The sequence below is a fragment of the Schistocerca cancellata genome, chromosome 12, assembly GCF_023864275.1.
Source record: "Schistocerca cancellata isolate TAMUIC-IGC-003103 chromosome 12, iqSchCanc2.1, whole genome shotgun sequence".
Classification (NCBI taxonomy): Eukaryota; Metazoa; Arthropoda; class Insecta; order Orthoptera; family Acrididae; genus Schistocerca; species Schistocerca cancellata.
Window position 1 is genome coordinate 15,191,608 of NC_064637.1, and position 1,153,433 is coordinate 16,345,040.

General features: G+C 44.6%; 1 protein-coding gene, 1 non-coding gene and 3 pseudogenes across 2 annotated transcripts; 3 read left to right on the plus strand and 2 right to left on the minus strand.

Moving 5' to 3' along the window:
* Positions 1–240,131: 240,131 nt before the first annotated feature.
* LOC126109828 (acetylcholinesterase-like) lies at positions 240,132–941,147 on the plus strand. The gene is made up of 11 exons (XM_049914883.1): positions 240,132–240,277; positions 240,326–240,413; positions 263,853–264,003; positions 321,923–322,257; positions 332,240–332,449; positions 339,988–340,249; positions 618,489–618,631; positions 662,336–662,488; positions 877,635–877,798; positions 922,192–922,340; positions 940,198–941,147. Exons 1-11 carry the CDS (start codon positions 240,132–240,134, stop codon positions 940,329–940,331), a joined length of 1,935 nt encoding a protein of 644 aa, XP_049770840.1. The 3' UTR covers positions 940,332–941,147.
* Trnas-uga (transfer RNA serine (anticodon UGA)) lies at positions 347,065–347,139 on the plus strand. The gene has a single exon. It is a non-coding gene; the product is annotated as a tRNA-Ser (tRNA).
* LOC126109952 (5S ribosomal RNA) lies at positions 887,852–887,969 on the minus strand (annotated as a pseudogene).
* Positions 911,374–911,491, plus strand: LOC126110028 (5S ribosomal RNA; annotated as a pseudogene).
* A 133,956-nt stretch (positions 941,148–1,075,103) lies between the features above and the next one.
* LOC126109960 (5S ribosomal RNA) lies at positions 1,075,104–1,075,220 on the minus strand (annotated as a pseudogene).
* Positions 1,075,221–1,153,433: the final 78,213 nt, after the last annotated feature.

A 1,153,433-nucleotide genomic window follows, 5' to 3' on the forward strand; every position in this document is an offset into this window, starting at 1 on the left:
TATATATATATATATATATATATATATATATATATATGGTTCACCGGCCATTTGACCATATATCACTAACGTCGATTTGCAGTAGGGTTTTGCAACATATACTGTATTCGAACATTATGAATAACCTCGAAGAAAACGATTTATTGACGCATAGTCAGCACGGATTCAGAAAATATCGTTCTTGTGAAACACAACTAGCTCGTTACACTCATGAAGTATTGTGTGCTATCGTCAGGGGATGCCAAATTGACTCCAATTTTTAGATTTCCAGAAGGCTTTCGACGCTGTTCTCTCACTAGCGTCTTCTAACCAAACTACGTGCCTATGGAGTATCGCCTCAGTTGTGCGACCGGATTCGTGATTTTCCTGTCTGAAAGGCCACAGTTCGTACTAATAGACGGAAAGTCATCGCGTAAAACAGAAGTAATATCCGGCGTTCCCCAAGGAAGTGTTATAGGCCCTCTATTGTTCCTCATCTATATTAACGACACAGGAGACAATCTGAGTAGCCGTCTTAGATTGTTTGCAGATGATGCTGTCATTTACCATCATGTAAAGTCATCAGATGATCAAAACGACTTGCAAAATGATTTAGATAATAAATCTGTATGTGTGCAAAAAGTGGCAGTTGACCCTGACTAAAGAAAAGTGTGAAGTTATTCACATGAGCACTAACAGAAATCATCTAAATTTCGATTACGGGATAAGTCACACAAATCTGAAGACTGTGAATTCAGCTAAATACTTAGGGATTACAATTACAAATAACCTAAATTAGAACGATCACATAGATAATATTGTGGGTAGAGCAAGCCAAAAACTACGATCCATTGGCAGAACACTTAGAAGGTGCAACAGGTCTACTAAAGAGACTGCTTACACTACGCTTGTCCACCCTATTCTGGAGTATTGCTGTGCGGTGTGGGATCCGCATCAGGTGGGACTGACGGATGACATCGCAAAAGTACAAAGAAGGGCAGCGCGTTTGCATTATCGCGAAATAGGGGAGATAGTGTCACAGACATGATACGTGAATTTGAGTGGCAATCATTAAAACAAAGACTTTTTCGTTGCGATGGGATCTTCTCATGAAATTTCAATCGCCAGTTTTCACTTCCGATTGCGAAAACATTCTGTTGGCACCCACCTACATAGGGAGACATGATCATCACGATAAAATAAGAGAAATCAGGGCTCGCACAAAAAAAATTTAAGTGCTCGTTTTTCCAGCATGCCGTTCTAGAGTGGAACGGTAGAGAGACAGATTGAAGGTGGTTCATTGAACCCTCTGCCAGGCACTTTATTGTGAATAGCAGAGTAATCACGTAGATGTAGATGTAGGTGTAGATGTTCTTCTGTGTGGCTGCACAAACAGTGCCTGAACTCTTACGGGAATCGGCAAAAATCCGCGAGTAATGAGTATGATGGGCAAGGGGCACTATGAATATAGTGCGGAACAATAAGTTGGGAATGTGGGTCTCACGGGAGGCGTGCAGGAGATAAGTCTCTGCTGTCGCACTATCCTGTGTCCTCGGTGACTCAGATGGATAGAGCGTCTGCCATGTAAGCAGGAGATCCCAGGGTCGAGTCCCGGTCGGGGCACACATCTTCAACTGTCCCCGTTGACTTATATCAACGCCTGTATGGAGCTAGGGGTATTCATTTCATTGTAATTTCAAAAAGGAAAGTACCATATGCAGTGAATGAGCATTGGCTTATAAAAGTTCCAACACAAATGCTGCAATGCAAATTTCTAATAGTTCTCCACATGAGATAAATATTATTTCATCATTTTCAATTTTTAGCTAAACCCTAACGTCATTCTTACCGGATCACTGTTCCTATTCCGTAGCAGAATCTTTACGACATGTGAAACATGAAACTTGAAACAAGCAGGTGAAAAACATCTTGTGGCAAGTCGTGCACACTGTCTTGTAGATAGAGCCAGTCCATCAAACTCACTCTTCAAAACGAGTCACTTACGTTTATGCAATATGAAGTACACTGAAGCGCCAAAGACACTGGTATAGGCATGCGTTTTCAAATACAGAGATATGTAGTCGCAGAATACGGCGCTGCTGTCGGCAACGCCTATGTAAGACAAGAAGTGTCCCGCACGGGTCAGAGAACAGCTAGCTATATTCCCAGTAGCATCAGATGACGCCAACGACGTACCTGCCTTCTCAACCCAGGAGGTAGCGAAGGCCATCAAATCACTGCCGACAAGGAAGGCCCCAGTTCACGACCTACTCACCGGTAAACTGCTTCAACACTTGTCCCAGCTAGTGACAGAAAAAATGACGGAAATCTTTAACGAGATCACGCGAACTCAAAAATTCCCGAAGCAGTGGAAACACGCGGAAGTGGTCGCTATCGATAAGCCTGGAAAAGATTCCATCTTCCCCCAGCACCACCACCGCCCCATACGTTTACTTCCAACTCTCAGTACATTATACGAGCGCCTCCTACTGGTTCACATCGAACAGCACATTGCATGGGGGCTTAATTAAAAAGAAAGGACTAATATTAATGCAATAATTTTAGTAGCTGTGTGACCGGTTACGAAGTCTCGTAACCGGTTCGCCCTGACTAGTATTAGCACGCAATCTGACTGCATAAAATAAAAATTAAGAATGACAAGTAATTTCCAATAACACAATTGATTAATTAAGTCCCGTGCAACTATAAAAGCTACGAAACAACAAAGCACAAGTGTAACTGTTCCGGGTGTGGTAGTGTGACTCAACGTACACGTATCTGGCTCGGTGCTTTCTCAATACGACAAAATATTTTAAACAACATTTACAATGAACTAATCGAAAAACCAGAAATACTACAACTGCACAGAGAAAGTAGAATTACAAGTCTAATAAATGAACACGAGTCAGATGCCTTGTTGACTGTACCTGTGAGGCATTGTCATTAAAGAAAATTGTAATACCTTTTTACCTCATTATATATTGGCGAAAATGTTCCATTACACCAGCATCACAAATCAAAAGCCTATCTCCTTACTCAAATACACTCTGACAATTGCAACATCTTCCATCTATACATTACACCAACCGAACAGCATCTACTCTCTCGCCCAACAGAACAACTGCCCACGACATCCTCTGAACTACTACAGCGCCAGTGGAGGCGGCGGAATAATAATCTTTGGCGCAATGCCTGGCGCTGTGACTCAGTGTAGCCACCTTTCAACATACGCAGAGAAGAAAGGCACCCCAGTTCCAATTCGGATTTCGCAACAGACACTCAGCACCACAAGAACTTATGAGAGTAGTCGAAGCCGCCACGGAAGCCTTCAACCGGAAAGCAACTGTGGCCTAGTGCTGCCAGACGTAGCCAAGGCTTTCGACAGTGTGTGGCACACAGGACTGTTATAAAAACTTTACACGCTAGGGTTCCCTGGCCAAGTCGTTAAGCTGCTGAGCAGTTACCTAGCCAGTCGTTCATTCTGTCTCAACGTCGGTACAGGGAAGTCGTCCATACGCGGCATACGGGCTGGCGTGCCTCAGGGATCGGTGTTAGGCCCAGTACTGTACAACCTGTAGACCGCCGGCACACCGGCTACCCCACAGACGCATACAGCCCACTATGCCGACGACACAGCATTCTTCGCCAATAGCTCCAACAAGCGCGTAGTCACGCAAAGACTACAGAACATCTTAAGCGAAACAGAAACCTGGGCCAGGAAATGGCGAATCATTGTCAACCAAGCGCTGATGCTTACATAGAGGAAAGGAAAACGATTCCCAGCACACCGTCGGCAGGAAAACGTCACCCTTAGGCTACACAGACGCGAAATTCCCTGGAGAGTATAACGGTACTTTGCGGGCAGACGTGTCAATGAGCATCATATTTCCAGAATGAGATTTTCACTCTGCAGCGGAGTGTGCGCTGATATGAAACTTCCTGGCAAATTAAAACTGTGTGCCGACCGAGACTCGAACTTAAGCATCATATTAATTAAATTAATTAATTAAAATCGGGGATAAATAGACTTTATTTTGGAAGAATTAAAAAGGGGAAAGTAATACGAAACTTTAATAACTGCACAGTATTACAAAGAAGCAATATAATGAAAAGTAATAAAAAGCAAAGTAGCAAAGACCAAGTGGGACAGAAAGACATAGGGATGTGTTTGTTTTGTAATACATGTTGTTGTTGTGGTCTTCAGTCCTGAGACTGGTTTGATGCAGCTCTCCATGCTACTGTATCCTGTGCAAGCTTCTTCATCTCCCAGTACCTACTGCAACCTACATCCTTCTGAATCTGCTTAGTGTATTCATCTCTTGGTCTCCCTCTGCGCTTTTTTCCCTCCACACTGCCCTCCAGTACTAAATTAGTGATCCCTTGATGCCTCAGAACATGTCCTACCAACCGATCCCTTCTTCTGGTCAAGTTGTGCCACAAGCACCTCTTCTCCCCAATCCTATTCAATACCTCCTCATTAGTTATGTGATCTACCCATCTAATCTTCAGCATTCTTCTGTAGCACCACATTTCGAAAGCTTCTATTCGCTTCTTGTCCAAACTATTTATCGTCCATGTCTCAGTTCCATACATGGCTACACTCCATACAAATACTTTCAGAAACGACTTCCTGACACTTAAATCTATTCGATGTTAACAAATTTCTCTTCTTCAGAAACGCTTTCCTTGCCATTGCCATTCTACATTTTATATCCTCTCTACTTCGACAATCATCAGTTATTTTGCTCCCCAAATAGCAAAACTCCTTTACTACTTTAAGTGTGTCATTTCCTAATCTAATTCCCTCAACATCACCCGACTTAATTCGACTACATTCCATTATCCTCGTTTTGCTTTTGTTGATGTTCATCTTATATCCTCCTTTCAAGACGCTATCCATTCCATTCAGCTGCTCTTCCAAGTCCTTTCCTGTCTCTGACAGAATTACAATGTCATCGGCGAACCTCAAAGTTTTTATTTCTTCTCCATGGATTTTAATACCTACTCCGAATTTTTCTTTTGTTTCCTTTACTGCTTGCTCAATATACAGATTGAATAACATCTGGGAGGAGCTACAACCCTGTCTTACTGCCTTCCCAACAACTGCTTCCCTTTCATGTAATACATATAAAAGAACATTAACACATTACTTAGCTCTCTACCTTCAGTTATCGCGATAGGGCTAGTCGATGAAAAAGTGGTACGCGACTGCGAAATTCGTTAAGGAGATTATTTAAAGACTCTTCAAGCACGTTTAAAATACATTACGTGTGACGAAGTGATCAGAGACGTTCATTGTAGGATGAAGTGAAAATGATTCCAACATAATTCGAACTTTGTGTTAGCTGGGAAAAATACTCTTAGGAAACTATTATGGTTGTGGAACCCAGGAAAGTTGTACGCAACGGAAATCTATAGTTTACGTAATTCTGCATTTTATAAAATTGTGAAACGCGTGTGCGCCGAACATTAAGAGAATCTTATTCTTGGACGGTTGCGGGGCTAACTGATAAACAAACAACGCGCCAGCATAAAAATAGTTCGCTTAGTAACTACCAGATATTAATTAACAAGGACCTAAAATACTAAAAACAGTGCATAGACCGTTAAATTGAACCCTGCGTGTGAAAGACAATCACATCGAACATTTCGAGAGCGAAGAATAGACATTTAAGTGCCCAATTGAGAGCCTGCGTCGTGTCGATATTTGGACATTGTATGACACGCGTTATTCAGAACACTATATCGACCATTCTAATACTGAAAAGAAGGATAGGATCATCACCTCCAATCCCGATTCATATTTCATATTTAGTCAGTGAAAAGAAAAGTGTCAATAAACAAACTACATTTCAATTTTATCCACGATTTTGGCTTCATTACGTAGTCTTAACTACATGATAAACAATATATGTGGAAGTGGTATACAACGTATCGTCATAATATTTAGCCAACCAATATTGTGGGACACCAAAAATGTAAATGCATGAAATTGTTCTTACAGCGGATATACGAGGTGCATTCAAGTTCTAAGGCCTCCGATTTTTTTTTTCTCCGGACTAGAAAGAGATAGAAACATGTGCATTGTTTTAAAATGGGGCCACGTTCATTGTCAATACGTCCCAGAGATGGGAGCACCATACGGCAGATGGAATTTTACCGCCAGCGGCGAGAATGAGAACTGTTTTAACTACTTAAAATGGCGACATTTTCCTTACTTGAACAGCGTGCAATCATTCGTTTTCTGAATTTGCGTGCTGTGAAACCAACTGAAATTCATCAACAGTTGAAGGAGACATGTGGTGATGGAGTTATGGATGTGTCGAAAGTGCGTTCCTGGGTGCGACAGTTTAATGAAGGCAGAACATCGTGTGACAACAAACCGAAACAACCTCGGGCTCGCACAAGCCGGTCTGACGACAGGATCGAGAAAGTGGAGAGAATTGTTTTGGGGGATCGCCGAATGACTGTTGAACAGATCGCCTCCAGAGTTGGCATTTCTGTGGGTTCTGTGCACACAATCCTGCATGACGACCTGAAAATGCGAAAAGTGTCATCCAGGTGTGTGCCACGAATGCTGACAGACGACCACACGGCTGCCCGTGTGGCACGTTGCCGAGCAATGTTGACGCGCAACGACAGCACGAATGGGACTTTCTTTTCGTTGGTTGTGACAATGGATGAGAGGTGGATGCCATTTTTCAATCCAGAAACAAAGCGCCAGTCAGCTGAATGGAAGCACACATATTCACCGCTACCAAAATAATTTCGGATGACCGCCAGTGCTGAAAAAATGATGGTGTCCATGTTCTGGGACAGCGAGGGCGTAATCCTTACCCATTGCGTTCCAAAGGGCACTACGGTAACAGGTGCATCCTACGAAAATGTGTTGAAGAACAAATTCCTTCCTGCACTGCAACAAAAACGTCCGGGAAGGGCTGCGCGTGTGCTGTTTCACCAAGACAACGCACCCGCACATCGAGCTAACGCTACGCAACAGTTTCTTCGTGATAACAACTTTGAAGTGATTCCTCATGCTCCCTACTCACCTGACCTGGCTCCTAGTGACTTTTGGCTTTTTCCGACAATGAAAGACACTCTCCGTGGCCGCACATTCACCAGCCGTGCTGCTATTGCCTCAGCGATTTTCCAGTGGTCAAAACAGACTCCTAAAGAAGCCTTCGCCGTTGCCATGGAATGATGGCGTCAGCGTTGCGAAAAATGTGTACGTCTGCAGGGCGATTACGTCGAGAAGTAACTCCAGTTTCATCGGTTTCGGGTGAGCAGTTAATTAGAAAAAAAAATCGGAGGCCTTAGCACTTGAATGCACCTCGTATAACGTGTGAGTGCGACGAACTATATTGAGAAACTGAACATCCATTACGTACTTGTATGTTTATCTGCGAAAATGGTCCTTGTCGGTACATCAGCATAGAGTTCGAATAGAATCGCTGGAACATTGCAGATCATTCAGATTAATCGGACACCTAAATACGCATCGAACACCTAAATACGCATATCATCAGGATGTGTTCTTTCTCCTCACCCCCGTGGCAGTAATTGAATTAAGAGTCAGCCGGGAATAACATTTAAATCAATTGACGACCATTGAGCTAGCGTCACGAATTTTGAAACGTCCACTGCCGTGTGTGAAGGTGAGTGACACCACGAGTGCTGACGTCCATCGAGGGGCGTCGTCGTGATCGTATTGAATGACACTGAGTGGTCACAAGAGGGACGGCTAGATACCTCAGTGGAACTCTCGACCAACGCCTCACTTGGAGAGCACACATCGATGAACTCCGAAAGAAAGCCAGCGCCAGGTTAAGCGAATTATACCCCCTGCTAAAACAGCAGCGGCAGTGGAGTAAGGCTGTACTGCACACTAGTGCGACCGATAGTAGAGTACGCCCGTCCTGCGTGGGGATACGCAGCTCAGACGCACATTGCGCGGCTTCGAAAAACACACAACAGGGCACTGCGGCGGGCATTACAGTCCCCTCCCTGTTTCCCACGGCCGACACACACGATGCCGCGGGAATGAAAACACCTACGCAAAGGTTCTGAGAACTCGTGGCCGCCTTTACCATACCGCGACCATATCAGAGAACCCACTCATAAACAGCTTAGGGTATTATCCCGCCCATTAAAATAATTACAGGAGACCCAAATCCATCCTACAGTAAACAAAAACTAATGTCTATAAACGACTACTGCATTAGGCTCCATGCAAAAAGTCAGGAGCATGCCAAGCATGCGAAGTATTATTCATATTAAGAACCTTCAACATCGCAGACCGTCAGCAATCGTTTGTTAACATATTAAAAACTAGAAACTCACCTCGATTGCGAAAAAAGCACCTAGTGTTAACCTAGGTTTCGGCGTAGATAACTACACCTTCTTCAGAACAATAAAACCCACAAGTGCCTAAGAAAACCTTTGTCAATGATTAAAAGAACACCACAGCTATATATTTATAAACGAAAAAAAGGAAAACACAAACAGTACATGTGTACGAAGTCAAAACCACTACTCCACTTAATGGTGTACGCTCCACCTCATACCGGCCTATGTTCGATGGGCCATGACCCGCCATAAACTGCAGCTACAAATGGTTGCTTACTTACACGCCCGACCCGCTACCTATGCACATGCGCAAGACAAGGGAAGTTACTTGAATGCGCATGCGCATACGAATACGTGAAAGTTTGTACATGGGTCGTGGCTAAATAGCCCTTATATTCCCAACCGTGGATCAACGTATATCAAAAAATAGAATGGATAGAATAAGTGACGAGCTGAATAGGAGATGAAGCTTAAAAATAACAGCACACGGTTGCTTATGCTAGGAAAGAAACATAAATGAAGCTACCTATGACAACAGGAGGAACTCTTAAAAACTATTCCTAAAGCCAATAGTTAGCCTGGGGGGAGAGGGCGGGGGGTTGCTGAGGGGACGTAATCTGAAGACGTCGAGGTAATAAAGATATAGGGATAAAACGTGAAGTGTTCAACTGGCTAAAATCACCTTCATCATAAAGGAAATGAGGAAAAAAGAGAAAAAGATGAACAGCTTCACCAACCGCGCTCGCCAATCAGAGTACGCATGTGAAAATCCCCAGATCATCAGATTTACAAGTATGAAGAACAAATTAAAGGTGCGAAACCTTCAAAAAATTTTCTGTTTATTAGTAGGAGTTGGTCGTTAACGATATTGTCTTTATCATGCTGCAGATGTTTAAATATCTGCATTTCTTCCAAAACATCCAGTTTTAAGCCCTTAACCTCGGCATGAAGTAACTCGATATTAACTGGAGGGCTCGGCGCATGAGCCGTTTGCACAACGTGTTCCGCATAGGTAGAGCCCTTAGTACCGTCACCGCTTCTAGTAGGAATATGCTCTTTATACCTGAGACCCAGAGCTCGTCCCGTTTGCCCGATGTAAAATTTTGGACAATCCCTGCATGTAATTTTATATACTCCTGATTGGGAAAGTTTATCGCTCTTATTGTGCACGGAGTGGATTAAATTCCTATGTAAACAATTATTAGTAGAATAGGCGACTCTGAAATTATGGGCTCTGAGTAAAAGCCCCAATTTGTAACTTTATTGCCTATGTAAGAGATAGATATCGTTGCCACTTGTTTGTCATCTAACGCATCCCCTAGGGTGGAAGACGTAATATTATTTTTATTTATTTTCTTGTTATACATCTGTCTTACCATCTGAGGCCTATAGCCATTATTTGTAGCAATATTCTCAAGTGTGACCAGTTCAGTTTCTACCGCATCTGGTGCAAGAGGAATAGCTGTAACTCTGTGAATATTAGAATGAAAAACGGCCATCTTATGGGCGTACGGATGGGCCGAGTCTGCAGGTATTTTTTTTGTTTATAAACGTATAGCTGTGGTGTTCTTTTAATCATTGACAAAGGTCTTCTTAGGCACTTGTGGGTTTTATTGTTGTGAAGAACGTATAGTTATCTACGCCGAATCGTAGGTTAACACTAGGTGCTTTTTTCGCAATCGAGGCGGGTTTCTAGTTTTTAATATATTATTCATATTACTTAGAAGGAAATGTCCATCGACAATACCCTTCACAGCAAACACCTCGCCAATGCGAGGAAATGAAACACGCAGAGAGACAGAGAGAGCGCGATTGTTAGATCGGTTGCCCAAACTGATGCAGATTTCAATGCTGGGCCATCAACAAGCGTCAGCGTGCGAACCATTCAACGAAACATCATCGATATGGGCTTTCGGAGACGAAGGCCCACTCGTGTGCCTTTGTTGGCTGCACGACGCCTCGTCTGGGTCCGTCAGCACCGACATTGGACTGTTGACGACTTGAAACATGTTACCTGGTCGGACGAGTCTCGTTTTCTAATTGTATCGAGCGGATGGGCGTGTACGGCTATGGACCCTACACAAGGAACTGTTGAAACTGATGGAGGCTCTGTTATGGTGAGGGGCGTGTGCAAAATGTTCAAATGTGTGTGAAATCTTATGGGACTTAACTGCTAAGGTCATCAGTCCCTAAGCTTACACATTACTTAACCTAAATTATCCTAAGGACAAACACACACACCCATGCCCGAGGGAGGACTCGAACCTCCGCCGGGACCAGCCGCACAGTCCATGACTGCAGCGCCTCAGACCGCTCGGCTAATACCGCGCGGCGGGGCGTGTGCAGTTGGACTGATTGGGACCCCTGATACGTCTAGATACGGCTCTGACAGGTGCCACGTACCTAAATATCCTGTCTGATCACCTGCATCCATCCATGTCCATTGTGCATTACGACGGATTTGGACAATTCCAGCAAGACAATGCGACACCCCAAGTATTCAGAACTGCTACACTGTGGTTCCTGGCACAATTTTCTGCTGGCCACTGAACTCCCTAGACATGAACATTATTGAGCATTCTAGGATGCCTTGCAACGTGCTCTTCAGAACAAATCTCCACCCCCTTCGTACTCTAACGGATTTATGGACAGCCCTGCAGGATTCATGGTGTCATTTCCTTCCAGCACTACTTCAGACGTTAGTCAGGTCCATGCGACGTCGTATTGTAGCACTTCCGTGTGCTCGCGAGGGCCCTACAGGATTCAGGCAGGTGTACCAGTTTCTTTGGCTCTTCAGCGTATTACAGAATATGCTTCTATTAATGTAATAAGAAAGTATAAGAACTCAATACAAGGGGGAGAGATTAAAAATGGCTCTTAGCACTATGGGACTTAACATCTGAGGTCATCAGTCCCCTAGAACTTAGAAGTACTTAAACCTAACTAACCTAAGGACATCACACACATCCATGCCCGAGGCAGGATTCGAACCTGCGACCGTAGCGGGGAGAGATTAGCAAAAAAATGTTTGCATCTTGTGGGATGCGAAACATCAAAACGTCATGTGTTGCATCACTTATTTATGTCTCTTCCCAGTACGCAAGGCTACCCATTATTGATTTACAACCATAGTTTGCATCTTACCGTCTCTTCAAAAGCTGAAATGCAGATATGTTATTACTCCCTCTCTCTCCGTCCAAACAGGCCTTGGAAGGCCCAACGGCACCGACCAACCGCCGTGTCATCCTCATACGATAGGCGTCACTGGATATGGAAGGGCACGTGGTCAGCACCCCGCTCTTGCCGCCGTATGTCAGTTTCCGAGACCGGAGCCGCTACTTCTCAGTCAAGTAGCTTCTCAGTTTGCCTCACAAGGGCTGAGTGCACCTTTCAAGCCAGCAGCGGTCGGCGGAACCGGCCGGTAACCCATCCAAGTGCTAGCCGAGACCAACAGCGCTTAACGTCTGTGACCTGACGCAACCGGGCGTTACCACTACGCCAAGAAAATTTGCACAAAGCCAAAAGATATCCCAGAAGTCGAATCCCAGAGACGTTTCGCGGAATCGAAAAAGTGCTGGCATAAATGTATAATATACTCATTCGGTCGTTACAAGCAATCAATAGCGGTCCACCAGGAAGAAAGCTGGATTTTTGAAAATATCCGATAGAATAATTAGCAATGCCACCTGGTCGTACATGTAAAATTACCATGGGGCTATGCCCATATAAAATCTGCAGTAATTTTATACGTATGGGCAGGTGGCATTCCTAACTGTTATATCGAGCACTTTGAAAAGTCCAGCTTTCTTTCTGGTGCACCGCTATTCATTGCTTGTAACCACCGTATGTAATTATTTAGCATGTACTAACACGCCAACCAGCGGCGAGATAAATAACTTCGTAGTGGGTCTGCCGCCTCTATGTCAACACTCCGCCGGCAGCGTGGTGCAGTGTGGAAAGCTGATGAGAATCATATTGGCCGCCAGACTGCATGGACGATACGAGGGTTTTAATTGGGTGCTTTTTGTCATTTGTTTGCATTTTACCAACTGTGTGAATTTTATCGACTGTATACATGTATACATGAGAGTGCCTTTTATGCTTTGACTTCCTGTACGTAACATGGGAGTTTTATAGTATGTTCCAGAAGGTACGCGGAATAGTGTATACTTCATATATCCGTCTAATGAACTGTAGCCTCACTCCACCCTCTCCCTCCTTATTATATTTATGTTTTCCTCTTAGATCAGATGATGGCAGCATAAGATTGTTGAAGCCGGTCATGTTGGGGCAATAAAAGTGTTTACACTGCGATCGCCGGCCGGAGTGGCCGAGCGGTTCTAGGCCCTAGTCTGGAACCGCGCGACCGCTACGGTCGCAGGTTCGACTCCTGCCTCGGGCATGGATGTGTGTGATGTCCTCAGGTTAGTTAGGTTTAAGTAGCTCTAAGTTCTAGGGGACTTACGACCTCAGCAGTTGAGTTCCATAGTGCTCACCATTTTTTACACTGCGATCGCAGCATATGAAGTGTGTTCAGAGACGGATTTACATGTACGCCGAGTAGCCACGGACCTAGCGGCGGTAGCTTTAGAGGGCGGCATTTATTACACTGTATTTATTCTAACATTTCACGTTTTAAAATAACTGCGCTTACAAAAAACAAAAATTATTAATGGTGTGAAATAACTTGGTCGTTTAAAGAAGCAGTAAGAACGACAATCGACATTGCGAAATTTAAAATATTGTGAGTTTACTTGGTGACTGAATGGAAATTCAAACACACAAGTTCCGTCTGGTATCGTGTATGTAAAATTGTTCAATAATATTTTAAAGTGCGCTAGCAGGACGACAGTCGACACAATGAGCTTTGAAACGTTATTATTCCGATAACGCTGGGAGCTTCTAACTTATGTTCGTTGAGAATAGAGAAACAGACGTCAATGAAATTAAATTATTCTGCGTTGCCATTCTTGTCGCAATGATTTTATTTTATAGCACAGTTCGGTCAAGTAAGCCTAGCTAGTGAGTTGAGTTCTGTCGTGTTTGAAGTACAAGAAACTGGTACAGCTGCCTAATGTCGTGCAGGGCCACCGCGAGCACGCAGAAGCGCCGCAGCTCGACGTGCCATTGATCCGACTAGTGCTGGAGGGAACTGACACCATGGATCCTTCAGCGCGCGCTGTCCATAAGTCCGTAAGAGTACGAGACAGTAAATACCTCTTCTCAACAGCACGTTGCAAGGCATCCCACTTATGACCAATACTGTTCATGGTTCAAATGGCTCTGAGCACTATGGGACTTAACATCTAAGGTCATCAGTCCCCTAGAACTTAGAACTACTTAAACCTAACTAACCTAAGGACATCACACAACACCCAGTCATCACGAGGCAGAGAAAATCCCTGAACCCGCCGGGAATCGAACCCGGGAACCCGGGCATCGAACCCGGGAACCCGGGCGTGGGAAGCGAGAACGCTACCGCACGACCACGAGCTGCGGACAATACTGTTCATGTCCGGGGAGTGTGGTAACCAGCGGAAATGTTTAAACTCAGAGGATGTGTGACGTGCCGCATTGTCTTACTGGTATTTCCCAAGTGCGTCGGATTGCACAGTGGATTAAATACACTACTGGCCATTAAAATTGTTACAGCACGAAGATGACGTGCTACAGACGCGAAATTTAACCGACAGGAAGAAGATGCTGTGATATCCAAATGATTAGCTTTTCAGAGCATTCACAAAAGGTTGGCGCAGGTGGCGACACCTACAACGTGCTCCCATAAGGAAAGTTTGCAACCGATTTCTCATATACAAACAGCAGTTGACCGGCGTTGCCTGCTGAAACGTTGTTGTGATGCCTCGTGTAAGGATGAGAAATGCGTACCATCTCATTTCCGACGTCGATAAAGGTCGGATTGTAGCCTATCGCGATTGCGGTTTATCGTATCGCGACATTGCTGCTCGCGTTGGTCGAGATCCAATGACTGTTAGCAGAATATGGAATCGCAGGATTCAGGAGGGTAATACGGAACGTCGTATCACTAGCAGTCGAGATGACACGCATCTTATCCGCATGGCTGTAACGGATCGTGCAGCCACGTCTCCATCCCTGAGTCAACAGATGGGGACGTCTTCAAGACAAAAACCATCTGCACGAACAGTTCGACGACGTTCGCAGCACGGACTATCAGCTCGGAGACCGTGGCTGCGGTTACCGTTGACGCTGCATCACAGACAGGAGCACCTGCGATGGTTTACACAACGAAGAAAGTGGGTGCACGAATGGCAAAACGTAATTTTTTCGGATGAATCCACGGTTGTGTTTACAGCATTATGATGTTCGCATCCGTGTTTGGCGACATCGCGGTGAACGCGCATTGGAAGCGTGTATTCGTCATCGCTATACTGGCGTATCACTCGGCGTGATGGTATGGGGTGCCATTGGTTACACGTCTCGGCCACCTCTTATTCGCATTGACGGAACTTTGAAGAGTCGACGTTACATTTCAGATGTGTTACGACCCGTGGTCTACCGTTCATTCGATCCCTGCGAAACCCTACATTTCAGCAGGTTAATGCACGATCGCATGTTGCAGGTCCTGCACGGGCCTTACTGGACACAGAAAATGTTTCTATGCTGCTCTGGCGAGCACATTCTCCAGATCTTTCACCAATAGAAGACGTCTGGTCAATGGTGGCCGAGCAACTGGTTCGTCACAATACGCCAGTCACTACTCTTGATGAACTGTGGTATCGTGTTGAAGCTGCATGGGCAGCTGTACCTGTACACGCCATCCAAGCTCTGTTTGACTCAATGCCCAGCCGTATCAAGACCGTTATTACGGCCAGAGGTGGTTGTTCTGGGTACTGATTTCTCAGGATCTATGGCCCCAAATTGCGTGAAAATGTAATCACATGTCAGTTCTAGTATAATATATTTGTCCAATGAATACCCGTTTATCATCAGCATTTCTTCTTGGTGTAGCAATTTTAATGGCCAGTAGTGTAGTATGATTACGTCGGTGTCACCTGTGAGAGTCGTATCTAGACCTATCAGGGGTCCCATATCAATCCAACTGCGTAAGCCCTGCACCATTACAGTGTCTCCACTAGCTTAATCAGTCCCCTGCTGACGTGCACGGTCCGTGGATTCATAAGGTTGTCTCCATACCCCTGCACGTGCATCCGATCAATACAATCTGAATCAAGACTCGTCCGACCAGGCAACATATTTCCAGTCATCAACAGTCCAATCTCAGTGTTGACAGGCCCAGGCGAGGCGTAAAGCTTTGTGTCGTGCAGTCATCAAGAGTACACGAGTGGACCTTCGGCTCCGAAAGCCCATATCGATGTTTCGTTGAAAAGTTCGCTCGCTGACACATCTTGATGGCCCAGCATTGAAATCTGCAGCAATTCGCGGAGGGTTCACTTCTGCCACGTTGAACGATTCTCTTCAGTCGTCGTTGGTCTCGTTCTTGCAGGATCTTTTCCCGGTGGTAGCGATGTCGGAGATTTGATGTTTTACCGGATTCCTGATATTCACAGTACACTCGTGAAATGGTCGCTCGGGAAAATTCCCACGTCATCGCTACTTCGGAGATGCTGTATCCCATCGCTTGTGGCCCGACTATAAAACCACGTTCGAACTCACTTAAATGTTGATAACCTGCCACTGTAGTAGCAGTAACCGATCTAACATCTGCGCCGACACTTGTTGTCTTATATAGACGTTGGCGACCTCAGAGTCGTATTCTGCCTGTTTACACATCTGTGTATTTGAATAAGCATGCCTACACCAGTTTCTTTGGCGCTTCAGCGCAGAAAGCTTTGTGCTCATGTGCCGTGTGGTAGGATTTTGAACTGGATACTTTTCATTTACAAACTTATTTTCTTTTGTATTGGTGTTGGTTAACAATTTCATCAATGTCTTTAAGATGAGTAAGAGTGACAAAAACAAACGTGCAGAATTAAGTGGGGTGGCATTTCGGACATTAGGGAAGGAAAAACGAGAACGAGAAGCTAATGTTCTAAAAACGCTTGGGGACAAATTTTACAACAAAAATGTTGCTTTTCGACTTTGCATTCAAGTAGTACTGATGAAAGGCCTAGCACAAGAGCTGTAAAGAAAAAAGTAAATGCTAACGAAGCAATAGTTAAAAATTAAGAAAAACAAATTGTTCTTTATACTTGTAAATTATAGATCTTCAGCGATCAGTTGTCCTTTTTAAATTTTATTGGTAGATCTAGATTTCAGCTAGAAGCTAGCCATTTTCAATGCACTATTATTTTTGCTTAATGCATGTAACGCCTGTTAGTCGGGTTTCATCTACAGTTCATTGAATTTCTTCCATTCTTTTACTTTTTTCTATTTTTTGTAAAATTTCGAGGTTGTCTTCGATTTTCAAAACGACGGCCTGTGTCTTTAATGTGGGTTGCTATTGCTGAATTGCTACATTTATCAAGTCTGTAGCAGTCTAAATGTTCTTTGAATCTAGTTCTGAAATTTATGTCTGTTTGGCCTATATAATATACAGGGTGTTACAAAAAGGTACGGCGAAACTTTCAGGAAACATTCCTCACACACAAAGAAAGAAAATATGTTATGTGGACATGTGTCCGGAAACGCTTAATTTCCATGATAGAGCTCATATTATTACTTCTCTTCAAATCACATTAATCATGGAATGGACACACACAGCAACAGAACGTACCAGCGTGACTTCGAACACTTTGTTACAAGAAATGTTCAAAATCTCCTCCGTTAGCGTGGATACATGCATCCAGCCTCCGTCGCACGGAATCCCTGATGCGCTGATGCAGCCCTGGAGAAAGGCGTATTGTATCACAGCCGTCCACAATACGAGCACGAAGAGTCTCTACATTTGGTACCGGGGTTGCGTAGACAAGAGCTTTCAAATGCCTCCATAAATGAAAGTCAAGAGGGTTGAGGTCAGGAGAGCGTGGAGGCCATGGAATTGGTCCGCCTCTACCAATCCATCGGTCACCGAATCTGTTGTTGAGAAGCGTACGAACACTTCGACTGAAATGTGCAGGAGCTCCACCGTGCATGAACCACATGTTGTGTCGTACTTGTAAAGGCACAGGTAGAGTATCCCGTATAAAATCGTGATAACGTGCTCCATTGAGCGTAGGTGGAAGAACATAGGGCCCAATCACGACATCACCAACAATGCCTGCCCAAACGTTCACAGAAAATCTGTGTTGATGACGTCATTGCACAATTGCGTGCGGATTCTCGTCAGCCCACACATGTTGATTGTGAATATTTACAATGAAGGAAGCCTCATCCGTAAAGAGAACATTTGCACTGAAATGATAATTGACACATTGTTGGATGATCCATTGGCAGAAGTGTACCCGTGGAGGCCAATCAGCTGCTGATAGTGCCTGCACACGCTGTACATGGTACGGAAACAACTGGTTCTCCCGAAGCACTCGCCATACAGCGACGTGGTCAACGTTACCTTGTACAGGAGCAACTTCTCTGACGCTGACATTAGGGTTATCGTCAACTGCACGAAGAATTGCCTCGTCCATTGCAGGTGTCCTCGTCGTTCTAGGTTTTCCCCAGTCGCGAGTCATAGGCTGGAATGTTCCGTGCTCCCTAAGACGCCGATCAATGGCTTCCAACGTCTTCCTGGCGGGACACCTTCGTTCTGGAAATCTGTCTCGATACAAACGTACAGCGCCACGGCTATTGCCCCGTGCTAATCCACACATCAAATGGGCATCTGCCAACTCCGCATTTGTAAACATTGCACTGACTGCAAAACCACGTTCGTGATCAACACTAACCTGTTGATGCTACGTACTGATGTGCTCGATGCTAGTACTGTAGAGCAATGAGTCGCATGTCAAGACAAGCACCGAAGTCAACATTACCTTCCTTCAATTGGGCCAACTGGCGGTGAATCGGGAAAGTACAGTACATACTGACGAAACTAAAATGAGCTCTAACATGGAAATTAAGCGTTTCCGGACACATGTCCACATAACATCTTTTCTTTATTTGTGTGTGAGGAATGTTCCCTTAAAGTTTGGCCGTATCTTTTTGTAACACCCTGTATATTACAGTGGCTGCAGGTAATGTTGCAAATGCCAGATGCATCAAGACTTGTATCTAGTGTTTTTATATTATGAATCAGCTTCCTCCGTAAGTTGTTGGTGTTGAAGCTAATTTTTTCGTCTGGGTTTTTGAGTAGTCGTACTCGTTCGTCGGATTCTATTCGAAGATATGGCATTTTTAGATATTTGACTGCTTGGGCATTGTCAATTGTGAGTGTAGTTTGATATTGTTTCTTAAGTTTGTTCTTCATCTGTTGTGACATGGTATTAATTAGTGAAGGATCATATCCATTGTTTATTGCGGTGTATGTCATGGTTTCTATTTCTTGTTGGAGTTCTGTATGTTGAAGTGGATATTTGTGTGCTCTGTACATTAGCCATTATGGCCGAAAATAAAAACATGTTAGTTAGTAAGAAAGCAAGCATGTGTAAGTTGGACACATGTTATCAGTAATAGCTATGAGAAACCACTTTCGCTAAATGAGGTTTCAGATTCACTGTATCAACTCAGTAGACTAGAAACAGTATTCGTGATGACAGTTTGGAAGGATATACTGCAGAGATTTAGTAGTATAAATTTGAAATTGCAAGTGTAAATATTGGTACTGAAATAGTGCATGAATTATTTGAATCACGTGTAGGGTTTATTTAGCTCTACTCGTGCCACGTTCGAATATTATGAAAATAAATGCATGTAGAGTATTACTGATATTGACCACGAAAATACCTATAAAAGATCAAGGAAACGCAAACTTCATGCTGATAAAGAAGCTGTCACTGAAGAAGTTCTTGTGGCTGGTAGGGAGAAATTTAATGTCGAAACATTTTTCCCAACACTCGACGACTTAAACGCTGAATCAGTGTGGAGGAAGGAAGACTCCTTCATAGTTTACTGAAATCTTAAGAACAGTTCAACAGACGTTCTCTCCGAACGGGCGGCAGAACTCCAAGCGTCATATGAAAGCTATTTAAAATCTTCCTTCCCAAGCAAATGCGTACATTTCGGGGCACTAATGAAATCTTGTGAGATTAGTGACGCAACAATCGAAATCAGTAAGTTTCGGTGAAAGGAGTGAATACAAAGCGAATGTTGACAATGTTTTTGTATTGTTACTATGTACGGCAGTTACAAATTGTTCGGCAAAACGCACGTTTTGGACTCTTAAGGGATGAAATCATAGCTGCGTTCTACCCTGTCTGAGGAGAGATTTAACGCCTTGTCCATTCTTCACATCGAAAGTGACCTCCTAACTGATAAACGTCTCAACTATGAAGATACGATTAACGAGTTTGCTGCCCTCAGAGTCAAACGAAATCTTTGCTGACTCACGAGTTTTGTTTATTTTTTCATATTAGTTTTAAAAATATCAGGTTATAATGTGATTTTTAGACTGAAGTGCCAAATAAATAGGCACAGGTATTCAAATACAGACATATGTAAACAGGTAGAATACGGCACTGCGATCGGGAAAGCCGATATAAGATAACAAGTGTCTGGCGCAGTTGTTAGATCGGTTACTGATGCTACAATGACACGTTAACAAGAATTAAGTGAATTTGAACGTGGTGTTATAGTCGGCGCACGAGCGATGGGACATAGCATCTCCGAGGTAGCGAAGAAGTGGGGATGTTCCCGTACGACCATTTCACGAGTGTACCGTGTATATCAGGAATGGGGTAAAACATCAAATCTCCGACATCGCTGCGACCGGAAAAAGATCCTGCAAGAATGGGACCAAGAACGAATGAAGAGAATCGTCCAACGTGACAGAAGTAGAACCCTCCGCAAATTGCTGTAGATTTCAGTGCTGGGCCATCAACAAGTGTCAGCCGTGCGAACCATTCAACGAAACATTATCGATATGGGCTTTCGGGGCCGAAGACCCACTCGTGTACCCTTGATGACTGCACGACACAAAGCTTTACGCCTCGCCTGGGCCCGTCAACCGCGACATTGGACTGTTGATGACTGGAAACATGTTGCCTGGTCGGACGAGTCTCGTTTCAAATTCTATCGAGCAGATCGACGTGTATGGTATGGAGACAACCTCATGAATCTGTGAACCCTGCACGTCAGCAGGGGACTGTTCAAGCTGGTGGAGGCTCTGTAATGGTGTGGGGCGTGTGCAGTTGGAGTGATGTGTGACCTCTGATACGTCTAGATACGACTCTGACAGGTGACATGTACGTAAGCGTCCGTCCTGTCTGAACACTTGCATCCGTTCATGTCCATTGTCCATTCCGACGGACGCGGCCAATTCTAGCAGGATAATGCGACACCTCACTCGTCCATAATGCTACAGAGTGGGTCCAGAAACACTCTTCTGAGTTTAAACACTTCCGCTTGACACCAAACTGCCCAGACATGTACATTATTGAACATATCTGGGATGCCCTGCAACGTGCTGTTCAGAAGCGATCTCCAACCCCTCGTACTCTTACGGGTTTATGGACAGCCCTGCAGGACTAATGGTGTCAGTTCCCTCCAGCACTACTTCAGACATTAGTCGAGTCCATGCCACGTCGTGTTGCGGCACTTCTGCGTGCTTGCGAGGGCCCTACACGATATCAGGTTGGTGTTCAAATGGTTCAAATGGCTCTGAGCACTATGCGACTTAACTTCTGACGTCATCAGTCGCCTAGAACTTAGAACTAATTAAACCTAACTAACCTAAGGACATCACACACATCCATGCCCGAGGCAGGATTCTAACCTGCGATCGTAGCGGTCACGCGGTTCCAGACTGAAGCGCCTTTAACCGCACGGCCACACCGGCCTGCATCAGGTAGGTGTATCAGTTTCTTTGGCTCTTCAGTGCATTAGCAATTTAGAACAAATTCATTGTGATTTAAAAACTGTAAAGTTATTATTTAATACATGTTTATGGATGGACGCATATATTACAGTGTGACTAGGGTCGCAAAAATTTTAAATCCACCACTGCGTGTGTTCTTTTTCAACCATACCGATCGTCCCAGAACACAGCACGTGTACATTACAAAACTGGGGGTGCGCCTTTATCATAAATATTAAAATTCATGGTGAAACCTTCAGCTGTTCTTTATTTTGCACAATTCGCTAGTAGTTTCGGTCAGTGGTGATTATCAAGCTTAGCTGGCATAAACGGCGGGAAGTTATAATTTGAACAAATGTAATTTGCTATTTTGAGTCCACCATAGCACGTAAAAATTTTTCACAATAACAACTGTGTACAACAGTTTTAGTGTGGAAGCAAGCACACATCGACAGCTAGTAAGACATTGAAATTCGCACTGGTGGACTTGCTTTCATTCCGTTCATTCCAGCTAAGTTTGATAATGGTCATTGACCGAAACTAGTAGCGAAATGCGCAAAATAAAGGACACCTGAAGGTTTGACCATGAATTTTATTATCAGTTATTTTGCGGCTGAATATCCCCATCTGTAATCATACATAAATTTTTGATAAATACCTCAGCAATTCTGGTGACAGTGTCGACAAGTAGCCAGTGAATCTATGAGTCCGTAAATATTCCAATAAACACTTCTTATTCAGCGATGTTTTTGTTGTCTTCATCAGTCATCGGAACTTACGGATGCATCTAGTACGACCGATGCTGACCGTATTTCCGTCCTGGATTACCTCGGGGTCGTGGGAGACAATTATTCCCATGGACTCAAACCAGATGTATTTTTTTGCCTCTAATTATTCAGTGTGGTACCTTATAATATGTAAATTCAAAATATGTTCAGCGGCGAGCTTCTAATAGTAAGCATGGTTCGGTCAACATTCAAAATCCTTTAGATTGCTTGCTTAACCCCACCTTGAATTACTTGTTAACTCTAGCCCGATTGTCTTGAGACTGTGGTTACACGTATTGCTTGAACTTTGGTATTGTAGTGTGGTGTTGTATCATACACTACTGGCCTTTAAAATTGCTACACCACGAAGATGACGTGCTACAGACGCGAAATTTAACCGACAGGAAGAAGATGCTGTGATATGCAAATGATTAGCTTTTCAGAGCATTCACACAAGGTTGGCGCCGGTGGCGACACCTACAAACCTACAACGTGCTGACATGAGGAAAGTTTCCAACCCATTTCTCATACACAAAGAGCAGTTCACCGGCGTTGCCTGGTGAAACGTTGTTGTGATGCCTCGTGTAAGGAGGAGAAATGCGTACCATCACGTTTCCGACTTTGATAAAGGTCGGATTATAGCCTATCCCGATTGCGGTTTATCGTGTCGCGACATTGCTGCTCGCTTTGGTCGAGATCCAATGACTGTTAGCAGAATTTGGAATCGGTGGGCTCAGGAGGATAATACGGAACGCCGTGCTGGATCCCAACGGCCTCGTATCAGTAGCAGTCGAGATGACAGGCATCTTATCTGTAACGGATCGTGCAGCCGCGTCTCGATCCCTGAGTCAACAGATGGGGACGTTTGCAAGACAACAACCATCTGCATGAACACTTCGCCGACGTTTGCAGCAGCATGGACTATCAGCTCGGAGACTGTGGCTGCGGTTACCCTTGACGCTGCATCACAGACAGGAGCGCCTGAGATGGTGTACTCGACGACAAACCTGCGTGCAAGAATGCCAAAACGTCATTTTTTCGGATGAATCCAGGTTCTGTTTACAGCATCATGATGGTCGCATCCGTGTATGGCGAGATCGCGGTGAACGCACAATGGAAGCATGTATTCGTCATCGCCATACTGGCGTATCGTCCGGGGTGATGGTATGGAGTGCCATTGGTTACACGTGTCGGGCACCTCTTGTTCGCACTGACGGCACTCTCAACAGTGAACGTTACATTTCAGATGTGTTACGACCCGTGGTCCTACCCTTGAGTCGGTCCCTGCGAAACGCTACATTTCAGCAGGATAATGCACGACCGCATGTTGCAAGTTCTGTACGCGCCTTCCTGGATACAGAAAATGTTCGACTGCTGCCCTGGCCAGCATATTCTCCAAATCTCTCACCAATTGAAAACGTCTGGTCAATGTTGGCCGAGCAACTGGCTCGTCACAATACGCTAGTCACTACTGTTGATGAAATGTGGTATCGTGTTGAAGCTGCATGGGCAGCTGTACCTGTACACGCCATCCAAGCTCTGTTTGAAAATGCCCAGGCGTATCGAGGCCGTTATTACGGCCAGAGGTGGTTTTTCCGGGTACTGATTTCTCAGGATCTATGCACCCAAGTTGCGTGAAAGTGTAATCACATGTCAGTTGTAGTATAATATAGTTGTGGAATGAATACCCGTTTATCATCTGCATTTATTCTTGGTGTAGCAATTGTAATGGCCAGTAGTGTGTATTGACGACATACTCGTTTGTACCTTGTTACGCTTAAGAATATTGGGAGCCAGCAAGGGCACTCCGAGGTAGGAAATCAAATACACAATGCAGAGAGCAGGCAAAAGTGGTAGCGTTTAGGTTACCAGAGATAAATACGAGGGTTGCCCAGGAAGTAATGCACCGCTTTTCCTTGTCAACAATTTTTTATTGAACATAACGAAAACTACAAACACGAGAGAATGGTGTTTTATCTACACATCCTATTTTTCCACATAATCTCCATCCCGTTCTATGGCGTTCCTCCAGCGCGAAACAGGGGCGTGTAAGCCCTGTCGGCACCAATCCCTGTCCTGGTGGCGGATCCAGTGCTTCCCTGTGTGAATCACCTCCTCATCGTCTTCAAAATGTCTTCCACGAATGGCATCGTTTAATGGCCCAAACGAGTGGAAATCCGAGGTGGCTAAGTCAGGCCTGTCGGGTGGATAGGCTAAGACTGTCCGACCTGTGTACAGCAGTCCTCAGACTTGTGTGGGGCCGAGTTTCATCGTGTTGCAGCGAAACATCTCCTGGGTTGCTGTGTCGCCGAAGTTGCTGCAAGTGCGTCTTGAGTTTTGTTAATATGTTAACATATGCTTCTGAATGAACGGTGCCGCTTCTTGGTATCACACCTTCACAGTCCCAGAACACTGCGATCATGACCTTACCGGCGGAAGTTTCTCTTACGTGGGGAGTGAGTGGGAATGAGGCCATTCCATCGACTGTCGTTTTGTTTCTGGCTGAAAATGGTGAACCCAGGTTTCATCACCTGTCTGAATCCAGGACAAGATTGCTTACCCCTCAGCTTCAAAAAGCTGCAACAAATCGAGACAAATGTTTCTTCTGTGCGATTTGTGGTCCATCGTTAGAACTCGCGGGATCCATCTTGCACAGAATATTCAATAGAGCGGATATTTGCATCCACACTTCCTTCGCTGATTGACAGATGCAGCGCCGACTGCCAAGTCGTATTGCGTCTGCCCTCGCGAATGGCAACACCAGCTCGCTGCAACATTCCGGGTGTGACAGCCGTGGATGGCCTCCCCGACCGCTGCAAATCGTGGAGCTAAGCCGAAGCGCCTTCTGATGAACTCACCCTCCGTGCCCAGCGACTAACTGTACTTCTGTCGACAGCAGATGCTCCCTAGACTTTGCACAAGCGTTTCTGAATATTGCTCACTGTGAGAAATTCAATAACGGCACTTTGCTTGTGACGAAGATCACCTACAGACGCCATTTTAAAACTGTCCTGCAGCTATGCCATCTGTCGGAAGTGACAGAAACTTGGCGTGCTCACTCAAGAGACTTCAGATAATACGTACGTAATGTTTCAAATTCGTAGCATTGTTTTCGGCTGAGAAAAAAAAAATGGCAGCCCTCGTAGTAACACTAGAGCCATAGAAACTGCAGACGCTTCGGGCAGCTGTTCCAGGGGAGAAGTTCCGCGTCATTGAATTAACTGGTCACTCTATCCATCACCTAGACGCTGTCGTAAGACGTCGCTGCAGTAGGTGGCCACGTCATAGTAGAGGCAGCAAGCTCGATACTTGCTCCTGAGACTTGCAGCGTCAGCGGCTTCACACACAGCAGAGTGCTACTGCAGCAGCCCACACTCACTGCAGGACGGAGGGCGGGGCCAGGTGACGTAAAACACTGTTGTTACTGGCCGTAATAGGAGTGGCAGTGACATTTAGCTTTCAGCCGAACGCACTTGATACCAAACGTGGAGTCTGTTAATGAAAAATCCAGAAGCATCCCTGCCGACCGAGTAGAAGTAGGGGATAAAGATGGGTAGTTCGCGAACGAACGGGTGCAGAGGAACGGTTCACCAAGATGAACGAAAGGACCGAGGAACGAATTCCAAGGAACGATCGGTTCATAGTTCACTTCGGTCGCGGCGGTCTACTTATAGATCCCGGGAACGAGGAACGATCGGCTCATAGTTCACTAGTTCACTTCGGTCGCGGCGGTCAGTTGGGCAGTTCTCGTTGCAGCCTCGGTCGCGTGCTCGCCTCAGTCTCGGCCTCCCTCGGCCGCACTCGTCGTCCTTCCCGTGACCACCTGTCTCAGTTCCACTGCCGACTGCTCCTAGTTAGTTCAGTATCCAGTTGTTCGTTTCGTTCACTGCGCTCGCCCATTTTACATGTGTTCCAAACTGTTCTTGCACTTGGTTCTGGCTATTCAGCATCCACGACTGGTATCAAATAGTATTTTATAGTTACGTATATTACATAAAAATTACGTTGTATCTAATAGGTACGTCTTTTCAGGCAACAAAAGGGCATATCAGCTCACTTCATTATATCGATGAACAGCAAAAGACATACTTATAATAAGGCAAGTTTTTTTGTTATTCATATATTTTTTGGTTTCATCGACTTGATTTAGCAGCTAACCTCCAATAATTTGCTTAATTTTTAGTGTAATAAAATTCATATAAAACGATTTTCGTGTATCTTTCATATACAAAACATTATATTTAGGAACGCTCTAATTATTTTTAAGTTTGGTTGTTTGCAATTTTCATTACCTGCTAGTTAGGTTTCTTGGGAGAAAAAAAAGTGGGTTGTGGGTCATTTTGGCTCAGTAAGAAGAGCGGTGCCTCTACATTTGAAAAGACATAGATTGCCATAAAGTCGTATTTACTTATTATTTCAAAAACATTTGTTCACAAGGAGCTTCCAAACCAAAAACTTTATTACAACGAATTTTATTATTATTATTATTGCTGCATTAACTTTAAGAATGCAACATAAAAGCCTGATTTTTACTAAGAGTGTGACGCAAGTATGAGAAAACCACATTTGATTTTATGGTTCCATAAAGTCTCTACTTCGCCTACAAACTCAGAGAGAACGTGAAGTACATATAGGGTCTAAACGATTATTGTTTACAACGTAGCATATCTATGTAGTGGAAGTCGAAACGAAGAATTTGATACAAAACACTTGTGGTCTATTAAGTTGGGAAACAGCCACGGACAGGTTTACAAGACTACATGAGCTGTAGCCCACGCGCGTCGCGTGAGATTTTCATGTTCTCTTCTCCAGCTCTCTACACATTGTCATAGACTGTTTCGCAGTTGTTGCTTTCTTCACTGCCTAATTATTACATGTTTGTTGTATCTGCTCGTAATGGGCAACACATCGTCCGTAACTGGCGAGCAGTCTGTACTCGGGGCCGGTTTTCCGTGCGCCACCCTATTTTATCTCCCTGCAATCAGCCACACAAGGCTACGGTTGGCTAAACGAGAGGTTCTGCAGAATCACAGAAAAATTACTTCTAAAAGTGTATAAGAATTCTGTAATGAATAAAAACTCTATACTCCAGGGCGGAGGCAAGTGCCCCCTCTTGGTGCCCTCCATCCTTCAGTCACCTACACTACTAGTTATCAGCTTTTCATAACAACCATGAACCAAGCACAAATGAACGGTGAACGAGTAACAATGAAAGGTTCCCAAAAAAGAACGATCAGCAGTGAACTAGTTCCCAAGGATGAACGAGTTTGCCCATCTCCAGTAGGGAAGGAATCTAAACGTGGTTGGCCAGAGGCGCCCTGGAGGTGCAGAGCGACTCACCAGATTGCCCGAGCCTCGTTAAGTACAACTAGGATTAGTGGGTCGGCTATAGTGAGGGAGAAATGGGGCACCGCCACGATTGCTTGAAAACCCATGTTTTTGTACTGGGGGTGCTGGGGCGCCGCCTCCGTGTCGCTCGTGGCCAGCCTCGGCTAGCTCCGACATTTCTGTTTTCGCTCACTTGGAGTGCTGCTCTCAATTATGCACTTTACGTGCTGCTAGTGTTCGCTACTTCCCTTTGTATCGGTTCCCGTGGCTTCAGACGCTTCTGTTTTCGCTTCTGTTTTGCAGCCAGTTCCTCCTTTGCTTCTTCTAATGTTTAGAATTAGCCTTCTACATCAACATCTACATCTACATCTACATACATACTCCGCAATCCACCATACGGTGCGTGGCGGAGGGTACCTCGTACCACAACTAGCATCTTCTCCCCCTGTTCCACTCCCAAACAGAACGAGGGAAAAATGACTGCCTATATCCCTCTGTACGAGCCCTAATCTCTCTTATCTTTTCTTTGTGGTCTTTCCGCGAAATATAAGTTGGCGGCAGTAAAAATGTACTGCAGTTAACCTCAAATGCTGGTTCTCTAAATTTCCACAGTAGCGGTTCACGAAAAGAACGCCTCCTTTCCTCCAGAGACTCCCATCCGAGTTCCTGAAGCATTTCCATAACACTCGCGTGATGATCAAACCTACCAGTAACAAATCTAGCAGCCCGCCTCTGAATTGCTTCTATGTCCTCACTCAATCCGACCTGATAGAGATCCCAAACGCTGGAGCAGTACTCAAGAATAGGTCGTATTAGTGTTTTATAAGAGGTCTCCTTTACAGATGAACCACACCTTCCGAAAAGTGTACCAATGAACCGTAGACGACTATCCGCCTTCCCCACAACTGCCATTACATGCTTGTCCCACTTCATATCGCTCTGCAGTGTTACGCCCAAATATTTAATCGACGTGACTGTGTCAAGCGCTGCGCAACTAATGAAGTATTCAAACATTACAGGATTGTTGTTCCTATCCATCTGCATTAATTTACATTTATCTACAGGGTGTTACAAAAAGGTACGGCTAAACTTTCAGGAAACATTCCTCACACACAAATAAAGAAAAGATGTTATGTGGACATGTGTCCGGAAACGCTTAATTTCCATGTTAGAGCTCATTTTAGTTTCGTCAGTATGTACTGTACCACCTCGATTCAACGCCAGTTGGCCCAATTGAAGGAAGGTAATGTTGACTTCGGTGCTTGTCTTGACATGCGACTCATTGCTCTACAGTACTAGCATCGAGCACATCAGTACGTAGCATCAACAGGTTAGAGTTCATCAAGAACGTGGTTTTGCAGTCAGTGCAATGTTTACAAATGCGGAGTTGGCAGATGCCCATTTGATGTACGGATTAGCACGGGGCAATAGCCGTGGCGCGGTACGTTTGTATCGAGACAGATTTCCAGAACGAAGGTGTCCCGACAGGAAGACGTTCGAAGCAATTGATCGCCGTCGTAGGGAGCACGGAACATTCCAGCCTATGACTCGCGACTGGGGAAGACCTAGAACGACGAGGACACCTGCAATGGACGAGGCAATTCTTCGTGCAGTTGACGATAACCCTAATGTCAGCGTCAGAGAAGTTGCTCCTGTACAAGGTAACGTTGACCACGTCGCTGTATGGCGAGTGCTTCGGGAGAACCAGTTGTTTCCGTACCATGTACAGCGTGTGCAGGCACTATCAGCAGCTGATTGGCCTCCACCGGTACACTTCTGCGAATGGTTCATCCAACAATGTGTCAGTCCTCATTTCAGTGCAAATGTTCTCTTTAGGGATGAGGCTTCATTGCAACGTGATCAAATTGTAAATTTTCACAATCAACATGTGTGGGCTGACGAGAACCCGCACGCAATTGTGCAATCACGTCATCAACACAGATTTTCTGTGAACGTTTGGGAAGGCATTGTTGGTGATGTCTCGATTGGGCCCATGTTCTTCCACCTACGCTCAATGGAGCACGTTATCACGATTTTATACGGGATACTCTATCTGTGCTGCTAGAACATGTGCCTTTACAAGTACGACACAACATGTGGTTCGTGCACGATGGAGCTCCTGCACATTTCAGTCGAAGTGTTCGTACGCTTCTCAACAACAGATTCGGTGACCGATGGATTGGTAGAGGCGGACCAATTCAGTGGCCTCCACGCTCTCCTGACCTCAACCCTATTGACTTTCATTTATGGGGGCATTTAAAAGCTCTTGTCTACGCAACCCCGGTACCAAGTGTAGAGACTCTTCGTGCTCGTATTGTGGACGGCTGTGATACAATACGCCATTCTCCAGGGCTGCATCAGCGCATCAGGGATTCCGTGCGACGGAGGGTGGATGCATGTATCCTCGCTAACGGAGGACGTTTTGAACATTTCGTGTAAGAAAGTGTTTGAAGTGACGCTGGTACGTTCTGTTGCTGTGTGTTTCCATTCCATGATTAATGTGATTTGAAGAGAAGTAATAAAATGATCTCTAACATCGAATGTAAGCGTTTCCGGACACATATCCACATAACATATTTTCTTTCTTTGTGTGTGAGGAATGTTTACTGAAAGTTTGGCCGTACCTTTTTGTAACAGCCTGTATATTTAGAATTAGCTGCCATTCTTTACACCAATCACAAATCCTGTCATCTTGTGTCCTCCTGCAGTCACTATTACACTTAGTCTGATCGCTAATAAATAGTGTTAACGAGACCCCTGAATTCCATGAGTTTCCCGGTGCACGGATCCCGTCGACTCCCGAACTCTTCGGTGCCCTGTGACAATGTTTGGCGCTAATACAAGTCATCAACTTGTCTTCACTGGGAATTTGTCATTCTGCATTTGCTGCTCACCGCTCGGAAATTGCGGACTGACCACAAACGCCCTGTTTTGCCTCTATCCTCTGTGGAGCTGGTAGCAAGCTTACAAGCCGTAGCGAAGCAGTCGAGCTTATCCCGAGACATTTCGGGATCGCGAAGAAGAGCGATAGCGGGGATCGATAGGAGGGCAACAGCCCGCCCGCGGCGACCTCTCGAGATGCGAGCCCTCGTGTGGAGGGCCGGCTGCCTCTCGGGGGTGGAGCGCCCTGCTCCAGGGACAAGTTTGCAAAGGCAAGCGCCGAGCCCGGGGCGGGGGGGCAGCCCTGCAGGGACTCCGGCCGCTGCTGCGCACCACACACTCGGTGCCGCACCAAAGTACTCTTCGCTATCTGTGTGAAATGAAAGACACTATTACTAACATGTGTACGTCAAAATACATGTTATTACTACACTACTGGCCATTGTTGTTGTTGTTGTTGTGGTCTTCAGTCCTGAGACTGGTTTGATGCAGCTCTCCATGCTACTCTATCCTGTGCAAGATTCTTCATCTCCCAGTACCTACTGCAACCTACATCCTTCTGAATCTGCTTAGTGTATTCATCTCTTGGTCTCCCCCTACGATTTTTACCCTCCACGCTGCCCTCCAATACTAAATTGGTGATGCCTTGATGCCTCAGAACATGTCCTACTAACCGATCCCTTCTTCTGGTCAAGTTGTGCCACAAACTTCTCTTCTCCCCAATCCTATTCAATACTTCCTCATTAGTTATGTGATCTACCCATCTAATCTTCAGCATTCTTCTGTAGCACCACATTTCGAAAGCTTCTATTCTCTTCTTGTCCAAACTATTTACCGTCCATGTTTCACTTCCATACATGGCTACATTCCATACAAATACTTTCAGAAATGACTTCCTGACACTTAAATATATACTCGATGTTAACAAATTTCTCTTCTTCAGAAACGCTTTCCTTGCCATTGCCAGTCTACATTTTATATCCTCTCTATTTCGACCATCATCAGTTATTTTGCTCCCCAAATAGCAAAACTCCTTTACTACTTTAAGTGTCTCATTTCCTAATCTAATTCCCTCAGCATCACCCGACTTAATTCGACTACATTCCATTATCCTCGTTTTGCTTTTGTTGATGTTCATCTTATATCCTCCTTTCAAGACACTGTCCATTCCGTTCAACTGCACTTCCAGGTCCTTTGCTGTCTCTGACAGAATTACAATGTCATCGGCAAACCTCAACGTTTTTGTTTCTTCTCCATGGATTTTAATACCTACTCCGAATTTTTCTTTTGTTTCCTTTACTGCTTGCTCGATATACAGATTGAATAACATCGGGGAGAGGTTACAACCCTGTCTTACTCCCTTCCCAACCACTGCTTCCCTTTCATGTCCCTCGACTCTTATAACTGCCATCTGGTTTCTATACAAATTGTAAATAGCCTTTCGCTCCCTGTATTTTACCCCTGCCACCTTTAGAATTTGAAAGAGAGTATTCCAGTCAACGTTGTCAAAAGCTTTCTCTAAGTCTACAAATGCTAGAAATGTAGGTTTGCCTTTCCTTAATCTTTCTTCTAAGATAAGTCGTAAGGTCAGTATTGCCTCACGTGTTCCAGTATTTCTACGGAATCCAAACTGATCTTCCCCGAGGTCAGCTTTTACTAGTTTTTCCATTCGTCTGTAAAGAATTCGTGTTAGTATTTTGCAGCTGTGACTTATTAAACTGATTGTTCGGTAATTTTCACATCTGTCAACACCTGCTTTCTTTGGGATTGGAATTATTATATTCTTCTTGAAGTCTGAGGGTATTTCGCCTGTTTCATACATCTTGCTCACCAGATGGTAGAGTTTTGTCGGGACTGGCTCTCCCAAGGCCGTCAGTAGTTCCAATGGAATGTTGTCTACTCCGGGGGCCTTGTTTCGACTCAGGTCTTTCAGTGCTCTGTCAAACTCTTCACGCAGTATCGTATCTCCCATTTCATCTTCATGTACATCCTCTTCCATTTCCATAATATTGTTCTCAAGTACATCGCCCTTGTATAGACCCTCTATATACTCCTTCCACCTTTCTGCTTTCCCTTCTTTGCTTAGAACTGGGTTTCCATCTGAGCTCTTCATGTTCATGCAAGTGGTTCTCTTTTCTCCAAAGGTCTCTTTAATTTTCCTGTAAGCAGTATCTATCTTACCCCTACTGAAATAAGCCTCTACATCCTTACATTTGTCCTCTAGCCATCCCTGCTTAGCCATTTTGCACTTCCTGTCGATCTCATTTTTGAGACGTTTGTATTCCTTTTTGCCTGCTTCATTAACTGCATTTTTATATTTTCTCCTTTCATCAATTAAATTCAATATTTCTTCTGTTACCCAAGGATTTCTAAGAGCCCTGGTCTTTTTACCTACTTGATCCTCTGCTGCCTTCACTACTTCATCCCTCAATGCTACCCATTCTTCTTCTACTGTATTTCTTTCCCCCATTCCTGTCAATTGTTCCCTTATGCTCTCCCTGAAACTCTGTACAACCTCTGGTTCTTTCAGTTTATCCAGGTCCCATCTCCTTAAATTCCCACCTTTTTGCAGTTTCTTCAGTTTTAATCTACAGGTCATAACCAATAGATTGTGGTCAGAGTCCACATCTGCCCCTGGAAATGTCTTACAATTTAAAACCTGGTTCCTAAATCTCTGTCTTACCATTATATAATCTATCTGATACCTTTTAGTATCTCCAGGGTTCTTCCATGTATACAACCTTCTATCATGATTCTTAAACCAAGTGTTAGCTATAATTAAGTTGTGCTCTGTGCAAAATTCTACCAGGCGGCTTCCTTTTTCATTTCTTAGCCCCAATCCATATTCACCTACTACGTTTCCTTCTCTCCCTTTTCCTACACTCGAATTCCAGTCACCCATGACTATTAAATTTTCGTCTCCCTTCACTATCTGAATAATTTCTTTTATATCATCATACATTTCTTCAATTTCTTCTTCATCTGCAGAGCTAGTTGGCATATAAACTTGTACTACTGTAGTAGGCGTGGGCTTCGTGTCTATCTTGGCCACAATAATGCGTTCACTATGCTGTTTGTAGTAGCTTAGCCGCTTTCCTATTTTCCTATTCATTATTAAACCTACTCCTGCATTGCCCCTATTTGACATTGTGTTTATAACCCTGTAGTCACCTGACCAGAAGTCTTGTTCCTCCTGCCACCGAACTTCACTAATTCCCACTATATCTAACTTTAACCTATCCATTTCCCTTTTTAAATTTTCTAACCTACCTGCCCGATTAAGGGATCTGACATTCCACGCTCCGATCCGTAGCACGCCAGTTTTCTTTCTCCTGATAACGACATCCTCTTGAGTAGTCCCCGCCCGGAGATCCGAATGGGGGACTATTTTACCTCTGGAATATTTTACCCAAGAGGACACCATCATCATTTAATCATACAGTAAAGCTGCATGCCCTCGGGAAAAATTACGGCCGTAGTTTCCCGTTGCTTTCAGCCGTTCGCAGTACCAGCACAGCAATGCCGTTTTGGTCATTGTTACAAGGCCAGATCAGTCAATGATCCAGACTGTTGCCCTTGCAACTACTGAAAAGGCTGCTGCCCCTCTTCAGGAACCACACGTTTGTCTGGCCTCTCAACAGATACCCCTCCGTTGTGGCTGTACCTACGGTACGGCCTTCTGTATCGCTGAGGCACGCAAGCCTCCCCACCAACGGCAAGGTCCATGGTTCATGGGGGGCCATTAACATTGCTAAACCACGAAGATGACGTGATACAGACGCGAAAATTTAACCGACAGGACGAAGATACTGTGATATGCAATTGATTGGCTTTTCAGAGCATACACACAAGGGTGGCGCCGGTGGTGACACCTACAACGTGCTGACATGAGGAAAGTTTCCAGCCGATTTCTCATACTCAAGCAGCAGTTGACCGGCGTTGCCTGGTGAAACGTTGTTGTGATGCCTCGTGTAAGGAGGAGAAATGCGCACCATCATGTTTCCGGCTTTGATAAAGATCGGATTGTAGCCTATCGCGATTGCGGTTTATCGTATCGCGACATTGCTGGTCGCGTAGGTCGAGATCCAATGACTGTTAGCAGAATATGGAATCGGTGGGTTCAGGAGGGTAATACGGAACGCCGTGCTGGATCCCAACGGCCTCGTATCACTAGCAGTCGAGATGACAGGCATCTTATCCGCACGGCTGTAACGTATCGTGCAGCCACGTCTCGATCCCTGAGTCAACAGATGGGGACGTTTGCAAGACAACAACCATCTGCACGAACAGTTCGACGACGTTTGCAGCAGCACGGACTATCAGCTCGGAGACCGTCGCTGCGGTTACCCTTGACGCTGCATTATAGACAGCTGCATCACCTGGGTGCACGGATGTCAAGACGTCACTTTTTCGGATGAATCCAGGTTCTGTTTACAGAATTATGATGGTCGTGCATCCGTGTTTGGCGACACCACGGTGAACGCACATTGGAAGCGTGTATTCGTCATCGCCATACTGGCGTATCACCCGGCGTGATGTTATGGGGTGCCATTGGTTACACGTCTCGGTCACCTCTTGTTCGCATTGACGTCACTTTGAACAGTGGACGTTACATTTCAGATGTGTTACGACCCGTGGCTCTACTCTTCATTCGATCCCTGCGAAACCCTACATTTCAGCAAGATAATGCACGACCGCATGTTACAGGTCCTGTACGGAACTTTCGGGATACAGAAAATGTTGGGTGTTGTGTGATGTCCTTAGGTTAGTTAGGTTTAAGTAGTTCTAAGTTCTAACGGACTGATGACCATAGATGTTAAGTCCCATAGTGCTCAGAGCCACAGAAAATGTTCGACTGCAGACTTGGTCGGCACATTCTCCAGATCTCTCACCAAATGAAAACCTGTAGTCAATGGTGTCCGAGCAAGTGGCTCGCCACAATACGCCAGTCACTACTCTGGGTGAACTGTGGTATCGTGTTGAAGCTGCATGGGCAGCTGTACCTGTACACGCCATCCAAGCTCTGTTATACTTAATGCCCAGGCGTATCAAGACCGTTATTACGGCCAGAGGTGGTTGTTCTGGGTACTGATTTCTCAGGATCTAAGCACCCAAATTGCGTGAGAATGTAATCACATGTCAGTTCTAGTATAATATATTTGTCCAATGAATACCCGTTTATCATCTGCATTTCTTCTTGGTGTAGCAATTTTAACGGCCCGTAGTGTAGGTGAATGATGAGTAACAAAAAACATGGTGAATCAAGTTTTATGTTTTAACACAATGATTATTCAAAAAAGTTAATTTTGAGTTAATGTTTCACACTTGTAAAATTTTAATTATGCCGTTCGTAACCTGTAATAATTCGGCAGTCGTCATCGGAGGCTACGATTTCCAGGCGAGGCATCGCCTGCGCCGTCGTAGTGCTGCCTCATTCACTGCAGGCTGCAGACTGTGTCCTCCAGTTCCCACTCGCTCTAGAGGTAGCGCGACAAAAACTCAAACCACCTTTTGCGCTTCCCACAGCAATAACTGCACAGTAGGAAAGCACTCTATCTGTTATGTAACACATGTTCTACAGATTGTTCCTAAGCGTGTACCATTTCACACAAATGAAAACTTGGCCAAATATATAAAATTACACATATGAACATTTTCATTTCATTAATCTATCACAAAATATTATTTAGTAAATTGTACATTTCATGTGATTCTTCAGTTTCTCCCGGCGTATTTCTTGCTCGAACAGTCCACGGGTGTTCTGCCGGTTCATAGTGTCCAACGGGCACAATATTTCGGCGATGAGACAAATGGCTCTGAGCACTATGCGACTTAACTTCTGAGGTCATCAGTCGCCTAGAACTTAGAACTAATTAAACCTAACTAACCTAAGGACATCACACACATCCATGCCCGAGGCAGGATTCGAACCTGCGACCGTAGCGGTCGCTCGGTTCCGGACTGTAGCGCCTAGAACAGCACGGCGGTGAGACATGTCGCCATCGTCATGTGCGCTGACGAACTGAGCTCCTGAGGGCGGGCGGCCGATTTAAATCCCCCCCCCCGGGGGCCGCTCTCTTCGCCGTCCGCGCCCGCGCGCCGTCGGTCGCGAAGAAGGGAGGCTATCTGAATTCGCACCAGAGAACATCTTATCAACCGAGATTAGGGCTACAATCTCGGCAAGGCTCTGGACCCGACATTAAATGTAAATAAGAAGACTCTCAGCGAGATGTACGAACTGGCGACCAGGGCGGACGTAGCAAGCACATCGACGCTACGACAGACTCCGACGCCCATCCGCCAGTCGTATGTCCCAAGAAGAGGAGAGTAACACAGGATTTACCTGACGGCATTGCCTGCATTCGTCAGAGGAGAGAGGTTGGGTTGAACTTCTTTATTTGTTGTATGGCATCGGGGTATGCGGGATTATAAAAAGAAAATCATAGGGACGGAGCTGCAAGCAGCGTCCGCTTGGTGCACACCCGGGTCTCAGCGGTCGAGGAGTGCAACAGGCCGCCGATAGCGGTCACGAACATCTTGAGGAGCGCCAATGTCTCGAATGAGAGGATTGGCAGAGGCGTGCGACCGTCTGCTGGATGCGGAGCATCACTTCCAGTTCATCAGCTGCATGGTGGAGGTATTGATGCGGAAACTGCGGGTGTACATGGAAGACCCGCCGGAGAATCTTATTCTGTTGCGCCTGAAGACGCTGGATATGCGTGGGGGCCGCATTGCCCCAAGCCTCACACGCATAGTCAACAATCGGTCGAATAAATAAGCGGAAGATGAGGAGGCCATTCCGGATGGAGAGGTCAGACCCTTCATTAAGGAACGGGTACAGCGCTCCCATCCGCTGGTGGACTTTGGCACGGACGGCGTCGATGTGTGGCTTCCACAGTAGGCGATTGTCCTTGATGACGCCCAGGTACTGGACAGTCATCTGCCAGGGGAGGGCGGTCCCGTAAAGTCGAAGTGGCGGGGCCGGCATCGACGCCCACGCCTTCGCGACCGGCGGCGCGCGGGCGCGGACGGCGAAGAGAGCGGCCCGCGGGGGGAGGGGATTTAAATCGGCGGCCCGCCCTCGGGAGCTAAAAACAAATAGAAGCGGGTGTCCCACAGGGATCTGTGCTCGGCCCCCTCCTATATCTACCATACACCAACGATCTGCCGAACGAGCCGGGCGGTAACATTGCCCTATATGCAGATGACACTGCATTATACCACAGTGGCAGAAACATCAACTATCTAGCCTACCGCCTACAACGACACCTAGACAAAGTGACAAAGTGGTGCAATCTGTGGAAAATAAAGAACGACGCAGACAAATGCCAGACTATCTTATTGAGCCACAAAATCGAACGCCCCATAGTGAACATCACGCACAACGACCAGGTACTACCCTGGAAAGAAGTAGTTACCTACCTAGGGCTAAAACTGGATAAGAATCTGACATTTACCAATCACATCAAAGAGGCCAGAAACAAGGGCTCTGCCCGGCTCTTTCAGTTGTATCCACTCGTTAAAGGCAGGGGATTCACAGTACCTGCCAAACTCAAAATTTGGAAAACGATCATCCTGGCAGCCATGCTCTACGGTTCGGAAGCGTGGAGTATGGCAGCAGACACCAACCTCAAACAGTTGGAAATCATCCGAAACAAAGCCTTCCGAATCGTTGCAGACGCTCCGTGGTTCTCGAGCAATGAGGAGATCAGAGCAATGTTAGGACAGCCCTCATTCTATCATATCATAAAACAAAAATCATTAAAATTCTACGAATCATCCAACGCATCACCACACCAACTCATCAACTCTCTGGGAAGGGATGAAAACCCTGACCAGAGAGCACCAATCACTACAATCCGTCGCCAATTCAGGCGTTAGTCATATGAATCCATACGCGAACATACACTTACATCATCATCGCCGCCGCCTCCACTAACATCATCTACCCAGGGGAGAAACGACCCCTAACCAGTACCGTATAACCCCCGAATCCGCACCTCCAAGGATCATTTCGAAAGACAGAGCGTTTTCAAGGACGCTGGTTCTTCAAACACATCATGGGTATAGACCCAGCCATTTCATTTCAGGAGCTCAGTTCGTCAGCGCACCTGACGATGGCGACATGTGTCATCGCCGAAATATTGTGCCCGTTGGACACTATGAACCGGCAGTACACCCGTGGACTGTTCGAGTATACATTTCATGTTTTTTTTTTACGTAAGTTACAAATAAACATTAGCAAAAAAACACTCCAACATCACATACTTTTCAAATAGTCTTTGCGTATCACAGTTATATGACAACAAATTTTAAAAGTAAATTTTTTTCTGTAACTTTAAATGAATAATTGAATAATGTTATGGGCGTACACACACTTTCCACACGTTACCGGGTCTGTGATGGTAGTACAAGAAAACGGGAGCCTGGGGGTGTCTATCTCTAAAGGGAGATTAATTTTTAAAATTTGCAGCAGTCTTTGGAAACGTTACAGAGATGAATATTGAGCAACACAAGTGACCCTTAGTCCATAAACGCAAATACGCATGGCCAAACAAGAATAAACAAATGGCGTGCAATTTTGTCCCAGAGACAACGAGCCGTCAAATAGAAAGCAACCCTACCTCCACAGTTCTCACACTCGTCGTACTCGCGGAAATGTGGCAGCTTGGAGGGTTAGCCAGTATCCCACTGACGTAGCAGCGGCGTTTCCGTTTGTAGTGTGTGCAGCCGTCAATGCTGAATTCGTACCTCGCTACGTTTCTGATCTCTACGATTTCTACAACTGTATCTACATCTGCAAACACATGCCGCAAGCCACCGTATGATGCATAGCGGAGAGGGGTAGGGGTTACCCTGTACACTACTAGTCATTTAGTTTCGTCTTCAAGTTTCAACTAAAGCGAGGAAAAAAACTACTGTCTGTATGCCTCCGTGTTTTCTTTTTTTTTTGGGAGGGTGGGGGGAGAGGGTGATCAGTCTTCTGACTGGTTTGATGCGGCCCACCGCGAATTCCTCTCCTGTGCCAACCTCTTCATCCGAGAGCAGCACTTGCAACCTACGTCCTCAGTTATTTGGTGGATGTATTCCAGTCTCTGCCTTCCTCTACAGTTTTCGTCCTCTACAGCTCCCTCTAGTACCTCATCTCTTAACAGATGTCCTATCATCCTGTCTCTTCTCCTTATCAGTCTTTCCCACATATTCCTTTCCTCTCCGATTCTGCGGAGAACCTCCTCATTCCTTACCTTATCAGTGCACCTAATTTCCAACATCCGTCTGCAGCACCACGTCTCAAATGCTTCGATTCTATCCTGTTACGGTTTTCCCATAGTCCGTGTTTCACTACCATACAATGCTATACTCCAGACTCACGTTCTCAGAAATTTCTTTCTCAAATTACGGTCTATGTTTGATACTAGTAGACTTATCTTGGCCAGGAATCCCCCTTTTGCCATTGCTAGTCTGCTTTTGATGTCCTCCTTATCCGGCCGCGATGACCGAGCGGTTCTTGGCGCTTCAGTCCGGAACAGCGCGACTGCTACGGTCGCAGGTTCGAATCCTGCCTCGGGCAAGGATGTCTGTGATGTCCTTAGTTAAGTTTGAGTAGTTTTAAGTTCTAGGGGACTGATGACCTCAGATATTAACTCCCATATTGCTCAGAGCCATTTGAACCATTTTGATGTCCTGCTTGCTCCGTCTGTCATTGGTTATTTTACTATGTAGCTGATTCCTTAACTTCATTTACTTCGTGGCCATCAATCCTGATGTTAAGTTTCTCGCTGTTCTCATTTCTACTACTCCTCATTACTTTCGTCTTTCTTCGATTTAATGTCAATCCATATTCTATGCTCATTAGATTGTTCATTCCATTCAGCAGATCATGTAATTCTTCTTCACTTTCACTCAGGGTAGCAAAGTAATCGGCGAATCGTATCATTGATATCCTTTCCACTCCTGAACCTTTCTTTTATTTCCATCATTGCTTCTTCGATGTACAGATTGAACAGTAGGGGTAAAAGACTACATCCCTGTCTTACACCCATTTTAATACGAGCGCTTATTGTTCCCTCTTGGTTGTTGTACATATTGTATATGACCCGTCTCTCCCTATAGCTTACCCCTATTTTTCTCAGAATCTCGAACAGCTTGCACCATTTTATACTGTCGAACGCTTTTTCCAGGTCGACAAATCCTATGAAAGTGTCTAGATTTTTCTTTAGCCTTGCTTCCATTATTAGCCGTAACGTCAGAATTGCCTCTCTCGTCCCTTTACTTTTCCTAAAGCCAAACTGATCGTCACCTAGCGCATTCTCAATTTTCTTTACCATTCTTCTGTATATTATTCTTGTAAGCAGCTTCGATGCATGAGCTGTTAAGCTGATTGTGCGATAATTCTCGCACTTGTCAGCTCTTGCCGTCTTCGGAATTGTGTGGATGATGCTTTTCCGAAAGTCAGGTTGTATATCGCCAGGCTCATATATTCTACACACCAACGTGAATAGTCGCTTTGTTGCCACTTCCCCTAATGATTTTAGAAATTTTGATGGAATGTTATCTTTCCCTTCTGCCTCATCTCAAGTCCTCCAGAGCTCTTTTAAATTCTCATTCTAATACTGGGTCCCCTGTCTCTTCTAAATCGACTCCCGTTTCCTCTTCTATCACGTCATACAAATCCTTCCCCTCATAGAGGCTTTCAATGTATTCTTTCCACCTATCCGCTCTCTCCTTTGCTTTTAACAGTGGTATTCCAGTTGCATTCCTAATGTCACCACCATTGCTTTTAATGTCACTGACGATTTTTTGACGTTACTGTATGCTGAGTCTGTCCTTCCGACAGTCATATCTTTTTCGATGTCTTCACATTTTTCCTGCAGCCATTTCGACTTCGCTTCCCTGCACTTCCTATTTATTTCAATGCTCAGCGTCTTGTATTTCTGTTTACCTTTGTTTCCTGGAACATTTTTGCACTTCCTCCTTTCATCGATCAAATGAAGTATATCTTCTGTTACCCATGGTTTCTTCGCAGCGATCTTCTTTGTATCTATATTTTTCATTCCAACTTCTGTGATGGCTATTTTTAGAGATGTCCATTCCTCTTCAACTGTACTGCCTACTGAGCTATTCCTTATTGCTGTATCTATAGCGTTAGAGAACTTCAAGCGTATCTCGTCATTTGTTAGTACTTCCGTATCCCACTTCTTTGCGTATTGATTCTTCCTGACTAATGTCTTGAACTTCAGCCTACTCTTCATCACTACTATATTGTGATGTGAGTCTATATCTGCTCCTGGGTACGCCTTACAATCCAGTGTCTGATTTCGGAGTCTCTGTCTGACCATGATGTAATCTAATTGAAACGTGCCCGTACCTCCCGGCCTTTTCCAAGTATACCTCCTCCTCTTGTGATTCTTGAACAGGGTATTCGCTATTACTAGCTGAAACTTGTTACGGAACTCAATTAGTCTTTCTCCTCTCTCATTCCTCTCTCCTCTCTCAAGCCTATATTCTGCTACAACCTTTTCGTCCACTTCTTTCCCTACAACTGCATTCCGGTGCCCCATGACTATTAGATTTTCATCCCCCTTTACATACTGTATCACCCTTTCAATATCCTCATACACTTTCTCTATCTCTTCAGCTTGCGACGTCGGCATGTATACCTGAAATATCGTTGTCGGTGTTGGTCTGCTGTCGATTCTGATTAGAACAACCCGGTCACTGAACTGTTCACAGTAACATACCCTCTGCCCTACCTTCCTATTCATAACGAATCCTGTTCCTTTTATACCATTTTCTGCTGCTGTTGATATTACGCTACACTCATCTGACCAGAAATCCTTGTCTTCTTTCCATTTCACTTCACTGACCCCTACTACATCTAGGTTGAGCCTTTGCATTTCTCTTTTCAGATTTTCTATTTCCCTACCACGTTCAAGTTCCCGACATTCCGATTGTAGAACGTTATTCATATTCTCATGGTCAACTCCCTCTTGGCAGTCCCCTCCCGGAGATCCCCCTAATTTCTCTCATCTTATGTTGGTGGTCCTCATGCGAAATGTTAAACTGGCGTCAGTAGAATCGTTCTGCAGCCAGCCTCAGATACCAGTTCTCTAAATTTTCTCGACAGTGTTCCAAAAAAAGAACGCCGCCTTCTCTCCAGGTCTTCCTATTTAAGTCCACAAACCATTTCCGTAATGACTGCATGTTGATCGAAACTAGCAGCTCAGCTCTGAATTGCGAATTGCTTAGATGTCTCCGTTTTCTCCGAGCTGGTGGGGGTCCCAAACATTCGAGCAGTAGTCAAGAATCGGTCACACCAATTTCTGCATACAGTCTCCTTAATCAATGACCCGTACTTCTAAAAATTCGCCCCACAGTCCGATCAATCGCCTTCCCTACTAACGCCCTTACGTGCTTCTTCCTTTCCATATCAGTTTGTAGATTTACGCCTAGATATTTAACAGACGTGACTGGTCAAGCAGTACGCTACTAATGCTGTATTCGAATATTACGCAATCATCCGCGTTAACTAGAGCAAGTTGCCATTCATCACACCAAGCAGAAATTTTGGGAAAGTCATATTGTATCCTCCTACAGTCACAGAACCTCGACACCTTACCGTACGCCACAGCGTTATCAGGAAATAGCCGTATATTGCATCTCACCTTCTCTGTCAGATCGTTTGCGTACACAGGGTGTTCAGAAATTAATTGCCCAAACAAACAGGGCTGATGACGGAGACGAAAGCAGATGTACACTCCTGGAAATTGAAATAAGAACACCGTGAATTCATTGTCCCAGGAAGAGGAAACTTTATTGACACATTCCTGGGGTCAGATACATCACATGATCACACTGACAGAACCACAGGCACATAGACACAGGCAACAGAGCATGCACAATGTCGGCACTAGTACAGTGTATATCCACCTTTCGCAGCAATGCAGGCTGCTATTCTCCCATGGAGACGATCGTAGAGATGCTGGATGTAGTCCTGTGGAACGGCTTGCCATGCCATTTCCACCTGGCGCCTCAGTTGGACCAGCGTTCGTGCTGGACGTGCAGACCGCGTGAGACGACGCTTCATCCAGTCCCAAACATGCTCAATGGAGGACAGATCCGGAGATCTTGCTGGCCAGGGTAGTTGACTTACACCTTCTAGAGCACGTTGGGTGGCACGGGATACATGCGGACGTGCATTGTCCTGTTGGAACAGCAAGTTCCCTTGCCGGTCTAGGAATGGTAGAACGATGGGTTCGATGACGGTTTGGATGTACCGTGCACTATTCAGTGTTCCCTCGACGATCACCAGTGGTGTACGGCCAGTGTAGGAGATCGCTCCCCACACCATGATGCCGGGTGTTGGCCCTGTGTGCCTCGGTCGTATGCAGTCCTGATTGTGGCGCTCACCTGCACGGCGCCAAACACGCATACGACCATCATTGGCACCAAGGCAGTAGCGACTCTCTTCGCTGAAGACGACACGTCTCCATTCGTCCCTCCATTCACGCCTGTCGCGACACCACTGGAGGCGGGCTGCACGATGTTGGGGCGTGAGCGGAAGACGGCCTAACTGTGTGCGGAACCGTAGCCCAGCTTCATGGAGACGGGTGCGAATGGTCCTCGTCGATACCCCAGGAGCAACAGTGTCCCTAATTTGCTGGGAAGTGGCGGTGCGGTCCCCTACGGCACTGCGTAGGATCCTACGGTCTTGGCGTGCATCCGTGCGTCGCTGCGGTCCGGTCCCAGGTCGACGGGCACGTGCACCTTCCGCCGACCACTGGCGACAACATCGATGTACTGTGGAGACCTCACGCCCCACGTGTTGAGCAATTCGGCGGTACGTCCACCCGGCCTCCCGCATGCCCACTATACGCCCTCGCTCAAAGTCCGTCAACTGCACATACGGTTCACGTCCACGCTGTCGCGGCATGCTACCAGTGTTAAAGACTGCGATGGAGCTCCGTATGCCACGGCAAACTGGCTGACACTGACGGCGGCGGTGCATAAATGCTGCGCAGCTAGCGCCATTCGACGGCCAACACCGCGGTTGCTGGTGTGTCCGCTGTGCCGTGCGTGTGATCATTGCTTGTACAGCCCTCTCGCAGTGTCCGGAGCAAGTATGGTGGGTCTGACACACCGGTGTCAATGTGTTCTTTTTTCCATTTCCAGGAGTGTATTTCGTAAGGCAACTGTGTATCGGAAAAGCATATTGTTGGAGTACTGAGTGGCCTGGAGGCTATTGTGTGCGATTGAGAATGAAACGACGTTAAACGTTTTTCATTGCTTTATTGTTCTGATCACTGTTACATTGCAATACATGTTCAAATGTAGCAACATTAACCTCAGTGCAGAGCCGGTATTGACGTAGCAGTGAGTCACGTGTTCGCTGGAAAATACGTGGTGAAACTTCCTGGCAGATTAAAACTGTGTGTCGGACCGAGACTCGAACTCTGGACCTTTACCTTTCGCAGGCAAGTGCTCTACCATCTGAGCTACCCAAGCACGACTCACGCCCTATCCTCACAGCTTTACTTCCGCCAGTACCTCGTCTCTTACTTTCCAGCTTCATATTTGCGCACACTCCGCTGCAGAGTGAAAATCTCATTCTGGAAACATCGCCCAGGCTGTGGTTAAGCCATGTCTCCGCAATATCCTTTCTTTGAGGAGTGCTACTTCTGCAAGGTTCGCAGGAGAGCTTCTGTGAAGTGTGGAAGGTAGGAGACGAGATACTGGCGGAAGTTAAGCTGTGAGCACGGGGCGTGAGTCGTGCGTCGGTAGCTCATTTGGTAGAGCACTTGCCCGTGAAAGGCAAAAGTCTTGAGTTCGAGTGTCGTTTTAATCTACCAGGAAGTTTCATATCAGCGCAGACTCCGTTGCAGAGTGAAAATCTCATATTTGTTTTTGTCTGCTGTAGCAGCCCTGTTAGTTTGGACACTGAATTTTTTACCATTCTGTAGAGACTATAACAGCGGTCCAGTCACACTTCCCTTCGACACTCCTGGCGATAGCCCTGTAACTGATGAACTTAAAGGGCGTTCAAACTGTGACAACGTGTGGCATTCCGCAAACCACTGCGAAGTGCATGGCAGAGGGCACTTAGCATGCTACCTAATGTTAGCCTCTCTCCCCGTTTCAGTCGCGTGTGTAGCACGCGAGGAGTGACTGCTTGGACACCTGTGTGATTATTATAATTAGTGGAGAGGTAGACCAGTGATGGGCAGGAAGTGTCTAATACTGAAAGCCGCTGTCACGGTGCGGAAAGCACACTGTTTTTCGGCGTTTTTTGTCCGTCTGCTGTATCTCTGGCGAGGGTCTCAGAGGTACAAAACCGGAACCTTATCGGGATACGGCACTTGTATTTGCGTGTCAGCATTCATTTACAGCAACAATTCCGAGAATTTCGAAGCAATCGGTCTTATCTGACATGCTATATTTCCCTCAACAATCGCTGCTGGAATTGCTGCGGTATATTTTTAGGTATAGGGGTCGTTAAACACGAATGCAACTGGTGTCACGAATGCTGGGCCCTCTTTGGGTAGGCGGCCCATTCGGATACCGATAACGGGCTGCTGCATTTAGATTCTGCACTACTCTGACGTATGCGATAAGGAATGTTCCGTTCCAAATGCTCAAAATTGTACTTTTTTCTTTTAATCACTGTTTCGAATCGTTTGATGATGTACTCGGTCGGTAGCTGGGTGTCCTACAACCAGTAACCTCAGTAATGTGTTTTTCATACACTACTGGCCATTAAAACTGCTACACCACGAAGATGTGCTACAGACGCGAAATTTAACGGACAGGAAGAAGATGTTGTGTAATGCAAATGATTAGCTTTTCAGAGCATTCACACAAGGCTGGCGCCGGGGGCGACACCTACAACGTGCTGACATGAGGAAAGTTTCCAACCCATTTCTCATACACAAACAGCAGTTGACGGGCGTTGCCTGGTGAAACGTTGTTGTGATGCCTCGTGTAAGGAGGAGAAATGCGTACCATCACGTTTCCGACTTTGATAAAGGTCGGACTGTAGCCTATCGCGATTGCGGTTTATCGTATCGCGACATTGCTGGTCGCGTAGGTCGAGATCCAATGACTGTTAGCAGAATATGGAATCGATGGGTTCAGGAGGGCAATACGGAACGCCGAGCTGGATCCCAACGGCTTCGTATCACTAGCAGTCGACATGACAGGCATCTTATCCGGATGGCTGTAACGGAGCGTGCAGCCACGTCTCGATCCCTGAGTCAACAGCTGGGGACGTTTGCAAGACAACAACCATCTGCACGAACAGTTCGACGACGTTTGCAGCAGCACGGACTGTCAGCTCAGAGGCCGCGGCTGCGGTTACCCTTGACGCTGCATCACAGACAGGAGCGCTTGCGATCGTGTACTCAACGACGACAGTGGACGTTACATTTCATATGTGTTACGACCCGTGGCTCTACCCTTAATTCGATCCCTGCGAAACCCCTTCATTTCAGCAGGATAATGCACGATCGCATGTTGCGGGCCTTTCTGGATACTGAAAATGTTCGACTGCCGCCCTGGCCAGCACATTCTCCAGATCTCTCACCAATTGAAAACGTCTGGTGAATGGTGGCCGAGCAACTGGCTCGTCACAATACGCCAGTCACTACTCTTGACGAACTGTGGTATCGTGTTGAAGCTGCATGGGCAGCTGTACCTGTACACGCCATCCGAGCTCTGTTTGACTCAATGCCCAGGCGTATCAAGGCCGTTATTATTGCCGGATGTGGTTGTTCTGGGTACTGATTTCTCAGGATCTATGCACCCAAATTGCGTGAAAATGTAATCACATGTCAGTTCTAGTATAATATATGTGTCCAATGAATACCCGTTTATCATCTGCATTTCTTCGTGGTGTAGCAATTTTAATGGCCAGTAGTGTATTTATGTTGCTTGTTCATTTCTTCTTTTTTTTTCCTCTCCTCTGCTCGTTCTACTTCCCACTCAGCTATTATTGAGTAGTGTAGCAGCTGTTTGGTTCAGGTTGCACACAGATATTTTTCTAATCTATTTTTCTTGCCACATCATCCTTCTGTACCTTACCGCATTTTCTAACGTTCTTCGATAGCACACACAATCTATGTTGAGTGGAAATGGAAAACGGTCTAGGTGCCAAATCAGAGAATGAGAAAACAGTGTTTTTTCTCTATTTGTACATAGCTGTTTTGGGGGAAAAAATGATAAGATATTCTGACACTACAGAAGTATCTTGCTCTCCGTATCAGCGCAAAAAATGAGACAAATTAAAACATTCACCGCCCAGTCACGTTAGAGCATCTGTCAAAAGCCTGAATAGCTACCTTTTGCAGCGCTGACCACTGAGAGACGTGTAGGAAGACAAGTCGTGGGACGCGCAGCCGCGCCGATCCCAGCGCCGCGTCCAGCTGGGCAGCTTTCTCGGATGAGGATCCGTGGTGCAAACAGCCCGATCGAGGTGATCCTACAGACTCGCCATTGGGTTTTAATTCCGGCAAGTTTGGCGGCCAGAGGAGGTCGGTAAACTCATCGTGGCGCTTTCCGAATCACACACGTACACTGCGTGCTGTGTGACACGTTGCATTGTCTTGCTGGTAGATGCCATCGTGTGGAGGAAAAACAATGTGAGCGTGGGGTTGATCTGATATTCTGTTATTCTGCGCAACGCATTAATCTGAGGTGTACCCTTTAACCTGTATCTCCTGCAAGATGCAAGTTCCAACCCCACACTACTACGGAAGTCAGACAGACGCTCCTAACGTTCGAAAGAGAAATGCCTGAAAAACTTTCAGCAATAAATATCTTCTGGAGTCGTCTGCTGTAAGGAAATGACACAAAAATTCACAAAATTTCTTACGTAACTAATGGGATACTTGGGTACTGCTAGTTAGTGTATGAAAAACGTGAAACTAACGAAAATTATAATTTTTTTTGCAAAAATTCTGAGAAATCACAATGGCACTTTTACTTATGAACTGAACAAGTTATATCGTGGTTCTTTTCGGAATGTGAAGTTACCTCTCAAGGATAGGATTCGCTAATGAAATTTCTATACAAAGTTTAAGATTATTATTGACTTGGCAGAATGGTTGACAGCCGTGCCTACTCAACGTGAATAATTATCCATTTGAATGTTGCTAGGTACGGTCGGAGCTGTCCTGTATGAAATGCTGTGAAGTGTACTGTTGTGGAGGAAATATGAGGCTCGCAAGAGCTGTAGCGCACAATACCGTAAGCTGCGATGACTGCTGTCTGCGCCGCTTGCTGCTGACAAATAAGATAACTGTCGTTCTATCTGGATTGACCTTCGCCAATCGAACTCTCCCCACGCCTTGATGAACGCGAGGACTCCTACTCGCCCCTAGTCTAACTATTGGCGTGGTACACCGGTCAGAAAACCAGTCCACCGCGATGACACTCACAAATTCGCTCGCAGACGTTTAACTGCAACTCTGTCCGTTCACACCACACAATAAGTGTGTCGGCCAACACAGTGAACAACACTTAATCACAACGACTCAATACAGAGTTGCACTCCGATTTGCTCTCGACAGAGGTTCTCTCCCAGTGAAGTACTGAGGAGAGACTTTTTCCTTGCTCTTTGAGTACACGTACGAGCACACACGCTCTCGTTACGTGTCCTCGCTCCAAGAGCGACAACGGAACGGCCCCTCTCCATGCCAGACGTGAAGGGGTATATCTTTCGATCTCTTCCATTACCCCTTCAGCTCAAGGCGTCAGAAATATCGTCTGCCAATCAGCATTGCTCTTCTAAAACGGGAGAATGACGTTTCGTTTAAGGCGACCAATCTGGAAATCTGTAGCGTCGGCGTTTGGCGTTTGCTGTCTCCCTGTGAAAACCTCTGAAACTGTGTGCTATGTTTGTAAAGAATGCATAGGCTGGGCAATCCCACAAAATGTAGCGGAATTTGCTTTTAAGCCGAACACGGGGTCGTTCTCCCTTTCACTCAGGCAAATGTTGTCTGCTCCACGGGCGGTCGCCGCCCAACGTAGATAGGTTGACTCGTCCTCTGAAGGGACCGGCCTCCTGGCGTGCGGTTGCCTCTCTCAAACTAAAATCTCCTGTGACCGTTGTGTCTGGAACGCATGTGTGTACGCCAGCCTCGAGTATTTCAACCATGGTGCGCACTCGCGATTTATTTGTTATTTGCATATCGTTTACATGAATTCATACAACATTGACTTTATCTTATCGAGTTCGGGTTTGAATGAAGCGTCTTGATGTGCGGAATATAATTGTGAGGGCGGAATATGTAACCAATGAAGGTCGGGAGACCACGACATCTTACAAAAACCTACAAGAAGGATTGGACGTGGTCTCCGAGGATATGTCCACAGTTGTGTTGATCCATTGTGCCTTCCAGAATGACGAGATCACCCTGGGAATGCCACGTAAAGATTCCCCATATCATAACACCTCTTCCTGACTGTACGATGTTTGCTGTCAGACACTTCACCGGCGTACACGCCAACGGACATTGTCCGATGGAGCATAAAACATGGTTCGTCTGAGAAGGCCACCTTTGGACACTCGGTGGTGGTCTAGTTGCGGCATTGGCGTGCACATTCCAGCCATCGTCGTGCATGAACAGCAGTCAGCGTGGGCGCATGAACCTGGCACCTACTGCGGAGGCTCGTATGCAGCAACGTTCGCTGAAAGGTCATAGAGGAGACACTGTCGGTAGCCCCTCGGTCCATCTGTTGGGTCAGCTGCTCAAGAGTTGCACGTCTGTTCGCCCGTACACATCTCCACAGCTGCTGTCAACCTGTGTCGTCTGTGGCCTGTGGTCCACTACAGATGCCTTGGCGCCGGTTTTACATAGCGCCATTTTGCCATGCCTTGTATACTTCAACCACGACGGAACGCCAACATTTCACAAACTTGATAGCCTACGCGGATGACCTCCTCCTGTTGGTCGGCGGCCGCAGCCGGCAAGACATAGAACTGAAAATTCAGAGAGCCATAGAGAAACTGCAACAGTTGTGCCACAAGACTATATTGACAATCTCACCCAGCACATCCACATACCTGCTGTTAAAAGGACATCTAATTAGAAATCCCACTGTCAGAATTAACGGCTCACCAGTTCTCCGGCGACGTGAGACACGCTACCTAGGAGTCATCATTGATGGGAGGTGGAAACACTTTGGCACCATAACACGGAAAGCTCTCCAGATATTAATCAATCTCATCTCGCTAGGACACAAAAGATTCCATCTCCCCACACACCTTATTAAACTTTACCATAACAGCATCCTAACCTCAACAGTGGGTTACGGCTCGGGAGTCTTGGGGCACAGGCTCACGAGGGCTGTGCCCGCCATGACAGTGAGAAGGGTCCAGAGAAGCATGATATTGAGATATGTGGGGGCCTACAGAACATCTCCATGGGGGGCCCTATTAGTCATAATGGGGCTCTGCCCTCTTGGCATCAAAATAAGGGAACAAGCGGCTTGGTACTGGGCAAGAAAAGGGGAATTATGAGAAAATTGTAGACATCGTGGGTGTAAGTGTGGAGGACAAAAGGGAAATAAGGAAAAGAGGGGAGGAACTTTGGCAGGAGTCTTGGAAGGTAGAAGAAACTGGACGTAGAACTTCCCAGTTCATACCAGATGTGAGGGAGCGCTTGGACACGAAATATTTTGAGCCAACACGAGGAGTGATCCATTTTCTCACTGGCCATGGACCCTATCAGACATACTTACGTCGATTTGGGAACAGGGCTACACCCGTGTGTGACTGTTGCGTGTCAGAGGGTACTCCCGACCATGTGGTTTACGAGTGCTCCCTCTTCAATGATGTTGCGACTACATTTCGAGACAGACTTCCAAACCACGACACATACCAACTGCTTAGACGTGAGGACACTTTCCAACTGCTAAACACACTGGCCAACGAGGTATCACGGAAAGTTTCAACAGATTGCTTGAGGGACATGAACTGAATAACTGAGACAAACAACAATGATTGCGTCCAGAGCCCTATTCCCATACCGCCTGCGTGTGGACTGTCCGACTTTCCATCATAGATGGAATCCGCCACGTGCAGGATTAGGGGGAGTGGGCGTCAATGCTACCGATAAAGAGGTGCACCGGAAATGACGTAGGATAAGTTAGTCTGTAGGACTTAGTTATTTAGGGAAACTATGCTAGGGAACTGCAGCGAATAAACATCGTGGCCTGCCCAGTGCCAGGAGGGGCACGCTCTTCGGGTTTAGGTCGATCAGCAAGGCCGTCAAAAGTAGGTTTATATCTCTGGCACTGGCACACATGTGACGCTGCAGGCGATAGGAATTAGTTATAGGAATTAGATACAAGTCCTAGGTACTAGACATTAAATGCCCATTGTATGTAATACTAACTATGGCTCACCTGAAAATTGTAACTAGCTGCAATATAAGTACCAGTTGTATAATTATTATGACCCACTAATCAGATAAGGAAGTGGGTTATTATTGTATAACTATTATGGTTTCTAATAAAGATTAAAAAAAATAATAAAAGAAAGACGGAAGGGACGCTTTTATTAGATAAAAAAACTTAGCCTCTACGGAAAAGCTTCCACCCTTGGCCTGAAATCTAATGGTCATGCCCGTTTGGACGTCGGATAAATCACTCTGTCTCAACATTACAAGGACTGCACTGTTTTTCGCGTCCCCCGAAACCCTCTATCTACCGTCTACTGCTAGTGTTGCCACTCGCCGTCGAACATACGCGGTGGTCACATCAATGGAGTGGAGTGTGTAAATACTTTATTAAGAACGTTTTAAGTGCCGTTTCAGGAAACAGACTGGTTATAAGTGTCAATAAGCAAGTTCTTACAGGCTGATTGTGGCAAAGAAGAAAACATCAACCAAACACTGTTAATAATGATATTTATGTACACAAAAAAATCTCCATTGGCGATTTCCAACCAACATTTTCGTCTTCATGCAGCTGTTCCCTTTTATAATACATTGTTGTTTAACTAGCTGTTAGCCTTTTTGCAGCAACTAAAGTAAACAACTACAAAGGAAGTGAAGTTAAAATCTTCTGGGTTATTAGGCCGCGTCATGTTTCTTCTAAAATGTTCGACGTTTCGACCCCTCTGCTTGGATCTTCGTCAGGATCTTTTGGTGTCCACTACTGCTAGAACATTGTCAGAGACGAATGTCGCGTTCACTTATAAAAGGGGAATTTTCTGGCGTTCGTGCTGGAGAAGTGATAGTATTGGTTAAAATACATGTGGCTACCATTGGTGGGCCACAGTCATAGGCTAATACAGAAGAAGGGGCGGTGGTAGCTCATCTCCTGTGGATATCATTGGCGGTTATCGTCATTGGATAGAAAGGCACTGTTCCACACTTATGCTGGAGAAGGGTTATCGGTTGAAATGCCTGCTACCGCTATTGGTTGGTCGTCGTCAGTGGCTAGATTCGAAACGGACAGGGCAAGAGAGGGGGAATGTTTACCCAAAATATTATTGTCCGCCGAGGTGACGTGCAGCGCGTTGTTTATGCCGCTCACACACCGCGGCCGTGTATTTACTTCCTTGATGGCGGGGAGCCACGATGCCGCAAGCCTATAGCCGTCCTCTCATTGAAATTAGATGAATTCTTAGAAATTTCAACCGCTTCTCGGACCTTTCTTCTATAAATGTTTGTTTCTTTAGCCAGTACACGTACGTTTTTAAAGTCGATGTCAGAGCCACAGTTCTCATGATGTTCCGCTACTGCCGATTTTGCACTTTGTTCTAGCCGCATGTGCCGTTCGTGTTCCTTAATGCGTTCTTTAACACTTCTTCCCGTTTCGCCTGTATACACTTTGCCGCAGCCACATGTCGCTTGATACACGCCTGCATTGTGGAGGCAATCAGGTACATCCTTTCCAGAATGAGCTTTTCACTCTGCAGCGGAGTGTGCGCTGATATGAAACTTCCTGGCAGATTAAAACTGTGTGCCAGGAAGTTTCATATCAGCGCACACTCCGCTGCAGAGTGAAAATCTCATTCTAGAAACATCGCCAAGGCTGTGGCTAAGCCATGTGTCCGCTATATCCTTTCTTTCAGGAGTGCTAGTTCTGCAAGGTTCGCCGGAGAGCTTCTGTAAAGTTTGGAAGGTAGGAGACAAGATACTGGCAGAAGTAAAGCTGTGAGTACCGGGCGTGAGTCGTGCTTCGGTAGCTCAGATGGTGGAGCACTTGCCCGCGAAAGGCAAAGGTCCCGAGTTCGCGTCTCGGTCGGGCACACAGTTTTAATCTGCCAGGAAGTTTCAGGTACACTCTTTGACATAAAACTCGACCGGCGGCCGGCCGCTTCAGAGGCCAAGTCCGCGCCGATCGCGACATGGGACAAAAAAACTGGCCAACTCGCTAATTCTCTAAGTCCGTTTATCTGCACAATCTGGCAACACTGTAGACTGCGAAACTTCCTGGAGGAAAACTTGTCCCAAGATAGAGAGGCTCTAAGCTGATTACGCCTGTGGTCTAGCGGTAGCGTGCGTTGTTTCTGTTCATAATTTCAGTGGATTGAGAGCAGCTGGCATAAAATATTTTTATAGGCTCTTCTGTCTGAATGCTGAAGACGTGAATGTAATGGTAGCGCTTTGTGACACACCGATATCAAAATTTTATCTAGTAACGATTTTGCGGCAGATTTCCTGCAGACTGTCCTCCTCTGGACGCCGTATGCGGCAAAGCTCCGGGATCCATTTGCTGGCTACTGGCAGCGGCCGTGGCGACAGCAGCGGCGCTGCAGTCCCCCGTTCTTTATCGAAAGCGCCTGCTACCGCTCATCGCTTTTGATGATTTAAAACGCTTTATTATGAAATGTTGCTCCACAGAAAATTTCTATAATTTCCATTCACGCTCAAAAGCAACGGAGACAGACGCCCTGATTAGTAGGCGGGTAATCGGCAAGAGCTGAGTATGGCCCGAAACTAATTTTATAGACTGGGACGAAATTAAACCACCTCACTACATTCGATGAATTTATAAATGCTTCATACCTCGTTTCTTTTCCTTTCAAACTTAATTATTTGTGCAACTTTTGGTCAATGTTTGGATGTTTTCGTCAAGCCAGAGTGAGCGTCTGTGGTGTAAAGTGTATTACAGATCTTGTTTCATTCCTTATGGTAAGTCTATGCGATAAACTGTGTGAATACCTTGCAATGCATGCTCTGTAGCAGTGCAGGCACACTGCACATTTGGAGTTCCATGTATGGGTTCATGAAGTATTTATTGTTGATCGGAAGTGATAGTTAAGGTCATCAGATTTAAACCAGAAAAATTTGTCGTTTTGAAGGTTTCAGAGAACGGAAAGGAATTGCTAACGCCGGTGTTAGAAAACGTCTACAGTTAAATGCTATTGCAAAAATTTAGAAGATGGGAACTATATTAATGAACATGTGCACTTCATAAACAACCTTCTGACATGTTAGACCTATATGACGAACAAAGCTCAAATTTATATCGTTGACAGTCGGTTTGAATCTTTTCAGGACCTATTTCACAGTGACGCACCTTGGAATTTGCAAAGCAGAAATCCATGATATTAACTTAATTTATTAAGTCGAAATCGGACGAAGATTGATGTTTAAAGGCATTCTTCAGATTTCGCATAAGAAATTTTTACTAGCAGTTTGCAACTCCATTAATTAAAATGGAAAATAAAAGGTTGTAGTCAGCGTCTTCTACCGTGATTCGAACTTATAGTAAAAGCACTGCAACGCACAAGGGAACCTCTGAGCTAACGACACACCGGCGGCCAGAGGCGGACTATAGTCACTGCGATGTTGCCTGAGCCTCAAAACGCAACCTTAAACACACAAACAGAGGAGGTGGAGATTACTGTTTTAACGTCCCGTCGACAACGATGTCATTAGAGACGGAGCACAAGCTCGGATTAGGGAAGGATGGGGAAGGAAATCGGCCGTGCCCTTCCTAAGGAACCATCCCGGCATTTGCCTGAAGCGATTTAGGGAAATCATTGAAAACCTAAATCATGATGGCCGGGCGCGAGATTGCACCGTCGTCCTCCCGAATGCACACACAAACAGGTGTTACTTATGTGAAGAACGCCGTTCTTGGAGTCCAGAAATTAAGTATACTTTGTAATTGTGTCATCTTGCAGTGGATTATATCGTACGAGTCTTCGATGTGGAAAACGAATGTCAAGTGAATTTAGCGAGGTAACGCCGACCTACACCCGGAAGTAAATGCACTATCAGAGTGTTGACAAATACTTGCTACGACGCTGCCACTTCTCGGCTCTCTGACGAGGCAACTCTTCAGCGAAATGCTTGCCGTGATTCTCCGATACGGTTCTTCAGAGTGGAGACGCGTGCGCACGTTTGGTTTTTATGCGGCGTTCTCCCCTGATGGTTTCTGACGTCGCCTTGTGGGCTATGTATACATATGAGACATTCAATTATCATTAATCCAGAATGATACAAGTATCAGCTTCCGGCGTGGAAGAAGGCTGTTGACGTTGACATTATATCATTTCAACGTAGGGAAAGCAAAACGGTTCATTCAATGTTTCTCATTCAACATAAAGCATGTGAGATAAATTTCCGTAACGTTCATAATCATCTAAAAATACAAACGAAGTAAAAATACACCGGAAGCTTATTCGAATTGAATATAATGTAAGATACCAAACGCTTTGCACCTCGATGTCGAATTTGTCCACTTGCAATCATTTGCAGCATGCACATAGAATGTCATGATTACCACGAGAATGAAGAAATATGTTGGTAAGGACGGAAGCAAGAAGAGACGCAGTCAACAAATATTCTATTCCTCATGGCATTCATTTCATTTGACACGTAAGAAGAGGTAAAGCGGGAATTTACTTTCGTTAACACGAAAGATATGCCGCACATTTTGATAACGAGGAAGTCTGCGTCTTCATACGTTTCCTCCTTGAAATCTGTATGCTCTATTATATACTAAGTAGCCCGATCATTGTTTCAGTAAAGTTACCCTCTTGTTTGACCCCGTAACGATGAACAGATTCCAAATGCATGTCTCTGCGTGAAAGTAGCTGTTCGAAGCCTTCCTGGGTTGTTTTTTGTGTTTTATTGCTTGGAATTCCTGAAGCAGACCACTGTGCCTTCCCCCCTCGTGGGTTAGGTCTCAAAACCAAACCGCTTTGTATCCAATGGCATAATTTATTCATACTGCATCAGCATAAGACTCTTGCGAGTGAGAGAATGACAATAACAATCGTAACAAGAACAAGCAAATAATGAATGATGTTTATTCCAACGCAGAACGAGAATGGCTTTAAATATAAAAATCTATATCTATATCCATATCTATTGATCTTTGAGTTGGCACAATGCAAATATATTCTTAGCATTTAGTTACTGAATTTAGTTCTGGATGTTGGCAGAGAAAAGGAAAAGTCGGTACTTCTCGCTAGTGTAATATAATGTGAACCAGCAACTACCCTTTCCTTAGAACACGACTCAAGCAGGTCCTCAAGTAGGCACTGCTGCATTCTGTTCCCTGACATTGCTCTGATGACGGTTAATGCAGATAGTTCCGATTATGAAATACAAAACGTATTGCAGGTTAGTTCCTAGGATAGTAACATTAAATTTGCGTTGTGGACGGCACATGAACGCGACGACTATCCATATTACTCATCAATATAAAAAGACAATATTTTGGGAATTTAGCAGGATTACTCAAAATGAATTCTGAAATTGGGTGACTGACCGCACAGGTGCTAAACGTCGTCAATAGTATACGATGTCCTAATCGCATTAGGAATATGAAGATCGTCTTCGACAGCTAGCAACTTTCACATTGCTATCTCCACCCTACTCCAGACAGCTCTCGGTGGAGTTGCACTACGTTGCCGATGTTATGGAAGGCCTTCAAACCGACAACAGACCACATATTGAAAAATACAAGCGAATTCTCTTGCAGCGTAAGCTTATTGTAACTAATCTAAAAATTATTGGAGAGGAACATTGTCCTATTCAAAAAAAGTAAAATGTTACACACTGTTGACGTCAAACGGACATTATCTATGTCCTGTCTTGTGTCCTACTCATCTATAATATCAAGTGTACTATGAAAATGATTATATACAATGGATTATAAGGTAATGCATTGATACCAGATGGTGGGGGCCGGCCGATGTGGCCGTGCGGTTCTAGGCGCTTCAGTCTGGAACCGCGTGACCGCTACGGTCGCAGGTTCGAATCCTGCCTCGGGCATGGATGTGTGTGGTGTCCTTAGGTTAGTTAGGTTTAAGTAGTTCTAAGTTCTAGGAGACTGATGACCTTAGAAGTTAAGTCTCATAGTGCTCAGAGCCATTTGAACTATTTAACACAAAATGACATTAAAAATTTAAGTTATTCACGAGCAGCTAGTTGAGAATATGTATGAATATTAAATGACACGACGAACCGTCTTGTTCTGCATATGGATTCAAACCCAGCTCATGCAGACTAAGCAAAGATTTCGTGACTGACGGAAACTAACAGTCATTCCTGATTAGGCATACAGAGAGTGATATACCTCGATTTTAGACAGTATCAGTTAGCAAATATCAACTTTAAATTGTATAACGCAAACATTTTTAACAGACGCGAATTCCTACCCAGCATCTATTGTCCCTGTTAACGAACTACGAGAGATGTTAAATATTGCTTCTTCACAAGTAACTTACTTGAAATGCCGTGAGGTAAAGCTGTGTGTTGGACACGGATTCGAACCCGGAACCTAATCCGATTGCCATCGAAGCACAGTCAAATGTGACATATCGGAATTTCGCGGCAGTAACTAGATGTTTTAACTGAAATGACGAGACGAAACATTAATTTTTTCCTTCCCAGGACTCCAACCCTGCACCTATCGCTGTTATGTTCTAGAGAAAACTAACGTTAAATATGGGTTTGTTGCACCAGCAGTGACATGTGAGCATGTTTGAACTGAAATAATATGACGAAGAGTTCAGCGCTCACTGGGAATAGAGCCCCACACATATCGTTGTTGACTACACACAAAGAGACGTCAGCTACCGAATTTTTCTCCACCAGCTGCTCAGAATAGCATCTTGAACATACAGTCATCTCGCAAATAGTTCTGTGTCTCACTGGGAGTTAAAAACGTCAGATATCGTTAGTGTTGACAGCGAATGAAAATACATTAAAAATTAAAATTATTATCCACCAGCAGATAGGTGTTCTCATGCTAGAGCTTGATAATACATAATTAAATCTTTAGTGCCGGGCCGGGATTCGATCCCATTCACGCATAGTATGTGAAGGTGTTGAGGAATCTGCAGTTTTGAACAAACAACAAATTGTAGCCGAGCTGTATTGCCACGAAGGGATCAAATTCCGCGTTAAGGGCGGTCTGAGTTGCATTCCCAGTTCAGAACCAATTTTATCGACATACAGAAGCTCAAATAAAAGATGGAATATGTGTCCTGTGACCATACATAGCGTTTGTGTCGTCACTTGAAATAAATAACTAGTATAAGAAAGGTTACTGGTGATAGAGTTTCTACATGTCGCCACTCCAGACTTTATTGTGGTTCAACCTACCGTCTACTTGGTAAAGAAGGAATATCATCTTTAATGTGAGTTTTCAGACCACGCAGCCATTATATCTCCTTCACTTGGTGTAGCCAGGAGTGAATGGAATCTGTCTCTCCCTATCTAAAATCATTGACAGAAGTGGGAATCGAACCCAGACCATAGGTATAGCAAACTACCATCCGTCCAACAGACCACGAAATCCTCTTCTCTGCGAGTCATTTTTCTACCGTAACGCAGTTGCGCCACACTGGATGAGAATTCTGACACACAGTCTCCCTGTAGTAATTTGCAGCATGTTCAGTAAATTCATTTACTTGGTTGACCGAATAACCATGAACTAGCTGCCTCGGCTACCCAGTGCATACATTCGACTATTTTGTAATCACAGAAATAAAATCACGTTTCTGCCACCTACACACAACTGCCAACATTGTAAGATGCAGAAGTTTAAATAGGAAGTGTTCCTTTCCACTTGAGCTATTCTATTGCGCTATCTGTTACTAGAAAACGTCGTTCAGTCCAAAAGAAAAGCTGTAACTGTTTGTCTCTCAGAAGTCAAGACCTGGCCATATGCATAATCTCACAGTACTGTGGAATCCAAAAGTTCTGGAGGAATAGTTGCCGAGCTCTGGAGCTGTTGTAGCTACGTGTCAGCTTGTACCATAGATAAGATGTCGCGAGTTCGAATACATTCAGTGCTACATTTTTTAAAACGCAATTCTGCTCTCTGCTGAAGTTATCAATCTAATGGAACTTTGAACATAATTCCCTTCACTTCTCAACCCAAAGTAGTCGCATGTGGAAAAAGGACTAACTACTGTGACATTTTGTTCTATTCAGGTTTAATAGACAGCAGGCAGCAGATGCATCTCGAAGATGTGCAGGGAGAGCGCATCGTGCCATAATATGTCAGAAAAGTATTTTCTACATTAGCCGTCGTGTGGTAGTGATATTTTATTCTTCTTCGAACTTTGATTGACCGCTTTAACTCAGAACAAATTTTCTACATGCATGTAATCAATAAACTGCATGTGCATTGTCAGACTGTCATAGGTAACATCAGAGAATTCGCATATATCGTTGATGATTCATTTCTCTCTCATGTTTACTATTGTTTTAACAACACTAAAGGAAACCTTACGAAAATTGTGCACTGTATTATAAGAAATGAAATAAAACTAACCATGATACCCTTACGACGAAAGTATCTGTACACAAGCATGCCTCTATCGACACGAATTAGTAAAATACTACTCACTTAGATTTTGATTGGGTCTCTGTTTAATTGGTATGCTGTGTCATACTCAAGAGGTATGCAAATGTGGCATTTCATAAATATAGTCACGTATTCCTAGAAACCCAAAATTCGCTTGTCAGCAGCGGAAAGAGGCGTTACCTGTTGTGCAGCATTGTAAGTTTTTCAACATTGCACTATGAGCTGAAAGCATTTTCTTGCGATTTCCTTATTGATGTTTGATCTGACTGCTTGTAGCTCTTTCACAGAAGGGATAAAAACGTTTCAGTCAGTGAGACTGGAACTGCGAACCGTAACAGACGCTGTTTCACAGGTCAGCACGTTACCACAGAGCTGGCGAGGAGGTATGGGTCTCAGCTTCCTATTACGACGGCAATAGTAAATAGAACTCGTAAACCGCTATTTAAAGGTCGAGATTAGTTGCGATTTCCACCTGCAACGACTTTCCTGGGCTGAAGACCGTAAATTTTCAATCTTTTGTTACCCTTCAAGCTATAATAACTCAGATTATTCAATGGAAATGACAGGTAAAATCAAGTGAACTTTGAGGCTTAATTCCGTGCACACCAGGAAGTAACTCGTCGATCACAGAGTTGCCAAACATACGTTGCCTTGTTGCCAAATCTCAGTTACAGTACCAGCAGGAAGAAGACGAACCAATGTGATCCTACAGCGGTCTGGGAAGTGACCATAGCTGGTGTCTCCAAGTCGCGGCTGCTACGGCCTGGAATACGTAATGCGTCTGATTCGCTTTCTGTAACTAGGTTTAGGGACTGGAGCGTAGTTACTAATAATACTCAGAACTGACTGCAAACTGAGCATCATAAATCAGTAACTCTCATTGTTGTTTTTATATTTCTTTCGTAAGTGCACTCAAAACTAAGAAAGTCATTCACAGGCGTTTTCGTGCCTCGCCGATAGTCGAGCACAACATACAAATAAAAATAAAAAAGAATGTGTGTGTGTGTGTGTGTGTGTGTGTGTGTGTGTGTGTGTGTGTGGGTGAGAGAGAGAGAGAGAGAGAGAGAGAGAGAGAGAGAGAAATAAAAAGCAATGAGAGAGAGTGTAAAAAATTGTTGTAAAGAAATTGAATCATGGTATTTAAAGAAATCTTTCATTAAAATGACACGTTCCACATCATTACGAAATGTCGTATTCATGATCTATGGAACAAGAGTTAATCTAATGTAATCTAATCTAATCTAATCACATCATATTGATGATTAGCCATGAAGAGTCATGAATTACCGAAACTTTTGCCAATACCAGTAACCAAATGTAAACTTGAAAATAAAAGACGACAATTTTTGTAATAAACCGTGACTCCTACCAAGACCCTTTCATCCCTGTTATCTAACCACGAAAGATGTCTGATATACCTCCATTCTGAAGTAACAAAGTGTGCATGCATTTAAAGATGAAGTGCATGATGTGAAGTTCTGTGACAGAGATACGAACCCAACACGTAATCCGATTGTTAACTAAGAAAAATCAAATGTTACGTATCGGTTTTTCTTACGAGCCGCTATGTGTCTGAATCTAAAATAAGGATACAAACTTTTGTGCCTAAGCGACAATCGAACTGCACACCTACCGTGCATCCACGAATATAGCTTAAGTATCAGTTGCTTACTCATGAACAGTAAGATGTGTGCGTGTTTGACCAGAAATAACGACACCTGTGGCGATTGTGGGCAACACATGAACAGACATTGAAATTGCGCGTTAATTTTCACTAGCAGGTGGGTGTGCACTTGATAAAGCTAGAAATGAAATTATGAATATTTTTGTACTGGATCAGGTTTCTGACTCACATACTTACCTTTGGAGGAGACCTAGAGAAGATTGCAGTCTTGGGAAAAGGAACGAAATGACTGAACTATACTGTTCCGAGAGATTCAGATCCTCGAAAGAGGAGATACGAATTCAAATCACAGTCCAGCACCAAATTTTTAAACGTCTCTAGTTCAATCAAGTACAAGTAAAATAAGAGCCCTGTCCCTTTAAATGACTATCGGTTCATCAAATAAAATAAAATTTTCTAATGTAAGTAAGCTTACTGGCGACTGTATTTCTTTTTACCATGACTTCCGCTGTGTCATTTCCCAACGTAAACCGGCTCTGCCCAGTTGGTAATGAAGGAACGTGATGTTTAATGCGGATTCTGGATTATAACGTCTTTCTCTTGAGGTTACCAGAGGTAAAATAAATCTGGTTGTGCGTCTTAAAAGTAAATGCCTGAACTCACGCATTGCACCTGTGATAGCTCGTTCCACCAGACCATTGTGGCCACATTACCCAGCCCCAGGAGTGTGCTGTAACGGATGATGTGCTTAGTTTACAAAATTAGTCACGGTGGAAGAAATGCGAGTCTATTAAATGGTCAAGTAGAAGCAAGCTTCTGACGCAGAGATTATGCTATTCTCATGTCAGCAGGATGTAAAGACTCTTCTAGGCATTATAGGCTGGATGTGAAGCCATTTTGATTTTTCACAAATTCAGCAAATTTCTTAGTTCGAGAAAATCCACTGTGAAGTGTGAAGTTGCCGGATAATTCGATTAATGACTCGCAGAGAAGAGGATTTCGTGGTCTGTTGGACGGATGGTAGTTTGCTATACCTATGGTCTGGGTTCGATTCCCACTTCTGTCAATGATTTTAGATAGGGAGAGACAGATTCCATTCACTCCTGGCTACACCAAGTGAAGGAGATATAATGGCTGCGTGGTCTGAAAACTCACATTAAAGATGATATTCCTTCTTTACCAAGTAGACGGTAGGTTGAACCACAATAAAGTCTGGAGTGGCGACATGTAGAAACTCTATCACCAGTAACCTTTCTTATACTAGTTATTTATTTCAAGTGACGCACAAACGCTATGTATGGTCACAGGACACATATTCCATCTTTTATTTGAGCTTCTGTATGTCGATAAAATTGGTTCTGAACTGGGAATGCAACTCAGACCGCCCTTAACGCGGAATTTGATTCCTTCGTGGCAATACAGCTCGGCTACAATTTGTTGTTTGTTCAAAACTGCAGATTCCTCAACACCTTCACATACTATGCGTGAATGGGATCGAATCCCGGCCCGGCACTAAAGATTTAATTATGTATTATCAAGCTCTAGCATGAGAACACCTATCTGCTGGTGGATAATAATTTTGATTTTTAATGTATTTTCATTCGCTGTCAACTCTAATGATATCTAACGTTTTTAACTCCCAGTGAGACACAGAACTATTTGCGAGATGACTGTAAGTTCAAGATGCTATTCTGAGCAGCTGGTGGAGAAAAATTCGGTAGCTGACGTCTCTTTGTGTGTAGTCAACAACGATATGTGTGGGGCTCTATTCCCAGTGAGTGCTGAACTCTTCGTCATATTATTTCAGTTCAAACATGCTCACATGTCACTGCTGGTGCAACAAACCCATATTTAACGTTAGTTTTCTCTAGAACATAACAGCGATAGGTGCAGGGTTGGAGTCCTGGGAAGGAAAAAATTAATGTTTCGTCTCGTCATTTCAGTTAAAACATCTAGTTACTGCCGCGAAATTCCGATATGTCACATTTGACTGTGCTTCGATAGCAATCAGATTAGGTTCCGGGTTCGAATCCGTGTCCAACACACAGCTTTACCTCACGGCATTTCAAGTAAGTTACTTGTGAAGAAGCAATATTTAACATCTCTCGTAGTTCGTTAACAGGGACAATAGATGCTGGGTAGGAATTCGCGTCTGTTAAAAATGTTTGCGTTATGCAATTTAAAGTTGATATTTGCTAACTGATACTGTCTAAAATCGAGGTGTATCACTCTCTGTATGCCCAATCAGGAATGACTGTTAGTTTCCGTCAGTCACGAAATCTTTGCTTAGTCTGTATGAGCTGGGTTTGAATCCATATGCAGAACAAGACGGTTCGTCGTGTCATTTAATGTTCATACATATTCTCAACTAGCTGCTCGTGAATAACTTAAATTTTTAATGTCATTTTGTGTTAAATAGTTCAAATGGTTCAAATGGCTCTGAGCACTATGAGACTTAACTTCTAAGGTCATCAGTCCCCTAGAATTTAGAACTACTTAAACCTAACTAACCTAAGGACACCACACACATCCATGCCCGAGGCAGGATTCGAACCTGCGACCGTAGCGGTCACGCGGTTCCAGACTGAAGCGCCTAGAACCGCACGGCCACATCGGCCGGCCCCCACCATCTGGTATCAATGCATTACCTTATAATCCATTGTATATAATCATTTTCATAGTACACTTGATATTATAGATGAGTAGGACACAAGACAGGACATAGAATATGTCCGTTTGACGTCAACAGTGTGTAACATTTTACTTTTTTTGAATAGGACAATGTTCCTCTCCAATAATTTTTAGATTAGTTACAATAAGCTTACGCTGCAAGAGAATTCGCTTGTATTTTTCAATATGTGGTCTGTTGTCGGTTTGAAGGCCTTCCATAACATCGGCAACGTAGTGCAACTCCACCGAGAGCTGTCTGGAGTAGGGTGGAGATAGCAATGTGAAAGTTGCGAGCTGTCGAAGACGATCTTCATATTCCTAATGCGATTAGGACATCGTATACTATTGACGACGTTTAGCACCTGTGCGGTCAGTCACCCAATTTCAGAATTCATTTTGAGTAATCCTGCTAAATTCCCAAAATATTGTCTTTTTATATTGATGAGTAATATGGATAGTCGTCACGTTCATGTGCCGTCCACAACGCAAATTTAATGTTACTATCCTAGGAACTAACCTGCAATACGTTTTGTATTTCATAATCGGAACTATCTGCATTAACCGTCATCAGAGCAATGTCAGGGAACAGAATGCAGCAGTGCCTACTTGAGGACCTGCTTGAGTCGTGTTCTAAGGAAAGGGTAGTTGCTGGTTCACATTATATTACACTAGCGAGAAGTACCGACTTTTCCTTTTCTCTGCCAACATCCAGAACTAAATTCAGTAACTAAATGCTAAGAATATATTTGCATTGTGCCAACTCAAAGATCAATAGATATGGATATAGATATAGATTTTTATATTTAAAGCCATTCTCGTTCTGCGTTGGAATAAACATCATTCATTATTTGCTTGTTCTTGTTACGATTGTTATTGTCATTCTCTCACTCGCAAGAGTCTTATGCTGATGCAGTATGAATAAATTATGCCATTGGATACAAAGCGGTTTGGTTTTGAGACCTAACCCACGAGGGGGGAAGGCACAGTGGTCTGCTTCAGGAATTCCAAGCAATAAAACACAAAAAACAACCCAGGAAGGCTTCGAACAGCTACTTTCACGCAGAGACATGCATTTGGAATCTGTTCATCGTTACGGGGTCAAACAAGAGGGTAACATTACTGAAACAATGATCGGGCTACTTAGTATATAATAGAGCATACAGATTTCAAGGAGGAAACGTATGAAGACGCAGACTTCCTCGTTATCAAAATGTGCGGCATATCTTTCGTGTTAACGAAAGTAAATTCCCGCTTTACCTCTTCTTACGTGTCAAATGAAATGAATGCCATGAGGAATAGAATATTTGTTGACTGCGTCTCTTCTTGCTTCCGTCCTTACCAACATATTTCTTCATTCTCGTGGTAATCATGACATTCTATGTGCATGCTGCAAATGATTGCAAGTGGACAAATTCGACATCGAGGTGCAAAGCGTTTGGTATCTTACATTATATTCAATTCGAATAAGCTTCCGGTGTATTTTTACTTCGTTTGTATTTTTAGATGATTATGAACGTTACGGAAATTTATCTCACATGCTTTATGTTGAATGAGAAACATTGAATGAACCGTTTTGCTTTCCCTACGTTGAAATGATATAATGTCAACGTCAACAGCCTTCTTCCACGCCGGAAGCTGATACTTGTATCATTCTGGATTAATGATAATTGAATGTCTCATATGTATACATAGCCCACAAGGCGACGTCAGAAACCATCAGGGGAGAACGCCGCATAAAAACCAAACGTGCGCACGCGTCTCCACTCTGAAGAACCGTATCGGAGAATCACGGCAAGCATTTCGCTGAAGAGTTGCCTCGTCAGAGAGCCGAGAAGTGGCAGCGTCGTAGCAAGTATTTGTCAACACTCTGATAGTGCATTTACTTCCGGGTGTAGGTCGGCGTTACCTCGCTAAATTCACTTGACATTCGTTTTCCACATCGAAGACTCGTACGATATAATCCACTGCAAGATGACACAATTACAAAGTATACTTAATTTCTGGACTCCAAGAACGGCGTTCTTCACATAAGTAACACCTGTTTGTGTGTGCATTCGGGAGGACGACGGTGCAATCCCGCGCCCGGCCATCCTGATTTAGGTTTTCAATGATTTCCCTAAATCGCTTCAGGCAAATGCCGGGATGGTTCCTTAGGAAGGGCACGGCCGATTTCCTTCCCCATCCTTCCCTAATCCGAGCTTGTGCTCCGTCTCTAATGACATCGTTGTCGACGGGACGTTAAAACAGTAATCTCCACCTCCTCTGTTTGTGTGTTTAAGGTTGCGTTTTGAGGCTCAGGCAACATCACAGTGACTATAGTCCGCCTCTGGCCGCCGGTGTGTCGTTAGCTCAGAGGTTCCCTTGTGCGTTGCAGTGCTTGTACTGTAAGTTCGAATCACGGTAGAAGACGCTGACTACAACCTTTTATTTTCCGTTTTAATTAGTGGAGTTGCAAACTGCTAGTAAAAATTTCTTATGCGAAATCTGAAGAATGCCTTTAAACATCAATATTCGTCCGATTTCGACTTAGTAAATTAAGTTAATATCATGGATTTCTGCTTTGCAAATTCCAAGGTGCGTCACTGTGAAATAGGTCCTGAAAAGATTCAAACCGACTGTCAACGATATAAATTTGAGCTTTGTTCGTCATATAGGTCTAACATGTCAGAAGGTTGTTTATGAAGTGCACATGTTCATTAATATAGTTCCCATCTTCTAAATTTTTGCAATAGCATTTAACTGTAGACGTTTTCTAACACCGGCGTTAGCAATTCCTTTCCGTTCTCTGAAACCTTCAAAACGACAAATTTTTCTGGTTTAAATCTGATGACCTTAACTATCACTTCCGATCAACAATAAATACTTCATGAACCCATACATGGAACTCCAAATGTGCAGTGTGCCTGCACTGCTACAGAGCATGCATTGCAAGGTATTCACACAGTTTATCGCATAGACTTACCATAAGGAATGAAACAAGATCTGTAATACACTTTACACCACAGACGCTCACTCTGGCTTGACGAAAACATCCAAACATTGACCAAAAGTTGCACAAATAATTAAGTTTGAAAGGAAAAGAAACGAGGTATGAAGCATTTATAAATTCATCGAATGTAGTGAGGTGGTTTAATTTCGTCCCAGTCTATAAAATTAATTTCGGGCCATACTCAGCTCTTGCCGATTACCCGCCTACTAATCAGGGCGTCTGTCTCCGTTGCTTTTGAGCGTGAATGGAAATTGTAGAAATTTTCTGTGGAGCAACATTTCATAATAAAGCGTTTTAAATCATCAAAAGCGATGAGCGGTAGCAGGCGCTTTCGATAAAGAACGGGGGACTGCAGCGCCGCTGCTGTCGCCACGGCCGCTGCCAGTAGCCAGCAAATGGATCCCGGAGCTTTGCCGCATACGGCGCCCAGAGGAGGACAGTCTGCAGGAAATCTGCCGCAAAATCGTTACTAGATAAAATTTTGATATCGGTGTGTCACAAAGCGCTACCATTACATTCACGTCTTCAGCATTCAGACAGAAGAGCCTATAAAAATATTTTATGCCAGCTGCTCTCAATCCACTGAAATTATGAACAGAAACAACGCACGCTACCGCTAGACCACAGGCGTAATCAGCTTAGAGCCTCTCTATCTTGGGACAAGTTTTCCTCCAGGAAGTTTCGCAGTCTACAGTGTTGCCAGATTGTGCAGATAAACGGACTTAGAGAATTAGCGAGTTGGCCAGTTTTTTTGTCCCATGTCGCGATCGGCGCGGACTTAGCCTCTGAAGCCGCCGGTCGAGTTTTATGTCAAAGAGTGTACATCCTTTTTTTGTCGGAAAAAGTCTTTTATTTTGTTCTGACTAAAGAAAGATGTCTGAATACCATTTTTTTTTTAAATTCTGCTTATGCGGTCAGTGACCCCAGAAACTAACGGTAACCTGACGGAGTGAGAAGGCGGTTTCTCGTCATTCTTATTAACGGTGTAAATATTCCGCCTAAAAACTCTGTCGATTGAATAACTATCGTACCCATTTGCCTTCTATGTCCTCTTTAAAAAAAATCAACTCCGATTCTAAGTTGTCGTCATCGCTGATACAGAAGGCACGTGAAGACAGAGTGCTGAGCACTGCTTGCTTCTGCGCTGGGTGGTGGTGCGAAGTGGCGTCTAAATACCTGTTTGTGTTGGCTTTCTGTACACTCTGTGACCTAGAGTGTTATCAGATCTTCTGTATACCAACACATCTAGGAACGAGAGACCGACCTCATTCTCAATCTCCAAGGTGAATTTGATTTTGGGGTGAATTCCATTTAAGAAGTTGTGGAACGCATGAAGTTCTTCTTCGCCGCGTGGCCATATAACAAATGTATCGCCCACATAGGGGAGCCAGCAAGAAGGCTTCAAAGGAGCACTACTTAACGCTTGTTGCTCAAAATGTTCCATAAAAACGTCAGCTGCAACTGGCGAAATGGGTGAGCCCATAGCAAGGCCGTCAGACTGCTCATAGAATTCACCATTGTACTTAAAATAGCTCGAACGAAGACATAGTTCAATTAAGTCACAGACACACCAATGGTAGCCATATAAATTTTAACCAATACTATCACTTCTGCAACACGAACGCGTGAAAACTCCCCTTTTACAAGAGGATGCGACACTCGTCTCTGACAGTGTTCTAGCAGTAGTGGATACCAAAAGATCCTGAGGAAGATCCCAGCAGAGGGGTCGAAACGTCGAACATTTTAGAAGAAACATGACGCGGCCTAATAACCCAGAAGATTTTAACTTCAGTGACAACGGCCACGAACGCCTGCAGACTTACATATAACTACAAAGGAAATGCGAACGTGAACGTAACAGGCAGATTCTATATTCCTAGATTTTACGGAAAGCATTTGACATGGCGCGCCACCACTGAAGGTCCGAGAATGCTGAGTAGGTTCCCTTACACCGGGTGGTTATTATTAAACTTTCCCTGTTTAACACGTTATAACACGGAAACTAATTACCGTACGAGTACCGAACTTGGTAACATTAATGGACGGAGTATGGGATGCATGTTTTCCATGCGTCATCACAGCACCACCGTCTAGTTCCAACTATGGCCGCCAGCTGCCGTGATCAGTCGTCGTGATTCACAGTCTAACACACCTGACCAACCCCAGTGCACTTGTTGACATGCCAACATGAACTTGAACCAAAGGAGCAGAGCGTTATTACTAAATAATAATAATGTCGTGTGACGAGGGCCTCCCGTCAACACCGACTCAAAGGAAGGCCTCGGCGCTTGTTCGTGACGTCACGTCAGCTAGGCACGGCGCACGCCAGGTCTGTTGCAGGCATACTTATAATGGTGGTGTCTCCCTCCCTGACACAGGAAAATGTGAGACTATTGGCGGTAGTTGACCAACACACATTGTTCTGAGAGATTTCTGCAATCAATTAATTGTGCAATTCATTACACTTCTTGACAAATAGTGTACTCCTGAACTTAAATTTACACCTGTTTTAAGGATTCACATACAAAAACAACTTCACGGTCCAGCAGCAACAGAATTCGTGCTTCTGTACCTTATTTGTAAATCTGACGAAGTTACGTTTGTACTGGGTTGCTTTTACAAGAAACTGTGAACATATTCGTGCTCTTCTTTAGGTATCTTGGTTGACTATGGGGTGAGGAACACTGAATGTAAATGAAATATCTTGCGATTGTACACGTTGTGGGAGGGGGTGGGGGACAGAAGAAGAGGCAAAAGAGAGATACTTGTTTTATCAAATAAAATTTTTTATCTTCTAAAGTTTCTCCTTTCACTTGCAAGAGGGCAATATTTATCTTTTCTAATGTGCATGTTTAAAAAAGTTGAAGCTCAGCAGTATTTCGATGTATGAAGCTATTTTGTTTCCTGTTTAGAATTCCTTTCGTTGAAAACGACTGTAATCTAATGACTGGCAACAGTTGCACATTTACACATGTAAATTAGTTCACATTTCCAGTGACGATGTCAAACGAAAATAAATAAATAAATAAAAGAAACGAGTTAATTGTAAGGGGGTTGGGGTAAGTTTCGATAACAAAATGGATGAAGTAAATATAGTTACTTGAATGTAAAATTTCCGAAGCTTGCAATGGGGCAAAGCATCTTCTCATATTGATCTACGTTTGTTTTGACAGGATTCAGAACTATGATCTTCATTTGTAGCTTTAAGATAGTAAGAAAATGTTTCATGTAAATAAAACTGCAGAATCCAAAACAATACCAAACATTTTGTCCAAAAATAAGAGATTTATAGTGATAAGCAAGCCCAGGCGTTTCTGCCTGCAGCAGACCTGGCGTTCGCCGTGCCTAGCTGACGTGACGTCACCAACAAGCGCCGAGGCCTTCTTTTGAGTCGGTGTTGCTCCCGTCGGGTAGACCGTTCGCCTGGTGCAAGTCTTTCGATTTGACGCCACTTCGGCGACTTGCCCGTCGATGGTGATGAAATGATGATGATTAGGACAATACAACACCCAGTCCCTGAGCGGAGAAAATCTCCAACCCAGCCGGAAATCGAACCCGGACCCTTAGGATTGACAGTCTGTCACGCTGTCCACTCAGCTACCAGGGGCGGACAGCGTTATTGGTGAAGCTCTGTTACCGAAACGATAGTAATGCTGCAGCTGCACTTCGAGAATATCGAGGATTATGGAAGGCCCCTCTTTCTCCACCTGCTGTGCGGAGCATTTTGAAGAAGTTCGAATCAACTGGAAAAGTGGGCGTCGCTCCGGGAAGATGGTGATGATGATGATTGGTTTGTGGGGCGCTCAACTGCCATCAGCAAGACCCAATTTTTACACAATCCAATATTTGTCACAATTCAATCTAACCACTGTCACGAATGATGATGATGATGATGATGATGAAATGACGAGGACAACACAAATACCCAGTTTCCAGGCAGCTCCGGGAAGAGGCCGACGACCGGTTGCACCACAGGTAGTTGACGAAATCGCTGTTGTTATGGCAGACAAGGCTGCGCGAACTCGCCGGTCGTCAGGCAGCGCGCGTGCTGTGTCATGACAGCTGAACATCCCGTGGTCAACTGTACGGAACGTGATTCGAACCGTTCTCAAATCGTACCCGTACATGAACCATATCGCACAAATAAAATAAGAGATGGGGACCACCCACGCCCACACCAACGTGGTGACCAAACAAAAGTTCTACTGTCACCTCCGTCAACGTGTTAGTTATCTAATAGGTGGATCACAGGATGCTGGGCTGTGATGTTATCCGTGCGTCTGGGTAAGACTGCGCATTAACACGGTCCGTCAGGTGACAGATAGTGGACGAAACGCGAGTGAGGGTAGCGATTTGAAGAGCAGAGGGAAAAACGCGCCAAGGCTCGTGCCGTGGGAAAAAAACCTCTTCGATAGTGGGATGGGTAGTAAGAGCAGTAGTGGCTTACTAGCTGCGATAGTTCGTGCCAGGTTGGATTTGTTAGTATGTGTATCATGCATCATTACCGTGGCAAGCGATGGCGATGTATCCCAGTTGCTGCAGCCGCTACATTCCTGGAACAATGGAGATCGCTATACAGTAGTGGGAGATCGACCATAGATCATCTGACTGTGTGGAGCTTGTCTGCATGCAGTGTACGGCAGGGCTTCCCTGCGTGGTGCTAGTTATACGGCAAGTGTGTTCCAGCTGGATATCCAGTAATGGTGGCTGATTAACAGGGGTCACATGTACCGTTGTGTTTGCGTGTGCTTGGCCATAGATGTTAGGTACTTACAAGTATATCTTTTGGTATTTGACTTTCTCGCGGAAACGTATTGGGCGTGCATGTAGAGTTATTGGTCTGCAGTGTCGGTGTTTGCGCAGTTGCTTCGGTCTTCTAGTGAACAGAACGGCTTCGCACTTGTCGTCGTTTACTCTAACACGCCATTTCTCCAACCGAGGCTCAGCCACTCTGAGTGCAGTCTGTAGGCGTGACGTAATGTTGGATGGTTTCCAATCTTGCCCGAGGATGGCTGTGTCATACGCGTAGATTGCCATCGTTGTGTTGTGTGTGGTTGGGAGATCGTTTATGTAGAGGTTAAACAGTAGGGGCCCTAGGATGCTTCCCTGGGGTACTCCCGCGTGTATACCGTGTCGTGTTGATTGTTTTCCCTGCACGTCAGCGTTGAAACTCCTGTCTGTGAGGTATGAGTGTATTAGACGCACCAGCCCGTCGGGGAATCCCGCGTCGCTGAGTTGCGAATGAGGCCGTTGTACCATAGACGGTCGAAAGCCTTTTCGATGTCCGGGAACACCGCCCCTGTAGCTTTGTTTATTTTGAAACCATGTGTTATATGTTCAACGGCCCGTAAGAGGTATTGTGTTGTGGAGTGGTGATTTCTGAAGCAGAATTGCTCCGGTCTCAAGATGTCATTCGTTATACAGTGCCTAGTGATGTGTTTCAGAATCACCTTCTCAACAATCTTACTGAGCAAGCTCAGAAGGCTGATGGGTCTGTAATTTTGTGGGTGGCTGTCGTCTTTCCCCGGCAGTACAGGGCGCACAACGACGTGTTGACTGCGCTCTCCACTTTCTCGCAACGACTGAAGTTGACAAGGGCTAGCCCTGGACCATCCTATGGACAGACGAAGCTCATTTTTCTCTGACGGGTGAAGCGAACACAGAATTATCGAGTGTGGGGCATCCTCACTTCCAGTCAGTGTCAATGAAGTGTCACCGTATGGTACGGCTTCACGGCTACATTCATCAATGCCCCATTCTTTTTTGAACAGGTTTGCGCTCAAGCATCGAGGACGTGCAGTGTGACTGGCCAGCGTTACTGCGATATGCTTCGCCAGCGTGTCTCACCACCCTGTAGTGGGGAGACGCATTGAACTCGACAGTTTTCACGCAAGATGGGGCCGCACCACACATGCTTATCAGACACGTTTGGAAACGTTCGAACTATCACCTGATCGTTTCCAAATGCCTGGCCGGCACGATCATCTGCTCTCACTTCTTGTAGTTTCTGGTTGTGGGGCAGGTTTTATGAGGGAATCTTTCACACGTGGTACCGGTATGTAATGGTACGATGTACCGTAGCAGCACATTGAAAGTGTCTCAGTTGAATCGATTCTGCATGGTTTCTGTTCCCCATGTCCTTGACATTAGTGGTACCAAGTTTGGTACTCGTACGTTAATTAGTTTCCCTCTTATAACGTGATAAATAGCGAAAGTTTAATTATAACCACGTGGTATGCGACTTATCTTAGAAGAAAGATTACGGAAAGGCAAACCTACGTTTCTAGCATTTGTAGACTTAGAGAAAGCTTTTGACAATGTTGACTAGAATACTCTCTTTCAAATTCTGAAGGTGGCAGGAGTAAAATACAGGGAGCGAAAGGCTATTTACAATTTGTACAGAAAGCAGATGGCAGTTATAAGAGTCGAGGGACATGAAAGGGAAGCAGTGGTTGGGAAGGGAGTAAGACGTGGTTGTAGCCTCTCCCCGATGCTATTCAATCTGTATATTGAGCAAAAAGTATAGGAAACAAAGAAAAGTTCGGAGTAGGTATTAAAATCCATGGAGAAGACATAAAAACTTTGAGGTTCGCCGATGACATTGTAGTTCTGTCAGAGACAGCAAAGGACTTGGAAGAGCAGCTGAACGGAATGGACAGTGTCTTGAAAGGAGGATATAAGATGAACATTAACAAAAGCAAAACGGGGATAATGGAATGTATTCGAATTAAGCCGGGTGATGCTGCGCGAATTACATTAGGAAATGAGACACTTAAAGTAGTACAGGAGTTTTGCTATTTGGGTAGCAAAATAACTGATGATGGTCGAAGTAGAGAGGATATAAAATGTAGACTGGCAATGGCAAGGAAAGCGTTTCTGAAGAACAGAAATTTGCTAACTTCGAGTATAGATTTAAGTGTCAGGAAGTCGTTTCTGAAAGTATTTATATGGAGTGTAGACATGTATGGAAGTGAAACATGGACGATAAATAGTTTAGACAAGAAGAGAATAGAAGCTTTCGAAATGTGGTGCTACAGAAGAATGCTGAAGATTAAATGGGTAGATCACAAAACTAACGAGGAGGTACTGAATAGAATTGGGGAGAAGAGGAGTTTGTGGCACAACTTGACTAGAAGAAGGGATCGGTTGGTAGGACACGTTCTGAGGCTTCAAGGGATCACCAATTTAGTATTGGAGGGCAGCGTGGAGGGTAAAAATCGTAGAGGGAGACCAAGAGATGAATACACTAAGCAGATTCAGAAGGATGTAGGCTGCAATAGGTACTGGGATATGAAGAAGCTTGCACAGGATAGAGTAGCATGGAGAGCTGCATCAAATCAGTCTCAGGACTGAAGACCACTACAACAACAAGATGCGAGTAGTGTGAAGACTCGTTAAGCAGTAGAGCCCAGTATGTTATCCGCAACGGTGAATGTTCATCAAACACAAGGGTATCGTCGGTAGTATCTCAGGACAGAGTGATAGGACGGCTGTCGTTTTTCTTAAATTTCTAGCTGAATAACACGTACGCTATTTTTGTGTTACTGATGAGCAGAACAAACAATTCAACCTTAAATATGGAATAATTGTTGTACCAAGAAATAATGGAAGAATAGCCACGCGGGTTTAGCCGAGCGGTCTTAAGCGCTGCAGTCATGGACTGTGTGGCTGGTCCCGGCGGAGGTTCGAGTCCTCCCTCGGGCATGGGTGTGTGTGTTTGTCCTTAGGATAATTTAGGTTAAGTAATGTGTAAGCTTAGGGACTGAGGACCTTAGCAGTTAAGTCCCATAAGGTTTCACACACATTTGAAAATTTTTTGAATGGAAGAATCCATAAATAAGATTTTCATATACAGAAATGATTTGGTGGACAGGGTGGGTAGCAATCTGCGGTTGTTTAGTGATGATGCTTTGGTGCACGGTAAAGTGTCGATGTTGAGTGACTACAGGAGGATACAAGATGACTTACACGAAATTTCTAGTTGGCGTGATGAATTCCGGCTAGCTCTAAATGTGGAAAGATGTAAGTTAATGCAGTGGAGTAGGAAAAACTATCCCGTAGCATTAGTAGTGTCTTGTTTGGCAGAGTCACATCGTTTAAATATCTTGGTCTAACGTTGCAAAGCGATATTAAATGAAACGAACGTGTGAGGAGGATGATAGGAAAGCCGAATGGACAACTTAGGTTTATTGGGAGAATTGTAGAAAAGCGTAATTGATCTATGTTGTTGTTGTTGTGGTCTTCAGTCCGGAGAGTGGTTTGATGCAGCTCTCCATGCTACCCTATCCTGTGCAATCTTCTTCATCTCCCAGTACCTACTGCAGCCTACATCCTTCTGAATCTGCTTAGTGTATTCATCTCTTGGTCTCCCTCTACGATTTTTACCCTTCACGCTGCCCTCCAGTACTAAATTGGTGATCCCTTGATGCCTCAGAACATGTCCTACCAACCGATCCCTTGTTCTAGTCAAGTTGTGGCCACAAACTTCTCCCCAATCCTATTCAGTACCTCCTAATTAGTTATATGATCCACCCATCTAATCTTTAGCATTCTTCTGTAGCACCACATTTCGAAAGCTTCTATTCGCTTCTTGTCCAGACTATTTATCGTCCATGTTTCACTTCCATACAAGGCTGCGCTCCATACAAATACTTTCGGAAACGACTTCCTGACACTTCAATCAATACTCGATGTTAACAAATTTCTCTTCTTCAGAAACGCTTTCCTTGCCATTGCCAGTCTACATTTTATATCCTCTCTACTTCGACCATCATCAGTTATTTTGCTCCCCAAGTAGCAAAACTCCTTCACTGCTTTAAGTGTCTCATCAAGCATCACCCAACTTAATTCAACTACATTCCATTATCCTCGTTTTGCTTTTGTTGATGTTCATCTTATACCCTCCTTTCAGGACACTGTCCATTCCGTTCAACTGCTCTTCCAAGTCTTTTGCTGTCTCTGACAGAATTACAATGTCATCGGCGAAACTCAAACTTTTTATTTCTTCTCCATGCATTTTAATGCCTACTCCGAAACTGGTTCATCTACTGCATGTAGAATACTAGACCGAAACATTCTTGAGTGGTGCTGGATGGTTTCGCGGTACAAAGTACCCTCCGCTATCTGGCAGTGACTGATATGGGACCCCTGATACGTCTAGATACGACTTTGACAGGGGACCCGTACGTAAGCATCCTGTCTGATCACCTGCATCCATTCGTGTCCATTGTGCATTCCGACGGGTTTGGCCAATTCCAGTAGGACACTGCAACACCTCACAGGTCCGGAATTGCTACAGATTGGCTCCAGGAACACTCTTCTGAGTTTAAACACTTCCGCTGGCCAACAAACTCTCCAGACATGAACATTATTGATCATATCTGTACACTTCCGCTGGTCACCATATTACCGAGACATGAACAGTATTGAGCGTATCTGGGATGCCCTGCCACGTGCTATTCAGAAGAGATCTCCACCTCCTCGAACTCTTATGTATTTATGCACAGCCCTGCAGGATTGATGGTGTCAGTTCCCTCCAGCACTGCTTCAGACATCAGTCGAATCAATGCCACGTCGTGCTGCGGCGCTTCTGCGTGCTCGTGGGGGCCCTACACGATGTTAGGCAGCTGTACCAGTTTCTTTGCTTCTTCAGGATAGAATAACTACATGTGAAAAGATTTCACAAAATATGACTTGTTTTTTAAGTGAGTTCTTTCATTTCCTTATCACAAGTACACGCCTCTGAAAAAAGAATAATCAGTATTGATCTTTCCAGAAGCTGTTTCGCTATGATAAGCGCTACTTAGGAACAACATTCAAAGTCATCAGATAAATGTGTTAGAAACAGTTTGTATCATCGTCGGTTCTTGGTAGAAAAGCATACTGGTGCTTTTCATTTATTACAGTTTGTATCCTTCAACGACAGTTCGAAATACGAAATCACATGACTGCCTTAAAGCACCCCCGCACAGATTGAGTAAATATGAGATTGGCTCACTGTTTATCTCGTTTGCTGCAAACTCATCAGCATTAACCATAAGTGCTTTACATTTGTCGCATCCATTTACCCGTTATAGTAAACAATGCGAAACGTAGCCTGCAATAAGCCATTCTGAGAGTTTTCTGTCGTTTTGCAAGTTCATAAACATGACCTAAACGCCGAATATACACTTGTTTATCGCACGATTCTACAGTGTCAGGTGTTTTACACGGAAGTCCCCAAACAATGCCTACCTGATTTTAAGTACGTTAATTATTTTCAGTTTGTTTTTGGTGCAAAAGACCTGCAAAACCGACATATTTGCTGAAATGCACCCAACATTTGTCTGTAGCTACTGAACCTAGTCTCTAGAGGAAATGTTTGGAACTCAACTAAGAAATAATATTTACAGCGTATAATAGTGCTGGAAACGTATTCAGTTAAACGAATGATCGATGTTGTTGTATGTTGCATAGAAGAAACTGTACCAGGTGTTTAACTTTCCAGGATGTTCAGAGACAGGTACAGTTGGTGGTTAGTTTTTCTGGTGCATTAGGACAACAAAATCCGTCTGAGATTGCAATGAAATCCAGACCTTTAGCTGCTGACAGGCGTTGATAAATATCAACGGCGACAGTCGAAAATGTGTGCCCCGGCTGAGATTCGAACCCAGGATGTCCTGCTTACATGGCAGACGCTCTAGCCGTCTGAGCTACGGAAGACCCAGAGAAAAGTGCGACTGCAGATACTTATCTCTGACACGCTCACCGTAAGACCCTCATTCCGAAGTTACTGTGCACGCTCTACATTTGTAGTGTCCCTGCCCACCGCATTCATTACTCGCCGCAGTCAATCTACCGATTCCCGTAAGAGTTCCGCACTGAAGACAATCATTGACCAGTAAACCTATTCTATATGAAGATGGTATGTGTTGTTTCGGACATGTCTGGAAGAACAGGTACCATCTTCATACAAAATCTGTCTTGTTCTTTCCTTTGGCGATTTTTTTTCATTAGAAACGTGAACTGTCATGGAATACGATTGTCCTGAAAAGAAAGAAGGAAGATAATGTGACGTCAGCTTGAGAATTGTCCTACGAACTGTTAGGAAAGACCATCTATTCTTCCCATTTTAGTTACTGTGACTGTACCGAGCGAGGTGGCGCAGTGGTTAGACACTGGACTCGCATTCGGGAGGACGACGGTTCAATCCCGCGTCCGGCCATCCTGATTTAAGTTTCCCGTGATTTCCCTAAATCGCTCCAGGCAAATGCCGGGATGGTTCCTTTGAAAGGGCACGGCCGACATCTTTTCTAATCCGATGAGACCGATGACCTCTCAGTTTGGTCTCTTCCCTCGAGCCGGCCGGTGTGGCCGAGCGGTTCTAGGCGCATCAGTCTGGAACCGCGCGACCGCTACGGTCGCAGGTTCGAATCCTGCCTCGGGCATGGATGTGTGTGATGTTCTTAGGTTAGTTAGGTTTAAGTAGTTCTAAGTTCTAGGGGACTCATTACCGCAGATGTTAAGTCCCATAGTGCTCAGAGCCATTTGAACCATTTTTTGCTTCCCCCGAACAACCCTTCCCCCCTTCCCCCCCCCCCCCCCCAACTGTGACTGTGTACTTTTCTGTGAAATGTACAGCACAAATTATAGCGTTCCTCGCAGGCGCAAATCCTGCACAATGAATCTCTGTAACAACTTAGTCCGAAGTCTGCTTATTCTGGAAAGGAAAACATTGAAAGATCGCCGTCTTTGGTCATTGTAATTTATAGCACAATCTGGTACATCGCAGGTACAATTCATTTCCAGTACCTAGAATAAGTAACAGAATTTAATCATCGCCGCCATGTCTTAGGAATGGTGACCCTTTTGTTATAAAAAATAGACAAACATCTTCTGGATCACAAATTTTTGTTTACTGGCTACTAATTCGCCTGTACTGCAGATCATCTTCATGTATAGGTTGGAACAAAGGCAGAGATGGTAAAACAGAAGTGCTATGCTCCGAATGCTTGTCTCGTGTGTAGTGCAAATAACAACACAATACTATGAAATCAACACAGTCGTGTCGTCGCAAACTGCACTTATCTACATCTACATCTACATCTACATCTACGTCTACATTTGCATACGTACTCGGCAAGCCACTTTGCGGAGCGTGGTAGAGGTCACTTCTATCACTATTAGTCATTTCCTTTCTCATTCCACTCGCAAACAGAACGAGGGAAGAACGACTGTCTATGTGTATGCCTCCATTCCCCATATCTTTCCTTCGTGCTCCTTATGATAAATACAGGGTGTAAACGGTATAAGGCGCCAAAATTATACAGATGGTAGATCTCGGTATGCTTGACAAAAATGTCTAATGACATTTTCTTGTATCATGTACTTTATTTTTGTATTATTAAAACCTAATGTTCGTAGGATAGATAGTATACGCATTTCTGTTTACGTAGTCAACCGACAGTACACGGCGTACCGAGCTTGTTGCCTACAATGACGGGGCGGCCAGAGAAAGGCAACGAGCCGACCAGAGGATTGAAATCATCAGACGTGTACAACGACGTGGTGTGATAATCAGGTGGTACCGAAAAAAGGAATGTAACCGGTTTTTGGGTTGTCAAGAATGTGTAATTCGCTTTACGTGAATTTAATACAACCAGTCTGTTTCTCAACAAGTCGATAACGAAGGTCGTAGTAGTAATGACAAGCTAGTATCAAACACAATGTATTTCCATTAGTACAAATTCAGTCAATCACCAAGTAGATAGTTGTGCATTAATTACAATCAACTGTTTCACCTTTTTACCGCAATGTCATAACGAATACTAAATTCACATTATTTTCCTTCTGTACAACAACATCGTAACGAAAAGAAAACCCATTACTTCATTTCCTCTTACACCAATACTACAATAAATGTTCGAAATGACCACCATTCGCTTCTACACGTGCTTCATTACGGCGAACCCAGTTTCGTCGCAGTCGTTCACACACATGCACATTGGCCTTTATGGTATTGGCAGCATCTAAAATCTTCTGCGTCAATTCGTCCACATTATTTAATGGCTCAGCATAAACAAGTTCCTACATATGGCCCCGAAAGTAAAAATCCAGTGGATTTAAATCAGGGCTGCGTGCTGGCCATCGACGTGGACCCGAGCGCCCGATCCATCGTCCTGGAAATCGACTATCCAAAAATCTGCGTACTCTGTGACCGATGTGGGGTGGAGCACCATCGTGGAGGATCCGCATGTTATGACGTATGCCTAACGGAATGTCTTCTAACAACGTTGGTAACAATGTTTCCTCTAGAAACATTCGGTAATAGTCACCAGTCAAACGTGCAGGTAAAACATAGGGCCCAATAATGTAATTATCGAGCATACCCGCCCACACATTTACGAAAAATCGTCGCTGAAAATGTGTTGCCACTACGTGGCGTGGTTGTGTACACTCCACGTGTGCATGTTATGGAAATTAGTTATTCCGTCGCGAGTGAAACACGCTTCATCTGTGACGAGTATTTTGTTGACAAAATCATGCTGCGCACTGTGTAACAAATACCACTCTGAGGATTCACGTCGTGGAGGGAAATCTTGTTCTTCCGATGCTTGTACGCGCTGAATGTGGAAAGGCCGCAGACGCCCCTCTTGCAAAGTGCGATGAACGACAGTGTGCGATATACCCGCGCGGCGGGCGATGCTTCTAGTACTCTGAGAAGGATCCTCCTGGATGCGGTCCAGAATTCTTTCCTCAGCTTCCAATGTACGATCGGCGCGTTGTGGGCCTCTGCCTTCTGCGCGGGGCAGTAAAGAGCCAGTATCTCTCAATAAAGGAAATTAAATACGTACTCGTCAGTTGTATTCTGTCACGATGTAACAAAAACGAGAAGCATATCAGAATCGGTATTGTAATTGTAAACTGTCGAAGCTGCGTTGGTAAAGTACCGGAACTTCAAGCGCTGACAGAAAGCACCGAAGCTGAAATCTTTATAGGTACAGAAAGCTGGCTGAAGCCAGAGATAAATTCTGCCGAAATTTTTACAAACGTACAGACGGTGTTTAGAAAGGATAGATTGCATGCAACCGGTGGTGGAGTGTTCGTTGCTGTTAGTAGTAGTTTATCCTGTAGTGAAGTAGAAGTGGATAGTTCCTGTGAATTATTATGGGTGGAGGTTACACTCAACAACCGAGCTAGGTTAATAATTGGCTCCTTTTACCGACCCTCCCGACTCAGCAGCATTAGTGGCAGAACAACTGAGAGAAAATTTGGAATACATTTCACATAAATTTTCTCAGCATGTTATAGTCTTAGGTGGACATTTCAATTTACCAGATATAGACTGGGACACTCAGATGTTTAGGACGGGTGGTAGGGACAGGGCATCGAGTGTCATTATACTGAGTGCACTATCCGAAAATTACCTCGAGCAATTAAACAGAGAACCGACTCGTGGAGATAACATCTTGGACCTACTGATAACAAACAGACCCGAACTTTTCGACTCTGTAAGCGCAGAACAGGGAATCAGTGATCATAAGGCCGTTGCAGCATCCCTGAATATGGAAGTTAATAGGAATATAAAAAAAGGGAGGAAGGTTTATCTGTTTAGCAAGAGTAATAGAAGGCAGATTTCAGGCTACCTAACAGATCAAAACGAAAATTTCTGTTCCGACACTGACAATGTTGAGTGTTTATGGAAAAAGTTCAAGGCAATCGTAAAATGCGTTTTAGACAGGTACGTGCCGAGTAAAAGTGTGAGGGACGGGAAAAACCCACCGTGGTACAACAACAAAGTTAGGAAATTACTGCGAAAGCAAAGAGAGCTTCACTCCAAATTTAAACGCAGCCAAAACCTCTCAGACAAACAGAAGCTAAACGATGTCAAAGTTAGCGTAAAATGCGTGAAACGTTTAGTGAATTCGAAAGTAAAATGCTAGGTACCGACTTGATAGAAAATCGTAGGAAGTTCTGGTGTTACGTTAAATCAGTAAGTCGATCGAAACAGCATATCCAGACACTCTGGGATGTTAATGGCATTGAAACAGAGGATGACAAGCGTAAAGCTGAAATACTAAACACCTTTTTCCAAAGCTGTTTCACAGAGGAAGACCGCACTGCAGTTCCTTCTCTAAATCCTCGCACCAACGAAAAAATGACTGACATTGAAATAAGTGTCCAAGGAATAGAAAAGCAACTGGAATCACTCAACAGAGGAAAGTCCACTGGACCTGACGGGATACCAATTCGATTCTACACAGAGTACGCGAAAGAACTTGCCCCCCTTCTAACAGCCGTGTACCGCAAGTCTCTAGAGGAACGGAAGGTTCCAAATGATTGGAAAAGGACACAGGTAGTCCCAGTCTTCAAGAAGGGTCGTCGAGCAGATGCGCAAAACTATAGACCTATATCTCTGACGTCGATCTGTTGTAGAATTTTAGAACATGTTTTTTGCTCGAGTATCATGTCGTTTTTGGAAACTCAGAATCTACTATGTAGGAATCAACATGGATTCCGGAAACAGCGATCGTGTGAGACCCAACTCGCTCTATTTGTTCATGAGACCCAGAAAATATTAGATACAGGCTCCCAGGTAGATGCTATTTTTCTTGACTTCCGGAAGGCGTTCGATACAGTTCCGCACTGTCGCCTGATAAACAAAGTAAGAGCCTACGGAATATCAGACCAGCTGTGTGGCTGGATTGAAGAGTTTTTAGCAAACAGAACACAGCATGTTGTTATCAACGGAGAGACGTCTACAGACGTTAAAGTAATCTCTGGCGTGCCACAGGGGAGTGTTATGGGACCATTGCTTTTCACAATATATATAAATGACCTAGTAGATAGTGTCGGAAGTTCCATGCGCCTTTTCGCGGATGATGCTGTAGTATACAGAGAAGTTGCAGCATTAGAAAATTGTAGCGAAATGCAGGAAGATCTGCAGCGGATAGGCACTTGGTGCAGGGAGTGGCAACTGACCCTTAACATAGACAAATGTAATGTATTGAGAATACATAGAAAGAAGGATCCTTTATTGTATGATTATATGATAGCGGAACAAACACTGGTAGCAGTTACTTCTGTAAAATATCTGGGAGTATGCGTGCGGAACGATTTGAAGTGGAATGATCATATAAAATTAATTGTTGGTAAGGCGGGTACCAGGTTGAGATTCATTGGGAGAGTCCTTAGAAAATGTAGTCCATCAACAAAGGAGGTGGCTTACAAAACACTCGTTCGACCTATACTTGAGTATTGCTCATCAGTGTGGGATCCGCACCAGATCGGGTTGACGGAGGAGATAGAGAAGATCCAAAGAAGAGCGGCGCGTTTCGTCACAGGGTTATTTGGTAACCGTGATAGCGTTACGGAGATGTTTAATAAACTCAAGTGGCAGACTCTGCAAGAGAGGCGCTCTGCATCGCGGTGTAGCTTGCTCGCCAGGTTTCGAGAGGGTGCGTTTCTGGATGAGGTATCGAATATATTGCTTCCCCCTACTTATACCTCCCGAGGAGATCACGAATGTAAAATTAGAGAGATTAGAGCGCGCACAGAGGCTTTCAGACAGTCGTTCTTCCCGCGAACCATACGCGACTGGAACAGGAAAGGGAGGGAATGACAGTGGCACGTAAAGTGCCCTCCGCCACACACCGTTGGGTGGCTTGCGGAGTATAAATGTAGATGTAGATGTAGATGAACAGAAGATACGTTTCGCATACGGACGAAAATTTACAAAGGTGCAGATAACTAATGTACTTTATTAAGATGTAAGTGCGTAATAATCGCATGCAAGTAGAGAATTACAATGACACAAACCTTTGGCGCACAGCAGCAAATGTCTTTCGTGCAGGAAGTCGTCGTTGTGTGAAGCGTTCTCGAGAAATTCGTACAACTGCCCTCGCAACACCTTTTGCCACGCCATAAATTAAATGCATATCGCATAGCTCAGCTATAGTAAATCTCCTTTCCATCCTAACAGTTAGAGTTGCAATAACATCTGCACAGGCTACTCGCCTACTGTCGTCGCTCGGTGTATTACAATGACGCAGTCACTCAGGCTGCAGTTGCCTATGTGTTTACGATTTACGGTCGCGATGTCAACACGCGCAGCGGGCAATAACAGGAACCGATTGCTTACGTACGTGCACGGCCAGGTATCTACTTTTCCAAAACTATTATCCTGAGACGAACTGTTTTTTTCTGGGACAACAGTAGGAAATACGCAAACATGTTACTAGACTTTTTTTGTCAAGCATTGCGAGATGTGCCATCTGTATAATTTTGGCGCCTTATACCGTTTACACCCTGTGTATATTACGAGCAGTAGAATCTTTCTGACGTCACATTCAAATGCATTCTCTAAATTTTATCTGCACTGTTCATGGAAAACAACGTCGCCTTCCCTCCCGGGTTTCCCATTGGAGCTCCTGAAGCATCTCTGTAACACTTATGTGTTGTTAGAATCTACCGGTAACAAATCTGGCATCCCGTCTCTGAATTGCTTCGACATTTTCCTTCAATCCGACCTGGTACGGATCACAGACACCCTAGCAGTACTCAACAATAGGTTCCACATATGTCCTGCTCGTATATGCTATCTCATTTGCAGGTGAAACTTACTTTCCTAAAATTCTCCCAGTAAACCGAAGTCGACGACTCGCCTTGCCTACCAGTTCTCATATGCTCGTTCCATTTCATATCGCTTTGCAACGTTACGCCCAGATAATTAAACGACTTGAGTGTGTAAACCAGTACATTAGTATCTAACAACCCTACCACAACAAAGGTCAAAAATTAATTATGATTTGTAGTGTTGCTCACGCTGCTAAATATTGTATTTTCGGGCAACAACGAAGTTATATTATGTGGCAGGTGTCATTAGAGCACAGTTAATAAAGTCATTTCATAAAATAATGGATAAACTAGGCACTCATCTTTTCGTGTTTCCCACGCTGGTCTCGTTGTAAACTCGTCGCTCAATCGTCGAAAATCTAGGTAGCGATGATTCCAAGTTCGGATGCAAAGAGGCTTAGGTGTTATTCTGCGATATTCAAAAGTTTTATAGATATGTTTCACAAACCATTCTTGAAGATTAAACCTTTGGAAGTTAGGACAACAGTGATGTAAAAAAAAAGTAATCAGCACTCCGAATTTAAGTTACACTTCTTTTTTATTGCTTTTGTTGCAATATCACGCAGGTCATTCCAAATCATCACTTCACGATACAAAACATACTTGAAAACATTTTCCTCACTGTTAAAGTTCACATTTCATAAACTGACTACAATTTGCGTCTTTTCAACATGACGACCAAGACTTGACTCTCTAATAACCGCTTACGCGCCCAAAAACCCGAGTTACAAATACGTCAAAGATCATAGTGACAAAAGAAAGAATTCACATAAGAATAATATCATTGCAATATAAACATATCGATGTATCAAAGTACCTCTACATTAATGAAATCAAATCTGAATGTTGTCTCAGAAATATGTTAACTACTTTACAGAAACACAGTAGAATATTGCTGGTATCGAGTGGTTGAGGTGAGTTGCTGTAATGGTTACGTAATTCAAGTACCGTTACAAGTAGTACTGTATCCTAACATTACAGGTTTGATCTTTCTAGTCATCCGCATTAATTTCCATTTTTCCACATTTAGGGCTAGCTGGCAATCATTACATCCACTAGAAATTTTGTCTAAGTCGTCTTGAATCCTTTTACAGTCACTCAACTTCGACATTTTCCCATATACTACAACATTATCAGCAAGGTCACGGGCTGTCTAGCACATAACGACACGGTAGATGTGAAAAAAAATAGAGATAAGGGGAGGAGATAAGGTAATCTTTATTGTATATAATAGAACATACAGTCACCAGTGAACTTTATTTTACAATTATTATTGCCTACTTTGGCCCATATGAACAGATACTCGTCTACATCGAACTTCTTCCTTCTTCTTGTAGGCAGAGTAAACGGCTTGTCTGGCACCAAAGTCCCATAAGGAACTTTAGCAAGGAGTCCGGTACTCTCTGCTATACTCCATGTCTTCCAGCCGAAGATGTTAGCGTCTGGAAAAGCTTCAAGGCCACCATAGTCTGCGTCGTTGCCCCGTGCAACTGCCAAGGTAAGCCATGTACTGCCTCCAAAAAACAGCTTGAACATCACAAGAAACTGCATTCGTAGTCCACGAAACACATTAAGACCACCCATCATTTGTTGCTTATTGAACTGTCCAGCAAGATCAATATCAATTGCTGAGGCACGTTGACACACAGGCTCTGCAACGTGGATATCGTCGTCGCTGGAGCCGCAGTCTTCCTACATTGTAAATGTATGTGTTCCTTGCAAAGGAAATGACCATGTGCAGTCGTAAGGAAAGTATGGACTTGACGTGGAGTACTGTGACAGCAAAGGGAACATTGTGTCGAGAATGGTACAGATTGTTCTGTTTCCAGAGCCACAGCCGTCAGCAGCGTGTACTCCCGATACTTCGCTCATTGTTGAATGTCGTCCAATTGAAACCGCGATTGTAAAATTTAATTGTAAATATAGCGATCAAATATGTTTGTGACTGGTTTCCTACAATAATTCTGTCTAGGGGTGTGTGGCCCACTGGCGGGATTGATTCATGTTTCTGGCTGACGGTAGAAGCTGTCCAAATAGAGAGGCCTGTTGGGATGCAGGAATTTAGCTGACTTAACCGTGTCGACCGGGCAGGTAAGTTAGAAAATTTAAAAAGGGAAATGGATAGGTTAAAGTCAGTTATAGTGGGAATTAGTGATGTTCGGTGGCAGAAGGAACAAGACTTTTGGTCAGGGGAATACAGGATTATAAATACAAAATCAAATAGGGGTAATGCAGGAGTGGGTTTAATAATGAATAAAAAAATAGGAGTGCGGGTAAGCTACTACAAACAGCATACTGAACGCATTATTGTGGCGAAGAGACACGAAGCCCACACCTACTACAGTAGTACAAGTTTATATGCCAACTAGCTCTGCAGATGACGAAGAAATTGAAGAAATGTATGATGAAATCAAAGAAATTATTCAGATAGTGAAGGGAAACGAAAATTTAATAGTCATTGGGGACTGGAATTCGGTAGTAGGAAAAGGGAGAGAAGGAAACGTAGTAGGTGAATATGGATTGGGGTTAAGGAATGAAAGAAGAAGCCGCCTGGTAGAATTTTGCACAGAGCACAACTTAATCATAGCTAACACTTGGTTCAAGAATCATGAAAGGAGGCTGTATACATGGAAGAAGCCTGGAGATACTAGAAGTTTTCAGATAGATTATATAATGGCAAGACAGATATTTAGGAACCAGATTTTAAATTGTAAGACATTTCCAGGGGCAGATGTGGACTCTGACCACAATCTATTGGTTATGAACTGTAGATTCAAACTGAAGAAACTGCAAAAAGGTGTGAGTTTAAGGAGATGGGACCTGGATAAACTGACTAAACCAGAGGTTGTACAGAGTGTCAGGGAGAGCACAAGGGAACAATTGACAGGAATGGGGGAAAGAAATACAGTAGAAAAAGAAGGGGTAGCTCTGAGGGATGAAGTAGTGAAGGCAGCAGAGGATCAAGTAGGTAAAATGACGAGGACTAGTAGAAATCCTTGGGTAACAGAAGAAATATTGAATTTAATTGATGAAAGGAGAATATATAAAAACGCAGTAAATGAAGCAGGCAAAAGGGAATACAGACATCTCAAAAATGAGATCGACAGGAAGTGCAAAATGGCTAAGCAGGGTTAGCTAGAGGACAAATGTAAGAATGTAGAGGCGTATAGGGGTAAGATAGATACTGCCTACAGGAAAATTAAAGAGACCTTTGGAGAAAAGAGAGCCACTTGTATGAATATCAAGAGCTCAGATGGAAACCCAGTTCTAAGCAAAGAAGGGAAGGCAGAAAGGTGGAAGGAGTATATAGAGTGTTTATACAAGGGCGATGTACTTGAGGACAATATTATGGAAATGGAAGAGGATGTAGATGAAGACGAAATGGGAGATACGATACTGCGTGAAGAGTTTGACAGAGCACTGAAAGACCTGAGTCGAAACAAGGCCCCAGGAGTAGACAACATTCCATTAGAACTACTGACGGCCTTGGGAGAGCCAGTCCTGACAAAACTCTACCATCTGGTGAGCAAGATTTATGAGACATGCGAAATTCCCTCAGACTTCAAGAAGAATGAAATAATTCCAATCCCAAAGAAAGCAGGTGTTGACAGATGTGAAAATTACCGAACTATGAGTTTAATAAGTCACAGCTGCAAAATACTAACACGAATTCTTTACAGACGAATGGAAAAATTGGTAGAAGCCGATCTCGGCGAAAATCAGTTTGGATCATTTCTAGCATTTGTGGACTTAGAGAAATCTTTTGACAATGTTGACTGGAATACTGTCTTTCAAATTCTAAAGGTGGCAGGGGTAAAATACAGGGAGCGAAAGGCTGTTTACAATTTGTACAGAAAGCAGATGGCAGTTATTAGAGTCGAGGGGCATGAAAGGGAAGCAGTGGTTGGGTAGGGAGTAAGACAGGGTTGTAGCCTCTCCCCGATGTTATTCAATCTGTATATTGAGCAAGCAGTAAAGGAAACAAAGGAAAAATTCGGAGTAGGTATTAAAGTCCATGGAGAAGAAATAAAAACGTTGAGTTTCGCCGATGACATTGTAATTCTGTCAGAGACAGCAAAGGACTTGGAAGAGCAGCTGAACGGAATGGACAGTGTCTTGAAAGGAGGATATAAGATGAATATCAACAAAAGCATAACGAGGATAATGGAATGTAGTCGAATTAAGTCGGGTGCTGCTGAAGGAATTAGATTAGGAAAAGAGACACTTGAAGAAGTAAAGGAGTTTTACTATTTGGGGAGCAAAATAACTGATGATGGTCGAAGTAGAGAGGATATAAAATGTAGACTGGCAATGGCGAGGAAAGCGTTTCTGAAGAAGAGAAATTTGTTAACATCGAGTATAGATGTAAGTGTCAGGAAGTCGTTTCTGAAAGTATTTGTATGGAGTGTAGCCATGTATGGAAGTGAAACATGGACGATAAATAGTTTCTACAAGAAGAGAATAGAAGCTTTCGAAATATGGTGCTACAGAAGAATGCTGAAGATTAGATGGGTAGATCACAGAACTAATGAGGAGGTATTGAATAGAATTGGGGAGAAGAGGAGTTTGTGGCACAACTTGACTAGAAGAAGAGACCGGTTGGTAGGACATGTTCTGAGGCATCAAGGGATCACACATTTAGCATTGGAGAGCAGCGTGGAGGGTAAAAATCGTAGAGGGAGACCAAGAGATGAATACACTAAGCAGATTCAGAAGGATGTAGGTTGCAGTAGGTACTGGGAGATGAAGAGGCTTGCACAGGATAGAGTAGCATGGAGAGCTGCATCAAACCAGTCTCAGGACTGAAGACAGCAACAACAACAACATGTATGTGTTCCTTGCAAACGACTATGTCCAGTCGTAAGGAAAGTATGGATTAGACGTGGAGTAGCCAAGGGGAGAGTGTATCAAGTCATAAGAATTGTACAGATATTTCTATTTCCAGAGCCACAGCCGTCAGCAGGGTGTACTTCCGATACTTCGCTCATTGTTGAATGTAGTCCACTTGAGACCGCGATTGTAACATTTAATTGTAAATATAGCGATCAAATATGTGTGTGACTGGTTTCCTACGATAATTCTGTCTAGTGGTGTGTGGCCCACTGGAGGTGGCCTGTGGTGGGAATTGCTGTGGCCTTCTCCACCACACATCACGGCGCCTAGAGTATCAGCAACCAAACTGACAACCTGCAGCCGCGGGTTGCCCGCTTCGCAGGCACACCGAAGCACTACAAAACTTACAGGGAACATTGATGAACGGCCACAACAACATCAACAACAACACCACAGCAAAGACACCAGCGGCCACCAGGGGCCACTACCGGCCCACATAAACATAAGGAAGAGGTCGCTGCAGATCCCGGAACTATTTTCACACGTCAAACCACGTGATGGGAAATAGTTCCGAGGTACTCATCCGCCGAAGTGCTACAAAGGCCGGCGCTCGGCCGCACATCGGCAGTTCAGCGACCGCCAGCAGAGGTGGATAGCTGCCGCCCCGGCAGCCCGGCTTGGCTTTTCTCGCTGGTCTCTGGAGTAGGCTCGGTATATCGGAGAAGTCTCTGGCGGAGACTAGTAGGAAATTATTTCAGTTTCTTTATATGTTATTCTTGTATGTAGTTGTGATTCGAAGACAGATCATTGTCTTGTGTTGGTGTTATACTTGGAGAATTTGTTTTGATTAATTGAACAGTCCAATAAATTGTTTTCAGACTTTGATCGTTAGTTTCTTCTGCTTACGCAGACATATCAGGAATGATTCATGTTTCTGGCTGACGGTAGAAGCTGTCCAAATAGAGAGGCCTGTTGGGATGCAGGAGTTTAGCTGACTTAACCGTGTCGTTCTCTAGACGGCCGAATAGCCATCCAACACCTAGTATGTGTTGGATAGCTTTCGTGATCGCATGGAAATTTGAGAAGATTCAACATGGACGTGTGTTTGCGCTATACCATTACTCCCTCCCATGTAAATTGTCCAGTTGACTGCTTCTACACATTTCGTGCTTTTATTTAGTTGAGAGAACATCGATTGTGGTGTGTGCATCTAGTAGGTGGAAGACGCGACTTCAAATTCTCTAGACATAACAACACCTTAGTTGACTTTGTAAATTATAGGGATCATTTGGAATCTGTTACATCACCGACATCAGTATTCACAAGTGGAAATATCAGTTTTTTTTCGAGTTTTCACGTAAAGGTCTTCGCAGATGGGAAAAGTTTCTAGTTACCTAATGGTTTACAGCACGCTCCATCTCGCTAAGTTCAAGGTTTCTAGAGAAATAATTTCCAGTCTATATCATTGGAATTATGTTGTGTGAGTGATCGGTAGCATGCAGCTATGTGTTTGATATCGAGAAGTATGGCGTGAATGGTATAATATTCTGGCAAACCATATGAAAATACATGTGTTCTTACACTCCCAGATTTTGGAGATGTGTGTAAAAAGCAAGCAAATAGGTCGGGGCCAGAAACAGTGACGCCTTTGTGCCAAGGGGGAAAAACCCAGCCTTTGTACAACAGTCTTCACGGTATATGTGCGAGTGTCTGGTGGTCGCTACTGCGTGTCCTATCGTGAGGGAGCCATAGCTTCAGCACATCGATAAGCATAAGGGGAATGAAAAAAAATTTTATGTGGGAAAATTGTATGTGCTATAGATACTGAGATTCGTTACCGTACCACTGTCGAAAAGAGCAGACATGTACAGTACATTGCTTGGTGTCAGACTGCGGCAACAATCCTAGTATTTAATTGTAGTTACACTGATAAATATGTGTCAGGTTCCCAATATTCTTGTGAGTCTGGAGATGGTTGTAGAAAGTGTAGCAGCAAGCAAGCATGCTATCTTTTGTACACTGGTTCAGTGAGTCCCAGAAAGCTTTCGACTTATGATGATTTGGCTCGTAGCTCCCCCTGGATGGGTAAATAGTGAACTAATACCCAGTTTGCACTGAGTTACCTTCGGGACCTTCAGGTTATAAGGGGTCGTCCACGGCCAGCTGGACTCTCTCTGGTTGACACGCGCTTCCGTGGCTGCGATCATAGGCAGCATTTACGGTGGCGCTTTCCTCCGTTGGCGCTGCGCTGTAGCATGGTGAGTATGTGGGATGTATTTGATGATCTGTAGGCCAATTTTGCAGGATTTAACTGTCAATGCAATATGGCGAACTGTACAGAATAGTTTTTTGCCGCTGAAAGACTCGTCTGGAGAAAGAAAAAGGTGGATAGTGCTTCCACATCGGCAGCATCAGTAATTTGGTGGGTAAATTCAGTAAGAGCCGATCAGAATGATCCATTCATACGCAAGACATCCTTTGCGCTGGGACATAGGAGCCTCTATGTAGTGGTGAGATCGTCTGCATTTTGGAGATGTTTGTTGAAAGCAGGACTTAACGATTTCCAGGAATGGCAACACGTGATGGATGGGGTGCCACGTTAGGACCATCAGGACGAATGCATTTGGCGTTATTTTGAGCTATTTTCGTAAACAGGTTCTGCTAGGACAAGAATTTCCCCGCAAGCAAGCTGAGACATAACGAAAGCTCCTACAGAAGTGCCTTAACTATTTCTGCAACACTTTACAATTTCCGAGAGGTCGACTTTGCCCTTGTTTACATAGCCATGTGACGTGCATATAACAGTGAGAACGTTTTAGATGTGCCTGCGATGGTGAGTCGCTACCCGAACGTTTAACGACGATGCATCAGCCACAGTAAATGCATGCACAGCGAGACTCAGCTCGCATGTGCTATTCGGATTGTTAGGAACAATGCACCTTGTGGGAAGCATTGGAACAGGTTTCTATAGCGCGACCTGTGACGTCAGTATCCACAGGTAGAGAGGCATCGCGCCAGCAATGGTAAACAGGTGCGTGAGACCCAGAGGTGTCTTGCATATTGGACTGGTGTGAACGTATTGCCCGGCGTGCGCGCCTTGGACTTCTGTAGGGGAGCTGTTCGCCGATACGTCTCAGGTGATGGCAGTTCGAAAGTGTTTCTTACGTGCAATGAATGGGACGACATGAAGCGAAATATGGCGAAACAGGCTGAACTATGGGGAAAGGAAGAAAAGAAACGGAAGCATTGGTGGTGGAACATGGAATGTGAGGAAGCGGTAGAGACTCGCAGGAAAGCCTGGAGAGACTGGAGCGGCAAGGAGGACCCGGAAAAATGGGAAGTTTTCTTAGGAGCAAGAAAGGAAGCGGCCCGAACAATAAGATGGACCAGAAGACAGAAGATGAAGCAGGAACTGGACGAGATTGAGACCAACTTCAGGAAAAACAACAGCAGACACTTTTTCGGGAAATTCAAAGAGTCTGATTGGATACAAGGGTAGAGAACTGTTTATAAGAGATAAGAAAGGGGAGCTGGCTGTTAGTGCAAAGGAGAACTGTCGGATTTTTGCAGAGCACTTTCACGACCTGCTGAACTGTGAACCACCTGAAGAAGAGCTGGAACTGGGGGACTGACACAGAAGAGAGAGAGAGAGCCACGCCCTCCAACCAGGGATGAAGTTGCACATGCCATAAGCGATCTAAAGAATAAGGCAACTGGAGAAGATGGTATAGCAGCCGAGATGATAAAGTGGGGAGGCAGCAAAGCAATAGACAACATGACCAACATAATTCACCAGATCTGGAGAACAAAGAAGTTACCAGAAGTATGGAAGAATGCAATTGTAGTACCAATACATAAGAAGGGGGACAAGAGAGATGCAAACAACTACAGAGGAATATCGCTGCTAGAGGTCGGATACAAGGTGCTGTCAAAACTATTGCTCAAGAGAGTAGAACAGGTAGAAAGTACAGTTGGCGACTACCAAGCGGGGTTCAGGAAGGGAAGAGGCTGTATAGAACAGATATTTATCCTGAAGCAACTGATAGAACAAAGGGCCTTAAAAAAACAAAAAGACAGTAATAACCTTCGTGGACTTCACAAAGGCGTATGACTCCATCGACAGACATGCTCTTGTTAGGATCCTGAAGAACAGAGGACTTGATAGAACTACACCAGAACTCGTAAAAGAAATTCTGACAGACACAAAAGCAAGGGTGAGATTCAGAGGAGCACTGTCGGAAGAATTTGAGAGCAAGACTGGTGTTAAACAGGGAGATGGATTGTCACCATTGTTGTTCAGTATAGCTCTGGACGAAGTGATCAGGCAGTGGAGAGCAATAAACGAGGAAATGGGAATACCAAAGACCCATGTGGGGGACAAAAAGAACAACAGGGCTCAAGTGGACTGCCTAGCCTTTGCAGGCGACATAGCAATAGTAAGTGAGACGGAAGAAGACGCAAAGACCCAGCTCGACAACTTAAGTAAGGCAGGCAGAAAGGTGGGACTGAGGACAAGACAGACATTAAATACCACTGCAGACTGGAAAACACCGGAAGGCACTGTGCAAATGGTGGACAAATTTAAATATCTGGGAGAATTTATAACGGGAAGGAACAGGAGCAAGGAGGGAATAACAGAGAGGATAAAGAAGATGAGGTCAGCCTTCTGCATGACAAGAGACATATACAATAAAAAGAGTATATCCACAGAGGCAAAGATATGCCACTACAAGGCAACGGTGAGGATTGCAGTATTACATGCTGCTGAGACGATGACACTAGGAAGAAATGGGGCAGAACAACTAGAGAAAGAAGAGAGAAAAAATACTGAGAAAAATACTAGGTCCCAAAAGAGGTGGGGAGAGGTGGATGCGAAGACCAAGGGAAAAATTGTACCGGAACATGAGAACAATATCCGGGGAAATCAGACTCAAAAGGGGTAGGTTTGCTGGGCATCTAGTTAGGATGAGTATGGACAGAATGACGAAGAGAGTGTGGGTTGAACTTCGGAAGGACTGTTTGGAATTGGGGATCAAGGTCGAAGGAAAGGAAAATTGGAGAAACAAATATACACCGACCAATATGCCGGAGATCAGTGACGGAGAAGAATACAGGAAAAGATTAGAGTGTGACCAGTGGAGCCGACAGGAGAAACGGAAACTGAAGATCTCGGGAGAAGAGCGGGAGAGAAGAAGAGAGAGAATGCAGAGGTTCTGGGAGAAGAAGAGGAAAATGCAGTCCACGAAGGGGCTACCCGTGGTCCTACAGAGACCGTAACGCAAGAAGAAGAAGAATGAGTGTTTGTGCACTGCATTATTTTTGGCTGTTTAAGCGTTGTGAACTTATTTGCATAGCTTTACACACGTATTGTCTTCTGCCAATTTATGAGTTGTTTTCATGTCTGTTGCATTATTTTGTGAATAGGTGTGCAGGCTGTGCAGTGCATGATTCTGACAGTTGACTATTAGCAAGTATGTTTGCAGAGCATTTTACATGTATTATTTTGACAATTTACTAGTTGTTTGAGTCTCAGCACATCAGCATATCCATTATTTCGGTGATTTACGAGTAGCTTGCAGGTCTGTAGACTATTTACTGCGACTTCAAGCACCCCAGGGTGTTTTCGATTAGTGTAGTAAATAAACTACGTGAAATCCGTCCCTAAATAAATTGTTCCAAAAATAAATAAAGTACACTCCGTGCCATTTCGCCCCCCCCCCCCCCTCCAGACCGCCATCTTGGATTTGTCATAGGAGGGATGAATGACAGCGCCCTCTGGTGTCAGTACTGAGTACTACATCAGCTGTACTCTGGACATCATGGTGGACACACTGGATGGAGCTTCTACCTCAAATTGTTTAAATAAAGACTGTTTAGATACGTACGTCCATCCTATCCAGCACAGGCTGTTCTTTTCCCGCCAATTCCTAGGAAGAGGTAGCGATCAGATGAGTTAGGTTAGTGGAGGTAGCCCAAGTGACCTATTTTCCCGCCATTTTCTTGGGTTAGTGTAGGTAGCCATCGTGTGTTGCATTGTCCTGCTGGAATTTCAACTTTCCACCATTTTAGGGGGAGGGGATGGGAGGGGGTTAGATTAGTGGAGGTAGCCCAATTGACTTATTTTCCCGCCAAAATTTGAATTTCCCGCCATGACATCATTGTGACATTGCCATATATATCGCAGCCATCTTGGATCCGCCAATAAAGTTGGCAACAGTGGAGAGTGGGGTGATGCCCCTGGTTTTCCCAAAGAAACACGTTCGGAGATGTAAGGTGCTTCTACGACCAATCCACCTATCATTAAATAATCTATTTCATACCGCAAGCGAGCTATGTGTCGGACATCCATTATGTTGAAAGTACACCGCCATTCTGTCATGAAGTGAAACATCTTGCAGTAGAAAATGTAAAAAGTTGATTAGGGCCAGTTAGATGTCCTCCCATAATCCCACACTATACATTAACCCGCCAGGGTCGCAGATGTTCCTCTTGTCGCAGCCGTCGTTTTATTTTCCGTTGCCCAATAGTGCGTATTATGGCGGTTTACGTTACCGCTGTTGGTGAATGACGCTTCGTCGCTAAATAGAACTCTCGAAGAAAAACCTGTTATCGTTGCGTTATTTGTGCCCAGTGGCAAAAATTTACACGACGTTTAAAATTATTGCCATGCAATTCCTGGTGCATAGTGCGATGTTGCGTCATACGACCACACCGCCGCCTGAGAGAGAGATCTGCCGGATGCGATTCTCTCGATAAACGGAACAGAAGAACGGCTGCGCTAGCCAAAGAGTTCACAGCCAGTCGTAGTACTTGTGGCCGCCGCGAGGCGCTGCTAGGCCTCTTCATATGTAGCAGGATTGTAGTGCAGTTGTGCCAGTTTACAGTTCGTAGCCGCTGGCAGTGGTCAGCTAGCGCCGATGTTAGTCCCACCCCGTCTGCAGCTCAGTCATTGCTGCCATCAAGTCTTTGCAGCCCAGTTTCGAATTAGTCTTCAAATTCACCGGATTAGACATTCAATATTAAGAGAGATTAATTCGTCACTGCAAGATTTGTGACTTGTAAATTATGTCATGCTACAGACTCTTAGTATAGCCGTTTTCTACAATTGTCAACTAACAGATCATGGACTACAAGAAAGTTAAGTAGTAATTACTTTCTTATTTTGTACTCTTGCTAATAATTGTGTTTTCCTGTTGTAGCTACCAAGCAGTCTTGTCATAGTAGAACCCACGTCTCCTCCTTCTTGGCTAACTCATATTTGCTACCTCATGTTGATGGACTCTACTATGGTGGAAGATCGAGAGCCATCACATAGAAATATGGTAAGAGTGAAATGTTTGCAGATGACGCTGTCGTTTATCGACTAATAAAGTCATCAAAAGATCAAAACAAACTGCAAAACGATTTAGAAGAAAAATGGGAATGTGGCGAAAAGTGGCAGTTGACCTTAAATAACGAAAAGTGTGAGGTACTAAAAGGAACTCGTTAAATTTGGTTACACGAAAAATCAGTCTAATCTAAAAGCCGTAAATTCAACTAAATACCTAGGAATTACAATTACGAACAACTTAAACGGGAAGCAACACATAGAAAATGTTGTGGGGTAGGCTAACCAAAGACTGGGTTTTATTGGCAGGACACTTAGAAAATGTAACATACCTACTAAGGAGACTGTCTACACTACGCTTGTCCGTCCTCTTTTAGAATACTGCTCCGCCGTGTGGGACCCTTACCAGATAGGACTGACGGAGTACAACGAAAAAGTTCAAAGAAAGGCAGCGCGTTTTGTATTATCACGAAATATGGGAGAGAGTGCCACAGACATGATACAGGATTTGGGATGGACATCATTAAAAGAAAGGCGTTTTTCATTGCGACGGAATCTTCTCACGAAATTCCAATCACCAACTTTCGCCTCCGAATGTGAAAATATTTCGTTGACGCCGACTTACATATAGAGGAACGATCACCAAGATAAAATAAGGGAAATCAGAGCTCGTACGGAAATACAGGGCTATTACAAATGATTGAAGCGATTTCATAAATTCACTGTAGCTCCATTCATTGACATATGGTCACGACACACTACAGATACGTAGAAAAACTCATAAAGTTTTGTTCGGCTGAATCCGCACTTCAGGTTTCTGCCGTCAGTGCGCTCGAGAGCGCAGCGAGACTAAATGGCGACAAAAGCCGAGAAAGCGTATGTCGTGCTTGAAATGCACTCACATCAGTCAGTCATAACAGTGCAACGACATTTCCACCGACTGCTAACTCCATTCGGCGATGGTATGCGCAGTTTAAAGCTTCTGGATGCCTCTGTAAGGGGAAATCAACGGGTCGGCCTGCAGTGAGCGAAGAAACGGTTGAACGCGTGCGGGCAAGTTTCACGCGTAGCCCGCGGAAAATTGGCTCATGCCACAACTGGAGACCGACAGCGCCGACTTCATCTTTCAACAGGATGGTGCACCACCGCACTTCCATCATGATGTTCGGCATTTCTTAAACAGGAGATTGGAAAACCGATGGATCGGTCGTGGTGGAGATCACGATCAGCAATTCATGTCACGGCCTCCACGCTCTCCCGACTTAACCCCATGCGATTTCTTTCTGTGGGGTTATGTGAAAGATTCAGTGTTTAAACCTCCTCTACCAAGAAACGTGCCAGAACTGCGAGCTCGCATCAACGATGCTTTCGAACTCATTGATGGGGACATGCTGCGCCGAGTGTGGGAGGAACTTGATTATCGGCTTGATGTCTGCCGAATCACTACAGGGGCACATATCGAACATTTGTGAATGCCTAAAAAAACTTTTTGAGTTTTTGTATGTGTGTGCAAAGCATTTTGAAAATATCTCAAATAATAAAGTTATTGTAGAGCTGTGAAATCGCTTCAATCATTTGTAATAACCCTGTATATAGGTGTTCATTCTTTCCGCGCGCTATAAGAGTTTGGAATAATAGAGAATTGTGAAGGTGGTTCGCTGAACCCTCTGCCAGGCACTTAAATGTGATTTGCAGAGTATCCATGTAGATGTAGGATGTCGACTTCTCAAACCCGACGTTTTTGAAATTCCCGATTCTCGCTCAATTTGTCTGCTACTGATGTGCGGATTAGCCTCAACTGCAGCTAAAACACTTATTTGGGCATCTTCATTTGTTGCAGTTCTTGTTTGCGTCTTCTTCTTTGGCTGGTCACTTCCAGTTTCTTCAAATACGTTAACTATCTGACGAAACGTCAGAACACTTGGATGGTGTCTGTCAGGATAACGATCAACATACACAGCACAAGCTTTTTGGGCATTTTGATCACGATAGCCATAAATAAACACCTTATCTACCTTTTCTGCGACTGTTAAACGTTCCATTTTAACAGGATTATGTCTTCCGCTTAAGTATTATGACTGCACAAACGTCTTTTTTTTCTTTGTTGGTTTTCGATTCCCCCCGAAGGGGGCGGGCTGGCAGCAGGTTAGTACGCAGCTCTTCAGCCTACAGAAGTTTTAAAAACATTTTAAGAAGATAATAAATAATAAAAGCAGGCGATAAAAACGGTACTCTTAAATTGTAAAATGGCGGAAAATTGTGGAAGTTGCGATATAAAACAAGAGTTGGCGATGTTAATTAAAACACACAGTAAGCAGACAGGTACAACAGTAGACAAACAATTAAAAGAAAGCACGGCGACAGTCTGGTTTCTGATCGCAGCAGATAAAAAAAAAAATCACACCTAGCGACGGTACGGGTTCTGTTTGCTACATTTCGGAAAAGATGCACAACACTTGACACTCACTTAAAACAAACACTGCACTAAAAAGTTGGGCACGGAGATGAGACACCACAGCCTAAGGCAGATGTGTGGATGGGGGGGGGACCCGGACAGATGAGGGGGAAAAAAGCACAAGTGTGTTATCGTACCTAATTTAAGAAATAAATTGCACACGGTGCTGTCGGCTGCGTTGCTAAATTTTTGAGAATATTACAGCGCCATCCATCACAAAGCGAAAGAAATGTTCCATATCAAACATTCGTATTTATTTACGTACTAGATATACATGATTACTCTGGAATTCACACTTAAGTGCCTGGCAGAGGGTTCACCCAACCATTTTCATACTACTCCACCATTCTACTCTCGAATGGCGCGCGGGAAAAAGAAACACCAAACTCTCTCCGTTCGAGCTCTGATTTCTTTTTTTTTTTATTATGATAATCATTTCTCCCTACGTAGGTGGGTGTCAACAAAATATTTTCGCATTCGGAAGGGAAAGTTGGTGATTGAAATTTCGTAAATATATCTCGCCGCAAAGAAAACCGCCTTTGTTTCTGTGACAGCCACCCCAACACGCGTATCATGTCAGTGACACTCCCACCCCTATTGCGCGATAACGCGAAACGAGCTCCCCTTCTTCGCACTTTTTTGATGTCCTCCTTCAATCCTACCTGGTAAGGGTCCTAAAGCGCTCAGCAATATTCCAGCAGAAGACGGACAAGTGTAATGTAGGTTGTCTCTTTAGTGGGTTTGTCGCATCTCCTAAGTGTTCTGCCAACAAAGCGCAGTATTTGTTTCGCCTTCCCCACAATATTATCTGTGGTCTTTCCAATTTAAGTTGCTCGTAATTGTAATTCCTAGGTATTCAGTCGAATGGACAGCCCTTAGATTTGTGCGATTTATCGTATACCCAAAATTTATCGGATTTCTTTTAGTACCCATGTGGATGACCTCGCACTTTTCTTTGTTTAGTGCCAATTGCCACTTTTCGCACCATACAGAAATTCTCTCTAGATCATTTTGTAATTGTAATTAATCGCCTGATGATTTTACTAGACGGTAAATTAAGCGTCATTCGCATACAGTTTAAGGGGGATAATGTACGAATATGTAATAAAAAATGGGGTACCTATTTTAAAAAATTCAGTTGCCATCATTTTAACCTATGGCAGCGGCATCTTGTGGGCCATCCATAGCGCCATTTGTTTACCTCCGTCACGCTGGAACAGATTTGTTCTTATTTTTTCGTTTGATGCTAATTTGGCCTGGTCACTATAAATGGACCACTCTGTATATAGAATGAAACAGGTTCTATCACACTTCCCTGGGGCTCCTGACGATACCCTTATCTGATGAACACTCGCTGTCGAGGAGAACATACTGGGTTCTATCACTGAAGAAGTCCTCGCGCCACTTACATATCTGGGAACTTATTCCATATGCTCGTACCTCCGTTAACAGTCTGCAGTGTGGCACGTGTCAAATGGGATGTCGAATCTGCCTGTTGCCCTTCATCCATATTTCTCTGTATATCATGGGAAAAAATGGAAAGCTGAATTTCGCACAAGCTACGCTTTCTGAATCTATGCTGATTCGTGGACATAAGCTTTTCGTAAAATTATTTAAAAGTGGTCTTGATCGCAGCCGTTTTAACTTCTGACCGATTTCGGCCCTTTAATTACGGGCCATCATCAGAGTTTGCACTGTAATAACAAAACAGTCCTATATTACACGGAGAAGCCAGTTTTCTAAAAGTATGCTCTACAACGACGCATCATTAGCGATCCGGATTCCGCCTGACTCGCTGTGGATGCTTCAGTCACTGTAACTGATGATGGTGGATAAGCAGCCACGCGTTACATAGAGTGGAGAGAGAGGTCGCTCCAGAGCATGAGGCATCTCCGTCAGCCAAGAAACGAGTTCATTTATGGTTCATAATCTATGTGTAAATCGTTAACTGAGGTTCAGAGCGTCGTCTGGATGAAATAATTAGCATTATAAGGTCGTTAGTTCTGTAGCTACTGCTATTTGTTCGTAATGGTTTCATTCACGAAAAGTAAGCTGTACAAACCCATTCCTTTTTCTGCTTGCTGGTACCAGTGAGAATTCCAAGGGTAGAAACTGTAGACGATTGGCAGTTCTCCCTTTCTCTTTATTTCTGTCAGTGTTGGTGCAGTCCACCACCAGCAATGGAGGATGAGGCTTCGACAATGGCAGCCACTCGTGCTGGCGAAACGTCAGAAAAAATCATTAGACAGACTTTCGCCAAAGAACCCGACACAGAAGCCAACAGCCAGTTGGTCAGGACCAGTTTTTTTAAGATCAAGTACAAATTGATTTGTAATGGCCTAGAGTGGTTACACAATCAACATGCGCACCAGGATATTGAAATGAACTGTTGCGACAAGTGAAATTACATTTTCGACCATGTGCAGGCTCGTCACAATTGGGTAACTCTCCATCCACGTCGTGAAATGTGTTCCTAAAATTGTTATAGCTTTAGCTGAAATGAGAAGACAGTCACCCTGGATGTACAGATAAGTCTCAAATTTATTTCCAATGTATTTTTCAATCATCTTCATAATTTAAGAAAAGTATTAATGATGTAGTCTTAGTCCCTACATTTCAAATGTACACTACTGGCCATTAAAATTGCTACACAAAGAAGAAATGCAGATGATAAGCGGGTATTCGTTGGACAAATATATTATACTAGAACTGACATATGGTTACATTTTCACGCAATTTGGGTGCATAGATCCTGAGAAATCAGTACCCAGAACAACGGCCTTGATACGCATGGGCATTGAGTCAAACAGAGCTTGGATGGCGTGTACAGGTACAGCTGCCCATGCAGCTTCAACACGATGCCACAAATCATCAAGAGTAGTGACTGGCGTATTGTGTCAAGCCAGTTGCTCGGCCACCATTGACCAGACGTTTTCAGTTGGTGAGAGATCTGGAGAATGTGCTAGCCAGGTCAGCAGTCGAACATTTTCTGTATCCAGAAAGGCCCGTACAGGACCTGCAACATGCGGTCGTGCATTATCCTGCTGAAATGTAGGGATTCGCAGGGATCGAATGAAGGGTAGAGCCACGGGTCGTAACACATCTGAAATGTAACGTCCACTGTTCAAAGTGCCGTCAATACGAACAAGAGGGAACCGAGACGCGTAAGCAATGGCACCCCATACCATCGCGCCGGGTGATACGCCAGTATGACGATGGCGAATACACGCTTCCAATGTGCGTTCACCGCGATTTCAGCAAACACGGATGCGACCATCATGATGCTGTAAACAGAACCTGGACTCATTCGAAATAATGACGTCGTCGAGTACACATTCGCAGGCGCTGCTGTCTGTGATGCAGCGTCAAGGGTAACCGTAGCCATGGTCTCCGAGCTGATAGTACGTGCTGCTGCAAACGTCGTCAAACTGTTCGTGCAGATGATTGTTGTCTTGCAAACGTCCCCATATGTTGACTCAGGCGTCGAGACGTGGCTGCACTATCCGTTACAGCCATGTGGATAAGATGCCTGTCATCTCGACTGCTAGTGATAAAAGGCCGTTGGGATCCAGCACGGCGTTCCGTATTACCCTCCTGAACCCACCAATTCCATATTCTGCTAACAGTCATTGGATCTCGACCAACGCGAGCAGCAATGTTGCCATACGATAAACCGGAATCTCGAGAGGCTACAATCCGACCTTTATCAAAGTCGGAAACGTGATGGTACGCATTTCTCCTCCTTACACGAGGCATCACAACAACGTTTCACCAGGCAACGCTGGTCAACTGCTACTTGTGTATCAGAAATCGCTTGGAAACTTTCCTCATGTGAGCACGTTGTAGGTGTCGCCACCGGCGTCAACCTTTTGCAAGTGCTCTGAAAAGCTAATCATTTGCATATCACAGCATCTTCTTCCTGTTGGTTAAATTTCGCGTCTGTAGCATGTCATCTTCGTGGTGTAAGAATTTTGACGGCCAGTAGTGTAAGTCATTTTAAAGTGCCTTGAAGTACTGTTGTCACAATAAATTAGACTTGCAAATCCCATTGCAGAGACGGTGTGGTGTCACCGCCAGACAGCACACTTGCTAGCTGGTAGCCTTTAAATCGGCCGCGGTCCGTTAGTATACGTCGGACCCGCGTGTCGCCACTATCAGTGATTGCAGACCGAGCGCCGCCACACGGCAGGTCTAGAGAGACTTCCTAGCACTCGCCCGAGTTGTACAGACGACTTTGCTAGCGAAGCTAAACTGACAAAATACGCTCTCATTTGCCGAGACGATAGTTAGCACAGCCTTCAGCTACGTCATTTGCTACGACCTAGGAAGGCGCCATTACCAGTTATTATTGATATTGAGTCATGTACCGTCAAGAGCGACGCTCATCATTAATGGATTAAAGTTAAGTATTCCACCAGCTACGTCCGTTTTTCGAAAGTCTAAATTCCTTGCCCTGTTCCAGAACTCACGCCAGCCTGCGTGAGCTAAAACGCGTGCCTTTCGGCTTCCTCTAGTACCCGGTGTTGGCTCTCCTGCCAACCAACAACAGACGGTACTAACAGAACTCGCTAGATCGCGAGTGGAACGAAATTGGGAAGTAGACTGAGTAGTGACTAGGAATTTTTATTCACATTGATCAGCCAAAACTCTAATGATGAACCAGTTGGACTGCAAATGAACATTTCGATCACTATTCACATTTTAGATTAACGTGTAAATGCTTGGAAACGAGGTGGTAACATTCAGATGCAACGAGCAAGAAAATTAATCAAGTATAAACGAAATAAGTCATATTATACTGGCCTTAAGTACTGTCGTGAGAATATATTACAGTTGCAACCTCGTTGCAGTGACGGTATTAAGAGACATCACTAGAACGCGAGACAAGCGAAACTGGAAAATAGGATTGAATCGTGATTGGGACCTTTTTACCTATTTATGTTTCTGTTGTCACATTTGACACAAGAAGATATGAAATCTATATTTCATAGTTACTTTTATTACTTAAATCTAGAGGATATTCATACATCCTGATAGTGTATGAGGAGTCATTTTTAAAATACATACAATGGTAGTATGTACTATTTAATGTTATTTCCTCCTGTGTTTCATGAAGTTGTCAAACTGTAAACAGAGTTATAACTTCTTAAATTAAATTTTCCCTGAGACATTTAAGTCTCTAATTTATCTAGGATAACGTTGGAATCTGAAGAAGTGAACTAAAATTTGGTTGTTGCCGGGACTCGAACGTGGGTGTTCTTACTTACTAGACAGACATGCTGACCATTACACCACCACAGCATTATGGCCAACACACCTGCACAAACTACCCAAGTCAAGTACCCTCCCCATCACAAACTCTAATTCACATCCCCCCCTTACATTGTCTCTATTACCAGGGATCTCCGACATTGGAATAGCACCCCATTGGACGTAATGGGAAAGTGCTGTACTACATGTGATCATATTTTCCAACGGGTTCGAGTCCCGACCGCAACACAAATTTTAATTCACTTCTTCAGCTTCCAACACTATCGTAATAACTTCTTGTTTCTCGCATATCCCTGTCATTCGCACCACCCTATCCAAATGTTTCGTGATTGTCGGAGCAGCCTCGGTATTGCATCAGCTGCTGCTGCATATCGGGAAATCTCGAACTCGTTCGACCACGAATGTTGTTTGTCCACGAGAGATCAGAAGTGGGAGAGTGTGAAGACAGTGTTGCAGGTTGCATCTATTAAAAATCAAGGCGCCACTGTTACGTCATTACTATACCGGCTTCCCTTCTTCGGGCTCTAGCTCAGAGAATAACGACGCAGAAAGCTGGTGTAGCAATCACTTCATGCTCGTCGATTCGTTCCCTAATACTGAAGCCTAGAGGAGTATAATGGCGGCAAGTGGCACGTGAGTTGAGTGCGCGGTCTCACTGATGTAGTGTGGCACTGACACAGCGAAAAAGGCCAGCTCACAGGATGGGGTAGCCACTGATGTAGCTGGCGGACAGTGTGATAATGTAGTGTACACAACTGCAAAATTCGCTCCATGTGAGTAAGAATGATTTATGGTAAAAGTTCAACGCTATACTTCACTCTTCAGATAAAAAACATAGAACATTCGTCAAGTGCAAACAGTAATTAGTTTACACCAGTCTTCTAACATTTTTATACATATAGACATATATTAATGTATACGTGAATATACATCTGTACATACAAACATAAGTACCTACACACACAATATATATATATATATATATATATATATATATATATATATACAGGGTGGTCCATTGATCGTGACCGGGCCATATATTTCACGAAATTAGCGTCAAACGATAAAACTACGAAGAATGAAACTTGTCTAGCTTGAAGGGGGAAACCAGACGGCGCTATGGTTGGCCCGCTAGACGGCGCTGCCGTTCGTCAAACAGATACCAACTGCGTTTTTTAAAAATAGGAACCCCCATTTTTATTACATATTCGTGTAGTACGAAAAGAAATAAGAATGTTTTAGTTGGACCACTTTTTTCTCTTTGTGATAGATGGCACTGTAATAGTCACAAACATATGGCTCACAATTTTAGACGAACAGTTAGTAACAAGTAGTTTTTTAAATTAAAATACAGAACGTAGGTACGTTTCAACAATTTATTTCGGTTGTTCCAATGTGATACAGTGCCTTTGTGAACTTATAACTTCTGAGACCGCATGCTGTTACAGCGTGATTACCTGTAAATACCACATCAATGCAATAAATGCTCAAAATGATGTCCGTTAACCTCAAAGCATTTGGCAACGCTTGTAACGACATTCCTCTCAACAGCGAGTAGTTCGCCTTCCGTAATGTTCGCACATGCATTGAGAATGTCCTGACGCATGTTGTCAGGCGTTGTCAGTGGATCACGATAGCAAATATCCTTCAACTTTCCCCACATAAGACATCCGGGCACGTCAGATCCGGTGAACGTGCGGGCCATGGTATGGTGCTTCGACGACCAATCCACATGTCATGAAATATGCTACTCACAAGGGAACCTCCCCATCGTACCCCCCTCAGATTTAGGTATAAGTTGGCACAGTGGATAGGCCTTGAAAAACTGAACACAGATCAATCGAGAAAACAGGAAGAAGTTGTGTGGAACTATGAAAAAATAAGCAAAATATACAAACTGAGTAGTCTATGCGCAAGATAGGCAACATCAAGGATAGTGCGAGCTCAGGAGCGCCGTGGTCCCGTGGTTAGCGTGAGCAGCTGTGAAACGAGAGGTTCTTGGTTCCAGTTTTCCCTCGAGTGAAAAGTTTAATTTTTTATTTTCAGACAATTATCAAAGTTTAGGCACTCACACATAATCAACTTCGCTCTCCAAAATTCCAGAACATGTTCAGATTTGCTCGGACATATGCAGGATTTGACGGTCTACGCACGGAAAAATTTTGAGAGAGCACAGGGAAAACTGTGCGACTGTGAAACTGTTGCATTCATTTGTTGCAGTTTATGTGACAAACTCTTATGTTTTCATCACTTTTTTGGGAGTGATTATCACATCCACAAGAAAACGTAAATCGGGCAAGGTAGAAGAATCTTTTTACCCATTCGCCAAGTGTACACGTTAGGTGGGTCGACAACATATTCCTGTCATGTGACGCACATGCCGTCACCAGTGTCGTATAGAATATGTCGTGTTTTGCTGTGGACCAATCGGTTGACCTATGACCTTGCGATCAAATATTTTCGGTTCCCATTGGAGAGGCACGTCCTTTCGACTACTAATCGCACGGTTTTGCGGTGCGGTCGCAAAACACAGGCACAAAACTTATTACAGTGAACAGAGACGTCAACGAACGAACGGACAGATCATAACTTTGCGAAAATAAAGAAAGTGAACTTTTCACTCGAGGAAAGACTTGAACCAAGAACCTTTCCACAGCTGCTTTCTCTGCCTCGTGATGACTGGGTATTGTGTGCTGTCCTTAGGTTAGTTAGGTTTAAGTAGTTCTAAGTTCTAGGGGACTGATGACCATAGATATTAAGTCCCATAGTGCTCAGAGCCATTTGAACCATCCACAGCTGCTCACGCTAACCACAGTACCACGGCGCTCCTGAGCTCACACTACCCTTGATGTTGCCTACCTTGCGCGTGGACTACTCAGTTTGTATGTTTTGGTTATTTTTTTCATAGTTCCACACAACTTCTTCCTGTTTAATCGATTGGTCTTTATTCAGTTTTTCAAGGCCTATCCACTGTGGCAACTAAATCTGAGGGGGGTGTGATGGGGAGGTTCCCTTGTCAATACCGCTTCAACTGCACGCGAGCTATGTGCCGGACATCCATCACGTTGGAAGTACATCGCCATTCTGTCATGCAGTGAAACATCTTGTAGTAACATAGGTAGAACATTACGTAGGAAACCAGCATACATTGCACCATTTAGATTGCCATCGATGAAATGGGGGCCAATTATCCTTCCTCCCACAATGCCGCACCATACATTAACCCGCCAAGGTCGCTGATGTTCCACTTGTCGCAGCCATGGTGGATTTTCCGATGCCCAATAGTGCATATTATGCCGGTTTACGTTACCGCTGTTAGTGAATGATGCTTCGTTGTTAAATAGAACGCGTGCAAAAAATCTGTCATCGTCCGGTAATTTTTCTTGTGCCCAGTGGCAGAACTGTACACGACGTTCAGAGTCGTCGCCATGCAATTCCTGGTGCATAAAAATGTGGTACGGGTGCAATCGATGTCGATATAGCAGCCTCAACACCGACGTTTTTGAGATTCCCGATTCTCACGCAATTTGTCTGCTACCGATGTGCGGATTAGCCGCGACAGCAGCTAAAACACCTGCTTAGGCATCACCATTTGTTGCAGGTCGTGGTTGACGTTTCACACGTGGCTGAACACTTCCTGTTTCCTTAAATAACGTATCTATCCGGCGAACGGTCCGGACATTTGGATGATGTCGTCCAGGATACCGAGCAGCATACATAGCACACGGCCGTTGGGCATTTTGATCACAATAGCCATACATCAACACGATATCAACCTTTTCCGCAATTGGTAAACGGTCCATTTTAACACGGGTTATGTATCTCGAAGCACATACCGTACGCATTGCCGGAATGTTGAGTGATACCACGTACTTATACGTTTGTGACTATTACAGTGCCATCTATCACAAAGCCGAAAAATGTGGTCCAGCTGAAACATTCATATTTCTTTACGTACTACAGGAATGTGTAATAAAAAATGGGTGTTAGTATTTTAAAAAATGCAGTTGATATCCGTTTGTCCTATGGCAGCGTCATCTAGCGAGCCAACCATAGCGCCATCTGGTTTCCCCCTTTAAAGCTAGACGAGTTTCGTTCTTTTTAGTTTTTTCGTTTGATGCTTATTTCGTGAAATATTTGGCCCGGTCACTATCAATGGACCACCCTGTGTTTTTACTTATGTACCTACACATACACATAAACATTCTTACATACACCGTGATTCGTATCAAATTTGGGGAAATATCCCAAAAGTGGCTGACAAATGTTGAACACGTAAGGTCACCAGATACCAGATAAGGTACCTCAGTACACGTGCAACCGTTGAGCCTGTCGATCATAAATTTACAGGTAGGGGCTGCAGTACACATCACTGCACAACGGTGCAAATTTCGAACACCTCTTTGTAAGTGTTATCTGTTGTAAACGCAGAAGTTACAGAATTACTGTCCTCGCTGTAACCAAGTAAAAGCTGTTGTTATTTTGTGTTTCTTTCCTTTCGCCTCTTCTATTTTTGTCTAGACATTACTTAGTAAGGACAATGTAGGTCATTTACTGGCACCGACGAAGTTGTGGAGCTTATGCTCATTTACTTGTGACGCAATACGGTAGTTCTTTGTTGTACTGCACTTTGCAATAAACCAGCGGAGACTGCGAGACCGGTAAATAAAATAACAAACCTTATCTCAGTGTAAACACTTAACTGACTAAAGCAACGAAAAAAATACTGCCTGCCACACACAAGACTCGAACCCTGAGCCCTACGCGCTCAAGTCGCACACGTGGGCACTTTATCGGTATATTTTCTTTTTTTGTATTTTTTTATCTATTTTCTTTCTTTTTTCGGGGCCGGGACTGGTACCCGTATATCGCGCTTACCGCGAGGGTCGTCTTACAATTTTTTATTTTTTTACTTTTTTTTTTATCAAAAGACTCTACCATTCTGTTTGTTTCATTGCTTCTTTTTTTGCAGATGCCGTGACCACTTTTTTTTTAATTTACTGCAAATAACATAAAATAACGACTGTCTTCCAATTCGGACGATGGCCGCTTTCACGCCACACTAACCCCAAAAACATGTCTGTCCTAACAAGAAAACAAAGATAGTGCCACCCTCAAAGCTAAATAGGACGCTTGTTTGCCACCATTTCAGCCTCCGCCCAAGAACAAAAATTAAATAGCCTCTGCACGTTTTGCTAAAAAAAGTAAACGATAAAGGAAAGGGTACAATATTTTTTTAATCTTCTTCAGGGGGTGTCCACAGCAGCCGGACGGCAGGATGTCTAGGTCGTCTTCACGTTTATCGAGGGTGAAACACCCTATAATTACCGTTGATTTCTCTCGTCAGCCATCATGCGCTATATCTCCTCTCAGACCCGGTACATCCCAATGGTCTGGAGGGCGCGTCTGGTGATTCGCAAAGAGCGAACCATACGATGCCTTGCGCCGTAAAACTGTAGTTGCTCGTTAAATAACGCCGAAAATCTAACAACCCTCCAACGCCCTCACTACAAAAGTATGACAATACCATACCCTTAACCCACAGCGTGGCGTTGTGACGAGGAACAGGGAAGTAAGTGACGTCGGTATGGATCATTTTGGTGGGCTCTACCAACACCACACAGGCCTGCGCGCACACTTGTGACGTCACATACTGATGGCCGGGTCTGTTTCGGAACGCTCCTGTTAAACTATACCAACTTTACGAGTTTTCGAGCTGAGACCGCATGGGGATTCTCGTGCTTTTCCCCGGCCGAAGTGGCCGTGCGGTTAAAGGCGCTGCAGTCTGGAACCGCAAGACCGCTACGGTCGCAGGTTCGAATCCTGCCTCGGGCATGGATGTTTGTGATGTCCTTAGGTTAGTTAAGTTTAACTAGTTCTAAGTTCTAGGGGACTAATGACCTCAGCAGTTGAGTCCCATAGTGCTCAGAGCCATCATTTTCGTGCTTTTCTTCTTCTACATGGCCTTGTACTCAAAGTATGGAAATTTATATCATTGCGTAAAGTAACTGAACAAAACTGCCCTATGATATTTCAAGACGTAACATTATCTTGACGATTTGCCTTAAATACGCGTTTCTAGGCTCGAATACAAACTGTAATTTTAAATTCTGTCTTATACCTCAGGAGCTATGTTTTCTTGCAGTAAAAAGTCGGCAATATGCAATAATAAGCAGACGTTTCCTGTTTTAAATAAAGCAGCTGGAGCTCCTACAGAATTTAAGAATATGTTTCTCTGGTTATTTTCGTAAATTTTCCTCTCCACTTCAAAATATGCTTACACGAAACTCAAATCATTCGATGAAATTGAGCACCTCCTGACGCAATGTTTAATAAATCAAAAAACCTCAAAAAATACACTCCTGGAAATGGAAAAAAGAACACATTGACACCGGTGTGTCAGACCCACCATACTTGCTCCGGACACTGCGAGAGGGCTGTACAAGCAATGATCACACGCACGGCACAGCGGACACACCAGGAACCGCGGTGTTGGCCGTCGAATGGCGCTAGCTGCGCAGCATTTGTGCACCGCCGCCGTCAGTGTCAGCCAGTTCGCCGTGGCATACGGAGCTCCATCGCAGTCTTTAACACTGGTAGCATGCCGCGACAGCGTGGACGTGAACCGTATGTGCAGTTGACGGACTTTGAGCGAGGGCGTATAGTGGGCATGCGGGAGGCCGGGTGGACGTACCGCCGAATTGCTCAACACGTGGGGCGTGAGGTCTCCACAGTACATCGATGTTGTCGCCAGTGGTCGGCGGAAGGTGCACGTGCCCGTCGACCTGGGACCGGACCGCAGTGACGCACGGATGCACGCCAAGACCGTAGGATCCTACGCAGTGCCGTAGGGGACCGCACCGCCACTTCCCAGCAAATTAGGGACACTGTTGCTCCTGCGGTATCGGCGAGGACCATTCGCAACCGTCTCCATGAAGCTGGGCTACGGTCCCGCACACCGTTAGGCCGTCTTCCGCTCACGCCCCAACATCGTGCAGCCCGCCTCCAGTGGTGTCGCGACAGGCGTGAATGGAGGGACGAATGGAGACGTGTCGTGTTCAGCGATGAGAGTCGCTTCTGCCTTGGTGCCAATGATGGTCGTATGCGTGTTTGTCGCCGTGCAGGTGAGCGCCACAATCAGGACTGCATACGACCGAGGCACACAGGGCCAACACTCAGCATCATGGTGTGGGGAGCGATCTCCTACAGTGGCCGTACACCACTGGTGATCGTCGAGGGGACACTGAATAGTGCACGGTACATCCAAACCGTCATCGAACCCATCGTTCTACCATTCCTAGACCGGCAAGGGAACTTGCTGTTCCAACAGGACAATGCACGTCCGCATGTATCCCGTGCCACCCAACGTGCTCTAGAAGGTGTAAGTCAACTACCCTGGCCACCAAGATCTCCGGATCTGTCCCCCATTGAGCATGTTTGGGACTGGATGAAGCGTCGTCTCACGCGGTCTGCACGTCCAGCACGAACGCTGGTCCAACTGAGGCGCCAGGTGGAAATGGCATGGCAAGCCGTTCCACAGGACTACATCCAGCATCTCTACGATCGTCTCCATGGGAGAATAGCAGCCTGTATTGCTGCGAAAGGTGGATATACACTGTACTAGTGCCGACATTGTGCATGCTCTGTTGCCTGTGTCTATGTGCTTGTGGTTCTGTCAGTGTGATCATGTGATGTATCTGACCCCAGGAATGTGTCAATAAAGTTTCCCCTTCCTGGGACAATGAATTAACGGTGTTCTTATTTCAATTTCCAGGAGTGTATTATACTAGAACTGACATGTGATTACATTTTCACGCAATTTGGGTGCATAGATCCAGAGAAATCAGTACCCAGAACAACCACCTCTGGCCGTAATAACGGCCTTGATGCGCCTGGGCATTGAGTCAAACAGAGCTTAGATGGCGTGTACAGGTATAGCTGCCCATGCAGCTTCAACACGATACCACAGTTCATCAAGAGTAGGGACTCGCGTATTGTGACGAGCCAGTTGCTCGGCCACCATTGACAAGACCTTTTCAGTTGGTGAGAATGTGCTGGCCAGGGCAGCAGTCGAACATTTCCTGTATCCATAAAGGCCCGTACAGGACCTGCAACATGCGGTCGTGCATTATCCTGCTGAAATGTAGGGTTTCGCATGGATCGAATGAAGGCTAGAGCCACGGGTCGTAACACATCTGAAATGTCCACTGTTCAAACTGCCGTCAATTCGAACAAGAGGTGATCGGGACGTGTAACCAACCAATGGCACCCCATACCATCACTCTGGGTGATACGCCAGTATGCCGATGACGAATACACGCTTCCATGACGATGTCGCCAAACACGGATGCGACCATTATGATGCTGTAAACAGAACTTGGATTCATCCGAAAAAATGACCTTTTGCCATTCGTGCACCCAGGTTCGTCGTTGAGTACACCATTGCAGGCGCTCTGTCTGTGATGCAGCATCAAGGGTAACGGCAGCTATGGTCTCCGAGCTGATAGTCCATGCTGCTGCAAATGTCGTCGAAGTGTTCGTGCAGATGGTTGTTGTCTTGCAAACGTCTGCATCTGTTGACTCAGGGACCGAGACGTGGCTGCACGATCCGTTACAGCCATGCGGATAAGATTCCTGTCATCTCGACTGCTAGTGATACGAGGTCGTTGGGATCCAGCACGGAGTTCGGTATTACCCTCCTGAACACACCGATTCCATATACTGCTAACAGTCATTGGATCTCGACCAACGCGAGCAGCAATGCCGCGATACGATAAACCGCAATCGCGATAAGCCACAATCCGACCTTTATCAAAGTCGGAAACGTGATGGTTCGCATTTCTCCTCCTTACACGAGGCATCACAACAACGTTTCACCAGGCAACGCCGGTCAACTGCTGTTTGTGTATGAGAAATCGGTTGGAAACTTTCCTCATGTCGGCACGTTGTAGGTGTCGCCACCGGCGCCAACCTTGTGTGAATGCTCGGAAAAGCTAATCATTTGCGTATCACAGCATCTTCTTCCTGTCGGTTAAATTTCGCGTCTGTAGCACGTCATCTCCGTGGTGTAGCAATTTTAATGGCCAGTAGTGTATAACCGGGCTGATTTTTAAAAGGCAAAATATTGCGGGTCTCGCTGGCAGAGCTGCACTCCTGAGTCAGGAGACATCACTCGTCAGTGTGATTTTTTCCACCGTGTGCAGACTCTAGGGATTGATTTATGAGAAGATACGGAAAAAAATTTCTAATGATTAGATATCTCCGAAGCAACGTAGACGCCGATGCAACAAATATTTTAATAGAACACATGAGGGGCAGCGAATGTCGGGAAATACACCAAAAGAGGATCAGCGAATGTCGGGAAATACGCCAACAGAGGATGAGAAATGTTGAACATGTCATGACACCAGATGGCGACCTATCGATCTGTCGCACCTGTTCATGCCAATGTTGCGAATCTAGCTTAACAACAAGTATAAAGTAACAATAGTAAGAATAATTGAGCTGTTAAAGCAACGAAGCAGCACGTTCCAGGACGGAAGCGCTCCGGGCGTATTTGATGGTAGCGTTAACCCAAGCGCCGGCTCAAGCGGCGCCGGGAGTCAAGGTGCGATTCCGAACACGGCGACAGCGACCGCCCGCGGCTGCACAAGGCAGACGGCAGCGCTGCCGCCTGCAGTCTGTGCGCTGCGGAACGCAGCGACAGACAAGCTGTGCACTTGCCGGGAACAACTGCGCGAGGCGAGATGTCTGTTAACACCACCGCTGTTATTGCGCTGTTGTTGGAAGAGGAAGACGATGACATTTTATTGTTGCATTCCACGAAAAGACGAAAGCTGGTAACGCCTTTATATAAAAGTAGAACTGCAGAAGGTAGTTGCACAGCACTGATAAAAAGACATTTGTTAGGTGATGAAAATATCTTCAGGAGGTACTGTCGTTCAAATAAAGGACAGTTTAATTTCGTGCTCAGTTTTATGAAAGATGACATAATGCTATAGTGCCTAAGAAACGCAATAAGTGCAGAAGAAAAATTATATTTGACGCTGAGGTAAGTCCACAGAATGTTATACATTATTAGACTGTGCTGCAGTTCCGAGCCTTGTGAGAGAGTTGTGGAGGTTGAAGGGCTGCTGTTATCACTTGGCTGAATGGTGTTGCACTGTGCAGCCATTATTTCATAATCAGAAACGATCATACTAATTTTTCTTTTGGCTTCTGCGCCGGCCGCGGTGGCCGTGCGGTTCTAGGCACTACAGTCCGGAACCGCGTGACTGCTACGGTCGCAGGTTCGAACCCTGCCTCGGGCTTGGATGTGTGTGATGTGCTTACGTTAGTTAGGTTTAAGTAGTTCTAAGTTCTAGGGGAGTGATGACCTAAGATGTTAAGTCCCATAGTGCTCAGAGCCTAAGATGACCTAAGATGTTAAGTCCCATAGTGCTCAGAGCCATTTGAACCATTTTTTTGGCTTCTGCCTTGTAAGGAGTTTACAACTGTGCTGATGTGACGGAAAAAATAAGTCAGTATCATCATCTTTGTGTTCCATAAACGTTTTTAGTAAATTTTGCCTAATTTCGTCCCTTTCTTTCCACATTTTTAATATTGTATCTTTTGTGGATTGGCAAGACAGCCAACCCACTATAAGGAAGCCGAAAGGCACGCGTTTAAGCTCACGCAGGCTGGCGTGAGGTCTAGAACAGGTCAAGGAATTGAGACTAGCAAATAAAGTACGTATCTGCTGGAATACTTAACTTTAATCCGTAATTGGTGAACATCGCTCTTGACCGTACATGTTTTACAGCATCAATAGTAACTGGTAATGGTGCCTTGCTAGGTCGTGGCAAATGACGTAGCTGAAGGCTATCCTAACTATCGTCTCGGCATATGAGAGCGTAATTTGTCAGTGAACCATCGCTAGCAAAGTCGGCTGTACAACTGGGGCGAGTGCTAGTACGTCTCTCTAGACCTGCCGTGTGGCGGCGCTCGGTCTGCAATCACTGATAGTGGCGATACGCGGGTCCGACGTATACTAACGGACCGCGGCCGATTTAAAGGCTACCACCTAGGAAGTGTGGTGTCTGGCGGTGACACCACAGTATCATCATTACTACGAACTATACTGCGTTTTCTTTTCCATGCTGGCACATAACATTCATCGTTTGTTACCACAAATGTTCTACCACTATTTCCTATTGTGTGTGTTTCTGGCGTATCTTCTTCCTGTGATGCCGAAAGGTCCAGTTGACGAGTTCGATCTCCACTGTCTTCTTGGCTTTCTTGTATTGTTGTCTGTGATGATGTCAATGTAATATTCGTTCCTCGAGATCTGTGTTGTGGAACACTGTCAAGGAACGATAGATGTTCGTGTCTTTTTGTTTTTGAATTTTTTGAGGCAGCAGAGCCCGTTCCTAATTTGCTTTTCTTCTTGAACCTCTGGTAACCATCCGTTAAAAATTTCCACTTCTGACAGTCTTCACATGTAAATGGAAATTATATTAGCTGCATGTTTTCGTTTGTTTCAGATTCTTGGACACAGGCGAAAGTTATCGGTCTTTATCATTTGAGTATCGTATATCACCATCTTACATATCAAGAGTTGTTAAAAATGTTTTGAAGATACTAAGAATAAGGCTGCTGCCCATGTTGATGCCACCTTCTACTGAATCAGATTTCAGACGTATTGAAGAAGAATTTTGGCTTAAATGCAATGTACCTAATTGTGTAGGCGCTATAGATGGAAAACATGTTCGCATAAGGGCACCAGAAAAAAAGGGATCTCTGTTTTTTAATTACAAAGATTTTTTTTCAATTGTTCTGCTGGCTATGGTGACGCAAATTGTAAATTCATTACCGTTGATGTCGGCGCCTACGGGAAAGAGTCTGATGACGGTATATTTCAGAAATCGGCTGTGGGCAAGAAAACAGCCGCAGAGGAGTTTAATATACCTCCACCAAAATGTTAGCCAGGCACAAATGTGACATTACCACATTCCCTGATAGGAGACGGAGCGTTTGCTCTCAGTGATTGTATGATGAAACCTTATTCCAGAAGAGTTGCTGCATCACATCGAGACAAACAGATCTATAATTATAGATTATGCCGTGCTCTTCGAGCGTCAGAAAACGCCTTTGGGCTATTGAGCCAAGTACTTGGGGTATTTTGTAGTCCTAGTCCTGAAGTGGCTGACCACCTCGTTTTGTCGGCATGTTGTTTACACAATTTGCTACGAGACGGTTATCTTGAAGAAAATGGTATTCCATTTTATAGCTATAGTCTTAACGAAGCAACCAGCCAAAACAAGATGCATAGCTTTTCTCGTTTTGGAGGATTTCTAAACAGCAGTGATTTTGAAATTAGAGACAAACTATAAGATTTTTTCTCCAGTGAATACGGTTCTGTGGCGTGGCAAGAGGCAGCAGTTAACAATGGGTTGTGAATAACAATGGATTGTAAATAATGATTTATGTAAGACTAAACATATATACTGTTGCCTTTTTAACGTGTTCATATAATAATTGTTAGTGCACATACGGATCTATTTGTTAGTAAATAATTGGTTGAATATACGTACTCGTTTTATTTAACTCTCGTGCTATAGATTTCCATACGTTTCTTTCACTAAAAAATTTCTGTATTCTTCATGCCCTGCGTCATAAACTGTGGTCTCATCGCCAGACACCACACTTGCTAGGTGGTTAGCACACTGGACTCGCATTCGGGAGGACGACGGTTCAATTCCGTCTTCGGCCATCCTGATTTAGGTTTTCCGTGATTTCCCTAAATCGCTTCAGGCAAATGCCGGGATGGTTCCTTTGAAAGGGCACGGCCGATTTCTTTCCCCATCCTTCCCTCACCCGAGCTTGCGCTCCGTCTGTAATGACCTCGTTGTCGACGGGACGTTAAACACTAATATCCCCCTCCTGTACAGCCGACTTTGCTAGCGATGGTTCACTGACAAATTACGCTCTCCTTTGGCGAGACGATAGTTAGCATAGCCTTCAGCTACGTCATTTGCCACGACCTAGCAAGGCGCCATTACCAGTTACTATTGATGCCGTAAAACATGTACCGTCAAGAGCGATGTTCACCATTTACGGATTACAGTTAAGTGTTCGAACAGCTACGTCCTTTTTTGCTAAAGTCTAACTTCCTTGTCCTGTTCCAGACCTCACGCCAGCCTGCGTGAGCTAAAACGTGTGCCTTTCGGCTTCCTCTCATAGTGGGTTGGCTCTCTCGCCAATCAACAACATAAACAACAGAATATTTCGCCACACTGTTAATTAACTTTTTTCTTCATCGGAGTCCGAGTAACTCATTCTCACTGAATCGGGTATGTTCGGCCAGTAAAAGCAGTCTTCTCCGGTCGGCAGCGGCACTACTGGTCCCTGTGCGGTGGGTCTGCCGCCGAAGCAGGCGACGCTGCCGCCGCGCTCAGCACGCCTCACATTGCAAACAGTGGCAACCGGTGGTGCCGCCTGCACCCGCTCGGCGCGGTCTGCGGTCGTGTTCGCAATCGCACCTTCAAATAAGCGTATGTGACGATAACAGGGAACCAAATAGCTGTCACGCGTCTCGTGATGATGGAAACGTACCCGTAAGTGTGGCCAGCCTCTGAGTCGCAGGACCTTCCGGAACATTCTAGATGCTTTCCGTGACGCACGAAGGTGGTATAAATAAGGGGTCAAATGGTTCAAATGGCTCTGAGCACTATGGGACTTAACATCTTAGGTTATGAGTCCCCTAGAACAGAACTACTTAAACCTAACTAACCTAAGGACATCACACAACACCCAGTCATCACGAGGCAGATAAAATCCCTGACCCCGCCGGGAATCGAACCCGGGAACCCGGGCGCGGGAAGCGAGAACGCTACCACACGACCACCAGCTGCCGACAAATAAGGGGTCAGGAGGACCATTCAAGCAGTCGCAGTGAAGTCGAGACCCGCCGAGTACACCGACACGGCCTCTGTGTCGTTCAATGGCAGACGTGGGGGGCTTAGAAAGATTCGCTATGCCTCGGCTCTTCTACAACCGGGGAGATAGATTCCAGACTATGACTTTCTCCTGAAAGAAATTAGGGCGACATAGTGCCAGTAGGGAATTTTCAATTATCAACCTATAGGGATCTTATGAATTCTGCCGTGCAGCAGTAACTACCACTCACCGAGTTCCGTATCCTCCACCTTAGCATTAGCTTCCTCCTTCTAGCTGTCGGAGCTGCAGCAGCTGCCCGCGCCTACTTCTACTCTTCGACAAGATCGAACGAGGTGAGACCCCTGTGCTGTCACCGCCAGACAGCACACTTGCTAGGAGGTAGCCTTTAAATCGGCCGCGGTCCGTTAGTATACGTCGGACCCGCGTATCGCCACTATCAGTGATTGCAGACCGAGCGCCGCCACACGGCAGGTCTAGAGAGACGTACTAGCACTCGCCCCAGTTGTACAGCCGACTTTGCTAGCGATGGTTCACTGACAAATTACGCTCTCATATGCCGAGACGATAGTTAGGATAGCCTTCAGCTACGTCATTTGCCACGACCTAGCAAGGCACCATTACCAGTTACTATTGATGCTGTAAAACATGTACGGTCAAGAGCGATGTTCACCAATTACGGATTAAAGTTAAGTATTCCAGCAGATACGTACTTTATTTGCTAGTCTCAATTCCTTGACCTGTTCTAGACCTCACGCCAGCCTGCGTGAGCTTAAACGCGTGCCTTTCGGCTTCCTTATAGTGGGTTGGCTGTCTTGCCAATCCACAAAAGATACAATATTAAAAATGTGGAAAGAAAGGGACGAAATTAGGCAAAATTTACTAAAAACGTTTATGGAACACAAAGATGATGATACTGACTTATTTTTTCCGTCACATCAGCACAGTTGTAAACTCCTTACAAGGCAGAAGCCAAAAAAATGGTTCAAATGGCTCTGAGCACTATGGGACTTAACATCTTAGGTCATCTTAGGCTCTGAGCACTATGGGACTTAACATCTTAGGTCATCACTCCCCTAGAACTTAGAACTACTTAAACCTAACTAACGTAAGCACATCACACACATCCAAGCCCGAGGCAGGGTTCGAACCTGCGACCGTAGCAGTCACGCGGTTCCGGACTGTAGTGCCTAGAACCACACGGCCACCGCGGCCGGCGCAGAAGCCAAAAGAAAAATTAGTATGATCGTTTCTGATTATGAAATAATGGCTGCACAGTGCAACACCATTCAGCCAAGTGATAACAGCAGCCCTTCAACCTCCACAACTCTCTCACAAGGCTCGGAACTGCAGCACAGTCTAATAATGTATAACATTCTGTGGACTTACCTCAGCGTCAAATATAATTTTTCTTCTGCACTTATTGCGTTTCTTAGGCACTATAGCATTATGTCATCTTTCATAAAACTGAGCACGAAATTAAACTGTCCTTTATTTGAACGACAGTACCTCCTGAAGATATTTTCATCACCTAACAAATGTCTTTTTATCAGTGCTGTGCAACTACCTTCTGCAGTTCTACTTTTATATAAAGGCGTTACCAGCTTTCGTCTTTTCGTGGAATGCAACAATAAAATGTCATCGTCTTCCTCTTCCAACAACAGCGCAATAACAGCGGTGGTGTTAACAGACATCTCGCCTCGCGCAGTTGTTCCCGGCAAGTGCACAGCTTGTCTGTCGCTGCGTTCCGCAGCGCACAGACTGCAGGCGGCAGCGCTGCCGTCTGCCTTGTGCAGCCGCGGGCGGTCGCTGTCGCCGTGTTCGGAATCGCACCTTGACTCCCGGCGCCGCTTGAGCCGGCGCTTGGGTTAACGCTACCATCAAATACGCCCGGAGCGCTTCCGTCCTGGAACGTGCTGCTTCGTTGCTTTAACAGCTCAATTATTCTTACTATTGTTACTTTATACTTGTTGTTAAGCTAGATTCGCAACATTGGCATGAACAGGTGCGACAGATCGATAGGTCGCCATCTGGTGTCATGACATGTTCAACATTTCTCATCCTCTGTTGGCGTATTTCCCGACATTCGCTGATCCTCTTTTGGTGTATTTCCCGACATTCGCTGCCCCTCATGTGTTCTATTAAAATATTTGTTGCATCGGCGTCTACGTTGCTTCGGAGATATCTAATCATTAGAAATTTTTTTCCGTATCTTCTCATAAATCAATCCCTAGAGTCTGCACACGGTGGAAAAAATCACACTGACGAGTGATGTCTCCTGACTCAGGAGTGCAGCTCTGCCAGCGAGACCCGCAATATTTTGCCTTTTAAAAATCAGCCCGGTTATACACTACTGGCCATTAAAATTGCTACACCACGGAGATGACGTGCTACAGACGCGAAATTTAACCGACAGGAAGAAGATGCTGTGATACGCAAATGATTAGCTTTTCCGAGCATTCACACAAGGTTGGCGCCGGTGGCGACACCTACAACGTGCCGACATGAGGAAAGTTTCCAACCGATTTCTCATACACAAACAGCAGTTGACCGGCGTTGCCTGGTGAAACGTTGTTGTGATGCCTCGTGTAAGGAGGAGAAATGCGAACCATCACGTTTCCGACTTTGATAAAGGTCGGATTGTGGCTTATCGCGATTGCGGTTTATCGTATCGCGGCATTGCTGCTCGCGTTGGTCGAGATCCAATGACTGTTAGCAGTATATGGAATCGGTGTGTTCAGGAGGGTAATACCGAACTCCGTGCTGGATCCCAACGACCTCGTATCACTAGCAGTCGAGATGACAGGAATCTTATCCGCATGGCTGTAACGGATCGTGCAGCCACGTCTCGGTCCCTGAGTCAACAGATGCAGACGTTTGCAAGACAACAACCATCTGCACGAACACTTCGACGACATTTGCAGCAGCATGGACTATCAGCTCGGAGACCATAGCTGCCGTTACCCTTGATGCTGCATCACAGACAGAGCGCCTGCAATGGTGTACTCAACGACGAACCTGGGTGCACGAATGCCTGCAATGGTGTACTCAACGACGAACCTGGGTGCACGAATGGCAAAAGGTCATTTTTTCGGATGAATCCAAGTTCTGTTTACAGCATCATAATGGTCGCATCCGTGTTTGGCGACATCGTCATGGAAGCGTGTATTCGTCATCGGCATACTGGCGTATCACCCAGAGTGATGGTATGGGGTGCCATTGGTTGGTTACACGTCCCGATCACCTCTTGTTCGAATTGACGGCAGTTTGAACAGTGGACATTTCAGATGTGTTACGACCCGTGGCTCTAGCCTTCATTCGATCCATGCGAAACCCTACATTTCAGCAGGATAATGCACGACCGCATGTTGCAGGTCCTGTACGGGCCTTTATGGATACAGGAAATGTTCGACTGCTGCCCTGGCCAGCACATTCTCACCAACTGAAAAGGTCTTGTCAATGGTGGCCGAGCAACTGGCTCGTCACAATACGCGAGTCCCTACTCTTGATGAACTGTGGTATCGTGTTGAAGCTGCATGGGCAGCTATACCTGTACACGCCATCTAAGCTCTGTCTGACTCAATGCCCAGGCGCATCAAGGCCGTTATTACGGCCAGAGGTGGTTGTTCTGGGTACTGATTTCTCTGGATCTATGCACCCAAATTGCGTGAAAATGTAATCACATGTCAGTTCTAGTATAATACACTCCTGGAAATTGAAATAAGAACACCGTTAATTCATTGTCCCAGGAAGGGGAAACTTTATTGACACATTCCTGGGGTCAGATACATCACATGATCACACTGACAGAACCACAGGCACATAGACACAGGCAACAGAGCATGCACAATGTCGGCACTAGTACAGTGTATATCCACCTTTCGCAGCAATACAGGCTGCTATTCTCCCATGGAGACGATCGTAGAGATGCTGGATGTAGTCCTGTGGAACGGCTTGCCATGCCATTTCCACCTGGCGCCTCAGTTGGACCAGCGTTCGTGCTGGACGTGCAGACCGCGTGAGACGACGCTTCATCCAGTCCCAAACATGCTCAATGGGGGACAGATCCGGAGATCTTGGTGGCCAGGGTAGTTGACTTACACCTTCTAGAGCACGTTGGGTGGCACGGGATACATGCGGACGTGCATTGTCCTGTTGGAACAGCAAGTTCCCTTGCCGGTCTAGGAATGGTAGAACGATGGGTTCGATGACGGTTTGGATGTACCGTGCACTATTCAGTGTCCCCTCGACGATCACCAGTGGTGTACGGCCAGTGTAGGAGATCGCTCCCCACACCATGATGCTGAGTGTTGGCCCTGTGTGCCTCAGTCGTATGCAGTCCTGATTGTGGCGCTCACCTGCACGGCGACAAACACGCATACGACCATCATTGGCACCAAGGCAGAAGCGACTCTCATCGCTGAAGACGACACGTCTCCATTCGTCCCTCCATTCACGCCTGTCGCGACACCACTGGAGGCGGGCTGCACGATGTTGGGGCGTGAGCGGAAGACGGCCTAACGGTGTGCGGGACCGTAGCCCAGCTTCATGGAGACGGTTGCGAATGGTCCTCGCCGATACCCCAGGAGCAACAGTGTCCCTAATTTGCTGGGAAGTGGCGGTGCGGTCCCCTACGGCACTGCGTAGGATCCTACGGTCTTGACGTGCATCCGTGCGTCGCTGCGGTCCGGTCCCAGGTGACGGGCACGTGCACCTTCCGCCGACCACTGGCGACAACATCGATGTACTGTGGAGACCTCACGCCCCACGTGTTGAGCAATTCGGCGGTACGTCCACCTGGCCTCCCGCATGCCCACTATACGCCCTCACTCAAAGTCCGTCAACTGCACATACGGTTCACGTCCACGCTGTCGCGGCATGCTACCAGTGTTAAAGACTGCGATGGAGCTCCGTATGCCACGGCAAACTGGCTGACACTGACGGCGGCGGTGTACAAATGCTGCGCAGCTAGCGCCATTCGACGGCCAACACCGCGGTTCCTGGTGTGTCCGCTGTGCCGTGCGTGTGATCATTGCTTGTACAGCCCTCTCGCAGTGTCCGGAGCAAGTATGGTGGGTCTGACACACCAGTGTCAATGTGTTCTTTTTTCCATTTCCAGGAGTGTATATTTGTCCGTTTATCATCTGCATTTCTTCTTGGTGTAGCAATTTTAATGGCCAGTAGTGTTTTTTAGCCAAGCCTCGTATAGTCATTGGCAGTCGCAGCTGTGTTAAATTGCAGTTCAGCAGAGTCGCTGGGATGTGAGAGAATTCTGTAATGAATACGAAGTGTGATCCCCCTCCTCCCTGCATGTATCCCGATGCACGTGATGCCTGGGGTGAGGTGCACTCCGTCACGCCGGCGGATCGCCCCTGGAGCAGCGGCGCCTGCGCGCTGGCAACCCCCACGGCCCGCCCTTCCCCCCACCAGCGCGGCCTTCCCCCACTCCCAGTCGTCCCGGCTCCCGGCGTCGCGACTCGGGCCCTCCGTCGGCAGAGCTAGGCCGCCCTTCGTCGCTGTCGGACGTCTCCGCGCAGCCCGGCTTGCGTCTCTCTCAAACACGCTCCTCCCGCACCTCCGACTCCGGCACGCAGTCTCGCAGTCGGAGCGAAAACACGACCCTTGCGCGAACCACGGCGGTGAAGACTGCGGCGCCGACGATGACGGCGTGGACGACGCGCGGCAGCGACGGCGGTGACGACCCTGACGTCGACTACAGAGGCGCGTTCGCTGTGCGACACGCGTGCTGAACAGGCACCCACCAGCGTCCAGTCTCTACAGTGATTGTAAACAAAACAGCGCTGAAAACTTCCCGACACTTCACAATTTTCCCCCCTGTATTTTTTCCGCACGGGACTCATATAACACCAGTAGCTACGTCGCTTCTGTAGGACAACCAACTGCAGTGCGACTGTTTGGCACAAACCAAAAAGTTGTGGGACACCGTAGGACCGCGTATTAGAAACGAATTGATCCTTTCCTATTGTAGGGCCTGAAGCATTACTGTTTACTACCACTCAATCTGGATGTCAATTGCTCTGTGCCATAGTGAAGCTGTACTTGGACTGGTGGAAGGCAGATAAACAAAAGTACATATCACATCCACGGAAACTTATTGTATCACTTGCTTACAGCAAAGAGAAGTCTCAATAGTCAATGACCATATATATTTGTGCTATTTTTGCCAGTCAAATGAGAAGGTGTCACATTGCAGGCGGTTTGTTCACATAGTGCAGTGTGGGAGTAAAACGGCTCTTGTGTTTTCTTTTGGAGTTGTTGGCACAGATGTACCTATTGGAACAATTTTATGGTACGCAGCTTTAACAAAAAATTCACTCTTTAGATGTTATTGAGAATCAATATCTGGATTAGACGTGCCATAGCAACGTTAATACAAGGTTTACTAAACGTAAATTTCATTCTCTTGAAGATAACGTTTCAAGCGGCAGTTCTCTCTCTGAGGTAGACAAAGACCAGGAGATTTTCTGCGGAGTCAATAATTTGTTCGAGGTTGCCTTCAATCTGCCGTCGAATTTCTGCTTTTCTCGGAGCATTTCTAATAACTCTCGTTCTGGCAGTCTATCGAGCGTATTGCTGGAGTTTCTTCTAAAAAGCAACCGACGTAGATTGGGGATATACAATCATTCGTGACGGAAAATCTTGGTGAACACAGGAAGAACACTATTTTTAATGTAAGTTTTGTGGCGGTTTTCTTGCTGAAAAGCAGCTCTGCTCTTGAGCTATTTATCTGCCGCTTGCACGAAAATATCTCGCGCGAAATTTTTTGCTTCGGGTCACCGCCCACCGCGAAGACAATCCAGAAGTAGTTTCGTCTCCCGCATCGATTTGCAGCTGTGAAGCAGTAGAGGCGAGCTGCAGCGTTTAGGGCACTGTGCGCCGAGGAAAATTCGTCAGAGTCGGAAAAGCGGGTGTCGTCGTACCGGCGGGCATTTCCCGGAGCGGGCCGCAATAGTTTTTCCGGGCAGCAGCGCAAGTTGCGGCCACCTGTTGCTGCGTCTGGAGTCCCGACCCGGCGCCAGCGTACGATCGCCGGCGGACCTTGGGAGTCGGCCGCCCACGCATTCGCACCCCCACGCAGCGTAAAGGGAAGCTGCCGACTCGCCGCCCGCAGCTGCGTGCAGACCGAGTGAGTAGCGCCGGCTAGCCGCTTACGTTTGCGTCGCCTCATGTTGTTCGTACTGTTGTTGTTGTACGTAATGTTATGTGAGCCTCACAGCCCCTTTTTTTTAACTAATTTGTGTCTGATTTTATTCTGAGAAGCTCACTAATGTATGTAAATACCGTAAATGTAAATGTGATTCAAAAAGTTGTTGTTGTTGTTATTGTGGTTTTCAGTCCTGAGACTGGTTTGATGCAGCTCTCCATGCTACCCTATCATGTGCAAGTTCCTTCATCTCCCAGTACCTACTGCAACCTACATCCTTCTGAATCTGCTTAGTGTATTCATCTCGTGATCTCCCTCTACGATTTTTACCCTCTACGCTGCCCTCCAATGCTAAATTGGTGATCCCTTGATGGCTCAGAACATGTCCTACCAACCGATCCCTTCTTCTAGTCGTGCCACAAATTTCTCTTCTCCCCAATCCTATTCAACACTTCTTCATTAGTTACGTGATCTATCCACCTAATGTTCAACATTCTTCTGTAGCACCACATTTCGAAAGCTTCTGTTCTCTTCTTGTCCAAACTATTTATTGTCCATGTTTCACTTCCATACACTCCATACAAATACTTTCAGAAACGACTTCCTGACACTTAAATCTATACTCGATGTTAACAAATTTCTCTTCTTCAGAAACGCTTTCCTTGCCATTGCCAGTTTACATTTTCTACCCTCTCTACTTCGACCATCATCAGTTATTTAGGTCCCCAAATAGCAAAACTCCTTTACTACTTTAAGTGTCTCATTTCCTAATCTAATACCCTCAACATCACCCGACTTAATTCGACTACATTCCATTATCCTCGTTTTGCTTTTGTTGATTTTCATCTTATATCCTCCTTTCAAGACACCATCCATTCCGTTCAACTGCTCTTCCAAGTCCTTTGCTGTCTCTGACAGAATTACAATGTCATCGGCGAACCTCAAAGTTTGTATGTAAATACCGTAAATGTAAATTTGATTCAAAAAGTACTTGAAGTGAAGCGTAGCGCAGCTGTACAGCAACAAACTCTGTAGCGCTCAATCCCCGCAACGATAGTAGTTGTGAATCTTTGAGTATGGACTCAACAAAAAAAAAAGACTGTTGATTTATTAAGGAAAAAAGAGAACTGTTAATCCGTATCTTGCGGAAAGAGGACGCGTAGCTAGGCCGTCGCTCAGAACGTATTGTTACATTTAATGAAAATATTTTAGTCAGATTTCCCTCCATGTGGTGGGTGCACGCAACCACTGTGGTTATATTGGCTTAGATAGAGCAGCGATCAGTCGTAGAATTAAGTTGCTTTAATACGACATTTATAGTCACAACGCAGAACAGATTTCGACCTGTGTCAGGTCGTTATCAATGCTAAAACAAATACAAGAGTATATATATTACAATGTGATTTACAAAAGTTGTAAGTCCATCACATCGTTGTGTTTTAATGTTAACATTACGTACCAGTGCGGAATTGTAGCAGTTGTTCGTGTTCAATTGAATGATTACACAGTTCAACCATTACTGTCGTAAAATTATATGTTGGTTTCACAGTACACATCGGTTTTGCGTATGGCGCCCTCTATGAGCTGCGCCTGAAGTTTACAGTTTTGACGACATTTTTGTAATGTTTATGTTGTATAGTAACTAAGTAGTAACATGAAATTATTATGAGTAAAACTATGTAAAATTACAATTCTTACTTTTTCTCATGTCTGTAATGTGCTAGATGTTTAACATTACTGTAGCACTAGCGCCAACAAAGTTCAGTTTGTAAATAAAGTTCACGTTATATCTTTTGTCAAGTAACAACTAATTAAGTTAAGACAGGTCCCAACACGACAAAATATGCAATACTTCCTGTAACGTAATTTGCGTAGCCATATCAGTTCTATAATTAATTTTAGCCCGTAAGGCGTAAGCTGTCACTGTTACGTGCTGTAGTAGTTTTAAACATCTGGCACGTTACAGGGATGAGGAAGAGTAAGAATTGTAATCAATCGACAGAATTTAACTGGATTATGTTCTTGTACAATAGTATGGTGCTGAACTCCACTGACCAATTTTGATGCAGCAGGGCGTGTAGTTTGAAGGAAGTTTGTGCGGCAAGCAGTCTCCTTTTCTCACGAAAAGCAGATTGCTGTTCGATCTTATTTACTTACAACAGTGGTCCCTTCGGTATGTAAAGCTACGAAAACTTGGGCTCAAAGCTATCCGCAATACGGCCAAGTAACTAGTCGTATTTTAAACCTTAAAGAAAAGCAACTTCCTCCAAATTGCAGTACGTCAACAACTCGTGCAGAAGCTGATCATTCAAGGAGGCAGCAGCCAAAATTCAGGTACCAGTTACGACTTAAAGTAAAAATCTCAATCAAAAATCAATCTCTCTCCAAACACATATATAAATATTCATATAAAAAGGTCATTTTATATGTTGTTGTTGTCTTCAGTCCGAAGACTGGTTGGACGCACCTCCCCCCGCCATTGTGTCCTGTGCAAGCCTCTTCATCCCCGCATAACTACTGAAACCTTCATGCATTTGAATCTGCTTTCATTGTTTTCCTCCTTGGTGTTCCTCTACAACAGTGTTTCCCAACTTGGGGGTAATTAACCGCTGAGGAGTAAAATGAAATTTTATGACAGCTAAAAACTAAACGATTCGATTCTGTTTTACTCACGAAACTAAATTATTTAAAAAAAAATGGTTCAAATGGCTCTGAGCACTATGGGACTTGCTTGTGAGATCATCAGTCCCCTAGAACTTAGAACTACTTAAACCTAACTAACCTAAGGACATTAAGTCGGGTGATGTTGAGGGAATTACACTCCTGGAAATTGAAATAAGAACACCGTGAATTCATTGTCCCAGGAAGGGGAAACTTTATTGACACATTCCTGGGGTCAGATACATCACATGATCACACTGACAGAACCACAGGCACATAGACACAGGCAACAGAGCATGCACAACGTCGGCACTAGTACAGTGTATATCCACCTTTCGCAGCAATGCAGGCTGCTATTCTCCCATGGAGACGATCGTAGAGATGCTGGATGTAGTCCTGTGGAACGGCTTGCCATGCCATTTCCACCTGGCGCCTCAGTTGGACCAGCGTTCTTGCTGGACGTGCAGACCGCGTGAGACGACGCTTCATCCAGTCCCAAACATGCTCAATGGGGGACAGATCCGGAGATCTTGGTGGCCAGGGTAGTTGACTTACACCTTCTAGAGCACGTTGGGTGGCACGGGATACATGCGGACGTGCATTGTCCTGTTGGAACAGCAAGTTCCCTTGCCGGTCTAGGAATGGTAGAACGATGGGTTCGATGACGGTTTGGATGTACCGTGCACTATTCAGTGTCCCCTCGACGATCACCAGTGGTGTACGGCCAGTGTAGGAGATCGCTCCCCACACCATGATGCCGGGTGTTGGCCCTGTGTGCCTCGGTCGTATGCAGTCCTGATTGTGGCGCTCACCTGCACGGCGCCAAACACGCATACGACCATCATTGGCACCAAGGCAGAAGCGACTCTCATCGCTGAAGACGACACGTCTCCATTCGTCCCTCCATTCACGCCTGTCGCGACACCACTGGAGGCGGGCTGCACGATGTTGGGGCGTGAGCGGAAGACGGCCTAACGGTGTGCGGGACCGTAGCCCAGCTTCATGGAGACGGTTGCGAATGGTCCTCGCCGATACCCCAGGAGCAACAGTGTCCCTAATTTGCTGGGAAATGGCGGTGCGGTCCCCTACGGCACTGAGTAGGATCCTACGGTCTTGGCGTCATCCGTGCGTCGCTGCGGTCCGGTCCCAGGTCGACGGGCACGTGCACCTTCCGCCGACCACTGGCGACAACATCGATGTACTGTGGAGACCTCACGCCCCACGTGTTGAGCAATTCGGCGGTACGTCCACCCGGCCTCCCGCATGCCCACTATACGCCCTCGCTCAAAGTCCGTCAACTGCACATACGGTTCACGTCCACGCTGTCGCGGCATGCTACCAGTGTTAAAGACTGCGATGGAGCTCCGTATGCCACGGCAAACTGGCTGACACTGACGGCGGCGGTGTACAAATGCTGCGCAGCTAGCGCCATTCGACGGCCAACACCGCGGTTCCTGGTGTGTCCGCTGTGCCGTGCGTGTGATCATTGCTTGTACAGCCCTCTCGCAGTGTCCGGAGCAAGTATGGTGGGTCTGACACACCAGTGTCAATGTGTTCTTTTTTCCATTTCCAGGAGTGTAGATTAGGAAATGAGACACTTATAGTAGTAAAGGAGTTTTGCTATTTGGGGAGCAAAATAACTGATGATGGTCGAAGTAGAGAGGATATAAAATGTAGACTGGCAATGGCAAGGAAAGCGTTTCTGAAGAAGAAAAGTTTGTTAACATCGAGTATTGATTTAAGTGTCAGGAAGTCGTTTCTGAAAGTATTTGTATGGAGTGTAGCCTTGTATGGAAGTGAAACGTTGACGATAAACAGTTTGGACAAGAAGAGAATAGAAGCTTTCGAAATGTGGTGCTACAGAAGAATGCTGAAGATTAGTTGGGTAGATCACATAACTAACGAGGAGGTATTTAATAGAATTGGAGAGCAGAGGAGTTTGTGGTACAACTTGACTAGAAGAAGGGATCGGTTGGTAGGACATGTTCTGAGGCATCAAGGGATCACCAATTTAGTATTGGAGGGCCGCGTGGAGGGTAAAAATCGTAGAGGAAGATACAGAGATGAATACACTATGCAGATTCAGAAGGATATAGGTTGGAGTAAGTACTCGGAGAGGAAGAAGCTTGCACAGGATAGAGTAGCATGGAGAGCTGCATCAAACCAGTCTCAGGACTGAAGATCACAACAACAACAAGTATAGTTCACACATCTGAACTTGTTTGATTTAAATTAGCGTTGCAGTGTACAGCTCAACTAAGTGCCGCAATGGCGAGGAGTAATGCCCGGGGGAGTGTGTTTTGTAACAAGTGTCTACTATCACTGTGGATAGTTACCTTTTTTATCCGAGAAGGAGTTGTGGATAGCACTTGCCGTGCACCATGAATTGTTTCCTCATTTGTTCTACGACACAGACAAACACAAAATATCATTCATGTTTCATCATTTTAAAAATAAGTGTTCCAAGAAAAGTCTTTCATTCTACAGTTTAGTTAGGTGCTAACGTTTGTGATAATGCGGGGGTACTAGCCAATGCCTGAGTGCACACAGGGGTGATGGTCTAAGAAAGGTTGCGAACCGCTGCTCTAGATTAGTTTCTAGTCACTCCCCCCAACACTTCACTCCATTACCAAACTGACAGTCCCTTGATAACTGGAGACGTGTCCTATCCCAACTTGTGCCATAAATGTCTTTCCTCCCCAGTTCTTTTCAGTACTTCCGCATTAATTACGTGATCTATCCTTTTAGCTTTCAACGATCCTTTATAGTACCAGATTTCGAGAGCTTGTATTCTCTTCTTGCCTGAACTGCGTGGTCCATAGTACTGCAAATTTTATATCTGATAAGGAGCGAGGATCGATATCATTCCCATAAGTTTTATTCTTCCAAATTAATTTTATCCTATACTTTTATCTTAAAATTCTTCCGTGGGTTCGTGTTTGCATAAAAAAAAGTATGGGATTGTGGGTCCGCCTTGATGCAAAACACTTTTTATTTCCATACTAGTTTCAGTGACAATAGTGCCTTCATCAGAAGGTTTTTTAATTCTAAAACATACAAAAACAGCACATTTATAAACCATGTAAAACAATATTACATGCGTACTGCTTGTTTCCAAAATTTTTCAGTGAATAGTTTCAGAAGACGTTATTTACCTTACGTCACAGCACGGTTTCTACGACTGTTGCCGCTGTTTCCGTAAAAAGCATGCTGTGGTGTAAAATAAATAAGGTATTATGAAACTGTTAAAAGAAGACATTTCGAACCAAGCAGTACACCTGTAATAATGTTATACAATGTTTATAAGCATTCTATTTTTGCATGTTTTAGAATGAAAAAGCCTTCTGATGATGGCGCTGTTGGCTCTGAAACTATTTTGGAAATAAATAAATAAAAAAGTGGTTTGCATCAAGGCGAACCTACAGTCCCACATTGTTGTAAATTTATTCGTAGACCATGTCTTGACGTATCTAATCTATTTTGCATAATTATTTTTTACACCTTACTCGAAATCGTTTTAAGCGCCTTGTATTTATTGTTGTATGTAATATGCTACGTGTCTGTTCCCCATTTTCGGGCTTGGAGAGAAGACAAGTCCTGTAGTTACGAGGCAGTGTCTTGCTATTTATTGTCCAAATTTGTTGTGCTGCACTGTTGGCTGTATCATTGCCGTGCAGTTTGCGCCTTCAGTGTTTTGTCATCACTTGCAATGTATACTCAAAGAAAGGCATATGTAAGACAGCTGTTGCCGCGTTGTGTATGAGTACCCAAGCCATTGGGAGACATTTAGAGCAGGTAAAATATGTATTTTTATTGCGCTCTGTTGTAGATGAATTTTCCTGTCATGTCCTCTTGCGGATTACGAATGTATCATCACCTAGAAAGCTGTATGTTGTCAACAAATGTATAGTGTTGCGACATGCGGCTTACAACTGTTATTGATGGAATGTACTGTCTCTGATTAACGCAGAAGCAGTCTCAAGTTGTGAATGTGTTTTCACGCCAACGACCTTAGCTTACGTGTAAACGGCATGCTACAACATTGACTTTTAGCGACTTACGAGAATGATGTTAACATTGTAGCATTTCAGATAATTTACATCATTTAACAATACACTGCGCTTCGCATGTATACATGCCAGAGAATTTTAAAATCTGTAACATGTATAATTTTCACTATTTTCGTAATGTACTACTGTCTACATGATATGTTTGTATGGCTCTGTATATTCAAGTACACCCTGTGCTTCATTTGCGTACTCTTTCAGTTTTTGAAGTAACTCTTGAAAATGATCCAAATGCGGAAATTGCAACTGTGAAATAACTTATAGCCAGGGACGAATATGATGTCCTTCAAAATAGACTATGAAAAAGTAATCATATGTACAACGCTACAACAGACAAATATCTCCAGAAGAGACTTCCTTACGTTGATTTAACAAATTCGTTTTTTTTTCAGACAGGCTTTTTTTTTTTTTTTGCTACAGAGTAAGAGGGTGACACCATATACACTACTGGCCATTAAAATTGCTACACAAACATGCAGATGATAAACGGGTACTCATTGGACAAATATATTATACTAGAACTGACATGTGATTACATTTTCACGCAATTTGGGTGCATAGATCCTGAGAAGAACAACCACCTCTGGCCGTAAATAACGGCCTTGATACGCCTGGACATTGAGTCAACAGAGCTTGGATGGCGTGTACAGGTAGCTTCACGATACCACAGTTCATCAAGAGTAGTGACTGGCGTATTGTGACGAACCAGTTGCTCGGCCACCATTGACTAGACGTTTTCAGTTGGTGAGAGATCTGGAGAATGTGTTGGCCGGGCCAGCAGTCGAACATTTTCTGTATCCAGAAAGGCCAGTACAGGACCTGCAACATACGGTCGTGCATTATCCTGCTGAAATGTAGGGTTTCGCAGGGATCGAATGAAAGGTAGAGCCACGGGTCGTAACACATCTGAAATATAACGTCCACTGTTCAAAGTGCCGTCAGTGCGAACAAGAGGTGACCGAGACGTGTAACCAATGGCACCCCGTACCATCTCGCCGGGTGATACGCCAGTATGGCGATCATAAATACACGCTTCCAATGTGCGTTCACCGCGATGTCGCCAAACACGGATGCGACCATCATGATGCTGTAAACAGAACCTGGATTCAACCAAAAAAAAAAAAAAAAAAATGGCGTTTTGCCATTCGTGCACCCAGGTTCGTCGTAGAGTACACAACCGCAGGCGCTCCTGTCTGTAATGCAACGTCAAGGGTAACCGCAGCCATGGTCTCCGACCTGATAATCCATGCTGCTGCAAACGTCGTCGAACTGTTCATGCAGATGGTTGTTGTCTTGCAAACGTCCCCCATCTGTTGACTCAGGGATCGAGACGTGGCTGCACGATCCGTTACAGCCGTGCGGATAAGATGCCTGTCATCTGGACTGCTAGTGATACGAGGCCGTTGGGATCCAGCACGGCGTTCCGTATTACCCTCCTGAACCCACCGATTCCATATTCTGCCAACAGTCACTGGATCTCGGCCAACGGGAGCAGCAATGTCGCGATACGTTAAATCGCAATCGCGATAGGCTACAATCCGACCTTTATCAAAGTCGGAAACGTGGGGGTACACATTTATCCTCCTTACACGCGGCATCACAACAACGTTTCGCGCCGGTCAGCTGCTGTTTGTGTATGAGAAATGGGTTGGATACTTTCCTCATGTCTGCACGTTGTAGGTGTCGCCACTGGCGCCAACCTTGTTTGAATGCTCTGAAAAGCTAATCATTTGCATATCACAGCATCTTCTGCCTGTCGGTTAAATTTCTTCGTGGTGTAGCAATTTTAATGGTCAGTAGTGTAGCATTCCAACAAGCGTTGTGCTCGGACTAATCACCTTAGTAGTGACTTTTTTATACTCAGTCCGGCTTTTTAAGCTGTTTTACCATTTTCTCAGTAAAAATAATTTTTCTTCTTTTAGACGCAAGAAAATCTTAAAACGTGGGTCTGTAGCTGCATAGTCCGCCGACCAATAATTTTAGCGAAATTTGTCACATTTCGTTCTTCACTGTAACGTGGACAATATTCACTGAATAATATATCTTGAGTAGGAGCGATGGGTACACCTATTACCTTTCGGCATTGTGAGTATATTTTAGACAGTACAAAGCTGACATTGTATATTACACTTTTTCACGTAGGTCGCACCTGATGATGCGGCTTTAGGCCGCGAAACCGGTTGTGTATCAATAAAACAATTATTCCACCCGTTGCCTGCAGAAATTTTTTTGATATTTTCTTGCTGTTGTTGTCTTTTTATGTGCTTTCTACTGCGGCCATCACCAGTTACTTTACTGCCCAAATAGCAGAACACATTTACGAATTCCCGTGTCTCATTTCCTAGCCTTATTCTCTGAACATCGCCGGACTTAATTCGGTTACGTTTCATTACTCTCGTTATCTATAACAACATGTCGTAGATATCACACATTAGAAGAACAGGAAATCGATAAATAACGTATCAAACTGATCATAATGAGGTCTAGTTTTGTTGTAAAAAAAGATATTTAATTGCTTGAAAGTAACCATGATAGTTAAGAAAACTTATTTAGTTACTTGAGGAAAATTAAAATTGAAAAATTTCAAGAAGTGTTGCTGGTAGCTTTGTAAATGAAGCGTCAAAAAGTTCATCGTTTCATGTCCTAGCCATTTTTTGAGTAAAAATTACATTAGTTTGGTATTTAAATATCAAGAAAAGAAACAGGTCAATTGTTCTGTAAAATGAGTTGTGTAAATATATGAAATAAAGCAGAGAAAGATTTGCCACGCCTTTGAATGATGCTCGAAATTTTGTACAGCAGTTGAGGTGCCGTCTGGGTACTTGAAGTACAGCATGTAAGACGGGATCTTGTAGAGGATATTTGCTCTACCAGAGTTCGAGGATCATTTTACAAAACATTTGACCGTTTTTTTCAAAAATTTTGGTTTGCTTTACGGCCGGCTCAACGTACAGAGAAAATAACTTCTGGGATGGGCTACAACCCTGTTTCACCCGTTTCTCAATCGTTATTTCCCTTCCATGGCCTTCGGTTATCAAAACTGCAATCCGGTTTGTGTTCAACTTGTGAATTGCCTTCCTCTCTCTGTGTGGTATCCCTGCCAGCTTCAGAATTTCAAATAAGTGCACTGCAGTCAACGTTATCAAAAGCTTTGTCTAGATGATATAAACGTGAGTTTGCTTTCCTTACCCTGTATTCTAAGAGAAATCGTACGGTTAATATTGCCTCGCGCGTCCCTAAATTTGTCTGGAAACCAAATTGACCTTCTCTAACACCACGTTTTTTTAAATTTTTTCATTCCATTGGGTCATAGAATCAAAATATTATGAAGACACTTAGCCATTATGTATATCGACATCAGCCTACACGTTTTTATATTTATTTTTAAAATTGGTTTCAGTTGAAACATAAGTTAGCATATAACCAAATAAGATAAAAACAAGGGAAGAACTGTATGAGACAATTAGTGTGAGTATAGCATTACAATAAAGGCACACATTTTTCATATGATATCTAATTGCCGGCCTGTGTGGCCAAACGGTTCTAGGCGCTTCAGTCTGGAGCCGCGCGACCAATACGATCCTGCCTCGGGCGTGATGTCCTTAGGTTAGTTAGGTTTAAGTAGTTCTAAGGTCTAGGGGACTGATGACCTCAGATGTTAAGTCCCATAATGCTCAGAGCCATTTGAAGCCATATCTAATTATGTAGGTTTCATATTCAGGAAGAAAAGCTTCTAAAATTGTGACTTTTCCTATAAGAAAGATTAATGAAATGGTATATACCTGTGGCAGTGGATCTTTTTGTGAAGCTAAGACTTTCTCTGCGAGAAAAACAAACGTAATTTTTTAAAACATTCTATAGTGAAATTGTTCTATGATGATTGCATTTATCACCTTATCGTATGCAGCGAAACTTGGTAGATATTCCAATGCGTTGAAGTGGAACCGATTTATGCTGCGAAACAGTTAGTTTCAACTCTGGCCACCAGGTGCAAATCTGACGCTGTGAATGCGAGAAAGACGTAGAGAACTGTTTCAGATGTTACGGATTAGGTAGAAAATGCGAAACAAATGAGAAAAACATAAAGTTGATTTTAGTATTAACCGCCACTTAGAGAAGATTTTCAGTATGAGCTCCGGAGACGTCGAAGGAATGGTGCATCCGTAAAACGCCGTGATCGAGAGTTGCTCGCAGCGGTTCCGATGGAATCTAAGCAGAGTGGTCTCGAATACCGGCCTTCAGACCAGGTACAGGCCGAACATGTCTCTGGTAGACGCATTGGTTTACGCATCCTCAGAGCCAAAAGTCACACGGATTCAGGTGAAGTTATCTTGCAGGCCGTGCATCTGGAAAAGCTCTAGACATAACATGTTCATGAGAGACTGCATTAAGTAGATGTTTCACCAGGCGAACAATATGATGTGTTGCCCCCATCTTGCATGAAAACAGCTCCGCTATTCCAAAGCAGGAATAACGCGCTGTACAGGGAGGTCTAGACGAAGTACACCTCACAGCCCCTCTGATAAGGGGACGCCACGACGTTTGGAACGCGGATTTACTGCAGACTTCGTACACTCGTAGTACTCCATGAGAACAACAAAATGTGTAAGCAGTAACGCGTACTTCTCAAGCGTTATTGAGGAAATCGCAACATAATTTCGGTCGTCAAATATATACACGGTGTTACAAAAAGTTACGGCCAAACTTTCAGGAAACATTCGTCACACACAAATAAAGAAAAGATGTTATGTGGACATGTGTCCGGAAACCCTTAATTTCTATGTTAGAGCTCATTTCAGTTCCGTCAGTATGTACTGTACTTCCTCGATTCACCGCCAGTTGGCCCAATTGAAGGAAGGTAATGTCGACTTCGGTGCTTGTTGACATGCGACTCATTGCTCTACAAAAAATGGTTCAAATGGCTCTGAGCACTATGGGACTCAACTGCTGTGATCATAAGTCCCCTAGAACTACTTAAACCTAACTAACCTAAGCACACACACACATGCCCGAGGCAGGATTCGAACCTGCGACCGTAGCAGCAGCGTGGCTCCGGACTGAAGCGCCTAGAACCGCACGGCCACCGCGGCCGGCATTGCTCTATAGTACTAGCATCGAGCACATCAGTACGTAGCATCAACAGGTTAGTGTTCATCACGAACGTGGTTTTGCAGTCAGTGCAATGTTTACAAATGCGGAGTTGGCGGATGCCCATTTGATGTACGGATTAGCACGGGGCAATAGCCGTGGTGCGGTACGTTTGTATCGAGACAGATTTCCAGAACGAAGGTTTCCCGACAGGAAGACGTTCGAAGCAATTGATCGGCGTCTTAGGGAGCACGGAACATTCCAGCCTATGACTCGCGACTGGGGAAGACCTAGAACGACGAGGACACCTGCAATGGACGAGGCAATTCTTCGTGCAGTTGACGATAACCCTAATGTCAGTCAGAGAAGTTGCTGCTGTACAAGGTAACGTTGACCACGTCACTGTATGGAGAGTGCTACGGGAGAACCAATTGTTTCCGTACTAACTATCAGCAGCTGATTGGCCTCCACGGGTACACTTCTGCGAATGGTTGATCCGACAATGTGTCAATCCTCATTTCAGTGCAAATGTTCTCTTTACGGATGAGGCTTCATTCCAACGTGATCAAATTGTAAATTTTCACAATCTACATGTGTGGGCTGACGAGAATCCGCACGCAATTGTGCAATCACGTCATCAATACAGATTTTCTGTGAACGTTTGGGCAGGCATTGTTGGTGATGTCTCGATTGTGCCCGACGTTCTTCCACCTACGCTCAATGGAGCACGTTATCACGATTTCATACGGGATACTCTACCTGTGCTGCTAGAACACGTGCCTTTACAAGTGCGACACATGTGGTTCATGCACGATGGAGCTCCTGAACATTTCAGCGGAAGTGTGCGTACGCTTCTCAACAACAGATTCGGTAACCGATGGATTGGTAGAGGCGGACCAATTCCGTGGCCTCCACGCTCTCCTGACCTCAACCCTCTTGACTTTCATTTATGGGGGCATTTGAAAGCTCTTGTCTACGCAACCCCGGTACCAAATGTAGAGACACTTCGTGCTCGTATTGTGGACGGCTGTGATACAATACGCCATTCTCCAGGGCTGCATCAGCGCATCAGGGATTCCGTGCGACGGAGGGTGGATGCATCTATCCACGCTAACGGTGGACATTTTGAATGGGGTGTCACCGCCAGACACCACACTTGCTAGGTGGTTGCCTTTAAATCGGTTGCGGTCCGCTAGTATACGTCGGACCCGCGTGTCGCCACTATCAGTGATTACAGACCGAGCGCCGCCACACGGCAGGTCTAGAGAGACTTACTAGCACTCGCCCCAGTTGTACGACCGACTTTGCTAGCGATGGTTCACTGACAAATTACGCTCTCATTTGCCGAGACGATAGTTAGCATAGCCTTCAGCTACGTCATTTGCTACGACATAGCAAGGCGCCTTTACCAGTTACTATTGATATTGTGAATAATGTACAGTCAAAAGCGACGTAAACCAGTAAGTATTCCACCAGCGACGTCCGTTTTTCTAAATTCTAATTTCGTTGTCCTGTTCCAGACCTCACGCCAGCGTGCGTGAGCTAAAACGCGTGCCTTTCGGCTTCCTCTAGTGACCCGGTGTTGGCTCTCATGCCAACCCACAACATTGAACATTTCTTGTAACATAGTGTTTGGAATCACGCTGGTACGTTCTGCTGCTGTGTGTTTCCATTCCATGATTAATGTGTTTTGAAGAGAAGTAATAAAATGAGCTGTAACATGGAAAGCAAGCGTTTCCGGACACATGTCCACATAACATATTTTCTTTCTTTGTGTGTGAGGAATGTTTCCTGAAAGTTTGGCCGTACCTTTTTGTAACACCCTGTGTACCTGTGCGTGACCATTTTTACCATGAATCGGCAGCAGCCGCATGGTCGCCTGCACGGTAGCTCAGCGTGTTCGGTCAGAGGGTTAGCTCCGTCTGTAATAAAAAAAAAAAAAAACTGAGTTAATCGATCGACAACGAACTTAAACGGGTGTCCTACGACGTCCGTCCCGAGCAGATGCAACGAACAAAAGCGAACAAAATGAAATAAAAATAAAAAGTTGTTAGCGTTCAAGCCCTATAATCACTGGATCGATAGATCGAGTCCCGCTCGTAAGTTTTTTTTTTAAATTCCTAACACAGTCATGTTGTTTATTATTTATATTAAAGTTGATATAATGGGGAAAATACGTGAAATCGGATGAACTTTTATTAAATTTACAATGTTATTTGGCAGTCTATAAATTTTTACTATCACAAATAATGTAATATTCATGACTATCGACTAGCAAACGATCAAACGCATAAAGTGATACTGAAAATGTATGCTTGTCCTTGATTTGAGAAATCCCTCCTACCTGGAAGGAGCCCGAAACGAGTTGCTACCTCCAAGTTTTGACCGGCACAGACGTCTTTCGAAAGATGTACAGTTTAGTCGTCGCTTTCGACATTACGTGTACAAGTTGCAGGATGGTATTTTTCGTAAAAAAATGGAAAAATATAAAGTTACACGGCGCCAGCTGCATTGAATAAATGCTATGTTTCCGCATAAGCAAAGTCTTTTGAGGTTTTTCATGAAAAACAAACATCGTTAACTTCTTCAAAAACCTCTCTTTCAGACTATAGTTTGGAAGCAAACCATGCATAACGCAGCATTTCCTTAAATATCGGCGCTGATAATTGGTCATGCAGTATCGAGTGCATTTTAATAGCGTCTTCACGAGAAGCAATTTCTCGTTCTCTTTCGGTTAAATACGAACAATTTTGAAGACAAGCATACATTTTCAGTATCACTTAATGCGCTTGGTCGTTTACTAGTAGATAGTTATGAATATTATATTATGTGAGATAACAAAAATTTGTAGACTGCCGAATAACATTGTAAATTGTATGAAACTTCATCCGATTATACGTATTTTCTGCATTATATTGTAATATGAATAGTAAAGAACACTACTGTTAGAATAAAAAAAAAAAACTGACGAACGGGACTCGATTCATCGATCCAGCGATTACGGGCCTTAAACGCTAAACATTTTTTTTTTCATTTTGTTCGTTGTTTATCGTTGTTTGGTCGTTGCGGACGTCACATGACGTCCGTTAAACTTCGTTTGTTGATCCTTCCACTCAGTTTTTTATTACAGAGGCCAAGCAGCTCTCTGACTGATTACTCTGAGCTACCATGTCGGCTATCAGCATCCTTCCCTTTCGAAATTTGTTTAATTAATTTTCAGATGCGAATCTACCACTCGGCTGCCGCCGCTTCGTGGTAAAAATGGCCACGCACAGGTATATATATTTGACGACTGTAATGATCTTGCGATTTTCTCAATAACGCTTGAGAAGTGCACGCTACTGCTTACGTCCTCGTGGGGCACTAAGAGTGTACGAAGTTTGCAGTAAGTCCGCGTTCCAAACGTCGTGGCCTCCCCTTGTGAGTGTGTGTATTGTCTTCAAAGGAGAATAAAAGTGCTTGCGAATCCATATCGCCACAGTGATTACGAGTGCGATGGCTCTTCGTGCAGAACACGCGGTTCTGTGTATTCCCTGTAGTCTGCTGCGTACAGTGTGCCTCGAGACACACCACGGAATGTTGCCCAGCCAACCGTCGTCAACTTCGATCTGTGCCAGGAACCGAAGAGCAAATTCAGAGCGTTGCTGCGGATCACGAGGTTTCAGTTGCTGCACCATCTGGACCTTGTGCAGGTACCAGTATATAAAAGACAGCAAAACTGTTGACCACGGGGTGGACGATTCTCTCGACACTGTACGGGTATTAGCTCGTGCTGCATGGTCAGTTGGAGCAACAGCAACCTCGTCTGTAACTTCCGCCGGCCCAGGACGACTTCATCTTCGAGGAGCCGCACCAGGCTCACGCACCTCATGCTTTCGAATTGCATCTTCATCTTCCTTAAATCATTTTATCACGTCGAGCATCTCCTCAGATATTTCAGTGGCCGATAGTGCACAGCGCCAGATTTGCACCTGGTGGCAAAAATTGGAACAATTTTTTTTTTTTTTTTTTTTTTCCAGCGTAAACCGCTTCCGCATTAACGCAATGCCACATCAATCACGTTTTGCTACCCTACGATGATTACAGCCCACCAAGGACCTCTATGAGTAACTGCAGTTTCATTCTAATTCTACCCATCCACTGTATAAGACATCCTCTTCAACAAAGTATAAATCACATTTTGGAGAAGGTATTAACTGTAACAGATGTCTCGTTTAATTCGTCTGCATCTGATACGATTTTGAGTGATAACTGAAGCAGTTTCTCCTCTCGTGAGCGCCGAGTTGAGAAAGAAAGGGTGGCGTGGAATCTGTTGGCGAATCTGCCAGTGTCGTGTGCCTTTTGTGTCACGGTGCATGTCGACTTTGTCCATTCCGTTTTTCGGTGATTGACGAGTGTGCTATGAAAATCACCGTGTGGTAGGGGTTTGCCGGTGGGAGGCGGACGCTTCACCATTTTAGGGGGTTGGTCTGCAACACCAACATTTCCCGCTATCCACTGTATGATTGACCAGCTCACGCAGCTGTTTTACTCTATTGAGACTTCTCTGTACATTGCTTTCCGCGCGATTTGCGGTTTTTCCTTCCGCTGCCATCGTAACGGGTTGTACAGCGTTCGTCGAGGCAGTACCTACGTCTACATTTATACTCCGCTAGCCACCAAGCGGTGTGTGGCATAGGGCAAAATTCGCGGCAAAGTCATATTCCCCCCCCCCCCCCCCCCCCGCCCGCTCTCTGTTGCACTCGCCAATCGCGCGAGGGAAAAATGACTGAACACCTCAGTTCGAGCTCTAATTTCCCTTATCTTTGAATGGTGATAATTGCGCGATTTGAAAGTTGGTGGTAATAATATATGCTGTACATCCTCGGCGAAGATCGGATTTCGGAATTTAGTGAGCAGCCCCTTCTGTTTAGCGCGTCGTCTATCTGCAAGTGTGTCCCACTTGAAACTTTCTATGAGATTTGTAACGCTCTCGCGATGGCTAAATGTACCAGTCAAGAATCTTGCCGCTCTTCTTTGGACCTTCTCAGTCTCTTGAATCAGACCCACCCGGTAAGGGTCCCATAAGAACAATACTCAAAGATGGACGAACTAACGTATTGTAAGCAAATTCCTATGTTGAAGGACTGCATCGCTTCAGGATTCTACCAATAAACCGCAATCTAGAGTTCGCCTTGCCCGCCACTTGTGTAATCTGATCATTCCATTTGAGGCTGAGTTTATCAGCTCGTAAATGACCCACCACGGTAGCCGAAAGCGCTAACTCGCTGCTTCCTGGACTCGGGTAGGCGCGCCGGCCCCGAATCGAATCCGCCCGGCGGATTTAACGACGAGGGCCGTTGTGCCGGCCAGCCTGGATGTGAGTTTTAGGCGGTTTTCCACATCCCACTAGGTGAATACCGGGCTGGTCCCCATGTTCCGCCTCAGTTACACGGCTCGCGGACATCTGAACACTTTCGCACTATTCCATCGATTACACTCGATGCAGACAGCTGGGGTGCACTAATTTTGTCCCAGGGGGTACGGGGTAGCGGCAGGAAGGGCATCCGGCCACCCCTTAAACGTTAACATGCCAAATTCGATTAACGATGGCTGATCCTGCGTACCTGCAGGGCAAGGCTCAAGCGATAGATAGATAGAATTATCAGCTCGTAAATGGAGTGGTAAAGGTCCAACACCTCTGCGCTTAATAGCGATCCCAGCTACATCTACATCAACATAAATACTCCGTGAAGACACCTAACTGCGTGTTGTCGAGGGTACTTCTGATACAGTTAACTGATGCACCCTACTCTACTCCACTCGTGAATGGCGCGCAGGAAGAATCGTTGTTGGTAAGTCGTCGTATCAACTCTAATTTCTCGGAATTTCTCGTCGTGGTCATTTCGCGAGATGTGCATGGGAGGGAGTAATATTTCGTCCAATTCTTCCCGGAAAGTACGATATTGCGCTGCCAGTGTTATTCTGATTTACGCTGCCAAGTTTCTTGCGTGTCCGAAAGAACAGATACTGCGGCGACGGCGACTACAGCCGTTATGAAATACAGTAAATGTATTGGCAGTTGCAAATATGGACAACCACCAGTTGTGCAATGGAATGACGACAGTGAAAATTTGTGCCGGACCGGGACCCGAAGCCGTATTTCCCGCTTGTCCCGAGCGGTCGCCTCAAAAAATGGTTCAAATGGCTCTGACCACTATGGGACTCAACTGCTGTGGTCATAAATCCCCTAGAACTTAGAACTACTTAAACCTAACTAACCTAAGGACATCACACACATCCATGCCCGAGGCAGCATTCGAACCTGCGACCGTAGCGCTCGTGCGGTTCCAGACTGTAGCGCCTAGAACCGCTCGGCCACTCCGGCCGGCTGCTGTCGCCTCACCATTTGGCCGTCAGAGCAGGACTCAAGACCACACCCAAACTTGCAAATGTCGTGAACATGCATGCCCGTCTAAAGGAACGTTGCATCGTAATTCGGAATAACACACGCTCTGCAGTATCGTATTTACCCGCCGACATCGGGCAGGCGACTTTCAGGTAAAGTCTCCCCTGTACGGGAATATACATGACGGACGTACTTGTAGAGGTTGAAGACACATGGCTGACGACACATGGAGACTTGGGTGTGGTCGTGAGAGGTGCGCGGATAGCCAAGTGTTGAGGCGAACGCTTGCAATAAGCGGGAAATACGAATTCGAGTGCCGGTCCGGCTCAAATTTTCACTGTCGTCATTCCACTCTGCAGGTGATGGGGCCGGCCGGGATGGCCGAGCGGTTCTAGGCACTACAGTCCGGAATCGCGTGACCGCTACGGTCGTAGGTTCGAATACTGCCTCGGGCATGGATGTGTGTGATGTCCTTAGGTTAGTTAGGTTTAAGTAGTTCTAAGTTCTAGTGGACTGATAGCCTAAGCTAATAAGTCCCATAGTGCTCAGAGCCATTTGAACCTTCTATCAGTTCCAGAATGAGATTTTCACTCTGCAGCGGAGTGTGCGCTGATATGAAACTTCCTAGCAGATTAAAACTGTGTGCCTGGCCGAGACTCGAACTCGGGACCTTTGCCTTTCGCGGGCAAGTACTCTACCAACTGAGCTACCCAAGCACGACTCACGTCCCGTCCTCGCAACTTTACTTCTGCCAGTACCTCGTCTCCTACCTTCCAAACTTAACAGAAGCTCTTCTCCCAACCTTGCAGGTCTCGAGTTCGAGTCTCGGCCCGGCACACAGTTTTAATCTGCCAGGAAGTTTCTTGTTTCAGTTATCTGGTAAGGATCCCGTATTGATGACAATTACTCAAGATTCGATGGAAGAAGCCTCTTACAAGCCACTTCCTTCGTGGATGAGTTGCATTTTCTTGACACTCTTCTTATGAGTCACATCCGGGCGTCCGCTTTTCCTATTTATTTTAAGTGGTCTTTCCACTAAAGGACGCTCTCGATAGTTAACCTTCGATACTGTTTCCAACGATCTGTCATCAGTAGTGTAGCTGAACTGTAGTGGATTTCTTTTCCAATGTACACTATGTGATTAAAAGTATCCGAACACCCCCCCCAAAAACCTACTTTTTCATATTAGGTGAATTGTGCTGCTATCTACTGCCATGTACTCCGTATCAGCGACCTCAGAAGTCATTAGACATCGTGACAGCGCAGAATGGGGCGCTCAGCTGAGTTGACGGACTTGGAACGTGGTCAGGTGATTGGGTGTCACTTGTGTCATACGTCTGTACGCAAGATTTCCACACTCCTAAACATCTCTAGATCGAGTGTTTGCCATGTGATGGTGAAGTGGAAACGTTAAGGGACACGTACAGCACAAAAGCATACAGGCCGACCTCGTCTGTTGACTGACAGAGACCGCCGTCAGTTGAAAATGGTCGTGATGTGTAATAGGCAGACACCTATCAAGACCATCACACAGGAATCCCAAACGGCATCGGGAGGTGAGAAGACTTGGATTTCATGGTCGAGCAACTGCTCATAAGACACACCTCAGAGCGGTCAACGCCAACGACACGTCGCTTGGTGTAAGGAGCGTAAACATTGGACGATTGAACAGTGGAAAAAAGTTGTCTGGAGTGACGTATCACGGCACACAATGTGGCGAACCGGTGGCAAGGTATGGGTCTGGCGAATGCCCAGTGAGCATCGTTTCAAAAATGTGCGTGAGTTCTTAAGGGACCAAACTGCAGAGGTCATCGGTCCCTAGGCTTACACAGTACTTAAATTAACTTAAACTAAGCTGTGCTAAGAACAACACACACAGACCCATGCCCGAGGGAGGACTCGAACCTCCGACGGGAAGGGCGAGCATCGTTTGCCAGCGTGTCTAGTGCCAACAATAAAATTCGGAGGCGGTGTTGTCAAGGTGTGGTTGTGAGTTTCATGTAGAGGGCTTGCACCCCTCGTTGTTTTGCGTGGCACTATCACAGCACAGGAGTACATTGATGTTTTAAGCACCTTCTTGCTTCCCACCGTTGGAGAGCAATTAGGGGTGGCGACGGCATCTTTCAACATAATCATGCACCTGTTCATAATGCACGGCCTGTGGCGGAGTGGTTACACGACAATAATATCCCTGTAATGGACTGGCCTGCACAGAGTCCTGTTCCGAATCCTATAGAAGACGTTTGGGATGGTTTGGAACGCCGACTTCGTGCCAGGCCTCAACGACCGACAGCGATACCTCTCTCCTGAGTGCAGCACTCCGTGAAGAATGCACTACCATTCCCCAATAAACCTTCCAGCACCAGATTGGACGTATTCCAGCGAGAGTGGAAGCTGTCATCAAGGCTAGGGTGGGGCAACACCATACTGAATTCCAGCATTACCGATGGAGGGTACCACGAGCTTGTAAGTCATTTTCAGGCAGTTGTCCGGATACTTTTGATCACATAGTGTATGTGAAATATGTTACATGTATTTAGGTTCTCAGTCAGCTGCCAGAGCCAATGCTGCAAATCGATACTGTCTTATGGCGCTGCTACTTTCTTGTAGACAACCGCATCATCTGTGAACAGCCTTAGAGAGCATCCGACACTTTCTGCTAGATCATTTATATTCACTATAAACAAAAACGGTCCTATCACACTTCCATTGGGTGCTCCACTAATTCCTTTTGCATTTGCCGATTTTATTCCGTTAAGAGCGACATGTTGAGTGCTGTCTGCAAGAAAGTCTTGATCCAGTCGCAAATCTCGTTGGATACTCTGTAAGCTCGCATGATTTTCACCAAACGGCAGTGCGGGTCGGCGTCAGATGCCTTCCTGGAGTCAGGAAACGGCATCAACCTGAGCCTTGTGGATCTCGTGGAGAAACAGAGCGAGCTAAGTATCGCAAGATCTCTGTTTGCGAAATCCATGTTCAATTTTATACAGGAAGTTTTTGTTCTCCAGAAAAGTCATATTTCTTGAGCGTACAGTATTCAACAGACTGACGTTAACGACATAGGCCTAAAAGTGTGTTCAGATGTCCTACGACCCTTCTTCAAAATGGGAATGACCTGCGCTTTTTTCCAGTTGCTAGGTACCTTTTGTTTCCCTAGTGATCTATGATAAATTGGTGCCAGGAGTGCAGCAACTTCTTTCGCCTAAATCCGTGTAGAATCTTTAGGGGCGGACCTGTTAACAAGCTTCTGCAGTGAAAGAATTTCGGAACTCCGAACTAGTATTTCGAACTTTTGTCTGTTCTCATGCGTTCAGCCGCCAATATACTCGCTGAGACAATGAATCGCTTAGTACTGATTTTGCCGCTCGGGATTAGCCGAGCGGTCTAGGGCGCTGCAGCCATGGACTGTGTGGCTGGTCCCAGCGGAGGTTCGAGTCCTCCCTCGGGCATGGGTGTGTGTGTTTGTCCTTAGGATAATTTAGGTTAAGTAGTGTGTAAGCTTAGTGACTGATGACCTTAGCTGTTAAAGTCCCATAAGATTTCACGTAAGAGCAAAACGTCTTAGGGTTTCCGGTCAGATCGGTTGACAAAATTTTACTTTCAGACTCATTGCACACTTTTCTCATTGCTCACGTTCGTAACAAGGATAGTTCCCGCCATGTCTGGTCATAAGAATATGCGGCTCTTGCAGACTTACATTTTGGAAACATCCGTGAACACTTTTTACCAGTGATACCAGTAACAATCCAGTTTTGATAGTGTGCGAGCTGTCATTTCACTCGGGTTTACGGATGTTTTAGTTATTTCCGGACTGATGTGCGCTGACTAAGTCAGATTAAAAGTGTGTAAAATACCGGAACTCGAAGCTGGGACATTTGCCGAATAGTTTCAGATCTGTACACGCGCCCCTGCACAGTAAAAATTCATTCTGGAGGCAATCCTTCCTGGCTGTGTATAAGCCTTGTCTCAGCTGTTTTCTTTTTTGTTTTCGTCGGTATCGGGGGTCAGTTGGAAGCGGGAGTCATCACTGAAGACAACAGTATTTCAGTCAATCAGATTTCAGGGCGAAAGTGTGTTGAAGGCTTCTTGGAGAGGAGACACCAACGTGATTGTCGCCCGCCATTGTGCTGGGCTGTCAGAGGACTCCTTTGGTTGTCTTCTGCAGCACTCTGATGGGGCCTGCACATGTTCAGTATTTATTGACAGTACTAGTATGTCTGACCTTCAATATACTTAAGCACTCCGTCTTTAGGCCACAAGTTGCTCATCGGGACCATCCGACCGCCGTGTCATCCTCACTGAGGATGCGGATAGGAGGGGCGTGTGGTCAGCACACCGCTCTCCCGGTCGTTATGATGATTTTCTTTAACCGGAGCCGCTACCATTCGGTCGAGTAGCTCCTCAATTGGCATCACGAGGCTGAGCGCACCCCGAAAAATGGCAACAGCGCATGGCGGCCGGATGGTCACCCATCCAAGTGCCGGCCACGCTCGACAGCGCTTAACTTTGGTGATCTGCGTGGAACCGGTGTATCCACTGCGGCAAGGCCGTTGCCGTAATATACTTAAGCGACCTCACATTGTCAATAACTTTGGTAAAAACGACATTTTGTCTATGGAGTGAGTGATTGATTCTTTTGTAAACAAATTTTTTGTTTATTTATAGACACAGTCACATGTTTATGACGCAGTCATAATCGGTTTCGGCCTTTAGCATCTGAAGATGGTCATTCTATGGCCGAAACCGGTTGTGGCTGTCATAAACGTGTGATTGTGTCTATAAATAAACAAAAAAATTTTTACATTATCAATAACACTGACAAAAATTGTCAGTTGACAACAACATTTTACAAAATTAAGATGGCGATCACCTAAAAGGAAGCGTATGCTGCACTTATATTTGCTATAGCTTACAAGCAACAAATAACAAGGAAAAAGAAGAGATGGGTCATAGATTGGTTGAAAAAAGGAACAACTGTTCACATGTTAATTTACTGACCGAAATCGGAGACTTCATAAATTATTTTTCGACAAATTATTAGTGCTGATACGATATAAAATACAGAAACACAATACGTTAATCAGAGAAGCAATCGCAGTCGGCAAGAGATTAGGAGTAAGTTAGCGATATCTGGCAACGGACAGGTCATTCTAAAGCTCGAAGTTTAGTTCTGCAATATCAGCAAGTACAATTGGTAACACTATAGAAGCCTGTGAAGCAATTTTATCTACATATCAACGAGCTGTTCAGGAAAATTATGTAAAATATTTTTTAAAGCTTTGTGGTAATGTGGAGAAATCGACATGCATTTCGCAGACCTCTTACTGGTCATTGCAGATATGACGTATTTTTCGAAATAGGGACGTTTTTGAAACCGCTAAGGAATACAATTAACTGTACTATATTTTGCATGTTGCTGTTATTACGGTCTTCAGTCTAGAGACTGGTTTGATGCAGCTCTCCATGCTACTCTATCCTATGCGAGCCCCTTCATCTCCGAGTAAGTACTGCATCCTTCAGAATCTGCTTAGTGTATTCATCTCTTGGTCTCCCTCTACAATTTTTACCCCCCACGCTTCTCTCCAGTACTAAATTAGCGATCCTTTGATGCCTCAGAACGTGTCCTACCAATCGATCCCTTCTTCTGGTCAAGTTGTGCCACAAATTCTGTTCAGCACCTCCTCATTAGCTACGCGACCTACCCATCTCATCTTCAACATTATTACGTAGCGCCACATTTCAGAAGCTTCTATCCTCTTCTTGCCTAAACTATTTATCGTCCATGTTTCACATCCCTACATCAACTACACTCCGTGCAAATACTTCCATAAATAACTTCCTGACACTTAAATCTGTACTCGATGTTAAATTTCTCATGTGCAGAAAAGCTTTTCATTCCATTGCCAGTCTACATTTTATATGCTCTCTACTTCGACCACGATCAGTGATTTTGCTTAGTAAATAGCAAAACTCACTTACTACTTTTAAGTGTGTCACTTCCTAATCTGATTTCTTCAGCAACAGCTGATTTAATTCGACTACATTCCCTTATCCTCGTTTTCCTTTTGTGGATGTTCATCCTATATCTTCCTTTCGATATACTGTCCATTCCGTTCATAGCCCTATTAAAAATTTTTTGTGTTAAAAGACTTCTTAAAAACCGGATCTGGGGTAAGGTATACTCGACGATGAATTGAAAAAATAAAAAAATAAAAAATGAAATAAACTAAAACAGTGCACACTACCACCATGTGGGTGCTATATAAACCTCTGTCAACATCTGAACGGAGTCAAACTGTTAATAATTGACGTCAAACTTTCAGTATGCGTTGACATACTGAGAATATTTATTTTGTTAATAAAAAAGATTTTCTCTTGCTGCACTATTTTACTGTCTCAAAAGCGTCCGCCTTTTTTTACTTTAAGGCATGATCAGTGGGATCTATAATGATACAATTATCATACACTTTTGTTTTGATGTGATTTATTCGAAGATTATAAAACAGTTTGCTTCCCATTTTTACGTAAGTAAACGATGTATTACAGTTTTTAGTTGGCATCGGCGTTTCCTCTAACCTGGTCACAGGCAGGTCGCACTGCCGCTCTCTTTACAAAAGCACTCCGTCGTCAGGCCACGAGTATCCTACCGGGACCATCCGACCGCCGTGTCATCCTAAGTGGAGGATGCAGATAGGAGGGGCGTGGGGTCAGCACACCGCTCTCCCGGTCGTTATGATGGTATTCTTGACCAAAGCCGCTACTGTTAGGGCGAGTAGCTCCTCAATTGGCATCACGAGGCTGAGTGCACCCCGAAACATGGCAACAGCGCTTGGCGGCCTGTATGGTCACCCATCCAAGTGCCGGCCACGCCCATCAGCGCTTTAGTTCGGTGATCTCACGGGAACCGGTGTATCCACTGCGGCAAGGCCGTTGCCCCTCTATTTACAAAACGTAGGCATGTTTTTGTGTTTCCAGCATTTTTCTTCCCACTTTTCATTTTGTTTGCCCTCGTTGTTGTGATGCTGTACTACTCCTTTGCCACTAATCTAGACATAACACTAATATAAATAAAACTACTTGAGTTCACTGTGCACCTCATCTTGTTTGGTTTGCTTACGTACACATACATGTTTCCATCCTGACGAAGTAGGTTGGCAAAACACCTAATCTCTCGCAAGTTAATACACTTAACAGTGATCAGCCAGAACATTATCAACGCCTACCTTACAGCCAGTATTTCCACCCTTGGCACGGATAACAGCGTAGTGGCTTGGTTGCTTGCTGGAGGTAGCTGGCACCACATCTGCTCACACAAGTCACCTAATTCCCGTAAATTCTGAGGAAGGAGTGATGAGCTCTGACGCCCCAGATGTGTTTGATTGCGCTCAGATGTGGCGAGTTGGGGGGCCAGTACATCAACTGCATCAACTGAAAACTGCCATTGTGTTCCTCGAACCACTCACCACACACCTGGACTTGTGATAAGCTGCATTGTCTTGTTGGGAAAGGCCAGTGCCTCCGGGAAACATGGCCGTCACGAAGGGGTGTACGTGGTTCAAACTGTTCAAATGTGTGTGAAATCTTATGGGACTTAACTGCTAAGATCATCAGTCCCTAAGCTTACTGTGGTATGCGTACTGTAAGACCTTCGGTACACACACCATCAGATTATTTGACTTGTCGCTCTAACGAAGTAGGCGAGTGTCGGCAATATGTCTCGTGGTCTTATCGTGGCGTGTTTATCTTCTGCCGTTAGGTCAGACGATAGAAATGCCACTTGCACGCTTAGAGTAGCAGATTGACGGTGACCAACTTTAAACAGAAGTTGATTAATTTTCACACACATTTATTAAAATAATAACAAGCGTAGACATTATGAAACTTGATTCTGGATGCTGTTTACCATTGACAATCTGAAGTTCCTTTGGTCTTGGTACGTTGATCTTATTCTAACATATCTGTGATACTTGACAAAGTGTCTATACATTTATGTTCATGGCTATGTACAGGAATATGATAATCTTCTTAGGTGCAGACTGAAACTTGACTATAGACTGGTAAAGACTAATACAGACTGGTACAGACTGCTGCAGACAAATGCAGACTGACTAATCGGAGGTCTGTAGACTCGTTATAATACCTCACGCGTTGATGTATCACTGGGCGAGTGTGATCCGCGAGGAGAAAAGGTTCTACGTTAGCAGCAATCTCATTGGCAGCGTTACATATTAATACATGGATCGGCGGAAGCAGAATTTGGTCCGTCTCTAAGGCAGCGCCATCTCGTAGTGCGGAGATGGACGAGCGCTGCGCCTGCGCTGTTGTGCTTAGCGGGGCGCGCTCTAGTGGGGAAGTTGTGGACGCGCTGAGTACCCGGAACTATGTACACAACACTTACACACTGCTTAACCTAAATTATCCTAAGGACAAACACACACACACCCATGCCCGAGGGAGGACTTGAAACTCTGCCAGGACCAGCCGTACAGTCCATGACTGCAGCACCTTAGACCGCTCAGCTAATGCCGCGCGGTGGTGTACGTGGTCTGCAGCCAGTGTACGATACTCCTTGGCCATCACAGTGCCTTGCACGAGCTCCATTGGACCCACGGATAATTACAGCATAATGGAGTCGTCGTCAGCTTGTCTCTGCCCTGCAGTACAGGTGTCAAGGAGCTGTTCCTTCGGATTCGCGCCCTCCCACCGACACGATGAAGAAGGTATCGCGATTCATCAGACCGTGCAGCGCTCTGCCACTGCGCAAACGTCCAGTGCCGATGGTCACGTGCCCACCCCAGCAGTTCCCGATGCTGTGGTGTTAACGTTGGTACATGCACGGGTCATCGATTGTGGTGGCCCATCGTTGGGAGCGTTCGGTGCACTGTGTGTTCAGACACACTTCCACTCTGCCCTGTATTGAAATTCTGATGCTAGTTCCGCCCCAGTTCGCCGCCTGTCTTGTTTTACCAGTCTGCACAACCTACGACGTCTGACATCTGTAATGAGAGATGGCCGCCCAACCTCACGACGTCTGGTTTCACCACGTACTGAAGACACTCACTACAGCAGCCCTCGAATAGCCGAAAAGTGGTGCAGTTTCCGAAATCCCCGTGCTGAGTGCTGAGCCTCCGGGCCACCAAAGTCTGCCCCCGGTCGAACTCAGATCGCTCGCCCCGCCTTCCCCGTTCTACACGCGGAAAGCACGCCCACTGATACTGCACGCACCGCACCGTGCCTGTGTCTGACCAGCAGCCACTGCTCGCCAGGTGACGCTGCTATCGCCTGGACGGGTTTGTGTACACAGTAGGTCGGTGGTCGTTATGTTATGGCTGATCAGTGTAAGTTACAGTTTACAAAACTTTCTCATATTATCTCAATCTCGTATCGTTCACACTTCACTCTGTTCAATTACACATATACACAATTATACATCACATGTGGACTATATACACAAGTGGCATTTAAATTTCTGGCTGCAACAACGGCCGTAACAAAAGGTGATGCTCCAGAAATAAATTAATATGGATCCCATCTGCCGTTTCGGACCTAGGTAGTCCAGGAGGCTTGCCTTGCCTTGGATGGATGGCGATTGCCGACTCTTGTAATCCCGTGCCATTCATTCCCATTTGGGATCCCACTCTCAGCTTATCTGGTAACTGACTGAATAGTTCCGCGACTCCTAAATGGGGGGGGGGGGGGGGGATCTCGAACAGTAAAGATTCCACACGATTTGAAAATGGGTCTGAGCACTATGCGACTTAACTTCTGAGGTCATCAGTCGCCTAGAACTTAGAACTACTTAAACCTAACTAACCTAAGGACATCACACACATCCATGCCCGAGGCAGGATTCGAACCTGCGACCGTAGCGGTCGCTCGGTTCTAGACTGTAGCGCCTAGAACCGCTCGGCCACTCCGGTCGGCCACATGATTTGAAACGTCATTGCCCCTGCGGACACACAGCAGGAAGCTCGTTCTAAGTTTACCAATAAATAAAACAGAGGCACAGTTCATTGTATACAATGATCCGCCAGAAGATTGTAACCGCAGTACCACTATCGATATAAACCCGTCCAGACGATAGCAGCGTCACCTCGCGAGGAATGACTGCTAATCAGACACACACACGGTACTTGTACTGCCGGCCGCTGTGGCCGATCGGTTCTAGGCACTGCTGCTGCGGTCGCAGGTTCGAATCCTGCCTCGGGCATGGATGTATGTGATGTCCTTAGGTTAATTAGATTTAAGTAGTTTCAAGTCTAGGGGACTGATGACCTGAGACTCCCATAGTGCTTAGAGCCATTTGAATCATTTTGGTACATGTACTATCAGTGAGCACGCTGTATGTGTGTAGAACGGGCAAGGCGCGCGATCTGTCTGAGTTTGACCGAGGGCAGATTGTGATGGCCAAGAAACTAGGCAGTAAAATTCTGCAAACTGCACGACTTGTCGGGTGTTCCAAGAATGCTGTGGTGATTGTGTTCAACATGTGGCGAAACCGGGGTCAAACCACGTCCAGACAGCGTGGGGTTGGATAGCCACCCCTACGTACAGATCTACATCTACATGTCTACTCCGCAATTCACATTTAAGTGCTTGGCAGAGGGTTCATCGAACCACAATCATACTGTCTCTCTACCACTCCACTCTCGAACAGCGCGCAGGAGAAACGGACACCTAAACCTTTCTGTCCGAGCTCTGATTTCTCTTATTTTATTTTGGTGATCATTCCTACCTATGTAGGTTGGGCTCAACAAAATATTTTCGCATTCGGAAGAGAAAGTTGGTGACTGAAATTACGTAAATAGATGTCGCCGCGACGAAAAACGTCTTTGCTTTAATGACTTCCATCCCAACTCGCGTATCATATCTGCCACACTCCCTCCCCTATTACGAGCTGCCCTTTTTTGCACCCTTTCGATGTCCTCCGTCAATCCCACCTGGTAAGGATCCCACACCGCGCAGCAATATTCCAACAGAGGACGAACGAGTGTAGTGTAAGCTGTCTCTTTAGTGGACTTGTTGCATCTTCTAAGTGTCCTGCCAATGAAACGCAACCTTTGGCTCGCCTTCCCCACAATATTATCTATGTGGTCTTTCCAACTGAAGTGGTTCGTAATTTTAACACCCAGGTACTTAGTTGAATTGACAGCCTTGAGAATTGTACTATTTATCGAGTAATCGAATTCCAACGGATTTCTTTTGGAACTCGTGTGGATCACCTCACACTTTTCGTTATTTAGCGTCAACTGCCACCTGCCACACGATACAGCAATCATTTATAAATTGCTCTGCAACTGATACTGGTCTTCGGATGACCTTACTAGACGGTAAATTACATCATCATCTGCGAACAACCTGATTGTCACCCAGGTCATTTATATAGATCAGGAACAGCAGAGGTCCCAGGACGCTTCCCTGGGGAACACCTGATATCACTTCAGTTTTACTCGATGATTTGCCGCCTATTACTACGAACTGCGACCTTCCTGACAGGAAATCACGAATCCAGTCGCACAACTGAGACGATACCCCATACGCCCGCAGCTTGATTAGAAGTCGCTTGTGAGGAACGGTGTCAAAAGCTTTCCGGAAATGTAGAAATACGGAATAAACTTGAGATCCCCTGTCGATAGCGGCCATTACTTCGTGCGAATAAAGAGCTAGCTGCGTTGCGCAAGAACGATGTTTGCTGAAACCATGCTGATTACGTATCAATAGATCGTTTCCTTCGAGGTGATTCATAATGTTTGAATAAAGTATATGCTCCAAAACCCTACTGCAATCCGACGTCAATGATATAGGACTGTAGTTCGATGGATTACTCCTACTACGCTTCTTAAACACTGGTGCGACCTGCGCAATTTTCCAATCTGTAGGTACAGATCTATCGGTGAGCGAGCGGTTGTACATGATTGCTAAGTAGGAGCTATTGTATCAGCGTAATCTGAAAGGAACCTAATCTGTATACAATCTGGACCTGAAGACTTGCCCGTATCAAGCGATTTGAGTTGTTTCGCAACCCCTAAGGTATCTACTCTTAAGAAACTCATGCTAGCAGCTCTTCGTGTTTCAAATTCTGAAATATTCCATTCGTCTTCCTTGGTGAAGGAATTTCGGAAAACTGCGTTCAATAACTCCGCTTTAGCGGCACAGTCGTCGGTAACAGTACCATCGGAATTACGCAGCGAAGGTATTGACTGCGTCTTGCCGCTTGTGTACTTTACATACGACCAGAATTTCTTCGGATTTTCTACCAAATTTCGAGACAGTGTTTCGTTGTGGAACCTATTAAAGGCATCTCTCATTGAAGTCCGTGCCAAATTTCGCACGTCTGTAAATTTTAGCCAATCTTCGGGATTTCGCGTTCGTCTGAACTTTGCATGCTTTTTCCGTTGCCTCTGCAACAGCGTTCGGACCTGTTTTGTGTACCATGGGGGATCAGTTCCATCTCTTACCAATTTATGATGTATGAATCTCTCAATTGCTGTTGCTACTATATCTTTAAATTTGAGCCACATCTCGTCTACATTTGCATAGTCAGTTCGGAAGGAATGGAGATTGTCTCTTAGGAAGGCTTCTAGTGACACTTTATCCGCTTTTTTTTAAATAAAATGTCAGTGTCGTAGGCTGGACAGATTGGTAAAACAGGACAGGCGGCGAACTGTGGCAGAAATAACGTCAGACTTTAACGCAGAGTACAAGGGTGTCTCAACACACAGTGCACCGAACACTACTAATGGTGGTGCTCTGCAGCTGACGAGCGTTCATGTGCCAATGTTAACACCACGACATCGGGAACTACGACTGAAACGGGCACATGACCATCGACACCAGACCTTGGCGCAAAGAAAGGGCGTTGCACGGTCCGACGAATGCCGATACCTTCTCCAACACGCCGATGGGACGGCGCGAATCCGTCATTTTCCAGGGGAACTGTTCTACGGGACAGAGACAAGGTGGCGACGGGACCACTATACTCTGGGGAACATTCAGGTGAGGATTCGTGAGTCCGGTGGAGCTCGTGCAAGGCACCATGACCGCCAAGGAGTGTCGCCCATTGATGGCAGACTACGTACAATGCTTCATGACGATCACGTTTCCCGACAGCAGCGGCAATTTTCAACATGATAATGACCACTGAAAGACCTGAGTCGAAACAAGGCCCCGGGAGTAGACAACGTTCCATTAGAACTACTGACAGCCTTGGGAGAGGCAGTCCTGAGAAAACTCTACCGTCTGGTGAGCAAGATGTATGAGACAGGCGAAATACCCTCAGACTTCAAGAAAATTATAATAATTCCAATCCCAAAGAAAGCAGGTGTCGACAGATGTGAAAGTTACCGAACTATCAGTTTAATAAGTCGCAGCTGCAAAATACTAACGTGAATTCTTTACAGACGAATGAAAAAACTGATAGAAGCCGACCTCGGGGAAGATCAGTTTGGATTCCGTAGAAATATTGGAACACGTGAGGCAATACTGAAAAAATGGTTCAAATGGCTCTGAGCACTATGGGACTTAACATCTTAGGTCATCAGTCCCCTAGAACTTAGAACTACTTAAACCGAACTAACCTAAGGACATTACACACATCCATGCTCGAGGCAGGATTCGAACCTGCGACCGTAGCGGTCGCGCGGTTCCAGACTGTAGCGCCTAGAACCGCTCGGCCACCCCGGCCGGCGAAGTAATTTCGGATGTGCGGTTATGTGCCGACACTGACTTCAGAGTCAAATACACTGAAGCGCCAAAGGAACTGGTATAGGCATGGGTATTCAAATACAGAGTTTTGTAAACAGGCAGAATACGGCGCTGTGGTCAGCGACAAGCGTCGGCAACAAGCGTGTGGCGCAGTGGTTGGATCGGTTACAGCTGCTACAGTGTTAGGTTACCAACATTTAAGTGAGTTTGAACGTGGTCTTATAGTCGGCGTACGAGCGATAGGACACAGCATCTCCGAGATAGCGATGAAGTGGGGATTTTTCCGTACGACCATTTCCCGAATGTACCGTATCAGCAGTCCTGTAAAACATCAAATCTCCGACATTGCAGCGGCCGGAAAAACATCCTGCAAGCACGACGATTGAAAGAATCGTTCAGCGTGACAGAAATGCAACCATTCCGCAAATTGCTGGAGATTTAAAGGCTGAGGTATCAACAAGAGTCAGTGTGCGAATCGTTCAACGAAATGTCTTCCATATGGGCTTCTGGAGCGGAAGGCCCACACGTGTACCTTTCATGACTGCATGACACTAAGCTTTACGCCTCACCTGGGCACCTCAACGCCGACATTAGACTGTCGACGACTGGAAACATGTTGCCTGGTCGGACGAGTCTCGTTTCAAATTGTATCGAGCGAATGGACGTGTACGGCTATGGAGACAACCTCATGAATCCACAGACACTGCATGTCAGCAGGGGATTGTTCAAACTGGTGGAAGCTCTGTAATGGCGTGGGGCGTGTGCAGTTGGAGTGATACGGGACCCCTGATACGTCAACATACACCTCTGACAGGCGACACGTACGTACGCTTGCTGTTTGATCACCTGCATCCATTCCTATCCATTGTGCATTCCGAAGGACGTGGGAAATTCCAGCAGGACAATGCGACACCCCACACGTCCATAATTGCTACAGAGTGGCCCCAGAAACAGTCTTCTGAGTTTAAAGACTTCCGCTGGCCACCATACTCCCCAGACACGAACATTATTGAGCATATCTGGGACGCCTTGCAACGTGCTGTTCGGAAGAGATCTCCACTCCCTCTTACTCTTAAGGATTTATGGACAGCCCTGCAAGATTCATGTCGTCAGTTCCCTCCAGCTCTACTTCAGACATTAGTCGAGCCTATGCCACGTCGTGTTGCGGCACTTCTGCGTGCTGTTGGGGCCGGTACACGATATTATGCGGGTATACCAGTTTCTTTAGCCCCTTAGTGTATAATCGCAAGCAGCGCAATAATGCTCCGCACAGAGGTGGGGAATATGTTCCTCTTTAACGGCTCTGATAGAAAAATGGGGAACCAGTTACCTCAGTCCTCATTCCGCCTTCCTCTTCAAATATTTTGTTATGCGAACATACTCGTGCTGTTTTAACACAGGACGGTGTAAATCTTTGTACGCAATCCCTCTTTGTAGTTAAGCCGCCTTATCCAGCACCTCTTCTCACTGACACCGTCTATACAGCGTGATTTTTTTCCACCTTGTACAAACTCTAAGGACTGATCGATGAGAGAATCCGGCACAAAAAGGGTCCAATGAACTTACGTCCGAAAGTGGATGGTTTCCGTGATAGATACCATTTATTCAATCGTACATTGTTACAGAGACTGCGGTCTAATACGCGCTGTACCACACAGCCACAGTTACAATTTCTGTTGAAAATGGTTTTATTGTGTCTCAACTCATGTGTGTATGCGCTGTGGCATGTTCTGTCTCACACGTTCACATTGGCCAGGCTGCACCCGTAGCAAAGACAGCATGAATTCGCTGCTCCAGTTTCTCCACATCTGGAATGGGCTCTGCGTACACGATACTTTTGAGATGGTTCCATTACCAGAAATCGCACGAGTTGAGATCCCGTGAACGAGCAGGCCATGCAAATGGACCCTCTCGTCCGATCCATCGACCAGGGAACACACTATTGTGATAGATCGTGACGTTAACGCTGAAGGGCGCTGGACCACCATCATGTAGCAGCCACACAGCGCTTCGAATCAGCAGTGGCGCTTCTTCCAGCAGGGGAGGCAAAGTCAGCCGCCAGAAACGCCGATAGTTCCGCCCTGTTAGACGACGTGGAAGGAAGACTGGTCCCAAAATACGGTCGCCAGTTATCCCGGCCCACACATTCCGGCTGCAACGATGCTGGTGGTTCGCTGTCACCATACCATGCGGGTTCTGCATACTATCCCGCAGATGACTGCCGTGAAAGCTGAAGATACCACTCCGCATAAAGGTGGCCTGATCTGTGAATAGGATGGATGACACAAATCGTGGGATCGTGGTTGCCTGGTGAAGAAACAAGCCACGAAACTGCTCCCGATGTGGAAAGTCTGTCACCAGTAAGCCCTGCTCACACCGTAAATGATAAGGATGGTAAAAATTGGCGTCGAGAATGTTCCCCAAGGTCATCAGGTTTACCCTGTACTGGCGGGCCAACTGCCTGATACTGACATGGTGGTTGCCTTCCACAGTGTTAATCACATTTTGCTCCAAGTCGTCCTTCATGATTTCCTGCTTCCCAAAACGAACCTGTCGCAAGCAAACGGCGAAATACTGTCGGAAACATTGAATGCTGTAGTCGTTGTTGGCAGGGACAGGTCTCCCGATACAACCTTGCTGCCAGCCGCCCGTTGTGATTTGCCTTTCCGTAAGTAAACACCATGTCGGCAAGCTTTCGATTCGAATACGGAACTGTTGTGTACAACGCTGTATCACATCCCCTACAAGGCGAGTCAGTAAGAGAAGTGAATCGGACGCAACATCACCAGTTACTGTGGCAGGAGAGGGCGCTAGGGCATGACGTATGAGGAATAGTACTACCCTCTAGGAGGGAACCGTGGGTACTGTGACTGTGGCTGCGTGGTGCAGTGCGTATTAGACCGCAGTATCTGTAGCAAAGGGTGACGGAATAAATGGTGTCTAGCATGAAAACCGTGCGTTTCCCGACATACGTTCATTGGACCTTTTCTATTCCGTATCCCCTCATCGACCAATCCCTAGAGTTTGTACTCGGTGGAAAAACAGCCCTGTATATATTATGTTTCTCTCCCACTGTCTCCACTGGACTCGCATTCGGGAGGACGACGGTTCAATCCCACGTCCGGCCATCCTGATTAAGGTTTTCCGTGATTTTCCTAAATCGCTCCAGGCAAATGCCGGGATGGTTCCTTTGCAAGGGCACGGCCGACTTCCTACCTCGTCCTTCCCTAAACCGCCGAGACCGATGACCTCGCAGTTTGGTCTCTCCCCCAAAACAACCCAACCCACTGTCTCCTTGTCCCCCCATTGATTTACAATACATCTCAGGGACACCTGTCCTCTCTTCCTCACACTACCTACTTTTGTCTTTCATTCCAACTGCCAGCCTCCACAACACCTCAGTAGCTCAAAAATTCAGCACGTCTAACTCCCCCCCCCCCCCCCCCAAACCTACCTACGTGTTCACGATTCCGATTCCCACGCTGGTCTGCTCGGGCAGGATTCATCTCTATTTTGCATTTCCACTGTCCCTTCTCTTTTCCTCCCACTGCTTGCATCCTCAAAATTCAAATGGCTCTGAGCACTATGGGACTTAACAGCTGTGGTCATCAGTCCCCTAGAACTTAGAACTACTTAAACCTAACTAACCTAAGGACAACACACAACACCCAGTCATCACGAGGCAGAGAAAATCCCTGACCCCGCCGTTGCATCCTCATCCATCTTCTTATCGCCATTGCCTCTCACTGACCATCAATATCTTCTCTCCCTCTCTTCGGCTCCCACAGCTATTCTCTTTATCCATCTCCCTTTCTCTTTCACTGTCATTCTCTCCCTCCCACCATTACCGTCACCTCTTTATTCCGCTCCCATTGGCGCGGCCTCCTCTCTTATACCTTTACTGTCTCTCTGTCACTCTCTTTCATCACAAAAAGCTGCAGTATGTTCGCGTGCCAAAATTTTTGGTAAGGTTGGCGGAATGGCAGGATTGAGGCATCTGGGTCCACACTTTCCTGTCGGATTCTTTAATAGAGGAACGTTTTCGCTTTTTCGTGCTCTGACAAGAGCATGTTCTCTCTGGTTCCCTTGTTTCCTCTAGTACACCAGGGTGAACTGCTTATATAACAGGAATTCTGTAGGTCAGTAAAGTTTTGCCAGTTTATGTATATACTTCGACACGTTTATACACTTTCACACGCAGCAATATCAAAACAGTACACACAGTACGCTCAAGCGCCAAAGAAACAGGTATAGGCATGCGTGTTCAAACATAGAGATATGTAAACAGGCAGAATACGGCGCTGTGGTCGGCAACCCCTATATAAGACGCAGTGGTCGGACAGGTTACTACTGCTACACTTGCATGCTATCAAGATTTAAGTGAGTCTGAACGTGGTGTTGTAGTCAGCGCACGAGCGATGGGACAAAACATCTGCGAGATAGCGACGAAGTGGGGATTTGCCCGTACGACCATTTCACGAGCGTACCGTGAATATCTATGAAGCCGACACCGTGAACTAGCAGCCTCTAGTGGCGAACCGTCACCTGAAGATGGCTGGACGGCTGCCATCCGAAATATTGTGCAAGTACTCAAATGATCCGTCTGAAATTCCGAAACCTGATAGAATATTCACAACGCTGGGAAACGTTCAGGCATCACAACAGGTTTAGAGGAGTTGTAATGTCCCTGATGGATTAATTACTCAGCTAACATCCAATCGAGGCCACTGAGGTCTTCTGACTGAACCTTTCTGCCTTTGCTGCTAGTGTAGTGGGAATATATCAGATCGGTTACTGCCGCTACAGTGGCTGGTTATCAAGATTTATAGTGTTACAGTGTGCGACGAACGATGGGACACGCGATGAAGTGGGGATTTTCTCGTACGACCATTTCACGAGTATATCAGCAATCCGTACAACGTCAAATATCCGACATCGATGCGGTCGCAAAAAGATCCTGCAAGAACGGGACCAACGACGACTGAAGAGAATCGTTCAATGCGACAGAAGTCAACCCTTCCACAAATTGCTGCAGATTTGAATGCTGGGCCATCAATAAGTGTCAGCGTGCGAAGCAATCAACGAAACGCCATCGATATGGGCTTTAGGAGCCGAAGGCCCACTCGTGTACCCTTGATGACTGCACGATACTCAGTTTAAGCCTGGCCTGGGCTCATCATTACTGACATTGGACTGTTGATGAATGGAAACATGTAGCCTGGTCGGACGAGTCTCGTTTCATATGGTATCGAGCGGATAAACGCGTGCTGTTATAGAGACAAGCTCTGGAATCCATGTGACTGTTGAAGCTGGTGGAGGCCCTGTAATGGTGTGGGGCGGGTGCAGTTGGAGTGATATGGGACCCCTGACACGTCTAGATACGACTCTGAAAGGTGACACGTACGTAAGCATCTTGTCTGATCACCTGCATACATTCATGTCCATCGTGTTTTCCGATGGGCCTTCGAATGCCCGCGCCATTAGAGGCGGTTCGAGTTGTCCCTCGCGCATGCGTGTGTGTGTCTGTGTTGTTCTTAGCATAGGTTAGTTAAAGTAGTGTGTAAGGGACCGATGACCTTAGCAGCCAGCAGTTTGCTCCCATAGGAACACACATTTGAAGATTTGAACTTTGTGGCGGACTTGGTCAATTCGAGCAGGACAATGTGACACCCCACACTTCCAGAATTGCTCCAGGGCCGGCCCCGGTGGCCGAGGGGTTCTAGGCGTTTCAGTCCGGAACCGCGCGACTGCTACGGTCGCAGGTTCGAATCCTGCCTCGGCCATAGATGTGTGCGATCTCCTTAGGTTAGTTAGGTTTAAGTAGTTCTAAGTTCTAGGGGACTGATGAGCTCAGATAAGTCCCATAGTGCTCAGAGCCATTTGAACCACTTTGAATTGCTCCATGAATACTCTTCTGAGTTGAAATACTTCCGCTGGCGACCAAACTTCCCAGGCATGCTGTGTAACGTGCTGTTCAGAAGAAATCTCCACCGTTATGTACAGCCCTGCAGGATTCATGGCGTTCCCTCCAGCGCTACTTCAGACATGAGTCGAGCCCATGCCTCGTCGTGTTGCGGCGCATCTGCGTGACTTTTTTAATTTTTTTTTTTTGGGGGGGGGGGGGGCGGGGCATACGATATTAGGCAGGTGTACGAATTTATTTCGCTCTTCAGGTGTGCGTCTGTGACGTCTAGTGTTCAACTCGACGTTAGACAGGGATGTCCGGATACCGCTCATCGGACAGTGCAGCTGGAGGGACTGCCGCAACGTCATGTCTGCAGTGACTGCACGGCTGTTGAGCATTCTGCTGACGCACGCGGCGCGGCGCGGAGGAATTGTCGGCCGGCTGTTTACCGCCAAGTGGCCTAACAAGCCGCGCCAGCTGTGGCCGCCGCACCACAGCCGTAATTCGTCCGGCGGTCGTTAAAGGCAACGAACGCAGGCAGCGCTGGCGACGAACGTGGCGGATGTGATGATGTGATGCGACTTGATTGGTATTTTAGGACCCTAAACTGAGAGGTCATCAGCACCTTTACATGAGATCCATGCTACTCTATCCTGTGCTTCTTCATCTCCCAGTACCTACTGCGACCTACATCCTTCTCAATCTGCTTAGTGTATTCATCTCTTGGCCTCCCTCTACAATTCCCCCCCCCCCCCCCCAACACGCTTCTCAGCAGTACTAAATTAGTGATCCTTTGCTGCCTCAGAACGTGTCGTACCAAATCACCCCTTCTTTTAGTCAGCTTGTGCCACAAACTCCTCGTCTCCCCAATTGTATTCAGCACCTCCTCATTAGTTACATGATCTACCCATCTAATCTTCAGCATTCTTCTGTAGCACCACACTTCGAAAGCTTCTATACTTACTTCCATAGATGGCTACGCTCCGTACAAATACTTTCAGAAATGACTTCCTGACACTTAAATCTACACTCGTTATTAACAAATTTCTCTTCTTCAGAAACGCTTTCCTTGCCATTGCCAGTATACATTTTATATCCTCTCTACTTCGACCATCATCAGTTATTTTGCTCCCCAAATAGCAAAACTCCTTTACTTAAGTGTCTCATTTCCTAATCTAATTCCCTCAGCATCACCCGACTTAATTCGACTACATTCCATTATCCTCATTTTGCTTTTGTTGATGTTCATCTTATATCCTCCCTTCAAGACACTGTCCATTCCGTTCATCTGCTCTTCCAAGTCCTTTGCTGTCTCTGACAGAATTACAATGTCATCGGCGAACCTCAATGTTTTTATTTCTTCTCCATGGATTTTTATACCTACTCCGAATTTTTCTTTTGTTTCCTTTACTACTTGCTCAATATACAGATTGAATAACACCGAGGATAGACTACAACCGTGTCTCTCTCCGTTCCCAACCACTGCTTCCCTTTCATGCCCCTCGACTCTTATAACTGCCATCTGGTTTCTGTACATATTGTAAACAGCCATCCGCTACCTGTATTTTACCCCTGCCACCTTCAGAATTTGAAAGAGAATATTCCAGTCAACATTGTCAAAAAGCTTTCTCTAAGTCTACAAATGCTAGAAACGTAGGTTTGCCTTTCCTTAATCTATCTTCTAAGACAGGGAAAGGCAAGACATACCAGTATTCAGACAGAAAATAGCAGAATTTCTTTTATATGCACTATGTGATCAAAAGAATCCGGACACCCCCAAAAACATACGTTTTTTCATATTAGGTGCATTATGCTGCCACCTTCTGCCAGGTACTCCATATCACCGACCTTAGTAGTCATTAGACATCGCGAGAGAGCAGAGTTCGGCGCCCAGCGGAACTCAAGGACTTCGAACGTGGTCAGGTGATTGGGTGTCACTTGTGTCATACGTCTGTACATCCCTAGGTCCACCGCTTCCCATACTGAAGTGAAAATGTGAAGGGAGACGTACAGCACAAAAGCATACAGGCAGACCTCGTCTGTTGAGACAGTTGAAGAGGGTCGTAATGCGTAATACGCAGACATCTATCCAGACCATCATACAGGAATTCCAAACTGCATCAGGATCCATTGCAAGTACTATGACACTTAGGCGGGAGGTGAGAAAACATGGATTTCATGGTCGACCGGCTGTTCATAATCCACGCGTCAGGGCGGTGAATGGCAAACGACGCCTCGCTTGGTGTAAGGAGCGTAAACATTGGACGACTGATCGTGGAAAAACGTTGTGTGGAGTGACGAATCACGGTACAGAATGTGGCCATCCGATGGCAGGATGTGGGTATGGCGAACGGCCAGTGAGCATCGTTTCAAAAATGTGTGAGAGTTCTTAAGGGACCACAGTGCAGAGATCATCGGTCTCTAGGCTTACACACTACGTGCATCAACTTAAACTAACCTATGCTAAGACCAACACACACACCCATGCCCGAGGGAGGACGCGAACCAACGGCGGGAGGGGCGAGCATCGTTTGCCAGCGTGTCTAGTGCCAACAGTATGGTGTGGTCGTGCGTTTCTTGAGGGGGGGGGGGGGGGACGGGGGCTTGCACACCTTGTTGTTTTGCGTGGCACTATCACAGCACAGGCCTATATTGAAGTTTTAAGCACCTCCTTAGTTCCGACTGTTGAAGACTAATTCGGGGATGGTGATTGCATCTTTCAACATGATTGAGCACCTGTTCATAATGCACGGTCTGTGGTGGAATGGTTACATAACAATAACATCACTGTAATGGACTGGCCTGCTCAGAGTCCTGACTTGCATCCTAGAGGAAACCTTTGGGATGTTTTTGAACACCGACTTCGTGCCATGCCTCACTGACTGACATCGATACCTCTCCTCAGTGCAGGACTCCATGAAGAATGGGCTGCCATTCCCCAAGATACATTCCAACACCTGACTGAACGTATGCCTGCGAGAGTGGAAGTTGTCCTCAAGGCTAAGCGTGGGCCAACATCATATTGAATTCCAGCATTACCAATGGAGGGCACCACGAAGTTGTAAGTCATTTTCAGCCAGGTGTCGGGATACTTTTGATCACTTAGTGTACATGAAGCAGAATCTGATAGTGTATTTCCAGTATCCCCTCCCAAACATCTGAATCGATTTCAACCAAATTTTGCAGACAAACAGAAGGCCTCAAGAGTGTCAGGGCTGTTCGAATAGAGAAACAAGTGTTTCTTCAAGCCCATGTCATATAGGCTGCCCTGCAGAACAACCATGTTGTGTAGCAACAGTATTGAGCTGCCAAATCAAGCTGCTTTGCAGAGAAGTCTACATGTCAGAGCCAAGTGACAGTTTCCCTGGCGTTGACATGTAGACTGCCTTGCATGACAGGTAGGAACTTGTCGGGATGGATAGAGGAGGGGATGGACAGAGTGAAGGGGAGGAGAAAATGGATAGAGATGGGTTACAATGGGGAAGTGCATGATATAGGTGCTAGATGGAGAGGCATAGTGGGCAGGCAGAAAAGGAAGAAGTGGAGGAGAGAGGAGTAGGAGGATATGGTCAGAGAGAGAGGGGTAGGAGGATATGGTCAGAAAGAGAGGGTTGGTTGGTTGTTTTGGGGAAGGAGACCAGACAGTGTGGTCATCGGTCTCATCGGATTAGGGAAGGATGGGGAAGGAAGTCGGCCGTGCCCTTTCAGAGGAACCATCCCGGCATTTGCTTGGAGTGATTTAGGGAAATCACGGAAAACCTAAATCAAGATGGCTGGACGCGGGATTGAACCGTTGTCCTCCCGAATGCGAGTCCAGAGAGAGAGAGGGGTAGGGGGATATGGTCAGAGAGAGGGGTAGGGGGATATGGTCAGTGAGAGGGGTAGGAGGATGTGGTCAGAGAGAGGGAGAGGAGGATATGGCTAGAGAGTGGGGTAGGAGGATGTGGTCAGAGAGAGGGAGAGGAGGATATGGCTAGAGAGAGGGGTAGGAGGATATGGTGAGAAAGAGGGGTAGGAGGATATGGAGAGAGGGGTAGGATGATATTGTCAGAGAGAGGGGTAGGAGGATATGGTCAGAGAGAAAGGGGTAGGGGGATATGGTCAGAGAGAGAGGGGTAGGAGGATATGGTCAGAGAGAGAGGGGTAGGAGGATATGGTCAGAGAGAGAGGGGTAGGAGGATATGGTCAGAGAGAGGGGTAGGAGGATATGGTCAGTGAGAGGGGTAGGAGGATGTGGTCAGAGAGAGGGAGAGGAGGATATGGCTAGAGAGAGGGAAGGAAGAGATAGTGAGAGGCTGAGGACAGGGAGACCTAGGAGGAAGCTGGAAGTTGTAGAAAGGTAGTGGACAAGTGGAAAAGGAGTGAAGAGGATGACCAGAGGGATAGAGAGAGGGGGACATATGTGTCCATGGCCAACACAGGCGAAGTTGGGAAAAATAGTAATAACACCGAGGATAAAATAATAGCACATTCATTTAAAAAGGGGGTCTGCTTGGAAATAATGGGTGGCCAAGCCAGTCTCAGATACACTATTGCATTCGCCTTATTATCTGTTAGAATAGAGGGCAGGTACGGTGACAGACCAGGATCTGTCCTCACGTAGCCGTACAAAACACAGCTGTGATGCGTGAGAGGAAGCCGTGTGCCAGTGTTCAGTGTCCCACAGTGAACCTCGTAAGGGTTTCGTATTCATCTCGTCACTGTCGGAAGGATGTAAGCCGCGGTTGCGCAGAGGATTTCAACGACCGCATATTACTGCTCTGCACTGCCAGCCACTGCTCAATGCGGAGACGTGGCCCACTGATAGCGCGTCCGCCGAACAATACCGAGAATTAACTGGACGCCTGGCGTCCGTATTACAGTCCGGAATCGAGGGCAGTATTTGTTCCCTGCATAACAAATTGCCGCCTGTCGCTCGATGTACAGAACAGTGTAAATGTCATGGAAATCTGGAAAGGAGGCATAATAAACGAGCTATTGAAGAACGGTGGACCCAAAGTAGTAACATTAGCAGCACTAATAAATATTTTTAATAAAGTAAATAAAGGAGATGAAGCACTCCAGTAAAAGATGATATCATATACCAGTATGAAAACTGCTCCTATTTTAGCACACAAAAAGGGAATATGTCCTGGGCAGAGTTAGGGATGTAAAACAAGAGAACTAGCTTTTCGAGTTATCTGGCAGCTTCAAAGACATTTGAAGTGAAACACCTTGACATATTCGCGCTTTTTTAGTTGTTAGTGTTAGTACCCATGTATGTAATATAATGCATCGTTTCAGGAAGTGTAACATACTACGTGTAATCCAAAATTCCATTTGTCGCGTATTGCAATATGACAAAACTTATCATTAAAATTTAGGACGTAGGCATTCTAATCTGGGATACTCTCTAATGCAGATGCACCCTCACTCTTGTTGTTGTAGATGGAGCCTGCTCTCACACGTAAATGTGTCTCTGTCTGTTCTTACTCAGCTTACCATACATGTAACAGGGAGAGCGTTTCGGGGATAAATGGTCCCCTTTGGGAAAAATCAACCACCTTCCCATCCAGAACTCAAGAAATTGTTTTAGGGTCTCCCCCCAGGAAAAAACACCCCCTCCCCCAAGAAATTCGATCGCTTTCCCCCATAAACACTTGTTTAGTTATTACATCTATGCTCTTCAGCCATATTATATGTTGTTTACTGTCGCTGGCGATTCTTCTGGATTTTGGGGACAGGATCAGGGACTTGAGGCTATACATTGCAAGATGTAGGCGTGCCAACACATCGAAGCTAAGACAGCACATTGCTAAAACAACGCGAATGTGTCAAGACGTTTCGATTTAAATGTATCTGAAGCTGCCAAATAAGTTGTAAAGCTGGGCCCCTTCATGTACATGTCAAACTCTATCCTGGGCATATTCGTCTCCTTTTGTGCTACGATAGGATCATTTTCCATTCTGGTTCTTAACTTTTACTCTACCAAAATTTTGACATTACACCGCCATAATGTGGCAACTGATGTAGATTTTTGATGACGTCTGATTCGTTAGAAGTTTTTTTTTAATTGTCTTTCTAACCATGTTGATGTCCGCCCCCGGTAGCCGAGTGGTCAGTGCGACAGACTGTCAATCCTAGGGGCCCGGGGTCGACTCCCGGCTGGGTCAGAGATTTTCCCCGCTCAGGGACTGGGTGTTGTGTTGTCCTAATCATCATCATTTCATCCCCATCGACGCTCAAGTCACCGAAGTGGAGCCAAATCGAAAGAGTTGTACCCGGCGAACGGTCTACCCGACGGGAGGCCCCCCCTGCGGGTCCGGGGATTAGAATAGGCCCGAGGTATTCCTGCCTGTCGTAAGAGGCGACTAAAAGGAGTCCATCCCCCTCACGGGGATAGTTGGCGCCTGCGTCCGGAGACGGACGGTTCCACGACCTATAATCGTGGTCTTTTTGGTTTTTCACTTCTCGTTTCTTCCTTCCTTTTGTTGGTTCCTTTCTTTGCTATTCTCCACCTCACTGTCTTCCTTACTCTTTCCCTTGACTTCTCCTTGCCTTCTCATTGCCTTTTTCTCCTTGCCTTCTCATTGCCTTTCTCTCCTTGCCTTCTCATTGCCTTTTTCTCCTTGCCTTCTCATTGCCTTTTTCTCCTTGCCTTCTCATTGCATTTTTCTCCTTGCCTTCTCATTGCCTTTTTCTCCTTGCCTTCTCATTGCCTTCTTCTCATTGCCTTCTCATTGCCTTCTTCTCATTGCCTTCTTCTCCTTGCCTTCTCTGGTCTCCGCCTTGGCGTTTGAGACAGTCTGTCCTCTTTCTCCCTCTCTCTCTTCTTTTTCCTCCTCTTCCTTCCTCCCTGTGCGTGTCTGAAGGCCGACCCACGCGTTCGCACGCGTAGCCGGTGACGGGGTAACGCGTAAGTCCCCGCCCTGGGTAGACATGTAAGGCACGCGCGTACCCCCTGGTAAAGGCCAGGCCCGGGGAGGGGTGATTTCCTGAGCTGATACCTTCTGACCATGCCGATTGGTCCCTCCGTCTGTTTCTCGGGAGGTGTGACCTGAGGTGTAAACATTCACCTAAGGCGGGAGTGCCCTCTGAGAGGGTCCCCACAAGGAAGGAGCGCGCCATCGGAGACGCTGGCAATCATGGGGGATTCCTCCGCAATGGATTCTACTCCATCTGTCTCGACTTCGACCCAAAAACGGAAACGTGACCAGCCAACAGTGACAAAAGTACTACCGCCTGCCCCACAGTTCCTCGTAGTTTCTCGCGCTGAGGACGGAGAGGATTTTTCCTCTGTCAACCCTTTTGTTATTCAGAAGGGCGTTGATGCCATAGCCGGATCTGTCAAATCTTGTACCAGGTTGCGTAACGGCACCTTATTACTAGAAACTGAGAGTGCCTTTCAGGCACAAAAACTGCTTCGGGCCACCCTCCTGTACACGTTCCCTGTCCGGGTGGAGGCCCACCGAACTTTGAATTCGTCTCGTGGTGTAGTCTATACTAGCTCCCTCGACGGATTGACTGACGAGGAGCTTCAATCTTTCCTCGCTGAGCAGGGCGTGACGGCTGTCCATCGGGTCATGAAAAAGGTCAACAACGACCTTGTACCGACCCGGACACTTTTCTTGACCTTCGATAGTGTTAAGCTGCCATCGCGCATCAAGGCAGGCTACGAGGTTATTTCTGTTCGCCCCTATGTCCCGACACCTAGGCGCTGCTACCAGTGTCAGCGTTTCAATCACACTCGACAGTCTTGTTCCAATGCGGCTAAATGTGTCACTTGTGGCAGGGATGCCCATGAGGGTGACTGTCCACCTCCGTCTCCTCGTTGTGTGAACTGTCAGGGTGACCATGCCGCATCCTCCCGCGACTGTCCTGTCTATAAGGACGAACGTTGCATCCAAGAAATTCGGGTCAAAGAGAAAGTGTCCACCTCGGCTGCTCGCAAGCTATTGGCTAGTAGGAAGCCCACGCTGCTCCCAGCGGGGAAATATAGTACTGTCCTCGCCTCTCCTCGGACTACCCGGGAGGTAGCAACCCAGACATGCGATCTGACCTTCAGCACCACGGTCGTCCGTTCGGCCAGTGCTAAGATCGCGCGGTCGACGTCTCCTCTTCCTCCCATCACACCACAGACACCAGCCACTTCCTCAGCTTCTGCTAAGTCGAAGACCCCGAAATCAGATGCACGGTCCTTCAAGAAGGAACCATCCCGTGCAGACTTCCTCCGTCCCTCGACCTCCCAGCCTTCGACCGGTACTTCCACCAAACGTCCTTCCAAAAAGGCGCATAGGAAGCACAGTTCTCCTTCTCCGCCACGGCGCATTTCTTCTCCTGCGCCACCCAGCGGTTGCCGCCCCAGGCCGCCATCCGTTTCGCCTGGCCGCACCGCCGGTAGCCGTATATCTGGCCGTTCACCGGCGGAGGAAGCTCCCCCTCCCGGCCATCCTCCCGAGATGGCCGAGGACCCTATAGACCCCATGGACGATGACTGTCCGCCTACTGATAGCGGCGGCAGTGCTCGCTCGAAGCCAGGCCCTAAGCGGCCTTCGAGGTGACCCCTTCTCTCCTCTTCCTTTTCTTACGATGGCACTTATTCACTGGAATATTCGCAGCATTCGCTCCAACCGAGAGGACTTGAAGTTGCTGCTCCGCTTGCATCGTCCGCTCGTCGTAGCCCTCCAGGAAACGAAGCTACGCCCATGCGATCACATTGCCTTGGCACACTACACCTCTGTGCGTGTTGACCTACCCCCTGTGGTAGGTATCCCAGCTCATGGAGGGGTTATGTTGCTGGTCCGGGACGATATTTACTACGATCCCATCACGTTGCACACCGGCCTGCAGGCAGTTGCCATCCGCATTACTCTCCCCACTTTTACGTTTTCCTTTTGTACCGTTTACACTCCATCGTCCTCTGCCGTTACCAGGGCAGACATGATGCAACTTATTGCTCAGCTACCTGCACCGTTTTTGTTAACTGGAGACTTCAATGCCCACCATCCCCTTTGGGGTTCTCCAGCCTCCTGCCCGAGGGGCTCCTTGTTCGCAGACCTTTTCAACCAGCTCAATCTTGTCTGCCTCAATACTGGCGCCCCTACTTTTCTTTCGGACACATCTCATACCTATTCCCATTTAGACCTCTCCATATGTACTCCCCAACTTGCACGCCGGTTTGAGTGGTATGCACTTGCTGATACATATTCGAGCGACCACTTCCCGTGTGTTATCCATCTCCTGCAGCATACTCCCTCTCCGTGCTCCTCTAGTTGGACCATCTCCAAGGCAGACTGGGGGCTCTTCTCTTCCAGGGCGACCTTTCAGGATCAAACCTTCACAAGCTGCGATCGTCAGGTCGCACACCTCACGGAAGTCATTCTCGCTGCTGCTGAATATTCCATCCCTCACCCTACTTCTTCTCCACGTCGCGTACCGGTCCCCTGGTGGACCGCAGCATGTAGAGACGCTTTACGTGCTCGTCGACGTGCTTTACGCACCTTTAAACGCCACCCTACAGTGGCGAATTGTATTAATTATAAACGTTTACGTGCTCAGTGTCGTCGTATTATTAAAGAAAGCAAGAAAGCCAGCTGGGCTGCTTTCACAAGCACCTTCAACAGTTTTACTCCTTCTTCTGTTGTCTGGGGTAGCCTGCGCCGGCTATCTGGCACTAAGGTCCACTCACCAGTTTCTGGCTTGAAGGTCGCGAATGACGTCCTTGTGGCCCCTGAGGATGTCTCCAATGCCTTCGGCCGCTTTTTCGCAGAGGTTTCGAGCTCCGCTCATTACCACCCTGCCTTCCTCCCCCGCAAACAGGCAGAGGAGGCTAGGCCACCTGACTTCCGCTCCTCGAATTGTGAAAGTTATAATGCCCCATTCACCATGCGGGAACTCGAAAACGCACTTGGCCGATCACGGTCCTCCGCTCCAGGGCCTGATTCTATTCATATTCAGATGCTGAAGAACCTTTCTCCTGCGGGTAAAGGTTTTCTTCTTCGTACATACAATCGCATCTGGATTGAGGGACATGTTCCCGCATGCTGGCGCGAGTCTATTGTTGTCCCGATTCCTAAGCCGGGGAAGGACAAGCACTTGCCTTCCAGTTATCGACCTATCTCGCTTACCAGCTGTGTCTGTAAAGTGATGGAGCGAATGGTTAACTCTCGATTGGTTTGGCTGCTCGAGTCTCGACGCCTACTTACCAATGTACAATGTGGATTTCGTAGGCGCCGCTCTGCTGTTGACCATCTGGTTACATTGTCGACCTTCATTATGAATAACTTCTTGCGGAAGCGCCCGACCGCGGCTGTGTTCTTTGATTTGGACAAGGCTTACGACACCTGTTGGAGGGCGGGCATTCTCCGCACCATGCATACATGGGGCCTTCGCGGTCGCCTCCCTCTTTTTATTCGTTCCTTTTTAATGGATCGACAGTTCAGGGTACGTGTGGGTTCTGTCCTGTCCGACACCTTTCGCCAGGAGAATGGGGTGCCACAGGGCTCAGTTTTGAGCGTCGCTCTCTTCGCCATCGCGATCAATCCAATAATGGATTGCCTCCCAGCTGATGTATCAGGCTCCCTTTTTGTGGACGATTTTACCATCTATTGCAGCGCGCAGTGTACACGTGTGCTGGAGCGCTGTCTTCAGCGTTCTCTTGACCGTCTTTACTCCTGGAGTGTCGCCAATGGCTTCCGTTTTTCTGCCGAGAAGACGGTCTGTATTAACTTCTGGCGCTACAAAGAGTTTCTCCCACCGTCCTTACGACTCGGTCCCGTTGCTCTCCCAATCGTGGAGACAACCAAATTTTTAGGCCTTACCTTTGACGGGAAACTTAGCTGGTCTCCACATGTGTCATATTTGGCCGCCCGTTGTACCCGTTCTTTAAACGTCCTCCGTGTTCTCAGTGGTATGTCGTGGGGAGCGGATCGAACCGTCCTACTTCGTCTATATCGGTCGATCGTCCGCTCCAAGCTGGATTATGGGAGCTTCGTATACTCCTCTGCACGGCCATCCATCTTACGCCGCCTCAACTCCATACAACATCGGGGTTTACGACTTGCGATCGGAGCATTTTATACCAGTCCCGTAGAGTCTTCATGCTGACGCTGGCGAATTGCCACTCACCTACCGGCGGGATATACTGCTTTGTCGGTATGCCTGTCGGCTACTGTCAATGCCCGACCATCCGTCTTATCGTTCCTTTTTTGACGACTCTCTTGACCGTCAATACGGGTTGTATGTCTCTGCCCTGCTACCCCCTGGCGTTCGCTTTCGTCGCCTCCTTCAACACCTTAATTTTTCACTCCCTGCAACCTTTCGAGTGGGCGAGAGCCGCACGCCACCTTGGCTCCAGGCTCAGGTCCGCGTTCACCTTGACCTCAGCTCGCTCCCAAAAGAGGTCACCCCCGGTTCGGTCTACCACTCCCGTTTTTTGGAACTTCGTTCGAAGTTCATCAACATGACTTTCATTTATACAGATGGCTCTAAGACCAATGACGGGGTCGGGTGTTCCTTTATTGTCGGGGCACAAAGTTTCAAATACCGGCTCCATGGCCATTGTTCGGTCTTCACAGCTGAGCTCTTTGCCCTCTACCAGGCTGTTCTTTACATCTGCCGCCACCGACATTCTGCTTATGTCATCTGCTCAGATTCCCTGAGCGCCATCCAGAGCCTCAGTGATCCGTACCCGGTTCACTCTTTCGTACACCGGATCCAACGCTCTCTTCAGCAGCTGGTGGATGTCGGTTCTCCGGTTAGCTTTATGTGGGTTCCTGGCCATGTCGGTATCCCTGGGAACGAAGCTGCAGATGCCGCGGCCAAGGCTGCGGTCCTCCAGCCTCGGACAGCTTCTTGTTGTGTCCCTTCGTCCGATTTTAGCAGGGTCATTTGTCGGCGCATCTTACGGCTGTGGCATGCCGATTGGGCTGCACTTACCGACAACAAGCTTCGGGCCTTAAAACCTCTTCCCGTGGCTTGGACGTCCTCCTCACGCCCTTCTCGTCGGGAGGAGGTCGTTCTAGCCCGGTTAAGAATTGGACACTGCCGGTTCAGCCATCGCCATCTGCTGACGGCTGCGCCGGCGCCGTTCTGCCCATGTGGGCACTTGCTGACGGTCCGCCACATTTTAATGTCCTGCCCGGATTTTAACGCGCTGCGTCTCGATCTTAACCTGCCATGTACTTTAGATGCCGTTTTAGCGGATGACCCACGAGCAGCTGCTCGTGTTCTTCGTTTTATCAATTTGACAAACCTCACTAAGGACATTTGATGATGCTGTTTTTTAATCCTATGCCTGTCAGTCTGTCTTTTATCGTGTTTTCCCTTTTAGTTGTTGTTGTCAACTTGTGCCTCGCGGTGCATTCTTAGAGTAGTCAGGGCGCTAATGACCATTGAAGTTGTGCGCCCTAAAACCACAAAAAAAAAAAAAAAAAAAAACCGACGGGAGGCCCTAGTCACCATGTTGCTTACATCGTGGCAAAGGACAAGGCTTCTACCAAAGAATACGAAGAGCATTAATTACATCTAATTGTCTACCTTACATAATTTAAAGTACAAAAACATGTTTTTTGCACGTAAATTCCGAGCGCTGCACATGATGGCACCATTAGCTGAGCATTTATTTCAGCCTGACTAAAATCTTGTGCAATAAATCGATTTGGGTAATTCGTCTGGACGCTGGCTGTGATTCGTTTTTCAAATTCTGTTTAATGTACTGTCACATAGCTGCAAATACATACATACATACATACATGCCGCTGGTCTAGACCGGAAAAAAAACTTTTTACACCATGATCTTAGATCACCAATCCCAAAGAAAGCAGGTACTGACAGATGTGAAAATTACCGAATAATCACTTTAATAAGTCACGAACGCAAAATACTAACGCGAATTCTTTACAGACGAATGGAAAAACTGGTAGAAGCCGACCTCGGGGAAGGTCAGTTTGGATTCCGCAGAAATGGTGGAACACGTGAGGCAATACTGACCCTATGACTTACCTTAGAAGAAAGTTTAAGGAAAGGCAAACCTACGTTTCTAGCATTTGTAGACTTACAGAAAGCTTTTGACAATGTTGACTGGAATACTCTCAAATTCTGAAGGCGGCAGGGGTAAAATACAAGGAACGAAAGGCTATTTACAATTTGTACAGAAACCAGACGGCAGTTATAAGAGTCGACGGACAGGAAAGGGAAGCAGTGGTTAGGAAGGGAGTGAGACAGGGTTGTAGCCTCTCCCCGATGCTATTGAATCTGTATATTGAGCAAGCAGTAAAGGAAACAAAAGAAAAGTTCGGAGTAGGCCTTAAAATCCATGGACAAGAAATAAAAACTTTAAGGTTCGCCGATGGCATTGTAACTCTGTCAGAGATAGCAAAGGACTTGGAAGAGCAGTTGAACGGAATGGACAGTGTCTCGAAAGGAGGGTATAAGATGAACACCAACAAAAGCAAAACGAGGATAATGGAATGTATTCGAATTAAGTCGGGTGATGCTGAGGGAATTAAATTAGGAAATGAGACACTTATAGTAAACGAGTTTTGCTATTTGGAGAGGAAAATAGCTGATGATGGTCGAAGTAGAGAGGATATAAAATGTAGACTGGCAATGGCAAGGAAAGTCTTTCTGAAGAAGAGAAATTTGTTAACATCGAGTATAGATTTAAGTGTCAGGATGTCGTTTCTGAAAGTATTTGTATGGAGTGTAGCCATGTACGGAAGTGAAACACGGACGGTAAATAGTTTGGACAAGAAGAGAATAGAAGCTTTCGAAATGTGGTGCTACAGAAGAATGCTGAAGATTAGATGGGTAGATCACATAACTAATGAGGAGGTATTGAATAGAATTGGGGAGAAGAGGAGTTTGTGGCACAACTTGACCAGAAGAAGGGATCGGTTGGTAGGACATGTTCTGAGGCATCAAGGGATCACAAATTTAGCATTGGTGGGCAGTGTGGAGGGTAAAAATCGTAGAGGGAGACAAAGAGATGAATACACTAAGCAGATTCAGAAGGATCTAGGCTGCAGTAGGTAATGCGAGATGAAGAAGCTTGCACAGATAGAGTAGCATGGAGAGCTGCATCAAACCAGTCTCAGGACTGAAGACCACAAGAACAACAGCTCAAAATAAAATCAATCACGAAGACCTCGACAAAACGCGATTGAACACGCGGCCTTTTCAGACATATTTGTTACAACACAGCCAGGCTGTAACGATTATCGCCATATACTGGGTCAATATTAATATAACCGAAAAAATGCAGGGAACGATTTCTGACCCGGAATGGAGCAAAGAAGTCCCTATGAACATGTATGTGGAAATGGACCAAGCGCATGCAACGGCAACAGATCGTCCCGGAACTCAGTACAGAGGTGCGTCGCATCCACGTCACAACAGGTGTCCAAAGTGGCCTCAATGGGGATATCAGAGGTTGTCATGCAGGATACAGATGATCGTACTTTGGCTTACACATGCCTGGAGCTTGTACTAGGGTTCGCCTCAATGTCCTGTAGAAGCCAGTCCGCCACCTGCGACCGCCTGAAAGCACTCACGACCAGAAAGGACATCAAATGTTGTGCGACGTGGTCGGTGTCTGTGAGGGCACTTGTTTCGGTATGGCCGTGCTGCCTCTCGATCGTTTCCGTCCGCTTGGCCGTACACAGACACCATCTCGGCTTGTTGCCGACGTGAATACCAGACCATTCTGACACTTACAGTAAGCTGCGTCAGTCAGACAGCCTGCAACACACAAGGGACACAAGGCACGTGGTCAGAGGGACTGTCATTCGTCAGTGCCATCTACCGTAGCAGCGACACATTTCCGGATCCATGTTCATAGGAACTTTTTTCCTTCATTTGCAGTCTGGAATGCGTCCCTACAGTTATTAATGTCCACCCTGCATAACCAAGGGAGCAGGGGGGTTCCGATCGTTTCGGTTAGCAGTTGTAGAACAATTAAGAACAAATTGGAAATGGTTGCACATGTCGTGTATTTTTTTTTAAATGTTCGGATAATAAGTTGCCGTCTCTTTATCTAAGAATAGATGATCAATGCAGCTAGCCGCTATCTCTGTGTAATGTCTTGTCTGTATACACGTGTATCTGTTGTCTTTAAGATCCCTTCACCTTCACACATAAGTCTATACAGTAAAGTAAGGGCCTCCCAGTTCTTGGCTGATCCGTGATAAGACAGGCGAAAAATTAGACTAATGGAGGATTATAAGTATTATCTCTATTTTCATTCGCTCTCTCTCTCTCTCTCTCTCTTTCTCTCCTTTATCTATGTATAGTTTTTAATATAAGATTTCATTACGTGCATAGAGGTAAAAATCAGCCAAATAGAATCCTTGGTGGAGTCCTTCGTCTTGGTAATCAGCGGCTGGCTTCGTGTAAGAGATCTTTACATTTATTATTATTGTTAAACACTGCAGTCAGTCGGGAGAATGAATCGTTTGGACAATTTGTTCCTTTTACGAAAGATTGCGAATTCCGGATGTGTACGAAGCCTTTTTGGACGATTTAACACAGACTCAGTGATTGCAGGCTCTCTTCGACACTGCTGAAACTTCCCCCCTTATGAGTCAGAAAAAACTCATTCATTCACTCCAGAACAAAAAGTCACAAACCTTATTTATGGAGGAAATCGTGTATAAATCCATCTCCACTACATGTCCAGATCTCCGGTGATTCCACGCCTTAATTATTTTCCTTTCTTCAAAACAAACCGCTAGCGGCACAAATGTTAACTGGCTCGCTTTTGCGAGAAGAAAAGCAGAATATGTATCTCTCAGAAACACGTCGATCCCTCAACAGATACTCCAGAAGTTGTCCTATTTACCACTCTCTAACAACCATGGAGAATGCATATATGCACCTCTGTTATTTCAAAGAATAAATGCATTAGAAAATACTTTGGCGTCGACGAGCTGTCGCCGCATATATTACGAGCAAATCAGATCAGATAACTTTTCCAAAGTGAATGAATGTGGATGGTTTGATTGAAAATGATTAATTGGTGCGTGGTAGAGGGTATCTGCTGTGGGGACATTACAGTATCTCAGGAAAAGTTGGGTTTTACTGCTCTGTTGTTAACATCTTTCACGCCAGATGTGTCAGATAATGGTCACAAAGAGTAAAGATCTCCATTTGGTGTTTGTTGATTTAGGAAAGGTCAAGGAAGTTATTACGGACAGTATTGAAAAACGTTAGTGGGTACGTTTATAGAGGTGGCGGAAAGGTTGTACAACCAATGCGAGGCAGTTGTGAAGCTAGGTGGTAGGATATAGGAAAGTTTTAAAACAAGGGAAGTATTAAGACAAGGACGAACTAGGTGACCATCTTTATTTAAGTTGCATTTAGAAGTTGTTCTTGATTACTGGAATAGGCAGTGTAGCAGCACAGCATCAGTGTTTAAATCCATTGCTGTTTAGGCGGCCGGTGTGGCCGTGCGGTTCTAGGCGCTTCAGTCTGGAACCGCGTGACCGCTACGGTGGCAGGTTCGCATCCTGCCTCGGGCATGGATGTGTGTGATGTCCTTAGGTTAGTTAGGTTTAATTAGTTCTAAGTTCTAGGGGACTGATGACGTTAAGTCCCATAGTGCTCAGAGCCATTTGAACCATTTGAATCATTGCTGTTTACCGACAATCAAGCGCTTATGCTCTGGATAAGAATCATGCCACATATGAAGTCAGAAAGTTAAGGGATGCTTGTAAACGGAGGAGGACTAACATACAACGTGGATAAAAGAGAGAATCTTGTTGTTGGTAGTGGGCAGGATGAGGATTTGGAGTTTGAATTTGGCCAGGCAAAAGAATATGGAAGTGTTCAAGTATTTGGCTTTACTAGTCGATAGATCGGCTCAATGTGACGTGCAAGTTTCACACAGGATAAACGAGAATGACAATTAGATAAATAAATGGTGTCTTTTTGGAGTCGACACATATCCAGAGGAACAAGGAAAGGATATAAACTTATTGCTCAATGATGGGCACTCAACCAGAGACAGAAGGCGAAAATTCGGGCTGTCGAAATGCACGGGTTACGGGGCAGCATGACAGTGAGCCGTGTGGCTCATCTTGGGATGAATGTATACAATGAAGAACCAAAGAAACAAGTACACGTGCCTGATTTCGTGTAGGGCCCCCGCGAGCACGCAGGAGTGGCGCAACAAGACATAGCATGGTCTCGATTAATGTCTGAAGTAGTGCTGGAGGGAACTGACACCATGAATCCTGCAGGACTGTCCATAAATCCGTAAGAGTGCGAGGGGGTGGAGATCTCTTCTGAACAGCATGTTGTAAGGCATCCAAGATAAGCTCAATAATGTTCATGTCAGGGGAGTTTAGTGGCCAGCGGAAGAGACATGTAAACAGGCCGGCAGCGGAAGAATATTCCTGGAGCCACTCTGTGGCAATTCTGGACGTGTGGCGTGTCGCGTTGTCATCCTGGAATTGCCCAAGTGCGTCGGTATGCACAATGGACATGAATGGATGCACACAGTCAGACAGGATGCTTACGTACGTGTCACGTGTGAGGAGTCACATCTACACGTATCAGAGGTCCGATATCACTCCAGCTACCCGCGCCCCACACGGAGCCTCCACCAGCTTGAAGAGGCCCCTGCTGAGATGCAGGGTCCATGCATTCATGAAGTTGTCTCCATACCCGTACACGTCCATCCACTCGATATAGTTTGAAACGAGACTCGTCCGACCAGACAACATGTTTCCAGTAATAACAGTCCAATGTCGGTCTTAAAGGATCCAGGCGAGGTGTAAACTTAGTGTCGTGCATTGATCAATATGACACGATTGGGCCTTCAACTCAGAGAGCCCATATCGATAATGTTTCGTTGAATGGTTCGCACACTGACTCTTGTTGTTGGCCCAATATTGACATCTGCAGCAATTTGCGGAAGGGTTGCACTTCCGTCACGTTGAATGATTCTCTTCAGTCGTCGTTGGTCGCGTTGTTGCAGGATCTTTTCCGGCCGCAGCGATGTCGGAGCTTTATGTTTTGATGGATTCGTGATATTCTAACGGTACACTCCTGAAATGCTCGTACGAGAAAATCCTCACTTCACCGCTGTGTCCCATTGGTCGTGCGCCGAGTATAACACCACGTTCAAACTGTCTTGATTTTTGATAACCAGCCATTGTAACAGCAGTAGCCCTTTAACAACGGTGCCAGTCACTTGTCTTACACTGCTGGAAATGGAAAAAAGAACACATTGACACCGGTGTGTCAGACCCACCATACTTGCTCTGGACACTGCGAGAGGGCTGTACAAGCAATGATCACACGCACGGCACAGCGGACACACCAGGAACCGTGGTGTTGGCCGTCGAATGGCGCTAGCTGTGCAGCATTTGTGCACCGCCGCCGTCAGTGTCAGCCAGTTTGCCGTGGCATACGGAGCTCCATCGCAGTCTTTAACACTGGTAGCATGCCGCGACAGCGTGGACGTGAACCGTATGTGCAGTTGACGGACTTTGAGCGAGGGCGTATAGTGGGCATGCGGGAGGCCGGGTGGACGTACCGCCGAATTGCTCAACACGTGGGGCGTGAGGTCTCCACAGTACATCGATGTTGTCGCCAGTGGTCGGCGGAAGGTGCACGTGCCCGTCGACCTGGGACCGGACCGCAGCGACGCACGGATGCACGCCAAGACCGTAGGATCCTACGCAGTGCCGTAGGGGACCGCACCGCCACTTCCCAGCAAATTAGGGACACTGTTGCTCCTGGGGTGGCGAGGACCATTCGCAACCGTCTCCATGAAGCTGGGCTACGGTCCCGCACACCGTTAGGCCGTCTTCCGCTCACGCCCCAACATCGTGCAGCCCGCCTCCAGTGGTGTCGCGACAGGCGTGAATGGAGGGACGAATGGAGACGTGTCGTCTTCAGCGATGAGAGTCGCTTCTGCCTTGGTGCCAATGATGATCGTATGCGTGTTTGGCGCCGTGCAGGTGAGCGCCACAATCAGGACTGCATACGACCGAGGCACACAGGGCCAACACCCGGCATCACGGTGTGGGGAGCGATCTCCTGCAGTGGCCGTACACCACTGGTGATCGTCGAGGGGACACTGAATAGTGCACGGTACATCCAAACCGTCATCGAACCCATCGTTCTACCATTCCTAGACCGGCAAGGGAACTTGCTGTTCCAACAGGACAATGCACGTCCGCATGTATCCCGTGCCACCCAACGTGCTCTAGAAGGTATAAGTCAACTACCCTGGCCAGCAAGATCTCCGGATCTGTCCCCCATTGAGCATGTTTGGGACTGGATGAAGCGTCGTCTCACGCGGTCTGCACGTCCAGCACGAACGCTGGTCCAACTGAGGCGCCAGGTGGAAATGGCATGGCAAGCCGTTCCACAGGACTACATCCAGCATCTCTACGATCGTCTCCATGGGAGAATAGCAGCCTGCATTGCTGCGAAAGGTGGATATACACTGTACTAGTGCCGACATTGTGCATGCTCTGTTGCCTGTGTCTATGTGCCTGTGGTTCTGTCAGTGTGATCATGTGATGTATCTGACCCCAGGAATGTGTCAATAAAGTTTCCCCTTCCTGGGACAATGAATTCACGGTGTTCTTATTTCAATTTCCAGGAGTGTATGAATCGAAGTTTGCGTGGCGAAGAGCGTTTTACTACTCAGTGCAGCAATGTTTAGATTATTGCTGCCGTGGTGTAATGGTCAGCATTGGTGCCTAGTAAGCAAGGAGACGTGGGTTCAAGTCCAGGGATAAATCATAATTCGTTTATTCAGCTTGCATCACTATCGTAGATGAAGATGAGACTTAAATGTCTCGAGGAATATTTAATTGTAAGATGTAGACGTGCAACTGTTGAGCAACTCACCGCCCAGGACAACCGAGGGGCTGCCGACAGCGTGTCCTCAACGATCGTTCAGCGAACGTTGGCGCGCCTGGACCTCCGCAGCAGGCGCGTGGCTCGTGCAGGTGTACCAACTACTGTTCATCGCCGACGAAATTTCCGCGCCAGTACCACAGCTGGACGTGCACCGAGTGGGGACCGGTGGTCTTTCCAGATGAACCACATTGTGTACTCCGGCTAACAGACGGCCGTTCTTCCTTTGGTTCGTAATTCACGTTTTATAGCTTCACGAACACGTTTCCGTATTACGGGCATTTGCATCACTGACGAGTGCTTTTGCAAGTCCAGCACGCAGTTCCATGTCCGTGTTGTTTTCGTGCTGACAGCGTTCGCGAGTGCGACATTTAGTTTTGAAGTGACTTTTCAAGTTGTCGTCCTCTTTATTTTTCGTCAAAATGCCACGGAATGACCGTCTGTCATGCTCACTCTTCACACACTTTCCATCGCTTTGTGACTTGGCCAATGATGTTTCTACGCTTCCCCTGAGTGCGTTATAAATCTTCCATACGGTGCCTCTTGAGACACGTAGCTCCGTAATTCAAAGCACTTAGCAACTTCCAACAAACTTTACGAACGATGTAAGCATTTTCGAAACGTTTACTCGCCGACTCCTTCACAAAACTACGTAACGGACGAAGTTTATCGTTCACAGAATTTTCGCTGTTCATGCAGTAAAATTTCAGTGTTAGGCATCACGTTTTAATTTATTATTGCAAAACACTTTGCAGGCATTATTCTCGTACGCAACTCTATGCAAAATTGTATCATTGCGCGCCACAAAGTTCAGACGATATGGCTCCGTGAACATTGCGATGCGTGAAAAACTAGCTTTTTTTTAAAACGGGGCGCAAATTGTCCAGACTATATAACTATGTAGCCTTCCGCGGTCCCCTTCATGATGATTGGTTCAAATGGTTCAAATGGCTCTGAGCACTATGGGACTCAACTGCTGTGGTCGTAAGTCCCCTAGAACTTAGAACTACTTAAAGGTAACTAACCTAAGGACATCACACACATCCATGCCCGAGGCAGGATTCGAACCTGCGACCGTAGCGGTCGCGCGGTTCCAGACTGTAGCGCCTTTAACCGCTCGGCCACTTCGGCCGGCCCTTCATGATGATTAAAATTCTTCTGGCTGTTGTACCGCGTAATTGTATAAAGTACTTTAATTATACGAGGATCGTTCAATAAATAATACCCCACATATTTTTTGTCAGAAAATATTTATTGTTGAAAGTCAGAATTTGGTGACAATATACATGAAAATATCTTGTCCACTTCCTATTTTTCTACGTAGTCTCCATCACGTTCTTTGTCCGTACGCCAACGTTGTGGAAGAGCGTGTATTCCCTGCTGGTAAAAGCTCTTGTTCTGTAGGCGTAGCCATGTTTTCACTGCATGACTGACACTGTCGTCATCTTCAAAGTCTGTTCCCGTTAGAGAGTCTTTAAGCGGGCCAAAGATATGGAAGTTCGAGTGTGCCAGGTCTGGACTGTAGGGTGGATGAGGCAGTGATTTACAATCTGGCGATGTGTACCCGGGTTCTCAGACTTGTGTGTGGGCGCGCATTATCGTGTGGGAGCAAGATTTCTGTTGGATTTTTGTCGCATCGAACACGTCGGAAACGGTTCTCAAGTTTATTCAGTCTTCAAGTATCCCTCTGAATTGATTGTTGACCCTCTTGGCATCACATGCACGAGAATAGCGCCATCACAATCCCAGAAGACTGTCACCATGACTTTTCCGGCAGAGGGGGTTGTCTCGAATTTCTTCTTTTGTGATGAATGAGGATGATGCCACTCCGTGGACTGCCTTTTTGTTTCCGGAGCAAAGTGGTGCACCCAGCTTTCGTCCCCTGTAACGATCTGTGGCAGAAAGGCCTCTCCATCGGTCTCAAAACGCTCCAAAAATTCAGATGAAATGGCCTTTCTTTGAAGAATCTGTGAGCATTCGTGGAACCCATCGTGGGCACCTCGTTGGATATAGCAGAGTCTCGATCATTGCAGACGCACTATCAGTGCTGACCGACAACTGTAGAGCCAGTTGTCGAGTTGTGATGCGCCGGCGACACGAATAATGGCGTCCGCACGATTCAGCATGCCCGGGGGCGTCCCGAGCGTGGCTAATCATGGAGCTCAGTTTCTGTATTTCGTGAGGCTGTAACTATCATGACCCATCGCCCAACTGTACGCCTATCAACTGCGCCATCGCCATGCACAGCACACAAACGTTCATGGATTTGCACCACGGTTTCCTTTTTTTTGCACACAAGAAGTCGATAACAGCACGCCGATTGTAACGTGAGTCGTATGTAGACGCCATTTTGACGCTGTACTGCGGCTCTACCATCTGCCAGAACGGTTAGAAACCTCACCGGCGCATAGAACAAACATCAAGTGTGAAGCACCAAGAAGGACATTAGCTTATGTATATTAAGGTCTTTAAAAAAAAAATGTGGGCATTACTCATTGAACGACTTTCGTATATCATTGCGGGCCACATAGTCCCGAAAACATTGCGATCGTTGCAAAATCGGCTTTTCTTAAAACGGGGCGCAAATTGTCCAGACTATGTAGGCATCCGCGTCCCCTTCCATGACGATTAAAGTTCTTCTGAGTGCTGTACCGCGTAATTGTATACGATCCTTAATTATAAAATGAACACGTTCCGATCGTACTACAACGGCATTGCTGAGGACTATGTTGCCTTGAGGAAGGCCGTTGTCGCACCAAAAAAAAAAAAAAAAAAAAAAAAGGTTCTGATGGCTCTGTGCACTATGGGACTTACGTCTATGGTCATCAGTCCCCTAGAACTACTTAAACCTAACTACCCTAAGGACATCACAGAACACCGTTGTGGCACAGTCGAAACGTTGTTTGCCGTGTACAACTAAAGCACTCTGACGAAAAAAAATCGCAACACTAAGGAAGGATTGTGCGAAATAAACGAAAGTTGGTAGGCTTGTTTCTACATCTGAAAGACGTCCATTCAGATTTCGCGTCAGTCACGTAAGAGTATCTCTAGTAGTGTTACTATGAGGATGCAAATCAGGTTTGCTTTAAATACCCGCCGTGGCGGTCACGAGCGTTAGTTACGTTTGAGATTGCACGTGGTTGATGTCAGTCAAGAATGACTTCAAAGCGATAGAGAAGCCATCATCAGCACATGACTGAGTTTCGACGAGGTCATGTAACAGGGCTAGCAGAAGGTGGATGTTCCTGCAGAGGGACTTGGCAAGATTGTAGCCGCTGCACGTGCTTGGTGCAGCGGCAGTCAGGAGAACGTACGGTCCCACGAAGACAGGGCTGCGTATGGCCACGTGACACTACAGAGAGGGAAGACCATCGCGTTCGGCTATGGCTGTGGCGCACCATGTTGCGTGTGCAGCTGCAGTCTGAGCGTAAGTTGGCACTACGGTGGCACAATGAACTGTTGAAAATCGGCTACTTCAAGGACACCTCCGATCCAGTCGCCCTGTAGCGTGTATTCCACCGACCCCAAACAATGGCCGTTTGCGACTTCAGCGGTGTCAAGCGAGAGCTCACTGGAGCGCAGGATCCAAGTCTGTTGTGTTTTGCCGGCCGCTGTGGCCGAACGGTTTTAGGCGCTTCTGTCCAGAACCGCGCTGCTGCTACGGTCGCAGGTTCGAATCCTGCCTCGGCCAGGGATGTGTGTGATGTCCTTAGGTTAGTTAGGTTTAATTAGTTCTAAGTTCTAGGCGACTGATGACCTCAGAAGTTAAGTCGCATAGTGCTCAGAGCCATTTTTGAGCCTGGAACCAACCTGTCTGCGCGCTAAACACACTGGACCTACACCTGAGTTATGGTCTGTGGTGCGATTTGTATGACGGCAGGAGCACTTTCCTGGTTATCCCACGCTTCCTGACTGCAAATTTATACGGAAATCTAGCGATTCGCCATGTTGTGCTGCCATTCACGAACGCTATTCCAGGGAGGGTTTTTCCAGCATGACAACGCTTGGCAACATACCGCTGTTGTAACCCAACATGCTCTACAGAGTGTTGACATCTTGGCTTGGCCTCTCGATCACCATCCAGTCGAGCACATATGGGACATCGTTGGAGAATGGCTCTAGCGTCGTCCACAGAGAGCGTTAACCGTCCCTGTATTGACTGCAGCAGGCATGGAACTCCATCCCACAAACTGACAACCGAAAGCTGTACAATACAAAGCATGCACTTTTGCACGCATGCATGCAATTCTCTGGCCCTTACACCGGTCATTAATATATCAGAATTTCACATTTGCAATGGCTTTTCTCTCAGTTACATTAACCTGTCCTCTTGCAGTGTTAACCACTATTCCTCGACAAATATATTCCAGAAATTTCTTGGTGTTGAGATTTTTTTCCGTCAGTGTATTTTATATACAAGGTGGTCCATTGATTCTGACCGGGCCAAATATCTCACGAAATAGCGTCTAACGAAAAAACTACAAAGAATGAAACTTGTCTAGCTTAAAGGGGGAAACCAGATGGCGCTATGGTTGGCCCACTAGATGGCGCTGCCATAGGTCAAACGGCTTATCAGCTGCGTTTTTTTTTAATAGGATACCTCCTTTTTAATTACATATTTGTGTAGTACCTAATGAAATATGAATGTTTCAGTTGCACCACTTTTTTCGCTTTGTGATAGATGGCGCTATAGTAGTCACAAACATATGGCTCGCAATGTTAGACGAACAGTTGGTAACAGGTAGGTTTCTAAAATTAAAATACAGAAAGTAGGTACGTTTGAACACTTTATTTCGGTTATTCCAATGTCATACATGTACCTTTGTGAACTTATCATTTCTGAGAACGCATGCTGTTACAGTGTGATTACCTGTAAATACCACATCAATGCAATAAATGCTCAAAATGATGTCCGTGAACCTCAATGCATTTGGCAATACGTGTAACGACATTCCTCTCAACAGCGAATAGTTCGCCTTCCGTAATGTTCGCACATGCATTGACAATGCGCTGACGCCTGTTGTCAGGCGTAGTCGGTGGATCACGATAGCAAATATCCTTCAACTTTCCTCACAGAAAAAAATCCAGGGACGTCAGATCCGGTGAACGTGCGGGCCACGGTATGGTGCTTTGACGACCAATCCACATCTCATGAAATATGCTATTCAATACCGCTTCAACCACACGCGAGCTATGTGCCGGACATCCATCATGTTGGAAGTACATCGCCATTCTGTCATGCAGTGAAACATGTTGTAGTAACATGGGTACAACATTACGTAGGAAATCAGCATACATTGCACCATTTAGATTGCCATCGATAAAATGGGGGCCAACTATCCTTCCTCCCGTAATGCCGCACCATACATTAACCCGCCAAGGTCGCTGATGTTCCACTTGTCCCAGCCATCGTGGATTTTCCGTTGCCCAATAGTGCATATTATGCCGGTTTACGTTACCGCTGTTAGCGAATGACGCACGCACGCAAAAAATCTGTCATCGTCCCGTAATTTCTCTTGTGCCCAGTGGCAGAACTGTACACGACGTTCAAAGTCGTCGCCATGCAATTCCTGGTACATAGACATATGGTACGGGTGCAATCGATGTTGATGTAGCATTCTAAACACCGACGTTTTTGAGATTCCCGATTCTCGCGCAGTTTGTCTTCTACTGATGTGGGGATTAACCGCGACAGCAGCTAAAACACCTACTTGGGTATCATCATTTATTGCAGGTCGTGGTTGACGTTTCACATGTGGCTCAACACTTCCTGTTTCCTTAAATAACATAACTATCCGGCGAACGGTCCGGACACTTTGATGATGTCGTCCAGGACACCGAGTAGCATACACAGCACACGCCCGTTGGGCATTTTGATCACAATAGCCATACATCAACACGATATCGTCGTTTTCCGCAATTGGCAAACGGTCCATTTTAACACGGGTAATGTATCACGAAGCAAATACCGTCTGCACTGGCGGAATGTTACATGATACCACGTAGTTATATGTTTGTGACTATTACAGCGCCATCTGTCACAAAGCGAAAAAAGTGGTCCAACTAAAACATTCATATTTCTTTACGTACTACACGAATATGTAATTAAAAATGGGGGTTCCTGTTAAAAAAAAACGCGGTTGATATCCGTTTGACCTATGGCAGTGCCATCTAGCGAGCCAACCATAGCGCCATCTGGTTTCCCCCTTCAAGCTAGACGAGTTTCGTTCTTTGTAGTTTTTTCGTTTGATGCTTATTTCACTATCAATGGACCACCCTGTATACTGACGCGGTGAAATATCAGTAAGAATATAATCATCCAGTTTTTTCGAGCATAGGAGTTCGAATCTTAAAAGAAGCTGGTGTGGTGATTTACAGGTAGATCGTAAATAAGGCGCTGGTCTTAGTTGTCGTGACTGAGGTCACCAACGTCGTACACAATCACCGATGCTTGTGTTGTGTGTTTTTTCCTTCCTATCCAGACATCACGTGTCTGTTATTGAAGTCTAAAGCAAGGTGGAAACTTTGTTACGAATTCGTTACGAATTTTCCTACAGTTACTCGAGCGTGAGTCTGTGCTGTGCACAACAACGTCATTAGCGATCGCTCGGAGTTTGCCTGCCGCATGGAATATGCATGTGACGCCTTCTTGGCCGAGTCTGGACAGTTAACTCTCATCGATACCAACCGTCGCAGTGTGGGATAACGCTGCGGCTCAGTGAGCTGAATAGTCTCCTAGGCAGTAGCGTATCGCATTTCTGCATCTACTCCGTGTATTCACACCACTGTTACCTATGTGGGCTGTGGAGCGGCTTTCGAGAACTTAGCAGCGCGGAGGCTGTCTCTTCATTTTAAACACAAGTAAGTCTCCTCCACTTTGATAATCTTCATTTAGATCTACAACTACAAACACACTGCGCATGTAAAAGGGTATCTTGTACCACAGGTAGTAATTCATTTTCCTGTTCCACTCGCAAATGGGGCGACGGAACAACGACTGCCTCTATTAGGATGACCAAATGTCCCGATTTTCATATAGATGTCCTGATGTCCCGAGAAAATCATTCGGGACACACAATTGTCCTGGCTATTAATCGAGAAACAAAATACGCGCAGCAATTCTCATTTCATTAAAAATTAGTGAAAAATAAGTTTCCTAGAAGTAGAATGTTATGTTGGTGGTGTTGTGGTCTTCAGTCCTGAGACTGGTTTGATGCAGCTCTCCATGCTACCCTATCCTGTGCAAGCTTCTTCATCTCCCAGTACTTACTGCAACATACATTCTTCTGAATCTGCTTAGTGTATTCATCTCTTGGTTTCCCTCTACGATTTTTACCCTCCACGCTGCTCTCCAATGCTAAATTTTGTGATCCCTTGATGTCTCAGAACATGTCCTACTAACCGATCCCTTCTTCTAGTCAAGTTGTGCCACAAGCTCCTCTTCTCCCCAATTCTGTTCAATACTTCATTATTAGTTATGTGATCTACCCATCGAATCTTCAGGATTCTTCTGTAGCACCACATTTCGGAAGCTTCTATTCTCTTCTTGCCCAAACTATTTATCGTCCATGTTTCACTTCCATACATGGCTACACTCCATACAAATACTTTCAGAAACGACTTCCTGACACTTAAATCTATACTCGATGTTAACAAATTTCTCTTCTTGAGAAACGCTTTCCTTGCCATTGCCAGTCTACATTTTATATCCTCTCTACTTCGACCATCATCAGTTATTTTGCTCCCCCAAATAGCAAAACTCATTTACTACTTTAAGCGTCTCATTTCCTAATCTAATTCCCTCAGCATCACCCGACTTAATTCGACTACATTCCATTATCTTCGTTTTGCTTTTGTTGATGTTTATCTTATATCCTCCTCTCAAGACACTGTCCATTCCGTTCAACTGCTCTTCCAAGTCCTTTGCTGTCTCTGACAGAATTACAATGTCATCGGCGAACCTCAAAGTTTTTATTTCTTCTCCATGGATTTTAATACCTTCTAGAACGTTATACAAATATATATTTCATAGTACCCCTTGTAGGCCTTCTGTATTTGGCTTAACTCGGTCTTGTACCTAAAGAAAGAATAGTTGGCCGACTTTCCACTTCATGGCTCGCGGGACAAGTAAAATCAAAACCAAAGGAGGCGTAAGGGAGCAGTATTTAAATCGCTTCTCCTAAGGGGACTGCAGCCTTATGCAAGTTAAATTTCTGAAAAATGTGAGCAATACGGCGTGTATTAGCAGTGCTTATTGAATATTGTTGAGCATGTATGCACGCTTGCTCTAACAGCCTATACTCAAACGAAATCTTAAATTTTAGTACAAAATGTATAATTTGTATCTGATTACTAATTAATACATTACTGGTCATTGAAATTGCTACACCACGAAGATGACGTGCTACAAACGCGAAATTTAACCGACAGGAAGAAGATGCTGTGATATGCAAATGATTAGCTTTTTAGAGTATTCACAAAAGGTTGGCGCCGGTGGCGACACCTACAAAGTGCCGACATGAGGAAAGTTTCCAACCGATTTCTCATACACAAACAGCAGTTGACCGGCGTTGCCTGGTGAAACGTTGTTGTGATGCCTCGTGTAAGTAGGAGAAATGCGTACCATCACGTTTCCGACTTTGATAAAGGTCGGATTGTAGCCTATCGCGATTGTGGTTTATCGTATCGCGACATTGCTGCTCGTGTTGGTCGAGATCCAATGACTGTTCAGGAGGGTAATACGGTACACCGTGCTGGATCCCAACGGCCTCGTATCACTAGCAGCCGAGATGACAGGCATCTTATCCACACGGCTGTAACGGATCGTGCAGCCACGTCTCGATCACTGAGTCAACAGATGGGGACGTGTGCAAGACAACAACCATCTGCACGAACACTTAAACGACGTTTCCAGCAGCACGGACTATCAGCTCGGAGACCGTGGCTGCGGTAACCCTTGACGCTGCGTCACAGACAGGAGCGCCTGCGATGGTGTACTCGACAACGAACCTGGGTGCATGAATGGCAAAACGCCATTTTTTCGGATGAATCCAGGTTCTGTTTACAGCATCATGATGGTCGCATCCGTGTTTGGCGACATCGCGGTTAACGCACATTGGAAGCGTGTATTCGTCATCGCCATACTGGCGTACCACCCGGCGTGATGGTATGGGGTGCCATTGGCTACACGTCTCGGTCACCTCTCGTTCGCATTGACGGCACTTTGAACAGAGGACGTTACATTTCAGATGTGTTACGACCTGTGGCTCTACCGTTCATTCCATCCCTGCGAAACCCTACATTTCAGCAAGATAATGCACGACCGCATGTTGCAGGCCCTGTACGGGCCTTTCTGGACACAGAAAATGTGCAACTGCTGCCCTGGCCAGCACATTCTCCAGATCTCTCACCGATTGAAAACGTCTGGTGAATGGTGGCCGAGGAACTGGATCGTCACAATACGCCAGTCACTGCTGTTGATGAACTGTGGTATCGTGTTGAAGCTGCATGGGCAGTTGTACCTGTACACGCCATCCGAGCTCTGTTTGACTCAATGCCCAGGCGTATCAAGGCCGTTATTACGGCCAGACGTGGTTGTTCTGGGTACTGATTTCTCAGGATCTGTGCACCCAAATTGCGTGAAAATGTAATCACATGTCAGTTCTAGTATAATATATTTCTCCAATGGATACCCGTTTATCATCTGCATTTCTTGTTGGTGGAGCAATTTTAATGGCCAGTAGTGTAGTTATCGATACCACACTGCATACAACGTAACTATTCTAAGAATCGAGAAAAGGTCTTAATTTTGAAAGAAAGGTGGAGATATTGGCAAAACTTCCGTATATTCTGAACCCTGATATGTGCACGTTCACTGCCAAGCCCGTGATAATCCTGACAGTCATGCTCAAGTCGTTTCATTCAAATTAGCAAGTTTATGGTAACAGATTTCCCGAAATCTGACATCTAGTAAGCACGGATTGTTCTTGAATGAAAATGCTCACCATACTAGTAAGTTTATCGGTGTCCAATGCGCTCAAGTTTTTAGCCAACGATCTGCTCAATATGCCACTCGGAATTACTGTCTTTTCTGAAACACAAAATGGCTTAAAAAATCCGTACTTTCTAAGAAAAACAAACTGGAATAAATATGTCTTCACTTTAAAACACTTTTGAAACGTGTACCACAACAAAAACTGGCAAATTACAACTTTCTTCGGAGCTCCTACAGCACACGAACGTACCATTGAAGGGCTGGGCTCCGACTCCCTAGACTGCTGTAAGCATTCTCTTACCTCCAAGGGAAAAGACGCACGAAGAATACTCCGTTTCTTTAGGGCCAATAGGAAAACATTATTTTTAAGCGTTAACCCGCGCGTTTCATTACTAACCAATCAACAAATAACACACTTTCGAACTGTACTTTTTCCAAAATAAATATTTAATATTCTGATGCTAGAAGGAGATTTTCACTCTCCAGCGTAGTGTGCGCTGATATGAAACTTCCTGGCAGATTAAAACTGTGTGCCGGACCGAGACTCGAACTCGGGACCTTTGCTTTCGTGGGCAAGTGCTCTACCATCTTCCTTTTTTTTTTCCTAATGTAAATGAGTATAAAGTCTCACCATCAGCAAGAAACCAACTTTTTTATGTTATTTTGTTTTGGGGGAGCAAAGGAGAAAGAAAACAAGTAGGCTGCATATAGAGAGCTATGCGTGAAAAGGGTAAACATGTGTAAGGAGAAAAGAAAAACTTAGAAGCGGAGGAGAAAAGAGAAGTGAAATAAATTAGGAATACTTTTCGCACCATGCTCTACTTTGTCGCGCCATCAGAACAACGTGCATTCTATCATTCACCATTAAAGGGGAACGTGGCATCTTTCACTCTTGGCTGGCACGGTTCGTTGAGATTCCAGCTTTGAGGCGGGTTGATGAGAATACTCTGTAAATACACTCCTGGAAATGGAAAAAAAAACACATTGACACCGGTGTGTCAGACCCACCATACTTGCTCCGGACACTGCGAGAGGGCTGTACAAGCAATGATCACACGCACGGCACAGCGGACACACCAGGAACCGCGGTGTTGGCCGTCGAATGGCGCTAGCTGCGCAGCATTTGTGCACCGCCGCCGTCAGTGTCAGCCAGTTTGCCGTGGCATACGGAGCTCCATCGCAGTCTTTAACACTGGTAGCATGCCGCGACAGCGTGGACGTGAACCGTATGTGCAGTTGACGGACTTTGAGCGAGGGCGTATAGTGGGCATGCGGGAGGCCGGGTGGGCGTACCGCCGAATTGCTCAACACGTGGGGCGTGAGGTCTCCACAGTACATCGATGTTGTCGCCAGTGGTCGGCGGAAGGTGCACGTGCCCGTCGACCTGGGACCGGACCGCAGCGACGCACGGATGCACGCCAAGACCGTAGGATCCTACGCAGTGCCGTAGGGGACCGCACCGCCACTTCCCAGCAAATTAGGGACACTGTTGCTCCTGGGGTATCGGCGAGGACCATTCGCAACCGTCTCCATGAAGCTGGGCTACGGTCCCGCACACCGTTAGGCCGTCTTCCGCTCACGCCCCAACATCGTGCAGCCCGCCTCCAGTGGTGTCGCGACAGGCGTGAATGGAGGGACGAATGGAGACGTGTCGTCTTCAGCGATGAGAGTCGCTTCTGCCTTGGTGCCAATGATGGTCGTATGCGTGTTTGGCGCTGTGCAGGTGAGCGACACAATCAGGACTGCATACGACCGAGGCACACAGGGCCAACACCCGGCATCATGGTGTGGGGAGCGATCTCCTACACTGGCCGTACACCACTGGTGGTCGTCGAGGGGACACTGAATAGTGCACGGTACATCCAAACCGTCATCGAACCCATCGTTCTACCATTCCTAGACCGGCAAGGGAACTTGCTGTTCCAACAGGACAATGCACGTCCGCATGTATCCCGTGCCACCCAACGTGCTCTAGAAGGTGTAAGTCAACTACCCTGGCCAGCAAGATCTCCGGATCTGTCCCCCATTGAGCATGTTTGGGACTGGATGAAGCGTCGTCTCACGCGGTCTGCACGTCCAGCACGAACGCTGGTCCAACTGAGGCGCCAGGTGGAAATGGCATGGCAAGCCGTTCCACAGGACTACATCCAGCATCTCTACGATCGTATCCATGGGAGAATAGCAGCCTGCATTGCTGCGAAAGGTGGATATACACTGTACTAGTGCCGACATTGTGCATGCTCTATTGCCTGTGTCTATGTGCCTGTGGTTCTGTCGGTGTGATCATGTGATGTATCTGATCCCAGGAATGTGTCAATAAAGTTTCCCCTTCCTGGGACAATGAATTCACGGTGTTCTTATTTCAATTTCCAGGAGTGTAGTTCGCGAAATTGGCCCGACAGTGTCGATGTCGGCGAAGAGTGTGGTGATGTACTTGGAGGCGTGTCCATAAGTCCGCCGGATCGACGATGTCGTCCCGGAAGAGGTAGTTGACAGCCATGCCACTGATCCATGTGATGGAGTGCCACTTAGCCGATGGAAAGTAGGTCGTGTCGGGATATATCATCATGGTAGGAGAAACGTGATGTGGTGGTACTCGGCGGTAGAAAGCCACAATCTTGTATACGAGGGTCCAGACCGCTGCTGCTGGCCCACACTCAAAACGATGTAAATCTGCATCTTCGACATTACACTTGAGGCACAGGGGTGAGTCCACCAGTGAGTCCAAACCGTAGGCCATGAAACCTGGCGGTGACGAGTTTCGACGGGGCTTCGGTTTGGGGACTTTCGCAGAGGCGGTAGATGTCGCGAGTGGTCATCTTCCTGGTCCTGGGGAGCTCGGTGCATGTGTAACTGAACTCCAAAAAGAAACGGCCGATATGTGACATCGGAGGTGGCATGTGTGCCAGAGACGTCGGTGGGCGTCTCGAAACAGGTGCAAGCTCGGTGGTCAATATTCCAGTAAAACTAGCATTTTGGCTTTTCCATAACTGGAGCATAGTATTGGTGTAAAGTGCCGTAGTCCTCGCTCTCACATTAACGAGATCGAGGCCACCGTCCCGCTTCGGTAAGGTGAGAGCTACATACTGGACTGTGAAGATGTGTCCAGAACAAAGAAAATAGCCGAAAGCCGCCTGTAATCTGGCCGCCATTGTCGTAGTGATGGGCAGAATCTGCGCTATATGGGGTATCCGGGCTGCCAGATGGGTATTGACGAAGGTGACTCTCTGGCACATATTCAGCGGGCGTAGTATGTGATTTTGTATGTTGGCCCGGATGCGTTGCAGCAGCGCCCGAAAATTGATCGCCGAGGTGCGGCGAATGTCCCGCGTGTACACCAATCCGACACAACGAAGGGTGTCCACCAGTTGAAATGGAACTACGCTGTCTGCGGGAAGGCCGCGGCCGATCTTCATGGCGCATGATTTTGCCACGTTCATAGCGCTCCCTGCCCCTGCACTGTAACGGGTAATCCACTGCATCGCAGCTTGTACGTCGGCCGCTGAACGTACGACGAGGCCCAATTCGACCGCGTAGGCACGGCAGCGGAACATATGATCCTGGAATACGTATCAAAAGTCGCCGTAATCCGCAAATAAGTGGTTCCATCGCAATGGCATAAAGCACCGTCGACAAAGGGCAACCCTGCCGTACTGAGCGTTCAGTCGGTGTAGGTTCCGTAAGTCTGCCGTTGACGAGAAGTCTCGAGGTTGCCCCACGAAGTAGGCGCATAATCACCTGCGTCAACGTCCGGGGAATCGCCATTCGGTCCATCACTGCGTTGAGGAATGCATGATTGACGCGGTCAAACGCTTGTTTGAAGTCGATGGAGATTAAAGCGCCTGGCAGTCGCGAGTGTGTTGCCACAGCGATCACATCTCGATATTCACCGAGGGCTGTCTGTATATTACGATCGCCGCCTAAGGATGTTTGTTCGTGGGAAACAATGTCTCGTAAGACATGTTTGAGTCGCACTGCTAGAAGGCGTGTGAAAATCTTGAAGTCGGAATTGAGTAACGTGATCGGCCGGTAACTGTCGAGTCGTGTTCCTCCTGCGGGTTTCGCTTGCGAAGTCAGCCGTCGTCCGTCAGGTAGGTCTAAAGTTGTCATTACAGCCTGTCAGCGTCGACGAACATTTTGAACAATATGATGCGTAGAAGGTTCTTCACCGTTAATCCTATCTTGGCTGCGTGCTCGTACAATGGCTGCCTCTAGACGGCATCTGGTCAAGGTTAAAATCTTTGCCTTGATGCGTTGAGCTTCTTTTAGACGATCCGGAGATGGAGGATGATCCATGAGTTCACGTAGAGCGCTGTAGTAGAAATCAGTTGTGTGGTGATTCCACCTGGCTTTGGTTCTGCCATAGTGTGTCAAGGTGCGTCGGATGGCCGGCTTGGTGCACGGTAACCACCACTGCAGTGTGGTCTCATAAGGCTTGATGCACTGAACACAAGCGTGCCACGTGTCGGTGACCTGTTGTCGACTTTCAGGGTCCCGCAGTAGCGTGACGTTGAGTTTCCAAGGTCCTGCACTGTACCATGAACCTACATGTATGTCGACGTAGGTTCATGGTACAGATGTAGATGGCATGATCCGAAAAGGCAGACGGCCAACGTTCCGCGTCGAGGAGAACTGATTTTAGAGCGTCAGAGATGTATATTTTATCAAGTCGGCTGGCGGAGTGGCTCGTGATGTGTGTACGCCCCGGGCGGTCGCCGTGTACCACTCGCCAAGTGTCGAGGAGACGAAGGCGGCGGACGAGGAAGCGAAGTTCCGGACATGTGGTGAAATGAGGGTATTGGTCTGTGCGCTCGAGAACACAGTTGAAATCTGCACCTACGATGAGATGATCGTATTGGCCGAGGAATAAAGGACTAAATCTTCTGCGTAAAACTGGAAGCGATCCCTCCGTTTATCAGTGCCCGATGGGGCGTAGAGATTTATGATTTTGATTCCTTCAACTGTTATGACCACCCCTCGCGCCGTTGGGAGATATGCGACTTCGGAAACTGCAATCCCTTCTCGGAGGAGGATGGCTGCGCCTGTGTGTTCCATAGCTGCAGGGGCGGCGTACGTCTCATATCCATAACACCCAGTCCAAGTTGCTGTCCTCAGTTCTTGTAACAGGGCGATGTCGATGTCCGCTGCTCTTAGCGTGTCACGGAGCAGTTGAAGTTTAACGTGGGAGCCGATATTATTAGTATTGATAGTAGCTATTTGGTTCGCCTGATGGGGGATCCGTGCTGTCGGTAGGTTCGTAGCTGGTGAAGATTGTCGTGGTGGATTCTGGAAGTCCATAGAAGTCGCAGGAGTTGTCGTAGAAACATTGCTCTAACGGAGGAACAGATCTCATTTCCGCATCAGGTGGAGGTGGGAAATCCGTGTCATCCGCCGATGAAAAATGTCCGACGTCGGCGAGAGGTGGCAGCGCTGGTAAAGTCGGCTCAATTGAGTCGGTGACGACAGGCGTGCTGTGTTCGATGGTTTCTGGGCACGGGGCTTGCTCACCATCTCTGATGGACGGCTCACCGTCTTGTGGATGACGCGTCTCCGTGGCAGAGGACAGAGTGTTGTCGTGTACTCCGTCAGAGTGAAGGGCCATCTCTTCCTCCTGCGGAGGGGGCTCAGTGGTCGATTCTGATGTCTTGCGGCGTTTTTTTCGTCGTTTGGGCGACTTTTGCTTCCGGCAATGAGTTTCGGTGTCTGAGGAAGGAAGAGATTCACGTCGTTCCGGTACAAAAGCCGCGGTTGCTATGATGCGGTCTTCATTCTCCAGAACACTCTCGTTGGTACCCTTGTGATCTTCTAGCGTGGGCGTGTCCGGCTGTTGGTCATGTTCATGGGCGGCATCGCCGGTGTCAAGGTGCTGGGACACCTCCGGGTGTATCGGTCCAGAGAGACGCTCATGAACGCCGCATTTGTTGTTGTTGTAGTCTTCAGTCCTGAGACTGGTTTGATGCAGCTCTCCATGCTACTCTATTCTCTGCAAGCTTCTTCATCTCCCAGTACCTACATCCTTCTGAATCTGCTTAGTGTATTCATTTCTTGGTCCCCCTCTACGATTTTTATCCTCCACGCTGCCCTCCAATACTAAATTGGTGATCCCTTGGTGCCTCAGAACATGCCCTACCAACCAATCCCATCTTTTCAAGTTGTGCCACAAACTCCACCCTAATTCTGTTCAATAGTTTCTCATTAGTTACGTGATCTACCCATCTAATCTTCAGCATTCTTCTGTAGCACCACATTTCGAAAACTTCTACTCTCTTCTTGTCTAAACTATTTATCGTCCACGTTTCACTTCCATACATGGCCACACTCCATACAAATACTTTCAGAAACGACTTCCTGACATTTAAATCTATACTCGAACAAATTTTTCTTCTTCAGAAACGCTATCCTTGCCATTGCCAGTCTACATTTTATATCCTCTCTACTTCGACCATCATCAGTTATTTAGCTCCCCAAATAGCAAAACTCCTTTACTACTTTAAGTGTCTCATTTCCTAATCTAATTCCCTCAGCATCGCCCGACTTTATTCAACTACATTCCATTATCCTCGTTTTGCTTTTGTTGATGTTCATCTTATATCCTCCTTTCAAGACACTATCCATTCCGTTCAACTGCTCTTCCAAGTCCTTTGCTGTCTCTGACAGAATTGCAATGTCATCGGCGAACCTCAAAGTTTTTATTTCTTCTCCATGGATTTTAATACCTACTCTGTTCTTTTGTTTCCTTTACTCCTTGCTCAATATACAGATTGAATAGCATCGGGGAGAGGCTACAACCCTGTCTCACTCCCTTCCCAATCACTGCTTCCCTTTCATGCCCCTCGACTCTTATAACTGCCATCTGCTTTCTCTACAAATTGTAAATAGCCTTTCGCTCCCTGTATTTTACCCCTTCCGCCCTTAGAATTTGAAAGAGAGTATTCCAGTCAACATTGTCAAAAGCTTTCTCTAAGTCTACAAATGCTAGAAACGTAGGTTTGCCTTTCCTTAATCTTTCTTCTAAGATAAGTCGTAAGGTCAGTATTGCCTCACGTGTTCCAACATTTCTACGGAATCCAAACTGATCCTCCCCGAGGTCGGCTTCTATCAGTTTTTCCATTCGTCTGTAAAGAATTCGCGTTAGTATTTTGCAGCTGTGACTTATTAAGCTGATTGTTCGGTAATTCTCACATCTGTCAACACCTGCTTTCTTTGGGATTGGAATTATTATATTCTTCTTGAAGTCTGAGGGTATTTCGCCTGTTTCATACATCTTGCTCACCAGATGGTAGAGTTTTGTCAGGACTGGCTCTCCCAAGGCTGTCAGTAGTTCTAATGGAATATTGTCTACTCCCGGGGCCTTGTTTCGAGTCAGGTCTTTCAGTGCTCTGTCAAACTCTCCGCGCAGTATCATATCTCCCATTTCATCTTCTTCCATTTCCATAATATTGTCCTCAAGTAGATCGCCCTTGTATAGACCCTCTATATAGTCCTTCCACGTTTCTGCTTTCCCTTCTTTGCTTAGAACTGGGTTTCCATCAAAGCTCTTGATGTTCATACAAGTGGTTCTCCTCTCTCCAAAGGTCTCTGTAATTTTCCTGTAGGCAGTATCTATCTTACCCCTAGTGAGATAAGCCTCTACATCCTTACATTTGTCCTCTAGCCATCCCTGCTTAGCCATTTTGCACTTCCTGTCGATATCATTTTTGAGACGTTTGTATTCCTTTTTGCCTGCTTCATTTTCTCCTTTCATCAATTAAATTCAATATTTCTTCTGTTACCCAAGGATTTCTTCTAGCCCTCGTCTTTTTACCTATTTGATCCTCTGCTGCCTTCACTATTTCATCCCTCAAAGCTACCCATTGTTCTTCTACTGTATTTCTTTCCCCCATTCCTGTCAATTGTTCTCTTATGCTCTGCCTGAAACTCTGTACCACCTCTGGTTCTTTGAGTTTATCGAGGTCCCATCTCCTTAAATTCCCACCGCATAGGTGACTGGAAGCGTGGTTGTGGTTCTGTCGGTGTTCGTATCGTCGTGCCTTAGTTGTGTGATGCGGCGCTGCAGGCACTCATTACGGACGTGGCCTCCTTTGCCAACCGGAACATGTTCGAGGTTGTCCGTCGTAAATGACCACCGCACGGCAGCCGCCAATAGAAATGTACGATGGGACTGGCGTTTGAGATCGATTCGGACTTGTCTCACACCATTAAGCACCGGATACGTCGTAAACTGTGCCCATGTCTCGGCTACGTGGCTCTGGACTTTTCCGAACGGGCTTAGCGCCGCGATGACTTCATCTTCATTCTCCTCGAATGGCAGTTCGAATACACGGATCGTCCGAAGGCCAACTCCTTCGACATCCACAGGCCCGACGTTTCCGTCGGAGGGCCGAAATTTTAGTCCATGTCGCGTCCTTTGAATAATCTCGTTGCAGGCAGCGTCGGAAGTCATCTTAACATAAAAGACGCTGCTAATGCTCGATAGGTGTATGCCGATGAGTTCGTCACGTCTTCGCGTAGGATGCGTTCGACGGCCAGTGCTTTGGGACGTGCGTATTCATTTGAGAAGGTGAACTTAAGAGTGTTGTTCCTGTAAGAGCTGGCCATTAGAGCTTGTTCGACTGTGAGGCGCGGTGACGGGGAAGTAAACAAACACTCCGCGCGCGCAGCGGCGTGGACGGCCGAGCGCGGTGCGCTCTGCTGCCCTGCCGAACGCAGACTGTTCCACCATCTGAGCCACCGAAGCACCACTCACGCCCGGTACTCACAACTTTACTTCCGCCAATAGCTCGTCTCCTACTTTCCAGACTTCACAGAAGCTCTTCTGCGAACCTTGCAGATCTAGCACTCGTGGAAGAAAGGATATTGCGGAGACATGGCTTAACCACAGATGGTATAGCACTTCCCGCGAAAGGCAGAGGTACCGAGTTCGAGTCTCGGCCCGGCACACAGTTTTAATCTGCCCGGAGGCTTCATATGAGAGCACAGTCGGCTGCAGAGTGAAAATCTTATTCTGGAAACATCCCCCATGCTGTGGCTAAGCCATGTCTCCGTAATATCCTTTGTTCCAGGAGTGCTAGTTCTGCAAGCTTCGCAGAAGAGCTTCTGTGAAGTTTGGAAAGTAGGAGACAAGGTACTGGCGGAAGTAAAACTGTGAGGACGGAGCGTGAGTCGTGCTTGGGTAGCTCAGATGATAGACCACTTGCCTACGAAACGCAAAGGTCCCGAGTTCGAGTCTAGGTCCGGCCACACAGTTTTAATCTGCCAGGAAGTTTTTAACATTCTGATGTTTTGTTCATACTTTACGTTATTAACTACTTTCATTTGCACTCGAATTAGCGTTCGTTTTGCCATAAACGTACTTAACATATTATGATGCAAAATTCCCCGTCATACAACGTTCAACAGTGGAACAGTGATCCACCTACTTATTTTAGACGACATTCACGTATTATTCGCCGGCGGAAGTGGCCGAGCGTTTCTAGGCGCTACAGTCTGGAGCCGCGCGACCGCAACGGTCGCAAGTTCGAATCCTGCGTCGGGCATGGATGTGTGTGATGTCCTTAGGTTAGTTAGGTTCAAATGGCTCTGAGCACTATGGGACTTAACATCTATGGTCATCAGTCCCCTAGAACTTACAACTACTTCAACCTAACTAACCTAAGGACAGCACACAACACCCAGCCATCACGAGGCAGAGAAAATCCCTGACCGCGCCGGGAATCGAACCCGGGAACCCGGGCGTGGGAGGCGAGAACGCTACCGCACGACCACGAGATGCGGGCAGGTTAGTTAGGTTTAAGTAGTTCTAAGTTCTGGGGCCCCCCATGAACCATGGACCTTGCCGTTGGTGGGGAGGCCTGCGTGCCTCAGCGATACAGATAGCCGTACCATAGGTGCAACCACAACGGAGGGGTATCTGTTGAGAGGCCAGACAAACGTGTGGTTCCTGAAGAGGGGCAGCAGCCTTTTCAGTAGTTGCAAGGGCAACAGTCTGGATGATTGACTGATCTGGTCTTGTAACAATAACCAAAACGGCCTTGCTGTGCTGGTACTGCGAACGGCTGAAAGCAAGGGGAAACTACGGCCGTAATTTATCCCGAGGGCATGCAGCTTTACTGTATGGTTAAATGATGATGGCGTCCTCTTGGGTAAAATATTCCGGGGGTAAAATAGTCCCCCATTCGGATCACCGGGCGGGGACTACTCAAGAGGATGTCGTTATCAGGAAAAAGAAAACTGGTGTTCTACGGATCAGAGCGTGGAATGTCAGATCCATTAATCGGGCACGTAGGTTAGAAAATTTAAAAAGGGAAATGGATAGGTTAAAGTTAGATATAGTGGGAATTAGTGAAGTTCGGTGGCAGGAGGAACAAGACTTCTGGTCAGGTGACTACAGGGTTATAAACACAAAGTCAAATAGGGGTAATGCAGGAGTAGGTTTAATAATGAATAGGAAAATAGGAATGCGGGTAAGCTACTACAAACAGCATAGTGAACGAATTATTGTGGCCAAGGTAGATACAAAGCCCACACCTACTACAGTAGTACAAGTTTATATGCCGACTAGCTCTGCAGATGACGAAGAAATTGGAGAAATGTATGATGAAATCAAAGAAATTATTCAGATAGTGAAGGGAGACGAAAATGTAATAGTCATGGGTGACTGGAATTCGAGTGTAGGAAAAGGGAGAGAAGGAAACGTAGTAGGTGAATATGGATTGGGGCAAAGAAATGAAAGAGGAAGCCGCCTGGTAGAATTTTGCACAGAGCACAACTTAATCATAGCTAACACTTGGTTTAAGAATCATGATAGGAGGTTGTATACATGGAAGAACCCTGGAGATACTAAAAGGTATCAGATAGATTATATAATGGTAAGACAGAGATTTAGGAACCAGGTTTTAAATTGTAAGACATTTCCAGGGGCAGATGTGGACTCTGACCACAATCTATTGGTTATGACCTGCAGATTAAAACTGAAGAAACCGCAAAAAGGTGGGAATTCAAGGAGATGGGACCTGGATAAACTGAAAGAACCAGAGGTTGTACAGAGTTTCAGGGAGAGCATAAGGGAACAATTGACAGGAATGGGGGAAAGAAATACAGTAGAAGAGGAATGGGTAGCTTTGAGGGATGAAGTAGCGAAGGCAGCAGAGGATCAAATAGGTAAAAAGACGAGGGCTAGTAGAAATCCTTGGGTAACAGAAGAAATATTGAATTTAATTGATGAAAGGAGAAAATATAAAAATGCAGTAAATGAAGCAGGCAAAAAGGAATACAAACGTCTCAAAAATGAGATCGACAAAAAGTGCAAAATGGCTAAGCAGGGATGGCTAGAGGACAAATGTAAGGATGTAGAGGCTTATCTCACTAGGGGTAAGATAGATACTGCCTACAGGAAAATTACAGAGACCTTTGGAGATAAGAGAACCACTTGTATGAACATCAAGAGCTCAGATGGAAACCCAGTTCTAAGCAAAGAAGGGAAAGCAGAAGGGTGGAAGGAGTATATAGGGGGTCTATACAAGGGCGTTGTTCTTGAGGACAATATTATGGAAATGGAAGAGGATGTAGAAAAGATGAAATGGGAGATACGATACTGCGTGAAGAATTTGACAGAGCACTGAAAGACCTGAGTCGAAACAAGGCCCCCGGAGTAGACAACATTCCATTGGAACTACTGACGGCCTTGGGAGAGCCAGTCCTGACAAAACTCTACCATCTGGTGAGCAAGATGTATGAAACAGGCGAAATACCCTCAGACTTCAAGAAGAATATAATAATTCCAATCCCAAAGAAAGCAGGTGTTGACAGATGTGAGAATTACCGAACAATCAGCTTAATAAGTCACAGCTGCAAAATACTAACAAGAATTCTTTACAGACGAATGGAAAAACTAGTAGAAGCCGACCTCGCGGAAGATCAGTTTGGATTCCGTAGAAATACTGGAACACGTGAGGCAATACTGACCTTACGACTTATCTTAGAAGAAAGATTAAGGAAAGGCAAACCTACGTTTCTAGCATTTGTAGACTTAGAGAAAGCTTTTGACAATGTTGACTGTAATACTCTCTTTCAAATTTTGAAGGTGGCAGGGGTAAAATACAGGGAGCGAAAGGCTATTTACAATTTGTAGAGAAAGCAGATGGCAGTTATAAGAGTCGAGGGACATGAAAGGGAAGCAGTGGTTAGGAAGGGAGTAAGACAGGGTTGTAGCCTCTCCTCGATGTTATTCAATCTGTATATTGAGCAAGCAGTACAGGAAACAAAAGAAAAATTCGGAGTAGGTATTAAAATCCATGGAGAAGAAATAAAAACTTTGAGGTTCGCCGATGACATTGTAATTCTGTCAGAGACAACAAAGGACTTGGAAGAGCAGTTGAACGGAATGGATGGTGTCTTGAAGGGAGGATATAAGATGAACATCAACAAAAGCAAAACGAGGATAATGGAATGTAGTCGAATTACATCGGGTGATGTTGAGGGTATTAGGTTAGGAAATGAGACACTTAAAGTAGTAAAGGAGTTTTGCTATTTGGGGAGCAAAATAACTGATGATGGTCTAAGTAGAGAGGATATAAAATGTAGACTGGCAATGGCAAGGAAAGCGTTTCTGAAGAAGAGAAATTTGTTAACATCGAGTATAGATTTAAGTGTCAGGAAGTCATTTCTGAAAGTATTTGTATGGAGTGTAGCCATGTATGGAAGTGAAACATGGACGATAAATAGTTTGGACAAGAAGAGAATAGAAGCTTTCGAAATGTGGTGCTACAGAAGAATGCTGAAGATTAGATGGGTAGATCGCATAACTAATGAGGAGGTGCTGAGTAGGATTGGGGAGAAGAGGAGTTTGTGGCACAACTTGACCAGAAGAAGGGATCGTTTGGTAGGACATGTTCTGAGGCATCAAGGGATCACCAATTTAGTATTGGAGGGCAGCGTGGAGGGTAAAAATCGTAGGGGGAGACCAAGAGATGAATACACTAAGCAGATTCAGAAGGATGTAGGTTGCAGTAGGTACTGGGAGATGAAGAAACTTGCACAGGATAGAGTAGCATGGAGAGCTGCATCAAACCAGTCTCAGGACTGAAGACCACAACAACAACAACAAGTTCTAGGGGACTGATGACCTCAGAAGTTGAGTCTCATAGTCCTCAGAGCCATTTGAACCATTTGAACGTATTATTCGCACTACTTAAAGCATGTTCAAAACTGTACAAACGTAAATAAACAATAAAAGCCTTCAACAAATAAAGAGAACAATTCACAAAAACATTGTCTTGACCTGTTTATTGAATGTCTCTGTCCCCTGCTGTCTTCTAGCAGGTGAAAACTTGCACTATGTAGTCGACTGAATCCACTTCAGACCATCTGTCACTGTGCACGCACGAGTCATTTTCCCGATTCACAGGCTCCAGACAGGAGGGATATAAGGCACCACGCCTCAACTGTCCTTGTACACCTTGTGTACGCGATGCTACCGCTATCTCTGTGTGTCCGTATCGCTGTTCCATGACGTTGTCATCTTGCTGTAATTAATGAGGCACCAAGTACGAATATCACGAAGGTTTCACTCAACAGATTAACACATGTTGTTGTTGTTGTGGTCTTCAGTCCTGAGACTGGTTTGATGCAGCTCTCCATGCTACTCTATCCTGTGCAAGTTTCTTCATCTCCCAGTACCTACTGCAACCTACATCCTTCTGAATCTGCTTAGTGTATTCATCTCTTGGTGTCCCCCTACGATTTTTACCCTCCACGCTGCCCTCCAATACTAAATTGGTGATCTCTTGATGCCTCAGAACATGTCCTACCAAACGATCCCTTCTTCTGGTCAAGTTGTGCCACAAACTCCTCTTCTCCCCAATCCTACTCAGTACCTCCTCATTAGTTATGCGATCTACCCATCTAATCTTCAGCATTCTTCTGTAGCACCACATTTTGAATGCTTCTATTCTCTTCTTGTCCAAACTAGTTATCGTCCATGTTTCACTTCCATACATGGCTACACTCCATACAAATACTTTCAGAAACGACTTCCTGACACTTAAATCTATACTCGATGTTAACAAATTTCTCTTCTTGAGAAACGCTTTCCTTGCCATTGCCAGTCTACATTTTATACCCTCTCTACTTCGACCATCGTCAGTTATTTTACTCCCTAAATAGCAAAACTCCTTTACTACTTTAAGTGTCTCATTTCCTAATCTAATTCCCTCAGCCTCACCCGACTTAACTTGACTACATTCCATTATCCTCGTTTTGCTTTTGTTGATGTTCATCTTATATCCTCCTTTCAAGACACTGTCCATTCGGTTCAACTGCTCTTCCAAGTCCTTTGCTGTCTCTGACAGAATTACAATGTCATCGGCGAACCTCAAAGTTTTTACTTCTTCTCCATGAATTTTAATACCTACTCCGAATTTTTCTTTTGTTTCCTGTACTGCTTGCTCAATATACAGATTGAATAACAACGTGGAGAGGCTACAACCCTGTCTCACTCCTTTCCCAGCCACTGCTTCCCTTTCATGCCCCTCGACTCTTACAACTGCCATCTGGTTTCTGTACAAATTGTAAATAGCCTTTCGCTCCCTGCATTTTACCCCTGCCACCTTCAAAATTTGAAAGAGAGTATTCCAGTCAACATTGTCAAAAGCTTTCTCTAAGTCTACAAATGCTAGAAACGTAGGTTTGCCTTTTCTTAATCTTTCTTCTAAGATAAGTCGTAAGGTTAGTATTGCCTCACGTGTTCCAACATTTCTACGGAATCCAAACTGATCTTTCCCGAGGTCCGCTTCTGCCAGTTTTTCCATTCGTCTGTAAAGAATTCGCGTTAGTATTTTGCAGCTGTGACTTATTAAACTGATAGTTCGGTAATTTCCACATCTGTCAACACCTGCTTACACCTGCTTTCTTTGGAATAGATTAACACATAACTGCTATAAAATGCAGTGCATACAGTTTCTGACGTAAAAGTTAAATGTTATTGTCCCTAGGTGGTCAATCAGTCAGTGAAGTCGACAACATTAAACTGTCAGGGTTAAGGGTAGGCGGAAGGCTATCTTGTGCCTAGACTGAACGCTGTTGAAGTCACTACGAGAATGATGTCCATCGTCTGTGACACTGAAACACGAAGATTTATTTACTTTACGGCCACGCCGTTACATCGTATGGTGTTGCACAGAGCGAGGAAAATTAAAGCGTCCCGGACGAGTGGATACGATAGGACGTGAATGTGTGCATACAAGCACACCCTGTGACGCACACAACACGTGTACGCCCGCCACGGCGTCCACACGGGTTCAGAGCGGAGTGCGGGCTGCGTCAGTGTGAGTGGAGCAGTGCGAAGGGGGCGGTGGTACTCACGGTGGAGCAGCGGGCGTTCGCTGTGGAAAGGTACGTGACATCGAAGTCGTGAAAACGGTGTGGTCAGCGGTTTGCTGAGAAGTTTAATGGTGCCAGAGAGTCGCATGCAACGCTTAGTCCGGACATGGCTTCAGATCGGACAAGATCTGTGTTGAACAAGTCCAACAGTATTCTGAAACGTGCCCAGACACCAGAAAATGTGGCTCCAATTCACCAGAATATGCTTCAGAGTGCTGCCAAATCAACCCTACGCCTGTCGCAAGTGGCTGACATATCACGTCGATCGTGCCGACGAATACTCCACCTGCACACGCATCCCTACCGAGTGTCTGTTTTCGTGCGTTAAAACCAGCAGATGCTGCTCAGCGTCTCCAGTTTTGTGACTGGCTGTTCACTGAGATGACAATGAATGGACATGGATCTCTTCCTTCTATCAGATGAAGAGTGGTCTCACCTGACTGGTGTCCGCCCCCAGTAGCTGTGTGGTCTGAGCGACAGAATGCCAATCCTAAGGGCCCGGATTCGATTCCCGGCTGGGTCGGAGATTTTCTCCGCTCAGGGACTGGGTGTTGTGTTGTCCCAATCATCATCATTTCATCCCCATCGACGCGCAAGTCGCCGAAGTGGCGTCAAATCGAAAGACTTGCACCCGGCGAACGGTCTACCCGACGGGAGACCCTAGTCAAACGACATTAAAATCTGAGTGGTTATGTCAACTCGCACAATCATATGTTCTGGGCAGTGGAGAATCTGCGTAACTTCCGTGAAACGAAAAGTTCGGGTTTGACGTGCACTGTGCACGTCGCATTTTTGGTCCCATCTTCTTTTATCAGATTCTGACTTTGGCGCGTTACATTGCCATCAGTTTGAAACCATTTGTGGCAGCATTAACGGAGGAGGAAAAGACCCACTGTTACTTCCAACAGGATTCATTGAGATTCATTGGGAGAGGCCTTAGACAATGTAGTCCATCAACAAAGGAGGTGGCTTACAAAACACTCGTTCGATCTATAGTTGAGTATTGCTCATCAGTGTGGGATCCGCACCAGATCGGGTTGACGGAGGAGATACAGAAGATCCAAAGAAGAGCGGCGCGTTTCGTCACAGGGTTATTTGGTAACCGTGATAGCGTTACGGAGATGTTTAACAAACTCAAGTGGCAGACTCTGCAAGAGAGGCGCTCTGCATCGCGGTGTAGCTTGCTCGCCAGGTTTCGAGAGGGTGCGTTTCTGGATGAGGTATCGAATATATTGCTTCCCCCTACTTATACCTCCCGAGGAGATCACGAATGTAAAATTAGAGAGATTAGAGCGCGCACGGAGGCTTTCACAGACAGTCGTTCTTCCCGCGAACCATACGCGACTGGAACAGGAAAGGGAGGTAATGACAGTGGCACGTAAAGTGCCCTCCGCCACACACCGTTGGGTGGCTTGCGGAGTATAAATGTAGATGTAGATGTAGATGGAGCAACCGCCTGCATAGCCGGCCGTACCTCGGAGCACATTTACGTAATTATCACGCCTGGCAGTTGTTAGCAGAGGTGAGTCTGGTCGCGGGCCTAGCTGGCCACCCAGGTCACCCCGTCTGCCAGTGTGCGATTGCTTTGTGTGGGGAGCCCTGAAGCCTAAGGCGTATCGTAACAACGCTCGGAGTCTTCAAGAAATGCAGCGGAACGTTTCGGATGAGACTGCAGACTGCAGCAATTCCAGCAATCCAGCTCTGATTTGCTTTCAGCAACTTGCTGACCAGGGCACAAAACTGCCAAAACTGTCACTTTCAGCATCTGCTATAGTCAGTGTATTTCCTTTCCTCTGCTGTGTTTCCTTGTACTCTGGAATTCTGTTCCCCAGGCCACTTTTATTTGCCCCACCCTGTATGTTGGGCAAACTCTGTGCTCTGGGCTGTCACCAAGAATATTCTCAGCCTATACAATATGTGATCAAAAGTATCCGGACACCCTCAAACACATATGTTTTTCATATTAGGTACATTGTGCTGCCACCTACTGCCAGGTACTCCAAATCAGCGACCTCAGTAGTCATTAGATATCGTGAGAGAGCAGAATGGGGCGCGCAGCGGAACTCAAGGACTTCGAACGTGGTCAGGTGATTGGTTATCATTTATGTCATACGTCTGTACACGAGAGTTCCATACTCCTAAAAATCCCAAGGTCCACTGTTTCCGATGTGGTAGTGAAGTGGAAACGTGAAGGGAGACGTGCAGCACAAAAGCGTACAGGCCGACCTCGTCTGTTGACTGACAGAGACCGCCACAGAGACCATCACACAGGAATTCCAAACTGCATCAGGATCCACTGCAAGTACTACGATAATTAGGTGGCAGGTAAGAAAACTTGGATTTCACGGTCGAACGGCTGCTCATAAACCACACATCACGCCGGTAAATGCCAAACGACGCCTCGCTTGGTCTAAGAAGCGTAAAGATTGGATGATTGAACAGTGGAAAAACGTTGTGTGGAACGACGAATCACGGTACAGAATTTGGCGAACAGATGGCACGGTATGGGTATGGTGAATTCTCGTTGAACGTCATCTGCCAGTGTGTGTAGTGCTAACAGTAAAATTGGGAGGCGGCGGTGTTATGGTGTGGTCGTGTTTTTCATGCAGGGGGCTTGCACCCCTTGTTGTTTTGCGCGGCACTATCACAGCACAGGCCTACATTGATGTTTAAAGCACGTTTTTGCTTCCCACTGCTGAAGCGCGATTCGGGGATGGCGACTGCATCTTTCAACACGATCGAGCACCTGTTCATAATGCACGGCCTGTTGCGGAGTGGTTACACGACAGTAACATCCCTGTAATGGACTGGCCTGCACAGAGTCCTGACCTGAATCCTACGCAACACCTTTGGGATCAGCAAATGATCGTGGGAACACGTCATATTTAGTAAAAACAGGCATATGCCTGTTTTTACTAAATATGACGTGCTCCCACTACTACTTACCGTTCTGTTACAAGATGGTAATTTTACATCTAGCATTTCATCAATGTTTTTCTTAATTTATGGCCAACTAAGAGCTTGATATCATCTTAAGTGTCCTGCAATATATGTTAAAGGCATAAAATTAAATACTTCAGAATGGCAGAAAAGGCCGAAAGTTGGGTTATACTAAAATAAACATTCGAACAGACAAATGGCGGCGTGTTCTTTTAAAAAATCCACAATTTATCTGCAAGTTATTTCCTGTCATTCCCTGTAAAGAAATATCTCAAAGGTCAGCTGTGAGATCGGATATATTGAAGCGCTTAGAATCTCTAAAAATGGCCACTTGTGGTTTGTTTTCTGGTCATTTTAATGAATAGTTCAAGCGGTTTTTGGACCCCGAGCGAATTTTCCACTGCTCCAGCCATGGGGTTTCTTCGCGGAAGATATAAACTTGTTCCTTATTTTCCATTACTGCAAGTTTGTTATGAAATCTGGCGTGCCACTATGGGTCCGGGCAGGCAGTAAGTCTCTGGCGGCTGCACTGTCATCGCTTTTTAGACGAGTTAATTACAGACAGTGTGGGGTGTGCGCGGTGCGCCCTGGGAGGTGGGGAACTGCCGTGAAGTTAGTAACGACCCAAGTTTGGGCGTAATTCAGCGCGCCGTGAAATACTGCCTCTATAATGGAACACCGGCGCCGGCCCATCACCGCAGCGCCGGCGCCGGCGCTTTTGTAATGAGAAGCATTGCCGTCCCGCGGCTGATTGTAACTGCTGGACAGAAGAGCGGGTGCTACACACAGTTGCAGACCTTTTATTTGAGACTGCTGTGTGTGATGTCCTTGGGTTAGTTAGGTTTAAGTAGTTCTAAGTTCTAGGGGACTGATGACCATAGATGTTAAGTCCCATAGTGCTCAGAGCCATTTTTCTGAGACTGCTGATAAACACTGGAAATAAAACTTGTCAAGTTACCTGGAACATGAACTGTAGCGACCCTTTTTTCTATCCCGACTTCCGTACCTTGCATGAAAGTAGGAACGTTAATTTATCTACACATTGACTGGTATTGAGGGGTTTTGTTTTATCCCGGCTAGTTCTTAAATTAACCCCCAGTGAGTCACTACACGTATTGTCTTCCCAGTTTTGAAGGAAAAAACCATAGGTAAATTAATACTAGTGTTTTCAATAGATTCTCGTTCACTTTTTTCAGTAACTAGTCTGCAGTTTATGCTTGGTGAAAATCACGTAACCTAATTATTTATGAGCCTAAATCGAAGTAAAGTTCGAGACGAATAGTCAGTTTTAAATTAACACGTTATTTTATTTAACAATAATCATTAATAAATCAGTTCATTCACACGATCGCATTCAAAGGGGTTCTTTGAATAAGTATCTAATCTGGAATCCCGTCAATCTCAGAGATACTAAACAATGTTCTGTCACTTTCGATAGAAATATTGTTCCCGTTTAATATCCATAAACTGTCACGAACTATGATTACTGGTCGCGTGATGTAAAACTTTTCCACTATCACAATACAAAGTCCGGATCTGTCCAAAAGTCGTTAATTCCGTAAAATATTTAAATTTTCACACGAAATGACGTTAAAGTCAGAGAGATTATTGATCACCTTCCCGTTCCTCTAATATGACAGAAATTCTAATTCTGATCTGAAATTAATGCTTCCCAAAAAAGTCTCGTCGCGTTGCTTCCTAAAGCTGCACGTCCTAATTGACTTCGAACAGACTAGAATATAGAGACTGGAGTATCATAATTGCATTGTATGTCTATTTATACTTTAGTAAACGATATCTTTGGTGTTCAAGACCTACGTTCTGTGACTATAATATTGATTTTCTCATATATAAGAATAACTAATAATTTAACCATTTCTATCGTTTTTCCCCCCTCCCATGCTTCCAAAATTTATGATTAAAATTCTTTTCTTTTTCTATTATTTTTCTACTATAGATTTCCCTCTATTTGTCTCTTATTCCTATTTCGTAAATTACTACTTGTGGAGAGGCTTGAGACATTATCTGAATTTATATTTCGAGGGCATGAGAGCTAATTTGGGAGCTATTTCGGTTTGTTAACACCGAGAGGCGTTGTAGGTGTTGCACTACTCAAGACTCATACCCATTCTGTTCTCAGAAACGCCATTGTGTATGTGCTTTGTCATGCTATGGATTGCTGAAGAAAAAATATAGGAGATGCATTTAAAAAAACATAAGTTTGTCTTAAAAAACACATATGCTTTCGTCTTATAATGTTTCCAAATATGTACATTCGTGGGCCCCAGCCCTACATTGATACCAGAGACATTTTGGGTGGACAAGATAGCTGGGACACTATATAACGTATCCCTTCTACCCCACAGTAAGTAGGCCTATTAAATACTGTCTTCAAGAGTACCTACAATTATTTACTACGAATAATGTTTCAGCAACCACGACAAAATGGAGACAGAACTCTGGGAAACTTCCTGCCCTAACAGCATTAATGAAATAGTTATAAAACTACAGTCAGATTACCTGGAATTACTAACAGTGGCCTAGAAATCAAATGACACTCGTGGAAATCTTCAATACAGTACTGTTAAAAAAAATAAAAAAAAAACATTATGACACTCAAGGACGTAATTATGACGTCTGCAGCTTAGCAAAATTCTTACACATTAGATACACAATCCCATTTTAATTTTATGTTGATAAGAATAATGTGGTATAATAATTTTCACACAGCCAATTTACAGGTCTGTTTTCAAATTTAACTATGTATACTGCAAGTTGTTTTATATGTGGTAAAAAGCAGAAACGACTGACTTCGTTTAGATAAGAGAACTTGGTTGGTTTCCACGAGGCTCCTGTTTGACTTGTGTCAGCCCTGTTGACTGCGACTGCCCACTGCTTTCGTCTTTCTCCATTGCGTGGAAATGCTGACATGCGAAATACACCTTCGCCTCTATTGGAACAGCCAAATGCAGCACAACCTGGCATCGTTTACGAATGTCTGCAGAACGAATTACAGATGTCAAAAACAATACCGTACAATTACTAACGTGTTTACTTCAAACATGTAGGCCTACCGACTTCATCACAAAACGCTTCATTATTTCAACTCGTTTTTAAGATCGCAAATGCTAATTACGTGCTAAAAACTATATACATGTAAATCGAACATGCATGCACAACGCATAACAAGTCTCTCAATAATTCAAATACCTTTTAATCGTTCCAAAAAGTCCTCTGAACTTCAATTCAGCTGAAAAGCACGGCGGACATAGGAAGCTCGAGAGACATTTGGCAGAAAAATGGCGCCAAAGCTAATCAACCAATCACGGGCAACTTCACCTGTGGCCTCTCTCTCTGTATACAGGCTCTCTAGCATGGAGGTAAGAATAAGGGGAGATGGCGCTACGTATCCCAGCCGTACTACGTTTTGAAGCCATGGGGGCGTGGCTCGCTGCCATGACACTCTGACCAAAACATTGCCAGTGTGCTATAGCGCTGCGTGTATTACAGTCGCTAATTGCACCATATACGCATGTAACGTCATCAGATTGGTTGTTTCAAAGTTTTTGTTTAAAATAAAATCTCGTAAATGCGAAATTACGCGTTTCTTCTGATTAAAAATAGTTTTTAATGTAATATTTCGAATAGCTAGCCTTCAATGTAAACGATACAATTTTGTTAATTCAGTAATAAACGTGTATCACAAACTAAATAATAGAAACTGAAAACTAGGTTAGCTATACCCTCCCTCCAAAGTCCCATAAATACATATTGTTGTAATACGTACTGGGACATTTCAGTTACGTTACACTACTGGGAAACACTGTTCATTACCACCAAATTTACTGAAATACGGTACATAGAATGGCAAATCTACACAGTGTCCTGTTTAGGCCTATACTTTACGCCAGTTAATGTAGTGTTAGCTTTTATGGAACTTCGGTTATCGACGATACGTACGTATTATACTGAAACGTGAACTTTAAAACTAAGAATTTAATTCTTTGAATTAACATACCTTTTGCAAATGTTTTGGGTGTGTAAGGAAAACTGATGGTACAGCATTTTCTCGGAGCCTTACTGTTGAAAGGGAAGTTCGGTCTGTCCTCTTCTCGGAAATGCTGAGAACATATAGTGCTCCATTTAGACGCACGCCAATTCTTCCTCCTCACGGCATTCTCCCAACGAGCTTTCCGACTTTCATTTTTAGGAAATCTAAAATCATACAGGAGAAAAACACGCTATAGTACAAGTACCGATGTAGCACACGTTTATTCACAATGAAGTTGTAAAATCACACTTAACGGGACAACTTACACATGAAATGTTATTCCCTTCGATTTCGCATCACAATCAGAAAGATTCGTACATCCGAACACCACACAAGTCACCATAATAGCGGAAAATCCTTCCAAAAGCGAGCGACAAGCCTATGCACACAAGCTTATAGCAGCAATGTTTTGGTCGGATTGAGATGGCTACCCTCGGCTTCACATAGCTTCACAGCTGTGACGTCACGGCGTCTCCCTCTATTCTTACCTCCATGCTCTCTAGCGTGTAACGTGGTTGCGTCTTTGGTTTGGGGGAGGGGACCAAACAGCGATGTTATCGCTGACAACGGATTAGAAAGGGATGGGTAAGGAAGTCGGCAGCGCCCTTTCAAGGGAACCATTCCGGCATTTGCCTAGTGCGATTTAGGGAAATCGCTAAAAATCAGGATGGCCGGACGCGGGTTTGAAGCGTCGTCCTTCCGAATGCGAGTCCAGTGGGCTAACCACTGCGCCACCTCGCTCGGTCATGGCCGTAACCTAACAGTGTCGGTGTACTGCAAGACCTGCAGAAAAGTGAAAGCGCGAATTCAAAGAGTTCGTCGCCCTATCCTTCAGAACGACAATGTCAGACCACACACGACATCTACAACAATCCGACGCCTCGGCTTCTCTGTCATCCATCATCCTCCATACAGTCCCGACTTAGCCCCTTCCGATGTTCATCTATTTCCAAATCTTAAAGGACACCTTCGACGACTTCACTTTTATAGTGTAACCAGAGGTAAGGTTGTTGCTTCGTCAACAAACATTCTAAAGTGACGCTGTCAGCAAACTGGTCTCCCGGTGGGAGAACTGTGTTCGTCGACAGAATGACTGTTGATGAATAAATACACTACTGGCCATTAAAATTGCTACACCACGAAGATGACGTGCTACAGACACGAAATTTAACAGACAGGAAGAAGATGCTGTGATGTGCAAATGATTAGCTTTTAAAAGCATTCACACAAGGTTGGCGCCGGTGGCGACACCTACAACGTGCTGCCATGACGAAAGTTTCCAACCGATTTCTCATACACAAACAGCAGTTGACCGGCGTTGCCTGATGAAACGTTGTTGTGACGCCTCGTGTAAGGAGGAGAAATGCGTACCATCACGTTTCCGACTTTGATAAAGGTCGTATTGTAGCCTATCGCGATTGCGCTTTATGGAATCGCGACATTGCTGCTAGCGTTGGTCGAGATCGAATGACTGTTAGCAAAATACGGAATAGGTGGGTTCAGGAGGGTAATACGGAACACCGTGCTGGATCGCAACGGCCTCGTATCACTAGCAGTCGAGATGACAGGCATCTTATCCGCATGGCTGTAACGCATCGTGCAGCCACGTCTCGATCCCTGAGTCAACAGATGGGGACGTTTGCAAGACAACAACCATCTGCACGAACAGTTCGACGACGTTTGCAGCAGCACGCACTATCAGCCAGGAGACCGTGGCTGCGGTTACCCTTGACGCTGCATCACAGACAGGAGCGCCTGTGATGGTGTACTCGACGACGAACCTGGGTGCACGATTGGCGAACCGTCATTTTTTCGGATGAATCCAGGTTCTGTTTACAGCATCACGATAGTCGCATCCGTGTTTGGCGACATGGCGGTGAACGCACACTGGAAGCGTGTATTCGTCATCGCATGCCTGTTGCCTGGGAGCTCAGTGTGCCTTTACACTTCTCCAAAACTCATAATATTATTCTAAAGGCACTCACCGTGCGCTGTGCACTCATAAATAAACAAACTTTCTGAGAATTGAAGCGTACACTTTATTTGAATATAAAGAACCTCTTCCATTTAGGAAAAGAATGCATGCGTTAAATCAAATTCCTTGTGTAATTCGAGAAGACGGTTAACACAACTACATACGTAGACAGCGCTCTTTGCTTTGTCACGCTGTTCAAAACTGTCGGCAAATAGCCGACCATGCTGGTCTTCCATTTTCTTTGCTGGGAAATTGTCGTGTACTCTGGCATGAGCTCGTATTGAAATTTGATTAGAGATTTGCTCTTCCTTGCCAAGCTGAACTCTACCACCTTACCAAATGGTTCAAATGGCTCTGAGCAATATGGGACTTAACATCTGAGGTCATCAGTCCCCTAGAAGTTAGCACTACTTAAACCTAACTAACCTAAGGACATCACACACATCCATGCCCGAGGCAGGATTCGAACCTGCGACCGTAGCGGTCGCGTGGTTCCGGACTGAAGCGCCAAGAACCGCTGGGCCACCGCGGCCGGCTACTATCTTACCCATGAGCCACAAGGTTGAATGTCGTTTCTGATTTGCATAACGCCATCCTGTGGGAGCGAACAGTTCTCACAGAGCTATATGCCCATTGCCACACCTCGTTAGCGGTGAAGTAGAGTGAGAGACTTCTGCAGTCCAAGCACTGGTTGGTATTTGACAAGCCGATCTTAGCCGTCTTGGCACAGCATTTCACACAAGTGCACGGATTACCTTGCCACGCGTCCTTCCTCGATCGAAATTCTCGCTTTCTCCCCAGTCTACTTTAAATTCCTCCTAACACACGAACAAAATTGTCGAGGATCCCCATGTTCTGGAACATCACCTCAGCGTCGAATGTACGTGAGGGTTGCAGTCGGAAACCCAGGTGCAGGTGCTTATACAAATGAAATGACACAGTTTCAAAAACTTTACTGGCCTCGTTCGGATATAATTGGTGCAGCGATGTGAACCCCTGTGCCAATGTCGCTTAGTGGCTAATGCTCCTGCCCAGTAAGCACGAGGCCTGGGTTCGATTCCTGGCATTGATACAAATTGTCTCTCGCCGCATCATTTTTATAGTAAAATCGTATCTATACGAGAACAGCAAAGTCTCTGAAATTGTATATGTGGTGTCACCGCCAGACACCACACTTGCTATGTGGTAGCTTTAAATCGGCCGCGGTCCATTAGTACATTACGGACCCGCGTGTCGCCACTGTCAGTAATTGCAGTCCGAGCGCCACCACACGGCAGGTCTAGAAAGACGTACTAGCACTCGCCCCAGTTGTACGACGACTTTGCTAGCGACTACACTGACGAAGCCTTTCTCTCATTTGCCGAGCGATAGTTAGAATAGCCTTCAGCTAAGTTCATGGCTACGACCTAGCAAGGCGCCATTAACCATTTCTATAGAGAGTCTCACTTGTATCATCAAGAATGCTGTATACAAATGATGGATTAAAGTTAAGTATAACCGCAGCTACGTACTTTTCTTTATAGCATTCATAACGTATCCTGTTCCAGACTTCACGCCAGTCGGCGTGAGTTGACGCGTGCTCTTTCGGTTTCCTCGCCTTGTGTCTAGACTGTCTTGTCTAGACACAACAGTATAATTTAATTTTCGTTATGTTTTGGAGCAGAACAAAATTACAGGTGCAATGTCCAGTGAATATGGAGGCTGTGGCATAATTGCAGTATTGGTTTTCGACAAAAATTTACGAACGAGCAACGAAGTATGAGCAGACGCAATTACAGCGGCTCGCGTTGGTGCTTTTGTAGGTTTCCGCCCTCTGTCGGAGGCCAGTTGACATGGTTGCAGTTGTTTGTATTCTTCTTGTGTTGACTGGCGCCACTGGATTTCGCAAGCGTTGCCTATCAGCTAATGGCAGCAGCCGCGTTATCGATATGTGGTAACTATGGGATGACGTCGTTGTTCGTCTGGGTTGTGTGAGTCAGCAGTTCGTTTGGGAACTCCGAGGAGCCAAGAGGGCAATGGGAGAACACGCCGGGATTGCTGGCGGCACGCGTGCACTGTCAGTTGGAAGGCTGTGGTCGTGAGGGTGCACGACCTGGTCGTCAGCCGGATCCAACAAGCTGTGAGTGGATTTTAATGCTAGCAGTGAAACCTCGACCACTGTGAGACCTCCAGTGACTCGGGTTCGTGTTGCTGCTCGCAGTGTCGCCGAGGCGAACAGCAGCGAGTGGAGTGCTTGGGGAAGGCGGATCAAGTTAGCTTTCTTCGACTTCTTGTTACTAATTGCTGCATTCTATGTGTTGCTATTTGTTAAATTCCATCAGCGGTATTTGTCCTATCTGGTGACCGCTAACGCCCCAGTCACCTGCACTGGAGGTTAGTGTATGCAACGGCTGGGTACGTTTCTTCGCCTTGCCGATGCGTCCGGTAAGGCGTGTAGTTTTGACAGTTTGCTTGATTTGTACGTCGGTTGGTGTTTCTTCTACTCTGGTAATAGTGGTTCCTTTCTCCTTTCGGACGCTCTAAACACAGAATTCTGATGACGTAGTGCTGACCGCTCGTTCCGGCTTCCATCACTGCATTGGTCATCAGGCGTTACGTAGCTTCAGCAGATTATCGTTAGTCATTCGTCTGACTGCCACTGGTCTGAGTTACCGTCTTGTGAAGTGGATGCAACTCTTGGCTGCGTTTCTCATCGCTCGCGAAAGTGTTTTTCGACTGACCTACTCAGAGATCGATTCCTGGAACACCGTCTGTGACTAGCCCTTGTGTTTTATAATTGTGCTATTACTTTATTATTGTCTCACCTGTTTGGTAGTCAGTTGCTTGTCCTTTTTAATTAACTTTGTTATTATAGTTGCTGTTTTATTGTATGTTTCTAATTTTTTAAAATATAATTGCCATCCTTGGCGTTACAGCAAGTTTAAGCGGTTGTGCTACCAAATTTACTATAATTTTGTTTCACCTGTTTGGTGATCAGTTGCCTGTCTTTCAAATTAACTTTTGCTATTGCCTTGCTGTTTGACAGTCTCTTTGTTAATTAAAAAAAATAATTGCCATTCTTGGCGTTAAAGGCCTTCAGCCATGACTGTCGTTACTTGTCTTAAAATTCTAATGTGGCAATTGTATTTTAGCAGTTAACCTTTAAGACCTTGATCTGTTTTCAATATTTTAATAACTGTAGTTTGTGAGTTCCAACAACTTAAACATTTTTTTATTTATTGCCATTAAGGCCTTCAGCAATGAAACAATTCTTAATTTATTGCAATTATTTTAATTTGTTGTTCATTTTAAATACATTGCGTGTGATTAAAAGAAAAGCCAACCAATAGTAACTGATTATGGTCCCATCCACAATCGTAACCGAATCCTGCCTTCCTTGACCATCAGGTCTCACCAACAATTGTTTCTCTTCAAATCCATGCTTTTTTTCGAGTTACTTCACGCTAACTGCATTGCACCAGTAAATAATCTCTCTCTTTCCGAGCATTTATCCCGACTGGCGAGGACTGCTGTTACGGTTAACAGGATTTGGCGTGTTAATTTTAAGGGGTGGCCGGGGGATGGAATGCGTGTACCCCAACTGTCTGTGTCTGGTGTAATCCATGGAATAGTGCGAACGTGTTGCAAATGTCTGCGAGTTGTGTAACTGAGGCGGAACGAGGAGACCAGCCCAGTATTTACCTAGCGTGATGTCGAAAACCGCCTAAAAACCACATCCAGGCTGGCCAGCGCACCGGCCATCGTTGTTAGTGCACCAGGCGCATTCGATCCGGGGCCGACGCGCCTATCCGAACCCAGAAGGCAGGGCGTCGGCGCTCTAGGCTACCCTGTTGGGTTGTTGAACCTGTGAGCAATACTCCTTATTAATCGTTCGACCTCGTGGCAGGGAGTCACGGTGATGTATACCGCTGGAGTAGAGGGCTGCAGAGAGCATAACCTCCACATTTGACTGCATTTCTCCAACCTCTCTTCGATCTTGGCGATCCAGAATGCAGTCAGTGGGACGTCATCATGACGTAAATACACGTTTCAGCTCGTATACGTTTCAGTAGTTGTGCATCGTTGTTTTCACTTTGCGACTTCCGAGAAACTTGAGTCTGACACAGTTTCTGTTCGCAGTTCAGCGATTTCGGAACAAATTTAGCTGTCACACGTTTCATACCGAAAATTTGCGAAAAAAAAAATCATGTCGTGAGTCTAATGATATGCTCAGCATCATCAGCGACTTCTCTGTGATTCGGCGATCGTTGACAATCATTTCTTTCACTTTTTCAGCGATATCACCGTCCGAGTGGGTACGGTGTCCTCACATGGCAGTGTATTTGCCAGCTGTTAATAATTCAGACATAGGAGGTCTGTTCACAAAATTCCGGAACTTTCCCCACTTTTACTTATTGTACACTGTCTCCTTCGAAATACTCTGCTCCACAACTGATACACCGCTCCCAACGCAGTTTCCACTTCAGGAAGCACTCTTACAAGGGAACCTCCCCATCGCACCCCCCTCAGATTTAGTTATAAGTTGGCACAGTGGATAGGCCTTGAAAAACTGAACACAGATCAATCGAGAAAACAGGAAGAAGTTGTGTGGAACTATGAAAAAAATAAACAAAATATACTGAGTAGTACATGTGCAAGATAAGTAAGCAACATCAAGGATAGCGAGAGCTCAGCAGCGCCGTGGTCCCGTGGTCAGCGTGAGTAGCTGCGGAACTAGAAGTCTTTGGTTCAAGTCTACCTTCGACTGAAAATTTCAATTTTTTATTTTCAGACAATTATCAAAGTTCAGGCACACACACACACAATCAACTTCGCTCTGCAAAATTCCAGGATATGTTCAGATTTGCTTGGACATATGCAGGATTTGACGGTCTACACACGGAAAAATTTGAAAGCGTTAAAAACATATGTTTTGACAGAGCACAGGGAAAACTGTGCCACTGTGAAACTGTTGCATTCATTTGTTGCAGTTTCTGTTACAAACTCTTACGTTTTCATCAGTATTTTGGGAGTGATTGTCACATCCACAAGAAAACCTAAATCGGGCAAGGCAGAAGAATCTTTCTACCCATTCGCCAAGTGCACAAGTTAGGTGGGTCTACAACATATTCCTGTCATGTGACGCAAATGCAGTCACCAGTGTCGTATAGAATATATCAGACGTGTTTTCCTGTGGAGGAATCGCTTGACGTATGACCTTGCGATCAAATGTTTTCGGTTCCCATTGGAGAGGCACGTCCTTTCGTCTACTAATCGCATGGTTTTGCGGTGCGGTCGCAAAACACAGACACTAAACTTATTACAGTGAACAGAGACGTCAATGAACGAACGGACAGATAATAACTGCGAAAATAAAGAAATTAAAATTTTCAGTCGAGGTTCAATCAAGGACCCCTCTTTCCATAGCTACTCACGCTAACCACGGGACCACGGCGCTCCTGATATAACTTGCATTTGATGTTGCCTATGTTTCACATAGACTACACAGTTTGTATATTTTGTTTATTTTTTCATAGTTTCACACGACTTCTTCCTCTTTCCTCGATTGATCTGTGTTCAGTTTTTCAAGGCCTATCCACTGTGCCAACTTATAACTAAATCTGAGGGGGGTGCGATGGGGAGGTTCCCTTGTTAGTACGCATCTTATTCGATGGCGCGAAGCGCCGTCTGCGAATTTTCTTTTATTTCGTCCATCGTTGCAAATCTTGATCCTTTCCACGGAGTTTTCAACTTTGCAAGGAAGAGAAAGTCTGGAGGGACCAGGTCTGGAGAATATGGAGGAGGACACCGAGCGACGTGGCGCAGTGGTTAGACACTGGACTTGCATTCGGGAGGACGACGGTTCAATCCCGCGTCCGGCCGTCCTGATTTAGGTTTTCCGTGATTTCCCTAAATCGCTCCAGGCAGATGCCGGGATGGTTCCTTTGAAAGGGCGCGGCCGACTTCCTTCCCAATCCTTCCCTAATCCGATGAGACCGATGACCTCGCTGTCTGGTCTCCTTCCCCAAAGCCAACCAACCAAGGAGGATGAGGAAGCACAGCGATTTCGTTTCCTGTGCAATAGCAACGCACCAATAGGGGTGAATGTGCAGATGCGTTATCCTGATGAATAGCTCCAGGAACTGACTCGCCACATTTCAGGCCGTTTCCTTCTCACATTTTCTCGCAGACATCTCAACACGCCCCGATGGTAAAATTGATTTGTAGTTTGTCCCTGTGGCACGACTTCATGATGAACTAATCCTTGAAAGTCAAACAAAACTATCAGCATTTTTTGACATTTGAGCTGACCTGACCGGCCGACTATGAAGCCTGGCCCTTGGTCAACATAATAACAGTAGACCCACGTCTCAACACCAGTTATGGTTCTCTTAAGCAACATCACGTTCTCATTTGCGAGAACCAAAGCCTCTTCACAGATTGTCAAGCAAAGGTCAGCCATGGGACGAACTTGGCGGCAACACGGTGCATTCCAAATGCTGTGTCAGGATTTCATGACATAATCCAAATGAAATGTTAACAGTCGTCTGCAACCTCTTGGGCAATCATTTTCCGATTGGCAAGCACAATTTCGTTGTATCAGCGACGTCGGTAGACGTCGAAGGGCGCCCGTCCGGCCATTTTTAAACCGAGTGAACCACTTGTAACACCGAGTACGGCTTAAGCACTCATCAGCGTACGCTTGCACCATCATTTCGTGTGTCTCTGTGAGGATTTCCTTGAGTTCCACGCAGAATTCAATGCAGACGCCGTGCTCCTCTAACTCTGCCGTCTCGAAATTCGTAAACCGTGCAACACAACGTTCACTCAATGCACCACTGGACAATAACTAACACGTATACAGGGTGGTCCATTGATAGTGACCGGGCCAAACATCTCACGAAATAGGCATCAGACTAAAAAACTACAAAGAACGAAACTCGTCTAGCTTGAAGGGGGAAACCAGATGGCGCTATGGTTGGCCCGCTAGATGGCGCTGCCATAGGTCAAACGCATATCAACTGCGATTTTTAAAATAGGAACCCACATTTTTATTACATATTCATGTAGTACGTGAAGAAATATGAATGTTTTAGTTGGACCACTTTGTTCGCTGTATTAGTCACAAACGGATGGCTCACAATTTCAGGCGAACAGTTGGTAACAGGTAGGTTTCTTAAATTAAAATACAGAACGTAGGTACTTTTGAACGTATTATTTCAGTTGTTCGAATGTGATACATGTACCTTTGTGAAGTTATTGAGAATGTATGCTGTTACAGCGTGATTACCTGTAAATACCACATTAATGCAATAAATGCTCAAAATGATGTCCGCCACTCTCAATGCATTTGGCAATACGTGAAACGACATTCCTCTCAACAGCGAGTAGTTCACCTTCCGTAATATTCGCGCATGCATTGACAATGTGCTGACGCATGTTGTCAGGCGTTGTCGGTGGATCACGATAGCAAATGTCTTTCAACTTTCCCCACAGAAAGAAATCCGGGGACGTCAGATCCGGTGAACGTGCGGGCCACGGTATGGTGCTTCGACGACCAATTCACCTGTCATGAAATATGCTATTCAGTACCGCTTCAACCGCACGCGACCTATGTGCCGGACATCCATCATTTTGGATGGGCTCGTACATCGCCATTCTGTCATGCAGTGAAACATCTTGTAGTGACATCGGTAGGAAATCAGCATACATTCCACCATTTAGACTGCCATCGATAAAATGGGGGTCAATTATCCTTCCTCCCATAATGCCACACCATACATTAACCCGCCAAGGTCGCAGATGTTCCACTTGTCGCAGCCATCGTGGATTTTCCGTTGCCCAATAGTGCATATTATGCCGGTTTACGTTACTGCTGTTGGTGAATGGCGCTTCGTCGCTAAATAGAACGCGTGCAAAAAAATCTGTCATCGTCCCGTAATGTCTCTTGTGCCTACAGACAGAACTGTACAAGACGTTCAAAGTCGTCGTCACGCAATTCCTGGTGCATAGAAATATGGTTCGGGTGCAATCGATGTTGATGTAGCATACACAACACCGACGTTTTTGAGATTCCCGTTTCTCGCGCAATTTGTCTGCTGCTGATGTGCGGATTAGCCGCGTCAGCAGCTAAAACACCTACTTGGGCATCATCACTTGACGCGTCACACGTGGCTGAACACTCCCTGTTTCCTTAAATAACGTAACTATCCGGCGAACGGTCCGGGCACTTGGATGATGCAGTCCAGGATACCGAGCAGCATACATAGCACCCGCCCGTTGGGCATTTTGACCACAATAGCCATACATCAACACGATATCGACCTTTTCCACAATTGGTAAACGGCCCATTTTAACACGTGTAATGTATCACGAAGCAAATACCGTCCGCACTGGCGGAATGTTACGTGATACCACGTACTTATACGTTTGTGACTATTACAGAGGCATCTATCACAAAGCGATAAAATTGGTCCAACTAAAACATTCATATTTCTCTACGGACTACACGAAGATGTAATAAAAAATCGGGGTTCCTATTTTAAAAAGCGCAGCTGATATCCGTTTGACCTATGGCAGCGCCATCTAGCGGGCCAATCATAGCGCCATCCGGATTCCCCTTCAAGCTAGACCAGTTTCGTCCTTCGTAGTTTTTTCGTTTGTTGCTTATTTCGTGAGATATTTGGCCCGGCAACGATCAATCGACCACCCTGTATACGTTGAGAGGCCAATGTCAGAATACCTAGACTGGTGAACAGAAGTCGACAAGACTATCAATGGACCACCCTGTACACAACAATGAAACTTCCGGTAGTTTCACATTAACACAGGTGTGTGCAGGGATGCCAACCCCCTTCGGTGTAACACACCATAGGCGCGAAATTACGAATGTTCGGGAATTTCTGAACAGATACAGTTATCGCTGAAGTTCTCCTCAGCGCGTGTTGTCACCGTAGCTACCAGTGTAAGTTAATGTTTGCTGGTTGACTCTACTCAGGAGACCAGGTGGTGTTGTGGTGCGAGCTAGTTGCAGTCGGGCCCTCGGCCAAGACGGGGTGATCCGAGCTCATGTCGATACTGCTCGGTAGCCTCTTAATGCTCTCCTTGCGTGTCCGCGCCGCGATCGGTATTTGCTGAAGTTTCAGTGTGGAAGCAAATTGTGGCATGCAGGTTAAAGAGCTGAATGTCATCAATGTGTTGATGTCTACTGAGTGTTTGAATGAAATGTAGTTCGTGACCTGTTAACAATCGATATTCTCATTTGAAACAGTCATCATAGTATCCCTGCAGGAATTATGTAATGAGATTAGCTGCATGGAAAGTTTGTCGGAAAAATAGGGAGAAAGAGCGACCTAATGTAGCGGGCCTAGAGGAATACCGACAAGGCCGTCATAACTTACACGGCTCGCAGACCCTTATTTTGCTCAGAGCAGTCTCATTTTATCACCGCTTCCCTTGAAATGAATTAAACCTATGCAAAATAACAAATGAAAATATTAACTTCCTGTAAATTCTGACTCGAAATTGTTAGCAATGACGGCAACGTTAAAGAAAACTGGGGTCTCTCTTCATGAAGTATACTTCCTTCAATTGTATTGTTATTTCTTTTACGTAAACTATTACACAATTACAGTAGCAACTTCAAAATAGCTACGGCGCACAGTTAGCTTAGAAGGCAGTTCTTTTGCTAATCTATAAACTGACCGTGAAATTTAAAGATGCCTGCTTTCGGAAAAGAGTATACAGTTTACAGTCGATCTTCGCAATGTAAATATGATTGGAACCGGAATTTAAAGACAAGATACCTGTGCATGAAATGGAATGAAATTATACGGACCAAAAGAAAAGTTTCCGTATTTATTCCACTATGACTAACCTTGTAAGGAAAGGACTGATATTTTAAATGAAGTAAAGTACATAACAATATATTTTTAAGGTAACTGACACACACACTTACATTTGGTCATCACAGCAACTAATCGTTAGTTATGACGGAAAAATTAAAAAATGTTGTCTGTGAACATAGTACTCCATCCCTTTACATTTAACTAACTCGACGCCCGTTGCCCCGCTCGCGTAGACTGTATGTCCTGTAGATTTTTTAAAAATATATTTTTATGTTCTTCACAAATTGCAACACCTTCTAAGCTTTTCACGCTAATTAAGGCCATATAAGCATGGTCTTTTCCGAATGTACTTCTGACGAAAAAGCGATTCTGCTAACTGGAGCCCAAAGCTTTTGTTAATAATGCCGTTTGCGTTCTTGTGGAGATATGACCACAGCTACTTTCATCCCCCGAGCGAGGTGGCGCAGTGGCTAACACACTGGACTCGCATTCGGGAGGACGACGGTTCAATCCCGCGTCCGGCCATCCTGATTTAGGTTTTCCGTGATTTCCCTAAATCGCTCCAGGCAAATGCCGGGATGGTTCCTTTGAAAGGGCACGGCCGACTTCCTTCCCCGTCCTTCCCTAATCCGGTGAGACCGATGACCTCGCTGTCTGGCCTCTTCCCCCAAACGATCAAAATATTTGTTTATGTCTAACCGAGAAATGAAATACCAGTTTCCATGAATTTAGTAGCTTTATAATTTTTTAAGGTAACGAAATATTTTCTTAAAAATTTTCATCCCCTATTGCACTCCCTTAGGGGTTGAATTTCTAGAAACAATGAAACAATTTTTTTTTTAATTTCTAACCGGGAAGTGTAATGCCAACTGTCACAGGTGCAGCCTTCAAAATCCCTTAATAGTTCTTTAGTAATTATTTATTTGCTAAAAAGCTTTCACCGACTATTTTAGTCAATTAGTGGTTGAATTTCCAAAAATAGTGAAACATGTATTTTTTAATTTATAACCGACAAGTCAAATGCCAGTGTTCATAGATGTAGATTTAAAAATGTTTAAGTACTACGCTAATAATCATGTTTTAAAAAAAAAGCTTTTCCTCATTATTTCACCCCATGGAGTTGAATTTGCAAAAAGGCTAAAATACGTATATTTTTTATTTTCTGGGTGAGAAATCTAATACCAATTTTCGTACCGTAGGTCTGATTTCGAAATTACCTTAATAGCGACATTTTTGAAAAAACCTTCAATTTCAGTCTCTTACAATTGTGACTTCGAAAAATATCTTCTTAAACGACGCCTACAGTACGTATGAGGTCCACACCTTCCCCAAATTACATGTTTCACTTTGGGCTGGGCGCCGATCAGTCACCCAGCTAGCCAATCAGACAGAACATTGCCTTTTATATGTATGGATTATTTCCGGAATCTGATCAATCATTTATTCTCCAGGTAAGAATTAAAGCTGAACACTCAGCTAAATTAACATCAGTGCAAAGCTAGCGCAATTCAGAATGGATCGAGCTAACAAAGCGAGCGAGAAAGATAAGCAGACGGTGAGGCCACAAAGTGAGATCGGCGACCCTTGTACAATGGTTTGTATGGATCCCTTATGTCGAGGACATTCGTCCATTTAGAAATTACATTTACGTTTACAGCTTTGGTATCTCTGCTGCAGTTCATACACCCCTAAAATTTAATACTTCCCGTTTGCATACTTTACTGTGGCTGTTTCCACACGTTATACTTTAATAAAATTCTGAGGAAAGCTTTCCTCCGTGACACTACGTCACGAAAAGCAAGATCTTACATTTCTAAATCTTTGCTCCATTTATCCCGATCTTTCAGCAAAATTTAGTAGGAGAGTGTGTTGTACGTTGGGATACTCCGCAGGCATTCGCGCGTATCCAACCTTATAATAGAAGTCCAACATACTGCTTATTCCAATTTGAAATGATAGCGCTCACTTACGCGCGCTGCAGTCTTTTTCGGAAATCACAGAAATAAGGCTCCAGAATAGAAAAGCGTTTTCAGACGTGAAACACTGTTGAAACGTGCAACATGATCGTGTACGTAGGAATAAAGATTCTGTTCACATTGAAAAGTGTCCCAATCGAGAAAATCGTGTCGACACTGTATTTAGTACTTACTCTATCTGATTACCCGTGAGTAGTGCAGTAATAGCGTAAGTGAAATTAAATTAAGGAGAAGTGGTGTCAAAAACCAATTACAAGTTAGAGACGTTTTCAAATGGAATCTCTTGGGAACTAATACAAATTTTTATTTTCAAAGACAAAGAAATATGTTACGTCCTCAAAGAAGCTCCGTTCATTTGCATGGTTCAAAAATGGCTCTGAGCACTATGGGACTTAACTTCTGAGGTCATCAGTCCCCTAGAACTTAGAACTACTTAAACGTAAGTAACCTAAGGACATCACACACATCCATGCCCGAGGCAGGATTCGAACCTGTGACCGTAGCGGTCGCGCGGTTCCAGACTGTAGCGCCTTTAACCGCTTGGCCACTACGGCCGGCTCATTTGCATGTCTAAGATGGTACACAACTAAGGAAGTAAGGCTTAACTGTGCGGACGTTATACAACTAGTTTTAAGAATACACAGAATTTTACTTACTATAAAACTCGGTAAATGTATAATGAACTGGGTCCCCCAAATTCCTTTAATACATTACACAGCATTTACATATGTAGAACTCAAAGACTATTATTTACAAGCGCAGCACAGAACAAAACCGCACTGTCCGACAACAAAAAATGCATAAAATCCTGGAAAGTGTTTATGGTGCTTTTCATTGTGCATTTATGCATGTGATTCTAAAATAAGTCGCTAGATGGAATCACCGACCAGAAAACATGTGTTCCTACAACTCCCTCCCCTAAAAATTCACTGATTCATTTCAATACGAAATAAATAACTGCGGTACCACTAAAACACGTGTGACCTTTTCGGCAGCTGACAAGAGAAGAATTTATTTTTTAGGGAAATTAAAAATTTTACTTAAAAATATATTGTCTGTATATTTTTCTCAGAAACTATCAGTGAAGTTTCTAAAAAATTTTCTGTTTAATCTCTTTCCATTTAGTGAGCTTCTCTCATGGTTTTTTTTAATATAACGAATAGGACAATTTTAATAACATTTTGATCATAATTCCGTAAGTATAACATAAAATTCACGCAAAATTCTAAGCACTTCACCCCAAACTCATAATTTCATAACTTATTCTATACAACATTTTTGATTGGAATACTCTCTTTCAAATTCTGAAGGTGGCAGGGGTAAAATACAGGGAGCGAAAGGCTATTTACAATTTGTACAGAAACAAGATGGTAGTTATAACGGTCGAGGGACATGAGAGAGAAGCAGTGGTTGGGAAGGGAGTAAGACAGGATTGTAGCCTCTCCCCGATGCTATTCAATCTGTATATTGACAAGCAGTAAAGGAAAGAAAAGAAAAGTTCGGAGTAGGTATTAAAATCCATGGAGACGAAATAAGAACTTTGAGGTTCGCCGATGACATTGTCAGAACTGTCAGAAACAGCAGAGGACTTGGAAGAGCAGTATAACGGAATGGACAGTGTCTCGAAACGAGTATATACGATGAACATCAACAAAAGCAAAACGAGGATAATGGAATGTAGTCGAATTAAGTCGGGTGATGCTGAGAGATTAGGAAATGAGACACTTAAAGTAGTAAAGGAGTTTTGCTATTTGGGGAGCAAAATAACTGATGATGGTCGAAGTAGAGAGGATATAAAATGTAGACTGGCAATGGCAAGGAAAGCGTTTCTGAAGAAGAGAAATTTTTTAACATCGAGTATAGATTTAAGTCTCAGGAAGTCGTTTCTGAAAGTATTTGTGTGGAGTGTAGCCATGTATGGAAGTGAAACATGGACGATAAATAGTTTGGACAAGACGAGAATAGAAACTTTCGAAAGATGGTGCTACAGAAGAATGCTGAAGATTAGATGGGTAGATCACATAACTAATAAGGAGGTATTGAATAGAATTGGGGAGAAGAGGAGTTTGTGGCACGACAAGAAGAAGGGATCGGTTGGTAGGACATGTTCTGAGGCATCAAGGGATCACAAATTTAGCATTGGAGGGCAGCGTGGAGGGTAAAAATCGTAGAGGGAAACCAAGAGAAGAACACACTAAGCAGATTCAAAGGATGTAGGTTGCAGTAAGTACTGGGAGATGAAGAAGCTTGCACAGGATAAAGTAGCATGGAGAGCTGCATCACTCGGGACTGAAGACCACAACAACAACAACAACAACAAACAACATTTACTGCGTCTACAGTGAAAAATGTACAGAATTCCGAAATACCAGCCTTCATAGATTTTGAGAGAAAGATACATGAAGTTTAAATTGCATTTTCTGAAAATTACGGTTTTTAACGTTCAACCTAACATTCTTTCCTATGTCACCTCTTCAGAAGGCCGCAGATTTATACTCAGGGTCCTCTTTCCCCTCAAGGCTTCTTTGTTTTTTTCTCTCCTTTCCTTTATCAGGTCTTCAGCTGACTTCCCAGCTGCAGAGAGGTACTGTTAATCGATATTTCTCAAGATGTCTTGAGTGAAATTTCCTTTCATAAAGCCCATTCTCTCTCGTATCTTCATACTCCATACGTCCACATCATTAAATACATAAACTGCATCATATGTAGGAATTGTGACGACTGCTGCAGTTGAAAATGTGGCAAAACAACAATTGCTTGTTCGTAAAGAAAGTAGCTTTTTTGTTATTGTTTCTAACATAGACGGTATATAACGAAGGTCGCGCATTACACTATATTAGCGTGTTAAGGCGTGAAACCAACATCTAAGTCACGTGACTCGGGGCAGAGAGCCGAGTTCCTGTCTTTACACGCTGTGTGAAGTTGACTGCTACAGTTCTTCACATTTATAGCTGAAATCAGGCATTGATTTTGACAATTCAACGAATTGTAGTACTCCTGTTACGCATTTAGCAGTGCAGTTAACGTAGTTTCTCCGAAATTCCTGATAATAAAGCAATGGTTATCGTTTTTACATGAGGTCAGGTTGAAAGTATTGATAGTTCCTTTTAATAAGCGGCATAATAGTTGTTTAGTGAATACTCGCTTTTGGCTTTGTGAATTCTTGTAGTTCACCACTTCCACTGTAGTTTTCTAACGATTCCACAGGAACGCGTGTGCCGCGCGGGATTAGCCGAGAGGTCTTAGGCGCTGCAGTCATGGACTGAGCGGCTGGTCCCGGCGGAGGTTCGAGTCCTCCCTCGGGCATGGTTGTGTGTGTTTGTCCGTAGGATAATTCAGGTTAAGCAGTGTGTAAGCTTAGGGACTGATGACCTTAGCAGTTAAGTCCCATAAGATTTCACACACATTTGAACATTTGAATGAACGCGTGTAAAATTTTGTAAGAAAGGAAATTTATTTATGTGCATAATGTCAGGTATTTACACAAAATACGCCCATATATTTTCTGACTTTTTCTCAATCCGGTACACATACCGAAACAATATCAAGATAAGAAGCGTAATATATTACAAAACGTTGATTATAAGTGTGTAGTGAGTTAGTATTAATTATACGTCTCTTAAAATCGTAGTTATTCATCAAGTTTTGTATCCAAGGACCAACAGCCATCCTAACTTTCAACTCATGGAAAGAACCTCTGGAAATATTTGGAGATAGTTCCCTTTGACAATTGAGATTTTCATCCATTTGTGATGTGTGTAGGGTCAAAACAAGACTTCTCTGGGCATATATTCACTGAAGAACTGTGATTTTGTTTCTTGTAAACAGAACTGTCAGTACGTTTCACTTGGCCACACGTAAAAATGGTAACCATCGCGTTAATGTTAGAAATTTCGGAGAAGCATTTGATTTCCTGTGTATAGTATTTATTTGTCATTTGTTTCTGTTGTGTTATCTGTATATAGTTTGATGGTGGTTGTCTTGTCGAATGTGCGCATACGTTGGTGCGTGCGATGGGCCTGCTATGGGAAAAGAGAATGTTTTGAGTGGAGGGAATCAAATTCTTTTTTATCATTTGCGGTGGCAGATTAAGTTATTATTAAGTGAGTTTATGTTCTACATCTCCGTTGTTATTTTAGTGTCTAATGTGATAAATGAATTATTTGTCTTGATTTGGTTTATTACGTTTTTGCTTAGTGAGACGGCTCTTTACATGTGGAAGTTTTCCTGTAGGCTAATGTTAGGAGCTTTCTCTGTTCATTTTAATAATTTTCAGATCCTTTTTCCATGTTAGGTGGTTTGTTCCCGTGGTATTTAAAAGTGTCAACAGCTTCCATTACTGAAGCGTTCTTCTAACCCGCTTATAGTGATATGACTCAGTGGATTAGAGAAAGGACACAGGCATGAATTAGAGCCCCTTATGCGAACTTACAGGTATTTAAGAATTCTCTAGCTACAAAAAGAAGAAAGTTAAGGATAGCCTACTCGCTCGTACTATGAGTTATTACATATGTGTCCGAAATACGGACGATGATTGAAGTGGATGTAAAAAGGGCGTTCGCAAGAAAATTTCGTCGAAAAATTGATGGGGCTGTCAGAGAGACACAGGTTTGGACACTAAGTTAAAAGCATGACATACAAAAGGTTACACTAAGGGAAGCTAAAGTAAAACCAATACTCTCAAAAGATACGTTGGTTAGGACGCAACAGCAATTCCACGACTCCCCCTCCATTTTTTTAAAGAATCAAACTCTCATGTATGAAACGGCTGCAAACGTCCGAATCGTTTAATATGAGTTAATGTGTTAAATATTTGACGTTAAACATATACAAATTTTATGGTTTTAAGACGAAAAACCCTAATTATTGTGGTTTTATTAGTTCCCATAGAGTAATGAAGACGTTTAGAGGAGGTTTGAAATTACCTTTAAAGTTTGTTGGAAATCGCTGAATTCTCTTCCCAGTTGAAACTGGTAAGCAACGTTTGTGCTCGTGCAAGATCAATCAGATTGTTTGTATACGGGTATCGTCTGAGTTCTGCTACTGGATTCGTGATTTCCTGTCAGAAAGGTCAATTCGTAGTAGTTGATGGGAAGTCATTGAGTAAAACGGAAGTGATTCTGGTATTCCCCAAGGAAGTGTTACAGGCCCTCTGCTGTTTCCAGTCTATAACGGTGATCAGCCAGAACATTACGACCACCTCACCTACTGTCGATGTAAACTCATCCAGACGATAGCAGCGTCTCCTGGCGAGGAATGACTGCTAGTCAGACACACGCACGCTGTCTGTGTGTAGGATGGGGAAGGCGGGGCCATCTGTCCGAGTCTGACCGAGGGCAGATTGCGCTGGCCTGGAGACTCGGCACTCGTTTCGGAAGCTGCGTGATTTGTCGGCTCTTCTAGAGTGCTGTAGTAAATCTCTTCAATGCGTGGCGAAACAAAGGTCAGAACACGTCCAGAGGCGTGAGGTTGGTGGGACACCCCTCATTATAGATGTCGGACGTCCTAGGCTGGGCACACTGGTAAAACAGGACATGCGGCCAACTGTGGCGGAACTAACATCAGACTTTAATGCTGTGTCTGAGCACAAGAGTGTCTGAGCACACAATGCACCGAACAATCCTAACGATGGGCCTCCACAATCGACGACTCGTGCCTGTGCTGATGTGAACGTCATGACATGGGCAACTGCAACTGAAATGGGGATGTGACCGTCGGAACTGGACGTTGGTCAATCAGCAGGGCATTGCACCGTCTGATGAATACCAATACCTTCTTCATTGTGCCGATGGCACGGCGCGAATCCGCCATCTTCCAGGAGAACATCTCCTCGACACCTGTACTGCGGGACGGAAATAAGCTGGCGGCAGCTCCGTTATGCTCTGGGGAACATTTACGTAGGCATCCGTGGGTCCAGTGGAGCTGGTAAAAGGCACCATTAATGCGCCATGTCACAAGGCCAGAAGTGTGATGGAGTGGTGAGCTCCAGTTGACGTGCAGGCCCCCTGGCTCCCCAGATCTGAACCCGATCGAACACGTCTGGGACGTGATTGGACGTGATGTCAGAGATTATCGTCCCCCTCCCCGGAATTTACGGGAATTAGGTGACTCGTTTGTGCCCAATGGGGAGCCAGCTTCCGCCAGACACCTACCAAGGCATCATTGCTTTCATATCCGTGCCAGAGAGGGACATACCAGCTGATCAGTGTAAACACTTTTGGAGAGCGTCTGAGCAGCCATCTTAGTTTGTTTGCAGAGGATACAGTGAAGTCAGCAGAACTTATTTTTTTTAGAAAAGAGACCTGTATGGTTCGATAAGTGGCAACTGACACTAAATAATGAAAAGTGTGAGGCCATCAACACGAGTACCAAAAGAAATCCGTTAAGTTTACGTTACACGATGAATCACACAATCTAAAGGATGTTAGTAGAACAACAGTTCATTCGACATACCAACAAACTTGGTAGATATGCTAATGCCTTAATGTGGAAACGATTTACTCTGAAAAAATTAGTTTCATTTGCGGCCACCAGGAGCAATTCTGGCGCTATATACGGTTTGTTTCATGGTATGACATCCACACCATGCGCTCTTAATTAAACTGTTTTATGTGAACAGCAACAATTCCAGTGATGAACTGAAAGAACATCGCCGACTGAAAGGTCTGAGGAAATGTCTGATGTCATTAAATGGTTTAAAGATGATGATGATGATGATGGTGATGAAATTGAAAAACGCGGGTCAGTTTGGTGTGGCACATCGAGGAGGAAGCCATCCTATCGCCATGCAAATTATTGACGAGACTGCTGTTGCTGTAACTGATCACGCAGCACGTGCTCCGGATAGCACTGCTGCTTGGGTAGTGTCACGAGAATTGTCCATCCCATGGTCAACAGCATGAAAAGTTTTGCGGTGTGTTTCGCACAGGTACCCGTACAAGAGCCAGACGCTGCGGCAACTGAAACCTCATGATTTGCAGCAGTGTTTTGAATTTGCACTCCAGTTTGTGCCGTACTTGCGGAGTATGCTTGTATATCTAGATACGGACCTAGGATGGAAAGTCGCCCACAGACATAGAAGTAACTTCAGGTGTGCCACAGACAAATGTGTTTGGATCCTTCTTCATTTTGCTTGTTAATGACACAACAGAGAATGTTACTAGTAACTTCAGAATATACGGGATATAATGGAGTTATCGGCAGTGAAGTACTGTCTGAGCAACGCTACACCAGCATCCAGTGAGACACTGGTTAAGATTTCAACGTGGTGCAAAGACTAGTAACTTTTTTAAAATGTTCAGAAATGTAAAACTGAGCACTTCACGAAAAGAAAAATGCAGTATCCTATGACTATAGTATCAAAGAATCACATTTGGAAGCAGTCATGTGGTACAAATAAATGAGTGCAACAGTTTGTACCAATATGAAATGGAATGATTACAAAGTCTCAGTCATACATAAACGAGGTGGCAAACTTCAGTTCATTGATACACCAGTAGGAAAATGCATCAGTCTGCAAAAAAGATTACTCACATAACACGGGTTCGACATATCTTTGAATACAGGTTATGGTGAGGGACCTGTCCCAAATACGACTAACAACCAATCCTGAACGTTTACGAAGTGTCACCCTCTGCCAGTGGCACTATCGGATGGAGTATGTAGGGTCACGTGCTCCGCTCACAGGTCTCCCTGCTTTTGTAGGGTTTCTTGATCTTGGAGCCGCAGGTACTCGGCCGAGTTGCTCCTCAGTTCGCTTTGCGGGGCTGCGTGCACTCCGTACCAAGGAGAGGTCAGCAATTGGACACAGATCCTCCACAGGCAGCCAGACGCTCTGACCACTCAGGCACGGAGCTGGACACAGAGCATACTCAAGACCATTGGAAACAGCGCACCCAGACAGAAGAAAGGTAGCAGCGTGAAACTGCAAATATGTAGAATGGAATGCATCATGCGAATTATCCAAGTTTGGTGCCAGTGCATGTGCCCACACACCCTGCAGGGGCGGTCCAATCGGTCATAGGCCCTGTTTAAACAGTGCACAGTGAACGAGTCATACACGTGACGATCACATTCCGACTTGAGGAGGACTTCAGTAGGTAAGGTAGACGTGTTAAACGACGTTTCGTACAGTTAAGCCAGTTTAAGAGGTGCTAGTGTTTGGCATGAAATCCCTAGGCTGGTCGACACGCCATGTAGCTCGCTAGCACAATTGTTAGAGAGTTCAGTCAGATGATGTTGAGAGCAATGGACATGAGATGGCACGCAAGTGCAACGCACTGGGTGTGGAGGGACTGGGAACACAAGGCCAGAGGATTGAAAGGTCATGTGGCGAGCTATCACGGATCCTTCAGTGACTGGCTCCATGACACAAGCAGATCTACGTGTGCCAGTTGTTTGACAAACCATTTGCAGACGCCTTGCAGATGCAAATTTCGAATGTTCTTGCGTATGCTCTGTGCCCAGCTCCGTACCTGAGTGGTCAGAGCGTCTGGCTGCCTGTGGAGGATCTGCGTCCAATTGCTGACCTTTCCTGCACGCAGCCTTGCAAAGCGAACTGAGGAGCAACTCGGCCGAGTACCAGCGGCTCCAAGATCAAGAAACCCTACAAAAGCAGGGAGACCTGTGAGCGGAGCACGTGACCCTACATACTCCATCCGATAGTGCCACTGGCAGAGGGTGACACTTCGTAAACGTTCAGGATTGGTTGTTAGTCGTATTTGGGACAGGTCCCACACCCATAAGCTGTATTCAAAGACATGTCGAACCCGTCTTTTGCAAGTAATCTGTTTTGCAGACTTATGCATTTTCCTACTGCCTTATGAATGAACTGAAGTTTGCCACCTCCTGTTAAGAGTGACACTTCGTAATCATTCATTTTCATATTGGTATATACTGTTACACTCAGTTATTTGTAGCAGATGACTGCTTCGAATTGTGATCGTTTGTTTACTATAGCCATAGCATACTATATTTTTCTTTTCGTGAAGTGCCGGCCAGGGTGGCCGAGCGATTCTAGGCACTACACTCTGGAACCACGCGACCGCTACGGTCGCAGGTTCGAATCCTGCCTCGGTCATGGATGTTTGTGATGTCCTTAGGTTAGTTACGTTTAAGTAGTTCTACGTTCTAGGGGACCGATGACCTCAGCACTTAAGTCCCATAGTGCTCAGAGCCATTTGAACCATTTTTTTCGTGAAGTGCTCAGTTTTACATTTATGAACACAGTAAAAAAGTTGCTAGTCTTTGCACCAATTTGAAATCTTACCAGTGATGTACTGCCGTTAACAATGAGACATTGGTGACTCCATCTACAGTGATACCAAACGAGAACGATGTTGATTCTCACATGCTAGCAAAACATAGTGGTTAGTGGTGAATCCCGATTCGCTTTGGGGATGGATGATAAATGCATGCGGGTATGCAGGAAACGCAATGAATGGTACAGTCTAGAGTTCCACCTGTACAGTAGCACACCACACTGCCTGCACAGCCAGCATAATTATTGGGGAAGCCATGGCCTACAATAGTGAATCCACAATTGTGGTACGTGGCCAATCTTGTGTTCATCACGTTCTTTGCCCTCACATGGGACCACTCCTATTTTGGTCTACCAGCGCACTTCTCCAGCAAGCCAGTGCTCATCTGCGTACAGCTCGAGTTGCTCAAGACTTCTTACATCCTGTTCAGACTCTTCCAAGAGTGTCTTGCGTCCTGAGCTTACAGCTGATGCCTAATCAACTCGACACAGGATCGTTCACACATATATTTCAACAAGAGGCGGTTCAACACATTGTTAATATTCTACTGTATTTGTCTGGTTGTACTCACTGTATTTGTTTACACGTCTTGATTTTCAGATCGAGTGAATCATTTCTACAATTATGACTGATAATCCAGAACGAGATTTTCACTCTCCAGCGGAGTGTGCGCTGATATGAAACTTTCTGGCAGATTAAAACTGTGTGCCCGACCGATACTCGAACTCGGGATCTTTGCCTTTTGCGGGCAAGTGCTCTACCACCTTTTTTATTTAATCTCATTTTTTTTATTTCGTTCGTTGCATCTGCTCGGGGCGGACGTCGAAAGACACCCGTTTAAGTTCGATTAACTCAGTTTTTTTTATTATTACAGAGGGCAGCTAACCCTCTGATCGACCACGCTGAGCTACCGTGCCGGCAAATGATCATGGAGACAACACAACACGCAGTCTCTGAGCGGAGAAAATCCCCGACCCAGCGGGGAATCGAACCCGGGCCCGTCGGACGGCAATCCGTCACGCTGACCACTCAGCTATCGGGGCGGACACCACCTGCGCTACGAAGCACGAATCACGCCCCATTCTCACACCTGCACTTGTTCACGAAAAGCAAGGGGTCCCGAGTTCGAGTCTCGGTCCGGCACACAGTTTTAAACTGACAGGAAGTTTCTTGACAGATAATTTGATTTCGATGTAATGGTCGCGCTATTCACGATGTGCCCGCGCGCTAACGCGGCCCCGGTGTTGCAGGAGGAGATGCGCCGGCTGGTGCTGTGGCTGGCCGCGGCGGCGCTGGCGGCGGTGGGCGGGGCGCAGGCGCGCGCCTTCCCGCACGCGGGCCACCACAACAGCTCGCCCGGGCGCGCGCACCACGGCCACGGCCACGCCAGCGCCAGCGCCAACGCCTCGGGCGCGGACGCCGCCGCCGACCCCCTGGTCGTCGCCACGACCAGCGGGCTCGTGCGCGGCCGCTCCGTCACCGTGCTCGGCCGGGAGGTCAGTAGCGCGCCAACGCCGGTTCTGCCCCATCGGGCTGCTCGCTAGCCCGGAGGGACCCCCACAAGCTCTGCGTGTACGGTGATACGGCACAACATTATGAGCCCTCGGGTTGGTCTGGCTTTGGAACCCAATACAGAATAGACTCTTAAGCCACACGGATTCCGTAAGTCGTACGTGGCACAACTCAGGCAGTTCCCATACATTTGAGTCCAGTGCCCAGAATGAGATTTTTTTACAGTCCTGTCTTTTGACAGCGTCCCACATTTTTTCCAACAGGTTTAGGTCTGGCAAATTTGGTGATCGAGACATTGAGTTGACTACCACACTCTTCAAACCACTGTAGAACGATTATGGTCCTCTAAGAAGGACAGTTATCCTACTGGAAAATGGCATCACCATTAGGAATGCCATCCACCATGGCGACATTTAATTGTTCTGGAGTATTATTCACACAGTCCACAGCTGTCGTAGTACTTTCATTACTACCACGGGTTCCAGCAAAGCTCAGGTGAATATTCCCCATATCATAATGCTACACCTGATCAGCAGCATGTGTTGGACAATGCATGTTTTGAGTAACCTGAGCCTGCCCGGTTAGCCATGCGGTCTAATGCACTGCTTTCTGGGTGGGAAGGCATGCCGGTCCCTGGCAGGAATCTGCCCGGTGGGTTAGTGTCGAGGTCCGGTGTGCTGGCCAGTCTGCGGATGGTTTTTAAGGCGGTTTTCCAACTGCCTGGTCGAATGCGGGCTGGTTCCCCTTATTCCGCCTCACTTACACTATGTCGGCGATTTCTGCGCAAATACTTTCTCCACATATGCGTACACCATTAGTACTCTACCATGCAGCATTGGGGTTACTCTTGTCTGGTGTGAGACGTTTTCTGGGGGAGCACTGGGGCCCAAACTGCAAAATAACTCTGGGTTTGGTGTGGGTCAGCCTTGAGGTGAGTGCACTGCTGTCGCCTGTTGAGTTGTGAACCGATGGGGGCTACGGCAGGGACGAAGCCACTCTGTCGTTTCTAGGTCCCCAGTTCCATGGAGTACAAAACAAAAACCTTCCATCTGCATGATAGTGTATCTGGACATGATCTTCGATCCGATGTAACAAGAAAAATAATTGATATGACTATGCGATGCATTCCCATGGTGCAATCTCGAACCTGTTTCCGTTGCAATCATAAGTGATGATCTGTCTGAGTCAACATGGGGATGCATAAGGGCGTCTGCTGTGGACCCCATGTTCAACAATGTGCTCTGAATGCGATATGGAGAACATTTGAAACATAATATATATATCAGTTCATGCCATCCAGTGTTACAAATTTCAAATCTCCGCCATTTCTCTCCCCACATCCACCACTGCTGGCGGCTCACCTCCAACTGCGCAACGCTATGCGCTGTTCACATCCAGCTGCCCAACACTACAATGGCAGACAACAATGCAAACTAGCCACAGACTGCACACAGCACAGCCAGTGATTTTCATACAGAGCGCTACGTAACGTTGCCAATAAGAAAACATAAACAGCCTACTTACACATTCACCTGCTCTTTCCTGGAACCCGTTGCAGTAATGAAAGTACTATGACAGCTGTGGACTATGTGAATAATACTCCAGAACTATTACATGCCGCCATGCTGAATGGGATCCCTAATGGTGATGCTATTTTTCAGTGGGATAACTGTTCTGATTAGAGGACCAGTTCTACAGTGGTTTGAAGAGTGTGGCTGTCAACTCAACGTCTCGATTACCAAATTTGCCAGACCTAAACCTGTTGGAACAAAAACACTCGGTCCTGCACCATCGTTTTACTCGTAAGATATGTCTTATACAGAGCAGGAAAGCCTTCGAGCTCCACATTCTGTGATGAGGAGTGGACCTCGTTGGCTACTTGTGCTTCCACTGTGCCTCAACCATATTCCATGGATGCTCCTGTGAGCAACATCTGATGAGCCAACCAGCTTCGCTCCTTCCAGGTTCCAAGCCGCGACAATCTGCCTTTTCTCAAAATCACTGCACTTCCCCCTCCGAGGTCTGTATCATCGGTACAATGATCGGTGTCTGGATTGCTTATACACTTCCGTTAAGCTCCCTTTACATACACGTGTTTCTCAGTGTGAAGCGCGCCATACTTCATGTCTGCTGTGGTTGCTGCACGCTCCGAAACGGCCTCTCCGCGTCTCACGGCACACAACTTGCTCCCGATCGCGACGTCAGCGCTCTCCAGCGCATCTGGCCGGTAAGTCTCAGTTCCTTTACGGAAACAGACGTGCCTAAAATACACTGCACATCAGAACTGTAGAATCACTTTTTCGAAACCCTGTGCTTACTTCACGCTGCGACGTATAGCTTCTAAAATTGGCTCAAAAGGTGCCCACGGCCTTAATCTCTAATGGTAAAAAGGCGTCGCTCCTTATGACGTCATCCTCGGGCTCGGCGACACATCCAAAAAGAGATCAGAACTCAGTTCATAGGATCTGTGCAGGGAGTTAATGGTGTCACATCTCCGCCAAATATCACCCGGTTCCTGCCCAACGCCACCACGGACGTGTCACTAGATGGGAATGTCGTCGATCCTCTCCTACTCACATTTACCTCCCTCTCACCTCCATGACAGAGGTTGTAACAGCGACGCCCAGCGTTCAAGTGTCACGTTTTTCTTATGTATGGCCAAGGAAAATGTTTCAGATACACCCTCGTTCAAAATAGACACGAAAATGCCTCCAGTGGTGGCGTAAAAGACGGCAATGAAAGCACCCCTTCCCTTGAGGTGTTGATCCCCAAACATTTTGGGGTCGAAAGTGACTACAGAATAATTTGATAAGCAACAGGGCGACGTTCCTTACAATTTTTGACACTGATGACTGGGGCACTGGGCGGAACTACAAGACACCGTTCAAAACCATTCTACGAAATTTCATCATGTTGCAAGGGAGAAAAGTCTGCTTATGCTTTGTCAGCCATCTTTGTTTGTACCCTACTGTGATGTGATCACAGAAGAATGCTACATTGACAGATGCGTGAATTAAACGGCAAAGGTCCCTACAAGATCTCTAGTTCGCCAACACTTTCAATGCCACTCACCCACGTTTGTTGACCTCCTTGAGAACGTATCTGTACAGACACGGCATGTGACGAGAGCCCTAGGCGCCTGCAGATAGGCAACAACTTGACACGTCTTAGTTCTGCCATGTGTACCAGCAGGGGCCTACGGCTCTCACCACAGGTTTCCCCTGTACAGGTAGGTTTTTAAAGTGCTCAACAAACGTACACAGTTGGCACTGGGGGTGATGCCGAAGCGAGGTTCTCATAGAGAGCTTTTGCTGTTTTCGCTAATTTGGAGGCCTGGGAAAGCATAAGCACCACTTGCTCCTCCACATCGCGATCAAATTTCGTCGAACGGTTTTGAATAGTCTCGAGTGAACCAGAGCATATATTGGGGTCTCACTACATTCCAAAGGGGTGAGATCAGGCTGAATGCAGTTGTTGGACTACGGTGTCTTTAGAGAAGGCCGCTCAAAACATGCAGCGCACCACAGACACGGGCCTTTGGAAGGAGTAGGCCAGTCAGACTGTGTCCACAATGTGCGTCGCGCCAGGATGGGAAAAAATGGTTCAAATGGCTCTGAGCACTATGCGACTTAACTTCTGAGGTCATCAAACGCCTAGAACTTAGAACTAATTAAACCTAACTAACCTAAGGACATCACACACATTCATGCCCGAGGCAGGATGCGAACCTGCGACCGTAGCGGTCACGCGGGTCCAGACTGAAGCGCCTAGAACCGCACGGCCACACCGGCCGGCCAGGATGGGAAAAGGGTGGAAAATCCATTTCACTGATTTTCATGTTGTAAAGGTTCTTGGCTGTATATAAGAAAAACAAAAACGCCTACATCTCGTTTGGCGCGACTTTTTACTTTCCTAACGTTTCTCTGTCGATTTTTGAAGGAAATATGGAATTAAAAAATCTGATTTTTGAGCACACGCTAATGACCATCTTAGCTTCGTAATTAACCATCTCCCTTTTTATAATTCGAAACGATAAGCGTGAAATGACGCTATTTGTCAAGTACTTCCACTTGGCCGGCCTCGGTGGCCGAGAGGTTCTAGGCGCTTCACTCCGGAACCGCGCGATTGCTACGGTCGCAGGTCCGAATCCTGCCTCGGGCATGGATGTGTATGATGTCCTTAGGTTAGTTAGGTTTAAGTCGTTCTAAGGTCTAGGGGACTGATGGCCTCTGATGTTAAGTCCCATAGCGCACAGAGCCATTTGAACGATTTTCACTTGATTTACAGTCTTATAGCGGAAACGCTTGATAGCTGGTAGCTCACTGTCGCATACGTTTTACACCATTCCTTATTACCGGTGTATTGCAGCTAAACGTACAACAAAGTTTTTGAAAGGGCAGTCACACTGTAATCGGTCGCCGTATGCAAATAAACGCGAGTTATTCTGTGGCGCCAGAGTTCCGATCGAAAGCCCATGGAATTCGCACGCCTTTAGCGTGATGCCAAACGCTGCAGCACTCAATAAACGGTTTACTAGCAGACCATATCGGCCTACTGTCGGCGCCTGGTGTTCTTTTAATGATCCATGTAAAGAAAAGTACAAATGTAAGACGAAAGAGGCCTCACCACTAAACAGTTATCTGAATATGATGGAAACTGGTTGATGTCGTGTACGAGGTGCGACAATAAAACAATGAGACTGAATTTCCTTGCAAGCTGTGGCAACCTTACAGGTTTGCGTAGGCACAATATCTTTGACCTTGGTCTGTAAGCTGATTCTAGTCCAAGCGGCACACCAATGCAACTGCTCATCTGTGAGTTGTGCTGTAATAAGTGAACACATGTTTGTGTCTCTTGTCACGGAAATGGAACTACATAATATTGTGCAACGGTATGCCATTTGTTTTTACGTTAAATTGGGTGAAAAACGCGACAACTTACGGTAAGTTTCAGAGGGCTTTTTGAGAGGAGGTTATGTCAAGAGCTCAAGCTTTTCGTTGGCATAAAATGTTTAGTGAAGCCAGAACGAATGTTGAAGATGAATACAGCAATGGACCTCACGGACGGATGTCAACTGTTCATAAATTGTTCATAAAGAGTGGGTGCCTCCTGGACAAACAGTTAACCAATATCACTACAAATAAATTGTAGAAAGACTTCGTAAAAGAGTTCTTTGTGTCCGTGCCAACATTGCTGATAATTGGATTCTGCGTCACGAAAATGCGCCATCCCGTAATGCTCTGTCGGTACAGCAATTTTTAACCTCGGAACAAATTTCAGTACTACCACAGCCACCAGATATCGCTCCGTCCGATTTTTTTCTATTTCCAAGAGTCAAAACGGCGGTCAAGGGACACCATTTTCAAACAACACAAGATGTCCAAGAAGTGTCACGACCGGTGGGGTCAGGGATTTCCTCTGCCTCGTGATGACTGGGTGTTGTGTGATGTCCTTAGGTTAGTTAGGTTTAAGTAGTTCTATGTTCTAGGGGACTGATGACCATAGATGTTAAGTCCCATAGTGCTCAGAGCCATTTGAACCATTTGAAGTGTAACGAGGGTCTTGGAGGATATTACAGAAGATGAGTTCCAGAAATGTTATTCTCAATGGCAGAAAAGCTGGAAAAAATGTGTACAATCATAAGGGAACTACTTTGAAGGAGGCAACACTAAACTTGACTAAAATGGTAAGCAACATTTTTTTCACATCAGTCTCATTACTTTATTGTTGCACCTCATATATGCACAGACAAACAAATGATTACAGTTTCAGACAAAGGAAGAGCTTCACAAACAGAGCAATTCAATAACACGTTGATACACTTCTGGCCCTCTTGGCAGCAGTTATTTGACTTGGCATTGTTTGATAGATTCTTCGGATGTCCTTCTGAGGGATATTATGCCAAATTGTGTCCAACCGGCTCGTTAGAGCGTCAAAGTCCTGAGCTGGTTAGAAGGCCCAGCCCATAATGTTCCAAACTGGAGGGAGATCTGGCGACCTTTCTGGCCAAGGTATGGTTTGGCAAGCACAAATACAGCATTACCTTGCTGAAATGTAAATTCAGGATGGCTTGCCAAGAAAGGCGACAAAATGTGGCATAGACTACCTTAACGTATTTCTGTGTTGTAACGGCGCCAGGGAACAACCAAAGTGTTAACACTATGAAATGAAATGGCACCCCATAGATCACTTCTGGTTGTTGGGCCGTATGGCGGACGACAATTTATTCCACTGTTGTCCGGGGCACCTCCACATACATCTTCACTGGTCATCGGGGTGCAGTTCGAAGACAGAATGACCACTGAAAACATTGCCAGTGGAGTTACTGAGATCCACACTGAAGACATGTTTGGTGAGGCCCCTCACAGTGGAGAGATACCAACATGATTGTCGCCCACCATACGGCCCAGCAACGAAGAGTGGTGGTCTGGGGTGCCAGTTATTTTCACCGCAGGATCGCTTTGGTTGTCATCCACAGCACCGTTACAGCTGAGGGAGACGTCGACGATATTCTAGGGCCCGTTTTGTTGCCCTCGTGAGAAGCCATCCTGGGCTTACGTTTCAGCAAGATAATGCCCGGCTGCATGCACTGAGAGTTTCTGCTGCTTCTCTTCGTGGTTGTCCAACCCTGTGCTGCCCGCATCTCGTGGTCGTGCGGTAGCGTTCTCGCTTCCCACGCCCGGGTTCCCGGGTTCGATTCCCGGCGGGGTCAGGGATTTTCTCTGCCTCGTGATGGCTGGGTGTTGTGTGCTGTCCTCAGGTTAGTTAGGTTTAAGTAGTTCTAAGTTCTAGGGGACTGATCACCATAGATGTTAAGTCCCATAGTGCTCAGAGCCATTTGAACCATTTTGAAACCCTGTACTGGCCAGCGATGTCATCATATCTCTCTCCAGCCGAGGACGTATGGAGTGTTATGGGCAGGGTACACCAGGCAGCTCGGGACTTTGATGATCTAATGCCCCAGTTGGATAAATGGTTCAAATGGCTCTGAGCAATATGGGACTTAACATCTGAGGTCATCAGTCCCCAAGAACTTAGAACTACGTAAACCTAACTAACCTAAGGACACCACACACATCCATGACTGAGGCAGGATTCGAACCTGTAGCAGCCGCGGGGCTCTGGACTGAAGCGCCTAGAACCGACCGGCCACTGCGGCTGGCTGCCAGTTGGGCAGTATTTGGTATTATTTCCCTCAGAAGGACATCCAACAAAACTGTCAATCAGTGCCAACGTAAATAACTGCTCGCCTCAGGGCCCGGGGTGAACCAACGTGTTATTGACTTGCTCAATTTATGGAGCTTTTTCGCTTGAATAAATCATCCAATTTTTCTGAAAGTTCTTTAAAGTCAGTGCCGCCATTACACTTTTGTTTATTTACAGTTATACATTTATACATACACAATCATAATTTCGGCTTCAAAGTGCCATTATCAAGTGTCTTTTACAAGTCACGCTTGGTAATGGCACTTTGAAGCCGAAATCATGATTGTGTAAGTGTAAATGTAACAAAAAAAATGGTTCAAATGGCTCTGAGCACTATGGGACTCAACTTCTGAGGTCGTTAGTCCCCTAGAACTTAGAACTAGTTAACTAACCTATGGAAAACTGCCTATTGGCTTCTGTCTCGGGTTCTTCGGCCGACGTTCATCTAATGATTTTACTGACGTTTCGCCAGCACGAGTGGCTGGCATTGTCAAAGCTTCACCCTCCATTGCCGGTGGTGAACTGGAGGCGAGCTCGCGGCCGCAGACTATATGTACCTGGCGCGCCAACGTCCGAGGGCTTCTCCGCGGTCATTTCCGGTGCGGTTCTCCTCTTGCTACCTGTGACGGTCGTTCGCTGCAGTACGGAAGCCAGGATCCGTTTACCTTAAGACTTTCCCCTTTCTTGTTCAAACTGTTCGCGTGTTTTTGTATTTCTGCAGCTTCTCTGAACAAGAAAGAGGAAAGCCTTAAGGTAAACGGATCCTGGCTTCCCGTACTGCAGCCCGGAAATGACCGCGGAGAAGCCCTCGGACGTTGGCGCGCCAGCTACATATAGTTTGCGGCCGCGAGCTCGGCTCCAGTTCACCACCGGCAATGGAGGGTGAAGCTTTGACAATACCAGCCACTCGTGCTGGCGAAACGTCAGAAAAATCATCAGATGAACGTCGGGCGAAGAACCCGAGTCAGAAGCCAATAGGCAGTTTGTCAACGGCCACGAAAGCCTTAACAATTTTGTAACCTATGGAAATCACACACATCCATGCCCGAGGCAGGATTCGAACACGCGACCGTAGCGGTCTCGCGCTTCCAGACTGCAGCGCCTAGAACCGCACGGCCGCTTCGTCCGGCGTAAGTGTAACACTGTAGATAAACAACAGTCTAATGGCGATACTGACTTTAAAGAAATATATGATGACTGTGGCCCAGCATTATGAAATTTTTTTTCTGAAACTGTATTCGTTTGTCTATCCATTTCTGTCCGAGCCAGTTAATCTCTTCGTGGTGCGTGTTTCTTTTTTGTCTTACAGTTCGTATACTATACTGCCCCTAGGCGGCGACGAATACACTGGCTGTTCTTTTTTTTTTTTTTTTTTTTACAATAAGCCTCACTTGACATTTTAAAAAGCAAACCGTAGTCAGCATCGTGGAGTTAGTAGAATGTACATTTCATATTTGGAATTAGGCGAGAATGATGATCAACATACGATGAGACTTTTCTGGGGATGGCCTGCCATAAAAACTTGCGACATGCTACCTAACTGCTTTCTAGTTGGTGATGAAAAACGGCAGAGGTCAAGAAATAGAATTAAGTTTATAGATGTTTCTGCATCTAAGTTAAATAACATACGAGATGTATCGCTTTGAAATTTTCGCATTCTTATTTCTGTGTAGTACCGAAAGTAGTAAATAACTACATTGACCCTATCTCATCTCTAAGGAAAAATATTTATTTTAAGAAATTCTTGTGATGAAACCAAGGACAAGTGGAATTGCGTGTCAGTATACATTTACATGAATTGCTTGGTCATACTTTCCAAAATTTTAATCTCTGATCTCCGTCCCTAAGGACTTTCCATTTCGTTCTTTACATTTTAACAGGAAGAAGAAAGGAAGATTAGTATTGAGTACTCTGTCGAAGTACAGGTCATTGGAGATAGTTAACAAAAAGAATAATGGCCAGGTTCGGTGTACCCTCAAACACTACGGGGCAAGTAAACAAATTACTGTCGATCGATGCGGATATGAGCATCTCTTTTTTTTTCCTTTGTCCCTTTGGTGGGCCGAACTGAAGAGGCTAGGGAGTCCCTATTCTTTGACAGCTGACATGAAAGTTGGTAGACAACAAAGATGCTGTCGTAGAGAATAATTACTTAATTGGTATCGTTTTGAAGCACAAAAGAAATAGGATGGTATGGACTCATCCCGTAAATAGGGATGCCATTCAGGAGAACGTTTTACTTTACATAAAGCAGTAGAAAGTTCCCTGAAATAACTTATTCGTATTACAGAATGAGTTATAATACATTTTGGGATATGCTGCGTAACTTTAAAGACATGAGACACATCAGGAAGTAGTCGCCATTTTTACTAATGTATTGCTGCGCTTTCATCAAAGGTACTTGCCCTTTTCGAGTTGCATAATTTCTTCTGCGTTTTTCCCACTAGGTTTTTCTTTCTTTTTTCGTAACGATGCAGTAGTTGGCAGTGGCGATGGTTTGTTGATTGGAGCCAACAGGTGACCGCACACCAGTGGTTTTCCATCGCTGACCAGTTCCGTGCTGGAAACTTGGTGCGGACTTCAAGGTGAAGTGCTTTTAGTAGCTTCCATAATGAAACTCTGTCTCCAAATCTGACGGAAAATCCAAAAAGATTCTGGTCGTATGCGAAGTACACCAGCGGCAAAACAAAACAAATACCGGTATCAATGGTAATATTACCGAAGACAGCAGCAGTAAAGTGGAGTTATTAGATACAGTTTTCCGAAATTACTTCACCATACAACAGGAATTAAATATTCCAGAATTCGAATTGCGAACGACTGCCAAGACTAACTTAGGAGTGGGTATCCTCTGTGTAGCAAAGCAGCTTAAAGGACTTAGTAATGGCAAGTCCAGGTAACGTAAGAATAAGGTTCGTATCAGAGTATGTTGATATAATAGCCCTATATGAAGCGATCTTGTACAGTTGCCTTTTCGACGAAACATCCGTACCAAAAGATTTGAATGTTGCAGAGGGCACACCAATACTCAAGAAAGGAAATAGGAGTAATCCGCTGAATTTCAGACCCAATTGAGTAATGTCGATTTGCAGCAGGGTTTTGGAACATAGACCGTGTGCAGACATTGTCTATTGACACACAATCAGCAAATATCGTTCCTGTGAAAGACAAGTGTCACTTTATTCTCACCAAGTAATGAGTGCTGTCGACAGAGGATCTGAATTTTATTTCATATTTTTGGATTGTGGAAATCCAAAAATATGAAATAAAATTCAGATCCTCTGGCTTTTGACAACGTTTCTCACAAGTAACTACTAATCAAACTGCCTGCCTCTCGGGTATCGATTCAGTAGTGCAACTAGGTTCGTGAGTTCCCATCAGGAAGGTCTCAGTTCGTATAAATTGACGTATAATAATCCAATACAACAGAAGTGATATCCGGGGTTGGCCAACGAAATGTTGTAGGCCCTCCACTGTTCCTAATCTGTAGAAATGACTCAGGAGACGATCTCAGTAGACCTCTTTGATTGTTCACATATCATTCTCTCATTTACCGTATAGTAAAGTCAGCAGATTTTTAAAAAAATGCAAAATAGCTTATATGGTTCGACAAGTTGCAACTGTGTGTCAGGAAGTTCCCTAGAACTTAGAGCTACTTAAACCTAACTAACCTAAGGACATCACACAACACCCAGTCATCACGAGGCAGAGAAAATCCCTGACTCCGCCGGGAATCGAACCCGGGAATTGCAGCCTTCATAGCCGACGAGCATGAGTCAGCGTGGGTGCATGATCCAGGCGCCTGCTGCAGATATCTATAAGCAGGAAGGTTCGCTAAACGGCCCTTGAGGAGACGCTGTTGATAGGCGCCTGATTCATCAGGGAGGTCAGCTGCCCAACAGCTGCGCGTCCATCCACCCGCTCACACCTCTGCAGCCATCGTTCACGCCTGTCATCTATATGGCCCGACTCGGATTTCGCCATGCACGGTGGGCTTTAACCATGCCGGCACGCGAGCAGTTAACAGACTTTGGAGAATCGGAAATGCTTCCACCCTTGGCCGGAAAGCAAATGATGACGCCTGTCTGGATGTCAGACGCATTACGACAACTGCTGCAGTGTTTACTCATTTCCCCGACTTGCTTTTATGTGCCCTCCGCTGCCAGTGCTGCCACGCGCCGTATGTGAGTCGTTATTACACATAAACGTCGAACATAGGCGGTGGTCACATTATGTGACTGCATCATGTATTATGTCCAATTTTCGCTCACATCAAGAAAGCCTGGCTGCTTACATGTTTTTCGAGGTATATCGTCGTTTGGCACTATTGTTAATACACTATGTGATCAAAAGTGTCCGGACGCCTGCCTGAAAATGACTTAAAAGTTCGTGGCGCCGTCCGTCCGTAATTCTGGAATTCAATTCGGTGTTGACCCAACCTTAGCCTTGATGACAGCTTCCACTCTCGCAGGCATACGTTCAATCTGGTGCTGGAAGGTTTCTTGGTAAATGGCAGCCCATTCTTCCCGGAGTGCTGGACTGAGGAGAGGTGTTGATGCCGGTAGGTGAGGGCTGGCACGAAGCCGGCGTTCCAAAACATCACAAACATGTTCTGAGGATTCAGGTCAGGACTCTGTGCAGGCCAGTCCATTACAGGGCTGGTACTGCACTGTAACCACTCCGCCACAGGCCGTGCATTATAAACAGGTGCTCGATCGTGATGAAAGATGCAATCGCCATCCCCGAATTGCTCTTCAACAGTGGGAAGCAAGAAGGTGCTTAAAACATCAATGTAGGCCTGTGCTGTCATACTGCCACGCAAAGCGACAAGGGGTGCAAGCCCCCTCCACTAACAACACGACCACACCATAACACCATCGCCGCCGAGTTTTACTGTTGGCACTACGCACGCTTTCAGATGACGTTTACCGGGCATTCGCCATACCCACATCCTACCGTCGGATCGCCAAATTGTGTACTGTGATTCTTCACACAACATACCGAGCGAGGTGGCGCAGTGGTTAGACACTGGACTCGCATTCGGGAGGACGACGGTTCAATCCCGCGTCCGGCCATCCTGATTTAGGTTTTCCGTGATTTCCCTAAATCGCTCCAGGCAAATGCCGGGATGGTTCCTTTGAAAGGGCACGGCCGACTTCCTTCCCCGTCCTTCCCTACTCCGATGAGACCGATGACCTCGCTGTCTGGTCTCCTTCCCCGAAACAACCAACCAACCAACCAACCAACCAATCTTCACACAACGTTTTTCCACTGTTCAGTCGTCTAAGATTAACGCTCCTTACACCAAGCGATGCGTCGTTTGGCATTTACCGGCGTGATGTGTTGCTTTTCAGCAGCCGTTCGACCATGAAATCAAAGTTTTCTCACCCCCCGCCTAACTCTCATAGTACTTTCAGTGGATCCTGATGTAGTCTTTAATTCCTGTGTAATGGCCTGGATAGATGTCTTCCTATTACACATTACGACCATCTTCAATTGTCGGCGGTCTCTGTCAGTTAACAGACGAGGTCGGCGTGAACGCTTTTGTCCTGTACGTGGCCCTTCACCTTTCCACTTCACTATCACATCGGAAACAGTGGACCTAGGGATGCTTAGGAGTGTGAATATCTCCCGTACTGACGTATGACATAAGTGATACCCAATCACCTGACCTCGTTCGAAGTCCGTGAGTTCCGCGGAGGGCCCCATTCTGCCTTCTCACGATGTGTAATGACTACTGTTGTCGCTGATATGGAGTACCTGGCAGTCGGTGGCAGCACAGTGCACCTAATGTGAAAAACGTATGTTTTTGGTGGTGTCCGGATACTTTTTTATCTATGGCGTTCATTTGGAATACTGTCTAGAAATTTTTCACCCATATCTTTGTATGCCCTATTTTTTATGTAGTGTCAGTTTTTACATTCAAAGTATTTCACACTACAGTTGTATGAATTTTTCGATGTCGTCATTGATACACCTCTTCACTATACTTGCTGTCACCTGAAACCCACTCATTCATCAAGATTCAATTATACCTACATATCTCTGGTTACAATGTTAAAATTTCCTTTTGTCGGTAAAACAAAGTGGAGTTTAGACAATGATACCTTGCTAACATCCTAATATAGATGCAATTGCGATAGAATTCAGAGACAGCGGTTTATTGAACTTGGAACCGAGCAGAAATCATGTCAAAAGCTTGTGAACAAGCACATTCCCAGTATAAATATAGAGGCGTAATGTCTTTACTTATCTTGTTACAAAGCCATACTAGTTCACATTTCACCAGCTATCGATGACTGTTAAAAAATTACATCATTCCTTTCGAAAAGTCTGCAGTTACTCATATACCAAAGTGGATAAGAAAGTTTTAATTGTTAACTATATGGCAAAATACTGACCTCTTTGCGTGCTATCATTTGCCAAAATCTCGTTTCGACATCTCAAACAGTTTGTGAGATATGAGGGGTGTTTCGAGCATTTAGTTGTAGCGTTATCGCTGGAACGCCTGATCCCAAATGTGTGGTCTGCATAACATCAATTTTCTCTAAACTGGTGAGATCGAGACCTCCTCTCAAGTCTTAACAAAAATTCAATGAGTTAACTAAATTTCGTACACTACAATGTATGGTCTAACTAGCTTAACGCCCGCTGCTTTGCTCGCATAGACTGTATGGCCCGCAGAGATTTTATTTGTTTTTATTTCACCCATTTTTTTATGTTGTGAAGAGATTGCAACACCTCCTAAGCTTTTTACGCCAATTGAGACCATATAAGCGTGGTCCTTTCCGAATGTACCTCTGACCAAAAAGTGATTTTGGTGACTGGAGTCCAAAGTTTTTTTAATCATGCCTTTTTTGTTCATGTAAAGATATTTCCATAGCAACTTTCATCCCAAAACAAATATTTCCTTATATCTAACCGCGAAGTGAAATATCAATTTTCATAAATTTAGCTTTAAAATTTTCTTAATGTAACGAAGTATTTTCTTAAAAATTTTCATCCCTTATGGCATTCCCTTAAGGGCTGAAAGTCTAGAAACACCGAAACACCTTTTTTTCTTTTTTTTAATTTCTAACCAACAAGTAAAATACCATCTTCCATCGGAGCAGCCTTAAAATCCCTTAGTAGTTCTTTAGTAATTCTTTTTTTTAGTCAAACTTTCACCCACTAATTTACCCCGTTAGTGGCCGAATTTCCAAAAATGACGAGATACATATTTCTTTTATACCGAGAAACCAAGTACCAGTATCCGTAGTTCCAGCTTCAAAATGTCCTTAACAGCGAGATACGTATCAAAAAACGTGCAGTATAAGATCCACACCCTCTCTAAACTTCAAGTTTCCATCCTCAGCAGTTTCGACTGCGCCATGATAACTCAGTCGGTCAGTCAGTCAGTCAGCACCTTGCCGTTTACACTGGTGTCCAAAATTAAAGCAACAAACGGAAATTTTCCAAGGCTCGTTTATTTTGCTACGAAATACACTGAAGCGCTAAGGAAACTGGTAGAGGGATGCGTATTAAAATACAGAAATCTGTAAACAGGCAGAATACGGCGCTACGGTGGGCAGCGGCTGTATAAGACAAGAGTCTGGCGCAGTCGTTAGATTGGTTATTGCTGCTACAATGGAAGTTTTTCAAGACTTAAGTGAGTTTGAACGTCGTGTCGTAGTCGACGCACGAGCGATGGGACACAGCATCTCTGAGGTACCGATGAATTGGGGATTTTCCCACACGACCACTTCACGAATGTACCATGTATAACAGGAATCCAGTATGGAGACAACCTCATGAATCCAGCACCCTTCATGTCAGCAGTGGACTGTTCAAGCTGGTGGAGGCTCTGTAATGGTGTGCGGCGTGTGTAGTTGGAGTGATATGGGGCCCTTGATACGTCTAGACAGGTGACACATACGTAAGCATCCTGTCTGATCACTTGCGACCTTTCATGTCCATTGTGCTCTCCGACGGACTTGGGCCATTCCAGCAGGACACTGCGACACCCCATACGTCCAGTATTGCTAGAGAGACGCTCCAGAAACACTCTTCTGAGTTTCAACACTTCCGCTGGCTACCGAACTCCTCAGACATGAACATTATTGAACACAGAATGAGATTTTCACTCTGCAGTGGAGTGTGCGCTTATATGAAACTTCCTGGCAGATTAAAACTATGTGCCGGACCGAGACTCGAACTCGGGACCTTTGCCTTTCGCTTGCAAGCGCTCTACCAACTGGGCTACCCAAGCACGACTCACGCCCCGTCCTCACAGCTCTACTTCTGCCAGTAAGTTTGGAAGGTAGGAGACGAGGTACTGGCAGAAGTAGAGCTGTGAGGACGGGGCGTGAGTCGTGCTTGGGTAGCCCAGTTGGTAGAGCACTTGCAAACGAAAGGCAAAGGTCCTGAGTTCGAGTCTCGGTCGGGCACACAGTTTTAATCTGCCAGGAAGATTCATTATTGAACACATTTGGCATACCTTTCTACTTGCGGTCCTGAAGAGATCTCCATCCCCTCGTGCTCTTACGGATTTACGGACAGCCCGTCAACTCTCTCCAGCACTACTTCAGACATTAGTCGAGTCCATGCCACGTCGTGTTGCGGCACTTCTGCGTGCTCGCGAGGGCCCTACACGACATTAGGCAGGTGTACTGTTTTTTTGGCTCTTCACTGTAAACTGCCTCTAAAGGTGGAAGAACCAGCAATGATCAACGACATGAAGATGCAGAAGGCAATGGAAACCACTGCCTTAAAGGCACTTAACGTGTATCCACGGGACATGTAATTGAAAAACTTTCAAGATGATCGCTTGGTTGTGAAAAGATTCCGGAATAGTCCCCCATTCGAATCTCCGGGAGGGCTCCCAATAGGGAGGTTACGATGAGAAAAAGACTGAATAAAAACCGAAAGGGTAACGTTCTACGAGTCGGACCTTGGAATGTCAGAGGCTTGAACGTGGTAGGGAGACTAGAAAATCTGGAAAGGGAAATGCGAGGGCTCAATCTAGATATAGTGGGTGTCACTGAAGTGAAGTGGAAAGAAGACAAGGATTTCTGGTCAGATGAGTATAGGGTAATATCAACAGCAGCAGAGAATCGTATAACGGGAGTAGGATTCGTTATGAATTGGAAGGTAGGGCAGAGAGTGTGTTACTGTGAACAGTTCAGCGATAGGGTTGTTCTTATCAGAATCGACAGCAAACAAACACCGACAACGATAGTTCAGGTATACATGCCGACGTCGCAAGCTGAAGATGAACAGATAGAGATAGTGTATGAGGATATTGAAAGGGTAATGCAGTATGTAAAGGGGGAGGAAAATCTAATAGTCATGGACGACTGGAATGCAGTTGTAGGGGAAGGAGTAGGAGAAAAGGTTACAGGAGAATATGGGCTTGGGACAAGGAATGAAAGAGGAGAAAGATTAATTGAGTTCTGTAACAAGTTTCAGCCAGTAATAGCGAATACCCCGTTCAAGAATCACAAGAGGAGGAGGTATACTTGGAAAAGGCCGGGAGATACGGGAATATTTCAATTAGATTACATGATGGTCAGACAGAGATTCCGAAATCAGATACTGGATTGTAAGGCGTACCCAGGAGCAGACATAGACTCAGATCATAATATAGTAGTGATGAAGAGTAGGCTAAAGTTCAAGACATTAGTCAGGAAGAATCAATACGCAAAGAAGTGGGATACGGAAGTACTAAGGAATGACAAGATACGTTTGAAGTTCTCTAACGCTATAGATACAGCAGTAAGGAATAGCGCAGTAGGCAGTACAGTTGAAGAGGAATGGACATCTCTAAAAAGGGCCATCACAGAAGTTGGGAAGGAAAACATAGGTACAAAGAAGGTAGCTGCGAGGAAACCATGTGTAACAGAAGAAATACTTCAGTTGATTGATGAAAGGAGGAAGTACAAACATGTTCCGCGAAAACCAGGAATACAGAAATACAAGTCGCTGAGGAATGAAATAAATAGGAAGTGCAGGGAAGCTAAGACGAAATGGCTGCAGGAAAAATGTGAAGACATCGAAAAAGATATGATTGTTGGAAGGACAGACTCAGCATACAGGAAAGTCAAAACAACCTTTGGTGACATTAAAAGCAACGGTGGTAACATTAAGAGTGCAACGGGAATTCCACTGTTAAATGCAGAGGAGAGCAGATAGGTGGAAAGAATGCATTGAAAGCCTCTATGAGACAGAAGATATGTCTGATGTGATCGAAGATTTAGAAGAGGTTGGAGATCCAGTATTAGAATCAGAATTTAAAAGAGCTTTGGAGGAATTAAGATGAAATAAGGCAGAAGGCATAGGTAACATTCCATCAGAATTTCTAAAATCATTGGAGGTGGTGGCAACAAAACGAGTAGTCACGTTGGTGTGTAGAATGTATGAGTCTGGCGACGTATCATCCACACAATTCCGAAGACTTCAACAGCTGGGAAGTGCGAGAATTATCGCACAATCAGCTTAACAGCTCATGCATCCAAGTTGCTGACAAGAATAATATACAGAAAATGGAAAACAAAATTGAGGATTTGCTAGATGACGATCAGTTTGGCTTTAGAAAAGGTAAAGGCACGGGAGAGGCAATTATGACGTTGTGGTTGATAATGCAAGCGAGACACGTTCATAGGATTTGTCGACCTGGAATAAGCCTTCGACTATGTAAAATGGTGCAAGATGTACGAAATTCTGAGAAAAATGGGGGGTAAGCTATAGGGTGAGATGAGTAATATACAATATGTATAACAGACAAGAGGGAGTAATAGTAGACGACCAAGAACGAAGTGCTCCGATTAAAAATGGTGTAAGACAGGGATGTAGTCTTTCGCCCCTACTGTTCAGTCCATACGTCGAAGAAGCAATGATGGAAATAAAAGAAAGGTTAAAGGATATCAATGTTCGATTCTCTGATGACATTGCTGATGATGATGAATTGCCACATTCCTTGACAGAGCGCAGGGTTGTTAGGTTGTTTTTGGGGAAGGAGACCAGACAGCGTGGTCATCGGTCTCATCGGATTAGGAAAGGATGGGAAAGGAAGTCGGCCGTGCCCTTTCAGAGGAACCATCCCGGCATTTGCCTGGAGAGAGCGCAGGGAAACGATGCAGTAGACCCGCACTGCCTTACTAGGCATGGTCCTAGTGGAGGTGGTTTGCCATTTCCATTGCCTTCCTGCGACCGTAATGGGGATGATGATGATGATGATGACGACACAACAACAGCCAGTCATCTCGAGGCAAGTGGAAAATTCCTGACCCCGCCGGGAATCGAACCCAGGACCCTGTGCTTGGGGAGCGAGAACGCTACGGCAATCTGCGGACATGACGTTGATATCCAGAGTGGAAGTGAAGAAGAAGTACATAATCTGCTGAATGTAATGAACGATCTAATGAGCACAGAATATGGACTGAGAGTAAATCGAAGGAAGACGAAAGTAATGAGAAGTAGTAGAACTGAGAATAGTGAGACACTTAACATCAGGATTAATGGTCTCTAAGTAGATGAAATTAAGGAATTCTGCTACCTAGGCAGCAAAATAACCGATGACGGACGGAGTAAGGAAGACATCAAAAGCACACTAGCTCTAGCAAAAAGGGCATTCCTGACCAAGAGAAGAAGTCTACTTGTATCAAACATAGCCCTTAATTTGAGGAAGAAATTTCTGAGAATGTACGTTTGGAACTTTTTAAAAAATTTTTGGTAAGATGGTATGGGACCAAACTGCTGAGGTCATCTGTCCCTAAGCTTATACACTACTTAACCTAAATTAAGCTAAGGACAAACACACACACTCATGCCCGAGGGAGGACTCGAACCTCCGACGGGGAAGCCACGCGGACCGTGACAAGACGCCTGAGACCTCACGGCTACCCCTCGCGGCCGTACGCTTGGAGCACAGCATTGTATGGTGGTGAAACATGGGCTGTGGTAAAACCGGAACGGAAGAGAATCGAAGCATTTGAGATGTGGTTCTACAGACGAATTTTGAAAATTAGGTGGACTGATAAGGAAGTTCTGCGAGGAATATGAGAGGAAAGAAGTTTGTGGAAAAGACTGATAAGGAGTAGGGACAGGATGATAGGACATCTATTGAGACATCAGGGAACTACTTCCATGGCACTAAGGGGAGCTGTAGAGGGCAGAAACTGTTGAGGAAGGCAGAGATTTGAATACGTCATGCAAATAATTGAGGACGTAGGTTGCAAGTGCTACTCTGAGATGAAGAGGTTGGCAGAGAAGAGGAATTGGTGGCGGGCCGCATCCAACCAATCAGAAGACTGATGATCACCCCCCCCCCCCCCCCCCCCCCCCGTCCATCACTCCAAAAAAAGGGATGTGATCACCTCTGGCACCAACACAGATCTGACAGCGTCGCGGTATGCCATATGCCGTGAAAGATGTGATGAGTCTCATGCTGAGGCAATAACGCCCTGCAGAGTGCTCGCAAGTCTTGGAGGGTGGTTGATGGATGCTGATGTCACGGAACTCATCTCCCTAGTGCATCCCAGACACGCTCTATGGGATTCAAATCGAGAAAGTGAGCAGGCCATGCCATGCATGCAAGATCTTCCATTTGCAAAAGAACGTTAACCACCTGTGCTGTATGAGGTCGTGCATTACTGTGCATCAGTACAATGTCTGGACCCACAGCAGTCGCAACAACCGCACATGTCCTCACAATACCTGATAGCAGTAAAAGCTTCCCCATTCACAATCGGGAAAAAACATTCACTCACTGTTCGAACGTCCAGCTGGCATGTGGACGACTCCACTCTAGACGTTCCCTTCTGAGACGACGGTCAGAGGTAGACATACAGCAGGTCTCCAACAATAAAGGCAACTCTTCCGAATGGCAATTACATGCAGAGGTGTTCGAGTGGTCAACATAATCCCTGCCGACACCATTACAGATACTCCCAGATATCGGTCTCTTTACACAATGTTTGGATCCCGAAATCGTGTTCCAAATTCCGTCCAGATACGAATCCGTCGAGAATCACTCTCCAGACCAAATCGGGACTCATCTGTGAAAAATAACATTGGCTCACTGTTCGAACGTCCAGGTGGCATGTGGACGACTCCACTCTAGACGTTCCCTCCTGGAAAGACGCGTCAGAGGTAGACATACAGCAGGTCTCCAACAACAAAGGCCACTCTGCCGAAGCTTTCTGCATACTGTTCGCCTCGCCACAACACGTCCAGTGTGTGCTGCGAGGTCAGATGCCTGTTGCTGTGCAGTACTAAGGCGGTACTTCTCTTTCTGATGTCGCACGTGGTCGGCCCTGCCCTGGTCTTCGTGATAAGTTTCGGTGTTTATAAACTGTCGCCACATCCGAGAGTCAACAGAATGGTTCACATTAAGCCACCAGGCCACACGGGCTAGCGACTGTCCTGCTTCCATGCTTCCTATGCCTCTCAACCGCAAAGTCTTCTCTGTGCCATACTGCACGGTCTGTACTGTGTACACAGCGATTGCGGATATGGGACTACCTGACAAATACTACCCCGTTTGAAGGGTGTCCTGACGTCATCGCTGGCCTGGTTGTCTGTTGACCAGAATGCTATCTTCCATGCGGAACACGATCTTACGGAGACATGTTGACAGCTGGTATGGCTATAGTTTGACTAACAAGGAGACGGCACGACAGTGGGATCCGGGATTTGTCCGAAATTTTGTGTGGTGAAAGAGGACCCCCAACACCTCACGTGGTTAAAATATTTGGACGCACTACCCGGAAAATCCCGGGAAAAATCGATCCAAAGTTTCTTAAGTGTCTTATTAGTATAAAATGTTAGTCCATGGCCGAGCCGCCCTCTGGCCTAGATGTTTAGAGGGCTCGGGCTCTTACGCCCGAGGTCTCGGGTTCGATTCCTCTTTTTTCTTTTGTTTCATTTTCTTTTGTTATTCCACAATTTATCCAGAAAGTCTCCCAATCCTACATTATCTTCAACAAATTAGTTAAATTATTGAATAAAAATTATTTTCTTTTTGTCCAACAACACAATTCATGGCGGTGGGTTTTTCATTTTTCATTGTAAATTATATGAGGAGAAACATTGGGTTTTTAATCAGAATAACAAATGCGATTCTGAAACATTCAGTTTTTCTACATTTAATAATTACAAACAAGAATCACAGTGGTAATTGTCGTACAAACGAACAAAGGAATAATTTTTGCGACATCTTGCGCAACATATAAAAGCGGATTTTTTTCAATCACAAGTCGTTTGCAATAAATCTGTACAAAAACATACCCCATTAACATTTACGAAAATGTTTTGAGTTTCTGATAATTTTGAGGCAAACCAGGCATATTGAATCATGTCTCGGAATGTTGGTGACGATAATTGATGGTGAATTACAGAATGAATTTTTATACAATCTTCCCGGGAATTAATTTCACGATTCTATTGTAACAATGCGTTGCAGTTTTGCAAGCAACAGAAGAAAAAAAAAGTGCCGGGGAGGAATGGAACCCGAGACTTCTGCCGTAAGGGTATGAGCGCTAACCATGTAAGCCACACGGCGGGTCGTCAATGGACTAACATTTTATACTCATAAGGCACCTAAGAAACTTTAGATTGATTTTTACCGGGATTTTCCGAGTAGTGCGTCCTAATATTTTAACCACGTGAGGTGTTAGGGGTCCTCTTTCACCACACAAAATTTCGGAAAAATCCTGGACCCCACTGTCGTGCCGTCTCCTTGTAAGACCGACAGGACGCGGAAACAGCGGTTTGTTGCTTTAATTTTGGACACCAGTAAATATGAATTTTCTAACGTGATAATTAGTTTAGTCTGCTGAGCTTATTTGTTATTTGGTCCGCTCCTGGCAGCTGACTGGTCAGCGCGTCGGAATGTCATACCTAACGGCCCGGGTTCGATTCCCGGCTGGGTCGGAGATTTCCTCCGCTCAGGGACTGGGTGTTGTCCTTATCATCGTCATTTCATCCCCGTCGACACGCAAGTCGCCGAAGTGGCGTCAACTAGAAAGACTTGCACCAGCGAACGGTCTACCCGCTGGGAGGTCCTAGCCATACGGCATTTCCATTACCAGAAAAGATGTATTTATGGCAAATCGGTTTACGTTTAAAATACTTCAGCGGAATCAGAATCGAATGAAATGTTGTAATCTTACCTATTTCTGGATTAAATCTATGCTAGATACTGCAATTGAAGCTGTTATCCTCACAGATCCATCAGCTGCAGAGGTCTCCCTCATAAGCCATATACTAACGACCCTAACATGTTTGCCCATTAATTTTAAGCATCTTCAGTTCGCAATGACGGATTGGTTGACAATGACAATAAACCACAATCAGTATCAGAGGCACGGGGGTGGGAGGGGGGGGGGTGAACAAATGGTTCAAATGGCTCTGAACACTATGGGACTTAACTGCTGTGGTCATCAGTCCCCTAGACTTGGAACTACTTAAACCTAAGGACATCACACACATCCATGCCGGAGGCAGGATTCGAACCTGCGACAGCAGCAGCTGCGCGGTTCCGGACTGAAGCGCCTAGAACCTCTCGGCCACAGCGGCCGGCGTCCGAGTTGGAAGGTCAGAATCGTGCTAAAATGGTTTGCGGGGCATTGCAGCCAACTCACATTGATGTCTTGGCCAGAAAATGTGCCTCGTCTGTACGCGCTGGAACACATATCGTGTGCCAGCTGCTTGACCGTAAACCAGCATCCCGTAACTTGCGGGGATTGACTGGCCTGTGCGCAGACAACCGGTTCCACATTCTTCTGAAATCCTGTCGAGGGCTTGTAGAATCCATGTCAAGCACAATCTCCGCTGTACTGCGTCTCAGAATTGGGACAACACGCTATTAAACACGTGGTCATAATGTTTCGGATCATCGGTGTATGTGCTGTTTTGGTTTCTTCCCTGCAGTCAGTTTACCGAGAAAAGATCCGCCCCTGGTAGCTGAATGGTCAGCGCGACGGAATGTCATACCTAACGAACCGGGTTCGATTCCCGGCTGGGTCCGAGATTTTCTCTGCTCAGGGACGGGGTGCTGTGTTTTCCTAATCATCATCATTTCATCCCCGTCGCCGCAGTGGCGTCAACTCGAAAGACTTGCACCAGGCGCACGGTCTATCCGACAGGAGGCCCTAGCCACACGGCATTTCCATTTATTTGTTTTTGCTTTTTGAGCCGTTGCTACTTTGCTGAAAGCAGTGTCGGCGTTTCGGTTGCAGGTGCACATCTTCACGGGCATCCCGTTCGCGAAGCCGCCGCTGGGCCCTCTGCGCTACCGCCGGCCCGTGCCCGTGGACCCGTGGCACGGCGTGCTGGACGCCACCGCCATGCCCAACTCCTGCTTCCAGGAGCGCTACGAGTACTTCCCCGGTGAGTACACGCAGCAGCAAGTTGTCTCAGCTCGTTCACTCACAAACTTCTAACGAGGGAACCTGCCCATCGCACCCCCTTCAGATTTAGTTATAAGTTGGCACAGTGGATAGGCCTTGGAAAACTGAACACAGATCAATCGAGAAAACAGGAAGAAGTTGTGTGGAACTATGAAAAAAATGAGCAAAATATACAAACTGAATAGTCCATGTGGAAGACAGGCAACATCAAGGATAGTGTGAGCTCAGGAGCGCCGTGGTCCCGTGGTTAGCGTGAGCAGCTGCGGAACGAGAGTCTTCCCGAGAGTGACCCCACTGCTAGTGCGGCGTCTGCCACGCCCAGACCATCCTTAAAAAAAAAAATTACTGTATATATTAATGCGTTGTGTGACTACAATTTTCTGAATTAAAAAAATAGGATGGATAAAACAAAAACAAGTGGATGGGGAAGTGTGGAGGGGGAGGAGTAACAACCTCGTAAAAAAACCAGGGTCCGTCCGGCTCCAGATGGTAGCACCCTGTCATAGGGCCCCTGCCTAGGGTTACTAGGTGAAACCCAGCCAACGGTCTCAATGGCGGAAGAGGAACAATTTCCCAACGGCAGAGAGAGCGGAAGAGCTAACTCCAGGGCTTACTACCTTGGTTTTAATTTCGGATTCGGGGCAACCCGATCCCCCAATTTATTATCCAACAATTATTGCAAAGCATGATGGGAACGTCGTCAAAGATAGACACTACTCCAAGAGGTAGACCGAATGGCAAATCCTCCGTTGTTCGTAGAAACAATGCAAAGGGGTCAAAGGATTTTGGAGGACCCCAACCAACATGTATGCAGCCCTCAACACTGAAATTTAAGAAAGCAACTATGTTTGCAACCCTAAATGTAAACTCTCTAATTAAAGTAGGAAAATTGAAATCATTGATTGAAAAGCTGAACCAGAAAGAAATTTTAATATGTGCATTGCAAGAAACAAGGTTTTTAGATGAAACTGCTTTAGATTTTGAAAACTATCGTTTATTTAAAGGAAAACCAGGTAAAATCTTAATGAAACAAATGCCATACCTGGGAACAGCATTTCTGGTACATCACTCAATTTTAGATTCAGTTACTAACTTCTACTCGAGTTCTGAGAGACTATCCATTCTTGAGATTAAATGTAAAAACAAAGGATACTCTATAATCAACTGCCATGCACCCATAAACCAGGACAACAAAAATAACCCGGAGAAAGTTGAAGAATTTTGGGAGATACTTGAAATGGAACTGGATAGATGCTCAAAGAAGAACATAAAAATGTTAGTAGGCGATTTTAACGCACAAATAGGAAGGGAGAAAAAATACCATGGAACAGTAGGCCTCTTCCCAGGTCACAAAAGAACTTCAAAAAATGGAGAAAGGCTTATAGAGGTATGTAGGCATTTCAACTTGAAAATAATGACAACACATTTCAAAAAGCTGAGCCGAAAAACTAAAACATGGAGATCACCAAATCCACTTCTCGGAGAATTACAAATTGACCATGTGGCTATCTCACTTCATTGTCAAGAAGAAATTCAAAACACTAAAGTGCTGAAAAGCCTTGATGTTGATTCAGACCACTATTTGACTACGATTAAATTCAGACCACTCCCATTTCGAAAAGAGAAGAAAACCTTTTACAAAATTCCAAAATATAACACAGAATCTTTAAAAAATGAAGAAATTAAACAACGGTTTCAAAGAGCATTGCACAAAGATAGCGATGGCATATCCACAATAAATAAGGAAGCGGGATGGGAGGAGATCAAAAACGAAATAGTTGAAATAGCAAAAGAAAATTGTCTCGTGAAAAGAGTAAGAAGACATCCATGGTGGGACAATGAATGTGATGAGAACCTGGAGAAGAGACAGAAATTGTGGCAGAAATGGAACTCCACAAAAGATCCTCAAGATCTTGACAATTTTAAAATCCAGAGAAGAGAAACAGCTAAGCTTTTCCGTAATAAAAAAAGAAGACAATTTCAGGATAACCTAGAACAGATTGAGGAAGACTTTAAAAGAAATAATTCTAGAGATTTCTACAAAACTTTTAGAAAACAGCTAACCAAATACCAATCCCCAAATTTATGTTTTAAAGATGAAGAGAACAAGCTAGGTTTGACAAACAAGACTAATTGTGAAATACTAGCAAAATATTTCGAGAATCTACTAAATTGTGAACCACCCAAAGATAAAATGAGTTTTGAAAACCACCGAAATACTAATACCGAGTCAAAACCTCCAGACGCTGAAGAAATAAAACACATAATACACAGTCTAAAAAACAATAAAGCCCCAGGTGAAGACTCCATAGTACCAGAAATCCTAAAAATAATGGATACCAACCTCCCACAAGTTTTGGAACATATGTTTAAGAAGATCTGGGACGAAGAAAGAATTCCTGAAGACTGGCAGTGTGCCCTGATACACCCACTACACAAAAAGGGGGATAAGATGAATGTTAATAATTATAGAGGGATCTCGCTACTACCAGTAGGATACAAAATTTTGTCAAGGAAATTACTTCAAATCGTGGAGCGAGTTCTGGACAAAAAAATAGGTGAATATCAAGCAGGTTTTAGACAAGGTAGATCCTGTGTTGAACAAATATTTAACCTGAAAACACTAATTCGTTACAGAATCTCAAGAGGCCAGAGATTTGCAATAGTATTTGTAGATTTCAAAAAAGCATACGACTCGGTAGATAGAGAAACATTACTGAAAGTATTGGAAGAATTTGGGGTCGATAAGAAAACAATTCAAATTATCAAACAGACGCTAACAAACAGTAAGGCCAAAGTTAAATTTATGGGTGAAATTTCAAGGAAGTTCGAAATTAAAACAGGTGTTAGACAAGGTGATGGTTTATCCCCAATCCTCTTCAACTGCGTACTGGAAAAGATATTGAGAATATGGAAAGAAGAACTCAAAGGCACCAAGAATGACATCAGAATCGGAACAAAAAAAGAAAAAATAGAAGTGGACTGTTTAGCTTTTGCAGACGATCTGGCAATAATTACAGAAAACGAAGAAATAGCTCAGAACTACTTGGAGAAACTACAAGAAGTTTCGGCCAGAGCTGGACTGCAGATTTCATTTGAAAAAACCGTGTATATGTCTAATCATAGAAATAACAAGAAAAATCTTATTACTAAATACGGCAATATTAAGAGAGTAGAAAAATTTAAGTATTTAGGTGAAATAATTCAAGTGAATGGTTTAGACAAGAGTGCAAACCAGGCGAGAGCAAGGAAAATGGAATTTGCTTTTCAAAAAACCAAAGACATATATAACAAAAAAAACATTTCGATTCAAGCTAAATTAAGACATTATAAAACTGTCATTAGACCAGAATGCCTGTATGCATCGGAGTGCCTAACTCTTAACAAAAAGGAGGAAATAGAAAACATGGAAAAGAAAGAAAGGAAAATTTTGAGAAAAATATTAGGACCGAGAAAGATTGGGGAAGAGTACAAGCTAAAGAGTAATAAGGAAATATACAAAACTATTGAGAAAGTGAGTGAGGCAATGCGTAAACGCAGACTAACGTTTTATGGTCACCTGTCGAGGATGGATGGAAACAGACTAACAAGAAAAGTGTTTGAACATAGTAACAGGAACGAAAAAACCAACAATAAATGGATACAGATGGTGAAAAAGGATTTGGCCTATTTTAATGTCACCCGTGAGTCAATCAGGGACAGGGAAAAGTTTAGACAAATAGTGAACGAAATTAAGTGTTTTCCAGAAGAAACGAAACTAAAGAATAATAACAGGAAATGGTCGGAAGAGCGGAGGAGGAACCACTCGAAAATGATGAGGAAATATTGGGAAGAGAGAAAAAAAGATCAAAAAGCCGGGCAAGTGAATTGTTGAACGTGGTCCAAAGATGGCCGAAATCGAAAGAAGAAGAAGAAAAACAAGTGGAAAAATGCTTGCCTCCCATACAGCAGGCTCGGGTTCGTTTACCGGCCAGCTTGGAGATTTAGGAAAAAAAAAGAGTGAAAAGTTTACTTTCTTTATTTTCACAAAGTTGTGACCTGCCCGTTATTCATTGACGTCCGCTGTAGCCGGCCGGAGTGGCCGAGCGGTTCTAGGCGCTACAGTCTGGAACCGCGCGACCCCTACGGCCGCAGGTTCGAATCCTGCCTCGGGCATGGATGTGTGTGATGTCCTTAGGTTAGTTCTAGGGGACTTATGACGTCAGCAGTTGAGTCCCATAGTGCTCAGAGCCATCTGAACCATTTTTTTGTTCACTGTAATGAGTTTAGTGTCTGCGACCGCACCGCAGTTAGTAGACGAAAGGACGTGCCTCTCCAATGGGAACCGAAAACATTTGATCGCCAGGTTATAGGTCAACCGATTCCTCCACAGGAAAACAAAAAAAATGGCTCTGAGCACTATGGGACTCAACATCTACGGTCATCAGTCCCCTAGAACTTAGAACTACTTAAACCTAACTAACCGAAGGACAATACACAACAGCCAGTCATCACGAGGCAGAGAAAATCCCTGACCCCGCCGGGAATCGAACCCGGGCGTGGGAAGCGAGATCGCTACCGCACGACCACGAGCTGCGGACAGCAGAAAAACACGTCTGATATATTCTATATGACACTGGTGACGGCATGTGCGTCACATGACAGGAGTATGTTGTCGACCCACCTAACTTGTACACTTGGCGAATGGGTAAAAAGATTCTTCTACCTTGCCCGATTTAGGTTTTCTTGTGGATGTGATAATCACTCCCAAAAAAGTGATGAAAACATAAGAGTTTGTCACAGAAAACTGCAACAAATGACTGCAACAGTTTCACAGTCGCACAGTTTTCCCTGTGCTCTGTCAAAACATATGTTTTTAACATTTTCAAATTTTTCCGTGTGTAGACTGTCAAATCCTGCATATGTCCAAGCAAATCTGAACATGTCCTCGAATTTTGGAGAGTGAAGTTGACTATGTGAGAGTGCCTGAACTTTGATAATTGACACACGATCACGTAAACAATACTGCTCTGTGTACCTGTGCAGCAACGCAAAGTAATTGTCTGAAAATGAAAAATTAAACTTTCCACTCGAGGGAAGACTTGAATCAAAGACCTCTCGTTCCGCAGCTGCTCACGCTAACCACGGGACGACGGCGCTCCTGAGCTCACACTATCCTCCACATGGACTACTCAGTTAGTATATTTTGCTTATTTTTTTCATAGTTCCACACAACTTCTTCCTGTTTTCTCGATTGATCTGTGTTCAGTTTTTCAACGCCTATTCACTGTGACAACTTATAATTAAATCTGAGGGGGGTGCGATGGGGAGGTTCCCTTGTAAGCTCTAAAGCCATCCACACACGGTGCGTGCATCTGAACGCACGCTTGCAGCTCGTCGACTTTCGCAACGTGACACGTGCACTCCGCAAAACCATCCTATGGTATTTGGTGGAGGGTACTTTCTGTACCTCTGTCACTTTCCCACTTTCCAGTTCCAGCATGCAGGAAGAACAACCGCTGGTTAGCCTCTTCGTGAGCTCCAATCCCTACAATTGTACTGCCACGTTCTTTTCGCGTGATATACGTAGGAGGAAGCAACGTATTGATTGAGTCATCTACGAACATACGCTCTCGCACTTTTTACAGTAAACTACACCGTGATGCACAATCGCTCTCTTATAGCGACTGGTACTGGAATTCGCTAAGCATCTCACCAATCCCGTATTTTTTGGATGCCAGACTGGTGAACAGTAGTAAAGTCCTGATCAAAAGACCTTTAACGAAAGTGACTGCTTGCAGTGAGTGTACTGCACACCTGTAATCACATATTAATACGTTTTTCTGTCTATTTAAAGGCAATACATCATATTTGTTTATGTTGAGGCTCAACTACCAAGTCCTGTGCCAGAAGCCAATCTGCAGGTTTTCCTGCATTCTGCCAAAGTTTTCTAACATTGACACTTCTCTGCATACAACAGCATCATCAGTGAAAAGCCTTATGGAACTTTTGTCGTTTGCCACTTGGTAGTATATAAAGTAGCTTGAAAGGAGGGTATAAGACGAACACCAACAAAAGCAAAACGAGGATAATGGAATGTAGTCGAATTAAGTCGGGTGGTGCTGAGGGAATTAGATTAGGAAATGAGGCACTTAAAGTAGTAAAGGAGTTTTGCTATTTGGGGAGCAAAATAACTGATGATGGTCGAAGTAGAGAGGATATAAAATGTAGACTGGCAATGGCAAGGAAAGCTTTTCTGAAGAAGAGAAATTTGTTAACATCGGGTATAGATTTAAGTGTCAGGAAGTCGTTTCTTAAAGTATTTGTGTGGTGTGTAGCCATGTATGGGAGTGAAACGTGGACGATAAATAGTTTGGACAAGAAGAGAATAGAAGCTTTCAAAATGTGGTGCTACAGAAGAATGCTGAAGATTAGATGGGTAGATCACGTAACTAATGAGGAGGTATTGAATAGAATTGGTGAGAAGAGGAGTTTGTGGCACAACTTGACAAGAAGAAGGGACGGGTTGGTAGGACATGTTCTGAGGCATCAAGGGATCACAAATTTAGCATTGGAGGGCAGCGTGGAGGGTAAAAATCGTAGAGGGAGACCAAGAGATGAATACACTAAGCAGATTCAGAAGGATGTAGGTTGCAGTAAGTACTGGGAGATGAAGAACCTTGCACAGGATAGAGTAGCATGGAGAGCTATATCAAACCAGTCTCAGGACTGAAGACCACAACAACAACAACAACAACTGGTATGCAAACAGAAAATTTTATCAGTATCAGCACTGTGGGGCTTAGAACCTCCTACCTTCAATAGGAGCAGACATACATGTAAATATATGTTTTTTCAGCCCCAGCCATGTAGACTGTCGTCCGCGATGGACAAGGTGTGTGGGAGTAGTTTTCGCCTGCCATATCGATCTCTTTTGTAGGGCAGCCTGCTCATTGGGTCCAAAAAACAGTTTTCCAGCCCTCAACATGTAGGCTGCCCTGCACAAGCATTTTGTGTTGCCATAGCATTCATCTGCTTTGTTGAGTTGTTTTGCAGGGGCTACATGTGCAGATGGGCAAGGCTGGGGGAAGAGTGGGATGGTTAGGGGGTGGGGAGGTAGACAGATGGAGGATGCAGGAGGGGAATAGGTTGGGAGAGAGGTAGGATAAGGGGAGCGATGCATAAAGGGGGCAGGAGGAGATGAACAACGGGGCAAGAGCATATTGGTAGCGAGGGGGATGGGAGGAGCAGGAGGAGGAGATGGGATGAGAGGGGAAGATGAAAAGGCAGAGAGAGTGGCTGGAATATACATAAATGACCTTGTGGATAACATCAGAAGTTCACTGAGGCTTTTTGCGGATGATGCTGTGGTATATCGAGAGGTTGTAGCAATGGAGAATTGTTCTGAAATGCAGGAGGAACTGCAGCGAATTGACGGATGGTGCAGGGGAATGGCAATTGAATCTCAATGCAGACAAGTGTAATGTGTTGCGAATACATAGAACGAAACATCCTTTATCATTTAGGTACAGCAGGTCAGCAACTGGAAGCAGTTAATTCCATAAATTATCTGGAAGTAGGCATTAGGAGTGATTTAAAATGGAATGATCATATAAAGTTGATCGCCAGTAAAGCAGATGCCAGACAGATTCATTGGAAGCGTCCTAAGGAAATGCAATCCGAAAACAGAGGAAGTAGGTTACAGTACACTTGTTCGCCCACTGCTTGAATACTGCTCACCAGTGTGATCCGTACCGGATAGGGTTGATGGAAGAGAGAGAGAAGATCCAATGGAGAGCAACGCGCTTCGTTTCAGGATCATTTAGTAATCGCAAAAGCGTTAGCGGAGATGATAGATGAACTCCAGTGGAAGACTCTGCAGGAGAGACGCTCAGTAGCTCGGTACGGGCTTTTGTTGAAGTTTCGAAAACATACATTCACCGAGGAGTCGAGCAGTATATTGCTCCCTCCTACGTATATCTCGCGAAGAGACCATGGCGATAAAATCAGACAGATTAGAGCCCACACAGAGGCATACCGACAATCCTTCTTTCCACGAACAATACGAGACTGGAATAGAAGGGAGAACCGATAGAGGTACTCAAGGTACCCTCCGCCACACACTGTCAGGTAAATTGCGGAGTATGGATGTAGATGTAGATGTGGAAGGATTGGACAGATACGTTTGAGGACGAGGTGGACAGAAACATGGCGGGAGGAAAAGGTGGCCATAAACATGATGGAGCAGGTGATGCCTGCAATACATGTGTCGAATACATAAGTGAGAAAAGCCGCAGGAATAGTTAATATATAAGTTAAAGGTCGTATAACATTCACTTAGAGCTCACAAAAATTACCCTCACCTCTGAAAACATTTATCCGTTAAGCCCGTCTCACACGGAGCAAGGTTCGCCGCAAGTTTGCGAGGTGGCGTGCATGCCTGCCGGCCTGCAGGGAAAGGAGCCGGCTGTCTCCCGTGCCGAAGCTCTGCCACGGTGCAAGGTCGGCGGCTAGCTGTGTTGTGATCGGCTGCATGTTGTATCGAACGAAGATGGCTGCTTCAGGTACAGATGTTCAGAGCAAACTGGCGTTATTAGCTGTTTTGGTGCTAAACGATGCAGAAATGCACGCTAATGAATGAAGAAAAAAGAAAGAATGGACGAGAAACTGGATTAAGAGGAGAAACGGTGGAAAAGGTGTGCTCTCCATGCTTCATAAAGAGTTGAGGTTAGTTCGCATAACATCTACTTTTGTTTGAAAAGTGCCACCATTTCATTACTGTTTGACTTTATAAATATACCAAAAATGAAATGGTTCAACTGGCTCTGAGCACTATGCGACTTAACTTCTGAGGTCATCAGTCGCCTAGAACTTAGAACTAATTAAACCTAACTAACCTAAGGACATCACACACATCCATGCCCGAGGCAGGATTCGAACCTGCGACCGGAGCGGTCACGCGGTTCCAGACTGAAGCGCCTTTAACCGCACGGCCACACCGGCCGGCCACCAGAAATGACTATTAAATACGACTTCATTTTATAGGATAGAAGATCGTACATCCTTCGCAAATTTTATACGAACGGATATGGTGGAACAAGACACACGGCACTTGCAACTGTTTCGAGTGGTGCGCAGCTCGTGGTCGTGCGGTAGCTTTCTCGCTTCCCAAGCCCGGGTTCCGGGGTTCGATTCCCGGCGGGGTCAGGGATTTTCTCTGCCTCGTGATGACTGGGTGTTGTGTGATGTCCTTAGGTTGGTTAGGTTTAAGTAGTTCTAGGTGACTGATGACCATAGATGATAAGTCCCATAGTGCTCAGAGCCGTTTGAACCATTTTTTGTTCTGCACGCAAGTGTTTATTATAATAGTTTGCGCTTTTCACGACGTACAGACACTGGTCTTCCCTATAAGTACATATCAATGCTTCAATCGCTTCCTTGGACCACTCCTGTGCCATTATTTAATTATTATAACTTCCTACCGCACCTCACAACAGCAGAAAAGCGACTATCAACAAAGGCTTCCCGCCCAAACTTTCCGCGTCTGACGTCAAAAACGAAACGTCTCATGATTGGCCAACGCAGGTAGCACTCAGGGAACCTTACAAAAAAAAAAAAAAAAATAACACCGGACCAGCAAGGTATCCGGCTAGCAGACGACGGAGCCCGCAAGGCAGCCGCCGCGCGAGCCAGCAAGGAAACTCGCAGCGAATCTTGCTCCGTGTGAGGCGGGCTTTAGAGTGATACGTTGTCATTGTTCTCTTCCTGCTAGGAGCTGTCACTCAGATGATTTGGTATTTGGTACCCTCGTATTTTTTTCAGTGGAGCTGTATCGAACGGCTTCTGGAAGTGAATGAGCATGACGTCAGTCAACCTCCGGCTAGTTTATAGAGCCTGCTGAGTTTCTTTGGACGAAAAGAGTGAAGGAGATTCCACACGATCGTTGTTTACGGAACCCATGTTCATTTCTACAGAGGAGAATTTCGGTATCCGGAAATGTATCAATACGCGAGCGAAAAACGTGTTCAAAAATTGTTCCGACTAGCATCACAGATACACGCCTGTCGTTTTGTGCATGTGTTGGACGAGGCATTGTGAAGCCGGGAATGGCCTGTGCTTTTTTTCCAGTTCCTTGGAACACTTCGCTCTGCCAGCGACCAGTGACAAAAATGGTTCAAATGGCTCTGAGCACTATGGGACTTAACATCTGAGGTCATCAGTCCCCTAGAATTTAGAACTACTTAAACCTAATTAACCTAAGGACATCACACACATCCATGCCCGAGGCAGGATTCGAACCTGTGACCGTAGCGGTCACGCGGTTCCAGACTGAAGCGCCTGGAACCGCTCGGGCGCACCGGCCAGCGACCAGTGACACACTGATCCTAAAGGTGTAGCAACTTCTACATCTACATCTACATTTATACTCCGCAAGCCACCCAACGGTGTGTGGCGGAGGGCACTTTACGTGCCACTGTCATTACCTCCCTTTTCTGTTCCAGTCGCGTATGGTTTGCGGGAAAAACGACTGTCTGAAAGCCTCCGTGCGCGCTCTAATCTCTCTAATTTTACATTCGTGATCTCCTCGGCAGGTATAAGTAGGGGAAAGCAATATATTCGATACCTCATCCAGATACGCACCCTCTCCAAACCTGGACAGCAAGCTACACCGCGATGCAGAGCGCCTCTCTTGCAGAGTCTGCCACTTGAGTTTGCTAAACGTCTCCGTAACGCTATCACGGTTACCAAATAACCCTGTGACGAAACGCGCCGCTCTTCTTTGGATCTATTCTATCTCCTCCGTCAACCCGATCTGGTACGGATCCCACACTGATGAGCAATACTCAAGTATAGGTCGAACGAGTGTTTTGTAAGCCACCTCCTTTGTTGATGGACTACATTTTCTAAGGACTCTCCCAATGAATCTCAACCTGGTACCCGCCTTACCAACAATTAATTTTATATGATCATTCCACTTCAAATCGTTCCGCACGCATACTCCCAGATATTTTACAGAAGTACCTGCCACCAGTGTTTGTTCCGCTATAATATAATCATACAATAAAGGATCCTTCTTTCTATGTATTCGCAATACATTACGTTTGTCTATGTTAAGGGTCAGTTGCCATTCCCTGCACCAAGTGCCTATCCGCTGCAGATCTTCCTGCACTTCGCCACAATTTTCTAATGCTGCAACTTCTCTGTATATTACAGCATCATCCGCGAAAAGCCGCATGGAACTTCCGACACTTCATTCGGACATTGTATCTCAAAAGTGGTATGTGAGATCACTGAAACCTCAAGATACAGGTTGGGGTAGGAAAAGACTCACGTGGAAGGATGGGTCTGCAATTATTGCACCATTTGTTCTTCCAATGATCACATTTATTTACAGTGCACATGATAGGACAAAATAAAATCAGTTATCACCAAATATCTCTGAACATAACAGGCTGTTAAATAAGAATATGCCTTTTTAAATTTTAACCACCGATTGACATGACAAAACTTGTAATTCTTAAACAATAAGTAAGTAAGGGATAAGTCTTTCAAAATCATCTTAGACAGTCACAGTTATTAAGTTGAGAATTGGTAATTTAGAATAAACCCCCAAACATGACAGATGTGACGAATGTTCTTACATCCATGACAAATTAAGCTCAAGCAAAGAAGAGTGCGTTATAATTAAAAACTTTAAAATTTTCCTCAGCGCAAATTTTCGTCCTCAGATTAACGCCTATTTTTCATACTAGTGCAAGCAAACTGGCATTTCTGGCGTAATAGTATCAAACTTTGGCGTTAATTTGTAAAAGAACTCTCTGAGAATGTCTATTTGGAGGACAGCGTTGTAAGGTAGTGGATGACGGATCGTGGCACAACCGCAAAAGAGAAAGTTTGAAGCGTTTGAGATGTGCAGCTGTAGAAGTATGTTGAAAATTAGGTGGACTGATTAGTTAAGAGACGAGGAGGTTCGCTGCAGAATGGGTGAGGAGAGGGACGTATCGAAAACACTGACAAGAAGAAGGGACAGCATGAGAAGACACCAGGGAATAATTTCCAGGGAGCTGTACAGGGTAAATTAATTTGGTTGTTTTATCTCCGTGGATCATTTCCCCGAGACATCATAGTGATGTGAAATGATCCATTTTACAAGCACATCACAAATTACTTCCTAAATAAATCTACATCTACATTCATACTCCGAAATCCACCATACGGTGCGTGGCGGAGGGTACCTCGTGCCACAACTAGCATCATCTCTCCCTGTTGCATGCCCAAACCGAACGACGGAAAAATGACTGCCTATATGCCTATGTACGAGCCCTAATCTCTCTTATCTTTGTGGTCTTTCCGCGGAATGTAATTTGGCGGCAGTAAAATTGTACTGCAGTCAGCCTCAAATGCTGGTTCTCTAAATTTCCTCAGTAGCGATTCACGAAAAGAACGCCTCCTTTCCTCTAGAGACTCCCACCTGAGTTCCTGAAGCATTTCCGTAACACTCGCGTGATGATCAAACCTACCAGTAATTAATCTAGCAGCCTGCCTCTGAATTGCTTCCATGTCCTTCCTCAATCCGACCTGATAGCGATCCCAAACGCTCGAGCAGTACTCAAGAATAGGTCGTATTAGTGTTTTATCAGCGGTCTCCTTTAGAGATGAACCACATCTTCCCAAAATTCTACCAATGAACCGAAGACGACTATCCGCCTTCCTCACAACTGCCATTACATGCTTGTCCCACTTCATATCGCTCTGCAATGTTACGCCCAAATATTTAATCGACGTGACTGTGTCAAGCGCTACACTACTAATGGAGTATTACAGGATTCTTTTTCCGATTCATCTGCATTAATTTACATTTATCTATATTTAGAGTTAGCTGCCATTCTTTAGACCAATCACAAATCCTGTCCAAGTCATCTCGTATCCCCCTAGAGTCACTCAACGACGACACCTTCACGTACACCACAGGATCATCAGCAAACAGCCGCACTTTGCTACCTACCCCATCCAAAAGATCAGTTATGCAGATATAAAACAACAGCGGACCTACAACACTTCCCTGGGGCACTGCAGATGATATTCTCACCTCCGATGAACACTCACCATCGAGGACAACGTACTGGGGTCTATTACTTAAGAAGTCCGACTACATGCTGATCGTTGCCTATATAAAGAGGGCATACAGACGTGCGTACCCATCACCTTTTACACATTATAGTAATAGAAATTCTTTTATGAAATAGAAGAAGTTGTAAAGGAAAACTCTGCAGTCTGGTACCAAATTTGACTTCGTTGTCAGTCAGGTATTTTATATCACTGGGCTTCGTTTTGTTTGGTTTGTGTAGCACGTGCTGAAGACGATCTATAAGTGAAGACAGAGACTGTAATACAGAAGTAATTCAGGACTTAGGATGGACAAAAAATGTCGCAGCAGTACACCAACAAGGACACTGCTACATGTTGCAAGAGCGCAAAGCGAGTGTGTGTCGTTGCCACGCCTACTGCCTTTACTGAGGCTGTGGAAGGGACAGGTACGTACCGAGGTCGGCTTTATGCTGGGTGTAACGTCAGCGGTTTTGTGGCGGGTGGTGGAGGCGTAGTCGCGGGAGGGTGGGGGGGAGGGTGAGGTGGCTGGCCGCTGTATCGAGGGCCGCCAGGCAGGTCCGCGCGCGCTGCTAGAATATTTCCGCGCGGCGACCGAAATAGACGCTCACGGTCGAGCACGCTACGCTGCTGGGGCTAGCGCTCGCCTAGGGCAGCCCTGTGAAGCTGGCGTGCCGGGTGTGGGGTCGGCTAACCGTGTGTTTGTATCTCATCGTAAAAGGATGTACACCGCCTCACGTGAAAACTACCTTATTTACAAATGGTATTAAAAAAAAGAGAGACCCAATCAGATATAAATACTTCCGGTTTGTGGCAACTAAAATGGGTCCCATCAATCCAAAGACTAAGAGGATAGACGGTGCTTTAAAGCCCATACGCACCAAAGCATGTCTACGATGATGGAGGCTATTACGGCCACAGTTCTGCTGTTGAGATCGCCAAAGTCATGTAAAGACGAGGCATACAGACTGTCTGTAATGTAGCCCCACAGGAAGAGTCCGCAGCTCGTCGTTTAGTGGCTAGCAGTGCTGTCTCTGGAAGAGTGGGTCCCGGGTTCAATTCCGGGCCGCCTTGGGGATTTTCTCTGCCCGGGGAGTGGGTGTTTGTGTTGTCGTCATAATTTCGTCATCATTTGTGATAGTGGCTGTGAAAAAGTGGACTGTGTAACAAATGGGACTTTGTACAAGTGCTGGTGACCGCGTAATTGAGTGGCCCACAAACTAAACATCATCACCTGCAGGAAGAAATTAAAGGGGGTTATTAAATGGCAAGCAATGCTGTACAATCGCAATAAAGTCATGGGATGTTCAATTGACTCTTTTATTAGAACATGTTACGCGTTTCGGGATTACACCCATCTTCAGACATCCGTTACAAGAAAGTACAAAACATAACTGAACAGCACACTCGTCTCAACGTTACAGAAAAGAGATGTGAGTTACATACCACAAACTTCAACTCCTTCCTAACCAACCAGGCGTATAGCCCTTACAAATCTAAAGAAAGTGTCCAATAACATATGACTATAAATGCGACACAAGCAGTCTTGAAGCAGAGCGTATACTGACACTAAACAAATCAACTAGCAGCGAAGCGCCCTCGGTAGGGGGCGGTGCATGGTCATGTGCTCCATGCGTTCACATGTACAAAAAAATGTTCAAATGTGTGTGAAATCTTATGGGACTAAACTGCTAAGGTCATCAGTCCCTAAGCTTACACACTACTTAACCTAAATTATCCTAAGGACAAGGAGGGAGGACTCGAACCTCCACCGGGACCAGCCGCACAGTCCATGACTGCAGCGCCTAGACCGCTCGGCTAATCCCCCGCGGACCGTTCACGTGTAATTTAATAATAATGTACTCAAGATATAACATCTAACAGGGTGTAATTACGACTAGCAACAGGAATGGTAGTTCCGTACACATTAACACTAAAGCATTTTGAAAACTTTTTTAAAGAAAAACTCCAAAATTTTTACATTCCCATACTATACCTATAGCCAGTAGCGGCACTAAACACAACTCAAATCATATGTTAATGGAGGAGGGGGGGAGTTCCTTCATTAATAAACCTTTCAACCTCCCAGATCTCTAGAAGAATAGGACCAAATTAAATATAACCAACATTATCCATCATAAACTAAAACCCTGTGATCAGTTTGCGTACGCAAACTTCTTAGGCGCCATCTGTTAAAGACAACGGCAACCACGTCGGCGGCAGCCATCCGCCTATAGAATTACAGCTAAGTGATACCCACGGGCCATGACTGCCCAAATAGAAGCCTTTAAAGGACAAATTACACCCCATTACAACATGGGAAAACGTTCAGTGGTGAAAGGAAGAACATTTTCATAGAATCCCAAAACACACACGTGGATTATACCTCATACATTCCTTATATAAACTAGTGGCACGAAAACTGCCCGAGTCCTACCTATGCTATTCGGATACTGGAGAGCTCTAGATTTTTAAAAAACAAGAAACAAAACATTAAAAATGTTAAAACTTTAAAGTTTAAAATCAATAAAATAAACCATTGTGTCACCAAGGACTATCCAAAGAGTATGGTGATGAACAAATCGGTATATGCCAGCCTATCTACCCATCTAACTTCCACGATATGACGTTAAACTAGCCAAAAGGGAAGATTTTAGATAGCCTCGAAGATCTGGAGATGTACGCGCGTATACAGCACGATGCCCACCCAGTGTTTAATGAACAGGCTTCCGGTGGGAACAAGTGGTTTTTTGGCTTGTTTGAACGGATACTATTTTGAGTTTGGTGTCTGTTAGCCCCTCATAAGAAATTATGATAGTGTATTTTATAGGAGCTCGCGGTGTTCTATGCACCTATGGTTATGATAGACTAGGTTTTTTGCTGAGTCGTTGCCTAGTTTAACGTAACTCATATGACCCGATATCTTTTTTTGTGATGTTGAGACGTGTTGACTGTGCTGTTCACTTATGTTTTGTACTTTTTTGTAACATACGTCTGATGGGTGTAATTCCGAAACGCGTAACATGTTCTAATAAATGAGTCAATTGAACATCTCACGACTTTATTGCGATTGTACAGCATTGGTTGCCAATTATTAACATAAAAATGATCACAGGCCTCAGACGGGATTTAATGTCCTGTATATCAAATGGCATTATGTCTGGAAACCACGGTGGCTGGTTGGTTGGACCATTTTGTCCCGTCAGTCGCTGTAGAAATGTTTGGTTCTGGATGTCACAAATATGTAAATGTGGTTCGTGTGTCGATACCACCACACGGGCCTCATACTGTTGCCACTGGAACTGCAAGTTTCTGTCTCACGCGAAAAGTGGTCGTGTGGAGTCCAGGGGATCCAGTGGTGCGCGCCCGCTGAGCCACGGCTCCAGCGGCTCCAGCGGCTCTCTGCCAAGAGCGCCCTCTGGTGCGGCAGTGTGGAGGGGCTGGACACCGGCGCTCAGCCCGCTCGTGATTGGTCCCCCTCCACTTCGCAGGCGTCAACCAGGCGCGGCCAGAGTGTCTCGTCCCTGCTGACACTGAGAGCGGGTCTCCATTTCTTGCTGCTTCATTTTTAACGGGTCTTCATTCGCTTGGAGAAACTGAAGTTAAGTCAAACTTCTGTTAGTTCACTGTGATTACTTCTGTTCCTGTCCAGCTACGAAGGCAGTTGCCACACGACTCTGTAGCCCGCCTTCCCTTGCTGTTGTGCACAAAGCTGTGTGCGACAGTGAACGCCAGTGTGGCGGTGCGCTGTTCTGCTGGAAGATCACATTCGGATGAAGAGGAAGATGCAGAGGGGTAGCATAATGCCAACACATGTCCAGATAACGGTTCGTGTTGCTGCTTGCTCGATGAAGGAAAGTCGTCCAACTGTAAGCTCAGACCAGATTCATCGCTTTCTCGTCTCTGAAATATTCCTGAAAACTGTAGGGGTTCCCGACACCAATATGGCAATGCTGCGCCAGTTAACCTTCCCACATGTGTATGGGAATGCTCTGTCAAATAAAACGATATTTCCTACATAAGTGGAGTTTTGCCCAATCTAGTCAAATATGTCGTTACCAAATTCTTCACGAAGATCCAAGTCTTTCCCTTTCAATGCTTCCATCTAAACGTGCAAGCGGAATCGTTTGTGCCTCGCCTTATGAATTTCAACATTTTGGAAGACGACTGCCAACAGCCATTAAGTAATGTATAAAATGCGCATTTAAACCATCAGCTGTTTGTATTTTATACCCAAATTATACCAGTTTCGGTCTTGAACCATCTTCATAGATGAAGCATTAGAATGGTTTAAGCCGGCACATTCTGTTAGTCATTACACAGAACTTTAAAAGCAATCATCCAGATACAAATTGTATACAGAGTCAATCTGTGGCAAACAGATTAAGACATGCAGGTCTCAGTACAACTGAGAATTTTCTCTACAAACCATTTTAGAAGCTGGTACGTGCAGATGATACCGATGTAAGTGCAAGAACGACAATAACTATGAAAGAAGCCTCTGCAAGTGTTGAAAACACTGCTAGATGGGTTAAGCGAAAGATGTACGGGGTGCGGCACTTAAATCCGGACAAATTTCAATTTCAGTTTCCCGTCATATCGTAGTTCCGCCGGATGTCGCGATGGCCGTTCTTGAAAGCCATAGAGGTCTAGTAAACAGTCAGAACTTGAAAATGGCCGAGATGTTACGGACAAGTTCGGAGTACAACCGAAGAGCCGCGATTATCGAAAGTCTTCCCGCTGGCCGTTCGCCCAGTGAAATACAAACAGCAAAAAAAATTTTGCATCACCTCGGTTCCGAAAGTTACGGAACCTGGAATAGAGATCAACATAAAAGTCATTTCCGCCCCTTATATTGCTCATGAAAACCACACATTTCATGTTCCCCATCGTACAGCGAGACCTTCAGAGGTGTCCAGATTACTGCACACATCAGTAGCTCTAATACCCAGCAGAACGTCGTCTTGCATTGATGCATGCCTGCATTCGTCGTGGCATACTATCCACAACTTCATCAAGGCACTGTTGGTCCAGATTGTCCCACTCCTCAATGGCGATTCGGTGTAGATCCCTCAGAGTAGTTAGTGTGGCCGACGGAGTGGCCGAGCGGTTCTAGGCGCTACAGTCTGGAACCGAGCGATCGCTACGGTCGCAGGTTCGAATCCTGCCTCGCGCATGGATGTGTGTCATGTCCTTAGGTTAGTTAGGTTTAAGTAATTCTAAGTTCTAGTGGACTGATGACCACAGAAGTTAAGTCCCATAGTGCTCAGAGCCATTTTTTTGGTTAGTGGGTCACGTCGTTCATAAACAGCCCTTTTCAATCTATCCGAGGCATATTCGATAGAGTTCATGTCAGCAGATCATGCTGGCCACTCTAGTCAAGCGATGTCGTTATCCTGAAGGAGGTCATTCATAAGATGTGCACGACGGGGGCGCGAATCGTCGACCATGAAGACGAATGCCTCGCCGATATGCTGCCGACGTGTTGCACTGTCAATCGGAGGATGGCATTCACGTATCGTACAGCCGTTACGGCGCCTTCCGTGACCACCAGCGGCGTAATTCGGCCCCACATACTGCCACCCTAAAACAGCAGGGAACCTTCACCTTGCTGCACTCGCTGGACAGTGTGTCTAAGGCGTTCAGCCTCAGCGTGTTGCCTCCAAACACGTCTCCGACGATTGTCTGGTTGAAGGCTTAGGCGACACTCCTCGGCGAAGAGAACGTGATGCCAATCCTGAGAGGCACGTTGTTGGGCCCATCTGTACCGCGCTGCATGATGTCGTGATTGCAAAGATCGTCATGGACGTCAGGAGTCAAGTTGCGCATCATACATCCTGTTGCACACAGTTGGAGTCGTAACAAGACGTCCTGTGGCTGCACAAAAAGCATTATTCAACATGGTAGCGTTGCTGTCAGTGTTCCTCCGAGCCATAATCCGTAGGTAGCGGTCATCCATTGCAGTAGTAGCCCTTGGGCGTCGTGACCGAGGCCTGTCATCGACAGTTCCTATCTCTCTGTATCTTCTCCATGTTCGAACAACATAGCTTTGAATCGCTCCGAGACGCCTGGATACTTCCCTTGTTGAGATCCCTTCCTGGCACAAAGTAACAATGCGGACGCGATCGAACCGCGGTACTGCCTGTCTAGGCATGGTTTAACTACATACAACACGAGCCGTGTACCTCCTTCCTGGTGGAATGACTGGAACAGGTTGGCTGTTGGCTGCTCATGCATGGTTGCTTACATATTTGGGCGGGTTAGTGACGTCTCCGAAGAGTTAAAGGGACCGTGTCTGTGGTAGAATATCCATAGGATATGTTCAGGAGTTCTGGGAACCGGGGTGATGCAAAACGGTTTTTGATGTGTGTAGTTAGAGTCTTCGGGTTCCAAAATGGTTCAAATGGCTCTGAGGACTATGGGACTTAACATCTGAGGTCATCAGTCCCCTAGAACTTAGAACTACTTAAACCTAACTAACCTAAGGACATCACACACATCCATGCCCGAGGCAGGATTCGAACCTGCGACCGTAGCGGTCACGCGGTTCCAGACTGAAGCGCCTAGAACCGCACGGCCACACCGGCCGGCCGAGTGTTCGGGTATGCGAGATCAACTGTTTACGATATTGTGGCCAAGTATAATGCTTCAGAGCTCTGGGGTCACGTCCTAGGTGTGGTATCCAATGAGGGTGATACCACACTGCCGCATTTCTTTGAAAACGGACAAACTGTCACAAAAGAAGTTTATCTGCAAGTTTTGACGAATGTCATGGAGCCGTGGATGGTAATTTTGGCCTTAGGGTACAACATATCTTTCAACAGGATGGTGCAACGGCTCATACGAGCCGTTCAGTCCAAACCTGGCACCTGATTAACATTGGCATGCTCTGGTTAAAGGAGTTCTGACTCCCGAATAGCCCGGATTTGAACCCCGTCGGCTACTATGTTTGAGCGTAGTCGAAAGAGTTACCAATAAGATGAGGCACCCTATTGTCGTTTCGCAACGCACCGCTATCGAAGATGCATTCGCGAATATGGACACCTTTGTTTCAAAGAGTGCGTGCGATCGCTTCCGGACAAGATTGCAGGGGGTCATTGCGGCTGAAGGATACCACTTCTTATATGTAAAAGATGTAAAACAATTTTCATTTTTATTTGGATATTGCTGTAAAAAATTGCTTTAAAAATGTTTCCTCTGTCCGGATGTAAGCGCCCCACTCTGTATGAAACAAAAACTGTGTATATATATACACTCCTGGAAACTGAAATAAGAACACCGTGAATTCATTGTCCCAGGAAGGGGAAACTTTATTGACACATTCCTGGGGTCAGATACATCACATGATCACACTGACAGAACCACAGGCACATAGACACAGGCAACAGGGCATGCACAATGTCGGCACTAGTACAGTGTATATCCACCTTTCGCAGCAATGCAGGCTGCTATTCTCCCATGGAGACGATCGTAGAGATGCTGGATGTAGTCCTGTGGAACGGCTTGCCATGCCATTTCCACCTGGCGCCTCAGTTGGACCAGCGTTCGTGCTGGACGTGCAGACCGCGTGAGACGACGCTTCATCCAGTCCCAAACATGCTCAATGGGGGACAGATCCGGAGATCTTGCTGGCCAGGGTAGTTGACTTACACCTTCTAGAGCACGTTGGGTGGCACGGGATACATGCAAACGTGCTTTGTCCTGTTGGAACAGCAAGTTCCCTTGCCGGTCTAGGAATGGTAGAACGATGGGTTCGATGACGGTTTGGGTGTACCGTGCACTATTCAGTGTCCCCTCGACGATCACCAGTGGTGTACGGCCAGTGTAGGAGATCGCTCCCCACACCATGATGCCGGGTGTTGGCCCTGTGTGCCTCGGTCGTATGCAGTCCTGATTGTGGCGCTCACCTGCACGGCGCCAAATACGCATACGACCATCATTGGCACCAAGGCAGAAGCGACTCTCATCGCTGAAGACGACACGTCTCCATTCGTCCCTCCATTCACGCCTGTCGCGACACCACTGGAGGCGGGCTGCACGATGTTGGGGCGTGAGCGGAAGACGGCCTAACGGTGTGCGGGACCGTAGCCCAGCTTCATGGAGACGGTTGCGAATGTTCCTCGCCGATACCCCAGGAGCAACAGTGTCCCTAATTTGCTTGGAAGTGGCGGTGCGGTCCCCTACGGCACTGCGTAGGATCCTACGGTCTTGGCGTGCATCCGTGCGTCGCTGCGGTCCGGTCCCAGGTCGACGGGCACGTGCACCTTCCGCCGACCACTGGCGACAACATCGATGTACTGTGGAGACCTCACGCCCCACGTGTTGAGCAATTCGGCGGTACGTCCGCCCGGCCTCCCGCATGCCCACTATACGCCCTCGCTCAAAGTCCGTCAACTGCACATACGGTTCACGTCCACGCTGTCGCGGCATGCTACCAGTGTTAAAGACTGCGATGGAGCTCCGTATGCCACGGCAAACTGGCTGACACTGACGGCGGCGGTGCACAAATGCTGCGCAGCTAGCGCCATTCGACGGCCAACACCGCGGTTCCTGGTGTGTCCGCTGTGCCGTGCGTGTGATCATTGCTTGTACAGCCCTCTCGCAGTGTCCGGAGCAAGTATGGTGGGTCTGACACACCGGTGTCAATGTGTTCTTTTTTCCATTTCCAGGAGTGTATGTAAGAAAGACTACTCTAATGAATCCCCATTCATAAGAATTGTTCCATATAAGTTAGAGGTGCATAATTTCTCTTATCTTGGATCAGAAGTAAGAAATCCAAGATCGAATACTGTCCGCCAACAAGGCAGAAAACTTACTAAATCTAAGCTGTTGTTCAGGAAAACGGAAGTTATGTCGCACAAAATGTTAGCGCTAACCTACGGCGGTAAAACGTCGTCACTAACGAAATTCAATGAAAAACACCCTTGCAGATTAAAAGAAAACTCTTCAGACGAATTGTTGGCCAATCGCAAGAACATGTACTCTGTAGGAGAAGATCGAACTACAAACTATATAAAGAATCAGCCCCTGTCACTTGGATTAAGATTGAAATGCTGAAATGGCCATGAATGTATTGAGAACTAGTGACAGAAGGATTAAGAAGACGTAGGAGAGTTAATCCAAAGATAAGTTATGAGGAAGGCTGAAATGGCCATGAATGTATTGAGAGCTAGTGACAGAAAGATTAAGAGGAATCAGGAGAGTTAATCCAAAGATTAGCTGGGAGCAAGGCTGAAATGGTCATGAATGTATTGAGAGCTAGTGATAGAATGATTAAGAGGAATCAGGAGAGTTAATCCAAACATAAGTTGGGAGGAAGGCTGAAATAGCCATGAATGTATTGAGAGCTAATGATAGAATGATGAAGAGGAATCAGGAGAATTAATCCAAAGATAAGCTGGGGCGAAGGCTGAAATGGCCATGAATGTATTGAGAGCTAGTGACAGAATGATTAAGAGGAATCAGAAGACTTAATCCAAAGATAAGCTGGGAGGAAGGCTGAAATGGCCATGAATGTATTGAGAGCTTATGATAGAATGATTAAGAGGAATCAGGAGAGTTAATCCAAACATAAGTTGGGAGGAAGGCTGAAATGGCCATGAATGTATTGAGAGCTAATGATAGAATGATTAAGAGGAATGAGGAGAGTTAATCCAAAGATAAGCTGGGAGGAAGGCTGAAATGGCCCTGAATGTATTGAGAGCTAGTGACAGAATGATTAAGAGGAATCAGGAGAGTTAATCCAAAGATAAGCTGGGAGGAAGGCTGAGATGGCCATGAATGTATTGAGAGCTAATGATAGAATGATTAAGAGGAATCAGGAGAGTTAATCCAAAGATAAGTTGGGAGGAAGGCTGAAATGGCCATGGTCCTTGCCACCCGAAAGGCCACAAGATTGTCAGCTGAGGGACGGCACTTGAAGCGGCGCAGAGCTGCACGGCGGGCTCGGATGGCTGAGCGGCACTCAGTGTTCCACCAAGGGACAGGGCGCCTCTTGGGATGACTTGAGGACCGCGGGATCGACAATTCAGCAGCATGGGAGATCACGGCTGTAACATGGTCGACCCATTCGTGGACGCTGGCACGGGGTTCCAAAACAGCTAAATCGCTGAAAAGTGTCCAGTCAGCTCTGCAGGGCTGCCACCTGGGCGGCACTGGTAATGCCACAGTCTCATACAGGAGGCGAATCCAAAGGGGGAAGTGGTCACTAGAATGGAGGTCAGCGGCAACCTCCCACAGAGCAGAATCCGCGAGTGCTGGAGAGCAAAAGGAAATGTCAATAGCTGACGACGACCCAGAAGCAGTACAGAAATGAGTGGGAGCACCAGAGTTGAGGATGCACAGTTATTCAGATATCATGAGGTTTTCCAGAATGCGACCCCTGGGGCAAGTAGTCGTTGAGCCCCATAAGACATTATGAGCATTGAAGTCCCCCAGAAGGAGAAATGGACGGGGGAGTTGGCTAATAAGGTCTGTGAGAGCCTCAGAGTCTATTGCATCCTGAGGCGGTAATTAAACGGAACAGATTGTGAGCCTCCGCCCCACAAGAAGGTCAACTGCAACTGCTTGCAAGTCCGTAACGAGAGGGCGCTCAGATGATTGGTGTATGTCACGGACAAAAACCGCAACACCACCCTTTGCCCTTTCCCCCGTCAGATCATCTTTTCGATACACGGTATAGCCCCGTAAAGAAGGAGCATCAGTGGCCCGGAAATGTCTCTTGGAGACATAAGCACAAGGGGCGCTCTTGTACAAGGAGTTGTAATTCGGCCACATGCGTCCTGAACCCATTCAGGTTCCACTGTAATATGGGAGCCAGTGATTAGGGTGGCTGAACTTTCACCCTTTCTCTGTGCTCTGGAGGAAAGCCCATACTGGCCGGAGATTTATTCCTGGGGCGAGAAGATCGCCCCCGGTCGACATCAATGTCCATCAGCTCCGATGACGACCAATGGGAGATGTCAGACAGTATGATGGCCTCGTCATCGTACTGACCCTGACTAGTCTCCTCAGGTGGCAAAACCTTCACCTTCGGCATCTTTGTCTTGGGGGGCTTAGAATGCAGAGCCTTGTCAACAGTTGGAGCTTTACTCGCCTGGGCAGAAGGCACCATATGGGGAGAGGCAGGAAGTACCCCAATGTCAGCAACCACAGCCTTGTCCGACGTTGTGGGGAGAGCCGCAGGTTGCAAAACAACCGCAGCAGCACAAGTGCACTGACAAACGCAGGTATTAGTGCTAACACTAGCAACCTCCGTTTGCGTAGCAACAGTGGCCATTTGTACCGGTTTCTTCAGAGAGGAAGCGAAAGATGTTGTAAACACAGGAGGTTGCATGGCCTTAAAGAGCTTCTTGGCCACACCATAGGGGATGCGCTTAGATGTTTTAATCTCCTGTATCTTCCGTTCTTCGAGACAGATGGGGCAGACCCGGCTCCAGACAGGGTGACTCCCAGAGCAATTCACGCACTTCAAAGGCGATGAACAATCGGCTCCTTCATGGGCAGGCTGACCACATTTACCACAAATGGCTATCACATTGCACCCCAACGTAGTATACCCAAAGCGCTAACATTTAAAACAGTGCATTGGGGTGGGGAAATATGGCCGTACTGGCAAACGTAAGAACCCCGCTTTGACATGCTCTGGGAGTCTCGGGCAACTGAACGTGAGAATAAACGAGTCAGATTTGACTAGGTCCCCATCGACTCGTTTCATAATATGCTGCACGTCAACAATACCTTCATCAGCCCACTCAGATTTTAACTCGTCTGTGGGGATATCCACCAAGTCCCTACATGTCACAACACCCTTACTGTGGTTCAGAGTGGAGTGGAGCTCGGCCTCGATAGCGTACTCTCCGAGACAGGTTGCTTGCCGAAGAGAAGCGACTTGATGGGAACTAGAAGTTTCAACTAACAGAGTCCCATTGCGCAGTCGCTTCAGAGATTTCAGTGTTCCTGCAATTCCCTCAAGACCCTTGTGGATGTAAAAGGGAGAAACTCTCTCAAAGCTACCTTCCTTCCGTTTGACAATCAAAAACACATTCTGGTTATCAGCATGTGCTCTGTTACGACAGTCTGATAAATCTCTAGCAACACCAGGCGCTGGAGGACTCACTGCACGAAGTCACTTTTTCGATGTGGTGTGTTTTCCTACCACTGGCCCACCCAATCCACTGGTAGGGGGAAATGTAGAGGTCGAAGGGTCCATTGCGGTCCCACGAGCAGCTTAGGAACTAAAGGTCCGCTCAGACAGAGCCCCGCGTGCCTGAGTAAGCCTCATACAACTGGGGTGCGGCAGGTGCCCCAGAGGTTGCCCGCTTGCGACTGTTCCACCTCAACAGCCATGCATCTCATAGGCGCAGAGCACACCGGAAGATTGAGGGGTTTTTATAGAGGTTGGCCTTCCTCGCAATCCAGGCGGTCAAGCCAAGATTACCATTCCCCGCAGCACACAACATTCCACCGCCGCGCCATACGGTGGTCGCTGAAGCATGTCCGGGGGTTACGGTGACAGGAGACTGGCGGCGCTGACCAGTCCCCAGCTCAGGACCCCGGGGTCGCCAAGCCGTTGTCAGCAAATGAATGCTGAGTCCCTGGGGGGTTAAGACACGTATTCCACCTTCCCAAGAGAGGATGATTCTCTGGAAGAAGATCTTCTTGAGGATGGAACCACTCTGTCACAGATTCCTACAGTTCTTGGTCTCATCCACTTTGGTGCTCCCAGAGGTCTTTCCTGAGTGGCCCAAAACGTGGAAATCACAGGGACTCAAGTCAGGACTGTACATGGTGAGGTCTAGTACTTCCCACTTCCGCGACGCAAAAAGATAATGTGTTTGTTTGTTAGCACGAGGCTGGGCAGTGTCGTGTAGGGTACCCTACCGTTTATTCTCGATTGCTGGCCAGACAGCGGAGAACGTCGCAGTAATTGTTGCCGTTCATTGTTCCTCCTTTGAGTAGGAACCCCACTAGGGGAGGCCCCTGCTCATCGAAAGACACCTTGGCAGCTGATGACGTGGATTTTGGTGGGTTTAGGCGACCCTGCATGCTTCCACTCCGTACTGTCACATTTCAGTGCTGGCTGAAACAGTGCGTCTACGAATTCATCTCTGTCAACGATCTTGGAAAGGAAATCGTCACCCTTCTTCTGATATCGTGTCAAACGGTTCAGTGTAATTCCCATTCTGTTGCGTCGTTGTTTCACAGGCAAACATTTGGGGACCCACTGAGCAGAAACCTTCCCACCAAATGTGTTCCGCACAATGGCATGCACACTGCCATGAGACACGCGTACTTGGCACTAATGACATCCAGTCAGTGTCTCTCTACCAGCACGATAACGCTGAGACGACCTCGTCACTGTTTTGTCTGAAGCACACTTCACATCGTACACACTCTGCACCGGGAGAAAGCGGATCACACCTGCCTTTTCTTCCTCGGTAACGTCTGTCACTAGCACCTGCATTGGCGTGTCCGCCCAACACCGACTCAAAGGAAGGCCTCGGCGCTAGTTGGTGACGTCACGTCAGCTAGGCACGGCGAACGCCACGTCTGTCGCAGGCATACTCATAACGGTGGTGTCTCCCTCCCTGACACAGGAAAATGTGAGACTATTGGCGGTAGTTGACCAACACACATTGTTCCAAGAGATTTCTGCAATCAATTAATTGTGCAATTCATTGCACTTCTTAACAAATAGTGTACTCCGGAACTTAAATTTCCACCTGTTTTAAGGACTGACATACAAAAACAACTTGACGGTCCAGAAGCAACAGAATTTGTGCTTCTTTACCTTATTTGTAAATCTGAGGAAGTTACGTTTGTACTGGGTTGATTTTACAAGAAACTGTGAACATATTGGTGCTCTTCTTTATCTATCTTGGTTGACTACGGGGTGAGGAGCACTGAATGTTAATGAAATATCTTGTGATTGTACACGTTGGGGGAGGGGGTGGGGGACAGAAGAAGAGACAAAAGAGGGTTACTTGTTTTATCAAATAAATTTTTTTATAAAGTTTCTCCTTTCAGTTGCAAGAGGCGAATATTTGTCTTTTGTAATGTGCCTGTTTAAAAAAGTTTAAGCTCGGCAGTATTTTCGATGTATGAAGCTATTTTGTTTCCTGTTTAGAATTCCTTTCGTTGAAAACGACTGTAATCTAATGACTGGCAACAGTTGGACATTTACACAGGTTAATTAGTTCACATTACCAGTGACGATGTGAAACGAAAATAAATAAATAAAAGAAACGAGTTCGTTGTAAGGGGGTTGGGGTAAGTTTCGTTAGCAACATGGATCAAGTAAATATAGTTACTCGAATGTAAAATTTCCGAAGCTTGCAATGGGGCAAAGCATCTTCTCATATTGATCTACGTTTGTTTCGACGGGATTCTGTAATACATAACTGTGATGTTCATTTGTAGCTTTACCATAGTAAGAAAATCTTTCATCTAAATAAAACTGCAGAATCCAAAACAATAGCAAACATTTTGTCCAAAAATAAGAGATTTATAGTGATAAGCACGCCCAGGCGTTTCTGTCTGCAACAGACCTGGCGTTCGCCGTGCCTAGCTGACGTGACGTCACCAACAAGCGCCGAGGCCTTCCTTTGAGTCGGTGTTGGTCCGCCCCCACAGCTGAGTGGTTCGCCGGCGCGGCAGCACAGCGTGTTCGGTCAGAGCGTTTGTTGGCGTCTGTAATAAAAAACTGAGTGGCAGGATCAACCACCGAACTTGAACAGGATCTCTTGCGACGTCCGCAACGACCAAACACAACGATCAAAAAAAAAAAAAAAAAAATGTTCAGCGTGACTGAGTGCCGTCCTACGGGTCTGGATTCGATTCCCGGCTGGGTCGGGGATTTTCTCCGCTCTGGGACTGGGTGTTGTGTTGTCCACGTCATCATTTCGTCCCGACCCGGCGCGCAGGTCGCCCAGTGTGGCGCCGCGTGTGACAAGACCTGCCCCGAGGCGGCCTCATCCGCCCCGTAACTGGCCTCCCGGTCAATGACGCCAAACGCTCATTTCCATTTTTACCTCCATTGGTGACACGACGCCACATTTCACCTGGAGGATAGAAATGAAATAACTGTGTGGCATTTATTTCCCATCCAGGGAACTTCGGCCGCTGAGTTGCAAGTATTATTTCAGGTGACGCCACATTGGACGACTTGCGCGATGAAATGATGGTGAAGACAACACGACACCCGGTCCAAGAGTGGAGAAAATCTCCAACCTGGGCGTGAATCGAACCCAGGCCTGCAGCGTGGTAGGCGAACACATTGCCACTCAGCTGAGCAATCTCTGCTAACTTGCCACGCCACACTCATGAGCAAAAAAATTAAAATTTGTTATGGCCTGTACGTAGATGGATATGAACAGTATACTGGACTAACATCTCCCCCAACACATTCTCCGGATGTCTGCAATTGGACGTTTCAATTTCACTAGACTATATTACACTACTAGCCATGAAAACTGCTACACCACTAAAATGACGCGCCACAGACGCGAAATTTAACCGACAGGAAGTAGATCCTGTGATATGCAAATGATTAACTTTTCAGAGCATTCACACAAGGTTGTGTAGGTGGCGACACCTACAACGTGCTGACATGAGGAAAGTTTCCAACCGATTTCTCATACACAAACAGCAGTTGACCAGCGTTGCCTGCTGAAACGTTGTTGTGATGCCTCGTGTAAGGAGGAGAAATGCGTACCATCACGTTTACGACTTTGATAAAGGTTCATTGTAGGCTATTGCGATTGCGTTTTATCGTATCTCGACATTGCTGCTCGCGTTGGTCGAGATCCAATGATTCTTAGCAGTATATGGAATCGGTGTGTTCAGGAGGGTAACACGGAACGCCGTGCTGGATCCCAACGGCGTCGTATCACTATCAGTCGAGATGACAGGCATCTTATCAGCGTGGCTGTAACGCATCGTGCAGCCACGTCTCGGTCCCTGAGTCAACGGATGGGGACGTTTGCAAGACAACAACCATCTGCACGAAAAGTTCGACGACGTTTCAAGCAGCATGGACTACCACCTTGGAGACCATGGCTGCCGCTACCCTTGACGCTGCGTCACATAGAGGAGTGCCTGCGGTGGCAAAACGTCATTTTTTCGGATGAATCCACGTTCTGTTTATAGCATCATGATGGTCGCATCCGTGTTTGGCGACATCGCGGTGAACGCACGTTGGAAGTGGGTATCGTCATCGCCATACTGGCGTATCACCCGGCGTGATGGTATGAGGTGCCATTGGTTACACGTCTCTGTCACATCTTGTTCGCATTGACTGCACTTTGAACAGTGGACGTTACGTTTCAGATACGTTACGACCCGTGGCTCTACCCTTCATTCGATCCCTGCGAAACCCTACATTTCAGCAGGATAATGCACGACCGCATGTTGCAGGTCCTGTACGGCCCTTTCTGTATACAGAAAAAGTTCGACTGCTGCCCTGGCCAGCACATTCTCCAGATCTCTCACCAACTGAAAATGTCTGGTGAATGGTGGCCGAGCAACTGGCTCGTCACAATACGCCAGTCACTACTCTTGATGAACTGTGGTATCGTGTTGAAGCAGCATGGGCAGCTGTAGCTGTACACGCCATCCAAGCTCTGTTTGACTCAGTGCCCAGGCGTATCAAGGCCGTTATTACGGCCAGAGGTGGTTGTTCTGGGTACTGATTCCCCAGGATCTATGAACCCAAATTGCGTGAAAATGTAATCACATGTCAGTTCTAGTATAATAATTTGTCCAGTGAATTTCTTCTTGGTGTAGCAATTTTAATGGTCAGTGGTGTATTCTTCGCAGAAATAAAATTTGTCACGTAGAAGCTGACATATAGGTGCCGAAACATGTCTCGCCGAATAAAAACTTACTCGTTCTCCAGAGACTGCAAAAACCACTACCGAACTGCACAAAAGAAGATGCTTAGGACAATCTGTGGCAGGATAGATCGATTTCATGTGACAGTACATGTCTGCGGTTCTGCTGCATGTGTACCCAGCGTATTGGCAGGAGGGGGCATTGTGGAAAAGTACCACCAAATCTCTTAAGGGGAGAGGACGCAATGAAAATGTCATGTAAGCGTTTCAATTCAGAGAACATACATTACTACTGCAAATTACACTTTGTTTTACACAGTTAACCCCAGGCATAGACAGTACAAAGTGCTCATTAATCTTCATGGGCTCTCTGAACTGAACTGAAAGCTGTACGCGCGTGCAAACCCAGAAGTCCCTGATCTGAAACATAAACCGCAAAACTATTCTCCACCGCTCCGATCTAAATCACTGCTACACGTGTAAGACCGATGTTATAGCGTTCAACATCAATTTGTACCACAACGTTTATAGCGTGAATATTACACGGCGTGCGGGCAAATCGAAAAAGATGTCAGAGAAAGAAGCTTATCGTTTATGGAAAGAAGCTAGGCTGAAATTCACCGACAGGCATTGCCTTAGTGATCATATAAATAACGAGACTGAGAAGCTAGATAACCACACAGCTCAAAGGAAGAGACAAACAGTGCTGTCTTTCCATCTGCAAAGTAACTGGCGGTTCAGTGGCATTTACGTATATACTACAAAAATAAAGGATCAATTTTTAGGTATATTTCACGTATATACGTTAACTTCTTAGGGATCCTTCAAAACGGTTAATACTAACACTAAAAGGCTTTCGTACTCAAACAACATATAATTTCAAACTACGTAGGAAAGTGAAGCCAACAGCAATAGAGAGTTTTTTAAACTTTGTCAAGGAGCAAGAGTGGAAAGATGTTTATAGTGCTGATAACACAGGTGATAAATATAGTGCCGTCCTTAACACATATCCCATGTTCTTTGAGAGTTGCTTTCCATTAGAACGTTCTCAACGGGGTGCTAGAAGTAGTAGACAGTTCGGGTGGCTGACTAGTGGGATAAGGATATTATGTGGAACAAAGAAGGAACTATATCAAAATGTTAGAAGAAGTCACAATCAAACTATAGTAGCCCATTACAAACAGTATTGTAAGGTGCTTAAAATTGTTATTAGGAAAGCAAAGAGTATGTGGTTGTTGTTGTTGTTGTTGTTGTTGTGGTCTTCAGTCCTGAGACTGGTTTGATGCAGCTCTCCATGCTACTCTATCCTGTGCAAGCTTCTTCATCTCCCAGTACTTACTGCAATCTACATCCTACATCTACATCTGCTTAGTGTATTCATCTCTTGGTCTCCCTCTACGATTTTTACCCTCCACACAGCCCTCCAATTCTAAATTTGTGATTCCCTGATGCCTCAAAACGTGTCCTACCAACCGGTCCCTTCTTCTTGTCAAGTTGTGCCACAAACTCCTCTTCTCCCCAATTCTATTCAGTACCTCCTCATTAGTTATGTGATCTACCCATCTAATCTTCAGCATTCTTCTGTAGCACCACATTTCGAAAGCTTCTATTCTCTTCTTGTCCAAACTATTTACCGTCCATGTTTCACTTCTATACATGGCTACACTCCATACAAATACTTTCAGAAACGACTTCCTGACACTTAAATCTATACTCGATATTAACAAATTTCTCTTCTTCAGAAACGCTTTCCTTGCCATTGCTAGTCTACATTTTATATCCTCTCTACTTCGACCATCATCAGTTATTTAGCTCCCCAAATAGCAAAACTCCTTTACTACTTTAAGTGTATCATTTCCTAATCTAATTCCCTCAGCATCACCCGACTTAATTCGACTACATTCCATTATCCTCGTTTTTCTTTTGTTGATATTTATCTTATATCCTCCTTTCAAGACACTGTCCATGCCGTTCAACTGCTCTTCCAAGTCCTTTGCTGTCTCTGACAGCATTACAATGTCATCGGCAAACCTCAAAGTTTTTATTTCTTCTCCATGGGTTTTCATACCTACACCAAATTTTTCTTTTGTTTCCTTTACTGCTTGCTGAATATACACATTGAATAACATCGGGGAAAGGCTACAACCTTGTCTTACTCCCTTCCCAACCACTGCTTCCCTTTCGTGCCCCTCGTCTCTTATAACTGCCATCTGGTTTCTGTACAAATTGTAAATAGCCTTTCGCTCCCTGTATTTTACCCCTGCCACCTTTAGAATTTGAAAGAAAGTATTCCAGTCATTATTGTCAAAAGCTTTCTCTAAGTCTACAAACGCTAGAAACGTATGTTTGCCTTTTCTTAATCTTTCTTCTAAGATTAGTCGTAAGGCCAGTATTGCCTCACGTGTTCCAACATTTCTACGGAATCCAAACTGATCTTCCCCAAGGTCTGCTTCTACCAGTTTTTCCATTCGTCTGTAAAGAATTCGCGTTAGTATTTTGCAGCTGTGACTTATTAAACTGATAGTTCGGTAATTTTCACATCTGTCAAAACTTGCTTTCTTTGGGATTGGAATTATTATATTCTTCTTGAAGTCTGAGGGTATTTCGCCTGTCTCATACATTTTGCTCACCAGATGGTAGAGTTTTGTCAGGACTGGCTCTCCCAAGACCGTCAGTAGTTCTAATGGAATGTTGTCTACTCCCGGGGCCTTGTTTCGACTTAGGTCTTTCAGTGCTCTGTCAAACTCTTCACGCAGTATCATATCTCCCATTTCATCTTCATCTACATCCTCTTCCATTTCTATAATATTCTCCTCAAGTACATCGCCCTTGTATAGACCCTCTATATACTCCTTCCACCTTTCTGCTTTCCCTTCTTTGCTTAGAACTGGGTTTCCATCTGAGCTCTTGATATTCATACAAGTGGCTCTCTTTTCTCCAAAGGTCTCTCTAATTTTCCTGTAGGCAGTATCTATCTTGCCCCTAGTGAGATAAGCCTCTACATCCTTACATTTGTCCTCTAGCCATCCCTGCTTAGCCATTTTGCACTTCCTGTCGATCTCATTTTTGAGACGTTTGTATTCCTTTTTGCCTGTTTCATTTACTGCATTTTTATATTTTCTCCTTTCATCAATTAAATTCAATATTTCTTCTGTTACCCAAGGGTTCCTACTAGCCCTCGTCTTTTTACTTACTTGATCCCCTGCTGCCTTCACTACTTCATCCCTTAGAGCTACCCATTCTTCTTCTATTGTATTTTTTTCCCGCATTCCTGTCAATTGTTCCCTTATGCTCTCCCTGAAACTCTGTACAACCTCTGGTTTAGTCAGTCTATCCAGGTCCCAACTCCTTAAATTCCCACCTTTTTGTAGTTTCTTCAGTTTTAATCTACAGTTCATAACCAATAGATTGTCGTCAGAGTCCACCTTTGTCCCTAGAAATATTTTAAAATTTAAAATCTGGTTCCTAAATCTCTGTATTAATTTTATAATCTCTCTGATACCTTTTAGTATCTCCAGGCTTCTTCCATGTATACAACCTTCTTTTATGTGTCTTGAACCAAGTGTTGGCTATGATTAAGTTGTGCTCTGTGCAAAATTCCACCAGGCGGCTTCCTCTTTCATTTCTTACCCCCAATCCATATTCGCCTACTACGTTTCCTTCTCTCCCTTTTCCTACTCTCTTATTCCAGTCACCCATGACTATTAAATTTTCGCGTCCCTTCACTACCTGAATAATTTCTTTTATCTCATCATACATTTCATCAATTTCTTCATCCTCTGCAGAGCTAGTTGGCATATAAACTTGTACTACTGTAGTAGGCATGGGCTTCGTGTCTATCTTAGCCACAATAATGCGTTCACTATGCTGTTTGTAGTAGCTTACCCGCACTCCTATTTTTTTAATTCATTATTAAACCTACTCCTGCATTACCTCTATTTGCTTTTGTATTTATAACCCTGTATTCACCTGACCAAAAGTCTTGCTCTTCCTGTCACCGAACTTCACTAATTCCCACTATATCTAACTTTAACCTATCCATTTCCGTTTTTAAATTTTCTAACCTACCTGCCCGATTAAGGGATCTGACATTCCACGCTCCGATCCGTAGATCGCCAGTTTTCTTTCTCCTGATAACGACGTCCTCTAGAGTAGTCCCCGCACGGAGATCCGAATGGGGGACTATTTTACCTCCGGAATATTTTACCCAATAGGACGCCATCATCATTTAACCATACAGTAAAGCTGCATGCCCTCGGGAAAAATTACGGCTGTAGTTTCCCCTTGCTTTCAGCCGTTCGCAGTACCAGGACAGCAAGGCCGTTTTGGTTAGTGTTGCAAGGCCAGATCAGTCAATCATCCAGACTGTTGTCCCTGCAACTACTGAAAAGGCTGCTGCCCCTCTTCAGGAACCACACGTTTGTCTGGCCTCTCAACAGATACCCCTCCGTTGTGGTTGCACCTACGGTACGGCCATCTGTATCGCTGAGGCACGCAAGCCTCCCCACCAACGGCAAGGACCATGGTTCATGGGGGGAGGGAGTATGTGATATGCAAGTAGAATAGCTAATTCACAGGATAAAATTAAAACCATATGGTCAGCTGTGAAGGAAGTTTCTGGTCAGTAGCACAAGGTCGACGATATAAAGTCACTTCGCAATAAAAATATTTCCGTTACTGATAAATCAGATACATGTACAGTATTTAACAATCATTTTCTGAGCATTGCTGGAGAATGAAATAAAAATTTAGTTGCTACACGGAATCATATAACTTTCGTGGCAAATAACTTTCCGACATTGATGTCTGAAATACTCCTCTGTGATACAGACAAGAGTGATATTGAGTCATTAATTAAATTACTGAAGACTAAGGACTCTCATGGATATGATGGAGTGCCTAGCAGAATATTAAACTACTGTGCTGCACATGTTAGCCCTGTATTTACCAATGTTTATAAATTTTCCTTTAAGAATGATCAGTTTTCTGAACGGTTAAGGTACTCAGTAGTAAAGCCGCATTATAAAAGGGGAGAAAGGGATAATGTAGATAATTTTAGACCTATTTCTATGGCATCAGTGTTTGCTAAAGCTATTGAAAAGTCTGTGTATGTAAAGATAATTGACCATTTTATAACACACGATTTGCTATCAATCGTACAGTTCGGATTCAGACGTCGTTTAAGAACTAAAAATGCTGTATTCTCTTTTCTCTGTGAGGTACTGGATGGGTTAAACAAAAGGTTTCGAACGCTAGGCATATTTTTTGATTTAACTAAGGCATTCAATTGGGATTATCACAAAATATTGCTCCAGAAGTTGGACCATTACGGAATACGGGGAGTAGCTGACAACTGGTTCACCTCTTACTTTAGCAACAGACAGCGAAAGGTCATTATTCACAATGTTGATAACGGCTGTGATGTGGGGTCTCAGGGATCAGTGTTGGGACCACTCCTGTTCCTCATTTATATAAATTAAATGCCCTCTAGTTTTACGGGTAATACTAAAATATTTCTGTTTGCTGATCACACTAGCTTGGTAGTAAAGGATGTTGTGTGCAACATTGACTCGGTTTCAAATAGTGTAGTACATGACCTCAGTTCATGTCTTGTAGAAAATAAACTAACGCTAAATCATAGTAAGACTCAGTTTTTACACTTTCTAACACAAAATTCAACAAAACCTGATGTTTTAATTTCACAGAATGGGCATGTTAGTGAAACTGAACAGTTTAAATTTCTAGGTGTTCAGATAGTAAGCTGTCGTGGAAAGCCCACGTTCAGGATCTTGTTCAAAGACTTAATGCTGCCATTTTTACTGTTCGAACGGTATCAGAAGTGAATGATTGTTCGACACGATAATTAGTCTACGTTGCTTATTGTCATTCGCTTACGTCATATGGTATTATATTTTGGGGTAACTCTTCCTGTTCTAAAAGGTTATTTTTGGCTCAGAAACTGACGGTTCCGGCAATAAGTGATGTAAGTTCCCGAACCTCTTGTCGACTTCTGTTCACCAGTCTAGGTATTTTGACACCGGCCTCTCAACGTATACAGGGTGGTCGATTGATCGTTGCCGGGCCAAATATCTCACGAAATAAGCGTCAAACGAAAAAGCTACAAAGAATGAAACTTGTCTAGCTTGAAGGGGGAAACCAGATGGCGCTATGGTTGGCCCGCTAGATGGCGCTTCCATAGGTCAAACGGATATCAACTGCGTTTTTTTAAAAATAGGAACCCCCATTTTTTATTACATATTCGTGTAGTACGTAAAGAAATATGAATGTTCTAATTGGACCACTTTTTTCGCTTTGTGATAGATGGTGCTGTAATAGTCACAAACATACAGCTCAAAATTTTAGACGAACAGTTGGTAACAGGTAGGTTTTTTAAATTAAACTACAGAACGTACGTACGTTTGAACAATTTATTTCGGTTGTTCCAATGTGATAAATGTGCCTTTGTGAACTTACAACTTCTGAGACCGCATGCTGTTACAACGTGATTACCTGTAAATACCACATTAATGCAATAAATGCTCAAAATGGTGACCGTCAACCACAATGCCTTTGTGCAATACGTGTAACGACATTCCTCTCAACAGCGAGTAGTTCGCCTTCCATAATGTTCGTACATGAATTGACAATGCGCTGATGCATATTGTCAGGCGTTGTCGGTGGATCACGATAGCAAATATCCTTCAACTTTCCCCACAGAAAGAAATCCGGGGACGTCAGATCCGGTGAACGTGCGGGCCTTGGTATGGTGCTTCGACGACCAATCCACCTGTCATGAAATATGCTGTTCAACACCGCTTCAACCGCACGCGAGCTATGTGCCGGACATCCATCATGTTGGAAGTGCATCGCCATTCTGTCATGCAGTGAAACATCTTGTAGTAACATCGGTAGAACATTACGTACGAAATCAGCATACATTGCACCATTTAGATTGCGATCGATAAAATGGGGGTCAATCACCCTTCCTCCTACAATGCCGCACCATACTTTAACCCTCCAAGGTCGCTGATGTTCCACTTGTCTCAGCCATCGTGGATTTTCCGTTGCCCAATAGTGCATATTATGCCGGTTTACGTTACCGCTGTTAGTGAATGACGCTACGTCGCTAAATAGAACGCGTGCAAAAAATCTGTCATCATCGTGTAATTTCTCTTGTGCGCCGTGGCACAACTGTACACGACGTTCAAAGTAGTCGTCATGCAATTCCTGGGGCATAGACATATGGTGCGGGTGCAATCGATGTTAATGTAGCATTCTCAACACCGACATATGTGAGATTCCCGATTCTCCCGCATCTTGTGTGATACTGATGTGCGGATTAGCCGCGACAGCAGCTTAAACACCTACTCGGGCATCATCATTTGTTGCAGGTCGTGGTTGACGTTTCACATGTGGCTTACACTTCCTGTTTCGTTAAATAACGTATCTATCCGGCGAACAGTCCGGACATTTGGATGATGTCGTCCAGGATACCGAGCAGCATACATAGCACACGCCCATTGGGCATTTTGATGACAATAGCCATGCATCAACACGATATCAACCTTTTCCGCAATTGGTGAACGGTCCGTTTTAACACGGGTAATGTATCACGAAAGAAATACCGTCTGTACTGGCGGAATGTTACGCGATACCACGTACTTATACGTTTGTGACTATTACAGCGCCATCTATCACAAAGCGAAAAAAGTGGTCCAACTAAAACATTCATATTTCTTTACGTACTACACGAATATGTAATTAAAAATGGGGGTTCCTACTTTAAAAAACGCAGTTGATATCCGTTTGACCTATGGCAGCGCCATCTAGCGGGCCAACCGTAGCGCCATCTGGTTTCCCCCTTCAAGCTAGAAGAGTTTCATTCTTTGTAGTCTTTTCATTTGATGCTTATTTCGTGAGATATTTGGCCCGGTCACTATCGATGGACCACCCTGTATACGTTCCTTACTGTCATTGTTTGGTAACAGTATTAACTTATTGCCAAGAATAAGCAGCTTTTACTCAGTTAATAATCAGCAGAAATCAAACCTGCATTCGGCTCTCACTTCTTTAACTCTGGTGCAGAAAGGTGTGCAGTACACTGCTGCGTCCGTTTTCGATAAGTTACCACAAGAATTCAAAAATCTTAGCAGTAATCCACGTACTTTCTAATCGAAACTGAAGAGTTTTCTCATGTGTCACTCCTTTTATTCTGTCGAGGAGTTCCTTGAAAAATTAAGGTGATTCTTGTTGTATTGTTGACTGCGTTTACTTGAACTTATGGCTTGACTTTTTTCGGTTTGATAAATGTTTATTTTTATCTGCTATTACTTTTGTGTTGTAATTTCATGTACTGGCACTTTCCATGACCTAATACATTTTCTGCTCAATTTGGTCCTACGGAACTTGTCGTGTAAATAAAAATTAAAAACTATTTTCGTAGAGCCTTTTTATCCGTCTCTCTCTCTCTCTCTCTCTCTCTCTCTCTCTCTCTGTGTGTGTGTGTGTGTGTGTGTGTGTGTGTGTGTGTGTGTGAGAATATTACTTATGGTTGGAATGTTCAAAGTAAAACGTTTTTTATCAAGTGTTAGAAACACTTTAATACGATTTATAAATGAAACATTATATTAGTAAAGTGTTGGAATAAACGTTTAAAACAAATTTAAATAATTTCAGTTCTACGCATTTTTACCCGATTACGGCGTGGGGGAGAGGGGTCCAATCGCATTTCACTAAATCTCATCAATCAAGGGGTCCAAATTTAAAAAACAAAAAACTCACGTAATTAGTGGATGTCCTTGCCTCTGGAAGCTGCGAGTGTGATGTTGCAGAGCCTTAGACTGTATTATTCGGTTTGGTAATACAGAAATGTAAGCCAGAACTCGGCTGAACAGCCAGAGTCACACCATTAATCGACAGAGTGATGAAGAAGCAGTGTAGCCTGAGGGCGGTGCGACGCCCACCCTCGTGACGTCAAACGAAGCGCAGAGTGAATTCCGTCCCGCCGCGGTGTTTTGTGGTCGGCCAGCCCGCTGCTTCTTCTCCCCCGCTATGCACGTCACCCCACCCCCTGCACGCCTCCCTCTGTGCCACAGGCCGCCCCCGCACACGAGAGGTTGTTAGAGTTATTTTTACGACCATTGTATTCCGGACGGGTCGCCCGCCGGTAACGATTTTGCGCCCGTGACGCCCCTCGCCAGCTGCCGGCGGGGCTCCCCACACCCCCCTGCTTCTCCCTCCCCTTTCATTCAACTCCATTTCTTTTCCTCTCCTTTCCAGTGTTACGCTCTACTTCCCCCAACTTCTTGTCGCCCATTTCCTAACCTTGAACCCCCCCCCCCCCCACCTTCCCCCGCGCCAACCCTCACCCCGACACGCATAACAATCAATTCCGTGTGCCACCGCTACACCCAGAGTACATCACCTTTCCTTCACTCATCATAACCGATGATTTATGAAAACCTGTAACTGTGTCATTAAGGTCTGAATGGTTCTGAAAATCCACCTCAAACAACACATTCGTGAAATGCCCTCAGTAATTGACCTTTCATTTTTTTATTGTACATACTATGTGATCAAAAGTATCCGGACCCCCACCCCCGCCCTCCCCCCCTCCCACCAAAATAATACGTTTGTCATATTAGGTGCATTGTGCTGCCACCAACTGCCAGGTAATCCATATCAGCGACCTCAGTAGCCATTAGACATCGCGAGAGAGCTGAATGGGGGGGGGGGGGGGGTCAACGGAAGCGTTCAATTCCACCCGTCTGCTTGGACCCATGACGTACGGGTGTTGTGGTGTGTGACGTCATCACGGCACGGAGATTATGAGTTGGTTGTGTTTGCAGTTGTCGTCTTTGATGGCGCCCTGTCTCTCTCTCTCTCTCTCTCTCTCTGTGTGTGTGTGTGTGTGTGTGTGTGTGTGTGTGTGTGTGTGTTGGCCGAACTACTTTGCAACGCCGGAATTTGTTGGTGGTAAGTAATTTTTTTTTGGGTCTATTTTTCTCGAGTTGTAACGAAATTTGTTGGTGGTAAGTCGTTGTTTCTTGGGTCTATTTTTCTCGAGTTGTAATATTTTGTGTGTTTATTGTGTATTGAATGTGTTTTAATTTACGTAGGGATGTTTGACTTTTGAATTTTTGAGCTGTTGTTGTTTTGCTTTTTGTAGTTTTAGGTGTTGGTCTGATTCCAGTTTTCGTAGTTTTTGCTGTAGGCATTGGTGTAGCTTGTCCCCTCACCAAAAACTCCCAAATTCCCGCGGCTGCCCCGTTAGTTTGATTGTATTTTTGGAGGGAGATGTTACCGTCTTATTTATACGTATTTGCGTGTTTTTTGCCGTCTGTATGTAGTGACATCATAGGCGCCATATTGGAGACGCTTAGAATAGCCATTTCTGCCATATTGATGACGCCATGGATCAAAGCAGACGGGTGGAATCGGACACTTCCGTAATCCCGAATGGGGCACACGGCGGAACCTACAGACTTCGAATGTGGTCAGGTGATTGGGTGTCACTTGTGTCATACGTTTGTACGTGAGAGTTCCACACTCCTAAACATCCCAAGGTCCACTGTTTCCAATGTGATAGTGAAGTGGAAACCTAAAGGTACACGTACAGCACAAAAGCGTACAGGCCGACTTTGTCTGCTAATTGACAGAAACCGCCAACAGTTGAAGAGGGTCGTAATGTGTAATAGGCAGACATCTATCCAGACCATCACACAGGAATTCCAAACTGCATCAGGATCCACTGCAAGTACTATGACACTTAGGCGGAAGGTGAAAAATTTGGATTTCATGGTTGAGCGGCTGCTCAGAAGCCACAAATCACGCCTGTAAATGCCAAACGACGCCTCGCTTGGTGTAAGGAGCGTAAACATTGGACGATTGAACAGTGGAAAAACGTTGTGTGGAGTGACGGATAACGGTACACAATGTGGCGATCCGTTGGCAGGATCTGGGTATGGCGAATACCCGGTGAACGTCACCTGCCAACGTGTGTAGTGCCAACAGTAATATTCGGAGGCGGTGGTGTTATGGTGTGGTCGTGCTTTTCATGGAAGGGGCTTGCATCCCTTGTTGTTTTGCGTGGCACTATCACAGCACAGGGCTACATTTAAGCAACTTCTTGCTTCCCACAGTTGAACAGCAATTCGGGGATGGCGATTGCATCTTTCAACATGATCGAGCACCTGTTCATAATTCACGGCCTTTGGCGGAGTGGTAACTGTGCAATACCATCCCTGTAATGGACTGGCCTGCACAGAGCCCTGACCTGAAGCCTACAGAACACCTTTGGGAAGTTTTGGAAGATCGACTTCGTACCAGCCTCACCGACCTACATCGATACCTCTCCTCAGTGCAGCACTTCGTCAGGAATGGGCTGCCTTTCCCCAGGGAACCTTCCAGTACCTGATTCAACATACGCCTGCGAGAGTGGAAGCTGTTATCAAGTTTAAGGGGGGGCGAACACTAGATTGAATTCCACCATTACCGATGGAAGGACAGGTTCGTGTCGCCCTCCATTTTCAGTCATGTGTGCGGGTATTTTTGATCACATTATGTACGTTAATGCCATTAAACCTTCACTTTGCTGATTAAAGACAACGTTGTTTGTACTTTCCTCTGAACCGTGTGATTATGTAGCTTTTCAGTCTCGTTTTCTATATGATCACTAAGAGAATTATTGTCTGTGATTTGCGTTTACCTTCCTTCCACAGTCGATCATCTTCCTAGTCGCACATGTGTTTCTACTCGTCGACATGCTGCTTAGTATACCCACTATAAAAGTTGTATTACTGATTGTTGTTAAACACTATAACATCGGTTTTATATGCATTGCAGTCATTTTGATTGGTGCAGTTGGGAACAATTATGCAGCTTCTGTTCGAAATTGGGAAATTCTGGGTTTGCACATGTGTACACCTTTCAGTTCAGTTCAGAGAGGCCATGAAGATTAGTGAGCAATTTGTACTTTCTATGACTGGGGTTAACTGGGTAAAACAAAATGTAATCAGCTCTAATAATGTATATTCTCTGAATTGAAAAGCCGGCCTGAGTGGCCGAGCGGTTCTAGGTGCTACAGTCTGGAACCGCGCGACCGCAACGGTCGCAGGTTCGAATCCTGCCTGGGGCATGGATGTGTGTGATGTCCTTAGGTTAGTTAGGTTTAAGTATTTCTTAGTTGTAGGTAAGTGATGACCTCAGAAGTTGAGTGCCATAGTGCTCAGAGCCATTCGAACCACTTTTGAATTGAAAAGTTTACATGACATTTTCATTGCTTCCCCTTAAGAGATTAGGTGATACTTTGGCAAACTACCCTCCCCCACCCGCCCCTTCCCCTTGTTTTGAACTCACATAATTAGAGGACGTCCCCCAACAAACATTTTATTTTCAGAACTTCATACAATACCGGAAAAAAATACGACACCGACTAGAACAAAGTCATTTTATTGTCTAATGAGGTGAACAAGATAGTTCATTATTGTAAAAGTATATGATAGCAAATTTGGACCAAATAAAAGACACATGTCACAGTAAAAGCTGACCAGACAGCCGCAGTGCTAGTTCTGCAAGGTTCGCAGGAGAGCTTCTGTAAGTTTGGAAGGTAGGAGACGAGATACTGGCAGAAGTAAAGCTGTGAGGACGGGGCGTGAGTCGTGCTTCGGTGGCTCAGTTGGTGGAGCACTTGCCCGCGAAAGGCAAAGGTCCCGAGTTCGAGTCTCGGTCGGGCACACAGTTTTAATCTGCCAGGAAGTTTCGGTCCAGTGACTGTACGGAAATGGGTAACAGTGAGACGACGCTACCTGCTGAGGTGGAGACAGGAGTTTACGGACTGGGTGGTGTGGAAGGAAGAGCTCCGTGAACGCGAAATGTCGAAGATAGTAAATGTTAATTATCAAGTTGAATTTCAAATATGTTATGAGAGCAGTACAGAGAGGCGGTATAGAAGTTGGCAGCTGTTGAAGTGTAATTTTGAAGATATGAGTAATATAAGAAGGTGAATTGCATCTCACTTCTTATTTATGTGGCGGAGTCAATGAGAGTGACAAGTTAATTTTCAGCAGCTTTATCTGCAGGTTGTGCAGAGGTGAAGTCTGAGCCAAATTGGAGGAAGAAGGCACCGAGATGCAGGACACAGACAAGCTGGACCCTATTAATAATACCTAAAGGCGACCGAATATTCAATAAACAACATTCATTGTATATGAGGGTTATTTGGAAAGTAAGGAACGACCGGTCGCGAAATGGAAAATACAGTGAAAACCTGATGAAGCTTTGCACAGATGTGTTGGGCACTGTGTCCAGTACGGCTATCGATCACATCATGTCGCTGTTTCCACATCTGAGCTCACAGTGAGAACGTAAAGATGTCTAGAAATTAGCGTCTCCTGCGATGTATGAGGGCCTGGCGAAAGATTTCGCCTGAAGCTATGCAATCCACATAACATAACTGTCATGCAGTTTGCTCTACACGGCAATTCTCGACCGCACACTAAGTCGGAGCGGCGAGTGTGTAGAGAAGTAGCTGCAAGGTGTAGCTAACCGTTGCAGATAAAACAGTATTGATTTTCACTGTCGTTTCTGTCGTGTTGGCGGAAGAGCCAACACAGTGTTACGAATGGAGGCCAAAGTCCACGCGTTTTAGCTCACGCAGGCTGGCGTGAGGAGGGAAGAACTATACTGACGTGAGGTCTGAACATGACAAGGAATGAGAATTCAGAAAGCGGACGTAATTAGTTTGATACTTAACTTTAATCCATTAATGATAAACGTCGCTCTTGACGGTACATGATTCACAATATTATCTGTTCAGAATACATTACTGAATATGGCGCCTTGGTAGGTCGTACCTGAAGGCTATGCTAAACTGTCGTCTCTGCAAATGAGAGCGTCTGTAGACAGTGAACCATCGCTAGCAAAGTCGGCTGTACAACTGGGACGAGTGCTATGGAGTCTCTCTAGACTAGACCTGCCGTGTGGCGGCGCTCGGTCTGCAATCACTGATAGTGGCGACACGCGGGTCCGACGTATACTAACGGACCGCGGCCGATTTAAAGGCTGCCACCTAGCAAGTGTGGTGTCTGGCGGTGACACCACAGTCCATTTCGCGACCTATCGTTATTTACTATCCGAATCGCCCTCATATAAAAGAAGTGTTCAGGTGTCAACTTATCTAAGTGTTTAGTGCATGAGGTGAAGCAAAACAAACCAGCACGCAGTCAACCAGAAACACTGCAAGCTGTATTCCACTCTCCAGTCCACTGTTTCTACAGCAGTGTAGCCATGCCTGGTGGTGTCAACCTGGCCATTACTTAGTCCTGCTGCGAGAAGACAGTTCCGAGTGCTCCCCGATGACAGAGCAGGTACAAACGTGCTACATTTCATCCCTGCATCATGTTTGGTCGGCGAGTGCCGCTCGCACAGTGTGTTGATTTTGACGTCCAGAACCTTGTCTACAGCTGTCGTAATGTTCCACAGATCACTGTTTAAAGCAGCGATACTCCACCTGTACATTGTGCCGCACGTGTGCAGCAATCCGTCGATACATTCCTGCAGGCCTATAATGTCGCCTTTCTCAAGTAGCCGAAGCTATTCAGTAGAAGTACTGCAACTGGGTAACCTCTTTTGATACTAGTCACTTGTCAGGATGAGCATTACTGCAAAGGGCATTTGATTCTAAAGCACTATGTCAGGGTGAAAATAGTAATTTAATTAATTTTTCTCTCTTAACAACATGTGGGCATGGTGGGTTCTTCCTTGGCTTGAGTATGAGGTAGAATGAAACAGCATTTTTACATCAGATAACTTTTATTGAAAGTTTTGTACAACTGTTTCCTTACTCGATGTTCTGGCTCGGAGAGCGGCAGCTGTGTCGTGTGCGAAGCCTTCTGCTGCGGCGTCTGATTACGCCTGGCGGTGTGTATCTCGTGTCGCCGTTTCGCCCAGTTGACTGGAGACGCGCATCGTGAGGTGGCCCGTTTAATTATTGAGAGCGAAGTCGTGCATCAGATGGTGATACCTTGGATGTGGCGTCCCAGTGTTTCTCTCTCTATGCGGCCGCGTGTGTTGTGCGTCGGCCAGCGGAGCGGCGCGGCGGGGAAAACCAGTGTCCCGGACTCGAACAATGGACTCCCGCTTGCCAGTCTTCGGCTGTCAGATCTTCATCCCAGCTCACAGGTGACTGCTGTTGTGAGGCCGTCTCCTTCCCGTCCTCACGAGTCACCCGGGTACGTAAAAATCAGACTTGAAATACCTTCTGACATCTGTCTTCTGGCGGTGAGGCTGCGGCTTGCTATTCCATCACAGCGGCGGACTCGGTGCTTCTGTGTACGATGTAGTCTCTTCCTGCATGACGGTCTTCAGCATCGACTGAACTGTACTGGAACTGAAAACTACTGTCGGGCCCACTGGGCCTCGCGTATTTATTTACTTCAGTTCACTGAACGTGAAGGACTTCACGGTCATTGTCTCTTCTGTCACGTTGAAAAGCTTCTCGAAGAATCGTCTTAACGTCGGTCATGGGCTCTTGGAATGTAGCTGAGGGCCTTTGATCACATGTGACAACTGAGCAACAGATGAGCCGGTCGGGCGATGCCCTGACGGCTGAATCGACAGCTTCCGCTTACGTGGGGACAGTGACGGCGTCTCCTGAACGTGCCGACTTGCAAGCGCCGGCCGTTGCCACTGCTGCTCTGCCCGCTGTTTGCCAGTGTTTAATTCTTCTAAACTAAACTAAGTTTTTCATTTATTTTCTAATTTCTACTTCACATTGATTTCACTAATTTATTTACCTATCTTAAGTACCACTCAACAGTACATACACTAACGGAAAAAACATTACAAAACTAAGTAGGAGTTATAAGACATAAACGAAAGCTGGTGTGTGTTTCTATGCCTGAAAGACCAAGTGTAGTCAGATTGGATAAAAGTCGCGCTACTACCGACGCTATGAGGGTGCAAATCAGGTTTTGTTAAATACACACTGTGACGGTCGTGAGCGTTGGTTAGCCTTGAGACTGGACGTGGTGAGTCGATGTTAGGAAGAATTCCTTTAAGGCGACAAGAAGTCATTATCAACACCTCACTGAGATTGTGAAATAGAGCCACGAGAAGCTGGATGTTCCTTCTGCGATGCTGCGGAAAGACTTTGGTCACTGTACATGACTGCTGGCAGCGGTGATTACGAGAATGTACGGCCGCAAGAAGACCAACCTTCCGGACGCCCACGTGGGGGAAGACCTTCGCGGTCGGCTTGTGCCTCTGGTGCATCGTACTGCATCTGCAGCAGCAGCTTGAGCAGCAGTCGGCACCACAGTGACGCAACGAACTTCGAGGGCAGCTCCCAGTCATATGCTCTCTGAGTTGCATTCCACTGACCCGAAACCACCGCCATTTGCGACTACAGCGGTGTCAAGTGAGACGGCAGGGTGCAGTTCTGTTGTGTTTTCCGATGAAAGTTTGTTCTGTCTCTGTGCCAGAGATGGCCGTGTCTTGGATAGCAGGAGGTCAGGTGAGGGCCTGCAACCAACCTGCTAGACACACTGGAGTTATGGTATGGCCTCCGATTTTGTTTGGTAGCAGTAGCACCCTCGTGGTTGTCCCACGCACTTTCACTGCAAAATTGTACGTCTTTTGTGCTGCCATTCGCGAACAGCATTCCATGGGGTGTTTTCCAATACGATAACGCTCGACCACGTAATGATGATGTAACCCGACATGCTCTACGAAGTGTCGACATGTTGCCTTGGTCTGCTCGATCACCAAATCTAGCCGAGCGCATATGGGTCATCATCGGACGAGAGCTCCAGCGTCATCCACATCTAGCATCAACCGTACCTGTATTGATCGACCAAGTTGCAACAGGCGTGGAACACCATCCCGCAAACTGACTTCTGTCACGTGTACAACACAATGGTTTCGATTTAGCATGCTTGCATTCAACATTCTACCGGTTACACCGGTTATTAATGTACTAGCATATCACATTCGCAAAGGCTTTTCTCTCGATTACATTCATCTGTGATCTTGAAATGTTAATCACTTAAACATATAATTTACACAAATGTATTTCCGCAATTTCATTACTCTACATTAATTAGTTTTTGAAATTGCGTTTTTCCGGTGAGTGTATTTGTCGTGTTCACCTCTAAACTCAGCACAGTTAATACCTGCAAAGTCAAAACAGACGACGCACACAGAGCCCTTCTGAGCGCCATCGTGAACTGAATGACCGTCACAAATGAATCAGTGACACTGCTACCATTCAGAATGACCAGGTACCACTGAACACAGTCCTTGAAAGTGCTGTAATTGATTTTTCTGGCAGCATGTAGTTATTGACCTGATGGTAATACACTACTGGCCATCAAAATTGCTACACCACGAAGATGACGTACTACAGACGCGAAATTTAACCGACACGAAGGAGATGCTGCGATATGCAAATGATTAGCTTTTCAGATCATTCACACAATGTTGGCGCCGGTGGCGATACCTACAACGTGATGACATCAGGAAAGATTCCAGACGATTTCTCATACACAAACACCAGTTGACCAGCGTTGCCTGGTGAAACGTTCCCGACTTTGATAAAGGTCGGATTGTTGCCTATCGGGTTATTGCTGCTCGCGTTGGTCGAGACCCAATGCCTGTTAGGAGATTATGGAATCGGTGGGTTCAGGAGGGTAATACGGAACGCCGTGCTGTATCCCAGCGGCCTCATATCACTAGCAGTCGAGATGACAGGCATGTTATCCGCATGGCTGTAACGGATCGTGCAGCCACGTCTCGATCCCTGTGTCAGCGGATGGGGACGTTTGCAAGACAACAACTATCTACACGAACAATTCGACGACGTTTGCAGCAGCACGGAGTGTCAGCTCGGACACCGTGGCTGCGGTTACCCTTGACGCTGCATCACAGACAGGAGCGCCTGTGATGGTGTACTCGACGACGAACCTGGGTGCACGAATGGCAAAACGTCGGTTTTTTCGGATGAATCCAGGCTCTGTTTACAGCATCATGATCGTCGCTTCCGTGTTTGGCGACATCGCGGTGAACGCACATTGGAAGCCAGTATGCGTCATCGCCATACTGGCGTATCACCTGGTGTGATCGTATGGGGTGCCATTGGTTACACGTCTCGGTCACCTCTTCTTCGCATTGACGGCACTTTGAACAGTGGACGTTACATTTCAGATGTGTTGCAACCCGCGACTCTACCCGTCATTCGATCCCTGCGAAACCCTACATTTCAGCAGGATAATGCACGACCGCATGTTGCAGGTCCTGTACGGGCCTTTCCGTATACAGAAAATGTTCGATTGCTGCCCTGGCCAGCACATTCTCCAGATCTCTCACCAGCTGAAAACGTCTGGTCAATGGTGGCCGAGCAACTGGCTCGTCACAATACGCCAGTCACTACTCTTGATGAACTGTGGTATCGTGTTGAAGCTGCAGGGGCAGCTGTACCTGTACATGTCATCTAACCTCTGTGTGACTAAATGCCCAGGCATATTAAGGCCATTGTTACGGCCAGAGGTGGTTGTTCTGGGTACTGATTTCTTAGGAACTATGCACCCAAATTGCCTGAAAATCTAATCACATGTCAGTTCTAGTATAATATATTTGTCCAATGAATACTCGTTTATCATCTGCAATTTTAATGGCAAGTAGCGTATTTTAAATTCTCTCATCATCTACTCTACAAGAGCTGTAATCATACGCTAAATGTTCTACAAAAAAGGTAAGCATTGGAGTTAAAACGGTTGTAAGTCAGGACGCACCGTATCTCATAGCGCGTACATTACACATGATTTATTTACGCAGTACTTGCGAATAACGGCACTTAGCAACTTCGAACAAATTTTGCATATAATTTCAAACCTTTTAGAAACTTTTTCTCGCTGACATGGCCCGGCCTCCATAAACTAATAAAAAGAAAAAAAAATCACCGCTTACTATGTTTCTTGCTATTCATGCAGTAAAACTGCAGTATCGTGCTTGACGTTATAATTTATTACTTCTTTACTGCCAGCTGCATTCGAAACTTTTTTTGTAGACGGTATACCACTGAATGCACCGGCAAAAGTATGTCACTGTACGACAGACGTTCGTGATTTTCTCTCGTTACGACGCTGAATTGTGAAACTCAAATCGAAGGTTCCGAAAACCCTCCCCCGTAGTGGTATAAAAGCATAGCGCCCTGCGATGCAGTCTGGGGCTCGACGACGCTTCAGACTGCGAGGTCTCGACACGTGCCGAAGACAAGGCGAGGGCCCAGAAACCCTTGTGACGGCTAAGATGGGCTGATGTTGTCATATCGGCACCAAATGTTCCGACGGAGATGGGGGACTGCTGAGGACACTGGACTCGCAAGCGGGAGGACGACGGCTCAAACCCGCCTCCCAGCATCTGATTTAGGTTTTCCGTCATATCCCTAAAACCCTGGAGATACTAAAAGGTATCAGATAGATTATATAATGGTAAGACAGAGATTCAGGAACCAGGTTTTAAATTGTAAGACATTTCCAGGGGCAGATGTGGACTCTGACCACAATCTATTGGTTATGACCTGTAGATTAAAACTAAAGAAACTGCAAAAAGGTGGGAATTTAAGGAGATGGGACCTGGATAAACTGAAAGAACCAGAGGTTGTACAGAGTTTTAGGGAGAGCATAAGGGAACAATTGACAGGAATGGGGGAAAGAAATACAGTGGAAGAAGAATGGGTAGCTTTGAGGGATGAAGTAGTGAAGGCAGCAAAGGATCAAGTAGGTAAAAAGACCAGGGCTCTTAGAAATCCTTGGGTAACAGAAGAAATATTGAATTTAATTGATGAAAGGAGAAAATATAAAAATGCAGTTAATGAAGCAGGCAAAAAGGAATACAAACGTCTCAAAAATGAGATCGACAGGAAGTGCAAAATGGCTAAGCAGGGATGGCTAGAGGACAAATGTAAGGATGTAGAGGCTTATTTCACTAGGGGTAAGATAGATACTGCCTACAGGAAAATTAAAGAGACCTTTGGACATAAGAGAACCACTTGTATGAACATCAAGAGCTCAGATGGAAACCCAGTTCTAAGCAAAGAAGGGAAAGCAGAAAGGTGGAAGGAGTATATAGAGGGTTTATACAAGGGCGATGTACTTGAGGACAATATTATGGAAATGGAAGAGGATGTAGATGAAGATGAAATGGGAGACACGATACTGCGTGAAGATTTTGACAGAGCACTGAAAGACCTGAGTCGAAACAAGGCCCCCGGAGTAGACAACATTCCATTGGAACTACTGACTGCCTTGGGAGAGCCAGTCCTGACAAAACTCTACCATCTGGTGAGCAAGATGTATGAAACAGGCGAAATACCCTCAGACTTCAAGAAGAATATAATAATTCCAATCCCAAAGAAATCAGGTGTTGACAGATGTGAAAATTACCGAACTATCAGTTTAATAAGTCACAGCTGCAAAATACTAACACGAATTCTTTACAGACGAATGGAAAAACTAGTAGAAGCCGTCCTTGGGGAAGATCAGTTTGGATTCCGTAGAAATACTGGAACACGTGAGGCAATACTGACCTTACGACTTATCTTAGAAGAAAGATTAAGGAAAGGCAAACCTACATTTCTAGCATTTGTAGACTTAGAGAAAGCTTTTGACAATGTTGACTGGAATACTCTCTTTCAAATTCTAAAGGTGGCAGGGGTAAAATACAGGGAGCGAAAGGCTATTTACAATTTGTACCGAAACCAGATGGCAGTTATAAGAGTCGAGGGGCATGAAAGAGAAGCAGTGGTTGGGAAGGGACTAAGACAGGGTTGTAGCCTATTCCCGATGTTATTCAATCTGTATATTGAGCAAGCAGTAAAGGAAACAAAAGAAAAATTCGGAGTAGGTATTAAAATCCATGGAGAAGAAATAAAAACGTTGAGGTTTGCCGATGACATTGTAATTCTGTCAGAGACAGCAAAGGACCTGGAAGAGCAGTTGAACGGAATGGACAGTGTCTTGAAAGGAGGATATAAGATGAACATCAACAAAAGCAAAACGAGGATAATGGAATGTAGTCGAATTAAGTCGGGTGATGCTGAGGGAATTAGATTAGGAAATGAGACACTTAAAGTAGTAAAGGAGTTTTGCTATTTGGGGAGCAAAATAACTGACGATGGTCGAAGTAGAGAGGATATAAAATGTAGACTGGCAATGGCAAGGAAAGCGTTTCTGAAGAAGAGAAATTACTTAACATCCAGTAAGTGTCAGGAAGCCGTTTCTGAAAGTATTTGTATGGAGTGTAGCCATGTATGGAAGAGAAACATGGACGATAAATAGTTTGGACAAGAAGAGAATAGAAGCTTTCGAAATGTGGTGCTAGAGAAGAATGCTGAAGATTAGATGGGTAGATCACATAACTAATGAGGAAGTATTGAATAGGATTGGGGAGAAGAGAAGTTTGTGGCACAACTTGACCAGAAGAAGGGATCGGTTAGTAGGACATGTTCTGAGGCATCAAGGGATCACCAATTTAGTATTGGAGGGCAGCGTGGAGGGTAAAAATCGTAGGGGGAGACCAAGAGATGAATACACTAAGCAGATTCAGAAGGATGTAGGTTGCAGTAGGTACTGGGAGATGAAGAAACTTGCACAGGATAAGGTAGCTTGGAGAGCTGCATCAAACCAGTCTCAGGACTGAAGACCACAACAACAACAACCCTAAAATCGCTCCAGGCAAATGCTGGAGTGGTTCGTTTGAAAGGACTCTGCTGATTTTCTTCCCCATACTTCCCTAATCCGAGCTTCTGCGGCGTCTCAAATGACGTCGTTGTGGACGGGACATTAAAACACTAATTTCGCTGCTTCTCCTAATCGGCACCAAATGTGACCACAATTCTGTCCGACGCCACCGTGGACTTGACACACGTTGGGAAGGTCGCCACAGGCCCTCTTACACACTATGTGATCAGAAGTATCCGGACAACCCCAAGAACACATGTTTTTCATATTAGGAACACTGTGCTGCCACCTACTGTCAGGTGCTCCATATCAGCGACCTCAGCAGTCATCAGACATCGCCAGAGAGCAGAATGGGGCGCTCCGCGGGACTCACGGACTTCGAACGTGATCACGTGGTTGGGTGTCACTCGTGTCATACGTCTGTACGCAAGATTTCCACACTCATAAACATTCCTAGCTCCACTGTTTCCGATGTGATAGTGAAGTGGAAACGTGAAGGGACACGTACAGCACAAAAGCGTACAGGCCGACCTCGTCTGTTGACTGCCGAGACCGCCAACTGTTGTAGAGCCTCGTAATGTGTAACAGGCAGACATCTATCCAGACCATCACACAGGAATTCGAAACTGCATCAGGATCCACTGCAAGTGCTATGACAGGCAGGAGGTGGAAAAACTTTGATTTCATGGTCGGGTGGCTGCTCATAAGCCACACATCACGCCGGTAAATGACAAACGACGCCTCGCTTGGTGTAACGAGCGTAAACATTGGACGATGTAACATTGGAAAAACGTTGTGTGGAGCGACGAATTACGGTACACAATGTGGCGATCCGATGGCAGGGTGTGGGTACGACGAATACCCGGTGAATGTCATCTGCCAGCGTGTGTTGTACCAGGACTAAACTTCGGAGGCGGTGGTGTTACCGTGTGTGTGGTCATGTTTTTCATGGAGAGGGCTTGCGCCCCTCGTTGTTTTGCGTGGCTCTATCGTACCACAGGCCTACACAGATGTTTTAAGCACCTTCTTGCTTCCCACTCTTGAGAGCAATTTTGGGATGGCGACTGCATCTTTTAACACGATCGAGCACCTGTTCATAATGCACGGCCTGTGGCGGAGTGGTTACACGACAATAACACCCTTGTAATCGACTGACCTGCACAGAGTCCTGACCTTTACTAAGGTGCCGTGACCAGGGCATAATTCCGAAGTTTGTCAGATTAGTAGATTTTATAAAATCGACGTCTATGAATAAGATTTTAACAAAAGCTGGTTCTGCTATTGTTAAGGAGAGCATCCACTTTACTCGCAAAAAATTAGACCTGGTTTCTGAAGAACTTTATCGCCTGCACCTGAAGATGTCTGTGGTGATACCCTATGATTCTTGGATTAATGGTACAACTTGGGCCAAATCAGACTGGATTCGTGAGGTGGCCACATCCAGACAGACTGCAAAATTTGGTCGACTGAAGACGACATCGCAGCGAGAAACTGTTATTCGACGCCCTGTCATTAATATGACAGGTAGAGATCTGGACGACGCTACGATGATGGTTTTGAGTAAGGGACTGAATTTTGCATCCACACCACAGGTCCTGCCATTACCTTCGTTTATCAGTGCCACTGAAGAAGCGGTTCGACGACTTCCCTCGGATTCAGAAGAGGAAATAAGACGTGAAACATGCCGTGCAATTACAAAGGCTCGTCCACAAACGAGCAATTTATCTGTGGCAGAGAAGGCTGCACTACGTAAGCTTCGCCAGGATACTCACACGGTGGTACGCCCAGCGGATAAAGGGAATGCTACTGTTTTACTGTCTCGGGACGAATACCATGATAAAATGTACAATTTATTGAGTGACAGCATGTACCGGAAGATCAGCAGGGATCCCACTAATCAAGTGACGAAGAATGCTTCGTTTCTGAATGATTCTCCCTTCCCACCAGAAGTTGTTCGGAGACTGAAGCCAAGTGGTCCGGTGCCTCTTAGACTTTATGGTCTACCAAAGGTCCACAAGAAAGATGTTCCTCTCCGCCCGACAGTGGGTAACGTAGGCTCTCCGACCTATTACGTTGCCAAACACCTGGCATCGTTCTTGAGGCCTCTTGTGGGAAAATGTGTTCACCACATAAGAAACTCTGCTGATTTCATTGTTGTTGTTGCTGTAGTCTTCAGTCCTGAGACTGGTTTGATGCAGCTCTCCATGCTACTCTGTCCTGTGCAACCCTCTTCATCTCCCAGTACCTGCTGCAGCCTACATCCTTCTGAATCTGCTTAGTGTATTCATCTCTTGGTCTCCCTCTACGATTTTTACCCTCCATGCTGCCCTCCAGTACTAAATTGGTGATCCCTTGATGCCTCAGAACATGTCCTACCAACCGATCCCTTCTTCTAGTCAAGTTGTGCCACAAACTCTTCTTCTCCCCAATTCTCTTCAATACCTCCTCATTAGTTATGTGATCTACCCATCTAATCTTCAGCATTCTTCTGTAGCACCACATTTAGAAATCTTCTATTCTCATCTTGTCTAAACTATTTATCGTCCATGTTTCACTTCCATACATGGCTACACTCCATACAAATACTTTCAGAAACGACTTCCTGACACTTAAATCAATACTCGATGTTAACAAATTTCTCTTCTTCAGAAACGCTTTCCTTCCTTCCGCCAGTCTACATTGTATATCCTCTCTACTTCGACAATCATCAGTTATTTGGCTTCCCAAATAGCAAAACTCCTTTACTACTTTAAGTGTCTCATTTTCTAATTTAATTCCCGCAGCATCACCCGACTTAATTCGACTACAGTCCATTATTCTCGTTTTGCTTTTGTTGATGTTCATCTTATATCCTCCTTTCAAGACACTGTCCATTCCGTTCAACTGCTCTTCCAAGTCCTTTGCTGTCTCTGATAGAATTACGATTTCATCGGCGAACCTCAAAGTTTTTATTTCTTCTCCATGGATTTTAATACCTACTCCGAACTTTTCTTTGGTTTCCTTTACTGCTTGCTCAATATACAGATTGAATAGCATCGGGGATAGGCTACAACCCTGTCTCACTCCCTTCCCAACCACTGCTTCCCTTTCATACCCCTCGACTCTTATAACTGCCATCTGGTTTCTGTACAAATTGTAAATAGCCTTTCGCTCCCTGTACTTTACCCCTGTCACCTTCAGAATTTGAAAGAGAGTATTCCAGTCAACATTGTCAAAAGCTTTCTCTACGTCAACAAATGCTAGAAACGTAGGTTTGCCTTTCCTTAATCTTTCTTCTAAGATAAGTCGTAGGGTCAGTATTGCCTCACGTGTTCCAACATTTCTATGGAATCCAAAGTGATCTTCCCCGAGGTCGGCTTCTACCAGTTCTTCCATTCGTCTGTAAAGAATTCGCGTTAGTATTTTGCAGTTGTGACTTATTGAACTGATATCATTAGTAAACTGAAATAATTGAAAATGAACCCTTATGATACATTAGTTAGTTTCGATGTGGTGTCTTTATTCACAAACGTTCCTCTTCCAGAATCTCTACAACTTACTGAAAGAAGTTTTTATAAAGAGATTTCAGCTTTACTCAACCATGTTTTGACCTCTACATACTTCTTATTTAACAACGAATGTTTTGAACAGACGGACGGAGTCGCCATGGGTAGTCGCTTATCACCTCTGGTGGCCAATTTATTTATGGAAGACTTCGAGGAGAAGCCGCTTGAATCTGCTGACGTGAAACCCACACGGTATTGTGGAGGTATGTTGATGACATCTCTGTGGTTTGGCCCCATGGGTAAGATAACTTGCAATACTCCCTTCACGATCAAATAAAGTTCACAACGGAAATTGAAAAGGAGGGATGCCTTCCATTCTTGGATTCTGGTTCGGCGCGGAGAGGATAGCACTTTGGGACGTGAAATATATCAGAAGCCGACACACGGATTTGTATTTACGTGCAAATAGCTGCCACCATCCTGCCCAGACGATGAGTGTTGTCCGAACTTTGACCCACAGAGCGCAAATTATGTCTGACGAAAGCAGTCTGCAAGATGAACTTTCCCACTTGCAGAGAGTGTTTGAAGACAATGGGTACTCTCCACAGCAAATAGAGAAGGCAGTGGAAATGAAACAGAAAGAGGCCACAAAGAAAGGAGAAGAAGACGGAGAAACCTTTAAACCGATGGCCTTCCTGCCATATGTGGGTAGCCTCTCATCAAAAGCAGGACGGATTCTCAGCAGACACAAAATAAAAGTGATTTTTCGTCCTCCACTCAAGACAGCTGCACTCGTGGGCTCCGTCAAAGATGATTTGCTGCTCCGAAAATCTGGAGTTTACAAAATTCCATGTGAATGTGGCCATTCTTACACTGGATAAACAACTCGTACTGTGCAAGAAAGATGTACAGAATACCGGAGGTACACACGACTTTTAGAACCTAATAAGTCGGCTGTGGCAGAGCACTGTATTGACACTAGTCACAGTATGTTGTATTATATTGTATGACAACGTCGAAATTTTGGCAATTACTTCATCTTTTTGGGACTCTCTAGTCAAGGAGGCAATTGAAATTCGCTTGACGTCGAATTTAATTAACAGAGATAGTGGTTTCAGCCTTGATAAATCATGGAATCCGGCACTTAGTGTAATAAACTCACAAAGACGCTGTCACAGTGCAGCTCACAATGATATATCGATACGCCAACAGAGATCGACTGGGGAGTCATAGATGTAAGTTGCGCATTGTCCACGTCTTTGCCGCCGACCAACGTCTCTGGCGCACTTGCATCTGTGGCCGCATACGCAGTTGCACGGTACACGAGTGTAAAGGGACGAAGCGAGCACTGGAGCGGCCAAGACCCAGGCGGTCATTGTAGGCAAAACCACCCCTTCCTTCCGTCTCCTAGACTTCTATATCACCATTTATGGCCGTCCTATCACCCTCAAGTAGCTTGGCGTCACCCTTGACCACCGCCTGTCCTGGAGACCCCCATCTCCGGACTATCCAAGCCGAGGCACGCTCCCATCTCTGTCTCCTCAAGCTCCTTTCTAGCCACGCGTGGGGTCTGGACCCCTCCACCGTGCTCCACACCTATAAATCCCTCATCCGCCCTATGCTCTGCTAAGCCCACCCCGCCTGGATCTCTGCCCCTCCTGCCTTTCACATATCGCTTCAAATCCTAGAACGCCACGTGCTCCGCCTCACCCATCCGTCTCTCCTCCCCCACAGGGATCCTTTACGACCACATTCCATTCCCACACCTTGTCCTTTTCCTCGAACGGATACGGATCCTCTTCGTGTCCTGTAAACTCGATCCCCCTCGCCCACTTCTCTTCCCCACCCTCTCCCACCCCCGTCCGCTGCCGTGCCTGCATTCCTACGTCCCTCCTGCTCTCCATCTCACCACTCTCCACACCCTCGCCCACCAACTCCCCCTCCCTGATGATGCCCTCATCCCCTCCATCTACCCCTCCTACCAACTTTGATCCTCCCCTACCACACCCTGTGTTTTTTCTCAAGGGCAGCCTCTCTTCCTTCTCTCCCTCGTCCCTCCCTCCTCCCCCTGAGCTTCCCCTACCCCCCAACCTTCTTTCCTCCCCCTCCCATCTCCTCTGCCACTGGCATCTCCATCCTCCCCTCCTCCCCCATCTCTTCCCCTTTGCCAGGTCCCCAGACTCGTACACGTACAGTGAACATTCCCGCGCCGGAGATCATCACCGTCGCTTCTTTGTGCGTGCCTTCGTGTTAGTGCTTTAGTGTTTCACCGCCCACGCTCCATCGTTTCAGTTATCAGTGTTCGTGTACAAGTGCTGAACGTTTTTTATTTTACTACACCTGTGTACGGCTCCGTCTTTTTTACTCATGTGTCTACTGTTTTCTGTCCATCATTATGTTTTTCTGTGTCTTCCTCGTTTGTCTATGTATTGCCTGTGGCCGAAGAGTTACGTAATATTGCCGCTGCCGGCCTACCTTTGTACAATGTGTTAAAATAACAATGAAGTAAAAAAACTGGAGCGGCAGTCTTGTGGCTCACTCTGAATATGGCTGAATGTTATACGGCCGAAATATTAGAAGAAGAAGGAAATTCTTGCGGCTGCACACCCGAAACTTAATGGAACAATTTAGTGTATTGTGAGCAACCGAACCGACTGTGTTAATTTCCGAGAAAACCCTCATGCCTTTACAGTGATTTCCGCTCCTGTAGCATTACGAGACGTCGGTTGTAAGAGGCGGCCTGCCCGGTGTGCCCGCAGGTTTCGAGGGCGAGGAGATGTGGAACCCGAACACGAACGTGTCGGAGGACTGCCTGTACCTGAACATCTGGGTGCCGCAGCGGCTGCGGCTGCGCCACGCCGCGCCGCCGTCGCCCGGCGCCGCCCCCGGCGTGCCCATGCTGGTGTGGATCTACGGCGGCGGCTACATGAGCGGCACCTCCACCCTGGAGGTGTACAGCGCCGACCTGGTGGCCGCCACCAGCGACGTCATCGTCGCCTCCATGCAGTACCGCGTCGGCGCCTTCGGCTTCCTCTACCTGCCCGACATCGGCGACGGAGAGGAGGCGCCGGGCAACGTCGGCCTCTGGGACCAGGTGCGCCAAGCGTCTAATAAAATGAAACTTCCTGCCAGATTAAAACTGTGTGCTGGCCCGAGACTCGAACTCGGGACCTTTGCCTTTCGCGGGCAGGTGCTCTACCAACTGAGCTACCCAAGCACGACTCACGCCCCGTCCTCACAGCTTTACTTCTGCCAGTATCTCGTCTCCTACCTTCCAAACATTACAGAAGCTCTCCTGTGAAGCTTGCAGAACTAGCACTTCCGGAAGAAAGGATATTGCGGAGACATGGCTTAGCTACACACTGGGGGATGTTGCCAGGAGAGCTTCTGTAAAGCTTGGAAGGTAGGAGACGAGGTACTGGCAGAAGTAAAGCTGTGAGGAGGGGGCGTGAGTCGTGCTTGGGTAGGTCAGTAGGTAGAGCACTTGCCCGCGAAAGGCAAAGGTCCCGAGTTCGAGTCTCGGTCCGGCACACAGTTTTAATCTACCAGGAAGTTTCGTGTCGCTGAAGAGTGAAAATCTCATATAAAATGGATTTTCACCTCCTTGTGTTTTACCTGTTTGCAGTTAAAAAGTCGGCCGGGGTGGTCAAGCGGTTCTAGGCGCTAGTGTGGAACCGTGCGACTGCTCCGGTCGCAGGTTTGAATCCTGCCTCGGGCATGGATGTGTCTGATGTCCTTAGGTTAGTTAGGTTTAAGTAGTTCTAAGTTCTAGGGGACTGTTGACTTCAGAAGTTAAGTTCCATTGTGCTCAGAGCCATTTTTTTCCAGTTAAAATTGTTGGATGATAGGTTCGCCAGTTATGCAAAACACCGTTTTTTCCACGTTCCCAAACATGTTGCAGCCCCTCTGTAGCATCATCAGTGGATTTGTGTTTTATTCAGTCTGTAATGTGAACTTTTTTACCAAATGATTACAAAAGTATGGGAATATTTAGTTGAAACTACAATTTGTTTCTTTTAGTTAATACTTTTACATTCGGTTTTCATAGTTATGCAGGACCACTTGCGTATTATTTCTTACAAGTGGCTTGTCATCTACAACGAAACCATGTTGATGAGAAAATTTGTTGGTAGTTAACCTGTCATTTAATGCTTCAAACTTTGATTAAAATGGTTCAAATGGCTCTGAGCACTATGGGACTTAACTTCTGTCATCAGTCCCCTAGAACTTAGAACTACTTAAACCTAACTAACCTAAGGACATCACACGCACCCATGCTCGAGGCAGGATTCGAACCAGCGACCATAGCGGTCACGCGGTTCCAGACTGTACCGCCTAGAACCGCTCGGCCACACCGGCTGGCAAACGTTGATTAGTTAGCCGCGATATTTCGCCCATGTATTCGTTTTTACTTACGTTTTTGTTTGGCTAGCCCTTTTTTGTCAGCATCCTGATTAGGTGTTGTGAAGCACCTGTATTTTACGAATTTGATCGTAGAAAGCACTTAACACTTCACCTAACGACATTGTAATCGTGGTTGTTGTGTGTCCCAGCCCAGTCACTGTCCATCTGTTCCCAAGTGAATTTGGCGCCAAATTTGGATTTCGTTTACATTTTATCTGTGTGTTCTGTGTGTGTGTGTGTGTGTGTGTGTGTGTGTGTGTGTGTGTGTGTGTGTGTGTACGTATGTGTGTCCATGTGTGTATGTGTAGACCTTTTAACTGTTCTGTTGTATTTTCTGGAAAGTTCTTTTAATGCGTTAAATAGTGTGCCTTTGCTGAGTGCAATGTATTCATTTGTGACCTGTTTTCCTTCTCATATTGCCTTCTGTATGTGGAAGTTTTCCTCAATCGTTAATTTGCTGTATACTCTGTGTCTGGGTTTTAGTATTCTTAAGTCTGTTTCTGTTGTAATTGGGTGGTGATTGTGGACTATTAGGTACTCAGCAAATGTGCTAATCGAGCTTTTGCTTTTAAAGCTTTCTTTATGTCTGTCCAACTACAGTAGAAACAGACTTAAGAATACTAAAGCCCAGCTACAGCCTACACAGCAGGCTGACCATTGAGGAATACTTCCATACACAGAAGGCAATAGCAGAAGGAGAACAGGCCATAAATGAATACATTACACTCTGCAAAGACACACTAATTAACACATTAAAGGAACTTTCAGAAAAGACAACAGAAAGAACTCAAAAGTCTACGCGCGCACAGTATATATATATATATATATATATATATATATATATATATATATATATATATATATACTCTGCAAAGAATCGCCATTTTACACACTAAAGGAAAACCACGTAAAAGACAACGCAAATAGCTAAGAAGCTTAGAGAACATACACACACACACACAAAGATAAGATGTAAACAAAACCTAAATTTGGCGCCAAACTCGCTGGTGAACAAATGAACTCTGACTGGGCTGGGACACGCAACAACCACGATTACAGCGTGGTCAGGTGAAGTCTTAGGTGCTCTTTAAGACCAAATTTCGGAAAATGTGTTATATTTACGTGTCCTTCGCAACACCTCATCATGATGCTGACAAAAAGGGGCTTGCCACACAAGAACGTAAGTAAAAACGAATGCATGCATGAAATATCGCGACAAACTAATTTATCGTTTAAAGCATAAAATGATAGGTTAACTGCCAACAAAATTTCTCATCAACATAATTTGGTTGCAGATGACAAGTGGTCCTGCAAAACCATGCAAACCGAATGGAAAAGTTTTAACTAAAAGAAACAAATTGTTGTTTGAAGCAAATTTTTCCGTAATTTTGTAATCATTTGGTAAAAATGTTCACAGCTTGTCACGAAGTGTGTATACTAGCTTATAATTAACATCACTAACGAAGACAATCCATGTTTTTAAAAACAATTTGTGCGCTAGGAGTGAAGCTATGGAAGAAAATAGCTGTAGCCAATGCCATCAGTCCGGCTTGAAGATTTTACTACAGAACTAACTCCAGATCTCTCGCCACATTCAGTATATACTTGTTTCGATGTTTTTATTGTGACAGGTACATGACGACCACGAGAAGCTATGAACTTCTGCTAAACTTAATTCTATAATGACTAGTCCCTAGGCGACTTCTAACTGCTAATGGCAAAAATTAAATATTGTACCATTACGAAAGCGCCTAATGACTAGTTACTTAAGACACGAAGCAAAACGAGAGATAAAGTGAATCGGAAAAGCCATGCATGGTTAGACACATCACAAAGTGCACGTTAGTACTGCATGACATCGATAATATAGAGGAAGATATGAGAGGGATTTTATCCCAGTTAAAATGTTCTGACGTGTCTTAAAGTACATTGTGTTTACTACGCTAAGCTTTTCTATGAAATATGAACTATCGAAAATGTTTGTTTTTTAAATGTAATTTTTGTAGCAAAATGTATCGTCATATTATGTATCAATCTGTGCTGTTAAATGCTTTAATTATTGGCTTCTCAGTTTTTTACACGTCATGTGATCATTGCCAAAATAAATGAAGTAGTATCCACGCTTAAGGTTCCTGTGAAGATATAATCAATGCATGTTGCAAACATATTTGCAATTACTGTTCGTCAGAAAATTTGGTTTTCTTTGTTATTCTGGGAGAACGTAAATTGAGCAGTATAGGAAGCATGCTGAAAAGTAATACCTCCGAATTTATTATGTGAAAATTCTTAAAGCTTTTCAAATGTAAAAAACGTTATTGACATACCGCATGCTTATCGTTTGTGTATACATATTTGTTTCTCAACGTAATCTCCCTGGCGACGAACACATTTCTCCCAATGTGAGACAGGTTTGTTGGTACCCACACTGACTTTGTTGACGGAGTCATAACCTCACCTCTGTTTGCACCGCTTCGTCACTATCAAAGTGAAGTCCTCGAAGGTATTCTTCAAGTTTTGCAAACAGATGAAGTTACGTTGGCGCAAACTAGGAGCTCTATGGAGTGTGATTGATGACAGTGGACCCAAGACGTCGGGTTGTTCCAAATGTCGCAGCGCTCGTGTGTGCTCTTCCATTGTCATGTCGAAGAAGAGGAATATACACGTGTGGACGAACTCTTCGAATTCGAAACTCGATTACAGCGTGATGTTTTCTACCCACCGACGTAGTTATGTTACACGTTCTCATGTTCGGAGCACTCTTAGACATAAAGAATAAAGGTGCAGAATGATAATAACGTTTGTTTTATTTAAAAAGCCTTAGGAGTTTTCACATAAGAAATTCGGAGACGTTATCTTAGATCACGCCCTCGTCGCATATAAATGTCAAACGTTGTGTTCTGATGAGTATAATTTCAGCCACCCGTATTGTTTGTGACGTTTGAGCGTGTAAATTAGAGGATGTCCGGGAAGTAGGCACGAATAGTAAGTGCTGTACAACATGCAAAGTTTATTGAAAATGTAATGGGTTTTTTCCATTTTTTTACAAAGACATTAAGTAATTTCTCCCATTTATGCATGAAAAATTATATCCCCCATATGAGCACCCAAGGCCGCGCGGCAACGAGCAATTAGTTCTCGATGACGCGTTCTCAAACCTTTTAATTTCATCTTTCAGTTGGTGCATTGCTTGTGGTTTTTTTCAAAATGGTTCAAATGGCTCTGAGCACTATGGATTTAACATCTATGGTCATCAGTCCCCTAGAACTTAGAACTACTTAAACCTAACTAACCTAAGGACATCACACAACACCCAGCCATCACGAGGCAGAGAAAATCCCTGACCCCGCCGGGAATCGAACCCGGGAACCCGGGCGTGGGAAGCGAGAACGCTACCGCACGACGACGAGATGCGGGCTTGTGGTTTGTTCACGTACACTTTTGATTTCAGAAATCCTCAGAAAAAAGTCACAAGGCGAAATATCGCATGATATGGTAGGCCATTGCTGGTTGCCACACAGAGAGCCAATTTTTTGAGGAAAGTTTTCATTTAGCAGAGCAATGGTGCCACTGGATGTGTGACATATCGCACCATCTTGTTAAAACTTAAAATCGTCATTTTGCTGAGTAAGAGGGAGAAGCATGTTTCGGTGACGGCCGCCGTTCACACTGACAGCAGCTGCCTCATCATTTTCAAGGAAGCGTGGGCCGATCACTCCGCCTGCGCAGAGCCGTGCGTTGTGGACGCATCTCATCTGCCACAGGCACTCGCAGATTTTCGTTACCCCAAAGTCTGCAGCCTCGTTTTCGGACATACCCACTGAGGTGGAAGTGCGCCTCATCTGAGAAAATTATTCTTTTTGTGAAGTTCTCGTTGTCCGCCTGTCGAGCCAAGACCCACTGAGCAAATCGATGTCTCTTTCCATGATCGGCAGGCTTCAACTCTTGTTGAAGATTAATCTTGTACCCACGCATTTTCAGATCTTTCGAAAGAATTTCATGCAGTGAATTGGGTGATAAATTCGATTGTTGAGCTCGTTGGCGAACCGATTTTCTGCGGCTTACGGTCAAACTGTCACACAGGACAGCAATGTTTTCTCGCGTTTGAGCAGAGCGTGGTCGTCCTGTTTCCTTAACGTTTGAAACAGAACTCTTGGTCTCAGATTGCCAGATCAACTTTCGAAGTGGTGATCCGCTTGGAGCAGCATTACGTCGGAGCGTCTCACGTGATTCAAGAAGGGTTGCCGTGGGACTTTCATTGTTCTTGTAACAACTTTTTATCACTTGGAGACTTTGCTCAGTTGTCATCTACTCCATGACGAAGATAAACATCAAACAACAATGCTGACCACACAAAAGCTATCAGGCTGGTAATGGGAACGATCGGAGACAACAAACATGAGGAAACCACGGCTGTCAACCGTCACATGACAAAATGGCGCAAAATTCAAATTCGTCCTTACTTCCTGGACACACCTTATTACAGTAGCCATTACTTGACAGACAGTACTGCAGTACCCGATACACGGCAGCATACAAAAGCTATCAGGCTACTAGTGGCAAGAATTGCAGGTAACAAACATGAGAAAACCAAGGCTGCCAACCGTCACATGGGAAAATGGCGCAACATTAAAATTCGTCCTTACTTCCTGGACGCTCCTTATTACAGTAGCCATTACTTGACAAACAGTACTGAAGATGTACACGGCAAATTTCGTTATTATACACTCATAGTCATAAATTAAAGATAATATTGATACATGGCGAAACAACGCTCTGTTGGTATGACCAACGCTCGGGGTATGACCATGCGGTGCATTTGACCTGCGGTCGTCGCACGGTGGCGCTGGCAGCAGCCCACATAAGCAGAGGTGCGTTGGTGCATGTCAGACTATGGTTCAGCGACTAAGTGTGCAGACTTTTTCAGACGTGCTAGTGGTGACTGCGTGTTGAAAATAGCGCAAAGAACACATATTGATGACGTTATGAGGGGTAGAATACTAGGGCGACTGGAGGCTGGTCAAACAAAGCAGGTCATAGCACGGGCGCTCCGTGTGCTACAAAGTGTGATTTCAAGATTATGGCAACGATTCCAGCAGACAGAAAACGTGTCCAGGCGCTACGGTACGGGACGTCCACCGTGTACAACACCACAAGAAGACCGATATCTCACCATCAGTGCCCGCAGACGGCCACAGAGAACTGCAGGTAGCCTTGCTCGGGACCTTACCGCAGCCACTGGGACAGTTGTCTCCAGACACACAGTACAGGCGACTGAACAGACATGGTTTATTAGCCGAGAGACCTGCGAGGTGCATTCCACTGACCCCTGGTCACAGGAGAGGCCGTAAAGCCTGGTGTGAAGAACACAGTACATGGTCATTGGAACAGTGGTCCCAGGTTATGTTCACGGACGACTCCAGGTATAGTCTGAATGATTCTCGCCCGGTTTTCATCTGGCGTGAACCAGGAACCACATACCAACCCCTTAATGTCCTTGAAAGGGACCTGTATTGAGATCGTAGTTTGATGGTGTGGGGTGGGGTTATGATTGGTGCACGTACACCCCTGCATGTGTTTGACAGAGAAACTGTAACAGGTCAGACATATCGGGATGTCCGCGTTTTCAGGGCTGCAGTGGGTCCCACCTTACTCCTGATGGATCATAACGCACGGCCCCACCGAGCTAACATCGTGGAGGAGTACCTAGAAAGGTTTCGGGCGAATGAAGTGGCCTGCCTATACTCCAGGCCTAAACCCCATCGAGTACGTCTGGGATGCTCTTGGTCGACGTTTCGCTGCACGTCTTCAAACCGCTAGGACACTTCAGGAGCTGGTGCAAGAATGGGAGGCTATACCCCAGCAGCTGCTCGACCACCTGATCCAGAGTATGCCAACCCGTTGCGCGGCCTGTGTACGTGTGATCATATCCCATATTGATGTCGGGGTACATGCGCAGGGAACAGTGGCGTTTTGTAGCACATGTGTTTCGGGACGGTTTTCTCAACTTATCACCAATACCGTGGACTTACAGATCTATGTCGTGTGTGTTCCCTATGTGCCTACAGGTATGTTATTAGTGCCAGTTTTGTGTAGTGCCACGTTGTATGGTACCAGATTCTGCGATTATACTTAAATTATGAGTGCAATATCCGATAGATGGTCTGAAACGCGGTGCACAGGAGGATAGGGGTTGTGAGTTTAGCCAGTTTCTGCTACAATGAGATCCTGTGATGAGTGCTAAAAGGAACGTGTGAAATGGGCACAGAGGGGACTAGTGGCAGCCACTTGTAAAAAAACTCTGTCTGTGTTTCAGTTTCACGGTGGACTAATCACCAGCCCTTCCTCCAAGGCACCGAAGGCTTCATATATGCAGATGATTGCGCCATTACCGCTCAAGCAGACAGCTTTGAAACTGTTGAACAGAACCAGTCAGAAGCCCTCGAACAGCTTGCCACCTACTATAAGGGGAACCATCTCAAACCAACGCAGGTAAAACCCAAACCTGCGCCTTCCACCGAAAGAACAGACAATCTGCAAGAAGACTACAACTTAACTGGGAAGAAGTGCCGCTGGAACATTGCGAAACACCAAAATAGTTAGGCGTCACCTCGGATGGAGCACTCACCTATAAAAAGCACTGCATGAACACTAAACACAAAGTAGCCGCGAGAAACAACGTTGTGCGCAAACTAACGGGCACTGCATGGGGGGCACAGCCTGGAATAGTGAGAACCACAGCTCTCGCTTTGTGCTATTCAGCAACGGAGTACGCGTGCCCTGTGTGGTACAACTCTAGCCGCGCCAAGCAGGTGGACATACCGCTTAATGAATCCTGCCGCATCGTCACAGGCTGTCTGAGACCAACCCCGACTTATAAAGTGTACTGCCTGGCAGGCGTGGCCCCACCAGTTATTAGGAGGAAAGTAGCGGCCAGGAAGGAAAAGCAAAGGCGTCGACCTCACCTGCCCACCCGCTGTACAAACACCAGCCAGGCCGCCGGCGACTAAAATCTAGAAAAAGCTTCCTGCACACAGCAGAAAACATCGTCGGGACACCGCAGCAAGTGAGGCTGGCAATGTGGCGAGGAGGAAACGCGCCCCTCGGGGAATGGTTAGACCCAAACGAAGAACCCCCTATGGAAGGATGGACGACATGGAAATCTGCGCTCTGGTGACACACGATCCAAAGAGAATATGCGCAAATGAGGCCTCTCAAATGACCCGGCGTTCCGTGACTGTGGACACACTCAAACCACCACCCACGTCACGCACAGTGTGTGCTGTGCCCAAGCACCTGCACCGTGAAGGATCTGATGAATGCCACCCCGGAAGCGCTGGACGTGGCCAGGTTCTGGTCCAAGACTTCATAAAATAAAAAACTACTTGACCCTGCTTATATGTCTGTATACTTTTGTACTCTTTTTGTATTTGTTATACAGGGCGAGTCACCTAACATTACCGCTGGATATATTTCGTAAACCACATCAAATACTGACGAATCGGTTCCACAGACCGAACGTGAGGAGAGGGGCTAGTGTAATTGATTAATACAAACCATAAAAAAATGCACGGAAGTATGTTTTTTAACACAAACCTACGTTTTTTTAAATGGAACCCCGTTAGTTTTGTTAGCACATCTGAACATATAGACAAATACGTAATCAGTGCCGTTTGTTGCATTGTAAAATGTTAATTACATCCGGAGATATTGTAACCTAAAGTTGACGCTCGAGTACCACTCCTCCGCTGTTCGATCGCGTGTATCGGAGAGCACCGAATTACGTAGGGATCCAAAGGGAACGGTGATGGACCTTAGGTACAGAAGAGACTGGAACAGCACATAACTTCCACGTGCTAACACCTTTTTAATGGTCTTTTTCACTGACGCACATGTACATTACCATGAGGGGTGAGGTACACGTACACACGTGGTTTCCGTTTTCAATTACGGAGTGGAATAGAGTGTGTCCCGACATGTCAGGCCAATAGATGTTCTATGTGATGGCCATCATTTGCTGCACACAATTGCAATCTCTGGCGTAATGAATGTCGTACACGCCGCAGTACATCTGGTGTCATGTCGCCGCAGGCTGCCACAATACGTTGTTTCATATCCTCTGGGGTTGTAGGCACATCACGGTACACATTCTCCTTTAGCGTACCCCACAGAAAGAAGTCCAGAGGTGTAACATCAGGAGAACGGGCTGGCCAATTTATGCCCGTGTTTGTTAGAACACGCAAGTGAACGTCGGAGGTTTCAAGCGTCAACTTTAGGTTACAATATCTCCCGATGTAATTAACATTTTACAATGCAACAAACGGCACTGATTACGTATTTGTTTATATGTTGCGATGTGCTAACAAAACTAACGGGGTTCCATTTAAAAAAACGTAGGTTTGTGTTAAAAAACATACTTCCGTGCATTTTTGTATGGTTTGTATTAACCAATTACACTAGCCCCTCTCCTCACGTTCGGTCTGTGGAATCGGTTCGTCAGTATTTGATGTGGTTTACGAAATATATCCAGCGGTAATGTTAGGTGACTCACCCTGTATACGTGATATGTATGTGCTACCTACTCTGATTTTATGTACGATGCTTCTGACACGATTAAATAAGCAGTGGATGGGAGTTTGGAGGGAGTGGGGCTGTGACGGGGTGTGGCGTTGCAGGCGCTGGCGATCCGGTGGCTGCGCGACAACGCGCAGGCGTTCGGGGGTTCCCCGGAGCTGATCACGCTGTTCGGCGAGTCGGCGGGCGGCGGCGCCGTGTCGCTGCACCTGCTGTCGCCCGTCACCAGGGGGCTGGTGCGGCGCGGCATCCTGCAGTCCGGCACGCTCAACGCGCCCTGGAGCTACATGACCGCCGACAAGGCCAAGGAGGTGCGTCTCTCCTCTGTCTGTGTGTGTGCGTGTGTCATTCCTCACCCCTCAGTTACTGTCTTGCTCCAACCAAGACTATACTCCGTTCATAAGAATAAACCTGATGTAAACAAACAAACGCGATGATTGGTCAGAAGCCGTGGAACACGTACACTGGTGTTGTTACGCTCGTCGAAGTAGGTCCTACTGAAGCGTCCCCTCAGAAAAATCTGTGCTGATAAACTCCCTACGTTATTTGATTTTCAATCAGTTGAGCAAAACTGAACGTACTCAGACATTTCTCTCTTTACTTATTCCGATCATCAATAAACTGACACAGAATATTTTTAGCGCAACGCAATCTGACTTTCAAAAATCCCTACAACAGAATGGCCCTGACTAACAATAACCTATACCTTTCACGAATCACTTACCTCACAAAAATCTTCGTTACTCGAACTACTGCAGTACAGCGAGCGCCAATACTGCCAGCTAAATAAAAGATTCAAACTACTGAAGGCACTAACTACTGATAGGCATAGTTAGGAAATGAAAGATTTTGATAGAGAACAAACAATGTATTTACCTTAATAGTGTTCAAAAGTCATAAAACATGTATCAGTTCATGACATCCATTCTTACAAATTTACTCTCTCTGACGGACACACGTCCAGATCATCCGCTCTCAAAATTCTGCCATCTCTCCCCCCACATCCACCACTGCTGGCGGCTCACCTCCAACTGCGCAACGCTACGCGCTGTTCACATCCAGCTGCCCAACACTAAAATAGCAAAAATTCCAACAATGCAAACAAGCCACAGACTGCACACAGCACAGCCAGTGATTTTCATACAGAGCGCTACGTCGCGTTACCAATATAAAAACCTAAACAGCTTACTTACACTGCTTATGTACTAGACTATTACTGAGCTACATAAAATGAAACTTCAAGATATTCAGATGTATTAGCAGCCGTCAAAGTTTTTCGCAATCACGCTTTACCTACGTAGTTTTTATTCCAAAAATCGTGAACAGTCACAGCCTCCGCGCTGATGTGCTCTGATTCTCGCGCTGTTAGTACGCAATATGAAAATGGCTGAACTTGCTTCCTGTTCCGTAGTGAAACACGCGTCTGGAACACGGTTAAAAACTGCCGAGAATTAGGCTGTTTTTAATGTTCGTCATAAATATACAGCGATAACCGGTTTTGAAGGTATCCGAGGGCTTGTATAAGATGTTACAGCTCATTTCATTACTTCTCTTCAAATCACATTAATCATGGAATGGAAACACACAGCAACAGAACGCACCAGCGTGGCTTCAAACACTTTGTCACAGGAAATGTTCAAAATGTCCTCCGTTAGCGAGGATACCTGCATCCACCCTCCGTTGCATGGAATCCCTGATGCGCTGATGCAGCCCTGGAGAATGGCGTATTGTATCACAGCCGTCCACAATTCGAGCACGAAGAGTCTCTACATTTGGTACCGGGGTTGCGTAGACAAGAGCTTTCAAATGCCCCCATAAATGAAAGTCAAGGGCGTTGAGGTCAAGAGAGCGTGGAGGCCACAGAATTGGTCCGCTTTTACCAATCCGTCGGTCACCGAATCTGTTGTCGAGAAGCGTACGAACACTTCGACTGAAATGTGCAGGAGCTCCATCGTGCATGAACCCATGTTGTGCCGTACTTGTAAAGGCACATGTTCTAGCGGCACAGGTAGACTATCCCGTGTGAAATCATGATAACGTGCTCCATTGAGCGTAGGTGGAAGAACATGGGGCCCAATCGAGACATCACCAACAATGCCTGCCCAAACGTTCACAGAAAATCTGTGTTGATGACGTGATTGCAGAACTGCCTGCGGATTCTCGTCAGTCCAGACATGTTGATTGTGAAAATTTACAATTTGATCACGTTGGAATGAAGCCTCATCCGTAAACAGAACATTTGCACTGAAATGAGGATTGACACATTGTCGGATGAACCATTCGCAGAAGTGTACCCGTGGAGGCCAATCAGCTGCTGATAGTGCCTGCACACGCTGTACGTGGTTCGGAAACAACTGGTTCTCCCGTAGCACTCTCCATACAGTGACGTGGTCAACGTTACCTTGTACAGCAGCAACTTCTCTGACGCTGACATTAGGGTTATCGTCAACTGCACGAAGAATTGCCTCGTCCATTGCAGGTGTCCTCGTCGTTCTAGGTCTTCCCTAGTCGCGAGTCAGAGGCTGGAATGTTCCCTGCTCCCTAAGACGCCGATCAATTGCTTCGAACGTCTTCCTGTCGGGACACCTTCGTTCTGGAAATCTGTCTCGGTACAAACGTACCGCGCCACGGCTATTGCCCCGTGCTAATCCATACATCAAATGGGCATCTGCCAACTCCGCATATGTAAACATTGCACTGACTGCAAAACCACGTTCGTGATGAACACTAACCTGTTGATGCTACGTACTGATGTGCTCGATGCTAGTAGTGTAGAGTAATGAGTCGCATGTCAACACAAGCGCTGAAGTCAACATTACTTTCCTTCAGTTGGGCCAACTGGCGGTGAATCGAGGAAGTACAGTACATACTGACGAAACTAAAATGAACTCTAACATGGAAATTAACCGTTTCCGGACACATGTCCACATACATCTTTTCTTTATTTGTGTGTGAGGAATGTTTCCTGAAAGTTTGGCCGTAGCTTTTTGTAACACCCTGTATATAACGTTTAATTGACTGAACAATATTTTTTTCCACGTACGGCGAAGCTTGAGGAAGCTGCAATAACGTCCGCAAATAGAGCACCATGGCTATAGTTGCGGTACTTCTTGCGGACAGATCTGCTCCTTTGCGTGTAGCGGATACTCTCCGATTCTCAGGACTCTGTTCCGCAAGTGATCTGCGACGGACAGTTGCTCTGTTTACGGCCACTCGATCTTCTGCAACGCACACTATACGTAAATGTATGTTTGGCGTCACGTATCCCCCACGTGGCACGGACACTTCCTACTCTGCCGTCCATGGCCCGGCGCATGCTAGCGGCATTGGGTGCTTGTGTTTGCCACCGCTTGCTTCTGAAGAGACACCCACCCTCCTGCGGTGAAGGGGCGGTTTAGGTCTGTAGGTCGGTACCTTTAGGCCTGGCAGTGCGGTACCCGTTTTTGTTAGCTCTCACATGACGTTGTGACGCCGTTTTACGTGCCTCGCCAGCCTATTGCTGCAGGCCCTTGCACCACACACTCTCTCAGCAGCTATCCAGCTTTCAGAAGTCCCGCCGCCTTTCTTTCACTTCCGCCACCTTTTCCTTGAACCGAGCTACGTCCGTACTGTGATACTGCTGGCGCAATTTACATCCACGAAGGCGATCTATGGTTTCCTTCAGCAGCACAGGTCACCGAATGTGCTTGATGGGAAGCTTTCCCAAGTCGGTTGGCGTGCCGTTTGGCTATCGGTGTGTGCTTCTTATCTTGATACTGACGCCCAGTCTGCACGGTACCTCACTGTCAGTGGGAAGCAAGTATGCCGGTCACGTCTGTACAGGATTCACCTCGCAGACACTCCATTCTGGGCCGACTGTGACATTATGGACACAGACCAGCACAGCGTGATGTGCAGTTCGGTGAGAGGTGTCTGGCTGTTGGTGGAACACATGTTGTCCCTAATTACCCGTACGACTCCCCATCAGATACCTACTCAGCTGCTCGTGTTTCCGGACGCGGCACACTTCCCGCTAGCAAAGACGAACTCTGTGAGCTGGATTTGTGGTCACGCACCTCACTACTTGTTTGCTGATGGCGATAAATGTGTTCCTGACTTTTGGAAGTTCCTTAATGAACGACACTGCGCAGTTATCCCCAAACGAAAATACAAACAATTTTTCTCCAATTTCCTCGGCAGTGTGTTCCTTAACGCACCCTAGAGCTGGGGTATTTCTGTCATGTACAGTTAATCCCCGTCTCTTCCACACTTACAACCGATATGTTCAGTGGTTATCGGAATGTACTGTCGAAAAAAAAAGAAAAAAGGAAACACGTTGATAGTCTCAATAAGTTTGAAGTCTCGTTGCCCCCTCCTCCTCGCGTGGCTCCGGTTTACTGACATTCTCGATGGTATTAATGATAAAAATTACTAAATAAATAAAAATAACAAAAGAAAACGAAAAGAATAATAAATAAAGAAACTATGTTCATTGAATCTGTACTCCACATTCCCTATGCTTTCGTTGGTTCCTGGAAAGTGGAAACAGGACATGGTGGCTAGGCCTCGGATTGCAACCCCTGCCCACTTTGACCCCACCCCTACCTTTGGGCACCGGGAAGGTTCCTTTCAATAATAAAAAAGAAAATCGGTAGCGTTGTAGCCTGACAACTCCTTGCAGTACACAGTTCGACGGTTCAAGTCTCACTGAAAACAACTATTTTTCTTGTTCCATTTTAAATAAGTACATCTCGTAATTGTAAAATTCATCACCGTTTTTTATGAATAATGCACGTCTTTTTGTTGTAATTACATATTGCACGCAAAATTTCTGTTTTCATTTCAAATATAAATTCTCCGTTATCGATATTTTATGGAAGACTGTCAGTAAAAGTTGGTTAAAGTAAGAAAACATTACAATTAAATTTTTAAGGCAAAAATGAAAAACCAAGTAGTCTTTATTTTTACTGTGTCCATTGTGTTATACTACAGATGTAGATACGTGTCGTAGAAACAATGATTTTCACAGCATGGAGCACACCATACAAATACTGCATTTTTACATTTTCCTACTGCACCATTACGATATGAACTCAACAGAAGTCATCCGGAGCCAAGATAAGGGATTTGGCCCCAAAAATAACAAGACGTACTGGAACTAACGCACCCAGCTTATTCACGTGTCACTATCAAACGTTGGCGGGATATGGAATGACACGTTATAAAAGAAGCGGAGAAAATGCGTCGCCTGGGTGGCTTCCCGGATTCTATCGCTTATCGACTCGTTGTCAACATAGCAGATGACAGTTACAGGACTGAGACGTATTTCTCGGATTCGAATAAGGAAGGAGGTGAGAGATTACCAGACGACTGACTGTAATTAATACCTTCAGTGGCTTCACTATTGCTGGCCGGTGTGGACGAGCGGTTCTAGGCGCTTCAGTCTGAAACCGCGCGACTGCTACGGTCGCAGGTTCGAATCCTGCCTCGGGCATGGATGTGTGTGATGTCCTTGGGTACTGATGACCTCAGATGTTAAGTCCCATAGTGCTCAAGAACCATTTGAGCTTCAGTATTCAACCTTCGCATGACACACAGCTCGCTCAAAAAAATCACCCTGAGTTTGACTTAGAAATTTGCATCAATCTTGTTTGTAATTTGCATCAATCTTGTTTGTAATTAGAATACTATACCAGGCGAGAGCGAGAGCATTGTATGCTTCCCGTCTGATCACCTACGAAGCGAGCGGTAGTGCTGGACTTCTGCCGAAAATTATTTCATTCTCTTTAAAAATGAAATGACGTTCGGAGCTATATAGCTTCTCTTTTTACGTTTGAACTGACACAGCTCACATCATTGCTGTTTAGTTGGACCCCCCCTCTCTCTCCCTCCCTCCTCTATCCTCCTCTTCTCTTTCTCTGACCATACCGTTCTCCCAGTCTCTCTGTCCATCTCCTTCTCCTCCCCCTGTCTCCATTCATTTTGCAAGAACACTCCACTTGTACTAAACCTCGAGAAATGTCTTACTTTAGCCGGCGAGTCCGTACACGGTGGTATAAGGGGCGTACGTTATAACAGACCACGGTTTCCTACTCATATTTTGCGATAATTAAGTCAATCCGTCTTTGAATTGACTTAGTGAGCCGTCGGGTAGGAGTTCTTCCAACCTGTTATGTGGACATGCTCTCCAAATTTTATGTCCCCTCACGGAGACATTGGACACCGGCACAATAGCTCAGTGCGTTGGATCAGCGGGTTAGGTGCTTTGTGTAACAAGAAACGTAAATGAATGGATCAATGATGAACCTGAACGGGTGAACAGATGCAACGAACAATAAAGAAAAAGAAAGAGATCCTGAAAGTGGAATGCTCTGATTATGTTTTACGTTATGAAGTTGGGAGGAAGCTTTTTACACCGATGCCATTATGGTGAGTTTATTTAAGAAACACTGTAAAATGTTAGATCCTCCGTAGTCGTCAAATATGGCGTGTCAAGGAATATTACTTTCTCAGATCACAAGACAACATTCAAACAAATCGTATCACTGAATTTTATTACGAAACGAACAAATACAAAACTTTGTGTTACACAGGTGTGTCGCAAGCAAAGGGCGACATGCTAAATAAGGAATGTTCTTCAGTATAAATTCGAAAATCTGATACTTATAGGGTTCAGGCGAAATAATGAGCTTTGATGCTTCTATGCAAGTCGCTAGTCTTGAGGCTGCTGTTCGATTGAGGCGGGACCAGTGCGTCGCGGAGCTGATGCTCTCTTCGCATGGAGGTGTTGTCATCCTGGAGAGGGGTCGTCGCTCCAGGCTGACTTTGTTTGTGCGGGCGCTTGACTTAACGCCGTAACAGTTCACACTGATTACGAGCTAAGTATTAACGGTACGAGAACACGGTCTACCGCACGGCTAAATGTAAAGGCATCCTATCGACGACTGTCGACTATGGCGCACAGTTTGTAACTTGAGCGTACAAGCGGTGTAGTTCGTATAAGATCGTACATCTTCGGTTGTGCCAAAGTTATTCATTTATTTATTAAAATCAACGTTTCCTGGCACTGTAAAATTACTGAAAAATTGCTGTTTATGACCTGTGGAATCCTCCTAATGTCTGAGTGGCAAAAGGCAACCTTTATTAATAAATATTTAACAATATCAATTACTTGATTCACGCCGGAGTAAATGTACTTATATCTTTGCTGACGTGATGAGAGATTTCTCCATCTTCACCTCGTCCCACTGGTTCTGTAAGCGCCAGACGTCCAGCCGCCTCTGCCGGCCAGCGTGGGAACCTACCAATCGCTCCTCACTCCGTACGTAGTGCAGTATTGATACCGTCACTTCATGTATGTGAAGCGGCAAACCTGGAAATAAAGTAAAAAGCGCTTTTATGTGCAAGTAAGGGGTACCTTACAATCTCAACGTCTTCCCTTTCGCTGTCATCTTCCCACCTCTAGCTGTCCACCTACCCCCCCCCCACCCTCCCCCCATCACATCTGTGTCCACGTTCTCCTTCCCCCTGGCCACTCTGTGTCTGTTTCCCTTCCGGCTCCCCCTCTCCCTCTCCACATATGGTGAAATAGGAAATCTGGAAATAAAATGCGCTCTTATCTGCAAGTAACGGGTCAATCTCCTCGTCTTCCCTGTCGCTGTCCATTTTCCCCTCATCTATCTGTCCATCTTCTGCCTCCCCTCCTCCACGTCTTTGTCCATCTTCTCCTCCCCCCCCCCCTTCGCTCTATGTTAGTATCTCTTCTGGCTCCCCCTTGTCTCCCCACGCTATCACGCCGGTTCCTACCACCACATTATTTTAGAGGCAGGTGTTTTGCTGTGCTGTGCGACTGGTCGCCGTGCCCCGGCAGGTGGCGCGCCAGCTGGTGGAGGACTGCGGCTGCAACGCGTCTCGCGTCGACACGGCCCCGCTGCAGGCGATGGCGTGCATGCGCGCCGTGGACGCGCGCACCATCTCGGTGCAGCAGTGGAACTCCTACTGGGGCATCCTCGGCTTCCCGTCCGCGCCCACCATCGACGGCGTCTTCCTGCCCAAGCACCCGCTCGACATGATCGACGACGCCGAGGACCTCACCGACACCGAGATCCTCATCGGCTCCAACCAGGACGAGGGTGAGTACTAGAGATGGGGGATCCGCTCCTGAACTAATTCATAGAGTTGAATCTTTCAAAGGAGTGAACAATCAGTGATTCAGAAAAAAAGAACGGTAGCTCCAAACGTTTCCCACGGCAGAGAGAGAGAGAGAGAGAGAGAGAGAGAGAAGGAGAATATCAGCGGCGCCTCTGCTGGTCAGAGCACAGTGCACGCCACACAACACAGCCGGCGCCGGCCTCTGCCCTGCTTCTACCTTGGCTCCCTGCATTGTGCAGTGCCCCCATTGGATTTTGTGTTTCACATATGCCGTGCCGTCTCTGTGCGTCGTCTGCCACGTGCAGTGTCTGGCGCAGCTCAACTTTGCATCGCACTCTGTCGGCGATCGTTTCAGTCGCACGTCCTGCCCTCTGGGCAGTTGATGCGAGCAACAGGACAGAGAGCCTCCTAGCGGAGAACATAAGAACTACTTGCAACAACCTGCTCGCAAGAGAACAGACGATTTGTCTCAGAGCGGGTGACTGGTGGCCGTTCACCGCTCCCCCCACCCTTGGAACTCGCCCGCTCGACGCTCACCCCACCATTCTCGACTCTAGCCAGAGCGTTGAGCAAAGCAACTCAGGTGTCACTCTGGTCTCTGCGGTCTTAGCTCACGCAGTAATACAGCTCGCGGCTCGACCTGCTCGACTCAGCACTTCTGCATCGGAGTTCGTCTCTACTGGATATTGTTCTTCGTAGTAATACCGCTATGTATATTACATTATTATGTTATGTATACATCATTTGTTTTTATTTTATTTTTATTTGTTTAAACTGATCAGATTAGGTTCCTGACGACTCCTCTTACTATAGGATTTTTATTATGGACACTCGAATTTACGCTTTAATTACGAGTGAACTGATAAACGTATTGCAAAATGTGATACACCAATATTTTCCTTGTTTTATTCTGCGTAAGGCTATATGCAGCACTTTAGTCTTACAGTCAAATTTATATTTTTTTTTCCTTATTCTGGTACGGATATTGCGATTTTAGGCGTCTTCGGAAGGAAACGTTCACTTTAAAAATATATGGCTTGCGATGTATTTGTACGAGGTTAATGAAATTTTAATACATTATAGCCAAATATATTGTTAATGTAAATCTCAAGTTACAACATTTTCCGATGACCCAAAAAACCACGATAGTACAAAATAAATCAATAATCAAAAACTTTGTCATATCGTGGAAATTTCAACAAACAATACAAAATTCTTACTCGTTATCTGTGTTACTTCAAAATAGGATCAAATAAGATCGAAATACAGGTATAGTACTGGAATAAACCAAGTTTAAAGGGCAATGTGCCTTCCATTTATTTTCTATTGTGAATGAATGGTGAGTCATGAAAAAGAGCTAGTTCATTTCAGGGAGTGAACAGTTCTGATCCGATCTCTGAAAAGAACAGTTTTGCCCATCTCTAGTGAGTACGCCTACCGCGCGGCGCTGCTCGTCTCCATCCCACTGTCGACACTCCTGCTAATAGCGCAGCCTCAGATAGTGTCTAATATGGCTACGTTTCCTCTTACTGGACTCAACGTATCTCCTGCAGTTAGTCCCTTTCGTACTACAACAGTGCAGGCTACGACACCTAGAGGACGAACCAAAGAGGTGTATCATCAACGCAGACAGGCTGTCTACGCGGTAACAGCGCTTTGGGAGTGAGCAGTAACCAACACCGGCCGCCATATTTTGTCACGTCAAGCACATCAGATATTTCAGAAGGGCGGGCCACGACGTTGGGCTCACGGATTTACTTCCAGCTTTGTACACCTTTAGTACGCCACTAGAACAAGGTGCACTGCACTGGCAATTCTGAGAAAATCTCGTGGAAAGTTCCACTCGTCTGTTACGTAACTGATGTACACTACTGGCCATTAAAATTGCTACTCCGTCTTCAGGCCACGAGTGGCCTACCAGGACCATCCGACCGCCGTGTCATCCTCAGACGAGGATGCGGATAGGACGGGCGTGGGGTCAGCACACCGCTCTCCCGGTCGGTATGATGGTATTCTTGACCTAAACCGCTACTATTCGGTCGAGTAGCTTTTCAATTGCCATCATGAGGCCGAGTGCACCCCGAAAAATGGCAACAGCGCATGGCGGCATGGATGGTCACCCATCCAAGTGCCGTCCACGCCCGACAGCGCTTAAGTTCGGTGATCTCACGGGAACCGGTGCAGCCACTGTGGCAAGGCCGTTGCCCATTAAAATTGCTACACTAAAATTGCTACACCAAGAACAAATGCAGTTGATAAACGGCTATTCATTGGACAAATATATTATATCAGAACTGTCGTGTGATTACATTTTAACGCACTTTGGGTGGATAGAACCTGAGAAATCAGTACCCACAACAACCACCTCTGAGGAAAGTTTCCAACCGATTTCTCATGCACAAACAGCACTTGACCGGCTTTGCCTGGTGAAACGTTGTTGTGATGCCTCGTGTTAGCAGGAGAAATGCGTACCATCACGTTTCCGACTTTGATAAAGGTCGCATTGTAGCCTATCGCGATTGCGGTTTATCGCGACATTCGTGCTCGCGTTGGTCGAGATCCAATGACTCTTAGCAGAATATGGAATCGGTGCGTTCAGGAGGGTAATACGGAACGCCGTGCTGGATCCCAACGGCCTCGTATCACTAGCAGTCGAGATGACAGGCCTCTTATCCGCTTGGCTGTAACGGATCGTGCAGCCACGTCTCGATCCCTGAGTCAACAGATGGGGACGTTTGCAAGACAACAACCATCTGCACGAACAGTTCGACAACGTTTGCAGCAGCACGGACTATCATCTCGGAGACTGTGGCTGCGGTTACCCTTGATGCTGCATCACAGACAGGAGCGCCTGTGATGGTGTACTCGACGACGAACCTGGGTGCACGAATGGCAAAAAGTCATTTTTTCAGATCAATCCAGGTTCCGTTTACAGCATCATGATGGCCGCATCCGTGTTTGGCGACATCACGGTGAACGCACATTGGAAGCGTGTATTCGTCATCGCCATATTGGCGTATCACCCAGCGTGATGGTATGGGGTGGCATTGGTTACGCGTATCGGTCACCTCTTGTTCGCATTGACGGCACTTTGAACAGTGGACGTTACATTTCAGATCTGTTACGACCCGTGGCTCTACTCTTCATTCGATCCCTGCGAAACCCTACATTTCAGCAGGATAATGCACGACAGCATGCCTTTGCGGATACAGAAAATGTCCGACTGCTGCCCTTGCCAGCACATTCTCCAGATCTCTCACCAATTGGAAACGTCTGGTCAATGGTGGTCGAGCAACTGGCTCGTCACAATACTCCAGTCACACTACTCTTGATGAACCGTGGTATCGCGTTGAAGCTGCATGGGCAGCTGTACCTGTACACGCCTTCCAAGCTCCTCAGGATCTATGCACCCAAATGGCGTGAAGATGTAATCACGTTTCAGTTCTAGTATAATGTATTTGTCCAATGAATACCCGTTTATCGTCTGCATTTCTTCTTGGTGTAGCAGTTCTAATGGCCAGTAGTGTAGATTCATCAACACAGCCTCAACAGCGCTGTGGGAATGAGCAATAACCAACACCAGCCGCCATATTTTGTCACGTCAGGTTATGGAATATTTCAGAACGGCGGCCGCTATGTTGGGGTCACGGATTTTCTTCCAGCTTTGTACACCTTTAGTAGATGACTAGAAGAGGAAGTAAGTTGCAGTACAGTGGCAATTTCGAGAAAATCGCGAGCGTAGTTTCACGCGTCTGATGTATCTGTGCGAAGGCGGTAGCTCTACCAGGTAACTGTGGTTTAGTGGACGCCGGCACAGTAACTCGGCGTTTACCATACGGCTGCTCATCAGCTACCTGCTCAGCTGCTCCTGTTTCTGGACGTGAGATACTTCCCGAAAGCAAAGAGGAACTCTGTGGAGTGGATGTGTGGACACGCAGCGCACTACTTGTTTGCTGACGACGGGAAATGTGTCCCTGACTTTTGGTAGTTGTCCGCAATCCGAAATACAGACAATTTTCCTCCAATTTCCTCTGCTGAGTGTTCCTTAACGCACCCTAGAGCTGGGGTATTCCTGTCAATCCCCGTCCCTTCCACACTTACAACCGATGTATTCATTGGTAATCGGAGTGTTCTTCTTAGTCTAACGCCTTAGTACGTCCTCCTGCTCACGTAACGGCAGTTTCCTGATACTGTCGGTGGTTGTAATGATAAAAATAACTAAATAAATAAAAATAACAAAAAAGAACGAAAAGTATAATAAATAAATAAACGATGTTTATTCTATCTGTACTCCACATTCCCTATGCTTTCGTTGGTTCCTGGAGGCTGGGAACGGGATATGGTGGTCAGGCCTCCGGTTGCAACCCGTGCCCACTTTGCCCACACCCCTCCCTTTGGGCGCCGGGGAGGTGGGGGCTGCCCTCTGTAATTAAAAATAACTGAGTGAACGCATCAATGAAGAACTTGAACAGCTGTCATGGGGCGTCGGCACCGGACAAATGTAACGAAGAAAATAACTGCTTGGGCTGTTCCATTTCCTTCAAGTTTATTCATCATTACTAACTTTTCTACAGGAGCGTGTATACAATGTAAATGACATATTATTGTAAACATAACTAGGTCTACTTTGAGTCTTCGGGTCGATTCCATTTCCTCCAAGTTTATTTTCTAGGCTAATAATATGTTTGTAGACTGGTATGCGCTGATCGAGATGTCATCGCCTACAAGACCTGGCATTGTGGAATCGACCCGAAGACTCAAAGTAGACCTGGTTATATTTACAGTAATATGCCATTTACATTGTATACACGCTCCTGTAGAAAAGTTAGTAATGATGAAAACATACATGTATGGATGAAAGGGCTTGATGTACTTGCTGATAGTGTAACTGTAACTGTACTACAATTATTAATAGAGTGTGACCCTGCGCGTCAGCCGAGAATCGCCAGATGTACATCTGGTAATCGGGAGGCTGAAGGATGCAACAGTTTGAAAAAAAGTGGTTAAGCATTCGCGCCATGCGAGAATGTCCTGGACGAGGCAGTAGTTTCAATCCCGCTGACAGTTACTTCCTATCTATATTTTTTTCATGACTGGTCACATTTTTTATTTACATGACGTTTGAGAGATAATATAATGAAACAAAATGTGCATTTTCATGAAGTTGTAGTGAATTTCATATGTTATTTGACTATTTAATATTTGTAACTTTCAAGGACGAGGGGCAGACCTGGAAAGCCCACGTCAGACCTCGATAAATAATTATGACGTTACTCAGTAATACGAGGTACGTTCAAGTTCTAAGGCCTCCGATTTTTTTTCTAATTAACTACGCACTCGAAATCGATGAAACTGGCATTACTTCTCGACGTAATCGCCCTGCAGACGTACACATTTTTCACAACGCTGACGCCATGATTCCATGGCAGCGGCGAAGGCTTCTTTAGGAGCCTGTTTTGACCACTGGAAAATCGCTGAGGCAATAGCAGCACGGCTGGTGAATGTGCGGCCACGGAGAGTGTCTTTCATTGTTGGAAAAAGCCAAAAGTCGCTAGGAGCCAGGTCAGGTGAGTAGGGAGCGTGAGGAATCACTTCAAAGTTGTAATCAGGAAGAAAATGTTGCGTAACGTTAGCTCGATGTGCGGGTGCGTTGTCTCGGTGAAACAGCACACGCGCAGCCCTTCCCGGACGTTTTTGATGCGGTGCAGGAAGGAATTTGTTCTTCAAAACATTTTCGTAGGATGCACCTGTTACCGTAGTGCCCTTTGGAACGCAATGGGTAAGGATTACGCCCTCGCTGTCCCAGAACATGGACACAATCATTTTTTCAACACTGGCGGTTACCCGAAATTTTTTTGGTGGCGGTGAATCCGTGTGCTTCCATTGAGCTAACTGGCGCTGTGTTTCTGGATTGAAAAATGGCATCCACGTCTCATCCATTGTCACAACCGACGAAAAGAAAGTCCCATTCGTGCTGTCGTTGCGCGTCAACATTGCTCGGCAACGTGCCACACGGGCGGCCGTGTGGTCGTCCGTCAGCATTCGTGGCACCCACCTGGATGACACTTTTCGCATTTTCAGGTCGTCATGCAGGATTCTGTGCACAGAACGCACAGAAATGCGAAATCTGGAGGCGAACTGTTCAATAGTCATTCGGCGATCCCCCAAAACAATTCTCTCCACTTTCTCGATCATGTCATCACACCGGCTTGTGTGAGCCCGAGGTTGTTTCGGTTTGTTGTCACACGATGTTCTGCCTTCATTAAACTGTCGCACCCACGAACGCACTTTCGACACATCCATAACTTCATCACCACATGTCTCCTTCAACTGTCGACGAATTTCAATTGGTTTCACACCACGCAAATTCAGAAAACGAATGATTGCACGCTGTTCAAGTAAGGAAAACGTCGCCATTTTAAGTATTTAAAACAGTTCTCATTCTCGCCGCTGGCGGTAAAATTCCATCTCCCGTACGGTGCTGCCATCTCTGGGATGTATTGACAATGAACGCGGCCTCATTTTAAAACAATGCGCATGTTTCTATCTCTTTCCAGTCTGGAGAAAAAAAATCGGAGGCCTTAGAACTTGAATGCACCTCGTACAGGAAACCACAATGTGGCAGACCACAAGAGTAGTGTACGATTACTCGTCGGATGTGCTCTCGACATCACGTACTGCAGGACGGTATTTGTCATGCAGACATGGAAAACATAAATTGAAACTTCCTGCAAATATATGTGAAGGTAGGAGACATACTGGCAGAAGTGAAGCTGTGAGGGCGTAGCGTGAGTCGTGCTTGGGTAGCTCAGTTGGTAGAGCACTTGCCCGTGAAAGGCAAAGGTCCCGAGTTCGAGTCTCGGTCCGGCACACAGTTTTAATCTGACAGTAAGTTTCATGTGTTGCCTCTGTCCAACTGGCAAGGGGTGGCCACGACGTTGGGATCACAGATTTACTTGTCCACACTTTGTACACTTTTGGTAAGCCATTAGATCAACAGTGTCCATGTAGCAAGGTGCACTACTGCGGCAATTTCCAAAAAATCGCAAGAGAAGTTTTACGCTCCTGTTACGTAACTGATGTACCTCTGGGTAGGTGAGGGACGTCAGACTTTGGTGGTCAAGCCGTACCGGCACGGGAGCTCACCGTGTTCGGTCGCAGGGTCAGCCGCTCTCTGTGATAAGAAACTGAGTGAACGGATGTCGTGGCACGTGCGCCCCACACAATTGCAACGAGCAATAACGCACAAAATGAGATTTAAAAAAGTGGCTAGCGTTCGAGCATTGTAAGAAGAACTTGTCTGAAGCGTCGGTTCGATTCCCGCTCAAAGTTAGTTACTATTTCTTTTTGCATCACTGGTCATATTATTTAATTTATATGACATTTGAGAGGCACTATAATGAAAAAAAAATCACATGTTTCCAGAATTTTCGCTCTGCAGCGGAGTGTGCGCTGATATGAAACTTCCTGGCAGATTAAAACTGTGTGCCGGACCCAGACTCGAACTTGGGACCTTCGACTTTCGCGGGCAAGTGCTCTACCATCTGAGCTACCGAAGCACGACTCACGCCCGGTACTCACAGCTTTACTTCCGCCAGTACCTCGTCTCCTATCTTCCAAACTTTACAGAAGCTCTCCTGCGAAGCTTGCAGAACTATCACTCCTGGAAGAAAGGATATTGCGGAGACATTGCTTAGCCACAGCCTGGGGGATGTTTCCAGAGTGAGATTTCCACTCTGCTGCGGAGTGTGCGCTGATCAGTTTTAATGTGCCAGGAAGTTTCATATCAGCGCACACTCCACTGCAGAGTGAAAATCTCATTCTAGACACAACACATGCTGGAAAATCATATTTTTTGAGATTGAAATATAAGTTAAAAGTATTTCTGTGGCTCATTCAACATGCCCAGTGTATGTGCAGTGTACTGTTGTTGATACAGCCGGAATTTCGTATTTCAGCCGGGTACCACCATGGTTTCATGTGTAACATTTTTATACGTATCTGTCCTATTTCTTAAATATCTATCTCGTTTTTTCTGGATATTGAGGTTATCAGGAATGACAAGCAGTTATTGAAGTGTTCCTCTCTACTGCATGTAGTGTGTCTTAATGTATCGATAATACACGCGTTTGGGGAGAGCAAAATTACGTGTTAAACGATAACTACAATAGGCATATGAACTTTGCATGTATATAAACTCTAATTAAGCTAGTCTTTGTTTTTCTACTGAATTTCAAGCAGCTAACGCAACACAAGGCAGTAACAAGTGGCAGTCTACTGATAATAGTTATATACGCTCTTCTCATTTTATGGCTTCTGATAAATGCTCTTTTCCGAAAGAAAACTAAAAACCTAACGCAATATGAGGTTAAATATCACAGTCCTACCTTGCATTACAACTGCAACTACTGAAAGCTATACAACACGCTAGAGTAAAAAAACTCTAGTTCACATACTCAACAGCAACGACAAATAAGCTTGCCATGCGCACACTAAACTGTTTACTGATGACTATTATCGTCTGGTTTCTCTATAAATACCAATTTCTTTGGTAGATACGTAAGATTTTTTTTGACATGGCTGTCAATCAGCGACTGTTGTATAATACAATATTTTGAAAAACACAGCCCTCAGTCGCGAACACAATTAATTTGTGACCTAGGTTTCGGTGTCACAAGGGACACCTTCTTGGGACAAAAGTAAAACTAAATGTTACAGCATAACGTACCAAAAAATACGAAAGCTGCGGTCGTACCTTTCAGGGTCAGATAGTTTTGCGTTGACTGTAGAAGAGGACACATGGCAGCCCGTAGTGGCTTGCACCTCTGTTGCATTTTATTTTATTTCTGACTATCTGACGCTGTCAGGTATGACCGCAGCTTTCGTATTTTTTGGTACGTTATGCTGTAACATCTAGTTTTAATTTTGTCCCAAGAAGGTGTCCCTTGTGACACCGAAACCTAGGTCACAAATTAATTGTGTTCGCGACTGAGGGCTGTGTTTTTCAAAATTTTGGAAGTCACGTAAGACTTCCTACGGTGAAACTCGCTACACATTAACCAAATCAAAGGTGTAATAAATGCAAGTACGAAGATGTTTACGATATTGCAGTCATGTATAATGCGTCGGAGAAGTCTGCGGTTCACGACCTAGGTGTAGTGTCCAGTGACGGTGATGTCATGCCGCCACGGTATTTGGAAAAGGGACAGTCACAAAAGAAATTTATCTGCAAGTTTTGGCGAATGTTGTGAAACCGTGGATCGTAACTTCGTCCTCCGGGAGACAATATGTCTTTCAACAGGATGCTTCACCGGATCGTACAAGCCATTTAGCGCAAAACTGGCTCTCGGATAAAGTTGACATGTTCTGCTCAAAGCAGTTCTGCCCCCAAATAGCCCAGATTTGAACTCCATCGACTACTATGTCTGGAGCGTAGTCGAAAGAGTTACCAATAAGACGAGGCACCCTAATGTCACATCTCTACGCACCGCTATCGAAGCAGCATTCGCGACTGTGGACAGCGTTTCAGGAAAAGATTGGAGGTGATCATTCCTGCTGAAGGGGCTTACATCGACTAATGTTGCCCTTGAAAGATACCACTACTTATGTGTAAAAGGATTTTCATTTTCATTTGTATTTTGTATTAAAGAAGTTGCTTTTTTAAAAAAAGTTTCGTTTGTCCTTCTTCAAAAGCCGCACCCTTTACTGAACACATGTTCTAACTTCTGATCATATCCTAATAAACATGGCAGAATCACCCTTATCATGCGTTTAGTCGTTCCTTTGGTTTTCCAGCATCTACATCACATTGACTGCGTACAGCGCCATATTTTCGCACGGTGGCAGAGCGCGGAAGTACTTTCCTTTCTGCTTACTTCGTGAGCGAACGGATCAATGAACAAACCTACGATGTTTCGGCGTCCTGTGATGTATACAACCCGCACTGCACCGCTCGGAACATCGTCGGTTTAATTGTAATCGTACGGTTTTAGACTGTGGCTGTGATAGGAAGTGAGAGATACCTGGTGTGGATGCTGCATACGGGTCTGGCCACTCACCGTAACGAGACTTGCAGAGTGTCGTTGTGGTCTTCAGCCCAGAGACTGGTTTGACGCAGCTCTCCATGCTACTCTATCCTGTGCAAGCTTCTTCACCTCCCAGTACCTACTGCAACCTAAATCCATCTGACTATGCTTAGTGTATTCATCTTTTGGTCTCTCACTACAAATTCTACCCTAAATTAGTGATCCCTTGATGCCTCAGAACATGTCCTACCAACCGATCCCTTCTTCTAGTCAAGTTGTACCCCAAGCTCCTCTTCTCCCTAATTCTATTCAATACCTTATCATTAGTTATGTGATCTACCCATTTAATCTTCAGCATTCTTCTGTAGGACCACATTTCGAAAGCTTCTACTCTCTTCTTGTCTGTTTATCGTCCATGTTTCACTTCCATACATGGCTACACTCCATACATATACTTTCACAAACGACTTCCTGACACTTAAATCTATACTCGATGTTAACAAATTTCTCTTCTTCAGAAACGCTTTCCTTGCCATTGCCAGTCTACATTTCATATCCTCTCTACTTCAACCATCATCAGTTATTTTGCTCCCCAAATAGCAAAACTCCTTTACTACTTTAAGTGTCTCATTTCCTAATCTAATTCCCTCAGCATCACCCGATTTAATTCAACTACATTCCATTATCCTCGTTTAAGTTTTGTTGATGTTCATATTATATCCTCCTTTCACGACACGGTCCATTCCGTTCAGCTGCTCTTCCAGGTGCTTTGCTGTCTCTGACAGAACTGCAATGTCATCGTCAAACCTCAAAGTTTTTATTTCTTCTCCATGGATTTCAATTTCTACTCCTATATTTTCTTTTGTTACCTTTACTACTTGCTCAATATAAACATTGAATAACATCGAGGATAGGCTAGAACCCACACTCCCTTCTCAATTACTGCTTCCATGACCCCCTCCCCCCCCTCTTATAACTTCCATCTGGTTTCTGTACAAATTGTACATAGGCTTTTGCTCCCTGTATTTGACCCCTGCCACCTTCAGAGTTTGAAAGAGTGTATTCCACTCAACACCGTCAAAAGCTTTTTCTAAGTCTACAAATGATAGAAACGTAGGTTTTCCCTTCCTTAATCTACCTTCTAAGATAAATTGTAGTGTTAGTATTGCCTTACGTGTTCCAACATTTCTATGGTCCAAACTGATCTTCCACGAGGTCGGTTTCTACCAGTTTTTCCGTTCGTCTGAACACAATTCGTGATGGTATTATGCAGGCGTGACATATTAAACTGATACTTCGGCAATTTTCACACTTGTCAGCCAGCACCTGCTTTCTTTGGGTTTGGAGTTCTTATATTGTTCTTGAAGTATAAGGGTATATCGCCTGTCTCATACATCTTGCTCACCAGACGGTAGATTTTTCTCATGGCTGGCTCTCCCAACGCTATCAGTAGTTCCAATGGAATGTTGTCTATTCCCGAAGCCTTGTTTCGACCTAGATCTTTCAGTGCTCTGCCAAACTCTTCACGCAATATCATATCTCCCATTTCATTTTCATCTACGTCCTCTTCCATTTCCCTATTACACAAATCAAAAAAAGTTTTGCATCACCCCGGTTCCCAGAACTCCTGAACATAGACGTTGACTGTGGATATTGTATCACAGTCAAAATGGCTGTGAGCACTGTGGGACTTAACATCTGAGGTCGTCAGTCCCCTAGAACTTAGAACTACTTAAACCTAACTAACCTAAGGACAGCACACACATCCATGCCCGAGGCAGGATTCGAACCTGCGACCGTAGCGGTAGCGCGCTTCCAGACTGTAGCGCCTAGAACCGCTCGGCCACTCAGGCCGGCGTATAACAGTCGCTTTAACTGTTCAGAGATGTCAGTAAACCTCCCCCCCCCCCCCCGAAAGGTGTAAACAATGATGAATGAGCTGCACCTATTAGACGGAGGGGGTCCGACAGCCAATCTGTTCCAGCCATTCCACCAGGATGAAGGTATACGGGTCGTGCTGTCTGTAGTTTAACGATGCCCACACAGTCAATACCGCGGTTCGTTCGCGTCGACATTGTTACTCTGTGCCAGGAAGGGCTCTGAACAAGAGAAGTGTCCAGGCGTCTCGGAGTGAACCAAAGCGATGTTGTTCGGACACGGAGGAGAAACATAGATACAGGAACTGTCGATGACATGCCTAGCTCAGGCCAGCCAAGGACTACTACTGCAGTGGATGACCGCTGCCTACGAATTATGTCTCAGAGGAACCCTGACAGGAACGCCACCATGTTGAATAATGCTTGTCGTGAAGCCACAGGACGTCGTGTTACGACTCAAACTGTGCGCAGTAGGCTGCATGATGTGCAGCTTCACTCCGGACATCCACGGGGAGCTCCATCTTTGCAACCACGACACCATGCAGCGCAGTACGGGTGGGCCCAACAACATGCAGAATGGACCGCTGAATATTGGCATGAAGTTCTCTTCACCGATAAGTGCAGCATATGCCTTCAACCAGACTATGGTCGGAGACGTTTTTGGAGGTAACCCGGCCAGACTAAACGCCTTAGACACACTGTCCACCTATTGCAGCGAGGCAAAGGTTTCCTGCTGTTTTGGGGTGGCATTATGTAGGGCAGAAGTACGCCGCTGGTGGTCACGGAAGGCGCCTTAGAGGCTGTACGATATGTGAATGGCATCCTCCGACCGATAGTGGAATCACATCGGCAGCGTATTGGTGAGGAATTCGTCTTCATGGAGGACAATTCTTGTTCCCACAGTGCACATCTTGCTAATGACTTCCTTCAGGATCACATCACTCGACTAGAGTGGCCAGCATGTTCTCCAGACATGCCTGGGATAGATTGAAAAGGGGTGTTTATGGACTACATGACCCACCAACCATTGTGAGGGATCTACGGCGAATCGCCGCTGAGGATTGGGACAATTTAGACCAACAGTGCCTTGATGAACTTGTGGATAGTATGCCATAACAAATACAGACACGCATCAATGCATGAGGACGTGCTACTGGGTATCAGAGGTACCGGGGTGTACAGAAATGTGGACCACCACCTCTGAAGTACTGTAGGACCTTCGGTACACACAGCATCAGATTATTTGACTTGTCGCTCTAACGAAGTAGGCGAGTGTCAGCAATATGTCTCGTGGTCTTATCGTGGCGTGTTTATCTTCTGCCGTTAGGTCAGACGATAGAAATGCCACTTGCACGCTTAGAGTAGCAGACTGATGGTGACCAACTTTAAACAGAACTTGATTAATTTTCACACACATTTATTAAAATAATAACAAGCATAAACATTAGTTAACTTGGTTCTGGATGCTATTTACAATTGACAATCTGAAGCTCCTTTGGTCTTGGTACTTTAATCTTATTCTCACATATCTCTGATACTTGACAAAGTGTCTATACATTTATCTTCATGGCTATGTACAAGAATATGGTAATCTTATTAGGCGCAGACTGAAACTTGACTATATACTGGTACAGACTAATGCAGACTGGTACAGACAGGTGCAGACAAATGCAGACTAATGCAGACTGACTGATTGGAGGTCTGTATCCTTGTTATAATACGTCACACGTTCATGTATCAGTGCGCGAGTGTGATCCGCGAGGAGAAAAGGTTCTACATTAGCAGCAATCTCATTGGCTGCGTTACATATTAATATGCGGATCGGCGGAAGCAGAATTTGGTCCGTCTCTAAGGCAGCGCCATCTCGTAGTGCGGAGACAGACGAGCGCTGCGCCTGCGCTGTTGTGCTTAGTGGGGCGCGCTCTAGTGGGGAAGTTGTGTATGCGCTGACTATGCGGAACTATGTACACAACAGAAGGTCTCGCTGTATGGTGGTGCAACATGCAATGTGTGGTTTTCATGAGCAATAAAAAGGGCGTAAATGATGTTTATGTTGATCTCTATTCCAATTTTCTGTACAGGTTCCGGAACTCGGAACAGAGGTGATACAAAACCTTTTTAATGTGAGTATTATGGGCAGTGTTTTGGAAGTGGAAGAGAACTTGGAGGCTATAGATTTAAATAGCAGCATATCTTCGTCCGTAAGTCCAGAGGTGGCTCGACAGCTTGGCTAGGAGCGCCTGCACAGCTGTGAGCTGCGCCACGAGGCGGTCCCGCTGCGGAGTGGTTAGCCGTGCGGCCAGCGAGGCGGTCTGAGCTGACGTAAGCTGGGGGCGGTAATGTTATTCGTCGGCGCCGTATTTCTGCCGCTTCCTGCCGCTCGCTTAGCGCTGAGTTAGCGCCCACTTGTTGCCGGCGCATTCACGGCGCCGGATAATTGCGCCAAAACCGACCTAAAAGTCCGCCAGCTCTTCAGCTGTTAACTGGAGAGCCGCGGCTAAGCGTTGCACTGCGAGACTGCTCCACAAAGCACGACACGGAAGTCTGGGCGAGCGCGCTCCGAGCCCCACTCACAGCTCGATTTGTGTGTTCGTCTCTCTTCCCCAACGCAGTTCAACTACAGAAGCGACTTATGTCACTAACATTTATTACCTTATTTAAGTCTGCAGTTAAAACCTTCTGGGTTGTTTGGTGGCGTCATATTTCCTCTAAATATTTTAGGTACCTATATATAAAGCTTTTGACAATGTTGACTGCAATACTCTCTTTCAAATTCTGAAGGTGGCAGGGGTCAAATACAGGGAACAAAAGGCTATTTACAACTTGTTCAAATGGGTCAAATGGCTCTGAGCACTATGGGACGTAACATCTCAGTCCCCAAGAACTTAGAACTACTTAAACCTAACTAACCTAACGATATCACACACATCCATGCCCGAGGCACGATTCGAACCTGCGACCGTAGCGGTCGCTCGGTTCCCGACTGAAGCGCCTAGAACCGCTCGGCCACCAACGGCCGGCTTTACAACTTGTACAGAAACCAGATGGCAGTTATAACAGTCGAGGGACACGAAAGGGAGGCAGTGGTTGGGAAGGAAGTGAGACAGGGTTGTAGCCTCTCCCCGATGTTATTCTATCTGTATATTGAGCAAGCAGCAAGGGAAACAAAAGAATAATTCGGAATGGGAATTAAAATCTATGGAGAAGAAATAAAAACTTCAAGGTTCGCCGATGACATTCTAATTCTGTCAGAGACAGCAAAGGACTTGGAAGAGCAGTTGAACGGAATGGACAGTGTCTTGCAAGGAAGATATAAGATGAACATCGACAAAAGCAAAACGAGAATAATGGAATGTAGTCGAATTATGTCGGGTGATGCTGAGAGAATTGGATTAGGAAATGAGACACTTAAAGTAGTGAAGGAGTTTTGCTATTTGGGAAGCAAAGTAACTGATGAAGTTCGAAGTAGAGAGGATATAAAATGTAGACTGGCAATGACAAGGAAAGCGTTTCTGAAGAAGAGAACGTCGTTTCTGAAAGTATTTGTATGGAGTGTAGCCATGTATGGAAGTGAAACATGGACGGTAAATAGTTTGGACAAGAAGAGAATAGAAGCTTTCGAAATGTGGTGCTACAGAAGAATGCTGAAGATTAGATGGGTAGATCACATAACTAATGAGGAGGTATTGAATAGAATTGGGGAGAAGAAGAGTTTGTGGCACAACTTGACAAGAAGAAGGGATCGGTTGGTAGGACATGTTCTGAGGCATCAGGGGATCACAAATTTAGCATTGGAGGGCAGCGTGGAGGGTAAAAATCGTAGAGGGAGACCAAGAGATGAATACACTAAACAGATTCAGAAGGATGTAGGTTGCAGTAGATACTGAGAGATGAAGTTTGCACAGGATAGAGTAGCATCGAGAGTTTCATGAAACCAGTCTCAGGACTGAAGAGCACAACAACAACATGTGCATGCGAATGTTTTTGAAATAAATTGGTCCAGAATTTTTGAGAATTTTTAGAAATAGTTTCTCCCCTATTTGTATGTTACATATATTAAAAGTAGGTACCTAAAATTGCAATTGAATGCAGCGTTGAGTCAAAATTTCGAAGCAATCGGTGATGAACTTTCTGAGATTAATGATTTTGAGCACAGCAACATTTAAGTTTTTATAACGTTTGTATTGTTATTATATACATGCCTGATAGCGTTCGAGTAAGTATATAACTGATGCCGACGTCATAGGCTGGGCGGACTGGTAAAGCAGGACATGTGGCGAATTGTGGTGGAACTAAAATCAGATTTCAGTGCTGGGCAGAGTACGAGTGTGTCTGAACACACAGCTCACCGAACGGTGGGCCTCAGAAGCCGACGACCCGTGCGTGTACCGATCAATGTTGACACAACGACAGCGGGAACTACGGCTGAGATGGGCTCGTGACCATCGTCACGTTGGCGCTGTGGCAGAGCATTGCACGGTCTGATGAATCGCGCTACCTCCTGCAACACGCCGATGGGAGGGTGCAAATCCGTCGTCTTCCGTGGGAACAGCTCCTGGACATGTGTTCGGCGGGATGGAGGCAAGCTAGCGGCGGCTTCATTACGCTGTGTGGAACACTCACGTGGACATCCGTGGGTCGACTGGAGCTAGTGCGAGGCATCGTGACGGCCAAGGAGCATCGCACAGTGGTTGCAGACCACGTGCATCCCTTCATGACGATCATCTTTCCCAGCGGCAGTGACATTTTTCAGCAAGATAATGCGCCATATCACGAGGCCAGGAGTGTGGTGGAGTGGTTCGAGGAACACCGAGGCGAGTTCCAATTGATGTGCCGGCCACCGAATTCGGCAGATTTGAAGCCGATCGAATACTTCTGGCTCAGAATGCACCGCCCCCATTACCGTAATTTACAGGAACTTGGTGACTTGTGTGGCAGCTCCCAACGGCGACGTACCAGGTAGAGATGGGGGATCCGCTCCTGAACTGATTCCTGGAGTTGAATCTTTCAAAGGAGTGAACAATCAGTGATTCAGAAAAAAAAGAACGGTAGCTCCAAACGTTTCCCACGGCAAAGAGAGAGAGAGAGAGAGAGAGAGAGACGGAGCATATCAGCGGTGCCTCTGCTGGTCAGAGTACAGTGCACACCACACAACACAGCCGGCGCCGGCCTCTGCCCTGCTTCTACCTTGGCTGCCTGCATTGTGCAGTGCCCCATTGGATTTTGTGTTTCACATATGCCGTGCCATCTCTGTGCGTCCTCTGCCGCGTGTAGTGTTTCAGTCGCACGTCCTGCCCTCTGGGCAGTTGATGCGAGCAACAGGACAGAGAGCCTCCTAGCGGAGAACATAAGAACTACTTGCAACAACCTGCTCGCAAGAGAACGGACGATTTGTCTCGGAGCGGGTGACTGGTGGCCGTTCACCGCTCCCCCCACCCTCGGAACTCGCCCGCTCAACGCTCACCCCACCATTCTCGACTCTAGCCAGAGCATTGAGCAAAGCAACTCAGGTGTCACTCTGGTCTGGTCTCTGCGGTCTTAGCTCACGCAGTAATACAGCTCGCGGCTCGACCTACTCGACTCAGCGCCTCTGCATTGGAGTTTGCCTCTGCTGGATATTGTTCTTCATAGTAATACCGCTATGTATATTACATTATTATGTTATGTATACACCATTTGTTTTTATTTTATTTTTATTTGTTTAAACTGATCAGATTAGGTTCCTGACGACTCCTCTTACTATAGGATTTTTATTATGGACACTCGAATTTACGCTTTAATTACGAGCGAACCGATAAACGTATCGCAAAATGTGATACACCAATATTTACCTTGTTTTATTCTGCGTAAGGCTGTATGCAGCACTTTAGTCTTACAGTCAAATTTATATTTTTTTTCCCTTATTCTGGTACGGATTTTGCGATTTTAGGCGTCTTCGGAAGGAAACGTTCACTTTAAAAATATATGGCTTGCGATGTATTTGTACAAGGTTAAAGAAATTTTAATACATTATAGCCAAATATATTGTTAATGTAAATCTCAAGTTACAACATTTTCCGATGACCCAAAAAACCACGATAGTACAAAATAAATCAATAATCAAAAACTTTGTCATATCGTGGAAATTTCAGCAAACAATACAAAATTCTTACTCATTATCTGTGTTACTTCAAAATAGGATCAAATAAGATCGAAATACAGGTATAGTACTGGAATAAACCAAGTTTAAAGGGCAATGTGCCTTCCATTTATTTTCTATTGTGAATGAGTGGTGAGTCATGAAAAAGAGCTAGTTCATTTCAGGGAGTGAACAGTTCTGATCCGATCTCTGAAAAGAACAGTTTTGCCCATCTCTAGTACCAGGGCCTCATTGCTTCCGTGCCACGACGCGCCGCCGCCGTTATCTGTGCCAAAGGTGAACATACAGGCTATTATGTAGGCGACCATAAAGTTCTCGATGATCAGTGAATTAAGGAAATCCGAATATAACGTTGTGACAAAATTTTAAACCGATTGGTGAAGAAATTTTGGAAGGTATGTACATGTTGACTTCGTACTGCTCTGCAAGACTGCTGGCCAGGCGCTTCGTTTGAGATCCTGTAAGTGCGGAGATACGTAGGGAGGCCAGTCGGCAGGGTGCACAAGGCGAGAGCGTGCGGCAGTGTTGCCGCTGTCGGTGGACGGCGATCGCCCGGGCCCTGCCTGGCTGCGTTATTGTGGAGACGCGGACGCAGTGCCGGCGCTGCTGTATATTCTGGCCCCGGCGCGCTCCTGATGGAGCTCCGCTGTCAGCGTGCAGTTTTAATTAAGCCGGCCGGCTCTGCAGTGCACGGGGCCCGCCAGCCTGCCCCCGGCTCTCCGGCTGTGTCTACTTCTAGCCGCGACGCTGCCGCTGCCTCCGGAAATCGATTTTCGTGCATTCGCCGCCCCCACAGTGCCTCAATTATTGTTCCGGCGCGACCCCCACCCGCCAGAACCTCCCCGCCTCTCCTGCGGCTCTCTGCTGTGACAGACTCCGCCTCGCTCCCTAGCCAACACCCGTACGATTTTTCAATCTCTGTCGATACAGCTGTGCTCGTTTTGGTCGTATCAGCCTTGTTGTATTCACCGAATGCGCTTGCCGTCAAACATAAATATGCCAAGAAGAAAACCCTCTCCCAGTGCGTACTTGCTGTTCTGGGGTGGCTTCCTGGTAGAAAACAAATATAGAACTTCGTCACAAGTGGGTTGTTGTTGTTGTGGTCTTCAGTCCTGAGACTGGTTTTATGCAGCTCTCCATGCTACCCTATCCTGTGCAAGCGTCTTCATCTCCCAGTACACTGCCGCCTACATCCTTCTGAATCTGCTTAGTGTATTCATCTCTTGGTCTCCCTTTACGATTTTTACCCTACACGCTGCCTTCCAATACTAAATTTGTGATCCCCTGATGCCTCAGAACATGTCCTACCAACCGATCCCTTCTTCTAGTCAACTTGTGCCACAAACTCCTCTTCTCCCCAATCCTATTCAATACCTCCTCATTAGTTTTGTGATTTACCCATCTAATCTTCAGCACTCTTCTGTAGTACCATATTTCAAAAGCTTTTATTCTCTTCTTGTCCAAACTAGTTACCGTCCACGTTTCACTTCCATACATGGCTACACTACATACATATACTTTCACATACGACTTCCTGACACTTAAATCAATATTCGATGTTTACATATTTCTCTTCTTCAGAAACGCTTTCCTTGCCATTGCCAGTCTACATTTTATATCCTCTCTTCTTTGACCATCATCAGTTATTTTGCTCCCCAAATAGCAAAACTCCTTTACTACTTTAAGTGTCTCATTTCTTAATCTAATTCCCGCAGAATCACCCGACTTAATTCGACTACATTCCATTATCCTCGTTTTGCTTTTGTTGATGTTCATCTTATACCATCCTTTCGAGACACTGTCCATTCCGTTCAACTGCTCTTCCAAGTCCTTTGCTGTCTCTGACAGAATTACAATGTCATCGTCCAACCCCAAAGTTTTTATTTCTTCTCTGTGGATTTTAATACCTACTCCGAATTTTTCTTTTGTTTCCTTTACTGCTTGCTCAATATACAGATTGAATAACATCGGGAAGAGGCTACAATCCTGTGTCACTCCCTTCCCAACCACTGCTTCCCTTTCATACCCCTCGACTCTTATAACTGCCATCTGGTTTCTGTACAAATTGTAAATAGCCTTTCGCTCCCTGTATTTTACCCCTGCCACCTTTAGAATTTGAAAGAGAGGATTCCAGTCAACATTGTCAAAAGCTTTCTCTAAGTCTACAAATGCTAGAAACGTGTTTGCCTTTCCTTAATCGTCGAACTTAGAACTTAGAACTACTTAAACCTAATTCACCTAAGGACAGCACACACATACATGCCCGAGGCAGGATTCGAGCCTGTGACCGTAGCGGTCGCGCGGTTCCAGACTGTAGCGCCTATAACCGCTCGGCCACCCCAACCGGCTATGAGAAAAATGCACTCTGAGACATAAAAACGAAATTATACCAATGGCGCGGAATTGGTGAGATATGATGTACAGTCATGGACAAAACGAGCGTGACCCCTCCCCTTTTAGTTATGCTGATCCGCACAGCTAGACAGTCTTCTACACAGCGTAACAGGCAAGGCGACCAAGTGCTACCAACATACTACGCACAGGCGTGAAATTGAAAAACTTTCCGAACTTCGTCAGACTGTTTTCAATCATGTGTAAGACTATATTAATGCTCATTAGTGTGTTAAACACAACACGTGAATATAAGATATAAATGAAAGAAGAAACACTAATTACTATGAACTGTACTAATAAAAATGTAAATCAGCTTATCGAGATAACATAACTGTTTTAGTAAGACAAAGTACCCCATATAGTTACGAATTAGCAAAATATTATGTGCATTCGGCCGCGAAACGGTCTGTGTTAACGTTCAGACAGTCATACTGTATTACCGTTGCTGACCTACCATGAAAGTGTGCAAATGTAGCAATGCGTGAAGATTCATAACGAAATTCAGTGCCACACTTCAGTCAATTCAATTATTGACAGAAACGGAAAAAGTAGGCAGTAACAAGTATAAAATTCTACAAGGATTTCATACGGATATCCACAGGCCGCCGGTACAGAACAAAGGTAGAGATAAATCGTATTGGGGCGCGAGAATTTCTTAAAGTTGCTTTACTGATAGTTTACCTACCTCCATCGAGATTAGAACCGAAAACGAACCAGACCCCCCTTGCAGTAGCAAACACCTTTCATACACTAGCAGACAACTCAGGCAAACAGCCCTCTATTATTACCGAAGACATGAATAAGCCGGCAATTTCGCAAAATAAAATGGCAAAATGATATGCAGTTTCTGTTGCGTAGAGCTTTTTGGGCTCAAAAGCATGAATTTTCTACGTTATTGTCACTGCTCATGTGACAATCATTTGGGATGTTTATCTAAATAACGAAATACTGTTATTAGCGGGTAAATGTAGTAGGATAATTCTGCACCACCCCAGGAAATAAACGGCTACATAGGTGCCAAATGTATTGCACAATGTTTTGAATTCTGCATTAGACTCGCCACAGCCAGAAAACATTCATAAGCCGAAGTGTTTCTTAAGCTACCTAGCAATGGGAATGCTCGCACTTCTAAAACGCGGTGGCATTAATACTGCGATCTGAATTACCACGTGTATAGGCAAATGGATTTTATTTGCATTCATGTAAACGTGATTTGGATCGAAAGCTTAGGTACGATTAATATACTGATGTGTCGACTGCAACTAGAACATTTCGAATAACGGGTAGGGGGAATTATTTATGTGGTTGTCATCTTCAGTAACGGTCGTAGCTATTTTTGTTGTTAGGATTTCGTCACCTATATCGGTAAAAATGGAACCCTACTAGTCTCACTTTCTTGACCGTCTGTCTGTCTACCCAAAACCCAGTTTACCTCGAGTACGGGTAGACATAATAAACGGAAATGTGTCGCACTTCCTGCGGTATACGGTCCCTTGGTGGTGTAAAAAAGTGAGCTTCTTTCATTTATATCTTATATTTACATGTTGTGTTTAACACACTAATCAGCATTACACATGACTGAAAACACTCTGACAAAGTTCGGATAGTTTTTCAATTTTGCGCCTGTGCATAGTATGTTGGTAGCACTTGGTCGCCTTGCCTGTTATGCTGTGTAGCAGACTCTAAAGCTGTGTGGGTCAGCATAAGGAAAAGGCGAGGGGTCACGCTCGTTTTGTCCACGACTATACATGTGCAAAAAGACAAACGACTGTAATTTTAGAAAAACTGGGTGATTTATTCAAGGGAAAGAGCTTTACAAATTGAGCAAGTCAGTAACGCTCTGACGCATCTCCAGCGCTTACGTAAGCAGTTATTCGGCTAGGCATTGACTGGTAAGAGTTGTTGGGTGTCTGCCTGACGGATATTGTGCCAAATTCAGTCCAATCGGCCCGTTAGAACGTCAAAATACCGTACCCGTAGTGATCCAGACGTTCTGAATTGCGGAGAAATGCGGGGACCACGCTGGCCAAGGTGCTGAGCACGAAGACAAACAGTAGAAACCCTCGCCGAGTGCGGTCGGGCGTTATCTTGCTGAAATGTAAGCCCAGAGTGGTTTGCTTTGAAGGACAACAAAACGGGACATGGAACATCGTCGTTGTGCCGCTATGCTGTAAGGGTGGCGCGGATGACAACCAAAGTGATCCTGCTATGAAAGGAAACGGCACTCCAGACCATCATTGGCCGACTGCAGTGGCCGAGCGCTTCTAGGCGCTTCAGTCTGGAACCGCACTGCTGTACGGTCGCAGGCTCGAATCCTGTCTCGGGCATGGATGTGTGTGACGTCCTTAGGTTAGTTAGGTTTAAGTAGTTCTAAGTTCTAGGGGACTGATGACCTCAGAAGTTAAGGCCCATAGTGCTCAGAGCCATTTGAATCATGGCTGTCGGGACGTGTGGGTGGCGACAATCAGGCTGGCATCTCACCGCTGTCCGCTGCGTCTCCAAACTCTTCTATGGCCTGTAATCTCACTCACTGGAGTAAACGTGGCTTCTGTGATACTTCCTGCATTACCAGCCACTCTAGTGGTTTCAGACGTCTTTGACTGTTACGCCAGTTCTATGAAAGTTTTCACGCATGCCTTAGTTTAGGCTTTCCGGATTTACTTAAACCATGACTATCTTTGAGAAACTTTTTAGAGGCAAATAATATATCTTAAAGGAAGGGTAAATAAGAAGTGTGTTTCTATAACGAAAGTTGAAAGATTTCAGGCGGTAGTTAATCTGTTGGACACAATCCCTCATTGCCGTTTAATGAACAAAATACGAGCTTACTGAGAATCGCAGCAGTCTTGCGATTGGATTCGAGACTTTCTTGCACACAGAACTCAACACTTCGCTCTTAACGGAACAAAATTGACGAATGTAAAGGTAATATCCTTAGTACCATGGGGAAGTGTGATAGGACCGCAGCTGTTAACGATATATACAGTGTGTTACAAAAAGGTACGGCCAAACTTTCAGGAAACATTCCTCACACACAAATAAAGAAAAAATGTTATGTGGATATGTGTCCGGAAACGCTTAATTTCCATGTTAGAGCTCATTTTAGTTTCGTCAGTATGTACTGTACTTCCTCGATTCACCGCCAGTTGGCCCAATTGAAGGAAGGTAACGTTGACTTCGGTGCTTGTGTTGACATGCGACTCATTGCTCTACAGTACTAGCATCGAGTACATCAGTACGTAGCATCAACAGGTTAGTGTTCATCACGAACGTGGTTTTGCAGTCAGTGCAATGTTTAAAAATGCGGATTTGACAGATGCCCATTTGATGTATGGATTAGCACGGGGCAATAGCCGTGGCGCGGTACGTTTCTATCGAGACAGATTTGCAGCACGAAGGTGTCCCGACAGGAAGACGTTCGAAGCAATTGATCGGCGTCTTAGGGAGCACGGAACATTCCAGCCTATGACTGGCGACTGGGGAAGACCTAGAAGGACGAGGACACCTGCAATGGACGAGGCAATTCTTCGTGCAGTTGACGATAACCCTAATGTCAGCGTCAGAGAAGTTGCTGCTGTACAAGGTAACGTTGATCACGTCACCGTATGGAGAGTGCTACGGGAGAACCAGTTGTTTCCGTACCGTGTACAGCGTGTGCAGGCACTATCAGCAGCTGATTGGCCTCCACGGGTACACTTCTGCGAATGGTTCATCCGACAATGTGTCAATCCTTATTTCAGTGCAAATGTTCTCTTTACGGATGAGGCTTCATTCCAACGTGATCAAATTGTAAATTTTCACAATCCACATGTGTGGGCTGACGAGAATCCGCACGCAATTGTGCAATCACGTCATCAACACAGATTTTCTGTGAACGTTTGGGCAGGCATTGTTGGTGATGTCTCGATTGTGCCCGACGTTCTTCCACCTACGCTCAATGGAGCACGTTATCACGATTTCATACGGGATACTCTACCTGTGCTGCTAGAACATGTGCCTTTACAAGTACGACACAACATGTGGTTCACGCACGATGGAGCTCCTGCACATTATAGTCCAAGTGTTCGTACGCTTCTCAACAACAGATTCGGTGACGACGGATCGGTAGAGGCGGACCAATTCCGTGGCCTCCACGCTCTCCTGACCTCAACCCTCTTGACTTTCATTTATGGGGGCATTTGAAAGCTCTTGTCTACGCAACCCCGGTACCAAATGTAGAGACTCTTCGTGGTCGTATTGTGGACGGCTGTGATACAATACGCCATTCTCCAGGGCTGCATCAGCGCATCAGGGATTCCATGCGACGGAGGGTGAATGCACGTGTCCTCGCTAACGGAGGACATTTTGAACATTTCCTGTAACAAAGTGTTTGAAGTCACGCTGGTACGTTCTGTTGCTGTGTGTTTCCATTCCATGATTAATGTGATTTGAAGAGAAGTAATAAAATGAGCTCTAACATGGAAAGTAAGCGTTTCCGGACACATGTCCACATAACATATTTTCTTTCTTTGTGTGTGAAGAATGTTTCCTGAAAGTTTGGCCGTACCTTTTTGTAACACTCTGTATGTATATATATATTACGTAGTAAAAAGCGGCGGATGATCTTTAACGCTATTCGCAGGTGATGCAGTTGCCTATACCAAAGTAGCAATGCCAGAACATAGTAAGAATTCACAGAACGACCTGCAGAGAACTGATGATTGGTGCAGGCTCTGGCAGTTGGCCCTGAACGTAAATAAATGTAACGTATTGCGCATACGTAGGAATGGAATAGACTACTGTACAGCTGCACTATTGGTGACAAACATTTGGAGACATCGTCTGCCGTAAAATATCTAGGCGTAACTATCCAAAGGGACCTTAAGTGGAATGACGACATACAACAAATAGTGGGAAAAGCAGATACCAGACTCAAAAATGTTCAAATGTGTGTGAAATCTTATGGGACTTAACTGCTAAGGTCATCAGTCCCTGAGCTTACACACTACTTAACCTAAATTATCCTAAGGACAAACACACACACACCCATGCCCGAGGGAGGACTCGAACCTCCGCCGGGACCAGCCGCACAGTCCAAGACTGCAGCGCTGAAGACCGCTCAGCTAATACCAGACCGATTCATCGGAAGAATATTAAGGAAATATAACTCACCCACGAAAGAAGTGGCTTATAAGGCGCTTGTGCGGCAGATTCTTGAGTATTGTTCATCTAGCTGGGATCCCTATCAAGTAGGACTGATAGAGGGGTTAGAGAAGATCCGACGAAGAGCGGAGCTTTTCTTCACGGGATCGTTTAACTGGCGAGACAGCGTTACGGAGATGCTAAACAAACTCCACTGCTAGACGTTACACGAGAGGCGGTGTGCATCACGAAGGGAGTTTCTATTGAAATTTCGGGACAGCCCTTTCAGGAGGAATCAGACAACATATTACTTGCCCCCACATACATCTCGCGCATTGACGACGAGGAGAAAATTCGAGAAATTAGAGCCAATACAGAGGCTTAACGGCAGTCATTCTTCCCACGCACTACTCTCGAATGGAACAGGGTTGGAGGGATCAGTTAGTGGTACCGAAAGTACCCTCCGCCACACATCATTAGCTCGCTTGCGGTGTATGGTGTAGATAGCTGTAGAAGTAGAACAGAAGAATTTCGTGGACCAAGGCCTTATACCCCGAAAGGTTTACCAGCAGTAATGTCAGCCGGTCCTAGAAGCTTTCATTCTATTACGAGTAATTCAGTTAACATGCAAAACTAGAACTAACTTCTATAATGATGAAAAAGACCACTTGAACTGTCTCATAAATATTTATTTACGATCCAAGTAGTTTGATGGCGTTGGAGCCACATATTCAGTGATACGTATTTATTTCATGACTGTACAGAGATAGCCAGTACATGACCCATCATTCTCTGTCAGTTGAGATAACAATGTTTAACTGTGGAGAGGTCAGTGATCCAAGTTAAAAGACGGCAGGAAGTCTCACGTTATCACGACGATGCTGCAGCTTTGGTTTCCTGCATCGGGATGACGATCTACCGTGTTTAAATATGGACTACCGACCTCTCCACCATTGAACAGCTTTATCACAACTCGCAGAAAATCTTCGGTCATCTACTGGTTACACTCAAAGTAAGTCATGAAATAAATACCCGTATGTATCCCTGAAGATGTAGCTTTAACGCCATGGAACTAGTTGGACCAGGCCTCTCCACTGGTCTTTTTCGTCGGGATGCAACTCTACGGCTGTGGATGCCCACAAATACAAAATCTGCTACAACTGACTTTATCGACTGTTTAAGTTTGTTGCTCTCACAAACTTATTTGACTCGAATGTGTGAGGTCATCCACGTGAGTGGTAAAAGAAATCCGTTGATCTTCGGTTACACGATAAATCAATCTAAAGACCGTAAATTCAACTATATACATAGGAATTACAATTACGAACAACTGAAATTGGAAGGAACAAATAGAAAATGTTGTGGGGAAGGCTAACCAAAGACTGCTTTTTATTGGTAGGACACACAGAAAATGTAGCAGGTCTACTAAGGAGATTGCCTACACTACGCTTGTCCATCCTCTTTTAGAATACTGCTGCGCAGTGTGGGATCCTTACCAGATACGACTGACGGAGTACATCGAAAAAGTCCAAAGAAGGGCAGCACGTTTTGTGTTACCGCGGAATAGGGGAGAGAGTGTCACTGAAATGATTCAGGATCTGTGATGGACATCATTGAAACGAAGGCGTTTTTCGTTGCGGAGAAATTTTCTCACGGAAATTCCAATCACCAACTTCCTCCTCAGAGTGCGAAAATATTTTGTTGAGACCGACCTACATAGGGAGAAACCATCACCAAGATAAAATAAGGGGAATTGGATCTCATACGGAAAGATATAGGTGTTCGTTCTTTCCGCGCACTATACGAGATTGAATAATAGAGAATAGTGAGGGTCGTTCGACGAACCCTCTGCCAGACACTTAACTGTGATTTGCAGAGTGTCCATGAAGATGTAGATGCAGACGAAAAGAGTGAGTGAATAATTCAACCGACACGTAAAGGTTAAGCAAAAAGAGTCAACTGTTTTCCACCAGCCGAGTGAATCAATTGTTTTCATTCCGTCTTTACCATCAAATGCTCAATGGACAGACTGAATAATATTGGGAATAAGCTACGGTCGTGTCTCAGTCCATTCTCAGCTACTGCTTACCTATCATGCATTTCCCTTCACATAACTGCAGTATAGGTTTCGTCAGCAACTACTCTACTGATATTTCTCTACATGTGCGTAACGTGTTACTCAGATGGCACGGTTGTAATCCCCTACTCTTTAGACACTTTGGGTGATTTCTCACTATTTATCTTTTCCAGGTCCTCTTTTTCCAGCCTGCGCTAATCTCTTGGACAAGAATGTAAGCACTTCCGTGACTCGGGAAGTTAGCGAATCGGGAGACCCGGCAATTTTCACCGCCGATTCCAGAAAGAGTGACTTAAAGCGGAGGAAACGCGCAGACATAGCGTGACCCACGCTGTTACTTGAGGAACAGCCTGTAAGGGCGCTGCGGTGATAGGTGGTGGGGTGAGGGGGCGGCGGTGGGGGTGGGAAACTCAGTCTGAGCCACTCGCCGGGCGGGTTTATCCAAGCGCTGCGCCCGCCAAGTTTCTCTCGCGGAGAGAAGTTGGCGGAGTTGCCGAGTGCCGGAGTTAGGAGCTCCCAATGCCTGTCTGTGTACCCACGACGCCGTAATAAGCCAGCAGGGAACGTGGCGCAGTTGCTACACTACTTCTCGAATTTACACGTGTTATTTCGTGGCAGAGCGTGTGCTTATGCTATAATTCTTCCTTTCGCGCCATCCTAAATTCAGGAAACACTTTTTTGCCATATATATGTATATTATTATACGAGTAAAACTGTATCCCGTTGAGAGTTGCAGGTTGCCTATCTAATGGCGCAGGGGCAAAAAAAATTATTTTTCATATTTCATACAATTATTCACCGAATTTAAAAATCGAAAATGCTCTGATAATCTATTTATTAAGAGGTATAATTTTACAGTGAAGATTTAACGGTACAAGTCGACTACCAAAATTAGAAACTGTGCCCTTACGGCGCAGAAATCACCCAAACTATGTTCGTCTGGTATTTGAGAATGCGAGTTCTTAGCGTTTGCCAAGAAACTTTGCCGCTTACTACAGTTTCGTGGTTCATGCAGTGGAACGTCAGTACAAGGCGTGACGTTTTAATTTATTTCTTCTTTACTGCTAACTCCATTTGCAACTAATTTTGCTGACAGTATCTGCATCACCATTGAATATACCTGCAAAATAATATCATTTATGAGGTATCACGTCATAAACACAGAGATGCTTCAAAAATCAACTTCGTTGTAAAGCAATCAGGCATTTGAATCTGTTCTAGACGTGAGAAGTGAATTATTTAAGGAATTGGTGGGGGAAGGGGAGGGAATTACTCCTATACATATACAGGATGGTCCATTAATCGTGACCGGGCCTAATATCTCACGAAATAAGCGTCTAACGAAAAAAACCACAAAGAACGAAACTTGTCTAGCTTGAAGGGGGAAACCAGATGGCACTATGGTTGCCGCGCCAGATGGCGCTGCCGTAGGTAAAATTGATATCAACTGCGTTTTTTTTAAAAATAGAAATCCCCATTTTTATTACATATTCGTGTAGTACGTAAAGAAATATGAATGTTTTAGTTGGACCACTTTTTTCGCTTTGTGATAGATGGCGCTGTAATAGTCACAAACGTGTGGCTCACAATTTTAGACCAACAGTTGGTAATAGATAGGTTTTTAAATTAAAATACAGAACGTAGGTACGTTTGAAAATGTACCTTTGTGAACTTATCACTTCTGAGAACGCATGCTGTTGCAGCGTGATTACCTGTAAATATCACATAAATGCAACAAATTCTCAAAATGATGTCCGTCAACCTCAATGCATTTGCCAATACATGTAACGACATTCCTCTCAACAGCGAGTAGTTCGCCTTCCGTAATGTTCGCACATGCATTGACAATGAGCTGACGCATGTTGTCAGGCGTTGTCGGTGGATCACGATAGCAAATATCCTTCAACTTTCCCCACAGAAAGAAATCCGGGGACGTCAGATCCGGTGAACGTGCGGGTCATGATATGGTGCTTCGACGACCAGTCCACCTGTCATGAAATATGCTATTCAATACAGCTTCAACCGCACACGAGCTGTGCGCCGGGCATCCATCGTGTTGGAAGTACATCGCCATTCTGTCATGCAGTGAAACATCTTGTAGTAACATCGGTAGAAATCAGCACACATTGCACCATTTAGATTGCCATCGATAAAATGGAGGCCAATTATCCTTCCTCCCATAATGCCGCACCATATACTTTAACCCGCCAAGGTCGCTGATGTTCCACTTGTCTCAGCCATCGTGGATTCTCCGTTGACGAATAGTGCATATTATGCCGGTTTACGTTACCACTGTTGGTGAATGACGCTTTGTCTCTAAATAGAACACGCGGAAAGAATCTGTCATCGCCCCGTAATTTCTCTTGTGCCCACTGGCAGAACTGTACACGACGTCCAAAGACGTCGCCATGCAATTCCTGGTGCATAGAAATATGGTACGGGTGCAATCGATGATGATGATGAAGCATTCTCAACACCGACGTTTTTGAGATTCCCGATTCTCGCGCAATTTGTCTGCTACCGATGTGCGGATTAGCCGCGACAGTAGATAAAACACCTACTTGGGCATCATCATTTTTGCAGGTCGTGGTTGACGTTTCACATGTGGCTGAACACTTCCTCTTTCCTTAAATAACGTAACTATCCGGCGAACGGTCCGGACACTGGGATGATGTCGTCCAGGATACCGAGCAGCATACATAGCACACGCCCGTTGGGCATTTTGATCACAATAGCCATACATCAACACGATATCAAACTTTTCCGCAATTGGTAAACGATCCATTTTAAGACGGGTAATGTATCACGAAGCAAATACCGTCTGCACTGACGGAATGTTACATGATACCACGTACTTATACGTTAGTGGTCCAACTAAAACATTCATATTTCTTTACGTACCACACAATATGTAATAAAAAATGGGGATTCCTATTTAAAAAAAAAAACGCAGTTGATATCCGTTTGACCTATGGCAGCGCCATCTAGCGGCCAAACATAGCGCCATCTGGCTTCCCCCTTCAAGCTAGACGAGTTTCGTTCTTTTTAGTTTTTTCGTTTGATGCTTATTTTGTGAGATATTTGGCCCGGTCACTATCAATGGATCACCCTGTGTATATACACAGGGTGGAGTAAAATTTAGTCACGAAATTTTAATCCTGGTTAGTTGATGCCAGTAGGAACCAAAATTACGAATGTTCTGTAGGTCGACAACACACCATTTTTAAACTATGATAACTTGGCGCCACGTGCTCTGATTGGCCGCGGGATTGCCCTGTTGCCGGATGCTCTGGACAACGCATGACCGCGAATGCTGTGGCTGCCAAGGGATGGCGGTGTATCCAAGGCGGCCAGCACGCTCGATGGTATCGCGCCAGCCCGACACATCCATAGCAGTTTCATGATAAGTCGCACTAGAAACAAACCTGTCAACAGCTGTTAGTTCGAGTGCAGATAGTCTTTTACAAACTGTGTCGGTCCTAATAAGAGCCTCTTTCTGTAGCTAGTACATTGTTAGTTGATCACGTGCTTGAAGTGGCGACTCTCTGATGCGACACAAGCTTGGTAGCGTCGAACGGCGTTTTGCCGAACTGCTGTCACTGCCCTGATGTTATTGGCGGCGTGTTGGATGCGATATATTAATCCTCTTCGTTTCTAGGTGGTTCGCTATCGGGTGGGTGAACTAGAACCTTGAAGAATCCCCACAGGTAAAAGGCCAGTGGTCTGAGGTCTGGTGATAGTGGGGGGCATGTCCTACGAGCAGGCCGGTTAGAATTTCTTGCAGAAAGTGAAGGTAATTTGCCCCGGTAAGTCAAGAAGGTAGACGGACCGGCCCAGTCAGATGGTCACCTACAATGCCTACCCAAATGTTGGACGAATGTCGTTCCTGGTATCCGTGGAGGTACGTGACGTGAGGGCTTCCCCTTGTCCAGTAATGAACGTATCCAGTGCTGTAAAGGCCATCTCAATAGAAGGTGCACTCCTCCGTAAACAACACAATGGTGCGGATGTCGGGATCTGGTGCAACACGTCGCAGAGACCACCGGCACAACCCTACCTGTGTTCATAGTCTGCCACAGGATTTAGGTCTCGGACAGGGCGGAAACTGAATGGATGCTGGTCGTCATCCCTCAAAACCTTCCAGACTAACCGGTGAGTGGTCACCATGTGGTGTGCAACCGCTGGGGTACTTGTCGTAGGTGATTCCTCGAAGCGCTCGAGTACAATCTCTTCAAATGCATCGGTTTGTTGTAGAATCATGGAACACATTTTGTGTTCAGACATAATGACCTTTCTAGACTCTGAGAAGCTCATCTGCAGAAACCAGCACGGTTTTAGGTAACAGTGGTCATGCGAGACACAGCTGGCCGTCTTTGTGCATGATATACAACAGGCTCTAGATACCGGCTCCCAGGTTGATGCCATATTTCTCGACTTTTGAAAGGCGTTCGACTCAGTTCCGCACTGTCTCTTGCTCCAAAAAGTGCGCGCTTACGGTCTATCCGATGACATATGCTGTTGGATAGAAAGTTTTCTAACAGACAGGGAGCAGTATGTCGTCCCGAACGGGGTAACTTCAACAGAAACAAGAGTAACTTCAGGTGTGCCCCAGGGCAGCGTAATAGGTCCGCTGCTTTTTATGATTTACATAAACGATCTGGTTGATGGTATTGACAGCGGAACAAATCAATGAGGATTTGCAGAAAATAAATGCGTGGTGTAATGACTGGCAGTTATATCTCAATATTAGTAAGTGTAACCTACTGCGTGTAACAAGGCGAAAATCCCTATTAATGTATGAGTACAAAATAAATGCCCAGTCTTTGGAAGAGGTAACATCAGTCAAGTATCTGGGTGTGACTATTCGGAATGATCTGAAATTTAATGATCAGATTACACAAGTAACAGGTAAGGCGAACTCTAGATTGCGGTTTATTCGTAGAATCCTGAAGCGATGCAGTCCTTCAACAAAGGAAATAGCTTACGTTAGTTCGTCCAGTCTTAGAGTATTGTTCGTCTGTATGGGACCCTTACCAGTTGGGTCTGATTGAAGAGATTGAGAAGAGTGGCAAGATTCATGACTGGTACATTTAGTCATCGCGAGAGCGTTACAAATCTCATAGAAATTTCGAAGTGGGACACACTTGCAGATAAACGACGCGCTAAACAGAAGGGACTGCTCTCTAAATTCCGAAATCCAGTCTTCGCCGGTAAGATCTATTCGACACGTGTGTGTATTACGTCGGGTCAATGATGGGGCGAGGGACGTTTGTATGTGTGAAGCGACAACCATAGCGCTGCCCGTCAACTGACGAACGGCAACAGGGTAATCCCACGGCCAATGGGAGCGCGTGGCGACAAATTTCCCTAGTTTAAAAATGGTGCGTTGTCGGCCTACACAACATTAGTAATTTTGGTTCCTACTGGCATCAGCTATCCAGGATTAAAGTTTCGTGACACAATTTTTCTCCACCCTGTGTATACGCACAACGTTTCAGCACAAATATCTCTGGAAAAAATAGACATTGTTAAACTACTTTCAGGGTTATAAAAGTAGGGCAGAGGCTGTTGAAAGTAAATAGTGTGAGAGATTCCTCTGCGAGTCTCTTCGTCTCTACATAACTCATGCAACCTACACACATTTGAACCACGTTACTGTATTCAAGCAGTGATTTCCTTCTACAATTTTTTTTATCCTCTCACACTTCCTCAGATTACGAAACTAACAATATCTTCATGCTTCAGGATTTGGCCTACAAATTGGTCCCTTCTTTTAATTATGTTTTTGTCATAAATTTCGTTTTTCCGCAATTAAATTCAGTACCTCCGCATTTGTTATTCGATCTATGTATCTAATCTCCAGTATTATTCTAAAGCATCACATTTGGAAAGTTCCTATCATCCTCTAGTATGAATTGCCAGTCGGCCTTGTTTCAGTTCCATACAAGCCTACACTTCAGAAGAGACTTCTAATACTTAAATTTATATCAGATTTTAACAAATATCCTCTTTCTCAGAAATTCTTTCTCTTACTACAGGCAGTCTACATTTTATACCCATACCTTCCTGACTTCGGCCATGATCAGTTATTTTGCTAACCACATAACAGAACTCATCTACTACTTTTCCTGACTCTCTTAATAATCTAATACCCTGAGCTTCGCATGACTTGCTTTGAGCATATTCCATTTCCCTCGTTTTACTTTTATAGGCGTTCACCTTATAACCTCTTTTCAAGACAATATACATGTATTGAGCGAAAATTCGTGATGGTATATTTTAGATATGTGACAATGAATGTATCTCTTCATTCTATCAAATTTTCGGTGTAGTCACTTGTAGAGTCTTGCCATTGTTTCTCATTCTGTTTTAATGTGTTTCTATGTAACTTGGTTGATAAGTCGATAATGCTATCTTACGGTTTTATGCATACAGGCCTGAAGAGGACGCACTGAGTCGCTGAAACTGATTGCAACAAAATAAAATAAAATCATAAGAACGGTTGTAAATGTTTTATTTTGTCAGAATAGTATACGGCCGTCGTCCCAGAGACCTCCTGACAAAAGGATGGACATACAAAAACAATACATTTCGATCAGTCACGGGCAAATCGTAGGCTTGTACAACCAGAGTAAAAGTTTTTTGACAATCGTACTACGTCATAATGTAAAGTAGACCGAAGAGACAAAAAACTTGTACACCCGTGTATCCTGTAGGGCTCCCGCGAACACTCAAAAGAGCCGCAGCGCGACGTGCCATGTACTGGAATAGTCTAAAGTAGCGGTGGGTAGTGCTGGAGGGAACTGACACCATGAATCCTGCTGGGCTGTCCGTAAATCCGTAACAGTATGAGGGAGTGGAGATATCTTCTGAACAATACATTTCAAGGCAACCCCAAACATGCTCAATAATGTTCCTGTCTGGGGAGTTTGGTGGCCAAAGGAAGTGTTTAAACTTGTGAGAGTACTCCTGGAGCCACTCTGTAGCATTTCTGGATGTGTGCGGTGTCGCGTTGTCCTGCTGGAATTACCCAAGTCCGTCTGAATGCAAGATGGATTTGAATGGATGCAGGTCATCAGGCATGATGAAACAATCGTCACATTACATTAAGGGAAATTAGAGCTCGCACGAGAAGATGTAGGTGTTTGTTCCCTTGCGGGCAGTGCAAGATTGGAATAATAGAGAATTATTGTTAAGATGATTCGACGAATCCCCTGCCAGGCACTTAAATGTGATTTGCAGAGTAACTATGTAGATTTAGATGTAGTGCATATTGAAACGCACATGATGCAATTCTCGTCACAGTTACTTCAGCGTAACATTGCGTCTCGAGTTTTTGTTACTTCAGCGAGTGTTCGTTGTGAGAGATGGTCGAAATTTGTGATGTTTAAGACTAACACTTAGTAAAAATAGAGACTTTCAAACGTCGTTGTTGTCTACACCAAGCTGACAACTATTGCTATGTTTGTGGGAAACCCACCCCAACATATAAAAGAAAACCAATCTCTGATTTCGTTAAGGACACATATAAATTGTATTTTGGTTGTCCTGTTAGTGATTAAGGAAAAAATTTGCCCCTCGTATTGCCTGAGTAACCTGAACTATTACTTTGACCGGATGGTTAATAGGAAAATGTCGAGCCATGCCATTCGCTGTTCTAATAGTGTTGTTTGGGTCTGAAGACCGTTTTTAAGACTGTTACTTCTGTGTAACAAATGTTTCAGGACATTCGATCAAAGCTACACGTAAAATAAAGTATGCAAATGTATCATCATTTTCCTGTGCCCCGAGATGAAGGCTAGCCACAGATTTACAGGGTAGGTTCACAAAATACGCTTTTTTTATGTCTGTGAGACAGCCGTGATACCAAGGACCGCTAGCTAGCCAAAGAATGGCCTATAAGGAAATAATACTTCTCTAGAAAGGAAAATGTGAAAAAGCACTCTGTTGGTTGAATCTGATAAACTCTTTTTGCCTCCTCTTTATCTCAAGTTTCACTTACGAAGAACTTTGTAAAAGCTATGGATAAAGGACGTCGAACTTTAAATCTTTTGGCAGAAGAGTTTGCTAATCTGAGTGAACCGAAGTTGAAAGAAGGTGAATGTATTTGCAGGACCGCAAATAAGAAAACTGATGAAACACTCAGACTTTGATACAGAACTCCCAAATATGGAATTAACTGCCTGCTCCTCGTTCGAAAGAACTGTGAAGGGCGTTTAGGGCAACAGAAGAAATTAAAACTGTGTTTTCACTGTGAATTAAATGTACTAGGGTCGTCCGATAAGATGTGCCCCACTTTTTTTCCTCAGAACATATTTATTATTAAGAGTCAGAATTTGGTGACAATATACACCAACATGTCTTAGCTATCTCCTATTTTTGTACGTAGACTCCATCGCGTTCTATGGCCGTACGCCAACGTTGTGGAAGAGCATGTATTCCCTGCTCGTAAAAGCTCTTGTCCTGTAGGCGTAGCCATGTTTTCACTGCACGACTGACACTCCCGTGATCTGCAAAGTCCCCGTAGAGAATCTTGAAGCGGCCCAAAGAGATGGAAGTTTGAGGGTGCCCGGTCTGGACTGTAGGTTTGATGAGGCAGTGATGTCCAGCTCAATTTGGCAATGTGCTCCCGGGTTCTCAGACTTGTGTGTGGTCGTGCGTTATCGTGTTGGAGCAAGATTTCTGCTGGATTCTTGTCCAATCGAACACGTCGGAAACGGTTTTTGAGTTCATTCAGAGTCTTCACGTATGCCTTTGAGTTGATGGTTGACCCCCTTGGCATCACATCCACGACAATGACGCCATCACAATCCCAGAAGACTGACACCACGACTTTTCCGGCAGAGGGGGTTGTCTCGAATTTCTCCTTTTGTGGCGAATGAGGATGATGCCACTCTATTGACTGCCTTTTTGATCCGGCACAAAGTGGTCCACATAGCTTTCGTCCCCTGAAATGACCCGTGACAGAAAGACCTCTCCGTCGGTCTAAAAACGCTCCAACAATTCAGATGTGCTGGCCTTTCTTTGAATCTTGTGGTCCGCTGTGAGCTTTCGTGGAAGCCATCGTGAGCATCTCTTTGAATATCCGAGGTCTCGATCATTGCAGACGCACTTCCAATGCTGACCGACAACTGTAGAGCCAACTGCAGCATCGCCATATATGCACACAAACGTTTACGGATGTTCACCACGGTTTCTTCATCTGCACACAAGAATTCAATAACAGCACGCTGCTTGTCTACGATTTTTACCCTACACGCTGCCCTCAAATGCTAAATTGGTGATCCCTTGATGCCTCAGAACATGTCCTACCAACCAATCCCTTCTTCTTGTCAAGTTGTGCCACAAACTCCTCTTCTGCCCAATTCTATCCAATACCTCCTCATTAGTTATGTAATCTACCCATCTAGTCTTCAGCATTCTTCTGTAGCACCACATTTCGAAAGCTTCTATTCTCTTCTTGTCTAAGCTATTTATCGTCCACGTTTCACTTCCATACATGGCTACACTCCATACAAATACTTTAAGAAACGATTTCCTCACATTTAAATCTGTACTCTATGTTAACAAATTTCTCTTCTTCAGAAACGCTTTCCTTGCCATTGCCAGTCTACATTTTACGTCCTCTGTCAAAAGCTTTCTCTAAGTCTACAAATGCTAGAAACGTAGGTTTGCCTTTCCTTAATCTTTCTTCTAAGATAAGTCGTAAGGTCAGTATTGCCTCACGTGTTCCAATATTTCTACGGAATTCCCAAGGTCGGCTTCTACTAGTTTTTCCATTCGTCTGTAAAGGATTCGTGTTAGTATTTTGCAGCTGTGGCTTATTAAACTGATTGTACGGTAATTTTCACATCTGTCAACACCTGCTTTCTTTGGGATTGGAATTATTATATTCTTCTTGAAGTCTGAGGGTATTTCGCCTGTCTCATACATCTTGCTCACCAGGTGGTAGAGTTTTGTCAGGACTGGCTCTCCCAAGGCCGTCAGTAGTTCTAATGGAATATTGTCTACTCCCGGGGCCTTGTTTCGACTCAGGTCTTTCAGTGCTCTGTCAGTCTCTTCACCCAGTATTGTATCTACCATTTCGTCTTCATCTACATTCTCTTCCATTTCCAGAATATTGTCCTCAAGTACATCGTCCTTGTATAGAACCTCTATGTACTCCTTCCACCTTTCTGCTTTCCATTCTTTGCTTAGAACTGGGTTTCCATCTGAGCTCTTGATATTTATACAAGTGGTTCTCTTTTCTCCAAAGGTCTCTTTAATTTTCCTGTAGGCTGTATCTATCTTACCCCTAATGAGATAAGCATCGACATCCTTACATTTGTCCTCTAGCCATCCCTGCTTAGCCATTTTGCACTTCCTGTTGATCAATGGCTTTTTAAAAAATATGTGGGGCATTACTCACTGAACGACCCTCGTAGACAGCTACAAGAAGAAGTGGTATAGGACGCCTCTCAAAATTCACTTTTTACATTCCGACCTTGAATTATTTCCGGAAAAAATATGTTCAAGTGTGTGTGACTTCTTATGGGACTTAACTGCTAAGGTCATCAGTCCCTAAGCTTACACACTACTTAACCTAAATTATCCTAAGGACAAACACACACACCCATGCCCGAGGGAGGACTCGAACCTCCGCTGGGACCATTTCCGGAAAATTTGGGAAACGTAAGCGATGAGGAGGGTGAACGCTTTCGGAGGGACAGCGTTATCAGGGTCACTGGAAAACCCTTCCATGGTTGGCGACCACTGGGGTCTTTATAGGGAGACTGATGAAACGGCAAACAAAAGGAGAGAATTGTTGTCACATTTTTCCAATACGAAAGGACATGAAAGTTGAAAATATCTTGTGAACTAATTTAGACTGTCTACTGACACTGAGGAGCCAAAACATTTTTACCATCTGCTTAATAGCTTGTTTGTCTGTTCAAATGGCTCTGAGCAATATGGGACATAACATATGAGGTCATCAGTCCCCTAGACCTGACTAACCTAAGGACGTCACACACAGTCAAACCCGAGGCAGGATTCGAACCTGTGACCGTAGCAGCAGTGCGGTTCCGGACTCGAGCGCCTAGAACCGCGCGGCCACATAGCCGGCCTGTTTGTCCGGCTTTGGAACGAAATACATCACTGATTGTGCGTATCAGGGATCTTACAGTTTGTTGGTAGGTTTGTGGAGGTATGTGGCATTAGCTGTCTATGCATAGGCCACGTAATTCACGTAAAAAACAGGCATCTGAAACTTCCTGGTAGATTAAAACTGTGTGCCGGACCGAGACTCGAACTCGGGATCTCTGCCTTTCGCGGGCAACAGTTCTACCAACTGAGCTACCCAAGCACGACTCACGCCCCTTCCTCATAGGTTTACTTCTGCCAGTACCTCGTCTCCTACTTATCAAACTTTACAGAATGTCCCGAGTTCGAGTCTCGGTCCGGCACACAGTTTTAACTGCCAGGAAGTTTCATATCAGCGCACACTCCGCTGCAGAGTGAAAATCTCATTCCGGAAACAGGCAGCTGTTTTGCGTACGCGGTGATGGCGTCCGGTAACGACCCCGAGGGGTTCCACAGAATTTACATCAGGCAAATTTGCTGGCTAAGACGTTAACTCGAGTTCACTGTAATGCTCCTCAAGCCACTGAGGCACGTTTCTGGCTCGGACACACGGAAAAGTTACACAGATGATTGTTGATATCGATGCTGGGGAAGGCATCAGGCATTAAGGTTTCGCGTCTATCATCGTGTCTTACTCAAGTGCAGGAGAATTTCTCCCAGAGCACAGTACTGCTCCCACCAGGCCGCGTCCCTCGCGCTCTGCAGGTATGAAGTCGCCGTTCACCTCGATGACCCACGTAATGCAGTAAAAACGTGGCTCACCCGAAGAGCCGACACGCTTCCATGGATCGACGGTCAAATCCCGGTGGTGCCGTGCCCATACAATCGTAACTGACGATGTCGTTGGGTCAACATGTGGACACGCAGGGATAGTCTGCTCCAGGGCTCTGTGTTCAGCGATGCGCGATGAACAGTGTGCTTCGAAACCGTTGTGCGTGCTCTAGCATTGCGCTGTTTTGGCATAGATGCCAGAGATCGCCATCTATCCTACTTTACAGAGCAGAAAAGCCTCCGAACCCCACTTTCTGTGCAGAGACATGGACGTCCAACCTTCTAGCGCCTAACAGTAGTTTTACCGCCCCTGTACCTCTTTCCGTAGATGCTCACGACAGTAGCACGTGAACATTCGACCAGCTTCTCCGTTTTCGAGATATTCGTTCACAGACTCTGCTTAATAGTAATCTGCCCTTTGCCAATGACCCGTATCTCAATGGATTACCCTATTTGCAGCCTATTTCTTCGCTAGGGGGATGCCCCGTCTGTACCTGCTTCGCTTACAGACTTCTGTTACCGCGTCACGTGCCCGAAAAGCCGCTAAGAGGGATCTTAGTGTGAAGTGTACATTTGATGATCCAAGCGAATTAGTGTAAGCTCATACAGCTCATATCACAATTGGTAAAACATCATAATACAATTAAAAATACATTTATTTTAGGTGACTGCAGTGAAATAAGCAAAAGACACCACAGACACCGAGAGAGATGCATACCTTAGTATGCGGCATACATTAAAATTTAATACGTCTACCAGTCCCTGACAACAAGGGCTTTTTATAGTCGGTAGACAGGCAGAGAGAGACACAGAGACAGACAATGAAGTGATCCTATAAGCGTTGCATTTTTACCGATTAACGCACGAAACCCTAAGAATAAGTTAAATTTTTCTAAATCTTCATTCTAAAATTATTTTTAGGATTTTATTTAATTGTAAAACCGCAAGTGTATACTAGGATACAACAAAAATGTTTTTGCAGAGTGCCGCCAGTCACTGACGAACCTGATCGACCACGAGCAGCTTCTCTTCTACCCTCTCCCTTTCGGCATTCTCTTAGTGGTGTTTTTGTTGTACTTCTTTTTCCCAAACTAAATTCAGTACCTCTGCATTTGTTATTCGATCTGCCTACTTAATTTTCAGCATTATTCTATAACGCCACATTTGAGAAGCTTCTAGCTACTATCTTCTTCTTGTATGAATTGACAGTCATCCACCTTTCACTTCCATACAAGGCTACACTTCAGAGGACACTTCCTTATACTTACACTACTGGCCATTAAAATTGCTACACCAAGAAGAAATGCAGATGAGAAACGGGTATTTATTGGACAAATATATTATAATAAAGCTGACATGTGATTACTTTTTGACGGAATTTGGATGCATGGATCCTGAGAAATCAGTACCCAGAACACCCACCTCTGATCGTAATAACGGCCTTGATACGCTTGGGCATTGAGTCAAACAGAGCTTGGATGGCGTGTACAGGTACAGCTGCCCATCCAACTTCAACACGATACAACGGTTCATCAAGAGTAGTGACTGGCGTATTCTGACGAGCCACTTGCTCGGCCACAATTGACCAGACGTTTTCAATTGGTGAGACATCTGGGGAATGTGCTCGCCAGGGCAGCAGTCGAACATCGTGCATTATCCTGCTGAAATGTAGGGTTTCGCAGGGATCTAATGAAGGGGTCGTAACACACCTGAAATGTAACGTCCACTGTTCAAAGGGCCGTCAATGCGAACAAGAGGTGACCGAGACATGTAACCAATGGCACCTCTGTTACGCCAGTATGGCGATGACGAATACACGCTTACAATGTGTGTTCACCGCGATGTCGCCAAACACGGATGCGACCATCATGATGCTGTAAACAAAACCTACATTCATCCGAAAAAATGACGTTTTGCCATTCGTGCACTCCGGTTCGTCGTCGAGTACATCATCTCAGGCGCTTCTGTCTGTGATGTAGCGCAAGGGTAACCGCAGTCGTGGTCTCCCAGCTGATAGTCCATGCTGCTGGAAACGTCGTCGAACTGTTGGTGCAGATGGTTGTTGTCTTGCAAACGTCCCCATCTGTTGACTCAGGGATCGAGACGTGGCTGCACGATCCGTTACAGCCACACGGATAAGATGCCTGTCATCTCGACTGCTAGTGATGCGAGTCCGTTTGGGATCCAGCACGGCGTTCCGTATTACCCTCCTGAACCCACCGATTCCATATTCTGCTAACAGTCATTGGATCCGACCTTTATCAAAGTCAGAAACGTGATGGTACGCATTTCTCCTCCTCACACGAAGTATCACAACAACGTTTCACCAGGCAATGCTGGTCAACTGCTGTTTGTGTATGAGAAATCGATTGGAAACTTTCCTCATGTCAGCACGTTGTAGGTGTCGCCAGCGGCGCCAACCTTGTTTCAATGCTCTGAAAAGATAATCGTTTGCATATCACAGCATCTTCTTCCTGTCGGTTAAATTTCGCGTCTGTAGCACGTCATCTTCGTGGTGTCGCAATTTTAATGGTCGGTAGTGTACATTTAATCAGATTTTAACAAATACCTCTTTCTCAGAAATTGTTTCTCTTACTATCGGCCTTCTGCATTTTATACTCTTACCTTCCTGACTTCGGCCATGATCAGTAATTTTCTTGTGCGCCGACTATAACACCTCGTTCAGACTCATTTAAATCTCGATAACCTGCCATTATAGCAGCAGTAACCGATGTAACAACTGCGCCAGACACTTGTTGTCTTATATAGGCGTTGGCAACCACAGCGCCGTATTCTGTCTGCTTACAGGTCTCTGTATTTCAATACGCATGCCAATATCAGTCCTTTGGCGCTTCAGTGTATTTGCGAGTGCCTGTTAGCTGTGAAGAACTTTTCTGATAAATAACAGAAGGCACATTTTAACGTTGATGGACTGCGGAAAGATACTGGATCTGAATTTGTAAAATATTTATTTTAAACTGTGAAAAATCGCCACCGGTCACCGAAATGTAACATTCAGAGAATCACTGTTATTGGGAAGTCACTGTATAGCTAGTGTGTGACAAATCGCAACCTTTCACCGAAAAGTAACATTCAGAGAATAACTGTTACTGGGAAGTCACTGTTTAGCTAGTGTCTGACAAATCACAACTGCTCACGGAAAAGTAACATTCAGAGAATCACTTTTACTGGGATGTCACAGTTTAGCAAGTGTCTGACAAATCGAAACCGGTCACCGAGAAGTAACATTCAGAGAATCATTTTTACTGGGAAGTCACAGTTTAGTATGTGTGTGACAAATCGCAACTGGTCACCGAAAAGTAACATTCAGAGACTCACTGTTACTTGGAAGTCACAGTTTAGCAAGTGTCTGACAGAACGCAACTGGTCACCGAAAAGTAACATTCAGAGAATCATTTTTACTGGGAAGTCACAGTTTAGTAAGTGTGTGACAAATCGGAACCGGTCACCGAAAAGTAACATTCAGAGAATCACTGTTACTTGGAATTATCAGTTTAGCAAGTGTCTGACAGAACGCAACTGGTCACCAAAAAGTAACATTCAGAGAGTCACTGTTACTGGGAAGTCACAGTTTAGCAAGTGTCTGACAAATCACAACCGGTCACCGAAAAGTAACATTCAGAGAATCACTGTTACTGCCGGCCAGAGTGGCCGACTGTTTCTAGGCGCTACAGTCTTGAGCCACGCGACCCCTACGGTCGCAGGTTCGAATCCTGCCTCGGGCATGGATGTGTGTGATGTCCTTCGGTTAGTTAGGTTTAAGTAGTTCTAAGTTCTAGGGGACTGATGACCACAGCAGTTAAGTCCCATACTGCCCAGCGCCATTTGAGCCATTCATTGTTACTGGGAAGTCACAGTTTAGCAAGTGTCTGACAAATCGTATCCAGTCACCGAAAAGTAACATTCAGAGTATCACTGTTACAGGGAAGTCATAGTTTAGCAAGTGTCTGACAAATTTCAAACCGGTCACCGACAAGCAACATTCAGAGAATCACTGTTTCTAGGAAGTCACAGTCTGGCAAGTGTCTGACAAATCGCAATCTGTCACCGAAAAATAACATTCAGAGAATCGCTGTTACTGGGATGTCACAATTTAGCAAGTGTCCGACAGATCGCAACCTGTCACTGAAAAGTAACATTCAAGGAATCACTGTTACTGGGAAGTCACAGTTCAGCCGAGATCTACAAGAGGCCATTCAGCGGTCTGGAGGCGACGGAGCGGAAGAGGGCTCCGCTCTGACGTCACATGAGGCTCGCCGGTTCCCGGAACTGGCAGGCCAGCGCAGAGCGGCGGCAGGCCGCCCGCTTTACGGCCTATTGCGGTGAATCATTCAGCGAGTTTGCCGGCCGGTCGGCGGCTGGCGTGACCGTGGCGCGCGGGGCCACACGTGGGCGGTCCAGAGTTTGGTCGTCCTCCATTATGTATCGCGAGCGCTGGCGTGACTGGTCTGTGTAGGGAGGGGGTTGACAACTGGCGCGCTGGTCACTCCACAGTGCCCGCTGGCCTCAGCAGTGCGCCTACTGGGAGTGCTCTAAACTGTTGCTTTGCGACAACAGTGTGTGATGTTAATGTTACTTTTCGGAAACCGCTATTTTTAGCTGTAGTACTTTATAATAGTTTTGAACCACTTTTTACGATAATGATAGAAGCTGAAGATATGGGTTAAAATTTGTGTCCCAGCCGGGTCCTAAACCTAGGCCTTGCTTCCAAGGCAGATGTACTAACCATTACACCACAACAGGAGTATAGCAAAGATGTCGTCACGGTCTGCTGTAGTCCATTGCCACCCCCAACACTAACTCACGTCGTCAGCTTATTTTCCCCTTCATAAATCGTCCAGGAAAATGTAATTGTATCATAATTTTGCGAATTCACTTTCTGTATCCCTCATTCGCCTCTTAAACATCAAAATGTTCCCACCCTGTTGATATCACTCTTCAGTACCGATAACCTAAGCAGTTTGTTCCCATAAGGTCTTACCACAAATTTACAAAAAATCACTCTTCAGTAACTAGTATTTTTGGTTATACTATTTTATTACGGTTTTAAACCATATTTTACGAATTCACAGCCTAAATCCCTGTGCACTACACCTATGCCAAAACCTTCCTGTCATTATCAGTGCGGCTGTTATTCTGCAACGACTCAGCATTAGAAAATTGCAGCGAAATGCAGGAAGATCTGTAGCGGATAGGCACTTGGTGCAGGGAGTGGCAACTGACCCTTAACATAGACAAATGTAATGTATTGCGAATCCTTTATTGTATGATTATATGATAGCAGAACAAACACTGGTAGCAGTTACTTCTGTAAAACATCTGGGAGTATGCGTGCGGAACGATTTGAAGTGGAATGACCATATAAAATTAATTGTTGGTAAGGTGGTTACCAGGTCGAAATTCATTGGGAGAGTCCTTAGAAAATGTAGTCCATCAACAAAGGAGGTGGCTTACAAAACACTCGTACGACCTATACTTGAGTATTGCTCATCAGTGTGGGATCCGTACCAGGTCGGGTTGACAATGGAGATAGAATAGATCCAAAGAAGAGCGGCGTGTTTCGTCACAGGGTTATTTGGTAAGCGCGATAGCGTTACGGTGATGTTTAGCAAACTCCAGTGGCAGACTCTGCAAGACAGGCGCTCTGCATCGCGGTGTAGCTTGCAATCCAGTTTTCGAGAGGGTGCGTTTCTGGATGAGGTATCGAATATATTGCTTCCCCCTACTTATACCTCCCGAGGAGATCACGAATGTAAAATTAGAGAGACTCGAGCGCGCACGGAGGCTTTCCGGCAGTCGTTCTTCCCGCGAACGATACGCGACTGGAACAGGAAAGGGAGGTAATTACAGTGGCACGTAAAGTGCCCTCCGCCACACACCGTTGGGTGGCTTGCGGAGTATAAATGTAGATGTAGATGTAGATAAGTAACAAGCACTTCAAAAACTGGTTCAAATGGCTCTGAGGTCATCAGTCCCCTAGAACTTAGAACTACTTAAACCTAACTAACCTAAGGACGTCACACACATCCATGCCCGAGGCAGGATTCGAACCTGCGACCGTAGCGGTCGCGCGGTTCCAGACTGTAGCGCCTAGAACCGCTCGGCCAATACGGCCGGTAAGGCACTACAAACTGATTTATCTGTCTAGATGGAATGTATCAGAGTAACGGGAGTGATTTATCTCCTGCAAAAGTTCAAATAAAGCAATTATCAGCATCCGTCATTCTTTTTATTTGATCCCATCATGCGTTTCGAGAGCTTACATTCTCATCTTCAGGTGAAGAAACGATACTATGTTACATTTTTCGGACATTTCATCACGTGATAAGCCATAAATACATGTTTCCTCTCTTTTGTAAAACCAACATCGAAGAGGAAAGGAAAACAGGACAGCGTCTTGTATACAATTTTTGTTTCAAATTACGTGCAAGGAGGAAGAAGATATGTGTGAGCAACAATTTGTCTAAACGTTAACACGCCCTCCTATCGTAACTGAAACTGATTTAGAGAAAGAAATCGAAACCTCACATTGCCACGGTACAGCACAAAATTTCTTTTCTCGTTATCAGTTTCAACAGAAAATGTGTAATTACGGTTTTTAAAAAAACTATAGCTTGCCATCTGAAAGTTTATTGGAGTATCGTATAATAGTTTCAGAGTAACTGATCAAGATTTTTACTAGATTTTTGCGAGCTACGTAGAACATATAAACCAGTAAGAATATTTTCACGAATATGATGTTCAAAAGTCAAAGGGTAAATTACTTTCTCGAAGAGTAAATATTCTTCCCACTTCGTGTAATGTTTTTCAGATCAATCAGTATCTTGTAATACACGTTTTCTAAAGTGACTTATGTTGTTCCTCGGTGTTCAATCTATATCCACTCCAAATTTCGTCCAAATTGGTTTAGGCCTATGCCGTTCAGTTGTGAAAAGATGACAGAGTTAATTTCTCATGTATGTTATTAGTATGGAAGCAGTGACTAGTGTGGCTTATTATCTCAATTCCACTTAGCAACTAAAAAAGTTCACACCCCGAAATTAACTAAAAAAATATTTTCCGTTCAGTTTAGATCTGTTAGTAAGTTAGTTAGAACTACTGACTACTGAGGACAAATACAATGATAAATTGTGTGAAGAAAATTGCAGGGACTGTCCCTCGTAATATTCGCTCTCTAATCTTCTTTGAAAAGTACTGAAAGATAACAGGAATAGCTGGCGCACATATACGTTAGTCAGTCCGGGATAGGTAGAAGACTAAGAATGACGAATACATTTTCTAAGATTTTTCTCGTCTCGGCACTGCAACAGCTAGTTGTGAACTGAGCTGTGTGGGATGTTCAAATGTCTTTAAGCACCATGGGACTTAATATCCGAGTTCATCAGTCCCCTATTAGAACTATTTAAACCTAACTAATCTAAGGACATCACACACGTCCATGCCCGAGGCAGGATTCGAACCTGCGACCGTAGCAGCCGCGTGTTTCCGGACTGAAGCGCCTACAAGCGCTCGACCAGAGCGGCCGGCTGTGTGGGCTGTCATTCTGCGCCTTCAGCGTATGCATTCCCCGGGACTCGAAGCTGCGCGCGAGCTCCGAAGTTCTTGGTTGACTGCTCGAATCAGATGATAACTGCATTCATGAGACAATCTATACAGTTACATCACGTTATCAGTAGGGCAGCGATCTCTGAATTTGAAAAATGTAATCTTCTTACTAGACATGTTTCATTTGTCCAAATACCAATAAATACATATGTAGACAACAAGTTTCGGCAGATTAAATTACCTTCTTCAAACCTGAAAAACCGGTACAATATTTTTTTTTTATATTTTAACAATCTAATAATGGATATTATGAAAAAAATTCCAAACACGCGTATTACACACCATGTACATATATTAAGCTTTATGTAACGGTCATCTAGCCATAAATATACTTGGGTGCAACTGCAAGATAGGTAAACAAAGTTACGGAAAATCCAACGTCAGGATTATGAATAAAACATGCCAGAAGTACAGATACCTTGCTGAAGAAGGCTGTAATCTAACCCTCGCTCTTTGTTGTCGCTACTGTCCACGATGGTAAAGTGTTTTCAGAAGATTCGAGAGGATATCACGGTATAAGTGTATATTTTTATTTTCATAATTATATATTTTATGATCTTGGTTGGGGTGGCTTTAAATATTGTGGACTAGCATGAGAATTTTAATTAACTTATACCGCGCTAACACTAGTACGGACATCGGCTGCCCCGAAGTACGTACGATATAATATTTTTTATACACAGCGCGCGACTCACCGCCTTCTAATAAATAGTTTGCGTGAGCGCTGCTATTTAGAAAAGAAAATATGCGTAGTCTTACGCAAACTGTAATTATTAATATGGGTCTCAGGGGCTACTGGTTATGTATGTACCAAATTACACAAAGATTAACTGAGATGTTGCGGAATGTAATGCTTTTGAATATTTCTTGTTGATTATTTGCCAGGAAAAACTGGAGAGAATCTCGTCTGCCATTAGGCGGCCAAAATGAAACATACTGAACTCATTCAGTGCTGTGAATTTTGGTAACTGAAATTAATTTTAACTTCGAAATTAATGAAAGATCAAAATTGAGAAATCTCTCGCGTTTACATTTAATATTATGACTTGAAATTTTAATTACATAATACAATCAGCGTAATGGCCGACTAAATCCTGCTAGGGGAGATGAACTGCCTGCAGTACGAAGTTCTGTAAAAATTTTGTTAATTATAATTAATGGTTGCAGTCACGAGAAGTGACAAGTAAGTCAATAATACACTCTTTCTAATAACAATTTCTATTATATTTTTCAAAACTACAGATGAAACTTACGTTAATTATCATACAGCAATACAATGGCGGCCTACCACTAGACGAAACAAAACAGGAGAGATCGTTCAATCAAAGCATTGTCTCTGATCTTCATGGCCTATGTTACGCAGAGATTATACCAAAATAAACTGTTTTGTTAATTACCTCGATATTTGTGTGTTGATAATAATAACTTACGTTCTTTACTATTTGTTATACATCGCGCACACGTACACAGTCTTGATGTAATTTATACTTCACACGTCTCACAACAACAAACTTCCTTTCCCTTTCTCCAAATGTCAATTTATGTGCTGTGCCGTCACAAGGACTAATTCTTCATGTCTATTCTTCATGTCTGATTCTTTAAGCTGAAATTCTCCCATTTTAGTTTCTCATGGTTCAGTTGATCTAAGTAATTCTGAAAAATGTCGTCGCAGAATTTTTGTTTTCACGATGATGTATTGTGTCACATTTTACTACATCACAGTGTCTTTTGAATTTTCACATTAACAAAGCCGAAATTACGTTGTTCGTCCAAAATACAAAAAAAAGTCCGATCATATAAGAGGCATGTTTCACTCTGCGGTAATAACAATATTCCAAATGATTACATTTCTTCTTGACAAATGAATTTCTATTGGTTTACATTTACATTATTATTTTGTAAATGAATCCAGAAATAAACATAAAAAAGAGTAATAGATTGCATAATTAATAATAGAAATTTTAAGTGTGCCAAATATATCGTAGTTCACATGCTTCTAAAAAAAAATTGTAACCGTACATTCAGAGCTAGTACACATCGATTGGAACAACGAAAATAAAGTAATTCCTGTTCATAAATTTTAGCTTGAAACATAACATATTGTGTATAAAATTATATGAAACTTTTCATAAATACAGCTAAGATTATATTGGCCTGTCCAAAATTCGAAAAATATTACTGGTATGGAAAGTACTGTTGAGGAAAAGTAATGCTAGACGAGGTTCTCTGTTTACAAGGCGCGCCAGTGTAACGTCATAGACCATGTTAAAACGACACTTGTGGTAAAATTCACAAAAGTTTCTGGTGAAACAAATTTGGTTTGCAGGGTTCATGTGCGTACAAGCACTATATGTGTTTTCATGTGTTGTTGTTGTTGTTGTTGTTGTTGTGGTCTTCAGTCTTGATACTGGTTTGATGCAGCTCTCCATGCTACTCTATTCTGTGCAAGCTTCTTCATCTCCCAGTACCTACCGCAGCCTACATCCTTCTGAATCTGCTTAGTGTATTCATTTCTTGGTCTCCCTCTAAGATTTTTACCCTCCACGCTGCCCTCCAGTACTAAATTTGTTGTGGTTGGCAGGAGTGCCAACACCGTGTTACTAGAGGAGGCCGAAATGCACGCGTATTTGCTCACGCAGGCTGGCGTGAGGTCTGGAACAGGACAAGGAAATTAGAATTTAGAAAAACGGACGTAGCTGGTGGAATACTTAACATTAATCCATTAATGATGAACGTCGCTCTTGACGGTACATGATTCACAGTATCAGTAGTAACTCAATATGGTGCCTTGCTAGGTCGTAGCAAATGACGTAGCTGAAGGCTATGCTAAAATATCATCTCGGCAAATGAGAGCGCATACAGTCAGTGAACCATCGCTAGCAAAGTCGGCTGTACAACTGGGGCGAGTGCTAGGGAGTCTCTCTAGACTAGACCTGCCGTGTGGCGGCGCTCGGTCTGCAATCACTGATAGTGGCGACACGCGGGTCCGACGTATGCTAACGGCCGATTTAAAGGCTACCACCTAGCAAGTGTGGTGTCTGGCGGTGACACCACAAAATTGGTGATCGCTTGATGCCTCAGAACATGTCCTACCAACCGATCCCTTCTTCTAGTCAAGTTGTGCCACAAACTCCTCTTCTCCCCAATTCTATTCAATACCTCCTCATTAGTTATGTGATCTACCCATCTAATCTTCAGCATTCTTCTGTAGCACCACATTTCGAAAGCTTCTGTTCTCTTCTTGTCTAAACTATTTATCGTCCATGTTTCACTTCCATACATGGCCACACTTCATACAAATACTTTCAAAAACGACTTCCTGACACTTAAATCTGTACTCGATGTTAACAAATTTCTCTTCTTCAGAAACGCTTTCCTTGCCATTGCCAGTCTACATTTTATATCCTCTCTACTTCGACCATCATCAGTTATTTTGCTCCTCAAATAGCAAAACACCTTTATCACTTTAAGTGCCTCATTTCCTAATCTAATTCCCTCAGCATCACCCGGCTTAATTCGACTACATTCCATTATCCTCGTTTTACTTATGTTGATGTTCATCTTACATCTTCCTTTCAAGACACTGTCGATTCCGTTCAACTGCTCTTCCAAGTCCTTTGCTGTCTCTGGGAGAATTACAATGTCACCGGCGAACCTCAAAGTTTTTATTTCTTCTCCTTGGATTTTAATGCCTACTCCGAACTTTTCTTTTGTTTCCTTTACTGCTTGCTCAATATACATATTGCATAGCATCAGGGAGAGGCTACAACCCCGTCTCACTCCCTTCCCAATCATTGCTTCCCTTTCATGTCCCTCGACTCTTATAACTGCCATCTTATTTCTGTACAAATTGTAAATAGCCTTTCGCCCTGTATTTTACCCCTGCCACCTTCAGAATTTCAAAGAGAGTATTCCAGTCAACATTGTCAAAAGCTTTCTCTAAGATTACAAATGCTAGAAACGTAGGTTTGCCTTTCCTTAATAGTTCAAAATGGTTCAAATGGCTCTGAGCACTATGGGACTTAACTGCTGTGGTCATCAGTCCCCTAGAACTAAGAACTACTTAAACCTAACTAACCTAAGGACATCACACACATCCATGCCCGAGGCAGGATTCGAACCTGCGACCGTAGCAGTCGCGCGGTTCCGGACTGCGCGCCTAGAACCGCGAAACCACCGCGGCCGCCCCTTAATAGTTCTTCTAAGATAGGTCGTAGGGTCAGTACTGCATCACGTGTTCCAACATTTCTACAGAATGTAAACTGATCTTCCCCGAGGTCGGCATCTACCAGTTTTTCCATTCGTCTGTAAAGAATTCGCGTTAGTATTTTGCAGCTGTGACTTATTAAATTGATAGTTGGGTAATTTTGACATTTGTCAGCATATGCTTTCTTTGGGATGTGTTATGCTTAAATATAAGGCAATGTTGTGCCGACGACTGATACATACCGCTCCCTAACGTGCCCCTTGTGGCCACCAGTTTAGTCCACCTTATTTCTTGCCTTTAATCGTAGAATTTTGTGAAATGTTTTTGTTGTGTTGTTATACATTTCCTGATTAATTTGAATCGTATACACAGCGCTCCTAAGCTGTAAGCCTCTTGCATTGAAATCGTTGTAAGTTTTAATTGTAGATAAACTTAAGTGTGTACTTTCCATACAAAGACGAAAAATACACTACTGGCCATTAAAATTGCTACACCGCGAAGATGATGTGCTACAGACGCGAAATTTAACCGGCACGAAGAAGATGCTGTGATACGCAACTGAATAGCTTTTCAGAGCATTGACACAAGGTTGGCGCCGGTGGCGACGCCTACAACATGCTGACATGACAAAAATTTCCAACCGATTTCTCATACACCACAACAGTTCACCGGCGTTGCCTGGTGAAACGTTGTTGTGATGCTTCGTGTAAGGAGGAGAAATGCGTACCATCACGTTTTTCACTTTGATAAATGTCGGATTGTAGCCTATCGCGATTGCGGTTTATCGTATCGCGACATTGCTGCGCGCATTGGTCGATATCCAATGACTGTTAGCAGAATATGGACTCGGTGGGTTCAGGAGGGTAATACGGAACGCCGTGCTGGATCCCAACGGCCTCGTATCACTAGCAGTCGAGATGACAGGCATCTTATCCGCATGACTGTAACGGATCGTGCAGCCACGTGTCGATCCCTGAGTCAACATATGGGGACGTTTGCAAGACAGCAACCATCTGCACGAACAGTTCGACGACGTTTGCAGCAGCGCGGACAGTCAGCTCGGAGACCGTGGCTGCGGTTACCCTTGACGCTGCATCACAGACAGGAGCGTCCGCGATGGTGTACTCAACGACGAACCGGGGTGCACGAATGGCAAAACGTCATTTTTTCGGATGAATCCAGGTTCTGTTTCCAGCATCGTGACGGTCGCATCCGTGTTTGGCGACATCGAGGCGAACGCACATTGGAAGTGTGTATTCGTCATCGCCATACTGGCGTGATGGTACGGGATGCCATTGGTTACACGTCTCGGTCACCTCTCGTTCGCACTGACGGCACTTTGAACAGTGGACGTTACATTTCAGATGTGTTACGACCGGTGGCTCTACCCTTCATTCGTTCCCTGCGAAACCCTACATTTCAGGAGGATAATGCACGACCGCATGTTGCAAGCCCTGTACGGGCCTTTCTGGATACAGAAAATGTTCGACTGCTGCCCTGGCCAGCACATTCTCCAGATCTCTCACCAATTGAAAACGTCTGGTGAATGGTGGCCGAGCAACTGGCTCGTCACAATACGCCAGTCACTACTCTTGATGAACTGTGGTACCGTGTTGAAGCTGCATGGGCAGCTGTAGCTGTACACGCCATCCAAGCAATGTTTGACTCAATGCCCAGGCGTATGAAGGCCGTTATGATGGCCAGAGGTGTTTGTTCTGGGTACTGATTTCTCACCATCTATGCACCCAAATTGCGTGAAAATGTAGTCACATGTCAGTTCTAGTATATTATATTTGTCCAATGAATACCCGTTTATCATCTGCATTTCTTCTTGGTGTAGCAATTTTAATGGCCAGTAGAGTACGTACACTGAGATGACGCAGGCCATGCGATGCCTCCTAACATCGCATCGGACCTCCTTTTCCCCGGCGTAGTACAGCAACTCTACGTGGTATGGTCTCAACAAGGCAGAAATATTGAGCTGTGCTGCTTGTATAGCCGTTCATGATTGCGAAAGTGTTGCAGGATTTTGCGCCCGAAATGGCCTTCCATTGTGTCCCATAGACGTTCGATAGGATTCATATCGGGCGATCAGGTTAGCCAAGTCGTTCACTCGAACTGTCCAGAATGTACTTGACACCAGTCGCCGTGTCAATTCCATCGTTTTTTAGCCGGCCGTGGTGGCCGAACGGTTCTAGGCGCTACAATCTGAAACCGCGCGACTGCAACGGCCGCAGGTTCGAATACTGCCTCCGGCATGGAAGTGTGTGATGTCCTTAGGTTGGTTAGGTTGAAGTAGTTCTAAGTTCTAGGGGACTGATGACCTCGGATGTAAAGTCCCATAGTGCTCAGAGCCATTTGATCCTTTTTTTCCCATCGTTGTTTGGGAACATGAAGTCCATGAATGGCTGGATATGACCTCCAAATAGCCCAACAACCCATTTCCAGCCAGTGATCGGTGTGGTGGGACCAGAGACTCAGTCCATTCTATGCAAAGACAGACCATACCATTATGGAGCCACAACCAGCTTGCACAGTGGTTTGTTGAGAGCCTCGGTCCATGATCGCGGGGTCTGTGCCACACTGGAACGCTGCCATCTGCTCTTATCAACTGAAATTGTGACTCTTCAGAGCAGGCCACGGTTTTCCAGTAGTCCAGGGTCCAAACGATACGGTCACGAGCCCAGTAGAGGCGCTGCAGGCGTGGTCGCCTGCTACCATAGCCATAGCACACTAACGGCAAACTGCGCCACACTGTCCTAACGGATACGTCCGTCGTATGTTGCACATTGATTTCTCTGGTTATTTTGCGCAGTGTTGCTTGTCTGTTAGCACTGACAAGTCGACACAAACGCCGTTGCTCTCGGTCGTTAAATGAAGGCCGTCGTCCACTGCGCTGACCGTGGTGACAGGTAGTACCTGAAATTTGGTATTCTCGGCACATTCTTGACACTGTGGATCTCGCGATATTAGATTCCCTAACAATTTCCAAAATGTAATGACGTCTAGCTCCAACTACCAAACCGCATTCAAAGTCTGTTAATTACTGTGGTGTGGCAATAATCAAGTCGGATACATTTTCTCATGGATCACCTCAGTACAACTGACAGATTAGCAAAAAACCGCCTTTTTACACTTCGTGTGTGCGATACTACTGCCATCTATGTATATGCATATCGCTATCCGATCACTTTTGCCACTTGAGTGAATGTATGATGTTCCTAAGCGATTATTGTTTAGAAGACTGCTGCTACTGGTGGTACCTTTCCATAACAAACAGTCCGTTTGACCATTGCTCGGCTGCGTGCCGTCAGCTTTCAGTGTCAGTACGACAAAAAATACTCTACGAACCAAATGTGTATCAGAAATTTCTGTGTTCATCAGAAGTACGTCTTTATTATAAGATCGAAGACGTTACACTGATGCATCTTCTTCAACGAGGGATGAGTATCTCTAGCGTGTTCTGTTTGTAATCTTGACGTTCAATTTTCCATAATTGTGTTTACCTAAATTACACTTGCTCCCAAGTGACTTACGTTTATGACTAGGTGACTGTGGACTACATCGAGTGATACAAGGGTTGATGTATGGGGATGGTATGTAATACGCGTATTTGGAAAAAAAGTTCGGTAACGAATATCGATTAGTAGACTCTTTAGATTTTAAAAAATTGTAACGCTTTTTTTCAGTCTGAAAAAGGCAATTCAAATTGCTGGAACTAGTTGTCTATACAGGATGTTCAAAAAAAGTGTAGACTACTTTGAGAGGTGGTTGTACTCATCGAAAAAAGAAAAATAAGTCCATTACATCTTTCTTTTCTTGTGCTACTGCCTGTATCCCGCATTGCGCGCTGCGTTGGCAGGGTTAAGTACGGATCTGGCATGGTGAATTTTAAGGGGTTGCGGGATGCCCTTCCTGCCGCCACCCCATACCCCCTGGGACGGAATTAGCGTACCCTAGCTCTCTGCGTCTAGTGTAAATCGTGAAATAGGTTGAATGTCTGCGAGTCGTGTAACTGAGGCGGGACGTGGCGACCAGCGCGGTATTCACCTAGGAGTATGTCGAAAACCGCCTAAAAACCACATCCAGGCTGGCCGGCACACCGGCTGTCGTCGTTAATCCGCCGGGCGGATTCGATCCGCGGCTGGCCGGGAAGCAGCGCCTTAGCGCTCTCGGCTACCCTGGCGGCTGAAAAATGTCCACTACATGTGGGTCCGAGATAAACAGGTGTCTGTAGGAAGGGCTGCAGGACCCTCTATTGCGGATACTAGCAGAGTCGTTGCATTGGCGCTCCGTCAAGTGTGTCGGCAGGGTATTATGATTTCTCACTGACAGTACTGTATCTGCCAGTACGTGGTCTGCAGTCAGGTCTGTGGTTCGAGTCGTGCTGTAGGCTACTTCAGTTTTCGTCGTGTTTGTGTGCTTTATTGTACACTATCGTCAACATTGGGTACGTATCATGGTGTTTCACCTTCTTCCAAACGCGGATTCTCTTACGTGTTCACTGTTATTGCGCTGTTTGTACATACAAATGGTGTAGTACACTTACGTTTTCTCTCTTCCGCCACTTGTTATCAATGTAAGTCAACTACTCGACAAGTGAAATGGCGGATATGAAATTAGTGTATAGTTTAGCGAATGGACATAGCCTGTGAGCCCGTGCCCTCTGATAAGCTGCTCGGCAGACTTTTCCAGCGTCTGAGGGACACAGGTGCCCTGGCAGCACGGAACATTGGCAGTGGTAGGCCCCGCACATACCGCACGCCTGACGTGGAGGAGCGTGTGCTGCGTTCTGTGGAACAAACCCCTGGACCGGTGTGCGACGATTAGCAGCAGCACGAGGCGTGTCTCACTCTCTTATCTGGGGAGGGGGCGAAGAGGGGGGGACTTGATGAACAATTGAACAATTGCTATACCCGTATCATCAACATCTACATCTACATTTATACTCCGCAAGCCACCCAACGGCATGTGGCGGAGGACCACTGTCATTACCTCCCTTTCCTGTTCCAGTTGCGTATGGATCGCGGGAAGAACGACTGCCGGAAAGCCTCCGTGCGCGCTCGAATCTCTCTAATTTTACATTCGTGATCTCCTCGGGAGGTATAAGTAGATTGAAGCAATATATTCGATACCTCATTCAGAAACGCACCCTCTCGAAACCTGGACAGCAAACTACACCGCGATGCAGAGCGCTTCTCTTGCAGTGTATGCCACTTGAGTTTGCTAAACATCTCCGTAACGCTATCACGCTTACCAAATAACCCTCTTCTCTATCTCCCCCGTCAACCCGACCTGGTACGGATCCCACACTGATGAGCAGTATTGAAGTATAGGTCGAACGAGTGTTTTGTAAGCCACGTCCTTTGTTGATTGACTACATCTTCTAAGGACGCTCCCAATGAATCTCAACCTGGCACCCTCATTACCAACAATTAATTTTATATGACCATCTCACTTCAAATCGTTCCGTACGCATACTCCCAGATATTTTACAGAAGTAACTGCTACCAGTGTTTTTTCCGCTATCATATAATCATACAATAAGGGATCCTTCTTTCTATGTATTCGCAATACATTACATTTGTCTATGTTAAGTGCCTATCCGCTGCAGATCTTCCTGTACTTCGCTACAATTTTCTAATGCTGCAACTTCTCTGTATACTACAGCATCATCCGCGAAAAGCCGCATGGAACTTCCGACACTTTCTACAAGGTCATTTATATATATTGTGAAAAGCAATGGTCTCCCAACACTCCCCTGTGGCACGCCAGAGGTTACTTTAATGTCTGTAGACATCTCTCCATTGATAACAAAATGCTGTGTTCTGTTTGCTAAAAACTGTTCAATCCAGCCACACAGCTGGTCTGATATTCCGTAGGCTCTTACTTTGTTTATCAGGCGACAGTGCAGAACTGTATGGAACGCCTTCCGGAAGTCAAGGGAAATGGCATCTACCTGGGAGCCTGTATCTAATATTTTCTGGGTCTCATGAACAAATAAAGCGAGTTGGGTCTCACACGATCGCTGTTTCCGGAATCCATGTTGATTCCAACAGAGTAGATTCTGGCTTTCCAGAAATGTCATGATACGCGAGCAAAAAACATCTTCTAAAATTCTACAACTGATCAATGTCAGAGATATAGGCCTATAGTTTTGCGCATCTGTTCGACGACCCTTCTTGAAGACTGGGACCACCTGTGCTCTTTTCCAATCATTTGGAACCTTCCGTTCCTCTAGAGACTTGCGGTACACGGCTGTTAGAAGGGGGGCAAGTTCTTTCGCGTACTCTGTGTAGAATCGAACTGGTATCCCGTCAGGCCCGTTCACGCCACAGGATCATCATGGCTGTTGCAGAAGTGTGCAGCCGATCGACTGTTCTCATCCAAGATTTTATTTACCGATGAGACATTGTTCACAAAAGATGGTGTTATGAATTTCCTTTACCAGCATGTATGGGCAAATTTAAATCCCCAAGCAGTTCAGAAGAGACGGCGTCAACACCGAATCTCGATCAACGCGTGTGCAGGCGAACTTGGCGAAAGACTAATAGGGCCATATCTGCTACCACACGGGTCAAATGGGGCGCATTATTTGCACTTTCTCATTGCCTAGATTGCTGGAGCCTGTGCAACGAATACAAATGCGGTTCATGCATGATGGCGCACCAACACAACTGCGTCACAATGTGCGCGAACATGTGATGGAGACATTTCAGGACTGCTGGATTGGTCGGGAGGTCCCCACACCGTGGCCTGCTCGTGCCCCAGACATCAATCCCCCAAACGTTTGCCCGCATCTCGTGGTCGTGCGGAAGCGTTCTCGCTTCCCACGCCCGGGTTCCCGGGTTCGATTCCCGGCGGGGTCAGGGATTTTCTCTGCCTCGTGATGGCTGGGTGTTGTGTGCTGTCCTTAGGTTAGTTAGGTTTAAGTAGTTCTAAGTTCTAGGGGACTGATGACCATAGCTGTTAAGTCCCATAGTGCTCAGAGCCATTTGAACCATTTGAACCCCAAACGTTTGGTTACAGGAACGCTTGAAGGAATTGGTCTTCGCCACACCAATCAGCGATGTGCGGACACTACAGGGTCACGCCTGCAATGCGTGTCAGCGGTTACAACAATCGGGTATACTTCAAAGGAAGCGTCTTTCCTTACGACGGAAGGCAGAGGGATACAGTGTCATGGATGTACGCCACGTTGAACACCTCCTGTGTTTATCTAACAAAGTATGCATTTCCCGACTCATGTTTATTGGACTTATTTGTCTTGTTTCCATGGGTACTACGACCTTTTAAAGTATTCGACACTTTTTTTTGGGCACGCTGTATGAGGCTTCCTGGCAGATTAAAACTGTGTGCTGGACCGAGACTCGAACTCGGCACCTTTGCCCTACGCGGGCAAGCGCTTTACCAACTGAGCTAGCCGAGCACGACTCACGCCCCGTCCTCACAGATTTACTTCTGCCAGTAACTCGTCTCGTACCTTCCAGACTTCACAGAAGCTCTGTTGCGAATCTAGCAGAACTAGCACTCCTGGAAGGAGGGATACTGCGGAGACATGGCTTATCCACAGTCTGGGGGATGTTACCAGAATGAGATTTTCACTCTACAGCGGAGTGTGAAGTTTGGAGCGTCGGAGATGAGGTACTGGTAGGGGTAGAGCTGTGAGGACGGGGCGTGAATCTTGCTTGGGTAGCTCAGTTGGTAGAGCACTTGCCCACAAAAGGCAAAGGTCCCGAGTTCGAGTCTCGATCCGACACACAGTTTTAATCTGTCAGGAAGTTTCATATGAGCGCACACTCTGCTGCAGAGTGATCTGATTCTGGAGACGCTGTATGAGTATTGATTGTGATCTGGGCAAACAAAAATGATGTTAAACATTGCGTTTTTCACAGTCTTTACACTTACACAGTCATATTCGTCGCTTCAATTAACAAATAATAACTGATGAACTTTGATATTTCGAAGCTCTCGCAGCATGCCAGGAACGAATCAGAGCGTATGATCGCTCTGCAGGTGCCGCCTCATTTAAATGAAGGAGCCCACGTGAGTGCAGAGCCGTGTCAAACAGCGATATCGGTAGCTTTTTCTCGACCGCACACATCGAGGAATGCTTTCTCATGAAGTCGACTGTCTGTTTGTTACACCGCGTGGGGTGCTTCGAATTAGACTTGGCCACTGTTTCTATGTTTCGATACAGTGTATCGATACGTGGAACTGTTTCAGTGTTTCGGAAAGGTTGTGGTTCACTGTTTCGAAACAGTGGTGTTTCATTCCGCCCCTGTCTCGGACCAGATTCGATCTCGAGCCAGACACAGAAACTGTATCGTTGTTTCAAAATAAGGCTGTTTCAGTCCACCTGTGCCTGGACCGGAGTAATTGTATCGAAACAGTGATGTTTCATTCCGCTCTGTGTCGGATGAGATTCGGGCACGGCACAGGTACTGAAACACAACATACCACTTCATAAAACCCTTTCAAGAGTGTCGAAATCTTTTTGACAAGCAATAGCATGAAGCTTAAGATATCCGAAAATAAAGCTTCGTTTCTAGCTGACTGTCCTGTTTCGAAATGGCGTAACATCTGCTTTACAAACACTAACCAAACAATAAAACAACGCATACTATTCACATTCAAAATAATATATATATGAAAATCATTCAGTTAAATTACACTTTTTTTATAACATACGCTTCTCTGTTCATGTACAGTAATCATATTAAGAAACGCAAGTAAGCCTACAACATTTTGAATAAAAAAAGGCGTAGAGTGACAGTTATTAGACATATACATAAATTTGATGTAGGTATAATTGCAAGCAATCTGTTTGACAAATCACTGATAGTGTAATGGTGTACGGGAAGGGCTGGGAAGCATGGTGAATTTATAGTAACGGTTCGAAACACCTTGAAAGACAAAAAAAATTTCTGTTATATTTTGTTATTTATTCGAATTATTTGGCGTTATTTGTGAGTCTATAGTCACTGTGCCTATTATCCACAATCATTCCCTTTGTGTAGATGGAAATTAGCAGGATGGGTATATTACCCATACTAACGGAATGTGTGTTTCTGCAGTTTGCTCCCACCTCCAGTTCCGTTCGTGTTGGTTCTTCTGTCTTCAGCTATGGCTGTCCTCAGCCAAGTGAAAAGTATGAAAGTCACGCGACACGAAAGCAGCGCATTTGCTGCAGGAAATACGAAACTGCCAAGACGCCTAAGTGATAGCTTCATACTTTCTGCGACATGATTAGCGCTCTCGCACCTCATTTGTGATTATATGGACATACTTATACAGTAGACATTCAAGATGATAAAACGTGTAGGTTTATTAGAATACAAAACACAAACTGTTTCACTGTTTCGAAACAACGTATCGGAACATTACATTGTACTGTTTCATTTGTTTCGAAACAGTTACGTGTATCAGTTTGCCCATCTCTACAGTAGACATTCAAGATGATAAAATGTGTAGGTTTATTAGAATACAAAACACAAACTGTTTCACTGTTTCGAAGCAACGTATCGGAACATTACATTGTACTGTTTCATTTGTTTCGAAACAGTTACGTGTTTCAGTTTGTCCATCTCTACTTCGAATAACGAAACGATGAGAGTTCCTTGGCCCGTACAGGCGGTTATTGGTTCAAAGTTAACATATATCGTGAGGAGGCGCGTGTCGCCTGCGCGAGCGTAATATTTATTCCTTGACTTAGCGTTGCTCCATTGCGAGCGAAGAAATGTAAGAAAGTCGGTATGTGACCGGACCTTTGTTGCGAGGCGGTGTGTGAAATGTGTGCAATGAAACAGTCGTTGTTAGCAGCCATACTGTATAATTTGTGTTTTTTCGAGATTCACAAGCGATATGTAACGTTAACGTGGAGTTAAGTAATACCCATAATACAGTCTGCTGCACTCCAAAGGTAATTTCGCGTATTCATTTTTGATCAAAAGGTTCTGTGGTCAACTATAACGCACGACAAGCTTGTATAGGACTTCGAACATTTGGTGGTCGATGTTTGCTGTAGAAACTGCTTCAATAACACAGTCAAAAGCACGAAGAAAGTTTTCTCTGCTAAAGCGAACTCATTTCATGGTTTCAGGAATTACTGCAATCAATCGACGTTTTTTCTTCAATTTTCATTTATTCATGACCGGTTGCGAATCCCCTGGCGATTCATCATCAGTATGTGGGAGTCGCCATCTGTGGAAAAGTGCCTGTTTCACCTGATATTTAATGATTCTGGTAAGCACACATTATGTTTTGCAGAGCAGTGCCTGCCACAAGAATAAAAACAATGCACAACGCCCACAATACTCCAAACTAAACTGTATCTTTCGAAACCTGTCAGGAATAAATAAAAATGGAAGAAAAAACGGCTATTGGTTGCAGTAATTCCTGAAACCTTTAACAAGAAAGTCTCAGTGTTCCAGATATGTTGTTGTTGTGGTCTTCAGTCCTGAGACTGGTTTGATGCAGCTCTCCATGCTACTCTATCCTGTGCAAGCTTCTTCATCTCCCAGTACCTACTGCAACCTACGTCCTTCTGAATCTGCTTAGTGTATTCATCTCTTGGTCTCCCCCTACGATTTTTACCCTCCACGCTGCCCTCCAATACTAAATTGGTGATCCCTTGATGCCTCAGAACATGTCCTACCAACCGATCCCTTCCTCTGGTCAAGTTGTGCCACAAACTTCTCTTCTCCCCAATTCTATTCAATACTTCCTCATTAGTTATGTCATCTACCCATCTAAACTTCAGCATTCTTCTGTAGCACCACATTTCGAAAGCTTCTATTCTCTTCTTGTCCAAACTATTTATCGTCCATGTTTCACTTCCATACATGGCTACACTGCATACAAATACTTTCAGAAACGACCTCCTGACACTTAAATCTATACTCGATGTTAACAAATTTCTCTTCTTCAGAAACGTTTTCCTTGTCATTGCCAGTCTACATTTTATATCCTCTCTACTTCTACCATCATCAGTTATTTTACTCCCCAAATAGCAAAACTCCTTTACTACTTTAAGTGTCTCATTTCCTAATCTAATTCCCTCAGCATCACCTGACTTAATTGGCCTACATTCCATTATCCTCGTTTTGCTTTTGTTGATGTTCATCTTATATCCTCCCTTCAAGACACCAATCCATTCCGTTCAACTGCTCTTCCAAGTCCTTTGCTGTCTCTGACAGAATTACAATGTCATCGGCGAACCTCAAAGTTCTTATCTCTTCTCCATGGATTTTAATACCTACTCCGAATTTTTCTTTTGTTTCCTTTACTGCTTGCTCAATATACAGATTGATGTTCCAGATATAGAATGGATAAAAGTTTTATTTGAACTAATGGCAGAAGATCTTATAGAAGTTTTCTTTCTCCACGAGAGTGGGAGAAGTCGACGCCGCTCTGATATTGTCCTCTACAGACATACAAAGAGAGAGACAAAACACACTAGTTCAATAACAACGAGTTTCATATTAGCAGCTTAAAAACATTAATTTCATCTTTTGAGCCATAACATTATGAAAATGGCGACGGTGACAGGACACAGTATAAGGATGACAGTCGCAGACGCCGTTTAGATATGTGGCGCGCGGCTTGGTTTAGGAGGGTAGTTATGTGAGCTGGTGGAGGGGGGCGGAGAGCGCTCGCCTGATTTCCCAGGCGGGTAAACGTCTCCGCACTCGCCACGATTGCTTTCCAGGCGGCGACCCTTCAACAGCAGCAGCTCTCACGTAATTTTCTTATTACCGCTATTGTGATGCTGAAAATGAAAATGGCGACACCATGACGGAAGCGTGGGACATGAGATTTATAGAAGGCCAAAAGAGGCGTGCTCCACGCAACTTATTAGGACTACTGAGTCATGTGGCAGTTGCTTGCCTGAAATGTTGCCAGAATCGTTGAAAAAAATTTTATGTGGTTAAATATACAAATGAAATGGTCGTAGGGTGTTATTCGCTGGGAGATTTTACAAAGGGTATTTTACAGCGTTGGCCCCTTACCTGGTTTGCATTTATCATCAATTTCTCATCCAGCACAAAGTCACAAGCGACTGGAAAAATGGCGCAGGTGACTCCAATATATAATAAGGATAAAAGAACGGGCGCGCGAAATTACAGACCAATATCCCTTGCATCGGTACTTTTCGACGTAAGTACCATAACCACTTGACCTCACATATTTATTTACGCTACATTTCATCGTTTGGAGGTTAGTTATTTTTTATTTTCACACAGGGCACTTCTAACACTGTTTTTCTACCGTAGGGCAACAACACACCAAAAATACTTCGCCACTGTGGAATAATAAAAATCGAAAACGGACGACAATGTAAAGTGTATCTTGAAAATCATGTGAACAGCCGTCTGATGATTAACTTGCCAGTTCGAAACCGGTAACGGCGCTATTCACCTAAATAAATAGCAGTATTAATAGTGGCTGCTTGCTGTTTTCTTCTTTGTAAGAATTAACCTACATTAATGCGAAACGTATTTCACTTCTAGGCCTCTTGCCACGCTCAAGCACAGAAATGTTTCTAACTTTCCTTTCTACACTTACAAACTTTCTGTGTCCTAAACATATCAGGTTCAACAAAATATATACTGCCTTCATTAATCTCATAAGCTTATCGTCTCATCTGAGTGTTCACCGGTTTCTTAACCCTTTGCTTTGGAACAGCTTTCGGGGCTTTTTCTTTGGGACAACGGCTCTCCTTACGCTTATTAAAACAACATACTACTAAAACTACCCTTCCAATAAAACCACATGCAGCACTGACATTCCTGACGTTTAGCATGTTTAATTTGTAGGGATGTGGGTGAAAGAGTACATTGAAGGCCTGTCTGATGACGTGAAGAAGCGGGAGTCGATACACAAGAGACAGGGAATCCAGCGGTACAATCAGAACTTAAAATGTATGACGTAAGGAAGAATAAGGCAGAAGGGATGGATAACATTCCATCAGAATTTCTAGAATAGTTGGGGGAAGTGCCTACAAAACGACTGTTCGCGTTGGTGTATAAACTCTATGAGTCTGGCGATATTCTTTCGGGCAAACATCGTTCACACAATTCCGAAGATCGCAATAGACGACAAGTTCGAGAATTATCGTACAATCAGCTTAACAGCTCACGCATCCAAGTTGCTGACAAGAATAATACGAGTACACAGCAGAATGTAACAGAAAATTGAAGATCTGCTGGACGACTATAAGTTTGGCTTTAGGAAAGGTAAAGGCACCAGGGAGTCAATTCTGGCGTTGCCGTTGATAATGCAACTGAAGAAAAATCAAGACACGTTCATAGGATTTGTAGACCCGGAAAAAGCATTCGACAACGGAAAATGGTGGAAGATGTTCGAAATTTTGAGGAAAATAGAGGTAAACTATAGGGAAAGGGGGTAATATACAATACGTACAAGAAGCAAGAGGGAATAATGAGAGTGGGTTATTAAGCGTGTAAGGCAGGGATGTAGTCTTTCGCCCCTACTGTTCAATCTACATATCGAAGAAGTAATGATGGAATAAAAGAAAGTTTCAAGAGTGAAATTAAATTTTAAGGTGAAGGGATATCAGTTGTACGATTCACTGATGATTTGTTATCCTGAGTGAAAGTGAAGACGAATTAGAGGATCTGTTGAATGGAATGGATGATCTAATGAGTACAGAATAAGTAATGAGAAGTAGCAGGAATGATAACAGCGAGAAGCGTAACGTCAGAATTGATAGTCACGAAGTAGATGAAGTTAAGAAATTTTGCTTTCTAGGCGGCGAAACAACCCATAACGGTCGGAGCAAGGAGGACATACAAAAGCAGACTGACAATGGCAGAAAAGGCATTCCTGGTCAAGCGAAATCTACTAGTATGAAACATATGCCTTAATTTGAGGAAGAAATTTTTGTTAATGTACATTTGTAGCACAGGATTATATGGTAGTGAAACACGGACTATGGGAAAAGCAGAAAAGAAGATAATCCACGCATTTGAGATGTGGTGTTACACAAGGACGATGGAAATTAGGTGGACTGATAAGGTAAGGAATGAGGACGTTCTCTGGAGAATCAGCGAGGAAAGAAATATATGGCAAACTCTGGCAAGAAGAATGGATAGGATGATAGCACATCTGTTAAGACATCAGGGAATAACTTCCATGGTACTAGAAGGAGGTGTAGAGGATAGAAACTGTAGAGGACGACAGATTGGAATACATCCAGCAAGTAATCGAGTACGTACGTTGCAAGTGCTACTGTTAGTATGAAGAGGCTGGTATAGCAAAGGAATTCGTGGTGGATGACTAAAAAAAAGCAGACTTGGGAGAGAGAGGGAGAGAGAGAGAGAGAGAGAGAGAGAGAGAGAGAGAGAGGGAGAGAGAGGAGGGGGAGGGAGGTACCTAGTGATATGGAGAAGGAGATGAACAGACAGGGAAGTGGATGGATAGAGGAAGATGGAGGAGATGGATAGAGAGGGAGGTGGACGGATGGATAGGTACAGAGATGGAGGTAGATGAATAAGAGAGCTAGAGATAGATAGATAGACACATGGATAGGTAGAGAGATGGAGAGAGATGGATGGCAGTAGATTAGGTAGGAGTAGAGATTGTTGGGGAGGGAAATAGAAAGACAGAGAGATGGAGGGAGATGGCTTGGTAGAGAGATGGAGGGATATGGATAAGTAGACAGATGGAGGAAGATGGATGGCAGTAGATCAGGTAGCGCAAGAAATTGTGGAGGGAGATGGAAAGACAGAGAGATAGAGGGAGGTGGATAGACAGAGATATGGAGGGAGTTGGATAGGTAGAGAGATGGAGGAAGATGCATGGCAGTAGATCAAGTAGTGCTAGAAATTGTTGTGGAGGGAGATGGACAGGCAGAGAGATGGAAGAAGATGGATCGGTAGAGAGATGGAGGGAGATGGATAGGTAGAGAGATGGAGGAAGATGGGTGGCAGTAAATCAGTCAGCGCTAGAAATTGTTGTGGAGGGAGATAGAAAGACAGAGAGATGGAGGGAGATGTATAGATAGACAGATGGATAGCTAGAGACAGAGGAAGATGGATGGGTAAAGAGATGGTGGAAGATGGGTGGCAGTAGATCAGTTAGCGCTAGAAATTGTTGTGGAGGGAGATGGACGGATAGATGGAGGGCAGTAGATTAGGTAGCGGTAGAAATTGTAGTGGAGGAAGTATGGGAGATTGCTGTAATGAGAGTCACACTGCCACGAATAAATTACGTGGCAGCTTCGAGATTGAGCCTGGTTTGCCTGATATCTGCAGACTAATTTGCCTTTACGTCTACATCGCCAAGTAGACCGCGGCTGAATGGAGCATCTGTACCCGCCATTACGGGCCGACAACGCGGCGGACCATCAGCGGCGCACAAAGATGCGGCTCCTCTCTGGCCTGGCAAAGGTCAGAGGTGAGATGGCCGCCGCCAGACAGCGACAATTAATATGAATTAGTGAGCGGCCGGTGCTGCGGACCTCTCGGCCGGCGCGATGGCGTGCATTATTGACGGCGCCGGCCCCGGAATAGAGCCGGAGCCGGAGGCGGAGTCTGGCAGGCGGCGGCGGCGCGCGCTGCTCACACACGTATGTACGTTCCTCCCTGCGCGGCCAAAACAGCCGACACGTGCAACGCTCGCTGACCTTTTTTTAACTTCGTCGTTTCCGTACTCTGGCTTCCGCCTAAAGCCGAGTGTCCATCTACAGCAGGGCCGGCCAGGGCGTGACAAACTGCTCGCGTGCAATGTGTGCGGGCGAAGTACCGGCTTGTCGGTTAGATTTGCTCGGAAGCTACAGCCCGACGTTTCGTTGGCTACTGCCGTCTGGCATTATTCGGTAGGCATAACTCTCTTGAGTTAGACAGAATCGTCGAGTCAGCATCTGTTCGCGCTTCACTATTCATTTGTGCTATGAAGGATGTTCGGAGATCAAGTGGCTATTTGAACAAAAAGAGGCATACTAGCGATTTATACCCACAATCCTTTTAAAATGAATGGGAATGGTAGAACAGTTGTTGTTGTTGTGGTCTTCAGTCCTGAGACTGGTTTGATGCAGCTCTCCATGCTACTCTATCCTGTGCAAGCTTCTTCATCTCCCAGTACCTACTGCAACCTACATCCTTCTGAATCTGCTTAGTGTATTCATCTCGTTGTCTCCCTCTACGATTTTTACCCTCCACGCTGCCCTCCAGTACTAAATTGATGATCCCTTGATGCCTCAGAACATGTCCTACCAACCGATCCCTTCTCCTAGTCAAGTTGTGCCACAAATTTCTCTTCTCCCCAATCCTATTCAATACCTCCTCATTAGTTATGTGATCGACCCATCTAATCTTCAGCATTCTTCTGTAGCACCACATTTCGAAAGCTTCTATTCTCTTCTTGTCCAAACTATTTATCGTCCATGTTTCACTTCCATACATGGCTACACTCCATACAAATACTTTCAGAAACGACTTCCTGACACTTAAATCTATACTCGATGTCAACAAATTTCTCTTCTTCAGGAAGGCTTTCCTTGCCATTGACAGTCTACATTTTATATCCTCTCTACTTCGACCATCATCAGTTATTCTGCTCCCCAAATACCAAAACTCCTTTACTACTTTAAGTGTCTCATTTCCTAATCTGATTCCCTCAGCATCACTCGACTTAATTCGACTACATGTCATCATCCTCGTTTTGCTTTTATTGATGTTCATCTTATATCCTCGCTTCAAGACACTATCCATTCCGTTCAACTGTTCTTCCAAGTCCTTTGCTGTCTCTGACAGAAATACAATGTCATCGGCGAACCTCAAAGTTTTTATTTTTTCTCCATGGATTTTAATTCCTACTCCGAACTTTTCTTATGTTTCCTTCATACATACATTGTTACAAAGACTTCAGTCTAATATACTCTGTACCATGAAGTTACAGTATGTGCTGAAAATAGCCGCGTGGGATTAGCCGAGCGGTCTAGGGCGCTGCGGTCATGGACTGTGCGGCTGGTCCCGGCGGACGTTCGAGTCCTCCCTTGGGCATGGTTGTTTCGATGTGCCTCAACGCAAGCGTGTACGCACCGTAGTCTATTCTGTCTCACACGTTCACATCGGCGAAGCTGCGTCCGGACAGTGTCAGAGACAGCACGAATACGCTGTTCCAGTCTCTCCACGTCTGGAATGGGCTCTGCACACACGACATTTTTCAGGTAGCCCCGTGAACAGAAATCGCACGAGTTGAGATCTGGTGAACGAGCAGGCCACGAAACTGGACCATCTCGTCCGATCCATCAACCAGGGAAGACACAATTAAATGCGAGCGGACGTTAAACTCGAAGTCAATTGGAGCACCATCATGTAGCAGCCACGTAACCCTTCAATTCATCAGTGGGATTTCTTCGAGCAGGGAAGGCAATGCCACCCGCAAGAAACGCCCACAGTTCCGGCCTGTTAGGCGACGTGGAAGGAAAGCTGGCCCCAAAATGCGGTCGCCAGTTATCCCGGCCCACACATTCCGGCTTCACGTACACTGATGATCCGCTGTCACCGTACCGTGGGGGTCGTGCATACTATCCCACAGGTAACTGTTACGAAAGTTGAAGATACCACTCCACGTGAAGGTGGCCTCATCTGTCAACAGCATAAATGACACAAACCCCGGAATCGTGGTTGCCTGGTGAAGAAACCAGTCACAGAACTGCTCCCGATGTGGAACGTCTGTCGATAGTAAGCCTTGCACACGCTGTACGTGAGAGGGGCAGTAACAGTTGTCTTGGAGAATGTTCCACACGGTCGTCTGGCTCACCCTCTACTCGTGGGCCAACTGCCTGGGACTGACACGGCGGTCGCCTTCCACAGAGTTAATCATGGTTTCCTCCAAGTCGGGTATTTTATTTATTTATTTATTACTTGTCATTAGCCAACATTTCTTGAAATAGACAGTTTTGACATTACATTTGATAGTGAATCTAAAATTGGGAAACTATGTACATTCACATTACATTACATGAGGATAAAGAGTTATTCTCTACATTATAATTCCTTAACATCATAGCTACTCTTTACTAAATTCCAATTCCTTTACATCATAGTTACTCTCACTCTCTACTTCATTCTAATTCTGTTACATCATAGATACACTTATCAGCTATCAATTTGTGCAGCTGCTTCTTGAAGGCATCACCTTGTAGGTCTTTCAGTGATTGTGGTAACTTATTAAATAATTTTAATTTTGTTTGCTTAAAGCTACTTTGGACCTTAGATAGCCTAGTAAAGTCTACATCAAGATTGTTTTTATATCTGGTATCATGTGAATGAACATCTGTCCTGGAAGGTAAGGTATGTATTTGTTTTTTTTTTATGGAAAGAAGACACGTTTTTATATACAGAGAAGGTAATGCTAAGATGTTAAGTTCCTTAAAGTGCTTTCGACATGATTCTTGGCTTTTAATACCTGTAATTGCCCTAATTGCTTTCTTCTGCCACATGAACACTGTCCGAGCACGAGTTGAGTTGCCCCATAATTTTATTCCGTACTGTAAGTGAGATTCAAAGAAGGCATAATAAGAAGATAAAAGTTATTTTCTGCTAACTAATGTTTTTAGTTTCCTTAACAAAAAGACTGCTGTAGATAGTCTGGTACATAACAGTTCCGTGTGGGTGTTCCATGTTAATTTCGGGTCCAGGTGGATTCCTAGAAGTCTTACAGAGTCAGACTCATTTAATTTTTCCTGTAGATTGTGCAAGAAGAAATACATAGTTTCGGTCTTGCTACTGTTGAGTATCAGCTTGTTACTGTGGAGCCATATGGCAGGCTTTTCAAGCATTACTTTTGTTTGTTTCTTCACTTCCTCCAATTTGTTATCTGAGGTAATTAGGGTTGTGTCATCAGCATATATTATTGACTTGTGAAGCATGAAAGTAGGCAAATCATTCATGTATACCAGGAAGAGAAAAGGTCCAAGCACTGAACCTTGTGGCACGCCTCTTACGACTAGTAGGGCATTTGATTGCTGGCTATTTACTATAACTACCTGAGTTCTGTTTGTCAGGTATGATCTGATTAATGCCAGTTCGTTATTTTTGACACCATAGCACTCTAGTTTATTTATTAGTATTTAATGGGATACAGTATCAAATGCTTTACTCAGATCTAGTAGTACAGCACAAGTGATGGAATTGTTCTCGAAGCCATCAAGTATGTCTGTCACAAGAGTTTCTACTGCATTTATTGTAGACAATCCCGGCCTAAAACCAAAGAGCGAGGAGGAAAAAAGATTTTGTTCAGCAAAATAGTTGCAAAGTTGTGTTTTAATGCAGGATTCTATTATCTTGGATAATATAGGTATGAGGGATATTGGACGGTAACTTTCAGGTTTGTTTTTTTCTCCTTTTTTATAGATTGGGATAACAATAGTAGCCTTCAGGACCTCAGGAAATTTTCCAGCTGTAAAAGTACTATTGATCACGATTTACTGTGCCCTAAAACGAACCTGTGTCAGACAAACGGCGAACTCTATTGCAAACATTGAATGCTATGGTTCTTGTCGGCGGGTATACACCTCGCCGCCCTCCTCCGGGTGCCATTTGCCATAAGTAAACACCATGCCGGCAAGCTCTCGATTCGAACCATTGTATACAACGCTGTATTACATCCACTACAAGGAGGGTCAGCAGGAGAAGTGAATGGGACACAACATTACCAATTACTATGGCTGGGGAGATGGCTAGGGCGCGACGTATGAGGAACAGCACCACCCTCTAGGAGGAAACCATGCATACTGAACTGTGGCTACGCGGTACAGCGCGTATCAGACCGCAGTCTCTGTAACAAAGTACGCTTGAATAAATAGTCTGTAGCATGGAGACCGTGCATTTCCGGACATAAGTTCATTACACCTTTTTTGTTCCGTATCCTCTCACCGATAAATCCCTAGAGTTTGTACGCGATGGAAAAAATCACCCTGTCATTTAAGCAGTCGTATAAATGACGGGTAATGTAAATTTGCTATGGAGCTATATTACAGTACCATATATAAATAATTTAAAGATTTAGTTGAGAATGAGGGAGTAGAAAATTACAAAGATTGACAGACGAGATTCATTGTTTCGTACATCAAGAAGCACTTTGCGCTAAATTTGCAGGCATGCAGCACGTGAAGAAATTCGTAGTACGAACAGTAAAATTTCTGACCTCGCACGGCATTTTCCGACAAACAGGTGCAACACTTTTCGGTTTCATTCAGCGAAGAGTATGGAGACTTTATATCTTACTCAAAGTTGGTTACGTTAAGGGGAATGCCTGGAATGATAAGTCGATTTAAAGCTCGCAGTTGTTGAATATATGTAGTACAAAGGAGTGCAAGCACGAAAATTAGAACATTCGGAATGGATTGCAGACCTTGCACTTTAAGTGGACGTGACTGCAGACTTCCCACACTGCAAGTTGAGAAACAACTTCTCTCTCATTTGGTGGGGGATGAATTTAAAAAGAAAATCGCGTTGTAGAAAGGACACATTTTGATAAACGCTGTCCAGTTCCGTAAGCTCACCGACGTTAAAGAAAACGCCAGGTTTCAAGAATTGATTGTGGCTTGAAAAAATTGCAAGGACGGTTTCGTAAACGTTTTGAGGACAATGTCAATCTTATAACTGTTTTCATTCTGTTTCCGAAACAATTTGCAGTTTTTGTTGAAAGCGCCCCTCTGCAGGTGTAGATGTAACCGGTTGATCTTCAGTGAAAGAAAAATCGTTTTTGTTAAAACTGTCCAGGCCGTCTATCCTGTATTCCTCAGATAGAGTCTTGGTGTTTACATAATGAGGATGTAAAGGTGCTATAATATTTCGAGCAATGGCTCTGAGCACTATGGGACTTAACTTCTAAGGTCATCAGTCCCCTAGAACTTAGAACTAGTTAAACCTAACTAACCTAAGGACATCACACACATCCATGCCCGAGGCAGGATTCGAACCTGCGACCGTAGCGGTCACGCGGTTCCAGACTGTAGCGCCTTTAACCGCTTGGCCACCCCAGCCGGCTATTTCGAGCAATATATGTGTGTGAAACACGCTTTTTCCATCATTAAACTGAAGGAGTTGCGATTACGTGTGTGAAAATCCGTCAAATTGCCCGTGTATATCTGTATGCTGTAAGTGAAGCCCGCCAGGCTAGCCGCGCGGTCTAACGCGCTGCTACCCGAGCGGGAAGGCGTGCCGGTCCCCGGCGCGAATCCGCCTGGAGAACTAGAGTCGAGGTCCGGTGTGCCGGCCAGCCTGTGGATAGTTTTTAAGGCAGTTTTCCATCTGCCTCGGCGAATGCTGGCTGGTTCCCCTTATTCTGCCTCAGTTACACTGTGTCGGCGGTTGCTGCGCAAACGCTGTCTCCACGTACGTGTACACCATAATTACTCTACCATGCAAACATTTGGGGCTACACTTGTCTGGTATGAGACGTTCTCGGGGAGAGGGGGGGCGGGGTTCCACCGGGGCTGAATCGCACAGTAACCCTGAGTTTGGTGTGAGGTGGCGGTGGGGTGAGTGGACTGCTGTAGGCTGTTGTGGGGGTTGTGTAACATTGAGGGCTACAGCGGGGGCATAGCCGCTCTGTCGTTTCTAGGCCCCCAGTTCAATACACAATACACACAATGCTGAAAGTTTGTACCAGATAAAACTTGTCTTCAGTGCACCAAAAATAATTAAATAATACTGAATATGTGTTGTTGAGCAATGTGAAATATAAAATCAAGTCGTATGCAGTGGGATTGCATTACCATTTAAATGCAGCGCATTCAGTATTTACCCCTCTTCTCTCTCCCCCCCCCACCCCCCAACCCCCTCACCTTCGCGATTAGACAGTGTGTTGCAGCGGTGGGGGAAGTGTGCCAGCCAGACTGAATGCCATGGCACTCATACCAAGGCACAAATGGCGAGCCGAATTCTTCTCCAGCCACGATCTACAGGGTTGGCGAGAGGTCTCCACACCACTGTGACCCTGTTTAGCACCGAATGTTATCTGCAGGTTGTTTGGTATGTTCCTCCTTATGAACACTGTAGATAGCAGTGGCACCACATCGTCTTTTCAATAGAGTCCCAGTTCTTCATATAACATTGCGATTAACGTACTCATGCCTGGACATTCCGCAGAGAACTAACATTATCATATTGACTCTTCGTCATCATAACTGGCCCAGCACGTGGCGTGGTCCTTTAGTTCACACTACTACTGATATGAACATCACATGTTACACTTCAGACACATTACTGCCAGTGACTGTACCCCACCTTTCAGGCCACTGCATCATTGTCAACAAGATAATGTATGACCGCATGTTCCCTGTGCTGAGCTGACCTACATGACACAGAGGCTAGTCAACAGCTGCCTTGGCCAGCACATACTCCAGATATCTATCCCACTGAAAACATCTTGGCGATAGCCTGGGACACCGCCACTCGTAAAACATTACAACTGACGAGCTCAAGGAGCTTAAAATGACGTTCCCTCATGTCATCTTAGTTCACTTTAGGGTGTTTTCCAGCTTTGTTAGAGTGTTATTGTTCCAAGAGATGGTACCCCGTGTACTAAATTTTGTATCCTGTATATCCCAAAGTCACTTACATATCTGCTCATGGATTCTTCTTGCAGTAAACACCCTATATACATACACTACCTGAAGCCCAGTGTTGCTCGGGTAGCTGTTTGTTCTGAACTTCTGTTAGTCTATGTCCTTCTGTCCCTCTTTTTGTCCATCAACTGCTGCCCCCTCTCTCTGTCCACCTCCATCCCACCAACTCTTGTGTCCATCTGCTCCACCTTCTCTGACCTCTTCGTTGATCCATTATGGATCGTGGGACGAACTTCTTGATGCAATAATTTACCAAGAGCAGTATGTATTGTAGAAATATATTTTGTTTTATGAACTTCTATGTGGTGCCTGAAGATGGCATCAATGTAATGCCAAAACTGAAAGCACATAGAAGTTCATAAAATAACATAAATTTCTACAATACATACGGCTGTTGGTAAATTATTGCATCAAGAGATTCTCTGACATCCTCCTTCCCTCTCTCTTCCACTCACTCTATCCATCCGCTCCTCAACACACTGTCCATCCTATTCTCCTGTATCTCTCTACACATCTCCCCCTCTTGATGTCTCTGCCCATCTCCTACACACACCTCTACTTGTTCATTTACTCCTCCCTCTGACTACCTCTTAGTCCCTCTGCCTCCTCCCACCTCTGTCTCCTCCTCCTCCTCACTCTCTCTCTTTCAGTCTCTTCTCCTCCTGCTCTCTTTGTCCATTTCTTTCATGCCCTCTCTCTCTGGCCATGTCTTCCTCCTCACAACCTCTGACCATATCCATCACCCCTTCTCTCTTTCCATCTCTGCCTCCCCTTCTCCCTTTCTCACCTGCCCTTTAACCACCTTCTACCTGCCTCATGCTCTCCACTCCTCCCGTCTCTGTCCATTTCCCCCTGCCCTTCACTCTACCTTCACCTCTATCCATTTCAACCTGTCCCCAGTCATGCTCATTAACAGATATAGCCCCTGTAATACAGTCCAAAAAAGCAGGCCAGTGCTACTCCCACAACATACCTGTTGTGGAGGGCAAACTACACATAAAGGGCTTGAAAAATCTAGTATCTGGCTCTGATGTACAGAACACCATGCGAAGCAGTTCAATTTAGCAGGCCGATACTTCTCCAACACAACGCACGTGTCGTGCACAGCACTGCCAGAAAATGCCCATGACATGTAGGCTGCCCTGCAAAGCACATTGATCTGGCAAGACGATACTTTTCCAACATAACATGCCTCTAGTGGAAGGGAGCGTATACGTCAGGGGCTGGGAAAAACACATTTTTGGCTTATGTCTCTGCTCCTATTGCAGCAAAGGGGCTTATAAACCCTGACCTGCTGATACTTGTGAGGCCTGTTGTTTCTGTATCGAATTTGGCTGAAATCTATACAGGGGTTTGTACATTTGTATCACACACACACACACACATATAAAAATGGTTCAAATGGCTCTGACCACTTTCGGACTTAACAGCTGAACTCATCAGTCCCCTAGAACTTAGAACTACTTAAACCTAACTAACCTAAGGACATCACACACATCGATGCGCGAGGCAAGATTCGAACCTGCGACCGTAGCGGTCGCGCGGTTCCAGACTGAAGTGCCTAGAACCGCTCGGCCACACCGGCCGGCCACACGCACATATATATAAGGGGCATGATGGGAATTAGTATGTCCTGTATGATTTGATGGTTTAGTTGAGTGACAAAGCGCACATTCATTTGTATCGGTTCGTCAATAAGCAAAATTGGCACATTTGGGGGACAGAATCCGCATGTCGCGATCGAGACGTCTCTTCACCCTCAGTGCAATGTCCAGCCACGGAATAATAAGTGCGATATTCCTTGACGGCACGGAGACTATGCAACGGTGCGTGAAGGTTTTGGAAGGTGATTTCATCCCCATTATCCAAAGTGGTCCTGATTTCGGCAAGATGTGGTTCATACAAGACGGAGCTAGACCCTCTCGCAACGGGAGGGTGTTTGATGTCCTGGAGGAGCTCTCTGGGGACCGCATTCTGACTGTGGGATACCCAGAGGCCACTGGCATGGGCCTCGATTAGCCGCCATATTCTCCGGATCTGAACACATTTGACTCCTTTTTGTGAGGCTACATTAAAGACAGCAATAACACCAAAACCATTGCTGAGCTGAAAACATCGGTGTTCTGACACTTCAAGGCGTCATGCAGAATTTCGCCATTCGTCTGCGCCACATCATCGAAAATGCTGCCAGGCATATCGAAGATGTCATAACTTAAATCCGAATATCTATGGTGACTTTTATATGTTGAATAACGTGTGTGCACGCCTTAGAACTAAATTAGGTTTTTTTCGAGCACACACTGTGTGTGTGATATAAATGTTAGTCCATTTGAGGCGATACGATCACCATACACAAAAGTACATAAACAGAAGAAACGATTTATTACTGTCTGAATAGGTGATGGCTGCACAATCACTGAAAGTTCTTGAATACAGTAGGTATGTGGTACAATACGTACAGAGCGGTTTAGAGTGGAACCACTACATAAAACGAATCGTAGGTCAGGCAGATGGCAGAGCCAGATTCATAGGAGCAGTTATGACCAAGTGAGAGAGCTAGTTACAAAACCCTCGTTTGACTGATTTTCTATAATATCGCCTCACAAAGACACACACACACACACACACACACACACACACACGCACACGCACACGCACACGCATTCACGCACGTTCGACAGAACAGAAACGATGCATGTACGTTTCAAAATGCCCGAAGTGGCGTAGATGAAACTGAGACAAGCGGTTTAATACAAGACATATGGGGCCGAAAATATCGGAAAATATCTCAAAAGTGGATGACAGATGTCGAACATGTGACGTCACCACACGATGTACCTCGCTGCGCGATTGGATTGTCGATCATAGCCTCGCCGGTAGGGGGCATCGTTCCGCTATGCTAATCTGTTTTCGAACACCTTTGGTAAATGTGATCTGCTCTAAACGTAAACGTTATAAAACTTTTGTCCTCGTGGTAACGAAGCAAAAACTGTTATTATTTTCTGTTTATTTCTGCCGGCCAGTGTGGCCGAGCGGTTCTAGGCGCTTCTGTCAGGAACCGCGCTGCTGCTATGGTCGCAGGTTCGAATCCTGCCTCGGGCATGGATGTGCGTGATGTCCTTAGGTTAGCTAGGTTTAAGCAGTTCTAAGTCTTGGGGACTGATGACCTCAGATGTTAAGTCCCATAGTGCTTAGAGCCATTGTTTGTTTCTATTTGTTCCTTTGTTTTTTGTTTACAGACTTCATTGAGTAAAGAACAGGTAAACCTTTTATTGGTAACGGTGCAGTTCGGCAGCGTATACTTATTTACTTGTGAAGCAGTGTGGTAAGTTTTCGATATACTTTAGTTTTCAATTATCCAGCGGAGACCGCGAGACATGTAAATGAAATAAAAGATCTGCTCTCAGCAGCATTAACACGCAGGTGTCTAACCCAATGCAAAAAAAAGTACTGTGTGGCACATGCAGGAGTCGAACCCAGAGCCGTGCGCGCTAAAGTGGCCCACGGAGGCCCAGACCCGCACCAGCGTTAACACTTGACTTGGGTTGGGATGATGTGCGACAGAGTGATAGGCCCCATCGCTGCACCAGCGGCGAGGCACGTCAGTTGGTGACGTCACATGTTCAACATTCCTCATCCATTTCTGGGGTATTGTCCAACATTTGCGACCCCGTGTCTCGTACATTAAATTAGTTATCTCAGCGTCGTCTACATAGCTTTGGACGTTTTTCTGCGTTAATATGTACCTCATAATCTAATTTTCCCTGAAACATTTAAGTTTCATCTTTATCTACGATAGAGCTGGCAGCTGAAGAAATGAATTGAAATTTGTATGGCGTTCCGGATTCGAACTCGGGTCTTTTTGCTTCCTGGGCAGAAGTGCTGACCATTAAACAACCACAGTATTATGGTCAATATTGAAACTTCCTGGCAGATTAAAACTGTGTGCCGGACCGAGACTCGAACTCGGGACCTATGCCTTTCCCGGTCAAGTGCTCTACCAACTGAGCTACCCAAGCACGACTCACGCCCCGTCCTCACAGCTTTACTTCTGCCAGCACCTCATGGTCAATATTGCTGTACGAACTACACAAGTCTAATGCTCTCCCCAAAATAAACTTGAGCTCATATCTCCAGCACATTTTTCCTCTAGTTTGTGCAGCAAAACTGACGATAGTGGTGTAATGGTCAGCATTTCTGCCTAGTAAGTAAGAAGATCCACCTTAGAGTCGCGGCCGCGTCACAAATTTTAATTCTGCAGCCTCCAATATCATTGGTACTAAGAGTCACTCTGTTTGTGATGTCCTTAGGTTAGTTAGTTTTAAGTAGTTCTAAACCTAGGGGACTGATGACCTCAGATGTCAAGTTCCATAGTGCTCAGAGCCATTTGAACCATTTGAACTCTGTATGCTTGTATATCTTCATGTCTACGAGTGCGACGGTGTTTGCGTGTGGATGGTCATTACGTGCACAGACTCCTGTGGGGATCAGGCGAGCTGCCAGGAGGAGGAGAGTTGACAGGGAGTCTACTTGCGTACGGCAAGCAGGAAATTTGGCTGGGGTGGCAAGTGTACCATGACAGCCGAAGCGCTCAAGGCGACCCATTGCGTCATCCGGGAAATCCGGGTTCGAATCGCGGTCCGGGACAAATTTTACACCTGTCGTCTTTGAATATATTTCAAAGTTCGCATGCGACTCATTTCGTCGGTTTCCGTTAATTCTTATTCGTCCTTGTCTCGGACGTTTACCAGATAGGACTGATGGTGGAAATACAGTAGTCTGTTTGCCTGAAGTTTCTGTCTAAGGGAGTACTGCAGAGCGGTCTATTTTAATTGTTAAAAACTGTTCAGAAGCCAAGAACGCACCAATATTTTTTATTCAAGACAACCGGTTTCAACACTTTTACCTGCCATCTTCAGGCCTTAAACATCTTTCGGTAGCACAATACCTGTCAGTTGTACATTGTACGCCATCTAAAGTGGATTTGCACTGTGTAGTATGTCTTCAGCATATGTGGTAAATATTATCCACTTGACATCTTGTGCACGAGGTCAGTGTAAAATGAACGTGTTTTACTACAAAAATATTTTTAAAACCTGAAGATGACAGCTAAGACTGTTCAAACCGGTTGTCTTGAACACAAAAAATAATATTTTGTGCGATCTTGGCTTTTGAATGGTTTTTTAGAAGTTTCTATGAATATCGGAGTGTTTCTTCACAGGTTTATTTAGTAAGCTGTAAAGCATCACAGAGATGGTCATCCTCCTTTAGATGGATCATTTTTACATTCTTATTGGGCATTAATCTTTACCGATCTATTAAACTGTTTCATGGACTTGGCAACTACAGTTTCCGTCATTATCTGTCCCAAACAATCTTCTTACGGCAAGTCACCATACAATAATGATACACCGTTTGTATGTACGTGTATGGGGTGTTGCTAGCAAGAAAACAGAGTACCGGAAATCATTAGAAAAAGAAATGTGTGTGAAATCTTATGGGACTTAACTGCTAAGGTCATCAGTATCTAAGCTTACACACTACTTGACCTAAATTATCCTAAGGACAAACACACACGCCCGTGCCCCAGGGAGGACTCGAACTACCGCCGGGCAAATCATTAGAGTCCTAGCTGTTGATCAGCTTCAGTCTTGGGGAAGGACGCATACCGATACTGTGACCCCCACACTGAGCGGTGAAGTTATGCAGATACGTAATAATGTCCGCGGGCTGCGAAATCTCCAAGATTGGCGATCTTTTACAGGAGCTGGAAATCTAGCGCGGACATCAATGCGATATGCTCGTAACAGTTTCCACAACGAAACTTTCTCTCGAAACCTACCAGGAAATCGAAGAGATTTTGGTCGTCTGTGAAGTATGCTAGCGGCGAGACACCATCGTGCCCTCTCTGCGTGATGCTAATGGAAATACTATCAACGACAGTGCTGCCGCACTAGAGATACTAACACGGCCTTCCGAAATTCATTCACTAAAGAAAAAAAATATTAGGGAATTCAAATCAAGAACTGCTGCCAACATGAATAACGTAGAAGTAGATATCCTAGGAGTAGTGAAGCAACTTAAATAACTTAATAAAAGCAAATCTTCCGGTGCAAACTGTGTACCAATTAGGTTCCTTTCACAGTAAGCTGATGCAATAGCTCCATACTTAATCATATACAACCACTCGCTACCCGAAATATCCGTACCCAAAGACCGGAAAGCTGCATAGGCTACACCAATATTCAAGAAAGGTAGTAGGAGAAATACAGTCACCCGCAGGCCCACATCATTAACATCGATATCCAGCAGTGTTTTGGAGCATATATTTTGTTCGAACATTACGAATTAATATTGACACACAGTCATCACGGATTTACAAAACATTGTTCTTGTGAAACACAACTAGCTCTTTACACACAAGAAATGTCGAGCGCTATTGACAAGGGATCTCAAACTGATTCCGTATTTCTAGACTTCTAGATGACTTTTGACGCTGTGGCACACAAGCGAATTCTAGCGAAATTGCGTGCTCACGGACTGTCCTCTCATTTAAGTGACTGGATTCGTGATTTCCTGTCAGAGAGATCACACTTCGTAGCATTTGACGGAAAGTCATCGAGTAAAACAGAATTGATTTCGCCGGCCGCGGTGGTCTAGCGGTTCTAGGCGCTCAGTCCGGAACCGCGTGACTGCTACGGTCGCAGGTTCGAATCCTGCCTCGGGCATGGATGTGTGTGATGTCTTTAGGTTAGTTAGGTTTAAGTAGTTCTAAGTTCTAGGGGACTGATGACCACAGATGTTAAGTCCCATAGTGCTCAGAGCCATTTGAACCATTTCGAATTGATTTCTGGCATTCCCCAAGATAGTGTTATAGGCCCTCTGCTATTCCTTATCTATATAAACGATTTAGTAGACAATCTGACGAGCGATCTTAGTTGTTTCCAGATGATGTTCTCGTTTATCATCTAGTAAAGTAATCAGAAGATCAAAACAAATTGCAAAAAGATTTACAAAGGATTTCTGAATTGAACCGACAATTAGCAGTTCACTTTAAATAAGGAAAAGTGTCAGGTCATCCACATGAGTGCCAAAAGGAATCAGTTAAATTTCGGTTACATGATAAAGTTGATCAAATCTCAAGGCCGTAAATTCAACTAAATACCAAGGAATTACAATTACGAACACCTTAAATCGGAAAGAACACATAGAAGATGTTGTGGAGAAGGCGTACCAAAGACTGCGTTTTATTGTCACAGTACTTGCTAATGAGACTGCCTACACTACGCTTGTCCGTTCTCTTTTGCAGTACTGCTGCGCTGTCTGGGATCCTTACCAGATAGGTCAACTGAGTACATCGAGAAAGTTCAAAGAAGAGCAGCACGTTTTGTATTACCGCGAAATATGGAAGACAGTGTCACGGAAATGATACAGGGTTCGGGTTCAAAATGGCTCTGAGCACTGTGGGACTTAACTTCTAAGGTCATCAGATCCCTAGAACTTAGAACTAGTTAAAGCTAACTAACCTAAGGGCATCACACACATCCATGCCCGAGGCAGGATTCGAACCTGCGACCGTAGCGGTCGCGTGGTTCCAGACTGTAGCTCCTAGAACCGCTCGGCCATTCCGGCCGGCCAGGGTTTGGCGTAAACTTAATTAAAACAAGGGCGTTTCTCGTTGCGGCGGCATCTGCTCGCGAAATTTCAATCACCAACTTTCTCCTCCGAATGGCGAAATGTTTTGTTGACGCCGACTTACATAGGGACAACCGACCATCATAATGAACAAGGGAAATCGCACGGAAAGATATAGGTGTTAGTTTTCTCCGCGCGCTGCTCGAGACTGCAATAATAGAGAGTTATTGTGGAGGTGGTTCGATAAACCCTCTTCCAGGTACTTAAGTGTGATTTGCAGAGTATCCATGTAGTCCGTCATGTGTTGTCCACGTAACTTTAGAAGTCAGAGACAACATGGAGAACAGTTTCGAACAATGAGTTGGCGAGAATGATAAAGAACGCTGCTGAAACATCTTTAATACGACGTGAAGGGCCCTTGTTTCATTTCGTCGACAATGTTCCCAAACTGTCTCACGTAATTTCGTTTCAGCTGTGTGGCTGCAGTAATTGAGTAAGTTTTCTTTTCATTAGAAAGTTTGTACTTGAATTAATACTGATTTGCTGTACGTCCACAGTGGAGAGAAATTTGAATAACCTGATTTAGTGTGTGCAGAAGGGTTTTGGTTATCTTGTGAAAATGTGTTTGAGGCCCGAGTTTCGCTGTGTGATCTGGGAATATCTTACCCTTCGCTACTGAAGTGACTCTCATATTGAATGAAGGTAACTTTAGATTGATCACTGCTTATACAGAGGTGCACAACGTGTAGTTATTCTTACTGTCGCTTGTTGAGTGGAATAGGAGAAGTCTTTAAAATTCAGTCTGCTTCAGAGGGAATACTAAACACTTCAGGAGGTATTGGTATAGTCTGATTCGATAAAAACATTCCTATAACACGTGTCCAAGTGTGCTGGTTGCAGAGATGCTGTTGCTTACAGATTTAAGTACCCATTTCGTGTATTAATAATCCAGTTCCTATTACTTTCTTTATCGTAGCCATTGATGTTTCCGCGTTCAATTTGTGATCAAGTTTACGCAACTGAATTTTTTGAGCACTGTGATTCCTTGGCTAATTCTACTGTACTGCTGTACAAATTCTGGCGACGCCGATATGGTATCTGAGTATGGGTTTTGTAATTAGAGCGCTGCTGCTGCTTGCAGGCAATACGGTACACAATGTCCTGACTGAAGAGTGGCAGACTGAAAAGTCTTCACTTGAGTTTTGACTCCGTGGACTCCGCAGCAGCCGTACTTCATGTGGCCTACCAATACACAGAGGTGGCAAAAGTCACGGGATAACAATGTACACACATACAGATGGCGGTAGTGTTGCGTGAACAAGGTATAAGAGGGCTGTGCTTTGGTGGAGCTGTCCATCGCTTGTGCCTTCTTTCAGTGTCTCTGCGCTCCCTCCAGTCCTGTCTTCCCTCTTCCTCTCCTGCCTCTTCGTGAACCCACGGTTGCCCCTCCTCTCTTCATCCCGCCGCTTCCCCAGCTGCCCCATGCTCTCCCCTCCTTTTCCATCCTCTCTGACCTTTCCCTCGGCAGGTCCCACCTGGTAGTTTTACTCTTCGTCGTGTGTGCTCCAAGTGTGTTTTAAGTGTGTTGTTTCGGAGTGTTTTTAATACTGTGGCCAACTTTTAACCTGTGCATGCGCATCCAGTGTCTTCTCTGTGTTTTAAGAATCGCCAACTGTGTTTTATAACTTTCTGGTGACTTTTTTAACTGTCCCCAATGAACGTCTACATGTCAGTGTATTTTTACCTCCATTTTCTCCCCTTACTCTGTTTTATGTTCCCCTTTTTTATCTCCTTATGTATGTATTATTTTATTCTTGTTTTAGTTGTCGTGTCACTCGGCTGAAGAGCGGCGGATTGTGCTGCTGACAGCCCTCCCCTGCCCATATGGGGCAGGGGAATGAAATCACAATAAAGAAAAAAAAAGTGGAGCTGTCATTTGCAGTCAGGGGATTCATGTGGGAGGGTTTCCAAAGTGGTTATGGCCAGACGACGGGAATTACCATATTTTGAAAGCAGCGTGGTAGTCCGCCAGGTTAGCCGAGAGCGCTAATACGCTGCTTCCTGGACTCGGGTAGGCGCGCCGGTCCCGGATCGAATTCGCCCGGCGGATTAACGAAGAAGGCCAGTGTGTCGGCCAGCCTGGATGTGGTTTTTAGGCGGTTTTCCACATCCCACTAGGTGCATACCGGGCTGCTCCCCACGTCCCGCCTCTGTTACACGACTCGCAGACATGTGAAATACGTTTGCACAGTTTCATGGTTTACACTAGACGCAGACAGCTGGGCTACAGTGATTCCGCCCTGGGGGGGGGGTGGGGGGGTACACGGTGGCGACAGGAAGGCATCCAGCCACCCCTTCAATTACCCATGCCAAATCCTATGATAACCATGCTGACCCTGCGAAAACTGTGGGACAAAGGCACAAGCAAAAGAAGAAGAAAGCAGCGTGGTAGTTGGAGGTAGATGCATGGCATATTCCATTTCGGAAATCGTCGGGGAACTCCACATTCCGAGGTCCACAGTGCCATGAGTGTGCTGAGAATATCGTGCGTCAGACATTACCTCTCAGCACGGACAACACAGTGGCCGATGGTCGTCACTTAACGACCTAGAGCAGAGCCGTTTACGTAGAGTTGTCAGTGCTGACAGACAAGCAATACTGTGTGAAGTAACCGCAAAATCAATGTGGAACGTACGACCAACGCTTCCGTTAGGGCACTGTGGCGAAGTCTGACGTTAGTGGGTTATGGTAACAGACGACCGATGCGAGTGCCCTTGCACGACATCGCCTGGGATGCCTCTCCGGGGCTCTTTACCATATCGATTGGACTCTAGACGACTGGAAAACCGTGGCCTGCCCAGATCAGTCCCGATTAGGTGGGTTAGTGTGGCACAGACCTCACGAATCCGTGGACCGAGGTTGACTACAAGGTACTAGCTATGCAAGCTGGTGGTGGCTCCATAGTGGTGTGGACTGTGTTTACATGAAATGGACCCTGCACGTCAGCAGGGGACTGTTGGAGCTGGTGGAGACTCTGTAATGGTGTGGGGCGTGTGCAGTTGGGGTGATATTGGACCCCTGATGCGTACGTAAGCATCCTGTCTGATCACCTGCATCCATTCATGTCCTTGGGCAATTCCAGCAGGACAATGCGACACTCCACACGTTCAGAATTGCTACAGAGTGGCGCCAGGAACACTCTTCTGAGCTTAAACAAATCCGCTGGCCACCAAGCTCCCAAGACATGAACATTATTGAGCATATCTGGGATGCCTTGCAACGTGCTGTTCAGAAGAGGTCTCCACCCCTTGTATGAACAGCCCTCGTATGGACAGCCCTCGTGATCTTACGGATTTATGGACAGACCTGCAAGATTCATGGTGTCAATTCCCTCCAGCACTACTTAATCAAGTGAATGGCATGTTGTGTTGGGGCACTTCTGCGTGTTCAGGATGGCCCTACACGATACTAGCAGGTGTACCAGTTTCTTTGGCTCTTCAGTGCATTTACCCGGATAATCCTTTTGGAAGATACGATAAATCAACTTTGATTTTACTTCTTTGTTTTTAATTTTCGTTGCTCCCAGATTTCCTTCATCCTTAGAAAGCGTCATTCCTTTCCTTCCTCTCACAGATTTCATTTTTTTTATTTATATTTTGTGATACTTCTCTAAAAGCTATTCTGTTCTCTATTCTGTCGATTCCAGTTCCAGTGTTTTTCATATATTTGTCAGCTTCAGTGAACCATGTGGGATTATATTTGTAGCTGTTTAGTAAGTTGAAGATATGCTTGGTTAATCTTATTATCCATTCGGCATGTGCGTCCATAAAACTGCAGTTTTCTTTTCCTCAGTACATCAGTTACCTTTTCTTCTAAGCCCTTGTATTTTCCTTAGAATTATTCTTCCTACTTTTTCTAGTTTTTCAAGATCCCCAAATCTTGTTTGTTTAAGTGCTTCTGCTGCATACATTACTTCAGGCCTCACAGCTGTCTTAAGTTCTGTGATCGAGATAAAGTTGTTTTTGTTATATATTTTTTGACATTCAGAATGCCCTTTCCATTTTAGAGTAGAGTTGAGTTTTATTGGTTCTGGTAATTATATAGTAGACAAATACTACATTCTGATGTAGGATAAGTCAATGTATAACAAAATATAACATTAAATTTGCATTAATTTCATTATTTCTGCATTTAATCATCACTGAGTTACAATATAGAGAGCAAATATTGTACAAAATAAAGAGTATTTAGGATCATTAATTTCTTTCCCATTACAATTTAATTTAATAATTTTGAGGACAAACATTGTTTCACTATACTTCATACAGCTTTCATTTTGTTATTGGAGTTATTTATATAGCAGTCATTTGCCATTACTTTAATTCGTGTGATGACTTTCTTAAGTATCATTTTATAATTCTTGAAATATGCAAGGAATTTATTGGATACTATGGAAGACGCAGATCTCATATAATCTTCGTTTTTCAGCACATGACTTATTTGTACCTGTTGTCAACCAGTCAACCAGCAATTTTTTCTGTTTAGCCTACTACACTTGGTTTTTCTGATTTTTAGCTGGAAATGACACGTTAAAATAATGTGTAAATATATCCAAAAATATGTTGGACTTGTCATCTGTGTTTTCTTGTCTGTAAATGTCAGTCCACGTTTCCTTCTTTAGTAAATTCCTAAAGTATTCAATGTTTTGATGGTTGAAGGTTCTTCGTATTTTTATTATTTCTGTTTGTTTGGTTAAGTTCAGCGTCGAAGATTTCTCAAGAATCTGTGCATATTTATGCCTATCCTTGTTTATCAGTACCATATCAATAGTGGTGCTGGATACACTTGTAACTCTGCCAGGGGAATTTACAATTGGAGCAGGTTGTATGTTGCACAAATAACCATAAGATCATCTCTTATCTTTTGAGACTTTGTTAGGTCAATGTTAAAGTCTCCACATATTATAACTGTTTTGGTTAGATCCCCGGTACTATTAAGACTACCTTCAAGTTGGTTAAGGAATATTTGTATGTTTGAGTTTGGACTTCTGTACAGGCAAATGATGATTGTTTTTATTGACGCTAGTTCTACAGAAGAAATTTCAAAACGACCTTCTTTTCCTAACTTCTTTTCCTGTCTTTCACAAATGTACATGTTCTTCCATGTGTAGATATTTTTCTACAGAAACGAGATGTCATAACGTAGCCCTGTGTACTTGTGATTGCTAACATCTCATCAGTTATCCAATGTTCACTAAAACGCACTACAGATACTTCTTTTAAATGCTCTGAGGGTAATACCTCTAGCTCATTTATTTTGTTTCGCAATGACTTGACAATTATGAACTTGGGGTTTCTGCTTGGCATATCTGATTCATCTCTTACCTTTATTTGTCTCTGCCTTCTTTTAGTTTTAATCTGAAGAACACTTCTGGGATGAACTGTGGAGGTGCTGTCTTCATCTGTGGCCAGTAAGAAGCCCCACTTCTTGATGGTAGTTGTCTTGGTCTAGCAGGTTGTGTCCATCGCTGTTGTTGGAAGCTCATACATAGTTCATTCAATTCCTTAGAGGTCTTTCTTTAATTATTTCACTAACAGGATCACAAACAAACCTTTTCCCTTTATAGTTCAAATGCATTCCATGCTTCGTGTGCAGATTTCGATGCAGCTTGCTTATATCCAGCACATCACACTTAGGGTACTGAGAATACAGTTTCCTTATTTTAATGTTTGTTTTCCGAATTTCTTCACACAAGAACTATAAATTAGATCGTGCCTATGAGACAGTGTGGCATCTACTGTGTTCCTGCATTTTATGCAGTCTATTTTCTGTGGCTATCTTTCCTCTTTTGTTGCTTGTTATCCAATCTCCTAAGTATTTAAAACAGTTCGTTTTAGATATTGTGGTGTTATGAATTTTGAGGTTTGGAGGAGCATCGTTGATATTTCTCATGAAATGTGCTTTTTCAAATGATATTTTGTCTGCTTGTTTTCGTAATACTGTGTTTTTTTTCTTTGGTACATCCAATGAGCCGATAATTAATGCCATGTTTTCTCGAAAAGCTAGACAGTCTACGGCGGTTTTATTTGGGTTTCTTCCTATTCGAACGCCCTTAGTATTGACGGGTTTTCTCCGTTGTTTCACTACCTTCTCTAATGCGCAGTTAAAAGCAGGAGTTATAAACCAACTCCCTATCTCACTCCTGATTTCATTTCAAAATATTTTGAAAATTCTCCCAGAAATTTGCTTTTGATGTTGTGTTAGTTACAGATCATTTAATTATTTCTGTTGTTTTATTCTCGAATCCGAATTCCTCTATAATGTTGATTAGTATGTTACTATCAATTCACTGATACGCCTTTTTAAAATCTACAAAAGTTATCATATATCTCAAGTTTCTCGTTTTCGTCATTTCTGTTACATTGTTTAGATTTAGTATTTGCTCTTCACAAGATCTTCCCTTCCTAAATCCTGCTTGATACTCTCCTAGTTGTCGGTCGAGTATTCTTTCAGTTCCGTTCGGAAGGGTCATGTACAAGATTTTATGTGTCACTAGCAAGGGGGTATAAGTTTTGTTTCCTTTTTTACGCGGTATATGTATTACTGGCGATATCCAGTCCGATGGTAAGTTGTATCTTGTCCAAATTTCATTAATGATATCTGTTAGAATAATATTGCCACTAAAAAGCTTCCGCAATTCTGCAACTATACACCCTTTTCCTGATGCTTTGTTATTTTTAAGTTGTTTTATGATTTCTCCGATATCCTCTATTGTTGGTGGCTTTGAATCTCGCTGTATTTGGATTGAGATATATGATAAAAACGAACAAGTATTTTTGGGCCGCTGTATTTTGGTGCCGCTGTATTTGGATTGAGATATATGATAAAAACGAACAAGTATTTTTGGGCCGGTCTGTGACCACAGAAGAAATTACCAAAACGAAATTCTTCTCGTAGTGGATCGCAATTATGTAGTTCTTTGAAGCAGTTCTAAAGTTTCCTATAGTCCTCAGTCTTATTATATGTAGTTTTCTGTATTTTCGGATCTGTAAATTGTAAACTTTGTGGTTTTACTTCTTTAAACTATTTTAATGTTTTATAAAAGTTCATTGTATAGTTCTGTTTAAAGTGTCACTCAATTAACGTTAGTTGATCTTTTATGTGTTGTACACTGATCTTTTTGAGACTTTTTGATGCATATTTCCTTGCTTCCATAAAACTTTTCCTGGTCTCATCATTTTTTATTTGCGATCCAGATATTCCAAACTCCTTGTCTCTCTATAATTAACTCATTATAATCATCATTCCGACAAACATGTTAACATTTCTTTTTAAGGGGGATAGTTTCTGCTGCAGTCTCAATGACTTTTTGTGGTTGTTCTCAAAATTTAGGTATTCTTTTGTGCAACTGAATTTTGCCACCTTTTTCTCTAGATAACTCTTGTGTGTTACTCGATATTGTAATGACTGAAATAACGTCACATAGCTTCTCAACCCGTGAAGTTTTGTTTCACTTCCCCCCCCCCCCCCCCCTCCCTCTCCGTCTCGACGCTTCACAATATTTGACAGGCAGTGTTTATTTGATGTTGATACAGCAGAATGACTACAAGCGCGTAAGTGATCCTTTAGAAAGTCTTTAAACATAAAACTCGAGGAAAAAGAAACAGAGACGGGTAAAGGCGAATTACTGTTCCTTCCAACAGCTTTTCTGCAACGTCAGATTCGAGTTGACGAAGTCACAGTCGGTCTTTTTCTTTTTTCTGCGATTGTCGCGAACTTGGGCCACTCCCAGCTGTCGAACGCTCTACTACCCCCCCCCCCCACCCCCCTCTCCCACCTACCCCTTCACAACTCCTTTTATTGCCCAAGAAAGGGACTCCGAGTTCTATGGCCGAAGTTTGCGGCAATATATCAAAACTCTGCCCGGAAACGACCGGGACAATGGGCACTCGACAATGTGACACGTGTCAGCCAAGTTCGCGGGTAACTTCTGGCAGCCGCGGAGGCCGCCGCAAAGCGGCCGAGAAGTCGCCTGCGGCGTCTGTATCTGGTCCACTAGATGAATGGTTAACGCAGTGTGAGGTGAAGCGAAGCACACGCATTCTCTTCTAACGCAGAACATTATAAATCCATTTATCCACTCTCTTTGTAGTTACGCCTTCTTACTCAGCATCTACCTCCAAATTCCTTTCTCTATCTCTCTTTCTCAATGTCACCTTTGTCCCCTATTGGCTTTCAGTGTTTTCCACTCCACTGTTTACTGTCTCATTTAAGCTGCCTCTTTTCGTCTTTCTTTCCCACTACTACTGTTTCAACTATATCTCAGCAGCTCAGAAATACTGCGGGATCAAAATTACATTTCCCCCTATTCCTACACATTTAAAATTTCTGTTCAAATGCGCTCTTCCCTGTATCTACACATATCTACGTTGCTGATTATGTTGTATATTAACGACCTTGTAGACTATATTAGTAGTAAAATCAGACATTTTGCAGACGATGCAGTTATCTATAATGAAGTACTATCCGAAAGAAGCTGCATAAATATTCATTCAGAAGTTGATAAAGTTTCAACGTCGTGCAGAGTTTGGCAACTTGCTCTAAATGTTCATAAATGCAAAATTTTGCAGTTCACGAAACGAGAGAAATTGTATCCTATGACTAGAATATCAGTGAGTCGCAGACGGAATCGGCCAGCTCATATAAATAACTTTGTAGGGATATGGAATGGAATGATCACATAGGATCACTCATGGATAAAGTAGGTGGTGTATTTCGGTTTATTGGTAAAATACTGGGGAAGGTCAATCAATCTACAAAGCAGATTGCTTACAAATCACGCGTCTGAAAGTTTTTTTATTCTTCAATGTAGTCTTGTTGTATATTAATGCACTCGGTCCAACGATGATCCAGTGCACTGATCCCATCTCGAAAATGAGTTTCTTCCAGGCCTGCAAAATAGTTGTCAACTCCAGCTATCAATTCTTCGTTTGAAGTGAATCTTTGTCCACCAAGAAAAATTTTCACTTTTAGGGAGAGATAGAAGTCTGACGGAGCCATATCAAGTGAATAAGGCTGGTGTGGCAACAATTCATACCTTAGTTCGTGTAATTTTTCCAAGGCGAAGGCACATGTGTGCAGGCGCGGATTGTCTTGATGGAAGATGACTTTCTTCCTTGCTGCACCTGGCCTTTTTTCGAGTATGTTTTGTTCCAATTTGTCCAGGAATAGTGTTCTGCAGTAATCGTTTGCCCAATTCGGAGATAATCTATAAACAGAACACTGATACCATGACCTTTCTCGACGAAGGAATTGTCTTTGCTTTATTTGGTGTCAGAGAATCAGCATGTTTCCAGTGCTTTAACTATTGTTTTGTCTCTGATTATAGTAATGGACCCAAGTTTCTTCTGTGGTCACAGACCGGCCCAAAAATACTTGTCCGTTTTTCCTAAAACGGGCCAGACATTGTTCCTATATGTCCATTCTCTTGCGTTTTTGATCCAGTCAAGAGTCGCGGCGTGCATCTTGCATATAATTTTTTCATTTCTAATTCTTTAGTTAAAATGTGATACACACTTTCACATGGCATCAGACAAGAGTGAGCAATTTCACACACTTTCAATTCTCCATGACCATTTTGTGCACTTTTGCAATGATTTCTGGAGTAGTGTCACATCTCGGTCGACCACTGCGCGGAACGTCATCTAAGCTCGTCCGACCAAATTTAAATTCATTTGTCGACTTGGCAACAGTTGAGTATGAAGGAGCAGAGTCCCCCAGTGTATTCTGTAAATTGGGGTGAATGTCCTTTTCTTTCATACTTTTATTTAGAAAGTTCTTAATCGCTGCTCGAATCTCGATTTTTTTTCCATCTTCGCAAATCACTACGCGGGAACGACGACAGAGCCACGTCACCGCCACAGCTCTCTTCCTAGAACACAGACGTGGCCGGTGTTTACAGGCAACAGCCCGGTGAATACGACGTGAACAACCCGTTGCGCTAGCGCTGACCTCTCGTGCTGATTCCGAGAACTTTTCAAACCACCCTTGCACGACGAGAAAGTCTATTAAAAGTTTCAAGAATCGAGTTTAAATGATTACTCGAGGAATATACCACCATCCCCTACGTATCGTCCACAGAGAGATCGTGAGGATCAGATTCCAACAGTCATTCTTCTCGCGCTCCATACGTGAACGGAACAGGAAGAAATCCCAATAACTGGTGCCATGGGGCGTATACTCTGCCACGCATGTCACGGCGGTTTGCAGAGCGTAGATGTAGCTGCAGATAAGAGTTCCCCGGTTTGTGAGGGTCCAGACACCGCCTTCCCCAAGATCTCCACTCATCTGTATTTTTCACTTCTGCTGTCTCTTCTGTCATTTTCTTCCACCGCTTCTGTCTGTATCCATGTCTCTTTTTGACTCACTGCCGCTGTGTATGTCCCACCATCAGCGTTTCCTCTCTCTTTCTCTCCCACTGTCTTCTCTCATCCACCGCCACTGCCTCTCTGTCGACAGAACAGTGTACGAGTACGCTCGCCCGCCAACATTTTTTCTGAGGTAGGCAGAAAGAGTCTTGAGGCACCCGCTTAACCACTTTTCTGTCGCTGGCTTTTATCGAGGAACCTGTGCGGAATTATTGTGCTCCGACAGGAACATATTTCGTTTAGTTCCTATCTTTTCCCTGCTGCAACAAGATCTGCTGGACGTATAAAAGAAATTCTGTAGGTGACTTAAGCTGTATACATTGACACATTTACGTACTTTGACACATATGAACGACAAACAAGTACGCATAATAAAAGGTTAACACAAATCGTTTGCTTTATGTTTTTTCTGGATAGTTTGCTTATCGATTGCAGCTCGTCGAAAACACCCAGCTTATAATTTAAAACTCAAAATAGTGAAAATGACACGAGAAATATTTTACTGAGTTTTTAATCTTTACAGTTTTAAATAATTTTTGGGCTGTCATTTTAAGTTCTTTCCAGACATGCTAAGACCGTTTTTAGCCCACTCTTTGCCACCGCAGCAACACTTCTGGCATACTTACTCGTATACAGAGACAGCTCCTCATGAAGCTTCATTGGTTCAAAAGATGGCTGAGTACATTGGTGACGTCTGAATCCATGTGTTCAACACGTCAACTAAAATTAGACTTACATCACAGGCTGGATATTACGTGCGTATTTTACGCACATGAGTACGGTAACTTTGATCCTCTTGATCTTGATAACGGATAAAGAACTCGAAAAAAGTGTCAAGTTCCCCGAGAATATTGGACGATTTTCCATGAACAGAAATTATAGACGTGGCCATCCCCATTATTCGTACTTCTCGTACCCAAAAATTTGTTTTTCGGGCTTTCCTCAGGCATCGCCCATGAAGAAATGGTCGTAAGTCCACCCCAGACCAAACCCAGTGGAACAGAAGCAATCTATCTGCTCAATTTGTCTGGAGTGGAGGAAGTGTTTTAAGTATAAATTTTGGCCCTGTGCTGTAGGTTCTCTAGAGAATTTCTGTTCTGGTCACTAGGCCAAGGGCTGTCCAAAACAGTTGACCCCGTTATCTCTTAGATCTCATTGACGCACTCTGCTTTTTGGAAGATATTGATACCATTCATTGTCATGCGCCGACCAGTATTGTCTCCCGACACTGTAATTCCTTTATGGGTGCTACATTTCATTTTGGGTGTTAAACAGCAAAGTTCTAGCTCGTTCTTAGTATATTGGTAAGTTTTGTATCATACCTTCATTTTGAAACTATTGGAACAGAAAACAAAAATGGGTCTATATTCATTTGAAAAGTGTCGAGTGTCCAGATGACATAAACAAATAAATATTGAATAACAAATGAAACAGCTATGAGCCGTCTAAATTTCCAAATTGTTATTTTATTGGGTTGCCAGATTCGATGACATATTAGGCCATCTTCAGCCCCCCTGACCGACGTGTAGGCAGATTCCCACCTCTGGTCCAAACAAAACAGGGCCCATCATTCAATGACTGGTGTCTGTAGATTTGTGGTTGGGACAGCGATCACTGCAGACATCTCCTGTGACTATTTATGATCGTTTTCTTAAATAGAAATATACAGATGGCAGTCGTTCACTGCTGTCCCATATTTTGACTGGACCAGAGGTGGGAATCTTCCTACACGTCGGTCAGGGGGCTGAAGATGACGTAATATATCGCCAAACTGGCAGTCCAATAAAATTACAATTTAGAAATTTAGACGACTGAAAGGTGTCTGATTTGACATTCTGTACTGAACAGTCGAAGCCCCGCATCCATCTGTGAACACATGGACATACTGAAATTAAAAAAAAAAAGTATAACGACAAAATCGTCAGTTTTTGATGCGGATTTTTCGCAGCATTCCTGAGCAACGTCAGTCCGTGGATGGATATCCCATTGAGCGGACGCGTGCTTGAATCCGTCTGGCATACCATTGACGATATCATCGAGCCAGTGCTGGCCCAAATAGTCCCACTGTTTAGTGGCGAGTCTGCGTAACACACGTTCAGAAACGATTCGTTCCAGTCCATCTCACGCATCTTCATTTGGGTTCGAGTCCGAGGAGAAGGTAGGCGACTCCATTCTGGTGATGCTACAGGGCCGTGTTCACGAGGACAACACTATGCATGCAAAAGCTTTCATTCGTCACGATGAAACTGTCACCAAAACGTTGGCGATTGAGTGCGAGTGCTGGCTGCAGAATCTCGTCAGTGTACCGCAAAGCAGTTAGACTACCGTCAACAGCCACAAGAGGTGTACGGTGGCTGCATGAATGGCAGTCCAGAACAACACTCCACCACCACCACCTTACTGCACAGGTGGGACACAGTGCTAGAAACAAACCTCACCGAGCGAGGTGGCGCAGTGGTTAGCACACTGGACTCGCATTCGGGAGGACGACGGTTCAATCCCGTCTCCAGCCATCCTGATTTAGGTTTTCCGTGATTTCCCTAAATCGTTTCAGGCAAATGCCGGGATGGTTCCTTTGAAAGGGCACGGCCGATTTCCTTCCCAATCCTTCCCTAACCCGAGCTTGCGCTCCGTCTCTAATGACCTCGTTGTCGACGGGACGTTAAACACTAACCACCACCACCACCACCAGAAACAAACCTGAGATCCTTCCGTAAAGAATCCTAGGGTGTCCATGGTGCATGACTTCTCGCCCGGTGCTCATCATGGATACAGGGAAAGAAGATTCTCATCGTGCAGTTGTCTACTGACAGTCTGATGCGGTACATGACGTCCTATAGCCTCCTGGCACGCTGAATGCAGTTCTGGTGCCCTCAGCGCACGGTTCCTTTGACTATTGTAGATACCGATCATGCGGTGCACCTGTGCAACGAGGACAGCCTTCAACTAAAACCAATGCCACGTCCGCACCACATCATTCTGGTGCATAACGTTCACCAACTTTCCCGTTTCACAAGCTTTTTGTGCTTAACGTGATAACGTGGACTGTACCATGGTTTCCACTACCGTTCGTGGCATGATAGATGTTCAATCCACTGTTCGACGGACGTCGCTAATGCGGTCCCTATTGGTTCTTTTCTTTCAGCTGAAATGGTGCGATACATTCGAGTACAGCGCCCTACTGTAGGGCAACTGTGTCTGTTCTGGTATGCTTACAGAACAACGTCACGGGTGACCTTCCGATAAGTGCTGAGCGGTTAAGTTGCAATATATTTGTCTATAGCGCGTAATGGCTTGTTGTGGGAATTTGGCGTAGGAGCTGGGAATCGATTGTCTAAGAGCTCGAGACTGGCCAGCTGTAAACTTCATCACTTGAACATGTTGACTATATTCGAACTTTGGCTCCCTCTATTATTTTCACCCCCCGCGTCCATCCACTCGCCCACACTCACTCTTACTTCCATTACCAAACTGACATTTTTTTCATGTCTCGTGTTGTATCAGTTTCGAACTTTGGTTCCCTCTATAATTTTAACCCCCCCCCCCTACTGACACACAACTACCCTCCCACTCATCCTCCCACCCACACACATACACACCCACACCCACCCTCCCACCCACAAAGACACACACACACATACACACACACACGCACACAAACACGTCCTTCCATTACCAAACTGACATTTCTTTGATGCCTCTAGATGTGTTGTATCAATATACCCTATATATTTTTTAAACATGTATGATAAATAAATAGCTACGTAATACGACAATTGGAAACATTCTTAACAAAAGTCTCGAAGACTTCTTCACCGTTTTACTTCAAACTGTTACACGATACTGTACTACAATCAGAGAGACATAGGCTACATACTTTTTAATCAGAGATGTACAGCTTTTCTCTTCAAACCAACCGCAAAAAAGAAGGTGATATGCTGTGAAAGTGCGTGGTTTAGCTTTCTTCCTCGCAGGTTGTTTTAACTCATATATCGGAACATTTAAACGATTAGACGTGGCTTCCTCCAATCCTCCTTACATAAAACTTTTGATTGGGTGCTTTTTTTTTCTCTTTTAGTCGCAGTCGGTTTTAAGAGGAAACACGAATGTTGTGTCTATGGCTCATCGACTTACACTACTGGCCATTAAAATTCCTACACCAAGAAGAAATACAGATGATAAACGGGTATTCATTGGACAAATATATTAAACTAGAACTGACATGTGATTACATTTTCACGCAATTTGGGTGCATAGATCCTGAGAATCAGTACGCAGAACAACCACCTCTGGCCGTAATTACGGCCATGATACGCCTGGGCATTGAGTCAAACAGAGCTTGGATGGCGTGTACAGGTACAGCTGCCCAGGCAGCTTCAACACGATCCCACAGTTCATCAAGAGTAGTGACTGGCGTATTGTGACAAGCCAGTTGCTAGGCCACCATTGACCACAAGTTTTCAATCGGTGATAGATCTGGAGAATGTGCTGGCCAGGGCAGCAGTCGAACCAGAAAGCCCCGTACAGAACTTGCAACATGCGGTCGTGCATTATCCTGCTGAAATGTAGGGTTTCGCAGGGATCAAAAATGGCTCAAATGGCATTGAGCACTATGGGACTTAACTTCTGAGGTCATCAGTCCCCTAGAAATTAGAACTAATTAAACCCTAACTAGCTTAAGGACATCACACACATCCATGCCCGAGGCAGGATTCGAACCTGCGACCGTATTCGCAAGGATCGAATGAAGGGTAGAGCCACGGGTCGTAACGCATCTGAAATGTAACGTCCACTGTTCAAAGTGCCGTCAATGCGAACAAGAGGTGAGCGAGGCGTGTAACCAATGGCACTCCATACCATCACGCCGGGTGATACGCCAGTATGGCGATGACGAATACACGCTTCCAATGTGCGTTCACCGTCATGCCGCCAAACACGGATACAATAATCATGATGGTGTAAACAGAACCTGGATTCATCCGAAAAAATGACATTTTGCCATTCGTCGAACTGTTCGTGCAGATGGTTGTCGTCTTGCAAAGGTTCACATGTGTTGACCCAGGGATCGAGACGTGGCTGCACGATCCGTTACAGCCGTGCGGATAAGATGCCTGTCATCTCGACTGCTAGTGATACGAGGCCGTTGGGATCCAGCACGGCGTTCCGTATTACCCTCCTGAACCCACCGATTCCATATTCTGCTAACAGTCATTGGATCTCGACCAACGCGAGCAGCAATGTCGCGATACGATAAACCGCAATCGCGATAGGCTACAATCCGACCTTTATCAAAGTCGGAAACGTGATGGAAGCATTTCTCTTCCTTGCACGAGGCATCACAACAACGTTTCACAAGGCAACGCCGGTCAACTGCTGTTTGTGTATGAGAAATCGGTTGGAAACTTTCCTTATGTCAGTACGTTGTAGGTGTCGCCACCGGCGCCAACCTTGTATGAATGCTCTGAAAAGCTAATCATTTGCATATCACAGAATCTTCTTCCTGTCGGTTAAATTTCGCGTCTATTTGTGGTGTAGCAATTAATGGCCAGTAGTGTATGTTTACTACTATTGTGGGATCCTGCCCATTCGCGTAATATAGGGTGCGTAGGAAGTTGGTTTCTCGGATAGGTAAAGAACAATTCAAGCAAATCTTATTAATGGAGTTTATTACGGTAAACTGGCTTGACAATACTTAACTTTGCCTTTTCACAAACAGGTGTCGCAAGCAGTTGGCGACATGCAAATAATCAGCGTTCTTCGATATATATAATTTCCATATAAGCAAAGTCACGAGTAACGAATTGGGATGACTGACGGCTCGTCTCCCAGTGCGGCTCTTCTAGTGTTGCCGAGGGTGGCTGTGGTGGCGCTTACACTCTCTGCTTGTAGAGGCCGCTCCTGCCGTGGTGTCGTCCCAGCCAGCGTTCTACTGGCTGACGTCGTCTCACAGCCTTCTCCGCTGTTACGTTTCTGGCCGACGTGGCGGAACAACTATGAAATCTGAATCATTCGATACTTTTCAGTCCTACCCAAAGCTTCTGTTCTCATAGATTCAGCAGCTGGACAGGTCTCTCCCATACCCGTTGTATTAATGAACCCAACCGATTTACACGTTCGTTTTGTGTGACTTCGTTTCCCAAACGATGTTTCGTTTACAATAACAATAAACAAGGCCCAACGCCAGAGAGAGAGAGAGAGAGAGAGAGAGAGAGAGAGAGAGAGATAGAGAGATAGAGAGAGAGAGAGAGAGAGAGAGAGAGAGGAGATGGACAGAGAGAGGGAGTGGGAGAAAATGGATAGAGCGGTTGAAAGGAGCAGATGGGCAGAAAAAGGGGTGAGGAGAAAATGGGAGAGAGGCTGGGCAGAGGAAGACTTGAGGACTTGGACAGTGAGAGGGGGAGGAAGATGAGGACAAGGACAAAGAGAGGGGGAAAAGAGGAGGAGATGAACCACGAAAGGGGGAAGAATGAGATGTGTATACAAATCCCACTGCAAAGAATTGGCGGGTTTGTTAGTGAGATTATATAACAGCGTATTTGTTCTCAGTCCATTAATATAAGAAGTATGGATCATTTTAAACATGCCAAAGGAGCTCTTGGGCTAAATCCTCTACTTTTCACCGATTTTGCTATGTTAATTTTTAATTATTGTACGGACTTTGAAATAATTCTTTGAGATACACAAGTGCGACATGCTATCAGTTTCCGCCAGCCTAGAATGTTAATCGTGTACCTATTTCTTGACTTAAAGCCATGGCCTGGCCTCATTAGATTTCCTTAACAAGGACAAGGCAAATGATAGATACACAGACTTGATTATTTAAAATGAGTTGTTTTAAATAATCTCTACATGATTCACGGGAGATAAGTCCTGCACTGCGCTTTCCAACATTTCTGTCCGATTGTTCTACGTATCAGAAATCGTTATTTTACGTTATCAGATATTAAGTTTGAGATTTTCAGTTGATTCAATTAGAAAGACAAGACAATGAATATCATCAAGAGAGAACTTTCATCGGGTACTACATAGGTAGAATGTAACTTATATTTAAAAATATTCGAGTCTGGATGAAAATTATTTCGCTCCACGTTTTGTATTCGTTGATTGACGGCCCGACGACTATTTACACTTCTTTGTTGTTCATTTCTTCATTTTTCTTTCATTTTATTCTTTCCCATGCCACCAGTTACCTGCGCGTTTTTGTACATTCTTTCGCTCTCATATGCAGGACAAAACATGTCACGACTTCACTTATTAAGAAAAATACTATCTGCTGACGAGTAAAAATATGATATATACCTTCTTACAGCTAAAAAAAATGTCGTGTGACTAGGGCCTCCCGTCGGTTAGACCGTTCGCCGGGTGCAGGTCTTTCGATTTGACGCCGCTTCGGCGACTTGCGCGCCGATGGGGATGAAACGATGATGATTAGGACAACACAACACCCAGTCTCTGAGCTGAGAAAATCTCCGAACCAGCCGGGAATCGAATCCGGGCCTTAGGATTACCACTCAGTTACCGGGGGCGGACTTTCTACAGCTGTAACTGGAAAGAAAAGAAGAAACTTATCTGAGGACACAGTTGCCGTGTTATAGAATAAGACACAACAAAACCAATTTATGAAGCGTTATTAAAACGTTTACATGAATAAAGTTGTGATTAAAAGTCGTGAGTTTACAAATACTCAAGTACAGCTTTAAGTTTTTCAACTGGACGGAAAATATTTGACATAACCAGAAGTGTGTTATAAATTGGTTGCTGGTGGAAACTTGGCGAGCAAGCGCTTTGTCAACAATTGTTTCCAAATAACACAAAATTTCTTACTGATTAGACAATTTCAACTGATAAAATTTTCACGAGATCTCGTTTAGGAGTTGTGCATTTTAGCGTAGTTGGTTTCTTATTACATCAGAGAATATACCACTAAACAAAACGGTCATTATGTCGTTTTACCCAGATTATTCCGGATGGTACGTATTCCAGAGCTGCGTGGGTTCCAAATCAGAATAATATACTTCTCCGTTTTACAGTGTCTGTAAACTGATACAACATGAAATAAGAGGGGAAGGGAAAAATGTGTCAGTACGTAGTTGAAAGAGGAGATTATCAAGTTCTGTACCTGTTCTGTTTTTGACAAGTATTGACTTCATTACATCTTGCACGATGGCCAGTTTCAGTCGTAACGTGGGAGCGTCAGAACTGAAGCCAGAAGTCGAAGACTGTACCACTTTGTGGTTTCAGTTCTGACGCTCCCACGTTACGTGCTCGCTCTCTCGTGTACGGGGTGACACACGGGAGACGGACGGTTTTGAACTGCGTAGTACTGAGGGCGCGGTGGTGGGAGGTGGTCTGATCCACACAAGGCGCCAGTCACTATGGAGCAGTGGGACTTGCAACGTCGAGTGTTTGTCTATGACAGTTTCGTGAAAAGTGGTGAGTCTGTTATTGCTACGCAGCTATTGTTTCGTGCGCAGTTTGATGTCGGTCGACATGGAGCTGTTCTGAGCCGTAACACAATGCTCAGATGGGTGGAAAACTTCAGATCAACTGGAAACATACTGGATAAGAAGCATCCTGGCCCGAGGTGTAGAGTAACGACACCAGAAAATGTTGAAAGGGTAAGGCAAGCGGCAGTCAGAAGCCCAGGACGGTGAGTTAGACATCGTGATAGTGAGTTACGAATCAAGCGTGAATCGGTTAGACGAATTTTGCATAAAGAATTAAAATTCCGTCCCTACAAGATGCTCATTGTCCAACAACTTAAGAAAACTGATTTTGCTGTACGAGAAGACTTTGCTTACAGAATGCAAGTGATTTTGCGATCGAATGAAAATGAAATTTTATTGATGAGCGATGAAGCTCATTTTCATTTAAACGGGACCGTGAATAAGCGAAATCTACGTTACTGGGCTCCAGAGCAACCACACCTTATCCACCAGCGTCCTCTACACTAAGAAAAAGTAACAGTCTGGTGCGCTCTCGGCTCTGTTGGCATTATTGGGCCTTTATTTTTTTTGAAGATAACGGGGCACAGTTACTGTTAATTCGGTTCGTTACGTTCGTATGCTTGGAACTTTCTTGAAACCAGAACTAAGAAGACGACGAATCCCTTTGAAACGCGTTTGTTTCCAGCAGGATGGGGCAACATCACACACCGCAAACACTTCAATGACAGTTCTTAGACGCGTGTTTCCTGGCCGGATTATCTCACGTTTTGGCAATGTTCCTTGGCCTCCCAGGTCTCCTAACTTATCAGTATGAGACTTTTTTCTGTGGGGGTACCTTAAGAACTGTGTCTATAACCACAAACCACGAAATTTGGACGAGTTGAAGAATGCAGTCATTCAAGAAATTACTGCCATCCCTGCAGAGATTTTAGTCCGTGTGATGGAGGGTTTTGAGAAGAGACTTCAGTCCTGCATTCCAAATGATGGACATCACCTTGACTACATTATTTTTCACAAATAACTTTGTTCACTAAAATGGCAAATAATGAGCTTTGATTTTGTGTAAATAAACATGCATTAATTTTAAAGTTGGCTGAGTATTATTTTATTAAAAACCGTCCGTCTACCGTGTGTCACCCTGTCCTCCGCCGTTTTGTAAGCGGATAATTGTACAACACATTGACACCTACTGTGCTTCAAAATGACCTGTAACATGTAATAACGTGAATACTTGTCAAAGACTGCTGAAGTGGAAAACTTCAAACTGTTCTTCAACAAATATGTGGCTGTGCTACCCCAAATGAAGAAAATGACCAACTAGCGGTACGACAGTAGCGCATTCGCATCCTAGTATCGAGTGCTACACTAAGCATACCAGTGGAATTCTGCGCTAGTGTGTCACATTACTGTCTGAGAGCTATGTTTCTCCATTTAAAAGCTGATCTTGTTCCTACAGAACGACACCGCGATAGTGCTCCATAGTCCCCTACCCGCCTAGTTGGCCCTGCATGCAATCCATCTCTTATGCATGAGTTGAAATTGTATGACAACGTCAGGAGCGACGCGTCTACCTGAGAGTTTCTGACGGAATCGGTAACTACTGTACTCCGGCCAACTACTCTCTCCATTCGGACCCCTGCGGCCGGCCTCCATTTGTGTGGGGAGAACTTGGCAGCGACTTCTGTCCCGCAGTGTGAGAGGGGGCGTGCCGGCCATACATAGTGCAGGCCCCACCACCACCGCGGGCTCACACAGCGCTAGGGACGACCCGTGCGTTATTCATAGCACTCTGCCTTCACACCAGTTCCCTGCCGTGCCAGCTGCCCACAGCCTTGTCGACACAGTACGATACAATCCAAAGTTCATTAGGATATGCATGCTTGTCCGAATGAACGGGCACTCCGGGGACTACAGCCGTTATGAAACAGATTAAATTTATTCGCGGTTGCGAATTATGGAGAACCATCAGCTGTAGAATGGAATGACAAGAGTTCAAAAATGGTTCAAATGGCTCTGAGCACTGTGGGACTTAACAGCTGAGGTCATAAATCCCCTAGAACTTAGAACTACTTAAACCTAACTAACCTAAGGACATCACACAACACCCAGTCATCACGAGGCAGAGAAAATCCCTGACCCCGTCGGGAATCGAACCCGGTAACCCGGGCGCGGGAAGCGAGAACGCTACCGCACGACCACGAGCCGCGGACGAATGACAAGAGTGAAAATTTGTGCCGGACCGGGGCTCGAACCCGGATTTCCCGCTTGTCGCGAGCGGTCGCCTTACTGTCTGGATATCCGTGCTCGGCTCACGGCCAGACCCAGACTCCCACATGTCGTCAACCATGTATCTCCATCATCCGTTATTTATATTCCGTCACAGGTCAGACATTTTACGTGAAAGACACTTGCTCGGTGTCGGCGAAAAAATGCGATATTGGAGTGTCTATTCTACTGTTGGTGGTTATCCATATTCGCAGTTGCGAATAAATTTAATACATTTCATAACCGTTCTAGCCGCTGCAGTGCATTGCAGTTCAGAATAACACAGGCACTGCCATATCGTATGTATCCGCCGACACTGGGCAAGCGACTTTCAAGTAGAATGCCTCATCTGTACAGGAATATATACAGAGTGTTACAAAAAGTCAGTATAAATTTCAAAACTGAATAAATCACGGAATAATGTAGATAGAGAGGTAAAAAGTGACACACATGCTTGGAATGACATGGGATTTTATTAGAACCAAAAAAAAAAAAATACAAAAGTTCAAAAAATGTCCGACAGATGGCGTTTCATCCGATCAGAATAGCAATGATTAGCATAACAAAGTAAGACAAAGCAAATATGATGTTCTTTACAGGAAATGCTCAGTATGTCCAACATCATACGTCAACAATACCTGTAGTCGAGGAATAATGTTGAGAACAGCACTGTAAAGCATGTCCGGAGTTATGGTGAGGCATTGGCGTCGGATGTTGTCTTTCAGCATCCCTAGAGATGTCGGTCGATCACGATACACTTGTGACTTCAGGTAACCCCAAAGCCAATAATCGCACGGACTGAAGTCTGGGGACCTGGGAGGCCAAGCGTGACGAAAGTGGCGGCTGAGCACACGATCATCACCAAACGACGCGCGCAAGAGATCTTTCACGCGTCTAGCAATATGGGGTGGAGCGCCATCCTGCATAAACATCGTACGTTCCAGCAGGTATTTATCAGCCAGGCTGGGGATGATGCGATTCTGTGACATATCGGCGTACCTCTCACCCGTCGCGGTAGCAGCTACAAAACCAGAATCAAGCATTTCCTCGAAGAAAAAAGGCCTGATAACGGTAGATGTGGTAAATCGAACCCATACCGTGACTTTCTCGTTGTGCAATGGAGTTTCCACGACAGTTCTAGGATTTTCGGTAGCCTAAATTCTGCAGTTGTGGGCGTTGACAGACCCTCGGAGCGTGAAATGAGCTTGGTCGGTCCACAACACGTTACTCAACCGATCGTCATCTTTCGCCATCTTTTGAAACGCCCACACCACAAATGCCCTCCGCTTCACTAAATTGCCAGGTAACAGTTCATGATATCGATGGATTTTGTACGGATAGCATCTAAGTGCCAACCAAACAGTAGTGTATCGAATGCCGGTGCACGAGCGCTGACTTCCCCGTGCATAGACGAACCCGCTACAGTCTCCATTTCTTCCTGAACTGTCTCAGCAGCATTACGCCTTGTGCTCGGTCGGCCACTACGGGGCCTATCGTCTAAACAACCCGTGGCTTGGAACTTCGGAATCATTCTCGCCACAGCTCCAATTGTCAACGGACCTTTACCCGTTCGAATCCCCTTCCTTTGGCGATAGGATCGTAACGCTGAACTAGCACATTCCCCATTCTGATAATACAGCTTCACTAAAAGCGCCTTTTCATGTAACGGCAACATGCTGCGACTGCTGGCGCATCTGATTTTCTCTCTCATTACAGCTCCTTTTATACACGATTGTCATGCGCAGTCACTGACGTTTTGCTGTCCAGCGCCATCTGTCGGACATTTTATGAACTTTGTTTTTTTGATTCTAATAAAACCCCATGTCATTCCAATCATGTGTGTCAATTTTTACCTCTCTATCTACATTATTCCGTGGTTTATTAAGTTTTCAAATTTATACTGCCGTTTTGATCACCCGGTACATAATGGGATTACTACGGGCTAGAGATACATGGCTGACGACATATGGCAATTTTGGTATGGGCGTGATTTGTGCACGGATAGACAAATGGTAAGGCGACTGTTCTGGATAAGCGAGAAATCCGGGTTCGAGTCCCAGCCCGTTAAAAATTTTCATTGTCGTTCCATTCGACAGCTGATGGTTGTCCTTATTTGCAATTGCGGATACATTTAATGACCGGAATTGACTGTCTTTGTGTGTGTGTGTGTGTGTGTGTGTGTGTGTGTGTTCGTTCCACATCTTCTCCTAAACCACTGCACCGATTTTATCCAAACTCGGTTCGGTTATCACTTACTGTGCGCCTACCTCTGAAAGGGATGGAGGAATGGGTTAAAAAGAACCGGAGCTCATGACATACAAATAAGCGGAATATATTCACCCAATATTTGAGAATGAGCAGCATTTACACATAATCTCAAACCCTCAGCCTCTACGCGACATTTTCTAGCTCACTCCTTTCTCCTCTCCAACCCCAACCCGTCCGCAGCTCGTGGTGTTGTGGTTAGCGTTGCTCCATCTCGATCACGGGGTCCAGAGTTCGATTCCTCGTCGGGTCGGGGATTTTTTTCACCTAGGGACTGGGTGTTGGTGTTATCATTTCATCATCATTCGGGAAAAGTGGCGAGAGTGGGCAGGGAAAAGACTACGAATTTGTACCGGCACTGATAACCATGCAGTTGAGCGCCCCACAAACCAGATATCATCAGCATCATTATCATCATCTAACCCGACCCCAAAAAAATATTATGAAAGGGAAGAAAATTTTTATCGCTTACTACATTTCCGCTATTGATGGAGTGAAACTGCAGCCTCAGACCTGAAATTTATCACTTCTTTACTAGTAACTACCGGCCGTAGTGGCCGTGCGGTTCTAGGCGCTACAGTCCGGAACTGAGCGACCGCTACGTTTGCAGGTTCGAATCCTGCCTCGGGCATGGATGTGTGTGATGTCCTTAGGTTAGTTAGGTTTAATTAGTTCTAAGTTCTAGGTGACTGATGACCATAGATGTTAAGTCGCATAGTGCTCAGAGCCATTTGAACCATTTTCAACTAGTAACTCTATTGACAATGTACCTGTAAAATGTATATCATTCTTCAACAGATAGTTTCGGGGATATGACGTCTTAAACGCTGATATACGTGAATAACAGCCGCATAATGCGTGACGTTTTAATTTATTTTACGTTCTACTACTACACTTCTACTACTACACTGAACCGCCGAAGAAACTGGTATAGGCATGCGTATTCAAACACAAGAGTATGTAAGCAGGCAAAATACGGCGGTGAGGTTGGTAAAACCTATATAAGACACGTGTTTGCACAGTTGTTAGATTAGATTGATTGATTAGATTCTTACATAGTTGTTAGATTGGTTACTGCTGCTACAATGGCAGGTTATCAAGATTTAAGTGAGTTTGAACGTGGTTTTATAGCCGGCGCACGAGTGATGGGACACAGCATCACCGATGTAGTGATGAAGTGGGGATTTTCCCGTACGACAATTTCAGGAGTACCGCAAATATCAGAAATCCGACAAAACATCAAATCTCCAACATCGCTGCGTCCGTAAAAAGATTCTGCAAGAAAGAGACCAACGACGGCTGAAGAGAATCGTTGAATGTGACAGAAGTGCAATCCTTCCGCAAACAGCTGCAGATTTCAATGCTGGGCCATCAACAAGTGTCAGCGCGGGAACCATTCAACGACCAGTCATCCGTATAGGCTTTCGGAGCCGAAGGCCCGCTCGTGTACCGTTGATGACTGCAGGACACAAAGGCTTACGCCTTGCCTGGGCCTGTCAACACCGGCATTGGACTGTTGATGACTTGAAACATGTTGCCTGGTCAGAGGAGTCTCGTTTCAGATTGTGTCTAGCGAATGGACGTGTACGGGAATGGAGACAACCTCATGAATCCATGGGCTCTGCATGTCAGCAGGGGACCCTTCAAGCTGTGTAATGATGTGGAGTGTGTGCAGTTGGAGTAATATGGGACACCTGATACGTCTAGATACGCGTCTGACAGGTGACACGCACGTAAGCATCCTGTCTGATCGCCTGCATCCATATATTGATGCTCATTGTGCATTCCGACGGACTTGGGCAATTCCAGGATGACAGTGTGCCAACCCACATGTCCAGAATTGCTACAGAGTGGCTCCAGGAATACTATTCTGAGTTTAAACACTTCCGCTGGTCACGAAACTCCCGAGACATGACTATTATTTAGCACATCTGGGATGCCTTTCAACGTGCTGTTCAAAGATCTTCACCTCCTCTTACGGACTTATGGACAGCCCTGCAGGATTCGTCGTGCTGTCAATTCCCTCCAGCACTACTTTCAGACATTAGTCGAGTCCATGCCACGTCTGGCTGCGGTACTTCTGCGTGTTCGCCCTGTACGATATTCGTCAGGTGTACCAGTATTTTTGGCTCTTCCGTGTATATTCGAAATACATTTCGCAGAAAGTGTCTACAAAAACAGTCGGATGTGTCTGTAAAATTATTCAGTTGTACGACACATGGGAGATATTACATCAGAAACACTGAACTGCGTGAAAAGAAACAACAGCGCGAAATTCGCTAGTAGTACAAGTGAAATAACTGTAGAAAGATGTGTGGTATACTTTAATTACATGCGAAATATATGTGACATACGCGCAAGTGTGCGGGTAGAAAGCTGCTCCAGAACCCACGGATCGATTTTAACCGAAGTTGGTACACATGTTACTATCTGGAAACAAATACTGTGGGGGTGCAGTGATAAGGTGGAGAAACAAGGGGAGGGGTAAGGAGAGATGGATGGACAGAGAGGGGGAAGGAGGAGATGAATGGAGAGAGGGTCGGACGAGATAGAGGGGATGACGAGGAGATAGAGGAGTAAATGGAGAGAGAGGGAGGGAGCACATGGACAGAGAGTGAGGGATGGAGTGGACAGACAGGGAGAGGGAGAAGAACGAAATTGATAGAGGGGGCGGGCGGAGGGGGAAAGTGGATGGACTAACAGAACTGGAATAAATACACACTCGGGCGACGCTGGCTACTCGTATTAATAATAAAGAAAAATCAATAATTGAGAAGAAAAATAAGATAATATCATGAAGTTAGACCACCAATATAATGTATAGACAAGGTATTAATTGGGGATTGCAGCTGGCTAACGTAGACTTCTTGCCACGATGTTTCGGCTGACAGCCATTCAGCCGTCGTCAGAGACTGCTGGTTCACGTCGATAGCTTTATACCAAAAATTCGTGCGGAGACGCATGTGCAAGAAGTCGACATTATCCAGCTGCAATCCCGAAACTTCACCGAACACTCTTTACGCTGGAAACTTTCCAGAATGGCCTACCGGGGTGGCCGAGCGGCTCAAGGCGCTACGGTCTGGAACCACGCGACCGCTACGCCTGTAGTGGTGTCTAGAAACCAATGCCTGTTGAGTTATGGAGAAGTCTGTTTTCCTGTACCCGTCAGCCTGTTACGTAGATGTAGACACTATAGGGAGTGGTATAATGTGGTTATGTCCTTCAACCCTTCTTCACAGCGAATCAGGCACCTGGTTTCATTCGGATTGCGTTACATGCATTGGTCGCACGCTGGCGTAATGCCTGCACGTTGCCGATGGACTGCGCATACACGATTGTCTGTAAATGTCGCCACTGTAAGAAATCAGATGGTTGCGGGTCGAGCGAATGCGCCTCTTAGACCGATCCATCGTCCACGAAACGTTGCAGTGAGATACGGTCGCACCATCCGCAGGAAATGGAGTTGTAGTCCATCGTGCATAAACCACAGACTTCGTTCGCCAACGGCGCTGCTAATTCATCGCTCAGGTGTCAATCTGTTTGCTAAGTGTTTGGCGCTAGGAATCCATCACCGACAATTCCTGCCCATAAATTGATACTGAAGCTGTCTTTGATCACTCACGTCCACGATTGCTTAAGGACTTGTATGACACAAATGTAAGTATTGCTCTGACTTAATATGTCATCTCTTGTTAATCCTGCGTCGTCTGTAAATAAAATTCAGGTTGTGAACAGTACATCATCAACAGCCTATTTTCGGACATGCATTTAAACTAATTTGTCTTCTTCTTTTGACCGGTACTATCTCCTGTAGGAATATGTCACTGTTTTTAAACGTAGTGTATAGCTTTACTAGTTGTCAAATATGAATAAATGTAAGTTCATGAAAATATGAACTAGTGTGAATGCTATGCAGCTTGAGGAATCTATTACATATCCAGGCGGAACGTTGAAAAGCGATGTGAAACGTAATGAGCTCGTAAAACGGGTTGCCAGGGAGACAAATGGTCGACGTCGGTTTACTCGGAAAATCCTAGGTGTATGTCTATGCCTGTGTGTGTGTGTGTGTGTGTGTGTGTGTGTGTGTGTGTGAGTGTGTGTGTGTGTGTCATCTAATAGGAGGTGACGTACAGAACACTATTGCCAACTAATCTTGAGTACTGCTCGAGTCTTTGAGATTCTCGCCATGTCGGATTATATGATGCCATGTTAGAATTTCACAGGCGGGCTGCTAGATTTGTTATCGGTCGGTTACATCAGTTCGAGAGTTACAGAAATGCTCCATGTGCTCAGATGGTAGTTGTCGCAGCGAAGAAGACGATCTCTCGCAAAACGATATTCAGAAAGTTTAGAGATCCTCAGAATGGACGCCAAGTGTTTGTAATTGTGGTGCAGCACTTGCCCTCTGAGGGTTGGAGATGTTCCGCTCTCGAAGATCTCGGCTACATCTCGTCTTTCACCACGCAGTCGTTTCGCACGGTTTGGGGAAAAATACGGAATCACCAAAAAGAGATAACCATGCCTAATACGGTGAAGGAATCTTGTTGTCATTCAAAACAGTTTCAGTGGTGTTGGAATGATTAGGTACAGGTCCTGTATAGATTTCAAGGGGATCTTATACCATTCTTCCTGTAAAGTAATGCCAGATCATGTGACGACTATGGAGGTGAATAGCTATCAAGCATCCTTCTCTCCAAAGTAGACCTCAAAGGCCCAATAATATTGCGATCTGTTAACTGTGGTGGCCGGGGGAAATGCGAGAATTCATCTTCATGCTCGCAAAACGAGTTCTGGACGGTGCGTGCTGTCAACAGGGGCACTCTCCTCTCGCCATTTTGGAACAAACACTGTACCATGGGATGGACCTGATCAGCCATAATGGTCACATAATCCCTGGTAGTGATGCGGCCTTGCAGGGTAGCCGCAGACTCGTGGATCACCACGGTACGACTGCCCAGATCACTGAACACAGCCTCTTGGGACGTAGACTCCGCCAGAAATTCAAAACCGTGCGAAAAAAGGCATATCCGACCAAATGTCACTCCTTCATTCCTCCACGGTCCAGGTTTTTGTAACTCCGGCACCGCATTTTCCTGTTAAGGGCATTTGCATCACTGACAAGTGGTTTTGGAATTTCAGCTCCCCCTGCAATTCGCAGCTTTTGGAGATTCCTTCGTGTTGTTTCAGAGCTGAAATGGTTTGTGAGTGCGACATTCAGTTCTGCAGCGACTTTTGTAGCTGTCGTCCTCTTATTTTTCGCCGCAATCCTTATCAGTGACCAACCGTCACGGTGACTCAACACATACAGGGTTATTACAAATGATTGAAGCGATTTCACAGCTCTACAATAACTTTGTTATTTGAGATATTTTCACAATGCTTTGCACACACACACAAAAACTCAAAAATTTTTTTTAGGCATTCACAAATGTTCGATATGTGCCCCTTTAGTGATTCGGCAGACATCAAGCCGATAATCAAGTTCCTCCCACACTCGGCGCAGCATGTCCCCATCAATGAGTTCGAAAGCATCGTTGATGCGAGCTCGCAGTTCTGGCACGTTTCTTGGTAGAGGAGGTTTAAACACTGAATCTTTCACATAATCCCACAGAAAGAAATCGCATGGGGTTAAGTCGGGAGAGCGTGGAGGCCGTGACACGAATTGCTGATCATGATCTCCACCACGACCGATCCATCGGTTTTCCAATCTCCTGTTTTAAGAAATGCCGAACATCATGATGGAAGTGCGGTGGAGCACCATCCTGTTGAAAGATGAAGTCGGCGCTGTCGGTCTCCAGTTGTGGCATGAGCCAATTTTCCAGCATGTCCAGATACACGTGTCCTGTAACGTTTTTTTCGCAGAAGAAAAAGGGGCCGTAAACTTTAAACCGTGAGATTGCACAAAACACGTTAACTTTTGGTGAATTGCGAATTTGCTGCACGAATGCGTGAGGATTCTCTACCGCCCAGATTCGCACATTGTGTCTGTTCACTTCACCATTAAGAAAAAAATGTTGCTTCTTCACTGAAAACAAGTTTCGCACTGAACGCATCCTCTTCCATGAGCTGTTGCAACCGCGCCGAAAATTCAAAGCGTTTGACTTTGTCATCGGGTGTCAGGGCTTGTAAGCGGTAAGGCTTCTGCTTTAGACTTTTCCGTAAGATTTTCCAAACCGTCAGCTGTGGTACGTTTAGCTCTCTGCTTGCTTTATTCGTCGACTTCCGCGGGCTACGCGTGAAACTTGCTCGCACGCGTTCAACCGTTTCTTCGCTCACTGCAGGCCGACCCGTTGATTTTCCCTTACAGAGGCATCCAGAAGCTTTAAACTGCGCATGCCGTCGCCGAATGGAGTTAGCAGTTGGTGGATCTTTGTTGAACTTCGTCCTGAAATGTCGTTGCACTGTTATGACTGACTGATGTGAGTGCATTTCAAGCACGACATACGCTTTCTCGGCTCCTGTCGCCATTTTGTCTCACTGCGCTCTCGAGCGCTCTGGCGGCAGAAACCTGAAGTGCGGCTTCAGCCGAACAAAACTTTATGAGTTTTTCTACGTATCTGTAGTGTGTCGTGACCATATGTCAATGAATGGAGCTACAGTGAATTTATGAAATCGCTTCAATCATTTGTAATAGCCCTGTACATTCATCCGCATTGTGACTTAGGGGATGATGTTCTCCTTCCGCTTTTTCTGTATGTGGTATAAATCTTGAAACACCAATCACTTCGCCTACGTTGGTTATGGAAACACCCACCACAGGAGCACCAGCAATTTTCCCACGTTTGAAGTCACGGCGTAACCACAACTCACACTCGCAACGTACTGAGGACACTGTGCAGGTGACGTTAGTGGACAAATACAACAGCGCAGACGGCAGGTTTGGCTAGCGACTCCATTTATGCTGAAGCATGCATTTCTGTAGAGGTGGAGAACAGATGTAATGTATTAGAGCTGGAGGACAAAAGCTCGCAACAGATGAGGACAGAAGTAGCTGATACTGTCAAGGAGGCCGCAGAGAAACACATTCCCAAGAAAAGGAACAGCAAGAAGGCTAGATGGCTATCAGCTGAGGCACCGCAAGTTGCAGAAGAACGAAGGAAAGCAAAAATCAAGGGAGATAGATCAGCTATGTTTGAATTAAATAAAGATTTTCGGAAATTAGCTACAAGAGATAAAAATATATTCTTTAATGAACAGTGCAAGGAAGATAGTAACAGAATGGGGAAGACAAGAGATCTTTATAAGAAAATTAGACAAATTAAAGGAAAATTCCGAGCAAAAATTGGAATGATAAAAGAAAGAAACGGGAAAGATCTGAGTGAAGCAGAGGATGTTAAGGAAAGATGGGCAGAATATGTAGAAGGCCTATACAAGAAAGAACTGCATAACGACAGGGCTCCTACTGATGATGTTAATGTTAATTTAGAACTAGAGCCAGATATTTTGGAGAGCGAAATCCAGTTGGCCCTTGAAAATATGGCTGATAACAAAACTAGTAGACAAGATGAAATACCAGCAGAATTGTTTAAAGTCCCTGAAAGGATGCAGTGAAAGTGCTGCACTCAATATGTCAAAAAATATGGATCACGCAGCAGTGGCCAGAAGACTGGAAAAGATCAGTATTCGTCCCCATTCCAAAGAAGAGAAGTTCTAAAGAATGCTCAGATTACCGAACAATCGCACTTATCTCTCATGCTGGCAAAGTCATGTTGAAAATCTTACAAAATAGACTTCGCCAATATCTAGATCGAGAGCTGCCAGAAAAACAATCTGGATTTAGGAAAGGAAGAGGAACTAGAGATCAAATTGCTAACGTTCGGTGGATTATGGAAAAAGCAAGAGAATTCCAGAGAGATGTGTACCTGTGCTTTATTGAATACGCCAAAGCCTTTGACTGCGTCGATCACAACAAATTATGGAACGTACTGAAAAACATGGGTGTACCAGATCACCTCATTCATCTGATACGGAGTTTATACCTTGACCAAGAAGCCACGGTGAGAACTATGAATGGAACTACGAAATGGATAAAGATTCAGAAAGGCGTCCGGCAAGGTACTGTCACCGTACGGTTGTATGCAGAACACTATATGAGGAATGCAAGGCCAGATGAAGGAGAAACAGGAATTAAATTGGCTGGAATGAATGTAAACAATCTCAGGTACGCGGATGATACGATCTTGTTGGCAGAAAGTGAAGAAGAATTGAGCTCTTACTGAAGGTGAAAGACTAAAGTGAAAAGGCCGGTCTTAGGCTGAATGTGAAGAAAACGAAAATTATGGCAACTACACCTACCAATTCGTGGGATATAGCAGGAGAAACCATGGAGGTAGTGACCACATTCAGTTATCTCGGTTCCCAGATGTCTGCTGATGGCGACTGCAGCCATGAAATCCGGAGACGCCTGTTGCCCGGTAGACAGGCGATGTCAAACCTTGACAAGGTTATAAGGTCCAGAGATATAACACTAGCAACAAAGATCCGTATTGTGAGGGCTACGGTCTTTCCAGTTGTGATGTATGGATGTGAGACCTGGACCATTAGAAAGGCTGAACAGCGAAGAATTGACTCCTTCGAATTCTGGTGTCGGAGGAAACTTCTTAGAGTTCCATGGACTGCAAAGAGAACCAATAGATCAATATTGGAGCAAATAAAACCAGATTTCTCCCTGGAAGGTCTAATGTTAAAACAAAAGCTGACCTACTTTGGACACACAATGCGAAGGCATGCCTCGCTGGAAAAAACATTAATGCTGGGGAAGATTGAAGGAACTAGAAGGAGAGGACGTCAGAGGATGAGATGGATCGATGGCATCACAGAAGCAACGTGTTCCAACCTGCAAGGTCTACGGGAGAAAGTGCAAGACAGGAAAAAGTGGCGTGATTTGGTTCATGGGGTCACGAAGAGTCGGAACCGACTAAACGAATAGGGGGAGAGAGATGCATTTCTCACGGTGTAATCGTGTCAAACCACTGTACGTAAGTACGTAGGCACCTTGTGTACTAAGCAGGAACTATACGTCTCCAAAAAGTTTATGTGGCCCCTGCGTCTTTTATTCCTGCTCTGTAATCATCTTTGACTTCCTGTTTGGTCCTCTCGACGTCAGAAGAGACGCCAAACAGCGAGCCTTTCCCGGTTCTGTTGTGATCAGATTTCCGGAACGTTAATGGATCGTGTCGTTGCTGGTGACGGAGAGATATCCGTACACGCTGTAAGAGCGAGCAGATAAGGCGTCCCGACTAGGGTGGACGCCCAGATAGGAGACAGAAACGTGCCGTGTCGACACGCGAGCCCGGGCAGTGATGTGGGGACACGCCTCAGCCAACCGGAGCCCGGCTCGGTCCATCAGTCACGGCGTAAGGCGACTGATAACCCCCGCTGCTGCTGCTGGAGATAAGATTTAATCGCCGCAAAATAGCAGCTGTCGCTAATGGTACCTAACCGTCTGAAACGTGCGCTGGAATAACCAGCTATGCTGCACGGCAGACTAGCCGAACAACCAGGTGACGTCATCGTGCCGCGTACGTGCAGAGTTAACAAACTCACAATAAGCTTCAGAACAGTTAACACAGTACGATCACGAATTTGTCATTCCCTAGAGCAACACTGTACAATTACCTGTTGAGGCGTTTATAAAATAAAATGCGTCAGCTGTGGCAAAATATACGCGGGACAGTATGGAAGAAATTTCTGGACAAGCTTCAGACAACATGTGGAATCTTACTGGCGGAAAGTTATCTTCTTTTAGCTCACACCTAAAATGAACAAAAAGACACAGCCAGTGATAAATAAATATCTGTCAAACATACACACCACTGAGAAAGGCAGCCCTCTAAAACTTTCGGAAGGAATGGAAATTTTCATATATTTGACGAAACATCCTGACTTTATTTTGAACAAACAGACCAACCTAAAACAAATTGTAAAAAATTTCAGCAGTATTCTCATTAACCTTGTGTGATGAACGAAATTCCTTTATTTACAAATTGCGGTAACAGCAATGACATAACTTAATGATTATGTTAAGCACATCGCCATTGACAAGTACATAACATTCCAAATTAATATGCTTATGCTACTGTTATATAATTACGTAATTGTATGACTCTTATTCACAACAAATATCTTTGGCATTTGCTAAGACACAAGTATGTGAGGTAAGCTAGATTTTATGAAAAACTATCAATCACATTAAGTGATACGAAATATCATACAGTACAGATAAATATATTCGGAAAGGTACTTTGTTTCCTCTAATGCGGATGCTGCTGCCTATACACATGCACTCTATACTTCTGACAGTAAATAAATAAATATAGGTAATCTTTACGGGGCAGCTTACATTAGCCCATTCATACATAAATATGAATGATGGTTTGTTCAAAATCGTATATCTCCGATAGTTCTTCATTGATTGATTTGAAATTTTGGCACAACTTTGTTATCGAATATGCGCGTTTTCATATATGTATAATGGGGCACCATGTGGTATATACATATAAATATAATATATCTAATATATATTTATATACCTATAGTGTAAAAAATAGGCGTATAAAAATGCGCGTGTATTCAAATACAATTTTGTGTTAAAATTTCATAGCAATTGGTGAAGAAGTTCCAGAGATTTAACAGTCTGGTAAACGAACATTTTACCCATATATAGATAAAAAAGTTAATATTCGTTTGTTCAAAAACTTAAATCTCCTAAAGTCCTTCTCAGATTGCTTTCAAAAGTTTGCATTCGTATAGGTGTGTGTTTACTATGTGTACGGGGTGGTCAAAAACAGTCTAAAAAGCTTGTAAGGGTGTAGTGCAATAGGTTGCGCTGAGAAAAAATTGTTAAAAAAATCGATACGTTGCTTCGTTTACGAGTTAATTAGCATTGAAGTACACTTCGGAAAGACCGGGTGATACGGGAAGATTTCAGTTGGATTACATCATGATCAGATAGAGATTCCGAAATCAGATACTGGATTGTAAGGCGTACCCAGGAGCAGATATAGACTCAGATCCCAATGTAGTAGTGATGAAGAGTAGGCTGAAGTTCAAGACATTAGTCAGGAAGAGTCAATACGCAAAGAATGGAATACAGAAGTACTAAGAAATGACCAGATACGTTTGAAGTTCTCTAATGCAATAGACACAGCAATAAGGAATAGCGCAGTAGGCAGTACAGTTGAAGAGGAATGGACATCTCTAAAAAGGGCCATCACAGAAGTTGGGAAGGAAAACATAGGTACAAAGAAAGTAGCTGCGAAGAAACCATGGGTAACAGAAGAAATACTTCAGTTGATCGATGAAAGGAGGAAGTACAAAAATGTTCAGGGATTCACAAATACAGGTCGCTGAGGAAGGAAATAAATATGAAGTGCAGGGAAGCAAAGACGAAAAGGCTGCATAAAAAGTGTGAAGAAATCGAGGAAGAAATGACTGTCGGAAAGACTGACTCAGCATACAGGAAAGTCAAAACAACTATCGCTGACACAAAAAGCAACGGTGGTGACATTAAGAGTGCAACGGGAATTCCACTGTTAAATGCAGAGGAGAGAGCAGATAGGTGGAAAGAATACATTGAAAGCCTCCATGAGGGGGAATATTTGTCAGATGTGATAGAAGAAGAAACAGAAGTCGATTTAGAACAGATAGGAGATCCAGTATTAGAATCAGAATTTAAGAGAGCTTTGGAAAACCTAAGATCAAATAAGGCAGAAAGGATAGATAACATTCCATCAGAATTTCTAAAATAATTGCGATAAGTGGCAACAAAACGACTATTCACATTGGTGTGTAGAATGTATGAGTCTGGGGACATACCATCTGAGTCTTGGAAAAATATCATCCACACAATTTTGCAAGAGCTGACAAGTGCAAAAATTATCGTACAATCACTTTAATTGCTTATGCGTCAAAGTTGCTTGCAAGATTAATATACAGAAGAATAGAAAAGAATATTGAGAATGTGCTAGATGACGATCAGATTGGCTTTAGAAAAGACAGGCAATTCTGATGTTGCGGTTGATAATGTAAGCAAGACTAAAGAAAAATCAATACACGTTCATAGGATTTGTCGACCTGGAAAAAGCGTTCGACAGTGTAAAATGGTGAAAGATGTTCGAGATTCTGATAAAAATAGGGATAAGGTATATGGAGAAACGGGTAATATAAAATATGTACAGCCGTACGGTTCTGGGCGCTGCAGTCTGGAGCCGAGCGACCGCTACGGTCGCAGGTTCTATCCTGCCTCGGGCATGGATGTGTGTGATGTCCTTAGGTTAGTTAGGTTTAAGTTGTTCTAAGTTCTAGGCGACTGATGACCTCAGAAGTTAAGAGCCATTTTTTACAATATGTACAAGAGTCAAGAGCGAATAGTAAGAGTGGACGATTCAGAAGGGAGTGCTCGGATTAAAAAGGGTGTAAGATGGCAATGTAGTCTTTCATTCTGTTCATAGACGAAGCAATGATGGAAATAAAAGGAAGGTTCAGCAGTGGAATTAAAATTGAAAGTGAAAGGATATCCATGTTACGATTCGCTAATGACATTGCTATCCTTAGTGAAAGTGAAGAAGAATTACATGATCTGCTGAATGGAATGAACAATCTAATGAGTAGAGAATATGGATTGAGAGTAAATCGGAGAAAGACGAAGGTAATGAGAAGTAGCAGAAATGAGAACAGCGAGAACTTAACATCGGGATTGATGGTCACGAAGTAGGTGAAGTTAAGTAATTCTGCTACCTGGGCAGCAAAATAACCAATCACGGATGGAGCAAGGAGGACATCAAAAACAGAGTAGTAATTGCAAAAAGGGAATTTCTGGCCAAGAGAAGTTTACTAATAACAGATGCCGGCCTTAATTTGAGGAAGAAATTTCTGAGAATGTACAGAAGAATCGAAGATGTGGTGCTATAGACGAATGTTGAAAATTAGGTGGACTGATAAGGTAAGGAATGAGGAGGTTCTGCGCAGACCCTGAGAGGAAAGGAATATGTGGAAAACACTGACAAGGAGAAGGGACAGGATGATAGGAAACCTGTTACGACATCACGGAATAACTGCCATGGTGGTACACGGGGCTATAGATGGCAAAAACTATGGAGAAAGACAGATAGGAATACTTCCAGCAAATAACTGAGGAGGCCGTAGGTCGAAAGTGCTAAGTGCAGCTCTGAGATGAAGAGGTTGGCACAAGAGGGGAATTCGTGGCGGGCTGCATCAAACACTCAGAAAACTGATGACTGAAGAAAGAAGAAAAAAAAAAGCATTGAAGTGAATCAGAAGACCGTAGCGTGTGCAGTTCCACGCATCCCGTCAGAGATTGTGTCGCCAGACGTGTTCTTCGTTTCCTTTCCTGCACACGAACAAGAAAGCGATACAAATCTTGGTCGTGGGACATTAGTAAGGATCGAACCCGAACCAAAGAGCAGTCTCGTGCGCTGTCCCCTACGATATGAGAACAATTGACACTAGTTGTATCGGGCGGGCCGCTTGAATTTGCGCCCGAAAACATCTGATTGCCTAACTTCAAAGCTAATTAACTCTGAACGGGCGCAAGATATCGAATTTTTTTCTTAACCATTATTTGTCAGCGTCAACTACCCTGCTACTCACAAGATTTTCAGATTGTTAATGACCACCGTGTATAAAGGAGGAAAGACTACGAAATATCTCGAGAAGTTCTCCACCGATTTACTCCAGGTTTTTACAGAATACTCTGATGAACTTTCGGAAAAAAAGACTTTATATTTTTAATATATAATTATCTGTGTGATTTATAAAGGGAAGACATTGTTATCAAAAATGTCAAAGAAGTATACTGACTGACTGCCTTCAAAATTTTACATGTAACTGTAATAAATGCATGGACACACAAGGTGTATCATAATTAATGGCGTAAACGCATACAGTTAAAAGTACACGATACTGGAAGCAAAAACATGCGGTCGAATATGCATACCTTAAGAGAGACGAGCAATTTTTCATTTTAGATAGTATGAAGAAAATCTCTTCTACAGCAAGCTCTTTGCTTTTCACATTTTGGGAAGTGGTAGTATGGACCAAAACATGAAAAAATGTCCAGTGAACATTCGTTCTCAAATGCATACCTTAAAAGTTATGAGCAATTGTTGATTAGAATTGTGTTTGCAAGTAGCGAAGATGAGCACGTGGACACAGCTCTTACGGTAGGCATTTTAGAGGACATGTTTTTTCTTGTTTTGGTCTATATTTTCACTTCCCAAAATATGGAGAGCAAAGAGCTTTCAGTAGAAGGTATTTGCTTCACATTATCGAAGATGAAAAATTGCTCGTAGCTGTTAAGGTATGCGTTTTCGACCCTATGTTTACTGAGCCTTTGTGGCTTCTAGTATCGTGTACTTTAAACTGTATGCGTTTGCGCCATTAATTATGATACGTCCCGTGTATAGTGGTAAACAAATGTGTGACTAGGGCCTTGCCGGGTTCAAGTCTTTCGTTTTGACGCCATTTCGGTGACTTGCGCGTCGTTCGGGATGAAATGATGATCATGATGATTAGGACACACCCAGTCCCTGAGCGGAGAACGTGGACTATTAGTGTTGTCATTCTGTCGCGCTGACCACCCAGCTACCGGGGACGGACATACATAGTGGTATTTATGGCTTAAAGGCTTAGGATTAGAATGCTATTATAAATGTGAATTTGCAACAAGAATAAATAAGGCTGAAGGTCAGAGAGTTGAGGGCAGGGATAGGAGATGGGCATACGGGTGGGTGAAAATGGACGCTGAAAACGAAAAGAAAGAGATGGATAGACACAAGGAGAGAAAATAATTAAGACGTATATCCAAATCGCATACATACTGGTCTGTGGTGAACGTGTGGGTGCTATTCTGTCATTCAGACAGACGCTCCTAACGTTCTAAAGAGAAATGCCTGAAAAACTTTCAGGAATAAATATCTTCTGGAGTCATTCGCTGTAAGGAAATGACACAAAAATTCACAAAATTTCTTACCTTACTAGTGGGATACTTGGGTACTGGAGTAGTGCTAGTTAGTGTAAGAAAAACACGAAACTAACGAAAATTATTATTTATTTTGGATAAATTCTGAGAAATCACAATGACACTTTTAGTTATGAACTGAACAAGTTATTTCCGAGTTCTTTTCGGAATGTGAAGCTACCTCTTAAGGATAGGATTCGCTAATGAAATTTGTATACAGAGTTTAAGATTGTTATTCACTTGGCAGAATGGCTGAGAGCCACGATTACTCAACTTGAATAATTATCCGTTAGAATGTTGCTAGGTACGGTCGAGGCTGTCGCGTGTGAAATGCAGTGAAGTGTACTGTCGTGGAGGAAATATGGGGCTCGCAAGAGCTGTAGCGCACAATTCCATAAGCTGCTATGACTGCTGTCTGCGCCGCTCGCTGCTGAGAGATAAGATAACTGTCGTTCTATCTGGATTGACCTTCGCCAATCAAACCTTTCCTATGTCTTGCTGAAGTCGAGGACTCTTATTCGTCCCTAGACTAACTATTGGCGTGGTACACCAGTCAGATAACCAGTCCACCGTGATGCCACTCAAAAATTCGCGCGCAGGCGTTTAACTATAACTCTGTCCGTTTGCACCGCACAATAAGTGTGGTGACCAACACGGTGAACAACGCTCAGTCGCAAGGACTCAATATAGAGTCGCACTCCGATTCGCTCTCGACAGAGGTTCTCTCCCAGTGAAGTACTGAGGAGAGACTTGTTCCTCGCTCTTTGAGTACACGTACGAGCCCACACGCTCTCGTTACGTGTTCTCGCTCCGAGAGCGACAACGGAATGGCCCCTCTCCATGCCAGACGTGAAGGGGTATATCTTTTGGTCTCTTCCATTACTCCTTCAGCTCAAGGCATCGGGAATATCGTCTGCCAATCAGAATTGCTCTTCTAAAACGGGAGAATGACGTTTCGTTTAAGGCGACCAATCCGGAAATCTGTAGCATCGGCGTTTGGCGTTTGCTGTCTCCCTGTGGAAACCTCTGAAACTGCGTGCTATGTTTGTAAAGAAAGCGTAGGCTGGGCGCTCCCACACAATGTAGCGGAATTTGCTTTTAAACTGAACACAGGGTCGTTCTCCCTTTCACTCAGGCAAATGCTGTCTGCTCTACGAGCGGTCGCCAGCCGACATAGATAGGTTGACTCGTCCTCTGAGGGGACTGACTTGCTGGTGTGCGGTTTGCCTCTCCCAAACTAAAAGCTTTTGTGACCATCGAATGTATGTGTGTACGCCAGCCTCGAGTATTTCAACCTCAGTGCGTACTTGCGATTTACTTGTTATTTGCATAGCCGGCCGCGGTGGCCGTGCGGTTCTGGCGCTGCAGTCCGGAACCGCGGGACTGCTACGGTCACAGGTTCGAATCCTGCCTCCGGCATGGGTGTGTGTGATGTCCTTAGGTTAGTTAGATTTAAGTAGTTCTAAGTTCTAGGGGCCTTATGACCTAAGATGTTGAGTCCCATAGTGCTCAGAGCCATTTGAACCGTTTTTTTGTTATTTGCATATCATTTACATGAATTCATACATTTACTTTATCTTATCGAGTTTGAGTTCGAATGAAGCGTCTTGATGTGTGGAATATGATTGTGAGAGCAGAATATGTAAGCAATTAAGGTCAAGAGACTACGACGTCTTACACTGGAAACGAGTGCTTTGTCCTTTTTTTTATTTTTATTTTCCTTTTAACGAGACTGAGCCACAGCAAAGTGTGACTGGGAGCAGATGGTGTATCCGTTATCTATAGGTCTTTCAACGCCCAGAGTTGCTCTACCCATTCAGACGGATGAAAAACGTGCAAAAAAGCCAATACTTCTTCCCTGTGTAAGTGATCCCTAGCACTAAAGAGCCAGTCCTGACTATATTCCCCCACTGAGTTAGGAACAGAGTGTTTAGAATGGAAGAATTAAGAAGGATAAAAGCTTACCGAAGTAAAGGCAGGAGTATGGCATTTAAAAAGGCAGAAATGAAAAGGAAGGACAGAAATGCAAGAAAGGAAAATACTGGCAGGAAAGAGAAGAATGGAAAAAATGACAAGGGGAAGAAGTAAAATACATGAATGGAAACGGAGGTAAAGAAAGAAAAAGAAAACAAAGCAACGGAAGTGAGTAACGAAAAAGAGGGAAGGGAGGAAGTAAGGTAAAGTAAGGAAACACACGAAATAACATCGACAGAAAGGAGGGAAATTGTGATAAGTAAAGATAGAATTGGAAGACAGATGAAGGATGGAAGAAGTGAAGGCAATAATTTAGACAGGAAGGAAAAAAGGAAGTATGGAGGAAAGAAGGGAAAAGCTAGTTACTTAAAAGAAATGTAGCAACCAACAACTTTTTACATAACTTTATTTAAATAAAACGCGTCTGGAGTATTGGCCTATCTTCAGTTGGTGTAATACACTTTTATTCAGCCCAGCTTCATTAATGTGACCTCTGCCTATGTTCGACATCAACGTGCGATTACAATTCACAGAAGATAGGTGGCAGCACTAGCAGTGGAGGATACATAAAATGTCATAATGTGATGATTGGCCTTCGGGCCAAGGGCTGAAGCAATTCCGAAGCGGCTAACTGTGTAAACTCTTGTGATGAAGCCGTGTTTGAAGTCTACCGTGGATGGCAAAATGTCAGTATCCGAAACCGGCGCTGAGGCGCCTGCAGTGGAGATGTGTACAGGCGAATAGACGCCCAACTGTTGGGCAGCCGACCGCCCAGATGAACCGATGGGTTGCCGACAGTGCCTTACATTGCTTTGTATAGGTCTGGTTCATGAAGCCCTGCTTACTGCTGTTGAGCGGCAAAGAAGGCCGTGATTTGCACGCCAGTAGCGCAACTGGACGTCCACTGAGCGGCGACACGCGGCCTCTTCAGATGATCCACGTTTTATGTTCCCTCAGACAGATGGCCGTAGTCGTACACGGCCCTGCAACAATAGTCGGAAGGGTCCAGGTTGGAGGAGAGAGAGTTACTGTCTGGAGAACGTTTTTGTGGCATTCCCTTAGTGATCTTCATAACGACCGGGAAAGCGGTGTGCTGACCACACGCCCCTCCTACCCACATTCTCAGCTAAGGGTGATACGGCGGTCGGATGGTCCCGATGGGCCACGTGTGGCCTGAAGACGGAGTGCTGCTGCTGGTGCTTAGTGATCTTGCCATTTTGGAAGCCACAGTGTGCAGCGATTTTGCTACACATGGCTAAGAAAATTAAGACCTAACCTGCTATGTTATCTAACTCAGTTATGATCAAGCCATATACAGGGTGTACATTTTAAGTTCACAAACCAGAGTAACTCGGAAAATAAATTTCACTCGAAAAAAAGTGCAGAATCCAAAAACTCGGAAAATAATCTTCACACGAAAAAAATGTGCAGAATCCAATGTTGATTATTTTCGATGGGGACATCTACTGGTGCTAAAATTAGCCAGCCACCCCAGCCCCCTGGGGGTGGGGCGGAAGACAACTTTAAAATTTCAGTTGGGAACCCCCAGTTTTTATTACAGAATCAGGTTCTACATAAAAAAAACTACGTACATTTTGTCTTAAACATTTGTTTTGATTCTTGGTAGTTGTTTCAAGACAATCCATGTTCTCATTTTCGCGTGGAAAATGGTTATGGATAAATAAAAAGTACTTATTTACTTCGTAAATTTTGATCCGCTAAAACTAAAACTCTCGCTCTTTCCCCATAGGGTGGGGTTTGAGAGAGAAGAATTAGAGTTTTACAAACGTTGACCCAAATATTAATTTTTTCCGCCATTTCGGGTAAGTTTGGTTTGTTTCGTGGTCATGAGGCCAAACAACTTTCAATTATCAAACAATTATGTAACTAGCTAACTAACTAACCTACCACGAAACGAATTTTATAACTTAATTCCCGGCTAAATGCGGGATTCAGTGTCATGCCTCAAGGGCTAAACAACTTTAATTTAAATTCGGCTGAAGGCCAGTAACTTAAGACTTAAAAACAGGAATTTGAATTTGAAAGGCTGAGACTGGCAGTTGGCCCAACGATTCTCAATCGGACGACAACCTAACCGACAGATAGTCAACGGCCCAAGCGACAGGATAACTTCCGCTCCACCCGACCAGCACACAACAGAGAGTTCAATGGAACAACGCAGAAGGTATCGGCGCCCACAGCGAATTACACATTCAGCTGTCAAACTTCACGCCGTGCTGGACAGCCACAACACGACGAGGAAAATACGCTGCCTGAATCTATGTCAACAGCAAAGGCAGGTAACCGGAATGTTAACGGTTACAAGGTAGAAGATTCCGCTGGTGCACTTCAATTGAAAAAATAATAATCAAGTTATGTTAAACTCCACAGGAGAGCGACTAGAAATTCGCGAACTTGAAAACACACATTGTTGCTCGCAGGAATGTCCCAACGGCCGCCAACTAAATTCAAACGACACAATGTGAACAGTCGGAGCTGGCTGGTAGATTAAGTAAAGACTCAGCTCTCGTGTCCAGGATCGGTGAGCCCGGACCTCGTAGCAATGGGAACAGAAAATGGCAGAAAATCCTAAGAAATTTTGGTCTTATGTCAAAGCGGTAGGTGGAGCAAAACAAAATGTCCAGACACTCTGTGACCAAAATGGTACTGAAACAGAGGATGACAGACTAAAGGCCGAAATACTAAATGTCTTTTTCCAAAGTTGTTTCACAGAGGAAGATTGCACTGTAGTTCCTTCTCTAGATTGTCGCACAAATGACAAAATGGTAGATATCGAAATAGACGACAGAGGGATAGAGAAACAATTAAAATCGCTCAAAAGAGGAAAGGCCTCTGGACCTGATGGGATACCAGTTCGATTTTACACAGAGTACGCGAAGGAACTTGCCCCCCTTCTTGCAGCGGTGTACCGTAGGTCTCTAGAAGAGCGTAGCGTTCCAAAGGATTGGAAAAGGGCACAGGTCATCCCCGTTTTCAAGAAGGGACGTCGAACAGATGTGCAGAACTATAGACCTATATCTCTAACGTCGATCAGTTGTAGAATTTTGGAACACGTATTGTGTTCGAGTATAATGACTTTTCTGGAGACTAGAAATCTACTCTGTAGGAATCAGCATGGGTTTCGAAAAAGACGGTCATGTGAAACCCAGCTCGCGCTATTCGTCCACGAGACTCAGAGGGCCATAGACACGGGTTCACAGGTAGATGCCGTGTTTCTTGACTTCCGCAAGGCGTTCGATACAGTTTCCCACAGTCGTTTAATGAACAAAGTAAGAGCATATGGACTATCAGACCAATTGTGTGATTGGATTGAGGAGTTCCTAGATAACAGGACGCAGCATGTCATTCTCAATGGAGAGAAGTCTTCCGAAGTAAGAGTGATTTCAGGTGTGCCGCAGGGGAGTGTCATAGGACCGTTGCTATTCACAATATACATAAATGACCTGGTAGATGACATCGGAAGTTCACTGAGGCTTTTTGCAGATGATGCTGTGGTGTATCGAGAGGTTGTAACAATGGAAAATTGTACTGAAATGCAGGAGGATCTGCAGCGAATTGACGCATGGTGCAGGGAATGGCAATTGAATCTCAATGTAGACAAGTGTAATGTGCTGCGAATACACAGAAAGATATATCCTTTATCATTTAGCTACAAAATAGCAGGTCAGCAACTGGAAGCAGTTAATACCATAAATTATCTGGGAGTACGCATTAGGAGTGATTTAAAATGGAATGATCATATAATGTTGATTGTCGGTAAAGCAGATGCCAGACTGAGATTCATTGGAAGAATCCTAAGGAAATGCAATCCGAAAACAAAGGAAGTAGGTTACAGTACGCTTGTTCGCCCACTGCTTGAATACTGCTCAGCAGTGTGGGATCCGTACCAGATAGGGTTGATACAAGACATAGAGAAGATCCAACGGAGAGCAGCGCGCTTCGTTACAGGATCATTTAGTAATCGCGAAAGCGTTACGGAGATGATAGATAAACTCCAGTGGAAGACTCTGCAGGAGAGACGCTCAGTAGTTAGGTACGGGCTTTTGTCAAAGTTTCGAGAACATACCTTCACCGAGGAGTCAAGCAGTATATTGCTCCCTCCTACGTATATCTCGCAAAGAGACCATGAGGATAAAATCAGAGAGATTAGAGCCCACACAGAGGCATACCGACAATCCTTCTTTCCACGAACAATACGACACTGGAATAGAAGGGAGAACCGATAGAGGTACTGAAGGTACCCTCCGCCACACACCGTCTGGTGGCTTGCGGAGTATGGATGTAGATGTAGATGTAGAAACAGCACGACACACTCCGACCATGTGTGGGCGCCGCCAGCGGCCCCGGTCAGACATGCGCCACGGAGACTTCCTCGCTGGTCCACGCCAACCACCCAACTGCCCGCACATGGCACAGCCGGAAATATAAGAGCGAGGTCAAAGATAGTACAAGGGTGCGAATATCGATACACGCTGCTGCTGCGAAGAGAGAGGATAACAGCACAATCGCGATAACCGTGGGAGACTAATCACAGAATAGCAACCAAGGTTTAATGCAAAGCAAAACACGAGCCAGCCACGGCTCAGAAGTCTTTCAGCGAGTGGCCAGCCACGCTCAAGAAATAACAACATAAACCACGAATATCATTTCAGATCGATGGTAAGAGAGGGATAAAGGAGAGTGTCTCTGGAAGGGGGACAGTTACGTCATGAAAATCCCGTAGCGATGCAGGACACGAATTTACAACAGACGCCTATGTTCCACCATTCAGTTTCTGCTCAAATGGTTCAAATGGCTCTGAGCACTGTGGGACTTAACATATGAGGTCATCAGTCCCCTAGACTTAGAACTACTTAAACGTAACTAAGCTAAGGACATCACACACATCCATGCCCGAGGCAGTATTCCAACTTACGACCGTAGCAGCAGCGCGGTTCCGGACTAAAGCGCGTAGAACCGCTCGGTCACAGCGGCCAGTTCAGTTTCGGCAAAATATTACAGAATTGGAACTTTGTATTTGGTGAGGGCAATATTACAGCAAGTCGGGGACTGAAGGCGACGAAGGAAAAGTTGATTAAAACCTTGAAGCAGATGCTCCGAAGGGAGAGAGTCGCGGCAGTTAGAGCAGAGGACAGAGGCAGGTCCCAGTGGAAGTGGAGAGACAGCAGGACTGGCAGGAAAATCTGAAGTTGTTAGCCGATCAGACGTGAGCGTTGTTTTGGAACAGTACGTGGAGTTGTGGCTGGGCAGCCGAGAACTCGCGTCGTGGCTGCAGGCGCTTTCAGTAGACACGTTCCTTTAATGGGCGGGACGAGTCACCGTCTCCGTGTAGAGATTTGGTCTGTCACGGGTGCAACTCATTTAGAGAAAATGTACACTAAACTGAGGATGATAAAATCGGAAGTTGTAGAACACTCAGCGTTCGTCATTCAGCACTAATTCCAATCCTATAAGGTTGCCACTGTAAATAATTCACATTCATTGTACAAAGACAAATATGAATGTGCGCGCTGCACGAGTAGTGGATAAGATCCTTGACTCTTTGCTCAACCCCTAGCTTCCCAGGTTCAAATGTGGTCTGAGAGACCGCTATGTTTAAATAGCCTAAAAACTGCATTCAGCAGTTTCTGTGAAACAGTTAAGTTTTTTATATAAAGGGCTACGTTAATACGACAGAAAAACATTCAAATAAATTTCAACGATAAGGCATTTGAACGAACTGCACAAAATGAACACATTATTACATGATAATGTTAATGCTATGGAAACTCAAATACCCTACACTCTAAATTTTACTTTCTGCAACATTTTTATGGTTTATTGTACATGTAATAATAAAAACATAAAAAACCCATAAAACATTCCCAAAAAAATGAAAATTACACTAGTAATTTTCAGGTTTTTAGCTTCCTTCTCAGATGTTTTCTTTGAACTCGCTGAAAACTTTTGTGGAGAAATCAAGCTAGATTAGCTTGTTACAACAATTACAAATATATTTTTGGATCAAGGGTGGAGCATATAATGCGTTTTTTCGGTCGTTCTACGACAACCTCTACTCTCAGTTCCGCTACACCCAACACATGCTGAATGGATATACGATGTTCACGGGTTATGTGTTTATAATTATTGACTCGCTTTTTATCTCCAGTGTCACCAACGAGTTTGCAAGCTTCTACAGAAAACTATAGCTGCTCACCTGAGTTACCGTGTTTGTAGGAACTGTGAAACACAAACACATTCAGGACAGTTGTGTCCAATACGCGGACAAATGATGCCATTGGCCATCGTTGGAAGTGGCTGTATTTGATACCACTAAACGTATTTCTAGCAGTACCCTTAGCTGGAGATTCAGTTTCTATAATTCTGTCTTCATCACTTCTATCACTTGTTTCATTCAAAGATTTAACAGGTGGCAAAACAAATTCGCCTTCAATTTCGGACTGTTCCTATGCCGCAGGTGGCAAAACAAATTCGCCTTCAATTTCGGACTGTTCCTATGCCGAATTATGTTCACTTTCAATTTCATTGTCCAACATCACTTCCTAAACTGTTCTCAAACCATTTTAAAACACTATCGATAAAGTCAAGAACCGTTAAACGTGAACAGTAGATGTAGACATGGATACTGAATCAACAACGCAAAGTCCCAGGTCGTGTCTCAGAGACTGCTAGCACGAAAGAGGCAGTGATGGTATAGGTTCACCTCGCTCTGAAGTGGCTACTGTCGGAGGAAATCACTGCAGCTTCGGGGAAGAACACCTAGATACCGCTGTAATCTCCTACTCCACCCTCATGCGTTAGCAACGGAGTGGCAATAAACGCTAGCCGTCTGTGATGTGGGACCGCATTTGCGGCGTTAAGGGTTAATGTAGGCCGTGGTACACCTTGTCGCCAGTCAGTTGCGCAGCAGTGCTGCAGTTTTAACTGAGGCATAGTAGCGATCAGTTGAATTTTAGAGGCGGAGACCAGGCATTTGTGAATCTGGAAGAAACTGCGAGTGATGTAACTTAAAAAGTGGCAACTATTTTTTCACGACCGATGCAAAAGAGTTACATGTTTGCACCTGTTACTGTCCTACAGAGTAGTCACCAGCGTTGTGTATAACCCGTTGGCAACGATGTGGAAGGCGTAGTATACCGTTAGCAGAGCCTTCCTGTTGATGGTGCGAATGGAGCGGTCCAAAGTGATGCTGATTCTCTTGTACGACTGTGATGGTGTTATCCTAACGCATTACGTTCCCACGCAGCAGACCGTCAGTGCAGGTATTGGTGTTCGTTTTCGGAGCATCGCTTGCGACCAGCTTTGCGAAAGAAGCGGCAACACTTTCTGCGCAACCCACCCATCATTTTGCACGACAATGCGCGGGCGCATACACCGCAAGCTGTGGCTGCTCTGTTCGGTCGATGGGACTGGGAAGTGAAGTGCTGTACCACGCACCGTACTCCCCGGACTCAAGTCCTTGTGACTGTGATTTGATTCCGAAGATGAAGGAACCACTTCGTGGCATTCGCTTCAGAACTGTTCCAGAGATTCGACAGGCAGTAGACCGCTCCGTTTGCACCGTCAACAGAACAGGCTCTGCTAACGGTATACTACGCCTTCCACATCGCTGGCAACGGGTTCTACACAACGCTGGTGACTACTTTGAAGGACAGTAACAGGTGCAAACATGTAACCCTTTTGTATCGGTTGTGAATAAAGAGTTGCCACTATTTAAGTTCCAACCCTCGTATCTGGAATACTTTATTATGGAGATGAAAACTTGTTTGTAAACTTGTGTAATTGATTCTATTGATGGAGAAGATTTTTGGAGGAATTTTTCGAGGTAACCAGTGCATGCGTAAGAATGAAATGTTTGTTTGTCAGGACTATTAATTCAAGGAAGTTCATGGCCCTTAGATAATACTAATCATGAATATTAGTAGCTGATTTGACCTATTTCTTTCCATTATATCACAAGTAGCGTAGTTATTGTAAATGTCTGCAATTTTTTTTACTAATGAGAGAATTTTGTAATTCTTAAAGTCTTCTTGTGTAGCACAGTCTTTTTGGCAATAATCAGAGTTTAAATGTTTCAAGAATGATTTCTTTAAAATAAAATCCTCCTTCATCATTCTTACTAAAGTTCTAAATATTTCGCCGTGTGTGCGTTGCATCTTACGCCACACGAAGCCACAGGCTATTTCTGATAGCAAAAAAGAAGTTTTGTAGAGAGTAGTTTATTTTTTCCTTTAGCTGCTGCGTCTGGTGATTTCTCTATGCTTTCGGGAACGCCACACACAAAACGAAATTCTGATCATGAAGTAGGCTGATTTTATTTCAGGGCGGGTCTCATTTTGCATTCTTATGAGGAAACAGGTCGCAGTCGGAATTATAAGGTGTTGTGCTAAGCAAGCAGAATAATTTGCAGTTAACAGTGTAGGCAATCTCAAACAGATATTTTCCTTCTGAATAAAGTGGTACTTTATTTTTGTGAACATTTGAAGTCAGAAAGTCCACTTCGTGTCACGCAAGTTTCATAATTTACTTCAGTGTTGAGTTTCAGTCACATACTTTTCACTGTGCACACATTTAGTTACTTTTGATTCCCCCGCGGCGCGCTCCCTCCGCCGTCCGCGCCCCGCGCCACGGTCGCGCGGTGGATCAGATTGCGACGGCGTCTGAGATGACGTCAGAGTGATGGCTCCGTCCGCCGTGGTCGTCACAACTATACGTTTGCTCGATTTACTCTCGATTAACCCAATCGCCACAGTCACGGTTTATGAGGTCGTCATTGGTGCGAATTTCGATGGCCTCTCTAATAACGCTGTCCCAGTATCTCGACGTCTGTACCAGAATGCTCGTGCGTTCGTACTCCGTAGCGTGATTTTCCGACAAACAGTGTTCAACGACCGCCGACTTGCTCGGATACATCAGTCGAGTGTGCCGCTGGTGTTCACGGCATCGATCCTCGACGGTACGCATCGTCTGACCGATATACGACTTGCCACATTGATACGGAATCTGGTACACGCCGGCCTTCGTCAAACCGAGGTCATCTTTGGCGCTCCCCACCAGTGCACGAGTTTTATTTGGACAAAACACAATTCCGACCCGGTGTTTCTTCAAAATGCGGGCGATTTTCCCCGAGAGTGCGCCTGTATATGGAATAAACGCAGTGCCTACCTCCTCCCTCGTGATTTCTCCACAGGTTGTGCTGTAGTGGTTGAGCGCGGGGCGCGGACAGCGGAGGGAGCGCGCCGCGGGCGGAGGGTATTTAAATCGTCCGCCGCCGCGACCGAACCCAGTTCCCTCTGAGCAGCCATAGCGTACGGATCTCCGTGCCGGCACGCTCACGGGAGCTCAGTCCGTCAGTTCACCTGATGATGGCGACATGTATGATCGCCGAAATATTGTGCCCGTTGGACACTGTAGACCGGCAGTACTCCCGTGGATATTTTGATTATCAAATACGCTGGGAGAAACTCAAGAATCATATGATAAGGTATTCTATGCAAGTCACGAAGACGGTGCATCAGTTTGTACGGGCCCTTCACGCAGACGTAGCTGCAGAGCTGGACCTGAGGTGAGGCGACTGGCACGGTGCTGCGGGCGGCAGCTGTGCCACATTTTCCGGCCGGCGCGCCGCCGGCAGCCGCGGCGCGACCCCGCGCGCCCGGCGTCCGTCCTTGACCCCCGGCAACGCCCCCTCCTCCCCCTCGCACCCCCCTCGGTCCCCCGGCACACGGCCGGAGCCGGCCGGGGCACGCGGCGGCAGAGCGGCGCGCTGCTCGCAACAGCCCCTCTGGGAGCGGAGCTGCGTTCGATCTATCGATTGGCCTCGCCGGCAGGCACGCTCCGGCTCCCGCTGCCGCTGGCGGCCCTGCTGTCGATACGTCGCGGTCGACCGCCGCCGGCCGGGGCTTCCCCTTTAAGGGCCGCGACGGCGCCGGCAGCTGAAATCCTAGCGCGGAGCGCTCTCGCGGCGGTCCTGCGACGACCGCCAATTACACCGGCGCAGCGCCTCGGCGCCAATGCCGTCACGCGTCTGCTTCCGTGCGCACCCGCATGCTCAGACCACACGCGATCGCCAAGAGCAGCGCGTTTTTTCACCGTTTCGTTTAGACGGCGCGAGACTGTTAATATGTAGTAAAAACCTAAGAAAACCTCCCGTTTTCGTCATTTGCTTTCGTAATGACGTAATGCCAGATCGTCACATTGGTCGCTTTTCTCTCGGAAACGTTTACATTTATCGTCTGGAAACTTATGTCGCGTGCTGAGGTATGCGGTGGCACCACTAGCAACAAAATAGAAGCTTCTAAGTTGATACAATCGGCAAATAAGAAGTAGTACAAGTCAAGTTTTAGCTATCGAAAATTCAATTATTCGCCGGTTTTGGTGCCTTGCAGTTGACCGAGGAGCTTAAGATTTTCCATGATCCGAGGTCTGGCAGCCACATTACACGAGAAAATGCGAAAAGTGTTAAAGGTGAATTCACACTTGACGAAACACCACTGTCACGTCCGTGACATGAAAACGTTCTCCTCTGCAGTTCAAATGGCGGCTCTCACACACGGCGTCACCGGAACGTCGTCGAAACGTGACGTCACGTCAGCGTCACGTCAAGGTTTCCCGCGGAGAATGTTTCGACGTGCCACAGTGTAGCCTACTTGGCTAATACGAAAGCATACCCCACTGAATGCTATTGCGAAGAGGTCTTAATATTTACTGGAACACAATACGAAGGTCAGGTATTTCATTTTATACACTGCAAAAAGTGTCACGAAGGTTTCTGAAAGTATTTGTATGGAGTGTAGCCATGTATGGAAGTGAAACATGGACGATAACTAGTTTGGACAGGAAGAGGAAATGGTTCAAATGGCTCTGAGCACTATGGGACTGAACTTCTGAGGTCATAAGTCCCCTAGAACTCAGAACTACGTAAATCTAACTAACCTAAGGACACGACACACATCCATCCCCTAGGCAGGATTCGAACCTGCGACCGTAGCGGTCGCGCAATTCCAAACTGTAGCGCCTAGAACCGCTCGGCCACTCCGGCCGGCGACAGGAAGAGAATAGAAGCTTTCGAAATGTGGTGCTACAGAAGAATGTTGAAGATTAGATGGGTAGATCACATAACTAATGAGGAGGTATTGAATAGAATAGGGGAGAAGAGGAGTTTGTGGCACAGCTTGACAAGAAGAAGGGACCTGTTGGTAGGGCATATTCTGAGGCACCAAGAGATCACAAATTTAGCATTGGAGGGAAGCGTGGAGGGTAAAAATCGTAGAGGGAGACCAAGAGATGAATACATTAAGCAGATTCAGAAGGATGTAGGTTGCAGTCAGTACTGGGAGATGAAGAAGCTTGCACAGGATAGAGTAGCATGGAGAGCTGCATCAAACCAGTCTCAGGACTGAAGACCACAACAACAACAACGTCGCGTAGCGCTCTGTATGAAAATCACTGACTGTGCTGTGTGCAGTCTGTGGCTGGTTGGCATTGTAATATTCGCTATTGTAGTGTTGGGCAGTTGCATATGAACAACGCGTACCGTTGCGCAGTTGGAGGTGAGCCGCCAGCAGTGGTGGATGTGGGGAGAGAGATGGCAGAATTTTGAGAGCGGACGATCTGGACGTGTGTCCATCAGAAAGAATAAATTTGTGATACTGGATATCATGAACTGATACATATATGATGACTTTTAACATTATTAAGGTAAATACATTGTTTGTTCTCTATCAAAATCTTTCATTTGCGAACTATGCCTATCAGTAGTAAGTGCCTTCAGTACTTAGAATAGAAGTGATTCATGAAAGGTATAGGTTATTGTTAGTCACGGCCATACTTTTGTAGGGATTATTCAAAGTCAGATTGCGTTGCGCTAAAGATATTGTGTGTTAGTTTAGTGTTGAACAGAGTAAGTAAAGAGCGAAATGTCTGAGTACGTTCAGTTCTGCGCAGCTGTTTGAAAATCAAGGGGTTTATCAGCACAGTCATTCATAAACTTTTCTTATGGAATGTTTCACAAGTAGTCGTAGCACAAGATGGAGAGGATGCTAACTATATGTGCAATCAACTAGCAATAGCATCCAAAGCTCGGAGTTTGAAGATTAATTACCAAGAAACAGAATTCTTGACTAATGATTCAGATGAGCTATACATTGGAGGAAAGCAAATCAAAAAGATAAACACTTTCTGTTATTTGGGATCCATTTTAGAAATCGAGGGAAAATCAGAGTCAGAAATCAATAAAAGAATTAGTAGCGGACGGAAGGTCATTAGGATGCTCAACTCAGTCTTATGGAGCAGGAATGTAATGAGCAGAACTAAAAAATTGATATAAAAATCCATATTAGAGAGTGTGGTTCTGTATGGAACGGAGACGTGGACAATTAACCTGAAGCACATTAAAAAATTACGAGCTCTAGAGATGGAATTGTGGAGAAGATCGGAAAGAATCTCCAGGAAAGAAAAGATAAGGAACACCGAAGTAATAAAGAGAATGGAAATAAAAGAAAGAATACACAATAAAGGATGACAGCCAAAAACAGTTGCAGGATAAAATTTTTTTATTAAAATTCTTGACCAAGGTTTCGGTATATATAAATATACCTTCATCAGAAGTAAAACTTCCTGAACAGAAAGACACATTCATTAGAAAAGCCATATCAACGAAAGTGAGAAACAGAAGCTTAAGTAATGGTGAAATTACTACAGAAATGTAGGCACAAAATCATTAGTACTTACTAAAATTACATCATGTAATGGAGAATAATAAAAACAATTATGCCAAAGGCGTCGTCAATAATTAAAACATCATCTCCATTTGTACAACATGTGTAATGGGCACAGGGTCAAAGCGAACAGTATTAACAGCATTACTTCACTTATGAACTTTTGAGACACGAGTGTGAAAGCACTAGGGCAGATGGTTTCGCCGAGAGAGGGCACTTGCATGTGCCAGACTCGCGCATATTACAATCCATGAGTACTTACATAAGCGCATCAAAAAATTATTAAAAGTTGTGTTAATTCAAACTCTGTCTTAATAAGTAAAACGTATCAGGCCAATTAAAGACATTTATATAAAATAGAAATATAGAACCAATTTATCTGTATCCTAGTGTCAAACGGATAAAGCTTGCGCTTGGAACATCTGACGAGAGAGGGCACTAGTGTAATGCGCGAGAGTCTCGCGTAACATAGGCAGTGAAATACATACTAGCGAAACAACCAAAAAATGTTATAATAAAACGAAAACATCTGTCATTATGAATAAAACATAGTAGTCATTTAACCATACATACATTGAAATTCATAACAAACAAACATCACAATACGTAGAATCCCAACAAGACAGGAAAAGCGCATTTCACCGGCATTAACAAACAAGAAAATAACTGCTAGTCAGCCAGACTATGTTACATTAAGGCAATGAGGGGTTTGAAACTATCTAAAAAATTTTTGTTTCGAAGCTGCACCTGTTCATTAAGAACAAAACCATCATTTAGAGACAGATGCTTGAAAATCTCTAATTCTTCGAGCAAGTCTAGTTTGTAACCTTTATTAGCTTCATGAAGCAGCTCTACGTCGTCCAGTTCACTTGGCGTGTGCCGTAAGAGCCATAAATGTTCAGCAAAGGTGGAATTATATACGTTTTCCCCATTTTTACCTAACAAGTGTTCTTTATACCTAACTTTAATGGGTCTACCTGTCTGCCCTATGTAATAGGGAATGACAATTAAACATCGTGGACTTGTTATATTTGTTTCTAATGAATTTAATATTGGAGATGAGGCTCTAATTTCCCGTCTTCGGGTTGTTCACGCCGATTGCCACATAATTCATTGCCTTAATATGAAACAGGAGGTGGCGTCGGACACGTCGGATGTTGATGTGGAGGCGGAAGCCATATACATATCGTCGGATGAGGATGAAATACAGGGTACGCCGTGCACGCCGGACACGGTGGATCCGTCGCCGACGTCCGACAGCGACTAGACCGTACTTTGGTCGTATGTGTAGGTGGAGAACAGAATATACACAATCTGGTGGCGTTCGGTTTGAGTATGGCAAGATGGGCTCCGCAGAGAAGCAGGACGATGCTGCAAAGAACTTTTCAAAACTTGAACATTATGACATTTCAGACGAATTTAAGTTTTTCTCTAACAAATATGCTGGTGTAATTATAAATAAGGTTGTTACGTATGTGTACAGAGTTAATGTTAGAATAGAGAGACTAACACTAGACGATAGAGCTAATTAAAAAATATTTGAAGATCAAGGAGCCTTGGAAAGGGTTAGAATAGCATTTTTCTACTACACATACGACCAAAGTACGGTCTAGTCGCTGTCGGACGTCGGCGACGGATCCACCGTGTCCGGCGTGCACGGCGTACCCTGTATTTCATCCTCATCCGACGATATGTATATGGCTTCCGCCTCCACATCAACATCCGACGTGTCCGACGCCACCTCCTGTTTCATATTAAGGCAATGAATTATGTGGCAATCGGCGTGAACAACCCGAAGACGGGAAATTAGAGCCTCATCTCCAATATTAAATTCATTAGAAACAAATATAACAAGTCCACGATGTTTAATTGTCATTCCCTATTACATAGGGCAGACAGGTAGACCCATTAAAGTTAGGTATAAAGAACACTTGTTAGGTAAAAATGGGGAAAACGTATATAATTCCACCTTTGCTGAACATTTATGGCTCTTACGGCACACGCCAAGTGAACTGGACGACGTAGAGCTGCTTCATGAAGCTAATAAAGGTTACAAACTAGACTTGCTCGAAGAATTAGAGATTTTCAAGCATCTGTCTCTAAATGATGGTTTTGTTCTTAATGAACAGGTGCAGCTTCGAAACAAAAATTTTTTAGATAGTTTCAAACCCCTCATTACCTTAATGTAACATAGTCTGGCTGACTAGCAGTTATTTTCTTGTTTGTTAATGCCGGTGAAATGCGCTTTTCCTGTCTTGTTGGGATTCTACGTATTGTGATGTTTGTTTGTTATGAATTTCAATGTATGTATGGTTAAATGACTACTATGTTTTATTCATAATGACAGATGTTTTCGTTTTATTATAACATTTTTTGGTTGTTTCGCTAGTATGTATTTCACTGCCTATGTTACGCGAGACTCTCGCGCATTACACTAGTGCCCTCTCTCGTCAGATGTTCCAAGCGCAAGCTTTATCCGTTTGACACTAGGATACAGATAAATTGGTTCTATATTTCTATTTTATATAAATGTCTTTAATTGGCCTGATACGTTTTACTTATTAAGACAGAGTTTGAATTAACACAACTTTTAATAATTTTTTGATGCGCTTATGTAAGTACTCATGGATTGTAATATGCGCGAGTCTGGCACATGCAAGTGCCCTCTCTCGGCGAAACCATCTGCCCTAGTGCTTTCACACTCGTGTCTCAAAAGTTCATAAGTGAAGTAATGCTGTTAATACTGTTCGCTTTGACCCTGTGCCCATTACACATGTTGTACAAATGGAGATGATGTTTTAATTATTGACGACGCCTTTGGCATAATTGTTTTTATTATTCTCCATTACATGATGTAATTTTAGTAAGTACTAATGATTTTGTGCCTACATTTCTGTAGTAATTTCACCATTACTTAAGCTTCTGTTTCTCACTTTCGTTGATATGGCTTTTCTAATGAATGTGTCTTTCTGTTCAGGAAGTTTTACTTCTGATGAAGGTATATTTATATATACCGAAACCTTGGTCAAGAATTTTAATAAAAAAATTTTATCCTGCAACTGTTTTTGGCTGTCATCCTTTATTGTGAAGAATTTTAACAGTTGCTGCCGCAGCCATGTTTAAAATCATGAAAAAAGAAAGAATATATTACGCAATGGATAGGAAGAAATTCCAGTGGTACGGGCATGTACGACGAATGTAGGAAACCAGAATACCGAAATTGATACTGGAGTGGGAACCGAAGGGGAGAAGAAGAGAACGACCTATGAGTACCTGGATCAGAAATGTACAGCACACAATGAGGAGAATGGGCGCAGAGGAAGAGGACACACAAGATCGAAACACCTGGAGGAATATTTTGAAAATATAGTTTAAGAACGTTTATTCTCTGTATTGTAATTTCCGAGTAAATTATTGTGTTGGAAATAAGCCTCTGTTCAAATGGCTCTGGGCACTATGGGACTTAACTTCTGAGGTCATCAGTCACCTAGAACTTAGAACTACTTAAACCTAACTAAGGACATCCCACACATTAATGCCGGAGGCAGGATTCGAACCTGCGACCGTAGCAGTCGCGCGGTTCCAGACTGTAGCGCCTAGAACCGCTCGGCCACTGCGGCCGTAAGCCTCTGTAATGAAGAAAAGCTCAAAATAATAAAAAACAATCTTTAAATGAAAAACCAAGTTTACTGTCACCAGTCACTGTTTATTTAACTCCACGACGCGTTTCACAGGTTTAAACCTCCACCATCAGGTCCATTTACATTTGTTAGGATGCCGTGTGTGCGGGTGTGGTGTTACGATTTTTTGGAGAAATTTGTGGCACTGTAACCACTTATTTTCACCGCTAGATATGCGTTTAGTTTTTTGTTAGAAGAAACCCAAAACCATGTTCTGAAATATTGTTTTGTTTCTCCAACCACACAGTGCCACAAGTTCCTCCAAAAAACCGTAACACCACACAGACATACACACATGTCATACTAACAAATGTAAATCCACCTGAAGATGGAGATTTGAAACGCTTCGACGAGATAAGTAAACAGTGACTAGTAACAAACAGCAAACTTGTTTCATTTCATGTCAATAACGTTCACGGTAAACCCTAACCTAAAATGTTCGCATTTAAAAATACGTATGTTGTTCAATGTACTTCAAGATTTTTCCAGTGGAAAGGCGAAATTAAAACCGGGCGTAAAGCTGATGTGACATGCAGAAGTTTAAAAGAACATTAGTAATAAATTAACGACGAATAGCAGGTAGCAGAAATACACATAAACATAGTCAAAGTACACTAAAACGACCCATCTAAACTTTTCGTAGGTAAACCGTCAGCATCTGTAGAGGTGATATTGGACACCTAAATCTTGAATTTCTCTTAGTAAATTTTATTTGTATCTTGTCCAACAGGTAAACAACACTGTTCTTTACACGTTATGAAATATTTATATAAAAGATGACTCCTCCTCTTCCAGCTCCTTGTAAAGTGTGTGGAACTCTCCTTCACAGTCTCGATTTTTTAACATTTTTCTAACTGACACTCTTTTTGCTCTCTGTTCCTCATCATCAAGTGAAACAGAAAATATCGCAAACCGCTTTAAACTAAAATTCGGCATTTTAAAATGGTTCAAATGCCTCTGAGCACTATTTGACTTAACATCTGAGGTCATCAGTCCCCTAGAACTTAGAACTACTTAAACCTAACTAACCTAACGACATCACACACATCCATGCCCGAGGCAGGATTCGAACCTGCGACCGTAGTGGTCGCGCGGTTCCAGACTGTAGCGCCTAGAACCCCTCGGCCAGTCCGGCCGGCTTCGGCATTTTACGATGATCTACCATGAACTACGAAATAGCGCCTCTGGTGAGTATTTTATCAACTAGCTGTAAAGTCACGACGTTTTTCTTTCGACGTTGACGTGCCGTGTAGTGTGAATGCTCAGAAATTACTCTGACCGTTGACATTCACAAATGTCACAATTACGTGGCGGCGACGTTCCGGCAATTGTGAATCCACCTTACGCCGCGTTCAAACACGCAACAAAATTGTCGTCACAGCTAGTGGCATACTGCAGTTGCATGTGTCAGCTCCCAGATTTTAGTGGCGCAGCTTAAGGGAAGCAACTTTTGTGACGCTACAAAAAGTTCAACTTGGTTCTACTTTGTTGCGGCATTTTCCTTCCACCACTGCTCCCTGGCGGCAGTACTTCGAAACACGAGCATTCTGTCGCAGTTGTCGTGGAGTAGTTACTTCTGTACTCCATTCGATTTTCATTTCGTTTCTGAAAAAAGTGAAAACAGTGATCGGCAGGTAGACTTTCTCCGCTTCTGGAACTACAAGAACAACCTATGTTTGATTTCCTGCTGCAGTCTGCTTGCTAGTGTGCGTGTGTGTATGGTGTATGTGTGTGTGTGTGTGTGTGAGTGAGTGTAAAGGCAGTATTTGCAAAATAATGACGTATCTCACAATTTTTGGCTGAATATATAAATGAACGTAATATATGTAACCAAAACAGCGAGTCCTATAAACTGCGTGGTCTGTGAGAACAGACATTGTACAAACTGTGCATTATATGCAGCAAATGGCTCCCAAATGTGGTGTGACAGCTGTTAAACTGAAAATAAGTTTTTCGAAATGCCCGTATCAACGAACAGAATAAGATTCTTAAATCTTGGAAGAATGGCATGTCTCTAGATGATATTTACATGCAAACTGAGGCGCATGATTGAGAAGTAGGGGCTCCGGTCTCGTAAACTGACATACGTCCGTGAGGGCGGTGTGCTGACCACATCCCGCATACGGTGACGCTTGTGGGCTAAGGATGACACGGCGGCCGGTCGGTACCTTTGAGGCTTCCATGTCCTGTTCGGGCGGAGTTTAGCTTTTTTGTTGGTTGGTTTGGCATTGCAGACACCATTTTCGTCTGTGAGTGTTATTACAAATGTGTTTGCAGACCCTGATTTACGCCTGTGCGAAATATATTTTCGGATGCAAATTTGTATTTCATCTTTCTTGTACTTAACTCCTGTCATAGCTCTAACGCCAAGACCTACACTATCTCACATTGATAGCATGTGATATGGTGTCAACTGACGCCACATTGATACGTGTGCAACTACGTAGAATTTGTGGCGTCCTGTGTGAACAGTAGCTCACGATTCCACTACAGAAAGCCTCAAATTGTGGCGCCACATTAGTTGCCTGCGTGAACCCGGTTTCACAGAGATGGTCAACGAACTCAAGTTGCAGACGTTACAAGAGGGGCGTTGCGGGTCACGGAGACGTCTGCTGTTGACATTTCGAGAGCACGCACCAGAAAGAGTCGGAAAACGTATTACTTCTCCCACAGACATTTGGCTTAATGACTACGACTACAAAATTCGAGAAATTAGAGCCAATACAGAGGCTTATCGACATTCATTCTTACCTCGCGCCAGCCGCGAGTGGTACAGGGAAGCGGGGATCAGTTAGTGGTGCCAGAATAACCTTCTGACACACTCCGTTGGGTGGCTTCCGGAGCACGATGTAAATGTAGATGTATGTTACAGGAGAAATGAAGAGGCTTGCACAGGATAGAGTTGCACGGAGGACTACCTCATAGCATTCTTTAAACTGAAGACTACAACAGCTCAAAGACAGCTGTCATTATACACTAACTTCCGATGCATAAAGTAATGCCGCTTTCAAAAAATCAATAATTTGCAGAAATAATTTCTCTTGTTTTGTTTGGCCAGTGGTCAATAGTTGACGCGACAGTGTTTTGCCCACAGGAATGAAGTTTTTAAACCGCCTGCGGTGGAAACGTGCAGCCTTGTGCGAATGTCGGGACAAGCTGGTGTGTGAGAGACAGCCTTATTCGCGATGACAATACGCGATGGCTTCATACGAGGGACTGTACATCTACATCTACATACATACTCCGCAATCCACCATACGGTGCGTTGCGGAGGGTACCTCGTACCACAACTAGCATCTTCTCTCCCTGTTCCACACCCAAACAGAACGAGGGAAAAATGACTGCCTATATGCCTCTGTACGAGCCCTAATCTCTCTTATCTTATCTTTGTGGTCTTTCCGCGAAATGTAAGTTGGCGGCAGTAAAATTGTACTGCAGTCAGCCTCAAATGCTGGTTCTCTAAATTTCCTCAGTAGCGATTCACGAAAAGAACGCCTCCTTTCCTCTAGAGACTCCCACCCGAGTTGCTGAAGCTTCTCTGTAACGCTCGCGCGATGATCAAACCTACCAGTAACAAATCTAGCAGCCGGCCTCTGAATTGCTTCTATGTCTTCCCTCAATCCGACCTGATAGGGATCCCAAACGCTCGAGCAGTACTCAAGAATAGGTCGTATTAGTGTTTTATAAGCGGTCTCCTTTACAGATGAACCACATCTTCCCAATATTCTACCAATCAACCGAAGACGACTATCCGCCTTCCCCACAGCTGCCACTACATGCTTGTCCCACTTCATATCGCTCTGCAATGTTACGCCCAAATATTTAATCGACGTGACTGTGTCAAGCGCTACGCTACTAATGGAGTATTCAAACATTACAGGATTCTTTTTCCTATTGATTTCCATTAATTTAATCTACACTACTGGCCATTAAAATTGCTACGCCAGAAAGATGACGTGCTAAAGACGCGAAATGTAACCAACAGGAAGAAGATGCTGTGAAATGCAAATGATTAGCTTTTCAGAGCATTCACACAATGTTGGCGCCGGTGGCGACACCTACAACGTGCTGACACGAGGAAAGTTTCTAACCTATTTCTCATACACAAACAGCAGTTAACCGGCGTTGCCTGGTGAAACGTTGTTGTGATGCCTCGTGTAAGGAGGAGAAATGCGAACCATCACGTTGCCGACTTTGATAAAGGTCGGATTGTATCCTATCGCGATTGCGCTTTATGGAATCGCGACATTGCTGCTAGCGTTGGTCGAGATCCAATGACTGTTAGTAGAATATGGAATGGGTGGGTTCAGGAGGGTAATAAGGAACGCCGTGCTGGATCGCAACGGCCTCGTATCACCAGCAGTCGAGATGACAGGCATCTTATCCGCACGGCTGTAACGGATCGTGCAGCCACGTCTCGATCCCTGAGTCAACAGATGGGGACGTTTGCAAGACAACAACCATCTGCACGAACAGTTCGACGAAGTTTGCAGCAGCATGGACTATCAGCTCGGAGACTATGGCTGCGGTTACCCTTGACGCTGCATCACAGACAGGAGCGCCTGCGATGGTGTACTCAACGACGAACCTGGGTGCACGAATGGCAAAACGTCATTTTTTCGGATGAATCCAGGTTCTGTTTACAGCATCATGATGGTCGCATCCGTGTTTGGCGACGTCGCGGTGAACGCACATTGGAAGCGTGTATTCGTCATCCCCATACTCGCGTATCACCCGGCGTGATGGTATGGGGTGCCATGTTGTTCACACTGACAGCACTTTGAACAGTGGACGTTACATTTCAGATGTGTTACGACCCGTGGCTCCACTCTTCATTCGATCCCGGCGAAACCCTACATTTCAGCAGGATAATGCACTACCGCATGTTGCAGGGCCTTTACGGGCCTTTCTGGACACAGAAAATGTTCGACTGCTGCCCTCGCCAGCACATTCTCCAGATCTCTCACCAATTGAAAACGTCTGGTCAATGGTGTCCGAACAACTGGTTCGTCACAATATGCCAGTCACTACTCTTGATGAACTGTGGTATCGTGTTGAAACTGCATGGGCAGCTGTACCTGTACACGCCATCCAAGCTCTGTTTGACTCAATGCCTAGGCGTATCAAGGCCGTTATTACGGCCAGAGGTGGTTGTTCTGGGTACTGATTTCTCATGATCTATGCACCCAAACTGCGTGAAAATGTAATCACATGTCAGTTGTAGTATAATATATTTGTCCAATGAATACCCGTTTATCTTCTGCATTTCTTCTTGGTGTAGCAATTGTAATGGCCAGTAGTGTATATTTAGACTTAGCTGCCATTCTTTACACCAGTCACAAATCCTGTCCAAGTCATCTTGTATCCTCCTACAGTCACTCAACTACGACACCTTCCCGTACACCACAGCATCATCAGCAAACAGCCGCACATTGCTATCCACCAGATCATTTATGTAGATAGAAAACATCAGCGGACCTACCACACTTCCCTGGGGCACTCCAGATGATACCCTCACCTCCGATGAGCACTCACCATCGAGGACAACGTACTGGGTTCTTATGTGTCAAGTAACTCTGACATCCAAGCCTAGACGAAGTATGTTCCTTTCCTGTAGCGGCAACATTCAGCTTCTAGGTACTGACACCCTCGCTGGACGCGAAGCGAGGTCCATCGAACGGCAGGAGTAGCTCGTTGTGTAACTGTTATCCATGTGGACTGTGGTATGCTGCTACGACGTGAAGTCAAGCGCGTGTACGCCAGTGGGGAACGAAAGAGAAGAGACGGCTGTGAGAAGAAGTCAGCCAATAGCATACCGACCGACCCCTCTCCATGACGACAACGCGTCAGCAGCGGCTCCGAGGTGAACAGGACATAATCGCCACGCCCAGCTTGTAGCGGCGCAGTTGAAGAGCAGCTTTGATAGACGCATCAACTCTAATCACTTGCTTGTACTGCCTATGTAACACGGACTTGGGAGTTGTTATACTGAAGAGATTTCTTATTTGATCTGTCACCCTTTGCTTGCGACACATCTGTGTACCACAAAGTTAAGTATTGTATTTTTTCATTTTTTAATAAAACTCATTAATACGATTTGTCTGAATGTTGTCTAGCGATCCCTGAAGGCAGGTTTTCTTCACACCCCATATTTGACGGCAAAGCTGGGATAAACAAGCGTCAGCTCATATTTATCCCCGAACCATCACAGCTCATGCCAGCCACCAGTTCCACTGCTCACAACCGCTTAACATAGTTCGGAAGGGCCATAAAGGTTTTCCTGGTCCTGCTAAAAACGACAAACTATTGGCCAGCAATTCTTCAGCTGTACATTTTTGCTATAGGTTTATATTGATTAATTTTGCCGGTGTTTTAAATTCGGCATCACTCTAAGGATTTTTCTATTTTTTAACTTATACGCATCCATGTCGGTGCACTCCTTCTCAGGTCGTACTGTGTTATCAAAAACCATGTACTGCAAAAGCTCGCTTTTCGAGTAGCCCAGCTTTGGCGCCTGTAAGGTAGACAACTGCTCTAACTTCGGACATTTTTGGTTGCCAATACTATCAGGCGCCATATTATGCCGTTAGGCAAACTTACCATATTACTTCCAACAAAAACTCCTCCCTTATCATATGCTCATTTATACAGACTCACTTCACGGAATTCTGCGGAAAAAATGTGCACCTAGCATGTTTCAGTACTCACTGCTGGGAAGGACTGTCGTTGGATGCCAACAATACACAGCACTCCGAATAGCTTTCGCAAAAGCACTCGGCTCACGCAACAAATGTTTTGTTCAGCGAGCAGGCAATATGAGATTTGTGTTTCGGCAGCGAATTGCGCTTGGTGGTGACTTATATGTCCTAACCTTTACGAGTTTCATCCTTTTCTACATCGTCTGTTACACACATTATGTGTAATACTCACTCGTTATATCTATTTATATTTTTCGTCCACACAACAGGTCTCTTGCCTGCCCGTCAGCGTGCTGCTCTAGGTCGCTTGATTAAGGCTAAAACGTAATTCCAAACTTTTTTGTCCAACTCAAGCTTACGTTTCCTCTCTAATTAGTTACCTAGTTAGTTAGTTACGTGTTCCATTGATCAATCTGACGGTAACCGTTATGACGTGAAACGTGTTAAGTGCATAAAAATGCACACGTGAATCAAGGTTTTCTTTTTTAAAAAAAGAAAAAGCTTAAAATTTTTATTACCTATACCATTCCCTTAAATGGCACAAAATGCATATATTATATATATAGATTTATCTATTCCTGTTCTAGAATTCATCTGTGGTATAGGAGGAGTTGAGAAGGAGATATGATTTCAATTTGTCTGTCTCTCAGACATTTTATTTCATCTGGCAATTTATCGAAAAGTTTTACAGCAGCATACTTTACCTCTTTCTGTGACAAAGATAGGTTAAGTAAATGTTAGTGTAAGTCTTTGTTTCTTCTGGTATTATATCATGAATACCACTTTTGTTTTTAAACTGGTCCATCTTGTTGAGAACAAATTTCATAACTGAGTAAATGTACTGTGAGGCTGTTGTAAGCATTCCTAACCTTTTAAACAGGCGCCTACAAGATGGGCGACTATGAGTCCCGCACACTATTCATACAATTTCCTTTGAGCAGTAAATACCTTTTGCCTAAGTGTTGAATTACCCAAAAATATTATTCCGTATAACATCAGAGAGTGAAACTATGCGAAGTATGTTAGCTTAATAATTTCTGTATCCTCAAAATTGCAATTATTCCGAATTCAAAAGTTGCTGAACCTAGTCGCTTTAGGAGATTCGAAATATAAAGTTTCCAGTTAAGATTCTCATCTATATGTACACCCAAAAACTTAGTATGCTCTACACTGGCTACTGACTTCTGTTGATGTGTTATGTTTATTGAAGTAACTGTACTCCTTGCAACAGAAAATTGGATGCACTCTGGTTTTTAAAAGTTCAGAGCAAGCCAATTCGCAAAAAACCAATTAATAATTTTCCGGAGTTTTTCTGCAGTTACGAGAGATGTTTACTAAATAGCCTGTTTTACCAATTAGCCATCAGATGGCGGTATTGTCTTGAAGTTGCCGTGGCGCCCAAGTCACATGATGTTTCAGTTTTGTGTTGACTGTAGCAGAGGACACATGGAAGCCCCTAGTGGCTTGCACCTTTGTTACATTTTGTTTTAATTCTATCTGACGCTGTCAGGTATGACCGCAGCTTTCGTACTTTTTGGTACGTTATGCTGTAACATTTAGTTTTAATTTTGTCCGAAGAAGGTGTCCCTTGTGACACCGAAACCTAGGTCACAAATTAATTGTGTTCGCGACTGTGGGCTGTGTTTTTCAAAATTTTGTATTATAGAACAGTCGCTGACTGACAGACATGTTAAAAACATTAATAATTTTCCAGAGTCATTATTTGTATCATTTTCTATTGGAATTTCTTTTCCTGGATTAATAGTAATGTTTGTATCACTTTAGCTTCCTGTTTCAGATAAGAAGGGAGGCCATTCACATGTATCAAAAATGGAAGGGGACCCATGGTCGAACCCTTTGGAACACCAGTTAAATGAAATGGCAAACTTCCTTAGATCACTTAAACCATATAAAGAAACTTCTGGTTTCTTGTTCTGTAGATATGACTTAAACCACTGATATGCTGTTCCACTTATACCGTAGAACTGCAATTCCTGTAACATAATGTCATGGTTCCAACAACCAAATGCTTTGGATAAGTCACAGAAAATTCCTGTTGGTGACATGTTACTATTTAAAGACTCTTATGTGGGCAGTGAAATTGTACATTGCTGTCTCAGTGGAACAGCGTTTTTAAAATGCGCACTGTGGTTTAGTAAATATCCCATTACTATTGAGATGGTAACCATTACTTTCTCGACGATTTTTGAAAATGCTGTAAGCAAAGAAACTGGCCGGTAATTATTGACAGCTGTGGCATCCTACACATCTGCTGGACATTTGCAACCTGGCGAATGGGATACTTCGCCATTGCACCAGAGAAGCTAAAAGTGTGTGCTTCGTGCATATATTCACGGTCTACAACTTACAAAATAAAAGACAGCTGCAGCCCTGAATTGCAGTCGAGTCAAATTAATGTATCCAGCTGTCAGAAGGCCTGTATAACCACATTTTGCTGCACGGATCGCTCCGAGTTGTGCAGCAAGAAACTCTGCGAGGTTCTGGAAGGTACCGACAGGGTCCTGGAGCCATGACGCCTCCAGAGCGGTGGCCAGCTGCGCTAGGTTTCTCGGTTGAGGATCCACAGCACGGACAGCACGATAGATAGAGGTAGTCCCAAAGATTCTCGATATGGTTCTAATTCGGGCAGTTTGGTGGGAAGGGGAGTACGGTAAGCCCATCTTGGTGCTCAAACAGTGCGAGCAGTCTGACACGTTGCCTTATCCTGTTGATATATGCCATCATTCCGAGCAAAAGATAAACTGCATGCAGGGATGAACACGGTCCCCAAGGACAGGGGTGTACCAGTTGCCACGGCGCCGGTTTTGGATAGTTCCACATTGCCAGGTACAGTATACTTCAACCTCGGCGGAACGCCTTATCCGTTTCGCAAATGCTTCCACCGTTGGCCCGAAAGCAAATGATCGTGCCCTGTTGGACGTCAAATAAACCGCTCCGTTTCCGCATTACGACTGCACTGTTTTCTGCGTCTCCTCGATACGCTTTATGTTCCCGTTTGCCCCCCCCCCCCCTCGCATCACGCCTCGCTATCGCATGTTGACGTGGAAAAAGGCAGTGGTCACAGTAATGTAACTGGACCGGGTATAATATTACGGAAGCTAAAGATAGGCGAAAATCCGAAACGCGTTTTAATTAAATAAAGTTATACAAAAAGTTGCTGGTTGCTGCATTTCTTTTCTTTTGTTTCCCTTGCTTCCTAAATTGTTGCTTTCATTTCTTCCTTCCTTTCACCTGTTTTCCAATCCTTCCTTTTTTCTTTGTTTTCTGCCTTCCACATCTCGTTCCTTTTCCTTACCACACATTCCTTCCTTTCTCTTCTTTTTATTCCAAACTTTTCTTACTTTACCTTTTTTCCTTTTCCTTTCTTTCCTTTTTTCATTTACTCGCTTCCATTGCCTTGGCTTTGTTTTTCTTTCTTTTTCTTCGCTTCCTTTCATGTATTTTACTTCCTTCCCTTGTCATTTTTTTTCTCCCCTTTTTGTATGTTGACGTCGACGATAGGCGGAGCTGACATTAATGTGACTGGACTATTTAATAATATATGTAATACATAAATATTCAAATGTGTCAGTTTTATTTTCTTCGGGCACCTATCCTAGGTCTTTTTTCATCACACTGAAAGAGACAACCCATCTGCGTAGCACCACGGTCTTCAGCATCCAACAGCAGCCCTTCCTCCCGAAAGTGTTATCCAGCACAGCGTTGGTAGCGTGATTCTCAGCATCCGTTTTAAGAAAAGCCTATTTTTTATCCATCTCAATATTCGCGACGCCATATGTCCCAATGTGTGTTGTACAATGATTTCGCAGGTACATTCAGTGGTATGTGTGGATACTGTCTGCAAACTGTGTTGCAAATACACAATCTAGTAAAGAAGTAATAATTAAAACGTCGTGCCTTATGTTGAAGTTTTACTTCCTGGATAGCGAGAATGTGGTAAACGATAAACTTTTTTCGTACATTATTTTATCGAGATATGTTAGGGAGTGAGAGTTTCGAGAATGTTTGAAATTACGTGGAAAGTTTGTTGGAAAGCCGCCGAGGCTCATCAAACAATAGACATAAATAATCTGTGTTATTTGCGTGCCAAGAGTTAACTGACCGACCCATTCAGCGTCTCTGATAACGACAGAATAGGCCGCGCTTCCTTTAGTACTGCAGCTTCCAGCTCTCGTGATATTTGGCGTTACATACGGTTGCCTGCATACTTTTGTCTGATATCGTTGCAGCATGGAAGCTTTGCAAACGATATGTCTGAAAAGGCAGCGGGCAGAATCGACGTATGGGCGGTCTTGGTGCTCGGTTCCCGTGTGACCTAGGGCCATGCAACAAGGAGTTCTTGATTTATTCTGGGCCTGCGGCCATTTGTGTCACTGTAGCTATGTTACGCGATATTAATCACGTTTTAGAAGAACGAACCGGAGCTGGCGCAAAGGCAAATTGTGCGAATCGAGTAATTCCATTTGCAAAAGATTTTAATTCAGCTGATAGTAATGCTCAGCTAATAGCACCATTTCCGTATGCACCGTACAGATTTTACGAGCAAAAACCGTACTCTCGTTCGGATATTGCTGGCAGAAACAGTCACCCTTAAACACCTCCGGACTGGAGCGAGACTGAGCGTTCAAATTTGATCCACCGGTATATCGGACCGTGGTCTAAGATAAATTTTAACCGTTTGAAAAATATCCTGCTTCCTTTGGATTTTATGTGCAAAAAATACATTTTTTCTGGTACGTTATTGAAGCGCGCCACTTCTGTACAGTAGATTTGTAAATGGGGTGAACTCAAAACAATTTTTTTTTAAATCCAGTAATCTTCATCCGTTGTCGAGATGCGTTGGTTTCATGTTGAGCTAAATGTAACACGTCAAATTCTTCCTTACGTGAACTGAGTGCGTGGAAACGGTTTGAAGTAAATAAAATAGGTGAAAAATGGATTCTTCCAGTAAAATTGAAAACTCGCTTCGAAAAATCTGGCTTCATTCGAATTTTACGTTCAAGAAACACGTTTCTGTGAGTTTTTTTTTTCAACAGGCGCCACATCTATATTTCAACATGTGGGAATCCGTTAAAATTTTGTCAGAAGATAGACAAATACATGCAATTAATGGTTGTCCTGTTTTGTGATACCTTAATCGTAGACACGTTGAAAGCAACATGGCTTGAAAGGGAATAGCACAATTCTAACAAAAATCTATGTAGGTTGTCAAGATATGATGGGCCAATGCCAAAATTATGGTAGTGTAAAAGTTGAGAATTACAATGAAAAATGCTCCTTTCATAGCAGAAAAAAGACGAATATGTTCTGGGTAGAGTTAGGGATGTAAAAGATGTGAACTAGGTTTTCGACTTATCAGATGCCTTCAGAGACCTTTAAATCAAAACACCCTCACATATTCACGCTATTTCGCGAGGTAGCCCTCCATCCTTATCCTTAACATAGACAAATGTAATGTATTGCGAATACGTAGAAATAAGGATCGTTTATTGTATGATTATATGATAGCGGAACAAACACTAGTAGCAGTTACTTCTGTAAAATATCTGGGAGTATGCGTGCGGAACGATTTGAAGTGGAATGGTCATATAAAATTAATTGTTGGTAAGGCGGGTGCCAGCTTGAGATTCATTGGGAGAGTCCTTAGAAAATGTAGTCCATCAACAAAGGAGATGGCTTACAAAACACTCGTTTGACCTATACTTGAGTATTGCTCATCAGTGTGAGATCCGTACCAGGTCGGGTTGACGGAGGAGATAGAGGAGATCCAAAGAAGAGCGGCGCGTTTCGTCAAAGGATTATTTGGTAAGCGTGATAGCGTTACGGAGATGTTTAGCAAACTCAAGTGGCAGACTCTGCAAGAGAGGCGCTCTGCATCGCGGTGTAGCATGCTCACCAGGTTTCGAGAGGGTGCGTTTCTGGATGAGGTATCGAATATATTGCTTCCCCCTACTTATACCTCCCGAAGAGATCACGAATGTAAAGTTAGAGAGATTAGAGCGCGCACGGAGGCTTTCAGACAGTCGTTCTTCCCGCGAACCATACGCGACTGGAACAGGAAAGGGAGGTAATGACAGTGACACGTAAAGTGCCCTCCGCCACACACCGCTGGGTGGCTTGCGGATTACAAATGTAGAATTTAGATGTAGATCCTGAGCGCCGTGAGCTCTGTTTACATGTATGGTGTGGGATGTGAGAACAAATAGAAATTTATGAGCTTCTACAGAATGATATGCATCTACAGGGTGTTACAAAAAGGTACGACCAAACTTTCAGGAAACATTCTCCACACACAAATAAAGAAAAGATGTTATGTGGACATGTGTCCGGAAACGATTAATTTCCATGTTAGAGCTCATTTCAGTTTCGTCCACCTACGCTCAATGGAGCACGTTATCATGATTTCATACGGGAAACTCTACCTGTGCTACTAGAACATGTGCCTTTGGAAGTACGACACAACATGTGGTTCATGCGCGATGGAGCTCCTGCACATTTCAGTCCAAGTGTTCGTACGCTTCTCAACAACAGATTCGGTGACCGATGGATTGGTAGAGGCGGACCAATTCCGTGGCCTCCACGCTCTCCTGACCTCAACCCTCTTGACTTTCATTTATGGGGGCATTTGATGAAAGCTCTTGTCTACGCAACCCCGGTACCAAATGTAGAGACTCTTCGTGCTCGTATTGTGGACGGCTGTGATACAATACGCTATTCTCCAGGGCTGCATCAGCGCATCAGGGATTCCATGCGACGGAGGGTGGATGCATGTATCCTCGCTAACGGAGGACATTTTGAACATTTCCTGTAACAAAGTGTTTGAAGTCACGCTGGTACGTTCTGTTGCTGTGTGTTTCCATTCCATGATTGTGATTTGAAGAGAAGTAATAAAATGAGCTCTAACATGGAAAGTAAGCGTTTCCGGACACATGTCCACATAACATATTTTCTTTCTTTGTGTGTGAGGAATGTTTTCTGAAAGTTTGGCCGTACCTTTTTGTAACACCCTGTATAACAGTAAGTATCCTAGAATGGGGATGCATGCTTGCTAAACTTTAATGTCATATTGCACGACATGAGAAATGTCTTGTTGGGTGACATGATGGCGTGTTTTAGTTTATGCGACATGATATAATGTATCACGCTGCTTTACTCGACACGATGCATTATATCACAGGGCATGAGTAATGATTCTTACGAGTAAAAAAGTGCGAGCATGTCAGGATGTTTTGACTTAAATGTCTTTGAAGCTGCCAGATAAATCGGAAAGCTAGTTCCCGTCTTTTACATCCGAAAGTCTACCCAGGACACATCGACTTTCTTTATGGCACGTGTGTGCCTTCCTCTTCTGGTACTGTATATGCCCAATAAGCAAAATTTCATTTTTGCTATACTACATAACGTTGCAATTTTGATGGTCGACATTATGGAAAGCAGCAGTTAGAGAAGAGGGCCGAACGCTTTATAGAAGCACCCGGGCGTATTATTCGGCTGAGTCTCGCCCCTTCTTGAATCGAGCGCCGGCGGTCGATACGCGGCTACGTAACGCAAGTGCGCGCCTGCCGTCACGCAACCCTAGGAATACCTCGCAGCCGCGTTCATTCATGCGCCCCAGCTGCGGGCGCTGAGGCGACGCCTGACCGCCTTAATTATTCGCCAGCTCTTGTACTTCTCGACACGGCATTCTAATCGAAAACTGCGAGTTGGACGGCGCCACACGCCTTACACAAGGACAGCTCGATTGAGCGCTCCACGTGCAGCTGTTACGTTGCCACTGAGTCCATCAGTGACATGTCTTTCACTCCCATAGCAGTCTTCGAAGGTTTATGATCGCCATTCATCCCGTGCACTTCGTTCGCGTATTTCAGCAAACTGTCAGCATTAATAGATCTCCAGTTACACTATGAGCATTTGGGTGCTATTCTGTCATTCTGCGCAACCGATTAATCTGAGATGTACCCTTTACCCTGTGGCTCCTGCAAGATGCAATTTCCACCCCCACACTACTACAGAAGTCAGACAGACGCTGCTAACGTTCTAAAGAGAAATGCCTGAAAAACGTTCAGCAATAAATATCTTCTGGAGTCATCCGCTGTAAGTAAATGACACAAAAAATCACAAAATTCCTTACCTAACTAGTGGGATACTTGGGTACTGGAGTAGTGCTAGTTAGTGTAAGAAAAACATGAAACTAACGAAAGTTATTATTTATTTTGGATAAATTCTGAGAAATCACAATGGCACTTTTAGTTATGAATTGAACAAGTTATTTCCGGGTTCTTTTCGGAATGTGAAGTTACCTCTGAAGGATAGGATTCGCTAATGAAATTTCTATACAGAGTTTAAGATTGTTATTCACTTGGCAGAATGGCTGAGAGCCGCACCTACTCAACTTGAATAATTATAGTTGAGGCTGTCGCGTGTGAAATGCAGTGAAGTGTACTGTTGTGGAGGAAATACGGGGCTCACAAGAACTGTAGTGCACAATACCGTAAGCTGCGATGTCTGCTGTCTGCGCCGCTCGCTGCTGGGAAATAAGATAACTCTCGTTCTACCTGGATTCGCCAATCAAACTTTTCCTATGTCTTGATGAAGTCAAGGACTCAAATTCGCCCCTAGTCTAACTATTGGCGTGGTGCACCGGTCAGATAACCAGTCCACCGCGATGCCACTCAAAAATTCACGCGCAGGTGTTTAACTGTAACTCTGTCCGTTCACACCGCACAATAAGTGTGGCGACCAACACAGTGAACAACGCTCAGTCGCAAGGACTCAGTATAGAGTCGCACTCCGATTTGCTCTCGACAGAGGTGCTCCCCCAGTGAAGTACTGAGGAGAGACTTGTTCCTCGCTTTTTGAGTACACGTACGAGCGCACACGCTCTCGTTACGCGTTCTCGCTGCAAGAGCGACAACGGAACGGCCCCTCTCCATGCCAGACGTGAAGGGATCTATCTTTCGATCTCTTCCATTATTCCTTCAGCTCAAGACGTCAGAAATATCGTATGCCAATTAGCATTACTCTTATAAAACGAGAGAATGACGTTTCGTTTAAGGCGACCAATTCGGAAATCTGTAGCATTGGCGTCTGGCATTTGCTGTCTCCCTGTGAAAATCTCTGAAACTGCGTGCTATGTTTGTAAATAATGTGTAGGCTAGGCGCTCCCACACAATGTAGCGGAATTTGCTTTTAAGCCGAACACAGGTTGTTCTTCCTTTCATTCGGGTAAACGCTGTCTGCTCTACGGGCAGTCTGCCGACCGACGTAGGTAGGTTGACTCGTCCTCTGAAGGGACCGGCCCCCCGGCGTGCGGTCCGCCTCTCCCGAACTAAAAGCCCCTGCGACCGCCATGTCTTGAATGTGTGTGTGTGTGTGTACGCCAGCCTCGAGTATTTCAACCTCGGTGCGCACTTGCGATTTACTAGTTATTTGCATATCGTTTACATGAACTCATACAACATTGACTTTATCTTATCGAGTTTTGGTTCGAATGAAGCGTCTTGACGTGCGGAATATGATTGTGAGGGCGGAATATGTAAGCAATGAAGGTCAGGAGACCATGACGTCTTACAACACTGATGAGCCAAAACATTACGACCAACTGCTTAAGGGGAGGTTTACTATCTTTTGGTTCAAAAAAGCGAATTTTTTAAATTGCATTTCTGTATCCATTAGTGTTTAGAATCCACCCCTGAAACGGTTTTTCCGAATACGTAATGTAAATGTTTGTTATTCGCGGTTGAACAAAAAAATCTGACTGAAATCGGCCTTTTTCAGTACCAATTTTTTTCGCGAATTTCGACTTTGTAGCCGCGAAAAATTATTCTATGTGCTTGTCCATGACTAAAATGATAAAATCAAGGAGCTTACGACGTATTACGGCTTGGCAATCCGACGGCATTCCAATTCGGTGGAACAGATGAAGAAGGCAATTTGGGCAACGTATTTCCACAAGCGTTCGGCGGATGACCACCCACAACATCAAAATTGTCCGGCTGAGGAAACTAGTTGGTGCAAGTGGCGCACTGCAGAGGGTACCGGACATCTGGACGAATATCAACACGACCAGCCGCTCTCCAAAGAAGTTCAAAAAGTGATTCATCCGATCTAGCAGGCCGATCTACGAGGCCCTTTCGGAGGACGAGCTATTGTACCGGTGCTTGGGAGGAAACACAAAATTCAAATGATAGTTTGAACGCTTGTGTTTGGAAGTTAGCTCCTCAGCATTTGCATTCTGGCGCGAAGACTGTGAAGACTGCGACTTCCTTGGGAGTGAGCAGCTTCAACGAAGGGTATTCAGCAATTCTGAAGACCATGACAACGATGGACGTCACCCCGGGACTCTATTCGACCCAGTTCGCCACGCATTCGGACGACCACCGGATTCGAGCGACCGAAAACCGCTTGTCACCGGCCGTACGAGCAGCTCTGGAGCAGCGTAGGATGGCCCAGATCGAGCAGAACGCCCACTATGGGGAAGAGGAAGGACTAGTTTATAGACTCAGAATAGCAGATTGAACGTAAGTAGTCAAAACTTCGAACACATTTTTCTAGAAATGACTTTTTTTTCTGTTACGCGATATGGTAACTCCAAATCTACTGAACCTATTGCATGATACTTTGTTTCCGACGAAAATAGCTAAATAGTCTAGGAGTTTATTCCGATCCATAAATATTTTTACTTGGCCGATGAAGTCGAAAGCCGCGAGGGATTAGCCGAGCGTTCTAAGGCGCTGCAGCCATGGACTGTGCGGCTGGTCCCGGTGGAGGTTCGAGTCCTCCATCGGGCATGGGTGTGTGTGTTTGTCCTTAGGATAATTTAAGTTACGTAGTGTGTAAGCTTAGGGACTGATGACCTTAGCAGTTAAGTCCCATAAAATTTCACACTCATTTGAACATTTTTTGAACGAAGTCGATGAAAACACCCAATTTTTTTAAAATGGCTGCCAATTTGTTTCCTATGGTCCAAATAACTTAAGCAAGGTACAATTCCTAAAGAATCTCATATACTTCGCTAGCGTCAATTTGGGCTTCAGACGAGCTGGCTGACCTGTGACGTACCGCGCATGGAGGTCTACGTCGAAATTTTGTTTCGTTCCGACGGCACTTCCGCCTTTGTACTTCGACATTTCCGGTCGAAAAAATTCCAGTTTCTAGAGGAAATATCAATAAACATTTTGACCAAATTTGACATTGATATCTATAACACATCCCGAGAAAAAAATTCTCAAAGAACATGCATTTTTCGGGACAAAGATAGTAAACCGTCCCTTAAAAGCATATTGATCCACTTCTGGGATGCAGTGCAGCAGTGATTGTGTGTGACACGTATTCGACAAGTACATGATGGGTTTCCAGAGGTTTGTGGCACCAGATGCCTACGCACAGGTCATACAATTCCCGTAAATCAAGAGCGGCTGGGTTATGGGCGCCGAGCTGGCACTCGATAGCGTCGCAGTTGGGTTCAGATAAGCCGAATAGGATGGTAAAGACATCAACGTGAGTTTAGTATCATGCTACTCAAACCATTGCAGCAAGATTCTGGTCTTGCGACACGGAGAGTTACCCTGCTGAAAGATGCCACCGCTGTTGAGGAAGACATCAAGCGTAAGGGGCTACAGGTGGTCCCTAATAACGTTCACGTAGTCCACAGCTGTCCTGGTTTCTTAGATTATTACCACTAGGACCCATCGAAACCCAGGTGAATGTCCCCCAAATGGCCAAGCGGTTCTAGGCGCTACAGTCTGGAACCGTGCGACCGCTACGATCTGATGACCTCAGAAGTTAAGTCTCATTGTGCTCAGAGCCATTTGAACAATTTTTTTGTCTTAATTAAAGGTCAATATAATGGTTTACGTGACACTTTCGTGGTTGTTATTAGAATGAAATTATACAAACTGCATAAATATTTTAACAGTTTTTATTGAAGTATTCCCTGAAAAGTATGGTCAGATAATGTATTTCAAGCACCTGACCTGAAGCATTTGTGTGTATTAGAGAACAGAGCACAGCAAAAGATTTTTCTGTCGTTTCCCGGTACCGCAGATCAACAGGAGGCAAAGAGCTCCACACAGACAGAACACTGCCAGTGAGATTGAAAACCGCAGAGAGCACTAGCGGCGTCCGCTGTTCGGGTTTTGTGCGACGAGGGCGCTCCAGCATCCTCTCTGGCGGGAAGCGCGAGGGGTGGGGGCAAAAACAGGCGCCGCTCGTTACGGGCTAGTATCTCTGGTCAGAGATAACGACACCACCGCTCCACCACTAATGAGGAGCCCGGCCACTTGTAGCGCTTCTATCTGGAGAGGAGAGAGAAAAAAAAAAAGATGATGGTGTACGGGAACTAAAGAGAGATGGAGGCAGTGCGCTGCACGAATTTCTCTGAACAGGCCGGTTTTGTTTAAGACGTTGCGTACTCTGTGGGAGATATGCATGACAGTTACCTACTGCAGCCTGTTTAAAAATGTTGGCATGAGTATATGAATCAAAGGTCTATTCTCCCCCCTCCCTCTCCAGTAATAGTCACAGCCATGATGAAGGTCATGATAACTGTTCAACAAATAGTTTAAGTGTTAATATCATGAATGTCTATAATATGCAATTGCAAATGAGAAAAGAATCCTGCAAGTACAAAAAAAATTCATTATTCTTTATATAAATGAAATATCAGCATAAATTCCTTCGAAGAAAACTAGATCACAAGCTAATATGGAGTCAACACAGCCAAAACAAGAAAATTAGTTTGACATGTTTTTCAAATGTATTGCACTGTACTGGCTTGAAGCTTTTTAATTTTTTCCCACTGTTTTTCTTTCTGCAGCAGCACTGAATGATATTTATGGGGAATAAAGAAGGAATAAATAATGTCTTTATTTAGCAAAAACGAACAATTACAAGTATATTGCTTAAGGCACATAACTAGACACTTGGAGAGATTTCTCTAACGAACTTGAAAATCTTGCACTGATTTCTGAGTACATTTTCTCCTTAGGTGAATGTTAGGTTATAATGAGAAAAACTGTTTAATATTTACCACACAAGTAGCTATTATCTAGATTTTCCTTTTGTCTTGAATATGAAGTCAGATTCTGTATTCTGGAATAATGCTCACAACAGACATAATGAAAGATAACGGTAATGCTTGCAAAATGAAAAGAACATTATAAAAGTATTTTAATGGTTCTTTTAGATATTATCTGATTATCTGGGTCTGACGATTAACACCTCCTATTAACAGTGTGTAAGGCAGAGAAGTTCACTGCAAGCTAGTTGCGTCCCTTGTAGTTGAAGCCCAAGTATTTCCATGTGGCAGATGTCACAGTAGGACACGATATGCCGTGTATATCGAGCTAACTACAGTGATTAAGCAGCGGCTACCCACAGTGTATTATTACGTCCAACATCGCTTAAAAATAACAGTGTTCAGTTTCATCACTCGATTGCCTTCTGGAGATGGGATTAATCAGCTAACAGCTTTAAGATGTATAAATAGTTCAGTTAAGCACTGTGAAAATCATTAACCCTTACAGTATTTTTAACTGGAATCGTCATATAGACTCCTGGAAATGGAAAAAAGAACACATTGACACCGGTGTGTCAGACCTACCATATTTGCTCCGGACACTGCGAGAGGGCTGTACAAGCAATGATCACACGCACGGCACAGCGGACACACCAGGAACCGCGGTGTTGGCCGTCGAATGGCGCTAGCTGCGCAGCATTTGTGCACCGTCGCCGTCAGTGTCAGCCAGTTTGCCGTGGCATACGGAACTCCATCGCAGTCTTTAACACTGGTAGCATGCCGCGACAGCGTGGACGTGAACCGTATGTGAAGTTGACGGACTTTGAGCGAGGGCGTATAGTGGGCATGCGGGAGGCCGGGTGGACGTACCGTCGAATTGCTCAACACGTGGGGCGTGAGGTCTCCACAGTACATCGATGTTGTCGCCAGTGGTCGGCGGAAGGTGCACGTGCCCGTCGACCTGGGACCGGACCGCAGCGACGCACGGATGCACGCCAAGACCGTAGGATCCTACGCAGTGCCGTAGGGGACCGCACCGCCACTTCCCAGCAAATTAGGGACACTGTTGCTCCTGGGGTATCGGCGAGGACCATTCGCAACCGTCTCCATGAAGCTGGGCTACGGTCCCGCACACCGTTAGGCCGTCTTCCGCACACGCCCCAACATCGTGCAGCCCGCCTCCAGTGGTGTCGCGACAGGCGTGAATGGAGGGACGAATGGAGACGTGTCGTCTTCAGCGATGAGAGTCGCTTCTGCCTTGGTGCCAATGATGGTCGTATGCGTGTTTGGCGCCGTGCAGGTGAGCGCCACAATCAGGACTGCATACGACTGAGGCACACAGGGCCAACACCCGGCATCATGGTGTGGGGAGCGATCTCCTACACTGGCCGTACACCACTGGTGATCGTCGAGGGGACACTGAATAGTGCACGGTACATCCAAACCGTCATCGAACCCATCGTTCTACCATTCCTAGACCGGCAGGGGAACTTGCTGTTCCAACAGGACAATGCACGTCTGCATGTATCCCGTGCCACCCAACGTGCTCTAGAAGGTGTAAGTCAACTACCCTGGCCAGCAAGATCTCCGGATCTGTCCCCCATTGAGCATGTTTGGGACTGGATGAAGCGTCGTCTCACGCGGTCTGCACGTCCAGCACGAACGCTGGTCCAACTGAGGCGCCAGGTGGAAATGGCATGGCAAGCCGTTCCACAGGACTACATCCAGCATCTCTACGATCGTCTCCATGGGAGAATAGCAGCCTGCATTGCTGCGAAAGGTGGATATACACTGTACTAGTGCCGACATTGTGCATGCTCTGTTGCCTGTGTCTATGTGCCTGTGGTTCTGTCAGTGTGATCATGTGATGTATGTGACCCCAGGAATGTGTCAATAAAGTTTCCCCTTCCTGGGACAATGAATTCACGGTGTTCATATTTCAATTTCCAGGAGTGTATTTTGACGAAGCTGTTAGCGGGTTAATCACATTCAGGTGCTAAACCACTACTGTGAACACTGAACTTTTTCAGTCACCTTGAACCTAATGAATTGTTATGAAAACATTTAAAATGTGCTGCCGCTGTCAATACGTCATTCAAAGAAAGAAAGGACACCGACTAAATGGTAAAACTGAGGAACAAATGTTTACTTATCAAAAAGAGTCTAAATCACAATTTATTTATTATGGTGACCGGTTCCGACCACTACTGTGGTCATCTTCATACCAATGAGTAAGAACCTCCTTCTGCTGGAGATTAGTGATTCTCCAGCAGAAGGAGGTTCTTACTCATTGGTCTGAAGATGACCACAGTAGTGGTCGAAACCGGTCACCGTAATAAATAGTGATCAAGACTCTTTTTGATAAGTATACATTTGTAACACATTGATCACTATCAGTCCCACACTGTATTCAAAGGTGAGGAGCAAATAGCTTTAATGTTGGTATCTCTTTGTTAACTTATAGCTTAATCCATTCAGAGTATAACGATTCGATGATCATTAACTGTTAAGACAGTATATACACTGCAGAGCCAAAGAAACTGGTACACCTGCCTAATATCGTATACGAGCCCCGTGAGCACGCAGAAGTGCCGCAACACGACGTGGCATGGACTCGACTAATAACTGAGGTAGTGCTGGAGGGAACTGACACCATGAATCCTGCAGGACTGCCCATAAATACGTAAGAGTACGAGGGAGTGGAGATCTCTTCTGAACAGCACGTTGCAAGACATCCCAGATATGCTCAGTAATGTGTCAGCGGAGTTTGGTGGCCAGCGGAAGCGTTTAAACTCAGAAGAGTGTTCCTGAAGCCACTCTGTAGCAACTCTGGACGTGTGGGGTGTCGCATTGTCCTGCTGGAATTGGCCAAGTCCGTCGGAATGCACACTGGACACGAATGGATGCAGTCGATCAGACAGGATGCTTACGTACGTGTCACCTGTCAGAGTCGTATCTAGACGTATCAGGGGTCCCATATCACTCCAACTGCACACTCCCCACACCATTAGAGAGCCTCCACCAGCTTTGACAATCTCCTGCTGACATAGAGTCCATGGAGTGTCTATGGAGTCATGAGGTTGTCTCCATACACGTGCACGTTCATGCGCTCAATATAATTTGAAACCAGACCAGGCAACTTGTTTCCAGTCATTAGCAGTCCAATGTCGGTGTTGAGGGGCCCAGGTGAGGTGGAAAGCCTTGTGCCGAGCAGTCATCGAGGCTACACGAGTCGGCCTTCGGCTCCGAAAGCCATTATCGGTGATGGTTTGCACGCTGACACTTGTTGATGGCCCAGCGTTTAAATCTGCAGCAATTTGCGGAAGGGTTGCATTTATGTCACGTTAAACTATTCTCTTCAATCGTCGTTGGTCCCGTTCTTCCAGGATCTTGTTCCGGCCGCAGTGATGTTGGAGATTTGATCTTTTACCGTTTTCCTGATATTCACGGAACATTCGTGATATGGTTGCACGGGAAAATCTCCAGTTCATGGCTACCTCGGAGATGCTGTCTCGCATCGCTCGTGCGCCGATTATAACACCACGCTCAAACCCACTTAAATCTTGATAACCAGCCAGTGTAGCAGCAGTAACCGATCTAAGAACTGCGTCTTATATAGGCGTTGCCGACCGCAGCGCCGTATTCTGCCTGTTTACACATCTCTATATTTGAATGCGCATGGCTGTACCAGTTTCTTTGGCGTTTGAGTGTATATGCTTACAATGAGAATTATACGCGCGCAAGTGATTTTCTTACAGCCGTTTAGGTAAATATGTACATTACGAGAATGATTCACAGGTCTGTGTAGATCACCGCCGAATGCGTTTGTCCCCGAGTGGTCGTGGAGCACAGGGGAAGCGAGACCTATGTTGGTGAAATGTCACGAAAGTGGTTGCCAAGGGGGTGGTGGAGGGGGGGGGGGGTGGTGGGGGCGTACTGCCCGCACGCCAGCTGGTGTCGCGTGACTCCCTCCCTCCGCTTTGCTGTCCCGCTCCACTGGCGGTGGGTCGTCCGGGGAATTCGTGCCTCCCCTCGGTTCAACAGCGACTAAAGTAGCTAGCTATTCACGAGGTCTGCACTCGAAACTGAATGACAGAGTGCAGTGCTTTATCTGAGACCACCACAGGTGGCGTGCCCGAAAGAAATACTGGGCACGGATGATACAGGGTTTTCCACGCGACTATCGCTCCGTGCACGGCAGTGCACCGTACCTATTCAGGGATGCGACAGGAACGATCAGCGGAAGCAAAAATGTCTAGTAAACTCGGGCTCTGGAATGCACTGCTTTAAGAGTTACGCGCACTTCTTCATCTTCGATCCTGTGAAACAAACCTCTTCTGCTGGTAGTTCGATCACAACAAGATAGAGACGTCCAGTAAACAAGGGCTCTGAAGTGTTTACCTTAAGAACTACCGGTTGTACATGACAGTGTTTAAAAAATCCCCGCGCGAAAATGAGATTTTCAGGGTGTCATTTCTCGAGTGCTACCGATCACAAAGATAGGGGGTGAATTGTTCTGGGCAACTCTTTGCCTAGCGACTATTTGTATACCTATCGCAAGAATTGCCGTACTGTAGCTATCCTAGAGTATACGGTCAAAATTTAAGGGGGGTAGGACGTCAAACGGGCCGACTTGGAGCAGGAGAGGCACCGCAGGACATTTTAGATTGCACTGTGTACACCTTTACAAATAAATCCATAAAACTTTGTGAGCATGACCAGGAAGGATTCAGGATTCATACTCATAGCAGTGGAAGCTCAAAACGTAACAAAACACATTTTTTTACATGTGAAATTTCATCATTTTTTCACTTACTACTGGCTGCATTTGTTGCTATAGGTGCACTTTTCTTACTAAGTAAGATGACTTTTGCACAGCATACAAACCATACTTACAGGTGTATGAAACTCTAGAAGTTATTTCATTTATGAAAAAATGAATGAGCTGTTACATTTTAAACTTCATATTTACAAAAAATTCAAGTTTTATAGTTAATTATCTCAATTTTTACCACAGTTTTTAACAGATTTGGGAAATTCTAGCTAATACCAAGTGAAAAAATGATGAAATTTCACATGTAAAAAAAATTGTTTTGTTATGTTTTTGAACTTCCTCTGCTATGTGTGTGAATACTGAATACTCCCTGGTCATTCTAACAAAGTTTTATGAATTTATTTGTAGATGTATAGACAGTGTAAATTAAAATGTCCTTTGGCGCCTCTCCTGCTCCAAGTCGGCTCGTTTCACGTTCTACCCCCCCCCCCCCCCCCGTAAGATAATGATCTAGGACAAACTTGAAATTTTCTTCGTTATCTTCACGAAGAGGTTCAATGCACTTAATATCCGGTCTGAGGCGCAAATGTAGTTTTAACTGACGTTGTAAGAAGGGTTCTGGGGTCCTCGCAAGGTTTCTGACGTTGCCATACTACGCTTCTAGTCGCCATTTTTTTATCAGAAAAAACTGAAGACATCTGTCTCTGTATAACTTCACACTTATATTGTCTTTGTTGACCTGGAAATTATTCGATGGTGCAACCAGCCGGCGTAAGCGCCTTAAGAAGATATTCTGTCATACGAAATTCATTGTTCTTGCTGTAATAATAATAGTGGCGTGTGGCGAGGGCCTTCCGTCGGGTAGACCGCTCGCCTGGTGCAAGTCTTTCGATTTGTCGCCACTTCGGCGACTTGCGCGTTAATCAAACAGAGCGTTTAGTGGTATACTGGAGGTTAACCTGAAAAGGTGCATTTTTACGTAAAGTTGTGTAAAGAAAACTTGCGTTGGATGGGATACAACTTTGTGTTAACCTTATATTTTGCATATTTATTTGTTGTATGTGTCGAATACATTAATGAAGTGCCAATACTATACTCACCTACAGAATTCATTTTATACAAGCACCACTCCCTGGTGTAACAGAGAAAAGAAGGAAACCGGCAGCAAATGTGCCTGTCGGAGCACAAAAAATGCGAATATGTACCTCTTTAAATGTGACTGACAGAAAAGTAGGAAACCAGCTGCCTTCGTCGTCAAAAAAATTAGAGTGCGAGCACACTGAGTGTTTTTGATTCTGAAAGAGATTTCTAGAGGGACAGTTATGGTGGAAGACAGAAAGTGGCTGTGTGTGAGAGAGACAGATTAACAGTAGTATTGGGAGCAAAACAGAGAGCAGATACTGATACTCAGTGAGAGTGAGTCAAAAACAAAATAGGAATGACTGGAGACAGAAGCAGAGGGAGCAAAGAAAGAGAAGACAGTGGAAATGGAAAAGAGCAAGGAATGGAGCCCAGACATAAGCTGGGGAAGGGGTGTCTGGACCGCCGCAGACTGGCTAACTTGAACACGAAAAAATTTTTCGACTATACCTACGTGTTAAAGTTCCTCGATCTGGGAGATAAAACCCCAGTTCAAATGGCTAAATGGCTCTGAGCACTATGGGACTTAACAGTGGAGGTCATCAGTCCCCTAGAACTTAGAACTACTTGAACCTAACTAACCTAAGGACATCACACACACCCATGCCCGAGGCAGGATTCGAACCTGCGACGGTAGCGATCGCGCGGTTCCAGACTGTAGCGTCCAGAACCGCTCGGCCACCTCGGCCGGCGCATCCTCAGTGATTACGAAGGAAGGCAGTGGTGGTGGTAAAGAAAGACAGCCGATTGTAACTGAGAAAGGAAGACATAGCAGTAAAGGGAGAGGAAAACAATGAGACAAAGACGATATCAGTGAGACAGAGAGGCAGTGAATGTGGAAGAAAAGAAGCCAGTGGTAAGGAAGAGTGAGAGGAAAGGATGAAGACAGCGACAGTGGGAAAGACAGGGGGAAGAGACTGTGGGAGAGAGACATGTGTAGAAACTTGCAGCGAGACAGAGGTGTTGAGTATGGAGGCTTAACTGAGAAGAAAGACTGGGTAAAAGGGTGTATAATGTACCGTGTTAAGAAAGTACAAATATGCTCACATGCCAAAATTTTTGGTGATGAGGACTGAATGAGGATCGGGCTCCTAGACACCACTTTTGTGTCGTTCTTTTAAAGAGGAGTATATTCATCTTTGTCATGCTCCGATAGGATCATGTGTGAGCTTGTTATGAGTATGAAGTTATTAAAATCACCATGCATTAAAGTGTTTCACGCAAAAAAAAAAGACTGGTTGTGCAAGGACTGAGGGAACGACTAATATTTTTCCGTAAGTGGTATTTGCTGGACTGATTTTCTGAAGATAATTCGCCGGTGCGTTGCTCCGAGCATGCCAGTGTCCGCATATCGCGCTGTACGTGGCTCCACGCGCTATACGAGCTCTCGTGCGCCTCGGCATTTCCTTCGCGGGGGACGTGGATTGGCTGAGTGCCTTAGCGACGCCGGGGTCTCTCAGACACACTCGCTGCGTGCCCCGTGGCAAGTGAGGAAGCTCGGCTGCCGCCCTGCGCTAATCGAGTTGTGCCGTATTGTAGGCGGCGCGTCGCACGGCAGGCCGGTTTAATCAGCCGCCCCCGACCCGCTCCGGGATATTAGCCGGGACCCACAGCTGCGTCACGTGACGGCGGGGACACCTCCACGAGGTCTGCACTTGCTGCAGTGAACGGCAGAAACAGCTGCTGCTTTTCCTCCATTTCCGCCACGTCACAAACATTCTTACCAACTGCGCGTCTTCCCGCCCAGCCTCGCACCAGACGTCCTCTGAAAGTAGAAAAACTGCACGCAAGGCTAGGTTCTTACAAGGGAACCTCCCCATCGCACCCCCCTCAGATTTAGTTATAAGTTGGCACAGTGGATAGGCCTTGAAAAACTGAACACACATCAATCGAGGAAACAGGAAGAAATTGTATGGAACAATGATAAAAAAAAGCAAAATATACAAACTGAGTAGTCCATGCGCATGATAAGCGACTTCATGGAAAGCGGAGTCTAAGGAGCGCCGTGGTCCTGTGGTTAGCGTGAGCAGCTGCTGAACGAGAGGTCCTAGGTTCAAGTCTTCCCTCAACTGAAAAGTTAACTTTCTTTATTTTCGCAAAGTTATGATCTGTCTCTTCGTTCATTGACGTCTCTGTTCACTGTAATAAGTTTAGTGTCTGTGTTTTGCGACCGCACCGCAAAACCGTGCGATTAGTAGACGAAAGGACGTGCCTCTCCAATTGGAACCGATAACATTTGATAGCAAGGTCATAAGTCAACCGATTCCTCCACAGGAAAACACGTCTGATATATTCTATACGACACTGGTGACGGCATGTGCGCCACATAATTGTCTGAAAATAAAAAATTAAAATTTTCACTCGAGGGAAGTTTTTAACCAAAGACCTTTCGTTCTACAGCTGCTCACGCTAACCACGAGACCACGGTGCTCCTGAGCTCACATTATTCTTGATGTTGCGTATCTTGCACATAGACTACTCAGTTTGTATAATTTGCTTTTTTTTTTCATATTTCCACACAACTTCTTCCTGTTTTCTCGATTGATCTGTGTTCAGTTTTTCAAGGCCTATCCACTGTGCCAACTTATAACTAAATCGGAGGGGGGTGCGATAGGGAGATTCCCTTGTTAGTTTACTGCAAGCCGTCTTCCTTTAGGAAACCATAAGACTGTTACCTCCTGAAGGCGCTCTTTAGAATATGAGGGAGTGCCAGACTCGTGCCGACTGTCCCTCCTTTCCTTGCCTCAGTTCACAGTTCAGTCACAGGGCAGCTGTCAGTTGTAAATGTACAGTAGTTACCCCCCCCCCCTCCCCGTTGTGGCCAGGTGTGACGACTTTCGGCCGAAGTGGCCGTGCGGTTCTAGGCGCTGCAGTCTGGAACCGCGAGACCGCTACGGTCGCAGGTTCGAATCCTGCCTCGGGCATGGATGTATGTGATGTCCTTAGGCTCTGAGCACTATGGGACTTAACAGTGGAGCTCATCAGTCCCCTAGAACTTAGAACTACTTAAACCTAACTAACCTAAGGACAGCACACACATCCATGCCTGAGGCAGGATTCGAACCTGCGACCGTAGCATGATGTCCTTAGGTTAGTTAAGTTTAACTAGTCCTAAGTTCTAGGGGACTAGTGACCTCAGAAGTTGAGTCCCATAGTGCTCAGAGCCATTTGAACCATTTTTGTGGCGACTTTCATGTAGTGAACACAGTCAACATCATTAGCACTAGAGGTTGACTGCTTTCTACGTTGCACCGACCACTGGAGCACTGCCTTGCCTGTCCCAGATCCAGCATCCTTCCTCTTCCCACAAACTCACTCAAACCATAGGGAAAGACAAGGAAGACGTTCACCACGTTAAATACTCGTATATTTAATATGAAGTTAGTTGTAAGACAATATGTAGAGCGAATGAAATCCAGTTCACTTTAATGAAAGGTTACTATTATTCTGCCCATCATTACGAGGTGCATTCAAGTTCTAAGGCCTCCGATTTTTTTTCTCCGGACTGGAAAGAGATAGAAACATGCGCATTGTTTTGAAATGAGGCCGCGTTCATTGTCAATACGTCCCAGAGATGGCAGCACCGTACGGCAGATGGAATTTTACCGCCAGCGGCGAGAATGAGAACTGTTTTAAGTACTTAAAATGGCGACGTTTTCCTTACTTGATCAGCGTGCAGTCATTCGTTTTCTGAATTTGCGTGGTGTGAAACCAATTGAAATTCATCGACAGTTGAAGGAGACATGTGGTGATGGAGTTATGGATGTGTCGAAAGTGCGTTCGTGTGTGTGACAGTTTAATGAAGGCAGAACATCGTGTGACAACAAACCGAAACAACCTCGGGCTCGCACAAGCCGGTCTGACGACACGATCGAGAAAGTGGAGAGAATTGTTTTGGGGGATCGCCGAATGACTGTTGAACAGATCGCCTCCAGAGTTGGCATTTCTGTGGGTTCTGTGCACACAATCCTGCATGACGACCTGAAAATGCGAAAAGTGTCATCCAGGTGGGTGCCAGGAATGCTGACGGACGAATGCTGCCAAGCAATGTTGACGCACAACGACAGCATGAATGGGACTTTCTTTTCGTCGGTTGTGACAATGGATGAGACGTGGATGCCATTTTTCAATCCAGAAACAAAGCGCCAGTCAGCTTAATGGAAGCACACAGATTCACTGCCACCAAAAAAATTTCGGGTAACCGCCAGTGCTTAAAAAATGATGGTGTCCATGTTCTGGGACAGCGAGGGCGTAATCCTTACCCATTGCGTTCCAAAGGGCACTACGGTAACAGGTGCAACCTACGAAAATGTTTTGAAGAACAAATTCCTTCCTGCACTGCAACAAAAACGTCCGGGAAGGGCTGCGCGTGTGCTGTTTCACCAAGACAACGCACCCGCACATGGAGCTAACGTTACGCAACAGTTTCTTCGTGATAACAACTTTGAAGTGATTCCTCATGCTCCCTACTCACCTGACCTGGCTCCTAGTGACTTTTGGCTTTTTCCAACAATGAAAGACACTCTCCGTGGCCGCACATTCACCAGCCATGCTGCTATTGCCTGAGCGATTTTCCAGTGGTCAAAACAGACCCCTAAAGAAGCCTTCGCCGCTGCCATGGAATCATGGCGTCAGCGTTGTGAAAAATGTGTACGTCTGCAGGGCGATTACGTCGAGAAGTAACGCCAGTTTCAGTGAGTAGTTAATTAGAAAAAAAATCGGAGGCCTTAGAACTTGAATGCACCTCGTAATTAGTGTGTTATTCTTATATTAAACGACGCCATAACTGGGTAATAGAACCCTCTGTGTCTGCAAGTGTCTCGTAATAGTCAAAAGAGCTTGCTCAGGAAAATTAAGACCAGAGAGATGAAGATCATGAGTAGAACACTGAGACCCATAAGAGAAGAAAAAGGAGTGAGCAGAAACCAGGATAACGGCGAGCTATACATACAGCAGGCTGACCTCATCACGTGTGTAAGGAAAGGGTGACTGGCCTTCCACGGACACTTGACCAGAATGGATCCCAAAAGACTCACCCACAGTGACACATAGCGAGACCACCTCCAGCAAATGGATTGTATCAGGTCGGATCTGTAACCATTTCAGATCCAACTGCAGAAAACACAAGACCGACTGTGGATGCAGCATCCTGTCATACCAGTTAGAAGAGCACAGGGACCAAGATCGATGAGAGAAAGTTGGCTCACAGCCAGAAAATGGAGGAATACCGGGAGTAGAGAAGAATGGATTCTTTACAGCCACCGTGGCGCTCAGTCGGCCCTTGGGCGTGCTGCGTTGCGACAGGGTGCGCTCCTCACACAAACAGTCATCATCTCCGAACTGTTGATGATGATGGCATTGAAACAGAGGATGACAAGCGTAAAGCTGAAATACTAAACACCTTTTTCCAAAGCTGTTTCACAGAGGAAGACCGCACTGCAGTTCCTTCTCTAAATCCTCGCACCAACGAAAAAATGGCTGACATTGAAATAAGTGTCCAAGGAATAGAAAAGCAACTGGAATCACTCAACAGAGGAAAGTCCACTGGACCTGACGGGATACCAATTCGATTCTACACAGAGTACGCGAAAGAACTTGCCCCCCTTCTAACAGCCGTGTACCGCAAGTCTCTAGAGGAACGGAAGGTTCCAAATGATTGGAAAAGAGCACAGGTAGTCCCAGTCTTCAAGAAGGGTCGTCGAGCAGATGCGCAAAACTATAGACCTATCTCTCTGACGTCGATCTGTTGTAGAATTTTAGAACATGTCTTTTGCTCGAGTATCATGTCGTTTTTGGAAACTCAGAATCTACTATGTAGGAATCAACATGGATTCCGGAAACAGCGATCGTGTGAAACCCAACTCGCTTTATTTGTTCATGAGACCCAGAAAATATTAGATACAGGCTCCCAGGTAGATGCCATTTTCCTTGACTTCCGGAAGGCGTTCGATACAGTTCCGCACTGTCGCCTGATAAACAAAGTAAGAGCCTACGGAATATCAGACCAGCTGTGTGGCTGGATTGAAGAGTTTTTAGCAAACAGAACACAGCATGTTGTTCTCAATGGAGAGACATCTACAGACGTTAGGGTAACCTCTGGCGTGCCACAGGGGAGTGTTATGGGACCATTGCTTTTCACAATATATATAAATGACCTAGTAGATAGTGTCGGAAGTTCCATGCGGCTTTTCGCGGATGATGCTGTAGTATACAGAGAAGTTGCAGCATTAGAAAATTGTAGCGAAATGCAGGAAGATCTGCAGCGGATAGGCACTTGGTGCAGGGAGTGGCAACTGACCCTTAACATAGACAAATGTAATGTATTGCGAATACATAGAAAGAAGGATCCTTTATTGTATGATTATATGATATCGGAACAAACACTGGTAGCAGTTACTTCTGTAAAATATCTGGGAGTATGCGTGCGGAACGATTTGAAGTGGAATGATCATATAAAATTAATTGTTGGTAAGGCGGGTACCAGGTTGAGATTCATTGGGAGAGTCCTTAGAAAATGTAGTCCATCAACAAAGGAGGTGGCTTACAAAACACTCGTTCGACCTATACTTGAGTATTGCTCATCAGTGTGGGATCCGTACCAGATCGGGTTGACGGAGGAGATAGAGAAGATCCAAAGAAGAGCGGCGCGTTTCGTCACAGGGTTATTTGGTAACCGTGATAGCGTTACGGAGATGTTTAACAAACTCAAGTGGCAGACTCTGCAAGAGAGGCGCTCTGCATCGCGGTGTAGCTTGCTCGCCAGGTTTCGAGAGGGTGCGTTTCTGGATGAGGTATCGAATATATTGCTTCCCCCTACTTATACCTCCCGAGGAGATCACGAATGTAAAATTAGAGAGATTAGAGCGCGCACAGAGGCTTTCAGACAGTCGTTCTTCCCGCGAACCATACGCGACTGGAACAGGAAAGGGAGATAATGACAGTGGCGCGTAAAGTGCCCTCCGCCACACACCGTTGGGTGGCTTGCGGAGTATAAATGTAGATGTAAATGTAGATGTAGATGTAGATGTTGCACTACTCAGATTCGGTTCCATACACAATAGGTGTGCCCAGCGACTGGGTTTGTTGGAAACTGAGAAATGTACAGCAATCAGTCGCTAATAATCTCTCTTTCAGATCTAGCTAGATTGCAATTACTGTGTTCCTATCGTCAGGATGGTAAGGTGCAAGTCAAATGGTCATTATCACTTGCCTGCAGAAATGTCCCCTACTAGAACATCCACATTAAGATTCAGTTCATACTCTCTGTACATAATAACACAATACTGTGAAATGTGATCATATCCTTGAGAGGCACGCACATGCCTTTCTCATTCTGTGGCATCAAGCAGTCAGGCCTGCAAGATGAGTGGTCTGCCAAGCGAGTGGATTTATTCGTGTTTCTCAATGACTGATTATGACCTCTAGTACTCACAATTAAGGTACAAATTATTCTCATGTTTGAACATTACGCAACGGAAACGGATAACGCACATCTGACTATTAGGAATTTACACAACTCTGATCGTTCACTACGCTCTGGCAATACCACATTTTGTTTCTTACCCAACGGCTTTGATCAACACGTCGCCATCGCACTGATTATGAATGGCGCACAAATTATAAATTCTGGATGTCATGACTACACACTATTCGAAGAACAAGGCCACCAATCTTTTTCATTTCACTATCTTTTTTATTCCGATAAATTCTATTCAAAGATAACCTAAATACACCATTACATTTTCTACAACAATTGCACATGAGAAACTCCGCCCAGTGGGCATGGCTTTACATTGGTGATTCTCTATCGTATGGTCTCGTAATTATCTAACACTACAGTGCACTTTCTGGATAGGATGGTGGATCTTTTGCTATATCTCACGCTTCGACTCTCACACCCATCATCACGAAAATTTCCTCCAGACCGAGCGATACAAAAAGGAACATGCATAACCCACTGCCTCTGAACCTATCTTGCTACTCTCCCATGCAAACTACACATACTTAACTTACATGAAATACACCACACCGGCAACATGGAATACATCACAAAGAATAGTCACAACGTTAGAATCACTTCACTTTCAGCTTTCCCACTTCAATTAGTATTCATCCGAGTTCCACACGACGCTGCCCCACTTCGTTACTTTTCTTTCCTACTACGAACTCTGGAGGATATATGGACGTCTTCCTGTGCAAAGCAAGCCAAGTGGCGTTGCTGGATAGACGGCTGACTCACTTTGCTTCTCTCTCAGAGTATTAGAGTTTGAATCTAGCGTCACACGGAAACATAACGCGCAAAAGTAATATTAAGATCATATACGTCACACACGCAAGTCCTCAACTGATACCTTGGACGAGTACTTCTCTTTATCCTTTGTCTAATACACAGATTGAGACTCACACAGTACTCACCTCGTGGAACTGCTCGTCTCAAATTTCAAGTCCTGCACACGCCATTTCTTAAATATTTCCAACTTATAGTACACACGCCAGTAAATCAGCTAACTTTAGCACTCAGAATAATGTCAGCTTAGTACTAGCACTCGCAAGTATTTCAACTTATTGCTACATGTGGTTTCATTGTTACCGTTGGTCACTTCCGAAGATTACTATGATCCCCTTAATATTACCTGCCTGTCATTTAATTCTCCCCCCAAAAGTTCCTGAAATAGAGAAATAATTATTCCAAACAACTCTTAAGTATTTCACATGCATACCATCTCTCCACTCTTTTGTCTTTACGGAGCACACCTAAGACAGGTCTTACCAACACTAGATCCAGCGCCAGAGTGCTGAAACATGGCCGTTCTTCAGGTCCTCTCGCACCTCTGCCGAGGTGGGGGAGCACCATGCTACCGTATTGGTCAGCCACATTTCAGGCGCTCAAAGCTCAGGTAAATTTCATCTCTTTGGTTCCACCAAAGGTGACCAAAAGACCGTCTCAAAGATGATCATATATTCACATTCACTATCTGCGGTTAGCAGACGGACCATACATTCATTCATTTCGCAGATCTCACCAAATTGGATGTAGGGATTTATTTTGTGGGAGTGCACATGTGATCAATTAAATGAATAAATTGTCCTTCATTACTACACTGGTATCCCGCTTCGGTGTATTAATTGAAATTGAGTTATTATTACAAAAAATATGTTGTTCTGACAAGAATAACGAAGAATGTTGTACCTATTTTCAATGTCGGGCGGTACTGTACCCTTTCATCCTTCCACAGGCAGTGTCTTCTTAAGCAGGATAAGGCGACCGCTCCTTAACCATGAAAAACATCCACATATCACGATACCATGTCGTCCCTACTTCACTGTTCCCACTACATCTGATTGCAGGTAACGGTCCCCAGGTATTCGCCAAACATAACGCGACTCAACACTCCAAGCAACTCGTTTCCAGTCTTCCACAGCTCAGTGCCGTTGTTCTCGCGTCGCTTAGCTCTCACTACAGAAACGTGGGCTGCTCCGCCGCTGTTCCCCCCTCTCTTCACCTCCCTACTTACAGCCATTGTGCCACCTCGACAGCTAGTAGCACTTTACGAGGTCTGTTAAAAAAATTCCGGAACTTTGTCCACAAAATTTTTGTACGCTTACCTTTTACTTATTGTGCACGGTCTACATCTACATCTACGTGATTGCTCTGCTATTCGCAAATAATGTCCCTGGCAGAGGGTTCAATGAACCGCCTTCAAGCTCTCTCTCAACCGTTTGAACGGCGCGCGGGAAGAACGAGTACTTAAATTTTTCCGTGCGAGCGCTGATTTATCTTATTTTATCGTGATGATCATTTCTCCCTATGTACGTGGGTGTCAAAAGAATGTTTTCGCTATCGGAAGAGAAAACTGGTGACTGAAATTTCATGAGAAGATCAGGTCGCAACGAAAAACGCCTTTGTTTTCATGATTGCCACTCCAATTCACGTATCATGTCTGAGGCACTACCCCTCTACTTCGTGATAATAGAAAACGAACTGTCCTTCTTTGTACGTTTTCGACGTCATTCGTCACTCCCATCTGATGCGGATCCCACACCGTACAGCAATACTCCAGAACAGGGCGGACAAGCGTGGTGTAAGCAGTCTCTTTAGTAGACCTGTTGCATCTTCTTTGTGTTCTACCATGAATCGCAGTCTTTGGTTTGCTCTACCCACAACATTATCTATGTGATCGTTCCAGTTTAGTTTATTTGTGATTGTAATCCCTAAGTATTTACTTGAATTTACAGCCTTCACATTTGTATTATTTATCGCGTAATCGAAATTTAGCTGATTTCTTTTAGTACTCATGTGAATAACGTCACACTTTTCTTTATTCACGGTCAATTTCCACTTTTCGCACCATACAGATGTTTTATCTAAATAATTTTGCAAGTCGTTTTGATCATCTGATGACTTTACAAGATAGAAAATGACAGCATCATCTAAAACAATCTAAGAGGGCTACTGAGATTGTCTCCTGTGTCGTTAATATAGATCAAGAACAATAGAGGACCTATAACACTTCCTTTGGGAACGCCGGATATTACTTTTGTTTTACTCGATGACTTTCTGACAGGAAATCACGAATCCAGTCGCACAACTGAGGCGATATCCCATGCGCACGCAGTTTGGTTAGAAGACGCTTGTGAGGAACGGTATCGAAAGCCTTCTGGAAATATAGAATCAATTTTACATCTCCTGTCAGTAGTAACTGAGTATAAAGAGCTAGTTGTGTTCCAGTTGTGTTTCTGAACCCGTGCTGACTACGTGTCAATAAATCGTTTTCTTCGAGGTTATTGGTAATCATTGAACACAGTATATGTTCGAAAATCCTACTGCAAATCGACGTTAGTGATATGGGCCTGTAATTCAGCGGATTACTCCTATTTCGTTTTTTGGGTATTGGTGTGACATGAGCAATTTTCCAGTCTTTAGGTACGGATCTTTCTGTGTGCGAGCGGTTGTATATAATTGCTGAATATGGACCAATTTTATCAGCGTACTCTGAAAGGAACCCGACTGGGATATAATTTGGAGCGGAGGCATTGCCTTTATTAAGGGATTTAAACTGCTCTGCTACACCGAAGATATCTATTCCTAAGTTTCTCATCTTGGCAGTTGTCCTTGATTGAAATTCAGGAATATTCACTTTGTCTTGCTTGGTGAAGGAGTTTCGAAAAACCGTGTTTAATAACTCCGCTTTTGTGGCACTGTGGTCTCCACAACTGAGACACGGCTCCACTTTGAGAAGCAGTCTCGGGACGCCTTTGCTGGATCGAGCGAAGGGCCGCCTGCGAATTTTCTTTTATTTCGACTATCGTTGCAAATCTTTGTCCTTTCAACTGAGTTTTCAACTTTGGAAATAAAAAAAGTCCGCAGGGGTCAGGTCTGGAGAGTACTGGGGATGAGGCAGCAGAGTGATTTCGTGACCCTCCTCCTGCTCTTCCCACAGTGGTCCGCGAAGCAAAGGGCTCCTACTTTTGACACGTGGTCGCATTAGTGGGACTTGGGCAGTGAATGTCAACTTTCTACAACAGGCTTGCTGGAAGCGGAAGTCTTCCAGGGTACAACACTCTCCCCTACTGACACTGTACCAGTCTACATTATATGCAATATAAAATCATGAGTGTCTGACATGCTGCAAAACTTCTTTTTCCATCATCACAACATACCCATAAACAAGTTGCGAAAGTAAAATTCTGTGTACCGACAAGACAGAAAATCCTAGGAAGTTCTGGTCTTACGTTAAATCAGTAAGTCGATCGAAACAGCATATCCAGACACTCTGGGATGATAATGGCATTGAAACAGAGGATGACACGCGTAAAGCTGAAATACTAAACACCTTTTTCCAAAGCTGTTTCACAGAGGAAGACCGCACTACAGTTCCTTCTCTAAATCCTCCCACGAACGAAAAAATGGCTGACATCGAAATAAGTGTACAAGGAATAGAAAAGCAAGTGAAACCACTCAACAGAGGAAAGTCCACTGGACCTGACGGGATACCAATTCGATTCTACACAGAGTACGCGAAAGAACTTGCCCCCCTTCTAACAGCCGTGTACCGCAAGTCTCTAGAGGAACGGAAGGTACCAAATGATTGGAAAAGAGCACAAGTAGTTCCAGTTTTCAAGAAGTGTCTTCGAGCAGATGCGCAAAACTACAGGCCTATATCTCTGACATCGATCTGTTGTAGAATTTTAGAACATCATTTTGCTCGCATATCATATTTCTGAAAACCAAGAATCTACTCTGTAGGAATCAACATGGATTCCGGAAACAGCGATCGTATGAGACACAACTCGCTTTATTTGTTCATGAGACCCAGAAAATATTAGATACGGGATCCCAGGTAGATGCCATTTTCCTTGACTTCCGGAAAGCGTTCGATACAGTTCCGCACTGTCGCCTGATAAACAAAGTAAGAGCCTACGGAATATCAGACTAGCTGTGTAGCTGGATTGATGAGTTTTTAGCAAACAGAACACAGCCTGTTGTTATCAATGGAGAGACGTCTACAGACGTTAAGGTAACTTCTGGCGTGCCACAGGGGAGTGTTATGGGACCACTGCTTTTCACAATATATATTAATGACCTAGTAGATAGTCGAGAGTTCCATGCGGTTTTTCGCGGATGATGCTGTAGTATACAGAGAAGTTGCAGCATTAGAAAATTGCAGCGAAATGCAGGAAGATCTGCAGCCGATAGGCACTTGGTGCAGGGAGTGGCAACTGACCCTTAACTTAGACAAATGTAATGTATTGCGAATGCATAGAAAGAAGGATCCTTTATTGTATGATTATATGGTAGCGGAACAAACACTGGTAGCAGTTACTTATGTAAAATATCTGGGAGTATGCGTACGGAACGATTTGAAGTGGAATGATCGTCTAAAATTAATTGTTGTTAAGGCGGGTGCCAGGTTGAGATTCATTGGGAGAGTCCTTAGAAAATGTAGTCCATCAACAAAGGAAGTGGCTTACGAAACACTCGTTCGACTTATACTTGAGTATTGCTCATCAGTGTGCGATCCGTACCAGGTCGGGTTCACAGAGGAGATAGAGAAGATCCAAAGAAGAGCGGGCGTTTCGTCACAGGGTTATTTGGTAAGCGTGATAGCGTTACAGAGATATTCAGCAAAGTGGTAGACTCTGCAAGAGAGGCGCTCTGTACCGCGGTGTAGCTTGCTGTCCAGGTTTCGAGAGAGTGCGTTTCTGGATGAGGTATCGAATAGATTGCTTCCCCCTACTTATACCTCCCGAGAAGATCACAAATGTAAAATTAGAGAGATTCGAGCGCGCACGGAGGCTTTCCGGCAGTCGTTCTTCCCGCGACTGGAACAGGAAAAGGAGGTAATGACAGTGACACGTAAAGTGCCCTCCGCCACACACCGTTGGGTGGCCTGCGGAGTATGAATGTAGATGAAGATGTAGTGGCAGAGAGAGAAAGAGAGAGAGAGAGAGAGAGAGAAAGTAGAGGAGGAAACACTGCGTGTAGCTTATGACGCTATAAAATTAAACGTGGATACGTAGCGACAGTCCATTAGCTTTTCACGTCGCGACGTTGGCAGCACTGCTTATCGCATATTAATTCACCCCGGCAGCTGCCGGCGTCTGCTGTTGACGGTGGCGGCTCGGAGATTGCCGGGGCGTTCGTATCGGGGAGGGTGGGTAGGATGGGGAGAAGCGAGTCCGCAGAAAAGCGATTAAAGAAAAAAAAAAGTGGTTTGGCGGAAGAGGGGAGACGTGTCGCAGCTCGGAAAATTCTGCGGGAAAGCGACGTCGCCGGCCCAGCGGAGGGGAGACCGTGGAAATTTTTAACGACGCCCGCAAGGCACAGTCGCACCCGGCGAGTTGAGTTTTTGTCTCGCTCTTTGTTTGTGTTTTCCTTCCCCGCACTCTGCGCCTCCTTTATCCGAGAAGAACAGCACACACAGGAACGGCGCGGGTAGAAAAAAAAAAAGATCCGCCAGCGGATCCGCAGATTAATTCCGACGTAACAACTCCGAACCGTTAGTGCGTAGCGGCAAACTGCGCCGAAGCTGTATCGCGAACTTTTGACTTACGAGAGGCTCTTGTTAAAAAAAGGCCTCGAGGATGTCGAGGTGATCAGTTTTAAATTCGCATTTATTTCAGCTTGCGACGAAGCAACTGTTGAGCTGCAGGCAGTCCCCTAACGTAAGGGGCGATCAAGAAGTTTCCGTTCGAAGACAGTAAACTATAGACCTTAGTAGTGACAAATTTCAACTTCATACTTCTACCCGTTACTGAAACAAAGTGTATCTCAGCAGGAGGTCGGAGACTCAGGCTTTCGGATGACCAGTGACAGTTTTTTCCTGTTATATATCGGGTGATCAAAAAGTCAGTATACATTTGAAAACGGAATAAATCACGGAATAATGTAGATAGAGAGGTACAAATTGATGCACATGCTTGGAATGACATGGGGTTTTATTAGAACCAAAAAAAAAAATACAAAACTTAAAAAAATGTGTGGCAGATGGCGCTTCATCTGATCAGAATAGCAACAATTAGCATAACAAAGTAAGAGAAAGCAAAGATGACGTTCTTTACAGGAAATGCTCAATATGCCCACCATCATTCCTCAACAATAGCTGTAGTCGAGGAATAATGTTGTGAACAGCACTGTAAAGCATGTCCGGAGCTATCGTGAGGCATTGGCGTCGGATGTTGTCTTTCAGCATCCCTAGAGATGTCGGTCGATCACGATACACTTGCGACTTCAGGTAACCCCAAAGCCAATAATCGCACGGACTGAGGTCTGGGGACCTGGGAGGCCAAGCATGACGAAAGTGGCGGCTGAGCACACGATTATCACCAAACGACGCACGCAAGAGACATTTCACGTGTCTAGCAATATTTTTTTTTTTATTCTAATAAAACCGCATGTCATTCCAAGCACGTGTGTCAATTTTTACCTCTCTATCGACATTATTCTGCGGTTTATTAAGTTTTCAAATTTGTACTGACTTTCCGATCACCCGGTAGTTACAAATTCAGTGTTTTCGGACTTTTTTCGTTTACCTATACTGGCTAAATCTTGCTTCTTCACAAATTTCAGGATTCTGCGCTAACGGTAAGATTTTGATGAGTGACTTTTCGTATATCAAAATACACTCAAGAGCCAAAGAAACTAGTACACCTACTTAATATCGTGTAGGGCACCGGCGAGCTCGCTGAAGTGCAGCAACACGACGTCGCATGGACTCGACTAATGTCTGAAGTAGTGCTGGAGGGAACTGACACCATGAATCCTTCAGGGCTATCCATAAATCCGTAAGAGTACGAGGGGGTGGCGATCTGTTCTGAACGGCGCGTTGCAATGCACCCCAGATATGCTCAACAGTGTTGATGTCTGGGGAGTTTGGTGGCCAGCGGAAGAGTTTCACCTCAGAAGAGTGTGCCTGGAGCCACTCTGTAGCAATTCTGGGCGTGTGGGGTGTCACATTGTCCTGCTGGAATTGCCCAACTCTGCCGGAATGCACAATGGACATGAATGGATGCAGGTTGTCAGACAGGATGCTTACGCACGTGTCGCCTGTCAGAGTCGTATCTTGACGTATCAGGGGTCCCATATCACTCCAAGTGCACACGGCCCATACCTTTACAGAGCCTTCACCAGCTTGAACATTCTCCTGCTGACATACAGGGTCCATGGAGTCATGAGGTTGTCTCTATACCCGTACACGTCCATCGGCGTTGACGGGCCCAGGCAAGACGTAAAGCTCTGTGTCGTGCAGTCATCAAGGGTACACGAGTGGGTCTTCGGCTCCGAAAGCCCATGGAAATGATGTTTCGTTGAATGGTTTGCACGCTGACACTCATAGACGGCCCAGCACAGAAATCTCAAGCAATTTCCGAAGGGTTGAACGATTCTCTTCAGTCGTCGTTGATCCCGTTCTTGCAGCATCTTTTCCCGGCCGCAGCAATGTCGGAGATTTCCCGCATTAGTGATAGTCACGGTACAATCGTGAAATGATCCTACGGGAAAATACCTACTTCATCGATACTTCGGAAATGTTGTGTTCCATCGCTCGTGCGCCGACTATAACACCACGGTCACACTCATTTAAAACTTGATAATCGACCATTGTAGCTGCAGTAACCGATCTAACAACTGTGCCAGATATTTGTTGTCTTATATAGGCATTGCCGACCGCAGCGCCGTATTCTGCCTGTTTACATATCTCTGCATTTGAATGCGCGTGCATATACCAGTTTCTTTGGCGCTTCAGTGTATTTCCCAAATGAAAAAAAGTGTCAGAAATTCCTTTGGTCAGGGATTCATCAATGTCAGCGGCCGCGCGGGATTAGCCGAGCTGTCTAGGCGCTGCAGTCACGGACTGTGCGGCTGGTCCCGGTGGAGGTTCGAGTCCTCCCTCGGGCATGGGTGTGTGTGTGTTTGTCCTTAGGATAATCTAGGTTAAGTAGTGTGTATGCTTAGGGACTGATGACCCTAGCAGTTAAGTCCCATAAGATTTCACACACATTTGAACATTTTTGAACGTCAGGGGCTCAGTCAATAGGCAGGAATGCACAATTCATAAATGTAAATAAAAATGAATTTTCAACACAAGGTAAGGATTTGTTAAATATCATTCATACCATTCACATACCAGAGGTACAGTTAATGAGGGCAGACTTTTTTCACTCTTCTAAACCTCGTATTTTCTGAAAAGATGGCAACGGTGCCACAGTTTCTGCCGAAATGCGCAGAGCAGGGATTGTCTTCAGCAAGCTTCAAGACGGTGTAGGCAACCCGCATTACGGCTTCACGGCAGATGCTGTGGCACCTCTACAGTTTCTTAAACTCTAAGTATTCCAGTGCGTGTAAGGTTTACAGCAGTGAAACGATGTCTGCGATAAGTAATTATACATATAGATTTCTTTTCGGTAGAAAAAACATACATGTGCGATTAAAAAAGAAACGCAACTATTTGTTGAAAGTAATGTTCATGTAATGTTACTTGTAGGGGCAGTGCATTCCTGCCGATGTGAGAGCCCCCGACGTAAGTACATCCCTGTGCAACCGCATTTTTCACATTTTTTTAAATTTCGGAAATATGTGAGATGGCATATTTAGGCGCGACGTATTGCATATACTTACAGTGATGAGCGAAAACATTATAACGATCTGCTTGACTGTGCGTGTTTAGAACGAAGTGCATGGCTGATCCTGTGTATCAGGGATCCGATAGTTTTTTGATAGGTTTATGGAGGTACGTGGCATTAGATGTCTAAACACAGGTCACTTAATTCGCGTAAATAACGAGCCGCTGATTTGCGTACGCGGTGAAGGCATCCGATGGCGACCCAGATGGGTTCCACAGGATTCACACCGGACGAATTTGGTCACCGAGACGTCAACGCGGGTTGGCTGTAGTACTGCTCAAACCACTGCAGCATGGATGATCTACCTTCGAGACACAGACAGTTATAATGTTGAAAGATGCCATCAAATGGTTCAAATGTCTCTGAGCACTATGGGATTTAACATCTCAGGTCATCAGTTCCCTAGAACTTAGAACTACTTAAATCTTACTAACCTAAGGACATCACACACATCCATGTCTGAGGCAGGATTCGAGCCTGCGACCGTCGCGGTCGCTCGGTTCCAGACTGTAGCGCCTACAACCGCTCGGCTACTGCGGCCGGCTCGAGCACGGAGGTGTGTGTGTGTGAAATCTTATGGGACTTAACTGCTAAGGTCATCAGTCCCTAAGCTTACACACTACTTAACCTAAATCATCCGAAGGACAAACACACACACCCATGACCGAGGGAGGATTCGAACCTGCGACCGTAGCATTCCCGCGGTTCCGGACTGAAGCGCCTAGAACCGCACGGCCACTACGGCCGGCACATCGGGCAACAACTTTTCGAGATTTCTAATAACAATGACAAACAGAACTTTACATAATAGAGGATGGTTCATTGATAGTGACCGGGCTAAATATCTCACGGAGTAAGCATCGAACGTAAAAACTACTAAGAACGAAACTCGTCTAGCTTGAAGAGGGAAACAAGATGGCGCTTTGGTTGGCCCGCTAGATGGCGCTGCCATAGTTCAAACTGATATCAACTGCGTTTTTTTAAATGGGGAACCCCCATTTTTTTATTACATATTCGTGAAATACGTAAAGAAATACGAATGTTTTAGTTGGACCACTTTTGTCGCTTTGTGGTAGATGGCGCTGTAATAGTCAGAAACATACGGCTCACAATTTTAGACGAACAGTTGGTAACAGGTAGGCTACTTAAATTAAAATAGAAAACGTAGTACGTATGAACGTTTTATTTCGGTTGTTCCAATGTGATACATGTACCTTTGTGAACTTATGATTTCTGAGAACGCATGCTCTTTCAGCGTGATTACCTGTAAATACCACATTAATGCAATAAATGCTCAAAATGATGTCCGTCAACCTCAATGCATTTGGTAATACGTGTAACGACATTCCTCTCAACAGCGAGTATTTCGCCTTCCGTAATGTTCGCACAAGCATTGACAATGCAGTGACGCATGTTGTCAGCCGTTGTCGGTGGATCACGATAGCAAATATGTTTCAACTTTCCCCACAGAAAGAAATCTGGGGACGTCAGATCCGGTGAACGTGCGGGCCACGGTATGGTGCTTTGACGACCAATCCACCCCTCATGAAATATGCTATTGAATACCGCTTCAACCGCAGGCGAGCTATGTGCCGGACGTCCATCATGTTGGAAGTACATCGCCATTCTGTCATGCAGTGAAACATCTTGTAGTAACACCGGTAGAACATTACGTAGGAAATCAGCATACATTGCACCGTTTAGATTGCCATCGATAAAATGGGGGCCAATTATCCTTCCTCCCGTAATGCCGCACCATACATTAACCCGCCAAAGTCGCTGATGTTCCACTTGTCGCAGCCATCGTGGATTATCCGTTGCCCAATAGTGCATATTATGCCGGTTTAGGTTACCGCTGTTGGTGAATGCCGCTTCGTCGCTAAATAGAACGCGTGCAAAAAATCTGTCATTGTCCCGTAATTTCTCCTGTGCCGAGTGGCAGAACTGTACACGACGTTCAAAGCCGTCGCCATGTAATTCCTGGTGCGTAGAAATATTGTACGGATGCAATCGATGTGGATGTAGCATTCTCAAGACCGACGTTTTTGAGATTCCCGATTCTCACGCAATTTGTCTGCTACTGATGTGCGCATTAGGCACGACAGCAGCTAAAACACCTACTTGGGGATCATCATTTGTTGCACGTCGTGGTTGACGTTTCACATGTGGCTGAACACTTCCTGTTTGTTTAAATAACGTAACTATCCGGCGAACGGTCCGGACACTTGGATCACGTCGTCCAGGATACCGAGCAGCATACATAGCATGTGGTGTCACCGCCAGACACCACACTTGCTAGGTGGTAGCCTTTAAATCGGCCGCGGTCCGGTAGTATACGTCGGATCCGCGTGTCGCCACTGTCAGTGATTGCAGACCGAGCGCCGCCACACGGCAGGTCTAGAGACACTTCCTAGCACTCGACCCGGTTGTACAGCCGACTTTGCTAGCGATGGTTCACTGACAAAATACGCTCTCATTTGCCGAGACGATAGTTAGCATAGCCGTCGGCTACGTCATTTGCTACGACCTAGCAAGGCGCCATTACCAGTTACTATTGATACTGTAAAACATGTACCGTCAAGAGCGACGTTCACCATTTATGGACAACAGTTAAGTATTCCACCAGCAACGTCTGTTTTTTGCTAAAGTCTAATTTCCTTGACCTGATCCAGACCTCACGCCAGCCTGCGTGAGCTGAAACACGTGCCTTTCGGCTTCCTCTAATATCACGGTGTTGGCTCTCCTGCCAACCCACAACATCGCACACGCCCTTTGGGCATTTTGATCACAATTGCCATACGTATACACGATATCGACCTTTTCCGCAACTGCTAAACGGTCTATTTTAACACGGATAATATATCACGAAACAAATACCGTCCGCACTGGAGGAATGTTACGTAATACCAGGTGCTGACACGTTTGTGACTATTACAGCGCCTTCTATCACAAAGCGAAAAAAGTAGTCCAACTAAAACATTCATATTTCTTTACGAAGTACACGAATATGTAATAAAAAATGGGGGTTCCTATTTAAGAAAACGCAGTTGATACCCGTTTGACCTATGGCAGCGGCATCTAGCGGGCCAACCATAGCGCCATCTGCTTTGCCCCTTCAAGCTAGACAAGTTTACTTCTTTGCAGGTTTTTCGTTTGACTCTATTTCGTGAGGTATTTGGCCCGGTCACGATCAATGGACCACCCTGTATTGTAGTATAGATCATTTACTCCTCACTGGCTTCGTGAATGGTACAGAAACTCGGTGGTATTGTTACGGTGTTTCCTCCGCCATGCAGAGTACAGTGGCTTGCGGAGTGTATACGCTAATGTAGACTGTAGACGTGAGGGGGCAGATGGTTAACGCAGGGCACGCACAGCCGGCGCTGACCCGGGCTGCAGAAGTACGTGGCCGCACGCCGCAGTGGAGTGCGTGGACACCCCTGGGTGCGACTAGGCCGCCCCGGGGGCGCAGTTGAGGTTCCGGGCTGCGATACGTCACGCAGCCGCAACAAACGCCGGCCATTACCGCGGCTCTCCGGGGGGCAGCACCAGACACAGCGAACGCGGCGCGACCTGCACCCCGGCTGTGAATCCAGTCTGCTTGTGGCCGTTAAAATCGCAACTGCAGGAAGAGTCCCCAATAAACGAGCAACAGTTTCCGGGCATCACTATGCAGTGACCGCTAGATGTCACGTTAGGCGGACACGCCAGTACAAAATGAGGTGGGGACTGTTTTTTTTTATTGAAGGTGTGAGCCCCTCCACGCTCGCACAAGCATGTTGACCAACTCAAAAGGTCTACTGTCACCTCTGCATTGTTAGTGTTTATAATCGAGGAGATCGCAGGAGCGAGGAACTTCCATGTTATCCGTACGTCTGGGTAGGGTTACCCATTAATACGGGCGCATGTGGGTGATAGAAGTGGTCAAGCTTGAAAGAAGAGCGGTTTTAAGGGCAGAGGGAAAAAAGTGCCAATGCAAGTGCCAAGGGAAAAAAACCTCTGCGACAGTGTCAGGTTGGGTAGTAAGGGCAGTAGCGGTTTCTTGCTATCTGCGACAGATCGTGCAAGGTAGGGCTGTGTTAGTGGTTGGGTATTGTGGTGTGTGTACTGTAAGATCTTCGCTACACATACCATCAGATTATTTGACTTGTCGCTCTAACGAAGTAGGCGAGTGTCATCAATATGTCTCGTGGTCTTACCGTGGCGTGTTTATCTTCAGCCGTTAGGTCAGACGATAGAAATGCCACTTGCACGCTTAGAGTAGCAGATTGACGGTGACCGACTTTAAACAGAACTTGATTAATTTTCACACACATTTATTAAAATAATAAAAAGCATAGACATTACGTAACTTGATTCTGGATGCTGTTTATAATTGACAATCTGAAGTTCCTTTGGTCTTGGTTCGTTAATCTTATTCTCACATATCTCTGATACTTGACAAAGTGTCTATTCATTTATCTTCATGGCTATGTACAGGAATATGGTAATCTTCTTAGGTGCAAACTGAAAGTTGACTGTAGACTAGTACAGACAAATGTATACTGGTACAGACTGGTGCAGATAAATGCAGACTGACTGATCGGAGGTCTGTACACTCGTTATAATACCTCGCGCGTTCAGGTATCACTGCGTGAGTGTGATCTGCGAGGAGAAAAGGTTCTACGTTAGCAGCAATCTCTTTGGATGCGTTACATATTAATATGCGGATCGGCGGAAGCAGAATTTGGTCCGTCTCTAAGACAGCGCCATCTCGTAGTGCGGAGACGGACGGGTGCTGCGCCTGCGCTGTTGTGCTTAGCGGGGCGCGCTCTAATGGGAAAGTTGTGTACGTGCTGACTACGCGGAACTATGTACACAACAGGTATCATGCGTCAGTACCATAGAAGCGATGCCAGATTGTCACGGAATGGTCAGTCCTGTCTAGTAGGTGAGCGCTGCTGCTGCTGGGCCGACGATGTCTCCTGGGCCAGCAGCTGCTGCTGCCGCTCCTGTAACATAGCCATGTCGTTGTAGGTTTGTCAGTTCGATGGTCGTCAATGGAACTGGCAGTGTGATATGTGTTGGGAGTTTGTTCGTGAGTCATGTTTGGCTTCCCTGCGATTGCCAGTTCTCATGGCAGAGGATCAGCTAGCAAGCTAGTCAGCGGTTAATGTGCAGGGGCTCGCCTCATTGTGTCGTTTGTGTAGTTACAAAGTTACCATACATGGTTAGTCCCTAAGGAGTGTCTTTGGGCGCTTGCGTTTCCATCTATGGTCGTGATCGTAGTTGCCCAGGTGTAGGATGTGAGGATTGCTCTTGTGACTTGATTTCTTGTACAGTCATGTGGCGAGTTTTTTGAATACCTCCTGGAGCATCTCCAGTCGGTATTCTCGGTGAAGGTCCGCTGTCCGTGTGTATCTGAAGTATTGCTTATGATACGTAATACCTTGTTCTGTATTTTCTGGAGGTGGTCCAGGTGTGTGGACGCTGCGTATCCCCAAACAGGAGCTGCGTATGTCATCAGCGGTCTAATCAGTGTCATGTGTAATGTCCTAGACACCCTCATATTCAGTGTACTGTTCCTGTTGAGCATAGGATAAAAGTGTTTGAGCCTCGCGTTTGCCCTGTTGGTGAAGTATTGTATGTGGTCTCCCCATGTGAGCTTCCAGTCTAGCCAAACACCGAGGTATCTGAATTTCGCAGCGAAGCGTATTGGGCTTGGATGTAGTGTTATTGGTCTGCAATTTTGGTGTTTGCGCAGTAATTTCGGCCTGCGAGTGAACAGAACTGCCTCGCACTTGTCGACGTTTACTTTAATACGCCACTTCTCCAACCGAGGCTCGACAGTTGTGAATGATGTCTGTAGTCTGTTATTAATGTTTGACAGTTTCCAATCTTGCGCAAGGATGGCCGTGTCATCCGCGTAGATGGCAACCGTAGTGTTTTGTGTCGTTGGAATATCATTGATGTAGAGATTAAACAACAGGGGCCCTAGGATGCTACATTGGGGTACTCCTGCTTGGATAATATGTTGTGTCGATTGTTTACCCTGAATGTCAGTGTTAAAACTTCTGTTGGTGAGGTATGAGTGTGCGAGACATACGAGTCCGTCGGGGAACGCAGCGTCCGTGAGTTTGCGAATGAGGCCATTGTGCCAGAGACGATCGAAAACTTTCTCGATGCCAAGGAACACTGACCGAGTTGCTTTGTTCTAAGAGGTGGGGACTATCGTTCTGCCAGTAGAAAATGAGCGACAGCAGAATGGTTCAGTCAACAGGGCTCACACCCCAACCTCCAGATGTCAGATCGGTACCAAACGTTGTGTGTCCATAGAGTATGAACCAAAACAACGACTTAGTTCGTGCTGTGTGCCGTCGTCCAGTAGAACACGCACTCCGTCTTCAGGCCACAAGTGGCCCATCGGGACCATCCGACCGCCGTGTCATCCTCAGCTGAGTATGCGGATACGAGGGAGGCGTGTTCAGCACAACCCTCTCCCGGTCGTTATGATGGTTTTCTGTGACCGGAGCCGCTACTATTCGGTCGAGTGTCTCCTCAATTGGCATCACGAGACTGAATGCACCCCGAAAAATGGCAACAGCGCATGGTGGCCCGGATGGTCACCCATCCAAGTGCCGGCCACGCCCGACAGCGCTTAACTTCGGTGATCTGACGGCAGTCGGTGCATCCACCGTGGCAAGGCCGTTGCCCCAAGTAGAAGATGAGTGAACGGCACTTAAAATTATCATCAGAGTTGCGGCTCTGTAAGTGACTGTAATGTACATCTCGCTTGGGTGAAAAGGTAGTGCGTTCAAACCACACTCAAAATTTTTATAACTGTTTACGGTCAAACTGTTACACCGAAGAGACAAAGAAACTGTTACAGCTGCCTAATGTAGTGTAGCCAGGGGAACTGTTTAAACTCAGATGAGTGTCCTTGCAGCCACTCTGTAACAATTCTGGACGTGTGGGGTGTCGCATTGCCCTGCTGGAATTTTGCCCGTCGGAATGCACAATGGCCATCAATGGATGCAGGTGATCGGGCAGTATGCTTACGTACGCCTCACCTGTCAGAATCTGCACACGCCTCATACCACTACAGAGCCTTGACCAGTTTGAACAGTCCCCTGTTGACATGCAGGTGTACGCATTCATGGTGTTGTCTCCGTAGCCGTACACGTCGATCCGCTCGATATGATTTGAAAGCAGCCTCGTCCGACCAAGCGACATGTTTCCAGTCATCAACAGTCCAATGTCTCTGTTGTCGGGCCCAGGCGAGGCTTAAAGCTTTGTGTCTCCCAGTTATCAAGGGTACACGAGTGAGCGTTCGGCTCTGAAAGCCCATATCGATGATGTTTCGTTGAATGGTTCATACACTGACACTTGTTGACGGACCAGCCCTGAAATATGCAGCAATTTGCGGAAGAATTGCACTTGTGTCACGCTGAACGATTCTCTTCAGTCGTCGTTGGTGTCGTTGTTGCAGGATCTTTTTATGACCGAGTGGAGTGGGTAGTGAGTAGAATAGTTCGAGATAGTCGCTTGCTAACCGGCCTATGGATAACACCATGTTAGATAGCTTCGTAAAAATAATCTTGAAAATGAAGAAATAGTGAGTTAATTGCGGTTCGAATACCTCGTGACTGAAGCGACTGGATTTACGGACATTTAATGAAAGTTTGGTGTTTCTAAATTAAATAGTTTGAAAGTTATGAGCGTGTGAATTCTATGGTCGTAGTAACAATTGCGTGTGGCACGTTTCATGCTCTCTACGGACTACTTTGGCGACCACTTCTTTCGAAGAAGACCACTGAAACGACCGAATGCTTAACTCGCGAATAGTTCTGGGTCGGTACTTGGTAGAACGTGAAAATTAGTCGGGTCGGACCTGCAAAAATTCTGGCTGCTTCCCGAGTGAAAGTTGTACAGATGGTGAACTGCGAATGATAGAGCATTAGTATATTAAATACGGACTTGACAGCCATTCCATGTGTTTCATATGAATAAAAAGCAGATTCACTCTAATTTTAAGTGCTTTCTGCAAGTAGACTGCACCCTCCAGAGGCAGATTTTTTAAATACGAACCTTGAGGAACTGCCTTTCAACCCGAGTTACGCGAGCTCTGTGTGGTAGGTATTAGGCAGTGGTTTCATCGACTCTGCTTTACACTGCCTAGCACGTATCTGCCACTAAAGGGTGAAGGGACGTCGGAAAGCAGCAAATCGAGGTAGGTGGACTTTCGATAAGTGAAGGATGCAGACGACCGAACACACTCTGCGGCAAGTTGTTACTTCATTTTTCCTTTCTGATTGTATATTCTGTGAAACAAATGTACTCTTTAGGTTTACTGCTTTCAAAGAAACGAAGCAAAAGCGACATTCCCGTAAACTCTAAATAGCCCCTTTACATGTCATGAACCCGTCGTCCCATATAAGAGTTTCATGCATAATATAATAAAAAACAATGTTTTTTTATTTCACACTAACAGTATGAGAAATGACTAGCTTACAATGAAATGACATAAATAAGGTGACAGGTTACTGCAGGCAGTAATTGCAGCATTCGTAGAATGTGGAATGATATTCATTCTGTAACAGTAGCTCACATTAGCGCCTTCACTACCACCTTGGACTGGTGGCACTTCAGCATGCACATTTTCACCTTCTGCAGTATGAGGTAACTCTTCATCGCTTTCCAGACCCATCTTAGTCATTCAGCAAATCCTTGATGTATGCTCCTAAGTCCTCTTGGGGCTTTGAACCTGGGATCCTTGGATACGAGGGCCTAACGCTCTAGCAACTTCGCCACGGAAGCACCACAAGTTACATACTCATTGTGCTGTGTAGTTCTGGTGTTATTTTGGCTTTTATTCAATTAACGTTTACACCAGTTCTGCTGGACAACAGCGCACAGTACGAACTAAATCGGAGTTTTGGTTGATACTCTAGCGACATACGAGGGCTATTTGGGAAGTAAGGAGCGATATGTCGCGAAATGGAAACCACAGTGAAAATCAAAACTGTTTCATTTGCAGCGGTTAGCTACACTTTCCAGCTGCTTGTCTTCACAGTCGCCGCTCATACTTATACATCTGTCGTAGCGTTGTACCAATTTTTCAATTCCCTCTTTATAGAAAACAGCCGCCAGTGCTTTTCGACAATTTTCTACTCTGGACTGCAGCTCGTTGTATGTGTCAAAATATTGTCTTCACAGCCAGTGGTTCATTTGAGCAGAGATGAACCTCAGGGCTAGGCAATTACGGTCTGTGTTGTGGGTGATCAAACACTTCCCATCGAAAACGCTGCAGGAGCATCTTCATTGCCCCTGCAGAGTGCGGCAGAGCAAACTGCATGACAGTTATGTTGTGTGGATTGCATAGCTTCAGGCGACATCTTTCGCGAGGCTCTCATACTTGGCGGGAGAAGCTAATTTTTAGTCATCTGTACCTTCTCACTGTGAGCTCAGAACTGAAATGAGCGACATGATCCGATCGACGGGCATACTAGACAGAGTGCGCAATGCATCTGTGCAAAGCTTCATCAGATTTTCACTGTACTTTCCATTTCGCGATCGATCGTTCTTTACTTTCCGAATAACCCTCGTACAACGTTTGGTACCGACCTGTCTGAAATCTGGAGGCTTTGGTGTCAGTGACTTCGCACGTGAACTAGCCACTGGGTGTCACCTCAGTAACAGATATACCAGGCACATTCCATTCGTCCTAGAGCCGTCCAATTCCACTGTGGCTGACGTGACTGTGAAGTGGAAATCTGAAGGAACAACCACACCCATACCTAGACCAAGCATATACTATACTAATCTTCAGATGTCTTGACCGCACTTCATTTCCAATATCGACTTTCAGGCTTCGACATTGCGCCAGTTTCAAAGGCTATTAAGTGTATCACATGACTGGTATCAAAATATATGAAAATATGTTACATTTCACCATTGATTAGAGACTTTGTATAATGGGTAGAAACTGGTTTTGTACCTTATCAATGTTATATCAAACATGTTGTAGTTAGAAAACATCGTTCTTGTGAAACAAAACTAGCCCATTACTCACAAGAAGTGTTGAGTGGTATTGAAAAGGGATTCCGAACTGATTCCACATTTCTAGATTTCCAGAACGCTTTTGACACTATGCCATAAAAGCGGCTTGTAGTGAAATTGCGTGCTTATGGAATATCATCACAGTTATGTGACTGAATTCGTGATTTCCTGTCAGAGGGGTGACAGTTCGTAGAAACTGTCGGTAAGTCATCGAATAAGACAGAATTATTTCTGGCATTTCGCAAGATAGTATTATAGGCCATCTGCTGTCCCTTATCTATATAAACGATTTAGTAGACAATCTGAGCAGCCCTCTTACATTGTTTGCAGGCGATGCCGACGTTTATCGACTGGTAGAGTCATCAGCAGATCAAAACAATTTGCAAAACGATTTAGATAAGATATCTGTGTGGTCCGAAAACTGGCAATTGACCCTAAATAATGAAAAGTGTGAGGTCATCCATGTGGTTGCTAAAAGGAGTCCGTTAAACTTTGGTTACCCAGTAAATCAGTCAAAGCTAAAGGCCGTAAATTCAACAGAATACCTAGGAATTACAATTAAGAACAGCATAAGTTGGAAAGAACACATAGAAAATGTTGTGGGGAAGGCAAAACAAGAGCTGCATTTATTGGGAGAACACTTAGAGAATGTAACAGATCTACTGACGAGAGTGCCTACATAGCCTTGTCCATCACCTTTTGGAGTACTGCTGCGCGGTCTGAGATCCTTAGCAGATAAGATTAACGGAAGTACAAAGAAGAGCAGCACGTTTTATACTATCCCGAAATAGAGGGAGAATGTCACGGATATGATACAGGATTTGCGGTGGACATCATTGAAGCAAAGGCGTTTTTCGCTGTGGCGGAATCTTCTCACGAAATTCCAATGACAGTTTCTCCTCCGAATGTGAAAATATTTTGTTGACGCCGACCTGCATAGGGAGAAACTATCATCGTAATAAAATGAGGGGAAAACAGAGCTCGCACGAGAAGATACCGCGCGCTGTTCGGGACTGGAATGATAGAGAATTATTGTGAAGGTGGTTCGATGAGCCCCGTGTCAGGCACTCAAGTGTGACTTGCAGAGTGTCCATGCAGAAGAGGGTATGAAATTGTTCAATAGGTATACAGGGTGATTCAAAAAGAATACCACAACTTTAAAAATGTGTATTTAATTAAAGAAACATAATATAACCTTCTGTTATACATCATTACAAAGAGTATTTAAAAAGGTTTTATTTCACTCAAAAACAAGTTCAGAGATGTTCAATATGGCCCCCTCCAGACACTTGAGCAATATCAACCCGATACTCCAACTCGTTCCACACTCTCTGTAGCATATCAGGCGTAACAGTTTGGATAGCTGCTGTTATTTCTCGTTTCAAATCATCAATGGTGGCTGGTAGAGGTGGCCGAAACACCATATCCTTAACATACCCCCATAAGAAAAAATCGCAGGGGGTAAGATCAGGGCTTCTTGGAGGCCAGTGATGAAGTGCTCTGTCACGGGCTGCCTGGCGGCCGATCCATCGCCTCAGGTAGTTGACTATTTATACCAACGTTTAATACACCACCTATCAGGAGGTTTAACACCATACGTCGTTCGAAATGCACGCTGAACAACTGTCGTCGATTCACTTCTGCCGTACTCAATAATACAAAAAGCTTTCTGTTGAGCGGTCGCCATCTTAGCATCAACTGACGCTGACGCCTAGTCAACAGCGCCTCAAGCGAACAAATGTACAACTAAATGAAACTTTATAGCTCCCTTAATTCGCCGACAGATAGTGCTTAGCTCTGCCTTTTGTCGTTGCAGAGTTTTAAATTCCTAAAGTTGTGGTATTCTTTTTGAATCACCCTGTATTGTATCTTGTCGACATCCTTAGTAACTAGACAGGTACAAACTGCTACCGAGGACAAAACCAGTAATGCATGATACACGCTGCATTTGTTTGTTCATAACAACGTTTTCGTCGCATTCAGTAATTTCATCAGTTTTCTGTTAAATGCTATCTATTAACTTTTACCGAGCCTAGTAATTTGCACGCTGTAGTTTGTCAAAAATTGTCAACAGACAATTTGTCTTCTGTATCCTAGCGTTACACATTTTTTCGACTATTCAGTACAGCTGTAACGCACTGTTTTACTGAAGAAGGATATTCTTTTACACGATGAAAATGTACCTATAAAAAAAAAAAAAATGCAGCGTCCCCTAGCGTTGTAGTCCGCACGGTTTAGAATTTGTTCTTTGGTAGCAGATTGCATTTGTCTCGCCATTGAGAATGTCGACAAGATACACTGTATCTGTGGTGTCACCGCCAGACACCACACTTGCTAGGTGGTAGCTTTTAAATCGGCCGCGGTCCGCTAGTATACGACGGACCCGCGTGTCGCCACTGTCAGTAACTGCAGACCGAGCGCCACCACACGGCAGGTCTAGAGAGACGTACTAACACTCGCCCCAGTTGTACAGACGACGTTGCTAGCCATGGTTCACTGAGAATTAGGCTCTCATTTGCCGAGACGATAGTTAGCATAGCCTTCAGCTACATTTGCTACGACCTAGCAAAGCGCCGTATTCAATTGCTATAATACTTCTGTATCATCAAGAGCAATGTTCTACAAATGTGGATTAAAGTTAAGTATTCCAGAAGCTACGTACTTTTCTTTATAGCATTCATTACGTATCCTGTTTCAGACCTCACGCCATCCTGCGTGAGCTTATAGCGTGCATTTCGGCCTCCTCTAGAAACAGTGTTGGCAATTCTGCTGACACTTCGGTATCTATTGAACAGTTTTATATGATTGACATAACAATGGTAAGCTAGAAAAGATTTCTTTTGATACCAGTTTGTATTGTGATTTATAGCCTTTGAAAATTATAGAATGTCGAAACGCGTGAGCTGATTTTGGAAATAAAGTGTGGTCAAGATATCTGGAAGCTATTAAAGTGCGTCCAACTGGCCGCTTTGTCTCATAGAATTTTCATCTAAATATTGGAGATTTCATGTACTGATGGGTGGTTGTAAAAAACAGCACGAAATCAGAGAATTCAATTACTCGTGACTTCTAATGTGCTGCCAGCAGTCCAACCAACACAGTGACACTGCGTTAAAAAGAATGAGGCAACAGTGGTCAGTGAACTCCTCATAGATGTAAATGTCATGTGACTAGGGCCAATATGCTGCCGATATGATTGCACTATCGATCGGAGGATGGCATTCACGTGTGATACATCCGTTATGTCACCTTCTATGACCACCAGCGGCGTACGTCGGCCCCACATAATGCCACCGCAAAACAGCAGGGAACCTCCACCTCGCTGCACTCGCTGACCGGGTTCCCTCCAAACACGTCTCCGGTGATTGTCTGGTTGAAGGCATACGCGACACTCATCGGTGAAGAGAACGTGATGCCAATCCTGAGCAGTACAAAACTGGCTCTGAGCACTATGCGACTTAACTTCTGAGGTCATCAGTCCCGTAGAACTTAGAACCACTTAAACCTAACTAACCTAAGGACATCACACACATCCATGCCCGTGGCAGAATTCGAAACTGCGACCGTAGCGGTCACGCGGTTCCAGACTGTAGCGCCTAGAACCGCACGGCCACTCCGGCCGGCTTGATGGTTGTTCAACTGGTGAAAACATGAGGGTGCAAGATCAAGTGAATAAGGAGGATACGGTATGACATCCCAACTGAACTCATATACATGGTGTTTCCGTCAGAAGGAGGACATAGAGGATGCTCCACTGAACAATTTGAGGGAGGGAACCTGGGGTCGGAGGACCCAGCTTAAGAAGATAAGGAAGTAAACTTGCGTACCGCTTTGTGTAGCATTACTGTTTTCCAGTGCATTTACAACTAACACGGGTACAAGTTTACAAATACTGTGCTGTAAAATATATAGTAAGTAATAATTATCAATATACTGTGCTGTTTATTTACATGTACATCCTTTATTTCCTTCAAACAAACGAGGACGAGCAGAAATGTACAGCAGAATACGATGGAGAAATACCGGTACAGTATTTCCTGGTTGCTGGATTGGGAGCTGCTTTTCCATGGCCTGTGAGGTCACCTACCTAACCTGAATCCCCTTTATTATTTGCTACGGGGATATCTAAAAACATTCAAATCGCTCCAAGCACTATGGGATAACATCTGAGGTCATCAGTCCCCTAACTAACCTAAGGACACCACACCACACACATCCATGCCCGAGGCAGGATTCGAACCTACGACCGTAGCAGCAGCGTGGTTCTGGACTGAGCTGCCTAGAACCGCTCGGCAACAGCGGCCGGCACGGGGATATCTAAAGTCACTTGTGTACGGCGGCCCAGTCGATACGGAGGTGGAATTAGTTGCCAGATTTGTAGCGGCCTGCGATGTGATTCGAGACACGCCAGGGCTATTTGTCAGGGTGCGTCGGAATCTTGCTCGCCGATGTCGTGCTTGCATTGAGGTCGACGGCCGTCAGTTTCGGCACATTTTGTAAGATGACGTTCATTGTGTCAGTGATGGTGTTTGCGGTTAACTAATGTAAATAAAAAAGTACGCAGTAAAGAGATGTTATTCCTATTATCTCCTCACGCTGACTTCTCCGACCCCGGGTTCCCTGCCTGAAACTGTTCAGTTAAGCATCCTACACGTGCAGCACGCGCTGTGTAGTGTCAGTCTAGCAGAATGCGCGGCGGGCGTTTTCGTGGCGTAGGGTCACCTTACGCAGAGTTCCTGGTCGTTGTTCTTGGACTGCGTCTGCAGGAGGTCTCAGCTGCTGGCAGTGAATGCCACACCTCGCGGAGCAGTTCGCAGTATGCCGCACGGTCGCTGTTCCACCAGATGCAAAACGCTGTCTCCCGTGGATCCGCGCAGTCTTTATACGTGGAGTTACTGCTTTATTTAGGGTAAACTATTCATTTTTTTCCTCATTATAGCATAAAGACACCATTTCTTGCGACCAGTAACGATACAGGATGGGAATTCTCGGTGCTGTTGACGAGACAATAAATGATGAGAAAGTAGAGATGCACACGCGGCCACTCACTGATTTGTGTGACTTTGGCTTGGACCGTGCGGTGCACACACGCCCGATTTTAGAACCTAGATCGCTGCATGAAAATGTCGCAGAAGGATGGAACGGTCACAACCCAAAATGTCTTCCTGAACGTCGAGAGTCACAAACGGCAAAACGAAACTCCTTAAAACGATAAAACCATTTTCTTGCCGTGCTCTGTCCAGTGACATATCCCCATATACGACGCAAATGTTTCTGGCTGCCTCAGTTGCTGTCGCCTCTCTGTTGAATTCAAATGGAAGAATATGTTGGAAATATTCAGATTTTTCCAGCTGGCACTCCATTTTCTAACACAGATACCTCCAATAACTATCTCCAAGTGACAATACGTAAACAGCGATACCAACTGTGAATTACAAATAAAAAAGTCAGTCGATAAATAAATCCGTTGCAACAGGAATACCAACATGCAGAACAAGAGCGCCATGAGCTTATGCACCAAACTAATACAAAGAAACTGGCACACCTGCCTAGTATCGTGTAACGCCTCCGCCAGCACTCACAAGTGCCGCAAGACGACGTGGCGTAGATTCGACTAATGTGTGAAGTAGTGCTGGAGGGAACTGACACATACGAATCCTGCAGGGCTGTCCGTAAATCCGTAAGTGTACGACGGGGTGGCGATCTCTTCTCAACAGGACGTTCCAAGCCATTCCAGATATGCTCAATAACGTTCATGTCTGGTGAGTTCGGTGGCCAGCGGAAGTGTTTCAACTCAGAACAGTATTTCTGGAGTCAGTCTGCAGCAATTCTGAACACCTTGTCGTGCTGAAATTGCCCAAGTGCGTCGCAATGGTCAATGGGCATGAATGGATGCAGCTGATCAGAAAGGATGCTTACGTACATGCGTCGTATCTAGACGCATCAGGGGTCCCACATCACTCCAACTGCACATGCCATTACAGAGCCTCCACCAGCTTGAACAGTTTGGTGCCGACACGCATGGTCCATGGATTCATGTTGTTGCTCGGTACAATTTGAATCGAGACACGTCCGAACAGACTACATGTTTCCAGTCATCAACAGTCGAACGTCGGTGTTAACGGGGCCAGGCGAGGCGTAAAGTTTTGTGTCATTCAGCCATCAAGGGTGGACGAGTGGGCCTTCGGCTCCGAAAGCCCATATCGACTAGGTTTCGTTGAATGGTTCGTACTCTTGACACTTGTTGTTGGCCCAGCACTGAAAACTGCAGCAGTTTGCGGGAAGTTTTCACTTATGTGACGCTGAACGATTGTCTTCAGTCATCGTTGGTTCCGTTGCAGGATCTTTTTCCGGCCGCAGCGATGTCGCAGATTTGATGTTTTACCGGATTCCTGATATTCACGGCACACTCGTGACATGGGCCTACGGGGAAATTCCCAGTTCATTCCTACAAAAAATGGTTCAAATGACTCTGAGCACTATGGGACTTAACATCTGTCCCCTAGAACTTGTGTGTGATGTCGTTAGGTTAGGAAGGTTTAAGTAGTTTTACGTTCTAGGGGACTGATGACCTCAGAAGTTAAGTCCCATAGTCCTCAGATCCCTTTGAACCCAAATTGGAATAGAGATGAACATAAACATCACTTCCGCCATTTTTTATTGCTCATGAAATCCACACATTGGATGTTGTATCACCAAATGGCTCTGAGCACTATGGAACTTAACATCTATAGTCATCAGTCCCCTAGAACTTAGAACTACTTAAACCTAACTGACGTAAGGACATCACACAACACCCAGTCATCACGAGACAGAGAAAATCCGTGACCCCGCCGGGAATCGAACTCGGGAACCCGGGCGCTTGAAGCAAGAACGCTACCGCATGACCACGAGCTGCGGACAGTGTGCAGAAGAGTGGATAGTGGAAATGCTGCAAGAAAACAGAGTGCTGAATACGGAAAGCGAGATCAAGTGGTAGTTCGGAGGTGAACGGAGTGGACAGCTGCGTTGAAGCAATGTCCGCAAGAAGACGAAACAACAGCAATGAGGACAAGGATAACGACGACAGAAACGATTACAATATTGTAGTTGGTTCGAATGGCTCTAATGGCTCTGAGCACTATGGGACTTAACATCTGAGTGAACTCCTCATAGATGTAAATGTCATGTGACTAGGGCCAATATGCTGCCGATATGATTGCACTATCGATCGGAGGATGGCATTCACGTGTGATACATCCGTTATGTCACCTTCTATGACCACCAGCGGCGTACGTCGGCCCCACATAATGCCACCGCAAAACAGCAGGGAACCTCCACCTCGCTGCACTCGCTGACCGGGTTCCCTCCAAACACGTCTCCGGTGATTGTCTGGTTGAAGGCATACGCGACACTCATCGGTGAAGAGAACGTGATGCCAATCCTGAGCAGTACAAAACTGGCTCTGAGCACTATGCGACTTAACTTCTGAGGTCATCAGTACCCTAGAACTTAGAACTACTTAAACCTAACTAACCTAAGGACATGACACACATCCATGCCCGAGGCAGGATTCGAACCTGCGACCGTAGCGGTCGCGCGGTTCCAGACTGAAGCGCCTAGAACCGTTCGGCCACAACGTTTGTAGTGACATACAACAAAAATAGTGCTGTACGTCTGCATTTTCGACAGAGTATGGTGACTGCGGTCACAGCTCGAAAACCGGACTCAATACTCTCGATCACGAGTCGGTGCAAACGGGCCGATAGCCAGGAAGGAGCGGCGTGGGTGGTCGGGACGCAGTTGGTTGCAAGTCTCCGGTTAAACCCGGCCACAAAATTACGCTCTCTGCGACTCATTTGTTTCCCCGGAGCCGGCGAAAGATTCGCTGACGCATCGGCGCTCGCAGCGCCCTGCATTCCGATTTCCCGTGACAGGCTGTTATTTATCTCATTCGGAGCCGGTTTTTCCTTTTTGGCTGTATTTACTTTCTCCCCCCCCCCCCCCCTCGCCGGCGGCCTTCGGCGAGTAATTGGAAAAAGGCCGTGCACCCCCCCTTCCCGCCTCTCCCCCTTGTAGAATGCCCGCATCCTCTCCCAGGGCACGAACTCACCCCCCCCCTCCCCCCCTTCAGAACTGCACTCACTACATGCCTCCCATCAATTCCGCCAATCCGCGCTACCGAAACCGGATGACCTCATCCTTCCCTCCCAGCCCCAGTATCTTCCTCGTCGTTTGCGCTCTGTCGAACGCTGTGTGCGCTGGCCCTTGTTCGTAATATTTCTTTTCCGCTCACTTTCACATTTTCAGCTGCCGGGGGGGGGGGGGGGAGTGGGAAACGAGTAGCGTTGGTCAATTTATACCTTCCCTACAGCAGCACGAGCTTTTCCTTCTTTTTCAGCGCTCACGCTGTTGCTACCATTAATTTCTTCATGTTGTACTGTATCCAATTATATCGCCTGTTATGTGGAGCGTTGCGGTTTTCGGCCGGTCACATTTGTGAACCAATGGTGAAAGAGGAAAATAAGCAATAATTATTAGATGTTAGCTATCATATGCAAATTGAAGGATAATGACGGTATTGAAACACGTACACGGATGAGCTAAAACATCATTACCGCCTGTTTATTAGCGTGTCTTTCGACTTTTCAAACATTCTGTTTGGCACAGATTCCACAAGTCCTTGACAGGATTCCAGAAGCATGTAGCACCAGATGTCTACGCTCAGGTCAGGCGATTACCGCAAATTACGAGATGATGGTTTACAGGCCTGCAGTTGGCGACCGATATGACTTCCAGTGGGTACACATCAGCCACATTTGCTGGCCAGGACATCAATGTTAGTTCACTATAATGATCCTCAAACCGCTGAATTACGATTCTGACCTTGCAACACGGACAGTTATCCTGTTGGAAGATGTCATCGCTGTAGGGGAAGGCTTCAAGCATGAAGCGATGCAGGCGGTCCTCAGTATGTTCACGCAGTTCGCTGCTGTCCTGATACCTTTGACTGTTGTTGTTGTGGTCTTCTCTCCTGAGACTGGTTTGATGCAGCTCTCCATGTTGCTCTATCCTGTGCAATCTTCTTCATCTCCCAGTACCTACTGCAGCCTACATCCTTCTGCATCTGCTTAGTGTATTCATCTCTTGGTTTCCCTCTACGATTTTTACCATCGACGCTGCCCTCTACCATTAATTGGTGATCCGTTGATGCCTCTGAATAAGCCGTACCAACCGATCCCTTCTCGTAGTCAACTTGTGCCACAAACTTCTCCCCAATTCTATTCAATACCTCCTCATTAGTTATGTGATCTACCCATCTAATCTTCAGCATTCTTCTGTAGCACCACATTTGAAAAGCTTCTATTCTCTTCTTGTCCAAACTATTTATGGTCCATGTTTCACTTCCATACATGGCTACACTCCATACAAATACTTTCAGAAACGACTTCCTGACACTTAAATCTATACTCGATGTTAACAAATCTCTCTTCTTCAGAAACGTTTTCCTTACCATTGCCAGTCTACATTTTATATCCTCCATACTTCGACCATCATCAGTTATTTTGCTCCCCAAATAGCAAAACTCCTTTACTACTTTATGTGTCTCATTTCCTAATCTAATACCCTCAGCATCACCCGACTTAATTCGACTACATTCCATTATCCTCGTTTTGCTTTTGTTGATGTTCATCTTACATCCTCCTTTCAAGACACTGTCCATTCCGTTCAACTGCTCTTCCAAGTCCTTTGCCGTCTCTGACAGAATTACAATGTCATCGGCGAACCTCAAAGTTTTTATTTCTTCTCCACGGATTTTAATACCTACTCCGAATTTTTCTTTTGTTTCCTTTACTGCTTGCTCAATATACAGATTGAATAGCATCAGGGAGAGGCTACAACCCTGTCTCACTCCGTTCCCAACCACTGCTTCCCTTTCGTGCCCCTCGACTCTTATAACGGCCATCTGGTCTCTGTAAAAATTATAAATAGCCTTTCACTCCGTGTATTTTACCCCTGCCTTTGACTAGCACCACATATGTCATGGACACCCAATTCAATGCACCCCACAGCGTAATTCTGCTCTCAGCGGCGCCCATGGCGCAGTCCATGTTTCGTGCACCCACTCACCTGGATGACGCAGCCATCGACCTGGTGTAACGAGAAATGCGATTCATTCGACAGCCGACACATCATCCACGGTGGAAACTCTGTGACGGTGTGCCCACTGCAATCGTAACTGACGATACAGTTATGTCAACCCAGAAACAAGTAGCGATCGTGTGATGAGGAGCTCCATGTTCAGCAGTGGCCTTTGAACGGTGTGGTCCGAAACACTGTGCCTACACCAGCATTTGTACTCTGCCGTCGCCGGCCGCGGTGGCCGAGCGGTTCTAGGCGCTACAGTCTGGCACCGCGCGACCGATACGGTCGCAGGTTCGAATGGATGCGTATGATGTCCTTAGGTTAGTTAGGTTTAAGTAGTTCTAAGTTCTAGGGGACTTATGACCACAGCAGTTGAGTCCCATAGTACTCAGACCCATTTTGAGGAAAGTTTCCAACCGATTTCTCATACACAAACAGCAGTTGACCGGCGTTGGCTGGTGAAACTTTGTTCTGATGCCTCGTGTAAGGAGGAGAAATGCGTACCATCACATTTCCGACTTTGATAAAGGTCGGATTGTAGCCTATCACGATTGCGGTTTATCGTATCGCGACATTGCTGCTCGCGTTGGTCAAGATCCAATGACTGTTAGCAGAATATGGAATCGTTGGGTTCAGGAGGGTAATACGGAACGTCGTTCTGGAACCCAACGGCCTCGTATCACTAGCAGTCGAGATGACAGGCATCTTATCCACAAGGCTGTAACGCATCGTGCAGCCACATCTCGATCCCTGAGACAACAGGTTGGGACGTTTGCAAGACAACAACCATCTGCACGAACAGTTTGACGACGTTTGCAGCAGTATGGACCATCAGCTCGGAGACTGTTGCTGCGGTTACCCTTGACGCTGCATCACAGACAGGACCACCTGCGATGGTGTACTCAACGACAAACCTGGGTGCACGAATGGCAAAACGTCATTTTTTGGGATGAATCTAGGTTCTGTTTACAGCATCATGATGATCGCATCGCGGTGAACGCACGTTGGAAGCGTGTATTCGTTATCGCCATACTGGCGTATTACCCGGCGTGATGGTATCGGGTGCCATCGGTTACACGTCTCGGTCATCTCTTGTTCGCATTGACGGCACTTTGAACAGTGGACGTTACGTTTCACATGTGTTACGACCCGTGGCTCTACCCTTCATTCGAGCCCTCCGAAACCCTACATTTCAGCAGGATAATGCATGACCGCATGTTGCAGGTCCTGTACGGGCCTTTCTGGATACAGTAAATGTTTGATTGCTGCCCTGGCCAGCACATGCTCCAGATCTCTCACCAATTGAAAACGTCTGGTGAATGGTGGCCGAGCTACTGGCTCGTCACAATACGCCAGTCACTACTGTTGATGAACTGTGGTATCGTGTTGAAGCTGCTTGGGCAATTGTACCTGTACACGCCATCCAAGCTCTGTTTGACTCAAAGCCCAGGCGTATCAAGGCCGTTATTACGACCAGAGGTGGTTTTTCTGGGTACTGATTTCTCAGGATCTATGCACCCAAATTTCGTGAAAATGTAATCACATGTCAGTTCTAGTATAATATATCTGTCCAATGAATACCCGTTTATCATCTGCATGTAGCAATTTTAATGGCCTGTAGTGTATGTCCACACTTTTCAGTGGTTTAGGTGTTCATAGTACCTTATTCTAAACTTTATGCTTGTCCTTGACACGTATATTGAACGACAGTCATTGACGGTTAATTAACGTACAATAAGTCTCCGTAACTTTAGAAAAATAGAGCATAAGAGTGTGTTGGTGATCTTGCTTTCCATATTCATCACAGATCATCTAGAGTATGTGACAGAACGTCTGTCTCTTCGTCTCATAACACTCTTAAACCTTCCCTGGTTATCCGATAACTGAGAACAGAGCGTACAGTACTCACCACGTTCTTTTGGAGACAGATGGATTCGGCAGCGTTTTTTGACGGCGGACGTTGCAATGCAGCAGTTGTGTCTAAGCATAGGGACGTCGAGGTATTCATTCAACTCTAGGACGTTAAAATCTACGAGAGGAAAGATTCTGACCTGGCCTCTCCTAACCTAACCTGACCTAAGCTAACCTAACCTTTACTCCCTGACCTCGCCAAAAACTGACGAAGGGGATCGGCCTTACGATTACCGAATGTAACGAAGGGCGGGACAACTCATGCAGAGCCAGGTTAATTTTTAAATCTTATGATGAATTATTTTAGGCAAGCAGCAAATAATTTAATCACTAGTGCTACTTTCTTACCGCAAGCTTGTTTTGGCTATACACCCATTCTCCAGTAAACCTGTAGATGGAACAGCTGGCGAGTCTACATACGTTTACAAAAGTTGTACATAAAAAAGGTCAGTTTACATATATACTTACGTCTAGTTGGCATAGACGGCCATACTGTATCAGTGGGTTAACTGTTTATTTCTAGACTGTTCTACATCTACATACGTACTCCGCAATCCACCATACGGTGCGTGGTGGAGGGTACCTCGTACCACAACTAGCGTCTTCTCTCCCTGTTCCACTCCCAAACAGGAGGGAAAAATGACTGCCTATGTGCCTCTGTATGAGCCCTAATCTCTCTTATCTTATCTTTGTGGTCTTTCCGCGAAATGTAAGTTGGCGGCAGTAACATTGTATTGCAGTCAGCCTCAAATGCTTCTTCTCTAAATTTCCTGAGTAGCGATTCACGTAAAGAACGTCTCCTTTCCTGTAGAGACTCCCACCCGAGTTCCTGAACATTTACGTAACACTCGCGTGATGATCAAACCTACCAGTAACAAATCTAGCAGCCCGCCTCTGAATTGCTTCTATGTCCTCCCTCAATCCGACCTGATAGGGATCCCAAACGCTCGAGCATTACTCAAGAATAGGTCGTATTAGTGTTTTATAAGCGGTCTCCTTTACAGATGAACCACATCTTCCCAAAATTCTACCAATGAATCGAAGACGACTATACACCTGCACCACAACTGCCATTACATGCTTGTCCCACTTCATATCGCTCTGCAATGTTATGCCCAAATATTTAATTGACGTGACTGTGTCAAGCGCTACAGTACTAATGGAGTATTCAAACATTACGGGATTCTTTTTCCTATTCATCTGCATTAATTTACATTTATCTATATTTAGAGTTAGCTGCCATTCTTTGCACCAGTCACAAATCCTGTCCAAGTCATCTTGTATCCTCCCACAGTCACTCAACGACGACACCTTTCCGTACACCACAGCATCATCAGCAAACAGCCGCACATTGCTATCCACCCTATCCAAAAGATCATTTATGTAGATAGAAAACAACAGCGGACCTACCACACTTCCCTGAGGCACTCCAGATGATACCCTCCGATGATCACTCACCATGTTGTAAGTCACACAGTTCCTATTTGTGTAGAATTTTTTCGTGACATAATGTTACCAGCTAGATTGACACTTGATTCTTCTTGATGCTTTAAGTCTACACTGAAATCTTTGCTTGTCAGTGATGTTAGTTGTTTTACACTAATATTATAATTTTCTTAAGGTTTGTATCTGCAGTTATCTCGAAATAAATAGACAGTCGAGTTTACCCACTGATGTAATATGGGCCTCTGTTCCAATTACACGTAAGTACATATGTAAACCGAAATTTATGCACAACTTTTATAAACTTAAGTAGACGCACTAACTGTAACACCTAGAGGTATACTTAAGAATGGCCTGTAGTCGAAGCAAGCTTGTGGTAAGGAAGAAGCACTAGGAATTAAACTATCTGCAGCTTGTCTGGAATAATACATTATAAAATATCATCCTGCGGCCCCGGACGAAAAGAAAAATATTTTAAATTGTCTGCGTTGTAGTTGTTTTGGTCAGTTTTCGCGCCTCCTCTGTGGCTGCACCCTCGCCATGGGCCTACTCCACCACGGTGCTGGGTGAAGCTGGTCGTTGTAAGTAGAAGCGACAGCCACAGCCTAAGTAACGGCGCCAACTTCGCGCGAGAGTTGGAGCGGAGGGTGATTCCCCCGTTTACGGGCTCGTGCAGGGGAAGCCCCGCAGAGAGCGGGCTGCTGCTGCTGCTGGCTGCAGGCGTCCCGGGGAAGCCCCGCGCTCGTAATTGCCAATCTGCGCGCCGCAGCCGCTGCCGCCGCGCACAGCACCAACCAGAACAGAAGAGCCGGCCAGCTTGCCTGCTGCTCACGAGCACACCTGCGCCGCGGCCAGACCGCACTGCGCCCCAGCCGCACGGCGACCTGGCGTTCAGACCGCTGTTCCCGGAGAACCGGCAAACCCACACCCGATACTGTAAAGAATTCAGCTCCCATATACAATGCGTTTCAAAAACACACGTAGAGGGACAAATACTATACTAATTTACGCTGCTGGCCATTAAAATTGCTACACCACGAAGATGACGTGCTACAGACGCGAAATTTAACTGACAGGAAGAAGATGCTCTGATATGCAAATGATTAGCTTATCAGGGCATTCAGACAAGGTTTGCGTCGCTGGCGACACCTACAACGTGCTGAGATGAGGAAAGTTTCCAACCTATTTCTCATACACAAACAGCAGTTGACCGGCGTTGCCTGGTGAAACGTCGTTGTGATGCCTCATGTAAGGAGGAGAAATGCGTACCATCACGTTTCCGACTTTGATAAAGGTCGGATTGTAGCCTATCGCCATTGCGGTTTATCGTATCGAGACAATGCTGCTCGCGTTGGTCAAGATCCAATGAATGTTAGCAGAATATGGAATGGGTGGGTTCAGGAGGGTAATAAGGAACGCCGTGCTGGATCGCAACGGCCTCGTATCACTAGCAGTCGAGATGACAGGCATCTTATCCGCATGGCTGTAACGCATCGTGCAGCCACGTCTCGATCCCTGAGTCAACAGATGGGGATGTTTGCAAGACAACAACCACCTGCACGAACAGTTCGACGACGTTTGCAGCAGCACGGACTATCAGCTAGGAGACCACGGCTGCGGATACCCTTGACGCTGCATCACAGACAGGAGCACCTACGATGGTGTACTTGACGAGGAACCTGGGTGCACGAATGGCAAAACGTCATTTTTTCGGATGAATCCAGGCTCTGTTTACAGCATCATGATGGTCGTATCCGTGTTTGGCGACATCGCAGTGAATGCACATTGGAAGCGTGTATTCGTCATCGCTATAATGGCGTATCACCCGGCGTGATGGTATGGGGTGCCATTGGTTACACGTCTCAGTCACCTCTTGTTCGCATTGACGGCACTTTGAACAATGGACGTTACATTTCAGATGTGTGGCTCTACCGTTCATTCCATCCCTGCGAAACCCTACATTTCAGCAAGATAATGCACGACCGCATGTTGCAGGTCCTGTACGGGCCTTTCTGGATACAGAAAATGTGCGACTGCTGCCCTGGCCAGCACATTCTCCAGATCTCTCACCAATTGAAAACGTCTGGTCAATGGTCGCCGAGCAACTGGCTCGTCACATACGCGAGTCACTACTGTTGATGAACTGTGGTATCGTGTTGAAGCTGCATGGGCAGCTGTACCTGTACACGCCATCCAAGCTCTGTTTGACTCAATGCCCAGGCGTATCAAGGCCGTTATTACGGGAAGAGGTGGTTGTTCTGGGTAATGATTTCGCAGGATCTATGCACCCAAATTGCGTGAAAATGTAATCACATGTAAGTTCTAGTACAATATATTTGTCCAAGGAACACCCGTTCATCATCTGTATTTCTTCTTGGTGTAGCAATTTTAATGGCCAGTAGTGTACAAAGAAACAATGTTTAACATTGTTTGCAAAAGACTAGAAAGTTCTTGACCGATTTATAACGATTTTGACACGACCTAACATTAACAACTATATATATTTAATATATATAGGGTGTTTCAGAAGTGTTGGTCAATAATTCACACACGCCAAATAGCAGTACAGGCCAAGAGCTGAAGAGCTCCAATAAACATGGGTCCGCAGATCAACGCCGCAGATTAACCGTGGCCGAGGCATGGCATTAATTCGAGTCAGGAACCAACTATAAACGACCCTGGATACCGCGGTATTTACGTTGCTATATCAGTGTTTGGGATCTACTATCTGTTTGTCTACACATGATCAACTACTTCACTTCCCACCTCCATGCACTGTACTGTACCGACGGCACAGTTGCAAACGTGACGGCACCATGGACAGGGGTTGCGCCAATCAAGAGGACGCTGACATGAACTTCACGTATTGAAAAGCCAATGGCAAATCCATAGAAGCTGCACGATTGTGTGAAGAAGCTTTTTCCTCTCCTCTGGCAGTCCGACAGGCGTACGTTCAGCTCAGTGGCTACCACACGGGACTCACATTCGGGAGGACGGTTCAATCCCGCGTCCGGATTTAGGTTTCCCGTTATTTCCGTAAATCGCTTCAGGCAAATGCCGGGATGGTTCCTTTGAAAGGGCGCAGCCGACGTCCTTCCCCATCCTTCTCTAATCCGATGCGACCGATGACCTCGCTGTTTGATCTCTTCCTCCAAGCCTCCCCCCCCACTCCCCCTCCCCCCCCCCCCCACCCTGTACATTTACTCGGTTAACCGGCCGGAGTGTCCGAGCGTTCCTAGGCGCTTCAGTCTGGATCTGCGCTGCTGCTACGGTCGCAGGTTCGAATCATGCCTCCTGCATGGATGTGTCTGATGTCTGTAGGTTAGTTTAGTTTAAATAGTTCTAAGTCTAGGGGACTGATGACCTCCGATGTTAAGTCCCATAGTGCTCAGAGCCATTTGAACCATTTTTTTTAGTCGGTTACATCAGCGCCTTAGGGAAAGTAGCAGTTTCGCACACCATGTGGGAGAAGGTCGACTCTGATCCGCAACAGCCGATGCTGAGTAAAGGGTGTTACGCGTTGTACACGAAAGTCAAAGTCTGGGTGCTTCAACAAGGAGGATTGCTACTCGAGAGCGTGTCCTGAGTCATAGCAGTGTGTGGCTGATTATACATCGGCAAGTACTGTTCAGATGGTTCAAATGGCTCTGAGCACTGTGGGACTTAACTTTTGAGGTCATCAGTACCCTAGAACTTAGAAGTACTTAAATCTAACTAACCTAAGGACGTCACACACATCCATGTCCGAGGCAGGATTCGAACCTGCGACCGTAGCGGACGCGCTGTTCCAGACTGAAGCGCCTAGAACCGCTCCGCCACAGCGGCCGGCGGCAAGTACTGTATCCATATCATCACCAACGTGTTCAAGTCTCAACAATGCGGACTTCCCTCCTAGAGAGAATTTCTGCGAATGGGTGCAACAACAGTGTACCCTAAATCGCCTGTTTGTAAGCAGTATTCTGTTCACGAATGGGGCTGGATTTATCCATGACGATATTTTTAACTTTCATAACTGACACTTTTGGGCTGATTTCAATGCCAATGCAACACACGTATCACGACACCAGCAGCGTTATTCGTTGAAGGTCTGTGCAGGACTGCTCGGAGACGGCATAGTTGTACCACACTTCCTACCACAGAGGCTAACTGGACAGCAGTACATGTGGTTTCTGCCGACTGTACTTCCGGATGTACATGATGATGTCCCACTGAAGCAACGCCTGGACATGTGGTTCATGCATGACGGTACTCCTGCACATTTCCATTTACGACTGCACTGGTTTGACGTATGGTCAACATTGTACAGGTAGAGGAGGGCCAGTGCCATGGCCTCCAAGCTCTGTACATTTAAATCCTACGGATTTCTGCGTGTGGGAGCGTGTCAACAGTCTTGCCTACGCTACCGAGATTAACTCTCTTGAAGAATTACGCTTGCGGACTGAAGCAGCCTTCCAGCATTTACAGAATTCCCCAGGACTGCCTGATAGTATTCGCAACTCATTTCAGTGACGAGGTCAGTGTTGCATTCAGACGCGTGGACTACCTACTTTAAGGCTCGGGGATACCATGTGTTTCTAGACACTGATGAACCGCAACAGAAAATGAGTTGTACCTCAACGATTGACTTATGGTCCCATATTTATTGGACCTTTTTAGCTACGTTTGGCCGGTGCTTCCCATGTGTGGATTATTGACCATCACTTCTGAAACGCCCTGTATACAGGGTGAGTCACCTAACGTTACCGCTGGATATATTTCGTAAACCACATCAAATACTGGCGAACCGATTCCACAGACCGAACGTGAGGAGATGGGCTAGTGTAATTGTTTAATACAAACCATACAAAAATGCACGGAAGTATGCTTTTTAACACAAACCTACGGTTTTTTAAATGGAACCACGTTAGTTTTGTTAGCACATCTGAACATATAAACAAATACGTAATCAGTGCCGTTTGTTGCATTGTAAAATGTTAATTAAATCCGGAGATATTGTAACCTAAAGTTGACGCTCCCTACGTAATTCGGTGCTCTCCGATACATACGATCAAAGAGCGGAGGAGTGGTACTCAAGCGTCAACTTTAGGTTACAATATCTCCGGATGTAATTAACATTTAACAATGCAACAAACGGCACTGATTACGTATTTGTTTATATGTTCAGATGTGCTAACAAAACTAACGGGGTTCCATTTAAAAAACCGTAGGTTTGTGTTAAAAAACATACTTCCGTGCATTTTTTTATGGTTTGTATTAACCAATTACACTAGCCCCTCCCCTCACGTTCGGTCTGTGGAATCGGTTCGTCAGTATTTGATGTGGTTTACGAAATATATCCAGCGGTAATGTTAGGTGACTCACCCTGTATAAATACACAGATTTCAGTGCGGGGCCATCAAAAAGTCTCAGCGTGTTTACCATTCAACGAAACTTCATCGCTGCCTGTATTCTGCTCTCTCGTTTCTTATACATAACCCTTGATCTATACAATACATTAGGAATAGGAGTTGTCTCATAAAATTTCAGTCAATTCTCTTTCCGTGTTTCCGTTTACAACACCTATCTATTGTTCAACATATTTTTGACAATTTTGCTAGTTTCTGCTCTATTTCGCTATCGTATCAACGTGTAATGTCGCAATCTAGACGGCTATAATATTTAATTTAGTCTCTTATTTCACTGTAGACTAGAAATTCTTATTTGGTGTCTTTTGCCCATAGAAGCCACGATTTTGAATTATCCTGTTGCCACATTTACGCGATATTCTTTACATGTTCATCGAACAAACTTCGTCTACTTTCCTCGCGAAAAGTGTGGCATTACCCGCGTGTAAGAAACAAGATGATAATAGTTACCATCTAATATACTGTTGTTTATCGTGTTATAAATCTTTTATTCGGTGAACCCCATTAGGCGTCACGTTTCGACTAAGCGTAAATTGACACGCGTATAGCACGTGTGGCGTGGCTACAGCTCGAAGGCCACGTTCCTCAAGGTGTCGCGTTGGTCCAACGCATATTGAGACGCTTACACATACTTCACACGCGGCGATTGGCGGTGCTCTGCAATGACACAACCGAAGCGCACGCATTCTGTTATTTTTATCAGACGATTTTACAGAAACTATTCACTGAAAATATATGTAGCGTCATATGTCAGCTTCGTGGCGAAGTGCCCATCATCTCGCTAATCGTCATACTTATTGTGATATACACATTTTAGTAAGACACTAGGGAGAATTGGAAGATTTGCAATGAAAAATAGAGGTCCTTATGATTTTGCATTTGGTGCTTGTTACACCATCTGTTGCGGAATATGAAATTTAACTAACATGAATTTTTCTTTAGACTTGGGAGGAGGTCTATATCCGCCTACGATTTCGAGAAAATGGATCCTATGAAGCGCATTCACTCCCGATCTCTCGCCTGCGAGAATGAAATATTCGCAACATCCCTCGTATCTCCTAAACCGCTTGAGACATCGAAACGAGATTTTAGCGAATGATAGCACACAAGGAGGAGAGTGTTTTGCCAATTCGTAAACGCAAGAGACTTAATTGTCTATGTCGACTTATCAGTAGTTATACTTCCTTTTTTTATTTTTTTCACTCCAATGACTGTAATTTTTTCAAAGTTATCGACAGATAGTGAAACAGGAGTCTGCTACAGCAAACCGACGGTACGAGGATTTCCGTAAGCTGTTGAGCTCTCCGGTCGCCTATTACTTGTTTAATGAGGGACTCTGTTTCAGAATTCTGTCGCAATAGCTACTTTAAGGTGAGTATGTGCAAATTATACTTTGTTTTGGCAAAAGAAGTACAATTAAACCTGCCAACAAGAGAAATGTGGCCGTTATTCATAAATGGTGATGCTTCTTGGAATGAGAAAATGTTAACAATTCACACAAAAATAAATTGCCAAATCTGTTGAAATTTTGCTTGAATCCCAGTAATCCATCGTATTTTAACACTGAACGACTGGGGTGGAAACTTACCAAAGCATTTTATTCATTTTCTTCATCTGAACAGTATTAAAATATTGATGAGTGTTCCCTTCAGGCGGACTGATATGCAAATACGAGAAGCTGGTTGCTCACCTACGGCTTGCCAAACTGCTAATGTGTAAAGTAAACGTCTGTCGCACAACACAATAGTCAGGGTATCGTCAGCAGCTGAGGATAATACGCGCGACAGGAATGCGGAAACTAGACAAGTGTGTTTTGTGAGAGAAAGAGTTCACGTCGCTCGAAAAACATTGTCATGAAAGTAGATCTGCCTTTGTCAGCAGTACATTTGAACAAATCAAATATATCTGATCGCCACACTCTTTCAGGATACTTATACTTTCGTAATAATGCCGACCATATTTTCCATTTGTGTAGCATGTTGTATTGTTAGTTTATTATTGCTGATAATGTGTATGCAACCACTGAAACGCTTTTTGTCGTCACGGCGAGCCAATTAAAACATTGTTATTCGTGAGGGCTTCTTGGGTGTTCCTAACTTGCAAAAAATGGTTCAAATGGCTCTGAGCACTATGGGACTTAACTTCTAAGGTCATCAGTCCCCTAGAACTTAGAACTACTTAAACTTAACTAACCTAAGGACATCACACACATCCATGCCCGAGGCACGATTCGAACCTGCGACTGTAGCGGTTGCGCGGTTCCAGACTGAAGCGCCTAGAACCGCTCTGCCACCCAGGCCGGCTTTCTAACTTGCAGCGGAAATGTGGTGTCCACATGTACACAGTATAATGTCTCTTATTACATCCATATCGAAGTAACGATATTGAAACGTCATATCTAGGACGCTTTTTACCTGAAGCACAAAGGAGTCACACCCGTGGAAATTACGCCTTTACGACTTTTTTCAACAGATAGTAGAGATACGACAGCATAACAGGCATCAAGTAATAACCTTGTTTTACTTTCCGGCCTTGCTTCTAGATCACGTGATTTTACAATATTCCGTACTTCCTTATTCACTACCCTCACGCATGTAGTATGGAATGTAGTCGAATTAAGTCTGGTGATGCTGAGGGAATTAGATTAGGAAATGAGACACTTAAAGTAGTAAATGAGTTTTGCTATTAGGGGAGAAAAATAACTGAAGATGGTCCAAGTAGAGAGGATATCAAATGTAGACTGGCAATGGCAAGGAAAGCGTTTCTGAAGAAGAGAAATTTGTTAACATCGAGTATAGATTTAAGTGTCAGGAAGTCATTTCTGAAAGTATTTGTATGGAGTGTAGCCATGTATGGAAGTGAAACATGGACGATAAGTAGTTTGGACAAGAAGAGAATAGAAGCTTTCGAAATGTGGTGCTACAGAAGAATGCTGAAGATTAGATGGGTAGATCACATAACTAACGAGGAGGTATTGAACAGAATTGGGGAGAAGAGGAGTTTGTGGCACAGCTTGACTAGAAGAAGGGATCGGTTGGTAGGACATGTTCTGAGGCATCAAGGGATCACAAATTTAGCATTGGAGGGCAGTGTGGAGGGTAAAAATCGTAGTGGGAGACCGAGAGATGAATACACTAAGCAGATTCAGAAGGATGTAGGTTGCAGTAAGTACTGGTAGATAAAGAAGCTCGCACAGGATAGAGTAGCATGGAGAGCTGCATCAAACCAGTCTCAGGACTGAAGACCACAACAACAACAACCCTCACGAAGAATCGTCTGTCCCTTCTGACGATCTGAAAACATTGTGGAGGCAGAAGATATACTTCCATTGGCTAATGGCTCACCAGCTATTGAACTGTGCATTGTTCTTGACAAAACAAAACAAAATACGTCACAGGTACATGTAACTGAAAACTATTATGAACTAGCGAAAAGATATGGAGAGCTTAAACGGCGAAAATCGAAACACTACTCGGTGACATAAAACTCAGTATTCTGTAAGGCCGTATTTTTCGGATGGGCAATATTTCCACTGTCCATATGCGCCATGCCGAAGTGAATATACGGCAGGACTGTCTTCCCATACCGCTACGGTCACAGTTTCGATTCCTGCCTCGGGAATGGGTGTGTGCGATGTCCTTAGGTTAGTTCTAAGTTCTAGGGGACTGTTTTTTGTGTTCCGGTCCCCCCACCCCCCACCACCGCAGTGCAGGCATGGCGCACGCGGGAGAAATGTGCCGCAACCGCAACGCCGCCCGACCTGGAGCAGGCGCGTGTCGCGTCCCAGTCGCGTCGCGTTGCAACTTGCGCGGTCCCATTTGAACCTGTGATGTTACAAAAACGCGCGCTGCGCAGCGCCGCGCCTCACCAACACCGGCTCAAAGGAAGGCCTCAGCGATTGTTGGTGACGTCACGTCAGCTAGTCCCGGCGAACGCCAGGTCTGTTGCAGGCACACCGGTGTCTCCCCCTCTGACACAGGAAAATCTGAAACTATTGGCGTTAGTTGAGCAACACACATTGTTCTGAGAGATTTCTGCAATCATGTAATTGTGCAATTCATTGCACTTCTTAACAGGTAGTGTACTCCAGAACTTAAATTTCCACCTGTTTTAAGGATCCACGTACAAAAACAACTTCATTGCCCAGCAGTAACAGAATTCGTGCTTCTTTACATTATTTGTAAATATGAGGAAGTTACGTATGTACTGGGTTGCTTTACAAGAAACTGTGAGCATATTGGTGCTCTTCTGTAGGTATCTCGGTTGACTGTGGGGTGAGGAGCACTGAATGTTAATGAAATATCTTGCGATTGTACACGTTGGGGGACGGGATGGGGGACAGAAGAAGAGGCAAAAGAGAGATACTTGTTTTATCAAATAAATTTTTTTTATCTTATAAAGTTTCTCCTTGCAGTTGCAAGAGGGGAATATTTATCATTTCTAATGTGCATGTTTAAAAAAGTTTAAGCGCAGCAGTATTTTCGATGTATGAAGATATTTTGTTTCCTGTTTAGAATTCTTTTCGTTGAAAACGACTGTAATCTAATGAGTGGCAACATGTGGACATTTACACACGTAAATTAGTTCACATTTCCAGGGACGATGCCAAACGAAAATAAATAAATGAAAGAAACGAGTTCGTTGTAAGGGGGTTGGGGTAAGTTTCGTAACAAAATGGATCAAGTAAATATAGTTTCTTGAATATAAAATTTCCGAAGCTTGCGATGGGGCAAATCATCTTCTCATATTGATCTACGTTTGTTTCGACAGGATTCAGTAATACAGAACTATGATCTTCATTTGTATCTTTACGACAGTAAGAAAATGTTTCATCTAAATAAAACTGCAGAATCCAAAACAATACCAAACATTTTGTCCAAAAATAAGAGATTTATAGTGATAAGCACGCCCAGGCGTTTCTGCCTGCAACAGACGTGGCGTTCGCCGTGCCTAGCTGACGTGACGTCACCAACGAGCGCCGAGGCCTTCCTTTGAGTCCGGTGTTGGCCACACGCGCTATACACGTCTCAGTTTGCGCCTAAACATTCAGCTGCAGGGAGACAGTCTGCTTAACAGCAGCGTCTTAGTGTCTCGTGTAGCTGGCACATCTTCCGTTAGTTTTTGGTTGTAAAATTTCTCTTCTATAATTAAAACTGTTAACCCTTTGTATCATACCATGCCCATCTCAAGGAAACGAGGGGCGCATTTCATATTGAATTGAATTCTGTTGTATTGAACTGGGGACCTAGAAACGACGGAGAGGGTTCGTCCCCCCGTAGCCCTCTGTGGTTCACAGCCCGACAACAGGCTACAGCAGTCCACTCACCCCACCGTTGCCCCACACCGACCCCAGGGTTGTCGGTCTCCAGTGGATTCCCCCCAGGGAACGTCTCACACCAGACGAGTGTAACCCGAAATGTTTGCGTGGCAGAGTAATGGTGGTGTACGCGTACGTGGAGAACTTGTTTGTGCAGCAATCGCCGACATAGTGTAAGTGAGGCGGAATATGGGGACCCAGCCCGACCATCCGTAGACTCGCCAGCACACTGGACCCCGACAGTAATCCGCCGGGCAGATTCGTGCCAGGGACCGGCACGCCTCCCCTCCCGGAAGGCATTGCGTTAGACGGCGCGTCTAACCGGGCGGGCTCATTTGATATTTGTCACTTTTTTTTCTTAAAAAAAAAAGAACTTTGACAGATGTCTCGAACTGTGTATCTCTGATTTTCCAATGCTGAGGAAATGGAAAAATTTACCAGACCAGGAAACATACCAGAAAAATTAGTGAAATTTGGAAAGTTCTTGTTGTTGTTGTTGTTGTGGTCTTCAGTCCTGAGACTGGTTTGATGCAGCTCTCCGTGCTACTCTATCCTGTGCAAGCCTCTTCATCTCCCAGTACCTACCGCAACCTACATCCTTCTGAATCTGCTTAGTGTATTCATCTCTTGGTCTCCCTCTACGATTTTTACCCTCCACGCTGCCCTCCAATACTAAATTGGTGATCCCTTGATGCCTCAGAACATGTCCTACCAACCGATCCCTTCTTCTGGTCAAGTTGTGCCACAAACTTCTCTTCTCCCCAATGCTATTCAATACCTCCTCATTAGTTACGTGATCTACCCATCTAATCTTCACCATTCTTCTGTAGCACCACATTTCAAAAGCTTCTATCCTCTTCTTGTCCAAACTATTTACCGTCCATGTTTCACTTCCATACATGGCTACACTCCATACAAATACTTTCAGAAACGATTTCCTGACACTTAAACCTATACTCGATGTTAACAAATCTCTCTTCTTCAGAAACGTTTTCCTTACCATTGCCAGTCTACATTTTATATCCTCCATACTTCGACCATCGTCAGTTATTTTGCTCCCCAAATAGCAAAACTCCTTTACTACTTTATGTGTCTCATTTCCTAATCTAATTCCCTCAGCATCACCCGACTTAATTCGACTACGTTCTATTATCCTCGTTTTGCTTTTGTTGATGTTCATCTTACATCCTCCCTTCAAGACACCATCCATTCCGTTCAACTGCTCTTCCAAGTCCTTTGCTGTCTCTGACAGAATTACAATGTCATCGCCGAACCTCAAAGTTTTTATTTCTTCTCCATGGATTTTAATACCTACTCCGAATTTTTCTTTTGTTTCCTTTACTGCTTGCTCAATATACAGATTGAATAACGTCGGGGAGAGGCTACAACCCTGTCTTGCTCCCTTCCCAACCACTGCTTCCCTTTCATGTCCCTCGACTCTTATACCTGCCATCTGGTTTCTGTACAAATTGTATATAGCCTTTCGCTCCCTGTATTTTACCCCTGCCACCTTTAGAATTTGAAATAGAGTATTCCAGTCAACATTGTCAAAAGCTTTCTCTAAGTCTACAAATGCTAGAAACGTAGGTTTGCCTTTCCTTAATCTTTCTTCTAAGATAAGTCGTAGGGTCAGTATTGCCTCACGTGTCCCAATATTTCTACGGAATGCAAACTGATCTTCCCCGAGGTCGGCTTCTACTAGTTTTTCCATTCGTCTGTAAAGAATTCGTGTTAGTACTTTGCAGCTGTGGCTTATTAAGCTGATTGTTCGGTAATTTTCACATCTGTCAACACCTGCTTTCTTTGGGATTGGAATTATTATATTCTTCTTGAAGTCTGAGGGTATTTCGCCTATTTCATACATCTTGCTCACCAGATGGTAGAGTTTTGTCAGGACTGGCTCTCCCAAGGCCGTCAGTAGTTCCAATGGAATGTTGTCTACTCCGGGGGTCTTGTTTCGACTCAGGTCTTTCAGTGCTCTGTCAAACTCTTCACGCAGTATTGTATCTCCCATTTCATCTTCATCTACATCCTCTTCCATTTCCATAATATTGTCCTCAAGTGCATCGCCCTTGTATAGACCCTCTATATACTCCTTCCACCTTTCTGCTTTCCCTTCTTTGCTAAGAACTGGGTTTCCATCTGACCTCTTGATGTTCATACAAGTGGTTCTCTTATCTCCAAAGGTCTCTTTAATTTTCCTGTAGGCAGTATCTATCTTACCCCTAGTGAGATAAGCCTCTACATCCTTACATTTGTCCTCTAGCCATCCCTGCTTAGCCATTTTGCACTTCCTGTCGATCTCATTTTTGAGACGTTTGTATTCTTTTTTGCCTGCTTCATTTACTGCATTTTTATATTTTCTCCTTTCATCAATTACATTCTATATTTCTTCTGTTACCCAAAGAGTTCTACTAGCCCTCGTCTTTTTACCTACTTGATCCTCTGCTGCCTTCACTACTTCATCCCTCAGAGCTACCCATTCTTCTTCTACTGTGCTTCTTTCCCCCATTCCTGTCAATTGTTCAATTATGCTCTCCCTGAAACTCTGTACAACCTCTGGTTCTTTCAGTTTATCCAGGTCCCATCTCCTTAAATTCCCACCTTTTTGCAGTTTCTTCAGTTTTAATCTACAGGTCATAACCAATAGATTGTGGTCAGAGTCCACATCTGCCCCTGGAAATGTCTTGCAATTTAAAACCTGGTTCCTAAATCTCTGTCTTACCATTATATAATCTATCTGATACCTTTTAGTATCTCCAGGGTTCTTCCATGTATACAACCTTCTATCATGATTCTTAAACCAAGTGTTAGCTATGATTAAGTTGTGCTCTGTGCAAAATTCTACCAGGCGGCTTCCTCTTTCATTTCTTAGCCCCAATCCATATTCACCTACTACGTTTCCTTCTCTCCCTTTTCTTATGGGACCAAAATGCTGAGGTCATGGATCCCTTATACACTAAGGACAACACACGCAGCCATGCCCGAGGGAGGACTCGAACGCCGGTCTATGTAGGCGAGCGGTTCTAGGCGCTTCAGTCCGGAAACGCGCTGTTGCTACGCTCGCAGGTTCGAATCCTGCCTCGGGCATGAATGTGTGTGACGTCCTTAGGTTAGTTAGGTTTCAGTAGTTCTAAGTTCTAGGGGACTGATGACCTCAGATGTTAAGTCCCACAGTGCTCAGAGCCATCTGAACCATTTGAGGACTCAAACCTCCGACGGGGGAAGCCTCGCGAACCGTGACAGTACGCCAAAATTAGTGATGCATGGGTCGAATGTGTTGTGGGAATGTTTGAGTAAATTGCTTAACGCACGTATGTGAGAAGCAAAAGTAATGTGTAAGATACGAAATTTGGCAATATATCGGGTGATCAAAAAGTCAGTATAAATTTGAAAACTGAATAAATCACGGAATAATTAGATAGAGAGGTACAAATTGACACACATGCTTGGAATGACATGGGGTTTTATTAGAACCAAAAAAATACAAAAGTTCAAAAATGTCCTACAGATGGCGCTTCATCTGATCAGAATAGCAATAGTTAGGATAACAAAGTAAGACAAAGCAAAGATGATGGTCTTTACAGGAAATGCTCAATATGTCCACCATCATTCCTCAACAATAGCTGTAGTCGAGGAATAATGTTGTGAACAGCACTGTATAGCATGTCCGGATTTATGGTGAGGCATTGGCGTCGGATGTTGTCTTTCAGCATCCCTAGAGATATGGGTCGATCACGATACACTTGCGACTTCAGGTAACCCCAAAGCCAATAATCGCACGGACTGAAGTCTGGGGACCTGGGAGGCCAAGCATGACGAAACTCGTGGCTGGGCACACGATCATCACCAAACGACGCCCGCAAGAGATCTTTCACGCGTCTAGCAATATTGGGTGGAGCGCCATCCTGCATAAACATCGTACGTTCCAGCAGGTGTTTATCAGCCAGGCTGGGGATGACGCGATTCTATAACATATCGGCGTACTTCTCACCTGTCACGGTAGCAGTCACTGACGTTTTCCTGTCCAGCGCTATCTGTCGGACATTTTGTGAACTTTGTTTTTTCTTTTTTTTTGTTCTAATAAAACCCCATGTCATGCCAAGCATGTGTGTCAGTTTTTAGCTCTCTATCTACATTATTCCGTGGTTTATTACGTTTTCAAATTTATACTGACTTTTTGATCACCCGGTAAGTGCAGATTATAAGAAAGGTAGTGAGAAGGTACGTGGAGTTAGTGTTACAAGGTCTGTTGGCAGATTGTATGGTCGGGTCCTAAAGCAACGTAGAGGGAATGCTGATGTACGTGAAGCAGCAAAATGGATTCCGGAAAGAAAGGTCTTGTAATGACAACATCTTTACGTTAAGACGACTAATGACAATGAGGCCGAAACGGAATCTGAGGAGCCATTTACTGTTCGTAGCTCTCGAGAAGGCGTATGACACTGTGCAACTGAGGAAGCTGCTTGAAGTCCTGAGGGGCAGTGAGCTTGAAAAGAGAGACGCGAGAAGTATATGCAACCTGAAAAAGTTTTCAAAATGTGCAATAACGTGTCGTCATAACCTAGAAAGACTGAGATGCTGCTTCTCCGCTACATTGTTTAAAATGCAGATCCAAAAACAATGGACTATGTCATAATTATTGTCAGTATTTCGTAGTAGAATGGAAGAGAGAGCTTGAAGACCCTAAAATAATAAATAAGTAAATAAAGAAATGTGATTCTCCAAATGAAAAGTTCGTCGTCGAAGTCACGACACACGCTTCCAGGAAATACGGCGCACTAATGATAACTGACACGGAAGTGGGTTAGGCCAGTTCGCAAGCTACGTCAATCGCCGGAGTGTGGGGAGCTGTTTCTAACTTTACCTGTTACGTGCTTTATTGACTCACGCCGCCCCCCGGATATTAGCTTCGCCTATTTGGTCGTTACTGCCTGTCACTGCGTGGGCTCTTGTGGTGGACTCGATCCCGCTGGGACGAAGGAGAAACACTGCGGCAGAAAGGAAGCCCGCCACACAGACTTCCGCCTCGACTTGTGCCAGACACGGCAAGTTGGTCTGTGCAATTTGCCGCCGCAGTCCGCTTCCGCGGGGCGGGTTACCCGGCAGTTAGTGCCCCAGAGCTGGCACGCCACGCTGTCTGGTGGCGCCTTACTGGGGCTAACGCCGGGGCGTGGCTGATCGGAGGAGCCAGAAGCTGCCAGGTGCCTGAGCAAACTTTCACAGCGCCAGCAGTAATGTGTAGACTGGCTGCCTCCCGGTCCACTGCCATAATCGTGGACGGACGGATGGATGCACGAACTGGTGCACTTAATTTTTTGGGTGCCAAACAAGGAGGTCATAACCACCCGTTCCCAGCACGAGGACCTCCTGTATAGTAATGCCTCTGAATGATTTTCAACCTGTTCTCAATATCGGTTCAGGTGCTACATGCCAAACACATTACTCAGTTAACTTCCTCACTTCGCTACATCTACATAAAGAAAAATTCGGAGTAGGAATTAAAATCCATGGAGAAGAAATAAAAACTTTGAGGTTCGCTGATGGCATTGTAATTGTGTCAGAGACAGCAAAGGACCTGGAAGAGCAGTGGAACGGAATGGATAGTGTCTTGAAGGGAGGATATAAGATGAACATCAACAAAAGCAAAACGAGCGTAATGCAATGTAGTCCAATTAAGTCGGGTGATGTTGAGGGAATTAGATTAGGAAATGAGACGCTTCAAGCAGTAAAGGAGTTTCGCTATTTGGGGAGCAAAATAACTGATGATGGTCGAAGTAGAGAGGATATAAAATGTAGATTGGCAATGGCAAGGAAAGCGTTTCTGAATAAGAGAAATGTGTTAACATCGAGTATAGATTTAAGTGTCAGGAAGTCGTTTCTGAAAGTATTTTTATGGCGTGTAGCCATGTATGGATGTGAAACGTGGACGATAAATAGTATGGACAAGAAGAGAATAGAAGCTTTTGGAATGTGGTGCTACAGAAGAATGCTGAAGATTGGATGGGTAGATCACATAACTAATGAGGAGATATTGAATAGGATTGGGGAGAAAAGAAGTTTGCGGCACCACTTCACCAGAAGAAGGGATCGGTTGGTAGGACATGTTCTGAGGCATCAAGGGATCACAAATTTAGTATTGGAGGGCAGCGTGGAGGGAAAAATCGTAGAGGGAGACGAAGAGATGAATACGCTAAGCAGATTTAGAAGGATGTAGGTTGCAGTAGGTACTGGGAGATGAAGAAGCTCGCACAGGATACAGTAGCATGGAGAGCTGCATCAAACCAGTCTCAGGACTGAAGACGACAACAACAACAACACAACCTCTACATCTACATTTATACTCCGCAAGCCGCCCAACGGTGTGTGGTGGAGGGCACTTTACGTGCCACTGTCATTACCTCCCTTTCCTGTTCCAGTCGCGTATGGTTCGCGGGAAGAACGACTGCCGGAAAGCCTCCGTGCGCGCTCGACTCTCTCTAATTTGACATTCGTGATCTCCTCGGGAGGTATAAGTAGGGGGAAGCAATATATTCGATACCTCATCCAGACATGCACCCTCTCGAAACATGAACAGCAAGCTACACCGCGATGCAGAGCGCCTCTCTTGCAGAGTCTGCTACTCGAGTTTGCTAAACGTCTCCGTAGCGCTATCACGCTTACCAAATAACCCTGTGACGAAACGCGCCGCTCTTCTTTGGATCTTCTCTATCTCCTCTGTCAACCCGACCTGGTACGGATCCCACACTGATGAGCAGTACTCGAGTATAGGTCGATCGAGTGTTTTGTAAGCCACCTCCTTTGTCGTTGGACTACATTTTCTAAGAACTCTCCCAATGAATCTCAACCTGGCATCCGCCTTACCAACAATTAATTTTATATGATCATTTCAAAAATGGTTCAAGTGGCTCTGAGCACTATGGGACTTAACTGCTGTGGTCATCTGTTCCCTAGAACGTAGAAAGACTTAAACTTAACTAAACCAAGGACATCACACACATCCATGCCCGAGGCAGGATTCGAACCTGCGACCGCAGCGGTCGCGTGGTTCCAGACTGTAGCGCCTGGAACCGCTCGACCACTCCGGCCGGGTATGATCATTCCACTTCAAATCGTTCCGCACGCATACTCCCAGATATTTTACAGAAGTAACTGCTCCCAGTGTTTGTTCTGATATCATATATTCATACAATAAAGGATCCTTCTTTCTATGTATTCGCAATACATTACATTTGTCGATGTTGAGGGTCAGTTGCCACCCACTGCACCAAGTGCCTATCCGCTGCAGATCTTCCTGCATTTCGCTGAAATTTTCTAATGCTGCAACATCTCTGTATATTACAGCATCATCCGCGAAAAGCCACATGGAACTTCTGACACTATCTGCTAGGTCATTTATATATATTGTGAAAAGCAATGGTCCCATAACACTCCCCTGTGGCACGCCAGAGGTTACTTTAACGTCTGTAGACGTCTCTCCATTGAGAATAACATGCTGTGTTCTGTTTGCTAGAAACTCTTCAATCCAGCCACACAGCTGGTCTGATATTCCGTAGGCTCTTACTTTATCAGGCGACAGTGCGGAACTGTATCGAACGCTTTCCGGAAGTCGAGGAAAATGGCATCTACCTGGGAGCCTATATCTAATATTTTCTGGGTCTCATGAACAAATAAAGCGAGTTGGGTCTCACACGATGGCTGTTTCCCGAATCCATGTTGATTCCTTCAGAGTAGATATTGGGTTTCCAGAAATGACATGATACGCGAGCAAAAAACATGTTGTAAAATTCTACAACAGATTTACAAGGAATATTGTCTCATGACGCTTCAGATATTTTGCACACATTTTAAACTGCAACCTACCATAACAAGAAAAAAATAAATAAAATAAAATGAAATTCAGCTCTCACACTGTTTATCTATACACTGTGAAAAAGTGCACTGAGTACAGATTCGTGACCAACCAAAGATGTCGCTGCGGACGTTACAGTTGACAACGTGCCGTACTCAGTTTAGTGTGGGACTGACTGTACGGTGAGTAGACTTCTTACATTTGTCTCTGCAACCATACTCAAATCATTCTCATATTACACGCTGGTTGAACAAAAACTGGATGTACCAGTAACAACTACACTCCTGGAAATGGAAAAAAGAACACATTGACACCGGTGTGTCAGACCCACCATACTTGCTCCGGACACTGCGAGAGGGCTGTACAAGCAATGATCACACGCACGGCACAGCGGACACACCAGGAACCGCGGTGTTGGCCGTCGAATGAATGGCGCTAGCTGCGCAGCATTTGTGCACCGCCGCCGTCAGTGTCAGCCAGTTTGCCGTGGCATACGGAGCTCCATCGCAGTCTTTAACACTGGTAGCATGCCGCGACAGCGTGGACGTGAACCGTATGTGCAGTTGACGGACTTTGAGCGAGGGCGTATAGTGGGCATACGGGAGGCCGGGTGCACGTACCGCCGAATTGCTCAACACGTGGGGCGTGAGGTCTCCACAGTACATCGATGTTGTCGCCAGTGGTCGGCGGAAGGTGCACGTGCCCGTCGACCTGGGACCGGACCGCAGCGACGCACGGATGCACGCCAAGACCGTAGGATCCTACGCAGTGCCGTAGGGGACCGCACCGCCACTTCCCAGCAAATTCCGTTAGGCCGTCTTCCGCTCACGCCCCAACATCGTGCAGCCCGCCTCCAGTGGTGTCGCGACAGGCGTGAATGGAGGAACGAATGGAGACGTGTCGTCTTCAGCGATGAGAGTCGCTTCTGCCTTGGTGCCAGTGATGGTCGTATGCGTGTTTGGCGCCGTGCAGGTGAGCGCCACAATCAGGACTGCATACGACCGAGGCACACAGGGCCAACACCCGGCATCATGGTGTGGGGAGCGATCTCCTACACTGGCCGTACACCACTGGTGATCGTCGAGGGGACACTGAATAGTGCACGGTACATCCAAACCGTCATCGAACCCATCGTTCTACCATTCCTAGACCGGCAAGAGAACTTGCTGTTCCAACAGGACAATGCACGTCCGCATGTATCCCGTGCCACCCAACGTGCTCTAGAAGGTGTAAGTCAACTACCCTGGCCAGCAAGATCTCCGGATCTGTCCCCCATTGAGCATGTTTGGGACTGGATGAAGCGTCGTCTCACGCGGTCTGCACGTCCAGCACGAACGCTGGTCCAACTGAGGCGCCAGGTGGAAATGGCATGGCAAGCCGTTCCACAGGACTACATCCAGCATCTCTACGATCGTCTCCATGGGAGAATAGCAGCCTGCATTGCTGCGAAAGGTGGATATACACTGTACTAGTGCCGACATTGTGCATGCTCTGTTGCCTGTGTCTATGTGCCTGTGGTTCTGTCAGTGTGATCATGTGATGTATCTGACCCCTCGAATGTGTCAATAATGTTTCCCCTTCCTGGGACAATGAATTCACGGTGTTCTTATTTCAATTTCCAGGAGTGTATATGACGCAGTAACTTGCACTTGTATAAGAGGCAAGATTATTACACATTTTTTTAGATGTAACAGCAGAATAAAAAGGAGAGTGGTTCTACAACATGATAATAAAATCATAGTCAAACGTAAAAAAGGCCATCATTGGACCAAGAGTTACCCACTATATAAAGCCAGCCTCATTTTCATTGTTCTGTTACAACTAGGAAATGTTTCAGTGAACTTGAGTGTTACACAAGTCCAAGTCATTGGATCATACGGTTACTACTTACGTATCCAGTTCACACCGCATCTAACATGGATGTGGTGTGAAGATGGTTGCACCGATCACGCACGCTAGGTTACTCTTCATATTTTAACTTTTATACTGACTGAAACAGGTGCTAGTACAGATACTTTTATCGTGGTACCAGAATACGTACACATATCACTTTGCTGGTTGTCCTTTCTCTGTGTCAAACAGCGCTCCCACAAACATGTCAGCCGAGAGAGGTGGCGCAGTGGTTAGCACGCCGTCAGTTCAAACCCGCCTCCTACGATCTTAGGTTTTCCGTCATTTCCCTAAATCGCTTGAAGCAAATGCTGGTGTGGTTCCTTAGAAAGGGCTCGGCCAATTTCCTTCCCCATCCTCCCCTAATCCGATGGGACCAATGACCTCAAGGTTTGTCCCCTCCCCCAAACCAACCAACCAAAGATGTCACAAACTCTTCAGCCTCAAGTCTCCTGCACCACTGCGTGGAGTATGCCTGTCAGTATAGACTGAGCGCTGTGCGTTCACACTTAAACCCCTGACATGCTGTGCAGGGGGAACAGAATCATTAGTGGTTTGTTCTTGCCAAATGCACATACTTGGAGGTACTAACCAAACTGAAAACATTCGACTTATATTTGCTATAATTATTAGTCCGCCAATGAAATAAATACTGATGTCACCAACAGAAGTATCTGCACTTATACGCATTTCACCTTACACATCCGTGCGATCTAGATAATTAAAAGTTGTTTGAGAAATGATATTTGTACATTTTAACAAGTTAGATAACATCGCTTTCTCTTCCCCTGTAAATCACAGGTCTTGCTTATTTCCGTCAGTTTGGTGCTTATATACCAATAATTATAGGCTCCATCATGTGCGTAAGTTAGACCATAAAAGTTTGCGACATATGGTTTGTAGCGTAGACAGTAACACTTCATCTGTTGGTACGTTATTTCGGAGTGCTGCAGTATCTTGAACACTGGCAGTGGGAATTGGGGATGGTGGTTGTCGCTGAAACAACGGGTTTTGAGTTATATTGTTTTTTTTTTCTCCACGCGAGTTTGATCTGAGTCTTAAAACCACTCAAAATAACCGGTTTATGAAATAACCGATTTTACCTTTTTTATTCCTATTATGTTCTATAATAAACCTAGAAATCGAACAAGTATTGAAGAAGTTTGAGTCAGTTTCAAGATACATAGAAACAAAATATTCAGTTAAAGAGGCAAATAAAAGAAAATTTAGTCTGTCCACCTTTCGCTGCTTTTCTCGAAAAGTACTAAGTGATTGAGTACGCTAAAAATCAACAGTATTGTATCATGGAGTATACCTATGCATGGAAGTGAAACATGGACGATAAACAGTTTAGACCAGAAGAGAATAGAAGCTTTTGAAATGTGATGCTGCAGAATAATGCTAAAGATTGGATGGGTAGATCACGTAACTAATGACGAGATAAGGAATAGAACTGGGGAAAAGAGGAGTTTGTGGCACAACTTGACTAGAAGAAGGGACCGGTTGGTAGGAAATGTTCTGAGACATCAAGGGATCACCAATTTAGTACTGGAGGGCAGCGTGGACGGTAAAAATCGTAGAGGGAGACCAAGAGATCAATACACTAAACAGATTCAGAAGGATGTAGGCTGCAGTAATTCCTCGGAGAGGAAGAGGCTTGCACAGGATAGGGTAGCATGGAGAGCTGCATCAAATCATCGTCTCGACTAGAGACCACCACAACACAACAACACTGTCCTCTTGATTCTAAGATTTTGAAACTCTGCTCAAAAATCATGTTGTAATCGGTGATCTTGGCACTTTCTACATCTACATCTACATCAATACTCCGCAAGCCACCTGACGGTGTGTGGCGGAGGGTACCTTGAGTACGTCTATCGGTTGTCCCTTCTAGTCCAGTCTCATATTGTTCGTGCAGAGAAAGATTGTCGATATGCCTCTGTGTGGGCTTAATCTCTCTGATTTTATCCTCATGGTCTCTTCGCGAGATATACGTAGGAGGGAGCAATATACTGCTTGACTTCTCGGTGAAGGTATGTTCTCGAAACTTTGACAAAAGCCCGTACCGAGCTACTGAGCGTCTCTCCTGCAGAGTCCTTCCATAGAATTCTTCCAATGAATCTCAGTCTGGCATCTGCTTTACCGACGATTAATTTTATATGGTCATTCCGTTTTAGATCACTCCTAGTGCCTACTCCCAGATAATTTATGGAATTAACTGCTTCCAGTTGCTGACCTGCTATACTTTAGTTAAATGATAAAGTGTCTTTCTTTCTGTGTATTTGCAGCACATTAGACTTGTATACATTGAGATTCAATTGCCATTCCCTGCACCATGCGTCAAATCGTTGCAGATCCTCATGCATTTCAGTACAATTTTCCATCGTTACAACCTCTCGATATACCACACCATGATCCGCAAAAAGCCTCAGTGAACTTCCGATGTTATCCACAAGGTCATTTATATATATTGTGAATAGCAACAGTCCTACGACACTCGCCTGCGGCAGACCTGAAATCACCCTTACTTCGGAAGACTTCTCTGCATTGAGAATGACATTCTGCGTTCTGTTATCTAGGATCTCTTCAATCCAATCACACAATTGGTCTGATAGTCCATTTGGGCGTTACGAACAGTCACCGTACAGGACGAAAACTGAGGTTGAGGAAGTCTGTTTTTCCGAATCCTGCCATGGGCATGGATGTGTGTGATGTCATTAGGTTAGGTAGGTTTAAGTAGTTCTAAGTTCTAGGGGACTGATGACCTCAATTAAGTCCCATAGTGCTCAGAGCCATTTGCACCATTTTTGAAGTCTTTTTTTCGCGTTAATTTTTCCCTTTTCGAGGGCTACAAGCATATAAAGGAGCATTATCTAGACACAGGCAGCTGAGGAGCTATACTATGAATGAATTGTTGTAAATTTTTAATTTATTACTGTTACCATAATTTCCTTCCTTTTCCGTTACTTCATAGAAACAGCAGACAAATCTTTAATCTCTTAAAGCAAACGAAGATATGTCACTTGATAAAAATATTTCCAGAGTACAGTTGGTACCATCCGGCAATACAAAGAATGTCCAGAGGCGACAGCGAGAAGGTACCGTAGAGACCAGGTGGGGGCGGGTCTTGCGCGCAGCACGTACAGGCGTATCTTAAGGGTCGATTCACGGGTGCGTTATTCTCACTTACCGTGCCAATTCTGACGCCATTTTTCTTTTTGCTCACGTCCGTGGATATTGTTACTAAAATACGAAGACTATTCGGAAGGTAAGGAACGAGGGGTCGCGAAATGGAACCCACAGTGAAAATCCAAACTGTTTTGTTTGTAACAGTTAGCTACAACATGCAGCTACTTTTCTCCATAGTCGCCGATCCGACTTAGACGTTTGTCGTAGCGTTGTACCAACTTCCCAATACCCTAGTTACAGAAGACAGCTGCCAGTGCTTTCCTCCAATTCTCTACATTGGCCTACAGCTCGTTGTCTGCAAAATGTTGCCTTCACAGCCAGCGGTTCATGTGAGCAGAGATGAAACTCAGAGGGAGACAATTACGGGCTGTATTGTGGGTAATCAAACATTTCCAACTGTAAACGATGCAGGAGTATCTTGATTGCCCCTGCAGAATGCTGCTGAGAATTGTCTTGAAGAAGAAAATGCACGACAGTTATGTAATGTTGGCTGCATAGCTTCAGGCGAAGTTTCTCACCAGGCCCCGTACTTGGCGGGGGACACTATTGCTCTAGGTATCTTTATGCACTCCCTGTGATGTGCCTGCGTAAGCAGAAGAAACTAACGATCAAAGTCCGAAAACAATTTATTGGACTGTTCAGTTAACCAAAACATATTCTCCAAGTATAACACCAACACAAAACAGTGATCCATCTTCAAATCACAACTAGATACAAGAATAAGATAGAAAACAACTGAAATAATTTCCTACTAGTCTCCGCCAGAGACTTCTCCGACATACCGAACCTAATCCAGAGATCAGAGAGAAGAACCAAGTCGGGCTGCCGGGGCGGCAGCTATCCGAGTTTGCTGGCGGTCGATGAACTGCCGATGTGCGGCCGAGCGCCAGCCTTCACAACGCTTTGGCGGATGAGTACCTCGGAACTATTTTCCGTCACGTGGTTTGACGTGTGAAAATAGTTCCGGGATCTGCAGTGACCTCTTCCTTATGTTTATTTGGGCCGGTAGTGGCCCCTGGTGTCTTTGCTGTGTTGTTGTTGTGGCCGTCCATCAATGTTGCCTGTCGGTTGTGTAGTGCTTCGGTGTGCCTGCGATGCGGGCAACTCGCGGCTGCAGGCTGTCAGTTTGGTTGCTGATACTCTAGGCGCCGTGATGTCTGGTCGAGTAGGCCACAGCACCCTGTGTGCTCAGAACTAAGAATAACGACGTAATGCGATCGACGGGCATACCAGAGACAATGCCCAACACACCTGTGCAAAACTTCATCGGATTTTCACTGTGGTTTCCATTTTGCGACTGCTCGTTCTTTACTTCCTGTGGTGTGCGTACTGTAAAAACTTCAGTACACACACCATCAGATTATTTGACTTGTCGCTCTAACGAAGTAGCCGAGTGTCAGCAGTATGTCTCGTGGTCTTATCATGGGGTGTTTATCTTCTGCCATTAGGTTAGACGATAGAAATGCCACTTGCACGCTTAGAGTAGCAGATTGACGGTAATCAGCTTTAAACAAAACTTGATTAATTTTCAGACACATTTATTATAATAGTAACAAGTATAAACCTTATGTAACTTGATTCTGGATGCTATTTACAATTGACAATCTGAAATTCCTTTGGTCTTGGTACGTTAATCTTATTCTCACATATCTCTGATACTTGACAAACTGTCTATACATTTCTCTTCATGGCTTTGTACAGGAATATGATAATCTTATTAGGCACAGACTGACACTTGACTATAGACTGGTACAGACTAATGCAGACTGACTAATCGGAGGTCTGTACACTCGTTATAATACCTCGTGGATTCAGGTATCACTGCGCGAGTGTGATCCGCGAGGAGAAAAGGTTCTACGTTTAGCAGCGATCTCATTGGCTGCGATACATATTAATACGCGGATCGGCGGAAGCAGAATATGGTCTGTCTCTAAGGCAGCGCCATCTCGTAGTGCGGAGACGGACGAGCGCGGCGCCTGCGCTGTTGTGCTTAGCGAGGCGCGCTCTAGTCTGAAAGTTGTGTACGTGCTGAATGCACAGAACTGTGTACAGAACACTTCCCGAATAACCCTCGTATTTCAAAATATTTGAAATCGACGCAAATATACGAATAGAAACTATTCGTTTTTTTTAAAAGAAAGGTTTATTTAAAAATGAAACTTTTTAGCACTTCTAAAATTGTGAGGATATTTCGTTTTTTTACTAGGTTCGTTGTAAAAAATAAAAAAAAACTGTTATACGAGAGACCAAAGAAATACCTAAAAGTACAGATTATCCAGGACTAAGATACCGGTATTGGTTTCAACCGGTCGGTTTTTCCCATCCCTAGTGGAAATCTCGCCAGTCAGCTCGCCCCTCCCCCACGTCAGTCAGTGCCCCTCCCTCCCCCCACCACCGCCCTACGGCGGCCGCTTTGATATGCTAATAGTCGCCGCCGCCGGCGTGATTGCGCGCCGCGCCGCCAGCCGGCGCTGGCGTCGCGTGCCGGCGCTGACTGCCCCGTGATGGCCCCGGACGTGGACCGCTCAAATTAATTCCCGCCGTCCGTCGGACAGCACTGAGCCGGCGGCCGCGATTGAGCGGGTCTGGCAGTCGCACGCGACGCCCACGCAGCCCAGGGGTCCGCTCGAGCGGAAACATGCCGACCGCGGCTCGACGTCAAAATGTCAGGCGGTGTGCGACGTTTCTGACACAATGGAAGGTTTTTCACAGTACGGCAGCCACAGAACTACACTGCTGGAAAAAAAGTGCACCCTTTCCGAAGTTTCCAGTTCACTCAAGATTTATTGCTGCATACGGAGAAAATGAAATGATTACATTTACAGATGAACGGCACACCGATGGTAGTAGAGATGGGTAGTTCGCGAGCCAACGGGTGCAAAGGAACGGTTCACCAAGATGAACAAAAGGACCGAGGAAAGAAATCCAAGGAACGATCGGTTCATAGTTCACTTCGGTTGCGGCGGTCTACTTATAGTTCCCGGGAACGAGGAAAGATCGGTTCATAGTTCACTAGTTCACTTCGGTCGCGGCGGTCACTTGGGCAGTTCTCGTTCCAGCCTCGGCCGCGTGCTCGCCTCAGTCTCGGTCTCCCTCGGCCGCACTGGCCGTTCTTCGCACGACCACCTGTCTCAGTTCCACTGCCGACTGCTCCTAGTTAGTTCAGTATCCAGTTGTTCGTTTCGTTCACTGCGCTCGCCCATTTTACATGTGTTCCGAACTGTTCTTGCACTTGGTTCTGGCTATTCAGCGTCCACGACCAGTAATCTAAAAGTATTCTATACTTACGTAAATTACATAAAAATTACACTGTGTGTAATAGGTACGTCTTTTCAGGTAACAAAAGGGCATATCAGCTCACTTCATTATATCGATGAACAGCAGAAGACATACTTATAACAAGGCGTTTTTGTTATTCATATATTTTTCGGTTTCATCGACTCGATTTAGCAGCTACCTTTCAATAATTTGCTTAATTTTTAGTGTAAGAAAATTCATATAAAACGATTTTCGTGTATCTTTCACATACAAAACATTACATTTAGGAAGTCTCTAATTATTTTTAAGTTTGGTTCTTTCGAATTTGCATTACCTGCTAGTTTGGTTTCATTGAAAAAAAAAGTGGGTTGTGGGTCATTTTGCCTCAGTAGGAAAAGCGGTGCCTCTCCGCTTGAAAAGACATAGATTGCCATAAAATCCTATTTACTTATTATCTCAAAAACATTTGTTCAGAAGGAGTTTTCACACCAAAAACTTTATTACTGCGAACTTAATTATTATTATTATTGCTGCATTAACTTTACTAATGTGACATAAAAAGTTAATTTTTACTAAGCGTGTGACGCAAGTATGAGAAAACCAAATTTTATTTTGTGCTGCCATAAAGTCTCTACTTCGCCTACGAACTCACAGACAACGTGAACTATATATAGGGTGTAAACGATTATTGTTTACAACGTAGCGTAGCTATGTAGTGGAAGTCGAAACGAAGAATTTTATACAAGATACTTGTGGTCTCTTAGGTCGGGAAACAGCCACGAACAGGTTTACGAGACTACATGAACTATAGCCCTCGCGCGTCGCGTGAGATTTTCATGTTCTCTTCTCCAGCTCTCTACACATCGTCATCGATTGTTTCGCAATTGTTGCTTGTATTAGCTTGTTACTTCTTCACTCCCTAATTATTACATGTTTGTCTGTTTGTTGTATCTCCTCGTAACGGGCAACACATCGTCCGTTTAATTGGCGAGCAGTCTGTACTCGGGGCCGGTTTCCCGTGCGCCACCCTATATTATTGCCCTGCGATCAGCCACACAAGGCTACGGTTGGCTAAACGAGAGGTTCTGCAGAATCACAGAAATTACTTCTAAAAGTGTGTAAGAATTCTGTAATGAATAAAAACTCTATACTGCAGGGGGGAGGCAAGTGCCCCCTCTGGGTGCCCTCCATCCTTTAGCCACCTACACTACTAGTTTTCAGTTTTTCATAAGAACCATATACCAAGCACAAATGAACCGTGAACGAGTAAAAATGAACGGTTCCCCAAAAAGAACGATCAGCAGTCAACTAGTTCCCAAGGATGAACGAGTTTGCCCGTCTCTAGATGGTAGTACTTGGTGTAGCCGCCACGAGCGGAAATGCAGGCACTGATCCTTGCATCGAGTCGACTCTACAGACAGCGAATACTGTCGTGGGACACGTTATGCCACGCCCGCTCGATCTGTTCACGTACCCTTCATGATCAAAAGTTTCCGGACACCTGGCTCAAAATAGCTTCGTGGTGCCCTCCATCACGAATGCTGGATTTCAATATGGTGTTGGTGCACCCTTAGCCATGATGACAGCTTCCAATTTCTGCGGTATTGCAGAACATTACAATAGCAGACATGATGGCGCAACATCCTGTTTTCTACAGATGATGTGACGGTACCTCACTGTGACGTTTCATGGGCAATGAGTTCATCGAGGAGCTCTTGTAACACAGCCCTCCATTCCATAGGACCTGGACCCATTGAGCTCCTGGTTATGTGGAGATGTAAAGGTAATGATGTCCACCCAATCCATTGTAATGGGATAAACTGTAATGGCATAGAATGCGGACCTGAAGTGTGATCAGGCTGCAGCAGCCGCGTGTCAGCGGGTGAACGCCCATACCTGCATTGCAACATCTGCAGTAGCAAGACGCAGTAGTGAGAAATTAATAGGACTTGTTTGATTCTTTGTCTAGCGAACGAAGTAGGCAGGATTCTCATATTGATCAGTGTCACCACCACCACCACCACCATACGTTTCATGACAGACCTACACTATATGATCAAAAGTATCCGGACACCTGGCTGAAAATGACTTACAAGTTCGTGGAGACCGCCATCGGCCCTGAGCACTATGGGACGTAACATCTATGGTCATCACTCCCCTAGAACTTAGAACTACTTAAACCTAACTAACCTAAGGACAGCACACAACACCCAGCCATCACACCGCCATCGGTAATGCTAGAATTCAATATGGTGTTGGCTCATGCTTAGCCTTGATGACAGCTTCCACATTCGCAGGCATACGTTCAATCAGGTGCTGGAAGGTTTCTTGGGGAATGGCAGCCCATTCTTCACGGAGTGCTACACTGAGGAGATGTATCGACGTCGGTCAGTGAGACCTGGCCCAAGTCGGCGTTCCAAAACATCACAAAGGTTTTCCATAGGATTCAGGTCAGGACTCTGTGCAGGCTAGTCCATTACAGGGATGTTATTCATGTCCAATATAATTATCCGGGCTGTTATGCCGTGGTCGGTTGATGAATTCTGTGTCAATTCACAACGTTTCGTCCCCGTCTGCGGAGGACATCTTCAAGGGGCTCTGTAGCTCGATGGAAGGTCCAACACACCCACTGGCTCCCTCAGTCAGTTCCGAGCGACCTCCATCGAGCTACAGACCCCCTTGAAGATGTCCTCCGCAGACGGGGACGAAACGTTGGAAATTGACACAGAATTCATCAACCGACCACGGCATAACAGCTCGGATAATTATAATGGGACATGACATTTCCGGCCGTGAAAGTACATTTTAGTATGAGGGATGTTACTGTCGTGTAACCACTCCGCCACAGGTCGTGCATTGTTAACATGTGCTCGATCGTGCTCGACCGTGATGCAGTCGCCAAATGGTTCAAATGGCCCTGAGCACTATGCGACTTAACGTCTGAGGTCATCAGTCGCCTAGAACTTAGAACTAATTAAACCTAACTAACCTAAGGACATCACACACATCCATGTCCGAGGCAGGAGTCGGACCTGCGACCATAGCGGTCGCTCGGCTCCACACCGTAGCGTCTAGAACCGCACGGCTACTCCGGCCGGCTGCAATCGCCATTCCCGAATTGCTCTTCATGAGTGGGAAGTAAGAAGCTGCTTAAAACATCAATGTAGGCCTGTGCAGTGATAGTAGTACGCAAAACAACAAGGGGTGCAAGGCCCCTCCATGAAAAACACGCCCACACCATAACACCAGCGCCTCCGAATTTTACTTTTGGCGCTACACACGCTGGTAGATGACGTTCACCGGGCATTCGCCATACCCATACCCGGCCATCGGGTCGCCACATTGTGTACCGTGATTCGTCAATCCACAAAACGTTTTTCCATTCTGCAATCGTCCAATGCTTACGCTCCTTACACCAAGCGAGGCGTCGTTTGACATTTGCCGGCGTGGTGGGTGGCTTATGAGCAGCCGCTCGTCCATGAAATCCAAGTTTTCTCACTTTCTGCTTAACTGTCATAATACTCCCAGTGGATCCTGATGCAGTTCGGAATTCCTGTGTGATGGTCTGGATATATGTCTGCCTATGTGAGCGTATTTTTCGCTACCCGCCCACACTACAAATGAAAGTGCTCAAGAATCTGCGTGGTTTGAGCCATAATTAATCGCCTTGGCATGTTTCTGAGCAAGCCGTTTTACCTCCTACGGGAACAGCACGAGCAGTTACACTCTTTCGAAAGTTCTTAAACGATTCAATAGCGCAAAGAAATAAAAACATCCTAGACAGATTATATAGAAGTAATAAATGAAAGAAATATCAATGCGGAGACTCGTTCCTACGGGTATTGAATGAGAGGATACCACGTTATCCATTGTGCCACGAAAATGCTGCAACTAAGAGCTGTATGAACGACTACTGCCACTGTCAGGGCAAAAAAATGGTTCAAATGGCTCTGAGCACTATGGGAGTTAACTGCTGAGGTCATCAGTCCCCTAGAACTTAGAACTACTTAAACCTAACTAACCTAAAGACATCACACACATCGATGCCCGAGGCAGGATTCGAACCTGCGGTTGCGCGGTTCCAGACTGAAGTGCCTAGAACCGCTCGGCCACAGCAGCCGGCCGCTGTCAGTGCAGTTCAGGCTACAGCCGCGATGGGTATACAGTGTAAAACGAATCTCACTGATGTGTCCACAAAAACAGCTAACGAAGTAACCTGTCGGGGAGTTGATTCAGGACGTAGTTGTGCATCTACTTACCTTGTACGAGGAAAGGCGGGCGTTGCGGAATGTACAGTCACTTGTTTACCGGAACAGAGATAAGAAGCGAAGTTTGTCAGTTGAAATGGTGACAGTTTTCAACAAATCCACAGAAGAATTTTACCAGAATATGCACAATGTAAGGACTCAAAAGAAGTAGGTTAATAACGCAAATTAATTAACATAGACAAACAAGTAAAGTTATCTTTGAATGTAGTCGTTTTGGAATTCGGAAAATTGCCATTTAACTTCGAGTAATACAATCCTTGTGACGTGGTATTTATTGATTATACTAATATACTGCATGCTGAAGAATAGACCTTCAGTAATATACGAGTAGTTCTTTACGTCAATACAAGTGAGAGCTTTCAAGTAAAAATACACTGACGGATAAAAAGACTGTAAAACCATAACCATAAAAATTTGAGGAATACCTTTGTCTTGGTAAGATGTTTAAGTGACTAAGATTCAAAGGTCACAGATTACTGCAAGGACGAAAGAAGCCATTGCAAATGCTGCTACATTAATTAACCGGTAACCGCCAGATCGTTGAGTGCAAGCATGCAGATTTGCCGCCTTTGTATTGTACAGGTCGCACTTTGTCGGTCAATACAGGGACAGTTAATGCTGTTTGGACTGATGACCATAGCTGTTAAGTCCCATAGTGCTCAGAGCCAATGCTGTTTGTGGATGAAGTTGGGGCTGTTGTCCGATGATGTGCAACATGTGCTCGACTGGAAACATATCTGGTGATCAAGCACGCCAAGACAATATGTCGACACTCTGTAGAGATGGTTGGGTTACGGCAGCGGTATGTGGGCGTGCGTTATCCTGCTGGAAAACACCCCCTGCAATGCTGTTCATGAACGGCAGTACAACAGGTCAGATCACCAGACAGACGTACAAATTTGCAGTCAGGGTGCTTCAAATAACCAAGAGAGTGCTCCTGTAGTCATGCGAAATTACGAGGTGCATACAAGTTCTAAGGCCTCCGATTTTTTTTCTCCGGACTGGAAAGAGATTGAAACATGCGCATTGTTTTAAAATGAGGCCGTGTTCATTGTCAATACGTCCCAGAGATGGCAGCACCGTACGGCAGATGCAATTTTACCGCCAGCGGCGAGAATGAGAACTGTTTTAAATACTTAAAATGGCGACGTTTTCCTTACTTCAACAGCGTGCAATCATTCGTTTTCTGAATTTGCGTGGTGTGAAACCAATTGACATTCATCGACAGTTGAACGAGACATGTGGTGATGGAGTTATGGATGTGTCGAAAGTGCGTTCGTGGGTGCGACAGTTTAATGAAGGGAGAACATCATGTGGCAACAAGCCGAAACAACCTCGGGCTCGCACAAGCCGGTCTGACGACACGATCGAGAAAGTGGAGAGAATTGTTTTGGGGGATCGCCGAATGACTGTTGAGCAGATCGCCTCCAGAGTTGGCATTTCTGTGGGTTCTGTGCACACAATCCTGCATGACGACCTGAAAATGCGAAAAGTGCCATCCAGGTGGGTGCCACGAATGCTGACGGACGACCACACGGCTGCCTGTGTGGAATGTTGCCGAGCAATGTTGACGCGCAACGACAGCACGAATGGGACTTTCTTTTCGTCGGTTGTGACAATGGATGAGACGTGGATGCCATTTTTCAATCCAGAAACAAAGCGCCAGTCAGCTCAATGGAAGCACACAGATTCACCGCCACCAAAAAAATTTCGGGTAACCGCCAGTGCTGAAAAAATGATGGTGACCATGTTCTGGGACAGCGAGGGCGTAGTCCTTACCCATTGCGTTCCAAAGGGCACTACGGTAACAGGTGCATCCTACGAAAATGTTTTGAAGAACAAATTCCTTCCTGCACTGCAACAAAAACGTCCGGGAAGGGCTCCGCGTGTGCTGTTTCACCAAGACAACGCACCCCCACATCGAGCTAACGTTACGCAACAGTTTCTTCGTGATAACAACTTTGAAGTGATTCCTCATGCTCCCTACTCACCTGACCTGGCTCCTAGTGACTTTTGGCTTTTTCCAACAATGAAAGAAACTCTCCGTGGCCGCACATTCACCAGCCGTGCTGCAATTGCCTCAGCGATTTTCCAGTGGTCAAAACAGACTCCTAAAGAAGCCTTCGCCGCTGCCATGGAATCATGGCGTCAGCGTTGTGAAAAATTTGTACCTCTTCAGGGCGGTTACGTCGAGAAGTAACGCAAGTTTCATCGATTTCGGGTGAGTAGTTAATTAGAAAAAAAATCGGAGGCCTTAGAACTTGAATGCACCTCGTAATAGGTCTACCAGAAGCTGGACGTTTCTTCTGCGAAAGACCTGGCAGGAATGTAGCCACTGTACGTGACTGCTGGCAGTTGTGGTGACTGGCATGGGCCTCGATTGGACGCCACGTTTCCCGGATCTGAACGCATGCGACTTATTTTTGTTGGGCAGTATTAAAGAGAAGCAATGGCTCCAAAACCATCGCTGAGCTGGAAAAGCCATTCAGGAGGCCATCGATGTTCAGCGGCTCATTCAGAAGTTCGCTACTCGTCTGCGCCACATCGTGGCAGGCATATCGAACATGTCTCTAACCTAAATCTGAATATCTGTAGTGACGTTTACATGTTGAATAAAGTGAGTGCACGCCGTAGTTTGTAAATAATGTAAGTTTTTTTTTCATATAGTTCATTTTCACCCTGTATCTTCTATTGAGTCGGTGACATTCTCGTAAATTTTCGATGTGTTCTTGATTTTCCATCATAAGCTCTGCATTGAGATTGTTGCACCCTTCAAAATCCTCCCGCCCCCTACACCGCTCTCTTATACAGCACGAAGGCGGCCAGTTTAGGGCTTTTGTTTGCCACTAAAAGTGCTGAAAGTGCAGTTGTAGCCCAGCCCTGTTCCACCGCAACCTCTTGCTTCGCTGACAGAACTGCGACTGAGAAATGCCGCGGAGAGCCTTCACTCAGCTGTCGCAGACTGCCTCACCCTGCTGCGTAAATGCTTCCCCACATCATCTCTCTCAGGATTCTCCGACACTTACAGAACGTACTCGCAAGTAACTAGCGGACAGTGGCCATCTGCTGTTACACACATCCATCGCCATCCACGTGCTATCTGCACCTGTTATTATTCTTGCGTCAGAAACATACGGGGGTCGTCCGATAAGTAATGCTCCATATTTCTGAATTCTTGTGTGCAGAAAAAGAAAATGTAGTGAACATCCGTAAACGTTTGTGTACACTGTATGGCGATGCCGCAGTTGATAGGAGTACAGTTGGGCGATGGGTAAACAAAGTTGCAGCCTCAGGAAGTGCAGAAACAGAGCTCCACGATCAGCCACCTCGGGACGTCCTGCCACAGCCACTGCTCCAGACGTGCTGAATCGCTCGGATGCCATTATTCGTGCCGACCGGCGCATCACAACTCGACAATTGGTTCTGTTGTTGATAATTCTTCCGGGTTATATGGCCGTGGTCCATGGAATACTTCTATTCCTAAAGTTTCGTCCACATCCTCAGAGGTATGGCTCGTCCTGTTGAGTCCTGCCATACCTCTGAGGATGTCCAGCGTAGTATTGGACGAAACTCTAGGAATAGAAGTATTCCATGGACCACGGCCATATAACCCGGAAGAATTATCAACAACAGAACCATCCGGTCGTGAAAGCCTTCATTGTATGATCGACAATTGGTTGTACATTTGTCCGTCAGCATTGGAAGTGCGTGTACGATGTTCGACACTCTGCGATATTCAAAGATGTGCTCACGAGGGATTCCACGAATGCTCACAGCTGACCACAAGATTAAAAAAAAAGCCATTTCATCTGAATTGTTGGAGCGTTTTGAGACCGACGGAGAGGCCTTTCTCTCACGAATCGTTACGGGGGACGAAAGTTAACTTTGTGCCGCAAACAAAAAGGCAGCCCATGGAGTGCCGTCATCCACATTCACCACTAAAGGAGAAATTCAAGACAACCCCCTCTGTCATAGCCACAGCCTTCTGGGATTATGATGGTGTCATTCTCGACGATTTGATGCCAGGACGGTCAACCATTAATTCAGAGACATTCGTGCAGACTCTGAATAAACTCAAGACCCGTTTCCGAAGTGTTCGACAGGACAAGAATACAGCAGAAATCTTGCTCCAACACGATAATGTACGCCCACACACAAGTGTGAGACCCTCGTATTTATCGGGTGATCAAAAAGTCAGTATAAATTTGAAAACTGAATAAATCATGGAATAATGTAGATAGAGAGGTACAAATTGGCACACACGCTTGGAATGACATGGGGTTTTATTAGAACCAAAAAAATACAAAAGTTCAAAAAATGTCCAACAGGTGGCGCTTCATCTGATCAGAATAGCAATAATTAGCATAACAAAGTAAGACAAAGCAAAGGTGATGTTCTTTACAGGAAATGCTCAATATGTCCACCATCATTCCTCAACAATAGCTGTAGTCGAGGAATAATGTTGTGAACAGCACTGTAAAGCATGTCCGGAGTTACGGTGAGGCATTCGCGTCGGATGTTGTCTTTCATCACCCCTAGAGATGTCGGTCGATCACGATACACTTGCGACTTCAGGTAACCCCAAAGCCAATAATCGCACGGATTGGGGACCTGGGAGGCCAAGCATGACGAAAATGGCGGCTGAGCACACGATCCTCACCAAACGACGCGCGCAAGAGATCTTTCACGCATCTAGCAATATGGGGTGGAGCGCCATCTTGCATAAACATCGTACGTTCCAGCAGGTGTTTTATCAGCCAGGCTCGGGATGATGCGACTCTGTAACATATCGGCTTACCTCTCACCCGTCGCGGTAGCAGTTACAAAACCAGAATCACGCATTTCCTCGAAGAAAAAAGGCCCGATAACGGTAGATGTGGTAAATCCGACACATACCGTGACTGTATCGTCCTGCAATGGAGTTTCGACGACAGTTCTAGGATTTTACGTAGCTCGAATTCTGCAGTTGTGGGCGTTGACAGACCCTCGGAGCGTGAAATGAGCTTCGGCGGTCCACAACACGTTATTCAACCAATCGTCATCTTCCGCCATCTTTTGAAACGCTCACACCGCAAATGCCCTCCGCTTCACTAAATCGCCAGGTAACAGTTCATTATGCCGATGGATTTTGTACGGATAGCCTCGGACGGTACGCCTCTGTGCCAACCAAACAGTAGTGTATGGAATGCCGGTGCGACGTGCGACTGCACGAGCGTTGATTTCCCCGTGCGTAGACGAACCCGCTACAGTCTCCATTTCTTCCTGAACTGTCTCAGCAGCATTACGCCTTGTGCTCGGTCGGCCACTACGGGGTCTATCGTCCAAACAACCCGTGCCTTCGAACTTCCAAATCATTCTCGCCACAACTGCATTTGTCAACGGACCTTTACCCGTTCGAATCCCCTTCCTATGGCGATAGGATCGTAACGCTGAACTAGCACATTCCCCATTCTGATAACACAGCTTCACTAAAAGCGCCTTTTCAGGTAACGACAACATGCTGCGACTGCTGGCGCATCTGATTCTCTCTCTCATTATAGCTCCTTTTATACACGATTGTCATGCGCAGTCACTGACGTTTTGCTGTCCAGCGCCATCTGTCGGACATTTTGTGAACTTTTTTTTTTTTTTTTTGTTCTAATAAAACCTCATGTCATTCCAAGCATGTGCGTCAATTTTGACCTCCCTATCTTCACTATTCCGTGGTTTATTCAGTTTTCAAATTTATACTGACTTTTTGATCACCCGGTATATTGAACTTCAAAAGCCAAATTGCTCCAAATAGCCTAACGCTGAAAAAAACAAGAAAAGTAGTCTCCGCAATGAGGAACTCCACAGTAGGGCTTGGCGTCGTGGCCTGCGCATCTCGAGGTCCTGCATTCGATTGCTAGCCCAGTCAGAGATTTTCTTCGCTCGGGATGCGAGTGTTTGTGTTGTCCTAAACATTTCGTCTCATCATCATCATCACCATCATCATAACAAAGACGTGGAAATCATCTCAGTGTCGTCCAATAGAACGACTTCTGCGAAACGGCCGAACAACCCCAGATGGGGTGTCCTGGCATATAATCCCATATGATCATTTCGTTGTGCACTACTACAGCAGTCTCCCTCCAGACATCCTGATTTACGTTTTCTGTGGTTTCCCTAAAGTACTTCTTTGGGTAATGCTGGAATGGTTGCTGGGCAAACTAAAGTCTGTAAATATCTGTATACGCCAATTTTTCGTTTTGTTCTTAAACTTTAATATTACGCTAAGACCAGTTTAGCTGTGAAAATGATCCCCAGGTGAAAAGTGCTACTACTATTATTACTACTCACACACATACAGTACTGGCCATTAAAATTGCTACACCAAGAAGAAATGCAGATGATAAACGGGTATTCATTGGACAAATATATTATACTAGAACTGATATGTGATTACATTTTCACGCAATTTGGGTGCATAAATTCTGAGAAATCAATACCTAGAACAACCACCTCTGGCCGCAATAACAGCCTTGAGACGCCTGGGCATTGAGTCAAACAGAGCTCAGATGGCGTGTACAGGGACAGCTGCCCATGCAGCTTCAACACGATACGACAGTTCATCAAGAGTAGTGACTGGCGTATTGTGACGAACCAGTTGCTCGGCCACCATTGGCCAGACGTTTTCAATTGGTGAGAGATCTGGAGAATGTGCTGGCCAGGGCAGCAGTCGAACATTTACTGTGTCCACAAAGGCCCGTACAGGACCTGCAACATGCGGTCGTGCATTATCCTGCTGAAGTGTAGGGTTTCGCAGGGATCGAATGAAGAGGAGAGCCACGGGCCGTAACACATCTCAAATATAACGTCCACTGTTCAAAGTGCCGTCAATGCGAACAAGAGGTGACCGAGACGTGTCACCAATGGCACCCCATACCATCACGCCGGGTGATACGCCAGTATGGCGATGACGAATACACACTTCCAATGTGCGTTCACCGCGATGTCGCAAAACACGGATGCCACCATCATGATGCTGTAAACAGAACCTGGATTCATCCGAAAAAATGACGTTTTGCCATTCGTGCATCCAGGTTCGTCGTCGAGTACACCACCGCAGGCGCTCCTGTCTGTGATTCAGCGTCAAGGGTATCCGCAGCCACGGTCTCCGAGCTGATAGTCCATGCTGCTACAAACGTCGTCGAACTGTTGGTGCAGATGGTTGTTGTCTTGCAAACGTCCCCATATGTTGACTCAGGGATCGAGATGTGTCTGCACGATCCGTTACAGCCACTTGCGCCAACCTTGTGTGAATGCTCTGAAAAGCTAATCATTTCCATATCACAGCATCTTCTTCCTGTGGGTAAAATTTCGCGTCTATAGCACGTCATCTTCGTGGTGTAGCAATTTTAATGACCAGTAGTGTACATACACCACGGACGTCTAATTAAAATCTTCACTCATTGTTAGAGACACTCCAAGCAAAACGGTAACGTCGATATGCTTTGGGATTTCGGTACATATACAGTGTGCGGACATTATGAATTAACTAGATCTTTATTGTCAGGTAGCAATGGGTGCTGCCGACATGGGAGGTCACTGATTCTGTATTTTTAGATTTATAGAAGGGTAATGATAGTGTTCCTCAGAATCAACTTCTAATTACATTGCGTGCCTATGATGTATCGCCTGAATCTTGGACGTAGATTCGTGATTTCCTGTCAGTAAGTCACAGTCCGTAGTAAGTGACGCAAAGTCATTGAGTAAAAGTCTTATGTGGCGTTTCCCAGGGAAGTGGTATAGCCCCTCTGCTGCTCCTAATCTACATAAACGATTTAGGAAAGTATGAGGTCGTCCACGAAAGTACTGAGAGGAAACCGCTAAATTTAGGTTACAGGATAAAAGACACAAATCAAAAGCCTGTGAATTCAACTAAATTCTTAGGGACGACAATTATGAATAACTTCAGTTGGGACGATCACTTAGGTAATCTTGTGAGGACGGCAAACGTAAGCCTGCGTTTTGTTGGCTGAACTCTTAGAACATGCAATAGGTGTACTAAAGAGACCACTTACATTACGCTTGTTTTTAATGTACGGTATGGGATCTTTATCTGATAGGATTGACAGAGGACACTGAAAAAGTTAAAGAAAGGCAGCACGTTTTGTGTTATCGCGAAATAGGGGAGGGAATGCAACGGATAAGGTACGCCAAATGGAGTGGGAGTCATTAAAACAAAACCGTTTTTCATTGCGGCGGGATCTGCTCGTGAAATTTCAGTCACCAACTTTCTTTTCAGAGTGTGAAGATGTTTTTGGCGCCTCAGAGTGTGAAGATGTTTTTGGTGCCCCCTACGTAGGGAGGATGGACGATCGTTATAAAATAAGAGAAATGGCAGCTCGCGTGGAAAGAATTATGTGTTGCCTTTTAGGCGAGCTGTTCAAGAGTGTTACGCTTGAGAAATACCTTAAAGGTGGTTCCGTGAATCCTCTACCGGGCACAAAATTGTGAATTGCAGAGTAATCACGTAGATGTAGAACGTAACATAGGATGTGAACTCGCAGTGGAAAATGTTAGTAACCTCCGTAAGGAGCATACATTGCTCGGCCAGAACATTATGACCATTCATCTAATGTCGCTATGTCCGCCTTTCGGCACAGATAACAGCGGCGACGCGTCGTGGCATGGAAGCAATGAGACCTTGGTAGGTCGCTGGAGGAAGCTGGAACCACATCTGCTCACACAAGTCAACTAAGTCCCGTAGATTCTGTTGAAGGAGGCGTTAAGCTCTGACGCCAAGTTTATTCACACCCCAGATCTGTTCGATCTGGTTCAGATCTGGTAAGATGGGGGGCCAGCACATAATTTGGAACTCGCCACTGTGTTCCTGGAAGCGCTCCATCACACTAATGGACTTGCGATATGGCCCATTATCTTGTTGAAAAATGCCACTGGCGTCGGGAAACATGATCGTCATGAAGGGATGTACTTGGTGTGCAACCAGTGTACGATACTCCTTGGTCGTCATGGTGACTTGCAAGAGCTCCACTGGACTCATGGATGCCACATGAATCTACATCTACATACGTGCTCCGCAGTCCACCATACGGTGCGTGGCGGAGGGTACCTCGTGCCACAACTAGCAAATTCTCCCACTGTTCCAGTCCCAAACAGAACGAGGGAAAAATGACTGCCTATATGCCTCTGTACGAGCCCTAATCTCACTTATCTTTATGGTCTTTCGGCGAAATATAAGTTGGCCGCAGTAAAATTGTACTACAGTCAGCCTCAAATGCTGGTTCTCTAAATTTCTTCAGTAGCGATTCACGAAAAGAACGCCTCCTTTCCTCCAGAGACTCCCACCCGAGTTCCTGAAGCATTTCCGCAACACTCGCGTGAACCTACCAGTAACAAATCTAGCAGGCCGCCTTTGAATTGCTTCTATGTCCTCCCTCAATCCGAGCTGATAGGGATCCCAAACGCTCGAGCATTACTCAAGAATAGGTCGTATTAGTGTTTTATAAGCGGTCTCCTTTACAAATGAACCACATCTTCCCAAAATTCTACCAATGAATCGAAGACGACTATACACCTGCACCACAACTGCCATTACATGCTTGTCCCACTTCATATCGCTCTGCAATGTTATGCCCAAATATTTAATTGACGTGACTGTGTCAAGCGCTACAGTACTAATGGAGTATTCAAACATTACGGGATTCTTTTTCCTATTCATCTGCATTAATTTACATTTATCTATATTTAGAGTTAGCTGCCATTCTTTACACCAGTCACAAATCCTGTCCAAGTCATCCTATCTCCTCCTACAGTCACTCAACGACGACACCTTCCACTACACCACAGCATCATCAGCAAACTGCCGCACACCCTATCCAAAAGATCATTTATGTAGATAGAAAACAACAGCGGACCTACCACGCTTCCCCGGGGCACTCCAGATGATACACTCACCTCCGATGAACACTCAACATCGAGTACAACGTACTGGGTTCTATTACTTACGAAGTCTTCGAGCCACTCGCATATTTGGGAACCAATCCCATATGCTCGTACCTTAGTTAGGAGCCTGCAGTGGGGCACCGAGTCAAACGCTTTCCGGAAGTCAAAGAATATGGCATCCGTCTGATACCCTTCATCGACGGTTCGCAATATGTTGTTGTTGTTGTTGTGGTCTTCAGTCCTGAGACTGGTTTGATGCAGCTCTCCATGCTACTCTATCCTGTGCAAGCTTCTTCATCTCCCAGTACCTACTGCAACCTACATCCTTCTGAATCTGCTTAGTGTATTCATCTCTCGGTCTCCCTCTACGATTTTTACCCTCCACGCTGCCTTCCAATGCTAAATTTGTGATCCCTTGATGCCTCAAAACATGTCCTACCAACCGATCCCTTCTTCTAGTCAAGTTGTGCCACAAACTTCTCTTTTCCCCAATCCTATTCAATACCTCCTCATTAGTTACGTGATCTACCCACCTTATCTTCAGCATTCTTCTGTAGCACCACATTTCGAAAGCTTCTATTCTCTTCTTGTCCATACTAGTTATCGTCCATGTTTCACTCCATACAAATACTTTCAGAAACGACTTCCTGACACTTAAATGTGTTAACAAATTTCTCTTCTTCAGAAACGATTTCCTTGCCATTGCCAGTCTACATTTTATATCCTCTCTACTTCGACCATCATCAGTTATTTTACTCCCTAAATAGCAAAACTCCTTCACTACTTTAAGTGTCTCATTTCCTAATCTAATTCCTGGCCATCACCGAACTTAATTCGACTATATTCCATTATCCTCGTTTTGCTTTTGTTGATGTTCATCTTATATCCTCCTTTCAAGCCACTGTCCATTCCATTCAACTGTTCTTCCAAGTCCTTTGCTGTCTCTGACAGAATTACAATGTCATCGGCGAACCTCAAAGTTTTTACTTCTTCTCCATGAATTTTAATACCTACTCCGAATTTTTCTTTTGTTTCCTTTACTGCTTGCTCAATATACAGATTGAATAACATCGGGGATAGGCTACAACCCTGTCTCACTCCTTTCCCAACCACTGCTTCCCTTTCACGCCCCTCGACTCTTATAACTGCCATCTGTTTTCTGTACAAATTGTAAATAGCCTTTCGCTCCCTGTATTTTACCCTTGCCACCTTTAGAATGTGGAAGAGAGTATTCCAGTCAACATTGTCAAAAGCTTTCTCTAAGTCTACAAATGCTAGAAACGTAGGTTTGCCTTTTCTTAATCTTTCTTCTAAGATAAGTCGGAAGGTTAGTATTGCCTCACGTGTTCCAACATTTCTACGGAATCCAAACTGATCTTCCCCGAGGTCAGCTTCTACCAGTTTTTCCATTCGTCTGTATAGAATTCGCGTTAGTATTTTGCAGCTGTGACTTATTAAACTGATAGTTCGGTAATTTTCACATCTGTCAACACCTGCTTTCTTTGGGATTGGAATTGTTATATTCTTCTTGAAGTCTAAGGGTATTTCACCTGTCTCATACATCTTGCTCACCAGATGGTAGAGTTTTGTCAGGAGTGGCTCTCCCAAGGCCGTCAGTAGTTCTAATGGAATGTTGTCTACTCCCGGGGCCTTGTTTCGACTCAGGTCTTTCAGTGCTCTGTCAAACTCTTCACGCAGTATCGTATCTCCCATTTCATCTTCATCTACATCCTCTTCCATTTCCATAATATTGTCCTCAAGTACATCGCCCTTGTATAAACCCTCTATATACTCCTTGCACCTTTCTGCCTTCCCTTCTTTGCTTAGAACTGGGTTGCCATCTGAGCTCTTGATATTCATACAAGTGGTTCTCTTCTCTCCAAAGGTCTCTTTAATTTTGCTGTAGGCAGTATCTATTTTACCCCTAGTGAGACAAGCCTCTACATCCTTACATTTGTCCTCTAGCCATCCCTGCTTAGCCATTTTGCACTTCCTGTCGATCTCATTTTTGAGACGTTTGTATTCCTTTTTGCCTGCTTCATTTACTGCATTTTTATATTTTCTCCTTTCATCAATTAAATTCAATATTTCTTCTGTTACCCAAGGATTTCTATTAGCCCTCGTCTTTTTACCTACTTGATCGTCTGCTGCTTTCACTACTTCATCCCTCAGAGCTACCCATTCTTCTTCTACTGTATTTCTTTCCCCCATTCCTGTCAATTGTTCCCTTATGCTGTCCCTGAAACTCTGTACAACCTCTGGTTCTTTCAGTTTATCCAGGTCCCATCTCCTTAAATTTCCACCTTTTTGCAGTTTCTTCAGTTTCAGTCTGCAGTTCATAACCAAGAGATTGTGGTCAGAGTCCACATCTGCCCCTGGAAATGTCTTACAATTTAAAACCGGGTTCCTAAATCTCTGTCTCACCATTATATAATCTATCTGATACCTTTTAGTATCTCCAGGATTCTTCCAGGTATACAGCCTTCTTTTATGATTCTTGAACCAAGTATTAGCTATGATTAAGTTATGCTCTGTGCAAAATTCTACAAGGCGGCTTCCTCTTTCATTTCTTCCCCCCCAATCCATATTCACCTACTATGTTTCCTTCTCTCCCTTTTCCTACTGACGAATTCCAGTCACCCATGACTATTAAATTTTCGTCTCCCTTCACTACCTGAATAATTTCTTTTATCTCGTCATACATTTCATCAATTTCTTCATCATCTGCAGAGCTAGTTGGCATATAAACTTGTACTACTGTAGTAGGCATGGGCTTTGTGTCTATCTTGGCCACAATAATGCGTTCACTATGCTGTTTGTAGTAGCTAACCCGCACTCCTATTTTTTTATTCATTATTAAACCTACTCCTGCATTACCTCTATTTGATTTTGTATTCATAACCCTGTAATCACCTGACCAAAAGTCTTGTTCCTCCTGCCACCGAACTTCACTAATTCCCACTATATCTAACTTTAACCTATCCATTTCCCTTTTTAAATTTTCTAACCTACCTGCCCGATTAAGGGATCTGACGTTCCACGCTCCGATCCGTAGAACGCCAGTTTTCTTTCTCCTGATAACGACGTCCTCTTGAGTAGTCCCCGCCCGGAGATCCGAATGGGGGACTATTTTACCTCCGGAATATTTTACCCAAGAGGACGCCATCATCATTTAATCATACAGTAAAGCTGCAAGATATCATGTGAAAAAATGGAGAGATGTGTTTCGCAGGAGCGATGCTTTCTAAAGCCGTGCTGATGCATGGACAGCAACTTCTCTGTCTCCAGGAAATTCATTATATTCGAAATGAGAATATGTTGAAGTATCCTGCAACAAACCGATGTTAACGGTGTTGGTCTGTAATTTTGAGGATCCGTCCTTCTACCCTTCTTTTATACAGGCGTCATCTGCGCTTTTTTCCAGTCGCTCGGGACTTTACGTTGGGCAAGAGATTCGTCATAAATGCAAGCTAAGTAAGGAGCCAATGCAGTAGAGTACTCTCTGTAAAACCGAATTGGAATCCCATCAGGACCTGGCGATTTCTTTATTTTCAACCCATTCAGCTGCTTCAGAACCCCAGGGATATCTATCACTATGTCCTCCATACGGGCATCTGTACGAGACTCAAACGGCGGTATGTTTGTACGATCCTCCTGCGTGAAAGAGTTCTCAAATGCTAAATTTAAAACTTCAGAAACTTCCTGGCAGATTAAAACTGTGTGCCCGACCGAGACTCGAACTCGGGACCTTTGCCTTTCGCGGGCAAGTGCTCTACCAACTGAGTTACCGAAGCACGACTCACGCCCGGTACTCACAGCTCTACTTCTGCCAGTATCTCGTCTCCTACCTTCCAAACTTTACAGAAACTCTCCTGCGAACCTTGCAGAATTAGCACTCCTGAAAGAAAGGATACTGCGGAGACATGGCTTAGCCACAGCCTGGGGGATGTTTCCAGAATGAGATTTTCACTCTGCAGCGGAGTGTGCGCTGATATGAAACTTCCTGGCAGATTAAAACTGTGTCCTTTCTTTCAGGAGTCTATTAGAAGAGGTCAGTGAATATGTCTACCTTGGCCAGATTATAAATATGAAGGGAGACATAAGGCTAGAAATCTATCGACGCATCAAGCTTGGCTGGCAAGCATTTGGGAAGAATTCAACAGTATTCAGATCAAAAATGCCAGTAAATCTGAAGAAAGCAGTATTTGATCAATGCATTCTCCCTGTGATGACGTACGGCTGCGAGACATGGACACTGAACTCATTCACAAAAGGGAAACTTAGGACAGCACAGAGAGCCATGGAGAGATCAATGCTGGGCTATACAAGAAAGGACAGGAAAAGGGCAGATGGCATCCGGTCTGTCACACAGCATATACTATACTATATATAATGCAATGTTCAAGAATTACAGGTTTGCTTTTCCTTCTCATTTTCACTAACTTACATTTCTGTACATTAAGAGCCAACTGCCATGCATGAAACTAATGAGCTGTATCGTATACTTCAGTATCTTGGTATCAGTGTGCTGCATTAAGAGCTGGTTCCAGCGTATCTGTAGAGGTTTGCATTCCCTCTTGCGCACCCAGCTGATGGCAGGCTAGAAACAGTGATACGTGGCATTATGGAAATGGCTCTTGGGAGTGAGTATTTTGAGCGGTGCGCTGTGTGCCCACCTGGGAGAGACGGAACTGCCCGGGACCTGGTGGGAGTGCCGGCTGCCGAGATGGGCGCGTGGCGGGCTGCCTGCGCCCGACTTGCGGGCCGGCCTGTGGCGGCCGGTCAGGGCCGCGGTGTCCGTTTTCGGATCGATGGCTTGTTTGCGCCGCCCAGGCCCGTGCCGGCCCCTCTGGCAGCCCCGCCGCCCACCGTACGCAGACGCCGCCCCCGATGACGGACGCCCACGCGAGGCCGCCGGCACGCGCCTCCTCACAGCGCCGCCCCCTCCCCCGCCCCCGACTCATCGCACTGGCGTCCAGCGTCGTCCAGTCCGCATCGATCACAGTGTCTGACAGGAAAAGTGAGACCTCACAGGGGAACGAAGCTTCCAGGACACAGAACCTATGTGATGTTTCAATAAAGAACTTGCCAGTATGATATACCTTCTATATTCATCGATATGATGGTAAACTGTGGTCCTGAAAAGGACCAAGATGATGTTTCTGGTGTGAAAGTATCAGCCGCCAGAGAAACCTGACGCCCAGGGTACGTCCGATAGCAAGTCTTATTTTGGTCGGAAATCATTGCGATCTTGATCACAGGTTGCTTAAGACCTACCCCAACTGATAAGCTCTACTGCCTGTCTGGAACAGCGCCACCGTGGGTACGCAGAACAGTGGCCGCTAACAAGGAGAGACTGAAAGTGGAACAGGACAGTGCCCATCCACTGCACGGACGTAATCCACCACAGCAACGGCTGAGATCGCGAAAGAGCTTCCTGAGAACATCCGAGATGCTCACCATTTCACCAGAGAAGGCGAGGCTGGAGTTATGGAAGAAGTCGACGCCTCACCTGCAGACGCCAGAAGCTGAAGAACTGCCACCTGGACACAACGAGAGCTGGCTGGGGTGGAAATCTTTAAACAGATTACGATCAGGAGTTGGATGATCCAGAGACAACCTGAAGAGATGGGGCTTCATAACAGAAGATGCGTCCTGTGATTGTGGACATTATTTATATATATATATATATATATATATATATATATATATATATACTCCTGGAAATTGAAATAAGAACACAGTGAATTCATTGTCCCAGGAAGGGGAAACTTTATTGACACATTCCTGGGGTCAGATACATCACATGATCACACTGACAGAACCACAGGCACATAGACACAGGCAACAGAGCATGCACAATGTCGGCACTAGTACAGTGTATATCCACCTTTCGCAGCAATGCAGGCTGCTATTCTCCCATGGAGACGATCGTAGAGATGCTGGATGTAGTCCTGTGGAACGGCTTGCCATGCCATTTCCACCTGGCGCCTCAGTTGGACCAGCGTTCGTGCTGGACGTGCAGACCGCGTGAGACGACGCTTCATCCAGTCCCAAACATGCTCAATGGGGGACAGATCCGGAGATCTCGCTGGCCAGGGTAGTTGACTTACACCTTCTAGAGCACGTTGGGTCGCACGGGATACATGCGGACGTGCATTGTCCTGTTGGAACAGCAAGTTCCCTTGCCGGTCTAGGAATGGTAGAACGATGGGTTCGATGACGGTTTCGATGTACCGTGCACTATTCAGTGTCCCCTCGACGATCACCAGTGGTGTACGGCCGGTGTAGGAGATCGCTCCCCACACCATGATGCCGGGTGTTGGCCCTGTGTGCTTCGGTCGTATGCAGTCCTGATTGTGGCGCTCACCTGCACGGCGCCAAACACGCATACGACCATCATTGGCACCAAGGCAGAAGCGACTCTCATCGCTGAAGACGACACGACTCCATTCGTCCCTCCATTCACGCCTGTCGCGACACCACTGGAGGCGGGCTGCACGATGTTGGGGCGTGAGCGGAAGACGGCCTAACGGTGTGCGGGACCGTAGCTCAGCTTCATGGAGACGGTTGCGAATGGTCCTCGCCGATACCCCAGGAGCAACAGTGTCCCTAATTTGCTGGGAAGTGGCGGTGCGGTCCCCTACGGCACTGCGTAGGATCCTATGGTCTTGGCGTGCATCCGTGCGTCGCTGCGGTCCGGTCCCAGGTCGACGGGCACGTGCATCTTCCGCCGACCACTGGCGACAACATCGATGTACTGTGGAGACCTCACGCCCCACGTGTTGAGCAATTCGGCGGTACGTCCACCCGGCTTCCCGCATGCCCACTATACGCCATCGCTCAAAGTCCGTCAACTGCACATACGGTTCACGTCCACGCTGTCGCGGCATGCTACCAGTGTTAAAGACTGCGATGGAGCTCCGTATGCCACGGCAAACTGGCTGACACTGACGGCGGCGGTGCACAAATGCTGCGCAGCTAGCGCCATTCGACGGCCAACACCGCGGTTCCTGGTGTGTCCGCTGTGCCGTGCGTGTGATCATTGCTTGTACAGCCCTCTCGCAGTGTCCGGAGCAAGTATGGTGGGTCTGACACACCGGTGTCAATGTGTTCTTTTTTCCATTTCCAGGAGTGTATATATATATATATATATATATATATATATATATATATATATATATATATATATATATATTGCTCTGATTGTTGCCAGCAAAATAAGCAGTCTTGCATATGCGGATGACTTAGTTGTGATGGCAGATTCGATTGAAAGTTTGCAAAGTAATATTTCAGAGCTAGATCAGAAATGTAAGGACTATGGTATGAAGATTAGCATCTCCAAAACGAAAGTAATGTCAGTGGGAAAGAAAGATAAACGGATTGAGTGTCAAATAGGAGGAACAAAGTTAGAACAGGTGGAGGGTTTCAAGTAGTTAGGATGCATATTCTCACAGGATGGCAACATAGTGAAAGAACTGGAAGCGAGGTGTAGCAAAGATAATGCTGTGAGCGCTCAGTTACGATCTACTCTCTTCTGCAAGAAGGAAGTCAGTACCAAGACTGAGTTATCTGTGCATCGTTCAATCTTTCGACCGACTTTGTTGTATGGGAGCGAAAGCTGGGTGGATTCAGGTTACCTTATCAACAAGGTTGAGGTTACGGATATGAAAGTAGCTAGGATGATTGCAGGTACTAGTAGATGGGAACAATGGCAGGAGGGTGTCCACAATGAGGAAATCAAAGAAAAACTGGGAATGAACTCTATAGATGTAGCAGTCAGGGCGAACAGGCTTAGATGGTGGGGTCATGTTACACGCATGGGAGAAGCAAGGTTACCCAAGAGACTCATGGATTCAGCAGTAGAGGGTAGGAGGAGTCGGGGCAGACCGAGGAGAAGGTACCTGGATTCGGTTAAGAATGATTTTGAAGATGGGTTTTACATCAGAAGAGGCACCAATGTTAGCACTGAATAGGGGATCATGGAGGAACTGTATAAGGGGGGGCTATGCTCCCGACTGAACGCTGAAAGGCATAATCAGTCTTAAATGATGATGATATATATATATATATATATATATATATATATATATATATATATATATATTGATGTGTATGGCTACTGCATGTTGTATGTTTCTTACTCGAGAATAATAATAAAAGTATGAAGTTGCACCACCAATCTCCACCGTCCCCACCCCACCCACCCCAACACCCCAGCCTGAATGCATTCACTGATTCAGTTCGGTTCAGTTCGGAAGGTTGTCGAAAAGCGGTTGAATGCTCTCCTGAAGGCAAGCAGGCCACAACTGTCGTAACTCGTCCGTCTTATCCTGGAGATTGGCGGCGGGCGGCAGTTGCCGTCCAAGCTAATCCCACAGGCCTTCTGTCGGGGACTTACCTAGGTTGGTCGGTTCAAACCAAACAGCCAGGTCATCGGTCCCATCGCGCTAGGGAAGGATGGGGAACGAAATCGGCTGCGCCCTTTCAAAGGAACCATCCCAGCATTTGCCTGCAGCGATTTAGGGAAATCACGGAAAACCTAAATCAGGATGGCCAGACGACGTTTGAACCAAATGACTCCCATCGCGCTAGGGAAATATGGGGAAGGAAATCGGCCGTGCCTTTTCAAAGAAGCCATCCCGTCATTTTCCCGCAGCGATTTAGGGAAATCACGGAAAACGTAAATCAGGATGGCCGGACGCGGCTTTGAACCGTCGTCCTCACGAATGCGAGTGCAGTGTGCCGACCACTGCGCCACCTACCTCGATACGTATCTAGGGATCTGAATGCTATCGAAAAGGGTCTTCAAATTCGTTCGATATTTTTAGATTTTTTTGACACTGTACCTCACAAGAGGCTTGTAATAAAATCGCGAGCTTATGGAATATCGTCTCAGTGATGCGACCGTCATGTCACAGTGCTTCATAGTAATTAACGAGAAGTCATGGGGTGAAACAAATCATTTCTGGCGTTCCCCAAGGTAGTGTTACACCCCCTCTGCTGTTCCTTTTCCGTATAAACGATTGTAGGGGTCAATCTTCCATTGTCTGTAGACGAAGCTATACTTTATCGTCTAGTGGAGTCAGCAGAACATTAAAACACATTCAAAGAGATTTAGAAAAAAAACTCTGTATGGTGCGAAATTTGGCAGTGGACCCTAAATAATCAAAAGTATGAGGTCATCCACATGAGTGCTAAAAGGAATCCGTTAATCTTCGATTACACAATAAGTCAATCAAATCTAAAGGCCGTAAATTCAGCTAAATACCTAGGAAGTACAATAACGAGCAAATTAAGCTGGAAATAACACAAAGAAGAAGTTGTGCAGAAGGTGCACCAAAGACTGCCTCATATTGGCAGAATGCTTAGAGGATGCAACAGGTCTACTAAAGAGAAAGTCTACACTACTCTCGTCTGTCATCTTTTCAGAATACTGCTGCGCCGTGTGGGATACTTACAAGACAGATTTAACGGAGTACATCGAAAAAGTTCACCACGCGGTGTAGGCTCGTGGTCTGGGCGCCTTGTCACGGTTCGCGCTGCTCCCCCCATCGGAGGTTCGAGTCCTGCCTCGGGCACGGATGTGTGTGTTGTCCTTAGTGTAAGTTAGTTTAAGTTAAATTACGTGGTGTGTAAGCCTAGGGACCGATGACCTCAGCAATTTGGTCCCGTAGGGGCTTACCACAAATTTCCAAATAAGTTCAAAGAAGAGTAGGACGTTTTGTATTGTCGCGAAATACGAAGAGACTGCCTGTGTAATGATACAGTTTTTCGGTTTGACATCATTAAAACAAAGACGTTTCTCTTCGCTGTGGGATCTTCTCACGAAATTTCAGTCACCAACTTTCTCCTCCGAATGGAAAATATTCTCGGTTAACCCCCGACTTATATAGGGATAAACGAACATCATAATAAAATAAGGGAAATCAGAGGTCGCACGGAAAGATAAATACGAGCGTTTTTTCATCGCGCTCTTCGAGAGTGGATTAATATAGAATTATTGTGAAGGTGGTTCGATGAACCCTCGGCCAGACACTTAACTATGATTTTCAGACTATCCATGTAGATGTAGGTGCGGATGTAGCTGTAGATCTTGCTGACCAGGGAAGTACCTCAGCATCACGCGTGCTGTTAATAGAGCCAATGTTCGTACGAGCATTATCCTCTTGAAAAATGGTTCCACGATACTGTCCCCTAAGAGGTAACACACGACGAAACTGCATGTTATTCAGAGTTCCCTCAATCATTAAAAGCAGAGACGTACAGTCGTACCCACACAGTGACTACAGCCGCGATGCGACAGTCAGCATGTGCTTTGGTCCACAATACAGCGATCGATGGTCGACCAGACTCTTGCCCTCTCATTCCCATGCACGCCAACATGGAAAAGATAAAAGAGTGAAGCTCGTAGGGCTGATAGTTGATAGACTGCACACTGAGGTGACGGGATTGCGATGTGCACATATACAGATGGCGATAGTACAGTCTACACGACGTATAAAAGGGCAGTGCAACTACGTTGCACCATATGAGGGTTCATGCCTCCTGTGATCATCTTGGAGGAGACATGTAAATACCATATAATTAAGAAAATCTAAAGGAGCACAGACACACAAATATGATGCTATATTTGTTAATATATGTAAGTACGGGAATGTGTACCATGTCCTCTCATAAAATAAAAGATCTGCCTTCTTTGTAATTGCAAGATACTCCATACGAAGTGATATCAAAAAGTAACGGGGATTTTTGTTTTTCTTAAAGAATTTTTATTTATTCGTCATCAACATCAACTTTGTCGCCCCCGAAGCTATCCCCCTCAAATATAATAGACTTGTGCCAGCGATTTTTCCAATCTTGGAAGCATTTCTGGAACTCACTTTTCGTTATGGGATTCAGCTGCTTCAGCGATTCTGTTTCTATATTATCAATGGTGACAAAACGACCCCCTTTCGTGTTTCACTTAAGCCTCGGGAATAGAAAGAAGTCGCTGATGGCCATGACCGGCGAATACGATGGGTGAGCCAACATAACGGTTTTGTTTCTTGTCAAAAAATCACAAACAAGCACTGACGTGTGAGTGGAGCATTATCGTGATGGAATTTCCACGAGTGCTTTTGCCACATTTCTGGTCTTTTTTTCAGATTTCTTCATGCAAATGGGGCATAACACCCATGTAGAATTTACTATTAACTTACAACCATACGGGAGGAACTTATTGATGCACTGTCTCATTGCAGTCGAAGAGAACAGTGAGAAGAACTTTCATACGTGATCGAAGTTGTCGAATTTTTGCGCTCTTGATTTTTCAGACAGTTCGCATTGGGGCGATCGGGCCTCGGTTTTGACGTGATACCCGTATACCCATGTCTCATCACCCGTTATAACCTTCTTCAGAAGTTCGTGATCCTTGTGGAATTCATTTAGCAATTCCTGAGCGATGCCTACACAACATCGTTTTCCTTCGAAATTGAACAATCTCGTAACGAACATTGCTGCTACACGTTTCATGCCCGAAACATGCAAAAAGAGACTTAGCATGAGCCAAAGGAGATGCCGACATCACCAGCAACCCGATGGTCACTCGGTGATTTTCCAGAGCAGTTTCCTTTGCTTGTTCCACACTGTCGTTGATAATTAGTGTGCTGGAGCGTCCAGAGCAGGTGTTGTCTTCGACGTCTTCACGGCTCACTTTGAAACGTTTACGTGGCTCGTAAACTCTTGTCTTACTCATAGCAGATTCGCTAAAAGCCACTGTAAAGATTTCGAATGCGGTGCTGTACCTCACTCTATTTTTCAAGCAAAATTTCATGCAGATTGTTTGATCCATCGTTTTTCAAAAACAAAAATTCGCCGGGCACTCGAAACACTTCGACTGTCAACAGTAAACTAAGTATTCAAAACAGTTAAAAATGAAAACAGAAGTCAGTAATAAGGGGTAAATTCTAGTCTCCGCTTCCACTCGTCGGCTTTGAGCAATGACGTCATGCTTAAGGCAAGGACGTTACATATACGCAATTTATGAAAGCAACGGATCATACACACAAACAAACGAGCAAATTTTCATGTCTGGGAAGAAGTATTCTCGTAATTTATGCCACTAGAAAAGCACAGAGAACCTTTAAACTACATTACAGTAAAGTGCATGGCGAAGTCATACTATTATAAAATAGCGTTAATTTTATACTATTTTTTAACCTAACGGAGAAGCGCAGGAAAGTGGTGGTTTGAGCCGGGAGAAACTGAAATGTATCAGAAAAACGGGGAAATTCAATGAATTACAACAAATACGAAACGTCAGCGTAAAATGTGGAGAAACCGACACACTAAATTCTAAAAGAAAAGCCAGTACATCACGAAAGTATATCTACAAAAAATAAAGAATATTGGAATCGATAACTAGAATTAATCTGTCAGGTTAATTCCAATTACAGTTTCCAACCGCTCCATGATTCATATGTAAATTATTTTTCCAATTGTATGCACTGAATGGCAATACCATTTCTACATTTGCAATTGCTGTCTTAAAGTACTGCGGTGTACAACAAAAACTGGAATCGATAACTAGAACTGACCTTCCGTATAGCTCAATTCTAGTTACCGAATCCAATATTAGTAACTTTTTTCCAGTAGTTCAGAGAGCTGTTACAAATATTTTAGTACACACACGTGATGAAAAAGGATCTAATTAACGAATCATCGAATGACTCGTATCGGTAACTATTATTGACGTATATAGGATGTTTGCGTTTTTGTAGCGTTTCTAAATTTCTGATTGACTCGGAACTACTACGAAAAATTAATAGAAATTGTAGTTAAAGCTCCCAAACTTTTCTTCTTCAGAGTAATGAATCATGTATGGAAATCGTGTAACACTTTCGCGCTCACACTTGTTGTTGAAACGATCTAAATAACGAACCGTGGAATGGTTGGAATCGATATCTGGAACTAACCCATGTAGGTCAGTTTCACTTAACGATTCCATTATTTGTTAGACTCTACTTTTTGTCAATTGACGTTACTTGTGTGCTCGTCCCGTTAGATTTAACTATTAGTATCAAAAGTTAACGTTGTTGTTGTTGTAGGATTCAGTCCAGAGACTGGTTTGATGCAGCTCTCCATGCTACTCTATCCTGTACAACCTTCTTCATCTCCAAGTACTTACTGAAACCTACATCCTTCTGAATCTGATTAGTGTATTCATCTCTTAGTCTCCCTCTACGATTTTTACCCTCCACGCTGCCCTCCAATGCTAAATTTTTGATCCCTTGATGTCTCAGAACATGTTCTACTAACCGGTCCCTTCTTTTGTCAAGTTGTTCCACAAACTCCTCCCCAATTCTATTCAATACCTCCTCATTAGTTACGTGATCTACCCATCTAATCTTCAGCATTCTTCTGTAGCACGACATTTCGAAAGCTTCTATTCACTTCCTGTCTAAACTAGTTATCGTCCATGTTTCACTTCCATACATGGCCACACTCCAAACAAATACTTTCAGAAACGACTTCCTGACACTTAAATCTATACTCGATGTTAACAAATTTCTCTTCTTCAGAAACGCCTTCCTTGCCATTGCCAGTCTACATTTTATATCCTCTCTGCTTCGACCATCATCAGTTATTTTGTTCCCCAAATAGCAAAACTCCTTCACTACTTTAAGTGTCTCATTTCCTAATCTAATTCCCTCAGCATCACCCGACTTAATTCGACTACATTCCATTATCCTCGTTTTGCTTTTGTTGATGTTAATCTTATATCCTCCTTTCGAGACACTGTACATTCCGTTCAACTGCTCTTCCAAGTCCTTTGCTGTCTCTGACAGAATTACAATGTCATCGGCGAACGCCAAAGTTTTTATTTCTTCTCCATGGATTTTAATACCTAATCCGAATTTTTCTTTTGTTTCCTTTACTGCTTGCTCAATATACAGATTGAATAACATCGGGGAGAGGCTACAACCCTGTTTCACTCACTTCCCAACCACTGCTTCCCTTTCATGTCCCTCGACTCTTATAACTGCCATCTGGTTTTAGTACAAATTGTAAATAGCCTTTTGCTCCATGTATTTTAGCCCTGCCACCTTCAGAGTTTGGAAGAGAGTTTTCCAGTAAACATTGTCAAAAGCTTTCTCTAAGTTTACAAATGCTAGAAACGTAGCTTCTAAGATAAGTCGTAGGGTCAGTATTGCCTCATACTAGTTAACGATGATTCATAATATTATGATTTCACCATGCGCTATACTGTACTGGATGTAAAGGTTCTTTGTGCTTTCGTTACTCGCATAAATTACGATAATAATTTATTTCAGACATGTGCGCTTCTCTTTTTCTGCTCTTATTTGTCTTCGTTACCTTCAATTCTTGCTTACAAATATGATCAGTTACTTTCAGAGATTGCCTCTATGTAGCGTCTATGTCTTAGATACGACGTCGTTGTTCAAAGCCGACGAGTGGATTCTGACACTTTTAAGATTGACCTGTAACTTGTATACCAGCAAGATAGAAAAAAAAATTGAAAATAGAAGCTATAAAGCCATTGAAATTAAATTCCTGATGATGTTGGAACAGCATTGCAGTCGCCGCGAAACGTTGTTGGGTTTGCTGCTGGTCCATGACGTGCGGCAGCAGGTAATATCGTTGATGGATAACGGCAGCGAGATCTGTGGTGCGCGGTGTATTGCGGGACCGCCGAATGCAGCAGGGGTTTCGCCGGTAACGCGGTTTCCACTGCGGAGCCGATAGAAGGCGGGCGACAGCGCGCGTATCGAGTCCATCTCTCTGATTGGTCGCACCGCAGGACGGAATTCAATGCCAGTGGGCTACAGGTGGAGGAACATCTGTGTGTGTGGGGGGGGGGGGGAAGGGGAGGGTCACTGATAAAGGGGAGGCGTGGAGATGTGGACACGAAAAAAATCGGAAAGCACTGCAAATAAAAGCAGTTGTGTGTGTGTGTGATACTTCGTTACTCGGGCAGTTTGAGAGTAAAGCAAATTTTCGTTGATACTTTGAGCAATACCCAGCGCACTGAACTGACTGAAAGATAACCGTATAGTGAAATGTTTTTTTTTTTTTTATTCCAGTCCTTGATCACAATATAAATCTCTTTGGCGATGACCAGTTTCAGTCAGTAATGAGCATCTTCAGTCTGTTCTACACCATGTCCTAATGTGATAAGACCGCAATGGAGATGGTGTAGGAGAGATCTGAAGATGGTCATTACCGACTGAAACCGGTCAACGTGCAGCCCGCAGTGGCCGAGCGGTTCTAGGCGCTTCCGTCTGGAACCGCGCGACCGCTACGGTCGCAGGTTCGAATCCTGCCTCGGGCATGGACGTGTGTGATATCCTTAGGTTAGTTAGGTTTAAGTAGCTCTAAGTTCTAGGGGACTGATGACCTCAGATGTTAAGTCCCAAAGTGCTCAGAGGCATTTGAGCCATTTTTGAACCAGTCATCGTCAAAGGAATTTATATTGTGATCAAAGACTGGAACAAAAAAAAAAAGAAACATTTGACACTATTGGATCACTGTTCATATTCACGACAGTGTCTCAGCTGGGATAACCGTATAGGTCGGGAAAAAAAAGAAAAAGGCGTTTGAAATGTTATGGGAATTAATTGCTAAGGTCTTCAGTCCCAAGGCTTACACACTACTTAAGGGCAAACACACACACACCCATGCCCGAGGGAGGACTCGAACCTCCGCCGGGACCAGCCGCACAGTTCATGATTGCAGCGCCTGAGACCGCTCGGCTAATCCCGCGCGGCTCGGGCAACAACAGCCAAAAAAACTTGTACTTAATGTGAAGGACAACGAAAAAATTTAAAATCAGAGACGGTAAAGTAGTCTATATTAAACTAAGTGAATTTCCAGGTCCACAGTAGCCGTTTATTATGTTTCATATCCTGGAGATATGTCTTCAATCCTATAAAACTAATACTTCATGTACCACGACTTCCAAGACGAAAGTGGGCATAAAAACGTTTCATTCCTCTGTAAAACCTTGGGTGAAACGGGAGATGGGTATCCGATCCGAACTACGCAAGGTCATTAATGATACCCATCTGGCATTTCATCCTACAGAAGAGTAATATGTTTTATGCGCACTTTCGCCTTGTAAATCGTGGCACATGTATGTAGTTTTAAATGACCTGAAGAAAAACCTCCACGGTCTGAAATCGATAGTTATACAGTGAAAACATAATAAACAGCTATTGCGGATTTGGACATGCAATGAGTTTAATATAGACCTGAGAAAAAGGGTTTTTAACAGTAGGACGGACAGACAAACGAACAACAAAGCCATCCTATAGGAATGAGATTTTCACTCTGCAGCGGAGTGCGCGCCGATATGAAACTTCCTGCCAGATTAAAACTGTGTGGCGGACTGACACTCGAACTCGAGACCTTTGCCTGAGTCGTGCTTGGGTAGCTCAGTTGGTAGATCGCTTGCCCGTGAAAGGCAAAGGTCCTGAGTTCGAGAAAAGCAAAATCACGACACAAGAACATAATTTTAAAAAACCGGTGACAGATACAAAAAACTGGACATTAACTTGTTATTTCCCGCAATATTTCCACGTTTTTCAATGTATCATATGTGTTTAGTTTTAGAATATTCGCAATTTTTTTGTCGCGCATTGTTTTGAGTTTGAGCGACTTTAAGAGCCGGACGTTCCGTTCATCTAGGGGAGGGGACTGGGTGGTAGTCACTATCGGAGACAAGTATGTATGTAGCGACGTTCCAAAACGATCAAGCTGAGCGCAATATAATTGTTTAGGGCAGCAGACAACAGGGTATTTTGTGAACTGTGAAGAGACTGTCGAGTGCCGTGATCGCGATATACGAATTTTATGGTGAAGTGTTATAGCATCAGTTATTAACGGCCGCGCGTATGTAAAATCCCCTCAGACTGCGTTTTAAGTGTTTAGTCACTATATTGAAAACTATTCGTGGGAAAATACAAATAAACTACGTGTTCAAATTATAAATCAACTTTAGTGACTCAATATTTTAAATTTCACCGCAATACCAGTCTACATTGTTTTTAATACATATTTTATTTCAGCTTGAAAACTCAGTTTTGACAGCTGTTAGCTGGCACCCTATTGTGACATACGAAGTCAATCATTGAGACCAGCCACATCTCTGAGGCCGCTCAATTAAGCTGAGAGTTTGAAACCTTCCCGTCTCCTCTATATCTCTTTTGTTACGCAACCTTCCCTTCTACAATAACCTATGAAACCTTCCCTTAGGATTTCTATCTCTTGCTTAATAATAACAAATGAAATCTTCCCTTTGAAATTTATTCTCTTTCTCTATCTTCGCATACAAATTTAATTGCTGCTTATTAAAAGTGATTTTCTGATTATTTCGACGAAACGTCTTGGCCGTCAGTCGCTATCTGCAATAACCCAAAACGGTTCCTTACCTTTTTTACTGTTACTGGATCGCTGTCTGACTGCTACATCGAACTGCGACATGAATATACTTACTCTGTTTTACTATACTCTATTAGCTGCTGGTGGGCTGTCATAACAAGTGGCTGTATTTATTACCAAAGCTGACGTTATTCTTTAATAGCAAAGCTGACGTTATTCTTTAATTAATTTGACTGAAGTTACGTAATTCATATTTACACTTTTTCTTGACAACAATAAAATTTTTGCAAAGTTTTACGTTGATGGTTTTTGGGATGGATTATAATCAGTAATGCAACATTGTTGGCAAAAATTAATTATATTCTGAAAACGTTTCTTCAAATGTTTACTGCTGGTAATGAAATGATTTTACAAACGTTCGAATGGGACTTACCTTTTACAATAATCTTACAGCTAACATTGCGCAAACATACCTTCAGTAGTCTTGAGTTTCGCAAAGAAAATAATTCAATAATATTAGTTCCTCTTATGATAATAGATAGCTGATGTCTCTGTACATCCGTTTACAGGCTCCTGTGAATCATAGCTGGTGGCTGGCAGGCACACCGCTCCTCTCAACCTCTCGCTTCAGACCTGCTACCAATTCGCTTCACATCTCGCTTACTAGCTTTCTGGTGCAGGCAATCCCTGCTACCATTACAAAATGTATCAATGCACGGTCTTTCCCGCTCATTTCTTAAAATGTATCAATGCGCGGTCTCTCCCGCCCTTTTTAAAATTATATCAATTTGCGGTCTCTCTTGCCAACAATACTTTGGTGCAGACATTCCCTGCTACCACAATTATTTCCAACATGACAAATATCGATTATTCCTACTTAATCCTATTAATAAAATATAAACATCTTTTGTAAATTGTGGTTTGACAATAGACAATAGAAATATACACGTCTTACAAGTTAAGTGTAACAAATATATAAATTTTCATGCCATAGCACGGGGGGCTCGAGCTAACTATTTAACCTAAACTAACTTTTTTGCGAACAGCACCAACACCAACTATATAAATATTTTCATCATTTTCAGCGAAGTTTTACAATTCGTAGTGCCCAGTACAATCTTAGCCTCTCGATTAAATTGTGGTTTGATTAGGATTCAGCATATATGAGTATATGTTCTAGTATGCTTGAATTACAGCGCGAAGTTTTCGGCGGTTGCTTAGGGACGGTCAAGTAGTGTGAGTTCCCGAGATAGGTTTTCACTGGTGGAGCGAACTGTACGCAGTCTGTGGTCAGACCGCTGCACTATTGTACCCTATTGCGGGGTGTGGCTGGCCAGAGTCGATAAGCGGGTTTGGCTTGGCCTCCATTAGGCTCCGGGCGCACACACTCCACTCCCCTCCAGCCAACTTGGGGCCCGGCTGCAAATCCGGCTTAAGCACTGGAGAGCGAGACACGGGGTGTGGGGAGGCGGGAACCTGTGTCTGCCGGATGGCTCCGACTGTAGCAGACCAAAGGGAATACCTTCCCGACGCAAACAGTTCACGGTGTCCGACGAGTCAATCCCCCAGCTGCTTGTGATGATGATGATGATGATGATGATCATGTTACGTAGTGGTAGGACTAGATCGATTAGGTGTACTATGCCATATTGTCAAAAACTGGCATATTGAGGCCGTGACTGTGTACAAAATATAAGTTTATTCGTGCAAAGAAGAAAACAGGAACCACCCACTATTAGTAACGCTATCTACTTACATAAATAGCGCCGTTACCGGTTTCGAACCGACAGTTTTATCTTCAGACGGTTGTTCATGTTCAGATTAATTATGTCGTCCTTTACAGTAGGTGTCGCCTGTTTTTCACCCATGTGTTAAAACAGTATATGTATTGGTTGGCCCTATTATTAACAGTAATACGCCTCCTTTTGGCTTCAACTAATAAGAATAAGGGTATATTATTTACCAATCTTTCAGGTCGAAAATGACTGCAATATTTCACTTCTTATTCTATTTAAGGTTGATTGATAATATAAATACTTTTTGACTGCAACCCAAATGTTATAGATAACTACAACCCTTCATTCTGCTCATTGTAAGGGTCCTTGATTGCATTAGTGATATAGTCCACCTATTAGGACTAGAATAAAAAATATTGTTGATACTGTTCGGATTATAATGTCTGATGTTTTGAAAATAATTGCAATGGGTAGAATTAGTGCGATTTCTACATCAAAGATTAGAAAAATTACTCCGATTAGGAAGAATCGAAGGGAGAATGGTATTCGTGCTGATCTTTTTCGATCAAACTCACACTCTAATGGTGATCTTTTTTCCCGGTCATTAATTAATTTTTTTGATAGCGTTGTTGCAAGGATTATAACAATTATTGGAATAATAAATCTAATAAAAAACTCTTGTATATAGAATTAAGATTGTTTACTTGATTTACATCAAGCATTCTGATTGGAAGTCAAATCTATTTATACTAGAAAAACAACTATCTATCTCATCAATAAATAGAAATATATAAAATAATCATACTACATCTATGAAGTGTCAATATCATGCTGCTGCTTCAAATCCAAAGTGGTGTCTTGGTGAGAATTGGTTTATTGAGTGTCCAAGTAGACATGTTGTTAAGAAGATTGTTCCAATAATTACGTGGAGTCCATGGAACCCCATTGCAACGAAGAATGTTGATCCATATACTGCGTCTGCGATAGTGAAAGGTGCTTCTCAGTATTCATATGTTTGAAGTATTGTGAAATATAATCCTAATAGTACTGTGAAGAATAGCCCTTGTAATGCTTGAGTGTGGTTAGATTCTATTAAACTGTGAATTACTCATGTTACGGTTACTCCTGAGGCTAAAAGAATAGCTCTATTAAGTAATGGAATTTGTATAGGATTAAAAGGTTGAATTCCTATTGGAGGTCATAATATTCCTAGTTCAATTGTTGGTGCTAGTCTTCTTCTAAAGAAGGCTCAGAAGAATGATACGAAGAACAATACTTCTGATGCAATAAATAGGATTATTCCTCATCGTAATCCAATTGATACAAATCCTGTATGCAACCCTGGATAAGTTCCTTCCCATACTACATCTCGTCATCATTGAATTACAGTTAATATGGTAATTCCGAATCCAATCATAAAGAAATTAATGTTAAATAGGTGGAATCATTTTACTAATCCTGATACTAGGACTATTGCTCCAATTGGTCCTGTTAGTGGTCAAGGTCTATAGTCTACTATGTGGAATGGGTGATTTGAGTAAGTTGTTAACATAAGTTTTGTATACTTCTCTAGAAAGTTCTTAAAATCGAGAAAACATAAGCTTGAGTTATAGCTACTGCTGATTCTACGATTAATAGAAGTATTTGTCCAATAATTAGTAGTGAAATTAAATTTTTTGATATAGATGGTCCTGTATTTCCTAATAACCACATGGAATACATATTCTTTGCTACATCCGTTCATTGTTTACAGTAATTTTTAATTCTTATGTTTTTTTCTTCTTCCTTCGGTTCATATTGTACCCATCTTTTCTTGTTTTCTCTTGGAAGCCCTTGAAATCTTTTACTTTTGTTCCGAATCTTTCTCTTTCTCCTACTTCTTCTTTCATTATTTTGATTCCCCTAACCTCTGCTTTAACTTATTTGTCCATGTCATTGATGGTTCGCGTTCTCTGTTAAAGAAGTTAAAAATTCTTTTTGTTATTCTGTTTTAACTAGTCTTTCTGAGACGATAAGACATCACAGGCTGCACTGCTTACATTCTAAGTCGAAAGTTTTGATGCCAACTTCTAAATCCACAATATCACTTGGACGAGCGTACGCGTACCGAATACGGCGCGGCTGATCGTTGATGATGCGGAAACACGATGACCGAACGCACGCCCTCAGGCTCGCTGCAAGACACTGGCACCTCACTGCACTCTTTTATGGTGACTAATCTCTAGTGATTCACATCAGTTCATTATGGGAGACGGAACACGGCGCGGATGATCGATGCTGTGCGACACGCAACGAGAGGACACACAAATACGTTATCGGCGGCACTGCTCATTTATAATTACATCTTGACGCACTTTCCTCTGAATCACTTCCGCATTTCATCACTTTACTATAATAGCACTTGTAGCAACACTTCAACTTCCATACTAACAATGCTTCTTACATGCAGAGCTACCCACAACACAACATAACAGTTCGGTTTCCCGCGCTCGAATCTCTAGACGCGGCTGCCCGCAAAGATACTCCACGACTGAGCCAGCGATATGACAAGACGCTTACACTACCACATCAAGGAACTTTCGCCATAACGTTGAGAAAACAATCGACAACATCGTCAGGTGGCTTGCGTAGTATTGCTATAGATATGTTGATGTAGATGTAAACAACAACCAAATTAATCGAACCGTGAACACTTGTATGTAGATGAAGTTGTTGGTTCGAATCTCGTAACGGTTCCGTTTTCGTAAATGCACACATTATAAAAGGTTTTGCATCACTCCAGTTCCCAGAACTCCTGAAGATAGACCTGGACTGTGGATATTTTACACAGACAGAGGCCCTTTGTCTGTTCAGAGATGTCACTAAACCCGCCCAAAGATGTAAACAACCATGCATGAGCAACGCCTTTTAGACGGAGGGGCTCCGACGGCCGATCAGTTCCAGTCACTCCACCAGGAAGGAGGTACACGGCTCGTGTTGTCTGTAGTTCAACCATGCCTAAACGGCCAATACCGCGGTTCGATCGCGTCCGTATTGTTGCTTTGCTCCAGGAAGGGATTTCAACAAGGGAAGTGTCCAGGCGTCTCGGAGTGAGCCAAAGCGATGTTGTTCGGACATGGAGGAGATACAGGAACTGTCGATGACATGCCTCGCTCAGGCCGCCCTAGGGCTACTACTGCAGTGGGTTATCGCTACCTACGGAGTATGGCTCGGAGGAACCCTAGCAGCAACGCCACCATGTTGACTAATGCTTTTCTTGCAGCCACCGGACGTCGTGTTACGACTCAAACTGTGTGCAATAGGTTGCACGATGCGCGACTTCATTCCGGACGTCCATGACGAGGTCCATCTTTGCAACCACGGCACCATGCAGCGAGGTACAGATGCACCCAGCAACATGTCGAATGGACTGCTCAGGATTGCCATCTTCAACCAGACAATCGTTGGAGACGTGTTTGGAGGCAACTCGGTCAGGCTGAACGGCCGTCCTGCGAGTGCAGCAAGGTGGAGGTTCTCTGCTGTTTTGGGGTGGCATTATGGGCGGCCGACGTACGCCGCTGGTGATCATGAAAGGCACCGTAACGGCTGTACGATACGTGAGTGCCATCCTCCGACCGATAGTGTAATCATACTGGCAGCATATTAGCGAGGCATTGGTCTTCATGGACGACAATTCGCACCTCCTTAGTGTACTCCTTGTGAATGGCTTTCTTCAGGATAGCGACATCGCTCGACTACAGTGCCCAGCAAGTTATCCAGACATAAAACCTATCCGACATGCCTGAGATAGATTGAGAAGGGCTATTTATGGACGACGTGACCCACCAACCACTCTGAGGGATCTGCACCGAATCGCCATTGAGGAGTGGGACGGTGGCTTGATGAACTTGTGAATAGTATGTCACGACGAATTCAAGCACCCATCAATGCAAGAGTACCTGCTGCTAGGTATTAGAGGTACTGCTGTGTACAGCAGTCTGGACCACCACCTCTGAATGTCTTGCTGTATGGTGATACAACATCGTCCGCAGCTCGTGGTCGTGCGGTAGCGTTCTCGCTTCCCACGCCCGGGTTCCCGGGTTCGATTCCCGGCGGGGTCAGGGATTTTCTCTGCCTCGTGATGACTGGGTGTTGTGTGATGTCCTTAGGTTAGTTAGGTTTAAGTAGTTCTAAGTTCTAGGGGACTGATGACTATAGATGTTAAGTTCCATAGTGCTCAGAGCCATTTGGTGATACAACATCCAATGTGTGGATTTCATGAGCAATAAAAAATGGCGGAAGTGATGTTTATGTTCATCTCTATTCCAATTTTGGTTCAAAGGGATCTGAGGACTATGGGACTTAACTTCTGAGGTCATCAGTCCCCTAGAACGTAAAACTACTTAAACCTTCCTAACCTAACGACATCACACACATGCATGCCCGAGGTAGGATTCGAACCTGCGATCGCGCGGTTCCAGACTGTAACTATCCAATTTTCTACAGGTTCGGGAACTCATGGAACAGAAGTGATGCAAACTTTTTTTTGATGTGTGTAAATAGCATTGTTAACAGTGTCTGGTTCCTTTTCTACAAGAGCAAGCTTCTATGTCGTGTACTGTGTCTGACAATATTTATTAAACACGGAAACGTGCAAAACAGTACATACGTTGTCGTAATGCGGAAACGGAGCAATTTATAAGACGTGCAAAATGGCACGATGATTAGTTTTCGGACCAGTCGGCTAACTTTGTAAACTGTTCGCATGCCGCAGTGGTTAAAGTATACCGTGCATGGGTAAATGGCGCTATCCAAAACCGGCGCCGAAGCAACTATGGTGCACCACTGGCCATACAACACAGGCATCAAACGACGGCCTTTAGCGATGTGCAGCTGTTGAACAACATACTGCCCAGATGAACCGAGGGGCTACAAACAGTGCCTCCTGAACCAGCGTCGCTGCGCACGGGCCCCCGTGGTTCATGCACCCGTGCTGACTGGTATTCATTGGCGACGAAGGCTGGACTTCACACGCCAGTCCTGCAATTGGACGTCCATTTGTGGCTACTGGTGGCCTTTTCAGGTGAATCGCATTTTGTGCTACATCGGAAGGGAAACGCCCGGAAGCAAAGAGCCTGCAGCAACCGCTGGAAGTCGGAGGAGGGGACGTTATAGTCTGTGGAATGTTCGTGGCATTCCCCGGGCGATCTCGTCAATGTGGAAGGCACAGTGCATCAACACAGTATCTATCGTCGGGGGCCATATTCAGGCTTTTGGCAGGTGGTTACATTGATGAGACTGCACAGTATAAAATCTAATTGGAACTCCCTATTGACTGGTGTGCTATTAGATTCAAGTAGTCTTAAGTGGTGGATAAATAAAAAATAATTCTCTCAAACGCCACCCTATCGGGAGAGAGTTTTGGTTTTTGCGGATCAAAATTTACGAAGTAAATAAGTTTTTTTATGTATCCGTAACCATTTTCCACGCAAAAATGAGAACATTGATTTTCTTGAATTACAGCGCCAACTACCAAGAATCAAAACAAATGTTCGAGACAAAATGTATGTAGTTTTTTATGTAGAATCTCAGACTGCAATAAAAAATGGGGGTTCCCATTTGAAATTTTAAAGTTGCCTCCCGCCCCACCCCCAAGGGGCTGGGGTGGCAGGCTAATTTTAGCCCCTCTCGAAAATAATCAACTTTGGATTCTACACATTTTTTCGCGTGAAGCTTATTTTTCGAGTTATTGCGGTTTGTCGACTTAAACTTTACAACCTGTATGGTGCACACATAACCGTCCCCCGCAGTGTTCCACGGTCCCTGTCCGAAAGTAAATGAGGTGTACCTGCTCTTGGTTTAGGCCTGGTTGTTCTTCCGCGTCTTCACAATCACAACAGCCGACTTGGGCATCTTTAGAAGAGTTGAAGCGTCCCTCATGGAGCTGACACGCCCACATCCCAAGTCGTTGACCTGTCGTGAGAGACCCATTCTGCTGTCACCGCTTCGCTACTGGAAACACGGACTCTTTTAATATCGTTGGGTCGGCCTCTCGTGAAGTCTACTGGTCAGATCCTCGTCACACGGGCGTGTCCGGATACTTTTGATCAGATGACGTACGCCTGTGTCAATTCGCTGTACGGCGGGCGATGGAAGTGGGTGACCCGGTTGCCATAAAGCGCCATCGGCCGCCGCCTCATCCGGAATTCCGGGCGCCACTCGGCCATGTCGATTGCAGGTCGATATCGGCCACAAATATAGTCAGTCGACCGGGGTGGGGGCGGCCGTCACGTGCGAGTGACCTCAACTGGCCGGCCTTGGGGCAGTCCAGAGTCAGGGAGCCAGCGGACCACCGCTGTGGAGGCCGGCTCTGTCCCAGTTCCCCCCCCCCCCCCCCCCGCACCTGTACAAACAACAGCGCGTTTACGCGAATGCCGTACATTTGCCATGCCGGACATTTGAAACTTCCTCGTACTTCTTCTGTCCGCTTTCAAACCGCCGTCTCCACATCTTACTCGATACAACCAGTACGTAAAGGACCTTCTTCTTCGACATCTTGACCAATTGATGATGATGAGTCCCATACTTCTTTACAGAGCGTAGGGGAGCGACGCGGGAGACCCGCGCCGCCTTACTAGGCAAGGTCCTAGTGGAGGTGGTTTGCCATTGCCTTCCTCCGAGCGTAATGGGCGTGTATGATGATGATGAAGACGACACAACAACACCCTGTCATCTCGAGGCAGGAAAAATCCCTGACCCCGCCGGGAATCGAACCCGGGACCCCGTGCTCGGGAAGCGACAACGCTACCGCGAGACCACCAGCGGTGGAACAATTACGGAGCTTTTTTTCCGAAATCGAAATATTTATATCTTTTGGGAAACGAAAGCAATACCGACGATTATGTCAGTATGTAATTAGTTCTGCCAAGTATAAATATACACTCCTGGAAATTGAAATAAGAACACCGTGAATTCATTGTCCCAGGAAGGGGAAACTTTATTGACACATTCCTGGGGTCAGATACATCACATGATCAGAACCACAGGCACATAGACACAGGCAACAGAGCATGCACAATGTCGGCACCGAGCGAGGTGGCGCAGTGGTTAGACACTGGACTCGCATTCGGGAGAACGACGGTTCAATCCCGCGTCCGGCCATCCTTATTTAGGTTTTCCGTGATTTCCCTAAATCACTCCAGGCAAATGCCGGGATGGTTCCTCTGAAAGGGCACGGCCGACTTCCTTCCCTAATCCGATGAGACCGATGACCACGCTGTCTGGTCTCCTTCCCCAAACCAACCAACCAACCAACCACAATGTCGGCACTAGTACAGTGTATATCCACCTTTCGCAGCAATGCAGGCTGCTATTCTCCCATGGAGACGATCGTAGAGATGCTGGATGTAGTCCTGTGGAACGCCTTGCCATGCCATTTCCACCTGGCGCCTCAGTTGGACCAGCGTTCGTGCTGGACGTGCAGACCGCGTGAGACGACGCTTCATCCAGTCCCAAACATGCTCAATGGGGGACAGATCCGGAGGTCTTGCTGGCCAGGGTAGTTGACTTACACCTTCTAGAGCACGTTGGGTGGCACGGGATACATGCGGACGTGCATTGTCCTGTTGGAACAGCAAGTTCCCTTGCCGGTCTAGGAATGGTAGAACGATGGGTTCAATGACGGTTTGGATGTACCGTGCACTATTCAGTGTCCCCTCGACGATCACCAGTGGTGTACGGCCAGTGTAGTAGATCGCTCCCCACACCATGATGCCGGGTGTTGGCCCTGTGTGCCTCGGTCGTATGCAGTCCTGATTGTGGCGCTCACCTGCACGGCGCCAAACACGCATGCGACCATCATTGGCGCCAAGGCAGAAGCGACTCTCATCGCTGAAGACGACACGTCTCCATTCGTCCCTCCATTCACGCCTGTCGCGACACCGCTGGAGGCGGGCTGCACGATGTTGGGGCGTAAGCGGAAGATGGCCTAACGGTGTGCGGGACCGTAGCCCAGCTTCATGGAGACGGTTGCGAATGGTCCTCGCCGATACCCCAGGAGCAACAGTGTCCCTAATTTGCTGGGAAGTGGCGGTGCGGTCCTCTACGGCACTGCGTAGGATCCTACGGTCTTGGCGTGCATCCGTGCGTCGCTGCGGTCCGGTCCCAGGTCGACGGGCACGTGCACCTTCCGCCGACCACTGGCGACAACATCGATGTACTGTGGAGACCTCTCGCCCCACGTGTTGAGCAATTCGGCGGTACGTCCACCCGGCCTCCCGCATGCCCACTATACGCCCTCGCTCAAAGTCCGTCAACTGCACATACGGTTCACGTCCACGCTGTCGCGGCATGCTACCAGTGTTAAAGACTGCGATGGAGCTCCGTATGCCACGGCAAACTGGCTGACACTGACGGCGGCGGTGCACAAATGCTGCGCAGCTAGCGCCATTCGACGGCCAACACCGCGGTTCCTGGTGTGTCCGCTGTGCCGTGCGTGTGATCATTGCTTGTACAGCCCTCTCACAGTGTCCGGAGCAAGTATGGTGGGTCTGACACACCGGTGTCAATGTGTTCTTTTTTCCATTTCCAGGAGTGTAGATCCCTCCGTCTGTACGGTAGCTTCCTTTCACGCTTACTGATTGCGATAGAAACAGTCCATCGGCAGGGAAGCAACAAGAAAGGATCGATGCAAAGAGTATGCGAATGTACGCTACTCATTTCTTTTTGATCACTGCATTTGTGCCTACTGTAATTACTACAACTGCATGCCCAGAAAACAATAAGGAACGAAGAAATGCGTATGTGAATGTTTGAGAAGAAGAACAACATATTAATTTACTCTCTAAAATGCGATATCCCTTGCGGTGAAACATTAGTTAATGAAGTGCAGCGAGACAATGTTCAAAACATGACTGAAAATACGTTCACTAAATAGAGATAAGAACATCTATGATTGACATGGCATCTAAAGTCGACGTACAGTTTTAAAACGTTAGAAATACGGCAATGAAGTAATACAGAATGCTATGCTTGTAACGTACGTTGCTGTTCTACATTGTTTAGCTCTGGTATTTACAGGGTCACAGAGAAAGCCTCCTAGGTTTTGGAGGTCCAAATGGCTCTGACCACTATGGGACTTAACATCTGTCGTCACCAGTCCCCTAGAACTTAGAACTACTTAAACCTAACTAACCTAAGGACATCACACACATCCATGCCCGAGACAGGATTCGAACCTGCGACCGTAGCGGTCACGCGATTCCAGACTGAAGCGCCTAGAACCGCACGGCCACACCGGCCGGCAGTTTTGGAGGGAAAAGCCGTAATTGTAATAATCTGCACTACAACAGAACGAAGAAACACAGCTTAAGGAAAAATAATGTAATTTGGGTTCCAGCTCACAAGCGACATTGAAGCAGGTAGTTCCTGTGACTTAGTATGGGCAGAGGTTCTATTAGACGACCGGGATAAATTAATAACTGGCTCCTTTTACCGACTCCCGGTCTCAGATGAAACAGTTGTTGAACAGTTCAAAGAAAACTTGAGTCTCATCACAAATAGGTACCCTACTCGTACAATTATAGTTGGCAATGGCACAAATACATTTTCATACCCTATTGTAGATAGGAAACAACTTCCGTAATTGTTCTAAATGTTTTTTTTTTTAATTATTTTGAACAATTAGTTCACGAGGCCATTCAAATTTTAAATGGTTACGAAAACATACTTGAGCTCTTAGCCACAAATAATCCTGAGCATCACGACGGATACAGCGATTAGTGAACACACAGTCGTAGAGAGGCTCAATTCCGTAACAAAGAAATTCACCAAAACCAAACGCGAAATATATCTATTTATAAAAGCAGCTGAAAATTCGCTTGACGTCTTTCTAAGAGACAGTGTCCAATACTTCCAAACTATATAATTGAAGACCATATGCGGATTCAGTTCAAATAAATAGTATCAACAGCACTCGAGAGATTCATACCAAATAAATTAATAAGAGACGGAACTGATCCCCCGTGTTACACAAAACACGACAGAAAGCTGCTGCAGGAGCACCGAAAAAGGCACGTACAATTTAGGCGAACGCAAAATCTCCAAGATTGGCGAAGTTTTACTGAGGCTCGAAATTTGGTGCGGATTTCGATGCGAGATGCATTTAATAGTTTCCACAGCAGAAAATCCAAAGAGATTCTGGTTCTATGTTGAGTAAACGAGAGGAAAGGCTAAGTAAGCGATGAGGAGGAGGAGGAGGAGGAGGAGGGGGATGGGGAGACAAGGGACCCAACCCTTTGGAGCAGGTAAAATCCCGGCAAATGTCCGGCGTGGCAGATGTCCGCACACCGTCTACGCACTGTCCCGAGATGCGTTACAGCGCCCGTCTCTCGGCAGCAGTGCGGTCAGCGCGGCGTACTGCTAGCCGAACGGCTTCTGATGATGATGTTCGTTTTGTGAGGCGCTCAGCTAAGTGGTCATCAGTGCCCATACACAATCTGTACACAGTCCAACCTTACCACTTTCATGAATGGCGATGTGATGATGAGGCAACACAAACACCCAAGCGCCGGACAGAGAAAATACCCAACGCGACCCGGAATCGACCCCAGGACCCCGTGATCCAGAGGTAGCAACGCTAGCCACTAGACCACGAGCCGCGGACGAGGGGTCCGGATTCGATTCCCAGCCGGGTCGCAAATTTTCTCCACTCGTTGAATGGGCACTGCGTATTGTCCTTAGGCGTCGAAGTTGACATATCGCTATTGAGATAATTTTATGGGCACGTCCCGAAAACCATTAAGAAAATAAAAAAGGTCCAAAATCTTAAACCTAATAATATCGAAAACCTCAATACCGACCTGTATGTACTATCAAAATGGGCGCAGAATATAGAGTTCAAGCTCAGGTCATCCAAAGCGGAAGCGATATTAGTTGGTCAATCTAGCATTATTAACCAGAAATATAGGGAATAGCTACCACCTTTAACTCTAAAGGGTACAAATATCAACTTCTCTCCCTCGGCAAAGAGTCTAGGAGTTAACAACAGATGAAAATCTAAACTGGACTGAGTACGCAACTGCAATGTAGAAAAAGGCATCACCATCTCTCCATCCTCTACAAAAATATGAAAAGCTCTTCGCTCTTCACCTGAAAAAGAAACTTGTATACGTCCAAGTAGTGGTTACACCGATGTAAGGTCTTCCTCAGAAAAGCTTACGGCGATTGTAACTGGTTATGAAAGCCAGTGTGCATTACATCTGTGATGTTCAACTCTCTGATCACTTTTCACCATCATATGGACAGGTATCGTAGCTGTGTGCGCACAAGCGCTGAGATCTCCGTGCCCTCTGTCTTCGCTATTGTCTTAAGAACGAACGCTACCCCCATATAACTCCTCGACCTTAACGCTCTTGTCTGAACAACATGGCAGAAACACCCATCAGGGTAAAATCCCATTTTGTTCCATTGCATAGTTCAGCCTCTTTCTCGAAGTCCTTCTGAGTAGCGGGAACCCGACTGTGGACTAACCTCCCACATTGTACTAGAGAATCGAATAGCATCTCCAGCTTCGGAAGACATACCTACTGCAGCAGTAGTAATGATCATCGTTGTCCCTCTATACACTCGTTACCCCAGTACTCCCTTCTTTCCAACCATATCTTCCTCATTTGCTAGTATTCTTAACCGGTGGACGCTAATTAAATTTCCTTTTTCCAGAAAATGCGATATCAGAAAACAACTACTTTGTACACCTATTAATACTTATTACATCTTCCACTATGGTCATTTTTTTTATTGCGAATAATCCATCTGAGGGCCACGTTCCCATCTCAGTTTTTCATTCTTTGGACGGCCGGAGTGGCAGTGCAGTTCTAGGCGCTACAGTCTGGAACCGAGCGACCGATACGGTCTCAGGTTCGAATCCTTCCTAGGGCATGGCTGTGCGTGATGTCCTCAGGTTAGTTAGGTTTAAGTAGTTCTAAGTTCTAGACGACTGATGACCTCAGAAGTTAAGTCGCATAGTGCTCAGAGCCATCTGAACCATTTTAGCCATTCTTTTCTTTTCTTTTCTTCCAGCGTGCTTTGATATGTTCACTATGTTTCTTCTTTCTGTCTTCAGACAATTTTGAACTAGCCTTATTAGCTACCCTGCGTTGGAATCCTTCCGTTTTCTATACTTCTTCCCGAAAGGCTTCTCTGTTCTTTATATGTTATGTTTTGTTTCTAAATCCTTTTTCACTCTGGCGACTCAGCTTGTTGTGGACTACTTATCCCACAAATATTTGAAGATCTTATTAGTTAATCCACTGTCTTGCATTTTCTGTCTTTCTTTTCCTTACTGGGTTAAAGTATTTTCTATATTTTGGTATACTTCAGCATTACTTCCTAAATTCCGCTGTTTTGTAGTCCTAATATTTTCCTTATAATTCGCCTTTCTAGTACTTCTAATTTACCTAAATTATAGTTTAATCCCAAGTGTTGCTTTTATGTAGGTATTCTGACTTCACTACTGCGTTGTAATGCCTTTTTTCTTGGGTAGGCATTCTTTATTGTAGAGGTGTTTGGTGATTCTATTTTATGTTAGCCTTTCCTCTATTGCAAATTTTTCCAAAGCATTTTCTTGGAGTATTTCCCTAGATATTTGAATTTTTTCACCGTCTCTATTTGACCATTATCCTTTTTCAGGACTTTCGGAGCATCCTTAATATTTATTAAAAATTTAGTTTTTCTGCAGAAAAAACTCTGAAGTCAACTCTGCTGGCTGTTTCTTCCAGGAGATTTATTTGTGTTACAGCAGATGCCACATTGTAGAAGAGTAGCCTATAGTAAATTCATCTCCAAACGCAAGACAGTTCATTTCGATCTTTCTGCTCCCCTTCCTAACCTTGTAGGCGGGATGTTGAGTTCAATGAGTTTTTAGTTCCAAATTCTCACTGTTTTCTCTAACACACTATTAGGAAGAATTGGGGATAGGCCGTCACCTTGTCTTGGAAAATACTATATCATTATTATTATTATTATTATTATTATTATTATTATTATTGTTACTGTTATGACTGACTGCAGCAGCAGCAGTAGTAGAAGTACCACCAGTTCATAGTTGGTATCGCCTATTGATATTGTCTCTGTACTTAATAGTGTACTTATATTCTACACCCTATACTTGATATTGTTTGCCATATTGAAATTGTTACCTCTTAGGTAACTATGGTTGAATTATGTACTGTATGTCTGTAACCCTGGTCCGAACAAGAGAGGGCCTGAACGCGCTAATGACATCATGGTAAACATATAAATAAATAAAGCAGTTTGTTGACGGCGTGTGTGTGTGTGTGTGTGTGTGCAGGCACGTACTTCATCCTGTACGACTTCGTGGACTACTTCGACAAGGACGCGGCCACGTTCCTGCAGAGGGACAAGTACCTCGAGATCGTCAACACCATCTTCAAGAACTTTTCACCGCTCGAGAGGGACGCCATCATCTTCCAGGTGAGGCAAAGAGCGCCAGCACTTCGCTTTACACTAGCTGCAAAGTTCATCCAGCCACTCTGGTGCTATCAGAACAGCGTCATGGAAATACGCCTGCAACTACATCTGCAGCGATACTCCGCAGTCGACCGTACGGCGCCTGGCAGAGGGAACCATGTACAACTACCAGTAGTTTCCTTTCCTGTTCCACTCGCAAATGGAACGAGGGAAAAACGACTGTCTCTCGTACCTTACCTACGTGGTCCTTATGCGCGATGTATGTAGGATGCAGCAGAATCGTTCTGCAGTCAGCTTCAAATGCTGGTGGTTCTCAATATTCGTCCCTCCAGGAATTTCCATTTGAGTTCCCGAAGCGTCTATGGAACACTTGCGGGTTACTACCACTAACAACTATAGCTGCCCACCTCTGAATTGCTTCCATTAACGCGACCTGGTGCGGATCCCAAACACTCGAGCAGTATTCAAGAATAGCTCGCACTACCGTTTTATATGCGGTCTTTACAGATGAACCTAAGTTTCCTAAATTACTCCCAGTAATCCGAAGTCGACCATTCGTCATCCTTACCACAATCCTCTCATGCGCGTTCCATTTGATATCGCTTTGCGACGCTATGCCCAGATAATCGTATTTGAACGACGTGACGGTGTCAAGCAGGACACCACTAACACTCTATCCGAACATTACAGGTTTTATCTTCCTACTCATCCGCATTCTACCGGGTGATCAAAAAGTCATTATAAATTTGAAAACTGAATAAATCATGGATTAATGTAGATAGAGAGGTACAAATTGACACACACGCTTGGAATGACATGGGGTTTTATTAGAACCAAAAAAATACAAAAGTTCAAAAAATGTCCAACAGGTGGAGCTTCATCTGATCAGAATAGCAATAATTAGCATAACAAAGTAAGACGAAGCAAAGATGCTGTTCTTTACAGGAAATCCTCAGTATGTCCACCATAATTCCTCAGCAATAGCTGTAGTCGAGGAATAATGTTGCGAACAGCAGTGTAAAGCACGTCTGGAGTTATGGTGAGGCATTGGTGTCGGATGTTGTCTTTCAGCATCCCTAGAGATGTCGGTCGATCACTATACACTTACGAATTCAGGTAACCCAAAAGCCAATAATCGCACGGACTGAGGTCTGGGGACCTGGGAGGCCAAGCGTGACGAAAGTGGCGGCTGAGCACACGATCAACGAGGCGTGCAAGAGATCTTTCACGCGTCTAGCAACACGGGGTGGAGCGGCATCCTGCATAAACATCTTACGTTCCAGCAGGTGTTTATCAGCCAGGCTGGGGATGATGCGACTCTGTAACATATCGGCGTACCTCTCACCCGTCACGGTAGCAGTTACAAAACCAGAATCACGCATTTCCTCGAAGAAAAAAGGCCCGATAACGGTAGATGTGGTAAATCCAACCCATACCGTGACTGTATCGTCCTGCAATGGAGTTTCGACGACAGTTCTAGGATTTTCGGTAGCCCAAATTCTGCAGTTGTGGGCGTTGACAGACCCTCGGAGCGTGAAATGAGCTTCGGCGGTCCACAACACGTTATTCAACCAATCGTCATCTTCCGCCATCTTTTGAAACGCCCACACCGCAAATGCCCTCCGCTTCACTAAATCGCCAGGTAACAGTTCATGATGTCGATGGATTTTGTACGTTTAGCTTCGGAGGGTACGCCTAAGTGCCAACCAAACAGTAGTGTATGGAATGCCGGTGCGATGTGCGACTGCACGAGCGCTGACTTCCCCGTGCATAGACGAACCTGCTACAGTCTCCATTTCTTCCTGAACTGTCTCAGCAGCATTACGCCTTGTGCTCGGTCGGCCATTACGGAGTATCCTCTAAACAACCCGTGGCTTCGAACTTGGAAATCATTCTCGCCACAACGGACCTTTACCCGTTCGAACCCCCTTCCTACGGCGATAGCATCGTAACACTGAACTAGCACATTCCCCATTCTGATAATACAGCTTCACTAAAAGCGCCTTTTCAGGTAACGTCAACATGCTGCGACTGCTGGCGCATCTGATTCTCTCTCTCATTACAGCTCCTTGTATACACGATTGTCATGCACAGTCACTGACGTTTTGCTGTCCAGCGCCATCTGTCGGACATTTTGTGAACTTTGGGTTTTATTATAACAAAAAAACAATGTCGTTCCAAGCATGTGTGTCAATTTTTACCTCTCTATCTACATCATTCCGTGGTTTATTAAGTTTTCAAATTTATACTGACTTTTTGATCAGCCGGTACATTTAGAGCTATCTTCCCATTCACCATACCAACTATAAATTTCGTATCAGTCATCTTGTATCCTCCTGCAGTCATACACCTTACCGTACACCACAGCATCATCAGCAAACAACCGAAGATTGCTGTCCACCCTCTCTGTCAAATCATTTATGTGTATAGAGAACAAGAGTGGTCCTATCGCACTTCTATGGAGCAGTCTTGATCATACCATTGTCTCTGGTGGACACTCGCTGTCGACGGCATCATTCTATTATTTAAGAAGACTTTGAGCCACTAACATATCTGTGAACTTATTTCATACGCTCATACCTTCGTTAACACCCTGCAAGGGGTCCCCGTGTCAAACGGCTTCCGGAAGCCTAAAAATATGGACTCTATCTGATGCCCTTCATCTATAGTTCGCAGTATATCATGTGAGAAAAGGGCAAGCTGAGTTTCGCATGAGCTAAATCCACACTGCTTCGTGGACATAAGTTTCTCGGTCTCAAGAAAATTATTCGAACTGAGAATATGTTGAAGGATTCTGTTGTAACTAACCTGTTACTACGGGTTATTACGTTAAGAATGGGAATGTAAATACTTATTGGTTGTGAAGTTAACTTGAGAAGATTAGGGTCGCCACCGACTAACCATACAACTAATCTCATTCTGGAAACTAATCGAAGGTTTGGTCGAGTCGGAAAATAAATTAATTTGATCACAGACCAAAAACTCACAAAAATGCATACGTTGTGAGGTCGCTCATAGCGGATACGATGTAATTAATAGTATTGCCCGTGCACTGTTCACGACAATCAAACATTTAAAATAAAATAGAAAATGCATGAACACTGTGCATAAGATCAGCTCCCAGCAACACACCTGAAAATAAGACTTAATCTAAAGCATTTGTTTTAAAATACAAGGGGAGACTAATCACTGGACCTGTGCGTAAGGAAACGCGTTGGATGTGCTGACAGGAAAGCTACGAGGTGAGTGGCTTAGGTGCAAAAACGTAACCTCGGAATACAAGAGAAATTTGTAGATAAAATCATTTATTCCTAAGATAAGGATGTGAGGCATGTACACAATTCCTGATAACATTAATTCCTAAAACATTAAAGAAAAGCGTTGATACGTTCACCACTATAATCTACACCTAAAATCAATGGTGTGAATCATTCATACAACTGCTGTTGCCTGATAACTGATCGCAATAACTCGTGAAACGGTACACGTTTCGCAGTACACCCGCGTGCCCACGAGGTTTCTGGAGACGCAGTTTCTAGGTATCGTGGCCAAGTTACAACAGTATCACATCACACAGTCATGAACAGTTAACATTCTTTAAAACAAACATGAGACCGGACAGTTAGTGATGACGGTAGCCCAACAAACTCTAATGTTCAACCACGTGGTCGGCTCCCCACAGACGAAAGGAAAATTTACTAGAAGGCAAAGCTATTAATATTTAGAAAAATGAAAGCTTATACAGGCACAGCTGAAGGCAAACAGACATTCATACAGAAGCGAGTGCTCACTTCTTATCGACACCTTTGTGTGGCGCTCTTCCGGCGGATCCAAGTCTGCTACAGAAATTTACTAAAAGAAAAATCTGCCAAAGTTTTGCATTTCTTGTTGCGACAAGGCAAAGCAATCTTTCAGAGCTGAAAACCGAAACCAAAAGCTAACAGCTCTCCCCTCGCCAAGTAACAACGCGCCACGCGGTCAGTCTAACTCAGCCTCCTTCGACTGGAGCACAGCTGTGGACGCTTCCCGTACCGGCGGCAGACTGCCTCCCGCTTTATTCTCCAGTCTCTTCCACGCTCCTCGTGGCCCGGAAAACCCAAAGATGCCATTTCCGCCACAACCTAACGCAGGTGGATTTCTCACCAGTAGCGCAAACCTCTTTGCCTACTTGACCACTACGCGAGTTGGCTATTCTGAACAACTGCTACTGAATCTGTACGACTATCGCAGACTTTCTGCAGCAGACTACGACACTGTCTAGCAACGTGACACACAACCACATTCCTTCAATCACACCACCATGAGAGTCATGAGAAAAGAGAAACAAGGAAAGAAAGAGAAATGCTAGTGAAAATGGGCTACCGGACTAATGAAAGGTGGCTACAGGAGCCTTTCACTGTACCAATCTGAAGTTAGGCATATTGTGTTGTGGCTTGGCAAGACAGCCAAGCCACTATGACCGGTAGCCGAAAGGCACGCATTTTAGCTCACGCAGGCTGGCGTGAGGTCTGGAACAGGACAATGTAATTAATATAGGCAATAAGGTACGTTGCTGCTGGAATACTTAACTTTAATCCATAATTGGTGAACATCGGTATGACGGTACATGCATCACAAGATAAATAGCAAATGATAATGGCGCCTTGCTAGGTCGTAGCAAATGACGTAGCTGAAGGCTATGCTAACTATCGTCTCGGCAAATGAGAGCGTAATTTGTCAGTGAACCATCTCTAGCAAAGTCGGCTGTACAACTGGGGCGAGTGCTAGGAAGTGTCTCTAGACCTGCCGTGTGGCGGCGCTCGGTCTGCAATCACTGATAGTGGCGACACGCGGGTCCGACGTATACTAACGGACCGCGGCCGATTTAAAGGCTACCACCTAGCAAGTGTGGTGTCTCGCGGTGACACCACATATTGTTCTGTAATTTTGTGGGTCTGTTCTTTTTCACTTCTTATATACTGGAGTCACCTGCACTTTCTTCCAGTCTCTTGGGAGTTTCTTCTGTGCGAACTACTGCGTCAGCATACTCTGAAAGAAGCCTAATTGGTATGCAATTTGGTCCAGAAGACGTGGTTTTATTAAGTAATATAAATTGCTTCACTACTGGAAAACAACCTGTTTAGAAGTTGATCCTTGGTCACATAAACCGCTAGCTTTGAGGGCAGTATATTGGCACAGGCAACGAGCTGCAGACCAGCGTAGGTGACTGACGCAAAGCACAGGCGCCTGCTTCCTATGAAGAGGCTACTGGAAAGTTGGTACCACGCTATGATCAAAAGTATCCGGACACCTGGCTCAAAATCACTTACAAGTTCATGGCGCCCTCCATCGGTAATCCTGGAATTCAGTATGGTGTTGGCCCACCCTCAGCCTCGATGACAACTTCCACTCTCGCAGTCAGACGTTCAATCGGGTGCTGGAAGGTTTCTTGGGGAATGGCAGCCCATTCTTCACGGAGTGCTGCACTGAGGAGAGGTATCGATGTCGGTCGGTTAGACCTGGCACTAAGCGGGCGTTTCAAAACATCCCAAAGGTGTTCTATAGGATTCAGGTCAGGACTCTGTGCAGGCCAGTCCATTACAGGGACGTTATTGCCGTGTAACCACTCCGCACAGGCCGTACATTTTGAACAAGTGCTCAATCGTGTTGAAAGATGCAATCGCCTTCCCCGAATTGCTCTACAACAGTGGGAAGCAAGAAGGTGCTTCAAAAATCAATGTACCCTGTGCTGTGATAGTGCAACGCAAAGCAACAAGGGATGGAAGCCTGATAAAGAAAAACACGACCACACCGTAACACCACCGCCTCCGAATTTTACTGTTGGCACTACACACGATGGCAGATTACGTTCACCGGGCATTCGCCATACCCACGCCCAGCCATCGGATGGCCACATTGTGTACCGTGATTCGTCAATCCACACAACTTTTTTTGCATTGTTCAATAGCCCAATGTTTACGCTCCTTATACCAAGCGAGGCGTCGTTTGGCATTTATTGGCGTGATGTGTGCCTTATGAGCAGCCGCTCGACTATGAAATCCAAGTTTTCGCACCTCCCGCCTAACTGTCACAATACTTGCAGTGCACCCTGAGGCACTTTGGAATTCCTGTGTGATGGTCTGGATAGAAGTCTGCCTGTTACAGATTACGACCCTCTTCAAATGTCGGCAGTCTCTGCCAGTCAACAGACGAGGCCGGCCTGTACGCTTTTGTGCTGTACGTGTCCCTTCACGTTTCCATTTCACTATCACATCGGAAACAGTGGACCTATGGTTGTGTGTGGAAATCTCGCGTACACACGTGTGACACAAGTGACACCCAATCATCTCACCACGTTCCAAGTCCGTGAGTTCCGCGGAGCGTCCTATTCTGCTCCCTCCCTTTGTCTAATGACTACTGAGGTCGCTGATATGGAGTACCTGACAGTAGGTGGCAGCCAAATGCAACTAATTGAAAAATGTATGTTTTGGGGGGTGTCCGGATACTTTTGATCACATAGTGTGTAATTCTGTGCGGTGACTATGTAGAGACGTAGTTGGAAGGTGTAGCTCACTATTGGAAATAAAATATTTTTAATTTTCACTGTGGTTTCCATTTCGCCACCGATTGCAACCCTCTTGTACACCTACCTTCCTGATGGCCCTTTTCTAGCTGACAAGTTCGTAGCGCCTATCACTTCCACGAGATGTCACTCCAAACTAGATACATACAACCGCTCGGCAGACGAGACATCCGTACCCAAAGAGTGCAAAGTTGCGCAGGTCAGACCAGTAACCAAGAAATGTTGTAGGAGTAATCCACATAATTACAGGCCCATATCATTAACGTCAATATGCAGCAACATTTTGGAGCATATATCATGTTCGAACATTATGAATTACCTCGAAGAGAACGGTCTATTGACACACACTGAACACGGATTTAGAAAACATTGTTCACGTGAAGCACAACTACTTCTTTACACACACCAAGTGTCGAGTGCTATTAACGAGGGATTTCAAATTGATTCTGTATTTCTTAACTTGCAGAACGCTTTTGACACTGCTGCACAAAAGCGGCTTGTGGTGAACTGCGTGCTTCCGAACCAAAGACCAAATTGTACATATTCTTGTTAACAGCATAAAGGTTCATAACGAAATACCGATTACATATACGGGCAGGAATAGGTTCTAAAACTCCTCTGAAAAGTGTTTATCTTCAGTACCAGAATGAACATCAAATTGTCAGCTTTTCTAAATAGAAAAGCATTTTGTTAGTAACAGACAGCAATAATGAGACTTGCAGTTGGTGATTTCTGCGTGGAAAAGGAAATAAGCTGTAGAGAGATTTAAAATGGTAAGTAAAGAGAGCCTCAGCCTTTTGCTCACATTCTTACATGTAATGCACTTGCTTGTTTTTCATTTCCTTACCTTTCATAACATTTTTAATATTGTTTCAAGAAGTGTATCTTCAATAGCAGAGTGAACTTCAAATTGTCAGGCTTTTCTTAAAGGAAAGAGCAGTCCCTTAGTATCACAGTGCAAGACAGAATCTTGTGTTCAGTGATGTCTATGTTAAAAGGAGAATATTTGATATCTATCTTTTGTTTCCATTCTTTATTACTGGGGATACACTTGTAAAAATTCTTGAAAAGAGCTGTCACCATGAACATATGAGTAAATTCACAATAGTCATGTGTTTTATGAGATAAAGCGAACTCTTGTTACCTTATTGTAAACGAAATTTGTGAGTGTTTTTCTATGTATGACAGTGTTTAAGATAATTTACTTTCAGTGTAATAGCTTGAAAATGTTAAGTCCTGCTGTCAGTTGGCATTTGTCACCACCTGTATGCGAGTTTTAAAGCTAAATAGTGGTCTGACAATTATAAAATAGTGGCAAAGTTCCTCAATCGATTAAACTTATTCCTGCCCGTATATATAATCGGTATTTCGTTATAAACCTTTATGCTGTTTACAAGAATATATACAATTTGGTCTATGGTTCGAATTATAGTCCGCTCCTTTCTGTATGACGGACAGAAGATCGTTAGCATCAGGCGCGTCTGTACGGAGGTGTCCGTGGACTGCTGCGTCGGCTATGGGCCGCTTAGTGTGACGTCACTAACACTGCTGGGCGGCCTTGTTATCCCGGGGGTGTCGGCTGAAGCGCGTAGAACCGCTCGGCCATAATGGCCGGCACATTTCGGAATGTTATTGGCTGAAACAGAAGTGATTTATGGCGTCCTCCGAGATAGCGTTATAGGCCCTCTGCTGTTCCTTATCTATGTAAACGATTGAGGACGCAATCTGAGCAGCAGTCTTAAGTTGTTTGCAGATTATGCTGTCGTTTATCGCCTAGTAAAATCATCAAAAGCTCAAAAAAGTTTCAAAACGATTTAGAAAAGATATGTTTATGGTCTGAAAATTGGCAATTGATCATAAATAATGAAAAGAGTGTGATAATTCTTGTTGTTGTTGTTGTGGTCTTCAGTCCTGAGACTGGTTTGATGCAGGTCTCCATGCTACCCTATCCTGTGCAAGTTTCTTCATCTCCCAGTACCTACTGCAATCTAATACCCTCAGCATCACCTGACTTAATTCGACTACATTCCATTATCCTCGTTTTGCTTTTGTTTATGTTCATCTTATATCCTCCTTTCAAGACAGTGTCCATTCCGTTCAACTGCTCTTCCAAGTCCTTTGCTGTCTCTGACAGTATTACAATGTCATCGGCAAACCTCAAAGTTTTTATTTCTTCTCCATGGAGTTGAATACCTACTCCGAATTTTTCTTTTGTTTCCTTTACTGCTTGCTCAGTATACAGATTGAATAACATTGGGGAGAGGCTACAACCCTGTCTCACTCCCTTCCCAACCACTGCTTCCCTTTCATGCCCCTCGACTCTTATAACTGCCATCTGGTTTCTGTACGAATTGTAAATAGCCTTTCGCTCCCTATATTTTACCCCTGCCACCTTTAGAATTTGAAAGAGAGTGTTCCAGTCAACATTGTCAAAAGCTTTCTCTAAGTCTACAAATGCTAGAAACGTGGGTTTGCCTTTCCTTAACCTTTCTTCTAAGATAAGTCTTAAGGTCAGTATTGCCTCACGTGTTCCAATATTTCTACGGAATCCAAACTGATCTTCCCCGATGTCGGCTTCTACCAGTTTTTCCATTCGTCTGTAAATAATTCGTGTTAGTATTTTGCAGCTGTGACTTATTAAACTGATAGTTCGGTAATTTTCACATCTGTCAACACCTGCTTTCTTTGGGATTGGAATTATTATATTCTTCTTGAAGTCTGAAGGTATTTCGCCTGTCTCATACACCTTGCTCACCAGATGGTAGAGTTTTGTCAGGACTGGCTCACCCGAGGCCGTCAGTAGTTCTAATGGAATGTTGTCTACTCCCGGGGCCTTGTTTCGACTCAGGTCTTTCAGTGCTCTGTCAAACTCTTCACGCAGTATCGTATCTCCAATTTCCTCTTCGTCTACGTTCTCTTCCATTTCTATAATATTGTCCTCAACTACATCGCCCTTCTATAGGCCCTGTATATACTCCTTCCATCTTTCTGCTTTCCCTTCTTTGGTTAGAACTGGGTTTCCATCCGAGCTCTTGATATTCATACAAGTGGTTCTCTTTTCTCCAAAGGTCTCTTTAATTTTCCTGTAGGCAGTATCTGATAATCCTTATCAGTGTAAAAAGGAATCCGTCAAAATTAATTTACACGATAAATAAATCAAATCTAACTGCCGTAAAGGTCGTCAATTCGTATAAATACTAGGAATTACAGTTAGGAACAACTCAAATTGGAAAGAGCACATACTGTTGTGGGGAAGATGAACCAAAGACCCTGCTTTATTGGCAGAACACATAGGAAATATAACACATCTACTAAGAGGACAGCCTACACCACTCTCGTCTGTCCTCATTCGGAGTGCTGATGCTCGGTGTGGTTTCCTTACCAGATAGGTTTAACGGTGTACATCGAAAAAGTTCAGAGAAGAGCAGCCTGAATAGGGTAGAGAGTTTCACGGACATGATACGCGATTTGGGATGGGCACCATTAAAACAAAGGAGTTTTTCGTTGCCGCGGAAGCTTCTCAGAGAGAAACGATCATCTGAATAAAATAAGGGAAACCAGATCTCGCACGGAAAGATGCAAGCGTTCGTTCTTTCCGAGCGCTGTTAGAGATTGGAATAATAGAGAATTGTGAAGGAACGTAAGTGTGATTTCCAGAGTATGCATGTAGATGTAGATTTCGGAACAGATACTTACCGACATATACGTATATCAAGTACTCATCATTATTGTAAACAATGAATGAAGTACAGAAATCTTCTCTGGAAATGAGTCTATTAGGGAATTCCAGAGGATAGGCTTCACATACAAATTCGTGATATATTCTATATACAGGGTGTTACAAAAAGGTACGGCCAAACTTTCAGGAAACATTCCTCACATACAAAGAAAGAAAATATGTTATGTGGACATGTGTCCGGAAACGCTTAATTTCCATGTTGTTTACTTTACTGCTTTTGGCTCTGAGCACTATCGGACTTAACACCTGAGGTCATCAGTCCCCTAGAACTTAGAACTACTTAAACCTAAGTAACCTAAGGACATCGCACACATCCATGCCCGAGGCAGGATTCAAACCTGCGACCGTAGCGGCTCTAGACTGAAGCGCCTAGAACCGCTCGACCACCGCGGCCGGTTTTACTACTTTTCCCGCCTGTGACTGCCTCCTCTGCCAATGGCCACTTCATAGCTCACATCATCGCCACAAGTTGCCACTCCAAACACCAGTAAAATGTGGTGCAAATAACAATTTACATACTGTGCACTGATCATTATACAATCTAGCGCACAGAGCATCAACTGGCTTTCACCGTTGTACTCCATGCTTCTCTATCCGACAACTGTAAGTCTCTCATCTCAGGCCCTTACAATTTGCAAACTTAGAGAAAGCTTTTGACACTGTTGAGTGAAGTACACTGTTCAAAATAGAGGATCGCCGTGGTCCCGTGGTTAGCGTGAGCAGCTGCAGAACGAGGGGTCCTTGGTTCAATTCTTCCCTCGACTGAAAAGTTTACTTTCTTTATTTATCGTGTTCGGTCAGAGAGTTAGCTGCCCTCTGTAATAAAAAAAACTGAGTTAATCGATCAACAACGAACTGAAACGGATGTCGTACGACGTCCGCCCCGAGCAGAAGCAACGAAGAAAAGCGAACGAAAATGAGATGAAAAAAAAAAAAATTCTACGTATACATACATACTCATTCCACAAACCACCGTATGTTGCATAGCAAAGAGTACCTTTTACCACTACTAGTTCCTTCCTCTCCTGCTAGGGTCGCAAACAGAGGAAAGGGAAAACTGCTATCTATATGCCCCAACATGCCCTTATTTCTCTTACCGTATGTTCCAAGTCGTGTATTGAACTATATATTTGTGGCAGTAGGATCGTTCTGTAGTCAGTTTCAAACTCTGATTGTCTAAATTTTTTCGGTAGTGTTCCTTGAAAAGAACGTCGCATTCGATCTGTTGATTCCCATATCAGTTCCCAAACGCTCTCAGTAATACTTGCGTGTTGACTGCACGTACTGTTAACAACTCTAGCAGCCCACCTCTGAGTTGCTTTGATGTCTTCCTTACATCGTAAACGGCGAAGATCCAAAACACTCGAACAGTATTCTAGAATAGGCCGCGCAAGTGTGTGAGTTTTATTTTGTCAAGTTACGCAATGGATTGATCCAACAAGTACCCTTTGGCTCCTGCAAGAAACAGTTTCCACCTCACACTACTACAGAAGTCAGACAGACGCTCCTAATGTAACCAACAAGAACTGCTTCAAAAACATTCAGCAACAAATGTCTTCTGGAGTCGTCCGCTCTAAGGAAAAGACACAAAAATATTCTATATTCTTGCATAACTAGCGGAATGCTTAGGTATGGGAGTATTGTTAGTTAGTGTAAGAAAAACATTAAACGAACGAAAAATATTATTTATTACAAAAAAATTCTGAGAAATCAATTGAAACTTTTTCTTATAAAATAATAATAAATTTCCGGGCTGTTTTCGGAACAGTAGAGTGCTTGTTATGGATAGGAATGCTATTATTTTACAAAGTATGGAAAGGTTCTTTTCTCCCTTTTCTTTAAGAATGTTATTTACTCGGCAGAATGGCTGAGAGCCGCGCCTACACAACTTGAATAACTTTTCTAGGTACAGTCAAGGCTGTTGCGTGAGAAATGTAATGGGGTGTACTGTTATGGAGGACAGATGGGGCTCGCATACACTGTAGCACACAATACTGTGAGCTGCGACGACTGCTGTCTGCGCCGCTCGCTGCTGACAAATGAGATAACTCTCGTTCTATCTGGATTGACCTTCGCCAATCAAACTCTCCCTATGCCTTGATGAAGTCAAGGACTCCTATCCGCCCCTAGTCTAACTATTGGCATGGTACACCGGTCAGATAACCAGTCCACCGCGATGCCACTCAAAAATTCACTTGCAGGCGTTTAGCTATAACTCTGTCCGTGTTCACACCACGCAATAAGTGTGCGGCCAGCACAGTGAAGAACGCTTAATGGCGAGCGACTCAATATAGAGTGTCAGTCCGATTCGCTCTCGACACAGGTACTCTCCCAGTGAAGTACTGAGGAGAGACTTGTTCCTCGCTCTTGGAGTACACGTACGAGCGCGCACACACTCGTTACGTGTTCTGACTCCAAGAGCAACAACGGAACAGCCCCTTTTTCTGGAAAAGTTGCAAGGGTATATGATTTGCTGCCTCCCCTCACTCCTCTGACCCTTTGCTTCAGAAATATTCTGCGAATCAGCGTTGCTCTTTTATACGGGAGAGTGACGTTTCGTTTAAAGTCGACCAATGCGGAAATCTGTAGCATCTCCATTAGGCGTATACTGTCCTCCTGTGAGAACTCCGTAACTACGAAGTTGGTCCGTGAAAAAATGCATCTTCTGGGCGATCCCATACAATGTAGCGGAATTTGCTTTTAAGCCTAACAAGGGGGTCGTTATCTCTTCGCTCCGGCAAAAGCTGTCTTCTCTCTGGGCGGTGTCGTCAGCCGAAGTAGGTGTGTTGTTGAACCAGCCCTGTGAAGGGACGGTCTTCCCAGCGGGCTGGTTTCCTCTTTAGAACGAAACTTCCTGTGGCCGTCATGTTGTGTACGCCAGCCTCGACGTTTTCAACCTCGGTGTGCACTTGCGATTTACTTATTACATTTGCATATCACTTACATGAATTCATACAAAATTGACTCTACCTTATCGAGTTTGGGTTCGAATGAAGCGTCTTGATGTGCAGAATACGATTGTGAGGACGGAATACGTAAGACATGAAGGTCAGGAGACCACGCCACCTTACAAGTGTATTACAGACGGTCTCCTTTACAGGTAAACCACTTTTTCCTACATTTTATTTTCTAGTTTGCTTTATAGATGAGGTAAACTGTCCTAAGACTCTCCCAATGAACCGAAGTCCGCCATTTGGCATCCCTACTACAATTTTTACATAATCGTTTCATTTTCTATCTCTTTGCAGCTGAAATATGTATACTTAATTGACGTGAGTGTGTCAAGCAGCACATTACTAATACTATATTCGAACAGTGCAGGGTTCTTTTCCTACTTGTCCACATCCCACTGCAGACATGTTAATGAAGATACAAGCCTACAGAGTAGGTTCCCAGATGCCGGAGTTCCTTAAAGATTTCCTAAGTAATATAACCCAAGTACACTGTCTGCAATATCGAGTACTCATCAGAAACAAGCATGCCCAGCGAAATGTGACTATTCTCTATATACAGCCATTTACATGTTTCCATATTTAGAGCGATCTGCCATTCGCCACACCGGCTAGAATCTTGTCCCCTCTTACAGTGACTCAACGATGACGCCAGCCAGTGTACCCACAGCGTCATCAGCAAACAGCCGGAGATTGCAGCTCACCCTGTCTGTTATATCACTTGTGTACGAGGTGCATTCAAGTTCTAAGGCCTCCGATTTTATTTTCTAATTTACTCCTCACCCGAAATCGATGAAACTGGCGTTACTTCTCGACGTAATCGCCCTGCAGACGTACACATTTTTCACAACACTGACGCCATGATTCCATGGCAGCGGCGAAGGCTTCTTTAGGAGTCTGTTTTGACCACTGGAAAATCGCTGAGGCAATAGCAGCACGGCTGGTGAATGTGCGGCCACGGAGAGTGTCTTTCATTGTTGTAAAAGCCAAAAGTCACTAGGAGCCAGGTCAGGTGAGTAGGGAGCATGAGGAATCACTTCAAAGTTGTTATCACGAAGAAACTGTTGCGTAACGTTAGCTCGATGTGCGGGTGCGTTGTCTCCGTGAAACAGCACACGCGCAGCCCTTCCCGGACGTTTTTGTTGCAGTGCAGGAAGGAATTTGTTCTTCAAAACATTTTCGTAGGATGCACCTGTTACTGTAGTGCCCTTTGGAACGCAATGGGTAAGGATTACGCCCTTGCTGTCCCAGAACATGGACACCATCATTTTTTCAGCACTGGCAGTTACCCGAAATTTTTTTGGTGGCTGTGAATCTGTGTGCTTCCATTGAGCTGACTGGCGCTTTGTTGCTGGATTGAAAAATGGCATCCACATCTCATCCATTGTCACAACCGACGAAAAGAAAGTCCCATTCGTGCTGTCGTTGCGCGTCAACATTGCTCGGCAACATGCCACACGGGCAGCCGTGTGGTCGTCCGTCAGCATTCGTGGCACCCACCTGGATGACACTTTTCGCATTTTCAGGTCGTCATTCAGGATTGTGTGCACAGAACCCACAGAAATGCCAACTCTGGAGGGGGGGGGGGGGGGAGGAGATTAGTGTTTAACGACCCGTCGACAACGAGGTCATTAGAGACGGAGCGCAAGCTCGGGTGAGGGAAGGATGGGGAAGAAAATCGGCCGTGCCCTTTCAAAGGAACCATCCCAGCATTTGCCTGAAGCGATTTAGGGAAATCACGGAAAACCTACATCAGGATGGCCGGAGACGGGATTGAACCGTCGTCCTCCCGAATGCGAGTCCAGTGTGGTAACCACTGCGCCACCTCGCTCGGTATAACAACTCTGGAGGCGATCTGTTCAACAGTCATTCGGCGATCCCCCAAAACAATACTCTCCACTTTCTCGATCTTGTCGCCAGACCGGCTTGTGCGAGCCCGAGGTTGTTTTGGTTTGTTGTCACACGATGTTCTGCCTTCATTAAACTGTCGCACCCACGAACGCACGTTCGACACATCCATAACTCCATCACCACATGTCTCTTTCAACTGTCGATGAATTTCAACTGGTTTCACACCACGCAAATTCAGAAAACGAATGATTGCAGGCTGTTCAAGTAAGGAAAACGTCGCCATTTTAAGTATTTAAAACAGTTCTCATTCTCGCCGCTGGCGGTAAAATTCCATCTGCCGTACGGTGCTGCCATCTCTGGGACGTATTGGCAATGAACGCGGCCTCATTTTAAAACAATGCGCATGTTTCTATCTCTTCCCAGTCCGGGTAAGAAAAATCGGAGGCCTTAGAACTTGAATGCACCTCGTAAAAAGGGAGTAATCACATTTTGCTGGAGCACTCATGACGATGTACTGATGAGCACTCGACATTGCGGACAATGCACTTGGGTTGTATAGGAAAACTTCGAGGCACTCCCACATCTGGGAGCCTGGTCCATAGGCTTACACCTTTGTTGACAGTCTGCAGTGGAACACCGTAGCAGACGACGTTCTTTCTGGAGGTAGCGCGGATAAAATACAGGCAGTGAGAGCTTATGTACGTGTTGTACAGAAACGAGACTCCGTTTGTATGAGTTAAAATATGTGAAAGTTGGGAAGGGAGTGACAGATTGTTGTAGCATCTTATTCAATCCGTACATTGAAGAAGCGGTAGAAGATACCCAGCAGAACTTTGGAAAGAGAATGTAAGTTCACGAAGATGAAATAAAAATTTGTTCGTTGCTGTAGTAGTTAAGCAGTCATGACGAGGCTTGCACTGGATGGACTGGCCGGATAGGTGCACATAATGAGTGTTTGCACTGAAGACCGCAACAACATTACAATACCACAGCCTCTGTCGGTCCGCTGTCGCAATGAGGAACCTAAAATTCGCAGACGTGTGTCTTCCGGTGTCGTTAGTTACTGTGGAGGAACCTGCAGAGTTGGCTGGGAGCAGTCTCGCCTGGGACCAGCCTGTCTGTTCCCGCGGTGTCAGAAAGTAGGCCGCTACCTACAAAGGCGACCGGGCCCGCCTGTGTGAGCCCAGCGCCGCTAAGCGGTTACGAAAATTACAGCCTCAATAATTCAGCGCCGTGCTGGGCGCTCTTTCACGCGTCCACACAGCAGGTGCCGCTGCTCGTCAACAGGGGCGGCAGGGGCAGCAGGGGCCACACACACACACACACACACACGCACTGTGGCTCACGACACCCGCCTAGCCACCGCTCCACTGACGTCAGCTGTCGCTCGCCATGCCTGCTCCACGAGTCACTAACCTCGCGCGAGCCACCGGGGATTGTGGATAGTATGCAGATTATAAGAGCCTCTCATATTTCCGTAAAGTTTGCAGTCTGTATCCATAAATATTATAAAAATGGATTTAGATATGCATGAATAGATTAAGGAAAGGCAAACCTACGTTTCTAGCATTTGTAGACTTAGAGAAAGCTTAGGACAACGTTGACTGGAATACTCTCTTTCAAATTCTGAAGGTGGCGGGGGTAAAATACAGGGAGCGAAAGGCTATTTACAATTTGTAGAGAAACCAGATGGCAGTTATAACAGTCGAGGAGCATGAAAGGGAAGCAGCGGTTGGGAAGGGAGTGAGACAGGCTTGTAGCCTGTCCCCGATGTTATTCAATCTGTATATTGAGCAAGCAGTAAAGGGAACAAAAGAAAAATTCGGAGTAGGCATTCAAATCCATGGAGAAGAAATACAAAGTTTGAGGTTCGCCGATGAGATTGTAATTCTGTCAGAGATAGCAAAGGACGTGGAAGAGCAGTTGAATGGAATGGATGGTGTCTTGAAGGGAGGGTATAAGATGAACATCAACAAAAGCAAAACGAGGATGATGGAATGTAGTCGAATTAAGTCGGGTGATGCTCAGGGAATTAGATTAGGAAATGAGAAGCTTAAAGTAGTAAATGAGTTTTGCTATTTGGGGAGCAAAATGACTGATGATGGTCGAAGTAGAGAGTGTATAAAATGTACACTGGCGTTTCTGCAGAAGAGAAATTTGTTAACATCGAGTATAGATTTAAGTGTCAGGAAGTCGTTTCTGAAAGTATTTGTATGGAGTGCAGCCGTGTATGGAAGTGAAACGTGGACGATAAATAGTTTAGATAAGAAGAGAATAGAAGCTTTCGAAATGTGGTGTTACAGAAGAATGCTGATGATTAGATGGGTAGGTCACATAACTAATGATTAGGTATTGAAGAGAATTGGTTCAAATGGTTCAAATGGCTCTGAGCGCTATGGGACTCAACATCTTAGGTCATAAGTCCCCTAGAACTTAGAACTACTTAAACCTAACTAACCTAAGGACATCACACACACCGGTTCTGGCGCTGCAGTCCGGAACCGCGGAACTGCTACGGTCGCAGGTTCGAATCCTGCCTCGGGCATGGGTGTGTGTGATGTCCTTAGGTTAGTTAGGTTTAAGTAGTTCTAAGTTCTAGGGGACTTATGACCTAAGCTGTTGAGTCCCATAGTGCTCAGAGCCATTTGAACCATTCTGAACATCACACACACCCATGCCCGAGGCAGGATTCGAACCTGCGACCGTAGCAGTCCCGCGATTACGGACTGCAGCGCCAGAACCGCTAGACCACCGCGGCCGGCCGAAGAGAACTGGAGAGAAGAGAAATTTGTGGCACAACCTGACCACGAGAAGGGATCGGTTGGTAGGGCTTATTGAGAGGCATCAAGGGATCACCAATTTATGGTAGAGGGCAGCGTGGATGGTAAAAATCGTAGAGGGAGACCAAGAGATGAATACACTAAACAGATTCAGAAGGATGTAGGTTGCAGTAGGTACTGGGAGATGAAGAAGCTTGCACAGGATAGAGTAGCATGGAGAGCTGCATCAAACCAGTCTCTGGACTGAAGACCACAACAACAACAACAATACATGTATATATATATGTATGTATGTATGTATCTACCCTATGTGATCAAAAGTATCCTGGTACCCGGCTGTAAATGACTTACAAGTTCGTGGCGCCCTCCTTCGGTAATGCTGGAATTCAGTATACTGTTGGCCGACCGTTAGCCTTGCTGACAGCTTCCAATCTCGCGGGCATACGTTCAACCAGGTTCTGGAAGGTTTCTTGGAGAATGGGAGCCTGTTGTTCACGGAGTGCTGCACTGAGGAGAGGTATCGATGTCAGGCGGTGAGGCCTGGCACGAAGTCGGCGTCCCAAAACATCCCGAAGGTGTTCTGTAGGATTCAGGTCAGGACTCTGTGCAGGCCAGGGACGTTATTGTCGTGTAACCACTCCGCCATAGGCCGTGCGTTATGACCAGGTGCTCGATCGTGATGAAAGATGCAGTCGCCATCCCCGAATTGCTCTTCAACAGTGGGAAGCAAGAAGGTGCTTAAAACAGCAATGTAGGCCTGTGCTGTGATAGTGCCACGCAAAGCAACAAGGGATGCAAGCCTCATCAAGAAAAACACGACCACACCGTAACACCACCGCCTCCGAATTTTACTGTTGGCACTACACACGATGGCAGATGACGTTCACCGGGCATTCGCCATACCCACGCCCTGCCATCGGATGGCCACATTGTGTACCGTGATTCGTCACTCCACACGATGTTTTTCCACTGTTCAATCGTCCAATACTTACGCTCCTTATACCAAGCGAGGCGTCATTTGGCATTTACTGGCGTGATGTGTGCCTTATGAGCAGCCGCTCGACCATGAAATCCAAGTTTTCTCACCTCCCGCCTAACTGTCATAGTACTTGCAGTGGATCAACCTACGTTGATAAGTGTCTGCCATCTTTTTGTATTGAAAGTGGCTAATTAGTTTCTGTTGTATGGTAATGTAAATGTAAATGCCGTGTGGTTAGGGCCTCCCGTCGGGTAGACCGTTCGCTTGGTGCAGGTCTTCCCAGTTGACGCCACTTCGGCGACTTGAGTGTCGATGGGGATGAAATGATGATGATTAGGACAACACAGGACCCAGTCCCTGAGCGGAGAAAATCTCTGACCCAGCCGGGAATCGAACTTGGGCCGTTAGGTGTGACATTCCTTCGCGCTGACCACTCAGCTACCAGGGGCGGACGTATGGTAATGTATAGTTGTATTTACTGGTATTTTGTTTATCTGGTAATGTGAAGTTGAACTCGTGGTTAGAGAAACAGTTAGGTTCATATTTAAGTTTGTAAGTAATCTCGTAATTCTGGAAAAGTGATCAGCAGTGCAAAAGTTAATCATAAATGCGACAATAAACTGTGTGTTGCAACCTGATGATGAGAGTACAGTAAAGATGTCGTTTTAGCAATAATACATGCAATCTGTCCGCGAGATAAAAAGGGAATACAAATAACTACCCTTGCCTGATATCTGACTTTTACCATTGCGACCCAGTCAGCCATGAATGCAGACCTGCAATTACTGTAATAAAGGTCGGCTGCGTCCTACATGACTTTATGTCATGTTTATGTTATTGAAATTAAAACACTCTCGAAAATTGTGAAATACGTGGGAGGGATACCTTTCCAGTATCAGTTTCGATAACGGAACAAGTGGTCGAGATTCTCGACTCTCGCAACGGATGAATTGTCTACTTTGAAAATTCATATAAATTAATTCATAGTAACTGCAGAGGTGATTGTAGTGGCAGTTTGTAGGGAAATACATCAAATTTTGTCTCGCATAATTCGCTACTGCCGAATCGCACCGTAAGGAGCGCTAGCGGCAATTGCGTTAAAGATGGGTGCTTTCACTGGACCCAAGCGTATACGGTACCTGCACATGTTACAACAATTTTTGACACCACAGATCGATGAGGATGAACAAGAACGAAATGATTATTTTATAGAAGATGACGCACAACCCCACTACCTGTCTGACGTCCTGGATTTTCTAAGTGACCACTTTCCACGTCAGTGGTTTTTTTTTTTTTTTTTTTTTTTTTTTTTTTTTTTTTTTTTTTTTTTTTTTACGGGGATTCATCGAGGATATCGTGTTTGTACTTCCTATGCGGGCTGCTCTAACTGAACTTAGAGCAAGAATTTACGTCGCGACTCTGCAAGTTACACCTGCAACGCTACAGCGCGTTTGGGAGAAATTGAGACCCGATGGGATGTTTGCAGGATAACCAATCGAAGCCACATACAACATCTTTAGTTTAAGTAAAGAAACCTTATGTGTTTATCTATAACATAACACTAATGTCAGCCCTATATCTTTTTTCAACAAATTTATATGAATTTTTGAAGTTGTAAAGTCCTTATTGAAACAGTCTGTGTATACATGATTAACTTTGTACGGAAACCTCAGTGCAAGAGTCCTTTTCGCACCTTGCCAATTTTTATTCCACTTGGGAGCAGTTGAATATGAAGGAGCAGAGTCCCCAGTTTGTTCTGAAAATCGGCATCGATTTCCTTACTCTTCGTACCTTTCCTAACAAAGCACTTAATCACTGCTCGAACGTCGACTTTTTCCATCTTAGAAATCACTACACGGGAACAACAGAGACGTCAGTGCAATAGATCTCGACCCACAACACAGAAGCGTCACGTGCTTGCTGATAGATGATAACCGATTGAAACTTCCATGCATTTTAAAACTGTGTGCTAGGCCGAGACTCGAGCTCGGGACCTTTGTCTTTCGCGGGAAAGTGCTCTACCATCTAAGTTACCCACGCACGACTTACGACGAGGGTGGGGTGGGGTAGGGGGGTGAGCAGTGCTTGGCTAGCTCAGATGATAGTTCCGCTTCCCGCCGAGCGGGAAAGTTCTTGTTTACTTCACTTGCCGCCCCTTCGCTTGTGTGGAGTTTTCCTAGTTAGTTAAAAAAAAAAAGGGTGTGAAATCTTATGGGACTTAACTGCTAAGGTCATCAGTCCCTAAATTATCCTAAGGACAAACACACACACCCATGCCCGAGGAAGAGCTCGAACCTCCGCCAGGACCAGCCGCACAGTCCATGACTACAGCGCCCTAGACCGCTCGGCTAATCCCGCGCGGCTTTCCTAGTTAGTGTTCTTCTGTCTGCCGAGTGACTCGTAGAGCCTCCGCTCTGTCTGTGTTCATCTACTGGCAGCGGTGTCGGCCGCTCCGCTATGGCTACTACGGTCTCCACGTGTAATCCACGAAAAGGTACTGTGAGCTTTACTCTCGATAGAACAACGCGTCACGTGCAGATCGGGTCTCTAGAAATCCACATACAATTCATATCAACTCTGGTCCATGATCAGGTCCACACCGCTTATTTTGACGCAGACGAGTACGTGTTTTACGTGAAATTTATGGATCCCCTACACGTTGAAAGATTACTGTCGCGACAAGGTTGTCACGTCCCGTTCAAGCATCGCGATAATTCCGTTATAATGATGTCCCTCGCAGATGCTGAAATCGAATATATGTTCGCGTATTCAACCTCCCGCCGGAAGTTAATGACAACTTTCTAAAGGACATATCCATCACATTGATTTGCAGCTCCTTGTATTGGCCGGGTTCGCAGTTAAAATTGTTGGATGTGAAGTCCGCCAGTTATGCAAAAAACCGTGTTTCTTGTGGTGTCACCGCCAGACACCACACTTGCTAGGTGGTAGCCTTTAAATCGGCCGCGGTCCGTTAGTATACGTCGGACCCGCGTGTCGCCACTATCAGTGATTGCAGACCGAGCGCCGCCACACAGCAGGTCTAGTCTAGAGAGACTCCCTAGCACTCGCCCCAGTTGTACAGCCGACTTTGCTAGCGATGGTTCACTGACTATATGCGCTCTCATTTGCAGAGACGACAGTTTAGCATAGCCTTCAGCTACGTCAGCTGCTACGACCTAGCGAGGCGCCATATTCAGTTACTATGTCTTCTGAGCAGATAATATTGTGACTCATGTACCGTCAAGAGCGACGTTCATCATTAATTGATAAAAGTTAAGTATCAAACTAATTACGTCCGCTTTCTGAATTCTAATTCCTTGTCATGTTCCAGACCTCACGTCAGTATAGTTCTTCCCCCTCTTGGCTCTTCTGCCAACACAAAATTTCTCAGTACCCAAACATGTTTCTGCACCACTGAGCCATCATTAGTGGGTTTTCGTTTTTATTTATTCTGCAATGTGAACATTTTTGTTAAATCATTATAAAATTATGTGCGTTTTTAGTTCAAACAACAGATCATATGTTTTTGTAGATACCTTTACGTTTGGTGTGCTTGAATTTTTTGGGCCGGCCGGCTGGCCGTGCGGTTCTAGGCGCTTCAGTCTGGAACCGCGCGATCGCTACGGTCGCAGGTTCGAATCCTGCCTCGGGCATGGATGTGTGTGATGTCCTTAGGTTAGTTAGGTTTAAGTAGTTCTAAGTTCTAGGGAACTGATGACCTCAGAATTTAAGTCCCATAGTGCTCAGAGCCATTTGAACCATTTGAATTTTTTTTCACTTGTGTGTTAATTACGACAGGTATCTTGTCATCTGCAACCAAACGATGTTGATGAAATTTTTTTTTTTTTTTTTTTTTTCTGGGAGTTAACCTATCTTCTAGAATGTAATTCAGTTTTTCGCGATCTCCTATATTCGTGTTTACTTACGTTTTCGTGTGGCAAGTGCTTTAATTCTGAGGTGTTGTGAAGCACACGTAACTATAACAAGTATTTTTCACAAATAACGTAGTAAAACACTTTTCACTTCACCAGAACACAATTTTATTCTGCCAGGAAGTTTCATATCTGCGTACACTCCGCTGGTGAGTGAAAATCTCATTCTGCAATAACCTATTGTTACGCAGGAATCTCGTTACGCTACATCTGGTGGTGATTTTTTTTTTTAAACTGCTCTCGTATTAGACCACTTTGACTCATTTTGACATGGGAAAGAGTATGGTCACGAGATGAAATTTTATTCTGTATTGTGCTTGTGTCTATGGCGATGGCTCTTAACATGTCGAAACGTATATCACACTTCTTTCGGAGCCTTCCTTTCATTTGAGCAATTGAGTTTAACGGAGATTTTAGTGAGGCTTTTTCTATCGCGATTATTTGCCAGTGATGTAATGTTCGGCAGCAACACACACACGTTGAACGGCTGCAGACAAAGGAAATTCTTTGTTCGGCGGTTTCGATCTCGAACTCGCAAGCAGCAAGTTGGAACCGCCAGTGGAACGGACAACCCAACCTCGCACGAGAAGTCCAGAGCAAACTGGGGCGCGCAGCGGTCTGCCAACTGGCAGCCCGGCCGAACTCGGCGTGGCTGCGGCCTTGAAAAGGCGGCGGCGGCGACTCACCGCCCCCTCCCCTCTCTCATTACAGACCCGTGGGAACCCTGCAACTGACGCCGCCTCTGACGTCACCTGGGGATTACGTCACTGAGGCGACCGGTGCCGCGATCTGCCTCTCCCCCGCACGCCAACAGCCCGCACGTAATCCTGCCGCCTGCCACGCGATAGCTCGCCTCCCACGCACAGCCCCTCACCCTCCCCCGCTCCCATGTCCCCTCTCACTACGTTACCCTCCACATTTATCTTTACTTCTCCTATCGCGAACTTGCAACACATACAGGCGTCGAGCCAGGATGTGCCATCTCAGCGCTGAAATAACATAACTTTAATGAAGCTAAAACATTCTATGCACAAACTATTTTTTTGGACTCTAGCTCGGAAGAAGTACAGCATTCATTGAACGCTACCTACAGCAGCATATTGAGACATCTTGAGCTCAATTATTGATTCGAGTGCAGTGTCCAATCGTAAAATTATGTAAGGGCACATTGTCAGTAGTACCTGACATGCAGGGTATCCAAGGAGGAATGGTCATCATTCAGGGACTTTCATTCGAAACAGAAAAAGTCTAGTAAACATACCTTAAGAGCTATGGGTAGTTGGTCGCTAGAAGAGATTTGTTTCACACTAGCGAAGATGAACAGATGCTTATAACTGTTAACAAATTGGCTTTAGAGTCTGTGGTGTGCGTAGTGTAAGACCTTCAGTACACACACCATCAGATTATTTGACTTGTCACTCTAACGGAGTAGGCGAGTGTCAGCAATATGTCTCGTGGTCTTATCGTGGCGTATTTATCTTCTGCCGTTAGGTCTGACGATAGAAATGCCACTTGCACGCTTAGAGTAGCAGACTGATGGTGACCGACTTTAAACAGAACTTGATTAATTTTCACACACATTTATTAAAGTAATAACAAGCATAAAAATTACTTAACTTGGTTCTGGATGCTATTTACAATTGACAATCTGAAGTTCCTTTGGTACTGGTACGTTAATCTTAGTCTCACATATCTCTGATACTTGACAAAACTGTCTACACATTTATCTTCATGGCTATGTACAGGAATACAGTAATCTTATTAGGCACAGACTGAAACTTGACTATAGACTGGTACAGACAAATGTAGGACTCGTACAGACTGGTACAGACTAATGCAGACTGGTACAGACTGGTGCAGACAATTGCAGACTGACTAATCTGAGGTCTGTACACTCGTTATAATACCTCGCACGTTCGTTTATCACTGCGCGAGTGTGATCCACGAGGAGAAAAGGTTCTACATTAGCAGCAGTCTCATTGGCTGCGTTTCATATTAATACAAGGATCGGCGGAAGCAGAATTTGGTCCGTCTCGAAGGCAGCGCCATCTCGTAGTGCGGAGACAGACGAGCGCTGCGCCTGCGCTGTTGTGCTTAGCGGGGCGCGCTCTAGTGGGAAAGTTGTGTACGCGCTGACTACGCGGAACTATGTAGACAACAGAGTCCATGTTTACTGGACATTAATTCTTGTTTTGGGTCATGCTGCGACCTCCCAGTATATGGAAAGCAAAGAGTTTGCAGTAGAACAGACTTGTTTCACAATATCGAAGATTAACAAGTGCTCACAGCTCTTAACGTATACAGTTTAGTGCCTGTGTTTACTAGAGTTATTTTCCTTGAAATGACCCTTGCTGTCATATCGATCAATACTGACCATTCCTCCTGGGTCGTTCTATTGATGATGACAGTTGTGAGCGTGTGGGTGCTATTTTGTCATTCTGCGCAACGGATTAATCTGAGATGTACCCTTTACCCTGTGGCTCCTGCGAGATGCAATTTCCACCCCCACACTACTACAGAAGTCAGACAGACGCTCCTAACGTTCTAAAGAGAAATGCCTGAAAAACTGTCAGCAATAAATAGCTTCTGGAGTCGTCCGCTGTAACGAGATGACACAAAACTTCACAAAATTTCTAATGTAAGTAGTGGGATTCTTGGGTACTGGAATAGTGCTAGTTAGTGTAAGAAAAACATGAAACTAACGAAAATTATTATTTATTTTGCTAAAATTGTGAGAAATCACAATGGTACCTTTAGTTATGAACTGAACAAGTTGCTTCCGGGTTCTTTTCGGAATGTGGAGTTACCTCTCAAGGATAAGATTCGCTAATGAAATTTCTATACAAACTTTAAGATTGTTATTGACTTGGCAGAATGGCTGAGAGCTGCGCCTACTCGAATAATTAACCGTTATAATGTTGCTAGGTATGGTCGAGACTGTCGCGTGTGAAATGCAGTGAGGTGTACTGTTGTGGAAGAAATATAGGGCTCACAAGAGCTGTAGCGCACAATACTGTAAGCTGTGATGAGTGCTGTCTGCGCCACTCGCTGCTGACAAATAAGATAACGTTCTATCTGGATTGACCTTCGCCAATCAAACTCTCCCTATGCCTTGATGAAGTCAAGGACTCCTATCCGCCCCTAGTCTAACTATTGGCATGGTACACCGGTCAGATAACTAGTCCACCGCGATGCCACTCAAAAATTCGCGCGCAGGCGTTTAACTACAACTCTGTCCATTCACACCACACAATAAGTGTGGCGGCCAACACAGTGAACAACGCTCAGTCGCAAGGACTCAATATAGAGTCGCACTCCGATTCGCTCTCGACAGAGGTGCTCTCCCAGTGAAGTACTGAGGAGAGACTTGTTCCTCGCTCTTTGAATACACGTACGAGCACACACGCTCTCGTTACGTGTTCTCACTCCAAGAGCGACAATGGAACGGCCCCTATCGACACCAGGCGTGAGGGGGGGGGGTATATCTTTCGGTTTCTTCCATTACTTCTTCAGCTGAAGGCATCAGGAATACCATCTGCCAATCAGCATTGCTCTTCTAAAACGGAAGAATGGCGTTTCGTTTAAGGCGACCAATCCGGAAATCTGTAGCATCAGCGTTTGGCGTTTGCTGTCTCCCTGTGAAGACTTCTGAAACTGCATTCTATGTTTGTAAGGAATGTGTGGGCTGGGCGCTCTCACGCAATGTGGAGGAATTTGCTTTTAAGCCGAACACGGGGTTGTTCTCCCTTTCACTCGGGCAAATGCTGTCTGCTCTACGGGCGGTCGCTGGCCGACGTAGATAGGTTGACTCGTCCTCTGAAGGGACCGGTCCCCCGGTGTGACGTTTGCCTCTCCCGTACTAAAAGCTCCTGTGACCGTCATGTCTGGAATGTGTGTGTGTATGCCAGCCTCGAGTATTTCAATCTCGGTGTGCCCTTCGATTTACTAGTTATTTGCATATCGTTTACATGAATTCATACAACATTTACTTTACCTTATCGAGTTTGGGTTCGAATGAAGCGTCTTGATGTGTGGAATATGATTGTGAGGGCGGAATATGTAAGCAATGAAGGTCGGGAGACCACGATGTCTTACACAGTGTGTCTTTGTCTCATTTTACTATGACACAGTGCACTCGAATCAATAATTGATCTAAAGAAGGATGAATGTGCAGACGAGACTAGCAACCACCGAATGCACATTTGCGATCTGGACTATAAAGGATGTTGTCTACAAAATTTTTTTATCTTCATTAAACAATTTAGGTGTCTTATATCCTTCCTGAGTCTGAAATAACAGCTCAGTTTTATATTTTTTCATACAGTCTAAGAAGAAATTATTCGAATGGGATGGAAATCGGTAGACATGATGTAGATGTACAGACAAAGAACTGGGATTTATTCTGCTTGGCACTTATTGACGGAGGTGTCGGATGTCCTCCTGAGGGATATCGTACAAAATTCCTGTCCAACTGGCGCCTTAGATCGTCGTAATCTCGCGGGTCGACGCGTCTTCAGACTCGTCTGCGCTTGTGGTCGGTGCAAAGCTCGAAGCGGAACTCGTTACTGAGCACTCCAGTCAGTGAGATACTAGACCGAAGATGTGTCTGGAAACTTCGGGATAAGCTGACTGGCGCCCGCCAAACGACCCGACAACCAGAGCTGGTGGTCTCGGAGGCCGTTTCTTTTCTTACCAGGACCCCTTTGGTGCGAGCCGTTTGCGGCTCGCGTTGATGCCGTTCATAGCTTGGCATCTTGTAATAGCGATAGTGGCGTATCGTTTTCTTAGTGTGTACACTGGCGCCACCACTTTTGCTCGCCTTGTCTGTCCGTGAGTGGCAGCAGCAGTGGTTATCGATAGCGGGTACTGTAGTACCATCTTTGCGGCGGCCTCTAGTATTTCCAGGTCGTCGTGTGTCGAGCGAGTGGAGTTGGGACGGATGTCAAGGACCGGTTTCGGCGAGTTTTAGTTGAATGGACCGTGATATCCGAGTAGTGCAACTTTCATCTGTGTCTGTGTGTGTCCGCCCGTCAATGTGACCTCGTGGCAATATGTTGTCAGTCGACGATTTAAACTGGGATCTTTCCCGTGCCTGACTCGAGTGGGGACGACCGTTGGTTGGTCGTTCGCTCGGTCGTCGCAGCGGACGACGTGCAGTTGGACTTCCGACCGCTTCTGACTTCTCTGTGTTTGTGTCGGCTTATAAATCGTCCTTGTCGTTTCACAGTGACTGGTTTTAGTATTGTCAGTTGTTGGTGGAATTGTTTTCCCAGATCCGCGTGTATCTGGTGGTTCTGAATGAGCAGCTATTTTAATGCTGTCTGCGTACTGGATTTGGTGAGGAGTTGCGAACAGACATCAGTCCGGTTGGGGCGCAGCAGCGAGCAGGTCGTGCAGCGCGAGGGCGAGCCGGGGCTGCTGGCGGCGTGCTGCCGGACCGAGGAGGGGCAGCTGCGAGAGCGGCGACTGCGTTGCACACAGAACCCTGGACGTTTCAGTTGTGTGAAGAGTTGACTGCTAATGCAACCTCGACTATTCTGAGGTCTCGCCTTTGGTCGGCGGCAACGAGTGAAGTGTTTCGGCGAAGTGAAATACTGCTGCAGTCTTTCTCTATTAGTTATTCATCATTGAATGTAGTATTGTTCTTATTAGTGAAGCGCAACCAGCGGTATTGTCTGCCTTGTGGCCGCTAACGCCCCAGTTACCTCCCCTGGAGGTTAGCGTGCTTTTCCGGCACCGTACCTTTCCTCGTCGTGTTGATGCTGTCCAACACGACGTGCAGTTCGACAGCCTCTTGTATTGTACCGTGCATATTTTTTTGGGGAGGTCTACCTTGGTTCTAGTGTTTCCTTCGGCCTTGGGTGTTTTCTGAAGACGTAGTGCTGTCTGTCTCTTCGCCGTTGCCTAAAAATATTCCATCGTTGTGCCGGTGATCGGACGTTAGGCGGATTAATTACTCAGTCGGTCGGCGCTTAAGCTGCCCCTAGGTTCAGTTGCCATCCTGTTACCTGAGTGAAACTCTTGGCTGCCTGTCTCAAAAATGCTTCAAATGGCTCTGAGCACTATGGGACTTAACTTCTAAGGTCATCAGTCCCCTAGAACTTAGAACTACTTAAACCTAAGCAACCTAAGGACATCACACACATCCATGCCCGAGGCAGGATTCGAACCTGCGACCGTAGCGGTCTCGCAGTTCCAGACTGAAGTGCCTAGAACCGCACGGCCATACCGGCCGGCTGCCTGTCCCACCTTACCTTACCTTATGTGTGAGTAACCTTCCCAGGCCGACCCTTGGAACACTTGCTAGGAACCGCTTGTCCTAGTTCCTTAGATTGTGATGTTTGCTTTAAGGATATTTGTAATTTTCTAATTATTGTTGTGTGTGCTTCAAATTTCACTCATTTCGTGATAAGGTCTTCAGCCGTGTTACAGTAAGTTTTTTTTTTTTAAAGCCAACTTCTTTTAAAAGCAAGGGGTTTATTTTAAAAATACTCTTTGGAATTGTTTTCCGAGTTCTAATTCAGGCCTAAACCCGTTTGTTATTTGAAATTGTTTGCGGCCTCCACCCAGGCAATAATTTCACTTCTTTCATAATAAGGCCTTCAGCCGTGTTACAATAAGTTTTTTCTAAAGCAAACTTGTTTTAAAAGGAATGTATTTCTTGAGATGTGCGCTGTTTAGAATTGTTTTCCTGACTTCTAATTCAGGCCTTCAGCCCTTTTTTATTTGAAATTGTTTGTGGTATTCAGTCGAGTGATAATTTCATTTCTTTTGTAATAAGGCCTTCAGCTCTGTTACAGTTTGTTTTAAAACGAAGTATTTATCTAAATATGTGCCGTTTGCAAGTGTTCTTTTGACTTCTAATTCAGGCCTTCAGACGTTTGTTGTTTGACGTTATTGTTGGTGGCCTTAGGCCCTAAAATTGTGGAATTTTTTTCTGTAATAAGGCCTTCAGCCGTTGTGCAGTCAATTCAGTTTTTTTAAGAGATTGTTTTAAAATTTTAATATGAAGTTTACGTGTTTGTTGTGCAACCGAGAGCAACTGACTACGGCTCCTGTCGTGCTCCATCCTGAGAATTCCGTTCTCATCCACGCCACCCTTACAGAACAGCGGTGCGACGACTGCGTTTACGGCCTGTTCTGTTTCCCTCCACGGCAGCCCATCCTTGGCTTATAGTTCAGCAAGATAATGCCCGTCCGCAGCGGCGAGAGTTTCTACTGCTTGTGTTCGCGCTTGCCAAACCCTACTTCGGCCAGCGAGGTCGCCGGATCTCTTCCCAGGTGAGAGCGTTTGGAACATTACGGGCAGGACCTTCCAAACACCCCGGGATTTTGACGATCTAACGCTCCAATTGGACAGGTGTTTTGCACGACATGCCTCAGGAATACATCCAACAGCTGTGTCAATCAGTACCGAGCAGAGTAACTGCTTGCATGAGGCCAGGCGCGGACTAACACGTTACTGGCGTGCTACATTTATGACTCTCTTTCTATTGAAAGAATCATCGAATTTTTCTGAAATTATGACGATTTGGTTTTCTGTACATGTACATCAGATCTACCGATTTCCGTCCCATTCGGATAGTTTATTAGTGGTGCGTCTTTTTTTTTTGAGCGTATTTCATCCGACACAATCATAGTAACATTTCAGGATGCCGTAATCGGTTTCCACCTGTCACAGTGCCATCTTCAGACCGCGAAATGATACCCTAACCACATCATCACAGACTAAACGCCGGCTATACAGGTTTCTAAAAGTTGCATATGGGACGTAGTAGACAAAATTCTGATAAGGAAGCCATGTTTGAAAATGTGTTCGGATACATAATAACTCTCGCTTCGCGGTTCGCACACGCCATTGTCAGTCCCTGCTATATTCATGACGTCAGATACCGTTTTCGTCCGACCACAGTAACGGCTGCGATAAACTGGTGCTCTCGCAGCTGGGGAGGGTGACTGTGTTGCTCCACGGGCGTGCCGCGCTGTCTGCTCTGAAGGGGCCGTCTTTCGCCCCGGGAAGACAGCCCGACGGGCGATTACTCCAGACAATGCCCGCGCCCAAGCCACGGCATTCCTGCAAGACGCACAGGTCAGAGCGCACTCTCTTCACTGTGTCCGTGCCGTCAAGCGGCAGATACCAGAGTGATCCCGTCTTCAAAAGTTACTTTACATCCAAACGGTACATCACTGGGTCGAGTTCTTTATCAAAGCTATGTCTTCCAGGTACGCTCTACGACCCCCGGGAGTCTGTTATGGGAACTGTGGAGTGGGCTGCAGATACCGCGTCGCCAGGCACCTTGTCTCTGGTGTTCTGACAGATATCTGAAATTTCCTTTGTATAATGTGCAGCTATAGTCTGCCCAAATACTGTTCACGATGTCTTTCACGCGACGATCAGCGTCGACGGAAATCGTCAGTTTGTTTGCATTACAGACGAACGTTATTTTCAAACCGAAATTTTACGTGCCCTTTCGACAGAGCTGTCGCACATTAGTGTAGTAGTACACTACTGCCTATTAAAATTGCTACACCAAGAAGAAATGCAGATGATAAACAGGTATTCATTGGACAAATATATTATACTAGAACTGACATGTGATTACATTTTCACGCAGTTTGCGTGCGTAGATCCTGAGAAATCAGTACCCAGAACAACCACCTCTGGCTGTAATAACGGCCTCGATACGCCTGGGCGTTGAGTCAAACAGAGTTTGGATGGCGTGTACAGGTACAGCTGCCCATGCAGCTTCAACACGATACCACAGTTCATCAAGAGTAGTGACTAGCGTATTGGGACGAGCCAGTTGCTCGGCCACCATTGACCAGACGTTTTCAATTGGTGAAAGAACTGGAGAATGTGCTGGCCAGGGCAGCAGTCGAACATTTTCTGTATCCAGAAAGGCCCCTACAGGACCTGCAATATGCGGTCCTGCATTATCCTGCTGAAATGTAGGGTTTCACAAGGATCGAATGAAGGGTAGAGCCACGGGTCGTAACACATCTGAAATGTAACGTCCACTGTTCAAACTGCCGTCAATGAGAACAAGAGGTGACCGAGACGTGTAACCGATGGCACCCCATACCATCACGCCGGGTGATACGCCAGTACGGCGATGACGAATACACGATTCCAATGTGCATTCACCGCGATATAGCCAAACACGGATGCGACCATCGTGATGCTGTAAACAGAACCTGGATTCATCCAAAAAATTACGTTTTGCTATTCGTGCACCCAGGTTCATTGTTGAGTACACCATGGCAGGCGCTCCTGTCTGTGATGCAGCGTCAAGGGTAACCGCAGCCGTGGTCTCCTAGCTGATAGTCCGTGCTGCTGCAAACGTCGTCGAACTGTTCGTGCAGATGGTTGTTGTCTTGCAAACGTCCCCATCTGTTAACTCAGGGGGCGAGACTTGGCTGCACGATCCATTACAGCCATGGTGATAAGATGCCTGCCATCTCGACTGCTAGTGATACGAGGCCGTTGGGATCCAGCACGGCGTTCCGTATTACCCTCCTGAACCCACTGATTCCACATTCTGCTAACAGTCATTGGATCTCGACCAACGCGAGCAGCAACGTCGCGATACGGTAAACCGCAATCGCGATAGGCTACGATCCGACCTTTATCAAAGTCGGAAACTTGATGGTACGCATTTCTCCTCCTTACACGAGGCATCACAACAACGTTTCACCAGGCAACACCTGTCAACTGCTGTTTGTGTATGAGAAATCGGTTGGAAACTTTCCTCACGTCAGGTCGTTGTAGGTGTCGCCACCGGCGCCAACCTTGTGTGAATGCTCTGAGAAGCTAATCATTTGCATACCACAGCATTTTCTTCCTGTCTGTAGCACGTCATCTTCGTCGTGTAGCAATTTTAATGTCCAGTACTGTATCTCGATGAAACCTGGACCATACATAACAGGTACTACTACAGTGTAGTACAGAAGATCTCTGAAAGAAATACGCAGTGAGACGAACAGAAATGACTCTTTTATTCACAGACAGTAATTACATTTAAGTAACTACGATTGATTATTGGCCTTTAGACATTACATCTTAGTTAATGGGGTGTCTGATCACCACGGACAGCAATGGATGTTCTTCAACGTGCTAACTTGCGGATCACAAGGGATTGCAACGAGCCGTTGTAGTGGGGCCTTGCGTCCTCCATGAGCCCTCATGACAACTGCTATCTGGTCGTTGTTGGATGTTGACGTCTGCCAAACGCATCCCAAAAAATGGTTCAAATGGCTCTAAGCACTATGGGACTTAACATCTGAGGTCATCAGTCCCCTACTTAGAACTAGGTAAACCTAACCAACCTAAGGACATCATACACATCCATGTCCGAGGCAGGATTCGACCGTAGTAGCAGCGCCGTTCCGGACTGAAGCGCCTAGAACCGCTCGGTCCCAGCGGCCGGCAAACGTATCCCACAAATGCTTGATGGGACTTAATTCCGGAGAACACCAGTCCACTCGTCGAATATTCTCTCGCTCCAAAAGCTCCATCTGCGTTGTTTATCATGACTGCAGAAATCTGATGGTGATTCGGTTCACAGCTTTCGTGAAAGTTTTAAATCAAATCATTCCGCTTTAGGCTCCTGAAACATTATTGATTGGAACTGCATTTTCAACTATTTTTGGGTATGGCACTCAGTAATACAAAGCTGTGCCGTGGTTTTACACAGCAATAGCCCTAGTTTTGCACGACTGCAACACCTCAAAGGAACAAATGAAAAGACTGAAAATTACGAGGTTGCTTTTCCTGTTTCTTGTGAGGCAAAGCGGGCTTGGATTCCGTGCCTTTTGGACCATGTTCTGCGCCTTCACTGTATTGTTATGCCTCGCCCGTATTGCATCTCCCAGAAATCGAAGCTGTCTGATTATTCGAACGTGAAACATATTTTTTTCCCCAAAATTCCGAATAAGGCGATTTTTCCCCACTTATTGCTTGTCTCCCACCACCCAGCACCAATGTCAACACCTATCTTCCATTCTCTGAATTTGAAATGAAGATATTCATGGGAAATGAAACAGTGTACACTGGTCGACCGTTGCAGAGAGGGAAGATACCTAACGTAGACCGCAACCATCGGGCGCGACGGATCCGAAATATGAAGCCTGCAATCCAGTCCCTGTCGGCCGGGAACTGTTGTCGACCATTTTTCTTAAACCGAGTCTCAAGATACGATTGCTGCATAGTTCTATGTAGTCACGATAGACTGCCTGCGTCGATACACAAAGAAAGTGGACAGCTTCAAATATGGTGTCGTCATAGGCTCGCACGGAAGCTATATTTCCGTTTTCCATCCTGGCACGCCTCCACGAGTAGTCTATCTTTTTCGCGCTCATTCCAGACAACTGTCTGACATACGCGCACTGTCGCATTGAACGTCACAGTGGAAAATCGCGAGGTACCTATTCTACATCGTCGCGCTGCACCAACCAGTTCTTTTAATATTGGTTTGTCTCAAAGTTCGTTCGCTTTTCGTTGCAGTGGAGTCACGAAGAACGCCTAAGGGTACACTTCCCCACAGCACAGCTACGACAGGGTGGTCGCCGGCCTGTCTGCTTACGTACTTCACACGCAAGTTCATGCATAGTGCGAGGGTTGTCCAGGAAGTAAGTTCGGATCGGTTGCGAAATGGAAACCACTGGGAAAATCCGGCAAAGCTTTGCACACATGTGTTGGGCAGTGTCTCTAGTATGCCCGTCGATCATGTAGCGTCGCTCTTTACGGTTTTGAGTGAACAGTGAGCTCGTAAAGATGCGTAGGGAATAGCGTCTCCCGCCAAGTACGAGGGCATGGTTAGAGATTTCGCCTGTGTCACGCAGCCCACATAAGACAACTGTCGAGCAGTTCCTTCTTCGTGCCAATACTCGGGCACACACTGCAGGGGCAATGAAGACCCTCCTGCAGCGTTGAGAAGTGTTTAATCACCCACAATACTGTCCGTAATTGGTCCCCTCTCCCTGAGTCTCATCTCTGCTCACAAGAACCGCTGGCTATGAAGACAAAATTTTTCCACAGACAACGAGCTGCAAACCAGTGCAGGTAACTGGCCGAAAGCACAGGCGGCTGCTTTCTATGATGAGGATATTGGAAAGCTGATACAACACTACGACAACACTCGAAGTTGGAGCGGCGGCTATGTAGAGAAGTAGGTGGAAGGTGTACCTAACTGTTGCAAATAAAACGTTTCTGGTTTTCTTTGTGGTTTCCATTTCGTGACCGATCGGAACTTACTTTCTCGACAACCTTCGTATATCTAAATGAGGTGGGTTTGTTTTGCAAACGAACTAATTATTTTCTACAGAATACACCATTATCGTCGACATAATACTGCCATTTGTCTCGAAGGTTATAAATGCCATTCTTCCAGAATGTGGAGGGTTTTCAGGTTGATGTGCTCTTCAAGGTTCGGTTCCCAGTCGCCTAAGGAGATGAGGCGTTTTCCATTCAGGAAATTCTGGTGGAAATGGAAAAGATCATAGTCTGAAGAGGCAATGTCTGTCGAATACGGCGGCTGGGGTAACACATCCCACTCAAAAGAACGCAGCCTTTGGAGGGTCCCCATAGAGGTATATGGTCTGGTGTTGTCTTGGTGAGAGACGAGATCGTGTCCCAGATCTGGCCGTTTCTCATCAGTGACTACCTTCAGACGATCCAACTGAAGAACTTCGTAATACAGGACGACACTGTAGTCCCACAAGATAAGTAGCACAATCTTTCTCGGGTGCATCCCTGGTTTAGGAACTTTTTTGGTGGCTGCCCTCTCTTGAGCTATAATTTACTCTTCCGAAGTACACGAGCCATCTCTCATCTGGAGTTACCAGTCGTTCCAGAAAAGCAGCATTCTGATTGCGTCTCAATAAAGCGTCACAGACGGACACGCGCTGAATCAAATTCGCTTAATTCAGTTCGTGATGAACCCATACATCGCCAATATTTACGTAAGCCAGCTTCTTCAAGTTCCTGGCTACAGTCGTACGAGCGACATTGATCTCGAATGCCAGCACCCGAGTTTTCATTTGCGGATTGTTGACTGTCACGTCATTAAGCCGTTCCATGTCCGTAACCGTTGGCCGTCCAGATCGATGATTGTCTGTTAGGACGAAGTTCCCAGCTCGAAATCAGTTAAACTACCTCTGACATGCTCGAACCATTACTCCATCGTCCCTGTATATAACACACCCCTTCTGTTGGCATTGTGAGGCGGTTTTCTCCTTACGCTATAAAAACAGCATAATTTGTCGGAAATGTTTCTCCTTCTTTCCATTGTTTGTGAACAAACATTCACACTGTTCCATAGAACGCCAGCCACAAACACACATTACCTTGTGCTTCTACGTCGTAGGGGCGGTTAGACAACTGTGTCACCCTTGAGGGGGAGGGGCTGCTACACGGCTGTTTCAGGGTTTTCAGGCGCTATAGATGGAACGTGCGAGTAAAACGAACGAACTTAAGAAATAACCCAAAACAATGAAAGCGTGAGTAATTTCGCATTCTGTCGAACTCACATCATTACATCAGCAGTGAAGAAGCATGAAAAGCACAGAACGTGTCGTTACGCACGAATACGAGAGCTAACGTTTTAAGCGTTTAGCTGCGGTCAGCCCCTGCCCCTCTAGGCTACCCGCCACGCGGTGCGGTTTTGCGGTTGCCCTACATACGGCTGCAGGCGGAATGACATTTCCCATCTCGCTTTCGCTTCATCGTTTCGACAGTGTGATGCTTGGCTCCTCTTGAGTACGAGTTGCCAAAAGATGAGGTCTCCAAATACCGCTTCAACGATTTAACCTCAGCTGAGTGTTTCAGTTTTAGGTAAAACGAGAGTCGTTTATGAAATACTCATGGATTCGAATGGAGATCATTTCGTCAATAACGCGAATAAAATATTTATGTAAGTTATTTTCTTCGTTGGTGCCCTTAATCCTACTGATCTGGTGCAGCTCTCCAGACTAGTCAATCCTATGCAAGACTGTTCATCTTTGCATTACTACCGCAATCCACATTGGTCTGAATCTGCTTACTCTATTCATCTCATTATCTACCTCTACAATTTTTACATCCCTTCCCTTTCACATTTCCCCCCGCTATGAAATTTAGTATTCCTTAATGTCCCAGGGTGTGTCGAATTAATCTATCCCACCTTTTAATAAAGTTTCTAATGTGTGTACCTCTTCATTAGTTATCTCATCTAATTGAGTCAGCATTCTTCTGTAATGTCATATATGAAGTGCTTTTCTCTTTATGTCTACACTGTAAGGATGCCTTAGATATAAATATTGTTGGATGGGTATAAAATCATTAGAAAGAGTGTTCGCGCAGAATGATTACTTGTGTAACTGCAGCTGCCTAAATTTTGATTAACATCTGGCTTAAGTATTTTTGCATGATTGCACACCGAATACTGCAACACTACGAAAGGGACGAAAAATACTGACATTCTGAGATCTTGTGTTTTCTGACGGATACCACGCCCAGTATTTCGACACCGTCACTCGTCCTCATCACGTGATACCTGCGACTGAAGTAATTCACGGCGTGAAAATACCCAGACTACACACGGTGTCCCAGTAGGAATGATCAGTTTTCTGGTATATGAAAGAAGCGACAATTTTAGCACAAATCATCGTATGCCCATTTCTCCTACTCCGAATGGTTTCCGCGGCAGAGCAGTATTTAAATGTCCATTGTTATTTATTTTCTGCATTATTCAATACACTAAGGAACAGAAGTCGAGGGATACCTTCAAATATCACGTCGGACCTCCTTTTCATCGACGTACTGCAGCAACTGGACGTGGTCTGAAAAAGCCCCCTGCAAAAGTATTCAGCCACGACGGCTCTATAGCCGTCCACCATTCCAAATGTGTCACCGGTGCAGGAGTTTGTGGACGAAGTGACGTCTTGATTATGTTCCATAAATATACAGTGGGATTCATGTCAGGCGATGTGGGTGGCCGAGTCATTCGCTCGAATTGTACAGAATATTCTTCAAATCAATTGCGAAGAATTGGGGCCTGGTGACATGTCGCATTGTACTCCACGAAAATTTCATTTGTGTTTGCCAACATGTATGGCTGCAAATGGTGTCCAAGTAGCCGAAGGTAACAGTTTTCAGTCAATGGTAGGTTCAGTCGGACCAGAGGACTCAGTCGATTCCATGGACACACAGCCCATAACATTATGGAGCCACCGCCAGTGCCTTGCTGGCATCTACATCGACATCTACATCTACATACATACTCCGCTATTCACCATGCGGTGCGTGGCGGAGGGAGCCTCGTACCACAACTACAATCTTCTCTCCCTGTTCCACTCCTAAACAGAACGAGGGAAAAATGACTGCCTATATGCCTCTGTACGAGCCCTAATCTCTCTTATCTTTGTGGTCTTTCCGCGAAATGTAAGTTGGCGGCAGTAAAACTGTACTGCAGTCAGCCTCAAATGCTGGTTCTCTAAATTTCCTCAGTAGCGATTCACGAAAAGAACGCCTCCTTTCCTCTAGAGACTCCCACCCGAGTACCTGAAGCATTTCCGTAATACTCGCGTGATGATCAAACCTACCAGTAGCAAATCTAGCAGCCCGCCTCTGAATTGCTTCTGTCCTCCCTCAATCCGACCTGATAGGGGTCCCAAACGCTTGGGTCCATGGCTTCGTGCGGTGTGCGTCATACTTGAACCGTACCATCAGCTCTTACCAATTGAAATCGGGACTCATCTCACAAGGCCGCGGTTTTACAGTCGTCTAGGATCTAACAGGTAATGTCACGAACCCATGAGAGGCGCTGCAGGCGATGACGTGCTGTTAGCAGGGGCTCTCACGTCTGTTGTCTCATGCCGTACACCTTTAACATCAAATTTCGCCGAAGTGTCATAATGTATAAGTTCGTCGTACGTCCTTTATTGGTTTCTGTGGTTATTTCACACTGTGTTGCTTGTCTGTTATCACTGACACCTCTACGCAAACGCCGCTGCCCTCGGTCGTTAAGTGAAGGCCGTCGACCACTGCGTTGTTCCGCGGTGAGAGAGATTGCCTGAAATTCGGCACTCTCGGCACATTCTTCACCCTGTGGATCTCGGAATATTGAATTCCATTTCCGAAATGAAGTGTCCCGTGCGTCTGCCTGCAATCACCATGCCGCGTTCGAAGTCTGTTAATTCCAGTCGTGCTGCCATAATCTCGGAGGAAATGTTTTCGTGTGAGAGAACTGAATACAAAAGATAGCTACGTCAATGCGCTGCCCTTTTATACGAGGGTTCGAACTTCAGTAGAGGCAACTATTTATTTACGGCTCATACAAAATAGATACGTGTTTCAAAGTTTTCTTGACCTTCAAAGTAGTGACCAGCATTGTGTATAACCAGTTGCCAGCGATGTGGAAGTCGTAGCATAATCTTAGCAGTGCCAGTTGTGTTGACCGAGCGGCGCGGTCTAATGCCCGAAGTACTTGTAGCAGTTCTGAAATGAATGCCTTGGAGTGTTTACTAGGCGTAGGTTGTGTTCCAAAAATGAACAGCATAGACACAGAAGTTATCATACTTTCTCCAGGCCCTGACCATCATTTTGCAGGACATTGCTCAAGCACTTACAGTACAAGCTGTTACTGGGGCTGCTGAATGATATACCACTTAGGGATTACAATTACAAATAAACTAAATTGGAACCATTACATAGATAATATTGAGGGTAGAGCTAACCAGAGACTGCGATTCATTGACAGAACACTTAGAAAGTGCAACAGGTCTACTAAAGAGACTGCTTACACCACACTTGTCCGCCTTATTCTGGAGTATTGCTGTGTGGTGTGGGATCCGCATGAGATGGGACCGACGGATGACATCTAAAAAGAACAAAGAAGGGCAGCTCGTTTTGTATTATCGCGAAATGGGGGAGATCGTCTCACAGACGTTATACGTGAATAGGAGTGGCAATCTTTAAAACGAAGGCGTTTTTCGTTGCGACGGGATCTTCTCATGAAATTTCAATCACCAGTTTTCTCCTCGTATTGCGAAAACATTCTGTTGGCACCCACCTGCATAGGGAGAAATGATAATCACGATAAAATGAAATAAATCAGGGCTCCCACAGAAAAATTTAAGTGCTCGTTTTTCCCGCGTGCCGTTCGAGAGTGCAACGGTAGAGAGACATCTTGAAGGAGGTACACTAAACCCTCTACCTGGCACTTTATCGTGAATAGCAGAATAATCTCGTAGATATAGATGTAGACTGCACTCCGCTGACTTAAGCCCTCGTGAGTTCAGCTCGATTTCTACACTGGAGGAAACATTTCACGACATTCGCTTCAGAACTGCTACATATCCGTCGGGCAATAGACCCTGCCGCTCGAACTGTCAACACAACTGGCACTGCTAAGAGTATCCTACGACTTCCACATCGCTGGCAACGGGTTATACACAATGCTGGTGATTGCTCTGAAGGTCAGTAAAACTTTGAAACACGTATCTATTTTGGATGAACTGTAAATAAATAGTTGACACTATTAAAGTTCCAACCCTCGTACTAACGCCATATGCGGTAGTGCAAATCACTATCACATGACTTTTGTGACCTCAATGTATATTACCAGGTTTACACATGTACTACAATTAGTAAAGTTACAACATTATTTTTTAAAGTATGTTTAAAAATACATATTTTGAACAAATTCTCCTGTAACATTATCGTTCACGTCCCATTACATCTGTTGCTCACTCGACTATAAGTTCTCGAATATCCCATCGTCACCTTCAGTGCTTTTGTGTACTGTCAGGAGAACATGTTTGGGTTTGCTGGTCTGAGTGCCTCTGCACGTCCCCTAATGGGGAAAGGAGCGCCCACGATGCGACCAAGCAGCTCACCTCGCCTATTCACCATTCATTTCCAAACCTCGGACATCATCCAACCCCGTAAACAAAACTCTAACGGCGAAAGGTCTACCTATCTTGTCAGTCAGTTAACTGTACCACAACGACCAGTCCAGTGACCAGGGTATGTGCGCACGAGATGTTGCCTAAGACGTCTGGTACATTGTGGATGGGCTCAGTTATGCAGGAAGTACATGGCAAAGGAACGTCCTGGAGGTGTTGAATGAACGAATTTTCCAAAAAACGCATGTTACTGTGTTCCGCCATTCGCTTCCTTAAAAACGCTTGGACCTGTCAGGATGTCACCGATCGTGCCGTACCAAAACTTGAGCGAAAAATGAACCTGAAACAGGGTTCTGCTGCGGTATGTGGAGTTTCCTGTGACCATTGGTAATCGATAATTATCATGTATGTTGTCGATTCTACTCCGTATGAACGTGGCTTCATCAGTGAATAGTATTAACAAAAGCAAATGACGATTGCTTTTAACCAGGTACAAAATTCAAGTAGTTTGCCATTCTCGCCCATGTGAAGATTGTAGACTCGCCCTTTGTGAAAGAGGACAAGTTAGCCACGTGTAACGTTCGTAATAGCCGTGTTTCTGGGACACTGATACAGTACGTGCAGAAATTCACCGTGTGCTGGCAGTGGGACTACGCTGCAACACTGCAATGCTGTATGTCTGTTTCTGCACAGGTTTGTGAACTACACGTTCAGAAGAAAAATGGAAACTTTCAAGGAGACTTGGTTCACAGAATGTGCTGACGATTCTGGTAGACTGTCTACGATAAGATTCGACATTTCGGAAGTGTACATTAAATGTGTGCTATCTCAAAAACCATTATGAATCGGACATATGTCCATATTTATATTGTTGCTTCAGATAATCGTCCTGTCATATCCCTGAATATTGACCACAGCTCCTGGAACATCCTATATTCATGCAGTATTTGAGAATGAAAGCACTTAGTATCTTCCAACGTACTTTTCTTTACTTTTTCTCGCTTACAACTATCATTCAATTGAGTAAGTCAATATTCGTCGGAAGCTGTAATGTTAAATTACAGTTTAATGAATTACCTTTTATAATTTACTTTTGCAAGGCCAAATCCAAAATACAGCGTTATTCTAAATGATGGAGTCATTTTCAGAACTTCGTATTTATTCAGGCACAAATCGAAAATGAACAAGATTTACGCCAAAGAAAAGAGGAAGTTTCAAAGATTTTTTCATAATCTGATATATGGAGTGTCCACTTGATCTTAAAGACCGAGAGTAGAGCTGTTGGTTTTCTGATCTGTGATGTGAAATTAAATGAACTATAGTGTGTAAGTTTTGGTCTATTTCCGCTGTTTGTAAATGACACTCTATTTTCTGCATTTTCAGTCTAGATGGAAATCGAACCAATGCAAGAGGCGAACCGTGCCTGCTCTTTATCACTGGTTTCGTACATATTTATGGCATATGCCGTGCTAGACCAGGAATGAAAGTAACAAAAGAGGGAGCATCAGATGGCTAAGTGTTCACAAAAAATGTGGATTTCACTGCGGGTCAGGTGAGGCATGAGCCATTCAGGTTAAGAGTAGTTTCCGGGCAGTGTCTGGCACAGCGGAAAGAGTACAGACTGGCAACCAGAGGGTCGGTGAGTTGAGTCCCAACACACACGTCTTTTAAGTATTAAGGTTACTTACACTGCAAATAAACCGAAATAATGTTTTATATATTGTGTTTATTATTATTTTCATAAAAGGCATCAAGAGGTAAGGAAGGGGAAATTTTGAACTGCAAATAAATTTTAAAGTTGGAATCGTAAGGTATTCACAAAAACTTCGCATATAAAATTATATACTTCTATTATTTTCCAGTTCATAGTTTACACGTGCTAGGGTCATATTCATCATGAAACAGAGGAAGAAGTAATTTTCTCGATATTTGGCACACATTATAGATGCCGATTATTTATAATTACTTAGTTAGCCTACTTTAATTTTTTCTATAAAATAAGAAACTTGGTTTATATTCATATAAGGTTCTCTTTCATTACACTGCATAGCAGCAAACCACATGTAACGCATCACTTCGCCAAATATTGGCGACGAGCCGTATTTTGTTGCAGTTTCACAGAAAGTGAATTATTCTTCTCTTTTGACCAGATGCGTTTTGAAGCTTTTTGATCATATTCCTTACCTGACGATAAAAACAGAGAAAACAGACATCTTAAGTTTGCACTAGGGAGGAAACCACTTTAATATTCCATCACGGCAATACTTCTTAATCTTGAAAAATCTCTTCGCATAACTGTGAATTTGATTGTCTTCACTGCGACTCAGTTAACAGAAGAAGTTTATTCTCCTGCATATGAGGCTAGTTAAATTTTTTTTTGGTATAATGTTGTTGTACGTTTCCAACTTCTGATGGACTAATGACGATAGCCCTATGTTTTGCCAAGTACTCATACAGCGAATTTTCCTTTACATTTACTTCCCCTTCAGTTTATCGAAATAATTAAACCATGGGGAACGTTATTTCTTTTTATTGGCTGTATAAGTAACGTAAAAATCTATGGAAAAAGAAAAAAAAGAATTCTGCGCAGGGAGTCGACCCCACGACCCTGAGATTACCGTTGTGTACTCTTTCCCCTGCGTCAGCCTTGACTGGAAAGTACCGCAACATAAATGGCTGATTCCTCGCTCATCTGCAAGAGAAATGCTGTTTTTCCTAAACGCTAGGCCATCTGAATCTCCAGTCACTTTCATTTTTGGCCAGTCCCTGCATATACCGTAAATCGGGGCAAAATCTGTGATGACAAGTAGGCGTGGTCCCCTTTGAGAACGATATAATGAGTGGAATTTCTTCTCCACATTCACAGATCGGTGTGTTACCACATCCCACTCAATGTAAACGGTTGGGGTTGAAATGTTAACAGGTGCAGAACACTTCCAGTAGGGACAATGCCACACATGCTGAGTATATTCCTAATGCTCAGAGAGCGTGGTAACTGATTGTGTGCTCTGCTCTCTCATGGCTGTGCAGTACACGGACTGGGAGCAGCTGGGAGATGGTTACCTCAACCAGAGGATGGTTTCGGACGCCGTCGGCGACTACTTCTTCATCTGCCCCAGCAACCTGTTCGCCACCAAGATGGCGGCTCGCGGCGCCACCGTCTACTACTACTACTTCACGCAGGTAAGTCTGGAATCGTTACTGCACCACTACTACTACTAGTACTAGTTCAACCACGTAGGTCTGCAGCTTACAAGACACACTCCTGCTTTTCCAGTTTACAATACTAGCGCCACAGGAGAGGCAAATGTGGAGCAGATGTTACATAGATTGATTCGGACAGCGTCATGGAACCGTACATTAAATGGCGTTAATATCGTTTGTAAAATAATGATAAAACGCTTTTGATTGAATTTTCTCATTCGAGTAAACTGAAGGATGATCTGTTTAATTGTTAAAAACCATTCATCATCCAAGATCGCGTAAGACAACCAGTTTCAACATGTGTTGTTATCGTCAGGTCTATAAGGTCTTTGATATAAAAGTTTTAGTTTGGTATTATCCATTTGGCATCTAGCGTGTGAGGACAGCATAGAATGAACGTTTTACATCAAAAAATTTTAAGGTATGTAAATGTACATTTCCGATTTTTATAATACCAATCCAAAACTTTTATATCAAATATTACATCTTAATTTACGATACATATTCCATGTATATGCACTTTCTTACAGACTTGAAGATGACAGGTAGTCTCTTGAAACCGGTTGTCTGATATAAAAGAATATTTTATGCGATGTTGAATGCTTTTTAAGGATAAAGCGTTTTGTATACCATTTTTGTTTATTCTTTTTTAAGTTTCGCTCAGTAATGTTTGAGTGTATATATATATATATATATATATATATATATATATATATATATATATATAATGTTGTAGAATGGTACAGTGGCAACTTTAGGACATTTGCGTGCGCTTCTCTCTAATAGTAGAATCGAAATGTTTCTTCAAAAAATTTCTACATATCGTCTTCCTCTACGGAAGGTATGACATAAGAAACTAAGCAGAGATGTGCATACGATCCTTACTAGTGAGTTTACGTTACCGCAGGCCGTGGTTACACACTGAATTACTACATAACATTTTATTAACAATTAACAACGTAATTTTGTGTTCACGCTAGGAGGAGAGCGAGATGTTACAAGTCACTGCTACTACTACTACTATGGGAGAGGTGCCTGTATTACACCAGCATCTAATGTGTACCGCTGCTATGAAACTCGTACCTCTTGTACTCTCCGATATTTAGTGATATCAGCTTAAACTACCTGCTTCTTGGAGTTATATGGCAAGCTATAAGTTCTGTGTATTGAGGGAAGATTGTCTCAAAACGGCATTCGTTTTGCTGTGATTTTCATCAAAATTTTTGTGTATGTGGCGGAGCGAACTATTGTTATAAGGCAAGCGGCGGCAAACGGGATTATATTTCGAGAGGGGGAGGGGAGGGCAAACCGGAAAGATTATTTTACCCAGTTTGACTTTTTATACACTACTGACCATTAAAATTGCTACACCAAGAAGAAATGCAGATATAAACGTGTATTCATTGTACAAATATATTATACTAGAACTGACATGTGATTACATTTTCACGCAGTTTGGGTGCGTAGATCCTGAGAAATCAGTACCCAGAACAACCACCTCTGGCCGTAATAACGGCCTCGTTACGCCTGGGCGTTTAGTCACACAGAGCTTGGACGGCGTGTACAGGTACAGCTGCCCATGCAGCTTCAACACGATACCACAGTTCATCAACAGTAGTGACTGGCGTATTATGACAAGCTAGTTGCTCGGCCACCATTGACCAGACGTTTTCAGTTGGTGAGAGATCTGGAGAATGTGATGGCCAGGGCAGCAGTCGAACATTTTCTGTATCCAGAAAGGCCCGTACAGGACCTGCAATATGCGGTCGTGCATTATCCTGCTGAAATGTAGGGTTTCGCAGGGATCGAATGAAGGGTATAGCCACGGCTCGTAACACATCTGAAATGTAACGTCCACTGTTCAAAGTGCCGTCAATGCGAACAAGAGGTGACCGAGACGTGTAACCAGTGGCACCCCATACCATCACGCCGGGTGATACGCCAGTATGGCGATGACGAATACACGCTTCCAATGTGCGTTCACCGCGATGTCGCAAAACACGGATGCGACCATCGTGATGCTGTAAACAGAACCTGGGTTCATCCGAAAAAATGACGTTTTGCCATTCGTGCACCCTGGTTCGTCGTTGAGTACACCATCGCAGGCGCTCCTGTCTGTGATGCAGCGTCAATGGTAACCGCAGCCACGGTCTCCGAGCTGATAGTCCATGCTGCTGCAAACGTCGTCGAACTGTTCGTGCAGATGGTTGTTGTCTTGCAAACGTCCCCATCTGTTGATTCAGGGATCGATACGTGGCTGCACGATTCGTTACAGCCATGCGGATAAGATGCCTGTCATCTCGACTGCTAGTGATACGAGGCCGTTGGGATCCAGCACGGTGTTTCGTATTAACCTCCTGAACCCACCGATTCCATATTCTGCTAACAGTCATTGGATCTTCACCAACGCGAGCAGCAATGTCGCGATACGATAAACCGCAATCGCGATAGGCTACAATCCGACCATTATCAAAGTCTGAAACGTGATGGTACGCATTTATCCTCCTTACACGAGGCATCACAACAGCGTTTCACCAGGCAACGCCGGTCAACTGCTGTTTGTGTATGAGAAATCAGTTGCAAACTTTCCTCATGTCAGCACGTTGTAGGTGTCGCCACCGGCACCAACCTTGTGTGAATGCTCTGAAAAGCTAATCATTTGCATACCACAGCATCTACTTCCTGTCGGTTAAATTTAGCGTCTGTAGCACATCATCTTCGTGGTGTTGCAATTTTAATGGCCAGTAGTGTATTGTAATATAAATACAGATTCCATTAAACCTTATAATAGAGTGGACAGGCGGACAGGAATTGATTTGCTGTTTTCATTCGCGTTAAATGATCCATAAGCATCTCAAATTTTCGCATAATTTCTACATAAATACCTATTTAATTTACAGTAGTGTTAGTGAAGTATGCAGTTCATTGTTTATTAGGTTATTGTTGGGTTTCTGTTGTAGAACTCATGTACGTAACCTGCTCTCACTAAGTTGGTTACTGTACATGAAAGTATTTGAAATATATAAAGCTACACATGAAATTTTACAGTTTTTTTCTCGGGATTGACTGGCTATGCACTTTCCTATTCTGTGAGTGAGCACCCTTCAGGTGTACTACAATTTTACCTAGGCTTACCCCAATGAATTACCCAGGTCGTACTTTACCCTTTTAGCATTATCATTTAACGTAACCTACCTTGATTCTTTCTTGAAGTCAATGGATGGATGCGCTTTCTGTCCGGAACTGTTATTATGAAGAACCGGGGATCAAACACATGTCACTATGATTTAGAATTACCAAGTAGCTTTAGTTGAAAACAGTGTACTCCAAGGTGATCTCGGATCTGTGTTTCACACTTTACACTCAGAATCGATACTGACTGTTTCTTGCTGGCTTTGGAAGAGAGGTAGCTGTATATCTCGTTATATAAATTTTTCTGGGTTATAAATGTTTATAATGTAGATGAAATGCTAAATTGCGTTTCACTTTTGAAGTTTTGATATAAAGAATTAAATGATTAGTGCTACTCGCAATAATTGCAGTGGTTGGAGATGCTATCGTGACCCTGTTTCTAACTGCAGCACAATTTAAGTAAGGCTGCAAAATATTGAATTCGCTCTTTTATCAAACTGACTTCTTCATTGACAACAAGTTAGCACACTGCACTCCCATTCGGGAGGATGGCGGTTCAAACCCGCGTCTGGTAATCGAGATTTAGATTTTTCACGATTTTTCTTAATCGCTCCAGAAAAATGCCGGGATTGTTCATTTGAAACGACGCGGCCGATTTCTTTCTCCATCGTTGACACAATTCGAGCTAGTGCTCCATCTCTAGTGACCTAGATGTCGACGGGACGTTAAACCCAATCACCCTCTTTTCTTCCTTCATTGATAACACGCAAGTTATACTGAACAAACTGAAAACTTACTCCCAGTAGCTAACTGCTGAGTCGAAAGCTGTCTTATAAGTTGATCGATAGAAAAATTCCTAGTTAAGTTACTCCGATGTACTGTCGTCACTTTTTTATGTGGTTGAAGGTGCTTACTTTGATACGAGTGGACAGGGGCTTGAAGATCACTTTGATAAGTGTCTTCCACTCCACTCTTCGTGCTAAACTTATTCGATATTTTTGTTTTTCTACGTGAAAGGCAGCTATTTACTTCACACAAGTTTTCAACCTTGAGTCTATTCCGTTCTATTCCGAAATAGCCCAGACGCAGCGCTGTTGCACCTACAGTTTTCGTAGTATGCCTAATTATGGCACTGAGACTTGAGACAAAGAAAGCTCATTAGCTCAAACCTGTCATTGGAGCCTCATATAGTTTTGTGGATATTCCTCTACTGTTTTTTGCACTTGAAACTCCTTTGACTTGAAACTCAGTCATAATCAAGAATAATTAATATTAAAAAAAGCCGTTTGGTACTGGAAAATTTCCATTGTACTCAGTATAAGCCCAAACATTTGGGGCGGGGCCACAGGAACTCTGGGCCGCCCACCCATGAGCCTCAAGGTGGGAGTCAACGAACTGCTCTGTTTATGGCTGAATATATGTAGAATAACGACTCTTCAGAATACCATGAATCTGTATTTCCTGGGACTTGAGTGTACAAAATTCATAAAGAAAAGATGGTGACGTTGCCTATAATATGCCACTACATTTTCGATATTGAACCGGTAGAATTTAAGAAATGTGCTCCTACAGTGAGCTATAAGAAATGCGTCTATCCTAAGTAGTGCAACGTAATGTTGAGAAAAGATGTGATGGAACTCTCTAATGATTTCTTTGTCCTAAACTATTCATTAATTGTTTTGTATTACAATATTGCAACTGAAAGGTTTAGAGAAAGTGGAGGACAAATGAATAGCATTTAGCAGTAACACTATATTTAACTGGGTATCATGGGTTATATGAATATGCAGACATAAAAACGTAAACGGCGGTATAAAAATTTCTGGGTACAGAAAAAATATTCTCCTCCTCCCCCGCCCTCTATGCCCATCTCCTCCTTCTCCTCCTTTATCTATTTCCTTTACAGCCATCTCTCTCTTCTGTTCTCTCTCTTTGTCCATCCCCTCCTCCATCCATCTCAATCCTCCATCACTCATGCCCATCCACATATGTAGCCCTTGCAAAAGGGGTCGATAAATCAGGTCTGCTTCTTCAAGAACACATCATGCCACGCAACGTACATACAAGGGGATTCAAAACAGTACTTTGCACCCGATGTATAGTACACCATTCAAGGCAGGTGGATATGGAAGGTCAATGCTATTCTTACACAACATGCCTCTGATGCAGATCAGTGTGCACTTTGTAGACTGCCCAGCAGAGCAAGTGGATGAGGTAGGTATGTACTACCTCCATAACACACGTCATGCAGTACAGACCACATGTCAGCGGCTCATCTACATTTACATACATACTCCGTAATCCACCATACGGTGCGTGGCGGAGGGTACCTCGTACCACAACTAGCATCTTTTCTCCCTGGTCCACTCCCAAACAGAACGAGGGAAAAATGACTGTCTACATGCCTCTGTACGAGCCCTAATCTCTCTTATCTTATCTTTGTGATCTTTCCGCGAAATGTAAGTTGGCGGCAGTAAAACTGTACTGCAGTCAGCCTCAAATGCTGGTTCTCTAAATTTCCTCAGTAGCGATTCACGAAAAGAACGCCTCCTTTCCTCTAGAGACTCCCACCCGAGTTCCTGAAGCATTTCCATAACACTCGCGTGATGATCAAACCTACCAGTAACAAATCTAGCAGCCCGCCTCCGAATTGCTTCTATGTCCTCCCTCAACCCGACCTAATAGGGATCCCAAAGGCTAGAGCAGTACTCAAGAATAGGTCGTATTAGTGTTTTATAAGCGGTCTCCTTTACAGATGAACCACATCTTCCCAAAATTCTACCAATGAACCGAAGACGACTATCTGCCTTCCCCACAACTGCCATTACATGCTTGTCCCACTTCATATCGCTCTGCAATGTGAAACCCAACTATTTAATCGATGTGACTGTGTCGAGCGCTACACTACTAATGGAGTATTCAAACATTACCGGATTCTTTTTCCTATTCACCTGCATTAATTTACATTTATCTATATTCAGAGCTAGCTGCCATTCTTTACACCAATCACAAGTCCTGTCCAAGTCATCTTGTATGCTCCTACAGTCACTCAACGACGACACCTTCCCGTACACCACAGCATCATCAGCAAACAGCCGCACCCTGCCATCTACGCTATCCAAAAGATCATTTATGTAGATAGAAAACAACATCGGACCTACCACACTTCCCTGGGGCACTCCAGATGATACCCTCACCTCCGATGAACACTCACCATCGAGGACAAAATGTACCATGTTTCGTCCACATATCCATTCCTATTGGAGCTAATAGGTTATAAACCACACAGTGCGAATTTCGTGAGACAAACAGTATGCATATCAGATTTAGTTGAACACACTCCACGGCTTCAGGAAGAGATTCTGGACATACCTATCTATATGCTTTAGCATAAATACTAAGCTGCTTCCCCTTTGATTACATTTGACACATGTGTTGAACACACCTCCTCTGCACCGTCTCTATGTGCATTTCTCCCCCTCTCCACCTCTCTCTATCTCCTCCTCCCCCTCCCCCCCCTCTCTCTCTCCCCCTCTCCACATGCACTGCTCCCCCTCTCTGTGTCTATTTCCTTCACCTCCTCTCTGTGACCAATCTTTCCCTTCCTGAACTGCTAATATTCTCCCTCTCTCTATGCAACTCTGCCTCACCCATTTACTTTTCCACTTGCCCACATTCCCTCTACACTTCCCATCTGCCTCATGCATCTCCAATTCCTACTCCCCCTGTCGATTTCTTCGTTTTGTCCAACCCCTTCTCTGTCCATCTCAGTCTGTCCCCCAGCCTTCCCAATACAGTTCAATAAAGCAAGCTGATGCTACTCCCACGATGCTCCTGTCATGCAGGGTGCGAATCATACGCCACCATTCAAACCAGGTTGATAAAGCAGAGTGATACTACTCCGAAACAACACAAATAACAGGACAGTCTACATGCCAGGACCAAAAAAAACCTTTTTTTGCCCCTAATATGTAGGCTGAACTACATAGCATGTTGGTTTAGTAGGCTGATAATATTCTCATACAACATGCCTGTCAAACAAGGCAGTCTATATGCCAGGGACTGGAGAAAACACGTTCTTGCCCATATCTCAACTTTTACTAGACAAAGGTTATAAACCCCACAATGCTAAAAATAATAAGACCTGCTGTTTCTGTGGGAAATTTGGTTGAAATTGATGGAGGGGTTTGGAAATAGGTTCCAGACGTACATATTCTGGCTCATTAATCACACGTTTGCAGAACAGTCACTGGAAGTAGTAACAGCTATAAAATACAGGGTGTCACAAAAACGTACGGCCAAACTTTCAGGAAACATTCCTCACACACAAAGAAAGAAAATATGTTACGTGGACATGTGTCCGGAAACGCTTACTTTCCATGTTAGAGCTCATTTTATTACTTCTCTTCAAATCACATTAATCATGGAATGGAAACACGCAGCAACAGAACGTACCAGCGTGACTTCAAACACTTTGTTACAAGAAATGTTCAAAATGTCCTCCGTTAGCGAGGATACATGCATCCACCCTCCGTCGCATGGAATGCCTGATGCCCTGATGCAGCCCTGGAAAATGGCGTATTGTATCACAACCGTCGACAATACGAGCACGAAGAGTCTCTACATTTGGTACCGGGGTTGCGTAGACAAGAGCTTTCAAATGCCCCCATAAATGAAAGTCAAGATGGTTGAGGTCAGGAGAGCGTGGAGGCCATGGAATTGGTCCGCCTCTACCAATCCATCGGTCACCGAATCTGTTGTTGAGAAGCGTACGAACACTTCGACTGAAATGTGCAGGAGCTCCATCGTGCATGTTGTGTCGCATTTGTAAAGGCACATGTTCTAGCAGCACAGGTAACGTATCCCGTATGAAATCATGATAACGTGCTCCATTGAGCGTAGGTGGAAGAACATGGGGCCCAATCGAGACATCACCAAGAATGCCTGCCCAAACGCTCACAGAAAATCTGTGTTGATGACGTGATTGCACAATTGCGTGCGGATTCTCGTCAGCCGACACATGTTTATTGTGAAAATTAACAATTTGATCACGTTGTACAGTACATACTGACGAAACTGAAATTAGCTCTTACATGGAAATTAAGCGTTTCCGGACACATGTCCACATAACATCTTTTCTTTATTTGTGTGTGAGGAATGTTTCCTGAAAGTTTGGCCGTACCTTTTTGTAATACCCGGTATATAGGAATATATGCACAGGCCAATTAATTGTGGCTAAAGCAGATGCAGACTGACATTCATTGGGAGAGTCCTCAGAAATATAGTCCATCAAAAAGGAAGTAGCTTATGAATGACTTGTTTGATCAACACTTGAATTTTGCTTGAGGCTCTTGGATCCGTATCAGATAGAATGAAATGGATAAGATCAAAGGAAGAGCTGTGCCCTTAATTGTAAGTTCACATGGTAAGTGCAGAAGCCATCTCCAGTGGCAGATGGTGCAAGAGAGGGGTTCTGCATCGTGATGTAAATTTCCGAGAGCATACATTCCTAGAAGAGAAGACCACAAATATAAAATCAGAGTGATTAGAGCCCACAAGGAGACTTACTAGCAGTCATTCTTATCGCGAACCACACACGAACATGGAATGTAACAGTGGTACAGAAAATACTCTCCGCCAGACACCACAAGGTGGGTCGTGGAGTATAGATTTAGATGGAGATATTGAAGTCTGAGGTTTGGCCGTTCAAGACCTGGGAGATCAGCTCATCGTCTGCCACGAAATACTTCCTTCCTCTGAGGAAAGAGGAAGTAGTCACTGGGTGCATATGCCAGGAGAATATAGGTGTCGAGACAAAATCTGACAGCCCAAAGGAGCAGCATGTTTAGCTGTGGCCTGTGCCGAATCAGCTGGGGCGTATCCGTGGGGTGTAAACATCCCTCTGATCATCTTCCGAGGCTCTTGTTCTGCACAGCCTCCCATGCCGTCATCAGGAGATTCCAGCAGTACTGTACGCTTACGGCTGTCATCTGTCAGCAGCGCGCTATGCGTCCCCTAGCCAGGTAATGGACGGCTCTCTCCCTTAGTCGGCAGTGCTGAAACCGCATGATACCACTGCGAGCTTTGCTCCTTCATTTCGGGGTATGGATGGCGGTTATCGCTAAAACAACCATTTCGGTTATACCGGTTTTTTTGTCTCCAGTTTAACTTGACTACTACTCGCAATAACCGGTTTGTGAAATAACAGATTTTCGGTTTTTTATTGCCGTTATTTCCTGTAGTGAACATACACATCGAACAAAGACTGAAAATTTCTAAAATTCTCAGAGACTTTTGCATTATATGCTTCAAGAAAGGTAGAATCAAAACTACAAATAAAATAGGTAAATAAAGGGGAACTTAGTCCGTCTACAGTTCGCTGCTTTTGTCGGAAATTATGGGAGTTTGAATGATACAAACACTCGTCAGCATTCTCCTGTTGATTCTAACTTTTTGAAACTTTGCTCAAAAATAATGTTGTAATCGAAGATCATACCATAGTCAAAACTGAGGTTGCAGATCTCTTATTGTTTAAGTTAAATTGTCCGTTTCCAACAGTTACACTACAGTTAAGGGCACTTTATGTAGACAAAGGCAGCAGATCAGGTAATCTCAATTTTTATTCTACACTACGAATGTATTGTTAAGTTTCAACTCATTACTGTTATCGTAGTATCCTTTGTCTTTTACTAGTTCCTAGAAACGGCTGACCAGTAATAACTTTTCGTGCAATACTTGAAGTCTTACTTTTCTTTAATAATTTTCGAAACAAAAACCCGTTTTGTGGTCAAATATATTTATTTACTTTTTAACAAGAAATTGAATACAATTGATATTTGGTTGACAAAAGTAAAATGCTCTTTAAGAAAATTCAGATGCGCAATTTACAGGGTGTCCAGAAAAGGGCTCCCTGATTTCAAAATTAAATATCTCGAAAACAAAGATCGATAGAGGAATGCAGTAAACGGTATGTTTATTGTGAAAGCTGTAAGAAGTTTATACAGCAGTTTGAAATAATAGTTACAAAAGCTGCTAACAGATGGCGCTGTACGCTGTACAGCTCGTATCAGCATACACAAGGGAAATAATCGTATGAAAACAATGTTTTCAAAATGTTCGCCATTGGCACTACAGAGGTGGCGCAAACGAAGAATGAAATTCGCCATCACATTTCGTAGTGTCTCAACCGAAATGGATTCACATGCCACAGAGATCGCCGATTCAGGCTCGTCCAGCGTGGCGGGATGCTTGGGGTAGACCATGTCTTTCACTGTGCCCCACAAAAAAAAGTCACAGGGAGACAGATCCGGCGAATATGGAGGCCAATCCATGCCTGCACCAGTAAATTAGGGATATTCCAAAGCAATGACTTGATTCCCGAAGTATTATTCAAGAAAGCGAAACAGTTGTTCGGTCCGATGTGGTCGGGCTCCATCCTGCATTGATCCTCTAACGCTTGCTGTGTGGCGACAAATTGTTCCAAAATTGCAACGTAACGTGCACCAGTGACCGTTTATCGAATGAAAAAAGGGCCAATAATGCCTCTGCTGTATACTGCAGCCCACACAGTAACTTTAGGAGAATACAGGGGTTTCACTTCACACCAATATGGCTTTTCGGAACCCCAAAATCGCCAGTTCCGCTTATTCACGTATCCATTCAGGTGGAAGTGTCCTTCATCTGTAAACCAGGTGCAGCCAACATCAAATCCTTCACTATCAATCATTGTGAGCATCTGATTAGCAAAGGCAACCCTTTGTTGCACAGCTCGTACGGGTATGGCCTGGTGCGTTTGAATTTTGAATGGAAACACGTGTAGGCTCTTTCTCAGTATTTTCTGCGTGCTGGAACGCTTCAAACCAGTCTCAGATGCAATTCTACGGACGGATCACATTGGATTTCGCTGAATAATTCCAGAAACTGTGGCGATATTTTCAGGCGTAACTGCGGTTTGCTTGCGGCCAACATGCCCCACTAGATCATCAGTTACGCTGCCTGTTCGTTGAAATTTTGCGAAGAGCGTACGAATGGTTTTCGCATCGGGTCCTTTTGGAACATTAAATCGTGTTTGAAAACTTGGCCCTGTTGCCGTAGGACTCTCTTCTAACCTGTGGTACTCTAGCACCAGAAAAACGCGTTGTTCAATGGAGTACATGGTTTTAATCTCTTCCTTCGGTACGCTAACCTCCTTTCACGTTTCAATAGTGGAACTGATCGCTCTGGGCTTCGGATCACTATTTATACTAGGAATTACGTATGGCGATTACAGCGCCATCTGTCAGCAGCTTTTGTAACTGCTGTATAAACTTCTTACAGCTTTCACAATAAACATACCGTTTACTGCATTCCTCTATCGATCTTTGTTTTCGAGATATTTAATTTCGAAATCAGGGAGTCCTTTTGTGGACACCATGTAGATAGTACAAGTATAACATTTAGTAGGAACAATTACTTGGCAATAGTTAAAATTTCAATAATGAGTTCATAGACTGGCGAATATTTATTTTCTAATCTATTAAACCGAATGGAGTATTTTTCTTCATTTCTACCCAATTCCATAAAGTACTTCCACATTAGGGATGGTGTCGTTCTGTGATACAGCCAATCTCTGGCGACGACAGCGAGAAACTGCTGTATAGAGACCAGGCGGGAGCAATTCTGCAACACTGCACATGCCTGTGAATCGTCTGATAGGCTACACCGCATTTCAGCAGGTACGTTATGGTCTCAGCAATGTGGAAACTGGAAATTGGTGGTTCCTATGGGACCAAACTGCTAGGGTCATCGCTCCGTAAGCTTACACACTACTTAATCTAACTTAAACTAACTTACTCTAAGGACGACGCACACAGCCTTGCCCCAGGGATCACTCGAACCTCCGACAGGGGGAGCCGCGCGAACCGTGGCGGGGCTGGTAAAACCGTGCGGTTACCCCGCGCGGCCAGCCGGTGTGGTACTGATTCGTATGTAATCTAATTGCTTCCTTCTACCTGTCGGTGCTATTATTAGAATAGCTCTGATCGCTTTTCCCACCGTCTGTAGCAATCCGAAACTTAAAGGCAATGGAAATTTTACGAATAAAAATTAGTTTAAAAAAAAAAATTTACGAGGTTCTAAGGCCAATTTTTCTTCTCTGGACTGGAAAGAGATAGAAACATGCGCATTGTTTTAAAATAAGGCCACGTTGATTGCCAATACGTCCCAGAGATGGCAGCACCGTATGGCAGATGGAATTTTACTGCCAGCGGCGAGAATGAGAACTGTTTTAAATACTTAAAATGGCGACGTTTTCCTTACTTGAACAGCGTGCAATCATTCGTTTTCTGAATTTGCTTGGTGTGAAACCAATTGAAATTCATCGACAATTGAAGGAGACATGTGGTGATGGAGTTATGGATGTGTCGAAACTGCGTTCGTGGGTGCGACAGTTTAATGAAGGCAGAACATCGTGTGACAACATACCCAAACAACCTCGGGCTCGCACAAGCCGGTCTGCCGACACGATCGAGAGAGTGGAGAGAATTGTTTTGGGGGATCGCCGAATGACTGTTGAACAGATCGCCTCCAGAGTTGGCATTTCTGTGGGTTCTGTGCACACAATCCTGCATGACGACCTGAAAATGCGAAAAGTGTCATCCAGGTGGGTGCGACGAATGCTGACGGACGACCACACGGCTGCCCGTGTGGCATGTTGCCGAGCAATGTTGACGTGCAACGACAGCACGAATGGGACTTTCTTTTCGTCGTTTGTGACAATGGATGAGACGTGGATGCCATTTTTCAATCCAGAAACAAATCGCCAGTCAGCTCAATGGAAGCACACAGATTCACCGCCACCAAAAAAGTTTCGGGTAACCGCCAGTGCTGAAAAAATGGTGGTGTCCATGTTCTGGGACAGCGAGGGCGTAATCCTTACCCACTGCGTTCCAAAGGGCACTACGGTAACAGGTGCATCCTACGAAAATGTTTTGAAGAACAAATTCCTTCCTGCACTGCAACAAAAACGTACGGGAAGGACTGCGTGTGTGCTGTTTCACCAAGACAACGCACCCGCACATCGAGCTAACGTTACGCAACAGTTTCTTCGTGATAACAACTTTGAAGTGATTCCTCATGCTCCCTACTCACCTGACCTGGGTCCTAGTGACATTTGGCTTTTTCCAACAATGAAAGACACTCTCCGTGGCCACACATTCACCAACCGTGCTGCTATTGCCTCAGCGATTTTCCAGTGGTCAAAACAGACTCCTAAAGAAGCCTTCGCCGCTGCCATGGAATCATGGCGTCAGCGTTGTGAAAAATGTGTACGTCTGCAGGGCGATTACATCGAGAAGTAACGCCAGTTTCATCAATTTCGGGTGAGTAGTTAATTAGAAAAAAAATCGGAGTCCTTAGAACTTGAATGCACCTCGTACTTGAAAGTAGACAATTTTGGCACATTTTATGGAAAACTGATATACCGGTTTTTTACCCAAATATTAGTAAATAATAAAGAAAACTGTTGTAACTGATATCAAACAAATAACGAAAGATACTGGTTATTCAGAACTGAAATAACGATATCGGCTTTAACATCGATGTTTGCTATCTTTATTGTGGGATCATTGTGGTCCAGCCAGCACTGGCCCACGCCGCTGCTGCCACTGTTAGGCAGGCATTGTGAGGGGGAGTGAGGATTTCAGTAGTGGGCTCAAATTTTTCGTCGACGATGCAGTGGTTCAAAAAATGATTCAAATGGCTCTGAGCACTATGGGGCTCAAGTGCTGTGGTCATCAGTCCCCTAGAACTTAGAACTACTTAAACCTAACTAACCTAAGGACATCACACACATCCATGCCCGAGGCAGGATTCGAACCTGCGACCGTAGCGGTCGTGCGGTTCCAGACTGTAGCGCCTTTAACCGCTCGGCCACTCCGGCCGGCCCGATGCAGTGGTCTATAATGAAGTGGTGTCCGGATAAAGCTGCACAAATATTCAGTCAGATCTTGGTAAAACGACGAAGTGGTGCAAAGGCAGGCAACTTTGCTCAAGTGTTCAGAGATGTAACATCGTACACTTCAAAAACCTAAAAAGACACAGTATCCTAAGTCCAGAGTAAGAACGTGTCAGAATTGGAGTCGGTCAACCCTTAAAAATACGTGGGTGTAACAGGTTGTCGGGATATGACTGGAACGATCGCACCGTTGTGGGTAAAGCTGGTGGCAGATTACGGCTGGTTAGTAGAATCGTAGCGAAATGCAATCAGTCTCCTAAGGAGGTTGCATACAAAACACCGTGTGATCCACCCTAGAATGTTTTATATATGTCTGGGATTCGTACGTAATAGGGCTAACAACTTTTAGAGGGCAGTACGAATGGTCAGGGGTTTGTTGCAGAGTGAAAGCACTGAACATGTAGCGTCTTCAAGATAGGCGTAAAAAGTCGCGAGAAATACAGCTATACAGGAATGTATTAGTAGTTGCGAATACAGGCAACATCCAAATGTGTGACGTTGGAAAATTGTGCCCGACCGGCATTCGAGTCCAGATTTTCCGCTTGTCGTGAGCAGTCGCCTTAACCATTCGGACATCCGTGCACGCTTCACGGCCAGACCAAAAGCGGAGGTTGAAAATACCGCTTAAATTGTAAGGTCCTTTTTATTTAAAACACGACCGGCCTCGGGGTCTGATATGCCCATGATCATTACGTGTTATACTCAAAAAACAAGAGACCGGAGCTTATAGTTTTTGCACACAGTAATACACATAAAAAGTGAAAAAGAAGCTCCATATAATAATTTAGAAATCAGCGGTCGGACTAGGTGCGGTAAAACATAAGTCCATGGCAAAGAGACACCAGAAAAAAATACGGATGACTGCCTGGGTAAAGACATATGGCATGAACATGAGGACAGTTACACTTTGAGCTGTGAGCCCGTTCGCGACGGTGGACTAGTACAGGACGTGGTGACCCACCAGCGAGCGTAGCATACACGAATGGGGGAAACAAACTGGTCGTGTTTTAAACCAAAAGGACCTTACAATTGAAGGGGTATTTTCAACCTCCGCTTTCGGTCTGGCCGTGAAGCGTGCACGGATGTCCGAATGGTTAAGGCGACTGCTCACGACAAGCGGAAAATTCGGGCTCGAATGCCGGTCCGGCGCAAATTTTCAATGTAGGCATTCTATTACACATTTGATTGTTACCCGTATTTGCAAATACGAATACAGTCCTGTATACCTGTACTTCTCGCGATTTTCTACGTCTATCTTCACGAAGCTACAAGTTCTTTCAGTATCCCTGTGACACTGTTCCACTAGTCAAACAAACAATAGAAAATTACTTGGAAGCGTTAAAAATGCTTCATCAGTGTTAAAGGAACATATTGAACAGGGGCAGTACAAAACTGTAGTCAAAGTAATTGGAAGCCGGGGCATAAAATTTAAGGCATAAATCGGAAAACACAATCAAAATTTTTCCCCTTTTCACGTGCGACATGCAAGTTCTTAATTTAGTTGTGATGTATTTCGCGACGTGAAACAACGCGCCACAGTACACTTGTGCCGGTCCTATTGAAAAGCATCTCGCTACTGAACAAAATGGAAGGTCACAAAACCTTACAGTCCACACTGTCAAAAAATACTACACCGATTAATAGCTAGCAGAAATAGCACTCAAAGGACGCATTAAACGTGGGATCAACTCAAAAACTGCTAACTAAAATCCGACGACGCAACGAGGCTTGCACAAGATAAGACCTGAGACAAATTTACGACCATGAAAGACAGGCAAATTTTAAGTCAGTGGGGACACAGATAATGACCCACTATAATGCTCCTTAGTCATAGAGTAAAAAATTAAAAATATACAGACTTTCATTAAAAGAGGACATTTTAGAGCTGTTTAAAAGAAACTGGATGGAGCGTGCTCACTATAAGAGATAGGCAGATTCCCTACAGTAGCTAAGGCTGATTAAGGGCCACCAAAGCAACTGATCCGATTACGAAGTACACATGGATAGCGTACAATAAGCACAAACCAGAAGGGGAAGCAAAGGAGATTGGACAATGGTTCAAAAAAGGAAAGTTACTCGGCAGGACTGTGTACTTAAGCACAGTTTTCTCACTGAAAATGCGCGAGGTATCTCGTTTAATGCTGTGGATGGTTTCTACTTCTTATAAAATGTTTAAAACAGGACCCTTACGGTGAATATGTTGAATGCTTCAGTTCGTGTTTGTATCTGAAATTGAATGATTATGATTCTTCAGGTAACTCCTGATGATGGGCATATAAGAGCCCGAAACTCGTCGTGTTTTAAATAAAGAGAATGATACAACTGAAGCGGTATTTTCAACCTCTGCCGTAATATTCCGCTGCGGACGTTCCTCTGACAGGATTGTTTGCAGACCCCAAAGTACAATATGCCGTCGTCCGTGTCTCATTAACCTGCACTCGGACACCTACTGTAATTCCCGTACAGGGGAGACACTAAAGCGAAAGTCACTAGGTTCGTATCGGGGGATAAATTCGGTATTGTAGTGCCTATGTTTGAGCACAGTGCAATGTCTTTTAACACATGCATTCATCGTACTTCTTCTATACACAGACACTGCTATACCGTATTGAATCCCGAGAAAGTTTACGAGGTGCATTCAAGTTCTTAGAACTTTTTTTCTAATTTTTCTAATTAATTTTCATAGGATGCACCTGTTACCGTAGTGCCCTTTGGAACGCAATGGGTAAGGATTGCGCCCTCGCTGTCCCAGAACATGGACACCATCATTTTTTCAGCACTGGCGGTTACCCGAAATTTTTTTGGTGGCGGTGAATCTGTGTGCTTCCATTGAGCTGACTGGCGATTTGTTTCTGGATTGAAAAGTGGCATCCACGTCTCATCCATTGTCACAACCGACGAAAAGAAAGTCCCATTCGTGCTGTCGTTGCGCGTCAACATTGCTCGGCAACGTGCCACACGGGCAGCCGTGTGGTCGTCCGTGAGCATTCGTGGCACCCACCTGGATGACACTTTTCGCATTTTCAGGTCGTCATGCAGCATTGTGTGCACGGAACCCACAGAAATGCCAACTCTGGAGGCGATCTGTTCAACAGTCATTCGGCGATCCCCCAAAACAATTCTCCCCACTCTCTCGATCGTGTCGTCAGACCGGCTTGTGCGAGCCCGAGGTTGTTTCGGTTTGTTGTCACATAATGTTCTGCCTTCATTAAACTGTCGCACCCACGAACGCACTTTCGACACATCCATAACTCCATCACCCATGTCTCCTTCAACTGTCGATGAATTTCAATTGGTTTCACACCACGCAAATTCAGAAAACGAATGATTGCACGCTGTTCAAGTAAGGAAAACTTCGCCATTTTAAGTATTTAAACCAGTTCTCATTCTCGCCGCTGGAGGTAAAATTCCATCTGCCGCACGGTGCTGCCATCCCTGGGACGTATTGACAATGAACGCGGCCTCATTTTAAAACAATGCGCATGTTTCTATCTCTTTCCAGTACGGAGAAAAAAAATGGAAGCCTTAGAACTTGAATGCACCTCGTATTAACAAAGTTTGAAGAGTAGGCTTTATATGATGCCTCTTGGGGCCTTACGTATCGCTTAGAATATGGGTGGTGAGGATAAGATTAATTAGTGAACGCACAGAGACCCTGAAACAATTATTCCTCCACCGCTCCGTACGTGCATGGAAGGGGAATAAACCTTAAAAACTGTTTCAGTGAGACGTACCCTCTGCCACGCACTTCACAGTTGTTTGCACAGTATAGATATAAATGTAGATCTAGGTATGAAAAGCGTTTACTACGCTGCAGTAAGTGACTGAGCAATGGTGGCCAGCCGCAAAGAGAAATGATGGCATTGGCGTTGAAAACCGAAGTCTGCAGAATATTGGAGGGAGAAGAGAGAGGATATTAGTTCCAGCCTATCGAGTAACAGACGCTCATTCGCCGGCACATACTGCAAGTAGCGCTAGCACGCCCGTCATTCTAGCTTTTATAGGAATTTTCCGCCTTGTCAAAGGCGCAAGCGGTCACTATTCTGGTGGTACTCTGTTATTTTCCGGCATAAAATGGAGAAGCAAGTCGTCGTGAAGTCCAGGCTGTTTCTAATGGACTCTGCAAGCCGGACAGTCATTACATTAGTTGTCACTGGAACCATAAAACGTTCCTCAGTGACCGAGTTACTACCACGTGGTGTAACAGCCGATAAACAGAGTAGAGAACACGGAGGTCGCTCTGGCTGCTGACGCACCCAGCCTGTTGTAGCGCGACCGGCAGATTAACGTCAACTCCGAACCACGGTGCAGTTTGTCACATGCACACGTGCAAATCATTGGCATAGATGAAAATAAGCGGCGCAGAATTCTGAAAACAATGAATATGCCTATAAGTTCATTGCGCATAACACAGTTCATTAAACGTCATGCGTGTAACGCAAATACGATTCGGGTAGGCAGATTGCGAACTGTGAACTGTACTTATCCTTATCTAAAGAAAGCGCCTATGTGACTGTTACATTTTTTTCTTTTGGACGAACTATACAAACAGTCCCTGAGAGGGTAAGTCATACGGACGTCTGGACTTTAGTGCTATTGCTGCTAACTATTAATTGGTATAGTAGATTTTGACAGTGTGGACTGTAAGGTTTTGCGACCTTCCATTTTGTTCAGTAGCAAGATGCTTCTTAATAGGAGCGGCGCATGTGTACGTTCTCTTAACTTATGACTGTGGCGCGTTGTTCCACATCGCCACATATGTCACAACTAAATTAGAAACTTGCATGTCGCACGTGAAAAGGGGAAAAATTTTCATTGTGTTTTCCGATTTATGCCTTAAATTTTATGCGCCGGCTTCCAATTAACTTTCACTACAGTTCTGTACTGCCCCTGTTCAGTATGTTCCTTTACCACTGATAATGCACTTTTAACGCTTTAGAAGTAATTTTATATTGTTTGTTTGACTACAGGAAGAGCGTCACAGGGATACTGAAAGAGCTGAACTTGTAGCGTCTTGAAGATTGACGTACAAAATCACGAGAAATACAGCTATACAGGAATGTATTCGTAGTTGCGAATACAGGCAACATCCAAATGTGTGACGTTGGAAAATTGTGCCCGACCGGCACTCGACTCCGGATTTTCCGCTTTTCGTGAGCAGTCGCCTTGACCAGTCGGATATCCGTGCACGCTTCACGGCCAGACCAAAAGTGGAGGTCGAAAATACCCCTTCAGTTGTAACTTACATTGTCCTTTCGAACGACGCTGACACCTGCGGAAAACGTTAAAAACGAAATAGTTCTGAAAGCGGAATATTACCTGCCCACTGGACGGAGGCTTTCCAAATTAGTGCCGAGAGATATGCGTTTTACCGAGATGTATTAACAGGGACAGTAAAACACAGAGAATATCAGACTGTACTCCACCAGCGGCAGTACGGCGCCGTCTGCACTCACTGCTACCGCCTTGCAGGAGCGCTGCTGCAACAGCATGCGTTCTCACAAATGACAAGTTCACAAAGGTACATGTATGACATTGGAACAGCCGAAATAAAATGTTCAAACGTTCCTACGTTCTGTATTTTAATTTAAAAAACCTACCTGTTAGCAACTGTTCGTCTAAAATTGTGAGCCATATGTTTGTGTCTACTACAGCGCCATCTATCACAAAGCGAGGAAAGTGGTCCAACTACAACATTCATATTTCCTTACGTACTACACGAATATGTAATAAAAATGGGGGTTCTTATTTTTTTTAATGCAGTTGATATCCGTTTGACCTGTGGCAGCGCCATCTAGCGGGCCAATCATAGCGCCATCTGTTCCCCCCTTCAAGCTAGACGAGTTTCATTCTTTGCAGTTTTTTCGTTTGACGCTTATTTCGTGTGATATTTGGCCCGGTCACGGTCAATGGACCTCCCTGTATAACAAAAAGAAAGAGAAATGCGGTGGTGCGCTTAAGTGGAAGGAGGAGAGAGACACTGCGGCCCGGCCTCGGAACTCGACCCCTACCCGCCTTGACTCCTCCAGCCTGCCACTGGCTATGCTACTAAAAAAAAAAAATTAAACTTGGTAGGTAGCCTGAGTTAGATTTCCGGGTGATGCATTTTTTTTCAATTTATTGTTCCATTTCCGTCTACAAGAGGTAGAAGAAATGCAGTAATTGTTTTTGCCATAAAACAGACAAAACCTCTGTCTTCTTTTTGAGTTAAGAAAATGACAAGTAAGAAAATGAAAAAAAGTGGCTAACGCACCTAAAAAGTAAAAAAAAGAAAAAAAAAGTGAGCAGGAAATCCGGAGTAAAATTGTGGCTTTAGGACTGTATGGCGGCCACGCCGGGTTCGGAACTCCCTTGTGCCATTTACTTTTATTTTATTTATTTTTTCAAACATTATGAACTGTGCCTGCGGTTAAGAAAAAGGCAAGGCCAATGCTCGCGATAACCGGGAAATACGGGTTAGAGTCCTGGTCTGGCACAACTTTTCATTGTCGTCATTCAGTTCTACAGCTGCTGATGGTTCTCCATGTTCCAAATAGCGAACACATTTAATGTATCTCATTCGTAAGGTTTTCTTGTCGACAACCACTCTATCAGTTTACTGGGGTACGTATGCTGCGCTCCTTGTCAGTAAACCCTGCTTTTTCAGTGAAGTCTTCTCGTCCGATTACTGGCGAATTAAACGTCGCAGTGGTCGGCTTCGCCGGGAAGCGTCAGCGAACATCTCGATTTGAAGGAAAGACTTCAAATCACCTTGTATCTACGGTGATTCGTGTAAAATGTAACACGTCTTTCATTTCGAGGAACGTTGACGGTATCAAAACAGAGTTTTCAGAATATTATAGTACCCGAAGGAGCACACAATTTTGTGGTTGCGGTTAAGCCTCTTAATGCATGTATCAACAGAGGTCAGAGGTACTCAGGAACGTACATAGTGTAAAAATGGAGCAATGTAATGCTTGTAACGACATTCAAAAGATCTTGGAATGACTATACTTACATGACGCTTCTTAATTTTTGCTTTGTAACTTTTCTCAAGACGTCCACGAAAATTCAAACGCAATGCAGCGTTGATGGGCCGTTGCAGTCGAAACTCTGCCAGATGATGTTCCACATAAGCTGATTACTTAAACAGGAGTACATACTGAAACCTGGTAGTCAAGGAAGCCAGGATTCGGTTACGACTGTGGACGTGGCCGTAATCAGTTACTATTGATGACTTTCACGGGTTTGTAGCCGGGTTTCATCGTGCTGGCGTCAACACGATATTTCGGCGGGCCATCTGGCCGCCATCTTCAGGTGAGAGTGAGTGCACAATCCGTTCTGGGGTGATTCTGCACTCGATCTCACCTGAAGATGGCGGCCAGATGGTCCGCCGAAATATCGTGTTGTCGCCACCACGATGAAACCTGGCTACAAACCCGTGAAAATCATCAGTATTTGATACGCCGGGAAAATCTACGTTATCACACCGGTTACTATTGGTTGCCTTTTGCAATTACACACATTTATTTTTAAACGGTAATTCCAGACTCAGCAATAAATAAAGACATCACACGTTATTAATGAAGGAATAAACAACTGTGTAATTAATAGTGTTTTCAGTGCGTTACAGTTTTCCAAAGGAGCATAAAATACAGACACAGAAAATAATGTTTTAAAAACAAGCCAATGTGATCCCAATTAGAATTTTAAGGCATGTAACCACAGTCACTGCTGAAGGCCCTTAACGGCAAGAACGGCAATTATAAAAAATTTAACAAACGTCTTGTAAAACAGTAATGCAATGGCAAAGGTTAATTTAAAAAGACAGGCAACTCATCACCAAACGGGTGAGACAAAATGATGGTAAACTTTTTAGCGCAACCATTTAAACCTGCCGTAACGCCAAGAATGGTAATTATGTAAAAAAAATTTATAAACATACAATAAATCAACAAATACAATAATAAAACACAAGGGCCAGTCACAGACGGTGCACCAAGACTCGACCTCCGGGTAGGTCCAGCAAAAAACACTTTCGCGAGCGATGAGATAGGCAGCCAAGAGTTGCATTCACTTCACAAAATGGTAACTCAGACTAGTGGCAATCTAACGAATGACTAATGATAAAAACAGAAGAACCAGAGACATGGAGATGGTAAACGAGCCCCTGACGGACTGTCTTGGATGTTGTAAGATGTTTACCTGTTAGAACAGTGTAGTGTGCATTCAGAAGGAATCATGGAAGAGTACCGCCCTGTAAACAGACAACTGTGTGTTGGTATCGACAATTTAGGTTTACTGGTTGTCTCTATAAAAAGAAAATTTCCAGTTGATCCAGGGTGCCAGATTCAAGTGTGGAGATGGTGGGGCTGAGTTTGGTACGAAGTCCAACGGTTCGTGCCAGCCACGAAGTTGGAATACCGCAGCAGACTGTGTGGAAGCTTTTGCGACGGCCGTTACATTTCGAAGCCTACCATCTGCAGCTCGTGGTACGAATCAAACCAGAAGTTTATGGCCGGCGCCTTCAGTTTTGCGTGACAGCGCAGCAAGCACTTGAGAATGAACATGTCGCCTCAAAGCTGATATTCAGCGACGAAGCAACCTTCCATTTATCAGGGAGGATTAGCCAGCAATTATGTGAGAGTGGGGAGTGAACGAGATCACTCCGAAGGTTGATGTTTTCTGTGCAGTTTGTAATGGTACTTGAATTACGTAACCATTACGGCACCTCACATGCACCTCTCGATACCAGTAATATTCTACTGTGTTTCTGTAAAGTAGTTAACATATTTCTGAGACAACATTCAGATTTGATTTCATTAATGTAGAGGTACTTTGATACATCGATGTATTTATATTGCAATGATGTTATTCGTATGTGTATTGTTTCTTTTGTCACTATGATCTTTGATGTACTTGTAACTCTGATTTTTGGGCGCGTAAGCGGTTATGAGTAGTTAGTTAAAGAGTCGGACCTTGAGAAGGTCAAGTCTTGGACGTCATGTTGGAAAGACGCATATTGTAGTCAGCTTATAAAATGTGAACTTTAACAGTGAGGAAGATGTTTTCAAGTATGTTTTGTATTGCCAAGTGATGTTTCGTGTGTTACGTGATATTGCAACAAAAGCAATAAAAAGGAAGTGTCACTTAAATTCGAAGTGCTGATTATTTTTTTACATCACCATTGTGCTAACTTTCAAAAGTGTAATCTTCAAGAATGGTTTGTGAAATACATCTATAAAACTTTTGAATATAGCAGAATAAAACCTAGGCGTCTTTGCGTCCGAGCTTGGAATCATCACCAACTAGATTTTCGACGATTGAGCCATGATTTTACAACGAGACCAACGTGGGAAACACGAAAATATGAGTGCCTAGTTTATTCATTATTACATGAAATGACTTTATTAACTCTGCTCTAATGACACCTGCCACATAATAACTTTGTTGTTGCCCGGAAATGCAGTATTTGGCAGCGTGATCAACACCACAATCATGATTAAATATTGACTTTCGTTGTGGTAGGGTTGTTAGAAGTTTCACAGAGGAAGCTGTATGCGCCGTTTCTGTTCTGTGAGAATACCTATGAGTGACGCCTTTTAGCTTGATAGTTTGTGGTTGTTTCCGAGAATTTCGCCTTCCAACAAGAGGAGGCGGCCCGGTCATTGGAGCATTGATGTTCGTCGCTACCTAAACGACGAACTTTCGCATCGCTCGATTGGGCGTGGTGGTGAATATGATGTGCCTCTATTCCCTTGCCACTTGTTCACGTGTTTATGTGTTTACGTATCCACTCTGCAGGGAACACGGGAAAGGGCCAGAGAACGCATCATTAGTGTTGTGATGACCGCAGACAGGAAGTTGCTACATAAAAGTGGAGCCAACTTGACAACCACTCGGACATGGGTCGTGTGAATGGATGGCCGCTCATGAGACATTCGTAGCGCGCAAAATGCAAACTTGGTGATTCTAGGGTTGTTTTCATGCAGCAACCATATTTTTGCATGCAGTACTTTCGAAATTATACAACTTTAACAGCAATGAAGCATTTACACTGATGCGCCAAAACATTATGACCACCTAATTAACAGCTTGTTTTACCGTCTCTGGAACGAAATACATCACTAATTTTGCGGATCAGGAATCCGGCAGTTGTTGGTACGTTTGTGGAGATACGTGGCATTACACGTCTACGCACAGGTCACGTAATGCGCGTAGACAACGGGGCGCTGATTTGAGTACTCGGTGATGGCGCCAGATAGCGATCCAGACGAGATCCATGGATGTGCGTTAGGCGAATTTGGTCGCCGAGACATCAGAGTGAGTTTGTTACAATGCTCCTGAGACCACTGTAGCTCGGTTCTGGCTCCGAGACGCGGAAAGATTCAGACTGCTGAAAGATCACACTGCCGCCGGAGAACACATCAAGCGTGTAGGGATGCAGATGGTTCGCAGCTCTTAGCGTGTCCTCCATTACTACCACAGGTCCGATGCAAGCGCAGCAGAAACTCGCCCGTAGCACAGTACTGCGTCCGTGGCGCGCTGCACGTTTCGAGCCGACGTTCACGTCAATGGCGGCATTTGAGGAGACGACCAACGACCTGGTGTAGCCAAAATGCGATTCATCCGAAGAACCGACACGTTTCCACTGATGGGCGATGGAATGCCGATGGTCCCGCACCCACTGTATCGTAACTGTCGATTCGTCGGATCAACTTCTGAACACGCAGGGGTGGTCTGCTGCCGAGTTCCATGTTCAACAACGTACGACGAAAGTGCGTCTTCATCAGCATCGTTCTCTCTCGGCAGAGATGCCAGAGATCACCATCCATCCTATTTTATAGAGCAGACAAGCCTTCTAAACCCAAGTTTTGTGAAGAGTCGTGGACGTCCAACCATTTAGCGCGTAGTGGTAGTTCCACTGTCCTTCTACCCCTTTCCGTAGATGCTGACGACAGTAGCACGTGAACATTCGACCAGCTTCGCTGTTTTCGAGATACTCATTCACAGGGCATGCGTAATAATAATCCGTGCCTTTGTAAAAGTCGCTTATATCAGAGGATTTCCCCATTTACAACACACGTCTTTGCTAGGTTGATGCTCCGTCAGTGTCTGCTCCGCTTGCATACTTTTCTGTTACTACGTCACGTGCCCGCAACGCCATCAGGAGGCAACCAACGTAGCGGTGGGAACTGTTAAAAATATTTTGGCTTATCAGTGTCTAGTAGCCTTATATTTTAACTCTCGTACCAGTGAATTTAAGCAAAATTTCTAGCAGTATTAGTTAAACAGCTAGATGCGTACAAAAAGTTTAGGATTTCTGATGTCACCGAAACTGCATCTCTACCGATGTGAGAACAAATCCAGCTTCATGAGTCCTTTCTACTGAGGGTGCGGCCGCGACACCATAGATGCATGCGGAGCGTCTCCCAGATGGATCCATGGCTAGGCTGTTAGAAAAGCGCGAATCGTGTTTCGGATGACTAATCCTTTCAGAAACTGTGCTAGATGGCTTTGGAAGTCACTTCCTTCTACATATGGATCTACATCGACACTCCACAAGCCACCGAACGATGCCTGGCGGATGGTACCCTGTACCACAACTGTTTCAGTGGGAGGGAAAACGACTGTTTGCCACCGTATCAGACCTAATTTCTAGTATCTTATCTTCGTGGTCCTTACACGCAATGTACCGACTGATCAAAAAGTCAGTATAAATTTGAAAACTTAATAAACCACGTAATAATGTAGATAGGGAGGTCAAAATTGACGCACATGCTTGGAATGACATGGGGTTTTCTTAGAACAAAAAAAAGTTCACAAAATGTCTGACAGATGGCGCTGGACAGCAAAACGTCAGTGACTGCGCATGACAATCGTGTATAAAAGGAACTGTAATGAGAGAGAGAATCAGATGCGCCAGCAATCGCAGCATGTTGACGTTACCTGAAAAGGCGCTTTTAGTGAAGCTGTATTATCAGAATGGGGAATGTGCTAGTTCAGCGTTACGATCCTATCGCCATAGGAAGGGGATTCGAACGGGTAAAGGTCCGTTGACAAATGCAGCTGTGGCGAGAATGATTTCGAAGTTCGAAGCCACGGTTTGTTTAGACGATAGACCCCGTAGTGGCCGACCGAGCACGAGGCGTAATGCTGCTGAGACAGTTCAGGAAGAAATGGAGACTGTAGCGGGTTCGTCTATGCACGGGGAAGTCAGCGCTCGTGCAGTCGCACGTCGCACCGGCATTCCATACACTACTGTTTCGTTGACACTTAGGCGTACCCTCCGAGGCTATCCGTACAAAATCCATCGGCATCATGAACTGTTACCTGGCGATTTAGTGAAGCGGAGGGCATTTGCGGTGTGGGCGTTTCAAAAGATGGCGGAAGATGACGATTGGTTGAGTAACGTGTTTTGGACCGACGAAGCTCATTTCACGCTTCGAGGGTCTGTCAACGCCCAGAACTGCAGAATTTGGGCTACCGAAAATCCTAGAACTGTCGTGTTGCACGACGTGAAAGTCACGTTATGGGTTGCATTTACCACATCTACCGTTATCGGGCCTTTTTTCCTCCAAGAAATGCGTGATTCTGGTTTTGTAACTGCTACCGTGACGGGTGAGAGGTACGCCGATATGTTACAGAGTCGCATCATCCCCAGCCTGGCTGATAAACACCTGCTGGAACGTACGATGTTTATGCAGGATGCCGCTTCACCCCATATAGCTAGACGCGTGAAAGATCTCTTGCGCGCATCGTTTGGTGGTGATCGTGTGCTCAGCCGCCACTTTCGTCATGCTTGGCCTCCCAGGTCCCCAGACCTCGGTCCGTGCGAGTATTGGCTTTGGGGTTATCTGAAGTCGCAAAGGTATCGTGATCGACTGACATCTCTAGGGATGCTGAAAGACAACATCCGACGCCAATGCCTCACCATAACTCCGGACGTGCTTTACAGTGCTGTTCACAACATTATTCCTCGAGTACAGCTATTGTTGAGGAATGATGGTGGACATATTGAGCATTTCCTGTAAAGAACATCATCTTTGGTTTGTCTTACTTTGTTATGCTAATTATTGCTCTTCTGATCAGATGAAGCGCCATCTGTCGGACATTTGTTGTTGTTGTTGTTGTTGTTGTCTTCAGTCCTGAGACTGGTTTGATGCAGCTCTCCATGCTACTCTATCCTGTGCAAGCTTCTTCATCTCCCAGTACTTACTGCAACCTACATCATTCTGAATCTGCTTAGTGTATTCATCTCTTGGTCTCCCTCTACGATTTTTACCCTCCACGCTGCCCTCCAGTGCTAAATTTGTGATCCCTTGATGCCTCAGAACATGTCCTACTAACCGGTCCCTTCTTTTTGTCAAGTTGTGCCACAAACTCCTCCCCAATTCTATTCAATACCTCCTCATTAGTTATGTCTACCCATCTAATCTTCAGCATTCTTCTGTAGCACCACATTTCGAAAGCTTCTATTCTCTTCTTGTCCAAACTATTAATGTCCATGTTTCACTTCCATACATGGCTACATTCCATACAAATACTTTCAGAAACGACGTTCTCTTCTTCAGAAACGCTTTCCTTGCCATTTCCAGTCTACATTTGATATCCTCTCTACTTCGACCATCATCAGTTATTTTACTCCCCAAATAGCAAAACTCCTTTACTACTTTAAGTGTCTCATTTCGTAATCTAATTCCCTCAGCATCACCCGACTTAATTCGACTACATTCCATTATCCTCGTTTTGCTTTTGTTGATGTTCATCTTATATCCTCCTTTCAAGACACTGTCCATTCCGTTCAACTGCTCTTCCAAGTCCTTTGCTGTCTATGACAGAATTACAATGTCATCGGCGAACCTCAAAGTTTTTATTTCTTCTCCATGGACGTTAATACCTACTCCGAATTTTTCTTTTGATTCCTTTACTGCTTGCTCAATATATAGATTGAATAACATCGGGGAGATGCTACAACCCTGTCTCACTCCCTTCCCAACCACTGCTTCCCTTTCATGCCCCTCGACTCTTATAACTGCCATCTGGTTTCTGTACAAATTGTAAATAGACTTTCACTCCCTGTATTTTACCCCTGCCACCTTCAGAATTTGAAAGAGAGTATTCCAGTCAACATTGTCAAAAGCTTTCTCTAAGTCCACAAATGATAGAAATGTATGTTTGCCTTTCCTTAATCTATTTTCTAACATAAGTCGTAGGGTCAGTATTGCGTCATATGTTACAACATTTCTGCGGAATCCAAATTGATCTTCGCCGAGGTCGGCTTCTACCAGTTTTTCCATTCGTCTGTAAAGAATTCGCGTTAGTATTTTGCAGCTGTGACTTATTAAACTGATAGTTCGGTAATTTTCATATCTGTCAACACCTGCTTTCTTTGGGATTGGAATTATTATATTCTTCTTGAACTCTGAGGGTATTTCGCCTGTCTCATACATCTTGCTCATCAGATGGTAGAGTTTTGTCAGGACTGGCTCTCCCAAGGCCGTCAGTAATTCTAATGGAATGTTGTCTACTGCTTGGGCCTTGTTTCGACTCAGGTCTTTCAGTGCTCTGTCAAACTCTTCACGCAGTATCGCATCTCCCATTTCATCTTCATCTACATCCTCTTCCATTTCCATAATATTGTGCTCCAGTACATCGCCCTTGTATGGACCCTCTATATACTCCTTCCACCTTTCTGCTTTGCTTCCTTGCTTAGAACTGGGTTTCCATCTGAGCTCTTGATATTCATACACGTGGCTCTCTTTTCACCAAAGGTCTCTTTAATTTTCCTGTAGACAGTATCTATCTTAACCCTAGTGAGATAAGCCTCTACATCCTTACATTTGTCCTCTAGCCATCCCTGCTTAGCCATTTTGCACTTCCTGTCGATCTCATTTTTGAGACGTTTGTATTCCCTTTGCCTGCTTCATTTACTGCATTTTTATATTTTCTCCTTTCATCAATAAAATTCAATATTTCTTCTGTTACCCAAGGATTTCTACTAGCCCTCGTCTTTTTACCTACTTGATCTTCTGCTGCCTTCCCTATTTCATCCCTCAAAGCTACCCATTCTACTGCACTTCTTTCCCCCATTCCTGTCAATTGTTCTTTTATGCTCTCCGTGAAACTCTGTATAACCTCTGGTTTAGTCAGTTTATCCAGGTCCCATCTCCTTAAATTCCCACCTTTTTGCAGTTTCTTCAGTTTTAATTTACAGTTCATAACCAATAGATTATGGTCAGAGCCCACATCTGCCCCTGGAAATGTCTTACAATTTAAAACCTGGTTCCTAAATCTCTGTCTTACCATTATATAATCTATCTGATACCTTTTAGTATCTCCAGGATTCTTCCATGTATACAATATTCTTTTATGATTCTTGAACCAAGTGTTAGCTATGATTAAGGTATGCTCTGTGCAAAATTCTACCAGATGGCTTCCTCTTTCTTTTCTCTCTCCCAATCCATATTCACCCACTATGTTTACTTCTCTCCCTTTTCCTACTGTCGAATTCCAGTCACCCATGACTATCAAATTTTTGTCTCCCTTCACTACCTGAATAATTTCTTTTATCTCGGCATACATTCATCAATTTCTTCATCATCTGAAGAGCTAGTTGGCATATAAACTTGTACTACTGTAGCGGGCATGGGCTTCGTCTCTATCTTGGTCACAATAATGCGTTCACTATGCTGTTGGTAGTAGCTTATCGGCACTCCTATTTTTTATTCATTATTAAACCTACTCCTGCATTACCCCTATTTGATTGTGTATTTATAACCCTGTATTCACCTGACCAAAAGTCTTGTTCCTCCTGCCACCGAACTTCACTAATTCCCACTATATCTAACTTTAACATAGCCATTTCCCTTTTCAAATTTTCTAACCTACCTGCCCGATTAAGGGATCTGACATTCCACGCTCCGATCCGTAGAACGCCAGTTTTCTTTCTCCTGATAACGACGTCCTCTTGAGTAGTCGCCGCCCGGAGATCCGAACGGGGGACTATTTTACCTCCGGAATATTTTACCCAAGAGGACGCCATCATGATTTAACCATACAGTAAAGCTGCATGCACTCGGGAAAAATTACGGCTGTAGTTTCCCCTTGCTTTCAGCCGTTCGCAGTACCAGCACAGCAAGGCCGTTTTGGTTAGTGTTGCAAGGCCAGATCAGTCAGTCATCCAGACTGTTGCCCTGCAACTACTGAAAGGGTGCTGCCCCTCTTCAGGAACCACATGTTTGTCTGGCCTCTCAACAGATACCCCTCCGTTGTGGTTGCACCTACGGTACGGTATCTGTATCGCTGAGGTACGCAAGCCTCCCCACCAACGGCAAGGTCGATGGTTTGAACTTTTTTATTTTTTCTGGTGCTAATAAAACCCCATGTCATTCCAAGCATGTGTGTCAATTTGTACCACTCCATGTAGATTCTTCCGTGATTTATTCAGTTTTCAAGTTTATACTGACTTTTTGATCACCCGGTATGTTGGCGGCAGTGGAATCGTTCACCAGTCAGCTTCAAATGCCGGTTCTGTAAATGTCCTGACTATTGTCTCTCGAAAAGAACGTCGCCTTACCTCCATGGGTTCCCACTTATGTTGCCGAAGCATCTCCGTAACACTTATGTTTTCTTTGAACCTACCGGTAGCAAATCTAGCAGCCCACCTCTGAATTGCTTCGATGTCTTCCTTCAATCCGACCTCGTGCGGATCCAAAACACTCGAGCAGTATTCAAGAACGGGTCACGTCGGCATGCTATATGCGGTCTCCTCTACAGGTGAAGCGCTCTTTCCTAAAATTCTCCCAACAAACCAAAGTCCACCATTCACCATCCCTATTGCAATTCTCATATGCTCGTTCCCCTTCATATTGCATTGCAACGTCCAACGTCACTGCATCAAGCAGGACACTGGTAATACCGTATCCGAACGTTACACGTTTTCTCTTCCCACTCATCCGCATTAACTTAACATTTTTCCACATTTAGAGCTAGCTCCCATTCATCGCAGCAACTAGAAATTTTGTCGTAAGTCGACTTCGTGTAGTCACTCGACTTCGAGACGTTACCGTGCACCACAGACAACCCGTACTGAAGTGACTGTGTCTGAGATCATGACAGACGTGGAGGAGTCCTGTCCTTTCGACCTACCTCGTACTCCGATGACAAGGTATCGGTACAGGTGCAGTCATTGTAATGGACCAGGTTGGTTGGTTGTTTCGGGGAAGGAGACCAGACAGTGAGGTCATCGGTCTCATCGGATTAGGGAAGGACGGGGAAGGAAGTCGGCCGTGCCCTTTGAAAGGAACCATCCCGGCATTTGCCTGGAGCGATTTAGGGAAATCACGGAAAACCTAAATCAGGATGGCCGGACGCGGGATCTCTGCACTGCCCGGGTGCTGTTCTCCAGAGCTGGGAGGCCGGTGCCGAGTCCCCCGCGGCTCGGCCCCTGCGCCACTGTTTCCGCGGCGCGCCGTGTTTCCCCGGGTTTTCCCTCTAATTAATGCGCCGCGGTGTGTCCACAGTACGGGCGCCCGGCTTTTGCCTTACCTCTGCGGACCGCCGCTGCACGTGTACTCGTCTCATTAGCCTCTCCAGGAATTCAGGCAGCAGCGAAACCTGCCTCTGCCGCCCGTTGAGCAACGCTAGTGCTCCGCATAGCAAACATGTTCCTGTACACACTGTGTGTAACGCAGAGCCACCACACTGACCGACCGCTCTAGTAGGGGAAAGTGCCCTAAAATATGCCCCCCCCCCCCTCCCTCATAAACCGGATCACTCAGTCTCTTGCCTCTGCATCGTTCTTGTGAAACACAACTAGCTTTTTATTCGCAAGAAGTCTCGAGTGCTATCGACAAAGGATTTCAAATGCATTCCGTATTTCTGGATTTCCTGAAGGCTTTTCATACTGTTTGTAGAATGAAGGCTTTCACGACCGGGTGACATGGCTGTTGATATAGTTTCCGGGATGTGAGGTCGTGGTCCAAGAACTTTTCTGCTCCTTACGTTTCGTCCAGAACTGCGCTGGGCTTCCTCAGAGGCGCTGCTCCGCTGAGTCTTGCCGACTCACTGGTCGGGTGTCTGAGAGCGACTTATATATTGTGAGAAAGTGGGGCGTGGTTCAGGTGACACGTGATGAGCAGTGATAATCCATAGCAAAGATAAGGTTGACTATCGATTACCACCTTGTCGAAGATAAAAATTGTTAGCAATTATGTAGAGCCACTGTCCATATATCGCTAAGTTTCATAGCCTCCTCTTTCCTATTAAAATTATCGCGATGTTTCAATAGCTTCTCTATATAGCCGTGGATAGTAATTTAACGTTGTAGATAAAACTTCGGTATCCGGAAACTTCACTTGGTGGTTGCCCGGTTGAAGAGCATGTTCCGCTACAGCTGATTTTTCTATAGTCGCTCTCAGACACCCGACCAGTCAGTCGGCAAGACTCAGCAGAGCAGCGCCTCTGAGGAAGTCCAGCGCAGTTCTGGACGAAACGTAAGGAGCAGAAAAGTTCTTGGACCAAGACCTCACATCCCGGAAAGTATATCAACAGCCTTTTCATACTGTGCCACACAAGTGGCTTCCAGTGAAATTGCGTGCCTGTGGAGTATCGTCTCAGTTACGTCACTTGATTCTTAATTTCCTGACAGAGAGGTCACAGTTCGTAGCAACTGACGGAAAGTCATCGAGAAAAACAGAAGCAATATCCGGCGTTCCGCAAGGTAGGGCTATAGGCCCTTTGCTGTTCCGTATCTATATAAACGATTTGGGAGAGAATCTGCGTTGCTGTCCTGGGTTGTTTGCGGATGACGCTGTCGTTTATCGACTAGTAAAGTCATCAGAATGTCAAAACAAATTGCAAAACGATTTAAAAAAGGGTATCTGTGTGGTGCGAAAATTGGCAATTGATCCTAAATAACGAAAAGTGTGAGGTCATCCACATGAGTGCTAAAAGGAATCCATTAAATTTCGGTTACACGATAAATCAGTCAAACGTAAAGGTCATACATTCAACTAAATACCTAGGAATTACAATTAAGAACAACTTAAATTAGAAGGAACACACAGAAAATGTTGTGAGGAAGGCTAACCAAAGACTGCGTTTTATTGGCAAGACACTTAGAATAGTAGCAGATCTACTAAGGAGACTGCCTACACTACGCTTGTCCATCCTCTTTTTAGAATACTGCTGCGCGGTATGGGATCCTTACCAGATAAGATTGACGCAGTACATGGAAAAAGTTCAAAGAAGGGCAGCACGTTTTGTACTATCGCGAAATAGAGGAGAGAGTGTCACTGACATGGCGCAGGGTTTGGGATGGACAACATTAGAACAAAGGCGTTTTTCGTTGCCGATGAATCTTCTCACGAAATTTCAATCACCAACTTCCTGCTCCGGTGCGGAAATATTTTGTTGACGTCAACCTATATAGGGAGAACCGACAACCATCATAAAATAAGGGAAATCCGAGCTCGTACAGAAAGATGTAAGTCTTCGTTCTTTCCGCGCGCTATACGGGATTGGAATAATAACACAGTTGTGAAGGTGGCTATGTGAACCCCATTCCAGGCACTTAAATGTCATTTGCAGAGTATCCGTGTGGATGTAGAACTGTAGTGGGAGCAAGTGTAAATACACTCACAGTGAAGAAAACTAAACAGAAAAAAAGTTTGTGGTAAGATCTTATGGGACCAAACTGCTCAGGTCATCGGTCCCTAGGCCTAACTTAATCTAACGTAAACTAACATGCGCTATGGACAACACCCATGCCCGAGGGAGGACTCGAACCTAGGCCGGGGGGAGCCTCGAGGACCGTGGCAAGGCGCCTGAGACCACACGGATGTCCCTCGCGGCTAAAAGAGCAAAGTGTAATTAATGTAGAGTAATGAAATTTCGGGAAAACATTTGTCTAGGTAACACATTTAACTGGTTGAAAAAATGGTTGAAATGGCTCTGAGCACTATGGGACTTAACATCTGTGGTCATCAGTCCCCTAGAACTTAGAACTACTTAAACCTTACTGACCTCAGGACATCACACACATCCATGCCCGAGGCAGAACCTGCGACCGTAGCGGTCGTGCGGTTCCAGACTGAAGCGCCGAGAACCGCTCGGCCACACCGGACGGCCATTGAAGTGGTTATCATTGTACAATAACAGATTAATCTGAGCACGACATAAACCATTGCAAATTTGAAACGCTGGTACAGTAATAAGTGGAATGTAAGCACACAAACATGCATCCATTGTGCTGTACAGGTGCCGGTTGTCAGTTTGTGGGATGGAGTTCCATTCCTGTTGCAGCTGGTTGGTCAATACAGGGACGGTTAATACTGTTTGTGTATCACCGTCTAGTTGCTTGCGATGATGCCTCATACGTGCTCGGTCGGAGATAGATCTGGTGATCGAGCAGGCCAAGGCAATATGTGGACACTCTGTAGAGGATGTTGGGTTACGATAGCGGCATGTGCGCGAGCGTTATCGTGTTGGAAAATACTCCCTGCAATGCTGTTCATGAATGGCAGCCCTGCAGGTCGAATCACGAAATGGACATATAAATTTGCAGTCAGGGTGTGTGGGACAACCACCGCCAGACTAATCCTGCTGTCATACGAAATCGCACCACAGACCATAACTCCAGATGGAGGTCGAGTGTGGGTGGAACGTACACAAGCTGGCTGCAGGCCCTCGTCTACTTTGCTGCTAGCCAACACACAGCCCTCAGTGTCACCGAGGCACAACCACCTTTTACCAGACCTGTATCTTCTCTCAAGTGACTCAACTGAAGTTACAAATGGCGGTGGTTTGAGGTCGGTAGAACGCAGGCAACAGGGCTTCTGGCTCGAAACTGCCCTTGAAGTATCGGATTTGTAACAGTTCGTCGTGTCACTGTGCTGCCAACTACTACTCAAATTGCTGCTGCAGATGCAATTTTGGTCTTCCGTCTCGTTAGTGGCATGCAGCCGTCCAGACCCCGATCTTCGGGATACCGTACGTTGCCGTGACCAACGCTGCCAGCAGTCATATGCAGTGGCTACGTTCCTGCCAAATCTTTCTGCAATATTGCGTAAGGGACATTCAGCTTCTCGTAGCCTGTTACACTACCTCGTTGAACTTCAGTGGGGTGTTGACAATGGCGTCTTTGTCGCCTTGTAGTGTGCGTACTGTAAGACCTTCGGTACACACACCATCAGATTATTTGACTTGTCGCTCTAACGAAATAGGCGAGTGTCAGCAGTATGTCTCGTGGTCTTATCGTGGCGTGTTTATCTTCTGCCAGTAGGTCAGACGACAGAAATGCCACTTGCACACTTAGAGTAGCAGATTGATGGTGACTAACTTTAAACAGAACTTGATTAATTTTCACACACATTTATTAAAATAATAACAAGCATAAACATTACTTAACTTGGTTCTGGATGCCATTTACAATTGACAATCTGAAGTTCCTTTGGTCTTGGTACGTTAATCTTATTCTCACATATCTCTAATACTTGACAAAGTGTCTATACATTTATCTTTGTGGTTATGTACAGGAATATGGTAATCTTATTATGTGCAAACTGAAAGTTGACTATAGACTCGTACAGGCAAATGTAGGACTCGTACAGACTTGTGCAGACAAATGCAGACTGACTCATCGGAGGTCTGTACACTCGTTACAATACCTCACGCGTTCAGGCGTCACTGCGCGAGTGTGATCTGCGAGGAGAAAAGGTTCTACATTAGCGGCGATCTCATTGGCTGTGTCACATATTAATACGCGGATCGGCGGAAGCAGAATTTGGTCCGTCTCTAAGGCAGCGCCATCTCGTAGTGCGGAGATGGACGAGCGCTGCGCCTGCGCTGTTGTGCTTAGCGCGGCGCGCTCTAGTGGGAAAGTTGTGTACGCGCTGACAACGCGCAACTGTGTACACAACACGCCTTAAAAGCATTCTCTAGTAACATCAGCTCACCACGTCCAGTCGCAAAGGTAACTAACGCCACGACCGTTATAGCGTGTGCTTAAAAGAAATCTAATTTGCATCCTTATAGTGGTGGTACTAGTGCCAGTCTTCTGCGTAATGGCGGGAAATTTGTATAGACACCATCTTTCAGATGTTGAAACTCGCCTACCGACTTTCGTTAATGTTGCATGTATCCTTCTTGGTGTTGCAACATTTTCTTCCCGTCAGTGTAGTAGCGGCCGTAACCAAAACGACATCATCGACCTCTGCTTGACCACAAATGAGAATTACAGCAGCGGGGGAAATCTTAGCAGCTGACTTACAATGTGTGACGGCATCTGTGTTGTCGCCCAGAATAATCTTTAGCACTCAGTCGTCAGGCCACGAGTGGCCTACCGGGACCAGCCGACCGCCGCGTCATCCTCAGTGGAGAATGCGGATAGGAGGGGGCGTGGGCCAGCACACCGCTCTCCCGTCGTTATGATGGTATTCTTGGCCGAAGGCGCTACTATTCGGTCGAGTAGCTCCTCAATTCGCATCACAGGGCTGAGTGCACCCCGAAAAACGGCAACAGCGCATGGCGGCCCGGATGGTCAGCCATCCAAGTGCCGACCACGCCCGACAGCCCTTAACTTCGGTGATCTCACGGGATCCCTTGCCCTCAGAATAATCTTTGTAAAGTTAATTAACAATCTTTGTAAAGTTAATTACGTTGGTCTACGTCTCTTTTGTTGTCACTGTCAAAATCGAACTTTGAATTAAAGTTACATATGTACTTAACCTATGCGCAAGTTACTTCACCCTGACTGTATCTGAGCAAAACCCAAAGGTCATTTTCGAGACTAGGCGTAGCAACGATGACGCCATAGTGTCCCATTTGCCGTCATATCTAACATTGGCCATCCGTCTCCCTTCGCCACTGTGAAGCTGGCCACCATATTTCCCGTAAAACTGAACGTACCTGTGCTTAACTTGACCTTACTGATTCCCTAGCACTCGATTAACGCAAGTATCGTAATATATACTTTTTGTCGCTGTTTTCTGTTATTCTAGAATGACACTGTCCAGTCACGCTAATGTGAACACCTATCAGAAGCCTGAGTAATCTCTTTTCGCAGCACGAACGTGGGAATTAAGTGGCAAGATTCGTGACTGGTACATTTAGCCATCGCGAGAGCGTTACAAATCTCATAGAAAGTTTGAAGTCGGGCACACTTGCAGATAGACGGCGTGCTAAACGAAAGGGGCTGCTCACTAAATTCCGAAATCCGATCTTCACCGAGGATGTAGAGGATGTAATTAGAGCTCGCACTGAGGCGTTCAAACAGTCGTTTGTCTCTCGCGCGATCCGCCAGTGGGATGAGGGCGTGGCGGGGGGGGGGGGGGGGCAGTATGACTTTGAGCGAATTGTGCCCTCCGCCACACACCGCTTAGTGGCTAGCGGAGTATATATGTAGATGTAGATATGGAATTACCGACAGGTGTGTGAACCCACGCCGTCGTTAGCTGTGGTAGGTTTCTCGGTTGTGGATCGTTGGCGTGAACAGTCCGTTCGACGTGGTCGCACTGATTCTCAATTACTTTTAAATCCGGGAAGCTTGGTGGCCAGGGAAGTACTGGCTGGGAACTCTTCCTGGTGTTCTTCGAGCCATGCACGTGCACTGTGAGCTACACACTTTGCATTACCCTACCGGTACATGCCATGATGACATCACTCACGAAATGCCACGAAAACATTCCCGAGCCCATAGCGCTCCCTCCTGCAGAATTGACACTTACGAAAATGGCTGCAGGGCCCACACGCTAACGGCCATGTGTTCGGTAGACTATAAAACTTGATTCTTCTGATAAGACCATCTGTCACTACTGAATGGACGGACAGCTACAGTTTTTTTTTTTGGTCATCAGTCTACTGACTGGTTTGATGCGGCCCGCCTCGAATTCCTCTCCTGTGCTAACCTCTTCATATCAGAGTAGCACTTGCAACCTACGTCCTCAATTATTTGCTTGACGTATTCCAATCTCTGTCTTCCTATACAGTTTTTGCCCTCTACAGCTCCCTCTACTACCATGGAAGTCATTCCCTCATGTCTTAGCAGATGTCCTATCATCCTGTCCCTTCTCCTTATCACTGTTTTCCACATATTCCTTTCCTCTCCGATTCTGCGTAGAACCTCCTCATTCCTTATCAGTCCACCTAATTTTCAACATTCGTCTATAGCACCACATCTCAAATGCTTCGATTCTCTTCTGTTCCGGTTTTCCCACAGTCCATGTTTCACTACCTTACAGTGCTGTACTCCAGACGTACATCCTCAGAAATTTCTTCCTCAAATTAAGGCCGGTATTTGATATTAGTAGACTTCTCTTGGCCAGAAATGCCTTTTTTGCCATAGCGAGTCTGCTTTTGATGTCCTCCTTGCTCCGTCCGTCATTGGTTATTTTATTGCCTAGGTAGCAGAATTCCTTAACTTCATTGACTTCGTGACCATCAATCCTGATGTTAAGTTTCTCGCTGTTCTCATTTCTACTACTTCTCATTACCTTCGTCTTTCTCCGATTTACTCTCAAACCATACTGTGTACTCATTAGACTGTTCATTCCATTCAGCAGATCATTTAATTTTTCTTCACTATCACTCAGGATAGCAATGTCATCAGCGAATCGTATCATTGATATCCTTTCACCTTGTATTTTAATTCCACTCCTGAACCTTTCTTTTATTTCCACCATTGCTTCCTCGATGTACAGATTGAAGAGTAGGGGCGAAAGGCCTTGTCTTACACCCTTCTTAATACGAGCACTTCGTTCTTGATCGTCCACTGTTATTATTCCCTCGTGGTTGTTGTACATATTGTATATGACCCGTCTCTCCCTATAGCTTACCCCTACTTTTTTCAGAATCTCGAACAGCTTGCACCATTTCATATTGTGGAACGCTTTTTCCAGGTCGACAAATCCTATGAAAGTGTCTTGATTTTTCTTTAGCCTTGCTTCCATTATTAGCCAAACTGATCGTCACCTAGCGCATTCTCAATTTTCCTTTCCATTCTTCTGTACATTATTCTTGTAAGCAGCTTCGATGCATGAGCTGTTAAGCTGATTGTGCGATAATTCTCGCACTTGTCAGCTCTTGCCGTCTTCGGAATTGTGTGGATGATGCTTTTCCGAAAGTCAGATGGTATATCGCCAGACTCATATATTCTACACACCAACGTGAATAGTCGTTTTGTTGCCACTTCCCCCAAGGTACTGGGGTGCAAATTCCAGCCTTCATTGCTGACAGACAAATGCAGCAACGTTCGCTGTGGGGTCATTGGTTGGTGTTAGAGCTGCATCTTTTTTAGACTGATGTCAGCTGATAGGTATACCTGCTTAAAGGAAGTCCCTCTAACTAACGGCTCACATTCAGAGGACGTAATGTTTCGAAGTAGAGAAGAAACTAGCATATTTAATCGAAATAAGAGGTATTAGAGATAAAGTTATTGAACTGCTTATAGATGTTGACCCTGAAATTATTTGTATATCGGTGCACCACTTAAATAATTAGACAATTCAGAGGCTTCATTTACCAGGATACGAATTAGGTGGCTGTTTTGCAAGGAGTTCCGTGCGGAGTGCGGGAATGGCTATGTACGTAAAAAACAGAATTCAGTTTGAGTCCATAGACGTATCACGGCAATGCACTGAACAGACATTTGAATGTTGTGCAGGGGCAGTTGAATTAAGTGAAACTAAACTTGTAATTGTTGTTGTTTACAGGTTCCCTAACTCTGACTTCAGAGCATTTCTGCTCAAGCTAGAGGGGGCTCTTGATTCACTTTGTAGGAAGTACCAGAAATTAGTTGTATGTGGTGACTTCAATATAAATTTTGTAGATGATGGTGCATGAAAAAGGATGTCGGTAGATCTCGGAAAAGCATGTCGGTAGATCTCATAAATTCATATGATCTGATGCAGATTGTGTTTTTTACAACTAGGGTGCAGGGGAACCGTAGCACAGCCATAGACAATATTTTTATTCATTCTTCATTAGTAGATGGGCAGCCCGTTAGTAAAAGGGTGAAGTGGCCTTTCAGACCATGAGGCACGCCGAGCGAGGTCGCTCACTGGACTCGCATTCGGGAGGACGACGGTTCAAACCCGTCTCCGGCCATCCTGATTTATGTTTTCCGTGATTTCCCCAAATCGCCTCAGCCAAATGCCGGGATGGTTCCTTTGAAAGGGCACGGCCGATTTCCTTCCCCATCCTTCCCCAATCCGAGCTTGTGCTCCGTCTCTAGTGACCTCGTTGTCGACGGGACGTTTAACACAAATCTCCTCCTCTCCTCAATGATGCACAAATTTTAACACTAAAAGGCTTTAGTACTCAAACAAATGTCACATTTCAATACAAAATTTGTAGGAAAGATAATCCAACAATAGAGACTTTTTTAACCCTTGTCAAGGAACAAGAGAGGCAGGCTGTATTTAGTGCCAATAACAAAGGTGATAAATATACGTCCGCAGGTCGTGGTCGTGCGGTAGCGTTCTCGCTTCCCACGCCAAGGTTCCCGGGTTAGATTCCCGGCGGGGTCTGGGATTTTCTCTGCATCGTGACGACTGGGTGTTGTGTGATGTCCTTAGGTTAGTTAGGTTTAAGTAGTTCTAAGTTCTAGGGGACTGATGACCATAGATGTTAAGTCCCATAGTGCTCAGAGCCATTTGAACCATTTTTGATAAATATAATGCTTTCCTTTTAACAAATTTCTCATGCTCTTTCAGAGTTGCTTTCCATTAGAACGTTCTAAATGGGGCACTAGCAGTAATGGGCATCCCGCGTGGCTGACTACTGGGATAAGGACATCATGTAGAACAAAGCGGGAATTACAGTATATCAAAATGTTAGAAGTAGACACAATCAAGCTACAGTAGCCCATTACAGACAGTACTGTAAGGTGCTTAAAATATTATTAGGAAGGGAAAGAGTACGTGGTATTCAAACAGAATAGCTAATTCACAGGATAAAATTAGAACCATATGGTCAGTTGTCAAGGAAGTGTCTGGTCGACGATATGAAGTCAGTTCGCAGTAAGATTATTTCTGTTACTAATGAATCACATATATGTACAGTATTTAACAATAATTTTCTGAGCGTTGCTGGTGAATTAAAGAAAAATTTATGTTTCTACAGGGAATTATATAACTCTCGTGACAAATGCCTTTCCGCGACTGATGTCTGAAATACTCCTCTGTGATACAGACAAGAGGGAGATTGAGACAATAATTAAATCTCTGAAGACTAAGGACTCTCATGGTTATGATTGAGTGTCTAGCAGAATATGCAAGTACTGTGCTGTACATGTTAGCCCTATATTAGCCAAATTTGTAATTTTTCCTTTAGGAACGGTCAGTTTCCTGAGCAATTAAAGTACTCAATATTAAAGCCGCTTTATAAAAAGGGGGAAAGGGGTAATGTAGACAATTTTAGGCCTTTTTCTATGCCATCAGTATTTGCTAGTGTTGTTGATAAGGCTGTGTAGGTAAGGATAATTCATCGTCTTATATCGCACGATTTGCTATCAAATGTACAGTTTGGCTTTAGGAGTGGTTTAACAACTGAAAATGTTATATTCTCTTTTCTCTGTGAGGTACTGGATGGGCTAAACAAAAGGTTTCGAACGCTAGGCATATTTTTTAATTTAACTAAGGCATTCGATTGTGATGATCACAAAATATTGCTCCAGAAGTTGGACCATTACAGAATACGGGGAGTAGCTCACAATTGGTTCACCTCTTACTTTAGCAACAGACAGCAAAAGGTCATTATTCACAACGATGAGAATGGTTGTGATATGGGGTCCGAGTGGGGTACGGTCAAGTATCACAAAGCACCAAAAAAGTGGTCAAACTAAAACATTCATATTTCTTTACGTACTACACGAATATGTAATAAAAATGGGGGTTCTTATTTTTTTTAATGCAGTTGATATCCGTTTGACCTATGGCAGCACCATCTAGCGGGCCAATCATAGCGCCATCTGGTTTCCCCCTTCAAGCTAGACATGTTTCGCTCTTTGTAGTTTTTTCGTTTGACGCTTGTTTCGTGAGATATTTGGCCCGGTCACGGTCAATGGACCACGCTGTATATATTCCTTACTGCCATTGCTTGTTAACCGTATTAGCTTATTCCCAAGAATAAGCAGCTTTCAACTCAGTTAATACTCGGTAGAAATAAAACCTGCATTTGGATCAGACTTCGTTAACTCTTGTGCAGAAAGGTGTGCAGTAGACCCCTGCATCCATTTTCAATTACCGCTCGAATTCAGAAGGCGGGCGTTCCGGCCGAGCGGTTCTAGGCCCTTGAGTGCGGAACCGCGCTGCTGCTACTGTCGCAGGTTCGAATCCTGCCTCGGGCATGGATGTGTGTGATGTCCTTATGTTATTTAGGTTTACGTAGTTGTACGTCTAGGGGACTGATGACCTCGGATGTTAAGTCCCTCAATGCTTAGAGCCATTTGAACCATTTGAATTCAAAAATCTTAGCAATAATCCACGAGCTTTGAAATCGAAACTGAAGAGTTTCCTCATGGGTCACTCCTATTCTGTGGAGGAGTTCCTTGAAAAATTAAGATGATTCTTGTTGTGTTGTTGATTGCGTTTACTTAACCCTTTAGTGGAAAAAATTATTGAGCAGTTTTTTTTAATGAATGGAGAGCAGGTAGTAGTTAAGAGATAGGTATATTTATCATACAGAATATCAAATTTGCTCTAAATGTGAAAGTGAGGTCACACAACAAGGTGGAAAGTATTCTTCCCACTGCCCTTTCTTGGAGTTAAATGAAAAAATCATCTTTTTCAATATATGTCATATTTATTTGATAAATTTACTTCTCTTGTTACAATGATTGTTCACAATTACTCGCCATGAAATTTTCTGAAACATGGGGCTATGCAAAGTGGTATTTGACAATACCAGCGAGTGCTCTTTTCCCCAGATTTGGTACTACAATGACGGCACGTCTAGTAGGTTTCATCTAAAATGGTTCGATGCTGTCCGACAGCCACATGACGAAACTCTTCAGGTACTTTACCCCTTTTTGCCAAAAAGACAGGTTTTTGTCCACGCCTTTTTTGGGATGAGAAGCCAGCGATCAATTGTCTGGCTAGATGGATCCTGTATGTGAGCTGATCATGCTGTCCACTTTCTCTTTTACTTATTTTCCACAGAATAAAACAGTTCACTGCAGCAGTGTCCACCAGGAAATAACATATTCTGTGCCACCATTTTACAGAACGTATGCCAATAGCATACCTTTCTCGTAATTGATCAAACTTATCGACACCACCCATTTTTTGTTGTATTCTTCTACAACTTCAGGACAAGAAATCTCTGTACTAGTACCATCCTTGTTTTTTCACTGTGGCTGTTTCTCATGGGTCATGAATTGAGGACAGGAAAGTGACTGGATGGTTATCCATACATTTTACTGCAGAAATGGCTCCTTTTGTTTCAAACTGGAATTCTCCTCGTTCCAATTTTACGTTTTCCTTCATAAATTTGTGTAAATCAAAAGTATTTACCTTATACTATAGCTTTGAGGAAAAAATCAATCGCAAAATGTCACGCAAACAGCACTGAAAGGCTCCTCTACGGCACAACACTCAGCTATACAATGCCTCTGGGCGAAGGTACAGCAAAAACGGCGGGAACTTCCGATTGGAAGTAGTACCCTATACTGTTCACTAGGCGGTAGCACCGTACAGAGGTGGGAACTGAGAATCCCACGGGACTAGGAGCGAGTTCATTGCAGTGGGAAGCATGTTTTCCGCAGCTCACGAAAGGGTTAAACTTATGGACTGACTTTTTTCTGGTACATAAACATTTATTTTAATCTGTTATTACTTTTATTTTGTAATTTCATGTGCTAACACGTTGCATGACCTTGGAGATTTGCTCCTCAATTTGGTGCTACGGAACTCGACGTGTAAATAAATAATAAATAAACGGAGAAGTCGCTGTTGGTAGCCCCTGTCCCTCCCCTCGCACCTGGTTTCCAGTACTTGGACAACATTGCACACACGGAACTCAATGCCCCTATCACTACACAGGATCTCATCGCTACACTCCGCACGAAACGCAACACCGCTCCTGGTCACGATCGTGTCACCTACCGCCACCTTCGCGAAGCTCCTGCCTCTTTCCTCTCCACCCTGGCCAGGCTCTACAATGTAGTCCTGTCCACCGGCTACTACCCCGACCTGTGGAAAACCTCCCGTATCCTCATGTTCCTTACACCTGGCAAACCGCCGTCCGCCGTCTCCTCCTACCGTCCCATCAGCCTTACCTCGGTCTTCAGCAAGGTCCTGGAATCTATCCTCACCCGACGCATCCACCAGCATCTCCGCCAGCACCGCCTCCTTCCCGTTACCCAGTGTGGCTTTTGGCCGTCCTTTTCTTCCGACGACCTTCTCCTTCACCTCACTCATCTCCTTTCCGAACAGCTTAATTCCCGTCGCTCCGCAATCTTCCTCTCCCTGGACCTCGAACGTGCTTATGACCGCGTATGGCATTCCGGTCTCGTCTTCGAGCTCCAAACCTTCGCCCTTCCCATTAACTACGTCCGTCTGATCGGCTCCTTTCTCTCCCACCGTCCTTCCTACGTCACCATCCATAACACAGATTCCTATACCTTTTTCCCCTCCGCCGGAGTGCCCCAGGGTTCCGTCCTCTCCCCCCTTCTGTACCTTTTGTACACGGCGGACATGCCGCCGCCAGCACCGCCCGTCTCCAGTTTGCCGATGACACTGCCTTCCTTGCCCTTGCCCCCACCCTGCAGCGCTCCCAACACCTTCTCCAATCCCATCTTGACCGGTTCACTGCTTGGTGCAACCAGTGGTTGCTCAAGATCAATCCCTCCAAAACCCAGGAGATCATTCTAGGCAAAACCACCCCTTCCTTCCGCCTCCTTGATTTCTATCTCACCATCTATGGCCGTCCTATCGCCCTCACTCCCACCCTTAAGTACCTTGGCGTCACCCTTGACCGTCGCCTCTCCTGGACTCCCCATCTCCGGACAATCCAAGCCAAGGCACGCTCCCGACTCCGTCTCCTCGAGCTCCTTTCTGGCCGTATGTGGGGTCTGGACCCCTCCACCATCCTCCACACCTATAAATCCCTCATCCGCCCTATCCTTTGTTACGCCCATCCGGCCTGGATCTCTGCTCCCCCTACCTTTTATAAATCCCTACACATCCTCGAACGCCATGCTCTCCGCCTCGCCCCCACACGGATCCTGTATGATCTCATCCCCTTCCCCCACCTCCTCCTTTTCCTTGAAAAGCTCCGGATCCTGTACACCTCCTGCAAACTCGATCCTCCTCATCCGCTTGTGTCAGCCATCCTCTCCCACCCCCACCCGCTGCCACGCCTGTATTCCCGCGTCCCACCCGGTCTCCATTTCTCCACCCTCCTTACCCTCTCCCAAGGTGGCTTCCGCCAGCTCCCCCTCCCTGATGATGTCCTCCTCCTCTCCATATACCCCTCCTACCAACTTTGATCCTCCCTCCCTCTTCCTCTGTCTGTTCCTTTGGGCACCCTCCCTCCCTCTCTCCCCACTCCTCCCCCGGGCCTTCCCTCCCCTGTCCCTCCTCCTCCCATCTCCTCAGACATTGGCATCTTTGTTCTCCCCTCTCCACCATCTCCACCCCCCTCCCCTCACCCGTCTTCCTCTCTTGGCAGGTCCCCGAACTCGCACGCGCTACGTGGACTTTTGCGCGCCGGAGATCATCGCCATCTGTGTCTCGTGTGTGTGACGTCTTTTTGTGTTTTTTAGTGTCCGCCGTCGCGCTTCTACGTTCACTTGTGCCGTCGGATTCATCAGTGTTCTGTGCGCCGTGTCAACGTGTTTTCAGTGTCGTTATCGTCGAGTGTGAACGGCTCCGTGTTTTTTGTGTATCTGTGACCACTATTTTTTGCACGTCACTATGTTCATTCTGATTCTCCATTCTGTGTTCTGTTATTGTCAACACTATGGCTGAAGAGCCTACCTGCTTGTTTAGGTATTAAAATAACAATAAAGCAAAAAAAAAAAAAAAATTGGTAGCCCCTTCCTTCACCTGGGCGGTTGGTTCCTCAACAGCTGCACGTCTATTGGCTCGTGCACATCACTGCCGCCATCATTAACCTGTGTCGTCAGTGACCCATGGTGCACCAAGTTTCTCTCGGCGCTGATTTTGTCCTGCACGGTATACTGTAAGCAGGGCGCCACGCAGACACTTTACCAACTTAGCCATATCGCAAATGCTTCCACCCTTCGTCCGTTTGCCAATATCGTGCCCTTATGGACGTAAGATATATTGCTCCGTTTCGGCATTTCGACAACGAGTGCAATTTTTTCCACACCTGACGGCACACTTTGCATACCTTCCACTTGCAGTGCCGCCACCTGCCGTGTGTGTGGTAATGGCACGTTGACGGCGAACATAGTGCGTGAAATAACCGCAGAAATCAATGTAGGATGTACGACGAACATATCCGTTAGCACACTGCTGCGAAATTTTGGATTAAAGGACTGTGGTATCAGACGACTGACGCGAGTGCCTTTGCTAACAACACGGCGTTGCCTCGAAGCGCCTCCCTTGGGCTCGTGACCATATCGGTTGGTCCCTAGACGACTCGAAAACCATGGCTTTGTAAGATGAGTACCGATTTCAGTTAGTAAGAGCTGTCTGTAGGTTTCGAGTGTGGCGCAGAACTCAAGAATCCGTGCACTTAAGTTAACAAGCACTATGCTGTTTCGTGGTTGTGGGTTGTGTTTACACGGAGTGGGCTGGGTCCTCGTTATGTTCGGTTACTTGGAGATCACCTCCAGTTATTTACGTAGCTCATGTTCCGAACAACGATGTAATTTTTATGGATGACACTTTATTTTACAGGTCCATCTTCATCACAAAAATTTTTACCATTCACTATGACCGGTTTCGGATATTGCCATCTTCAGGTCTGTTGTTGTTGTGGTCTTCAGTCCTGAGACTGGTTTGATGCAGCTCTCCATGCTACTCTATCCTGTGCAAGCTTCTTCATCTCCCAGTACCTACTGCAACCTACATCCTTCTGAATCTGCTTAGTGTATTGATCTCTTGGTCTCCCTCTACGATTTTTACCCTCCACGCTGCCCTCCAATGCTAAATTTGTGATCCCTCGATGCCTCAGAACATGTCCTACCAACCGATCCCTTCTTCTAGTCAAGTTGTGCCACAAACTTCTCTTCTCCCTAATCCTATTCAATACCTCCTCATTAGTTACTTGATCTACCCACCTTATCTTCAGCATTCTTCTGTAGCACCACATTTCGAAAGCTTCTATTCTCTTCTTGTCCAAACTAGTTATCGTCCATGACTCACTTCCATACATGGCTACACTCCATACAAATACTTTCAGAAACGACTTCCTGACACCTAAATCTATATTCGATGTTAACAAATTTCTCTTCTTGAGAAACGCTTTCCTTGCCATTGCCAGTCTACATTTTATATCCTCTCTACTTCGACCATCATCGGTTATTTTATTCCCTAAATAGCAAAGCTCCTTTACTACTTTAAGTGTCTCATTTCCTAATCTAATTCCCTCAGCATCACCCGACTTAATTTGACTACATTCCATTATCCTCGTTTTGCTTTTGTTGATGTTCATCTTATATCCTCCTTTCAAGACACTGTCCATTCCGTTCAACTGCTCTTCCAAGTCCTTTGCTGTCTCTGACAGAATTACAATGTCGTCGGCGAACCTCAAAGTTTTTACTTCTTCTCCATGAATTTTAATACCTACTCTGAATTTTTCTTTTGTTTCCTTTACTGCTTGCTCAATATACAGATTGAATAACATCGGGGAGAGGCTACAACCCTGTCTTACTCCCTTCCCAACCACCGCTTCCCTTTCATGTCCCTCGACTCTTATAACTGCCATCTGGTTTCTGTACAAATTGTAAATAGCCTTTCTCTCCCTGTATTTTACCCCTGCCACCTTCAGAATTTGAAAGAGAGTATTCCAGTCAACATTGTCAAAAGCTTTCTCTAAGTCTACAAATGCTAGAAACGTAGGTTTGCCTTTTCTTAATCTTTCTTCCAAGATAAGTCGTAAGGTCAGTATTGCCTCACGTGTTCCAACATTTCTACGGAATCCAAACTGATCTTCCCCGAGGTCGGCTTCTACCAGTTTTCCCATTCGTCTGTAAAGAATTCGCGTTAGTATTTTGCAGCTGTGACTTATTAAACTGATAGTTCGGTAACTTTCACATCTGTCAACACCTGCTTTCTTTGGGATTGGAATTATTATATTCTTCTTGAAGTCTGAGGGTATTTCGCCTGTCTCATACATCGTGCTCACCAGATGGTAGAGTTTTGTCATGACTGGCTCTCCTGAGGCCATCAGTAGTTCAAATGGAATGTTGTCTACTCCCGGGGCTTTGTTTCGACTCAGGTCTTTCAGTGCTCTGTCAAACTTTTCGCGCAGTATCATATCTCCCATTTCATCTTCATCTACATCCTCTTCCATTTCCATAATATTGTCCTCAAGTACATCGCCCTTGTATAAACCCTCTATATACTCTTTCCACCTTTCTGCTTTCAATTCTTTGCTTAGAACTGGGTTGCCATCTGAGCTCTTGATATTCATACAAGTGGTTCTCTTCTCTCCAAAGATCTCTTTAATTTTCCTGTAGGCAGTATCTATCTTACCCCTAGTGAGACAAGCCTCTACATCCTTACATTTGTCCTCTAGCCATCCCTGCTTAGCCATTTTGCACTTCCTGTCGATTTCATTTTTGAGACGTTTATATTCCTTTTTGCCTGCTTCATTTACTGCATTTTTATATTTTCTCCTTTCATCAATTAAATTCAATATTTCTTCTGTTACCCAAGGATTTCTATTAGCCCGCGTCTTTTTACCTACTTGATCGTCTGCTGCCTTCACCACTTCATCCCTCAGAGCTACCCATTCTTCTTCTACTGTATTTCTTTCCCCCATTCCTGTCAATTGTTCCATAATGCTCTCCCTGAAACTCTGTACAACCTCTGGTTCTTTCAGTTTATCCAGGTCCCATCTCCTTAAATTCCCACCTTTTTGCAGTTTCTTCAGTTTTAATCTACAGCTCATAACCAATAGATTGTGGTCAGAATCTACATCTGCCCCAGGAAATGTCTTACAATTTAATACCTGGTTCCTAAATCTCTGTCTTACCATTATATAATCTATCTGAAACCTGTCAGTATCTCCAGGCTTCTTCCATGTATACAGCCTCCTTTCATGATTCTTGAACCAACTGTTAGCTATGATTAAGTTATGCTCTGTGCAAAATTCTACAAGGCGGCTTCCTCTTTCATTCCTTCCCCCCAATCCATATTCACCTACTATGTTTCCTTCTCTCCCTTTTCCTACTGACGAATTCCAGTCACCCATCACTATTAAATTTTCGTCTCCCTTCACTACCTGAATAATTTCTTTTATCTCGTCATACATTTTATCTATTTCTTCATCATCTGCAGAGCTAGTTGGCATATAAACTTGTACTACTGTAGTAGGCATGGGCTTTGTGTCTATCTTGGCCACAATAATGCGTTCACTATGCTGTTTGTAGTAGCTAACCCGCACTCCTATTTTTTTATTCATTATTAAACCTACTCCTGCATTACCCCTATTTGATTTTGTATTTATAACCCTGTAATCACCTGACCAAAAGTCTTGTTCCTCCTGCCACCGAACTTCACTAATTCCCACTATATCTAACTTTAACCTATCCATCTCCCTTTTTAAATTTTCTAACCTACCTGCCCGATTAAGTGATCTGACATTCCACGCTCCGATCCGTAGAACGCCAGTTTTCTTTCTCCTGATAACGACGTCCTCTTGAGTAGTCCCCGCCCGGAGATCCGAATGGGGGACTATTTTACCTCCGGAATATTTTGCCCAAGAGGACGCCATCATCATTTAATCATACAGTAGAGCTGCATGTCCTCGGGAAAAATTACGGCTGTAGTTTCCCCTTGCTTTCAGCCGTTCGCAGTACCAGCACAGCAAGGCCGTTTTGGTTAATGTTACAAGGCCAGATCAGTCAATCATCCAGACTGTTGCCCCTGCAACTACTGAAAAGGCTGCTGCCCCTCTTCAGGAACCACATGTTTGTCTGGCCTCTCAACAGATACCCCTCCGTTGTGGTTGCACCTACGGTACGGCCATCTGTATCGCTGAGGCACGCAAGCCTCCCCACCAACGGCAAGGTCCATGGTTCATGGGGGGTCAGGTCTGTTACAAAAACAAAAAGTGTGTAACCAACTAACCCAGTTTGCTGACACCAAATCTATAAAAGTCCTGGTACTACGTAAGAAAGATAAAATGTATACATGTATACCAGCTATACATACCATAAAACATTTTGATGTAGTATCAATGTCAAACTAAACATGTAGGTACATAGTAAGTGCTGGTATTGATCAGAATGCGTCTGGTATTTATGCAAGGAAACAGAGGCCATCAGACTATAGCTAAGCTACGTGATTAAGCAGTATTTATGGATGACAATGCGCCATATGACTCGGCCACAGTTGTTCACAGTTGGTTTCAAGAACATTTTGGATACGTCGAGTGAATGATTTGGCCACCAAGATCGCCCGACATGAATCCCGTCGACCATTTATCGGACATAATCGACAGGTCAGTTGGTCCCGCCAGGATATTTATTATTTATTCATTTATTTATTTATTGCCAAATTATAGACCTGTTACCTGATGTTTAAAACAGGCCGTACAACTTACAATTTTCGTTTTTCATCTTTTTACAGTTTTCTTTTGTTTTGTTTTATCTACAACATTTACAAAGAATGATAATTTTCAAAATAACAATAATTTGAGGTTGAAATATAAATAAAAATTTGTTGTTTTTTAAGAAGATAGCCGAGAGCGCTAACACGCTGCTTCCTGGACTCCGTGTAGGCGAGCTGGCCCCAGGACGAAGCCGCCCAGCGGATAAACGACGGCGGCCGGTGTGCCGGCCAGCCTGGATGTGGTTTTTAGGCGGTTTTCCACATCCTGCTAGGTGAATACCGGGCTGGTCCCCACGTCCCGCGCCAGTTACACGACTCGCAGACATTTGAAACATATTCACACTATTTCACGATTTACACTGGACACAGACAGTTGGGGTGCACTGATTCTGCCCCGGGGGGCATGGAGTGGTGGCAAGTAGGGCATCTGGCCACCTATTAACCACGCCACGTCCTTACTTAACCCTGCCAACCCTGCGCACAATGCGGGATGAAGGCAGTAGCGGAAGAAGAAGAAGAAGAATCGACAGGTCAGTTCGTGCGCAAAGTCCTGCACCGGGAACACTTCCGCAATTATGGACGGCTACAGAGGCAGCATCCTTCTGTATTTCTGCTGGGGGCTTCCAACGACTTCTTGAAAAATGGTTCAAATGGTCCTGAGCACTATGGGACATCAGTGGTCATCAGGTCATCAGTCCCCTAGACTTAGAACTACTTAAACCTAAGTAACCTAAGGACATCACACACATCCATGCCCGAGGCAGGGTTCTAACCTGCGACCGTAGCAGTCGCGCTGTCCTAGACTTTAGTGCCTAGAACCTCTCGGCCACTCCAGCCGGCCGACTTGCTGAGTCCATACCATGTCGAGCTGCTGCTGTACGCTCGGGAGAACGGGTGTCCGACACTTTAGGAGGTATCCCGTGTACTTTACGTAACATTATGCCACTAGTACTTTCATGAACCTGATCTGAAATTGTCTGCATAAGTAAAGCTTTTTTTACGTGCATTCAAGGCCGTAATATGACATTCTTCAACCATGATGCGCCTTCTGTAATGTGCAAGGGACCATCATACCTAAATGGCGGTGACTTTACTGCAACATAAAATGGAAATGCCGTGTGGCTAGGGCCTCCCGTCGGGTAGACCGTTCGCCTGGTGTAAGTCCTTCGAGCTGTCGACACTTCGGTGACTTGCGTGCCGATGCGGATGAAACGATGATGATAAGGACTTTTTTTTTCACTTGCCGCCCTGATTTTAGGACCCACCACCTAACTGCTTTATTGACCACTTGGCCGCTGCGATCGGTACATGGGCGCTGGTATGCCTGAACCTCCACACCAGTTCCCGCATCCGATCGCACCGTTGCCAGCGTCCCGCCGCGTGGAGGCGGGTCACAGTTGATCGCGTTTTGTTTTTGTCTCTTTTATTTTGTTGTCTTTTACTTGGTTATCTTTGTTTGCTGTTTATCTTTTTTTTCTTTTCTTTATGGCAGCTTTCCCAAGCCGTTTAACAAAAGTTTACATGAAGTTTAAATTTTGAAAAAGAAATACAGAAAAAGAGATCGGACCCTTCCACGCCCGCGCCAACGTGGTGACCAAACGAAAAGTTCTACTGTCACCTCCGTCAACATGTTAGTTATCTAGTAAGTGGATCACAGGATGCTGGGCTGTGATGTTATCCGTGCCTATGGGTAAGACTACGCATCAACACGGTCCGTCAGGTGATAGATAGTGGACGAAACGCGAGTGAGGGTAGCGATTTGAAGAGCAGAGGGAAAAAAGCGCCAAGGCTCGTGCCGTCGGAAAAAGACCTCTGCGACAGTGGGATGGGTAGTAAGAGCAGTAGTGGCTTACTAGCTGCGATAGTTCGTGCAAGGTTGGATTTGTTAGTATGGGTATCGTGCATCATTACCGCGGCAAGCGATGGCGATGTATCCCAGTTGCTGCAGCCGCTACATTCCTGGAACAATCAAAATCGTTATACAGTAGTGGGAGATCGACCATAGATCATCTCACTGTGTGGGGGATGTGTGGAGCTTGTCTGCATGCAGTGTACGGTACGGCTTCCCTGCGTGGTGCCAGTTATTCGGCAATGTATTCCAGCTGGATATCCAGTAATGGCGTCTGATTAACAGGAGCTCACTTGTACCGTTATGTTTGCGTATGCTTGGCCATAGATGTTAGGTCCTTACAAGTAGAGATATAGTTTAGAATGGAGGAAACAAGATAGGAAAGGAAGAAGTTTACAGTCCCGCCACCCTGCGGAACTGAGGATGAAAGCCTTGGAATTACTCGTCAAGCCATTGATCCGCAGTCTCCAATCCTTTGCTTACCTTTGACTAAGAAGATCTATGCTAATCTAATTTCCATGCTAATTACTAAAGCTGCTACTAAGACAATTACGCTGTTGACAGGTTTAAAGCGCCGTGTTTGCCTGTGGAAATTGCGCCGGCCGGAGTGACGGAGCGGTTCTAGGCGCTACAGTCTGGAACCGCGCGACCGCTACGGTCGCAGTTTCGAATCCTGCCTCGGGCATGGATGTGTGTGATGTCCTTAGGTTAATTTGGTGTAAGTATTTCTAAGTCCTAGGGGACTGATGACCTAAGATGTTAAGTCCCATAGTGCTCAGAGCCATTTCAACCAATTTTTGTGGCAATTGCGATGGTGTGCCGACCCTGTTTACATGTATTCATGTTGAGCTTCAGTTATGTGTAATCTATTGTGATATCTGTACATTATGTTTAGACTAATGCATTTCTGTCGGTGTCCTTTCGGTCTCGGTTTTCATCCTCCACACTATGGCTTCTATGTAGGTGCTGCCTCCAGGTTTGTCGTCTGTACGGTGTCTAGCGCCTGTACTCTTTACGGCATTCGTCTGAGATTTTTTCTGTCAGTACGCTTAGTTCGTCCCATAATTCTGGTGTTCTGATTGCATCGTGTATGTGTCGTTCAGCTCGTACTTCTGCTGTGTTCCTGTGTTGTCTGTATTTCCCGCAGAACAGGACTGTGTGTTTCGGGGGTTTCCATACCTCCGCATGTACATATAGATGTGTCTCTTAGCCTCACACAGTTCAAGTGCGTGGGATAAGGTCCGTGCGCAGTCAAGAAATGAACCATGCCGCGGCTAGGATCGGCATGTTACATACTTAACCTTTCTGTGATATCCGGAAAAAATGTATGTACTCTCCGTCCCTTATCACTTGTGCCCCATTCTACTTGCCATGTATCAATTTTCCATTGTTTGATGGCTCGCTTGTTGTTCAGCGGAGAACCAGTTATTATATTAACCTGGTCTAGTGTGCCCATCTTTAACCAGTACAGTGCGGCCCGATACCTAATTGTTATATCTATCGGAAAGATTCCAAGCACTACATACAACACTTCGACCCATGTCGTGCCAAATGCTCCAGATAGTCGCATTAGGAGGCTTCGCTTCTCTGTCCTCGCCTAACTGCCGTTCTGTCTGTGACGAGGTTGAGTCTGTGCGCCCATACACTGGCCGCAAAACATGCAGTGCTGATTCGAAGAGTGCGCAGTGGTAGGTCCGTGTGACTGACAAAGGAAGTCTGTATTGTCTTGAATTTATCCTTACCTGTTTGTGCACTATTTATTCTACCTTGTCTGTTGATATTCTAATGTGTTCATAGAAATTCAGCTTTTCATCTATGTGTACGCCCAAGTAATGGGTTACTCTCGTTCTTTTTATGTTGTTCTCCCCTATTTTGACCGATGTGTAGCGTTTTAATTGACCATTCAGAAGCGTGTATGTTGTTTTGTTACCTGCTATTTTGATGGTAAGGACAACACAACATCCAGTCCCCGAGCGGAGAAAATCCCCGAACCAGCCGGGTATCGAACCCGGGCCGTCAGGCATGACATTTCGTCGCGCTGACCACTCAGCTACCACGGGCGGACACTTTAGTGTAATTATTTCCTTCGAGTAAAAGTGCTATTTCTGCTCGTCTCATTCTGTATTTCTTTCAGTTTCCTTTATTTGTTGTTTCTGTGTATGAGTTATCGGATGATTCTGGATTCGCTGTACACGTCAGTGACGAGAGGGAAAGTCGCATGCGTCATTATGTTCGAGACTGTCCGCAACGGTGGCCGCCAGAGCATCGCATGTTCGTCGTGGATGTCTGCGTTCTAAATGCTGGGCCTGTCGACGCAGCAAGGTGCATAGTCCGTCGTCATTTTCATCGCACTGCTCCAAGCCGCGATATGATCCAACGCCGGTTTACAGCTTTCAGAACAACAGAAATGTTCTTAGGAAGACTCCACTTGGTGACGATAAAAAAGCCAGACCATTCGAAAACATCGTCATTGTGAGAGAGGCAGACATCATCTGCTCGAGGCGATCATCTGCTCAACACGCACACTCTCTGCCGATGGGCCGATGGTTCTCGAGGAAAACGTTACGTTTGGGTTTGACACTCTGTCTGTATAAAAGGCTGGTCGCTTAGGAGAACAAAGATAAGGATTTACAACAATGAGAAAACTTCGCTGTACATATGCCGTTGGTCTGTAGAGATGACCGAAATGTAACCCGCAGCTGGCTTATCATATGCGTGACAGTATCCACTATTTCACGAGCTGCCCTTCTTTGAACTTTTTCAAACTCCGTCATCAATCCTTCACGGTAAGGGTCCCATACCGCGCAGCAATAGCCCAGAAGAAGCAAGCGTATTGTAGGCAGGTTCTTTGTTGGATGTTCTAAGTGTTCAGGCAGTAGGATACAGCCTTCGTTTTTCCTTCTCCACACCATTTTCCACGTGATTTTTCCAATTTCAATTTCGTACGCGTATGGGCCCGCTGCTTTGTGTGTGTCATATGATATTATTATATTGTGTTATGCTGCGATTGATTATATTCTTTGTTATATAGGCCTATTGCCATCTCCAGATCATTTGCGCAAAAGTATGCTACAATAATTCAAATTTTTTAAGTAGATAATTTAATGTCTTGTAGAATTATGGGTTGCTGTGTACATCAGATCGTCTTGATATCAATATGACACGTCGTACTGTTTTATGAGTTTGCACCTTTGATACTGTTGGAGCAGTTGTAGATGTAAAATTACGGTTAAAATAGTACTTATGTAACTGTCGAATTATGAGACTTTATTTCGTAATGATGTTGGTCTCAGTCGCATTAACAGTTGAGTCACTGATGGTACATGGTCACAGGCAGTTCGCTTTCTTGCTATTTTCTAGGCCATATTTTTGCCCTCAATAGCTATATTATACTGCTTGATTGATTCGTATTTATATCGTTCTCCCATCATATGTGAATTAATCCTATTTCTTCTTTGTCGCATTATTTATCTCAGATAGAGCTGTTGTGCGTTAGGTTGGTATCAATTTCCCGATGTTGTTTACATAAATGCACGCTTCCAGTGGTTACTTTTAATTTCGTGATGATGTGATCTTTACATGTTTGTAGATTTTGATTTTATAAAAATCCCTATGGCTTATCTAGTGGCGGCTGTTGCGTAGGAGCTCAGCAGCACGTGATCACCCTAACGTTTGACTCCTTGCGGATTTATTGGTTATTTTTGTTTGACTGCTGGTAAATGTAATGTAGATGCAGTAATGTGAAATACACGGCACTGAATCTACCGCGCTGTGCTACACACTGCTGCTCTAGTCTCGGTGGAACTTGGTACCAGGGTCGCGAGCACATCTTCAGCTGTGCACGTTCCAAGGGGCTTCCGTGCATGAGCAACTCGCGTGACGGAATTGCCTTACGTGCCAAATACGCAGGGATTTGGCAAACGACGTGCACGGTTCGCGGCGTGCACAGCTCCTGATCTACAAGTTTACATCAGTGCCACCAGGTGGTAGCACGCTGCAGCAGGCTTTTTCCCCTGCTTACACACTATAGCGCATTCCCCATATATGACAGTTCACTCACAATATAGTAAAATTAGTTCGACATCAGTCTATGTAATCGTTACCTTCACAGAAAAACCTATTTTGTGGGATTATGAATGATAAATAGTATATTAATACGATAATTAAAAAACAGTATTGATCGCAAATTTGTTTTAATCGGAGTGACCGGTTTCAATACTTGAGGATCATCTTCAGACTCCAGAACGGCAGGTGAACTTCCATGCAGCAAGCTGCGCCGACCCACGACGCTGAGATTTTATCATACAGTAATCCATTTGAAGCGCTGAGAACCGTAAAGCATGTCGTCATCATTTGTGAGACTATAGTATTTATTCATGCTTCTGATGTCTGTTGATGATGTCTGTCCGATGTTGTTGGTGAATCAGGTTTACTGTGCTGTAGGTCCACATTGTATGGGGTGTTCAGAGAGTCTCTCCGCAGTGCCGTGTGATTGTTAGCCGCGCGTGCCGTATACCGAAATGAAACTCAGTGAAATACAAGTTATTAATTTATTGAATATTCATTTTTACTTACAAAGTTTCACATTAAATGTTGAAAGTGTCCACCCCTGTGGTTGAATACACAATTCAATCATGTTTCCAAACACAAGCTGTAACATTTCTTCTGTAACAGAAGCAGTGAAAGTGGATATTGCAGTTTTCAATTCATCGATGGATTTTGGACGGTTTTTATAGACAGTTGCTTTCGCTGTTCCCCAGAAGAAAAAGTCAGGTGGTGTTAGGTCAAGCGATCGTGGAGGCCAAAGTCCCTGTGAAATTATGCGATCACCAAAAACATCAGCAAGCAGTGACATTGAAACGCGAGCTGTATGCGCGGTTGCACCATCTTGTTGAAAATAACCGTTCAGTATTTCACTTAACACAAGTTCTCCTATGAATGGGTACAGAATATCACTGCAGTATCGTTGTGCGTTTATTGTTTCGTTCAAAAATATGGGACCCACAATCCGACGTCTAGAAATTGCAATCCAAACTCCTATTTTCACAAAATGAAGTGGTTCCGCATGAATACACAATGGATTTGCAGTACTCCGCATACGAGAATTTTGCGAGTTCAGGCTCCCGGATGAATGAAACCACACCTCACCAGTGTAAAACGTTTCATTAAGAATATACCTTCCATTTTTTCGAGCAAAATTTTTGAACCATTGACAATAATGCAGTCTCTTGCCATGATCAGTATTTTTCAGTTCTTGCACGACTTGTATAGCTCCTGCAATTCACAGTTCTTTCTTTTCCTCCATTCATCTCCATCGTTCACTGGCCCAAAAATCTGTCTGAGGATGGCATTCTCAAATGTTATGAGTTTTCTTTCCATCTTTTGGGTAATGGTCCAGGTCTCTGCTCCATATGAGACTGCAGGTTGTATTATTGTCTAGCAGATCCTGGTCTTTGAGGATCTCGATAGAAGCCGGATTTTAACAGCTTTCTCAGAGCAAACCTTGACCTGTTACCTGCTTGTATTCGTGCGGTAATGTCCTGGTCTATCTCGTTGTTCTCGTTGAGTAGAGCCCCAAGATATTTAAATCCTTTGTCCTCCACCTTCAGGGGTCTCTGCTAACTACTACCTTTACGCCTGCTCTCATTGCCTCTTCCATTAATGCTCTTGTCATCTGGACCAGGTCTTGCTCTTTCTCTGCTATTAACACCATATCATCCCCATAGACCAGAGTGTTGATCCTTCTTCCCATCTGTATTCCTGTTTCTAGGCTTGCTGCCTTTCTCAGGGCTCTCTCCAATACCAGGTTAAACAGAAGAGGCGGGAGGCAGTCTCCTTGTCGCACTCCAGTCCTCACCTTGAAGTTCTTTGATATGTATCCATTTACTTTCACCATGCATGTTGTCTCCTGCGTGAATATCTGCATCAGTTTTATGAGCTTTCTGGGAACTTGAGCCCTTTCGAGTTCTTGCCACATTGCTTGTCTGTTCACACTATCATATGCTTTTTGGAAGTCCACAAAAAGGCAGCGAACATTTTTGCAGCTCTTTGTATCACTTGCCATATTGTATGTCAATGATCTACTGTTTACTGTCTCTTTCTGGAACCTGCTTGTTGGAATCCCAGTACTTTCTCGACATGTGGCGTTAGTGGCTTTAGTAACGACATGCTCAAGATCTTATAAACTGTGCAGAGTGGTGCGATTCCCCTATAGTTGCTACATCTCATTGAGTCTTCTAGCGTTAAAAGGCTTTTTTTTGGCTTTTCACATTTAACCAAATATAACATTGATGATGATAATTTATGGCATGCCGACAAGATAAAGAATGCAACCTTTTAACACTAGATTGCGTACTCACGGCAGTTCTCCTTGGCCGTTTCTTGGTACGACTTGGAAAGAGAGAAAAATTAATGAATGATCGACGATGCGTCGGTTCTCGATTGTGTTTAGGAGGCGTACGGATTGATTGCGTGAAAATAGTTTCTCAAATGACCTCTTAACCCGGATTGTTTTCACGCAATCAGACTCTTCAATGAAATTACCTAAGGGACCTATTTTAATAATAAAAAAAATTGGAAATGAATGCAAAACAGTGAAATTTTGTAAAAAAAAGTTGTCAGATCGGAAATTGAACACGTTAATGGTCTCCCAAATACAATCGAGACACCGCGATAAAGAGCGAACCTGTAACAAAGTTCATTTAAACATAAACATTATTTGTGGTTAATTTAAAGAAAAGAATAAGCATAGATTTTCTGTACAATGAAGCATCAATATATTCTCAAAGAAGAAAGGCGTTAAACTATAAACATTAACAAATTTACAATGAATACAAAACTTACATTTTTATGTTTTTCTCATACATGGAGCAGTCCAACAATCGCTGCTTTTGTATGTGTGATATTTTGTAAAAATTAAATGTCCTGGCGTGCGCGTAAGTATTTTTTTATCGTCACTAGGTTTACAAAAGCGTTTTCTTTCTTGATGATAACGTGGTTTTTCACACTAAATGAAATATAACTTGTAGCGGTGCTACACAACACGTCTTAACAAGTCGGCAACCAAACATCAAAGGTAGTGAAGTACATGTTAACATATCGGCGACCAGAAGTACAACTAACTATAAAGACTCTAGAATTTTCCTAACAAATGATAAATTGTACTTTCTTCTGTTTCGCAGCTTCTTGCTATCAAGCGCTGCGGCAATGATTTTAAATATCTGCGCCCAGCGAGTCATAGTATTTAAAAGTACCTTTTAAACGCTGGCCGCGCGTCTTGGTGTAGGCGAACGTTATAAACAGATTTGTTTTTTTTTTTTACTCTCGTGTTGTCATGCTTAGTATCACTGCAAACTACAGCTTGGTGGCTGTCCTTTTCTCATATGCAAAATGTCTGAAATCCAATAATATCACATTGCTTCCCGCGTGAGGAGCGATGACTCCGTCAGGATCATCGAGACTCACGCGTAGTCGTGATATTATTGCTTTCGTGAAACAAGTTAGTATTACTTGCAAAAATTCTTTACAATAGATTTTACACACTGCATCAGACAAAGTGGTTAACATACAGAGTATCGGGTAAGTATATTCGTACGACTGAAATTGATAGTAATTTGTCCATAGGGTAACTACATGACAATTGAACTGTTCTCTTTCTAATGTATTGTACAAGGATAACAAATGTTCATTTCTCGGTAAAAGATAATGAAATTACGATAGAGATACACATACATACACTCCTGGATATGGAAAAAAGAACACATTGACACCGGTGAGTCAGACCCACCATACTTGCTCCGGACACTGCGAGAGGGCTGTACAAGCAATGATCACACGCACGGCACAGCGGACACACCAGGAACCGCGGTGTTGGCCGTCGAATGGCGCTAGCTGCGCAGCATTTGTGCACCGCCGCCGTCAGTGTCAGCCAGTTTGCCGTGGCATACGGAGCTCCATCGCAGTCTTTAACACTGGTAGCATGCCGCGACAGCGTGGACGTGAACCGTATGTGCAGTTGACGGACTTTGAGCGAGGGCGTATAGTGGGCATGCGGGAGGCCAGGTGGACGTACCGCCGAATTGCTCAACACGTGGGGCGTGAGGTCTCCACAGTACATCGATGTTGTCGCCAGTGGTCGGCGGAAGGTGCACGTGCCCGTCGACCTGGGACCGGACCGCAGCGACGCACGGATGCACGCCAAGACCGTAGGATCCTACGCAGTGCCGTAGGGGACCGCACCGCCACTTTCCAGCAAATTAGGGACACTGTTGCTCCTGGGGTATCGGCGAGGACCATTCGCAACCGTCTCCATGAAGCTGGGCTACGGTCCCGCACACCGTTAGGCCGTCTTCCGCTCACGCCCCAACATCGTGCAGCCCGCCTCCAGTGGTGTCGCGACAGGCGTGAATGGAGGGACGAATGGAGACGTGTCGTCTTCAGCGATGAGAGTCGTTTCTGCCTTGGTGCCAATGATGGTCGTATGCGTGTTTGGCGCCGTGCAGGTGAGCGCCACAATCAGGACTGCATACGACCGAGGCACACAGGGCCAACACCCGATCTCCTACACTGGCCGTACACCACTGGTGATCGTCGAGGGGACACTGAATAGTGCACGGTACATCCAAACCGTCATCGAACCCATCGTTCTACCATTCCTAGACCGGCAAGGGAACTTGCTGTTCCAACAGGACAATGCACGTCCGCATGTATCCCGTGCCACCCAACGTGCTCTAGAAGGTGTAAGTCAACTACCCTGACCAGCAAGATCTCCGGATCTGTCCCCCATTGAGCATGTTTGGGACTGGATGAAGCGTCGTCTCACGCGGTCTGCACGTCCAACTGAGGCGCCAGGTGGAAATGGCATGGCAAGCCGTTCCACAGGACTACATCCAGCATCTCTACGATTGTCTCCATGGGAGAATAGCAGCCTGCATTGCTGCGAAAGGTGGATATACACTGTACTAGTGCCGACATTGTGAATGCTCTGTTGCCTGTGTCTATGTGCCTGTGGTTCTGTCAGTGTGATCATGTGATGTATCTGACCCCAGGAATGTGTCAATAAAGTTTCCCCTTCCTGGGACAATGAATTCACGGTGTTCTTATTTCAATTTCCAGGAGTGTAAATACATTATACATGGCATAATAAATATAAAAAAAAATAACAAAGAAATAAATTACTTGACTTCGCAGGGACTCTGGGTGCTGTGTGCACTCGTGGAAAAAATATGTTACAAAAGATTGACATTCTTGTTTTACAATGGCATATTACAGGAATATTTTTGTCGTTGTTTCGTCGTAGATTTCTTGCAGTAAATACGTAGCACTTTACTTATTTGTGGCTTTTGTGACCTGCAAAAAAAAAAAAAAATGTTTCACTACACTTGGGTAGGTATGAGTTGCACTGGGAGTGGTAGAACTTCGGGTATAAATGATAGCACTGCTTGAGTGGGGAAATTGATTACACTTTCACAGTGGAGGAAAAGTAGGGCATCACTTTCACTGTGGAAGTTGGAGTAGTTGTCGGGGAGTGATGTTGCGTTGGAAATACGTCGTGGGTCAGGAACTGGAAGATTGGTTCTGCAACATGTTGAGCCGTATGGAGGAGGTCTCTATTTCACTTGACACATGTCCGTGCTTCCATTTATGTTTTCGTACATGAAAAATACAGAAAAAAATTTGTATTAGAATGTGCTTACTTACTAATAACTTAGTCTAAAAGAAAATTGGATTAGGTAAGGATAACAATTGTTTATGTACATAAGGTCTCATTCTCTTAGGAATGCTCAGTTCTCATATTTATCTATTTTTCTGGTTTTGTTTGGTTCGACACGTTTTCGTCATTACTCGGCCTGGTCAGTAAATTCGGTAGCAATTGTCAAAATCGAGCTTGAGACTCTTCCGACTAGTGTCTTTATAATTTCACAAGGTACATGAGTGCTTAATTCATTGCTTCATCATATTTTATTTTGAATGCATTTCAAACACATTTGGCATCCGCGCTCGTTGTGCAAAGAAAAATTGATTGTTGAGCGCTCAGCGTACACAGTGTTACGTCCGTTGGTCACAATCACGTGATAATAACTTGACAGTTCCACAACGCTAGCAGCAGTATTCTGCGAGAAGCAGAGCGTTTGGTGTCTGCTAGCCGTGGTGTGAGTTTTTACACAGTTTTTCATCGACTCTGGATTACGGAAGCAGCCAGATGCGGCGACTCCCGCAGCTGTTTCGAAGAATGTGTCCGTGGAAAGGCGTACAGTATCGTTTGTGGTAAGTACAACACTTATTCACTTTCACTCTTCGGCTTTCTACATCGCGATTTCGTGGTACAAGTACTTATAACATTACTTCACCTTTTCAGTTCACACGTTATTGTTAATCCGTGTTCACATTTATTTGGTCGTCATGTTAAGGTTCACACGCACCACTTTTATACGTGTCCATTAATTACTTGTCTATAGTCGGTTCACACGCAACAGCACATACGTGTCCATTTATTACTGACTGCATTATTACTACAAAGTACAGTTAACATTTAGTATACATATCATGTCTAAAAATTATTTACAAAGAAATATTTAGTCTGTGTGACTACAATGCCTGACGAAAAGCGTGTCTCTTGTTCGTAGTTTGTGCTTCCAAGGCACTTTAGGTTTACACTTTGTTCGAAATCTTGTTATTCTTTTCTTTTTACAATGGTTACTCTTTTCTCAAGTTCAGCTTTTTTATTTTCTCTCTATTACGTCGTTAGTTTGAAGACATAGCCAATGTGGCTTCGTTTACGTGATGAACAGTTCGTGTTCAAACTACCATTAGGGAAATTGGGAAACTTGGTGTTCCCTGTCGTGCAGTTGCACTTAACGAATCTTAATTGAACTCGCAATTTGCGGAGAATAAGCATAGCCCGTCGACAAGCAATGTGTCACGACTATCCGTTCGTATAGCCTGTATGTATCAATCATGCAACCAGCTCGTAAAATTCACTTCTCTACTGGATAAGGTAGGATGGTAAGGATACTGGTTAGAGGAAAACACAAAAGACTTTTATGGAGTGAAGAGATATGAAGACACAGTGTTAATGATGTATGATATGATGAGCTTAACATAAATTATTATCACCTTAGTTTTTCATGACAAATAGTATAATTGAATCGACACAGTAGTTTCAGTGTCGTCTGATCCAGCTCTCTAAACAATTTTCTATGCATATCTAAAATTACTTAAACCATGCATTAGCAGTGAACTGTGTCTGTTAACTATCTTCTGTTCCATGTATCGTAAAATTGGTTTTCTTCTTAAAAAAAAAAAATCGTCGTATCTCGAGGACCTGAAATAGCCTAGATATTTCTAGTACTAAATTAGTTTATTTATAAATGATCTTTGTAAGTATTTCAGCTGCACTGTGCCGAAAAATTGTTATGAGCGTATACGGTTTTCTCCGTATTATAATAAAATAATTGAGCTGCGCACTTCTTTCCTGCTACCTGGATCGTTATTGACTTACTTGATTCTTATATGCTAAGCTGCTACTTTTTGCCTGCTGCGTTTCATAGGTGGTCTCATAAAATTTGTTGTCACACACTCCTTATGCATAACATAACATTTACCTCATTAGAGTAAGCGACCTTGATAATTTTTTTTATTTTTTATTTTTTTTTTTACCTACGAGCAATCATTCTGGTATGAATGATCATTTTAATTTATTTCATTCAAGAGGAGAGAGCTTTGCTATACTTAAAACTAGTGGTAGCAGGTGGCACTTAGCACGTCCCTACTATAATATTTGTCAGCTCTTTCGGCTGTGGCCGTTCATGGCTCAATTAACTTAAAACTAACTTACATCTAAGGCAAATCTTGCTCTCCTACAATAAATGTGTTTTACTTAAGGTGCTCATATAAATTACTTATCTTGTTGTGGCAGGTCGACAGGGTGTTAGTCCTGTGCACTACTCTTACATACGTTGGTACTTCACACATAGTATGACAACTTATAGTGTGTGTATATTTTATTTTAGCAGCTTAACTTAACAGATATTTTCAACGGTTGACTTGGTATTTCTTCAAGTCTGCGTGATGAAACAATTCTTTTATTCGTCCAGATACAGGGTCAGCTAATAGATAGCAACCAATGTGCGGCTTTCTTAAGATAATATATGGTCCTTCATACAAGTGCTGCCACTTGCGATTCTTAGGATGAATCAAAGATGGTTTGAAGTGGGTCTTTAATAGCACTCGTTCATTTATACGATACGATAAGACTTTGCTAACGTGTTTGTCATGCGCCTTTTTTTCTTAGGTTGGCATGAGTGGTTAAAGATGTGAGAGCTTATTGGTTCCGCAGCTTCCCCGTGGAGTCCTAAAGAAGCTGCTAATGGTTTTCCGACTGGGGTGGAGCTGAAATGTCAGTTATTTTTTACTTGACTAGTATTTTGCGACCTACCAGGTCGAAAATTTTCGTTCGTATCCCATACGACTTGTGCATCTCTTGATTGCGTTTTATTTGACATCGCGTTTGGTGCTTGGTTCGCCTGTGTGTAAAAAATAGTCGGATTTCCTTGGCTATTATAACCGGCGGTGTCAGGAAAAGCATCCGACGAATTGTCCTGACTATTGTTCCTGAACTGTTGGTTGGGTTGGTGAGAAAATGCATTTTTCAGCTGTGAAAAATTTACTTGCTGAGAGGGAGTGAAGTGACTCGGCTGACTGTACTGTTGTGGTCTGTTATAATTGTTCAATTTCTTTCCCTTGTGACGATTTTCATTATTCGTCTTGTTGTTCTGGTACTGGTAATTACCGTTGTGATTTATCGGTGAATTACCGTATTGTTGCTGTGTGTTTTGATAAATCGGATTGTACCTATTCTGGTGTGGATGTTTGTTATATTGTTTTCCATTACGGCGGTTAAAACTGTTATGATTGCCGTAAGGCTGAGCGTTTGGTTGTCCCGTGTTATGTTGGTACGACATTCCATTGACGCAATTTGTTATGTGCTGCTGCGGAGCGGGCGGTCCATTATTATAATTATTTCGCGCGCTCGCACGCACATCCTCATAGATCATATCCAAATTGTCAAGAACAGAAAGAAAGGCTTCTAGGTCTTCTTCACTCACATTAACTAGTTTTTCTCTTATTGACACAGGAAGTTTTGGCTTTAAGATCATGATTACATCTTTGGTTGAAATGGGCGTGTCCCAATACTGAATTTTACGTAGATATTTTTCAAAATAACGTCTCAAACCTCCTCCTTTGGTGTTGAAAGGTTCGGCGTTGTAAACCTCTTTTCGGAGTCTTTGTTGTATACCTGAACTCCAGAATTTATTCAAAAAATGCTTTTCAAAATCTGCATAGGTGTGACATTTGTTTATTATTTCTGTACCCCAAATTGATCCTTCACCGTGTACATAGCCTAAGATAAACTGTATCCGCTGCCTGTCGTTCCATGATTCTGGAAAAGCGCCTGTGAATGATTTTAGAAATACCATTGGATGTATATTTCGTTTTTCAGGTATAAAAGGCTGAAAAGCTCTGTGTTTTAGCACACTCTCGTCTCGCATTAGTTCAACGAGTGTTAGTTGATCGGCATGACTACGTGACGTAGAAGTTTCGCCACGCGTATTATTTGCTGTTGGTGAGAATTGTACCTGACACTCGGGATATTGACGATTATCGTGTTCTGGCGGTAGCGAATACTCACTTTGATTGTCACCTTGCAATTCCGTAACTTGTCGTTTTAGTTGATCTATATCATTGCTTAGCTGACGTTTCCATTCCGGAAGATCGTGGCTAAATGCTCGTCTGATTTCACCTAATTCACTGGTTAAAGTGTCACCAGAAGTACCGGGAGCGGTTAAGATTTCTGCTGTAGCAGATTTAACCGTACCCTTTAGTTCAGCGTGTACCTTGCTGACAATGTACTGTTCTTTGGATTGCATCCACTCTTCAAATTCCCTATTAAGTGTATTGCTTATACCGGTGTTGACATCTGCGATCTTTTTGTCAATATTGACATCGGATATTTGCTGAGCAAGGTCTTCGACTCGCTCGCCAACGTGGTTGACACTTTCTGTCAGTTGGCTTACTCTCTTTGAAACATCACTGTAATGTTTCAAAGAGTCACTCGCAGTTGATTTACACACATCTATTTGGGCCTGCATATCTATGAACTTGCTACCAATATTGGTCTCGGCGGATTCCACCATCGAAATAACACTATCAATTTTTGCGTGTACGCTTGCGTTTAGCTCGCTTGCGTAAGCAGTGGTAATGGCTTTAATTTTTTCCTCCATGGTGTCATTCGAATTTTTGATTTGTGCTTGGATGTCCTCTATCCTTGATTCTAAACTGCTGAACCTGCTGTCACTTTGATTTGCTAACTGACTGATTTGCGTTCCAAGATTGTCACTTTGGTTTGTTAACTGACTGATTTGCGTTCCAAGATTACCCATGTTTGCTTCAAAACTGGTTTTCATATCAGCAAACAATTTTAGTATATCTGACAGCGAGCATTCACGTGACTGCGACGCGGTCTGTGGCGCCGACAGATCACGTGTCGCTTCGTCCTGTGTAGTTCCCTCACTACGAGATTCAGGTTTGTTTACACCCGCGCGCGGTCTAAGTTGCCTTGGTTGCTCATCAGCCATCGTAAATTTAAAGTAGTTACACTGCACGAGCTAGAAAAGATATTTTTTTTAATTATTATTTTCACTTGTCAGGTGTGCCAAGAATTTCGCGTCCTGATTTCTCAGATATTGCTTGCGCGTTATAAACAATTGAAACTCTGACACACGAAAATGCCAATATGGCAACGAGAGAGATAAAATAAATGAAAAACACTTATAGAGCACTGAAACTGGCACAGATACCGGCTATTGTGATTCACTAAAATGCACAACAATGGAAATTCTTGCTAACTATTTCTAACTTTTGTAAGCGAAATGATGTGATAGAGGCGGGTCTAATAGAAAAAAGGAGACAGAAATTTGGAAATTAAATTGCTTGAGGAAAAGGAAAAAAGCGTAGAGAGCGAATGTCACGAGCCGACTGAATGCTCGGTACGCAAAGCTTCAAACGTAATGAAAAATCGTACTCACATTAGTTGTCTTGCGCGCTGCTATTTATTGCTGTTGTGGATTCTTGCTGCGATTTTCTGCATTAGCGTCCTTTTTTTTATCACTGGTTTTGGCTTCCAATTTTCTCCAGATGGTAGCATGAAAATAAAAAGAACAAATTAGTTTTTTAGTTAGGTCCCTGTTCGGGCGCCACATCTAGCGTTAAAAGGCTTTTTTTTGGCTTTTCACATTTAACCAAATATAACATTGATGATGATAATTCATGGCAATGTTTGCCGACAAGATAAAGAATGCAACCTTTTAACACTAGATTGCGTACTCACGGCAGTTCTCCTTGGCCGTTTCTTGGTACGACTTGGAAAGAGAGAAAAATTAATGAATGATCGACGATGCGTCGGTTCTCGATTGTGTTTAGGAGGCGTACGGATTGATTGCGTGAAAATAGTTTCTCAAATGACCTCTTAACCCGGATTGCTTTCACGCAATCAGACTCTTCAATGAAATTACCTAAGGGACCTATTTTAATAATAAAAAAAATTGGAAATGAATGCAAAACAGTGAAATTTTGTAAAAAAAAGTTGTCAGATCGGAAATTGAACACGTTAATGGTCTCCCAAATACAATCGAGACACCGCGATAAAGAGCGAACCTGTAACAAAGTTCATTTAAACATAAACATTATTTGTGGTTAATTTAAAGAAAAGAATAAGCATAGATTTTCTGTACAATGAAGCATCAATATATTCTCAAAGAAGAAAGGCGTTAAACTATAAACATTAACAAATTTACAATGAATACAAAACTTACATTTTTATGTTTTTCTCATACATGGAGCAGTCCAACAATCGCTGCTTTTGTATGTGTGATATTTTGTAAAAATTAAATGTCCTGGCGTGCGCGTAAGTATTTTTTTATCGTCACTAGGTTTACAAAAGCGTTTTCTTTCTTGATGATAACGTGGTTTTTCACACTAAATGAAATATAACTTGTAGCGGTGCTACACAACACGTCTTAACAAGTCGGCAACCAAACATCAAAGGTAGTGAAGTACATGTTAACATATCGGCGACCAGAAGTACAACTAACTATAAAGACTCTAGAATTTTCCTAACAAATGATAAATTGTACTTTCTTCTGTTTCGCAGCTTCTTGCTATCAAGCGCTGCGGCAATGATTTTAAATATCTGCGCCCAGCGAGTCATAGTATTTAAAAGTACCTTTTAAACGCTGGCCGCGCGTCTTGGTGTAGGCGAACGTTATAAACAGATTTGTTTTTTTTTTTACTCTCGTGTTGTCATGCTTAGTATCACTGCAAACTACAGCTTGGTGGCTGTCCTTTTCTCATATGCAAAAGTCTGAAATCCAATAATATCACAGTCTCCTTTCTTTAGTATAGGGCAGATGACCTTCCGCCGGCCAAGCGGTTCTAGGCGCTTGAGTCTGGAACCGCGCGACTGTTACGGTCGCAAGTTGTAAGAAATCTTGGGCGCACCTTCCTTCACTACATCCGCTTCTTCGTCTTCTTCTTTTTCGTTTACCATGTTGACTATTTGTTCATCTGTCACTTCAAGCCGGCCGTTGTGGCCGAGCGGTTCTAGGCGCTTCAGTCCGGAATGGCGCTGCTGCTACGGTCGCAGGTTCGAATCCTGCCTCGGGCATGGATGTGTGTGATGTCCTTAGGTTAGTTAGGTTTAAGTAGTTCTAAGTTCTAGGGGACTGATGACCTCAGATGTTTAGCCCCATAGTGCTCAGAGCCATTTGGTTTTTTTGACAGACTTCTTCCATTCTTCTTGGATCCTTTCCTTCTTGCAAATTAAGCAGCTTAAGAGGTATAGTATCGCTTGTAGCTCTTCCCTCCGTCAGCATCTCTGCAGGTATGCCACCTGTTCCTGGTGCCTTTCCCCTCTTCAGCAATTTTATGGTCAGTCTTACCTCTTCCGTGCTTGGTAGTTCATACTCCCACAATGGCACAGTATCTCTGTTTTCTGTACATGATTCTTCTTCTTCTTTTTCTGTTGTAGAACTCATGGTGTTTATAGCCACATTCAGGAGGTTGTCGAAGTAGTTTTCCCATTCCTCCATAGCTTTCATTTCATCTGTGATTACCTGTCCTTCTTGACCTCTGATCACGTCAGTGCTTAGATTGTATCCTTTCTTGAAGAAAGTGACTGTCCTGTAAAAGTCTCTTGTATTTCCTACTGCCCGGTCTTCTTCTGCCAGTTTTTTTTTTACTGTTTATGAACTCTCGCTTTTCTTTTGGAAGGACTTGTCTTGCTTCTCTAGCTGCTTCCTTGTTCTTTCATCCTGTTGGTCTGTCAGCCGTAATTATTTCGGTGCTCTTCTCTTGGTAACTGGATCTCTATATCTAGGTATCGTTAAACCATCCTCCGCTCTTCCTACTTTTCTCCATAGGTTTCATCACCTCACTTGCAGTATCTTTTAAACCTGTCTTGATTTTCGACCAAAACTTTTCAATATCATCTTCGTCTTCTTCTTCTATAAGGGCAACGGCTTTGCCGCAGTGGATACAACAATTCCCGTAAGATCACCGAAGTTAAGCGGTGTCTGGTGTGGCCAGCACTTGGATGGGTGACCATCGGTGCCGCCATGCGCTGTTGCAATTTTTCGGGATGCACTCAGCCTCGTGATGCCAATTGAGGAGCTACTCGACCGAATAGTAGCGGCTCCGGTCACAGAAAACCATCATAACGACTGGGAGAGTGGTGTGCTGACCACACGCCCCTCCTATCCGCATCCTCCGCTGAGGATGACACGGCGGTCGGATGGTCCCGAAGGCCGACTTGTGGCCTGAAGACGGAGTGCCTTCTTCTCCCACGGAAGCAAACCTGTTTTCAATTCCAAGTGCATATCTTTCGTTAATGTGGTCCTCTTTTATCACGTCTGCATTTTATTTTCTGGTCTGCTTCTCTTCTCTTTGTAGTACTACTTGAATTCAATCATTACCGGAAGCGCCAATTTGTGTCTGGATTTGGTTGTTTAGATTGCAGGAATTGGCTTACCTGTACTGTGTCAACAGGGACTCTGTTGAATCTGTTATAAGTGCTTCCACAAAAAAAAGTTACCAGGAAAAGTTAGCCGCAAAGGAAATAGGGCCACCCAGACGAGATCCGTTGCCTGAGAAAGTGACGAAAGCAAAGAAGCGTGACTAGAAGCGAACACTTAAGGAAGAAGTCTATAATAGTCACAAGTTGTTGCTGATTTTCAGCCTGGAAGATAGTGCGTTAACTGATACATGTATTAGGGATCTTGTACATTTGTCCGAAAAAATAAAAAAAGTACGGAAACTCCCACTTATAGAAAAATGCGAAATGGAGACTACTGAAAGCTTAAGCATTATTTCCTTCTTGCCATGAACAGTAATTACGTATGCAAAAAACAAAAAATTTCCACAGAAACAATGCTTTATTTTTTCACACGTGTTATACATATTATTACTATTGACAGTGGCTGAAGATGTGTAAATATTGTGATGAGCGAAACTGTCATACAAGAGATGCTATTAATTTGGGACTCTCATATTTATTTGAATTTAAAAGTTTGCGAACACTAAGAATGTTCAAATGGTTCAAATGGCTCTGAGTACCATGGGACTTAACATCTGAGGTCATCAGTCCCCTAGAACTTAGAACTACTTAAACCTAACTAACCTAAGGACATCACACACATCCATGCCTGAGGCAGGATTTGAACCTGCGACCGTAGCGGTCTCGCGGTTCCAAACTGCAGCGCCTAGAAACGCTCGGCCACGTCGGCCGGCTCTAAGAATGTGTACTTACGAACGGCTACTTGGCATACACGAGGTTTGTCCGGAAAATAGGTATGAAAGAATGGTTCAAATGGCTCTGAGCACTATGGGACTCAACTTCTGAGGTCATTAGTCCCCTAGAACTTAGAACTAGTTACACCTAACTAACCTAAGGACATTACAAACATCCATGCCCGAGGCAGGATTCGAACCTGCGACCGTAGCGGTCTTGCGGTTCCAGACTGCAGCGCCTTTAACCGCACGGCCACTTCGGCCGGCAGGTATGAAAGTTGAATAATGCCTTTATGTTACAAGTTGCAGTCACCGCCAAGTGGGACTACTGCTATAATCAATCCCATCAACGCTCAGTTCGAGTCAGAGCACTCTGCGTGAAGGTGGGACTGTGCGGCAGCTCGTTGACAGTCACCCTTTTCCACCTGCCGTCGACATGGAGCTCTGTCTGATTGAGGAACAGCGCGTCAACATCAAGTTTCTTGCAAAGCTAGGCAAGAATGGCCGTGAGATTTTTGAGTGTTTGAAACAGGTTTACGGAGACAATTCTCTGAAGGAACCGACCGTGAACAAGTGGTTAAAAAGGTTCCGGGATGGCCGAGAAGAAGTGAACGATGACGCTCGCTCAGGACGCCCGTCGACATCGAGTTCCAATGCAAATGTTGAACGAATTCGGGCTCGTGTTGTTAAAGACCGTAGATTGACAGTAACAATGATTGCTGACGAGCTGTAAATCCCCAAAACAATCGTTCACGAAATCCTGACACAAAAACTTGAAATGAAGAAATTGTGTGCGAAAATCGTACCGAAGCTCTTGACGCCAGAACAGAAAGCAAAGTGCTGTGAGGATTGGTTGGGAGCAGAGGGGACTTTCTCAACCGAGTCATCACTGGAGACGAGTCCTGGTTTTACGAATTCGATGTGGAGCTCAAATTTCAAAGCAAGGAATGGAAACTAGCAGGAGAACCGAGAACAAAAAAGTGACGAAAATCAAGGTCCAATGTGAAGACAATGTTGATTGTTTTCTTTGATTATAGGTGCATTGTTCACAAGGAATTTGTCCGTCCCGCCCAGAGAGTGAACGGAAATTTTTACGTTGAAGTTCTGACACGTCTCAGAGCTCGTGTGGCCCGAGTTCGACTGGAGTTGGCAAAAGGGGGCAGGTGGATCCTTCATCACGACAATGCGCCCGCTCACACGTCGCTCGTTGTGCGCGAGTTTTTGGCCCGAAGCTCGATCACCGTGACAGACCACCCGCCTTATTCACCCGATTTAGCCCCGTGTGACTTCTTCATGTTCCCGAAATGCAAAATGGTGCTTCGGGGGCGGCACTTGGGAGATGTGGAAGCCGTTGTTGTTGTTGTGGTCTTTAGTCCTGAGACTGGTTTGATGCAGCTCTCCATGCTACTCTATCCTGTCCAAGCTTCTTCATCTCGCAGTACTTACTGCAACCTACGTCCTTCTGAATCTACTTAGTGTATTCATCTCTTGGTCTCCCTCTACGATTTTTACCCTCCACACTGCCTTCCAAATTAAAGTGGTAATCCCTTGATAAGCCTCTGAATATGCCCTACCAACTGATCCCTTCTTCTAGTCAAGTTGTGCCACAAATTCCTCTTCTCCCCAATTCCATTCAGCACCTTCACATCAGTTACGCGATCTATTCATCTAATGTTCTGCATTCTTTTGTAGCACCAAATTTCTATAGCTTCTATTCTCTTCTTCTCCAAACTATCTTTTCTTGCCATTGCCAGTCTACATTTTATATCCTCTCTACTTCGAACATCATCAGTTATTTTGCTCCCCAAATAGCAAAACTCCTTTACTACTTTAAGCGTCTCATTTCCTAATGTAATTCCTTCGTTTTGCTTTTGTTGATGTTCATCTTATATCCTCCTTTCAAGACACTGTCGATTCCATTCAACTGCTCTTCCAAGTCCTTTGCTGTCTCTGATAGAATTACAATGTCATCGGCGAACCTCAAAGTTTTTATTTCTTCTCCATGGATTATAATACCTACTCCGAATTTTTCTTTTGTTTCCTTTACTGCTTGCTCAATATACAGATTGAATAACATCGGGGAGAGGCTACAACCCTGTCTCACTCCCTTACCAACCGCTGCTTCCCTTTCATGTCCCTCGACTCTTATAACTGCCATCTGGTTTCTGTACAAATTGTAAATAGCCTTTCGCTCCCTGTATTTTACCCCTGCCACCTTTAGAATTTGAAAGAGAGTATTCCAGTCAACATTGTCAAAAGTTTTCTCTAAGTCTACAAATACTAGAAACGTAGGTTTGCCTTTCCTTAATCTTTCTTCAAAGATAAGTCGTAACGTCAGTATTGCCTCACGTGTTCCAGTATTTCTACGGAATCCAAATTGATCTTCGCCGAGGTCGGCTTCTACCAGTTTTTCCATTCGTCTGTGAAGAATTCGCGTTAGTATTTTGCAGCTGTGGCTTATTAAAGTGATTGTTCAGTAATTTTGACATCTGTCAACACCTGCATTCTTTGGGATTGGAATTATTATATTCTTTTTGAAGTCTGCGGGTATTTCGCCTGTCTCATACATCTTGCTCATGAGATGGTAGAGTTTTGTCAGGACTGTCTCTCCCAAGGCTCTCAGTAGTTCTAATGGAATGTTCTCTACTGCCGGGGCCTTGTTTGGACTCAGGTCTCTCAGAGCTCTGTCAAACTCTTCACGCAGTATCGTATGTCCCATTTCATCTTCATCTGCCTTCTCTTGCATTTCCATAATATTACCTTCAAGTACATCGCCCCTGTATAGACCCTGTATATACTCCTTCCACCTTTCCGCTCTCCCTTCTTTGCTTAGAACTGGGTTTCCATGTGAGCTCTTGATATTCATACAAGTGGTTTTCTTTACTCCAAAGGGAAATGGAAGCCATCAAGGCGGAAATAACACGACAACTGAAGAACATCACAACTGAAGACTTTCAGCAATGTTATCAACAGTGGAAACGGCTTTGGCAGAAGTGTATCGCGTCTCAGGGCGAGTACTTTGAAGAAGACCATATTGTAATACTTGAATAACTGTAAAATAAAGTTATTATTCAACTTTTATACGTATTTTCCGGACAAACCTCGTATTGTTATTTTTCTTATACTTCTTCGTCGCGCTTACCTCATCAGTCTGGAACTGGTTTTCGCGTGTTCTCTGCCTCATCGCTAAAAAGCCAAACAAAAGTGGGAGAGGCCGGACTTGTATACTGTTTGTCCGGACACGTGGTAGCCCCAGCTGTGCCGGAGACAGCTGCTGCGCCACCGTGGCAAGGCCGCACGACAGCAACCGCGACAGCAGCAACAGGTGTGCGCCGTGCCGTGGCTGTACGGAGGTGCTGTGTGGCTGCGGGCAGGCAATGCACTCAGCCCCTGCCCAGCGCTGCACGGTCGACAGCACTGCATCGGGGACTCCGCGGTGGGAGGACTCGGCAGTCGTCGACAGGTGTAGAAGTAACTGCAGTTTGCTGCAGGAAGTTTGTGGGACTGTCGTATCGGCCGCCGCACAGCAGCCGTCAGCTAGGCGCGGCGTGCTGCAACACGCGCGGCACACAGCCAGTACCGCTGGCGCCGCACACGATGTCAACAACTGGCGCCAGCGAACGCGTCGTCGCGGGGTTAGCGGCAGCGGACACACCGCTATCGATACGGATTACCCTGGAGGCGCTGCCCTCGCCACCAGAGTGAGCAACCGCATAAGGGCGCCATCTGCCGACACTCTGATTGGCCGGACCTGCGGATTTAAGCGAGCTCCCTGAGCCCGTTTAACCAGTTCGATCTTCGCCGATGACTGTGTTACTACCCGGCTGCTGGATTCACGACGACCGAACCGTACTGTGGCCTCCCTGGCTGGAAACTTGCGACGCGTCGGTACCGACTGGTTGCCAGTGGTTTGGACTTGTATTCTCCACTAGTGACTCTGATTTCTCCTTGGCGCTACAGCCAGCGAAGTGTTGTGTAGTCGAACTTGAGTTTTGTTTTGAGTGACAGAAGGTCAAATTAATTTGGTTATCACGGAATATTTGTTGTGTTATAGTGCGGACATAACACAACAGGGACCCTTTCTTCTACATGAAGCTGGTATCTGTACAGATATCATTGGTGATTCCAGACTGAGATTTTCACTCTGCAGCGGAGTGTTCGCTGATAATGAAAGTTCCTGGCAGATTAAAACTGTGTGCCGGACCGAGACTCCAACTCGGGACCTTTGCGGGGCGTGGGTCGTCGTTGGGTAGCTCAGATGCTAGAGCACTTGCCCACGAAAGGCGAAGGTCCCGAGTTCGAGTCTCGGTCCGGCACACAGTCTTAATCCTCCAGCATGTTTCATCACTGGTGATCTGGCAGCTCTCGAAGAACTAAATTGGAATGAAATCTAGACCTTCGCTGCTTACAGGCGTTGATAAATATTAACGGGGACTGTTGAAAAATGTGTGTCCCGACCCGGGCTCGAACCCGGGACCTCCTGCTTACATGGCAGACGCTCTATCCGACTGAGGCATCGAGTACACAGTCCCTGCGAGTGCAGAGAGTTGTCTCTGGCACGCTCCCCGTGAGACCCACACTTTCCAACTTACTGCCCACACACTACATTTGTAGTGCCGCTGCCCACCATACTCGCGGCAGTCAATCTGCCGATTCCCGTAATAGTTTCGGGCAATTTTGAGTGCATCCGCACTGTAGACTATCGTTGTCCGGTAAGCCTTACCCGTATGAATCTCTGTGTCCTCGGTGGCTCACTCGGATAAAGCGTCTACCATGTAAGCATTAGATCTCGAGTTCGAGTCCCTGTTCGGACACACATTTTCAAGTGTCCCGTTGATATCTATCAACGCCTGTAAGCAGATAATGATGTGGATTTCATTGTAATTTCACTGTTCGAAAGCTGAAAGATCACCAATGGTATTTGTTCTTTCGGACATGTCTGCAAGAACAGATACCAACTTCATATACCATCTTCAGTGTGAATTCACTCACATTGCTCAAAGTCTTACGTGAATCGGTAGATTGACTGCCGCGAGTGATGAGTATAGTGGGCAGGGTCAGTGAAAATGTAGTGTGTGGACAGTAAGCTGGAAATGTGAGTCTCACGGGGAGCGTGCCACAGACAATTCCCTGCACTCGCAGGGACTGTGTACTCGATGCCTCAGTCGGATAGAGCGCCTGCCATGTAAGCAGGAGGTCCCGGGTTCGATTGCCGGTGGGGGCACACATCCTTCAACTGTCCCCGTTGATATTTATCAACGCCTCTAAGCAGCGAAAGATCTAGATTTGATTATAATTTTCTTCTACATGTTGTATACTAACGATCTTGTAGTAGCCTCATGCCATTCTCAGTTGATGCTGTTACCTGCCGGTGTTTCAAAGAGGAAAACGAAAAATTGCTCAACCAAGAGTAGGACACGCGCACCAGGGTTCCGTCCAAACGTACATGCACTTCATCCGTCCTGGAAATTCAGAATCTCAACGATTGCGTTTTCGCCGGCCGAGTGACCGAGCGGTTCTGGGCGCTACTGTCTGGAACCGCACGACCGTTACGGTAGCAGGTTCGAATCCTGCCTCGGGCATGGATGTGTGTGATGTCCTTACGTTAGTTAGGTTTAAGTAGTTCTAACTTCTAGGGGACTGATGACCTTAGAAGTTAAGTCCCATAGTGCTCAGAGCCATTTCATTACGTTTTCAGTATACACTGAAGCGCCAAAGAAACTGATACAAGCATGCGTATTGAGAGATATGTAAACAGGCTGAATACGTCGCTGCGGTCGGCAACGCCTATATCAGACAACAAGCGTCTGGCGCTGTTGTTACATCGGTTGCTGCTGCTACAATGGCAGGTTGTCAAGATTTAAGTGAGTTTGAACGTGGTGTTATAGTCGGTGCACGAGCGATGGGACACAGCATCTAAGACATAACGATAAAGTGGGGATTTTCCCGTACGACGATTTCACGAGTGTACCGTGAATATCAGGATTCCGGTAAAACATCAAACCTCCGATATCACTGCGGCCGGAAAAAGATCCTGCAAGCACGGGACCGACGAATACTAAAGAGAATCGTTCAACGTGACACAAGTGCTACCTTTCTTCTGCAAATTGCTGCAGATTTCAATGCTGATCCATCAACAAGTGTCAATGTGCGAACCATTCAGCGAAACATTATCCATGTGGGCTTTCAGAGCCGAAGACCCACTCGTGTACCGTTGATGACTGCACGACACAGAGCTTTGCGCCTCGCCTGGGCCCGTCAACACCGACATTGGACTGTTGACGACCGGAAACGTGTTGCCTGGTCGGACGAGTCTCGTTTCAAATTGTATCGAGCGGATGGGCGTGTACGGGTATGGAGACAATCTCACGAATCCACGCACGCTACATGTTTCCAGGGGACTGTTCAAGCTGGTGGACGCTCTTGAATAGCGTGGGGCGTGTGGAGTTGGATACGTCTACGTACGACTCTGGCAGGTGAGATGTACGTAAGCATCCTGTGTGATCTAGAATGAAATTTTCACTCTATAGCGGAGTCTGCGCTGATATGAAAGTTCCTGGCAGATTAAAACTGTGTGCCGGACCGAGACTCGAACTCGGGAACTTTGCCTTTCGCGGGCAAGTGCTCTACCGACTGAGCTACCCAAGCACGACTCACGCCCCGTCCTCACAGCTTCACTTCTGCCAGTATCTCGTCTCCTACCTTCCAAACTTTACAGAAGCTCTCCTGCCAACCTTGCAGAACTAGCACTCCTGAAAGAAAGGATACTGCGGAGCTCACTTGGTAGAGCTCAGTCGGTAGAGCACTTTCCCGCGAAAGGCAAAGGTCCCGAGTTCGAGTCTCGGTCCGTGACACAGTTTTAATCTACCAGGAAGTTTCATCCTATCTCATCACCTGCATCCATTCATGTCCATTGTGCATTTAGACGGACTTGTGCAATTCCAGCACGACAATGCGACACCCCAGACGTCATAAATTCCTATAGAGTGGCTCTAGGGGCACTCTTCTGAGTTTAAACACTTCCGATGGTCACCAAACTCTCCAGACACGAACATTGTTGAGCATATATGGGATGACTTGCAACGTGCTGTTCAGAATAGATCCCCACCCCCTCGTACGGGTTTATGGACAGTCCTAAATACCAGGATTCATGGTGTCAGTTCCTTCCAGCACTACTTCAGATATTAGTCTAGTCCATGTCACGTAGTGTTGTTGCACTTCTGCCTGCTCCCAGGGGCCATACATGATATTAGGCAAATGTACCACTCTCTTTGGGTCTTCAGTGCTTCAGTGCAGATACTGGCATTGCGGGAATTGCAAGACTGTATAAAAATCTCTACATTAGTTCGCAGACTAACCCAGACAGACAAATAGAAGCGAACAGTAGACTTCAGGGTGTATTTGTAGAGATAGAAGATTTAATAAAACTATTTTAGTCGCCTTCTAAAACATGACAACAACTTACATTTTATGTTAGCATGCAGTAACGCCACTATTATGATTTCAACAGAAGATGAATACAATGTATCTTCTAATTGCAAAAAGATATTTTTCGTATTGTAAGTACAATTCAACAATTTTCACATTTTTTTCTCAGTTTGCTTCTACTGAAAACCTTGCTTCTTTCCAGATCTCATGATTCTAGGTCAATGGGAAGTCCCCTATGGGCTTTGATGAGTGAGTTTCCAAGTATCAAAATGTATGACATAAGTGGTCTAATCTTTTGACTCCATAGCCGTGGAAGCAGAAATATTTTATACCGCCAAGGCACCATGTAAGTAACATAAATTTGAATATGATACGCCAAGATGTTTACGTGAAAAGGGGTCTTCGCAAGTTTACAGACAAACAGAGGAATGAAAAGCGACAAACATTTGTTTGTCTGGTATAATTACAGGTCACCAACTGCCGAATTTTTTCGCTTTACTTGTACTGTAAAACCTTTCTTCTTGGCAACTTTTCCGTTTCTAGTTCAAAGGGAAGTGCATTATAATTTTTCGTGAGTGAAATTTCTAGTATCAAAATGTGTGACATAAATGGCCGTATCTTTTGACTGAAGTGGTTAAGAAGCTTTATGTTTTTTTCTCCTCCAAGCGGCCGTAGATATTAATATGTGACATAAATTCGAACTTCGTACGTCTACCCGTTCACGGGGAAAAGGTTCTGTACAGTCGGACAGACGGACACTGAACCGCCTTGCCACGGTTCGCTGGCTCTTCCCCCGTCGGAGGTTAGAGTCCTCCCTGAGCGTGGACGTGTGTGTTGTCCTTAGCGTTAACTTAGCGTAAGTAGTGAGTAAGGCTAGGGCAGTTTCGACCCATAGGAACTTACTTTCCAGATTTGCAGAGAGACATACAGGGAAACGGACAACAAAGCGATCCTGTACAAGTTCCGTTGTTACAGACTTAAGGGTGATACGGCAGCCGGCCGGTACCGTTGGGCCTTCCAAGGCCTCTTCGGACGGAGTTCAGTTTAGTTTTAAGTCACGAAACCCTAAAAACACATTTCAGTTGCTTAGTACAGAGACACTATAGAAGATAGAAACACGTCGCGCATGTTACTGCCAGGCACTTAAATGTGATTTTCGGAGTGTCTCTGTAGACCTAGGTGATAGGGGAAGATTCAAAGTTCTGACATAGCTGCGGTGTTTTTTTGTAACAACTGGGTGACTGCACCACAAGAGAAATCATTTTGTGTCTTCGAATTTTCGGTAAGTCTATCCATTGTTCGAGTGTAACGCGCATTCCATTCAGCTAGAAGCCGCCTCTCACAAGGAGATTTATGTCTGGCATACAGAATTCTTGAAAGCTGGTTGCATATGTCGCGCATATGGAGACAACTGGTCGGCCACGCACGGCCGATCACAATGTCGAGAGTAACCGAGGTGCGTTCACACGGAGACCTCGTAAGTGCACAAGACTGGTAGGCCAGCAACTCAAAGAGCGGCGTGGCGTGTTCTGAAACGACGCCTCCGTATGAATCCCCACAAGTTGCAGTTACTGCAATAACTGCGTCACGGCGACCGTAACACAGTGCACAAATTTTACATTTCAGTTCTCCAGGAGATCGCAGCAGACACTTTTTCCGAAAACATGAAACGTATTCGTATTTGGGAATATGGACAACCGTCAGCAGTATAATCTGCGGACACCAGGCAAGGAACATTCAAGTAAAATACTTCCCCTGTAGGGGAATATACACAATGGATTCAGAATGAGATTTTCACTCTGCAGCGGAGTGTGCGTTCATATGAAACTTCCTGGCAGATTAAAACTGTCTGCCGGACCGAGACTCGAACTCGGGACCTTTGCCTTTAGAGCCATCCATCCAGCTCAGGTGGTAGAGCACTTGCCTCTAAAGGCAAAGGTCCCGAGTTCGAGTCTCGGTCCCGCACACAGTTTTAATCTGCCAGGAAGTTTCATACATACTGGATATACGAGTACAGGTTGTAGACACACGGTTGAAGACATAGCCTGATGGTACGCCGGCACGGTAGCTCAGCGTGTTCGGTCAGAGCGTCAGCTGTTTTCTGTAATAATAAAAAAAAAAACCCTGAACTTGAACGAGTGTCATCGGTCGTCCGCCGCGAACAAATACAAGAAGAAATATCGCACAAAGAATGGTAAGGCTATCGCTCGCGATAAGCGGGAAATTCGGGTTCAAGTCCCGGCCCGGCACAAACTTCCACTGACGTCATTGAGTAACACAGGCACTGCAGTATCGTACTTCTTCCGAATGTCTCATGTCTTCGGAAGAATCGAAGTTTCATCTATTGGGTAAAGTAAACCGCCATAATGTAAGAATTTCGGGGTCACAAAGTCCTGGCGCCTTTGTCGAAGATAAAAACTCAACAAAATTGAATGTGTTTTGCGCTGCTTTTGCTTACGTGTCTCATGGACCTTTTATTTTTTTTGCGGAGGAAACTGTGACTGAAGTGCCATGTGTGCACATAACAGAAAACTAGTTGAGGAAACTACATTACGAAGATTTCAGTGATTTAATTTTTGTGCATGACGCAGCTCAGCCTCATGATCGTCCTGGGGTAGGGTGTTATCTTAACAACACCATTCCACGACGTTCGGTTTGAAGCTGCGCACAACAAGTCTGCTGCGTTTTATTGGCAGGACACTTGGAAAATGTAACAGACCTACTAAGGAGACTGCCTACACTACACTTGTCCCTCCTCTTTTAGAGTACTGCTGGGTGGTGTGGGTTCCTTACCAGACAGGACTGACGGAGTACATCGAAAAAGTTCAAAGAAAGGCAGCACGTTTTGTGTCGTCGCGAAATAGGGGAGAGAGTGTCACAGAAGTGATACAGGATTTGGGTTGGAAATCGTTAAAAGAAAGGCGTTTTTCGTTGCGACGGGATCTTCTCACGAAATTCCAAACACCAACATTCTCCTCCGAATGCGAAAATATTTTGTTGACACCGACCTACATAGGGCGGAACGATCACCACGATAAAATAAGGGAAATCAGAGCTCGTACGGAAAGATATAGGTGTTCATTCTTTCCGCGCGCTATACGAGATTGGAATAATAGAGAATTGTGAAGGTGGTTCGATGAACCCTCTGCCAGGCACTTAAATGTGATTTGCAGAGTATCCATGTAGATGTAGATGTAGATGTAGAAGTTGTTGTTCATTGCTTTTGGCCTATGAGGTCACCAGACCTCACGCACCGCTATATTTCTCCTGTGGACACAGAGTCTCTATCCCACCTGCAGCAGGTACTCTTAAAGAGCTGAGAAATCCAACCGTTTAAGCTGTCTATTCAATAAACACGGACTCTTTCATTCGTCTGTCGAATGAAAAGAACTACCGTTTCGATGTTTCTCGCGCAACTCACGGTGCACCTGTTGAGTTTATGGTGTAGTATCTGTGCGAACATAAAACTTACTGCATCCAGTGGCATGCGTAATTGTGTTCCTATCTTTCATAGTTTATCTGCAATAGACAATTGAAATCTGTTCTTTCTTTTTCAATCACCCTGTACAATACGACTTTTTCAGTCCTGGGTCCTCTGACTGGGTTTGATACGATCCACTAGGAATTCCTTTCCTATGCTAATCTCTTCACCTCACAATACCTCTTCGACCCTACGTGCTAATTACTTCTTGGATGTACATGGTGGTTATACACTATGTGCTCAAAAGTATCCGGACACCTGGCTGAAAATGACTCACAAGTTCGTGGCGCCCTCCATCGGTAATGTTGGAATTAAATACAGCATCGGCCCGCCCTCAGTCTTGATGACAGCTTCCACTCTCGCAGGCATACGTTCAGTCAGGTGTTGGAAGATTTTTTTGGGAATGACAGCTCATTCTTCACGGAGTGCTGCACTGAGGAGAGGTTCCAAAACATCCCAGATGTGTTCTATAGCATTCAGGTCAGGACTCTGTGCACGCCAGACCATTACAGGGATATTATTGTCGTGTAACCACTCCGCCACAGGCCGTGCATTATGAACAGGTGCTCGTTTGTGTTGAAAGATGCAATCGCCATCCCTGAATTGCTCTTCAACAGTGGGAAGCAAGAAGGTGCTTAAAACATCAATGTAGGCCTGTGCTGTGATAGTGCCACGCAAAACAACAAGGGGTGCGAGCCCCCTCCATGAAGAACACTACCACACCATTACACCACCGTCTCCGAATGTTACTGTTGGCACTACGCACGCCGGCAGATGACGTTCACCGGGCATTCGCCAAAGCCACATCCTGCCATCGGATCGCCACATTGTGTATCGTGATTCTTCACTCCACACAACGTTTTTATACTCTTGAGATTTCGAATGTTTACACTCCTTACAACAAGCGAGGCGTCGTTTGGCACTTACCGACATGAAGTTGGCTTATTAGCAGCCGCTCGACCATGAAATCCAAGTTTTCTCACCTCCCGTCTAAGTGTCGTAGTACTTGCAGTGGATACTGATGCAGTTTGGAATTCCTGTGTGGTGGTCTGGATAGATGTCTCCCTATCACACATTACGACACTCTTCAACTATCGGCGGTCTCTGTCAGTCAACAGACGAGGTCGGCCTGTACGATTTTGTGCTGTACGCGTCACTTCACGTTTTCATTTCACTATCATATCAGAAACAGTGGACCTAGGAATGTGTAGAAGTGTGAAAATCTCGCGTACAGACGTATGACACAAGTGACACCCTATCACGTGGCCACGTTCGAAGTCCGTGAGTTCCGCGGATAGCCCCATTCTGCTCTCTCACGATGTCTAATGGCTACTGAGTTTGCTAAAATGAAATACCTGGCAGTTGCCCACAATGCGCCTAAAATGAAGAACGTATGTCTTTGGGGGTGTCCGGATGCTTTTGATCACATAGTGTTATTAAATGACGGCTACTGGGGAGGGTTCCCATTACAACCGACTGATCGTTGAACAATGAAACTCCGTGCAAACATTTTGAAGGACAAGTGGAAGAGAAGTAACGGATAAACCTCTGTAGGAAACAAATTTTTGTTTCCACATGAGAGGGTAATACTTGTTATTGCGTACCGTGTTGACGTTCGAGGTTACAAACGTTGCTCAATGAGACGCCCATCTGCAACCACGACAGTCTGGAACCGCTCTAGAGATTGCTTTACTGTTGCCCGAAACATCTCACAAACGATGTTGGCTACCGCCTTTGCTATGCCCATCTTCAACATCCAATGCATGTCCCGTTGATAAACAGTGTTCTTCGCCTAACCATACATCAGAAATTATAGGTTCGCTGGCCGGGCTGGCCGAGCGGTTCTAGGCGCTGCAGTCTGGAATCGCGCGACCGCTACGATCGCAGGTTCGAATCCGGCCTCGGGCATGGATGTGTGTGATCTCCTTAGGTTAGTTAGGTTGAAGTAGTTCTAAGTTCTAGGGGACTGATGACCTGAGAAGTTAAGTCCCATAGTGCTCAGAGCCATTTCAACCATTTTTTTCATACAGGTTCATATCCAGCGACCTTGGTGCCCATGCAGTTTGGAACTATCGCTAATGATAAGCTTTTCTCCACGTTTGTTACGGAGAAACCGAGTGACGTCAGCGTGAGGTAGACTTTCAACATGCACCAAAACATTTGACTCCAAAGCATCTCTTTCCCGTAGGGCAGGGATCATACGTTGGCGAAGCGGGTCACTGTAACGAGCGCCCTTCACGCTGTATGTCCTTCGCCCTTGAGATCCGAGTTCCTCAAAGCAGACTGGACCAGTCATGAACTGTGCCGTGAAACCACACCACACAGACACGTGTCCACTATGCAAAGAAACTTCGCGAACGTTCATTGCTGGGAAGATCCTCAAACGCGGCAACTGTGAGGGTTCAGTGTCCCGTGGAGCGTAAAAGATGCTTCACTACTCCACAAAATGTCCCAACTCAACCACTGCCAGAAATCTAAGGACTGTGCATGGACAGGGAGAGAGAACATGGGTGCTGGATTCTGCTTACGATGACAACATACATGTGGTTGAGCGGTCAGCGCTTGTAATTGGGCATCCAGAGATGCAGTTAAATGCAGGACGAGAAATTAGGTAAAGTAAAGACAATAGATTTCACAATACGGTGTACAAAGGGCGCGCCTAGGGCTAGAAGTTGCCAGGTTTAGGCCAGTCTAGGAGGAGGAACATGTAATTGAAATGGGCAACGGATGGGGAGGCGGCTCGTGTTAACTTACATTGGTCGTCGGTGATGGAACGCTGAGCCGGAGGCTCTGCCTCCCAAGAGAGACGTATATTCTGCTCGAGGTGTGGATCACAACAGAGAGAGAGAGAGGCCATACACGTGACCTGTATCCCACGCACGCTATTGGTTAAAACCGATGGCGTGAATTCACTAGCAGTTTCAGCAGAGGGCTCAAGGCGTCTATTGTCAGCACCTTTAGCTGGACAGAATTGGCTTGGTTCTGAAAGACAGCCAACTTGTGTCACGTAGTCACAGCGAAAGTTGCTTTTGGAGAAAACTTGTAAAGATTTGACTGGGGCCTTTTAAATAAATTTCTTAGACCAATTGCCTAAAATATTTCTGGACTGGCTACCACCCTGTACAGAGCAAAGTCTACTTCAGTGTTTGCGTCGCGCGGCAAAGGATGGTGACTAATGTGAAGTTTGTATGGTGGTTGTTGTTGTTGTGGTCCTGAGACTGGTTTGACTGAGCTCTCCATGCTACTCTATCCTGTGCAAGTTTCTTCATCTCCCAGTAACTTCTGCAACCTACATCCTTCTCAATCTGCTTAGTGTATTCAGCTCTTGGTCTCCCTCTACGATTTTTACCCTCCACGCTGCCCTTCAATACTAAATTGCTGATTCCTTGATGCCTCAGAAAATGTCCTACCAACCGGTGTCTTCTTCTAGTCAAGTTGTGCCACAAACTCCTCTTCTCCCTAATTATATTCAATACCTCCTCATTATGTGATCTACCCATCTAATCTTCAGCATTCTTCTGTAGCACCACATTTCGAAAGCTTCTATTCTTTTCTTGTCTAAACTATTTATCGTGCATGTTTCACTTCCATACATGGCTGCACTCCATACAAATACTTTCAGAAACGACTTCCTGACACTTAAATCTATACTCGATGTTAACAAATTTCTCTTCTTCAGAAACGCTTTCCTTGCCATTTCCAGTCTACATTTTATATCCTCTCTACTTCGACCATCATCAGTTATTTTGCTCTCCAAATAGCAGAACTCCTTTACTACTTTAAGTGTCTCATTTTCTAATCTAATTCCCTCAGCATCACCCGACTTAATTCGACTACATTCCATTATCCTCGGTTTGCTTTTGTTGATGTTCATCTTATATCATCCATTCAAGACACTGTCCAATCCGTTCAACTGCTCTTCCAAGTTCTTTGCTGTCTCTGACAGAATTGGAATGTCATCGGCGAACCTCAAAGTTTTTATTTCTTCTCCATGGATTTGAATACCTACTCCGAATTTTTCTTTTGTTCCCTTTACTGTTTGCTCAATATACAGATTGAATAACATCGGGCAGAGGCTACAACCCCTCCCTTCCGAACAACCAACCTCACTCCCTTCCCAACCACTGCTTCCCTTTCATGCCCCTCGACTCTTGTAACTGCCATCTGGTTTTCGTACAAATTGTAAATAGCCTTTCGCTCCCTCTATTTTACCCCTGCCACCTTCAGAATTTGAAAGAGAGTATAACAGTCAACATTGTCAAAACTTTCTCTAAGTCTACAAATGCTAGAAACGTAGGTTTGCCGTTCCTTAATCTTTCTTCTAAGATAAGTCGTAGGGTCAGTATTGCTTCACGAGTTCCAGCATTTCTACGGAACCCAAACTGATCTTCCCCGAGGTCGGCTTCTACCAGTTTTTCCATTCGTCTGTAAAGAATTCGTGTTAGTATTTTGCAGCTGTGGCTTATTAAAGTGATTGTTCAGTAATTTTGACATCTGTCAACACCTGCAATCTTTGGGATTGGAATTATTATATTCTTTTTGAAGTCTGAGGAAATTTCGCCTGTCTCATACATCTTGCTCACCAGATGGTAGACTTGCTCTCCCAAAGCTGTCAGGAGTTCTATTGGGATGTTGTCTACTCCTGGGGCCTTGCTTCGACTTACGTCTTTCAGTGCTTGTCAAATTCTTCACGCAGTATCGTTTCTCCCATTTCATCTTCATCTACATCATCTTCCATTTCCATAATATTGTCCTCAAGAACATCGCCCCTGTATAGCGCCCCTATATACTCCTTCCACATTCCTACTTTCCCTTCTTTGCTTAAAACTAGGTTTCCATCTGAGCTCTTGATGTTCATGCAAGTGTTTCTCTTTTCACCAAAGGTCTCTTTAATTTTCCTGTAGGCAGTATCTATCTTACCCCCCGTGAGATAAGCCTCTACATCCTTACATTTGTCCTCTAGCCATCCCTGCTTAGCCATTTTGCACTTCCTGTCGATCTCATTTTTGAGACGTTTGTATTCCTTTTTGCCTGTTTCACTTACTGCATTTTTGTATTTTCTCCTTTCATCAATTAAATTCAGTATCTCCCTTGTTACACAAGGATTTCTACTAGCCCTCGTCTTTTTACCTACTTGATCCTCTGCTGCCTTCACTACTTCATCCCTCAGAGCTACCCATCCTTCCTCTACTGTATTTCTTTCCCTCATTCTTGTCAATTGTTCCCATGTGGTCTCCCTGAAACTGTGTACAACCTCTGGTTCTTTCAGTTTATCCAGGCCCCATCTCCTTAAATTCCTACCTTTTTGCAGTTTTTTCAGTTTTAATCTACAGGTCATAACCAATAGATTGTGGTCAGAGTCCACATCTGCCCCTGGAAATGTCTTACAGTTTAAAACCTGGTTCCTAAAGCTCTGTCTTACCATTATATAATCTGTGTGAAACCTACTAGTATCTCCAGGCGTCTTCCATGTACACAACCTTCTTTTATGATTCTTGAACCAAGTGTTAGCTATGATTAAGTTATGCTCTGTGCAAAATTCTACCAGGCGGCTTCCTCTTTCATTTCTTACCCCGAATCCATATTCGCCTACTACGTTTCCTTCTCTCCCTTTTCCTACTACCGAATTCCAGTCACCCATGACTATTACATTTTCGTCTCCCTTCACTACCTGAATAATCTTTTATCTCATCATTCATTTCATCAATTTCTTCATCATCTGCAGAGCTAGTTGGCGTGTGACCAAAAGTCTTGTTCCTCCTGCCACCGAACTTCACTAATTCCCACTATATCTAACTATAACCTATCCATCTCCCTTTTTCAAATTTTCTAACCTACCTGCCCGATTAAGGGATCTGACATTCCACGCTCTGATCCGTAGAACGCCAGTTTTCTTTCTCCTGATAACGACGTCCTCTTGAGTAGTCCCCGCCCGGGGATCCGCATGGGGGACTATTGTACCTCCGGAATATTTTACACAAGAGGACGCCATCATCATTTAATTTCAGTAAAGCTTCATGCCCTCGGGAATTATTAACTCCCATCTGTATATCTTTTTATTTCATAGGAATGTTCTGAATGTAACAAATTAATTTGTGATGTGAATTGCAACGACCTTTTCGACTTCATCAAGATCTATCGCGAAGCCGGCCGCGGTGGTCTATCGGTTCTAGGCGCTCAGTCCGGAACCGCGCGACTGCTATGGTCGCAGGTTCGAATCCTGCCTCGGGCATGGATGTGTGTGATATCCTTAGGTTAGTTAGGTTTAAGTAGTTCTAAGTTCTAGGGGACTGATGACCTCAGAAGTTAAGTCCCATAGTGCTCAGAGCCATTTGAACCATTTTTTTTCTATCGCGAAAAATGAGCCAAGAAACATGTAATTAAATAGCTAACGAACCAAGAAAGTAACTAAGACATATCGCAACCGTGGTACTGGAAGAAGGGGGCCCGTTAAGTCAGTGCGTCAGTGAGAGAAAAAACATACGCTCTCAGAAAACAAAATAGGATCAGTAAAGGCAACACTACATAACTTCACGTCACTTTAGCTGTGCTCGCATGCAAGTGCTGGTGGAGAAAGACGTGAGACTCATCACCGTGGTCTTGTATGACGACATATGGTTAAGAGAAGAACACATGTTCATTTCAACATTTTTGTTAAGAATCGCCGCGCGGGATTAGCCGAGCGGTCTCAGGCGCCGCAGTCATGGACTGTGCGGCTGGTCCCGACGGAGGTTCGAGTCCTCCATCGGGCATGGGTGTGTGTGTTTGTCCATAGGATAATTTAGGTTAAGTAGTGTGTAAGCTTAGGGACTGATGACATTAGCAGTTAACTCCCATAAGGTTTCACACACACATTTTGTTAAGAATCACCAATACTATCGCCCCTCAAAGACGTACCCGCCTCCGGACTCACCACATATTTGCTTGGGATACGATATAACAGCTCCACCTCTAACTTACCTACAGGGTGTCACAAAAAGGTACGGCCAAACTTTCAGGGAACATTTCTCACACACAAATAAAGAAAATATGTTATGTCGACATGTGTCCGGAAACGCTTAATTTCCGTGTTAGAGCTCATTTTAGTTTCGTCTACCTCGATTCACCGCCAGTTGGCCCAATTGAAGGATGGTAATGTTGACTTCGGTGCTTGTGTTGACATGCGACTCATTGCTCTACAGTACTAGCATCGAGCACATCAATACGTACCATCAACAGGTTCGTGTTCATCACAAACGTGGTTTTGCAGTCAGTGCAATGTTTACAAATGCGGATTTGGCAGATGCCCATTTGATGTATGGATTAGCACGGGGCAGTAGCCGTGGCGCGGTACGTTTGTATCGACACAGATCTCCAGAACGAAGGTGTCCCGACAGGAAGACGTTCGAAGCAATCGATCGGCGTCTTAAGGAGCACGGAACATTCCAGCCTATGACTCGCGACTGGGGAAGACCTAGAACGACGAGAACACCTGCAATGGACGAGGCAATTCTTCGTGCAGTTGACGATAACCCTAATGTCAGCGTCAGAGAAGTTGCTGCTCTACAACAGTCACCACGTCACTGTATGGAGAGTGCTACGGGAGAACCATTTGTTTCCGTACCGTGTACAGCGTGTGCAGGCACTATCAGCAGCTGATTGGCCTCCACGGGTACACTTCTGCGAATGGTTCATCCGACAAAGTGTCAATCCTCCATTCAGTGCAAATGTTCTCTTTACGGATGAGGCTTTATTCCAACGTGATCAAATTGTAAATTTTCACAATCAACATGTGTGGGCAGACGAGAATGCGTACGCAATTGTGGAATCACGTCATCGACACAGATTTTCTGTGAACGTTTGGGCAGGCAGTGTTGGTGATGTCGGGATTGGGCCCCATGTTCTTCCACCTACGCTCAATGGAGCACGTTATCATGATTTCTTACGGGATACTCTATCTGTGCTGCTAGAACATGTGGCTTTACAAGTACGACACAACATGTGGTTCGTGCACGATGGAGCTCCTGCACATTTCAGTCGAAGTGTTCGTACGCTTCTCAACAACAGATTCGGTGACCGGTGGATTGGTAGAGGCAGACCAATTCCGTGGCCTCCACTCACTCCTGACCTCAACCCTCTTGACTTTCATTTATGGGGGCATTTGAAAGCTCTCGTCTACGCAACCCCGGTACCAAATGTAGAGACTCTTCGTGCTCGTATTGTGGACGGCTGTGATACAATACGCCATTCTCCAGGGCTGCATCAGCGCTTCCATGCGACGGAGGGTGGATGCACGTATCCTCGCTAACGGAGGACATTTTGAACATTTCCTGTAAGGAAGTGTTTGAAGTCACGCTGGTACGTTCTGTTGCTGTGTGTTTCCATTCCATAATTAATGTGATTTGAAGGGAAGTAATAAAATGAGCTCCAACATGGAAAGTAATCGTTTCCGGACACATGTCCACATAACATATTTTGTTTGAGGAATGTTTGCTGAAAGTTTGGCCGTACCTTTTTGTAATACACTGTATAACTGGAAATATCTTATTGGAATGTTGTATTCGCATTAGTCTCTAGTACCACATCCTGATACGTACTGTTCCGGCAGGAACTACCTGTTGGTACTTCGCTTATTGCACGAATGGAATAGTATAGAGAAAAGGCTGGAACTGACTTCCACAACGCACTGTAAATTATCTTCCGCAGAATAAACGGAGATTTACATGTGTACAACTGCTAGATCTACGACGAGAGCTCGAAAGGCCATCCATCAGTGTCACTGAGAACTACGCCATCTGACAGGACTCGTTGCGTTGTGTAGCGGAAGTCCCCGGCGTTGTTCGTTCATACGCTGGACGAGTAAATAGAAGACAGCTGTCGCACTGGAGTGACGGGGCAGCTGCCGTAACCGGCTGATGGAATGACGTACGTGTCAAGCTTCGAGCTCCTCACTCACACCCTGAGTGTCAGATATTTTAGGCGCGGGCGAAATACATGTCGGACAGATCATTCGCTGCCATCCATCTTTGGCGGACAACACCGACTGTGTGTGGAGAGGTAAAGTGCGACATCTACATGTGTACTCTGCAAGACTCCTTTCGATGTCAGGTTCAATTATGATTGATTGCTGCTCTATTCGCACCCGGCACGGTGGCGCAGTTGTTAGCACACTGGAGTCGCATTCGGGGGGACGACGGTTCAAACCCGCGTCCTGCCATCCAGATTTACTTTTTCCGTGATTTCCATACATCCAGCCAAATGCGGGGGTGCGCTCCGTCTCTAATGACTTCGATGTCGACGGGACGTTAAATCCAGCCTTCCTTCCTTTTTCCTTTTGTTCCATTCACGAACAGTACACAGGTATACGGCAGATGCTAAGACTCCGTCTCACCTCCAATTTCTTTTATTCTTCCGCGTCATCTTATGGGACGTGTATTCATCAAGAACATTAACACATTTATTCACACTATGTGAACGTCGAAGTAGTTGCCAGGGAGTAACTGATGAAATCAAAATGAAATTGCTTTCAACAAATGGGAATTTTGTTCCCAAAAGTTTTTTTTTATTTTTTTTTAAGCAGAAAGCACCCTCTAAATAACAAGTTACAGTTTATTCAGAGACAAAAAGAAACAAATTTTGGAGTGTATGAGCTTTCGGGCTGAGAACCATGCCGCTCCGTTTTGACACGGCCATAGTCACGACCTCTCACAACAACCTATGAAAGACTACACAGGTGCAAATCTGCAATACACCAGATTACATTAAGTAAAATTCTTAACAATTCACACAATCACACAAACTATGTACCCTGTAGGAGGAATGGAAATGGTACAAAACACTAAAATTAAAAGATTAACTTGCTACCAACGGTACAACTTGATTTTAACTTCTAAGAAAAGTCTTGCGGCGAAAGGGTGGCAACTTCATATACTAAAATGACCATTTAAATAAAAGCCCATGAAATGCAACCTTATATAAAATTATACAAGGTTGGCCAAACATGCTCTACAGTACACATATACCGCCTCTCAAGATGATAGGCAAGATAAAAACATATTTCAGGAAATCGGTCGTTACACTTCAAGCAATGAATTCGTTAACACTCTGAATACGACAAACGTGACAGAGGCAGCTATTAACGTATGGGAGATTGACAGGTAGATTGTCGAACAACCCGAACCGCAGGTTGCTCTAACCCGCCCCTACTCCACAAGGGAAAAACGGAGCACCCAATTCATAAATACCCATCTTCCCGAGGGTAGGTAAACGGAGAAGAATGATGGGACGACCCCAAAACAAAGCGGCTGCTGACCTCACCAAGAAAACAAGTAGAATTTAATAAGTAAATGAAACAACATATCACGAATCAGTTAACTTCTAATGAACTGCGATGTCTGGAGAAGACCTGGCGCAGCACCCCCAAATCGCTCTCCCGAACCGTCCGCTGCCAGCCGCTTCAACGGACGCAGGAAGGCGCGCCGATCTCCCGTCTCACGGCGTCGCAGCTCGCGCCGGCCAGACCGACGTCGTGGGTTGACCCCTGTTGCTCTCGTGTCGGCCGCGAAGCCACCACCCCTCGCTATACGGCGCGGCCCACTGGACTCACGTGGCGACCTCACACGCGCCGACGCTCGAGGCGGGCAAGTCATCTCGTGTGTCAGTGCGCGACAGACCAACCGATCGACCCAACCGCCAATGACCGTTGCCTGAACAAACTCGAGCAGACTGGCGGCCTAACGCGCAGACTCAGATGAAGGAACGTAGCCCCGACCGGGCGACCACTCGCTGAGTTCTCTTACTGCGCCACAAATTCGGACGAGAGGCAGACTAGCAAGCTGGGGACGACAGACTGACCCTAGACCGACCGCAGACTGACCGCACACTGACCCCACACTGACTCCAGACTGACTCCAGACTGACTGACCGACCAACTGACCGACTGGCGAGCTCATAGCGCCCCTTAAATGCACGTGAACAGGCAACCTTTCCCCTTTCCCACCAGAGGGAGACACCAGAGCTGCGATTGCCGGAGCGGCGCCACCGCCTGAAACGGAGGTCGACTGCGTCACACTACGCGCTGCGGCTCGCTTCTCAAAACAGCAGTTTTTTTACCACGTGTCACGTATCTTGTTGTAATTTCAAGTGTAAACTCCTCTGTGATATACAGCTCAACTCTTGTAAAGTATTCCTTACCATCCAGCAGTTATCTGCGTTCCACACAGAGTCTCAGTATCGATACGGAGGAAACGCCAGAGATAGCCGGACTTCATCCTCCAAGCGCAGGTTCGTCCTGCAGAGAACGGCCAGCATCACACGTGGGCCCTTCAACTGATGTGTCAGAGTTAGTAAATACCACGGCCCAGCTCTCGCCCGGCACCTGTCGCTTCTCTGTCCACGCGCCATTGCTACTAGAGCCACTGCCCTTGTCTATGTTTACGGTTTTCGGTTCGCACCACTTCCTGCACTGAGTCTTGATCTGTTCTGGGCTTTCTTTCTGGCTCGCCGTTCACTTCACGAACTCACCCATCATCGGCCACAGGGACAACTTGTTAGTTCCACCAGTGCCTGCATCGCTTTCAGTGTGAGTGTTCGTAAACCTCTATCTGTGCGAAGCAGGAGACAAAACATTTAACGTGTGGAAGACAAAGACGAAAACCATTTTGTATCTCGAGTGCTACGTGCGGAATGGTCTGTTCATTTATTAATCACCTATCTAGGTACTGTCCACCCCGATAGCTGAGTGGTTGCCGACACGGTAGCTCAGCGTTTTCGGTCAGAGGGTTAGCTGCCCTCTGTAATAAAAAAAACTCAGTTAATGGATCAGCGACGAACTGAAATGAGTGTCTTACAACTTCCGCCCCGATCAGATGCAACGAACCAAAACGAACAAAAAAAAAAAAAAATAGAAGGTGGTCAGCGCGGTGGTCTGTCTCGCCAAGGGGCCTGGGTTTCATTCCCGGCTGGGTCGGAGATTTTCTGCGCTCAGGGACTGGGTGTTGTGTTGTCCTCATCCATATTTCATCATCACCAGTAGAAGGCATCGGGCAACCACCACTGCAATCACTTCCCTGGACGCTCATGCGGTGGATCTCTCTGACCAGGCCCCCCCATGACAAGACCTGCCGTACGACAGAACACAAAGTTATCTAAGTACTCGGCGTTGCCCAAATGTGTATTTATTGCAGTTGCGTATTGGTCCGTCTCCTGTGTCCCCCTTTCTCTGATCGTCACCCCCCTCTGTCCATCTTCTGCATCCCCCACTCTCAGCCCATCTCATCGTTCCCCTCTCCCTATCCGTCTGCTGCTCCTCGATTCTGCCCTTCTCTTAATCCCTCCATATCTCTGCCGTATACTCCACTCCCCTCTCTCTGTAACAATCTCCTCCTCCCCACTCTCTCAGTATATCTACTCCTCCCCCTTCTCTATCCATCAGCTCCTCCTCATTGTTCATCTCCTCCACCACCATCTCATTGTTCTACTTTTCCTCCTCTTCCCTGTCTCTGTACATACCCTCCTCGCCCTCGCTCTACCCATCTCCTCCTTCTCTCTGTTGTATCCATCTCCTCCTCCTTGGTCTGTCAATCTTCATCTTCCCCCTTGTAACTCCATCACCACATTATCACCCCCACCGCAACAGGACGTCCGTGGTTCCCACCAACAGTATATGCTCCCAGATATTAAGTAACACATGTATCAGAAAACAGAAACACTGTCTGAGCAGGCCTTGGAGGCCCAACGGTACCGACCGGCCGCCTTGCCATCCTCAGCCCTTAGGTGTCACCGAATACGGATACAGCGAGGCAATGACCAGCACATTGCTGTCCCAGTCGTTGTCGGTGTTTGTGACCAGTGCCGCTACTTCCCAGTCAAGTAGTTCCTCAATTGGCCTCACAAGGGCTGAGTGCACCAACCACGCTTGCCAACAGCGCTCGGCAGACAGGCTGGTGACCCATCCAAGTACTAGCCAAGCCCGGCAGCGCTTAACTTTGGTAATCTGACTGGAACAGGTGTTACCGCTGAGGCAAGGGCGTTGGGAATTTCTCCTAATCTAGGAAACTAGGAGATTTTTTTCCCTGGCTCCGTAAATCTCACATATATTTTACCTGTATTTAATATATTCCTAACATATTTCTACACATATTTCACCAGCACCTCTAGCCATTTTACCCAGCAATTTCTTTTTCACACAGCTCAATTTTTATCACGTCATACCTCCTGTACGATGCATCGTTCAATATACAATACTGGCCATTAAAATTGCTACACCAAGAAGAAATGCAGATGATAAACGGGTATTCATTGGACAAATATCTTATACTAGAACTGACATTACATTTTCACGCAATTTGGGTGCATAGATCCTTAGAAATCACTACCCAGAACAACCACCTCTGGCCGTAATAACGGCCTTGATACGCCGGGGCATTGAGTCAAACAGAGCTTGGATGGCGTGTGCAGGTACAGCTGCCCATGCAGCTTCAACACGATGCCACAGTTCGTCATGAGTAGTGACTGGCGTATTGTGACGAGCCAGTTGCTCACCCACAATTGACCAGATGTTTTCAATTGGTGAGAGATCTGGAGAATGTACTGGCCAGGGCAGCAGTCGAACTTTTTCTGTATCCAGAAAGGCACGTACAGGACCTGCAACATGCGGTCGTGCATTATCCTGCTGAAATATAGGGTTTCGCAGGGATCGAATGAAGGCTAGAGCCACGGGTCATAACACATCTGAAATGTAACGTCCACTGTTCAAAGTGCCGTCAATGCCAACAAGAGGTGACCGAGACGTGTAACCAGTGGCACCCCATACCATCGCGACGGGTAATACGACAGTATGGCGATGACGAATACACGCTTCCAATGTCCGTCCACTGCGATATCGCCAAATACGGATGCGACCATCACGATGCTGTAAACAGAACCTGGATCCATCCGAAAAAATGACGTTTTGCCATTTGTACACCCAGGTTCATCGTTGAGTACACCATCGCAGGCGCTCCTGTTTGTGATGCAGCGTCAAGTGTAACCGCAGCCACGGTCTCCGAGCTGATAGTCAATGCTTTTGCAAACTTCGTCGAACTGTTCGTGCAGATGGTTGTTGTCTTGCAAATGTCCCCATGTGTTGACTCAGGGATGGATACGTGGCTGGACGATCCATTACAGCCGTTCGGATAAGATGCCTGTCATCTCGACTGCTAGTGATACGATGCCGTTGGGATCCAGCACGGAGTTCCGTATTACCCTCCTGAACCCACCGATTCCATATTCTGCTAACAGTCATCGGATCTCGACCAACGCGAGCAGCAACGTCGCGATACGATAAACCGCAATCGCGATAGGCCACAATCCGACGTTTATCAAAGTCGGAAACGTGATGGTACGCATTTCTCCTCCTAACACGAGGCATCACAACAACGTTTCAGCAGGCAACGCCGTAAACTGCTGGTTGTGTATGAGAAATCTGTTAGAAATTTTCCTCATGCTAATCATTTGCATATCACAGCATCTTCTTCCTGTCGGTTAAATTTCGTATCTGTAGCACGTCGTGGTGTAGCAATTTTAATGGCCAGTGGTGTATAATATTGCAGGTACATTCAGCGGCATATGTGCGTACTGCCTGCGATACGTTTTGCGGGTAAACTTACTAGTCAAGAATTAATAAATTAATACCTCACTCACGGTCCGGCAACCTGTGGCCGGCCATCCTGATTTAGATTTTCTGTGATTTCCCTAAATCGCTTCAGCCAACGCCGGGCGGGTTCCTCTGAAAGGACACGGCCGACTTCCTTCCGCATGTTTACCTAATCCTATGACATCGATGACCTCGCTGTTTGGTGTTATCCCCACCCCTCTCCTCCCCCAAATCAAGCAACCAATCATGATGTGCCGATTTTTCATGTATCTCAACTTTATTACGTCGTATATGTTGCAGTCTGTGCAGTACAATGATGAATTTTTGTAGATGCATCCATTTGTATATGTGAATATTGTCTATGAAATGTGTTGCGAACTGAATTAGTAGTAGATCAGAAATAAACTGAAACGTTATGGGAGGTGTGGCAGTTTTAATGCCTTACTAGGGGGTACCCAAAAGCTGGAATAACAATGCCGTGCGCGGAGTCGTATAGTACGCGTTTGTGCCGCTGGGCGCGTACGCCGCAACTCGTTGCTAGAGAGCAGAGCCTGTACACAGATAGAGTGGCCATAGGTGAAGTCGCCCGTGATTGGTTCATTAGCTTTGGCGCCATTTTTCTGCCAAACGTCTCTCGCGCTTCCTATGTTCGCCGTGCTTTTCAGCTGAATTGAAGTTCAGATGATTTTTGGAAACGATTAAAAGGTATTTGAATTATTGCGAGACTTGTTATGCGTTGTGCATGCATGTTCGATTTAGTTGTATATCGTTCTTTAACAGTTCGTGCATACTGGTAGCATAACAAGCTTTTCTGAAGCCAATATCTGACAGTCCGTGCTGGAAACGGAAAGTTCCTGTAATTGTTGTGCCATACTCATTCGACTTAATAGCGTCAATCTTTATTTCGTTCCGAATCAGAACACTAGGCATTATTTTGGTTTCAGTATTATTATTGCCTGACTGTTGACGCAGGCAAGTTGTAAGCACGTTTTCCGCAGTTGTCGTGGTTGCTGAAACATTATTCGTAGTAAATAATTGTAGGTACTCTCTAAGGCAGTTTTTAATAGGCCTACTTACTGCGGGGTAGAAGGAATACGGTAGTTTTCTTGTTATATTTGGTCGTTATTACAGTAGCCTACTTTAACATTACCTGATTTTTGTAATCTTTTCGCCGGCCGAAGTGGCCGAGCGGTTCTAGGCGCTACAGTGTGGAACCGCGCGACCGCTAGGGTCGCAGGTTCGAATCCTGCCTCGGGCATGGATGTGTGTGATGTCCTTAGGTTAGTTAGGTTTAAGTAGTTCTAAGTTCTAGGGGACTGATGACCTCAGCAGTTAAGTCCCATAGTGCTCAGAGCCATTTTGTAATCTTTTCGTTTGTTATCTACGAGAGGTACTCAGTATATACTGAGTATATATATATCAAAGAAAGTCGTAAGCATTTGTTTACTTGTAACATGCAAAAAGTTTGAAGACGTGACAAGAAGTACTAATACGTCTCACACTTTTTGCATGTCACAAGTAAACAACTGCTTACGTCTTTCATTCATCTGACGTAATACAGGTACGTCAAATCTTTAGCGTTATGCACTTCCGATACAAAACAAATGCATACACTATATTTTTTTATTTACGTTACTTTCACTGCAATATGTCTAGTAAACGAACTTTAAAGGAGATAAATGCAAGTAGCGAATAATTTTTACAGCCACTGTATCAATTTTTCCTGTGCTGTACGAAGTAGGCTACTGTGAGTACATTATAGCTGTAAAGAAAGGCATTTAGCGAATGATTTCGCCATATTGTCTTGTGCTTTTGATTCGGTGAGTTTGCACTCCACTACTGGCCATTCAAAAGTCCCGCCCGCAGTTTGGCAGAAAAATGGCCGCCGTATCGTCCGGTTGGCCACTCTCTCCCTACACAGGCTCTCTGCTCGTTGCCGGTTCAGTTCCGCCTGTGTTGTCGATCTGTTCACCTGCAGTCGTCGTTTTTGCTAGCGCTGTTTTGTTCTTGTTTCGCTTTTTATGGTGGCAAGTTTAAGTGAACTACGCGCAGCTGTGAAATTTTGTTTTCTACTCGGTAAAAATGCTGCCGAAACTGTGTTAATGTTGAAAACAGTTTGGCAAGATGACGCTATGGGAAAAACTCAAGTGTAGGAGTGGTTTGCTCGATTTCAAAATGGCGAAATGTCGACTGATGACAAGTATCGCTCTGGACGTCCATCAGCTGCCCAAATCGACGAAAATATTGAAAAAAAAAATTTGCAAAAACAAACATAATGTCTTATGGGATAACAGCAATCAGTGATTTTATAATGTTACTTAAAATCCGTCTTGATTGCAAATTTTTTATTCATATGACCGGTTTCGGTTCATTCAGAACCATCTTCAGATCTGTAAAGATAATGATACTAATTTACTATTTCACGGAAGCAAATCTTTTTCATCCTATCCAATCAACATCAAATGTACCAGAACGTACGTGATATTTCAGTTACAGGAGTAACCCGTCCAAATCCAGCAACTTCCACATGCTACGTCACATAAAATTGGTTGGCAGAGTGCACGTCATTTATATTAATTATAACAGTATTACCTTTTTTTTCAGAATTAAAAAACAGTAAAATTATCATTTTTATACGATCTAAAAAGCATAGGGCGAGTTATATATCCATGGTGCTGGCGTGAACTTGTTTTCCTCTACGGTCTGCTTCCGTGGTTCCCGCCATTTTGGTGTTGTGCCGCTGTCCGCTCAGTCGTCTGATGTTCATCGCCGCGGGCTGAAAATGACTTACAAGTTCGTGGCGGCGTCGATCGGTAATGCTGGAATTAAATATGGTGTTGGCCCACCCTTTGCCTTGATGACAGCTTCCATTCTCGCATGCATACGTTGCAGGTGCTGGAAGGTTTCTTGGGGAATGGCGGCCCATTCTTCACGGAGTGCTGCGCTGAGGAGAGGTTCCAAAACACCCCAAAGGTGTTCTACAGCATTCAGGTCAGGACTCTGTGAAACCCAGTCCATTACAGGAATGTTATTTCAGTGTAGCCACTCCGCCACAGGTCGTGCATTATGAAGAGGTACACGATCGTGTTGAAAGATGCAATCGCCATCCCCGAATTACTCTTCAACGGTGGGAAGCAAGGAGGTGCTGTGATAGTGCCACGCAAAACAACGAGGGGCGCCAGCCCCCTCCATGAAAAACACGACCACACCGTAACACCACCATTTTACTGTTGTCACTACAAACGCTGGCGGATGACATTCACCAGGCATGCGCCATACCGACATCCTGTCATCGGATCATCACATTGTGTACCGTGATTCATCACTCCACACAACGTTTTTCCACTGTTCAGTCGTCCAGTGTTTACGCTCCTTACACCAAGCATTTACCGGAGTGATGTGTGGCTTATGACCCGCCTCTCGACCATGAAATCCAAGTTTTTTCACCTCCCGTTTAACTGTCACAGTACTTGCAGTGGATCCTGATGCAGTTTCGAATTGCTTTGTGCTGGTCTGGATAGATGTCTGCCTATTACACATTACGACCCTCTTCAACTGTCGGCGGTTTGTGTCAGTCAACAGATGACGTCGGCCTGTATGCTTTTGTGCTGTACGTGTCCCTTCACGTTTCCACTTCACTATCACATCGGAAACAGTGGACCTAGGAATGTTTACGAGTGAGGAAATCTCGCGTACAGACGTATGACACAAGTGACACCCAATCACCTGACCACGTTCGAAGTCCGTGAGTTCCGCGGAGCGTCCCATTCCGCTCTCTCAGCCGGCCATTGTTGCCGACCGGTTCTAGGCGCTACAGTCTGGAACCGCGCGACCGCTACGGTCACAGGTTCGAATCCTGCCTCGGGTATGGATGTGTGTGATGTCCTTAGGTTAGCTAGGTTTAAGTAGTTCTAAGTTCTAGGGGACTGATGACCTCAGATGTTAAGTCCCATAGTGCTCAGAACCATTTCAACAGTTTTGTCTACTGAGGTGGCTGATATGCAGTACCTGGCATTAGGTGGCAGCACAATGCACCTAATATGAATAACCTATGTTTCTAGGGGTGTCCCGATATTTTGAGCACATAGTGTATCTCTTGGCTTCGTGAAGCAACATTCTCATGGCGAATCACGTGTTTCAGTAGTTAAACCTTGTATATTAAAGAAACAAGCTTAACATCATCGAATGTGGTATGTTTAAAATCAGCGAATGGTCAGAAATGCTTTTGCGAAGGCTGAGTCGTCAAACAATGCGGAATAGACATGGCGAATGCGCTTGGTTATGACGATGGCGCCGAACATTTCAAAACGGTTTTTTTATCTGTAAAAGTAAAAAGCTGAATTCTTGATATAGGTGGTAGCATAAACGATTCAATTGCGAAGTATCTGCATTTGTGCGTGGACGAGAGTACTGCTCGAACAGGTGTTAGCTACTAATTTTTGTTCCTTTAATAATGATTGATTTTTCTTTACATGAAGAGCTAGTCATTTTAGTTCCGTTGCTCAGAACAATATGTTTGGATGTTTCTAATGTGATTAGAAGGTGTGTTGTCAAAATTGATGATTTTAAAGAATTCTGGCGGTGCACCAGGTATGGTCGGTAACAAGAAATGACTGCCTTACTCAGTTAAGAAAGAAGGCAGCAGGAAATGTTTAACTGTCCTTGGCGTTGCAAAGTGTTCACAATGAAGGATGTAATGAAAATTACGAACATAATACAGGCCTGCAATCGATTAACGTCTCACCAATAATTTAAACAATATTTGGAAAAATATGGTGTGGAAACCAGAGACGTCCTTCTTTATTCCGAAATTCGTTTGTTGCGTGGAGGAAAATGTTTAGCTCGATTTTTTGCAATTGAAAAAGAACTTTCCATATTTTTAAATAAGGAAGTATAAACAGGTAGAACTGAAACTTCCTGGCAGATTAAAACTGTGTGCCCGACCGAGACTCGAACTCGGGACCTTTGCCTTTCGCGGGCAAGCGCTCTACCATCTGAGCTACCGAAGCACGACTCACGCCCGGTACTCACAGCTTTACTTCTGCCAGTATCTCGTCTCCTACCTTCCAAACTTTACAGAAGCTGTTCTGCGAACCTTGCAGAACTATCACTCCTGAAAGAAAGGATACTGCGGAGACATGGCTTAACCACAGCCTGGGGGATGTTTCCAGAATGAGATTTTCACTCTGCAGCGGAGTGTGCGCAGATATGAAACTTCCTGCCAGATTAAAACTGTGTGCCCGACCGAGACTCGAACTCGGGACCTTTGCCTTTCGCGGGCAAGTGCTCTACCATCTGAGCACAGCACACACTCCGCTGCAGAGTGAAAATCTCATTCTGGAAACATCCCTCAGGCTGTGGCAAAGCCATGTCTCCGCAATATCCTTTCTTTCAGGAGTGCTAGTTCTGCAAGGTTCGCAGGAGAGGTTCTGTAAAGTTTGGAAGGTAGGAGACGAGATACTGGCAGAAGTAAAGCTGTGAGTACCGGCCGTGAGTCGTGCTTCGGTAGCTCAGATGGTAGGGCACTTGCCCGCGAAAGGCAAAGGTGCCGAGTTCGAGTCTCGGTCGGGCACACAGTTTTAATCTGCCAGGAAGTTTCATATCAGCGCACACTCCGCTGCAGAGTGAAAATCTCATTCAGGTAGAACTGAATTTGAAAATAAGTTCACGAATTCACTTTTTTACAGGAATTAGCATTCCTAACAGATTTTACAAATCATTTAAATAATTGGAATTTGCAAGGAACGGAACACACAATTCCTGACTTGTTTATGGGTTTAATGGATTTCAGTATAAACTAACGCTTATTAAACTGCAACTAAATAATAAAATTTGTGTCATTTCTGGAGTTGCTGTGACCTTAAAGAATAACACGGGAAGTAAAATTTTGAAGACTTAGTTGTGGTACTGAGGAAGTCCGCAATGAGTTTCAAAATAGTTTCAGAAATTTTAAATATCTGGAGCCGATATAATTTTCTTTAACAAAGCAACGAAAATTAGTCTTGGAAGTGTGCAGTTTCAAAAATGATCCGTTAATGCTATCCAGAACTGAGAAAGGTGTAGCAGTTTTTGAAGTCATGTCACAATACTCGCAGACTTTACTCTTAAAATCAGATATTTTTTACGATCGATACACATTTCTAGAAATATATTTTCTTCGATGAAGTGCCTTGTATCTGCTCAGCGTAATTCAGTAGCCAGTGAGTCATTCAGAACGTCATGTACTTTGCGCTACGACGCAATTTAAAATCAGTACTGCACAACTTGTCAAGACCAAGATAATGTAGTCCACGACCAGCTAGCGGCTACCTAACTACAGACAATCTACTAGCCTAATTGCAGTCAGGTTTCCGTAAACACCCCAGCTCAAAGTCCGCCTCAACTGATGTAACGGATAACTTGAACCTTGCCGTGGATGCACAAGAGACGATTATCATGTTCTTCTTAGACTTATGTCCGCAGCTCGTGGTCTAGTGGCTAGCGTTGCTCTGGATCACTGGGTCCCGCTCTCGATTCCCGGTTGCCTGGGGACTAGGTATTTGTGTTGTCCTCATCATTTCATCATCATCATCATCATTCGTGACAGTGGCTCGATTGGACTGCGTGAAAAATTGGACTGGGTAAAAATTGGGACTCTGTACGTTCGCTGGTTACCACGCAGTTGAGAGCCCCACAAAGCAATCATCACCATCATCATCTTAGACTTCAGCAAAGCCTCTGGCGCTGTCGGTTTCGACATTTTACTTGCCAAGCTTAGCAGCCTAAATTTCGCACGAAGTGCAGTGCTCTGGTTTCTTTCACATCTGATGTCTCGCCAGTTATGCGTTATGTCAGACACCATAAAGTCACAATGGACGCAGGTAGTCAGATGTCCCCCAGGGTTCGGTATTACGTCCTATACTATTTTCATTCTATCTGTGTAAGTGATGTGGCGTCAGTTTTGTCGCACTGCAAATACCACATGTTCGCTCATGACCTGCAGTTCTATATAGTTCCAAAACCAACGAACCTGCAGGCAGCTGTCGAGAACCTCAATACTGACGTGTGTGCAATATCAAAATGGGCGCTGGATTTGGGATTAAAAGCCAACCCATCCACCAAACCCAGGCGGCACTGGCTGGTCATTCTGGGCTCATTAGCTCGAAATCCCTGCCATCTTTAACCCTAAATGGGACAAATATCAACTTCTCTCCATCAGCAAAGAGTTTGGGAGTAATAATAGACGAAAATCTAAATTGGAATGAGCACGTAACTGCAACTTGCAGAAGGCATCAGCATCTCACGATACCCTACAGAAATACAAAAAGCTCTTTACACTTGACCTGAAAAAGAAGCTTGTATATTTCCAATTACTGATTGCAGCGATGTTATCCTGCTAGATATTTCTCAGAAAAACAGCGTGTGGTACTTTTCGTGAATGCCTCATCATCATCATTTGTTTGGGAATTGGTCCCACTGCAACGCTGGGTCAGCCTAGTTACTATGGATGTGGTGATGCCAGATGCCACCCACACCCCTGGGGAGGGGGGGGGGATTTGTGTACCCCAGCGGTCTGTGTCTAGTGTAAGCCACGCAATAGTGCGAACGTTTTCAGTTGTCTGCTGGTAGTGAACTGAGGCGGCACATGGGGACCAGCCCCGTATTCACGTAGTGGAATGTGGAAAACCGCCTAAAAACCACATCCAGGCTGACCGGCGCACCGGCCTTCTGCGTTAATCCAGCGGGCGGCTTCGATCCGGGGCCGGCGCGCCTACCCGAGTCCAGGAAGCAGCGCGATAGCGCTCTCGGATAACCTGGCGGGTTTGGTTATTAATGCCTGTGTTGATTATATCTGTGATATTCGGCTCTGCTATCATATTTCGCCATCATATGCACAGCTGTCCTAGCTGTCTTCTCTACTATCAACAAGCGCTGTCCCCTGTATCGCTCCTGGATCTTAACGTTCTTGTCTGAACAAGATGGCACCAGAGAAGAATGCTTTTCGCCCATTCCATAGTTCAGCCACGTACTCGAAGACCTTCTCAGTAGAAGGCACCCGTCTCTGGAATAACTTCCGGCATTATATCAGAGAATTGAAAAACATCCCAGCTTCACAAGGCATGTCTACTACATGACTAAGGATTACCCTTGTCTCTGTAGGCACTAGTTTCCTTGTACATCCTTCTTCCCAACCAGATATTCCTCTTTTCCCACTATTCTTAGCTGATGCTGTCTCCTTAAATTTCTTTTCCTCAATATCGCTATAACAGGAAACATTTATTTTGCACATCTATAAATTCTTTTTATATCTGCCACTATTATTATTTTTATTATCTTTATTATTATTATTATTATTATTATTAGCAGTAGTAGTAGTAGTAGTAGTACATTGAAGACCCAAAGAAACTGGCACACGCGCCTAATGTGTAGGACAGCCGCGAGTACGCAGAAGTGCTGCAGCACCACGTGGCATGGACTCGACTAATGTCTCAAGTAGTGCTGGAGGGAAATGACGCCATGAATGTTGCAGGGCAGGACGGGGTGGATATGTCTTCTGAACAACAAGTTGAAAGGCATCCCAGATACGCTCATTAATGCTCAGGTCTGGAGAGTTTGGTGGCCATCGGAAGTGTTTAAACTCAGAAGAGTGTTCCTGGAGCCACTCTGTAGCAATTCTGGGCCTGTGGGGCGTCACATTGTCCTGCTGAAATTACCCAAGTCCGTCGGAACGCACAATGGACACGAATGGACGCAGTTGTTGAGACAGGATGCTTACCTATGTGTCACCTGTCAGAGTCGTATCTAGACTATCAGGGGTCCCACATCACTCCAACTGCACACGCCCTACACCATTACAGAGTCTCCACCAGCTTGAACAGTCCTCTTATGACATGCAGGGTCCATGGATTCATGTGGTTCTCTCCATACGCGAATACAGCCACCTGCTCTATACGATTTGAAACTAGACCAGCAACAAGATTCCACTTATCAAGAGTCCAATATCACTATTGACGGGCCGAGGCGAGGTGTCGTGCAGTCATCACGGGTACACGAGTACTCCAAAAGCCCATATCGATGGTGTTTTATTGAATGGTTCGACGCTGACACTTGTTGATGGCCCAGCATTGAAATCTGCAGCAATTTGCTGAAGGGTTGCACTTCTGTCACGTTGAACTCTTCTATTCAGTCGTCGGTTGGTCCCTTTCTCGCAGGATCTTGATGTTTTACCAGACTGCTGATATTCACGGTACACTCGTGAAATGGCCGTATGGGAAAATTCGCGCCTCATCGCTACCTCGTAGATGCTGTGTTTCATCGCTCGTGCGCCGCCCATAACACCACGTTCAAACTCAATTAAATCTTCATAAACAACCACTGCACCAGCAGTAGCCGATCTAACAACTGCGTCAGACACTTGTCTTATACAGGCGTTGCCGACTGCAGCGCCATATTCTACCTTTTTACATATCTCTGTATTTGAATGTGCGTGCCTATACCATTTTGTTTGGCGCTTCAGTGTTACATCACCGTCATTATTAATGGCAGCAGCTGCAGTAATAGAACTACTGCTGGTGTTAACTTCATTAGTTCATAGTCTTCATTACTTACTAAAGTGAACTCTGCCAGAAGAAATCATGAAGGCCCGACGGTGCCGACCGTCCGCCGTGTTATCCCCAGCCCACACGCGTCGATGGATGCGGATGTGGGGGGGCGTGTGGTCAGCACACCGCTCTCCCAGCCATACGTCAGTTTATGAGACCTGACCGCTACTTCTCAGTCAAGTAGCTCCTCAGTTTGCCTCACAAGGGCTGAGTGCACCCCGCTTGCCAACAGCGGTCGGCATCCCGGATGGTCACCCATCCGAGTGCTAACCCAGTCCGACAGCGCTTAATTGCCGTGATCTCATGGGAGCCAGTGTTACCACTGCAGCAAGGCCGTTGGCATTTACTAGTTACTGGAATTTCAAGTTCGTACACATAGGTTGTTAAAATTACTTCTTAGAACATTATAGTATAAAAAAAGGCACTTTGTGCGTGAAACCCTGATCCGATGAAAGAGTAGGCCGGCTGGTGTGGCCGAGCGGTTCTAGGCGCTTCAGTCTGGAACCGCGAGACCGCTACGGTCGCAGGTTCGATTCCTGCCTCGGGCACGGATGTGTGTGATGTCCTTAGGTTAGTTAGGTTTAAGTAGTTCTAAGTTCTAGAGGACTGATGAATTCAGACTTTGAGTCTCATAGTGCTCAGAGCCATTTGAACGATTTGATGAAAGAGTAGGTATGATGGCCACAGCCAGATCTGGTTAAGGGGGTAGGACGTCAAACTGGCCGACTTGGAGCAGGAGAGGCACCACAGGGCATTTCTAATTTCCACTGTCTATACTTTAACAAATAAGTTCATAAAACTTTGTACCATGAAGAGGAAGGGTTCAGGATTCAGGCTCATAGCAGTGGAAGTTCAAAAATATAACAATATATATATTTTTTTACATGTGAAATGTCATTTTTTCACTTACTATTGGCTGCATTTGTTGCTATAGGTACACTTTTCTTCACAAGTAAGATTCTTCGATTAATTGTGCACAGCATACAAACCATACTTACAGGTGTAAGAAACTCAAGAATTTATTTAATTAATGAAAAAAAGAATGAGCTACTACATTTTAAACTTGGTGTTTAGAAAAAGTCAAATTTTATGGTTAATTATCTCGATTTTTAGCACAGTTTTTAATAGATTTGAAAAATTCTAGAGTTTCATACACCTGTAAGTATGGTTTGTATGCTGTGCAAAATTCATCGAGTAATCTGCCTTAGTTATGAAGAAAAGTGTACCTATAGCAACGAATGCAGCCAATAGTAAGTGAAAAATGAAGTTTCAGAAAGAGCAAAACCCCTAATGTATAAGAATTATTACATCCCCATTGTCACCTATGGTGGAGAAACATGGAAAATGACAGAAAGGGACTGGAGCAGGCTGCAAGCAGGGGAGATGAAATTTCTCAGAGCAGTTAAGGGAAAAACAAGAATGGACAGAGTAAGGAATGTAGAGATTAGAAAGGACCTCAAACGAGAAAGTATGAGAGAAGGAATTGAAAGAAAGAGATTAAGGTGGTATGGGCATGTTAAGAGGATGCATGGGCAGAGATTCCCCAAAATTATGGAAGAACTAAAGATGGATGGGAAAAGACCTAGAGGGCGCCCAAGAACACGGTGGAAAATGGGAGTGAGAATATCTGTGGAAAGGAGAGGTGTGATCTGGCAGCAAGTGGAGAAAGAAAAGTGGTGGGAGGACCGAGCCAAGTGGAGAGGACTCGTCAGCACCCAGACCCGGCAGTAGCTGGAGCTGGATTCGGAGATAGATAGATAGTAAGTGAAAAAATGATGACATTTCACATGTAAAAAAATATATTTTGTTATATTTTTGAACTTCCACTGCTATGAGAGTGAATCATGAACCCTTCCTGGTCATGCTGACAAAGTTTTATGAATTTATTTGTGAAAGTATGGACAGTGGAAATGAAAATGTCGTGTGGTGCCTCTCCTGCTGCAAGTCGACCAGTTTGATGTCCTACCCCTCTTAAATAAATAAAATAAAAATATCACACTGGGGAGGGGCAGGGCAAAAAAAGTTAAAAAGAGTGAAAGGCAGAGGCGTTCCTCCACTCCCTCCCTCACCACGCCACACCATTCACTCTCCCGAGCTACCTGCTAAGCGTTCCCAGCAGATGTCGACGCCGCCACAAATCGAGTGTCAGTGCACGTGGCAGCCGGCCGTGGCTGTGCGTCGGACGCCTGCCTGCCGCAGCGCACGTGTTTCAGAGTTACAGACGAGCACGCGCGAACGACAGCTGGATAGGTCAGAGGTCGCGCGAGAGCAAACTGTAGGCGCGCAATGGCCCAGTTTGGCAGTGCGAGTCAGAGTGTGTGTGTGTGTGTGTGTGTGTGTGTGTGTGTGTGTGTGGTTAGGGAGGGCGGCCCAGGCAGTGGTGGGAGGGGGAATTAGCGGGAGATGGCAGGTGGCAGGTGTTGCAGAGGCCTGGAGTTGGCGGTGGGGAAACTAAGTTAGCCGAGTCGATGTGCAGCGTCAGGCGCCTGCCTGTCACAGCCAACCGCGGCGGCACTTCAGGGCCGCTCGGCTCACGTCCATCGTTTGGGGTTCAGCTTGACTGCTTGCTGCGTGTACTGATTCTCCTGCGTGCTGTGCTGAAAGCAGGCACTGCAAAGAAATGGCCCCATCGACGTCTAGAGCTAGGGTGTTCAACCTTTTCAGTCGATGCTGTACGGTTAAGACATGCCGGGTGGCGCACGAAATGTGTTACCATTTTGTTTTCGAATATAAACTTTATTCCAGAATGAGATTTTCACTCTGCAGCGGAGTGTGCACTGATATGAAACTTCCTGGCAGATTAAAACTGTGTGCCGGACCGAGACTCGAACTCTGGACCTTTACCTTTCGCGGGGTTGAGTCGTGCTTGGGTAGCTCAGATGGTAGAGCACTTGCCCGCGAAAGGCAAAGGTCCCGAGTTCGAGACTCGATCCGGCACACAGTTTTAATCCGCCAGGAAGTTTCATATCAGCGCACACTCCGCTGCAGAGTGAATATCTCACTCTGGAAACAGCCCCCAGGATGTGGCTAAGCCATGTCTACACAATATCCTTTCTTTCAGGAGTACCACTTCTTCAAATTTCGCAGGAGAGCTTCTGTAAAGTTTGGAAGGTAGGAGACGAGGTACTGGCAGAAGAAGGTGCGAGGACGGGGCGTGAGTCTTGCTTGGGTAGCTCAGTTGGTAGAGCACTTGCCCGCGAAAGGCAAAGGTCCCGAGTTCAAGTCTCGGTCAGGCACACAGTTTCAATCTGCCAGGAAGTTTCATAAACTTTATTGTCAATACAATCTGAAAGGAACATATACTACAATGAAGAGCCGTCCATGGAGATTTGTTCTAACTCAGCACGTGCTCAATATGTCCACCATTTCGTTTCGTAAGTTCCTTCAAACGAACACTGAAGTTAGCGATTACCCTACGGCACATGTCTTCCGTAATTTCGCTGCAAGCTTGAAGAATAAGTCTTCTGAGCTCCATTAAATCACGTGCACGTTTCGGGAAAATTTTTTCCTTTAGGTATCCCCAAATAAAAAGTCACATGGATTCAGGTCTGGACTGTTGGGGGACCAATTTTGTCCGTCACTGAAGCGACCTGGAAACCTGAGTGAAATGATCCGCATGTCGAAATGCTCGTGTGAAAACTCTTACACGGTGTTTGCAGTATGTGGCCTTGCTCCATCTTGCATGAACTGGGTCTGAGCAGTATGGGACTTAACTTCTGAGGTCATCAGTCCCCCAGAACTTAGAACAACTTAAACCTAACTAACCTAAGAACATCACACAAGACCCAGTCATCACGAGGCAGAGAAAATCCCGGGCCCCGCCAGGAATCTTGCATGAACCAGTGCGTGTTGAAGGGCAAGGCAGTAGCAAGAAGCTGTGGAATGAAGCTATTGCGAAGCATGCTCAAATAACGCTCGCTGTTCAGTTTCTTCAGAGAAAAAGGGTCCAGTAAGTCCATGACTGGAAATTGCTGCCCACGCTGTAATCCTCGGAGCGTAATGATGTCGTTCATGAAGCACTTGTGGGTTTTCAGTGGCCCAAAACCGTTCATTTTGTTCCTTAACCACATCGTCTAAATGAAAATGCGCCTCGTCTGAAAACCAAATGTTGTTGAGAGTTTCTTCCCTATCCTCCGCCCACTGAGCAAACAGTAGTCTCTGCTGCTTGTGTTCTTCAGTGAGCTTCTGTGCACAGGTCATCTCGTATGGGTACATATGGAGGTCACTTTTAAGAATGCGTTGAACGGAGCGTCTGGATATTCCCATTTGCACTGCTGCCTTTCTACACGATTTCCCAGGACTTCTCTGTACAGCAACTGGTACCGCTTCAATATTCTCCGGCGAACAAACAGGCTTAGGCCGAGGTCGCTTCGCTTGCAATACTGTTCCTTCCTGTACAAATTTATCGTACAACCTGTGGATGGTCTTCTTGCTAGCGACCCATCGTGTGTTAAACTGTTGTCGAAAACGCCTCTGAGTCATAACAAGGCCTTTCGTTTCATGAAAAAGTAACACAATTGCCGATCGTTGCTGTGTCGTCAGTCTTCCATTGTCAGCCATTGCTGCTTACTAGTCTCCTAGCGGCAGTATCGTGAATTACACGTCATTTCGTAACTCATTTGTTTTTCCAAGCTCTGCAGGTACTGCTGTAGAGATTCCAGTGGGATATCTAATGTGCGTCGTAAATTGTGAAAGAAACAATTGGTAACACATTTCGTGCGTCACCCTGTATAAGGGGAGGTTTATTATCGTTTGGCTAAAAAAAATCGATTTTTAATTGCATTTTTTGGATCAATAAAAGTGTTTGGAATCCATGCCTGAAGCGGTTTTTCTGAATACGGAACAGAAATGTTAGTTATTCGCGGTTGAACAAAAAAATGCACCTGCCTGAAATCTGCATTTTTCACGCACCAGTTTTTATTTTTTTTTTCGGGAATTTCTACTTTGTAGCCGCGAAAAATTATTGTGTGCTTGCCCATGACTAAAACTGATAAAGTGATCAATGAGCTTACGACGTACTACGGCTTGTTAATCCGACGGCATTCCAATTCGGTGGAACAGATGAAGAAGGCAGTGTGGGCAACGTGTTTCCACAAGTGTTCGGCGGATGGCCACGCACATCATCAAAATTGTCCGGCTGAGGACACAAGTTGGTGCAAGTGGCGCATTGCAGAGGCTACCGGACATCTGGACGAATATCAACACGACCAGCCGCTCTCCAAAGAAGTTCAAGAAGTGATTCATTCGATCTACCAGGCCGATCTACGAGGCCCTTTCGGAGGACGAGCTATTGTACCGGTGCAAACACGTTTTTCTCGTAATGACTTTTTTTGTCGCGCGGTATAGTAACTTCAAATCTATTGAACCGATTGGCATAATTCTATGTTTCCGACGAAACTAACTAAATTGTCTAAGAGTTCTACCACTTTTATTCCGATCCATCAACGATAAATATTTTTACTTGGCCAACGAAGTCGAAAAATCGATTATAAAACCCAAGTTTGTTTCAAATGGCCGCCATTTTGTTTCCTATGGTCCTAATAACTTAGCGAGGTACAACTCCTAAAGAACCTTATACACCTCGCCAACGTCAACTCAAGTTTGATTTCAGACGGGCCAGCTGACCTGTGACGTACCGCGCGTTGAGGTCTGCATCGAAATTTTGTTTCGTTCCAGCGGCACTTCCGCCTTTGCTCTTCGACATTTCCGATCGAAAAAATTCCAGTTTTTAGAGGAAATATCAATAAACATTTTGAGCAAAATTTGACATAGATATGTATAACAAATCCCGAGAAAAAATCCTCAGAGAACATGCATTTTTCGGGCCAAAGATAGTAAACCTCCCCTTAAGTAATTTGGAATTTATTATTTTTTTATTCTACAACAGAGTAACATAGAACAAATTTGACGCTTTATTTATGAGATTTCATTCATAATTTTACATACTGGTACAGGGTGTTCCACAGTTCATGTGATACACGTCTAGAGATTGTAGAGGGGATCTAGCAGTGCAAGTTTCAGCTGGGAACACATCTCCGGAAACATCATCGAACGGAGGTACGTAGTATCAAAATTATAGCTGCCGATGTCAGCAAGTGTATGTATATACACGGTGTTTCCTTGATGATGTCACAAACTTTCTAGGACGGTGGAGGAGGATACATGTAGCAATTTGAGGTAAGGGCCCTAGTAAAGGAGACCAACGCTTCGAAAGTAGTAAAGCAAAACCATTCTGGTAACTGACAATGGAATAAACGTGCAGATACTGTTGTTGCTAAGAATGTAGGGTAGGTAACTTTCAGAGGTGACAGTAAGGACCAAAACAAGGAAAAAAACTCCAGTAAGCATGGGCCCTAAAACGGATATCTTAAGAGAAGCCTTATGAGCTATGACCAGTTGCTCGATAGAGCAGATTTGTTTCACAGTATCGAAGATAAACAACTGCTCAGGTATGAATTTTAGAGCCCATGTTTAGTGGACATTTTTTCCTTATTTTGGTCCACACTACCACCTCCGAAAGTTGCCTACCCTACATTCTTAGCAACAACAGTACCAGCGCAAGAACGTTTTCGTTTATAACTCGTTCCTTTCTGGTACAGTGCTCTTACTACAAATTGATAAATTTATCGTTTTTCATCACGTTATAAAGTTTGTAACATCGTCACGGAATCAGCCAGTATATACACTACTGGCCATTAAAGCTGCTACACCACGAAGATGACGTGCTTCAGACGCGAAATTTAACCGACAAGAAAACGCAAATGATTAGCTTTTCAGAGCATTCACACAAGGTTGCCGCCGGTGGCGACACCTACAACGTGCTGACATGAGGAAAGTATCCAACCGATTTCTCATACACAAATAGCAGTTGATCGGCGTTGCCTGGTGAAACGTTGTGATGTCTCGTGTAAGGAGGAGAAATGCGTACCATCACGTTTCCGACATTGATAAAGGTCGGATTGTAGCCTACCGCGATTGCTGTTTATCGTATCACGACATTGCTGCTCGCGTTGGTCGAGATCCAATGACTGTTAGCAGAATATGGAATCGGTGGGTTCAGGAGGGTAATACAGAACGCCGTGCTGGATCCCAAAGGCCTCGTATCACAAGCAGTCGAGATGACAGGCATCTTATCCGCACGGCTGTAACGGATCGTGCAGACACGTCTCGATCCCTGACTCAACAGATGGGGACGTTTGCAAGACAACAACCATCTGCACGAACAGTCCGACGACGTTTGCAGTAGTATGGACTATCAGCTCGGAGACCACGGCTGCGGTTACCCCTGACGCTGCGTCACAGACAGGAGCGCCTGCGATGGTGTACTCGACGACGAACCTGGGTGCACGGTTGGCAGAACGTCATTTTTTCGGATGGATCCAGGTTCTGTTTACAGCATCACGATGGTGGCATCCGTGTTTGGCGACATCGCCGTGAACGCACATTGGAAGCGTGTATTCGTCATCGCCATACCGACGTATCACCCAGCGTGATGGTATGGTGTGCCATTGGTTACACGTCTCGGTCACCTCTTGTTCGCATTGGCGGCACTTTCAACAGTGGACGTTACATTTAAGATGTGTTACGACCCGTGACTCTCCCTTCATTCGATTCCTGCGAAACCCTACATTTCAGCAGGATAATGCACGACCGCATGTTGCAGGTCCTGTACGGCCCTTTCTGGATACAGAAAATGTTTGACTGCTGCCCTAGCGAGCACATTCTCCAGATCTCTCACCTATTGAAAACGTCTGGTCAATAGTGGCCGAGCAACTGGCATGTGACAATACGCCAGTCACTACTCTTGATGAACTGTGGTATCGTGTTGAAGCTGCATGGGCAGCTGTACCTGTACACGCCATCCACGCTCTGTTTGGCTCAATGCCCAGGCGTATCAAGGCCGTTATTACGGCCAGAGGTGGTTTTTCCGGGTACTGATTTCTCAGGATATCTGCACCCAAATTGCGTGAGGATGTAATCACATGTCAGTTCTAGTATAATATATTTGTCCAATGAATACCCGTTTATCGTCTGCATTTCTTCTTGGTGTAGCAATTTTAGTGGCCATTAGTGTACTTGATAGTCGCTTGCCTCGTGTCGACAGATTATAAAGCTGATGGTTGTCCATATTCGTAACTGCGAATGCATTTCTTGTATGTCATAACGGCTTTCAAGCAAAATGTCTCCCTGTACGGGAAGATGCATAATGGATGTACGAGTAGAGGTTGTAGACGAGTGGCTGACGTCATATGCAAGTTTGGATCTGGCCGCGAGTCGTGTACGGACAGCCAAATGGTTGCTCCGTTGGTTGGCTGGTTAATTTGGAGGGAGGCGGCCAACCAGTGGGGTCATCTGTCCCATCGTATTGCGCAGGAATGAAGAAGTGCGCTTTAACCGCGGTGAGACGCGAACACTTTACAAACGTAGCCGTTTCGGAAATGCTTCCACCCCAGGTCCGAAAACCAGTGATCATGCCATTTTAGAAATTACACAAATCGCTCCGTTTCCATTTCATGAAGGGACTACAATGTTTTCTGCGCCTCTCCTCCTCCCCCCGGAAGAGCGTGCAAAAATTTAAGAGGACATAGAGGATAAGCCACTCTACAATTTGAGCTAGAGAATCTGGCGTCGGAGAAGCCAGCTTAAGGAGATAATAGGACCAAATCACATTACTGATTACTTTCTTACTTACATTAGTTACAGTTAACTGAAACCCCATCTGAACCGTGAATTTACTTTCAAAACCTTTTCGTAAGAATTTACTTTATTTACTAGCTATTCATCAAGAACACTAACACATTTAATCACACTATGTGAGCGTGGAAGCAGTTGCCAGTGGGTAACTGATGAAAACAAATCAAATTTCTTTCAAAAAATGGAAATTTTATTCCTAAAAGCCTTTTTTTTAGAAACAGATTTAAAATTATAATCAGAAAGCGCCCTCTAAATATCAAGTTACAATTTATTTACAGGCAGAGAGAACAAATTTTGACTGTATGAGCTTTCCTGCTGAGAACATTGCCGCTCCCTTTTGACACGGCCGTAGTCACGACCGCTCTCGAACAACCTCTGAAAGACTACACTGCTGCAAATCTGCAACACACCAGATTACTTTAAATTAAAAATTTTAACAACTCACACAAGCACACAAACTATGCACCCCCTGTAGGAGGGAAGGAAATGATATAAAACACTAAAATTAAAAAATTAACTTGCCACCGAAGGTGCAACTTGATTTTAAGAAAAAAACTCTTACGGTGGAAGGGTGCCAACTCTATATACTAAAATGGCCATTTAAATAAAAACCCATGAAAAGCAGTCTTACATAAAATATACAAGGTTGGCCAAACATGCTCTACAGTACGCGTATACCGCCTCTCAAGATGATAGGCAAGATAAGAACATATTTCAGGAATTAGTCCGTTACACTTCAAGCAATAAATTCGTTAACACACCGAATCCGACAAACATGACAGAGACAGCTATTAACGTACGGCAGATTGATAGGGAGATTACCGAACAACCCGAACTGCAAGTTGCTCTAATCCGTCCCTACTCTACAAGGGAAAAACGGACCACCTAACTCATAAATAACAACCTTCCCGCGGGTGGGCAAACGGAGAAGAATGGTGGGACGACCCCAAAACAAAGCGGCTGGTCACCTTGCCAAGAAAACAAGTAGAATTTAACAAGTAAATGAAACAACATATCACCAGTCACTTAACTTCTAATGAACTGCGATGTCTGGCGAAGACCTGGCGCAGCACCCCCCAAATGGCTCTCCCGAACCGTCCGCTGCCAGCCGCTTCAACGGACGCAGGAAGGCGCGCCGATCTCCCGTCTCACGGCGTCGCAGCTCGCACCGGCCAGACCGACGTCGTGGGTTGACTCCTGTTGCTCTCGTGTCGGCCGCGAAGCCACCACCCCTCGCTATACGCCGCGGCCCACTGGACTCACGTGGCGACCTCACGTGCGCCGACGCTCAAGGCGGACAAGTCATCTCGTGTGTCAGTGCGCGACCGACCGACCGATCGATCCAACCGCCAATGACCGTTGCCTGAGCAAACTCGACCAGACTGGCGGACTAACGCGCAGTCTCAGATGCAGGAACTAAACCCCGACCGGGCGACCACTCGCTGAGTTCTCTCACTGCGCCACAAATTCGGACGAGAGGCAGACTAGCAAGCTGGGGACGAGAGAGTCACCCCAGACTCTCTCCGACTGACCAACTGAGCAGACTCGCCGCCTACCGAGTTTTTTTTTTCTTTATTGTTATTTTAAGCGCCTGAGCTGTCAGCAGCATAGTACGCTGCTCTTCAGCCGCGAGTGGTACAATGTATGACATAAAGGAGACACAGATAATACAATAAAAACGGCGGGCAAAAACTGTAGGCACGGAAAACAATATACACGAAGCCGTTCACGCTGGACAAGAAAAAAAAAAAAGTAAAACCTGTTGACACGGCGCACAAAACACGGACGACTGCGACGGCATTGGTGAACGGTGGTGGCGTGACAGCGAAAGAACACTAAACACAAACACGATGGCACACACACGAGACACTGATGGCGGTGATCACTGGCGTGCGAATGTCCACTGATCGTGCGCGAGTCCGGGTACCTGCCAAGGGAGGAGAAGGGGGGTGGGAGAGGGAGAGGGGAGAGCAGAGATGCCACGGGCAGGGGAGGAAGGAAGGGAGGAAGGGTGAGGGGAAGCCCAGGGGAAGAGGGGTGGAGGAAGGGGGAATGGGGGGAAAAGGAGAGAGAAGGGAGGGAGGGTGCCCAAAGGAAAAAACACAGGAAGTGGGAGTGGAGGATCAAAGATGATAGAAGGGAGGAGGGTATCGTCAGGGAGGGGTAAGCCACCTTTGGAGGGTAAGGAGGGTGGTGAGATTGAGACCAGGTGGGACGTGGGAATACAGGTGCGGCAGCAGACGGCGGTGGGAGAGGATGGGTGAGACAAGCGGGTGAGGAGGATCGAGTTTACGGGAGGTGTAGAGGATCCGTATCCGTTGGAGGAAAAGGAGGAGGCGGGGGAACGGAATTAGGTCGTACGGGATCCGAGTGGGGGAGGGGAGACGGATGCGATATGCGAGGTGGAGAGCATGGCGTTCGAGGATCTGAAGGGATTTGTAAAAGGAAGGGGGAGCGGAGATCCAGGCCAGATGGGCGTAACAGAGGATAGGGTGGATGAGGGAGTTATAGGTCTGGAGTATGGTGGAGGGGTCCAGACCACACGTACAGCCGGAAAGGAGTTTGAGGAGACAGAGGTGGAAGCGTGCCTCGGCTCGGATTGTCCGGAGGTGGGGGGTCCAGGAGAGGCGACAGTCGAGGGTGACGCCAAGGTACTTAAGGGTGGGGGTGAGGGCGATAGGACGGCCATAGATGGTTAGATAGAAATCGAGAAGGCGGAAGTAAGGGGTGGTTTTGCCTACAATGATGGCCAGGAGGGATTGACATTTAGCAACCACTCGTTGCACCAAGCGGTGAACTGGTCAAGATGGGAATGGAGAAGGTTTTGGGAACGCTGCAGGGTGGGGGCAAGGGCAAGGAAGGCGGTCTCATCGGCAAACTGGAGAAGGTGGACGGGGGTCGACGGCGGCGGCATGTCCGCCGTATATAAAAGGTACAGAAGGGGGGAGAGGACGGAGCCTTGGGGCACACCGACAGAGGGGAAAAAGGTGTAGGAATCTGTGTTACGGATGGTGACATAGGAAGGATGGCGGGAGAGAAAGGAGCCGATCAGACGGACGTAGGTAATGGGAACGGCGAAGGTTTGGAGCTCGAAGAGGAGACCGGAATGCCATACGCGGTCATAGGCACGTTCGAGGTCCAGGGACAGGAAGATTGCGGAGCGACGGGAATTAAGCTGTTCGGAAAGGAGATGAGTGAGGTGAAGGAGAAGGTCATCGGAAGAGAAGGACGGCCGAAAGCCACACTGGGTAACGGGAAGGAGGTGGTGCTGGCGGAGATGCTGGTGGATGCGTCGGGTGAGGATAGATTCCAGGACCTTGCTGAAGACCGAGGTAAGGCTGATGGGACGGTAGGAGGAGACGGCGGACGGCGGTTTGCCAGGTGTAAGGAACATGAGGATACGGGAGGTTTTCCACAGGTCGGGGTAGTAACCGGTGGACAGGACTACATTGTAGAGCCTGGCCAGGGTGGAGAGGAAAGAGGCAGGAGCTTCGCGAAGGTGGCGGTAGGTGGCACGATCGTGACCAGGAGCGGTGTTGCGTTTTGTGCGGAGTGTAGCGATGAGATCCTGTGTAGTGATAGGGGCATTGAGTTCCGTGTGTGCAATGTTGTCCAAGTACTGGCAACCAGGTGCGAGGGGAGGGACAGAGGTGTCAGTTCGATCGCGGGCATCCGGGAAGAGGGAGTAATCGAACTGGCGATCGTCGGGAATGGAAAAGACATCGGAGAGGTGCCTACCGAGCTCATAGCGCCCCTTAAATGCACGTGAACAGGCTACCTTCCCCCTTTCCCACCAGAGGGAGGCACCAAAGCTGCGACTGCCACAGCGGCGCCACCGCCAGAAACGAAGGGCGACTGCTTCACACTACGCACTGCGGCGCGCTCTTCAAAACAGCAAATTTTACCACAGCTCACCATCATTGAGACGGTTGTGTCTAGGAATCCTGCCTACTCAGTTCGCTAGACAAACAATCAAACAGCTTGTATTAATGAGTTTTATTACAATCAGAAAATTACAATTAATCAAATACAGTACTTTACATTTACACAGATGTGGTGGTGGTGGTTAGTGTTTAACGTCCCGTCGACAACGAGGTCATTAGAGACGGAGCGCAAGCTCGGGTTAGGGAAGGATTGGGAAGGAAATCGGCCGTGCCCTTTCAGGGGAACCATCCCGGCATTTGCCTGAAACGATTTAGGGAAATCACGGAAAACCTAAATGAGGATGGCTGGAGACGGAATTGAACCGTCGTCCTCCCGAATGCGAGTCCAGTGTGCTAACCACTGTGCCACCTCGCTCGGTTTTACACAGATGTGTCGCAAGCAGGGGGGCGACATATGAAATAATCAGTTTTTGCAGTGATTGCTGATCTCTAACTGTCAAAAGTCTTTCCTTATCTGCTTGCTGCCGGCCGTGGTGGCCGAGCGGTTCTAGGCGCTTCAGTACGGAACCGCGCGACTCCTACAGTCGCAGGTTCGAATCCTGCCTCGGGCATGGATGTGTGTGATGTCCTTAGGTTAATTAGGTTTAAATTGTTCTAAGTTCAAGGGGACTGATGACCTCATATGTTAAATCCCATAGTGCTCAGAGCCCATTTAACTGCTTCCTGTCGAAGTGTCCAACGTTGACGCTGCTACCCAAGTGGGTATCCTGAGGCTGCTACAGAACTGGGCTGTCACCAGTCGGGCGCGGCGCTTGTGTCCTCTTCACACAGGGGCCGCTGCTGTCGCGTTGTCGTCCTGGAAGGGGGTCGTCCAGCGTGCAACTGGCTGACTTCTCCTGTACGGTGTCAGGCAAATCCAATACCTTCCATGAAAACCCTGACATGATAGCAAATCCGGCAACGTGTCACATAGCTCCGAATAAATCGTCACACTAAATTAACCAAAGTAATACGATCAATGAGTGAGTAAATGGAATACCACAGACTAACACAAGAACATCTAAATCCATGTCATATCTTCCCACTGTGAAACAGACGCAGTTATGAGGGGAGAAACGAGAACAGAAGCCAAAAGTAGAGCCATGTAGGCTGGAAGGCCCTACGATAAGAGCGGCACAATGGGACACCCGCATCTCCGGCCGACCTCCAAGAGGTCCATCCTCCAGCCCATGTTAAAAGATAGAGCCCTCCAGAAGAACAGTATAGAGCTTACAATAACTCTAAAAGGGACACACCAGCTGCAAGTTTTAGCGTGAGACTATAAGCATCTCTGTTACGTAGCAAACATTAAAAACATTGCCCCAGCACGAAAAGTATAACGTTTCTCATTCGATAGACAGAATTTTTGTAGGCGGAGCTTAAGGTTAACAATGAGACGCTGATAGGTCAGTTGAAAACACAACCAGATACCTTTTTCTTAAACCAACTTCGGTAAACAATAGTAAGGATAAGTTCGAGAGAGTTGCTACCGAGACGGCGAGGTGTGTGGAGCTGCGCCGCCCGCCGTCCCTGACGCTGCCTAACCACCGACAAAGTAATGAACGCACGCGATGCCGCATAAGAGTGTATAAAGCTTCACTCAGAACTGCAGAAGTCTCATCTGTTACATCCCCTTTTTACGTAATACTAGTGCTGGTCGTCAATTAAACTTTGTGTTATTCACATTTGCTACTTGAAGTTGAAATCTGAAACGCGATGATTTTTCTGTTATATAATTATTCAGAAGCCACGTCAGCCACTGCAGTTTACGACAAGTTAAATAAGTAATTAAAGACAATTGAGGGTCACTGTAGACCATTTTTGATAGTTTTCTCTTTTATGAAACTTAATTTAAACCTAGATTATAGATGTCATATGGCATAAGTCATCCTTCGATCCATTATAGAATTTGGAAACCCATTCATGGAATATTGGTTCACATTTTTCTTGAACGCAGTTGGTTTTTATCATCTTTTATTAAAATATTTCCTTTTATCAATAGTACAATTTGTAAACAATGTTTTGTGAGTAGAATAAAAATGCCAACCGTAAAATTAACTGCTTTTTCGACGTTATTTTACCAGCTAACTAAAAATAGGAAAGCCTTGAAGCCCTTCCACTAAATTTAGTGAGTATTAAGATACTTTTACAGGGAGTGCAGCGGAGCTGACGCTGAAATCATTAAGTATTTGGTTATATCATCGCTAGTCTCACTGAACTCTTCTGAACTCTACATGTCATGTGCGGTCTGGCGTCTCCTTACCAGCAACAGGTCCCAGGTTCAAACTAGTCAATTCCCTAACAAACACGCTCAGAGCGTCGTTGCGCGAAAGTGGTAGGGAGACACGACTTAGAACAAACAGACACCACGCAGAATGTTAGACTACTCACAGCCTTCTCTTCTCTGTCGGTCCCCACTGGGTTGCCGGCGCTTGACTTAACGCCGTATTAGACAGAATGAAAGCACATTTGTACTGCATCTTACAAAAAGTGCTCAAACTAATAGCCACTGCAACTATGACATCGGCCAACAAGATTCTGACGCACCGTGACAAACAACCATGGTGTGTTTGGAATCCCATCTCAGGCAGTTACAATTCTGGCAACTAATTCCATCTCTGTGTCCACTGGGGTCTCACACACAAGTGCCTTTAGATATCCTTACAGACGGCAAGAGCTGACAAGTGCGAGAATTATCGCACAATCAGCTTAACAGCTCATGCATCGAAGCTGCTTACAAGAATAATATACAGAAGAATGGAAAAGAAAATTGAGAATGCGCTAGGTGACGATCACTTTGGCTTTAGCAAAAGTAAAGGCACGAGGGAGGCAATTCTGACGTTACGGCTAGTAATGGAAGCAAGGCTAAAGAAAAATCAAGACACTTTCATAGGATTTGTCGACCTGGAAAAAGCGTTCGACAATATAAAATGGTGCAAGCTGTTCGAGATTCTGAAAAAAGTAGGGGTAAGCTATAGGGAGAGACGGGTCATATACAATATGTACAACACCGATGAGGGAATAATAAGAGTGGACGATCAAGAACGAAGTTCTCGTATTAAGAAGGGTGTAAGACAAGGCTGTAGCCTTTCGCCCCTACTCTTCAATCTGTACATCGAGGAAGCAATGATGGAAATAAAAGAAAGATTCAGGAGTGGAATTAAAATACAAGGTGAAAGGATATCAATGATACGATTCGCTGATGACATTGCTATCCTGAGTGAAAGTGAAGAAGAATTAAATGATCTGCTGAACGGAATGAACAATGTAATGAGTACGCAGTATGGTTTGAGAGTAAATCGGAGAAAGACGAAGGTAATGAGAAGTAGTAGAAATGAGAACAGCGAGAAACTTAACATCAGGATTGATGGTCACGAAGTCAATGAAGTTAAGGAATTCTGCTACATAGGCAGTAAAATAACCAATGACGGACGGAGCAAGGAGGACATCAAAAGCAGACTCGCTATGGCAAAAAAGGCATTTCTGGCCAAGAGAAGTCTACTAATATCAAACACCGGCCTTAATTTGAGGAAGAAATTTCTGAGGATGTACGTCTGGAGTACAGCATTGTATGGTAGTGAAACATGGACTGTGGGAAAACCGGAACAGAAGAGAATCGCAGCATTTGAGAAGTGGTGCTGTAGACGAATGTTGAAAATTAGGTGGACTGATAAGGTAAGGAACGAGGAGGTTCTACGCAGAATCGGAGAGGAAAGGAATATGTGGAAAACACTGATAAGGAGAAGGGACAGGATGATAGGACATCTGCTAAGACATGAGGGAATGACTTCCATGGTAGTAGAGGGAGCTGTAGAGGGCAAAAACTGTAGAGGAAGACAGAGATTGGAATACGTCAAACAAATAATTGAGGACGTAGGTTGCAAGTGCTACTCTGAGATGAAGAGGTTAGCACAGGAAAGGAATTCGTGGCGGGCCGCATCAAACCAGTCAGTAGACTGATGACAAAAAAAAACAGGAAATAATGAAGGGATTCAGGTCAGCTGACTTCGCAAGCCATGGGACCTCCCCCTGCAGTCCAAGGCTCAGGAAATACAGCAATGAGATGCTTGCAGACATCCACACACTAAACTGAGGAGGTTCCCCGTCATGTTGTATCCACATACTCTCACGAACAGCCAAGGGTACGTTTTCTAACGATTCTTCGCACGTGGCGGCCAGGCACACAGTGTGCGGTCATTTGCCACGACTTTACCTGCTCCGAAGGGTTGGGTCCCTTGTCTCTCCTCCCCCCCCCCTCCCCATTGCTTACTGAGCCTTTGCGCTGGTTTACTTAACATAGAACCAGAATATCTTTGGATTTTCCGCCACATTTCTAGAGAGAGTTTCGATGTGGAAACTATTAAATGCGTCTCGCATTGAAATCCGCACCAAATTTCCAGTCTCAGTACAACTTCGCCAATCTTGGAGATTTTGCGTTCGTCTAAGCTATACTTGCCTTTTTCGGTGCTCCTGCAGCAGCTTTCTCTCGTGTTTTGTGTACCACGGGGGATCAGTTCCGTCTCTTATTAATTTATTTGGTATGAATCTCTCGAGTGCTGTTGATACTATTTCTTTGAACTTAAGCCAAATATGGTCTTCACTTACATAGTTTGGAAGGATTGGAAACTGTCTCTTAGAAATACGTCGACCGAATTTTTAGTTGCTTTTATAAATAGATATATTTCGCGTTTGGTTTTGGTGGATTTCTTTGTTACGGAATTGAGGCTCGCTATGACTGCGTGTTCACTAATCCCTGTATCCGTCGTGATGCTCAGGATTAAACGTGGCTAAGAGATCAAGTGTGTTTTCGTAGCCATTTAAAATTTGAATGCCCTCGTGGACTAATTGTTCAAAATAATTTTAAAAAACCATTTAGAACAATTACGGAAGTTGTTTTCTATCTACAATAGGGTCTGAAAATGTATTTTTGTCAACATACGGAAGGTAGATTGAAGTCACTGGCAACTATAATTGACGAGTAGGGTACCTATTTGTGATGAGACTCAAGTTTTCTTTGAACTGTTCAGCAACTGTTTCATCTGAGACCGGGGGTCACTAAAAGGCGCCAGTTATTAATTTATTCCGGTTGTCGAATATAACCTCTGCCCATACTAAGTCACAGGAACTACCTGCTTCAATGTCGCTTGCGAGCTGAAACACACATTACATTACTTTTCCGCAAGTTGTGCTTCTTGTTTCTGTTGCAGTGCAGATCATTACAATTACGGCTTTCCCTCCAAAACCTAGGATGCTTTCTCTGTGACCCTGTAAATACCAGAGCTAAGCACTGTGTAACAACAACATACGTTACAAGCATAGCATTCTGTATTACTACATTTCCTTATTCCTAACATTTTAAAATTGTACGTCGACTTTAGATGACATCTCAATCGCAGATGTTCTTATCTCTATTTAGTGAACGTATTTTGAGTCATGTTTTGAACATTGTCCCGCTACACTTTATTAACTAATGTTTCGCCGCAAGGGATATCACATTTTAGAGAGTAAATTAATATGGAGTATGTCGTTCTTCTTTTCGAATATTCACACACCGATTTCTTCTTTCCTTATTGTCTTTTGCGAATGCAGCTGTAACAATTAAAGTAGGCGTAAATGCAGTGATTAAAAAGAAAGGATTAGCGTACATTCGCATTCTCTTTACATCGTTCTTTTCTTGTTGCTCTCATGGCGATGGACTGTTTCTATCGCAATAAGTAAGCGTGAAAGGCAGCTACCGTACATACATATTTATACTTGGCAGAACTAATTACATACTGACATAATTCTCAGTATTGCTTTCGTTTCCCAAAAGTTATAAATATTTCGATTTCGGAAATCTGTAATTGGTCAAGGTGTCGAAGAAGAAGGTCCCTTACGTACTGGTTGTACCGAGTAAGATGTGGAGACGGCGGTTTGAAAGCGGCCAGAAGAGGTACGACGAAGGGCGTCCCTTACCTAAGGGATCGCTACCTGGCGAAGGGGTAAGTGTGGCAAATATCCGGCGTGGCAAATGTCCTGCGTGGCAAATGTCCGGCATTCCAGGTACACTTCCCAGTAATCAGGCTGGTCCTCCTTTGAAGTAAATAAAGAATGTATAGGTAAATAAACAGCTCTGTACGTGTACGCATGTTAGTTGTAAATGACCTGGAAACCATTAATGGTAGACAAAGCGGCAGACAAGTTTACTTCCATATCCCCTTAAGTTGGCTTGTCCGACCACAGTTTCCCTACCTCCAGCTGTTTTATTGGAGCATTCTCTCTATCCTGTTACATTTTTGCTCGCTCTTAACCCAGTATACTCTCCACTGCTTGTGCTGCCACGTGTCGTCTGTGAGTGGCCATTGAATGCACATAGGGGACGATCACATTAATGTGACTGGTCTGTCTTATGCGTCTAATAATGTCACATTTATGCCTGAAGACTGTGCGAAACTGGCTGTCTTATTAAGGGGAGTACGTACGTCCTATGCCCACGGAGTTAAATTTGCAATATTTATGACCCATTATCTCAGAACCTGTGACAGATAGAGATCTGAAATTTTTGGGATGTATAGTATCACTCCTTTTCTGATTGATGAACCAGAATCAAAATGTACAGAGAAATAATTAGCTAGTTATGATTTTTTTTAAAATGTTGTTCAATATTTTCTTTTAAAAGTTCACTTTTTCTTCCGTAAGTAAAAAAGCGTTAGAGGTAGAGATGTTTTGGGAGTTTCAGTAGCTGCAGTATACTATGTGGTAACATAGTGTAAAATTAGAGATATGTATCTGTAATAGTTCCTGAGATAATGGGTCAAATAATTTTAGAAATGTCATTTCCGGCAAATCAAGTTCAAGCATTTTATTTGATATTAACTTACACATGGAGGCATGCCAGCTTCTAGAAACAGCCAGGCCCATAATCAGCATTATCTGGATCCTGTTCTTGACTATCCTGCAAACCTAGAAGCTTCCTTCTTTTCCTGCCTCTTGCTGCTTTAGTCATTTCCTCTGCTGGACGCTGGGCTTTCATGATCCTAAGTCGATGCATTTGCTGAAAGGCTTGCAGTGTGTTGGCACCTGGAGTGACACCAAGTTCCTCTAGTACCCAAATTCTTCCCTTTATACCATGATTAAACGTTATCAGCAGCACAAACACCCAAGCATAGTGTTTTCCTTCCTACAAAGACATTTTTTGGTATGCGGGTCCAAATTAAATTATTAAAAGACTCATTCGGGTTTTGTGTTCGACCATGGAGACATTTGGAAAGAAGATCAGGATGAGCTAATTCTCTATATATTGGTTTAATAGCTTCCATCACTGCAGATGGTATGCTATTTTTGTGCCTAAATTGTTCCTCGCTACCCGCTGCCTGAGCTTTGCGATACTTGCACCATAAATCAGCAGCAGGTGGACGGTGACCACGTATAGGTGTATCATCAGTGGAAGATTTGTGGAAGAATGTAGCCCACACTGCTCGTTTCATCCCTTGTAGGTCATGTGTATTGTTTCTTATTGCCAATCCATAATAATGCTGGAGTTCATCAATGTTTCTGTCTGTAAGTCTTCCTTTACCGTTTAGAGTCTTTCCATCTGATAACTTCTCTTTTCCTTTTGTCTGCTTCAATTTTCGGAGACATGTTCCCATCCGTTTTTGAACGTGGCCCACACATTCAATCTTAACAATCTGCTTATTACCATAAGGTTGGTTCCCACTACTGATTTGTAAGCTTTTGAATCACCATCCCCCAAGTACTCAGTGTAACACACACCTTTCTCCAGTTGTGAACGTCTGAACATAGAAACAACTGCAGTAGCCTCCATACCCCTGCTAGTTCCCTCATCATTTGTTTTATGGCTTTCATTTGTTTCATCAACTGATTTACACTGATGACAGTATTTAGTTAGCACTTCAATGTCTAAAACTTTACCTGTGTCAACACTAGTGACAGTTGCAACTGCATTTTTTGATGTGTGACCTCTCTTCTGCCATGTGCCATCAACTGCCGCAGATAAGTCTGTCGTGTTATTTAATTCTATTGCTTCTTTAGCAGCAGCTTTCATAGAAGGAACAGCAACAGATTTGACGCATTCACCAATTAATTATGTGTACTTACTTGATCTGGTTGGTGGGTTTGGCAAGTTCAGCATTGCACATAATACTTCAGCTGCAGTCAATCCTTTCCCAATGCACCTCATTCCTCACAGGAATCTAACATTGCTCTCAAACAAGTCATTCTTGCACTTTTCAGAAGTCCAAAATGATGTCGAGAGCCTGCCAACTTCACACTGAATATCAAGTTTGTTAGCCAGTCCAGTCCTTGCAGATGCTAATTTGCCCACCACAAATCTTAAATGACAAAGCACCTTGGAAAACTTGTGCTAACACACTCAAATCTAAAAGAACATAACCTAAACTATTTTGATCTTTGCCAGTAAATAAATCCTCACGGTCTACAAGTTTCCTCTTCAAAGCATTAGTAGGCGTGTCCCTATCACGGGTCTGTGAAAAATCTATTTCAGGATCAACACTGGATTCAGATTTTGTGATATGCTGATTTCGATGGAAACGTCGCTTCTTAAAACAACCCTTTCTTTTCGTCATGTCGAAAAGAGGTATAAGAGCATATAATAACACACCAAACCACTATGTTTTCAGTTCAAAACTTATGAAACACGACAACCACAAAGTAAATAAACAAAATGCATGTGGTATACCGCCATTTCTGTTTACACAGTGCATCCAACCTCTTAACACGAACATCAGCATGATTTCAAGGAATAAATAGCTGAAAACCACAGCCTACTAGATTGAATAGTTCAAGAGATAGAGATACTTAGGCAAGTCAGTACAGAACGACCGGATAATTTTGCACACGCACTATTAACTTTGAACTACACTTCCAATTGCAATTATTCGACAAATAATGCATCAAATTATTCAGGAGAGGTCAAATATTAATAAGAGATAATAATCCGAATATGTCACTTTTTGACCAATTCCACCGTACGTACTTTCCTTAAACAATGCAGCTGTGGGCGGATCGTGATTTTTTTCCAGAAATTTCTAGAATCTGTTGACTATAGACCCCCTCAAAATTCTGGTGCGGAGCCTTGCTTTCGAAATACGCACGCCCAGCACGGTGACCTTAAATCGCCAGCTCTACTGTTCTGCCACCCCGCGGCAGAATGTGCAGATAGCTCCGCTTTGTTCCGTGTTTCACCCGAACGACCGTGACATTGGCAGGAGTGGCCGTGTTTACAAACGATAGTTACGGTCAGCCGCAAAGGCGAACCTGGCCTCTTGGGCAGAGAATGATACCTCGTCACGGCTTACTAAGCCGCATTACCTGCTGGACGGCACACACAGGCTGCTTTGAGTTTATGTAGTCGAGGGGCCCTTGTCGAGATTTCAACAATGCGGGAGGCGGTGCAGCTCAAACAGACGGCACGGGAGGGATCTGTGTTGAGGGGGGCGGGGGGAGCAGTGCTGCTGACGAAGCGCCGTACGAGTACGTCTGGACTAATTAGCGCCCGCCGGCGGCAACACAAACGGCCAGACCAGAGAACGGGGCGCGCAGCACAGCCGCGGCATCGATCCCGCGACCCCCTAGCCGCGCGCCCGGCGCTGACCCCTGACCTTTGCGCCCTCGCACGTGCGCTGCCAGCCCCCAGCCCCCTTCCACGTGTTGGTACGGCCCGCCACGCGGGAATTGTAACCGCAGGCGGACGGCCGTGTGTTTCGCGAGCAGAGCAGTAGCATCCGCCACCTGGGGAGGGAGCTAATTACCGCCGCCACACGCGCTTTGTTCGGCGTTTCTGGGAAGCAGCCATACCAGTACAGGCGGTCACCAGCTTCGACCCTTAGACTGACTCAACTTTTAAAAAATCGATGCCTAGCAAAGTACAGTGTGTCCAATCCCTGAGCCGCAGCAACTGAGCGGCTGTTTTAGCGCCTGAGAGTCAGGCAACTCGCAAATAAGGGGTGTTAAAAGGATTGCCGACTCTTAGGCGCTATAGCAGCTGAGAGACGACACTCAGCTGAATGCGTGTCGAACCCACTGACAGGTGAATTTTTAACGTTCTCAGCAATGGCGCATGGGTGGCACCGTGGGTGTTGGCGAACTTGGAGGTCTTACGAAGACATTTTCCCTCTTATTTCACACACGTGTTAACATTGCACCCCATTGTGATCACGTCGCAACAGGGCGCGAAGCAGGACGACTGAAAAAGCATAAACACCTGTAAGCATAAACACTTGTAGGCTTAATAAAATTTTCTCGGGCTTCCAGCCGCTTCAGGTGGTTAAAATACCACCAGCTTTCGACCGAGCTCTCCCTGGTCATGTCAAGTGGTAAGATTTTAACCACCTGACGCGGCTGGAAGCCAGAGAAAATTTTATTAATTCATATAGCCGCCAAACCATGCATTCATACCTCTAGGCTTGTCCACAGCTCGTGGTCTAGTGGCTAGTGTTGCTGGCTCTGGACCACGGGGTTACGGGTTCGATTCTCAGCGGGGTTGTTCAGTTTCTCTCCACGAAAACTAAATGTCTGTGTTCTCATTTCATCATCATCGTCATCATTCGTGACAATGACTAGCTTGGACTTAGTAAAACGTTGGCCTGTGTAAAAATTGGGACTTTATACGCGCGCTGATAACCGCGCACTTGAACATTCCACAAACCGATCATCATCATCTCCTTTAAGCTTTCTACAAAATTTGTAGATAAATTAAAATACTTGATATTCTGTTTTCGAAAACTTTCTCCTTCTGTAGCACAAGCTTCGGATGTCATATTCAGCTGGTGAGCAATGCTGATTGTTGGTTGGCCCTCTTTTGCGCATGTGAACAGCGTCATGAAACAAAATTTTAAAACTTAGTGAAATACGGAATTCGAAATATTGAAACCTATTTTGTACTCAATGAAAAATGTAAAATTTTATATATTTATAGACAGTAGCGGCGAGTGAAAATTTGTGATAAGGCCGGAAATCGAACCCGAGTCTCCTGCTTATAAGGCAGGTGCGCTAGCCACTTGGCATACCTGTTCGCACGATTGCACTATTACCTGGCACACGTCCCACTTTCATACAAATCCTCACAGCCGTCTACTTTAAATTCCACGTTACACATGAACAGAATTGCCGAGCGACTGTTTTAGCGCCTGAAGGCAGGCAACCCGCACATAAGGGTTGTTAAAAGGATTGCCGACTCTTAGGCGCTAGAGCAGCTGAGAGACGACACTCAGCTGAACGCGTGTCGTAGCCACTGACAGGTGAATTTTTAACGTTCTCAGCAAAGGCGCTTGGTGGGCACGGAGGGTGTTGGCGAACTTGGAGGTCTTACGAACACATTTTTCCGCTTACTTGATACACGTGTTAATATTGCACCCCTTTGTGATCACGCCGCTAAAGGGCGCGAAACTGAAGGACTGAAAAAGCAAAACATCATGTAAGCATAAACACTTGTAGGCTTAATAAAATTCTCTCGGGCTTCCAGCTGCGTCAGGTGGTTAAAATACCACCAGCTTTCGACCGAGCTCTCCACGGTGATTGCCAGGTGGTAAGATTTTAACCACCTGACGCGGCTGGAACCCCGAGAAAATTTCATTAATTCATATCGCCACGAAACCATGCATTCGTACCTGTAGGCTTGTCCACAGCTCGTGGTCCAGTGGCTAGCGTTGCTGGCTCTGAATCACGGGGTCACGGGTTCAGTTCTCAGCGGGGTTGGGCATTTTCCCTGCCCAGGAACTGAGTGTTTGTGTTGTCCTCATCATTTCATCATCATCGTCATTATTCGTGACAGTGGCTAGATTGGACTTTGTAAAAAATTGTACGGTGTAAAAATTGGGACTTTGTACGGGTGCTGATGACCGCGCAGTTGAGCGCCGCCACCAACCGAACATCATCGTCACCTGCTACCTTTCTACAGGATTTGTCTGTAAATGAAAATACTCAATATTCTATTTTCGAAAACTTTCTCCTTGTGTAGCACAAGCTGCGGATATCGTATTCGGCTGGTGAGCTGTTGGTTGGCCCTGTGTTGCGCATGTAAACAGCATCATGAAACAAAATTTTAAGACTTACAAGGGGAGGCCACGAGGTTTGGAATGCGGATTTCCTGCAAACTTCGTACACCTGTAGTACTCCATGAGGACAACAAAATGTGTAAGCAATAGCGCGTACTTCTCAAGTGTTATTGAGAAAATAGCAAGATAATTTCGATCGTCAATTATATACACCTGTGCGTGGCCGTTTTTGCCAGGTTAGCGTTCAAGCCCCGTAATCGCTGGGTCGCTGGATCGAGTCCCGCTCGTCAGTTTTTTTCTTTTTAATTTCTAACACAGTCATTTGCTTTACTATTTATATTACAGTTGATGTAATGGGGAAAATACGTGTAATCGGATGTTGTTGTTGTTGTGGTCTTCAGTCCTGAGACTGGTTTGATGCAGCTCTACATGCTGTTAAGCTGCATGCCCTCGGGAAAAATTACGGCCGTAGTTTCCCCTTGCTTTCAGCCGTTCGCAGTACCAGCACAGCAAGGCCGTTTTGATTATTGTTACAAGGCAAGATCAGTCAATCATCCAGACTGTTGCCCTTGCAACTACTGAAAAGGCTGCTGCCCCTCTTCAGGAACCACACGTTTGTCTGGCCTCTCAACATATACCCCTCCGTTGTGGTTGTACCTACGGTACGGCTATCTGTATCGCTGAGGCACGCAAGCCTCCCCACCAACGGCAAGGTCCATGGTTCATGGGGGGCTTTTATTAAATTTACAATGTTATTTGGCAGTCTACATATTTTTATTATGACAAATAATGTAATATTCATAACTACCAACTAGTAAACGACCAAACGCATGAAGTGATACTGAAAATGTACGCTTGTCCGTGTCTTCAAAATTGTTCGTATTTAATCGAAAGAGAACGAGAAATTGCTTCTCGTGAAGACACTATTAAAATACACTCGATAGTGCATAACCAATGATCGGCGCCGATATTTAAGGAAATGCTGCGTTATGCATGGTTTGCTTCCAAACTATCGGCTGAAAAAGAGGTTTCTGAAAATAATAATGAGGTTTGTTTTTCCACGGAAAACCTCAAAAGACCTTGCGTGTGCGGAAACAAAGCATTTATTCAATGCAGCTGGTGTCGTTTAACTTTGGTTTTCATGTTTTTACGAAAAATACCATCCCGCAAATTGTAATCGTAATGTCGAAAGCGACAATTAATTGTACATCTTTCGAAAGCCGTCTGTGCCGGTCAAAACTTGGAGGTAGCAAGTCGTTTCGGGTTCTTTCCCGGTATAAGGGATTTCTCAATTCACATTTCCAGTATCACTTTATGCGTTTGGTCGTTTAGTAGTCGATAGTTATGAATATTACACTCCTGGAAATGGAAAAAAGAACACATTGACACCGGTGTGTCAGACCCACCATACTTGCTCCGGACACTGCGAGAGGGCTGTACAAGCAATGATCACACGCACGGCACAGCGGACACACCAGGAACCGCGGTGTTGGCCGTCGAATGGCGCTAGCTGCGCAGCATTTGTGCACCGCCGCCGTCAGTGTCAGCCAGTTTGCCGTGGCATACGGAGCTCCATCGCAGTCTTTAACACTGGTAGCATGCCGCGACAGCGTGGACGTGAACCGTATGTGCAGTTGACGGACTTTGAGCGAGGGCGTATAGTGGGCATGCGGGAGGCCGGGTGGACGTACCGCCGAATTGCTCAACACGTGGGGCGTGAGGTCTCCACAGTACATCGATGTTGTCGCCAGTGGTCGGCGGAAGGTGCACGTGCCCGTCGATCTGGGACCGGACCGCAGCGACGCACGGATGCACGCCAAGACCGTAGGATCCTACGCAGTGCCGTAGGGGACCGCACCACCACTTCCCAGCAAATTAGGGACACTGTTGCTCCTGGGGTATCGGCGAGGACCATTCGCAACCGTCTCCATGAAGCTGGGCTACGGTCCCGCACACCGTTAGGCCGTATTCCGCTCACGCCCCAACATCGTGCAGCCCGCCTCCAGTGGTGTCGCGACAGGCGTGAATGGAGGGACGAATGGAGACGTGTCGTCTTCAGCGATGAGAGTCGCTTCTGCCTTGGTGCCAATGATGGTCGTATGCGTGTTTGGCGCCGTGCAGGTGAGCGCCACAATCAGGACTGCATACGACCGAGGCACACAGGGCCAACACCCGGCATCATGGTGTGGGGAGCGATCTCCTACACTGGCCGTACACCACTGGTGATCGTCGAGGGGACACTGAATAGTGCACGGTACATCCAAACCGTCATCGAACCCATCGTTCTACCATTCCTAGACCGGCAAGGGAACGTGCTGTTCCAACAGGACAATGCACGTCCGCATGTATCCCGTGCCACCCAACGTGCTCTAGTAGGTGTAAGTCAACTACCCTGGCCAGCAAGATCTCCGGATCTGTCCCCCATTGAGCAGGTTTGGGACTGGATGAAGCGTCGTCTCACGCGGTCTGCACGTCCAGCACGAACGCTGGTCCAACTGAGGCGCCAGGTGGAAATGTCATGGCAAGCCGTTCCACAGGACTACATCCAGCATCTCTACGATCGTCTCCATGGGAGAATAGCAGCCTGAATTGCTGCGAAAGGTGGATATACACTGTACTAGTGCCGACATTGTGCATGCTCTGTTGCCTGTGTCTATGTGCCTGTGGTTCTGTCAGTGTGATCATGTGATGTATCTGATCCCAGGAATGTGTCAATAAAGTTTCCCCTTCCTGGGACAATGAATTCACGGTGTTCTTATTTCAATTTCCAGGAGTGTATTTTATTTGTGGCAATAAAAATTTGTAGACTGTCAAATAATACTGTAAATTTAATAAAAGTTCATCTGATTACACGTATTTTTCCAATTATATCAACTGTAATATAAATAGTAAAGAAACTGACTGTGTTAGAAATAAAAATAAAAAAAACTGACGAGCGGGACTCGATCCAGCGACCCAGCTTGAACGTTAACCAGTCGGCTGCCGGCGGTTCCTGGTAAGAACGGCCACGGACAGGTATATATATATTTGACGATCGAAATTATCTTGCGATTTTCTCAATATCGCTTGAGAATTACACGCTACTCCTTACACGTTTTGTTGTCCTCGTGGAGTACTACGAGTGTACGAAGTTTTGCAGTAAATCCGCGTTCCAAACGTCGTGGCCTCCGCTTGTTACTGAAATATGGAATTCGAAATATTGAAAACTAACCTAAGTAAATGTCAAAAGAAACCTATTTGGAGCTCAATGCAAAATGTATATTTTTATTTATTTGTAGTCTGTTGCGGTAAGTGAAAATTTGCGACAAGGCTGGGAATCTAACCCGAGTCTCCTGCTTACAAGGCAGGTGCGCTAGCCACTAAAGCACCTCGGCACAGATGCTCGCACGATGGCACGATTCTATGGCACATCTCCCACCTCACTACCGTCCTAGTCTACTTTAAATTCCACCTTACACATGAACAGAATTGCCGGGGCTCTTCATGTTCTGGAATAGCACCTCAGTACATATTCTCACATCGAATATAATAAATTTCCTTGAGACTGAGAAGCTCAAGTCCACGAATCAGCACAGTTTTAGAAAGCATCGCTCGTGCGAACCTCAGCCTGCTTTTTGGTCACATGATACACTGCAAACTATGGATGAATTCTGGATTTCGGGAAAGCGTTTGACGCGGTTCCCAATCGTAGACTGTTAAAATACGAGCATATGGAGTGGGTTCACAGATATGTGACTAGCTCGATGAGTTCTTGAGCTATAGAACCGAATATGTTGTCCACGATGGTGAGTGCTCATCAGAGACAAGGATATAGTCAGGAGTACCTCAGAAAGTCTGATAGGGTCTATCTCTCTCTGAACGTTCATTGCAGTATCGTGCAAATATTTGAAATAAATCAGTCAATAACTTTTCGAGTTTATTGCTAACAACTTTTCTCATAGGGTGGTCCATTGACAGTGACCGGGCCAAATATCTCACGAAAAAAGCATCAAACGAAAAAACTACAAAGAACGAAACTCGTCTAGCTTGAAGGGGTAAACCACATGGCGCTATGGTTGGCCCGCTAGATGGCGGCGCCATAGGTCAAACGGGCATCAACTGCGTTTTTTCAAATAGGAACCCCATTTTTTATTACATATTCGTGTAGTACATAAGGAAATATGAATGTTTCAGTTAGATCACTTTTTTCGCTTTGTGATAGATGGCACTGTTATAGTCACAAACGTATAAGTACGTGGTATCACGTAACATTCCGCCAGCGCGGACGGTATTTGCTTCGTGATACGTTACCCGTGTTAAAATGGAACGTTTACCAATTGCGCAAAAGGTCGATATCGTGTTGATGTATGGCTATTGTGATCAAAATGCCCAACGGGCGTGTGCTATGTATGGTGTTCGGTATCCTGGACGACATCATCCAAGTGTCCGGACCGTTCGCCGGATAGTTACGTTATTTAAGGAAACAGGAAGTGTTCAGCCACATGTGAAACGTCAACCACGACCTACAATAAATGATGATGCCCAAGTAGGTGTTTTAGCTGCTGTCGCGGCTAATCCGCACATCAGTAGCAGAAAAATTTCACGAGAATCGGGAATCTCAAAAACGTCGGTGTTGAGAGTGCTACATCAACATCGTTTGCACCCGTACCATATTTGCATGGCGACGACTTCGAACGTCGTGTACAGTTCTGCCACTGGGCACAAAAGAAATTACGGGACGATGACAGATTTTTTGCACGCGTTCTATTTAACGACGAAGCGTCAATCACCAACAGCGGTAACATAAACCGACATAATATGGACTATTGAGCAACGGAAAATCCACGATGGCTGCGACAAGTGGAACATCAGCGACATCGGCGGGTTAATGTATGGTGTGGCATTATGGGAGGAAGGATAATTGGCCCCCATTTTATCGATGGCAATCTAAATGGTGCAATGTATGCTGATTTCTTACGTAATGTTCTACCGGTGTTGCTACAAGATGTTTCACTTAATGACAGAGTGGCGATGTACTTCCAACACGATGGACGTCCGGCACATAGCTCGCCTGCGGTTGAAGCGGTATTCAACAGCATATTTCATGAGGGGTGGATTGGTCGTCAAAGCACCATACCGTGGCCCGCACGTTCACCGGATCTGACGTCCCCAGATTTCTTTCTGTGGGGAAAGTTGAAACATATTTGCTATCGTGATGCACCGACAACGGCTGACAACATGCGTCAGCGCATTGTTAATGCTTGTGCGAACATTACGGAAGGCGAAATACTCGCTGTTGAGAGGAATGTCGTTACACGTATTACCAAATGCATTGAGGTTGACGGACATCATTTTGAGCATTTATTGCATTAATGTGGTATTTACATGTAATCACGCTGTAACAGCATGCGTTCTCAGAAATGATAAGTTCACAAAGGTACATGTATGACATTGGAAGAACCGAAATAAAACGTTCAAACGTACCTACGTTCTGTGTTTTAATTTAAAAAACTTATCTGTTACCAATTGTTGGTCTAAAATTGTGAGCCATATGTTTGTGACTATTACAGCGCCATGTATCACAAAGCGAAGAAAGTGGTCCAACTAAAACACTAATATTTCTTTACGTACTACAGGAATATTTAATAAAAATGGGGGTTCCTGTTTTTAAAAAAAACGCAGTTGATGTCCGTTTGACCTATGGCAGCACCATCTAGCGGACCAACCATAGCGCCATCTGGTTTCCCCCTTCAAGCTACACAAGTTTTGTTCTTTGTAGTTTTTTCGTTTCACGCTTATTTCGTGAGATATTTGGCCCGGTCAGGATCAATGGACCAACCCCGTGTCATTCCACATTCTAATTAAAGTGTCATGTAAAAATATGGAGTCAGTCGGTCAAGAGCTTTTCGTGATTTTTGGGAACAGATAAACCGAGGTGACAAGTCATGGGAGAGCGAAATGCACAGACACGTATTGTGGTAGCATCGTAAACACGAGGTATAAAAGGGCGGTGCTCTGGGCAAGCTGTCATTTGTACTCAGTCGATTAACGTGAAGAGGTTTCCGGCCTGACTGTAGCCGCACCACGTGAATACTGGTAGCTGGAGACAGAGGTACGGGACATTCCATTTCGGAAATCGCTGGGGGATTCAGTATTCCGAGATTCACAGTCTCAGGGGTGTGCCGAAGATACCAAATTTCAGGCCTTACCTCTCACCACGGACAACGCAGTGGCCGACGGCCTTTACTTAAAGATCGAAATAAGCGGCGTTCGTGTACTTGTCAGTGCTAACGGCCAAGCGGCATTTGCGTGAAATAACCTCAGAAATCAGTGAGGGACGTACGACGAACGTGCCCGTTAGGTTTGGCGTTGACGGGTTATGACAGCAGACAGGTGGCGCGAGCACCAGCCTGGGGTGGTGGTCTCCGGTGCCATTTCATTCCGCAGCAAGAAGCTTTGGTTACTATTCGCGGCACACGCCGACATACTCTACGCCCCGTTTTGTTACTGTTCATAGCAAGCGAGCCCGGCCTTACATTTCAGCAAGATAATGGCCGCCCGCATCCGGAAACAGCTTCTTCTGCTTGTCGTCGTGTCTGCGGAACCCTACCTTGGGCAGCAAGGACGCCGGTCCCCAAATGAGAACATGTGGAGCATTACGGGCAGGGCTCTTCAACCATCTCAGGACTCTGACGATAAAACGCGCCAGTTGGACCGAACTTGGTTCGATATCCCTCACGAGGATATGCAACAACTCTGTCAATCAATCCCAAACCGAATAACTGCTAGCGTAAGGGTTAGAGGTGAATCGACGTGTTATTGACTTGCTCAGTTTTAGAAGCTCTTTTTCTTGAATGACTCGTCCAAGTTTTCTGAAACTGATATCATTTCTTTGTCTGTACTTGTGCATCACATCTACTGCTTTTCATGCCAATCGGATAATTCCTTCGCGGTGCGTCTTTCTTCTGTTCGAGTGTATGTCCAAGCAGCCGTTTTATATGGGGTTTCCATATTTCTGTCCAACACCCGTACAGATTGCCCCTCGGAACTTGGTGCATATGCAAGCTAGCTACTGAATGTATGCCAACGCACCACAGACACTTGTCGACGTGGAGTTACCGGCGCCCTAGGCCACAGTGTTTGGTAGTTCACTTTCAGACAAAATGTTACAGGCCAAGAAAGGAACGTGTTTGGCTATACTCCAGTCTATAACGTAATAAGGAATCAGGAGATGTGGGACATATATTTGCTGACAGTGAAAGTATCAGCTTGATATCTGCAGGCCTACAAGGCAGCGAGACAACCAACAAGAGCCACATTTGTTTTTTCTTAGGATCTAAACGCGGATCCTAGACAGATCTGCAGATTGCGCCTTAGTACACTGAAGAGCCAAAGAAACTGGTACACCTGCCTAATATCGTGTAGGGCCCACGCGAGTACGCAGAAGTGCCACAGCACGACGTGGCATGGACTCAACTAATGTCTGAAGGCAGTGCTGGAGGGAACTGACACCACGAATCCTGCAGGGCTGTCCATAAATCCGTAAGAGTACGACCGGGTGCAGATCTCTTTTGAGCATCACAGATATGCTCAATAATGTCCATGTCTGGAGAGTTCGATGGGCAACAAGTGTTAAAACTCAGAAGAGTGTTACTGGAGCCATCTATTAGCAATTTAGGACGTGTGGGATTGTCCTGCTGGAAATAACAAGTCCGTCGGAATGCACAATGGACATGAAGTTGATGATAAAACAGGATGCTTACGTACGTGTCACATGTCAGTCGCAACTAGATGTATCAGTGGTCTCATAACGCTCCAACTGCACACTCCCCCACCATTACAGAGGCTCCCCCAGCTTAAAACGTCCCCTGCTGCCATGCAGGGTCTACAGATTCGCGAGATTGTCTCCACACCCGTACACATCCATCCGCTCGATACAATTCGAAATGAGACTCGTCCGACCAGTCAATATATTTCCAGTAATCAACAGTCGAATGTCGGTGTTGATGGGCCCAGGCGAGGCGTAAAGCTTTGTGTCGTGCAGTCATCAAGCGTACACGAGTGGTGCTTCGGCTCCGTAAGCCCATATCGATGATGTTTCGTTGAATGGTTCGCACGCTGAAACTTTTCGATGGACCAGCACTGAAATCTGCAGCAATTTGCGGAAGGGTTGAAATTCTGTCACGTTGAACGATTCTCTTCAGTCGTCGTTGGTCCCTTTCTTGCAAGATCTTTTTCCGGCCGCAGCGATGTCGAAGATTTGATGTTTTACCTGATTCCTGATATGCACAGTACATTGTTGAAATGGTCGTAGCGGAAAAGGCCCAGTTCATCGCTATCTCGGATACGCTATGTCCCGTCGTTGAGGCGTTGATTATAACATCACGTCCAAACTCACTTAAAATTTTGATAATCTGCGTTTGTATCAGCAGTAATCGATCTAACAACTGCACCGGACACTTGTTGTCCTGTATAAGCCTTGCCGACCGCAGCTCTGTATTCCGACACTTTACTTATCTCTGAATTTGAACACGCGTGCCTGTACCAGTTTCTTTGGCCTTTTGTGTAATTCGGAAAAGAACCTCAATACTCTGCAAGTATCAGTCCTGATCAGAACAGTCTTCTGTATATCTGAGTATGCATCATCCGGGAGCTAAGTGAAGTCCAGCGCGGGCAAAACGCTGGTGCTCGAATTGTGCGTTCTTCAGTGACCAAGATGGCAGAAGTGTTTGTTTTTCTGACGACGCACCGTATCGATGGGAAAGCAGGAAAATATCACTCGTGAAGTCACAACGCGGACGTACGTGTGTGTCGAGTGATCATGATGCACAGTCATTCGAGAGGACTGTAAGGAAACATGAGGACACGACAGCTGCTAGAGCCAGTGCGCAACTGGATGTTCATTCCCGTCAACCACCAAAACAACTCCGAGGAAGCCCCACAAGCAGGCAACGGCAGGCCGTGCTGGAATCGCAAAAGCACTCATCAGTGATACACATGCCCGTAACAGGAAAATGTGATGCTGAAGCCATAAAACCACGAGTATGGGGTGGTTGGAGAAATTCATTTGGTCGGATGGACCTTGCTTCACATGTTTTCCAACTTCCGGCCGAGTTTACGTCCCGAGAGTGAAACACGTGGGGGTTCCCTGACAGTTTGGGGATTTATACCGTGGTATACCATCGGCCCTATGGCTACTACTCTGTACATCTGTACCGTGGTATACCATTGGCCCCATTCTTACTCTGCAAGGTCGAATTACTGCCTAGGACTATGTGATTAATTTGGCTGATCAGCTCCATGCCACGGTCCAATGTTTGCTCCCCAATGGTGACGCTCTATTACAAGACGACAGGGCCCCTGTTCGCACAGCTTTCATCATCAAGGATTGGTTCTGTGAGCGCGAGGATGAATTGTCGCGTCTTCCCTGGACACCACAGCCATCAATATTATGAGCCTTTGTGGTCTACTTTCGAGGGAAAGTTGCGTGGTCCATCTGCTTTACCTGAACTTGCCACTACTGTTCAGGAAGAATGGTGCAAGGTTGCCAGAAAACCATACAGCGCCTTATGTTGTCCAGTCCGAGACGAATGAAAGGTATTTTGAATCCCAGCGAGTTCCTATCAGGTATTAACCATGGCAACGTATTTTTGGCATTTCCATATTTAGTCCACCCCATCCACCCCGTGCATCCCCCTTGGTCGGAAAGAAGATTCACTTTCCGGACCTTATTTTTACACTATTGGCTATTAAAGTTGCTACACCACGAAAATGACGTGCAACAGACGAGAAATTTAACCGACAGGACGAAGATGCTGTGATATGCAAATGATTAGCTTTTCAGAGCATTCACACAAGGTTGGCGCCGGTGGCGACACCTACAACGTGCTGACATGAGCAAAGTTTCCGATCGATTTGCCGGCCGCGGTGGTCTAGCCGTTCTAGGCGCTCAGTCCGGTCGCAGGTTCGAATCCTCCCTCGGGCATGGATGTGTGTGATGTCCTTAGGTTAGTTAGGTTTAAGTAGTTCTAAGTTCTAGGAGACTGATGACCACAGATGTTAAATCCCATAGTGCTCAGAGCCATTTCAACCATTTTTTCCGATAGATTTCTCATACACAAACAGCAGCTGACCGGCGTTGCCTGGTGAAACGTTGTTGTGATGCCTCGTGTAAAGAGGAGAAATTCGTACCATCACGTTTCCGACTTTGTTAAAGGTCGGATTGTAGCCTATCTTGATTGCGGTTTATCGTATCGCGATATTGCTGCTCGCGTTGGTCGAAATCCAATGACTGTTAGCAGAATATGGAATCGGTGGGTTCAGGAGGGTAATACGGAACGCCGTGCTGGATCCCAACGGCCTCGTATCACTAGCAGTCGAGATGACAGGCATCTTACCCGCACGGCTGTAACGGATCGTGCAGCCACGTCTCGATCCCTGAGTCAACAGATTGGGACGTTTGCAAGACGAGAACCATTTGCACGAACAGTTCGACGACGTTTGCAGCATCACGGACTATCAGCTCGGAGACCGTGGCTGCGCTTACCCTTGACGCTGCATTACAGACAACTGCACCACCTAGGTGCCCGGATGGCAAGACGTCACTTTTTCGGATGAATCCAGGTTCTGTTTACAGCATCACGATGGTCGTATCCGTGTTTGGCGACATCGCTGTGAACGCGCATTGGATGCGTGTATTCGTCATCGCCGTACTGGCGTATCACCCGACGTGATGGTATGGGGTGCCATTGGTTACACGTCTCTGTTACCTCTTGTTCGCATTGACGGCACTTTGAACAGTGGATGTTAGATTTCAGATGTGTTACGACCCGTGGCTCTACCCTTCATTCGATCCCTCCGAAACCCTACATTTCAGCAGCATAATGCACGAAAGCGTTGCAAGTCCTGTACGGGCCTTTTCTGGATACAGAAAATGTTCGACTGCTGCCCTGGCGAGCACATTCTCCAGATGTCTCACCAATTGAAAATGTCTGGTCAATGTTGGCCGAGCATGTGGCTCGTCACAATACGCCAGTCACTACTCTTGATGAACTGTGGTATGGTGTTGAAGTTGCAGGGGCAGCTGTACCTGTACACGCCATCCAAGCTCTGTTTGACTCAATGCCCAGGCGTATCGAGGCCGTTATTACGGCGAGAGGTGGTTGTTCTGGGTACTGATTTCTCAGGATATCTGCACCCTAATTTCGTGAAAATGTAATCACATGTCAGTTGTAGTATAATATATTTGTCCAATGAATACCCGTTCATCATCTGGAGTTCTTCTTGTTGTAGCGATTTTAATGGCCAGTAGTGTATGTTAAGTAGAAACTGGTAAGTTGTCCTTCCAATTTTTGCCCTGTGCCAGATCACTTGGAGTACCATATCAACACATGCCTATGTTCTCTTCTTCCATATCGCTGTTGTGCCTGGCAACAGTTGGACCCCGGACCACCGCTCAAGTTGGCGATGCTCATATTCAGGGACAGAAAGTGTTGTGCACTGACAAGGCAGAACATTATCACCGTCGACCCACTATCGATATAAACCCGTCCAGGCGAGGATGAATGCTGGTCAGACACGCGCTGAGTGCATGTAGTATCAGTGAGCGTGTTGTCCGTGTGTAGGACGAGGAAGGCGGCCGATCTGTCTGAGTTTGACCGAGGGCAGGCTGTGGCGGCCCGGAGGCTCGGCAGGTGCACGACTTGTAGGCCGTTCCGTGGGGTTGGTTGGACCCCCCCCCCCCCCCATTACAGATGCCGAACGTCGTAGGCTGGGCAGACTGGTAAAACAGGACAGGCGGCGAACTGTGGCGGAACTAACGTCAGACTCTAATGATGGGCAGAGTAAAGGTGTGTCCGGACACCCAGTACACCCAACACTCCTAACGACGGGCCTCCACAGCGGACGACCCAAGCATTTGCCGATGTTATCGCCACGACATCGTCAACTACGACTGAAATAGGCACTTGACTAACAGCACTGACATAGACGCAGTGTGTAATATGAGGTGCATTCAAGTTCTAAGGCCTCCGATTTTTTTTTCTCCGGACTGGAAAGAGATAGAAACATGCGCATTGTTTTAAAATGAGGCCGCGTTCATTGTCAATACGTCCCAGACGTGGCAGCACCGTACGGCAGATGGAATTTTACTGCCAGCGGCGAGAATGAGAACTGTTTTAAATACTTAAAATGGCGACGTTTTCCTTACTTGAACAGCGTGCAATGATTTGTTTTCTGAATTTGCGTGGTGTGAAACCAATTGAAATTCATCGACAGTTGAAGGAGACATGTGGTGATAGAGTTATGGATGTGTCGAAAGTGCGTTCGTGGGTGCGACAGTTTAATGAAGGCAGAACATTGTGTGACAATAAACCGAAACAACCTCGGCCTCGCACAAGCCAGTCTGACGACACGATCGAGAAAGTAGAGAGAATTGTTTTGGGGGATCGCCGAATGACTGTTGAACAGATCGCCTCCAGAGTTGGCATTTCTGTGGGTTCTGTGCACACAATCCTGCATGACCACCTCAAAATGCGAAAAGTGTCATCCAGGTGGGTGCCACGAATGCTGACGGACGACCACACGGCTGCCCGTGTGGCACGTTGCCCAGCAATGTTGACACGCAATGACAGCATGAATGGGACTTTCTTTTCGTCGGTTGTGACAATGGATGAGACGTGGATGCCATTTTTCAATCCAGAAACAAAGCGCCAGTTAGCTCACAGATTCACCGCCACCAAAAAATTTCGGGTAACCGCCAGTGCTGAAAAAATGATGCTGTCCATATTCTGGGACAGCGAGGGCATAATCCTTACGCATTGCGTTCCAAAGGGCACTACGGTAACAGGTGCATCCTACGAAAATGTTTTGAAGAACAAATTCCTTCCTGCACTGCAACAAAAACGTCCGGTAAGGGCTGCGTGTGTGCTGTTTCACCAAGACAACGCACCCGCACATCGAGCTAACGTTACGCAACAGTTTCTTCGTGATAACAACTTTGAAGTGATTCCTCATGCTCCCTACTCACCTGACCTGGCTCCTAGTGACTTTTGGCTTTTTCCAACAATGAAAGACACTCTCCATGGCCGCACATTCACCAGCCGTGCTGCTATTGCCTCAGCGATTTTCCAGGGGTCAAAACAGACTCCTAAAGAAGCCTTCGCCGCTGCCATGGAATCATGGTGTCAGCGTTGTGAAAAATGTGTACGTCTGCAGGGCGATTACGTCGAGAAGTAACGCCAGTTTCATCGATTTCGGGTGAGTAGTTAATTAGAAAAAAAAAACGGAGGCCTTAGAACTTGAATGCACCTCGTATTACCCTCCCACTTATCACCATTAAATTTTTCAGTCTCTTCAAAAGTTTCGAAAGCTTCGAGGGGAGTAAAATATACAAAAAAGCTACTTTATACTTCATTCTCTCGTTGGTGGCTGCAGTAAGTCTAATGGTTGATTCTTAAGGCTGATTTTTTTTTTTACTTTACGGGTTTCAGTTGACATAATAACTGATGGAGATTTTCCAGTCTTATTCTTAAATTTTAATTTTTTGTCACATATTTTGTTTTCAATATCACACCTTTACAATTTCCAGGTTTATACACCAGAAATTACATACTTATTGCCAATCATAAAATTACGTCCGATTCCATCAGGGGCACGACCACTACTACTAACTCATTATGCGGTACTCACAGAATTCCAATGAGTTTGCAAAACAAAATAGTTTACAAACTTTCTTGACAAAAGAAGAATCTCCACCAAGTTATATCATTATTATATAAATGAGTCCACAAATACATATCTTGAGATTGTGAAATTAATAATACGAATTTTAAGCATGCCAGATATACCGTAATTTCAAATATTGCTAAAAGAAAAGTAATTTTAACCGTGCATAGAGATATAATACATACTGACTGTAGTAAAATAATTCCGTTTTATACGTTTATCCCTGATGTACAGGGTGTTACAATAAGGTACGGCCAAACTTTCAGGAAACATTCCTCACACACAAAGAAAGAAAATATGTTATGTGGACACGTGTCCGGAAACGCTTACTTTCCATCTTAGAGCTCATTTTATTACTTCTCTTCAAATCACATTAATCATGGAATGGAAACACACAGCAACAGAAAGTACCAGCGTGACTTCAAACACTTTGTTACAGGAAATGTTCAAAATGTCCTCCGTTAGCGAGGATACATGCATCCACCCTCCGTCGCACGGAATCCCTGATGCGCTGATGCAGCCCTGGAGAATGGCGTATTGTAACACAGCCGTCCACAATACGAGCACGAAGAGTCTTGGTACCGGGGTTGCGTAGACGAGAGCTTTCAAATGCCCCCATAAATGAAAGTCAAGACGGTTGAGGTCAGGAGAGCGTGGAGGCCACGGAATTGGTCCGCCTCTACCAATCCATCGGTCACCGAATCTGTTGTTGAGAAGCGTACGAACACTTCGACTGAAATGTGCAGGAGCTCCATCGTGCATGAACCACATGTTGTGTCGTACTTTTAAAGGCACATGTTCTAGCAGCACAGGTAGAGTATCCCGTATGAAATCATGATAACGTGCTCCATTGAGCGTAGGTGGAAGAACACGGGGTCCAATCGAGAAGTCACCAACAATGCCTTCCCAAACGTTCACAGAAAATCTGTGTTGATGACGTGATTGCACAACTGCGTGCGGATTCTCGTCAGCCCACACATGTCGATTGTGAAAATTTACAATTTGATGACGTTGGAATGAAGCCTCATCCGTAAAGAGAACATTTGCACTGAAATGAGGATTGACACATTGTCGGATGAACCGTTCACAGAAGTGTACCCGTGGTGGCCAATCAGCTGCTGACAGTGCCTGCACACGCTGTACACGGTACGGAAACAACTGGTTCTCCCGTAGCACTCTCCGTACAGTGACGTGGTCAACGTTACCTGACATTATGGTTATCGTCAACTGCACGAAGAATTGCCTCGTCCATTGCAGGTGTCCTCGTCGTTCTAGGTCTTCCCCAGTCGCGAGTCATAGGCTGGAATGTTCCGTGCTCCCTAAGACGCCGATAAATTGCTTCGAACGTCTTCCTGTCGGGACACCTTCCTTCTGGAAATCTGTCTCGATACAAACGTACCGCGCCACGGCTATTGCCCCGTGCTAATCCGTACATCAAATGGGCATCTGCCAACTCCGCATTCGTAAACATTGGACTGACTGCGAAACCACGTTCGTGATGAACACTAACCTGTTGATGCTACGTACTGATGTGCTCGATGCTAGTACTGTAGAGCAATGAGTCGCATGTCAACACAAGCACCGAAGTCAACATTACCTTCCTTCAATTGGGCCAACTGGCGGTGAATCGAGGAAGTACAGTACATACTGACGAAACTAAAATGAGCTCTAACATGGAAATTAAGCGTTTCCGGACACATGTCCTCATAACATCTTTACTTTATTTGTGTGTGAGGAATGTTTCCTGAAAGTTTGGCCGTACCTTTATGTAACACCCTGTATAATGCGTTCTATACAGAATCATATGAAAATCATTTAACTAAACAGCTGAGATGATGTTTACCTATACAAGATTCGAAAATATTCCTCGTATCGGCTATTGCTGTATAAGAAGGTAATGTCAGAGGATGGTGACCCATTACAAGTGGCAGAGCCTTGCATGGTCTGATGAATCCCGATACCTTCTTAATCAAGTCAGGGGAACAGCTCCTCGATACTTGTACTCCATGGGTCCAGTGGAGCTCGCGCGAGGCACCGTGGCGGACATGGCCCGTCGTACACTGACCTCAGGTCACACTTCCGTTGATTGATGAAAGGAGGAAGTACAAACATGATCCGGGAAAATCAGCAATACAGAAATACAAGTCGCTGAGGAATGAAATAAATAGGAAGTGCAGGGAAGCTAAGACGAAATGGCTGCAGGAAAAATGTGAAGACATCGAAAAAGATATGATTGTCGGAAGGACAGACTCAGCATACAGGAAAGTCAAAACAACCTTTGGTGACATTAAAAGCAACGGTGGTAACATTAAGAGTGCAACGGAAATTCCACTGTTAAATGCAGTGGAGAGAGCAGATAGGTGGAAAGAATACATTGAAAGCCTCTATGAGGGTGAAGATTTGTCTGATGTGATAGAAGAAACAGGAGTCGATTTAGAAGAGATAAGGGATCCACTATTAGAATCGGAATTTAAAAGAGCTTTGGAGGACTTACGGTCAAATAAGGCAGAAGGGATGGATACCATTCCATCAGAATTTCTAAAATCATTGGGGGAAGTGGCAACAAAACGTTGGTGTGTAGAATATATGAGTCTGGCGATATACCATCTGACTTTCGGAAAAGCATCATCCACACAATTCCGAAGACGGCAAGAGCTGACAAGTGCGAGAATTATCGCACAATCAGCTTAACAGCTCATGCATCGAAGCTGCTTACAAGAAAAATATACAGAAGACTGGAAAAGAAAATTGAGAATGCTCTAGGTGACGATCAGTTTGGCTTTAGGGAAAGTAAAGGGACGAGAGAGGCAATTCTGACGTTACGGCTAATAATGGAAGCAAGGCTAAAGAAAAATCAAGACACTTTTATAGGATTTGTCGACCTGGAAAAAGCGTTCGACAATATAAAATGGTGCAAGCTGTTCGAGATTCTGAAAAAAGTAGGGGTAAGCTATAGGGAGAAACGGGTCATATACAATATGTACAACAACCAAGAGGGAATAATAAGGGTGGACGATCAAGAAAGAAGTGATCGTATTAAGAAGGGTGTAAGACAAGGCTGTAGCCTTTCGCCCCTACTCTTCAATCTGTACATCGAGGAAGCAATGATGGAAATAAAAGAAAGGTTCAGGAGTGGAATTAAAGTACAAGGTGAAAGGATATCAATGATACGATTCGCTGATGACATTGCTATCCTGAGTGAAAGTGAAGAAGAATTAAATGATCTGCTGAACGGAATGAACAGTCTAATGAGTGCACAGTATGGTTTGAGAGTAAATCGGAGAAAGACGAAGGTAATGAGAAGTAGTAGAAATGAGAACAGCGGGAAACTCAACATCAGGATTGATGGTCAGGAAGTCAGTGAAGTTAAGGAATTTTGCTACCTAGGCAGTAAAATAATCAATGACGGACGGAGCAAGGAGGACATCAAATGCAGACTCGCTGTGGCAAAAAAGGCATTTCTGGCCAAGAGAAGTCTACTAATATCAAATACCGGCCTTAATTTGAGGAAGAAATTTCTGAGGATGTACGTCTGGAGTACAGCATTGTATGGTAGTGAAACATGGACTGTGGGAAAACCGGAACAGAAGAGAATCGCAGCATTTGAGAAGTGGTGCTATAGACGAATATTGAAAATTAGGTGGACTGATAAGGTAAGGAATGAGGAGGTTCTACGCAGAATCGGAGAGGAAAGGAATATGTGGAAAACACTGATAAGGAGAAGGGACAGGATGATAGGACATCTGCTAAGACATGAGGGAATGACTTCCATGGTGCTAGAGGGAGTTGTAGAGGGCAAAAACTGTATAGGAAGACAGAGATTGGAATACGTCAAGCAAATAATTGAGGACGTAGGTTGTAAGTGCTACTCTGAGATGAAGAGGTTATCACAGGAAAGGAATTCGTGGCGGGCCGCATCAAACCAGTCAGTAGACTGATGACAAAAAAAAATAAAAGAAGATAGCCGAGAGCGCTAACACGCTGCTTCCTGGACTCGGGAAGATAATGCTCCATGTGTGATGGAGCGATTCGAGGATCACAGTGGCGAAAACTCAAGAGATCAGAAGCCAAGCGAACACATCTGGGATGTGATTAAATATGGCGTCAGAGCTCACTGCCCGCCTTTCTCGACGTTACGGGGCTTTGATGACTCGTGCGTGCAGATGTGGTGCCAACTCCCTCCGGCGACCTAGCAAGGCCTCATTGCTGCCATGCCAAAACAAGCTGGCAGCTGTTATCCGTGCCAAAGGTGGACATACCGACTGGTAGGTAGTTGGTTACAGTGTTCTGGCTGCTCAGAGTAAGAGCGTTGGAGTGCATAAGTCTAACACTTGCACTCATGATCACCGAGCGTCAGTGCGGTTTCGAAGCCTGGATCCACTGTGCCCCTCTACAGCGGTTGGACGTGGCTGACCCGCGCCTTCTATATCTGCATCTCCCTCCATACTCCGCAAGCCACCTGCCGGTGTGTGGCGGAGGGTACCTCGAGTACCTCTATCGATTTTCCCTTCTATTCCAGTCTCGAATTGTTCGTGGAAAGAAAGATAGTCGGTATCCCTGTGTGTGGACTCTATTCTCTTTGATTTTATGCTCATGGTCTCTTCGCGAGATGTACTTAGGAGGGAGCAATATACTGCTTGACTCCTCGGTGAAGGTATGTTCTCGAAACTTCAACAAAAGCCCGTACCGAGCTACTGAGCGTCTCTCTTGCAGAGTCTTCCACTGGAGTTTATCTGTCATCTCCGTAACGCTTTCGCGATTACTAAATGATCCTGTAGCGAAGCGCGCTGCTCTCCATTGCATCGTCTCTATCTCTTCTATTAACCCTATCTGGTACGGATCCCACACTGCTGAGCAGTATTCGAGCACTGGGCGAAGAATTGTACTGTAACCTACTTCCTTTGTTTTCGGATTGCATTTCCTTAGGATTCTTCCAATGAATCTCAGTCTGGCATCTGCTTTACCGACGATTAATTTTATATGATCATTCCATTTCAAATCACACCTAATGCCTACTCCCAGATAATTTATGGAATTAACTGCTTCCAGTTGCTGACCTGCTATATTGTATATAAATGATAAAGGATCTTTCTTTCTGTGTATTCGCAGCACATTACACTTGTCTACAATGAGATTCAATTGCCATTCCCTGCACCATGCGTCAATTCTTTGCAGATTCTGCTGCATTTCAGTACAATTTTCCATCATTACAACCTCTCGATATACCATAGCATCATCCGCAAAAAGCCTCAGTGAACTTCCGATGTGATCCACAAGGTCATTTATGTATACTGTGAATAGCAACGGTCCTACGACACTCCCCTGCGGCACACATGAAATCACTCTTACTTCGTAAGACTTCTCTCCATTGAGAATGACATGCTGCGTTCTGTTATCTAGGAACTCTTCAATCCAATAACACAATTGGTCATAGTCCACTTGCTCTTACTTTGTTCGTTAAATGACTCTGGGGAACAGTATCGAACGCCTTGCGGAAGTCGAGAAAGACGGCATCTACCTGTGAACAGGTGTCTATGGCCCTCTGAGTCTGGTGGACGAATAGCGCGAGCTGGGTTTCACACGATCGTCTTTTTCGAAACCCATGCTGATTCCTACAAAGTAGATTTCTAGTCTCCAGAAAAGTCGTTATACTCGAACATAATACGTGTTCCAAAATTCTACAACCGATCGACGTTAGAGATACAGGTCTATAGTTCTGCACATCTGTTCCACGTCCCTTCTTGAAAACGGGGATGACCTGTGCCCTTTTCCAATCCTTTGGAACGCTACCCTCTTCTAGAGACCTACAGTACACCGATGCAAGAAGAGCGGCAAGTTCCTTCATGTACTCTGTGTAAAGTCGAACTGGTATCCCATCAGGTCAAGCGGCCTTTCCTCTTTTGAGCTGCCTGGGCACACGACAACTACATTCACCTGCCCTGCTGGGCCCCACGGTCGGCTACCGCCGTCTGCAAGTTCACGCCACACGCGCCAGGCGCACATCGATTCTGACGCCGGCGCCGCTCCTGGTGGTACCTGCATCCCCATTTAGACCACCACAGGCAGCCCACGTGCACAGTCCCCATCACCTCCCGTCACTTTCCCAGCTCCGGTTACTGTCGCAAATTTATGGAAAGCGCCTCAGAGGCGGAGAGACTGGGAGGTTTCAAGCTATACGACGTACTCCCACACTTCATTGACAGGGTACTCGCGAGACACAGAAATCCATCGTGAAGCGTGATTGAAGGCGTGAAAATTCATGTACCACATCCTGAATACTCGTACACGACTGGCCATTAAAATTGCTACACCAAGATGAAATACAGATGATAAACGGGTCTTGCCCGCATCTCGTGGTCGTGCGGTAGCGTTCTCGCTTCCCACGCCCGGGTTCCCGGGTTCGATTCCCGGCGGGGTCAGGGATTTTCTCTGCCTCGTGATGGCTGGGTGTTGTGTGCTGTCCTTAGGTTACTTATGTTTAAGTAGTTGTAAGTTCTGGGGGACTGATGACCATAGATGTTAAGTCCCATAGTGCTCAGAGCCATTTGAACCATTTTGATAAACGGGTATTCATTGGACAAATATATTATACTAGAACTGACATGTGATTACATTTTCACGCAATTTGGGTGCATAAATCCTGCGAAATCAGTACCGAGAACAACCACCTCTGGCCGTAATAACGGCCTTGATACGCCTGGGCATCGAGTCAAACAGAGCTTGGATGGCGTGTACAGGTACAGCTGCCCATGCAGCTTCAACACGATACCACAGTTCATCAAGAGTAGCGACTGGCGTATTGTGACGATTCAGTTGCTCGGCCACCATTGACCAGACATTTTCAATTGGTGAGACATCTGGAGAATGTGCTCGCCAGGGCCGCAGTCGAACATTTTCTGTATCCAGAAAGGTCCTTACAGGACCTGTGACATGCGGTCGTGCATTATCCTGATGAAGTGTAGAGTTTCGCAGTGATAGAATGAAGGGTAGAGCCACGAGTCGTAACACATTTGAAGTGTAACGTCCACTGTTCAAAGTGCCGTCAATGCGAACAAGAGGTGACCGAGACGTGTAACCAATGGCACCCCATTCCATCACGCCGGGTGATACGCCAGTATGGCGATGACGAATACACGCATCCAATGTGCGTTCACCGCGATGTCGCCAAACACGGATGCGACCATCGTGATGCTGTAAACAGAACCTGGATTCATCCGAAAAAATGACGTTTTGCCATTCGTGCACCCAGGTTCGTCGTTGAGTACGAGTAGATCATCGCAGGCGTTCCTGTCGGTATTCAGTGTCAAGGGTAACGGCAGCCACGTCTCCGAGCTGATAGTCCGTGCTGCTGCAAACGTCGTCGAACTGTTAGTGCAGATGGCTCTCGTCTTGCAAACGTCCCCATCTGTTGACTCAGGGATCGAGACGTGGCTGCACAATCCGTTACAGCCATGCGGATAAGACGCCTGTCGGCTGCTAGTGATACGAGGCCGTTGGGATCCAGCACTGCGTCCCGTATTACCCTCCTGAACCCACCGATTCCATATTCTGCTAACAGTCATTGGATCTCGACCAACGCGAGCAGCAATGTCGCGATACGATAAACCGCAATTGCGATAGACTACAATCCCACCTTTAGCAAAGTCGGTAACGTGATTGTACGCATTTCTGCTCCTTACACGAGGCCTGACAACAACGTTTCACCAGGCAACTGCTGTTTGTGTATGAGAAATCGGTTGGAAACTTTCTTCATGTCTGCACGTTGTAGGTGTCGCCACCGGCGCCAATCTTGTGTGAATGCTCTGAATAGCTGATGATTTGCATATCACAGCATCTTCTTCCGTTCGGTTAAATTTCGCGTCTGTAGAACGTCATTTTCGTCGTGCAGCAATTTTAATTTCCTGTAGTGTATTTACATACAACTAGTGGAATTGCTAAATATTTATGTGAATTGGATGTACGTTCTGACCTTTCAGAGCATACTGATACAGTAGTTCCATATTTAGCTATTATATACAACCGCTCGCTCACAGAAAGATCCGCACCTTAAGACTGGAAAATTGCTCTAGTCACACCAATACCCAAAAAGAGAAATAGGAGTAATCCGTCGAATTACAGGTCCATGTCACTAATGTCGATTTGCAGTAGGGTTTTGGAACATATACTGCATTCGAACATCGTGTGGTACCTCGAAGGAAACGGTTCGGAAAGTATCGTTCTCGTGAAACACAAGTAGCTCTTTATACTCATCAAGTAATGAGTGCTGCCGACAGAGGATGTTAAATTGATTCAATATTTTCACATTTACAGAAGGCTTTCAACACCGTTCCTCACAAGCGTCTTGTAACCAAAATGCTTGCCTATAGAAAATCACCTCAGTTGTGCGGCCGTATTCGTGATTTCCTGTCAGAAAGGTCACAGTTGGTAGCAATAGACGGAAAGTCATCGAGTAAAACTGAAGTGATATCAGGTGTTCCCCAAGGAAGTGTTATAGGCCCTGTTCTTCCTAATCTGTATTAACGACATAGGAGTCAATCTAAGTACCCATTTTAGATTGTTTGCAGATGATGCTGTCATTTACCGTCTTCTGAAGTCATCAGATGAGCAAAACGAAATCAAATATGATTTAGATAAGATATCTGTTTGGTGCGAAAATTGCCAATTGACCCTGAATAAAGAAATTTGTGAAGTTATTCACATGAGTACTAAAAGAAATCCGCTAAATTTCGATTATGCGATAAGTCACATGAATCTGAAGACTGTAAATTCAAGTAAATACTTAGGGATTACAGTCACAAACAATTTAAATTGGAACGTCACATAGATAATATTGTGTTTAGAGTAAACCAAAGACTGCAATTCATTGGCAGAACACTTAGAAGGTGCAACAGGTCTACTAAAGGGACTGCTTACACCACGCTTGTCCGCCCTATTCTGGAGTACTGCTGTGCGGTGTGGGATCCGCATCAGGTGGGACTGGCGGATGGCATCGCAAAAGTACAAAGAAAGGCAGCTCGTTTTGTATTATCACGAAGTAAAGGGGTAATGCCTCAGACATGATACGTGAATTGGAGTGGCAATCATTAAAACAAAGGAGGTTTTCGTTGCGACTGGCTCTTCTCACGAAACTTCAATCATCAGCTTTCTTCCCCGATTGCGAAAACATTCTGTTGGCACCCACCTATATAGGGAGAAATGATCATCACCGTAAAATAAGAGAAATCAGGGCTCGCACAGAAAAATTTAAGTACTCGTTTTTCCCGCACGCCGTTCGAGAGTGGAACGGTAGAGAGACAGCACTGTATTGTGAATAGCAGAGTTATCACGTAGATGCAGATTTCCCTCCCCCCACTAGGGTATGTTGAGCACAGTCAGCATGTTTTTATAGCACACCCTTTTTTGGCGAATTAATTGAGTTTCATTTTCATTTTTAATTAATGGTATTTCAATTTTTAATCAACTTTATTTATGAAGATTATCGGGCGTGCAATTATTGTAATTAAAAGTAAAATAAATTCAATTACAAATCAAAATAAACTCAATATAAAATTAAAATTCAATTAAATTAATGCGCCAAAAAAGGGTGTGTTATAAAAGCATTTCAACTGCGTTCAATGTACCCACTTACTGTTACTACATAAAAATCCACATCAGGTTTGAACGCATTGAAATTAAATTTAAAAAAAATAATTTGAGACCGAAAATTAAACCAAACGTAAGGAAAAGCTCCTTACTTCACTCTCAACCAGTTTTTCAAAACAATTAGATTTTATGAATTTTTATCGTCTCAGATTCTATGTGCATTTGGGTGAAAATTGGCTAACATTCTTCTCAAGCTCCCACAAATTAAAGAAATCAAGTTTTAAGAAAAAGATAAATGGAGCTAAATAATTGCAGTTAGTAAAATTATTCACGTTTACCTGAAATTTTCCTTTAATAAAATTTAAAAAAAACACAATAACCGCCACATTGCCCTCCAGACAACCTGTGTGTGTTTCGAGACAAATGGCAGCACTCTCTGCGCGTTACGTTATTGTGACCTTTTGGTAATGCGCGCTCCCTTTGGTCAACGTATGTAGTAGAGTTTGGCTGGAGTAAAGAGTCTTGAACGTTGTATATATAGATGGTGTTCAAATGACAAACTTGATTCGAATAGAGTCATTTTCGACAGTTTATGGTGCAAACGAATTATTTTCTGCACGTTATTGTGCTTTATTTGAAGAGACGAAATGCAAATAACATGTAATTAGAATACTCAAATTAACATTAAGAAAAGAATGATTTATATTTAAAGTGAAGCATGTGCCCCTATGAATGTGAATGAAAATTTGACAAATTTTTTGAGTTAAAATGTGTGGTCGACGCCATTTCTCTACACACATATAATTGAAATTTAAGACTGATTCTCAGATTCTCCGAAATTTGTTTTTCTCATAACTCTTTTTATTTTGAGAAAACTGTATTTTGATTGTATTTTTCGACAGCGACTCTACCCCTGAAAAACCGGAAGTCAGTTGGGTTGCATAACTAGCAGGGGCAGCGAAAAAAACATTCCAAATTTAAACAGACGCAAAATCTCCAAGATGCCAGTCTTGGAGATTATTTACAGAATCTCGAAATTTAGCGCAGACATGCGAGATGCTTCTAATAGTTTCCACAACAAAACTTTGTCTTGGAACCAGGCAGAAAATCCAAAGAGATTCTGGTCGTTTGTGAAGTACGCTACCTGCAAGACACAATAAATGCCTTCTCTGCGAGATAGCAAGACAGTGATCCCAAAGCAGAATTATTAAACACAGCTTTCCTAAATGCTTTCACAAAGCAAGACGAAGTAAATATTCCAGAACTGGAATCACGAACATCTGCCAACATGAGTAACGTAGAAGCAGATATCTTCGGTGTCGTCAAGCAACGTCAATCATTTAATAAAAACAAGTCTTCTAGTCCAGAGACTGTATACCAGTTAGGTTCCTTTCCGAGTAAGCTGATGCAATAGCTTCATAGCTTCGTAGCGTAAATTAGTTTAAGTTAGCCTAGGGACCGATGACTTCAGCAGTTTGGTCCCATACTCCTTACCAAAAATTTCCAGTGTTTTAGGTGGTCATAATGTTTAGGTTCATTTGTGTATATTCTACATCCATACTCCGCAATCCACCTGACGGTGTGTGGCGGAGGGTAATCTGTCTAGCCTACAACGTCCAACATCTGTAATGACAGCCCCCCCCAACCCACAACATCTACATCTACATACGTACTCCGCAAACCACCATACGGTGCGTGGCGGAGGGTACCTCGTGCCACAACTAGCATCTTCTCTCCCTGTTCCACTCCCAAACAGAACGAGGGAAAAATGACTGCCTATATGCCTCTTTACGAGCCCTAATCTCTCTTATCTTATCTTTGTGGTCTTTCCGCGAAATGTAATTTGGCGGCATTAAATGGTACTGCAGTTATCCTCAAAAAATTTCCTGAGTATCGATTCACGAAAAAACGCCTCCTTTCCTCCAGAGACTCCCACCCGAGTTGCTGAAGCATTTCCGTAACACTCGCGTGATGATCAAACCTACCAGTAACAAATCTAGCAGCCCGCCTCTGAATTGCTTCTATGTCCTCCCTCAATCCGACCTGATAGGGATCCCAAACGCTCGAGCAGTACTCAAGAATAGGTCGTATTAGTGTTTTATAAGCGGTCTCCTTTACAGATGAACCACATCTTTCCAAAATTTTACCAGTGAACCAAACACGACTATCCGCTTTCCCCACAACTGTCATTACATGCTTGTCCCAATTCATATCGCTCTGCAATGTTACGCTCAAACACTTAATCGACGTGACTGTGTCAAGCGCTACACTACTAATGGAGTATTCAAACATTACGGGATTCTTTTTCCTATTCATCTGCATCAATTTACATTTATCTATATTTAGAGTTAGCTGCCATTCTTTACACCAATCACAAATCTGTCCAAGTCATCTCGTATCCTCCTACAGTCACTCAACGACGACACCTGCCCGTACACCACAGCATCATAAGCAAGCAGCCGCACATTGCTATCCACCCTATCCAAAAGATCATTTATGTAGATAGAAAACAACAGCTGACGTACCACACTTCCCTGGGGCACTCCTCACCTCCGATGAACACTCACCATCGAGGAGAATGTACTGGGTTCTATTACTTAAGAAGTCTTCGAGCCACTCACATACATGGGAACAAATCCCATATTCTCGTACCTTAGGAGTCTGCAGTGGGGCACCGAGTCAAACGCTTTCCGGAAGTCAAGGAATATGGTATCCGTCTGATACCCTTCATCCATGGTTCGCAAGATATCATGTGAAAAAACGGCGAGATGCGTTTCGCAGGAGCGATGCTTTCTAAAGCCGTGCTGATGCGTGGACAGCAACTTCTCTTGTCCGTCTTACTCCTATTTCTGTCGGGACTTCGAATGTGTTGCGCATTTTGCGCTGCTGAACTGCCCAATTCGACACGAACTAAAACTCGTCAGTATAGAACATGTACGATATACTAGAATTCCGTCAGAGCGCCTGTTAAGAAGGTAATGTTTTTACTGTTTCTGGGAGACACGTGTCGTTCGTCTGCGCTGGAAGTACTGTGAAACTGTGGAGGGCAGGTCCAGGGGTGGGAGGGACAAGCCGCAGTGAGGGGATGTGTCTTCTGCACTCCCCTCCCCCTCCCCCCCCTAGTGGTCGTGCTCAATAAGAGAAGAGACGAACGCGGCCAGTGGTCGGCGCCGCAGCTGATGCATAATTCTGGCCGCGCTGTACTCAGGTTTTGGGCGGGCCCTAGCCTGACCTTAGCACAGAGCACCGCGCCGGGGCGGACAGCGGCTGCCAGGCTGTCTCCAACGATCGCCGTCCAGGCGGCAACACTCGGCTGGAACGGCCGGACGGCAGTTCAGGCGGGCAATAACTCAACACTTTTTTGAAAATTTGTGCTGAAGTCTTACGGGACCAAACAGCTGAGGTCATCGGTCCCTAAACTTAGGCTCTAGTTAATCTAACTTAAACTGTTGTTGTTGTGGTCTTCAGTCCTGAGACTGGTTTGATGCAGCTCTCCATGTTACTCTATCCTGTGCAAGCTTCTTCATCTCCCAGTACCTACTGCAACCTACATCCTTCTGAATCTGCTTTTTATATTCATCTCTTGGTCTCCCTCTACGATTTTTACCCTCCACGCTGCCCTCCAATACTAAATTGGTGATCCCCCGATGTCTCAGAACATAACCTATCAACCGATCCGTTCTCCTAGTCAAGTTGTGCCATAAGCTCCTCTTCTCCCCAATCCTATTCAATACCTCCTCATTAGTTACGTGATCTACCCACCTAATCTGTAACATTCTTCTGTAGCACCACATTTCGAAAGCTTCTATTCTCTTCTTGTCTAAGCTATTTATCGTCCATGTTTCACTTCCATACATGGCTACACTCCATACAAATACTTTCAGAAATGATTTCCTGACATTTAAATCTATACTCGATGTTAACAAATTTTTCTTCTTCAGAAACGCTTTCCTTGCCATTGCCAGTCTACATTTTATGTCCTCTCTACCTCGACCATCATCAGTTATTTTGCACCCCAAATAGCAAAACTCCTTTACTACTTTAAGCGTCTCATTTCCTAATCTAATTCCCTCAGCATCACCTGATTTAATTCGACTACATTCTATTATTCTCGTTTTGCTTTAGTTGATGTTCATCTTATATCCTCCTTTCAAGACACTGTCCATTCCGTTCAACTGCTCTTCCAAGTCTTTTGCTGTCTCTGACAGAATTACAATGTCATCGGCGAACCTCAAAGTTTTTATTTCTTCTCCATGGATTTTATTACCTACTCCGAACTTTTCTTTTGTCTCCTTTATTGCTTGCTCAATATACAGATTGAATAGCATCGGGGAGAGGCTACAACCCTGTCTCACTCCGTTCCCAATCACTGCTTTCCTTTCATACCCCTCGACTCTTATAACTGCCATCTGCTTTCTGTACAAATTCTAAATAGCCTTTCGCTCTCTGTATTTTACCCCTGCCACCTTCAGAATTTCAAAGTGTATTCCAATCAACATTGTCAAAAGCTTTCTCTAAGTCTACAAATGCTAGAAACGTAGGTTTGCCTTTCCTTAATCTTTCTTCTACTTTAAGTCGTAGGGTCAGTATTGCCTTAGGTGTTCCAACATTTCTACAGAATCCAAACTGATCTTCCCCGAGATCGGCTTCTATCAGTTTTTCCATTCGTCTGTAAAGAATTCGCGTTAGTATTTTGCAGTTGTGACTTATGAAACTGATAGTTCGGTAATTTTCACATCTGTCAACACCTTAAACTAACTTACGCTAAGGACAACACATACACCCATGCCCGAGGCAGTACTCGAACCTACGACGGGGGAAGCCGCGCGGACCGTGACATGGCGCCCCCTAGACCGCGCGGCAACTCTACAGTTCCCCTTACCTACACTGCCTGACAAAGAATAAGTGAGCTGTTCGATGAGATTTCGGGATTGCAGCCGGATCATGCCGACTTCTTGCCACGATATTCCGGCTGGCAATCGTCCAGGCATCTTCAGGTGAGTATCCGTCACTGGAGACTGCAATTTTTTCCCCTTTATTGTTAATTTCACACCTGATACAGGTGGGCCAGCACAGTCGCACATTACGACTGTCTTCGGCCACAGATAAAACTAATGATACAAAAGAAGACAATCGCAGAACAGACAGGGTGGATTTTCAAACGTAGACATACAAAATCAAAACTCACGGAGCCGTTCACGGGCGGAGAGTCCGAAATAAAAATGGTTAGACACGTGGGCACGATCAGAGATGACAGATGGCACACGCGAACGTTGCAGCACAAACGAGTAACACTTGAACATGACGACACACGTAAACACTAGGCGAAAGTTGACGATACGTGTGCGAGTCCTGCGACCTGCCAACAGGGGAAAAAAGGGGGGGGGAGGAGGGAGAGGGGAGAGTGTAAATGCCAGTGGCAGAGGAGATGGGAGGGGGAGGAAAGAAGGTAGGGGGGTAGGGGAAGCCCAGTGGGAGGAGGGAGGGAGGAAGGGAGGAGGGAGAGAGGGTGCCCTCAGGAGAAAACACAGGGTGCGGTAGAGGAGGATCAAAATTGGTAGGAGGGGTAGATGGAGGGGATGATGGCATTATCAGGGAGGGGGAGATGGTGGAAGCCACGTTGGGAGAGGGTATGGAGAGTGGAGAGATGGAGAGCATGTGGGATGTGGGAATGCAGGTGAGGCAGCGAACAGGGGTGGGAGAGGATGGCAGAGACCAGCGGGTGAGGGGGATCGAGTTTGCAGGAGGTGTAGGGGATCCGTATCCGTTAAAGAAGGAGGTGCGGGAACGGAATAAGGTCGTACAGGATCCACGTGGGGGAGGGGAGACAGATGCGATAGGCGAGGCAGAGCACATGGCGTTCTAGGATTTGAAGGGATTTGTAAATGTTAGGAGTGGAGATCCAGGCAGGGTGGGCGTAGCAGAGGATAGGGCGCATGAGGGATTTTAGGTGTGGAGGGGTCCAGACCCCACGTACGGCCTTCAGAAAGGAGCTTGAGGAGACTGAGGAGCATGCCTTGGCTTGGATTGTCCAGAGATGGGAGGGGGGGGGGGGGGGGTCCAGGACAGGCGGTGGTCAGAGACTGCAAGTTCACGAACTTTATAGCAACAAATTGGCGCGAAAACGCATGCACATTGTCCTCCGGCACAGGAGCGTCACCTCTATCGAAATCCGCGCCCTCTGGAGCTACTGTTCTATCTGTGGCGCACAGGCGCATGCGTAAAGGTGAAAACTACATGTCCGCCCTCTGTCGGAATGACTGAATCCCAGAAAGTTTTCGCTGGGGCCAAGATTTTCGTGGCAGAAAAATCCATAGCGTGTCCTGTGGTTCAAAATGGTTCAAATGGCTCTGAGCACTATGGGACTTAACTTCTGAGGTCATCAGTCCCCTAGAACTTAGAACTACTTAAACCTAACTAACGTAAGGACATCACACACATCCATGCCTGAGGCAGGATTCGAACCTGCGACCGTAGCGGTCGCGCGGTTCCACACTGTAGCGCCTAGAAGCGCTCGGCCACCGCGGCCGGCTGTCCTGTGGTAATACAGCGCTCAGCTACGGCTGACTTCCATGAAAAAGTTTGCTACCGAAGGCGAGAGAGGACTGGCCATGGCCTTGAGGAAAGGGCACTAGACCCGGCAGAACTTAAACCGGAAGTTTTCTGGCGATATGTAAATGACACTTTTGTAGGGTGGCCCCATGGTGAAGAAGAACTGTCACGGTTCTTGCAACATCTCAATGCAATCCACAAGAACATCCATTTTACGATGGAAATAGAGAGGGCTGATTGCCTGCCGTTTTTGGACGTCTTGGTTACTAAGAGAGTGGAGTGGTCATTAGGGCATTCTGCCTACTGTAAGCCAACACATACGGACCTTTACCTGCAAGCGTCGAGTTGTCATCATCCTGCACAAACTCCGGCGTCCTTGGAACGCTGGTGCACCGGGCTCGTGTTGTCTCTGATGGAGACAGCCTTACAAAGGAGCTGGAATATTTAGAGTCGGTGTTCAGAGGTAATGGTTACTTTCCACATTAGATTAGAATAGCGATAAGAAGGAAGAAACGTGACCACCCACAAAATTGAGAAGATAAGTAGCTATTCAGGGCGTTCCTTCCATACGTCGGCAACCTTTCATCTAAAATAGGCACGATCCTAAGGAAACATCGAGTTAAAATAATCTTCCGGCCACCGGCGAAGATTAGTGCCCTTCTCGGTTCAGTGAAGGACGATCTGGGTCTGCGGAAGTCCGGGATGTACAAAATTCCTTGCCAGTCTGGGAAAGCTTACACCGGTCAGAAGACACGCACAGTACGTGAAAGGTGCGTCGAACACGAACGCCACACTCGCCTTTCGCAGCCCAATGAGTCGGCCGTAGCTGGGCACTGTATTACCAAACGACACGCTATGGATTTTTCTGCCACGAAAATCTCGGCCCCAGCGAAACATTTTTCCGATTCAGTAATTAAAGAATCTTTGGAGATACGCCTAGCGCAAAATCTCATAAATCGTGATGGTGGTTTTCAACTGGACAAGGCTTGGGACCTGGTGATTAATTTCCTCTCAGAGAAGACAATTTATTCATAATGACACGTCTGGCGACATCTGACGTCTGTTTTTAGCGACGCGGGCGCGCATTCCGACACAGGGCGGACATGCAGTTATCACCTTTACGCATGCGCCTGTGCTCCACAGATGGAACAGCTGCAGAGGGCGCGGGTTTCGATAGAGGACGCTCCTGTGACGGAGGACAATGCGCGTGCGTTTTCGCGCCAATTTTTTGCTATAAAGCTGAGTCCGGGAACTTGCAGTCTCCAGTGATGGACACTCAGCTGAAGATGGCTGGACGATTTCCAGCCCTTAATATCGTGCCAAGAAGTCAACGTGATACGGCTGCAATCCCGAAATTTCATCGAACATTCAATACGCTGGGAAAACTACAGGAATCAACAACAAGTGAGGTCCTCAGAAGACCTCTCACAGGTACACGCCATCATCGGGTACAGAATTGGAATTGTTTGTGACAGGTAGGATGGCCAACTTTGTGCAAAATATTGTTCGTGTTTAGTGTGGAAACCTGGTACTGTAGGAATACAGAGGTATCCTAAAAAATGCGGACACCCCTTGATAGTCAATATTAATGGAACAAAATGACATACACTTACAATTCTTGCACGGTGGGGAAGATTACTTTGTGTGTTCAAAGTGACCACCATTAGCTCTCAGGGCTCGTTCAGTGCAGTTGGCTTCCGTTGATAAACAGGTCCTCCGTTGGTGGAGATCAAGAGGTGTGAGTCTGTGGACCGTGGTGGGTTCTCAACAGCTCCTCTTCAAATGCCGGACATTTGCCACACCGGTTATTTGCCACGCCAGACATTTGCCACGCCGGAAATTTGCCACACCAGACATTTGCCGCGCCGGACTTTTGTCCCGCTGGACATTTGCTGCGCCGGACATTAGCCGCGCCAGACATTAGCTGCGCCAGACATTTGCTGTGCTGGACATTTGCCGTGCCGAACATTTGCCGCGCCGGACATTAGCCGCGCCAGGCATTTGCCGTGCCGGACATTAGCCGTGCCGGACATTAGCCGCGCCGGACATTAGCCGCGCCGGACATTAGCCGCGCCGGACATTAGCCGCGCCGGACATTAGCCGCATCGGACATTAGCCGCGCCGGACATTAGCCGCGACGGACATTGGCCGCGACGGACATTGGCCGCGCCGGACATTAGCCGCGCGGACATTAGCCGCGCGGACATTAGCCACGCCGGACATTAGCTGTGCCGGACATTAGCCGCGCTGGACATTAGCCGCGCCAGACATTAGCCGTGCCGGACATTAGCCACGCCGGACATTAGCCACGCCGGACATTAGCCGTGCCGGACATTGATTCGCCGGACATTTGCCGCACCAGACATTTGCCGCACCAGACATTTGCCGTGCCGGACATTAGCTGCGCCGGACATTTGCCGTGCCGGACATTAGCCGCGCCGGACATTAGCCGCGCTGGACATTTGCCGTGCCGGACATTAGCCGCGCCGGACATTAGCCGCGCCGGACATTTGCCGTGCCGGACATTTGCCGTGCCGGACATTTGCCACGCCGGACATTTGCCACACTTGCCCCTTTGCCAGGTAGCTTGAGTAGCGATCCCTCAGGTAAGGGCGCCGTCTCCACATCTTACTCGATACAACCACTGTGTAAGGGACCTTCTTCTTCGACATCTTGATCAAATACAGAGCTTCTTTTACGGAATAGAATATTTATAACTTTTGGGAAATGAAATAAATACCGACGATTATGTCAAGATGTAATTAGTTCTGCCAAGTATAAATATACATCCCTCTGTCTCTTACGGTAGCTTCCTTTCACTTTTACCGATTGCGATAGAAACAGTCCATCGGCAGGGGAGCAACAAGAAAGGAACGATGTAAAGAGAATGCGAATGTACGCTAAACATTTCTTTTTGATCACTGCATTTTTGCCTACTTTAATTATTACAACTGCATGCCCAGAAGACAATAAGGAACGAAGAAATGGGTATGTGAATGTTTGAAAAGAAGACCAACATATTAATTTACTCTCTAAAATGCGATATCCCTTGCGGTGAAACATTAGTTAATGAAGTGCAGCGAGACAATGTTCAAAACATGACTGAAAATACGTTCACTAAAGAGAGATAAAAACATCTATGATTAACATGTCATCTAAAGTCGACGTACAGTTATAAAACGTTAGAAATACCGCAATGAAGTAATACAGAATGCTATGCTTGTAACGTACGTTGTTGTTCTACATTGTTTAGCTCTGATATTTACAGGGTCACAGAGAAAGCGTCCTAAGTTATGGAGCGAAAAGACTTAATTGCAATGATCTGCACAACAACAGAAACAAGAAGCACAATTTAAGGAAAATAAATGCAATGTGTGTCTCAGCTCACAAGCGACATTGAAGCAAATAGTTCCTGTGACTTAGTATGGGCAGCGGTTATATTAGACAACTGGAATAAATTAATAACTGACTCCCGTTACCGAACCCCGGTCACAGATGAAACAGCTGCTGAACAGTTCAAAGAAAACTCATACAATTATAGTTAGCAGTGATTTCAATCTACCTTCCGTATGGTGACAAAAATACATTTTCAAACCCTATTGTAGATAGAAAAAAACTTCCGTAATTGTTCTAAATGCTTTTTTAAAAATTATTTTGAAAAATTGTTCATGAGGCCATTCAAATTGTAAATGGTTACGAAAACACACTTGACCTCTTAGCCACGTTTAATCCTGAGCATCACGACGGATACAGGGATTAGTGAACACACAGTCGTAGCGAGGCTCAATTCCGTAACAAAGAAATTCAACAAAACTAAACGCGAAATATATCTATTTATAAAAGCAAGTAAAAATTCAATTGACGTCTTTCTAAGAGACAATCTCCAATCGTTCCAAACTATTTAAGTCAAGACCATATGCGGCTTAAGTTCAAAGAAATACTATCAGCAGCACTCGAGAGATTCATACCAAATAAATTAATAAGAGACGGAACTGATCCCCCGTGGTACACAAAACACGACAGAAAGCTGCTGCAGGAGCATCGAAAAAGGCACTTATATTTTAGTCGAACGCAAAATCTCCAAGATTGGCGAAGTTTTACTGAGGCTCGAAATTTGGTGCGGATTTCCATGCGAGATGCATTTAATAGTTTCCACAACGTAAGTCTCTGTAGAAATGTGGCGGAAAATCCAAAGAGATTCTGGTCCTATGTTAAGTAAACCAGCGGAAAGGCTCAGTAAGTACCTTTACTGAGTGTGGTGTGCGTACTCTAAGACCTTCGGTACATACACCATCAGATAATTTGACTTGTCACTCTGACGAAGTAGGCGAGTGTCAGCAATATGTCTCGTGGTCTTATCGTGGCGTGTTTATCATCTGCTGTTAGGTCAGACGATAGAAATGCCACTTGCACACTTAGAGTAGCAGATTGACGGTGACCAACTTTAAACAGAACTTGATTAATTTTCACTCACATTTATTAAAATAATAACAAGCATAAAATTACTTAACTTGATTCTGGATGCTATTTACAAATGACAATCTGAAGTTCCTTTGGTCTTGGTATGTTAATTTTATTCTGACATATCTCTGATCCTTGACAAAGCGTCTATACATTTATCTTCATGGCTATGTACAGGAATATGAGAATCTTGTTAGGTGCAGACTGAAACTTGACTATAGACTGGTACAGACTAATGCAGACTGGTACAGACTAATGCAGACTGGTACAGACTGGTGCAGACTAATGCAGACTGACTAATCGGAGGTCTGTACACTCGTTATAATACCTTGTGCGTTCAGGTATCACTGCACGAGTGTGATCCACGAGGAGAAAAGGTTCTACGTTAGCAGCAATCTCATTGGCTGTGTTACATATTAATACGCAGATCGGCGGAAGCAGAATTTGGTCCGTCTCTAAGTCAGCGCCATCTCGTAGTGTGGAGACGGACGAGCGCTGTGCCTGCGCTGTTGTGCTTAGTGGGGCGCGCTCTAGTGGGAAAATTGTGTACGCGCTGACTACGGGGAACTATGTACACAACACTGGGCGACAGCGATGAGGAGGAGGAGGGGGGAGCAGGTAAAATCGTGGCAAATTTCAGCTGTGGCAAATGTCCGCACACCTCGTCTTCGACCTGTCCATCATCCTAAATAGGCTGTGACATCCCTGTTGTAGGTAAAGTCTTTGGTTTGCAAACACTTCTCGTACGCCAGGTAAAATGGATGTTTACAGCATGTGAAGATACACCTCACCAGGAACGGCACCTTCAAAGAAGAATGGGCCAAACCTTGCGATGACAGGCCAGACCACACATTAGCACTTGGTAGATTAACATGTTTGTCCACGTGAACGTGAGGATTTTCAGGAGCCCAGTTCACGCAATTGTGGCGGATTACAGTACCGATCGGTTTAAATTGCTCCCCCTTGTCCTTGCATGTCATTCATCCTCACGAAGCACACCCTCAAACCACTCGCAGTACTCCATCTTTGGATCCGGCTCGTCCTCGGTCACTGCGTGCAGCGATCTTGGAGTGTACACTTTCCACTTTGCACCCTTCAGAATTCGTTGTACGCTTGATCGGTTCATCCTGGTTTCACGTGCACCTCGCGATGCATATTTTTGAGATGACCTAGTAGAGTGTTGTAACACACCAGCGCCGGAAGCTGGCTTTTTGATCGGCCAGATTTTTCCTTATGCACATCCTGAACAGTAGCCGGCCGTTGTGTCCGAGCGGTTCTAGGCACTTCAGTCCGGAACCGCGTGACCGCTACGGTCGCAGGTTCGAATCCTGCCTCGGGCATGGATGTGTGTGATGCCCTTAGGTTAGTTAGGTTTAAGTAGTTCTAAGTTCTAGGGGACTGATGACCTCAGAAGTTAAGTCTCATAGTACTCAGAGCCATTTGAACCTGAACAGTACCGTCAGCTTCAAATTTATTCTGAATATGATGAATTATTGTACGTGTTGGTGACTGAGTCCCGCCTACATCATACCACTGCCGTTGTAGCTCCGTCATGTTTTCATACTTCCAGTACCATTTCCATGCGGCCTTGCGTTGCTGAAACGACAGTCTTAGTTCCTGCACAGCTGCACTCTCATCTGTTGGAAAACGCGCGACATGATCTGTTGAGAAAGCAATGGACGACGCTTACGCCGTAAATTGCAACGATATGTCATTTTGTTCCAAAGACATTACCTTTCAGACAGTGTCTACATTTTTCTGTGACCCTCCGTACGAGGGACGTGAACAGCGTCAGACGTGGAGCTTTCGCGGCGGAGTGCACGGAGATGGTGTGCTCGTGTGAGACAGCGCCATCAGCACCTTACAGAGTATGAAGACTATATCACTGGGGGCCTCCAGTTGGCCGGCTGGGAGAATCGTGCAGGATCCGTATTTGTGGGACATTCGGATGCTACACTGGTCCATTGTGGGAAATGCATCAGTGAGGGTAGGTATATCTGTCGTCGACGATTTGGAGTACCACATCTGATCTGCACAAGGCGCGGAACAATGTCACCCAATCGTATCTGCTCCTCTCATTCGATAACTGGGAAGACACTCTGTAACCACTCTCGCATTTCAGTCAGTGTTAAGGAAATATTTCAGTTATTCTTTCTTTCATAATAATTTTAGCCGGCCGATGTGGCCGAGCGGTTCTAGACGCTTCAGTCCGGAACCGCGCGACTGCTACGGCCGCAGGTTCGAATCCTGTCTCGGGTATGGATGTGTGTTATGTCCTTAGCTTAGTTAGGTTTAAGTAGTTCTGAGTTCTAAGGGACTGATGACCTCAGATGTTAACTCCCATGCTGCTCAGAGCCATTTGAACCATAATAAGTATAAACAGCATTATTTGAAATATTTAATTAAAAATTTTAATGGAAAGGAAGTAAACTGACTAACAACATAAAGTTATAAGTAATTACAGTCACTCCACTCAAATACTGCGGCGGAACTGGTACAGCAACTGCAATAGATCTTTAAGGCTCACTAGGTGATGCGCTAAAACTTAACTAGCTGATTCCTAAGGCTTAGTTAAAATATTCAGTAAGTTATATAGGTGGCAGCCCTTCCTCACTAAAACTGCACGAGGCCTGGATACTTGCTTGACAGTCTAGCTGACGGCAAGACAGCGCGTACTCGAAGTGCTGCTGTAAACAGACCATAGCTGTGTCCATGGGGTGGTTTCCTAATGGGTAAGTTATCATCGTTACAGTCAGTTTTCCGGTTTAGCGTTGCTTACGGCTTTGTTGCTTCATATTTTACTAAAACTTTTTTATCTGTTTCTCTAAAATCAGTACCCATTCATTTTACAGACGTGTATTGGCCTAGCCATTATACGTGCGTATTTCGCACTCGCGAGTTTTTTCCGCTCGCTGAAGTCTGCCTATTTTCCCAAGTTAGGTTCTCCTTGCACACCATAGTTGCATCCATTTTCTTGCTGTAATTTACTTTCTCGTGTTGCTTCTACGTGATGTAATGAAGCACTGATAGTGGCTATCTGGCTTTTAACCCCCCCCCCCCCCACCCTCGCCCAGTTCTTTGAGATTTTAATCACGTTTGAGGTCTCGGATAGGAGTTGGAAAAATAGTGAGTGATCAAAATTGTTCAAACGTTCCAATGTGTGTGAAATCTTATGGGACTTAACTGCTAAGGTCATCAGCCCCTAAGCTTACACACTACTTAACCTAAATTATCCTAAGGACACACTCACACACACCCATGCCCTAGGGAGAACTCGAACCTCCGCCGGGAGCAGCCGCACAGTCCATGACTGCAGCGCCTTAAACCGCTCGGCTGATCCCGCGCGGCTGTGAGGGATCGACTGTGGCTATTTTGCTGTTACCTCCCGATAATTGCGTTCGACGCCTCGGTCAAGATTACCGAGAGTTTTTACCTGTAAGCAAAGTCATAGTGCAATATTTTATGAGTTGAAATTTATACCCCTCACAAAGCTCTGAAACGCAAATGTGGCCTAGTGCTCCGTACTCCAATCGATGTTTGTCTCCCTTCTGTTACTTTCAATATTTATTTATTGTTGTGGCTAGTAGCAACTTATACCAGTTTGTAATTTCCCCACATTGTCTGATGATGCGCACGAACAATACGTTGCTCATCCACCACCTGAACGTACATAATGGCTTGCTTATCGAAGAATATCGAAGAATATAATTCCAATCCCAAAGAAAGCAGGTGTTGAAAGATGTGAAAATTACCGAACAATCAGTTTAAGAAGTCACAGCTCCAAAATACTAACACGAATTCCTTACAGACGAATGGAAAAACTGGTAGAAGCCGACCTCGGGGAAGATCATTTTGGATGCCGTAGAAATATTGGAACACGTGAGGCAATACTGACCTTACGACTTATCTTAGAAGATAGATTAAGGAAAGGCGAACCTACGTTTCTAGCATTTGTAGACTTAAAGTTAGCTCAGGACAATGTTGACTCGAATATTCTCTTTCAAATTTTAAAGGGAGCGAAAGGCTATTTACAATTTGTACAGAAACCAGATGCCAGTTATAAGAGTCTAGAGGCACAAAAGAGAAGCAGTGGTTGGGAAGGGAGTGAGACAGGGTTGTAGCCTATCCCCAATGTTATTCAATCCGTATATTGAGCAAGCAGTAAAGAAAACAAAAGAAAAATTCGGAGTAGGTATTAAAATCCATGGAGAAGAAATAAAAACTTTGAGGTTCGCCGATGACATTGTAATTCTGTCAGAGACAGCAAAGGACTAGGAAGAGCATTTGAACGGAATGGACAGTGTCTTGAAAGGAGGATATAAGATGAACTTAAACAAAAGCAAAACGAGGATAATGGAATGTAGTCAAATTAAATCGGGTGATGCTGAGGGAACTAGACTAGGAAATGAGACACTTAAAGTAGTAAAGGAGTTTTGCTATTTGGGGAGCAAAATAACTGATGATGGTCGAAGTGGAGAGGATTTAAATGCCGACTGTCAATGGCAAGGAAAGCGTTTCTGAAGAAGAGAAATTTGTCAACATCGGGCATAGATTTAAGTGTCAGGAAGTCGTTTCTGAAAGTATTTGTATGGAGTGTAGCCATGTATGGAAGTGAAACATAGACGGTTAATAGGTTGGACAAGAAGAGAATAGAAGCTTTCGAAATGTGATGCTACAGAAGAATGCTGAAGATTAAACGGGTTGAGCACATAACTAATGAGGAGGTATTGAATAGAATTGGGGAGAAGAAGAGTTTGTGGCACAACTTGACTAGAAGAAGGGATCGGTTGGTGGGACATGTTCTGAGACATCAAGGTATCACCAATTTAGTATTGGAGGGCAGCGTGGAGGGTAAAAATCATAGAGGGAGACCAAGAGATGAATACACTAAGGACATTGAGAAGGATGTAGGCTGCAGTAGGTACTGGGAGATGAAGAGGCTTGGACAGGACAGAGTAGCATGGAGAGCTGCATTAAACCAGTCTCAGGTCTGCAGACCACAACAACAACAACAACAACAACAACATGATCGAAGTCATTCTGTCTTATCGTTACTGAGTGCAAAACTGCCACGAATTGCATTTACGCTCTGCTATCAGCCAACCATTTCGTCTTCTTTTAGTTTAAACGTAACCCCACTGTATCGCCCTATTCAGTAACAGTGCTTAGTAGTTACTGGAGGTATTTTATCCCGGTTGCAAGTAAGTACCATCAGTATACGTTATGTTTCTGATGATAATTGCGTTAACCACCACTCCTTGAAAATTTCCCTCAGAGCATCTCGGAAAATCTTTTCAGAATAGCGGCTGAAAAATAATGGGGAGAGAATGGAGGCTATGTATCGTAATCGATATTTCCTCTGACAGCTGACCAGTGAAATCCACCCCAGCTGTAAGTTCCCAGTACAGATTGTCAGTCAACCATCTAGCCCCAGTTTCCTTTAGATGAGCTTCAGTTCATCACGCTGTGCCGAAGATAGCTTGTAATGTCTCGAATTCCTTGTCATTTTCAATACACTTAAATTTCACACTATTTTATTGTCTGATAGGTAGCTTTAAAACTTAGTGAAGATTAGCAGTAACTGAAGAATAGCATCCACGAAGTAAAACTTCCCTGTGCAATGACTGCCGTGGAAACGAACAGCAGTAAAAAAAATGGCTCTGAGCACTATGGGACTTAACTTCTGAGGTCATCAGTGCCTTAGAATTTAGAACTAATTAAACCTAACCAACCTAAGGACATCACATACGTCCATGCCCGAGGCAGGATTTGAACCAGCGACCGTAGTGGTCGCGCGGTTCCCGACTGTAGCGCCTAGAACCGCTCGGCCACTCCGACCGGCCAATAGCAGTAAAACGAAAGTACTAAATCCAGATAACCAACCACTTATAGCCGTAAACCAGTGTATCGAAGCAGTTTATGAATGAATCTACTTGGGCCACAAATCGAGATTAGAGAAAAATAATCAAAATGCAGAACAGGACTGAGTTGGGCAGCATTCCAGAAAGTAACATTTCTCCTGACCTACTAGGATGTCCTAAATAACTCAAAGACGAAGGTCTATAATACGTGCATGCTGCCAGTTACAACGTAGAGTCTGGAGACTCTGACTAAGGCAGGTGTTGAGAGACTAAGACGCATTCAACGATCCATGGAGTGACGTATGCTAGGAGTCAGCCTCAGAGATAGGATCCTATGAGAGGACATCAGAAGGATAACGAAGGTAACAGACGTCCTAGAGAGAACAGGCAATGCGCCACACACACACAGCGGACGTCTATAATTGTTTGCTGAAGGCCGTGGGAGCTATTGGAAGCCACGAAAAGAGGTGGCTTGATGACGTGAAGCTGGTGGATGGAACAGGATGGTATTAGGTGGCTGAAAGTCAGAGGCAACGGAAATATGTGGAAGAGGCCAAATCCAGCAGTGGACTGAACAATAAGAAGAAGAAGAAGAGAAGCAGATGTATGTGAAAATGTAAACCTCTTCATTCCACTGTCCCCCTAGGACATTCCTGAGCGCCCTGTATTTGGCGACCCTGCCAGGGACGCAGTATGCATTAAAAAAGTAATTACTCGTCACTTTGAGGAGTCTCCGGTGGTCCACCTCGTGCAGGGTGACCACAGTGCACAGGCCGTCCCCTCCCACCCCTCTCCTTCCCCCCCCCCCACGTGACCCCACGATCCGCGGTGCATGCGGCAGCCGCGCTGTGTCCGCCGCGGGACAATGGCCCCCCAGCCCCCGGGGATGCACTGCGGCAGGACGCACTGCGACGCCGACGCCGACGCCGACGCCGCACACTACTTGGCAGCAGGCCACGTCCGCACTGCACTCCTCCCCCCCTCCCCCTCCCCCCTGCCCCCCTCTCCCCCTCTCCTCTACCTCTCCTCTATCTGCTCACTTCGCTTCCTGTAGAGCCACCTATGTCTAAACGTGCGTATACTCGGGTCGTACTTTACAGCTGTGTGTTGCTGCAGTAGTGTTACCCTGAGTCGTGCTGCAATGTAGCTGCAAAGTTGTTGTACGGTCTGGCAATATTGCTGATCACCATGCTGATCCAAGTATTTCCCGACATATTTCCGAGGGCTTGTCAGTGTGTTGCTGCAGTAGTGATGCCATCAATGTTGCTGCAATATAGCTGCAGCACGCTACAATTTTGTGGTTTGGCTGGACAATGTTGCTCATGTTGCACGCTGTTTCAGATAGTTTCTGACGTACCGCCGGCGGGTCGCCGCTGCTGCACACCAGCGGTGCAAAATATTTCCCATTGATGGGCAATATCTATTTCTCTCACTTACATCTGCATCTACATCCATACTCCGCAAGCCACCTGACGGTGTGTGGCGGAGGGTATTATGAGTACCTCTATCGGTTCTCCCTTCTATTCCAGTCTCGTATTGTTCGTGGAAAGAAAGACTGTCGGTATGCTTCTGTGTGGGCCCTAATCTCTCTGATTTTATCCTCATGGTCTCTTCGCGAGATGTACGTACGAGGGAGCAATATACTGCTTGACTCCTCGGTGAAGGTATGTTCTCGAAACTTCAACGAAAGCCCGTACCGAGCTACTGAGCGTCTCTCCTGCAGAGTCTTCCACTGGAGCCTCTCTATCATCTCCGTAACGCTTTCGCGATTACTAAATGATCCTGTAACGAAGCGCGCTGCTCTCCGTTGGATCGTCTCTATCTCTTCTATCAACCCTATCTGGTACGGATCCCACACTGCTGAGCAGTATTCAAGCAGTGGGCGAAGAAGTGTACTGTAACCTACTTCCTTTGTTTTCGGATTGCATTTCCTTAGGATTCTTCCAATGAATCTCAGTCTGGCACCTGCTTTACCGACGATCAGCTTTATATGATCATTCCATTTTAAATCACACCTAATGCCTACTACCAGATAATTTATGGATTTAACTGCTTCCAGTTGCTGACCTGCTATATTGTATATAAATGATAAAGGATCTTTCTTTCTATGTATTCGCAGCACATTACACTTGTCTACAATAAGATTCAATTGCCATTCCCTGCACCATGCGTAAATTCGTCGCAGATTCTGCTGCATTTCAGTACAATTTTCCATTGTCACAACCTCTCGATGTACCACAGCATCATCCGCAAAAAGCCTCAGTGAACTTCCGATGTCATCCACCAGGTTATTTATATATGTTGTGAATAGCAACGGTCCTACGACACTCCCCTTCCGCACACCTGAAATCATACTTCGGAAGATTTCTCTCAATTGAGAATGACATGCTGCGTTCTGTTATCTAGAAACTCTTCAATCCAATCACACAATTAGTCTGATAGTCCATATGCTCTTACTTTGTTCATTAAACGACTGTGGGGAATTGTATTGAACGCCTTGCGGAAGTCAAGAAACACGGCATCTACCAGGAAATCCGTGTCTATGGCCCTCTGAGTCTCGTGGACGAATAGCGCGAGCTGAGTTTCAAACGATCGTCTTTTTCGAAACCCATGCTGACTCCTACAGAGTAGATTTCTAGTCTCCAGAAAGTCATACTCGAACATAATATGTGTTCCAAAATTCTACAACTGATCGACGTTAGAGATATAGGTATATAGTTTTGCATATCTGTTCGACGTCCCTTTTTGAAAACGGGGATGACCTGTGCCGTTTTCCAATCCTTTGGAACGCTACGCTCTTCTAGAGACCTACGCTACACCGCTGCAAGAGGAGGGGCAAGTTCCTTCTCGTTGTTGTTGTTGTTGTCTTCAGTCCTGAGATTGGTTTGATGCAGCTCTCCATGCTACCCTATCCTGTGCAAGCTTCTTCATCTCCCAGTACCTACTGCAGCCTACATCCTTCTGAATCTGCTTAGTGTATCATCTCTTGGTCTCCCTCTACGATTTTTACTCTCCACGCTGCCCTCCAATGCTAAATTTGTGATCCCTTGATGCCTCAGAACATGTGCTACCAACCGGTCCCTTCTTCTTGTCAAGTTGTGCCACAAACTCCTCTTCTCCCCAATTCTATTCAATACCTCCTCATTAGTTGTGTGATCAACCCATTTAATATTCAGCATTCTTCTGTAGCACCACATTTCGAAAGCTTCTATTCTCTTCTTGTCCAAACTATAACTAAACTTCGCGTACTCTAAAATCGAACTGATATCCCATCAGGTCCAGCGGCCTTTCCTCTTTTGAGCGATTTTAATTGTTTCTCTATCCCTCTGTCGTCTATTTCGGTATCTACCACTTTGTCATCTGTGCGACAATCGAAAGAGAGAACTACAGTGCAGTCTTCCATTGTGAAACAGCTTTGAAAAAAGACATTTAGTATTTCGGCCTTTAGTCTGTCATCCTCTGTTTCAGTACCATTTTGGTCACAGAGGGGCTGGACTTTTGTTTTGATCCACCTACCGCTTTGACATAAGACCAAACTTTCTTAGGATTTTCTGCCAAGTCTGTACATAGAACTTTAGTTTCGAATTAAATACTGCCGAGGGGTTGTCGCTGTTGTACACCAACGGTGCAGAATTTCCACATTGCTGGGCAATATCTATTTCTCTCTTTAACTGTATATGCTTCCCTCTGACTCTCACCTTTGTTTCCGACTGACAGAGCTACACTCCCTTGTCTGAGCGAAAACAATATCGCATTGCTGGACCGTTCCGTCGGTTCTTGGTAGAATATTTTGTACATTATGAATGAAACACACACAACACTGGTGTAATATTCTACAATATTTATTATTTGTTACTGAAATAGGTTTCCGGCTGTCATGCCATATTGCTACAAAGGTACATGATGGCACTTATTGAAATATATGAAATAAAATTATGATAAGCTGCGACTTCGTCGCGAAAAAAAACAATGGCCCGTATATGTAATAAATTTCCTTTAATTTACGTCTATGATCTCAATCCTTTTGCTTAACATATTACCAGTTTCGGTCTTCAATGACCATCATATCTGTTTCATAAAGACAAAGTCCTAATGTACTGCAGCCATAGTGGCATCGTCAGATATTAAATGCGGAATCAGAATCAGCATCGTCAAATACATACAAATTTGACGATGCTGGTGCTGATTCTGCATATAATATTTAACGATGCCACTATGGCTGCAGTACATTAGGACTTTATGAAACAGATCTGATGATGGTCATTAAAGACCGAAACCGGTAATCTGTTAAACAAAAAGATTGCGACCATGGACGTAAATTAAAAGAAACTTATTAAAATCATGATAACTTCAAGACAGTTTGCGTTAGGACTTTCAAACTGCACAGCCGACAGGGGTGGCCGAGCGGTTCTAGGCGCTACAGTCTGGATCCGCGCGACCGCTATGGTCGCAGGTTCGAATCCTGCCTCGGGCGTGGATGTGTGTGATGCCCTTAGGTTAGGTTAGGTTTAAGTAGTTCTAAGTTCTAGGGGACTGATGACCTCAGTAGCTAAGTCTCATAGTGCTCAGAGCCATTTGAACTGCACGTTTGCCCGCAGCGCATGATGGGAATTAGTATGGTTTAGTTTAGCGACGAAGCCCACTTTCATTTTGGATGTGTTCGTCAATAAGCAAAACTGGCGAATTGGCGGGACTGAGAATCCGCATTTCGCTATCTAGAAGTCTATTCACCCTCAGCGGTTCAAATGGTTCAAATGGCTCTGAGCAATATGGGACTTAACATCGATGGTCATCAGTCCCCTAGAACTTAGAACTACTTAAACCTAACTAACCGAAGGACATCACACAACACCCAGTCATCACGAGGCAGAGAAAATCCCTGACCCCGCCGGGAATCGAACCAGGGAACCACCCGCAGTGGGTGACTGGTGACTGCGTGGTGTGCAGCGTCCAGTCACGAGATAACCGGTGCCACATTCCTTGATCGTATGGTGACTACCGAACGGTACGAGAAGGTTTTGGAAAGTGATTTGATTCCCATTATCCAAAGTGACCCTATTTCGACAAGATGCAAGACGGTGCTCGACCCCATCGAAACAGGAGTGTGTTTGATGTCCAGTAGTAGCGCTTTGGGCACCGCATTCTGGCTCTGCAGTATCCAGAGGCCACTGGCTTGGGCCTCGATTGGCCGCCATATGCTCCGGATCTGAACCATGCGACTGAATTTTTTTTTGGGGAGGGGTTTCTATACTAAAGAGCAGAAAACAGCCATTCAGAAGGTCATAGACAGCATCGATGTTCCACACTTCAGCGGGTCATGCAGAATTTCGCTATTCATCTGCGCCACATAATCGCCAATGATGGTAGGCATATCGAATATCTGTAGTGACGTTTACATGTTGAATGAATTGTGTGCACACCGTAGTTTGTAACTAATTTACGTTTTTTTTCATATAGTTCAATTATTGTCACCCTGTATGAAAGAATCTTGATTTTTATTCAGTCTTGCTTCAATTATCAACCGCAACGTCAGAACTGCCTCTTTGAAATCCGAGCTGAAGTCATCTAGCAAATTCTCAATTTTCTTTTCCATTATTCTGTATATAATTCTTGTCAGCAATTTCGACGAATGAGTTGTTAAGCTGACTACCTGGTAATTCACCCACTTGTCGGCTCTTGTAATCTTCGAAACTGTGTGGATAATATTTTTCCTAGAATCTTATGGAATATCGCCAACTTCATACATTCTACACGCCAACGCGAATAGTCGTTTTGTTGCCATTTCCCCACAATTATTTTAAAACTTCTGATGGAATGTTATCTATCCCTTCTGCCTTTTTAATCTTAAGTCTTCCAAAGCGCTTTTAAATTCTAATTCTAATACAGGATCCTCTATCTCTTCTCTATTGACTCTAATTTCTTCTTCCGCCATGTCGTAAGACATTTCTTCCCCCTCACAGAGTTCTTAAATGTACCGTTTCCAACTATCCGCTCTCCTCTCCAGTTACTACTGGAATTCCTATTGCACTCTTGATGTTACAGCCCTTACTTTTAGTTTCACCAAAGTCTGTTTTGACTTTTCTGTATGCTGAATCACTCCTTCCGACAACCATGTCCCTCTCAATTTTTTCACGTTTTTCTTGCATTCATTTCACTTTAGCTTTCCTGAATTTTCTATTTATTTCATTTCTAAGTGACTTGTGAATTTTCGTAAATATTTTTGTACTTCCTTCTTTCATCGATCAACTGAAGTATTTCTTTTGTTACTTGTGGTGTCTATGGAGTTATCTTCCTCGTACCTACGGTTTTATTTCCAACTTCTGCGATTGACCTTTTTAGAGATGTCCATTCCTCTTCAACTGAACTGCCTACTGAGCTATTCCTTGTCGCAGTATCTACAGCGTCAGAGAACTTAAGGCGTCTTCCTTCATTACTTGGTACGTCAGTATTCCCCTTCTGTGTGCGCGTTCATTCTTCCTAGCTAGGCTCTTACACTTCAGCTTACTCTTCACGATTACTACATTATGATCTAATCTCCTCCTGGGTACGCCTTACAATCAAATATCTTATTTCGGCATCTCTGCCTGTCTGTGATATAATCTAATTGGAATCTTCCAGTATCCCCCCGGTCTTTTCCAAGTATACCTCCTTCTCTTGTGATTCTTGAACAGAGTATTCGCTATTACTAGCTGACATTTATTGCTGAACTCAGTCTTTCTGTTATTTCACTCCTATTACTAAGCCCATATACTCTTGTCACCTTTTCTTCTATTCTCTTCATGACTGTTAGACTTCCATGTCCCGTTACTTAGTGAATTTCCCGTTCAAATACCGCATATATTTTCTGTATCTCTTTATCTTCGGCTTTCGACGCTTGCATGTATACCTGATCTGTTGTTGTCGGTGTTGGTGTGCTGTCGATTCGGATGAGAATAACCCTGTCGCTGAACTGTTCACAGTAACACAATCTCACCCCTACCTTCCTATTCCTAAAGAATCCTACTCACGTTATACAATTTTATGCTGCTGTTGATATTACACTATAGCGTAAGATACCAGAAGTGCTTGTCCTTTGCCTTCTCACTTGACTGACCCCGCTATATCTGCCTGAGCCTTAGCATTTCCCTTTTAAAGTTTTCTAGCTTCCCTACCACATTCAAGCCCCTGACATTCCACGCCCCGACTCGTACAACGTTAGCCTTCCGTTGATTATTCAATCTTTTTCTCGTGATCACCTCCCCCTTGTCTGTCTCATCCCGGAGATCCGAATTGATGACAAGTCCGAAATCTTTTACCAATGGAGCGATCATTATGACACTTTTCTGATTACAGGCCCCGTGTCCTGTGGATACACGTTACGTGTCTTTAATGCAGTGGTTTCCATTGCCTTCCGCATCCTCATGCCGTTGATCATTGCTGATTCTCCCTTTAGAGGCAGCTTCCCACCCCAAAGGCACGAGGGTGCCCTGATCCTCTGTCCACGCCTCAACCGCTTTTGACAAGACCGTTAGCAGAACGAGGGCAACTTGTTATACCGGAAGTCTTCAGCTGCCATAGCTAATTATTATTATTCAAAATTTAAACAGTGGTGGGGTTCGTACCTGGGACCGAGGACATTTTGATTACTAGTCGAAGACGCTACCCCCTACTCTTTTTCCGTTGAGTGGATATCATAGGACACCTGTTCAAGGTCACTGTTGTTCCCTTCACTCAATTTTCTTATGACAGAGCGCAGCCAGTCCTTTGACAGAACACCCTGAGCTACTGTGTAGGCTTCCCGTTAGACCACGAGTCACTTCTTGTGGTATATCCTCATGTTTGTATAGAACTGAGGAATTCTCAGGCTTGTAGAAGACATTCGAAACCGTGTTTCGATATTCTGGTAAAATTCTGGGAAAGATATGCCTCCAGCGTCAGATCTCGCGTTAAATTTTTTGAAGCAGTCTGCTTATTTAAAAAAGAGCACATGCACAAAACTCGATGTCTGTTGTTTCTTGTAACTTCATTTCTTGTGTGATGTTCAAAGCAGTGGGGCTACACTCACTCCCATTATCTCGCGTTCGTCCTATTTGTGACAACACTATGTTCCCGTGTAAACGCGTCTGCTACGGAAATGTATGCCGGAAACATTTCCGGTCAACAACGTCCGGTAATGTTCAATACATGTGGCCGATATTCGTGTGGCCGCAATGTTGCCGGACAACATTGTGGCGATATACTGTCGGCAATATGCAATTTTTATGGTTCGCGTAGACGTACCATTATGCAGCACATGCAGTGGCAGTATCTGCGGAATGAGGATTCAGAAGAAGCAGTAAAAGAATAGCTGAGGTGTTGGAGTAGAGCTCAGGGCAAAGGCATGTAGCTGAGACGAATTGATGACGATGTTGGTATCGTCTGGGAATTTGAACTAGAGTTAAAGCACCTTTGGAGGAAAATTAACACTCTACTGTAAGAGATGACAAACATTTCAGCCCTCTAGCTTCCTGTGGTGTCACCGCCAGACACCTTTAAATCGGCCGCGGTCCGCTAGTATACGACGGACCCGCGTGTCGCCACTGTCAGTGATTGCAGACCGAGCGCCGCCACACGGCAGGTCTAGAGAGACTTCCTAGCACTCGCCAGTTGTACAGCCGACTTTGCTAGAGATGGTTCACTGACACATTACGCTCTCATTTGCCGAGACGATAGTTAGCATAGCCTTTAGCTACGTCATTTGCTACGACCTAGCAAGGCGCCATTATCATTTGCTATTTATCTTGTAATGCATGTACCGTCAGACCGATGTTCACCAATTATGGATTAAAGTTAAGTATTCCATCAGCTACGTACTTTATTTGCCAGTCTCAATCCCTCTAATTGTTCCAGACCTCACGCCAGCCTGCGTGAGCTTAAACGCGTGCCTTTCGGCTTCCTCATAGTGGCTTGGCTGTCTTGCCAAGTCACAACATTTCCAAACTTATTTTATTTGGCTGCCGGTTTCAGCGTTTTACCACGCCATCTTCAGGCCCCTAACCGTTAGGAACACTCTACCTCGGTTCGGATCAAAACGGGGACCAGCGACACTGATATTAGTAGCTTTTTGCTACAGCAATCACGTCAACCATCATCGGCAGACGCTGGCGCCTGTTTCGATCAGAACCGAGGTAGATTCTTCCTAACGGTTAGGGGCCTGAAGATGGCGTGGTGAAACGCTGAAACTGGCAGCCAAATAAAATAAGTTTGAAAACTAGGCGGCTGAAAGGTGTTTAATTTGATATCCTGTATCGAATAGCGGAGTACTGCAACCATCCCTAAAGAGATGGACATATAGAGTCTATTGGAAGGGTGTTCGATGTTGCCAAGGCATTGATACTGATTTTGAGTTCACCATCGCCAGCTACTTATCGATGATCAATAATAAACGAGGCTAAAATACACTACTGCCCATTAAAATTGCCACACCAAGAAGAAATGCAGATGATAAACGGGTATTCATTGGACAAATATATTATACTAGAACTGACATGTGATTACATTTTCACGCAATTTTGGTGCATAGATCCTGAGAAATCAGTACCCAGAACAACCACCTCTGGCCGTAATAACGGCCTTGATACGCCTGGGCATTGGGTCAAACAGAGCTTGGATGGCGTGTACAGGTACAGCTGCCCATGCAGCTTCAACACGATACCACAGGTCACCAAGAGTAGTGACTGGCGTATTGTGACGAACCAGTTGCTCGGCCACCATTGGCCAGACGTTTTCAATTGGTGAGAGATCTGGAGAATGTGCTGGCCAGGGCAGCAGTCGAACATTTTCTGTATCCATAAAGTCCCGTAAAAGACCTGCAACATGCGGTCGTGCCGTCAGTGCTTACAAGAGGTGACCGAGACGTGTAACCAATGGCACCCCATACTATCACGCCGGGTAATGCGCCAGTATGGCGATGACGAATACACACTTCTAATGTGCGTTCACCGCGATGTCGCCAAAATCGGATGCGACCATCATGATGCTGTAAACAGAACCTGGATTCATCCGAAAAAATGACGTTTTGCCATTCGTGCACCCAGATTCGTCGTTGAGTACACCATCACAGGCGCTCCTGTCTGTGAGGCAGCGTCAAGGGTAACCGCAGCCGTGGTCTCCGAGCTGTTAGTCCATCCTGCTGCAAACGTCGTCGAACTGTTCGTGCAGATGGTTGTCTTGCAAACGTCCCCATCTGTTGACTCAGGGAACGAGACGTGGCTGCACGATCCGTTACAGCCATGCTGATAAGATGCCTGTCATCTCGACTGCTAGTGATACGAGGCCGTTGGGATCCAGCACGGCGTTCCGAATTACCCTCCTAAACCCACCGATTCAATATTCTGCTAACAGTCATTGGATCTCGACCAACGCGAGAAGCAATGTCGCGATACGATAAACCGCAATCGCGATAGGCTACAATCCGACCTTTATCAAAGTCGGAAACCTGATGGTACGCATCTCTCCTCCTTACACGATGCATCACAACAACGTTTCACCAGGCAACACCGGCCAACTGCTGTTTGTGTATGTGAAATCGGTTGGAAACTTTCCTCATGTCAGCACGTTGTAGGTGTCGCCACCGGCACCAACCTTGTGTGAAAGCTCTCAAAAGCTAATCGTTTGCATATCGCAGCATCTTCTTCCTGTCGGTTAAATTTCGCGTCTGTATCACATCATCTTCGTGGTGTAGCAATTTTAATGGCCAGTAGTGTATCAATGTTTCCAAGATGTATGTATATATTGGCTCACAATGCAACATGAAATGGTTCAAATGGCTCTGAGCACTATTGGACTTAACATCTGTGGTCATCAGTCCCCTAGACTTAGAACTACTTAAACCTAACTAACCTAAGGACATCACACACATCCATGCCCGAGGCAGGATTCGAACTTGCGACCGTAGCGGTCTCGCGGTTCCAGACTGTAGCGCCTAGAACCGCTGGGCACTCCCGCCGGCCAATGCCAAATGCAAATAGCTGAAAAATATTTTTATATTTTCGGACTCTAGTCATATAATGATACATGGGCGATATCTCCGCCATTTGACTATACAATTTCTTTATTTTATATTAATAATATGATTTTGGACGTAGGCTATTGTCAAGTACACCACTAAAAAAATTGTACAAATGCAGATAAAATGGGAAGGACCAAGATTTGTCATCAGTAAGCCCTTCCAGCGTCAGTTTAAAAATTATCGAAATGCTACTACCTACGTGTTGGCTATAATTAGACTTTGTTAAGTGAAGTCATCATCAAGATCTATTAACGGCGTGTCCCAGCGTGTAGGTAAGTACAAAATCAACAAAATGTATGACAGACAGGTATTCAACACGTTTTCCAGCCACAGAAGAATTGAGCCACGGAATGAACACCAGTGCAGTGGTTACATGTGGAGTAAACATGGTCTGAAAATATACGTGGGACACCTAGTTCAATAGATTTTGACGATGGCTTCACCTAACAAAGTGTAACTATACCTAGCATTGCTGTACTTGTTAATAACTTAAGACCGAAATCGTGGTAGCAGCTAAAAATAAAGTAGTTGTACTGTCAGACGTCGGAAATAACATTCCAACAAATACAAATAGGCGTATGTAATATGATTTGTATTAGTAGTTAACAACAGCAGTAATTGACATTATGTACATCACAAATATTTTTCTTTATTAACTGCTGGCAGTTCCCGTAATTCAGGTGTAAACAGATTCTTACTGTTCACTCCACATTTGACTAAACACGGAATTCTCTTGCAGATTTGTAGTGCGTCTTGTAACAAGCTTGTTCTCAAAATACCGAATAAGTGTGAGTAAGAAGCTAATGCGAAGACTTCTGTAAAAACTTAATTACCGAGCTACACAGATAACAAACAGCTTAGCGCCCATTCCTTCGCTCGCTTAGATTGTGTGGCCTGCATAGATTTTTATCTGATTTCCTTTAATGGAATTCCCAAACTGCAACCTCTTCTAAACTTCTGACGCTAATTAAGGCATGGTCTCTTCTGAATGTACTTCTGAAAAAAAAAGAAAATTGGTAGCTGGAGTCTGGGGTCTTCGTTAACCCTACCTTTTAATTACTTGCGGTGATATTTCCATAAAACTTTTATCCCCAGACATATATTTCTTTAGAAGTCAAAAACCAATATTCAGAAACATCGCTTTAAATGTGTTTTAGTAGCTATAACAAAACATTTTAATAAAAATTTTCATCCCCTACTCCATCACCTTTGGGATTAAATTTCCAAAAAGCATTGAAACGCTTATTTTTTCATTTCCGACCGAGAAGCCAAATACAAATTTTCAGAGATTTAGTTTTAAAAATGCTTTCATACTGAAATATTCTCATAAAAAATTTTCATCTCCTATTGGAACACTTTAGGGGTTGAATTTCCAAAAATAGTGAAATACATACCTTTTCCCTTTCCAACCGAGAAACAAAACACCAATTTTCCAAGATTTAACGTTAAAAATGCTCTCACAGTGAAACAATTTCATAAAAAATTTCGCCCCCTATTTCCATCCCACAGGGTTTCGATTTGCAAAATAGCGAAACACGTATTTTTTTCATTTCTAAGCGAGAAGAAACAGTGAATTTGCATAGATGTAGCTCTAAAACTATTTTATAGTGCTTTAATAATGATTTATTTTCAAAAATCTTTCGGTCATTTTTGCAACCTCATAGTGGCTAAATTTCCAAAAATTGTGAAACACTTGTCTTTATTTGTGACCTAGAAAGCAGTTACCAAATTTCGTAGGTCTAGTTTCAAAATGTGAAAGTTACCGAACTATCAGTTTAATAAACCACAGCTGCAAAATACTAACGCGAATTCTTTACAGCCGAATGGAAAAACTGCTAGAAGCCGACCTCGGGAAGATCAGTTTGGATTCCGTAGGAATGTTGGTACACGTGAGGCAATACTGACCCTACGACTTATCTTAGAAAATAGATTAAGGAAAGGCAAACCTACGTTTCTGGCATTTGTAAACTTAGAGAAAGTTTTGACAATGTTGACTGGAGTACTCTCTTTCAAATTCTAAAGGTGGCAGGGGTAAAATACATGGAGCGAAAGGCTATTTACAATTTGTACAGAAACCAGATGGCAGTAATAAGAGTCGAGGGGCATGAAAGGGAAGCAGTGGTTGGGAAGGGAATGAGACAGGGTTGTAGCCTCTCCCCGATGTTATTCAATCTGTATATTGAGCAAGTTGTAAAGGAAACAAAAGAAAAATTCGGAGTAGGTATTAAAACCCATGAAGAAGAAATAAAAACTTTGAGGTTCGCCGATGACACTGTAATTCTGTCAGAGACAGCAAAGGACTTGGGAGAACAGTTGAACGGAATGGATAGTGTCTTGAAAGAAGGATTTAAGATGATCATCAACAAAAGTAAAACGAGGATAATGGAATGTAGTCGAATGAAGTCGGGTGATGCCGAGGGAATTGGATTAGGAAATGAGAGACCTAAAGTAGTAAAGGAGTTTTGCTATTTGGGGAGCAAAATAACTGATGATGGTCGAAGTAGAAAGGATATAAAATGTAGACTGGCAATGGCAATGAAAGCGTTTCTGAAGAAGAGAAATTTGTTAAGATCGAGTATAGATTTAAGTGTCAGGAAGTCGTTTCTGAAAGTATTTGTATGGAGTGTAGCCATGTGTGGAAGTGAAACATGGACGACAAATAGTTTGGACAAGAAGTGAATAGAAGCTTTCGAAATGTGGTGCTACAGAAGAATGCTGAAGATTAGATGGGCAGATCACTAACTAATGAGGAGGTATTGAATAGGATTGGGGAGAAGAGTAGTTTGTGGCACAACTTGACTAGAAGAAGGGGTCGGTTGGTAGGACATGTTCTGAGACATCGAGGATCACCAATTTAGTATTGGAGGGCAGCGTGGAGGGTAAAAATCGTAGAGGGAGATCAAGAGATGAATACACTAAGCAGATTCAGAAGGATGTAGGCTGCAGTAAGTACTGGGAGATGAAGAATCTTGCACAGGATAGAGTAGCATGGAGAGGGGCATCAAATCATTCTCATGACTGAAGACCACAACATCAACAACAACAACAGTTTCAAAATTGCCTTAATAACGACATAGTATCAATTTTCTGTTTCACTCTCTTAAACCTGTTCGTAAACAATGTTACAGTATACGATCAACACCCATCCAAATTTCAAGTTTCTGTTCTTAGGGATTTGCCCTCGGTGATGGTGAGTCAGCCAGTCAGTCAGTCAGGACATCTACCTTGTACGCTGATGAGCCAGAACATTATCATCACCTACTCAGTAGCCGGTATGCTCCCCTTGGCACGGATACCAGCGACGACGAATCGTAGCTTGGAAGCAGTGAGGTCCTGGTAGGTCGCTGGAGGGGTCTGGCGCACCCACACAAGTCACCTATTTCCCGTAAATTCCGAGGAGGGGCCGATGAGCTCTGACGTCACACTGAATTAAATCCCAGGTTTGGGAACGAAGTTTTTCGCGACGCCACTAATGTGTAAAAACATTCTCGGTTTTCTTGCCGCGTCAGTTCTGGACAAAATCTCCAGCATTCGACGGTTACCACCTTCGTCATCGTCAGGAGCAACTGACAATGACGATGGAGGTTATCGTCGAAAGCTTCAGATTTTATCCAGAATGGACGCGGCAAGAAAACCGAGAATGTTTTACATAAATCCCAGATTTGTTTGATCGAGTTCAGATCTACCGAGTTGGCGGGGCAGCAGTGTGTCCCTCAAACCGTTCCATCACACTCCTGGCCTTGTGGCATGGAGTATTATCTTCTTGAAAAATGTTACTGCTGGCTTAAAACATTGGCCGTCACAATGCCTTGCACGAACTCTATTGAACCCATTGATGCCGACGTGAATGTTCCAGAGAGCGTAATGTCTCCATCCTGCAGTACAGGTGTCAAGAGGTGGTTACCCTTGAAGACGATGGGTTCACACCCTCGGATCGTCGTGATGATGTAGGTATCGTGATTCATCAGACCACACGACGATTTGCCACTGCGCCGATGTCCAGTGCCGGCTTTCACGTGGCCATTTCAGTCGTAGTTTGCGATGTCTCGGTGTTAACATTGGCGCATGCACGGATCTTCCGCTGGTGAAGACCATCGTTTGGAAAATTTCTGCTAACGTCTTGCGGGACCAAACTGCTGAGGTAATCGGTCCCTAAGCCTTTTTTGTTTCGGTCATCAGTCTACTGACTGGTCTGATGCGGACCGCCACGAATTCCTTTCCTGTGCTAACCTCTTTATCTCAGAGTAGCACTTGCAAACTACGTCCTCAACTATTCCCTTGACGTATTCCAATCTCTATCTTCCTCTACAGTTTTTGCCCTCTACCGCTCCCTCTAGTACCATGGAAGTCATTCCCTCATGTCTTAGCAGATGTCCTATCATCCTGTCCCTTCTCCTTATCAGTGTTTTCCACATATTCCTTTCCTCTCCGATTCTGCGTAGAACCTCCTCATTCCTTACCTTATCAGTCCACCTAATTTTCAACATTCGTCTGTAGCACCACATCTCAAATGCTTCGATTCTCTTCTGTTCCGGTTTTCCCACAGTCCATGTTTCACTACCATACAATGCTGTACTCCAGACGTACATCCTCAGAAATTTCTTCCTCAAATTAAGGCCGGTATTTGATATTAGTAGACTTCTCTTGGCCAGAAATGCCTTTTTTGCCATAGCGAGTCTGCTTTTGATGTCCTCCTTGCTCCGTCCGTCATTGGTTATTTTACTGCCTAGGTAGCAGATTTCCTTAACTTCATTGACTTCGTGACCATCAATCCTGATGTTAAGTTTCTCGCTGTTCTCATTTCTACTACTTCTCATTACTTTCGTCTTTCTCCGATTTACTCTCAAACCATACTGTGTACTCATTAGACTGTTCATTCCCTTCAGCAGATCATTTAATTCTTCTTCACTTTCACTCAGGATAGCAATGTCATCAGCGAATCGTATCATTGATAGCCTTTCACCTTGTATTTTAATTCCACTCCTGAACCTTTAATTATGTCCATCATTGCTTCCTCGATGTACAGATTGAAGAGTAGGGGCGAAAGGCTGCAGCTTTGTCTTACACCCTTCTTAATACGAGCACTTCGTTCTTGATCGTCCACTCTTATTATTCCCTCTTGGTTGTTGTACATATTGTATATGACCCGTCTCTCCCCATAGCTTACCCCTACTTTTTTTCAGAATCTCGAACAGCTTGCACCATTTTATATTGTCGAACGCTTTTTCCAGGTCGACAAATCCTATGAAAGTGTCTTGACTTTTCTTTAGCCTTGCTTCCATTATTAGCCAAACTGATCGTCACCTAGCGCATTCTCAATTTTCCTTTCCATTCTTCTGTATATTATTCTTGTAAGCAGCTTCGATGCATGAACTGTTAAGCTGATTGTGCGATAATTCTCGCACTTGTCAGCTCTTGCCGTCTTCGGAATTGTGTGGATGATGCTTTTCCGAAAGTCAGATGGTATATCGCCAGACTCATATATTCTACACACCAACGTGAATAGTCGTTTTGTTGCCACTTCCCCCAATGATTTTAGAAATTCTGATGGAATGTTATCTATCCCTTCTGCCTTATTTGACCGTAAGTCCTCCAAAGCTCTTTTAAATTCCGATTCTAATACTGGATCCCCTAAATCGACTCCTGTTTCTTCTTCTATCACATCAGACAAATCTTCAACCTGATAGAGGCTTTCAATGTATTCTTTCCACCTATCTGCTCTCTCCTCTGCATTTAACAGTGGAATTCCCGTTGCACTCCTAATGTTACCACCGTTGCTTTTTATGTCACCAAAGGTTGTTTTGACTTTCCTGTATGCTGAGTCTGTCCTTCCGACAATTATATCTTTTTCGATGTCTTCAGATTTTTCCTGCAGCCATTTCGTCGTAGCTTCCCTGCACTTCCTATTTATTTCATTCCTCAGCGACTTGTATTTCTGTATTCCTGATTTTCCCGCAACATGTTTGTACTTCCTCCTTTCATCAATCAACTGAAGTATTTATTCTGTTACTCATGGTTTCTTCGGAGCTACCTTCTTTGTATCTATGTTTTCCTTCCCAACTTCTGCGATGGCCCTTTTTAGAGATGTCCATTCCTCTTCAACTGTACTGCCTACTGCGCTATTCCTTATTGCTGTATCTATAGCGTTAGAGAACTTCAAACGTATCTCGTCATTCCTTAGTACTTCCGTATCCCACTTCTTTGCGTATTGATTCTTTCTGGCTAATGTCTTGAACTTCAGCGTACTCTTCATCACTACTATATTGTGATCTGAGTCTATATCTGCTCCTGGGTACGCCTTACAAACCAGTATCTGATTTCGGAATCTCTGTCTGACCATGATGTAATCTAATTGAATTCTTCCCGTATCTCCCGGCCTTTTCCAAGTATACCTCCGCCTCTTGTTATTCTTGAACAGGGTATTCTCTATTACTAGCTGAAACTTGTTACAGAACTCAATTAGTCTTTCTCCTCTTTCATTCCTTGTCCCAAGCCCATATTCTCCTGTAACCTTTTCTTCTTCCCCTACAACTGCATTCCAGTCGCCCATGACTATTAGATTTTCGTCCCCCTTTACATACTGCATTACCCTTTCAATATCCTCATACACTTTCTCTATCTGTTCATCTTCAGCTTGCGACGTCGGCATGTATACCTGAACTATCGTTGTCGGTGTTGGTCTACTGTCGATTCTGATTAGAACAACCCGGTCACTGAACTGTTCACAGTAACACACCCTTTGCCCTACCTTCCTATTCATAACGAATCCTACACCTGTTATACCATTTTCTGCTGCTGTTGATATTACCCGATACTCATCTGACCAGAAATCCTTGTCTTCCTTCCACTTCACTTCACTGACCCCTACTATGTCTAGATTGAGCCTTTGCATTTCCCTTTTCAGATTTTCTAGTTTCCCTACCACGTTCAAGCTTCTGACATTCCACGCCCCCACTCGTAGAACGTTATCATTTCGTAGATTATTCAATCTTTTTCTCATGGTAACCTCCCCCTTGGCAGTCCCCTCCCGGAGATCCGAATGGGGGACTATTCCGGAATCTTTTACCAATGGAGAGAACATCATGACACTTCTTCAAATACAGGCCACATGTGCTGTGGATACACGTTACGTGTCTTTAATGCAGTGGTTTCCATTGCCTTCTGCATCCTCATGTCGTTGATCATTGCTGATTCTTCCGCCTTTAGGGGCAATTTCCCACCCCTAGGACAAGAGAGTGCCCTGAACTTCTATCCGCTCCTCTGCCCTCTTTGACAAGGCCGTTGGCAGAATGAGGCTGACTTCTTATGCCGGAAGTCTTCGGCCGCCAATGCTGATTATTTATCAAAAGTTTGGCAGGGGCGGGGATCGAGCCCCGGACAGAAGACGTTTTGATTATGAATCAAAGACGCTACCCCTAGACCACGGGTACACTACTTAACCTAACTTATGGTAAGGACAACACACATACCCACGCCCGACGGAGGACTCGAACCTCCGACGGGAGGAGCTGCGCGAACCGTGACAAGGCGCCTTAATCCGTGCGTCTACCCCGCGCGGCCCATCGTTTGGAGTGTTTGGTGCATTGTGTGTTCTGACAGACTTCTACCTGTGCCCAGCATTAAAGTCTGCTGTTAGGTTCGCCACAGTTCACCTTCCCGCTTCACCCGTCTCCCCAGCCTACGACGTCCGATGTCTGTAACAACGGGTGGCCGCTCAGCCCCACGACGTCTGGACGTGTTTTCACCCGTGTTTCGTGACGTGTTGAGGACACTCACCACGTGCCGAGCCTCCGACCCGTCACAGTCAGCCACTGGTCGCGCACCTTCTCCATGATACTAGATGGTCACTGAAATTACAGGCACCGTGCGTGTGTGTGTGTAGCAGTCATTCCTCGTCATGTGACGCCGCTATCAACTGGACGGGTTTACATCGATAGGAGGTCGTTGGTCATGATGTTCTGGCTCATCAGTGTGTTTGTACATATATAATAATATCGTGTGTCTCACTGGCCTAGTCAATGACTCGGATGTCTCTAACGCACACCGCCGGCCGGGGTGGCAGAGCGGTTCTAGGCGCTACAGTCTGGAACCGCGCGACCGCTACGGTCGCAGGTTCGAATCCTGCTTCGGGCATGGATGTGTGTGATGTCCTTAGGTTAGTTAGGTTTAAGTACTTCTAAGGTCTAGAGGACTGATGACCTTTGAAGTTAAGTCCCATAGTGCTCAGCGCTCAGCAACTAATAAATACACGAAACCCTCCGTTGCAAAATTTACCTTTATTGTAATTTTAACTAACGTGGAAGCCGTAAAAACACCACACATGGAGGCAAAATGTACGCATCTAAAGGCTACTTAAAAAAGGAATAAAATCACATAAATTTGTTTCCACAAGAGGAGAATAAAACGTCCCAGTTCGGACCTCGCTAACAGTTACATTTTAGTGAAATTAAATTTAACAAGATAAATAATCATACATGTGACGAGAAGAAATGAATAACACTATCAATCTTAACACATGAGAATACCATTATATCCACGAAGGTTCGCCCCCTGGTAAGGGAGATACTTAACTTCAACATATAAGGTGATTACAGTAAGCTCTAATTCCACTCGACAAGCGTAGTAACGATGAAAGCGAGACAAATGTACTGAAGCCGCATGTGCCGTACTAAAAAAAGGCCACTATCAACCCTGTCAGGACGCGACTCACGTGAACACGTCAGTTTCAGGTACCTGCAAGATACACAGAGTCATTTGTAGCTTCTTAAAAAGCAATTAACATGAAAAGGCACAACGCGTACGCAACACACTAATAAAATATAAACAACTACTTCACAGAACTAGCTCCTCTTTAGACAAAGCAAAGAGCAGAATGTTAATAACACGTAAAATACTTCTAACCTTTAACAAACTAAGGTACCACGTAATAGAATATCGTCTTGAACTCATAGAATACTGAGTCTGACTTGCCTGTTTATAGGTCTTACAACTCAACTTAACAGTGTCAGCTTAAGCAAACCCGCAAATGCAAAACTCGAAATATGACAGGAGTAATGATTCAAGCCACTGACAATGTTAGGCTCCCATACAGAGGAGACAATAGTAATTTACAGCGGCACACAACCGACCTTACATCTACAATTTAGTTTAATCAGAATAAACAATTTTGTGTATAATAATTACTTACAGTACCATGACAACCTCCGAATATCACTTGTAACCTAAGGTAGGTGCTGGTATCGAAAGGCACCTTTAGTAATACAGAGTTCGAGTGTATTCACTCATTGGAAGGGCAAGACCGTTGCCTGGTATCAGCTATTTACTTCACGTAATTTCCTGCACAGAAACAAGGCAAAGGAAGCGTTTTCACAAGCAACAGCGGCGAGCATCACACATTTCCACCGTCACGCCGTAGACACATCTCAATTTCAGTGGCCAGTAACCAGAACCTATACATGTCCTGGCAGAAAAGCCCCAAAACGCAACAGTGCACCACCGCGATACCAAACCCGACGTCCCATCAAGTGACAACGGGGATCTCTCGCCGACCCCGCCCATAGCGGTACAGGCGTCGTACCACAGGCCTCGCGGTAAACGCCAACACGCCACCTCCGAGCCCGCAAATCTGCACCCCGCTGTCTCTGCTCTCTCCCCGTTAACCACCCGACCACCGGCCCGAATCGCGGAAGACAAAGATGTTGTTGTTGTTGTTGTTGTGGTCTTCAGTCCTGAGACTGGTTTGATGCAGCTCTCCATGCTACTCTAACCTGTGCAAGCTTCTCCATCTCCCAGTACCCACTGCAACCTACATCCTTCTGAATCTGCTTAGTGTATTCATCTCTTGGTCTCCCTCTACGATTTTTACCCTCCACGCTGCCCTCCAATACTAAATTGGTGACTCCTTGATGCCTCAGAACATGTCCTACCAACCGATCCCTTCTTCTGGTCAAGTTGTGCCACAAACTTCTCTTCTCCCCAATCCTATTCAATACCTCCTCATTAGTTATGTGATCTACCCATCTACTCTTCAGAATTCTTCTGTAGCACCACATTTCGAAAGCTTCTATTCTCTTCTTGTCCAAACTATTTATCGTCCATGTTTCACTTCCATACATGGCTACACTCCATACCAATACTTTCAGAAACGACCTCCTGACACTTAAATCTATACTCGATATTAACAAATTTCTCTTCTTCAGAAACGCTTTCCTTGCCATTGCCAGTCTACATTTTATATCCTCTCTACTTCGACCATTATTATTTATTTTGCTCCCCAAATAGCAAAATTCCTTTACTACTTTAAGTGTCTCATTTCCTAATCTAATTCCCTCAGCATCACCCGACTTAATTCGACTACATTCCATTATCCTCGTTTTGCTTTTGTTGATCTTCATCTTATACCCTCCTTTCAAGACGCTATCCATTCCATTCAACTGCTCTTCCAAGTCCTTTGCTGTCTCAGACAGAATTACAGTGTCATCGGCGAACCTCAAGGTTCTTATTTCTTCTCCATGGATTTTAATACCTACTCCGAATCTTTCTTTTGTTTCCTTTACTGCTTGCTCAATATACAGATTGAATAACATCGGGGAGAGGCTACAACCCTGTCTTACTCCCTTCCCAACCACTGCTTCCCTTTCATGTCCCTCGACTCTTATAACTGCCATCTGGTTTCAGTACAAATTGTAAATAACCTTTCGCTCCATGTATTTTACCCCTGCCACCTTTAGAATTTGAAATAGAGTATTCCAGTCAACATTGTCAAAAGCTTTCTCTAAGTGTACAAATGCTAGAAACGTAGGTTTGCCTTTCCTTAATCTTTCTTCTAAGATAAGTCGTTAGGTCAGTATTGCCTCACGTGTTCCAGTATTTCTACGGAATCCAAACTGATCTTCCCCGAGGTCGGCTTCTATTAGTTTTTCCATTCGTCTGTAAAGAATTCGTGTTAGTATTTTGCAGCTGTGGTTTATTAAACTGATTGTTCGGTAATTTTCACATCTGTCAACACCTGCTTTCTTTGGGATTGGAATTATTATATTCTTCTTGAAGTCTGAGGGTATTTCGCCTGTTTCATACATCTTGCTCACTAGATGGTAGAGTTTTGTCAGGACTGGCTCTCCCAAGGCCGTCTGTAGTTCCAATGGAATGTTGTCTACTCCGGGGGCCTTGTTTCGACTCAGGTCTTTCAGTGCTCTGACAAACTCTTCACGCAGCATCGTATCTCCCATTTCATCTTCATCTACATCCTCTTCCATTTCCATAATATTATCCTCAAGTACATCGCCCTTGTATAGACCCTCTATATAGTCCTTCCACCTTTCTGCTTTCCCTTCTTTGCTTAGAACTGGGTTTCCATCTGAGCTCTTGATGTTCATACAAGTGCTTCTCTTATCTCCAAAGGTCTCTTTAATTTTCCTGTAGGCAGTATCTATCTTACCCCTAGTGAGATAAGCCTCTACATCCTTACATTTGTCCTTTAGCCATCCCTGCTCAGCCATTTTGCACTTCCTGTCGATCTCATTTTTGAGACGTTTGTATTCCTTTTTGCCTGCTTCATTTACTGCATTTTTATATTTTCAACTTTCATGAATTAAATTCAATATTTCTTCTGTTACCCAAGGATTTCTACTAGCCCTCGTCTTTTTACCTACTTGATCATCTGCTGCCTTCACTACTTCATCCCTCAAAGCTGCCCATTCTTCTTCTACTGTATTTCTTTTCCCCATTCCTGTCAATTGTTCCCTTATGCTCTCCCTGAAACTCTGTACAACCTCTGGTTCTCTCAGTTTATCCAGGTCCCATCTCCTTAAGTTCTCACCTTTTTGCAGTATCTTCAGTTTTAATCTACAGTTCATAACCAATAGATTGTGGTCAGAGTCCACATCTGCCCCTGGAAATGTCTTACAATTTAAAACCTGGTTTCTAAATCTCTGTCTTACCATTATATAATCTATCTGATACCTTCTAGTATCTCCAGGTTCTTCCATGTATACAACCTTATTTCATGATTCTGAAACCAAGTGATAGCTATGATTAAGTTGTGCTCTGTGCAGAATTCTACCAGGCGGCTTCCTCTTTCATTTCTTAGCCCCAATCCATATTCACCTACTAAGTTTCCTTCTCTCCCTTTTCCTACTCTCGAATTCCAGTCACCCATGACTATTAAATTTTCGTCACCCTTCACTATCTGAATAATTTCTTTTATTTCATCATACATTTCTTCAATTTCTTCGCTATCTGCAGAGCTAGTTGGCATATAAACTTGTACTACTGTAGTAGGTGTTGACTTCGTATCTATCTTGGCCACAATAATGCGTTCACTATGCTGTTTGTAGTAGCTAACCCGCACTCCTATTTTTTTATTCATTATTAAACCTACTCCTGCATTACCCCTATTTGATTTTGTATTTATAACCCTGTATTCACCTGACCAGAAGTCTTGTTCCTCCTGCCACCGAACTTCACTAATTCCAACTATATCTTACTTTAAACTATCCATTTCCATTTTTAAATTTTCTAACCTACCTGCCCGATTAAGGGATCTGACATTTCACGCTCCGATCCGTACAACGCCAGATTTCTTTCTCCTGATAATGACGTCCTCTTGAGTAGTCCCCGCCGGGAGATCCGAATGGGGGACTATTTTACCTTCGGAATATTTTACCCAAGATGACGCCATCATCATTTAATCATACAGTAAAACTGCATGCCCTCGTGAAAAATTACGGCTGTAGTTTCCCCTTGCTTTCAGCCGTTCGCAGTACCAGCACAGCAAGGCCGTTTTGGTTAGTGTTGCAATCCCAGATCAGTCAATCATCCAGACTGTTGCCCCTGCAACTACTGAAAAGGCTGCTGCCCCTCTTGAGGAACCACATGTTTGTCTGGCCTCTCAACAGATACCCCTCCGTTGTGGTTGCACCTACGGTACGGCCATCTGTATCGCTGAGGCACGCAAGCCTCCCCACCAACGTGAAGGCCCATGGTTCATGGGGTGGGGGGGGATGCCAAGGCGTATGAAGGCCGTTATTACGGGCAGAGGTGGTTGTTCTGGGGAGTGATTTCTCAGGATCTATGCACCGAAATTGGGTGAAAATGTAATCACGTGTCAGTTCTAGTGTAATATATTTGTCCAATGAATACCCGTTTATCATCTGTATTTCTTCTTGGTGTAGCAATTTTTTATGGTCAGTAGTGTAGATCCTATGGCCATCTGGATAGCGATCGGCCACCATCACCGCGTACACAAATCAGCAACCTGTTATTTACGCGAATTACTTGAGCCGTGCTATGCCACATACCTCTGCAAACCTACCAACAAACTGTCGGATCAGTGATGTATTTCATTCCAAATTTGTACACACAAGCTGTTAAGCAGGTGGTCATTGTGTTTTTTATATGGTGCTCCGTCTTTCCGACATGTCCGAAAAAACTGCAGACCGCATACATGTATTTAGAACGTATACCCACCAGACCTAAACACTTAACATTAAGACCTTCTCTAATTTCGGCTGTTGAGGAAGTATGCGCAGCCATTGCTCGACAGGCACCTCTTTCAAAGTGTGCCCGACAGTGCTCAAGCCGACATAAAGTCGAAGCGTGGAGACAGCCGACGTTAATGTTTGAGCAGCTGTTGTGTTTGGAGGACGGCGAACAGTATGCAGACACGGACACGCAGCGTCGCGCAGGAGTAGCATAATCCGTGCGTCACTGACATTGAGGTGGGGGCGTGCCGTGGTTCCACCCACGCTCCGGGTCTATTTCCGGCGACGGGGTTGGCAGCGTCGGGAATTATTCAGACCGCGGATCGGCTGCTGGAGGGGCGTACAGGCCGGCCACGTCACTCTGACGTCACCAGCCGGGGGTCACTCCATTCACTGCGAAAGAACGGCCCGGTCAAGTGCTCGCCTCTCTGGCGGTGAGCGTCCGTCGTCCGGCAGTCGTATCGTTGCGGTCCCTCCTTGGGCGTATACGAGATGTGCTCGAAAAATAACGGCATTTTATATCGTGACATATATCGCTGATATAAGTGTTCTTCATATCACTATTTCGTACGTCAAAATCCCGTAATTACTATAAGGATGTGCTGGAAACTAATGCCTCCGAATTTTTGTGTGGTAACTCTCAACGCTTTTTGCGTAAAACAGACTTCATTAACATTCTACATCTTTATTCTTCATGGCCTGTCTACATACTTATTTCTCACCCTGGCGTCGAACACATTGCTGCCAACGAGGATGCGAATTACTTGAGCCGTGCTATGCCACGTACATTATGGAAACGTAATTGGAGATACCAGTGATGAAAATATAATCTTTGAAAATAATTATAACGTTCTGGATCGCAAGCACGGTTTCCATCACCATGTTATCGTCTTAAGACCTACAGCTTCTAACAACCCTGCCACAACAAATGTCAAACATTAATTATGATTGTAGTGTTGCTCACGCTGCTAAATATTGCATTTTCGGGCAACAACAAAGTTATATTATGTGGCAGGTATCTTTAGAGGACAGATAATAAAGTCATTTCTTGAAATAATGGATAAACTAGGCACTCATCTTTTCGTGTTTCCCACGCTGGTCTCGTTGTCAATTCATGGCTCAATCGTCGAAAATCTAGGTAGTGATGATTCCAAGCTCGGATGCAAAGAGGCCTAGGTGTTATTCTGCAATATTCAAAAGTTTTGTAGATGTGTTTCATAAACCATTCTTGAAGATTAAACTTTTGCAAGTTAGGACAATGGTGATGTAAAAAAGTAATCAGCACTCCGAATTTAAGTTACACTTCTTTTTTATTACTGTTGTTGCAGTATCACGTAACTCGTTCCAAAACATCACTTCACAATATAAAACATACTTGAAAATATCTTCCTCACTGTTAAAGTTCACATTTCATAAACTCTCTACAATTTGCGTCTTTTTAACATGACGACCAAAACTTGACTCTCTAATAACCGCTTACGCGCCCAAAAATCAGTTACAAGTGCGTCAAAGATCATAGTGACAAAAGAACGAATACACATAAGAATAATATCATTGCAATATATATATATCGATGTATCGAAGTACCTCTGCATTAATGAAATCAAATCTGAATGTTGTCTCAGAAATATGTTAACTACCTTACAGGAACACAGTTGAATATTGCTGCTATCGAGAGGTTGAGGTGAGGTGCCGTAATGGTTACGTAATTCAAGTACCATTACAAGCTGTAATACACTGAAGTGCCACAAAAAAATCATGTAGGCATTCGTAATCAAATACAGAGAGATACCTAAACAGGCAGAATACAGCGCTATGGGCGGCAACACCTGTCCTATATAAGACAACAAGTGTCTGGTACAGTTGTTAGATCGTTTTCTGCTGCCACAATGGCAGGTTATCAAGACTTAAGTGAGTCTGAACGTGTTGTTGTAGGCGGCGCACGAGCGATGGGACACAGCATCTACGAGGTAGCGATGAAGTCGTGGTTTCTCGCGTACGACCATTTCACGAGCGTACCATGAGTATCAGGAATACGGGAAAACATCAAATCTCCGGCATCGCTGCGGCCGGAAAAAGTCCTGCGAGAACGGGACCAACGACGACTGAAGAGAACCGTTCAGACTGACAGAACTGCAACCCGTCCACAAATTGAGGCAGATTTCAATGCTGGGCCATCAACAAGTGTCAGCGTGCGAATCGTTCAACGAAACATCATCGACTTGGCCATTCGCAACCGAAGGCTCACTCGTGTACCATTGATGACAGCACGACACAAAACTTTATGCCTCGCCAGTGCCCCTCAACACCGACATTGGACTGTTGATGACTGCAAACGGCGATTCCCAAAGAGATAGCTGTGAATATCGATGTGTCATGTAATAACTTTGGTACTGCGTCCATCATCTCCACAAAAACCAGCAACATAATTATTTTCCAGGATGCCCCTACTGAGCACCCTACACACAGCGACTGTGAAGTTGATTTGTTTCCTTTTTAAAGCTCTTAATATATTTATCAGACAACAGCAGTCTGTTTCTTCTTTATTGTAAAACTATTCTATGTATTTTCACGTTTTATTTACTTTTAGGTACATCTTTTTGTACATAATTTGTACATGACTGGTAGGACGAGTCTCGTATTAAATTGTATCGAGCGGATGGACGTGAAGGGGTACGAAGAGGACCTCATGAATCCGTGGACCCTGCATGTGCTGGAGAAACCAGTACAGCTATTTCTCAAATGCTGGAGGCCGTACCTACAGCTAACAGCATACTATCAGCATAAGCCAATCAGGTATCAGTAGTGAGAATTATGTACAAAAAGATGTACCTAAAAGTAAATGAAACTTGGAAATACGTAGAATAGTTTTACAATAAAGAAGAAACACACTGCTGTTGTCAGATAAATATATTAAGAGCTTTAAAAAGGAAACAAATCAACTTCACAGACGCTGTGTGTAGGGTGCTCTGTAAGGGCATCCTGGAAAATAATTATGTTGCTGGTTTTTGTGGAGATGATGGACGCAGTACCAAAGGTATTACATGACATATCGATATTCACAGCTGTCTCTTTGGGAATCGCCGTGATGCTAAATCTTTGCTACGGCTTTCATCATCTCCATAGAAACCAACAACATCGTAATTATTTTCCACAATAGCTCTGGTAACAAGCTCTTCCTTCTTCATTCAAAAATTATTACACGTAATTTTGACGTGTCACTTACTAATAAGTGCTTGTTTTTGTACATAATTGCGCTGACTTATAACTGATTGGCTAATGCTGACAACAGGCTGTCAGCTGTAGATGGAGCGTTCAGTGTTCCAGAAACAGCTGCACTGTTTTCTCCAGCAATTGACATTCAGTGGTTTCAGCTCGATACACAGCCATTGTCCATGAATATGGGTGTATCTATGTTTTGTAACTTTATAGCTAATGTTAAGCTCTTTAAATACAGAAGGGTCCAAAAAAAATGTATCCACTGTTTAAAAGTCCATAACTGGCAAACTAATTGACAGAGTTGTCTCATCTTTGGTAGTGTAATAGTTTGTAGTTCCGGCAATCGCCACACAAGCGTTGTATATCGTTGTTTTGTTTTGTCAGATGACAGTTGTTTTGTTCTTAGTTGCATCTAGTTACTCGAGTAAACATGGCTGGCGCAACGCTTACATTCGATGAAAGGAAGTCAGCTTTGAAGTGGTATTTTAAGTACGAAAACATTAATGAGGTTCAACCGCAATGGCGAAATGAGTATCAAACAGAGCCACCGACACGTTTAACGATTCATCGCATTCGAAACAAATTTGAAGTCGAAGGCTGTGTTAAAGATGTACACAAACAACGATCTGGATGACCTGTAACAGTAACAAGTCCAGCTAACTCCCATCGTGTGTTACAACAATTCACTAGCCCACCACAGAAGTCTGTGAGACAGTGTGCCCGTGAAACTGGAGTGAGTCGCTTAAGTGTTCGGCGAATTTTGAAGACAGCAAAATGGAAATGCTACATCCTACGACTGTTACACGCAATGAACGAGGACGACCCAGATCGTAGAATGGAGTACTGCGAGTGGTTTACTAACATGGTACGCAACGATGAAGAGTTTGCAGAGATGATTGTGTGGTCTGATGAGGCACAGTTCAAACACAGTGGTACAGTAAATCGACAGAATTGCGTGTACTGGGCCGCCCAAAATTCGAACATCCATGTAGACAAAGCCGTGAATTTGCCAGAGGTAAATGTGTGGTGTGAGTTGTCTTACCGGGGCTCGATTGGGCCATTCTCCTTTGACGGCACAGTTAGCTGTGAGGTGTACCTTCAGAAGCTTCAGACATCCATTTTACCTGCCATCTGAGACTTGTATGGAGACGGAAGAGTTTACTTTCAACAAGATGGTGCCCCAGCCCACTATCAAAATCGTGTTAGGTCGTATCTTGACAAAAATCTACCAGGAAGATGGTTAGGCAGTAGAGGTGCTGTGGAGTATCCATTACGTTCCCCAGACCCAACTCTCTGGACTTTTACCTATGGGGAACATTAGAGGACGTCGTTTATTGACAAAAGCCACGCACATTGGATGAAGTTCGGGAATCCATCGTACATTCACGTGCAAATATCCAACTGAACACGTTGCAGTCAGTAGTTCGTGCTGCGGTTCGGCGGCATCGTTTGTGTGTGGATGTTAAATGGTGACCATTTCGAACAACTACAGTGATATCTTTAAGTTGGATTTTAAGCTTCATTTTCACTAAAAATGAGAGAACTCCGTCAATTAGTTTGCAAGTTATGGACTTTTAAACAGTGGATACATGTTTTTGGACCCCTCTGTATATGCCTGCAATTTATATCCTGTATTACATTACACCTGTAGGTGGAAGATGATGATGTGACGATAGAAACTGATCACCTTCCAATAAATATGGCTTGCGATCTAGACTTTTATAACTGTTTTCAAAGAGTCCAGTTTGTTGATACCGTCCGTGTAGAACGTTTGGCTTTGTTGGCGGGGCCACAACCTCACTTCTGCTTGCACCTTTTCATCACTATGAAATGGAAGTCCTCGAAGCTGGCCTTTTAAGTTCCGGAAACCAGTGAAAAACGGGGGGGGCAAGCCGGGACCGTATGGAGGATGATCAATGCCAGCGAACCCGAAGCGTCGGATTGTTGCCGTTGTCGCAACGCTCGCGTGTGGTCTGGCATTATCGTGCTGAAGGACGAGGTGCTCCATGTGTAGACGAATTCTTCTGCGGTTAGAAACTCGATTACAGCACGCAGTTTCTCACGCACCGACACCGTCGTGTTACTCTCTCCAATTCGGAGCCCTCTAGCGGCAGAGGGCAGCTGATATCTAGACATGAAGTACAAAGACGTAGGATACTCAAATGTAGACTTTCACGGCCGGAAATGTCATGTCCATTATAATTATCCGGGCTGTTATGCCGTGGTCGGATGATGAATTCTGCGCCAGTTCCCAGCGTTTGATCCCCGTCTGTGGAGGGCATCTTCAAAGGGGCTCTGTAGCTCGTTGGAAGCACCAACACACCCACTGGCTCGCTACTGACTGCCGCTAAATTCCGTGTCCGCGCGCTCCCGCGCCGAGGCGTGACGTCACGTGTTTTGAAAACGTCAGTGCAATTGGCCGCTGTCGGCTGCCGTCGATCGCCGATGCCATCACCCAGTAGTGGACGGGTGGTACACATCTTCTTCAACACCGGCATCCATATACCGTTTAATTTCACACCCTCCTCCTTTCAGTTGAAATTATTAGGGTGTTTGGCGATTTCGATTGCCTCCCTGTAGAGCCTTTCGTAATATCCGCTTGTGGCCGCTAGTACTTGCGTCTCCTCGAAACGAATATGGTGGTTCCCTGGCTGGAAAGCATGCTCCGCAACAGCTGATCGTTCCGTTTCTCCTCTTCCACAATTGCTCTTGTGCTCTTCCAAACGTTTTGAAGCAGTTCTTTTAGTGTTACCCACATAAACATCTCCACAGCTGCATGGGATCCTATACACTCCAGCTTTTTCCAATGGTTTGCGAGCGTCCTTGGCAGGCTTAATGTATTCCTGTATCTTCCTGGTGGTCTTGTAAATTACGGTAATATTCCACTTGATCAAGATCCTCCCTAATCTTTCCGTTACATTTTTGACAAACGGCAGGAAAACCTTAGATTCTGCAGTAGCCTGTACGTCACTATGGTTTCTGCGTGGCTGTCTCAACGCACGTTTTATTTCGGCGGACCAATATCCGTTCTTCATTAGTGCATTGTGGAGATGTTCCATCTCAGCGTCGACCAACTCAGGTTCACAAATATTTATAGCTCTGTCCTCTATAGCTCTGTCTTGATAACACCCCGCTTCTGTTGCGGGTGGTGGTTCGAATCCCGGTGCAAATAACGGTCCGTGTGCGTGGATTTGCGGTATACTAAGTGGCCCAAACTACCATTTTCCTCCGCAGACGGGGACGAAACGTTGGGAATTGACACAGAATTCATCAACCGACCACGGCATAACAGCCCGGATAATTATAATGGACAAAGACATAGAATGTTAACAACGTTTGCTTTCTTCAAGAAGCTGCACGAGTTTGACATAAAAAATTCGGAGGTATTACTTTTCAGCACGTCCTCGTACAAATATTATCACTATCGGTTTCAGTACATTATTCTCATTTCCAGATGTCATAATTAATCCACAAACAGTTTTCTTGTGATATATAAACTCTAGTTATAAGCATTATGAACATCTTTTAACAGTAAGCACGGAATGCCTGATTCTTTAACGCTTAGAGTCCCAAAACTTACGGGTACAGTAGAGTCTCGATTATCCGACATAAACCGGCCGCGGCAAGGTCGGATAATCGGGAAGGTCGCATAACACGGAAAATAATACAAAAAACACAAAAATTAAACTGAAGTAGGCCAAATGAGTTAAACATTTAATACAGTACAAATCAAATTAGAGTGAATAGATATTTACTCTGTGAAGAAGTTAGTAACTCTCTTTTGTTTGCCTGCTGTTTGCCGTTTTTTTTTGCCGCTAAATGACGTAGTCTCTTAAGAAGTAAAACCTTGGTAGACGATGTTTCCTCCAGTTGCTGTACATATTTTAAAGCAGTTTCTAAAGCCTTGTGTCCTTCGTTGTAAGAAATCTTGGGCGCACCTTCCTTCACTACATCCGCTTCTTCGTCTTCTTCTTTTTCGTTTACCATGTTGACTATTTGTTCATCTGTCACTTCAAGCCGGCCGTTGTGGCCGAGCGGTTCTAGGCGCTTCAGTCCGGAATGGCGCTGCTGCTACGGTCGCAGGTTCGAATCCTGCATCGGGCATGGATGTGTGTGATGTCCTTAGGTTAGTTAGGTTTAAGTAGTTCTAAGTTCTAGGGGACAGATGACCTCAGCAGTTCAGTCCCATAGTGCTCAGAGCCATTTGAACTATCTGTCACTTCAAATTGTTCATCTTGGACAATCCATTCATTTATGTCATCTTCTGTGGCGTCAGCACATCCCGGAACTTTCGTAACAATGAAAGCACAGTAGTATTTTCTGGTTCGGTCTGCTGCTGTAGATTTTCATCATCTGGGGAATTTTCTTGATTTTCCTGTAGCAAAATTTTCCAGAATTTTGCAATTGTATTTGCTCCAGCACTCTCCCACGTCGTAAGCTACGTCTTTCAAATTAATAAGGCGCAACTGGTCTAGCATGTCTTCACCCTTGTCCATAGCATTAATTAAAGAGGAAAGCAAGTTTCTGCGGTAGTTTGTCTTGAGTGTCTCTAACGTCCCTTGATCCATAGGCTGACATAAGGATGTGACATTTGGAGGCAAAAACATGGCCTTCATATCTTGAAGTTCATCTTCATTAGGATGACAAGTGGCATTGTCTAGAAGCAACAGTGCTTTGCGGGGCAAGTTGTTGTTGTAAGTTAGCGCTGAGGAGTGAGGAGTAGCAGACGGCGACAATGAACTGACTATCGACAAACAACACGTCTGTCACTGACCCGTCGCCGGCCGGCGCTATGCAAGGGTCGGATAACACAGAAGGTCGGATAACCGAAGATCGGATAATCGACACTCTACTGTATATTAAACAATTAATTTTAAAATGTCTCGCAAAATTGACGTTTATCATTATAACAAGGAACGAATAGAAGAAGAAATTGATAAAATCATTTTAAGGAGGCGGTTTCACGTTGGAATGTAATTTTAAAATTTTTCTCAAATATATTGTCATAATAAACCATGAACAGAAGAAGAAATTGGCAAAAAGAAACACTCAGTTGTCTCAGAGTACTTGTTCCACTTCCACATGGATATACCGTATAGCTTCCAAGCACTCATCATTGCATGATCTTTATTTGAAAGTAATTTAGCGTTTTTGCTAGAGACAACCTTCCATGAACTCATAATGCCTAAATATTGTCCTAAAATAGAAGCAAAAATGGGCGCCAAATTTAATAAATTTGTATCAAAAGAACGTACTGTTCTGGTAGTTTCATTTCGAAACCGCTCGTGCCAGGTAGTAACATTAATGTGACCATCTGCGAAAGCCGGCATAACGGAAGGTTCTGACAGACACGTGGAGGAGTGCCGGCTGCAGCGTAGCGGCCAGCTGCGCCAGGTTCCTCGGCTGAGGATCCACGGTGCGGACTGTCCGATCGAGGTGTAAATCCGAGAAACTTGTAGGCCACTGGAGTTCAGTAAACTCAAACCGGCGCTCTTGGAACCACGCACGTCTACTGAAAGCTGTGTGACTGTGTGTTGCACTGTCCTGTGCCTTGGAAAAGCAAACTACGTATAGGCTGGTTCAAATGGCTCTGAGCACTATGGGACTCAACATCTGAGGTCATCAGTCCCTTACAACTTACAACTACTTAAACCTAACTAACCTAAGGACGTCACAGCCATCCATGCCCGAGGCAGGATTCGAACCTGCGACCGGAGCGGTCGCGCGGTTGCAGACTGAAGCGCCTACAACTATTCGGCCACAGCGGCCGGCAATCTACATATAGAGGTGAGCATGTTTTCTCCAAGAATAGACGCATAGTTGTGTTGATGCTTTGTGCCTTTCAGAATGACGAAATCACCCAGGGAATGTCACGAAAACGCCTGCCGTACCGTGACACACGGAGGGTGTTTGCTTACCGTAGACACCGTCAGTCATCTGCCTGTTGGAGCATAAAACGTGATTCATGTGCACACATCGCCTGTCACCACTCAGTGACTCGACCGGTGTGGCCGTGCGGTTAAAGGCGCTTCAGTCTGGAACCGCGTGACCGCTACGGTCGCAGGTTAGAATCCTGCCTCGGTCATGGGTGTGTGTGATGTCCTTAGGTTAGTTAGGTTTAAGTAGTTCTAAGTTCTAGGCGACTGATGACCACAGAAGTTAAGTCCCATAGTGCTCAGAGCCATTTGAATTTTGAACCACTCAGTGGAACTGTGGTACTGGCGCACAAATTCAATCCTTCTTCGCCGATGAACAACAGTCAGTATGGCTGCTAACGAGGCCTGTACGCAGCAACGTGCGCTGGACGGTCTTTCAGCAGACAGTGTTGGTAGCCGCTCGGTTCATAAAGAAAATAATAATAATAATAATAATAATAATAATAATAATAATAATTTGGAGTAGTGAAATGGAGTAACACAGACCTAGAAGCACTCAATACACTTACACGATCACAATGCCACAAATGTAGAATACATCACATACATTCTGCAACAGAAAGATTCACATTAAGCAGAAAGGAAGGAGGAAGGGGATTTATCGATATAAAAAACCTACATTATAGACAGGTAGACAATTTAAGAAAATTCTTGCTAGAACGAGCAGAAACTAGCAAAATACGCAAAGCAATCACTCATATAAATACATCGGCTACTCCATTGCAATTTCATAACAACTTCTACAACCCTTTAGATCACATAACATCAACAGATACGTAGAAAGTAAATTGGAAAAAGAAAACACTACATGGCAAGCACCCGTATCATCTAACACAGCCACACATCGATCAAGACGCATCCAACACGTGGCTAAGAAAAGGCAATATATACAGTGAGACGGAAGGATTCATGAATGCAATACAGGATCAAACAATAAACACCAGATACTACAGCAAGCATATTATTAAAGGCCCCAACAACAAATAGAAACAGTAGATCACATCACAAGCGGATGTACAATACTAGCAAATACAGAATACCCCAGAAGACATGACAATGTAGCAAAAATAATAGATCAACAACTTGCCATACAACATAAACTAATAAAACAACACGTTCCCACATACAAGCATGCACCACAAAAGGTACTGAAGAATGATGAATACAAATTATACTGGAACAGAACCATTACAACAGATAAAACAACATTACATAACAAACCTGACATCATACTCACCAATAAAAAGAAGAAATTAACACAACTAATCGAAATATCCATACCCAACACAACAAATATACAGAAGGAAACAGGAGAAAAAATTGAAAAATACATCCAACTGGCTGAGGAAGTCAAGGACATGTGGCATCAGGATAAAGTTGACATTATACCAATTATACTATCAACTACAGGAGTCATACCACACAATATCCACCAGTACATCAAAGCAATACAGCTACATCCAAACTTGTATATACAACTACAGAAATCTGTTATTATTGATACATGTTCAATTACCCGAAAGTTTCTAAATGTGATGTAACATATACCGTACAGTTTAAAGGAAGTCATGCTTGATCAAGGTCCGCGTCACTTTCCAACCAGACATAACGTCTGAGAAAGGAAATAAGTAATAATAATAATAATAATAATAATAATGTGATGGTCTGACTCTCAATTACGTACCCTCCAACTCAGGGTTGAAATATTAAAAGTTTTGGTTGGTTTCGTTGTCTAGCGGCTGGGATACGTAGCTGCCGCATTACAAGCCAAATACTGCTGAGTCTACAGTATACAATATGAGTACACACATGAATCGAATGGTCGAAGGCTTCTCGGCAATTGCGAATAATGAAAGTAACATATAAATTTATAAATGAACGATTGCAATTAAATAAAATCTGCAGGTACTGTCTTAACGGCTTTAAATGATGAGTACTATAGTAGAAGTACTTTTCAGAATACGGTATATTTCTTCAAAATACTTATTGGTGTAGTTGGTCCAGCAGTTAAATAAAATATCAGTTGAATAACAGGGAAACAATAGACTCCTACTGCACCTAATTAGCTATGGACAACAACATAGCTCGCGAGATATTCACTTCTAAACGCACACCGCGTCTTCACTGTGTAGGCCACGGAAATCTCACAAGAGAACAAGTCGGCACTCCAAAGTATTTCTATCTGCCGCTCCACTCTCTCCAAGTCTCTGCCGCGACCGAGCGTCCGTCGCGCCGATACGCCCAGCACGTTCCGTGTCCTGTCCCGTACCCTTTAGAACTGCCGCCCTGCTCGTAACTACCTCGTGTCCTCCCCGGAGACGAGCGCTGTGATTGGCTAGAGCGCTCCCGTCCTGTCTTCAAGCCAACGCTCACTCACAAACATAATGAAACATACGAAATGCTGGCGTTACATTTAAATAACTTGAAATTAAATAAATATTCCTACAGTTGGACCACAAACACGCTCTTTAAATAAAAATACCGTGCACTGAAACACAGTAACAAAAATGCAATAAACGGGGGAACGGACGTGGCATAAACGCCGCAACGAGACCTGAAGACAGTGTAATGGAACACCGAAACTTGTTGTATAAACAAATTAAATGCATACGTGACGAATGCTGGTGTCATCATTTCCATTTCATATTGAACATCCATGTGTGTTTCCAGCCGTACAAGGATGAAACACAAAGATTGCAGAGAATCAGGCAAAACATGATTCGTCGTTGCATGTTAGTCGATGGTCATCACATTGAACATTTACTGTACAATAGTGAAGCCACATATTCTGATTACAGTATTTTATTCAACTCTACTGTCAATAACCGTTTTCCAAACTACACTACTGCCCATTATAATTGCTACACCACGAAGATGACGTGCAACAGACGCGAAATTTAATCGACAGGGGGAAGATGCTGTGATATGCAAATGAGTAGCTTTTCAGAGCATTCACACAAGCTTGGCGCCGGTGGCGACACCTACAACGTGCTGACATGAGGAAAATTTCCAACCGATTTCTCATACAGTTTAACGGCGTTGCCTGGAGAAACGTCGTTGTGATGCCCCGTGTAAGCTAGAGAAATGCGTACCATCACGTTTCCGAGTTTGATAAATGTCGGATTGTAGATCGCGATTACGGTTTATGGAATCGGTTGGTTCAAGAGGGGTAATACGGAATGCTGTGCTGGATCCCAACGCGTGGTATCACTACCAGTCGAGATGACAGGCATCTTATCCTCACGGCTGTAACAGATCGTGCAGCCACGTCTCGATCCCTCAGTCAACAGATGGGGACGCTTGCAAGACAACAACCATCTGCACGAACAGTTCGACGACGTTTGCAGCAGCACGGACTATCAGCTCGGAGACCGTGGCTGCGGTTACTCTTGACGCTGCATCACAGACAGGAGCGCCTGCGATGGTGTACTCGACGACGAACCTGGGTGCACGAATGGCAAAACGTCATTTTTTCGGATGAATCCAGGTTCTGTTTACAGCATCATGATGGTCGCATCCGTGTTTGGCAACATCGCGGTGAACGCACATGGGAAGCGTTTATTTGTCATCGCCATACTGGCGTATCACCCGGCGTGATGGTATGGGGCGCCACTGGTTACACGTCTCGATCACCTCTTGTTTGCATCGACACCAATTTGAACAGTGGACGTTACATTTCAGATGTGTTACGACCCGTGGCTCTACCTTTCATTCGATCGCTGCGAAATCCTACATTTCAGCAGGATAATGCACGACCGCATGTTGCAGGTCTTGTACGTGCCTTTCTGGATATAAAAATGTTCGTTTGCTGCCCTGGCCGGCACATTCTCCAAATCTCTCACCAACTGAAAACGTCTGGTCAATGGTGGCCGAGCAACTGGCTCGTCACAATACGCCAGTCACTACTCTTGATGAACTGTGGTATGGTGTTGAAGCTGCATGGGCAGCTGTACCTGTACACGCCATCCAAGCTCTATTTGACTCAATGCCCAGGCGTATCAAGGCCGTTATTACGGCCAGAGGTGGTTGTTCTGGGTACTGATTTCTCAGGATCTATGCACCCAAACTGGGTGAAAATGTAATCACATGTCAGTTCTAGTATAATATATTTATCCAATGAATACCCGTTTATCATCTGCATTTCTTCTTGGTGTAGCAATTTTAATGGCCAGTAGCGTACATTGTTCTAGTGTGTCATTTTGCCTACCGAAAGCGTAGAAAGAGCATAGTAGTGTAGAAACTTTATTTCACGTTTTCGGCAATAAGTTCCGTGTATCGAAACTTTCAAAACTTCATCCTCTACGATCTCCTAAATTTTGTAACGGCTTGAATAGTCTAAGTGCTGGGTCTGACGTTACTGGGGCTCACAGCTGTAAGGCGGCGCCGGGAGCCCTTATGACCTCAGAGCCGGCATTTAGAGTATTTAATGGTGTACCAGTAGCTCATCAATGCCCGTTTAGTGCTTGGTCGAAAGCTCGTGGCTTTTTGACCACATGACTCTGTGTTTTTACATTACCTTTTCAACAGTTTTTCAGAAAATTGACTTTAACACTTACAATAACAACAGGGGGGGGGGGGGGGGGGGATTGGCAACCTTCTGGAAACATTGTAATCTAGTCATTTACTTATATTTTTAAAAAAATTGGAAAAAATATTTATTCTTTCTAATGATATTTATACCACATTTCGTAATTGTTTCAAATTTTACAGTGAAATGTATCCCAAAAGTCTTACATGTTAATAGTGAATGTGTGTTTACACCATAGATGTCATATTCTAATTTTCAGGTTAAGGATCTTCCTTGCACATCAATATACCTTCGTAAAGTATGTTCTGAATAAAAGTCAACGACAGTTAACTAAATTTGTACCTTTTATAATTTTTTGTGGTGTTCATGAAGTCCTGACCCCCTTGGTGTACACATTGTGGGAAATGCGTTGGTATTGCTGAGACTGTGCTGGAAGATACAATATCTGCAGATTCTCGATCCTACTTATATATCAGTACCTATTTAAAAAGAACATTGTTAATTAAAGTTAAAAGTTAGTCAGAGTTCTTTTATTTATTTACTAGCTGATAATAATCCGCTTCGCTGGGATTTTACTTTTCTGTCAGTAGTTTTATAAATGTAATAATGGACAAAAAATTTCAGTCAAAGACTTTCTCGTTTAGTTTTTTTCCCTGTATCACAATATCGTTTGACTAAGGTGCAGTGAACCGCCTCTCATGTTCGCCTGTTATCAGCACAAATTATTATTTTGTAATTAATTGCGACTAGTTTTTTCATTTGATTTTTAAATATTCGTACCAATTTCTTAATTATATGTAGGAAACGTTGTACATCCAGAATTATATTTTGACGCAATCCAGTGATGTTCAAACAGCGCTTGTTGGCTTCATCATCTTCATTTCCCGCAAAGTAAACTTGTAAAAACTTAGGTGTTTCATTTGGAAATGGCAAGAAAGACATACTTGTCCTTGGATTCTAGACACCGGACTAAATCCTTCCTCCTTTGTTATTACTGTTGTTCCAGATGATGATATTTGGAAGCACACGTTAAAGCGTGTTTTTTTTTCAAAACGTCCTTCGATATCACTGTTTCGCCTTAAATATATTAAAAAAATTCAAGTGGAAGTAATTTTAGTGCCGGCACTGTAATTTTACCATTTGGGTAGCATATACTTCGTCTTTGTCCTTTAAAGTTTTCCGCCTTACGATATTTACATAGTTTATCTATTCTCTCGATTGCTATACTTGGCTGTCGATTATATTTTATAGTTGGATAGTAATGAAATGCCTCAATTTTAAGACAGTGACATCCTTGCCGCCCTGATCATCCATATCTACAGTGATTATGCCGCGACGTGATTTCCTAAGCGAAAATTACTTATTACTTCTGTGTTCTGTTCATCACTTTTATTGCTGTCCAGTCTTTTTCCTGTTTCTCTATGACTGATTTCTTCTCCGACCTGTCTCCCTAATATTTTCACATTGCTCTTCTGTTAGATTATTTCTTCCACTCTTGTCGTGACACTGCTACATGTGCGTCCCTTTGTAAGACGTCGTGGTCTCCTGACCTTCATTGCTTACATATTCTGCCTCACAATCATATTCCACACATCAAGACGCTTCATTCGAACCCAAACTGGATAAGATAAAGTCAAAGCTGTATGAATTCATTTAAACGAATGCAAATAACTAGTAAATCGCAAATGCGCACCGAGATTGAAATACTCGAGGCTGGCGTACACACATTCATTCCAGACACGGCGGTCACAGAAGCTTTAATTCAGGAGGGGCAGACCACACACCGGGAGGCTGGTCCCTTCAGAGGATGAGTCAACCTCGGCCGCCCGTAGAGCAGACAGCGTTTGCCCAAGTGAAAGGCAGAACGACCCCGTGTTCGGCTTAAAAGCAAACTCCGCTACATTGTGGGGGAGCTCCGAGCCTACGCATTCTTTACAAACATAGCACGCAGTTTCAGAGGTTTTCACACGGAGATTGCAAACGCCAAACGCCGATGCTACAGATTTCCGGATTGGTCGCCTTAAACGAAACGTCAATGCTAATTGGCTGACGATATTTCTGATGCCTCGAGCTGAAGGAGTAATGAAAGTGACTGAAATATATGCCCCTTCACGTCTGGTGTGGAGAGGGGCGGTTCCGTTGTCGCTCTTGGAGCAAAAACACGTAACGAGAGCGTGTGCACTCGTACATGTACTCAAAGAGCGAGGAACAAGTCTCTCCTCAGTACTTCACTGGGAGAGCACCTCTGTGGAGAGCGAATCGGTGTGCGACTCTATATTGAGTCCTTGCGATTAAGCGTTGTTCACTGTGTTGGCCGCCACACTTATTGTGCGGTGTGAATGGACAGAGTTATAGTTAAAAGCATGCGAGCGAGTTTTTGAGTGGCACCGTGGTGGACTGGTTATCTGACTGGTGTACCACACCAATAGTTAGACTAGAGGCGAATAGGAGTCCTTGACTTCATCAAGGCATAGGGAGAGTTTGATTTGCGAAGGTCAATCCATATAGAACGAGAATCATCTTATTTGTCAGCAGCGAGTGGCATAGACAGCAGTCATCGCAGCTTACAGTATTGTGTGCTGCAGTTCTTACGAGCCCCATATTTCCTCCACAACAGTACACTTCACTGCATTTCACACACGACAGCCTTGACTGTACCTAGCAACATTCTAACGGATAATTATTCAAGTTGAGTAGGCGCGGCTCTCAACCATTCTGCCAAGTCAATAACAATCTTCAACTTTGTATAGAAATTTCATTAGTGAATCCTATCCTTGAGAGATAACTTCACATTCCGAAAAGAACCTGGAAATAACTTGTTCAGTTCATAACTAAAAGTGCCATTGTGATTTCTCAGAATTTTTGCAAAGTAAATAATAATTTTCGTTAGTTTCATGTTTTTCTTACACTAAATAGCACTACTACAGGATCTAAGTATTCCACTACTTACTTAAGAGATTTTGTGAATTTTTGTGTCATTTCCTTACAGCGGACGACTCCAGAAGATATTTATTGCTGAAATTTTTTTCAGTCATTTCTCTTCAGAACGTTAGGGGCGTCTGTCTGACTTCTGTAGTAGTGTGGGGGTGGAAATTGCATCGCCACAGGGTAAAGGGTACATCTCAGATTAATCTGTTGCGCAGAATGACAGAATAGCACCCACACATTCACACCTTTCTTGGTCGGTTTCGTTGCCCCGCGTCGTCTTTTGTCTTTTCAGCACTATTGCTGGAAAAGTTGCTTTTAGGCTAGGACATTTTACTCTGATATATTTTCATGTTGTTTATTATTACACGAAGATATTAATTACTCCTCGCTTAAATGTTGAACTAGAACTGAATCACAGTTTTCGTGAGCGGTTTTTCGTTTCATACTTTTTGCTGCGATTAGGCCTTTTATAAATAATACTGAGGCGCGCTATTAGAATTTATTATTATTATTATTATTATTAACAGGCCTAATCGAAGGAATATATATATATATATATATATATATATATATATATATATATATATGAATATAATAGAGGGAAACATTCCACGTGGGAAAAATATATCTAAAAACAAAGATGATGATAACTTACCAAACAAAAGCGCTGGCAGGTCGAAGGACACACAAACATACACACAAAATTCAAGCTTTCGCAACAAACAGTTGCTTCTTCAGGAAAGAGGGAAGGAGAGGGAAAGACGACATTTTCAGTCTGCTTGTGTCTGTGTAAGTGCGGATGGATATGTGTATGTGTGCGATTGTGTACCTGTCCTTTTTTCCCCCTAAGGTAAGTCTTTCCGCTCCCGGGATTGGAATGACTCCTTACCCTCTCCCCTAAAACCCACATCCTTTCGTCTTTCCCTCTCCTTCCCTCTTTCCTGAAGAAGCAACTGTTTGTTGCGAAAGCTTGAATTTTGTGTGTATGTTTGTGTTTGTTTGTGTGTCTATCGACCTGCCAGCGCTTTTGTTATATATATATATATATATATATATATATATATACAGGGTGAGTCACCTAACATTACCGCTGGATATATTTCGTAAACCACATCAAATACTGACGAATCGGTTCCACAGACCGAACGTGAGGAGAGGGGCTAGTGTAATTGGTTAATACAAACCATAAAAAAATGCACGGAAGTATGTTTTTTAACACAAACCTATCTTTTTTTAAATGGAACCCCGTTAGTTTTGTTAGCACATCTGAACATATAAACAGATACGTATTCAGTGCCGTTTTTTGCGTTGTAAAATGTTAATTACATCCGGAGATATTGTAACCCAAAGTTGACGCTTGAGTAGCACTCCTCCGCTGTTGGATCGTGTGTATCGGATAGCACCGAATTACGTAGGGATCCAAAGGGAACGGTGATGGACCTTAGGTACAGAAGAGACTGGAACAGCACATTACGTCCACATGCTAACACCTTTTTATTGGTCTTTTTCACTGTCGCACATGTACATTACCATGAGGGGTGAGGTACACGTTCGACGGGCGTTTCATAGGACGTGGAGGATGCATAAATTGGCCAGCCCGTTCTCCTTATCTTACACCTCTGGACTTCTTTCTGTGGGGTACATTAAAGGAGAATGTGTACTGTGCTGTGCCTACAGCCCCAGAGGATATGAAACAACGTATTGTGGCAGTCTGCGGCGATATTACACCAGATGTACTGCGGCGTGTACGACATCCATTACGCCAGAGATTGCAGTTGTGTGCAGCAAATGATGGCCACCACATTGAACATCTATTGGCCTGACATATCGGGACACACTCTATTCCACTCCGTAATTGTAAACGGAAACCACGTGTGTACGTGTACCTCACCCCTCATGGTAATGTACATGTGCGTCAGTGAAAAAGACCAGTGCTGTTCCAGTCTCTTCTGTACCTAAGGTCCATCACCGTTCCCTTTGGATCCCTACGTAATTCGGTGCTCTCCGATACATACGATCGAACAGCGGAGGAGTGGTACTCAAGCGTCAATTTTAGGTTACAATATCTCCGGATGTAATTAACATTTTACAATGCAAGAAACGGCACTGATTACGTATTTGTTTATATGTTCAGATGTGTTGACAAAACTAACGGGGTTCCATTTAAAAAAACGTAGGTTTGTGTTAAAAAATATACTTCCGTGCATTTTTAATGGTTTGTAGTAACCAATTACACTAGCCCCTCTCGTCACGTTCGGTCTGTGGAATCGATTCGTCAGTATTTGATGTGGTTTACGAAATATATCCAGCGGTATATATATATAAGGAAAGGACGTGTAGCAGTGTCACGACAAGTGTCTCAACAAAGAATAAGTAATCTAACAGAAGAACAACGTGAATTTATAAATGTTTATTTTGTGGTGGGGATAAAGTATCCCCTAGCCGCTCCTTCCGTAGCGAACTTTGGGAAAATACGTTGTTACTAATAGCTTTGTCGTACTTTAATTGTGAACCCCGCACTTGCTGGTGCCTGACTGAGCGCCCCTTTGGTTGTGTGCCGGCAGCGGACGAGCAGCAACCCGTGGGGCCAGTGGATGGGCGTGATCCACGGCGACGAGGTGGAGTACGTGTTCGGCAGGCCGCTCAACCTCAGCACGCCCTTCACCGAGAGCGAGCGCGACCTCAGCCTGCGCATGATGCACAGCTTCGCCACCTTCTCGCTCTCCGGGTGAGTACGCAGCCGGCGGCTATTCTCCGTCGTGTGTTTACGCTCGCCAACTACATGGCCTTCAACACCCTGAAGGGCAAGTGCTATTACAGGTAACTCATCATTGTAGGAGCGTACGATAACGAATTCAGACCAAAGGAAACACACATGTCACTGCAAAGGATGCAAAAACAGTCATAACAGTACATAAAGCAGGCGTGTATTTTCGCATGCAAACGATCATAAAAGTGCCAAACGGCATCCTGTGATGGAGTGTCCCAAGCACCTTGTATCTTTTGTTGCAATTTGGCAATGGTTCTTGCGAGCCCTGCAGAACGAGTAAGTTTCCGCTTCACCGTGTCCTGGATGTGTTTAACTGGGAACAGATCTCGTGATCTTGCTGCCAGGGCAGTAGTTGTTCACCACGTAGAGGGCGCTGCGTCGCAGTAGCCGTATGTGCATGTGCATTGTTCTGCTGGAAAGGCACGTCACCTCGCTGTCGAAGAAATGCCAATAACTTGCGGGTGACATCCTGTAACGTGTAGCGGCCTCCTGTTACTTTACCCTGCAGAAACACCAAATATGACTGCAAGTGTTGCAAGTTCCCCGCTATGTCTTTCGGCATGAAATTTATCCCAAATTTACCTCCCACTCTATAAAAAGTCTAGGTAATACTAAAACTATGTATCTTTCAAATTCTGAAAGTGGCAGGGGTAAAATATAGAGAGCGAAAGGCTATTTACAATTTGTACAGAAACCAGATGGCAGTTATAAGAGCCGAGGGACATGAAAGGGAAGCAGTGGTTGGGAAGGGAGTGAGACAGGGTTGTAGCCTCTCCCCAATCTTATTCAACCTGTATATTTTGATCAAGCAGTAAAGGAAACAAAAGAAAAATTCGGAGTAGGTATTAAAATGCATGGAGAAGAAATAAAAACTTTGAGGTTCGTCGATGACATTGTAATTCTGTCAGAGACAGCAAAGGACTTGGAAGAGCAGTTGAACGGAATGGACAGTGTCTTGAGAGGAGACTTTCATCAACAAAAGCAAAACGAGGATAATGGAATGTAGTCGAATTACGTCGCGTGATGCTGAGGGAATTAGATTAGGAAATGAGACACTTAAAATAGTAAAGGAGTTTTGCTATTTGGGGAGCAAAATAACTGATGATGGTCGAAGTAGAGACGATATAAAATGTAGACTGGCAATGGCAAGGAAAGCGTTTCTGAACAAGATAAATTTGTTAACATCGAGTATTGATTTAAGGAAGTCGTTTCTGAAAGTATTTGTATGGAGTGTAGCCATGTATGGAAGTGAAACATGGACGATAGTTTAGACAAGAAGAGAGTAGAAGTTTTCGAAATGTGGTGCTACAGAAGAATGCTGAAGATTAGATGGGTGGATCACGTAACTAATGAGGGAGTATTGAATAGAATTAGGGTGGAGTTTGTGGCACAACTTGAAAAGAAGGGATCGGTTGGTAGGAAATATTCTGAGGCATCAAGGGATCACCAATTTAGTATTAGAGGGCAGCGTGGAGGATAAAAATCGTAGAGGGAGACCAAGAGATGAATACACTAAGCAGATTCAGAAGGACGTAGGTTGCAGTAGGTACTGGGAGATGAAGAAGCTTGCACAGGATAGAGCAGCATGGAGAGCTGCATCAAACCAGACTCTGGACTGAAGACCACAACAACAACAACATGTATCCACAAACTTGTATCCAACTTAAACTCGTATGCTGGTCTTTGACTACAAAAAAGAACCTAACCTGAATTTGACTGTAACTCGTCTGAATACAACTTGTCTTTATATTAAATGCACAACTGAAGTAAAACAATTATCTGGCCCTAATCAAAATTTCCACTTATCTAGCGTCGTAACAACACTGTTGCAGATTTATCGAAAGAACAAGAGCCAACAGCAACCGGTTAAGCTAGATTTCTATTGCTAAATAATATTTCCAAACTATATTCAAACTGTTGCATACCACATGGTGCAATGTGGTAATGCGTAACGATAAACCTTCTTTAAACAGTGGGACAGGGAGAGTAAACTCTTCCCAAGAAATGATATTCCAAGAGAAAGATTTTCGAATGAAGTGTGTATTCAGAAACACAGAGTAAAAGTTCGTGTGATCTTGAGACATATCATTGGTCTGAACAATACTATGCTTAACAAAGTCAACAATGGTTTAAAAAGGTATGGTGATCACAAGGCATTTCTGTAAATACCAGACTGCCAGTCTTACCTACAACTTTTTATCTAGAAAAAATTTACATTATTTACATTTGTATTCTTCTCGCCTTTCAATATACAGTGTGATTCACGAAGAGATGGAAATAGCTTAATATGTTATTCTGCAAGTAAAACTAAAGAAAAGAGTTCATGTAACATAGTTCCAGAAATGTTTAATTACGGAGTTACGGCTAATAAATGAATTTGCCTGAAATTTAGCAACTTCGATAATATGAAAAAACTGTACGAGGTTAAAGTCTGGTCTGATGAATCGAATAAAACATGTCCCACACTTGTTTCTGCAATAGTTTCCCAGAACATCCAGAGAAGGAAAGGTTATTATACAACTAAATTTGTTTAGTTTCCATTAAAAATGTAAAAACCTTATGTCATTCTTGGCAACCGGTAATGAGTTGTCTCAATCGTTTCCTAACCTTGAAACTAGTTAGTTTTCTGTATTGTTTGCAACATGACAGCGCGCCTCCACATTTCATCAACGGCGTTACTATACATTTAAATGAACATTTTCCACAGAAATGGATTGTTTGTGGTGCTTCACGTCTGAGGCCATCCAGATCGCCCGATTCAACACCAATGGATTTTTGTGTGTTGCGACGGATGAAAGCTGTAGTTTATCAGGACAAAGTCAATACATGTGAGGCACTTTATGAATGGAATAGACGAAATTAAGAACAACCCTCTGAAACTGAAACGAGCAACAAAATCTGTTCATACTCGTGCAGCTAAATGCATTGAACTCGTTGGAGACATTTTTGAACTTTTATTGGAATGTACTGTGTAATCGTATGTACACTATACAACTTCCTTAACACTGAGCATTGTTTTTTTCCGGTTTAACATGAATTCACGTGTGCTATGGTATTAATAAAAGCAGATTATCTCACACATTCGTGCAGTTTCAGTTAAAGTTATTACCATATTTTTTTCTAAATTACAACTTCTGCTGGAAACTTTGTGTAGTTGTGTGGAATTTAAAAAACAAATTGGGCCAATTAAAAATTTTACGAAATTATTTCTTTGATTCTCTGGATGTTCTGGAAAAGTACTGCAGATACACATCTGGGACATGTTTTATTAGATTTGCCAGATCAATAACAACAAAACAAGCGGAAATCGTGCTTTACTTTAACGTCGTACAGTTTTGCGATGGCTTCATGTTAGTTTTCTTGTAGAATAACATGTTAAAATATTTGCATATTTTCGTAAATCACCCTGTGATTTGAAAACTGAATAGATCACGGAATAATGTAGATAGAGAGATACAAATTGGCACACATGCTTTGAATGACATGGGGTTTTATTAGAACAAAAAAAAAAAAAAAAAAATACGAAAGTTCAAAAAAATGTCCGGCAGATGGCGCTTCATCTGATCAGAATAGCAATAATTTGTGTAACAAAGTAAGACAAAGCAAAGATGATGTTCTTTAAAGGAAATGGTCAATATGTCCACCACCATTCGTCAACAATAGCTGTAGTCGAGGAATAATGTTGTGAACAGCACTGTAAAGCATGTCCGGAGTTATGGTGAGGCATTGGCGTCGGATGTTGTCTTTAAGCATCCCTAGAGATGTCGGTCGATCACGATACACTTGCGACTTCAGGTAACCCCAAAGCCAATAATCGCACGGACTGAGGTCTGGGGACCTGGGAGGCCAAGCATGACGAAAGTGGCGGCTGACCACACGATCATCACCAAACGACGCGTCTAGCAATATGGGGTGGTTCTAATAAAATCCCATGTCATTCCAAGCATGTGTGCCAATTTTTACCTCTCTATCTACATTATTCCTTAGTTTATTAAGTTTTCAAACTTATACTGACTTTTTGATCACCCGGTACATCGTTGCTGTCTTTTACAATAAATCTTTCTTCACCTAACAGGTACAACCAGAAGCTGACATAGCACTGATGTATACATCCACCACCTGCAAAACTGCAACTAAGAATGTATAAGACTACGCAGAGGGAAATATGATGGTTCAGATGGCTCTGAGCACTATGGGACTTAACATCTGAGGTCATCAGTCCCCTAGAACTTAGAACTACTTAAACCTAACTAACCTAAGGACATCACACACACCCATGCCCGAGGCAGGATTCGAACCTGCGACCGTAGCGGTCGCGCGGTTCCAGACCGTAGCGCGTAGAACCGCTCATCCACAGCGGCCGACCAGAGGGAAAGAATGTGCCACAACAAGACTGTTTAACAGTAACATAACTTGCTCTCTCTCTCTCTCTCTCTCTCTCTAGCGTACACATCGGTAACTTACTAAAATCAAAATTAGCAGTCCCACCTTACAGTGTAACCGATGGCGCCCCACACTTTGAAGCCTGGGACGGGGGCGAATCCACTCTGGAATAGGCAGCTCGCCAGGTCTGTAGCGTACACCTGTACTTCCATCTCTCACGTACAGACAACACCCACCCTCACCACTGAAGACAACTGACCGCCATTCCACCCTCCAGCCAAAATGTTCGCCACATCAGAGTGGCCGTCCTGGGCGATGTCGTGGTGTCAGTCGTAGGCTGGCCAGAGGCCACGCGAGTTCTTAGTCCTGCTGCGAGCATGCGGTTCCCAGTGATGCCTCATGGACAGCAGCTGCAACATGTGCCATGTGTTCGGTCTTCCACCACTGCGTAGATCATGACATGCCTGTGAACTACGTGGACGTTGATGAACCTGCTCTAGAGGTCTTGAAATGTTCCCACAGGCCACTGTTGGAAGCAGCGACCCACCACAGATACAATGTGCCCAATACCTCCAGCAGTCCATGCGTCCATCCAACTTCCAGCAGGCCCACAATGCGACCCCCTTCAAATGTCCGAAGCCATTCAACGGGAGTACGTACTCGTCTGCGCTGCGTGGCTGTCCTAGAATGATTGTTGCGGCCACTGCTCACCTGTAAACACAGCACAGTTACCGCCTGCAGAGGTCCCTTGAGCGCCAGTGACCATGACAAATGAATGGCTGACACTGAAACTCCTCAACACACATACCACACCGTCGTGCCACAACACACAGTTCTTGAGAGTGTTACCATTTTCCGGCAGTGTATAAGGGCCCAACATACTAACCATCACACACTTTCTTGTCTACTCTGTTGCTATCTAGAAAAGGATTAGCTCTCCCTGATTTCCTTCCTGATTACAGGACCTGAAGATTAACGTTGTTGTTGTCGTGGTCTTCACTCCAGAGACTGGTTTGATGCAGCTCTCCATGCTACTCTATCCTGTGCAATCTTCATCTCCCAGTACCTACTGCAACCTACATCCTTCTGAATCGGTTTAGTGTATGGTCTCTTGGTCTCCCTCTACGATTTTTACCCTCCACACTGCCCCCCCTCCCCCAATGCTAAATTTGTGATCCCTTGATGCCTCAGAACATGTCCTACCAGCCGATCCCTTCTTCTTGTCAAGTTGTGCCACATACTCCTCTTCTCCCCAATTCTATTCAATACTTCATCATTAGTCATGTGATCTACCCATCTAATCTTCAGCATTCTTTTGTAGCACCACATTTCGAAAGCTTCTATTCTTGTCTAAACTATTTATCGTCCACGTTTCACTTCCATAAATGGCTACACTCCATAGAAATACTTTCAGAAGCGACTTCCTGACACTTAAATCTGTACTCGAAGTTAACAATTTCTCTTCTTCAGAAAAGCGGTCCTTGCCATTACCAGTCAACATTTTATATTCTGTCTTCTTCGACCATCATCAGTTATTTTGCTCCCCAGAAAGTAAAACTACTTTACTACTTTAAGTGTCTCATTTCCTAACCTAATTCCCTCAGCATCACGCGACGTAATTCAACTACTTTCCATTATCCTAGATTTGCTTTTGTTGATGTTCATCTTATACCCTCCTTTCAAGACACTGCCCATTCCGTTCAACTGCTGTCTCTGACAGAATTGCAATGTCATCGGCGAACCTCAAAGTTTTTATTTCTTCTCCATGCATTTTAATGCCTACTACGAACTTTTCTTTTGTTTCCTTCACTGCTTGCTCAATTTACAGATTGAATAGCATGAACGTGAATACATCGATTTCCTAAATTACCACGAGCAGTTCCTATGGTCTCTGTTAAGTCGCATTTCACTTTGCTAGTATCACTGAACATTAAAGTTTCACTTGCATTTGCCCAGACCAAAGATGTCTTCTGTGCAAAGGGAATTCAAAGTAAATAACATTATTGTTACGCGTTCTGATTGTCCTCAGGAATGGTCCGGCGCAGATACGCATACGCAACACAGCCGACATTCTTTTTGGTTCAAATGGCTCTGAGCACTATGGGACTCAAAATCTTAGGTCATAAGTCCCCTAGAACTGAGAACTACTTAAACCTAACTAACCTAAGGACATCACACACACCCATGCCCGGGGCAGGATTCGAACCTGCGACCGTAGCAGTCCCGCGGTTCCGGACTGCAGCGCCAGAACCGCTAGACCACCGCGGCCGGCTTCTTTTTGGTACCTGAAATAATCTACTGTTCATTCTGAGATGCAACAATAGGGCTGTCGACGAAAGTCCGACCATACGGATTATGTTTTCCGGTCCGAAGACTTTTCATGGGACAAAGACCATTTCGTTTTCCTGCACGGCTACTGTTCGCCACAGACACCCGTACCGTCAGGGGTGTCCCAGGCAAGTCTGATAGGACGGCAGTTATTACGTAAATCATCTGACGAAATGTGTGAGCGGCAGTTTATCGCTGTTTGCCGATGATGCTGTGCTGTACGGGAAGGTGTAGCCGTTGGGTAGCTTCTTCGGGATACAGCATGAACTAGACAGTATTTCTAGCTGATGTGACAAAAGGCAGCTAGCTCTAAATGTAGAGAAATGTAATAAGTTAATGCGGATGAGTAGAAAAAACAGTCCCCTAACGTTCGAATTAAGCTGCGCTGCTTGGTACACTCACATCGATGGAACATGTAGGCGTAACGCTGCAAGACTTCATGGTATGGAAGCTGAATGCTCGAATTCGTTTTGATGGAAGAATATTCGAAAAGTGTAGCTCATCTAAAAAGTAGACGGGGTATAGAACATTAGTGCTCGACCGTTTGAGATCCCCATCACGTTAGATTAAACATAGAAACAATTCAGACGGGATGCTAGATTTGTTAGTGGTAGGTTCGATCAGCATGCAAGATTACGGAAGTGTTGCTTCTGGTAAACCTTTCAAGATCGTTGTCCATGAAACCCTTCTGTTTGTAACGTTTCTTCCACAACTGCGCCCGACATCTTCAGAGGCGTTGCTCCTCCATCGAGTCTCGCCGACTCACGGGTCAGACGCCTGAGAGCGACATATACACTGCAGAAAAAGGGGTTGACCGGAGTTACAAGCGATAAGCAGAGATGATCCTCGTCAAAGATAAAACTATCAATTGTCGTCCTGTCAAAGATAAAAAATTGTTTCGCGATTCAGCAGTGTCGCTAGCCAGGTTTTTATTTTTGACAAGACGACAGCGTTAGTTAAGTTTTATCTTTGACAAGGACAGAATCACTAAACAGTTTTTTATCTTTGACAAGATGACAATAGGTAGTTAAGTTTTATCTTTGACAAAGATCATCTCTGCTTATCGTGTGCAACTCGGGCCACGCCCCTTTTTCTGCAGATACACGCCACTGTCAAATGTCCGACCTGTACCACACAAGCGGCTTGTAGTAAAATTGAGTGCTTATGGAATATCGTCTCACTTATGTGACTGGATTTGCGATTTCCTGTCAGAGAGGTCACAGTTCGTAGTAACCGACGGAAAGTCGTCGACTAAAACAGAAATGATTTGAGGCGTTCCCAAAGGTAGCGTTATAGGCCCTTTGCTGTTCCTTATCTATATAAACTATTTGGGAGACAATTTGAGAAGCTTTGTTCGTTTGTTTGCAAATGAGGCTGTCGTTTATCGACTAATAAAGCCATCAGAAGATCAAAGTGCAAAAGGATTTAGAAAAGATATCTGAATGGTGGGAAAAGTGGCAGTTGAACCCTAAATAAAGAAAAGTGTGAGGTCATCCACATGAGTACTAAAAGGAACTCGTTAAACTTCGGTTACACGATAAAGCAATCTAACCTAAAAGCCGTAAATTCAACTAAATACCTAGGTATTACAATTGCGAACAACTTAAATTGGAAAGAACACATAGAAAATGCTGTGGGGAAGGCTAAACAAAGGCTGCGTTTTATTGGCAGGACACTTAGAAAATGTAACAGATCTACTAAGGAGACTGCCTACACAACGCTTGTCCGTCCTCTTTTAGAATACTGCTGTGCGGTGTGGGATCCTTAGCAAATAGGACTGACGGAATACGTCGAAAAAGTTAAAATAATGTCAGCACGTTTTGTATTATCGCGAAATATGCGAGAGTTTCACCGAAATGAGGCAGATTTGGGCTGGACATCATTAAATGAAAGGCGTTTACCGTTGCGACGGAATCTTCTCACGAAATTCCAATCACCAACTTTCTCCTCCGAATGCGGAGATATTTTGTTGACACCGACCTACATAGGGCGGAACGATCTCGACGATAAAATAAGGGAAATCAGAACTCGTACGGAAAGATATACGTGTTCATTCTTTCCGCGCGCTATACGAGATTGGAATAACAGAGAATGGTGAAGGTGGTTCGACGAACCCTCTGCCAGGCACTTAAATGTGATTCTGAGAGTATCCATGTAGGTGTAGATGTAGGTGTCACTCGGCAAGACTCAACGGAGGAGCAACGCCTCTGAAGACGTCGAGTGCAGTTCTCGCCGAAACGTTAGGAACACAAGATTTTCTTGGACCTCTACCTTATACTCCAAAGATTTGCTAACAGCAATGTCATCCGGTCATGAAAGCCTTCATTCTATCATTACACTTCGGGAACTCAAATTGGAATCCTTATAGGGAAGACGACGTTCTTTTCACGAGCCGCTATTGCGTAAATTTAGAGAACCGGCATTTGAAGTTAAGTGGGGAACGATTCTACTGCCGCCTATCTACATTTAGCTTAAGGACCACGAAGGGAAGAGAAATTTAGGACTCCTACGGAGGCATATAGAGAGACGTTTTTTCCACGGTCTACTGGCGAGTGGAACAGGAAAGGAAATGACAAGTAGTGGAACACTGTACCCTGTATCACGCATCGTACGGTGACGTATAGAGTATGTACATACGTGTAGTGGTGGCCTAGTAATGTAATTTGTCAAGGGACACAATAACGAGACGATGAAACAGCTGCTGCCCAGGATCTATCGAGGCAAACTTACCTTTCATCATTTGGAAATAATTTAACAATGCTAAGAAATTCTTGATATTTGAATTAATGGCTCAGACTGACTCGAATAGAGCCATCTATCGAAATAAAGCACGAGACTATTTCTGTAATTACCGTTACATAAGGAATTTGTGCAAGCCTCAAAGTTTATCAATACTGACTAAAAAATTAAACTCTGTCAGAATAGTTCTCGGAAGACCCTAGCGCCGGCCGCGGTGGCCGAGCGGTTCTAGGTGCTTCAGTCTGGAACCGCGTGACCGCTACGGCCGCAGGTTCAAATCCTGCCTCGGGCATGGATGTGTGTGATGTCCTTAGGTTAGTTAGGTTTAAGTAGTTCTAAGTTCTAGGGGACTCATGACCTCAGATGGTAAGTCCCATAGTGCTCAGAGGCATTTGAACCAAGACCCTAGCGGAACCGGCCGGCGACAATGGATGCGAATATGGAGGGCACGTGGTCAGCACACCGCTCTCCCGGCCGTACGTCAGTTTACGAGACCGGAGCCGCTACTTCTCAGTCGAGTAGCTCCTCAGTTTGCCTCACAAGGGCTGAGTGCAGCCCGCTTGCCAACAGCGCTCGGCAGACCGGATGGTCGCCCATCCAAGTTCCAGCCCAGCCCGACAGCGCTTAACTTCGGTGATCTGACGGGATCCGGAGTTACCACTGCGGCAAGGCCGTTGACGTTTCTCAGTACTACCATCTTGAAAAACCATTCTTCATTTAAATTGAACTGAGGAAAGAAACGAAATGGCAATAAAGACATGAGATTTTCTTTTAATTTTAGGGCTATTATTTGATCCCTAAAAAATACAAGGATGCTACAAAGAAGAAACAGATCGGTGTTACATGATTTACGTGATGTCCTCAGCACAGTCATACTTCGTAACGTCCGTTTGAAAAACTTATAACTGTGGGATATGCTACACGCGATGACGAATCAGAAACAACACGGAAAAAAATAAGATCTGTCCAACGTTCATAATAACCGCGAGCGCCAGTCTTCTTCTAATGCGCTAATATCGCCTATGCGACACTGTTCCAGTATAGCTCGGCAGGTCGTAAAGTAAACAAAACACATTTCTTGGTGTTGCAGAATAGGTTCGTAGAGTGGAGCTTCATCACTGCCTTCACACATGGCTCTGTCTTGCAGTATATCGATGGTAGGCAATGTAAACCTCGTAACTCCATTTTCCTAAATGTTACAGGAGAAGCGAAAACGGTTTCTTAAAAAAACAGGTGAAGTTGCTATACGTGTAACTAATTAGTAGAAGCCTAGTTACTGATGGATTAGTGAAATACATGCACTGTCAAATCTCCTTGCTAGTGCAGTTACTGATGAGTGGAATTAAGGGTTTTCACAGTCAGATGGGCCTAGGAGCTTTTCATCGCCTACAATCGATATGTTAATGTAGGCGCACTCGTTACCACCCCACATCACTTATGAGCAAAACACAGCTCTACCTCAGAGCTGCAAACAGAATAGGCTGAACACCTATTTTCCTTCCTCCAAAGCGAAGAAGCCATGTGCGGCGGCCACGCCCTCGCTAGAGATGGGCCGAAGCCAAGGAGCTACGACGACCTCAGGCGGATATTGTGCAGACGAAGTAGCTGCGAATACGTGGATATGGAGCACGTTGCCACAAAAAAGAGTGCTGCGGAAAATCAAAGTATAAGGAAGATCGCCGATGCTAATGGACATCTTTCTTTAAAATAAATAAATGAAAATTCGTTTGACTGGGCCCACACCACAGTACACTTCACAAAGAAACGTTTTCAACATTTTGAGAAGAGAACGTCGAGACTATCTCCGAAAATTTTATGCTAGTGTCGACAACTTTTTCGGCTTTATTGCCCTTCTCGAGTAACGTCGAGTTTGATTTGCATCTGTAGTAAGCTGTCTAATTCGCAGTCATTACGTAATATTCGTTTAGTTAATGTTATACGTATTGAAGAATCTGGTGGAAGTCTCTCCGATGAAGCTACACATCTCGACAATGCTGAAACCTTAAATCATTCTTACTCCTCTCACACTAGATCCCTCGGAGTCGGTCCTTGTACACATTTTGACACTTATTTGGTAGTTCCTTTACTATCAATCACGGTTATTTATTTGACAGTTCGTTTACCATGATCAATGATGATACGATCAAACTAGATGTTACTTGAGAATGGCAATAAAGCCGAAGCAGCTATTGTAAAGTTAAATTAAAATTCGCCTTTGAAGATTACAAGAATTCAGAGTCTTCTTAAACAAAAAGCATTTAATAATTTACACTAAATCACCAACAGCTGAACTGGAAGGAAATACCTGGAAAAATTAGAGCGATAGTAAAAGATATAAACAGTATTCTGAATAAAATAGAAAGTATTAACAGAGTCTTCCGTCAGTTCTTGGTATAACAACATTATAGTAAATGAAAAGCACCAGTTTACTTTTGTTCTACAATATTACTTTTATTGTTAACTGGTTTTCGGCTTACTAGGCCACCTCCAGACATTTACTGAGTATTATCACCAAAGAAGTTAAATGGTAGCAAACAACATTGTAATAGAAGTAACACATCTAGACTGAAGCAGAAACATACAGTAAGTAACATCTTTGCAATGAAAAAGTAAAAACTGAACAGTACATAAATAACAATGGAGTAGACAGGAAAACCTTTAGCACAAAATATGAATAGCATATCTACATAACAGTTTCTAATAACAAACAAAACTAATAAAATAAAATAAAATTAGTACTAGACAAGGCTGCATCAGGAGGTATGAAACATGGAGAGTGATACACAACCAATTAAAGAGACTGTTATCAATGTAACTACAGAATATATAAGGAACTGAAGCAGTATCAATAAGATAAACACAAATAAATAAATATGGGTAAATGGAGGTGTTTGAGGGAACCTACAGTTTGACAGTGTTGTGGTACTGCATTTTAACATTAACATTATAAATATATATAATTAGAAAGTCTACAACAGGTCAACTATTTTCTACAGTCAAAGGCATTCTATCCAGGTCAAAGGTAAAATTATTACCAGAGATGTTTGCCAACTCGTGTGAATGGGGTACGAATTTGTCATCTCCATGGGTACAGCGGCCTCCCACGGCCGTGAAGGGGGTTTGGGCGTTATGTATTTTCAGCGGAAGGTCATGCTTTGATTCCTGAACAGGCCTCTGAAAATACTCGAGATGTGTGCTGGCAATATTGCGGCCTCGCCGTTTATAACATGCGAGGCGAGGACTCCAGATCCTCCTGTGGACATTGCGGCTATAAATTTTGAGTTAAAACACATCCGAAGTCATTTTGTCGAAATGAGCTATATTGAAAGATTGCAGAAAAATAAAGAAAGTGTAACCAACACATCCATCCTTGAAACACATCTATGCTTGAAACAGTTCTATTCTTGAAACGTAGAGAAGCGAGGAACAGAATGCAGGCAAAGATTCCAGAAACAACAGAAAATGTGAAAGAGCATATATGGAAATATGACAGTAAGTTTTAACAACTGAAATAAGGTCTACTTGGTACAGGGTGATCACTTACTTTATATCAACAAGAAATAAGTTCCATACAACAGGATGAAGTACTACCAACTTATGAGTCAAATATCGGTTAGTGGACATGTTAATATATCGTTCCATATGCAATTGTTACACTACTATACATAACATAATAAGCGGAGATTCATTACTTTGCCATAATTGATTGGAACAGTTGAGATGTTTTGCAGAACAGAAGAATAATGTTATTTGGGCTGTACAGCAAATTTGTTAATAACATGATGTATAAAAGAGTCTTAGAGTCAGCCAAGATAACAAATGTTTTATAAAAGTTAAATTATTTAAACACTGCACAAATTCAAAACAGAAAACATGGTAATATGTTAAAAATAACATTTCATGAGAAAAAATAGGAAAGGCAAGACAATCTGAAAGCAGAACTACTGAACACTGATGAATTCCACACGTTCAGTAAATTTATTTAAATGCTATTTGATGTATATCATTTATGAGTTCTTTCGCATCTGGAGGGTTATATAAGGAATTATAGAGCGACCTGTTTTGACCAGACCACAGAACATAGAGAGTGGACAGTAGCTGACTGGGGGCCTATAGTGCAATCCGGCCAATCGTGTATTTTGCCTCTTTACGAGTGAAGTAAAGCGTCGAACACACCAAAGGCCCAAAGAGAAGTGTTTGCAGGTTTTTGGATTATAGTTTATGGGATTGTAGTACATTAATACACAGTTTTCAGCCAGAACATTAGTAGAGGCACAGAGTATGTTGTGGTGCATTTTGTTAGTGCGGGTTGCCTACATCAGAGGGAGGTATGCACTCAGGGGCAAACCTATTGTTCTGTTAAGTGCTTTTCCATGTCAACCTATTGTTCCGTTAAGTGCTTTTCCATGTCAACATATTGTTCTCCTTTGATTGACAGGTATTTAGCAGAACAATAGCTTAAGTACCTGTCAATCAAAGGAGAACAATAGGTTGACATGGAAAAGCAATTAACGGAACAATAGATAGACTTGGAAAAGCAATTAACAGAACAATAGGTTTGCCACTGAGTGCATACCTGCCCTTGATGTAGGCAACCCACACTAACAAAATGCACCGCAACATACTCTGCCCCTCTACTAACATTATGACCATATACCTAACAGCCGGTATGCTCACCTTTGCCACGGATACACGGATAACATTAGCGACACATCATGGCACAGAAGCAATGAGGTTTTGGTAGGTAGCTGGACGAGTTGGCAGCAGATCTGCACACACAAATCACTTAATTCGCGTTAATTCCAGGGAGAGGGGTGATGAGGTCTGAAGCCACATCCATTACATGACAGATGTGATCGATCGGGTTCAGATCTGGCGAGTTGGGGGGCCAGCATATAAAATAGAACTCGCCGCTGTATTCCTCGAATCACTGCATAACGCTCCTGTCCTTGTGACATGGTGCATTATATTGTGGGAAAATGCCACTGCTGTCGTAAGACGTGATCGTGACGAGTAGGTGTACGTGGTCTTCAACCAGTGTACTATACTCTTTGGCTGTCATTGTGCCTTGCACAAGTTACAATGGACCCACGGACGCCCAAGTGGATGTTTGCCAGACCATAATGGAGCCGCCGCCAGAGTGACTCCGTCCCGCAGTACAGGTGTCGAGAAGCTGCTCCTTAGAGGACGCAGCCTCCCATCGGCCTGATGAGGAAGTTTATCGGAGTTCATCAGACTGTGAAACGCCCTGCCACTGCTCCAGTGTCCAGTGCCGAAGGTCAAGAGCCGATTTCAGTCATAGCTGCTGATGTCGTGGTGTTAACGTTGGCACATGCGGGAGCCGCCAGCCGCTGAGACCCATCTGTAGAAGCGTTCAGCGCACTGTGTGTTCAGACACACTTCTTCTCCTCCCAGCATTGAACTCTGATGCTAGTACCGCCTCTGTTCGCCGCCTGTCCTCTTTAACCAATCCACCCAGCCTACGACGTCTGATATCTGTAATGAGAGGTGGGCGTCTAACCCCACAACATCTGGACGTGGTTCCACCTGGGTTTCGCCACGTGTTGAGGACACTCACCACAGAACTCGCCGAACACCCGACGGGTTGTGCAGCTTCCGAAATGCTCGTGCCGAGCCTCCGGGTCATCACAGTCTGGCACCAGTCAAACCCAGAGAGATCGGGCGTCTGGCCCATTCTACATACGGACAGTGCGCTCACTGATACTACACCACTGACCATTACAATTGCTACACCACGAAGATGACGTGCCACAGACGCGAAATTTAACCAACAGGAAGAGGATGCTGTGATATGCAAATGATTAGCGTTTCACAGCATTCACACGAGGTTGGCGCCGGTGGCGACACCTACAACGTGCTGACATGAGGAAAGTTTCCAACCGATTTCTCATACACAAACAGCAGTTGACCGGCGTTGCCTTGTGAAACGTCGTTGTGATGCCTCGTGTAAGGAGGAGAAATGCGTACCATCACGTTTCCGACTTTGATAAAGGTCGGATTGTAGCCTATCGCGATTGCGGTTTATCGTATCGCGTCATTGCTCCTCGCGTTGGTCGAGATACAATGACTGTTAGCAGAATATGGAATCGGTGGGTTCAGGAGGGTAATACAGATTGCCGTGCTGGGTCCCAAAGGCCTCGTATCACTAGCAGTCGAGATGACAGGCATCTTATCCGCATGGCTGTAACGGATCGTGCAGCCACGTCTCGATCCCTAAGTCAACAGATGTGACGTTTGCAAGACAACAACCATCCGCTCGAACAGTTCGACGACGTTAGCAGGAGCACGGAGTATCAACTCGGAGACCGTGGCTGTGGTTACCCTTGACGCTGCATCACAGACAGGAGCGCCTGCAATGGTGTACTCGACGACGAACCTGGGTGCACGAATGGCAAAGCGTCATTTTTTCGTATGAATCCAGGTTCTGTTTACAGCATCGTGATGGTCGCATCCGTGTGTGGCGACCTCGCGGTGAACGCACATTGGAAGCGTGTATTCGTCATCGCCATACTGGCGTATCACCCGGCGTGATGGAATGGGGTGCCATTGGTTACACGTCTCGGTCACCTCTTGTTCGCATTGACGGCACTTTGAACAGTGGACGTTATATTTCAGATGTGTTACGACCCGTGGCTCTACCCTTCATTCGATCCCTGTGAAACCCTACATTTCAGCAGGATAATGCACGACCACATGTTGCAGGTCCTGTACGGGCCTTTCTGGATACAGAAAATGTTCGGTTACTGCCCTGGCGAGCACATTCTCCAGATCTCTCACCTATTGAAATCGTCTGGTCAATGGTGGCGAGCAACTGGCTCTTCACAATATGACAGTCACTATTCTCGATGAACTGTGGTATCGTGTTGAAGCTGCATGGGCAGCTGTACCTGTACACGCCATCCAAGCTCTGTTTGACTCAATGCCCAGGCGTATCAAAGCCGTTATTACGGCCAGAGTTGGTTGTTCTGCGTACTGATTTCTCAGGATCTATGCACCCAAATTTCGTGAAAATGTAATCACATGTCAGTTGTAGTATAATATATTTGTCCAATGAAGACCCGTTAGCATCTGCATTTCTTCTTGGTGTAGCAATTTTACTGGCCAGTAGTGTACAACACCGTGCCTGTGTCTCTGACTGGCAGTCATTCCTCGCCAGCAGACGCTGCTATCACCTGGACGGGCTTACATTGATAGTCGGTCGGTGGTCACAATGTTCCGTTTGATGGGTGTACAGTGTACTGCACTTAATAGTTCGTACGCAAATGAGTTGTTAATCCAAACCAGATGTTATTGTAGTCTATAATAACAATAAAAAACGTACCATATTTTCGGCATTATAATATACTTATTTGTTTTCTGAAAGATTACTACTAGTGCTCAAAAACCACCGTGAGCCGTCACCTTGCCATGCACGTCATCTGCTTCTGGTTCTTCGATTGCGTCAACATTTGGCTGCATCGCTGCTTCTACAGTTTCTTGAAAGGTGATTTCTTGCGAATCATCCACGAGAGTCCATTCATCCACGTCGAAGGTGTCCACGTCGTCACATTCGGGAACTTCTTTGACCACATCTGACAAGTTTTTAAAATTTTCTCACTCGTCTACTGCAATCCCATAACCACAGTTTGTTCGGCACCTTTCAGGAGTATCTGCTTTCACACTATCCAGGCTTGAGCACACCTATAAATTACGTTATATTGAAATCTAGACCTTTCGCTGCTTACAGGCGTTGATAAAAACCAACGGATCAATTCAAAAATTTGTACCCCGACTAGAACTAGAACCCGGGGCCTCCTGCTTAAATGTCAAACGCTCTATCCGACTTTTCTTTTTTTAAATCTCATTTTGTTCTATATTTTTCGTTGAATTTGTTCGTGGCGGACGTCCGATGACACTGGTTCAGGTTGTTCGTTGATCCGTTCACTCAGTTTTTCTTTATTACATAGGGTACGTAAACCTCTGACAGAACACGCTGACCTACCGTGCCGGCTAAATGCAAATGTCGTGTGACTAGGGCCTCCGGTCGGGTAGACCGTTAGCCAGGTGCAAGTCTTCCGATTTGACGCCACTTGGGCAACTTGTGCGTCGATGGGGATGAAATGATGATGATTAGGACCACACAGCACACAGTCCCTGAACGGAGAAAATCTCCCACCCAGCCGGGAATCATTGAGCCACCGAGGACACAGGTGATAGTGTGAGTTTTTTGGGCAATGTGAGTGCATCCGCAATGAAGGTCATTGGCCGGTAAGCCTTAACTATATGAAGAGGGTATCTGTTCTTTTCGGTACCACCTCAGCGGATGCACTGTGTGTGGTGCTCGGAATATGCCCCATAGGTATCACGATGAAATACAGAGCTGCAAGGTACTGGTTAGAGGTGGGGAGACTAGATAAGGCACACACTATAACCGGTGTGCCGATAGAGACGATACGTCACCTTAAAAGTTGGCGTTTGGATACATGGCAAGGTGAGTGGGGTGTAAGTGATAAGGGACGTAGACTGCACGACTTCCTCCCTGACATAAGGGAGCGGTTGAGAATGAGACGTATCGATCCCAGCCGCGGTATGGTACATTTCTTAACCGGGCACGGACCTTATCCCACGCACTTAAACCGCGTGAGTCTGAGGCAGACACCTACATGCACATGCGGGGAAGAAGGTTCCCCAGAACACACTGTCTTTTTCTGCGGGGAATACGCGAACAATAGACATACACTACACTTAGATTACACAGATACATAGATATATACAGAGCAATAGGAGACGAAGAACAATGGGCACAATTAAACGCACTGACAAACAGTATTTCAAAAACAACACATGAAGGGTATATGCGGACACAACATCACAGACATGCCTATGTGCAGCGTAACAGCAATCTCCAGAGGATGGACAGCGATACCCACAGTGACAGCGAAAATAGTGACACTGAGGAGGAACAGTAGGAGGAAGCTGAGATGTGACAGTAAATAAGCAAAAAGTGCTGGCAATCCAGCCAAGAAAACACCAAATGCTGTACATGGATGGGCACCTAAAGTAGTTAGTAATAAATAGGATAAGAAACATTATTTCTCTACTAATAACCATTTGTGTGTGTGTGTGTGACTGGCGGTCAACGGCTCGATGAAACCATTCCGACGTATTCACCCTCAGTCACACTCGATGATGGTACTAACAAATCTCTCATCTATCCTATCTTCTTTTTATATTCTTCTTAAAAACAACAAAATTTTATTTATTTTTCAACCTCTAATTATTTATATTTTGAATCATTCTTTGTAAATGTTGTAGATAAAACAAAAGGAAAGAAAATTGTAAAAAGATGAAAAACTAAAATTGTAAGATGAACGACCTGTTTTAAACATCAGGTAACAGGTCTATAATTTGGCAATAAATAAAAATAAAAAAATAGTGCTCAGAGCCGAGCTCCCCGTGAGACCCACTCTTTCCGACTCACTATCCACATAGTACATTTGTAGTGCCGCTGCCCACCATACGCATTACTCGCGGCAGTCAATCTACCAATCGCCGTAAGAGTTCGGGCAATTTTGAGTGCATCTGCACTGAGGACGGTCATTGGCCGGTAACCGGCACTCAAATCCGGGATCTCCAATGGTATCTGTTGTTTCGGACATGTCCAAAAGAACAGATACCCTCTTCATATAGATAAGGCTTACCGTCCAATGACGTTTTTTCATAGCTTTCTCTAGAAATTTAGATTTCGACTTCATCCATTCCGGAACGATACAAACACCAACAGCTTAATTAGCCGCACTAGTTTTCAATAATCTTCCTTTTTCTAACCATTTGAATGGTTCAAACTTTGGAATGCGCAGTTGTTGGCAGTGAAGCTTTGTTAAGACTGGCAAGTCGCTGGGTGGGGAAGCAGCTCAGGGCCAGGTGTTCACCTTTCCTCGCTAACAGCAGCTCACGGTACAGTTTTGAGATTATCAGAGCCGGTTCCGGTAACCCGGGTTTCGGTTATCGAGGGTTTACTGCAGGTGCAAGTACATGTGGCAAGAGCAGGCCATTAATGCTTACTTTCCCCTGGGCACTAGGACAGGTGTTGAAGCGTGCAGACGTGGACGAAAAACGGTTAGTCTATACTGAATGGCGTAGTCCATCTAGTGCTGCAGGTGCGACCGTGCAGAAAACATCTGGTAGTCAATTATGTGGCGTGTTTAGGGGAATGCCTGTTAGACGCAGAGGAAGACTAACTAGTTACACTGTAGGAAATACTGCAACCTGTCACAATTTCCTGCGATGTATTTTACGAAAACACCTGCTTTGTTCTCCAACCAAAATGGATAAAATAAAAAAAACTAACATGGTGAAGTGAGCACACATTAAGATACTAATGATCACAATATCTATGCCTAAGACCTTGTATATACGGGACTTATACACTCCTGGAAATGGAAAAAAGAACACATTGACACAGGTGTGTCAGACCCACCATACTTGCTCCGGACACTGCGAGAGGGCTGTACAAGCAATGATCACACGCACGGCACAGCGGACACACCAGGAACCGCGGTGTTGGCCGTCGAATGGCGCTAGCTGCGCAGCATTTGTGCACCGCCGCCGTCAGTGTCAGCCAGTTTCCCGTGGCATACGGAGCTCCATCGCAGTCTTTAACACTGGTAGCATGCCGCGACAGCGTGGACGTGAACCGTATGTGCAGTTGACGGACTTTGAGCGAGGGCGTATAGTGGGCATGCGGGAGGCCGGGTGGACGTACCGCCGAATTCCTCAACACGTGGGGCGTGAGGTCTCCACAGTACATCGATGTTGTCGCCAGTGGTCGGCGGAAGGTGTACGTGCCCGTCGACCTGGGACCGGACCGCAGCGACGCACGGATGCACGCCAAGACCGTAGGATCCTACGCAGTGCCGTAGGGGACCGCACCGCCACTTCCCAGCAAATTAGGGACCATTCGCAACCGTCTCCATGAAGCTGGGCTACGGTCCCGCACACCGTTAGGCCGTCTTCCGCTCACGCCCCAACATCGTGCAGCCCGCCTCCAGTGGTGTCGCGACAGGCGTGAATGGAGGGACGAATGGAGACGTGTCGTCTTCAGCGATGAGAGTCGCTTCTGCCTTGGTGCCAATGATGGTCGTATGCGTGTTTGGCGCCGTGCAGGTGAGCGCCACAATCAGGACTGCATACGACCGAGGCACACAGGGCCAACACCCGGCATCATGGTGTGGGGAGCGATCTCCTACACTGGCCGTACACCACTGGTGATCGTCGAGGGGACACTGAATAGTGCACGGTACATCCAAACCGTCATCGAACCCATCGTTCTACCATTCCTAGACCGGCAAGGGAACTTGCTGTTCCAACAGGACAATGCACGTCCGCATGTATCCCGTGCCACCCAACGTGCTCTAGAAGGTGTAAGTCAACTACCCTGGCCAGCAAGATCTCCGGATCTGTCCCCCATTGAGCATGTTTGGGACTGGATGAAGCGTCGTCTCACGCGGTCTGCACGTCCAGCACGAACGCTGGTCCAACTGAGGCGCCAGGTGGAAATGGCATGGCAAGCCGTTCCACAGGACTACATCCAGCATCTCTACGATCGTCTCCATGGGAGAATAGCAGCCTGCATTGCTGCGAAAGGTGGATATACACTGTACTAGTGCCGACATTGTGCATGCTCTGTTGCCTGTGTCTATGTGCCTGTGGTTCTGTCAGTGTGATCATGTGATGTATCTGACCCCAGGAATGTGTCAATAAAGTTTCCCCTTCCTGGGACAATGAATTCACGGTGTCCTTATTTCAATTTCCAGGAGTATATTTAACATGTATCACCGAATCTCTAGCGAATTTCATTCTCAAGTTTCATCTTTACTGTAAAGAAACTTTTAAATCTGCCGGTAAGTGGTTATCGTTTGGAGAAAAAGGACTGCTGCTGGCAACTGTCTTTTCTCCGCTGTTGTGTGCTGTCCTTAGGTTAGTTAGGTTTAAGTTCTAAGTTCTAGGGGACTGATGACCATAGATGTTAAGTCCCATAGTGCTCAGAGCCATTTGAACCATTTTTTTTCTCCGCTGTTTTGCCCCGTGCGGTGTCACAGAACACATTAAATGTGTTTGTCATATTTAACGGAGCGGAGTGATATTGGCCCCGAAACAGGCTGTAATGTTGCTTCGTTGCAACCTTGATTCTCATGATGTGGCTCATGCTCTGAGCAACGGAAATAAGAGGCAGATTGCGGTCCAGACTTTAATAAAAGTCTCTCCAAGTCAACTAATTGCAGGAAAGAAACACCAACAGGTGGTTCCTGCACGTTTTTTACATGTCGCCTCTTCTAACCGTCACTCCAACCCCTAGCGGCAGTAGGGGATGTCTTATAATCAGAAAGGATGAATTATGTATATACCAAATTTAGTTGAAATTTCTACAGATGCTGCTGCGCTCTGCTTTTCTGTGACCTCCTTTCCTCCAAAAATCACACCCAGCGGTGTACGGCAGTCGTAATGTGACCGTCAAATTTTCGAGCCATCCAGCGATGTGTGTGACAATTTTGGTAGGAATTCTTTCATGCGTCACAGAGATATGCTGATACTTCACTCCCCCCCTGTCAAGCCCTCATTCCTCTACTTTCAACTCTAGAGGCGAAACGTCATCACGATTATCATGAACAAGCCTAGCGATCCGACTACGTTTCCACTAATATCGACTGTTATATTTCTCCTTCTTATGTCTTCTAATCCCTACCGCCACACATAGAAACGCTTTGGGGTGTGTTACCCCGACGGTATTTGTATACAAATAGTGTGTCGCGTGTGTACAAACTTTAATTGTAACTGTACCGGAAATTCCTGAGTTAGGCTTGCGTGTCATCCCCTCCGGACCTGACACATGTGCCCGAGCGAGATGGCGCAGTGGTTAGCACACTGGACTCGCATTCGGGATGTCGACGATTCAAACCCGCGTCCGACCATCCTGATTTAGGTTTTCCGTGTTTTCCCTAAATCGTTTCAGGAAATCTGGGATGGCTGCTTTGAAAGGCCACACCTGACTTCCTTCCCCATCCTTCCCCAATCCGATTGGACCGATGACCTCGGTGTTTGGTCCCCTGTTCCGAATCAAGCAGCCAACCTCCCGACCATAGAAACCGTCAGAAAGCGTTCGACAACTTTCCAAAGTTTAGTCGCCATCGGATGAATGACGTAGGAACGCATACAAGAAGAACAAAAATTAACTTTTATACGGGGTTATTCTTACTAACGTTTAAAAACCCCCGAAGATACGGAGATAACGAAGCGACAAGTAATCTCTACATATAAGAGGCACTGTCCTGACTGACTGACTAACTAATCATCGCTCAGCCCAAACCGCTAAGGATAGAAACTTGAAGTCAGGAGAGGATGTGGTCTTATACAGCAGCCGTCGTTTAAGAAGCGATTCTTCGAAATTGGAACACTAAGGGAGTGGTGTAGGTTATAAAGGTTTTTCTTTGAAAAAATGTCGCTATTAAGGCAATTTTGAAGCTAGACCTTCGAAATTGGTATTTGGTTTCTCGCTTACAAATAAAGAAATACATGAAACTTCCTGGCAGCTTAAAACTGTGTGCTCGACCGAGACTCGAACTCGGGACCTTTGCCTTTCGCGGGCAAGTGCTCTACCATCTGAGCTACCGAAGCACGACTCACGCCCGGTCTCACAGCTTCACTTCTGCCAGTATCTCGTCTCCTACCTTCCAAACTTTACAGAAGCTCTCCTGCGAACCTTTTCATTCTGCAGCGGAGTGTGCGCTGATATGAAACTTCCTGGCAGATTGAGCACTTGTCCGCGAAAGGCAAAGGTTCCGAGTTCGCTCAACCCAAAACAGTAAGGATAAAGTCTTGACATTTGGAGCAGGTGTGGACCTTATATATCGTTTAAGAAGAGATTGTCTGAATGTCCACTCCTAAGTGGGTAAAATAGAGGATGAAAGGCTTTTTGAAAGTGTGTCGCTATTAAGGGAATTTTGAGGCTAGAACTACGAAAACCGGTAATTGGTTTCTCAGTCAGAAAATAAAAAATAATTGTTTGAGCATTTGTGGAGATTCAACCACTAATGGGGTAAAATACGCGGAGAAAATTTTTCTGAAAATAAATAATTGGATTTTCAAGGGTACATCTACGACTACTGATATTTGACTTCTCGGTTAGAAATTTATTGAAATACATTTTTTGGTGTTTCTGGAAATTCGACCTCTAAGCAATTGTAATAGGGGATGAAAATTTGTAAGAAAATATATTGTTACAATTAAAAAGATCATGAAAATTGGTATTTCGCTTGTCGGTTAGATATAAAGAAATATTTGTTAGGGCATGAAGGTTGCAGTGGAAATGTCTCCACAAGAAGGAAAAGGTATGTTTGAAAAATACTTTGGACTTCAGTTACCAGAATCGCTTTTTGGTCAGATGTCCATTCGGAAAAGACAGTAATTATATGACCTTAATTACCGTGAAAAACATAGGTGTTGCAAATTGTGTTCTAGGCGCTTCAATCTGGAACCGCGCGACCGCTGCGGTCGCAGGTTCGAATCCTCCCTCGGGCATGGATATGTGTGATGTCCTTAGGTTAGTCATGTGTAAGTAGTTCAAAGTTCTAGGGACTGATGACCTCAGATGTTAAGTCCCATAGTGCTCAGAGACATTTCAACCATTTTTTTGCAATTTGTGAACAACATAAAAATTCCATAAAAAAAAAATCTCAGCAGGCCAGACAGTGTACGCGAGCAAAGCAGGGGGCGCTGAGCTAGTTCAATATGACACACATCGGGCCGCAAATGTCTGGAAATACCCCAGAAGTGGACGACGCATGTTGAACATGTGACGCCGCCAGACCACGCACGTCGCCACACGTGCAGCGGTTGAGCTTGTTGATCCCACCCTCGCCAGTAGGGGGCGTGGCTACTCATCGCTACGCTAGACTGCCCTTTTTACGGACACCTTTCGTCAATGCGATCTCTCGTAAACGTGGAAGTTACAAAATCATTGTCCTCTCTGTAACCGAGCTAAAGCTGTTCGTATTTTGTGTTTCTTTCCTTTTGTCTTTCTTTTTTTTTTCTTTTTTCTTTTTTTTACAGAATTTATTTAGTCAGGAAACCCTAATTCACTTACTGCTAACAAAGAAATTCGCATTTTTAAACTCCTTTACTAGGTTTGTGTTGTTCTGTATCAGCGGAGACCGCGGAATTGGTAAATAAAATTGTAAATCTTATCCCAATGTAAAAGCTCTATTGCCTGAAGCAATGCGAATGAATACTGCCTGCCATACGCAGGAGTCGAACCGTGACCCGCACGGCACAGGCCCGGACCCTCACTCACGTGAATACTTCAGTTCCGTTGAGATGGTCAGGGGCTCCACCGCTGCACGTGCGGCGAGGTACGTCATCTGGTGACGTCACATGTTCAGCTTCCGTCATCTACTTTTGGGGTATTTCCAGACATTTGCGACCCCATGTGTCTTAAATTACTTGTGACAGCATCATCTACGTCGCTTCGGGCGTTTTGAACGTTAATGAGATTCACCCTGTATGTTAGAGATAAAGAGACTACAAAAAAGAAAACAAAATTTGTAACACGAGTAGCCGGGCGGTGTGGCCGAGCGGTTCTAGGCGCTTCAGTCTGGAACCGCGCGACCGTTACGGTCGCAGGTTCGAGTCCTGCCCCGGGCATGGATTTGTGTGATGTCCTTAGGTTAGTTAGGTTTAAGTAGTTCTAAGTTCTAGGGGACTGATGACCTCAGATGGTAAGTCCCGTAGTGCTCAGAGCCATTTTTTGTAACAGGAGCACCATAAAAACAAATAGGAGACCTCCACCTTGCCGTGTTATGTGGGGAAAGAACAGGTATTTGTTTTCCTGCATTAATCTGTAAGCGTCTAACGTTCCCAGAAGTAGATACATGTATAATTTGCGTATTGTCTTCCTTTTAGTGGCAACCTCAAATTAACCCAAAAACACAGCGTCACTTCAAAACTGAAGAAATGGTTCAAATGGCTCTGAGCACTATGGGACTTAACATCTGAGGTCATCAGTCCCCTAGAACTTAGAACTACTTAAACCTAACTAACCTAAGGACATCACACATATCCATGCCCGAGGCAGGACTCGAACCTGCGACCGTAGCGGTCGCGCGGTTCCAGATTGAAGCGCCTAGAACCGCTCGGCCACACTGGCCGGCAAAACTGAAGATCCACCACTGGGTGACGCGTTCTTGACACACCTTAAGCCCAGGTTCTCATTCAGATGAGCAAAAAACAGGCGAAGTTTGGAAATTATTTTTGAGACAATGAAAAGACATGCAAAGGATCTGTTTGGGGATTATGATGGGTCATACTTCGACCTTTATTGTCTATTATCAATACAAAAAAATGGAACCCATAATTATGGTTTTATGAAGGGCCTGCGAGTCTGAAGTACGCTAATTGCGTGCACCGTAGCCTCTCCAGAGTTATTTGAAATCAGAAATGGATAACATCAATAGACACTGCATTAAATTTATGGGAGCCTATACATAACCTGATTGAAATAACTTTAAATTCAACGAACTTTGAGTTCGATTTTTGGGTATTTTTCACTCTTTATGACTTTATAAAAATAGTTAATATTAACAAATTTCATATATTGTAGTTTTAAGGTCCCAAAAAAAGTGTTTAATTTTAGTGGGTTGGAGGTAGAAGTTAATAGATTGAATTGTTTTTATTTTATGCTGCACGCAGTTGTGAAAAATCTGTTCTCGAGGAAAACCTGTTTATGGAATACAAAAATACCTGTTTACGGAAATTTTTAACATTATTAGTAGTTCCATTATGTCTCCATGCTCGTCATCAAATATTATATGTCTCTATGCTCGTCGTCAAGTATGTGGAGTCTAGTTATCCTACGTACTCGGTTTGGTAGACAAAAAATTTTTTTCTTTAATGTATTTCGATCCCTCCTCCAGAGGGGGGACGAGCTGAGAGCAACGTAATACGCCGCTCTACAGCCTACAGAAAAAAGTTAAAAAACGTAATGAGGACACATAACAATAAAAGGAGGTGATAAAACGCAGACTGTTTAAAACTGGTAGATGGCAAAAAAGTTGTGAAGAAAAACATAAAAATACAAAGAGGTCAGTGATGCTGATTAAGAGTTCAAAAACTTGGCGACAGTCTGGTTTTTGTTTGCAACACTTTAAAAAGGTGACGCATAACACTGAGCACTCATAGAAAACACTGTATGATAAGAGTATGAAGGCATTTGGGTATGGGGGTGGGGATGGACACGGACTGATGAGGAGGGGGGGGGAGAGTGGAGGAGGCTATGGAGGGGGAGGGTAGAGAAAAAGGGGGGAGTAGGGCAGATGCGAGAAAGGAGTGGGGAACACAGTGGAGGGGAAAGAAAAAGGATTCGGGGGGGGGGGGGGGGAAGAATGGAGTCAGGGAGTGGGTAGGTGGAGAAAAAGCAGGATGGAAGGGAAGGGAGAGGGAGCCCAGGAAAAGGACAGAGAGGGGGAGGTGAGGATCAGAGTTGATAGGACAGATAATTGGAGGGAGAGAGGGCATCATCCAGGAGTGGGAGTGATGGAAGCCAGCTCAGGAAAGGAGATGGTGTAGAAGGTAGGGGTGGGGGGGGGGGGACACAGCAGTGAAGATGCAGCAGTGTGCATGGGTTTGAAGAGAAGAGGAGCAACCAGTGGATGAGGGGGATCACGTTGGTGAGAGCTGTGGAGGACGCAGACGTGTTCGAGGAAAAGAGGCGGATGGGGGAAAGGAATCAGGTCATACAGGATCCACATGGGGGATGGGAGGCATACACGGAAGGCAAGGCCGAGTGTATGGTGCTCGAGGATCTGAAGGGACTTGTAGAATTTGGAAGGGGGGGGGGGGGGCACAAACAATTCGAACATATCGTATTAATGAGTTTTGTTACAAAAAAGTAAGTGACAATACTTTACTTTGACAGTTATACAGATGTGTCGCAAGCAAAGTGCAACGTGCAAAATAAGCAGTATTCTTCGGTATAAACAATCACAAGTCTGTGCTAGATAGCGATGCGAATAGACACGTCTGTCCAAGTCACTAGTCTGGCAGCTGCTATTCAACTGGGGCGTCGCCAGTCGTTCGCGGCGCTTATGTCCTCTCCGCGTAGGGCCCGCTGCTGTCGCGTTGTCGTCATGGAGAGGGGTCGGTCAGCGTGCGATAATCTGACGTCTGCTCACAGCCGTCTCTTCTCTACCGTTCCCGACTGGCGCGCCGGCGTCGACTTCACGCCGCAACAAGTTCAGTTGGCGTAATAATGTTGTTATGTGAGAAACCTCAATTTTTCCCAGGGAATTGAATGTTCAGATAACTTACGGGTTTGCTACCGGGGTGTCGTCGTCGACGACGGCAGTCGCACTGCGGTGTTCGGCGACGTCACCCGGCAGCAAACCCCTAAGTTATCTGAACATGTTATTACATGTTTTTGATGTCGCTGAACACAAATCTTAAGTTAGATTTTCAAAATTAATAATACCTAATAAAATATGGCAGACCAAAAATCACGTTTTGACCTACTTTGTCCAAAATTTGACAAAAAAAACTGTTTTCGTTTCTTAAGTTTATCCTGCAATTCCAGGGCCGTACATCAACCTATCCTCTAACTCGAATTGTTCCTGGAGAACAATTCCCTCGTTTTCTTGGTGAGGAAATCCGACCTCGCTGACCTAGATATACTATGTTCGACAGCCAGCACACGTTCTTCGTCAGCTTTTTCGGTGACTATGTTTGCATGCATATTTTCGACCATTTTGAGTGAGATCCTGGCGTAAAACTCTTGTCCCCCCCCCCCCCAAAAAAAAACACGCCCTTATCGTTCGGAGTGGACGCGACTGTAACTTGCTACCCCGCTATCCAGCAGGGACTTCCAGAGAGAGGCTGGAACTTGCCTGGAAATGCTGGAGAGCGCTTGCTTGCGTGCCTCGCGCGCCTGCGACATTTCTGCTGCTAAGCTCATTAGCCTGGCCCTAGGGCTATTATGGCAGCGCAGCCCTCCCCCTCTCTGCTACCGCTATCGCCTACACAATCTCACCAGCTCCTCCCCCACTTCTTTTGCACATTAGCTCTTGAGAATGAGCACAGGCAGAGAGACCACCCTGCACAACGCAAGAGCCGTTCTGTCTCGCCGCAAGAGAAACTCATTTTTAAAACTCCGCTCCGTAATCGCAGCTTGGCTTGAGAGCAGAGTACGCACTCTGATTTTTCAGCAGTAGTTTTTGAATTTATTAGTTTAGTTTGCGTTGGTCCGCTTCGCTGCTCACTTCGTTGATAATTTAAAAAATGATTCAGATGGCTCTAACCTCTATGGGACTTAACATCTGAGGTCATCAGTCCCCTAGACTTAGAACTGCTTAAACCGAACGAACCTAATGACATCACCCACACCCATGCCCGAGACAGGATTCGAACCTGCGACCGCAGCAGCAGCGCGGTTCCAGACTGAAGCGCCTAGAACCGCTCGGCCACATCGGCCGGCTTTGACAAGAGTATGTTCGAAAGGTTCGACAAGTGTCCGATGCGATTCTGCATCAGTTTCCTTCAAATGATAACAGAAAACCAGTGCTGTCCGCAAGTCTTAGTTCGTAGGCACAATACCCGACATGTTTACGCGTTGTAAACAAACACTCCTTTTCTTGTCGGTGATCATTACTATTATTTGGTATTCGGTTGGATGAAATTCTTTAAGCATAACGGACTGAAATGCCATTACTAATTTATTATGTCATTTGACCAAAGGTTTCAGTGAGCTGTTGTTGTTGTGGCTGTGGTCTTCAGTCCGAACACTGGTTTAATACAGGTCTCCACACTGCTCCACTCTTTGATATCCTCTTCATTTCACAACAAATTCTGCGACCTATCATCTTACTGTATTCATGTAGAGCTGTCTCTCTGCAACTATTGCGCCTCACATTGCCTCTGATACTAAATTTATGGTTCTTTGCTGGCCCAGCATGCGTCCTGTCAACTGATCCTATCTCTTTTTTTGTTCTGCCACAAATTTCTCTACTCCCCAATTCGGTTCATTACCTCCTTATTACGACCGTGATTCGGCCATCTAATCATCGGCATTCTAATGTAGTGCCATATTTCAAAAAACTTCTATTCTCTTCTACCCTAAACTGCTGATGGTCCATGTTTCACTTCCACATATGGCTACACTCCAGACAAATACCTTCGGAAAACACTTCACAATACCTAAATTTATATTCGACATTTAACAGATTTCGCTTATATAGAAGTTCTTTTCTTACCATTGTCAGTCTGTATTTTATATCATCTCTACTTTCGCCACCATCAGTTATTTTACTGCCCAAATTCCAACATTCGTCTACTGGTTTGAATGACCCAGTTTGTAATCCGCTTCCTTCAGCATCACCTGATTTAATTCGACTACATTCCATAACCTCGCTTCCATTTTGTTGAAAGACTCCACAATATGTAAATTTACATTCTACGTTAACAGATTTCGTTTATTCAGAAATGCTTTTCTTGTCATTGTCAGCCTATATTTTATTTCATTTCTACTTCCGCCACCATCAGTTACCTTACTGCCCAAATTCCGAGCGAGGTGGCGCAGTGATTAGCACACTGGACCCGCATTTGGGAGGACGACGGTTCAAACCCGTCTCCGGCCATCCTGATTCAGGTTTTCCGTGATTTCCCTAAATCAAGCAAATGCCGGGATGGTTCCTTTCAAAGCGCACTGCCGATTTCCTTCCCCATCCTTCCCTAATCATTAGCTTGTGCTCGGTCTCTAATGACCTCGTTGTCACCGGGACGTTAAACACTAATCTCGTCCTCCAACACTCATCTTCCACTTTTAATGTCTCATTTCCTAACCTAATTCCCTCGGCATCTCCTGATTTAATTCGACTACTTTCCATTAACCTCGTTTTGCTTTTGTTGTTCATCTTACATCCTCCGTCGGCGACACTGCCTATTTGTCAACTCCTCTTCCTCTTTCTTTTCTGTGACCGAGTTACAATGCCATCGGGAAACGACTAAGTTTTTATTTCTTCTTCCTCAAAATTAATTTCTTTGGTTCACTTTACTGCTTGCACACTGTACATGTTGAATAATGTCGGGGATAGGCAACAACCCTGTCTCAGTCAGTGCTTCCCTTTGGTGCCCTCCGACTTTTATAGCTGCCGTCTATTTTCTATAGAAGTAGGAAATAAACTTTCGCTCCCTGCATTTTAGTTCTGCTGCCTTCAGAATTTCAGAGAATATATTGCAGTCTGTATTGTCAAAAACTTTCGCTAAGTCCAAAAATGCTGCAAATTCAGGTTTGCCTTTCTTCAAGCCTTCTTCTAAGATACTAAGTAGGATCAGTACTGCCTCGCGTGTCCGTACATATCTCCGAAGCCAGTAACGAATTGATGCCACGCGATTCGCATAAAAGTTCAACTTTCGCAAGTGCCTAGATCCGGGACGACATTCCCTACCTCCGACACGCGACCACAAAATTCAGTGCACTACTTTCTATCGAATGCTCCCTGGGAGTGAATGTCCTCGATCGACCCGAACTGAAGACTCTACATTAACGACTGTAGCGGTGGCCTGGATTAAAAAACAAGGCACAGTAAAACTCATTCTTGATCCTAGATATGCTTACATACACGTTGTCGCACCTTAAGAATTTAGCCTCGTATCAGTCGAGATGCAATGACGGTGAAGTCGTAAGGTATTACGCGCACACATCAGAAGTTCAACGCACCAAACTCGCATCTGTCGGGAAACTCCATGAGGGTATCAGTAAATGAATATACAAAGAAAATGTATTTCTGTAGTTGGAATCCACGTATTCAGTAATTTCCTTTGCTTTACTGTGTAAAATTGAAGCAAATAATCACATTAATATAAAGAAACAACTGATGATGCAGAAAGTAGACAATTCTGACAATACCAATGTGATCATTTCTTGAAATGTGGTGCCACAGAGGAAAGCTGCAGGTTATACGAATGAAATCGATGACTAATGAGGAATACTGAATCGAAACGAGGACAAAAGAGTCTTATGAGAGAATTGGCCTAAAAAGATAAGAGTTTTAAACATGGCTGTTTCTCACCAAACGTTGAAAAGTTTCAAACGTCGGAGCCATACACCCAACCGATTACAAATAATTGTTTGGTACAGTGACATAGGTTTCGACACCTCTAAGGATTTCTTCATCAGAATGAAACCCTCTAAAATAATACATACAAAATTAAGTACTAAAAAAGAACATTAATCAAGATGAGAATTGTCATGACATACAAAGGTTAGTTCGTTAACACTACATTGCGAGAAGGCAATGGTCAGAGTTTGGAGCAGATATGCTCAAGTCAAACCTAAAATAAAGCACGTTCCAGCCTTTGGCACGTGTGCGTAGCTAGCAGCAACATCAGACTGCTCGGCCCAGTGGCTTACATTGTTGCTACGAGAACAATACAAGCAGCGGACAGTGACGTGTGCCCGTTTGAAGCATTATAACAGAAGTAATTGAAAAAACGACAGTTAATTATAAAAATCAAAATACTGAAGAAAACAGCCTCATGTATTTTGAAAATACATAGTAGTCAAGCAGATGAAGTATAACTAAGAGCCATCTATTAGGCTTTACAGAAATTGCTATTGCGTAAAGGACAGAATAATTTAAAAAAATTATACTGACTACTGTAGTTTCCAAAAAATATCTGCATGAAGGCAGCTTTAGTTGTACAGATCTATGAGATTCGAAGAAAATGTTTCCGAAGCTGTGGCAGCAAAAAAGAGTAAAAATAGAGGATTCAGTATTCCGCGAGTAGTTTGTTCTGTAATTCTAACTGTTCATTGACGATGAGGCCATTGTTCTTAAAAATATAGAATAATAATAATGATAATAATAATAATATAATAAAGTAGTAACATAAAAAATTAAAAAAGATAATATAGTGGCAGTATAACAAAAAGATAATGTAATAATGTAGCATGACTGCAACCAGTAGAATAGAGTGCCATAGCATATATGACAGTACAGAATACAAACGTATACAATATGCGGTAGAATACAATACAGTTAGGGAGAGTGGTATACGGGGGGATAGTCGTTATTTCATTCTGGTTGCCGAGTTTAGAATAACGTGAAGATCGTGCGCTGGAGACTGACATAAGCAGTTACCGTCATTTTGTACTGGTTTCGTTGTTATAAGGCATGAGATTGTGTGTATACAGCGTTTGTAAATATTACGAGTTTGCATATTTATGTGCCGTATGATGTATTAAAGGTAGTTGGAGGACATCGTTAATTTTTCGGTTTCTGTATTTTATGGTGAGTAAAATACTCGATTTTTCAAAAAAGCTAGTTACATAGGACATGCGAACAATTAAGCTATATTTCTCTAATCGTGCACGATCTTGTACGTTGAAACGGAATAAGGTCATCTGCTTTGGAATGCGTTATATCTAGAAATGAAATGAGTTTCTTTAATGACCCAACAACTTTTCCTGTTTTTAAAAGGCAAATATGATTAGTTTCCAATAACTTTTACTGATTTTCTGCGTGTGATAAAGAGATATTGTGACACACAGAGTATTAAATCCGATACGGAGATTTTCTCGACAACAATACTTCTAAAAATGAATATGAAGTTCGGATATTACGGCATATCATTTACATTTGCAGTTGTATATGCAAACTGAAATAATTCACAGCTCTCAAATGCACTTTATGATAAACTTCAGCTATGTAGCAATATGTATTTGTAGTTCTGTCAAAAATATTTCAAAAACTTATCACCCGAAGAAAAATTAGAAAGAAGTTGCACTTCGAGGCTAAAGTGGAATAGTAGGGAAGTATGTAATAAGATAAGAAAAATGCTGCTGTCATGTAAATTTGGAAAAACGTATTTAATGTACAGACAATTAAACTTATAAAATAATTATTTATTACTGACTGAAAAATAATTTGATTCAATAACAAATCTGTTAAGTTTATTAACTTCAAAACAAAGTTTTGAAACAGGTATTTATTTATGAAGTAGAAGTGATTCCTTTTACATCCACCTGCTTGCAGAAGTGGGCCAACGGCCTTGCCGCAGTGGTAACTCCGATTCCCGTCAAATCACCGAAGTTAAGCGCTGTCGGGCTGGGCTAGCACTTGGATGGGTGACCATCCGGTCTGCCGAGTGTTGTTGGCAAAGCGGGGTGCACTCAGCTCTTGAGAGGCAAACTGAGGAGCTGCTTGACTGAGAAGTAGCGGCTCCGGTCTCGGAACCTGACATACGGCCGGGAGAGCGGTGTGCTGACCGCATGGCCCTCCGTATCCGCATCCAGTGACTCCTGTGGGCTGAGGATGACATGGCGGCCGGTCGGTGCCTTTGGGCCTTCCGAGGCCTGCTCGGACGGAGTTTAGTTGCAGAAGTCAACAACAGAATAACAAGCATTCCATACACAGCATAATGCACATCACGACATAAAAACAGAGCGAACTGTATCCATGGCCAAAAACCGAGCAGTACGCAATGGTCTACTACTATTTTACTAAATAAACTGCGTAGTTTTAATCGTCACCTTAAGTTTACAACAACTATTGCGTCCTCTTGAAAGCTTCCCTTCAAAAATTTCGTCAGACTACGAAATGACTCGCATGATGTCAGGAGAAGAATTATACTCGCGGCAGAGAATCACGGAAACATTTTCAAATAGATGATTCACGTCTTGCTTGGGAGCACCATCCGTTTAATGAGAATTCGCGGTATTCCCTATCGCGCGACTATGCAGTAATACCCGATATTCATCTACATGAGCATGTACATCGAGAGAGCTTTTCACAGGCCGGACAACCTCACTTTTCGGATGAAATTTTTGTAATTTCATAACAAAGCAGCAGCAGATATGAAGAGCATTATTGTCGTTGTTGTTGTGGTCTTCAGTCCAGAGACTATTTTGATGCAGCTCTCCATGCTACTCTATCCTGTGCAAGCTTCTTCATCTCCCAGTACCTACTGCAGTCTACATCCTTCTAAATCTGTTTAGTGTATTCATCTCTTGGTCTCCCTCTACGATTTTTACACTCCACGCTGCCCTCTATTGCTAAATTGGTGATCCCTTGATGCCTCAGGACATGTCCTAGCAACCGGCCCCTTCTTATTGTCAAGTTGTGCCACAAACTCCTCTTTTCCACAATTCTATTCAATACCTCCTCATTAGTTATGTGCTCTACCCATCTAATCTTCAGCATTCTTCTGTAGCACCACATTTCCAAATCTTGTATTCTCTTCTTGTCCAAACTATTTATCGTCCATGTTTCACTTCCATACATGGTTACACTCCTTACAAATACTTTCAGAAACGACTTCCTGACACTTAAATCTATACTCGATGTTAACAAATTTCTCTTCTTCAGAAACGCTTTCTTTGCCATTGACAGTCTACATTTTATATCCTCTCTACTTCGACCATCATCAGTTATTTTGCTCCCCAAATAGCAAAACTTTTTTACTACTTTAAGTGTCTCATTTCCTAATCTACTTCCCTCAGCATCACCCGACTTAATTCGACTACATTCCATTATCCTCGTTTTGCTTTTGTTGATGTTCATCTTATATCCTCCTTTCAAGACACTGTCCATTCCGTTCAGCTGCTCTTCTAGGTCTCTGACAGAATTACAATGTCATCGGCGAACCTCAAAGTTTTCATTGCTTCTCCATGCATTTTAATTACTATTCCGAATTTTTCCTTTGTTTCCTTTACTGCTTGCTCAATATACGGATTGAATAACATCGGGGATAGGCAACAACCCAATCTCACACCCTTCCCAACCACTGCTTTCCTTTCATGCCCCTCGACACTTATAACTGCCATCTGGTTTCTGTACAAATTGTAAATAGCCTTTCCCTCCCTGTATTATTCCCCTGCCACCTTCAGAATTTGAAAGAGAGTATTCCAGTCAACATTGTCAAAAGCTCTCTCTAAGTGTACAAATGCTAGGAACGTAGGTTTACCTTTCCTTAATCTGTTTTCTAAGATAACTCATAGGGTCAATATTGCCTCACGTGTTCCTACATTTCTACGGAATCCTAACTGATTTTCCCCAGGTCAGCTTCTACCAGTTTTTCCATTCGTCTGTAAAGAATTCGCTTCTTTGCTTAGAACTGGGTTTCCATCTGAGCTCTCGATATTCATGCAAGTGGTTCCCTTTTCTCCAAAGGTGTCTTTAATTTTCCTGTAGGTAGTATCTATCTTGCCCCTAGTGATACGCGCCTCTACATCCTTACATTTGTCCTCTAGCCATGCCTGCTTAGCCATTTTGCACTTCCTATCGATCTCATTTTTGAGACGTTTGTATTCCTTTTTGCCTGCTTCATTTACTGCATTTTTATATTTTCTCCTTTCATCAATTAAATTCAATATCTCTTCTGTTACCCAAGGATTTCTTTTAGCCCTCGTTTTTTTACTTTCTTGATCCTTGCTATCTTCACTATTTCATCTCTCAAAGCTACCCATTCTTCTTCTACTTTATTTCTTACCCCCATTCTTGCCAATCTTTCACTAATGCTCTCCCTGAAGCTCTCTACAACCTCTGGTCCTTTCAGTTTATCCAGGTCCCATCTCCTTAAATTCCCACCTTTTTGCAGTTTCGTCAGTTTTAATCTACAGTTCATACCCAACAGATTGTGGTCAGAGTCCACATCTGCCCCTGGAAATGTCTTACAAACCTGGTTCCTGAATCTCTGTCTTAACATTATATAATCTCTCTGATACCTTCCAGTATCTCCAGGCTTCTTCCATGTATACAACCTTCTTTCACGATTCTTGAACCAAGTATTAGCTATGATTAAGTTATGCCCTGTGCAAAATTCTACCAGGCGGCTTCATCTTTCATTCCTTACTCCCGTTCCATATTCACCTGCTACGTTTCCTTCTCTTCCTTTTCGTACTATCGAGCTCCAGTCACTCATGCCTATTAAATTTTCGTTTCTCTTCACTATCTGAATAATTTCTTTTATCTCATCATACATTTCATCAATCTCTTCGTCATTTGCGGAGCTAGTTGTCATATAAACTTGTAGTACTGTGGTAGGCGTGGGCTTCGTATCTATCTTGGCTACAATAAGGCGTTGTTCACTATTCCGTTTGTAGTAGCTTACCCGGATTCCTATTTTCGTATTCATTATTAAACCTACTGCTGCATACCCCTATTTGATTTTATATTTATAAGCCTGTATTCACTTGACCAGAAGTCTTGTTCCTCCTGCCACCGAACTTCAGTAATTCGCACTATATCTACTTTTAACCTACCCATTTCCCATTTCTAATTTTCTAACCTACCTGCCCGATTAAGGGATCGTCCGATCCGTAGAACGCCAGATTTCTTTCTCCTGATGACAACGTCTTCATGAGTAGTAGCGAAAACTTCGTCTTGTTGCAACAACACTGTGTTCTAGGCGGTGGAATTCCAACACCAGAAAAATCCTCTGTTCTAAGGAATAAAACATGTTGTCTACAGCACACTTGCACGTTGTGAACAGCACACGCTTACAGCAGAAAGACGACGTACAGAATGGCGCACCCACAGACTGCGTTGTCTTCTATATCTTTCACATCACTTGCAGCGCCATCTGTTGTTGAAAATTGTGACTACTGTCATTTCGAAAGTTTGTCCGTCTGAAAATGTACTGTTGTCCCAAGCATATTGCAACAAACGGTGTATTTCTATCGCTGCTCGTTTAGATTTAATTGCCATTTCAAATATACCGGTCATTTTTGAAACACCCTGTACATGCGTCAGGAACTAATGTTCTGACAGTGAGCCTATGACGCATGTCCTACCTGTTACATTGTTTCATCTAACTCACTCCCTTACCAAATTTCTAATTATAATGAAGAGGCTGCGACATGTGAACACTTTAGTTCGTCGCAGTTTATTTTGATTTAAATTCCAGCGCCACGGCCTTGCTTGTTCTGATTGCGCTCAGACAACAATTACACTTACTTGTGTGTCGCGAGCTTACATGAGTTTACCATCGCCGATTTGTTTACTGTAAGATCTCCTTTCAATTATGTACTTCCTCCCCTACCGCCCGATATGAAATTAATCCTGAACTTCACAATCATTATTGTGACGACGATCGCTTCTCTCATACGAGTCCTACCAGCTCTACACGCATGATGGCTCTGACTCATCCCTTCACGCCAAGCGATCTCCGGGCGCCAACTTTCACATTTAAGAACTACGGAGCATCCTCGATAGCGACACCGCTGCGCTGTCGCAAAGAAGCGTAAGATTCGACCCGTCAAGTACGAGATCGATACACTACTTGCCATTAAAATTGCTACACCACGAAGATGACGTGCTAGAGACGCGAAATTTAACCGACAGGAAGATGATGTTGTGATATGCAAACGATTGGCTTTTCAGAGCATTCACACAAGGCTGGCGCCGGTGGCGACACCTACAACGTGCTGATATGAGGAAAGTTTCCAACCGATTTCTCATACACAAACAGCAGTTGACCGGCGTTGCCTGGTGAAACATTGTTGTGATGCCACATGAAAGGAGGAGAAATGCGTACCATCACGTTTCCGACTTTGCTAAAGGTCGGATTGTAGCCTATCGCGATTGCGGTTTACGTATCGCGACATTGCTGCTCGCGTTGGTCGCCATCCAATGACTGTTAGCAGAATATGGAATCGGAGGGTTCAGGAGGGTAATACGGAACGCCATGCTGGATCCCAACGGCCTCGTATCACTAGCAGTCGAGATGACAGGTATCTTACCCGCATGGCTGTAACGGTTCGTGCAGCCTAGTCTCGATTCCTGAGTCAACAGATGGGGACGTTTGCAAGACAACAACCATCTGCACGAACAGTTCGACGACGTTTACAGCAGCACGGACTATCAGCTCGGAGACCGCGGCTGCGGTTACAGACAGGAGCGCCTGCGATGGTGTACTCGACGACGAACCTGGGTGCACAAATGACAAAACGTCATTTTTTCGGATGAATCCAGGTTCTGTTTCCAGCATCATGATGGTGGCATCCGTGTTTGGCGGCATCGCGGTGAACGCACATTGGAAGCGTGTATTCGCCATCGCCATACTGGCGTATCACCCTGCGTGGCGTGATGGTATGGGGGTGCCATCGGTTACACGTCTCACCTCTTGTTCGCACTGACGGCACTTTGAACAGTGGACGTTACATTTCAGATGTGTTACGACCCGTGGCTCTACCCTTCGATCCCTGCGAAACCATACATTTCAGCAGGATAATGCACGACCGCATGTTGCAGGTCCTGTACGGGGCTTTCTGTATACAGAAAATGTTCGACTGCTGCCCTGGCCAGCACGTTCTCCAGATCTCTCACCAATTGAAAATGCCTGGTCAACGGTGGCCGAACAACTGGCTCGTCGCAGTACACCAGTCTCTACTCTTGATGAACTGTGGTATCGTGTTCAAGCTGGATGGGCAGCTGTACCTGTACACGCCTTCCAAGCCTTGTTTGACTCAATGCCCAGGCGTATCAAGGCCGTTATTACGGCCAGAGGTGGTTTTTATGGGTACTGATTTCTCAGGATCTATGCACCCAAATTCCGTGAAAATGTAATCACATGTCAGTTCTAGTATAATATATTTGTCCAATGAATACCCGTTAATATCTGCATTTCCTCTTGGTGTAGAAATTTTAATGGCGAGTAGTGTTTTTCCATCTTTACAAGGACTGGTGAAAGTCCGACAAGTCCTCTCCATTATAACATAGTCTACATCTACATGAATACTCTGCAACTCACAATTAAGTGCGTGGTAGAGGGTTTATCGAACCACATTCAAGATATTTCTCTGCAGTTCCACTATCTAACAGCGGGCGAGAGAAACGAGCACTTGTGTCTTCCAATCTTTCTGTGCTAACTCTGATTTCTCTTGTTTTATTATGATGATCATCTCTCGCTACGTAGGTGGGAGCCAACAGAATACCATGTGTAGAAGTATGAAACCGGAATTTCCCTACAGACGGTGCTAGCCGTCGATGTAGGGCCCGTGAAACCGCGTCTGCAGCGCCATCTGCTTCCTGTTGCGGCTGACGACGAATGTCAACACGCAGTAACCCAAGATCCATACATCGGTATCTGTTAAAACGCGTAAACATGTCGAGTTTTTTGCCTACGAACTAAGAATTGCGGGCAGGATTGGTTTTTTGTTATCATTTGAAGAAAACTGATGCAGAATCGCATCGGATACTTGTCGAACCTTGTCAAAGCCGGCCGGAGTGGCCGAGCGGTTCTAGGCGCTACAATATGGAACCGCGCGACCGCTACGATCGCAGGTTCGAATCCTGCCTTGGGCATGGATGTGTGTGATGTCCTTAGGTTAGTTAGGTTTAAGTAGTTCTAAGTTCTAGGGGACTGATGACCTCAGAAGTTAAGTCCCAGTGCTCAGAGCCATTTGAACTCTTGTCAAAACACAGTGTTTCTAGTGGTTCAAAAAATTGAGAAGTGATGATTTTGACGTGAGAAACAACAAGCGCGGGAAACCAGCGAAAAAGTTAGAAGTCAACGAATTGTAGGCCGTATTGGATGAAGATGATACTCAATCTCAAAAAGAACTCGCAGAACACTTGAATGTGTCGCAGAAAGCCGTTTCTCTTCGGCTCAAAGTTATGGGAAGGATGCAGAAAGTGGGAAAATAGATTCCGTATGAACTGAATGAGAAAAGTGGAAATTTGTGGTAAGGTCTTATGGGACCAACTTCTGAGGTCATCGGTCCCTAAGCTTACGGACTACTTAATCTAACTTATGCTATGGACAACATACACACACATGCCCGAGGGAGGACTCGAACCTCTGCCGGGGGGGGGGGGGGGGGGAAATCACCAGATTTCTCCATTGAATAGTGGCAGATGACGAAAAATTTATATATTTTGAGAATCGTAAGCGTCGCAAATCGTTGGTGATTCCAGGCAAACTGTCGACATCCAGTGCAAGACCAAATCGCTTTGGAAAGAAGACAGTGCTCTGTGTTTGGTGGGATCAGAAGGGTATCATCTATTATGGGCTCCTGAAACCTGGTGGAACCGTTAACAGTGATCACTACCAACAGCAAGTGATCGATTTAAATCGAGCGTTACGTGAAAAGCGAAGGAATATGGAAAAAGGCAACACAAAGTCCCCCATTACGCACAGCAAAATGGGTTAGGGACACGATCGAGGCGTTCAGTTGGGAAATACTAGGGCATGAGGCTTACTATCCAGACTTGGCTCCTTCGGATTATCATCTATTTGCATCACTGGGAGCCGCTCTCGCCGAACAACAATTCGCATTAAAATGTACGAAAATGGCTCACCGACTGGTTCGGCATTCATAGCCTCCCGGACATATGGGAGAAATGTATAAATAGCAGTGGAGATTATTTTGAATAAAATATTTACCAGTTTCAAACAACAGACGTGTGATTATTGCAACCAAATTCCGAATTTATACTTCTACACCTTGTGTATTGACGTTCGCAGGAGGAAGTTGGTGATTGAAATTTGACGAGAAGATTCTGCCGCAACTATAAACGCTTTTGTTTTAAAGACTGCCACCCTAATTCACGCATCATGTCCGTTGCACTCGCTCCCCGTATCACGATAGTAAAAAACGAGCTGCCCTTCTTTGAACTTTTTCGATGTCGTCCGTCAGCCCCACCTGATGCCGGTCCCACACCGCACTGCAAGACTCCGGAAGTGGGCGGACAACTGTGGTGTAAGCAGTCTATTGGATATTTTGCGTTTTAAGTAATCTACCAATAATTCACAGACTTTGATTTTGCTTTGCATTGTCTATGTGATCATTCCAATTTATCTTATTCGTAGTTGTAATCCCTAAGTATGTAGTAGAGTTTACAACCTTTGGATTTGTGTCATTTATCGTGTAACCGAAATTTTGCGGATATCTTTTAGTAATCATGTGGATAACATCACACTTTTCATTGTCTAGAATTAACTGACACTTTTTGCACCACACAGATATATTGTCTAAATCATTTTGCAGTTGGTTTTGATTATCTGATGACTTTACAAGTCGGCAAATGACTCCAACATGTGAAAACAATCTAAGAGAGTCACTTACATTGTCTCCAATGTCGTTTACGTAGATCGGGAACAGCAAAGGGCCTATAGCACTTCCTTGGGGAACGCCAGATATTACTTCTGTTTTACTTTCCATCAGTAACTACGAACTGTGACCTAGCTGACAACTACTCACGAATCCAGTCGCACAATTGAGACGATACCCCATAGGCAGGCAATTTGATTAGAAGTCGCTTATGAGGAACGGTGGCGAAAAATCCCTCCAAATCTAAAAATACGGAATCAGTTTGACAACCCCTGTCGATAGCACTCATTACTTCGTGAGAACAGATAGCTACTTGTATTTTATAATAACGGTTTTTCCTGAATTCATAATGTTCGAACACAGAGTATGTTCCAAAATCCTACTGCAAATCGAAGTTAGCGATATGGGTCTGTAATTCAGCGGATTACTCGTGTTTCCTTTCTTAGACATTGGTGTAACTTGTACGAGTCTCCAGTCCTTAGATACAGATGTTTCGATGAGCGAGCGGTTGTATTTTCATTGTTAGATATGGAGCTGTTATATCAGCGTACCCTAAAAAGAACTAAGTGATTTGAGCTGCATTACTACACGTACTTGTAAGTTACGTTATCAGTTGTTCCAGATTCGAATTCTGGAATGTTTACTCCGTGCTCATTGGTGAACGAGTTTCAGAAAACAGTGTTCAGTAACTTTGCTTTAGGTCTGTGTTTTTTTAAAAAAAAGGTGGAGCCACTCCACGGCCACACCGGCATCATGGCGAACACATCGCAGGATGTGCGTAGTGCAATGTTTGGGTACGTTCGGTTACGGTTAACCATTAATTCAAGAAGAATATAATACTTCCAATTCCAAAGAACGGAGGTGTTGACAGGTGTGAAAATTACCGAACTATCAGTTTTATAAGTCACGGCTGCAAAATACTAACACGAATTGTTTACAGAAAGCGACTTCGAGGATGATCAGTTTGGATTAAGTAGAAGTGTTGGAACACGTACTGTACTGACCCTACGACTTATTTTAGCGTTTGTACACTTAGAGAAAGCTTTTAAAAATGTTGACTGGAATCTCTCATTCAAATTCTGAAGGTGGCACAGGTCAAATATAAAGAACGAAAGGCTATTTACAATTTGTACAGAAACCAGATGGCAGTTATAAGAGTCGAGGGTCATGAAAGGGAAGCAGTTTTTTAGACGGGAATGCGACAGGGTTGTAGCCTGTCCCCGATGTTATTCAATTTGTATATTGAGGAAGCAGAAAAGGAATAGGCATTAAAATCCATGGAGAAGAAATAAAAACTTTGAAGTTTACCTATGACACTTCAATTCTGTCAGAGACAGCAAGCCGGCCGAAGTGGCCGTGCGGTTCTAGGCGCTGCAGTCTGGAACCGCAAGACCGCTACGGTCGCAGGTTCGAATCCTGCCTCGGGCATGGATGTTTGTGATGTCCTTAGGTTAGTTAGGTTTAACTAGTTCTAAGTTCTAGGGGACTAATGACCTCAGCAGTTGAGTCCCATAGTGCTCAGAGCCATTTGAACCAGAGACAGCAAACGATCTGGAAGAGCAGTGTCTTGAAAGGAGGATATAAGATGAACATCAAGAAAAGGAAAAAGAGGATAATGGAATGGAGTCGAATTAAATTAGGTGATGCTGAGGGAATGAGATTAGCAAATGAGACACTTTACTGTTACAGATGAGTTTTTCTATTTGGGGAGCAAAATAACTGATGATGGTCGAAGCAGAGAGGATATAAAATGTAGACTGGCAATGGCAAGGAAAGCGTTTCTGAAGAAGAGAAATTTGTTAGCATCGACTATATATTTAAGTGTCAGGAAGTGTTTTCTGAAAGTATTCGTATGGTGTGTAGCCATGTATGGAAGTGAAACATGGTTTAGGCAGGAAGAGAATAGAAGCTTTCGAAGTGTATTGCTTGAGAAGAATGCTGAAGATTAGATGGGTAGATCACATAACTTATGAGAGGGTACTGAATAGAATTGGGGAGAAGAGGGATTTGTGGCACAAATTGACTAGAAGAAGGGGTCGCTTGGTAGGACATGTTCTGAGGCATCACAGGATCACAAATGTAGTACTGGAGGGAAGGGTAGAGGGTAAAAATCGTTGAGGGAGACCAAGAGATGAATACACTAAGCAGATTCAAAAGGATGTAGGTTGCAGTAAGTACTGGGAGATGAAGAAGCTTGCACAGGATAGAGCAGCATGGAGAGATGCATCAAACCAGTCTCAGGACCGGAGACAACAGCAACAAAAACAACAACTACCATGTTATCTTTATTGTTTGATCTTGCACATTTCGACACTTTTCATGCATTTTGAAGCATTATTCATGCATATTTTAAGATTTTTATGGTGCATATAATCCGTTCTCTATACATAACCATTGTTATCGCGCATTGAAGTTCATGTCACTGTCAGTTCTTTCTAGAATTTATGTGACAAAGTGAAAGCTTCGGAATGGTATGAATCTTCACAAATGAATGCTCGTCATCCGAAACGGGTCGTCAACAAACTGTAAGATGTAAGTGAGGCTGTATACTACACGCTGTCGGTCCGTGCCAAGCCGCAGTGGGTACTGTCTTGCCTGTATTGGCCGCGCGGTCTCAGGCGCCTTGCCACGGTTCGCACGACTTGCCCCGTCGGAGGTTCGAGTCCTCCCTCGCGCATGGGTGTGTGTCTTGTGCTTAGCGTAAGTTAGTTTACTTTAGATTAAGTAGTGTGTAAGCCTAGGGACCGATGACATCGGCAGTTTACCGCAAGTGTCCCAGTTTGCAGATTGTCTTGTGTGTTGACAGGAGGCCGGGTGACGACTGGCCCACGTACTCGTCGGACAGCCCGACCTACTACGTGTTCAACGCGGACACCAAGGGCACGGGCCGCGGGCCCAGGTCCAACGCGTGCGCCTTCTGGAACGAGTTCCTGCCCAAGATACGCAACCACCCAGGTGAGTCCGCGCACCCCACCGTACACTCACTGGCTGTGGGCGCTGCCGGGCTCACAGTACCCCAGACCAACACACCGGGAACCTGTTGCTTCCAGTACGCTAGAGAATGGTGACGTCACTTGTGAAATATTTTGATACGGAAAACAAACACTCTCTCCACTCAGTACGTTCCCCTCACTCAGCCACTGGGAAGAGTGTATCAGCGAAACGGTGGCAGTTTACTACGTGTTGCTGCAATGTACCCACGTATCGAACTGCTTTCTGTAAAAAAAGTTCTCACACCACGTCACTGATAGCGACATAGCTGTGCCTGTCGCATGAGAGACTCGTTTATAAATTAAAGTAAAGCAATTAAAACCCTCGGTCACAAAATTTAAGTCTTTTGACCAGGTTTCGACACTTCTATGAGTGCCTTCATCAGAAACTAAATATTCAAATTAAAATTGCTACACCAAGAAGAGATGCATATGATAAACGGGTATTCATTGGACAAATATATTATACTAGAACTGACATGCGACTACATTTTCACGCAATTTAGGGTCATAGATTCTGACAAATCAGTACCCAGAACAACCACCTCTGGCCGTAATAACGGCCTTGATACGCCTGGGCATTGAGTCAAACAGAGGTTGGATGGCGTGTACACGTTCACCTGCCCATGCAGCTTCAGCACGATACCACAGTTCGTCAAGAGTAGTGACTGGCGTATTGTGGCGAGCCAGTTGCTCGGTCACCATTGACAGGCGTTTTCAATTGGTGAGAGATCTGGAGAATGTACTGGCCAGGGCAGCAGTCGAACATTTTCTGCACCCAGAAAGGCCCGTACAGAACCTGCAACATGCGTTCGTGCATTATCCTGCTGAAATGTATGGTTTCGCAGGGATCGAATGAAGGGTAGAGCCACGGGTCGTAACACATCTGAAATGTAAGTGCCGTCAGTGCGAACAAGAGGTGACCGAGACGTGTAACCAATGGCACCCCATACCATCATGCCAGGTGATACGCCAGTATGGCGATGACGAATACACGCTTCCAACGTGCGTTCACCGCGATATTGCCAAACATTTATGCGACTATCATGATGCTGTAAACGGAACCTGGATCCATCCGAAAAAATGACGTTTTGCCAATCGTGCACCCAGGTTCGTCGTTTACACCATCGCAGGCGCTCCTGTCTGAGATGCAGCGTTAAGGGTAACCGCAGCCACGGCCTCCGAGCTTATAGTCCGTGCTGCTGCAAACATCGTCGAACTGTTCGTGCAGATGGTTGTTGTCTTGCAAACGTCCCCATCTGTTGACAACCGTGCGGATAAGGTGCCTGTCATCTCGACTGCTAGTGATACGAGGCCGATTCCATATTCTGCTACCACGCATTGGATCTCCACCAACGCGAGCAGCAATGTCGCGATACGATAAACCGCAATCGCGATAGGCCAAAATCCGACCTTTATCAGAGCCGGAAACGTGATGGTACCCATTTCTCCTCCTTTCAAGAGGCATCATAAGAACGTTTGACTAGGCAACGCCGGTCTCATACACAAATCGGTTGAAAATTTTCCTCATGTCAGCACGCTGTAGGTGCCACCGGCGCAAACCTTATGTGAATGCTCTGAAAATAGCTAATCATTTGCATATCACAGCATATTCTTCCTGTCGGTTAAATTTCCCAACTGTAGCACGTCATCTTCGTGGTGTAGCAATTTTAATGGCCTGTAGTGTATTAGTCGAATCCATGCCACGTCGTGTTGCGGCACTTCTGCGTGTTCCCGGGGCTCCTACATGAGACAGGTGTACCAGTTTGTTTTGCTCTTCAGTGCATAAATCGTAAATAAAAATACGAGGCGTGGCAATGAAGAAACCGGACTCACGCTCTAATTCTTTATTCAAAAAACTTTCACAGCTAAAATGTTGTCTCCTTCAGTGCAGTCCCCTCCTCGATTCCAACACCGCTTCGTGCTAATTTTCCACAGTTGGTAGCAGTGCTGCAATTATTTTTCGGCTATGCTGTTGAGGAGGCTCGTTGCTTTTTCCTTCAGTGCATCTACCGACTCGAACCTGGTTCGTTTGAACGCAGACTTCAGTTATGGGAAAAGAAAGAGGACGCATAGTGCTCGGTCAGATGAATACGGTGGATGGTCCATCACTGGAATGTTGTTTATTACAAAAAACGTTTCCACAGACAACGCTTTATAGGCTAGCGCGTTGTCAAATGGTTCAAATGGCTCTGAGCACTACGGGAGTTGACATCTGAGGTCATCAGTCCCCTAGAACTTAGAACTACTTAAACCTAACTAACCTAAGGACATCACACACATCCATGCCCGAGGCAGGATTCGAACCTGCGACCGTAGCGGCCGCGCGGTTCCAGACTGTAGCGCCTAGAACCGCTGGGCCACACCGGCCGGCAGCGCGTTGTCCTCAAGAAATATCAGCGAGCGATTTTCCACATATGTGGTCTCTTCGTCGCACACGTTCACGCTGGGTCTTCTGAACAGTTACGTAATAAGCTTGATTGACAATCAAACCATCAGGAACACCGTCAATGTAGATAACTCGTCGGATGCTGAAGAAAACCTTCATTACTGCTCTGCATTCTGATTTGCTCTTGCGGGCTCTCTTTTTGGTAGGAGTCTCAGGACTCTTCCAACGCATGGATTGTCGCTTAGTATTGGAAGATATCGGAACATCCACGTTTTATCACATGTAATTACTCTGCTGAGGTACTCAGGGTCATTGTAAATGTTTTCAAGGGTGTCACCATTCGATGTTTGCTTTTGCTCGGTTTTGAGGATTCTTGGCACCACTTTAGCACAAACCATTCTCATGCCCAGATCATCGTGCAAAATCTGTGTAACGGTTTCCTTATTAATGCAGGCAAGTTCCGAAATTTGCTGGAATGTTGAGGTGGCGATGTTCTCGAACAATTCTGCAGACCTTCCTCCACACTCTCTTCAGTTTTCAAAGTGGAAGGACAGACCGGACCGATATAGGACTGCCTTCGACGTCTTCCCCACCGTCTTTGAATCGTGTAACCCACTCGTAAACTTACGTACGACATAGACACCGATCTCCATAAAATTGGGTACATTTACTATTTCGTGTGGATATTTCCTTGAATGAATATAAGTTTCCAGTTCTTCGAGTGTGTTCGTAGTAAGTCCCTTCGGTATTTTGTGTAATATTGCAATTTTCTCCGCTTTGTAGTGTTGAGTTTTCAAGCGCAAATAGTAGCTTGACGGATTACCATCACTGTCTCTAGTATGTTCTTTAAATCTGGTGTAAAAATTTCGTCCGCTTTTTCCAATATAAAAATTGTTGCAACTGCCACAGTTGATTTTGTATATTCCAGAAGTGGCATATTCTAAGATTTTGGTTGTGCTTGAACGTCATTTCGTTATAAGATTTTTGTTTGTACGGAAAGCCTTTTGTACGTGTGTGAATTTAAGTAGTAGATTTATCTTATTTGATATTCGTTCTACGTAAATTGTAGGTATGTAGGTTATCTATGTTTTGTAAAGATTTCTCTGGTAAGATGTATGTCATTATGTATCGTGATGGTTTTTTGATTTGCGTGTTTTTTTATGCAATTTTGTTACGATATCTGGATCAAAATCGTTTGTGTAGGCTACGTAACGGAATGTTTTCAGTTCGTTTTGTATACCTGGTTGTTCTACAGGTAATTTGATTACTCTATTAATCATAGAACAACCCACATACTTTCAACTTACGTACCACAAATATCAAATAAGATAAATGCACTACGTACATCCACACACATTCAGCACTCTCCCCGTGCAAACAACGGTCACACACAACCAGAATCTCAGAATGTGCCACTTCTGGAGTATACAAAATCAACTGTGGCAATTTGAACAATTTCTATATTGGCCAAACCGGAGGATATTTTAACACCAGATTTAAAGATCACACTAGAGACAGTGATACAAACCGTCAAACTACTATTTACCCCTGAAAACTCAACACCACAAAGTGGAGAAAATTGAGACTGCGTTGGAAATATTATACGAAATACCGAAAGGACTTACTATGAACATCCTCGAAGAACTGGAAATTTATATGCATACAAGGAAATATCCACACGAAATTGTAAATGAACACACAGATTTTAAACATAAATACACTTCTGGAAGTGGAAAAAAGAACACATTGACACCGGTGTGTCAGACCCACCATACTTGCTCCGGACACTGCGAGAGGGCTGTACAAGCAATGATCACACGCACGGCACAGCGGACACACCAGGAACCGCGGTGTTGGCCGTCGAATGGCGCTAGCTGCGCAGCATTTGTGCACCGCCGCCGTCAGTGTCAGCCAGTTTGCCGTGGCATACGGAGCTCCATCGCAGTCTTTAACACTGGTAGCATGCCGCGACAGCGTGGACGTGAACCGTATTTGCAGTTGACGGACTTTGAGCGAGGGCGTATAGTGGGCATGCGGGAGGCCGGGTGGACGTACCGCCGAATTGCTCAACACGTGGGGCATGAGGTCTCCACAGTACATCGATGTTGTCGCCAGTGGTCGGCGGAAGGTGCACGTGCCCGTCGACCTGGGACCGGACCGCAGCGACGCACGGATGCACGCCAAGACCGTAGGATCCTACGCAGTGCCGTAGGGGACCGCACCGCCACTTCCCAGCAAATTAGGGACACTGTTGCTCCTGGGGTATCGGCGAGGACCATTCACAACCGTCTCCATGAAGCTGGGCTACGGTCCCGCACACCGTTAGGCCGTCTTCCGCTCACGCCCCAACATCGTGCAGCCCGCCTCCAGTGGTGTCGCGACAGGCGTGAATGGAGGGACGAATGGAGACGTGTCGTTTTCAGCGATGAGAGTCGCTTCTGCCTTGGTGCCAATGATGGTCGTATGCGTGTTTGGCGCCGTGCAGGTGAGCGCCACAATCAGGACTGCATACGACCGAGGCACACAGGGCCAACAGCCGGCATCATGGTGTGGGGAGCGATCTCCTACACTGGCCGTACACCACTGGTGATCGTCGAGGGGACACTGAATAGTGCACGGTACATCCAAACCGTCATCGAACCCATCGTTCTACCATTCCTAGACCGGCAAGGGAACTTGCTGTTCCAACAGGACAATGCACGTCCGCATGTATCCCGTGCCACCCAACGTGCTCTAGAAGGTGTAAGTCAACTACCCTGGCCAGCAAGATCTCCGGATCTCTCCCCCATTGAGCATGTTTGGGACTGGATGAAGCGTCGTCTCACGCGGTCTGCACGTCCAGCACGAACGCTAGTCCAACTGAGGCGCCAGGTGGAAATGGCATGGCAAGCCGTTCCACAGGACTACATCCAGCATCTGTACGATCGTCTCCATGGGAGAATAGCAGCCTGCATTGCTGCGAAAGGTGGATATACACTGTACTAGTGCCGACATTGTGCATGCTCTGTTGCCTGTGTCTATGTGCCTGTGGATCTGTCAGTGTGATCATGTGATGTATCTGACACCAGGAATGTGTCAATAAAGTTTCCCCTTCCTGGGACAATGAATTCACGGTGTTCTTATTTCAATTTCCAGGAGTGTAGTATCTAGAAAACTTTATTGAGGTAATAGAAGACGAAAAGACATGTTGTTGTTGTGGTCTTCAGTCCTGAGACTGGTTAGATGCAGCTCTCCATGCTACTCTATCCTGTGCAAGTTTCTTCATCTCCCAGTACCTACTGCAGCCTACATCCTTCTGAATCTGCTTAGTGTATTCATCTCTTGGTCTCCCTCTACGATTTTTACCTTCCACGCTGCCCTCCAATGCTAAATTTGAGATCCCCTGATGCCTCAGAACATGTCCTACCAACCGATCCCTTCTTCTAGTCAAGTTGTGCCACAAGCACCTCTTCTCCCCAATTCTATTCAATACCTCCTCATTAGTTATGTGATCTACCCACCCAATTTTCAGCATTCTTCTGTAGCACCACATTTCGAAAGCTTCTATTCTCCTCTTGTCTAAACTATTTATCGTCCACGTTTCAGTTCCATACATGTCTACACTCCATACAAATACTTTCAGAAACAACTTCCTGACATTTAAATCTATATTCGATGTTAACAAATTTCTCGTCTTCAGAAATGCTTTCCTTGCCATTGCCAGTCTACATTTTTTATCCTCTCTACTTCGACCATCATCAGTTATTTTGCTCCCCAAATAGCAAAACTCCTTTACTACTTTAAGTGTCTCATTTCCTAATCTAATTCCCTCAGCATCACCCAACTTAATTCGACTACATTCCATTATCCTTGTTTTGCTTTTGTTGATGTTCATCTTATACCCTCTTTTCAAGACACTGTCCATTCCGTTCAACTGCTCTTCCAAGTCCTTTGCTGTCTCTGACAGAATTACAATGTCATCGGCGAACCTCAAAGTTTTTATTTCTTCTCCATGGATTTTAATACCTACTCCGAACTTTTCTGTTCCCTTTATTGCTTGCTCAATATACAGATTGAATAACATCGGGGATAGGCTACAAACGAAAAGACATAATAAAATGGTAAACAAGACTTACTCGATCCATAAACTTGTTTCAACAAATCGTAGGTTTCTGTGGCGGATTTCCTGTTTTGTGAGGAATTTGATGTTAACACGTAGTTCCACTTCAAAGCGTAGCTTAATTCCAGCGCAGCTCAGACTGACGGCTGGCCTTTAAGAAGGCCCACAGCCAGACTAACCATCACAGCGGCGTGAGATTTTGCACGCGTGTCAGGGAGAATCCTCAGGTTCTTTCCCCTCTCTCGTCTTTGTCATCGACGAATCTGGAAATTCGCACAACAACCAGTCCGGTTTCTTTATTACCACACCTCGTACACATGATCATTTATGCTATTACCACCGGGACATACAGCTCCTACATAAAAATACTAGTGTGACACAAGGATATTCATAACTACCTTCAGGATTCCATAAGACGGCTGCCCGAAAAAACTGCAAGACATACAGAGAAAACACACCCCAATGGACAGAGCATCACTGCAAGTTTAGATTTGTAATGCGTCCTATGGCGTAGTTGCTGAGCTTACCACTTGGGGGGCAGGCGTGTAAGAACATGTTGACAAATCACGCCGTCTGTGTTCTCGAATCCAATTAATCTGAGCCCGATGACAGACAACCCAGTGAACAGATTTGGAAAACGAACTGCTGTCGCGTCTCACGACAGTTCGTGGCAATGACACCCACGCACGCATTGACGTTTCCTGCATCACGAACAGAGGTCGCATTGAACACTTGTTATTAGATTAGATTAGATTTATTTTCATTCCAATTGATCCATAGTGAGGAGGTCCTCCAGGATGTGGAACATGTCAGAAAAACAATACATGACAAATATTTACAACTAAAACAAATAAGCTAATGTACCATTCCACAGGTCCCAAGTGGAATGATCGTCATTTTTTAATGAACACTGAGAGTAATTTTACAAATACTAATGCACTGAATTTAAAATAAAAATGTATTTTATTTATTTATAAGTTAATAAACATGTAATACAACTACTATAATACTTATTTACAATGAACACATTACTGCACTGAAATGGTGCAGAAATTAGATTATACTTACACACACACACACACACACACACACACACACACACACACACACACAAATTTTCAGTGAACACATTACTGCAGTGAAATTGTGCAGAAGTTATGTTGTACTTATATACAAATCAATTGGTTTTACTTAGAAATTCATCAATGGAGTAGAAGGAGTTGGCCACCAATAAATCCTTTAGGCTTCTCTTAAACTGAATTTCATTGGTTGTTAAGCTTTTTATGGCTGCTGGCAAGTTATTGAAAATGTGTGTTCCTGAATAATGCACACATTTTTGTACAAGACTAAGTGACTTTAAAACCTTGTGAAGATTATTCTTATTTCTAGTATTGATTCCATGAATTGAGCTGTTCGTTTGAAAAAGTGATATATTTTTAATGACAAATTTCATTAAGGAATAAATATATTGGGAAGCTGTAGTTAGTATCCCTAGTTCCCTAAACAGGCTTCTGCAGGATGTTCTTGAGTTCACACCACATATAATTCTTACTGCACGTTTTTGTGCCCGGAAAACTTTAGCGTGGCTTGATGAATTACCCCAAAAAATAATCCCATATGACATTATGGAATGAAAGTAAGCATAGTATGCCAGCTTTTTCATTTTTATATCCCCTATGTCTGACAAAATTCGCAATGCAAACAGAGATTTGCTAAGACGCTTCAGCAGTTCTGTGGTGTGCTCCTCCCAGTTGAATTTATTATCAAGCTGTAATCCCAAGAATTTAACACTGTCCACTTCTTCTATCTTCTTGTCTTCGTATGTTAGACATATACTCTTGGGACACCCCTTACAAGTTCTGAACTGCATGTAGTGTGTTTTTTCAAAGTTTAGTGACAAAGAATTGGCTAGGAACCAGTGATTAATGTCCACAAATATTTCATTGGCTGATCTTTCTAAGACTACACTTGATTTGCTATTTATTGCAATGTTTGTATCATCGGCAAACAAAACAAACTTGGCATCTGTTAATGTTACTGATGAAAGGTCATTGATATACACAAGGAAAAGTAAGGGCTCCAAAATGGAACCTTGTGGGACCCCACATGTAATTAGTTCCCAGTTGGATGATGCCTGATAGCTTGATACATGTCTCTTTCCTAATAACACCCTTTGTTTCCTGCCAGAGATATAAGATTTGAACCATTTTGCAGCATTTCCTGTTACACTATAATATTCTAATTTACTTAAAAGGATATTGTGATTTACACAGTCAAATGCCTTTGACAGATCACAAAATATACCAGTTGCCTGCAATTTTTTGTCTAATGAATTAAGCACATTTTCACTGTAAGTGAAGATAGCCTTCTCAATATCAGAACCTTTTAGAAATCCAAACTGTGACTTTGACAGTATGTTATTTGAGATAAGATGGTTATAAAGACGACTGTACATTACTTTTTCGAAAATTTTTGAGAATGCTGGTAACAGTGAAATTGGACGGAAATTTGATGCTATTTCTTTATCTCCCTTCTTGAACAGTGGCTTAACTTCAGCATATTTCAGCCATTCAGGAAATATTCCACTGATAAACGACTGGTTACACAGATAGCTTAATATGTTACTTAGCTCAGAATCACATTCTTTAATTAACTTTGTTGATATTTCATCATAGCCACTAGATGTTTTTGATTTTAAAGATTTTATGATGGACATTATTTCTGTTGGGGTAGTGAGGGTCAAATTCATATTATGGAAGTTACTTGAAATGTCTGGTCTAAGGTAATCCATAGCAGCATCTACCGAACCTGACAACCCCATCTTTTCAGTAACAGTTATAAAATGTTTGTTAAAAAGTTCTGCAACACTATACACATCTGTCACCAATGTATCATTTACTCTTAATGCTATTTGTTCCTCTTCATGTCTGGTTCTACCAGTCTCCTCCTTCACTATATCCCATATTGTCTTTATTTTGTTATCTGATATGACTATCTTTTCCTTGTAATATATTTGCTTTGACATCTGTATTACAATCTTTAATATTTTGCAGTATTTCTTATAATGTGCTATAGCATCAACATTGGAAATGTTTCGGATTGACAGATACAGTTTTCTTTTTGTTTTACAACATACCCCTATTCCTCGAGTAATCCATGGCTTCTTTGTAGACTTTCCTCTAACCTTGGTAAGTTTTGGGGGAAAGCAGTGTTCAAATAAGGTAAGCACTTTATTAGCAAAAATGTTATATTTTTCATTCATGCCATGAGCACTGTAAACATCAGTCCAGTGAATGTCTTTGAGGAGTGTCCTAAAATAACCAATTTTTGCCTTACTGATTACCCTATTGAGCTCAGATTTAACAGATTTTATATCCTGTTCAATATTAACATTTAACAGAAGGAACTGCATGTCATGGTCTGAGAGGCCATTGACTATTGGTTTTGTATTATAATTTTGTTCATTGGACTTTTCTATAAAGATATTATCAATGGCTGTTTGTGAGCAAGTGGCTATCCTAGTGGGGAACTTTACTGTGGGAATTAAGTTGAATGATAGTGTTACTAACTCAAATAAGTTCTTATTGGGAGAGTCTTTAAGGAAATCTACATTGAAATCACCAGAAACCACTATTTCTTTGTTTTTGGTTGTTAAATGGGCCAATACAGCTTCAAGGTGGTTTACAAACAGATTAATGTTACCTGCAGGTGCTCGATATACACTTAATATTATGAAAGATTTTTTGTGAAAATCTAATTCTGTTGCACATGCTTCCATATGCTGTTCTAGGCAAAATTTATGAATGTCTATGTTCTTAAATTTATGACAGTTCCTGATGAATGTGGCAACTCCTCCTTTCTCCATTTCTGATCTACAAAAGTGAGATGCTAACCTAAACCCTGTAACACTTAAAAGTTCTATACCAGTGGTCACATGATGTTCAGAGAGGCAGATTATGTCAGCTGGGTTTGAAGACTCTAATTCATCTATGCAGATAGTTAATTCATTAATTTTATTTCTCAGTCCTCGAATATTTTGATGCAATAAAGATAGCTGACATTTCACATTGACTGAGTTAAAATTGGGTGGAGTTAAAATATCTGCTGACAGTTTAAAATTCTTAACCAATGGCTGTTTATGCTGATGTAATAAGCTGGAATTATGTTTTTTGATTTCTTTCTCAAACTGAAGGTTTGTCTCAGTTCTAACCTCTCTTAAAATTTGCTTTCTTTCTGTCCTCCCTACCCTAAAAAAGGGTCTTTTCTGAATCCTATAACCACTGGTATTTTACCACTCATGAAAGTGCCTCCCCCCTTTAACTTTCCTGCTATTTCCCCAGCCAATTTACCCTTCCCCTTCCTGTTGAGGTGAAGGCCATGCCTAGTATAATCCCACCTACTGAGATAATCAACATGAACCACACCAATGTGTGACCCCGCACCCGACATGAACAGCCATTCCAGCTCCAAATTAACTCTCTTGACAGAAGAGTTCAAATGAGGTCGGTCATGGCGCCCGAGAACAGATACAAACACTAGTATGCTTCGATGCTGATGCAATCTTCACCAGATCACACTCTATACTGTACCCAGGATCTCTGTCAATACTGTTACCTGCCCCACCCACTATAACCACGGTGTCTTCCTTAGTGAAATCTTTGCAAAGTGATCCTAAATCCTCTGTCACCTGCTCCAGACCAGCACTAGGTTTAAAAAAATTGGTGACCTGGTATTCTGACCCTAGTTCATCCTGCAAGAGTTGGCCAACACCTCTTCCATGGGAACTACCTAACAACAACACTTTCTTTCTCTTTACTGATTTCCCTACATTCTTACTTTTCAATTTGCTGCTGAAAGTTTGTTGTGCCCTGTCTACACCTGCAACTGCTTGAGGCTCACCAGCTTCTAACTGAAGCAACAGGTCAAATCTATTTTCCACATTCACCATAAAGCTGTCAGACAAAGCTCTAGGCCTGTTCCTCCTGTTGCCTGTTGCCACTTCCCACCTCTCTTTACCCTTCTCCCTTCTTAACCTGTCAAGATCTCCCCTGGCCTTGTCTATCTCAGCCTGAAGGGCAGCAATTTTCCCCTCCTGTTCCAGTATCTTCCTATCTCTACTACAAATCCTACAAAACCACTGATGAGTCTCATTTACTTCCCCTATTCCCACGCCACTACAGTCACCCACATGGAAAAAACTACAGCAGAGTAAAGAGTTGGAGAGTTGCTCTGTCCACTGATGCCTGCCTGTTTCCTTCGTATTCCTACCTCTGACTATGATTTTAATTAAGATAATCATACATTAATGTCTTCCAGCGTGAAATAAATTGATGCTTTAAAAGATTTATAGTTACCTCATCAGAGGATGCTGAGTTACATTGACAGGTAAGTATGTTAATGAATTTGTAGTTAGTGTAACAGAAAATATTGAGGTAGGTTAACAGGTTAACAGGCTACTACTATGCCATAACCTCTAAGATGGATGCATTTCGTGTAGTGAAATTATTTTTATCAAAGCAATTACAGTATAAAGAAGCAGAGCAGTGTTACCCTCTGAGACGAATTTCGTTATGTTGACCATGTTGTACCTAAAGGAATTGAAAGTCAGAATTACGTAACTATTTAAACAGTAACAAACAATAATTTACCTATCTACAGCGTCCAAATGATAATAAATAAAACGGTCGCCAGCCTAATTAGGCGTGAGAATGATTAACATTCTTGTTCAAGAAAATAGTTATGAGTAACTTAAACGGACAAACACAACCTATACTTTGCCACACGCGAGTGCAATGAACTCTGACACCTGCGTATGTTAACGTTAAGGTTGGAACCAACAGCTACAGCAGAACGAACTATTTGCATAATTATAACAGATAGCGAAACACACTATTACCTTGAAGTCGTACTCAAACTGAATGGTCTTAATAATGTTACTATTAATATTCATTGCAGGATAGTAAATTAGACATAGCCTCAATATTACTTTTCAAACATATTCCTTTCTGGCATGAAATATGGATATGGTTCAGAGCAAAATTATTGTGCATTAAATCTCTCAATACTCAGAATGAAAATTAAATGGAGTTCACTAACAGTTTACTTCTCACTGAATTTTGAATAAAAAAAAATTTACTGTTTTAATAGATAGTGGTCTTTTTATTAACTGTTATTTATAGTGAGCATAAAGGATAAACTTTGGATCCTATTACACTATTAATATGCACTTTCAGTACACAAGAGGAACCCAATATTGTACAGGATTTGACTTTAACAGCAAGAGTAATTAAAACTTTCTGTAATTAAATAACTTTGTGCATTTGAACTACTTTCAATGGATGGGGGCCCTTAATCTTGAGCACTGTAGCAGATCAAACTAAACACACTTTCAATACACTAGAAAAACAAGTACATAGCAAGTATGAACATATAACTCTCAACAGTTGCAGTTTAGAACTTTTACTGCAGTGAAACACAAATTTGAGATATTTGTAAAATCCTTTCAACAAACAATATTAATTTTACCACACTCTAATACCATATTGTTTGTAATATGCTTTCAATGAAGGACACTCGGTAAACACTTTATCGTGGGAGGGACCCTAAGTGGATGTCTGTACATTACTGTAGTGTTCCATTACAGTGATTGCGCAATGTGGTGGCGATTGCATGTTGGTAGGTGGATTTGCAGGTAGAATTGCTGGACTCTGTCATTTCTTGGTGGCGATGATAGATACCAATTCCAGAATAGTTCCAGCTGTTTATCCATCCATCTGAGGCACTGGAAAGCGTCAGGAAAAGCCTGTCTCGGAACCAGCACAATACACAACTTTTACATGAGCAGTTGATAGTTCGGTAGCTCGTTCTACCTAGGCCAACCACAATTTGCGCGCACTACACAGTTCCGTTCCTGAGGGGAACCTCAACACCTTTTACATACAAAATAACTAGTAACCCTAAGTGAAGGTCAACAGTTTACATAACAGCAACCAAACATATTAAATAAAACAGAACCTTTGGACATATTGACATTTCTATAAAAAATTATTTAAATATTATTATTCAACCTCAAAGATAACCAGAGAGATTATATGAGAAAGACAAAACATCATTTGCTCATATTGTGCATATTACAGAGATTATCCTTCATTATAGTATCGAATTAATCATACACTAATTACAGAAGTTCAACAATGGGGTGTAGAACATCAAATAAAACAAAAGGCAAAATAAATCAGTAGAGCATTACAGCTATGGTGTTACAAACTGTAAGTTGCGAGTTGTACTGTCCTCTCATCAGAGGATGCCGGGTTGTATTACCAGGATATACTTGCGGTGGTATGTCACATCAGTTGCAGTGTTAAAGTGCCTTGAGATGAAGGCGTTGTTGCTTCTAAATCTATAGCAAATTAATGAAAACAGTAAGTACGGCTGAGTGGAAGAAAAGCAGATAGAGCATTAGCCTATGTTCTCCATAACAGCAAACAGCATGTCCTAAAGATTTACACAATGAGGGACCTAAAGCTTATCACTTTGAAGTGGGGAACCAGTGATTGATAGTTAATATGTATCTACAAGTGATTGTTTATTCCATATCAATGTGTGTTTAAATATACCTGATTACTAGTTTCAGCCGTTATGGACCATCTTCAGATTTTATCAGCTTAGGTACACAGCAACACATAAGCTTAGGCGCCATGTGTGGCTACCTCAAAATGACTGAAAATCTCCGTTGTATCTTTACGCAGCTCTACTTTTCCTTTATTAAACAACCGATGTTTGGCATTTTAGGACTATATTCAAATTATATAAGCAGGAAGTAGCCGAGAAGCATGCATAAAATTGTTATAGGAAAGGTGAACCGACCCATGGTGTGGAGCATGTGTCATTAATAGTAGCTACAACTGACACAGGAGAAAATACACCATGATAGAAGCGAAAACGCTTAAGTAAATGTGGGTCTCAGAATGAGTCATTCGTGATATAGCTGCGAATGAGTTCAGTATGAAATATTGTCCTAGACAGTACTAATGAATTTACGGTGAAAGCCTGTGCCATCTGAATTATTAATTTTCGACCATTGGTTATCTGTAAATATTCAGCTCAGAATCCTGCTTTGCTTTAACATAAAAGGTCTGTGACACCCTCCATATGAAGACTATTGACAGTCTATGCGCCTTTCCTTCCACACAAGTCTCCATGGCAGAATTAAAATCTGTAATAGCTATGCATAATGGCATTTCGTATTCACTGACTCGCCTAGTTGCTTTCAACAGGGCATGTGTACATGTTGAATTGTACTATAACCACTATTGAACCCAGCTTGTTCTAAGGATAGCACTGAAGCGCTTTGTCAAGACTTAAGTAAACACTTTGTAGGTTACAGGGAGTAAACGATGCAGCGGAAAGTCTTCAAACCGTGAATACTTCCCTTTGTGTCTCGAAGGGCTACCTTTATCGTTCCAGGAAACGCGAAAGGCGCCCTTTTGTATACGAACACTAAAAATTGTAGCCAGATATTTTTCTATTTCTTCACTACTAAGATTAAGTATTTCACGACTCGCTGCTTTGGTATTGCACATTTCATTTGCAGCTTTTCTTATTTCTTTTGTGAGGAATTCTGCAACTTTACCTTTTTTTTTGCATAAGGTGCATTTGCAGAAGGAACCGTTTGTGTGATTGGAAATGGCAAAAAATACCAACACCGTCTTTGCGACAATTTATTGTCGATATTGATGTTTTAAACTGCAGTAGAATTTCGCTAACGGCATTAATTTAAATTTTCTTCTTATGATTACTCAAACGTCAGTTCAATAAAAGTTCCTTATTTTTCTGCTGATATTGTTGAAGGTCGTACATTAACAGTAAATGTGTTTCTAATCCATATTTATCTTGATGTTTAAGCCAATGTTCATTTAGAGAATGCTGTTTAAACATGATTCACATTAGGTTTTCTCAGATGTATTAATTTTTATTGATGGTCAAAATGTCTGTTTCTTTACAGTGTCTGTATCTTCATATTACATGCATGCATCTCTGTTGGGACAGACAGTGTTCTGACAATTACTGCTGTGGTAAATATTACGAAATGGATTCACATTTTGCGAATCAGCAGCTGTTTGCGATATATGAAAATTTGCGCCAGATCGAGAGGTGAATCCGGATTTCCCGCCTATCGCGAGTACAGAGGTGTGAAAAGTACACATTTTACAGTTTAAAAACATTTATTCACCAAATGAGAATACTTAGTACTTTGTGTGGATGCCTTTATTCTTAATGAGCAGTTCCACACGTCTTGGCATTGTTTTTATGGGTCTTGAGCATGAATTTTTGACAACTTTATCATGATTCCATATTTGGATCAGTTTCTTGATGAATTGCAACCTCACTGTAATGTTGATCTACCTCAACTTCCACTTAACAATTGCCCACAAATTCTCTATAGGGTTCATGTCTGGACTATTCCAGGCCATGGTAAAGTTTCTACATTGTTTTTGGCTAAGAACTGTGAAACTGACTTAGTTTTATGGCAATATGCACCATCGTGCATAAACACAAAGTCGCCTCTTTTCCAGAAGTTTTCTATGCTGAATTTGATTCATAATGCCTTCCACAATGTAATGATGGCGGTACCCTTTGCTGACATGACACTCCATACCATAACAGACGAGGGATGTTTTACGGTTTGCGCTATCCAAAACTCAGAAAACTCTTCTTCAACCGTTCTTCGGACATACTGGCTACTTTCTTGACGTATGGGGAATATAGACTCGTTAGTAAAGCAGACGTGAAAGAAAAAAAGAAGTTTAATCACAAAAAAATCCATGATGTCAGATTTTATATGCTCATATGAACAGAAGAAAAGAAGACAATTTTTCAATGTCTTTTTTTTATATTTTGTTGAAAACAAATAGTCATCGTTCAAAAGGAATATTCACATACGAATTCGCAGTTGGTTTAAATAAAGTTTATTTACCTTGCTGCAATTCTCTGCAAACCTATTTCTAGCCTTATGAGCCCATCTAAGTCTCTTTGCACTCATTTTAGGGGTAAGTTTAGAAGACTGTGGAGGTACGAACACCGACTCCAAAGTTCTCCAGAGCCTTCTTCAGATCTTGACTGGTAGCTCTGCTGTTGTTTTTCGCCATATGGACGAGTTTGCGTTGAGTTCTAGGGGAGAGTTTTCTCTTCTGTCCACATTTCCCTCGACGTGAAGGACTGAAATTAAGGCAATCTTTGACTGCCTGACAAATTCGAATAATAGATTTTTGTGAAATTTATAACCTGTTTGCTATTTTCCACTGTGAATACCGTTTTTCTTCGAGTAACACTTTTATTGTTTCAAGTTTTCTTGGCGACAGATCATTTTTCCGACCCACATCAACAAATATCTGATGAACAAAAGAATTATTGATAATAACGAAAATATATCTATTTAATGGGTAAAATGCAAGTAGAGATACTCATAAATTGTTGTTTTATGATGCATTAAACATAAGACGCGCCTTAAGTAAGTCTCAGGTGAATTAAACTGTCTACCAAACAGCTGCAACCATGCAATCTCTGCTTCAACAGTAACAGTTAATTGCTCAGGGAGTGCTGTCAACATTGTTGTTGCCACAGTACTGCCAATAGCAAAGGTAAATGTTGTCATATATTTGTAGTCTAGTGAAAATGCCGATATGACATAGCTGAATAATTCCAGAGTCAGAGAAAATGGAAAATATCCAACTTTTCGTTTTGAGTCTAATGATTTTCACACCTTTGTAGTTACTTTAACCACTTAGGCTATACGAACAGCCTCCAGGACCGATCCAAACTTCCATATGTAAGAATCTGCGTAAGTGGGAAATCCAGGCTCGATTCCCAGCCCAGCATAATTTCTCCGTGGCCGAACGGTTCTAGGCGCTTCAGTCCGGAACCGCGCTGCTGCTACGGTCGCAGGTTCGAATCCTTCCTTGGGCATGGCTGTGTGTGATGTCCTTAGGTTAGTTAGGTTTAAGTAGTTCTAAGTTCTAGGGGACTGATGACCTCAGAAGTTGAGTCCCATAGTGCTCAGAGCCATTTGAACCATAATTTTTTCCTGTGTTCTAAACAGCTGCCGTCAATCCAGACTCGGAAAATGCCAATCCATGTCGTAGTATTTACCTTATTTAAGTTACTTTCTTGAATGTTACGAAAAATGGCATGTATGTTTTGTGGAACCTCACAATGAAGTCCGGGAAACTCTAGGCTCTGCAGGACACAGTTTTAGGTGGTTTCATATGATGTCCAGCTCACTTTTAAGCGTGTTTACCTTTATCCGCTAAACGCTAACTGCCCGCTTTTTTTCAGATCTGCAGCGAGGGTGCAGTGGAACACTGACTAACGTCTCTGGAGACGCCAGCGCCAGCGTCCCGCTGTGGCCACTTCTGGCACTGCTGACACCTCTGTCCCTCGGAGCTGCAGCGCTCCCTGGCACGGTCTAAATATGGCGGCCGTCGACCGCCTTCGACGCCGGTGTTGTCAGCACCCTGCGAAATTAGAAAAGATTAGAATAACGACGACTATTTACAGTATATAAAGGAGGTGAAGGAAGTGTTGCGGAAGAGCGGGTACGTTTAACGTATGTCGCAATGTCAAAGGTAGGGTGAATATTTGGAGTAACATAGATCAAAGAGCTTCTCTTGAGACTAGTAGCTTAGCAGGAGTTGTGTTTGCTGTGTAAGCTGCAGTTCAATGAACACCGATCACTTTGACTGCAGCGGTCAGTCAGGTCTTGTATGTACCACTAGAGGAGGTGATTCAGAAACAAAAATGCCAAAAAAATCTCAAATCTATCGCAGTGGAGCTTTCTTATCGTGTTGTCCACTTTCGATTCGCACTGGAGACACCCATTTTCATGTAATGGGCATGATACTATTGTACTCCTTTTCTAAGGAGGTAGCTATGTTTACATTATACATGAATGGGTTAAGCAAGGAATAACAACACGAATTATTACACAGTCCACATATGAGCTATAGGTTACTGTTCAAACTATTAGTTTTTACAACGAAATTTGTAAGCAACTTGTGGACTATAACAAACTAATTTGTAGGATTTAGTAATGTGTTACATCCCATATATAAATATAATTATTGCACATAGTCTTTATAAGAATTTCTACAGAAAAACTGTATCACCATTACAAGAGTATGATAAATGACATATCAATACATTATTTACTGTTTAAACAATCAGCTGACCTCTGGAAATTTTCCAGTTGATAATTGTACTGTACATATCATGATAACTTCGAATGAATTCAGACAAATCTTCAAACATATCACTAATGTGTAAGAAATTTCTTAATATAAGTAATGAATCAACTTTTTACAAAGAAATAACTAAAATCGAATGTAACATTCTGCTAGCGCATTTTTTCAGAGGAAATGGTATGTAACTTTTTGAAATGACTAGTGTGGGATTCGAGTTTTTTCTACTGAAATTGTGGCCAATGCCATGCCAGTGGAGATATAGTAGTACTTAAAGTATTTTCAGAATTTATTCTGACGTGGTTGAAATGGTCTTCTTCGTAGAAACTGTACAGTGCAAAAAAAAGGTGTTTGGATGTTTTCATTTTTCTACTGTATACTCAACGTCTGGGATGTTGATGAAGTACTTTCAAGAACCTGCCTACAATAATGTCTCGTCTAGGATAGCATCTAGTGCCTAAACATTTTATCTCTTACTATGGAAAGAAGAAGATAGTTCTGTAGCTACATATTCTGTTACTGACACTTTTCAGAGGAAGTTGTTCACTATAAAGTAGGTCTCATGCGAATTACATTTCATGCATTCTTTCACTGCGAGCACAGAGATGCCTGAATTCCTGCACACAATATGCTTTTGTTGAATAAATAAAAGGCAGTATATAATTTTGCTGATGATCACAGGGAAACGCAATAATTCCTAAAGAAGTCTCGTGTAAATGAAATATTTGAAGTTTGAACAATGGGCTAAAAATGTGGAAAGTGATTTTAAATTGCTGTGACCTTTAAGGAGTATCGTCTTCACTGCATAGCGTGCTTATTTGGTTCATACCCCTTTTATTTATCATAATACCTAGTAGATAACATAACAATATTGCTTTTCTTGTCATTAGTCTTCAGACTGGTTTAATGTGGTCAGCCGCGAATTCCTCGCCTGTACCCACCACTTCATGTGAGAGCAGCAATTGCAACCTTCATCCTCAATTATTTTCTGGGTGTATTCCAATTTATGTCTTCCCCTAAAGTTTTTATCCTCTGCAGCTCCCTCTTGTACCATGAAAGTTATTCCCTGAAGTCTTAACAGATGGCCTACCATCCTGTCCCTTCCTATTGCCTGTGTTTTCCATATATTCCTTTCCTCACCGATTCTCCGGAGAATCTCCTTATTCTTAGCTCATCATTATTGGCTATAGATATCAAAATGACCACTTGCTTTCTTATTTCAATTGTTTTCCTGCAGATATACATTTCAGGTTCATGACGTGATTAACATGTGCTTTGTTTGTAATTGTAGAATAAAAGAGAAGGACAAAAACAGCTTCATTCTTACATACTTCCTAATTTTTGGGAAATATTTTCCAAATGGGTAGGTTTATTGCGTTAACCGATTTAACCGAATGATAACACAGTTTCAGTACAGAAAATCGACAGAGTATATCAAAACACTGCAACAGATTATGTCACAAACAGTAGAGCGAATTGTAATCAGAAAGCATACCAGTGAATAGAATGGTAAATATCAATAAGTGAAATGCAATAAAAATGCAAAAATGAATTGTATTACACCAGTCAAATGAGGAAATGAAATGAAGTGACATTAACAAAAAAGAAGAATGGAAAACAGTGAATCAGTTACTGAATATATGAATATATTAATATGAAAAGGAATTGAAATGCTGATAGATACATCAGACATTTTTATTGGTAATTGTAGTGACTCTTAGCCTTTGTCTGCAGTGTAGTACCTTCACTCTGTCTTTCATTTCCTCTAAGGTCAATTTAATTTTAATCCCTTTGACAGTGCAATCAGTCAGTAATACAATGAGATTAGGGTATTATGATTAAAACTATGTGGATTTTGAGATTCACATTTGTCTCAAGAAATATACCTTCCGTATTTTCATGATAAGTACGAAACATCGTATAGTTTCAATGAGTGAAATATCGCTTCTGGCTTCATGACGTAAACAAAAATTCAGATTCCATTAATAGTAGTTAACATCGAGGCATTAAAGCTGATGTTTGGCGGTAGTAAGCGTCTATTACCTGAAAATCCCATATTTTTCTGTGATAGTGTGCTTGTTACATCCACCTCCCTTTAATCATCATGTGTCATTTTCTTTTCCACTGTAGCGGAATTTCTTCACTTGATTTAATGATAAGGTTATCACAAATCGCATTCATATTTCTCCTCATTAGTTTCATCGTCCTTCGTTCTACTCTCAGTCCTTAGTGTGTGCCCTGCAAATCTTCTTCACTTCCACTGAGAACAGCAATATCATTAGAGAATATTTTCGTTGATATCCTTCCACCTCGAATTTTAATCCCTTTGTAGACTGAACCTTTTTTTTTTTTGTTTCTGTCATACAATTTCTGATCTGAGCACCTCATATTTGGTTTTCCAGTCTTAGTTTTTCCAATTTGGTTCTTGTACACATCGTGTGTTACAAATCTTTCCATATAGCTTAAAAGCGTTTTCGTAAAGATTTCGAATATCTTGCACTACTTAAAATTGTAGAATACTTTTTCTAGTCAGATAAATCCTATGAATTTCCTATTCTTCGTATTGGCCGCCACATAAATAAAGTTATTAAAAGAAGATAGCAATTTTTCCACGTCTGCTGTATTTATTTTATGGATTCACGACTAGTTTCCGTCTTTTGGACAATTTTGAAGTGATGTTCTATATAAAAGAGCGCACAATACGCTACATCCACGAATAAAAAGATGTAAGTTGAACTTTTTAGAAACCAAGACAGCATATATGTGAACGAAAACAGAGAGAGGACGTGAATTAAAGACGCTGTCATTTCAATGCATATATTTTTACAGCAGGTAACCATCCGCCTAATAAATTGCATTCATACTTTACGCTTCTGTTCGTGAGAGTAATAAAGTATGCTCTGTTTTCTACATATATTCACTTGAAAGTGACCTAAAAGGCAGAAAGTAATCGTGAACCAATAAAATAGTTGCAGCAGACGTGGAAAAATGCTAACGTCTTACGAATATTTCTTTATTTTTCTTAAGATCTGTTTCCAATATGAAGCGGAACTTTTGAAATGTCTCTCTGGTGCCTTTACCTTCCTTAAAGCCTAACTGGTCGTTATTTAACAGATACAGTAAAAGGTGATTCTAGAGATGGTATGTAAGGTAATGAAATCGTTGTGACTATCTGATCGCCTTAGGATAAGCTAGACACAACCGAAACATTGTTGCCGAGCCAACTAGTGCAATATGCAAGGAATTTGAGTGATTCGAAGTTTATTTGGAATCTCTGAGCCGCCAGCTAAGGTATCCTCGGCCGTTGCGTGACGGTGGGTCTACAGAGAGAGGGCGTCTCTGCCAGACGCCGTGTAGCTGTGGGTGTGTCCGAGTTGAAGGCCAGCAGCAGGTTTGGGCTGTTCCTTTTTCGCCCTCTTTTGACCGCCGCGGGCGTCGCAGTCGATAGATCAATACCGGGGGGCCGGAGAGACAGCGGCAGGGGCAGGGGTAGGCAGCACGCCTCACCTCCACGACTTGCTCCTCCACTCCACCCTGCTCTCACACTACTTCTCCTCTGGCCGCCACAAATCTTGCCGCAGTCTGCCGCCCTCGAGACAGGAAGGAAGGGCTCGGTTGCCTCGGTGGGGATCAGGGCCACCCTTCCGAAGAGGGCCGTCGGCTTCTCCGGGGCCAGCGCTCGCAGTTCTCCCGGGGCCTCGACAAATGGTGGCACCGAGATTCTTTTCTGCGAATGCTGTGCAAAGCGCGCCCTGCACGTAACAAAAACTAACAACGAGTCGCACCTGTGACAGTCAACTCCACTTTTCCTGAAATGAAGGCATTAAACTGTACATCTTTGTTAAATGACATCATATTCACCACTTACTTGTTACAACTTCTGCGATCGCAGTTTCGACCTTGGATCGTTCCCAAGTTATTACAGGTGTTGAAAACACATAATTTGTCAAAATTAATTATATGAATAACAATCATTAATTAAAACTTCCGAGCTGAATTGCCGTGGTCCGTATATAAAACTTCTTCTCCTTCCTGACGTTTCGTTGCCTGCTGCGGGCAACATCTGAGGTGAGTTGGCGACTGGCTGCTAGGCGCTGGAGGTCCCATTTATATAGAGCGCATAGATGGCGCCACCACTCATCATGTGCTTTCGACTTCAAAACTATCTCTGGCTAGTGATTACAGGCAATCGATTTTCACTTCATTGGTACAAAGTCGACCGCCATATCTTGTCTAGTTTTAATCCTTCTTCTTTTTTATTAAAATTATTTTCGTGCTTGTACATCTCTATAGCTTCTCTATACATGCGAGTATAATAATGTGAGGTCTTAGCTATCACATTTGTTTCACTAAATTTCATTTCGTGATCCCCCATCTCTGAAAACGTGTTCCGCTACAGCTGACTTGTCAATTTGTCCCAATCTACAGTTCCTTTTGTGTTCCGTTAGGCGGGTATTAACACGCCTTTTAGTTGTTCCAATATAGTACGGAACACAAAAGGAACTGTAGATTGGGACAAATTTACAAATCAGCTGTAGCGGTACACATTTTCAAAGATGGTGATCACGAAATAAAATTTAGTGAGACAAATGTGATAACAAGGACCTCACATTATTATACTCGCATGTATAGAGAAGCCATAGAGATGTACAAGCACGAAAATAATTTTAATAAAAAAGAAGAAGGATTAAAACTAGACAAGATATGGCGGTCGACTCTGTACCAACGAAGTGACAATCGATTGCCTGTAATCGAGAGAGATGGCAGTAGCCAGAGATAGTTTTAAAGTCGAAAGCACGTGATGAGTGGTGGCGCCATCTAAGCGCTCTGTACAAGCGGGACCTCCGGCGCCTGGCAGCCAGTCGCCGACTCACCTCAGATGTTGCCCGCAGTAGGCAACGAAACGTCAGGAAGGGGAAGAAGTTTTATATACGGACCACAGCAATTCACCTCGGAAGTTTTAATTAATGAAGACGCCGGCCGTGAAAGCTTACACGTTACGATGAATAACAATGTTGCAATTAATATTGGCAACTGCTCAGTTTTCAATATCTTTAACCACCTGAAAATGGACCTTTGGTCGTAATTTCAATCGTGGAAATTGTAATAAATAGTATAGTCCATGGCGAATATGGTGTAATTTAAAAAATTCTAAGAGTCCATGATCCGACAACAAATACAACTGTGATTATCTTTACTTCAAAAGCTTTCTGTCATGTAGACTTCCTTGAAGGAACTTTTTTGCCTGTGATTGTCCCATTCATTTGCATAATCAACAAAAGACGGTAGATGTCCAAGCTATAGCCTCCCTCGTTTTAGTATCGCTTAAAATTGTTAAAAATCATCCCTTTAAAGAACCAGTTAAGTTATTATATCATACTGTCTGCAACAGTAATTTTTTTATTCATGATACTGTTATACATTTTCGGTCATAGATCATTTTATAGTATTGTAGTAAACGGAAGAAACAGCGATCCAGTTCACTAATAATGAGTTAGAACTTAAATGCAGTCATTAATCAGATAATACAATATCCCTGGATTAGTAAAAGCTTACGGTAAAAAATTGCATTTCGGCATGCAAGTATTTTTTGCACATGTTGTATTTGATTTGAATGATGCCCACTGTCATTGCGCTTGAATCGGTAGCTGTCATAAAACCAGGTATACTATTACAGGTGCACTTCACAATTTTAAATTTATATGTCTTTCGACATACCATCGTCGTTCCTCTTAGTAATTAAACAGCTGATAGCACCCTTCCTACAAGGCGTGACCTCTACCTGTTGTTGGCAACGCAAACGAAGCTTTTTGTCACATCCTGCATGTGCTTTGAGGCACAGTTTTATTATTTCAGAACGAATTTTTACTCTGCAGAGCAACAGATGTGATTTGAAACTTCCTGGCTGATTAAAAGTTTGTGTCGTGCCTAGATCCTAACCCGGTGCCGCTTCCTTTCACAGGAAAGTACGAACTAAGATACCCAAACGTAATTCAAGACCCGCCTTACAGCATTACTTTCGCCATTACCTCATGTTCTACCGAACAAACTTCACAGAGGTGCTTCTGCGTACTTTAGGAGACTAGGACTCTCGTAAGAGAGAAACCGCTGAGCTACGGCTTATTCACAGCTTGGTAGGACTGTCTCCAGAATTAATTTTCACCCTGTAGCGCAGCGTGCGCTGATTTGAAACTGAAGGGGAATGTTCCAGTGTCAAGTCACGGTCCGGCACACAATTCTAATCTGCCAAGCAGTTTCAATTGCATTCATTTCTTTTCTTTGCATTGATAGTTATTTGGAAGATCTCTTAGATTCCATAACAATTCTTCCTGCCTCGTTTTTCGTATCTATAGACAGATTGTTAATGATCACCGACTGGTACAAACAGGCGCAAGAAAATAAAAGAAGAAAGATTCAAGTGATTTTTGGGTGCCCACCGCTATTGAATGCATGAATAAGTTTCGTCTCTGTAATAGCATATTATATGGTAACGTACCTTGTGAGTGCATGTACGATAATGCTTGATTCCTGTATCGCTAATCATTTTCAGATTATCGTCGAACGGCTGATGAGCGTTTAATAGTGAAGTATCCTTCGCGCATGCATCGTTATCCTTCATATAGCGCCTACCACCCCAACGAATGGATCTTTACAGCGCTCCTGAGAGGTCAAAAATAAGGCATCGCAACTTCGAATTCTCGACCTTATGGTCAATTGCGGTGCAAGTACGGCGGTTTCGACTGCAAATATTAGGTCCTTACCTGGTAATGGTAATCATCTGTTTCTTGATCTGTCCGGACTTTTACCGGATTGTAATTCCAAACTCTGTAGGGCAGTCTGCCACACTTCTTTCTTTTTAAATCTTCATTTTTGCTGTTAACATTAAATATGTTCAGTTACTTTTTAACATCGCTAAGAAATCCCATTTCAGCTGCCTGGACTTTAGTTCCTTGCATTGCAAGTGGTCAACAACCCACTTCTGTACAGAAGTATGAGGACGGCCATTATTTCATGAAACTGCATTCTATTGTTTTGTGTGTCTTGTTTCTAAAGTATCTCTTTATTGTTTCAAACATGTTTCCAAATTTTGACAGTTTCTATTCTGTACCTTTGTCATTCGCAACATGAGATTGCAGATAATTATAATGACTGACCTGTTCTACTGCTGTATTGTTCATCGTCACTTTCGTTCTTGTGCGGCTCCCGTTCTACTGAAACCATTGTTTTAGATTTCTTTGTGGATGTAATCATTTTATTTTACTTAGAAGAATATCATTTTTAAAGGTCATTCTCTCTTTCTGTTAAAATTATGGCAACGTCTGCATGTAAAACATGTCAGAATAGTCTCATTGCCTGTTCCAATACTTTCATGAAACACTGTGCACTTCATATATATATATGATATTGTATGAAATGTTGCTCCGTTGTCTGACAGCCTGTTACTGATGAAATGCGCTAATAGCTCTCCATTTATATCTGACCTGATTGTTGTGTTTATATATCCGCTTCTTAAGGTGTTTATTGAATGGATAGGGTGCCCTCTTCTTTATGAAGCACAGTTTTTATGTGTTAACCTTATCGAAGGCTTTTTCCAAATCAAGACATGCTAAGTTGGTCTCTCGATTGAACTGTACACGTTTTTCAATGATTTGTTTCATCACAAACGCTGCGTCTCTTGTCGATGTTCCTCTGCGAAAATAAATTTGTTCTCTCTTAATAGTTTTATGTTTCTTTTAGTGTCCAATTCATGATCCTAGCGCGAAACGTTTCTGTTCATGAGCTTCACTGGTAGCTGGGAACTTGCAGGGATATTCTGAAGAGAAAAAAATGCTGTTGAATAATAATCCACCAGATCTGCTTTCTTCACATTTTGTTTGCTGCTACGACACCGATGGATCATTGTCAAGTGGTAGCTAGATACAATCAAACAATATATTACATAGATGTATAATGTTTGGTTGCGTTATAATTCTTTCTTACGTTATAAAATCTTAAGTATTATTTTTCAAAGATGTCCCGCTTTTTGTCGTACTTGTGCGTCGTTGTTAACAATTTCGATTTATGTGTCTGAGATATAATTTGTTCTTAAATTTATATCTTGAACGAAACTCGATTTATATCCCGTGTAAAATTTAGAACTTGAGTTTCATTGCACGAAAATCGATTTGTATCGAGTCAAAAATTTTACATGCGATACAAAATTATTTTCGTCAAAGATATAAATCTATAACTTGTTAGTACGTAGGCACTGCTCGGCAAGAAATGCTCGAAAGGAAAAGAAAAAACAGTCACTCTGCAGCATTGATCACGTACCTAGGCCAGCTTAAAGCAATGGGACACAAGCATGCGATACACTTGGAGGCAAGCGGGGTATGTTCTCTGCCTCGAGTCTAGCTACTCCATCTTCTCTCCATCGGCACAAGTTCTATAGAACAGTTTTTATGCTTCGCAGACGTTACTCGGAAACGTTACGCCGATGAAACTATTAACGTTTATTATCCGTTCCTTGCTATCCGCTATCTGCTCTTGTGGTATTTCCTCCTCCTTTTTTTCTCTCCTACGTAACTTGCGCCAAATTTGTTACGTCGCTGTTTCTTAAGTGATGTCGGACAGTTTCTATATCTTGATTGACCTTTTGCGCGACTTGAGCGTAGTAAATTTTTCTTATCTCGTCTGTCCAGAACTCGCTGTAATCACTCACGTTAAGCATAAAAACTGCGCTCAAGTGCCCTCTGAACGTGCACATTAGTTTACTCGCTCGCAGTGTTATGTAGGTCAACCTCGACTGCAGGCGCCTTGTCGCGCCGCGAAGGGCTCGCCTTTGCCTCCACGTTTCAGAATTTAATCTCTCCACCGCCCCCCCCCCCTCCTCCCCCACACGCACGTGCTCGTCACCCATTTTGATATCCGCCATTCACTGCGGCGCATTTCATTACGTTCCGGATGACATCAAAGTCATTCGTCCCTTTTTTTCCGGTCATGTCCTTTCAAGAGTCAGTTTGAATGTGATACCGCGCAACGTGGAGTGAAGCAAATGGAGATAAACGTGTTTCGTCTGTGGAATTGGCGGGAGTGAAATGGAAAAACTGCGCTGAAGGGACTAATTAATTGGCGCATTTGTTTCCCTACATTCGTCCGCTGTTGCTTTGCGCGGTACTTTCATACACCTGGTCTACACTCCGGTACGGGAATAAATTTACATTGGCAGAATTCATTAGCTGCCTTTTCACAGAATTTGTTCTCTTGATTGCGTAACGAAATCTGAAAGCGCTATTTGGCATCCCAAGGTGACTCTTCATTTACTTTAGTACCGATACTTTCTAGGGCATTACTGTATTAAAGGGGTACACACTGTCGTCATGGAATTTTGACAAATCAACGTTTGCAATGGTGTACATGCCACAGAATATACAGTCTTGTCCAACCTACGTCCTTCGTATACCGTCTGTGCAAACCTTTGTATGGAATTCCTCTACTTAGCGTTCATTCGGATATAAATATTTTTTGGCTTTCACTGGGCGAGACAATGGAACTAAATAGGCCAGCCATTACCAAAACCCTTTTATGGCAGTGTAATGGACTAAATATTTTCCTTATTTATTTACTTAACATCATTAACACTGATACATACCCATTCATTTCCAGGTTTCCCAAGACAAATATTCGACCACTACGTTAGATGTTTAAAGATTTTTTTAAATAGCTGGTACTAATGTACGTCGCAGTTCCAGAATGCCAAACTATGAAAAGCTGATAAAAGTACATTGTTCTGAGTCGCAGCATACAGTCTCCTGTAGTGTTGGCTTGTAGCAGGCATAGACCGCCTGAGCGGGTAAATGCGCCAGAGTTTCACTCCAGACTTTAACCCAGCTGATACTTCGGAGGAACAGCAATTTCGCCTGGCCGCCTTCCACATACTTCGGCACCGCTCCAGGCTGGCCCTGGAAAAGTTTTGTAAGGTTCGCTGTGTGTTAGGAAACAGGGAAAAATACACTCTGGCAACATTCTCCGATGGAACTTTTTTCTTTCTCTGATTCACGTCTACATAACACTGTCTCACAGCTCGGAATCATTCCAGAATTGAATTTCCATCAGTAGCAGTAGCAACATCGTCATCGTCTTCAAGGGTCAGGGCTTTTGGCCTTTTCCGCCTCTGAAGTGCTCACGTCATCTCTCCAAGAGACATCCAACGTTTCTCTTTGTTATTCAGGTTACACAGTATGCAGCTTTAGTTATCCAATAACTAGACGCATGTTGGACTTGGTACTGCCAGTTCAGTTTGTAGTTTTTCAGTTATAGTTGTAATATATTCTGTATTTCGATCGTGTCTGCTGTTGGTGTTTCTGTTATGGACCAATAATGAATATCCTTCTACAATGCAGAGAAATTTCATTTATGACGATCCGAATTGTCTTAATTGCTTCGATATTAGGGTTCAACATTCACTACCACACAACACCAAATGCAAGGCTATCACTTTGTAAAGTTTAATTAATGTTTCTTTCCGTATGTTATTTACTACTGAACATTGCATGTCTTAGTGCGGTCAGTTTCACTGTATGTCATTTGACTTGGGATTTTTTAAAATTTCACCCTAGTTATTCAAACTCTGTTACCTGTTCAATTATTTGTCCGCTTATAACAATTTTGTGTTGCATGCGCTCCATTCCTTGAAACGCTATCGAGGCTCTCATTCCGTATTTAGTAGAAATTTGACTCAAGTTACGTAGCGCGCTCGCAAGTTTTTCTCGAGATTCTGCTATGATAAACTAATCATCGTCAAAGAGCAGCGTCATGAAATTAAAATGATCACTAACCAACCGTTTATGTACGGTGTCGTCAACATATACATTACAAAGCATGAGGGGCAATGGGAAATCTTGTCTAATTCCTCAATTAATACCGGAAAGTTTGTCCCATTCCATTCAGTACGGTTCCTTATTTTATTATTTACGTATAATGAACGAATTGCCGTAATAAGATGTGCTGGAACTCCCGTTTCATTTAATGACTCCCACACCGTAGTAACTCGGATAACAGGTGGGTGAAACAAATGGTAATATTAGTTATTGAGTATTAAGCAAGTATGGTAATTCAGGACAATTCCACCGCTTCGGAAGTGCACGGATACATCGTTATAATTCTTTTGGTTGTGAAAGCAGCCAGTTACGCAAAACGGTTTTCACATTTTCATCGCTTCTGGCATGCTTACCTTCCAGCGCTCCGAACACATGAAAGTCTCTCTGAGCGAGGTTTAGTAGAAAGGTGGGTGTTCAAGACATTCAGATTTCATATCCTGTACTATTGCTACTGTTGAACTGGCAGTATAGGGAATAGCATTGTTGTGCTGCAACAAAACACGTGCTGTCAGAAGGCCTCGCCATTTACTGCTGGCTGCAGGGCGAAGGTGATTTCGTAGCAGCTACTGGTTTCTGTTATTACCTTTTCCATACAATGAAACAAAATTACCCCTTTTACATGCCAAACTACAATGAGCGTGAGTAATCATGTCGATGGCTGAGTGCGGTATTTCTTTTTGTTTTAGCAACGTGCTGTGGCTTCATTCCTTGTCCGATCTTTTAGTTTGAGGTTGGTGACAGCGTAGCCACGTTTCATGTTCAGTAACAGTTCTGTCCAGAAAACAATTAGCTTCAACTTGGAAACTACGCACAATCACCGACGTGACGACCTGTCAATTCATCAGTCTACTGACATGGTAACGTCTTGCGGACATTTTATTGGTTCGCGCCATATCGCGGATAATACTGTGTGCTGAACCAACACTAATATCCGCTTTAGTGGCATTCTTATCCACAGTATTACGCCCGCTTCCCAACACAAGCTCTTCCACTGCGGCAAAGTGTTCGTTCGACAGCACACGCTGTTCCTGACACGTGAACACGGAGCATCTTCCACACAATTTACGCCTTTTTTAAACTTCTTTTTGCAGAGTACGTATTAGAGTGCTTGTAACAGTGCCTTATAACTCACTGAAATAAGTTATGAGCATCGGTGGTCCCCATATGCACCCCTCAGTCAGATTATTCCAGGTTGTTTGCCAATAAACAAATGCTAAGGTGTACAGATAAGAAGATTGCTGTATAATTTGTTACAACTGCCCCCATACAAATTCAGCGTCGCTGCAGATATAATTTTTTTCTGGTTACACAAGAGTCTGGTAGGTCTGCAAACCGAAGAATACCACATGATAATCGAGAATGAGAATTTTCGATTATTGAAACACTATAAAACACTAAAATTCCTAACTGATAACAGCCACTATAAAAAGAAAAGTTTGGCAAAATATTCTTAGATTACCTTCAAATATCTTACATAGTTCGTTATTGATTTATAATAATAATAATAATAATAATAATAATAATAATAATAATAATAATATATTTACTTATTTTGGAGTATTATAGAGGACTGTCTGATCGCATAGGAAAGGAACGTTTTTTCGAAATTGTAATATTTTCTGTAGATTTTATTGGAACACCTTTCACACTAAGCAATACTACGATACGTTATGTAAAACGGTTATAAAATTCGTTGTCATAAAAACACACGTTTGTTTAATTTTTTAACATTTTTCTGCCCTTTGCATTTTGGTCTTTTAAACCTTTGGATGGGTGCAGAGTACAAAATTATAATTGGGTTGTAAATGGTTATAAAATAGAACACGTTCTGTTCTACTTTGTCCAAAAATCTCTCAACTTGTTTCTTGTTGAAACCTGTTACTCGCTGCAAGCTCCAGGATTATGCTGTTCTAAGCCTTGTCTTCATGTCCTTTCATAGAATCATAGTGCAAGTCTTTATTCGCTTTCGTTTTTGTCTTCAGCAACAACGTTTAATTTTCAATTACTCTGCATATTTATACACTAGATTTAAGAACTCGAATCTACTCAAAGGTAATAGCTGGCTACCCAGATTTTTAATATCAATACGGATTCCTATCATATGGCCAGTTCTTTGATTACCCGTAAAGCTCCCTTAAATCTACCAATCTACTTACTGTAACTAAAATATTTCCCACTCGCTTCCCTAATTGTCGTTTGAAGAAATATGACTCTCTACGGCTTCTTCATGTTATTTCCATCCCATATTTATCCCCTGACTTATCCATCTTCACGTTTTAAAAAGAAACGTATAATTTTTAGCTTTTCTAATATGTACTTTGTCCTGTAGAATACGCAATTGCTTTGTCACAACACTTGGCTGCTACAGTTAAGTGTCCAGCGCTACCTGACCCCAGTCTACGTCACACGTTATTCACAGGAGAACAGTGTTTTATTAAAAAAGTTCAAAATTTTTCGCTTTATTAATAATGAATCGACCTCCATTTCGTACTCAAATAAAATAACAATTGCTGTCCGATGCATTAAGGCTTGTAATGCGTTCGTACGACCGTAGACCGTGAAATAATTTTTTCGCCACGTAATAGGTCACACATGGACGGACGTTTTGTAATTACGTGTGACGAAAACAATAACATTTCGCCGTGCATACGCGATATAGGCACACAGAAAGGCTCGCGGAAACAGCTGCCACTAATTAAATCCCAAGCGAAACATTTGTTTGCATTTTTGTGTATTTCCGTTTTATTGGACACGTTGTTACACGGGGCAGTTCGATAATTGCACATGAGGCGTGTGTTGGGACAACATGCCGAAGGCTATAGAGCTAATAACAGAGACACAGCCCTTCCCGTCTTCTGGTTCCCATCTTGTCGATCTTGTTTACGATACGCAGCGGGTCGATGGGGCAGCCACGTTGCAAAATGCCGGGTACTGCTTCCTTTCTTCTTAACTATGCCTCTCCACGACGTAGAGACCCTCTGTGTACTAAGATAGTAGACGTACTAACGGAGTCTAGAGAGTTAAGTAAACTGAATACGTTTCGAAGACTTTTCCGATCTTCATGAAGTGATTCGTGGTTGATGGCAATTTTATGAAGCTCCCCCCGGAAGTTAACCTGAGACGAACAGCGGTTCAAATATTTATTTTTTCAGTTTCAGCTGCAAATTTTCAGAAATAATTGTTCATCTAAATCACTTAATGACCATCATCTGATCTGATTAACCACGAATTGTAAAAAGTCAAAAATGTTTTGAAAAGGAAATCGGCCATAAGTTCTAAAATTAGAGGAATAGCTATATGTCAGGCTTGTAACAGCACTCAGTGTTTCCAACATATTAGTAATAACATTAGATAAACAGACACTAAAATCGCATTATCAAAAAATGTACCTTTGTGTTTTTTTTTTTTTTTTTTTTAGTTCAGTGTCCCTCCCATATTGTGGATACCTATAAACTACGAGAAATTGAAAATACTTGTAACTTTTACTTTGTTGAACATATCTTTGATTTAAATGAAAGTAAATCAGAGCTATAAATTATTGTGCTTTGATCATTAAATCACTTAAAAATTTAAAACTAAAAAAATAAGTTGAAAATTATATTGTTCGGCATTTTCGTTGTTGTCTACACTTATCACACGAGGGATAATTTGTGTATCTCGTACTTTCAGTCTGAGAATGTCTTTTATTTCAGGAAACAATGCTGACAGCATAGCTGTCAGTCTATTAATATGAGAGTATACAGCTGCAGGAACTTTTCAGTGTTTATTTATTTTTCAGAAATATTCCTCAATATGGCCTTTTTTATTTCTTGAGCGTTAAACGCTCTTTTTTTTTGCTTTAAAGCCGTTCATCCCTTCACTTCTTTGGCTGCAGCAACTTTTCCAATTAGTTTATTTTATCATCATTACAATTACTCTTATTTATTACTTTTACTCATGCTCTGACAGTTTTTGAATTCTCTTCATTTCCACTACATGGAATGGTTCTACAAAGCGTACTTGTCTTATGATCTTCTAGCGCTGCTCTGGTGTCTAAGTATGGCCTGTGCATCTTCCTTTTTTTAATGAGTCAGACCACAGTTTCGGTCAAGTGGTAGGAAGGTATATACTGCTATGACAAAAGATTACGCTTATCATACATATGCAAGCAAAACGAGCATTATATACGTGGTGAATTGTGGCATTTTTGCCCTGTCGTGAACACGAATCTCAGAATAATATCAGCTTCCTTTTTCAAAAATATATAAAATACAACTTCAATACGGCTTACAAACAGGATGACACATCAGAAGAACGTGTGGATTTCGTAACGCGTAAATGTACTGTTTATTTTGTGTACATGAATGCCAAGTTATACATTCGTGTCTTCTGTTGTATGAACATTCTAAATTTCGTTAATATGATTAACTATGACGTTGTTTTGTATATTAGGTTCGTAGTAGGAGGCCCAAAGTAATGTTGAAATTAGTAAATACTAAAGATACTCTGTGCATTGTTACTAAAAAACAGAAAAAAGTCATTATACTGACATCAGTTATGATTAGAATCTGTTCATCTTTAGATGTAGGTAGATTACTATCTGGGATTGAGAATCTTAACAATATAAACCGCGCCACCTTTGATAATTGGCTGTTTGAAGGTGTGATATATATTTTCTGGTTGATGAATAAGTGGAGAAATCTGTATTGGGATCTCAAACATTTTTTTAGTTAATTAACTCTTTTTAGATCACAAACGATACATTAATTGTAAGACACAGAATTTTAGATCAGTAATACTGTGTATCAGAACTTTTACTGAGCTGACGTTGCATAATGATACGCCACTTCTATTTTCTGGAAAACTTTCGTGTTAGTATAGATAACATACACAACAACCTTTGAACGTGCTGCAAAATGGTCGCGAAAGATCGTGTAAAGATTACGGGAGAAGTGTAAGGATTGTAGTCGCAAGATCTGATCGCCACAGAACGAGACAGCTGCGACCTTTCGCGTCTAAAAGGCGCCGGAAAGCTGATAGGGTCGACGGCAGATTTAGCGGGCTGGCGATGGAGATCCGCGATAGCGAATCAGCGGTTGTTTGCGAGGTGTGTTCTGGGGTCTTCGGAGCGCCGGCGAGTTATCTGAGCGCCCCGTAACGAGCGCGCGGCCTATCACGCGATGCTACGCGACCCCCAGCCGCCGGTAATGCCGCTCACCCCGCCGGCCGCGAGCATTCTAAGCCCTGGCTGTTATGTGGCCAGCACGGCGTCTGAGATGTGCGGGTAGCGTAACTACTAGGCGCTCGCTCTGCATTTAAGCGCCCAGCGAAGGAATTAGCAAACGCAAGGACCGTAAGAACTAGGCATTTTTGGACGCTGTTACATTGATCCGCACATACTGTTCTCTTAACCGAAAGTGTATCGCGTCTTTACTGAAACGTGGCAGAGCTGTAAAGAAGTCCTTGCTGTCACCTTGTGCGTCTGACCATCCCTGACAAAGAAAGCAGTTTCATTAGAACCTGCGATAGTGGACAATAGCCAAACAAATAAACATAAAACAGTTCCTATTAGCACATGCAATGTATTATATATTTGAACCTGCATTAGTGATAGAGATGAAAAAGAAGTATGTCTAACAGTCGTTCAGTAGAATGATTCTCAACACTGTAATACTTACGCTGAATATTATAGCTGGAACACTTCATACTCATCAATAGTCAGTAATAAAAGCATAACACAAATATATTAGATTTTTACCGTATGATTGTTCTGCTCACTGCAACTTTTCTACGTACATTCAAACACAGATTTGGAGTGATATCGAAAATGAGAAATATTCCTCACAACCAAAAATTTACTGCGTCAAATTGACATGCCAAAATCTTTGTTGTTATTTGTAATTAATACCTACGAACTACATCATACTTCACCGGCCTTGGTAATAGAGTACACATCAACATTTCCAAAACTAAAAAGCAACTACATATAATTTCAGTTTGCCTACGTCGATGTATTGAAACAGAGTTTAATGAACCTTACATATTCATTAATTGTTAGAAATCCAGAACAATACATTATTTTTATTCATTTGAAGAAAAACTCCCATAGTAATAACAATAATATTAGTAATAATAATACAGGATTATTAGTGAAAACATCTATTAATAATGCCCTACTCAGGGCATCCTCTATGCGTACACACCGCGATGCTCCATTACATCCTTGATGTGTTCTTTCCAAGGACGTCGAGTTCTACCATTTTTACGTGTGCCACGCGGTTTCCATTCAAAAATTTTCTTTCGCCACTGGCCTGAGACACGTGCAACATTTCCCCTGCTGCTGAACACGAATCCACGGTACGATCATGTATTTGTGGATGGCCTGCGCCATTTTCTTTTGGCTGCTCTGGCGCAGAGATACGGTGTTGGGGTGCCGGAATTTCAATGTACACCAGAATTTTAGCATACACCTGTAAACAAACCTGAATTAGTTTTTCGAGGTGGTAATTAATACATCATGAATTGCCCTCGTCAACATCACAGTCGTAAGGTGTTCTGCTTATTGGCAGGCACCTTACACAGCCATCATCTCCATCTCTTTCTGTTCCACGCCAACTCCTTTACAGTCTTGTCGTCATCATAATCTTGAACAGTTTCCAGTTCCAGCTGGGTCTCTCTGGAACATAAGCCTCGCCGTCTACTCCTGTTTTCCCACTGTCTTTCTGTGTTCACTGGTCGAGTCCTAGCCTCTTTTCTTCAACACACTTCTCCACATCTTCAGCCTTCTATCCCTCAGTGTTCCACCTAGTCGTTTCCTCTGCATCTCGATCTCGTATATTTTCTTCAGAACCTCTTGTTTTCCATTCTCTTTAAGTGCCCATACCGTCTTAGCCTTGATGTTTCTATCCTGCTCTGCAAGGGCTCCTATTTCACTATTTCCCTTACCCTTTCATTCCTTGTTATTCCTATCCTATTTCTGAGGAACTTTATTTTACATGCCTGTAATCTGCTTACATCTCTTGTAGTCTTTTTTCTCCCTTTTTTCATTTCGTCCAGCAATTTTATGCTTCTCCTTTTGACTTTCCACTATACTTGTTGTTAAAATTCCCTTTCCTTCCACTATAATGTTCCACCCAGATTGATTTTCATTTTCTTAACCACGTTTACGATAGTTCTTTCTCTCTTAACCCTTTCTATCACGTCACAATTCTTCACTTTATCCAACCTTTTTATTTTCTCCACTGTCCTACAAATAACTTGAGTTTCTCTCTGTTTTCTTCAGTGTCTAGCTTTCTCAACCATGCGGATAACAGTCCACATGAACCTCGTACGTCCCTTAACCGTCTCAGACCTCAGCTTATATTTTACGAATAAATACCTTTTGCTGCTGCTTATCGCATTGTTCTGGGACAAAATAAGACTAAAATACGACATTTAAATAAATGGTGTGATCCACCAAAATTTTAGAACATGTTCAGTGTGAACACTATTTATGTCAGAAAATATTTGCAATACTCGTAAAGCTCAATGTTAAACACCTAAAAATTCTGACAATAATTACACTGTAAAGTGAAAGCACAGGTAGTGGCCGAATGTAGCCCCCGTGCTAATATATCGCTGCCTTGTTGTGATGAAATAAAAACTTCCTCGCTATTGTATGGTATATTACCACATTACAGCATGTTCTAAACCTATTCTAGTTTGAAATTAACAAAAATTACCTTACTCCTCGAAGACAAGTTGACACTGCAATAAACAGCTTTCTTTAAAGAGATGCTGCCAACCTCCTGGGAATATACAGGAGCGAAAACAAGCGACCCACTAAGAGCACATGGTGGTGTATGCTACAATCAGGCACAACGACTTTAAGAGGGGTAGGACGTCAAACGGGCCGACTTGGAGCAGGAGAGGCACCACGGGACATTTTATTTTCTACTGTCTGTACTTTTAGAAATAAATTCATAAAACTTTGTCGGCATGACCAGGAAGGATTCGGGATTCACACTCATAGCAGTGGAAGTTCGAAAACATAACAAAATAATTTTTTTTACGTGTGAAATTTCATCATTTTATCGCTGACTATTTGCCGCATTTGTTGCTATAGGTACATTTTTCTTCACAAGTAAGAGAGATTCTTTGATGAATTTTGCACAGCATACACACCATACTTACAGGTGTATGAAACTGTCGAATTTTCCAAATCTATTAAAAACTGTGGTAAAAATTGAGATAATTAACTACAAAATTTGATTTTTTTCTGAACGTAACAGCTCATTCATTTTTTCATAAATTAAATAGATTCTAGTGTTTCAGACACCTGTAAGTAGGGTTTGTATGTGGTACAAAATTTATCGAACAGTCTCTCTTACTTATGAAGAAAAGTGTACCTATAGTAACAAATGCAGCCAATAGTAACTGAAAAAATGATGAAATTACACATGTAAAAAAATATTTTGTTATGTGTTTGAACTTCCGCTGCTACGACTGTGAACCCCGAATCCTTCCTGGTCATGCTGACAAAGTTTTATGAATTTACTTGTAAAAGTATAGACAGTGGAAATTGAAATGTCCTGTGGTGCCTCTCCTGCTCCAAGTCCTACCCCCCTTAAGTTATTTCCTGAGATGGAAAGATGTTATACTTGCATGTGGTATATATGCTACGTGAGGACTGAGGAGCTTAACTTACCCCTCGTAGGTAGCAGAAACAGCGAACTACTGATGCGACGTTTCCACACTGTGGCGCATTATCAGTATCACAAATCGTCGCTTTCTTAAGTCTCGCACTCGCCTTCATTTGTCTGCGTAACCTCTTGCCGCCGTCGCCTGTCGCTCTCCCACCAAAGGCCGGCAACGTTTCGACCCTGTTCCCCGTCGCCAGCGGTGGCTGCCCTTGACCTAGACGGCCGGGTTAATTGCCTGCTGGACGCCTCCTGATTAATCCGCGAGTCGCGTGCTAGTCCCGCCGCGCAGCGCACAGGTCACAGGTCATAGGTCACAGTCGGGGTGCACCCCTTGCAGTCGGAGCCACCCCCGCGTACACAATTTCCTGCCTACTGCTGGGGCAATTACCCCAGTCCTGCTCGCCGTACTAATAACCACCCAGCCGAAACCCCTCAACCTCTCATTCGCTGCTCCATTATCATCTGCAACACACTCCCTTTCCTTCTTTATCACTTGTTCTCTTATTTTGTGCGACAGACGAACTACTAACAATGTCTACGCTTTTCTGTTTCTCTCTAGTGCATATTTTCACTTTCTTCCATTTCTTGGCCTTCGTATGCAGCTAGGAAATTATTCTTTTTTTTTTAATTTTTTTCTTCCCAATTCATTGTAAATACATACGTTTTACAGCACATGTCAGATGCTTGTGATTTATTTGCGTTAACAGTCAGTGCTTCTACTGAAAACAGAAATGGCCAGGTGGATGCTGAACACCAATGCCGCCCACACTGTTGAAAGCGCCATCCCAAAAAGTAAATATCTAACTCCTTACACGCATCTGATGATGCATTTCAAATGAATTTATATATATATATATATATATATATATATATATATATATATTCCCGTTATTTAAGTGGCCCTGGACCTCTAAAGCCATTTTACATCATAGCAGTACTACACTAATTTAGGAAACAAACACCTAGTTCAAGCTTGACGTGTAATGAAGATGGACTTATATAAAGACCTGGACGATAACAAAGTTGTGTCGTTGTCCTCAGTAATGTGTCATATCGTAAAGTGTGATTGTGAAGGTACCTCATGCGTACTGAGAACTTTGCAGCGCTGAAATCCTAAAGTTTCAGCTGTTTTTAAACGCACAAAATGTCTTCTTATGAAACTTCTGCCACCTTATAGCTGGTCAATTTTATCATTTCTAGCAGATAATTACCTTACTCGCCTCTCGGAAGAGCCTTGTCAGTGTTCCTAGTTTTTTATGTTGTATTCACGTAGGTCGTACATAGTATATGTGTTTATCGTGTTGCCGCATTTTATAAGTTTATTTTTAATCGTAAAAGCTTTGGTCAGTGGTCCATAGAACGAAATAAGAAAATGAAGGAAATACGCGAAGATTAAATTGAAGCTATTTCGTGTATTTCGTGTGTCACGAATATAAAGACATTAGAAATTGTGTCAGTGGAAGTGAAACTTTTACCACAAAGTAATAAAATTGTAAATTACTGTTAAATATCCATTTAATAAAGTCTAATGAATTAACAAATGCAGTTACAGGCTTGGATGTCGAAGAATATAGAAGGTAGCAGGCGTGAGAATTATGTAGGTTACATTTCTTAAAGTGCGAATCTAGGAGTTTTTTCTTTGATGTAGTAGATGAACATCTCGTGCTCGGATGAAGGTGATAAACTGAAGCGCGTGGGACGTCCCCTTCTCCCCCACCCCACTCCCTCCCGCAACCAAGAAATAAAAATTATTGGAGTTGTATCTCCAAAACACAATGGACTAAAACAAAAAAATTACATACACACACACACACACACACACACACACACACACATAGTGGATATGGTGGATATGCAGCTGTGAATAAATTAACCTCTGGTTCTGCTGGTCATCAGATCAGACTAAAATTCATGTGTTTAAGTTAGATTATTCCTGAAACTGCAGTTGCTGATAGTGATTGACCAAATGCTAAGACAGTAATATTTTCTGTCGTATGTGTATTAAAAATCATGATCCATGACACCCAAATTACATTTAAAATAAATGAAGACTTACAGTGAAAGTGTGTACGTCACTTTCTATAAAAATAACCCATTCGCGACATTAGAAGGATATATCTGTGATAAAACCGATAGTATATTGTTCTGAAAGAGCACTGAGTTACAGTAAAATTCTGTTCTTTGTCCTGTTGAGTATATAATCATGGGTTAAAATTAAGTAAATGTTCAGCTGTGGGAAAGTAATAGTTACAGGTGTTGGAAGAAATTGTTTTGTTTAATACTCTGTGTGATAATTCATACTAATAGCCAAAAAGGTATTTTAATGTTGTGGCATTTTTACGTATCATCATATTAATACCAGTAATAGTATTTTCCTCGTTACGCGTATTAAATGTCTCGGTGCCCTTTCGGAATAATGTTTATCGGTTTCATCACAAGGATTTTTTTTAACGCCGTAAGTAGTTTGTTTCCGTTTGTAGAGAGTGTCATACACAGCGTTGCTGTAAGCGGTCATTAATTTTAAACTGGTTGCCAACATTGTACGACGCCGTCTAACACACTAAGATTGAAAATATTATTTCTTAATATGTGCTGAAGGGCTACGAGCGTAATTTCATGTATAATCTGGCTTAAGCACAAGAACTTTTATCTGTTCCTACGACGGGTAGAGTTTTGGACAACTTACGGTACACGAGTTCTGCAGTGCTGTAATGTATTGTCTGGAAAAAAAAGTCAGCCGTGTGAACTGGTGTGTCGAAGACGGGATTGGCAATCTCTAGATCAGTTATGGAATAAGGAATGTAAAAGCCATCCTGTTAGACCTAGCCTGCTGACTAAAGAGGGCGTAGTTCCGTAAAAAATATTCGTGACGTGGAAGTTACAGCCACGATCACGCTTTGACCAAATGTCCGCAAGTAATTTCACACACACTGTCAAGTTGCCTGTGGTGCACCTTACGTCCAAGTGCAGAGCTGAGAGGTTGCGAGAGGTTTTGCAAGCGGCCGTATTGGGGCTCGGCCTATTTCTCGTGCTTCGCGATGGGCGCGTTGACACGAGTTAGCGAAACGGTAGCCTGTAGTGCCATCTGGGGACGGTATAAATTATCCCCCCTAAGATATGACGGACGGCCCGTGACTCCGCACGCGAGCGCGCGCACACACACACACACACACACACACACACACGCTCGTCTTGCCGACCGTCTCCCTGGGTCGCTTAAGGAGATAAGGCTTTTCGTGCGCCTCTTCCATAATTTGTTCTCCCTCTCCAAACAGATGAGGCAGTACATACCAGCTGAATGTGAGTGAGATAGCACATCGCCACCCGGAAGGTATACGAGGGCCATCCGTAGTCGTATTTCAGACACGACGAACATCAACAGGCCCAATAGCAAATAAGCGTTCCCAAATACGAAGGTTTAAGGCAGCATGTTGCACGCAAAGAGACGGGCACACTGAAGCGAAATGATATTATCTCTTCCTTATTTCATGAAGTAGCTAATCATCCTGCTAGGGATGCAAGCTCTTGTTCATACTCTTTCCCTGTTCCCTAACTAAATTTGTAAAATGCGACCTTCGTACTACAGCAGTTTTATTTGCCCAGAGCGCAGTAATTGCGTATTTAGACAATTAGTTTCGGCAGTTTGAACCGCCGTCTTCACATTCCCTACATACATAACATATTGTGCAAATCCATGTAGTGCTCTGACATCTAGTCATAAATATACCTGAAATCGACTCGTCGGGGAAGGCGCACCAGTGTGACGTGGTATATAATAAAACGGTACTCGAATGGGAATACTGAGAAATCTCGCATGTTCAAAAACTGAAATTTTCAGGAGATACAAAAAATATTCCAGGCCTTAAAATTATGCTGAAATTCCGGTTTTCTTCTCTTTTTCGTTAAAATGAGCTACAGGGAAGAATGCCAATGCATTGATACGTTTTCTTGACGTTAAGTTAAAATTTAGATAGTGAACATGTGAGCTATCTCGATGTTTTGTAATATATAAGCTTAAATAATTATTGAAGTCACAATTTACAGGTAATATCGACAAAAATCAAACAACTTGTACCTATTTTCCACGCCCTTTGCAGTTATACTGCACACATTATTCAATGTTTGACACATGTTGGCCAATTGTATAAGTCAATGTAGAAGTTCCGATGATTTCAAATTTTTACAGGAATGTTGGAAACCGTCTTACGTCTTGCATTTTTTGCTATTTATACGCACATATCAATTATTCTCTCTGTTTAAAACCTTGCTCGCAACATAAAATTTTGAGAGAGCCCATGTCTTAAGTACGTGTGGTGGTTTCTGTTCGGTTTGGATGAAACAGTGGCTGCCTAACGACATGGAAAATGCCAAAACATGTCGGATTTCTCTATATTATGATCTGACTGTATATTTAAAACGCAAAATCATAGGTAACTCAGTTATTTCTCAGTATTCCCATTAATTTGTGGTAGAGACAAAAGTTTCTTGTAAAATACATTTATTCTATAGGGTATTGCTTGCTGTGTCTGTACTGACAGCTGATGGCAGCTGTGAACCAAATGTATTGTATCAGAAAATTTTGTGAGCGTTTACCGCAAGTATGGTTTTGTTATATACGACGTTACACAGATGCATCTTCAACGAGTTGCTATCAAGTATGTTTATGGCTAGAGACAGAGCACTACATTGAGTGTCAAGGTATCTGAGGTAGGTAGATGATGTGAAGTTGGCAATTTAAATTGGCGAAACTATTAGTCTACATATGTAATTATTGCGATTTGGACAAATAAAACTTCCGTATTCGGAAGATTACATTTTTCAAATTCAGAGACTTCTCTTTTTATGACAATGTCAAGCAAACATAAGAAAATTTGTATGTTAAAACTCGATATTTCTGCAAAAAAACATATCCCGACATCTGTGAGTGATCTGAGGGCTTCGATTTATTTCTGAAATAGCTGTAATTTCGAAGGTGGATCTGTACAGGTCAGCTTGCATTTATGCTTTTATGTCACGTTTTCCGCCCTGTTGTGCATCATAGATGTGTGTTTGTTGTTTTGATTGTGGTCTTACGCCTTTCGCACTCTGCCCTGACCTGCTGTCTCACGTTTTCGAATACAGAACGGAGTTTGGGAATAAACTTGCAGACGTAAATTTATTCCCGAATCCTGTTCTCACCAAGGCATTTGGGAGTACACATCCGTCGCCAAATTAATTTTCTAAATGAATAAGGCGACTTAAGTGTACTCCAAAATTCCGTTCTGCGTAGATGAGAAAAGAGAGCAAGACAGATGATGGAGGGGGAGGAGCCTTGAAATTTGAAGTGGATGGGAATGAGTGGATCAATGTCAGAGAAGGAGAATCCCCAGCTGAAGACCTCGGCTGTAAAAAAATTGTAAGCAACATTTTGATTATTTCGAGAAAGTAAAGATTCAATAAACTCTTATAAATTACATATTGCATGTACATCCCATGTGATTTTTATCGAGATACATAATTGGTTTCACATGTATCTATCGTAGCGACGTACTTTTAAATTGGTATATTCCAACTACAAATGTATTCTTAAAATTTCGTCGATGGGTCCTTAACATTGTTTACTTGCAGACCGAGTGCGATTAGCATGAGTTACCGGCGACTTATCAGTATTTACTTGCTGCGCGAATTAACGAAACATTACTGCGAAATCACTCCAAAATACAAATTTAAAAAGATCGTTTTATGCATATCACTTCTTGGGGTAAACAAACTCGTAGCCGCGCATTTTACGTATCGTAGCAATTCAGGTGCTGGACATTCCTGAATATGCGTTGCTTGTCTTCTTCACTTAGGGGCTCGAAACGTTATTTAGAGCATTCAGACGGGGAGCCTACATGTTTTATGAAAACGACTGCTCTACCGTGGCCCCTATTTGTTCTATACTCCTTTTATTCCTTTTCTCCTGGACACCTCCGTGTTTTCCTTCTTGCGATCATTCTGTTGACTCCACTGACCATTTGCCTCAGGTTGCGTCTATCTCCAGTATGTTAGCACCTGGTGGATCTTCGCAAGGATGCATTTCTGTGACGTTTCTCTAGAGCTAAGAAAAAGTCAGGGGTATAATTTCACGCACAAAAGAAAAATACATCCATCAATAGTTTTGTAGTATGTAGTCGTTAACACAGTCATGCATACGCCAAATATAAAACACGCGCAACGTAGGCCTTCAGGATACACTGTGTGGTTAAGCTGTCCCTACCTATTGGTTTTAGGCAACCTGCAATGCCATCAAACACCACACATGAGATTTTCATACTCTCTCAGTCGCTACGCAGATACCGTTAGTCCTACAGAAGAAATGAATTGGACCTTTTTATAGGAAATTTAATGTACTTAAATTCTGTAACTGGGGTACATTTTCGGTAGAGGCCATAGATTTATTCAAGAAAAACGTACGAATAACCGTCAAACGCGTTTTACGTGAATAGCTCGAAAACCGTGGTCTCGAGTGAAAAGGAATCTCAGTACAGAATTTAACAATATTAACTTTCCTACAGGAAGATCCCGTTCATTTTTTTCTGTAGGACTAATAGTTCGCATGTAACAACCTAGAGAATATAAAACTCTCACACGTGGTTTTTGGAGGCGTTGAGGTTGCAGCTGGCTCACCATGTTTGATGTGCATAAGCACATAAATACATAACTGACTTTTGTCCGTATGGTTTGCAAGATATGGATGCATTTGTAGATCATGCTGTACAAGAAACCAACGCAAGCACCTTTCTACAGTATGTCTGCAATGTCAGGACAGGCGCTTAAGATGCCTGCCATCACACTCTCACGTAAACGCAAGTAATGTATGGCAAACGACGCAACACGACGTTGTTTACTTGTTAAACGAAGTATGATCAGTAACACGTATTGAGACGCATTTCCGTTCAGAAACAAGTGCAGAATATTTAGTGGAGCTATATCATCCTAGGATTCCTATAGCTTGTTCCTAGAAAGCACGAACACCGCACATGTTACGACTAGGGATGCAAACAATACATCAATGTGAACATATGTGCGTTTGTCATCGATGTTTCGAATTAGAAAATAATCGATGTTATTTTGAACCATGTTTCATATCGATGTTTCCTTTTCACATATTAAACATTGCTCTCTTTGTCAGTTGCTACTCACAGTAAAAGTTTGCTTGATTCCTAGCTGTTTCTATACTTTTTGTGAAACTGGTGACCTACAAAAGGGGGTACGCGTGCGATAAATAAATTTATTAACAGTAACTTGAAATATTACCACGAATAGCTACTTAGTTACGCAAGTCAACAAATTCAGTAAGAAATCAGATTCTTGTAAGTCAGAAAAAGAATACAAGACTTTTGATATATAGAACTGTTGTAAAGTTCAACAGATAGTAACACAAAGTTTGGCCGTCGCCATGTACTGCTACAATGGACACCGACATTGAAATGTTTATCGGTTCAGCCGTTATTCCGATCACTCTGAATCCTATTGAAACGTTTTAAGACACGAAGTCTGTGTTCCCGGAGCTGTAAAGTACACCATGAAATATTTACCATTTGTACCAAGGTCGATTCCAAACGAACGACTATTCCAAAAGTGGTGCGACAAATAACAACGAAATTTTTTGACAGCAAAACGGATTTTAGAACTTTTTTTAAATTTAGTTTCTAAACGGTAAAACACAGCCTTGATTACTAAAGACAGAAAATAATTTTGTTACTAATTACAGCCATTTGTTATTACGTATGTACTTATTTTGGGACCTTAATTTGAGAAATCATCGACGTTTCGATGCACCGATACTTTTATGCTACGTTCATTTTCATCGATGCAATTTTCGGAACGTCCATATATCGATACGTGGGTGGTTTGCATAACGTTACGATTAAAGGCAGCCACTTTTGTTGCACATCCTGTCAAAGTGACCAGTAGCCAACATCTGAATCTCAGGATAGAGCTGCTATCGGTTGGATTATCGTGAAACTTTCAACCAATTGGGCGAAAGCACTTCACTTACTATTTTCTGCGTGGAACATCCCACTGTGTGTTGCTTATCATTGTTTACAGTCAAGGTCTTCAATTGAAGAAATACGTTTCATCTTTGGGATCGAATTTTTCACGACTGCTGTCCGTGTCTTAAATATTCTCGGTTTACTTGCCGCTTCAGAACTGAATAAAAGCTTGATCGTTCGGGTAAATATTCCAACGCCTTCGTTAGAAACAACTGACTATCGTGGTTGCTGCTGCGGTGACGATTAATAACCCACAGACGTCATATGTTTTGTCGGCGTACGTTATTCGTTACGTCTTACGGCCAAAGATTGTACCCATATCTGAACTGGTGGTGTCACCGCTCTGGTAGCGAATTTCTCTGCGACTTCTCATTACGAGAATTCATCGCCCCATTCGGCTTATAGCCACTATTCCGGCTGAAGTGATGATAATATTTAACTAATGAATCGAAGTATTCAGAAGCGCGGGACAAGATTTTAATTTCTCCAAACATTGTTCTGTATTTATTTACCTTGCTGTGCTCAGCAACTGCTGATTTCTCGACTTATCGATTTGTAATGTATGTTAGTACCGATTTAGTTGGCTCCTCAGTGACATGGAGTATTATAAATTTCTGAGATAGAAACTGTGTCCTCAATGGGGTACAGAATCTCTTTCATCTTTTGGGGCAGTCGGAAAATAGGCCTTACGCCTCTTCTTTACAAGATCCCAACTGCTTTGCTAGATACAGTACTGCAGAAAGGGGAAAGCGCAGTAGGTGGTTCGTATGCCATTTTCAACATTTTCAAGTTTTCGTAAGAGTTGCGTGCCTTCTTGTCACTCACAAACAAACCTCTAGGCATACTTCACTCACTGTGCCTTCTTTTAGAGACAAACAAAGCTTTCGTAGGTAATTAGTTTCTATCAGCTACGGTTTGTATTTCTCCAGCGCCAGAGACATTTTTAATTAATTGTACTGTCCATACTCTGGCGTTAGATTACCTTCTTTATACTGGAATCCATTACAATTACCCCAGTGTAAGAATTACCTATTACCGAATCCATAAAGTAAGGCATAACAGATGAAACATTTCGATCACCAGAGGTAAATCTGTACTTCTGAATAATTGAAGCTAAAATAAGAGATAATAATCCAAAAGGAAGGGCATGTTCCACAAATAATTAGATTTTTTTCTACAAAAAAATAATGTTGTAATCAGGCATCTCTGTGTTTCGTATTTCGAGTATGACGATATCGCAGTTCGAGACGGTTTTTATAGCTTTACTATAACAGTAGCACTCCTGTTGGGAAGTCCTCTCCCAACAAACAAATATCCTCTTCTTCAAAGGACGTACCACTGTTTAGAAAGTCAGACACATACGTTTTCTTCTTAGACAGATTACAGTATGTTTCTACTGGGATTTCCTGTACAGGGAACAATGTATTGATAAGACAAAAGAATTTTACACAAAATACCAAAGTAGTTTTGCACTCACCTATTTAGTGTCCGCGAAAACTGTGATAGAGTTAAGAACTAAATACATAACTACAGTTCTGCTTTAACGTAGAGTTAAGATAAGCGGCTATCTAACTATGGCTCTCGAAAAACCATATTCTGTATGCTTACAGCGCGACAATCACTTAATATTGTGCTTTAATCTCGTATTTTTTAGATGAATAGTTATTCATTTAGAAAGAAATTCTTAACTTGTATTTTAAAGTTCACATTTGCCCAAGAAGTGAAATATTTTAAGCTTTTTGATCCTCTGTACTTGCTTCCGAAATTTCTTAAGATTGTGTGGTAATTAGAGCGTGAAAGATAAAAAGTACTTTTGACTCACGATTTACGTAACGTTGGGATATTTGCCTTTGTCTTTTTGAAGCTGTATCAAGAACGAATACAGGATAAGAATACTAGCAAAGATTGGATGAAGTCAAAGCATATCAGAAGTTGCCTTAAATTTTAAAATATTTTAGAGACACGTTTGTACAACACCTTTAATTGTGATAGTCTTTCGAGAAAGATTATTTACAAGATTTTTAAAGCAATGTTTTGACTTTGTTGCCAGTGGTACGTCTAGAGAACACAAAATTGGAGACGAATAAAGTTGATTTATGTCACAGAAATGAGTTTCTAGTATGACACATATGTTGTACCACTACTGCCTTGCCTTGTATATTTTAATTGAATTCAGTCTTTGCTCGAAAGCTGTACTGTCTTGTTCTACTTTATGAGCAAACTATTTGTGTACATATATCTAACGACTAAGTCTTTTCCTATCTGTGGACAAACAAAAGAAATTGAGCATTCTGTAAGAAAATCCATTACCCGATAGTATGTTTATAGTGATATGTTTTTTCTATGCAAAACATTATTGTAAACTAGTGTAAGACATTGTTGAAAGCTTTTATAGCGCTCATATCTAACGAGCAAAGTATTTTTATTAACTTACAACGTCGCATTATTTGGAAAGCTGTTCCAACTATGAACTCTTCACAAGAGCCCCACCTGTAGATAGAGTAGTCTTTGTTCAGTTCAAAAGTGTAACAATCATGTAATATCGTGCTGTACAGGCAACGATGCTTTACAGGAGTGTAATAGAAGACGAGAAAGACAATGTATATGGCTCCATTTAAGATACATATGTAACTAGTACATAGGAACAAAGTACCTTTATGTAAAAGGACGCGAATAGCGCAAAGTGTTAATCGATACATATCATTAATCTATCAGGCCTATTTCTCACTAGCTCATTTTCTACTGAAAAAGAGTATTAATACTGTAATTATTGTTAATAGAAGTGTAAGTAATGAATTGTAGGGTGTGATGTCTTTGTGTACGTCATTGGCTCCACAGCAGCTGTTTTCACACAGATGAAAAACGGTTTATAAATATATAATGTATTAGCTGATCCAGATTTAGAATAATCGTAGCAATGAAACGAACAATACTAATGTAAGTTACCTACATAGAAGCACTAAACAGTATTATTTTCCGCAATAGAATGAAGCTTCGGCTGTTATAATAGTACCATGCTGAGCAGAAATGTGAAGCAGATGAATACAAAATGCTGCAAGCTGAAAGTTTAGTTTTTTCTCTTGTTTCTTGATTGGAACGTAGAAGGACTCGTTTTGTAATATTTAGAAAATGTATAAACTAAGAAAATTTTTTCATTTTATTTGGTAAATGATATTTGAAATTAGGTTCAGTTACACAATGATAAATTGTGAAACGGTTGAGGGTAATATTGCTGAGTTCATTTCATTAGTGAAAACGAAACATGAAAAACAATAATTAAATATTGTTAAAAACTTCAGGGTTTCGTCGTGAGTCTGAAACCTATGTGTGCTACCATTAAATGAATGTATGGTTAAGTTGTACCAGATTTCTTACAAAGTTCTTTTTAATGTGTGTTTCAGCATCCCGTATTAGTAATATTATTATTCGGCCATATTGAGTTAGTACCGAGGATGTTAGTACTGAAACTTTTTAGTATAAAATATGAAATAATCTAAAGAAAATAATGGTTGGGGTTAATTACCTAAGAATCATAGGAACGGTGGTATTTCGGCTCATACAGTCCGATGCCTCCGGTACGTAGACAGAGTCGCAGTTGCGATTATACGCCTTGTCTGGTAGATGTTCTCGTAGTACCTGCAGTTCGAGTAGTTCGTAACGTAAGGTTGTAGGTGTGTAGGCCTAACGTAAGAATCGTTTCCTGTTACTAACAATTAAACATATCAAGTGGAACACGTGGGTCCACATGTCTATTAGCCTACATGGCAGCTTCTTGTAAAGTCGCTATCAACTGTATTTTTGTTCAATTTTTTACTAGAGATGTCACTGCTTATTTTAAGAAAATTTCTATGATTGATGGATTGTTAAAATGTGTAAGCAATGTAAAAACGTTACAAATAAAGGTTTCTACCGTTACTGTGTCCCGTTTCATTTAATTAATGGTAAAAAAATCTAGTAATTTATCTCTGACAAATGAGTAAAAACACTTCTTTATCTTCACCACAATCTGTTTTGTCAAAACTGAATATCTTTTTTGATGTACACAAACAAAATGCAGCGTATTTTCTTAGTACTCTTAAAAAAAAGTAACAAGTCATTGCCGTCTTTTTGCGAAATGCAAGTTAAACTGTTATATGAGAATAAAAAAGAAAAATGTTACGGAATCGAAAAATCACTAACGTAACTGCCGAATGCCAGTGAACACACAGAATTTGCGAGAATGAGATTTTCACTCTTGTCGTGAAGTGTGCGCTAATATGAAACTTCCTGGCAGAGCTAAAGAGCACTTGCCCTCGAAAGAGAAAGGTCTCGAGTTCGCGTATCGGTGCGGCACACAGTTTTAATCTGCCAGGAACTTTCACACAGAATATGTTTAATCTTCATCACAACCCACAAACAGTTGCTCTACTGATACTGTAAGGTGACGATATGTGCAGGCGTGACCGATGTCACCTTACATTGTGACAGACAACTGGATCAGAGAACTGCAAAAGTGCTCATGTCCCAGAAAGTAAATTTTTCAAGTAACACAAAAAACTATTTTACTACACAGCGAATTTGAGCACGTTGCCATGTAGTAATCTGCCCTAGGGTGAAACAACATACACCATTACAACATACTCTAGCCATCGATTATGGTAAGTAATCGAGTTTGAGTGTGCTGGAGATGACCCCTTTTCGATCCTGTTGATGATGATGATGAAGCAACTAGCAGCAGAAGGATATTGTGTTACGCAAGTTCATATTATTCATATTCATTGTAGCAAGAAAAGGAATGTGTATGAGCATACTGGTTTGTTCATAATGTAGCCAAAATACAACGACAAGTAAAACACAGCAAAGCAGACAGTGCTCCATTTTTATCTTGTACATCCCTCGCTGGTCACTGGCAGATATTGCTAGAAAATGGTTTGATCTCGTCAGGTACGTATTGTAGAATTTTCTTTACTTCGTCTAATTTCTTCTTCTTTTTTTACTGGAACAGGTCCACTATCCAACTGTTTATATTCACATGGTCCGTTCTCTAACTCGATACCATACGAACGAGCACTTCTGTTGATCAGTCCTGATATACCAAAAGATGCGTACAGACATAAAGATCAGTTATCTCCGGTAAACGTAATCTGAAAAAAGTGGATATGAACCCTTTTGTAACTCTTCGATTAAATTAAACTTTGTATATGTGAAGTCCAACTTAAATCTGAGTTTAAACCCCAGAGTATGTGGCTGCCTGATTGGAAGAAAGCACCACCCAGAAACTGAAATTAATGAAAGAGTACTGCGATCGTTGGCAAATCAGGTAGTAAGTGGAAGTCATCGCACATGATTTGGGTTGCTGCCTCAGGTGAGTGAAAGGGGAGTGCAGGGCAGTTGGGGGGTGTACCTGGGTAGTCCATGGAGTAGTGTTAAACGTCAAGAGAACACTGGCGAATGATGACGTATTATGTGAAAAAATAGTGAGATAATTAACAGTTTTGAGACAAAATACTGAAGGCGGAAGTTAGCGTTAAATAGTGAACTTAAAGCACTCGAGTAAATTTATACTTAAAGTGCAGCATTGTGAAAAAAATATTGTGCAGAGATAGTGTCAGCGTATGGTAACAGTTTGTACTGTAAAATAAAAATGGAAAATATAAGTGATGTTGCAACGCTAATAACGTTAGGTCTGCCATATATCAGTAAATCATTGGCCTCCAAATTTACTTCAAGAAAGGATCGATGCACTCCATCGAAGCTCAACTCGCAGCATATAAGACGAAGAAAACAACTTGGGAATGCCAGTGTTGTTTGTACGTCACATAATCGCTAAGTAACTTACATTGGAGTCAGATTCCATTCATAAACACGGTCAGATCCATTAATGTGGTCAGATATATAAATTCTGTCGTTTAAGAGACAGGTATACCACACTTGGCTTGCTGTCCCAAAAGAAACCATAATGTATAACGATAATTATACACTGCTGTGACAAAGGCCGTGGGGACACCTCCTAATATCGTGTCGGGCGCCCTTTTCCGCAGCGCTGAGCAGTAACTCGACGTGGTATGGGCTCAACAAGTTACCTGCAGAAATATTGGGCCAGTGCAGGATTTTGTGGAAGAACTGCCCTCTCGATTATGTCCCATAAACGTTCGATGGGTGACCAAATGATTCAGTCCAATTGTCCAGAATGTTCCTCAAACCAGTCGCAAACAATTGTGACGCGGTGACATGGTGCATTGTCATCCATAAAAATTCCATCGTTTGGGAGCATGAAACCACGAATGGCTGCAGATAGTCTCCAAGAGTGGTACAATTTTCGGTAAATGATCGGTTCCGCTGGACCAGATGGCCCAGTCGAGTACAGTCCATGTAAACACAGCTCACGCCGCTGTGGAGCCACCACCAGCTTGTACAGTGCCTTGTTGACAACACGGGACAGCCCCGTAACTTTGTGGGGTCTGCGCTACAGTCGAACCCTAGCAGCCGGCCGGGGTGGCCGACCGGTTCTTGGCACTACAGTCCGGAACCGCGCGACCGCTACGGTCGCAGGTTCGAATCTAGCCTCGGACATGGCTGTGCGTGATGTCCTTAGATTAGTTAGGTTTAAGTAGTTCTAAGTTCTAGGGGACTGATGACCTCAGTAGTTAAGTCCCATAGTGCTCAGGGCCATTTTTTTAACCCTAAGATTCTTTTCAGTCACTAGTCTTCCAACTGGCTTTAGGCGGCCCACCGTGATTCTTCTCCTGTGCCTGCTTCTTCATCTCAGAGTAGCAACATGCTTGGAAAATTATTTGGTAGATATATTCCAATGTCTGAGTTGCTCTACAATTTTTGCTCTCTACAGCTCCCTCTAGTACAGGGCTAAACAACTGGCCGGTTTTTAGCGCGAGTACTCGCGTCTACTCAGGCATGTGCTCGCGAGCTGTTGCAAGGTCGCCGAGTAGGGACGGAGGGGAGGGGAAATGCCCGCGTACGTTTGAATAGGGCCGCTGCGTGCCTATTGAATTCGCGCCGACTGTGTAACGTTTAAAGTACTACTATCAGCTCTAACAGTCACTTCGCTGGTTAAGAATCATGTCAAGTCGCCGTTGTGTAACCCCAACCATGCTTTCGCAGTTCAACCCCCATTGGGAGGAATTTTATCTGTTTACAGAAAAAGATGGTGTTGCAAAATGTTTAGTATTTCACAAAACGCTGAATTCTTTTACGAAATTTAATTTGCAGCGACATTATATGTAGTACCACCCGAAAGACTGCGGACGTGGAAAATGTGATGGACCAGGTCGTGCACAGGAAGTTATTAAACTTAAATGGAAGCTATCCGAAGAAGATCTGGACGACGAAGAAAAATCAACTGAGGCAGCTCTCAGAGTGAGTTACAAAATTACTTTGCTTTTAGCAAAATCCCTGCGCCCCTTCACTGATGGCGATTTAATAAAATAATGTTTGGTAGTTGCAGCGGAACATTTGTGTCCATCTCAAGTTGAACAGTTTCGGATTGTGCCATTATCTAACATGACCATTATGCGTCGTATACAGAGCATGGCAGACGACGTCCAGAGCCTGCTTGCAAATATCTGTAAAGATTTTATGGCGTATTGTCTAGCTCTGGACGAAAGTGTTGATATCACTGGAACAGCGCAGCTTGCCTTATTTATTAGAGATGTTAATACAGATCTTCAGGTGAGAGAGGAGCTCCTCGATGTAGTAGCCATGAAGAACACTACAACCGGAGGTGATATTTTAAGTAGTGTTGAAGAAAGTGTTGAAAATATAGGATTGTCGTGGAATTCTTTAGTTTCAGTGTCTACAGATGGTAGAGGCATACACTAAGCTAATAAAATTATGTGGCACATGTACATTCTCCTTTATTTGTTTCATTTGTCGCGGTAATAATTCGTGAGTGATATCCCTGCAGTTAGCCGCGGATTTACATTGACTGGCGGCAGCTGTTGTGTGCCCCACGTGACTCTCCCCAGTCTCCGCTCTGGTCCGGTAGTGGGGGTAGCGTGCTCGCGCTGCTCCGTGCTCGCGCATTGCTGCTCACAGCTTGCTCCGCGAGCACGTATGTTGTGAAGCCCTGCTCTAGTACCTTGGAAGTTATTCCCTGATGTCTTAACAGGTGTCCTGTCATCCTGTCCTTTCTTCTTGTCACTGTTTTTCACATATTCCTTTTCTCTCATATTCTGCGCACAACCTCCTCATTCCTTACCTTATCAGTCCACCTAATTTTCAACATTCGTCTATAGCACCACTTCTCAAATGCTTCGATACTCTTCTGTTCTGGTTTGGTTAGGGGTGCAATTCGTTACAACAACCGACCTCGCCTCATACGTATTGCGGGCACTTTGAACAGCAGCCGGTACCCTAACTGAGGTTACGGACCCCGAGGTTCTCCCCCTGCTTCAGGCATCTCCACAGGCCACATTTCAACCTGACAACGCCCGGCCACATATTGCACAGGCCTTCTTCGAAGTGCAACGGGTGCCATTGCTTCCCTAGCCACGTTCGCCAGACAGGTCGCCCATCGGACATGTCTGGGATATGGTTGGTCGGCACCTGGGGCGTCACGATCCTCCAGTAACTGCACGAATCTGTGGGCTCGGATACAAACTGCGTGGAGGGAAATCCCTCAGGAGGGGTATTCAGAACCTTACTGATTCAGTGCCACGGCGAAGAGCAGCTCTAAGTGCAGCGCATGGTGGACACACAACGTACTGAATAGTAGGGCTCACAGGACATGTACAGATTTAAAAAGGTTATCATTTTTTACTTTTCATGTACCTAACCTGTGGTATTAAATTAATTGAATTCATGCGTTTCCTTCTTGGTGTTGCAATTTCCCAAACGGTAGTGTATGTGCACGCGACATTAACACATGAACGGCAAACTACACTACTGGCCATTAAAATTGCAACACCAAGAAGAAATGCAGATGATAAACGGGTATTCATTTGACAAATATATTATACTCGAACTGACATGTGATTACATTTTCACGCAGTTTGGGTGCATAGATCCTGAGAAATCAGAACCCAGAACTCTGGACGTAATAAGTCTGGATGATTGACTGATCTGCCCTTCTAACACTAACCAAAACAGCCTTGCTGTGCTGGTACTGCAAACGGTTGAAAGCAAGGGGAAACTACAGCCGTAATTTCTCCCGAGGGCATGCAGCTTTACTGTGTAGAAAGGAGAAAATATAAAAATGCAGTAAATGAAGCAGGCAAAAATGAATACAAACGTCTCAAAAATGAGATCGACAGGAAGTGCAAAATGGCTAAGGAGGGATGGCTAGAGGACAAATGTAAGGATGTAGAGGCTTATCTCACTAGGGGTAAGATAGATACTGTCTACAAGAAAATTAAAGAGACCTTTGGAGAAAAGAGAGCCACTTGTATGAATATCAAGAGCTCGGATGGAAACGCAGTTCTAAGCAAAGAAGGGAAAGCAGAAAGGTGGAAGGAGTATATAGAGGGTCTATACAAGGGCGGTGTACTTGAGGACAATATTATGGAAATGTAGGAGGATGTAGACGAAGATGAAATGGGAGATATGATACTGCGTGAAGAGGTTGACAGAGCACTGAAAGACCTGAGTCGAAACAAGGCCCCGGGAGTAGACAACATCCCATTAGAACTAAGTCTTGGGAGCCAGCACTGACAAAACTCTACTTTCTGGTGAGCAAGATATATGAGACAGGCGAAATACCCTCAGACTTCAAAAAGAATATAATAATTCCAATCCCAAAGAAAGCAGGTGTTGACAGATGTGAAAATTACCGAACTATCAGTTTAATGAGTCACGGCTGCAAAATACTATTGCGAATTCTTTACAGACGAGTAGAAAAACTAGTAGAAGCCGACCTAGGGGAAGATCAGTTTGGATTCCGTAGAAATATTGGGACACGTGAGGCAATACTGACCCTACGACGTATCTTAGAAGCTAGATTAAGGAAAGGCAAACCTACGTTTCTAGCATTTGTAGACTTAGAGAAAGCTTTTGACAATGTTGACTGGAATACTCTCTTTCAAATTCTGAAGGTAGCAGGGGTGAAATAAAGGGAGCGCGAAAGGCTATTTACAATTTGTATAGAAACCAAATGGCAGTTATAAGTGTTGTGGGGCATGAAAGGGAAGCAGTTATTGGGAAGGGAGTGAGACAGGGTTGTAGCCTCTCGCCGATGTTATTCAATCTGTATATTGAGCAAGCAGTGAAGGAAACAAAAGAAAAATTCGGAATAGGGATTAAAATCCATGGGGAAGAAATAAAAACTGTCAGAGACAGCAAAGGACTTGGAACAGAAGTTGAATGGAATGGATAGTGTCTTGAAAGGAGGATATAAGATGAACATCAACAAAAGCGAAACAAGGATAACAGAATGTAGTCGAATTAAGTCGTGTGATGCTGAGGGTATTAGATTAGGAAATGAGACACTTAAAGTAGTAAAGGAGTTTTGCTATTTGGGGAGCAAAATAACTGATGATGGTCGAAGTAGAGAGGATATAAAATGTAGACTGACAATGGCATGGAAAGCGTTTATGAAGAAGAGAAATTTGTTAACATCGAGTATAGATTTGTCAGGAGGCCATTTTTGAAAGTATTTGTATGGAGTGTAGCAATGTATGGAAGTGAAACATGGACGATAAATAGTTTAGACAAGGAGAGGTTAGAAGCCTTCGAAATGTGGTGCTACAGAAGAATGCTGACGATTAGATGGGTAGATCACATAACTAATGAGGAGGTGTTGAATAGGATTGAGGAGAAGAGAAGTTTGTGGCACAACTTGACTAGAAAAAGGGAGCGGTTGGTAGGACATGTTCTGAGGCATCAAGGGATCACAAATTTAGTATTGGAGGTCAGCGTGGACGGTAAAAATCGTAGAGGGAGACCAAGAGATGAATACACCAAGCAGATTCAGAAGGATGTAGGCTGCAGTAGGTACTGGGAGATGAAGAGGCTTGCACAGGATAGAGTAGCATGGAGAGCTGCATCAGACCAGTCTCTGCACTGAAGACCACAACAACAAGCCTGGGCATTGACTCAAACAGAGCTTGGATGGTGTGTACAGGTACAGCTGCCCATGCAGCTTCAACACGATACCACATCAAGAGTAGTGACTGGCGTATTGTGACGAGACAGTTGCTCGGCCACCATTGAACAGACGTTTTCACTTGGTGAGAGATCTGTGCTGGCCAGTGCATCAGTCCAACATTTTCTGTATCCAGAAAGGCCCGTACAAGACCTGCAACATGCGGTCGTGCATTATCCTGCTGAAACGTAGGGTTTCGCAGGGATTGAATGAAGGGTAGAGCCACGGGTCATAACACATCTGAAATGTAACGTCCACTGTTCAAAGTGCCGTCAATGTGAACAAGAGGTGACCGAGACGTGTAACCTATGGCGCCCCATTCCATCACGCCGGGTCATACGCCAGTATGGCGATGAGGAATACACGCTTCCAATGTGCGTTCACCGCGATGTCGCCAGACACGGATGCGACCATCATAATGCTGTAAACAGAACCTGGATTCATCCGAAAAAATGACGTTTTGCCATTCGTGCACCCCGGTTCGTCGTCAAGTAGACCATCGCAGGCGCTCCTGTCTGTGATGCAGCGTCAAGGGTAACCGCAGCCACAGTCTCCGAGCTGATAGTCCATGCTGCTGCAAACGTCGTCGAACTGTTCGTGCAGATGGTTGTTGTCTTGCAAATGTCCCCATCTGTTGACTCAGGCATCAAGACGTGGCTGCACGATCCGTTACAGCCATGCGGATATGATGCCTGTCATCTCGACTGCTGGTGATGCGAGGCCGTTGGGATCGAGCACGGCGTACCGTATTACCCTCCTGAACCCACCGATTCCATATTCTGCTAACAGTCATTGGATCTCGACCAACGCGAGCAGCAATGTCGCGATACGATAAACCGCAGTCGCGATAGGCCACAATCCAACCTTTATCAAAGTCGGAAACGTGATGGTACGCATTTCTCCTCCACCTTACACGAGGCATCACAACAACGTTTCACCAGGCAACGCCGTCCAATTGCTGTTTGTGTATGAGAAATCGGTTGGAAACATTCCTCATGTCAGCACGTTGTAGGTGTCGCCACCGGCACCAAGCTTGTGTGAATGCTCTGAAAATCTAATCATTTGCATATCACAGCATCGTCTTCCTGTTGGTTAAATTTCGCGTCTGCAGCACGTCATCTTCGTGGTGTAGCAATTTTAATGGCCAGTAGTGTAGCTTCACTGCTTCCGAGACCTGCATCTACATCTACATAGATGCTCTGAGAATCACACTGACAGAGGGTTCATCGAAACGGCTTCACAATAATTCATTGTTATTCCACTCTCGAACACCTATATCTTCCCTTGTGAGCTCTGATTTCCCTTATTTAATTTGATGATCGTTTCTGCGAGGAAGTTGATGATCGGAACGTCGTGAGAATATACCCCCGCAACGAGAAACGCCTTTGTTTCAATGACGCTCCCCCCAAATCCTGACTCACCTTCGTGACTCTCTCTTCCCCATTTCTCGGTAATAGAAAACGTGCTGCCCTTCTTTGAACTTTCTCGATGTACCCCGTTAATCCTATCTGGTAAGGACACCAAACCACGCAGCAGCCCGCCAAAAGACGACGGGCAAGAGTAGTGTAGGCCGTCTCTCTACTAGATCTGCGTGTTCTTCCTATAAATCGCAGTCTTCGGTTTGCCTTCCCCACAACATTTTCTGTGTTTTCTTTCCAGTTTAAGTTGTTCTTAATTTTAATTCCTAGGTATTTAGGTGAATTTATAGCCTTTAGATTTGATTCTGTCGCGCGGGATAGCCGTGCGGTCTGGGCGCCTTGCCACGGTTCACGCGGCTTCCCCCCGTCGGAGGTTCGAGTCCTCCCTCGGGCATGGGTGTGTGTGTTGTGCTTGGCGTAAGTTAATTTAAGCAGTGTGTAAGTAGGGACCGATGACCTCAGCAGTTTGGTTCCATAAGACCTTGCCATAAATTTCCAAAATTTGATTGATTCATGGTGTAAGCGAAGTGTAACTGATTCCCTATAACAGTCAGTTTCCATTATTTAGGGTCAACTGCCAATTTCTGTGCCATACACAGATCTTCCTAAATAGTTTGGAAATTGTTTTGATCTCCCTACCTTGGCGAACGCCAGATATCACTTCTGTTTTACTCGATGACTTTCTATCAGTTATTATAAACTGTGACTTCTCCGACAGGCAGTCACGAATCCAGTCACACAACTGTGACTCAACTCATACGATGCTCCATAGCGTCCTAACCACCTGTCTTTCGTCAAAGCCGCTTACGCCAGCGGATTCCCCCGTTTGTGTCCCGTATCGTCGCAACAATGACTCCCCGTTCGTCTCAGCCTGGTTTACCTTCTTTCCCTACCGCGTCACTAGTCCGCATCGACACGAGACGGTATTTAATTGCTCCGATGGCAGACATAATGCTTTGACTGATAGGTGTGCAATTCTAAATCCGAGGTATTCATTTTTAAATGCTAATTGCAACTAGCGATCGTTTTGGAACACACGCTGATAATACCCTGCGAGCTCTGCCTGTAAGTAGTTCCTTTGCTTTTCGTTTCCATCCATTTTGGCATTATCACACAAGCAACGAAAAATAAAATACATACAGTTGTCTTTATATTAATTAATATTTGCTTAACTACACCCTCACTCCTTTTTATGTGCGAGAAGAAAACATACCGTCGCCTTCTCCGGAAAATGAACGTAGTTCTATCAGTTGAAAACCTCGAAAAAAGTGACACGCTGCACTCTCCTTCTAGCAAACCACATTCTCTGCTCTTGCTCTTTGTCTGTTATCCTTTCAGTTTTCAGTACGGCGAATTTATCATATTATCGTACACTGGCTGGTATTTTCCCTTTAACATTTCCTCTATTCGCAGTTCCCTTTCAACTTCCTTACATTCTGGTTTCATCAAATGCCACATCGGGTTTCTTTCCATGTTCTAGATAGACAAGCGACGTGTCTTCCCCCATTCGTCATTATTTTGTCTCCGCAAGTCACATCTACTTTCCTCCAGATCCACGTCTCAAAAGATTATAAATGCTGCTCCTGCCGCTGTACACTCATAAAACCACAACGCACATGAAATAATTAACTAACTTTTATGGAATTGTTTATCAAGTCTCTTCATAAAATTATCTTTGCGATCTCCATTTTTTTTACTTATTCTTCACAACTTATGTCACTTGTTGTTCCACATTCAAAATACATGTAACTATCCTGTTTCTCCTACATTTGTTCTCCATTTCTCACACTCCTACTCGCTCTTAATAGAAAATTATCAGTCTTTTTTTTTAAATATGTAATCTTTTTATTTGTTATTCCCTGATGTTGTTCGATTCCTTCCTAATTTCACTTATGGTCTTCTCATTTTAATTAATAGTATCACATCATGTATGAAAACTTTTGTAAATGAAATGGTTGCATTTTCATATCTGCACTGCCTGAGAAAGAAAGCAAATCATATGTGAACCATCAGCTGTTTTTATTTTACGTTGAAACATGTAGCGATTTTGGTCTCGGACCACCTTCACCGATGAAGGGTTTAAATGGTTTAAGCCACCTTATTCCATTAGTCATTACTTGAAATGTGTACTGGTAGTGCATGCAATGAATGCAAATATATGACACAGGACTTCAAAACCAAACATACAGATACTAAATGTCTCTACCATCCTCTCCCACCCCTCTCCGCTGCTGCGACTGTATTCCCACGTCCCACCTGCTCTCCATCTCTCCTTACCCTCTCCCAAGGTGGCTTCCACCAACTCCCCCTCCATGATGATGCCCTCATCCCCTCCATCTACCCCTCCTATCAACTTTGATCCTCCCCTCCCACATCCTGTGTTTTTTCCTTAGGGCGCCCTTTCTCCCTTCTCTCCCTCCTCCTTTCCTCCCCCCGGGCTTCCCCTACCCCCGTACCCCCGTACCATCTTCCCCCCCCCCCATCTCCTCTGCCACTAGCATCTACACTCTCCCCTCTCCCTCCTCCCCCACCTTTTCCCCTTTTGGCAGGTCCCCAGACTCGCAAACGTCACGTGAACATTCGCGCGCCAGAGATCATCACCGTCGGTTCTGTGTGTGTGCCGTCATGTTTGTGCTTCAGGGTTTTCACCGCACCAGGCTCCATCGTTCACGTGTGTTCTCTCAGTCGTCAGTGTTGGTGTACAGTGCTGACCGTTTTCTATCTTTTACTCCAACTGTGAACGGCTCCGTGTTTTTTAATTAGTGTGTCTCCTGTTTTTTGTTCATCGTTATGTTATGTTTTTCTGTGTCTTCATTGTTTCTCTTTGTACTGACTGTGGCTGAAGAGCGGCGTAATATTGCCACTGCCAGCCCACCTTTTGTATAAGGTGTCAAAATCACAATAAAGTAAAAAAAAAAAAACTCAGCCAGCCAGTCTAATATTGCGTGCGTCTCTGGACATATCGCCTCACCTTAGACAGCGTATTTACTTCTTTTTTTGTGTACGAGTGGACGTGGTTTCTTGTGATTGTTGTTTGGATCTTCTTGTTGTTCGTGAGGTCCTTCGTTGTTCGTGTCCGTCCTCTCCCGTTTGTGTTGTTGTTCACGGGCCGCTCCATGGGTCCCGCCGCACTTTCCGTCACGTCAATCCCGTGACCGTTCGGGTCGCAGTTACAACAATTGATATGTTTGCCTTTGAAGTCCTGCGTCACATTTACATTCATGGCATGCACTACACAGTTTAAGCAATGACTAATGGAATGAGGTGGCTTAAACCATTTAAACCCTTCATCCGTGAAGGTGGTCCAAGACTGAAACCGGTAGATGTTTGGACGTGAAATAAAAGCAGCTGATGGTTCAAATATGCAATTTATATATTACTTGATGCTGTTGACAGTAACCTCCCAAAACTGTTTAGGAAGCGAAGCACAGAGAAGCCATGGTCCTATGTCAACGTAACTTCACACAAATACACACCATCACTGGATATGTAAATGATTAGAGCTGAAATTCTCTGTGATATTTACAACGTCCACCAGACTGCATTAACACAATGATCAGACATTATGACCACTGCCCACTGCGACGTTGGATGCTGCCTGGTAGCGTTGCGAACAAGTGATGTGGTAACGAAAGTATGTAAGCGGAGCAGACACGGACGGAGGATCACCACAGCAAAGGCGTGGGCTGCAAAAGGGGGAATCCACTGAGATAAGTGGCAGTTTTAAAGGGCAGTTCATTATACGCAGAGCCTGTGAACGAGTATCTCGAAAGCCGGCCGGAGTGGCCGAGCAGTTCTTGGCGCTTCAGTGTGGGACCGCGCGACCGCTACAGTCGCAGGTTCGAATCCTGCCTCGGGCATAGATGCGTGTGATGTCCTTACGTTAGTTAGCTTTTAGTAGTTGTAAGTTCTAGGGGACTGATGACCTCAGAAGTTAAGTCCCATAGTGCTCAGAGCCATTTTTTTGAGTATCTCGAAAACAGCGAAGCAGGTCGAATGTTCACGTGCTACTGTCGTGAGTATCTAAGGAAAGAGGTAGAAGGACAGTGGAACTACCACTGGTAGGACTTCTACAACTCTTCACAGAACTCGGCGTTCAGTGGCTTGTCTGCTCTGTAAAGTAGGGCGATCTGCGGCATCTCTGCCGAGAGAGCGCAATGCTGGTGCACGCACAAGTGTTTCGTCGCACATTGTTGAACATGGATTTCCGCAGCAGACCACCCCTACAAGTTCACATGTTGATCCGACGACATCGTCACTTAACATTGCAGTGGACTCGACCAACGACCACTGGCAACGTGTCAGCTCTTCGGATGAATCACATTTTTCCTACACTAGGTCGACGGTCGCCTCCACAAACGCCGCCATCGAGGTGAACGGCGGCTCGAAACTTGCAGCGCCCCACGGACGCAGGCTGATGGGAGCAGCATTGCGCTGTGAGAGACATTCGCCTGCGCTCGCACGGGACCTGTGGTAGTAACCGAAGACACGCTGACAGCTGCGATGTCTTCCCCTGCGATGTGGTCATTCGGCAGTAGAATTGTCCGTGTCTCGGAGCCAGAACCGTGCCACAGTGGTTTGAGGAACATTCTAATGTACTCACGTTGATGTCTCGGCGACCGATGGAAACGTATGGAATCCATCCGCACCGGGCGTCATCACCGATTATGCAAATCAGGAGCGCGTTATTTACGTGACCTGTGCGTAGACATCTAGCTACATGCATCCACTAACCTACCAACAAGCTACCGGATTCCAGACATGCAGCATCAGTGATGCATCTCATTGCAAAGACAGACAGACGAGCTACTAAACAGCTGGTCATAATGTTTTGGGTCATCAGCGAATTATCCGTGTTTAGTATTCTTACCAAGCCTTGAACGGTATATATATGAGTTATGTGCTACGAATGACACGGAGATAACATGTACTCGTGCGTGATAGCGTTATCAGCACCTGACACAAGGTGCCTCATTGTTGGTTTCCATTTGGCCAGATAGTCGAATCGCGCAGTATCCAGTTTTGTGAGGCATTCTCATATAACAGTGGCCGGGTGCTGCACTGCATGAGACTGTGAACACAACCGTAAATGTAGTCGAGGTTCTGACTGACCATGTCTGACCAGCGCGGAGGTGGATCGCCGTATCGAGCACGAAGGACATTCTACATCTACATCTACATCCATACTCCGCAAGCCACCTGACGGTGTGTGGCGGAGGGTACCTTCAGTACCTCTATCGGTTCTCCCTTCTATTCCAGTCTCGTATTGTTCGTGAAAAGACGGATTGTCGGTATGCCTCTGTGTGGGCTCTAATCTCTCTGATTTTATCCTCATGGTCTCTTCGCGAGATATACGTAGGAGGGAGCAATATACTACTTGACTCTTCGGTGAAGGTATGTTCTCGAAACTTTGACAAAAGCCCGTACCGAGCTACTGAGCGTCTCTCCTGGAGAGTCTTCCACTGGAGTTTATCTATCATCTCCGTAACGCTTTCGCGATTACTAAATGATCCTGTAACGAAGCGCGCTGCTCTCCGTTGGATCTTCTCTATGTCTTGTATCAACCCTATCTGGTACGGATCCCACACTGCCGAGCAGTATTCAAGCAGTGGGCGAACAAGCATACTGTAACCTACTTCCTTTGTTTTCGGATTGCATTTCCTTAGGATTCTTCCAATGAATCTCAGTCTGGCATCTGCTTTACCGACGATCAACATTATATGATCATTCCATTTTAAATCACTCCTAATACGTACTCCCAGATAATTTATGGTATTAACTGCTTCTAGTTGCTGACCTGCTATTTTGTAGCTAAATGATAAAGGATCTATCTTTCTGTGTATTCGCAGCACATTACACTTGTCTACATTGAGATTCAATTGCCATTCCCTGCACCATGCGTCAATTCGCTGCAGATCCTCCTGCATTTCAGTACAATTTTCCATTGTTACAACCTCTCGATACACCACATAATCATCCGCAAAAAGCCTCAGTGAACTTCCGATGTCATCCAGAAGGTCATTTATGTATATTGTGAATAGCAACGGTCCTACGACACTTCCCTGCGGCACACCTGAAATCACTCTTACTTCGTAAGACTTCTCTCCATTGAGAATGACATGCTGCGTTGTGTTATCTAGGAACCCTTAAATCCAGTCACACAATTGGTCTGATAGTCCATATGCTCTTACTTTGTTCATTAAACGACTGTGGGGAACTGTATCGAACGCCTTGCGCAAGTCAAGAAACACGGCATCTACCTGGGAACCCGTGTTTATGGCCCTCTGAGTCTCGTGGACGAATAGCGCGAGCTGGGTTTCAGACGACCGTCTTTTTCGAAGCCCATGCTGATTCGTACAGAGTAGATTTCTAGTCTCCAGAAAAGTCATTATACTCGAACACAATACGGGTTCCAAAATTCTACAACTCTATTGTGAGCCCTTTAAATCTGCGCCTGCCATCCGAGAACAAGTAATGCACTTCCAGGGACATTTTAACATTCGCCTGTAGAAGGAAGTCTTAACTTTCGCCTGTCTGTTTAATTTGCTACAGATTCCGTCAGTTCTTGAATAGTACATTGGGAACAGGATTATTCTGAATAAATGATTTGGCGGTCAGGGTGGGGAATAGTCTGCGGTTGTTTGCTGATGATGCCGCGGTGTAGGTGTCGTAGTTAAGCGACTGTAAGAGGATACGACTTAGACGAAATATCCGGTTGGTGTGACGGATGGCAACAATACCTAAATGTGGAACATGTAAAGTTAATGCGCGTGAGTAGGAAGGTCAAACGTGTAATTTTCGGATACAGTATTACCAGTGTCCTGCGTGATACAGTCAAGTCATTACATATCGGAGCGTAACTTTGCAGAGTGATACGAGATGAAACGAGCAAGTGAGATCTCAAGCGGGGGAGGCGAATGGTTGACTTCGATTTACTGGGAGAATTTTAGGAAACAGTGCTTCAGTTGTAAAGGAGACCGCATTTAGGACGCTTGCGCGACCTGTTCTTGAGTACTGCTTAACTGTTTTGGATTCGTATCCGGTCGGGCTGAAGGAAGACATCGAAGTAATTCAGAGGCAGGCTGCTAGATTTGTTACCAGTAGGTTTGAACAACACGTAATTGTTATGGATAGGTCTGGTCGTGCGGTTCTAGGCGCTTCAGTCCGGAACCGCGGTACCGCTACGGACGCAGGTTCGACTCCTGCCTCGGGCATGGATGTGTGTGATCTCCTTAGGTTAGTTAGGTTTGTTCTATGTTCCAGGCGACTGATGATCACAGATGTTAAGTCCCATAGTGCTCAGAGCCATTTGACCATTTTTTGTTATAGATATGTTTCTGAAACTCAAACTGGAATTCCTGGAGCGAAGGTGACGTTCTTTTCGAGAAACACTGTAGAGAAAATTTAGAGAACCCGCATTTGGAGCTGAATGCCGAACAATTCTAGTACTGACAACATACAGGATCACGAAGATAAGATAGGAAAAATTACGGCTCATTGTGGGGCATATAGACAGTGGCTCTCCCCTGGATCTCTTTGCGAGTGGAACAGGAATGGAAACGGCCAGTAGTGGTACAGGGCACCCTCCGCCATACACCTTGCAGAGCGTCTATGTAGAAATAGAGGGAGATGAAACCTGCGAAATTTCTTTCGATTCTCGGTGTGAAACACAACTTACTTCGAGCAAATGTGTACAGCTTACGTCTGGAGAAGACAGGGATTTAGCAGTGCTGTCACTATCAGACTAGCTGGATACTAAATTTACAGGCTAACCAACGTCTTCCGTGGCCTATCATTTATCTTGAATTAAACGGATATTCGACAAGGAGAACCGGAGGGGTCGTAGCGATAACGGTGAGTAGGTAACTTCTGCAGTTCGCCGTATCACTGACTTCACAGTCACACAGGTGAGTACAGGCCAGAGTTTCGTTGGGTGACCATTGTACGAAACAGCTGAAGATCCTCTCTTCCACACTATACATTGCGGGTGTCAAGGAATTTTAGTAGGAGACGAACGGCTCATGAGCAGAGCTTACACAGATTACCTGGGCGTCTTCATATAAAATTCAGGACATGTAAACATCTTATCTAAACAAAAACCTCTTATGGTACAAATATGCTACAGGTGCAATCATCAGTCCCACAAAGACTGTGTTGCTGCCAGGTGGAAATAGTAAGTGAAATAGACAGCGGAACTCATTCACTGCAAAAATTAACGTCTGGTGTTAGGCGTCTTTGCGAAAGACAACACACAATCAATGCAGGCTCCCATCTGGCTGATGACACAGCACAAAATAACAGCTATACCAAGGTAGAGCCGCCAAATTTCGTCCTCTAGTCTGTTTTTGGCCGCGCGACCGCTACGGTCGCAGGTTCGAATTCTGTCTCGGGCATGGATGTGTGTGATGTCCTTAGGTTAGTTATGTTTAATCAGTTCTAAGTTCTAGGGGACTGATGACCTCAGAAGTTAAGTCCCATAGTGCTCAGAGCCATTTGAACCATTTCAATCTGTTTTTGGCCTCTGAATACCATATCTTCAAATCAATTATTCCCAAAAAAATTATATAACACCACCAACTAACCATACATAGGGTTGTTGTTGTTGTTGTTGTTGTTGTTGTGGTCTTCAGTCCTGAGACTGGTTTGATGCAGCTCTTCATGCTACTCTATCCTCTGCAAGCTTCTTCATCTCCCAGTACCTACTGCAACCTACATCCTTCTGAATCTGCTTAGTGTATTCATCTCTTGGTCTCCCTCTACGATTTTTACCCTCCACACTCCCCTCCAATGCTAAATTTGTGATCCCTTGATGCCTCAGAACATGTCCAACCAACCGATCCCTTCTTCTAGTCAAGTTGTGCCACAAATTTCTCTTCTCCCCAATCCTATTCAGTACCTCCTCATTAGTTATGTGATCTACCCACCTAATCTTCAGCATTCTTCTGTAGCACCACATTTCGAAAGCTTCTATTCTCTTCTTGTCCAAACTATTTATCGTCCATGTTTCACTTCCATACATGGCTACACTCCATACAAATACTTTCAGAAACGACTTCCTGACACTTACATCTATACTCGATGTTAACTAATTTCTCTTCTTCAGCAACACTTTCCTTGCCATTGCCAGTCTACATTTTATATCCCCTCTACTTCGACCATCATCAGTTATTTTGCTCCCCAAATAGCAAAACTCCTTTACTACTTTAAGTGTCTCATTTCCCAGTCTAATTCCCTCAACATCACCCGACTTAATTCCACTACATTATATTATCCTCGTTTTGCCTTCGTTCATGTTCATCTTATATCCTCCTTTCAAGACACTATCCATTCCATTGAACTTCTGTTCCAAGTCCTTTGCTGTCTCTGACTGAATTACAATATCATCGGCGAACCTCAAAGTTTTCATTTCTTCTCCATGGACTATAATACCTACTCCGAATTTTTTTTTTGTTTCCTTTACTGCTTGCTGCTTGAATAACATTGGGGAGAGGCTACAACCCTGTCTCACTCCCTTCCCAACCACTGCTTCCCTTTCATGTCCCTCGACTCTTATGACTGCCATCTGGTTTCTATACAAATTGTAAATAGCCATTCGTTTCCTGTATTTTACCCCTGCCACCTTCAGAATTTGAAAGAGAGTATTCCAGTCGACATTGTGAAAAGCTTTCTCTAAGTCTACAAATGCTAGAAACTTAGGTTTGCCTTTCCTTAATCTTTCTTCTAAGATAGATCGTAGGGTCAGTATTGCCTCATGTGTCCCAATATTTCTACGGAATCCAAACTGATCTTCCCCGAGGTCGGCTTCTACTAGTTTTTCCATTCGTCTGTAAAGAATTCGCGTTAGTATTTTGCAGCTGTGGCTTATTAAACTGATAGTATTTTTCACATCTGTCAACACCTGCTTTCTTTGGGATTGGAATTATTATATTCTTCTTGAAGTCTGGGGGAATTTCGACTGTCTCATAAATCTTGCTCACGAGATGGTAGTGTTTTGTCAGCACTGGCTCTCCCAAGGCTATCAGTAGTTCTAATGGAATGTTGTCTACTCCCGGGGCGTTGTTTCGACTCAGGTCTTCCAGTGCTCACTCAAACTCTTCATGCAGTATCCTATCTCCCATTTCATCTTCATCTACATCCTCTTTCATTTATATAATATTGTCCTCAAGTACATTGCCCTTGTACAGACCCTCTATATACTCCTTCCACCTTCTTCTTTCCCTTCTTTGCATAGAACTGGGTTTCCATCAACGCTCTTAATATTCATACAAGTGGCTCTTTTTTCTCCAAAGGTCTCTTTAATTTTCCTGTAGGCAGTATGTATCTGACCCCTAGTGAGATAAGCCTCTACATCCTTACATTTGTCCTCTAGCCATCCCTCCTTAGCCATTTTGCACTTCCTGTCGATCTCATTTTTGAGACGTTGGTATTCATTTTTGCCTGCTTCATTTACTGCATTTTTATATTTTCTCCTTTCATCAATTAAGTTCAATATTTCTTCTGTTATCCAAGGATTTCTACCAGCCCTCGTCTTTTTACCTACTTGATCCTCTGCTGCATTCACTACTTCATCCCTCAAAGCTACCCATTCTTCTTCTACTGTATTTCTTTCACCCATTCCTGTCAGTTGTTCCCTTATGCTCTCCTTGAAACTCTGTACAATCTCTGGTTTAGTCAGTTTATCCAGGTCCCACTTCCTTAAAAACTGATCCACCCAGACTCATTCGCTGCTCCTATTGACCCAGGTGGACATCCATCGATGAGTTCCTTCTTCATCAGCCTTCCGGGAAAAATCGTAAGAGGAGGGACAAATGCACCTGATGCCGAAATGCACAGTACAACTCTCTCTGGAGACGACACTTTGTGCTCAGACTTCTTCCCTTTCGCAGCAGCAGTCTTTCTCCCTTTGTGTTGCACCACTGTGATGCCTGTTTCATCTACGTTGAACAGTTTAAGTCGATTAAATCGTATTTTCTCCAACTCGGGATTCAAAATAGAGAAAAGGTTCTTAACATTTTCCTCGTGGAAACCTTGGACCCTATCCAGTGACAAGGATTGCGGCGTTCGTGTAGTAAGTGTCGGATGTGTCTGAAGAAAGAGACGCCTGCGTCCAGCTGTTTTTTGTCCGACTGAAAATGGGTGAGCAACGTCATTGCGTATAGCCATTCGCCTAAGATCAGTCAGAGTAAGGCATAGAAATTTTTCTCCATGTCCTTACAAGAAGGCACTACCTCAGCCTCTAACTCACGTGAAAAACCTTGTTTCCTACCAACAGCTTTTTCAATTAACTCTTCAGCACTTTTACCTTCTCTTTTCTTTATATAATCTTTGAGAGTTGCCCTAGGCACACTAAGCGTCTTACTCGCACCTTTATATCCCTTTTCCTTGTTTCTCATCGTAGTTACTGCCGATTTCATCATCTCTCTGTCCCACTTCGTCCTAGGCGCATCAGAAACAAAATTTCGTCCCCTGGACGAATTTAGGAACAGATGGAGGGACGAAAATAGGATCATCCTACTTGCTAATATGACGGCTTCCTACACTAGGTGAAGTAAACCAAACACGGCAAAACACTGAGATCATTCACTTTATAGATTTCCCTAAACAGATATGTCGAATACAACTAAATAAACACATTATAATAATTCAAAAAGAGCATTTACAAATAGTATTTCGACAAGTCATCTTTTGACAAATTAGAATATAGAGGACTGGACGCATGAAACTTTGACAACCATTTGGTGGCCGTGAGCACACCTAACGAAAAATATCGCCGATGGCGCCCTTACCGGCAGAACAGAGAACCTTAGGAGGACGATATTGGGCACGGAGATGAAATTTGGCGCATTTACCTTCTATACACTCATTTTCAGAAAAAAACAGCTTGAACGACTAGGGACAGGACGTTCGTATTCACAGGACATGTATGTTAATATATTTTGCGGAAATGATTAGCATTTGAACCACGTCGGTCCGTGGGTTCAAGGTCAACATCGGTACCGTGGCGAAACACCACCTACCGGTAAAATATGACTGAGGCTCTCGTTGTCGCTGTAAACCGAAGGTGATGGGTCAGCGTGTGTCGAGAAGACGTGCAGGACGCGTCGCACACGTATGCGCGAAGAGGTACCGTCAAACCAGTTTGAAAGACCAGTTATGGACTGTGCGGCTGATCCCGGCGGAGGTTGGAGTCCTCCCTCCGGCATGGGTGGGTGTGTTTGTCCTTAGGATAATTTAGGTTAAGTAGTGTGCAAGCTTGACTGATGACCTTAGCAGTTAAATCCCATAAGATGTCACACACATTTTCTTTGAAAGACGGCCCATTACTGGCAGCCGGCTGTGGTGGCCGTGCGGTTCAAGGCGCTTCAGTCTGGATCCTCGCAACCGCTACGGTCGCAGGTTCGAATCCTGCCTCGGGAATGGATGTGTGTGATGTCCTTAGGTTAGTTAGGTTTAAGTAGTTCTAAGTTCTAGGGGACTGATGACCTCAGATGTTGTCCCATAGTGCTCAGAGCCATTTGAACCCATTACTGGCATGAGACATTGTGATGCATCCATCAGGGAAACAGTTGCTAGTGTGGGACAAAGTGTTTCGGCAGTGCAACGGGTGTGTGCAGAATGGTTCACTAAAAGCCGCAAAGCACGACGAGATGGGCTACGTCGTACCGCCCAGACCACCCCCCGAGAACATCGACACCTCATCCCAATGGCACTGCAGGACAGATCTGCGCCCTCATTGGCTCTAGTGGAACAGTGGAACACACCGTACACTATCAGGGCTTACTGTCCTTCCACATTTATTACGGCTTGGGTTACTTCTTCGCCTACCTTTGACGAATGTACAGAAACATACTAGATGGCAATGGTGTAAGAAACGACGTCACTGTGAATGGCATGAGATAGTGTTTTCGGGCGAATCCAGGTTCTGTTTGTTCGAAAATAATGGCCGAATTTTGGTTTGCTGCAGAAAGGAGGAACAGCATCGCAATGACTGCATGCGTACAAGAAGTACAGCGCCGACTCGAGGCGTTATGGTGTGGGGTGCTACTGGGTACGACCACAAATCCCAGTTGGTGGGTGTCCAGGACACTGTGACCAGAGTGACCTACGTGAATGACATCCTGAGACCTGTAGACACACCCTCTCTGCACGACACCACAGACGCCATTTTTCAGAAAGACAATGCATGAACAGGTGCCTTCTTGGTGTCACAGAATGCCAGTCTCCTGTCCTGGACCGACAGACCACCAGACTTTTCACCAATCGACAATGTGTGGGATGTGGTGAAAAGATGGGCGCAGCGCTGTGACCCAATGGTAGCCACCACAGATGAATTTTGGAACCAGGTGGATGTAGCATGGATGACTACAACACAGGACGCCATTCGCGGCTTATGCACATCGATGCCGTCACGCATGGAAAGAGTTATCAGGGCCCATGGCGGACCCTGTGCCTACTAAACAACACGATACATGTTGAACCGAAGTGAATGAAACACTCACCATTTATGCAGAACATACTAATGTACCTGTCCTATGAAAATGGGCGTCCTATCTCCAGACGTTCAACGTGTTCTGTTTCTTCTGAATATGAGTGTATAAACTGGCAAGTAGCGCAAAAACACCATGTGACCAGTCAAGTGTTTTATTTATTCTATGGCATCTGTAACTCTAATTTACTTTATTGTAAATTTATTAGTATCTGGTAATGGGACAGGATAGAAAGACTTACGATAACTCGATGTTTCGACTATTCGCCCAGTAACTGGCCGATAGTTATAATTTCGGTATTAAACGCTCGATTTTACATACGTAGAATAACATGTGTCAAAGCTGTAAAGTGCCACATACCATCCAGAATACGACGTGCATTGAAGTTCTAAGGCATCCGATTTTTTTTTCTCCAGACTGGAAAGAGATAGAAACATGTGCATAGTAGCAAAATGAGGCCGCGTTCATTGCCAATACTCCCAGAGATGGCAGCACCGTACGGCAGATGGAATTTTACCGCCAGCGGCGAGAATGAGAACTGTTTTAAATACTTAAAATGGCGTCGTTTTCCTTACTTGAACAGCATGCAATCATTCTTTTTCTGAATTTGCGTGGTGTGAAACCAATTGAAATTCATCGACAGCTGAAGGAGACATGTGGTGATGGAGTGATAGATGTGTCGAAAGTGCGTTCGTGGGTGCGACAGTTTAATGAAGGCAGAACATCATGTGACAACAAACCGAAACAACCTCGGGCTCGCACATGCCGGTGTGACGACACGATCGAGAAAGTGGAGAGAATTGTTTTGGGGGATCGCCGAATGACTGTTGAACAGATCGCCTCCAGAGTTGGCATTTCTGTGGGTTCTGTGCACACAATCGTGCATGAAGACCTGAAAATGCGAAAAGTGTCATCCAGGTGGGTGCCACGAATGCTGACGGACGAGCACACGGCTGCCCGTGTGGCACGTTGCCGAGCAATGTTGACGCGCAACGACAGCACGAATGGGACTTTCTTTTCGTCGGTTGTGACAATGGATGAGACGTGGATGCCACTTTTCAATCCAGAAACAAAGCGCCAGTCAGCTCAATGGAAGCACACAGATTCGCCGCCACCAAAAAAATTTCGGGTAACCGCCAGTGCTGAAAAAATGATGGTGTCCATGTTCTGGGACAGCGAGGGCGTAATCCTTACCCATTGCGTTCCACAGGGCACTACGGTAACAGGTGGATCCTACGGAAATGTTTTGAAGAACAAATTCCTTCCTGCACTGCAACAAAAACGTCCGGGAAGGGCTGCACGTTTGCTGTTTCACCGAGACAACGCACCCGCATATCGAGCTAACGTTACGCAACAGTTTCTTCGTGATAACAACTTTGAAGTGATTCCTCATGCTCCCTACTCACCTGACCTGGCTCCTAGTGACTTTTGGCTTTTTCCAACAATGAAAGACACTCTCCGTGGGCGCACATTCACCAGCCGTGCTGCTATTGTCTCAGCGATTCTCCAGTGGTCAAAACAGACTCCTAAAGAAGCCTTCGCCGCTGCCATGGAATCATGGCGTCAGCGTTGTGAAAAATGTGTACGTCTGCAGGGCGATTACGTGGAGAAGTAACGCCAGTTTCATCGATTTCGGGTGAGTAGTTAATTAGAAAAAAAATCGGAGGCCTCAGAACTTGAATGCACCTCGTACTACTCATACTGTAGGAATCAAATGGTCTGTGTAAGGATAATATTGGCAGGAAATGCACAGGTGCCTATAAGCGTAGGCCAAACACGAAGGCATACCAAGTTAGCCAAAAAGTGGAGATCAACAGAAAAAGCCTCATTACAATCTCTTTCATTACTTTTGTTCACTTCATGGTGTTTCTAATTAATGATGTATACAGGGTTGTCAGAAACTTATTCGTAAACGTGTTAATGTCACGATTAATAACAATACTGCAGTGACAGTACGTGTCAAACGCGGAAGTGAAATCCTAAAGATGAGGACTGAGATCGGGGAAGCATACAAGAATAAAGGAAAATATAATTTGGAAGCATTCAAATTTAGTTACTTTTAGGCACCTTACTCTCACCATTACATTTCTCATGTATTTCAAAGGTGTTAGTAACGTTGTGGTCAACGAACAGAAAATGGTCGCAGTGAGACACAGAGAGAAAACTTCCAGTTTACAGTCGAAGCGTAATGAAACAGCAGACGAAAAGCGGGGAGGCAAACACTAATTTGCGCAGAAGGTGGTCTCTCTCACGAACATAAAAATGACAGATAATGAAGTGGATATTCTGAACAAGGAGAAACATTTCAGAAGTACTCCTAAATTGAGCCCAGGCATAATTAAAAATACTGTTTCAGAAGTAAAAGTTTCTTGTGACGTGGCTAATCTCAATAAATTTGATCAAATGATCATAGCACTAAAAACTAACAAATGTATGTCCAAAATAGGTAGCTACGAACGTAATAATGAAAAACATTTGGACGTACTTAAGAGCCTAAATAAAAAATTAGAAATGGAAAGGGCTTTAGTTAAGAGGGCTGAAAAAGGAAATTCGGCTGTCGTAAATTACGGTTGCGACTGCATCCAAAACATAAACATTTCTTGCAGATAACAACATAGTCAAACTCTAGAGAAACCCTGTGAACGAATTTCAGTCAAAACAATTGGGAACAGTATCTTTTCGTTTCCAGATGAGAAAGAGAAACGTAGATTAAAAATGATGAATCCGTCCATTCCTGTGCTTCGTCCGCAAATTAAATTACACAAGAGAGGAAAAGCGATTCAGACGATTATTAACAAAATACCATGTCCGAATTACAAATTGAAGCGGGAATGCAAGAAAAAACGGAGCAGCGTATACTTACAAAAAGTTATTCAAAGACAAGAATAGTTATGAATTTGCGATTGATATTAAGGATGTAGCTGGAGCTACATTGGTTTCTTTTGACATTGTTAACCTGTGTGCCAACTTCCCAGTAAACGATACGTTGGAGATTATAAAGAACAAGTTGCTAACGTACAGGAAGATTAATCAAAGCGAAAAAGAAGAATTCTTGGAAATTTTAGAACTTGTGTTGTCATTTAATTTTTTAAGTTTAACGATAATATTTTGTATCAAAAGGACGGACTCGCAAAGGGCAACAGTTTGTCTGGTACTTTAGCTGAGATATTTGTAAATGAGCCAGAAACAAACGCCTGATGTCTGCGAAAAAATTGTCTGTTACAGACGCTACGTAGACGACATCATACTGCTGTACGAAGGTGACGAAAGTAAAATGCGCGAGGTAACAGAAGGAATGGGTGAGGTGCACGAAAAAATTAAGTTCACAGTCGAACTGCAAGAAGGAAGTTTTTTTGGATCTTACGTTAACTAAAAGGGACGGGAGGCATAAGATTAGCATATTTAGGAAGATGCCGGCTACTGACACGATTATAAATGTGAAATCCTGTCACCCTAAGAAGTGTAAGTAGGCTGTTTAGGTTTTCTTATTGGTAACGCCACGTAGCGCTCTGTATGAAAATCACTGGCTGTGCTGTGTGCAGTCCGTGGCTGGTTTGCATTGTTGTTGGCTATTGTAGTGTTGGGCAGTTGGCTGTGAACAGCGCGTAGCGTTGCGCAGTTGGAGGTGAGCCGCCAGCAGTGGTGGATGTGAGGAGAGAAATGGCGGAGTTTTGAAATTTGTAAGACTGGATGTCATGAACTACTATATATATATTATGACTTTTGAACACTATTAAGGTAAATACATTGTTTGTTCTCTATCAAAATCTTTCATTTGCTAACTATGCCTGTCAGTAGCTAGTGCCTTCAGTAGTTTGAATCTTTTATTTAGCTGGCAGTAGTGGCGCTCGCTGTATTGCAGTAGTTCGAGTAACGAAGATTTTTGTGAGGTAAGTGATTTGCGAAAGGTATAGGTTAATGTTAGTCAGGGCCATTCTTTTGTAGGGATTTTTGAAAGTCAGATTGCGTTGCGCTAAAAAAAATATTTTCTGTCAGTTTAAGCACAATCATGTATAATTTTTCTAAGGGGACGTTTCATACGGCGACCCTGCCAGGATTCGAACCTGGAATCTTCTGAATCAACATTCTTCAGAGCCATGATCAACAGGATGCTAAAACTGCCACTCACCCCTAATGACGACGTGCAAGAATTAAATGTGGTTAGACAAGTAGCTGATGCAAACCGATGTAAGGACCATGATGTAGTGAACCTTCATAATAAACTAAAGCCAAAAATATGTGAAAAGAAGGAGACAATAGAACTAGAAGGCAAGAAGTTTGTTGCTGTGTGGTACAATGCTGCATTTTCGGACAGAAATGCACAAGCTTTCAGAAAGACGACAGTAAAAATTGGACTTCAAACTAAAACTACAGTTGGTTGTAAGCTGCGCCACAAAGTTAGCAGCAACAGCAACAAATATTTGGCATCTGGCGTCTATAAGATTGTAATCAGGCTGTGTAGGTTTTTATGTTGGTAACGCCACGTAGCTCTCTGTATGAAAATCTCTGACTGTGCTGTGTGCAGTCTGTGACTCGTTGGACTCATTGTCGGAATATTCGCTATTGTAGTGTTGGGCAGTTGGATGTGAACGGCGCGTAGCGTTGCGCAGTTGGAGGTATGCCGCCAGCAGTGGTGGATGTGGGGAGAGAGATGGCGGAGTTTTGAGAGCGGATGATCTGGACGTGTGTCCATCAGAAAGAGTAAATTTGTAAGACTGGATGTCATGACTTCTGAAGACTATTAAGGAGCAGGAGAGACACCACAGGACATTTTAATTTGCACTGTCTATACTTTTACGAATAAATTCATAAAACTTTAACACCATGACCAGGAAGGATTCAGGATTCACACTCATAGCAGTGGAAGTTCAAGAAAAAATTAATTTTGTTTTACGCGTGAAAGTTTATCATTTTTTCACTTACTATTGGCTGCGTTTGTTGCCGTAGGTACACTTTTCTTCGTAAGTAAGGGAGATTCTACGATGAATTTTGCACAGCATGCAAACCATACTTACAGGTGTTTGAAACTCTAGAAATTACTTAATTTATGAAAAAATGAATGTGCTGTTACATTTTAAACTTCATGTTTGGAAAAAACTCAAATTTTATAGTTAATTATCTCAATTTTTACCACAGTTTTTAATAGATTTGGAAAAGTCTACAGTTTTATACACCTTTAAGTATGGTTTGTATGCTGTGCAAAATTCATCAAAGAATCTCCTTTACTTTCGTAGAAAAGTGTACCTATAGCAACAAATGCAGGCAATGGTAGGTGAACAAAAGGTGAAATACAAATGTAAAAAAATAAATTATGTTCTTATATTTTTGAACTTCCTCCGCTATAAGAGTAAATCCTGAATCCTTTCTGGTCATTCTGACAAAGTTTTATGAATTAATTTCTAAAAGTATAGACAGTGGAAATTAAAAATTCCTGTGGTGTCTCTCCTGCTCCAAATCGTCCCGTTTGACGTCCTACCCCCCTTAGTTACGTAAATGCTTTTTATCTTTCTGATGTAGCACCAGGACTTTTACACATTTAGCGTCATCAAAGTGAACCCTGTTCTTGTAACAGGTCTGAAGATGGCAGCAGCCGAAACCGGAAATAGTGAAGTGTAAAAGTTTTTGTGTGATCAAGACGGACCTGTAAGGGAAGAAGTGGTTCCATTGCTGGTACTTCCTCGGGCTTTTTAGTCTCAATCCCGAGCGGCGGTGTGTCTAAAATGTTTTCTTCGCCCACCCATAAGGAAACAGGGTGATCTGAAGGCTAGGTGTTGTCGTCCTGAATTTCTTCGCAGATGTCAAGAGAGGTTGAGACGAGGGTAACTGCGGTGGGGTGGAGAGTCAAGGGGCTGATGACCTTCCCATCGTGTGGCATTGGGCAGAACTGTGGTGAAATTTCCTGCCAATGTTAATCCGTCAATCCACCTTGCACGTCAGATGAAGTTCCGAGCTCTGGCATTTTTACACATGTTTTGTACATCTACATCTACATCCATTCTCCGCAAGCCACCTGACGGTGTGTGATGGAGGGTACCTTGAGTACCTCTACCGGTTCTCCCTTCTATTCCAGCCACGTATTGTTCGTGGAAAGAAGGATTGTCGGTATGCGTGTGTGTGGGCTCTAATCTCCCTGATTTTATCCTCACGGTCTCTTCGCGACATATACATAGGAGGGAGCAATATACTGCTTGGCTCCTCGGTAAAGGTATGTTCTCGAAACTTCAACAAAAGCCCGTACCGAGCTACTGGGGGTCTCTCTTGCAGAGTCTTCCACTATCATCTCCATAACGCTTTCGCGATTACTAAATGATCCTGTAACGAACCGCGCTGCTCTCCGTTGGATCTTCTCTCTCTCTCTTCTATCAACCCCATCTGGTACGGATCCCACACTGCTGAGCAGTATTGAAGCAGTGGGCGAACAAGCGTACTGTAACCTACTGTCTTTGTTTTCGGATTGCATTTCCTTAGGAGTGTTCCAATGAATATCAGTCTGGCATCTGCTTTATCGACGATCAACTTTATATGATCATTCCATTTTAAATCACTCCTAATGCGTACTCTCAGATAATTTATGGAATTAACTGCTTCCAGTTGCTAACCTGTTATATTGTAGCTAAATGAAAAATGATCTTTCTATGTATTCGCAGCACGTTACACTTGTCTACATTGAGATTCAATTGCCATTCCCTGCACCATGCGTCAATTCGTTGCAGATCCTCCTACATTTCAGTACAATTTTCCGTTGTTACAACCTCTCGATATACTACAGCATCATCCGCAAAAATCCTCAGTGAACCGATGTTATCCACAAGGTCATTTATGTATATTGTGAGTAGCAACGGTCCTATAACACTCCCCTGCGGCACTCCAAAAATCACTCTTACTTTTGAAGACTTCTCTCCATTGAGAATGTCATGCTGCGTTCTGTTATCTAGGAACTCTTCAATCCAATCACACAATTGGTCTGATAGTCCATATGTTCTTACTTTGTTCATTAAACGACTGTGGGGAACTGTATCGAACGGCTTGCGCAAGTCAAGAAACACGGCATCTACCTGTGAACCCGTGTCTATGGCCCTCTGAGTCTCCTTGACGAATAGCGCGAGCGGGGTTTTACACGATCGTCTTTTTCGAAACCCATGCTGATTCCTACAGAGTAGATTTCTAGTCTCCAGAAAAGTCATTACACTCGAACATAATACGTGTTCCAAAATTCTACAGGTGATCGAACGTTAGAGATACAGGTCTACAGTTCTGCACATCTGTTCGACGTCCCTTCTTGAAAACTGGGATGACCTGTGCCCTTTTGCAATCCTTTGGAACGCTACGCTCTTCTAGAGACACCTCTGCAAGAAGGGGGGGGGGGGGCAGGTTACTTCGCATATCTGTGTAAAATCGAACTGGCATCCCATCAAGTCCAGCGGCCTTTCCTCTTTTGAGCGATTTTAATTGTTTCTCTATCCCTCGGTCCTCTATTTCGATATCTACCATTTTGTCATCTGAGCGACAATCTAGAGAAGAAACTACAGTGCAGTCTTCGTCTGTGAAACAGGTTTGGAAAAAGACATTTAGTATTTCGGCCTTTAGTCTGTCATCCTCTGTTTCAGTACCATTTTGGTCACAGAGTGTCTGGACATTTTGTTTTGATCCACCTACAGCTTTGACATAAGACCAAAATTTCTTAGGATTTTCTGCCAAGTCAGTAAATAGAACTTTACTTTCCGATTCATTGCTGTTTGAAGCGCCACCGGTCCAGAGGGTGACGTCGCATGGAACCGCACTTTTGCACCATCACAGAGGAAGGCTGTAGGCACTTATGAGCTAAATTTAACACTTGTGCGTCACAGTGGGTGAAAATGATGGCGATTCTATTGTGCACAATTAGAAAACAAAACAAACGAAACTGTTATGCTGTCGTGTGTCGTAGCAGGAGCAGAGGTGATACCCATATGGCATATTTCAGGTAGCGGGACGCAGGCTAGAGCGAAATAAGATGGTTCTCGTGTACCAAACACAACATACCCGCAAAACATGTGAAGGCACATCTCGATCTCGACAATCGAGTCTTAATTTTGCGTCATTATCATAAAGATCATCCACATTTATATCTTCAACTTGTAAAATTGACTAAATGGAGCATGTGGTGTCACCGCCAGACACCACACCTGCTAGGTGGCAGCCTTTAAATCGGCCGCGGTCCGTTAGTATACGTCGGACCCGCGTGTCGCCACTATCAGTGATTGCAATCCGAGCGCCGCCACACGGCAGGTCTAGTCTAGAGAGACTCCCTAGCACTCGCCCCAGTTGTACAGCCGACTTTGCTAGCGATGGTTCACTGACTACATACGCTCTCATTTGCAGAGACGACAGTTTAGCATAGCCTTCAGCTACGTCATTTGCTACGACCTAGCAAGGCGCCATATTCAGTATTCTGAACAGATAATATTGTGAATCATGTACCGTCAAGAGCGACGTTCATCTTTAATGGATTAAAAATAAGTATCAAAGTAATTACGACCGTTTTCTGAATTCTAATTCCTTGTCACGTTCCAGACCCCACGTCAGTATAGTTCTTCCCTCTTCACGCCAGCCTGCGTGATCTAAACGCGTGCATTTCGGCCTCGTCTAGTATCACGGCGTTGGCACGCCTGCCAACACAACAGAGCAAACGCTACCGACGTAAGTGCCCCAGACTCCGGATCACACCCTGTTTTCAATCATTGGATTCTGGCGGATAGCAAACATCATACAGAGAAGAATAGGAACTTCTCAAATTCTCTTCCCCCCAAGAAAAAGAACATTTTAGGCAGTATTAACATCAACACCATGTTGAGAATTGCCAAACTTAAATAGCTGACTGACACTCTAGACGAATTCACTGGTGAATTGCAAGCAGTTCAGGAAACACATTTCCAAAACGGAAAGTTTCAGGATATTTAAAGGTAATACAGTCATTAAATCAAAGGCAATTTACCAGATGTAGAAGTATGGAACCGGAATTTTTCTACAGACGGTGCTAGCCGTCAGTGTAGGGCCCATGAGACAGCGTCTGCAGCGCCATCTGCCTCCTGTTGCGGCTGACGACGAATGTCAACACACAGTAACCCAAGTTCCGTACATCGGTATCTGGATTGGATTGTTTGGGGGAAGAGACCAATCAGCGAGGTCATCGGTCTCATTGGATTAAGGAAGGACGGGGAAGGAAGTCGGCCGTGCCCTTTCAAAGGAACCATCCCGGCATTTGCCTGGAGCGATTTAGGGAAATCACGGAAAACCTAAATCAGGATGGCCAGACGCGGGATTGAACCGTCGTCCTCCCGAACGCGAGTCCAGTGTATCGGTATCTGTTTCGAACCCGTAAACACATCGAGTTTTGTGCCTACGAACTACGATTTGCGGACAGCATCGGTTTGCTGTTATCATTTGGAGAAAACTGCTGCAGAATGGCATGCAATGCTTGCCGAAGCTATCGGCGAACATGCTCTTGGGAAAACACAGTGTTTCGAGTGGTTCAAAAAATTCAAAAGTGGTGATTTTCACGTGAGAAACGACGAGCGCAGGAAACCACCGGAAAACTTCGAAGACAGCGAATTGCAGACCTTAGTGGATGAAGATGATACTCAGACTCAACAGGAACTGAATGTCGTCCGCAGCTCGTGGTACAGGGGCTAGCGTTGCTGCCTCTGGATCACGGGGTCCCGGGTTCGATTCCCGGCCGGGTTGGAGATTTTCTCTGCCCGGGGACTGGGTGTTTGTATTGTCCTCATTATTTCATCATCATCATCATCGAAACTTCCTGGCAAATTAAAACTGTGTGCCGGACCGAGACTCGAACTCGGGACCTTCGCCTACCGCGGGCAAGTGCTCTACCATCTGAGCTACCCAAGCGCGTCACACGCCCCGTACTTACAGCTTCACTTCTGCCAGTACCTCGTCTCCTACCTTCCAAACTTCGAGTCTCGGTCCAGCACACAGTTTTAATCCGCCAGCAAGTTATGAAACACTCCGCTGTAGAGTGAAAATCCTATTCTGTATCATCATCGTCATCATTTGTGAGAGTGACTACATTGGACTGCGAAAAGAAATTTGGGACTCTGTACGGACGCTGATGACTGCGCAGTTGAGCGCCCCACAAACCAGACATCGTCGTCACCACTGAATGTGACGCAGAAAGCCGCGTCTCTTCAGTTGAAAGCTATGGGAAAGGCGCAGAAAGTGGGAAAATGGGTTCCGCATGAACTGAATGAATGACAGCAAGCAAATCGAAGGACCACTTTTGGAATGGTGCTCACCAGATAAATTGGAAAGTCTTTTCTCCATTGAACGGTGACAGGTGACGAAAAATTGGTTTTTTTTGTTTTTTTTGTTTTTTTTTTTTTGTTTTGGTCATCCGTCTACTGACTGGTTTGATGCGGCCCGCCACGAATTCCTTTCCTGTGTTAACCTGTTCATCTCAGAGTAGCACTTGCAACCTACACCCTCAATTATTTGCTTGACGTATTCCAATCTCTGTCTTCCTCTACAGTTTTTGCCCTCTACAGCTCCCTCTAGTACCATGGAAGTCATTCCCTCATGTCTTAGCAGATGTCCTATCATCCTGTCCCTTCTCCTTATCAGTGTTTTCCTCATATTCCTTTCCTCTCCGATTCTGCGTAGAACCTCCTCAATACTTACCTTATCAGTCCACCTAATTTTCAACATTCGTCTATAGCACCACATCTCAAATGCTTCGATTCTCTTCTGTTCCGGTTTTGCCACAGTCCATGTTTCACTACCATACAATGCTGTACTCCAGACGTGCATCCTCAGAAATTTCATCCTCAAATTCAGCCCGGTATTTGATATTAGTATACTTCTCTTGGCCAGAAATGCCTTTTTTGCCATAGCGAGTCTGCTTTTGATGTCCTCCTTGCTCCGTCCGTCATTGGTTATTTTACTGCCTAGGTAGCAGAATTCCTTAACTTCATTGACTTCGTGACCATCAATCCTGATGTTAAGTTTCTCGCTGTTCTCATTTCTACTACTTCTCATTACCTTCGTCTTTCTCCGATTTACTCTCAAACCATACTGTGTACTCATTAGACTGTTCATTCCGTTCAGCAGATCATTTAATTCTTCTTCACTTTCACTCAGGATAGCAATGTCATCAGCGAATCGTATCCTTTCACCTTCTATTTTAATTTCACTCCTGAACCTTTCTTTTACTTCCATCATTGCTTCCTCGATATATAGATTGAAGAGTAGGGGCGAAAGGCTACAGTCTTGTCTTACACCCTTCTTAATACGAGCACTTCGTTCTTGATCGTCCACTCTTATTATTCCCTCTTGGTTGTTGTACATATTGTATACGACCCGTCTCTCCCTATAGCTTACCCCTACTTTTTTCAGAATAGCGAACAGCTTGCACCATTTTATATTGTCGAACGCTTTTTCCAGGTCGACAAATCCTATGAAAGTGTCTTGATTTTTCTTTAGCCTTACTTCCATTATTAGCCGTAACGTCAGAATTGCCTCTCTCGTCACTTTACTTTTCCTAAAGCCAAAGTGATCGTCACCTAGCGCATTCTCAATTTTCTTTTCCATTCTTCTGTATATTATTCTTGTAAGCAGCTTCGATGCATGAGCTGTTAAGCTGATTGTGCGATAATTCTTGCACTTGTCAGTCCTTGCCGTCTTCGGAATTGTGTGGATGATGCTTTTCCGAAAGTCAAATGGTATATCGCCAGACTCATATATTCTACACACCATCGTGAATAGTCGTTTTGTTGCCACTTCCCCCCCAATGATTTTAGAAATTCTGATGCAATGTTATCTATCCCTTCTGCCTTACTTGACCGTAAGTCCTCCAAAGCTCTTTTAAATTCCGATTCTAATACTGGATCCCCTATCTCTTCTAAATCGACTCCTGTTTCTTTTTCTATCACATCAGACAAATCTTCACTCTCATAGAGGCTTCCAATGTATTCTTCCCACCTATCTGCTCTCTCCTCTGCATTTAACAGTGGAATTCCCGTTGCACTCTTAATGTTATCACCGTTGCTTTTAATGTCACCAAAGGTTGTTTTGACTTTCCTGTATGCTGAGTCTGCTAGGTGGCAGCCTTTAAATAGGCCGCGGTCCGTTAGTATACGTCGGACCCGCGTGTCGCCACTATCGGTGATTGCAGACCGAGCGCCGCTACACGGCAGGTCTAGTGTAGAGAGACGCCCTAGCACTCGCCCCAATTGTACAGCCAACTTTGCTAGCGATGGTTCACTGACTGCATACGCTCTTATTTGCAGAGACTACATAGCCTTCTGCTACGACCTAGCAAGGCGCCATATTCCGTTAATACGAATGTATTCTGAACAGATAACGTTGTGAATCATGTACCGTCAAGAGCGACGTTCATCATTAATGGATTAAAGTTAAGTTTCAAACTAATACGTCCACTTTCTGAATTCTAATTCCTTGTCATGTTCCAGACCTCACGTCAGTATAGTTCTTCCCTCCTCACGCCAGCCTGCGTGGGCTAAAACGAGTCCATTTCGGCCTCGTCTAGTAACACGGTGTTGCCACTTCTGCCAACACAACAGAGCAAACGCTACCGACGTAAGTGCCCCAGGCTCCGGATCACACCCTGTTTTCAATCATTGGATTCTGGCGGATAGCAAACATCATACAGAGAAGAATAGGAACGTCTCAAATTCTCTTGCCCCCAAGAAAAAGAACATTTTAGGCAGTATTAACATCAACACCATGTTGAGAATATGCAAACTTAAATAGCTGACTGACACTCTAGACAAATTCGCTGGTGAATTGCGAGCAGTTCAGGAAACACGTTTCCAAAACCGAATGTTTCAGGATATTTAAAGGTAACACAACCATTAAATCAAAGGCAATTTACCAGATGTAGAAGTATTGAACCGGAATTTCCCTACAAATGGTGCTAGCCGCCAGCGTAGGACCCATGAGACGCGACTGCAGCGCCATCTGCCTCCTGTAACCGCTGACGACGAATGTCAACACACAGTAACCCAAGATCCATACACTGGTATCTGTTTCGAACCCGTGAACATGTCGAGTTTTGTGCCTACGAACTACGATTTGCGGACAGCATTGGTTTGCTGTTATCATTTGGATAAAAGTGGTGCAGAATGGCATGCAATGCCTGTCGAAGCTATCAGCGAACATGCTCTTGGGAAAACACAGTGTTTCGAGTGGTTCAAAAAATTCAAAAGAGGTGATTTTGACGTGAGAAGCGACGAGCGCAGGAAACCACCGGAGAACTTCGAAGACAACGAATTGCAGACCTTAGTGGATGAAGATGATACTCAGACTCAACAGGAACTGAATGTCGTCCGCAGCTCGTGGTACAGGGGCTAGCGTTGCTGCCTCTGGATCACGGGGTCCCGGGTTCGATTCCCGGCCGGGTTGGAGATTTTCTCTGCCCGGGGACTGGGTGTTTGTGTTGTCCTCATTATTTCATCATCATCATCATCGAAACTTCCTGGCAGATTAAAACTGTGTGCCGGATCGAGACCCGAACTCGGGACCTTCGCAAGTGCTCTATCACCTGAGCTACCCAAGCACGACTCACGCCCCGTCCTCACAGCTTCACTTCTGCCAGTACCTCGTCTCCTACCTTCCCAGCTTCGAGTCTCGGTCCAGCACACAGTTTTAATCTGCCAGGAAGTTATGAAACACTCCGCTGTAGAGTGAAAATCTCATTCTGTATCATCATCGTCATCATTTGTGAGAGTGACTACATTGGACTGCGAAAAGAAATTTGGGACTCTGTACGGACGCTAATGACTGCGCAGTTGAGCGCCCCACAAACCAAACATCATCGTCACCACTGAATGTGACGCAGAAAGCCGCATCTCTTCGGTTGAAAGCTGTGGGAAAGGCGCAGAAAGTGGGAAAATGGGTTCCGCATGAACTGAATGAATGACAGCAACCAAATCGAAAGACCACTTTTGGAATGGTGCTCACCAGATAAAAAGGAAAGTCTTTTCTCCATCGAACTGCGACAGGTGACGAAAAACTGATATATTTTGAGAATCCTAAGCGTTGTAAATCATGAGTGAATCCAGGCAAACCATCGATATCCACTGCAAGATGGCTCTGTGCACTATGGGACGTAACAGCTAAGATCATCAGTCCCCTAGAACTTAGAACTACTTAAACCTAACTAAACTAAGGACAGCACACAACACCCAGTCATCACGAGACAGAGAAAATCCCTGACCCCGCCGGGGTCCGCTGAACAACGCTTCAGTTCGTATGAAAATGGCTTGCTGACTGGTTCGCTTGAAAAGAAGATATTTTTTTTTTCCGTGGCCTGCCCCAGAGGTGGCAGTTTCAAGTTTTTATGTTTTCATCGCTTTTTTGGGAGTGATTATCACATCCACAAGAAAACCTAAATCGGGCAAGATAGAAGAAAGTGTAAGTTTCAAACAACAGACGTGTAACTATTGCAACCAAATTCCGGTTTCATACTTCTGTACCCGGAAGGAATACTTGGGACTGCCTTAGCAGTAAGGAAAGCGCCTTTAGATTGAGCTGCCGACTTCATATCACCATCTGAAAGAATCTGGTTTCTTTCACTGAAATCAAGCAACAAAGCATGTTCGCCGCGCGGGGTTAGCCGAGCGGTCTGAGGCGCTGCAATCATGGACTGTGCGGCTGATCCCGGCGGAGGTTCGAGTCCTCCCACGGGCATGGGTGTGCGTGTTTGCCCTTAGGATAATTTATGTTAAGTAGTGTGCAAGCTTAGGGACTGATGACCTCAGCAGTTAAGTCCCATAAGATTTCACACACATTTTTGAACAAAGCATGTTCACTGAGGTGACTGCAGTTATGGGACAGCGATATGCACATACACAGATCGCGGTAGCGTCGCGTACACAAGGAATATAAGGGCAGTGCATTGGAGGAGATATTTGTAGTCAGGTGAACGTGTGAAAAAGTTTCCGATGTGACTGTCGCCGCACGACGGCAGTTACGAGACTTCGAACACGGAATGGTAGTTGGAGGTAGACGCGTGGGACTTTCCATTTCAGGAATCGTTCGGTATGTCAATATTCCGAGATGCAGGGTGTCAAGAGCGTGCCGAGATCGGATTTGAAGCATTGCCTCTCACCACAGGAGAACGCAGGGGCCGACGGCCTTCACGTAACGACCGAGAGCAGCGGCGTTTTGCGTAGTGTTGTCAGTGCTGAAAGACAAGCAACACTGCGCGGAATGACCGCAGAAATCAATGTGGGACGCACGACTAAAGTATCCCTAACAAGGGAACCTCCCCATCGCACCCCCCTCAGATTTAGTTATAAGTTGGGACAGTGGATAGGCCTTGAAAAACTGAACACAGAGCAATCGAGAAAACAGGAAGAAATTGTGTGGAACTATGAAAAAAATTATCAAAATATACAAACTGAGTAGTCCATGCGAAAGATAGGCAACATCAAGGATAGCGTGAGGTCAGGAGCGCCGTGGTCCAGTGGTTAGCGTGAGCAGTTGCGGAATCAGGGGTCCTTGGTTCAAGTATTCCCTCAAGTGAAAAGTTTATTTTTTTTATTTTCAGACAATTATTATCTCTCCGTCCGTCCGATGCGACTGTGAAACTGTTGCATTGATTCGTTGCAGTTTATGTGAAAAAACTCATGTTTTCATCACTTTTTTGGGAGTGATTATCACATCCATAAGAAAACCTAAATCGGGCAAGATAGAAGAATCTTTTTACCCATTCTCCAAGTGTACAAGCAAGGTGGGACGACAACATATTCCTATCATGTGACGCACATGTCGTCACCAGTGTCGTACAGAATATATCAGACGTGTTTTCCTGTGGAGGAATCGGTTGACCTATGACCTTGCGATCAAATATTTGCGGTTCCCAGTGGAGAGGCACGTCCTTTCGTCTACTAATCGCACAGTTTTGCGGTGCGGTCGTAAAACACAGACACTAAACTTATTACAGTGAACAGAGATGTCAATGAACGAACGGACAGAACTTTGCGAAAATAAAGAAAGTAAACTTTTCACTCGAGCGAAGACTTGAACCACGGACCTCTCGTTCGGCAGCTGCTCACGTTAACCACGAGACCACGGTGCTCCTGAGCTCATACTATCCTTGATGTTGCCTATCTTGCGCATGGAATACTCAGTTTGTAGTTTTTTCTTATTTTTTTCATAGTTCCACACAACTTCTTCCTCTTTTCTCGATTGATCTGTGTTCAGTTTTTCAAGGCCTATCCACTGTGCCAACTTATAATTAAATTTGAGGGGGCTGCGATGGGGAGGTTCCCTTGTAAGGACAGTGAGGCGAAATTCGGTTCAAATTGTTCAGATCGCTCTAAGCACTGTTGGACTTAACATCTGAGGTCATCAGTCCCCTAACTTAGAACTACTTAAACCTAAGTAGCCTAAGGACATCACACACATCCATGCCCGGGGCAGGATTCGAACCTGCGACCGTAGCAGCAGCGCGGTTCCGGACTGAAGCGCCTAGAGCCTCTCGGTCACAACGGCCAGCGCGAAATTCGGCTATTTTGGAATATGGCAGCTGACGAGCGAGGCGACTGCAGCGGCTCTCCTGGGCCCGTGGCCGTATCGGTCGGACCCTGGACCACTGGAGGACCGCGGCCTGGTCAGATTTTGCTTGGTAAGAGCTGATGGTGGGGTTGGAATGAGGCACAGATGCCCCGGAGCCACTGACCCAAACTGTCGAGAAGACACTGTGCAAGCTTCGTGGCTCAGTAATGGTGTGGGCTGTGGTTACGTGCGACTGACTGGGTCCTCTGGACCAGCTGAACCTGTTATTGATTGGAAACGGTTGTGTTCGGCAACATCAAGGCTATCTGCAGCCACTCATGTACTTCATGATCCCAAACAGTGGAACAGTCCACTGTGTCAGAACGTTCTGACAATACGAGTTAATGATTTCGCCACCAACAACGTTATTGTTGTTGTCTTCAGTCCTGAGACTGGTTTGATGCAGCTCTCCATGCTACTCAATCCTGTGCAAGCTTCTTCATCTCCCAGTACTTCCTGCAACCTACATCCTTCTTAATCTGCTTAGTGTATTCATCTCTTGGTCTCCCTCTACGACTTTTACCCTCCACGCTGCCCTCCAATGCTAAATTCGTGATCCCTTCATGCCTCAGAACATGTCCTACCAACCGATCCCTTCTTCTGGTCAAGTTGTGCCACAAACTCCTCTTCTCCCCAATTCTATTCAATACCTCCTCATTAGTTATGTGATCTACCCATCTAATCTTCACCATTCTTCTGTAGCACCACATTTCAAAAGCTTGTATTCTCTTCTTGTCTAAACTATTTATCGTCCATGTTTCACTTCCATACATGGCTACACTCCATACAAATACTTTCAGAAACGACTTCCTGACACATAAATCTACACTCGATGTTAACAAATTTCTCTTCTTCAGAAACGCTTTCCTTGCCATTGCCAGTCTACATTTGCTCCCCAAATAGCAAAACTCCTTTACTACTTTAAGTGTCTCATTTCCTAATCTAATTCCCTCAGCTTCACCCGACTTAATTCGGCTACATTCCATTATCCTCGTTTTGCTTTTGTTGATGTTCATCTTATATCGTCCTTCCAAGACACTGTCCATTTAGTTCAACTGCTCTTCCAGATCCTTTGCTGTCTCTGACAGAATTACAATGTCATCGGCGAACCTCGAAGTTTTTATTTCTTCTCCATGGACTTTAATACCTACTCCGAATTTTTCTTTTCTTTCCTTTACTGCTTGGTCAATATACAGATTGAATAACATCGGGGAGAGGCTACAACCCTGTCTCACTCCCTTCCCAACCGCTGCTTCCCTTTCATGCCCCTCGACTCTTATAACTCCCATCTGGTTTCTGTACAAATTGTAAATAGCCTTTCGCTCCCTGTATTTTACCCCTGCCACCTTTAGAATTAGGAAGAGAGTATTCCAGTCAACATTGTCAAAAGCTTTCTCTAAGTCTACAAATGCTAGAAACGTAGGTTTGCCTTTCCTTAATCTATTTTCTAAGATAAGTCGTAGGGCCAGTTCAGCCTCACGTGTTCCAATATTTCTGCGGAATCCAAACTGATCTTCGCCGAGGTTGGCTTCTACCAATTTTTCCATTCGTCTGTAAAGAATTCGCGTTAGTATTTTGCAGCTGTGACTTATTAAACTGATTGTTAGTTAATTTTCACATCTGTCAACACCTGCTTTCTTTGGGATTGGAATTATTATACTCTTCTTGAAGTCTGAGGGTATTTCGCCTGTTTCATACACCTTGCTCACCAGATGGTAGAGTTTTGTCATGAGCGGCTCTCCCAAGGCCGTCAGTAGTTCCAATGGAATGTTGTCTACTCCGGAGGCCTTGTTTCGACTCAGGTCTTTCAGTGCTCTGTCAAACTCTCCACGCAGTATCGTATCTCCCATTTCATCTTCATCTACATGCTCTTCCATTTCCATTATATTGTCCTCAAGTACATCGCCCTTGTATAGACCCTCTATATACTCCTTCCACCTTCTGCTTTCCCTTCTTTGCTTAGAACTGGGTTTCCATCTGAGCTCTTGATATTTCATACAAGTTCCTCTCTTTTCTCCAAAGGTCTCTTTAATTTTCGTGTAGGCAGTATCTATCTGACCCTTAGTGAGATAAGCCTGTACATCCTTACATTTGTCCTCTAGCCATCCCTGCTTAGCCATTTTGCACTCCCTGTCGATCTAATTTTTGAGGCGTTTGTATTCCTTTTTGCCTGCTTCATTTACTGCATATTTATATTTTCTCCTTTCATCAATTAAATTCAATATTTTTTCTGTTACCGAAGGATTTCTACTAGCCCTCGTCTTTTTTCCTACTTGATCCTCTGCTGCCTTCACTACTTCATCCCTCAGAGCTACCCATTCTTCTTCTGCTGTATTTCTTTCGCCCATTCCTGTCAATTGTTCCCTTATGCTCTCCCTGAAACTCTCTGCAACCTCTGGTTCAGTGAGTTTATGCAGGTCCCATCTCCTTAAATTCCCACCTTTTTGCAGTTTCTTCAGTTTTAATCTACAGTTCATAACCACTAGATTGTGGTCAGAATCCACATCTGCATCTGGAAGTGTCTTACAATTTAAAATCTGGTTCCTAAATCTCTGTCTTACCATTATATAATCTGATACCTTCTAGTATCTACAACCTTCTTTTATGATTCTTGAACGAAGTGTTAGCTATGATTAAGTTATGCTCTGTGCAAAATTCTACCAGATGGCTTCCTCTTTCATTTCTTACCCCCAATGCATATTCACCCACTATGTTTCCTTCTCTCCCTTTTCCTACTCTCAAATTCCAGTCACCCATGACTATTAAATTTTCGTCTCCCTTCACTACCTGAATAATTTCTTTTATCTCATCATACATTTCATCAATTTCTTCGTTATCTGCAGAGCTAGTTGGCATATAAACTTTTACTATTATAGCAGGCATGGGCTTCGTGTCTATCTTGGCCACAATAATGCGTTCACTATGCTGTTTGTAGTACCTTACCCGCACTCCTATTTTTTTATTCATTATTAAACCTACTCCTACATTACCCCTATTTGATTTTGTATTTATAACCCTGTATTCACCTGACCAAAAGTCTTGTTCCTCCTGCCACCGAACTTCACTAATTCCCACTATATCTAACTTTAACCTATCCATTTCCCTTTTTAAATTTTCTAACCTACCTGCCCGATTAAGGGATCTGACATTCCACGCTCCGATCCGTAGAACGCCAGTTTTCTTTCTCCTGATAACGACGTCCTCCTGAGTAGTCCCCGCCCGGAGATCCGAATGGGGGACTATTTTAACTCCGGAATATTTTACCCAAGGGGACGCCATCATCATTTAATCATACAGTAAAGCTGCATGCCCTCGGGAAAAATTACGGCTGTAGTTTCCCCTTGCTTTCAGCCGTTCGCAGTACCAGCACAGCAAGGCCGTTTTGGTTAGTGTTACAGGGCCAGATCAGTCAACACCAACATCACTCAACATGAATGTCACAGAACGTTTGTGGGGCTTAATCGAGAGGTCAATTGCTGCACAAACTCCTGCACCTTACAACATTTTCACAATTATGGATGGCTGTAGAGACAGCATGACTTCCATCGACTTGCTGAGTCCATGGCACGTACAGTTGCTGCACTACGCCGGACAAAAGTTGGTCCGACACGGTATTCGGAGGTATCCCACGATTTTTGTCACAGGACAGGATGTCGATAAACACTGACGCTCCAGGACGCTAGAGGAAACTACAAACTATATCTCCAAACATTGACCCCCTATTTATACTACTTCGTGCGTCACGGAAAGCTTCTAGAATGTTCTATACCTCCTCCCTGGAGGCTGGCTACGTACATGGTTTATTTCCATCATGTGATGTCAGAAAGCTACTTTGATCCCTGTTGTGCATTCGGCTATAGTGTCCAGCTAGTCACGCAAGGCTATTTGTCTCCTGACGTCGCTTCGTCGGCACGGCCCCTATCATCGACAAATACTGTCACAATGGTTCCGTACCGGAATGCACGCCTACCTGCTCTCCCTCTGAATAAGTCCTAATATATTTAATTTGTACTCGTCACTCATTGAGATTCGCAACAACATTGTGAAAAATCTTACTAGATGAATTTAACGCGCACGTTGGCATGGAGAACAAATACAGATAAATATTAGATTTCATTTGCATTAGCGAACGTATAATAATGTAGATCATCTAATAAGCTTTAGTACATCATTTGTACTGAGCCTTGTGTCTACAAAGCTTACGAGACCTTTACTCAAGAACGTGATCTGGAGGTCTCCAAATCCATTGTTAGTTCCAGATTGATCATGTCGCAGTTTATGCAGGAAGATGGTTGAGATCCGAAACTTCGGAGTGAAGTTGTTGATTCAGACCACTACTTAACATAAATCGAAACTGCGTTCCCACCGCACAGTCCAGACCTAATGGAGCCATCTGTCCAAGAGTTGATAGAGGTTGTCGGAAGAACAACGACGACGCTTTCCCTCGTGACATACATGACCAGATTTTTGCACCACATTACAAACATCAGCCATTAAACTAGGAAAGCCATCCAGCAAACACAGATGTTGGCACACAACCCGTGACGGACCAGTCGACGTGAGATTCTAAGCATGAATTCACTGGAATGGGCATGAATGACGTGGTGGAACACGATCTGTGATGAAGTCGTCGACGAGTGAATCAAAGCATGGAATCACTGGAATGATCATTAAACAGTTGAAAGATGGGAGTCCTTCCTCAAAATACAAAAATCAGCCTAAACAAATTTTGTCACCAAAGACGTGCCTGCGACAGAAGCAGGCTGGTAGAAATCAAAGTTCCATAAAAACGACTCCCCAAATTTCTGCACGAATTTATCTGGTTGCAAATCGCTGAGTTTTCGCCAGATTAACAGAAAACGACACACAAGAAATAAGAGGAACTGCATGATACTAGCTGACCATTTTCAAAATTTACTTAAGTGTGATCTGCCAGGGGAAAGATGGAATTCTGAACGACCTGTACCAAACACAGACTACCATCCCCAACAATTCAAGAAGCAAGAATGACAAATCACTCAAAAATAGCAAAGCTCCTGTACGAGGTGCATTCAAGTTCTAAGGCCTCCGATTTTTTTTCTCCGGACTGGAAAGAGATAGAAACATGAGCACTGTTTTAAAATGAGGCCGCGTTCATTGTCAATACGTCCCAGAGAGGGGAGCACCGTACGGCAGATGGAATTTTACCGCCAGCGGCGAGAATGAGAACTGTTTTAAATACTTAAAATGGCGACGTTTTCCTTACTTGAACAGCGTGCAATCATTCGTTTTCTGAATTTGCGTGGTGTGAAACCAATTGAAATTCATCGACAGTTGAAGGAGACATGTGGTGATGGAGTTATGGATGTGTCGAAAGTGCATTCGTGGGTGCGACAGTTTAATGAAGGCAGAACATCGTGTGACAAAAAATCGAAACAACCTCGAGCTCCCACAAGCCGGTCTCACGACATGATCAAGAAAATGGAGAGAATTGTTTTGGGGGATCGCCAAATGACTGTTGAACAGATCGCCTCCAGAGTTGGCATTTCTGTGGGTTCTGTGGACACAATCCTGCATGACGACCTGAAAATGTGAAAAGTGTCATCCAGGTGGGTGCCACGAATGCTGACGGACGACCACACGGCTCGCCGTATGGCACGTTGCCAAGCAATGTTGACGCGCAACGACAGCATGAATAGGACTTCCTTTTCGTCGGTTGTGACAATGGATGAGACGTGGATGCCATTTTTCAATCCAGAAACATTCAGCTCAATGGAAGCACACAGATTCACTGCCACCAAAAAAATTTCGGGTAACCGCCAGTGCTGAAAAAATGGTGTCCATGTTCTGGGACAGCGAGGGCGTAATCCTTACCCATTGCGTTCCAAAGGACACTACGGTAACAGGTGCATCCTACGAAAATGTTTTGAAGAACAAATTCCTTCCTGCACTGCAACAAAAACGTCCGGGAAGGGCTGGGCGTGTGCTGTTTCATCAAGACAATGCACCCGCACATCGAGCTAACGTTACGCAACAGTTTCTTCGTGATAACAACTTTGAAGTGATTCCTCATGCTCCCTACTCACCTGACCTGGCTCCTAGGGACTTTTGGCTTTTTCCAACAATGAAAGACACTCTCCGTGGCCGCACATTCACCAGCCGCGCTGCTATTGCCTCAGCGATTTTCCAGTGGTCAAAGCAGACTCCTAAAGAAGCCTTCGCCGCTGCCATGGAATCATGGCGTCAGCGTTGTGAAAAATGTGTACGTCTGCAGGGCGATTACGTCGAGAAGTAACGCCAGTTTCATCGATTTCGGGTGAGTAGTTAATTAGAAAAAAAAATCGGAGGCCTTAGAACTTGAATGCACCTCGTAGTGGATGGCAAGCCTGCAGAAATGTTAAAAATAGAAGGAGATGACTTCATGAGAAGAATTCATGCACTCTTGACAGAGATGTGGAAACCTGATCTGATTTCAGAGGACTGAAAGAAAGCTAATGTAAAGGGTGATTATAACTTTCAAAACGCTGTAGAAGTAACACCGCTGGTCATAATGGCGTCAAATTGCAACGGAATATTATCGGAGAAGGGGGAAAACGTATGGCAGAGGAAAACAAACAGTGTGAAAACTGATCAATAGATGGCGCTGTATGTGTCAGAATACGTAAATGAAAACACCTGTCATGCGCACGACCCACTGAAGTTGGTACAAACACGCAGGGTACACCGGATTCCCTTCTTTCGCGTCTGCGACGTTCGCGTGACAATTTCAATGCAGGAGCGCGCCCTGCGTGTAAAGCTGTATTACAAGAATGACGACTGTGCACACGTCGCTCTGCAGAAGTTCCGGACACTGGAGGGTTTGAAAAAAGGCGCTGGTCCGATGACTGCCGTGGATCTGGAGAAAATGATTCGGAAATTCGAAAAGAGGGGTTGTTTTGGTGTGCAACCAGGTAGAGGGAGGAAACGAATTGATTCGACGTCAGTGGAAGCAGTGCAGGAGGAGACGAGTGATGGTGTGCAGACGTGTAGCGCACGCAGAATCGCCCGAACATTGGACGTACCCGTGAGCACGGTGCGTAAATTCTACGAAACATCCTTCTTTGCTATCCATTCAAAATTTCCCACGAGCACGAGTTGCTTTCTGTTGATCTGCTATCAAGAAAGACCGTTGCTTTAGAATTTCTTGCTCGAACGGAAGTGGACAATGACTGGCCGGGGATGATTTTGTGGACAGACGAAGCCCACTTCCATCTGACAGGATATGTCGGTACACAGAATTGTCTAATACGGGCGACGGAAAATCCACACGCTAATCAACCAGTACCACTTCATCCTGAAAAGGTCACTGTGTGGTGCGGGTTTACAGGATCATTTATCACAGGACCATATTTTTTTCGATGAGACAGGCGCTTGCGGTCCTGTTACCTGTACCGTCACTGGTAAGCGCTGTGAGTGACTTTTGCGCAACCACGTCATTGCAGCTCTCCAACAGTGTGGATGGGAACATTTTCATGCAAGATGGCGCACCTCCGCACATTGCAAATCCAGTCAAGCAGCTGCTGAAGCGCCATTTCGGAAATGCTAGAATTATCAGCCGCCATTTGCTTACAGCCGCCGTTTCCGTACCTGATCTTAGTCCGTGTCACTTCTGGCTGTGGGGAATCTGAAAGATGTTGTGTTCAGTGTTCCGATTCCAAACGTAGCTGCATTGAAGGCACACATTGCGATACACATTCTCAACGTAGCCCCGAAAACACTTCGATCAGTTGCGGAACATGCTGTTTCTCGGTTTCAACTTGTTGCAGAAAACGGTGGACAGCATATTGAACATGTTTTGCACCAGTCACACGGAAATTAATAATCCGATTTGACTTTGATTGATACTTTTTATGCTGATTTTGGACTCAGGACAATTAAAAACCGATTTAATTAACGCTTTTGATGCCGTTTTGGGCCTCAGGACAATTAAAAACATGACGTTGCCGTGGTGGATGTGCTTACGTAACTAACAGTATCACACGTGTACACCCATGCACACTGAGCAGTACAGTTTAACGTCAAACGTACACTTCAGGCATTGTTGTATGATTTATTTATCATTTGTAGTCGACAGCTATTAAATTATGATCCTTATACCACCATCTATTGCTACATTTTGTAACTATTTATTTTTCTTGTGCCATATGTTTTCCCCCTTCTTCGATGATATTCCACTGGAATTTGACGTCATTCTGAGCAGTCTAGTTATTTCTATAGCGGTTTGAAAGTTTAACTTTAATTGTAATCGCCCTTCCATAAGAAAGGCGGTAGAGCAGACCCCAACAACTGCAGAGGTCTACCTCTTGCACCAGTCACATACGAAATGCATTCAGGTCACTGTTATACGAGTTGAAAGGCAACCAGAGCATTTGACTGTGGATATCAAGCAGGCTTTAGGGAGGGCGGGTCGTGTGCTGAGCAGACTGGTGCCCTACGGCAGTGTTAACGTCGAAGCACGAACCCATACATCGTCCTTGTGCACTTTAAGAAGGCGTATGACTGTTGGCAGACAAATCGCTTTGGGCACTTTACAAGAGCTCAGAGTAGACAGGTAGACTCTCACAGGCGCAACATCTCAAGTGAAGTTTCTAGGAGAAATGTCTGATCCTTTTGAACTTCACACAAGAGTTCGACAATGAGGTGGCCTCTCCCAGCTTCTCTTTGATACTGTATTAGGCAAAGTCTTTGATAATGGGAGAACGAAATTAAAGGGTGCAAATATTGGGACCTCAGGGTAGAGAATCAAAACGAAGTGCTTCGCTTTTGCTGACGACCTTGCTATCTTCTGTAAGACTAGTGAAGAAACGAACTGTTCCATCAGGAGCTACGTAAGAGAGTATCAAAGAGAGGCCTTCAAATATCACACGCAAAGAATAATTTGAAGCAAAATTTACGTAAAAATATCGGATCCCTACTATAAACGAAATATGGGACCGTTTCCTATGTGTCTTTTTTTAAGTACCACGGGAAAAACGTCAATTTAGTAAGAGCTACCAAACTCAAAACGCGTACATAAAAAGACATGAAATGACTACAATAAACAAGTGGTATCCTGCAATGCGCAATTTCGACATTACGAGACAGTTGTCTTGCCTGAAGCATTATATATCTTAGAAATTACGTCTCTAGAAGGCTTCTCAGAAGTGGATGAAATTGCGAACGAAGAATTATAAGAAAAATTTATGGTGAGACTATTGTAAATGGCGTACGGATTAGAAGAAAAATTACAATCCTATTCACAGAAATAGACGAATTCACTAAACCAATACGCAGAAAGCGCTTGGAGTTCTATAGTCACATCTGCGGAATGACCAACAATGGATTAACGAAAAAAGTACTGAATTCAATAAACTCGAGAAAGGTAAAAATCATTCAACTAGAAAACGTTTGCAGGACTTACGACAAGTCAGTGCCACAGAAGGTACCCTCTCAGAACGCAAAGCCTTTAGAATGCTAGTTGCAAATCACACAATCGCAGAGGACACTAAGGAGACCACTGGAAACCAGTGGACAGAAGAACGCAAAAAAGAACACAGCCAATCCGTAAAGATCTTCTGGAGGTTCTACACACCAACATGAATCCCCGCTTCGTTCCCACTCACCCCAGTGACTTTTGGAATGTCCATACCTTCTGCCTTGTTTGATCTCAGGCCTTGTAGAACCATTTCAGATCCTGACCCTAATGCTGGATCCTTTATGGCTTCCATATGGACTCCAGTTTCTTCTTCTACCACGTCATCGGACAAGTCGTTCCGTTCACGGCGGCCTCCAGTGTACTCCTCCACTCATCTGCTGTCTCCTCTGCGCTTAACTGTGGAATTTCCATTGCACTATTCAAGTTACCACCCTTGCTTTTAATTCCACCGAAGGTTGAATTCACTTTTCTATATGCTGAGTCAGGCTTCAAACTGATATGAAAATCTAAAAGTAATGATGAGCATCGATCTTACTTAAAGAATGGAATTACCTGTTTTCAGACAAACAAATGGTTTATTGTCAATTCTAGGTAGTGCACTAATTGTGAAAGTGTCACACATTTACCCATGTAACCTCTACAAAGTGTATCTGACCGAGGTTACATGTTACCCTGCCACATGCCACTCTTTCACATTAAGGTGGCTAAAACAACTAAAAAACCTCTGGCCTCTGTTGCTTGACCAGGAAGAGAGCAGGACTCCATGCAGAATTTAAGCTAAGGCCTCCATCTCCTTGAGTAAATTGTGTGTCTCTCCCTGGTCAAACAACAGAGTGACTCAGTTAATGCTAAGTTTGAACTGATTGAAATTTGCTGATGATCTTTCTCTCCCAGCCAACAATGTTCAAGAAACCAAGCTACAAGTCAAATCACTACAAGAAATAGCACAGATAATTGGCTTCAGAATATCATTTGAAAGAACAGACATTATGCTACCTGATCCATCACTTCAAAACAAGATTACAATAGGTGAATAAGAAATCAAAATCGCTTATAAATTGAAATATTTAGTCAAAATCGTAATTTACAATCTAAATCACGGCAAAATATAATCAAAACTGAACAACGCTAATTATATTACCAAAAACACATACTCCAATGAAAGCCTATCCATAGCTGCAAAATTAAATCCTTATAAAACAGTTGCACCACCAGAAACAACTTACGCAGCTGAAAACATCTTCAAAACAAGTAATACAACAGAAATTGACAAAATACTAACGATAGAAGAGTAATTACGACATGCATAAATAAACAATATCAAGTAAATGGGTGTCGTAGAATAGCTTCAGATGAAACAGTGTACAGGAAAATAGAACCAGTAGCGAGCAGGATCAGGAAGAAACGTATCTCATTCTTTGAACATCTGATGAGAACACCAGAAAACGGAATTAGTAAGGGAATAATAGAGAAATTGTAGAATAGTATTGAAACGTCCCCTTAGAACAAATTATACAAGACTGTGCTTAAACTGACACACAATGTTTTTAGCGCAACGCAATCTGACTATTAAAGATCCCTGCAAAAGAATGGCCCTGAGTAACATTAAACTATACCTTTCAGAAATCACTTACCTCACAAAAATCTTCGTTGCTCGAACTACTGCAATACAGCGAGTGCCACTACTGCCAGCTAAATAAAAGATACAAACTACGGAAGGCACTAACTACTGATAGTCTTAGCAAATGAAAGATTCTAATAGAGAACAAACAATGTATTTACCTCAAGATTCATAATATATACAGCAGTTCATGACATTTTTCAAAACTCCGCCATCTCTCTCCCCACATCCACCACTGCTGGCGGCTCACCTCCAACTGCGCAACGCTACGCGCTGTTAACATTCAGCTATAGCAGTTCATGACAACAATGGTAGACAACAATGCAAACTAGCCACAGACTGCACACAGCACAGCCAGTGATTTTCATACAGACAGCGCTACGTGGCGGCGGCGTTACCAATCTAAGAAACTAAACAGCCTACTTACATAAAGAAAACATAAACAGCCTACTTACATAGCCCCCATGCTCCCCACAAAAATTTTTACAAATATTTTTGGCCAGTGGCCAATACAGATTTGAAAAATTTTTTCATAATTACAGTAAGAAAGATATCAAATGCACACACTTATTAATACAATGTTGGTCAAAAGCTAAAATTTTCTCACAGTCCATAAAGACAGTCCAGATTGTTCATCATAATAGTAATTACAGTTTTTGTTTTTCACAAAGTCTCATTAGTAAAAGAAATTGCACACAGAAGTAGTGGATTTCCATGCAGTCTTGAAGAAGTAGTGTTGTCCTTCCAACGGAAAGACAGTGCTGACTCTTGACATGCTGACAGGTAATGGGCCACAACAGAGCAAACCCACAGCAGAGTCATTCGAAGTTCTGACGAATATTGGTAGGTAGGTCATCACAGAGTAGACCCACTGTAGTCCTGGTAGAGATTGTGGTAGTCCTTGTAGAAATAATGGTATTGGTGAGTCAGCAAAGATGCAGACCCACTGCAGTCCTTGTAGAGATTGCCAGCAGCCATCTGTTGTGACTGTGCAGGTGCACAATCACCATCGAAGAGTCTTGCGGAGAATATAGCAAGTCCATAACCACCACTTGTGCACTCACAAAGTTGTTTTTTTTTTCTAATTGTCCTTAGAACCAGCAATGCTGTTATCCAGTCCCTTGCTGAATTATTAACACACGTGCAAACACTATCGGTCCCTACCTCTCACATAGTGTCCATATAGTATGACCAACAGAAATGTGTGCAGTGAAATGAATGCTTATAAGTTACTTAATTTGATTAACTGGCGTCAATTACAATATTATAACATGAGAATACAATTACAAAGGTACAAAATACATCATTAAAAACATAACAATACAGATAACATTTGTAGTACAGGCTTTACAAAAGAATAGAAATAAACATATACATCAGTGTTACAGGAATGATGACATGAGTACAAAAATAAAATATCAGAATCACTTTTGAAACGTCAACTTCACACATGAGCATTAAAACAAAACAGAATAAATAATGTCTAAGCATCTTTACAAAGAAAATAACAGAGTATTAGAAAAATTCTACAACATAGCTCTCATCAGCTAAACACATAAAGACAGGAAAAACACAAATACACAAGGGTACACAAACATATAGCGGAATAATAGAAGGAAAGGACAGGGTTTGTTTTACTGCAGTATTTTGCAAACAAAACTTTCCTTACTTCTCGGAGATCTCCCTTCATTCATCATTATTCCCAAAAGTCCTATCTAAGCCTGCTTTCTGTATTCTGTTCACATCCTCTGTCAAAAATAGTTTTTCTCCACTGTACAGTATCCTTCTTTTTCGCCCAAACCATTTTCATATAGCTTCTCAATACATTTCTTCCAAGTCATCATAGTTAGTTTCTTATATAGTCTACCCCTCTTAAGCTAACTTAAATCTACTGAGCTCAGATGCTAAACTAAGGGACGAAGCAATGCAGCAGCACAAAATAATTAACACAAACAGCAATGACAAACACAAAAAAATGGAAAATTAGAAAGCAAGCTACAGTAAATCTAAATTACCAAGCAATGCAACATTACAACTAATATGAGCCAAGGTGCACCAACAAGAAAAATAAATCAGTAGTAAACTGGCTTAGCAGAGTAACACAAAGTCAAATTCAGAAACACTATGCCTGGCAAACAGCAGCAGAAATAACTTATATCTAAACATGACATAGCTCAAGCAGAAAAATATTACACTAAAGACAACAATGCAGGGAAATGTATATTGACATCTTAATGTCTATGTAATTAAAGTGGTGCACCACAAAAACTAATTCTACAAAAAATTACCAAGTACATGAAAAGAAAATTATGTATGCAAGTCCTGTGAAGGGAAATGTCTTTTTGTGCTCCTTCGTTTTTTTTTAAGTTATTGTTTACTGGATCTGTAGGCATAAAATATCTATATTAGTACATCCATAAAATTTTATTTTAAACAATGCTGCAGTGCAGCAAGATACTAGTTATTAAACAAAATGAGCAAACTCTCAACTACAAAGACAATAGATATAAAATGTTTCTCATCATTTAATTAGGCATTTTAGTAAATATCATAAATTATGAGCTCCACAGTGTAATTATATGTTTTCAGCATGTCGTATTTGCAATGCTTTTGACAAAGAAAAGTCAATAGCGAGGACAATGGTCTCCTTTTTTTTTTTTTTTTTTTTTTGCACCTAACGGCTTTCTCCAGGCGTCTGACACACCTGGGTGCCCACGACGCATTATGTGCAGGTGGTCACTTAACTTTCTTACGGAAATATTTACGACATTTACAGTAATGTGAATCACAGGATATGCAATGTTGTTATGTTTTACGTCGTGTTCCTGGAGTAAGATGTCTCTAATGTCTTCCACTCTTACGTAATTACTAGCTACGGCAGCTGCGTCGTCAGTTTCATATGTACGTTTTGTGGCTGCCAGCGGTATGAGTCATTGCCTATTGTCTCTCTGTTGGCGCACATCGTTATTGGGATTTGGAGACCTAACTTCTACAAATTCACTGTGACGAGAGGGCTCAGCTGTGTTTAAATCCCGCCAGTTCTGATGCAGTTCAGGTCTGTCGTTACGACCATATCGTCTGTCGTCATGTCGGTAGATTCCATAGTTTCTTTCTTGTCAGTCACGTGGTGGAGAATTTCTCCCTGAGTCGTAACTGCGCGCTGGACCGTTACGTCTAAAGTTATTCTGTCTCCCTTGATAATAATTATTTTGGTTCCCATATTGTCTGTTTCTCTGATTGTCTCTGTGATAGTTATTACCGCGGAGAGGTGATCTTTCCCTGTAATTATTACTACTCTGCCAACGGTTGTCATACGGGTGGTGTCTGTTTTGGTCACGACTTACGTTATGAGAATAGCCTTGTCGTGTATTATTTCTGTCATCGTGGAATTGTGACAGATGTGACCTGTAATTGTTGTACTCCTGTTTTCGCGTTCCGCGATTGTCAGTGTCAATTTCCAGTTCTTGTAACAGGCCCTGAAAAGCTTCAATGTCGTAAATGTTCAGGCAGTTTAATTAAGCAAATGCGGATGAGTTCTGAGGGGCTGTATGGGTTTGAAAGATACTGATTCTTATGCAACATGTCTTCAAAATATTTCACAAGACTGGAAAATTCAGATTGTTCGAAACGTTTCATCATTATGATGCTATGTTTTACTCGGTCTTCTGTAGCTTGAGACCAATATGCTGAGAGGAAGGCATGATAAAATACTCCTTCACTGAGGCAATCGTGAATGACCGATCGCATTCTTACAGCTGGTTCATTCTCTAAGTAGACACACATAAATTCTAATCTGTGTTCTAATGACCAGTTGGGAGGAAAACAATGAGAGAACTGATGGAGCCACGCTTGTGGATGAATGTCGTTGGCAGAATTCTTAAACGTTTTGAATTTACGTGTAGTAATGAACAGCTTATAGTCAAAATCATCATGTTGGCGAGTCGCATGTCGGTCATTGTTACGTCGTTTCGGCGGTTCCATCTCAAAATTCGGTGTAGCTTGCCAATTTCTTTCATAATTTCCGAAGTGCCCTGTGTTATTATTTTGTGGCTGTTCCGTATTTATATGTCCCTCTTCCCATATTGGAGCGCGAGTGTCCACTGAAATACGTAATTCTTGTATTACCTGTGTCAGCTGATGTTGTACTTCCCAGATTTCTCTTTGGTGTTGCGTATCAATTTGATTCAGATTTTGTTTCAGTTTCCTAATTTGTTCGCACTCTTCTGTATCATTAACCCTAGCATTACCAACGGGGGGGGGGGGGGGGGGGGGGCCTCGTAGGCCCACTGACTCAGTTTTTCTATGTTGTATCCACACCCTTTGATATATGAACTTGAAAGCAAAGGTAATTGTTCGTTATTGAATGTACTATTGAGTCATTACAGAATTTCGGAATAAAAATGTAATTAAAATTCATTTACTTGATTTAATTCTCTGTGGGCCTTAGAAGCCCACCCATTGGTAATAGCAAGGAAAGATTTACGAGGTTGAGTCTCTCGTTTCAAATTCTTACCATGAAACGAATTTTGGCATTGTTGCCTTCAAACATATTATTATGAAGCGGACCATTGTTATTTTCAGTGTTTCTGCTGCTGTTGAACCAGCAACATGAGTAGACATCGTTTACGTGATAGTTCCATTGAAAGAGTGCTAGAAGAAGTTTTGAACGAATCAGATTTAGAGGAAAGTGAAGTGGATGTTGATGTGGAAGAAATTAGAACTGATTCATCGTCTGAGAATGAAGATGAGGTTGAAGCCAATCCACCAGATGATAATGATACGGAATGTGATAAATTCATTGCAAAAAGTGGACGAGAGTATATTACGAAGCCATCTCGAAAATATCGGCGTTCTGTACAAAATATAGTGCGAGAAAGAATGGGGCTAGGACAACAAGGAAGAATTGCGTCTCCGAAAGAGGCTATAGAGCTCTTTTTTACACCTCAAATTATGAATCTAATAAAACTACACTCAAATGAAGAGGCTTCTCGACTAGGTATTCAGCACACAGATGAAGATGAGTTATTTTGTTATATAGGACTCTTGCTAATCATGGGTTCAAATCATGACAATAAGATACCTGTCCAAGATTTATGGTCTTTGCTTCAGGGCCGACAAGTGTACTATGGATCAATGAGTCGGACCCGATTTTTCGAATTGACTAAAATATTGAGGTTTGATGATAAGAACACAATAGAAATTCGTCGCCAGACTGACAAGTTTGCTCCAATGAGGGAAATTTTTGAAAGCTTCAATTCTTCACTTCCACTGTATTTCATTCCTGGTCTACATACAACAGTGGATGAGATGTTGTCTTTGTTCCGTGGTCGCTGTCCATTCAAGGTGTTTCTAAAAGAAAAACCTGGAAAATACGGCATTCTAACTCGAATGCTGTCTGATTCTGAGACTAGATATGTGATCAGCATGGACATCTATACAGGCAAGTCAGGAAATACACAGCATTCAAATGGACCGATGGAAATTGTAAAGAGACCAATAAAACCTATTGAAAAATCAGGCCGTAATGTTACCACAGATCGGTACTATACTTCAGTGGAGCTTGCTGAGACTCTATGGAATGATTTTCACCTCACACTTGTTGGCACCCTACAGTCTAACAGACGACACATACCTGAAGAGCTGAAGACTACAACTGGCCGCAGTTTACACTCTTCCATCTTTGCTTATACTGACCCTCAGACACAGAGGCCACCAGTTACTCTTGCATCAACGCTAGTCCGCGAGAAGCCAAAACGACTGCTGTTGATGCTTTCAACTTATCACTCAGAAGGGGTGTTGAATGAAGACTCAAAAAAGACTAACATAAATCTTTTTTATAATTCTACAAAGGGAGGCGTGGACACCATAGACCAGATGGCAAGACACTACAGCACAAAGAGAGGAACAAGAAGATGGCCTTTGTCCCTCTTCTACACACTCATTGACATAGCAGCAATAAATGCATATTCACTCTTCCTCCTCAACTTTCCGAATTGGAAAAAGAATTTGCTAAACCGCAGAAGAGTTTTTATCACTAACTTAGGTCTCGAACTAATAAGATCTCAAGTAGATAAACGGGTACAAAATTTGAATGGACTTCAGAAGCCAGTAATAATGGCAATGGAAAGCATCAGACAACGGAAGCTCAGCTGCTCTGTAGAACCATCATCCTCAACAGCAGAACCAGGAACACGTGGACGGTGCCACCTATGCTGCCAAGAAGCTGCATCTAAAAAGATCAAGTACAACAAGCTGGGAAAGTCAACTGTTACCTGCTCTCAGTGCCACAAACACGTCTGTGGGAAACACTGCAGGAAGACAGTTTTGTGTGAAAAATGCGTTGCAGAATGAGACAGTAAATTTTGTTTGCTTCATGTAGTGTATCGAATTAAAAAAGTCGTTTTTATAAGAAAACACTATTTTGAAACATGATTCCAAAAAATATATAAACTGAATCTCGTGATTTGTTCATTTTATTCCTATTATAATAACATCTTTTATTATCCAGTATACAAAAACAATGTCTAAGCATTTTGAATTGTTATTAGAGGTATCAGAAGTAAATAAACTTGATTTATGATAAAATAAATTGTGGTATTCTTTATGGGCCTTTGAGGCCCCCCCCGTTGGTATTACATGTAACAAAAAATACGTTGGTAATGCTAGGGTTAAAGACTACCGGTTTTGTGTCATTCATATTATCATCTACCTTCGTAGATAAATTATTTAGCTGATCCGAAAATTCAACTACTTTCTCTGATAATGAACTAATTTCCTCCATGTGTCTTTCTACTGTGTCCTTTAAGTTTTCCTGAGTTTTTGCAAGTTGCGTAACCGAATCGGTAGATGCAACTGAGTCCATTTTAGCTTGCAAGGTCTCATGATTTTCATGAACAATAGTCTGCAGTTCTTTTATGGCTGCTTCGTGATTCTGTAATGCATTTTCATGACGCGAAAAAATAGGTTGGAAATGCTCACAAATTTGTGTTTTTACGTCATTACAGACTTTTTGACATTTCGATTCGATGTTATGTAACTCAGTAGTTAAATCTTCACGTGTTTGTTCAAGTGTGGTGTCTAACTTTTGAAGAATTTGTTCCATTGTGTCTAACTTTTTAAGATTTGGTTCCACTGTGTCTAACTTTTTAAGATTTTGTTCCACTGTGTCTAACTGTTGCTGTGTTTGTCTCTGGTGTTCCATTGTGTCTAACTTTTGAAGATTTTGTTCCATTGTGTCTAACTTTTGAAGATTTTGTCCCATTTGTTTCTGATTTTGTTCAAGCGTTGTGTCTAACTTTTGTAACCTTTGTCCCATTTGTTGCATTAACTGTAATAACAATGCACTGGTGTCTGAGACATGTCCTCAGTGCTTTTCGGCAGTGAATTTGCACCGGCAACATTCACATTTTGACAAGCGGAAAATGTGTCTTGACTCATCTGAGAAAACGGTGAGAACCCAAAACCTGAGTCTACAGTATTTGCAATATTGTGTTCTGTCATTCCCAATTCCTGAGGCGAGCTGTTGCCGACTGATCGATCGATAATGCTTCCCTGTTTACTACCTGTTTCACTGTCTACACCATTATTTGACGCCCGCTCCATTTCCCTATGCACAGTTACCAAATTACTACTTTGAATATTAGTCAATTCATTACTCGGTGGCGCTAACACACTGCTTTCATCTTCACTGTCATTTCTCAATTTACTTTGGAGCCTAGTATTACGTTTTTCACACGCCATTATTGTCACAATATTTCACATGACAACACAGAAAAGCACAATTTGAAGAGAAAAAATAAGAGAACACATTAACATAGCACTGAAAATAATATCTCGTTAATTGCAAGCGCAGCTGCAAAATACTTGCTGCAAATCTACATGCACGCCACAACTGTTTTACTGTACAACAATGAAAGGCTGCAACTACAAAGGAGATTCTCTCTACAATTACGCACTAGCAATAAACAAAATCTACACTAATTACACAAACTACAAGAAAAAATCAGAAGATATCCTTGGCTAAGGGTCGACATATGAAACGTTCCCTTAGAACAATTGTACAAGACTGTGCTTAAACTGACACACAATGTTTTTAGCGCAACGCAATCTGACTATTAAAGATCCCTGCAAAAGAATGGCCCTGAGTAACATTAAACTATACCTTTCAGAAATCACTTACCTCACAAAAATCTTCGTTGCTCGAACTACTGCAATACAGCGAGTGCCACTACTGCCAGCTAAATAAAAGATACAAACTACGGAAGGCACTAACTACTGATAGTCTTAGCAAATGAAAGATTCTAATAGAGAACAAACAATGTATTTACCTCAAGATTCATAATATATACAGCAGTTCATGACATTTTTCAAAACTCCGCCATCTCTCTCCCCACATCCACCACTGCTGGCGGCTCACCTCCAACTGCGCAACGCTACGCGCTGTTAACATCCAGCTATAGCAGTTCATGACAACAATGGTAGACAACAATGCAAACTAGCCACAGACTGCACACAGCACAGCCAGTGATTTTCATACAGAGAGCGCTACGTGGCGGCGGCGTTACCAATCTAAGAACCTAAACAGCCTACTTACATAAAGAAAACATAAACAGCCTACTTACAGTATGAACAACATTAAATGTATCACAGAAACTAAGAAAAATATAAGAGAACTTCAAATTACAGTAGAATAAAAAACAAATTGGAGAAAAGTAGACTACTGCAAGACACACAAAGCAGGCTACAAAAGAAGATCAACAAATGGGCAACAGGAAGAGTGATCTTAGACGAAGAAAGAAAGAAAATATCTGAAAGAATTAAGGAATATTGGGCAGACCGAAGAGGAAAACACCATTCGTATAATAATAATTTATAATAATCCCTGTATAACCACTGCACTATTGAACTGTCTTATTGAATAGTTATTGTACTATATTGTATCATTGAATAATAAAAACCCGTGCGCATTTTGTATTCAATCTCGTTGCAATTTCAGTGATTCATCGTCAATGTGAAGCTCCAAAGATTATAGGGAACCTGCAGTGGTGCATCGGAATCTAAAATGGGACTCCCAATAAAGGTTCACAACACAGACTATGTTTGGCGGTGCTCCCCTTGGACAGAAGTCGGCATTGTGTCCTTTGTTATTCAATCCCGATGCAATTTCTTTGTTTCATCGTCAATGTGACGGTCCAAGGGTTACAGTAAACATGCAGTGGTGCATTAGAATCTACTACAGATCTCCCAGGAAATTTTCAAAGAACAGACTGTTTGAAGCGTTATACCTCCTGGCCTGAAGTCAGAATTGTGCCTTTTGTATTCAATCCCAATGCAATTATTGTGTTTGATCGTCAATGTGAAGGTCTAAGAGTCACAGTAAACCCGCAGTGGTGCATCGGAATCTACTACTGTATTCCCAGGATAGTGTCCAAGCAAAGACTGTTTGAATCCTCACTCCCAATGGACAGAATACGGAATTGTGCCTTTTGTATTCAATCCCGTTTCAATTTCAGTGATTCATTTTCCATGTGAAGTTCCAAAGATTATAGTCAACCTGAAGTGGTCCATCGGAATCTACAATTGGACTCCTAATAAAGGTTCAAATCACAGACTATGTTTGGCGTTGATCCCCCTGGACAGAAGTCGACATTGTGCAGCTTGTATTTAATCCCGATGTAATTTCTGTGTTTCATGGTCAATTTGAAGGACCAATGGTTACAGTAAACCTACCGTGGTGCATCGCAAGCTACTACTGGACTCATAAGAAAGGTTCAAAGCACAGACGGTTAAAGGCGTTACTCCCCCAGGACAGAAGTCGGCATTGTGATTTTTGTATTAAATCGTGATGCAATTTCTGTGTTTCATCGCCAACGTGAAGGTCTAAGGGTTACAGTAAACCTGCAGTGGTGCATCAGAATCTAATACTCGTCTCCCAGGAAAGGTTCAAACCACTCACTGTTTGATGCGTTACTCCCCCTGGACAGAAGTCTGCATGGTGCCTTTAGTGTCCATTACGGATGCAACTTATCTGTTTCTTCGTCAACGTGAAGGACCAAGGGTTACAGCAAACCTGCCGTGGGGCATCGGAAGCTACTACTGGACTCCCAGGAGAGGTTCAAAACACAGACTGTATGAAGCGGTATTCCCCCTGGACAGAAATCGGCTATGTGTCTTTTTTATTCAATCCCGATGCAATATGTGTATTTCATCGTCAAAGTTTAGGTCCATGGGTTACAGTAAACCTGCAGTGGTGCATCGGAATCTACTGTGGACTCCCAGGAGAGGTTCAAAGCACATTCTGTATGAGGTGTTACTGCCCCTGACATTGTGCACTTAGTGTTCAATCCCGATGCAAAATGTGTATTTCATCGTCAAAGTTTAGGTCCAAGGGTTACAGTAAACCTGCAGAGGTACATCGGGATCTACTACTGGTACTCAGGAAATGTCCAACACAGACTGTATGAAGCGTTACTCGCCCTGGACAGAAGAAGGCATTGGGATTTTTGTATTCAATCTTGATGCTATTCCTGTGTTTCATCGTCAATGTGAAGCTTCAAGGGTTATAGTAAACTTGCAGTGGTGCATCGAAATCTGCTATTGGACTACCAAATAAGGTTCAAAACACAGACTGTGTGAGGCGTTGCTCCCCCTGGACAGAAGTCGACATTGTGCCTTTTGTATTCCGTCCCGATTCAATTTCTGTGTTTCATCGTCACTGTGAAGGTACAAGGGATACAGAAAACCCGCAGTTGTGCATCGGAATCTACTACTGGACTCCCAGGAGAGGTTCAAAGCACAGACTGTTTGAAGCGATACTCCCCCTGGACATACGTCGTCATTGTGCCTTTTGTATTAAATCCCGATGCAGTTTCTTTATTTCATCGTCAGTGTAAAAGCTGCAGTGGTGGATCGGAATCTAATACTGGCTTCCAGGAATGTTTCCATTGTGTGTGTGTGTTTGTGTACTTTATCGTTCCGGATATGGGTACTTAGGTTTTAAATTATACTGCACAGCTTGCTTGCGTTAGACTTGTATTGACTTTCGAAAAGTATCAACAGCTGTCCACGGCATCAGCCACCTGCATTCTCGCAACTTATTTGGAAGTTTTCAGAGTCGTTAGAGTTAGTGTTAGACAGAAAACGTTTCGGCCGCAAAACGATTTATCGATGCGTGTCGATACATCATCATCAATTATGGCTCTGGTAGAAACAAAGAAGTACAAGATAAAAAAATTGCCTGAGAAAATATATACGCACTGTGAATAGCAATTTACAGCCAGCCGGAGTGGCCGTGCGGTTCTAGGCACGACAGTTTGGAGCCGAGCGACCGCTACGGTCGCAGGTTAGAATCCTGCCTCGGGCATGGATGTGTGTGATGTCGTTAGATTAGTTAGATTTAATTAGTTGTAAGTTCTAGGCGACTGATGACCTCAGAAGTTAAGTCGCACAGTGCTCACAGCCAGCAATTTACATCAAATGAAATACAAAACCAAAGTGCACAAAATGAGGCACATAAGGTGCTGAAAACATTGCCCTCATATCACTGCAACCAGGCGCCAAACTGACCGTACATGGTACCTTCATGGCTTCCAGTTTGACGTAGTACATAATCGATAAACCCTTTATCCGCTTTCTTAGTGGTTACGTTGTTTGATAGCCAATTGTTGTCTGTACGGTTACTAACACCATCTGTTGAGAGCATTTGTTTTCCTTACCACTAAGTTTCTCGATGTACCATCAGTTTAACACCTGGTTGTGGACAAAATTGTGGGAACACCAAAAACACATTACCATGCGTAATACGGCGTAGGAAAACCACAGGCATTGAAAAGAACTCCCAGTCGTCACGGAATGAATATTTGTATATACAGGACCTGTATGCAGAATGAAATTTTTCACTCTGCAGCGGAATGTGCGCTGGTATGAAACTTCCTGGCAGATTAAAACTGTGTGTACGACCGAGACTCGAACACGGGACCTTTGCCTTTCACAGGCAAGTGCTCTATCGTCTGAGCTAGCGAAGCATGACTCACGCCCCGTCCTCACAGCTTTACTTCCGCCAGTGCCTCGTCTTCTACCTTCCAAACTTCACAGAAGCTCTCCTGCGAACCTTGCAGAACTAGCACTCCTGGGAGAAAGGATTTTGCGGAGACATGCTTAGCCACAGCCTGGGGGTTGTTTCCAGAACGAAATTTTCGCTCTCCAGCGGAGTGTGGGCGGATATGAAACTGTGAGGATGATGCGTGAATCGTGTTGTGACCGTAGAAAATTTTAATTTTTATTCTTGCTTTTGTGACCATAATAAGAGTCCAGGCTCCATAGGCAATCAGCCAGCCGACAAAATGGCTCTGAGCACTATGGGACTTAACTTCTGAGGTCATCAGTCCCCTAGAACTTAGAACTACTTAAACATAATTAAACTAAGGACATCACACACATCCATGCCCAAGGCAGGATTCGAACCTGAGACCGTAGCGGTCGCGCGGTTCCGGAGTGTAGCGTCTAGAACCGATCGGCCACTCAGGCCGGCGCTAAATCTTCGCCAACTCGAAAAATCGCTGTTGCTCCCAGGAATACCACCAACAGGGAACCACCAACGAACGGGACAACGTGAACAGACGTGGCTTCGGTAATAAAATCACCACTCAACTTTCACGTCCTGGGTCGGTGAGCCACGAACCTCACAGCCCTCAGAACAGCCCCCGCACGCTCCGACACTGCGTACAGACCTCCAGCGGGCCCGGCCGACTTCGCCGCGCGGAGACTTGCTTGCTGATCCGCTCCAACCGACCGACTCACTGCCAGTACGCCGACTACATTTAAAACAAGTTGTCAGTGGAAATGTCACCAACTACACACCCAGTTTGACAAAGACTTGCACGAAGAATCGAACGACACTCAGCAGTGGCTGTGCAGTCACGAAGACAAATCGGGAGCCAACCCATAAACGACCGGAGAGCCAATCCACGTCGTCCAGTAGGACAACCAACCTATCGGCGGCAATGGTCGGGCGCGCCATCGACATCCAGGCCTCGCTGCTGCCCCAACCAGACTGAACTAGTGCTGCGTTTGTAACCTCCCCCTCACTTATCGACCTTAATGACAGTGAAAAATTAATCCGTGTGTACCTAATGGAAATTTGGGAAAAGCAATCGTCACCGAAGTTAATTTGTCGGTAAAGAGGGAGGAAAGGGTTACATATAAATGAAAGGAAAAATGCTAATGAAACTGGTGGAAGTTAATTTTGAAAAGAAAGTAAATGAGCGTCCGTTACGTTAACAATTAACTAGCGGTAATTGGATATTTGAGATTTGGGGGAAATTACGGTCGCCAGTCCTAAGGACAATTACTATAGTAACTGAAAAAGAAAAGTTATTACACATATAATTAGCACTAGAAGCGTGGCAACTGAAGGTTGACACGTGTAGTGTGAAAACTGAAAGTTTGTCAGAAGTAATAAATTTCGCTGCACTCTGACTTAATTTAGCAAAAGAATCAATAAAACCGGAAAATCGAAAGTTAATTTAGTGACTGAAGTTAATAGTGAGCTTTCTTTCTGAAGCACATCAAAATTCAGTAAAATACGGTTAGTCTTGGACTACCGCAACAATCATTTCAAAAGCTACTTCAATCTACGCAATTTAGAAATAAGAGATTTAACTTTGAACTTGAATTAAATGATTCTGAACAATTAACAATAGTAAAATTTAGTACGTACCAAGCTGAGCTGCAGTCACAGGTAAGCTAAAATACGGTAACAAAACTCGCACTCTTAATTCGTGCTTGAGTAATCTAAATATTGTAGCCAGCTATGAATACCTTAACTGAACTTTGAAAGTAAAGCAGTGAAATCGAATGATGCAGGCGTTTGAATTTCAACGACACTCGGGTTCATTCCGGAAAAGGAAGGGACCCTGCTTGGTAATGCAATTGGGACAATGAGCAACAAAGGTTCATGCTACATTGCTGTAATTTAGTTATGAAAATGGGACAGTTTGAAAAGCTGAGGTCTGCCATACAGTTCTAAAACTTTACGAGCTTCCAGTCTTCCTTGTCGGTTGATTGAAGGTTTGAAGTCGTCGATCGAGGAGGTGGCGACAATCACTCATTGTCGGCCGTCGCTGTTGCAGAAGCTGGATGTTGGCGCGCCTTCTTCTCGACACGGTTACCAGACGAAACGGGCTCTTGATGTGCGCCAGCTAATGCTTCCCGTCCGCGACACCATGTCAGAAACTATCATCGCAAGTCGAGCGCAATTACACGCTGCCAAACCCCGAAAGCGCGGCAACTCGCGGGAGCTTCACACAACACACCTGCTCCACTGCACCACCCCAGCCAGACTCTGTCTGCCCGCTCTCCACGCGACAGAGTTAACACTACCAAAGATCCTAAACACTTTGGTTCTCCACACGACCTATCGATGTATTCGTTCGATAGCATAGTTTTCCCTGGGCCAGACCCAGCGTATAAATACAAATAATATTCATAAAACAAACCAACATAAATGCATAAATATATACATACAAACAGTAAAACAATTACAATATATAAAGACACAGAAATGTCATATCTTCAGGTAACAAAATAAGGAAAAAAATTTATAGTGCAGCAGATGGAAATAGGAGGATATGCATTCCCGGCGTTACACGTTCCAACTCCACGACTGTCAGGTCCAAACTGCCTTCCTGGCGCCGGCCGAAGTGGCCGCGCGGTTCTGGCGCTGCAGTCTGGAACCGCGAGACCGCTAAGGTCGCAGGTTCGAATCCTGCCTCGGGCATGGATGTGCGTGATGTCCTTAGGTTAGTTAGGTTTAAGTAGTTCTAAGTTCTAGGGGACTGATGACCTCAGCAGTTGAGCCCCATAATGCTCAGAGCCATTTTTTTGCCTTCCTGGCACGTTCCAACTCATCCACGACAGACGACAACTGGGAAGTAATACCAGTACAGCAAAGATAACATGTGAGGGCTATATCGATAGGCGCTGCTGCTGCCGCTGACGGGTGGACAAAGCAGCAATTCAGTGACAACAGAAATTGAAACTAACGTAAGGAGGTGGCAACACAAAAAAAAGGATGTAAAATAAGAGATGGCATGGTTCAAATGGCTCTGAGCACTATGCGACTTAACTTCTGAGGTCATCGGTTGCCAAGAACTTAGAACTAATTAAACCTAACTAACCTAAGGACATCACACACATCCATGCCCGAAGCAGGATTCGAACCTGCGACCGTAGCTACCGCTCGGTTCCAGACTGTAGCAAGAGATGGCATGAGCGCAATCACGCGCGGCTCAGGAAGATCCTGTGGGAGACCCAGTTTAAGCCCCAGGTCGTCACATAAAACACTCTCAGTTAAAATATGTCGTACTGACAGCTGTGTCCGCATTTCTAACATGCCGGGGCCTCCTCCAGACGTATGAGGAAGCCCTTTGTCACACTCCCAGCCGAGTAAGGACTACTTCACACCGTACCGAGCGGAAGGTGGTGATCCACGGTCGCACTGAAGTGTTAATGGAGCACAGTTCATCATTCCTCACTTCCAGCCACTGATATTCCCATCAACACATCGCCTGGTCCCAAATGAAGTGGCAGCTCGCAGAGGGATTGAACAGCGGGTCGGAGGAGGAAGGGAGCAAGCCTCCTTGGCGGCAGCATCAGCGAGTTCGTTTCCCTGGATGTCTGTGCAAAACGTGATTACGTTGTTTTGCATGTGTAAGAGAAGGGGAGCGCCCTTTACCTGTTGCACCAGCCGACTGCTGGGCACATCTGTCCAACAGCGAGAGGGGCACTTTGAGAATCAGAGCAGATCATAAAATTTTTGTGACGACACCGTCTCATCTGCTCCATTGGTTTGAGGATAATTCCGCGTAATAAACTGAAAACTGCTACCGGAGCCCTATCCCGAGGACAATGCCAAGGAGCACGACAGAACCATGGAAAACGTCTCCCTGTTTAGGCAGTAATAGAATCTGGGTGGCTACGTAAAATCTCATTAAATTTAATTTTAAAAACAGAGTCTGGGATACAATGCTTCTTGTAAGCAGTCAGTTCTAAAAGCAATCTGGCTCTTGGCAGTAGGCAGGGGGATGCCCTACTCCACCCCTGGCTTTGGACCTGAATTCCCCCCATCTGGAATAACTCTAGGCTCTCCCTTGCACAAATCCCAAAAGGTCGTGTGGCTTGTGGCCAATGATCGAACAACCATTCCAGTGGTGGATGAACAACGTAACTGGATAAAACTTCATGGCAGATTAAAACTGTGTGCCGGACCGAGACTCGAACTCGGGACCTTTGCCTTTCGCGGGCAAGTGTTCTACCATCTGAGCTACCCAAGCACGACTCACGCCCCGTCCTCACAGCTTTACTTCTGCCAGTACCTCATCTCCTACCTTCCAAACTGGCAGAAGTAAAGCTGTGAGGACGGGGCGTGAGTCGTGCTTGGGTAGCTCAGATGGTAGAACACTTGCCCGCGAAAGGCAAAGGTCCCGAGTTCGAGTCTCGGTCCGGCACACAGTTTTAATCTGCCAGGAAGTTTCATATCAGCGCACACTCCACTGCAGAGTGAAAATCTCATTCTGGAAACGTAACTGGATGCTGGCGATGAATGCATGGACGCTGTCCTATATGCTTGGTGTACCATGAGAAAACGACGTCGAATAGGCAGCGGAGGCTGACCAGCCTCTATTCACAAACTGACAACCAGTCTCGTGCGACAGGCCCCTCTAGACAGCCTAATACTCTCCTGGTGAACAGCATCCAGAATTTTAAAGTATGAAGCCCTGGCTGATTTATAAATCTGGCATCAGTATTCAAGCCGGGGTTGCACAAAGGCCTTATGAAGTTGGAGCTGACACGACCTGTCAGCTCCCCAAGACCTACGGCCTCGAACACAAGTCTTCGATACGGTGCCTCTTGAAACACAAAACACTGGCTGCCTTGTTTACGGAAGCACACACCACACCAACACCAACACTCCGCCCACGTTCCAGTTTCAGTTGCCTCCGACGTAATGCACTCGCGACTACACAGCACACTGTTCTGACCACTAGTGACACAACGTATTTAGGACCCTGCGCGGGCGCCGTTCGTTGTCCAGTACAACATCCCCACCAACAGGCTTGCCTAGCACCTCCATTTATGTTCATGCCGGCATTTCTCGAGCTCTTCCCATAGTTTTCTCCATCACGTCTACATTTTAGTTTTGTCCAACCCCTGAATATGAGAACTATGTTTTCAGTACCTCTTTTGTTCGGCTTGTTTTTGTACATCATTCTAGCTACTAGCACTGTTGATATTTTAAAAAAATATCGGGCATCCGATATATCGATATTCACAAATATATCGTTTCTGGCGCTCTAGTTATAGAAGAAAAAGATTCGATATATGAACGGAAAATCATGTACCTCTTTTGTTCGGCTTGTTTTTGTACTTCATCCTAGCTACTAGCACTGTTGATATTTTTAAAAAATATCGGGTATCCGATATATCGGTATTCAAAAATATACCGTTTCTGGCTCTCTAGTTATAGAAAAAAGAATCGGTATATGAACGAAAAATCATACACCTATTTGTCTATAAAAATATACGCTGCGCACTGTAAATATATTGCCGGTTTTAGAGCTGGATATTATTATTAGCTGAGCACTATGGGACTCAACATCTTAGGTCATAAGTCCCCTAGAACTTAGAACTACTTAAACCTAACTAAGCTAAGGACATCACACACACCCATGCCCGATGCAGGATTCGAACCTGCGACCTTAGCAGTCCCGCGGTTCCGGACTGCAGCGCCAGAACCGCTAGACCACCGCAACCGCTAGACCACCGCGGCCGGCTGAAAAGGAAGACGATACACTTTCACGCTGGGCGATAACCAGTTTGCTAACAATGGTAAGTGCATGTAGGTGGCAACATAAAAGGTGTCCTATCGATCCATCGCTCGGTTTCGTCACATGTCTGATATGTCCACAACACTTCATGTGGACTTCCCTGTCGTTATTTTTTTATTTCTGCAAACGCCAGCGGACTAACGGTTGTAGTGTCAAAATTGCGTAGTCAAGCTAATCCTTGCAGTTTCTGTTGGTAGCACCGCTTGCCGATTACATCAGCATTCCCCCTCCATCATAAAGACCAATCTGGTTATTTAGATCTTTGTTCATCATTTTCAGCAATTGTTTTTGAAGGAGGCCGGTGCGAAGAAAGAGCACACTAGTTGCATTAAAAATTGTTTTTTAACGCAACTGGTGTGCGATTTCTTTACATTGGAAATCTAGTTAATCCACTCACCCCCTCCCCCCCCCCCGGACCCCCATCCCCCATCACCACCAGTGTAATCGGACTTCTTCTGTGCCACCTACACTACACATAGTCAAACAGAAAGGTTACACGTGGTAGAACCTCAAATAGTCGTAAGACTCCTTCACGCTGTGCAACTAAAATTATGTTCTACTGCAATTTCAAAAGAACAACTTCAAATATTTACCGAAAATTGAAAAAAAGGTGTAATATAAAATAAAAACATCGGCACTCAATACAGTCATCTTGATATCCATATATCGATACACTGTTGGATATTTGTCGATTATATTTGAACAATATTTTTTAACACAACTGGTGTGCTATTTCTTTACATTGAAAATCTAGTTAATCCACTCATCCCCTGCCCCCCCTCCCCCCCCACACCACCAGTAGAAGCAGCCATAGCTACTAGCTAGTGATGGAGACAGCTGTCCGCTGTGGATATACACTGAAGAGCCAAAGACACTGGTACACATGCCTAATATCGTGCAGCGCCCCCGCGAGCACGCAGAAGTGCCGCAACACGACGTGGAATGGACTCAACTAATGTCTGAAGTAGTGCTGAAGGGAACTGACACCATGAATCCTACAAGACTGTCCAGTACAAGGGGGTGGATAACTCTTCTGAAAAGCACGTTGCAACGCATCCCAGATATGTTCATTAATGTTCATGTCTGGGGAGTTTGGCCGCCAGCGGAAGTGTTTCAACTGAGAACAGTGCTTCTGAAGCCACTCTGTAGCAAATCTGGACGCGTGGGGCGTCGCATTGTCCTACTGGAATTGCCCAAGTCCGTCGGAATGCACAATGGACGTGAGTGGAGTCAGGTGATGAGACAGGACGGTTACGTACGTGTTACCTGTCAAGAGTCCTATGTAGACGTATCAGGGGTTCTAAAACACTCCAACTGCAAGTGCTCCACACCATCACAGGGCCTAGCCGCGCCATCTAGGGCGCCTTGTCACGGTCCGTCCGGCTGCACCCGTCGGAGGTTCGAGTCCTCCCTCGGGCAGGGGTGTTTGTGTTGTCCATAGCGTAAGTTACTTTGCATTAGATTAAATAGTGTATAGGGTTAGGGACCGAAGGCCTCTGCAGTTTGGTCCCATAAGACCTGTGATATTCGCTATTTTTGACTTCATTAAAACAGCAGATACGTGTAGTTAATACTTTCAGCCAGAAGGCAAATACTTGTTTATAAATAATGATTAATGTATAATGAGGCGTTGCATGGCGACGGTGGAATTTTCTAAATAATGTAATTCGTCGTCTTTGGGCGGCAATATAAACAGAAAAATACGGATAGATATGCGATCCTTCACTATTTTGTTCGCTGGAGAACAAATGAAGCGTTGAGCGCTAAAGACATGTACTGGTTTTTTTTTCTCAAGTACGACGGACGCAGATTTGTGGCAGTCTGATCTAATTTTTACTGAATGTATATAAACGTGTTATGTCTAAGTTTGAGTGAAGTGTAAAGAACTGTTATAACTTACCGTGACGACGCACGAGCGACTCAAAGAAGACAATGGCTATATAAAAGAGCGCTCAATGGACATGATACGGACATAAAAATCTACCGTCATTGTGGTATTAAGCTTAAGGTACGATATATGTTTTAGTTATAATAAATATTTGTTCTGGGAATACTGAATCATTTAGCAGTGCTCATTCCTATTATCTCCTCAGTATTATTTTCATTTTAATTATGCATTTTGCTAATATTACAGACACCAAGATCAGCAGTCCAATGTGCGTGTTACATTGATAAAAAGAAAACTGTTTTATCGTCTTCTTGCATCAGCTTTAATATTGAATTTCCCTTTTGTGTGATGTTACAGTTGTTTTTGCGCCCTTAAGAACTTTCTGGTCCCTTAGGAAATTGTTTTGTCACAACAATAACTTCACAACCGGGTATGATCGTATCTACGATCATGAAGTAATTAGAAAGACGATAACGCAATTTCTTAATCAATAGCACGCTAGCTGTGACTGCCTCAAGCCACGCGAAACTGCAAGTAAAAACTATTCACATCTCATAATGCAATATTTTATGACAATGGTCAATCCATGATTCTTACGCCAATTGTGATTGATAAAACAGTAAGCTAAATCTCAATTTCCAACTTTCCATTGAATAACAACATCACTTTTATTTTGTAACATCACAGACCTCACCCCAAATTTCCAAATTACAGAGCGTCCATCAGTCCCCTGCTGACATGCAGGGTCCGTGGATTCATGAGGTTGTCTTCGTACGTCCATCCTCTCGATACAATTTGAAACGAGACTCGTCCGACCAGGCAACGTGTTTCCAGTCATCGACAGTCCGTCCAATGTCGGTGCTGACGGGCCCAGGCCAGGCGTAAAGCTTTGTGTTGTGCAGTCATCAAGGGTATACGAGTGGGCCTTCGGCTCCGAAAGCCCATATCGATGGTGTTTCGTTGAATAATTCACACAGTCACACTTGTTGATGGCCCATCACTGAAATGCGCAGCAATTTGCGGAAGGATTTCACTTCTGTCACCTTGAACGATTGTCTTCAGTACCGTTGCTCCCGTTCTTGCAGCATTTTTTTCCCAGCCGCAGCGATGTCGGAGATTTGATGTTTTTCTGGATTCCTTATGTTTAAGGTACACTCGCGAAATGGTCATATGGGAAAATCTAAACTTCATGGCCCATCGCTCGTGCGCCGACTGTAACACCATGTTCAAATTCACTCAAATCTACCTAACCTGTCGTTGTAGCAGCAGTAACCGATCCGAACATCTCCGCGAGCACCTGTTATCGTAAACAAGGTGGTCCATTGATCGTGACCAGGCCAAATATCTCACGAAATAAGCGTCAAACGAAAAAACAACGAACAACGAAACCTGTCTAGCTTGAAGGGGGAAACCAGATGGCGCTATGGTTGGCCGGCTAGATGGCGCTGCCATAGGTCAAACGGATATCAACTGCGTTTTTTTTTTAAATAGGAATCCCCATTTTTTATTACATATTCGTGTAGAACGTAAAGAAACATCAATGTTCTAGTTGGATCACTTTTTTCGCTTTGTGATAGATGGTGCTCTAATAGTCACAAACATATGGCTCACAATTTTAGACGAACAGTTTGGTAACAGGTAGGTTTTTTGAATTAAAATACAGAACGTAGGTACGTTTGAACATTTTATTTCGGCCGTTCCAATGTCATATATGTACCTTGGTGGACCTATCATTTCTGAGAACGCGGGCAGTTTCAGCGTGATTACCTGTAAATACCACATTAATTCACTAAATGCTCAAATTCATGTTCGTCAACCTCAATGCATTTGGCGATACGTGTAACGACATTCCTCTCACCAGCGAATAGTTCGCCTTCCTTAATTTCCGCACGCATTGACAATGCGCTGACGCATTTTGTCAGGCGTTGTCGGTGGATCACGATAGCAAATATCCTTCAACTTTCCCCACAGAAAGAAATCCGGGGATGTCAAATCCGGTGAACGTGCTTGGACGACCAATCCACCTGTCATGAAATATGCTATTAAATACCGCTTCAACCGCACGCGAGCTATTTGCCGGACATCCATCATGTTGGAAGTACATCGTCATTGTGTCATGCAGTGAAACATCTTGTAGTAACATCGGTGGAACATTATGTAGGAAATCAGCGTGCATTGCACCATTTACATTGGCATCGATATAATGGGGGTCAATTATCCGTCGGCCGCAGTGGCCGAGCGGTTCTAGGCGCTACAGTCTTGAACTGCGCGACCGCTACGGTCGCAGGTTCGAATGCTGCCTCGGGCATGGGTGTGTGTGATGTCCTTAGGTTAGTTACGTTTAAGTAGTTCTAAGTTCTAGGGGACTAATGACCATAGTGCTCAGAGCCATTTTTGAGGCGATTATCCTTCCTCCCACAGTGCCGTACCATTCATTAACCCGCCAAGGTCGCTGATGTTCCACTTGTCGCAGCCATCGTGGATTTTCCGTTGCCCAATAGTGCATATTATGCCGGTTTACGTTACCGGTGTTGGTGAATGACGCTTCGTCGCTAAATAGAACGTGTGCAAAAAATCTGTCATCCTCCCGTAATTTCTCTCGTGCCCAGTGGCAAAACTGTACACGACGTTCAAAGTCGTCGCCATGCAATTCCTGGTGCATAGAAATACGGTACGGGTGCAATCGACGTTGATGTAGCATTCTCAACACCGACGTTTTTGAGATTCCCGATTCTCACGCATTTTGTGTGCTACTGATGTGTGGATTAGCCGCGACAACAGGTAAATCACCTACTTGGGCATTATCATTTGTTGCAGGTCGTGGTCGACGTTTCACATGTGGCCGAACACTTCCTGTTTCCTTAAATAATGTAACTATCCTGCGAACCGTCCGGACACTTGGATGATGTCGTCCAGGATACCGAGCAGCATAGATGGCACACTCCCGTTGGGCATTTTGATCACAATAGCCATACAGCAACACGATATCAACCTTTTCCGCAATCGGTAAACGGTCCATTTTAACACGGGTAATGTATCACGAAGCAAATTCCGTCCGCACTGGCGGAATGTTACGTGATACCACGTACTTATACGTTTGTGACTATTACAGCGCCATCTATCACAAAGTAAAAAAAGTAGTCCAACTAAAACATTCATATTTCTTTACATACTACACGTATGTGTAATAAAAATGGGGGTTCCTACTTAAAAAAAAACAGTTGATATTCGTTTGGTCTATGGCAGCGCCATCTAGCGGGCCAACCATAGCGGCAACTGGTTTCCCCCTTCAAGCTAGACAGGTTTCGTTCTTTGTAGTTTTTTCGTTCGGCGCTTATTTCGTGAAAAATTTGGCCCGGTCACTGTCAATGGACCACCCTGTATACTCGTTGCCGATCGCAGCGCTGTGTTCTGCGTGTTTACATATCTCTGTAGTTGAACACGCGTGTCTGTACCAGTTTGTTATGTGCTTCGGGGATACGCGCCCGTCGTCCGTCTTAATTTAATATATTGTTATTACCTTGATTGTTGCCGACATACGTGGTGGGCCTTAATAAAAATGGTATTTCATTTTATTTTGATTTACAATTAAATGCTTTTGTGAAGTTCTGCTATTTAACAATATTAATGTTAAATTATTTGTTACGTTAATGAATGTTAGAATCGCTGAATCTTAAAACATGAGCATATTAGTAGAACAATGGAATAAACTTTTCATATTAATTTCCTCGGCTAGTCAGTCCACTTTAAAGCAAAAAAATCTTTAGTTATTAATTAAAATTGCGGCCCACACACGCGCGAGAGTATTCCTTCTTATCTCCGTTAACCATTGCATTGCAGTCGGAGTCCTGGCTCTGGATCTCGGTTATGGTACTGAAAATAAGAACCTTAAAGCTGCGTATTTTCTGCAGCGTCGGGCGGCTGTGGAGGAAAATGTATATTATGTTAATAGCGGGCGGGTTTTTCGCTTCCGCTAATTTTTTATAAGTTAATATCGCCACGTAATGGCGTCGTTGGCTGCATCGGCCGCTGCGATTGTTGCACTGTAAATTGCTCGAATGCAGGTTAATTCAAGGAAGGCGCCATGAAATCGGGATCACCTCTTACAAATTAAAAGTGAACAATGATATTAAATCAATGTATTATCTGCTTATTTAGTACAAATATGCTTACATCTACATCTACAGGATTACTCTGCAATTCACATTTAAGTGCTTGGCAGAGGGTTCATCGAACCACAATCATACTACATTCTACCATTCCACTCCCGAACAGCGCGAGAGAAAAACGAACACCTAAACCTTTCTGTTCGAGCTCTGATTTATTTTATTTTGATGGGCATTCCTACCTCTGTAGGTTGGGCACAACAAAATATTTTCGCATTCGGAAGAGAAAGTTGGTGAATGAAATTTCGTAAATAGATCTCGCCGCGACGAAAAAACGTCTTTGCTTTAATGACTTCCATCCCAACTCGCGTATCATATCTGCCACACTCTCTCCACTATTACGTGATAATACAAAACGAGCTGCCCTTTTTTTGCACCCTTTCGATTGAAAGGGTCCTGTAGCCACCTTTCATTGCCAACTCTCGTAGTGGTCAAGTCGGCAAAGAGGTTTCCGCTACTTGTGAGAAATCCACCTGCGTCAGGTTGGTGGCGGAAATGGCATCCTGGGGTTTTCCGGTCCACGCGGAGCGTGGAAGAGGCTGGAGAAGCGGGAGGCAGTCTGCCTGTGGTACGGGAAGCGTCCACAGCTGTGCTCCAGTCGAAGAAGGGTGAGTTGGACTGACCGCGTGGCGCGTTGTCACATAGAGAGGGGAGCTTTTAGCTTTTGGTCTCGAATTTCGTCTTATAAAGATTTACTTGCTGGGTTGCAGCAGGGAATGCAAGGCTTTTGTAGACTTTCAGTTTGATTCCCAATGCAGTCCTGACTTTGATCCGTGAGAGGAACGTGGCACAAAGGAGTTGCATATGTTGAAGTGCCCTCGGTTCAGTGTGAATGTTTATGTGCCTACAACTGTGTGTGTATGCTTCTAATCTTTTCCGGGTCTTGGTAATTTTTGTGTATTTGTGAATTTTCTTTGTCTCATGTGATTAAAATTTGGCCACGGTCCATAGAAATTGTCTCCGCGGACCGAGTGGGCACGCAAGTCTGTTATGAAACGTGTAGTATTTCACAAGCAATTGTACACAGTTAGCATGCAACAGCAGTCTATAGATGCACTACATCAATGTTTTAAGGAATAAATAATTTTGCCTTCAATCTTATCTTGTGTACCGATGTTACGTCGCCATTACCTTCGCCATTTACCTTGCAGTTTTCCTTGTCGGCCCACCTATAGCGTTTCCATGTGCACAGGTGTAGTGATTAGTGTCCCTTTTTTTATCTGAAACAAATGCTCTGGAATAGATCGTGTTTTCACGAATCTTGCTGCAGGCTGCACTTACGCATGGTGTTCACGCCCTCTTTACTTTACTCTATATTTGATTCACGGGAAGAATGCCTGGATCATATTAATAACTACATCCCATTCTTTATCAATGACTTTACAATGAATGTTCTTTTGTGAGTTTTTCTTATTAATAAATTAAGTAATTTTCCGACTCAGTGCTACCTCTTGTTTGTCGTGTGGCTAGAGTCGGTGGCGACCCTATCTTTTATATTGATTTCAGTGTCAAGTAGCATTTTCTTATTCAAAGTGCGCGTGGCTCTTTTAGCTATCAGGATACATTCGAAGGGCGCTTCACGCTTCTTGCACATGGCGTCCTATTATTCACGCCACTTACACATGGCTTACCCTGCTCACGGATTTCGGTAAACCAGAGATCTTCTGATGCGCAGTGAGGATTAGTTATTTTCGGTTGGATGTGCTAATTGGTATATTGTCTTTCTGTGACACAGAATTTACGTGAATTTATGATATTGGTGTGCATTTTCTTACATGTTTTATCTCGTATATGTATTACTGTATAGATATTGTGATTTAGTATTCAATTGTGTTACAAGTGTGGGTTGACTCTTGTCCTGTGGCGTGTATCGGTGTCATATAGTAAATCTTGGGTGCTTTGTGGGGACTGTGAGTCCATTAGGAGACTTTGGCATTATTCTTGTTGTATTTTGGAGCACGGAGTAACTATCCTTATGATGGAGACGCATAGCTGTTCAGGGAGCCGCGATCGGAAAAACCTGCCAGACAATAACCCTGAAAAAGGACGAGGTCAAAACGTCGAGTCCGACCAGGAACGAAACGCGGAAAACGCAAGTACAAGTGTTGTCCATCCTGAGCCCGCTGTAGTGATTTCGAATCATTCGATAGATGCAAATTCATTACAGGCCATGCTACGACAGTTACTAGACAGTAATAGGAGACATATCGAGGAAGTTAATAAAAAACATGCAGAAGAAAATAGGAGGCATATCGAGGAAGCGAATAAAAGATTGACTAGTGAAATAGTACAGGGTGTTGGGGAGAAACTGGCGATCATTGACCAACGCATCTCCGCCTTAGAAGAGGGGCACCAAGTCATTAGCAAGCAGGTGATGGAGCAAGAAGAAAGGTTCGCTGGGAATATACGTATACTAGCAGAACAATACCAGAGTGAAGAAGCGGCTCTTGAGTCCCGAGTAGGACGAAATTCCGCCAGGGATCTCCGCGCGTTAGCAGAACAATGCCAGAGTGACCACGCGGCTCTTGTGTCCCGAATAGAGGACACTGCGGCCAAGTGCCCGGTCCACCTTAGCGCGCAGGTAGAAACCCTCAGCCAGGCGATAATAGCTCTCGAGCGAGAGCAAGGGCTTACGCAAACAAAACAAGACACGGCCCACCGAGAGATGCGAGAAGAAATAGCCAGGATCTCAGACGCAGTGGCGCGTAAGTCTGACAATAATAGGGAAACGATTACCTCGTCATCAGCGGATGCAGACGAAATACGGTCGATAACGAAATGTCGGCGTGGACAGTGTGAAATAAACATACAACAAGGAGGGGTTACCGAGGGAATATGTGAGCGCATTGCCCGTTAAGAACTTCACCTAAAAGGGTTAAAGGCCCATGAAGTTGAAAGAAATGAACGAAAGGGCCATTATTCCGACGATGATTCCGGGAACGATGGCGAATTTGATCATCGTCATGATCACGGATCTCGTACCAGGTGGGAACGGCGCGGATCCCCTCAGGAACGTTCGCCAAGGGAAACTCACGAATTTGACTTTAAACATTTTCTGACCGTGAGGAAGTTTGAAGTCTTCCGTAACTCGGCTACGGCGATTCACCCGCGGGCCTGGTTACAGCAGTTCGAGTTCTCCCTCCCTCCTACGTGGCCCAGTGCGCACAAAATAGAGTATATTTGCGGCTACCTCGAAGGTGAGCCAGCGGCGCGGATGAGGTCAATTGCACGCAATTGCTACACTGTTGGGGAGTTTCGTCGACACTTCCTGTCGATATATTGGTCAGTGGCAGCGCAAATTCGTGTAAAACACGGACTCATTATGCTACCAGAGTTAAACAGGTCAAAATTCTCCAGCCGTGTGCAGATGTTCGAGCACATGCTGCAGGCGAATGAACATCTTGACGATCCTTATGGACCTGCAGAAATTACTCGTATTTGCCTGGGAAAGTTTCCAATGCAGTTGCGGCACGTTATCCTTGCAGGACGATGTAAGGATGACGTAGAGGGGTTTCGCAATCTCCTTTTAGAGCTTGAGTGCGATGCGAATGGCACCACGCAGAATTACGGTCAGAGCGCCTACGAGCATCGGCCGCGCGAGCGAAGCCGCAGCCGTAGAGACAGGTGGCAATACAGACGTAATGAGTCGCCTGAGAGTTACAGAATGCGCGAGCGTTGGCAGCGTCGCGACTCCTCACGGAACGCGGGCAGAACGAACTATGCCAATGGTCATCATTCGCCTAGAGGAAATCAAAGACACCCCTGGGAGTTTAGAAGATATGGTAATGAGCGGAGATTTAGGCGCAATTACAGCGGACCTAGGAACGGTAGTAGTGACCGACCCCAGAATAATTATCGAACAAGAAACAACAGGGGTGCCGTAAACAGTACGGGTGGTCCGCCAGTGGGTGTTGAAATTCGTCCCGCAAACCCGCGGCACAATCCGACAAATGCCTCTAATCAAAGGGATCAATGACTGTTGGCTGGCTCGGTTGGCGTCAAACTTAATGAGGACCGGTGCTATTGATGATATTGATGTGCATTTGAATAAAGGAAGACGATATTAGGGAAGATTTGTTGAGGGAGGGCCACAGTACTGGTGTGCCCGCGGTAAACCCAGTCGCCTCTGTTTCGTAAAATTACAGTGTATATTTTCCAATGTTTTGATTCACTCTGGTGTGATTAAAATTAAAGTGTATATTTTCTGTGTATTGTAAAGGGTCCCCCAATATGTGTGTAGTTATTTCTTCTTGTCAGCAGAAAGGAGTAGTGTTGTGCAGCTTCAAAACGTCTGAATGTGAATGATCATGAGGCTCATGTGAAGTGTTTCCTGTTACGGTAAGATGGCTTTCGTTTTTTGATGACTAAAAAGGTATCGGGTGTGTTGCCGTGGCGAGTCAATGGTCGTAAGGTAATTCTTGTTGAGAAATTACAGTTGTAGTGTTCTTATTCCCCTTAGGTGAGCAAGATTCAGTGAGACTTTTCAAATGTACTGCGATGTTGATGAAGCGACTTGGTGACTTGTAGGTGAAGGATTTGTGTATGAAAGGAGATTAATAGTGTGTGATTTTCAGAGTTGCCATCTTATAAGATATTTGGAAAGTGTAACTTGCCGCCACATACTACTAGGTACGGTTGAGGGCACCAGGATGTGAAACCCCAGAAGACGTATATGGAAACAGCTTATAAACTCTAGCAGCTTGATATTTAATAGAGAATCAATGCGACTACCTCCAAGCTAAAATAACATGACGGTAGGTGAGGACCCCTGGGGACATGTGGTGAGTAAGTGTGTAATCATTATGAGTATCTTATGATAGCAGTAAGTTGGGTACTCATGGCCCTGGACAATGGATTTCTTTTGACAGTATTTTTTTATGTACTTATAGGACGAAGTGTTTATGTGTTTGCTAATAGGATAGGATGATTTTTATTTTCATTTTTATGCCCACTGACCTTTTGGATTAGTCTGATGAATAGATGTTGAAACATTTACCATTCCAGATATGACTTGAATGAACCTTCTGTGTCTCATTAATCATAACTTTTATTATGCAATGTCCATAGAAAAGAAGTCTCGGAAATTTTTCACAGATCAGCAAACATGTTCTGCAAACCTTGGAGGAGCAGTCAATGAACAACGATATGGGTATTGGTGTTGAAAGGAATATTTTGTTTATATGTGGGAATTGTAGTCGGGCTATATGGTGATGGTGACTAGTACGAGCTGTGTAGATTGTGTGTGAGAGCGTAGTTAGGAGCAGGTAGAGTTTTGTGTCTGTAGCTAGCAGCGGCGCCAAATCCTATCCAAATCCTGACCAAACCTTGTACAAGATCTACCCTGAATGATTGACAGCAGATGTAATGCTGGAACTATATTTTATAAAAAGGATTTTTTGTTTGTTTGAATATTGGTTATTTAATTTTCTTAATTATTTTTTTTTATTAGTGATGTTAAGAAGGCCCTTTTTGTCAAGTTAATTTTGGGCACTATTCCATGTATTGATCAGGAGTGAGAAACTCCGAAGATTTTGTGGTAATCTGTACACATGATATTTTGTAACGATCCCTGTGAGCGCAGTTCTTAAGTGGGTGCAAGGCCGCCTAGGGAGCCTCCGCATCAGAAAGCACAGGGCTTGGTCCACCGGCAGGCGTTGCCGAACCCTGGTATCAACGGCGAAGCAGTGATGCGGCGAGCGGTCACAGCTGTTTCCCCGTCAGAGGGGAGGGGACGCTGGTCTTCCCCCAGGCGCAGGCTCACACCGGAGCCCGCAGGCGTGTCACCACGGCAGCGCCAGCTGATGGCCGGCGTTCCACCCCATGCGCTAGTCATCTGACAAGCGAAAGGGAAAGTATGACGCACACCAGGCGAGGCCGCCGATCCCTGAGCGCCGCTAGTCCAGACGGCTGCTGCGGTGAGGTAACGCCCACTGCCCGGAGGGACGCGGGTCCCACCACTGACGCATCAGCTGAGACGGTGCAAAGAGGTGATAAGCGGGTCTCAAGCCCGACACCCGCACGAGTTTACGTCGATCTCGATGCGACGCAGAAGAGCGCGTGTCTCCCCATTGACACGACAGGAGACGGGGGCGTGTGTCGGTAAAACACATTCCTCCACAACACACGGACGACGACCGCCAAGCCGCCTTCTCGATGATGAGGCAGGGCCCACAAGCGGCGATGTCCTGCAAATCTGTAACGCCGAACCATCCCACAGTATGGACGCAGAGGGTGGAAACGGGCTCGAGGCAACGTCGCGGGGTGCTGTCTAGGATGAACAACCTGGGTTACAACGGACGTTACAATCAACGCCGCTGCGAACTCCCCAGTTCAGTGTTGTGATCCCCTAGTAGCTTATCCTCCAAGTCGCCTTTAGAAGAGACGCCCACCCCAGCACCTAAAGAGAATACCCAGTGAAACAACCATTTGGCGAAACTGAAAAATGACAGCGTGTCAACGAGTTGACCTCTGGATGTGTTTTTGTACTCATGTCTTATTTTCCATAGGTGATTATTTACCAGCTGTCATACCATTGGGTTCATTAATGATTTTGTATCACTGTATTTGTTGTGAATATTGTATTTTGCACTTTCACTTGCATGTTTTTATATATGTCAGCACCAGATGATACTGCTTTGGTTCGTGATAATGATTTTGCATCATTGTATTTGTTTATATATTTATATATATTATGTACCTGTTCACCTATGTCTCTATGTTAACTTTTGATAGTTGGTTAAAGCAATTTTAAAATAATATCTCATGGTTGTGGTCGTAGTAGGTCAGATGACATGATGTTAGCGTAGTATATCACGCTTAATTTAATTTGTTCTGTTTGCTTTGCGGACCGCATGAGGTCACAATTATTGACCAAGGCCAGATAGAGCTCACTTGGATATAAGAGATTAATCAACTCCTTTGTGCTGCTATTTACCGTTGCAATTGTTACTCGTTAGGGTATGTTTGTTTCGAAGACTGTTGGCGAATCTCCTAGCATGGCGAGAAAATTCGCGGCACAGTCTTCTCCGGGACGTTTGGGGTGATGAAAGGGTCCTGTAGCCACCTTTCATTGCCAACTCTCGTAGTGGTCAATTCGGCAAAGAGGTTTCCGCTACTTGTGAGAAATCCACCTGCGTCAGGTTGGTGGCGGAAATGGCATCCTGGGGTTTTCCGGTCCACGCGGAGCGTGGAAGAGGCTGGAGAAGCGGGAGGCAGTCTGCCTGTGGTACGGGAAGCGTCCACAGCTGTGCTCCAGTCGAAGAAGGGTGAGTTGGACTGACCGCGTGGCGCGTTGTCACATAGAGAGGGGAGCTTTTAGCTTTTGGTCTCGAATTTCGTCTTATAAAGATTTACTTGCTGGGTTGCAGCAGGGAATGCAAGGCTTTTGTAGACTTTCAGTTTGATTCCCAATGCAGTCCTGACTTTGATCCGTGAGAGGAACGCGGCACAAAGGAGTTGCATATGTTGAAGTGCCCTCGGTTCAGTGTGAATGTTTATGTGCCTACAACTGTGTGTGTATGCTTTTAATCTTTTCCGGGTCTTGGTAATTTTTGTGTATTTGTGAATTTTCTTTGTCTCATGTGATTAAAATTTGGCCACGGTCCATAGAAATTGTCTCCGCGGACCGAGTGGGCACGCAAGTCTGTTATGAAACGTGTAGTATTTCACAAGCAATTGTACACAGTTAGCAAGCAACAGCAGTCTATAGATGCACTACATCAATGTTTTAAGGAATAAATAATTTTGCCTTCAATCTTATCTTGTGTACCGATGTTACGTCGCAGTTACCTTCGCCATTTACCTTGTAGTTTTCCTTGTTGGCCCACCTATAGCGTTTCCATGTGCACAGGTGTAGTGATTAGTGTCCCTTTTTTTATCTGAAACAAATGCTCTGGAATAGATCGTGTTTTCACGAATCTTGCTGCAGGCTGCACTTACGCATGGTGTTCACGCCCTCTTTACTTTAATCCATATTTGATTCACGGGAAGAATGCCTGGATCATATTAATAACTACATCCCATTCTTTATCAATGACTTTACAATGAATGTTCTTTTGTGAGTTTTTCTTATTAATAAATTAAGTAATTTTCCGACTCAGTGCTACCTCTTGTTTTTCGTGTGGCTAGAGTCGGTGGCGACCCTATCTTTTATATTGATTTCAGTGTCAAGTAGCATTTTCTTATTCAAAGTGCGCGTGGCTCTTTTAGCTATCAGGATACATTCGAAGGGCGCTTCACGCTTCTTGCACATGGCGTCCTTTTATTCACGCCACTTACACGATGTCCTCCGTCAATCCCACCTGGTAAGGATCTCACACCGCGCAGCAATATTCTAACAGAGGACATTTGCCAGCACTCGTATGATGTCCGTCTACACGCAACCGAGACAGAAGAAGAAGTGAAGACGACTAAAAAATTAACAAAAGAGCGTATCTTGTCGTCTCTTTAGATCATTTTGTTATATTTCTTTGCCCTCGAAACTTACACAGAGAAATTATTATAATACGAGTACATGATAAAAGTGTATATTACTCAATTTTACAATGTCTCTTCTTTATAAAAACTGCTTTTAAGTCTTTTCTTATTATTTCGCTGGGGACGCTATGAGGGTATTTGAAAGTAAATGACGAAGAGCTTTGGAAGGTTTTTGATTCTGAGCTACAAACATTTACACTTTTGAAACTTCCTAGCAGAACTTCCGCTGAAGAGTGAAAATCTCAATCTGGAAACATCCCCCAGGCTGTGGCTAAGCCATGTCTCCGCAACATCCTTTCTTTCAGGAGTGCTAGTTCTGCAAGGTTCGCAGGAGAGCTTCTCTAAAGTTTGGAAGGTAGGAGACAAGGTACTGGCAGAAGTACAGCTGTGTGGACGAGGCGTAAGTCGCGCTTCGGTAGCTCAGACGGTGCCGGCACGGTAGCTCAGCGTGTTCGGTCAGAGGGATAGCTGTCCTCTGTAATAAAAAAAAACTGAGTTAATAGATCAACAACGAACTTAAAAAGGGTGTCTTGCGACGTCCGCCCCGATCAGTTGCAACGAACGAAAACGAACAAAATAACAAAAAAAAAAAAAAAGGATGGTAGAGCACTTGCCCGCGAAAGGCAAAGATCCCGAGTTCGAGTCTCGGTCCGGCACACAGTTTTAATCTGCCAGGAAGTTTCATATCAACGCACACTCCGCTGCAGAGTCAAAATCTCATTCTGGAATTCGCATTAGTATTTTGCAGCTGTGACTTATTAAACTGATAGTTCGGTAATTTTCACATCTGTCAACACCTGCGTTGTTTGGCATTGGAATTATTATATTTTTCTTGAAGTCTGCGGGTATTTCGCCTGTCTCATATATCTTGCTCACCAGATGGTAGAGTTTCGTCAGGACTTGGTCTCCCAAGGCTGTCAGTAGGTCCAATGGAATGTTGTCTACTCCCGGGGCCTTGTTTCGACTCTGGTCTTTCAGTGCTCTGTCAAACTCTTCACGCAGTGTCGTATCTCCCATTTCATATTCATCTACACTCTCTTCCATTCCCATAATATTGTCCTCAAGTACATCGCCCTTGTATAGACCCTCTATATACTCCTTCCACCTTTCTGCTTTCCCTTCTTTGCTTAGAACTGGGTTTCCATCTGAGCTCTTGGTATTCATACAAGTGGCTCTCTTTTCTCCAAAGGTCTCTTTAATTTTCCTGTAGGCAGTATCTATCTTACCCCTAGTGATATACGCCTCTACATCCTCACATTTATCCTCTAGCAATCCTTGCTTAGCCATTTTGCACTTACTGTCGATCTCATTTTTGAGACGTTTGTATTCCTTTTTGCCTGCTTTATTTACTGGATTTTTATATTTTCTCCTTTCATCAATTAAATTCAATATTTCTTCTGTTACCCAAGGATTTCTACTAGCCCTCGTCTGTTTACCTACTTGATCCTCCTATTATTCAATTTTAAAATGTCTCTTCTTTATATAAACTGTTTTTTAAGTCTTATTATTTTGCTGGGGACGGTATAAGGGTATTTGAAGGTAAAAGAGGAAGAGCTTTGGAAGGTTTTTGATTCTGAGCCACATACATTTACATTTTTGAAACTTCCTAGCAGAACTTCCGCTGCAGTGTGAAAATCTCATTCTGGAAACATCCCCCAGGCTGTGGCTAAGCCATGTCTCCGCAATATCCTTTCTTTCAGGAGTGCTAGTTCTGCAAGGTTCGCAGGAGAGCTTCTGTAAAGTTTGGAAGGTAGGAGACGAGATACTGGCAGAAGTAAAGCTATGAGGACGGGGCGTGAGTCATGCTTGGTTACCTCAGTTGGTAGAGCACTTGCCCGTGAAAGGCATGGGTCCCGAGTTCGAGTCTCGGTCCGGCACACAGTTTTAATCTTCCAGGAAGTTTCATATCAGCGCACACTCCGCTGCAGAGTGAAAACCTCATTCTATTTACATTTTCATTCGCATAGACAGATGATTTGCTATTGAAATCTTCAGTACCTGTGCCACGTTATTAACGGGCGGGGGGGAATTACAGTAACTGCTGTTGGGCTCGTGAGAGGAGGGACAGACAGTGACAAACGCCGACGTCCGCCTCCAGAGTGGAGCCTGGACGTCTGCTGTGATGGCGCGCGTGGCTGCGGCCGGATGGAGGGCACACCAGTGGTCCACAGTCCACAGGCGCCGCCAGCACAGTGGAGAGGGCCGCTGTATCGACCAATGGCGGACAGGCGTCACCCGGCGACCTCCGGGTCACACCGCGGCTGGGGTGGGGGGGGGGAGGTGTTATAGAGGGGGGGTGGCGCCGGCGCTCGCACCCCCTGCCGTGCGCCGTAAACACGCCGCGGCGGCTGCTGCCCTGCCGGCGAGAGCCCTGCCTGGCCGACCACTCACAAGGGAACCTCCCCACCGCACCCCCCTCACATTTAGTTGTAAGTTGGCACAGTGGATAGGCCACGAAAAACAGATCAATCGAAAAAACAGGAACAAGTTGTGTGGAACCATGAAAAAAATCAGCAAAATATACAAACTGAGTAGTCCATGTGCAAGATAGGCTACATCGAGGCTAATGTGAGCTCAGGAGCGCCGTGGTCTCGTGGTTATCGTGAGCAGCTGCGGATCGAGAGGTCCTTTGTTCAAGTCTTCCCTCGAGTGAAAAGTTTAATTTTTTATTTTCAGACAATTATTATCTCTCCGTCTGATGCAAAGTAACTGCGACGTAGTATGGCGACGCTACGCCTAAACAAACATCGAAACACACCACGTCAGTCGACTAGAGCGCACGGAAGAGAGAGTATTCCTGCAAACGAGGCTTCCTGGCTGGCAGTTGACTGTTCGCTACTTTGGACGAGAGTGCATTAAATACGTGAGATCTTCTAATTGGAGAGGGACGTCCTTTCGTCTACTAATCGCACGGTTTTGCGGTGCGGTCGCAAAACACAGACTCTAAATTTATTACAGTGAATAGAGACGTCAATGAACGAACGGACAGATATTAACTTTGCGAAAATAGAGAAAGTAAACTATTTACTCAAGGGAAGACTTGAACCTAGGACCTCTCGTTCCCCAGCAGCTCACGCTAACCACTGGACCACGGCGCTCCTAATCTCACATTATCCTCGATGTAGCCTATCTTGCTCATGGACTACTCAGTCTGTACATTTTGAATATTTTTTTCATAGTTCCACACATCTTTTCCTGTTTTATCGACTGATCTGTGTTCAAGGCCTATCCACTGTGCCAACTTATAACTAAATCTGAGGGGGGTGCGATGGGGAGGTTCCCTTGTCAGCGTCCCACGCGCCTCCGTGCTAGCGATACTCTCAACGTCATCATTTCACTTTCCACAGCGTTAACTTCATTTCATTCCTCAATTTTGCCGCTGGACGCCCTTTCTTGACACCACACTGGCCTGAAAGGAGCGAAGTCGTCCGAGCCATCTGAGGCATGTTGGGGTGGAGTTTACATTTTAGATGTAAATATCCTTTTGTTCAACTGCTTCGAAACTTCCTGGCAGATTGAAACTGTGTGCCGGACCGTCTCCGCCATATCCTTTCTTCCAGGAGTGCTAGTTCTGCAGGGTTCGCAGGAGAGCTTCTGTGAAGTTTGGAAGGTAGGAGACGAGATACTGGCAGAAGTAAAGCTATGAGGACGGGGCGTGAGTCGCGCTTGGGTAGCTCAGTTGACAGAGCACTTGACCGCGAAACGCAAAGGTCCCGAGTTCGTGTCTCGGTCCGGTACACAGTTTTAATCTGCCAGTAAGTTTCATATCAGCGCACACTCCGCTGCAGAGTGAAAATCACATTCTGCAAACTGCTTCGAAGTTTTGACGCGACGTTGTACCGTGGGTATATAAAAACACGCACAAATTCGAATACCTACTGGAGCGAGCAGTAGGTATATCAAATCCAGCATTGTTTCGATATTTCAAAGTAATCGGTGAAAAACTTCCGGAGATGCACGATTCTGAACAAACGAAAATTTACATCTTTATTAATACAGACTAATCGAATTTAAAAATTTAAAATACTGTCACAAACTACTCAATAAGAGCTATAGTTTTACGTTAAAGGTTTGACACAGTAAGTCAAGCCTTAAGTTTTGAAACTGTATAGATCTTGAGGCAGTGTTACTCGTTATATGCAAACAGATTATCCAGGATTTAATCATCCACTATTTGACAATCAGAGCACTTTGCAACTTCCAAGAAACCTTACACATAATTTCCAATCTTTTCGAGTTTTCTCTCGCTGACGACCACGGCGAAACGCCGCCTTGCACTGCCCAAAACAGTGAAAGAGATAATGTTTGTTGCTTACTACATTTTCACTGTGTGTGGAACTGAACTTCAGTGTACTTTGTACACGATAAAAGGCAGAGCCACGTGTGAAAGCACCCACGTGATTTACCAACTGACATACCTACACTGTGAAGCCTTCTATATGGGAATGACCAGCAACAATGTATTACATTTTCATTTATTACTTCTTTACTAAAACCTCCATTCGCGAAAGATTTTACGGGCAGTATCCGCATAGATAACTGAACGTACCTGTAAAGTTATATCACTCTAAGACACGCGATTCAGAAGATATGACTTCATAATAAATGCAATGTGTGAAAAACTAGCTTTTCTTAAAACAGAGCTCTGAATAACGTGACTGTACCAGTCCACTGCTTGCATTGACACCACTTAGCGATTTCCAAAAATGTTTCAACATATTGTGAAACTTTTATAATCTTTTCCTCGCTTATAGCCCCACAAGACAGTGAAAGCAAAACATATTATCGCTTCCTAAATGTGATTCGTGTATGTGATAATGTAATATCAGCACGAAATTACATTGTTGACCTTCAATTTAATAAGTTTGCTTCTGTAACTTTTGTTGCGGTCAAGCGTATGCGTTGTGACCCGAGTTCATGAAGATATGAAAGGGTTATCACTTTTGTACTTTACCAATATTGGTTTTTGACTTTTACGTCAGTTTGTATTAAATTCGGAGCTAATCAAACCAACATAATTACGATTTTGTGTCTACATCTACATCGATACTTCGCATACCAGCTTACGGCGCCTCGTGGAGTGTGCCTCGTACCTCTACTAGACATCACCTCTCCTGTTCCTGCGACAAACAGAGCGAGGGAAAAACGACTGTCTCTATGCCTACCTGTGAGCCCTGATTTCTCGTATCTTACCTTCCTGGTCCTTGTGCGCAATGTATATTGACGGCAGTAGAATAGTTCGCCAGTCAGCTTCAAATGCCGGTTCTCTAAATTTTCTCAGCAGTGTTCCTTGAAAAGGACTTCGCCTTTCCTCCAGGGATTCCCATTTATGTTCCCGAAGCATCTCCGTAACACGCGTTGCTCGAACCTACCAGTAACAAATATAACAGCCCGCCTTTGAATTGCTTAGAGGTTTTCCTTTAATAAGACCTCGTACGGATCCCAAACACTAGAACAGTACTCAAGAATAGGTCGCTCTAGTGTCCCATGTGCGGTCTCCTTTACAGATCAACGACATTTTTCTAGCATTCTCTCAATAAACCGTAGTCGGCCATTCACGATTGCTACTACAGTCCTTAATTTAACAGTCATGGGCGACTGGAACTCGAGAGTAGCAAAAGGAAGAGAAAAAAACGTAGTAGGTGAATATGGAATGGTAGTAAGGAATGAAAGAGGAATCCGCCTGGTAGAATTTTGCACAGAGCATAACTTAATCATAGCTAACACTTGGTTCAAGAATCATAAAAAAAGGTTATATACATGGAAAAAGCCTTGAGATACTGAAAGATCTCACACAGATTATATAATGGTAAGACAGATATTCAGGAACCAGATTTTAAATTGTAAGACATTTCCAGGGGCAGATGTGGACTCTGACCACAATCTATTGGTTATGAACTGTAGATTAAAACTGGGAATTTGAGAAGATGGGACCTGGATAAACTGAATGAACCAGAGGTTGTAGAGAGCTTTGGGAGAACATTAGGGAAGAATGGACAAGAATGGGGGAAATAAATACAGTAGAAGAAGAATAGGCAGCTTTGAGAGACGAAATAGTGAAGGTAGCAAAGGATCAAGTAGGTAAAAAGACGTGGGCTAATAGAAATCCTTGGTAACAGAAGAGATATTGAATTTAATTGATGAAAGGAAAAAATATATAAATGCAGTGAATGAAGCAGGCGCGCAAAACGGCTGAACAGGGCTGGCTCGAGGACAAATGTAAGGATATAGAGGCGCATATCACTAGGGGTAAGATAGATGCTGCCTACAGGAAAATTAAAGAGACCTTTGGAGAAAAGAGAACCACTTGCATGAATATCAAGAGCTCAGATGGAAACCCAGTTCTAAGCAAAGAAGGGAAAGCAGAAAGGTGGAAGGAGGATATAGAGGGTCTATATAAGGGCGATATTCTTGAGGACAATATTATAGAAATGAAACAGGATGTAGATGACGATGAAATAGGAGATATGATACTGCGTGAAGAATTTGACAAGCACTGAAAGACCTAAGTCGAAACAAGGCCCCGGGAGTAGACAGCATTCCATTAGAACTACTGACAGCCTTGGTAGAGTCAGACCTAACAAAACTGTACCATCTAGTGAGCAACATGTATGAGACAGGCAGAACACTTTCAGACTTCAAGAAGAATAAAATAATTCCAATCCTAAAAAAGCAGGTGTAGACAAATGTGAAAATTACTGAACTATCAGTTTAATAAGCCACGGCTGTAAAATATTAACACGAATTCTTTATAGACGAATGGAAAAGCTGGTAGAAGCTGATCTCGGGGAAGATCAGTTTGAATTCCGTAGAAATGTTGGAACACGTGAGGGAATACTGACCGTACGACTTCTCTTAGAAAATACACTCCTGGAAATGGAAAAAAGAACACATTGACACCGGTGTATCAGACCCACCATACTTGCTCCGGACACTGCGAGAGGGCTGTACAAGCAATGATCACACGCACGGCACAGCGGACACACCAGGAACCGCGGTGTTGACCGTCGAATGGCGCTAGCTGCGCAGCATTTGTGCACCGCCGCCGTCAGTGTCAGCCAGTTTGCCGTGGCATACGGAGCTCCATCGCAGTCTTTAACACTGGTAGCATGCCGCGACAGCGTGGACGTGAACCGTATGTGCAGTTGACGGACTTTGAGCGAGGGCGTATAGTGGGCATGCGGGAGGCCGGGTGGACGTACCGCCGAATTGCTCAACACGTGGGGCGTGAGGTCTCCACAGTACATCGATGTTGTCGCCAGTGGTCGGCGGAAGGTGCACGTGCCCGTCGACCTGGGACCGGACCGCAGCGACGCACGGATGCACTCCAAGACCGTAGGATCCTACGCAGTGCCGTAGGGGACCGCACCGCCACTTCCCAGCAAATTAGGGACACTGTTGCTCCTGGGGTATCGGCGAGGGCCATTCGCAACCGTCTCCATGAAGCTGGGATACGGTCCCGCACACCGTTAGGCCGTCTTCCGCTCACGCCCCAACATCGTGCAGCCCGCCTCCAGTGGTGTCGCGACAGGCGTGAATGGAGGGACGAATGGAGACGTGTCGTCTTCAGCGATGAGAGTCGCTTCTGCCTTGGTGCCAATGATGGTCGTATGCGTGTTTGGCGCCGTTCAGGTGAGCGCCACAATCAGGACTGCATACGACCGAGGCACACAGGGCCAACACCCGGCATCATGGTGTGGGGAGCAATCTCCTACACTGGCCGTACACCACTGGTGATCGTCGAGGGGACACTGAATAGTGCACGGTACATCCAAACCGTCATCGAACCCATCGTTCTACCATTCCTAGATCGGCAAGGGAACTTGCTGTTCCAACAGGACAATGCACGTCCGCATGTATCCCGTGCCACCCAACGTGCTCTAGAAGGTGTAAGTCAACTACCCTGGCCAGCAAGATCTCCGGATCTGTCCCCCATTGAGCATGTTTGGGACTGGATGAAGCGTCGTCTCACGCGGTCTGCACGTCCAGCACGAACGCTGGTCCAACTGAGGCGCCAGGTGGAAATGGCATGGCAAGCCGTTCCACAGGACTACATCCAGCATCTCTACGATCGTCTCCATGGGAGAATAGCAGCCTGCATTGCTGCGAAAGGTGGATATACACTGTACTAGTGCCGACATTGTGCATGCTCTGTTGCCTGTGTCTATGTGCCTGTGGTTCTGTCAGTGTGATCATGTGATGTATCTGACCCCAGGAATATGTCAATAAAGTTTCCCCTTCCTGAGACAATGAATTCACGGTGTTCTTATTTCAATTTCCAGAAGTGTAAGAACACCGTGAATTCATTGTCCCAGGAAGGGGATTTCAATTTCCAGGAGTGTAGATTAAGGAAAGGCAAACCTACATATCTAGCATTTGTAGACTTAGAGAAAGCTTTTGACAATGTTGACTGGAATACTGTCTTTCAAATTCTGAAGGTGGCAGGGGTAAAATACAGGGAGCGAAAGGCTATTTACAATTTGTACCGAAACCAGATGGCAGTTATAAGAGTCGAGGGGCACGAAAGGGAAGCAGTGGTTGGGAAGGGAGTGAGACAGGGTTGTAGCCTCTCCCCGATGTTATTCAATCTGTATATTGAGCAAGCAGTAAAGGAAACAAAGGAAAAGTTCGGAGTAGGCATTAAAATTCATGGGGAAGAAATAAAAACTTTGAGGTTCGCCGATGACATTGTAATTCTGTCAGAGACGGAAAAGAACCTCGCAGCTGAACGGAATGGACAGTGTCTTGAGAGGAGCATATAAGATGAACATCAACAGAAGCAAAACGAGGATAACGGAATGTAGTCGAATTAAATCGGGTGATGCTACGGGAATTAGATTAGGAAATGAGACGCTTAAAGTAGTAAATGAGTTTTGCTATTTGGGGAGCAAAATAACTGATGATGGTCGAAGTAGAGAGGATATAAAATGTAGACTGGCAACGGCAAGGAAGGCGTTTCTGAAGAGGAGAAATTTGTTAACATCGAGTATAGATTTAAGTGTCAGGAAGTCGTTTCTGAAAGTATTTGTATGGAGTTGTAGCCATGTATGGAAGTGAAACGTGGACGATAAATAGTTTAGACAAGAAGAAGAAAATGGTTCAAATGGCTCTGAGCACTATGGGACTTACCTTCTGAGGTCATCAGTCCCCTAGAACTTAGAACTAACCTAAGGACATCACACACATCCATCCCCGAGGCAGGCTTCGAACCGGCGACCGTAGCGGTCACGCGGTTCCGGACTGTTGGTAGGGCATATTCTGAGGCATCAAGGGATCACCAATTTAGTATTGGAGGGCAGCGTCGTTCGTAAAAATCGTAGAGTGAGACCAAGAGATGAATACACTAAGCAGATTCAGAAGGATGTAGGTTGCAGTAGGTACTGGGAGATGAAGAAGCTTGCACAGGATAGAGCAACATGGAGAGCTGCATCAAACTAGTCTCTGGACTGAAGAGCACAACAACAACAACAGTCGTCAGACGCTCGTTCCATCTCACATCGCTTCGCTACGCTTCACCCAGATATTTACACGACGTGGCTGTGTCACACAGGACAATACAAATGCAGCATCCGAACACTAATGTTTGTTTCTCTCACTCAACCGCATTAATTTACATTTTTCTACGTTTAGAGCTAGTTGCCATTCGTCTCACCAACTAGAAATTTTGTCTAAGTCGTCTTGTAGTCTCCTACAGTCATTCAATTTCGACACCTTACCGTGCACCACAGCATAATCAGGAAACAACCGCAGGTTGGTGCCCACCCTGTCCGCCAATGTGTACAGAGTTCAACAGCGTCCCACCACACGTCCCTGGGGCACTCCTCACTATACCCTTGTCTCTGATGAACACTCGCCGTCGAGGACAACGATGTGGGTTCTGTTACTGAAGAAGTCTTCGAGCTACTCAAATGGCTGTGAACATGTTCCATATGCTCTCACCGTCTTTGACAGCCTGGATCTTTCACCGTGTCAAACGCTTTCCTGAAGTCTAGAAATAAGGAATCTGCCTGTTGCCCGTCATCTATATTTGGCAGTATATCATGTGATAAAAAGGCAAGCTCAGTTTTTCACGGGTGGCGCTTTCTAAAACCGTGCTGATTTTTGGGACTGAGTTTCTCGGTCTCAAGAAAATGTTATATTCGTACTGTGAGTATGTTCAAGGACTCTGCAACAAACCGATGTTAGGGATATTGGTCTGTAACTTTCTGGGTCCGTTCTTTTGCCCTTCTTACACACAGGAGTCTCCTGTGTTTTTCTCGCTTTGGAATTTGTGCTAGGTGAGAGATCAGCGATAAATGCAATCTAGGTAAGGGGCCAGTCCCGTAGAGTACTCTTTACAAAACGGAATTGGGATTCCACCCGGAACTGGTGACTTATTTGTCCTCACCGCCTTCAGTTGTTTCTCTATGCCAGGGATGCTTATTACTGTGTCGCCCATACGGGAGTCTCTTGATGGTCAAACGACGGTGCGTTTGTCCTGTCTGTCTTTAGACACAAAGCTTTACATGCTTAACGCCAAATATTTAACACATAAACTCGATTGTAAAGTAATCAGACATTTGAAGATGTTTTATATATGAGAGGTCGATTCCTTAAAGAATTTGTGTCACTCCTACGAGGCAAACTCCCCTTCGCACCCCCTCAAATTTAGTGGTAAGATGGACGAGTGGATAGCCCGTCAAAAACCGAACACAGATCAAGCATAAAAACAGCAAGGTGTACTGAACATTGAAAAAAAAAAAACATTGAACGTTCAAGCTCAACAATGCAACATCGTACGAACTAAGAGAACAATGGCGTCTGACTGCCATGTGGATGATCAGTATTCAAAACTCCCTCGCGCCAGTTATTTATGTTTTTCACAACATTATGAATTGTCCGTCTAGTCATTGAAATGTTTGTTTTCTTTCTGCAATCTTCGCAGTTGACATTATTTGCAGAACATGGGTCATGTGGTAAGTGTGGTGTCACCGCCAGACACCACACTTGCTAGGTAGTAGCTTTTAAATCGGCCGCGGTCCGTTAGTATACGTCGGACCAGCGTGTCGCCACTGTCAGTGATGGCAGACCGAGCGTCGCCATACGGCAGGTCTAGAGACAGATCCTAGCACTCGCCCCAGTTGTACAGCCGACGTTAACAGCAATGGTTCACTGACAACTACGCTCTCATTTGCCGAGACGATAGTTAGCATAGCCTTCAGCTACATTTGCTACGACCCAGCAAGGCGCCGTATTCAATTGATATTGAGATTCTATTAATGTATCATCAAGAGCGATGTTCTACAAATGTGGATTAAAGTTAAGTATTCCAGAAGCTACGTACTTTTCTTTATAGCATTCATTACGTATCCTGTTTCAGACCACACGCCAGCCTGCGTGAGTTTAAGCGCGTGCCTTTCGGCTTCCTCTCATTGTGTCTAGGCTGTCTTGTCTAGACACAACAGAAAGAATACGTTACCATTGCAAGTAAACGTGATGAATAGTGACAGTAGCCGAGATAACATGTAGACGTCTCACAGAAATGAAAACAAAAAATAAATAGGTGTGAATTGTGTTACAACAAAATGAGTTCAAGAGTCAAAACTTATAAAACGGAAAGGAACTTCAAAAATGTTAAAAACATGTTTTGCTGTTGTGGTCTTCAGTCCAGAGACTGGTTTGATGCAGTTCTCCATGCTACTCTATCCTGTACAAGACTTTTCATCTCCAGATAACTACTGCAACCTACATCCTTCTGAATCTGCTTAGTGTATTCATCTCTTGGTCTACCTCTACGATTTTTACCCTCCTCTCTTCCCTTCAACACTATGTTGGTGATCCCTTAATAGCCAGCCGCGGTGGCCGAACGGTTCTAGACGCTTCAGTCCATAACCACGCGGCTGCTACGGTCCCAGATTCGAATCCTGCCTTGGGCATGGATGTGTGTGATGTCCTTAGGTTAGTTAGCTTTAAGTAGTTCTAAGTCTAGGAAACTGATGTTAAGTCCCATAGTGCTTACAGACATTTGAACCATTTGATTTGATCCCTTGATGCCTCAGAACGTCCCCTACCAACCGATCCCTTCTTCTAGTGAAGTTGTGCCACGGACTTCTCTTCTCCCCAAACCTATTCAATAACTCCTCATTATTTACGTGATCTACCCATTTATTCCTCAGCATTCTTCTGTAGCACCACATTTCGAAAGCATCCATTCCCTTCTTGTCTACACTGTTTATCGTCCATGTTTCCCTTCCATACGAGGCTACACTGCACACAAATACTTTCAGAATAGACTTCCTGACACTTAAATCTATACTTGATGTTAACAAATTTCTCTTCTTCAGAAATGCTTTCCTTGCGATAAGCCACTCTAAATTTTATATCATCTCTACTTCTACCATCATCAGTTATTTTGCTCTCCAAATAGCAAAACTCATTTACTACTTTAAGTATCTCATTTACTAATCTAATTCCCTTAGCATCGCCTGACTTAATTCGACTACATTCCATTATCCTCGTTCTGCTTTTATTGATGTTCATCTTATATCGTCCTTTCAGGACACTGTCCATTCCGTTCAGCTGCGCTTCCAGTTACTTTCCTATCTCTGACAGAATTACGTCGTCGGCGAACCTCAAAGTTCTTATATCTTCTCTATGGATTTTAATTCCCGCTCCAAATTTTTCTTTTGTTTCCTTTACTGCTTGTTCAATATACAGATTGGATAACATCGCGGATATGATAGAATCCTGTCTCACTGCCTTCTCAGTCACTGCTTCCCTTTTGTTCCCTTCGACTGTTATAACTACCATTTCTGTGCAAATTGTAAACAGCCTTTCGCTCCCTGCGTTTTACACGTCCCACAACGTTCTGACAGAGCACAGATAAACTGTGAGACTGTTGCGTCCATTTGTTGCAACTTATGTGACAAACTGTAATATTTTCATCGTTTCATTGGCAGTGATCACATTCATATTCATACGAACACCTAAATCGGGCAATGAGGCATATCATTCATCAGGCGTACAAATTAGGTGCGCCGGTAAGAGATTCCCATGGTACGACATACGTGATGTAACTAATACCGTGTATGGCACACCACATGTGTTTTTCGGTGGAGGATTCAATTGACTTATCGCCTCGTCCTCAAAACATTTGCGGTTCCCACTCGAAAGCCACTTCCTTTCATTATGCACTACTGGCCATTATAACTGCTACACCACGAAGATGACGTGTTTCACACGCGAAATTTAAGCGACAGGAAGATGATGCTGTGATATGCAAATGATTAGCTTTTCAGAGCTTTCACACAAGGTTGGCGCCGGTGGCGACACCTACAACGTGCTGACATGAGGATAGTTTCCAACCGATTTCTCATACACAAACAGGAGTTGACCGTCGTTGCCTGGTGAAACGTTGTTGTGATGCCTCGTGTAAGGAGAAGAAATGCGTACCATCACGTTTCCGACTTTGATAAAGGTCGGATTGTGGCCTATCGCGATTCCGGTTTATCGTATCGCGACATTGCTTCTCGCGTTGGTCGAGGTCCTATGACTGTTAGCAGAATATGGAATCGGTGGGTTCAGGAGGGTAATACAGAACGCCGTGCTGGATCCCAACGGCCTCGTAGAGATGACAGGCATCTTATCCGCACGGCTGTAGCGGATCGTGAAGCCACGTCTCGATCCCTGAGTCAACAGATGGGGACGTTTGCAAGACAACAAGCATCTGCACGAACAGTTCGACGAAGTTTGCAGCAGCATGGACTATCAGCCCGGAGACCGTGGCTGCGGTTACCCTTGACGCTGCATCATAGACAGGAGCGCCTGCAATGGTGTACTCAACGACGAACCTGGGTGTACGAATGGCGATACGTCATTTTTTCGGATGAATCCAGGTAAGTTCTGTTTACAGCATCATGATGGTCGCATTCGTGTTTGGCGACATCACGGTGAACGCACGTTGGAAGCGTGTATTCGTCATCGCCATACTGGCGTATTACCCGGCGTGATGGTATGGGGTGCCATTGGTTACACGTCTCGCTCACCTCTTGTTCGAATTGACGGCACTTTGAACAGTGGACGTTACATTTCAGATGTGTTACGACCCGTGGCTCTACCCTTCATTCGATCCCTGCGAAACCCTACATTTCAGCAGCACAATGCACGACCGCATGTTGCAGGTCCTGTACGGGCGTTTCTCAACACCGAAAATGTTCGACCGCTGCCCTGGCCAGCACATTCTCCAGATCTCTCACCAACTGAAAACTTCTGGTCAATGGTGGCCGAGCAACTGGCTTGCCATAATACGCCAGTCACTACTCTTGATTAACTATGGCATCGTGTTGAAGCTGCATGGGCAGCTGTACCTGTACACGCCATCCAAGCTCTGTTTGACTCAATGCCCAGGCGTATCAAGGCCGTTATTACGGCCAGAGGTGGTTGTTCTGGGTACTGATTTCTCAGGATCTACGCACCCAAACTGCGTGAAAATGTAATCACATGTCAGTTCTAGTATAATATATTTCTCCAATGAATACCCGTTTATCATCTGCATTTCTTCTTGGTGTAGCAATTTTAATGGCCAGTAGTGTAAGTTCCTTCCTTACTCCTCGCTGTTGCAAATGGACGTTACACCAGGACACAGAGACAATTTGAATACAGCGAAGAAGAAAAAAAAAAAAAAAAAAAAAAAACGAATGAAATTTGCACTAGGGAGATTTGAACATGCCTTGCCAATTCGGCAGTTTAACACCTTGACCACTTACCCATGACGCTATTTCTCTTCCAGGCTGCTGTATGTTGCGCTTCTTGTGCTTGGACCGTTCACTATTTTGCTCTTTTTTCACGATTGAGTACACCTTCTTGCTGTTTTCGTGCCTGATTTGCGTTCACTTTATGACGGGCTGCAGACTGGCCCTCTTAGCATAAAATCTGAGAGGAATGTGATGAGGAGTTTCCCGTGTAAGCCAGTAGCTTACGGTGTGGCGTAGGGAAGACGGAGAGCGGAGTGGCGGGTTGCCTGCACGTCAGGGGCGCAGCGTATCGTGTGGTAATAGCAGCGCGTCGTGGGGCAAAGGGCGTGACCGCCAGCCGACCTTCGCCCCCGCTGCGTGGGCGTCTGTTGTGTCTGCGGCGGCTCCGTGGTGTCGCGTAGCGTACTGTAGTAGTAGTAGTAGTAGTAGTAGTAGTAGTAGCAGTAGTACTCGCTGCAGCTGGCGGCTTCTCTGACCTGACCTGCCTCCTTCCGTTTATCTCTGTCCCACACCTACACGTCGCTGGCTATTCCACACTCGGGCCTCTCTTTGCCAGTCGCTGTGATTTAGCGACTTATTTGCTACGCACTTTCTCTGCTCCAACCTTCTGCAAACTCTGTCCTACGTTTGGGAGGGTCAGTCTGAAAGATGTGCAGGCTCCCTTTCCTAAAACGAGGAAGAAGTATTGTTATTACATAACCTCAGATATTATAGAAATCAAGAGGATGTCGATGAAGATGAAATGGAAGATACGGTACTGCGTGAAGAGTTTAACAGAGCACTGAAAGACCTGAGTCGAAACAAGGCCCCGGGAGTAGACAACATTCCATTAGAACTACTGACGGCCTTGGGAGAGCCAGTACTGACAAAGCTATACCATCTGGTGAGCAAGATGTATGAGACAGGCGAAATACCCTCAGACTTCAAGAAGAATATAATAATTCCAATCCCAAAGAAAGCAGGTGTTGACAGATGCGAAAATTACCGAACTACCAGTTTAATAAGTCACGACTGCAAAATACTAATGCGAATTCCAGAATGAGATTTTCACTCTGCAGCGGAGTGTGCGCTGATACGAAACTTCCTGGCAGATTAAAACTGTGTGCCGGGCCGAGACTCGAACTCGGGATCTTCGCCTGTTGCGGGCAAGTGCTCTACCAACTGAGCTACCCAAGCACGACTCATGCCTTGTCCACACAGCTGTACTTCTGCCAGTACCTCGTCTCCTACCTTCCAAACTTTACAGAAGCTCTCCTGCGAACCTTGCAGAACTGGCACTCCTGAAAGAAAGGATATTGCGGAGACATGGCTTAACCACAGCCTGTGGGATGTTTCCAGAATGAGATTTTCACTCTGCAGCGGAAGTTCTGCTAGGAAGTTTCAAAAATGTAAAAACAGCTGCAAAATACTAACGCGAATTCTTTACAGACGAATGGAAAAACTGGTAGAAGCCGACCTCGGGGAAGATCAGTTTGGATTCCGTAGAAATATCGGAACACATGAGGCAATACTGACCCTACGACTTATCTTAGAAGCTAAATTAAGGAAAGGCAAACCTACGTTTCAGCATTTGTAGACTTATAGAAAGCTTTTGACAATGTTGACTGGAATACTCTCTTTCAAATTCTAAAGGTGCCAGGGGTACATTACAGGGAGCGAAAGGCTATTTTCAATTTGTACAGAAACCAGATGGCAGTTATAAGAGTCGAGGGGCATGAAATGGAAGCAGTGGTTGGGAAGGGAGTGAGACAGGGTTGTAGCCTCTCCCCGATGTTATTCAATCTGTATATTGACCAAGAAGTAAAGGAAACAAAGGAAAAGTTCGGAGTAGGCATTAAAATCCATGGAGAAGAAATAAAAACTTTGAAGTTCGCCGATGACATTGTAAGTCTGTCAGACACAGCAAGGGACTTGGAAGAGCAGTTGAATGGAATGGACAGTGTCTTGAAAGGATGGTATAAGATGACCATCAACAAAAGCAAAACGAGGATAATGAAATGTAGTCGAATTAAGTCTGGTGATGCTGAGGGAATTAGGTTAGGAAATGAGACGCTTAAAGTAGTAAATGAGTTTTGCTATTTGGGAAGCAAAATAACTGATGATGGTCGAAGTAGAGAGGATATCAAATGTAGACTGGCAATGGCAAGGAAAGCGTTTCTGAAGAAGAGAAATTTGTTAACATCGAGTATAGATTTTAAGTGTCAGGCAGTCATTTCTGAAAGTATTTGTATGGAGTGTAGCCATGTATGGATGTGAAACATGGACGATAAGTAGTTTGGACAAGAAATGTGGTGCTACAGAGGAATGCTGAAGATTAGATGGGTAGATCATAAAACTAATGAGGAGGTATTGAATAGAATTGGGGAGAAACGGAGTTTGTGGCACAACTTGACTAGAAGAAGGGATCGGTTGGTAGGACATGTTCTGAGACATTAGGTGATCACAAATTTAGCATTGGAGGGCAGTGTGGAGGTTAAAAATCGTAGAGGGAGACCAAGAGATGAATACATTAAGCAGATTCAGAAGGATGTAGGTTGCAGTAGGTACTGGGAGATGAAGTGGCTTGTACAGGATAGAGTAGCATGGAGAGCTGCATCAAACCGGTCTCAGGACTGAAGACCATAACAACAACCTCAGATCCTGAGCACTATAGCTCAGCTTGAATGCATATCATCATCATCATCATCATCATCATCATCATTACCACCACCACCACCTCCATTGGCGCGACAGCCCTTTCTGGGCCTTGGCGTTGTGTAGAAGATTATTCTATTCTTTCCTGTTTGGTACCAATTCTGATTTTCCAATTCTGATCTTCAGTTTTCCCTACGTTCTCTCTGACCTCTCAGACAAACACAAGCTAAACGATTTCAAAGTTAGCGTAAGGAGGGCTATGCGTGAAACGTTCAGTGAATTTGAAAGCAAAATTCTATGTACCGACTTGACAGGAAATCCTAGGAAGTTCTGGTCATACGTTAAATCAGTAAGTGGATCGAAACAGCATATCCAGACACTCTGGGATGATGATGGCATTGAAACAGAGGATGACACGCGTAAAGCTGAAATACTAAACACCTTTTTTCCAAAACTGTTTCTCAGAGGAAGACAGCACTGCAGTTCCTTCTCTAAATCCTCGCACGAACGAAAAAATGGCTGACATCTAAATAAGTGTCCAAGGAATAGAAAAGCAACTGAAATCACTCAACAGAGGAAAGTCCACTGGACCTGACGGGATACCAATTCGATTCTACACAGAGTACGCGAAAGAACTTGCCCCCCTTCTAACAGCCGTGTACCGCAAGTCTCTAGAAGAACGGAAGGTTCCAAATGATTGGAAAAGAGCACAGGTAGTCCCAGTCTTCAAGAAGGGTCTTCGAGCAGATGCGCAAAACTATATGCCTATATCTCTGACATCGATCTGCTGTAGAATTTTAGAACATGTTTTTTGCTCGCATATCATGTCATTTCTGGAAACCCAGAATCTACTCTGTAGGAATCAACATCGATTCCGGAAACAGCGATCGTGTGAGACCCAACTCGCTTTATTTGTTCATGAGACCCAGAAAATATTAGATACAGGCTCCCAGGTAGATGCCATTTTCCTTGACTTCCGGACGGCGTTCGATTCAGTTCCGCAATGTCGCCTGATAAATAAAGTAAGAGTCTACGGAATATCAGACCAGCTGTGTGGCTGGATTGAATAGTTTTTAGCAAACAGAATACAGCATGTTGTTCTCAATGGAGAGACGTCTACAGACGTTACAGTAACCTCTGGTGTGCCACAGGGGAGTGTTATGGGGCCACTGCTTCTCACAATATATATTAATGACCTAGTAGATAGTCGAAAGTTCCATGCGGTTTTTCGCGGATGATGCTGTAGTATACAGAGAAGTTGCCGCATCGGAGAATTGCAGCGAAATCCAGGAAGATCTGCAGCGGATAGGCACTTGGTGCAGATGGTGGCAACTGACCCTTAACATAGGCAAATATAACGTATTGCGAGTACATAGAAAGAAGGATCCTTTATTGTACACTGGTAGCTGTTACTTCTGGGAATATGCGTGCGGAACGACTTAAAGTGGGATGATCATATAAAATTAATTGTTGGTAAGGCGGGTGCCAGGTTGAGATTCATTGGGAGAGTCCTTAGAAAATGTAGTCCATCAACAAAGGAGGTTGCTTACAAAACACTCGTTCGAACTATACTTGAGTATTGCTCATCAGTGTGGGATACGTACCAGGTCGGGTTGACAGGAGATAGAGAAGATCCAAAGAAGAGCGGCACGTTTCGTCACAGGGTTATTTGGTAAGCGTGGTAGCGTTACGGAGATGTTTAGGAAATTCAAGTGGCAGACTCTGCAGGAGAGGCGCTCTGGATGGCGGTGTAGCTTGCTGTCCAGGTTTCAAGAGGGTGCGTTTCTGGATGAGGTATCGAATATATTGCTTCCCCCTTCTTATACCTCCCGAGGAGATCACGAATGAAAAATTAGAGAGAGTCGAGCGCGCACGGAGGCTTTCCGGCACTCGTTCTTCTCGCGAACCATAAGCGACTGGAACAGGAAAGGGAGGTAATGACAGTGGTACGTTGAGTGCCCTCCGCCAGACACCGTTTGGTGGCTTGCGGAGTATAAATGTAGATGTAGATGTCACACCTTCCCTCCTGGTTCCTTCTGACACTGCCTTCTTAATCATACTGACGTTTACAAGTCCTGCCCCTTCCATCAATTTAATATAAACGTAGCTGACACTGCCTGGTTCATTATACACATAATTCATAGTTGAATCTCCTCCTCCAGACATTATTTTCATCAGCTGGGCCAAGAATTCGTCTCCACAGATTTCTTTAAAATACGCCAAGTTGCTTTTGATCCCATTTCCTTAGGGTCTTGTTTCAGCACCATATGTTAGCACCGGACACTAAAACTTTCCTGAGCAGCAGGAAATTATGTAATTTGACTCGAGTGGATCACTATTTTAACGGAACTAAAACAAAATCTCCTGAGGAAAGTAGTGTAAGGTCACAATTGAGGCCCTGGATTTACACCCGACTGCAATGAAATATTCTGCCACTACCGACCTATCAAACTGCAATCTGGACATTATTATTTGGAAATAATCTGGGCACACTTCCACGGTAACGCATTTGGCACTTGTGCTGGCGTAAACTTTCACCAGCACACCAGTCGGCAAAGAGATTGCAAGAAGATCGATAATAGGTGCTAAATCAAGCGCTCCTCTCAGGAGAGAGGCCAAAGACAGACTCGCAAGCAACGTGCCGACAACGCCTTCTCGACAGCAAGTATTTAGATCGCCGCCGTGGGCCAGATGGCCCAGTCAGTCATTCACAGTTACTAGCTAAGTCACTATTCTAGTTGGCGTCTGTCAGTTCATGTCACCGGCTACGAGAGTGTAGTGTTAATAGTGGGACTTGTCCTTCACCGGCAGTGACGCTAATGTGGACTGTTACCTAACTTACTTAAAGATAAGCAGCTTCTCGTTTTTGTTAATAAAAGCACTCCGTCTTCAGGCCACGAGTGGCCTACCGAGACCATCCGACCGCCGTGTCATCCTCAGTGGAGGATGCTGATAGGAGGGGCGTGGGGTCAGCACACAGCTCTCCCGGTCGTTATGATGGTATTCTTGACCGAATCCGCTACTTTTCGGTCGAGTAGCTCCTCAATTGGTATCACGAGGCTGAGTGCACCCCGAAAGATGGCAACAGCGCATGGCGGCTGGATGGTCACCCATCCAAGTGCCGGCCACGCCCAACAGCGCTTAACTTCGGTGATCTCACGGGAACCGGTGTATCCACTGCGGCAAGGCCGTTGCCTTTCTTAATAAAGAAGCCTGTTAATACATGCGGGCAGCTGTGTTGTAGAAAGTATATATACCGACCAACAAACGACATTCTGTCGCTTGCTTCTACTGGTACAAGACTCTAGAGTCTCAACGACGACACAAGAGTGCTGGAAATGATTGACTTCTGAAGAGGAACATACATTTCTTAAAGAATGTTACAAGCACTGCGCCTCAGACAATGGAACTTACAAGCAGATTCAGTGACACGAATAAGGTGCGACGACCAAATATGCATTCTTTCAATGCCGATACACGCTAAGCACGATCTCTTGTCGGGATCCGAAACGGCGAGTGAGGGATTCACGCCAGCACCGTGAAGAAGATTATGGATTTGGGGCGTACAGGAAGTGTCCTCAGATGGCAAAGGCGGTGAAGACATTAAGCGGGAGATACGGGTTCGAATCCCAGTCCGGCACCAATTTACAGCTGGTACCCTTGATTCATTTCTATATCCAAATGCGGTTAACGTCATTGAAAACCTTTAAATAGTACTGAGAATGCTATTCATAATTCGGTCTGGTTATTAGAAATAAACGAATGCTTGTAGATTCATGGCACTTGCCGGGTTGGAAAAGGTGGCGTTGCGTCAGGAATGGGTCTGTGTGTAGGCAGCGAGCGTCTGACAAGGGCGATTCCGAAACACGTTCTGTCGTTCGCATCCTGCTAACAGAAGCAGCCAAAGCAGGCGAGATTCACCGCCCGCAGTGATGTGTGTACCGGGATTAGACTATCAGTCATGGTGTCTGAAATGGTCTTCCACCGGTGGCTGCAGGCGCTCCTGGAAGGGCCGAGCCCCAGGCTGAACATCACCTGGATTTACTTCGTGGAAACATTTAAAACTTTCATTTACAATTGAATGAAGCGAAATTTAACAACAACCAGTATTCACAGAAGGCCAGTAGGTTTGAAAAAATTTGCTTTGAACTATATCCTTCTTTTTTAAAAAATTACAACAACACCAAGATCAATAATCACAGAGCTGTACAAGGCTTAGAATATATTTTAAAATTTACAACGAGATCAAAATTAAGAATCACAAGCGCCAGAAGTCTTGGAAATAGATTTGAAATTTGTAAGTACTACAACAAGGTCAATATCAATACAGAGACGCAGAAGGTTTACAAAAATTCCCTTTTAAAAAATAAAAATAAAAACACTTGTAGATATTTTAGAATTCTTCCAGAACTATTTAAGAGAGCAAATGCCCCCTTCAAAACAACTAGGCCTCGTTGGTGGCTACCAGGAATACAACAAATGTAAAAACAGTGACAGCAAGCAGGCCTGTAGGGGCTCAAGACTTTGGTATATTCACCGAAGAGCCAAAGAAACGGGTACATCTGCCTAATATTGAGTAACACCGACCCGGGAGCACACAGAAGTGCTGCAACAGGAGGTGACATGGACTCTACTAATGTCTGAAGTAGTGCTGAAGAGAATTGACACCACGAATCCCGCAGGGCTGTCCATAAATCCGTATGAGTCCGAGGGGGGGCGGGGGGTGGAGATCTCTTCTGAACAGCACGTTGCAAGGCATCCCATATATGCTCCATAATGTTCATGACCGGGGAGTTTCGTGGCCAGAGGTACTGTTTAAACTCATGTTTTCCTGGAGCAAGTCTGTAGCAATTCTGGACGTGTGGGGTGTCGCATTGTCTTGCTGGAATTGCTCAAGTCCGACGGAATGCACAATGGACATAAATGGATGCAGGTGATCAGACAGGATGCTTACGTACGTGTCACGTAGCTGGCCGTATCAGGGGTCCCACATCACTCCAACTGCACATGCCCCACATCGTCACACAGCCTCCACCAGCTTGAACAGTGCCTTCCTGACATGCAGGGTCCATGCATTTATGAGGCTGTCTCCATAGCCGTACACGTCCATCCGCTAGATATAATTTCAAACGAAACTCGTCCGACCAGGCAACATGTTTCCAGTCAGCAACAGTCCAATGTCGGTGTTGACGGGCACAGGCGAAACGTAAAGCATTGAAATCTGCAGCAATTTGCGAGTGAGTTGCACTTCTGCCACGTTCAACGATTCTTTTGAGCCGTCCTTGGTCCCATTCTTGGAGGATCTTTTTCCGGCCGCAGCGATGTCGGAGGTTTGGTGTTTTACCGGATTCCTGATTTTCACGGTACACTGGTAAAATGGTCGTACGGGATACTCCCATTATCGCTGCCTCCGAGATGCTGTGTCCCATCGCTCTTGCGCCGACTATAACACCACGTTCAGACTCACTCAACTCTTGATAATCTGCCACTGTAGTAGTGGGCACGGTATAGCGGCCTCCACCCAGAACAGCGGCAGCTTGACCTCCGATAGTCGAGTCGGCGAGCTGGTGGAGCACACCGGAACAATTTGTTGACCGGTCAAACAATCAGGAGCTGGGTTAGCGTACAGTATGGCCAACTAGCCCAGCCCGCAAGACTGAAAATCTGATATTAGTGTTAGTGAACCTTCTGCAAATTTTCTTCCTTTTTTTAAAAAATGATAAACACTTAAACCCTAGAAATAATGAAAGATAACAGCAATGAAACTATTATTTCTCGCCAGAACTCTGAATTTATAATATATACTATATCATTACATACTATATATACACTCCTGGAAATTGAAATAAGAACACCCCAGGAAGGGGAAACTTTATTGACACATTCCTGGGGTCAGATACATCACATGATCACACTGACAGAACCACAGGCACATAGACACAGGCAACAGAGCATGCACAATGTCGGCACTAGTACAGTGTATATCCACCTTTCGCAGCAATGCAGGCTGCTATTCTCCCATGGAGACGATCGTAGAGATGCTGGATGTAGTCCTGTGGAACGGCTTGCCATGCCATTTCCACCTGGCGCCTCAGTTGGACCAGCGTTCGTGCTGGACGTGCAGACCGCGTGAGACGACGCTTCATCCAGTCCCAAACATGCTCAATGGGGGGACAGATCCGGAGATCTTGCTGGCCAGGGTAGTTGACTTACACCTTCTAGAGCACGTTGGGTGGCACGGGATACATGCGGACGTGCATTGTCCTGTTGGAACAGCATGTTCCCTTGCCGGTCTAGGAATGGTAGAACGATGGGTTCGATGACGGGTTGGATGTACCGTGCACTATTCAGTGTCCCCTCGACGATCACCAGTGGTGTACGGTCAGTGTAGGAGATCGCTCCCCACACCATGATGCCGGGTGTTGGCCCTGTGTGCCTCGGTCGTATGCAGTCCTGATTGTGGCGCTCACTTGCACGGCGCCAAACACGCATACGACCATCATTGGCACCAAGGCAGAAGCGACTCTCATCGCTGAAGACGACACGTCTCCATTCGTCCCTCCATTCACGCCTGTCGCGACACCACTGGAGGCGGGCTGCACGATGTTGGGGCGTGAGCGGAAGACGGCCTAACGGTGTGCGGGACCGTAGCCCAGCTTCATGGAGACGGTTGCGAATGGTCCTCGCCGATACCCCAGGAGCAACAGTGTCCCTAATTTGCTGGGAAGTGGCGGTGCGGTCCCCTACGGCACTGCGTAGGATCCTACGGTCTTGGCGTGCATCCGTGCGTCGCTGCGGTCCGGTCCCAGGTCGACGGGCACGTGCACCTTCCGCCGACCACTGGCGACAACATCGATGTACTGTGGAGACCTCACGCCCCACGTGTTGAGCAATTCGGCGGTACGTCCACCCGGCCTCCCGCATGCCCACTATAGGCCCTCGCTCAAAGTCCGTCAACTGCACATACGGTTCACGTCCACGCTGTCGCGGCATGCTACCAGTGTTAAAGACTGCGATGGAGCTCCGTATGCCACGGCAAACTGGCTGACACTGACGGCGGCGGTGCACAAATGCTGCGCAGCTAGCGCCATTCGACGGCCAACACCGCGGTTCCTGGTGTGTCCGCTGTGCCGTGCGTGTGATCATTGCTTGTACAGCCCTCTCGCAGTGTCCGGAGCAACTATGGTGGGTCTGACACACCTGTGTCAATGTGTTCTTTTTTCCATTTCCAGGAGTATATATATATATATATATGGTTGGATCTTTAATAGTGTCAACTATTTATTTACAGCTCGTACAAAATAGCTACGTGTTTCAAAGTTTTCCTGCCCTTCAAAGTAGTCACCAGCATTGTGCATAACCTGTTGCCAGCGATGTGGAAGTCGTAGGACACTCTTAGCACTGCCAGTTGTGTTGACAGTTTGAGCGGCGCGGTCTATTGCCCGACAAATTTGTAGCAGTTCTGAAGCGAAAGCCTTGAAATGTTTCCTTCAGTTTAGAAATCGAATTGAAGATACGAGGGCTTAAGTCAGGGGAGTGCAGTAAAAGGTATAGCACTTATCAACCCTATCAGTCAAACAAATCAGTAAGAACTTGCACTGTACGTGCTTGAGCATTGTCGTACAAAGTGATGGTCAGGTCCTGCAGAAACTGTCTTCTCTCTGTAAGCTGGTCATAGGTTGTGTTCCGAAATGAACGGCACAGAGAGAGAAGAAGAAGAAGTTCAGACGACTATTTTCATGGATTTTAAAGGTCAGATCTGTTTTATAAAGTAAGATTTTTTAGTCTGTCTTTGTGATCTTATAATAAAAACCATAAAAATGTTATTATTAAAAAAATTGCTTAAAAATTAAGGTCATAGTCTGTAGCGTCTTATAGTCCGTAAAGTACGGTATTGCTTTCGCTAAAAGACTGAGTAGGGAAAGAATAGTTAGTACGAGGCTCGTTCAATAAGTAATGCCCACATTTTTCCCCTCAGAACACATTTATTGTGCAGGGTCAGAATTTGGTGACAATATAGACCAACATGTCTTAGCTATCTCCTGTTTTTCTACGTAGACTCCATCGCGTTTTTCCCCTCAGAACACATTTATTGTGCAGGGTCAGAATTTGGTGACAATATAGACCAACATGTCTTAGCTATCTCCTGTTTTTCTACGTAGACTCCATCGCGTTCTGTGGCCGTACGCCAACTTTGTGGAAGAGCATGTATTGCCTGCTGGTAAAAGCTCTCGTCCTGTAGGCGTAGCCATGTTTTCACTGCATGACTGACACTCTCGTCATCTTCAAAGTGTGTTCCCCGTAGAGAATCTTTAAGCGGCCCAAAGAGATGGAAGTCCGAGGGAGCCAGGTGTGGACTGCAGGGTGGGTGAGGCAATGATGTCCAGCCCAGATTGGCGATGTGTTCCCGGGTTCTCAGACTTGTGTGTGGGCGTGCATTATCGTGTTGGAGCAAGAAATCCTGCAGGATTCTTGTCCAACCGAACACGTCGGAAACAGTTCCTGAGTGTATTGAGAGTCTTCACGTGTGACTTTGAGTTGATGGTTGACCCTCTTTGCATCACATTCACGAGAATGGCGCCATCACAATCCCAGAAGACTGTCACCGTGACTTTTCCGGCAGACTGGGTTTTCTTGAATTTCTTCTTTTACGGTCAATCAGGATCATGCCACTCCATGGACTGCCTTTTTGTTTCCGGTGCAAAGTGGTGCACCCAGCTTTCGTCCCTCTATGCTGTTCATTTTTGGAGCCCAACCTACGACCAGCTTAGAGAGAAGAAGTGATGACACTTTCTGCAGGACCTGACCATCAATTTGCAGGACAATGCTCAAGCACGTACAGTGCAAACTGTTACTGATTTGTTTGAATGATGGAGCTGCTAAGTGCTGTACCACCTACTGCACTTCCTTCACTTAAGCCCTCGTGAGTTCAACTCCATTTCTAAACTGTAAACTGAAGGAAACACTTCACAGCATTCGCTTCAGAACTGCTACAAATTCGTCGGGCAATAGACCACGTCGCTCGAACTGTCAACACAACTGGCACTGCTAAGAGTATCCTACGACTTCCAGATCGCTGACAACGGGTTATAGACAATGCTGGTGACTACTTTGAAGGTCAGGAAAACGTTCAAACACAAGCTGTAAGTTGCCACTATTAATGTTCCAACCCTCGTATAAAGTATTGTATACCGAGCACCAACTATAAGGCCCAATACAAAACAATGCAGCACTCACAGCCTATGTTACTTGTCTCGTGTTGTCTTCTGTTCCCTCTACTGGAAACGCTTATTCACTGATGCAAGCAAATGGCAGCAAGCACTGGCGAATTGTCTCTGCATATCTGTTGCTTCCGTTAGATTCCATTCGCTCGATACTAAACGAGCCTTCATAACTGGATTGAAAAACAGTTGCTGGCTCCTGTATGAGCGATTCCCGCCGTAGGACTTCACTGTGATGTCGAGAACATCACGGCCAGATACCTCTCGGCAGGCGATGAATAATGGAACAGCGACTCGCGCACTTTTATTGTCCACCGAGAAAGTTTCTTCCAGAGTGGAAGTGGGTTGAAAGGGGCGTGGTACAGTCCACCGGCTTTCGCAATGGGGATTCGTGAACGAATTCAGTACGGCTGACGCGTCAGCAGACAGATGGCGGTATTTTTTCCAGCAGACTACCGGCGCCGGGCCCTAACACCGTTCGCCCACGCAGGCAGCGACAGACGCGCCCAGTGCCCAAATGGACCCCGGGTGGCGGCCTAAGGCTGGGTCGGTCCGTAACGCTCGGCCCCGGATTGGTGACGTGGCGGAGACCGCTGTCCGTGAGCTGCTGGAGGAGGAAGGGTGGCTGGGGGGGGGGGGAGGGGGGGGCGCCTCCAGTCATCGATTTCTGCTCGGGGCGCGGCTTTCTTGTGTCCGCTGCCAGGGTCAAGCCGACAGTGACGGCTGCTGGAAGGAGGCTGCAGCGAGGGGGCGGCGCTACTGGAGAGCCTTCACAGCCACAACAAACTCTGGCGGGTTTCCGATGCTGCGCCTTCAAGAGGTGACACTACCAATGATGCATTCAGTAATCACGAAGGATTATTTGTGATGACCCAGAGGCTTGAAATTAATGAAAAGTCTTGAAACTTCCTGGCGGATTAAAACTGTGTGCCGGACCGAGACTCGAACTAGGGGCTTTGCCTTTCACGGCCAAGTGCTCTACCATCTGAGCTACCCAAGCACGACTCACGCCCCGTCCTCACAGCTTTACTTCTGCCAGTACCTCGTCTCCTACTTTCCAAATTTTACAGAAGCTCTCCTGCGAACCTTGCAGAACTAGCACTCCTGAAAGAAAGGATATTGCCGAGACATGGCTTAGCCACAGCCTGGGGGATGTTGCCAGAATGAGATTTTCACTCTGCAACGGAGTGTGCGCTGATATGAAAGTTCCTGGCCTGGCAGAGTAAAACTGTGTGCCGGACCGAGACTCGAACTCGGGACCTTCGCCTTTCGCAGGCAAGTGCAGAAGAGCTTCTGTGAAGTTTGGAAGGCACGAGACGAGGTACTGGCAGAATTGAAGGTGTGAGGACGGGTCCTCAGTCGTGCTTGGGTAGCTCAGTCGGTAGAGCACTTGTCCGCGAAAGGCAAAGTTCCCGAGTTCAAGTCTCGGTCGTCCGCACAGTTTTACTCTGCCAGGAAAGTTTCATATCAGCGCAAACTCCGCTGCAGAGTGAAAATCTCATTCTGAAAACATCCCTCAGGCTGTGGCTAAGCCATCTCTCCGTAATATCCTTTCTTTCAGGAGTGCTAGTTCTGCAAGGTTCGTAGGAGACCTTCCGTAAAATTTGGAAAATAGGAGACGAGATACTGCCAGAAGTAAAGCTGTGAGGACGGGGCGTGAGTCGTGCTTGGGTAGCCCAGATGGTGGAGCACTTGCCCGCGAAAGGCAAAGGTATCGAGTTCGAGTCTCGGTCCTGCACACAGTTTTAATCTGCCAAGAAGTTTCATATCAGCCCACACTCATTCTGGAATGAAAAGTCTTTATTCATTGAAGAACCTGGCTGCAAACAAGTTCGTAAATAAGACAGCTAAAATACATGCGGTACCACATTTTCTTTCGGATAAGTCATTATTTCCTAACACTTCCACAGTAACGACATACATTGAAGTACGGGAAAAGCTCGTCGTTTTGAGAAAATGCACAGTAAAGATTCACACAGTGAAGCACTGACTACGCCACCAGGACAGGGATTGGTGCCGACAGGGCATACACGTCTTTGTTTCGCGCTGGAGGAAGGCCGTAAAACGAGTTGGAGATTACTTGGAAAAATAGGACTGAAAAGTCAAACGAGTTGCCACACCTGCCTAATATTGTTTAGTGCCCCCGCGACCACGCAGAAGTGTCGCAACACGAGGTGCCCTGGACATAATGTCCATATCTGTAGAGTTTGGTGGCCAGCGCAAGTGTTTACACTCGAAGAGTGTTCCTAGAGCCACTCTGGTCGGGTGGGTGTGGCAATGTCCTGTTGGAGTTGCCCAAGTCCGTCGGATTGCGCAGGGGAGACGAATGGATGCAGGTGATCGGACAGGATTCTTACGTACGTATCACTTGTCAGAGTCGTATCTAGACGTTTCAGGGGTCCCATATCACTCCAACTGCACACGCTCCGCACCATTACAGCTTGAACAGTCCCCTGCTGACATACAGGGCCTGTGGATTCTTGATGTTGTCTCCAAACCCGAACCAGCCATCTACTCGATACAACTTGAAACGAGAGTCGGCCGACCAGGCAACACGTTTCCAGTCATCAACAGTCCAATGTCAACGTTGAGGGGCCCAGGCGAGACGTAAAACATTGTACCGTGCAGTCAATGGTACACGAGTGGATCTTCGGCTCTGCTAGCCCATATCGATGACGTTTTGTTGAATGGTTCGCACGCTGACACTTGTTGATGGAATAGCACTGAAATCTGCAATTTGCGGAAGGGTTGTACTTCTATCACGTTGAGTCATTCTCTTTTCCGGCCGCAGAGACGTCAGAGATTTAATGTTTTACTGGATGCCTGATACTCACGGTAGACTCGTGAAATAGTGCTACGGGAAAATCCCCACTTCATCGATACCTCGGAGATGCTGTGTCCCATCGCTCGTCCGATGACTACACCACCACGTTGAAACTCACTTAAATCTTGATAACCTGCCATTGTAGCAGCAGTAACCGACCTAACAACTGCGGCAGGCGATGCCGACCGCTGCGCTGCATTCTGCCTGTTTACAAAATGGTTCAAATGGCTCTGAGCACTATGGGACTTAACATTTGAGGTCATCAGTCTCCTAGAACTTAGAAATATTTAAACGTAACTAACCTAAGGACAGCACACACATCCATGCCCGAGGCAGCATTCGATCCTGCGACCGTAGCGGTCACGCGGTTCCAGACTGAAGCACCTAGAACCGCACGGCCACACCGGCCGGCGACTGTTTACATATCTCTGTATTTGAATACGCATGATTATACAAGTTTCTTTGGCGCATCAGTATATTTTTACTTTAAATCAAGGAAGATTAAGATTTTAACATCCCGTGGACATCGATGGCATTAGACATGCAGCAATTTCAAGAACAGTGAAGGAAATCGGGCGTACCTTCTTCAGAGGAACTGTGCCGGCATTTGTCTAGAACGACTAAGGTAGACCATGGGTGTCGGCACGGGGATCTGAACCGCCATTCTCCCCAATCCGAGAGCGGTGTGCTGTCCACTGTGCCAAGTCTCTCGGTGATTATCACTGACTTACCACTCTTTACATGTCGGGAAAATTAACGAAACGTTACTACACTACTGACCATTAAAATTGCTACACCGAGAAGAAATGCAGATCATAAATGGGTATTCATTGGACAAATATATTACACTAAAACCGACATGTGATTACATTTTCACGCAATTTGGGTGCATAGATCCTGAGAAATCAGTACCCAGAACAACCACCTCTGGCCGTAATAACGGCCTTGATACGCCTGGGCATTGAGTCAAACACAGCTTCGATGGCATGTACAGGTACAGCTGCCCATGCAGCTTCAACACGACACCACACTTCACCAAGAGTAGTGACTGGCGTATTATGACAAGCCAGTTGCTCGACCACAATTGGCCAGACGTTTTCAATTGGTGAGAGATCTGGAGAATGTGCTGGCCAGGGCAGCAGTCGAACATTTTCTCTGTTGAGAAAGGCCCGTACAGGACCTGCAACATGCGGTCGTGCATTATCCTGCTGAAATGTAGGGTTTCGCAGGAATCGAATGGACGGTAGAGCCACGGGTTGTAACGCATCTGAAATGTAACGTCCACTGTTCAAAGTGCCGTCAATGCGAACAAGAGGTGACCAAGACGTGTAACCAATGGCACCCCATACCATCACGCCGGGCGATACGCTAGTATGGCGATGACGAATACACGCTTCCAATGTGCGTTCACCGCGATGGCGCCAAACACGTAGGTGACCATCACGATGCTGTAAACAGAACCTGGATTCATCCGACAAAATGACGTTCTGCCATTCGTGCACCCAGGTTCGTCGTTGAGGACACCATCGCAGGCGCTCCTGTCTGTGATGCAGCGTCAAGGGTAACCGCAGCCACAGTATCCCAGCTGATAGTCCGTGCTGTTGCAAACGTCGTCGAACTGTTCGTGCAGATGGTTGCTGTCTTGCAAACGTCCCCACCTGTTGACTCAGGGATGGAGACGTGGCTGCACGATCCGTTACAGCCATGCGGGTAAGATGCCTGTCATCTCGACTGACAGTGATACGAGGCCGTTGGGTTCCAGCACGGCGTTCCATATTACCCTCCTGAACTCACCGATTCCATATTCTGCTAATAGTCTAGGATCTCGACCAACGCGAGAAGCAATGTCGCGATACGATAAACAGCAATCCCGATAGGCTACAACCCGACCAAGTCGGAAACGTTACGGTACGCATTTCTCCTCCTTACACGAGGCATGACAACAACGTTTTACCAGCCAACGCCGGTCAACTGCTGTTTGTGTATGAGAAATCGGCTGGAAACTTTCCTCATGTCAGCACGTTGTAGGTGTCGCCACCGGCGCCAAGCTTGTGTGAATGCTCTGAAAAGCTAATCATTTGCATATCACAGCATCTTCTTCCTGTCGGTTAAATTTCGCGTCTGTAGCACGTCATCTGTGTGGTGTAGCAACTTCAATGGCCAGTAGTGTATGACATCTCTCATAAGAAGAAATTTAAAAGGTCCGATTTACGAGGGTTACCCAGAAAGTAATGCACCGCATTTTTTTTTCTCGAACAATTCTTCACTGAAAATAAAGAGGATTACACACACAAAAGAATGGCGTTTTGTCCACACATCCTATTATTCCAAGTAATCTCCATCTCGTTTTACAGCCTTCCTCCAGCGCGAAACAAAGGCGTGTATGCGCTGTCGGTACCAAACCCTGTCCTGGTGACGTAGCCAGTGCTTCAGTGTGTGAATGACCTCCTCATCGTCCTCAAAAGTCTTCCACGAACGGCATCCTTTAGTGGCCCAAACGAGTGGAAGTCCGAGGGGTCTGGGTCAGGGCAGTAGGGTGGATGGGGTAACACTGTCCAACCCTACTTTGTGATGTGTTCAGCAGTCCTTAGACTTGTGTGGGGCCAGACGTTGCAGTAAAATATTCCCTGGTTTGCTGGAAGCGCGTGTTGAGTTTTGTTAATGTGTTGACACATGATTCTGGATTAACGCTACCGCCTCTAGACAAAGTCGATGAGAGTCACTCCTTCACAGTCCCACAACACGGTGATCTTGACGTTACCGGCAGAAGGAGTTGCTTTGAATTTCTTCTCCCGTGGGGAGCGCGCATGGCGCCATCCCATCGACTGCCGATTTGTTTCGGGCTCAAAATGGTGGGCCCAGGTTTCGTCACCTGTCACAATCTGGGACGGCCTCCCCCTCAGCTTCAAAATGTTGCAACAAATCGATACAAATGTTTTTTCTGTGCTGTTTGTGGTCCACCTTTAGATACTGCGGGACCCATCTTGCACATAACTTTTGAATATCTAAGAGACCGAATAACTGCAACCACCCTTCCTTTGCTGATTGACAGATGCAGCGGCAACTGCCGAGTCGTAATGTGTCTGTCCTGCAGAAGACAACATCAGCTCACTACAGCGTGTCAGGTGTGGCAGCCGTGGGCGGCCTCCCGGGCCGCTGCAAATCGTGGAGCTCCGTCGAACCGCCTTCTGATGACCTCACCCTCCGTGCCCAGCGACTAACTAGGCGTCTGTCGACAGCAGATCATCCATAGACTTTGCATAACCACTTGTGAATTTTTCTCACACTTTCTTTCTCTGCAGTGCGAAATTCAATGACGGCACGATGCCTGTAACGTACATCACCTACAGACGCCATTTTGAAACTGTCCTGCAGCTACGCTATCAGTCGGAAGCGACGGAAACTTGGCGCGCTCACTCAGAAAACTTGAAACAATACATACGTAACGTTTCGCATTCGCAGAATTGTTTTCGGCTGAGAAAAACATGAGGTGCATCACTTTCTGAGCAATCTCGTATGTGCGAGAGATTGAATATTACAATTAATAAAATGTTCCGGTCTATTGTGTGACTATTGGAACAACACCGCTTGTACCCCAAAGTACCGTTATTCAAGATGGCGGGCGTGGCGTCACACACACACACACACACACACACACACACACACACACTGTGACGTCATCCAAGATGGCGGCTGTGACGTCACAGACACACCCCCAATGACGACAATCAAGATGGTGGATTTTGGCAGGAAGTTTGAATTTTGGCCGGGAGAAGGTCAATTGGGCTACCTCCACTAATCTAATCCCCCTCCCCCCAGGAAATGGCGGGAAGTGCAAATTCCAACATGATAATGCGTCACACCTAGGAAAACGGCCGGAAAAAAGGACTCGTCTTTATTATGTAACCAATTTCAAGCATGTGTGTTCGCCACCGGGTCTGGACTCCAACTGGCTTAGTTCATATCGTCGCCACCAGAGAGCGCTACTGTGGCGTCAGATTACGACGCAAGTACCGTTATTCAAGATGGCTGCACCCAGTGTATCAGCCACGTGGCGTGGTACACACAGGACGCTGACTCGACATCAGCTGATGGCGTGAGTACTGCTATTCAAGAGTGCTCTGACATCCCGAACACGCCACGCCGTCCGAAAGTTGACGAGCACGTTGGGGCTGATGTCAGCTGCCACGTCGTCTGACAGTTGGCGAGCACGTGGGGCTGTTGACAGCTGCCACGTCGTCCGACAGTTGGCGAGCACGTGGGGCTGTTGACAGCTGCCACGTCGTCCGACAGTTGGCGAGCACGTGGGGCTGCTGACAGCTGCCACGTCGTCCGACAGTTGGCGAGCACGTGGGGCTGTTGACAGCTGCCACGTTGTCCGACAGTTGGCGAGCACGTGGGGCTGCTGACAGCTGCCACGTCGTCCGACAGTTGGCGAGCACGTGGGGCTGTTGACAGCTGCCACGTCGTCCGACAGTTGGCGAGCACGTGGGGCTGTTGACAGCTGCCACGTCGTCCGACAGTTGGCGAGCACGTGGGGCTGTTGACAGCTGCCACGTCGTCCGACAGTTGGCGAGCACGTGGGGCTGTTGACAGCTGCCACGTCGTCCGACAGTTGGCGAGCACGTGGGGCTGTTGACAGCTGCCACGTCGTCCGACAGTTGGCGAGCACGTGGGGCTGCTGACAGCTGCCACGTCGTCCGACAGTTGGCGAGCACGTGGGGCTGTTGACAGCTGCCACGTTGTCCGACAGTTGGCGAGCACGTGGGGCTGTTGACAGCTGCCACGTCGTCCGACAGTTGGCGAGCACGTGGGGCTGTTGACAGCTGCCACGTCGTCCGACAGTTGGCGAGCACGTGGGGCTGTTGACAGCTGCCACGTCGTCCGACAGTTGGCGAGCACGTGGGGCTGTTGACAGCTGCCACGTCGTCCGACAGTTGGCGAGCACGTGGGGCTGCTGACAGCTGCCACGTCGTCCGACAGTTGGCGAGCACGTGGGGCTGTTGACAGCTGCCACGTCGTCCGACAGTTGGCGAGCACGTGGGGCTGTTGACAGCTGCCACGTCGTCCGACAGTTGGCGAGCACGTGGGGCTGCTGACAGCTGCCACGTCGTCCGACAGTTGGCGAGCACGTGGGGCTGTTGACAGCTGCCACGTTGTCCGACAGTTGGCGAGCACGTGGGGCTGCTGACAGCTGCCACGTCGTCCGACAGTTGGCGAGCACGTGGGGCTGTTGACAGCTGCCACGTCGTCCGACAGTTGGCGAGCACGTGGGGCTGTTGACAGCTGCCACGTCGTCCGACAGTTGGCGAGCACGTGGGGCTGTTGACAGCTGCCACGTCGTCCGACAGTTGGCGAGCACGTGGGGCTGTTGACAGCTGCCACGTCGTCCGACAGTTGGCGAGCACGTGGGGCTGTTGACAGCTGCCACGTCGTCCGACAGTTGGCGAGCACATGGGGCTGCTGACAGCTGCCACGTCGTCCGACAGTTGGCGAGCACGTGGGGCTGTTGACAGCTGCCACGTTGTCCGACAGTTGGCGAGCACGTGGGGCTGTTGACAGCTGCCACGTCGTCCGACAGTTGGCGAGCACGTGGGGCTGTTGACAGCTGCCACGTCGTCCGACAGTTGGCGAGCACGTGGGGCTGTTGACAGCTGCCACGTCGTCCGACAGTTGGCGAGCACGTGGGGCTGTTGACAGCTGCCACGTCGTCCGACAGTTGGCGAGCACGTGGGGCTGCTGACAGCTGCCACGTCGTCCGACAGTTGGCGAGCACGTGGGGCTGTTGACAGCTGCCACGTCGTCCGACAGTTGGCGAGCACGTGGGGCTGTTGACAGCTGCCACGTCGTCCGACAGTTGGCGAGCACGTGGGGCTGCTGACAGCTGCCACGTCGTCCGACAGTTGGCGAGCACGTGGGGCTGTTGACAGCTGCCACGTCGTCCGACAGTTGGCGAGCACGTGGGGCTGTTGACAGCTGCCACGTCGTCCGACAGTTGGCGAGCACGTGGGGCTGTTGACAGCTGCCACGTCGTCCGACAGTTGGCGAGCACGTGGGGCTGTTGACAGCTGCCACGTCGTCCGACAGTTGGCGAGCACGTGGGGCTGTTGACAGCTGCCACGTCGTCCGACAGTTGGCGAGCACGTGGGGCTGTTGACAGCTGCCACGTCGTCCGACAGTTGGCGAGCACGTGGGGCTGCTGACAGCTGCCACGTCGTCCGACAGTTGGCGAGCACGTGGGGCTGTTGACAGCTGCCACGTCGTCCGACAGTTGGCGAGCACGTGGGGCTGTTGACAGCTGCCACGTCGTCCGACAGTTGGCGAGCACGTGGGGCTGTTGACAGCTGCCACGTCGTCCGACAGTTGGCGAGCACGTGGGGCTGCTGACAGCTGCCACGTCGTCCGACAGTTGGCGAGCACGTGGGGCTGTCCGGTCGCAGCAGCCGGCGCATGGGCCCGCCCTAATAGGGCGCCGTGGTCCTGCACGCTGCTCCAGCGTGAATGTACATCACAGTGTGACTCACGCTATGATTCTTAGTGGACCACTCACCCCTACTACCCATCCTAAGTACAGAGAACTGTCTACAGCAACGTAAGATTCTATTTCACATATGCAAACGCAATTATAAAAATATTTTCAGAGCACTATAGTCTAAGTCTGAATAATATTTCGAATGTCGGCCTAGAATACACGCGTAATTATACATATAACAGTCCAAATATTTCACAAAAATGATCATCCCTACAGATTCAAAGTTCTAAATAGAACTACGTAAGGCATTTTCAATATATACTTAGAATTTTAATTAATATAGGTTTGAAAAGGTGTTCATTATACTTTCAACTACCTAGTTTCAACTACTTTTCAAGGTCCAGACCGCCACCTCTTCCTAGAAACCGCCACCGAGTTTGAGTTCTGGCAGTAAAGAAAGGTCGCTTGCGCTTTCGCCACCAACCTAAGAAAATTGTTGCAAACGAAGCTCACCCACTAACCTAAGCCTCCAGGGCGTAACCTCTTCGTAGGGGTTGCTGGTAAAAGGACTCAGCCCGCACTAGGCTGATGGAGAGAGGAAGGAATGTACTTTATTTATCTGGGGGCAATTTATTTACGTACTGAGTGTATGTATCACAGAACACACGCTCTGACATGCCCCACAGCATACAAACCTGCAAACTAGTCCTACCTAACTCATGTATAAGAATCTACACACACGCTTGCTAATTGTAAACCGTCAAAAACAACGCATTGCACAGCCTACAGACATGCGAACCACTCGTAAATAATGCAAAGCATTTACGTCCAGATAGCCAAACAACTCGTAAATTGTCAAAATAATAATCCATCTAAAAGACTCTGCTTGCTAATCGTCAACTGACGAAATCATACACCAGCTTTTATTTAAAGAATCAGAGGCAGCACCATAACCACGTGAATTCGCCACTGAGTCCGCAGCTCAACTGACTTAGTTCATATTCATGCCACTAGAGGACGCTGTACTGACGTCAGGTGATGACGCAAGTACCGTAATCTAAGATGGCGCCACCTAGTGGGTTCACCACGAGCTCCAGACCCCAACTGTCTTAGTACATTTCATCGACGCCAGAGGACGCCTCCGTGACACCAGCTCATGACGCAAGTACAGTTATCCATGATGGCGGAAAACTGTGTGTTCGACACGAGGGCTAATACTCAGTACAACCAGCAGAGGACGCTGTCGCCCCTTTCGTGGCGTAAAACATGATGGTGAAGGAAAATGGTGGGAAAACGACTCAGTCTGCTCCGGGCTGCTGGAGAGAGTAAGAATGGAGCGCACTGTATTTATCTTCAAACAACTTACTTAACGATAGAGTATATCTATCACAATGATACAAAAGATCCTCCCTGATGTGCCTGCACAGCCCACAGACACGCAGCCAACTCGTAATTTCATTACACAACAGCAAACTGCTCCTAAATAATTCTTCTTCGTTCACAATGAAATTTCACATCATTACAACGCATAAGACAATTTCATCGATAAAAAAGTCATTGCAGTCACTTTCCAATGTCTTACAAAAAGATACCTTTTTACAAAACAATGCGTAACAGATCCTTTGAATGGTCGAAGATAACACATTGGAAGGGTTCGCTGAGTGACGCTACGTTACATGAGGCCCACTGTCTGTAAACAAAGACAATTTTTCTAGAATGAGATTTTCACTCTGCAGCGGAGTGTGCGCTGATATGAAACTTCCTGACAGATTAAAACTGTGTGCCCGACCGAGACTCGAACTCGGAACATTTGCCTTTCGCGGGCAAGTGCTCTACCACTTGGAAGGGGGCGAGACGAGATACTGGCAGAAGTAGAGCTGTGAGTACCGGGCGTGAGTCGTGCTTCGGTAGCTCAGATAGTAGAGCACTTGCCGGCGAAAGGCAAAGGTCCCGAGTTCGAGTCTCGGTCGGGCACACAGTTTTAATCTGCCAGGAAGTTTCAAAGACAATTTTTGACAACTTCCTGTGTAAATTAATGGCATCAGGAAAACTTCATAAATACCGCTATACAACACTTTACAGGGTATAGAAACACCAGTTAAGGCATGCAGCACTCGGTTACGAAAAACAGGCGGTGCCCGTACATTGCCTTTCGGCAAATGGTTATCTTCAAACAACTTATTTAACGGTAGAGGATATCTATAACAATGATACAAAAGATCCACCGTGATGTGTCTGGCGCCTTACAGCAAATTAAAACAATTTGAGAAGGCACAATGTTATAGTACCACCCATCAAGTCTATCAATAGTATGTGGCAATCATACCAGATTGCCTTATCTAATTAAAATTCCTTAACCCACAAACACTAATTTAACTAAAGCACCATCCAAGAAACAATCATGTCAAAACCAGAGCAGTACTACTGGTAATGGCACACTGTCAGCTGCGGCCGGCCCGAGTGACCGAGCGGTTCTAGGCGCTACAGTCTGGAACCGTGAGACCGCTACGGTCGCAGGTTCGAATCCTGCCTCGGGCATGGATGTATGTGATGTCCTTAGGTTAGTTAGGTTTAAGTAGTTCTAAGTTCTAGGGGACTGATGACCTTAGAAGTTAAGTCCCATAGTGCTCAGAGCCATTTGAACCACTGTCATCTGCGCTACCTTACATGTCTTGTTCCCTTTTACTTAAATTACGTGTCGCAATTTTTTTTTCTAGGAGTTAAACTTACGAGATTGAAAGGAGGGTGAGAAGTGAACAGGTTTAGAATTGGCACATTTAAAATAACGTCCCTAAAATTTTCTGTAGATAACAACCATTGTAAAACAGCATAAAGCAATGAAAAGTGGGCTAATGGAGGGGTCAACATGACTAATCTTGACGTATTGACAAATACTTTGATACTGTTTCCAAACTTATGACTACAAATGTTTTATAAAATAAAAAACTTAAATAAAATAACGCAAACAGTACTGTTGCAGAGGGCGTTCAGTTTCCGCCCTGCTGTGTCAAGCGCTGAGTGGCAAGTTACGAATATTTTATCGGCTTATGACCAATATAAGCGAATGACGCTGTAAGTGTAGTGAATATTTAAACTTTTACTCACGTTCTGTAAAAGGCAAAACACATATTTTTACATCTTTTCAAACCAGTTTCGTTTTGTATTGTATTTTGTAACCTTTGTAAATGACGGAACGCCGAAACGCGAAAGGTGATTTTGGAAATAATAAAAACTGTGGTCAAGACATCTGCAAGTTGTTAAAATTTTAGTGTACGGAACGTACTCTGAGGTAAGAAAAGGCTTGGGACAGCGATACACACATATAAAGATGGTATTCGCCGGCCGCTGTGGCCGAGCGGTTCTAGACGCTTCAGTCCGGAACCGCGCTGCTGCTACGGCCGCAGGTTCGAATCCTGCCTCGGGCATGGATGTATGTGATGTCCTTAGGTTAGTTAGGTTTAAGTAGTTCTAAGTCTAGGGGACTGATGACCTCAGATGTTAACTCTCATAGAGCTTAGAGCCATTTTTTGATGGTGGTCGTATCGCATACACAAGGTACCGTCTGAAAGGGCAGTACATTGACGGGGCGGCCATTTGTGCTCAGTTGATTCGTGTGGAAAGGTTCCTGACGTGATTATGAGGCACGGCGGGGATTGAGTGTCTGGAAGCAGAATGGTAGCTGGAGCTAGATGCATGGGACATCCAATTTCGGAAGTCGCTAGAGAATTCAATTTTCAGAGACCTACAGAGTCAAGACTGAGACTAGGATACCAGAGTTCAGCCATTACCTCTCACTGTGGAGAACGCAGTGGCCGACGGTCGTCACTTAACGACCGAGAGCAGCGACGTTTGCGTATAGCTGTCAGTGCTAGCAGACAAGCAACACTGCGTGCAATGACCGCGTAAATCAATTTGGGGCGTACGACGAACGTATCTGGTGTGGCGAATTTTGGCGTTAATGGACTATGGCAAAGACCACCGGCACGAGTGCCTTTGCTAACAGCACAACATCGGCTGCAGCGCCTCTTCTGGGTTCGCAAACCCTGTCGGTTGGACGCTAGACGATTGGAAACCGTGGCCTGATCAGTTGAGTCTGGATTACAGCTGGTTAGTGCTGGAGTGTAGCGTAGATTTCTCGAAGCAATTGAGTCAAATTGTTAACAAGGTCTGTGGAATCTGGTGGTGGGTCCACAATGGTGTGGGCTGTGTTTACATGGAATCGACTGGGTCAGGGAATGTGTTTTCATGGAATGGATTGGACCTGTGGTGTGTTTACATGGAATGAACTGGGCCTGTGTTGTGTTTACACAGAATGGACTGAGCCAGTGGGGTGTGTTCATATGTCTGGGTCTGTGGGGTGTGTTTACATGGAATGGACTGGGCGTGTGGGGTGTGTTTACATGGAATGGACTGGGCCTGGTGGTGTGTTTACATGGAACAGACTGGGTCTGTGGGGTGTGTTTACATGGAATGGACTGAGTGTGTGGGGTGTGTTTACATGGAATGGATTGAGGTTGTAAGGTGTGCTTACATGGAATGGACTGGGCCTGTGGGGTGTGTTTACATGGAATGGACTGGGCATGTGGGGTGTGTTTACATGGAATGGACTGGGCCTGGTGGTGTGTTTACATGGAACAGACTGGGTCTGTGGGGTGTGTTTACATGGAATGGACTGAGTGTGTGGGGTGTGTTTACATGGAATGGATTGAGGTTGTAAGGTGTGCTTACATGGAATGGACTGGGCCTGTGGGGTGTGTTTACATGGAATGGACTGGGCCTGTGGGGTGTGTTTACATGGAATGGACTGGGCCTGTGGGGTGTGTTTACATGGAATGGACTGGGCCTGTGGGGTGTGTTTACATGGAATGGACTGGGCCTGTGGGGTGTGTTCACATGGAATGGACTGGGCCTGTGGGGTGTGTTTACATGGAATGGACTGACCCTGTGGGGTGTGTTCACATGGAATGGACTGGGCCTGTGGGGTGTGTTTACATGGAATGGACTGGGCCTGTGGGGTGTGTTTACATGGAATGGACTGGGCCTGTGGGGTGTGTTTACATGGAATGGACTGGGCCTGTGGGGTGTGTTCACATGGAATGGACTGGGCCTGTGGGGTGTGTTTACATGGAATGGACTGACCCTGTGGGGTGTGTTCGCATGGAATGGACTGGGCCTGTGGGGTGTATTTACATGGAATGGACTGGGCCTGTGGGGTGTGTTTACATGGAATGGACTGGGCCTGTGGGGTGTGTTTACATGGAATGGACTGGGCCTGTGGGGTGCGTTTACATGGAATGAACTGGGTCTGCAGGGTGTGTTTAGATGGAATGGACTGGGTCCTTTGTTATGCTCGGCTAGTTGGAGGCCATTTTCAGCCATTCATGGAGTTCATATTTTCAAGCCACAACAAAAATTTTATGGCTGACAATGCGCAATGTCACCGAGCCACAATTGCGGGAGATTGGTTTGAAGAACGTTCTTAACAACTGGAAGGAATGATCTGGCCACGTTGGTCTCCCATCGAACACCTGTGGGACATAAACGAGAGCACACAGTCCTGCACAGGCAACACTTTCCCAATTACGGATGGCTAAAGGGGCAGCAGGGTCCACTACTTCTGCAGGGTCCTTCCAATCACTTGCTGAGTCCCCGCCACGTCGAATTGTTGCACTACACCGGACAAAACGAGAGTCGACACGATATTAGGAGACCTGCCACGACTTTTGTCTCTTGCGTGTAATTATATTAAGGAAACAGCTTGTACATGTTTGTGTCTATGGCAGATACGATGTTTCCTATAACAGGTGCCACGTATGACCTTGGTATCTGAAACTGTTGCTAGCCAGCAGCGATGTTGTGAAGTTGTATCTACATCTACATCTACATGACTACTCTGCAATTCACATTTAAGTGCTTGGCAGAGGGTTCATCGAACCACAATCATACTGTCTCTCTACCATTTCACTCCCGGACAGCGCGCGGGAAAAACGGACAGCTAAACCTTTCTGTTCGAGCTCTGATTTCTCTTATTTTATTTTGATGATCATTCCTATCTATGTAGGTTGGGCTCAACAAAATATTTTCGCATTCGGAAGAGAAAGTGGGTGACTGAAATTTCGTAAATAGATCTCGCCGCGACGGAAAACGTCTTTGCTTTAATAACTTCCATCCAACTCGCGTATCATATCTGCCACACTCTCTTCCCTATTACGTGATAATACAAAATGATCTGCCCTTTCTTGCACCCTTTCGATGTCCTCCGTCAATCCCACCTGGTAAGGATCCCACACCGCGCAGCAATATTCTAACAGAGGACGAACGAGTGTAGTGTAAGCTGTCTCTTTAGTGGACTTGTTGTATCTTCTAAGTGTCCTGCCAATGAAACGCAACTTTTGGCTCGCCTTCCCCACAATATTATCTATGTGGTCTTTCCAACTGAAGTTGTTCGTGATTTTGACACCCAAGTACTTAATTGAATTGACAGCCTCGAGAATTGTACTATTTATCGAGTAATCGAACTCCAACGGATTTCTTTTGGAACTCGTGTGGTTCACCTCACACTTATCGTTATTTAGCGTCAACTGCCACCTGCCACACCATACAGCAATCTTTTCTAAATCGCTTTGCCATTGATACTGGTCTTTGGATGACCTTACTAGACGGTAAATTACAGCATCATCTGCGAACAACCTAAGAGAACTGCTCAGATTGTCACCCAGGTCATTTATATAGATCAGGAACAGCGGAGGTCCCAGAACGCTTCCCTGGGGAACACCTGATATCACTTCAGTTTTACTCGATGATTTGCCATCTATTACTACGAACTGCGACCTTCCTGACAGGAAATCACGAATCCAGTCGCACAACTGAGACGATACCCCGTAGGCCCGCAGCTTGATTAGAAGTCGCTTGTGAGGAACGGTGTCAAAAGCTTTCCGGAAATCCAGAAATACGGAATCAACCTGAGATCCCCTGTCGATAGCGGCCATTGCTTCGTGCGAATAAAGAGCTAGCTGCGTTGCACAAGAACGATGTTTTCTGAAACCGTGCTGATTACGTATCAATAGATCGTTCCCTTCGAGGTGATTCATAATGTTTGAATACAGTATATGCTCCAAAACCCTACTGCAAACCGACGTCAATGATATAGGTCTGTAGTTCGATGGATTACTCCTACTACCCTTCTTAAACACTGGTGCGACCTGCGCAATTTTCCAATCTGTAGGTACAGATCTATCGGTGAGCGAGCGGTTGTATATGATTGCTAAGTAGGGAGCTATTGTATCAGCGTAATCTGAAAGGAACCTAATCGGTATACAATCTGGACCTGAAGACTTGCCCGTATCAAGCGATTTGCTTCGCAACCCCTAAGGTATCTACTTCTAAGAAACTCATGCCAGCAGCTGTTCGTGTTTCAAATTCTGGAACATTCCATTCGTCTTCCCTGGTGAAGGAATTTCGGAAAACTGCGTTCAATAACTCCGCTTTAGCGGCACAGTCGCCGGTAACAGTACCATCAGCACTGCGCAGCGAAGGTATTGACTGCGTCTTGCCGCTTGTGTACTTTACATACGACCAGAATTTCTTCGGTTTTCTACCAAATTTCAAGACAATGTTTCGTTTTGGAACCTATTAAAGGCATCTCGCATTGATGTCCGTGCCAAATTTCTCGCATCTGCAAATTTTAGCCAATCTTCGAGATTTCGCATTCTTCTGAACTTTGCATGCTTTTTCCGTTGCCTCTGCAACAGCGTTCGGACCTGTTTTGTGTACCATGAGGGATCAGTTCCATCTCTTACCAGTTTATGAGGTATGAATCTCTCAATTGCTGTTGCTACTATATATTTGAATTTGAGCCACATCTCGTCTACATTTGCATAGTCAGTTCGGAAGGAATGGAGATTGTCTCTTAGGAAGGCTTCTAGTGACACTTTATCCGCTTTTTTAAATAATATTATTTTGCGTTTGTTTCTGGTGGATTTGGAAGAAACGGTATTGAGCCTAGCCACCACGACCTTGTGATCACTAATCCCTGTATCAGTCATGATGCTCTCTATCAGCTCTGGATTGTTTGTGGCTAAGATGTCAAGTGTGTTTTCGCAACCATTTACAATTCGCGTGGGCTCGTGGACTAACTGCTCGAAATAATTTTCGGAGAAAGCATTTAGGACAATCTCGGAAGATGTTTTCTGCCTACCACCGGTTTTGAACAAGTATTTTTGCCAACATATCGAGGGAAGGTTGAAGTCCCCACCAACTATAACCGTATGAGTGGGGTATTTTCTTGTTACGAGACTCAAATTTTCTCTGAACTGTTCAGCTACTACACTCCTGGAAATTGAAATAAGAACACCGTGAATTCATTGTCCCAGGAAGGGGAAACTTTATTGACACATTCCTGGGGTCAGATACATCGCATGATCACACTGACAGAACCACAGGCACATAGACACAGGCAACAGAGCATGCACAATGTCGGCACTAGTACAGTGTATATCCACCTTTCGCAGCAATGCAGGCTGCTATTCTCCCATGGAGACGATCGTAGAGATGCTGGATGTAGTCCTGTGGAACGGCTTGCCATGCCATTTCCACCTGGCGCCTCAGTTGGACCAGCGGTCGTGCTGGACGTGCAGACCGCGTGAGACGACGCTTCATCCAGTCCCAAACATGCTCAATGGGGGACAGATCCGGAGATCTTGCTGGCCAGGGTAGTTGACTTACACCTTCTAGAGCACGTTGGGTGGCACGGGATACATGCGGACGTGCATTGTCCTGTTGGAACAGCAAGTTCCCTTGCCGGTCTAGGAATGGTAGAACGATGGGTTCGATGACGGTTTGGATGTACCGTGCACTATTCAGTGTCCCCTCGACGATCACCAGTGGTGTACGGCCAGTGTAGGAGATCGCTCCCCACACCATGATGCCGGGTGTTGGCCCTGTGTGCCTCGGTCGTATGCAGTCCTGATTGTGGCGCTCACCTGCACGGCGCCAAACACGCATACGACCATCATTGGCACCAAGGCAGAAGCGACTCTCATCGCTGAAGACGACACGTCTCCATTCGTCCCTCCATACACGCCTGTCGCGACACCACTGGAGGCGGGATGCACGATGTTGGGGCGAGAGCGGAAGACGGCCTAACGGTGTGCGGGACCGTAGCCCAGCTTCATGGAGACGGTTGCGAATGGTCCTCGCCGATACCCCAGGAGCAACAGTGTCCCTAATTTGCTGGGAAGTGGCGGTGCGGTCCCCTACGGCACTGCGTAGGATCCTACGGTCTTGGCGTGCATCCGTGCGTCGCTGCGGTCCGGTCCCAGGTCGACGGGCACGTGCACCTTCCGCCGACCACTGGCGACAACATCGATGTACTGTGGAGACCTCACGCCCCACGTGTTGAGCAATTCGGCGGTACGTCCACCCGGCCTCCCGCATGCCCACTATACGCCCTCGCTCAAAGTCCGTCAACTGCACATACGGTTCACGTCCACGCTGTCGCGGCATGCTACCAGTGTTAAAGACTGCGATGGAGCTCCGTATGCCACGGCAAACTGGCTGACACTGACGGCGGCGGTGCACAAATGCTGCGCAGCTAGCGCCATTCGACGGCCAACACCGCGGTTCCTGGTGTGTCCGCTGTGCCGTGCGTGTGATCTTTGCTTGTCCAGCCCTCTCGCAGTGTCCGGAGCAAGTATGGTGGGTCTGACACACCGGTGTCAATGTGTTCTTTTTTCCATTTCCAGGAGTGTATATCATCGGAGTCTGGGGGTCGGTAGAAGGAGCCAATAATTAACTTAGTTCGGATGTTAAGTATAACCTCCACCCATAGCAATTCGCACGGAGCATCTACTTCGACTTCACTACAAGATAAACCACTACTGACAGACAGAAACAGTCCACCACCAATTCTGACTAATCTATCTTTCCTGAACTTATTTCAGGCTTTAGCCAGCTTTCTGTACCTATAACGATTTCAGCTTCTGTGCTTTCTATTAGCGCTTGAAGCTCAGGGACTTTCCCAGCACAACTACAACAATTTACAACTAGAATTCCGACTGTTCCTTAATCCAAGCACGTCCTGTATTTGCCATGCACCCTTTGAGATTGCAGCCCACCCCGTACTTTCCCGAGGCCTTCTGACCTAAAAAACTGCCCAGTCCACACCACACAGCCTCTGCTACCCGTGTAGCCGCTACCTGAGTGTAGTGAACTCCTGACCTATTCATCGGAACCCGGAAACCCACCACCCTATGGTGCAACTCAAGGAATCTGCAGCCAACGGGGTCGCAAAACCGTCTGAGCCTCTGATTCAGACCCTCCACCCGGCTCTGCACCAAAGGTCCGCAGTCGGTTCTGTCAACGATGCTGCAGATGGTGAGCTCTGCCTTCATCTCGTAAGCAAGACCGGCAGCCTTCACCAAATCAGATAGCCGCTGGAATGCAGAGAGAATTATCGCAAAAGTTGGGTCATTACGTTTGGTGTGCACGAGGGCGCAGTGGGCAGATAACGTTAAGCTGCGTTAGAGTGACGAAGCAACGGTAATGTTATGTTTCAAATGTAAAGTCTCATTTAGCTATGTGCTTAACGAACGTGATTATAGCAAGAGTGTAGCGGCAACTGTGGTGGAGCTTACTGAGGAGGTGACAGACGCATGGCAGTTCGCTGCGGTGCTCGCTTTAGAGCACGTACGCATAATCAGAACAAGAGCGCTTTAGGTACACATTAAGACAGAGAAAGACATTCAGGAGGAAGCATAGAAAGTGTTGCATAGGACGCCAAAGGGACAGTTACTGAACCTATTCGGTGAAATGGAGATTCATGTGCACAGAAAACGACAACGGGAATTACGAGGTGCATTCAAGTTCTAATGCCTCCGATTTTTTTCCTCCGGACTGGAAAGAGATAGAAACATGCGCATCGTAGTAAAATGAGGCCGCGTTCATTGTCAATACGTCCCAGAGATGGCAGCACCGTACGGCAGATGGAATTTTACCGCCAGCGGCGAGAATGAGAACTGTTTTAAATACTTAAAATGGCGACGTTTTCCTTACTTGAACAGCGTGCAATCATTCGTTTTCTGAATTTGCGTGGTGTGAAACCAATTGAAATTCATCGACAGTTGAAGGAGACATGTGGTGATGGAGTTATGGATGTGTCGAAAGTGCGTTCGTGGGTGCGACAGTTTAATGAAGGCAGAACATCATGTGACAACAAACCGAAACAACCTCGGGCTCGCACAAGCCGGTCTGACGACACGATCGAGAAAGTGGAGAGAATTGTTTTGGGGGATCGCCGAATGACTGTTGAACAGATCACCTCCAGAGTTGGCATTTCTGTGGGTTCTGTGCACACAATCCTGCATGACGACCTGAAAATGCGAAAAGTGTCGTCCAGGTGGGTGCCACGAACGCTGACAGACGACCACACGGCTGCCCGTGTGGCACGTTGCCGAGCAATGTTGACGCGCAACGACAGCATGAATGGGACATTCTTTTCGTCGGTTGTGACAATGGATGAGATGTGGATGCCATTTTTCAATCCAGAAACAAAGCGCCAGTCAGCTCAATGGAAACACACAGATTCAACGCCACCAAAAAAATTTCGGGTAACCGCCAGTGTTGAAAAAATGATGGTGTCCATGTTCTGGGACAGCGAGGGCGTAATCCTTACCCATTGCGTTCCAAAGGGCACTGCGGTAACAGGTGCATCCTTAAAATGTTTTGAAGAACAAATTCCTTCCTGCACTGCAACAAAAACGTCCGGGAAGAGGTGCGCGTGTGCTGTTTCACCGAGACAACGCACCCGCACATCGAGCTAACGTTACGCAACAGTTTCTTCGTGATAACAACTTTGAAGTGATTCCTCATGCTCCCTACTCACCTGGCCTGGCTCCTAGTGACTTTTGGCTTTTTCCAACAATGAAAGACACTCTCCGTGGCCGCACATTCACCAGCCGTGCTGCTATTGGCTCAGCGATTTTCCAGTGGTCAAAACAGACTCCTAAAGAAGCCTTCGCCGCTGCCATGGAATCATGGCGTCAGCGTTGTGAAAAATGTGTACGTCTGCAGGGCGATTACGTCGAGAAGTAACGCCAGTTTCATCGATTTCGGGTGAGTAGTTAATTAGAAAAAAAATCGGAGGCCTTAGAACTTGAATGCACCTCGTACTGCTGAATGAACTGAATGGGTTCAATCTAAATGTTTGTTTCGATATATTCAGAGACCTACTGGTTTGAGAACCCTAGCGGACTGGGCCGTCCTCCGTAGGCTCCACCACAGGAAAACAAGGCTACCACGACATATGTAAGTCTGCAGGCTTTCGTGGCCATAGCCACTGAAGTTAAAATCTTCTGGGTTATTAGGCCGCGTCATGTTTCTTCTAAAATGTTCGGCGTTTCGACCCCTCTGCTGGGATCTTCCTCAGGATCTTTTGGTGTCCACTACTGCTAGAACATTGACAGAGACGAATGTCGCGTTCACTTATAAAAGGGGAATTTTCTGGCGGTCGTGCTGGAGAAGTGATAGTATTGGTTAAAATTGATACGGCTACCATTGGTGGGCCACAGTCATAGGCTAATACAGAACTTGGTAGCTCATCTCCTGTGGATACCATCGGCGGTCATCGTCATTGGATAGAAAGGCACTGTCCCACACTTATGCTGGGGAAGGGTTATTGGTTGAAATGCCTGCTACCGCTATTGATTGGTTGTCATCAGTGGCTAGATTCGAAACGGACAGAAAGAGAGGGGGAATGTTTACCCAAAATATTATTGTCCGCCGAAAATTCCCCCTTTATAAGTGGACGCGACACTCGTCTCTGACAGTGTTCTGGCAGTAGTGGACACCAAAAGATCCTGACGAAGATCCAAGCAGAGGGGTCGAAACGTCGAACATTTTAGAAGAAACATGACGCGACCTAATAACCCAGAAGATTTTAAATTCACTACCACTACATGCCGCCACTGAGACCACACGCTGCATATAATATCGACTATCGATTTTTTGACTTCTAACGTATAGTTACTATTTTACTAATTGTACTACAATTACCTTTATGGTAACTGGTCTGTCAGGCTGGAAGATTTTTTTATTTTATTGTTACAGTTTTTATACAAACTTACACAAGTAGTATGTTTTACCTAGTCAGGCTAGTGGCTGTATTACATTAACGTTTGTACTTTATATGGTATTTTAAGCATGAATCCAATTTCACATCAGTTACGTTTTATTCTCAGACGCTCGTTTTGCTATGGGAAGTAATTTATGAAAAAACAATTAATTAATGACTGTGCACACCGTAATTTAATCATCGCATTGCCGACACTGGTTTACTACGCGCTCTTGCTGGCATTAGTCTCTTGTATAAATACCAGATATAAATACCAGACGCAATCTGAGTGTTACCAACACGAACCAAGGTCTCACATGTTTAACTTGACGATGATTTATATCAGAATATTTTAATCGTATGTATCGCTGTTATAAACATTTTATAACTTTGTATTTTATGTATCACTAAGACCTGTTAGATTTAGCGTTAAATTTTTTAGTCATTATTCCGTGACCATGTTATAGAATACAGACCATTCTTTGTTTTAAATTCTGAAGAATACACTACTAGCAGTGTTGAAACCAGGTTAATTTGTTAAAAACAGTCACCGAGGGCTGTTTTTCTTTAAATTGCGTTTAGCGTTAACTTATTGAACATGTCGCTTACACAATATTTATCTTTGTAACAGATCTGAGGACGGCAGTATTCCGAAATCGATAATAAAGTGTAAGAAATCTGTGTCATCAAGACGGACTTGTAAAAATAATTATCGTAGGTTTTATGTCAAAGTTGATTATTCAGGCAGTTTATAGGGTTCAAAATTCTTGAAGTCAGATTGTTAACTTTTAGAGTATGAGAGACATTGCGACAATTAATTATTATTAAAGTGCATATTTGCTTTCTCATTACGACAGTCCAAGTTTCATTACGACACTACATTTATTATTACAGCTCGCATCTGACCATCAGAAATACAACTCATTCAAATTCTAAAGGTGGCAGGGGTAAAATACAGGGAGCGTAAGGCTATTTACAATTTGTACAGAAACCAGATTTCAGTTATAAGAGTCGAGGGACATGAAAGGGAAGCAGCGGTTGGCAAGGGAGTGAGACAGGGTTTTAGCCTCTCTCCGATGTAATTCAATCTGTATATTGAGCAAGCAGTAAAGGAAACAAAAGAAAAAAATGAAGTGGGAATTAAAATCTATGGAGAAGAAATAAAAACTTTGAGGTTCGCCGATGACATTGTAATTCTGTCAGAGACAGCAAAGGACTTGGAAGAGCAGTTGAACGGAATGGACAGTGTCTTGAAAGGAGGGTATAAGATGAACATCAACAAAAGCAAAACGAGGATAATGGAATGTAGTCGAATTAAGTCGGCTGACGCTGAGGGAATTAGATTAGGGAATGAGACACTTAAAGTAGTAAAGGAGTTTTGGTATTTGGGGAGCAAAATAACTGATGATGGTCGAAGTAGAGAGGATATAAAATGTAGACTCGCAATGACAAGGAAAGCGTTTCCGAAGAAGAGAAATTTGTTAACATCGTGTATAGATTTAAGTATAAGGAAGTCGTTTCTGAAAGTATTTGTATGGAGTTAGCCATGTATGGAAGTGAAATGTGGACGATAAATAGTTTGGACAAGAAGAGAATAGAAGCTTTCGAAATGTGGTGCTACAGAAGAATGCTGAAGATTCGATGTGTAGATCACATAATTAATGAGGAAGTATTGAATAGGATTGGGGAGAAGAGAAGTTTGTGGCACAACTTGACGAGAAGAAGGGATAGGTTAGTAGGGCATATACTGAGGCATCAAGGGATCACCAATTTAGTATTGGAGGGTAGTGTGGAGGGTAAAAATTGTAGAGGAAGACCAAGAGATGAATACAGTAAGCAGATTCAGAAGGATGTAGGTTGCAGTAGGTACTGGGAGATGAAGAAGCTTGCACAGGATAGAGTAGCATGGAGAGCTGCATCAAACCAGTCCCAGTCTCTGGACTGAAGACCACAACAACAACATTTTTATTTATTTGGATACTGTGAGCCAGGGCATTCTACAGCCCTGCTGCGGGCTGTGGCCCCCTGCTGCAGCCTGGGCCCGCGTCTTGGGCGGCGCCCCGCCCCCACCCCCACCCACCCCCGGTGCCCCGTGCGGCCCGCTGCTATCGACCGGCCGGCAGGTCCCGGGCACGCCCAGGGCTCGCCGCGCCTCAGCTGGCGTAGTACTACGGGGCCGGGCGGGTGGGCGGCGCCGCCCAGACACAACACGGCCGGCGCCCAGGGTCACGGCCGAGCGCCGGCCACGCCGCCCCCTGGCCGCGCTGCTCTGCACACGACCGACCACAACAGGTGGCCCCAGGATACTGCAGTGTAACTAACCGAGGCACTCATGTGGAGTTACAGTGACGGGAAAAGAAGGGCAGCCCCGATAAATAGTTGCTGTAAGGTGGTGAAATTTCGGCAAGACATTTGCCTAGGTAACATTGTAACTAACCTGTTTCTACGGGTTATTACGTTAGGAGTAGGAATGGAAATGCTTATTGATTGTGAAATTAACGTGAGGAGATTAGGGTCGCCACCTACTCCAACCATACAACTAATCAAAGGTTGGCCGAGTTGGAAAATAATTAGATCACAGACCAAAAACTCATAAAAATACGTTCGTCGTGAGGTCGCTCATAGGAGATGCGATGTAATTAATAGTATTTCCCGTGCACTGTCCACGAGAATCAACCATTTAAAATACAATAGAAAATGCATGGACACTGTGTATAAGATCAGCTCCCAGCAACACACCTGAAAATAAGACTTAATCTAAGGCGTTTGTTTTAAAATAAAAGGGGAAACTAATCACTAGACCTGTGCTTCAGGAAACGCGTGTGCTAACAGGAAAGCTACGAGGTGAGTGGCTTAGGTGCAAAAACGTAACCTCGGAATGCAAGAGAAAATTGTGTAAAACTCATTTATTCCTAAAATATGGACGTGAGGCATGTACACAATTCCTGATAAGATTAATTCCAAAAACATTAAAGAAAAGCATCGATACAAACACCGTTATAATCTACACCTAAAATCAATGGTGTGAATCATTCATACAACTGCTGTTGCCTGATAACTGATCGCAATAACTCGTCAAACGGTACACGTTTCGCAGTACACCCGCGTGCCCACGAGGTTTCTGGAGACGCAGTTTCTAGGTATCGTGGCCAAGTTCCAACAATATCACATCACACAGTCATGAACAGTTAACATTATTTAAAACAACCATGACACCGGACAGTTAGTGATGCCGGTAGCCCAACAACTACAATGTTCTACCACGTGGTCGGCCCCCCACGGACGAAAGATACATAAAGCAAGGAAAATTTTCGAGAAGGCAAAGCTATTAATATTTAGAAAAATGAAAGCTTATACAGGCACAGCTGAAGGCAGACAGACATTCATACAGGAGCGAGTGCTCACTTCTTATCGACACCTTTCTGTGCCGCTCTTCCGGTGGATCCAAGTCTGCTATAGAAATTTACTAAAAGGAAAATCTGCCAAAGTTTTGCATTCCTTGCTGCGACAAGGCAAAGCAGTCTTTCAGAGCTGAAAAGCGAGACCAAAAGCTAACAGCTCTCCCCTCGCCAAGTAACAGCGCGCCACGCGGTCAGTCTAACTCAGCCTTCTTCGACTGGAGCACAGCTGTGGACGCTTCCCGTACCGGCGGCAGACTGCCTCCCTTTTTCTTCTGCAGCCTCTTCCAAGCTCCGCGTTTCCCGGAAAATCCAAAGATGCCATTTCCGCCACCAACCTAACGCAGGTGGATTTCTCACAAGCAGCGCAAACCTGTTTGCCTACTTGACCACTACGAGAGTTGGCTATTCTGAACAACTGCTGCTGAATCTGTATCACTATCGCAGACTTTCTGCAGCAGACTACGCCACCGTCTAGCAGCGTGAAACACAACCACATTCATTCAGTCACACCACTATGAGAGTTATGAGGAAAGATAAACAAGGAAAAGAAAGAGAAATGCTAGTGAAAATGGGCTATCGGACTAATGAAAGGTGGCTACAGGACCCTTTCAACATATTTAAGTGATCAATATAGCAAGATTACAGGTTGATGGAAACGCGAGATAAGCTATTGTAAATGTGGAACTCTGGTACATTAATGACCAGTGTAGCCCACAGAATGTAAAATGCAAGCATTCAAACCTGCATGCGTTGTTGTTGTGCAGGTGCTGGATGGCAGTTTATGGAATGGAGGTCCACGCCTGTTCTACTCGTGTTGTATCCAGGTTCAGAAGTGGTAGTCACCAATGACTCAACAACTAATTGACGAACAGGCTTTTCATACACACACTCCACTCTCTACCAAACAGCTGCAGTGTCTTCAGTGATGAATTGATGGCCATTAAACTAGCCCTTAGCCATGTTTGTTCTTGGACACTCTAACAACAAAGGTCAAACATTTAATAATGATTGTGGTGATGCTCACGCTGCTAAATACGGCATTTTCGGGCAACAACAAAGTTATTATGTGGCAGGTGTCATTAGAGCACAGTTAATAAAGTCATTTCATGTAATAATGAATAAACTAGGCACTCATCTTTTCGTGTTTCCCACGCTGGTCTCGTTGTAAAATCATGGCTCAATCGTAGAAAATCTAGTTGGTGATGATTCCAAGCTCGGATGCAAAGAGGCCTAGGTTTTATTCTGCTATATTCAAAAGTTTTATAGATGTGTTTCACAAACCATTCTTGAAGATTACACTTTTGAAAGTTAGCACAATGGTGATGTAACAAAATTATCAGCAATCTGAATTTAAGTTACACTTCCTTTTTATTGCTTTTGTGGCAATATCACGTAACACACAAAACATCACTTCACAATAGAAAACATACTCGAAAACATCTTCCTCACTGTTAAAGTTCACATTTTATAAGCTGTCTACGTTATGCGCCTTTCCAACATGAGGTCAACACTTGACTTTCTCAAGGTCCTGCTCTCTAACAACTAATAATCGCTTGCGCGCCCAAAAATCAGAGTGACAAGTACGACAAAGATCATAGTGACAAAAGAGAGAATACACATAAAAATAATATCATTGCAACATAAACATATCGATGTATCAAAAGTACCTCTACGATAATGAAATCAAATCTGAATGTTGTCTCAGAAATATGTTAACTACTTTACAGAAACACATTAGAATATTGCTGGTATCGAGAGGTTCAGGTGAGCTGCCGTAATTCAAGTACCATTACAACTGGTGAAATTATCCTAATCTGCAGTGGCTCCCTTAGCAGCCTTCAGCTAATAGACCAGTGCTACTCTCCTCGCCCACTGTTCACGGCTGTCCAGGATCTCATCTCTGACCTCCATCATGCTGAATGGTCAGTCATTATCACTTGGACGCCCACTCATGTTAGGATTTCGGGAAAAGAGAGACCCAGAACCAGATCTTCGTTCATTTATAATTGCTGGAAGTCTGGAACTCAGGATAGTCTGCCTTGGTCCCCCCAAACAAACTGAGGACACTTAAGAAGTCACGACCGTGTGGCAGTCTTCCCCTGCATGCTTCTCGCAGGGAATCCACAGTCCTCTGTTGACTTCACATTGGCCACACTGAGCTAACCTGTGGGCACATTCCACTTACTTATTGACTGCCCTAATCTGGCTGTTTTGAGGCGGCCTCTTAATCTTCCTGACACAATAGCTCTGGTGCTAGCAAATGACACCAAAGCACCTGACCTGGTGTTGTGTTTTGCCCGCGAAGGTGGTTTCTATCGAACCCTGTAAGATAGGGCGTTTTGGCCTCATTGATTGCCTGAGGGATTGGTGGGGGTAACCCTCTCCTGCTTCTCTCCTGCTCCCCCCCCCCCCCCCCTTAAGGTCCCCTGGCAGTTCTTGCTTGGTGGCCCAGCATAGAATAGTCTGCCTTGGTCCCCCCAAACAAACTGAGGACACTTAAGAAGTCACGACCATGCGGCAGTCTTCCCCTGCATGCTTCTCGCAGGGAATCCACCGCCCTCTGTTCACTTGTCGGTCAGTACAGAGACGGTTAATGTTGTTCATAGATGGCGCTGGAGTTCTCGTCCGAAGATGTCTCGTTTGTGCTCGACTGGAGATAGATCTGACTATCGCGCAGACCAAGGCAACGTGTCGACACTCTGTAGAGCATGTTGGCCGCAACAGCAGTATTTGGTCGAGCGTTATCCTGTTGGAAAGCACCACCTGGAGTGCTGTTCGACAATGACAGCACAACAGACGAAATCATCTGATTGATGCACAGATTTACAGCCAGGATGCATGGAACAACGACCAGACTGCTCCTGTTGGCATACGAAATCGCATTCCAGACCATAACTCCACCTATAAGTCCAGCATGCCTAGCACACAGACGGGTTGGTTGCACGCCCTCCTTCTAACCAACGCACGGCCGATTACTGGTACCGAGATACAACCAGCTTTCATGAAAAACACAACAGACCTCCACCTTGCCCTCTGACGAGCACTCGCTTGACACCACTGAAGTCGGGGGGGTGGGGGGGGTGGTTTGGGGTCGATGAAACGCACGCTGCGGCCTATGTGCTACTTACGACAATTTTCTAAGGGCTGCGTGTTATAGGTAACTATTAATCATTCCACAAGATTTCGGGATTGCAGCCGCATCTCATCGACTTCTTTCCACGATATTTCGGCGGACAACCTTACAGCCATCTTCAGGCGAGTGTTTGACACTGGAGATTGCTAGTGCGAGTCGCTCTATTTATAGGTAAAAGTGCCGCAGGCGCGCATGCGCAAGTGACCGTAGCATGCGCGCCACCTGTCGATTCCGAGGCCCTCTACAAAATTACTGCAGCTATGGAGCGCCAACGAATGCGTGAAAAAGTAAAACATGCACGCAGACGTGTCCAAAACAATAAAATGCAAAATTTCAATATTAAAATTAAAATTACTTGTCGATTGACATGTCAGAAGCCATAAAAAGTTTTCTTTTGGTTGAAATTAAAGAAATCAACGGGTCCCAGGCCTTATTCAATAAAAAGCCGCCATCACTACTAATGAGATTTTCCGCTAAACGTATTTCCACGGATTCCTTCACAACTGAATCCCAGAAGGATCTCGATGGGGCCAAGATTTTCGTGGCCGAATAATCCATAGTATGTCCTGTGGAAATACAATGTTCGGCTATGGCCGACTTACTGGGCTGTAAAAGGCGAGTGTGGCGCCCATGTTCAACGCAGCGGTCGTGTACTGTGCGTGTGGTCTGACCAATGTAGGCTTTCCCACACTCGCAAGGTATTTTATAAATTCCAGACTTCCGTAATCCCAGATCATCCTTGGCTGAGCCCAGAAGAGCACGAGTGGCCGGAAGATTGCTTTCACACGATGTTTCTTTAAAATTCTGCCTACTTTCGATGAAATGTTTCCGACATATGGGAGAAATTCTCTGGACTTAAACACCTCCTTATCCTCTTGATCTTGTGGGTGGTCACGTTTTTTCCTCCTTAAAGCAGTACTGACCTGATGTGCAGAATATCCATTATGTTGAAATACCGATTTCAAGTGCTCTAATTCGTCTGCAAGGCTGTCTTTATCAGACACGACATGTGCCCTATGCACCAATGTTCGAAGAACACCCATAGTTTGTGACGGGTGCTTTACGCCTGCAGGTACAGATCCGTATCCGTGGGTTTTCGATAGACAGAATGCCCCAATGACCCATCCACCCTGCGTTTAACCATGACGTCCAGAAATGGTAGGCAACCATCCTTTTCAACTTCCATCGTAAACTGAATGTTTGTGTGGATGAAATTCAGATGTGCCTGCGGTACTTTTACGTATAAATAGAGCGACTTGCACTAGCAATCTCCAGTGTCAAACACTCGCCTGAAGATGGCTGTAAGGTTGTCAGCCGAAATATCGTGGAAAGAAGTCGATGAGATCCGGCTGCAATCCCGAAATCTTGTGGAATATTCGATACGCCGGGAAAATTTCAAGAGTCACAATATCACCATTGTTTGCCTTGATGTTGTAACCTGTATGTGTCCTTAGATCCGATGATTAGTTTAGCAGAAACCGGTAATCATGGAAAAAAAGAATTCCTGCGATCTTAGCTACCAGTTCATTGTTTTACATTCTCGTGACAACTGCTGCCGGTAATCATGCCAGTCGCTACATTCCCACCGAGTCTTTCTGCAGTATCACACAACGAACGTCCAGGTTGCATAACCTCATTCAAACTCAGTCGCGTCTTCATAATGGCGCCTTTGTTCTCTTAAAGGCATTCTTCACTAGCATCAAGTCCGCCCCGGCAGCTGAGTGGTCAGCGCGACAGAATGTCAATGCTAAGGGCCCGGGTTCGATTCCCGGCTGGGTTGGAGATTTTCTCCACTCAGGGACTGGGTGTTGTGTTGTCCTAATCATCATCATTTCATCCCCATCGACGCGCAAGTCGCCGAAGTGGCGTCAAATCGAAAGACTTGCACCCGGCGAACGGTCTACCCGACGGGAGGCCCTAGTCACACGACATTACACTAGCATCAAGCCACCACATCCAGTCTCAAGGTAGCTAACGCCTACGAACGTTGGACCGTGTATTTGTAGCAAACCTGATTTGTATCCTCATAATGGTGCTGCCAGCACCACTCCTACGCGACCGGAGCGAAATTTAAGTAGGAATCGTCTTTTAGATGTAGAAACTCGTCTACCAAGTTTCGTTTATGGCGCACAACTCCTTCTTGGTGTTATGATATTTTTAATTTTTAATTTTTTATTTTTTTCCCGCTGTATTTACTCGAGTCAGGGGCATACATATAAGATTGTAAAATTAGTGTGGCCACTGCCTGTGTTCGATGTAATCGTGCAATAGCCATTCAGAGGGCAGATAGCAGCACTAGCGGTGGAGGGTAATCTAATATGAATCAATTACTGCAGAAATGCAACTGGTTCGAAATTTGTAAACTTCCGTTTTTCGACGATTGCGGTTCTCACAAGATCAATACAGTCTTTACCGCAAAGAGGCAATTTGTTTGCGACGTTAACGACAACATAGGTTTACAAACTGCCTATTGGCTTCTGTCTCGGGTTCTTCGGCCGACGTTCATCTAATGATTTTTCTGACGTTTCGCCAGCACGAGTGGCTGGCATTGTCAAAGCTTCACCCCCCATTGCCGGGCAAATCATTAGATGAACGTCGGCCGAAGAACCCGGGACAGAAGCCAATAGGTAGTTTGTCAACAAGTGGCCACGAAAGCCTCAACAATTTTAATATAGGTTTAGTTTGCTTCTTTTCCAGCCTTTATACCGACGATAGGGAGGAAATGCCCTTAGCCGGCCGGAGTGGCCGAGCGGTCCTAGGCGCTACAGTCTGGAACCGCGGTCGCAGATTCGAATCCTGCCTCGGGAATGGATGTGTGATATGTCCTTAGGTTAGTTAGATTTAAGTAGTTCTAAGTTCTAGGGGACTGATGACCTCAGAAGTTAAGTCCCATAGTGCTCAGAACCATTTGAAATGCCCTTGGTTGGGGTGGGGGTTCAGTTACAACAGGTTGGTAATTTTTATGGAATTGGCAGTAGTGATCTACTGAATTAGCAAGTTATTAGTTTTAGTCGGTTCGATCAACACATTTGTTTCTTGAGGTGTCACACCAAACCCGTTAACAATGTGTAGGATGCTTTCAGTAAGCAATAGGAAGGACGTCCATCAGATACAAGCGCTTTCACTGCCACTCAGTCTGGTAACTACTGGCCACTTGGCCTAAATCATAAATCACCATCACTTTGAAGTGATTCTCTATCAGTCAAGGGCCACTTGCCCTATAGTACAAGAAAAGTAACAAACTGTAACTCTTAGTTCTCTGAGACGGATGCAACCTGTCTCTGTTTGGCGCTATTCCAAAGAATATCGAAAATTGCTCCTTAGTTTGCAGTGCTGCGTCTCCACCGGAGTGTGTCCACGTTTTCTCAGCTGCTGCCGAATCTCGTATCGACTGCTACTGCTACTGAACTTTTAACTCCACCTCTCTAGACTCTTATTTAGTTCTGCATTGATTCTGAGTGCACAGAGCCTATTGCGATGTGTGTCGGGAATATTCCCTTGGAAGCTTTCTCCTCAATATGTGGTCATTTTCCTGTTTGACTGTTATTCTAAATTGTACTCGGTGTTCCCGAGTGTTAGAATGCTCCCTGTCATTCCATTGACCTCGACCCTCAGCGCAGCTGGCGAGACCTCAAGTGTCTGCAAGGCGTTTTTGACCAGCCTCGAAGAATCAAACAGTGAGCAGCTGGTTTGAGACGAGTTACCGTATTTTACGGACTATAATACGCATTTCTTTTTCCTCGAAAAATTGGCTGCAAAATTCAGGTGCGTCTTATACTCCAAGGCCGGCCGTTGTGGTCGAGCGGTTCTAGGTGCTTCAGTCTCAAACCGCGCTGCTGCTATGGTCGCAGGTTCGAATCCTGCCTCGGGCATGGATGTCTGTGATGTCCTTTGGTTAGATTTAAGTAGTTCTAAGTCTAGGGGACTGATGACAACAGACGTTAAATCCCATAGTGCTTAGAGCCATTTTAACCATTTATACTCGAAACTGACACAAAAATTTCCAGTGTTTGTTTCGAAATTCCCGCTAGTTTTAAAAATGACCGTGTGTTAGACGCCGTGGGGAAGTTGCGTGTATCTGGCAACACTGGATTCAGCTGGCAGCAGCGGCGTAGCGATGCGACGAACGTGAGTGGCGGGGATGCACCAGCTCGCCGACTCTGCCTCCATCCAGGCCCACCATCACAGGCCCAGAACACTGTCTACTCCATGATGCGTCATTGCAGTCTGTGGTGCCAGTGAACTTGAATGGAAGGTGATGTGTGTTATTGGCAACAGTATAACATTTTTGTCAGTAGCTACTTACGAAAAAAAAGGTATTCAAATGTTGCGGGCTACAAACTGAAAGTAATGCCATGCGCAGAAGAATACGGAAACAGAGCAGACAGAATGACAGAAAAAACCATCCGCGATTGGCCGAATAGAGACGAAGAAGTGAAAAAAAATGAAGGAGACTAAATACACAAATAGAGAACTGAATGCAAAACGGCCAAAACTAGAAGATGATTTTAATTGATTTTAAGGGTGAGTTCGGTTTTATAAACTAAGAACTTTTTTTAGTCTGGCTTTGATATCTAATAATAAAAATGGTAATAATATTATTTTTTTTTTGAAATTGTTGAAAAATTGAGGTTTTTCTTATAATCGGTAATCTGTAAACTACGGTACCTGTCCCTGGTTTCCTGTTTAACTTCGCCAGGTCACACACGTGAGCCGTCTTGCTCACGCCTTACTTTATGATCTGACATGTAATTAAGTTATTAAAGTTTTCTACGGCCCTGACCAGAGAGGGACCGAGTCTGGACAGGGGTGGTGGCAAGGGGGGGGGGAGCTAGAGGGGCCTATAGCACCCCTTCCCCCTCCCCCCTCCCACCTCAGTGGAGTATATTACACTGGATAAAATGACTTCAGAAATCAGCAAATATATTACTTCCACAGATTCAATCATCCTTTTTTTATAATTATATAGCAACATAGGCTGCAATGTATTACATTTCAAACACATTTTAATAAAAGAATAACAGCAGCAAACAGTTTACTACTCGTATCTAACCCAATTAATATCACTCAACTTGAAATGGGCGTCTTACTATTTATTAATATGCATTGGATGTGTATTAATGAAACGAGAGAAGAAGAAGTGGGTTGATGAAAGTAAACGGCCTGAAACAGCAACTGAAGCCTTGAAGAACTGTGACAAGCAGTTTTTCCCAAATGTGTACGTTTTACTTCAAATATTTGGGACTGTTCCTGTCACCACAAGCACTCCTGAACGAAGCTTCTCTACTTTGAGACGAAGAAAAACTTATTTGCGTAACACAATAGGGCAGGTGTGACTAAATGGATTGTCTCTTGCAAACATCCATAAAGAAATAGATATGGACACTGAAAATATCACTGACATATTCAGTAAAAAGAAAGAGAGGGGAATGACCATGACATATTGGGCAGAAGACGGAAATAACCAGTGAATTTTGTTAGAGAATTTTTTTTTTTTATATTCATGTCAAGGTCAAGTTTCGACATTCATGTCATCTTCTGTATCCAGAAAATTAATGAAAACTTATTTGTTGTAAGTTGACCTTTTTTATGGTTTATGTAATTTACAAAACCTCCCATGTTTAGATAAGTTTTATTTTTTACCCTGAACTTCAAAACAGTTACCAAAAACTACTTTAAGCAACACCAAATTTTACCAGTTTGTCAGTGAAGGACTCCAACTCTCTTTTTGTTCCATTCTCCTACCATTCTCCCAAACCTCCTCCCCCTCCACCCCCGCATTAGCCGCCCCCCTCCCCTGTCCGACTTGTAGACTCGCCCCCTGAGTCCGGGACACACTGGATCAGAGTCATCTGCAACAACGGCCAGAGCTTTCAATGTCCCGTCTTACACAGCGTTATGGTAAACATGGACTACACACACACACACACATATATATATATATATATATATATATATATATATATATATATGAAGACTTAATTTCGTAGCTAGACAAGGTTTCTCACTATTTCAAAATACCGTGATATGACCTTTCTAGCAGAAATTCCCCATGGTGTTACATGCAACATGAATATTGCTGACTTGAAATAGCAACAAAATGGACAAGACAATATGCACTTTTGAAATTCAGTCACATCACGGCAGACAACTGCAGCATCTCGTGATGTAGATGAAAATAACTGAGTAATGCAACCATGAAAACGTCAAATATTAACAAATGAAAAACGCTAGCTTACTTTTGTTCTACAGTATTATTTTATTGTTTTACCCGTCATCAGACACATACTGACTATAGAGGATGTCAAATTAAATACCTTTCAGCCGTCAGTTTTCAACCTTACGTTATTTGGCAACCAGTTTCAGCGTTTACCTACGCCATCTTTAGGCCCCTGACCGACGTATAGGAAGCTTCTACCTTGGTTCTGATAAAAACAGGCGCCAGCATTACAGGTGTTAGTAGGTACCGTATTTGCCACAGTGAACACTTCAGCCATCTTCTGCCGGCTGTCAGGCTATGGTCACACCCCATACTGAGCACATGAACCACTTGTCGGAATGTGGGCGCAAATTTGTCTACTTGGAAAAAACGAAGAACATTTTCGTCTACTGTTCTCCATGTACCACATGTTTTCGTTGTGTATTCTTTACATTGTTCGTACTCTGCTATCACCTGTTTATACTCTTTTGTGGCAAAATAAAGTTAATCTTACAAAATTTCCGTTCGTTGATGTAATTTTCGACGCCAGTGTGCTTTGACCCTGTACTTTAGGATAGCGATACCAAGACGACCTTCCTGCTGAGTACGGAAATGGTCCTTAGCCATAGGGCTGTGCAAAATACTTGACCCTACATTTCTATCACCAACAGAACCCGATATATGAGCCTCGAAAGATTACCGTTTTTACGCGCAACGTTTTGAAACATGTTAAGTACCACAAGCTGTCGCATGCGTACCCATTCTTGAAAAAGTAAAGTTCGATTACAGTTTCTTGATATGAACAGAATCCACTCGCCATGCTGCAGTATACTTTGACACTGCGTGAGGAGGAGTCTGTAATGTTTAAAGTGCTTCAGCTAGTGGCGATTCCCATTCAACGACGTTCGAATTTAATTAAAAGTTAATTAATCCTTATCCAAAGCGGTAAAGTTAAGCAATTCTTCTGCTCGGGCGAACCACCGCTATAAGCGGCCTAACAAAGAAATACCCTGGAACATTTAAATTACCGACGTAATAATCCCTACTGGACGCTAGAAATCGCAACTCACTCTAATCAATAATGTACCGGCGCTGCGGAGCCTTTAACAACCCAAGAACACCAAATGATGAAACGAAGAATAAATATTTGTCTCAGCTTCGCGCAGCAATTAAAAAGCTGCTCACTGCACTAAATTGACTGAAAGCAAAATAATAATAGCTCGATAAAAGGAGAGCGTTCGCCTTGGAAAACTTTGCAGAATTTAGCGTCTGGCCAGCCCTGTAATAAATGTTTCATATTTTTCCTATTCTACTTTTAAATAATGCAATTCACTTTTCTTACGTACAGCGCTCTTTTTCTGAAAGTGCAAAAATTCCTCTGGAAAATTAAGGCTTTTCTAAATGTGAAAACATGTTCCAAGACACAACGTGAGCAACGTGAACAAATACTCGTTTGAGACAGTGCAGTCGAGAAAATCTTGTCTACGGTATTTAATAGTCCATGTGTTACACAGAAATGTAACAACACGCGAGGCAATACTGACCCTACGAGTTATCTTAGAACTGTCCGCCTCCGAAACGTAACGATAGCATTTCCGCCTGTCACGCAGGGGGCCTGGGTTCGATTCCCGGCAGGGGACTGGGTGTTGTGTGTCCTTCATCATCATTGACCCGCAAGTCACGTAAGTGGACTTGCAATACGGCGGCCGAATTCCCCCGCATAGGGCCTCCCGGCCAACAATGACATACGCACGTTTCCATTTTCTTATCTTAGAAGTTAGCTTAAGAAAAGGCTAACCTACATTTCTAGCATCGATAGACTTAAAGCAAGCTTTTGACAATATTGACTGAAATACTCTCTTTCAAATTCTGAAGGTGCCAGGAATAAAATACAGGGAGCGAAAGGCTATTTACAATATGTACGGAAACCAGATGGCAGTTATAAGAGTCGAGGGGCCTGAAAGAGAAGCAGTGGTTGACAAGGGAATGAGACAGGGTTGTAGCCCATCCCCAATGTTATTCAATCTGTATACTGAGCAAGCAGCAAAGGAAAGAAAAGAAAAATTTATAGAAGAAACAAAAACTTTGAGGTTTTGTAATTCTGTCAGAGACAGCAAAGGACCTGGAAGAGCATTTGAGTGGAATGCACAGGGCCTTGGTACGAGAATATAACATGAACATCAACAAAAGCAAAACGAGGATAGTGGAATGTAGTCGAATTAAGTCGGGTGATGCTGCGAGAATTAGATTAGGAAATGAGACACTTGAAGTAGTAGATGAGATTTGCTATTTGGGGAGCAAAATAAGTGATGATGGTCGAACTAGAGAGCATATAAAGTGTACACTGGCTATGGCAAGAAAATCATTTCTGAAGAAGAAAATTTGTTAATTTCGAGTACAGATTTATGTGTCAAGAAGTCGTTTCTGAAAGTATTTGTATGGAGTTGTAGCCACGTATGGAAGTGAAACATCGACGATAAATAGTTTGGACAAGAAGAAAAAAATGGTTCAAATGGCTCTCAGCACAATGGGACTTAACTTCTGAGGTCATCAGTCCGCTAGAACTTAGAAATACTTAAACATAACTAACCTAAGGACATCACACACATCCATGCCCGAAGCAGGATTCGAACCTGCGACCGTAGCGGTCGCTCGGTAGCGCCTAGAACCGCTCGGCCACTCCGCCCGGCAGACAAGAAGAGAATAGAAGCTTTGGAACTGTGGTGCTGCAGCAGAAGGCAGAAGGTTAGGTGGGTATATCATGTAACTAGTGAGGAGGTACTGAATACAATCGGGGAGAAGAGGAATTTGTCGTACAACTTGACTGGAAGAAGGGATCGGTTGCTAGGGCACGTTCTGAGACATCATGGGATCACCAATTTAGTACTGCAGGGAAATGTGGAGGTTAAAAATGGTAGAGGGAGACCAAGAGATGAATACACTAGGCAGATTCAGAAGGATGTGGGTTGCAGCATTTACTTGAAGATTAAGAGGCTTGCAAGGGATAGGGTAGCATGGAGAGCTGCATCAAAATAGTCTCTGGACTGAAGACCACAGCACAACAACATGTGTTACACTATTATGCTACTACACAGCAGTAATCAGCAAATCTAATCAGACCGAGTATTATCAAAAACCAGTTAAAAGTTACTCCAAAATTTATCAGTTTTACATGTTTTGGTTCGTTGTTTTTCACGTAATCATTTTATGTAATCTTTATATGCGGATACTTTTACAGAAGCCTGGAGATAATGACAGACTTCAGATAGATTATATAATGATAAGACAGAGATATAGGAACCAGGTTTTTAATTGTAAGGCATTTCCAGGGGCAAGATGTGGACTCTTACCACAATCTATTGGTTATGTAGATTAAAACTGAAGAAACTGCAAAAAAAGGTGTGAATTCAAGAACATGGGACTTGGATAAAGTGAAAGAACCAGAGGTTGTACAGAGATTCAGGGAGAGCATAATGGAACGATTGACAAGAATGATGGAAAGAAATACAGTAGCAGAAGAATGGGTAGCTTTGAGGGATGAAGTAGTGAAGGCAGCAGATTGTCAAGTACGTAAAAAGACAAGGGCTAGTAGAAATCCTTAAGTAACAGAGGAAATATTGAATTTAAATGATGAAAGGGGAAAATATAAAAATGCAGTAAATGAAGCAGGCAAAAAGGAATACAAACGTCTCAAAAATGAGATGGACAAGAAGTGCATAATGGCTAAGCAGGGACGGCTAGAAGACAAATGTAAGGATTTAGAGGCGCATATCTCTAGGGGTAAGATGGATACTGCTTACAGGAAAATTAAAGAGACCTTTGGAGAAAAGAGAACCACTTGTATGAATATCAAGAGCTAAGTTGGAAACGCAGTTCTAAGGAAAGAAGGGAAAGCGGAAAGGTGGAAGGAGTATATAGAGGGTCTATACAAGGGCGTGGTACTTGAGGACAATATTATGGAAATGGAAGAGGATGTAGATGAAGATGAAATAGGAGATATGATACTGCGTGAAGAGTTTGACAGAGCATTGAAAGACCTGAGTCGAAACAAGGCCCCCGGAGTAGACAACATTCCATTGGAACTACTGACGGCCGTGGGAGAGCCAGTCCTGACAAAACTCTACCATCTGGTGAGCAAGATGTATGAAACAGGCGAAATACCCTCAGACTTCAAGAAGAATATAATAATTCCAATCCCAAAGAAAGCAGGTGTCGACAGATGTGAAAATTACCGAACTATCAGTTTAATAAGTCACGGCTGCAAAATACTAACGCGAATTCTTTACAGACGAATGGAAAAACTGGTAGAAGCCGACCTCGGGGAAGATCAGTTTGGATTCCGTAGAAATGTTGGAACACGTGAGACAATACTGACCCTACGACTTATCTTAGAAGCTAGATTAAAAAAAGGCAAACCTCCTTTTCTAGCATTTGTAGACTTAGAGAAAGCTTTTGACAATGTTGACTGGAATACTCTCATTCAAATTCTTAAGGTAGCTGGGGTAAAATACAGGGAGCAATGGGGTTATGTACAATTTGTACAGAAACCAGATGGCAGTTGTAAGAGTCGAGGAACATCAAAGAGAAGCAGTGGTTGGGAAGGGAGTGAGACAGGGTTGTAGCCTGTCCCCGATGTTATTCAATCTGTATATTGAGCAAGCAATAAAGGAATCAAAAGAAAAGTTCGTAGTAGGTATTAAAATCCATGGAGAAGAAATAAAAACTTTGAGGTTCGCCGATGACATTGTAATTCTGTCAGGGACAGCAAAGAACTTGGAAGAACAGTTGATCGGAATGGACAGTGTCTTGAAAGGAGGATATAAGATGAACATCAACAAAAGCAAAACGAGGATAATGGAATTTAGTCGAATTAAGTCGGGTGATGCTGAGGGAATTAGATTAGGAAATGAGGCACTTAAAGTAGTAAAGGAATTTTGCTATTCGGGGATAGCAAAATAACTGATGATGGTCGAAGTAGAGAGGATATAAAATGTAGACTGGCAATGGAAAGGAAAGCATTTCTGAGGAAGAGAAATTTGTTAACATCGAGTATAGATTCAAGCGCCAGGAAGTCGTTTCTGAAAGTATTTGTATGGAGTGTAGCCATGTATGGAAGTGAAACATGGACGGTAAATAGTTTAGTCAAGAAGAGAGTAGAAGCTTTCGAAATACGGTGCTATAGAAGAATGTTGAAGATTAGTTGGGTAATGAGGAGGTATTGAATAGAATTGGGGAGAAGAGGAGTTTGTGGGACAACTTGACAAGAAGAAGGGACCGGTTGGTAGGACATGTTCTGAGGCATCAAGGGATCACCAACTTGGTATTGGAGGGCAGCGTGGTGGGTAAAAATCGTAGAGGGAGACCAAGAGATGAATACACTAAGCAGATTCAGAAGGATGTAGGCTGCAGTAGGTACTGGGAGATGAAGAAGCTTGCAGAGGATAGAGTAGCATGGAGAGCTGCATCAAACCAGCCTCAGGACTGAAAACCACAACAATAACAATTTTTAATTTATTTTTCGGTTTCATGTCTCTGCATTGGTTAGCTTATATGCATTTTATTTACTAGTTTTACGCACTTTTGTTTTTCCAGTATATGCCTACGCGTGTCAGCTGGAGACCCTTTGCCGCCCTACACGCGGCACGTGTATCTCAGTCTGCCACAGTAATGTTTGTGTGCACGCCAGTACAGACATTGTGCGGTTTTGTAAGCGTCGCCCTACCTTGCAAAGCCACGACGTAGCAGGCTGGAGAGCTCATGGTAACGTACGATAACCGTGAAACAGTTTTCCGCCACATATTTGTACTTTCTCGGTGTTATCCCGGCTGCTTCTCTCCTTTCACTACGACTGCTCAATGGTTTAGATGTTTTTATTTTATATTATATTTTTTTCGCAATATTCGGTAAATATTTGAAGTTGTTCTTTTTGAAATTATAGTAAAACATAATTTTATTTTCACTGTGTGAAAGAGTCTTACTGATTTTTTCATCACGTGCACTCTTTCCCTTTGACTGCGTGAAGCAAGTGTATGTGGCACAAAAGATGAAGTCAAATTGGCAGGGCGCGTGTGAAGAAATAGTACATCAGTTGAGTTAAATACAATTTTGTTAAGGCAACTAGTGTGCCATTTTTTCACATCGGCACTCTTCAAAAACGGTTGCTGAAAATGATGAACAAGAAGCTATCTGACAAGATACCGTAGATAGCCAGGGACGTGTGAGGGGAAATGCTGACTTAATCAGCGCTCGGCGCTGTCAACAGAAGCTGCAACTTTTAGCTTCACCGCACAGTTTTGCCACTACAACTGCTAGTTGTAGAAATGTTTGCAGAAACGGAAATGAGGGAAGTTCGCAAAAAGTGTTCCGGACAAAGCCGATACGTTACGAAACCGAATGACAGACACATTGTACACTTCTTTTGTGCCTACTCACATGCGCTATTAGCAAGTGGTTATCGTCAAGGGTGAATGTCCATCGCTTTTCTTTCAATTCTTGCCTCATGGGGGATAAACAGGTTGTTAGCTTGCTGATCTAGAGAAATCTAATAATATGCATTTTCAACTTCCCCCGGCGTAATTAATAGTCCATTTAATTTTGGGCATGCTGCCGCGCAAATAAAATTTCTTCCACTGACATTTCGGCCGCGTATCGTCCGCCCATCCCCAGAATGAGTCGCAGAATTGGCAAAGTGCCAAGTACGGCCTCATTTGCTCCACTGGGGTGGTACTGCGCCTTCGACCATAAATATAATAGACTGGCCCTGACGTCATTTTCGTGGCTCCAACATCTCTGGGCTAAAGTCACGTGAATGTTGGCAAAACATGGTTGTTTCGTGTTGCGCTTATGGGTGTACTCAGCGTTTTGCCGGGGGAAATGGCATTACATTTCACGTGTGTTTCTATGATAGTGCAGATGCGTTTTTTGAAATCTGCTGAAGTGACTTTTATGTGTTTTTTTACACTTGAAATAGAGTATCACGAAAATTAAAGTGTTGAAAGTGATGCCTGTAAAGTCAGACTCATATTACATTTTGGAAATTGTCTGTGATAATTCGGTTACAGAAGTAAGTATAACTGTTTCTCGTTCCTACTCATAGGTTCCCTAAGGATGAAAACCGAAGGCAGCTTTGCATAGGGGCCCTGAAACCGAAAAACGTCAAGCCATCTGCACATAGGCGCCTTTTTGTATACACAAGTGAAATTATAATAAGGTAAGAGCACCTATAGCCGACACATGAAGAGAATTTTTTTCGAACTTCTAATACTATTAAATAAATGTTGGCTCCAAAATTATTTTCTGAAACTTCAAAGTCTCACCTTCAATCTAAAATATCATTTTTTTAAACTGATAGTTTAAACTTTTGTAAAAATAGTAGGAACTGAACCTTTGAAGTGCACCTAAAATTGATACTCTACAATGGACCTGTTCCTAAAGTCGACAATTTTGGCACCTATAGTTGACGTAATTCCCATATCCCATTTTCTTTTATAAGTGACTAGAGCTGAAAACGCGGCGAATCCAATATTTAAAGTTTTGACACGAGCCCACTCTTACTGTTTAAAAGAATTTTAACGACATTTTACTTTAATTGATAGTTCATAGCAATTTAGTCCCGCTGCCCACCAGAGGGGCGTTCGATGTATTTGTTAGATTTTATAAATGGTACTGTGAACAAATCGAGGTCAAATGTAGTTCTGACATAATTTTTTGCAAATAAAAAAGTAATTTTTGTTGGAAGCGTTTGGCAGTCGATTGAGAAATGTGGGGGAAAGACGACACAAACATAGGATGGCAGACCGCTGATTTGAAGTCCCGCCACGTTTTGCCAACAGCCACGTGGTTTATGTTGGAGCCACACCAGCCCTATAGCTTCTGCACAGCAAGGCCAGTCTACCAATATCTATGGTCGAAGTACTGCGCATGCGGGTCGGCGGCAAAGAGATACGCCAACACGCGCGCGCCGCCTGTGGCGAAGGCGTACAGACGTTCGATTCGCTTATCGATGTATGCTCCGCCGAACACCGTGACGAATTCTCTGCAGTTTAATTACCCCTAGAACCGGATTGCATGCTTTATCCAGATTAAAACCATTATCTCTATTTATTAAATTGTTAGCCAATTTAATCTCTATGGCTTACAAGAAGACAGAATTCCGAAAGGTGGAGGTGGTTTTAAAATCTTCACATCAGTGTAGTTCATGGAATGTCCCGCATCAGTACAATGTTCGGCCATAGTTGACTTGTCTGCCTGTGATAAGCGTGCGTATCTGCGATGTTCCACACATCTCTCATGAACGGTGTGTGTTGTTTGACCCATGTATGACTTCTCACAATTTTCGGGAGCAATCTGATATACATCCCCATTACGAAGCAATAAATCGTCTTTTACAGAACCGGGTAAATAGGCAATCTTCGTGGGAGGCCGGGAGATGACACTTCACAGACAATAGGTGTCCTTAAAACCTTATTGCATAGGGCGCACTATACAGGGTGAAAAGTATTTAAACCGACAAACTCTGGGAGGTTATAGGGGACATCAAAACAATTATTTTCTCCTAATGTCATATTTTCGTGTGAGGAGTATTTAAACCGGTAGAGGAAGATTTGTCTGGCGGCAAATTATTTAAACCAACAAACACTTTTCCATTTCTTTATGACCAAGAGACAACACATTAACACAACCCAATTTCTATTACAGTAGATTTTCAGAAATGCCTCCATTGACACGTAAACAAAGGTTACACCATCGGATCATGCTCTGTCTGACACGGGCAAAAACCCCAGGATTATTCTGTATTGTTTCTGTTGCTGCTACTATCCGGGCAACCAGATCCTCTTCTGGTGCAACAGGAGTTGCGTAAACAAGGTTGCGCATCTCTTCCCATACACAAAAGTCCAGAGCGGACATATCTGGGGATCGACCAGGCCATGGTACAGGACCACCTCTGCCAAACCACGTTTCTGGGAACTGTCGGTCCAGGAATCGACGCACACGTAGATTGAAATGTGCCGGCGTCCCGTCATATTGGAATCACATGCGTTGTCTTGTAGGGAGCGGGACGTCGTCCAGCAATTCTGGAAATGCTCTGGCGAGAAAATTGTGATAGTGCCTGACATTTAATGGCCCAGGTAGCAGATACGGCCCAATTAAACAGTCCCCAACAACACCGACCCACACATCAACGAAGAACCGCACTTGATGAGCGCTAGTAACTGTGGCATGTGGGTTATCCTCACTCCAAACATGCGAATTGTGCAAGTTGAAGACTCCATCACGCCCGAACGTTGCTTCATCGGTAAACAACACAGAGGGTGGAATTGTAGGATGCATTTCACACTGTTCCGGGTACCACTGGGTGGATAATCAACTGGTTCCAGGTTGTGAACACGTTATAAGTGAAATGGACGTAACAATTGCTCTCGAAGGGCTGTTCTTACATTCGTCTGATTCGCTCCCATGTTACGTGGAATTGCTGATTGAAGGATCCCGCTCCACATGCTGCAAGACATCTTCCTCAAATTGCAGCGTTCCGGCGATTAGGATATTGTTGTTGATAAACCCGCTGTGCAGCTCGTCCGTTGTGATGCGTTACGTAGTACGTAATACGGCCTCCACCGGTTTAAATAATTCTCACAGGAAAAAATGACATTAGGGAAAAATATTTGTTTTGATGTGCCCTACAACCTCCCAGAGTTTGTCGGTTTAAATATTTCCACTCTGTATATCCGATAAAGATAATTTGCAAGAAGAGGTCACATACCTCAGGAACATTTTTAAAACGAATGGACTACCTCCGCAACAAATTCGTAGGGCATTGAATGCAAAACCTTGAATGCAGGTACGTGATGGGGAACAAGACAGTAATTCCTTCAGATCAAGTGCGCTTTTGCCCTATGTGGATGCTATTTCCTCGAAGATAGGCCGTATTCTCAATAAGCATGGTGTACAGAACGATTTATTGCTTCGTAAGGCGGGTGTGTATGAGATTCCTTGCGGAAATTTTGAGAAGTAATACGTAGATGAAACAACACGCAGCGTTCATAAGAGATATCTGGAACATCGCAGATACACACGTTTATCACAGCCAGACAAGTCAGTTGGGGCCGAACATTGTATTGATACAGGGCATTCCATCAACTACAGCGATGTGAAGGTTCTAAAATCCACCTCTTGCTTTCGGAATTCTGTCACCAAGTAAGCTGTAGAGAATAGATTAGCTAATAACACAGGCCAACGATGGAAAAACTTTTTTTGCTGAAAATACCTTATTCTTATGTTTTTTAGGGTGGGAAATCCAAATATGATACTTAAAAAAACTGTATCACCCACCATTTCTTCACATTTTTACAGTTAAATTTACTAAATTAAGCGATATTTTAAAGAATTTAACAGCTGTTATATAGTTAAAATAATTTAAAAAGGAGGTGTAATGAATATAGATGACGTTGGTAGCACTGATGAAAAACATTTCCTAGCAAAAGAATGTCGATACTATTTTTGTGTTAACAGATGGTGTTTTGTTTATTGTCAACCTAACCTCACTTTCCCGTTTCCTCTAAATGCGCTCAGTAAAATTTCTAATCATGGTTGTAAGAACTCTACTGACAGTGTTTGTTATATTTGCGATGAATTTGTGGTTAAAACTCACCAAAGAAACATTACAGACTTTGTGAAAAAGATTTATCTATCATACATTTGATCTAAACTTGGTGGGCCGGCCGGTATGGCCGTGCGGTTCTAGGCGCTTCAGTCTGGAACCGCGTGACCGCTACGGTCGCGGGTTCGAATCCTGCTTCGGGCATGGATGTGTGTGATGTCCTTAGGTTAGTTAGGTTTAAGTAGTTCTACGTTCTAGGGGACTGATGACCACAGATGTTAAGTCCCATAGTGCTCAGAGCCATTTGAACCATTTTTTTAAACTACGTGATCAAGATAAATCTTGCTCCAAGAAATCATTCCGATGATTGCTACTTTTGCAGTGTTGATATTACTGGTCATAATTCGAAAAACAAGAAGGTCATAAGCTATCCTCACCTTCCGTCCGCCATCCGACCAGTAGGACATGGTGTAGATATGCCGGTTCCTGAACCACCAGATGATTTAAATGCTATTAGTACAGAAGTATTTTCTGATGTACGATCTGATTTAGATGAACCAGATATGAAGAATTTCATTGTAATAGAGAAAGTCTAGAGTCCAAATTCTTTACTCAGACCGAGCTTAACGATTTGGTTGGGGAACTGGGCTTAACGAAAGAAAAAATTGAATTGCTTGGCTCTAAATTGAAAGAAAAGAACTCATTGGCAGTTGGAACCAGCATATTCATGTATAGAAATAAGTGAAGCAATTTACCAAGTTTTTTCAACAAGAAGGTGATTTAGTGTACTGCTCAGACATTCCCGGTCTGATGAATGAGTTTCGTATTGAGTACAAAAAGGAAGACTGGAGGCTGTTTATTGATTCATCCAAAACTAAAGGCTTTTTTATTATATAATGGTAACATGTATGCATCTATACCTGTTGGACATTCTGTACACATGGAAGAAAACTATGAAAACCTAGAAATAATGCTAAATAAAATTGGCTATTCTACTCATGGTTCGATAATATGTGGCGATCTAAAAGTAACTTGCATGCTCCTTGGTCAGCAAGGTGGATTTATCAAATTTCCATGTTTCTTTTGTGAAGGGGACAGTAGGGCTAGAGATCAGTACTGGTGCAGAAACAACTGGCCGGTCAGTGAGTCTTTAAAGGCTGGTGAGAAGAACATTCTACGCAAAAACCTTGTAGATCCAAAAAACGTACTCCTACCACCTCTACATATAAATTTAGGCCTGATGAAACAGTTTGTAAAGGCTTTGCCTAAAGATGGACCATGTTTTAAGTATCTCTGCCAAAAGTTTCCACACCTTTCAGAAGCTAAACTAAAAGAAGCCGTCTTTGTCGGACCTGACATTAAAAAATATATGTTTCACGTTAACTTTGAATCTACAATGACCTTAAATAAGAAAGAAGCATGGCTATCATTCAAGCAAGTCGTTACAATTTCTTAGGATGTGTTTCTATTATAGCTACAGTGTTAAAGAAGTTTAAAACTTTAGGATGTTTAATGAGGCTGGAAGTTCACTTTTTGAACAGTCACTTTGATTACTTCCTGGAGAATACGGGAGATGTTAGTGAGGTGCAAGGAGAGCGTTTTCACCAGGACATTAAAGTGATGGAAAAACGCTACTAAGGCCGCTGGAACACCAATACGATGGGGGACTACTGTTGGTCACTTCACCGAGAAGTTCAGGAAGCGATTCATCGTAGAATAAGCTACACAAGAAGCTTCGAAGAAAAAAGAGAAAGAAAATACGAACCAATTACAGCTGAAAAGTGAAACCTCTATTAACACATATCATTTTTTTAAGTAGCTTACTGTAAATACAAACCATGCTTATGTTGTAACAAAGCGTTTCATTAATTGCCCTGTTTACCGTACAGCATAGGATTTTTATACAATATATTAAAAAGAATATTGCTTGAAAACGATGGGTGATACAAAGAAACTAAGCCTAGATTAGAATTCAGGTCATAAAAATGTATAAAAATGAACTATCAAAGTAAAAAAAGTCTATCAAAAATTTTTTTCATTGGCCTGTGTAATTTAATAAATAGAGATAATGGTTTTCTACATCTACATCTACATGGATACTCTGCAAATCACATTCAAGTGCCTGGCAGAGGGTTCATCGAACCACCTTCACATTTTTCTATTATACCAATCTCGTATAGCGCGCGGAAAGAATGAACACCTATATCTTTCCGTACGAGCTCTGATTTCCCTTATTTTATTATGGTGGTCGTTCCTCCCTATCTAGGTCGGTGCCAACAAAATATTTTCGCATTCGGAGGAGAAAGTTGGTGATTGGAATTTCGTGAGAATATTCCGTCGCAACTAAAAATGCCTTTCTTGTAATGATTTCCAGCCCAAATCCTGTATCATTCCTGTGACATTCTCTCCTATATTTCGCGGTAGTACAAAACGTGATGCTTTTCTTTGAACTTTTTCGAGGTACTCCGTCAGTCCTATCTAGTAAGGATCGCACACTGCGCAGCAGTATTCTAAAAGAGGACGGTCAAGCGTAGTGTATGCAGTCTCCTTAGTAGGTCTGTTACATTTTCTAAGTGTCCTGCCAATAAAACGCAGTCTTTGGTTAGCCTTCCCCACAACATATTCTGTGTGTTCCTCCCAATTTAAGTTGTTCGTAATTGTAATACCTAGGTATTTAGTTGAATTTGCGGCATTTAGATTAGACTGATTTAAAGTGTAACCGAAGTTTAACGAGTTCATTTTAGCACTCATGTGGATGACCTCACACTTTTCGTTATTTAGGGTCAACTGCCACTTTTCGCACGATGTAGATATCTTTTCTAAATCTATTTGCAGTTTGTTTTGATCTTCTGGTGACTTTATTGGTCGATAAACGACAGTGTCATCTGCAAACAACCGAAGGCGGCTGCTCAGACTGTTTCCAAAATCGTTGTTATAGATAAGGAACAGCAAAGGGCCTATAACACTACCTTTGGGAACGCCAGAAATCACTTCTGTTGTACTCGATGACTTTCCGTCAATTATACGAACTTTGATCTCTCTGACAGGAAATCACAAATTCAGGCACATAACTGAGACGATATTCCATAAGCACGCAATTTCACTACGAGCCGCTTGTTTGGTACAGTGTCAAAAGCCTTCCGCAAATCCAGAATTACGGAATCGATCTGAAATCCCTTGTCAATAGCACTCAGCATTTCATGTGAACAAAGAGCTAGTTATGTTTCACAGGAACGACGTTTTCCAAACCCAAACCAAAGGTTTTAATTTGGACAAAGCATGCAATGATGCTCTTGGGATAATTAAACTGCAGAGAATTCGTCACGGTGTTCTGCAGAGCATACATCGATAAGCAAATCGAACGTCTGTACGCCTTCGCCACAGGCGGCGCTTGTGTAAACGTATCTCTTTCCCCCGACCAGCGTATGAGGCCTGCATACGCAGTACCGCCCCAGTGGATCAAATGAGGCCATGCTTGCCACCTTGTCAATCTTGCGACTCACTCTGAGGATGGCAGGACGATACGCGGCCGAAATATTAATAGAAGAAATTTTATTTGCGCGGCTGCGTGCCCTTAATTTAATGGACTATCTAATAATAAATCGGTACTTAAACGTACAGCTCTAAGCCCGGCAATGTATTTATAACGAGCAGCCGATATTTGTATAGGCAGGTACGTCGACAGTTTCTCCGCCGATATATACAGTGTGTTAACTGTAAGACGGATGAGCTGTGAGGGGGGTGCGGGGACAGGAGGAAGCAAGCATTGGCTGGCGAGGGGAGGGGAGGGGAGCCGGGGGGGGGGGGGGACAAGGCACGCCTACCAGTTGCAGTGCTGGCTAGAGATGGGGGATGCGCTCTTGAACTAATTCATAGAGTTGAATCTTTCAAAGGAGTGAACAATCAGTGATTCAGAAAAAAAGAATGGTAGCTCCAAACGTTTCCCATGGCAGAGAGAGAGAGAGAGAGAGAGAGAGAGAGACGGAGCATATCAGCAGCGCCTCTGCTGGTCACAGCACAGTGCACGCCACACAACACAGCCAGCGCCGGCCTCTGCCCTGCTTCTACCTTGGCTGCCTGCATTGTGCAGTGCCGCATTGGATTTTGTGTTTCACATATGCCGTGCCGTCTCTGTGCGTCGTCTGCCGCGTGCAGTGTCTGGCACAGCTTAACTTCGCATCGCACTCTGTCGGCGATCGTTTCAGTCGCACGTCCTGCCCTCTGGGCAGTTGATGCGAGCAACAGGACAGAGAGCCAACTAGCGGATAACATAGGAACTACTTGCAACAACCTGCTCGCAAGGGAACGGACGATTTCTCTCAGAGCGGGTGAGTCGGAGCGGGTGAGTCCACCGCTCCCCCCACCCTCGGAACTCGCCCACTCAATGCTCACCCCACCGTTCTCGACTCTAGCCAGAGCGTTGAGCAAAGCGACTCAGGTGTCACTCTGGTCTCTGCGGTCTCAGCTCACGCAGTAATACAGCTCGCGGCTCGACCTGCTCGACTCAGTATGGACACTCGAATTTACGCTTTAATTACGAGCGAACCGATAAACGTACCGCAAAATGTGATACACCAATATTTTCCTTGTTTTATTCTGCGTAAGGCTATATGCAGCACTTTCGTTTTACAGTCAAATTTATATTTTTTTTTCTTATTGTGGTTCGGATTTTGCGATTTTAGGCGTCTTCGGAAGGAAACGTTCACTTTAAAAATATATGGCTTGCGATGTATTTGTATGAGGTTAATGAAATTTTAATACATTATAGCCAAATATATTGTTAATGTAAATCTCAAGTTACAACATTTTCCGATCACCCAAAAAACCACAATAGTGCAAAATAAATCAATAATCAAAAACTTTGTCATATCGTGGAAATTTCAATAAACAATACAAAATTCTTACTCATTATCTGTGTTACTTCAAAATAGGATCAAATAAGATCAAAATACAGGTATAGTACTGGAATAAACCAAGTTTAAAGGGCAATGTACCTTCCATTTATTTTCTATTATAAATGAGTGGTGAGTCATGAAAAAGAGCTAATTCATTTCAGGGAGTGAACAGTTCTGATCCGATCTCTGAAAAGAACAGTTTTGCCCATCTCTAGTCCTGGCACTACAAGTTGCGTGTCATGCTTACACAAAAGCAGACTAAAGGCTTGGAAGTAAAACTCGCTTTAAATGTTGTTCGTAAACGAAACTGAAATCGTCATGTACATTAAAATCTATACATATAAAAATGAATGTATGTATGTTTGTCTACTATGCGCTCACAAACCATTCATCCGATTGCAATGAAATTTTGGTGAGTTGTTCTCCGAACGCCCGCAAAGAGTAATGGACAATGTTTCAACAGTTTAGTCAATGTAACATGTGTAGCGCAATTGATTAGGTAAAAGCTTGTCATGCATCAGATCTGGGTTCTAGACCCACTGCTCGCAATTTTGTTTTTAATTTTATTTCATTCCCCACAATGTTAAACTATTAATTATAAAATTTAAATATACTTAAACAGGTCATATAGTATAACGTAACTGTCAATCTCTATATATAAAAATGAATGTATATATGTCTGCCCTCTATGCATTCCCAAACCATTCATCCAATTGTGATGAAATTTTGGTGATTTGTTCTCCGTACACCCACGAAGGTTCCTAGCCGAAAAAAACGAAGATTCGTAAATGGGGTGAGGCAATTTTTTCTGCTCCCTTTCCCTTTCGCAGCATTCAATCACACGCAATATAATTTTGCGAGCATCTCTACGTAATACTGGTTTCCTTCTAACCGTAGGCCTACCGGTAGGGGTTGTTGGCGACTCCCGAGATGGGCCAGCAACTGCCTCTTCACTCATTTTGATGATGTTTAGCACAACTGCATAATAAAAACACGCAGGACAGTACAGCGCAAAACAATAACGAAGCAGACGACAGTGGCTACGGCTGCCTTGTACAACGTAATGTTGGCAGCAGTCGAAACTGCGTGCCTACCGAAGCCTCCCGACGTTTACCGACTTCTACCGATTCAGGACTAGGGAGAGGTCTGCCATCTAAAAGTTTACACACTGTAGATACATCGGTACATTTTCTCGTACATCGACAGCCGATAATGATATTATTTTAAATATTGATATATCGGATCCCCGATATTTTTAAAAAATATACAGTCCTGCGCAGAACCATTATAAGTGCACACTCCATTTACAAAACAAAGGCGCCCCATTGGCTCGTCAGATACATGAAACAGCGTAAATAGAAGATCCATAGCTTCAACAGTGACCTGGAGTGGGGGAGAGCTCGTCCGTGGAGCCGTCACAGCTACATCAGGAAAGTCAGTCTCTCTCTCTCTCTCTCTCTCTCTCTCTCTCTGTGTGTGTGTGTGTGTGTGTGTGTGTGTATGATAGGTATCGCCTTGCAGCAGAGTGCTTAACCCGCGGCACTGACCCACAATCGGAGGAACAACACAATGGCAGGCGCTGCCTCGCGAATAACGGAACACCGCCTTCTGGGAAGCGGCGCGCCAGCCTTTGCACACAACCCGCCGAGCGGCCGCTGGATTCGCAAGGCGGCGGCTGTGGCGTCATCAAAGGGACGCCGAAACCGCCAAGGTTCTCTGACTCACGACAGAAGTCTAAGCGAGTCTGCCGAACAGTCCCCTAGCACGAGTGCGGCAGGCCCAAACGGTAGACCACACATCGCGAGAAAAAATAAACTTGATGAAAAAACTGTTTATTACATAAGATATGTGGATTACAGTCGACTCCTATTTGATGGCACAAAAGATGAACTTGATGAACTTCTGACACTGCTGTTTTGTCGAAAATTGACATTCTGAGTCCGTGGCTGTGTACAAGATATAGGGTTGACTCTTACACAGAAGGTAACAGCAACCACTCACTTTTCGCAATGCTATTTATTCGTTTAAGCAGCGCCGTTACCTGTTTCGAACCGACAGGTTCATCTTCAGACCGCTAGTTCACGTTAAGATACCTTTTACATTAGCTTTCACTTTCTGTTTTCTGAACTGATGAAATTTCCTTCGGGTCGTGATGCCCTACAACCAAAACAAGATATGAGACATTGTCTTTCTAACTTTAACTGTGCCTCACAACGATTTTAAGTGATGTAAACAAATTATTAATGATTGGTTTAAACAATTTATTTATAATTTTAAGTGATGTAAAGCAATTATATTAATAATTTCTTCTTCTTCTTTCGATTTCGGCCATCTTTGGACCACGTTCAACAATTCACTTGCCCGGCTTTTTGATCTTTTTTTCTCTCTTCCCAATATTTCCTCATCATTTTCGAGTGGTTCCTCCTCCGCTCTTCCGACCATTTCCTGTTATTATTCTTTAGTTTCGTTTCTTCTGGAAAACACTTAATTTCGTTCACTATTTGTCTAAACTTTTCCCTGTCCCTGATTGACTCACGGGTGACATTAAAATAGGCCAAATCCTTTTTCACCATCTGTATCCATTTATTGTTGGTTTTTTCGTTCCTGTTACTATGTTCAAACACTTTTCTTGTTAGTCTGTTCCATCCTCGACAGGTGACCATAAAACGTTAGTCTGCGTTTAGCATTGCCTCACTCACTTTCTCAATAGTTTTGTATATTTCCTTATTACTCTTTAGCTTGTACTCTTCCCCAATCTTTCTCGGTCCTAATATTTTTCTCAAAATTTTCCTTTCTTTCTTTTCCATGTTTTCTATTTCCCCCTTTTTGTTAAGAGTTAGGCACTCCGATGCATACAGGCATTCTGGTCTAATGACAGTTTTATAATGTCTTAATTTAGCTTGAATCGAAATGTTTTTTTTGTTATATATGTCTTTGGTTTTTTGAAAAGCAAATTCCATTTTCCTTGCTCTCGCCTGGTTTGCACTCTTGTCTAAACCATTCACTTGAATTATTTCACCTAAATACTTAAATTTTTCTACTCTCTTAATATTGCCGTATTTAGTAATAAGATTTTTCTTGTTATTTCTATGATTAGACATATACACGGTTTTTTCAAATGAAATCTGCAGTCCAGCTCTGGCCGAAACTTCTTGTAGTTTCTCCAAGTAGTTCTGAGCTATTTCTTCGTTTTCTGTAATTATTGCCAGATCGTCTGCAAAAGCTAAACAGTCCACTTCCATTTTTTCTTTTTTTGTTCCAATTCTGATGTCATTCTTGGTGCCTTTGAGTTCTTCTTTCCATATTCTCAATATCTTTTCCAGTACGCAGTTGAAGAGGATTGGGGATAAACCATCACCTTGTCTAACACCTGTTTTAATTTCGAACTTCCTTGAAATTTCACCCATAAATTTAACTTTGGCCTTACTGTTTGTTAGCGTCTGTTTGATAATTTGAATTGTTTTCTTATCGACCCCAAATTCTTCCAATACTTTCAGTAATGTTTCTCTATCTACCGAGTCGTATGCTTTTCTGAAATCTACAAATACTATTGCAAATCTCTGGCCTCTTGAGATTCTGTAACGAATTAGTGTTTTCAGGTTAAATATTTGTTCAACACAGGATCTACCTTGTCTAAAACCTGCTTGATATTCACCTATTTTTTTATCCAGAACTGGCTCCACGATTTGAAGTAATTTCCTTGACAAAATTTTGTATCCTACTGGTAGTAGCGAGATCCCTCTATAATTATTAACATTCATCTTATCCCCCTTTTTGTGTAATGGGTGTATCAGGGCACACTGCCAGTCTTCAGGAATTCTTTCTTCGTTCCAGATCTTCTTAAACATATGTTCCAAAACTTGTGGGAGGTTGGTATCCATTATTTTTAGGATTTCTGGTACTATTAATAATTTGTTTAAACCAATTATTAATAATTTGTTTATATCACTTAAACTCGTTGTGAGTGATGTAAACACATTATTAATAATTTGTTTACATTACTTAAAATCGTTGTGAGGTACAATTTAAGTTAAAAAGACGATGTCTCACATCTTGTTTTGGTCGTAGGACACCACCACCCCAAGGAAATTGCATCAGTTGAGAAAATAAAAAGTGAAGGCTAATGCAAAATGTATCTTACCGTGAACAAGCCGTCTGAAAATGAAGTTTTTAGTTCAAAAACGGTAACGGCGCTATTCAGATAAATAAATAACATTGCAGAAAGTGGCTGGTTGCTGTTATTTTCTATGTAATGGTCAACCTATAATTCTCGTATTGTTCAATTGCATCCACAGTAAAATAAAGTTGACAATTGGACATGAAACGTACTATTCCACAAATTTCTTAGACCTCGCAGTTGTTAATGAACAGAAAGAACACAATTTTTCCATTTACAGAGAACCAACTTACAACGATATCACAATCACACACAAAAGTGTGCTGCATTCAGATCTAAGCTGATCAGGGCACAAACATAACCTTTAAAACCCAAAGCACTAACACAAGAAACTGATACCATCAAAACAATTGCAAGTAATAATGGATGTTCTCGAAAATCAATTGACAGACTGACAAAGAAAATACAGGCCAACATCAGCAATAGAAGCACTACAGGAATAACAACTGCGCATATATTCGCAAGCATTCCCTATTTTGGGCACAGCATCACAAAGAATTGCTAATTTATTTAGAAACACCAATCTTAAAATTCAGTAGTTAGTGCTTTCCGTAGTTTGAATCTTTTATTTAACTGGCAGTAGTGGCGCTCGCTGTATTGCAGTAGTTCGAGTAACCAAGATTGTTGTGAGGTAAGCGATTTGTGAAACGCATAGGTTAATGTTAGTCAGGGCCATTCCTTTGTAAGGATTTCTGAAAGTCAGATTGCGTTGCGCTAAAAAATATTGTGTGTCAGTTTAAGCACAGTCTTGTATAAATGTTCAAAAGGGGACGTTTCAAAATTTATTTCTCCACAAACAACAAACTTGGACACCATTTACCTCACACAATAAACAAAAAGTCCAGTAACAGAATCAAGTGGAGTGTATAAATTACAGGGTAACAGCTGCCCTGCGTTTTACATAGGCAAAACACGAACTTCCCATACACCTTAGAAAGAACACACTGGTGCCTTTAGTCTTAACCACTTTCACAAATCTACAATAGCTAATCACCTGTACCTTATTAGACACAGATTAAGTGACATCCGTAATATCTTAACTGTACACCATACAGGAAACTATGGTAAAACACTTGATCCACTAGACCAATTAAGAATTGTTGTTGTTGAGGTCTTCAGTCCTGAGACTGGTTTGATGCAGCTCTCCATGCTACTCTATCCTGTGCAAGCTTCTTCATCTCCCAGTACCTACTGCAACCTACATCCTTCTGAATCTGCTTAGTGTATTGATCTCTTGGTCTCCCTCTACGATTTTTACCCTCCACGCTGCCCTCCAATGCTAAATTTGTGATCCCTCGATGCCTCAAAACATGTCCTACCAACCGATCCCTTCTTCTAGTCAAGTTGTGCCACAAACTTCTCTTCTCCCCAATCCTATTCAATACCTCCTCATTAGTTACGTGATCTACCCACCTTATCTTCAGCCTACTTCTGTAGCACCACATTTCGAAAGCTTCTATTCTCTTCTTGTCCAAACTAGTTATCGTCCATGTCTCACTTCCATACGTGGCTACACTCCATACAAATACTTTCAGAAACGACTTCCTGACACTTAAATCTATATTCGATGTTAACAAATTTCTCTTCTTGAGAAACGCTTTCCTTGCCATTGCCAGTCTACATTTTATATCCTTTCTACTTCGACCATCATCAGTTATTTTACTCCCTAAATAGCAAAACTCCTTTACTACTTTAAGTGTCTCATTTCCTAATCTAATTCCCTCAGCATCACCCGACTTAATTTGACTACATTCCATTATCCTCGTTTTGCTTTTGTTGATGTTCATCTTATATCCTCTTTTCAAGACACTGTCCATTCCGTTCAACTGCTCTTCCAAGTCCTTTGCTGTCTCTGACAGAATTACAATGTCATCAGCGAACCTCAAAGTTTTTACTTCTTCTCCATGAATTTTAATACCTACTCCGAATTTTTCTTTTGTTTCCTTTACTGCTTGCTCAATATACAGATTGAATAACATCGGGGAGAGGCTACAACCCTGTCTCACTCCCTTCCCAACCACTGCTTCCCTTTCATGCCCCTCGACTCTTATAACTGCCATCTGGTTTCTGTACAAATTGTAAATAGCCTTTCGCTCCCTGTATTTTACCCCTGCCACCTTCAGAATTTGAAAGAGAGTATTCCAGTCAACATTGTCAAAAGCTTTCTCTAAGTCTACAAATGCTAGAAACGTAGGTTTGCCTTTTCTTAATCTTTCTTCCAAGATAAGTCGTAAGGTCAGTATTGCCTCACGTGTTCCAACATTTCTACGGAATCCAAACTGATCTTCCCCGAGGTCGGCTTCTACCAGTTTTTCCATTCGTCTGTAAAGAATTCGCGTTAGTATTTTGCAGCTGTGACTTATTAAACTGATAGTTCGGTAACTTTCACATCTGTCAACACCTGCTTTCTTTGGGATTGGAATTATTATATTCTTCTTAAAGTCTGAGGGTATTTCGCCTGTCTCATACATCGTGCTCACCAGATGGTAGAGTTTTGTCATGACTGGCTCTCCTGAGGCCATCAGTAGTTCTAATGGAATGTTGTCTACTCCCGGGGCCTTGTTTTGACTCAGGTCTTTCAGTGCTCTGTCAAACTCTTCACGCAGTATCTTATCTCCCATTTCATCTTCATCTACATCCTCTTCCATTTCCATAATATTGTCCTCAAGTACATCGCCCTTGTATAAACCCTCTATATACTCCTTCCACCTTTCTGCTTTCCCTTCTTTGCTTAGAACTGGGTTGCCATCTGAGCTCTTGATATTCATACAAGTGGTTCTCTTCTCTCCAAAGGTCTCTTTAATTTTCCTGTAGGCAGTATCTATCTTACCCCTAGTGAGACAAGCCTCTACATCCTTACATTTGTCCTCTAGCCATCCCTGCTTAGCCATTTTGCACTTCCTGTCGATTTCATTTTTGAGACGTTTGTATTCCTTTTTGCCTGCTTCATTTACTGCATTTTTATATTTTCTCCTTTCATCAATTAAATTCAATATTTCTTCTGTTACCCAAGGATTTCTATTAGCCCGCGTCTTTTTACCTACTTGATCGTCTGCTGCCTTCACCACTTCATCCCTCAGAGCTACCCATTCTTCTTCTACTGTATTTCTTTCCCCCATTCCTGTCAATTGTTCCCTAATGCTCTCCCTGAAACTCTCTACAACCTCTGGTTCTTTCAGTTTATCCAGGTCCCATCTCCTTAAATTCCCACCTTTTTGCAGTTTCTTCAGTTTCAATCTGCAGTTCATAACCAATAGATTGTGGTCAGAATCTACATCTGCCCCAGGAAATGTCTTACAATTTAAAACCTGGTTCCTAAATCTCTGTCTTACCATTATATAATCTATCTGAAACCTGTCAGTATCTCCAGGCTTCTTCCATGTATACAGCCTCCTTTCATGATTCTTGAACCAAGTGTTAGCTATGATTAATTTATGCTCTGTGCAAAATTCTACAAGGCGGCTTCCTCTTTCATTCCTTCCCCCCAATCCATATTCACCTACTATGTTTCCTTCTCTCCCTTTTCCTACTGACGAATTCCAGTCACCCATGACTATTAAATTTTCGCCTCCCTTCACTACCTGAATAATTTCTTTTATCTCGTCATACATTTCATCTATTTCTTCATCATCTGCAGAGCTAGTTGGCATATAAACTTGTACTACTGTAGTAGGCATGGGCTTTGTGTCTATCTTGGCCACAATAATGCGTTCACTATGCTGTTTGTAGTAGCTAACCCGCACTCCTATTTTTTTTATTCATTATTAAACCTACTCCTGCATTACCCCTATTTGATTTTGTATTTATAACCCTGTAATCACCTGACCAAAAGTCTTGTTCCTCCTGCCACCGAACTTCACTAATTCCCACTATATCTAACTTTAACCTATCCATCTCCCTTTTTAAATTTTCTAACCTACCTGCCCGATTAAGTGATCTGACATTCCACGCTCCGATCCGTAGAACGCCAGTTTTCTTTCTCCTGATAACGACGTCCTCTTGAGTAGTCCCCGCCCGGAGATCCGAATGGGGGACTATTTTACCTCCGGAATATTTTACCCAAGAGGACGCCATCATCATTTAATCATACAGTAGAGCTGCATGTCCTCGGGAAAATTGTCCTTTTCCCGAGGACAATTAAGAATAATGTTACATAAAGAGAAACCTTCTGAATTCTTGTTGAATGAACAGAGTTTAGTAGTCACAATTTTTTCAGTATTTCAAAAGTTTTTTCTTTCCGATAGAAACAGGTATTTAATAATGTAACCATTTCATACAATATAGGCCCATCTACGACATTCAAAAATATTTGTATTATTAAGGACATCTGTGTAATTAATAATGTAACATTTTATAAATATTATCTGTTTATTTGTAAAAATGCAGCACCTTCATGGTCGAAATTCTTTGACTTGTTTTTAATTGTGTTCGAAAATAGGCTGTGTCAATATTTTTCTGCAAATGTGCTTTTTAGTAGAAAGTGTGTATTTTTACATAAACATTCTCCAGAATCATACACCTACTACTAGAAATAGTACGTTTTATAAACTTATGTCTCATAACGTGGCATTTTGTAATATAACAATGTTATCTTGACAGGCTCAGAATTAAACGAAATGTTAAGTTGATATAGACTGTCAAAGTAGCCAGGCCTCGAAATGCATCCACCATTTTAATAAAATCTCGATTCGTGGCTGAAGGCAATTGTTCTTTGTTATTACAAAAAAAATGTCTACAGTGTTATGGAGAGATCAATGTGGAAGGAAATCTTGGGTCATAGAGAAGATGCTTCAGTTGACCGATGGAAGAAGGAAGTCCAAAAATGTACAAGAAAATGACAAGAATACAGAAATATAAGTCATTTAGGAACGAAATATATAGGAACTAAAGGCCAACCAAGACGAAATGGCTGCAGGAAAGATGTGAAGAAATCTAAAAAGATATGATTCGCAGGATGACTGATTCAGCATACAGAAAAATCAAAACAAGCTTCGGTGAAACTAAAACGAAGCGAAAATGAGCGTAAGGAGATCAATGAGAGAAGCGTTCTATTACCCTGAAAGTAAAACTTAATCAACCGATCTGAGTAAAAATCCTGAGAGACTTTTGTCTTATGTGAAATCAGTAAGTATTTCGAAATCATCTGTTCATTTACTCAGAAACAATACTGGCACGGAAACGGAAGATAACACAGACAGGCCGAAATACTGAATTCAGCCTTCCGAAATTATTTCATCGTGGGAGATCGTAACACAGTCCCTCCTCTGTCATGGTACAAAGATCGAAATGACAGCTACTGAGATAACTGATCGGGGAACAGAACAGTAACTACACTCACTCAGTAGCAGAAAGGCTTCGGGAAGAGCTGAGATATACCTATAAGATTCTGCAAAGATTATGCGAAACCAATTGCTGCCACTCTACCAACAATCATAGATCGCTGAAGCAACGAAGTGTACGTAGCGACTGGAAAAAAGTGCAACTCGTTCCCATTTTCAAGAGGGGCCGGGACAGGTGCACACAGTCATATACTTATACCACTGCCATCAATCTGTTGTAGAATTATGGAACATGTTTTATACTCAAGAACTATGACTTTTTCAGCAAACGAAAATCTCCTCTATAAAAACCAACACTGATCTTATGCAACTCAACTCGCTCTATTTCTCTTCTCTGAGAAGTTCCTTGACTTCAAGAAAGCATCTGACACCGTCCCGCACTGCCGTGTAGTGAAAAATTACAAGGTTACCGAGTATGGCACCAGATTTGCGAATAGGTACAAGAGTTGCTTGCAAATACAGATCAACTCGTCGCTGTTGACGGAACAAAATCGTAAAGGTAATTTCGGGAGTACCACATGGACGTGTGATAAGACGGTTACTGTTTACAATGTATACGAATCATGTGGTAGAAAGCGTCGGATGCTCATTGAGACTGTTCGCAGGTGATGTGATTGCCTATAACAAAGTAGCAACGCCAGAAGATAGAGTATCAATTTGCAGAATTACCTGTACACAATTGTTGAGTGATGCAGGTTCTGGCAGTTGACCCCATACGTAAATAAAGGTAACTTATTGCGGATACCTAGAAAAAAAACAGTACTGTACAAGTACACTATGGATGACAAAGTGCTGGAAACAATATCTATGGTAAAATATGTAAGAGTGACTATCCTGACGACTTAAAAGCGGACAACGAAATAAAACAAATAGTAGAACTGTGAGTCATAGGAAAAATCTTAAAGAAATGTTACTCATTTAGGAAGGAACTGGATTATAAGGCGCTTTTTTGGGCGATTCTTCAGTATTGTTCAGCACAATGAAATCTTTTCCATGTAACACAGATAGAAGGGACATACACACACACACACACACACACACAGAGAGATAGAGATCCAACGCAGAGCGGTGTGTTCCGTCACTATGCCGGATCGTTCAGCTGGAAGGAGAGCGTTACGCAGATGTTCAACAAACTTCAGCGGCAGACGTTACAAGAGAGGCGCAGTGTATCACGGAGAAGTTTACTGTTCGTATTTCGAGTGAACACTTTGCCGGAAGAGTCGTACATCGTATTACTTCCCCCCATGTATGTCTCGATTAACGACCACGAGGAGAACAGTCGAGAAACTAGAGGCAGTACAGAGACCATTAGCGACTGGAACAGGGTACATGCGATCTTGTTAGTGGTACCAGAAGTACACTCCGCCATACACCATGAGGTGACGTAGACAGATGTAAAAGCAAGGGTGGTAACATTAAGAATGCAATGGAATTTCCACTGTTAAATGCAGAGGAGATAGAGGATAGGTAGACAGAGGACATTCAAGGCCCCTGTGAGTGTGAGAAATTGTGCGATAGAAGACGAAACGGTAATCGATATGTCAGACAGGAATCCAGCATTAGAGTGTAACAATGCTGTAGAAGATAAGGCGGAAAGGATAGGTAACATTCCTTCGGAATGTTTGGGGGAAACAGCAACCAGACTACTGTTTATGATGGTCTGTAAAATTTATGAGGCTGCAGAAATACCAATAAACGTCTGAAAAAATATCGTCCATTCAGTACCTAACACTGATAAGAGCGAGAACTATCGCACAGTCGGCTCAACAGCTCATGCATGCAAGCTAGTGGCAAGAATAATATGTAGAGTGGAAATCAGTAACGAGCTAAGTAATATTTTTTTTTAGTTACACCCAAGAAACCAAGCTACGCACAGTTACCAACAGCCTGAATAGCGGACTAGACGCTATTATAATTTCTAGCAGTGCAAAATAAGGCCCAAATAATACATGAGCGGTATGTGCCCACCTATTGGTGAGCGAAGTGCCACAAAGCTGTGTATTCGTTTGCAATATGTAACTAGGGTGACCAGATGCAATTGTTTAAAAAGGGGGACAAACAGCTTCAAAAAGGATGACAAAGGAAGAAAAAAAGAGGACACATCGAACGGGTCAGCTGCAGATGAGGATACCACCCGTCGGCTTTGGACAAATCAAGTGACTTCCGGGAATTACCGGTAAAACTAGTAGTTAATTGTTACTGAAGGTCAGGCGGTGGGTAACAGAGCAATATAAAAAAATTAAAAACATTGATTTTTGTGATAGCGTGGCGTCAATTGTTCTGTTATGTCAACAACACGGAATTGTTTACAAAGTGAAAAACGTAAGACCATTCATCTCCTTCCATTCGCCGCAGCGCTACCAACATCTAAAATTCAAGCAGCAGCTGACGGCATGTAAACTCCACTTTAACCTTCCGAATACAGATAAACTGAGCGACTATGAAACAATGAAATAAAACCATGACTGTTAATATGCCGAGTGATTTCTTACCTTTATTGGCCACTGAGACGTACGTTCCAGCTCCACATATCTTACATTCCGCTTCACATTCAGTTCTTTCTTCTTGAAAGCCGGATATTTGCAAGAAAGGACATCATAAAATGTACACTTTCGTTTAGGCATAGCCAAATATTTTACGTAACTCACTCGGTTAAAAATTACACTCATAAATCACACGTGCACTACAGGGAGACAAGCCAATACAAAGCGAAGATACGAAACGAAAATTTTAAATAATCGATATTTGCATTCGCTTATAGGTCGGTCAATGATAACATCGAAGATCCTGGTGGCACTCACTAACACCGCCTTCGTGCGTGTTCATCACTAAGGCTGTTCCAATAGTTAAAGTATTTAAGAAAAGAGCAATAGAACGGGACGAATTGTAAATTTAAGTGTACTACGCTCAACTCTGCGAAAAAGCAATCTAAACAATGGGTTACCGAGGGAGAATCTGCACCAAAAGAGGCAAAGGCCATTCCTTCGGCCGGAAAGGTTATGGTTTGGGATTCGCAAGTGATAATCCTCATCGACTATCTGCAAAAGGGTAAAACTATTACAGGTGCATATTATTCATCGTTATTGGACCATTTGAAAACCGAGCTGCAAGAAAAACGCCGGCGATTGGGCAAAAACAAAATTCTTTTCCATCACGAGAATGCACCAGCATACACTTCAGCAGTTGTGGTCGCAAAATTAATGGAAATAGGATTCCAACTCGTTTCACATCCCCCCTGTTCTCTAGGCTTAGCTCCCTCGGACTACTATTTGTTCCCCAATTTGGAGAAATGGCTGGCAGGACAAAGATTTTATTCAAACTAGAAGGTGATTGTAGCAACTAATAGTTATTTTGCAGACTTGGACAATTCCTATTATTCGGACGGGACCAACAAATTAGAACAGCGTTTGACGAAGTGCATAAGTCTAAAAGGAGACTATGTCGAAAAATAAAAAAGGTTTACCCCAAACGCGTAAGTAGTTTTTATTTTTGCCTGGACTTTTCAAACTCCCCTCGTACCTACGAACCTTGTAAAACTTAAGAAGAATGCGATACCTAACAACCAGTTTGTGTCTACTATACTCCAGGCTGATGACTTTTCTATTAAAAAAACACTCGATACACGTATTAACACAACGAAAGTAAATATTTCCAAATGTATTTGGATTCAAGTGAAAAAAAAATTGCACCTGGTATCATCAAAATGAAAACAATGTTTAACGAACTTGAAGACTGAAGTACCTGCGATATTTTCACGAAAGGGAAATAGAGAAATCTGTTTTTCCTTGGCAACAACGTAAAAACAACTTGTCAGCTGAAAAGAAAAAGAATCTGCAACAGATGCTGCCCTGTTTGAAAGAAGCTAATAAAACATTTTTCGAACAGTTAATTCCTTTGTGCTTTCTAAAATTAAAAGGATTAGAAACAATTAATCACGGGATAGTGTATTTGTAAAATGTACGTGTAAAATGTTTATTATTAACAAAACTGATAAATACTTGAGTTTTCTTTCATTGGCACTTACGTCGTTTTTGTCGATAACTGTATGGCATTTAGCACGTTTTGCTTTTTTCAGAATAAAATATTTATCTACACTGACAAAAGGAAGAGAACTTCAAAAAAACTTGCATACATCGTGAAACTTACTGTAAACAATAAATAAAAAATGTGTTTTTTTATTAAAATATTTTTCTCAAAGAAACTGAATAACTCGGAATCAGTCTTCTGACACTTGGCACGCTATTCATTTCCAATCTACATGTCTAAATGAATATAAAAGTGAGGATCTGGTAGATAACGATCAGTTTGTCTTTAGGAGAGATAAAGGCATCAGAGCGCCAGTAGAAGCAAGAGTGAACAAAAATCAAGGAACATTCATACGCTTTGTTAATCTAGAAAAAGCGTTCAACAATTTGGAACGGTGTAAGACGTTTGAAATTCGGGGAAAAATAGGAGTAAGCTACTGGGAAAGACGCATGATGCCTACAAGAAGGACCAAGAGAGAACAACAGTAAGAGTGTAAGACCCAGAACGAAGTGTCAGATTGAAAAGAGTGTAAGACAAGGATGCAGTCTTTCGCCTCTACTGTTCATTCTGCACATCGAAGAAGTAATAACGAATATAACAGAATGATTCAGAACTCGAATTAAAATTCAGGATGAAAGCATATTACTGGTACGGTGCGACATGAGATTACTATCTTAACTGAACAAGAGGAAGAATTACGACACCTGTTGAAACGTATGAGCTGTGTAATGAGCAAAAAATATAGACTGAAAGCAAACCGAAGAGACGATAGGAATGAAGAATACCAGAAATTATACGAGCTAAAACTGAACGTCAAATATGGGGCGACGAAGTGAAGGAATTTTGCTACTTTTGCACCATAACTTGACGTTTGAATATTTGTCTCATCTTTCTTCTAATCAAGTTGTTCAATACATTTCTTTTTTCCCAGTTTAATTCAGTGCCTCCTCGTCAGTTATTCAATTTACCCATTTAATTCTCAACATTCTTAGGTAACACTACATTTGCAATCCCTCTATTAACTTCTTGACTCAGCTGTTTATTTTGAACCCATTTTGACTATTTTTCGACAGTGACTGTCTCAAGAAATATGTAAAGGTTTTTTTAATTTATATTACCACTACCAGTCACAAACTTTGTCAACTATTGTATTACTTATTTATTTAGCGACATGTTTCGAGATAACACCTCATCTTCAGGCCAAATGGCATTACAAAAATAACTTTACAATAAGGCCATACTGATGTTACATAGATTTTTCCTAAATGCTGTGGTCATCCTGTTCATGCTCCGCATTTCTCTTCCGTGCGAAGCCACGCCCCATAGAAACATTTCGAGAAAACACTTCCTAAATTTATATTCGTTGTTAACTTCTCTTTTCCATAAATGTTTTTCTTGCTATTATATTGTGTCCGCATTTCCTATTCTCTTTAATTCGGCCATTCCCTAAATAGCAAAAATCAAATGGCTCTGAGCACTATGGGACTTAACATCTCAGGTCATCAGTCCCCTAGAACTTCGAACTACTTAAAACTAACTAACCTAAGGACATCACACACATCCATGCCCGAGGCAGGATTCGATCCTGCGACCGTAGCGATCGCGCGGTTCCAGACTGAAGCGCCTAGAACCGCTCGGCCACAGAGGACGGCCCCAAATATCTAAACTCATCAACATTAAGTGACTACTATACAGTTCCCCTTAAGCACCTTGCAGAAGTTCAACGAACATTTAAAGAGAAAAGGGCTCTGAGCACTATAGGACTTAACATCTGAGGTCATCAGTCCCCTAGAACTTAGAACTACTTAAACCTAACTAACCTAAGGACTCCCACACACATCCATGCCCGAGGCAGGATTCGAAATTACGAACGTAGCGGTCGCGCAGCTCCATACTGAAGCGCCCAGAACCGCTCGGCCACTTCGGCCGGCGTTTAAAGAGTACGTAGGAACTCTGATGTCGTCTTTTTTTTTTTTTTTTATTCATTGCCAACTCCAAGTCCCGTGTCTCCCCTATTTTGCGATAGTACAAAACAAGCGGTCCCTCGAACTCTTTCGACGTCGTTCGTAAATGCTATTCAGTCAGGATCCCATACTGGGCAGCAGTAATGTAGCAGCAGACCGATGAACGTAGTGTAGGCAGTCTCTTCACTGGATCTGTTGCATCTTCTGTCAATAAAACACAGACTCTGGTTTGCTTCACTCACATAACCACCTGTGTGAACAGACAATGTCGCTGACATTTTCATCTTTTGTGAGAATTATGAAATAATGATGATAAGATCCCATACAGAGCGTAGGGGACGATGCGGGAGATACGCACCGCCGTACTAGGCAAGGTCCTAGCGGAGGTGGTTTGCCATTGCCTTCCTCCGACCGTAATGGGGATGAATGATGATGATGAAGACGACACAACACCCAGTCATCTCGAGGAAGCTGAAAATCCCTGACCCCGCCGGGAATCGAACCCGGGACCCCGTGCTTGGAAAGCGAGAACGCTACCGCGAGCTAGATATTGCGACTAACATTGACGTCAACTCTGTGCAACTCATGGAAATTAGTGCAAGATGGAACTCGAACCTAGATATCCTACTTTATAATACTTTTCAAACAATTATAATACGATTGACGTACTATGTTTTGAATAATAGGAGCCGTGTATAAGTAATAATGACTGGTACTAGAAAATTGAATCGTCGTACTGTAAAGGCAAGCCTTTAATAGTGGTAAAGTGAATAATCTGACTGCAAGAATTTTGAACAGTATAAACTGCCTGAAGAATGAACTTAGACATAAAACCTACGATAATTAGTTTTGCAAAACTGATCCCAGATCCCAGAACTAAAACTGATACGCAACACAGAAAAATGTAATCGTCTCTGAATGACATAGAAAAATCAAAATATGTAGTCCGTACCTCTATTCTGCACAAATCTGAATAACACGTTGCAGTACTGCCCTCTCTTTCGCACCGCTATGGTAAAGTTGCAGATTACTGTATCTACACAGAGATACTCGAGAGCTGCAATGAGTTCTCTGTTAGTTTCAAATCGAAGTATCTTCGTAACACATTTGGTTCGTTTTCTGCTTTTGAGAAAACCATGATCAATTAAAAATTATAATAGAAAGGTAGGTGAAAAATGGCGCTGCAATAATAAAAGTGACTTGAAAGACAAATTACCTTTAAATTTCTCTTTACGTAAATAAAAGATTCAATTACACTTCCTCCTTCTCAGATCAGTTACCTTTCCATAATCATCTTAATGAAACACATCGATAAATTGAGACTTTAGATTCGAAGCATAACACTGTAACTGCTCTCTCACTTTAACACAACCAAGCACTATCTGCTACTGCACCTACGCGCACACCAAAGATGATAACACATGCAGCTTACAACATCGCTGCTCACTCACACGTAATAACTCGAGAGCAAAGATAGGGCACTAGCGTACAATCGATTAGTACTCAAACGATACCTATCACACGTGTCACGAGTGATCGATCATCTTACGCACTTTGCCTGTCTGAGGACGCATCTAGAAGCGATCCAAACTTCCACATGTCATGCTGTAACAACCCTTATGCTCGCACAAATTGCAATTCCGCTTAGGGAAACAAATATTAGATTGGTGCATAAGTTCGTTGCGTTTTTCCATAAACGTAACGAAAACAACAGATACACATAGCAGAGACTTTAGTCATCAACAATGTATTCCCCTTCACTATCTACAACAGTCTGCCAACGCTGGGGTAACTTTTCGATTACGCGACTCTGGTAATCAAGTGGTTTTGGGGCGAAGGACAAGTGTAGCGCATTTTCATCAGGAAAGGGAGTTCTTTGAGGGTTGTTTGACAAGGGGAAAATCTGGGATCCAAAAGCAGGTGAATAACCTGGGTGCAGAATGACTTCGCAACCGAACTACTGCACCGTGTTCTTTGTCAGTCTAGCAGAAGGCGGGCGGGCGTTATGGTGGAATAGCGTCACTTCCCCAGCCTTGTTCGTCGTTGTGCTTGGACTGCGTCTGCGAGACGTCTCACTTGTTGACAATAAATGTCAGCCGTGGTGGTTACACCTCAGAGAAGCAACACGTAGTAGCACACGGTCGCTGTTCCAACAGACGTATAACATTGTCTTTGGTGGATGTCCGCAAGTCTTTGCACAGGTAGTTGGTGCTTTGTTTGGACTCTCCGACTCCCTTTTTTTTTCTTTAAATTAGCATAAAGTAACGACGTAGACTGATGTTGTTCATGAACCAATTTATGATGAGGAAGCAGTGAGCACACTTGGTCACCCACAGATTTTTGTGATTTTGAGTCAGAGTAGTAGTATCCATACACCACATTTTTGACCCTTGCGCGCAATTGGCGCACGAAGGCGCAATCACAGTTCATCAGATTTGCCATTTCTCGAGTACAATGGCATAAATCAATGTGGATTAATGCATTTAAACAATTTTCATTGAATCCAGAACGTGGAGACTCACTGCTGTCGAACCGATCCCCCTTAAAACCAGAAAACCATTTTCTTGAAACTTCCTGGCACATTAAAACTGTGTGTCGGACCGAGACTCGAACTCGGGACCTTTGCCTTTCGCGGGCAAGTGCTCTACCATCTGAGCTACCGAAGCACGACTCACGCCCCGTCCTCACAGCTCTACTTCTGCCAGTTTGGAAAGTAGGAGGCAGAAGTAAAGCTATATATATCAGTTCATGATATCCAGTATTACAGCCACAGACTGCACACAGCACAATCAGTGATCTTCATACAGAGTGCTACGTGGCGTTACCAACATAAAAACCTAAACAGCCTACTTACAATATGAAAGGTTTCCTGATAAAACATGATCAGCAAAGGTCGAATATTTCTTCCTTAAGTTTCAGTTTGTCTCATGGTCATGTGGCGTAAGTGACATAGCTCCGCCTGACTGACCACTATAAACATTTTTACACTGCTTGCAACTGATTTTCTATACACCACTTTCTGCCAAGTGTTGCAATTTCTCTTCACAATTGAATAAAAATTTGATATATTATTAGTATTAAGCACTGATGAGGCAAAACATTATGAGCACCTGCTTAACAGCTTGTTTGTCCGTCTTTGGAACAAATACATTATGATGGTGAGTGTTCATCGGAGGTGAGGGTATCATTTGGAGTGCCCCAGGGAAGTGTGGTAGATCCGCTCTTGTTTTCTATCTACATAAATGATCTTTTGGGTAGGGTGGATAGCAATGTGCGGCTGTTTTCTGATGATGCTGTGGTGTACGGGAAGATGTCGTCTTTGAGTGACTGTAGGAGGATACGAGATGACTTGGACAGGGTTTGTGAATGGTGTAACGAATGGCAGCTAACTCTAAATATAGATAAATGTAAATTAATGCAGATGAATAGGAAAAAGAATCCTGTAATGTTTCAATACTCCATTAGTAGTGCAGCGCTTGACACAGTCACGTCGATTAAATATTTGGGTGTAACATTGCAGAGCGATAAGAAGTGGGACAAGCATGTAATGGCAGTTGTGGGGAAGGCGGATAGTCGTCTTCGGTTCATTGGTAGAATTTTGGGAAGATGTGGTTCATCTGTAAAGGAGACCGCTTATAAAACACTAATACGACCTATTCTTGAGTATTGCTCGAGCGTTTGGGACCCCTATCAGGTCGGATTAAGGGAGGACATAGAAGCAGTTCAGAGGCGGGCTGCTAGATTTGTTACTGGTAGGTTTGATCATCACGCGAGTGTTACGGAAATGCTTCAGGAACTCGGGTGGGAGTCTCTGGAGGAAAGGAGGCGTTCTTTTCGTGAATCGCTACTCAGGAAATTTAGAGAACCAGCATTTGAGGCTGACTGCAGTACAATTTTACTGCAGCCAACTTACATTTCGCGTAAAGACCACAAACATAAGATGAGATTAGGGCTCGTACAGAGGCATATAGGCAGTAATTTTTCCCTCGTTCTGTTTGGGAGTGGAACAGGGAGAGAAGATGCTAGTTGTGGTACGAAGTACCCTCCGCCACGCACCGTATGGTGGATTACGGAGTATGTATGTAGATGTAGATTCTGCGTATCAGGGATCCGAAACTTTGTTAGTAGGTTTGTGAAGGTATGTAGCTCTAGATGTCTACGCACAGGTCATGTAATTCACGTAAACAACTGACCACTGATTTGCGTACGCGGTGATGCGACCCAGATTTACATCAACGAATTGGATCACCGAAACACAACGTAAGTTCAATATAATGTTCCTCAAACCACTGCAGCACGGCTCTGGCTCAGAGACACCGACAATTATACTGCAGAAAGAAGAGGTTGCCTTCGGGGAAGACATCAACCATGAATTGATGCAGGTGGTTCGCAGCTGTGAGGGTGTCTTCGGTTACGACGACAGGTCCCGTGCAAGAGCAGGAGAATGTCTCCCATAGCGTAATGCTATTCCCACCAGCCAGGGACCGTGGCGCGCTGCGCGTTTCGAGCCGCCGTTCACCTCGATGACGGCGTTTGTGGAGGCGACCGTCTACTGACTGGTTTGATGCGGCCCGCCACGAATTCCTTTCCTGTGCTAACCTCTTCATCTCAGAGTGGCACTTGCAACCTACGTCCTCAGTTATTTGCTTGACATATTCCAATCTCTGTCTTCCTCTACAGTTTTTGCCCTCTACAGCTCCCTCTAGTACCATGGAAGTCATTCCCTCATGTCTCAGCAGATGTCCTATCATCCTGTCCCTTCTCCTTATCAGTGTTTCCCACATATTCCTTTCCTCTCCGATTCTGCGTAGAACCTCCTCATTCCTTACCTTATCAGTCCACCTAATTTTCAACATTCGTCTATAGCACCACATCTCAAATGCTTCGATTCTCTTCCGTTCCGGTATTCCCACAGTCCATGTTTCACTATCATACAATGCTGTACTCCAGACGTACATCCTCAGAAATTTCTTCCTCAAATTAAGGCCGGTATTTGATACTAGTAGACTTCTCTTGGCCAGAAATGCCTTTTTTGCCATAGTGAGTCTGCTTTTGATGTCCTTCTTGCTCCGTCCGTCATTGGTTATTTTACTGCCTAGGTAGCAGAATTCCTTAACTTCATTGACTTCGTGACCATCAATCCTGATGTTAAGTTTCTCGCTGTTCTCATTTCTACTACTTCTCATTACCTTCGTCTTTCTCCGATTTACTCTCAAACCATACTGTGTACTCATTAGACTGTTCATTCCGTTTAGCAGATCATTTAATTCTTCTTCACTTTCACTCAGGATAGCAATGTCATCAGCGAATCGTATCATTGATATCCTTTCACCTTGTATATTAATTCCACTGCTGAACCTTTCTTTTATTTCCATCATTGCTTCCTCGATGTACAGATTGAAGAGTAGGGCCGAAAGGCTACAGCGTTTTCTTACACCCTTCTTAATACGAGCACTTCGTTCTTGATCGTCCACACTTATTATTCCCTCTTGCTTGTTGTACATATTGTATATGAGCCGTCTCTCCCTATAGCTTACCCCTACTTTTTTTCAGAATCTCTAACAGCTTGCACCATTTTATATTGTCGAACGCTTTTTCCAGGTCGACAAATCCTATGAAAGTGTCTTGATTTTTCTTTAGCCTTGCTTCCATTATTAGCCGTAACGTCAGAATTGCCTCTCTCGTCCCTTTACTTTTCCTAAAGCCAAACTGATCGTCACCTAGCGCATTCTCAATTTTCTTTTCCATTCTTCTGTATATTATTCTTGTAAGCAGCTTCGATGCATGAGCTGTTAAGCTGATTGTGCGATAATTCTCGCACTTGTCAGCTCTTGCCGTCTTCGGAATTGTGCGGATGATGCTTTTCCGAAAGTCAGATGGTATATCGCCAGACTCATATATTCTACACACCAACGTGAATAGTCGTTTTGTTGCCACTTCCCCCAATGATTTTAGAAATTCTGATGGAATGTTATCTATCCGTTCTGCCTTATTTGACCGGAAGTCCTCCAAAGCTCTTTTAAATTCCGATTCTAATACTGGATCGCCTATCT

Excerpts from the sequence above, each read along its gene's own strand:
- LOC126109828 (XM_049914883.1), top strand. The coding sequence starts at position 240,132 with ATGTGCCCGCGCGCTAACGCGGCCCCGGTGTTGCAGGAGGAGATGCGC. Across the intron at positions 240,278-240,325 it reads CACCACAACAGCTCGCCCGG|GGGCGCGGACGCCGCCGCCG; the intron begins GCGCGCGCACCA and ends CGCCAACGCCTC. Across the intron at positions 662,489-877,634 it reads ACTACTACTACTTCACGCAG|CGGACGAGCAGCAACCCGTG; the intron begins GTAAGTCTGGAA and ends GTGTGCCGGCAG.